The sequence below is a fragment of the Gorilla gorilla genome, chromosome 2 (assembly GCF_029281585.2).
Source record: "Gorilla gorilla gorilla isolate KB3781 chromosome 2, NHGRI_mGorGor1-v2.1_pri, whole genome shotgun sequence".
Taxonomy (NCBI): Eukaryota; Metazoa; Chordata; class Mammalia; order Primates; family Hominidae; genus Gorilla; species Gorilla gorilla.
In genome coordinates this window covers 145,570,230-146,703,458 of record NC_086017.1, presented here as the reverse complement: position 1 = coordinate 146,703,458, position 1,133,229 = coordinate 145,570,230, and the positions used below count along the sequence as shown (strand labels likewise).

Genomic DNA, 1,133,229 nt, shown 5'->3' with positions numbered 1-1,133,229 from the left:
GTACTTTGGAACTGTTGTTCTCAAGGGGACAAGTGGACTGCAAGTCAGATCCACAAACATCAGCTTATGAACCCTATCGTGGCTCGTGTCTTCTCCCAGCAGGCCAGACTTTCAGGGCATTGAGCACCATGTGCAGAGTTTCAGCAAGTGTGTCATTTGAGTCTTCTTTGAAGGAATCACTGCCTGACTGCAAGGTGGAGTACTTTTGTCCCCTGGTTTGGCCTTTACCTTATCTAGCTCAATAGAGAACAGAGATCTTTTGGGATGCAGATCCCCATCGTATCAGCATGTTTTCTCCCCTGCTCCTACCTCAGCTCCAGAAGGATAACCCAGGTCTCACAGGGCAGAGATGGAATTGCTGGGTGGTAGGAGGGTGAGCACAGAAAGCAGCTGTCACTTGAAGTCCATCTGCCACAGAGACTTACAGTATGACTAGTGACAGTCCAATCCCGTATTTCACATCTGCTTTCCATAATGCTTTTTCCTATCATAGTCTTTATAACCATCATATCAACTTGTTATCTTGAAAACTGTTGAGAAATGCCACTTGTGGAGACTGCTCAGGGAGTGATTGTGACCTTTATTTCTCCTCCCACCTGACTGCCTGGAAACATCAGTTCCCATGGCCTCTAGACTGATAATTATGGGCAACCACTTTATCTTGAGTTTCTCTGTGTCTTTTCCTTCTTGTGCTGGAGGCCTGGAACATCTGGAGCACTTCCAGGCCTGGGCTCACCATGCCTTGGATCTGAGTCCTGGCAGGGTCTAGGTCTAGGCTCCTGGGACTCCCAGCAGGACCTAACTTTTTACCTCTATAGGTTTTGTGTAATTCTAGAGAGTGTATTTTGGGAACCCTAAATCAGAGTAAATATCTGACATTTTAAACTACATTTATGGGACCTATGTAATAGAATATTTCAAATGAGCACTGACTGGGAGAACTTGTGGCATATGATGACCCTGGTGGGCACTGGCACCTGAATGATAATTACGAACTCAGCAATAGAGTGCTTTGCCACTGTGGTCACTCCATCCCATTTCTGAGGACCTGAAGGAGGTTGCCATTTCTGGACTTTGTACAGTTACTCATGGGCCATACATCCTCATCTGTGACTACATTTTATACCTGTAAAAAAAAGGCTTTTGAGTAGAAAGTCCTTAAAATCCTTTTCAGCTTTAATGACTGTGTGATATTATGATCTGTACTTTTGATTTATTTTTCCTCCCCTTCCCATATATCCTGGAGAAATCTTAAGAATGAGGAAACTGAATCCTAGCTGACCACTGCAACTTCCCAGAATACAAAGTATTCCCCTCTTTTGTCTCGTAAGCCAAATGCAGATTTGCAAAAGCCCTATTGGGGCAAGTTGTGTCCCTGAATTGCTCACTCTGTTTATTTGGATTAAAAATTAGCATTGCACTGCATTAATAGAAGTAATATTTACAGGTTTAGCATGGATGCTGATCATTAATGGAAAAATAAATTAAAATCCCCATGCCCTCAATCTGAAGAATCTTGGCACACTTCTGGATAAGATTAATGTTATGAAACAAGGTTTTAGAGGAGATATAGGAGACTGTGTCCTTGATATAACAGAGCTCAGTGTACTTTATTGTGAAATTTCCAGGGAATTGATTTGCAGATGAAAGCTCAGAAGCCCACAACAGTGGACAACGGAACTGTCTGTTGAGCAAGTCTGGGGGACGATAAGAGGAGGGGGGATAAAAGATATTAGCCGCCCAGGAGCTTTTAAGAGCCATTTCCTCAGATAAGATATTCTTGTGTGACTTTACTTGGGGCCCTTGCTCTGAGAGCGTATCCTAAGCAGCCAGTGCTCCCTGCCATTCTACCAGATTTTCTGCTCCAGGAATGTATGGTTTTGGAGTCGGGAGCAGTGGCAAGTGAGGACCAGAGAGTAATCAGCATTCCTGCCAGTGTCAGAAGCTCTCAAAATTTAGCCTTGATTAAATGCAGTGCTTGGCATACCTCATAGGCTTGGGGACAGGACAGGTAGGGTCACACACTCTTTCTTTCAACCCACATTTATTGAGCACCTACTCAGTACTGGCTCTGCCTCTGTCACATCCTCACAGGGGCTCAGGCATATCAAGGAGGAATTGTAATACAGTGTGGTCAGGGCTATGATGAGTTAAATACAGGATGCTGTGGGAGCATGGAATGGGGATCCTGACCTTGCCTGGCCACTAGGGGAAATCCTTTAGAGCAAACACCAGCCCAGCCTCTAAAGACCATGCCTGCTTTAGAGACAGAGCAAGAGGAAGTGAGCAAGGGAGGTCATTCACAATTCTGTCACTCCTAAATTTGTCTGAACCTTTTTGGAAGGCATTTGTATTTCCTGCCAGCACCACCTCTTGGGGGTGATGAATTCCAATAAGTTTCAATCCATTTATTACTCACTGTGAGAGAAATTGCTTCCTTTTATGTCTGGAACTAAACCTGGATCACATTTCACAGGATATCCCCTAGTCACAGAGTTTTGGAATCTGGTGAGTAAATCCATGCCTCATGAAACCTCAAGGTTCTTGTTTTTTCTTTTTTGTTTGTTTGTTTTGTTTTGTTTTTCGAGATGGAGTCTCGTTCTGTCGCCCAGGCTGGAGTGCAGTGGCAGGATCTCGGCTCACTGCAACCTCCGCTTCCCGGGTTCAAGTGATTCTCCTGCCTCAGCCTCCCGAGTGGCTGGGACTACAGGCGTGCACCACCACACCCAGCTAATTTTTGTATTTTTAATACAGACGGGGTTTCACCATGTTGGCCAGGATGGTCTCAATCTCTTGACCTCACGATCCACCCGCCTCAGCCTCCCAAAGTGTTGGGATTACAGGCGTGAGCCACCGTGCCCTGGCTGGTTTTGGTTTTGTGGATGCAGATGTCTTCTCCTCTTGGCCTTCAGACTGAAGACTCTAACCTTTCCCCTTGTCTGAGATTCCCATTTTATTTGTCTTTCTCAGAATCTCCAGTAGTTGTACCTTTCCGGGTTGTGGTGGCGAGAACATCTCTTAACTGCTTTGTTTAACAGAAAAACAAAAAGCGGCTTTGCATAAGGGAAGAAAGTATTTTTGCTTTTTGTTTCTGATAACACAGCATGAGAACACAAGACAACTGACTGAAACACAAGACAAACTGACTCTAGAGCAGGGCGCTTGCATCGGAAGCATCTTTACATCCCAGGGCCTCACCTAGAGCCTGTGACATGACCAGCACATGCAGGGTGGATGTCTGTAGAGGGTTGGGGTGAATGCGTATCCTGAGTATTGCTGCGAGCCCAGATTCCTTTACATTATGCTTAGAGTTTTGATTTTTTGTTTTTAAAATTTTATTTCTAACCCTTTTAATGTCTCACTAGATTTGTAGGTGCGTCCTCAGAGTCACTGATCTTTACTGCCTGGTGGACTTATTTACAATGCTTTCTTTACCAAATTATTGTGTTTTTATAATTATGTAGTGGAAAATATTCATTGTAGAGCATTTGGAAAGACAGAAAAGATCAGATAGAAATGTAAAATTAGCCACAATTCAGCCACACCTCAATACATTTCTGCCCAGTTTTTTCTATGACTCATTGATACTTTTTCATTTTATAAAATTGGAATCTTTCTATTATTCATTTTTTTCATGTAATACCACATCATGAAAAATTTTCTGTGCCAAGGAATATTCTTTGGAAATATTATTTTAAATGGTGGCTTAATTGTCTGACAAATGGATATAAATTTGACTGGTTATTCATCTTCGAATAGACCAATTGTTTCCAATGTTTTCCTATCACAAGTATTTCTATTCTTCCTAATATTGACACAACCTACTGGGTCTGAGTCTGATTATTCTTGTCCACTGTACATGATTAGAATGCTTTATCTAACTCAGTGGTCCCCAGAGTGAGATGTAGTCACCCAGTAAGCAAAGGAATATGGAGGGTAGGAAGAATATGATAACTCTGATTTTTATTTGTTTTTATCTTATACTTGTACAGTTTCTATTTTTGATGCTGTTTAAAACAAATCAACATGTTACATGGATATAACAGCATACAGGGATGTAATCTTGTAGTGAGTGACCCTAGTTAGAGGGCACATGCTCAGATTCTTTTTTACCTATAGCAGATTGCAATCAAAATTATTTGGAGACCACTGATCTAAGTCATCCAGAAAATTTGTAAAGCTTTGTTTCCTCTTGGAGTTTTCCTGAAGTTCTTGGATTTTAGGGGAAGTTGGATTATGAAGTTCTCCAGGGTCTACTAAGCTCCTGGTAGCTTTTCTGTGTCACTGTAGACAATGGGGACTCTTCTTAAGCTGTGAGAAGCAATGGCAGAAACTTGGCTGGTCTCCCTTTCCCTGAACAGCCATCAGATAACGCCCATTCCTTGTGACTTCCTAATGCCATGTCATTCTATGGCTCCAGATGAAACTGAGGAGGTTGGGTTTTACTGCGTGGAGCCTGCCTATGCTTATCTCCCCTAATCCCTGTTTTCCTTTCATCTAGCTCTGAGGCACTTGCTTTTCCCCCCCACTCTCTGAAAACACTTTCATGATTCCCTCACTCTTTTACAGCAGTATCTTTTTATTTATTTATTTATTTGTTTGCGGGAGACCAGAGTTTTATTATTACTCAAATCAGTCTTCTCCATTCGGGGATCAGAGTTTTTAAATACAATTTAGTGGCTGGGGAGCGGCAGTGAGTCTGGGAGTGCTGATTGGTTGGGTTGGAGATGAAATCATAGTGTGTCACTGCCTTCTTGTGCTGAGTCATTTCCTGGGTTGGGGGGGAGGTCACAAGATCAGATGAGCCAGTTTATCAATCTGGGTGGTGCCAGCTGATCTATCAAATGCAAGGTCTGCAAAACATCTCAAGGCCTGATCTTAGGAGTTTAGGGAGGGTCAGAACCTTGTAGCCTCCAGCTGCATGAATCCTAAACCATAATTTCTAATCCTGTGGCTAATGTTAGTAGTCTAGTACCCAGGCAGGAAGGAGGTTTGTTTTGGGAAAGGACTGTTATTGTGTTTGTTTTAAGGTATAAACTAAGTTCCTCCCAAAGTTAGTTCAGCTTATGCCCAGAAATGAACAAGGACAGCTTAGAGATTAGAAGCAAAATGGAGTCAGTTAAGTTAGATCTCCTTCACTGTGTCAGTCATAATTTTGCAAAAGCGGTTTCAATCCCTCCTTTTAGGTTTTATAACACCTTAATCTTAGGGTGTTGGCTAATGAAGATGGATAAAGGGTGAAGACCGCTCTAATTTCTTCCTGCTGATCAGGGGTGTAGTGGGGGTAGGAGCTGACCCCAAGGTGAAAGGAGTGAAACCACTTTGCAGCTGCCTGAGTGTACTCATGCAGGCCTGGCTGGGGTTCCAAGGCTTGCATGGCAAAGCCGTTAGTATTGTCATCTATAGTTTCAGTATCGCATTTAGGGGAACAGTGTACTACAAGGTAAATACTGAGTGCTAGGGTAAGGAGTGCAACTCCCCGTTTTAAAAGTAAAAATTTCCCCTTCCTGTGTCCATGTGTTCTCATTGTTCAATTCCCACCTATGAGTGAGAACACGCGGTGTTTGGTTTTCTGTCCTTGCGATAGTTTGCTGAGAATGATGGTTTCCAGCTTCAGGAAGGGGAATATCACACACCAGTTGTGGGGTGGGGGGAGGGGGGAGGGATAGCATTAGGAGATATACCTAATGCTAAATGACGAGTTAATGGGTGCAGCACACCAACATGGCACATGTACACATATGTAACAAACCTGCACGTTGTGCACGTGTACCGTAAGACTTAAAGTATAATAATAATAAAATAAAAAAATAAAATAAAATAAAATAAAATAAAAATAAAAATTTGAAAGCATTAGTTTGGGGACTTGTAACCCACAAAGAATTTAGGATTTAGTTCAAACCGCAGAAAAAAAAAAAAAAAACCAAAAACTCAAGAACAGCTAACAACAGGTATACTATTGTTTTTCTTTTGAAGCATAAGTTTTCTATCTCCAGTCCCCCTTTAAAAGCTCCCCACTGCACCAAGATAACAAAATAAAATAAAACAAAAACAAAAGTATACTATCTCTTTAAAATGTTGCTGGTCCCTTGTACTTTTATAACTTTTGTTTTTAACAGCTTTATTGGGATATAATTGACACACAATAAATTGCACATTTTTAGCATGTACAATTTGATAAGTGAGGGTGCAGATGCATGCATACTCCTGTGAAACCATCGCCCACATAAAAATTATGAGTACATCCATCACTTCCAGAAGTTTTCCCAAAGGGTTGTAATCTATTCATCTACCTGCCCTCACACACTCCTGTTGTCCACAGGCAACCACTGATAGACGTTATGTCATTATAAATTGATTTGCATTTTCTAAAATTTATACAAATAGAATCAAACAGTATGTATTTTTTGACTGTCTTCTTTAACTCATAGTTATTTTGATATTTATCAATGTCGTGTCATTCATTCTTATTATTGAGTAGTCTTGTATAGATGTAGCAACAAATTGTTTATTCATTTACCTATTGATGGACATTGGGTTGTTTTCACTCTGGCCTTTTAAAAATAAAATTGTTGTAAACAAATATTTACAAATCTTTGTATGCACATATGCTTTTATTTCTCTTGGGTAAACCCCTAGGAGAGGAATGGCTGGATCATATAGTAGGTATATGTTAACTATGAAATCCCAAATTGTTTTTCAAAGGGTTATACCATCTCACATTCTCACCTGCAGTATATGAGAGTTTCATTGGCTTTGCATCCTTTTCAATACTTGCTCATCCTCATCAATACTTGCTATGGTGAGTGTTTCTAACTTTAGCCATTCTAGTAGGTATGTGAGAGTGTCTAATTGTAATTTAGATATACATTTCTCTAAAGACGAATGATGTTGAGCACCTTTACTTGCCATCTGTATATCTTGTTTGTTGAAATAGCTTTTCAAACCTTTTGCTCATGTAAAAACAAACTGGGCTGTTTTCTTATTACAGAGTTTTGAGAGTTCTTTATATATTTTGGAGACAAGTCGTTTATCAGATATATGCTTTGTAAAGATTTTCTCCCAGTCTGTATCTTGTCTTTTGATTCTCTTAACAGTATCCTTTGAAGAATAAGAGTTTTAATTTTGATGAAATACAAATTTATGATTTTCTTATGGATTGGGATTTTTGTGTCATATATAAGAAATCATTGCCTCACCCAAGATCACAAAGATTTTCTCCTATGTTTTATTCTAGAAGTTTATAGTTTTAGGTTTTAAATTTAGGCCTATAATCCATTTTGAAGTTATTTTTGTATATAATGCATTTTTTTGCATATAGTTATCCAATCATTTTAACACTATTTTGGAAAGGTAAATCTCTCTCCACTGAATTGCTCTTCTGCCTTTGTTGAAAATAATTGTCCATATATATATATATATATATATATATATATATATATGAGTCTATTTTTGGATTCTCTATTGTGTTCTTTTGATATAGTTGTGTACATTGAGGTCTATACACATTGACTTGATTGTTGTAGCTTTATAATAAGTCTTGAAATTAGGTAATTTTAGTTCTCCACTTTGTTCTTTTTCAACATTGTTTTGGTTATTATTGGTCCTTTGCATTTCTATGTGAATTTTTATAATCAGTTTATTTTATTCAAAAAAGCCTGCTGGGATTTGATTGAGATTACACTGAGTCGATAAATCTATTTGGGAGATTTAACATCTTAACAATCTTGAGTCCTCTGTTTCATCAACACAGTGTATCACTCTATTTAATTAGGTTATCTTTAATTTCTCTCAGCATTTTTTTTTTTTAGTTTTAATTGTATAGGTCTTTCACATCTTCTGTGAAATTTATTCCTAAGTAGTTAATATTTTTGATGTTATTCTAAGTGGCATTGGTTTTTAAATTTCAAATTCTGATTGTTTGTTGCTAGTATATATTGAGCTTATAGTCTGAAAATTTTCTAAATTCACTCATTAGATCTAATAGCTTTTTTTGGTGGAATCCATTGAATTTTCTACCTAGATGATCATGTTATCTGTGAATAAATACAGTTTTAATTCTTTTTCCATCTGGATGTTTTTATTCTTTTTGCCTTATTGAACTAGCTAGAATCTTTAGAAAAGTGTTGAACAGAAGTAGTGAGAATGAATATCTTTGTCTTACTGTCAATATTATGCAAAAAATTCAGTCTTTCACAATTAAGTATGATTATAGTTGTAGATTTTTCATATCTGCCTTTTATTACATTAAAGAATTTCCTGTCTATTCCTAGTTTGCCAAGAGTTTTTACTAGGAATGGGTGTTTAGTTTTGTCAAATGTTTTTTATGCACCAATTGAAATGATCGCATAGTTTTTCTTTTTGGTTTGTTAGTATAATAAATTATGTTGATTTTTTAAAAATGTTAAATCAAACTTGCCCTTCTGGGATAGACCCTACTAAGTTATGGTATATTATCCTTTTTGCATATTGTTGGATTTGATTTGCTAAAATTTTGTTTGAAATGTTTGTATCTATATTAATGAGATCTATTAGTCTGGAGTTTTCTTTTCTTGTAATATCTTTGTTTGCTTTTAATATTAGGGTAATGCGGACCTCATGGAATTAGTTGGTAAGTTTTTATTCCTTGCTTCATTTCTTGTTATTTCTTTCTTTAATGTTTTCACCAGTGAAGCCATCTGGGCTTGGAGTTTCTTTATGGGACAGTTTTTAACTACAAATTAATTTTTTTGATATATATGAAACTATTCAGGCTATCTATTTCTTCCTGAGTGAGCTTTGGTAGTTTTTGTCATTCAAAGATTTTGTCTATTTTACCTAAGTTGTAAAATCTATTGTCAAAAAGATGTTCCTAATATACTCTATAATATTTTTATTAACTGTAGAATTTGTAGTGATTTTACCTCTTTCATTCCTGTAATTGCTAATTTGTATCTCCCTTTCTCTCTTTTTCTGTCTCTTTTACTGATAAAAAATAAGCAAGGAGTTTTTGCCTTTTTTTGGGGGGGGGTCTGGCAAGAGGTTTATTGGTCTGCTCAAAGAATGAGCTTTTAACTTCATTCATTTTTTTCTATGTTGCATTTGTTTTCTTTTTCATTGATATTCATGTAGATAATTATTATTTCCTTTATTCTGCTTTTATTTGGCTTAATTTCTTTGCCATTTTTAGTTTCTTAGTGTGGAAGCTGAGCTCACTGAGTTGAGACATTTCTTTTCTTCTAATACAGGCATTCAGTGCTATAAATTTTCCCCTATGTACAGCTTTAGCAGCATCTACAGCTTTTGATATGTTGTGTTTTCATTTACTTACACTTCAAATACTTCCTAATTGCACTTTTGATTTCTTCTTTGACCTGTGGGTTATTTGGAAGTATGTTGTTCACTTTTCAAATATTTAGTGATTTTTCAGAGATCTTTCTGTTACTGATTTATAATTTAATTCCATTTTGACCAGAAGATGTACTTTCTATGAACTTAATCCTTTTAAGTTTATTGAGAATTATTTTATGTCTCAGAATATAATCTATCTTGGTAAATATTTCATTTACACTTCAAAATAATGTGTATTGTGCTATTGTTAGGTGGAGAGTATTCTATAAATACCAATTAGATCATGTTGGTTAACAGTGTTGTTCAAGTTTTGTATATCCCTTACTAATTTTCTGTCTCCTTGTTCTATCAATTGTTGAAAGAGAGGATATTAAAATCTGCCACAATCAATTGTGGCTTTGTCTATTTCTCCTTGAAGTTCTATCAGTTTTTGCTTCTTGCTTTTTGAAGTTCTGTTTTCTGGAACATAAAAATTTAGGATTATCATGTATTTACCTCTTTATCACTATGAGTTAAACTTCTTTATCCATTGTTGGGTGCTGGATATTTTTGTATTTCTGTAAATATTTTTGAGGCTTGTTCTGTGATACAGTTCAGTTACTTGGCAACAGTTTGATCTTTTAGGTTATTGCTTTTCATATTTGTTAGGTGAGACCAAAGCTGTGTTCAGTCTAGAGTTAATTATTCCCTACCAGTTAGGCAAGCCCTTTGTGAGTGCTCTACCTAATGCTGGTGAATAATGATGTTTTCCAGTCTTGCTAGTGAGAACAGGCAGTATTCTTGCCCCTGTGTGAACACTAGATACTGTTCTCTCTAATGTTTTCTGGGGGTTCTTTTTCTATACTTGAGTAATTTTCTCAGTGCATGGTGCTGATCAATATTTTGTTGAATACACAAGGGGATCTTGGCTGACTTTAGAGTTCTCTCTCTGTTCATCTCTCTTCTCTCTGTCTTTGGAACTCTAGCTGCATTGTCTCCCAAGGCTTTTAGCTCTGTACCCTAAACTAGGGAAGTTTGCTGGTCTCCGCCTGATATCCTCCTTCTTGCTCCATGGTCTGGAAATGTTCTATAGGTAGCAAGCTGGGGTAATTGTACAGCTCCCCTCACTTGTTCTCCATCTCTCAGGCATTGCCACACTGATATCTGTTGTTTTGCTGAGAGTCAATGTCTTGAAAACTGTTCTTTCATGTGTTGTTTTGTCCTTGTTTATTTCAGACAGGAGGACAAAATTCAGTCCCTGTTATTTCGTCTTAGCCAGAACTGAAACAACTATAGTTTTTGATTCAACTTAAGTTTTCCAGCCTGCTTTCAGATAAAACCAGTTTTCTATAATTCAAATTTTAAAATTAAAGTGATTCTCAACTTGGTTTTATTTTTTAAATAAACTTTATTGGGGAATAAGCTATATACAATAAAATTAACATATTTTAGGTGATTATTTTAATGAGTTTTGAAAGGTGAACATGCCTGCTTAACCGCATTCAAGATATAGAACACTTCTATGACCCTATGAAGTTCCTTTCAATGAATTTTTAATGTGCAATTATGAGAATTCAGTTGAACTCTATGCATTGCCCTTTGAGCTCAGAAAAGGAGCCCAGTGACTGAGCTGCCTCCCATTGGTGGGTTGGCGTTACTCTGTTTTCTGCATTGCCCAGGTAGAGAAACACATGTGTAACTCCTTGCAGATTTTACAGGCTCTCTTGATGTATTTGTTACACAATGTTCTTGCCACAATAACTAATTGATACATGGTGCTTGATAGATATTGCCAGACTGCTTTCAAAAAGTTTCAAAAAATTGTTGTGTTTATATTTATACTGCACCAATAAAATATTATCTTTATTTTTAACTTCTGAAAGTTTAATAGGGTAAATCATATTTTTGTTATCATTTTGTTTCTCAGACCCATGTCTGAATTTGTGAGGCACCTAGGAGCCATGCTGATATTATACATTAATGAATCTCATTTCCCTTCTGGTGGATGCACCAGAGGGAACCCTACATGGCAGCTGTTTGAACAAGAAGCCAAAAACACACTTTCACAGCAAATCATAAAGCCCCTGGGATTGTGTCGTATTTAAACATATTACCTTGTTTCAAACATTCATTTATATTTTTGACTCCTTCTCCTCCATGTGCAATGTTGTATTTTTAGTCCCACAGTTTTCTAGTGTTTGTCATGTGCCAGGCAGTGGGCTAGCCACATTAGGCACTGCATCCTGGAACAAGCAAAGCCACCTCTGTGCCGTTGCATCCCTCTTCTTGTTGTCCAGCTTCCTCCCACTCTATTGGCTACCAGTTCAGAATTCTCATTCTTGTGCTGTTCACTGTGTTGCTCTTTGCATCTCTCCTAGCCTATTAAGGACCTGGGGGCTTCTACTCAAACAATGCCTCACCTTGCCCATTGAAATACAGCAGCAACAACGAGTCCTGCTGTGAGTGAGTAAGGCTGGGGTAAGAGGGGCAACCGACCCTTTCTTATCTCTGGATCCAGGTCCTATACCACACAATTGTTTTAACAGGCAAGGTTGGATATTTTTATATATTTTTATTTGCTAGTTAAGGCTTTCCTTATAGAAATTTTCTGTTTATGTCCCTTGCCTACTTATCTATTGAGGACTTTATTCTTTTTTTTTTAAATCAATTTATATGAATTCTTTATGTAGCAAAGATATTAAACAATTTTTGCAATATTTCTGCAAAATTATTTCTCTGTCCAATATTTGCTTGTTTCCTTGGCTTTTGCTAGCCAGAAGATGTGTTTCCTGAGTGTTAGGTTTACTCCTATAAATAAGACGGACCATATTCAAATGTGTGTACCTTTCTCTTATCTTTACATAGCCTATAACATGTTTTCTCAGATAGTGTAAGTCTCACTCTGGAATGCTCAGATTAGCAGCCAAGGATGTACTCAGGGGGGAGGGAGAAATTGGATACTTCTGTGACAGGAATGGCTAGTGACATTTTCTCCCTGATGAAGTTCTATGTTCCACTCTTCCTTAATGCATTCTAAAATATTTATTGAGCATCTACTCTGTGCCAGGCATCACTGCCTTGTACATTCTAGGCCTTCGTTTAATGGCCACTGAGATTTAATTGAAGTTTGATGAGATGGATGAACTGTACACTATATCAATAAAGTTGACTATAACCATGTTCTTAGAGTTATTAACTTTAGAGTCTGTAGAGGTAATCTTGATTGAGCAAGACAGATATAGTTCCTCTCCTCCAGGGGTTCACAGAATATTGAAGAAGGCAGAGAAGTAAAAGAAAATTACAATAAAGTGTGGTAGGAGCTGTGATGGAGGACAGGGGGTGGGGACCTTGAAAATATGTAGAGGGCACCTAGCTCAGATGTGAGGAACAAGGCAAAGCTTACTAGAAGTAGTGATATCCAAACAAAGACCTGGAGAATGTCTAAGAATGGCTGGGAGAAGAAGATTGGAGATCAGAGTATTCTTGCAAAGGCACCAGCTCAAAAAACTCCTGAGGGTGAGAGAGAAAACTTGTGTCTTTGAGAATCCAAGGTGACAAAAAGCAAATCCTAGAGAAATGGGTCAAATATTATCATTATCAGTACTTGAATTATTTGATCCTCTTTCCTTTTATTCCCCTACCCATTTGTAAAATACACCACCATTATCATTTACTAATGAAAAGGGAGTTGGCCTGAAAATCAAGACACTTGGTTATTACTCCTTGTTCTGCTATAAAAGAGTTAGTTATGTGACTTTGGTGAGTTTAAGGTCCCACTCTAGGCCTCTCTTTTCTGTTCCATGAAAGCAGGGGACCAGGAAGAACAGTGTCACATACACATCACAGACAGTAGGCTGCATATACTATCTTTGAGGCATAGTTGTTGAATGGCACTAGGGTCTGTCTTCTTCCCATTCATCATGTCTGTGTTGCTCAAGAAAGGCATCTAAACCTGAGGACCAATAGCCAGAGTCTAAGAAGAGGTGTTGCCATGCCCAGTGAACCAAATCCTCCAGCTAGAATCTGAACAGTCCCTACCCCCAACTCCATAAAACCGTACCCTGTGGGCTATTGATTTCCACAGACAGGAGTCAAGCCAATAAGTTAGAACTCCTGGAGGGCAGATAGGGAATGTTTGGGAGATTTTTCAGGCAGTACCTAATACATTAGGGGTCCTCAGTTAATATTCATTGAAGTTTCATTGAGGTTTGATGAGACGGATGAACCATACAATATGTCAATAAAGTTAAGTATTACCCTAACCACATTCTTAAAGTTATTAAAAATGTCAAGAACAGGGTGATTTATTTCCTCATTCTATGGAAATATTGCAAAGAGAGTATGTATTAAAACGTGCAGAGCTTGAATAATAATGATTTATCCTTCTGACTCCATCTTGAGCTTAGTGTCAGTGACTGTTTCTGGTGTCATCTGCCTCTTTCAGGTCTTTGGCCTTTTGACACCATTTTTAGCCCTAAGAGCAATGGGAGATTGCAGTACATGCTGGAGTTTAAGGAACTGGTGCAAATTCATTCCCCAGCCACCGCCTGTCTGTGGACGATCCCTAGCAGCTGTCAAAGTGTGACCTTTTACATTTGACATCATTGCCCCTGAGTAATAGGTACTTTAGCAGGGGAATGACAGAGCTCTGACCTTGAGCTGAAACCTGAAAAATGTGGTTCCTATTCTGACATAGTGTGTCTCCCAGGAGAGTTATAAGCAATAGCAACTGAGGGAACTCAGGAGGGAGTGGGAGTTAAGAGTTATTTGCTCTGGGAATTTGTGTTCATGTTGAATCCCTTGCAGCTGACTTGCAGCACAGCCTGCTGTGGAGCAGGGCTCCTGACAGGGCGAGCCTTGGGATTCTCCACCGTGGGTCTCAGCCACAGCTTCTCTAGGACACCAGGAGATACCGCCCCTCAGAGTATGTGCTTGTGTGTCTAAGATGCACATCCCTTAGGATCTGGAATGGCACAAACAGCTTTGCACAGCTACAGCTAAGCACCATGTACCAAGAACCTCTTGTTAAAAAATAATTTTGATGCTTCGTAATAGCTACGTGATTACAAACCCTGTGAAAAATGACAACAGTTAAAACAAAAACCAGCCTTGCAAGCTATGTGCAGCTTTGGCAAAGCATATTCTCTTGAGTCCCCTTCCCAGCTGCTCAAGGGCACCCCTTCTTTCAGGATCTCCCCTCTGGACACGCTGCTGCCCAGGGCTTTGTGTACGCTGTACTCCAGCCTCCTGCCTTCCCCATAACAGACCCAGCAATTGGTACCGTTCTCGGCCTCTCGGGGGCACCAGAGTTCTCTCATAGCAAGGTGGATGCTTCTTGAGACAAAAGACGGGGATTTTGGCTGCCAATTTGTCTTTAACATTGTGTAAGGTCTGTCTCTACACAGAGCAGGCCATATACAGACCCGAATCAGGGCGTGCATTGTTCTGGCTTTTCTGTTGCTGGGAGAGGGATAATGGTAGCACACGCCCTGAGGTGCAGGGGAGCTGGATTTTGGTGCCTTTTGCATCCGAGTCCACCTATGAGAGCGAGTGGCTGGAAGAACAGGTCCCTGAGTCAGACCTCATAGGACAGGAGGCTTCTCTTCTCCCCTGCCTGATGCTTCATGGAGTCGCATTCAGCGGTGAAACAAAAGGTGCCAGAGAAACAAGGCAAGTGAAAGTGATAGGAGAAAACGGCAAAAGGAAAGGGACAGGAAGAAAGAAAGAGAAAAAGGGATTGAAAGCTAGGAGCAAAATCAAGAATGAGACCAAGAAAAGCTAATGTATGGTGATTGTTCTTACCAGTGTTGTGGGTTTTGGAGCAAAACAAATTGTAGGAAGCAAACTTCCCCAAATGTGAGTACTTAATAAAGAAGAAAACAGAAGGATTGATAATGGAAATTAGGCTAATGAATAAACAAGCTGCTTAAAAAATGGGTTTCTCTCGCAGTCCGTTATTTTTAACTTAGTGGCAATTTGCATACTAGTTAATTTGCATATATTAAATACTGCTCCCCTTCTCCTTCCCACCTCCTCCACTTCAGAATAACATTTCATTACGGTGCTGCTGGGCCAGAGGACTCTGAGGCTCTGGAGAGTTTATTAATTTATCCAACACATGCTGTGTACATTTTTATCACTTGCCGCACAGTGGACCCGGTATCTTTGAAGTCATTAACAACACGAGGGGTGTTCTGCTCGAGGTATTCAAAAGAGAACGAGAAAAGCCAGCCTGCAATAACTGTACCAAAAAACAGGAAAAGATCGTGTATGGTTTATGTTCTTTCTAGGAATACAAAAATGAGCAAGGGATGACTCTCTCATCTGCATCAGAGAGCTTCTGTTTTGTTTGTTTGTGTTATTTATTTATTTAAATTTTGAAGCAAAACAGAAATGATTCCCAGTGGGGTGCAGACATCCAAAAAAGCACTAGCCATGCATACCATTTCTCCTGCTGCTGCCCACACTGAAAGGCAGGCTAGAGAGTGTGGCTCTTGGGGGAACCTCCATTACTGCTGATAAGAATAATAAACCAACAGGTGAGAGCCACAAGCAGCCGCTCCACTGTGGTCCTAGGGCTCTGCCTGCTGTCACTGCTGGGGATCACGGGGACCATCCCTGGACTGCACCTCCTCCTTAGTGCGCTCTCCCAGGGCGCCCTCCCGCCACTGTCTCTCTCCCTTGTAGCTTCGACCAGGGTGGGAACTACTAAATTGAGCTTCTACTGGCATACTTAAATGCCCTGTAGTGGGTCGTGCCACCTCCCGTGGGAATAGAAGAAGGCTACCATTTCTAAGAAGGAGCTTTTAAAAAGTGACCACCTGCATTAATCCTGACGCCATTTTCTGATGCCATTTTCTAATGCCATCCTATCAGTTTAGCTATTTGTCCCTCTTTCTACTGTCCCAGGTGCTTAAGTTGAAGAGAAACCTGTGTATTTGTCTAGAGCTTGAAGTGTTTTCCCCAGATGCCAATGCAAATTAACAAATTTATTCAATCATTCATTCATCAAATATTTATTGAATGCCTACCATGTGCGAGACATTCTAGGCATGGGAAAAATGGAGCTTACATTCTCATGGGTGGAGACAGACAATAAACACATGAATGATAAAGTGATATTTTTCTAGAGTTAAAAACACTAAGAGGAAGGATGAGTAAGGTGTGGGGTAGCCAGTGACCTGAGCAAGGGAGCATTACTTTAGCTAAGGTCAGCAGGGATAACATTTCTGAGGATATGACATTTGAGCTATAACTAAGGAGAACTAGAAGTAGGCAGAGTTAATTCAAGGTCTTGCAGCCATCTTTGTGCTTGGTTTGGTCCTAGTTGAGCTTTTAGTTCAGTGAACTTGCATTTAGCTGAAACAGTCTGTCAGTCCCAATGTGTTCACCACCACTGATCCCAAGGTGCGTACTGGCTTGATGTTTCTGGCTTAGTGGAACAGCAGCTCTTTGGGCCCTTACACCATTCAGGTTACCTTTTGTGCAGAATGAGCAAGATTCAGACTTTGAATCTGAGAAGAAACTCTTCTGAAGGAGACAGTTATGTGCAATGGTTAAACATGTCTGACAGCCTGGGTTGAATCTTACTAGGTTTGTGACTTTGGGTAAGTTACATAACCTCTCTGCAGTTTAGTTTCCCAACTTGTAAAGTGGATATAATAAACATAGAGGACCTGGCATGTAATAAAGTCTCAATAAATGTGCCCAGGTTTTATTCTCCAGAACATATAGACTTTCCTCCCTCCATCACCCTCAAGGATAAGGATTCTAGTCCATGAATGGAGGATGTGGAGACTTTTTATGTGTGATACTAAGCATATACAAAGAAAAGAAAATCATCTAAGAGCAATTTCTAAGCCCCTTGTGTCTTGAATCAAGGAATCAGATAGCCTTGGGTTTGAAACCCACCTCCACCAGGTTATTAAAAATTTTGACTTTGAGCAAGTTACTTGATTATGACTCAGTTGCTCATTTGTAATATGGGGATAATCATAATGTCTACCTTATAATGCCATTACAAGGATTAATGATACAGTGTCTGTCAACCATAACACATAAATAAATGTTAGCTGCTATATTTAATATTATTTCACCTGCCTGGCCTGTGGCAATAAGTAGTTTGATCCTCTTGATTAACAAGCAATGGTTAAATTCTTCACATATTGTATTGTTTTTTTTTTTTTTGCCAAATTACTCTCAAACTGGCTGCCACACTGCCATTTCAGTGTAGTTTTCTCCACCACCAATGCCTTTGTCCTTGCCTACATCAATGTCTTCTTTCCCCAGGACAACTGCAATGGCCCTGGCTTGTCTCCCCACTTCTGCTCCTACCCTCCTCCAAGTCCTTCACCACAGGGCAGGCAGAGGATCTTTGTAGAGTATATATCAGCCATCCAGTGGCTGTCATTCACTCCTCTAATAAAATTCAGACTCCTAACCCTGGCCTGCAGGCTTAATTGACCCTTCCCTTATATGTCCAACCTTAGCTCTTCTCACTTTCTTCCATGCCTGCTGTACTCTAGCCACACTGGCCTTTCTACCCTTAAACATGCCAAGCTTTTTCCTGCTTTAAGGTTTTCAGGCATGTTATTTCTTCTCCCAAAATGCCCTTCTTTCTGTGCTGTGGTTGGCTGATATAATAGTGAGGGATTTCATTTGACTATGAATAACAGAACATTCTGATGACAGTACTTCCATATATACAGGGTTTTTTTTTCTTTTTCATTCAATTAGAAGTCTAAAAGAGGTTGCCTTGGTTATTGGCTCAAAAATATCAGAGAAAAAATCCCTGTCTTTGCTTTTCCCTTTTGTTTGCAAGATGACTCCCATAGCACCAGCCATCTTATCCATATTTCAGATAAAAGAAGTTGCTGAAGAGAAGCAAGAAAGGGCAGTCCTTATATTAGGGAAGCAACACCTTCTCCGAAATTATAGCTTATACCTCAGTGGCCAAAGCTGGGACATGCGTGTTTTAGTTAGGTACACTGTGCTGTGCACATAAGCAAAATAAGGAAGAAGTGAAATGTATTAGGCAAATGGTGGTGTCTGCCATAGCTGGCTTCTATTTTTTTGGGTTCAGGAAATGAGAGTGCATTTTCTTCTCAAAGAGGCCTTTTCTGAACATCTTGTCTAAGTAGTTTCGCTCCCTCTCATTATTCTCTGTCATAAGCCCTTTCTGTTTCCTTTGTAGTGCTTTTTATGATATAATTGTTTAATTCTTTGTTTACTTGTTTGTCATATATCTTACCATAGGCACCATAAGGGCAGAGACTATGTCTGCTTGGCTTGCTACTGAATCCTTAGAACTCAGCTCAGAGCTGGGCATCAGTGGTTTCTCAAGAAATTATTCATTGAATGAATGGGTGAACCAGTTAATGAATGAATATAGGATACCTCTAGGATGTTGGGAAAGTTCTTTTTTCCTTTCCCAGACTACTCCAATCAAGGGGAATCATCCCCAATAGAATTTCTAGGTAGAAATGAACATAGTAAACTAATGTTAATAAGGGGCTTTGTCAAATTAACAAAAAACAAAATGTCCAGAAAATGAATTGCTAGATTCTTATTATCACATATTTTCACAAGTGCTCAGCTCTGATCATTGAGAAGTTTCAGTAGTTGAGAGTGAGTCAGATGTGGCAAGTTATAGAGATGTTCTGGATTACACAGGAAATGCAGAATCTAAGCTCAAAACTGTCCTTTGGGAATGTTATGCACCCAACACTTGGGTTGGGAACATATTGCACAATGATCTTGTTTCCCCTTGTCCTTGAAAAACAAAACTAAACAAAATCACAATACATCATTTACTCTGTATTATATGTATTAACTGGTTAAATCCTTAAAACTCTCCGAAGAATAAAACTGAGGCTAAGGAAAGTTACGGTTAGGAAGTGGTGATGGAATCTGGGTTTGAACCTTAGTAACTAAGCTCCAGAGACTATGCGCTTATATTATGTTATAGTGCTCACTATTTTAATTTAGTGCAGAATTTCTTTAGGGAAAATTGGTTATATCAAATGGAAACTTATATTGTATTATACCTATGATTCTTCTGTAAAAGTCAGCTTTTAGGCAAGAGTGCAGAAAATGACTCTTTGGTGTATTACTGCAGAGACAAGTGCTTCAGTTGGGAGGTAGCTGTTCAGACAAAATGTAAAACAGGGAGTGGAGATGGTTCTTCAGGAGCCAGGACCAGCTGACCTCCATCCTCTTTCTGCCCTTATATCTAAAATTCTTGAGTTATCATCCTGAATTTAATTTCAGGGCCAGCTCCCTGCATTGCTGTAATCTATGTTTTCTAAGAGTGTTAATATTGCTAATCAAAGCCGTGTGGAGTGACAATTTTTTCCTAAGTGTTGCTGCAAAACAGACCATTGAAAAGAATGAAATTCTACAAGTAATTCAATAATTGCATCGCATGAAAACCTGGTAGATTTAAACTTTCCAAGCTAGAAAAGGCCTGCAGCAGGGATGAAATAGGCTGGAGGGTCGTGCTGAATTCAAATCCTGGCTCTGCAACTTGCCAGCATTATGACTTTGGGCAGGTTACTTAACCCTAGGAATCTCTGTCACCTCTAACTTAAAAGAGATTTAGACCTAACCAAGGGAGTTTTGTGAGTATTTCATGTGGTAATGTGTGTCAAAAACCCTAACACAATGACAGTCACTGAGTAGAGGGGTTCAACCAGTGCCAACTCCATTCCCCTCCCCTTCCAGATGCCATGTGGCTCACTTAGTTGTCCTCTGAAAAATCTTAACAAAGAAGGCTCTTGTCTCTAAATAACTTCAGGGAGGAGATTTGATGAGCACTCTTGGTTGCCCATCCTATTGTCATTCACATCCCTAATTTTCTAGCCTTTAATAAAGTACTATGTGCAGTGGGGAACTCCACAGCTTGTGGGACATGCAGGGTTGGGGAGGGTCGATCAGAAGGCCACAGAGAAGCAGAAAAGTTTAGTTAAGAAGACCCTTGAGAGGCTGAAACTACTTAGGCCGAACCCTCAGGCCTGGTGTGAAGGATTTAAGCACAATACAAGACCCAAGCGTTCAGTGCAGGCACCAGTCAGGGACAGGAAGGCACAAGGATGCATGGATGGGCCGTAAATACAGACCACAAAGCCGCAGAGAGCCAGTTCAGGTCTGTGGTCACTGTGGTGATGGCACATCCTTAGGGTACCTGCCTGGTGCTCAAGGTGTCTGTCCTGGCCCAGAGAACTCACATACCATAAGCTAGGCCCACATCATAGCTTCTCTTAATTGTGAGTCTGTTTAACATTCATTCAGTTTCTTCCTGGCATGTAGACTTTCATGGTAAACTGAAATTTTAGCATTTTCTTATACAGCTGAACGAAAATGTGCTTTCTTTTAACTTTTACTCACTGGCTCCAGCCCTGCACCAAGGATTCACACAGAAAGAAAATTCCGGCCAGGCATGGTGCCTTATGCCTGTAATCCCAGCACTTTGGGAGGCTGAGGCGGGTGGATCATGAGGTCAGGAGATCGAGACCATCCTGGCTAGTGTGGTGAAACCCTGTTTCTACTAAAAATACAAAAATTAGCCAGGTGTGGTGGCAGGCGCCTGTAGTCCCAGCTACGTGGGAGACTGAGGCAGGAGAATGGCATGAACCTGGCAGGCGGAGCTTGCAGTGAGCCGAGATGGCACCACTGCACTCCAACCTGGGTGACAGAGCAAGACTCCGTCTCAAAAAAAAAAAAAAAAAAAAAAGAAAATTTCCTTTTTCTTGGGACAGTCTTTCAGACATTTAAAGAGAATCATCAACTGGCTAAACATCTCCAAGGTCTTTTAATTAATATAGTTTTCAGTTCTTTTCCCATTTTCTTTTCCTGCCTGTGACCTCTCTCCATCTGGTCAGTGAATACCCTAAACTACAGATCTCAGAACCTCTGGAGGAAGCAGACAGCCGTTAGTTACCACTGGAAAATGTAGTCCTGTGTTCCTATTAGCTTCCTTGGCAACTGCCCCCTTACTATTGAGTGAAACTGAGACAGTAGACTCAATTCTGAGGTCTTTTTCTCATGAGTTGCTATCAAGGTCTGTCTCCTCATCCTCTATTTGTGCACCTGATTATTTGAATAAGACTCTGAAATGTTGGGTCAGGTTTGAACTACTGCTTTTGGCATGCTGATTCTGCCATCCCCCTCCACAGCCTCTTCTCTCAGCCTCATGTAGATGGGGTATGCAGGCTCAAGGGGACAAATATTTAATAATACTTGATAAAAATTTTGGACTGAATGAGGCAGAGGTCAAAATTCTTCATTATGTCACAGTTCAGGGCATCCTATAGCATCATATCACCCATTAATCATCATCTCCAAATTTATTCAACCAGTTATAAATCCACTGAATGGTATTATCATGAGGTCCATATCTCTGTAATTTGTTAACAACAATATTATAGGAAACTCCATCAAGGACATTGCTAAAATCAATAAGCACAGTATCTACTGCATCTTTTTAATTCTCTATTGTGGTCATCTCACCAACAGGCATGTCTAATGGGGATTGCTCTTAGTGAGTCAAAGTTGGTCCCAGGAAACATGTTCTTCCCAATAAGGGTTCACATTTCTTCTGTTACACAATCTTCTCAAGGAGTTTCTAGGGACCATCTTACTCTTTTGAAAATTAAAACCTGCCCTCTTCCCAAAAGATATTAAATAGATGAGGATAGGACAAAAGAGATTGAAATTAAACTTTGCAGAAATAATCTAGATCAGGCTTTATGAATAATTACCAGGCATTGTGCTAAAATTCTAAAAATGGCTATGATGTCACTTGCATAAATTATTAATAAATTATTATATATTTGATAATTTTTCTTTGTAGACCTGGAGGCAAAGGTATGGATGAGATCACATAGCAAGGAGATTGCTGCTGAGAAGGAGTCAAAGCCTGGGTTTTACTTGTGGCCTTGCTGCTACACTAACTTTACTGACATGCCATTCTGGGATAGTCTTTTCTCTCTGAGGCTTCAAGAGAAGATGAGAATACATTCCATCCCTACCTCTTGGAGTCATTGTGAGGACTCAGGTGAAGTGCAGCATCACGCAACAGTAAGTGGTTATTAGTGTGGCTTCTGGAAGAGTTTGTGTCTCCAAGTGGGATCCTTGGCTGTCAGATCCATGACTGCATCTATAAATACTGTGGGAAGTCGGAAGCACACACTGGGGTTGACCGTATTCTCTAATTGGGTGTCACCTTTCATGAGCCAAGCAGCTGCCAAAACTCATTGCCTCTGATTTAGTGTCTTGGAACTGATCAGCATATTGTTTTGTTAATAACCATCTGAGGTTCAAGAAGTCTTCCAAGTGGTACCACTTGAAATATAACAGCTGGCTCAGGGGCTGTTTTGTGGTAGGCTCAAATGGGACTTAGATGCTATTTCCTTCTTATGCACAAATGTGGTAACAAGCTTGAAAAAGGGGCTCAGTGATTCCCCACTGCCTCCAGTGCTCAGTAAGCAATTTGAATATTTCAATATGGAAAATATAACCTAGTTCTTTTTAGACCAATCTGCCTCTTATTCATAAATTAAATAGGATACACAGAGCTAAGGAACAGAATGAAGACAAGACAGTGAAGACATCATCTCAATAGCAGGAATCTATCCTGAGCCTGTCATTCTTCCATCTATATTCCTGTCCACCCATATGTCCATATATCCGTCAATCCATCTATTAATACATTAAAAATTAAATGAATATTTATGATACACAAGACACTTAATGAGACCTAAGTCCTGCCTTCAAGGAGTTTATGGTTAAGTATATGGGAGAAATCGAATATAATTCACAGCAAAGCGATGTTATTACAAGATCAGAGAAAGATTACTTCCAGTTAGATAGAACCGGGGAAGCATTTAGGCTGAACCAAGAAAGTTGGATAAGATTTAGATATATGGAGATGGGAGATATGGTTTTTCTAGGAAGAGGGAATAACCAACAATAAAGACATGAAGGAGGTAAACTATGGAGACTGCTTGGAGACTACTGTTCAGTATTGAGTTTTGCAGGAGATAATGAGAGTTAAGCTGAAAAGGTAGCATGGGACAGAAGATAAAGGGCCTGGAATTCCAGGCTAAGGAGTTTGTACATCATTTTGGAGAAAATTGGGAGCCCCTGAGGATTTTTAAATATTGTAGCATTGTATCCAGAACTGTGCTTCAGAAAGAGTACTGCCATTCCCAGTGTTAAATGTTAGAAGCAATACGGCAGAGCCTTGCCTCCAGGTCTTACCTTCTGGCTTTCACATGGCATTTGTTGGTGCCAGTGGCTGGGAAGAAGATTATTCTATTTTACCCTGAAGGAGGAAGGTGGATGTAGTGGATCTGTGAATTCCAGTCAGATTCCCTTTCAGGACTGACATACTTATCTGCTCATGCTGAGAGTGTTGGCTACTGATGGCCATAGCCAAATCCCTGTCTGGGAACTGCATCTGGCTGGTGAGAGCTGCCTTTCCCAGGGTAATACTCTCTCCTTCAGTGACTGGTTGATACAGGGGTTACAAAGGCCTGGCCCCTTTGCCTCAATTTGGAAGACAACTCTGAATACTCCACAGTCCATAACTCCCAAGCTTCCTGCAGGATTATCTGAGGCTTCTGCATTCCCTAGTGCCTGCTCCGACAAAACTCCTGCACATACATCTCCATCTCAGAGTCTGTTTCTAGAATCCTGAGCAAAGGCAATGGGTCTTCCTCTTCCCCAGCTTCCTCTGCAGTTGACTTATCCAGGGGATGGCTTGTGTCATCTCTCTTGTATCACCTCCCTTGGTAAGGGGCTGAAGATGGGCAGTGTTGCCCCTATTTCTAAGAGATTGTCTCTGTGAGTGTATCTGTGAGTGTAGAGTTTTCTCTTTAGGTATTGAGGGTCTCTGGACCTTCCCAGGCTGTGTTCCCCAAAATGTCTTCCATGGGATGTTTATGGAGGTACACCTTGAAAAAAGTGGTAGCCAAACAAGTACTCAGTATCTAAGAGGTTAGAATTGTAGACAATGCTTGAGTATATCCGATTATAGAGAAGTTTTCTCAAAAACCATGTCGGGGTTAAGGAACTGTTGCTTTATATGTTTGAGGAATTATTTGGGGCTGAAATACTCACTAGTGAGTATTTCATTAGTGAAAGGCAAGGCCAATGTCTACTTGGAATGATACTTGTAAAACAAGGGTTGAAAACTCATGTGGCTCGGCATCCATTCAACATAAACAATGAGATAAGAATGTAGGGTCCTGGGGACCTGAAAATAAAGTATAGGCCTGTCCTAAGGGGACTGCTGCTGTAGGGGTTCATGAAAAAGATTGGTGCTTCCATGAGGAAGTGCTGGTCCCTGTGGCCAGACCTCAGGTTTTGCAAGGTATCTGTACTTTAAAAAATGTAAATCTCCTGAGTTTTAATTTAATTTTTAGAAAATACTCTGTGCATGAAGCAAAATATATCTGCGAGCTGAATGTGGCCTTCAGGCTGTGGTTGTTTGCCTCTGTTTTAAACCACCGTGCATGCTGGAGAGAGCACCTGAGGCAAAAACAGTGAGCACATTTGTGTGCTCATCTCTAGAGGGGCCTCTGCCTGGTAATGGGCCACTGGGAGGCAGGGTGGGCTACAGAAATGGGGGGAGGGCTGGGGAGCCTATGCATGCATGGTCTGAAGAGCAGACAGCTTAAAACATGTTTCCAAATGTGTTTTGGCCGCTTTCCTTTATGAGAACTGGGGAAATCTGCAGGTTTAAAAAAATCTTATTTGTAAATTTACTTATTCCTTAAATTCCTTCTTAAAACATTATTTTATGTTATTTAATCTTCATGAGATCCTTCAAGGATTCCCAACTGTACACAAGATAACAGTTGACAGTTAAATCCCTCCATGTTAGGGCTGCACATTCAATTCATTCATTCATTCATTCAGGTGTGAATTCCTTGATTTGACACGTACACAAATAATTATACAAATAATTATTGAATGCTGTCTTGTACAGGGAACTGTATGAAGTACCTCTAGAATTACAAAAATGAATAAGGTACTGTTTCTGCCTTCTAGGAACTCAGATGCCCTCACTGCATCTCAAATGCACTCAGGTAGGTACGATGATGGTAAGAGTTCATATTTACTGACTACCTACTAAGTGGTTGGTACTATTCCTAGTATTTTGTTTTAACTTTCGCATTTAATCCTATAACAGCATACCTAAGAAGTGACTATTATTTCTGACCTCCATTTAGAGAAAGCATGGAGACACATGCTGTTTCGGCACTTTCCCCAAGATCAGAGAGTTATAGGAGCTGGAGCTGGATAGAAGCCTGGTGTACACCTCTCTGACTATTGCTTCACTGGGCCACGTGGCATCCTGTGGAGGGGCTTCTGAGCACCTGTAATCTGATGGAGAGCATGGCAGAGGCAGCTGGATGCTAGACACTGAGGAGACACCTGAGTCTGACAAGTGGAAAGAGATGTGTGTGGGGAAAGGAGATCAGGCAAAGGCTCCGCAGTAGGAAGGCCAGAGTGGCCCCTGAGACCACAGGAAGAAAAGGGAAGCAATGCTGGACAGCCGGCCAGCTCCTGGGCTGTGGGGCCAGAAGCCATTAGAGACAGTCAGAGTAGAGGACCCTTAGACCCCACCAGACCCTGCAGAGGATGAAACAGAAGGATGCAAAGAGATTTGTCCTCTTAAGAGAGGAAACAAATACAAATCACAATGAAATGCCACTTTCCTGCATCGGATTAACGAATACTCGAAAGCTTAATACTACTTAGTGTTGGCCAGGACTTTCCTTTTGCACAATTTTGATGAGCGAGTCAATTGGGAAAGTGTTTGTGAGTGCAGTTTGGCAATATGTGTGTATCTACATTTTAAATGCACATACTTTTTGGTCCAGAAAAAGTCCCCTGAGGATACACACATACCTGCAGGATAAATGCACACATACATATATTTAGGGTTGGCATTTTTACAAACAGAAAATTAAAAATGATCTTCATCAGTAGGTTAAGCAAATAAATTATGATAATACAAACTAGGGAATACTGTGGCTTCATATTACTCTTAAAATAAAACCCCAAGCCCTTTCCCATGGCCTATAAGGCCTGGCATGATTTGGTCCCTTCCCCGTTCTCACCCTAATTTTCCACTGCTCTTTCTCTCCCCCTGCTCCAGTTCCTAGAGGCTATAGCTGTTCCACAGAGCAAGGCAGTTCCACTCTTAGGGCCTTTGCTCCTGCAGTTTCTCCTTCTTGGAAGGTTTTCTCCCCCAGATATTAATACGACTGTCTCCTCACTCTATTTATACCTCTGTTCAAATATCAACATGTAGTGAACAGCTTCGAAAGTGATCCTTAACGACCTGCCCTCCTGGTATGGATTCCCTCCCTTCTAGTGTGAGCTGGACCTAGTGACTTACTAATAATGAATAGAATATTTTAAAAGGGGGGATTTTACTTCTGAGATCTGATAACAAAATACCATGACTTCATCTTGCATGCTCTTTCTCTCTCCCTCTGTCTTCCTCTCCCTGGCATTCTTGCTTGTGAGTAAGCAGGCTGCCATGCTGTGAGCTGCCCTATGGAGAAGTCCACATGGCAAGGAACTGAGGGAGACCTTCAGCCAACAGCCAATGAGGAACTGATGCTCCCAGAGAACAGCCTGTAGGAAACTAATTCCTGCTAACAACCTTCAGATGACTGCAGGTCTGGCTGGCAACTCAACTGAAGCCTGAGAGAGATCCTGAAGCAGCGGGTGCAGCTAAGCCTCTCCTGGATTCCCATTAGACAGAAACTGTGAGTCATGAATACTGTTGTTTTAAACACTAAGTCTTGGGGTAATTTGAAACACAGCAATAGACCACTGATACAGAATCCCTGGGAGAAGTGTTCTATGACTATGCAATTTAAAACAGTATTCTTTGTTGCACAGTGACCCCTTAACCTGCTTTATTTTATTTCATTGCATGTATTTCTTGGACATTCTTTGATATCTTTTTGTTTGTGTATTTCTGTCTCTTTACTAGAATGTAAAGTTTTATGAGGATGAAACTCTTTTGCTTATCATTGTGTTCCCTCGTGCCTAGAAGAGTGCCTGACATTAAGTGGGTGCTCACGTTTGGTAGGTATTTGTGAAGGAATAAATATTGCAACCCATAAAAAGAATGAATAGTCATGCAGATCCAATATGGGGAAGGCTTCCAAAATATAACATTATGGCGGGAGGGAAAAGCAAGTTGCAAGGCAATCTGTATATATCATGATCCCCCTTTCATATCTGAAAGTTTGCATATGCAATGAAAAATGTCTGAAAAGATACAGATCAAAGTGTGAATAGTGGTTTTCCCTACAAGATAAAATTATGGAGCCACACTGTCTTAAACATTTCTTTAATTTTTAATGGTTTTATAATTATTCTAGAATCAGAAAAATTCAATGAAGACATTTTATAGAATTCTTAAGGCCAACCAGCCACTTGCTCTTCAGTGTTCCTGTGTCTTCTCTTGGCAGACCTCCAAAGAGGCTACCTGCTGCTAGTCTGAACCCAGCAGCCTTAGACTTTTTCCTTATGGTGGCCAGAACCATTCTCCCTGCACCTCACCCAGCCAGCCTCCAGTCTCCAGGCAGTGCACAGGAAGAGCTCCCACATGACAGACTGTCAGAAACCTAGCATGTTTTCTGTGAATATTTCTTGGCAATAATTACTGAATAGGAAATAGGGAGTTGAAGAGAAATAAAAATACAGTACAGCAAAAATAACTGTTTTTGCAGTTCAGCCTTGAAGGGATAAAGGCTGCCGAGTAGCTGATGGATGAAGCACACTGCGCTGATCCTCTGCTTTGCTTGAGGGCGAAGTTCTCATGGGGACACTAAGGCTGGGCTTCATGGAAAGCTCCAGTGAGATCCCTAGACACATATCAGATTTCTCCCTGGTTATGCTGAGTGTATCTGTGCAGGAAGGTACTCAAGAGTGTTCCATCTAAAGCCCAGCATTCCCTGTAGACTAAGAGTCAGTGTGGGAGAGAGGTGGGGGCGGGCAGCCTTGTCATTCTTCCCCTCACAACTTGGCTTGGGCAGTTTTTCATCTCCTTGCTATGTTATCAACTCTCCACTGCCTCACCCACTATATCCTATATCCTCTTAAATTTGCTGTATATGTTGACTGGCAGGCAAGGTAAGCCTCCAAGAGGAGAGCTGATCATAATCCTGAAAGACACAATCCAGAGTGCCACCATCCTGAATGTGGAAATCCTGAAAGATCACAATCCCAAAAATACAATTCTGAGAAAAACAATAAAAAAGTATTTTAAAGATATTTAAAAGGGAATTTATTTGAGAAACATAAAAATGCAACAGAACACTTCACAGGCCACTTTATACAATAAAATAGTCAATAACATACACATTTTTGGAGGCATAAAAATTCAGATATACTAATGACAGCCACATGGATATAACAATTATGAGCAGATGAACTGTATTCATAAAGAAATAGGTGAAAAAGGGAAATATATAAACACATATCACTATGGTTGTGTACGCAGCCTTATAACTGCAGTCATATGAAATACTGTTATGAGCAACCTAACAGTATTTTAAAGAGATCAATAAAAAAACAAAACCATGTTGGGTCACCATCACATATGCAGTCTCCCAAAGAGCCGAGATCTTGAGACATTTCTCACAAAAGCAGATGTAGCAAAATAACATCTCTTCATTTATTGAGGAAATTTCAACATTTTTACTTACATGCACAATGCTTACACACAAAGTCAACGTTATGATAATGCATTTTCTGGAGTCAAATCTGCAAAAAAATGTGTAAAACCAATTAGAACTCTCCAAAAGTCCCTATGCAATTTATATCTTCAATATTGAAAATGATGTAAAGATGAAATACATAGCCTAGCAAATTGTAAAATACAACGTTTACAATTTAAAATAATGAAAAAGACTAACAAAAAGAAAAGAAAAACATTAGACATGAAAAAGTATATTAAGTGGATAGATAATGGCAATTGCACAGAGGTTGTCCATAAGGCTGGCTAACCTTCACTATCATTGACTATATTTTGAAGTCTTGCATCATGATGAATAGCTGCTTTTTTCTGTTAGGGCATGGCTTTCCTCAGAGAATATTTTCATATTCATTTTCTATGTAGTGCTGCTCTTTTTGATATTCTTCTGTGATTCGATATGCAACAACATGAACATTTCCTGTTAAACTTTCCCATCTTCTGTTTAGGAATTTTGATCTCTAGGGATTTCAGTATTTGGGATGATGGTGTTTGGAATTGTGTCTTTCAGGTTTATGATCCAAACCCCTCTGAGAGCAGGGACACAAGATGTTGTGTCCTCTGTGGTATCCTCAGGGTCTGTTATACTGACAGCACAAGTAGAGACTCAAGCAGTGTGGTTGGCAGAATGAATGGCCACTCTCACATTTGTGTATGTCCTTTCTAAAGTGTGCTCCAGCATGGCATGGTCTGACACTACGGAGTAGAGCAGGATTGTACACACCTTCTTTCTACTTCCATAAATGTAATCTAAGAGCAGATTTTTTGGGCAGCCAATTAAACAGTTACAAAACTTGTTCCTCCAACCTTTTCTTCTTAAAGAAAATGTCAGCTATTATTTCTTTAAATGTCACTTTAATGATGAAATATTTCAAACTATATTTAAAATATTCTGAACATAGCAAGTCCTCATGGACCTACCTCTGGAATTTAACACATATTCTTTTTTTTTTTTTGCTTTTTCATAATTTTAATTTTCATATATTTTTCTTTTCCTTTTTATTTATTTATGCTTTTAATTTTTAATTTTTGTTGGTACATAGTAGGTATATATATTTTGGGCGTACATGAAATGTTTTGATGCAGGCATGCAATATGAAAAAAGCACATTATGGAGAATGGGGTATTCATCCCCTCAAGCATTTATCCTCTGAGTCACAAACAATCCAGTTACACTCTTCAAATTATTTAAAAATGTACAAGTTAAGTTATTATTGACTTTAGTCACCCTGTTGTGCTATTAAATAGTAGGTCTTACTCATTCTTTTTACTGTTTCTGTATCTACTAACCATCCCCACCTCCCCTCCTTGCCCTCCAGTACGCTGCTATTTTACCATGATTACTTCAAATTTTTGGATAAATAAAATATACAGATAAAATCAAAGCCTCCTTTATTTTTCATTCTTTGCTTTTCATTCTTTCATCACAATAAATAAATATTATTCTGAAGTTGATGTATGTTCCTCCCACCCATGTTTTATAATTTTATTACATATATACTTATAAAATATCATATATAAAGTATCAAATCTTATTTGTCTGATATTCTGTAACTCACAATTATGTTTTCAATATTGATTCCTAGGAACCTAATTTTAGTTACTGAATTCTATGAGTGTGTCATAATTTGTCTATGCTCCAGTAGCTGTGTATAGGATTTCTCATTTCCCCATTTTCAACCATTCCTCAGTTTTATAAGGCTTTTTATTTACCAAGCCAGTAAATATGAAATGATATCTCATTTTAATTTGCATTTTCCTTTTACTAATAAGGTTGGACATCTTTTCATGCATTTTTTTTTTTGCCATTTGGATTTTTTCTTTTATCGATTTCCTATTCTTACACTGTGCTAGTTTGCAAAAATGGCCACAATAATTTCCATCCCTGAATCAATATCCTTGGGTAATTCCCATCATACAGATTCTGGGCGTAGACATGTGATTTCCTTTGGCTAAGGAGATAAGAAAATGTGAGACTTGAAGAGGCCCAAGAGACTTGGAAAGTGCTTGTGCATTGGTGCTATTTCTTGCTTCTCTGAAACCACCACCATGTGAAAAAGCCTGGGCTAGTCTGCTGAATGATGAGGGACACATGGCCTGGTGACCTTCATTAGTCCAGCAAACTGCCAAACGCATGAGTGAGGCCATTGACTGCCAGCTGACTGCAAACATGAGACTGAGCCCAGCTAATTTCTTGAGGATAAAATGAGCCATTTTTTTCTGAGCTCAGCCCAAACTGTCAACCCACAGAAATCAGAGCACATAGATATTTGTTGTTTTAAGCCAGTAGCCCTGGGTGGTGTGTTATGGCAGCTATAGCTCATTCACATTATTTTGCCCATTTTTTCCCCTTTTGGTTGCTTGTCTTTTTTTTTATTGCTAAACTCTTTCTTTATTTCTTCTGGGTTTTTTTTTTTTTTTTGAAACAGGGCCTCACTTTGTCACCCAGGCTGGAGTGCAGTGGTGTGATCTTGGCTCCCTATAGCCTCGAACCTCCACCAGGCTCAAGTGATCCTCCCAACTCAGCCTACTGAGTAGCTGAGACTACAGGTGCATGCCACCACACGCAGCTAATTTTTATATTTTTTGTAGAGATGGGGTTTCAACATGTTGCCCAGCCTGATCTTGAACTGCTGGGCTCAAGGGATCTGCCTGCCTTGGCTTCCCAAAGTGCTGGGATTACAGGCATGGACCACCGTGCCCAGTCTGCTAAACTCTTTCTTAACATGACATTTCTCATTCAACTCTGTAAGTTTACGAGGCAGACATTATTATCATTATTATCATCATTTCCATTTTAGAGATGAAGGAGCTAGGATTAGAGGTTTAGTGATTATTCAAAGATCATGCACCTAGCAAGGAGGGAAGGTGAAATTTGAATCCATAAATGTCTGGCTACAGGACCAGAGCTCTCCGGCCATTTCACTTCCCTGCTTCTCTCGCATGTTGAATTTACAGTCGCTCAGTTCATGGAAACTCTTTAGGGCCAGGCACTATGCCACATTTTATATCATACTAAACACAGAGTTTTGTTTTAAACTTCGTTTAGGACTTTCTGTTTTCAGTGGTGTACTAGAACAAGCCCACAGCAGTTCACGAGAGCCAATGTTAGCTAGCATCTCTTCCCAATTCTGAGTTCAGGACATCACATGGTAACTTGACATCAGCTGTGGTAGGAGTCTTTATACCACAGAATTTAGCAAATACTGTGAATCAGGGGCTTTTATCTTCTAGAGAGCTGGTTTACCAGCACATAAAGTACTGGGCTGTGTTTATTCCTGTTCCTTGTATCTTGTTAGGTCTGTCCCTTTCAGTTGGTGGTTAGCATAGTGTTGGAACATTATTTGTCATCCAACATATTTGCTATTCCTATCCACTTTATATCATTTCACAAATGGAATAAGTATATCTTCTATGTCTTCACTGGCTCACAAACTGAGCTTTCAGGGCTGGGAGTAGAAACTTTTCTCCAGGTTCACTTGTTCCATTAATCAATACGTTCATTCCTCTACTGATAGGCAATAGTCCTTGAGTATTTTCTATGTGACAAATAGTATTCTAAGCCCTTTACATGTATTAAATTATTGTAATCTCCTCAGCAACTGATGAGTTATGGATTTGAGGCACAAGGAAGTTGAATTCCTTAGGGGTCTACATAACTAGGTGATGGCTGAACTGGATTCAAATCCAGTTTGCTGGTTTGCTATCCTCTCTTTACTTAATTGCACTACAATCCAAACTTTGAGCCTCTATCTGATCTATAAGGATACCACAGAGGAGTCTGGATTCAGTGAGCAGTGGGATTCAGCAGTAGTAGAGGGCCATTGTAAGTCTTTGAATGGGAGAGTGATACTTTTCACACGGTACTTAGAATGTTTTGTTACACTAGAGTATGATAGATTGTCGCAAGTAGGAGAAAGGCCAGGGGCAGGAAAAACACTTGTGGGATTATAGCTATCATTTAGAGCTTGCTCATGTTTATGGAAATGAAATGACTCTTCTATATGGGGCTTTCACTCCAACTGGATCAGGCTCCTACTGGCTCAGTCAAGTTGCCAAGGCTCTGTTCATGCTATTTCCCTGATCCACGGTACATTCTCTAGCTACTTCATTTCTTTATATATAAAAATAGTTAAAAAATAAACTACACATATAGTATTATTATTGGGCTCTTCCACAACATCATTCCCCTTAAATATTCTGTTTATTTCCCCTTAAATCATCTGTTTTATACACTTCTGATTTAATAATTTCTCACATATTTATTATTTATCACCAGTGAGTCTTTAAGTTCCTCAAGGGCAGGAACCACGTCTTATACTTTGGCATGCTCTGCAGTGCTGAGATCACCAGAGTTATTCCATAAATGCTTGTGGAATATAAAAATGCATAAATAACTCTTCTTTTTTTTTTTTCCATGGGCAAGCTCATTGACAGTAGGTGCCTGGAGTAATATAATTAGGAAGCTCCAAAATAAAATTGTGTTAAGGAACTACTTAAATGCTGTAAAGGAAAGTAGAGAAGACAGCCAATTTGTATCTACGAGCACCCATGATTTCTATGTAATAGAAGAAGTCATTTATTGGATTTAGTTGAGTTAGTTAAGTTCCTGGCTACAGGCTGTCCCCTGAGTCCTTAATTGCTCATCCAAAAGGAGGAAGTAGTGGCCCCACTCAGAGCCAAGTTATAAGGTATCCATTAGCAGATTTGAGAGTGTGGCTAGAGAATTGTGGAGCCTGAATGAGGGGAACAGAACCAACAACTACCAATTATCTAGCATGTGCAAACACTATGCTAAAGCACATTTTCTTTTAGTCATCATTACTAACCTGCTAGGTGTGTTTTGCTATTCCTTTTGAGAGATGAGAAAACTGACCTCTGAAAGAGTATGTAACTTGTTTCAGAGTACACAGCAGGTAAGAAATGGAGCAGAGATTCAAATTCGCTTTCATCTGGCTCTAAAAACAATGCTTTATTGTTTACCTATAGGGCTAGCCTAGTAATGTAAATGTGTGAATTGGGCTGGGTATAGGAAAACTGGGAAAAGTTTCCAAACTCTGTTTAAAGATTCAGAATCAAACTTAAAAACTACACTTCCTCCCAAAACTTTTGCAGGCTAGCCTTCTCTATTGGATCATCACTTGCAACTCTTATTTTTAATAAAGCACTTTACCCAGTCAGAGGTGGGAGACATGGATTTGTCTGACATTTTCTATGATGGGATGCTGTTACTTAGCAAGGCCAGCCTGGAATTTCAACTAATTCTTGATGGGGAAAAGCATACCATTCAGAGGTTGTGAAAGCAAAGAGATCATCCAGGGACCCAAGTTAGATGGTACTCCTAAAGACAGCCAGAGCTGGACTGTGCTAATAGACTTCAGCAAAGGCAGTGGGTGCGGTGATTGATAGGCTGGTCTGTAGCAACAGAACTGGGGGTTATGTCAAACGGAATACCAGGAGAGTCTGGGGACACACAGGTCATCTGGTTCCAGAGGAAGATAAACGTAGCCTCAGAGACTGTGGGAAGATGATAGAGAAGGTAGATGGGAAGGTGGTTAGCAGTGGAATGGTCAGGAGTAGAGATCTAAACAACAGCACGAAGGCAGAGTATTCAAGGCTTCTCCCTCTGGATGCCAGAGGACTGGATGGCAGGCTCTATTCTGGAGAGCCAGGTGGGATTTACACTCAGCAGAAAGACATAACAGAGTTCTGGGAGGTATTTTCCAGAATATACCAAAGGCAAGAGTGGTCTCTGTCCTAATCCTTGCAATTTAAAGGACGATATATATCATGATCATGATCACACACACACATGAACACATTAGTGTCTCTCACTTGAGATCCAGCTGTTATTGCTGGCACATCATAACCTGGACATTCACTGTCAATGCTATCACCATTCAGGCCCCAGGGAAATGCTTCTTCACATCTCTTGCTCCACAACACAAATCAATTCATTCAGGTATGTGGGTTTGCTGTTGTTATTAGAAAAAGACAAGGGAAACTTGAGCAGTGGAAGCACTTAGGTAAGGGAAAGGACAAATTAGTGTATCAAATCCTTCCTCTCAGGTACATGAATGCAATAGGTTCTGGCATAATAAAATAAGATTTTTTAGTAGTGTCACATATTCTTTTTTTTTTCTTTCTTTTTACACTCCAATTTGTGGGTTTTGGTAGTGCTTAGAGTTAATATGGTATTCACAAAAGTTGTTCACGGTAGGTGAGGAATAGTTTAGGTCTGAATATAACATGCATGAAGTATGACACTGCTTTTTTGTCTTTTAAAAATAATTATTATGGTACATAATAGTTGTATATATTTATGGGGTACAAGGGATGTTTTGATATAGGCATACAATGTGTAATTATCAAATCAGGATAATTAGGGTAATCATCACCTCAAGCATTTATCATTTCTTTGTGTTAGAAACATGGCAATTCCACTCTTTTAGTTATTTTAAAATATACAATAAATTATTGTTAACTATAGTCACCCAATTGTGCTACTGATACTGAATACTAGATCTTATTCATTCTATCTAACTGTATTTTTGTACCCATTCACTAGCCCCACTTTACCCCCACTCCCTGCCACCCTTCCTAGCCTATGGTAGCCATCATTCTACTCTCTATCTTTATGAGTTCAATTTGCTTAATTCTTGGCTCCCACATTTGAGTGAGAACATGCAAAATTTGTCCTGCTGTGCCTGGCTTATTTCACTTAACATAATGTCCTCTAGGTCCATCCATGTTGTTGCAAATGGCAGTGTTTTATTCTTTTTTATGGCTAAATGATATTCCATTGTGTTTATGTACCACATTTTCTTTATCCATTTATTTATTGATGGACACTTAGGTTGATTCCATATCTTGGTTTGGTGATTAGTGATGTAATAAACATGGGAATGCAGATATCTCTTCAATATATTGATGTATTTTCTTTTAGATATATACACAGCAGTGGCGTTGCTGGATCATATTGTAGTTCTATTTCTAGTTTTTTGAGGCACCTCCATATTGTTCTCCATAGTGGCTATACTAATTTACATTCCCACCAACAGTGACACTGATTCCTAACATGGTCAACTGCATGGGCATTGAATTCTCAAATTGCAGATAATCTTATTTTTATGACATATTTATTAAGCTTTAATTAAATTTTCAAAATATCGAATGAAAAATTAAAGATGATTTAAGTATTTAAAAATGCAATATTCATTGATTACAATATATATTTTACCTCTACATTTAAGTTTGAATATTTTGTAAGAAAAATAGATTTATAATTCTTTGAGAAATTAATTTTACAAATGTTTATACTCAATTTACATGTAATTTAATTTATTTTATTTTTTTTGAGACCGAGTTTCGCTCTTGTCACCCAGGCTGGAGTGCAATGGTGTGATCTTGGCTCACTGCAACCTCCACCTCCTAGGTTCAAGCGATTCTCCTGCCTCAGCCTCCCGAGTAGCTGGGACTACAGGCACATGCTGCCATGCCTGGCTAATTTCTTTTTATTTTTTGTAGAGATGGGGTTTCACCATGTTGGCCAGGCTGGTCTCGAACTCCTGACTTCAAATGATCTGCCCACCTCAAATGATCCACCCAAAGAGCTGGGATTACAGGCGTGAACTACCACTCCTGGCGTCAATTTACATTTTAAATGAAAATTTATTCAAATTGTGTACACTTTAAATACAATTTCCTTGTAGAGTGAATGTCATTATTATCCTCATTTGTGTCAACTGAACACAAATTACATAAAACTCTTGATTACAGGAACATACTTAGTAATTTTACTTAACTGAGGGGGGAAAGAAAAATAAAGTTCACAGAATGCATATAATTTATGAATTATGTATGCATTTATTGCTTACACAAATATACAACTATCAATAGGTCACCTACACATAGACAATAATGATTAAATTCAGTCTATCTTGATATTTTCTTTTTGGCCATATGAAACTATAGCTTGCACATATTTTTAAATTTTGTCATCATAATGGTAATAAATATTAAGGTGAAACGTAAGTTATCTGCCAATTTGTCAGTTTGATTTATAAATTTTAAATATTTAGACATGGTATGTGGGTTTAGTAAGTTGAATTGTGGCCTCCAAAATGATGTGTCTAAATCCTAATCCCTGCTACCTAAGAATGTGCCCTCATTTTGAAAAAAGGGTCTTTGCAGATGTAATTAAGTGAAGCATCTCAAGATCATTCTGGATTAACCGTGTGGGTCATAAGTCCAATGACAAGTATCCTTATGAGAAGAGGTGAAGACACAGAGACACAGTACAAAAGGGCCTGTGAAGGAGGAGCAAGGACCAAGCCAAGAATACCTGCAGTCACTGGAGGCCGAACAAAGTGAAGAAGAATTCTCCTCTACAGCCTTCAGATGGCATGCTGCTGACACCTTGACTTGAGATTTCGAGCCTCCAGAGCTGTGACATAATAATTCTTTTTCTTTTAAAGCCACAAATTTTGTAGTAATTTGTTATAACATCCCTGGGAAACTAACATAGAAGTCTTCTATCTGTATCCTTGTTCTGGGTCCTGCTAATATTAGGAGTCAGTAATATTAGTCTACTGGGTAGACTAGTCTTGGGGTGGGGATGTGTTACAAGAGCTTGGTTTAAAACCTGCCCAAATGCTTTCCCTGAGAGATTGTGAGATCTTTGGAGGCAGGTACTTATCTTTTCTTTATATCCCTAACTGCTAGCCAGGTACTCAGTATGAGCTAATGAAGAAATGAATCAATAAATGATTGAATGGTGGCCATCAAGCTCCAGGGCCAAACTTGCCTGGGTTAAAATTCAATTAATGGAGGTGGTTCTTAGGAGCACTACAGTGTGGAAAGCCCTGTTCTTCAGTAACATTGGAGAGAAAGGAGTGCAAGACATAGAAGATGAGACATTTGTTCCAGGAATCAGCCCTTCATTTACTGCCATGGGCTGCTAAATGTTTAACAACTGGCTCTCTAGAAAACACAAGACAAAACAAAACAAGTCCCCATTCTTTTAAAACTTTTCTGATTTCTATAGTGTAAATATTCCCACCATACCTGACTTTTTTTTCTTTCTTTCTTTTTTTTTTTTTGAGACGGAGTCTTGTTCTGTCGCCCAGGCTGGAGTGCAGTGGTGCAATCTTGGCTCACTGCAACTTATGCCTCCCGGGTTCAAGCAATTCTCCTGCCTCAGCCTCCCAAGTAGCTGGGACTACAGGCATGCGCCACCACGCCCAGCTAATTTTTGTATTTTTAGTAGAGATGGAGTTTCACCATGTTGGTCAGGATGGTCTCAATCTCTTGACCTCATGATCTGCCTGCCTCAGCCTCCCAAAGTGCTAGGATTACAGGTGTGGGTCACCGTGCCTGGCCCTGATTTCAAAGCACTAACAAGAAGCCGCTGATTGTGGAGTTGGGAAAATATCATGGTGCACGATTTGCTCTCATAAGCCCCTCTGAGCTGGCTCCAGCACACTGTTATCTGTGACTGAAAATTGTCTAAGATGGAATGATGTCAGCAAGATGGCAGAATAAGGGTTTTCTACTATCATCTCTCCACAGTTCACTGATTTTGACAACCACTGTGGATGAGAGTACCATTGTGGGAGCCTGGGTGTCCAGTAGAGAAGTTCTAGCATGCCATTGGAGCAAAAACAAAACAAACAAAACAACCAAAAAACCCAAAAATCCAAGAATAGATACACTGAATAGATTTCACTTTACCCATGTCACCACTTCCCCAAGGCATCACATCTCACTGCCAAAAGAGGCTCCTGTGGCCCATGAGTCCTTCCATGGAAGAAAGCAAGAGTAGTGAATGAGCAGCTGGATTTCCCAGCTGTGTGGAATGATACACAACAGGCCCAGCTCTTCCGCACCACACACAGAATGCTGAGGGGATCACCATGGCTATACGGCTGTGAGAGGCTGGGAGCAGGGAAAAGTGGTGGGGACTCACAGCAACAAGGCTTGAAATTCAACAAATGGCCATGTATTCTACTAACTACTTCACAGTCTCCTTCAGGAGGCTTACCCATGAGCCACTTGAGATGCCTTGCAAAGCCCCTTAACTGGCCCGTGGATGCCCTCAATGATCCATGCTCCTCACCTCCTCTCCCAGTACCCCTGCTGAATGGCTCCCATGCATGTGCTCCATACAATAAGTGTGAGCCTTTGCAGGTGGCTTGCAGTCATGTGCGGTCAACTGGCTTGACTCTGTGGGAACTGGAGGAGACACACAAACTTGAGCATTTTAGGGCATTGCCCTAAGGAAAACAAATGGGAGATTCTCAGCAACCAGTCTAGCTTTGCAGGATGCAGAAAAGGCACACAATTTTAATAATTCCCTCCACCAAAAAAGGAACAAGAGAGGTGGAGCAGGCCCATCCATAGAAAAAGTCTGAGAAAATCTCAGAATCCTCACCCTTGATGGCTACTGAAGGTGTTTCTTTCCCAAAGCCAGTCAATAAAGACTGTAGGAAGTGCCTGCTGTTTCAAATGTAAAGATAGCAACACAAGACTTCAAGGAACAGGAAAAAAAAGGAAGCATGACACAACCAAAAGGACACAATAATTTTCTAGCAACCAACCTGAAGGAAATAGAGACATATGAGTTGCCTAGAAAAGAATTCCAAATAATTATTTTAAGACAGCTCACAGAAATACAAAGGATCATAAGAAATTACTATGGACAATTACAGGCCAACAAATTGGATAACCTGGAAGAAATGGATAAATTCCTAGAAACATACATCCTACCAAGGCTGAATCACGAAGAGGTAAGAAAATCTGAAAAGATTAAAAATGAATAAGGAGATTGAATCGGTTATAAAAATATCTCCCAGCAAAGAAAAGCCCAGGACCATATGGCTTCACTGGTAAATTGCATCAGTCATCTAAAGAAGAATTAATACCAATCCTTCTCAAATTCTGCCAAAAATTCAAAGAAAAGAAAATACATCCAAACCCATTTCACAAAGCCAGCATCATCTTGATACAAAAACCAGATAAGCACACTACAAGAAAAGATTACAGGCCAATATCCTGGATGAACATAGGTGCAATAATCTCAACAAAATCCCAGCAAACTGAATTCAATAGCACGTTAAAAGCATCATTTATCCAGATCAAGTGGGATGTATTCCTGGGATGCAAGGATGGTTTAACAAATACAAATCAATAAGTGTGATATACCACATTAAGAGAATGAAGGATAAAATCATATGATTGTCCCAATAGATATGGAAAAAAGCACTAGACAAAATTTAACATTTTTGATGATAAAAACCCTCAAATATTAGGCATAGAAAAAAATATACGTCAACTTAATAAAGGCCACGTATGACAAGCATGCAGCCAATACCAAAGGGTGAAAAGCTGAAAACTCTTCCTCTAAAATCAGGAACAATACAAGGATACCCAGTATCACCACTTGCATTCAGCATAATACCAAACATAATACTAGTCAGAGAAATTGGCCAAGAAAAGAAATAGAAGGCATAAAAAATCAGAAAGGAAGAAGTAAAATGGTATCTGTTTGCAGATGACATAATCTTATACATAAAAAACCCTAAAGACTCTACCAAAAACCTGTTGGAACTAATAAACAAATGCACTAAAGTTGCAGAATACAAAATCAATATACAAAAATCAGTAGTATTTCTATACATTAACAATGAACTATTTGAGAAAGAAATTAAGGTGAGAATCCCATTTATAATAGTATAAAAAGAATAAAATACTTAGGAATAAATTTAATCAAGGAGGTGAAAAATCTGTGTACTGAAATTTATAAAACATTGATGAAAGACATAGAAGAAGATAAATAAATGGAAAGCTATTCTGTGTTCATGGATTGGAAGAAAAAATATTGTTAAAATGTCCATACTACTCAAAGCAGTCTAAAGATTCAAACCAATCCTTATTAAAATTCCAAAAGCATTTTTCACAGAAATAGAAAAGACAATCATAAAATTTGCTTGGAGCTATAAATGACCCTGAATTGTTAGAGGAATCTTGAAGGAAAACAAACCTGTGGGCATCACATTTCCCGAAATTATATTACAAAGCTATAGACAGTAATCAAAACAATTTGGTACTGGCATAAATACAGACATATAGACCAATGGAACAGAATAAAGAGCTGAGAAATAAACCCATATATATACGTTCAACTAATTTTTCACGAAGCCTCCAAGAATACATAATGGGGAAAAGATAGTTTCTTCAATAAATGGTGTTGGGAAAACTGGATATCCACGTGCAAAAGAATAAAATTGGACCTTTATCTTTTACCACACACAGAAATCAATTCAAGATAGATTAAAGACTTAAATGTAATACCCCAAACATAAAACTCCTCAAAGAGTTTTAGGGGAAAAATCTTGTTGACATTGGTCTTGGCAATAAGTTTTTTGGATAGGATAGCAAAAGCACAGACAACAAAAGCAAAAATAAACAAGTGGGACTACATCTATGTAAAGATATAGGGAAAAGCAAACTCAGTTTCTCCTTTTACGCCCTACTCTTACACAGTCACACAAGACTTCTGACACCAGATGTGTATGTGGAGGTATTTCCTCACACCCTAAGCAATCAACCAAATTCTCCAGATTCTGCAGTAGACACCAGCTGGGTGTCCTCTATCTAATTCAATTCAGCTCAATTCTGATACTATCTACCTGGAGATATTGTCAGAACCTGCAGGTTAAGGGCTCATCCCCTACTTCAGATGCCAATTGCAAGTTTGGGCTTCTGGACCTTCTGAACAGTGGCCGTAAATCAGAGTTCCCATGACCCTCTCAGGGTACCCAGGAGCCCCCAGCCATCAGTCAGCTCAGTACACTGAAGACACTTTTATCACTCTAGAGATTCCAAGGATTTTAGGAGCTATATGTCAGGAGACTGGAACAAAGGCTAAAGATATATTTCACAATGTCACAATCAAATTAAAAAGTTTCTGCCCAGCAAAGAAAACAATCAACAAAATGAAAAGGCAGCCTACATAATGAGAGAAAATATTTGCAAATCATATATCCAAAATATATAAGGAACTTATATATAACTAAATAGCAAAAACAAAACAAGACAAAACACCAAAACACCACTAACAGCAACAAAAGCAAAAGCAAAAACAAACAAATAACCTGATTAAAAAATAGGCAAATGATCTGTAATGTTTAATATTGAGTGCCAACTTGATTGAATTGAAGGATGCAAAGTTCCTGGGTGTGTCTGTGAGGGTGTTCCCAAGGGAGATGATATGATTTGAGTCATATATACATTTGAGTCGGTGGGCTGGGAAAGGCAGACCCACCTTCAGTCTGGGTGGGCATCATCTAATCAGCTGCCAGCATGGCTAGAATAAAGTAGTCAGAAGATGGAAAGAGTAGGCTGGCTGAATCTTACGGCTTTCATCTTTCTCCCATGCTGAATGCTTCCTGCCCTTATACATCGGACTCCAAATTCTTCAGCTTTTGGACTCTTGGACCTACACCAGTGGTTTGCCAAGGGGTCTTGGGCCTTCAGCCACAGACCAAAGGCTGCACTGTTGGCTCCCCAACTTTGGGGATTTTCGGACTCGGACTGGCTTCCTTGCTCCTAAGCTTGCAGATGGCCTATTGTGGGACTTCACCATATGATTGTGTGAATCAGTACTCCTTAATAAACTCCCTTTCATATATACATCTATCCTATTAGTCCTGTCCCTCTAGAGAACCCTAATACAGGAACTGAATAGACATTTTACCAAAGAAGACAGAAAAATGGCCAGCAGATATATGAAAAGGTGCTCAAAATCATTAATCATCAGCTAAATGCAAATCAAAACCACAATGAGGTATTACCTCACAACTGTTAGGATGGCTATTAGGAAAAAGACCAGAGATAACAAATGTTGGTGAAGGTTTGGAGAAAAAGGAACCTTTGTACACATTTGGTAGGAGTGTAGATTGGTACAGCCATTATGAAAAACAAGATGAGGTTCCTAAAAAGTTAAAAATAGAACTACCTTGTGATCCAGAAATCCCTCTTCTGGGTACATACCCAAAGGAAATGAAATCATTATCTTGAAGAGATGTCTACAATCTTACATTTATTGCAGCATTATTTACAAAGGCCAAGTGAATGAAGAAAGAAATTGTGAGGTATGTGTGTTTTTGTATATATATGTATTTGTATATGTGTTTGTGTGTGTGTGTATATACATATATATATGAATAGATCTAATGTACAGCACGTGACTATAGTTAATAATAATGTATTGTATATTAGAAATTTGCTGAGAGAGTAAATCTTAAGTGTTCTTACACAAAAAAGGGTTACTATGTGAGGTAATGGATATGTTAATTAGCTTGATTACAGTAATCATTTAATGGTGTATACATATATCAAATCATCCCACTGTACACCTTAAATATAAATAACTTTTATTTGTCATTCAAAGCTCAATATAGCTGGAAAAAATCAATTATTGGCTATTGGGCTGGGGCAAGTTTATATAACTTCACTCAACTCCAAAGTTGTAATTTGTCCTCTGTAAATGGGAATAATGGCACTCAGTTTTGTAAAGATCAAATCAGTTAATCCATATAAAGTAACCAGCATGTAATAAGCACTAAATAAATGATAGACACCACCACTATCATTGTCCTCATTAATATTTTATAATGCCCCACCTCAGAGCTTCACTCATCCTGTTCCCTTTGCTGGGACACACTCCACTCTTTCACCAGCTCGTTCTTACTCACAGTCTGGTCTCAGTTTAAACCTCACTTCTTCAAGGGTGCCTTCCCTGACCCCTGAGTTTAGATCGGTTGTAGGCTCCTGTACTTCTGTTCATTCATATTGCACAAGTCTGTGAACTTTGGGAGAGTAGAGACTATGTTCTCTTGAGCACTTTTCTGATGCTCTACCTAGCAAAGGACCTGACATATAGTAAACAAGGATAGTTATCAAATGAATGGTTCAACTCTGTTCAAGATGTGCCTGGAAGGAAAATTTCAAAGGAGGAGGGAGACTGTCTCTGGCAAGAAGATTGATTTGACTCACTTTTACAGGTGTTTGAACCCCTCACCTACATTTGATTTAAAGGCTGAATTTGGGCTATCTTTGCTCTCACAGCTACTTGGCAACCTGATTTTGGCTTGGGGAGACATAAGAGATGGGATCCAAACTGCTCAGACTACAATGGGCTCCCTATTGCGTATAAAATGTCTGACCCTGGTCATAGTCTCAGCCTGACTCCCAGAGTATCTATGTCAGTGCCTGGGCAGGCCTCTGTTGGAGAGATGGCACCCATCTGGATTGGAATTAAAAACCCCTGTATTTGACTTGCAAGGTGGCTCATTCAATGACAGAAGCCAAAACAAATGAAAGACAGCATCAAGAGTTGGCTGTGCTCCTGGATCTAAGTTGGGGCACTTAGGGCCTTGCCAAGGGATTGGGATGGGGGTGAGCATGATATAATTATGATTAGATGATTGGATGGCATTTGTAAGACACAAGATAGACCAACCATCCACAGATCTCTGTACTGTTACATATGGGAACTGTTGCCAGGGACATGAGCCCCCTCCCTTCCTGACTTCCTACCTAGTCAGCAATTATGATCTGTCCTGCCTTCTCTGAGGGAACCTGGACATCAGCCACCTGCTGCAGGACACCACTTTGCAGCTGGGCAGGGAGTCACTGGCCCTCTTTCTACCAATCTTGAGCTGGTAAAGACAAGCTGCAGTGTGTGTATTATCAGGCAGTAACTGAGGACTGGGGCAGGTTTAAGAATTTAAGCTTAAATGGAATCTATATATAGTTTAAAAAACAAAAATCTTTTAGGTGCCTTCTTATCTTAGCCGTTTACAACCATCTTCACAGAAACTTGACTTTGTGACCAAGAGGGAATCAAGGGCCTGAGTTCTACTCCAGCCCTGCAGTGCTGGCCTGCAGCTTCCAGTAAGTCCTGTCCTCCTCCTCCTGATCTTCGATATACTAGGGAGATAGGGCAGATATCCTTTAATATCTCATCTCATTTTAATATTTTGTTATTATATCTTAACCCTATGGCCTGGAGCCTGGCTGAGTACCTGGCACATGGTAGGCCCTTAAGAAGCATCTGTATTAAGTACTTTTTGCATATGTAGCCTAGATTTTTGGTGAGTTAATAGATTTAGATAGAAAATTGCCTTGATTGATTTCTTTGGATTGTCAATGGACAGGTCAACACAAGTATCATTGAGAAGCAGGAAGCACTCTGTAGATACTGAGCACAGTGCAAAGTAAAAACCTATTAAATTCCCAACAGCAACAGTTACTGAAATCTCCTCTCCTGGCCCTCCTGCAAAACACAATACCTTCAAGCCACTCTTTCATCATACTAGCAATTGACAGTATCCTGTTCTCTAAATCTGGAACTCCGATTCATAAAAAAGAAAAACAATGGAGACATTGATTTTTCAGAAGCAGGACTCCAGTCTGCTATGAAGGGCAGGTGTTTGGCCTATTCAGTTTCTGTTATTCTAAGCCTGGCATGGGTCCCCCCACCCCACCCCCCACCAAATGCTCTGACAGTGAGGAGGTAAGCAGGAGAAAAGGAATTAGTTCAGTTCTAAGTGTTAAGTGAAGCAATGGTGGGATCCATCTTCAGCACAGGGCATAAGGATAGAAGATGAGGCTGGCCCCAGAACATGAGGTTAAATGGGTCATCAAAAGCCAGTGTGACCCTCTGAGCTGCAGAGCCTAGATATATCCAGTGCGTTATAATAGAGACAGAAAAGATCTGCAAGGGACTATGTCAGTCACAGAGGTTAGCATCAGGAGTTTGGAATTTTTTTCATTGTAACAGACTTGTACCTAAATGTGTGTACAAATCTGGGTGTAGTAGGTATTTGTTGCATTTTCCTCTTAGCACCACTCTCCCTTACTGTGACAATAGGACTTTGATTTGATTGAGAGGAATTAATCCTTTCTCTATTTATCCCAAGGGCTCTGACAAAGAAGGCAACCCCAGGGTGGAGCACATGACTCAGACTAGATCAACTGAGGGGGGCACTTTACCTCCAGCCCACCCTCTATAGTTTAGGGATGAACACTCAACCCAAGTCATGTCAGGTGGTATCAGTGAGTCCCAACCCAGGACTTTGGTCTGCTCTCTAAGGGAAGTGGGCTCTCCTAGACATGCTAATCGTGATATGTGAAGATTGAAACTACTGGAAGACCCTGTGTAGATCCTGGACTTGGAGCCAACCCAGAGGCGGCTGAGTTGTGAGATGAACTCAGGGGATGTTGTGTATATCCCTGATTGTGCCATATCCAGGGGTGTTTCAGTTATGTGAGCAAATAAATTCTGTCTTGCCTAAGCCAATGAGCATAAAGTTTTTGTAACTTTCAACTGAAAGAGCTGACTGGTTCACTGACCTTTAGCTGCTATTCAATTTTCTTTTCCCCATGAACCAAATTCCTCTAATGTATGGGCTGGAACAACATAAAAATGGAGCTATGAAAATGTGTTTGAGGATGAACTGTGACAGGCACTCACTCTTAGGGGAAAGTCCTATCTCACCATTTTTGCTCAAATTACTCTTACCTTTGGTTTTCTTGATAATATCTCTGATAAAGGTAAACACTGCCTTCTGACACTCTGCATTTCTGTATCTACTGTGAGTGCCATTGAGTGACAACCTGCATAACACTTATAGAAATGTGTTTAATAGCTTTTCTTTTTTATTGGGATATAGGTAGAGAGGATTGAGATTCTTCACCTTTTCCAGGCTTGCTTTTAGGAGATATATATATATCGCCTATATATGCAGACTGGTGCTCCCCATACCCTTGCGGGAAGAGGCCGAGGCACCGGGAGCCATTTCCCACTCTGAGCAATATCTGTGTTGGGAGTGTCCTGATTCAGATGGCGATTTTAAAATCCATGCATTTGGAATCCCTGAGGTCACCGGATGAGAACACCCCTTCCCAAGCCTAATGTCAAAGACTCAGCCTTTCTATGATCAGTGGTGGGATATGAATTGTTATGTTGGTGAAGGAGGAGTTGGCAGTGGTGTTGAGGTTGGGGGGAACTGAAAAATCCTGCAGTGTGGAAAGTGTTTGGAGTGGAACCTTTTATGAATGTTTGCTCCCGGATGCTGGGATTGAGTTGGTGCCTGGTTTGGCTCCGCTGTGCAGATGTGTACCATGAGGTCAGCAAATCCTATAGTTCTATATAAGTCATACTGACTTCTGGGATCATAATGTTACCCAGGAACCAAAGGGAGCCGTGATTACAGCGTGATTGGGTGTGGTGATCTACTTCCTTGATACTTAAAGTGAGGTCTGAAGACCAGCAGCAGCACAGCATCATCTGTGAGCTTATTAGAAAAGCAGGATCTCAGATCTCATGCCAGGCTTACTACATCAGAATCCCCAGGTGATTTGTATGCACAGTAAAGTTTGAGAAATGCTGGTCTATGCCTACTGACTCCAGTACTTCTCTTGATTCAGCATATAATGAGCACCCACTGTGTTCTGGCATTGTGCTGAGTATTACGGATATAAAGATGAATAATCCCGTCTTTTCCAAAGAGCTTTTCACTCTTTATGGCTTATTTACTTCTTACTTTTTCTGCCAGTATCTCCCCAACCCTCCACATTTTAGCTTTTGCTGTGTCTCTTCACTGAAATTCTTTCTTTGAAAACCACAAATGACCTGTTTGTTGTCAGATTCAGTTTGCTCCTCTCTGTAGCACTGAGCATCTCTGATCAACACCTACTAAATGCTGTCCTCTCCTGGTTTTGCTGACATTGTGTCATCTTTATCCTTCCTTTCCCTCTCCCTACACCCCTGCCTCATATACTGGCCTGTCTTCATCTTGCCCAGGGCTCTCTCCCAACTCAATCCTTACCCTCTCACCAGGTCCTCTCATCCAGATCCAAGACAGGAATTGCTTTTATTATGAAGTCCTTGGCCCTCTAGGAACTCCAGAACTGCTGATATTAAAAGGGCACCCTAAGCATCTCTGTCCTATAGACTTTTTTGCAAAGTTGTCAATTGATTCCAGTAGGGAATTAGATTTGCTGAGTATCCATGAAATGAGGGGAGTAGGTATTGCTGGGTATTTCCGCTGCAACGAATTACCCTTTGGTGCTGTAACATTATCACAAGCTTGGTGGCTTTAAACAAATTTATTATCTTACAGTTCTGTAGGTCAGAAAGCTAATGTGAGTCTCATGGGACTAAATAAAATCAAGGCATCTGATAGCCTGTGTTCTTTCCTGGAGGCTGTAGGGGAGAATCTGTGCCCTTGCCTTTTCCAGCTTTTAGAGGCTTCTTACATTCTTTGGCTCCTCCATCTTCAAAGCTAGCAACAGGGAGCTAAGTACTTTTCGTGCTGCCATCACTCTGGTTTTCTGCAGCTTGGAAAGGTTCCCTGTTTTTTAAGGACTCATGGGATTGGATTGGACTCACCTGCATAATCTAGGATCCTCTGACATCTCAAGGTTCTTATCTTTAATCACATCACAGAATCTCTTGTTACAGAGGTTAACATATTCACAGGTGCAGGGATTAGCACATGGACATATTTGGAGTTTATTATTTTGTCACTAGAGTGTGACGGAGCAGAGTAGAGGTTCGAGGAAGGGGACTGGAAGGTTGATGTGTTGCCGAGGTGTCCAGGATGAATCCAATATAAAATGAGTTACCAGGACACCTCAGTGCCAAAATCAGAAAGGTGGGGTGGGAGTGAAAAAGAGGGGCAGGAAGGGGCAGAGATGTGGGTGAGGAGATGGAGAGCCTGGGCCCAGCTACTACTTACCCATGGCTCCTAAGTCTATGCCCAGTCAAATGCAGAACAACACTTCACGCTCATCGGGTTCAATGCTAAACTCATTGTGTCCCTTGTGTCTTTTATTCTTTTTGTTTTCCCTGTCTCTGTGAATGAGACCACCATTTCACTGTTATTCAAGGCAAAAATGTCAGTCATCCTGCTTTTCTCTTCCCTCATCCTCTCACCAACAGGTCCTGGATCTCTATCAAGTTCTGTAAACTCATGTTTCTCAAATACAGCCTACTGCCCCAGACACACGCAGGCCTCCTACCCTCCACTGAACTGAGAGCAAAGCCTCGGGCCAGCCTTCCTGCTTCTGTGACTATCTGATTTCAGTCAATTTCCCATTCTGATGTCTGGTTATCTTCCACAAATCACCTTAGTCCAGCTTAAAGACTGCCCACTGCCTTCAGGACCAAGTTCAAAGTTGGCATGATTTTTAAAGCCTACATGGCAACCATCTCCTTATCTTGCCTTATTTTTGACAAATTTCATCCTGTACTCTATACTTCAGCCTCACTGAATCTTTACTTTTCTTCAACTATGCCTTTTACTCTTTTTAGCTTTGGCAATGTTGCTCCCTTCACCTGACCCTCCTGATCCCACAAGAGTCAGTTCAGCTACTCCCTCCCTTTGCTTCTTCCGGGTAAAGTTGGTCATGCCTCCCTCCCCAGACTTCCATAACTTTTTGCACAAATTGTGATTATAGCATCTAACATATTATCTTGTACTTGTGCCTGCATCAATGTCCCCTTCCAGACTTGCTAGGCAATGTTGGGAGAGCCCTTCTTTGTCACCATGAAATTTCATTTGTATATTTTGTTATGAACAAAGCTATTGGCACATATGACTATGTCCATCTCCCCACTAGGCCACACCATCCTTCAGAATGGTGAATAAATGAATGCTCTTTTTTTATTCATATCTGAGAGCTAAGAAATGAAGCCCCTACCTACCCACCCTGAGGAGAAAGAGTCTTGTTCTACACTCCCCACCCTGAAGATCTATCTTCTTGGTCATGGTTTTGTCCTCTGGATATCCCAAGGAAGGTGTGAATTTTAGTCTTAAGGAAGGCTGGAGGGTCAGCCTAGAGGCAGTGACCTTTGGGGCCTCTTTCTAACTTGGAGATCTTGTAGAGTTATGCTTCTAGGGAAAGCTAATATTGGTTTCCAGGTACTATCACTCAGAAATAATTTGAGATGGATGCATGTGTCCTCTGCAGTTTTCTGTTTGGATACATCTAAGTTTGTATTGCCGTTTGTTTATTTAGTCAATTAATATTGGCTCCTATGTGCCAAGCCCCACGCAAAGCCAAGTGGAGAGGAGAAGGGAGTCAGAAAGGCTTCTGTCCTCATGGAGTAAAGTAGTCAAAATTAGCACTGTGCCAGGTAACAAATAACACTATAGGTGCTCAGGAGAGCTTAGGTTCTATTCTGAAGGCAGCAAAGAGCACTGAAGTAGTGACATGACTAGGTCAGACAGAGGTTGAGGGAAGCTTTGGAATGAAGTGCCATGTCGGTTGGGCCCAGGAGTGGGGTATGCATTTTTACAGCTAGTGAGGGAGAGGGGAGGGGTGCTCTGGAAGGAAGAAATGATGGGAGGAAATACTCAGATGTGGGAAAGCAAGAGAGTGAGTGTTCAGAGAATCCCTACTTTCTTAGGAGATTTGTTGAAATCCCTGCACAACTAGCCTGGAAACTACCCAGATGTGTCCACAGAGCAACAGCACAGGTTTGACAGTTCGCATGTTCTGTATCTTGAAGGGCTCTTCCCAGGTGCGTCCACTGAGGGAGACTCTCACCCAGACATGAGAAATTATGGTCCGATGCTTTCACTTTGTATGCTGTTCTGTCACCACAGCAACAGTGGCTTCTGCTTCTTTGGGCCTGGCTTCCCTGGAGGTAGCCGCACAATGATGATACTCCAGGCTCCTGCTATAAAGAGAAACACTTGCTTAAGTTCAGCCTCTGTTCAGCTGAGGAGGCCCTTTTTTGGGAACTGGAAACTGCCGTGATTGCTAGGAGTCGTCAATTTTAGGAGAGGGGAAACTTCTCATGAAGACTCTGTATAGTAGATATATATAGGTCTTCTGATTACAGCCGCTTCAGTGACAGTGAAGCCTGTTCATGGTCCGCATCTTCTCTTTGGAAGTCACATAATGCTTTCATCATTTATATAGATAGCACTACTTTTGTTCTGCTCCAAAAGTTGTGGTGCTGTCTTAGGGGGCATATCCCGGACAGAACTCATGCCTGCCAGTTAACCCACTGGCAAGGAGAGATGATGAGTGTTCTGAAGGTTTAAACCAAGGACCTGATTGGTGAAGAAATTACAGCCAAGGAACCAGGAGAAGACAGCAGGGAATGACAAACCTTTCAGTACAGTGGGCTAGGCAATGCATACAATCTATTAGATAAAGTTAGATGGTCCTTTCCCTTGATAACCCTAGTCTTTTGTTCCACTAGAGAGTCACAGGCTAAGATTTCAGAGACTCATAGCATCTGAATGTTAGTCAAGACCTGGGAAAAGCTCTGGCCCCAAATTTCATTTTTTTCTTAAACCTCAGCCTTGCAATTTAAATGGAAAATACCATGTATTTCCTCACAGAAATAGTTACACTTTTGTCAGTTAAGTGATTAAATATGAATGTCTGTTTAGTGTCTCTATTTTGTGCCATCTCTCTAGCTTCTAGCCATCTGAATTTCAAAGGTTTGTAATTTTGTTGTTTTTAATGGGTGTAAGTTTTAGGGTGCTAGTCCTTTCTGAATAATTTTTATTGAAGTGTAACTTACAAAAGTACAACAGGAAGAAGCATGAGAATATAGATGATCAATTTTTACAAAGTGAACACACTGATATATCCTCTACTAAGGTAAAGATATGCATTACCAGCATTCTAGAAGCTTCTATTATGCCCTTTCGTAGTCATTTATTGAATGTATGCATTCATTTCTGTAATATTAATAGAGGTGAAATTGCTGGGTTATAGGGCATGTGTATATTTAGCTTCAGTAGATACTGACAAACAATTTTGCAAAGTGACTGTATCAATTTAGTTTTCCAACAGGAGTTTGTGAGAGTTCCAGTTCCTCTGCATCCTTGTCAACACTTGGTATTGTCAGTCCTTGTCATTTTAGCCATTCTGGTGGATACGTAGTAGTACCTCATTGTGATTTTAATTTTCAGTTTTCTACCCACGATTAATGGTGAACAACTTTCCATGTGTTTGTGGGCCACCTGGTTACTGGCCATCCTGTTCAAGTTTGTTGTTTACTTTTTCCTAGGTTGTCTGTCTTTTAAAAAAAGTAATTTGTAGCATGAGGCCTCCCGCTTTGTTCTTTTTGCTTAGGATTGTCTTGGCTATAAGGGCTTGTTTCTGGTTCCACATGAAATTTAAAGTAGTTTTTTCTAGTTCTGTGAAGAAAGTCAGTGGTAGCTTGATGGGGATAGCATTGAATCTATAAATTACTTTGGGCAGTATGGCCATTTTCATAATATTGATTCTTCCTATCCATAAGCATGGAATGTTTTTCCGTTTGTTTGTGTCCTCTCTTATTTCCTTGAGCAGTGGTTTGTAGTTCTCCTTGAAGAGGTACTTCACATCCCTTGTAAGTTGTATTCCTAGGTATTTTATTCTCTTTGTAGCAATTGTGAATGGGAGTTCACTCATGATTTGGCTCTCTGTTTGTCTATTATTGGTGTATAGGAATGCTTGTAATTTTTGCACATTGATTTTGTATCCTGAGACTTTGCTGAAGTTGCTTATCAGCTTAGGGAGATTTTGGGCTGAGACGATGGGGTTTTCTAAATGTACAATCATGTCATCTGCAAACAGAGACAATTTGACTTCCTCTCTTCCTATTTGAATACCTTTATTTCTTTCTCTTGCCTGATTGCCCTGGCCGGAACTTCCAATACTATGTTGAACAGGAGTGGTAAGAGAGGGCATGCTTGTCTTGTGCCGGTTTTCAAAGAGAATGCTTCCAGCTTTTGCCCATTCAGTATGATATTGGCTGTGGGTTTGTCATAAATAGCTCTTATTATTTTGAGATGCATTCCATCAATATCTAGTTGATTGAGAGTTTTTAGCATGAAGGGGTGTTGAATTTTATCGAAGGCCTTTTCTGCATCTATTGAGATAATCATGTGGTTTTTGTCGTTGGTTCTTTTTATGCGATGGATTACATTTATTGATTTGTGTATGTTGAGCCAGTCTTGCATCCCAGGGATGAAGCCGACTTGATCGTGGTGGATAAGCTTTTTGATGTGCTGTTGGATTCAGTTTGGTAGTATTTTATTGAGGATTTTCGCATCAATGTTCATCAGGCATATTGGCCTGAAATTTTCTTTTTTTATTGTGTCTCTGCCAGTTTTTGATATCAGGATGATGCTGGCATCACATACACATACACACGAGTTCTTGGTCAGATATGTGCATTGGAAATATCTTCTCTCAAATGTATCAGTCTTTATCTTTATGGTTAGCACTTTTTTTATCTTGTTTAAGACGTATTTGCCTAGCTCAGGATTATAAATATATTCTCCTGTGTTATATCCTCTAGAAGATTTATTGTTTTACCTTTCATATTTAGGTCCATGATTCATCTGGAATTGATTTTTCTAAGTGATGTGATTGGGGTCAAGATTCTTTTATTCCCCATGAAAATATTCAGTTGGCCCAGAAATATTAATTGAAGACAGTAATTCCCCCACAGAAATCATAGTCACATCTTTGTCATAAATCAGGTGACTAAATATGAACAAGTCTGTTCCTAGACTCTCTGTTTAATGCCAGTGCTTCATTTGTGTATACTGGCACCATTCTTTGCAGTCTTAAATATGTTAGCTTTATAAAAATCTTGCTATCTAGTAGTAAAAGTACCCTAACTTTATTGTCTTGGCTATTTCAGGCACTTTGTATTTTCATATAAATTTTAAATCCAGCCTGTCAATTTCCACAAAAATGCATTTTAGTTCTACTTATATATTAAACTCATCCAAGACATTATTTTAAAGTCAATATTTACTTTGTTTTATCCATGTATTTATTCTCTTGAATCTTCTTTTTTATTTTCCATTTTACCTGTTTCTATATAAGGTCATTTTCCTTTTGCTGGAGAACTTCTTCTAGTATTTATTTATTTTAGTGTGGGCCTCCTGATAACAAATATTCTCAATTTTTGCCTGTCTTAAATGTCTTTATTTTGTTTTATTTTTGAAGGTTATATTTTTTGGGTATAGAATTCTAAATTAAGACTCATTTGCTTTTGTACTTCAAATATGTCATTTATAGTCTTCCCTTTTCCATAATTTCCATTAAAAGTAACATGTAAGTCTTATTAGGTCTTTTTTTTTTTTTCTTCTGGTTGCATTTCTAGATTTTTTTTTTTTTGCCTGGGTTTATTGAAGGGTCTTAGTCCATTTTTCCTGCTATAATTACATGCCTGAGACAAGGTAATTCAAAATAAAAATTAATTTTCTCTTAGTTCTGGAGTTTGGGAAGTCCAAGATCAAGGTGCCAGTACATTTGGTGCTGGTAAAGCCTGCTCTCTGCTTCCAAGATGATATCCTCTTGCTGCATCCACACATGACATAAGGGGGCAAAAAGGGATGAATCCTGGCTGTATCCTTGCATGACAGAAGAGATAAAAGAGCCAGATAGCTCTGCAGTCGTTTTTATAAGGGCATTAATCTCATTCATGAGGGCAAATCCCTTCCTACTTGATCACTTCCCAAAGGCCCCACCACTTAATACTATCACATTGAGGATTAACTTTCCACATGAATTTTAGACAGACACAAAAATTCAAACCATAGCAAGTAGTTTTCCTATTTTCTGCATGCATGCTTTTACTTATATTTCATCTATTTGGGGCTTACGAAGATCCTTGAATCTATGTATCGGTATCTTTTGTCAGTTTTGGTCATTTTCTCTTCAAATATTGCTTCTGCCTCACTCTCTCTTCTTTTTCTTTTGGGATCTCAAATACATATATATTAAGTTTTTCTAAATTGTTCCATATACCTCATTACTTTTTTCTGTGTTTACCATTCATGTTGCTTTATGTTTCAGGTTGTTTATTTTTATTGTCTTGATATTTCCAGTTTATTAATCTATACTTCTGCTGTGTCTAATCTACTGTTTAAACTCATACATTTAATTCTTAATTTCAGTCATTGTCTTTGTCAGTTTCAAAAAAAAAAAATTACATTTGATTCATTTTATTGATTCTGATAATTCTCCATTTGATATCTATTTTCTTGTACATCTTAATATTATTTTAAATATTAAATTTAATTACTAATTATTAATTTAATTATTTAAAAATCTGAATCTAATAATTTCAAAGTGTTAACCTGTAGGCTTGTTTCTTTGTCTTTTTTTCCTCTTGGGTTTTGAAAATTTCATCCTGACTCCTGTCATGCCTGGTTATATTTTATAGGATGCTGGAAAATGTATATGAGAAATTACAGAAGTTCTGTTCGACATTATCTTCCTCCACAGAGGGTTAAAATTTCTCTTCTGTGAAATAATTAAGTTAGGGGAAGGTCACCTTTACCTAATAGTGGCTAAAAATGTTTCAAAGTTTGGTTTGCTGTTTTAGAGGGCTCATTTATTCTCAATTGCCTTTAAACCTAAGGCAGAACATTTTAGAGGTCTTCAGTGAAGACATGCATTGCTTATCAGGCTATCTTCTCTTTGGTGGGCCCTAAACTTTGACATAAACTAGCATCAGTACACAAAATAGCACTTGATCACGATCCCTCAGCTTCCATACTGAGTCCTTTGAGGACAGTTAATCAATCCCCATCCACAGGAAACACAGCTGCTAATGAACCTATTCATACACAAAGGTATTACATCTTCACCTTCACTACCATAGAGTCTACCTCCATTCCCATTTCCGTGGAACCATCCTGCTTTTCCCCACTCTCCCCCAAACCCCAGGTACCAGACACTCTTCCTATTCCTTCTCCATTCTATGCCTATTCCTATCCTATACCCTATGCATAGCTGAGGAATCCCATTTAATTTAATTTCTCCCTGTGAGCATTATTAGCTTCAAGGAATCGCACAGAGTTCTTCCTCCCAGATACACAGTGATTCAGGCCAGGCCTTGGAGACCTGCCATCCTATATGTTTCTACACCATTGAGGAATGCATTTAGGACCACAGCAATAACTGTTGTTATCCACCCTCCAAGAACTATTAGGACCAGTCCCATCATTTCCACTATTCCATACATCCCTGTTTAACTGGCAAAAAATCAAATCATCCCTGGGCATCCATAATCTCCTATAGTCTCATCCCTGAACTATTTTGTACATCTACTAATCAGACTCCACATCTCTCCTTCTACTCTGTGCCTGCTGAAACTCTCTCTGTGCAATTATACTCTCCCATATACTCACCTCTTTTCAGACATCCCTTTGCATTTAGGGAACCAGACATTGTAGAATAGAGGTAAGCATTCCTGCTGTGTCATGCCTCAATTCCTGTCCCACATAATTTTTGAGAATATGTAACCATATAAAATAGCTTTTGTTTTACACTACTCAGTTGTGGGTGGTTTGTTACACAGTATTAGGTAAGCAAAACAGAGCCCATCTAGTCTCGGGAATATACATAAAAGTTTTATGCAAAGGACTCCCACATGTATGTATTAAGCGTAAACTTCTCTCCTGAGCTCCAGATTCAAAAACTCATTTCCCTCCTTGACATCTGCCTCTGAGTGTCTAATAGGCACCTCAAGGTAATATTGAATACTCTTGAATATCTGACTCCTAAACCTGCCCCTGTCTTACTCCCAGTCTTATTTTAGTGCATAGCACAAATATCCACTTGGTCTTTTATCCCCATATCCAGTCTATTTGCAAGGTCTGTAGAGTCTGTCTACCTGTCTTGATCTCCAGGGTCACTCCTGAGTTCACGCACCTTTCATTTTGCACCTACATTTCTGCAAGAACCTGTAACTGGTCACTGTGCCTCAGAGCTCAACCTTTCTAGCTTCTCCTCCTCACTGCTCACCAAGTGATTATTCTAAGATGTAATTCTGGTGGGCTCACTGCTCAGTTAAAAGCACTTTGATGGTCCCTCAATATCTGATAAAATAAAACTCAAAGTCCTTGTAGTCACATGTAGGGAAGTTCATAATCTGGATCCTTTATTACCTGACCCCAGACTCCCTCTTTCCCTCTTACATTGCTCTGGCTGCACAGATTCACCAGGTTCTCTGAAAACACTGTCCCCTTTCACACCACTGTGCTCGTTCATACTGTTCATTCGAACTGGCATTTCCTTCTCCCACTCCTCTTGCCACATACCTAGAAAACTCTACAACCTTCTGGACCCTGCTCAGGTGACATTTTTTGTGTGTGTGTCACATGGTTTCTTACCTCTACAACATCAGATAGCTGGAAGTTACTGGAGACTTAGCAACTAGAGAGAGAAATAATAAATCAGCTGTAATTGTTATATTCAATTTGTTTTATTTCCTTCTGTTTTCCCCCATGCCCATTTACACACACACACATACTCACACACATTTATAACTATAACTTACATGCGGTTTTACACTTTGCTTCTTTCACTTAACACAGTATCAACAAAGCATTATTAAAAGTGATTTAAGTGAGGTGATGCAAATGTTCTACATTGTCATTGTGATGGTGCTTAAGTGACCATATACATTTGCTAAAATTTGATTGTATTGTGCAGTTAACATCTGTGAATTTTTATGGATCATAAATTTTTCCTTAATAAAGTTGATACAAACTTTCAAGTATGCTAAAATCTATAGTTTAAAATGTTAACTAGTAACATGGAACCTGTTGTAGATTTTTGAGCTAATCTTGTTTCCTCTTTTGTGATCTCTCTGTGCACATTAGTTTTGTCTTTTTATGTGCAGCTATTGGTTTGTGTGCCTACTTCTGCTACACTGTGAGTTCCTGTTTATTCACCTTTGTATTCCCCAAGGACATGACCAGGGCCTAACTCAGAGTATATGCTCTGTAAATGTTCCATCCGTTCAATAAAAAACTAGTTATTGCAACAAATTTTAAACATTATTAGCTCAGTAATCATTAAAGAATCTGACATATGTTGCTGCTCACTTTTGTGAGTTTGGTGGGTGCCTGTTCCTTGCAGGTTCTGTTCCTGTCTTGGTGGGAATCTATAAGAATAATAAATTTTATTTTACTTCGTAAAAACTTACATAACGTCTGTTCTAAGGGCTTTATAAATATTAATTTAATCCTCAAAGTGGCCCTGGAGGATAGTTAATATTACTGCTATCCCCATTTTACAGAAGAGTCAATAAAGGAGGCACATAGATGTTTAGAACTTGCCCCAGTTTGCACATTGAGTAAGTAGAGGAGCCAGGATTTGGAATGAGGCATTCCAGCTTCAAGGTCTAGGCTCTTCTCCACTCTACTTGGGCATGGGATGAACCCATGTTGTGAAGTTTGTCCTAGAGGAGTTCCTCTGGGGACACATATCTGTGCCTCTTCCTGGAAGTGCCTGCCATGGTCACCTCCTGCTTTCATGTACCTCATCCTCCTGCTTTCTGCTTTCACGGCATTGGCTGCCCTCACCCTCCCTGGTCTCTGGCCTCTAGCCCTCACTTCTGTGGCCCAGATTTTTGAGACCTTGCCTCTTCCATGTGAAATTGGGGTGTGAGTTTCAGGGTATTCTCTGGCTTTCCTCAACCTGCCTCAAAAGGTGACCCTAGTTGGCATAGTCAACCTTCCACAGACTGGCTGTCTTCCTGAGTCTATTCCAGGTGCATGGGGTCAGATGGTGTTGCTGACCATTGAAGGTCTGTGATCTCATTACCCACTGCTAAGCAGACCTGCCCTAGAGTGGGTAACAGCAGGAACCGCCAGGCCAGATTGATGACAGGACTGTCTTCATGGGGACCCGGGCAGAAGAAAGGCATCACCCTCCTCCTCACCTACGACACCCCAGGAGAATACACACAACAAAGCTTACAGACCTCTAACTAGGGAGAGAGTGGGGATGGAAGATATGGTTGAGGCTGTTCACTTCAGCATCCTGTGGATGGGAGGAGGCTGTTAAGAGCACACTGGGAACAATCTGTCTAAGGGAGGATAATACAATGTTCATGTTCTTCCCTTAGCCAAAGATTTCACATTCATTAAAAATGATACCCAACCCTCTTTCTCTCATTGCAAGCATTAGCCACCTCCCCTGCCAGATTGAGAGTGTTTGTATGTTTGGGAACGAGTGGGTGTTGGGAGGAGGCTGGCAGCATAGATTCGACAATCTCCTGGTGTAATAATGGAGCGGGCGGATTCAATGACGCCCAATTCAAATTAGTCACAAGGAAATGCATGATCATCAGTGTGCCAGCACTAGGGAATTCCTCCTATTTAGTGAAATAAAGTGTCACAAACAACAGCTAAGAGAGAACTGTGTGTTTCCACTTGTGGGAGTGCTGATTTTTAAGTTTTTTTTCTGGAAAAGGATTATAGAAACATAAAACAAAAATATTTCGACTTGAAAAATACTTCCTAATTATATGTCATAAAATAATTAGGTCATGGCAAATTAGCACAAATGTTTACAGCAAAATTGCCATGTAAAACATTATCGGTAATATTATGCTAATTGCTGCAGAAGCAAAAGCTGATTATGTTTCGGCAGCATTAAAATTTGCCACGTCTGCATTTCTCTCCAGCATCACCAGTTTTCCATGAGAGCACCAAGCCTGTGATTTCAGTAGACGCTTAACTGCTCATCTTTGAGGCACCAAATCTGAAAAGCGATCTTCCTGAAGACCATGCTAAGGCAAGAACATCCATATAAGGGAGAATTCCTGAAAGCGTTCTAACACTTCAGTGGAAACTCATCAATGCTCTGTACCCAGAATAATCCCATTTCGGAGGGGGCATGGATGGGGCAGATGCATGATGTGCCCTGAGGAGCAAAGGAAACATGGGCTTGGGTTGTGAAGGATCTCAGAGAAGCTCTCCTGGACTGGCCCAAATGTCTCAAACTTTAATGTGCACATAAATCTATTAAAATGCAGCTTCCACTTCAACACATCTGGAGTGAGACCAGGTATTCTGCATTTTTAACAAACTCTGGTGTATGCTGGTGGATGTCTGGAGTGCTGCTGGTCCATGGACCACATGTTGAGTAGCAAGCCCCTGGAGGAAATCTTGTCCAAGGTTGCAAATTCAAATGTCTTGGGGACCAGGTAGGCGATGAAGAGTGACAGAGATGGGAGTAAGACAATTTGGAATGGCAGAACCTGTGAGGAAATGGAGGACATGCAAGTCCATTAAAGGTATCCAAAAGCATTGGAAGAAAGAGAGGGAGGGAGCAGGTGGAGAAGGGAGGCTTTTTTCTGCAATGCTGCAGAAAAGCCTTTTAGCCTAGAGGGATGGAGCCCTGGGTTAGACTTCATGTTGGGGGTTCTTTGGTCCTGCTCTAGCCAGGCATCTGGGACCCTATGTATTGTCCTGTGTTCCGTCACTTTAACCCTGCCTGAAGTCCCTGAGTCTTGTCCTCGGGGTCCAGAGGGCTTCAGTTTTTAGTTATTTAGACTATTGATACTTACATTGGGTTTATCATTTAGTGAGTCCCCACTCTGTGACATGGACTACACTCAGGTGTTCATAGGAATGATTTCATTTCATCCTCACAACAATAGTAGATCGTCTTACTATGCCCATTTTACAGATGAGGAAACTGAGACATGGAAAGGATAGGCAATTTGTTCAAAGTCTCATAGACAGAGCCAGGGCTGAAATCCTGTGTCTCTAACTCTAAATCATGCCTGTGTCACCATGAAAGTCTGCTTCCCCTTAATTCTCACCCATGAGACCTGCAAGTGCCACAATGCTGTGTCTGTTCTCCTTGTAGTCCCAGTGTGTGGTGCAGTGCCTGGTGCTAAATATTTGTTAACGTTGCATGAGTCTTATTTTATATTGGTTGCTTCCTTCTCCAAGAGTGACTCCCAACATCTTGCAAAAGGCAGGTCTTTGTGAGAAAAGATGTTTCATTTCCCAAGATCAGTCCCCTCAACATATGCTGCTGTGTAGAGTTCCCAGAAGGGCGAGGGCTTGTGGAGCGAGACTCCTGCCCACCACCTTCTCTCATGTTTGCATTTTGAGCATAAGATTCACAAAGTACAGTCCAACTGCTTCACATTATTTTCTTCTGCTCAGAATAATAACCCTCTCGATTATGTTATTCTTTTTTATTATTTATTGTGTGCCCTGGGGAATTTTCATTTTAACCAAGACATTGGTTCAATTGCAAACTGGCAAAGAATGATTTGTAAGGAGATCACTGTTGGGAGCTTATTAAAACATGTATTTAGGGGATGGTTTGGAAATAGGAAAAGGAAATCTCTCAGGAGAGGAGATATTTTCCGGAGTTGAAAAGAAATTATGGAATATGAAGGAGGGAAAAGAAGAGGACAGGGGAGGAATATTTAAGAAATAAAATTGATAGCAAAATAGGAGGTACATGGAGGAAAAAAAATCTAAAGTCATAGCTAGGAAAATAAACAAAACTCCTCAGAAATAAAATATGAATTTGACTTCATTTAAAAGAGAATGAAAAATGTACCCTTCCATCTTGCAAGCTCTCAAATGAGTTTGAGCCGTCAGCTGGATTATTCAGATGTTTTATCTGAAGAACTATTGAAATTCCTGGGAGGGGGCTTCATCCTTACTCTAGAAGTGCAGGGGTTAACCAAGAGCCTCCTGGACCCAGAGACGCCTGCGACGCCCCTCCCAGAGTGAGTGGTCTGGGCACATGGACTGCTCCAGAGCCTGGCTGGACACCTCTGGAGGAAGAGCTGTGTTGTGTCGGCTTTGCAGAAACCACTCCCGTTCCTCCTCCAGGGCCCTCTCAATGTCAGTGGTGCCTCTTGGACTTGTGCCACATGGTGGCCCTGTCCCCCTTCCCAGGGATCCTCCTGAGCTGACAGGGCAGCTCCCTTCTCTGGGAGGCTTCCTGCTCCCCTCCTGTTTGCTGGGCATCCATTCCTGCGCCGTTGCTCCCCAGGCCTCTAATGGCCTCCATAGGGCATCTTTATTGTGCAGGCGTGATTTATGGGGGCCGGCCAGATGCAGCCAGGCCCAGAGTGCCTCTGCACGGGCTTTCCCACCCCGGTGTGCTCAAGAGGAGGAGTTAAGGAAGGATGTTTTCACACAGGGAGCAGAAGAGCTTGTTACAAAAGGCTCCAAGCGTTTCGATTCTCATCAGTGAATCCATATTCAGAGGCCCTGTGTCAGGCTGCTAGGGGACTGACAGCCGACCGCTGCCCAGCCTCTCAGAGGCAGTTAACAGCAGTCAAGCCTGAGACAACATACAGCAATTTGTTTTCTTCAGACCTCTGTTTCTGAAATGAGGAAGGCTGAATTTCCTGAATTCTTGGGCTTCCATGGAGAAATTAATTCAGCAATGCAGTCTGGGAGTCTGAGATGCATGTTTTTATTATGCCATTTTAAACAAGAAGGGTGCCGGGTGCCATCTTCTTGTTCTCTCTTGTAGGGGTGAGGGGTGTTTTCAGCATTGCTTTCAGTACCTCACATAATCCCTTCCCCAACACATGTATACACACATGCACACACAGTGACACCCCCCCCAAACACACTAGGGTCCTCTGCTGTTGTCTCCACTCCCCTCACTCAGTCCAGGAGCAGCCTGGTCATCTTCACTGTTGGGCAAGGTGGCCTTTCCTCCACCTTCCAAATGCCTGAGTTTGTGTGCCCAGTCCTCACGTTCCCTGCTTTTACATCCCTTGCCAGCACAGGAGCAAAAGTGAGCATGTGCATTATTAACTTTGTGGTAGGCAACATAATATTCCCCAAAGACATCCACATCTTAATCTCCAGAATCTGTGCGTATGTTATCTTACATGGCAACAGGGACTTTGCAGCTGTGATTAAATTAGGGATCTTGAGATGGGGAGATTATCCTGGATTATCTGGGTAGGCTGAATGTAATCTCAAGGGTCATGATAAGAGGGAGGAAGGAGGGCCAGAGTGAGAGCTGATATGACAACAGAAGTGGAGGCCAGAGCAATGCGGGGCCACAAGTCAAGGAATGCGGGTGCCTTGAGAAGCTGGAAAAGGCCGAAGGAAAACTCCCTGCCGACACCATGATTTTCATCCAGTGCCACCCGGTTCAGACTTCTGACCTCCAAAGCCAAGATGTTTGTGGGAATTTGTTAGAACTGCAATAGGGAACTAGTACAACTTGGGGCAGGGCCAACATGACAGGCACAGGAAATCCTCCTTTTCTGTCTTTGAACCAGCAGGACATTGCATCTGTATCAGCTCGCAGCATCTAGGCAGTGGTAGGGGCAGGCAACAGGAATAGGTGGGGCTCAGTCATGTGTCATGAGGCTCTAAGAGCTGGGGAAGACTGGGTGTCAGGTTGTAGAACTGTGGCAGAAAGCTAGTGAAGTTTTAAATTTAAAACTTGCTGGATTCAGGGTTCAGTAACCAATTACTAACAGCCCTGAACCCAGGGAGTGGGAGGCAGCCTGTATAGGCTAATGGAGGAAGCATGGCCCAGGCAGGCAAGCTGGGGACGGGCAAACGGGAAAATGTGACACTTTCAGACCTTCATTTTTCTACTGCTATATAGTTTCCATGCCTGGCTGATGACCAGAATTATTTGGGGTACCTGATAAAAGTATAGATTTGAGGTCCCATCCTGAGGCACTTGAGGAACTCAATCACGGACACGGTCTTCAGTAACTTTTGTTGCACCAGGTATGGTATCTTGTACCCTCCTAGTCCCAGCCATGTGGATGGGTCCCTATGGCTGAGTCCCTGCCTCAAATTTTCATTCTTCCTGGCAGTCATCCACTCCCACCCCAGCCACAGCACCCCATTGAATGGCATTCTGACTTGACCAGGTGTGGGTCCACAGGCACCCAGTCTGCTCAGTTATCCATCCCAGGCCTTCCCAGCCTCAGCTTAATTCCCTTGTCAGGCAGCTGACCTGCTGAGGTCACAGCACAATGTCCGGTGGAGCTCAGAGGTATTGACAGCTCCTGCTTCTACAAATACATCACATTTCTACCTATGCTGGCTCAGAACCTTTTAATTCTTTCTGTTCCTTCCCTACCCTTTCCAACTGGACCCCAGAACTGGGGCAGCTGAACCATTTTTCCTCCAACAGTCAGGGACTGCTGAAATTCGTGCACCATTTTCTGTACTAAGACTCTTGTATTCACTTCCATTTAAAATAAATATTTATCTATCATTTGTAGGTCATATGCCCGTCTATTTTAGATCTTGCTCCTTTGAGTGCTGGGAAGCATGGCATAGGCGTTAAGACTTGAAATCCCTCCTGAATAGTTCTTCACTGTTTGACTTTGAGCAAGTTCTTCAGCATCTCTTGATCTCAGTGTCCCCATCTGTGCAATGGGGATAAAAATAGTACCTTGCATATAGTGTTCTTGCCAAGATACAATGAGCTAATTTATTTAAAATCCTTAGAGCAGCACCTGGCAAGTTGTAGGTGCTCAATAAGTGTTAGGTGTTATTATGATTGGTGCCAGCCTTTGAGAGATTTATTTCAGAAAAGGAAATTTTAAAAATTTCCGAAGTTTGATTGACTCCATCTTCTAAAACTCTCCTCTTGCCAGCTTCAACTCTCAGCAGACCTTCAAATAGAGAGTGAAAAGAGTGATTTCAAACTCAGCTTATCTTTCTGGCCCTATGTCCTTTTTTATAGTTGAGCAAACAAATAGAAATAAGCTCAAAAGGCAGAGCGGAGGGTGGGAGAGGCCAAGGTTGCTCAAGCTGAGACAGCTGAGAGTCAGCCGAGGCTGGTCCACGTGAATCTAATCCTCACACCATCTGTTTGCTGATTTTCCCCTCTGCCCTCCTCTTTGAGGAGCAAGACATTCGGAGCAGATGGAATTGAGGGCCCCGCAGACAGGTGGTCCCAGCTCTTCATGCTGGAGTTTTCAATTATGATGCCAGTCAGTGGGAGAGAGTGGAGGGCGAAAATGAAAATGGAATATTTGGTTAGCGCTCTGACAAGCCATGAATCAAAACCAGGTGAAATTGCTCTGGGGTCTCGCGGCCTGTCAGCCTCCATCATCCATTCTGCTTGCCCCTCAGCAGCGTAATTCTGCACGCAGACAGTGACGTTCACAGGAAAGCAGACTCCAGCCCCGCATGACTGGGTCTTCCGCGGCCAGCCCTGCCAGGTACATTCTCAGGCCAGGACAGACAATCTGCCTCCATGGGCCTGCCGGGAAGAGGAGGTGAAGAGGGCGGGAGGAGGGGCTGTCAGCAGGGTGGGCAGAGAGGTGTGTCTGACCCACATCACAGCGCTGCAATGCCTGCTCACCTCTCAGGGCTCTCTGTGGGCGCTCATCAATTCCCTGCAGAGTGGCTATTCATTCTTACTTGAGTAACCCTGGCAGAGGCTGGGAGCTGTGTCTGCTGGGGTCAAGGCCATAAGGCTGCCTCTGGTCAGTAGGAGAAAGGGGAACGCTGCAAAGGAGAGTGTCTTCTCCATCCTCTTCTGCCTCTCTTCTCCCCCCACAGCCCTGACTGATTGAACGTCCATCAAGGAAGGAGCAGAGAGTGCTGGACAGGAGCCCGTAAATAGTGAGTTTTGATGGAACACATGAGTGAAGGAATGCTTGGTAGAGAGGCCAGGCTGAATTCAATAAAGCAAAGCCTCACTCATTCAAGGGTCTGCCATCTAGGGTGTGGAAAGCTGGCTTCTTTTGTCCTTTTTGTCACTCATGTTCATCATGTAAACATCTGTCGAGCACAGTGAGGATTACAATATGATTCCAGCTCTCAGGACCCCCATGGTCTGGGGCAGCTCAGATAGTAAATTGGAGTAAAGAAGGCAGTGGAGAGGCCAGCCTTGGATTCCAGGAGGTCCTGCGGAGAAAGCTAGTGTCAAGTAGGCCTCTGGATGGTCAGTACCTATTAGGGAGATGGCAGTCAGGGCTGCTGCTTACAGTTATGCAGGTTGTTCACTGCCCAAGGAAAAGGCATGGAAGGACTAAGGTAGAGCTCACTTTCCACCCACTGAGCCATATGTTCTGGCATGGTTGTGTCTGTCCAGAAGAACAGGAGACTTTGGATTCACACAGAGCATCAATGGGCCAAGGGTAGCCCTGCAGTCAGACAGCAGAGAAGTCAGATAGTCAGCACTGGAGCACTGCAGCAGAGAAAGATCATGAGCTGCCCAGAGCCTCTGTAGCTACAAAATAAGGCAGGATCAGGTCCAGTGATGCCAGAATGAGGTCAACAGCAGCTGATGTTAAGTTGGAGAGACAGAGTAAAATCAGATTCCAAGGGGCCAATTAAGATTCAAACGGTGAATAGTGAATAGAAGGTGAGGAAAAGCCAGTCTGTTTCAGGTTCTGCCCTATGATCAGTCATTCAGGAGGGCCCACTGCTGTGGCCATAAAGCCTGATGCCATTCACAAGTGTCTGCTTGGCTGCCACTCTCTGTACTTGCGGCACCTGCCTCAGATGAGAATTGGGTGGGGTGCAGTAGTACAAGCCATGATCTGGTGGCTCAGATCATGCTGATGGTGCCTGGAGGTAAAACCAGGATCAGTGGCTGAAAGTTTCTGGTAGGTGGATTTTAGCTCAAGATAGGCTACCTAGCTATGAAACCTGTCGCTTTGTTTGATGGTGACAGAGGTGTCACTGGATGTATTCAAGCCCCCATCAGGGAGCTCACATGGGGGATTCCTTGTGCCTAGTAGAAGGTTGGGCTAGAAGTTTCTGAGGTCCCCTTTCAGCTCTGCATCATCTGAGTCTGTGAAACACCAGTCAGCTGGATTTCCTCCTTGTCAGAGAGGATTGATTGCAGAGGAAGCTGAAATTGATGACTAGCACAGGGTTTTAGGTTTTAGTTGTATTTATTTATCTTCCTCCTCCAGGCTCCCTCCCATTTCCCCAATTTCAAATTCATTCCATGAATATGTGAGAGCAAATTGCTCATCCAGGTGCTAGAAGGATCCATGTGGTTATTATGCAGAGAGTTCCTGCTCATCTTCACCTAGGGCATTTTTTCAGTGCAGCAGGACAAGTGGCCATCTTGGCAGTGGGAGACCTAGGACATGGGGAACTAGTCATGCTGGACCTGTAGGAGAGAGGAAGGGTCTCATGTAGGGCCTCTGCTGCTACTTCTTCTAGGCTACAGAGTGAGGGCAAAGTCCAGCACAGGCCCTATAAGCTGTGTCAGCAAATGGTATTGTAGTGGGATGTAGCTGTATGTACAGCATCCATTTTCCCATCCTGAAGCTGTTCCTTGGTTTTCCTTTGGGGAACCATTTCTTTCCCCACTGCCAGGCCAGTGCATGTCTTCTCCAGCACATGTCAAAGGCCTAGACAATTCATGTCCATGGCCACAGCTATTGGCTCAACGTTGGGTATGTAACACCATCCAAGTCACTGAGGTGCAAATCTAGCATTTCACAGGAAATATGGGACAGTAGAAGCTTTATATTTACTAATGGGAATTGTTAAGACAGCAGAATATAAGCCTGAAGCTTCTAAAAGCCACTGCAAAGAAAAAGTGTGCATAAGAATGCAGCTAACACTGGGGAAAGCAAATTGAGGGATGGAAAGAGAGCAAAGCTCTGGACCAAGCTTCTCTTGAGGCTAGGCTTATCTCTGGACTTTCTAGTTACATGAGCCAATAAAAGCTTTACCTTGACTTTTTTGTTGAACCAGCTTGAGTAGAGGTTGTATCCTTTTCACTTGAAAAAATCCTGGCTAGTTCAGGAATGTTCCTGGGGAAGCCCTGCCTCTGAGGCAGCAGCAGAGCAAGAGTAGGGAACAGAGCTGGGATCCCAGCTATTGGGTAGCCAAGGCCTCAGCTGGGGCACCTGGCTTCCTTGGGTGACTTGTGCCTTGGCCTGAGTGGCAGCCCCACCCAGGCAGCTGTTCTGTTTCTTGCTCATCATTCTCCAATCCATGAAATGACACAGAATGATCTCTGCAATTGGGGCATTTGACTGGAGACCTAAAATGTGTTCTGCAGAGCAGTGGGCTCCAGAGATGATCTAGAGCCAAGGAGCCTGTATACACAGGAGTATGGGTGCTGGTGTGTCTACATACCCCTCCTGGAGATTCACGCTGTGTGTTGGAACGTCAAAGGTTCTGAGAAGTCCAATAGGAAATGAATCTGTTTAACTTGGCATATCTTTTATTTTTCAAATATTTTTCGAATATTTTACCTCCATTTTTCTACCATCACCAGAACACCCTTGGGGCAATGCTGACCCGGATTTCCTCATTTTACACTTGGTAATGCTTCTCATCCTGGGATATTGGGTTGTGGGAGCTTATCTAGTGGCTGGAAAATTATTATTATTTTTCCTTACAAAACTTGGGTCTAGTTTGAGAGAAGCTGCGCTACCCCGGGGATTTGTCCTCAGGGACCTTTTTTCACAAGGCACCAAGCTATCTCCCAGGAAAAGCAAGAGAACATGGAAGCACGTGATTTTGTTGTCAACATAAAAAACCAGGGCAATAGGGAGAGGTGGTTTTGACTGGATCCTACAGCCTCTTAAATGTGACTGTTTCCCCACTATGGCACACAGCCCTGAGAGCTGAAGCTTCAGTGACATGGGGGTGAGCAACTTTGAGCAAGGTGGGACTGTCTAGAGCCTTCACTGTGGACACTGGCCTTCGCTGAGAGTGACCTAACATCGGATTCCTCTGTTCCGGCATCAGCAGACACTGAGAGGGGATATCTATGAACAGCAGCACAAGCATTGGAGAACAAAGAAGAGGAGAAGAGGATGGAGGAGGAGGAGGGCATGTCTCAAGATGTCTAGAGTGCAGCACCCATGCATCACCCCAGGACTTCCTAGAGAGATTTGGAGAATGTTTGGTAGACATGGGAGGAACTAGAATTGGGGAAAAGTGGTGGCGGCACTCCTGAGTACAGAATTGTGAGGCTCACTTCCTACTCAGGCTGGTGTGGCCTGAGAAAGAGGGTTTCTGGCAGGTTGACACTTCCCCATGGGAGCTTGATCCAAAGGCTGCTGGCCCTTTGTCAAGATTCACTCTCTAGAAAAGGGACTCTGTCCCATAAGCAACACAATGGGATTCTGGGGCCACTTTTTCCAAGCAGCTCCAGCCCTGTCTTGCTGCCCTTGTGCCCTACTCACATCTCTGGCTCTGTCATCCCACAATCTGAAGTTCCATCCCAGCCTGGGAGCCTCTTCTTTGGGGTCAAGGCAGGCCCAGAAGTTCATCTACTATTCTCAGCATGTAGAACTGTGAATGGCTCATAAAATGGTGTTTGGAAGAGTGGGTGGAATGGAAAAGTAGCTTGTTTAGCTGTAGTTAAACCAGTTTGTGTCTGGCATTGAGCTCACGCCCATTTTGATGACACATGGTGGGGACCAAACAGCCTGCTGCTTTATCCTTCAGGTGTCCTCTTCCAGGAGCTTCCATCCCTGCTCCTCACCTGGCTCACTCCTGCTTCTCCTTTAAGACTCATGTCAGGAATCACCTCCTCTTAGACCTTTTTTGGCTCCTGTGGTGGACACTGCCTGATGCCACCCAGATCCCCCCTTTATCAAAGGATGTGTGGCCCCAGCTGTGGGGTTTGTGGTCAGTAGTAGCCCTCTGCTGTCAGCCCCCTCTGGAATTGCCTCATCTGCAGAAAGCCACCCTGCTCAAGCTCATGCCTGTTATTAGTATGGCTCAATTCAATGATGGGTTGATGCAACAGTAGAAAGACCTAAAACTGCATTGGGCTGTTTTAGCTTCAGAGGTCTCCATGTTGTTGCCCAAGACTTTTGTTGGGTCTGATCATGGATCAAATCCTCCCTCTGCCCAACCCTGCTTCTGTCCCCTTCCTTCTACAGAGGTCAGTCCCAAAGACACTCTTTAATAAACCCTGCCTGCTGACTCCACATCAGTCTGCTTTCCGAGGAGCCCCAGCCTGTGAAACTCCTGGTCTGAGTGAGGTGCCCTTGACAGCCCTCATGTTTCCCTCTTACTCTGCACCCTGTGTCACTCCCTATACCATGAGCAGGTTGACTCAGGTGCTCTGCTTTCTCCGTGTTCAAATGGCTGATGTCTAGCACAGCACCTGAGCATAGCAGGCACTCAGTAGGTGATGGCTGGGCATGTGAATGAATATCCCAGACCCAGGGGCTGTCACTATCCAGTGAGAGGGGTCAAGTGGTTTTTAAAGGCCCCTCAGCCTCCTTTCTTAGCTTTCTTTTCCTCTGTGAGGCAGTGATTTTGTTGGCAACAAGGTTGGGTCAGGGTACTGGCAGATGGTAGGGATCTCAGAAGGGTCAGAGTAGGAGTCTGACTTGAAGAAGCTGGAGAGGTTCTTTTAAAAGGGATGGCTAGGAGGCCGAGTGGGGCAGATCACCTGAGGTCAGGAGTTCGAGACCAGCTTGGCTAACATGGTGAAACCCTGTTTCTACTAAAAATACAAAATATTAGCCGGGCGTGGTGGCACATGCTTGTAATCCCAGCTACTCAGGAGGCTGAGGCAGGAGAATTGCTTGAACCTGTGAGGCGGAGGTTGCAGTGAGCCGAGATCACGCCATGGCACTCCAGCTTGGGCAACAAGAGCAAAACTCCATCTAAAAAAAACAAAAAAGAAATGGCTTTGGCTTTCTGTGGTATCCTGTCCCAGCTCACCACATGTGCTTTGGTGCAGGGGCTGCACAGGGGAAGTGGGGTAGATGCATCCAATTCTGCCACATCCCAGTTCAAGCTCAGCAGTAGGTGGCAGGAAGGAGTGAGCCTGGCTCTGGCAGGGAGGTCCCCCACTTCTAGTTTCTTGGGTCTGGATCATAGAGTGCCATGTCCTGGGAAGCTGACACAGGGCACCACCTGGTTCAGCCTCCTCCTACCTCTAGCTCAGGGGCTCCCCTCAGTAGCTTCCCTTCCCTGGGAAGCTCATAAAAACCTTTCGAGTGCCCTTCCCAGGGGCAGGGTTGTGGACACTGTGACTTCTCAAGCTCCTTCCTGTCTCAGGATCTGGATGTGCATGAATACATTTTAAAGTTAGGAACATTTGGATTTTTTTTTTGTTTTTTGTTTTTTTTGCTTTACTACTTTGAAACAATCCACAGATAAGCAGTGAGGAATGATGGTGGGGATCAAATGTACATCAGTGATAATGGTTTGCATGATTGGGCCCTTTCTTGCCACTTGGAACACTGAGGCTGGATAGCATCCTTCTGAAACATTGTACTAATCAAACGTGAAATGACAAAACTTGGCAATACTGCAATCCATTATATAATCCTTTATGCTTTTCTGTTTAGCTATAATTAATTAATAGTTTCCTAGATATTTCTGAACACATTTATCAAGCAGGCATAAAGCAAGGTGCCTTATGTATGTGGATTAACCCTAAGAGCTAAAATATAATGATAATAAAAATAGAAATAATCATCATGATAATATCTGTTCTGTTACAAATGCTTTGCCCAAATTATCCGTTTAATCCTGACAACAACCCTATGAAGTGGTTAACGTGATCATTTCACCAGGTGAAGAAACTGATGTTTGAGAAGTTAGTTGCTTGTCCACAACTGGTAAGTGGCGGAGATGGAGTAAACCCAAGGCCCCTGGCTGCAAGCCTGTGCTCTCCTGGCTGCCCTGACCACCATGCGTTAGGGTCCACAGAAAAGGGCTGAGGACTCATCCCACCTACGAAGCTGCACATGAGTGAGGTGCTGTGGGTGGTTTCAGCAGATGGGGTTGGCCTCCAAACACCACGAAAGAGCATCCTAGAGCAGGCAATTGCTGCGGTTCACGAGAATGGAAACACTATGGTGTAGGGCCATTGTTTTCCAATTTTAATTTTTTTATCAGTGAAATTCTTTATTTCTCTCAAATGACAAAAGAACCTTGGCTTGTAAAACAGGTAAGGTTTGATTGGAATGAATTGATTTTATAAGTTTAAATGTATGATATTCACTCGTTGGTAACCAGATAGTAAGAAAAATGAGGCTGTTTAGATGAATACAGACTTTGAGATCAGTTTTTTTTTTTTGGGTAATATTGGCAGTCTCAGATCAGTCTCAGTATTCTATTTATGTCTGCATTTTGTTAGGCTGCATGATATTGAAAAAGTCCTGATTCACACAGCTAGATAGTTGTACATATTAATTCCCGAAAGCTTGTCTCATGAGCTCAGTATCCTCTTCCATTAAACTACTCCAGAGATTTGAAAGAGAAGTGGTAAGATATTTTTGTTCCAGAGTTGAGTTACTCTCAGTCTCTCAGAATGGCCTGCATTCCTTAACTGGTAAGTGTACAAGCTGGAGGAAATTGATGAATGGGTTCTTTAGTTTAAAATCACAACTGTATGGTAGAAAACACTTTCCAAATTTATGTTGTAACATTATGAGATGTTTAACAATATCATTAAAAACTCTCATATATTCTAGTACCTGTCTCTGTCATACAGCCACTCAAAATTTCAAAACAGTCAAATTAATTTTCACTTTTCATTCTTTTATTTGCTCAGCTATTCATTTGAAAAAATTTCTTGAGCACCTTCTATACCAGGCACTGAGTTGGGCACCTCGGATGTAGCAATAAGCAGAACAAAGTCTCTGCCTTCCTGAAGCATACATCCAACTTTGGTAAGATGAATAAACAAAAAATCCTGGCACTTGCCGTGGTGTAATAATTTTGCCCCACTTCTGTTCGTATGCACAATTTTATACATGACAAGTGTAAATACATCAATGAGATGAGGAAACTTTATTTTAAAATCTACGTATTCATAAGATAATAAGGAAGCTTTATTTTGAAGCCTGCATGAGCTAACCTGTCAACATGGGTTGCCCATATTTGATATAAAATACATCAACTTTACATATTGCTTTAATTTGTAAATTTCTACATAAATGATTAAAATATATTAAAAGTTGCATACAATATTTGTGGAATCCTTAGATCATCTCTTCTGGACTCTAGGTTCCTGGGAAATACAAACAGTATAATGGGGTTGGGGGGAGTATTAAGATCAGACAGCTGGTCTTTGGTTTCAACCAATCTGGTTTGAAATTTGGCTCTGCCCTTGTAAAATTGTACAATGTTGGGAGTGCGTGTAGACCTCAGGGTCTTCACCTATAAGGCAGAGAGAATCCATTTCCCACACTGGCTAGATGCCTGAAACAACATGGCACTCAAGACTTGTTGAAGTCCTTTTCCTTCTCCAAACAGCACAGCCTGGATCAGCCTTGGGGATACCAGTCAACATGGAGCAGGGCTCTGGCCGTAGGGAATGGCTTGAGTCAGGGCACCAGTCTCTAGGGACAGAGGCAAGGGACCAAGAGTCACTTGGAGGATGGACAACTTGTGGAGACAGGGACTTGGACACACAAAGCAAACCAGGAACATGATTACCAGAAAGGAGCCTCCTGTGGACACTGGCACTTAAGCAATCTGTTTAAAACCAAGTGGTTCCAGGTGTGAAAAGAGAAGGACTTTAGGGGCAGGGAAGTGAGCAGTGCTGTGCATGGACAAAAGTTGATCTGTATCTTTTAGACTTTGATGAACAATTTCTTCTCAAAAATAGCTTCCTGGTAGAAACCCATCTCCAGTTTATCTTATCTGCTTGGGCTTGGGAGTAAGACATGATTGTCATAGATGCCACTATGATGGCTGAAGCTGGCTCTTCCTGGTTGAGAAGATGTGATTATGTACATCGTTACCTAAGTCCATTTTTTGGTGATGGCACATTGGTATCTTAAAATCAGTCGTGGTGGGAGCATTTACACCATGGAAATTGCCAAATGCAACAAATCAGGGCTTTTTCTTCAGAGCACCAGTTGTTAAACATTGCATGGTTTTGGAACTATCCTCTGTTGACTTCACCTTTTGGGTGAAGATTACAGGTGAAGTTTTCCATTTACAAACTACCCAAACTTAGGTGAGTTTACCCTTAGGCTAACCCTTATCTCCATCACTGACTTCCTTATTGTAGTTACCACCATGGAGCTAGAAATAATCCACAGGTTCAGTAGGGGAGGGAAAACGGCGCTGTGAAAAACCAGAAGACGCTCATGGGAGAGCTGTTCTGTCTGCTGGCTGGTCCCCTGATCATTTTCTCTTCACTTCACCAAGCAGCCTGAAATCCCAGTAATGTAAATAAAGGCAGAAGGAGGCAATCAACCATTTATCTTAGTAAGAATTTATTCCCTGGGGGTTGGGGGAAGAAATTTGATAAGTAATTTTAGAACATGCCCTACCGGGGTGGAAGGTGCTGGAGTTGAGGGTAGGCTTGAAGTAATTCCACTGCTAGGGAGTGACCTTAGGGTTCCAGGAACTAGGAGAAAGTACCAGACGGCCAAAGACAAAACTACATATTCTTTTTTTTTTTTGAGATGGAGTCTTGCTCTGTCGCCCAGGCTGGAGTGCAGTGGTGCGATCTCGGCTCACTGCAAGCTCTGCCTCCCGGGTTCACACCATTCTCCTGCCTCAGCCTCCAGAGTAGCTGGGACTACAGGCGCCCACCACCACGCCCGGCTGATTTTTTGTATTTTTAGTAGAGATGGGGTTTCACCATGTTAGCCAGGATGGTCTTGATCTCCTGACCTCATGATCCACCCGCCTCGGCCTCCCAAAGTGCTGGGATTACAGGTGTGAGCCACCGCGCCCGGCCCAAAACTACATATTCTTAAATTTCTTCTAGCACTGGCCCAGCTCCCAAAGAAGAGATAGATTTTTTTTTTTTTAAATCCTTCTCTTTCCTTAGCTCATAGCCCTGGCCTATGGGGCTTATAGATTAGATAAGCATTATTGGGACTCATGCTTAGAACATTTTGGGAAATATATTCTGAATATAAATCAGCATTCAGAGAACATAGAGTTAACAACTGTTTTTAGTTCTTCTCATTTAATCAGTGAAAATATTTTTAAAGTTTCACATAGAACAAGATGGGTTTACTCACCAACTCACATGACAATTTCAGAAATGTCTTATTTTAATTTCTGATTCCTCCTCTGTGGGTAGAAGCTTTTAATCTGTTAGTATCCTCTGCACTCTGAGCATCCCTGTCAAATGGTTAATGATGTGAAAAAAGTACCTAAATGCACTAGGGTCTCTTGGCATTCAAATAAACACTTTCATGGAGAGTGAAGTCGCCCCACATGACCAGAGCCTGGCCTGTGTGGAATCTCATGGAGATTTTGCAGAGAGAGCATGGCCATGGCTGTGGATGGGTCTCCAGATGCTTCCTGCTGTGGCTGGTAATATTTTGCCTTCATGTTCTGGTTATCTACTGCTGTGGAAAACCCTACCAAAAATTTAGTGGCTTAAAACAATAACTGTTTTTATTATATCTCCTTTGGTGGGTCTGATAGGCAGGCAGGGCTTGGCTGGGTGACTCTCTGGCTCCCTGTAGCATGAGATGAGGTCATTCTGTGGTTCAGCTGCTGGATAGTTATTCTGAAGAGTCCAAGACCACTGACGTGTCTGATGTCTTGGAAGGATGGATGAAAGCTGGGATCAGCTGGGACTACCTAAAGGAGCAATTATCTGTGGCCTCTTTACCATGGTGGTCTCAGAATTATTAAACTTATTACATGGCAGTTGATTTACCCTGGAGTGAATGTTGCATGAGAACCAGATAGAGGCTTCATGGCCTTTACTGACTTTGTCTCGAAACTCAAGCAGCAACACTTTCATTTTATTCAGTCATTAACAAGTAGGTCATCAAGACAGCACAAATTCAAGGAGAGGGCAATTAGACTCCATCTCCTGATGCAGCATGGCAGGGTCAAGAACATGTGGGATGGGAGCTATTGGGGCCATCCTTGGGAAAAACAAGCTGCCACATTGCATATCCTAAAATTGGTCATCTTTGCCTGTTGGCTGCCATATTATACCCTACTAAAAGCCTTGATTGACAGCATTTTCTGATGAGTTAACTAAGTGAGACTGAGCTTCAGTTTAAGGTCTGGATTAATTTCAACCTGATCTTCATCCTTACCACTACTCCATATCATGAAATCCAAATTCTGGTTTGCAGTAGCCCCATCATGTTGTCAATCATCTTGAGAGTTGTCATAAACATCCTAAAATATTACCATTAATTAAGTGATAAATATTTACCATTTATGCCTTTGAGGATTTCAACATTGTTACAGCTGCAATTAGACAAGCTATGACAGGGTATCAGTCTCAACTCTTAAAGAAAAAAATATGAAAATCACAGATGTGTAACCTAAATACTTGAATAGATAGAACACAGAGGGATGATTTTTCAGGGGTTGGGGCAAGCATGCGGGCAGATTTCTCTAAATGCAACTGGTTAAACTTCTTAAATTGAATTTTTTCTTTGGCTAAGAATTGACATTTTTTTTTCCATTTTGCTAAACGATTTCTGTGCAGACTGTTGCCATTTTATTGTTTCTCTCCCACACGCAGAGATTAGGTTGTTCACGTTCGTGTTGATGAGCGTGAGCACCACTGTCGCTGGTTGACACTGCGCTGCTGTGTGCCCTGCTCCTGGGGGCGGTTAATAAATTGTATTTGATGATTTGATGACATAACCTTTAGATCTGAAATTGCAGTTTTACTGGACTGTCAGGAAAAGCTCCTTTTGTCATACGTCACCTGGATTTATCAGAAAACATATATTACTCTTCGGGTTTTTGAAGTCTTTTTGGTGTATTTAAATAATTCCTTGAGCAAATGTTCTAGGAATCAATTGAATTGTTTCTATTGTCTTGATTAAGATTTTTCTTTTTTAAAGTTGACATAAAGGTGCTTGATATCTTAAAGATGACTAGACTGAATGCTTAAATATCTGGTGCACTTAGGTGATCATTTGTCTTTTTTTGGTAAACATAAATCTTTTGTAAATTTTCTTTAAAAGTCTGCCAAATACAGTACTTCTCTAAAAATACTTGCAGGTTTTCATAATTAGATGTGCAGCTAAAAAGCATAAATTTGGTAGCATTCTGACATTTCTTTGTTCTTATTTCCCTCATGTCTTCTCAACTTTTACAAATGCCACTTGTTCAGGGGCAGGGTGGGTTTATGTAGGAATAACTTAGAAGGCTATTAGGGTGTCAATTTCCTGATTGGTCTGTCAGATGGGGAGGATAAACTAGTAGAAGTTTTTTATTTTTTATTTTTATTTTTTTAGAGATGGGGTCTCTCTCTATTGCCTAGGCTGGTCTTGAACGCCTGGGCTTAAACAGTCTTCCCACCTTGGCCTCTCAAAGTGGTAGGATTGCAGACATGAACCACCGCATCCAGCCTAGTAGAATATTTTTTAGGCCAGGCCAGTCATGAAACTGTAATTGGCACCAGGAATGCACTGTGAAGTGAGAGCCCTAAGGGAATGAGACATTCAGGTCCAGGGGGAAGGAACAGAAGGGCCTCAAGCTCAAAGGAACACATTGCTTCTTAATGACCCTGGATCCAGGGCTTCCAAAGGAAACGTCTTTCAGCTTGCCTTGTCAGATAAGACTGTGGTTCTCTTAAACACCAACAGCCACATATCAGTATGAAGTTTGTTTCCTAACTCATGGATTCTCTGAATCTTTTAATCGAGCATTTCTCCCCCTTTTCTGGTGATGGGAGAGTGTTGGAAAGCTCAAATCCACAATTTTTGGCTCATCTCAGTACAGTGTACAGGACTGTGTGTGCTGGATTCCAACCACATCTCATATCTTAAATTTCCTTTGCTGTGATTTCATTAATTATTTTCCTGCTGCTGCTGCTGCTGCTGCTGCTGCTGCTGCTGCTGCTGCTGCTGCTGCTGTGTGTGTGTGTGTGTGTGTGTGTGTGTAAGCACCCTCCAAATGACTCCAGCTATAAAAAAAAAAAGAAATCCTATGATCTTGTGAATGTTTATGTCTTTAATGCTGTTAAATAAGGAAGAAAAATGTAAGGGGCAGAATTAGGAAATGTAGGAACAGTAGAGTGAGCTCTAGGACAGAGGGAATAATTCCCAGGTAGGTGCAGAGCTGTAGAATGATGGAATTTCAGGCCTGGCAGGGCTAGGAGGCCAGGTGGTCAGCATGGTGGATATCCTAGGGGAGAGAGATTTACTATGCTGAGTGTTCACTGTGAAACTTGGTGGAAATAAATAATGCTATTCTCACTTTTTCTTATTTCTTTTTCCTTTCTAATAATACATAGGTAATCAGTCACTACTGCATAAATACTAGAAAATGCAGATAAGAAAAGGTAAAAAATACTATGATCCCATCACCTATTATTAGCACTTTGGGTAGAATCTTCTGTACTCTTTTACTAATTGTTTTCTTCCTGGGATTCTGTATTACCTTCTGCTTTTGGTTTGCTTATATTTCCACAGAATCTCTTTCCACCTCTTTATTTAATATTTACTTCACTATTTTTTATGTTTATTGTAATAAACACCCAAGAAATAAAAATGTAAACAGTATAAAAGGATATAAAATGAAAAAAGCTTTCTTCCCCACCTTCAATGCTAGTAACATTTCAAAGACTTTTTTAGTTCTTATTTCATAATGCTAATGTTTTTACATCTATTTGGGGAGGAGCCAAGATGGGGAGGAGGAGCTAAGATGGCCGAATAGGAACAGCTCCAGTCTACAGCTCCCAGCGTGAGCCATGCAGAAGATGGGTGATTTCTGCATTTCCATCTGAGGTACCGGGTTCATCTCACTAGGGAGTGCCAGACAGTGGGTACAGGGCAGTGGGTGCAGTGCACCGTGCGCGAGCCAAAGCAGGGCGAGGCATTGCCTCACTCGGGAAGCGCAAGGGGTCAGGGAGTTCTCTTTCCTGGTCAAGGAAAGGGGTGACAGACGGCACCTGGAAAATCGGGTCACTCTCACCCGAATACTGCGCTTTTCCGAGGGGCTTAGGAAACAGCGCACAAGGAGATTATATCCTGTACCTGGCTCGGAGGGTCCTACGCCCACGGAGTCTCGCTGATTGCTAGCACAGCAGTCTGAGATCAAACTGCAAGGCAGCAGCGAGGCTGGGGGAGGGGCGCCCACCATTGCCCAGGCTCGCTTAGGTAAACAAAGCAGCCGGGAAGCTCGAACTGGGTGGAGCCCACCACAGCTCAAGGAGGCCTGCCTGCCTCTGTAGGCTCCACCTCTGGGGGCAGGGCACAGACAAACAAAAAGACAGCAGTAACCTCTGCAGACTTAAATGTCCCTGTCTGACAGCTTTGAAGAGAGCAGTAGTTCTCCCAGCACGCAGCTGGAGATCTGAGAACGGGCAAACTGCCTCCTCAAGTGGGTCCCTGACCCCTGACCATTCTTTTCTTTAAGAATGTTGAATATCGGCCCCCACTCTCTTCTGGCTTGTAGAGTTTCTGCTGAGAGATCTGCTGTTAGTCTGATGGGCTTCCCTTTGTGGGTAACCCGACCTTTCTCTCTGGCTGCCCTTAACATTTTTTCCTTCATTTCAACTTTGGTGAATCTGACAATTATGTGTCTTGGAGTTGCTTTTCTCGAGGAGTATCTTTGTGGCTTTCTCTGTATTTCCTGAATCTGAATGTTAGCCTGCCTTGCTAGGTTGGGGAAGTTCTCCTGGATAATACCCTGCAGAGTGTTTTCCAACTTGGTTCCATTCTCCCCATCACTTTCAGGTACATCAATCAGACATAGATTTGGTCTTTTCACGTAGTCCCATATTTCTTGGAGGCTTTGTTCGTTTCTTTTTATTCTTTTTTCTCTAAACTTCCCTTCTTGCTTCATTTCATTCATTTCATCTTCCATCACTGATACCCTTTCTTCCAGTTGATCGCATCGGCTCCTGAAGCTTCTGCATTCTTCACGTAGTTCTCGAGCCTTGGCTTTCAGCTCTGTCAGCTCCTTTAAGCACTTCTCTGTATTGGTTATTCTAGTTATACAGTCGTCTAAATTTTTTTCAAAGTTTTCAACTTCTTTGCCTTTGGTTTGAATTTCCTCCTGTAGCTTGGAGTAGTTTGATCGTCTGAAGCCTTCTTCTCTCAATTCGTCAAAGTCATTCTCCATCCAGCTTTGTTCCGTTGCTGGTGAGGAACTGTGTTCCTTTGGTTTTTTGTCCTTGCGATAGTTTACTGAGAATGATCATTTCCAATTTCATCCATGTCCCTACAAAGGACATGAACTCATCATTTTTTATGGCTGCATAGTATTCCATGGTGTATATGTGCCACATTTTCTTAATCAAGTCTATCATTGTTGGACATTTGGGTTGGTTCCAAGTCTTTCCTATTGTGAATAGTGCCGCAATAAACATACACGTGCCTGTGTCTTTATAGCAGCATGATTTATAGTCCTTTGGGTATATACCCAGTAATGGGATGGCTGGGTCAAATGGTATTTCTAGTTCTAGATCCCTGAGGAATCGCCACACTGACTTCCACAATGGTTGAACTAGTTTACAGTCCCACCAACAGTGTAAAAGTGTTCCTGTTTCTCCACATCCTCTCCAGCACCAGTTGTTTCCTGACTTTTTCATGATTGCCATTCTAACTGGTGTGAGATGGTATCTCATCGTGGTTTTGATTTGCATTTCTCTGATGGCCAGTGATGATGAGCATTTTTTCATGTGTCTTTTGACTGCATAAATGTCTTCTTTTGAGAAGTGTCTGTTCATATTCTTTGCCCACTTTTTGATGGGGTTGTTTGTTTTTTTCTTGTAAATTTGTTTGAGTTCATTGTAGATTCTGGATATTAGCCCTTTGTCAGATGAGTAGGTTGCGAAAATTTTCTCCCATTTTGTGGGTTGCCTGTTCACTCTGATGGTAGTTTCTTTTGCTGTGCAGAAGCTCTTTAGTTTAATTAGATCCCATTTGTCAATTTTGTCTTTTGTTGCCATTGCTTTTGGTGTTTTAGACATGAAGTCCTTGCCCATGCCTATGTCCTGAATGGTAATGCCTAGGTTTTCTTCTAGGGTTTTTATGGTTTTAGGTCTAACATTTAAGTCTTTAATCCATCTTGAATTAATTTTTGTATAAGGTGTAAGGAAGGGATCCAGTTTCAGCTTTTTACATATGGCTAGCCAGTTTTCCCAGCACCATTTATTAAATAGGGAATCCTTTCCCCATAGCTTGTTTTTCTCAGGTTTGTCAAAGATCAGATAGTTGTAGATATGCGGCGTTATTTCTGAGGGCTCTGTTCTGTTCCATTGATCTATATCTCTGTTTTGGTACCAGTACCATGCTGTTTTGGTTACTGTAGCCTTGTAGTATAGTTTGAAGTCAGGTAGCATGATGCCTCCAGCTTTATTCTTTTGGCTTAGGATTGACTTGGCAATGCGGGCTCTTTTTTGGTTCCATATGAACTTTAAAGTAGTTTTTTCCAGTTCTGTGAAGAAAGTCATTGGTAGCTAGATGGGGATGGCATCGAATCTATAAATTACCTTGGGCAGTATGGCTATTTTCACAATATTGATTCTTCCTACCCATGAGCATGGAATGTTCTTCCATTTCTTTGTATCCTCTTTTATTTCATTGAGCAGCGTTTTGTAGTTCTCCTTGAATAGGTCCTTCACGTCCCTTGTAAGTTGGATTCCTAAGTATTTTATTCTCTTTGAAGCAATTGTGAATGGGAGTTCACTCATGATTTGGCTCTCTGTTTTTCTGTTATTGGTGTATAAGAATGCTTGTGATTTTTGTACATTGATTTTGTATCCTGAGACTTTGCTGAAGTTGCTTATCAGCTTAAGGAGATTTTGGGCTGAGACAATGGGGTTTTCTAAACATTCAATCATGTTGTCTGCAAACAGGGACAATTTGACTTCCTCTTTTCCTAATTGAATACCCTTTATTTCCTTCTCCTGCCTAATTGCCCTGGCCAGAACTTCCAACACTATGTTGAACAGGAGTGGTGAGAGAGGGCATCCCTGTCTTGTGCCAGTTTTCAAAGGGAATGCGTCCAGTTTTTGCCCTTTCAGTATGATATTGGCTGTGAGTTTGTCATAGATAGCTCTTATGATTTTGAGATACGTCCCATCAATACCGAATTTATTGAGAGTTTTTAGCAGGAAGGGTTGTTGAATTTTGTCAAAGGCCTTTTCTGCATCTATTGAGACAATCATGTGGTTTTTGTCTTTGGTTCTGTTTATATGCTGGATTACATTTATTGATTTGCATATGTTGAACCAGCCTTGAATCCCAGGAATGAAGCCCACTTGATCATGGTGAATAAGCTTTTTGATGTGCAGCTGGATTCGGTTTGCCAGTATTTTATTGAGGATTTTTGCATCAATGTTCATCAGGGATATTGGTCTAAAATTCCCTTTTTTTGTTGTGTCTCTGCCAGGCTTTGGTATCAGGATGATGCTGGCCTCATAAAACGAGTTAGGGAGGATTCCCTCTTTTTCTATTGATTGGAATAGTTTCAGAAGGAATGGTACCAGTTCCTCCTTGTACCTCTGGTAGAATTCAGCTGTGAATCCATCTGGTCCTGGACTCTTTTTGGTTGGTGAGCTATTGATTATTGCCACAATTTCAGATCCTGTTATTGGTCTATTCAGAGATTCAACTTCTTCCTGGTTTAGTCTTGGGAGGGTGTATGTGTCGAGGAATTTATCCATTTCTTCTAGATTTTCTAGTTTATTGGCATAGAGGTGTTTATAGTATTCTCTGATGGTAATTTGTATTTCTGTGGGATTGGGGGTGATATCCCCTTTATCATGGAATACTATGCAGCCATAAAAAATGATGAGTTCATGTCCTTTGTAGGGACATGGATGAAATTGGAAATCATCATTCTCAGTAAACTATCGCAAGGACAAAAAACCAAACACCGCATGTTCTCACTCATAGATGGGAATTGAACAATGAGAACACATGGACACAAGAAGGGGAACATCACACTCCGGGGACTGTTGTGGGGTGGGGGGAGGGGGGAAGGATAGCATTAGGAGATATACCTAATGCTAAATGACTAGTTAATGGGTGCAGCACACCAGCATGGCACATGTATACATATGTAACTAACCTGCACATTGTGCACATGTACCCTAAAACTTAAAGTATAATAATAAAAAAAATTGCCCATTATGAAAAATAATAAACTTCACTCACTTTTTGGATATAAATGTAAGGAGTACAAATGCAGTTTTGTTACATGCATATACTGTATAGTGCTGAAGTCTGGGCTCGTAGTGTAACCATCACCCAAATAGTGTACATTGTACCCCTAAGGTAATTTTGCATCCCTCACTCTTCTTTCACCCCCTCACCATTTCGAGTCTCTGATGTCTATTATTCCATACCATATGCCTATGTGTGCACATTTTTCAGCTCCCACTTATAAGACAGAACATGAGGTATTTGACTTCCTGTTTCTGAGTTATTTCACTTTAGATAATGACCTCCAGTTCCATACATGTTGCTGCAAAAGACATAATTTCATTCTTTTTCATGGCTGAGTAGTATTCTATGGTATGTATCTACCACATTTGATCGTGTGTTGATGGACATAGGTTGGTTCCATATCTTTGTATTGTGAATAGTGCTGTGATAAACATCTAAGTGCAGGTATCTTTTTGATATAATAATTTCTTTTCCTTTGGGTATATACCCAGTAGTGGAATTGCTGGATAGAATGAAAATTATATTTTTAGTTATTTGAGAATTCTCCATACTGTTTTCCATAGAGGTTGTACCAATTTCCATTCCCAATCAACAGGGTATAAGAGTTCCCTTTTCTCTGTATCCTCACCAACATCTGTTATTTTTTGACATTTTAATACTGGCCATTGTGACTGATAGAAGATAATATCTCATTGTGGCTTTAATTTGCATTTCTCTGATGATTAGTGATGTTGAGCATTTTTTCATATGCTTGTTGGCCATTTGTATGTCTTCTTTAAAAAATGTCTTTTCATGTTCTTTGCCCACTTTTTAATGGGATTATTTGTGTTTTGCTGTTGTTGTTGAACTGAGTACCTTGTAGGTTCTGATTAGTTCCTTGTTATATGAATAGTTTGCAAGTATTTTTCCCACTTTGCATGTTGTTTGTTCATGCTGTTGATTATTTCTTTTGCTTTTTAGTTTAATTAAATCCCATCTGTCTATTTTAGCTTTTGTTGTATTTGCTTCTGAGGTCTTAGTCATAAATTCTTTGCCTAGCAAAGTCCAGAAAAAATTTTCCTAGGTTTTCTTCTAGGATTCCTGTAGTTTCAAGTCTTATATTTAAGTGTTTAATCCATCTTGAGTTAATTTTTGTATATGATGGGACATAAGGGGTCCAGTTCCATTCTTCTGCATATGGCAGTAAAAATTTCCCAGTTCCATTTATTGATTAGGTTGTCCCTTCCCCAGCGTATGTTTTGTTGGCTTTGCAAAGATCAGTTGGCTTTAAGTGTGTGGTTTTATTTCTGGGTTCTCTATTCTTTTCCATTGATTTATGTGTCTATGTTAGTACTAGTGCCATGCTATTTTGGTTAGTATAGCCTTGCAGTACAATTAAGTCAGGTAATGTGATGGCTCCCAGTTTTTTCTTTTTGCTTAGCATTGCTTTGGTGATTCAGGCTCTTTTTGAGATCTGTGTAAACTTCAGGATTGTTTTTCCTAATTCTGTGAAAAATGATGTTGGTATTTTGACGGGGATTACATTGACCTTGTAGATTGCTTTGGACTGTATGGTCAGTTTAATAATATTGATTCTTCTGATCCATGAGCATGGGATGCTTTTCCATTTTCTTTCATTTGTGTTTTTCATTTGTGTTTTCCAGTTTCTTTCATTTGTGTTTTGTAGTTTTCCTTGCAGAGATCTTTGAATTTCTTGGTTAAATACATTCCTAGGTATCTTTACAATAGCTATTGTAAATGGGATTGACTTCCTGATTTGGTCCTCAGCTTGATCATTATTGGGTTATAGAAATGTTACTAATTTTTGTACATTGATTTTGTATCCTGAAAATTTGCTGAATTTATTTATCAAATCTAGGAATATTTTGAAGGATTTTTTAGGGTCTTCTAGGCATAAGGTTATAACACCAATGAACAGAGATAATTTAACTTTCTCTTTTTAAATTTCTATTCCTTGCCTGATTGCTCTGGCTAGGACTTCCAGTACTATGTTGAATAGTAGGGGTGAACATGGGCATCCTGTCTTGTTCCGGTTCTTAGGGCGAATGCTATCAACTTTTTCCTGTTTAGTATGATGTTGGCTGTGGGTTTGTCATATATGGATTTTATTATTTTGAGGTATGTTCCTTCTAGGCCTAGGTTATTGAAGGTTGTTTTTTAAAATTATGAAGGGATGCTGAATTTTATTGAATTCTTTTGTTCTGCCCCTGTTGAGATAATTATATGGTTTTGTTTTTAATTCCGTTTATGTGGTGAGTCACATTTATTGATTTGTATATGTTGAATCATCCTCATACTCCTGGTATAAAACCCACTTGATTGTGTGTTTTTTTTAATTGATGTGCTGTTTGATTGTGTTTGCTAGTATTTTGTTGATAATTTTTGCATCTAAATTCATCAGGTATATTGGTCTGCAGTTTTCTTTTCTTGTGTCCTTGTCTGACTTTGTTATCAAGGTGATACAGGATTTGTAGAATGTGTTAAAGGGTTTCCCTTCTGCTCTGTTTTTTGGAAGAGCTTCAGAAGGATTGGTACTAGCTCTTCTTCGTACGTTTGGTAGAAGTCACCTGTGAGTTCATTTGGTCCAAGGCTTTTTTATTAGGAGATTTTTTATTACTGATTGAATCTCACTACTTGTTATTGGTCAGTTCAGCATTTCTCTTTCTTCCTGGTTCAATCTTGAAAGGTTGTATATTTCCAGGAATATATCCATTTCCTCTAGGTGTTCTAGTTTCTGAGCTTATAGTTATTTATATTAGTCTTCGATGATCTTTTGTATTTCTGTGGTATCAGCAGTAATGTCTCCTATTTCACTTCTGATTATGTTTGTTTGCATCATCTCTCTTCTTTTCTTGGTTAGTTCAGCTAGTGATCTCTCAATTTTGTTTATCTTCTCAAAGAATAAAATTTTTGTTTTGTTGATTCTTTGTATTGTTCTTTTGTTCTCAATTTCGTTTAGTTCTCTGATCTTTGTTTTTCTTTTCTTCTGCTAGCTTTGTGCTTGGTTTATTTTTGTTTTTCTAGTTCTTGAGGTGCAACATCAGGTTGTTAATTGTGGTCTTTCTAGACTTTTGATGTAGGCATTTAATATTATAAACTTCCATTTTAGCACTGCTTTTGCTGTATCCCAGAGGTTTTGGTATGTTGTGTTTCCATTTTCATTCATTTCAAAAAAATTTTAAATTTTGGTCTTAATTTCATTGTTGACCCAAAGATTGCTCAGGAGTATGTTGTTTAATTTCTGTGTATTTGTATAGTTTCAAGAGTTCCTCCTGGAATTTATTTCTAGTTTTATTCTGCTATAGTCTGAGAAGATAATTCATTTAATTTTCATTTTAAAAAATTATTGAGACTTGTTTTGTGGCCTAACATATGGTCTATATTGGAGAATGTGCCATGTGCTGATGAGAAGAATATATATTCTGCAGTTGTTGGGTAGAATGTTCTGTAAATGTCTGTTAGGTCCACTTGGTCTAAAGGCCAATTTATGTTCAGTGTTTCTTTGTTGATTTTCTGTCTTGATGATCTGTTTAGTGCTGTGAGTAAGATGGTATTGAAGTCCTCTACTATTATTGTATTGCTGTCTATTCTTTCTTTAGATCTAGTAATATTCGTTTTATGAATCTAAGTGCTCTGGTGTTTGATGCTTATATGTAGAGATTGTTATGTATTTTTGTTGAATTGACCCCTTTATTATTACCTAATGGCTTTCTTTGTCTTTGTTTTTTACTGTCATTGATTAAAAGTCTGTTTCGTTTTATATAAATATAGCTACTCTAGTTTCCTTGCATATTCTTTGCTTTTTTTTCTTTATCTGTTTGTCTTTACAGTTTGGTGACATTCTGTCATATTGCCATTTGATATTTTTCTCTTCTTCCTTTCCATGGTTGCTTTATAAGATCTCTGAGTTTTATACTTTTGAGTGTTTTTATGATGGTGAGTATCAACTATTTGTTTCTATGTTTAGAACTGCTTTGAGCATTTCTTGTAAGTCAGGTCTGAAGGTGCCCAGTTTCCTCAGTGTTTGCTCATCTGGGAAAGGCTATATTTCCTTCCTTTATAAAGCTTATTCTAGAAGGATATAAGATTTGTAATTGACAGTTTTTTGTTTAATTTAAACATTTTGAAAATAGAATTCCAATATCTTCTGGCTTGTAAGATTTCTCCCAAGAAGTCTACTGTTAATCTGATGGAGTTTCCTTTATAGGTGACTAGATGCTTTTCTCTTGCTGATTTTATTGTTTTTTTTTTTTCTTAATGTTGATTTTGGAGAGTCTGATGACTATAAGTCATGGTGAGATCCTTCTTGCAGTGTATTTTCCTTGTGTTTGCTGAACTTCTTTCTGGATGTCTATATCTGTTGCTAGACTAGGGTTGTTTTCCTCAATTATTTCCTTTAGTAGGTTTTACAAATATTTTGCTTTTTCTTCTCTCTCAGGAATACCTGTGGGTCATAAGTTTTGTCATTTTATGTAATCCCATACTTCTCAAAGGCTTTGTTCATTCTGTTTCAATCTTTTTTTTCTTTATTTTCATCTGACTGAATTAATTCAAAGACCTATCTTCCAAGTTCTGAGATTCTTTCTTCTGCTTGGTATAGCCTATTGTTGAAGCTTTGAATTGTATTTTGTAACTCCTTTTTTTATTTCCAGAAGTTGTTTGTTTGTTTTGTTTTGTTTTACAAACATATCTATCTCATTGATAAATTTCTCATTCTTATGCTGAATAGATGTTCTGATTTATTTGTATTGGTTATCAGGTTTCTCTTGTATCTCACTGAACTTTTTTAAAATCAGTATTTTGAATTTTTTTTTATTCTGGGATTTCCAAGATTTCTTTTTGGTTAGGATTACTTGCTAGAAAACTACTGTGTGTGTGTGTTTTTTTTTTTTTTGAGTGTGATAGCATGTTTTTTTTTTCATACTTCCAGTATTATTACACTGATTTCTTCACATCTGGGCTAACATTCACTTCTTGTTTATTAATTTAATTTCTTTGGGGTGGGACATTTTATTGAGGATGTGTCTATGATGTATGTTGAGTAGGGTTGTTTGGCTTTGCTTCTGGGTACATTCAGTGGTGTAGACACTGTATGATTTCCTTGGCTATAAATAACATTAAGGTGGTAGCCTTCTCAAATTCCAATTGTAGTAGCAATGTATCAGGTGGGTGAGCAGGCTCAAAGACCCCTTAGAAGTGAGAGTGATGTGGGCAATGATGGAACAGAGGTAGCACAAAGCTTGTCTCTTTCTTGAGTGCTGTGCAGTAGTGTCAGCAGATGGATTGTGCAGGTTGAACTTTCAGCTAGTAGGTAGCACTTGCAGGTGAGAGCCAGCTGTGGAGATTGTAGTAGGGTTTATGCTTGACCTTTTTTAACCAGAAGTGCTCAAGTGTCCCAGGCAATGTGCTGGGCTGTGGAACTCCCAGCACTCCTGGTCCAATACTCTGCCTCTCAGGCAGGGGTGGGAGTATAGGCAATGCTGGGGAGGTCTGGGGCAGAAAAGCCTACATGTGGGCCCCCCATCAGTGGGCACAAGTGCAAGTCCCAGTGGAGGTCAGAAGGCAGTTCTCAGGCTCCTGGAACAATGCTCCAGGGAGAAGAAGAGCAATTGCTGCTATGCTAAATGGCTATCACTGGGAAAGCTGGGTGGCTTGGGCTCCATGGCCTAGTAGGTAGTAGTGGGATCCACCTCACTCTCATGCTCCTGACCTGGTGAGTATCCCTCCTGTGGCCTGTCACTGGCAGCAAGCTTGAGCAGCCAGCCAAGTCACAAGCAGTTTGTCTTCAGACTGAGAAACTCCCCAGGCCACAAAACTCCCTGCCCAGGACAAACCATGGCTCCTAGGCCAAACTCCTCCTGGTCTGGTCCTGCAAAAGGGTGGCACCCAACTCCTACACCAGCAGCTGGAGCCCAAATCACACTTGCTTCTCATTTCTGGCCATGAAGACTCTTCCTCCTCTGGGAACAAGAGTGCAAATCGGATCTCCAAACCAGTGACTGCCTCCTGTGCTGGCTGCAGGTTCCCCAACATCCCACTATGAGTTAGGATCAGGAATGGCCTCCTTCATACATGGAGCACTTCCCACTACCGTTCCTTCTCACAGTCTCCTAACTGCTCCCCAAGTCAGATTCAGGGCTTAGTAGGGTCAAGGAACTCCCCTGTGGCCTGGATTATCTGGCGCTCCAGCAGTAATGTGAAATTTTGGTTGCTTTTTATCCCCTTCCAATTTACATTTTTTGTTTGTCCTAAGTTTAGTTCTATCTGCTACTTTTAAAAGTATCAGAGAATAATAACTCTCTAAACAATATAACTCTATGTTTATTACTTGATTTCTCTATTTAGACAGCATCTTGACTCTTGACTATATAACAAGGCAATTAATAGCCCTTCTTTTTTTTCCATCTCTTCTTCCCTTCAGTTCTCAACTTCTGTTGTATGTGCCATTATTTTTACATTTTTAGGTTTATGACATAGGCACAGTTAAGCCTTACACATTTTGTTTAGATTTATTCCAAAATTCAAATATCCAAAATTTATGGAATTTTCTAGATAGCCAGTGAAGTAACCTGTAAATGGGAATTGTTTTATTTCCTCTTTTCCAGCCGGTATATATTTTATTTTTTTCTTGACTCATTGCACTGGGTAGGACTTTTTGTACAATGTTAAGTAGAGGTGGTGAGACTGTATATCTTTGCTTTTTTCCCAAGTTAGAGAGAAAGCATTCAGTCTTTATGTAACATTAAGTCTGATGTTAACTTTATGCTTTTTATAGCTGTCTTTTATCAGGTTAAAGAAGTTATATATTTCTAGTTTGGTGAGAACTTTTAGCAGGAATGGATATCAAATTTTGCCAAATGCCTTTTTTCATTTACTGACATAAGAGATATTGATCTGTAGTTTTTATTTTCCCTTTTTTGGAATGTCTTTGTCCAGTTTCTGTATCTGAATGTTTATTACTTTGATCAATTCAGATATTTCTTTATATCCATGTATTGCTTGTTCTCTACTCTTTCCATTTTCTTCTTCTGGAGCTCTTATCAGATGTATGTTAGACCCTTTGGTCTATTCCCCATATTCCTATTTCTCTTTCATGTTTTCCATCTGCAGTAATTTGCTAGGGTTAACAAAACCACAGATGGTGTAGCTTAAACAACAGGATTTTATTTTCTTACAGTTCTGGAGACTAGAAGTTCAAGATCAAGGCATTGGCAGGTTTGGCTTCTTCTGTGGCTTCTTTCCATGGCTTGCAAATGGCTATCTTCTTGCTGTGTCCTCACGTGGTTACCTCTCAGTCTGTGTGTTGTCTGTGTCTTAATCTTTTTTTTTTTTAATTATACTTTAAGTTCTAGTGTACATGTGCACAACGTGCAGGTTTGTTACATATGTATACATGTGCCATGTTGATGTGCTGCACCCATTAACTCGTCAGTTACATTAGGTATATCTCCTAATGCTATCCCTCCCCCCTTCCCCCACCCCACAACAGGCCCCAGTGTGTGATGTTCCCCTTCCTGTGTCCAAGTGTTCTCATTGTTCAATTCCCACCTATGAGTGAGAACATGCGGTGTTTAGTTTTTTGTTCTTGCGATAGTTTGCTGAGAATGATGGTTGTAACTCAAAATAATCTTCTCTTCTTCTAAGGACACCAGTCATATTGGATTAGTGCCCACCCATATGACCTAATTTTACTTTAATTGACTTTTTAAAGACCCCACCTTCAAATACAGACACATTCTGTGGAACTAGTGTTAGGACTTCCACATATGACTTTGGACAGAGGGCACAATTCAGCCTGTAGCACCATTTCTTTATTTTTCAGTGCCTCATTATAGTTGGTTGTTTTTAAAAACATTTTTATTTAGATATAATTCTGTATTACCCTGTTCTTGCATTGCTGTAAAGAAATAGCTGTGACTGGATACTTTATAATTTAATTGGCTCATAGCTCCACAGGTTGTACAGGAGACATGATGCTGGCATCTGCTTGGCTTCTGGGGAGGTCTCAGGAAACTTACAATCATGGCAGAAGGTGAAGAAGAAGTAGGTGTCTCATATGGCGGGAGCAGGTGCAAGACAGAGTGAGGGGGGAGGTGTCACACACTTTTAAGCGACCAGATCTCAGGGGAACTCAGTATCATGAGGAGAGTATCAAGGGGGATGGTGTTAAACCATTCATGAGAAATCCACCCCTATGATCCCATCGCCGCGTACCAGGCCCCACCTCCAATGTTGGGGATTACAACTCAACATGAGATTTGGTGGGGACACAGATCCAAACCATATCAAATTCACATACCATAAAATTAACCCATTTAAGGTATACAATCCAGTGGATTGTAGTATACTCACACAGTTGTGCAATTACCACCACAAACTAAAAAACAAAATGCTCCACCTATTAGCAGTCAATCTCCATTTTGCTCCCTTCCTAAATCCTAGGCAACCACTAATTTACTTTCTGTCTCTATAGATTTGCCTATTCTGATATTTTAGTATAAATGGAATCAGACAGTATGTGGTTTTTCTATCTGACTTCTTCAGTTAGCATAATGTTTTCAAGGTTCATCCAAAGTGCATGTATCAGCACGTTGTTCTTTTTAATTGCTAAATACTACATCATTACATGAATATGTCACATGATGTGTATCCATTTATCAGTTGCTAAACATGTGGGTTGCTTCACCTTACAGTTAATATGAATAACACTATTAACATTGTAGACACACTTTTGTGTGGGCATATGTTTTCATTTCCCTTGGGCAAATACCTAGGAGTGAAATTGCTGAATCATATGGCAAGTCTATGTTTGACAATTTGCAAAACTGCCAAACTGTTTTCTCAAGTGCTGCACCATTTTGCATTCCCACTTAAAATGCCTAAAGGTTTTGATTTGTATATATCCTCCCCAACATTTATTAGTATGTGACTTTTTTTATTCTAGCCATTTTAATGGATATGAAGTTGTGTCTCATTGTAGTTTTGATTTGCATTTTCTTGATGACTAATAATGTGAAGCATCTTTTTATGTGCTTGTTGGTGATGTGTTTTTTCTTTATTCTATTAATGTGATATTTTATATTGATTGATTTTCATAAGTTGACCCAATCTTGCTTTCCTAGGATAATTTCCACTTGCTTATGGTGTGTAATCCTTTGTATATATGGCTAGATTCAGCTTGCTGAGGGTTTCTTGCTTGTATATTTCTAAAGGATATTGGTCTGTAGTTTTCTTTATGTGATTTATTTGTCTGGTTTTGGTATCAGGGTAGTATTGGTCTTGTAGAATGAGCTGAGAATTGTGCCCTATTCTTTTGTTTTCCGGAAGCATTTGTGAAGAATTGGTACTAATTTTTCATTAAGTGTTTGGTTAAATTTATCTTTGAAGCCATCTGGGCCTGGGCTTTCCTTGTGGCTGGCTTTTAAATTATTAATTCATTCTTTTCACTTGTTATAGGTCTATTCAGATTATCTATTTCTTATTACGTCAGTTTTAGTAGTTTATGCCTTTTTAGTAATTTGTCAATTTCATCTAAGTTATCTAATACGTTAGAATAGAGTTGTTCATAGCAATATCATGTAATTTTTTTAATTTCTCTATGGTTGGTTGTCATTTCCTCTCCTTCATTCTTGATTTGAGTAATTGAGTCTATTCTCATTTGTCTTGGTCTAGCTTGGTCTAGCTAAAGGCTTGTCAATATTGTTGATTGTTTCTAAGAACTAACTTTTGGTTTCATTGATTTTCTCTATTTTTTCTATTCTTGATTTTATTAATTTCTACTCTAAATTCTTTCCTAATGATATGGTTTGGATATTTGTCCCCTTCAAATCTCATGTTGAAATGTAATCCCACTGTTTGGGAGTGTGGACTGGTGGAAGGTGTTTGGAGCATGGGTGCAGATTCTTCATAAATGGCTTAGTGTCATCCCCTTAGTGATGAGTGAGTTCACACGAGATCTGGTTGTTTAAAAATGTATGACACCTTCCCTGCCTTTCTTGCTACCACTCTTGCCATGTGATGCACCTGCTCATCTTCACCTTCTGCTATGATTGTAAGTTTCCTGAGGCTCTAACCAGAAGCTGAGCAGATATTGTTGCCTGTTTGTACAGCCTGCAGAACTATGAGCCAATTGAAACTCTTTTCTTTATAAATTATCCAGCCTGGGCATTCCTTTATGGAAATGCAAGAATGGGCTGACACACTCTGTTTGCTTTGTGTTTAATTTACTTCTCCTCTTGTGGTTTCTTATAGTGGAATTTAGGTTATTGATTTCATATCTTCCATCTTTTTTAATATAGGCATTTACAATTATAAATTTCCTTGTGTACATTACTTTAGCAGAATCTTCTAAGTTTTGGTATGGTCTTTTTATTTGCTTTAATTCATCTCAAGATATTTTATAATTTCCCTTGTGATTTCTTCACTCACTTCTTGGTTATTTAGGAGTGTGTTGTTTGATTTCCACATACTTGTGTTTAAAACAAATTTCTTTATGTAATTATTTTTTTAATTTCATTGTATTATGAAGAACACACTTTGCATGGTTTCAGTTCTTTTAAATTTATCAAAACTTGTTTTATGGTCTAACCCATGGGTGCTCCATGTGTACTTGAGAAGAATGTCTATTCTGCTCTTACTGGGTGGAATGTTCTATTAATGTCTGTTAGGTCTAGTTGATGTATAGCATTTTTCAAATCTTCTATTTATTTGTTGATCTTCTGCCTACTTGTTCAATCCATTATTGAAAGCCTGTCATTGAAGTCTCCAACTACTATTCTTGAAATGTTTGTTTGTCTTTTCAATTCTGTCAGTTTTTGCTTCACGTGTTTGGAGCTCTGTTGTTAGTTGATATTTGATTCTTTTTAGATAGTGCATTATTTTTTCTGCTTTTTTTACATTTTAATCATTTTAATAATATTCATGTCATTTCTATCTTACAGTTTTATATCCAATGCTCTTGACCATCAAATCCTTTCATTGTGCCTGCTGATCTCACGAAGCAAAAAAAGCTTTTTCACATATTTTGTGAGTTTTTATTGTGAGCTCATGTTTAAATAATTTTATCTGTAGGAAACGTATACAGCCTAGATTAAAGGTATGTCTTTACAAATTGATTTTTATTTTGCATCTGTCAGATGCTCCAAGAATATCAACATCCTGGAGTTGTTTTTTATGTATATTTGTAATGTAGGAAGGTCCTGCAGAAAGCTTAAATTTCATACCTATAATTGTGTAAGCATAGGCCCGTGAGACACCTTTTTCTCCCACTGAGAGGCTAGACAAGAACAAGCAAACTTCCTTTTGTTTTCTCTAAGCTTTTGTTTTGATGTTTTCTAGACTATCCTTTTACAGAATGTGAACCCTTTCTGGAAACCTGGCTTTTATATAGAAGTCTCAGTTCTATTCCTCATCATAAGCAGGATCAAGACCTTGTTTCATTTCCCTATGAGGTCATTAAAACTAATATCCCTGAGTTACTGAGACCATGAAACTCCCCTAGTGCTGCTACAGGATTAGTTCAGGCCCTTTGGTTTTTCCTTTTCTCCTTGTTTTTGAAATCTGGGAATTAATTTTCTTGGGCCATGTCTATGCATGTAATAGGATGGTTGTAATACATTAGCTGGCATTTGTAAAGAGTTTTCAAGTTTCCTACTTCAGACTATTGTCAGAAATAAAAATCAAGTCACTTTCTCTCCTTTTTTTTTTTTTTGGAAAATAAGGTTGCTTTAATAAAAATAAATTTAATTCAGAAAGAAATAGAAAATCACCTAATCACTAGACTAATAATCGCTGCAGGCAAGATCCATTGATGAATATCTACTGAGGAATATCTATTTGGAGCCACAGCGACTCACCGAAACATCCTTTGCTGATGAGTGTTAGACATTCCACATTCTAGTCATTCATTCCTCCCTCTATTAAGTCCTCACTGCAAAACTTAAGACTCCTGTGAGGTGGCCCAGCCCTCACCTCTTCTTTCATTGATAGAAAAACAGAGTACTCTCTCTCATCATCAAAAAGAAACTGAATCTGATTACAGATACAGTGAAAGCTATATTCTTATTCCTATCATAACAATATTCATGTCCAGCTGTCACTATAAACCAACATTCTTCTCTCACCTGTGAGCAACTGATAGCAATGGCAGAAGTTGCTCTCTTGGTGGGCATGGAGGTGAGCCTTATGATCCAGGTAGTCCAGGTCCCATGGAAAATAGTCCAGAGCTCTTCCCTAGGAAGCTGAATATGACCACTGCCGACAAGCTGACAAGCATGCTACTTGTATATATCTGAAGAGACACTGAGGATCAGTTCCCTCAAATGACCATTGGTTGCAGAGAGTTCCAGATGTAAGGTTTAATGTATCTTGCTGAGGTGAATACCCATTGTGGACAGGGCCACCAACCACAGACACTGGACCAAGTCAGTGATATTTTTGAATGTTACCGGGATCTGGTTAGAGCTATAGTTTCCTACACAGCAGGTGAAGCAAAAGGTCCACTGAAAGACCTCATCCCAGAGTGTTCTTCTACACAGCTGAAATGGTTTTCTCAATAAGATCAATGGTTACAGAAATGACATTTGATCCAGCAATCCCATTACTGGGTATCTACCCAAAGGAATATAAATCACTCTTTTATAAAGATACATGTGTGCATATGTTCACTGCAGCACTATTCACAATAGCAAAGACATGGTGTCAACCCAAATGCCCATCAATTATAGACTGGATAAAGAAAATGTTGTACATATACACCATGGAATACTACGTGGCCATAAAAAAGAACAAGATCCTGTCCTTTGCAGGGACATGGATGGAGCTGGAAGCCGTTATCCTCAGCAAACTAACACTGGAACAGAAAACCAAATACCGCATGTTCTCACTTATAAGTCGGAGCTGAACAATGAGAACACATGAACACAGGGAGGGGAACAAGACACACTGAGGCCTGTTATGGGGTGCAGGGGAGGGAGAGCATCAGGATAAATAGCTAATGCATGTAGGGCTGAATACCTAAGTGATGGGTTTCTAGGTGCAGCAAACCACCACGGCACATATTTACCTGTGTAACAAATCTGCACATATATCCCAGAACTTAAAATTAAATTAAATTACATTAAACTTAAAAAGATCAATGGTTACTACAATTCCTTAAGGGGATCCTCAGTTTCTCAATAAGATCACTGGTTCGTACATCTCCCTTGGGAAGACCAGTTATGAATAATAAAGCTCATTAGCAAGTACAATGTTAATTGTTAGAACTAGAAGATACCTTTTCTGGAGTAAAATATATTCCTTCTATTCCTTATTTCTAACAATTTATTTATTTATTTATTTATTTTTGGCCATTACAGTTTGTTGAATTTTCTGAAATGACCATATGGCTTTTCTCTCCTCTGCTTTCTTACCAAACACACATTCCTGGACTTCATCTTGGTCATAATGCAATTATATTTTCTGTGCATTTCTGTAAGAGTGTTATTAATATATTATTTGGATATGTTTTGCATCTGAGTTTGAGTGGCATCAGTCAAAGATTTTTTTCTCAGACTCTCCATTGGGATTTACTATCAATCTCTCACTAACCTCATGAGATGAGCTGTAAAAACTTTTTCTTTTAAAAAATTCTCTGTTAAGAAGAAATCAGTCCTGCCAGAAGTTTGTCAATTTTATTAGCCTTTTAAAAAAGCAGTTTTTGAGTTTATCAAAATTATCTGTTGCATTTTTATTTTATATTTTATTAATATTTGCTCATGTATTAAGATTATAATGGAGCTGAAAAATTCCTATTGCCCAGTATTTACTATACCATACTTTTTATCATTATTTTAAACTGTATTCTTTCTATATATTTGTAACGTTATATATATATATATATAAAGTTAACCTTAAAACAGCCTCAGCAGGTCCCTCAGGAGGTTTTTCATTTCTTTCTCATGCTTTGAATATCTTATTTTTTTATAAAATATTAAAAAATATATTTCTATTCTGTCTCTGTCATTTCGTAGGAAATCACAGCTCCATGCATGTTATTGTCCCTGAAGACCTTCTAGTGGGACAAGATGTAGAGGTGGAAAGCAGTGATATTGATGACTCTGACCCTGTGTAGGCCTAAGCTAATGTGTGTGTTTGTGTCTTCATTTCTCAGAAAAAAAATTTAAAGGTAAAAAAGAAATTTAAAATAGAAAAATGCTTACAGAATGAGGATATAAATAAAGAAAATCTTTTTGTGCAGTTGTACAATGCGTTTGTGTTTTAAGCTAAGTGTTATTATAAGATAATCAAAAAGTTAAAACTCTTTTAAAGGTTTAGAAGGCAAAAATGTTACAGCAAGCAAAATTTAATTGATTATTGAAGAAAGAAAATTCTAAAAGTAAATTTAATGTAGGTTAAGTGTAGTGTTTATGAAGTCTAGAGTAGTGTACGGTAATGTCCTGAACCTTCACATTCACTCACCACTGACTCACTGACTCACCCAGAGCAACTTCGAGTCTTGAAAGTTCTATTCATGGTAAGTGCCCTGTACAGGTGTACTATTGTTTATCTTTTATAATGTTTTTACTGTGCCTTTTTTATGTTTAGAAATGTTCAGATACACAAATGCCATTTCTGTTACAATTGCCTACAGTATTCAGTATAGTAATATGCTGTACAGGTTTGTAGTCTAGGAGCAACAAGCTATCCCATACAGCTTAGGTGTGTAGCAGGCTATACCATCTAGGTTTGTGTAAATACACTCTATGATGTTCACACAATGAATAAAATGATATAGCAATGCATTTAGCAGAACATATCCCTGTCATTAAGCAATGCCTGACTGTGTATAAAAAGAATCATAAACTATGACCAAGCAGGATTTATCTTGGGAAGGCAGGACTAGTTCAACATCTGAAAATAAATTAATGTAATATATCACAACAAATCATAAAAAACAAAAATCACACAATCCTCTCATTACATGCAGAAAAAGCATTTGACAAATTCTAACATCATTTTATGATTAAACTTTATGATTGAAAAAAAACAACACTCAACTAAAAATAGAAGGGAGCTTCCTCCGCCTAATAAATGGTATCTACAAAAACCCCACAGCTAACATCATATTTAATGGTGAAAGACTGAATGCTTTCTCCCTAAGACCAGGGACAAGACAAGAAAAGTCCACTCTCATCATTGTTTTTGAGAGAGGGTTTCACGCCTATGGCCCAGGCTGGAGTGCAAGAGTGTGATCTGTGTTCACTACAATCTCTGCTCACTGCAATCTCCACCTCCCAGGCTCAAGTGACTCTCCCATGTCAGACCCCTGAGTAGCTGGGACTACAGGCACATGCCACCGTGCCTGGCTAAATTTTGTGTTTTTGGTAGAGACAGGGTTTCACCATGTTTCCCAGGCTTGTCTCAAGCTCCTGAGCTCAAGGGATCCACCCACCTTGTCCTCCCAAAGTGCTGGGATACAGGTGTAAGCCACCATGCCCAGCCTTATCGCTTCTATTTAACATTGTACAGGACATTCTAGCCAGGACAATTAGGCAAAAATAAATAAATAAATAAACAAAATTAAAGTGATCCATATTAGACGGAAGTAAAACTGTCTCTATTCAAACTATAGAAACTCTTAAGGAATCCACAAACAAACAAACAAACAAACAAACAAACAGAAAAACCCAAAAAAACTGTATTAGAACAAATAAACAAGTTCTTTCTTCCTGAAGTATATGCTTCTCTCAAGTGTCTGTTGGTAGTAAACCATTTTCATTAGTACTCGTTCAAAGTGCCTGAATTTCACCTTTGTGCTTGAAAGAGAATTCTACTGGGTATAATGATACTTAGTTGATACTAAACTAATTTTTTCCTAGCGTGTCATTCTCTTGCAGGTAATCTATCTTTTCTGCCTGGCTGCTTTTACAGTCTTGTCTTTGTTCTGAAGGTGTACTAAATTTTTCTAGATATCTGTTACTTCATCCTGTTGCAAGTTGTTGGACTTCCTGCATCTGAGGATTGGTATCTTTCATCAATTTGGGGAAAGTCTCAACCATTCATTATTCGAATAATGCCTTTTCCTTCATTAACTTTATAAGCTCTATCATATATTACAATTAGACATGTTGGAATTTTTCACTCGTTAGCCTGTATCTTTTAACCTTTTATATTTTCCTTATCTTTGGGACATATTTTCAGAAATAACTTTTGAGTATTACCTAGTTCATAGTGACCTTTTAAACTATATTTAACTTTCAGCTTAATATTTATATAGCTCTAATTTCAATTATAGTTTTTATTTCTAGAAGTTCCATTTGGTATTATTTCAAATCAAACATACTGATTTTTCGTTTCTTCCTAATGCTTTGAATATCTTATTTTTTCCATAAAATATTAAAAATATATTTCTATTCTGTCTCTGGTAATTTTAATATCTGCTATCTTGGCAGGTATTATTCTGCAATTTGTTTTTTCTGCATATTTTGTTTTATTTTGCTTTTGCTCCTGGAAGCATTCTTCCTCTTGTGCTTTGTATATTTTGATTGCAAATGCACAAATGTTCTTCAGCCATGCATTTAAATGCTTTTTAAAAAATATATAATATCTTACAGTTTAAATAGGAAGTGCCAGGAGCTTTTCTTTACCTATTTAGTTTTAAATAAGTATAGAAACAGTTGTCCAATCATCCCACTATGTTAAACTTCTTATGTCATTTTGTTTCATGTATGTCTTTTGTTAAGTAGCATTATTTGCATTTTTCACTTAACATATTTGAGATGCCTTAATAGGCTAGGTTAGCCTTGACAGATTTAATGTATATTTGATATATTCCGTTATACTTCTGTTATTTTTATACTTCCTTGTTTTTCTTTGGCTAAATTTTGCAGTAGTGCTTCAGACTTTCTTGGTCTTTTTGGGAATGTATTTTGGAAGTTCACACATTTTTTATTCTACTGACATTTAATTTAATAATGCACGTTTCTCTAAATATATTTACTCTCTGTTTAAGGGAAGAAATGTATTCTATTTATCTATACTACTTCCCTGTCCTCCACTATTCCTCAGGTTTTTATTTGTTTGTTTTTGTTTTTTGAGGCAGAGTCTCACTCTGTCACCTAGTTCAGTGGTATGATTATAGCTCACTCCAGCCCTAAGTTCTTGTATACCTCATGTTTTTATCGACTAATCTGGCCTTTTAGATTAACTTTTATTTAATTGTATATATTATATATTTTCTCTTTTAAGAATTAGATGTTAAATTCACGTTAAATTTTGTAATTACATTATCTTTGTTTAGACATCTATTCTAAGTTTTACTGGATTTATCTACTCATCACCATTTAATACTTTTTATAGTGGCTGCTATGGACCACTGTCCAGATTGACTCCTTCAGATCTGAGGCGTTCCTTCCTTCAGCTGCTAAGGGATTTGCCTACTGACAACTCACAGCTGAGTCCCTCCCCAGGCATTGCCCTCACCCACGGGTGCGCTCTTTTCTCAGGAATAGCCTGTGATATAGGGGTATAAAGTCTTGGTCCTCTTGCCACAATTAAGGCATCTGTGAAAATCATCTTGGCTTCAAAGTTTTACATAGGATTGGCTAGGCCCTCTGTTGCAACTATGTCTCAGTTCAGTTGTTTCCTCTATTCGTGCCTTTTTCCTTGATTTCCTTACCAATATTGTTTCCAAGAGCAACTTCCAATAAACCAACCTGCATGCAAATCTCCATCTCAGAACTACAGTACCAGGCTTATCCCTAGGGTGTTCAGGGTCCTGAGCAAATACTGTCAATATAACACTTCGACTAAAATCTGTATCACAAACTTCATGGGCCCATCTGAGGCGTAGTGAGTTGTTAATGACAGGTGTAGTGAGTCGTTTAGTTGAAGACTGAGACTAATGGGTAAAGAAAAGGTACTTCTGTCTTTGTTCATTGTCCAGTCAATGTTTGTGAAGACTATGTAGTGTCTAGGCACTCTTCGTGCCTATTCAGGTCAAGGAACTGTCTCTTCCAGTTTTTATTAGTGCTCTCTTTATTGTCAAATGCACAGTGCCTAATTTTATACCTCTCACCAGGAGAAAAAGTTGTGGTTATGTTGTTAGACACAAAGCTACGCCTCTTCTAAACTTGTTTGTATTGAAACAACATAGATTTTCTTGACTCTGAAGTTCTCTAATACCCTTGTTTAGTGCTAGTTACATTGTTACTTACGACACTGCATTACCAAAGCTGCCTGTGCGTACAGGTTTCTAAGGACTCTCAAAGGCTGTTACTGTGCTTTGTTTTTGTTGCCCACAAATGAAAGTCCTTCTCAGAGAGGGAAGGAAAATGTGCATGATAATTCATTTTTCTGGTCATGTTAAATTTATACCTTGAAATTTTATGGCATAAATGTAGAATAACACATCTTCCAACTATGTCTTCTTGGGAACTCTTTAAGCTATAATCATTGCATGCTTGAATGCATTCTCTTGATGTTGACAGCACCCTTGCTGCAAGCGGGAAGGCTAGGTGAGGGGCCTGCGGGCAGGGCAAGAAGAGTGGTCTCATTCATCCAAAGAATGTCTGTCCCTCCTCCTGCACAGTTTAAGACTGATCCAGGAGAGCACAATGTTACATCTGTTGGTGACAAGAGAGGACATCAGTTGAAAGGGCACTTTGGCATTGTAGAAAAATGGTCTCAAAAGCCCTCCGAAGAGCTTCATCACCCCCCAGAGGACTGCCTGACACATGGTACAGAACCTGTAGAGGGGGCGGCACCACCACCTTGGTGGTGAACACACAGGGTAAAGGACTACTGCCTTCCTCTCACTGCTCTCTGGTGCTGAAGATCAGAGGCAGCAGGCAGTCTGAATATGGTTAAGGGAGTGTCAATCCACAGTCTCCCATGTAGCCCAAACCCAAGGGCCAGTGGTGGACCAAGAGACTTGAACTCATTTTGTGTCCAATGTGAGTGACAGTCACCCAAAATCAGTATGTCAGCACTATTTTGGTGGTTCAGTTTCATGCCTTCTGATGAAAGAAATATTGCTCTGGCCAGTGGAAGTGATCTGTTCACCAGGTCACTCTCCTAGAACCAGGTCCTGGCCCCAGGGCCCCAGGACAACATCATAGGCACCAGTGCCAGGGGCACTTTGCATGCAGTTCCAGGAAGACCTTCTCTGGGTAAGCTCTGAGGCTGCCCTCAAGTGATTCAGCAGGGTAGGGCTTCCTTCTGCTTCATGGCTCACCCTCAGTTCTAGACTCTATTTCTATGAGCTTAGAGGATCCGGAGATGAAAAATTCTGCTGAAGGTTTTGCCTAACTTCACTTTCCAGGGAGTCTTTTCCATAATTTGTATTGGAACAAAAACTAGTGCCTGATTCATCCATCTGGTTCTATTTTTGATTAAAATTATGAAATTTCCTCAAAGATCTTCCCTATTTTCTTCAGAGATCTTTGTTTCTTACTGTTTTTCCCTTTCTCTTGACCATTCCAATGGGAATTTGGAAAGAAGGGAAGCAAATTCATGTGCTTAAATAATAATTTATTATTGTTACTTCTTGTTTTATTTAGGAACCCATTCTATTCACATCTCCTCCCATTTTTGAGGGGTTCTGTGGGGTTTGCCATTTTGACCTAGGCACCAGACTGTTCTTCAGACTTCAACAGAAAATCTGCAGGGATAGATGCTCATTCTCTGTGCTGTCTCCACATAAATATGAATGTCATCTCATAGTGGGGGTTCCCAGCCTGTTATCTGTGGATCTCTGAGTTTTGGGGGTACATCCCTAAGCTGGTCACCACAATGGAAACTTCTGCACACTCAGAACTCCAAGGTTGGTCTGGATCTCACTCCTAAAATTGCTCAGGATCTTCCTTTGAATATACTTAGTTTCAATGAACTTCTTTTCTCCACACAATTCAGGGACATCTTTGACAAACTTTCAATGCCTTTTACTCTCAGAGGTCTGACAACCCCCATGGGGTTAAATTGCCTGTTGAATGGGAGGTACTCTCACTGTAGAAAATATGCCTGGGTCTCAGACCTCTGACAGCCTCTCTATAATTCACCCTAAGCCCTCCCTCTGCTTTGGGGGACTGAGTTTTTTTTCTGGTGAAGGGTCTGCCTAAAGTTTCTGGGCCTCCCTCAAGAGGCAGCGTCAGTCCAATCAGACTCTTCCTCTCTTAGCCCTTCCTGGAACACAGGGCCACCAACCCTCTGCAGAGCAGTGCAGTGGAGGGCCCAGTTATGCCTTTGAGCCATTGTCATTGCTCCTGGCTCATGGTTGTGCCTGATTCTCACATTCTGACATCGTTTCCACTCTCTCTTTGAAGTTCTTGACACTTAAAAGAATTGCCCACCCTTTTAATCATTAGTACACTATATAAGCATCTTGATTAAAAATTGAATGAAACCTGCATTAATTTTTCTGCTGGATCTGCCAACTGGGACCAGGCAGGATAAAGGGATTTTCTAATGCTGGCCTGGCTCTGAGGCAAGGGTGAATCAGCCAGAGATGCAGGCATAACATCACAAGCAGCCAGCAGTCACCTGTGGCTCAGGTTGTATGATTCCTACTGTGCAGCCCTGCAAACAGAGCCCTTTTCTAATGTACAGGCATTGGTCCTGGAGGAGCTACTCCAAGACTGTCCCTCTTTGCAAAGGAACTTATTTAGTAGAGCATCTCCAGGCTTTTGAGTCTATGTAGTTCTCTGCTGAACACTTCCTATGCTGTTCAAGAGTTTAGGAAAGGCTCAACTTTTTCAAGTTGAGAACCTTGCTACGGATACCCAAGTGTAAGCGATTTGGGTGTCTATCTTCTCTGGTCTTGTGTTTCTTCCTCAGAGGTAAAGGAGAAGAACTCAAGAGATATCTATACTCCTCTCCCCTGTCTTTTTCTCACTCATTTCTTCCTGCGCTTTGTCTGTGTAGCCATTTTGAACAGTCCCAAACATCTTGGGAATTCCCAGGAGGTGCTTTCATTCTTTCCTTAAGTGTTATAACCACTGTCCTTACATTTTCTACTTACAAACATAAATGTTTGTTGCAGAGAATTAGAAAATACAACAAAAAAAGAATGAAAAATCACCCTAGTCTCACTATTCAAAGAGACAGTAATTACTGTGAATGTTTTAATGCATTTCCTTCTAGTTGCTTTTCCATGTTTATATTTATTTTTTACCTATGTTATATTACTGTACAAACTATTTTGTATCTTGTGATTTTCACTTGACAATATGCCCTGGACATTTTTCTCATGTTACTAAATATTTCTCTGTAACTCCTTTTAAAATAAGTATATCAGATGCCATTTCATAGCTGTAACATAAATTGGTTTTCTAATTTCTGGCTGTTTAATATTAAGGTTTTCATCTTCTTCTCCCTGTCCCTCCTGCTTTTTCTCTTTCTTCTTCTTTTTCTTGTTTGGTTTTAGTATTATAAACAGCACTGGGAGAGAGTAAGCCCCATTTTTGCACAAATCCTTGATTCCATTATTAGCATAAATTCTTAGAAGTAGAAATCCTTCATCCTAGTGTGTGTTAGGCTATTCTTGCATTGCTATAAAGACATACCTGAGGCTGGGTAATTTATAAAGAAAAGAAGTTTAATTGGCCCACGGTTCTGCAGGTTGTACAAGAGGCATGGCACTGGCATCTGCTTGGCTTATGGGGAGGCCTGGAGGAGCTTTTACTCAAGGTGACAGTCAAAATGGGAGCAGGCATCCCATATGGCAGAATGGGAGCATGAGTGAGGGAAGTGCTAAACACTGAAACAACCAGATCTGAGAACTCGCTCCCTATCCTGAGGCCAGCACCAAGCTATGAGGGATCCGCCCCCATGACCCAAACATCTCCCACCAGGCCCCACCTCCAACATTGGGGATTACAATGAGATTTGGCAGGGACCTATATTCAAACTATATCATCATGCATGAAACTTCTCTGTTTTTTAAAAACACCATATTGTCTTTCAGGGAGGCTAGATTAATTTATATCTCTGCCTGCGGTATGTAAGTGTTCATTGTGCCAATGTTAGATTATTAACTCTTATCCTTGTGTGTGTGTATAACATGTATACACACAATATATGTTTTATATCTATATATGCACATATATATAATTTTCTAGAAAACTATTCAGAAATGTATTGCTTCAATTTGTATTTTTTTGATAATAAAACATTTTTCAGGTGGATATTTCTCATCTTTTGTGTCATGCATATTTATATTCTTTGTTTTTGTTATTCTTATTCATTTTTTACTTACCAGATGATTTGGAAGAGCTTCTATATATTCATGATGTTACTCCTTTGTTCATTTCTATAGTTGCTTTATAGATTTTTTTGACATGCTAAATTCGAATTTTGATAGCATTAAGTTCATTCCTAAATTTATTCAACAAAAAATAATTTAGATCCTATTATATGTCAGGCATTGTTCTAGGCAATAAAGCATTGACAAAAGAGACAATGACCTCCCTCATGGGGTTTAATTTCTAGTGAAGAGTGGTGGGATCACACAATCAACAAATAAAGTGTGTAAAATGTCAGATAATGACAAACACTAGGAAGCCAGGTGAAGCAGCACAAGAGAGCAGAGACAGCCTGACTGCTTGGACTGCGGCAGCCAAGGGCAGGTGGCACCTTCTGAGCAGAGACTTGTGTGAAGGGGAGTGAGCTCTGAGGCCCTCTGGAGGAACAGCAACTGCTAAAGCCTGCAGTAGGAAGGCACTTGGCATGCGGAAGGGCTGTAAGGAACCCAGTGTGGCAGGAGCAAAGTGAAGAGCTGGATAGCTGGGAGGCCTGGCCAGCATGCTGAAGGCTGCTCTCTCCTGTTCGGGAGAGCCCTTTGGCTAATTTTCAGGAATTTTGATAGTCAGTTGTTAAACATAGCCATGATCAAAGTTAAATTATCTAAACTTAAAATGAAGTACATTGTATCAAAAATGAAGGCAGAAAATACTCAAATTTCTTCACTTTTTAATTGTTTTATTACAATTGACTATGAGCTCTGCTCTGGAGGTTAACTGCATCTATTTTATCTGCATGGTGTAAACACTGTACAACCATGAGCTACCGTGTGTACCTCCACTATTCTGAGCTCAGTGACAACATGTTGGTAGCTTGAAATCAGCCATGGTGAAAATATCTACACCATGGAAATCAGCAAATTCTATAAATCCAGGGCTTTTAAAAATTCTTATGTCGATTGTCTAGACTTCAAATGATAGAGAAAATGTTAATGTAGATTAAGCTTAAAAATGTGTTGTGTCTGTAGCATTTACATTATGAAGAGCACAAAAAATTGAGGAAACAATCTCCCAGTATTTACATATTATTATCCAATCCAGCAAAACGTTGTTTGCACCACTGATGAGCAAGTGAAGTTCTCGCATAAGTTTTCATTGTTTCACTTTCTTCTTACAAATTAATATAAAGAAGTATGTCAAGCAACATTCATTTTGGAATTATACTCACTCATCGATTGTAGCTATAGGTTTGCTAAGGATACACAAGTCTGGCAAAAAAACAGTGAAAGCATTCTGTGAGAATTAATTGACTATATGGAATTTACAATGAACAATACTGTAGAGTTTATTGCCATTTGCAAATTGTGTGCAACATATCCTTTATATCAGTGAAATGTATAATAAACGCACATATGTATATATGGGCATACATTTTTTTCACAACTGGTTGTTGAACCAGCACAGCACCAAAGCCAAGACCAGAACATACTGGGCTTTTGGAGACCAAGCAAGGATTTCAGCTATTTATTCTAAGTGTGATTGGAAGCTCTTAGTGGTTTTTGAGTAGAGGAAGAAAATGGCCAGTTATTAGTTTATAAGAATCATTTTGGCTGCCATATAAAAAATGGATTAAAAGAGGTCAGAAGGGAAGCAGGAAGACCAGTGAGAAGGCTCTTACAGTGACCTAGGCAAGAATGACAGTGCTTGGGTAAGGGTGGTGGCAGAAAAGTGATGAAAAGTGGCTGTATTCAAGATACAGTTTGTAAGTAAGTCCGCAGGCTTTCCTGATTAATTAGATATAGGGTTTGGGAAAAAGAAAGAGATCAAAATGTCTCTGTGGGGCTTTTGATGTGAGCAACTATGAGGATGGCAATGGTGCCTGAGACGGGGGACCTAGGAGAGGAATTTGGATGGGAATATTAAGAATATGGTTTTGGATGTGTGACTTTAGTGATGCTGTAGGGACTTACAAGGGGGAGGTCAAACAGGCAAATGCGCAGGAGAATCTGCAGTTCCAGGAGAGAGAGGTGCTAGAAATGAACATTTCGTGTTCAAAAGCGCAGCAAAGGGTATTTAAAACCTTGAAAAGAAATAAGATCATCAAGATATGAGTATAACAGATAGGAAAGAGTTTCAAGACGACGTTCTAGAGCACCCAACTCCTAGAAACTGCAGATGTGAAGGGGGCACAGAAGAGAACCAAGAATGTGGAGTGGTCTTCATGCCCTTATGTAAACTGTCTTTGGCGTCTGCTTTTCTCAACTATCTCTGTACCAGTAATAAATTATTTTAATTCCTATAGGTTTATGATAGATTTTAATATCAGGTAAAGTAAGCCCCTGTCATTAGTTTTGTTATAATTTTCCTAGCTATTCTCTTGTGTTTATTTTCCTTGTTATGGTTTCAGACAGTGGTGTTTGTGTTAAAACAATTTGATGGTTAAATTTTAAATCATTTATTATTTAATTGATACCTTTACGATATTAAGTCTTACTTTCTAAGAAAATGTTATTTCTCTCAATTTATTCAAATATGCTTTTATGTGCCTTTGTAAAGTTTTAAGGTCTTCTTTATAAAGGCCCTAAATAATTTTTGATAAGTTTATTCTTACACATTTATTTTATTCTATTATAAACTGAATACTTTCTCCCCATTGTTTTTCTAGCCAGTTATTGCCAGTATACAAGAAAGTTACTCATTTTTATATACTCAGTTTTTGTCCAACTTACTGAATGCTCTTATTCATTATGAAGGATCTTTAATTCATTGGAGCTTACCAGAATGATAATGATAATAATACAAATAATAGTGGTTAGATATTATTTTCAAATATTTACGTCTTTTATTTTCAGAGTTGAGATAATTAACTAGGCTGAAAGCATATACCCTTATATTTTCCCTGAATTTAATGGGGGAAAGCTACTCTTATTTCAATGTTAACTATGCCATTAGCTAGTTTTATTGAGATTAGTGGTTCTCAAACTTTGGCGTTTATGATAATTAATTGTATTTTTGTTAACAAGACAGAATCTGAGAATTCATGTTTCAGGTGCAGAGGTTAGGATGAGGCTCATGTCTGTACATTTTCAGCAAGCAGCTTGAGCCCTGCCGAAAAATACACTCATTTTCATGTTAAAATAACAGTCTCCTATGCCCAGTTAAGTTCTATAAAATACTTTTTAAAATCCTCCATCAAGTGTGAATTTTATCCTCTAATGAAATAATATGATAGATTCTAATCTTGAAATAAATTCAGTTGAATTACTAAAATGTACTTTCAATTTTACTTAAAATTGCTTTTACCTCTATATTAAAAAGGGAGCTTGGTTTATACTTTATTTTCAAGGTTACTTTTGTCAGGATGTGTTTTTCAAAAGCAGGTACTTGTTCTAGCTTTTAAAAAATGGATCAGAAAACTTCCATATATATACTAATGATTTCATATATATTATATATTGACTTATGTGAATACGTATAGAAGTTTTCTGTCTCTTAAAAGTTTGAATTCCTTTTGCCTATAAAATTCTCTGGGTCTGATGCTGTCATTGAAGGTATTCAATTCTTTGAAAATATTTCCAACTTACCACCCCACTCCTCCTGGCCAGGTTATCAGTTTAGGTCTTCTTCAATCTTGAGTCAGGTTGGATGATTTATATTCTTCTAGAAAATTATTTTCTAAAATTCCAGGCTTTTGAAAACTGATTTTTAAAAAGTCTCTATTTTTGATTATGCACCTTTCTCAACTCTTAATTTTATGTATTTCCTGATTAGCTATTTTATTTACTAGGCATATAATCTGCTTTTAGATTTACTTTTTATCAGTTCTACAGATTTTATTTTATAATTTAGTAACTTATGCTTAACTTTACTAGTTTTTCATTTTTCATTATATTTATTAATGATTTCTCGATTTAATTATTTAGTTAAACCTAGGGGATTCAGTTGTTTTCATTCATTTGTGTTTAATGCTGAAAGCATTTGAGATTCATTAGATTTTCCTTGAGATTAGTTTTAGATGCATGCAATATGTATTAACCTGGAGTCTTCTTATTATTACTGTTGTTTTCAAAATTATATGCAAATGAAAATGTTATTTCTTCTTTGATCTAAGAATTATTTAGGAGAGTGGATTTTAAAATCTTTCAAAGTGTTTGGGACATTCAATATAAATTATGAAATGAAGTTTAAGTGTACTCACTGTGGCTTGTACGATTTTTATCTCGTCTTTTTTTGTGGACTTATAAATGATATATGATGAGTATATTGTAGGTGTAGCATGGGCCATTGAAAAGAATTGTGTAATCTTTGCTCTTGGAGTACCGATTTCAAATTATATAGAAATGTACACATATGCATAAATACATATGTATAAAATATATTAATATTCTCTTGTAATATTTATATCATCAGTATGCTTGCTTTGCAGCTTATTTAATATGTCTAGTATTTACAAAGGTATGTTCAAACTTCCCACCACCATTGTGCTTTTGTAAATTTATTCTTCTAAAAGTTATTTCTAATAGTTTGCACCTTACATATCTTGATGCAATATTTTTCAATACACAACGATTGATGACTATTATCTTTTCACTGCAAATTTTCAGTTTATTAATATCAAATTCAAATCTTTCTTCATAGCAGTTGATTTAAATTTTTATCCTAACGTTAAATTCATATGTTTCAGTGCTTTTTTGGCCTTGATTTCTACTTTTTCAACTATCAATATTGCAATACACATTTAAGATTTACACTTGCTTACATATATTTGCCCATTTTTCTGCTTTTCAACCTTTTGTATCACTTGTTTCAGGATGACACTAAAAATATTATTTATTTATTTATTTACCGGAGTTCTAGTGTTCTTTCCTCATAATAGGAAATTTTATCTATTTATATTTAGTTCTATAATGCTTTAATTTTTCTCATTCTTTGTAATGCTCTTGGTTAGCTAGGCTTAGGTTTTTTGTTTGTTTTTACTTTGCTTTAGATTTTTTACTATAAGGGCAAAGATGTCTTTACTTTCATCTTGTCCTGAGGTTGGAAAAGTGTTTACTCAATTCTTCATTTGGTAGTTAACATTAAGTTTTTCTATGTACTCTTCAATCTATTTTTAATGATAAAATATTATCTTTTGAATATATATATATATAATCTGGGGTTTTAAAATAATGGAATTGTTATTTGATATGTTAGAATTATCATTTCTAACATATCAAAAAACATTTATAATAATGGCTTTTGAAATTGGTATTTAGTTTTGTATATATTCTCAATTATTTAGATTTTTCTCTATTATAATTTATTTCAAGACTAGCCATCAGTCCACTCATATCTTGATTTTATAATTATTGGACTCTTAATTTGCTTCTTCCTTTAGCTGGTAAAAGTATAGCTTCCACTAAATCGTTCAGGATTGGTACTTGCATAACTAGAATAACTTTCTTTTGCTTTTACACTGGAAAGACAAATTTGTTATGTGTAACATTATTGGATTGGAAACATCTTTTTATCAAAATTCTAGATATTATTAATTTTTTTTAAATTTTGGGGTCGCCAAATTGTGTGGATTACAAAGGGGATATTGAGACTGGTGATATGGTTTGGCTGTGTCTCCATTCAAATCTCAACTTGAATTGTATCTCCCAGAATTCCCATGTGTTGTGGGAGGGACCTAGGGAGAGGTAGTTGAATCATGGGGGCCAGTCTTTCCCATGCTATTCTCCTGATAGTGAATAAGTCTCATGAGATCTGATGGGTTTATCAGGGGTTTCCACTTCTGCTTCCTCCTCATTTTCTCTTGCTGCCACCATGTAAGAAGTGCTTTTTGCCTCCTGCCATGATTCTGAGGCCTCCTCAGCCATGTGAAACTGTAAGTCCAATTAAACTGTATTTCTTCCCAATCTTTGGTATGTCTTTATCAGCAGTATGAAAACAAACGAATACAGTAAATTGATATCAGTAGAGTGGGGCACTGCTGAAGAGATACCCGAAAATGTGGAAGCGACTTAGGAACTAGGTAACAGGCTGAGGTTGGAACAGTTTGGAGGGCTCAGAAGAAGAGAGAAAAATGTGGGAAAGTTTGGAACTTCCTAGAGACTTGTTGAATGGCTTTGCCCAAAATGCTGATAGCGATATGGACAATAAGATCCAGGCTGAAGTGATCTCAGATGGAGATGAGTAACTTGTTGGGAACTGGAGCAAAGGTGACTCTTGTTATACTTTAGTAAAGAGAATGGTGGCATTTTACCCCATCCTAGAGATTTGTGGAATTTTGAACTTGAGAGAGATGATTTAGAGTATCTGGCGAAGAAATTTCTAAGCAGCAAAGCATTCAAGATGTGACTTGGGTACAGTTCAAGGCATTCAGTTTTATAAGGGTAGCAGAGCATAAAAGTTCAGAAAATTTGCAGCCTGACAATGTAATAGAAAAGAAAAACCCATTTTCTGGGAAGAAATCAAGCTGGCTGCAGAAATTTGCATAAGTAGCAAGGACCCTAATGTTAATCTCCAAGACCAGGGGGAAAATGTCTCCAGGCCATGTCAGAGATCTTCACAGCAGCCCCTCCCATCACAGGCCTGGAGGACCAAGAGGAAAAAGTGGTTTCTTGGGCTGGGCCCAAGGTCCCCATGCTGTGTGCAGCCTAGGGACTTGGTGCCCTGTGTCCCAGCCTCTCCAGCCATGGCTGAAAGGGGCCAACATAGAACTCGGGCTGTGGCTTCAGAGGATGGAAGCCCCAGGCCTTGGCAGCTTCCACGTGGGGTTGAGCTTGTGGGTGCACAGAAGTCAAGAATTGAGGTTTGGGAATCTCCAGCTAGATTTCAGAAAATGTATGGAAATGCCTGGATGCCCAGGCAAAAGTTTGCTGCAGGGTTGAGGCCCTCTTGGAGAATCTCTGCTAGGGCAGTGTGGAAGGGAAATGTGGGGTCAGAACCCCCACAGAGAGTCCCTACTGGGGCACTGCTTAGTGGAGCTGTGAGAAGAGAACCACCATCCTCCAGACCCCAGAATGGTAGATCCACCAACAGCTTGCACTGTGTGCCTTGAAAAGCCACAGGTACTCAACGCCAGCCCATGAAAGCAGCCAGGAGGGAGGCTGTACCCTGCAAAGCCACAGGGACAGAGCTGCCCAAGACCATAGGAACCCACTTCTTCCATCAGCGTGACCTGGATGTGAGACCTGGAGTTAAAGGAGATCATTTTGGAGCTTTAAAATTTGACTGCACCACTGGATTTCAGACTTGCACGGGCCCTGTAACCCCCTTTTTTTTGGCCAATTTCTCCCGTTTGGAATGGCTGTATTTATCCAATACCTATACCCCCATTGTATCTATGAAGTAGCTAGTTTGTTTTTGATTTTATAGGCTCATAGGTGGAAGGGACTTGCCTTGTCTCAGATGAGACTTTGGACTGTGGACATTTGGGTTAATGCTGAAATGAGTTAAGACTTTGGAGGACTGTTGGGAAGGCAAGATTGGTTTTGAAGTCCGAGAACATGAGATTTGGAGGGGTCAGGGGCATAATGATATGGTTTGACTGTGTCCACATTCAAATGTCAACTTGAATTGTATCTCCCAGAATTCCCACACATTGTGGGAGGGACCTAGGGGGAGGTAATTGAATCATGGGGGCTGATCTTTCCCATGCTATTCTTGTGATAGTGAATAAGTCTCACAATAGCTGATGGGTTTATCAGGGTTTTCTGCTTTTGCTTCTTCCTCATTTTCTCTTGCCGCCACCATGTAAGAAGTGCTTTTTGCCTCCTGCCATGATTCTGAGGCCTCCCCAGTCATGTGGAACTGTAAGTCCAATTAAACCTATATTTCTTCCCAGTCTCAGGTTTGTCTTTATCAGCCGCATGAAAATGAACTAATACAACTAGTATGATTTTTTTATTTTGTAGGTGACCTGTGTTTTGCTTCTGGAGGTGATTTTATGTGGAGGTTAGATGCAGAGAGCTTGGAGAAAGAAGATTATTTGTGTTCAAATCCTGGCTCTGTCATGTAATAGTTGTGTGACTGTGGGCAGTCACTTAACCTCTGTGCCTCTGTTTTCTTATCTGGAAAGTAGAAATAATAATATTTTCTTTAAATGGATTGATGTATATGTGTGTGCGTATGGGTTTGTGCCTGTGCATGTATGCATTTGTGCAGGTGCTTGTGTGTATTCATGTATGTGTGTGTAGATTGCTCAATATATGTATGTTCTTATGTGTATGTGTGAGTGCCTACACTCACATGATACATGTGTCACATATACACACATGCATCCATGTGTATGTGTGCATGTATGTGCATTTGTGTGTGTGTGTGTGTATGTTGCTCAGAAGTTAACCACTGGAGAGCAGGGGACCACAGGAAGACACTTTCCAAGAGGCTGCTAGTAGGACTAGTCTTATGAGGCCAAAGACCAAAATAGCTAGTGCCTCTCCTCCCTGTTGCTCCTGTCCTTAATGTTTTATTTTGGCTGCTTATTTTTATTCTGCTAATTTAAAAAGAAGCCTATCTCTTCCATTTCTACTGTCACTTTTCTCATCAGCTCTTGCATCAGTCAATGCAAAAGCTTATTTGACTTGTCTCCTTGCCTCCAAGTGTGGTCACCCCTAACTTTACAGTCTCAAGAGTAATGTTTTAAAAGTTTAGAGCTCTTTGCAGAACATCCCTATTTCAAACCTTGTAGTGACGTCCCTATACCTGCACACAGTTTTCCATGTCCTCAGCACACTGCACACACCTTTTGCACCTTTGCCAAGTTTTCTTGCTACTCACTCATGCTTAAAGACACTGTCTTTCTACCGTCTCAAATTCTGATTCAGCTCTTAAAACCTAAGTCAGGCATCACCCTTCCAGAAAGCCTCTCCAACCCCCTCCCTGTCTAAATTAGGAAACGCTCCTCTTCCTTAGGCCCATGTATGTTCTACTCTTATCTCTATCACTGTACTAACCACATTCTGTTATAATTCATTTGTTCACCTCTCATTCTAGATTATTATAATACCTCTTGATGTGTATGTATGAGTGTATAAATATGAATCAAGGGATGAAATAATGTTTTCTTCAACCTAATCTTCCCTCCACCTAACACAGTACCTGGCACACAGTCAGCACGTAATACATGTCTGTTGAGTGATGAAGGAAAGGGGTGCTGTGCGTGAGATTGGAACTGAGCCAGCCTCACATTTTACTGTTCCTCCCCTGCCCCTGCCTTTTGACTTCTTTACTATGAATAATTCAGACACAGTGAAGAAACTGGGGGTCCAAGAGTGTACATGATTTGCTAAATTCCACAGAACTAGTAAGTGGCAGAAGGGGAATTAAACTCTGGGCTTCTAACCTAGAGTCCAGGGATGATTAATTCAAAGTGTGGCCCCATCCCTGAGCAGGTTGATGTTAAAAAGCTGGGTTTTGAGGCCCTGGTGCTCAGGCGCAGAGAGTACCATTGGCTGCCTGCCTTTCTCCACCCTCATTCAGTAAGAGCTGTGCCAGGTTCCAGCACAGAGAAAGAGATGAGTGCACTTTCCTAAAAGGAGGTGGGTGGAGGTGATGGGGTCTCCACTGTAATGAGCAGTGGGCTGGGCTGAGCGCTGGGGAGGGTTAAAGGTTACTTCCCAGATGATTCCACTAAAAATTTCAATTCACTCACTTAATTCAGGTAGCTCGACAGGCCAAGTCAAACTAAAGCAATTACAGCCCATGGGCATCCCGTAGGAGAGGTAGGAGAGCTTTAACAATGCAATGCAGGGAAGATTACTCCAGGAGCTCTTTATTATGCCACCTCTGAGCCTTGGGGAGGGATGGTCTTTGTGTCTTGGGCTCGAGAAATAGTTTGCTCTTTCTATTTCTGAGCCAGAAATAATTTTTGGCTTCTGTTTGGTAATAATAACAATGAAACTCATAATAATAATAAATTAGAACAGTTTAACTTTACCAGAAACTGTAATTTGCTTCAATCCTGTGTTGAATCTCAATTCTATTTAACAGATACTTTTAAGCCATTAAGGTGGTCAAATGATTAACTTCTTAAGGGATTAGAGGTAGGGCTGGTGAATTAATGACTTAAAATATATAAGAAGAAGTAAAATTTGCATAACACTATGCTGTGATACATATTAACTTGTTTTCATTCTCACAACAACCCACTAAAGTAGACCAGAAGCTGTTGCTAGAGTCGGATTAGAATTATCCAGGCCAAGGGGACGGTTCCAAGATGGCCGAATAGGAACAGCTCTGGTCTACAGCTCCCAGTGTGAGCGACATAGAAGATGGGTGATTTCTGCATTTCCAACTGAGGAACGCAGCTCCTCACCAGCCACGGAAGAAAGCCTGGATGGAGAATGACTCTGATGAGTTGAGAGAAGAAGGCTTCAGACAATCAAAATTCTCCGAGCTAAAGGAGGAAGTTCAAACCCATCACAAAGAAGTTAAAAACCTTGAAAAAAGATTAGACGAATGGCTAACTAGAATAACCAATGCAGAGAAGTCCTCAAAGGACCTGATGGAGCTGAAAACCATGGCACAAGAACTATATGACGAATGCACAAGTTTCAGTAGCCGATTCGATCAACTGGATGAATGGGTATCAGTGATTGAAGATTAAATGAATGAAATGAAGTGAGAAGAGAAGTTTAGAGAAAACAGAATAAAATGAAATGAACAAACCCCCAAGAAATATGGGACTATGTGAAAAGACCAAATCTACGTCTGATTGGTGTACCTGAAAGTGACGGGGAGAATGGAACCAAGTTGGAAAACACTCTGCAGGATATTATCCAGGAGAACTTCCCCAATCTAGCAAGGGAAGCCAACATTCAAATTCAGGAAATACAGAGAATGCCACAAAGATACTCCTCGAGAAGAGCAACTCCAAGACACATAATTGTCAGATTCACCAAAGTTGAAATGAAGGAAAAAATGTTAAGGGAAGCCAGAGAGAAAGGTCGGGTTACCACAAAGGGAAGCCCATCAGACTAACAGCTGATCTCTCAGCAGAAACTCTACAAGCGAGAAGAGAGTGGGGGCCAATATTCAACATCCTTAACGAAAAGAATTTTCAACCCAGAATTTCATATCCAGCCAAAATAAGCTTCATAAGTGAAGGAGAAATAAAATCCTTTACAGACAAGCAAATGCTGAGAGATTTTTGTCACCACCAGGCCTGCCCTACAAGAGCTCCTGAAGGAAGCACTAAACATGGAAAGGAACAACTGGTATCAGCCACTGCAAAAAAAAAAAAAAAAAAAAAGCCAAATTGTAAAGACCATTGATGCTAGGAAGAAACTGCATCTACTAATGAGCAAAATAACCAGCTAACATCATAATGACAGGATCAAATTCACACATAAAAATATTAACCTTAAATGTAAATGGGCTAAATGCTCCAATTAAAAGACACAGACTGGCAAATTGGATAAAGAGTCAAGACCCGTCAGTGTGCTGTATTCAGGAAACCCAACTCACATGCAGAGGCACACATAGACTCAAAATAAAGGGATGGAAGAAGATCTACCAAGCAAATGGAAAACAAAAAAAGAAAGGGGTTGCAATCCTAGTCTCTGATAAAACGGATTTTAAACCAACAAAGATCAAAAGAGACAAAGAAGACCATTACATAATTGTAAAGGGATCAATTGAACAAGAAGAGCTAACTATCTTAAATATACAAGCACCCAATACAGGAGTACCCAGATTCATAAAGGAAGTCCTTAGAGACCTACAAAGAGACTTAGACTCCCACACAATAATAATGGGAGACTTTAACACCCCACTGTCAACATTAGACAGATCAACGAGACAGAAAGTTAACAAGGATATCCAGGAATTAAATTCAGCTCTACACCAAGTGGACCTAATAGACATCTACAGAACTCTCCATCCCAAATCAACAGAATATACATTCTTCTCAGCACCATACCACACCTATTCCAAAATTGACCACATACTTGGAAGTAAAGCTCTCCTCAGCAAATGTAAAAGAATAGAAATTATAACAAGCTGTCTCTCAGACCACAGTGCAATCAAACTAGAACTCAGGATTAAGAAACTCACTCAAAACCGCTCAACTACATGGAAACTGAACAACCTGCTCCTGAATGACTAATAGATACATAACGAAATGAAGGCAGAAATAAAGATGTTCTTTGAAACCAATGAGAACAAAGACACAACATACCAGAATCTGTGGGACACATTTAAACTGGTGTGTAGAGGGAAATTTATGGCACTAAATGCCCACAAGAGAAAGCAGGAAAGATCTAAAATTGACACCCTAACATCACAATTAAAACAACTAGAGAAGCAAGAGCAAACACATTCAAAAGCTAGCAGAAGGCAAGAAATAACTAAGATCAGAGCAGAACTGAAGGAGATAGAGACACAAGAAAACCTTCAAAAAAATCAGTGAATCCAGGAGCTGGTTTTTTGAAAAGATCAGCAAAATTGATAGACCGCTAGCAAGACTAATAAAGAAGAAAAGAGAGAAGAATCAAATAGATTTAATAAAAAATGATAAAGGTGATATCACCACTGATCCCACAGAAATACAAACTACCATCAGAGAATACTATAAACACCTCTATGCAAATAAACTAGAAAATCTGGAAGAAATGGATAAATTCTTTGACACATACACCCTCCCAATACTAAACCAGGAAGAAGTTGAATCTCTTAATAGACCAATAATAGACTTGGAAATTGAGGCAATAATTAATAGCTTACCAAACAAAAAAAGTCCAGGACCAGACAGAGTCACAGCCGAATTCTACCAGAGGTACAAGGAAAAGCTGGTACCATTCCTTCTCAAACTATTCCAATCAACAGAAAAAGAGGGAATCCTCCCTAACTCATTTTATGAGGCCAGCATCATCTTGATACCAAAGTCTGGCAGAGACTCAACAAAAAGAGAATTTTAGACCAATATCCGTGATGAACATCGATGCAAAAATCCTCAATAAAATACTGGCAAACTGAATCCAGCAGCACATCAAAAAGCTTATCCATCATGATCAAGTGGGCTTCATCCCTGGGATGCAAGGCTGGTTCAACATATGCAAATCAATAAACGTAATCCAGCATATAAACAGAACCAACAACAAAAACCACATGATTGTTTCAATAGATGCAGAAAAGGCCTTCGACAAAATTCAACAGCCCTTCATGCTAAAAACTCTCAATAAATTAGGTATTGATGGGACCTATCCAAAAATAATGAGAGCTATTTATGACAAACCCACAGCCAGTATCATACTGAACAGGCAAAAACTGGAAGCATTCCCTTTGAAAACTGGCACAAGACAGGGATGCCTTCTCTCACTACTCCTATTCAACATAGTGTTGGAAGTTCTGGCCAGGGTGATCGGGCAGGAGAAAGAAATAAAGGGTATTCAATTAGGAAAAGAGGAAGTCAAATTATCCCTGTTTGCAGATGACATGATTGTATATCTAGAAAACCCCATCGTCTCAGCCCAAAATCTCCTTAAGCTGATAAGCAACTTCAGCAAAGTCTCAGGATACAACATCAATGTGCAAAAATCACAAGTATTCTTATACACCAATAACAGACAAACAGAGAGCCAAATCATGAGTGAACTCCCATTCACAATTGCTTCAAAGAGAATAGAATACTTAGGAATCCAACTTACAAGGGATGTGAAGGACCTCTTCAAGGAGAACTACAAACCACTGCTCAACAAAATAAAAGAGGACACAAACAAATGGAAGAACATTCCATGCTCATGGATAGGAAGAATCAATATTGTGAAAATGGCCATCCTGCCCAAGGTAATTTACAGATTCAGTGCCATCCCCATCAAGCTACCAATGACCTTCTCCACAGAATTGGAAAAAACTACTTCAAAGTTCATATGGAACCAAAAAAGAGCCCGCATCACCAAGTCAATCCTAAGCCAAAAGAACAAAGCTGGAGGCATCATGCTACCTGACTTTATACTACAAGGCTACAGTAACCAAAACAGCATGGTACTGGTACCAAAACAGAGATATGGACCAATGGAACAGAACAGAGCCCTCAGAAATAATACCACACATCTACAACTATCTGATCTTTGACAAACCTGACAAAAACAAGAAATGGGTAAAGGATTCCCTGTTTAACAAATGGTGCTGGGAAAACTGGCTAGCCATATGTAGAAAGCTGAAACTGGATCCCTTCCTTACACCTTATACAAAAATTAATTCAAGATGGATTAAAGACTTAAGCATTAGACCTAAAACCATAAAAACCCTAGAAGAAAACCTAGGCAATACCATTCAGGACATAGGCATGGGCAAGGACTTCATGTCTAAAACACCAAAAGCAATGGCAACAAAAGCCAAAATTGACAAATGGGATCTCATTAAACTAAAGAGCTTCTGCACAGCAAAAGAAACTACCATCAGAGTGAGCAGGCAACCTACAGAATGGAAGAAAAATTTTGCAATCTACTCATCTGACAAAGGGCTAATATCCAGGATCTACAAAGAACTCAAACAAATTTACAAGAAAAAAACAAACCCCATCAAAAAGTGGGCGAAGGATATGAACAGACACTTCTCAAAAGAAGACATTTATGCAGCCAAAAGATACATGAAAAAATGCTCAGCATCACTGGTAATCAGAGAAATGCAAATCAAAAAAACAATGAGATATCATCTCACACCAGTTAGAATGGCGATCTTTAAAACGTCAGGAAACAACAGGTCCTGGAGAGGATGTGGAGAAATAGGAACACTTTTACACTGTTGGTGGGACTGTAAACTAGTTCAACCATTGTGGAAGACAGTGTGGCAATTCCTCAGGGATCTAGAACTAGAAATACCACTTGACCCAGCCATCCCATTACTGGGTATATGCCCAAAGGATTATAAATCATGCTGCTATAAAGACACATGCATACATATGTTTACTGCGGCACTATTCACAATAGCAAAGACTTGGAACTAACCCAAATGTCCAACAATGATAGACTGGATTAAGAAAATGTGGCACATATACACCATGGAATACTATGCAGCCATAAAAAAGGATGAGTTCATGTCCTTTGTAGGGGCATGGATGAAGCTGGAAACAATCATTCTCAGCAAACTATCGCAAGGACAAAAAATGAAACACCGCATGTTCTCACTCAGAGGTGGGAATTGAACAATGAGAACACTTGGACACAGGAAGGGGAACATCACACACTGGGGCCTGTTGTGGGGTGGGGGGTGGGGGAGGCATAGCATTAGGAGATATGCCTAATGTAAATGACAAGTTAATGGGTGCAGGACACCAATATGGCACATGTATACATATGAAACAAACATGCATGTTGTGCACAGGTACCCTAGAACTTAAAGTATAATAAAAAAAAATTTTAAAAAAAAAGAAAAAGAAAAAAAAAAGAATTATCCAGGCCATAGGACAGAATGGTAACACCCATAGGTTTTTGGACTTTAGCTTATGTCTGAGTCTCAGCTCTGCCCTATTACAGCTGTAATACTCACTATGAAGTACCATTGTTTAATCCTCAACAAAATGAGGATGACAGCGGAATTACCATCAGGCTGGAATGAGATAGTGCCTAACATGGGATAAGACTCAGTGAATGATACTGTTATTACCAGTGGCGTGTCCCAGGTCACAAAATAGCAAATGGTGGAAGTGGAATTTGAATCTGAGCCTTTTGATTCCAAGTTTATTAGCTAACACACCTAATCAGAATTTGTAATTTCTCACTTACATAAATCTTAATTCATTCATCAAATATTTATTGATGACCACTACACCGGCCAGGTTCTGAGGTATAAGGGATGAAGTAAACACAGATTTGTTCTCAAAAAAAGGTTGACATCTAGTGAGAGACAGAGAAAGAGACACCAGAATGCACTGTAGCCCCACAGGATCTGTGACTGAGGCCTGCCTGGGATACAGTGGATACACTGGGGAAACTGAGATAGTCAATGAATTATAGCTCTTGGTTCAGGTACAGAGACTGTGAAGCCAGAACTAGGCTTTGAGGGTTGTGTAGGTATCAGAAGGGTTGAGAAGAAAGGATGGTAGATGGGGGTGGGAGAGGCTTTTCTGGCAGTAGTGGTGATATGGGATAGATGTGTGGCTGGCATATAGTATAGGTGTTTTGGGGGACACAGAGGGAGGGAGGGCATGGAAAGTGTGAGGCCAGAGGAGTCGGTGGATATCAAGTCATGAAGAATCTCCTATGTCCTGCTGGAAGCGCTTGTCCTGCTGCAAGGTTTGCATTTTGCTCTATAGAGAATGGAGAACCATTGAATAGATTTTAACAAAGCAGTGTCATCATCAGATTATAATTTTAGTCGGCTTTAGAAGAGACCAGTATGTAAGAGGAATCACAGGGTGAGAAACTAGGCTAGGGAAAAGAGCCAAGGGCCCAGATTCCAAGCAGGGTGTGCTGAATCTCAAGAGCTGGGACTATAAGCCCCTGCCCTGGGGTGCACCCTCATGGTGAGGTAGGAGCATGAGGGGAAAAGAGGCTGTGAGAGCAGGAGACTGAATTAAGGGCTGGGGGTTCACGAAATCACAAATGGGAGAATGCTCAGCAATCTTAAAATCCAGGGCTGGGCCGCAGAGCAGCCTGTAGGAGTGGAGTGTGAGTGAAAGAGGTGATAATCAAGGAGAAGGAACCTTGAGGCTAGAGGTTTTATGAGCAGGGACATTTAGGTCCACAGTGAGGTAAACTTGAAGTGAAAATTCAAAATGGAAGTCAGGTGCCAATATTTTAATATTTGAATAGCCTTCAGGTCAGTAGACAGCACAAGGAGAAGTAAAAAGTCTCCCATATCACCTCTGGATCCAAGGAGAGCTGGGGTGTAGGAGAACGAGCTGCCTCCCCTCGAGAAAACCTCCAGAAACAGTATCCTTGCAAGACACTGGAGGTGAAAGCAGAGACCCAGATTTTAGATGAGTCAGAAAATGAATAGAGTGACCGTGAAGAGGTTAAGGCTATAGGAAAATTTGTTTATAATAAACTGGGAGTTCTCGAGGACACCCCAGGAGAACTAAAGGGAAGTCAGTAGTTAAAGCAGGATAAAAAGACATGTTCCTATTTTTTCCCATGGCCCTTGGCCTAATTTAATGCTGTTGTGTTTGGCTGACTTCACTCTCTTTTGTGAAACTCTTTTCTATTTTTGTCTTCCTAGCGTGACTCTCTCCTGGTTTATTGTCTGTCTCTCAGGCTGAGACTTATTTATTTTCATCCACTAGATTTTTATTGAAAAACTTCTTTGTGCTTCCTGGCCCCTTCTTCACTCCTCTCTTGTTAAAAACAAGTTCTTTGACTCTTTTCATGTTTTACTCCACTGACTCACTCTTGGGCACTGTAAATGTTCTCATGGCTTCCATTCCTACCTGTGTATGTGAATTCTATGTTGAGCTCAGAGCTCTCTCTGAGCTCCGGCTTACATCTCATCAACATCTCCACCTGGATGTCTGAAGCCCCCGCATCCTCCAGAGTGCCAGATTCCCCCACACTGCCCATCAAGGCTGCTTCTCCTCAGATGTCCTCTCTCCATGAATAGCTCCCCACCCAGTCGCCCTAAAGCACAAGAAAGATATAAATTCCAAGAGGTCAAGAATTTTTATCTCTTGTTTACTGATATACCCACAGGACCCAGAACAATAATGCCTGGCACAGGATAGGTGCTCAAAAAACATTTATTGAATGAATGAATGAATGAGTGAATCAGTCAATCAATCCTTGTTTCCCCCTCTCATAACTGCTCACATCCAATCAGACGGTTTTGCTTGATTCTTCTCTGAAACCCATTCCCCCTTCTTGAGCACTTCAGCCTTTCATAATTCACACTGTATAATTTTCCTACAGCAGCGTCCACCTTCCTGGAACTCCTGCCAGGTGGCTTTGCTGCAGTCTACACTCCACGCTGCCACCAGGGGAATTTTAATAATTAACAGTTGGTTCTCAAAACATTTAGGATTGCAGGGCACCTGGAAGTAAGTACTTTACTCTCTGCAGAACACCATGAAATATTATTCTCCTTAATAATACCACACAACCATTTTGTAGGACTTTATGGCATTTCCCATAGAGGGTTCTGCAGAATAGAAGCTCCAGAAAGTGCTCTGAAAAAGAAGTTTCCATGATCAAATGTGTCTAGAAAAGTGGAACACCCAATCCCTATCTTGAGGAATCATACCATACATGTGAGTGTCATAGAAGTTGATCATTTTGAAAGTAAAAATTTTAAAGTTTAACCTTTTGAAATCGAGCATTTCCCCCCAATTTTTGAAAAACAGAAAATTTCTGGGTAATTCCAACAAATGGCTAACAGGATTATTGTTCTGTGAAAATTATTTTGGAAACAGAGAACTATACTCTTTTAAAGTGGGTCTTGCCTTTGTCAAAAACACATTTTTAGAAACCACATTTTGGCAGAATAAACATAATAAACATGAGCCCAATGATCAAATCTACCGTCAAGATGAGGCTGGCAGGCTGCACAAAGCTGATATTGGATAAGACCTGGCCTCTTTAGCTTCAACTAGTGATCAGTTGTTGAGAGGTGCTGCCAGCTCCAAAGTTTAAGGAAATGTGATGGAAAAAGAATTTCAACTTTTTAAAAAATTGCACCCATTAATCTTTGGAAAGAAATAGATGATTATTTTATGTGTGTGGTGGACTTCTTGATCTAGCTGAAAAACCACAAATCATCAGCTGCATATTGAGAGAACAAGTGCACTGAAATACATATGAGACTATACCCCTGACATGCAGAAAATACACACCGTGACCTGCTCTTTGGTTGTTCCCCATGTCCAGAGGACTCAGATGTGCTGGAGTCTGTCACCATGAATCTGTAACTGGCCCTTCGTGTATTCTGTTTGACAGCTTTGCTGACTCAGCCACCTTGCCACATCTCCCTGTCCCTCAGATGCCACTGTTTGCCCAGTGCTGGAAGTCAGAGTGGCAAATGAAACTCTCCTGTTAGATGCTAATGGGTTGTTAGTTTTGGGGTCTCAAGTGAGATCCTTCCACATTCCACACAGTCAGCAGGTTGACTGTGTGTTCAACTTACACTAAAATTGATGTGCTTATTTTTTCCCCAGGCTGTGGGGAAAATATTTTAAGAAGGACCATTCTAAATTTCTCAAATTCCATGTCTTATGCCGGTGGTTCTAAGACTGGTGGCTCCAAATCCTTGAACCTAAGTGACGTAAAGTTGAGAGACTAAGAATTATTTCCTAGTTTCAAAAGGTCAAATGATCAACCATACACTAGTACATTAAAAAGCCACTTCTGGGTCATCCATTAAGACTATCAGTATGTTCACACGTTTGATTTGATATCCCCACTGCTGCAAATGAATAGCAATGATAAACAATTAAAAGCAAAAAGGATACCAACAGGCTCAAACACAATATAAACATGTCTGCATACCTCAAATAAGACAGAAAGGCAGGGAAATGAGCAAAGCTGAAGGCATGTGTCTGCTCCTCTCTGTGTCTGGCAGAAAGTCCAGAAGTAAGCTATCTGTTGGATAGTGGAACTAAGGGGCTCCGTGCAAGATGAAAGGCCAGAAAAAGCCTAATGCTTGAAGCTAGGGCCTGGGAAAGGACATCCTAGCTCATGAAAAACCCTAAAGAAAAACCCCAACGATCCATGGCCTGCCACAGTGATGACCCCAGCAACCTGTGAACCTGGGGGGCAAGGAGTCAAGACACAGACTCAGCCTGTGGCAAGACGTGGATTAAGCCTTCCACAGCCTTGTGACTGGATCAGTTCTATAACTGACATCCTTCTGAGCAGGGACTCTGAGCTGCCAGTGTAAGGCAAGAATTTCTAGGCTGGGGACCCTCCAATGGGAGTACTGAACAGAGGCAGCCATACAATTGCTGGACAGAGTCAGTGAGTACTGAGAATGGAGAGAAAAAAAAAAAAAATAGGTGTAGCAACCCATTTAGACCCTCTTAAAGTGAGCCTAAAACCCCAAATTCTAAACATCTTGAAGAAATCTAAAGCCAAGAAAGACCAATAATATCTATCAGAATAAATATTTACTCAAGCAAAAATGCATTTAAGAGTGAAAGAAAGATTTGAAAAGTAGGTTTAAAATCTGAGACAATTAAATAGCTAATTTCAGTTAAAAATAAAAATTAGGAAGCAAAGTCAGTGAAATGAAACAAGAACAGATACATACAATAAAAATCAGATCAACAAATATTAGAAATAAAAATTATAGTCACTGAAATAAAAACCCAATGAATTTTATAAATTCTAAACTAGATATATTTGAAGAGAAATGGTGTAAATTAGAAGATGACACTGAGGAATGTGTCCAGAATTTAGAACAGAAGGGGAAAGAGGTATAATGAATTTTAAGAGGAAAGTTAAGAAAATATGGAGAATAGTTTAAGGCAATCCAACAAATATTCATAGGGACTTCAAGGGAAAATAGAAGTCATAGCAGAGAAATTGTTGTTAAAGAGAAAATAGCTAAGACTCCTTCAGGCATTACTAGAGAACAAAGACAGAGCTTGAAATAAGCAATCAGATTGACAGCAGACTTCTCCTCAGCAACAATAGATGCTAGAATAAAATAAAGTAATGCATTTGAAGTGCTGAAGTGACAAACTGTATACCTATGCACACTTCACTTTAGAGGAGGCAAAAAAAGACATTTTAAAATATCAAAAAAGCAAAGATAATTTTTCAATCACTTGCCTCTAAAAGTAAAAAAACAAGCAAATGTAAACAAAAATCTTGGGAGAGACTCAATATAAGGAAGGACAGTGAATCAAGAAGGAAGGCATAGAATAAAAGAAACAATGGAGAGCACAGAAACTAATCAGCTCTACAGATAAACAGAGTCAACTAATTATAATAGAAAACTATATGGAGGGGTCAAATAAAGTAAACGCTAAAATTTTTTTAAATTAGGGTAGCTAGAAAGATTAAATAATTTTGTTTTATTCAAATATAATTAATTATAAATTATGAATGTTAAATATTTTGTGTAATTCCATTTTTATATTTGTTATTTTAAAATAATATTATAATAATATCATTTCTTGCATGTAAGAACCTTACAGTAGTATTTGTCCACTTACCCTCTCCTGATCTTTGTGTCATAATTGTTATATATTTAATTATGCATATGTTGTAAACCTTAGAATGCATTATTACTTCTGCTTGACCGTCTATTATCTTCTTAGTATAATTTTTTTTATTTTGAGACACAGTCTTGCTCTGTTACCCTGGCTGGTAACAGTGGCATGATCTCAGCTCACTACAACCTCTGCCTCTTGGGTTCAAGCGATTCTTTCACCTCAGCCTCCCAAGCAGCTGGGATTACAGGTGTCCAACACCACACCCAGCTAATTTTTGCATTTTTAGTAGAGATAGGTTTCACCATGTTGGCCAGGCTGATCTCAAACTGCTGACCTCATGTAGTCTGCCTGCCTCAGCCTCCCAAAATGCTGGGATTACAGGCTTGATCCACCCCGCACTGCAGTAGAATTTTTAAAATAAGAAAAAAGTCTTTTAGAGTTACCCACTGTATTAGTTTCCTGTGGCTAACATAACAAATTCTCACAAACTTGGTGGTATACAGCAAATTAAATTTATTCTCTCACAGTTCTGGGGTCCAGGAGCCTGAAATCAACGTGTCAGGTGAATCAGACTTTCTCTGGAGGCTCCAGGAGAATGCACTCCAAGCCTCTCTCCTGGCTCCTGGTGGCTGCCGGCACTCCTTGGCTCTCCTTGGCCTGTAGCACAGCTCTCCAATCCCTGCCTCTGTCTTTGCATCACCTTCTTCTCTGTGTGTTTGCTTCTGTTCCTCTTCTGTCTTACTTTCCCCTGCCTCACACTTATAAGGACAATTGTGATTGGATTTAGGGCCCACCCAGATAATCCAGGATGATGTCATCTCAAGATCCTTAACTTAATTATATCACAAAGACCCTTTTTTTCCAAATAAGCTAACATTCCCAGGTTCTGGGAACTAGGACATGCCCGTATCTTTCTGGGGGCTACCATTCCCCCTACTGCCTTTACATCTTTACCATTTTGCTGCTCTTCCTTCCTTCGTGTGGATCCAGATTTCCATCTACTGTCGTTTCCTTCTTCCTGAGGGACTTCCTTTAACATTTCTGATAGTGCAGCTCTGCTGGTGATGATTTTTTCAGCTTCTGAATGTCTGAAAAAGTCTTTTTTTGCCTTGGTTTTGAAAGGTATTTTTTTCTAGGTGTGTAATTCCAGGTTGACAGGTATTTTTGCTTTTGATACTTTTAGGATGTTGCTTTGTTGTCACCTGGCTTACATTGTTTCAAACTAGAAATCTGCTGTTATTCGTATCATTGCTCTGTGTGTGTGCTGTCTTTTTTCTCCAGCCATTTTTAAGGTTATTCTCTTTATCACTGGTTTTATACGATTTGATTAGTTTGCCTTGGTGTTACTTTCTTCATTTCTTGTGCTCAGGCTTCACTGACTACTTTGGATCTGTGAATCTAGACAATTTTGAGAAACAAGAAGATGGAAAGATTTGCCTTACCAGGTGTCAAGGTTTATTGACAACACAGTGTGGTTTTGTTTCAGGAATAGACAAGTAACAAATGGAACAGAATTATTGACTAATTTTTATAAATGTTCCATGTGCTCTTTAGAAGGTGTATTCTCCATTATCAGGATGTGTTGTTTAAGACATATACCCTAAAGAGTTAGCTTGTTAATTAGACTGCTAGACCTTTTATATTCTTTTATACCTTTTGTGCACTTGGCTTACCTTGTACTAAGAGTGCTGTATTAAAATCTTCTATTAAAAGTGTAGGCCAGGTGCTGTGGCTCACGCCTGTAATCCCAGCACTTTGGAAAGCTGAGATGAGTGGATCACTAGAGGCCAGGAGTTCAAGACCAGCCTGGCCAACATGGTGAAACCCTGTCTTTACTAAAAATACAAAAATTAGCCAGGCATGGTGGTGCATGCCTGTAATCCCAGCTACTTGGGAGGCTGAGGCAGGAGAATTGCTTGAACCTGAGAGGCAGAGATTAATATAAAGGTAACTACTGGAATAAAAATATAAACCTCTTACCAGAAAATATTTTAAGCCCAGTGAGCAGAGATTATGCCACTGCACTCCAGCCTGGGCAACAGAGTGAGACTTTGTCTCAAAAAAAAAAACTGTATTTCTATCTATTTCTCTTGTCATTTATGTTTTACAAAGGTAATTGTGTTATTTCATGCATATATATAAAGAACTGTCATGTCTTCATTGTAGAATGCGGCTTTTCATTTGTGAAGTGGTCTTTTTGTTTTGTATAATGCTTTTTGGATTGAATTCTACTTAGCTGATAGCACAACCACTATTCCTATGTTTGTATTACTTCCATTTGTTTGGCAAATATTTGTCCATCCCTTTATTTTTTAGCTTTTTTGAATCACTGTGTTTTCGGTGTATCTCTTTTATAGAGCTTAATTTTGCTTTATGAGCCTACTTGAAAACTCTTTTAATAGAGAAGTTAAATTCATTCACATTGACTGATAGAACTATTATGTTTGTTGTCAATTCAGTAATATTATATTAGGATTACTGTGTATACTATGTTATATTTTTGTCATACTCATTGTTTATCTTGCTGTATTTGGTATATTCTTTTGGCCTTTTACAATTTTTTCTGGTATTTATAGAGGTTTATATTTTTATTCCAGTAGTTACCTTTATATTAATACTTTGTATGACACTAAATCCTCTTTTTCTTACCTAACCTTTCATTATCTGGCATATTAATTTTAAATGGAATCCTTTAACTCCCATCTATTAACTATATGACAGTTAATGAATAAAAATATCTAGCCCTGAAATAAACTTATTCAGTAAATAGTACAATTGTATAACCATTTAAAACTAAAATTATTTCCTCAATTCATGCCGTAAATATAAAAAAGCAAAATGCCGCCCATTTTAGAAGAAATATATAAATTAACCTTATGACATTGAGAATAATTATTTTCAACAAGACACAGAAAGTGCAAAAAAATTATTAAATGTTACCATATTAAAATTAAAATTAAAATATGTATCAATGAAAAACACCAAAGCATAGTGAAAGTCAAGCAACAAAATGGAAGAAGATAAAAGTAATAAAGTGTAGCTGTTTAAGAATTAGTATCAGAAATAGATAGAGAATATCACCTTAAATGTCTTCTTTTGAGAAGTGTATGTTCATATCCTTTGCTTACTTTTTGATAGGGTTGTTTGTTTTTTTTCTTGTACATTTGTTTAAGTTCTGTGTCATTTCTGGATATGAGACCTTTGTCAGATGGGTAGATTGCAAAATTTTTCTCCCATTCTGTAGGTTGCCTGTTCACTATGATGATAGTTTCTTTTGCTGTGCAGAAGCTCTTTAATTTAATTAGATCCCATTTGTCAATTTTGACTTTTGTTGCAATTGCTTTCAGCATTTTGGTCATGAAATATTTGCCTATGTCTATATCCTGAATGGTATTGCCTAGGTTTTCCTCTAGAGTTTTATGGTTTGGGGTATTTATTTATTTATTTATTTATATTTTTTAATTATACTTTAAGTTTTAGGGTACATGTGCACAACGTGCAGGTTAGTTACATATGTATACGTGTGCCATGTTGGTGTGCTGCATCCATTAACTCGTCATTTAACATTAGGTATATCTCCTAATGCCATCCCTCCCCACTCCCCCAACCCCACAGCAGGCCCCAGTGTGTGATGTTCCCCTTCCTGTGTCCATGTGTTCTCACTGTTCAATTCCCACCTATGAGTAAGAACATGCAGTGTTTGGTTTTTTGTCCTTGCGAGAGTTTGCTGAGAATGATGGTTTCCAGCTCCATCCATGTCCCTACAAGGGACATGAACTCATCATTTTTATGGCTGCATAGTATTCCATGGTGTATATGTGCCACATTTGCTTAATCCAGTCTATCATTGTTGGACATCTGTGTTGGTTCCAAGTCTTTGCTATTGTGAATAGTGCCACAATAAACATACGTGTGCATGTGTCTTTATAGCTAGCCATATGTAGAAAGCTGAAACTGGATTGCTTCCTTACACCTTATACAAAAATTAATTCAAGATGGAATAAAGACTTAAATGTTAGACCTAAAATCATAAAAACACTAGAAGGAAACCTAGGCAATACCGTTCAGGACATAGGCATGGGCAAGGACTTCATGTCTAAAACACCAAAAGCAATGGCAACAAAAGCCAAAATTGACAAATGGGATCTCATTAAACTAAAGAGCTTCTGCACAGCAAAAGAAACTACCATCAGGGTTTGGGGCTTTTCATTTAAGACTTTAATCCATTTATGCTGCCAACAAATGTATGAAAAAAGGCTCAGCATCACTGATCATTAGAGAAATGCAAATCAAAACCACAATGAGATATCATTTCACGCCAGTCAGAATGGCAATTATTAAAAAGTCAAGAAACAATAGATGCTAGCAAGGCTGTGGAGAAATAGGAATGCCTTTACGCTGTTGGTGGAAGTGTAGTTAGTTCAACCATCGTGGAAGACAGTGTGGCATTTCCTCAAGGATCTAGAACCAGAAATACCATTTGACCCGGCAATCCCATTACTGGGTATATACCCAAAGGAATGTAAGTCATTCTACTGTAAAGACACATGCACAGTCTTTGTAAGGTTATTGCAGCACTCTTTACAATAGCAAGGACATGGAACCAACCCAAATGCCCATCAATGACAGACTGGATAAAGAAAATGCAGTACATATATACCAAGAAATACTATCCAGCCATAAAAAGGGATGAGATCATATCCTTTGCAGGGACATGAATGAAGCTGGAAGCCATTATCCTCAGCAAAGTAACACAGGAACAGAAAACCAAACAATACATATTCACATTCGTACGTGGGAGTTGAACAATGAGAACACATGGACACAGGGAGGAGAACATCACATACTGGGGCCGGTTGGGGGGTCAGAGGCCAGGAGAGGGAAAGAATTAGGACAAATAGCTAATGCATGTGGGGCTTAAAACCTAGATGATGGGTTGATAGGTGCAGTAAGCCACCATGGCACATGTATACCTATATAACAAACCTGCATGTATCCTGCACTTGTATATATATAATATATGCATACCTGCTTGTATATATATAATATATACCTGATTGTATATATAGAATATATACATATGTATAATATATATATACCTGTTATATATATACCTATATAACAAACCTGCACTTGTATCCTGGAACTTAAAGTAAAAATTTTAAAAAGACTGGGCACAGTGGCTCATGTCTGTAATCCCAGCACTTTAGGAGGCTGGGGAGGGTAGATCACTTGAGGTCAGGAGTTCGAGACCAGCCTGGCCAACATGGTGAAGCCCCATCTCTACTAAAAATACAAAAAGAATTAGCTGGGTCTGGTGGCAGGTGCCTGTAATCCCAGCTACTTGGGAGGCTGAGACAGGAATACAGCTTGAACCTGGGAGGTGGAGGTTACAGTGAGCCGAGATCATTCCACTGCACTCCAGCCTGGGTGACAGAGCAAGACTCTGTTTCAAAAAAAAAAAAGTAAAAAAAAAAAGAGAAAGCCAACTTAATAAGAAAAAAATAGGAAATTTGGTAAACTTTTGATTGGGCAAATTATAGAAAAGATACTCAAATAGTCAATAAACGGAATGATACTCAGCCTCACTAAATATCAGAAATATGCAAATTAAATCCCTAATGAGATTCCATTTCACATGCTTCAGATTGACAATATTAAATCTGACAAAACCAATATTATGAAAATGTGAAGAAAAACTATCAAAATTGTTGGTAAGAACAATTTGGCAATAGCTAGTAAAATGTATGTTCAGTAATTCCTTTCTTGTACCAGAAAACATATATATGTGTATATACACACATATATGCGTATATACACACATATATGTATATGTGTGTATAGATATGCATATATACACACATATACATATATGTGTATATATGCATATATATACACATATATGTATATGTGTGTATGCATATATACACGTATATGTATATGTATATATGCCTATATATACACGTATATGTATATGTATATATGCATATATACATATATATGTGTATATATAGGCACGTATACATACATATCCATGTATGTACATATACACATATGTGTATATATACATAAATGTGTATATATGTTTTCTGGTATATGTGATTATATATGTTTTCTGGTATATATATGTATGTATATATACACATATGTGCATTTATGTGTGTGTGTGTATATATGTTCTTAACAACATTTTTGTAATGAAGAATAATGGAAACAAATTTAAAGTTAATCAACAGGAAAATGGAGAAATAATTTGTGATTTTATTATACAATGGAATACTCTATAATAGATTAGTAAGATAAATCTATATGTGTGAACATGAATAAGTCTCAAAAATATAATTTTGAATGATAAATGCAACTGGCAATTTAATATATACAGTAAAAGCCATTCATATATAAGTTAAAAGGCTGCAAATAACATTAGCTTATTTGTAATTATGGTACACAAATATTTAGTATTAAAATAATGATAGGAATGAAAAACACCAAATTTATGGTGCTGGTTAATTCTGGAAAGGTGAGAAAGGAAAAGAATTGTGGAGGAGTCCATTGTGTCTTTAAGATTATTTGTAATGCTTTTTTTCATTTGAAGAAGATCTGAAGCAAATATTTCAAAATAGTAAGATTTGATGAAGTTGGTGCTGGACATTCGGTGTTCATCATATTATTACCTATGTTTTTCTGTGTTTGTTTTGTTGAGATGGAGTCTCTCTCTTGTCGCCCAGGCTGGAGTGCAGTGGCACGATCTCGGCTCACTGCAACCTCCACCTCCTGGGTTTAAGTGATTCTCTTGCCTCAGTCTCCCAAGTAGCTGGAACTACAGGCACCCACCACCACGCCTGGCTAATTTTTGTATTTTTAGTATAGACGGGGTTTCACCATGTTGGCCGGGCTGGTCTCAAACTCCTGATCTCTGGTGATCTGCCCACCTCAGCCTCCCAAAGTGCTGGAATTACAGGCACGAGTCACTGCGCCTGGCCATTTTTCTTTATGTTTAAAATATGTTAGAATTTTAACAAAGATTATTGCCCTGAGCATCTGGACCTAAAATCAAGAAAAATTAGCTGTAAGAAAAGGCTACATGGCCTAAGAGGTTCCATTTCATGTCTTGGGCTGGATTATATCAACTCAAAGTATAATGCTTGGTATAAACCATGCTGCTTTGGATCAGGTAGCCTGGTTGCATACCCTGGCTTGTAACTTAACCAACTCTTCTTTGGTCAGATGCCACCATGCGGTTTGCTGTTGTGATTAAATTAGTGAATGTTCTTAAGTGCTTAGCACTGTACCTCAGCAATGGTAAGTATGCTTCACAGGTAACAGGAACACCGACCTCATGGGTTCCTTGTAGATAAAATAATGGAAGCAACTGGTCTGTAATGTCAAAGTTCATAATCCTGGGCTTTCTGTGAGCATCTGTGTTTCCAGTTCCACTCTGGGATCCCATAGCCAGCGCAGAGGTCACCTCTTTAACTTCTGACCCGTGCAAACAGCACAGATAGGGCTCTTATGGTTTCTGGCTTCTGGCTGGGTTTTATTAATGGGGAGCACTGGCAGGAAATCAGTGGGATTGAGGTACTAGTTTTTCCATCTCCCTCTCTGTGAGGTTCCCTGGGCTGGCTGTGTCCAGTGATCGAAAGTCACTGTTCCTCTTAAGGTGACTTAGTCTATACAGTCCTCTCTCCCTCAGCTCCCTTTGGTAAACTTTATCTGTCCCGATTTATAGGGTGTTAATGGCTCCACTGGTGCCAGCCCCAGGTTTTGCGTGGTCTCTTGTGGTTCTCCTACACCTGCTCAGACCTTTATAACTAGTCCTTGAAGCATTCTCTTTTCGCATGTGCTGTCTGTCTCCTGCTAGCTCTCTGATACAGCTGGGTAAGTGTCCATCTTATTCCTGGCACAATGTAGGGGTTTCAGCATTGGTAGAATGGCAGAGAGAAATTTGCTAATTCCCAAGAGAGAAACTATTATTATTATTATTATTATACTTTAAGTTCTAGGGTACATGTGCACAACGTGCAGGTTTGTTACATATGTATACATGTGCCATATTGGTGTCCTGCACTCATTAACTTGTCATTTACATTAGGTTTATCTCCTAATGCTATCCCTCCCCCCTCGCCCCACCCCACAACAGGCCCCGGTGTGTGATGTTCCCCTTCCTGTGTCCAAGTGTTCTCATTGTTCAATTCCCACCTATGAGTGAGAACATGTGGTGTTTGGTTTTCTGTCCTTGTGATAGTTTGCTGAGAATGATGGTTTCCAGCTTCATCCAGGTCCCTACAAAGGACATGAACTCATCCTTTTTATGGCTGCATAGTATTCCGTGGTGTATATGTACCACATTTTCTTAATCCAGTCTATCATTGATGAACATTTGGGTTGGTTCCAAGTCTTTGCTATTGTGAATAGTGCCACAATAAACATACACGTGCATGTGTCTTTATAGAAGCATGATTTATAATCCTTTGGGTATATACCCAGTAATGGGATTGCTGGGTCAAATGGCATTTCTAGTTCTAGATCCTTGAGGAATCGCCACACTGTCTTCCACAATGGTTGAACTAGTTTACAGTCCCACCAACAGTGTAAAAGTGTTCCTATTTCTCCACATCCTCTCCAGGACCTGTTGTTTCCTGACTTTTTATTTTTTATTATTTTTATTATATTTTAAGTTTTAGGGTACATGTGCACAACATTCAGGTTAGTTACATATGTATACATGTGCCATGTTGGTGTGCTGCACCCATTAATTTGTCATTTAACATTAGGTATATCTCCTAATGCTATCCCTCCCCCCTGACTTTTTAATGATCACCATTCTAACTGGTGTGAGATGGTATACACCAATAACAGATAAACAGAGAACCAAATCATGAGTGAACTCCCATTCACAATTGCGTCAAAAAGAATAAAATACCTAGGAATCCAACTTAAAAGGGATGTGAAGGACCTCTTCAAGGAGAACCACAAATCACTGCTCAAGGAAATAAAAGAGGACACAAATGGAAGAAGATTCCATGCTTATGGATAGGAAGAATCAATATCGTGAAAATGGTCATACTGCCCAAGGTGATTTATAGATTCAATGCCATCTCCATCAAGCTACCAGTGACTTTCTTCACAGAATTGGAAAAAACTACTTCAAAGTTCATATGGAACCAAAAAAGAGCCCGCATTGCCAAGATAATCCTAAGCCAAAAGAACAAGGCTGGAGGCATCACGCTACCTGACTTCAAACTATACTACAAGGCTACAGTAACCAAAACAGCTTGGTACTGGTACCAAAACAGAGATATAGACCAATGGAACAGAACAGAGCCCTCAGAAATAATCCCACACATCTGCAACTATCTGATCTTTGACAAACCTGACAAAAACAAGAAAGTGGGAAAGGATTCGCTATTTAATAAATGGTGCTGGGAAAACTGGCTAGTGATATGTAGAAAGCTGAAACTGGATCACTTCCTTACACCTTATACAAAAATCAATTCAAGATGGATTAAAGACTTAAATGTTAGACCTAAAACCATAAAAACCCTTGAAGAAAACCTAGGCAATACCATTCAGGACATAGGCATGAGCAAGGACTTCATGTCTAAAACACCAAAAGCAATGGCAACAAAAGCCAAAATTGACAAATGGGATCTAATTAAACTAAAGAGCTTCTGCACAGCAAAAGAAACTACCATCAGAGTGAACAGACCACCTACAGAATGGGAGAAAATTTTTGCAATCTACTCATCTGACAAAGGGCTAATATCCAGAATCTACAAAGAACTCAAACAAATTTACAAGAAAAAAACAAACAGCCCCATCAAAAAGTGGGCGAAGAATATGAACAGACACTTCTCAAAAGAAGACATTTATGCAGCCAACAGACACATGAAAAAATGCTCATCATCACTGACCATCAGAGAAAGGCAAATCAAAACCCAAGGGAGAAACTTAATCCTGGAGAATTAAGAGAACAATCTGGCAGTATCTAGTAAATGTATATATCCAGTAATTCCTTTCTCATGTCAGAAAACGAACACACAGAAGACAGAAATGTTTTCAGAAGTCAAAAGACTGAACTCAAGTAACAAGTCAGAAATTTTGTCCAACCCTCTTCTTGCTAACTGTTCATGTGGAGACCCCTAGAAAGTTTTGCCCTAGTGCTGGTGTCTTTCCTCCTTCCCTGGTCCCCCGGTAACTATCTATTATGTGTCTAGGGTCAACCATGCTTCCATTTCCACTGATTTTAAAAGAAAGTGGCCCTTAATATTTTGGTATTCATATTTTTCTACCCTTTGCCCTTTCAGCCCATCATACAGTGCTCTCTAAATGCACTTATTGGTGGTGCTCTGGGGCTGTGGGGGTTTACAGAAATCTCTAGGATGAGTCTCATGAAAATCAAACAGTCTGCCTTTATTTAGCTAGTTTGCTCATTTGTTCAAGAAGATTTCTGTAAACAGTGCTTCCTTCAAGCAGGGTCCACCTGCCTTCCCTATCCTTACTTTCTTGGGAGGTGCCTGCAGTGCCATCAAGGGAGCTCAATCCAGAGAAGAGAGCTCACAGATGAGATCTGAGGCCCTTTAAAGATGTGGCATCTAAGGGAAGACAATTTCCTCGAATAAGCAGGAAACACATGTGCAGCAGTCCCAGAGAGAGACACCAGAGCAGAGAGCTCTGCCCTGTGATGAGGGCATTCAGGGATGAAGCAAGGGGAAAGCAGATCTGGATGCACTGGGCTTGCTGTGTGTCACCCAGGCCCAGGCCAGCAGCCTGATGGGAGAGCCTGGTCAGCACTTTGCCCCAAAGGGAAAGAGCTTGGCATAGATCCCACAGTAGGATAGTGGTCAGGCTGGGCAGGGACACCGAAATAATAATGACACAGGCTGAGTTTCTGGGTAAGACATTTCTCTCTTGTCCTATTCTCTGATTTTAGTCTCCATCTTCGGAGCTCTGTACCACTGATAATCTGATGTTAAGACAGAGACCTGATATCCTCTCTTCTACTGTTAAATCCTCTGTTCTTTTCTCCAGAGCAGATTCTCCGTCTCCAAACTTCCTCATTCCAGACTTGTCTTTGTCAGCCTTACACTGATCCCGGGATCTTATCACACTGGGCGTTCAGGGTCTTCTTTTGCATTAACCTGGTGCAGCACATAGGTGGATGGTGGCAGCTCTGGGCTTTGTCCTAGGAGTCTTAACAAAGCACCTGAATAAAGACACCTCAAGGCCAGCTCCATGTCACAGGGCTGCTCCTGATGATTGTCCTAAATCCTCCACCTTCTGTGAAGTCAATTATTGCCAACAGCCTCTGGGCAGGATGGCCCAGCAGCCATCCTCACGGAGTAGTTAGAGACCTATTCCAGCATGTACATCTGACTGTGCCATCACTGCCCTTCACATACATACTTCACAGCATCTACACCTGAAGTGACTCCTGTTTTCACCCGGAATAAAGCCTAGGCTCTTCTTCAAGGCTTGCAAGGCTGTTCAGCACCTGGGACTATTCACCTCAGCTTCGGCCCTCACACTGAGCCCCCAGTGTCTTGGACGCTATCAAACTAACCTTGGTATTGAGGATGCAAAAGATTTGGATCCTGTATCCATGTTGTTCCTGCTGTCTGGACTGCTCCTGCCTGCACTGCCTACTTCATACCTCTCACTTCCACTCCTTCAGGGCACAGCTAGCGCAGAGCTGAGAGGTCATCTTGCTCAACACACTCTCTCTAGAGATGAGAAAACTGAGGCCCAAATCCCAGGTCAGTTCTCCTGACTTTGCGATCAGACAGCAGACCTCAGTATCCAACGCTGCACTGCATCTGCAAGGAAGCTCTGGTTTCCAGGTCCGGCTTCTCTTTCAGACCTGTCACATCACCTGCGAAAGAGTTTTTGAGGCTTTCTGCACTTCCCTGGCTGGTGTTCTCCCACTGCCCAGGGCACTTGGTGGGAAAGGTTGTCCATGCACTTTAGGGTTTTTTTTTTCTTTTCAAAAAAGTTTTCTTCTATCAATATTTGATAAGGGTAATTTCAAAGACTTGTTTAGTATGATCTGCACATAAGGAGCCCTTCCGAGTATTTATCACGCTTGGGGTATAATTACATTCAAATCCTGAGACACTGTTGCTAGGTTACTGTTGCTCGAGGTTCCTCCAACCTCCATGCTTGAAGTGCTCCTCCCACCTTGTGGCATTAGGAGCAGGGGACCCGCAGTTTGGGGCTTATGATTCCCTTTAATAAAGACAATATTCTGGAGTCTCTTCTGTTGGAGAAAGAGAAGGGGGGAGAGAGAAAGCGAGTGCTAGCAGGGGCATTTTGCACCCCTCCCCAGGTAGGGCTGGAGCTGTGAATCACATCATGTGGTTCCTGCAAGTGAGATTAAAGAGACAAGAGATAGGGAGGGGACAAAAGGAGGGAGTTGCTGTCGTGTGAGACTCCCCAGGAGAAATCATCTCTGAGTCTTCCCTTCCGCCCTGCATTCTCCCTGAGAACTGAACATGCATCCCGCCTTCTTCAAGGGCCCCAGGAGGAGTTCCGTGCGGACAGCAGGAGGCTGCCCTTGCCCAAGGATAGGCAGAATATGAGGGGAAAGTACCTGCTTTCCGGGCTGAGCAGCACTGGACCCTTAATCTAAGGTGAAAAATCAGGATGAAGAGGCCAAGGCCAGCCCCTCTCCTCATGAGGCTCCTCCATGTTAAAGCCACTTCTATTAACCAAAGTGTCCGAGGCTCTCTGGTGGATCATATCTGCACTTTAAGCTGGGTTGGAGATGGCTGGTCTTGAACTCGCCCTGTTTTCCCCAATGCCTCTGAGAGGCAGGAGCAGGGACAGAAGGCCCTTTGTTCAGGCCTCTTATCTCCAGAGGTCTCAAGTGTAAACTTTTTGTTCTTATTTTCAGTGAGGCTGAGTGCACAATCAATGCCTTGCTTCTTTCCTTCCTTCCTTCCTCCCTCCCTTCCTCCCTTCCTTCCTTCTTTCCTTCCTTCTGTCCTTTCTTCTTTCTTTCTCCACCATTAAACAAGTCAACTTGTTAAATGCACACCTTTAAAATATAACATATATTTATAATTCTGTTTTGGCATTAAATTTTTATTTCAACCAACTAGGTCCTTTAAGGAGAGGAAGTGGGTATGCCCCTAACTACCTCTAAAGCCTGGTTTAATTTCTCCCTGCATGCGCTCAGCACCTTGCAGTAGATTGCTAACCCTTGGATGCTGCTTTGTGGCTGCACATTGATTAATGGCTGGTCAGGGCCAAACTCACACATTTGTGTTTAATGCACTACTGAGTCAGCACCACTGGCCTTGGGGAAGAAAAAAAGGAAATAAAACCTGGGCAGATGGGTTTGGGATGGAGTTTAACACTGGATTTGCATTTTCTGACTCTGCTGCCCAATCTATTTTCCATTGGGCTTTAGAAATGTGCTAGATTGAATTGTGTTTCCTATTGCAAATTTTAAATAAGGTGGATGAGACAGTAGGCATCACTATCCACAATCCCTTGGGTATAGATGCAAATACACTTTTAAACCTCAGAGCAATTTCCCCAGTCATCGTGGAACAATAATTGCTATTAAGCAGAATATATACCCATGTACACATACACAATGTTTATAGCTCATGAGTGGGGAATATCAATTGTTGTCAATGTTTAATGCAAAAAATAATTAAAGGCTTACATTTGTTTCAGATATTTACAAACAGCTTTGCTATTAATATTTATCTTCAAAACCACAAGCAAGATCTGGAGATAATTCTTTGAGACATCAGCTGGGTAAAACATATTTTGTTTCAATATTAAAAGTTTGTAAACCAGCCTGGCATGATGGCTCATTCCTGTAATCTCAGCACTTTGGGAGGCCCAGGCAGGCAAATTGCTTGAGCCCAGGAGTTTGAGACCAGCCTGGGCAACATAGTAACACCTCATCTCTACAAAAATTACAAAAATTAGCTTGGCATGGTGGCGCATGCCTGTAGTCACAGCCGCTCGGAGGGGCTGAGGCGGGAGGATTGCTTGAGCCCGGGAGGTGGTGGTTGCAGTGAGCCAAGATCACTCCCACCTGGGTGACAGAGCAGGACTTTGCTCAATTAAAAAAAAAAAAAAAAAAAAAGTTTGTAAGCCTTCATAGCAGGAGACACTGCAGAGGGTGGATGTTCCTAGTCGAGAAGGTTAGTTAAGCTGCTGAAGGCTTTCTCTGTACAAAATGGCCAAGGATTCCTGGATTCTTCTAAATTGCTATGGAAAGTGGGAAGAGGAGGCAACCTTAGTTAATTGTGGGAGTCTTTGTTTTAAAGAATAACATATTTGAAGCTTTTCAAATGCGGGTGTTCACCCACGAACTTACCGGCAAGGAGAAGAGCCAATTTTGCTTTTACTGGCTGCAGGCTTTGTCTCTGTTCCTACCCAGGAGATCTTCCCAGTCTTGTGAAAGAGGGCAAGGCAAATACAGAAATAACATCTGTAACCATCAGGGAAACAGAACCCAAACCAGCAAGTTTAATTGAGGGAGTTTGCTATGGGAGAATAGTTATAGCAGGTTTGGAATAACTGAACACAAGGGACCATGAGGCAACCCAGAGATTAACAAGAGAAACCATTGCCCCTCAAAGCTGGTCAGGCAACAGGCAGAGACAGTGACTGGAGCCCAGGAGCTGGGGCTACCTGGTGGAGCCAAGGTGGGCACAGACCTTGCCAGTGATGTCTCTCCCCAAAGCAGAGAGGGGGAAGAAATTCCCTGGATTCTCTTCTCTTCCTTCCTACCAAGCTCTCATCCATGCCTCCTACTGGCTGGCCCTAACCAGAAATTGGTGGGCACATGTCGCTGGGAAATGCAACTTGTTGTGTCAGGCCTCTGAGCCACAGAGCAGAGGAGTGGGAGGCAAGGAGTGGATATACAGGTAAACTCGCAAATGACTTGTATACTAACTCAGGAGGCTGCACATGGTGCCAGGTCAGGAGAGGGGGACAAAATAATCAGGGGAGGGAGTGGATGCTTTCCACTGGGGGAGCCAAAGAAGGCTTTCAGGAAAAGGCACCACCTAAGATGGGTCTTGAAAGATTTAGCGGGTCCCATCAACAAGGCTAGGGGTGGGAAATAGAAAGACACTGTTAACACACATCTGTAATTGAAGGTAACATCCAAGACGGCAGGAGAGATTGTTTTCAGATGGTAGGACATGGAATCAGGTTCCATGGGGTATGAGACTAGAAAGGGGTGGCTTTCCCTGAAGGCAAGACAGGGAAAAGGGCTGTCACAGATGGGTTGCTCAGGAAGCAGACTCACAGATACTGGCATGCAGTACATTTATGAGGGAGTGCTCTCCGGATCGTTCCATATAAGGACAATGGAAGCCATCCAGAGTAGACAGTGTGGAGTTGGGCTGTGATGCAGTCATGACAAGGGCCTCAGCCAACCCCATGGGGAGCTTTGGGGCTGTGATGACCCTTCAGAATTGTCCTGAATTGGGATAAGGGAGCTGGACCTTTATACATTTGCATCAACTGGTCACTGGGTAGAGGCTGCCCCAGGAAAAGGCATAACCCTGAGTGAGTCAACTCTCTCTCTTTGGTCAAAGAAGATTCCCAGTGAGGGCTGGCAACCCCAAAAACACTTTCATCAGCTGGGAATGAAGTTTTTCAGTCCCAATTTGAGCAACACACCAGTGTCTGTTATAAGAGGTCAAGAGAAAGGAAGGAAAATAATGGCATTGAGTAACTACTATGCACCTGGCAGTATGCTTTACTTCACATATATTCCTTTACTTCCAGGCTACACCCTGCAAGGTCATTATCATTAGCTGCACTTTACAGGAGAGGAAGCTGAGGCTCAGAGAAGGTAAGTAGTTTGCTCAGTGTCCTCAATCAGTAAGTAATGGGGTCAGGACTTGAACCCACATCAGTCTGCCCTTATGACAATAGGAGTAGTCTGAGCTCTCCCATGGGGAGCCTCCAATCTCTTTAAATAAAGAAATGAGGATATGATCAAGTAAGAGAGGTCCATGATTAGATGGCGGAGGGTTTGTAGAAAGCTGAAAAAAATCTGAAATATAACTACTGAGCTGAATGTGGTAAGTAGAGAACAAATGGACTGATTGCCAAGTAACAGAGAGGGCCTCAGAGAGGTTAGATTGCACAGATATTTTCTGGCATATCCTGGACTTTTCTATTTTTTTTTTCTTTGGCTGCCCAGCAAACTGCCCTCCTACTTATGTTGAAGACTTTCCCATCCTATGAGCCCAGGTGGGAGAAGCTGAAAATGGCAGAAGGTCACTTTTCCAGCTGCCCTGTGCCTGGTGATCCTGTGACACAGACCCCATTGCTCACGTATCCACCCAGTTTGGTGCCATAGGTGGTAGGTAAGTGGGAGCCACAAGGAAGCTGCTCTGGCAGCATGGTGCTGGTGGCCTGGCCTGGTGCCCTGTGCTGGGTGGGGGAGGGATACTGGCAGCATCTCTGGTTTGGGGAAGGTAAGGGGCCCCAGAGGTCTGTTTGGCAGGGCAATTTTGACCAAAACTGGAACATTGCTTTTAGCTGGGTAGCCCCAAGTCTGGCTCTATATAGCCTTTCTACCAATTCATGTGATAATCCACATCCTTAAAAAATCATTATCTGGGAACAATTTCATACTTATAAAATATTGCAAAAATAGTACAAAGAATTCCCATAAACCTTTCACTTAGATTTCCAAAGTGTTAACATTTTACCACACTTGCTTTATCATTCTCTGTCTTTTGCTTATCTATCTACCTATCCACTTTACTTTAGTAGTAATTGTTTCAGATAAGATTCATCAATGGATGTTAAAATAATGACTGAAAGAAAGATGAGAAATAAGATATTTACGTAGCCTCCGAACACATTCCTTCAATTGTATGGGGGAAAGAGGAACTTTACAGTGAAGAAACCTGGTAGGCACCACCTGAACTCAGTGATAAAACTTAATATCCTGAGTAACGGAACAAATCAACACCAGATGCCTCTTGATAGAATGCCCTGAGCTGAACACACCATCACTTCCTGGAATTCCCGCAAAAACGCACAACCTGAATTTACTCATAGGGAAACATCAGAAGAAGCCAAACTGAGCTTCAGTCTACAGAGTAACTGGTTTGTTTTCCTCAACATCATTTTAATAATTTTTATTAAGTTTTTTTAAGGTGTTAGGCCACCCAAGTGTTTTGCAACCTGCATAGCACCGAACCAATGTAAGGGCATTCTTAAAGTTTTGGTGTTGATGAAGGCCATGCTGATGAGGAAACTACCTAAATGGGCACTATTCCAGGAACTGGACTGTCATGTTTCAAGGGATCCCCAGGTGCAGCAGGTGGACTGAGAGGGAACAGAGGAGAACGAGGAATATTGGAGAGACAAGGGCCCTGAATATGGTGTTCGGCATCTAGATCACAATTAATAACTTTGTGTCTCAGTTTTCTACCCTCATTTGTGCTCCATGGCTGCAAAACGATGAAATATTGATTCCTTTCTCTAGTGAATCAATGTGGATGTTGTACGGCAAAGATGAAGGCAGAGAGCTCATGCTTTCTTTGTGCCCCACCCTGAACACTATACTACTATGAGCCAGTGTGTTGCAGTGGTTAAGTGCTCAGGCTCCGGAATCAGCTTCTTCATCTGTAAAATACGGATAATGATAATGCATGGTTCATAGGCATGATGTGAGGAGTAAACGGGATATTGAGTATAAGGTGCTTAGCACCATGCCTGGTCCACCATGAACACTGAATAAATGTTGGCATTGAGTGTGACTAGAAGGGCTAATGCTTGTACTTTGCATGCCAACATTCTCCTCTGGTGTGAAGTACAGAGAAATTAAGAGTAGCAAAGGGAGTTTGGACTTAAGATCAAATACTCATTTCACAGACAAGGAAGCTGAGTGCTGGGGGAGATGTCTGGTCTCCCCTGGGTCAGCACATGGTGCACCTCCAACGTTCCCCCTCCCTATTGCAAGGGTCCTCTGTCACCTCCGCTTGTGCTAACCTTGGTGCTTGGAGAGGTGGGCAGGGAGCTCATAACTCCATAATTGCCTTGTGGATTTTATGGGGCCATATAACGGTGTGCTGTGCAAACTTTTATGAGTATTTATTTTACAATGTCTATTGAAACCATTAACACTTTCATTAGCTAGATTCAGGGGCTGAGAGAAGCTTGGCTTCCCCGCTAAGATCAATTTTGTCTGTAATTTTAATAAAAGTTTACAAAAACATTGCATCTTCGTCCCAAGGAAAGGAGATGTTCTTAGTGTCTTGCAGTCCTAGGTGGAATCAGGAATCCACGATCAACTATTTATCCTTTTCAATTCTGTGCTGGACGGAAGGAGACAAATGGAGATTACTAGGCCAATCAGTCCATAATATTTATTACTTCTCCTTCAAACTTGAATTCTGCCCGCAAAGCTGATCTCCAAGTGACCTTGTGGTTTCTGAGACTGCACTTTCATTTTGGATTCCATAATTTCTGGTAGGTAGGAACTTAAGCACAGCCTACAAAAAAAAAATAAAAATATAATTTCTAATTCTTTTAAAAAATGTATCTGTACATTATGGGAGACTATACCTGATAAAATGAGGACACAGTTTTTAATATACTTCCAGTATATGTACTTCAAAGTCTCACAGTTGTTTATCGGAATTTCTAAAAAGTAGTGAGCTCAAGTTGTTAAGAGAATTATTGTGCCTGGAGGAAGTGATGATTATGGAGAAGTGATTAGGTAGATAAGCCAGTACCTGGAAGTTTGTCTCCAGCTGGGTAAGATGAGGACATGAATGGTTTTTCTCAGCACTGAGGCATGTTATGGGGCTTGCCTGGTTAAAACAAATGCACTTTTTGCACCTCTACTGTTGCCCCAGTGATGTGCAAAAAATAGTCCCAAGCGCTGTAAAGAATTATGCAAAAATGAATTGAATACTAATTGTCTGAGATACAAGTTGTTTTGTTGATTCTTTTTTCTTTGTGAATTTTGGCTGCAGTGAGTGGCGTTTACCTTCCTTCTCAGTTCATTGCCCATTTATTATCACTGGGCCAAGCCAATGATGGGCATGCCAAGCTCTTCTCTTCTATTTATTTTTTCTTTTATCTCCCATACCACTTTCCCATTTTCCTCCTCCCCATAGGAAACTGCATTATTGCCGTTGATGTCCATCTTTTTGCTTGTCTATGTATTTACAAAATGTTTACTGTTTGCTGCATGTATTTTTAATGTATGTAAATGATATTGTGTTATAATAATCTCATTCCTTTTCTTACTCTTCTCACTAAACAATATGTTGTTAAGATTCACTCATATTGCTATGCTTAAATCTAATCTGTTGCTTCTAATTGCTGCATAATGTTCCATTCAGATTTGATTTGTGTGAAATGGTAGGCTATCTGGAGGAAGAGGTCTATCTGAATTTTAGGAAAATAATTATCCTGATTCCAGGGAGAACAGATCGGAGTCAGTGGAAGAGAGGGCAGCTAGGAAGAAATTTTAATAATCCAAATGGGAGGTAACGTGGGCTTACTAATGGGGAAGAAAAAGAGAGGATGTGTGTTTGAGCTATTTAGAGGTCAACTTGATATATGTTGCCTACATATTTGGTAGAAGGAATGAGGAGGAGCAAGAGTCAAAGGTAATACTAGCATTTTGAGCCTGAGAATGGGTGGTTTCAAGTGCCAGTGATTGAGAGTAGAAGCACAATAGAAGGGTGGATCAGGATGGGGAGAGGAGGAGGGAAAAGAAGATGGCATTAAATCTAAGTATTCACTATTCATTCATTCATTCAGTCAGTCAGTCAACATTCACTGAGCACCTATTATATGCCTAACATTCAACTAGCCCACCAGGTAACAAGGCAGGGTGGGATGTTCAGAGTTCTCTAAACTCATTGAGTGGAGAACATAGACAACAATCACAAAATAAAAACATCATCACGAGTTGTAATAAGAGCCCTGGGAAGATGAAAGTCTCAAGATTTAGGTAGAAAGTCAGGAGAATATTTTCTGGGACATGTGATTTTAGCTGAAACCTAAATAAGTAGAAGTTGCCTGGGTGAAGAGTGAGGGGTAGGGGGTCATACTGAGGAACAGCATGAGCAACGTCCTGGAAGCAGGAAGGAACTTGGCACATTGGAGGTGTTGAAAGAAGGCCAGTGTGGCTGAAGTCCAGATGGGCTGGATCCTGCAGAAGCTTGTGGGCCATGTTAAGCCTTTTGAACCACCCTCTAAGAGCAATGGGAAGTATTAAGAAGTGTTAATCAAGGGCTCACCATGCTCAGCTGAGCAGTTCAAAGCATTGCTGTGTGAAGAGAGGATTTTAGAGGCAGTGTGGAAGTGTGGGAAGAACTTTTATTGGGGGGTGGGGGGTGGGGTTGAAAGAAGCCCTGAAGGTGGGAAATAGCTTGGTGTGTTGGGGGAGCTGAAAGAGGCGAGTGTTGGCTGAAGTATGGAGAATAAGGGGAAAGAATGAGCAAACTGGAAACAGAATTTAGACTAGGTCAGGACTTGAAGGCCAACCTGCAGGGTTTGGATCCTATTCTAAAAGGAAACCATTAGGCAGCTTCAGGCAGGAAGTGACCTCATGTGACATGGGGGTTGGGCATCAAAAGCACTTTTAGGCTGCTGTGTAGAGCACAGATTGGAGAGTAGGTAGAGAAATTCTCAAGAACAGTGGCAGTTTTTCAGATAAGGGGTAAAGGTATCTTGGATTAGGGGTGGAAGAAGAGATGGGGTGAAGATTGATTTGAGAGGTTCTGAGGTCGAGTTTATGGGGTTGATGATGGATTGGATGGGGGGTTGCAGCGGGCTCTGTGTCAAGGGTGGCAGGTGGAGCTTGAGCTGCCTGTCAGATATGCAAATATAGGTGTCCAGGATCACTCGGATATGACATTCTGACATATAGGAGATGGCTTGGAGGCAGCAAGATCAATTTCAGAATCACTTGTGCTGTGGGAAAACTGGAAACCATTAGAATAGGTGAATCATCAAGGAAAACTGCATACAGACATAAATTGGAAAATGCCTATTTGGAAGATAAATTTTTATTGGAGATTTTAAATTTTGTTATTCATTTTGAGACATTAAAAATGCAGTTGCAAGCAAAGAAAAAATGTAATCTCATATTCTTATCATTATAAATATATTTGGTCAAATCTGCTAAGTTGAAAAAAAAAAGAAATAAAATATTACAACCCCCACCCCCATCCCACCTGCTGGCAACCACTCTCATAAGTTCAGGGTGTCAAGATACTTTTTTGATATACTGATTCATCTTTGCTTTCTGTTTTTTCTTCCCTTATTCAGGCAGGTTGCAAACTCTGTGCTTATGTGCCTCAAGAGACAGGGCTCTGGATGTATGAGGTCAAGGCTGTCTGACGAAAATGAATATGGTAGAGATAAGGAGGGTTTTCCAGTGATTGAAGAGAGACTTCCTAGTCAAGGACTGTGGTTTTGGAGCAGAGCAGCAGGGTCGTGTTCCCTGTCTCTGGCAGTACTCTGAACATTGGCAGGACCTCAGAGTGGTGGCCCAAGGTGCCTAGGCTGCCAGCCTTGCCAAAGCTTCCCTTCAGTCAGCTTGGTGAGGAAGGAAAAGGGGCTGAGGCAGTGGGATTCTCAGTGGTAATCCAGGGTGAACCAATGTTCTATAATAATATTAGAGGGACCTCCCTATGTCTGAGCCCTGTGTCCTACCTTAGGACCATGGCACAACTCCCTGTGGGGAGAGGGAAGAGAAATCCCTGTGAATCACTCAGGCTGAATTTCTCACCAACCCAGCAAGATGGAAGCTCAGAGTTGAAATCAAGTTGATTAATAAAACATTTTAAAAGAAAATATTTCTTAAACACTGAAGTCTATGGATAGAAATTTATGCCAAATATACTTAATGAAAAGAGACCATGACAAAGACTGAATTGGAAGAGCTAAATGTGGAGGCCAAGAACCAGAACCTCCTGGGGAAGAGACAGCTCAAAAGGAAGAAGTGGTCAACTCTGTCATATGGAGCAGAAAGTTCTGAAAGGGAAGGCCTGAGAGGTGGACAGTGATTGACCCTGTAGGGACACTGTCCTCTAAAGGATGGGAAGACTGAGAGGATAGAAGGTGTACGGCAAGTGGCTGAGAAGAGAATGGGAAGGGCAACTGATGTAGGCTCCATTCAAGAAGCTTGTTAGTGAAGAGAAGTTTTTAAAAATATGTTTGTTTTGTTTAGGGCTAGGAGAGATGAAATTTCTGTCCTGGCATACAGGGAGAAATAGGAGAGTCTGATTAAGAAAGATAGAGTGGATAACTCATGGAGGGAGTTGCCTGAGCTATGGCAGCCAGGATGCACTGAAGAGGGCTGGTCCTATAAGGAAACAGGCACACCCTTCAGAGCTTGCAGGAGGGAGGACTGCAAGGTTCCATGTAGAGGAACCCTTGAAGTCCAGGGGAGGGTACTGAGGGAGCACATGGTGGATGACCTTGATCTTCTTTACAAAGTATGTAGAGAAGTCAATGTCTACCCATAAAGGACTTGGGAATAATAGATATGTCTTAGGGTCAACACAGAGAAGAATGCAATAAGGAATCATCAAAATCAAATAAAAGTACAACAATAATAATGTTACCATTATGATTGTATCCTATATGGTAGGCACTGTTCTGTGCCTACTACTTACTAATTTATATAGTTTACTTCCTAGACATTATTGTCTTCACTTTATTCATAAGGAAATTGAGGCTTAAAGAAGTTAGATAACATAACCTCATTAAATAATGAAACCTTTTGTTGTTATACAACAAGGAATTCGCAGAGCCAGAGTTTTAACTAGAGTCTTCTGGACACCAAAGTCCATCTTAATCCTTCGCCATACCAGAGAAACATAGCAGTTGTCTTGGTTCATTTTATGCTGCTTTACAGAACACCACAGACTGGGTAATTTATAAAGGATGGAGATTTATTTCTTACATTTCTAGAGTCTGAGAAGTCCTTGATCAGGGTGCTGGCATCTAGCGAGGGTCTCCTTGTGCATCATCCCATGGCAGAAGCAGAAAGGACAAGAGAGCATGAGAGAGCAAGAGGGGCCAAGCTCACTTTATAACAAACACACTCATTCAACAAGGAAGCCAATCCCTCAGTAATGACATTTCCATTCATGAGGACCGAGCCCTCGTAACCTAATCACTTATTAAAAGTCTTTCCTCTCAACACTGTTAGGTTTGGGATTAAGTTCCAACACGTGAACTTTGGGGACACATTCAAACCATGGCCCTGAGGGAGGTTGAAGTGAACGAGCTCTGTTACAGGATGTTCTCCAGCAGCGTGAGGTCAGAAGAACTGCTGGGTGCTAGGTGAACCGGTTTTGGAATTCCCAGACATTCTGATCTCAAGACATCTGTATGAGGCTGTGGGGTATGATGGATGTGGGACCTCTGACCAGACTATTCAAGGAGAGACCTGGTAGTCTGGCAGAACAAAGAGCATGAAGGAGTGAAAGAACTGGAGACCAAGGGGAAGTTGGATTCCAGGGTTCATCTGTGCATAGGTGGAATCTAAAGCCACAAGGTTGATGAGCTCTCCAAGAGAGAGAGGTTAGAGTGTGAGGATGAAGGAGCCTAGGACCAAGTCTGGAGGAAATCCAACATTAAGTAGTCGATTTTAAAAGGAGAAACTTGTAAAGGATCCAGAGAAGAGAATGCTGAAAAGTCTATGAGTGAGGCAGTGGTATGTCACTAAAGCAAAAGGAAGAGAGTGAGTATCAAGTAGCAGGCATGTCCAGCAGGGCCAGTGTAACTGACAGGGGCAGTGAGCTGGGACTGAAACATGCCCTTTGAATTTGGAGGCCTCCGGTGACCCAAGCAACAGTTGTTCCAGTGGAGTGATGGGATCTGAAGCCAGCCTGGAGTAGGCTGGGGAGTGAGAGGGGTGAGTAACTGTAAAGAGGAAATAGGGAGGGACTTTTTCAGAAAGTTTGGTTTAAAGGGCAATAGGAGGAGGGGTATTCAAGGTTGTAAAAGGTCTATTTTTAAATGGAAAAGACTTACGGGTATTTAAATACTATTGAGGGAAATCCACTTGGGAGGAAACCAGAGAAAGAAGAGATCATGGACAATGTGCTTCCCAAGAAGGCAGGAGAAGATGGATCTTAAGCCATGTGGCCAAACTAGCCTTGTTTGGTGGGAGAGAGAAAAGGCCAGGGAACAGGAGGGAGGTGGGTGGGCTTGTGTGCTTGGTGGTGGGAAGGCAAGAGAATTCTGTGAAATGGACTCAGTGTTCCCTGTGAAATAGGAGGCAGGGTTGTAAGCCAAGAGTGAGGAAAGAGGTGGGAGAATCAGAGGTTTGAGGAAGCCAGCTCAAGAAGAAAGTGTGTAGCAGAGCTGATGAAATGAAAGTGGCATGCTTGCTGGGCAGTGTTGAGAGCCCATCTGAGAATAGTTACAATACATACATGGTGAAATTGATCTGCCCTGTTGTGGCACTTTCTCAATAAAACTGAGCAGCTCATGCCCTATCTCAGAGCAAGAGGAGAGTTAGATTCATTGAGTTGGATTTTTGCTAGATGAGTGTGATAAAAAGATTGCCAGAGTTTAGAGTTCTGAAAAAAGTGTTATGGAGTGGTGGACCATGAGATCTAAGTTTGAAAAGGATGGGAATGAGAAAAGAAACTAGCTGATAGAGTGGCAGAGAGTGGAAGGAATTAATTGGTTGGAGGTTCCAGTGAGAAGATACCTGGAGAAAGAGTGAGATCTATGCATAAAATGAATCATAATGACAAGGCTTAGCTGGTTTGGGGACTAAATGACCAATGTGGAATAGAGAAAAAGGGGACGAGGAAGCTAGAGTGTTGGATGGTCATCCATGTAGACCCTGAGGTCTTGTGATTCAGAGGCCAAGGTTGTATATGAGTGAGGATGGCAGGGAGGGGACAGCACTGAGGAGGGGAAGAGGGCACTACAGGCAATAGCCCTGGGCAGAGACTGTATGCCCAGCCAGAAAGAATTGAGAGCATGCTTATGCCTGATATGCCACAACTTGAAATTTATTTTTTGACTGAAGATGTTGTCCCCTTTAAGTTGCAAAGGTCCTGAGAAGGAGTAATACACTAAGCCTTGTGAATCATTTACTCTTTGGTATAAATTAGCTTCTCAATCGTTTACAGAGAATACTTTTTGGCCAGGAGAATTAAAAAGGCATATGGAGTGAGAGGAAATGGCTAAGCCTAGAAAATGTCATCACAGTCATCTTAAGAACCAAGGCAGGGCAATTGGCTCAGTGAACCAAGCAAATTGTAATCAGGCAGGTGGAGTCCCATTGGCTCACAACAGCGCTTGTGAGCAGACAGGGGGCACCGTGATATGGGACCAAGGCTTTCCAACTCTTTGGCTGGACTAGTGTGAAAGAAATCTGGGCAGAGATCAGGATCCCGAACAACTCAGAGGGACTTCAATCTGCCCCACTAAAGACCATTTCTAGGCTGCGGACTGCTGATCCCGTGGCTGTAACATTCCAACAGGGAAGGGAGAAGTATAGAGGCTGGGTTATTATAGGTCTCCCTCATTATGAGAAGCAGAGCACATTCATACATTTTGGAAAGCAGATCATGTCAAACTTTTATGTCCATCTATTCATCCATCCAAAACTAAACATTGATTGATTAATTTCTACATGCAGGTCTTTTGATGAGGAGTATACAAAGATGAATGTAACACGATCCCATCCTTCAATGAGATCATTATCTAGGCAAGGGAGAGAGAGATAAGTTGGACGAATAATTAAAATGCTGTTTGATAAATTCCGTAATAGAGGATTGTACAAAATAGCTGTGGAATATAGCAGAAGTAACTAGCTTTGTGCACAATTCTTGTTCCAATTAGGATATGGAGAGACTAAAACAATAGTCACAAATGTCCAAAAAAAAAAAACAGTAGCCATTTGAGTGGGGAGTAGGTGTAGTGTGCTCTTTCAAAATTATTAAAAATAAAGAAGGCTTCAAAAGGTCCTAGTATCTGAACAATCATGCTGATGTTAGTATGAAAGAGATATGTTTTGCTGCAGTTTTGAGATGAAAAATATTCCAAATAAGTAGGCAGAAATATTTTGTGAGTTAGAGAACCTATAGAATGAAGAGAATCTAAGCAAAATAATATAACAGTGATCATACTTTTTGGCCAGGAGACCTAAAAAGTTTCTGCTTAGGAACTTGTCAAAGTGTCCTTGAGGCTGGTTGGAAGGGGATCCCAGAGACGTTCCTATACTCTCTATCTTTAGGACATGGAGCCTGAGATCTTAACAGGACCTGTGTCTCTGAAGACTTCCCCACTTGCCTCCTTTCTCCTTCATTTATCTAAGACCATGGTTTGCGGCTTGACATCATAGCAAGCACAAGGGTGTGTGGTCCACATTTGTAATAACTAAAGTAATTCCTGTGTCTTCCTCCAATAATAGTTTCAAAATTATTTTTATAACAGTATAACTTTCACTTATTCATATTTGGATATTTTTTTTCCAGTGGCAGAGAAGGGGGTGGATTTACAGTTTTGGAAGGAAATTTTGCGTGGCCTGCCACTCACTATTTTATTTCTGCCACATCTTTCCTACCACAAGGGGCCATTGCTGTTGAGCTGGCAATTGTCAAGGACTACACAGGAAAGGTTCAGTCTGGGATTGCGTGGGTTTTGTGTTGCCTGTTCTCCAGGTTTAAATAGCTGGATATCTCCGTGATAGTGCTCATAATGCAGTCAGTCATGATTCTTCTATACAAAGAAATCTTTTTAAAGAATAACAATGTGCATTAATTAACTTTATCCCCTTGGAGGTGAAAAACTTCAAGGTTGCAATGGAGTCTAGAAGAAAATAGAACAGTAAGGCACAGATTGGTGCCTTCGAATGTGAATGTGAGCTGTGACTAATCACTACTTGACCTAAGATTTTCCTCTCATCCTCCAGGAATCCTTTTAACAGTCTTCCTAGCTCTTGCCTGTCCTGAACCTCTGGCCCACGTTCCTTCTGGGTTGGCTTTTGCCTGGGATCTCTGCTCCTTCCTCTCTCTTCAAGTCCTTTAAAAGACAATTGACTTTTTTGTTTCCTTTCCTTTTGTGGTCAGAGCACAAAGAAAATGAAAAGCTCCTGTGGTTCACAGTCTGGTTCCCTTCCTATCAGGTCGTGGTTACCTGAAGGCTGACTCCCCGGCAGAGGAAGTTTCTGCTCTCTGCCTCATGCCCAGCTCCCTCTACTCCCCTGGCCTGCTTTTTCTGATGAATAGACTCCTCAGATACACTAAAGATTCAGCTCCAGAGCCTGCAGTGTGCAGTATTGTGCAGCCTTCTTCTGACAGCCCTTTTCTTAAAGAAGCCAAACTCTTTTGGCCCTTCCAAAATTTAGAATATAGATTAAATATGCCAGAGCATGTGTTAAGCAGAGCTGTATAGTAGTTTTCCTATATCCAAGTTACTAATTTTCTGGGACTGCCAACGTTTCCATTTTAGGCTTGTAAGATTAGAAAGAATAATTTGAAAATATGTCAAAATTTTACATTTTCTTTACATTTTACATTTTCTCATAGGCCCATGAGTGCAGATTATCTAGGAGTAGATTTTTTTGGTTCCTGGGCCATTTTTCTTTTCTTCCCGTGGATTGTCACCCCTTGCCCATTCGCTGGAGGGTAAAGAGTGTATAAGACAAACTCACAGCAGTCTGCATTATTTTAGTAAAGGACTAAAGTTGAAGCGAATGGAAGGTGGTAGGAATATAAAACCCATACTAAGATGAAGGGTTACTTAAGGTTACATTGCATGAAAGAAGCTTTGATGGCTGATAAGTGGTGTTGAGAAAGAAGAGTTGGGTAGTGCTTCATTAGTGCTGTCCATGGAAGATGTGGCCCCTCTGGAAAGGGTGACCTCCATACCCTGTGCTTGGTCTTCTCTTAGACCCTCGTTCATCAGTGCTTTCCCCATAACACACATGCTCACATCCCTTCATACACACAAGACATACACTCACCTCCACTCACCCCCATTCACACACACAGATGCAGACACAAGCACACACACTCAAACTTCTCACATCCACTCACACTCATTTACAAAGATGCACACTCGTACACACTCTAACACACACTTATACCCATATGCATATACAACACTTTCTGTAAAGTGTGATCTGAGGACAGGGTATTTTTCTTTAGCAGAATGAAGTGTAGAGGAGATCTGACTGATAATGAGATGATTTGGTTAACTGCGTGATTTTAGGCAGGCCCTTCCTCTCATTGAGGCCTCAGTTTCCCCACCTGGGCAATTAGGGCCATGAACCACATAATGCTAAGTGTGTTTCTAGTCCCAGAGGAACAGGAAGAGAATCTTTTTTCATCAAGGTGCTCTCCAACACTCCTGCACTGAGGAACCCAGAGGAAATGCTGAAAAGATTAATGAGTGAATGGATAGATGAATCTGTTTCAGCCTTCCTGGTTAATGATTTTGTAACCTGCTGAGTTGGTCTGGTATCTTCAGACCTATTATTCAGGGTGACTTCTTGTCAGCTTTTTCCAGTCTTCCAAATGATTCCCCTCGGCATAGTGCCCATCCCTCCTTCTTTCACCCCCGACTGGCGGTAAGCTGTGCTGGAGACCAGGCCCACACTCAGGGCTGTTTGGAGGTGGTGGTGAGGTTGCCACTCTGGCTGCAAACAACAGAAAAGTAAGTCACCTTGGGGCACTGAACTTAAAGGGAGAGGCATCAGTGACTGCTGCTCGGCCTTCTAAATGCCCAGGATGCACAGGGTCGCTCCCCTTTCACAGTACTTTGCCATAGGCAATGTGCATTCCGCATGTTCACAGCTATTAATTACCTCATTTCGTTCTGATGGAGCTCTGAAAAGAAGAGAGTTCAAATATTCTTATTGTGATTTTTAATAAAAGGTTAAGTGATTTGCCTTTTGGTCACAGCTAATGAGGATTGGAGGTGAGGCTGCCATGGATGTTTTTGATTGACAGACCAGAGTCTCTCCTGGAGCTTTTTATCATCTCTTAAGACTATGGATGCCTGAGACTCATCCCCAATGGTTATGGGGCTTGTGGTCGCAGGGTGGAGAATGAATGGGAATCCAGCTTGTTAGCTGAATCCCCAGGAAACTATCTTGTCCAGAGGACAGGACATGCTTGGTGTGGCCAGGAAGCTGTCAGATGTGGGAAGAACATTGGGTTTCTAATGCTGAGGTCTGGCTTGGAATTCTACTTGACACTGGACTCACCCTCTAACATTCAACCTCTTCATTTGATCATGAGGAAAATGAAGCCTACCTTGCCTGGGATAGCCCCCATTGTAAACACACACACACACGTGCACACACACACACACACACATGCTCAAGTATTAGCTCAGGAAGGTAATGTTTGAGAAAACCCTCATTATGCATGTGAAGGATTGCATTAGTTAACTTCTGTTGTAACAAACAGCCTCAATGGCTCATAACCGTTAAGCACTGATTTCTTATTCACATTCATGAGAGCTGCAGGTTAGTGAAGCTTTGTTGGACTCTGTTGGGCTGGACGGAACTGGGCTCTATGTCCAGAAGAAAGGAGTAGCTACTCTCTGAGACATGCTATTCTTATGGTAGAGGGTAGGAACAAAAAGGACAGAGCCAAATCACACAAGTATATTTTTAACTGCTGCTCAGACATGACTTATATCACATCCACACTCTCATTTTATTGCCAAAACAAGTTTCTTGTCTAACCCTAAAATCAATAGGGTAGGAAAGTTTATACTTCACCTGCAGGGAAACATGGACTGGGTGGAGAGGCAGTGAATAATTGTCAATACTCAATACAGTTTATCAGAGAGGTGTTATTATACTGCCCATGGTTATAGACCTCATAAGCTTCTACTCCAGGGGCTAAATCAAACTCTCCATTGTCTGACTGGGTGACTGTCTTCTAGTCTGAGTGGTTTCAATCCCATCCTGGCACTTTTGTGGCTGTTTCTGTCTCAGTGTTTCTTGCAGACCCTTCTTCTCTTCTGTCTTCTGCTCCAGCAACGCACATGTCTCAGAAGAAAGGCTCTCACCTTCAGGGTCCATGCAATATAAATGCAATATAAACAAGGAGAGGTAGCCATAAATCTCAGCAGCTTTTGTGAGTTCTTGGCACACCTATCATTCAGTTTGGCATGGACAAACGTACTCATGCTTCTCTTTGGCAAGAAGGACGCCTGCAAGGTGAGAGACCACAAAGAGAAGAAAAGGGACCAGCATTCAGGACCCCCATGGGTGAAGCCATTGTAGTTCAGAGAGGCAAGAAACCTGAAAAGACTTCAGTGAGAGGAAGAAGAATATTGTCAGGATGAATTCTCCTGCCCACCATTCTGGGACACAGTCTCCCAAGATGAGGAGGGGACCTCATGGCTGGGACCCGCAGCACCTGTGGTTACTGGGGGAGGCCTCAGCTGGCGTACATTAAAAGAATGGTTAGGAATCGAGTATCAGAGGGCTCAGAATCCTGTAACAAGCCTCACCTTTGTGTGATGGTGTGATCTCTTCAGCAGACTTCAACGTCATTGGACATGTTATCACTGAACAAACTTTTATCCATACCTAATATCACTGTTTCCTGATCACATATTAAGTGCCTCTTGGGGGCTGCATCCATCTCTAAGGCTATGAAGATGAACAAGCCCTGACCTGAAGGGCTCACATTCTGAAGCTCCAGACAGAGTCATGATCCATAGCTTATATCCCAGCAGAGGCCCAATCAGAGACATATGCACATCATCCAGGGGTGACTCAGACAAGAAGTTCTCTTCTCCAACTGCCTTGTTCCTATTTCCATAATGATAATAATAACTAGCATATTCAGAGGACTTTAGTCTCTTTATTTCATTTTCTCTTTATAAGTAACCCTTACCCCAGCATACCTGACAGTGTAGCAGCATGAGAGAGAGACAGTCCTGGAATTTTAATCCTGACTCAGCCACTTATTAGCTGTGTGACCCTATGTGAGTTATTTAACCTCTCTGAGCCTCATTTCATCAACTGTAGAATTGGAATAATAAAACTTTATTTTCAGAGGTATTGTGAGAATTAGAGCCAAAATGTACATGTTGCCTAACACAGTCACTGGCACAGTCTTTGCACAGTGTCTACTTTCAGAATGTTGTGTTTTCTAAATTTGATCACTTCCCACCAATCTCACTGTAACATCCTTTGCTAGTTACATGAATTCTAGCTGCTGCAACAAACAAACCTCTTGACTTCAATGGTGTAACACAAGAGAAGCTTATTTTCCCCTCATATCAGAGTGTATGCAGGTGTTCACAATTGGCAGGAAGCCTTCTCCACTGGGGCTTCAGGGACCCAGGCCACTTCCATCTCCTAATGCTTCAGAGTTCACTGCTCCCAGCAGACAGGCAAAGAGAAGGCAGAGACGACATGCTGCTTATTAACCACCTTGGCCCAGAACTGAAATGCAATACTTCTATGTATATTTCATTGCCCAAAAAGTCAATGTCCACATGTAATGGCAAAGAGACTGGGAAATGCAGTCTCCTTATGAGTAAAGGGAGAAGGTTTAGGTGGTGGTCACTGCCACACACCATTTCTCCCTCAGAACACTGCAAATGGTCTCCTTGCACTCACTGTCACCCCAGGATAGGTTATCTCCACATAGTAGCCAGAGGAATCTTTTACAAGTGTGTATTGTGTTATATTATGCTCCTGTGCAAAACCCTTTAAATCTTCTTCCACACACATGATAGAATCTAGTCTCTTCGCCATGGCCAGCAAGGACTTGCAAGATCTGTCCCCTGCCTATCTTTGTTCTTATCTACTATACTCTGCCTTTCACTCACTTTACTCTAACCCTACAGATCTTCTTCCTGTCCTCTAGAACATGCTGGACTTATTACCAACTCAGGGACTTTGCCCTTGCTGTCGCCTTAGCCTGTGACAAACTTCCATCTTGCATTCCTTTGGTTCTTTGCTAAATAAAATATTGCCTTTCTAAAAAGGCCTTGTTTGATCACTTAACTACTTCTCATCATTTAAAAATTTGTATTAGGACACATTACAAACAAAAAGTTATAGAGAATATTAAAGTGAAGATCTCTACCACCATTCAGCTTTATCAAGGCTTAAAATGAGGATCTTTATAATTCAGTTTTGACTATGGTCCAAAATCAATATGATGAGTGCCAAGTAGTTTCATATTCCAAAGCAGGGTGATAGCATTAACTGGTCACCCACCACCAGCTTATAGAATGGCTGAGGCTGAAGAGGTCTGAAGAGAGAATTTCTTTGTAAAGAATGGCTGGGGTAGTGGCATGTCCTCTCCCCTGTCTGCGGAAGAAAGAGGGGAATGTTTCCTCTTAACTTAATAGATGGTTGCATTATAGGACCACTCAGCCTGTCCTGTGTCTCTGGAGCTAAGGCAATTGGAACTGTGAAGCTGGGCAGAAAACCTGGCTGGAGCTTGCAGCCTGGCAGCAGAGCTGAAGACTGTCTAGGGGAGGGAGTGCGTCTTCAGAGTGAGCTGCATGTCAAGTGATTGGGGAAGGGTGCACGTTCTCCCCATCAGATTTTGGTGTGAGGAAGGGAGCCAGTGTGGGCCCTACTCAAGAGGGCTACTGTGCAAGCTCCTGTTTCCTGTCAATGACGTGTCTGGGATAGAGGCTTTCCGTACAGCTTTTCCATTGCTTTCTCTTCCATTGGAGTCTAACTTCCTACTGGGTAGTTGGTGCTAGAAACTGGCCTCTCAAACAACTCCCTGTACAGTCTGAAACTTAGATGAGTTAGAACTTGAATCTAAATTGTTCATTATTCAGATGAGGCTACTGCCAGGCACACACCATAAAAGATAGAGTAGTAGAGGGGAAGGCTCCCTCCCCTAGAGAACAGCCCTCCATGTGTCTACAGCTGGTCCCCTGACTTGCCTTTGCAGTAATAGAAACTGAATAGTGGTTGACTCTGTGTAAGAAATGACTAGAAAGGGTCATGAAGGAACTTTCTAGAGTGATGGAAATGCCATCTATTTTATTATGGGTGTTGGCTAAATGGATGTGTACATGTGTCTAATTTTGTTGATAAATTATGATTTGTGTGTATGTTTGCAATTTTATTATGATGTGCCTAGGCTTGGCTTTCTTTGTAGTTAATTCTACCTGTGATTCATAGAACTTTTTGCATCTAAAGCTTGATGTTTGTAACCACGTTTGAAAACTCTTCATTATGACCTAAAATACTTTCTTCTATCCAATTTTCTTTCCTCCTTTGAAACCACAATTATATGTATGTTAATGTGGAGGAGGCCACGGGGGACTCCCTCAGCCTACACTACCTTAGTGCCCTTTTCAGCTATACTCTTCCTGTGACTTTGGGGAGCCCACATACCTTTAGGTCTCCATCCTAGGGCTGAAAGGTCTTGTTCTCAAGTCAACAAAACTCTACCTGTCAAAATTTGTTTCAGGGTAAAGACTCAAAAAATGACCATTCATTATCCTTCTTGTCCCATGGGGAAGTTGCATTGTCATAATAAGTCCTCATACCCCAAAGGCATCATGATCCAGAGAGGTGCAGATGCATTGGCAGACTTTTACACACCACGATGTCTGAAAAGGAACCATTGAGTAGAAAACATTGTAGTTCCTGGTCCTTTGGGCAGCCATTTTGCCTTCCTCCTTTGAAATATAGTCTCATTTCAGTTAATGAAAATAGTATTTGTACATAATTTTATAATTTTAAAGGTTATTTGCCATAGATTTTAAATAATTCAATGTTTAGATGGCATATAAATAAATATTGCTCTTTTATAGAGATGGAAGGTGAGGGCCTGAATGCCTCCTGGTGTGCTGGGTGCCTTACAGACATCACCACACTGGCTTATCAGGAGATGCATGTTCGGTGGAGCTTCCTCAGCCTGCTCACAGCTACCCAGCCACTTGATTGAGTACTGGGTTCCCCCTTGGGTCTAACACAAAATTCACAACTTGCTATCACACCACAGTTCCTTAGAGTCTCAGAGTTGGTAAATGATTCTAACCAAGGCTGACAGTAAGGTTACTCTAACCTAAATATGATTTTCCTCCTTTCCCCCCATTACCTTTATTAAGAAAATAACAGTATAATAATAAAGAAAAGAAAAGCAAGGGGAAAAAATAAATAAATTTGTATGTAATACAATTATCCTAAATCAACTGCTTTGATTTTCCTGTCTCCTTCTATTCCTTATCCACATGCCTTCATATTTTATGTTCCTTTGATGTACCCCAGATATCATCCTGGATTTCTTCTCCTGATGTTACACCATGGGCATTTCTCCATGTTGTTGTATGATCCTTGATGTTTCCATGCTCTGTGGCTGTAGGCTGTTCTGCTGCGAATCACAAGCTTCCTCTGTTCTCTCACCCTGCTCAGCCTCCCCACAGCCTCCCACAGCTGGACATCAGACTTCAAGATGAAGGCACTGTGTCCCTCTGTGTGTTTAGAAGGGAGCACATTTCTGAGAAGTCTCTTTTCCTAAAACCCCAAACTGGAACATCAAATAAGAACAAATATGTCTACAATGATTTTTACTAGGGTGGCTTATCAACAGGTGAGCCTATGCAAATATCTGCTTATAACTGCTATATTGAAGTCCAGGAGGAAATGGAAGGTAACGACTCTCCAATGCCTTCATTTGCCCAGACATTCAGCAGGAATGGCAATTTCACTTAGGGGAAAATTTCAGCAGGAATCAATTTTTCTAAATCAAATTCAAGGGTCACTGATTGTTAAGGCAACCATGGGTACGCTAATGATGCTATTCATAGTTTGGTTAATACGTATGCATAATAAGAGAAAATTATTTACTGAGATGATGAATTTAATATTGGGAGTGAAGCAGATTTACAGCCTGGAAAATGTAATTGCTTTTTGATATCAATTAAAGGACTGTTTCAAAAATCAATAAGAATTTTAAAGAATAGCATGAGCTTGAATGAATGATAAGTAACTTGAAAGCAATTTTAAAATCTTACAGTGAACAATTCTCCTGAGTCCCATGAAGGGCTTTATGGGCCTTTGAGGAATAAGGTAAGATTTTTAAAAGTTTCATTGATTCAAAATGAAAGCAAAGTTTGCACACACCACTGAACTGCCACTTCTGTTGCTACATAAAGCCATGTTGGACATGGAGCTCTGGGAGTGATGAATCAGAGGGAACTGGAGAGCTTGGGAGTAGGTGCCTTGTAAGCTGGAGCCAAAGAGCTGCTAAGGAGAACAAGGCCTGATTAGGGGGATGAGGGGAAGGTAGGCAGCCCCTCAGTTCCGGAGCTGAGCATTGGAAGACAGGGCATCCAAGAGATATCAAAGCATCAAAGGCATAAAATTTTGTCACTTCACTGACATCCATTGTGCATCTACCAGATGGAGGCTCCTTGATAGGCTCTGCAGAGACAGGGATGAGCAAAACAGGGCCTTGTCCTTGAGGGGTTTGTGGGTTGGAGAAGAAGGCAGATGTACAGACAGCAACAGGATGATGAAACAAGTGTTCCAATTTATGGAGAACTTATTAATATTACTACTACATAACAGGCAATGCACCAAGCACTTAGCATGCACTGTTCATTCAGTCCTCATAAGAAGCCAATTATCTCCATTTTACAGATTTTAAAAACGGAGACAAAAAGAAGTTAAACAATCTGCCCAAGATTACTTGACTAGTAAGTGCAAGAACTGGAAATCAAACTCAAGCATTTTGTTTTTGTTGAAGGAGATAACACAGTGGGATTTAAGCCATGAACCTTTGTTTTGTGATGCCAAAGTAATGGCCACAAGACCAAGGAGAGGCCCATAAAGGTGAATGCCCAATGCTGTAGGGTTGCCCAGGAGAAAGAGAATCACTTTGCCTGGAGGAGGTAGGGGAAGGCTCAGCTAGCCAAATTTCCCAGAGGCAATGGCATTTGACCAACTTTTCAAAAATGAGTGGGCATGGGATTGGCAAAGAACATAAGGAGGGATATTTTACAAGGACAGAATTATAGCATATGCAAGGAGGCAAACATGAGCCATGGGATGGCAGAAAATATTCTCTCTGAGTCATCTCAAACAATTGGTATTCTCTCTGTTTTTAATATTCCCCTTGACATTTGCCTGTGACAATGTCCATTGACAAGTGATTCCTGACTACCATCTGAAGGTTCCTGATTCCCACGGAGCACTGGGTCAGGAATTTGAAGACTAGGGTAGGGGTTCTGCTGCCACTCCCTAGGTGGGTAACAATGGGCAAGTTATTCAACCTTGCTGAATCTTGATTTCCGTGTTTGTAAAATGAATATGTAATATCTCATTTCTAAGACTTTGTGTGAGGTTTAATACCAAATATGAGTCTAAGATGTCTGGGATGGGGTCCAGAACAGAATAAAAATATGTATTGTATATATTAATATCTGTGTCTCTATATATGAAACCACATAACATACTATCAACTGAGATAGAGAATCATAAGATCCTACAGACTTGGAATGAGGGGACCCCTAAGAGCTGATGATTTGGTTCAGGCTCTGGATGGTGCTTGATTCTCGGTTGAGCATGCTTTCTAGCACACCATATTCTAGTATGTAGCATAACTCCAGGTACCAATGAAAATTTTAAAATAATAATAAGATAAACATAAATCCTGGTTAGGTACTTGGGCATGAAATAAGTCTGCCAACAATTGAATCCTGGGTCCATTATCAGCTACCTGTGAGAGCTTTTGTAACTTAGTAAACTTCACTGTGTCTTTGTTTCTTCCACTTTAAAATGGAATAATAATTATACCTACCTCATCAGATTCTTGGGAGGATTAAATGAGAGGATGAATATACATGTTTTAGGACAATACTTGCTCTATATAAGGTGTTCAAAAAGTGTCCATAATAATTAATATCAAAACACTGCTAAGTTGCAACAAATGGTTTACTTCTTCTAATGGGTTCTCAACACAACCAGTGTGGGCCTATCGGTACAGTTACAAAGTATTTGGGCACTGGCCTAGAGGTTTCAGCTAAAAGGTTCAATCTAGATTCCGTTTTCCACAGGGGCTTGCAGAAAAGGACTCCCATTGATCCTAAACAAATTTAGATAAATTCTCTTGGTTTACAAATTGATCTTATGTGAGTGTTGGCTTGTCTTCTACTGTAATGTTGCCAAGAAGAAATCAGCATCATATTGGGATGGAGGAGGTACAGGAGGATCAATTCTAAAATCATTGTAAAGAAAACCCAAGAAGCAAGCTATGCCACAGAGAGCCTCGCTCATCTGAGAGAGCTGGTATAACAAAGGGCTAAGTGAATGGATTCTGGAGGCACCTTGGGCAAGTCACCTTGCTTTGTTCTGCCTCAGATACCTCATTCATGAAATGGGGATAATCATAACATCTAATTCACAGGTTTGTTGTAAAGGTTAAATGCATGTACATATGAAGTGCTTAAAAGCTAATAAATGCTGAATACTCATCAGATATTACTGGTAACACACAGATCAAGCGCAGTAAGCCTAAAAGGAGCTCCATAAAGGTAGGTATAGGGAAGGAGAGGATGGGAATTCTCGCTTCTTCACCTTTGATTTCTCCCACCCTTCTAATGACATCACTTGCATAAGTTCAGTTTCTAGCAGAAAGCACTTACTAAGGACTAGCTATGGGCCTGGCAGTATGCAAGATTCTGTAGGGAACCCACAAGGAGGAGCATGATGTAAGTACCAGGCACCATTCCCACCTCCAAGGAGCTTTCTATCTGAAATTAGGACACTTCTAAGCAGTGTGTGCATATCTGGTTGTAGGCACTTGGTATCGCTTTTGCTCAGGCAAAGAGAGAGCAAGAGCTGGATACATACTCCGCTTTAAGCAAGAATCCAAGATGGGGTGAGGACATTCCAGGCAAGAGAACGTCAGAAGCAAAGCCAGAGAGCCTAGTGTGAGAAGTTAGGGGGCTATGAGGAAATCTTGCTGGCAAGATAATTCATCTTAAGGGGCCGCTGCAGATAATGCTGTTAGCTGGGCAATAAAATATGGCCATGCTGATTGTTAAAGTACTGAAATCTGCTCCACATGCTGTCAACAACCTGGGACAATTGCTTCCCCTGACCCCCTGCCCCGAGAAGTTTCCAAAACCTAGAGCTAAAGATTAATGCTTAGCACCACAGGGGGCCTTGAGGGCCAGTATTCTTCAGCACTATGGCCACTGTCCATTTTGATTGGTCAGTGGAAAATCATCCCAATTGTCCATTCACAGAGGGCCTCGAGGGCCAGGCTGGGGAGATTTTGCTTTATTCTCAAGACTCTGAAGACCCACTGACAGTCTGCTGTTCATAAAATTCCCTTTGTCATGGAAAGACACAGCCAGGTAATGATCCCTGCTGTATGGCATTTGCCCCGTCCAGCCTCAGTGACAGGCACCTGCTCTCACCCACAGGTTTTCCCATGGGATCAGCTGTGCCATTGATGTCCACACTGAGGCCCCCAGACTAACATAGGACCACAGGGCTGCTCAACTGTCCTTTCCCTAATCCCAGTTTTAGCACTGTAATGGTTAAACAGTCACCTCTTCCATTTTTAAAGGAAGAATATTGGTGGTCACTTTGCATCTGCCTCTGCCTTTTGCTTTTCCTGTGCAAATAATTGGTTGGTGAGGTTAATTCTTTCTCACAAACTTTTCTTGTGTGTGCTTATCTTTCCCAAACTCAGGCCAGCCCTTCTCTGTGGACCAGGGAGACCCCTCCAAACCTCTTAATCAGTCAGCACAGCCCCCATGGCTAAGTCCCCTCTCGGCATCTGCCACTTGATCTTGTCTCCTAAGCTCCCTCCTTGGGCAGAAGGAGGAAGGGGCTAATAGGGCGAGAGTACAGATGCTGGCTAGTCCTAAGTTGACACACCTGTTGATGATATGAATGGCCCTCAAAACATGCTAATGCACTAGAGAATGGTTTGGATCAACCTGGAAACTTCCTCAGGGACAAATTGGAAATTGATTTCTGATACTTTTAACTTGAGGGAGGGAAATACTCCTTATTCTTAAAAAAAATTGGTAAGTTCCGGTAATTTTAGCAAGGAGATTGCTTATATTGGACATTTTGATTGATTCAGAAACATAATTATTTTAATTCAGAAATACACAAAGTTACCTTGGTTAAAACAATCATATTCCTATCTTGGGCTTAAACCAATTATAGGATTCTTTGTTCCGTTCTTTGTAGGTGGTTATTGAGCAAAATCTGGATCTCCCAGCTGCTTGATTTGCTTCTTTTTCAGACTCAAGGCACAGAAACAGTGCTATTTCTTTTCTCTCCAGCACTTCAGGGCCAAGGAGTTTGAAGAAGTCCAAGGTAGAGCTTTCTGGAAAATCCTCTGGAAAGGTTGATCAGAAACCTTCTCCCACATAAACAAAGGACCCAAGAAGAAGCTAAAAATGGGCCATGAGATTGTCTTTATTCATCAAGCCTGAAGTTTTCTGACTCTATCTTTCTTTTCCCGTGGCCACTGTTACCTCTCCAGACCAGACCCCATCACCTGAATTCTGCCTGAGCCTTGACAGATATGTTCAGCTGCTCTCCCATGCTGGCTGTTGTTACCCCAACCCACTTAAAACTCCTTGAGGTCTTAGAAGCTCTCTCCCACCAAGGTGCCCAAAGAAGTGTTTCACAGGTTCTCAGTGACAATTGTTTATTGAAATTTACACTGATGAGAAGTGGTCCCTATTAAGGGAATTCAATCCAAGGAGATTGGCTCTATGCTTTGAACCGCTGTGGCCAAATAAATAGATGACTGCTTGCTGCAATTATATTGCTGTGGTCTTTGTATAAATAGATTACTGAGAATAGGACTCCACACATCTATCACCTTGGAAAGCTGATTTGTATAATCTGGACAGGTGGCAAGGAAACGTAACTGTCTGCTCAAGGGAGAGCCTGCCTGGGGCAGAGGAAGAGAGTCTGAGTAGCATCCCAGTTAAGTGCTCAAGCCCTGAGGTCAGGCTGCCTGCATTTGAATCCTGATTCTGCCACCAATTTTCTAAGTGGCATGGCAATGTTCTTAAACTTCCCTTTGTGTCATAGTAAGCAACCGAAAAATGGTGCTGAGGATAGAGAACTCCAAAAATAGAAATTATTGCTGGAAGGTTCCCTTGCAGTGGATATCGGGGATCCAATCTGTTAGTATCCAGAAACTAGTTTTTCTGTTACTTTTGTGAAACCACTCAAGATCTCTGTTTAACAAGCCTCCCAAAGATCTTTTTCAATGTGTTTATATGTCTTGGGGATTACTGCACATGTGGGTTTCAGCAGAACTCTTTTTGCAGAGGTCTGGTGGTGTAGGAAAAGGGCTGTAGACTAGGAGCTGGGAGACAGACATGTCTATGCTGAGACCTGCCTCTGGAGCACTGGCCACCCTCTCCAAGCTGCTGCAGTTCTCTGAGATCCAACTGTCTCCCCTGTTACATAATCACCACAGTTAAAATATCAAAGTTTATATCAACCCCAAAAGTTACCTCCTGCTTCTTTGTAATCTTTGCCTCCATCCACCCTTATTCCTAGGCAACCACTGATCTGTTTTATGTCAATACAGATCACTTTGCATTCTCTCTAATTTCATATACATTGGATCATACTTTATGCACTATTTTATCTGGATACTTTCACTTAACATAATTATTTTCACATGCATTCATGTTGTTGTGTGCAACAACAGTTTATTAGTTTTCATTGCTGAATAGTATTCCATTGTGTGGATATACCACATTTGTTTAGCCACTCATCTGTGAATAGACATTCGGGTTGTTTCCAGTTACTTGGTTATTTCAAATAAAGCTGCTTTGAACATTTATATATAAGTCTCTGTGTTTTCATTGAGTAAATACCTAAGGGTAGAATGGCTTGGTCCTATGGTAGGTGTATATTTAATTTTTGAAGAAACTACCAAACTGTTTTATTCTTACTAGCAGAATATGACAGTTCCAGTTCCTCCACATCCTCTCCAACCCTGCTGTGGCCAGTCTTTAAATTGTAGACTTTTTAATGATATCTAGTGGTACTTCATTGTGGTTTTATCTCACATTTTCCTGATGGCTAATAATGTAGAGCATCTTTTCAAGTGCTTGTTGGCCATTTGGATATCTTCTTTTATAAGTGACTGTTCACATTTATTTTGCCCATTGGTTTGTCTTATTATTGAGTCACAAGAATTCTTTGTCTAACCTGGATTCAAGTTCTTTGTCTGATGTTTGTGTTGTGAATCTTTTCTTCTAGTTTGTGGTATGCCTTTTGTTTCCTTAATGATGTCTTTCAAAGAGCAGAACATTTGATTTTGATGAAGTCTGATTTATCATTTTTTCTTTTATGGTTTTTTTTGGTGTTCTATCTAAGATATCTTTGCAAACCTCAAGATCACAAAGATATTCTCCTATGTTTTCTTCTAGAAATTTTATACTTTTGAGTTTTACGTTTAGGTCTATGATTCATTTTGAGTTAATTGTTTTGTTTGGTGTGAGGGAAAGATCAATGCTCATTACTTTTTACCACACAGCTAACTGGACATCATTTTTGAAAACACTCTCTTTTCCCTATTGAATTGCCTTAGCATCTTTGTCAGAAATCAGTTGATCAAATACGTGCAGTATATTTCTGAGCTCTCTATTCTGTTCCTTTGTTCTATATGTCTGTCTTTTTACCAATATCACACTGTCTTGATTACTGAAACCAGCTGAAGTTCTCCAATGTTGTTCTTGTTAAAATTTGCTTTCCAAGAACTCTGCATTTTTATAAACTTTCAGAATTTATATAGAATTTAGAATTTTTACATACATTTTAGCTTGTCAACTTCCATAAAAATGCTTACTGAAATTTTGATTGAGACTGTGTTGAATGTAGAGACAATTAACATCTAATAATATTCCAACCTATAAGAGTAAAATAATATATATTTCCATTTATTTAGGTCTCAATTTCTCTTAGCAAAGTTTTATAATTTCAGTATAGAGGTCTTAAACCTGTTTTTTAGAGTTATTCCTACATATACTATATTTTTGGTGCTGATCTAAAAGGATTTTTTTAAATTTCACTTTCTATTTGGTTGCTATTGGTGTATAGGAATAAACTGATTTTTTTCATATTAATCTTATAATTAATGCCCTTGCTGAATTCATTCATTAATTCTAATAATCACTTTTGTAATTTCCCTGAGATTTTCCATATGAACAATTACGTCATCTACAAATAGGGGAGATTTTGCATCTTTCTCCATTTCTAGTCTGTATTTGTATTTTTTTCTTGCTATAATACCATAACTAGAATCTATAGAAAAATGCTAAATAGATGTGGTAACAGTGGGCATTCTTGGCATTTTCCTGATCTTAGGGGGTAAAGCATTCAGTCTCTTACAGTTAAGTATGATGTTATTTGTTTTTTTGTTTTGTTTTGCATTGTTTTTAGATATAGAAGCCTGGGTTGAAAAAGTTCTCTTCTATTTTTAACATCATGAATGATTGTTTAGTTTTGTCAAATACTTTTTCTGCATCTATTGAAATAATTATATATATTTTTTTACTTTTGTATTTTGTTAGCATGGTAAATTATGTTGATTTTCACATATTAAACCAACTTTGCATCCTTGGAATAAGCCTTACTTAATTATGGTACATTGTCCTTTATATATATTGTTAAATTCAACTCACTGTTATTTTGTTAAATATTTTTACATCTATAGTCATGAGGAATATTGGTCTGCAATTTTCTTACCTTTGCTATGTCTTCGTTAGGTTTTGGTATTGAAAATATTCAGCAAATGAATTAGACATTGATCCTTCTTTCTCTATTTTTAAAAACGTATGTGACATTAGTGCTATGTTTTTCTTGACTGTTTGATAGGAATAACCAGAAAAACTATTTATTTACTACTGCTGCTATAACAAATTACCACAAACTTAGTGGTTTAAAATAACACAAGTTTATTATCTTACAGTTCTGAAGGCCCAAACTCTGAAGTAGGTCTCATTGGGTTAAAGTCAAGGCATCAGCTGGGCTGAATTTCCTCAGATTTTGAGGGAAAATCTGTTTTCTTGCCTTTCCCAGCTTCTAGAAGCTGCCTACCTTCTTGGGCTCATGGCGCCTTCCATTTTCAAAGTCAGCAGTGGCCAGGTGAACCTCTCTCTCAGGTGCCCTCACTCTGACACAGCCTTCTGCTTCCCTCTTTCACATTAAGGACGCTTGTGATTACATGGGGCCCACCTGGCTAATCCTGAATAATCTCGCCATTTTAAAGCCAGCCGATGAGCAAGCGACGTTAACTCCTTGTACTGTGTTAATTCCTTTTTACCATAACATAGTCACGAATTCCACGGATAACATGTAGACATCTTTGGAAAGCCATTATTCTGCCTCCCACATCATCTCCCAGGAGTTTTCTTTGACAGGTAAATTTAATTTTTTAAAAAAATAATAGATAAAGCACTGTTAGTTTTTGAGTTTGTTCTTACGTCAATTTTGGTGAACTGTATTTTTCCAAAAAAAAAAAAAAAAAGAACCCTCCATTTCACCTAAACTGTCAAATTTTTTGGGCTAAAGTTATCCATAGTAGTTTCTAATTATTCTTTTAATGTATGTAGGATTGGTGGTGATAAACACTTTTTTCCTAGTATTAGTGATATGTGTTCTTTCTCCTTTTTGCTTAGTCTATTTAGCTAGAGTTTATCAATTTTGTTGAACTTTCCAATAGCCAGAGCTAGAAAATTAGTTTCCTATACTAATTTTCTATACTTTTTATTCTAAACTAATTTTATTCTAAACTAATTTTCTATACTTTTTGCCTGCATTTTATTTCATTGATTTCTGCTCAGAGCTCTATTATCCCTATCTTTCTACTTACTTTGGGTTTACCTTGCTCTTCCTATTCGAGTGTCTTAAGTTGAAAGTTTTAGGTAATTGATTTTAGGTCTTTCTTTAGAAGTACAGCTTTGCCTGCACATGACAAATTTTGATGTGCTGTAACTGTTGGTTTTTAAAAAGGTATTTTATCCATTGGATATTGTGGCTCTCCTGCCTCCTCAAGATAATTCTTTAAAAACTGGAATATGAAAAATGAGGATATTTCTGTACCCCAAAGTATTTTTGGAGTGAAATTATTCCCTTGAACATAAAAAACACTAAAAACCAACCAACCAACCAAATAAAAATCACTAGCTCCAGACCTGAGACCTTAGTTCACTGGCTATTTCCTTGCCCTTAATATCTTTTTTAAAAGAAATAATTTTATAATTGCCTCAAGTACATTTCAGGTATTGACCCCACAGTTGGAAATACACATCTTGAATAATCTGTTATGATTCTTCTAGCTATTGAGAATTATAAGAATTAGCTTTACTGATGTGTCCTATATGCATCTGTCTCCAGCTGAGCTGGGACTGACTTTTTTTTTTTCTGACACCTATTTGGGCTGCTTCACAGTGCTAAATAGGATGTACATGGGCTCCTAGAGTATGTATATGGTGTGTGAGAATAATTCAAAGTAGGACTTTGGGGAGCAGAATTTTCTGAGTTATAAAGTAGAGAAAAGCATGTGGGGCCAGAAGTCAGTATCTGGGCTTAATCACAGCTCTGCCATGAGCCTGTCCTGCCAAGAGCATGTGCTGTGTGGTCTTCAAGGCAGAGTGTAGTTAAAATGTGTGGGGTGACTATTGTCTGGCATGGCTGTCTGCTTTAATCTCGCCACCTCTTAGCTCCATTTCTCCAGCAAATCTTGACCTGCAGGGCTGGTTTCTGGGTACATGACATATGCAGCTGCACTGGGCTCTGTACTCAAAAAGGCTTGCACTTGGTTTCATGCTCTGCTGTCACAGTCTTGAAATTCTTAATAACTTTGGAGCAAGGAGCCCCACATTTTCATTTTGCACAGGGCTCCACAAGTCCTATAACTGATATCTTTATCTGGAAAGTCCCCTGAAGACAATGTAGCAATTTGGCAAGCTAAAGAGTATAGCGAGGCTTGGGAGGCAAGGCTCATAAGTGGACAAAGATGAAACTGAGGGCAACTTGGGATGATGTGTCACATTTCCAAGTCTTAAACAACTTCCAGCAGCACCTCTCCCGCCCCCACCTCCTTGTAAGCATAATAGAATTTTTGGAAGGCTAAATCATACTTTTCCCGGATATTTCTCACCATACACCTGCCCCAACAACTCCCCCAGTGCTCGTTCACATCCAGCAACCCAAGAATCAACAGCACCCATATGGTGCATCCTCTATAAATGAAAGCTCTTTTAATTAGTGATGGGACACCTCAAATAATTTCAGCAGATGCTTCCATTTCATGAAAACAGGCACATGTCTTTGCAAATGGGCAATATTGTTCTAATTATATCATAGCCTGCAGCCCAACTTAGACAGTTTTTCTGAGGGAGGGTACGTGGGTTGGGGAGATCTATTTTATTCTCTCTCCCACCCACACACTATGATATCTCTTTTCAATATTTAATGTTCGTTAACTGCTTTGTGTTTTGTTGTTGTTGTTGTTTGTTTTTATTTCCAAGTGCTTTATACAATCAGAAAAGGAAAAATGGAAAGGACATAATTATTTGGCACCAGAATAGATGAGGAGAGGAGTCTCTAGGATTTTCCTTCTTTTTATAATTTTCTTAAAAAGAGTGAGTCTACTTCTTCAAGAAGGCTGCAGAGCAGACTGGTTAACATTCTTTTTTACTCTGCCCGATATCCTGAGATTCTGTAACAGAGATGACAGGACCACTTGCTATAATTAAAGCTCCCCTAGGATGGCTGAAAGACGAGTGTGGTCTTTGAACAGACCAGGTTTGTATCCAGAGGCATCAGCATGGTTCTGTGTAGTTCTTGGCGCACGGTGTGAGAGGGACCTGGAAGGCTCTCCATGCTTGGGAAGGCGGGTTGTCTGGATCCACAAGATGCTGGTGTGGTTGTTTACTAAATATTTCCAGCTTGTCTTTTACCTTCTGGTCACATCGTTGGACCATGCCTCTGTCCTTTTTTGAGGTTCTATGGGGCTGTGTGATTTACATTGGCCAGTGAAATATGAGCAGGCATAAACTGTGCCCCTTCCAAGTAGATTATTTTAAGATGCAGGCTTCCTTCCCACACAGTGATGATCATGAAAGCACCTGTCCAAAAGAAGCCTCTATTACTCTGTGTTCTTGCATGTCTAATCTTAGCAGAACTCTTATAGGGGTTTACGACATTTTTGTTGTGTTATGCCACTGAGATTTTGAAATTTTTGCTGGTGCAGCATAACCTAGTCTATCTTGACTGATCCACTAGTGACCAGAGCTAGCCCAGCTTCACTCTCTGGGAAGTTCCTACAGGGCCACTCTGAGCTGGAGCATCCACAATATCAAAACGAGCCAGAGAACACCTATTGCTATACATCTTAGGAGTATTTCTCTCTTGTTCTGGAAGAAGGAATAGCTAGCCATAAGACTCTCAGAATATTTTAGGCAAGAAAGAGCAGCTAGACTCTGGAGCAGAGAGGCACAGATAGGACAACTCATGTAAAGTTGAGGAATAGGCTGAATGAAGCTGTGTCTGATGCTACCTCAGGAGAACCCAAGGTCTCCAGGCAGTCCTGGCAGCCTTATCCTCCCTGGTGACCAAGGCAGGCCTTGTCCTTTGCAGTTTGGTCTTGTCCTTTGCAGCACTCAGGCCAGGCTGTGGTCGGGTGCCCCAAGGACAGCTGGAGGATGCACCCAGATGTCCCCATCTGGCACAGTGTTATCAAGGGTGCCCTAGCTTGTTTCCCTCCCTCTTGGTTGTGTAAGTCTGTGGTTTCTTGATGAATACTCTGCCAATATGGTAGACTCACTTGCTTTCTTAATCATCCTCTGATGACTCCCAGGTTCAAAGGCAAGATCAAGGTGGTACTTTCTCATTTCTGCCTCAACTTACTTGAGTTGTCTCTGGGAACTACCATTAACAAAGCCTTATAGAAAATGTGATCTGGGCTTCAAACAACCACTTGAACAAGAGTGTTTTGAGCATTGCTCCATTTGTAAGATGAGAAGCCTCATGAGGATTTATAATACTCCTTAAGTGCCTCAATTTTGTTTAACCAAGGTAGGACATAAACAAAAATGAAAGCAAATAAGAGAAGAAGAAAGCTTTGTATTTCAAACCACTTCTACCACACACTTCAATCTGCTTTATTACCAAGATAGTAAAAGTAATGGGGTTAAATTTAGATAAAAGCAAGGAGACATAGTAAATTTCAAGTGGCACATAATGTATTTTAAACAGTTTCTCTGGGTAAATACTCTAGACTGAGCCTTGGTCCAGCCCTGTAGGCTTCTCCTTCTGCCCATGGACAGTGGATGCTCAGAGGATGGGTCTGCAGCAGTGTCAGCACCAGGCGTCACCCACCAGCATTTGATCTGTGTCTTCTCCACACTGACTTAGGTGTACTGACAGATTGTTGTAAAATAGAGCCCAGAAGCCTCCTTCAGTCCGCCCCCAAGGCAGGGGGCTGGATGAGATGACATTTCAAGGGATCTTCCAGCCTGAATGAATAATGCATAATTAGGATAAAAAATAGGGAACTAGGCCAGGCACGGTGGCTCACGACTGTAATCCCAGCACTTCGGGAGGTCGAGGTGGGTGGATCACCTGAGGTAAGGAGCTCAAGACCAGCCTGGCCAACATGGTGAAACCCCATCTCTACTAAAAATACAAAAATTAGCTGGACGCGGTGGCGGGAGCCTGTAATCCCAGCTACTCAGGAGGCTGAGGTAGGGGAATCGCTTGAGCCCAGGAGGCGGAGGTTGCAGTGAGTGCAGATGGTGCCACTGTACTCCAGCCTGGGTGACAGAGCGAGACTTTGTCTCAAAGAAAAAAAAGAAAAAAAAAAGGGGGGGGGAACTAGAAGAATTTGAACTTCTTTGTGTTTCCCGTCTGAGGTGGCACTGTAAGAAGATAAGTTTGTTCAATACCCAAGTGATTAAAAATATTTAGGGTATGTGCAATATGGACACATATAATTGCTAATGGGGTTTCAGGGCATCATCACCATATGCTAACTTTATGCCGAGTCTCTGCCATTGGGAGCTGACTGTCTGGTAGGAGAGACAGACAAGTATATTTCAAAACTGTAATCAGGGCTATGTTAGAGACCTAGACGACTGCTGTCAGAGAGCTGATGAGGCAAGGGGTTCTGACTCCTCCAATGAGTGGATCCCAATCTGGGCATTGAAGGAAATGGGACTTAAGTGACAAGGATGTGAGAGAGTGGCACTCCTGGTACTGCAAGGGCTTTCCCCAGGAGGATGTGACTCAGGAAGACACATGGCAGAGGGGAAGCTGGAAAGGACCAGGATCAGGTTGAGAAGACTGAATCAGCCAGTGGGGCAATGTAGATTTCATCCTGAAGTGATGGAATCTGGGGAATTATTTTAAGCATGGAGAGGCATGAGCAGATCAGCAATATCCCTCAGCTTTGGGTGGGGAATGGCTGGAGAACAGTGACATTGGATGAGATACTCCTTTAAGAAGCTCCTGTTCTAGACCAGATAAGAGATGAGCAGTCCTGAGGCAGGAAGGCAGGAACAGTATCAGAATCTCCAGGAGGAAGGATGAACACATCTTTTGCCTTTGCCCTTTTTCAGGGAGGAAGCATGCCTACATGGCAAGCCTGCTGGTGTCTAGCCTGGAGATGCTTCCCCAAAACACATGTATCTGTGGGTTTGTTGGAAGTTACCTCAGCAACAACTAAGCTGGTGGGACTTTAAATGTCCTTGATCCACTTAGTGCACAGTGGCTTACCCTTGGCCGAGGAGTACCTCCTAGCTGCCAGGATGCTGTGGCTCTCCCCACTGTCCTTACAATAGTGTCTCTCAGCAGTGGCTGTCGTGTGGCTCTGAAGTTCTGGACTTCAATTCTGTGTCACAGTTCCCACTGTGACACCTGGGAGATCACCCTGTCCAGACCCAGTCTATCTTGTTGGCTACCCAGAGTTGTCTTACTCTATTTGTGTTGTTATAAAGGAATACCTGAGGCTGGGTAACTTATCAAAAGGTTTATTTGGCTCATGATTCTGCAGCCTGTGCATGAAGCATGGGGCCAGCATCTGCTTCTGATGAGGCCTCAGGCTGCTTCCACTCATGGTGGAAAGAAAGGGGAACTGGCCTGTGCGGAGATCACATGGCAAGAGAAGATGCAAGGTGAGGATGGGGGAGATGCCAGGCTCTTTATAATACCAGATCTCAGGGGAACTTTCTTGGGAGCTAATAGAACAAGAATTCACTCAGTAACACCCTATCCCAGGGAAGGCATTAATCTATTCATGAGCGATCTACCCCCATGACCCAAACACATCCCACTAAGCCCCACTCCCAACATTGGGAATCAAATTTCAGCATGAGACTTGGAGGGCAAACAAGCCAAACTATAGCACAGAGGAAGCAGCAAAGGCTAGAGCTGAACAAACAAGTCCCAAGGCTGATATACTGGGTCCCCATCCAGGCATGCAATGGTTCTCCCTTTCCCTGGGCCTCGGTTTTCATTTCTGTGAGATAGAAAGCTCAGTCTAATGATCTCTTAAGGTTCTTTTAGTATAACGATTCTCAAACTAGAGGCTGCATCAAAATCTTCTTGGGCTTGTTAAAACACCGACGGCTGGGTCCCACTACCAGAGATTCTGATTTAGTAGGTCTTAGCTAGGGCCTGAGAATTTGCATCTCTAACAAGTTCCCAGGTGATGCTGATTCTGCTGGTTGAGGATCAAACTTTGAAAACCATGTTTTCCACCTTGCATTCTTTGACAGAGCAGTTTTTAGTCATGCCATCTGGGTGGCTCAGCCCTTTAAAACAGAGAAAGCAGAGGAATTGTCCTATTTCGGCCGGTAAGTGCAGGATCCAGGTTGACTCTAATACATGGGTGCTATGCAGGGTTCTCCTGACTCCTGTGCCTGGAAATCCTCTAAGGGCAGTGGGCATGGCTGGGAGAGGTTGAGAAGTCAGAGTGAAGTCAGGAAACATGCAAGCCCTGAACCAAACTGCAGAGCTGTGTGGTCATTTTACTTTTGCATACTCATCCATTCCCTATTTTGTGTCCTCTCTTGATATGTGGAAAAATAAATGTCCACAAGGTATTACAAAAACCATCAGATTGCCCTTACCTGCCACCAGGTGACACCTGATATTGATTTAGCTTATGAAAATGATTCACAAGTTTGCTGAAGCCTGGAAAAGATCAAATGTTATGAGCCTCATGATCCCATCCTCCTCCTCTGCTCTCAGCTAACATCAGAAGAGGTAATTGGGAAATAATAGACCAAAGAAGCTTTTTTGGTCTGCACACAAGGAGAACAAAATACAGGAGAATCATTTCATTGGGAGAGAAGGGATTTTAGTATCATTCATTTTTATTTAGAGCAATTTTCCCTTTAAGTGCAACAGTCTCTAGACATGACCATTATAGAACAACAATTTTAACACAACCCGTAAATCAAAGAAAAATTACTGCAGAGGGAAGCTTTTTACAGATGTTCCAATGGTTATGTACTAGGCAGGTGACTTAGAGCTGGGAAAAACTGGCATCTTCCAGGGAGACTATGCTGGGGTCACCTAGCCCCTTGGAAAAAACAGTATCTCTCTTTTAAGTAGAGGGAGTACTAGTAGTGAGACAAATATTTACTCGCTTACAACTTCAGGCAGTTCCAACATCCCTGAGCCTTGATTTATAGTAATAAATAATAAACTTATTTGGTAGGATTGTTGTGCAAACTGAGATAATGAAAAGTAGCTAATGCCTGCCTCATAGCTGAACAAGTGTTAGGTCACTATCATTATTTTTATGGCATTAGAAGTAATGGCGAAAGAAACAGAAGCTATAGCAGGAGGGCAGAGTTTCCATTTATTGAATGCCATGGTACCATAGCGATATGTGACCTCCATATGGTTTCATCTTTCTGAACACACAGGGAGACCACATGTCCCAGCTTCTCTTGTAGTTAGTTTAGAATCATATGACAAAATTCTGACCATGGGGATGTAGATGGAACTGGTGTTATGAGCTGGCTCCAGGCTGGTATTTACAAACATTAAAAAAAAAAAAACCCTTCAAACCTTTCTTTCCTGACTGCACTGATACTGGAGATCACATATTCCATGTGTCTTGGTTGCCAGATGGAAGGGGGCAATATGACCTGCAATACAGTTTATGTGAGTGATAAATGAACCTTTTCAGACTAAGACCATGAGGCTTAGGAGTTTATTCGTTACTGCAGCATTGTCTTACGATACTGAAAAACCCAAGTGTCTACCATGTGTTAAATAGTAAACGAGACACATGAATAAATAACATGACCTCATTTAATCTTCACAAAAACACTGCAAGTTTCCTGGTCCCCCTCACCTGATGGTTCTTTACCTTGACTCCAGACATGATTTGTGTTGGTATATACTATACTATCTAGAGCTACTTTAGTGGAAAAAGCAGGATTTTGAAAACTGGCTGCTGTTTTGCTTAAAAGTTCTTTTTCTTATTAGCAGAGGTCAGATGTGCCTTCATTTAACCATTAAGGATTACACGTTTTTAATCACATAAGTTCCATGACTGATGCAATGGAATCTCAGTTGATAACTTGTGATTGTTATATTTTATTTCTACATTGTTCCTTTTATCATTTTGGGCAACCATTCTTTACTCTTATAAATTATTTTGCGAAGTATAATGAAGTATAATATCTTGAGTAAAATTAATATCCCTACATTAGCATTCTTTTGTTTAAAATTTGATTAAATGTTATTGGACATTCTTTCACTAATTCCCTCTGTAAAATAGTATTCCCAGTCACTCTCTGTCTTGCTTTGATGTAATGTATATATATATATATGTATGTTTATTTATTCATTGTTTATCTATTTTCCTTCACCACTTCTAGTGGTGTATGCATGCGCCAAGCAAACAGAAACATCATCTATTTTTTGTTTTTCTGTTTATGGATTTGTCCCAGTGTGTCCCATACTGTGCCATGTATGTAGGAGGCACTAAATGTGTTGATTATCACTGGTAAATCATTTTCTGTCCCTTCATTTTCAATCTTTATGCTTTGTTTTGTTTCAGGTATGGCTCTTGGTGACCTTGATGTATTTAGATGCTATTTTAATTAATTTATATTGTGATTACTGATTTGGATTAATTTATACCATATTTTTTGTTTAATTGAGGTATCTATAGATTCACATACAGCTTTAAAAAATAATACAGAGAGATCTATGCCTAGTTTTCCTGGATGGTAATATTTTGCAAAACTATAGTGTAGTAGTATCTAGATATCAACATTGATACAATCCACTAGCCTTACTCAGTTATCCTGGTTTTACTTATACTTGTGTGTATGAATTAAGTTCTATATAATTTTATCACCTGTGTAGGTTTGTGTATCCACTATCACAATCAGGATACTAAACAATTGCAATACCATAAGAATCCCTTTTGCAGCCACCCTTTTATAACCACGCACAATTCTATCTCTTACTCTGCCACTCTACAACCCCTATTCTGTTCTCCACTTCAAAATTTTATCATTTCACAAATGTTACATACATGGAATCATACAGTATGTGATTTGGGGATTGGCTCTTTTAAAAGTAGCATTTACATAACATAAAATTAACTACTTAAAGGTGCGGAATTGGGTGACATTTAGTAATTTACAGTGTGCAACCATCACTTCTACTAGGTCCAAAATATTTTTATTACACAAAAGGAAACCTGTACCTATTAAGCAGTCGCTCCTCATTGCCCCCTCCTCATGGCCCCTGGCAATCATTAATCTGCTTTCTCTGTGGATTTACCTATTCTGGATATTTCATATAAATGGAATCATATAATATGTGACCTTTTATATCTGGCTCTTTTTTTACTTAGCATAATGTTTTCAAGGTTTATGCATGTTGTAGCATGTATCAGTAGTTCATTCCTTTTAATGATTAAATCATATTTCCATTGCATGGATATAACAAATTTTCATTTACTCATTTATCAGTTGATGGACATTTGGGATACTTCCACTTTTTGTTATTGTGCATAATGCTGCTGTGAACATTCATGTATAGGTTTTTGATGGAACATCTGTTTTCAGTTCTTTGGGGTATATATCTAGGAATGGAATTGCTGGCTCATATGGTAATTTTGATACTTTTTGAGGAAGGAACACTTGTTATTTTCCATTTTTTGATTACAGCCGTTTTAGTGGGTATGAGGTGATATTTTATTGCGGTTTTTATTTCCATTCCCCTAATGACTAATAATGTTCAGCATCTTTTCATGTGTTTTTTGTCCATTTGTATATCTTCTCTGGAGAAACATCTATTCAAGTCCTTTGCCCATTTTTTGAATGAGTTGTCTTTTGATTGGTAAATTGTAAGAGTTCTCGACATATTCTAGATACTAGTCACTTATTAGATACATGATTTGAGGATATTGTCTCCCATTCTGTAGGTTTTTTCACTTTCTTTTTTTAAAATTTTATTACTATTATACTTTAAGTTTTAGGGTACATGTGCACAATGTGCAGGTTTGTTACATATGTATACATGTGCCATGTTGGTGTGCTGCACCCACTAACTCGTCATTTAGCATTAGGTGTATCTCCTAATGCTATCCCTCCCCCCTCCCCCCACCCCACAACGGTCCCCAGAGTGTGATGTTCCCCTTCCTGTGTCCAAGTGTTCTCATTGTTCAATTCCCACCTATGAGTGAGAACATACGGTGTTTGTTTTTTTGTCCTTGAGATAGTTTGCTGAGAATGATGGTTTCCAGTTTCATCCATGTCCCTACAAAGGATATGAACTCATCATTTTTATGGCTGCATAGTATTCCATGGTGTATATGTGCCACATTTTCTTAATCCAGTCTATTGTTGTTGAACATTTGGTTTGGTTCCAAGTCTTTGTTATTGTGAATAGTGCCACAATAAACATACATGTGCATGTGTCTTTATAGCAGCATGATTTATAATCCTCTGGGTATATACCTAGTAATGGGATGGCTGGGTCAAATGGTATTTCTAGCTCTAGATGCCTGAGGAATCGCCACACTGACTTCCACAATGGTTGAACTAGTTTACAGTCCCTCCAACAGTGTAAAAGTGTTCCTATTTCTCCACATCCTCTCCAGCACCTGTTGTTTCCTGACTTTTAAAAAGTCAGGTTTTTTCACTTTCTTGATAGTGTCTCTTGAAGCACAAAATTTTTAATTTGGGTGAACTTCAATTTATCTATTTTTTATCTTTTGTTACTTGTGCTTTTGGTGTCATATCTAAGAATCTATTGCCAAGTCCAAAGTTGTGAAGATTTACCCCTATGTTTTCTTTCAAGTGTTTCATATTTTTAGCTCTTACATTTAGGTCTTTGAACCATCTTAATTTTTGTATATGGCATGGGTAGAGGTCTAACTTCATTCTTTTGCAAGCGGGTATCCAGTTATTCCAGAACCATTTGTTGAAGAGACTATTCTTTCCCCATTGAATTATCTTGGTACCCTTGTCAAAAAATGAATTGACCATAGATGCATGACTTTATTTCTGGACTCTCAATTCTATTCCATTAATCTTTTTTTCTATCCTTATGCCACTACCACCCTGTTTTGATTACTTGTAGCTTTGTAATAAACTTTGAGATCTGAAAATGCCAGTCCTCCAACTTTGTTTTTCTTTTTCAAGATTGTCTTGGCTATTAAAATTCCCATACAATTTTATATTAATATTAGCATCGACATTTTCATCTCTGCAAAAAAGACAGTGGGATTTTGATATGGCTTGCATTGAATCTGTGGATTGCTTTGGGGAGTACTGCCATCTTAGCAATATTAAGTCTTCCAATCCATGAACAGATGTCATTTCATTTATTAGGTCTTATTTAATTTCTTTCAGAATGTTTTGTAGTTTTTCAGTATTCAAGTCTTGCATCTTCTTGGTTAATTTCATTCCTAAATATTTTATTATTTTTGATGCTATTGTAAATATAATTGTTTTTTAAATTTCATTTTCAGATTGTTGCAAGTATATAGGAATACAATAAATTGTGTGTGTGTTGATCTTGTATCCTATATATCTTTGATGAATTTGTTTATGGCTTTATGTGGATTCTTTAAGATTTTGTACATAGAACATAATGTTATCTCTGAATAGGGATGATGTTATCTCTTCATTTCCAATTTGGGTGCCTTTTATTCCTTTTCCTTGACTAACTATCCAGGCTAGAACTTGCAGTACAATGTTGAATAGAATTGGCAAAAGCAGCCATCTTTGTTTTGTTTCTTATCTCCTGGGGAAGCTTTCAGTCTTCACTGTTGAGAATTATTTTAGCTGTGGGTTTTTCATAAATACCCTTTAGCAGGTTGAAGACATTCACTTCTCTTCCTAGTTTGTTGACTTTTTATTACAAAAGGGTTTTGGATTTTGTCAAATGCTTTTTCTGTATAAAATTGAGATTATCATGTGCTTTTTTGTCTTCATTCGATTAATATGGTATATTACATTGATTGATTATTTGCTATGTTTCCTAGTGTAATATCGCTTTATATAGTGTTCATAGTGGTTACTCTGACATTATAGTATACATATGTGATTTATAAGAGTCTACTGTGTATCAGTTTCCTGTTGCTGCTGTAACAAATTATCACAAATTTAGTGGCTTAAAACAACATAAATTTATTCTATGATAGCTCTGGAGGTCAGAGATCTAAAATCAAGGCAGAGCTGCATTCCTTCTGGAGGCTTCAGGAAAGAATTCATTTCCTTTTCTGGCTTGTCAAGGCTTTGCACATTCCTCTGCCTGTGGTCCCTCCCTTCATCTTCAAACCCAGAAGAGTGGAATTTTCTCTCCTTTCTGATCTCTTCTTCCATTCTTTTATCTCCTTTTTCTGATTCTGATCCTTCTCTCCCTCTTATAAGGACCCTGGTGTTTACATTGAGCCCTTGCATAATCCAGGATAATCTCCCCATTTCAAGACCCTTAACTTAATCACATCTACACAGCCTCTTTTATCATGTAAGATAACCTACTCACAGGTTCTGGGGACTAGGACATGGGCATCTTTTGGCCACTGTTCAGCCTACTACAACTGGTATCAACATTTTGCCATCTCCACTGAAGTGTGGAAACTTTCACTTCTATTTAGATCTCTTTACCTTCTCCACTTTTAAATATCATTGTCTCAGATGTCAGATGGTGTTATAATTTTTGTTTTAGTCATCAAATATGGTGTATAAAATACATGAGGAAAAGGGTAGTTAGCTGTGTGTACCCATTCATATATCTACTTTTTTCATTGTTCCTTCTTCCTTCCTGAAACTACATTATTTTTCCATTTTCTTGCTGTTCGAAGTATTTTCTTTAGCCAATCTTTAAGGATTTATCTGCAAATAATGAATTCTTTCAGTTTTTCTGTGTCTGAGAATGTTTTCATTTTCCCTTCATTCCTGAAGAATAGTTGCACAGGATACAGAATTTGTGTTTTTACAATTATTTTCTTTCAGTATCAAAAAAATATTGTGCCACTTCTTTCTGGCCTCCATGGTTTCAGATGAGAAACCATCATTCCAATGGGTATTCCCATACAGGTAACTCATTGGCTATTTTCAAGATGTTTTCTTTATCTTTAGTTTTCAGAAGTTTAATTGTGATGTGCCTTGGCATGGATTTATTTGGGTTTATTTTCAGGGGTGTTCACTTAGATCCTTAGTTCTATACATTTGTGTATTTTACCAGATTTGGGAAGTTTTCAGCCATTATTTCTTCAAATACTCTTTCTGCCCTACTCTTTCTCCTCTACATCTGGAATGGCAGTCACATGTTTAGGTTTAGAAAGCAGGTCTTGGACTACTTTGTAGGCTGTGGTTTCAAAAGCAGATTAATTTTCAATGTCTTTATTGTATTATTTTGGTTTTCTTAGTTTGTCTACTACCACTGGGGTTCCCACTGACGGTTGCTGATAAGGCCTTAGTGGGGCAGAAAGAGCTTCCTCAGGTGGGGCCACCAGGTATCCCTCAATAAGAGAGGAGTGTGGTAGAATCCCCTGACATCCCTTGCCCCACTTTACATCATCACACATACCCCCAGGTTGTCTTGGGTGGGAGATGGGATTCTAGGGCCAGGGGGAAAAAGAAGCTTCTGGAACCAGGCTGCTTGCTGGAGCTGGGTCCCTTGCCTCTTGGCCTAGGGTCTCTGGGCAGGAGAGGAGAGTCTTAACACATAGGGACAAAGGGGTTTCCCAAATCAGGCCACCTGCTGTAACTGCATCTCTCATGCTAGCTTCGCCTGCCAGCCCCTATACTTCTTGGTGGAAAAGGTGACCCTCAAGACTGGGAGTCGGAGCCGGGGGGGAAGAGTGCCTCCCCTGGCTGCTTATTTCTGTCAGGGCTCCTAATGAATTCCCCTTGCCAGTGGTGTTGGGTATGCCTCATGTTGTTAGGACTCTCGTTGGATCCAGAGGAAGAATGAGCCTTCTGTTGCCAGATTGGCGGCTGGAAAATACGAGGTTGGGGTAGCTTTCTTCTCTTGGGTGTGGGAATGCAAGACACTACCTCTTTGTTATTGGTCTAGTCTTAAAGTCCCAAACCAGTTCATCTTTCTCTTACCACTTTTCAGAGTTCTTCTTCAGTTGTCTCTTGCTCTGTTTCCAGGGTTTATAGCTGTGCTTAGCAGGAATAAGGAGAGAAAACAAGGCCTATGTCAACTTGTCCAACTAGAGTGACTTTTTTTTTTTTTTGATGATTTATCTTCATTGACTTTACTCTCTCCTACTGGAATGCTTATTAAATGGGTTTTGGATTTTGTTTTCTTACTTCACTTTTGAAAATGTTTACTCTTATGTTTTCCATCTCTTTTTGCTACAGAAGATTTTCTTATCTTCTCTCTCACTACTGTAGTTTTTATATATGTTTATTCCATTTTTCTGCCCAGCTATTTATCACTTCAATTTTCAGATTTCAAATTTTTAATCATGTTCCCCCACCACCCCATGATTGCTCCTTCTTCTCTAATGAAGCCAAGAATTCAAATAAGAAGTACAATTTTAAAATTGCTTTCTTCTTGTTGTTTATATTTCTTTAATTTAACGTTGTTTTGGTTCATTTTGTCCTTCTACTTTCATGCTGTTGATGTTTCTTAAAGGTCTGGAGACTGGCTGACTTTCCACATTTATGAGTGAAGGGCACAGCTGTTTGGTATGGGTAGTGCATGAGGAACCCTTTCCTACTGTGGGTAAGGCATGGCAGGATGCCTGATGCTGAGCTTGACAGACAAGCAGGCTCATCTCATGATTTCTACCCCTGGCTGAATACAATGGACTTGACCCTTGTTGGAGTGGCACTGTTGCCAGGTCTCATTGCAGTTCATCTGCTGAGAAGGTTGGTCGAATTCTCAGTCTCTTCTCTCCACTTTTCTCAACATCCACACTGTGAGCTTCAGGGTGTCAGCTAGGTTTGGATGCTTCAGCCAGCTTCCTTGGACCTCAGGAAAGTATGGCGTCACCCAGCCCAGGGGATAACACCCCAGTGAACGCTGGTGGGGTATTCTCCCTGAGGGTTGTGCAAGCTGATCCACTTGGTGTGCAAAGAAAATCTTGGAACTTTTACCTACCTGAATGTTAGCTAAAATATGAAAGATATCAAAGCTTACTAATTTTAATATATGGATTGTCATACTAATTTTAATATATGGATTGTCATTCCTGAGGTAAGAGGTAAGAGTTCCATAATCCATTTGTTTGCTTGTTTGATTGTCTTGTGATGAATTGCAGTTATATCTTCTTGGTTAAAGGGATTTATGGATAATATGTTCCATTAAAAGAATCTAATCTTTGCAAAATGGTTAAGTAATTAAAATTTCTGGCATAGAAAATGTGAATCAAGGATAACTCAAAATGCCGACACTGGTAAACAACTAGAGAATAGGAAAGCTGATACTTCTAACCTTTATTCACCCCATTATGTGACGCAAATATTGATGATTTCATAAAATCCGATGAGAATTTGGCCCCATAAAGTTCAAAACTATCATGAAGACTATTTATTTTGAAGATAAATTTTCACTCATGATCATTAATGATTAATCTCACCCAAATATAAATTGTGTTGAGATATTTGCTAATGAGAATAGCAATATGTATATTGCTATATATAAAAATATGTATATATTTATAAACACATTTACGTAAATTGTAGTTGTGTGCTTCATTTTTTAAAAAACATAATGAGTACATTTTTTAACAAACATAATGAGTACCTGATTCAAAACAATGTAAAAACCACTGCTGTAGACAGTCCTCCAACTAATGATCCTGATTATCACTCCACAGCCAAACTCAAGCTGAGAGACCCTCTGGGGCTCCCCTGGGAGGAACTGCACTTACTGCTGCTAGAGCCTTCTCCCTTGTGGGTTTTGAGTTGCGGCAATCCAGTCACATCTGTATTCTATTGTCCATAAATTTTTTATCACTTCTGTTCCATCGATGACATGCTTCCTTATGTTTAAGTGCTGGCATGAATTTATTCTTTTTTGCCAAATGTTACTGACACTTTTGTGGGGTCCTGAGGGGAGAGGGGGCAATGCATATGCATAGGTCACCATCCCAAATCTAAAGCCAAAAGATTGCCATTGAACTTGCAGAACAAGAAACTTCCTACTGGCTAAAGTTTCCTTTGTAAACAATATTTTTAAAAAATTTTCTGTTGGTATTTAGTTAAACAAAAATCAAAACAAGCCAACACAACCTGACTCAGGAGCCAGGGACATGCAAGCTTGGATTTAGTAAGGCACTAAGAACTCCTGGAACCCAGATGTGGCTTAGTCATGTTGTCCAAGGGTAAGGTGAGGCTGGTGAAGGGGAGGGCAAGTTGTTATTATCACTGGGGGGAGTAGGTGCTATTTAAAGGAAAAAAGGGAAAGACTATTTTTTTTTCCACCCAGGAAAATCTCTCCCACCAATGTGTGGCTAACACCAGAATTAGAACCAAGCATCCTCTACCCACTCCTACCACAGCCATAATAAGAGTCACCTTCTGGTGCCCTTGCCTGCTACAATCCTTGGATGCTCCTGTGTTTGCTTTTAATGAGGGAGGCTGTTTCTTTACAAGGCCCTCCTATTGCTTTGGCTTTATGACACACACACTCCCTCCTAAATATGTCATGTAGCACATTCAAAATGAAAATGAATTTAAATTAATTGGGTTTGAGATTCCTTTTCAGAGAATTTCATGAGGGCTTTTGAAATAACAGAAGTGTCACAAACACAGGTTGGAATGCAGACATTGGGTACAAAGAGTATGCTAGAGGAAGACACAGTTGTCAAAAAGGTATTTTTCCCCCTGCAGTGACAGGTGGCTCTGACAGCTCTGGTTTGTCAGCAGGCAGACACATGAGGATGAGGGGATCATGAGGATGAGGGGATCAGAAATGAAAGATGCCAGTGGAAATAATTCCTTCCGTGGCTGTGAAGTGATCATGACTTTGCTGTATCATAACGTAGCTCTGAAGACAGGATCAAAATGAAATCTCTCAACCTGCAGAAGAAATTTCTACCTGATAATGTCCTCCCTGCAGCCCTTTCTATATCTGCTGGTGTCCTCTGAGAGTGAGTGGGAAGGGAAAAGACTGAGGAGATGACCAGCTCAGGTCCATGAATTTCTAGACGAGGCTGCTTCAGACAGGGTGTGATTTTCAGTCTTGTCTGTGTCTCTGAGAATATGGTCCCAGGGAGGCTGGAGTATCTAATAGGGTTGTAGTAGGTTGTAGTCTCCAGGCTCCGGCACCAGAAAGAGACCTACCTTTCAAATCAAGAGGTGCTGACGCAATATGACGGTCCATTTGTCCTAGGCCCTTCCTCGCCTTCTAAGGGTTGCTGATTGTAGGAAGGGTGTTCATTTTCTTAGAAAAGATGGTCTTCAAAAATTGCTCTCTCCTTAAGTCTTCTGGAAATAGCTGATGGCTAGTATAGTTACTTTTCTAAGTGAACAGAGGCTGAAGAGAGGGTCTCTGCCTTGGGGGCATCAGGCCCATGTAAGGGTAAGGTTACCATAAGGGAAGGAGAGGGATTACAAGCAAGTTTATAGACTGAATGTTGAAGCCACCAGCCTCTTCTCACTTTCAGGTCTCAGAACCTCAGCAGCTAGATGTTACCTTCCAGGAAGGAGATCAGAAGAATCTTGTCTGGGCAATCTGACCAGACTAGGAGGACAAACTGAAGGATAATGAAATTGAGGATGCCCAAAGAAACAGATCACAGAACTCCATACATGACATCCACGATGGGGAAGCCTAGTCACTTGCACAGCACTGCCAATCAGACTTTTAGTTTCCTAATTTAAAACATAAGCAGACAACTAAGAATTACCAGAAAGTCAAAGATGTTCTGTAACTGAAAACATAGAGACTAAAATAAGTGGGGAAATAAAGTAAATTGGAGGGAATAAAGAAAATGCAAGAATAAGGAAACTTAAAAGCTGTCATCAGTATTATCTGATAGCTAGTAAAATACATTATCTTAATGAAACAAAAGAATAGGAGACTATAAAAATTAGCATTCAGATAGCAAAAAATATAATCTTGAAAATGAAAAACATGATGACAAAAGTGAAAAACTTGATAGAACTGGAAGATAAAGGTGAAGATATCACCCAGAAAGTAGTACAAAAAGAAAGCAATATAATGTTGAAGAGAAATCAAAGAATATTTTAACAATGTCTCAGAGATCCAAAATCTAAATAGAAATTCCTAAGACAGAGAACAGAGAAAATGGAAGGAAGGCATTCGTTAGTGAAGAAATTAAGGAAAGTTGCCTGAATTAAAAGGCATCTTTCCTGAAAAAAATGACCAATTGAGTGCTCAGCAAAAAATAGAGCCACATTATCATCATTAAAATCTTTATCATCTTGTGGGCCTTAAGACCCTCCCCAAAGAAGGTCCTGCCCTACACTCTGGGGGAAGGAATGCTGATATCATGAAGCTCTCACAAAAACTCAAGAGAACTGGGTTTGGAGACCTTCTGGACGGCTGTGGTTGTGGAGGCTCCTGGAGGGTGGCATTCCCAGGGAGGGCATGAAAGCTCTATATCTCTTCCCCCATGCCTCACCCTATACATCTCTTTATCTGTATTCTTTGCAATATCCTTTATAATAAACAATTAAAAGAAAAAAATCATTAATATCATCATCTATAAAAGTGAATAAATACATGTAATTGTTTACAGCTATTGGAAAATAAGCAGAGCAGAACTATAATTCTTGAGACAAGGAAACTCAACAGGAGATGGTCTCAGGTTCACCTTACTTTCTGTCTGGGGACACTTTCCCTACCTTGATACAGAAAGGTGGATCCCAGGTGGACCATTATTTCACTCAGCTAGGGAGGCAGATAGCTGACTTAGAAGCTGCTGAATATCTGGGAGGGATGGCTCTGTGTGCATAGAGAAAGGACCTGTAGTGGCCAGCAGGGAGTAGGTGCTGCAGGGTGAAAGCTGGACAGGGCTATCAGAGGTCTTACAGTGTTCAGAGACCTTAGAGTTTGGATCTAGTCAGGGTGAAGAGTCCTTGCTGAATCCCTGGAATATTCAACTGACAACCCCACAAAAAAGCCCACATCTTAGGTATAAAATCCACATACATTATAAGAAAAAAAGATAGATAATAACATAAACAAAAAATCCTTAATGAAATATTAGCAAACTGAATCCAGCACTATATAAAAACAGTAAAACAATTGACCAAGTAAGATTTATCCCAAGAATGCAGAATTGAAACCAGCACCTTGTAGAAATATCTGCACTTCCGTGTTCATCCCAGCATTACTCGAAATAGATATGGGAGCAATCTAAATATCCATTGATGGATAAATGAATGAAGAAAATAGGTGTATACATCTAATGGAATATTATTTAGCCTTTAAGAAGAAAGGAATCCTACCATTTGCGATAACGTGGATGAAACAAGTGGGCATTATACTAAGTGAAATAAGCCAGACACACACAGACAGATAATACATGACACCACTTACCCAATGGTCCCAATTTCACCTGGTTTTCTGTCTGGCTTTCCCTACTATGGTGCAGAGAGGTGGATCCGAGGCAGATCATTATCTCACTCAGCTAAGGAGGCAGATAGCTGACTTAGAGGCTGCTGAATATCTTGGAGGGGTGGCTCCAAATTTTTAGAAGCAGATTGTAGAATGGTGGTTGCCAGGGGCTAGAGAGAGGAGGAAATGGAAAGGTATTAGTTAAAAGGTACAAAGCTTCAGTCATACATGATAAGTAAGTCCTAGAGAACTACTGCATATATGGCATAGTGCCTGTTTTAAATAATGTGTATTACATACTTAAAAATTTGCTAAGAGCGTACATCTATGTTAAGTGTCCTCAACACAAAATCATCATCATAATCAATGAAGAGGGCAAGAGGAAACTTTTGAAGGGGCTAGATATGTTAACAGCATAGATTATGGTGATGATTTCACAGGCATACACTTATCTCCAAACTTGCAAGTTGTACACATTAAATATGGACAGCTTTTTGTACGTTGGTTATGCCTTCATAAAGTGGAATTTTTTAAAAAGAATAAAAATAGCAAAAACTTGGAACCAACCCAAATGTCCATCAATGATAGACTGGATTAAGAAAATGTGGCACATATACACCATGGAATACTATGCAGCCATGAAAAACGATGAGTTCATGTCCTTTGTAGGGACATGGATGAAGCTGGAAACCATCATTCTGAGCAAAGTATTGCAAGGACAGAGAACCAAACACCACATGTTCTCACTCATAGGTGGGAATTGAACAATGAGAACACTTGGACACAGGACGGGGAACATCACACACCAGGGCCTGTTGTGGGGGAGGGGGAGGGGCGAGGGATAGCATGAGACGATACACCTAATGTAAATGACGAGTTAATGGGTGCAGCACACCAACATGGCACATGTATACATATGTAATAAACCTGCACGTTGTGCACATGTACCCTAGAACTTAAAGTATAATTTAAAAAATAATAAAAATAGAGGGAAAATGTGGCTATTTCAAGAGATATTGAAAAAGTTTGACAAAATTCAGTAACTATTCATGGTAAAAAAAAAAAAAACTCTTAGAAACCAGGAATAGGAGGAAATAACCTCAATCTGATGAAAAGTATCTACCAAAACAAACAAACAAAAAATCCTATAGCTAACATTGTACTTGATGATGAAGCTTTTAAGACTTTCCCCCTAAGATTGGTATTGAGGCAAGAATATTTTCTCACCCCTTGAATACAACATTGTATGTGAAGTTCTAGCCATTATCATAAGGCAAGATATAGAAGCAAAGCCACAAAGATTATGAACAAAGAAGTAAAACTCACTATAGACAATGTAATTGTTTACATAAACAATTATGTAAGCTAAGGAGGCAGATAGCCGACTAATAACAATAATAATTAATAATAATTATTTAGGAATTTATATACCAAAACATTCTATAGAATCTGATTTATGAACTTGGCACACTAAAGAATATAAAGTCAATACACAAAATGCAAATGATATCTACGTAATAGGAACAAACAACTGGAAAATCAAATCACAACATAGAACATACAGTATAATCCAAACTTCAAGGCATGATAGCTAGATAGATAATAGATAATAAATAGATGTTATATCATAGATTAGACAGATAGATAAATGGTATTAGAGGATAGAGGAGAAAGACCACAGAAAGACATATGAACTTTTCCTCCACGAATAGAACAATATCTGTTTCATCCTAGTTTTTGCCATGGTAATAAATGACATCTCTATCTACCTGGTTGTTCACGCCAGAAACCTGGAAGTCATTCCCAACCTTACCTCTCCCTCAAGCAACTCATCCAAACAATCACCAAGTTCTGTTAATTCTTCCTTCAAAGACAGCTTTAATCTGTCTACTTCTCTCCCTCTGAGTTGCAATCACCCTAGTCCAAGCTATTACAATTTCTCACTGGGAACGCCTCCTGAATCTTTTCCTCAAGCCCAACACATTTTCCACACAGCAATCATAGTGATTAAAAAAAATAAATAAACTGGACAATGCCTTCTTTGCTTAACACCCTTCGAAGGCTTCCAATTGCCTCAAAAGCTGCTGGAGATATACGAGGCAATGAGAAAGGGGAGGGAAATCCCCCAGCTTTTTCCTTCCCCTTCCCTCCAATATCCTGTCCATCCTCCCACTGGCTGAACCTGCCAGAGGCCAGTGGACAAGGGCCCGTGGAAAATATAACCTGCTGTAATCAGCCTTCCGCATCCCCCACTACCCCAAGATACAAAATATCAGGGTAGGCAAGGAATGGATCTGAAGACAAACAGGCCCAGGGTCTCTTTAGCTTCAGAGGTCAAAGGAGGACTCTTAGGAGGAGGCTTCAAACTGAGCCCTGAGGCAGGCGCGGTGGCTCACGCCTATAATCCCAGCACTTTGGAGGCCAAGGTGGGCGGATCACGAGGTCAGGAGTTAGAGACCAGCTTGGCCAATATGGTGAAACCGTGTCTCTACTAAAAATACAAAAATTAGCCGGGTGTGATGGTGGATGCCTGTAGTCCCAGCTACTCTAGAGGCTGAGGCAGGAGAATTGCTTGAACCGGGAGGTGGAGGTTGCAGTGAGCTGAGATCATGCCACCGCACTCCAGAACAGAGTGAGACTCTGTCTCAATAAAAAACAAAACAAAACAAAACAAAAAAAACCTGAGTTCTGAAGGATGAGAAAGAGCAGCTACATGAAGAATGGGGAGTGCATGCTCTGGGTAGAGAGAACTGCATGGACAAGCACTCATAGGCAGGAAGCAGGAACTGTGCTATGTGGCTGGAGTGTGGTGAGGGAAGCCAGAGAGAAGGGCAGGGGCTGATGACGCAAGGCCTCACAGGCTGTGGTGTGGAGTCTGGACTTGATTGTAAGTGGCACAGTCTGATAAACACCCATGTGGGGAAGATTCTTCCTGGCTGCCATGTGGAGAGTGGTTGGGCCCTGAGCCAGGTGAGGAAACGGAGATCCTGGGGAAGCTGCTGCAGCCGTCCAGGCCTTAAGCTGCAGTGGAGACGAGCAGAACTGGGAGGAGCCCAGGTGCATATCCTTTCCCTCTTGGTGTGATGAAGTTGGGAGGGGTCCAACTCTCCCAGGGCATCCATTTAGTCTGAGGACAACACCCTCCTGGACCATGTTCTTGATTGATGAGGATCTTTCCTCCATTCTGAGCATTGCCGAGCTGGAGCTGAGGCAGCTTGTGGCCCTAAAACCTTCACTGATGTATTTGCTCCTTGCTCAGACTTCCTCATAATCTGGGCCTCTTCCTCCAGAAATTGGGGCTCACCAAGGGCCAGAGGCCACTCTTCCTGGTTGTATATAGTCAGTGGACTTAGAGGAGGGAGAGAGTACACAATGAGGGCTGGGCTTCTCCCAACCTGGCCCTTCATTCATTCATTTCCTTAAATCCTCCAACAAACTGCCTGTTTTCTAAACCACTTCTCTCTGAGAATCTGAATAGAGGTAAGGGGCTCCCTTCCAGCCCAACTCTCTCCATGCATGTGTAATTTGCATAGCAAGGGCAAGGTTAGTGACAACAATCCTTCTACATCTTGTGTCTGTGGGTGGAGTGCAGTCTTGACAACTCAGCTTCCAGCAGAAAGCCTTTCATCCATCCACTCAGCCCTCACAGCCCCCAAAAGATCAGGAACAATCTACTCAGCAGGTCCACTGACCCATTTCTTGGGTTGGTTCCACATCTGCCCTGTCTCTGGCTCCAGGCTCCTTCTGTGCGTCTGCAGAGTCTCCATTTGGTTTTGAGGATAGTGACTTCTATAGTCAGGAAGATGCTACAAGCCCATCACAGAGGACTTGGGGCAGAACTGGCTTTTTGCAGATGAGGAATCAAGCCAATTTGGAGCTAACAGATGGCTTAAGTCTGATAACCATGTCAACCCAGTTGCATACTATGGGCATTTCTGGGAATGTTTTTTGTACCCATCCCTGTTTGAAGTACTACGGAGAATAGAAATTAATCTCGAGAAAGGGTTCCACTTTTACATTTTACTTAGCAGAACAAACCTTTTTATTCATTCATGAAACAGCAGGGTATTTCTAGTTTAGAAAGACATTTGGCTCTCCCATACCCTGTGAAATCTCACCTCTTAGTGGCTGTAAGAGCAGCATGAATTCAAAGGAGCACCAGGGATTGCCATGATGCAGGCTATCTTAGACTGGTGAATAGAGAGAGCTAAAAATTAGAATACTGCTCTAATCTGATCTAATTCCCCCCATATGATTCTCCTTACAGCATTCTCGTTAAATGGCAATCCACACACCCTCAGCTCTCTCACCTGCAGCATCAGGTGTGCAGTCTGCCAGGGTTACTCATTCTGTCGTTGGGCAGCTCTGTCAGAAAGTTCTGTCTTATATGGAGCAAAAACCGGCCTCCCTGTAGTGTGATTGTTCTGTCTTCCCAACTGACTCGGGACAAATCATCCCCTCTTTGGCATGGAGTTCTGAAAGGAAGACTGCTCTCATGTGCCTTCTGAATGTTTTCTGGGCTCAGCCATTTATTTCCTCCAATTCTCTCTCCTAAGGCTTGGTTTTGGTTCCCTCATTGTTCCTGAGGCTTCCTATGGACACCTCCCTGTGATGGCATCAGAGTCCAGAAGCAAACACAGCCCTCCAGGTGGGGGACAGGTTCTCACCTGAGTTTACTGGAGTCACCAATCCCTCCCTAGGGCACTCTGCTTCTGTTACTCAACCCTACCTGTACTTCACTTTCTTGATCCACAAAGCGGGATAAAATAGTACCTACCTCTTAGGTTTGCTTGAGGGCTAAAGCAAATAATCCACATAAAGTACACTGACTAAATGTGGTTCATCGATCTAGCCTAGGTCCCCTCTGGAGCCTGGGGTAGACTGGCAGGCAGAAAATTTTCATGAGAAGATAAGGCAGAAAAAAAAAATGGGAGCCAGGAGACTCACATACTGGTCCTGAGAGGACTGAAGCAAGAAGGAGGGAAGGCCAATACATGGGACTGTCTTGAGTTGGTCACCACTGTTGACAACTGGGGCTCAGTCCTGCTGGAATCTTATGCAAGACCATGCATCTTGGAATTGTCCACCTGAGGCATGAAGAGGGGAGCATTTATCAATGTCCATTGGCCAAGGATGGCCTTCTTGTGTGTTAACATTCTCATACCTTCTGACAGCATACAGAAATGCCAACAGGTTCCTAAATTACCCCACACAAAGCAAGAGAGACAAGGTGCAGCTGAAGCAAGGTGCCATCAGGTTAGAAAAGGTGGTTGTCCCAATGAACACTGGAGCAAAAATGCTACAAAGATGTGAAGGAGGTTATAAGAGGTGTCTGATATATCATGCTCAATAAATCCTTGTTATTTTTCTTATTATTATTATCATTATCATCATCAAAATGTATGCAAGCCCAAGGTCACATTCACTTTTTGCCAGACGCATGCTGATCCTGGTCAGACTGTTGCCACAGTGCCATGTTTCCCCCAATAACTTCAGAGACACAGATAGTGATCTGTGATTTCTAAAGTACCAACTTCTTACAAATTGCACACTCAGCAAAGCATTCTGATCTGCCTTTCCTGTAGATTTCTTCATGACACTATGGTATCTTGTGCTTACTGACTGAATCTGAATTTCTTAGTCTACAAAATGGGTAGCTAGGCATGATGGGAGGGTGATATAATAGAACCTCTTTCCAGGCTGAAGAAAAGAGCTTTTCCAAGGGACCTGTACTGGAGAAACTGTGTACTGGTCTGCCTCAAAAGCTGATGGGGCACCTTCCATTTGCCAGTGGTCCTCAGACACACAGAAGTGGTCTTTGATGGTCTCTTTGGAGCACAGAGAGAATGAATGATAGACATCAGGTCTACAGCTGCATAGGTGGACCCCAAGAGAGAGTAATACTATCAGGAAGGGTGTTGGGCACACTGACCACTGGCTGACACACCCTGGGGGAGGCTATACTCTGCTCAGTGCCAGGTGTGAAATACAGGAATGAGTGAGAGGACAGACAGTGCTCTCTCCTCCCTACTTCAAGTCTCCATGGCCAAAGCCTGGCCCATAATAAGGAAGGTGAAATCCGAATTTGCAATCTAGACCAAATTGACCAGAGAGCCTAGGATTTCCCAAGATATACTTGACAGGTGAGAAGGGGAGACTTGACAAAGCACAACTGAAGGTAAAGATTGGGGGAAAACCCCTTCCTGTGTATGCCCTGTAGAGTTCAGACAGTTTCATCACCTTGTGGAGCTGAAGGCCAGTGCGTCACCGGGGAGGGACCAGTTCACAGCACCTCATCTCAGGCTTCCATCTCAGGCTTACTCTCCTACAAAGCAATCCATGGAGTGGGAAGGTTTGGGGCAGCCTTCCTGCACAAATCAGAACCTTGTGCCCAAATCAGAACGTTATGCTTAATTGTCCTCATTACTTCTCTGGAAGTGGTGCTGAATAAGAATCTGATGGAGTGCTGTCTTCTACTTTTCTGTAATTTCACCCAGGATGGCGACTGACCAGGGCGGGGTGATTACCCCTGGCCTTCCCATCTGTGCTGGAGATGAAGCCTGGTACTCAGCCAGGGGTACTCCGATCTGTGCTCCAGGCAAAGGAGCTCCTGACAAGCAACTGACACTTCCACTGCTCTCATGCCAGCAAGAGGCACAACTTTAATTAAACGGGGTTGCTTAAAACTGCGATAGAAGAGCTGGGGGCTTAGACAGCCTCTCCTTCTATGACATCACCCTGCTTGTGGGCCTTCTTTCTCCCTTCCTCGGGACTAATCTTCCCTTGGCAGCTGCCTTTCTCTGACTTCAGACCGCTGAGATTTCTTTAACTTCTGCCTTCAAAGCCCTTTGCAAAAATAAACTCTGAGGCTGGAGCTAGTGGGGGATATAGAGAGAAAAGAGCTTCCTTTCTGTGGGTCACCTCTTTTGGAAGAGTGAATTCTTTCGGGACCTTCTCCTGAACAACCCTTCCCCCTGTCTGATTGTGCATGCTTAATAAGAGTAGAACACGTGAGCACCCATCTGAGCATTGTATGTTGCCTAAAAGAGATCCAATTTGATCATGTTCTATAAGTGTAGATACAATCTATGGGGAAAATAAGCCATATGTCTCAGTAACTACATTGCTGAGATGGCCACAGGGGATTAAACAGTCCCTCAAGGGTAGAGTTGAGGGGCAAGCCTGGTTTCTTGGGACCTTAGGAATTTTAGTTCCAGGTTGCTTTCTCAGCACAATGCTGGTAGCAGAAAGGGACAGGGTGCTGGAAAGAAGACATGGCTACATTTCCATACAGGTTTGGCCAAGTTCCAAGGTTGGCCAAGTTGGCTCACCTCCCAGGTATCATGGCCAGGTACTCCTGTATTGCTATTCCCTGCCCACTAGAATGAAGGCTAGAGCTTTATTTACTTCAGTATTTGGTTGTTTTAAAAGGGAGTTTCTTTTGCTTGCAGGTGGGTTTGCTTTTTCCCTTTAAGTAGGATATTGTAATTCTGCTCTGGCTTCTTGAAGTTGATCTTTTGCAGGCTGCCATATTTAAAGGAGGGTGAAAGAAAAACCGAATAAATAATCTCACAGTGCTTGATAGCTAGGTGTCAGAGATGGATAGGAGAAGATAAGCGCCTCTTCCTGGTGACTTATTCTTGGTATGAAATTTATCAGGGCAGGGAGGAAAGCCTCAGAAAGAATGTTTAATCAGAGGAAGCAGTGAACGATGGGCAGAGTCATCACGTCCACCCTCCGCAGTGCGATCCTAAGGAATGGGAAACTGCGCCTTTGTCTGCCCCTCTTAGCAGTTTTTAATTTTTAAATGCATTAAAATTCTTTTTAAATAAGTGAAGAGTTCTGAAGGTTTTTTTTTTTTTAATAACTCTGACTTGACTAAAAGTTGGATTGAGAACGTCATTTTTTTTTTCTGGAAATTTTCCCCAGCCTTTGAAGTACTCCGAACTATATTCTCCCTTCAGAGAGAAAATGGTTGTTTTGAAAGTTGCCTTTTAAGCAGCAACGCTGTTTTTTCTCTGCTGAGAGCTGCTCTTGTGCACTTCAAAAGCAGAGCATGTCAGCCTTCTCCACCCTGTTTCTCCCCTTTGAAGTAAGTATGGGAGCAGCCGCTCTCTTAATCACACTCTCTCGAATTTCCATGGCACTTTATAGTGTTCAAAGCTCTTTCACAGCCATTATCTTATTTGATCCTTATGACAACCCTCAAGGTATGCAGGGCAGCTATCTTTATCACCATTTTGCAGATTAGAAACCTCAGGCTCAGAGAGGTGGAGATATGCCCCAAGGTGACAGGACCCCCGAGCTAGAGGACACTAGAGCAATTCTGAGCCTTCGATGGCTACTTTGGGGCTCTAGCAAATTGTGCCTCCTTGCCCAACTGGCATTTGGGACACCAGGCATTGAGAAGTTGGGGTAATTGGCATTTCGTCCAGTGTACAAGATGTATGTGTTCTCTGGACCACTCTGCACTTAGTTCTGGAGACTAAGCTAGGAATAAACCCACAAGATGACTTCGTGTGCTACAATGAGCAAAATAAAGTTTGAAATAAATGTGAGCATTGACAGATCTTGTCCCCTGCTCTCATGTCCAAAATCTAAGTAGCGGTGGTTTCTTCTCCCCAACCTCGGGACTTAGCCCATACCGGGTCATGGGAGCAGGACCATCAGATCCTCTGTCTCATAGGTGCCCTGGCCAGTTGCCTTCCTGGGTGAAATTACAGCTTCCAGACTCAGAGGCTGCTGGTCCAGCTAGTTTAGGTGATATCATCTTTTTTTTTTTTTTTTTCCTTTTTTGAGACAGGATCTTACTCTGTTGCCCAGGCTGGAGTACAGTGGTGTGATCTTGGCTCACTGCAACCTCTGCCTCCTGGCTGAAGTGATTCTTGTGCCTCAGCCTCCCGGCTGAAGTGATTCTTGTGCCTCAGCCTCCCCAGTAGCTGGGACCACAGGCACGCACTACCACTCCTGGCTAATTTTTTGTATTTTTGGTGGAGATGGGTTTTCACCTTGTTGCCCAGGCTGGTCTTGAACTCCCGAGCTCAAGTGATCTGCTTCCCTCAGCCTCCCAAAGTGCTGTGATTACAGGCATGAGCCACGGTGCCTGGCTGGTGATACCATCTTTCAGTGACTGAATTTCAGCCCATTTTGAATCAATACATTATTTTTGTCCATAGCTTAATCCCTATGTCTAGGGCAAAATTTAACTCAGAATTCAGGCTTCTACGACAAGCTGTTATCTTTTCTACCTGTACATCTAGTAACTGAAACTTTTGGAAATTTCTTTCAATGAAGACACTTCATGCTCAATATGCTTAATTTTTTGATCATATCAACTGATTGAGCCAACAAACACCTTAGACATGGTAGCTGCCCTGAGACTTTGGCAGAGAAATGAATGAGCCCAATGTGAAAAGACACAAAGATGCCCCAGGGTGGAGCAGCGGGAGTGCCAGTATGCAAATGAGCCCAGTTGCTGAGGTCATCTCAGTCTAGGACTGACACAGAGAAGGCTTTCCAGGGGAAGGAAAAGTCTGATTTGGTTCCCAAAATTTGAATAGTTGTAGGCCATGCTCAGATGGCATGGGGAGGGGGCAGCGAAAGAGAGGACATACTTAGAGGAAGAAGCAGAATGAAGAAATGTCAGTAGGTAGGAAGAGGGTTCACTGGGGGGCTGAAAGTATCTCAGTATGACTAGACCACAGAGTTTGGGAAGAAGAAGAGGGAGGTAATAGATGAGGCCAGCATGTGAGGGCTTAATCATAAAGGAATAAATTAAAAATCTTGGACTTTTTCCCAAAGGCAATGCGCAGCCTTTAATAAGGGTTTTTAAGCAGGAGAATGTCATGCTCAGATTTGCATTTTAGAAAGATCATTCTAGTTGCAGTCTAGAGAATCCAGCACAAATAGACAGAGGCCCAGCCTTTCCCACAGGTCTGCTCAAGACATGAGCAATTTGGGAGAGACAGCTGGAACATGCTAGTTCCCCATTTTCCTGGATCCCCTAAGCTCTGTCCTCTTATTTAGCAAGGTCATCAGAAACCAAAATGTCTGGCCTGGGCTGTTTTAGTTCCCCACAGACATGCCGTTGCCAAGCTAGAATTTGATATTTCATTTACATAAGAACCATTCACCCAGAAAAATGCTCTGTGTTTTTGTCAAATTAAGATTAAAGACATTGTTTATCAAGTACCCAATATCTTTTCTTTGAGGCGTCTCTCAGAATGAAACTTCTTTTTATTCAGCACCAAGAAAAATGTTCACCATGGCTCTCCTGTATGTAAAATGGGGGTTGCTCGGCTACCTTTCTGGGCTGTTGGGAAGGTCAGCTGCATATGTAAAGATCGTTGGATCCTCTTAGGCACTAAATAAATATTGCTTACTTCTCCTGATCAATATATAACCTTTAAGTGTAGTAAGTAGTGGGCTTGGAACCAGGTACATAAGAGCTCAAATCCTAGCTGCACTGCTTTCTACGGCTGGGACCATGGGCAAGGTATTTAATTGCTATGACCTCTACTTTCTTTTCCTCGAACCATGGAAACTAACAGTTTCCCACCAAGCTACTCAGAGAAATAAATGAAATAACACATGGAAGGTTTTTGGCACATAGTAGGCACTAAGTAAATGTTGATGCCTTCTTTCTTCTGCAAACAAAAACTTGTAGGCTTCATTTCTTCAGAGTGTGAGGACTGTATACATCTGTTTATTTCTCTTTTCTTTTTCATTATTAAGAAAAGCAAAGGTAACTCAGGGCTTAACTACAGACTGCAGCCAGCATCTATTCTTATGCTCTTTTTTTCAGATTTCTATTTGTTTTCATTTTGCATCATTCTACTGTGTATGTTTTTATGTTTTACAAGCACCTCAAACACTCTTTTGAAGCTGGCAGACTATAACTCCATAACTAAGTACATTTATTTGGTTATTAACACCATGCTAGTGAGGTCTAGCTCCAAGATTTGATCTTTCCATGAATGACTGAACTTTGCCCTGGTGTTTGACTATGAGCTTAAAATTTAGCCTTAGCCGTAAATGTAATAGTGGGGCTGGGAGAAATGGTGAATGATGCCCTAGAGAAATAGACATTCTTCTTGTAACACTTACTACTGTTGGGTAGTAGTTCTTTGGAGCATTGTGTTTTGTAGATAACAGTGTACATTAGCTCAGCAAAATGAGAGTATATGATTACTGAAATGTGAATGTTCTGGGATAATGCTGGCTTTAGCTTGATTGAGGCTCATAGAATATCACCAGGACTTGACTATCTCTGTCTTAGCTCTGCTGTCTTTCATGTGTTGACTTTATACTTAGATTCAAGTTATAGCAATACTAGTAGTAGCTCTAGTCTACCAGTTTTCAGGATCGGGCTTGAGATTCTTTCTTCCACTGTTCCAGAATTTGTAGGAAGTTTCCATGCATTTCACTCACTTTGATTGAATTTTGTTATATTGCCTCTTTATACCTTCCTCATTGTGACCAGTGTGGTACGAGGTTCTGATTAGCTTAAGCCATTTAAGGTTCACCTCTTGAGCTGGGAGTGGGTCATTGTACCTCAATGGCATGACTGAAAATGAGGAAAGGGTCGTTTCCAAAAACAGCAATGGTATTGTTTTTTCCGGAAGAATGTGAATGGATGCTGTGTGGCAAAATGAATAAATACAACAATACTGGGGCCATACCAGGATCAGTTATTTACCCATGGTATCTCACCTCCAAGAGCACTCTCTCATACTTTGCTCTGTGACAGTAGGGCTGAGACTCTACAAACTGTATTTCCTAGGCTCCCTTGTGAGCTGGCTTCCCATTAATTTCTTCCAATGGGAGGCATTAGAGGAAGACTGGAGAAGAGGAAAGAAAAAATGAGGAATTTCTTTCAATTTTCCAGTTTCCTTCATCTTCCCTTCAATAGCAGCAGAAGATTGGCTCCAGCCTTCAGCTTCTCTTGGCCCTTCTGGCACCATCCTCTGAGCCATTGCCTCAGTTCTTTACCCTCATTGTTTCTAGACATGTTACTAGAGTTAGATTACACATGTTCCAGAGGACAGGTACAAAGTCTGTCCCAGAGGGAAATAGTTTATACTCCAAAAGAATGGTAAGACTTTGCTAATATATGTAAGCAGAGGCCTGGAAAATAGTCTGGGAATGATTTATAAGGTTACAGAACAAGAGGATTTTCTACAATAGTGAATGAGGCTGAATTTATCTATATGGTTGCTTGGTTAGTTGACTGAAACCTAAACTCAATGATGTTGAGATGCTCAAACTTCCCTGGCATATTATAGAGAAAATAATCAAAAAGCTTAGCAATATAAGAATGTTGAGGTAGATTTATCTTGTACAACTTTCACATTACTCAGCCCCACTAAATCCACTGAAAGAGTCCAGACTGCAATCCCTTAATTAAGGTATTGAGAAGAGCATCAGTGAGGGAACACCAGGATTCTTGCATAGCTCTTCGGCAGCCATCTGTGGGCTGGGAGCTACTGCCACTGAGAAGGTTTCCTGATTTTGATAAGTTTGATGGAATTCTGAAGTAGCAGAAGCCATGTGACAACACCGAACTTCCAGAGACAAGATGGACATAATTACCACAATGAGCAGCAACAATGAAATGGTCATCAAAAATTGGTTTTAGCCTGCAGAAATCTTTGGCAGTGGCTGGATAATCACAGTGTCCCTAGGAATGAAATAGATGGACAACATATTAAGATATTACTTAATTTATATAACAGGACAAACTAGAGTCTGGTGATGAGAAAACTGGATAGGGACGCCAAAATGGAGAATCCTGCTCTCCCACCCAGTTTTAAGGTCTAAGCCAGTTCACAGGCCCAGAGCCTTTGGTTGAAGCAAAGATTGGATTCTCTTGAGAAGGTCCTTGCAACATTACCTCCATACATTTCTTTGCAACTTTTCCAGAGGAATCTGAAGCTATTTACTAGGATAATTCCACACAGGAGAATAAATATACCCAGAACTTGCAGAAATTATTAGACACTGGCTCTGACTTAATGTTAATCCTTAAGGATTCAAAATGCCATAGTAGTCTGCTGGCAGAGTGAAGGCTTATGAAGGTTTGGTAATAAATTAGACCCAGGCCAGGTGTGGTGGCTTATGCCTATAATCCCAGCACTTTGGGAGGCCAAGGTGGGAGGATCGCTTGAGCTCAGGAGGTCAAGACTAGCCTGGGCAACATAGCAAGACTCTTTAGTAAAATAAAAAATAATAGCTTGGCATTGAGGTACATGCCTGTAGTTCCAGCTACTTGGGGGGCTGAGATGGAAGAGTTGCTTGAGACCACGACATCGGGGCTGCAGTGACCTATGATCATGCCACTGCACTCTAGTCTGGGTGACAGAGTGAGACTCTGTCTCAAAAAATAAAGTAAAATAATGAATAAATTAGGCCCAAAACTGTATCATAGTAATACCAGTGGGTCTACAGATCCTCATTGTGTTTATTTTCCAAGCTCTTTAATGTGTAATTAGAATAGACCTACTCAGCAACTATAGAGCCGTCACATTGGCTCCCTGATCTAGGAAATAAAGACTTTTATGATAGAAAGGCCAAGCATAAGCCTCTGTAACTTGCCCTAACTAATTGGATAGTAATTCCAAAGCAAAATCGTATCTCAGGGGAAACTACAGAGACTAAAGATGTGAAAGAGGCTGGGTTGGTGATTCTGCCCATATTCCTCTTAATTTCATCTGCTCCATTTGTGCAGAAGATGAATGGATCTTGGAAAATTGTAAACTTAATGAAATAGTATAAACTGTAAACTACAATACAATATTATAAACTTAATCAGGTGCTAACATCAATCATAGCTGCTGTTCTAGATGTGGAATCTCTCCTGGAACAAATCAACACAACCCCTGGAAATTGTTATGTAACTATTTGTATAGCAAATGCTTTTTAGCACTATATCAGTTTACAAGGACCACAAGAAGTTGTTCTCTTAATGCAAATCAAAACCACAATGAGATACCATCTCACACCAGCTAGAATGGCAATCATCAAAAAGTCAGGAAACAACAGGTGCTGGAGAGGATGTGGAGAAATAGGAACACTTTTACACTGTTGGTGGGACTGTAAACTAGTTCAACCATTGTGGAAGTCAGTGTGGCGATTCCTCAGGGATCTAGAACTAGAAATACCATTTGACCCAGCCATCCCATTACTGGGTATATACCCAAAGGACTATAAATCATGCTGCTATAAAGACACATGCACACGTATGTTTATTGCAGCACTATTCACAATAGCAAAGACTTGGAACCAACCCAAATGTCCAACAATGAATACTATGCATTCATAGTATTCTATGCATGCATACTATGGTTACACTATGCAGCCATAAAAAATGATGAGTTCATGTCCTTTGTAGGGACATGGATGAAATTGGAAATCATCATTCTCAGTAAACTATCACAGGAACGAAAAATGAAACACCTCATGTTCTCACTCATAGGTGGGAATTGAACAATGAGAACACATGGACACAGGAGGGGGAACATCACACTCTGGGGACTGTTGTGGGGTGGGGGGAGCGGGGAGGGATAGCATTAGGAGATATACCTCATGCTAAATAATGAGTTAATGGGTGCAGCACACCAGCATGGCACATGTATACATATGTAACTAACCTGCACATTGTGCACATGTATCCTAAAACTTAAAGTATAATAATAATAAAATTAAAAAAAAAGAAGTTGTTCTCTTTCACCTAGAAGGGGCCACAGTACCCTTTCAGTGTTTCCCTCAGGCTATTCCAGCTCTCCCGCCCATTGCAGAAATATTTATCATCTTGACATTCCACAGAATCTCACACTGGTCACTGCTGGTCCAAAAAGTATAAAGTACTTTAGATGTGTTAGTAAGATACATCCGTGCATCCAAGCATGGTGGCTCACGCCTGTAATCCCAACACTTTGGGAGGCCAAGGCAGGAGGATTACTTAAGGTCAGGAGTTGGAGACCAACCTGGCCAACATGAGGAAACCCCGTCTCTACTAAAAATACAAAAATAAGCCTGGCATGGTGGCATGTACCTGGAATCCCAGCTACTCGGAGGCTGAGGCAGGAGAATCGCTTGAACCCAGTGGATAGGGGGAAGTTGCAGTAAGCTGAGATCATGTCACTGCACTCCAGCCTGGGCAAAAGAGTGAGACTCCACCTCAAAACAAAAACAAAAACAAAAACAAAAATCCTTAAAAAACCAAAACATCAGTGCCCGAGGATTGGAGAGAAATCACATAAAAATTCAGGAACTTACTACATCAGTGACATGTCTAGGGCTTCTGTGATCTAGATCATATGAGGTATGCCCTTCAATGTGAAAGACAAGCTCCTACACCTTGCACCATCTACTACTAAGAGGAAGAAACATTTGAGGAGCTTCCTTAGATTTCAAAGGTAATATACACCACATTTGAGTATAATGTTCAGATCCATTTATCAAGCAAACTAAAAAGTTTAAGGGAATCCTGGAGAAAGAGGAGGCTCTGTAGAAGTTCAGGCTTCAGGGAAAGCTGCTCTGCCACTTGATCTTATGACTTGGCAGATCCAACATCACAGAAAGTTTCTGAAGGTTTATGTGTCCTCTGCAAGAATCACAGAGAAAATCTCATCTCTCTTCTACAGATAATTATTCTCCTTTTGAGAAATAGCTTATTGCTTGCTATTTAACCTTAGTAGTGCCTGAATATCTGCCCATGAACTCCAGGTGACATGTGATCTAAGCTGCTCATCAAGAGTTGAGTATTATTGGACCATTCATGTCACAAGGTTAGGCATGTACAGAGGCAATCCATTGTCAAGTGAAAATATAGATGATCAAACTCAAGCAGGTCTTGCAGGACCAAGTAAGTTGTATTTGCAGGTGATATAGATTCATCATGGAAAATTCCCTATAAATAATTAAGCATTAATTCCCTCCAAAAAGAAAACACATCGAGGCCTAGTTTTCAGATAGTTTTGCAAGATATTCTGGCACCCACAGCAAGTAGACTGTTATGTTACAGCCTTGATAGTTTATATTGCTGTTTTGCTAAATATTCTGAGACTTATCTTCATAATAGCCCTTCTTGTTTGGAAGTAGGCAGTCCATGCCCCTTCATTTTTTCTCTTCACCATCCTTCACAGGCTCTGACTTATATTGCACAGTGGTGAGATGGTTGCTGCACTTCCAGACATCATTCATAGTCAGTGCAGGAAGAAATGATAAAGGAAATGCCAGCTGGCTTTCCCATTAATCAGTAAAACAGGCTTTCAGAAAACTTCTGCTTAAGTCTCATTGGTCATAGATGTGTAGTCTGACCATTTTTGCTGTAGCAAAGGATGAAAAAGTATTTAACTCTTCATCTTCCATAGTGAAGAGTGGCAAGGGATAAGGAGGTTGGAGATGGCTATTGGGCCCACCAACCAGCAGTGTCTGCTGCAAGCATAACTAGTGGTTAACTGGTCTTAGCAGACCAGAAACTACTTTGTGGGACTCCTCCTTGGAATGTTACACTACTTTCAGACAGTAGATGCTGCCCATCTTTTTCTTCTCTAGCAGACAAATGCAAATTCAAATCATCTAAAAACTATCAGGAGAGATCTAGGACACAGGTTTCTTTATGTCATTGGTAATTTTGTGAGAAAGAATTACATGACTTGCAGTCTGATACTTGCATTAAAATCTTTGGGAGAGAGTTAAATAGGTTTGGGTCAATAATGAGGTTGTACAACTTGGGCCAGGTTTGATTTCTGTCTGTGGTATGAACAGTTGATGACAAGATCAATACATGCTTGCAGATCTTAGGTAATTTTTACTTGCATTTCAAATTAAGGGAAATAAACCTCACAGAAAATTTTAGATTAAAGTGCCTAGGCTTGAAGTTTATCCAAAACAAAGTTGGCATCAACTTTCAATGATCTGATGGATCTAAAATCTAAGGGAGACACGGATTACCTTATTTGGTCATGAGATAGAGTTGAGAGGACATACCTGCCCAATTATCTGGGGGTAAAGTGTTTTACAAGCACCAGATCCTTAACCATGGGCAGGTTTAAGGAAATCCTAGAACCGGAATTGATTACAAAAGTCTTCTTTGGCTTCATGCAGTTAATGAGATGTCATGCCATCATTGGGAGAATTCTGTATTCTATTTGGCATGGAGTGGGTGTCCTATTGCCACAGATCTAGGAACTACACTTCACTCAGACATCCCACATGGCCACTGTTTTGGAAGTCCTGACATAAGCCACATTTTCTATGTATAATAGAGCACAAATCATAAATGTCCAATGTGTTGAATTTAAATTATCTGAACATATGCATGTAACCTGCACCCAGATCAAGAAGCATAACATTACTAGTATCCCAGAAACCACGCTCTCTGGGATACCCCACCCCCACCCCCACCCCCCACCCCCGCCCGCTCCTATCAATAGTACCCCTCCAAGGTGACCACTATCTTGACTTTTAACAGCATGGATGTGATTTTCTTGCTTCTGGAATTTATATAAATGGAATCACAAAGCATGTAGCCCTTTGTGCCTGTCTTCTTTCACTCAACATTACAATGATGGGATTCAGCCATGTCAATTCATGTGGTTGTAGTTCATTCATTCTCACAGATGTACAATATCCCACTGTATGAATATACCACTGTTACTTTATTCACTCTTCTGTTAATGGTCATTTGGGTAGTTTCAAGTTTCAGGCTGTCATGCACAGTGTTGCTGTGAATAGTCTTATAGGTGATTTTTGAAGAATTCGTGAACACATTTCTGTCAGACGAAATTGATGTGTCTTGAAGCGTGTGTCTGTTCAGCTTCAGTAGATGTAAGCCACTTCTTTCTCAGAATCAAGTTACTGTTGGCCCTGGGTCCAAAGGCCAGGCCTTCCACTGAAAGGGGTAGGATCACTGGCTTTTGCAGAGGGAAGAAAGACCTTCTGATAAAAAGTATTTGACTTAATGACATCTTCTCACAAGCTCCTCTTAAGATTTCATGTTTCTGATTTTCCTAGATATTTATTGTTTTTAGATGTTTCCTGAAAATTATCATGTAATCAGCCTCTTGACTGTTCATATTTGTAACAGTCACATGCCTACCATGTGCCGGGCACTGCTAGGTGCTTAACCTATTTCACTCCATTAAACTTCATGCAAGCCTCTGAGGAAGGTTTGTTTCTTTTATAGATAGTAAAACCCATGATCAGAAAAGGGAGCTGTGCAGCAAGCACTGAGACCCAAGCCAGTCTGCTTCTCTTTTCATCATCCAATTTTGCTTTCTGGCTTATCTTGATACCTGGCTTTAACAAATTTGGAATTTACTAAAAATGGAAAGATGCATTGCATAATTCTTCTCCCATCCTCCTATTCTCTGTCACTAGAGACAGTGTGAGAAGGCCTGGTGACACTGTTGGTAGAAAGTTAAAGCTTTGAAACTATTTGAAAATCTACAAAGTGGCATCAGGGAGGAATACTAGGAGGCTCTGAAAAGCTCACAGTGTGGATCAAGTTTTGCTGAAGAAGTGAGACCATGCTTGTGCTGTTCCCTGTACCAGGTCCTGGATCAGGGCATTGTCATAAGTACACAGGGGATGGGCTGCTCTACCAATCCATCCATTCGTTCAATAAATGCTTTGAATGACTTTCATGAAGCATGGTGCTAGGCCCTCAGGATACAGAGATGTGAACAATATGGTCACTTCACTGGAGGAGCTAATCATGTATTGGAGAAGGCAGGTGGTTAAGCATATAATTGCATAAGAAATGCTAAGGTACTCTAACAGAAATATGGGATGATTGGAGCACAAAGAAGTGGCCAGCTCTCCTGGGGAGAGGGGCTGAAAATGTGATTAAGAGGGATCTAAAGAGGATGAGTTTAAAAAATAAATAGTTGGTGGCATGGAAGCCAGGTGTGAAGGCAAGAATGAGGCTAGGTTGTAGACAGGGAGCAGACAGAAAGGCAGCAGGAGACATTGCAGGGCTTTAGCAGATTCCTGGAGAGGGTTCTGACCTGGTACCAGTCAGCATTACCTCTAGAAAGTAATGGTAGCCCTGGTAAGAGTCTGTGTGGTAAGATGGGCAATTTGTCATGATGGGGGAAGAACTGCTGGTCACCCTAAAGGATCTCTGGAAACTTACAAGACTGTTAGTCATGGACAGCCACCTGGGACTTTTCCAACACTCTTTTGGGCTGGGATATGGAGCCTTATGAGAGTTTGTCATCCAGAGTATAGTGATCCCTGGAGGCCAGTTCTTCCTGTGCTGTCTGAGGAGATGCACATTGTCGGCGAAGTGAGCTTTCACACTTTCAGGGAGGAAATGTGCTACTATTCATGAACTCAAGAGGGGTTCAGTCCTCCCAAGAGAGGCTGCTGCTGATAAACCACTAAAACCACTTTCCTGAGTGAAGCTGTTCTCTTGTCAAGTGTGCTAAGGGAATGCTGTGGCTTGAATAGGTCCCCCAAAGTTTATGTGTTAAAAACTTGATTCCCAATGTGGCAGTGTTGGGAGATGAAGCTTATCGGGAGGTGTTTGGGTCATGAGGACACCCCATGAGTCATGGGGAGCACTGCCATCATAAATGGATTAATGCTATTATCACAGGAGTGGGGTCCTTACAAAAGGATGACTTTGACCCTCTTTTATCTTTCCACCTCCTGCCATGTGAGGCACAGAAAGAAGGCTCTTGCCAGATGCTGGTACCTTGATCTTAGACTTCCAGCCTCAAGAACCATGTGCTAATACATTTCTGTTTGTTATAAATTACCCAGTCTGTGCTATTCTTTTACAGCAGCACAAAATGGACTAAGATAAAGGGTTCATCCAGGGGTGTGTTAATTCCATCCAAAGGGGGTAGAGAATGGTATCTTTCCTGACGAAGATCCCCCAGCACAGAGAAAGTCCCCACAGCAAAAGAGAAAGTCCGCATCTCTGCATGGTTGGTTTCCCATTCTCAATCTTCTGCAATGCCTGAGAAATCTGCTGTGTAAGTGAAGGTAGGAGAATCTGGGAGATTAATGAAGAGAGTCTCAGAGGATTTCCTTCTGGACAGAGCCAGGACTAGTGGCCCATGGGTCCCCATGTCCTGGATCTCAGAGATTCAAATTTCCCCTATAAACAAATGATGTGCTTATTGCCAAGCAACCTTGTTCTCCACTCTCCCCTATCACAGGGTAGGTGGGAAGAGGTCTGCTCAGAAAAAAAGGGGGCTGTGTGGTCTTGGGCTAGGTGAAGTGGTTGAGGCTCTCCTACATGGACACCCATTTCTTCCTCTTCAGGTAGTAACAGACCCTGACTCTTTTCATGACTGGACAGGTGTTTCAAGCTGAACAAATAACATGTCCTACCCTGGGAATCTTCACATTGTGGGGAAAGGAGGAGGAAAGTTTGGCGTGCGTCATATGAGAACCTCTCCTAGTTTCTGCTGCTTCCTAGATGCATAGAACATCCCTGTCCCCAAGATTCCCATTTCCAAGGACAGTTTTTCATTTCTCAGTTCTTTGAGTTACCTCAAGATAATTCTGACTAATTATACACACAGACTCCCTGCCGCTACCAGGTTTGGTTTTGTTTTCCACTCCACCCCCATGCTTGAGTGAATCAGAATTGGTTTCTGTTATTGCAGCAGAATTTTGGCCGATATAGCAATTGGTTCCAGGGCCGTAGGCAGCAGGCCCTCGGGGTATGTGGAATTGGTCATGGCACAAATGGAATGGTATACAGAGAAGGAGCAGCGAATCTAGTTACCTGTTGTGCTCACTTGTGATGACATGAACTCAATAAGGGGCCACTGCTGGGTCCCAGCAGCTGCTGGAGAGAGACACGGGCAGGATGGGTCCTTCTGAAAGTATCTGATAGCTTTATGTAAATAACCTAAGCTGAGCTCAAACATCAAAATTCTCTCCTTAAAGAATCTCTCATTGCTTGTGGCTGTTCAGCTGATAATTCTTAGAAAAATTCAGGGATTGAGCCTGCTGGTTTATGAATGGCAACACTAGTCAATTTATAACCTTATCAGCCACCAGTGTGGTTGGGTGGGGCTCATGATACTGGGATGGGGATATCTGTGAGCACTGAAGGACTGGAGGACCCTGCCTCTCCAAACCCTTGGCCATACTCCCCCTGCCCCTCATTTGCCTACAGAAGTGGCTCTGACTCTCTGCCTCCATCTCATTGTTGTTCTCTGAATAAACAAGATTTGGACTTAATGTGGCCTGGAGGGAGAAATGAATAATCACGGTACAGAAGCAAAAGTTATGCCTGGAGAAAATTGCAGGTCCATCATCTGGGAAATCTTGTGGGGCATAAATTTTGAGAGTGCTTAAATAACGGGGGTGGAATATAATCATAAATGAGGCAGAATCTATTGTTATAGGTCTACCCATTAGAAAGTGTACCTGCTGTGTGCCTGCTTGGACAGTTGGCTGGATTCCAACAATTTGATTCTTCCATTAATGAAAATCTCTACTGAAGACTGACCCATGCTGGGTGAAACAAAAGGTCAGAAATCTCTTCAGAGATGTGGAGAAGGGAATCCAAAGACCTACCCTGTTGCCTTGAGGAATAGATGATAAGGGAAATGCCAAAATCTTCAAAAAATGCTCTACTAATAGTCCTCGCTGGGCCAAGAATACTGTGGATAAGACGCCATTATAGAATGGGCCCTGCTTGTCCCTGGGGACAGAATCATCTTAGGATGACAGGTAGATTTACCAGGTACAGCTAGAAGCAAAGCCGTTTTGGCTCTCATAATAGTCAGTTTTGTAAGTGTGGTAGTCAAGACTCAGTGAATGGTCTTGCCTGTAACAATCACCAGCTGTAATTAATCAGTCATGTGCCCTGCAGAGACTATGACCACCTCAGCATCTGTATCACTCAGGCTAGGTTATGTTGCAGTAACAGATACTGCAGATGCTCCAGTAATCTCAGTGGCTTAAAATAACAAATATTCAAATCTCGCTTATTCAACACTGTCTTTGACCGAGGTTCCAGCCAGGGAGGAGCTAGTGGGAGTGGCTGTGATCATCACAGTCATTCAGGGCCCAGGCTGATGAGTCAGCCAAAGGGCGATCTGGAGGGACTCATAAAATCAACTAAATACTCAACCTCAAGGGAGGGACGCTGGTGATTTCTTATCAGTTAGAGCTAGTCACATATTCCCACTCAACAAATAGGAAGCCAGGAAATGCAGTCCTATGGTGTGCTTAAATATGGAGAACTGAAAATATATGGGAAACAAAACCAATTCCTGACTACCACATTATCATCCTGAATATCACATAGCACCTACACCTCCATGAAATTCCCTGTGGCTTTAAAATAAATCATTATATAAAAAGACACCTGCACTCCTATGTTTATTGCAGCACTGTTTACAATAGCAAAGTTATGGAACAAACATATGTGTCCAGCAACGGTTGATTGGATAGAGAAAATGTGATGTATCAATTTATCCAATCAACTGTTGGAAATAAATGTGATACACACATACACACACACACGCACACACGCACGCCATGGAATATTACACAGCCATAAGAAAGAATAAAATCATGTCCTTTGCAGCAACATGGGTGGAGTTGGAGGCCATTATCCTAAGTAAACTAACACAGAAACAGAAAACCAAATACCACATTTCTCACTCATAAGTGGGAGCTAAATATTGAGTACATATGGACATAAATATGAACAGAATAGACTCTGGGGACTCCAAAAGTGGGGAGAGTGGGAGGGAGTTAGGGTTGAATATTATCTGTTGGGTACAATGTTCAATATTTGGGTGATGGTTTCACTAGAAGCCCAATCTTCATCAGTACACATGCAATCCTCATGTAACAAAGAAGTACATTTACTCCCTTAATAAAATTTTAGAAGAATAAATAAATAAATAAATAAATAAATAAATAAATAAATAAATAACAATGGGAAGATTCAGAGTTTGGCTTTCAGGTGGCTCCAATAGCCTATGTCAGTACCACCAAGAAGCGAATGCTGGGAGTTATGTCCCCACTTAGAGATAGCCTGAAACGCCACAGGGGAAAGGAAATCTTCCTAACAGGCCAATTTTACCTGGAAGGACAGATGAGCTGAGGTGAGGATCTGCATGAATTCTGAGCCATGACTGCCAGATTGAATGCATAGTTAGAATCTGCGAAGGAGCAAGACGAGAAACTTGTGACATAGGGATGGATGAACACTACCTGGGTCCAGAGCCTGGAAATACCTACACTCCTAGGAAATTGATCCAGAAGGCCCTGGATTATGCCCTCCATAATCTAGCAGAAGAATAGAGAGCAGGAATGGCTTGTTGAAGAGTCCATCTTGACACCAGCTAGGAAATGACACCCTGCAAGAGGTGGGCATTATCCCACAATGTGTTTCATATGCTGTATCTCTTAGATTCCAAACATACAGGTCTAGGAATCGAAAGGATGGCACTCCTTATAATCCCCTAGTTTTGCTTCTTATCCTCATGATTCAAAGTGCCCTCTCTCCCTCTCTTTTTCTCTCTCTCCATACACACGCACACATACACACACACACACACACACGTATACTTACATACATATATATACACACACACACGTGTATACTTACATATGTATGTACACACATACACATCATTCCATGGGTTTTAACAAATGCATGGTCATTTATCCACCCTGTGACCATGATGCAGAATATTTCCGCCATCTCAAATTTCCCCATGCTGCCCCTTTGCTCTACTAGATGTTTTCTTGTTCAAAGGAGGGATATTTCCACCAGAGAATGTAATAATGGTTCTTTGGCAGACCTAGGCCTGTGATGGTGATCCCTTTTGTGCTCATGCTGTGGCCATTCTGAATAAGTGCTATATTTACAAGGCCTGTCATCCAGCAAGAAACCAAACACCTAAGAAATAATGAAGGCAGTTCATCTGTAGTTCTCTTCTCTGAGGGACTGGTGGGAAGGGTGTGGTAATGGACAAAAATATGGGAATGGGCTCTGTGTGTCTGGGATGAGAATGGAGAAAGGAAAAAGGAACTGACTGTGTTCCCAGAGACAGCTGTGGACAGGAAAGGTTGGAACTGAGAGCTGAGCCTCATCTTCCTTTGAGAAGATGGCAGAGCCTCAGGCAGGAAGGGGAGTCTACAGGCTGCTGGCTCAGGACCCACTCTGCTCACTGTGGTAAGACAAAGGGCCTGGCCTCCTCTACAGCTATTGAGTCTGTGAAATCTGTCACTACCAGTGTCTCAAGGGCATTGCCTTCCCTGAGCTATACCCAAAGATGGAGCTGCTGGAGCCCACAGACCCTCCCAAAACTCTACCCAAAGGACACACATCACTTCAGCACCCTCACAGCCCATCGTGCCATTGTGTGGTATGCAGGGATGGGAGCAGAGAAATATCAAAATGTGTTGGGTCCCAAGACCATTGATTAGCCTCTAGTTTGCCAGCCTTAGGCCACCACTGGTTCATTATCCAAATAATGAATGGAGAGCTTCATTCCAGTGGCGTCTGAAAATACAGAAATGACAGAGGAGAGATGCTTAATGCTGGAACAGGTGGAATTAAGGCTGCTGTGGGCAGCTCTGTGTGTGAGTGTGGGCATGTATGTTTATGTATAGACTGAAGGTTGTTAGGAAGAAGGAAAAAGAGGAACAGGGGGAATTGAGATGATGGTGCAAAAGCAGTTGTCTCACCCTACCCTCTGCAAGGAAAAAAAAGGCCTCAAGCCCTGAGAGAGGCAGAGCTCTCTTGTTAGCTGATTCTGAAAGCAGGACATAAATCCCTGATTAATGATTTGGTAATAGTCGTTTACAGATACCTGCCTTTCTGTCATCAGAGCACACCCATATTCTACCAAGGTCTGGATACTGGCAGCAAAAGGATAGAAATTGCCTCCTCCTCTGGACACATCTCCTCAACAAAAGCTTTTGTGGATAGAGATGATTCTCATTTGTGTCTGTCTTCATTTCTTCATTCATTAATTCATCCCTCAATCTGACACACCCCTCCTCAGTACCAGAACCTCACTACACGGAGATGATGTGGGTAGGCCTTGCCTTCCAGAATCACAGTTCCTTTGGGTTGTTATAGCAGGATCCAGCCCTGAGAAGAGACTGACAGGAATAAGGACTCATGTCCTGGCAAGGACTCACAGCCTATCATGGGGGAAATGAAGTTCTTGTCTCTTGGTGGTTGGGTTGGGATTAACCCAGAGCCAGGCAGCTGGGGAAGGGCAGCCTTAACACCAGTGCTGAGAACTCAGGCTTTAAGCTTCCTGCCCAGGGGATTAGAGACCCTTGAGAAAAGACCAGAGATTTCTAGATCTGTGGCTCAACCCCTCATGGGCAAGTGCTGAGTTGCTTGCTCTTGGCAGTGAGGTTAGTGTCCCCTGAGCCTGCTAAGGACACTGACATAACTTAGCATAGCTTTTGGCATGAAGGTTCCCTTGGTGACACTCAGACTGCCGTCAGGCCATGCACATACCCCAAAGCTGCTCTGGCACCCCAGGGAGAAGAGCCTGGCACAGTGAACTGGAACCTGGGACAGCCTGCTGGAAGGTCATGACATTGTGGAGTACACTGTCAGCCAGCTCCTGTGTGGCACTTGCTCAGGGTGAGAAACCGAAACGGCTGGTCCAGGTCAATTGGAGATTGATTTACTTGACATATCCATGTTATATGTCTATTGGATTTCCACAGATGGCTGATCTTCAGTTGATATCACACTAGATGGAAGGAGAGTGATGGGATGAGCTGCCTGCTCAGATACTGGCTCTTGCAGCCCTCCCCTGTAGCTGGACTATTTAACCCTTGCATCCAGGCACAGCCCTGCCAGGTTCAGGGACCATGTCCAGCTCCAGGCAGGAGCTCTGTAAGGAGCTTGGGGCCTGTGACATGTTGGTTTGGGTTCCATCAGTCTCACTGTGGGTTCCATCTCAAGTGTCCTGAATTACAGAACCAAGGTGCTTACCCTTTTCTGGGATCAGCCCTCTGCCTTAATCTTCATTTGACCCTGTGGAAACTTGCCTCATTCACTTTGGTAAAACCTCATCTTTGGGTTCCAGCTCCTCCTGATCTGTGGCAGGGCCTGGTTGACCTCAAGCCTCCCAGATATTTGCCCTTCCCCTGAGTCTGTGTTGTGGTCCTGACACCTTTCAGATTTTGTCTTGTTCTCAGTCTTTGTCACCTCCTCCCTTCTGATCTCCACCTGCAGTTTCCGTCCCATCCCTGGACCCAGCTACTGATGCCCTCTCAATGCTATGCACACCTGCCAGGGTCCTTTGCTGCTTCGGATTTGAATCCTGTGCCATAACCTCATAGTAAATGTCTTCCCAGACTATATCTTGGGATGTTGTAACCACTGGACATGTGCTTATCTTCCCAACCCTCATGCCCTAGGCTCCCAACTGCTAATGGGTGGGTTCAGTGCTACCTCTTTGCCTTTTCCTGTTGTCCTACCTGCCAGGAGAAATTGGCAAGATCTCCTCCTACCCACTGCTGCCTGCACTGACCCCATGATCTGCTGTGCTTGGACTGTGCCTTGCGTCTGTCTCCTCTGAAGTGTAAGGGTATCCCTCTGGACAGTCACCTGGATGCTGACTTTATAAAGGCCAGTTGGGTATAGGAGGCCACTTGCCTCTCTGGAGTTCTCATGAGGAACTCTGTTTTATGCTAAGAGACCTAAGCATGTGCTCCAGGGTTGTAAAGGGTATTTTGATGATGTCCCCCAGAAGGGTACAGGGCAGCCAGTAAAAAGGGCTACAGAGATGAGCTCTAAAAAGCTGTTCCTATTTTGTAATTGGTTACCTCATGCCATTATCTAAGTCCATTTGTGTTGCTATAAAGGAATACTGTAGACTGGGTGATTTATAAAGAAAAGAGGTTTATTTGGCTTCCAGTTCTACAGGCTATATAAAAAGCATGGCACAAGCATCTGCTTCTGGTGAGGGCTTCAGGTTGCTTCTACTTATAATGGAGGGTAAAGTGGAGACAGTGTGTGCAGAGATCACATGATGAGAGAGGAAATGAGAGAGAGAGCGAGAGAGAGAGAGCGAGAGCATGAGCAGGGACGTGCCAGGCTCTTTTTTAACAACCGACTTTCATGAAAACAAACAAAGCAAAAACTCACTCATTACCATTAGCACGGCATCAAGCCAGTCATGAGGGACTCACCTTTATGATCCAAACACCTCCCATTAGCTCCACATGCAAAACTAGAGCTCAAATTTCAACATGAGATTTGGAGAGGACAAACAAAAGCAAACTATAGCAGCCATGTTACAAACATTTATGGACCACCTACTCTATTAAAAACAAACAAGACAATCCTGATGGTATGAGGGGGTGTGGTGGTACCCTGAGTATCAAGTAAAGTCTTTTCCAGCCTTATGGCTTGGTTGTAGCCATAAGAGGTATGTTCAGGATTCTGTTTGGGCAGAATGCGAAAGAGAAAGTTTGACCACCGAGAGCAACCCAGAGGAGGTGGCAGTGGCTATTAATGAGATCTAAAGGGAAGCAGAACCTTGGCAGTGAGAATCTGAACTGACTGGTTCTACTATTTCTCCCCACTTGGAAACCCACCCTCCTCAGTAGGTTGGTAGTGGTGGAATAGTTACAAGCATAGGCTTTGGATGCAGATGGATCTAAGTTACAGAACTGTCTCCATCACTTACTAGGTTTATGACTTGGGTAAATTAGTTAAATATCTCTATTCCTTAGTTTTCTCACTTGCAAAATAAAATCTGTAATAATTCTATCACAAGATTATTACAGCAACCTAATAATTGAGATAATATATGCAAAACAGAACAGTGCTTAGAACATAGTAAATTCTGAGTAAACGGTATCTATTAAATTTAACCTACTTCTAAACATGGGTGACTGGGCTTTGTTTTTATTCTGGAAGGAGACTATTCCTTCTTGCTACCCTGCTTGGTCAATCTTCGGTTGCCTAATGCTTGGACATGCACTTTTCCCTAGGGCCTTAGGACTGGTCAATCTTTGGATCCTGGCCAACCCACCAAATAGTGGATCAGTTAGGTTGCATAAGGCCTTCTCCCTCATCCACTGGTCCCCAGCTCTGAAAGATGCTGCAAACCAAGCCATTCACACAAAGCATGTAAAACCCCTCCTTTTATACTTTCTATCCCTTGAAGATGTCTTGATAATGCATTTAAACCTACCATAGCAGTCATGTGATCCAAAGGGCTTTGTAAACTTACTGTTAAGAAAACAAATAATTTTAAGTGAGTGTTTTGTGTCAAGATGGAGTGGCGAGATATAATAAAATACAGTTTCAGTAAGACAGTGGTAAGATCAAGCTGACACCTATCTTCCTCCCCATTCTTAACAAAAAGTTCAACTTTACATCTCCAGCTTCATTTTCTCCATACTTCCAGTTTGGGTCTTATGCGATCTAACCCACTCAATGCTAATTATACGTACATGTGAACTATTGTTTTTGCACTCTCTCTTCTTTTATCCAAATTAAGCATTTAATTGCCTAGTAAAAATGTTTGTAAGATAATCAAATGGAGGGAGATCAGTGCAAGGCCAGGGAGGGCTAGAGGAGGGACTCAGAACCTAACAAGTGTGATGTACAGTAAGCTGTTGATGAGCCCCCCTCACCACCATCAGCGATCAGTGTGTCCACCAGCACAACTCAGGCTAAAGTTCCATTTGCCAGCATCAGTCACACTCAACACAAACTTAGCTCAGAATTCCTTCAGACTGAATAATTAGGTGTCAACTGGGGATCACTCTCTTTCCTTTTTTTCTTTTTTCTTCACATCTTCTTCCTGCCCCTTGTAGAAATAAACTGAAGAGAAGGTATTCATGTTATGTCCCATTGTTTTCTCATGCTTCACATTCATTCACCAGACAATTTTTGTCAGGTACATTCTCTGTTCCAAGATATTGGGTATGTCAAGGTGAGTAGCTTGGAGCTTAGGGTTACATAACTTTTGACCATGCTGGCATAGGGAAGAACAGTGATAATGTGCGCTCAAGAAATACCTTCAGTTGATTCACTTAATGTCCCTATTCTTTGACCTGGAGAGGAATGATAACCATTTCTCAGATGGTAATGAAAAAGGCAGTCCACCTGGTAAGCTGGTTTACTCTCTTGTGGGGTGGATCTTTATGATGTGCCAGAACATGTGCTGGAGAGTTCCTTGCTGCTACTCTCCTATCTCCCTTCTGTCCTTTCTTGGATCTTTCCTCTCATCGAAAGACACAGTAATTCAGCATGTGTTTATCAGGAACCAGCTCTGTGTGGTACATGAAGGCTGGCACTGGGGATACAAGACAAATGGACAGTATCGACCCTTGGAGACTCATCATCTGGTCAGGAGATGGGCATGTGAGAAAGGCCATCTGACCCCACCCCGGCCGAATGTTGGAGGTGCTTCCTGCCTTCTGGGTTTTCTCCATCCTTCACAGCAGTGTCTGTGAGCGACTAATAGTGTGGTCTTTTACTTTTCTAACACTGTCTGTCTTATTATAGCACCTTAGATAACACAGAGAGGATGTTAGTCTTGAGTTTTAATTTCTTTTTTTTTTTTTTTGAGATGGAGTCTCGCCCTGTCTGGAGTGCAGTGATGCGATCTTGGCTCATTGCAACCTCCACCTCCTGGGTTCAAGCAATTCTCCTGCCTCAGCCTCCTGAGTAGTTGGGATTATAGGCGCACACCACCACGCCAGGCTAATTTTTTGTATCTTTAGTAGAGATGAGGTTTCACCATATTGCCAGGCTTGTCTCGAACTTCTGACCTTGTGATCAGCCTGCCTTGGCCTCCCAAAGTGCTGGGATTTCATGCGTGAGCCACCATGTCTGGCCAAGTTTTAATTTTGCAAAGTATCTCACTAACCTATGTGATATAATACAAAACAAATATTTGATCTTTGTCCCCATTTCTTGGCACAAAGCTCCTAACCTTGGAATCTTTGGAGTGATCAGAGTGTCTTTCGTATGCTGATGAAATGACTGCTGGCTGGGAGCTCCTAGATAGCTTTAGGCATAATAAGAGCATTGGAACTTTCAGCCCCACCTCCCTGACCTCCAGGGAGGGAACAGGGGCTGGAGAATGAGTCAATCACTAATGGCCAATGATTTAATCAACCCTTAATGTAACCTCCATTCAAGCCATAGACAATGGGGTTTGAAGAGCCTCAGGGTTGGTGAACAACATATCAAGGTGCTGAGAGGGTGGTGTGCCTGGAGAGAGGGCATGAAAATGCTATGCCCCCTTCAATACCTTGCCCCATGCATCTCTTCCATTTGACTGTTTCTCTGAGTTGTAACCTTTATAATAAACCACAATAGTAAATAAAGTGCCTTCGGGAATTCTGTGAGCTATTTTAGAAAATTATCGAGCCTGCACATGGGGTTGTGGGATGCTCCTCCCCCATTTATAGCCAGGAGTACCCATGGCAACCTAAGACTTAAGACTGACATCTGAAGTAGGGAAAGTCTTGTGGGACTGAGCCCTTACCTATGGGGTCGGTGTTAACTCTGAGTAGAGAGTGTCATAATTGAATTGAACTGTAGGACACTCAGTTGGTGTCCAGAGAGTTGGAGAATTGGTTGGTGTGATAACCCCACCCTTGACATGTAGTGTCAGAAGAGTTGTGAGAAAAAAACAGTTCAAACTTGTACCCAGTTTCTTTTGTAGCAGAAATGACTGACAGGAGAGGAAAAGGCTCTGCCTGGTAGGTTTTGTGCTGGGTTGAGAAGGAGGAAGATGGTTCTGGAATTGGGAGAGAGCTGTCACTCAGGACAAGAGTGGTCCTGCTGTAGGATATCACTGGTGAGAGGGTCTCCCCTGTGTCTTACTCATCAGCCCCCAGGCCAGACTGTCTTGCTCTAGGATACCTCTTCCTCTGCTGACTCCATGGGCACTGCTCCACTCAGAGCCTGGACTGTCCTTGAAGATATCCAACTCACTTCCTGAGTGATTCCCCTCTTTCCTTTGCCCTTCAGAAGTCACCTAAGGACCCTGGCAATACTCAGTTTCCAAGCAAAACTGGGATGGGAAATCTGGTGCTCTTCCTTTCCCACAGATCCACAGCTGTTCCTGCTCAGTGGGTGGAGAGCGAGCCAGGCTTTCCACTTAAGGAGAAGAGAGAATTTAGGTGCCATTGATTTCTGCTAGCAGGAGGACAGGATGTCTACAACCCATTGAAGGACATGCCCAGATCCTTCCTGGCCACGTGGTGAGCAAAAATCTGTCACAGAAGTCTGCTGCCTTGGCAATCTATAGACTGCAAGTTCATGGAGAAACCAAGAGCCAGGAAACTGGAGTTAGAAAGTAGTGTGACTGCAGGCAGACTTGAAGAGTCTGGCTCTGTGAAGAACTCAGAGGCAGAATGGTCCAGCAATGTGACAAAGTCTCAGTACATCCCCTCAGGGCAGAAGAGGACCCTGCAAGTCTCCACAGGGGCATGAAGAATATCATGGGAACTCCAGGGTTCCTCCTTGACAACATTCAGAAGGTCTTCCACTTGATGCACTTTCTTAGAAGAGTCCCTTCCCTGCAAGCTGCCACTGCATGTTGGGGACATTCAAGTCCACATTGCCCTAGCTTTGCTGAAGGGTGTTAGCTTTGTTACTGTGGTAACTGGCCAAGCCAATGATGTTACTTCACAGACTCCTAAAGCTGTAGAGATAAACAGGACCTGTAACAAAGTTCTTTCTTATATTGACAGAAATTTTGCCTCCCTAGAACTTCTACCCATTAGTCTGTATTCTGAAGTTCCAGAGAATCAGGATTCTTTTCTATGTGACAGGCTTCCAAGTATTTGAAGGTATTCAAGAGACACAACATCTCATCGTAGCCAGGCAAATCACCCCTTGTTTCTCCAGTAACTGTTTCTAAGTCCCTCTTAATCCTCCTATTTTCATTAGATGTTTATAACTTGCTACTCAAAGTGTGGTCCACGGACCTACAGTTTTAGCATCACCTGGAAGCTTGCTAGAAATGCAGAATCTCAGGCTATGTCCTGGTTCTCCTGAATTAGAATCTGCATTTTAATAGGATCCATAGGTGATTTATACACACATTAAAGCTGGAGAAGTGTTGTTTTATAGCATCTTCATAGCAATTCACATACACACATGCACATATGTTTACATGTAACCTCTATGCCAAACAATAGAATGATTAAATTATGACATATCCAGGCTATGAGATATTATGCATTATGCATAGAAAATATATAGAAATTACATAGACAGCTGGGGAAGCACTCATAATAAACCAAATGTTAGTTAGCTGATAACTAGCATGTAAAGAGAGCACTGACTACACCCTGGGCTTTGTTCAAAGCATAATAGTGATTGTCTCCTTGAATCATCACAATAACCCCACAAAGTAGATAGCAATGGTATTCTCATTTTAAAAGTGGTAAAAGAGGCCTGGACAGGGTGGGTAACTTGCTCACGATCACACAGCAAAAGCCCAGGCAGACTAATTCCAGAACTTATGTGCCTAACCACTGCCACAGTCAAATGATAAAACCACAGTTACAGAATTGTGTATATGCTATGACTGAAACTATGAGGATATATATTGAACAATCTCTTGTGCTGTCATATTATGTCATTGTAATAAAAATAATAAAAACCAGCATGCCCAAACTGAATAAGTTTATCCAGCCCCAACAGTATTTCTATCATCTCTGTTACATTTTCTTTCAATTTAAACAACGTTTACAATATAAAAATAATATACACTTATGGTAAAAAATTTCATATACATGAAAGGAAATAAAATGAAAAGAACTCCCTCCCCAGTACTCCTCCTCCGCTTTGAGATAACCATGTTAGCAGTTTCTTGTATATCTCTCAAAAAATGTGTTCTGCATTTCAAATAATGAACATGCACATGCACGCACACACACACAGATACATACATAACATTATACACACACTTTCTACTCTTAGCTTGGATACATCTGTTAAAGCAGCTTTGTGATTGGTTCCTGTTTTATTTATGATAAATTGGAACACCCAGATCTTTCTCACATGAAGTGTTATTAAGTTTTCGTCTCTCCATCTTGAACAGTTTTTTTTCTCATCTAAATGTAGTATATTTTATGTCTTCTTATTGAGTTTCATGTAGCTGGCTGTGTTCTAGTATTCCAGTGAATTAAATCTTTTTATTTTATTTTATTTTTTTACTTTGATTCTTAAGCATAGAAGCTCTTTCCTTCACAGTTCTAATAAGCATGCCCTGATTTTTCATGCCTAGAGGGAATAACTGCAGGGAGGGGAACAGAGTGGTTTATGAGGATCACTATAATAGTGAAGCAAAAGAAAAAAGCATATTAGCAATGGCTGTCTCCAGATGGTGGGACTTTTATTTTTATGTTTTGCTTTTGACTATTTTCCAAATGGGTTAATTTCATCATTTGAAAAAGAAATGAAAGCTGGAGTTTTGGACAGTAGATATTGTTTCTGCCTGTTCACTACCTTCCTGGAAGATTTCATACCTCCATTCCCTTTGCTGCAAGACTGTAGCATCTCTCAGTGGAGTAGTCAGTGCATACACACCTAATCCACTGATGCTGGGTTTGGGCCAGGTGACTTGCTCTGGCCAATAGGATGTTAGCCAGGGTGATATGAATAGAGGTCTGAACTTGTTGGTGCAATTTGGCTTGGTGACTTATGCTTCTGCTGCACACCACCTACCTTGGGAAGAGTAAGCTCTGGGTAGCCACTGGTCCTGGAATTGGGAGCCCTAGGAGAAGATTTGAAGCTGGCCCTTAGCCTGAGGAATAAAGCCCCATCTCCCCATCAACCCACAGAATGCTGAATGCAAAAAATCATGTAACTTGGGAAGTTTGATTTTGTTTTTGTACAGCATCATTAGAGTAATAGTTGACTAGAATGGGGAGTCAACTACCCCCGAGCCAACTGGTATGTCGTAAGTAGTTGCCACCTCTTGCAGGTGTTGCAGCTCCCCCCTTCTTGCTTTGAGCCCCCATCACCAGCCATGCCAGCTGTGCCTAATCATGCTGCCCTTAGGTCACCTACCTCCTACCATCACTTGCACAGCAGTTCATGAGGTGGAAGCCATTCTTCCTGGCTGGTCCTAATATTCTTTTCGCCAAAAGTTCCTGTACTGTGGAACAAGAAGGGCTCTAGCATTCACCTAATTAAGAAGTGCTATCGATTGAATCATGTGCCCTCCAAGATTCATTTGTTGATGTCCTAACCACCCCCACCTGTTTCTCAGACTGTGACCATATTTGGAAATAGAGGCATTGCAGATGTAATTAGTTAGGATGAGGTCTTAGTGGAGTAGGTGGAACCCTAATCCAATATGACTGGTATCATTCTATGAAAGTGGAAATTTGGATACAGGGACACACACACTGGGAGAACACCATGTGAACGTGAAAGCAGAGATTAGGTGATGTTTCTACAAGCCAAAGAAAGCCAAAGATTGCCAGGAAGCCTCTAGAAGCTAGAGGAGAGACAGAATATATTCTTTCTTGGCCTCACAAAGAAGCAACCCTGCCAACACCTTGCCTTCAGACTTCCAGCCTTCAGAACTGGGAGACAATAAATTTCTGTTGTTTAAGCCACCTAGTTTTGGCACTTTGTTACAGCAGCCCCAGGAAACTAATGCGGGTGTCCACCAAACAGCACAGCTATCCTCTCTGTTCCTTTCAGTGCCCTTGGAAGAACAATTCTGTCACTACAACTCCTTCCCTCCAGAAGCTGGACCCACTTCTGTTGAGGTTGAGTGAACAAGTGACGTATTCCTTTCTTCTCCTTCTCCTTCAGAATGAGTCCTTTCCTCACAGAGAATGTTGTATCCACCCCACCTTATGCCTGCCATTCAAGGAGCTCAAGCCTGGGGTCTGGGGTCTATTCCCACAAATCCCATCATTGTGCTTCTGGTGGCTGACTTTCTGCAGTAGGAATCCTAAGTACCTCTCTGCAGGTCCCATGTAGATATGTTGACGGCCCTGTCAACAAAGACTGAGCTACGTACTACGCTGCCTTCCACATTGCCATAAGCCTATAACCCTACTCATTAGAAGTGACTGATCGCTCAGGAGCTGGTCTGCCCTCCAACCCGCATCATTGCATCTAACCACGTGGGTAATCATAAAAAGACTAACCATGTGAAAACACCATGATAGTGTGAAACACAGATATCTGTGGGGGTACCCTTAATTTGCTGGGCTAGTAATTTTATCAAAATGTGAAGGAAAGTTCTAATTAGAATATTAGAAAGCTATAGCTGAGAATTTAGAGATTGTGAAGCTCATACCTCCATTTTACTGATAAGGAACCTGAGGCGCAAGGGAGGAAATGACTTGGCCAAAGTGAGTTCTTGGCAAAGCCAAGACCAGAATACAAGTGTTCCACTTGGTTTTCATAAGATCACATTAACAAGGGCTTTTTTTGGAATTTATTATGGCTTTAATTAATCACTGCTTTATTTTCTAATTGTTCCCTGATCATTGGTTTAGTAATCTATTTCATTTTATTTTTTATTATATAAGCAAATATTTTTTGTTTTTTAATTATAGAAGCAAACATGCATATTATTATACAATTTTACATTGTACAGTAGAGACCACTACGGAAAATGTTACCCTAGTTTTTCCACTTCAGCTCAAACACAGAAGTTCCTCTCCGCTGTAACCACTTATAACGCCTCTTGTCTTTGGCATTTCTGATGGGTACCATTAAATAATATGCTCATCTTCTTTTATGTTCAAACTTCAGACAGCATTAATTCTAGTTTTCTAAATGATTATCTTTTTAAATAACATAATCAAACTTCTGTTTTTTAACATTTTAGACATTATCTACTCCCCACAATATATGGGGAAGAAATAAACATTTGTCTCTCCCTTGCACCTTTTATGTGGTCGAAGTTTGTAACATTTATTTTTATTCTGTAACTATAGTTATTTTAGCCATAACCTACCCATAAGTTAATTCCAAAAAATAGCATTGTAAATATTATGACTATGTAAATATTATTCATTGCAGGCTGGGTGCAGTGGCTCATGCCAGCATTTTGGGAGACCAAGGCAGGTGGATTGCTTGAGCCCAGGAGTTTGAGACCAGCCTGAGAAACACGGAGAAATCTTGTCTCTACAAAAAATACAAAAAAATTAGCTGGGTTTGGTGGTGCTTGCCTGCAGTCCCACCTACTCAGGAGGCTGAGATGAGAGTATTGCTTGAGCCTGGGAGGTCAAGTCTGCACTGAGCCGTGATGGCACCACTGCACTCCAGCCTGGGTGATAGAGTGAGACCCTGCCTCAAAACAAACAAACAAACAAAACTCATTGCACTTCCCAAGCCTCTGTTTTTTTTTCCTTCAAAAATACACATTCTCCTTTGTTACTAAGGAAGACTGCTTAGAAAGTAAAGCCAAATACTTTGCACTTTTCTCACACCCCTCTCAGCTCATTCCTTCCAGCTCATGGCCATGCCTCATTTTTAATTTGTTTTTAATGACAGGACCATGTTTCTTTTGGGCAGCTTTTCATTTTTCCTAAACATCCGGAGATTATTTTCACATTTGACTAACAGAAGACCTCTATGTGTTCTCTTTATACTATGGATTGAATGAAATCCTCTTATTTCTTCAAAAACGTTCTTTCTTTGTGGAAGTCCTCTATCCTCCTGTTTTTATGGGACTATGCCCTATAAATGTTGCACAGCAGTTACCTCATTGTGAAAGTCCATGTTTTCTTCTTTCTTTAATTTCCTTTTTGGCTATCTGGGAATATATCCTTGAGCATTTCTGTTTCAGAAAATGTACATCAATGGAATTTAACCTTTCTAAATTGTCATTTCACCCTCACGTTTGATTGATCATTTAGACTGGCATAGAATTCTTGGTTCAAATAATTTGTCCCTCAGAATTTTGAAAGCATTCCACCTTTGTCTTCTAGAATTTGTTGTTGGACCTGAGAAGTCTGCATCCATTTGATTTTTCTTCTTTTAAGGTAACCTTGTTTTCTTCTCTCTAGGAAGTTGTAGGATCTTTTATTCTTTGGAGTTCAGAACTTTTGATATCACTCACATAAGGAAAAAGCCAAGTAGACAACACTGAGATATCGTTCTCACTGATCAGGTGAGTTGAGTCTGATAATATATTTTGTTGGACAGGGAGAAAGACACTGAATTCTCCTCACTCTTGGTGGGAATAAAAATTATACAAACTCAATGGATGCAGATTTAACAACACATATAAAAATGAGCAGTATGTATACACTTTAACCAGCACTTTTGACATTTAGGAATATATTATCTTGAAATACTAATCTATGTGTGCAAAGATATTTATACAAGGAGAATCATTGTAGTATTGTTTGTATAACATCAATTATTTTTTAAGCCAGATATTCATTATGAGTGGTCTTATTAAAACATTAAAAATCTATAATTTGTCAAAAGCTTTTATGCATTAATCTCTATTGGCATTTGGTGGGAACTTTCAGTCAAAAGAGTCTCTTTCTTTAGCTCCAGAGTGTTTTCTTCTAACATTTCCTTGAAAATTTGCCACTAACCATTTTCTTTTTTCAGTTTACTCCTTTTAAATCTCTTCTATAAGGGTGTTGAAGCTGCTGTATCTGTCTGACAACTCCTTAACTTCCTTCTTTTTTTTTTTTTTTGAGACGGAGTCTCACTCTGCCGCCCAGGCTGGAGTGCAGTGGCACAATCTCGGCTCACTGCAAGCTCCGCCTCCCGGGTTCACGCCATTCTCCTGCCTCAGTCTCGCGAGTACCTTTCAATAATACTTTTAATTTTGCTCTATGTTTTGAGACATTATCATAACTTTATTTGCCAGGGAACCAACTTTGTTTTCAGCTGGGCTCTTATTATTCAAGATGCAATTTATTATTTTATTTTTGCAATCATATTTGATTACTAAAAACACATTTTGCTTTCTGATTGCAGTCTTTAAATTGTCCAGTTTTCTACGGATGCAATTTTCTTTTAAATTACTGTTTTTGTATACTAATAAGAGTTAATTTTAGGTGCACAATATTCTGAACTTTGCTGTTTTTCTTCTCTCATTGTATCTTCGCAATTGTTACATGTCAGTACCCGTAGAGGAACTTCAATTCTTCTTAATAGCTACATTGTATTTCACTCTCTATTTTACATACGTGTAATTTTTTGACAAGTCCACTAATGATAGATAGATTTCTGGCTTTTAAAAAGTAATTGATGTGGCCGAGCATGGTGGCTCACGCCTGTAATCCCAGCACTTTGGGAGGCTGAGGCGGGCGGATCACAAGGTCAAGAGATCGAGACCATGTTGGCCATCGTGGTGAAACCCCATCTCTATGAAAAATACAAAAAAAATTAACTGGCTGTGGTGGTGCGCGCCTGTAGTCCCAGCTACTCAGGAGGCTGAGGCAGGAGAATCACTTGAACCCAGGAGGCAGAGGTTGCAATGAGCCCAGATTGCACCACTGCACTCCAGCCTAGGGACAGAGCGAGACTAGGTCTCCAAAAAAAAAAAAAAAAAGTAATTGATGTTATACAAACAATACTACAATGATTCTCCTTGTATAAATATCTTTGTACACATAGATTAGTATTTCAAGAGAATATATTCCTAGATGTCAAAAGAGCTAAAAGAGCTGGTCAAAGTGTGTATGTATTGCTCATTTTTATATGTATTGTCAAGTCCCCATCCATTGAGTTTGTACGTATTTATGTTCTTACAAAGAGTGAAGATCATTCTTTCTCCCTCCCAACAAAGTATATTATCAGACTTGACCCATCTGATCAGTGAAAATGGTATCTCAGTGTAGTCTACTTTGCATTTTTCTTATTATGAGTAATATTGATCAAATTTCTATATTCTGAAAAGTCTTTTGCAATTTCATTTTTGTTAACTATCTAGTTAAACCTGGACCACCTTTCTATTAAGTTATTGATATCTTGAAGGTTTTATAGGAATTCTTTATGTGTTAAAGAAATTAGTCTTTTGTTGTCATATATGCTAAAAGCATTTCTTTTGACACAACTTATGAAATTTTATCATCCTAAATTTTCAATAAACTTGTGAAATTTAGAATAGTTTTAGTTTTAAAGAAAAATGGGAAGACAGTACAGAGTTCCCATATACCCCACCCCAGTTTCTCCTATTATCAACATTAGTATGGTTAAATTGTAACAGTCCATGAACCAATATTTGTGCATTATTATTAATTAAATCCATTCTTTATCCTGATTCCCTTAGTTTTTACCAAATGTCTTTTTCTGTTCTAGGATCTTGTCACATTGCATCTAGTCATCATGTTTCCTTAGACTCTGCTTGCCTATGACAGTTTCTCAGACTTTCCGTATTTTTGATGACTTTGACAATTTGAGTAATAATGATCAGGTATTTTGTAGAATGTCCTTTAGTTGGTGTGTGTCTGATGCTTTTCTCATGATTGGACTGGGAGGAAGATCAGAGGTAAAGTGCCATTTTCATCAAGTCATGTAAAGTAAACACATTATAACCATGACTTATCACTGTTGGTGTTAACCCTGATGACCTGGGTGAGGGAGTCAGGCCTCTCCACCATAAAGCTCCTCCCTTTTCCCCCCTTTCCATACTTGACTCTGAAAGGAAGTCAGTATGTGTGACCCACACCTAAGGAGTTGGGACTTACATTTCACTTCCTTTAAGCAGAGTATCTTCTTGAATTGCTGGGAATTTTGCATGGCTGATTTGTCTGTTCTCCTCTCCTCCTCCCCTATTTATGTACTGATGTATTTGCTTGTTTATTCAATGATTTATTTATGTCAGTGTGAGCTCCTGAATATTTATTTTGTACCTTGGCTTATAATCTAATACCACTTTATTTTGTTGCTCAAATTGTTCCAGCTTTGGCCACTGACAATTCTTTCAGTTGGCTCCTTTGTCCCTTTGTCATATCCTCATCATTATGGGTTTTTTGTTCTTTAAACATTTCTTTATGGCATTGAATGATGCTCCAAGCTCATCTTGTATATTTCTTGCTCCAGCCCTAGAATCAGCTATTTCTCCAAACAAATAAAAATACAAATGAAATAAAATAAATAGCCCTGTTCTTTTTACTGGAGAATGGTATGAAAACCAAAGCTGGAGTTTTTGGTATGCTCGTTGCTATCGAAATGACATCGCTTCTAGGCCTTCTCAACTGACAGAGCAGGGAATAGATATGTGTATGCTAACCAATGAATATATACATGTCTATAAATATTCCTATATTTAACATTTGAATGTATATTAAGCTAGACATGAACTCATATTGACATTTTCAACTATAATTCAGTACCACATGAATTGTTTTATCCTCCTTCCACGCTCATCTGCAAAATCCTACACCAACAGTGAGAAATCTGTGTCCTACCATCTGCCATCCATTTACCTAATTGTTCAATTCCAGTATATATATATAGTGCTTTCAGAATTATTGACCTGTACCTTCATGGGAAGCAATTTTACCAACTACAGTACAGTGCTTAAGGTCAAGTCTTTTTGTTTTCAGTCTTATAGATTCTATTCATTTCCAAAGGTTAGATCAGCACCTTTTGTCCTATCTCCTTCAGTGTGGTTGTTCCATGCATTTGTAATATAGTTTATTCTTTTGTCACATTCTAATTTCCACCCTGGGATCCTTAACCTCCTAAATGATCTTTTACAATTTGCATACATTAAGGTTTACTGTTTGTGATGTAAAGTTCTATGGGTTTTGACGAATTTATAGTGTCATGTATCCACTATCACAGTATCATACAGAATAATGTCACCATTCTAAAAATCCCTGTTTCACCTGTTCAACTCTCTCTTCCTGACCTAAACCCCTAGCAGTCACCGATCTATTTACCATTTCTATAATTTTGTTCTTTGCAAAATGTCATATAAATGGAATAATACAGTATTGTAGCCTTTTCAGACTGGCTTATTTTACTTAGCAATATACATTTAAAATTAATTCATGTTTTAGTGTAGCTTGATGGTTCATTCCTCTTTATTATTAAGTGGTATTCCATTATATGGATGTGCCACAGTTTGTTTATCCATTCACTTATCAAAGGACACCTTGGTTGCTTCTATTTTGGGGTAATTATGAATGAAATGGCTATAAATATTCACATGCAGGTTTTGTGCACATATTAATAAGTTTTCAAAACAGGTAGGTAAATACCTAGAAGTGTGATTGTTGGATCATATAATACAAGTATGTTTGGCTTTGTAAGAAACTGCCAAACTGTTTTCCAAAGTGGTTGTACTATTTTACATTTCCACCAGCAATAAATGAGAGCTTCTGTTCCTCCACATCCTTATCAATATCCTCCGTGTAGCTATTTGAAACTATGTAATCTATTATTGTTAATTATAGCCATCCTATAGTGGTATAGAAGACTAAAACTTATTATTCTTATCTACCTGTAATTTTGTATAATTTAACAAATTTCTCTAACGACAAATGATGATTACCATCTTCTCAACTGCTTATTTGCCATCTGTATATCTTTTGGGTAAAGTGTCTGTTCAGATCTTTGGCCCATTTTAAAATTAGGTTGAATTTTTTTATTGTTAAATTTTAAGAGTTCTTTGTATAACTTGGATACTTGCCTTTTATCAGGTATGTGTTTGCAAATATGCTCTCCCAGTCTGTAACTTGTCTCTTCATTCTCTTAACAGTGGTTTCAGCAGATCAGAATTTTTAATGTTAATGAAGTCCAATATATCAATTTTTTTATGGATCATGCTTTCGATGTTATATTTAAAAATTCATCACGAAGTCCAAGGTCATGTAGATTTTATCATGTATTATCTTTTGTAAGTTTTATAGTTGCTGAATATTTTGATACATTTTACTGGAAGTTCCAGCCAGGGAAATAAGGTAAAAAAGAAAAAGGATGAAAGAAAGAGAAAAAAAGAGAAAGAGAGGAAGAATAAAAAGAAATCAACAAAAAGAGGAAAGGCATCTAGATTGGAAAAGAAGGAATAAAACTGTCTTAATTTGCACATATATGAGTGTCTATGTAGAAATTTCAAAGGATGTATAAAATGGCTACTAGAAGTTATAAGTAAATTTAGCAATGTCAATATAAAATAAATTATATTTCTGTATGTTAGAGATGAACACTTGAAAATATAAATTTAAAAATTCCACTTATGAAAGCATTATAAATACAAAGTACGAACAAAATATATTCTAATATTTGTAAGATGTATTTATAAAACATTAATGAAGGGTAACAAGCCCTAAATAAATGAAGTGATATATCTATAAATCTATAAATTCATTGCAACCCATTGAAAATACCAGCAGGCCTTTGTAGAAGTCAGAAAGCTGATTCTAAAATCTATATGGAAAGGTAAAGGACTTAGAACAGTTAAACATTTTTCTTTAAAGAAGATAATATTCCTTATAAAATGAGGAATATTTCTTCCTCATTTCAAGACTTACCATAAGGCAACAATAATTAAGACAGTATAATATGTGTAAAAGGTTAGATATACTAATAAATAGAACAGAATAGAGATAGCGAAGTAGATCCAAATATTTATTCAGTTGACTTTGTGAGAAGGTGCCAATGTAGTTCAATGGATAAAGAACAGTCTTTTCAGCAAGTATTGATGGCACAGTTGGATACACAAACACACACACACACACAAATAAACCTCAAACTATACCTGGTATCATATGTGAAAAAATTCAAAATAGATTAAAAACCTAAATATAGGCCGGGCGTGGTGGCTCACGCCTGTAATCGCAGCACTTTGGGAGGCCGAGGCAGGTGGATCATGAGGTCAGGAGATCGAGACCATCCTGGCTAACACAGTGAAACCCCGTCTCTACTAAAAATACAAAAAATTAGCTGGGCGTGGTGGCGAGTGCCTGTAGTCCCAGCTATTCGGGAGGCTGAGGCAGGAGAATGGCGTGAACCTGGGAGGCGGAGCTTGCAGTCAGCTGAGATTGCGCCATTGCACTCCAGCCTGGGCGACACAGTGAGACTCCAACTCAAAAAAAAAAAAAAAAAGAAATATGAAGCACAAAACTATAAAACTTATCAAAGAAAATAATAAAAGGAAATGCTTTCACCTTAAGTTAGGCAAAGATTTACTAGAACACGAAAGCACAAAGTGTAAAATAAAAATTTTAAAAACTGAAATTGATTTAATCAAAATTTAAAATTTAGGCTCTTTGAATGTTAACAAAATAAAAAGAGAAGCTATAGACTGGAAGAAAATGTCTGCAAGAAAAAAAGTCTGATAAAATACATCTCTCCAGAATACACAGAGAACTCTGTTTTGCAGAAATTTTTAGTTTGGGCCCAGGATGGTGGCTCACACTTGTAATCCCAACACTTTGGGAGGCTAAAGTAGGAGGATTGTTTGAGGTCAGGAGTTTTAGAACGGCTTGGGCAAAATAGAAAGACCCCTTCTATACAAAAATTTTTTTAAAAAACAGCTGAGCATGGTGGCATGCACCTGTAGTCCTAGCTACTTAGGAGGCTGAGGCAGGAGGATTGCTTGAGCCCAGGAGTTCAAGGCTGCAGTGAGCTATGGTTGTACCACTACACTTCAGTTTGGGCAACAGAGTAAGGCCCTGTCTCAAAAAAAAAAAAAACCAAAAAAACAAACAAACAAACAAAAAAGAAAAGAAAAGTTAAAAAGTTAAAGAAACTTTTTAGATTGATGTAGTCCCACTTGTTTATTTTTTGCTTTTGTTGCCTATGCTTTTGGTAAGCTATCCAAAAAAGTTCTTGCCAAAGCCAATATCAAATAGCTTTTTCCCCTGTTTTTTCCTTTTTTTGCCAGCAGTTTTATGGATTCAGGTCTTAGGTTTAGGCGTTAACTCCATTTTCAGCTGACTTTTATGTATGATGTAAGATAAGGGTCCAGTGTTATTCTTTTGAATGTGGATATCCAGTTTTTACAACACTATTTATTAAGAGACTATCCTTTGCCCATTGTGTCTTTTTGGTGGCCTTGTTGAAAATTCATTGACTGTGCAGATGGTTCCTGACTTATGATGTTTCAACCTACAATTCTTTGACTTTATAATGGTACCCATCCAACCATTTTGTTTTTCACTTTCAGTACAGTATGCAAAACATTACACTGGATATTCAATACTTCATTACAAAAACAGGCTTTATGTTAGATGACTTTGCCCAACTGCAGGTTAATCTAAGTGTTCTGAGCATGCTTAAGATTGATTAGGCTGAATTATGATGTTTGGTAGGTTAGGAGTATTAAATGCATTTTCGACTTACGATATTTTAAAACTTACAATGGGTTTATTGTTACACAACACCATTGTAAGTCGAGGAACATCTATATATGCGTGGGTTTACTTATGGGCTCTATATTCTGTTCTATTGGTCTATATATGTCAGTATTATACTCTTTTAATTACTATTGTTTTATAATATAATTTGAAATTGGGAAGTGTGATGCCTCTGGCATTGTTTTTCCTTCCCAAGATTATTTTGGCTCCTCAGGGTCTTTTGTGATTATACAGAAAATTGTTTTTCTATTTCTGTGAAAAATTCCATTGGGGTTTTGATAGGGATTGTGTTGAATGTGTATACTGCTTTAGTTATTGTAAACATTTTAATAATATTTATTCTTCTAATCTGTGAACATGTGGTATCTTTCCATTTATTTGTATCTTCCTCAATTTCTTTCATCAACATTTTATAGTTTACAGTGTAGAGATCTTTCACTTCCTTGGCTAAACTGATTCCTATTTTATTATTTCTGATGCCATTGTAATGGGATTGTTTTCTTGATTTCTTTTCTAGATAGATCATTATTAGTGTACAGAAATGTAACTGATTATTATATGTTAATATTTTATCCTGCAACTCTACTGAGTTTATTAGTTCCAATAGTGTTTTAGTGGAATCTACATCTAGAGTTGTGTCATCTGCAAACAGGGATAATTTTACTTCTTCCTTTCTGATTTGAATGTCTTTTAATTTTTTTCTTGTCTGATTGCTCTTGCTAGTACTTCTAGTACTGTGTTAAATAGAAGTGGTAAGAGTAGGCACCCTTGTCTTATGTCAGATCTTACAGGAAAAGCTTTCAGTTTTTCCTAAATAAGAAGTTAATATCGAAAATGTATTTAAAAACTCCCATAACTCAATAGGGAAAAGACAAGTAATCTGGTAAAAAAAAAAATGAGTAAAGGATTTGAATAGACATTTCTCCAAAGAAAAAAATAAAATATCCAAAATTTATGTGAAAAAAAGGTGCCCAATGTCACTAATCATCAGGGAAATGCAAACCAAATCCATAATGAGATATCACCTCAGACCTGTTAGAATGGCTATTTTTAAAAAGACAAGAGGAGACTGATTTGAGTAATAATAAAACTGTGCTCTCCTGCACAGCTGGCTCTGCATGAATTACTCTTTCTCTATTGCAATTCCCCTGTCTTGATGAATTGGCTCTGTCTAGGCAGTAGGCAAGGTGAACCTCTTGGGTGGGTACAAATTCGGGGCTTGTCCAGGATTGCCCTTGTGGCTACCTGCCTGTGCTTCAGTGACCCCCTCCAGTGATGGATCCAGAAGCCAGCCCAAGAGGTTGCCTAATTCTCTTGGACTGGGGGCTGACTCTGGTACTCTCTTTACTGGTGGGGCACTGCCAGCCCAATGTGCATGGATTAAATTGCAATAGAGAAATAGTCCTGGGGAGACATCCCTTAACTGTAGCCCTATCACAGGGTATCTGTCTGTAGCCCCATGGTTGGATGTCTAGATTGGTGAGCATCCTAGGCTCTGCCAATGTGTCCTTCCTTCTCCCTACTGGTTCTGTAGTCCTATGGTGGGGTGTCTGTAGCCCCATTGTGGGGCATCTGTAGCTCCACCATGGGGTGTCTGTGTCTGTAGCCTCATTGTAGAGTGTTTGTTCAGCTCCTGGGTCTCAGTTGGCTCCTTCTAACTAGTAGGAAGAGTCCTGGTTTAGGAGACTTCTTCTCAATCAGGAAGATTTTGAGGAGGTTTCTCAGATGGAGAATAGTCATCCAATTAAGAAACTGACAAATGAAAAACTTTACAAGTGCTGAATCTTCTGTCTGTCTCTCTGTGTATTTATGTGTTGTATGTTTATATATAAAAGAGCTCTGATTAGTTGGCTTAGAAAAATAAGCACTTAAATCAAATATTTTGTCAGGAAAATAGAAACTTTAATGCCTTTTTGTTTGTGTGACTTTAGTAATCTTTTGGAAATAAAGACAGTTTTAAAGATTATTGGTAAAATCAAATGCCTTGAAAACGTAGACATTTGGTCTAAATTAAGGTCAGATATCAGATTTGCGAAATGCTTTAAGGTCAAACTGTTTCTTTGACTTCTGAAAATTGATTTACCTACTTTGGAGCATTAGATTATAGGTAAGGGCTGGGGACATATGGAAAGCCATGCCCGCTAGCTATGCTAAAAGCAGTCAGACCTTATCTTAATTTCTGTCTGATGTCCTAGGCTCCACCCCAGTACATAATTAAAATCTCTTTATTATCAAATTTTTCACTAAAAATAAAAGTTGCTAAGAGTTAACATTGTTACATGTAGTTGAGACCACTGGAGAAACAGTTTTACATACAAGGTGTGTAGGGAGTGTGTTTTTGGTAAAAGATTATAAGAAGGCATGGGAATATGGCTTTTGTTAAAGGGAATGTAATTTTGTCTAGTTCAGAGGGTTTTAATGACTGTCTTAACCTAAAAGAGCAATGGAACAAAACTGAAGGTTTAAGCAAAGTGGAAAGGGTTTGTAAAGGGTTGATCTTGTAAAAATTCTGTGGGTATAAGCAAGTTGGCTAAGATTTAAAAGAAATTATTTAGCTTTTTTCCTTAGGTTAAAACATTAAAGTCATACCGATGTGAAGCCAGAATCTGGGCCCATGTGTCCAAATAACAGGGTTTTCTTAGAAAACTGATCTGCTGTTTGACGGAATATTGTAAAGGGTTCTGAAAAGTAGATGAAAATCTTACCTTATGGTCAAACTAATTAAAACTGGGTAGAGACATAAAATTTTATTTAAAAAACTAGCTTTAACATTAAAGATGCACTAATGCAAGCATAAAATTTATTTTTCCCTTTTGAAGATGATTTTTATGTAATGTTAAAAGATAATGAAAGGGTTTTGTTTTCTCCTTTGGGTAAATGGTAGAAAAAAGAAAGGAGGAGAGAGAGAAGAGACAGATTCAGTTGGCCTCATGCTATCTTCATTGGGTCTTGTTTGAAAGCTAAGTCTCCTCTATCAGAGTAAAGGTTTTTCTTTTTTAAAATTTTTTTGGGAGTTATCATTTTGGCCAAATAAATGACTTGTGGTGACCCGGGATTCTATTTTGTGATATCCAGTGTTTTAAACCTTTGATATTTGACAAATTTTCCAAAATCAAATTATAAATTCTGTCTCTTTCTTGCCTAATATTTTAGATATTAGATCCTCTAAACTTCAAAGATGACATTTGGCTTATTTGGTACAAAAATCATACAGGAAGCACTGTTAAATATGAAATGATATCTGGCTTTCTTTGGTCTATATTTTATTTGGTCTATATTTCTTTGGTCTATATGTTATTGGTATATGTTGTATATGTATATATGTATATGTTCTGAAATTATGTAAAACTCCTATAATTCTAATATAATTTAGCATATATTCTCATTGCCTTTTCTGCAATGTGACACTGACCATTTTCCTAGCAAGAGGTAGAGTCTATTTCTGTACCTTTTGAAATGTTGACTGTTTTTTTTTTTAATTTATTTTTTTTCTTTTATTATTATACTTTAAGTTTTAGGGTACATGTGCACATTGTGCAGGTTAGTTACATATGTAAACATGTGCCACGCTGGTGCGCTGCACCCACTAACTCGTCATCTAGCATTAGGTATATCTCCCAATGCCATCCCTCCCCCCTCCCCCCACCCCACAACAGTCCCCAGAGTGTGATGTTCCCCTTCCTGTGTCCATGTGATCTCATTGTTCAATTCCCACCTATGAGTGAGAATATGCGGTGTTTGGTTTTCTGTTCTTGCGATAGTTTACTGAGAATGATGATTTCCAATTTCATCCATGTCCCTACAAAGGACATAAACTCATCATTTTTTATGGCTGCATAGTATTCCATGGTGTATATGTGCCACATTTTCTTAATCCATTCTATCATTGTTGGACATTTGGGTTGGTTCCAAGTCTTTGCTATTGTGAATAGTGCCGCAATAAACATACGTGTGCATGTGTCTTTATAGCAGCATGATTTATAGTCCTTTGGGTATATACCCAGTAATGGGATGGCTGGGTCAAATGGTATTCTAGTTCTAGATCTCTGAGGAATCGCCACACTGACTTCCACAATGGTTGAACTAGTTTACAGTCCCACGAACAGTGTAAAAGTGTTTGTATTTCTCCACATCCTCTCCAGCACCTGTTGTTTCCTGACTTTTTAATGATTGCCATTCTAACTGGTGTGAGATGGTATCTCATTGTGGTTTTGATTTGCATTTCTCTGATGGCCAGTGATGATGAGCATTTTTTCATGTGTTTTTTGGCTGCATAAATGTCTTCTTTTGAGAAGTGTCTGTTCATGTCCTTCATCCACTTTTTGATGGGGTTTTTTGTTTTTTTCTTGTAAATTTGTTTGAGTTCATTGTAGATTCTGGATATTAGCCCTTTGTCAGATGAGTAGGTTGCAAAAATTTTCTCCCATTTTGTATGTTGCCTGTTCACTCTGATGGTAGTTTCTTTTGCTGTACAGAAGCTCTTTAGTTTAATTAGATCCCATTTGTCAATTTTGTCTTTTGTTGCCATTGCTTTTGGTGTTTTGGACATGAAGTCCTTGCCCATGCCTATGTCCTGAATGGTATTGCCTAGGTTTTCTTCTAGGGTTTTTATGGTTTTAGGTCTAACATGTAAGTCTTTAATCCATCTTGAATTGATTTTTGTATAAGGTGTAAGGAAGGGATCCAGTTTCAGCTTTCTACATATGGCTATCCAGTTTTCCCAGCACCATTTATTAAATAGGGAATCCTTTCCCCATTGCTTGTTTTTCTCAGGTTTGTCAAAGATCAGATAGTTGTAGATATGCGGTGTTATTTCTGAGGGCTCTGTTCTGTTCCATTGATCTATATCTCTGTTTTGGTACCAGTACCATGCTGTTTTGGTTACTGTAGACTTGTAGTATAGTTTGAAGTCAGGTAGCGTGATGCCTCCAGCTTTGTTCTTTTGGCTTAGGATTGACTTTGTGATGCAGGCTCTTTTTTGGTTCCATATGAACTTTAAAGTAGTTTTTTCCAATTCTGTGAAGAAAGGCATTGGTAGCTTGATGGGGATGGCATCGAATCTATAAATTACCTTGGGCAGTATGGCCATTTTCACGATATTGATTCTTCCTACCCATGAGCATGGAATGTTCTTCCATTTGTTTGTATCCTCTTTTATTTCATTGAGCAGTGGTTTGTAGTTCTCCTTGAAGAGGTCCTTCACATCCCTTGTAAGTTGGATTCCTAGGTATTTTATTCTCTTTGAAGCAATTGTGAATGGGAGTTCACTCATGATTTGGCTCTCTGTTAGTCTCTTGTTGGTGTATAAGAATGCTTGTGATTTTTGTACATTGATTTTGTATCCTGAGAGTTTGCTGAAGTTGCTGAAAAACCTTCAAAAAATTAATGAATCCAGGAGCTGGTTTTTTGAAAGGATCAACAAAATAGACCACTAGCAAGACTAATAAAGAAAAAAAGAGAGAAGAATCAAATAGACGCAATAAAAAATGATAAAGGGGATATCACCACCGATCCCACAGAAATACGAACTACCATCAGAGAATACTACAAACACCTCTACGCAAATAAACTAGAAAATCTAGAAGAAATGGATAAATTCCTCGACACATACACTCTCCCAAGACTAAACCAGGAAGAAGTTGAATCTCTGAGTAGACCAATAACAGGAGCTGAAATTGTGGCAATAATCAATAGCTTACCAACCAAAAAGAGTCCAGGACCAGATGGATTCACAGCCGAATTCTACCAGAGGTACAAGGAGGAACTGGTACCATTCCTTCTGAAACTATTCCAATCAATAGAAAAAGAGGGAATCCTCCCTAACTCATTTTATGAGGCCAGCATCATTCTGATACCAAAGCCTGGCAGAGACACAACCAAAAAAGAGAATTTTAGACCAATATCCTTGATGAACATTGATGCAAAAATCCTCCATAAAATACTGGCAAACTGAATCCAGCAGCACATCAAAAAGCTTATCCACCATGATCAAGTGGGCTTCATCCCTGGGATGCAAGGCTGGTTCAATATACGCAAATCAATAAATGTAATCCAGCATATAAACAGAGCCAAAGACAAAAACCACATGATTATCTCAATAGATGCAGAAAAGGCCTTTGACAAAATTCAACAACCCTTCATGCTAAAAACTCTCAATAAATTAGGTATTGATGGGACATATTTCAAAATCATAAGAGCTATCTATGACTAACCCACAGCCAGTATCGTACTGAAAGGGCAAAAACTGGAAGCATTCCCTTTGAAAACTGGCACAAGACAGGGATGCCCTCTCTCACCACTCCTATTCAACATAGTGTTGGAAGTTCTGGCCAGGGCAATTAGGCAGAAGGAAATAAAGGGTATTCAATTAGGAAAAGAGGAAGTCAAATTGTCCCTGTTTGCAGACGACATGATTGTATATCTAGAAAACCCCATTGTCTCAGCCTGAAATGTTGACTGTTAAATATGATCCAGCCTTGTGACATACTTGGACCAATAGACTAGATGATTTGCAATTTCTAAAGATGCCCTCAAGAAAGCTTGCAGCTTCCATTCACAATCTCTTAAAACCCAACTGTCACGCGTGGAAGTCTGAGCTAACCATGTGGACAGGTTTCATGAAGAATCAAGGTGATATATCCAAATCCCTGCTCAAATCTCATGCTGAAATGTAATCCCCAGTGTTGGAGGTGGGGCCTGGTGGAAGGTGTTTGGGTCATGGGGGAGGATCCCTCATGTACTGGTGCTGTCCTCCAGACACTGAGTGAGTTCTTGCAACATCTGGTTGTTTAAGTGTGTAGCACCTCCCTCTGACCCCCACCCACTGTCTTTTGCTCCTTCTTCTACCCTATGATGTGTCTGTTCCGCTTCACCTTGTGCCATGATTGTAAGTTATGTGAGGCCTCACCAGAAGCAGATGCCAGTGCCATGCTTTCTCCACACCCTGCAAAACCATGCCAATTAATCCTTTTCTCTTTTTACTATTTTTTTTAAAAAGACAAGAGATAACAAGTATTAGCAACGGTGTGGAGAAAAGGTAAACATGGTATACTGCCAGTGGGAATGTAGAATGGTACAGCCAGTATGGAAAGCAATATGGAGGTTTCTGAAGAAATTAGAGAACAGAGTTACCATATGACCCAGCAACCTCTCATCTAAGTGTATATGCAAAGGAAATGAAATCACCGCCTTGTAAAGATAGTAAAGATATCTATGCTCCATGGTTCTTATAGCATTGTTCACAATAGTCAAGATATGAAAACGCCCTAAATGTCCATCAGTTGATGAATGGATAAAGACATTGTAGTGTATATTTATGGATATTTTCTAACTTTAAAAAAGGAGATCCTGCCATTGCTGCAACAGCTTCGATGACCTAAAGGACATTATGGTAAGTGAAATAAGCCAGACACAAGAGGAAAAATACTGCATGATCTCACTTACATGTGGAAACTAATAAAACAAACAAACAAAACAAAAACAAAACTTGAATACATAGAAATAGAGGTAAAAAAGATGGTTACCAGAGGTCAGGGGGTGGGAAAATGGGGCAATGGAGGTCAAAGGGCACAAAGTTTCAGTTATGTAGTATAAATAACCCCAGTGATCTAAAGTATAGCCTGAGTACTGTAGTTAATAATATTGTATCCTGGAAATTTGATAAGAGAGTAGGTTGTAGATATTTTTACCTACCAAAAAGTGGAAGCTATGTGAGATGATAGATATGTCAATTTGCTTGACTGTCATAATCATTTCACTGTGTGTATGTATATCAAAACATCATGCTGTATACCTTAAATATATACAACTTTCTAAAAAAAAGTTCAGGAATTTCCAGGGTGCTATTGATCTACACTTGAGCTGTCTCCTTATGATAGCCACAAGGATATGTAATTTTGAAAACTGAAAAAAAAAAGAACTCTCAAAACTCAATAATGAGAAGAAACACAGCCCAATTAAAAAATGGGAAAAAGAATTGAACAGTTGCTTCACCAAGAAGACACACAAAATGGTAAGTAAGCACATGAAAAGATGCTTGACATCATTAATCAATATGAAAATGCAAATTAAAACCACAATGGAATACCACTGCATACCTATTAGAATGACTGAAATTTTTAAAAACCGGAAAAATGAAAAATCCATATCAAGTACAAGAATGTGAAGTAACTGACAATGTTCATAGATTGCTACTAGGGAAGAAAAATGGTACAACCACTTAGGAAAGCAGTTTGTCCGCTTTTTTATAAAGTTAAACATGAACTTCTTACATTGCCCAAGAATTTACTCCAAACTAATTACTTAAAAGAAATGAAAACATATGTTCACACAAAGAACTGTACAGAGAAAACCTGAACAGAGATGTTTGTAGCATATTTATTCAAAATAGTAAAAAACTAGAAATAATCCAGTCATGATCCAATCCAATCATGCCATCAACCAGTGAATGCATGATGAAGAAATTGTTTTATATGCATACAATAGAATGCTACTTAGGAATAAAAACCAAATAAACTAATGAAACATACATTACATGGATTAATTTCAAAGACACTGTGCTAAGCACAAGAATCCAGACACAAATGGCTGTGTTCTTTGTGAGTTCATTTATATGTCATTCTGGAAAAGGCAAAATTACAGAGACCAAAGTCTGATTATTGGTTTCCAGGAGCTGAGGATGGAGGAAATAATTTTTTGACAAAGGAGCACATAGAAACTTTGTGCAGTGATTAAAAAGTATTCTACATTGATTCTGGTAGTGGTCATATGACTATAGTATTTATATACCTTCACAGGAATGTATATCTCAAAACGGTGAACTTTACACAAATTTTATGTTAAGAGGTAATTCTCCACAGATTTTTCTGCATGTCTTGTGGGCCACACAATGATTGCCCTTTGTTCTGGATGATTTTCTCAAGAATGTTTGCATTATGCCCTGGTGGACAGAGATAGTGTCACCCTCTGGAGCAAATTGCAGGCCTAATTATTAATACTATCCAGTATAATAAAGATAAAGTCTCTTTTTGGAGCAAAGGGAACACTAACTGTTGAGTAAGTTCAGGGGTCCTTTTCTGTAATGCAGCACACTGTGGCAGGTGTCATCTGGCTCTCATCATGTTACCCTATGGGAATTGAGGCTCAGGGAACTGGCCCCCAAATAATGACACTTTAGTTACTGCTATTGGTATGAGTAATAAATTGTCCTTCATCTCTGACTAGGAGTCTTGTGTCTTCTACTGGCATTCGTGAAATGGTGGCAAGGTGACTGGTTAGCTTACATGTAGAGTAAAATCTCCGACTCTCCACAGTTTTGACACTTTTAGCAGTGAAGATGGATGCTGACAGAGGTGTGGCTTTCTGGAAGAGGAAGGATGAGGACCTAGTGAACTGACTAATGGGATTTAGGGAAAGCAAACATATTGACCAAAGTGTATGTTCAACCAGGCATAAATTGTCCTCCATTTTGTTGTGGGTTAATGAGAAGGAATTGCGGATGTGGTTGCAGGTCAAGTACTGGGAAATAGATTAGAAGAAAACTGCCTAAAAAGGGACTTGGATGTTACAACTCTCCTCTCCCGTGGGTATTTCCTCACCACTCTGGTGGTCAGCTTCAAATTCACCCCACTGTAATACATAATATGAATATTATTCCTGGGAGCAGGGAGCCAAAAGATCTACCTCTATCAAATAATATTTGCAAAAACACACACCTATACTTAGCATGAAAAGAAAGAAAAATTGTGACCACTATGCGCAGAAACCAGGAAGACTGATAAACCATTGGCTGATTGACCTGGGAGATGAAGGGGGCATGGGATGCATGTTTGTTAAGGAAGAGTGGGAATAGCAGGTCATATTATGGTTCCACCCCTCACGCAGTCTGTCAGGCCCTCTATAGATTCATTTGTAGATGAATCTATAGTAACAGGGTCAGAGCTTTTTGCTATAGGTACTGGCTAAAATAAGGTAATTGTCCTCAAAACAAACTCCTTTGGGAAACCATAAATGATACATTGACTAGTATTCAGAGTCTTACTGCCCTGAATTGGGTTTACAATAATGATCAAAGTGATCCACTGCAGAATGAGAAACTGTCCTAAAGAAATTGTGATAAATGTTTGCTGTCAACCCTGCCACCTTGGAAAATTCCCCTATTCCTTATGTGGAAATTGAATGGGAATTTAGGAGGTGTTATCTTGGTAATGGGAAATGATGCTACAGATTAATGTGGGCTCCTCGAGGGTCACCACTGTGTAAGCTAAGTCCAAGCCAGCCATAGGGTGCAAACCCTGCTCTCCAAGCAAAGCTTCTTGGGACTATGTGGGTACATTCATGATACTCAAGTACACCACCACCCCCCACCTTTTTTTTTTTCCATTTTTAAGTAGCCTAGGCTTTAATTTTAAAGGAGGTTGAATATGGCTTATTACTTGTCCCAGTTTCCTACTGTTACCATAACAAGCTGTCACAATTTAGTGACTTAAAACAACACAAATATATTCTCTTATGGTTCTGGAGGTCAGAAGTCTAAATATATTTTCATTGGGCCATTGGAGTTGGTAGGGCTGTTTCCTTCTGAGGCTTTGCATGGAAAATCCATTTTCTTGCCTATTTCTAATGGTCACCTGTATCCTTTGGTTCCTGACTCCTTCCTCCATCCTCAAATTGCATCATTCCAGTTATGGCCTCCATCATCACATTGACTTCCCCTCTGACTTCTCCTGCATTCTTCTAAGGTACACCCCTTTGGAAAAGCATCCATTAGCTTGCACTTGTCAAAAGTGAACACCTGATCCATGAAGTGCTTGTTACTCTCTGCACATTTTGTGGTGGGTCAGCTCAGACTCAGTGACTAACAAGTTGGAAAGTGTTCAACAAGTCTCACTTATCAAATGAAAATAGTATATTCAAGGACTCAGCCAAGTTGGCCCCAAGAGCTTCTTGGATTTAGATTAAAAAATTGGCAGCTGTCCCTTTGGGAGAAACTTTACATCTTATTTCACCACTTTGGAAAATATTTGAAAGTGTCTACTAAAGCAGCACATGTATATGTCCTATGATCCGGCAATATTACTTATAGGTATGTAGTAATAGAAGTGCATGCATGCATGTATCAAAAACATGTACACCGAAGAGCACATGCCAGAGTATTCATAGTACAGTTATTCATAATAATAGAAAACTGAAAACAGTCCAAATGTATAATAATGGAGTAAAGAAATAAATTATGATATGATCATACAAATAAATACTATACAGCTGTCAAAATGAATGAATTACTATTATAAAAACATGAATTTCACAAATATGATTTGAGCAGAACAAATCAAGCACAGAATAATATATACTATACTACTCCACTTGTATAAGGTTCAAAAGAATGCAAAACAGTTTGGGGGCATAGTTAGTGGGAGGATGCTTAATGCCAGTGAATTTATTTCCTGATTTGGGTGATAGTTACATGAGTGAATTTGCTTGAGTTTACCAAGATGTTGAATTTATCAAGCTGTTGACTCAAATTTTGACATTGTTTCCTTTATAGTTTAATTAAAATGACAATCAGGACCATTGATAGTAAAATGCTGAAAAGGCTAGCATGAATACACAAATTAGAAAACTATCCAGTAATCATAGTTATTAATACAGAAGCAAGAATTTTATGTAAAATTGTAATATATCAGATCCACTAGTAAATTAAAAACAAAATATGCCAAGATAAACTAGAGTTTACTTTATGAATTCAATTCTGGTTTAATATATCATCTTCTTTCTAAATGCTAAAATGCATTTGAAAAAATACAATATCCATTCTAAATAAAAATTATTAGTAAAAGAAATATAGAAATGCCCTTATTTCAATATGTGGATAATAGCAGCAACCAAAATTATATCTCACTGTGAAACAATGAAGACATTTTCATTTAAGTAAGAAAAAAGATAACTATGTTTGCCAATACTATTACTGAATATTTTTATACAAGTTCTAGACTATGTGATAAGGCAGGAAAATTAGATTTAAAAATTGATGACTTAGAATTAATACTCTCTTTTATCATAGACTGTACTATTATATGCCTAAATAAAAAAAGAGCCAAAATAATAAAATCCCTTAAATAACTATTTAACAAAAATAATGCTCAATATGTTGGGCAGTTATTAAAATATATTTTAAAACAATTAGAAATTATAATAAAAAAGAATAGATCCCTGACTACAGCAAAATATAAACTAAATAAAATTTTAGCAAGAAATATACAGCATATGTATGAAAAGTACAAAATTTTGCTGAGGACTATAAGAGACTACTTGAAGAAATGGACAGAAATGCCATATTTGTAAATAAGAAGATATATCTGGTAAATATGTCCATTCTCTTCATATCAATTTAATACTTACAGCTGTATCAGTAAACATATTGATGTTTTGGAATTTTACAAAATTATCCCATGATTTACCTGGAAAATGTACAGACGAAAACAGCTATGAGAATTATAAAAGTGGATAAAGATAGATGACTCACATTATACATTAAAATGTGCACTGAGGCTGTGTTAATTAAGATAGTGCTGCCTGGAATAAAAGTTGACAGACTAATGAAGCATTTCGGATATCCACAAACAGATATATACATATCTGTTTATATATGCGTAGCAGATATATATATATTATATATATATATATATATATATATATGCAGCAAATGAAGTAATTGAGGAAGGGGTAGATTATCTTCATCCTTCCCAAGCATAAACAGCCATTATATTGTGTTCAGTACAGACATTTTGGATGTGTTTATTCTTATAAAATGTGTATTGTCATATTATATACCCATCCTTCTCTTCTTTTGCCCATTCAAACCTATGATCTTTAAATAAGTGGTTCTCATAAAAGTAAAAGGTAGAACAGAGGATACTAGAGGCTGGGAAGGGTAGGGGGAAGGAAGGGAAGGGGAGAGATATGTTAAAGGACACAAAATTACAGCTAGATAGGAAGAGTAAGTTCTAGTGTTCTATAGCACTGCAGGATGACTACAGTTAACAATAATGTATTATATAGTTTCAAATAGATAAAAGGAGGACATCCATGGTTCCCAATACAAATAAGTGATAAATGTTTGAGATGATACGGGAATTATCTTGATCTAATCATTGTATATTACATGCATCAAAACATCACTATATACATATTCATAATATGTACAATTATTGTCTATTATAAATTAAAATAAAATTTAAAAATCTATGCAGGTGGTTATGTGAAAATCTAGTAGCCCATTTTCTGGAACACATAGGACTTCATCATGTTCATCCACCACATTTTGGCTATTGACTTTCCCAGCAATGTTCACCCAGATTGCCTCAATTCCTTCCCATCAGACAACTTCTGGCAGAGTCTTGTGACATCAGTCATTTGGGACAGGAGGTTTAAATTCTCTTAGTATGGCAGCCTTCTCTTTAATTTTTTTGTTATGGTGTAGGACTTGTACCTTCTCTTGGGCATGAATTTCATGCTTTCCAGTGTGAGACCATTGTTCTTGGCAGAGATGTCTCCTTCACTGTCTGATGGTCAAACCATATATGGTCGGAACTCCCTTGCCGTGTGCCGGTGCCTACTGACTGTGGCATCTCTCTTGTCTCTGTGGCTGGACTCTGTGTCTTATTTTTTGTCAGCATCCCCACACCCATCTTCACACACTGGGAAGCAAGGTGTATTTTAAAAAATAATATGTGTTTTAGGATCGGTTCAGTCAGGATTGGAATAACAGCTCTGCCACACACTATTGGGACAGCCTTTGCTAATCCATGCAGCCTTCCTAAGCCTCAGTTTTTACATTTGTGAAATGCTAGTAATAATACCTAGTACATTAGGGCATGATGAGGCTTAAATTATATAGCAAATGGAAAGTCGACTTGCTATTCTTTGAATACACCAGGTGATAGCTCCAGCAGCTTCTGCCTGAAAGACTCTTCCATCATGGCTCACTCCCTTTACTTCAAATATTTGCTCAAATCCCACGTTTTCAGTGAGTTCTGTCCTGATCACCTTAATTTAATTCAAAACAACTCTTTCCCCACTCTCCAACTTTTCTTCTTTCTGTGTACTTTTCATCTTCAAAGGTACTAGATAATTTATGAATTACGTTTAGTGTTAGTTATTGGTGCTCCTTGCTAAATCCTATGGTGGACCTAGATCTGTGTTTTGTTTAGTGACGAATCCCAAATACCTGAAAATATTGCCTGTTTCCAGGTGGCTTAGAGTCTCTAATAAGTAAATATTGTCAAATGAATGGTTTTACTTAGCTGTGCCAAGATCAGAATAGTCCCAGGAACCTCCTTAAGATGTTTTCACATTTCCAGAGTGGCTGTGGACAAACAGGCCAGTGGACAAACAGCAAGAATATTTCCTATTTGGTCATGGGGCCTGAGAAGATCAGAGTCTTTGGAGAAAGTGAGTACCAGTCTGAGGTCTGGGTGATGTCAGGGCCTCTTGGCAAGGGTTCTTACCCCCGGTTTTACCAAGGAGGCAGCAGTCAGGCCAGAGTTACCTCTGCACAAACTAGAAACTTAATAAAGGTCTATTGGCTAGATTTATAGAAAGCATACATTTGTTAACTTTGAACAATCATTGTTAACTTAGGGCCAATCATGCTTTAAGTGCTAGGTGCTCCAAGACCAAATAGGCAATATTTTTTCTGTTTGTCCACTGGCCTCACAGCTTGGAAAAGAGCTCAACTTTTATCTAAAATTTAACCTGGTAGCTGATCTTTCTGGTAGCTGAAAATAAAAGTGAAGTGCACAGTGAAAAAGGCTGCTCAGGAGTCCACGTGAGCAAAAGAGGAGCAGAAACCCCATTTTTTCAGACCAGTGAAATGATGTTGCACCCTCTCCCTGTGTTGGAAGAAGCCTGGTATAGCTGGGGGTCACTGGCGACTTAGAGGTCAGCTCTGCTAGGAACCCCACTGGTAAAGAGAGGCTCCACGTGGTGAAACTGGGTGGCAGTGTCAGTGGAACAGTCCCCTGAGGGCTGATGGTTCCAAAACAATGTGGAGTATATTTGTGGAAGGCCAGAGGTCTGGAGCCCCACTGACTCATCCCCACATTTTTCTTCTCTCTTGTTTTCCTCCTTCTCCATTGCCATTGACTCCTCTCTTCCTCTCTCTGCCATGATTCCTCTGCTCTAGGTCAGTGGTCATCATACTTTTGTGAGCATAAGAACCACCTGAAAGGCTTATAAAAACACAGATCGTGGGTCCTCTCCCTGAGTTCCTGATCCAGTGCATCTGGGCTGGGGCATGGGAAGTTGCATTTCTAAGCTCTCAGGTGCTGCTGCTGCTGTGGCTGGCCAGAGACCCACGCGTTGAGAAGCGCTGACCTATTGCTTGCTCATCCTCCCTATCCCTCAAACTCTCATGGCATTTCTCTATCTGTCTCCTTCTCTCCCTCATTGTCTTTGTCATTGTCCTCTCCATTCCTCCTTCAGATGCTCTCAGGTCACTGATCTCTTTTTCTAACATGAAATCAGGAGAAGGCTAGAGAAAGAAACCCCGAGTCCCTGTATCCCAGGCTGAAATTCTTTTCTCTCCCATGCTCTTTGGAAGCACTTTGTGCTAAGTCTCCCTGCCAGTTACTGTCATGCCCTTATAGACAAGGTGGGAACTAAAGCCCAGGTCCTTCCACATGACAAGGCTGTGCCTCTGTTCCTCTATCCCACAGAGAATGCCTGGGAATCTTCAAAGACCATAGCAGGGTGGGGGGAGATGATAGAAAGTGAATCCATTAAGAGGCGTAAAAGCTGACAGTTTCAAAAATAATGATCTCGGTTCCCTCTTATTTAAAACTACCCAGCTGCCCTGCTGCTTTCATTGCTGCTGCAACTGACACTCAGCTATGTTTGGAATTAAAAATACATAAGTGTTTTCTGAAAAAGCTGCTAATTTGAAGGTCATTAGCAGTCAAAAACATATTTCTTTCATTTATAAAAAGTCACGTAATAATATTTACCCTCTTCTCTGAGCTCCTACATGCTTACTCCCTCCAGCTAAGTGGCCTGCCTCCTTGGCCCCCAGCCATGTGCCCTCCTGTTGGCCATCACTTTCCTGCACCTGCCCTCTCCCTGACACCTGCTTGGCGGCCTGCAGTACCCAGAGGAGCCTGGGACTCTCAGTGGACTAGGATGGATGTAAATGGCCATTAGAGTTGGTAAAATGGCCCTGTCTTCCAAGGAGAGGGCACTTCCGGCAGTTAAGTGCTGATGGGTTCAGAGGCACTTGCCTTTGTAATGAGGATATTTGGGATAATTTCCCCTGCGGGCTGCAGCTTATGTCCTCGCTCCCTTTGGTCTGTGTCAGAGCAGCCTGGCAGGCATGTCTCCTCTGGGGCCTGACCCGCCTTGCCCCTTCCTGGCTGTGCAGCTGTGATGGCCACCAGTCAGTGCTAACACTTGGCACTCTGTCCCTGCATGCCTCGGGGGAGGCTGCCACACCTTGCTCAGTACTGTGGGCCCAGGTGGATTTGAGGCTGTCAACTGCTGCACCCAGGACTCTTCCTTCATATGTGCACTGCACTGTACTGCTTGCTTTCTCGACTCTCTGTTTCCCAGTGGCCCCCTCAGCTGGTCCTGCTGCCCCCAACTCCCTCTGCTCAACTGTTTATTTTATGAAGAAAATTACTGGAACCCCAGTCTATCAGCAGCTTTCCTAGAAAATCCTACTTGCAAAAGGAAGAGGGGGGCGGGGATAAATGCAAGGTGGGGAAAGGCAATGAGGCTGGGGGTTGTGGTTGCCATAGAAATGTAGAAGTGGGACTGACAGCTGAAAAGAATTTCCCAGAGCAAAGGAGGAGGGAGTGAGAGGGGAGTGAGGGGCGGCGAGCATGCATGAGGGGCAGCTGCCCAATGGGAAGTTACATCAAATACATTTAGAGGAAGGGGTATGAGGAGACAGGGCCCAGCCCAGGGATGCAGATTCTGCCACAGGGAACACGACTGAGATAAGAATGCAATCGGGAGTCCTGGGATCAGAGAAGCAGCTGCCTGGGTCTACAGACGTGCACCAGTGCACATGGGATTCACCCAAAACCCCCTCCACCTGCGCACCAGAAGCAGAATCACCAACCCCATGGTCTGAATGAGGTGGAACCCTGCTTTGTGAGGTGACCTTGGCTTCTCTTCTGAAAACAGGTTGTGCAACAAAAGGAAAGATAGTGTGTGCTCTGGCTTCAGCTAGCTTCTTTTATCTGAGATTTATTTCTTCATTATAAAAAAGTCATTTTGGGCTTACTTAAACCAATTTCCTCTTACTGGTCTTATTTCTTCTAATTACATGTGTGCGGCAGCTGATTATGCTTGCTTCGCATCATGGGCTGGAAAAGGGATGACTTCCCCATCGTGTGTGGAGTGCGGTAAATCTCTCCCCAGTGCTCAGGGAAACTCTGGGGGCTCAGAGCATAGAGGTGGGCTGGTAGCCTGGGGGCCAGAGTGGGGACCAGGCAGGGTCTGGTCATCAAGGCACTTCCTTCAAAGCCAGCAACATGGGCCCTGGTGTGGGGGAGAAGGGGGTGATGGCAGCTTGGGGCCAAGCTTCTCAAGCCAGCCTCTCCTAGGGGCAAACCTGGTGCTGCCTGCGTGTGGTGAACAGCTAGGTGTTGTCTGGAAATGGCCTCCTTGCCTCCTTTCAGATCCCTAATCCAGAAGGCCCAAACCCTCACAAACCAGCTCCACAGCCCTCCCTCGGGATTCCCGCCACTATTGCAGCACTTCTCATGTTGTTTTTAATTTCCTGGTTAACTCCCCTTTTAGACTGTGAGCTTAGAGTAAAGGTGTGCCTGGCATTTATAGGGATCTAGTAAAGACTTATGAATGAATGGATGAACAAATATACAAATAAATAATTTACAAATACACAAATATGTAATGTTTCCTCTTGGAGACTCTCCTCCAGCCTTTCACTACGGCTGCCCTCTCCTGAGTCACCTGCTTATATGTTTCTACTTTTCCCATTGACTCTCCAGAGAAGGTCTCACCATTTGCCAAGAAATCAGAGTCCATAGTTACTGACGGTTCCTTTTCCTGATGCTTTACTCCAGGAACACTGGCTTTTTAACACTCATCACGAACCATCTGCTTTTCACCACTCATGTTATATTCTGGGAGGCTTGCTTTGTTTATACCTTTCTGTGGTGGTTAGCCATGTTACAGTACACTAAGATTCGCCTGAAACCAGCTTTCAAGAATGACTGCAAGACCCATTGGTAAGGACTGCCTAATGAGGCTGATTAGATAGTCCCAGGGATCAGGATTTAGTTGGTGAGGCTTTTACAAATATTTTAGGTTCCTGAAGTCTGCCCCAAGCTCTCTGACTCTAGCCACCACTTGTCCAGTCCACCTTAGGCAGGTCATGTCCGGGTTGGCCCAATTATAGAGCAGGAGGTCTTAATCACTAAGTTACACAAGGATTCAGTAAACTATGGTACATATACCACCGCAACCCTCCACCTGTTTTTATCAAGAAAGCTTTATGGGAGCACAGCCACACCCATCAATTTAAATATTGTCAATGACTGCTTTCATGGGACAATAGCAGAGATGAATAGTGGCAAAAGAGACCATATGGTCCACAAAACCTAATATAATAACTATCTGACCTTCAGTGGAAACATTTTGCCATCTCCTAATAGGTTAGATCTATTGCACTGGAGTCTGGAAGAGATGCTCAGTTTTCTTGCACTCTGGCTAGCCATGAGTTTCAGAACCATAAACAGTTAACTAAATCTCAGCAGCATATGACAGTTTGCAAATAAGACCAAAGGAATGATGTTCACTCAAATGAAATCAGCTGTACAGTAATGCCCCCTGGGCCAGACAAGTTAATGCTTGGCAAACTGCCCTCTCTGTGAAACATCTCAGCAGGAGCTGAGCCCCATGGTGGGGAAAAAAAAATAACAAAATTGTTAATTGTTAAATTGGATGTCAGAGAGAATATCTTTCAAAATTGCAGTAGGCACTTTGTGTTTGGAAAATACCGGACTGTGAGTAAGGCTAGAGGTCACCAGTAGGCAGAGGAGCTCTCCCCTTCCTGGGCAAAATAGATGAAAGGCTTGGTGCCATCTGCTCTATTCTACAGGGAGACCCACCACCAGGTGCCCTGCCCAGCTGCTGTATTTTCATTTAGAGAGAGCACAAATGAAATCATGTGAGCAGGGTTATGTCCACGGAGTCCTAGAGAGTTGTAATATACATGGCCCAACCTTGAGCCTGAGGTGAAGTAACTTCAAGAAGAATCAATGTAATCAATGAGCATGCTTGGTCTTTTGCTTTCCTCAGTTAGAAGTGACTGATGGCAAAGGTGCCTGGATTCAATTATTAGTTCATTTATTCTGCAGATTTACTGTATGAAGACAGTGCCCCAGGCCTGCAGATTCAGCCACGAATAAGACACGCTCCTTTGCTTGACGGAGCTCCCAGGGATAAAGATGCATGAACAGACCGTGATAATACAGAGGGCTGAACACTGTGATGGTGAGAAGCACAGAGAATGGAGTGGGCAAAGAGGAGAAGCAGCTAACCCAAGTGGGAGGAATCTGGTCTCCTTCAAGTAGAGCTGAGGCTTGAAGCAGAGCAAGGAAGCAGCCAGGTGAGAGGAGGTGGGACAGGGCAGGGGTTGAGCAGTGGCCACCAGGGACCGTGACAGACTTGATGGGTGCAAGAGGGGTGGTGTTGGGAAATGGGGACAGAGGTCATAAGGATTCATAGGTTTCCACATTTGAATTTTTCAGTTCCCTCCACAATGTTTTACCATATCCACACATTAATTGTATTATCTTTTAGTTACCATTATTTACCTAAAACCAAGAACCAGTTTTACTTTCATAAACTTATTTTTAAAGGAACATTATAATTAGTGTGAAATAATGTATATGTTTTTGTGCTACCTATATTTTTCTGTAGTGTATATTAACATAAATGTATAAAGGATGTGGGTACATGTGTCCTGAAACCCTCTCACCCCCAATGGTGCACTCACCACACTTTTGGAAACCCAATAAATTGACCCCGAGGATGACATTTCAGTCACAAGAAAATCTCTGAACAGTTATTTAACTGAAGAAATCTCTTCATATGGACTAATAGGCCCAGAAATTGGGCTTTAATCGGAAGAGGATATTTGACTTAGTAGCAGGGATGAAAAGCCATAGGCCTGTGTGAATGAGCAAGCAATGTGCCTATACAACATATTGAAGTTCCAGAATCTAGCCAGTGGTCCAATATGGCAAGCAGCCTGGGAATCCACCCAGGAGCAAGGCAAAGCTCAGCTCCAATCTCTGCAAACATGCAAGGCGAAGGGGAGAAATGATTATGATGACAGTTACACGTAACCATGAAGTTCACAAAACCCCCACATCCATGGAGGTTAAGGATTGACCTTTATCAGAAGGCAAGACGACTTTTTACAACAAACCTCAGGGATCCATTCATTTTCTATTTTTATATCATGTTTCCAAATCGCTAGAAGGAAAGTAAACTGATACTAGCCACCATTTACTGAGTACTCCCAACAACCAGGACCTAAACTATGTGATTTATGTGTGGCCCCTCATTTCACCCTTGCAAAACGCTGTGGGTTGAATATTACTCCCATTTTATAGACACAAAGCCTCAGAGTGTACATATGTTGCCTGCACTGGGTGGCAGGACTCAGGTGGCCAGTAGGAATTTCCAGAAGGCATCTAGCTCAGGTGGGGATATGGCTTGGTAACTCAGAAAACACACTTCAGGCAAATAGGCTCAGTTCCAATCCTTGCTTTTCAGTGTGATCTAGAACAAGCTACTTGAACTTCTCTGAACCTCATTAGTTAATTCACTTTCAAAATGGGTATAATAACAGTTGTATAAGTAATTAGTTTGCCTGGCTCGTAGTAAGCACTCAAAAAAATGGCAATTGCTATTACCATTTATATTATTTAATTTATGATTATTATTTTTGAGAACTTCTCAAGTGGCCGTAATTTCAGCCCCCAACCCAGGAGCACATCCTCTAATTAGCTGGTGGAAAGATTCCCTTCACATTCCAAGAAGAATGTAAGATCCACTAAGAGGAGAAGGCTCCCTTTACTTTCAGGGAAGAAAATGCTGATTAGGGCTCTTGTACTAAGTTCGGGTATAAGGGTGACAGCTGGAAATGTCTACGTTTATAAATGTAAGGTATAAGTGTCACCTTATACCCAAACTTGGTACAGGAGCCCTAATCAGCATTTTCTTCTCTGAAAACATCTTGGCTACGGTCAGAGATCCCTGAGGTGTCTATGATCACACAGAAGTGCAGTTGGCATGCCATACTCCACTGGCATTTAGGGTTAGGTGCTTGTGTGCTCAGCCTCCTGGGTCCAGACCTTTCCTAGTGTATGCTGGAGGAGGAAGGCAATTGCTTTAGCATGGGGGTGAGGGAGATCTCCAAGAGTCAACACAGAGCCACAACAATCTAGCAAAAGGAGGACAAGCTGCTCAGAACTGGAAGCAGTTCATTCTAGCCATACAGTTTAGACACGGGACACTTTCTGCAGCCTTCATTTCCTGGAGAGGTGGGCATGACCAGAAACTGGTATTGGGTAGCCACTGAGGGCTTCTGAGCAGAAGAGCCTGTGATGTTTTCATCTTCCTTCCTCACTAGATCCTCTCGTTGCCGACTCTCCCATTTCATTAGAAATGGGTGTGCTTGCCTGATTCCTCTCACATTGCCATGGCAAGGTCTGTGAGTTCAGTCACGGCTCTTCATCACAAGAGGTTGTGGGAACTAAGTGATTAGACTGTGAAGAAATTGGAAGGTGAGGTTGAGCTCTGCCAGGAACTCACGCCATGCTTCCTTTATTCATCCTCCAAACCAAATTGGAATTGCTTCACTTTAAGCCGTACCATCCCTCCACCTGAACTCCCTGCCTTCTTGGGGTCTGACCCTCTCAATTATCCTCTTTCTCTTTTTCTCTCTCTGTGGAATCTTTTTCATTAGCTTTTAAACACGTTCAAGTCCTTCCCACTAAAAAATAACAAAATAACAACCACCGAAAAGAGCCTCCAGCGACATCCTTACTTTTCTTCTCCTCTTCAAAGTCACTCTTTTTGAAAGATTGTGATGTTCTCTCTTTCCTCGACTCAGCTAGCATCTTCTACCAACACCTCTCTGCTGAAACTGCTCTTACCATAGTCACCCAGACCTTCCTGTGGCTAAACACATGGGCAGTTTTTAATCCTTACCTAATACTAACCCTTTTTGGCAACACTGGGAATCGGGACCACCATTCCCTCCCTGAGATTTTTCCCATTGGCTCCATGGACACTGCACATTCCTGATTTTTCTCTCTCTCTGTAGTGACTCTGTCCAGACTCCTCTGTGAGTCTTCCTTTGCCTGGACATTTGTTAAATATAGTTGTTTCTCAGGGTCCCATGTGGGCTCACTTCTCTCTCCACTCACATTCTCATGCAGTAAACTCCTCCACTCCTGTGGCTTTAATTACCATCTAGACAAAGGATGGCTCCCAAATCTATTTCATCAGCCCAAATCTCTTTGCTGAATTATGCAGCCCTATATCCAATGGCTCATAGGCAACTCAAATTCGTATTGTCCCCCTCTCCCACAATTTCTTCCTCCTTTTGTATTCTCTGTGTCAGTGAATGGTATCAACATCCACCCATTTTCCCAAATCAGAAACTTGGAGTGTCATCCTCAACTCTTCCTTCCCTCACCCCTGAAAGCCAATCCCCCTTTCCCTTCTGCTGCTCTTGCCTCCTCCTTATTTCTTGAATCAATCCACTTTTCTCCATCCCCACTGCTACTTCTATGCCTTCACCCAGGCTGCCATCATCTGCTGAGATTATTACACCAGGCTTTCAACTAGTCTCCCTGAATCAACTTTTGCCATTCGGTTTTCTATTTTGTGGCCAGAATGATTTGTATAAAATATAACTCCCTTGCTTCAACCTACTTTCCACAGCTTACACTCAGAGTAATACCTGGATTCCTTATCATGCTCTAGCCCCTGCTACCCCTCCAGCTGCTCAGAGGGAGCACTGTATTCTCCAGCCTCTCCAGCAGCATGTGAGCCCACAAACACGTCATGTACTCTCTGGCTTCTGAACCTTGGCCCTTGCTGTTCCTTCTACCTACAATTTGAGTTCCACCACTGACACCACCCCCTCAACTTGATAACTTCTTCCATTCCTCAGGTTCCAGTTTAGCAGACCACCCTGGGGTTGCCTTCTTTAACTGCCTGGGACAATGGTAGTGCCGCCTCTATGCTCCCATAGCCCTCTTCATTTTCCCATTGGAGTTATTTACAACATTGAGTTCTGCTATAAAAATTGTAGTTGAAATTTACTTGTCATTGTATTCTGTCAGAAAGCCATTTTCAGAGTATAGCAGTTGCTCATGTACATGCAAATATGAATTTAAATAAGACCAGAAGAGAAAACCAAAGTTTTCTTGGGGTAAAGAGAACTTCTCTCATTTAACGGTATTTCTCGGTTGCTTAGAAGTAGCTCATTTGCCCATAATTTTGTTTTGTTTTCTTATTTCAACATTTTTTTTTCTTCTGGTGAAAGGGAGGCCACAGGAATTCTTAGAGTAATAGTGGCTTTAGAAAGGACAAACAACTCTTGGAAGAAAGCCTTAGAGTAGAGGTAGTTGTACAAAACACCAATGAAGTTTCACTGGCCAGAGAAGTGCTGCCCATCTTCTCCGCTCAGCCAGACATCTTCCAGCAGGACACAGCCCTGGTTCTGCTCTCAGAGGGTTGGGCCATCCTTCACCTCTGCTCTTCAATGTCCTTCGAATTTGCTGCATTGTACCAGGGACAACATCAAATTCATTCCTGCATCTCAAGGCCTTTGCACGATGACTGACACTCAGTGGGAGGCTGCCTCACCCCAGGCTTGGGCTCTGGGGAAAACTGTGACATTATTTTAAAGATTCAAACAGGGTTTAAAAGGAGCATTTTAAACTTCACAAAACTAAAATTAGAATAGGCTACGATTGATAGCAGTTAGAGTAATTGAGAAAGATTCCAACTAAATACCCAGGGATTAATTTATTTTAAAGCATGCTCTTTAAGGTCATGGACTTTTGTAGGTGAAATAATGACATGTTAAACTTTCTCAATTCAAACTTATTTTAGTCACCACACATTTATTGAGCATCTTCCATGTGTCAGACAGTGTGCTGAGTGCTGAGTACATAGGTGAGTAGGATGTGCCCTGTGGCCACTTTCATTTGGAGAGTTACCACAAGCTTCTGCTAGGATACTGTGTGCTAAGTCATGACTCACAGCGGCATGAGAACCCCTCAAGGACCAGTGATAACAAGGCCAGCCCAGGAGGGATGCAGGAGGGAGAGCTCTCCTTTTTCCCCAGAGAGTGATGGAGGCCCATCCATCCCATCCACTCTTAATCAGGTCTGCAGAACACATCCTTCCACCCCCTACCAGGGCTTGCATTCTCTGAGAGGGACTGATAATTTGTTCTCAGACCTCTTGTATAACTGTTCTCATTTGGAAATGGCTGGTCTCAAGAGACTCCCTAGTGGTGAACATAGTTGCCATTGGACCTCAGTCAACTCGAGTGACCTTCCAGTGTGATCCAGACATACCCTTCCTCTTTTGGCCACCTTTCTGTGACCTCAGGGATTCCCCTCTACTATGCTCCTGCCTGCTGTCCCAGTGATATCTTGGACAATACAAAACCTCTCACTACTTTCAGAAATGGCTCTATGACTTCTACACGGACTGCGAGTCTCAGCCAATGCAGAACTCGGGCTGATAGGAATCTTAAGGCCTCTTTTAGCACTGAGTGTCCTTGGAGTGCTCTGGATGGTGCCTGTTTGTGGCTGATCCCTGTCATGGCTGTGCCTTCCCCCTTGCTTCACTGACAGTGACCTCACCATGCCCTCAGCCAGTTGGTGCCAGAGCCACTAATATTTCTGAAAAGATGATGAAATTCCCAGGCTCCCCAAAAAGGCCTTCTTAGAACGCGAGGGAACTGTTAGAACCTTTCATTTTAACTGATACTTTGTAGATTCTCTTCTTCCGGCTCTATGTCTCAGTCTTCCTGCCCTCCGATATTCCTAAAGTCCTATTCCTCAACCCTCACTAATTTCTCTGCTCTCTTCGTAAGTGCATGGTCAAGGAAAACTTTACGTTCTCATTTAATTTCAATTATCCCAGGTGGCCTCGGCAAGAATCCAGTGACCTGGCTCCACACGTAATGTGGTGGGAAGGAGACATATGGAGAGGTGGAAGGCAGGAAGAAGCACATAATTTCAGTAGTGTGTGAATGTATTTGGACACCCAGGTGATACAATAAACATACAATCTGTAGATTTATCTACCTCTCTACCAGTCATTCATGTCTTTGAGTGCTGGAAGGGGCAGGGAGAGGGTGTGGAAAGGTGGGGCATAATCTCCAAGGATTCTCCACACATCACCTCCTTTCCCATTACCCTTGACCTGGGAACATTAATTAAACATCTCCCACCTGCCCCCGTGTGACCTCTGCCCACGTGACTCCCAGTGGCTGCAGGTGTGCTGGCTGAGCAGTCCCCTTTCTGTGAGCCACACCCTGGGCTGCACAGCATGGCTGCAGGTTCCATCTCTTTAGCCTGGCTCTCAGGGCTATGGGCCACTGACCATTGTGCAAAGTGTGTTTTTAACTAAGGGTCCAAATTGGATTTAGTCTTCTGTGAGATGATGAGGCAGCATACGTAGCTGAAATTTAGAGCATTGGGGTCTCACTGACATAATTCTCCCCACAGAGCTTCTTTGAAGGTGTTAGTAAAGCCCCCTGGAGCTAAATGTGCCAGTGGAAGAGATACAAGATGTGAACCAGCCTTTCCCATCACTTCATGCCAAAAGTGTGAGGGTTCGTTCCCTTCTTTCTGGGTATCTCAAGAACCTCAATCACTATTATTTCCTGAAGCAGGAGCTTTATGTCTATTATCACTAATTCTCAGGAAGGTAGGCTGGGGTAATACAGTGGTTCTCAAAGCATGGTCCCTGGACCAGCAGCATCAGCAGCACCTGGAAACTTGTGAGAAGTGCATGTTCTCCAGTTCCACTCTAGACCTGCTGAATCAGGAGCCCAAAGGTGGGGCCTGTGATCTTTGTTTTAACAATACCTCTAGGTGATACCAATGCACACTCAAGTGTGAGACCCACTGGGGTAAGTGGTTAAAAGCAAGGAGTCAGGTTGCCTGAATCAAAATCCTGACTCCACCATTGTGTGATCTGGGAAGGTCCTTTGTCTCTGTTTCCTCATCCAAAATTGGGAACAATAAATTACCTGCTACTATTTCACAAGATTATGGTGAGGAAGAGATTTCATGCATGTAAGGCAGTTAGATAAGTGCCTGGCATAGAGAACCTACTCAGGAATGTTAGATACTCTTCATTGAAGGTAGGTATTATTTTCCTATTACACAGATGAGGAAACTGAGGCTCAGAGAGGTTCATGACTGGCCCAGTGCTGCAGAGGTAATGTGTGAGGTCTCACTCACTAGTGACACATCTCCTTCTCTTCATGCTTCATGTGTTCCTGTAGTTCATCTGGGGTGTAGGGGTGGGGCCTTGTGCAGGGCATCTGTGGGGGTTGGGGGTGTCCAGATCTTGGTCGTGCCCACCTCACTGAAAACTGTGCCTTGAGGCACCCTGGCCTTGGCTCTGCTGACCCCTCATGCTTTCCTCTTGTGCACTTTGGATTCTCGCTGTCTCCATTCTGGGATCTATGGTGAAACCAAGCCAAAGGGTTTAACAGGACTTTCACCTTGACCCTGCTTTGTCCACAACCAGAAGATGAGTTGGCATTGGTGGAGGCAGTAGTGAGAATTCGGGGTTAAAGATTCTGCCAGAGGACTTTAGTGACAGATTAAAATTCATTCCTGTGGAAAATTGAGAGTAGATTAGCCAAATTGCCTAGACTTGTATGATACTCATGGATCGGGGTCTTTGGGGTAATTAGTAAATTGTGCATGGAATTGGTAAGCAATTAATAAAGGGAAATTTTCTCTTCTACCTGCATGGTTGGATTGGGGTCCTTTGCAGCCTCAGGCAAACTTGCTGAGAGGAGTTCTGTCCATCCACTTCCATTCTCCAGGGGTTCAGCCATGGATGGTGATTTAAGATGAGCTCCACTGAATTAACGCTGTACCCCCAGGCTTGTGGGCCACTTTGAAGGGGTTAATTGTTCGGGGAATCTTGGCCGGTGATTTTAGAAGGTAAGAACCACCCCATATCAAAGTTAACAATGACTAGGGGAAAAGGCTATTATCAGTGTAAGCATGTATTAAATGAGCTACTTGGCAACCATAACACCTTTCACTGCCTCATATCTCTTCACTCCCAACTGCATGTTCATAGATAAACCACAAGCAAGCAGTCTACATTTACAAAATTGGCCTGGATGTGGACTTCTCAAATGCAGTGCGTAAACTAAAATCAGGGTTGATAGTGTATTCATGGTGATTGTTTATGTTTATTTGCCAGCGACTTCTTAAGCCTTATTTATTCAGTTTTTCCTTTGGGTCACGTCAGTGCCAGAGAGTTTACTACATTCTGCTTCTTGGCATTCATGGGGTCAAGGATGTGTTCCCTCCCTCCCACATTAGAAAGAAGAAGGACAGTTGTTAAGGATTCTCCTGAAATTTGGGGACAACCCTCTGGGGTCCAGGGATACACACTCTGACACCATTTTACGTAAACCCAGACATGCTTCTGCTCTTTTTAATTAGACAGATAAAATTAGCAAGGAGATTAAGGTAAAAGGAGAAATCAAAAATAATTAAATGTTAGGTGGAATTTACAAAAGTGAATTGAACAATGAGGTACAATAAGGAATGTAAAGAGAAACACAGACACATTTGAAACATTCCTCGGATGCCACACGGCTTAAGCCAGTCCATAGGTAAAGCAAGAATTCTCCCTTGTCACTTCTTGAATTGCAGATCCAGTGATGTGAAAGAACATTCTCCAGAAACACTTTCCTTCTCCTTTTCTTCAGATGTTATCAGGAATAATTAATCAGTCAGTATCATTCCAGGATGGCCCACACTGCATCCAATTCAAACCACTCACCTGTTTCCTGTCTGAATTTGCAAACTTTTTTTTTTTCTTTCATTTTATTTTTCTCCCTCTCCTCTCTTCCCATTGAGCCAATAGGCCGATTGGGCCAACCAGAAAGCCAAACCAACACCACATTCCAGCCCCTTTGGATTTCCTAGGGGCAAAGACTTCCCAGTTCTTCTTTCTTGTTTGCATCTGTTACGAACAAGCACAGTCATTTTATAACACAGACATACATATGTGTTCTTTTGCACACGGAAACAGGTTTTTCTTCTTTTTTTTCTCCAATTTGTGGTTTCTTTTTCCTTTTTGCAGAAAATGCAAACAAAAGAAAAACGAGGTTTTCAATTGAAGGTACATCTCTTCTTCAATATGAAGACATTAATTGAATTGGTTGGATCCCCATGCAGTGGTCAGCAAAGTCCTTTGGCAACTGACAGAACAACATCTGGAGACTCAGGAGCTGGGTTTTGTTTGAAGAAACTTCCCTACAGGAGTCATGAGCAAAGGGAAAAGAGTGTGGGAGAAGGGAGGGGACTCTCAGGGAGGAGTACAAAAGGAGAAAAGAAAAGAATGTCATTGGTGAGGAAGAAAATGGAACACTGCTTCTGTTTCTTCCCTCTACCTCCTTCCCTTTCTTCCTGTGGTTGGGCAACTCCAGCCCACTGAGGGTGGGAGCTGGGTTTACTCTTGTTCTCCTGATGATGCATATTGTTTTGTCTTCACTTCTGTTGAACATCACCTTTTTATATTTTTATCATTATATATTTGGTTTCCCACGGCATCTCAAACATGCTTCTGTCACTGAGAAATGGAGATTGCCTGCTAGCAACAGGTCCAGTTGATTCTCCACTGATGGAAATGCATTCCTCAGCTGAGAAGCCAGTCTCTCCAGTACATTCCACAGTGGTCAACCTCTGGTCCCCCTTGACCCTGGTCCTTTTCCCTCCTCTCCTTCCCCAAGAAACAAGAGTTCTCATGCCATTGCTGTTGGTGACTGACTCATCTGGACCCTCATAGAATGAATGCTGTTCAGGATCTTCTTCTGATGGCCTGCCAAGGTGATGCCTATTCTCAGGAGGTCTCTAGGAGGAAAGAGCCAGAAAAGAAGTCACTTTAGTGTTAGGTTAGCTTTTCGCAGATCAAAACTCATCACTAAAGCCATGCTCCTGGGAAGTAGCCATGCTACAAAAATCCAACTAGCTTAAGTTTACCCAAGTTTTTGGCAAACTTCCAATTAGAGATTTTCCTGCTCACTTTCACTTTCTCCTTCTTCTCTAATGCTTCCTCCAGCTTAGGCAATCCTGGGAGTGCTGTGCCTTGTTCCAGGGGTGTGTTCCTTGTGTACGGGCTCTAAGGCAGCCCCTTCATTGTCTCCTGACCCTCAGATGGACTGGAATTTTCCTCTGCTATTTTTTAACACTCCAAGTGCACACTATATGGGGCTTCAGTTATTCTGTGGAGTTTTCTGCCTAAATTAGTGATCACCCACTGAGACTGAAAAGATGTGGGGCTCACCTGGTCTTCTGATGGTTTCCCCTGAGTTTCCATTTGCTGCCTCCATGTGAATTTTAATGTATGCATTTTTAAGAAAAGTGGGCTCAAAATAACTAAAATATCTGCCCAATCAGGAACCCAAGGAATATGTCCAGGATAGAGCACCAAATTGGATTAATAAGAACAAGTTCATGGCTTATAGTTGACCTGTGCTAGACCCATGCATTCTTCCTCAGTTAATAATAATACATAACACTGCTTGAATGCATCCCATGTGCCATACACTATCTATCTCATTTAAACCTACGTGAAAGCATTTCATAAAAATAGAGAAACCACTGCAAACTCAATGATGATAAAAATTTAACAGTGATTGAAGAAGCCAAGATGGCCGAATAGCAACAGCTCCCAGCGTGAGCGACGCAGAAGATGGGTGATTTCTGCATTTCCATCTGAGGTACCGGGTTCATCTCACTAGGGAGTGCCTGACAGTGGGTGCAGGTCAGTGGGTGCACGCACAGTGCGCGAGCCGAAGCAGGGTGAGGCATTGCCTCACTCCGGAAGCGCAAGGGGTCAGGCAGTTCCCTTTCCTAGTCAAAGAAAAGGGTGACGGACGGCACCTGGAAAATCGGGTCACTCCCACCCGAATACTGCACTTTTCCGACGGGATTAAAACACGGCACACCAGGAGATTATATCCGGCACCTGGCTCGGAGGGTCCTACGCCCATGGAGTCTCACTGATTGCTAGCACAGCAGTCTGAGATCAAACTGCAAGGCAGCAGCGAGGCTGGGGGAGGGGCGCCCGCCATTGCCCAGGCTTGCTTAGTTAAATAAAGCAGCTGGGAAGCTCGAACCGGGTGGAGCCCACCACACCTCAAGGAGGCCTGCCTGCCTGCCTCTGTAGGCTCCACCTCTGGGGGCAGGGCACAGACAAACAAAAAGACAGCAGTAACCTCTGCAGACTTAAATGTCCCTGTCTGACAGCTTTGAAGAGAGCAGTGGTTCTCCCAGCACGCAGCTGGAGATCTGAGAACGGGCAGACTGCCTCCTCAAGTGGGTCCCTGACCCCTGACCCCCCAGCAACCTAACTGGGAGGCACCCCCCCCCAGCAGGGGCACACTGACACCTCACACTGCAGGGTATTCCAACAGACCTGCAGCTGAGGGTCCTGTCTGTTAGAAGGAAAACTAACAAACAGAAAGGACATCCACACCAAAAACCCATCTGTACATCACCATCATCAAAGACCAAAAGTAGATAAAACCACAAAGATGGGGAAAAAACAGAACAGAAAAACTGGAAACTCTAAAACGCAGAGCACCTCTCCTCCTCCAAAGGAACGCAGTTCCTCACCAGCAACGGAACAAAGCTGGATGGAGAATGACTTTGACGAGTTGACAGAAGGAGGCTTCAGACAATGAAATTACTCTGAGCTATGGGAGGACATTCAAACCAAAGGCAAAGAAGTTGAAAACTTTGAAAAAAATTTAGAAGAATGTATAACTAGAATAACCAATACAGAGAAGTGCTTAAAGGAGCTGATGGAGCTGAAAACCAAGGCTCGAGAACTACGTGAAGAATGCAGAAGCCTCAGGAACCAATGCAATCAACTGGAAGAAAGAGTATCAGCAATGGAAGATGAAATGAATGAAATGAAGCGAGAAGGGAAGTGTAGAGAAAAAAGAATAAAAAGAAATGAGCAAAGCCTCCAAGAAATATGGGACTATGTGAAAAGACCAAATCTACGTCTGATTGGTGTACCTGAAAGTGATGCGGAGAATGGAACCAAGTTGGAAAACACTCTGCAGGATATTATCGAGGAGAACTTCCCCAATCTAGCAAGGCAGGCCAACATTCAGATTCAGGAAATACAGAGAACACCACAGAGATACTCCTTGAGAAGAGCAACTCCAAGACACATAATTGTCAGATTCACCAAAGTTGAAATGAAGGAAAAAATGTTAAGGGCAGCCAGAGAGAAAGGTCGGGTTACCCTCAAAGGGAAGCCCATCAGACTAACAGCGGATTGATCGGCAGAAACCCTACAAGCCAGAAGAGAGTGGGGGCCAATATTCAACATTCTTAAAGAAAAGAATTTTCAACCCAGAATTTCATATCCAGCCAAACTAAGCTTCATAAGTGAAGGATAAATAAAATACTTTACAGACAAGCAAATGCTGAGAGATTTTGTCATCACCAGGCCTGCCCTACAACAACTCCTGAAGGAAGCACTAAACATGGAAAGGAACAACCGGTACCAGCCACTGCAAAAACATGCCAAATTGTAAAGACCATCGAGGCTAGGAAGAAACTGCATCAACTAACGAGCAAAATAACCAGCTAACATCATAATGACAGGATCAAATTCACACATAACAATATTAACTTTAAATGTAAATGGACTAAATTCTCCAATTAAAAGACACAGACTGGCCAATTGGATAAAGAGTCAAGACCCATCAGTGTGCTGTATTCAGGAAACCCATCTCACGTGCAGAGACACACATAGGCTCAAAATAAAAGGATGGAGGAAGATCTACCAAGCAAATGGAAAACAAAAGAAGGCAGGGGTTGCAATCCTAGTCTCTGATAAAACAGACTTTAAACCAACAAAGATCAAAAGAGACAAAGAAGGCCATTACATAATGGTAAAGGGATCAATTCAACAAGAAGAGCTAACTATCCTAAATAGATATGCACCCAATACAGGAGCACCCAGATTCATAAAGCAAGTCCTGAGTGACCTACAAAGAGACTTAGACTCCCACACATTAATAATGGGAGACTTTAACACCCCACTGTCAACATTAGACAGATCCACGAGACAGAAAGTCAACAAGGATACCCAGGAATTGAACTCAGCTCTGCACCAAGTGGACCTAATAGACATCTACAGAACTCTCCACCCCAAGTCAACAGAATATACATTTTTTTCAGCACCACACCACACCTATTCCAAAATTGACCACATACTTGGAAGTAAAGCTCTCCTCAGCAAATGTAAAATAAGAGAAATTATAACAAACTATCTCTCAGACCACAGTGCAATCAAACTAGAACTCAGGATTAAGAATCTCACTCAAAACCGCTCAACTACATGGAAACTGAACAACCTGCTCCTGAATGACTACTGGGTACATAACGAAATGAAGGCAGAAATAAAGATGTTCTTTGAAACCAACAAGAACAAAGACACAACATACCAGAATCTCTGGGATGCATTCAAAGCAGTGTGTAGAGGGAAATTTATAGCACTAAATGCCCACAAGAGAAAGCAAGAAAGATCCAAAATTGACACCCTAACATCACAATTAAAAGAACTAGAAAAGCAAGAGCAAACACATTCAAAAGCTAGCAGAAGGCAAGAAATAACTAAAATCAGAGCAGAACTGAAGGAAATAGAGACACAAAAAACCCTTCAAAAAATTAATGAATCCAGGAGCTGGTTTTTTGAAAGGATCAACAAAATTGATAGACCGCTAGCAAGACTAATAAAGAAAAAAAGAGAGAGGAATCGAATAGACGCAATAAAAAATGATAAAGGGGATATCACCACCGATCCCACAGAAATACGAACTACCATCAGAGAATACTACAAACACCTCTATGCAAATAAACTAGAAAATCTAGAAGAAATGGATAAATTCCTCGACACACACACTCTCCCAAGACTAAACCAGGAAGAAGTTGAATCTCTGAATAGATCAATAACAGGATCTGAAATTGTGGCAATAATCAATAGCTTACCAACCAAAAAGAGTCCAGGACCAGATGGATTCACAGCCGAATTCTACCAGAGGTACAAGGAGGAACTGGTACCATTCCTTCTGAAACTATACCAATCAATAGAAAAAGAGGGAATCCTCCCTAACTCATTTTATGAGGCCAGCATCATTCTGATACCAAAGCCAGGCAGAGACACAACAAAAAAAGAGAATTTTAGACCAATATCCTTGATGAACATTGATGCAAAAATCCTCAATAAAATACTGGAAAAACGAATCCAGCAGCACATCAAAAAGCTTATCCACCATGATCAAGTGGGCTTCATCCCTGGGATGCAAGGCTGGTTCAATATACGCAAATCAATAAATGTAATCCAGCATATAAACAGAGCCAAAGACAAAAACCACATGATTATCTCAATAGATGCAGAAAAAGCCTTTGACAAAATTCAACAACCCTTCATGCTAAAAACTCTCAATAAATTAGGTATTGATGGGAAGTATTTCAAAATAATAAGAGCTATCTATGACAAACCCACAGCCAATAGCATACTGAATGGGCAAAAACTGGAAGCATTCCCTTTGAAAACTGGCACAAGACAGGGATGCCCTTTCTCACCACTCCTATTCAACATAGTGTTGGAAGTTCTGGCCAGGGCAATTAGGCAGGAGAAGGAAATAAAGGGTATTCAATTAGGAAAAGAGGAAGTCAAATTGTCCCTGTTCGCAGATGACATGACTGTATATCTAGAAAACCCCATTGTCTCAGCCCAAAATCTCCTTAAGCTGATAAGCAACTTCAGCAAAGTCTCAGGATACAAAATCAATGTACAAAAATCACAAGCATTCTTATACACCAATAACAGACAAACAGAGAGCCAAATCATGAGTGAACTCCCATTCACAATTGCTTCAAAGAGAATAAAATACCTAGGAATCCAACTTACAAGGGATGTGAAGGACCTCTTCAAGGAGAACTACAAACCACTGCTCAAGGATATAAAAGGGGATACAAACAAATGGAAAAACATTCCATGCTCATGGATAGGAAGAATCAATATTGTGAAAATGGCCATACTGCCCAAGGTAATTTATAGATTCAATGCCATCACCATCAAGCTACCAATGCCTTTCTTCACAGAATTGGAAAAAACTACTTTAAAGTTCATATGGAACCAAAAAAGAGCCCGCATTGCCAAGTCAATCCTAAGCCAAAAGAACAAAGCTGGAGGCATCACACTACCTGACTTCAAACTATACTACAAGGCTACAGTAACCAAAACAGCATGGTACTGGTACCAAAACAGAGATATAGATCAATGGAACAGAACAGAGCCCTCAGAAATAACGCCGCATATCTACAACTATCTGATCTTTGACAAACCTGAGAAAAACAAGCAATGGGGAAAGGATTCCCTATTTAATAAATGGTGCTGGGAAAACTGGATAGCCATATGTAGAAAGCTGAAACTGGATCCCTTCCTTACACCTTACACAAAAATCAATTCAAGATGGATTAAAGACTTAAACGTTAGACCTAACACCATAAAAACCCTAGAAGAAAACCTAGGCAATACCATTCAGGACATAGGCATGGGCAAGGACTTCATGTCTAAAACATCAAAAGCAATGGCAACAAAAGCCAAAATTGACAAATGGGATCTAATTAAACTAAAGAGCTTCTGCACAGCAAAAGAAACTACCATCAGAGTGAATAGGCAACCTACAAAATGGGAGAAAATTTTCGCAACCTACTCATCTGACAAAGGGCTAATATCCAGAATCTACAATGAACTCAAACAAATTTACAAGAAAAAAACAACCCCATCAAAAAGTGGGCAAAGGACATGAACAGACACTTCTCAAAGGAAGACATTTATGCAAGCAAAAAACACATGAAAAAATGCTCACCATCACTGGCCATCAGAGAAATGCAAATCAAAACCACAATGAGATACCATCTCACACCAGTTAGAATGGCAATCATTAAAAAGTCAGGAAACAACAGGTGCTGGAGAGGATGTGGAGAAATAGGAACACTTTTACACTGTTGGTGGGACTGTAAACTAGTTCAACCAGTGTGGAAGTCAGTGTGGCGATTCCTCAGGGATCTAGAACTGGAAATACTATTTGACCCAGCCATCCCATTAGTGGGTATGTACCCAAAGGACTATAAATCATGCTGCTATAAAGACACATGCACATGTATGTTTATTGCGGCATTATTCATGATAGCAAAGATTTGGAAGCAACCCAAATGTCCAACAATGATAGACTGGATTAAGAAAATGTGGCACATATACACCATGGAATACTATGCAGCCATAAAAAATGATGAGTTCATGTCCTTTGTAGGGACATGGATGAAATTGGAAATCATCACTCTCAGTAAACTATCGCAAGAACAAAAAACCAAACACCGCATATTCTCACTCATAGGTGGGAATTGAAGAATGAGATCACATGGACACAGGAAGGGGAACATCACACTCTGGGGACTGTTGTGGGGTGGGGGGAGGGGGGAGGGATGGCATTGAGAGATATACCTAATGCTAGATGACAAGTTAGTGGGTGCAGTGCACCAGCATGGCACATGTATACATATGTAACTAACCTGCACAATGTGCACATGTACCCTAAAACTTAAAGTATAATAATAAAAAATAAATAAATAAATAAAAAATATTAAAAAATAAAAAAATTAAGCTATGGACAGAAAAAAAAAATTTAACAGTAACAATTTTTTTGCGTGCATGCTATGGGTAGATAATGGATCAAGTACTTTGCATGTGCCATTCCATTAACCTCCCATCACAAACACAAATGAGATGGGCATTATTATTTATAATAATTTATAAATTATTTATAAACAAGGCAAGTAGGGCTCACAGAAATTAAGTAATGTGCTCAAGGTCACACAATAGGTAAGCAGTGGTGGAGCTGGTGTTCAAATACAAGACAAGTTGGTTCTCAGCACCCATGCAGGGATGCTGGCAGAACTCTTTTAAGGTCCTGACTGTATTTGCTCTAAAGCCCCCCGAACCCAGCACAGCTGATTGCTTTGTACACTGCACATCACACCCTGGTGAACGCTTGGCTGGATCTCTGTCCACAATGCCTTGGCTCTCCCACCCCATGCCCTTTTCAGCTGGTAGTCAGTCTCCCAAGGGATGCTGCTGGTTGAGATGCTCAAAGTGTTCATGTCTTTTTGGCAAATACTTTAGGGAAGCATGCTGGAATTTTGAATTCACAGATTGTCCCACAATCTATTTTATTAAGTTGCTCAATTTCTTTTTCCATCTTTTACCTCTCAAGAAACAAATCAAATTGCTCTAATAGTGTGTGGACATGTTTTACTTTGAATGAAATCCCTTAATTTATAGTTTCACTTTCCTTTTGGTCTTCCCCTTATCTTTTTCACTGATTCTTCTCAGACTAAGAGAATTCTTTTAGATCCTGGGGGATTACGTGACAATGGCCCCCATACGCAGGCAAATCACAGTGGGAAAATGGGAGTAGCCAGTCTTCATAAACACCCATTTCTATCCCTGAACTCAGTCCCTCTGATTATCTAGGGGCATCAATTTTTCACTCTAAAACATGAGGAGCCTGGTTTCCCACTGGTAAGTGCTTCTTTTCTATTTATTTATTTTTGCTGTCTATTTGACAGTCATTCTTAATGGAAGGAACCATCTTTTTTTGGCATCACCAGGAAATGAATCTAGTTTTTAAGAAATGTATTCTGATGTTCAGTGGATCCAAAGCTAGACACACATTCAAACCATCTCCCTGGAGAAAGTGGTGGCTCCATCATTTCTGAAAAAAAAAATAGACCTCAGAGAGGTAGAGCTGGACTCCAGGTATATTGGCAGGGAAACTGTTGGAATGTCAGGAAGCTGTCCCTGGGGGCTTAGCTACTAGGGGTGGATCACTACCGCTCTTTCCTGGGACTCAGCAACCGATTTGCCCCAGCTGCAAGGAGGGAATCCCAGCACCTTGCACTGTGCCCACTGTATAACAGGTGATCAATACGTGTTCGCAGACTGATGGATGAATGTATCTTCTATCATAGGAAATGTGTATTACAGGCTGCCAGATCCCACAATATGTGCTATCGGTACATGCTGTAGCCCACGGAGCCCATGAAGTCCCCCCAGTGTGTGTGTATGTGTGTGTGTGTGTTTGAAGGGTAGAGTTAATTTCCAAGGTAGGATTATCTGAGCTTCTGTGAGTGTAGAAGGTGAAATTTTATCCTTACCAACCAACCTTAATCCAGTGGTTCCCAAACTTTGCTGCACATTAGAATCATCTGAGGAGCTTTAAAAAACCCTTATGCTCAGATCTTACCACAACTAATCAGAAAGTATGGGAGTGAGAACCAGGCATTAATATTTTTTAAAGGCCCTCAGGTGATTCCAGTGTGCAGCAAAGCCTGGGAACCACTGAGGCCCTGGGGTGGACAGGTAGCAGAATATTGAACTGGCAGCCAGAAAAGCAGGCTTGTGTCCCAGCTTTGCCACCTGTGAGGACCAATGTCATGTAATTTCAGAATCTGCTGAATGGAAGAGGTGGAACCAGATAAATATTTCCCAGACTACAGTTCTATAAAACCCTGCCCCTCAAAAATATGGTTCTATGGTATTTAATAATTTTAAATGGGTTCCTTTATTTCAGGATTTCTCATGGCCTTTATAATGCTAATATGAGCAGTGAATCTCCAAGAGGGTGATAAAGTACACAATATTTCCCAAATTTATTTGACTGCGGGACCTTTTTTCCAAGGAGAACCTATTAACATTTCCCACAACCGGTGCTTCTCAGAACATTCTTGGGGGAAATGCTGGACCACATGGATCTTTAAAACTCTTTCTGGCTCTCATCTTATTGGAATAATTTTATTTTGTGTATTCCTCCAAACTCCTGAGGGAGCCACAGACTGGTAAATAATTGTGGGGGATGGAAATGCATGCTTGTTGACAACTGCTATCTAAGTATAAGGACAAGCTCCCCACATATCTCAGACTGTTGCTGAATCAGTGCAATGCTTTTCCTGCTATGTTATTTAAAGTACTGGATGGCTGTGTTCTTTCCATCTGGATGCTCTCTTTGATGAGTTGAGTTTAAAAACTTAAATGGGGAAGAGACTCTGGGTGATTAGGCAAATGACATATGGCTATAACTTTGAAGAACTCTCATTTGGGTCCCAGAGTGGATCTCCACCTCCCCATCCCACCCTCACATCCCCCTTCATCTTTCCAAGGTGCTCCCCATCCAGGCCTGGTCTATACAGAGACGGAGCTCCAGGGATGAGGCCAGAGATAGGACTCACACCATCTGCAATAACAGGGAAGGAGCACTGACCCCTAGGTGTGGTCTGGACAGAGAGATTCTCATCACTTACTCTGATGTCATCTGGGTGACCAGCTGGAGGGAGGTGAAGCCAGCAGTGAGGAAGCTGTCCCTGTACTGGACCATTTTGATGGCGCTGAGCCAGTCATCCACGGTGGTAAAGGCCGTGAAGTCTGGGATGGAGCGGTCGAGCAGGGGCTGGGAAGGCCTGGTGAGACAGAGAGGGGCAGGTGACCGCACATTGCAGAGATGCATGGACAGTGCCCCAGTCTGGCCTGACAGCTGACTTCATGGAAGGCAGCATTCCTGATGGAATGAGGATTATAGTGGAGCCCTGGGCTGAAGCTTTCTTCCTCATGGAATCCTAAATCAGCATGACTTCTACATCCAGGTGGCCAGTGTCTCTGCCTCTGGGCACTGTCACAGTTCAGTTAACCCAGACAGACAGGTTGACATAGCATTCAGTCTGAAGGGAACGGAAGGCTCCCAACTCCTTTGTAAACCAAAATTTAGGAGCCTCACCATTCAAAGACGTAGTCCTTTTAAAAATATGCATATTTTACCACAACCTCCCCAGATATATTGGCAACATTGTTTTTCCTAGTTTCATCCTTAGCTATTTGAAAAAAAAAATGGAGCAGTGAGACCCATTGCCGACCTTCTCTGGCACATTTTCAAAGCAGACACCCAGGTATCCAAACCAGAAATCCGGGTGCTATCTTGACATCTCCCTCACCCTCAATATCCATGTCCAATCCTTCACCAAGTCATAAAGATTTTGTCTCTCAAATCCCCAAAACTCATTTACTTTTTTCCACAACCATTATCCTGATTTAAGACACTATTTTCTCTATCATGATCATTGCAATATTCTCCTACCTGTCTTTCTTCATGCATGTTGCTCTCCTCAACATAAGGCCCACACTGCAACTAGATACTCTTTAAAAAATTCGAACATGATCATGGTCAGAGGCTGCTGGCTATGCCCCTGACCATGAAACCAGCCATATTTAGGGATCACCGTTTCACTAGACTCACACGGCGGTGATGGTTGCCACAGTCTTGAGACTTGCCGGGTTCCGGATCATCTTATCTAGGGTGTTGACAATCTCCGCAAACCGGGGCCGGCTGTTCCGGTCCTTCTGCCAACAGTCCAGCATGAGCTGGTGTAGAGCAGCTGGACAGTCCATGGGTGGGGGCAGCCGGTAGTCCTGCTCGATGGCATTGATAACCTGCAGTGACATACAGGGAACAGGTGTGATTGACTGACTGCCACCAGCCAGTCACTCACAAATTATTCCCTTTATATGGAGCCTCCCTGATCCAGGCTGTCTCAGATGCCCTTGCTCTGTGCTTGCACACCTTCCGCTGTAATGGATTTTCTGTGCACTTGGTTTATCCCCCTAGACATTGGGCTCCTAGAAAGCAGGGGCCACATTGTAGTACTTCTTTATGTCCCCAGCTCCTGGTGCAGGGCCTGACACACATGGACCTCTGTAAATGTTTGTTGAAGAATGAGCCAGTGAACAGCTTGAGCATCTCCGCTCTTTAAGAAGACATAGGGCCCAATCCTGCCTTACTGGAAGCTGGTGGCACTAGGAGTGATGAAACAATGACACATGGGAAACCCAGTGAACCCACTATTTATAAAGGATGTCCTCAAAACTTGTGGTGGACTCATTCTTTCATTTGGAAGAGAAGAGAAAGGGAGGAAAGGGATTAGCATTGATGGAGCACTTACTCCATGCTAGAGACCCTCTAGATGCCTCCTCTGCATTATTTGCCATATTCCTCATGAGGCAGCAACATGAATGGGCTTGGTTAAACAAATTGGTTCAAATCAATGACAACAGTCAAAATAACAAGGTGGTCCAAAATGAATACCGTCAATCAGATTTTGGTAATTTTCACAAACGCCAGAGAGTAATTTTGTAAAGATTTTAGGAACGTTAAGTACATTGTCTGTTTTTCAGATCTTTGTGTTTTTTCATCCAGTACATCTTAACTTCAAATGCATTTAAATCAATTATGCCTACACTGTGCTTTTTACATTAAAAAAATAATTGTAAGTGACGCAAGTGCTAAACATATGAATTTATTATGGTACACCCATAATGCAACAGAAGGCCTAAAATACAATGTAGGCCTTAAAGTGATACTACAAAAATCCATCTATTGAGATGGAAATATGCTCATATTGTAACAGGTAAAAGAGCTGGCTGCATAACTTCAGATATAGTATAATCTTGCTTTGTAAAAAACAAAAACCAACTATTATAGACATGCATGGAAAAGACCTTGGAAGGATATACAGCATGGTGTTAATAGCAGTTGCCTCTGGATAGGCAGAAACCTGAATATTTTTCATGTGTTTCTCTTTGCTTGTTTGAATTTTTTATTTTCTATAATAATCCTGCATTGATTTTATATTAAAATAAACAGTTAAAGCATTTTAAACAACAAAGGAAATAATTTGGAGTTCAGGGTGTTTTTGGTGTTTTTGCCTCTACTTAAAAAATAATGAGATTCATTTCAACTGATTATTCTTTCTTTTTTATATACTTTATAAATTGGTCAAAAAGTGAGTATTTTCAGTTAGTTTAGTTTTTACAGTTTCTATGCATAGTATGTAGGACATGAGATAGGACATGAGATAAAATGATAACCAAGTCATTGGAGATAATCAAAGTGTATTAGTTCTTTCATTCAATAGGGTGAAAAATCAAGCATACAAACCACATCAATTTTATCGCTATATTTAAAAATCCAGTGACTGGGAGTACTCACTTTTGAACACTGTGTTGCACTGACAATCTTTTTTCTCCTCTAAACTGTTGTTAATCAAATTCCCCTGCTATCCTCTGAGGACAACCATTTTAACCCCATTTCCCCATGAGAAAATGGAGGCATGAGCAGTGAAATAATCTGCCCAGGGGCACACATCCAGCAAAAGATAGGGCTGGGAATAAATCACAGCGGTGCTTGATTTTAAGTTTTGAATACTTCAAAAGCCGTATTTCCTAGGCCTCTGTTGAGCTGCCATAGTAATCTCAGCCTGGAGAACAGCCCCTGGAGGTGTCGGGTGTCTTCTTGGCATGCAACAAGGGCATGGGGCTAAACTAAGTAATCTATGAGAATGAGCAGCTGTGCATCATTCCCATCAGCCTGGCTCACAAACCCTGCACCCTTTTCCAGTTCCTTCCAAGTAACTAGATTGAGGGTCCCAGTCACAGAATCTCCAAGTGGGATTACCCATTGAATGGCCCCTAGAGCTCCTTCTGGGTTGCATAAGGGCAGGTTAGGTAGGGCCAGCAGGAGGAGCTAGAGTCCAAACTCGACCTCTCATGATGCCAGGGGTCCCCAAAGTCTTCCAGTGCAGGGCAGTTAATGTTCCTGGTGGTCCCCTAAACTAATGGCATCTCTGCTCAGATCATTAGATGCTAGAGCCCCAGATACTAATTTTCCTCACTGACAAGACAGCTCTACCACCTGTCCTGGAACAAGAAGGAGCACTGGAGTCAGGGCCTTTCTGCGAGAGCGCAGCTCCATGATGTGACCAGCTGACCCAACCTCTTTTGGCAAGGGATCAAGAGAATGGGGACCCATGCACATGCTGAGTCTTCTGCCTGTGAGCTCTAGACTGAATGTAACTCAATTCTGTTTCCCTTATTGTCTCCACTGCATGGCATCATGGCATCTCATTGGCTTTTTTTTTTTTTTTTTTTTTTTTTTTTTTTTGAGATGGTGTCTCGCTCTGTTGCTCATGCTGGAGTGCAGTGGCACAATCTCAGATCACTGCAACCTCCACCTCCTGGGTTCAAGCAATTCTCCTGCCTCAGCCTCCCGAGTAGCTGGGACTACAGGCATGCACCATTATGCCCTGCAAACTTTTGTATTTTTAGTAGAGACAGGGTTTCAGCACGTTGGCCAGGATGGTCTCGATCTCTTGACCCCGTGATCCGCCCACCTCGGCCTCCCAAAGTGCTGGGATTACAGGCACGGGCCGATTTTTTTTTTTTTTTTTTTTTTGAAGACTGTTCTGGTATTTGTTTTTGTATTTGCTCTTTGTTTGGTGTGTTTACTTTCTTTTTAAGAGGACATCAAACAGCCACTGATTTCTCCTTTCTGGGCAGGTCAGCTAGGAACACAGGTCCATTTGGCTGTGTTGGTGATAGTACTACATCACCAACATAGACCTTGGAAGGCTGGTTTCAAATCCAAGTTCCATTTCTTATTACCTATAGAACCTTGGGAGAGTCACCTGACTTCCTGAAACTTCACAGATGAGATTGTTACAAAGATTAAATGACACCGAAGTGATGCGTGTTGAGCACAGCGCAGATGAGTAGTAGGATGAATCCTCATCACACAGAAGGTGTCATTACGGCTGTGTCTATTTTAGTAGATGTCTTCCCAGCAAAGAAGGGAGTTACTACTGCTCATTTTGGAGGTCCAGGAAGATAGTATTTGAAAAGCACCAAGGACTTTTCTCACTTTTCAGGGTAGAGCATAGCCGTGGGAACCCACTACCATGTTTGTGTTTAGAAAATGGGACTTTACTCCATTTGTTACTTCTTGTAAATAATTTTGTTGTTATTACTTGAGCTGATAGTCTGGGAGCATTAATACTTCTTGCACATAGGGAAAAAAGTGTCCTTTACCCTTCATCCCAAAGAAAAAAATACTGAGGTCATTCATTGGCATATGAGTAGCATTTATCCACTCAAGTCTTTGATTGAAGTACAATGCCTTTGGAGATTTTTATTCTCTTCTTTAGGATATGCGTGTTTTCTAAATTTCTGAGCACATAAATTTATAGTCAAATTAGAATATCATTATATCAAAAAATAGCCTTGGTTTTCTAATGGGACTTTGAGATCATTCTCTGTCACACTTGCCTCACTAGCAGGTATGGGGAACAGGAAGGAGGAGTGGAGAAGCACCTTCATTCTGGCCATGTGATGATGGCTGTAAATGACAGTGACCAGGTTTGAATTGTATGGAAAGATATGGCCTAAGGTTGGAGGCAAAGGGTGTCCTACTGAGCAGAGTTGAAAACAGAAGTGAATTCTGGGCTCCTTTCATTGGTCCACAAGAGGATGAGATAAGTGGCTATTGAGAAGATTGAAGATTAGAATGAAATCAGATGGCATTTCCAGAGAGAAGTAAAAGTAAAGTTCTGGGGGTAAGGAGACCAGTCTAGGCAACTGTTACCCAGAGCTCTCTGCTGTCTCATTTTGAAAGTTCAGCAACAACTCTTTTGGCCATTGCAAAGGCCAGTGTAAGCAAACATCCTGGGATCTAATTAAAGGGGCAGGGAGGAGGTGTGGTGAGGAGTTGCCTTTATTCACCTGTACTGAGAAATGGTAGGTACACAGGTTCTGTAGGGATCAGGTGCAGGTAGTCTGACCCCAGGTGCTCTCTGGGACTGGGTGGAGTGACTAGAACTCCTCTGGGAAGTGGGCAGAGCCCCTCCTGTTGCCCTTGTATTTTCAGGGCCTGCTCCCGGCTGCCCCCAGACATGTATTTCCCATTAGTGAGTCAGGCTGTGGGTAGTGCCTAGTCGACCTTGCACTGGGGAGAGGGAAGTGGAGGAACTCAGAGCAGTGGAGAAACCAGGGCAGAGTGGGTTAAGTCAAGCTCTGATGTTTCAATAAGACTGCAGCTCCTCTCCACAGACACTGCCACTCTCATTATCTCTGTCAATCAGATCCAAGCAGCAGAACTTCCAAGTTGCTCTCTCTGGCTGACAAACTCTCTGTACATGTTCAAAGACCTTCCTGTGCTCCGGAAGCCTAATTACCGGCACTCCAACTTGCCTCTGCAATTCTCTTCCTTAAAACCTTTCAATTGTCATCTGTAAAATCCTTTACCACCACCACCTTGGTGGTTTCTGATGAGTGAGGCTTCAGCCCGGCAGCTGGGAGCCCCTCCTGGCTCTCTCCCAGGCCAGGTTGTAAGAAGCTTTCCGAATGGGCATGAAGTCACCTCTTGCCTCCCACGAGGAGCAAAACTGCACTTGAGACAATGCTTAGGAGCTTTATTTTGAAGGAGCACGCAAAATTAGAATAAACTGCTACTCTGCAGATGTTCTTATTCCCTCTGAGACCCGTCTCAAACGTCAAATATCCAGGAAGTCTTCCCTTACCTCCTCCACTCAAATGTTCTCAAAGCCCCATGTTTATGCCACCGGACTGTAAAACCCTCTAGAATCAGCAAGCACAGTGCTTAGTCACAACTAGCATACACTGATTGTGTGTTAAATGAATAACTTGGGAATTCTGGAAGTCTAATATCAGAAATTTTATTTGTTTTCAGCATTGACAGAAAATATCTTGAATGTGAAATCTTGCTTGTCAGACAGTTTTGTAATTCATTCTGTAAGTGCTGAATTGTTCTTAATCAGATTAAGGTATTGGGCAGGATAAGATGGGTCTGATTTTTCTTTTCTTTTCTTTCTTTCTTTTTTTTTTTTTTGAGACAGGGTCCTGCTCTGTCACCCAGGCTGGAATGCAGTGGCGTGATCTTGGCTCACTGCAACCTCTGCCTCCAAGGCTCAAGCAATTTTCATGCCTCAGTCTCCCGAGTAGCTGGGATTACAGGCATGCGCCACCACACCTGGCTAATTTGTATTTTTAGCAGAGACAAAGTTGTACCACATTGACCATGCTGGTCTCAAAGTCCTGGCCTCAAGCAATCCACCTGCCTCCACCTTCCAAGGTGCTGGGACTACAAGCATGAGCCACTGCGCCCTGCTGGGTCTGCTTTTTCTACTGACATGTTATACTTATTTAGCAGCTGGTAGAGACAGAACCAGGGTGCAGCTGATTTCATAAAAGCAGGCTTTGCACTAACTCCACCGCTTACTGATTTGATGTGCTTCAGGAGCAGAGGCAAGGTGTTGCTAATCCCAGATGATAGAGGACCTAGACACCAGCCATAGTTGACTTCAGGACCCGGTTAATGGTGTAGCCATTTCACCCACTCCAGGCTGGAGCCACTCTGCCCATGGCAACAGGGAGTACTGTCATAGAAGTACCCCAGCTCCTCTTTCCACAGTCTCTCTGGGAAGTTGCCACCTTTCTCAATCTTCCGAGCAGCTGCCATGGCACTAAACCTTTCACAGGATAGGAGGCTTGCTGACTCCATAGCTTACAAGTTCCTCAGTGTCCACCCTAGCACAGAGGGGGTTACAGTGTGGCTGGCTGCCAGTGGACTCAGATCTGAACTGGGGACCATTCTTTCTCTTTTAGCTGTAAGTTGGGAAGGATAAAAACTGCCCCCTCCCAAAGTGATGGGAAGGGCAAGCAGAGAACATAGGTATGCAGCTTTGCAAATTGTAATCCTCTCAGCTCCAAGGGGAGAGTATGTATGCAAAACACAAAAGAGGCCTGGTCCCTGGAGAGGGTGAGAGGCAGTGTTGAAATTCAGGCAGGACTTTTCATTGGAGACTTATCAAAGCAAATCATCCGAAAAAGGCTTCCTTACCTTTTAGTAAGTATGGAGCAAAGGTTCTCATGTGGAACATTCCAAAAAGCCTCTATTTAAAGCATGTTAGATGACCCTTCTCTTCCTTTCTCACCCTTTTCCCTTGAGGGCATCCTGGGGGAGTGTTGACCTCCCCACAGACAGGGACCCTCTCCTGTGGCCCATCTGAAGCTGGCCAGCTTTGGAAAGCTTTCCACCTCTTCCTTCACTGATAGGTGATATGGGATCATAGAAGAGTGAATTCTCAAGGAAGAAGGGCCTTTTCCAATTACTCTCTTTAAAGCTAAGAGGTACAAGTCCCACACAGAAACTGCGACTGGCTCAATGGAGCATAGCCGTCAGAGGCAGAGCAGGATGGGAACCCAGGCCCTGGCCCCCAGTCCAGTGCCTCCTTCCCCTCTGTCGTTCACGGGGAAGGAAAACACAGAACCTGAACGCTTAGAAGCAGGGTAGACTTTACTGCTTAATTTGGGGCTGATCTATTCATGGTCCTCAGCCATTTGGAAACAGCCCATTATCTCTTGGGTTGGAGACTGTGGCCTTGGCACCTCTACAGGCTTTGTGGTTATAGGGCCTTTCACACCTCCATGCTGGGCTCTTTGATTAGTTCCAACATCCATGCTAAGGGTGTCCCTGTATCCCCTACCCTGAACACTGCAGGTTCAGATTATGAGGCCGTGAGCTGAAAACAGGAGGAATTGGTATGCTACTGCCTTTGGGATCCCTTCAATGGGGGTTTGTGGTGACCAAGTGCTGCTGACACTCACATCTTGGTTGGACATATCCCAATAGGGTCTCTCTCCAAATGACATGACTTCCCACATGACGATCCCGTAGCTCCAAACGTCGCTGGCTGAAGTGAACTTGCGGTAGGCGATGGCCTCTGGAGCTGTCCATCTCACAGGGATCTTCCCTCCCTGAAAGAAGGAGAAACCGTGGTCAGCCCAACAATCAGGTTTCTGATTGAAGGCAGGCAATAAAAAACTTGGCATGCACATTCTTCCAAACTCTCACTCCCATATCTTGTGAATTATGACAGACAGGCTACTCTTGCTTCGTGCACAAGCTATGTTGCTGTGCCTAGTTAGAGAAGCTCAAGGTGACCAGCATGCCTGTGCTGGCCTCTAGCCTCATGTGGATAAGCCACATGTGCCCTGGTTCCCTATATGTGGATTCCAATGTTGCTGCAGGGGAGGTGGGTGGGAGGAGAGAGTGTAACTGTCATAAAACTCACTGGAACTACCTGAGATTGGCTACATGAGAAACAAGTTATGGTTTTCTTTGCTCCCTGGCAATGTAAAAGCTAACACATTTGGGTCAGAAGGAATTGCAATGGTACAAAAGGAAAGAAGAGTGATGAAGCATGCCTCCTGGAGAGCCCTGCCACTACAAGGTCATGCTACGCTGCCTTCTGCCCCATTTTCGTTGCATTCCACCTCTGGGGGGCAGGTTTCCCTAACTCTGTAGCATGCAGATAGCCCTGAGCTTCATGAGGGTTGAATGGTCCCAGTGCTGTGGTCTTTCTACATGCTGGCTGTCCTGCCAGCCCTTCAGTGGAGGTCAAGATTCCAGAGTCTGGAGATGCTCTTTTCTATAGGGCCACTCTTAGGCTTGTTTCTCCTTCTTGCCTCCAATCCCACACTGGAAGTTTCTAAATTGGCTCTCTGCTTGGCCCTCAGCTTGTCTGCCAGACCTTGGCCAGTTTTGTTTACCTAAGGGATTCACATCTATCCACTCATTCATCCATCCCATCAACAAATAGGCAATAAGCACCACTTTGTGCCAGGTCCTGCTGAGAAGCTGATGTCCCAGAAATAAGCCAGTGTCCCTGCCCTCAAGCTGAACAGGACAGTGGGGAGACAGACAAGAAAACAGAAACTTAAAATATATTGTTAAAAACATTGAAAAGTGAGGGAAGGTGAAGATGAGAGTGGGTACAAGGTGTTCTGAAAACCAGAGGAGACTCCCCTACACAGGGAAGGGTCAGGGAAGGCAGGCAGGAGCTGTTAGAGAAGCAGTTTCTGGTGGTGGTTAAGAACTCCTGGAGCCTTTGTCTGGGTTTGGATACCAGTACTGCCTCTTTCTACCTGTGCGGCGGGGGCAAGTAACCTACCTCTCTGTGCCTCAGTTTCTCATCAGCACCTACACAGCCCAGTGTTAACTATTATTTTCACTATGCTCAGCCCTAGAGAACAAGTAGAAGTTAACCAGGCAAAGTGACTGGAGGAGGGAAGTCCAGGCAGAGAGCAGCTTTCTCAACGGCCAGGGATAAGAGACAGGCTGGGACATACAAGCAATCCACAATGGCTAAAGCAGGGAGTTCCTGAAGGAGAAGTAATGGGAGGTGAGCATAGAGCAGACAGCTGGCATGGCCTGTGCTGTCCAGCATCAGTGCCAATTACAGCTGTTAAACAGGGTGCTTGCCAAGGCTGTCCTCCAAAGCTCATCACTCCCTATAGCAAATATGACCCCCCTTTTCAGTTTTTCATACCAAATGCCAGGATTTCACCCCATCATGCTTTTTTCCATGCTTAGGCTCTGTCTCACTCCATACTACATGGAACATGAAGCCACTGGCTGCAGCAGTAACAGCACAGAGCAGGGACGGCAGCTCCCTCACTCCCCTCCTCATTTACTTCATGCCTCCACTGAAAGAGGATATTTTTATACTGCCCATTCTTACAATCTGCTCAAGTCACCAAAGATACATGGTTGACGTTAGCAAAAATACTGTAAAAATGTAAAAATGGTTAACCCGAGCTAGGCAGAAAAGAAAAAGGAGCAAACAGCAAAGTGTATTTTTATCTGGTTTCCTATCTGGAGCCTGGGAGGAATAAAGGCAACCAGGCTGGACCTCCCCAGGCACACATCCCACTTTCTGCAAAGAAGACAGTCCTAATTTCCCCTGAGGATGGTGGCAGGCTTTTGTGGAGGGGGAGATGTCCTCAGCTCAAATGCCAGCTACACGACAAATGCCTGGAGGGCATGCTCAGGCTGTGGCTGCAGCCAGACTCTCTGTTCTCATCATCCCCCAGAACATGAATGAATTTATTGGTTTTATCAACATGTTCCCCACGGCTGGGAAGAGAGGTGAAGAATTCATCCAGTGAAGCAGCAGCTACCAAACACCTGGAGGTCAATGTCTGATAGTGCAGAGACCCCAAGTTGTGTGTTGCCATTAGGGAAGGTGCTGTTGTCACACCTCGAGATGGCCTGGGCTCCCCCAGAAAAGAGGGGCTTTGGTTCTCTCAAAATACCTGGGTTAAGTGAGGTAGGAGAGAATTGGAGTTTAATTAGTATACTGTGTGTGTGTGGTGTGTGTGTGTGTGAGAGAGAGAGAGACAGAGACAGAGAACCAGATTGTGTGTGAGAATGTATCAATCTGTGTGCGAGAGTGGGAGACAGAGAAAACTTGGCAGTGTAGGTCTCTGAGTAAAAGAGAGTTAGGGCTTGCTTATCTTGTGTGTGTGTTTGTGTCAGAGAGAGGAGGGGAGATGACAGTGTGGCTCTTCTGAATTTCAAAGAGGTGATTTGGGAGTCTGAGAGTGTCCTCCTCTGCCAAGTCTGGAGCAAACCCCAGGGGCTGTCAGTGACAGCTGTGGAGCCGCTCCCTCCTGCCTGGAAAGTGGCAGTGCCTGGCCCACGGCAAGGAGCCTCCAGCCCTCCTGCCACCTTGCACTGTTGGGCCTCACTGAACACTGAGCTTGGGCTGTCACCACCGCCCCCCTCCATCCCAGCAGGTGGCTGAGCCTTTGAGAAGAGCCCCTGGACAGGCAGGTGACAGCTTGTCATGGCAGGCTCTCCTGCTCAGCTGAAGAGAAGGGGGACACTGACTTGGGAGGCAGAACAAAAGGAAATGCAAAGTCAGGGGAGCACAAGAGTGGGCACTTTGTTTCCTAGGAATTTTAAACCTTCCTTCCATCTTTTCAAACATCATTGTCAATGTTGCCTTCTGGTGCTCAGAGGTAATCATGGTGATGATTATTGATATAATCAATATCAATATCAATTATTGACATAATTAATATTATCAAGCGATGATTATAACTTGTCTTCAATTATGTGAAAGGAAATCTATTAATTTAGAGGATGGTGACCAGCCCTGTGGAGGGAAGCAGAAGAAAAGGAAGTGGAACCCTGCTGCAGCAGGCAGGGTTCTGCCAGCCAGGCGGTCCTGCTGCTGCTGCATGAGGAGCTTGGACCAGACACCAGGGCCAACACAGCCATGTGACTTTAAAGTGCCCTAAGAGCCCCCAGCTCCCCAGTGCAGGTATGAGGAAGGGGCATAGAGGAGTGCTTGCTCCATTGGGTGGTGAGGAATATCAGGGAAAAATTCTCAGGGCAGTGAAGAATGCATGGGGCTCACTGGAAAGGAATCTGCATTCATACGGACACAGAAGTGCTGACACTGGGCTTGGGGAGAGCACTGTCCCTGGCAGGGGTTTCTACAAGGTACCAGATGACTTGCTTCCCTGGGGGATGCTAACGGTATGGGTCTGCTTTCTGCAGGGACTGGGTTTCCCTAGAGCTGCCGCAGGGGTCACTGTTGGAGCATAGGGGAGGGAGAAGAGAAGAGGAAGAGGCAGCTCACTGTCATTAGGGGTCTGAGTTCCCTTCAAGACTTCATACACACCTTCCACACAGAGCTTTGCATTGAATGGTTGTGTTGCCAAGAATTCTTCAAATGTTTGAAAACCACTGCTTCAGAAAAATTATGTCTTAACTCAGATATACGATAAACTTAAGATTTTGTGTCTGTGTGTGTGTGTAGAATTTGGTGAACTACGAGAAGATATCTGGCAGTGAATTAATCCTAACCCTGCCATCCTCAAGGTCATCTGCTGACCCACATCCACACCTGCCAGCAGGTGTGATGCCAACAGGTAGAAGCTCTTGGTGTAGAGGCACTTTAGTCCCTCAGCTTCAGACAGTCGGCAGCAAGCATCTATGCAGCACCCATTCTGTCCTCAGTACCCTGCTGGGGACATGGTAATGATGAGCCTCAGCCCTACTGTCAATGGGCAATGGATGTCCCTAACACCATCCAGCCAGCACACTGTCTTGCCACGGTGAGGTTACAGAAGTAAAACACATAGCTTTGGTTCTAGAGCCCACCCAAGTATGAAGTTTTCCAGGCCAAAGTCCAGGCATATGACTGATTCCTTTTGCTAATTGCTTATTGTTGAGAAGCCCAGAGGGTAGCACTTCTATGTGTCTGGGCATTGCTACAGCACTTTTCTCCACCATCTTGTGTGAGACAAAATCTCAATGGGATTATGGCAGAAATCCAGCCATTCATGAATACTGAGTATTGTGTTCATGGACTTGTTCACCAAATATTTCTGTTGTGCAGCATGAGAGAATCCCCTTGAAGTTTGGAAGTGATAGGTTCATGGCCGAGTGTATCATGAAATGGCTCTGAATTTCATAATGCCTGCTATTCCAAAAGATTTATAATATATAAAGTATATTGAGGTTGTTGTGAAAGTCCAACATGATAGAAATTGAAACCACACAATATATTCTTATTATCATTAAACAATAAATTATTGAATGTTGCGTATTGAGTTATATCCCCACAAAAGACATGTTGAAGTCCTAACCTGTGAGACCTGTGAATGTGATCTTCTTTGGAAACAGGGCCTTTGCAAATATAATCAAGTTAAAATGACATCACACTGGATTAGGATGAGCCCTAAATTTCATGCTGGCATCCTTATAAGAAGGCCGAATGAAAATACAGCAACACACCAGGGAGAACACCATGTGAAGATGGAGGCAGAGATTCGGGTGATGCATCTACAAACCAAGTTATGTCAAGAATTGATGGCAACTAGGAAAGAGGCATAGAATAGATCCTCCCTAGAGCCTTCAAAGGGAGAACGACCCTGCCAACACCTTGATCTCAGACTTTCAGCCTCCAGAACTGTGATAGAATAAATTTCTGTTTAAAGCTGTTTAGTTTGTGATACTTTGTTATAGAAGCCATGAGAAACTAATACATTGAGTATATACAATTTTATCAGATACTAGTTTAACAATACCATTGTTAAGCTCCTAGGTGGCAGAACCATCAGGGGCTACTATTAGGGGGCAAGAGGACTTGGGAGTGAGGGATAGCTCCAACACTTTATATCAAAGCCCCTCGATTAACCACAGGGCCCCTCTAACATTTCATCACTGCTGTTGATCAGACCTCCGCCACAGTTCATACCTTGAAGCACTGCCCTTTGTCATCCTGCCTGAGGGAAAATTCTATCCTCACTCTACCATCAGTGTCCCGAGACTCAGACGGCCACTCCAGGCCTAGGTAAATGCACAACACCGGCTGAAAGCTAGGCCAATACACATTTTCTTTGATTACTCAGAAGGCCTAGCCCAGTGGTTCTCAAGGTTGGTGACCTACTGGAATCACCTGGGGAAAGTTTGTTTCCTTGCTTGTTTTTAAAGCCATGAATATTTTAATTTATTCGAATTTCTCGGAGTGGTGCCCAAGCATTGGTAGGTTTTTGGTGATGCTTCAGGTGATTTGAATGTCAGGCCATTAGTCACAGCTACTGGCTGGAGCAGTGGTTCTCAAATTTGAATGTGTATCAGAACCTACTGGAGGGCTCATAAAACTGGTTCTAACCCAGACTTTAAAATTTACTAGTTCTGGGGTAGGGCCTGAGAATTTGCATTCCTAACAAACTCCCAGTGTGATTCTCACACTTTGAGAACTGCTGGCATAGATCAATCCGACATAAGTCATGGATTGCTTTAGGAATTGTCTTAAATACAAACTCTGATAATTGTTAGTGCCTGGTTTAAGAAGGATTCTGAGGCTTCATCACTGGGCTCAACAAGAGGTTTTGACTAATGACTACATGTAAGAATCACCTGAAGCACATTCAAATCATCAATGCTCGGGCACCACTCCCAGAGATTCTAAATTAGAATACTCAAGGCACTAACAAAAAATAAAACTTTCCCCAGGTGACTCCAATGAGCAACCAAGCTTGAGAACCACTGGGCTAGACCTTCCAGGTATGGAGAGAAAAGGGGTATTTGTGTTGACGAGCAATGTCTTCCTTGGGTGAGGAAGTAGGTAGCTGTTTGTATGGCAAGTGATATGGTTTGGCTGTGTTACTACCCAAATCTCATCTTGAATTGTAGTTCCCCTAATCCCCACTTATTGTATGAAGGACCCAGTGGGAGGTAATTTAATCATGAGGGTGATTACCCTCATGCTGTTCTCATGATAGTGAGTGAGTTCTCACAAGATCTGATGGTTCTATAAGGGGCTTTTTCCCCTTTTGCTCAGCACTTCTCCTTCCTGCCACCATGTGAAGAAGGACAAGTTTGCTTCCCCTTCCACCATGATTGTAAGTTTCCTGAGGCCTCCTCAGCCATGCTCAACTGTGAGTCAATTAAACCTCTTTCCTTTATAAATTACCCTGTTTTGGGTATGTCTTTATTAGCAGTGTGAGAACAGACTAATACAGTAAATTGGTACCAGTAGAATGAGGTGCTGCTATAAGGATACCTGAAAATGTGGAAGTGACTTTGGAACTGAGTAACAGGCAGAGGTTGGAACAGTTTAGAGGACTCAGGAGAAGACACAAAAATGTGGGCAAGTTTGGAACTTCCTAGAGACTTGTTGAATGGCTTTGACCAAAATGCTGATAGTGATATGGACAGTGAAGTCCAGGCTAAGGTGGTCTCAGATGGAGATGAAGAACTTGTTGGGAACTAGAGCAAAGGTGACTTTTGCTGTGCTTTAGCAAGGAGACTGGCAGTTTTTGCCCCTGCCCTAGAGGTCTGTGGAAATTTGAACTTGAGAGATATTATTTGGGGAATCTGGCAGAAGAAATTTCTAAGCAGCAAAGTATTCAAGAGGAAGAGAACATAAAAGTTTGGAAAATTTGCAGCCTAACAATGAGATAGGAAAGAAAAACCCATCTTCTGGGGAGAAATTTAAGTGGCTGTAAAAATTTTCATAACTAATAAGGAGCTGAGTCTCCAGGGCATGTCAGAGACCTTCACCACAGTCCCTCCCATCACAGACCTGGAGGCCTAGGAGGGAAAAATGGTTTCCTGGGCCAGGTCCAGGTTCTCCCTACTGTGTGGAACCTTGGAACTGCAGAACTGTATCTCAGCTGCTCCAGCTATGGCCAAAAGGGGTCAAGGTACAGCTCAGGCCATTGCTTCAGAGGGTGCAAGTCCCAAGCCTTGGCAGCTTCCACATGATGTTGGTCCTGTGAGTGTGCGGAAGACAAGAATTGAGGTTTGGGGATCTCTGCCTAGATTTCAGAGGATGTATGGAAATGCCTGGATGTCCAGGCAGAAGGTTGCTGCAGGGGTAGAGCCCTCATGGAGAACCTCTGCTAGGGCAGTGTGGAAGGGAAACGTTAGGCTGGAGGCCCCACACAGAGTCCCCACTGGGGCACTGCCTGGTGGAGTTGTGAGAAGAGGGCCATCATCCTCCAGACCCTAGAATGGTAGCTCCGCCAACAGCTTGCACTGTACACCTGGAAGAGCTGCAGACACTCAAGGCCAGCCTGTGGAAGTAGCCAGGAGGGGAGCTGTACCCTGCAAAGCTTCAGAGGCAGACTTGCCCCAGACTGTGGGAGCCCACCTCTTGTATCACCATGACCTGGATGTAAGACATGGAATCAAAGGATATCATTTTGGAACTTTAAGGTTTAATAACTGCCCATTGGATTTTGGACTTGCATGGGGCCTGTAGCCCCTTTGTTTGGCCCATTTCTTCCCTTTGGAATGGGTGTATTTACCCAATGCCTGTACCCCCATTGTAACTAGGAAGTAACTAATTTGCTTTTGATTTTACAGGCTCATAGGTGGAAGAGACCTGCCTTGTCACAGATGAGACTTTGGACTTGTATTTTTGGGTTAATGCTGGAACGAGTTAAGATTTTGGGGGACTGCCGGAATGGCATGACTATGTTTTGAAATGTGAGGACATGAGGTTTGGGAGGAGTCAGAAGTGGAATGGTATGATTTGGCTATCTCCCCACCCAAATCTCACCTTGAATTGTAGTTCCCATGATCCCTGTGTGTTGTAATAGAGACCCAGTGGGAGGTAATTTAATCATGGAGACAGTTACCCTTCTGTTCTACTGTACTAGTGAGTGAGTTCTCACAAGATCTGATTATTTTATAAGGAGTTTTCCCCCCTTTTGCTTGGCACTTCTTGCTGCTGCCATGTGAAGAAAGACATGTTTGCTTCCCCTTCCACCATGATTGTAAGTTTCCTGAAGCCTCCCCAGCCATGCTGAACTGTGAGTCAATTAAACCTCTTTCTTTATAAATTACCCAGTCTTGAGTATGTCTTCATTAGCAGCATGAGAACAGACTAATACAGCAAATATTTTTCAACATTGTACTAAGCCTCAAAAGATCTTAAAATGATGAAAAAGGAAAAAAGCAGCAAATTGGCCTCATTAATGTTTCTGTCAAGTATATCTGTGGCCCAAAGGAAATGGAGGGCAAATTGAGATAAAGTTTACATTGTATGTCAAGAGTCACCCTGGAGTTGGCAGGTTGGACACTCTGCCTTCGAGCAGTGACCCTCCTGACTGTGTGGTTGACCAGCCTGGGTACAGCACCTGCTTGCGAGTGAGGGTCTGTGCAATCCATTGTAGACAAGTTCACACACAGATGGGCCTGCCCTCAGGGGGCATCCATGTGGCACACCCCTGCTCCTGTTCCACAGTCACTGTCTACTGCACTGCTCTAAAGTGAGCTGCAAGTGTTTCTGTGTCAAATTAGAAAGGTATTTTAGAATAAATGTCTCAACTTAAAAGCACTCTGAAAGTACACTGACCCATTTTCCTCAATCTAATGAGTAAAGGGATATTTTTCCAGATAAGACTCATAACAACTAAGAAGGAAAAGAAGTTTTTGCCTAAAAGGTTATCTTGCTCTGAGTGTCACCAGCTTCTAACAGCTAGTGGAAATGGCTTCTGGCTGCTGAATTGCAACTGAGTCTATATAATAAAGAGGCTGTTCCCAGTTCCCCAGGATGCCAGGAATTTGCATGAAAACAGTCTCTCATCTTCTGAAAGAGTTCATCTGGCCCTGCTGCTTATTTCTTTCCAGAAGCCACAATCTTGATGGTGACACTGTAATTTATTACCGTGCTAAGGATTATGATGCAACATACAGAGAATGAAAACTTGAGGTGGGAAGCAGGCTGCAGGAACAGGTGAGCTTTTGGAGAGGATGGTCTCGTTTGTCATGCAAATGGCACACATAACAGAGAAGAGGGCTGGGAGAAAAGACAACCCAAAAAGACACACAGCATTAGCTGCCGACAAAATTGTTTCTAAATAGAATGTTTTTCAAAGCTTTTCTTGAAGCATTAGCTGCTCCTCCAAAATGAATGGCAGAATGTATTTCGTACTAGTAATAAAATATGTGATTTGAATAACTACAAATGGAAAGATTTACAATCGGGTGGGGTCCTTGCTGCCTCTCCCCTGAGCTTTGTGAGCACTGAAACCCTTCTGTGCAATGCTGCGAAAGGTAATTGCAGCCCAAATATAATTTTCCAGCAGCTACAGAAAGGCTTATTTGGACATAAATTAACTAAAAATATGTGGATGATAGTGTGTATTTCATGTGTGAAGAACAGAAAGGCCACTTGGTGACATTTCCCAACTGGAAAAAAAAATCTTCAACCAAACAGACGTCATTTTTCTGTACTATACTGACTGGGCAAACAGCTCTCTTTTACTATCCACACCCAAAACAGCCTCTGATGGCCAGGATACAGGCATTATTATTTCTTTTTATTATCCAGTGCTTCTTGAGTTTACAATTAAAAAGAAAGGATGGAGAGACAAGGGCTAAATAATTAACTAGCTGCCTTCATTCATTTGACAAGCAGGCCCCTCTCTGAGACAGGCCAGGGACAATAAAGGGCAAAGAAACAGCATCCCTTCTGCCCTGAGGAGGACACTGTCCAGGGAATCCTGCAGTGGTAGTCAGGTCTTTAGTGGTGCAGCTCCTATGTTCATCGCCTCGCTATTCATGACAGCAAAGACATGGAATCAACATTAGGTGCTCATCAATGGTGGGTTGAATAAAGAAAATGTGGTACATGTACACCATGGAATACTATGCAGCCATAGAAAAGAAAGAAATCATGTCCTTTGTGGTAACATGAATGGAGCTGGAGGCCAGAATCCTAAATGAATTAGTGCAGGAGCAGAAAACCAAATATCACACGTTCTCACTTATAAATGGGAGCTAAACATGGAGCACACATAGACATAAATATGGAAACAACAGACACCGCAGACTACTAGAGGTGAGAGGGAGGGAGGGAGGGAGGCATGGGTTGAAAAACTACTTATTGGGTTCTATGCTCACTACTTGGGTCCAATACACCCATGTAACAATCCTACACATGTACCTCGTGTATCTAAAGTAAAAGCCAAAATTATTTTAAAAATTTAAATGAAATTACCCTAATTTAGATCTTGCTAATAAAAATAAAAAATAATGGTGCAGGTGTGTTCTCTCCTTGTTTAGTCCCTGAAGCCTGGGTCCTGCTGTCAGTGTTCCTGAAGTGAGTGCTCTGGAGAAAGAGCAACTGGACTAACCCCAAAGGGCTTTAGCTTCTCTAGACACTTTGCTCTCGCAGATGGTGGGGTACTGATAATGAACAGAGAAAGCCAGCATCCCATCAGGAATGTAGTAAGCAGGGCTGGACTTGCCCTGCTGCTGAAACAAAAATGCCCTCCTCCAAGGCAGGTGGGGAGGGGACAATGAGCCTCCAGGCCCTCTGGGTGACAGGCTGGCATGGAGGACCATGGAACAGGGGGCAAGAAGGGTTCAGGAGGAGGCTCAGAGGCCACCCCACTATCTCCCCTTCTGTTTCCAGGCCACGTCCAGTGTTTCATCCACTGCTTCTCTGACAATGGCAGGAACTGTACTTTTTCCCAGAGCCTCTCTGCACCCATCCCTCACTGCTGCCCACCCTCAGCCCCAGGCTCATCCTAAGAGACCACAGCTTCCTCTCTATCAGCCAGTCTGTTTGCCACACCAGTGACCCCTGGGCCTTTCCCCATGTTTCCAGGGTTTCCATCCATCAGTAGGCCATGATGCCATTCCACCTTTCGCATGTGTCTCCCCAACAACCCTTGGTCACCCAGACTCTTCTCCCATTCTGTCCCTGCCCTGTGCATGGAGGCTACATGGGCTTCCTACTGCTCTGAGGTGAAGCTGCACTTGCTACTGCAGGCAATACAGCTGGCAAGTCCTCCTGACATCGAGTGGCTACTGGTGGGGCTGCTGATTCCAGTGGATGCTCTGTCTCTGGAGAACGTTGGGGCTCTCAGATGGAGACTGGCCCCTGCTTAGCCAACTTGGAGACCTCTGTACAAATCTGTGGGAAGGCTGTGGGGTGTTTTCTATTGTCCTTATCATGGCCTTCAATTATTTTTTCTCCTCTTCATGTGGGGTAAGCAGCTGACAGACTGTCTATGGCAACCCGTTTTAAGAGACACACTAGGTATATTCCTTCTTTTCATTGCAATGTTTGAATGCCTTACAGTGTCCACTGGCCATGCTTCTAGTCTCTCTTCCTGCCCCCACCCTCCAACAGCTATTTAAAAATAATCAGTCACATTAAATAGCTTAAACTCTTCTGGCCTCCTGAACTGCACTTCCTTCTTGGCATGGTTTCTCCCGCAAACAATCCCAGCAGTTACAACTAAGTCACTTAAACACTCTGTCTTACCGTCTCCACCTGCCAATAGGGATAATAATACTTAATTATCTCAGAGGGGCGTATGAGGAGCTGTTAGCTAATGCTGGCAGAGTGTGCCAGTGCTGACGGAGCTGCTCCACCTGCCTTCCTGCATGAGCCCTGCTCTCTGGGCTGTCTGTCCTCCTCTGGTGGTGGTGAGGGATGGCCAAGGAGGGGCAGAGTCTGCTTCAAAGGCTGTATTGGGAGGGCAGCTCCTTCCTGTGTATCTTCTACACTGGGGATGAAACCAAGTATTCTGAGTCTCTTTTTACAGGCACTGGGAACTGGACAGGAGAGGAGGGTGACCAGGGGTCCACACCTGGTAAAAAGTGGGGGGGTGCTCTTGAAACCTCCCATTCCAGATCCCATGCTGCCTTTTCCTCATATTGGATGACAGGAAAGAAGGAAAGAAGATACATGGAGAAGTGTGTCCTTGCATATGGAGGGCAGATAAAAATCTCCCAAAGGAAAAACAAAAGGATTGGCTTGTGTTTTACTTTCCCAGAGCATGGAGTCCCTAACTGTCAGCCAAGGGTCCCACCCCACCCACGCTGTCACCCCTCAGACTGCCCGACTCACAGTGAGCTCTGGGATATAAAAGAGCATGTCAGTTTACTACATCTTTGATAGTTGAGAAACGTTGGTTGAGAGATAAGAATATTAAGGATATTAAAGTGCCTCAGAGTAAAATGGGAAAAAACATTGATGCTTTGTTTTTTTAAATAAAGCATGAATAAGCACATTTACACTGGGACTAAGACGGATGACTCTCTGTGAGGAAGAGGATGTGAAAATGGGCAAATCTCGTAAGCTATGCAAGAGTATAAATTGGCAAAAGGCTTTCAGGAATAAACAGCTACCAAAATTTAAAATATACAAGTTCTTAACATCACACGAAGGACAGGCGAACATCACGTGCCTCCAGAAGCAATACCCTAAGAAGGGCACACTGTCACTTAGGCAACACATAAATAACCCGAATCTAAGCATGAAGGGACATCAGACAAACTCAAAATGAGGAAGAGTCTATTACACAATATTTGAAAGGTATCCTTTAAAAATTTAAAAAGTATTGTGAAAATTTTCCGGATTAAAAGATATTAAATGAACATGATAACTAAATGCAGTCTCAGAAGCTAGACTGGATCCTGTACTAGAGTGAAAAAAAGGCTAAAAAAGATACTTTTTGGGTCAATTGACAAAATTAGAATATAGATAGTAGACTAGATAAAAGTATTTTATCCATGTTAAATTACTAAAGTTGATAACTGTACTATAGTTATGTAAGAGAATATCCCTCCCTATTCTTAGGAAATACGGAAATACACATGAAGAGTCTAAGAATAAAGAGCGATGATGTATGTAATGTATCTTCCAAGAGTTCAGAAAAAAATATTTTACAGAGAGAGAAAGAGAGAAAGGAAGAGAGCAAATAATAAAGAAATGGGGTCAAATGATAACAGTAGGTAAAGAATCCGGGCAAATGTTACATGAGTGTTGTCTGTATTATTCTTATTCTGGGAATTTTCTTTAAGTTTGACATTATTTTTTAAAAATTAATGTGCAAATTCTTTGATCTAGAAATTTATCTTCTTGAAATTTATTTTATAGAAATATACATACGAGTGCACAGATATGTCTATATAAGAATTTTCACTGAAATGTTGTTTGAAATAACATAGCATCAGAAGCCACCTAGATGACCATTTAAAAAGAGCTTGTCTCCAAAGGCATGAAGTGAGGCACTGAAGGGGAAAGGTAATATTCAGGATAACTCATTAAGTAACAAAGTAAGCAGCCTATGAGTAGATCATTATGTATGGTATGAGACCATTTTTTGAGACTAAAATGTATACACAAAAAATACACATATGCATACACACACACAGTAAAGAGGAGAAGAAAGCACACCAAACTACGAATGATAGTAATTTCTGGGAATTGGGAAGGGGGAGTCAGTTTCACTTTTTACTTTAAACACATTTTTATTTTTTAATGTTATGAAGCATTTTGTTTGTTTATTTTTAAATTGCAGATTTTATTTTAGATGGTTTTATTTTAGGGGTACATGTGTAAAATTCACTTTTTACTTTAAACATATTTTTATTTTTTGATGTTTTGAAGCATTTCATTTGTTTTTAAATTTCAGATTTTATTTTAGATTATTTTATTTTAGGTGTACATGTGTAAGATTATTACACGGGTATATTGGACCCAAATAGTGAGCATGGTACTGAATAGTGGATTTTTCAACCCATGTCCCCCTGGTCCCCCGCCCTTCAGTAGTCTGCAGTGTCTGTTATTCTCATCTTTGTGTTCATGTGTGCTCAATGTTTTGCTCCCACTTAGAAGTGAGAACAGGTTGTATTTGGTTTTCTTTTCCTGCATTAATTCACTTAGGACTATGTCCTCCAGCTCCGTCTATGTTGCTGCAAAGGACATGATTTCTTTTTTTTTTTTTTAATGACTGTGTTAAGAAAATGATGGATCGGTTTTTAAATAAAGCCATAATAACATTTAAAAAATATGGCACTCTAGAGATTTCTTTCTTCAGATAGGTCAACAACCTTCCAAGTTGGACCAATAAGCCCCCTTCTCCTGCATGTTCTGGGATTATTCCTCCCCCAGGTGTAGGGGAAGAAAGTAGAAGGTTTTCAAGGCCAAAAGTAGGTGAATGGGGCTGGTTATCACAGCCGTGCAGAGCCACAGGGAAAGAGTCGAATTCAGGGTTGGAAGAGCACAAACTGAAAGGTCTCTTCTTCCTACTGTGAAGAACCCAGCTGCCTGGGGGCAGCCATATTGCTCCCTGAGTACCCGGGCTCCTGCCCCATTCTACACTGATCATTCTCCTTGATATCTCAGATCTCCAGGGGCATGTCTGTCACTCATTCGTTAATTTCTTAATTCATTCCACAAACTGTTACTGAGCAGCACATGAAAGCTCAGAGGTACTGTGATAAAAGAGGAAGCCAGGCCAGCTGCTGGGACAGAAGAGTGCCGTGGTAGGGCAGGGACATGAGGAGTGTGGCGAAGGCTTTGAAGAGCTACTGAGCAGGATGTGGGAGGAAACTGCCATGAGACAGGGCACAGGTTGTAAGAGCAGCATGCAAGCCACAGTGCAGGCTGGACCATGGGCCAAACTGCCCACAGCTGTCCCCAGTCCTCATTCTTGAGGCCTCTGATGCCGCTGGCCTGCCTAGGCCTGCACTACAGAGACCTCACTTGGGGGTAAGCTGGGGCTCCTCAGCTAGATTTAGGCTTTAGCAAATGCTGCTTGCATCTTACCTGTTCTTTCCCCACTGACTAATCTCTTTATTGTTTGATCTACTTTAAGATTTACTTTCCATTTTCCCATTCCTTAGAAAACCAGCCCTTGGAGTTGCTCCCACATTCCCAGACCTAACTTTCACCCAGCCTGGTGGGTCTAGAACCCTGGTCTTTGCTTCCCTGCCTGTCCTGCTTGGGCCTATGGTTTCCAGTATGGCTGTCCCAAGGGCAGCTGGGCTTGTCAGAGTGGGAGGCAGAGTCACCTCAGTTTCCCCTCCTCCAACCTGGGACTGGACCCTTTCCCTGTGGCTCTTGGTGGCCACTATCATCATCCCCACTCACCAGAGGTGTGGCCTTCCTAAACTTGCCACAGCCTGAAAGCTCTGCCAAGAACTGTGGGGCTTCAGTTCCAGAGTTTTATGGAATCTTGAGAGTCATAGCAGTACCTTCAGCTGAAGCCCCCAAACTCCTCTTTTCAGAGGGTTCCAAATTCATTTTATATGAGGCTAATGAGCTGCGAGCCCTGCAAACAATTTCCATTTTCTCTAATGCCATGGTCTCCCAAGGTTAGAGAACTTACTCATTTTCATGGTGTCACAGGAACTCAGATGGCTCAGAAGAGAATCCTTAACCACAAGTCAGGAGAAGCCCAGGGAAGGGCCTAAGCTCTGTGACATCTGTCAGTGGCAAGCAGAAGCCTTCCCATCAGGCCTTGTTGACCCTGGAGGTTCTGCATCCTACAGGAATATTTTAGTATCTCCCAAGGATTGGGAGATACATCTTTTGGATTAGGCCTTGCATCTTTCTGGGCCCTTCAGGGCCGTATTTTACTGCCTGTGGCAAAGGGTGGGTGAAACGAGGACAGGTGGAGGTGGGGGCAGGGCATCCTAGCTCTGCAGCAGAGTAGGCGTGAAGACAGAAACAGAAATTAAACAGCCAGCAAATCAGTGGAGCAGAGAGGAGCTTGTCTGCTTCCCCCCTCAACGTGCTCTCCCCTCCCCTCAAGTAAATCCCAGACAGATATAAATCAAAGGTGCAGGCAGAGTAGAGAGTGATGGAATAACCTAGGTCTGAAAGGCCTTAGACTAGAACAGGGAGCAGCGGCCTGGAAACACATGAGAATCTTAATGTTGTTGGCCAAAGGTCATTCCAAAGCTTCTCAGGTAAAAATCAAAGCGAATGTAATGTTCAAAATGTCATTAGGTTGGGTTTCTAAGCAGAACAAAGGAACATTTGACTGGATTATGGAACTACCAACCAAAATATCTTCTTTTCAATGACAAGTGCTGACTGGTATATGGTGGCTGGAGCTGAAAAACATTATTTTGCCGTTGTGATAATAAAGACTAGTTCAGATAAGACTCATCAATGGATGCTGAAATTGGGGGGCAGTGAAGTGAATTTTTATGAGGAGCAGGATATTTGCATGGCCTAACATTATTTTCCTGTAGATTGCTAATTAGTCACAAGAGAAAAATATGTAATATATACTGTACATAACTATACATTGGAGAAATTGGACAAAACCTTGACCAGGTGATCAAAAGTAATAATACCAATAAGGAACAGATGGACATCAGGTGTTTCAAAATATAATAGCCCAGGAAGGACACAACATCATTTATGTAGGATTATAGCCAAGAATGTAGAATCTGAATCTAATTATGAGAAATATCAGAAAATATGACAAATGAGGAATGTCTTATTAATGAAAAAAGGTGACTTGTATTCTTAAACAAGTCAATGTCATAAAAGGCAAAGAAAATCAGTGGAAATCCAGTCATGCATTGCTTAACAATGAGATACATTCTGAGAAACGTGTTGTTAGATGATTTCGTTGTTGTGCAAATATCTTAGAGTGTATGTGCTCTAACCTAAATGGGATAGCTCACTACACACCTAGGCTACAAACCTGTATAGCATGGTACTATGCAGAATACTGTTGGCAATTGTAACACAATAATATTTGTGTATCTGAACATATCTAAACACAGAAAAGGTATAGTAAAACTACAGTAATATAATATGGGATCAGCATTGTATATGTGGTTTGTCGCTGACCAAAACATCATTATATGGCACATAACTATATTTTAGATTAAAGGAGATTAAAGAGACATGACAACTAAATGCAATACTTGATCCTAGACTGAAGGTTCCAGAGGGCATTTATTTTAGTAGGGATTGGTTTTAACAATGTTAATATTTTGATCCATGGTGTAGACTTATTCATCAAACAATTTTTTGAAATTTTATTCAAATAAAAAGTTTTTAAAAATCCTCTTGTTAATTGATCAGGTATCTAAAAGAGTTATCTGACCAAAAAATGACATTTATTTTTGAAGTTGTTTTTATAGAGAAGCCAATGAGGAGTGCGCCAAGACATCTCTATCATGGCTTCAAATACGGATAATAAATAAAATGCAATATGGACAATCTCCTAGCTTTGGAACTTCTAAAATACAATAAAGTGTCTCTCACTCTTCTTTAAAAGCCAGTATTGGACATGGTTTGTAAACTCTCTTCTAAGCTTAGAAAAAGTATGATTGGGGACAGGAATGTTGACCACATTAAACAACCCATTATCATCAGGTTTGATGGCCTATACTTTTCAAATACTGAACTCATGTTGGCAAAACTTGTTTGAAAGGAAACCTTGGTAAAAGCATAATATCTAAAATAGGTAAGAGAGGAGCTGCTGTGGTTGAAGCAAGGTGGTGGTCTGGAGCCCTGCAAGGTTTCCCCAATACCCAGCAGTGCCCTGGCCCATTCCTATAAAACTCTAGGATGTGGAGAGAAGAGGACTGGCCACATCTCCCATGTGGACAGACTCATATATAATGGGTGAGCCTACATTTTTCCTTTCCTTTGATTCAAGTATATGTTCTAATGTAATTGTCTTAATTTTGATGTCAAATGGTCTCACATGATTAGGCTTACTGATGTTTCAACTATTTCTTATGCCTAAGTGTAGTACATGATTTCTGAATGTGATTGACTGGACTGTAATTTCCTAACACAGGCATTTCTGCTATAATTTCATATACATATTTTAGTGAAACCTCATACTCTGCGAAATTGCACAATAAAATAACAGAGCCTATGGGGAGAAAATGCATTTGGAGGAGACCATTCAACATCTAACAAAAAACACAGCAATCTTCATAAAAATAGCAGCACAGGTAAATTATCATTTGCATTTGTACCCAGTGTATTGGTTCACTGATCCTTTGCAAGCTTAAACTCTGGATTTTTGTGCTTCCTCTTAGAGACATAGGTCCAGGAGGGCATTCACATCTCACAGAGATCAGTTTCATCCAAATTAAAAATCCAATCCAACGTGTAGACTCTTTTGTCATAAAATTAAAATTTAACACAAAGGAAAACGTGTTCCATTTCCTCATGTTTACTCCCTGTTTTATCAGAAAACAGAGTGAAAAACACAGTGGCTCTGGAAACCACGAAGCCGGCCACTATTTGCATGAAAGAAAGGCCCTCTTCAGTGTTCAACTTGTTTCTTAAGGTCTTCTCATTGTGCTAAGGCTTTTTCTTTAATTGGAAGAAAGCGTGCCCCTATTTGCTTCAAAATATAAATATCCTAGAAAAGATCATATGAGAACCGCGGGACTTCCACACGATATTGGCATCACTCTCCCATTTACCAATCACATATTGCGTTTGCATTGGAGAAACAGGCATGGAACAGAACACGCTGGATCCCCATTCCCATTTTATGAGGCATCTCAGAGGAGATGAGAGCAAATGGACATTTTTTCAAGCATCCACTAGGCATCAACTGTTCTGCTGGGCACTGTACATATTTATTATGATCCAATCTTCACACTTCTACTAAAATGTAAGTTCTTATCCCCATATTAGAGAACTGAGGCTCATGAAGTAAATACCTCACTTAGGTTACTACAATAATATGTTAGGAGCAGAGCCAGGGTTTAAATTTTGATCTTAAATTTTTGGCTATCCAAGCTTGTGCTCTTTGCATCACATTGGTGAAATTTTATATTAGGATCCCACCACTTGCATTATTAGCTGAAAAGAAATAGTTCTGCTCATTGCTATTAATAATTGTATTTAGAATGTCATGTATTCTTGAAATAATTTCCCCCCTAAATCAAGTAAAAGTATTTTACTAAGATCTAGAACCATTTACTAGTGATTCTAATTCATCAGCTTTTGTAATATTTTTTATTTTGTTACATTTTTAGGACATTAGGGGTTTACTTAAAGAATTTCAAAACAATATGTCTCCTTCCATCGTTACAGTAGTCATGTGATGTACATGAGGCGTAATATAGTATCCCCTTTGACAGATAATGGAATGAAGAGAGGTATAGTAACTGACTCCAAGTTAACAACTGGTAGAACCAGAACTAAAATCATGTTTTCTGGATCAAAATTCAGCCTCAACTGCTGAGGGGACCACCATTCAGAATTATCTCCTGTTAAGTCCTGTGCATTAGATTGTCTGTCATTAGAGCTACTGGGACTTACCATGCTAAATGATTGGAAATGTGATAAAAACATTGAAAAATAGAACAAAGAAAGAATGAGTTCACTGTGTTTATTATTGAAGATAATGATTACTAGTACGGTAATGGATACCAAAAGTCAAAACAAATAAACAACAACAGAAATGAATAATCAGGTTTAAGTGATGGTGCCTAATTTGCTTACTAAAATAATTCTCTAGTTCAGAGAACTAGTATAGAATAGTAATGGAAATAATCATTATTTTTGGATAATAGAACCATAGCCTATGCAATGGGAAGAAAATTGGGAAGAACACATGCTATCTTAAAGTGATATTAAAATATTTTCCACCCACTCCCCATCCCCTTCTTGGCCAAACTTTTGCCCTTCTAATTTCTCAGGGTAGAATATCCAGCTACAAAGCCATTTCATATCATTTTATTGGGGATGTCAATTTAGAAGTACATAAATTTAATTGCTTAGCTCTTTGGTTTTCTGTTGTCTTCAATAATCCCTGGAATGGGCCAAATTCCTTCCCAAAGGAAAAGGTTTTCAAAATGACAGGGCTAAAGTGAGAGACCCATGACCACTCCTGACTAAGTCATGGGCCAGAAAGCCCTGGATTTTGTGCCCAAAACATGCACCCTCTAAGAGACAGTAAGAAAATCTATGAAGACAAGGCAGGTATTCTTGTCCTCTCTGGCTTGGAGTAGCAAGTTGTGAGTATGCTGGGGTCAGCCTCAGGCACAAGTGGGCTGTGAGTTCGCATTTTATAGATAACACTCAGACAATTAATGAATAAAATACCAGCCTTGCCCTTATCACCTGGGTCCTCTCCTCTTCTCTCCTCTTTGCCCACTGCTTGGCTCCTTGGCCACAGGGAATAAAGGAAGGAAGACTTGACAGGCCACTTTGAAAAAGTCATTGCTGACCAGGAAAAAAAAAAAAAAAAAAGGCCTCCAACAAAGGAAAGAGCTGGCCATGAGGAAAGGCAAGCACCTTGCACTCACAAGCAGAATCCATGGCTTTGAGCTTTTCTCTACGCCCTTTTTTCTTTTTAATCAAACGCCCAGATGGCATGTATTCTCTAAGTGAGCAATATTAGAAGTCGACATGGATCTTTTCGCTGAGAACCTTCCTTTCCTGTTTCTTACTCTCTAGCTTTCTCACAGAGAAAGAGCTTACTTGAATGCTTTTGTGGGAGGATTAAAATAAAATCTTCATTTCTGAAATCATTCCTGCATATTCCCCCTGCAGCTAGAATGCCTGCGGGGTGAGCATCCGCAGAGCAGCCTTTGATTGGCCATGCCCTGGTCTTTCCCTTCCTCACTCAGCTGCTCTCTTTCCCCCTTGCTTTGACTTGGACTCACTCTCTCTTTTCCCTAGACATCTGTAGCCTATACTGGATGAGTTTCTTGACTACCTTCAGATTGTTGAATTCAGCATTCCCACAGGAAGTATAATGTGATTAGCCTTGATAGTGCTGGTTTTGAGCTACCAGGGTCTTTAGAAAAAAACTCTTGCCTGTGTACTCTTGGAGAGCTGAACTGAAGGGCCTAGTTACCCTTACCTGGATAAACATTTTGCCTACACAGATGTGCTAGATCCAGAGGACTTCTTTGTGAGGGACTTCTGCTCTGTGTAGGGCCCATAAGTCAAACCCTACAACATTCTGAAGCCCTATTAGTCTGGGTGCATGGGACAAGATCCCTGCCTTCCTTATCAATTTCTGTAACAATGCACAGGACTCTTACAGAACTGGACAGAGATTTGCAGACTCCTACAGTATCAAGGCTGGTCAGGGCTTTAGAAACCAGAGGAGTCCCTGTTATTTAACATCTTGTGGTCACAGCTCTTGGAAGGCAATGCTTCTGCAAAATTACATTGCCAACTCAGTGAACATAACAACCAAGAGTTATAAAGATTTTTTGTTTTTTACATTTTTCTAAAATCTCATGCTGCAAGTCTGAAATCAAGGCTTTCGTAGGGCTGTTCTCTCTCTGAAACCTCCAGGGGAGAATCCTGACTTGCTCCTTCTAGTTTCTGGTGTTTGCCAGCAAACCTTGACATTCCTTGGCATCACCCAACCTCTGCCTCTGCCATCACATGGCCATCTTCTCCTTGTGTGTCTTTGTCTAATCCCCCTTCTTTAATGACTCCAGTGATTGGACTTAGACTTAATCCTAATGCATTATGACATCATTCTTAACTTGATTACATCTGCAAAAACCCTATTTCCAAATAAGGTGACATTCACAGGTGCCAGAGGTAAGGACTCCAATGTATCTTTTTGGGAGGGATACAATTCAACTGATCCCAGGGCCCTTCCAGAGCTAACACACCTTTCACACTCTCTTCCAAACACTAACCAAGTAGGCCTCCTGTTCACTATCCAGTAAGCACATCAAGTACTTTCTAGCCTCCTCTGTTCTGATGAGGCTTACGTCTACCTCAGTTTCTTTCAGTATCTCTTGGGCCTTTTCTATGAGAGGGCAACTCTTCCCCCACCTGTGCTTGAGCTCAGGCTCCTCCAACTCCCTCCTTTCCTCCACACTCTGTCCTTGCTGAGCAAGCAGAGTCTGTGTCTGGCTCTGGGATCATTCCCATGAGGGAGGCACTGGCCATGCTCTTCCCCTAATTAACCCTTTTTCATCCTTGGGCTTCAACACAGGTGTTCCTTCTTCAGGGTCTTGTGATACACGCTTGATATATGCTTCTCCACCATAGCACCTAACAATTGCAATTATATAATTACTTGCATAATTAGTTGTTTAATGTCTGTCTTTTTTTTGCTAGGAAGGAAACTTGAGGAGCTCAGGAACTACCTGTTTTGTTAACTGCAGTGTTATGCACATATTAGCTGCTTTAAAAATATGTATTAGCTAGGAGAACAGCCAGTAGAGGCACTGCATGGGCCTGCACCCAGGTGGCTGGCCCCTCCCACATGATGACAGGCATGTTGAGGAAGAGGGCTTTGCATATCACACCCCTGTGGGGCCCAGAATGGAGAGATGTGTTTTCTGAGAAACCTGACCCACTCCTTGTTCCAGTCCCTGGGTACACACTGGCTCAGGCTCTGAAATTCCATACTGATCCCACCCATGCTAATAATATACAGGCCTGACTAAGAATAATTATGCTGAGTCTTTTTCAAAAGGGAATTTCAGTCAGGGCCTGATATCCCTAACCGAGCATTGGTAACAAAGTGACCCAGGGAGAGATATCAGAGCAAGGAGGAGCCAAATCTGCCTGAAGAAGAATTATCTGAGTGCTGGAATAGGGGATAGAGTGGCATTTGAATTATTTTACTCTCAGTTTAATTAATGTTAGAGCAGAATTTCCAGGGGACCAGGACTCAGTTTTATCCTGGCTTCAATTAAAGGGTCTCTCTGTCTTGTCTTTGCTTGTCTTCATCCTTCTCCACTTTCTTACCCACCCAAGAGACAGCCCTGCTACCCAAGCTCAATGATTGAAAGATGAGTAAGAAATCATAATTTGAAAACTGCCTCATGAGGCAGGCCATGAATCAGAAGAGAAGAAAAGTATGATTCAAATGTAAATACTGCCAGGAGCTATGGGGAGAAGTACAGCTGGACCTGGGGTCACTGGACAGAAAGCCAGTAAACCTTGCCCTTTCTGACAGATGAAGGTCATAGCCTTAGCCAAAATCTATCAGGCAGATGGATCGACCCGACTGAGAAGCAACTTCTTACAGTGGTGCAGCAAAGTGCAGACAGCTTTTTCCTGAAAATCTTGCAGAAAGGATTATCTTCGAGATAATTTTCTGCTTTCTTTGCACCTTTTATAATGTATTAAGTACATTATTAAAAAAATCTGAAACAGAGTACTGTTGCAGTCAAACTCACTGCTCAGGGGTAATGAGAGAAAAAAGTCCAGCTATTACCTGGTGCCTACTCGGAATGTTTGTGCCTGTACTTGTATGTTTCTGGGTAGCCCTGGGTGATTGCGTATAGTTCTGTGTGTACATCGCTCTGAATTTCACTGTGTATCTCTAACTATGCTTTGCGTAACAACGTGTGCATAACTATACTACACACATCTCTCTCTCTCTCTCCCCGTGTGTGTGTGTGTGTGTGTGTGTGTGTGTGTGTGTATGGTACTGATGGGAGTTATTCATTGCAGGCTTTAGGGGAAGTTCACAAAGTCTTTTTGTCCTCATCACAGAGTTCCCCTAACCCTAACCATTTTCTACCCATGAGGACTCTGCATAGCACTTTTGGTCCTTGGTGGAGCGGCAATGTCTGGGCAGTGTGGACACGGTGATGCCTACCCTCAGCACTGCCCTCAGTGCCCTGCTGCTACCAGGGACAGTGGTGGCAGGTCTGCTACTCATCTTGGCTGTGTCAAAGCCAAGAAGGTCTCGGGCTGTTTGTGGCATCCACATCTCCTGTGCAGGTCAGGTCTAGGGCCTGGCAGGAGGAAGGGAATGGCCCCTAAGGCTCAGGTTTTGGCATCCTCTTGACCTTTTCTCTTATGGATCCCCTCTTTGAAAGACACCCTAGCAAGTTCCCTGCAGAGAAAAGACCTTTTAATTCCAGACACAGGTGACCCCCATCAGGCACACCGAACTGCCTTCTTTCCTTGAACAGTGGTTTACTTAGAAAAGATGGGGCTTTGCAACCAAAGTGATGCAAGAAAGTCCTCTTTGTTGAGATTCACCCCAGTTAACAGGGCATCTGGTTCACTGATAGGTGCATAACAACGGAAATGACTGAGGTGTTAATTTGCATATTTTTGTTTCAGTGGTGTAGAAAAATCTCAAGACTGAGGGTGATTTTTTTTTTTTTTTTTTTTTCCCTGAGACAGAGTGTCACTCTGTGGCCCAGGTTGGAGTGCAGTGGCATGATCTCGGCTCACTGCAACCTCTATCTCCTGGGTTCAAGCAATTCTCATGTCTCAGCCTCTCAAGTAGCTGGGATTACAGGCGAGTGCCAGTACACCTGGCTAATTTTTGTATTTTTAGTAGAGATGAGGTTTCATCATGTTGGCCAGGCTGGTCTCAAACTCCTGACCTCAAGAGATCTGCCCACTTTGGCCTCCCAAAGTGCTGGTATTACAGGCATGAGCCACCGTGCCCAGCTCAAGACTGAGGGTAATTTTTATCCACCTGTCTCCAACTCCTTCATACCAGTCCTCAGGATCTCCAGGGCTGATTTGATAGGTTTTTGCTTTTTCTTTTCCACAAAAGAGTTGATGGATGAGGGGAGGGGTTCAGACTCTGGGAAATGGGTTGTTATGGGGGCAGATGTGGCAGGATCAGAATGAGGGTCCCAGGACCTAGAGGTAGATGCCGGTGTGGAGCTTTGTGCTGGCGGCACCTACTGGCCCTGTGCCCTCGCTGTCTCCTCGGTCTCAGACAACGTGATGGCTGGGTGGGCATCTGGGAAGTTGAGTCACAGCACAGGTGTTGCCACCCCGTGAAAAGATGCTGGAGCCCAAGTGTGGTCTGGGGCCTTCATGCTTCCCTGGGCTTGGAGAAGGAGAAGTTCTAAGATGACTGAAAATATACTTTCTTTTCCAGCCTGACAGGATGGGGATTTGGTGTCAGATTTACTTGGATTTTTGAGAAATACGGTAATTGACACTTCTTACAATGCAAGTTTGTGAAATAAAATTTATGCTCCCTGAAACGGTTTCAATGAAGAGATTTTTCAAGTGGCCTCCAGGACTAGCAGGATCGGCATAATCTGGGAACTCACGTGACATGCAGATTCCTAGGCTCCCCCTCAGATCCATGAATCAGAAACTCTTGGGTGGGGCCTAGCAGTCTGTGTCTTTACAAGCCCTCCAGGAAACTCTGGTCCCCAGGGAAGCATGAGAACCACAGGTTTCAATGGACACAGTCATTTTAGTTTCTTTTCCCCTGTTCTCTCTTGACAGGGTTTCCTCAGAATTTTCCCATGGTGATCCTGCCACGAGGTCCTCAATTTTCCTTTGCGAATATCAGCTTTTCTGGATTTCTGGTGGCTGTCTGCCTTATTGTTTTCTGTTATAGAGTGACTGGAAAGTGAGAAAGTTATAGGATCCTTTTCGCTAGTTAGCTTTAAAATGTACATCTGGGCCGGGCGTGGTGGCTCATGCCTGTAATCCCAGCAGCTTGGGAGGCCAAGGCAGGCAGATTACCTGAGGTCGGGAGTTCGAGACCAGCCTGACCAACATGGAGAAACCCTGTCTCTACTAAAAATACAAAATTAGCTGGGTATGGTGGCGCATGCCTGTAATCCCAGCTACTCGGGAGGCTGAGGCAGGAGAATCACTTGAACCCAGGAGGTGGAGGTTGCAGTGAGCCGAGATTGCACCATTGCACTCCAGCCTGGGCAACAAGAGCAAAACTCCGTCTAAAAAAAAAAAAAAAAGAAAACTGTACATCTGCCATCTCTTGCCATGGGATAGGGATTCTGAGAGATGGGGAAGCACTTATGGTAGCATCCACAACACTCGTATAAGCTGTGACCAGGACAGGACTTGTCCTAGCATGTTTACCAGTTTATCAGATGGGTTTTTACAAATCTAACAAAATCATACAAACCCCATTTTATGGATGAAGAGAACTAGGCCCAAGTTCATAAAGCATAGTGTGATCCAAACCCTGCATTCTTCGTACCATGCCAAAGAACTATTTCACCACACCATGCTGGGAAAGAAAGTTCTAGAAATGGTCTTTTTGCCCCTTTCTCAGGCAACATTGCTGAACACAGGGATCAATTGGGCAGTACAATATCATGAATGAAGGCCAAATTTTGTGAAAGGAAGGGCCCTACAGATTTCAGCATGGAAGCGATTGTGGCTGAAATGCATGCTCTCTCCCGGAAGCACAGCGAGGATGGAGGCCGCAGCTGAGACAATAATTCACGGGAATAATGGATAATGGGTGTGTGTGGGGTTGGTGATGGTGAGATGAGGGTGCTGCCTACACCATGACCTGGGATGACTGAAATTCGTCACAGAACAAAGACCTCTGGAGCGCACATGAGTGACAGGCCTGGCTTCCTCCAGCAGGTTCAGGATGGGCCATGGCACCAGGTGCTTACAGAGATTACCCTTGTAGAAAGGCTGTCCCTTGTCCCATGAGGGGAGGCTGGACCCTTCATGCCTGGTGCCCTAGAGCAGTACCGGAAATGAGTCTGATGCAGATGGAGCAGATTCTAGAGGAAATGGAACAGCTGAGCTGTCCCCAAGTGGATCTAAGCAGTTAATGTGGGAAAGAGGGGCAGCAACCACCAGGGCAGCATGTGAGGAAGAGCTGACAAAGGGACAATGATCCAGGAAGGACAAGAGCACAGCTGGCAAATGGCCTGAGAGGAGGGGGCAGATGGCCAAGGAATGACTCTGTTTGCAGTTCCCAGAAGGAAACAGCAGCAGGGCAGAGAACATCAGCTGACTTGAGAAGAGAGAAAGTAAGGAGGAGGAGGAACTGGCGGGCTTGGAAGAAAGGGAATCTCAGAAGTGGCAGAAACACAGAGTGTGAGAGGAACTGGGAGTTTGAGACAAGAGGAAGGAGCTGCAAGAGGAGTCAAAGGGGAAGGGGCTGAGGGAGATCAGAGGCGCCTTGAAGACTTAATGCAATTCATGATAATACAGGGAGGCCTGCAGAGAGCACGGCTGTGCAGAAGGCTCGAGCAAAGCTGGAGGCTTCTTGGAGAGACAGCCTGGGGGCTCTGAAGGATGGGAAAGTTGACACTACTTTAGCAGAAGGAACTTGACTGAATACTAAGAAGGGAAAATTATGCTCACAAAGGGACTGGATGGGCCTCTTCCTACTGATCAGAAGAGAAAGAAAGCCATGCTGAAATAGAGCTTTTGATTTAACCGGCATAAAGCTGCTATCCAGAGATTTGTGGGATCCTGTTGGAGCTCTGCCCACCAAAGTCAGCTGATAAAAGGTAAAGATCAAGTTTGTGAGTGTGTACGTGAGCTCCAAATGCAATAAGTTAATCAAAGATGTGACACCTTTCCTGGTATGTGTATGCCCTCTTTTCTCTTGGTAACATTAGACAGAACCAGTAATAATGAGAAGGTGACCTGTGAGGTCAAACATCAAGAACTAGTCTATAACAGAAGCATGGGAATGTTTATTTGAACACACATAACGACATTCAGAAATATACCTGCTAAAAACAAAGTTGTGTAAACCATGCAAGTGTTCAGAGTCCAGCCTAGCTCATTTGTCTGTTTCTCTTAAAGAGCAGGAATATTAGTAGCAGTTCAGAACTATTCCTTAGTTTAGTGATTTATTCCAATCATAAGAAAGCACAAAGGAGAAAATTCGATCTGTTCATTATTTCAGGAGCTTCTTGGGAAGGAAATGCTCCTGGGGCTAGAAATAGCAATCTAAAACAGAAGGAACACCTGGGGGAAAATAAGGTGGAGAATTAAGTCAGAGTGAGAGATGAAGTTTGAGGACCTGGTAGGAAAAACTAGAAAACTTTAGTAGCTATTAACGAGGTCTTCACTTATAAAGTAAAACCATATGTATTAGAAGATGGTGATGTTAAAAAGATCTTGAAAGAACTGCATAAAATAGGGGAATTAAGATGGAGTAGAGAGGTCTTAAGTACTGTCTTATAGAACTGCTGATTAGGGGGATAAGCTGAATGTTCCACTTTTGGTGTCAAGTATGTTTCTAACAAACGGACTCTAGCAAACAACAAGAGAAGAAAAACACAAGAGAAGGAAAAAGAAAATACAGGAAAAATGAACTGAAGTTTCTGGAAACTGAACAGCACAAGGTTTTATCTTCTGTAGTTTTTCCCTAAGGGCAGCCATAGTCTGCTCAGTGGCTCAAACCCCAATAGAAAACCCCACTGTCTTTCTGACTGGAGGAACCAAGGGAACGAATTCAGCACAATCAGGGCTGCTGGAGAGTTGAGGGAGAATCCCTAGAAACAAGATAACAAGGGAAAGGTAATACCAAATTCTGTGTATAAAGTTTTCCCAATTTTCCAGCTGACCCCCGAAACACGCATGTATAAGACAGATTGAAAACCATAAAGAGCTGTTGCCCACTGCAAACATGACAGAGTTTACAGATTGAGTCTAACCAAGTTAATTTCCTGCTAAACCAAAAATACCAACACTCCGGTTCAGTGTAGCAGAATCCAATCACCACATCATAACGTTCATGTTTATAATCCCAAACTTCTAGATGTATAAAGAACCAGAGAAATGTTTCCCATTTTCATGGGAAAAAACAAATAAGATGCTAATCCCAGGACCACCCAGATGTTAACATTATCAAAGATTTTAAAGCTGCTATGGTAGCTATGGTCAATGAGGTAAAGAAAAATATGCTTATGAATGATAAAAAGATAAAATATCAGCTGAGATTCTGAAAACTATAAAAAACGATTAATTAGAAAATATAGCTCTAAAACATACAATTATTAGAAAAAGTCACCGGAAGGGCTCAGAAACAAAACAAAGATGGCAAATGATAAAATCAATGAGTTTGAAGGCAGACCTGAAAAAGAGAAGAAAAAATCAGGGAAAATAATGAACAGAGCCTCAGGAACCTGTGGAACATTTTCAAAACTTCTCCCTCTAGATAACTGCAGCCCTACCAGAAGGAGGAAAAAAAGGACAAAAATGATATTTGAAGAATATGGCTGAAAACTTTGCAAATATACTGAAAGACAGACATTTACAGATCTTATAAAGCATAGGGAACCTCAAACAGGATAAATTTGGGGAAAAAAGTATGCTCAGGCATATCATAGTCAAGGTAAAAACTAAAGATAATGGGAAAATCTCGAAAGCAGCCAGAGAAATATGACACAGTGTGTATATGAATATGAATATATATGTGTGTGTGCATACTTATATATATGTAGGAGAACAGTGATTCAAGTAACTGTGGGATTTCTCATCAGAAGCCATGGCAACCACAAGACAATGAAACAACAATGTTAAAGTGATGAAAGAAAAACCAAACTATAAACCAGAAGTGTATATCCAGCAAAAATATATTTCAGTAATAAATGCAAAATATAGACATTTCTCTGATAAAGAAAACTAAGAAATGCGTTGCCAGAGACCTGCACTACAAAAAATGTTAAAGGTAGTTCTTCAGACTGAAGGAATGATGCCAGAGGGAAACCTGGATCTTCAGGAATAAAGGAAGAACAAGAGAAATGATAACTATTTTGAGGCAATGTAAAACATTTTCCTCTTGATTTCTTTAAAATACACATGGCTGTTTAAAGCAAAAATTGTAACATTGTCTTTGGGACTATAAATGTATGTAGATGGAACATATATAACAATGATAACATAAAGAGCAGTGGGAGTGGATGGTTAAATGGATCTATATGATATGATTATGTGGTCTCTACATTTTATGTAAAGTGGTACAATATGAACTCAAAGTAGACTAGGAAAAATTAAGATGTATGTATTATATATGCATATGTTATATATTATTATGTTAGTTCTAGAGTAACTATGAAAAAAGTAAATGCAAAGAAGTAAAGCTGAAAATCAAGAATAAGTAAAAGTTAAGTGTCTGCCCATCTCTGCCTGTACATGGGGTCGAGAGGGATGCAATACCACCGCGTCTCTGTGCCTCACCCAAGGGCCAGTAGAGCCAGTGGCAAAGATGACGGCTGATTTGGACTCTACAGAGAATCCTTTGCTGGGCCTTTGAGAGGAAAAGAGGGAAAAGTAAAGCCAGAGAAACAGGCTTTCTAGAACATCACAAATGACCAAAGTTGAGCAGGGAGTCTGGCACACTGTGGGGCCAGAGAGGGAATCACAGTGTCCTGAGCATTGGACTCAGAGTCTGGAGAACGAGACTGAAGGGCCAAAGCTGCCGCTGCAATAGCACGCTGTGTGGCTTGAGTAACTCACTTGACCACTCTGGGCTGTGGATTCCTCATCCAAAAGTGAGAAGGTTGGGTTTATGGCAAATTCTTATTTCTTAATTGACTGTCAGGAGGAAAGGGACAATTGGACAGCTACTGTTCCTATCTTATGTACACCTGTATTGGCAAACTGGGCTCCTTCATGTCCAGAACCAGGCTCTTTTCCCATTCTATCCTTTCCCAAATGAAGTACATTTGCACCCACTGTTTTGTTTCTGTTTGTATGCCAACGATGACTCCTAAATGTGCATCTTCATTTGGACTTCTCCTCTATGCACCAAACCCACATATTCAGCTCCCTATTCAGCAGCTCTACTGTGATATCCTACAGACATATAAAAGTCAAAATGTTTAAACAAGTGTCTCTCAGAATTTTATAAGTATCAAAATCATATGGAAAATTTTAGTAACAATGAAAAGGTCCAGACTATTCTACTTCAATGAGTCTGTGCCTCTGTGCTCTGTATTAACTCTCCAGGTAAATCTGATACTCAACAACATTTGAGAATTTGAGAATTGAGAATTTGAGAATAACTATACTGAACCAAACCCACAGTCTATTCCCAACTCCTCTACTCCTTCAACCAATTTCTCTCCAGCATCCTCACTCTCAGAGAATGGAGCCGTCACCCATCCAGAGGCAGAGGCTGGATACTTGGAGTCATCCTCCGCCATCTGTCACTTTCACCTGTAAGTGCCATCTGCTGTCAAGTCCTTCTGCATCACCCCACTAGACCTTCTGGGATTCATTTGCTGCATCCCAGGCCCATTGCCCTGTAGCCTCCTGATGCATCTTCCTGTCTCTACTAGTGCCTCTCCCACCCATCCTCCATGCTGCAGTCAATGTAAATTTAAAAATATGTATATTTTATTTTGAGACAACTTCAAATACCTATAAAAGTTGCAAGAATACTACAATGAATGCCTGTACACTCTTCCCTTAGGCACCCTATTCCAGCCCAACAATTGTCCTAGAGATGTCCTGTTAAGGATCACATGGTATACCCAGTGTCATGCCCCTCAATCTGGAGCAGTTTCTCTGTCTCCTTGACTTTCACGACCCTAACATTTTTTGAAGCGCATAGGCCACACATTTAATAGAATGTACCTCAATTTTAGGTAGTTTGATGTTTTCTCATGATGAGACCCAAGTTATAAATTTTGAACAGAGTATTGCAAGTATTATGTTCTTTCCATTGCATCCTCTAAGTTGCACAGAATATCTACCTGTCCTGTTATTGCTGATGTTGACTTTAATCACTTGATTCAGATGGCATTTGCCAAACTTCTCTGTAAAGTTACTTTCTCCCTCTTTGTAATAAATAAATATTTTGGGGGGAGAAACTTTGAAGATATGTAAAATCCTGTTTCTCTCCTGATGTTCACCTTAAGTTTAAGCATCCATTTATGTTTCTTATCTGAATTAGCTATTAATCTGATGGTTGCCAAATAGTGAGTTTCTAACATCATCATTCTTTCCTCTACAGGGAAGAGCTTTCTCTTGTTTCTATTTGTTCATTTATATGCATATTAGTGTGGACTCAATAGCCCCCATCTTATTCAGTAGATTATAACTTGTTACTATTATTATATATTGTGAGGCTCAAATTATCCAGATTTGGAGGCCCTTCAAGCTGGATGTTGTTTTTGTTGTATGTTCCCATTATTCTTTGCGTACTTTCTCATTTTCTGGCACAAAAAAAAGATGTGTTGGTCTCATCTCACATTTTCCCTCTCCAGGCCTTGGAAGGGGCCATGTCTCTAATGAGTCCTGGTTGCTTTTAGGGGAGTATATGGAATCCAAGATCTGAGAGCCAGCTGTACTCCTTGCTATGTAGATGTTACTGCTTCAAAGCCACTCTCCACCTATATTTATTTCTCCATTTCTATATATTTAAAACCACCAGTTCACACTAATATCTCCAATCTTGATTCCACAGCATACAATTCATTCTAGCTTTTATGCTTTCCATATTTATACCTCTGTTCCCACAGTTCCCATTATTTCAAATTTATTTTTAAATCTCCCTGTATATAGCTTATCTCTCAATCTTGCTGAGCCAGCAGCCCATTCACACATGGGTCCTGATCTCTGCTAGGGCTTGCCTCCCTTGTTTAGAACATCTACCCTGGTTGAGTCTGCTTAATGGCTTTTTGGTGAAAGAAAACAGGAAGAAATCCAAGAAAGTTATTTCTAAAGAAGGCAAGGAAAGATATTGGAAGGAAAAGGCTAAGGAAAAGCCAGGCTATTTTTCTAAAATTCAAATCCATCACTTTTGGGCCACACGTGTGCATCTCTCTGTGTGCACAACACACACACACACACACACACACACACACACACACACTCAAAAGTCATGAAAGGTTTCCCATTGCTCTAAGGCTGCAACTCCTATCACAAGGGTTTGGGGAAGATCCTACATGATGGATTGCTACAGGCCTCCTTGGATACTTCCTCCCTAATTCTCCGAATGCCCTAAACAGGGGTCCCTTCTCAGTTCCACTCCATCTTCCCTCTTGCCACAGGGCCTTTGTATATGCTGCCTCTCTGCCTCTGAAGTCCAACCTGCCACATTTAGTTGGGGCAGAATGCTGTAGATTGAATGTTTATGTGTCCCCCAAATTCATATGTTTAAGTCCTAATAATCCCCAATTGGGTGATATTTGAAGGTGGAGCCTCTGGGAGGTGACTGCAGTTAGTTTATGTCATGAAGGTGGAGCCCCCAGGATGGGATTGATGTGCTTTCAAAAGAGGAAGAGGCAAGATCTTTCTGTGCACATGCCAACAAAAGGCATCTGAGGACATAACCAGGAATAGAGCCCTCAATAAGAATCCAACCGTTCTAGTTAGCACCTTGATCTTGGACTCCCAAGCCTACAGATGACAAGAAATAAATGACCGCTGTTTAAGCCATCCAGTGTGTGGTAGCTTGCTATGGGAGCCCAGGCTGACTAAAACAGTGACTGTTCTTTAAGTCTCTGCTGTAGCACCATCTCTTCCTCTGGAAGCCCTCCTAGACACAGTTAGGCAATTTTGTTATTTATTGTTTTATTCATGCTCTCACAAAACATAGTGGCCCTTATTTCAGCTGGTAATTATGCACTCATTTGGGCATGTGTTTGATTAATGTCCCCAGTCCTCACTTAACTGAGAGCAGTAACAATGTCTCCTTTTGATCATGATTATGTCCCCCCAGCTTGTGGCCTAATGTTGACACATAGTAGATACTCAATAAATATTTGTCACTTGAATAAATTGTTTGTGTTTTTAGAAAAAATATTTGCTTAATAATCAAAAATAATTTTTTCTATTTTGAATAAAAGGCAAAGTGTGGAGAAATGATAGTAAAAGATAGTGAGACAGGTGGCCATATCACTGTGTAGAATCCTGAGAACTCTTAGGCCTAGAAACATGTAAGCTCTATCATCTACAAAGACACTTATCACAGCAAGTAATCCAAATAATGTGTACAGAAAAATAATGTGGGAAATCTTTTACCAAAGAAACTTTTAATGTCATGTATATGTAAATTGTATATTTGGCTCACATCATTATTAGGTGACTTAGGATCATTGAAATGTTAATCTTCCTAAAGATAGAGTAGAATTTCAGTCAAAATCCACATGTGAGTATACATGTATATGTGCATGTTTTGAAACTGGACAGGAAGATTTTAAATCGCACTTGAAAGAAAAGATATTTGAGAACAGTCAAGGAAGCTTTTTTTTCCTTAAAAGAAGGATAATGAAGGATAACTTGCTTTACCCAGACAGTAAGACACTTTTTTTTTGAGATGGGGCTTCCCTCTTGTTGCCCAGGCTGGAGTGCAATGGCGCAATCTTGGCTCTCTGCAACATCTGTCTCCCAGGTTTAAGCAATTCTCCTGCCTCAGCCTCCCAAGTAGCTGGGATTACAGGCATGAGTCACCATACCTAGCTAATTTTTTGGATTTAGTAGAGGCGGGGTGTCACCACGTTGGTCAGGCTGGTCTCGAACTCGTGACCTCAGGTGATCCACCCACCTCAGCCTCCCAAAGTGCTGGGATTACAGGCGCAGGCCACCATGCCCAACCTACAGTAAGACTTTTAATAAAATTACTATAATCAGAATACAGACAGGAAAACTTTTGCTAACATTATTATAATCAGGACAACACGGCTGAGCATAAGAATAAATAGATTAAAAGAGCAGAATTGAGAATCAAAACACAGTTTCATATAATGAACTTAATATGTCAAGGATGACATATGATTCAATAAAAAAATGAATAATATATTTAATAAATAGTGCTGGCATAATTGTTCACCTGAACAAAACAGTGTGAGAATATACTTCCCAATACATAGTCAAAAATGAATTCCAGAATATTCCTGGTGTCTATCAACAAGTGAATGGACAAATAAACCATGGAATATTACTCAGCAATAAAAGGAACAAACTTCTGCTTCACACACAACATGAACGGTTCTCTTAAATATAATGCAAGTGAAAGCAACCAGATGCAAAAAAGCATATGCTGTATGATTCCACTTATATGAAGTTATAAAACCAATTGATGGTCAAAAAAATTAGAACAGTGGTTGCCTCTGGGTATGGATGTGGGTGAGGATGCAATGGGGAGGGATGAGGTTAGGGGGCTTCCTGGTTTGATGGCAATGTTCTGTATCTTGATGAAAGTTTGGGTTACACAGTTGTATGCATTTTTAAAAACTCTATAAATGTACACTTGAGACTTGTGAGTTTTACTCTATGCACACTTTACCTTAAAAAAGAACCATAAACAAATACATGTTAGAGACATGTATGCTAAAATGGCTAGGGGTGATATGTAATGATGTCTGCAAATCACTTGGAAATTCATCAAAACAATAGATGGTGTGATGGATGGGCAGAGGGATGGATAGACGGATAGTTACATGATAAAGCAAATGTACCAAGATATTAATTCCAGAATCTAGGTGGTAGGCATATGACTGTTCTCTGCCAAATTCTATCAAGTTCTCTGTGTGCTTGAAATTTTTCAAAATAAAATGTGGGAAAAATAAATACATTTCACAGGTACTAAATATTCAAATATAAAACAAACCCCATTCCCAATAAAATAGCCCAGGAAACCAGGAAATATTTTATAGCCTTGGAGTGAACATAACTTTTAAAATAAACCAGGTAACCCAAGAAGACATAGCTATTACATGAATGTTAACCACTTTATAAGCCAGAGGGTATCATAAACAGTATAAAGGAATAACAGATGGGGGAAAAGATAAATTGTATCACACATGGCAGGCAAAGGAGTAATGTCTGTAATATAAAGAGACTTTCTATAAGTTTCTCAGAAATCAACAAACAACCCGATAGAAAAATAGATAAGGACACGTACAAACAATAGAAAACACAAATCCCTGCACCATGTGAAAAGATATCAATATCACTAGCAGTCAGCTGAAAATGTAAATTAAAACAAAATGATGGTACTTATACACAATGGAGTACTATTCAGCCATAAAAAATAATGAGATCCTATCATCTGCAGCAACACGGATGCAATTGAAGGTCATTATGCTAAGTGAAATAAGCCAGGTACAGAAAGATAAACATCATATGTTCTCACTTATTTGTGGGATCTAAAAATTAAAACAATTGAACTCATGGAGATAGAGAGTAGAAGGATGGTTACCAGAGGTTGGGAAGGGTGGTGGTAGGGGGTGGTGGTAGGGCGTATGGTTAAATACCAAAAAAAAAAAAAAGAAAAAAAAAAAGAAAAAAATGAATAAAACCTAGTATTTGATATCAAAACAGGGTAACTATAGTCAACAATAATTCAATTATACATTTTTAAACTGAAAGAGGCTGGGCATGGTGGCTCATGCCTATAATCCCAACACTTTGGGAGGCCGAGGCAGGCGAATCACTTGAGGCCGGGAGTTCGAGACCAGCCTGGCTAACATGGCAAAACCCCTTCTCTACTAAAAAAAAAAAAAAAAAAAAAAATTAGCAGGGCATAGTGGCGCACATCTGTAGTCCCAGCTACTTGGGAGGCTGAGGCAGGAGAATCACTTAAACCCAGGAGGCGGAAGCTGCAATGAGCCGAGATCGCACCACTGCCCTCCAGCCTGTGTGACAGAGTAAAGAATCTGTCTCAAAAAAATGAATAAATAGGCCAGATGCAGTGGCTCATGCCTGTAATCCCAGCACTTTGGGAGGCCAAGGTGGCCAGATCAGCTGAGGTCAAGAGTTCGAGACCAGCCTGGCCAACATGGTGAAAACCCATCTCTACTAAAAATACAAAAAAGTTAGCTAGGCATGGTGGTGGGTGCCTGTAATCCCAGCTACTTGGGAGGCTGAGGCAGGAGAATCGCTTAAACTCTGGAGGCAGAGGTTGCAGTGAGCCGAGATCATGCCATTGCACTCCAGCCTGGATGACAAGAGTGAAACTCCGTCTCAAAAAATAAAAAAAAATAAAAAACTTAATTAATTAAGATAACTAAAAGGGTATAATTGGATTGTATGTAACACAAAGGATATATACTTGAGAGAATGAATACCCCATTTTCCACGATGTGATTATTACGCATTGCATGCCCGTATCAAAATATCTCATGTACCCTATAAATATATACACTTGCTCTGTACCTACAAAAACTAAAAATCAAAAAATTAAAATTTAAAATTTAAAAAGTAGACATATGTGAAATTTAAAAATGAGGCATCATTTTTCATTGTTGAAGCAGCAACCCTTTGTGAGGGTTGATCACCTCCAGGCCTGGTGAGGATGCTGAAGCCCGGCACCATACACTCCTGGTAGAGTGTGAATGTTTGCTAACTTTCAGAAAAGTAATCTTGGCAGCAGTGATGCCCAAAAGACACCCCAGATCACACAGGAATAGGCATAATATGATCCAAATTTTGTAGAATAAAAATTTTCAAATTTTTGACCAAAAAGAAAAATGTCAAAGAACGCACACCTAATTGTTGAAAATTAATGTGTCAGGGCAGGTGCAGGTAAACTGTGGTCTGAAAGCTAAACCTGGCTGGTCCCTTTTTTGATAGTTCATGAGCTAAGAATGATATTTATAACTTTTTAAGGGGTTAGTTACATTCTAAATGGTTATATAATTATCTACATGGTATCTTTCATTTTGCCTCTTAGCCGGCAAAGCCTAGAATATTTACTAGATGGCCCTTTGAGAAAAAGTTTACCAATCCCTGCCTCAGGGGAATTTTAGTTTATTTTTTATTCTTTTTTTTAAATTTTACTTTAAGTTCTGGGATACACGTGCAGAATATGCAGGTTTGTTACATAGGTATATGTGTGCCCTGGTGGTTTGTTGCACCCATCAATCCATCATCTAGGTTTTAAGCCCTGAATGCATTAGGAATTTGTCCTAATGCTCTCCCTCCCCTTGCCCCTCAACTGCCGACAAACCCCAGTGTGTGATGTTCACATGTGTCACGTGTCCATGTGTGATGTCTCCCTGTGTCCATGTGTTCTCATTGCTCGACTCCCACTTATGAGTGAGAACATGTAGTGTTTGGTTTTCTGTTCCTGTGTTAGTTTTCTAAGAATGATGGTTTCCAGCTTCATGCATGTCCCTGCAAAGGACACGAACTCATTCTTTTATATGGCTGCATAGTATTCCATGGTGTATATGTGCCACATTTTCTTTATCCAGTCTATCATTGATGGGCATTTGGGTTGGTTCCAAGTCTTTGCTATTGTGAATAGTGCTGCAAAAAAACATACATGTGCATGTGTCTTTATAGTAGAATGACTTATAATCCTTTGGGTATATACCCAGTAAAGGATTGCTGGGTCAAATGGTATTTCTGGTTCTAGATATGTGAGGAATCACCACACTGTCTTCCACAATGGTTGAACTAATTTACACTCCCGGCAACAGTGTAAAAGCATTCCTATTTCTCCACAGCCTCACCAGCATCTGTTGTTTCCTGACTTTAATGACTGCCATTCTAATTGGCATTTCCTTTTACTTCTCTGCATTGTTTTGATTTTTGTAATAATCATGCATTACTTTTGCAGATTTAAAGAGGATAGACAGATAGACAGGTTAGTAGGTAGATCAGTCACTTTGGGTGCTGTTGAAATGGATGTAAGGAGACAAAAGGAAAGCAAGGACACCAGTTAGGAAGCCACTGTAACAATCCAGGTGAAAGGGAATGGTGCTTTGGAATAGGGTGGGGGCAGTAGAGATGGAAAGAGAGATAGATTTTTTGGTACCCTATGGGGGCCGCTAAGGGATTGAAAATAAATGGACACAGAAAGAAATCAAACATCATTCCTAGGTTTCATTCTTTAGTTAAGTGGTGCCAACTACTGAGATGGAGGGACTAGGGAGAGGATATTGGAGAGTAAATCCCAAGCTCTATTTTGGGCTTGTTAAAGTTCTAAATGAAATTGTGTGAACTAGGCAGTTGGATATAGATGATTAGAGCTGCTCAGAATGTAGAGGGGGAGGCTGAGCAGGAAATACAAGTTTAAGAGTACTCATCGTGTTGATGGTACTTAGAGCTATTTGGAAGCAATATAGAGAGAAGAGAGAAGGGGATCAAGAGTCTACCTGGTGACACAGTGCCCAACCCAGCTGCAGACTGAAGGCCTCATGCATGCCTGGGGTCTGCTCTCTGCTGACAGATGCCTCTGGTGCCAGTGTCTACCTGCTTGGATTCCCTCAAATCATCTGTTCCAAAATTTCCTCTTCCCAAGGAACACTATAGCTTCATAATAGACACTGACCCTTCCTCACAGTCCAAGCCCAAATGCTTGCTTTCTTGCTTGAACAACCAGCTGCTATGGCTTCTCCCAGCTGGATGGTCCTCCTGGCATCTCGGTCTTTCAGTGGAGAGCTCAGTTCAGGTTCCATTCCCTCCCAGTGTGCCCTGCCACAGTTCCCAGCCATGTAGAGTCCCCTTTAACTCATGCCATGCTTCTACTTGAGAATGCCAAGAAAAACTCACCAAGGAGCTGGTGTAGGTGGGATCTGAGGTGTCATCCTGGAGGTAGCGGGAGAGGCCAAAGTCAGACACCTTGCACACCAGGTTACTGTTGACCAGAATGTTCCTAGCAGCCAGGTCCCGATGCACATAATTCATCTCAGCCAGGTACTTCATGCCAGCAGCGATGCCCCTGAGCATACCCACAAGCTGGATCACGGTGAACTGCCCGTCATTTTGCTGTAATAAGACATAGAGGGCATTGGGATCAAGACGGGCTTCAATGGTTAAGCAGAGGGAGAGACGTTGTGGCCCTGCTGCTTGTCAGCTTCTGTCTGCTCCAGGCCAAGCCACTCACTGTGTCCTCCTCTCTTCCCACTCCCATCCCCCATTCCTCTCCTTGAATGCTTTGTTCTCTTCTCCTTGCCAAGCCCTGTCAATTTTGTCTCCAAATTACATCTCAAACCCATTCACTTCTTTCCATCTCCACTGCCGCCAGTCCAACCAAGTCGCCGTCATCCATCACCTACAACAGCCTCCTTGCCCGCCCCCCAAATCCATTCTCTCCAGCCAGAGCCATCTTTTTAAGACATAAATCAGGCCATGTCAGTCCCTGGCTTAAAAATATCTAATAGCCTCCCATTGCATTAAGGAAAATCTCCAAACTCCTTAGCACGGTCCCTGAGACCGCCTGGGATCAGCTACTGCCTTACCTTAGGCCACCATACCCATCACTAATGTACTAAAGCCACAGTGACTGGCACCCTTTCTTCTTTTCCAAGACAAACTCTTCCTGCCTTAGGGCCCTTAACATGTGCTATTCCCTCTGTTTTCCCTCCAACAATCGACATCTACTTGCCCTTCAGTTCTCCGCTTAAATATCGCTTTCTTAGAGAGGACATCCCTTTAACTCCCCCCCAAAATATGATTAGCACTTTCTCATGACAAATGTTTAGTGCATGCTCTTAGTCTTCTTAGCACATATCACAAGTTTTAATCGTGTGTGTGTGTCTTTCTGTCTGTCTGTCTCTGCTGCTTGATTTTATACTCTTCGAGGACAAGAACTCTGTCCTTTTTGGTCACCATAGTATTATCAGTGCTGTAAACTTTAAGGTAGATAGAAAATCTCAATAAACATAAGTTGAATGAATGATGAATACATCTTTTCCTCTTTCCAAAATCAAGCATGTAAAGCACCTTCTCTGGGTAATCCCAGGGCTTTCAGCCTTTAGACTGGTATAACCACACCTACCTCATAGGGACAGTCGGTCAGGGGAACCTCATGCACAGCGTCTGGCACAGGGAACTCTCCTAGTGAATGGGAGCTGTTGCTGCTCCTCTTCATGGCAACCTGCAGTGCTGTCCTCTCTCCTATCATTTGTGGGCTCAGAGTTTCTTGGGTGGATGCCCTCCCTCTGGTTAGACAACAGACTCTTCAGTGAATAAAACAGTGTCTTCCTCCTATCTCCCCAAGGCTCCTGGGTCTTGACTTTGCACACACCAGTTAAATCAGTAGACCCTAAGCTATACTGCCAAGAACATATTTTCCCATCTAATATAGCCCCAAATGCTCCCCAAAGGGCTGAGAATTATGTTCTACAAGTAGAGCACAGCCTAGTCATTAGAATGCTCTGACTGGAGGAGAGATGGAAGCAGGACACCTGGGGTCTAGTCTATGTTTACTGCTAAACATAGGCACTCAGCAAGGCAACCATGACCTGCATCCCAGAGTCCTTATGTGAAATGCAGAAAGCATAGACAATGAGAGGAGCTCCCATCATTGAGCATCTACTATATGCGAGATGTTACACAATGCACTCACATGCATATGCTCCTGCAAAAGCATTTTCTATGCAAAAATAAGCAAGGAAAAATAAAAGACCTGTTATAAAAATACTCTACTTAGGAGCAACAACAACAACAATCAAAAAGTCTAACAATGATTGCATGAATTGTTGGAAACTCTGTTCCTCATGCAAGATTGCAAGCCTGGATGCATGTTCTGGGGGTTATGCTCCTTGATCAATTGAAGGAATAGAGCAAATTGACTTTCTCCCTCCTGAAGATATCTGCCAGTAGAAGGGCCCCCAAACATATTGTGTTTGACACACTTCAAGTTCCAGGCTATTTCTAACTCTAACTTTAACCACCTCCAAACCTGCCCAGGAGATTGAATGTATGCTTTCTCCATAATAGATTCTTCTAAGCAACTCAAAAAGAAAGTATAGAGCTACTTTTTGGAAACTCTGACTGGTTTTCAGCACGTTGCCCATCTGTGAGCTAGATGTGCAGTGAGTGATGCAGATCTTCCTTCTCACTAATACACTTCAATCAACACCTTCTCAAGAAGTTAGTCAGGCTGTTGCTAGCACGAAGCATTTTCTCCAAGTAGGTCTCTGGGGATTTGCTTCTTCAGAAAGTTGTCATGCAATTTCTATATATTACAGAGGTGTATCTCAGCCACAAGTCACATGGATTGTATTTTTTCAATTCAGTCTATTATTTCCTCTCTGTAAGTGTAGGCAACAGTGTCTACACATACAGAATGTCTCCCTAAAAAAGATGGCATTTGGGGCGAGCACTGGGGTGGCTTAAACAACTTTGAGAACAGTAATGTTGAAAGTGCATGCAGCAATGTGTCTACATTTTTGCTTTAAGTCATTTAAGTCTTCTTAGAACTTCTTTATTATCTGATTTGTTTTAAAATTTAGATTATAAATTTTATAGTTTCTGGGGTCAAAAAAGACCAAGAAATGAGGAAAGGTCCAGGCTTTGGAGCCAGCAGACCTGATTTGGATCCAGGCTCTGCAGCTTAGTGGTTGTGTGGGCTTGGGCAAGTTATTTAACCTCCAGAGCAGTTATTTCCACATCTATAAAATAAGAACATAGTGTCCATTCTTCATAGGGTTCTGGTGAGACTAAATGAGATAACACATATGAAAGGCCCTAGCTCAGTGCCTTGTGTATCCTAAGACGGTAGCAATGATCCCTGCTAACATCAGCAGAGCCTAAGTAACGGCTCACAAGTCAGTTCCCCTGTACCTCAGATGAGTGTGGTGAGAGAGACTGAGGACACCTGGGACCAGAACTCTGGGTTTTCATGGCTTCCTGGGTGTGTGTGTGAAACATCCTGGGATCATTGTCCTTGGGGAGCCCACTACTCAGCACATGCTGAGCTCAGAAGGTTAACAGATAGGCACCTGTAATTGTAGTAGATGGTTGGGACCTAATGATGCAGGCCTAAACTTTGGATCAATTAGTCACAAATGTTGGTAGCATCCATCACTTGACTTTTGAATGGCACATAATACTTACAGAATATGTTTAGATCCTTAAAACCGGTCCTGTGCAGTAGGCAAGACAGGCAATATTATATTGTTTTCACAGACAAGATAAAGGAGGTCCAGAAAATGTATGTGATCAGCCTTAAATCACAGTGTGGGTTTGAGTTATAACAGTAATCAAAGTTCAGAATGGTAAATCACTTCTCCACTGACAACCCATCTCTGATCAACTGGTAATGGTGGCCTCAAACGCTGTGTGGAGAAAAAGGCTGTGCATAAGCTTTGCAGGGAGAAGAACCATGATGGATTAGTGATGCTACTCTTATCTGGGTCTTCTAACTCCTGTCCTGTGCTTTTGCCATTGGAATATGCTGACTCTGCAATGGGCAATACATTTTCTTCAGAATCTTCAAGAGAACCACATATCAAGATATGTAGGGTCATGTCTGCTGAATTCGTAACCTTGGTGAAATTTAAAGATAAAAACATAATAAGATTTTTCTGGCATGTTTAACTGTTACATGCTCAGTTGATTGGCATAATTCTCCAAAAAGAACTTCCAGAGATATGAACAGCAGCATTCAAAGATGAACAAGATAAAAAAAAATAAAACTAACTTATTTCTTGGTGACTTTGGGAAAGAACCTGGCTCCATGCTGAGCACATAGTAAAAACATAGTACAGAGAAGAAATACAGGTCTAGGTGAGGTGATTTAAACTTTCCTCCCTTCATGAAGTGCTTTCTGCTGAAATTGCTTTTCTGCAAATGCACCAAAGCCACTTGCTGGCCCTTATATTAGACAGGAAGGATTTAGGTATTTCAACTTTCATTGACGAATCCACTTCAGGAAATGAAACTCTTATTTGATTTGTTTGAAGAAAATGAATCATAGATTTTTTCTAACTGAAAGGGACCTTTCAAGCTCATCTAGCTCAATGCCTTTAGTTTATAAATTGGAAAATTGAGTTAACAGGTTTGCTCCAGGCCACAGGGTGACTCACAGCAGAAGCCAAAGCAGAACCTTGGTCTCAGGACTTCCAATCTGGTGTTCTCTTCCTGACTTCTGGGTTGCTATCTTCTAGCTGCAGCCCATGAATGAGCTTCTCTGATGAGAAATGTCCCCGTTTGACATTACTCAGCAACTTTCAAGAGTCTTCCAGTTATGATTATCTGTGAAAGAACCAGCAGCAACCACAAAGCCAAGCTTTAGGCAAGAAGGCCTTATGGAGCATGTCAAGAACCATGTTAACTAAACCATGGGATACTGGTCACAGCTTCAGGAATTGTTTCCCTTATTATTATTTTTTTGTCTTTTTTTTTTTTTCCTTTTTCTGGAGAACAGGGTCTCGCTATATTGCCCAGGCAGGTCTCAAACTCCTGGGCTCAAGCTATCCTCCAGCCTCTTGCCTCCCTGAGAGCTGGGATTACAGGCGTGAGCCACCGCGCCCAGCCGAATTGTTTCTAATATTACGGAAGAGCCACCAGGTTGAATCCCTTGAATTTGAGTATCAAGAAGGAAAAATTTAATTATGGATTTGTATGCTATATAATCCATGGCACAATAATTTTTAGAAAATTGATAATAATGAACCATCTACTGAATGTGTGGTTGAAGCATAATGGTATCTCTCAGATGCTGATTCAGGGCTAGAACTGTAGCCACTCTCCAAAGACGCTATGACCAGTGGGAAAGGAGAAGTTGGAGGGGAGGAAACAGTTCCAGAAACTGAAGACTAATCCTTTTCCTTTCTTCTCTGAGTAGTGATCCTAAAATTATCCTACTTCCCAGAAGATGGACCCTGTAGAACTGAACTGATGACCTATTTTTCGATTTTATCAAGCAGCAGATATGTCAATTAATGTTGCTATGCTCCAGGGTTCGGTAGTAAGGCTGAAATTAGATTTATAGATTACCTGCCTTCATGCAGTGTGAGGAGTCGGAAACGCTTCATTTCCCCCTCTCCTCCTGGCACTGCCTGCTCCCACCACTCCTTTCTTACCATGCCTGCTCCTCTGTTTTCCCGTGCTCCTCTCATGCCCCCAGGTTTTCTTCCCCTGCAAGCTCAGCTCATCAACATGAGAAATGCTGGTGTCCAACATGCCTCCGTGACCTGAGCCCCAAATGAAAACAGGCCCTAGGAAGAGCAGCAGTGTGGGGTTTTGATTTTCCGCAGGCTCCTGAGAATGAATCTCCCTGTTCCCCTGCACACTCCAGCGGGGGAGTGTGATCACAGTCCCCAAATCAAGCAGTGACTCTCTCTGAAGTACAATCAGGTGACTGGTAGGAAATAAATGACTCCCAAAAGGGTCTTGACAGTGGTTCCAGAAAATGCTTTTCCTTCTCACATTGCCTTTTATTAAAGTTTATTCAACTTTGTTTATTCAACTCAACTTCATTCAACTTTGTTTATTCAACTGTCTTCATGAGATCTCTGATAATAAATGAATGTCCCCAGGAAAGCATAGACAATGATTGCACTGACATGACAGGTGTGGCAGCAAGGACAGTGAGAGATAATGTACACACAGGATGACTAGAGCTCTCATGCCACTCCCTAGCATTTTTGTTTGAGAAATAATCTTTTAGTCAACTAGCATTTACCAGGTGTGCACTGTGTTAGGTATTGGAGTTTCCAAATACAAAGCATAACCCCATACCCTCAAGGAGGCTGTCCTAGGGAAAGTACACGGGCTCAGTAATCTACATCAGTTGTTCTCCACCCCTGCACCCCCAGAAAAACAAAAGCCACTACTGCCTAGTGACCCAGACTGAGCAAAAAGCATGTTCCTGTTGTACAAAGGTAGCTTCAGTAGTGTGCTTCTAGACAAGTCCCCCAGCTACCCTTCCACACTACAGCCCCTAAGCTCTGTTTCTGAGTGCTGGAGCTACCATGCAGCAGCTGACAAATTACCAAATAGGTCCACGCTTACTTTGGCCTTCATATACACTGTTTCCCTGTTCCATCAGCCTACCTACCTGCTTCTCGCTTGTCTGGCAAATTCCTCATTCTCTAATCTCAGATAAATTCTTCCTCCTCTTTGAAGCCTTCCCTAGATTCTCCAGGAAGATTTAAGAACTTCTTCACTTACTACATCTGTACTTAACTTATGGGGAAAAAAAGTATAAGATAGGCAAATGATTACTAGAAGCTTTGGGTACTAGCAGGAGTAGGGACTACATTGACGGCAGGTTATACTGTCTAAGATGAACACAACAAGATCTCCCATCTATCATGTTTAAGAAGACATTGAGTTGATGTCCCTTCATCAAAATGTGGGGCCTGTTTTCTCCCCTTGTATCTGGGCCTGTCACTATGTTGGAAGTGACACTATGTGGCTTCCTAGGCTGGGTCACAAAAGTAATACAGATTCCCCATTCCTCTCTTGGGATGCTTTTTCTTGAGACCCAGCTTGCTCTAAGGAAGTCCAAGCAGGCCACCTAGAAAGATGGCACTGACCACCTAATATATGAATGAAAGAGGCTTCAGACAATTCTAAGCCTCAGCCCTTGAGCTACTGCAACTGACTCCACATGGATCAGAGGTGTCCCTCCCAAACCTTGCCCAAATTGCAGATTCATGAGCAAAATAAATTGTTGTTGTGCTAAGCCACTGAGGTCTTGGGGATGATTTGTTATGTAGCATTAGAGCAAGGTTTCCTTTATCTCTATAGGCACAGCATCCAGAATAGGGCCTGGCCAGAGCAGTGATCCCAGCAATGTTTCAATGACTGACCCTTTAATCTGTAGCCACAGCTATTGTTTGGTTGCTTTGGTAATGTGTGTAGCCAGCTACTGGGTAGCACTCTGAAGTCCTTGCTCAGAAGGCTCTGCCCATTCTTTGATGCTGCCCACTGGACCCTCTGCTCTCAGCTTCTGCTTCCTGGCTGAAGCTATCAGCTTCCACTCCCCAGACATCAGCATCATGGCCATTCTCATTCACCCTTACTCTAGGTGCTCAGTGATACCCTACAGAAATGAAAACTGTTTCATTGTGGGCCTGGCTCTACTTTGGGCATATTCTGACAATGATCTTTTACAGGTATCCCAGCCAAAGGCCTTCAGCAACTCCCCACTTCTGCTGCAAGTTGGTTGGGAATCTTCACCAACCACAGAAATACCCGTGGATGCTTGTGACGCAGTCTTCCCCTTCCCTACTCAGAAGTGCCTCCTCAGAGGGCAGGTGGCCCAGGCATCAGGAAATGGCAACCTGTTTTACTTCTGAACCTGTACCAGACTGCAGAGAGCAGTCTGGGAGGGTGGCTGTGCTGGTGAAAGGCAGAGACGGCCGCGGATGTCTGCATGAATCACACAGGGCTATGCAGCAGCCAAAAGTCTCTTCAATCTCTGTGATTCATGCAGATGCCAATGGCCATTCTTTTATTCATTTTATTCATCCAACAAGCATTTGTCAATGCCCTACTCCATGCCATCCTCCTCCTGAGGATCCCACAAGCCCTGTTTTGTTCTCTTCTTTTAGCAACAAATCTCTGCTAACATCTCCAATGCCCATTCACACTGGATCAGGCGATTCCTGAATGGTAGGTTGTGCTCACGGAACCACTCTCCCCAGCCATCATTCACCTGCAACCAAGTGCATCATCAAACCCCTGAGTTGCTCTTACCCTGAGGAAAGAATCCAATGCACCATTCTCCATGAACTCTGTGATGATCATGACAGGCCGACTCTTGGTGACCACACCCTCCAGGCGAATGATGTTGGGATGGTCGAACTGGCCCATGATGCTCGCCTCACTCAGAAAGTCCCGACGCTGCTTCTCCGAGTACCCTGCCTTCAGGGTCTTGATGGCCACGTAGATTTCCCTCTTGCCTGGCAGTTTCAAACGCCCCTTGTACACTTCTCCAAACTCCCCTGCAACAGCAAAAATGCCATTAATATCCTCTTCCTTCTCAGTCTGTGGACCCAAGAGGGAAGTCATCTAATGGAGAACAATGGTGCCCCAAGTGGAATTGTGATTAAAGTGGAGGAAATTAAAACAGTCTTCTCTCATTGTAACTATATTGTTTTGGCTGTAACCAGTTCATGGCAAACACAAAAGGATTACTCAAGTACATTCCTTACCTTGGTACTTAGAAATAGTTTGGGTAACTAAAGTGGAATTTCAGAATATATGTGAGTTTGTTTCTCCCCACACTTAATTTTTCCATTGTGTGCCAGCTGAATAATTGAAATGAAATGGTCAGTTTCACTTTGGCAGGATCATGATTCATTTTTAGCAGATACTGGTGCAAGAACATTCAGGGGATAGGAGACATGTTCAGGTACTTTGGCCCTCTGAATGAGATGTATACTGTTTATGTTCCTACACTGCTGGGAGAGCATTTGTGTTTATTAGGTGCCCCAGAAAACAGACATTGAGGAGTTAGGAAGGGAAGAGGTTCACCTGTGAAAGACAAAAGTGAGAGGAAGCAGGATTGGGTGGAGACAGCCCAAGATCACCATGCAGACCTGATGAAATCCCAGCTAACCCAAAGGGAGAGCCAGAGCAGAGTTCCCATTGCAAAAGCAGCCCAGCCCTCACATCCCTGCCATGCTCAGTCATTGGTTGGGGGCTGCTGGGAAGAGCTGGGCCTCTGCAGGAAAGCCGGGGCTGACCCTGAAGGTGCTGCAGCTGGAGGCTGTCAGCTAACTGCACTTTTGGCAGCTGAATAGCAAGTTATTTCTCCAAACAGGCATGAGCTGCACACCTCCATGCATGCCACAGCGTTGAAACATTTTCACAGTAAAGTCACCAAGAGTAGAAACAATTATGGTGACACTATTTCATAGCTGCCTAAAAAAAAAAAATCTGTTGAATCCTGTTTAACATGCTTTCAAAAGTTATTTTATAATTTAACTTGGCTTGGTTACTTCCAATTCTTTCATGTGAAGCAGTTAAGTGTCTACTTGTAAGTGCAGCAGGAGAAACATGGCTTTCTGCTGAGAAAACTTTCTCTCTCACTTTCCACTTCTGGAAGAAAATGATGGAGCAAACTGAGCAATCAGATAAATTACTTGCCATATTAGAAAGACAAGTTAACATTGCTCCTGTGATTCATTTGGGAGTTCCTTTTGTTTTCTTGCTGCAAAAAAGATTGGAAGGAAGCTGTGTGAAAGGACTGTTATGCAAAACTTCTCCAGAGTCAACAGAACTTGATAGAACCTGGGGCTGGAGTAGAGGCTGGTTAAGCACCATTAGGAAGATTTCAACATGGACCTAATACTCAGATAAATATCATTTACAACACTATGTGTTTTGGGGGGCTGTTCTTTTTCCTTCCTTCCATCCTTCCTCCCTTTTTCTCCCTCTGTCCCTCCCTCCCTTCCTTCCTTCCTTCCACTCCTTTTCTTTTTTTTTTTTTTTTTTTTTTTTTTGAGACAGGGTCTCACTATGTTGCTCATGCTATACTCGAGCTCCTGGGCTAAGCGATCATCTTGCCTCAGCCTCCTGAGTAGATGGGACCACAGGTGTGCACCACTGCACCTGGCTGCAACACTGGTTTTCACATTGAATCATATACTCTTTTGGTGAACTGCTGGAGGTCAGACCAAGTCTCATTCATGTTTGTAGCTTGCACATCCACTCCACTGTGGTGCTTGGCACATAGCAGACATGCCAGTAAAAGTTGTTGTATCATATTTATTATTATATGTTTGGCTTTTGCCTTGCTCACTCTTGGGTTACAAACCGCTGAAGATTCTTATCTCTGCTTTATCCAGAAATAGAAGTACCACTATTTGAATTTGTATGTTAAAAATATATTTACTGCAGCATCATCTTCTATAGACAAACACTACAATAGCTTAACTTATTTAGTAATTAAAATGAGTAAAATTTAAAGAAAAGTACTAGACAATACAGACCTGTCACATATGTGTGTGTATATATGTATGTGTGTATATATGTGGATGTATGTATATATGTGTCTAGATATATGTATGCATGTATATATGTAGCATATATGTATGCATGTAGATACGTAGCATATATATGCTATATATATATAACTATGAGATGAATGAACACAAATTACATATTTGATAAGTATACTAATGGAAGAATATTGGTTAGTATTTCTTCCTTGTTGCCATAATAATGGGCTCTATTTTCTTTTAGAAAAAAGCCAGAGTTGATAGTCGAGGGTAAAGGTGTGTTAATATTTCTTTGTGGAGGAGACAGTACACAAATATGTATTTGTTAACCACCTACTATGTGCCAGGAACTGTGCTAGGCACTCTGTGTGACTTATTCAATCTTCACAACACTCCTGTGAGGTAGGTATTACTATGGCCATTTAAATAATAAGGAAACTGAGGCACAAGGAAAACATGTCCCAATCACACAGCTGGGAGTTACAGCCAGGGTTGTGGTCCATACCCATCTTTTCCTGCCATACTGCCTCTAGATAGCTATGTTTCAGTTGGCAGGGACATGGGGAATAAAGCTACATAGATATGAAGTTATAGTTCAGGGACCATCATGCCCCAAAAGTGCAGGTCCAAACAAGTCATATATAGTGACTGTCATAGCAACTCAATATCCATGTGAGAGCAAAAGAAGTGATACTGTTTAACAGGCAGATGTCTTTCACGTAAGCCTCCTGCCTGGGAGTTGGGTGGCATCAGAATATTTGGAAATTAGTGTATTTATCAGTTTCTACCTATCAGTGTGTGGAGTTTGGAAAAGTGCTCCAAGTGAATTTGATGTCTTCTACAACACACAAAAAGACTCCAGTTGAGAACTTCTGTTCTACCTCAGTGGTTCTCAAAGTTGGCTGCCCACTGGAATCACCTGAAGAGACTTACAGAGTCCAGAGGCCTGGGCCTCACTTCAGAGATTCTGATGAATTGGTCTGGATACAGCCTGCACATTGACATATTTAAAAGCTGCCCAAAGGATTGGTTACATAATTTGCAGAGCATGGTGCAAAGTAAAAGTGCAGGACTCCTTGTTCAAAAACTATTGAGAATTTCAATACTGTAACAGCAGAGCATTAAACCAAGTGCAGGTCCTTCTGAACATCAGGCCCTGTGAAAATGCACCAGTCACAGGTCCATGAAGCCAGGCCTGGCTGCCCAGTGATACTGACATGCCGCTCAGGCTGAAAACCATAGGCTTAAACCATCCAAGCACTTTTCAAATGAATTAGTGAACTGCCAAAAGCCATGGCATTCCTGAAATTTCTCTCTGTACTTCTGAATACTTTTGAAAGCAAAGCACACATATAGCCTGCCTCATACGGCACAGGTCCTGGCACATAGTACGGACTTTATAGATGTGAGAGGAGAGAAAGAAGAAAAGAAGGAAGGAAGAAATCAATGAAGATGTATAGGACAGTATGAATCAAACTACTTTCCTAATTGGGAAACGTTATTTAATTTTTAATCTTTGCGACTGGTCTTCAAGTCTAAAAACTCATCATACAGTTTTTAAAAATTATAAAATATAAACATGCCTTCTTTGGGTAGGGCATGGTGGACTTTGTGGTTGGTTACCTTCGTGGTCATGGTGTCACTGCTCTCAGAAATCTGCTCTGCAGTGACTTAAAGAATGGAAATTCTGTAAAAGAACTCCTTTCCTGTCTGGCAAAGGAGTGTCTTCATATTCTCCAAGCCAGAGGGTTTTCAAAGCACCAACTGCAAAGGATGTCACTTAATATCTAATCCTCACCAGGAGATTATGTTCGCCCCCGTAATTAAGTAGGCCCCTGAGTACAGTTGGGAGGAAAATTGGTAGTGAGTGGAGGAAGAAGCTCCATGTCTACACGCAAACAACACCTGAGACAGTGGATGTTGGCAGGCCCTTCATTTCTCCAGAATTTAGCTTTCTCCTTGTTATACAATAAAAAGAGGTGACCAATTGTCTTGCCTTACTAACAGGGTGTTGAGAGAAGTCTAGCAGAAAGTGCTTTGTAAACTACAAACTGTTCGAAACACTTGTGGGTGGTTATTTATTTATTATTCTATTTTTTTTGAGACAGTCTTGCTATGTCGCCCAGGCTGGATTGCAGTGGCGTGATCTCGACTCACTGCAATCTCGGCCTTCCGGGTTCAAGCAATTCTCCTGCCTCAGCCTCCCAAGTAGCTGGGATTACTGGTGCCCACCACCACGCCCAGCTAATTTTTGTATTTTTAGTAGAGACGGTGGTTCATTACGTTGGCCAGGCTGGTCTTGAACTCCTGACCTCGTGATCTGCCTACCTTGGGCTCCCAAAATGCTGGGCTTACAGGTGTGAACCATCACTCCTGGCCTTTATTATTTTTTTTTTTTAGACAGTCTCACTCTGTTGCCCAGGCTGGAGTACAGTGATGTGATCTCGGCTCACTGCCACCTCCACTTCCCATGTTCAAGAGATTCTCCTGCCTCAGCCTCCCAAGTAGTTGGGATTACAGGCTTGTGCCACCACTATTGTCTAATTTTTTTATTTTTAGTAGAGACAGGGTTTCTCCATGTTGGCCAGGCTGGTCTCGAACTCCTGACCTCAGGTGATCTGCCTGCCTCAGCCTCCCAAAGTGCTGGGATTACAGGCATGAGCCACCATGCCAGGCCTGTTTTAAAAAGACAGAACAGAAGTAGGTAGTTGGGAGGGGGAGTGCAGAGTAGGGGAGTCTCACTGGAAGAGAAAAGAGAGGAAAAGTAGGTTTCTGCAGCCTTTTGAGACTTATGGTGACTGATCTAAGACACATCAGAGCTTTTTGCCAGGGGACATGGTGAAGTTTCCCTGCCAGGTGCCTGAGCATGGAGGGTGTCTTCAGGTAAGCCTAGGATGCTAAAGTCTGGGTTGCTGGCCCTTGAGCACATCACAACCTACAGCCTTATAGAGAGGTAGGGGTCGATGGGCGTATTGCTATTATTAATAACAAACAGGAAATCAAGACCCTGTGTCACTCACAATCTAAGAAATTGCTGTTGCCTGTGATCTTTGACTTCAGTTTAATATAGTATCTACAAGAAACTATTTTTGCTTTTTGATAATTTTCCTGTAATTAGGGCCAGGACTTGATGTCTGTGGTACTTCGATTCGCCATCATCTGAACTCTAAAGAGCTTCGTTTTACTTGAGCTCCAAATCATTGCCATAACGTTTTCATTTTTAATAAAAATTCATAATACCTAGAAAATATTTCCAGCAATTCAAGAATTAACGTTATATTTAAGACAGATGCTTAAAGGAAACGGCTGTGCTAGGGAGTGGTTGTGGTTGATTCTTTTCACACAGATTCTTTACTGACAGTAAATGTGGCCAGCCTAATTTTGGTCCCACTGGACTTTGATTGGCACACATCTTTGTGTCTGACATTGGGTCCTCTCCTATAGCCAGACATCTATTTGGTTAGGACCCAGATCCAGCTGTAGGTCAGTCTAGTGGCCAATGTGCTCAGCAGTGGTTCTCGAACTGTGGTTCTTGACCAGTAGCATCAGTATCACCTAGGAACTTGTTAGAAAATGCACTTTCCCAAAACCCACCTAGACCCACAGCATCAGAAGCTCAGTAGGTGGGGCCTATGACCTGGGTTTTAGCAGCCTCCAGGTGATTCTAATGCCTGCTTCATCTATTTGAGAACCTGGCCCTCAAGGCTGTCAGCTGAGGGTAATTTAACCAATTCCTATGCATTTCATCCCAGATAGCTGCTGAAATTATTCCCTGCAAGTTTCAGCTCCTTGCCAATTCCTCTTTCCTACCTTCCTTGACAAAATGAGGAAGAGAGGAAAAAGTGCTTCAGCAGCATTAAATGCCTCAACTATTGTATGTAAAATCAGAAGAAAAGAATTCTCAATTTTTGAAAACGAAACATTCACCTGCCAGCAGGTATTTCAAGCAGTAGCTTCTGGTTATGCACAGCTCAAATCTACACACAATTGCACTTTTTTTAAAAAAGCAGCATTTTGAAGTCAAAAACTGCCTTGGGGGGAAAAAAAGGAAAGCAGAGCTTCTAGTTACTAATTCCAGCTTACACCAGAAATGGAATTTTTAAAGAATACATTTAAACTAGGTTTTAAAGCATGATTTCAAGCAAGTTTTAACACACTAGCTTGTGCAAGATAAATGAGTTACGGCTAAACCAGGGAGAGCAGAACCATGGTACACACTCCACTACTTCCTGACCCTGCACAGAGGATAGACATTATTAGTTGATCACAACCATCTTCACCCTTTCATCAGAGTTCCTCAGACACTCATTACCAGGCCACTGAGTTGGCACATGAGATGGAACCTGCTTGACAGCCACGGTATTCACAATACCTAATATCCAGAGAGTGAGGGAAAATGGTTTTCTCTTTTCTTGTAGCTTTTTATAGTTGTTAGACAACTGCATACCTATATATCACATATGTGTGTATATATCTTCACACACATACATACAACTATATTTTATATGTAATTAGCTTATTTTCATAAGCAAGCACTTATAATTAAAGATGCTAAATATCTCAGTCCTTGTCCTTCTTAACGCTGATAACTGATCACACTTAGAAGAAGAAAACCAGAAGACAGGACCAGGGTATTCTATGAGGACCATGCTCTCTCCAGGGCATGTGGGACAGTCTTTGTAGCATCACAATAGAGTAATAATGAATTCTAGGATGGTATCATAATTCCCAACAAAGAGGCTTGAGTATTCCAAACTGCTAGAGAGAAGCAATGGGTATTCCAAAATGCCATCGGAAGCAATGCCTCTGTATACTGAGCTGCTCTTTTCCATAGCAACAAGAGTGGCAGCTGGCCACTCTGTAACTATATGCAACAGCCCTAGGGTTACATTCATGTGAGGGTTACATTCTCCAGACTTGGATCAGCTCTAGCTGGGTTTAAATTCTAGCTCTATCATAAATTTAACTGGCAGCACAGCCTTCGGCAAGCTATCCTCTGAATGTTGATTTCCTTACCAGTTACAAGAAAATATACATGCATACACATACATATGCTCTAACTCACAGAGCAATAAGAGAGTTAAATTAGACGATGCTTGTGAAAGATGTATTGTCAGACACACGGTGAGTGTTCAAGAGATGCTAGCTACTTTGACTATGTTCCTGGAGACATGTCTATGATTTCTTCTCCTAGAAATGCTTCTTGCTGTAACTTCTATTCAATGTGGAGCTACCCTCATGCTGTCCATCTGCACTCTGAATGACCCCAGGACTGTCAAACTTGCAAGTGACCTTTCTGCCAAATCACCCCAAGGAAACCCGGGCCTTTGTTGGCCTCACAGATGACTCCATCCCCATCCACACATATCACACATTCCCTCATCCCAACTATTCTCACACAGCCCTTTCACTGCAAGCTTCCTTCTTCCAGATGATCATCCATTCCTGGAAATGTTGAATCACTAGCTGCTAGAGTCAGAGGAGACATATTTATTAATGAAAATACAAATGGCATGTCTTCTTCTGCCGACAACTTCTGGTGACACCTTTACCTATGTAGTCATACACTGACAGTCATGCTTAGGCTGTTGCATACAGTTATACAGGTTTCACACTGCACCCAGGAGTGCCATTCAAGCTGTAGAGCCCTGACTCATGTTCTGGGCAAGTCTACTGATCAAACTGACCAGAATTAACCAATGCATTGGGGTTGACCTATGACATGATGCCTATTAGTCAGACTCATGGTAACATTAAACTGATACTCTCTGAAGATACCAAGGTAACCTGCTGCCCTCTGTAAAGATACTTCAATTACTCTCATTATCTGCAGTGAGAAGAGGAAGAGTCAGCTTTCATTCACTCCACTGGGCCACTTTCAGAGCATCAAATGACTCATGATCTCTTGCCACCTCTCCAGTCTCTCTTCATTCTCCCAAACTAGAAATCTCCTAGTTCTCCAGATTTTTAACTGCCATGTTCTCCCTCCAAGGACCTACTTTCATTCGCCATATACAACAAATATTTAATTGAGCATTTAAGTGCCATGCACTAGGCTAGGTACCAGACCAACAAAACACATACATTCCCTTGCTCCCATAGAACTTTGAGCCTTGTGAGGAAAGATGAACATTAAACAAATAATTACTTAATAATTAATGATTTATTATTGTCTTCTTGGGTGGCATCACACCTGGCTCACAATTATTATATTTTTATTTCTTTGATCAACACTTGCAACAACTTTAGGAGAAGCTTTGGCAGCTGATGCAACTTTTCAGCCTCACAATTTCCTAACTTTCCCTCCATGGGTCTTCACTCACATGCACAACTGCCATTCCCCACACCCTGGGTGCCAGGCAGCCTTACTCTCCCTTAACCTGATGCCCCTCATTTCTGATCACAGCCTCCATGCTATGACTCCCCATCACCTCCAGGCACCAAGCCCACTAGTCACTCCATTCATCACATTCATTTGGGTATACCCCAGTTTGGATAAGCTTAGTCACTTAAATGCAGCCTTGATCCTAGCATCAACCATCTCAAAGCCTCTCTGTAACATCTAAACAAAACCTCATAACTTGTCTTCCCACCTCCAAGGTTTTAGCGATTGTTTCCCATCCCCCTCTTCCAGTCCAATCCAAGCACAGCATTTATAGGATTCAGCTTGCTAGAACCTTGGTCCTTTCACCCACCCTGCTATGAAACCTATTTTCTATGGGATAAAATTCATATAGCAGCCTCTGGATCTCTAGATCTTGGCCTGATTCTCCAGATTTAGTGTTCAGTACTTACCCACAGGCAATCCCTCTCCAGCAACTTTCTTTCCCCTTGTTCTCAGGATGTGACACACAATGTCAGTCCATCCAAAGCCTTCACAACCTCAGAGGCCACTTTGTTCCCTCTTCCCTGAGTCCTCTCCTGCCATCAAGCCTTCTCTCCCATCTCCAGGGCTACACATTCTCTGGGCCCTCATCTGAGCTCTCAATCACTGCCTTCCTCTCACTGAGTGGCATTGAATGTGTGTGCTTTAGACAATAACCCCTGCATGGCAGGACTTGTTAGGCATTGAGTATATTTTTCCAGCATCACCCCCAGTCACGTGCACAGAAACAATGTTTAATGAATAAAGATCTTTCTGAACTCTAAACTTAATCCCTCCTGCAACAAACATAGCCTTCTCCTCTGGCTCTATATTTAGCTGGTGCAGGGTAGTTCTTCTGCAACCTCTTTGAAATAACTTTACATAGTCTGGAGGGTGGGGGTGTGCTTATAAGTGTTCAACTACCAGCTCTCCAGGACGGAAGGAAGGAAGGAAGGAAGGAAGGAAGGGAGGGAGGGAGGAAGGGAGGGAGGGAGGAAGGAAGGGAGGGAGGAAGGAAGGGAGGAAGGAAAGAAGGGGCTCATGATTTGTAGCATTTTCCAGTTCCCATAGTATAAATACTCCCACTATGATTGATGTCAAGAAGAAAGAAAGGAAGAGAGAGAGAGAGAAAGAGAAAGAAAGAAAGAAAGAAAGAGAAAAGAAAAGAAAACAAAAGAAAAGAAAAGAGAAAAGAAAAGAAAGAACAAACAGAGGGCAGGCTCAGGATTTGTAGCATTTGCCCATTCCCATGGTGTAAATACTTCTACTATGGCTGATGTCAAGCTACCAACATGGTGTCACTAAACATGGGGCTAGAAACAGATGTGCATAATTGGCTCTTGCAAGCTACTGCAGGCTGTCCAGCATAGCATGTCCACTGCTGGAAGGTCATGTTCATTATCCTTCTTAAATCATTTAGTTTTCCTCTTCTGTCACTATCTCATTCTCTCATACGCCTCATAAAAACTTACTTTTTCTACTAGTGTTTATCCTTGAAGGCTCAGGCCAAAGGTTATTCTTTGCAGAGCCTTCCTGATATGCTCAGCCCCTCCCAGAACAGCAAACTGGATGCTGCTCTGCGCTGGCCCCACACTTTGCATAATACATGCCTGTGTGGATGGTGTGGAATAATTAACTGTTACTGGCCTGAGTTTTTCCCACTAAATCTGTCAGACCTCTGAGTCTGTTTATTCGCCTCTGGAACTCCACATCCAGCATATAAGAAGTATTCAGTAAAAGCCTGAGGGAAGAAGAGGAGGGAGAGAGGAAGGAGGGAGGGAGAGAGAAAAAAATAAAGGAAGAATAAAGGACTTCCGATTCTTCTTTTCATGTTTGGTTGCCATGTTGCAACCCAAGTTTTCCCCCTGCTTCAAGTATTTCAAGTGGCTAAGAGAAACATTGCCAGTTACATGGCATAAATCTTACCTTAACAAATTCCTTACTTTTAAAACAATTTGACCTTCACACCAGCAATTTTAGCACTGAAGAGTCAGCCTCAGTGGGGCAGGGTATGAGGGAAATGAGAGTGACGGTAGAGGAGAAAAGGACCTGGAGAAAAACTGGTTCCCTGCAGGAGTGTCTTCTGCTAAAATTGCACGAAGTTATGCATAGTAAGTTAACATCCACAAGGATTCGCTCTGGGATATTCTGAATTACAAGGAGATGGGTCTCTGCTACAGAGTGGTAACTGGGCAGAGTAACTGCGCAGAGGTCTTTATGTCATGCTACTGGGCATCATAGAAACTACTAAATGCATCATTCTCCCCAATATCACGTGAGTCATGGAGAAGACTGAACCTTCTCTGAGCAGAATGCACAAACATGGTAGCACTGGCAAATGCTACACACAAATGGAGGTGAAGGATGGGGCAGAACTATCAATTGTCCTTTTACGGGCATCCAGCAGCTGGTGAACTCACCCCAAATTGTAACTATCCAGTAGGGTCATAAAGTGAGAAAGCTCTTTACTCCTCCTCTGACAAAAGCAGATGGGGGTGGGGCTGATGTGTGCTCTCTGAGATGAAATACAGTCCAGAACACATCGCTCTAAGCACATGACATAAATAACAACATTAAAGTCACTAGCACCATTACCACAAGCCATAACAACAATTAATAACGCGAGCAAACAGAGTACAGGACTGAAAGCCCGCCTCCCCAACACTCTTTGATGTTTACTGGAGAAATCTGAGCCCTTAAGAGTTATCCAATTTATCTGGTACCCAGCCTTCCAAGGCATGATCCTTAAATATGTCAGCATCTAAAGGGGAAGAGAAAATTATCTGCACAGAAGTGAAAGTCGTGGTTCAGCAACATTCTTAATGTAAAAGCCAATGGGAAATATGCATAAACTCAAGTGGATCTGAGTCTGGTGACCCAGCTGAAACTCCTGAGGGGTTGGCGGGAGCAGGTGGTATGTCATTTCCCAGCACCCACCACACTTATGCTGAAAGAAGTGTGAGGACGAAGCTATTCAAGAGGGAAACCAGAGCAGGAAGATGGCGGCCTAATGGGGCAGACTCTCAAATGTGACTTCCAATTTCACAGATGGCTTTTTGACCCCTGAGTGCATTAAGAGAGCAGTGAACAGAAAGATGGTGACATTCCCCCTAAAGATAATATATGAAGTAGCTGTAAGACTTTGACTAAACATATTTTATTGAGTTAAAATATTATTGAGAGAGGCAATTCCATGGCTTTCCCAATAATGATATGAATAAAGCACTTCTAGATCTAGGAACCTAAAAAAGATGACAGCATATTAGTGAAGAGAGCTTGGACAATGGCTAACAAGAATTGAAGAGGAAGAAAAGACAAAGAATGTTGTAGAAGAAAATAAAACCAATTTAACACATCTTTTAAAAAGGTTCATAAGACGCAGGAATGAGATTTCTTTTAGTGATTTTTGAGATGTTTTATCTCATTTACATTAATAGGGCTAGATCCATTGCCAAATTGACTCAGCTACTAACCCATTAAAGGAAGATGAAAATTCTAGATCAGTCTTAGGCATGATTTCCTGAGAGCATCTCAGGCAGTGAGTTTTACACTGGGCTGGGTTTCTATTCCAGTGCAGGAAGATGGATGAGGGCACACACATTTCTTGAGAGTGAAATTCATCTTGTGTTGTTACCAGCTGTACCATAGATTTTTTGTAAAACAAACAAACAAAGAAAACAAACAAAAAAAAGAAGGTGATAGGTTGACTTTCTTCTGGAAACAATGGTCTCTCTTCTACTCATCATGGTCTGTCTTCAAATTCATGTACATAGGAAATGGAGAACTTACAGTATGGCAAGATATCTTGACTTTAACCCATTGAGATATCATTGTTAGTAAGTGGAATACTACAAATGTAGATTTCTTTCAAAGCCTTCTCAACTAAGTACCTTATCTGCATTTGGTGGTCCATTTCCAGAGTTATTTCTGAATCTATAAAACTGCAGCTGACTTTTCTGCAACAGCAGACAAGCTTGGCCACTATGGTCAAGGTCCCCAAAGATCCCAAGTGATGTTTTCTCTCTGTCCTAGATACACATGTAGATAGTTCAGACTCATCTTCTGAGGAGAAAGAAGATAGAAGCTCTCCTCCTAATGGGGCTTTTCATACTGAAAGAGACCATCTACGGTGGTGGAAAGAAGATGTTTGGACACCAGGAGAACAGAAACAAGACAGGGAAGAGCCATACCTGCTCCGATGACCTCTTCAATTTTCACAAAAGATACATCAATCTCCTTGGCAAACTCCCGGACAGCTTCGTTGGGATCCTCATAAGTGAAGGGGTCAATGTAGATCTTCATCCCTGGGGAGCCTTGTTGGAGGAGATAAGCAGGGTTAACATCCCAAAGAGGACATGGTTGTTATTCAGCACTGCTGATGTCCCCAGCACTAAGGGCATTCCTGGGAGGAGCTCTTCTACACACCAGGCTGCAACTTTTCTCTGCCTCTCCTCCTCTTGCTGGGCCTCATCTCCCTTCCTTCTGGGTCATTCTAGACTGATTCTCTGTCCTCTACTTCTCCTCCATATTTTCTTCTTTTTTTGAGCTCTTGGTGAAATGTGGAACAGATTACTTATAAGTGACAGACCGGGACCAGTTCCCACACTGGGTGCTCACAGAAGGCAAGGAAGCTGACTGATGCCAACCAAATGCATTAGCAGAAAAGTGGTGGTAAAATGGTAGGGTAGATATCAATATTTATCAACTTGACAACTTTCCTGAGTGGAGGCCACTGTTAAGGTTATAACTGACGGCTGTGGTGCAGGGCTGTAAGAGGGATGAGGATGGATTTTTTTACAAAGAGAGAAATTGCTGTTAGAAAAATCTGGAGATGGAAGTGCCAAGACGGTACACCAGATGAGAAAATGTGAAGAGAAAAGCTTATAAAATACTAATAGAGAAAAGAGCAAAGTCTACATAGAAAAAATGAGGTGGTATGAAAGAAAAATGGTGATTGACTCTTCATGCCTTCGGACACACTGAAGTATGAAAAACAAATAAAAAGGTGAATGAGAAATACATAAAGGAATATAGACCTTGTCACTGATATATATGGTGGCAAGATAAATAGGTGTGCATGGGGACAAAGTAGAGAATTGTCACTGCAGAAAAAATACATTCAAAAAGTAGAGGAGAGGGAACAAAAAAAAGGAAATGGAACCCAAGAAACAAATGCATTCATTCACAATGTAATTTTTCAACACGTTTGATATGTCATTAAGCAAAGTACAGGAATTGTTTACATGGTGGTGGGTGGTGGAAAGGCTGGGGCTTCGAAGGTCAAATGACAAGGTCTGATATCACAGCCTTGGGAAGAGTAGGGGCTTTCTCTGCCAGGTACTGCTGTCTCATTCAAGAAACAGTCAGGTCAGCAGGGGAAGGCAGGCCTAAAAAAGCCACACTGCTCCAGGTGCAGTGACTGGGGCCCAAGGCTGAGGTTAGGCCTCAGGTTTCATGAGCTCCATTTTAGCACCTCCTCCCTCTTCATGTTCCCCACCCCTCACCACTACAGCTTGTTCCCTGGTGACCCCAGCTCTAGTTTTGACATTTTCCATCCAAAAAACTTCTGATGGCTCTATAGCTCTCCTAAACTGGTGTTGCTTGGTCACCAATTCAGGCAAGGACTGGAAATTAGACTAGAGTGTAATCCAAAGGAAGACAGAAGATACAGCAAACCATTGAGGGGAATTTTTTTTTTTTTTTTTTTTTTTTTTTTTTTTTTTGAGACAGTCTTGCTCTGTTGCCCAGGCTGGAGTGCAGTGGTGTGATCCCGGCTCACTGCAACCTTCACCTCCCGGGTTCAAGCAATTCTTCTGCCTCAGCCTCCTGAGTAGCTGGGATTATAGGCATGCACCACCACGCCTAGCTAATTTTTGTATTTCCAGTACAAATGGGGTTCCACCATCTTGGCCAGGCTGGTCTTGAACTCCCGACCTCATGATCCACCCCCCTCCCCGGCCTCCCAAAGTGCTGGGATTACAGGTATGAGTCACCACGCCTGGGCTGAGGGGATTATTTTTTAAGATAAGGAGGGCCAGGTGTCCTGCCCAGAACAGTTTTTTTCTGAAAGATGAGTTATTCCCAGTCACTTGTTTTAGGGTTGTTCACACCATTCTAGAAGTCTCCTTGAAAGCTTTGGGAGGACACTGACTTGGGAATATATAGACTGAAATGTGGACAAAGCAAATTGAGAGATCCTCACCTTTATGTAGAATATTCTAGTCCCCAGGATGGATATCAGGGATGTGCGTGTGTAGGAAGAGACTTCTGCTTTAATAACAGTGGACAAAGAGAAAAAAGGAGATGGGGGTGCCAGTCCTTTTTGATTTGTCATAAAGAACAAGTGAAGAGTAAGAACAGTCAAACCAGATTGGAAGCATATAGAGAACCCAGGTCAGCATCTCCAGGCCACCCTGTCTTACCTTGGGTTCCCCCAGAAGCAGCCCTAGAGGCAAGATTTTTGAAAGTAAGTGGCTTATCTGGGTGGTGATCCCAAGAAGTACCTGAGATGAGAAGGGAAGTAAGATAGGGAAAGGAAGGCAGCCTATAAGAGGCGCATTCTCAAGCCACTGACCACTGTGGGTCATTGAGCAGGCCTAATTCCCCTGAGATTCACATCTAAGCAATGTCTAGGTTTGCACATGCTTCAGAGTTGTCCCACTCTGGGGTCAAGGGAGCTGTGATATTTCCACACAATTGGTCAGGGGCTGCTTGGCCTGTTGTACGGGTGGGCGGGGGAGGCTCCAGGGCCAGGGAAGGCAGTCAGGCAAAGAAACACTGATGCCGCAGGTGGAAGCCAGCTGATGTGCGACTGGCAGCAACAGATGCACTCAGAATGCAAAAGGGACAGCAGGTCAGTGTTAACAAGCTGTGACTTCTCCCAAATTCTGTGCTGTGGTGAGAGGAGGTAAACAGCCCAGATGCTGGGACCCACAGGTGAGGTCAGGGCCCCCAAACTTTTACTAGCCCCGTGTAATGTGACAAGTCGGCACACACCTCTTAGCATGGTTTTCTCCTCTGCCTATGAGGGCGGTAACATCTCCCTCCCAAAGTGGCTGTGAGATTAAAGAACATATTGCTGACAACATACCTAGCACAGTGCCTGATGTACAGTGATGACTCACTGACTGATAGACTTGTTATATCATCAGTAAATTGTTCTAGGAAGTGTTTGGGGAGGTAGGAAGAGGAAGCAAGCGGAGGGTGGGCAGTGGGGGTTGTAAGCCGCTTAGGGTTATATTAGTTACTTTGAAAATAACTACCTTGTTATTTTAGATCAAAGGCTTTTGAACGATGTATGCTAAGCTGTCCTACAGGAACTCTTCCATGGAAATTAATTAAACAATCTAGAATGTGCGGTAATGAATGGTTTGCAAGTAAAGACATACATAAGGATGAATGGGAAAGGATTCTGAGTTAATGAGTTTTACAGATATTGGCCCCAATCAGTTCAAGGAAGGAGCTATTCCCAGAAGGGAAAGGGCTTATCTCTTAATGGTGCCAGGATTCTTTTGGGCCAGTAATGTGCAAATAAGTGCACATAAATGGAAAAAAGTCTGCACTGTGAAGATGGGTGCACTTTACTGACGAAGAGAGGTGTGCTGCTTTGCTAGCTTGTAGAATTAAGAAGTATGTGTGTGCGTGTGTGTGCACACATATATGTGATGTCACAGCTGCTGTTCTGGGGCCATGGGCATTGGTGTCACTGAGACCTTTCCCCAGAAGCCAAGAAGGCTGCCTGGAGTAGTGATGCAACGTCAATTTAGAACATCTTAATGGCTGCATCTATGCAACAATTAGACTCAGTACTCGTTTCCCCTGAAATTGAGGAAAGCATTGTCACATTGAAGAAGGGAAACTGAAAAAGTGAATCATTGGTCTAACAAATGGCTCAAACTCAGTGACTTTCCCCTAAGGTCTGATAGGGTGGGCTGAGAAGGTGGCCTTGGTGTTGCTCCTCTGTGGGGGGCGGCAGTCTGTGTTCTAAATTGGGAGAGTGACTTGGTTGAGCACTCTCAACCAAGCACGTAAGGGCTCCCCTGTATCCGCCTCATCTCAGAATGACGCATCTTCCTAGACCTCCCTCCTGCAGTATAGCTAGCCTTTCCAAATCTTAGAAGATGATGAGGGGGAAAAAAAGCCTTTAGCTAGGCAGAACAGGTCATTTGTCTTTTGGCTCATTTTGTGTTTCTGCATAAATCCTACATCAGCCTGTTCCTGCTCCCACTTGCCAGTGAGCAGTTTTTAATTATCAGGAAAATGGTGTTTAGGGCAATGAATCATCAGACAGTGAACAAGGAATTCAAGTCAGCTACAGAGTCAGGCATAGCCAAACATTTGGAGACAGGGCTCAGAAAACGTTCTCAGATTTGTGAGTGTTGGGGAAATATTATTAGTGGCAGTAATAATAATATCAGATGTAATATATCCCTATAATGTAAAGCATTTTATAGTAATCTGTACAATGCTTTATATTATCATTATTCCTAATATAAATATTGTTAACATATTTATATTTTATAGTGTCCAATTATTTTCATCACAGGTTACATACCTTTGGCACAAAAATGTTATGTATGGATTTAAACTGCTGATTATTAGTACCTCAAAAGAGAGAAAAATCTTTAATTTTATGTTCTTTTAATTTATTAATTTTGATTAAAGATCTACTTTGCAGTTATGTGTGTTCTTTGACCTCAAAATTCACTTATGCTATAGTTGAGATTAACTACAGCCTTAAAGGACCATAGTATCAGGAGAATTATGAAATCTTAAACATGAACCAAGCCTTTAAATATATTAGGTTTGGGAAGAAATGATTTAGCCACTGTCCAGAACCTTGTTGCATGGAATGGAGTAATTCTTGAAGCAGAAGAAACTTCTAAGCATTGTCAGAGACCTCGCATCAGTAGATCAGGATGCTCTCAAAAGTGAAAAGGCTGGGACATGTCTCTGGGAATGTCGTAGACATGTAGAGTGTATCTGAAAAGTCGGGGAGACCCTTTATGAGTGCCAGGGTCTCAGAGAAGAGCAGAAGAGGGCTGGAAAGGGTCATTTTAAACAGTAGGTGATATTTGGGGATTGAAAGCTGGAGGGAGAGGAGTGAATGCTTCTATCCAGGACTCCTGTGCATTCAGGAAGTACAAAATCAATACCGTGGACATCTTAGTGGAGATCACGAATACCCACATGGCTCCAGGGGTGCCAGTACAAACCTGGCACTTCCCAGCTGGTGGAGGATGCCTAGAATTCCACAGTATGGTTTCAGAGGTAGTGCATTAGGCTGTATTTAGTCATTAATATTTTTGTGTCCCAGCAGGTTTGAACAGACCAATGAGAAAGTGTGGCTTTTTGTTCTTCATTCTGGATTCAAGGCAGACGATGTCATTTTTGTGACTCCCCTACAATTGGTCCAGATATTTAAGCACAAGGGGTTTTATGTGTTTGGAGATCTTTACATACAGGGACTTCATCCAATCTTCTGCCTCAGTATGTTGATCAACCCTTTTCCTCAACACTAATCAGGACTCCAAACCAGCGCTGTGCTAAGAACTGTGGAAGCTATCGGCAAAACAAAGTTCACAAGTTTCTTTAGGCAATTAAGATATGAAATAACTGGAGAACAGTGCTGGATAGTCTTGGATCAGAAGCCCACATCTGGAAATGGGTTGCAAGTGCTGCAGAGACCAGAAAAGGCAGAGGCTATGGGTGCCAGTCTTCAGGGTCAGAATCCTGAAAACATCAGAATTCGGCTTGAGCCTGAAAGGACAAGTGCACATCGTATTGCACTGGAAAAAGAGGAGCCTGGAGTGTTGTTAGCCACAGCTAACTGAGGCCTGGCAGTGCATGAGTGGGGAGAGTGATACCAGCTTGAATGTAGAGGGAATCAGTGATAGTCAGAAGCATGGGAAGGCCTTGGTTACCAAATAGAGGCATTAGGATTGATGTCATGAGACACACAGAGCTGACAATGGTTCCATCAGCAGGGGACAGATGTACTGAAAGTGGGGCATTGGGGGGCTCATCTTGCTGGCAAGCTGTAGCATTTGCATGCAGTGCTGTGGGGAAGGGGCTGGAGGTTGGAAAAATAGCTATGAGGTTGCTATGTAATACTAATTCAGGTGTAAGATAACAGAGTTTTCAACTGGAGTGCTGCAACAAGAACAGCAGAAGAGACAAGACAAATTTCAAAGGAAGACATGGTTGCAGTTGATGAGCAGTCAGACATGGGGAATTAGGGAGGGACAAGATGAATCCAAGTCAATGCCAAGACTTCTAGAATCACATGGCACTATTAACCAGGTGAAGGGCTTTTGGAAAGAAATCCTATGTGGTTTTAGACTTTGGATGTACAAATGAAATATGCAGGTTCTTAGAAGCTGGTCAGAAAACTCGGACTGAAAACAGAGTCAGAAGAGTGGAGCTGGAGTTGTGGGTTTGGGAGGCACATGGGTGGTAGCAGAAAGGCTGAAGACTGGGCAGTTTCTTGGAGTAAACCAACTAGCGAAGGCTGACGAGCACTAGAAATAGTTTGCCCCACCGACCTCTGAGGGCTAAGACCAGGACACTGGGTGGTTGTCTTTTTCCATGAGAGCAGGGGTCATGGGTGCCCAGCCAGTGCTTGAGGAAGAACCCAGGACAGGAACCTCAGGGCGGACAATGCAGGCTGGAAAAGCAGTGGGTGGGAGGAGGACCTTTCTGACACTTTGTGTTTGGGGGTTTTACCACATTTTTGGGATCTGCCCCAAAAACCAGTTATTACTGAACATCTGTCTCCCAAAGAAGGAAAGTAGACCATAGCTGCTTCCTCTTAAAGAAACTATTTCAGAAAAAAAGCTTAACATCTCTCTGCTTTGTGGGTATCAATGACGGGGACAGGCCGGTCCTTCCCAGCAAGGCCCACTGATTCTGGATCACTGAGGAGCTGTTGGGAAGTGAAGGGCAGGAGCTGATGATCTCAGGACCAAAAGAGTTAACACGGTTTCTTGAGTCTCTGGCTTACAGCCAGCAGCAGACACATGGGTGAATCTAGCTCATAAAATTTATTTGACATTTAATAAGCCCCCGCTGTAAACTCAGCCACCCTTTGTACCAAGGAGCCTTTCCTCCTCTCCCAATAAGACTTCATTTACTCTCCTCAGTGACTAATGCTCTGGTTACCCTCCAGAAGAGGGAGCCGAAATTGCCAGTCTGTCTCCCTCCTCCAGGGACACACCTGACCTGTACTTTTGTTCCTGAGGTGATTTCTTCTGGGCTGGATGCTGTGTCCCTTGCAGTTCTGAAATACAGACACCACCCAGAATCCAGAAACTGGGTGTGGAATCTTGGAACTAGACATGCTTCTGGGTGTAATTTTGTCCAATATCCTGTCTAAAGCAGAAATCTTCTCTCTAGCATCCTTTACTGACAGCTATCTAGTCTCTGCTTGAATAGGAACAGAGAACTCACACCTCCCTACAAGGCAGACTGTCTCTTTGCTGGACAGCTCTAGTGAGGAAGCAGTGCACTTACAATGAACAAATCTGGCCTACTTTGATATTTCACTTGATGGTGCCATTGAATCTCATGAAGCCAACAACATCTTTCTTTTGCCATAATGGCATTATGCTGGATGATGACTTCCAGGTCCCTGCCTGGGTGTCTGCAGCACTGAACACTGGCATTTCCAAGTCTCTTTGGTAGCAGATCAGAACTTGCCACTGCTCCACAAGCAAGCTGCTCTCTTCTGGACAGCTACTTTACAGACAATGTCCTCGAAATGGGATCCCAGAACTAACATCACTCTAGATGTGTTCTTACCACACAGAAGACACTGTTTATATATCACCTTTTCGGATCTGAACCCTTATCGAGACCACAGAGTCAGACAGATCTGAGTTTTAAACCTTGTTTTGCAAATCACTAATTCCAAGACTCTGAACAGGTTACTTGTTCTCTCTGAGGCTTTGTTTCTTCATATGCAAAATGTACCTCATGGGGCTGTTAGGGGGATGAAACTAGTTAATTTACGTAAAGTGTTTAACAGAGTAAGTGTGCAATACTGGTGGTTATTAGTAGTATTATACTGCATCAGTAACATTGCTTGGATTTTTGTCAGCTACGTATCACTGATATTAAGAATGTGGTCAATTAACTCATTTTTTTCACACAAATAAACAGCAAGTTAGGTCTCCTATTTGCACTGCTTTATTTTTGTTTTAACCTAAACACGAGATTCCAGATTTATCCTGCTAACATTTTGTCTTGCAGATTTCAAATTAGCATTCAAAGCTGTTGGATAGTTCTGAATTTTGATTCATCTTCTGTGGTGTTAGTTATGCTCTCCAAATGTTACCTACACACTCGATAAGCTTCCCTATGCTTGCACCTGAGTCATGAATTTAAAAAACAATCAAACAAACAAGAGATTGAATAGGACAAGGACTAAAATAACACCAGGGACTTCCTTCCTGGCTGACAGAGTCACTAACCTACTTTCTTTTGGTAGGAAGACAAGCTCAGTATCCACTTAAAAATGCTTTCCCTTAGGAGACCATAAAATATTTTTTTCAAAATAAAAATTCACTCCATCTGCAATTCCTCTTGAATTTACTAAAGGTGTAACCCTGGTAAACTAGACGAGGTCCTCATATTTTTTTTCTTAACGAACCTTTGGGGGTTCCCAATGATCACTGAATTCAAGTGTGAATGCCCAGAACTCATCTGCTTTATCATCTCTTCAAGTGTTTGGCAGCGATCAAGTTCAGACTCCTGTTCTGTAATCTCTGTGCTCTGCCCTCTTACCCTATGTGAAAACTAGGGTGTTTGCCAATCTAAAGTCTTTGGGCACATACCCCATTTGTTTGTGCTTTTCCCAAAGTTCACCAACAGTAGTGCTGTAATGTTATCTGCAGTTGCCTGCACACGGATGTGAGTCTGTCAGGGCCACTTTCTGAAACCCCTTGACCCTAAACCCCTTAACGAGCTCTTATCTTCCACTCTCCCTACCCCCACACATTCCAGCCAACTCAGAAATCAGGGAGGTGTCAACCTCTACAAAGTATGTAGTAACCTAATCTTTGTAAATACCTTTTAGATTCTACGTTTCCCAAATGTAGAATCAACTGGAACTTTTTTCAAGATAGATTCTCAAACTTATACTTGCCCACCTAGATCATCGAGGTGGCCACCTGTACCGCCTAAATGATCTCATCCAGGCAACTGGATGAGTCAGCCAGCACCTACTGAGAACGGGCCCGCAAAAACCATGAGAACAAACTGCTTCTCTGCCTCTTCCAGGACTCGGAAAGCCACATCCCCACCCTCCCACCCTTGAACATGCACGATAGGCTCAGATGAAGAGCATCCGGCACCACACCCAGCACATCTTCTCTTCCAACCTGCTTTCCAGCTAGTCTCTTTCCACCCAAATCTAAATTCTGTATATTCCTATTCACTGTGCTCCAGGCTCTGAGGAGGAACATTAAACCAGTGCCCTAGAAGCCATATTATGTTATCAGATTTACTAGATCTGCCATGTCTCAACTAGCTAGAGAAGGTATTCTGTTTGCAAACATTTCTGTCATTTCTTCTTCAGCCTTTGCATCAGTTTGAAAGGAAGGTCTGGGAGGGGAGGGACTGCCAGCCTCTCTGTAGTGTCCTGTGCCTTGCCTGCAGGCAAGAGAGGCAGGGGCTCTCTCAGGCATTAATGAACAAGCTGGGGAGCTGCTGGTTTTCTGTTACTCCCTGGTCAGGAAGATCTCAGAGCTCCAAACTGCTGTCTGCATCCCCCAGAAGTTCATGCCTGTGGATGGTCCAGGTATAGTTATGTGCACACATTCGGATCAGACATTATCAATCTTTCTGCCTCCTGCAGTGGGATTCAGAGTGGGGAGCCACAAAACACCAACTTAGACAGCTGGGATTAGTCCTGGAGCTGCTCCTCATAATCAGGCTGTGGAAAGAGCATGGGCTCTGCAGCCGGCTTAGAGGGTGTGTAGTCTGCCTCTGCTACTTAGTCATGTGCCCTAGATAAGTCACTTAACCTTCTTAGATTAGTTTCTTTCTCTTAGAGTGGTTGTGAAGACTCAATGAGTTTAAGAGAGCTGCCAGAATAAAACTCCCAATGTAGGGAGTTCCCTAACCCATTACTTCTACCCCTACCCCCTCTTTGGCCAGGCCCTCCCTCCATCAGAGCCTTCAGTTTCCCCTTCTGTTGCACGTGTGCTGAGCCATCCGCCAGCTCTACACTCCTTTGACCATGACTCTCCAACAGTAATAGCTTTAGTCAGGGAAATGGATATTCACAGGAGTAAACGCACAAATGCAATTCAATGCATGAGACTGAGTTTAGAGAACTTGGGTGCAAAGAGGAGCCAGGTGCCAAGGGTTGGATCAAAAGAGAATAGTTATGAATAGAGGGAAATGACAAGATTTATAAAAGGCAAACCGAATTAAAAAGAGGACAGACTTCCAAGGAAGCCAAGGGAGTGAACCCAGACCCACAAAAAACCCTGCATCCATCCTGAGTCCCAGGAATGGAGACTATGTAGCTGGCCAACAATATTCTTTCAGCTGTCCTCTCTTGTTCCAGCAAGGCCACTATTACTGCAGACTGAGGATTGGTTTTTCTATGGATCTCAGGAACCAGTAAAATCTTCCTCTGTTGGCCTGAGAGGTAACAGAGTCCCCCAAAAGGTAGCTGTGAGCATTGTGGAAGCATGCTTTTGTGCACATGGGCACCATGTGATGGCCTGGCATAGCTACTCCTCGAGAGCAGGAGAACAGCCAGATCTCAGGTTGCAGTAGCCGAAAGGGCACAAAGTTTCACCCCACTCAATGTTTGGAGAACCTCTATACCCCAGCCAAGGAGTGAAGCCAAGGCTTGGCTTGCACGCTTTTGGAAAGGGAGCTCTCACCTAAGTCATCCTAAGGCATCTTTGGATATCTCTCGACTTCGAAGTGAGAATCCTCCTTTTGAACCTAATTTTTTATCCTTATGGTCCTGGCTCCACTTTCAGGCTGACATGACCACCTCTAAATGTTTCATCCACAGCATTCACAGGATGCCAGATCTGAAATGGACCTTACAGTGGCTCATGATGAAAAAGAGCCAGCCCTGAGCAAGAGTCAGGGAGGCAATGTCAGGATCCTGAGGCAGAGGCAGGGAAGCAGGGAGACGAAGGTCGCCCTTGAGGAAATACTGAGGCACCCTGGTGGGTGCACCATCACTTGAGAATCACAGGTACAAGCAAAGTCCCTGTTTTCCAGTTGGGGAAGGTAAGGCCCTGCCTGGAAGGGCTAATGCACAGGCCAACATAAATAGAAGTATCCTGTAGATTATGCAGCAAGGCACACAGTCTGGCCATAGGAAAGGAAAGAGAACACAGCAGGGTTGATCCCTCTGAAATCAGTGACAGTGGAGTAATAGGGTGGCCCAGGGAGAGAAAGAAAGAGGAATAAGCAGGACTCTGAATATAGCAGGAGCTGTGCCTGTGGCCTAGAGGGCCCCCACATTTGGGCTGCTGATGGTAGGGGCTCCCCTGGGGCACCGTGGGAAAGCAGCAGTGCTCGAGCCAGTGCGGAACCCACAACTCCCTCCAGCAATAAGTGCCCTGGGCAGCAGCCCAGCTGCCAGGGGCTTGGGCCTCTGCAAACCCGTGGCAGGGTCTTGATCTTAGATTGGAAGCCACATCTATGAAGTGCCCTTTGTACAGCCCGAGTCGGCACTGGCTGCATTAGAACACAAGCTCCTTCATGGTGCAGCTGCTGCTGTGAACATCCTGGCATCACTTTTCCGCCTTGGGTAAACTTAGAGAAGAAGCAGTCTGGTCCATGAGAACTTTGGCCTGGGAGTCCATGTTCACCCCCAGAAGAACCCCTCTGTGGAGGCAGGTTTGGTGTGTAGGTACCTGGGAGGTCTGTTTTCCATGCTTATTGCTGAGAAAACAGGAAGCACCAGCCTTACTTTGCAACAAGGGGGTTGAGGTGAGATGAGGCTCACAGAAGAAGCCTTGACAGAGCATAGCACACAGTGCTGGGACAGATTTCTGAGGGCATCTGTCAAATTCAAAAGGAATTATTTAGAAACAGAATGTGTCTGCTGTAAGGATCTGAGAATTCTGCTTTCTGGAGGCAGGAAGGTGGCCCAAATGACCTAGAGAGACCTTTCTCAGATCCTGCAATGTTGTCATTATACAGATGAGAAAATGAGTGTGACAGGGAACTTTATGTTGCACCTTGGTGAAAAGAAATTTTAGTTATAAAAATATTATAAATATAGGTTTATAAAAGAGAGAGGAGGATAATGAGTGAGAAAAACTTTTAAAGGTACTGCTTAAAGGAAAACACTTGGGAGATATCCCAGCACTTTGGCCTCTTGGGCTCTGCTATCTTTTTAATTCCCTACCTTCATGTTCTATGGCTTATCTGTGAATTTGGTTAACAAATTCCCCAGCTGCTCAATTGGATAAGATAAGGCAGAAGATGTTAATAGAGAACCCTCCATCTTTTCCCACTGAGTCTGATTTGAGGATTCATTGACTTGCTAAACCCAATCTTTTCCCTGCATTTTGTGTCCTATATGGGCTTATCAACACAGACAATAATCTGCCCACCAGGCATCCAGTGAGTACCCATGACAGGTAGACGGCAGATGGGAGGGTAGCCTGTTGCCCCTGGGGACCTGCAGAAAGGTGGCCAAGGCACTGGGGGCTGAGAGAGAACTTGCCACTGGGACCAGCCAGTCTGGCTATAAAGAGAGCTCTGAGCACTAGCCCACTTGACTCTGTGGCCTGTGGGGGTCAGACACCGGGTGTCTGCTTTCTACTTACCTCGGCCTGTGCTGTAATGCTGGAGCTTATCGCTGTACACAGCCTCTTTGCTATAAGCCCGTTTCCTGCGGATAAAAAGAGGGTCTCTCTCAGCCACAGGGCACACCCACCAGTCTGTTCCAGGTACCTCCATCTAGGCCCCAGGCCAGATGGGGGCTCACCCGGGGCATCTCCCAGGATTAGGGACTGGGCAACTCTCACTTCAGCCCTCCTGATGCAGTTAGAGCTCTTGTTGACCACCACTCACTCCTGTGGGCAGATGGGTCTGCTTTCCAGCCAAGGTCTTGCAGAAGCCTGGCGGGACTGTGGGACCCCATTCAGAGGGCAGTGCTGATGGGGGCAGAGGTGAAGAGGATGTCCATCAGCCCTTAAGCTACATTGCAGAACTGCTTGGGAGGGAGCCAACTACAGGTTTTGCATGACAGAATCTGGGCTAACCACTGAAGGCAGTAGCAGCAGTATTAAAAAATCACAAGGATTTCAGGGCCAGCTTTTCTGCAGAACTCAGAGTTTCCCTTTCCTCCTCATCTCTCCTGCCTCCCTCTTGCTGGCTGCTGAGAGCCTGAGCTCTCTTAACTGGAGGATGGGTTGTGCACAGGCTGGATGCTCCAGTGAGTCAAATGCAATTTTGCAACTGTCACTCTGAAAAGCCATTGTGTGTAAGAGGGGGCTAAAAGTCTTCATTAAAATGAGGTTTGAGGATGGATGCTGTTTACTCATAGCCTTGCCCAGCTCTCATATGAATTTTTTCCCAGCTAAATAAATATCTAAAGAATTCTAGACTGCTCTTGGATTGAGATGGAGTGATGATTGTGGTTGTGAATGGTCACACCCTATCTGATCCACGCAGCCTGGGAAACGGCACATGGAGAGGGGCTTCCTGGGTCCAAGGAGAGCAAGTGAGAGTGGAGGACCTACCTGCTACAGACGATAGAGATGGCCACCAAGGACACAACGAACACGACCCCGGCCGCTGCCGAGCCAGCAATCAGGGGCAGCTGCTCCCTCAGCTCTGACTTGTAATCATCTAGGTGAGAAAGAGACATTAGAATCCTCCCCATGTGCCTTTTGCATACAGCTGATAGTGCACAATACCAAAAACATGATCTAAATATACATATATGTAGAGGACAGTTTCTATGTGTCAGAGTTGTAAGTCTAACCAAAACAAAGAGCAATTTTAAAGTTATAAATAAACAAAAACAACCAAAAACAAAGGACAATGAAAACAAAACAGCCGTGACAGAATCTGGGAACTATAGCTGATGACATTCCTGGAGCAGAGATGATTCCCAATCTACATTCCCTCAATTGGAAGGTCTCTCGAAGAACTGTCAGCCATGTTAAGGACATTCCAATGAAGGGGACTTATCTAAATGAAAACCACTGCTGAAATATCTTCTAAAGCATGAAGTTATGAAATGGCACAGAGTCAATAGATTCATTGAGCAGATACTTAAAGAGTATCCGCAGTCAGCCAGCACTACCTCCAGGCACTGTGGAGGATAAAGAAATGCCTGAGAAATGAATGGCCCAGCACTCTGAGTTCCCGCTCAAGAAGAAAATGATCAAGGCTTCTGTCAAATGTTAGAACCATGCTGAATTATGCAGTGGAATGGGAAACCTACGGGTCATAGAGGCAGACAGAGCTCATCTAAACCCTGGTGTTACCATGTGTAAGCTTTGTGATACTAGACACACGATTTAGTCCTTCTGACCCTCAGACTTCCTGTCTGTTGAAAAAAATCAAATCATATGAAGCACATTTCACCCTGTCTGCTCTATCATAGGTGTCCTAAATACCAAATCTCTTTTCTTTAATCTATACAAATAATTTGGGCCAGCTGGCTAGTATTGGTATTGTCCTGGTTATGCCTTCACTGGTGTTAAAGAACTATTACCTAATGTTCAGGACCTAGGCATAGAGAAGTCAAGCTATTTATGTTCTATTACAATTAGATTTGCCAGCTATAGCAAATACGAATGTAGGACTGGCAATCACATTTGAATTTCTGATAAATAATGAAAAAGGTTTTAGTATAAGTATGCCTCAAATATTGCTTGGGAGATACTTAACACTAAAACATAATTTTTGTTTGTCTGAAATTCAAATTTAACTGTTCATCTTATTTTTTATCTAGCAACCCTAATGACAATACTTCTTCTTCTTCTTTTTTTTTTTTTTTTTTTGAGACAGTCTTGCTCTGTCGCTCAGGCTGGAGTGCAGTGGCACAATCTTGGCTCACTGTAACCTCCGCCTCCCGAGTTCAAGCAATTCTAATGTCTCAGCCTCCCAAGTAGCTGGGATTACAGGCACATGCCACCATACCCGGCTACTTTTTGTATTTTTAGTAGAGATCGGGTTTTACCATGTTGGCCAGGCTGGTCTTGAACTCCTAACCTCAAGTGATCCACCTGTCTCGGCCTCCCAAAGTGCTGGGATTAGAGGTGTGAGCCACCATGCCCACCTGACAATACTTCTTAAAGTGAGGTTTCCCATGAGCTATCAGAATTACCTGAGCCCGACTGTTAAACACGACTGTTTTCAGAACCCTCCTCAGATCTACAGAATCAGAACCTCTGGGTGAAGAGCAGGGTATCCGCATATTTAACAAACAGTCCAGGTGATTCTGATGTTCCCCAATGTTTGAGAACTGCCCTTCAACCATGTTGGAGGAGAAAGATTTCTAAGAACAAGGATATTGGTTCTTGAAGCCTCCCATTCTCTAGAATTTTAAAGACGGAAGTCGATTTTAAAGACTGAAGGAAAAGTTTCAGTTGCCCTCAGCTGAGACTTTCTGTAATATACGTACTTAAAACAAAGTTGGCGATAGAAAAATACACAGGGAACCCCAATGAAGCATCCTTAACAATGTCTTTATAAATTAAAAACTTCATAATGTAATACGAAACTTGAATGATTTTTTAAAAATTAGGCAGCTACATCAAAAATCAGAACAGTGTAGCTAAGAGCAGCCCAGGGCCATAGTGGGTCTGCCCTATGTGGAGGTTACCAGCCCAAAGTGTGGCCGTTGACTCTGGGCAGGATTCCACAGGTCCTCCCTGCCCCAATGACCCTATCATCGATCAACCTTCTGACTACCTTCGCTCTGCAGACAGGCCTGCTGCCCCAGTGAACATAATCCGTACCCATGTGTGAACCTCAGTCGTAAGATAAATACTCCCAAATTTGGCCACTTACCAGAACTCTCTTACAACCAGCCCCTCTTGGGTTTGCAAAACTTAACTGCCAAATGTAAAAGAAATAGCCTTCTTGGGAGAAATTTGTTACTTCTTGATTTGTCTAGCAGAATTGCCAAGAGACCAGCACTCGGAGCATTTTGAGTTTTGGGCTTTTAACCCTGTGTACGTCCTGATGCCAGAGTACCTATAAATCTAGACAGTAAGTGAGGTGCAAAGTGGAGGACAGAGCCCTTAAGGAAAAAGAAGACAGTCTGTGTTCTTTTCATACCAGTAGCATTATCAACCTGAATTAACTGGCTCATCTCTCTACCCTATCTCACCATCCTCAAAATATGAGAGAAAGTTCACCTCAAATAAACTCACAATAGATTGCAAACTCCAGTCCTACAGGGGCCAGACGGTTCACATCAAAGTATCCAGGTTAGAGATATTGGAAGTGGTGGGTACCATATGGAGACAGCCGCCTCTCAGCTTGAAGGCAAGGTCCTCACTCCAGAGTTCCCACAAGCATTGGCTTCTCTTACAATTTTTTCACAAGAACATCAACATCCTGATTTGTATAAGAACCCACCTGATTTTAAAAGTTTCCAATTAATTTCAAAATTGTTAAAAAATACAATGTGCATCAAGATAAAATCTCAAGCCCTATCAAACACCCAGACTGAGAGCATTGGCCTAAAATAAAATGTTATATAAGGACAGACTGTTTTATGGATAATTTAATTAATGAAGGAAAAATGGAAAGCTTTCAATTTGGAGAGTCAGGAATAGACTGACATTTGGAAAACTATCAGGAAACAGCTCATAAGTGAATAATAAATATAGATATATAGGTAGGTAGGCAGATACACAAATAAGTACATAAACTATGGTAAATGGCTAGCTAAGAGAGAGAAAGTGGTAGGCACAGTCAGATAGATCACTTGAGCACAATGCTGAGGCTACTGGGAAATCAGATTTTTCAGAACTATTGCTGGGAGTGGTCTCAGAGGACTGGGGCAGATAGTGATAATAGGGAACTAATAAAACCCAAAGGTAGAAGTATATTTATGGTGATAGACTTTCTGGCCTTGAGGACACCTTGGCTATTCTCTCTGGAGACATCTGAGCAGGACGTACTGGGGGTCACATGTGAAGTTGCTTCAAATTTCTGAGATCCCAGGTGCATGAGACTGCCACATCCCACATTTTGTCTCTCCATTTCCTCCCTGAAGACCTCGGCTCATGAAACTAGGCCATGAGCTCAGCTTTCAGACCATAAGCACAGAGGAGTGAAGTGGGCGTGAGGGTGAAACAGAGGCATCTGGAACTGGATACAGAGGCAAGAGGGCACACTGGCTCCATGAGACAGGTATGAGTCTCATTGCTGAAATGCAAGATCACACGTGGCAAGAGACCCTTCAGAGGCAAATCCAACCAGGCGTTGGGAGAGAAATGAGCCAGACATCAGGAAAATCTACATGGCCCTACTGGGAGGCAAACCATTTGAAGGGAATTCCACTGGAATCCAGTTGGAGATCAGCATTTTTGGCTAGTGCAGCATCTTTGGGGCTACTTTTTCTCCCATACTGCCTGCCCTGTGATTATGCCACTGCCCTCCCCGACCCTTACCGTCAGTCAGAGTCTGGAAGCACATCTTGCCACTGAACTTGCCGTAGCCAGCAACAGTGCGGGCACGCACCTGTACCACATATACCATGCCAGGCCGCAGCCCATCAATCCTTGCTGTGTTGGTCTGACTCCTGGCCATGGAGGAGTTGAACTCATTGTGTTCCTAAAAGAAAGCAAGGGAAAGGGTCACTATCCCATTCCTGAAGGCTACACCCCCAGCCCACTGCACCCTGGAGTATTCAGGCCCCATCATTTCTTGGTCCTGCATATCTGCTAGAAGTTGTCATCAGCTCCAGGCCATCCCTCTGGATGGGGACAAGAAGTCTGATCTGGGCCAAGGGAATGTAGGGTCAGGTCTGGACTATGAGGTGGCCACACTGAAAAAAGGGGCCCAGGGAAATGACTGAGTGCTCAGGGACTGGTGAGGAAGCTTATAGTCATTCTCTAGTCCTCCTCCCCCCAGGGTTCAGAGGTGAAATAACAAAGCACATCCAGCTTTGCAAAATCCCCTCAAGTCTCTGACCTCAGCAGAAGCAAACTAGGCAACATTCATCTGCCCTCTGCCTGCCTCTCTTTGTCTTGCTTCTGCTGAGTTGTCCTGTTTTCTCTCCTGATTCAGATCTCCCTAGACACTCTCCAAAGTGCCTGTTCTACATCACTCCCCTTCAGTTCCTTCAAGTGCTCAGGCAAAAGGCTTTGTGTCCACTCTGCTGGAGAAGTAGAGGCCATTCTGGACTGCCCTCCACACCTACTTCTGCCCTCACCTTGCCCTGTGTCTGGGCGTGCATCCCCCAGCTACTTTCTGCCAGCATTCAGAGCGGGCATGTGCCTTCTCCCTGCAGAGCAGGCCCTGTGTCCTCATCCCCCCACCTACTCTGTATCAGCCCCATTCTCCTGTCTGTCACTCTCTCCAGCACTTTCTGTGCTGACCTCTACAGTCCCTGTCATCTGCACCCTTGGGTCCTCTGATGTGCAGAGAGTTGCTTCTGTTTTCCAGAAGCATGACTCTTTTGCTCGTCATGAGTGCCCTTAAAAGGTGGCTTTTTCTCCTTGCTACTTATCTTATTAAACACATGATTTGTGCCTGGATTTTTGCAGCCTCCTGTCTTTCTTGATGTTCCCCATCCACCCCACCCAATGCCACACTTCTTTTCTTAAAAACTATCACCATACAAAGGCAAAACTCTTAAAATATAGATTCACAGGTCCTTCATAATGAAGTCAATTCCAATCTCTCACATTCCCCTAAATCCGGGGACCACATCTTGGCCAGCAGGCATTTGCTTAGGCTCTTTTCTTTGTCTAAAATGCCTCTCTCCAGGGCTCCTCTACTCCCTCCAGATTGCTTAAGCCTATGTTTCCCAAGGCCTCCTCTCTTGGAAGGCTTCTTTCACCAGTCTGGGCTGTGGACTGTCTACACACTGTCATTCTGAATCACACCTCACCCCAGCACCTTATTGTATACCAGCATGGCCTCTAATCATTTTCACAGGAGCATATCTTTGCTTTGCAAAGATTCTGGGTTATCTGCAGGTATGCATGAACAGAAGCTTGAAGCCTGGGCCTGTCTTTGTCTGCACCATGAATCCTAGAAAAAAATGGGGACTTTAGTGAAAATGAAGAGCCTGGATCACTAGGAGGGAGTGATCCAAGTCCCTGTGTCCCCTGTGCAGATCTGGGGTACTGAGATGAGTTCTAGGCACAATGGTTCAAGAAGCATGCTTTACAAATTGTAAACTGTATTCTCAGTAAAATGACAGAAGAAACAGAGTTGAGCTAGGATATAGTACAGTGATAAGAAATTCCCATATAAAGAATATATTTTATGTAAATATATGTAAAGAATACAGTACAGTGATAAGAAATTCCCATTGTTTAAAATATATAAAAGCCTACTTTGCGAAGTCAAAGATGACCTGATGTGTATTTATTTACTCATTCCTTCGTTTGGCCAGCCAGTTACATTTATGACACACTACTATGTCTGGGTGCTATACATGGGCTGCAGGTACAAAGGCATGGTTCCTTTCCTCTGGGGATGTAACATCTGTGGGTGGACTGGTAAATAAATAGAAGATGACAGCAGTGTTGATTGAGTGAGTTGGCAGAGAGCAGTTCAGGGGATTGTGGGGGCACAGCAGGGGACCATCCAGCCCAGACTTCAGAGGAGATGCAGAGCGACTGAGGGAAAGGGTGACCTGAGTTGAGTCACAAAAGATGAAATAAATTAGCCACATGGATGAATGTGGAGAGTGAGAACAGAATTAAACATGCAAAAGCAAGGCCTAGAGGAGTTCAGGAGACTGCAAGTAATTGGCATATCTGAAGTGTGGGTGGCATAGAAATGCCCATAAATGATTCAGAAGCAGTTGTGAGGGACCACAGGTCCCAGGTCAGCTCAAACATACAGTTGAAAGTTACAAAGAGGCCCATTCTCACTCTAATGAAGGGGATGTCTACTGGGCCCTGGGAGAGACTGCCTGCAGAGGAGCTGCCCACCCACTATTTGATCTATTTAAACACAAGGGGATCCTCCCCACCCCCACTCGGGGATTCAGAAGAAAGGCTGTCCACTATAGAAGGGATGTCATCCAGAACTTTGATCATTTCTATTTTGACACAGTGGAGATCTGAGATCTGAAACTGTGAAAATCACCAAGTCACCTTGCAAATAAGAATAAAATCCCATTGCTACAAAATCCAAGCAGCTGCCTGAATTCTCTGGTTTCAATAGAATCTGCTGAAATCAGGCACTGGCTGATAAATGTGAAGCAGTGACTGGATAGCTGTTATTGAAAAACTGTTTTAATACATCATTGGTATTTGGATTGTGAGGACCAAACATTACTCCATAATCACTTTATAGTCCAAACATTCTTGAAGAAGTTCAGTGACTAAAATGAATATTAGTTCTTGTTCCCCACAAAATCATTAATCAATTTCAGGCAAATCAGTAAGAGCCATGAACAAAGTTGCTTTTTTTTATTATTATTGGTTGCTTATGACTAATTATAAGTATGTGGGAGACAGAGGATGCAGGATGGAGAATGCAGCTGTTGAGGGCAGAAACCATGTTTCCCTCATTTCTCCTTCCCCACCCCAACATGCAGCGCAGTGCTTGTACCACCTGGGTGCTCAACAACTCAATGCCAAATGAATAAATAAACAGTACACTTCGGTCCAGTTATTTGAACCAATTGATTGAGCACAAGATATTGCCAAGGTCTGAAAGAGTCTCTATGAGAAAACGATCCTAAAATTTGAAAGGTAGAAATTACCAAGGCCTAAACCAGCCAGTCCTAGCCTATACAGTTATTATGAAGAGCGAGTAACCATAAACGTTTAATCATTAAGACAGCTGAGAGCAGATGTAGATGCTCCTCCCATGGTTTGTCTACAAGCGCTGACACCAGGAGTGAAAAGCGCTACACGACAGTAAACAAGAGAGAATGATGAATGGAAGCGTATTAAAATGGGGAAGGAGATGAACATGGGAAAGGCTCCAGGAGTGTCATCAGCTCGATGGCATCTGAGCTCTCTATTAATGAGCTGGTGGAGGAAGCAAAAGCCTCATCAATTCTATTCATAGAGTGAAACTGAAAGGGGTCCTAAGCGCAAACCAAGGGTTATGTGGAGCAGGAGACCCATGGAAGGTTTTCAGGGGTTACAAAACTGCCCTCATGGACCAGCTACCTGTTTTGATAAAGTTCCACTGGAACCCAGCCATGCCCATCAATTTGCATATTGCCTATGGCTACTTTCCTGCTACAAAGGCAGAGTCGACTATAGCAGTTGGGGCAAAAACCATATGGCCTTTAAGCCTAAATTAATTACTTTCTGGTTCTTTACAGGAAAAGCTTGCTGACTCCTGGTTTAGATGAGGGGCTGGGACTTCCTTGGGAGAAGAGGAGATTGCACAAGATGAAGAAATAATGGGGTTTGCTTCTTTGGACCAAATCCAAGACATCTACTGTGCTGAATTCTATTTGTGTTTACATCTTCTAAAGACCAGGATTCCAAGGCCACATGGAGCAGGTAGGCAGATCATTCTGTTTGCAAGTATTTGGATTTATTATTAAGATACAATCTCTTATTTTGGGAGCCACACTAATTTTGAGATCCTCAGCATCAGAGGTGCTTGCATCCACTCTCCTATCAAGCTCAGAAGTTTCCACCACTGAAGTATCATAAAAATGTGTAAAGTTCTGGTTCTGTGACTCCCTAGCGATGACCTGTGCTGTTATGGGTAAGTCATTTAACATTTCTATGACATAGCTCCATCATCTATAAATTGGTTATATATATTTTCAAGTATACACTTTTTTTCCTTTAAGGATCAGAGCTAATATATCTGTGTATATCTGGCACATAATAGATACTCAACATACGATGAATTATCATCATTGTTTCAAAAGGCCCTCATGGGCTAACACCTTTTTCTTTGGTAGTCTTAGGAATAGTCAAAGCAATGTAATGGACTTTGTAGTCAAGCACTTCATAAGTGAAGGAGCATTCCACAGTCATATACCAAATGGTAACCAATATTTGGGCAGAGAACCTTCTCTGTTTCCAAGGAAAGCATTCTCTCCTCTGGAGTGGGGACAATAATATGCTTCACTGAGGTGTGGAAGCTGCTGCAGGCATTGGGCTGCTGTGTATGTGTGTCTGTTAATAATTAGTACAAATTACTAAGAAGCAGGGAGGTAGCCTGAATGGGAGAATAAGCTGCTTTTACAGCATAAAAAGTTGAGGTTAATTACAGTTTTCAAGGGAAAGCTGTAAAGGGAAAGGTAGTAGAGGAGCTTGGGCTGGTTTGGGAGGAAGGAGCCAAGGTATACAGGCATGAGCCTCGTGGCTTCAGTGCTCGGCCTGTCATTAAGCCCTTGACCCCTGCCCTGGCTACCCACTGCAGTGACTGCTCTGGGCACGGCAGATGAAGAGGAGTATATGGTCTCTAACATATTCTTTCCCTTCCCAGCACCACCCCCTGCTGCAGGGCAAAGGACCCAGGCTCGCTTCCCAGCTGTGGGACTCTGGACAAGGTTTTTGTTTTATTAACTTTTGTTTTCCTTTTAAAAACTTCTTTACCCATAGCAATGATACTAACATTTACCACACTGGCATGTGAGGAAGAAAGTAGATAATGTTTATAAAACCCCTGGCACACAGTAGGTGCACACTGGGGAGAAATTATTATTGTTTTTCTGAGATGAGGTGTTATTTCAATAGAGCTACAAGCTTATATGTGTGGGAAGGGGGACTGGGTGGACCCTTGTTAGGCCAACTCTGATGACAAAATGAGACCATGTGGTCAGTTAGTCTAAACACATTGTTCCAAAATATGTTAAAAAGTCAACATTTACTTCATTAACTGACAAAAAATATCTAGCAAGTAAGAGCTCTAAATCCAAAATGGATCAGATATAACAGATGCTTATGAATTCAGCTGGTTTAAATTATTTCCAATTCACTGAAGTATCTGAATCAACTCCTTATAAAACTCAATATTCTCTAAGTAGAATACAATGCCGCTTAATCCTCCACCTTGCTTGCAAGTTCAGCTCTAACGGCTGAAGGGCATACCTCCTTACAGACTGGGATTGGTGATCCATCTAGACCTCCGCTTTCAGGGAGGTAAACTGCTACCATTCTATAAATGTAAAACTGTGACCTAGAGTGGTTAAGTAATTGGACCACAGCTCCATGGCTGGTTAGCTGCACAGGGCACTGGAAACGAGGGCTTCTGCTGCCAGTGCAGTCATGTCCCACTATTCAGCATGGCCTCCCTGTTGCAGGGCTATAGGTCTCTGTTTCTGTTCCTCTCCTTATTTCCATTGACCCACTGCAAGACCTCACCCAGGCTCAGGACTTTCTTATCATCTACATACTGACAACTCCCAGATGGATATCTTCACCCGGTCCCCTCCCTTGAACTCCAGATGTGAATCTCTTGCTGCCTATCTCACATCTCTGCTTGGCCATTTTACAAGCATTTTAGACACTGAATTGAACTTCTGTTCCTTTCCTCACATCAGATATGCTCTACCCACAGTGATCACCTTCTCAGTCAGTGCCGACTACATCGTTCTAGCGGTTCAGGCTAAAACCTTCCCACGCCCGAAATCCAACTTGCTGGAAATCCTGTTGGCTCTGCCTTTAGCTGATCTGGAAATCAACTACATTTCAACAGCCCTCTGCTTTTACCCTGATTACACCATCATCCTTGTTAATAACTGTAGATCTACTAGGCTCTGTTTTCAGTGGAACAGCTTAAATCATCCATCCAAAATGTAAGTTAGATCTTGTCCCTCCTCCACTCCTCAACCTGCTTTAGCTCCATATCTCACTCAGTGGAAAAGCTCCAGTCTTTTTTTTTTTTTTTTTGACAGAGTCTTGCTCTGTCACCCACACTGGAGTGCAGTGGTGTGATCTAGGCTCACTGCAACCTCCACCTCCTGGGTTCAAGTGATTCTCTAGCCTCAGCCTCCCGAGTAGCCTGCCATCACTCCTGGCTAATTTTTTGTATTTTTAGTAGAGATGGGGTTTCATTATGTTGGTCAGGCTGGTCTTGAACTCCTGAGCGCAACTGATCTGCCTGCCTCAGCCTCCCAACGTGCTAGGATTGCAGGTGTGAGCCACCGCACCCGGCCCAGTCTTTAAGGCCCAACATGATGACCTCCTCTGGTAATCTCTCTCATCTGTCTATTACTTCCCCATTTGCTTGCATCACTCCAGTCATGCTGGTTTCCTTCCTGCTTGTTGAATCACCAGTCATGATCATGCCTCAGGACCTTTGCACAGGCTGTTGCCCTTTCCTCCTCCAGATAACTGCTTCACAACGATCTTACTTTCTTCAGGTTTACTCAGATCTTACCTTCTCCAAGAGGCCTATCTCTACCCCTCTACTTAATTCTGCAACCTGCTCTTCCCCAAGCCTGACCCTCCTGATCCCATTTACCTTGCTATTTTTTTTCTTTTTTCCTCTATGCTGTTGATTTTCTAACATACTATATTATTTTCTTGTGTGTTATGTTCACTGTTTATTGCCTGTTTCCCTCTGTTGGAAAGTAAGCTCCTCAAAGGCAGGAATCTTTGTCTGCTTGATCACTAATATATCCTAGAATAGTGCCTGTCAAATAGTTGACAATACTTACTGAACAAATAAGTGAATGAATAATGTGGTTTTACAAATAATGTGTTGGGTTAAAACAGAAGGCACTGTATTTTCCTAAGATTTTTGCAAATGCTGCATTTTGCCCTGGTAAGAGGGAGGCCAGGGACCAGCTCCACCAGGCACCATTTCCCTTTTCTTGGCAGCCCCATGCCCCACTGTCATCCTCAGAAGCAGATGCTCAAGAGTAGTCAAGGAAAATAATATATAAATTTATATTTCTGTTAATTTTTATCTCATCCTTTTGAATGTTCACTTTACATGTTTTTTTATCCTCCACAAATATATTAGCACAGTAGTACATGCATATAATTTATAAATAAATTTATTTTGGAGGTACACAAACACTTTGAAAAACACTGATCTACCAAACCACACACTCCTCTGAAGGTTTGGGGACCCCTGGCAGTTTTGTGGCATCTGCATTAGTATATCAAACACGTGACTGGAAGAATGGGACTGGTCCTTCCCAGCCAGTGAACTATCCAGATTGCAGGATGGTGGACTGGAAGTTTCTCTCCTTAGTTGGCACAGAAAGTGCCTGGGCTTTGAACAAGGCTTTGTCAGGGCAGACCTGGAGAACTCTCCCTGGGACCTTCTGGCCTCTGTCACCAGAATCCTCCCCACCTCAGCAGCCTATCTCCTTTGTGCCTTCAGCTAGCAACCATCCATGGAACAGTGACTGGCCTTGGGTCTTGCAAGCTTGCAGGTAGAGCTGGCTCACCTTCTCATAGTACCGGATCTCATAGTCCAGGATGATGCCATTGGGCTGCTCCGGCTGTGGCCATGACAAGGTGATGCTCCTCATAGTGGCACTGACTTGGTGCATGATGGGAACGGTGGAGGGGGCTGTGGAGAGAGAAAGAAACAGGGTAGCTGAACAGACACTCAATTATAGGGGAAGGGCCATCTTCCAGAGGTAAGTAGGGAGAAAAATGGCATTCGGTTTGAACTCTGCTCCTTCTTTATCATCAGCTGAGCTGGATCTGCAGAACTTCCTGTGGGTTTTGCAGAATCAATGGAGTTTGGATAACAGAGGGGAGAGAAGGTAGCATTTAGGAAAGGAAAGCATGTGTGCACAGGAGCTGGAATGGACATGGGACTTTCAGAGGTGGCAAGGCTTGACCAAAACAAGAGACAGTTGGAGGAATCAAAGGAAAAGACTGAAGGAAAGGAGGAACACTGTAATGTTTTTGAGAAGAAGGTGTTGAAGGAACCTCAGTCTTGCAGTTGTGGGCTGAGCTATTGCAGAGATGAGAACCTGGGGCAAGAGATGATAATGAGAGAGTAGAACCAGTTGGTATAGAATTACTGTACAACAGAAAGGAGCATTCTAGCAAACATCTATTCCTGATACTGCAAGTTAGATTTTATTATACTTTAAAAGGAAGAGAGGAGGTATCTCTCAAAAAGACATGAACACAGACCAACAACAGAGGTATGGTCAGAGTTTTCCAAATGAGGGAATTTCCAATAAGGAGTTCACAAGTATAAATGAAGAAATGATAAACAAATCAAACATTTGGGAACAAGATAATTCCAAAATCTGTAAAGCTGATTCAGAAATCTCTGTTTGGAAATAATATTATTTATTTCCCAATTCAACATTTTTCACACGGTGTAAGCAAAATGAAAACAGTCTGGAAATAATAAATGAGGGCTGTCTTTCTAGGGGAAGAGGCGGGTAATGGATGAGGCTTCAATCTGTGCTCTGCTCAGGGGCTTGTCCGTTTACTCCTGGCACTTCTGCAGTGATGAAGGTCTTTTCCTCACTCGAACTCCACTTTACAATGGTTTCTCTGGGGACCGTGGCTGAGTGACATTTACCATCCTCAATTCAAGTTAACAGATTGCCCTCAAAGACCTGGAATTACACTGCACAACTATGGGGTCACAAGGTGGCTGCTGCTTTCTCCACTACTCATTGGACCCTCAGTGAGTCCCTACTACATGCAGCCCCTCAGGGACAGGATGCAGAGCCCTTGTTCTGAAGATGCTTCTAGTCTAGGAAAGCCATAAAGAGTTAGAAGTGTGATAAGGACTCAGAGCCAGAGTGTCCTCTGGGACCTTGAAGGCAGGTATGCCCTGTTCCCATTAGAGACCTTGTGGTGGCTGTGAAATGCACCTCTCAGAGTTCCTACTCCTTGAAGAGTAATTAACTAACAGCTCCAGTTCCTGCACTCTGCAGTCCATCACCATATTCACACAGAGGCCCTGATTCCCACAGGCTGCTCCCAGCCAATGAATGACAGCAGCAGGGATGCCATGGCAGACCCATTCCTGCGACATATGGGACTACTCTGATGGGCAACTTCCAATCAGAGACTCCCCAGTGGCCTTTCCAACACTACCTTATAACCCCCACAGCAAGCTAAAGCTCTTCCTACCCTACCCAATCCTCCTTCCTTCCCTCTCTCCTTTACAGAGATCAGACCTTTCTTATGGTCTGATGGCTTTCCCAGCCTCCTCTGGCTCCCATCTCATTTCCCCAGTAAATCTTTCATACATCGAATCCGATCTTTGTGTCTGCTTCATGGAGGGTCTGAATTAATGTAGTTTTGATTCCCCCTACAACTTCCCTGTTGGGAATTTGCTGCCAAGCTCCTGCTGTACCCCCAGAGAGGGGAGACTTCTTGCCTCCAGGAGCTGCTGTTCTATACTTGGGTAAGTCTCACCAATTTACATATCTTCCGATCTTTATTTGAAAGTTATCTTCTTCCCACTGTTTTCCTTTCTGCCAACTGAAGTAAGAAAGGATGTTCCCCCTCCCACAAAATGTCTTGTCAAATATCTAAGGAAACTAGTTAGATCTTCCTTGAGCTATTCCTGCTGAAAAAAAAAAATAGTCAAATATTTCTCCCATGACCATTACATGCCACCCAAGATGGCTCTTTTCCAAATGAGACAATGTTCCCTAAATTCTCTTTAGGCTTGGGGCTTGGAAGTGAATCCAATTCTCTTTCCACTATTTGAGCAGCAAAGATTAGAATAAAACGAATATCTATCATAATCTGTGTATTATATATCTATTAATATGACCGATAGCCTTTGGATCAAAAACATGTCCCTGCTGTTCAGTCCTGAAATGGCAGTTATATATAACCTTTAGGTTTCCCCATGGTATGCTCCTCATCTTTTGTCTGTAGAGTTGGCTTTTGGCTTTGACTATGAGAATGTACATGTATCTCAACCTTTACGGTGTTAAATTTGGCCTATTGGTTTAGTAAGTGGAAATAATTTTTTATCTTGATTAAGCTGTCAAGTGTATTTTTTCTTGCCTGCAACTTAGTAGTATCTATAACCCAGGTTAATTAATTAATTAAACATATTTATTGAGCATCTGTCAAGTACCAGTCACTTTTTAGGTTCTAGAGGCACCATAGTGAACAAAATAAAATTTCTAGCCCTCATAGAGCTTACTTTCTAGTGGGGGGATTCAGCAGAGACTAGAGCTAATAAATGAATCATAAGCTGTGTTAAAATATATTAAGTACATGAAAAAATGGAAAGGGGAAAGGGACACAGGATGCCAGAGGTAAGAGGTGTGTGATCAGGGAAGGCTGCCTGAGAAGCAGATGCAGGAGCACAGGGTTGAAGGAGGGAAGGGAGGGAGCTGAGTGGATATCTGGAGCAGCCAGGACAAAGGGGCTGATCTGGGGGCATCAGGGAGTCAGTGGGACCCAGAAGAGAGGAGTCCACAGGGGGCAGGACCCTGAGGGACACTAGAAGGAGTTTGGCTTCTACCCTGAGCAAGCTGGAGGGCCATAGGAGGACTGTCAACAAGGCACAGTGATGTAATCTGACTTATATGATACTATTATCACTCTCTGCTGTGCTCCAAATGGAATGCAGGGGCCATGTAAAAGCAGGAAGCCAATCACAGCACTGCTGTAGTAATATAGCTGGGAAACAATGGCTGCTAAGACCTGGCCTGAGCAGCACAGTAGGCAGATTCTGAATCTATTTAGAATATTTCCATGAATATGGGATGCGGAAGAAACAGAAGAGTCAAGTGACTACAAGGGTTTTGGCCTAAACATCTGGAGGAATGGGGCTGCCATCAACTGAGAACAGGGAGACATTTCTAGAAGCAGTTTGAGAGGAGAGCCCAGGTGCTCCACTTCAGACCTGTTAGATTTGAGATGTCCAAGGTGTCCCAGAGCAGATGCTGAGTACCAGATAGGTGCATAAGGTCCATGTTGGAGACCAATTTGGAGTCACCAATATCTCACAGATATTGAAATCAGTGGAACTTGCAGAGATCACCAAGAGAATCAATAGATAGAAAAAAATCAAGATTCAGAAGATGAGGAGAAAACACAAAAAGGCCTGAGAAGGAAAGGCCAATGAAGCAGAAGAAAAACCAGGAGAGTGTGATCGCCTAGAAACCAAGTGGAAATAAGGTGCTCCCAGGAGGACAGAATACGTTAAATGCTGTTGCTAAGTCAGGTAAAATGAAAGTAAGAACTGAGTCCTGGACTTAGCAACAAGGCTCGATGGTTAAATATGTGAATGGCCTGTGATCATCTTTCCCAACACCTTGCAATCACGGGACAGAGTCATGGGGGAGGATAAAGACAGTTCAGGGAAGGCGAGGCAGTTTTCTGGAATCAGTCCAGATCATCTGAGGATCCCAGTGGGTCCACAAAGACAGGGTGAACAAATAGCTCCTGACAGCTCTTTCCTTCCACTGCATGCTGTGACTCTCAGGCTGCCCTTGCAGACTTCTGTGGAGGCACAATTTACATGTTGTGAATCACGTCAGTTTCATACAGGACTTCAGAGTCCCTCTGTCTTGAGAGCTGAAACATCATGTATTTAAAAATGGAAAGATCAATGCTAATGGCCTGAGGATTTTGCCAGGCTTGGTTCTTCTCCTTGCCTCTACTCTCTGAAAAGCCATCATTAAAAACTCAAGATATTTGCCAAACACTGTGCCAGTCCTGTTCTAAGCACTGGGGACAGAAGAACAAGTAAGAAAGTCACAGCCCTGCACTTCTGTGCAGGAGTCTAGTTGGGGTCAGATGGTAAAGAGGCAATCACAGGGCAGAGTGATCCAGAGGCAATTGACAGTGAAATCCATGGAGAGAAACGCTCCTGTCACTACACATGGTATGGACTCCCCAGCAGTCAGCGGCACTCGGGTCTGGGAGGAGCTGCCAGAGGGTGATGGCCACCCCTGCCTGTATTTCTCAGATTCATGGCAATGACATGAGGGTTACAGGCCCTGTGGAAGACTGTGTATTCTCACACAGGTTTACATTTTATTACGATGGGATTTAGCACATGGGAGAAAGCAAGAAAGCATTTCTTATCCTCCCTGAAAATTACGGGCAGCTTATGTTCAGTGCTCTGCCATCAACAATCACCTGCAGTGATGAATTTGGTTTTTCCCTCTCCAAGGGCAAATGTCACCTCTTGATCTGTTGTTTTACGTGCTATGAAACTTTCGGACAAAACAGAAAATAATAAGAATGAGCTCTGGTATTCACTCAAACACCAACTTCTTCTAGCAAAACTAAAGCTAAAGATTAAAGAGGGATGAGAAGATTAATTCAAAGAAGTATCCCCTTTTGCCCCCATATACAATGGTTTTCACAGTAAGTCCTGGCTAGTTGTCTTTTCTCTATATTCCTCAGATGAAGGGATAGTTTGCTTGAACATCTGAAAGAGTCTCTTTTTGGCAAACACACATAAAGGTTTTGAATAAATTACACATTCTACTGAGAGAAAGAAATGAAAATAAAGAGTTCACAAGATTATTCAAATTTAGCAAAGAAACAAATATGGACCCTTCTTCAGAAAACGTAACGAGAAAGACTTAGTCTGGGGTTACTCGGAAAGAAGCTGATGAAGTTTCAAGAAAGATGTGTGAGGTCTAAAGAGGTGGTGCCCAGTAAATCCAAATGGAATCAAAGGTGCCCTGCACCCTTTCTTAGCAAATGAAGAGGCTGACCCAACAGAGTACAGGCACCCAAACAGGAGAGCAAAGAGCAAAGAAGAGTGTTGTCAGACTCCAAGGAAAAATCAACTAGGGTTCAAACAGAATCAGAATGAGACTGTCGAAGAAGAGAGTTATAGCCAACAATAAAAGGCCTTGTAAATGTGTCAGAAGCAGAAAGAGAATTAAAACATCACTGGTCAAGGGGCTCTGGGATGGAGGAAAACAAAGGCAGGCTGAGTGAGTGAGTCCTTTGTCTCTGTTTTTGCCACCAAAGACTTTGGGGAAAACTTACTCTCAAATTGCTTTTAAAGCAGACAGATCCAAGATAGTATATCACATACAGCAGAGGAAGAGCACAGAATGTTCTTGCCTGAATTGACAAAGGAGATATGAATAAATTACAGGGACAGGATGGCCCTAGCTGCAAGTTGTGAAAGAGCTCACAGATGACGTGGAACAAATGTTGGCCCAAACTAGTCACTGACCACTGGCCACTGCCAGTAGTATTGAAGATGCAGCCTGGCAGACCACCAGACAGCCCTCCATTTGTACAAATGGTCCCAAAGGGAACTGTGAAGTCCCAGGAGACTCAGGCTGGGTCTGAGATGGTGGCATGACTCTATCTCAAAAGTTAATAACCCAGACTCTGGATCCTAGAGTTCTGATGTGCAGGAGTTTTACTGTCATATCACAGGTTCACGTGGGCCAAGCATTTTATGTTTATGACATTCCTTGACACTTTAATTTAGTTACCGACTCAGTTATCTTCAAAGGTTTCTTCTTACTCATTTTGTTTTCCTTATTTGACAGGGGCATCCTCCTCCAACAATTAAGCATCTCAGATTCCAAAAATAGAAGATTTACTTGATGCTTTTTTTCTAGGACAATTACTAAGTTTTAATACATTACAATGCTTATTAAAAATACTTCACAATCTTTTAGTTGATTTTTGTGCCAAAATACTTCTTTCAACAGTTTTAACCATAATCAGTTTTGGGACCTAACAAATGATATAACAGTTTACTGTGTTAAAATTAACACACATACACTCAGACTTCAGTTGATCTATTGGAGTAAAATGTTTAAAGAGGTTATAAAATTATGAAACTCAGATTTCAGAGTTCAGCGAATCTTATCTAAAAGGGAAAACAGTGTCGTGTGTGTGGGTGGAAATTGTGACGGGGACAGCCTTGTTTGAGGACATCTCTTGCCAGCTCTAGGAAGATGTAGGTCACAGCTGAGCTGCCTCTGCCTTAGCTTGGGCAAATGCTCTAGCAACTCTTCTAGGAGGCAAATGCTGTTTCCAGTGAGAGGTACTTTCACATCTAAAATTCCCAAGGAGACCCATACAAAGAGGAGGCCATCTGCCTCCCCCACACAATAACTCATGGGTGGACAGGGTAGAGTAGTTTTCCTTGGCCTTTCCATACAGTGTGTGTGTTGGGGGGTGTCCTCCCAGTGACCCCCCAGAGTGATGCTGCTGCCCCAGCCTGCACAGTGTGAACCTAAGGCTTGGTAACCACTTTTACCCTCATAGGGCATTGCTTTGTCTGGGAGAAATGGTCCTCAGTCGAGGAATATTTGGGTTGAAGAATAATGCCTCTATAAACATTCATACACAAGTTGAAGAATAATGCTTCTATAAACATTCATACACAAGTTTCTGTGTGGACATATGTTTGCATTTCTCTTGGGAATCAACCTAGGATTGGAACTGCTGGATCATACGGTAATACTAACCTCTTCTATTCGCTCTAGAACAGCGTTTCCCAGCCAAATCATCCTTGGACTAACTACCTGTGATCTATAGCACAGACCATAGCTGTGAAGAAAACGGGTAAGGTAAGGAATAGTAAGGAGCCTAGGGCCCAGCTCAGAGCAGCAGGAGTTAGCAGAAATAAAGAAGGGCTGTTGTCAGGGCCCTCCAGGTGCTGTAGAGAGACGTGTGTGCCTATTCTGGCTCTGCCATTTGCTTATTATGTGATCTTGGGATAAGGTTAACCCAAGGCCTTGTCTTCTTTGGGCCTCAGGTTCTTCAACTGTAAAATAGGAATATTAATTCTTATGTTATTAATTTCCCAAATGTTTTGAAGATGTTCTCTGTGTGGTCTCTTGCTCCTTTCAACCAGATCCCACCTGCCAGGCTGGGGACTTGGCAACCACCCCAAACTATCCTTCTGGGTCCACTGCTGTTCACATACGCAGATCAATCGCTGGGCATCATTCCCCAAGGTAAATGTAAAAAGTGGGATCCAGAGACAGGCTCAGGTATTTATCTGATAAATATCTTTGAGGGGATATATAAATATGTCGACTAAGCCATGGTGGATGTGATAGATACAAATGGGCTTGGAGAAAGGGAAAGCTAGCAAACAGCTGGGTTCCCCAGAGGCTGGAGTGATACATGCTCCAGAAGAGAGCTGGTTTCCCTTGAACATTTTGAGATAACCTGAAGCAACCTAGAAAGTAAGTGATAGGGTATCTTGTCCCTAAGGATAAGGAGACCTAGTGACTCTGGACAGTGAACAAGCATAGCCTTCCCATCTAATGTGTGGCTCAGGCCCAGGAGCCCCCGATGCTCCCATGGCCCTGCCACTGCCTCTCCACAGGTCTCGTCACCTGTATCTCATTGTGCCTCATGTACTTACCGTCCTAACTCTCTTGTCCACCTCTAACTTCTTCACTTCAAACTACTCTTTCCATATTAATCTTTCTAAACTCAATTTTACCTTTGTTACTCCAATGCTCAAAACCTTCAATGGCTCACCACTAGAAAAAGCCCTAATTCCGTTCCCTGTGGGCATCTCTTTTCTTGACCCTGCCGGCCTTTGAAGGCACAGGGGGAGCCTCACACTGCCCCACACTGCTTATCCTTGCCTGACCACACCCACCAGAGTGCCCTTTCCTGCCTCCCAACCCAAAGCCCCTTGGGGTGTGATCTCCACTTTGGGACACAGTGCACTGTGATCTACCTTCCGAGGTGCTCACCTCTGCTCTCCATCAGTGCAATAAAGTCTTTAGGGAAGGACCATGTTTTTAGCCTCTTCACACTGTGCTAGCACATAATAAATGTTCAACAAAAATTTACTCTTATTGCAATGATTGCGGGCTCTTCTCTAAAGACCTCAGAGGTAAAAGGAGTCAGAAAATCCCTTTGTTCTAACAAACATGAATATTGGCCTTTGAAGGAGCATGAGGTGGAAAAGGGATCCAGGGTTGTGACTCGGCAGGGTGGAGTCGGCAGGGTTGAGACTGCATCTCACAAAGAACATAGAATAGGCCTGAATGTGGTAGTCCCAAGGGATTAGAGATAGAAGTTCTTCTCTGTGGTGTAAATGAAGACACCTAGCAGGTTGGGTCCCTCCCCATCTCACTGGGATTGTTCAGCTGTGACGTTACCCTAATATTGGCAGTTTTCTATTTTTTAAAGCTATGAAATCCTTTCTCCAAACAAAGTTCTCCCTGAAGCATAAAGTGTGAAACAGAACAATTCAGAGCTGCTCTGGGTGAATCAGAGCTGCCAGGGCCTTGAAGCCAGTCCATTTTCTATCTCCCCAACCCAGACTCTGAAAGGTTTATAGAGAGACCCAAACAATGCTGAACAGTCTCCAGAAGTCCCCTCGAGGGACTTCTGTGAGATCCTAGAAGCTATGAGTGATGGGGTTGTGAATGAAGGATTGGGCTGGTTGGCCATCTTTTTTTTAAATATATGAAACACTTCCCATATCAAAAAACCAAAGTTTGTATTTAAATGTCAACTAAAGACTTCTGGCCCACTAGTACTCATGACCAAAGAAGAACAATTTGCAACACAGATGAACTGTGTTTCCTCTGACATTTCTATTCTAGGAGGTAACTTTGCTGAAAAGGTCCTGCTTAGATAGCTGGTTCTCCCACTGTAGATGAAAACTCATTTCATTGCCCAAATATGCTTGAATTTTACATTAGAAGACCTGACTCATTAAATATTTTTGGTGCAGTAACACTTCTGGTCAAAGTAGATTAAACAAATAAGCAATTAATTTGGAGACTGGGTATAAATACAAAAGCAGAATTAATTATTCTTCTCATTGTCTTCCTCTATTGTGGACATTGGTTTCTTGTTTGCTTTTACTCTGGGCTTTGCCTTGAGATGTCTCTGACATTCCCTTCCTATCTTCCTCCTTACCCTGGGAGTCACCTGGGGACAGAGGACTTCCTTGGGTGTGTAGCTCTGCTCTGTGCTGTTGTAGAATCCTGGCTGAATTTGAGATATGAATGGGATAAAAAGTGAGGGCTTCATGCCTGGCCTTCAGTCTCACACCCCAAGGCAGGGAGCCACAGGCTCCTCCTTCACTGGTCCATCCACTAAGGGTTTTGGTTCCGTGCCAAAGGGGAATGTGGGGGGTGACAGGTGGGGGTTGAGGGTTGGTGGCTGATCTGGGAATGTGGATTTATAGCAGAGGCCCTCACTTCTGATGTTACCTTTGATGTGTATGTGATTGGGGGTGGGGTGGCATTCTTTATTGGGATCATATATCTGACCCTGTAAGTTCTCAAAATGTAGTCCCAGATCAGCCTCACCTGGGAACTGGTAAGACAGGCAGAATCTAGAGCAACATCCTAGACTCAGTGAATCAGAAACTCTGGGTGTGGGCCCAGCAATCTGTGTTTTAACAAGTCTTTCACAGGAGTCTGACACATTCTCAAGTTTGAGAACTGCTTGTCTGGAAACCTAGAAATCAGAATGTCAAAGTTTGACAGGGCATCTGAGGCCATTCAGTTTTGGTCAACTCTTACAATTCATAGATTAGAGCAATGAAGATAAGAGAGGGGAAAATGACTTCCCCAAGTCCCCAGAGATTAGTGCAGAACCAGAAACAGCTGGGCCTCCTTTCCCTGAGATCAGTGTAGGGCTCCCTCCCCACAACTCATGCACTCTGCATTTCCAGAGCCTTGAGGCCAGGCATGGGGGTGGGGACATTGAGTTACATCAGCATCGCTAATGGATGGGCACTGCCTTCTGGGACTCCTTGTGCCCTTAGGGAGATCAGGGGTCCCCACCTATGGTGGAAGTGTGCAGAGCCCTGTGCCTGGAGGAGGAGGCAGGCTGCAGTGTGTTCCTGGTGGCACTTCTGCCTCCTGGGTCACTGCAACCTGGCATTTTTCCACAGCTCCTCCTCCCTGCTGGGGGAATCAAAAGGTGCCTTAGAAGGTGCCATTTATGTGAAAACTATAGCAAACCTGCATTCTGTGACCCTGCAACCATGGGAGGCTGTGGAGGTGTCTGTGGAGCAGGATACTCTTCAGGCAGGCATCTAAGCACTGTGATGGCTGCTGAGGACACAACCATCGGTACTCACATGTCAACTGGGGCATGTCACTGGCCTCTTCCTCCCCTCAGGCCTGCCAGCCTTTCCCAGGTGTAGGACAAGAGCAGAGCACTGGCAGCTTTGGTCTGTTTAACGACTGATCATGAACAGCAGTCCACTCCAAACATTAGCAGTGGAGAGGCCACAGGAGATACCCCACCGCAAGTTCTGTGCCCCTGTTACACCTGGCTCTCATCCCCACACATTCAGCCAAACCCCTAATGCAGCTGGAGGACCCACCACCACCACCCTAAGGCTGACATCACTGCCACCAACGCTGGCCAGGGGAGCTGCACCTGCAGTCACTGTGACCATCCTCCTCCAGGCCTGGAGGTCTGAGTCTTCTGGCCTGAAGGTCCAGAGCCCCTCCTCCTCAGAGCAGCCCACCAGGCTGCACAGGTGGGCTTCCATCCTGCCATGCCCACTCTTCAGCCCCTTTCTGGACATCACCAGCCCCATGGAGTTGTGGGCCTCTTCTGGATTCTGACTTTCCCATTGACTACTGAGCCCACCCCCACCCTGGGCCCTCCACTTACAAATCAGGAAACTCCCCTGTACCCACCTCCTTCCCTCAGAGCCTTCACTCCATGCCTGCATTAAGGAAGAGCAGCTGTCCCTTGAGGACACCTTTGCCTTGCAGCCCTCTCACCTGGTGACAGTTTATGATTTTGCATCCAGCACACCTCAGGGTCAGGAAGTGGGGTGTGTCATCCTTGCTCCCCACTGTCTCTTTCACACCATCACTCGCCATCTCCTGCACCCTTTGCAAAAATGCCATTTGGCTAGACCACCACTCACCAGGTCTTGGGACCACCATATGCTGCCTCCCACCGTCACGCCCCCATTCATTGAAAGCATGAGCTTCAGTCTTTGTCTTCCTCTCTACCCTGAGCCTTGCCCTCCTGTGTGTGAGTTCAATGTCCACTTAAACAATATAATCTCGGTTCCCTGGCCTCTACAACTCTTCCATGCCTGCCAGTTCCCATGGCACACTTAGACTCTGCTTTGCCTAAAGTCACTCGATTTTCAAAATCACAAGTCTAAATATTCTGCTTCCTCACCACAACCTCAGATGAGCCCACTGCAACTCTTTTTTTTTTTTTTTTTTTGAGACGGAGTCTCGCTCTGTCGCCCAGGCTGGAGTGCAGTGGCGCGATCTCGGCTCACTGCAAGCTCCGCCTCCCGGGTTCACGCCATTCTCCTGCCTCAGCCTCCCGCGTAGCTGGGACTACAGGTGCCCGCCACCACGCCCGGCTAATTTTTCGTATTTTTTAGTAGAGACGGGGTTTCACTGTGTTAGCCAGGATGGTCTCGATCTCCTGACCTCGTGATCCGCCCGCCTCGGCCTCCCAAAGTGCTGGGATTACAGGCGTGAGCCACCGCGCCCGGCCCACTGCAACTCTTTTTGGCCTCATCTGGCACTCTTGGCCTTTACTTCCACCCAATGCATCTGCCTTCTCCTTTATTCATATCCATTATTATCCATCTTAGGCTCCATCTTTGCAATAACATAATTCACAATACTCCTCAAAACCTTAGGCATATGTTGCCTTTATCTTTTCAGAGCATATGACTGTCAAAACTCAACCAGAGGTATATTTGTGATCTGTTTCTTGTAGGGCCTGCTGTCCCGGAACCATATACTGCTGAGAAAGCCACATAAGAGGAAAAAGAGGTGGCTTTCTAAACATGTGATCACCAACTTCAAATGACCTCTCAATACTTTCCAGAAATATTGAATTTACCTGGGTAGTTCCATTTCCCATTCTCTTCAATAGCACTACCAAGGCTTTTCCATTCTCCTCAAACTTTCAACCCCAATACTTCCCCCTTCACTCTCAGCAACCAATCTTATTTCCCACCTTCCAGAGAAAATAGAAGCCTGAATATCCAACTGCATAAGTAATATCCTGATTTGAGTACTCAAACTCTCCACAAATCATGCATGTGCAGAACCGAACCTGTCTTCTGTTGATGCAGTCCCTGAATACTTCTGGGAGCCCCTGGGGAGGTCTCCTCTGTACTCGCAAACTATACTCTCATTCTCCTGCTTTGCTTTCTTTGTTCTCCATGTCAGCTGCCTTCAAGACCCCTCAAGGAACACTGCTTATTAAGCCAGATGGCCAGGCCCCTCCCTGAGGACCTGTGGTCCTGTGGGAACATGGTTTTCAGTGCTTCCTCAGGCAGCACCAGGCTCAATGCCACTCTGAGAGCCCTGCCTCCATGGTTACTGGTGGTACCTCATCACACAGTCTCAAGGCTGCCTGTCTGTGCCTCAAACTTCATAGCATGCCTCACACAAAGCTACTTTCCTTGCCCTCCCAATCCTCTATCCTAGGCACTCACTCCCATCCAGGCCATCAGATGATGAAACAGATGGTAGCAGGACCTCACTGTCCTTCTAGGGACCCAGTCTCCTGCACACCCACCTCCTAGCAAGCTTCCCTCCCTACATGCAAGCCCCTTCCTGCAAACAAAGACCAGCCCGCTGGTTTAGGAGGCAGCACCAGCATGTGACATGGTGTAAGGTCAGCCAGGACACCTTATAGCAGAGGACACATTGCTGAGGGGCAGGGTTTACTGGGAGGAGAAAGACATGGCCTTTTCCCTTGGGAGCCCTCAGTCTGCCAAGAGAAATAGAGCCTAAGCACATAAACAACTAATGCACATCCAAGAAATCACTGTATTGTCCCTTTAACAAGCACAATTCAGAGAAGGGCAACATACATCACCGTTTCTACAGGGCAGATGCACTTTTAGGGGGCATGACTGGGCTCTTATTCCCCCAAGCTGTTCTGAATGGTGAAAGCGTTTGCTCTTCCGTCACAAAAGAGAAAAAAAAAAAAAAAAGGAAAGGAAAGAAGCGCACACGCTTTAAAATCCTAAGGCTCAATTCTACAGCAAAGGTTTTCCTGCAGTTTGGCTACCAGAAGGAAACTGAGCCCGAGGCCTGAGGGATTGGCAAAGAGTTTACCTTGCACTGAAAAATATTTGTGGTCCAGCGTTGCCTTTATTTACCCAGAACATTCAATGTGCCTTTTTCCTCCATCTTTCACATCCGCTCAGAGAAGATGTTAATTTTCTGAAATTAAACACTTAGCTTGATTACTGTTTTGTTAATTGCTGCATTCAGAAACCCCTGGTGCTCCTGCCTGTTTAACATGGATGGTACTGTGAAAATGATAGGCGCGGGGCTGGCATGCAGGGGGACAGACAACAGTGCTGGGATGCCATCCCAACCACCCTCCCTGCAACTGCTCAAGCAGCTGGAACCCTGCCAGTGGGGGAGGTAGGACAGGCCAGGTCATAGAAGAGCAACTCCCACAGAACATGGTTATGGTTTGGGGGTGCAGTACACACAGGAAGCCTGAGGTCTTACCAACATCTGGGAGAATGTAAGGGGTAACTGCAATCACAGCTCCCCACCCAAAGATGCCTGATAAAGGAAAGATCACAGAGACAGCTAAAGCTGCACCATTTGCTGACGCCTGAGATTACTTTAAGAAAGACTGAAGCATTCATTCATGTATTTATTTAACAAGTTACTAGTTCATTCAATGAACATTTATTGATTGCTTTCTATATTTCAGGCACCCAACTAGACACCTATCTGGACACAATAGTCAACAGGACGGATACAGGGCGTTCTCTCTTGGAGATGCCAGTCAGTTCATGGAGTTGACTTGACTTGCCACAGGAGCATGGAGGATGGATCACCTGCACCCTCCTCCCTCCCATCCTCTTTGCCTCTTTATGAGATACCTCTTTATGGGATAGCTCACAAGGTGAACAGCAACTATCTAATAATCCAACTGGTGTCCCCTCTCCAATAAGGGTTATAACAATCTCATGTGGCTATGAGATCCTTACAGGGTAAGAAATTTCCTCCAGTCTCATTGTCAGTAGCCATTTTTACTCCTGAAGCTATGTACTTGGAGTGCCTGGACCAAGATGGAGTAAACAAGCAAATAGGTCCCTGAGTCCTGTAGGCACTCTGGTACTCCTAGCAGAGTGAAGGCTGTTCTGGAGCTGTTAGCAGCATCACAAGCCACTGCTCACAACCTGGAAGGAGAATTCCCATACCCAACCACTGTGTGTCCCAGCGTGTGATATCCATCCACAAGGAGTTCATTCAAATTGGTCTGTTGAACAATAAAATATCCCATCAAACACACTGTCACTGTATAGCAACATCCACCACAAACTGAAATGCTCTCTGGCAACGACACGTGGTTCCATCCTAACTTTTGAAATGTAAGAGTAGGCACCACAGAAGAGGGTGGTACCAAGAGCCCAGCTGAGGGTCCTGCACCCCATCAAGTCACTTCCCAATCAGTCACCTGCTTACTTTGTGACTTTTCTGGGCCTCTGATCCCAGTCTCAGTGAGTGCTGTCGACTAGAATGCAAGCTCCACAAAGACACAGATTTTTGTCTGTTATGTTTGCTGCTGTGTTCCCAGTGTCTAGAGCAGTATATGGCATGCAGAAAGGCCTTGAAAAATATTTGACGAGTAGGCGAATAAATGGGAGCCCCTAAAAAGCAGTACCCTTGAGCCAGTACTTGCAAGCAGTACTTGGTGAACAGTCATAAAGAATGTGTTAAGTGAATGAATACATTTCCGAAGTTAAAATGCCCAAACAAACCAATCCCTTTGAGAGTGGTTGAGTCTCTCTGTGTTCCTCTGAGTGGATCAGGGCTTGTAGCATCATCCTAAGCAACATTCCCTAAGTTTTCCTGCAAGGAGCCACAGCGGAGGAAGACTCCAGATTACCTGACTAATCTGGGAGGGATATTAAGATGTTACCTGTGGGTCACCAGGACACATTCTCATCACCACTCCCCAGCCAAACACTTACATACTAATGCTCATCTGTGGGGACTGAAGCCATCTGACAAATATTTATCAAGGCTCTCTGTGCCTGGCATTGTGCGGCCGCTCTCTCAGGAAACTGGTGGTAGGTGAGAAAGTGTGATTCTCCACATAGCTCACCATCTGGTGGAGGACCGCGAGGTTGCCAAGGATAGAAGCCAGGACATTGGTCAGGGGCAGTGCCATCTGCCGACCCTCTGAGCTCAACGGAGAACACATCATTGTTTGCAAATAGCCAGGGCCTTTCTGAGGCCACTTGGAAGTTCCTTCCCAATGCCAGAGCTTAAGAAACAATAAAAACAAAATTTTCTAGAATTAACAATGAGAAGAAAGCAATGAAACAAACTATGAAATTGAATTAAGAACAGTGAAAATTTTATTTGCTTAAGTTTTTTTAACTTTTCTTTATTAACTTCAATGAAAGTTTTCTTTCAAGTCCTTCTAGTCTTTAAAGTTCTCACTCAATCTTTTCTCTGCGTTGGAGCAAATTTTGCCTGCTAATTTCCAATAAGCACAGCCCTTAAAAATGAACTGGCTTCAGCATATGGATCTTAACACTCCACATTTTTACAGGCAGCAGTGTAATATTGTTTTAATATTTAATTTTGAGATTTACATAATATCTTTCCTCCAAAGAGCTCAATATATTGCAATATCATAAAATTCCTTTTCATATTCAAAGATTATTCTTTATGCATGCAAATACTATATTTAACCAAGGAATAATGCAAATTAGGTGATGTATTCAGAGGAATTGATGGGCTAGGTAATTCTTTTGTAAGAAAATTAGTGTATCTGAGTGATTTTAACTGTCTAAGAACTTTAAAAGTGCCTTAAAAATGGACAAACTATAGGGGCTTGTAACTATTAACAGAAATAGTGCAGCATTTTTAAAAGAAAAGTAAGTCATGGGTTGTGTCTGTGTTGTGGGCATGATGAATAGTATTCCACATGGAAGTGGCACGCAGGCCATACATGAACTGCATGTAATATAAATGTCAAATATAAATTGTGCTGATAAGATCATGCAAGTGAGGGGAAAATTGTTGCTTCTTCAAATACATAATGAGGAAAGATAGACAGGCTCCTCTGAGCATCAGAATCATCCAATGGCAGGTACCTAGGTTCTGGGCTCCACTTCCTCCCTCATCATTAGCTCACTGGGATACAGACTTTGCTACTCTCGTTTCTGGTGCCTACCCCTCCCAGCACAGACTGGAGAAACCAATATCTGTTATGTGTCTGATACAGATAACATCAGTCCCAAACAAAGAAACTGTGAAGCCTTGGAAGGAAACAGTCCAGGGAGAAAAAATATGGCAAATTGCTCTCTAGCTGAAGACATATTCCCAGAAATGATGCTAATCTCTCAGTCCATAGCATAGTTTACAGAGTGATTTTCTATCTGCTCTCTCATTTGCTTGTCCCTATAGTACTAGGAAGCAGGTATCATGACACCTGTTTTATAGGCAAGAAATGAGGCATCTTGCCAGTTAAATGAACTTGCATGATTCATGTGAGGAGCAGAGAGCGGAAGCAACCCCAGGAATACCTCACTGCACTCTGCCACCATGAGCCCAGAGGTGAGGAAGATGACTGCCCCATGGTGGAATGAGAATGGAAAACAGAGCATGCTTGGCAGTAAGACTTGGGTTAATCAGATTCACCCTCTGAATCAGAGGTTACAAACCATCGCCAACAGGCTAAATCCAGAATTGGATTTGTTTGGCTCTCAAGTGCTTTAAAATTTTCTAATCAGTTGTCAACATTTTAAATCTGGATTTTCAGCTTATAAAATCAGGCAGTGCTGGGCATGCAACTCTTGCTGGAGCTGAACAATGGCTGCCTCTAAAGTTCCCTGCAGTCCCCACCACTCCCTATTGCCTTGTACCTGGCTCTGCTTTGCTCCTCTCCATTACCTGCCTGGCCTTAGGGGTCTTTGAGTTTGTTCTCTGGCTTAGATGGTCCCAAGCTCATGTGCTGGTCTGATTCATCTTTTATACCCCCAAGATTTCCTCTGAGGTCTTCTTTTCCAACTTTGACACTCCGAGTCTATTTGACAGAAGAGAGAAGTAAAGTTTGTCATTCACTTAATTCTCTCTGACAGCCAGATGATCCGGCCATCAGTCTGAATCTGGGGCCAGATGCCAGAGAGTCACTGCAGGAGTTAGTGGTGATAACAATCTCTCTGCAGATCACTTGGCCACTGGAACAGAGAGAGTTGCACCTGATCTGGTCTATTTTAAACTCATGGCAGCTGTATTCAGTGCAAGGATGTATCCCTGAAGACCTCACATAAATTTGAGCTTGCATAATTCATGATCAATCCTGACCAAAGATGATGGACAGTTTTTGACAGCTAAAATGGCCTAGCAATGTGGCAACAGCTTAGAGAGAGCTTACGACTTACACAGTCCACTATAATGTGACTTTTCATCAGTCTGTGGATAAAATGGCCACAAAACATCTCACAGCCAAGAAATGATGTTTCTCAGAAATATCTGCAGCCTAGGGAGGTGCAAATGATGTTTCTTAGAATCATTTGTTGGCTGTGAGATGCTGAGCAAATTCAAAACTGCTCTGACCTAAGTTTCTTCATCTGACCCACCTTCTCTGTAAAAAGAACAGAAACAAAAACAAAAACAAAACACGTGGTAGGGGTTGGCACATTGGAGGTGCTCAAAGACGTCAGTTCTCTGCCACTGCCTTTGGACTGAGTAAGGATCCAGTCCTGAAACCCTCCAAGTGATACCTGGTCCTTGAACAGTCATGACTATATACATAATTGGGGTCATGATGGGAGAAGATGAAGGCTCTCTGAATCTCAGAACTCAACAGACAAGCTTGTCTCTGAGTGAAAAACTGTATCTACCATGTGCCCAATGACCAAAAAACAAATGATAGCAAAAATCTCCAAGGTCTCTTCTTAGATCACAGCTCTTGGAATCAAGAAGAGCCTATTGTTGGAGACTATGAAATGGGGAGCCCAGAGGTACTGTCCACTTTTAGGACAGAACACCATAAGGCAGACACAGACAAGGGACATCCTGTTGATCTCTTTCTAATCCTAGATTCTCCAAATCCCTTTAAGTCTCTGCTTTCTTATTAGAAAAATAGGAACAATAATCCCCAAGTCATTGTGTAATTATGAGGATTAAATGAGTCCACACAATTCCAAAATTCTTTGTGAACTCAAAAGAAACACAAACATGAGGTGTTAACTATAATAATTATTACTCATCTATTTCTCAGTCAGGACCCACTCAATAGTCCCCAGCCACTTCACAGTTTGGGCAGTTCCAGACATAGAGTACGCATTCAATAAACATAGGTTGACTTAATGATTGATCCCAGGACTCCTCTTGGTCAAATTCTTTGCCTGCCATCTAGCTACTCATGACTCAAAACAGTAGGACAGGTGGCCACAGGCATAGAGAGGGGTCATACCATACCATGAAGCCAGGGGAGGAAGACTGAGCTAGATCTGACCCAGTGTGAGCTAGAGTGGACCAGCTCAGGGGTATTCTGGGAAGGTTAGACATGTCATGACCTGTTGGTAACACATGGGTCCACCCACCTCAGCCCTTAATGGATCTGAGTCATCAGAGTTTTTATGATGCCTACTTTTTAGTCTCTTGTCCACCTCTGGTAAAATGCATAGCTTCTGTTCATGGTTCTAAACTGTTCTCACAGAAGTTCAGGTTTGAATGTTTACTTTGACGGGTCTCATCTTTAAAAAAATACTATCTGTTGGTTGAAAATAATTTGTATTTACACATAGATTCATCAAATCAGTGCGATGGCACCCTGTTCCTCAGTCCACAGCCCATAGATTAGGAACAACTGGTCAACTTGATATTTGTTTTACAATAACCATGTGCTACCAAGAAGAAATTGCATCCTTCTCTCAGCGAGTGTAAACTCTCTGACACCAGAATTCCAGAGTTACCAAACAGGGAATCATAGATTGGAAGGTGATAATGGAGGCTAGGACTACAAAATCAGGGATGATTAAGATTAAAGGGCCTGCCAGAGGGGGAACAAAGCACATGAGAAGTGTGCTCATGGAGGTGCAAAAGGGTGAGGATACAAATGAATATTTTGCATGTTGGTAATGCAGGGCCCCTTGCAAGAGCCTTGGTCCCCCAGCTCCACTGCAGTCTAGGAAGGTGCAGATGGCAAGACAAGCAGATGGGCAGGTTCGGGAATAGCAGGGTAAGAGAAGGGAGGGCAGAAATAAAAGCAAACCGATATAAGTGGCAGGTTTGTTCGCACATGCTTAGAGAGAGAGAAAAGACAGCCAAGCCCAGTGTAACATGACAGCCTGGCAGGATTGTCATTCCCAAAAGCTGGGACACTATAATATTTCAGCCAGTTTTCTGCCTAAACTCTTCAAGGGAAATACTGCTAACAAAGGCTGCCCATGTTACATGCTTAACATAATGCAGAAATTACCATTCTCCTTTCTTTGGGTAAGACAAAATGTCACAACCTTTGTCTCCACGGCACCAACACTGTGGTCACCAGCTGGAGGCTTCTACATTTCCACTCTTATTTTCTCACTACACACGTATGCATGTAAACACGTGACCATACACATACATACAAACACACCACATGAACACACACACACACACACAGCAGCAACGCAGCCATCTGGACAGACATGCTCTCCTACGACACCTTTTTTCTTCTCAGTTCTGACAGCTCAAACTCAAGATTCATCTGCCATCAAAGATGCCTAAGATGCCTGGTTTTAAAAGAAGCAGAATGAGTCTGAGGGTGGGGAGGTGAGTAGAAAAGGATGGAGTAGAAAAGAGGAGGTCAGGGAGGGGGAGATACACAGAGGAAGAGAGAGCAGAGATAGATGCTTGGCTCCTGCTATTCTACTAACAAGCTGTCCTTTTAGAATTTGTTAATTGAGAAAAATCTATAATTCCAAATAACATCACGGTCCACTGCCTATGACCCCCATTGCCTGTGCATGTGATGTTCACTTCCCCTCTGCAGCCTTGCACGGTAACCCCGGGAGAGAGATTGCTCATTTTTCTCTAACTCCCTTGGTATTTACTGCATGCGTATAGCATTTTACCTTGCAGCTTTGTGCTTTGTATCTATATCCTCTAAATTCTTCAGTTAATGAGTTTCATGGGAGGAACAATAGTGTCCAAGTATCACTGCATCCTTCACTGTGTCTAATCCACAGCGTGGCACACAGTACATGCTAAATGACTGTCTCTTAATGATGAACGAATAAGTAAGTGCATGAATGGACTCGTTAAATTGATATAAAAATAAACAGATTCTTGCAAGAGCTGTGAAAAGTAATAAAGAGAAAAGATCAGAAGAGTGTAAGATTCAGAAATAAAGAGAAAGAAAATGTGTTCTGAGCTATGCATCCCACAAGAATGTGCTGGCTATCAGGAGCGATCTATTGCCATCTATCTGAGGTCTCAACAGCAGCATATCATTCATCAGAGCAAGCTATAAAGGAGAATACACTTTTGAACTACATAGGTTTAATTGGAAAATGAAGGTAATATTGATTTTATCATATGATTTCTGGAAAATTTCTGTCATTGGGTTTCCATAAAGCATCATTTGTCGTCCTGTTCTCAAAGTCTTTCAGTGCCTCCACTCACTCACCATCTGTCTGTCCATCCATCTGTCCACCTACCTAGCCCTCTGTCCATCTGTCCATCCATTTACACAATCCTCTGTTTGTCCACTCACACACCTGTCTGTCCATCTCTTCATCCATCTTTCCAACAGGATTTGTTGAGCTCAGGCTGGATGAAGAGCACTAGGTCCTATTCTGGCTTGGATATACCTCTTTGCTTTTGTGCTGGGCACAAGAAAATCCCCTAGTCTGCAGCTCATTCTCAAAAGCGCAACACTACACCTGCCTTCTCTATGTGATCACAAATGCCCATGATCTGACACCTTCACTCCTGGGCAGAGGCCTGACAGTACACTGGCAGGATGGGTGTGGCTGCAGCTGTGTCCCTGCCTAGAGACAAAGAGCCAGCCACACATCCAAACAGGAGCACAGAAGCCTCCAGACTTACCGGCTTGGTTTGTGGTGATGTTGACAGAGACGTGCTGTGGGGGGAAGGGACTCTTGCTGGAGACTCCATTGATGGCCTGGATGTCAAAGGTGTAGGGGGTGTGGGCCCACAGGCTGCTGATGGAGACGCGGCACTCCGTCAGGCCCAGCTGCCTGGGTACAAACTCCACATTGTCGTCACAGCGGGAGCAGCTCCGGCGGTCTGCCCGGCACTTTTTGCAGATGATGTTGTAGGTCACATCATCCCGCCCACCTGTCTCCCTTGGAGGGTGCCACTCCAGAATGATGGACGTCTCATTGACGATGGAGATAACATTGCGGGGACCTGATGGGACGCCTGCAGGGAGACAAAGAAGGTCCAGTGAGGCTAGACATAAGCTTCCTTGTCCAGCAGCTCTCCTGTCTGCCTCTGGTGCATTCCCAACCTCATCAGTGCACTCGCCTCCCACTCCTTCCTCAACCCCAAATGGCTATGCTTCAATTCATTTTAAAAGAAGAATAGGTGAACAGAGATGACAACTTGTCCCTAGCTCCCATTTCAGTCATTTTCACTGAGGCTTTTCTTCTTTGAATCATGTGTGCCAAGGGAAAGACGGTTCCAGGACCTGGGTTTAAGGCCTTTTGCTCTCAGGATCAAGCCACATCCTCCAGCCAGGTTTAGGGTTAATAAAATGTATATATATTGAACATTTACTGGATTCTTTGTCTAATCTTAATTGGTGTAGAACTCAAGGGTAGAAGGATATGAGTGGCCCCTCCAAAAACCCTAACATATTCTGAAATTCTGCACAAAATCTCACACATTTGGGATCTATCTGGTGTGTGCGTGGTAGCAGGGATGCATCTCTGTAGGACAGGCTTCCAGAGCACCTGAACAGATGTATATTTACATTGGACCAGCTTTGGCACATGAGAAAAGCAGCAGAATTGGGTGGGAGAGGTTCATGTAGCCACTTTGGGCCCCATGACGTAAGAAAACATAGGAATGTGTTTAGACATTCTGCTAGCTGCTTTATATACATTACCTTATTTATTCCCCCCAAAGACCCCTACCAGGAAGATAAAATAATTATCTCAATTTAATAGAAAGGGGAAGTAAAGCTTAGACAGGAGGCTGGCTATAGATCGCATAGCTCTGTAAGAACTGAAGCCAGTGTGAAAGCCCATACCTGCTGGATTCCAAAGCTCACGTTCTCATCTATAGCCCTGCTCTGAACAGACCTTCTCTTACAAACCAGACAGGCTCACTGGGACTCACAGAGGGCAGCCTCTTTCCTCTGGAAAGCTCTGTTTATGGCTACTTTTCACAATCTGGCAAAAACTGAAATGCCTTGTTGCAAAACTGTGGAAATCCTGGTGCTTCACAGAAGAGCAAAATATTGCTGAATTAACTGCCACAATGCTGGGCATTTTGAGATTAAGTTGGAGAATCTGCTGCCCAAAACCAGAACAGATCATAGCCTCAGGTTCCCAAGCCTGAGCCTTGCATCTCCTCAGTGTCTAACCGATAAAAATGAATCCTGCCCGGAAGCCCCCCTTTCGAATGGCAGGTCTGCTGGAGCAGCCGCTTCAGATAGTAATGCATTCAGAATTCATGCACGTGACTGTCACCAGCTGAACGAAGACATGTGTAAAGTGGTTCATGCTGGAGACAGGAATCAAATGCCAACACAAAAAATGAGGGAATAACAACAAGGTCGGGGGGCACCAGGGAAGGATTCTGTGTTGAATCAGTCAACAGCAAGCAGCTAGAGCAGAAAGCAAATATTAAATCGGGTTCTATTAAAACTTGAAAGAAAATCAGTACCGTACCATATAAAGCCCATTAGGCCTGAGCTAAAGCACAGCGTTCATGCACACATGTGACAGGGCAGAATTCATGGAGCATTTTTACTGAAGTCTTGCAAACAGCATTCAAGAACTCCCCACCCATCTGCCCAGGAATAAACATCCATCTCTTTTCAAATAATCACATAGCTAGTGCTGGGAAGGCAGTCAGTACTGTCCCAGGTAGGCTCTTACAGGGCTGGGCCAACCTTGCCACACACTGCACAATTCATTACCATCCATATTGGTCACTGCCTGTCTTGGACACATCTGTTTGCTTCTGACTGATGGGACTCATACCAGAAGCTCTCAGCAGTCAACGCAACTCTTGTTGGTCTCACTTCTATAGCAGAGAGCCTAGACTCACCCACGGGCCCCTGTTTCTTATCTCAAAGTAAAGACATTTACTGAGTGCTTGCTTTATACTAGGTGTGGAGTGAATCTTTTTATCTCACTGCATCCTTGGGACATCCTGAGGCTATCACTCAGAAAGCAGCCTTGGGTGAAGGGGCAGAGGCAGGCACTGACCAAGAGAGTGATCATCCATCCCTCTCACCCATTGAGACTTTCCTCCTTCAATTATTTCCTCTCTCCTTTGAGCTTCAGCTACACCCTCCCCACTGACTCCAGCTTCTCAATGTAAACTCATACAAGTCTTTGCCATTTTCAAACCAAAACATCATCACCTGGCATCTATCTACATTGCACACCCTCTCTTCTTTACTCTTGGCTCAGCCAAGCTTTTGCAAACAAGAGCCTACACTTACTGTCTTTCCTCTCTCCCTGCTCAGCCAACTGAAGTCTGATTACTTCCCCACTTCTCTGCCATGACTGCTTTTCCTTTGGCTTTCTATGTGACAAATCCATGGAACACAATTCAATCCTTACCTTCTTTGATACCTGCGTAGTCACCAGTCAGGCCCTGGGAGCCACATCTTCTGTATCACATGGACCATTAGCACAATCTGTCCATCTTCCTCTGCTTTTCCTTAGACATGTTCCTTCCTCTCTATCCCCATGGCCTCAGAATTCTGGGCCTCATCATTTTTCCCACCCTATTGCAAAAGCCTCCTAATTAATTCTCCAACATTGCATCTGCATTTCTCTGATATAGTCTCTTCTGCCAGAGTATGAGTTCTAAATTGCACATGGAGTCATAGCGTTCTTCTGCACAATTTCCCCCCTGCTTCCTGATTATCCAAAATGGTTGCCCTCCTTTCCATGTCACTCAAGCCCCCGTGGGATCTTGCTTTTCTTGATCTCATCCCTGGCAGTTGACCTTCACCCCTCATATTTTGGCTAATAGAAATGTTCCTGAAATTTCCTGTGCACACTAAACTCTCTTCTTATCTCTGAGCCTCTACACAATGTTTTTCCCTCTGTCGCAAGTTCTTTTCCCTCTGTATCAACTTGAACTCCTGCTCACTCTTCAAGGTCTAGCACCCATTCCACTAGGACCCTTCCCTGAGGCCCAGCAGTCATGATCTCCCTATCTGAGCTTCCATAGCTCATTTCCAGGTGCCTAAGTCAGATTCCATCATTGCATTGTGATAGTCTCTTCCTCTTTGTCATCCTCACCACGCTGTAGCCTCCTGGTAGACAGGGGCAGGTGTCTGGTCTGTTTCTGTGATTACTATCCCCAGACAGCACTTTGCCCTCCCACCTGGTTTTCTACCTTTGCTCAGTGTGCATGGAAAAGGTCCCATGTATATCCCCCTCTCCAGCGTGAGACAGGATGCCTTGCTGTAGGTGGATGGAGGGGCCTTGGAGAGGCCTTGAAGTAGCAGCAGTAATCAGTGATGACCCACTGCTTGTTAGTCTGAGTGGCAGAGGCTTTGGTGAGGCAAAGGTGGCAAATGAAGAGCTGGATGGAGAGTTTTGCCCAGTCTCTGATCTAGTGGCCTCCCTGACAGCTGGGAAGACCCACCCTTGTCGATGCTGCTCCATGTCTGTTCATTTGCTCCCAGCTGCTCAGGAGGAAATGCAGTGAGTTTCCTCCCCCACCCCCACCCCCCATTCCAGGGGAAGGGTTTTTTTCCATGTTGTTTTAGTGAACGTCTTCATATAAAGCAGCCACTGCCCCCTTCCCATTCATGTGTACTTTTAAGAGCAAATGCATCTGTGGGGCATGAATAGGGGCTTGTGAAGGTCATGGTTGTTGAGTGCAGGAGTACATAAATCTGAATCCCTTTCTTCCAAGGAGCAGAAACAGACATTAAGGGCCTTCCCTGGAGAATGGACTCAGAGGGCTAGGAGAGCCAGACATGCCCTGCAGTGTATCATTCCCCCTGCCTCCTTGAGGGCAGGGGTGTGTCTTCTTCCTCCCACAGAGCAAGTGCCAGTGCATATTTGTGGAGGTGAACAGAATCTGGGCCACAAAAAAATGACCATTCATTATTTACTCATTCACTCATTTACTCCTGTAACTAATACTCCCGGCATTCTTTTCAGCACTTGAGAGGCAGAAAAACCAAGACAGGCAAGCTTCTTATCTTATGGAGCTTATATTCCAGTGAGAGAAAACTAATAGAATGGAAGGAAACAGAGAAATAAATGAAATTATTTTAAATAAGAATAAGTGTTATGAAAAAAAAAGCACCAGGGCTCAGATGGCCTCCTAACAATGCTGGGTTCTGTCTCTTATTCCCATGAGGCCCGCTCCAGGGCTGGCAAGCCAGGGCCTCATGTCTGGGTGGTTAAAATGATGATGGCCCCAGGTGTCTGTGCCATAGCATCCTGATAAGATGGGCGTACTCCTGCAGGTAGACTGCTCAGTCTCCCTATGGCCAAATGAAAGTCTGACCAGGGTAGATTTGGCGTCTGCATAAACCTCCCTGGAGGAAGATGCTAAGCCACTTCCCTACCCATCCAGGCATTGCCTCCTTGGCTTGGAGCCCTACTCTTGCAGGGAGTATTCATCCAGAATCTGGACCCCCAGCAACATCTCCAGGAAGGAGGCCAATTGAGACCACTAAACAAAAACATTACAAGGGGGAGCAGAGAGGGAAGCCAGAACAGAGAAAGAAAATCTGCCATCTCCTTCCGCAAAAGCCCTCAGTGAATGCAGTGGCAGGGCTCAGCACCGTGGTCTCCCCGTCTGAGCTCCCTGCTCTTCCTCATTTTTCTTAATTACATACAGACAGGCTTTCTGAAGCCTCTCTGATCTGTTGCCACGGTTACTTCTGATGAATGCATTCTGTTTAAAGGGCTAAGGAAATTCAGTCCTTTTAAAGGATGGGAGAAGTGTTGAGCTGTGATTTTCTGTTTGGGTGAGGAGGGAGTGTGGTTGGTCATGAGTTTTGAAGATGGGTCTCCAATGTCCTCCAGGATGTGCCTGAGAGGTTGGCTTAGCCTGCATGGAGCATGGTTGTCACTGGGATCAGAAAGAGTTAAACAGGATCCTTCTAGACCCACAGGGCCAGCCCAAGTGCTACCATATTAAGATAGAATCTCCTGCTTCTTAATGTGATTTGGGCCAGATGATTTTTTAAAGAATGGTGAGACAGGGTGTGTGGGAGAGAGCGGGTGAGTTTATTTGCAGGCATTAAGCTGGAAATAAGAGCACTCCTGAGTAATCAAAGTGAAAATCTGCTGAAGACAGGTAAGCCCCCAAAGCCAATTCCTTTATCAGGAATCTTAATAAGGCTAACCTTCTGGTCTCAGAATTTAGTAGTAAATTTCAGGCTGGTACAAGGTGCCAAGCAGGTCGGGTCTAGCTCATTGTGCATTGCTGAAGCCAGGGTCTGTGTCCTGGGATCCCTCCCCATTGGGTGCTGCTGAAGGTGGCAACCACGGTGGTTGTCCACAAGGTTGGAGCTATAACTTGGGAGAAACACTCCCCTGGAAAACCCCACATTCAGGCTGGGATCATGCTCCTCTGCATCAGGCCAGAGGTGGGGCCCTCCCTGCTCTGTGCATGACCACTTACAGAATCTGATAAAAGAAACAAAGCTTTTCCCCCAGAAAAGTGAACACGTGTTGCAACACATGATTTTTCAGACTCTGAGGGGGTTCTTAGTCCCCCGAAACCAACCAATGATCCTCCTAAGTGTTCACAGTAACCAAGTTAAAACATATTCTCTAGTTGCTTGACCTTGAGAAAGTGAACTTCTAAGTCTCAGTTTCCTTATCTGAAAGATGGTAGGTCAGAGAATTTAATGAGATGACATGCCTAAAGAGTTTAACTGTAGCTGGTCCACAGAGAAATTGAGTAACATCAGAGGCTAGTGGTAGTAGTAGTATTTGTATTGTCATTATTGGATTATCTGGAATCTTCACCTGCTCATGTAATTAAGACTGACCTAATTCAGCCACCCTTTCTTGAGCAGAGACCTCTCATTCAGAATTATGCTAAAGACTGTGAAAGCCATGAGGTCATGGAACCTATGTTGGGGAAACCTGATGTAGGAGCCCATACCTAAGGAGTGCTGGAAACTGTGAACACATACAGTAAAGGATCAAAGTGGTACAGATGCAAAGGGTTACAGATACTTGGGAAAAGACAAGACCAGTGCAAATCAATAGATTCAGAGATGATCTCTGGTACCTGTCACAGAAACACCTTGGAGTCTGCCTGCCCCAATCTGCACCTTCCTGGCCACCTAGCCCAAGCAAGCACTTCTACCAAGGGGTAGAACCTTAGCCTTGAGCATGGGGCTGTGTCTCCAGAATGGGTCCAGTTCTTATTAGGTACTGGGCTTGTGACTTCTGTCTGTACCTGTATCTCTGCTTCCTGGCCTCCCTAGAGGTAGCCTGACTTTGACTTGGTATCTGGTATTCATTGTCCTCCCCTGACCTATGGGAAAGGAAACCTTTCCTTTACTCCCACAGCAAACTGTGCCCTCTTTTCTTTCTCTCTTTAGGTGAAAGAATTGCAGTGGGGTCTGGGAATAAGCCAGGAAGGACACTTGATACTCAAGACTCCTAGGCATTATCAGTCAGGAAAGCAACAAATGTAATGTTCTCCATGGCTGAGAAGATTCAAGATTGTAGTTTGGAAAAATTACTTCAATATGAAGTTCAATATTGAATATGTACTTCAATATCGACTTTAGCACTCTTCAATATGGAATGAAGGTGAAGAGGTGGTAGAGAGGGTGACCAGAAAATGATATCAGGCGTATGGATGGTGGGAGAGACTGTGGTGTGAGTGACTGGGAAAGTAGCATGGTCCAGAATTCGATTTTCAAAATAAGGATTCTACCAGAGTGTTTCTTTCTCCATTGGTTATTGTGACACAGCTACTTAAAGGAACCATGTCTGAGTGATTGGAAGGCGCCCTGGAGAAGGTAAAAGGATCTTTGAGATTTTATGGGGAAGCAGAATTCAAGAAACAGAAGCAGACAGGGAAATGGGGGCTGTAGAAGTTTGAAGAGGTCTTCTATGGGGGCAAAATATGCAGGGAAAAAAGTCAGGCTGGGGCCAGGCGCGGTGGCTCACGCCTGTAATCCCAGCACTTTGGGAGGCCGAGGCGGGTGGATCACGAGGTCAGGAGATCGAGACCATCCTGGCTAACACGGTGAAACCCCGCCTCTACTAAAAATACTAAAAATTAGCCGGGCGTGGTGGCGGGCGCCTGTAGTCCCAGCTACTCGGGAGGCTGAGGCAGGAGAATGGCGTGAACCCAGGAGGCGGAGCTTGCAGTGAGCCGAGATCGCGCCACTGCACTCCAGCCTGGGCGACAGAGCGAGACTCCGTCTCAAAAAAAAAAAAAAAAAAAAAAAAAAGTCAGGCTGGTTATTATACCTAGCCCAAAGTATGGCACACACGGCTAAAAGCAGGATGGGTTGGAGGATAACATAAGCCAAAAGAGGGAAAGTTTCAACTGTCAGGGATGTAGTACCATTATCAAATAAACATGAATTCAGCTTCATGTGCAGTGGTTGTTTCTTCTTGATAAATGGTTATTTGAAAACAATGCCAAAACAAAAGAAAACAACACCAAACCTTTATTCTTTGTAAGTACCATTTGTGGTTATGACATCTCTAGCCTAAGTTCAGCTCTCTTCCTCTCCTTCTCTTGCTCCTCCTAAGGATGATAGTAATTCCTTTTCCATCATTCCCTCAACAGGAGCACATCAGACAGGAATGACCAGCACCGTAGAGGAAAGGGCTGTGATATTTTGCAGCATGTTGGTTCAGGACCTTGGAGAGTGGCATAAGCCTATGTGTTCCCTGTCCCTTTCACTGAGTTCTCTGGCCAACAGTGGGGGTGCTTCTAAAGATTCTATGTCAGGCATCATAATAAGATCCCAATAACAGAGGTCAGTGGTGCAAGAGTTGCCCTATTTTACCATATGGGAGGGAGGTTACTGAGGCAATATGGGAAACGAGGAATAAGTTACCAGGGGCCTGCGGAAACTAGTGGCACCAAAGTGGACAGACTGGTAAGTCATTTAAAGGATGCCAAAAACATCCATCTCTCAATAACAGAAGCTTGGAAGGGCTCAGGATCTTCAGAAAAAAACAGACCAAGAATTGTCTGCAATCTGCCAACAATGAATACCAGACATATGGGACATGGTTTTGCTCAATATGGAATAAGTGGTGTCTGAAATTCTGAGGTGTCCCTTCAAGAGAGGGAATTGTGCTGAGGGTCCAGAGCAGCAGGTGCTAGCTAGAAGGTTGGTTGATGCCTGTCTCACCGCAAGCTCAGGCATCCTTTAAGGCTCCTGTCCTCAAAGTGTAGGATATCTCACTGGGGCAAGGAGGAGAGGGCATTAAAGCTCAGGGAAATCATGTTGGTCTACTTTTTCTAACAGCCATGTGAGCACAACCTTATCAGAGAAAATTTTATACCACCTTTGAAATCAGCTTTAAATGAACCCCAGTAGCAAATTACTAAGGATGGGAGGTCACAGATCTTCAGATACAGACAGAACTGAGTTGAATTCTGGATTTTTGGCATAGCCTATCTAAGCCTCAGCATATTCACTGGTAAAATCTGCATGATGATCACAGCAACCCATAGGAGTGTTGTAATGGACTACCAATTGAGCAGTGTAAGTAAAGGTTTAGAACAGTGCCAGTCACTTAGGATGGCTTCTCTATTGGCAGCTGTAATTTTTAACTCATTGTTATATGGTAATGATGAATGTGAAGACAGTGACACAGACACTGCCCTCATGGAGCTTATTCTCTAGTGAAGGAGTCAGAAAACATTTCAATACGTAGATAAATGAATAGTATCAGCAGTCATAGGGCTCTGATGATACACAGAGAAGGAGGAGGGGAGACAGCATGCTGGTGTAGTGAGGGGAGCTCTCTCAGAGCAGAGGCCATCTGGACAGAGACCTGAGTGTGATGAGACAGAAGCAATGCAAATATCTAGAGGGAGTGTTCCCCAGCCCAAAGGACCGGCATGTGCAAAGGCCCTGAGGTGGGAATGTACTTGGTTCCTTCTTTGAGGAAGATCAAGGAAGCAGCATGGTTGCCATATAACAATCAAGAAGTAGAGGGGTCATAATAAAGATTAGAAAGGTAGTGGGGGAGGCAGACTCGTAAGTCCTGGTTTCAGCCTGCCAGGAATTTTACTGTAAATGAAGTGTTACTGTAAGGAGGGCTCTGAGCAGAGAAATGGCATGCTTAGGCTTATGCTGCCTTGTGGAGGACAGGCTAGAAGAGGATAAAGGTGGAAGAAGGCAGACCAATCAGGAGGACACAGCAGTCATCTAGGGGAGAGGTGATGGTGGCTTGGGCCAGAATGACATCAGCGGAGGAGATGAGAAGAGGCAGATTCTGAATACTTTGTAACATCTCTGAACAGCACGAACAGTCTTTTTACAGATACTATGTCACCATTTTCTCTCAAAATTCTATGAGGCATTATTATCCCCAACTTAACAATAAGAAAACAAAGGCCCAGAGTGACAGAATGTCTTGTCTGTGGTCACACAGTCACTAGCGGAGGCATATTTGCCACATGGGTATGCATGCCCAGCACTGGTGCTGGGCATGGTGCTTGCCTTCTAGGTGACCAAAAGGGCTCCCTGTCCCATTGCCTTCCTGTGGACATGGCTGTGACTTGATGAAACTTGTTCATATCACTGCTCAAATGACCAATTTTGGGTCCTTTCCCTGGAGCAGATTTCTACTTGCCCTTGAATTGTCTTTGGAACCAAGAAAGAGAAATTGAACTTTTGGATACTAGGTGCATCTGAAAGCAGTGGAGGTCAACATGGAAATTTGAATTTTCTTTTATTGATAAATACTGTATGCAAAGTACTGTCTTAGGTATTTTGTGGATTACTTAATGTAATCTTATCTTTCCAACACTCTTTGAAGTAGGAACTATTGTATACAGTTTAATCATGAGAAAACTCTAGCTCAGAGTATAAAGAAACTTGCCCAACTCATGCACTGGTGGAACCAAGACTTGAGTGCAGGGCTGGCAGGTTCCAAATCTCATCCTTAACAACTCTTCCACCTGGGGTAGAGGCACCTAATGCTGTACAACACAGCTGTGATGCAAAGCATTTTCTGGGGGCTGGGGGAAGATTTCACAGAGGCAGGAAAAAGCTCCTGTCCCTGAGGCATCTCAGCAGCTTCCCTGAGGAAACAGAACAACCATGATTCCAGGACTATGCTAAGCGAGTCTGCACGTGTTGCTCATTAGGGTCTTGGAAACACTGGGCCTGTACTCAGGCAATTCTCCTAATCATAACAGTTAGTAATAAGAAGAAATGATTAGTCAAAACAAGGAGGGACCCTGCTGAGAGGGATTTCAGGAGCATCAAAGAGCCTAGTGTTACACATTTTACCAAAACCAGTGTTTGTAGAAAGTACTTATTGTTTCTCCTGCTTCAATGGAGCCAATTGTCTGGGAGAAAGAAAGTAGATTATACATTCTGGGAAAAGAGACAGCCCCTCTACCTAGTCTGAGCTCAAGTCTGAGAGTCTAGGTTTCCTTGGGGCTGCAGAAGCCCTTAGAGGATGGCTGAGGCCCCTGGATCCTGGGAGGCAGTGCACCTCAGTAGGGAGGTATTTATGACTAGTCTCAGGTTACTGTGCATGTGGGAGAGGGATAGAAGGTTGAATCTTCTAGCTGTGGCTCAAGGTGGGGCCAAAGAGTGGAAAGGTACAATATGCTGCCACCCCTGAAAATCCCCTGGAAATGCTCCAAGTCAAGAACTATAGGTCATGTCATCTTAAAGACATGGCTTTCAAGACCCCTTTCATACCCCTGAAATGCAGCATCAAAAGCTTTCTACAGTGAGGAAAGATGCACTGGACTCAAAGAAAAAACTGGGGCTGAGTCTTAGCCTTGCCAAAGTGTGACCTTAAGCAATCACTTATCTTCTCTCAGCCTAATCATTCATTGATCCTTGACAGATCAATCCATCTGTGTTTACTGAGACCCTCCTGTGTGCTGTGCTGTGTATGTGGGGTTATGAAAAGTTCACCAATGTCTACCCTGAGAAGCTGAAGGTCTGCAAAGGAGACGGGCACCTGCACAACAGCCACACAAACCACTGACTGACAAAGCTAGTGGAGATCTATCCCCCTGAGCCTTGAGATGGCCAGGCATTGTGCTATGGGAACTTGGAGGGAACACTGCCCTCTTTATGGGAGAATCAAATGGCATAACATAGGTTAAAGCATTCTGTGATCCTTAGTGTACTTCATATGCATAAGGGACTGCCTGGTATAGTTATCTGGGAGTCCCTTTCCATCTATTCACTTTCTAGAAGGGAAACAGGGACCAAGTGCACACCTGTACAATTAAAGAAAAAAAAGACTTTGTGCAGAACACTTGACCTGAAGGCCCTGTGAAGCAGGAAAAACATCTCCTTGCCTAGGGCCCCTGAGACCCCAAGCAGACCTCCCGTATAGGTTCTCCCAGGCCTTCAGGTAGGGTCCTTCTGCCAAGCCCTGCTCACAGCACCTCTGATCTAGTGTCTCAGAGGAAGAATCCCCAGAGCACTTCCTGCTGAAAGATCACCATACCAGGCCACATCCTGCCAGGACAGGCTCCAAGGCATTTGCTGTCACTGGAGGCAACAGTCCAAGCAAGCCGGTTAGAGTCTTCTTGAAGTGAAAAGACATTGACACACACTTCAGTCTTTGGCACAACAGAGGAATAGGTCTTACAGGACAGAACTTCTACAGAGTTCCTTGTTCTGGACATTATTTCTAATTGATGCACTCAGGCCCTGAACCACCCAAAACTACTCGTTTGATTTAGCATATCCTGATACAGCCCAGAGCTCAGTAATTCTCTCCATGCAGATGCGAGTGTGGAGATTCAGATCTGGATAGGAATTTGCTTTGCATCTGGAGATTTGGTTGGTAGCCACTGGGCCAAAGTCCATCAGGCATGGAGGTCACATACGATGAAAGCCTTGCAGGTAAAGGATCTCAGCTCCTTGCAAGCCACTCTCAGGAGTGCAGAACCTGGCTAGTTCCACACAACACATACTCTGCTGAACTTCTGGATACTAGGCACTGATGAGGGAAGGGTATGGGACTTCTAAGGTGTTTCTTTTACAAGAAGACAACCATCTGGACCAGACTGGAGGAGTCCCTGCTGCATGCAGATAGGATGGAACCTCTGGGCTACTGTATGGTCAGAAGTCCTATCTCCCCACCATTCCTGAGAGATGGGGATGCCCGGGGAGGAGTCCTGCATCTCCACAGTCCATCAAAAATGATTAAGAGCCCCCTTCCTAGATGACAGAATTTTTTCTAGTTGTCATAATTTTCCGTCTTTTTCTAGAGACCGCAGATCAGACTGGCATCAAGATAACAGCTGGGAAGTGATTGTGGGTTAAATATTCATGGATAACTCATTCCATTTTCCTTGGGAATATACAGAAGACTCTTCCAGGCACTGGCTTATGCAGCTGTAAAAGAGACATGTGCTGCCTCTCTCCAGGTATCCAGAAAAGGCCCTCATTCCTAAGACAACAATTCAAGGTCAAGAGAACAAAAAAGAAATTGAAAAAGGTAAGTATACTTTCCAGGGTGTTATAGGTCACCCAAGAGAAATTCCTGATTTTGACATTTCATAGACACAGTAATTCATGGCATGCAATGAAACCTTGGTGGTCAGTGTATCTCTGGTGACAAACAACCTCTACAGTCACTCCCTGTTGGCCAGCCTCTGTTAGATGTCCACTAACACAAGATGCCCAGCAGAAGAAAGCTCACTATTCCCACCACTACACTGTCATCTGTTAATAATCATAACCTGTTTGAAAATATAATAAAAAATTATTTATTCACAATAGCCAAAAAACCATAAAATACCTAGGATTAAATCTCACAAGACGTCTATGAAGATGACTACAAAACTTTATCGAAGAACGTAAAAGAAGACTTGAATACCTCATGCCTGGATGGAATAAAGAATATCATAAAGAAGAGAATCATCCCCAAAGTAATCTATATATCCAATGCAATTCCAACCCTGATTAAACAGGATTGTTTAATGACATTTGTCAAGCTGGTTGTAAGATTCATCTTGAAGAAAACAATGTTTAAGAATGGGATAGCTATTTTTGAGAATGAATAATATACAGAGACTTAGTTCACCAGTCATTGAGACATATCAGAAAGCTACCATCTTTAGAACAGTTTAGAACTGGTGCCAGAACAGACAGAACCACCAATTAGAAAGAATAAAGACAAACATACACAAACAGTTAGTATATAATAAAAGAAACATCTCACCAAAATGTGGACAATTCAGGTGGAGCTCATGGGATGTTATTTTTAATAAGATAAAAAAGAATACTGATATCACATCCTATGCAAAATAAAGTTCCAGATGGAAGAAGGAACTAAACATAAACACCATACAGAGAATTAAAAGAAAGTATAAAAGCCCAGTCTTGGTGGCTCACGCCTGTAACTACAGCACTTTGGGAGGCCAAGACAGGGGGATCACTTGAGTCTAGGAGTTTGAGACTGGTCTGGCCAACATGGCAAAACCCCACCTCTACTAAAAATACAAAAATTAGCCAGGCATGGTGGTGCATACCTGTAGCCCAGCTACTCAGGAGGCTGAGGTGGGAGAATTGCTTGAACCCGGGAGGCGGAGGTTGCAGTGAGCCTAGATTGCCCCACTGCACCCCAGCCTGGGCAACACAGCGAGACTCTGACTCAAAAAAAAAAAAAAAAAGAAAAAGAAAGAAAGTATAAGAGAGTGTTTTCATGCCTTAGAGTGGGAAGGACATATATAAAATGTAGTCAAAAGCTCAAGACACCAATCTCCAAACCAGAAAAAAAAGATGGTCAGATTTGAGTTCAAAAATTTAAAACCTCAATATGACAAAACAAGTATCCACAGAGTTAAAAATAAGTGGAGGGCTGGAGGGCAGGATGTCACATATAATTAATTGTCATCTAGAAATCAATTTTTAAATATAGAAAAAGGCAAGGGTTATAAACAGACAATTCCCAGAAGACAAAATAAATTGGTCAATAAACATATAAAAAATACACACTCATTTATAATCAGAGAAATACTAATCAAAATGACTAGGAGGTCAGCCAACTTGGCAAAAAATAAAAGTCTTGATAGCATCATCAGGCCAGTGTGTGGAGAAGCCTGATGCACACTGCTGTGAAGAGTGTACACTGGCCAAGGCCTCTGGGAAAGCACTTTGTAATATTGATTGGTTCTAAGTGCATGCACCCCGTAGCCCAGCAATTCTATTTCTAGGTGAATTTCCTCCACAAATATAGGGATATGCATTTTTGTGGCAGTATTATTGTTTATATTAATGAAGCACTGAATGGGCCCAAACACTCACCCATGGGGAACTGTATACTCGGTAGGGGTTGCCAGGGCCTCCCTGTGCAATTCTGTTCTCTTCTCAAGTCTCATAGAAGACACCTTTCCCAGCCGCCTTGCATGGAAAGCACATAACTAGTTCTAATCAACAAAATGTGATCCTTCCCCATCTTAGCTGGGATTCTACCATTAATTTGGTGCCAGGTCACATCAGAGGCAATAGTCCTCCTCCTTCCCGAGGGAAGTAGACTAGCACTGAGGGTGAGGAGCTGGAGACCTGAACCTTGTCAGGCCTAGAAGGAAATACGGGCTTTGCTGCTCACTAAGGTGGAAACTTGGGCAAGTCATTTAGCCCTTCTGGGCCTCAATTACTTCATCTATAAATTGGAACTAGTTGTAATACCTGTCTTATAATCTCTGAGGTTAATTGAGAAAAACCATGTCAGAGGCTTAGCACAGGGCCTAAACTGTAGCAACACTTTAATAAATGCCAGTTATTAGTGTTAGAGGTATGCACATGTATTCTTATTCCAATCAGCTATTACTGAGTAGTGGAGCACCATGGCACACAGCATGGTAATGGTGTATGGTCTCTGTCTCCGAAGCCTTGGTGCTTCACAACCTGACCTGTGCAGATGGGTGTGGGTATGGGCATGGCTAACCTCATAGAGCCTCATGCAGACCCTGTCCCCGGGTGTGGGCACAAAGCCTGCCTTTCACTTACAGGGAGAGCCAATTCTTACCTGGTGCTCAGTTCCCCTTTGCTGACCAGTAGATGACAATCTCTTTGTGAGAACTGAGTGGCTTTCCATTATTGCTCATGGAGTACTGGCAGGGCATGGCAGTGACCATGGGTTCCCACTGACCATTGCCCCCCACCCCACCCCAGCCCTCACCTTCTGGGCATCTCTGCCCCAGAAGAGACAACCTGCATCTGGCTTCATCTCACTACACAGCTGCCATGCAAGTTCACTCCAACCTGCACAACTGAGCACCCTTCATTGCCATTTCCAAGGTAAGCCTGGAAAGGCAAACCTCTGAGGTGACTCAGAGGAGTTGCTTAAAAGGCCACCTTGGGCATCTCCTGCAAGTCTAAGCCACAGCCAAGGAGGGGCCAGCACACCATTCCTATTAGTACCATTGCCACAACCTACTAGTCTCCAGAATGGGAAGAGGGGACAGATCGACCTTAGTGTTCAACTAGCCTCTAGTTCTCTATCCTTTAGCCTCTTGAAGACAAGCCACCCTTCCTGATGTGGCTTCAGAGCCAGAACACTTTTTTATTTAATGGGGTGGAGGTAGTCTCTGGCACAGGGTAGAGGGAATCATAAGCCTTCTATAGGTTGACTTCAGACTGCAGCCTGCTCTGTGTCTTCAAAATCATCAGTGATTATTTATACATTGGAAAGTCCAGATTTTAAGCCCACAGCCAATCCCATATCATAGCAGTTCTCAGGTGTCTGGCTCAGACTTGGAATTTTCCAGCCAATTGTGGGGAAAGCTTCTCAGAAAAAGCAAACACACAGTTTCAAAATAAATCACTACAAAATGCTGGCTTTCACATACTATGGCACACATAATCCAGAAAGCATGGACTTGCTCATACTGACTATAAGACTCATTCCTGTCCACTTTACCTAACTTCATACATTATTCAGAAACCCTCTTGGCAGGCATCACCAGAACCTTTTTGTATACTTCCAGTTATGGAGAGATCCCTAGCCAGGCAGCCTCTGCTCTTTGTGGATATCATTCAGAATCTACCTTTATGTCAAGTGGAAAGTGGCTTCCCTCTAAATACCTGATCAGAGTCAAAGACACTGGGATCCCTGGTCTTTGTCACACCCAAGTGAAGCCATCAGTGATGTGTGTGGGTCTGGCTTTAGCATCCATGTGACATCCACATGTATTACCAAACCAGGGAATCTGGAATGTCACAGTCCTGGTTTGGGAAAGGTTGGTTGGTACCAGATTTCCAATATGGCAGCTGGAGACTTGGAGAATGAAGGAGAGTACAGGTAGTCTCCAAGAAATGTCAGGAAATATACGGGTCCTTGGAGAGGGTAGAAGGCTGCAAGCTCAGATGTAGGGACAGACTTTGAGAAGCATACTGATGAAAGGTGGGTGTACAGACAGGGGCCCACCAGTGTAATGGGATTCAGGGTAGATTCTGAACCTGGCTTTGGGACAACGTCAGTGGTCAGCAACAGAGGGTGCAGTGGATCAATACAGGTTCCAGGACTGACTGGCAGTGGTGACTCTGAAAAGTGACCACCATGAGGCACTGGCAAGAGGTCTAGGAGTGAGCCACAGCTCAGAAACCACTGTGAAATTTGGGCTTAGTCTCTGGCCAAATGAAATCGGGATCTGGTGCCATTATCATGGATGGGAGAGGGAAGACAAAGGGGACCAAAAGGCCATCTGGGGACCACCTGTGAGAAGCTAGGGACCAAGATGGTAGCACAGGTTGAACACAGATTTGTAATCACATTGTGATGGGGTGGAGACAGGGGAGTGATGGAGTCAGAATTTAGCTAACCTAGGATGGCTCTCCAGGAGAATTTGATCTGAAAGCCTTTGCACTTATACTTTTAATGTTTTTTTGTTTTTTGTTTTTGTTTTGAGCCAGAGTCTCGCTCTGTTGCCCAGGATGGAGTGCAGTGGCACGATCTCGGCTCAATGTAACCTTTGCCTCCTGGGTTCAAGCGATTATCCTGCCTCAGCCTCCTGAGTAGCTGGGACTACAGGTGTGTGCCACCATGCCTGCCTAATTTTTCTATTTTTAGTAGAGACGGGGTTTCACCATGTTGGCCAGGATGGTCTCAATCTCTTGACCTCGTGATCCACCCGCCTCGGCCTCCCAAAGTGCTGGGATTACAGGCGTGAGCCACTGTGCCTGGCCATGTTTTCTTATTTTTAATTGCATATCTTAGAGACTCAAAACCCACTTCTTAAACATTATTCATAAAAACCCAAACAAAGACAACAATTTATTGAGCACTGTGCATGTGTCTAACACTGAGTTAGGCATTTTACATACAATTCACAATGGACACAATAATAAACAATATCCTCATTTTCGGGGACATAAAAATAGAGATTCAGATAAGTTAGGTAACCTACCCAAGGCCACACTGTGAGGAAGGAGTGGAGCTGAGAGTCAACCCTGGTTTACCTGATTCCACAGTAGGGCTCTTACCACTTGACTGCATTGGACACACCTGCTCTGTAAGGTCATGAAGCAGATTTAAAAGAAAAAAAAATCAAATCAGCACGTCAAAGAGCTTCCAGTCCAGTGAACAGGCATGATTCTGGTACCACAATAGCTCTGAATAGCTGAGAATGTTCAGGGTGTGCAAAGCAAGGCCTCCTCCTGCCTGGGGGAGGAGGCGAGAGGCTGGTAGAGGACAGAGGATGCAGAGCCACTCACTCCTGACTGCCTTCGCCTTAGAGGTGAACAATTGGAGCAGAGAATATTGCAGAAGCTGAGCTGTGGCAACAATTAAGTTCCAGCATCCATTCCAGGCCAGTTCTGCCTTGGACCAGAACCTATAAATTTGACATCAAGACAATTGCCTGAGACCACAAAGGAGCATTCATGGCAAGAGGGGACCCTAAAGTCATGGAGAGGACAGCTTTGTTCTGATTTTTAAAATAGAGAAGGGAGTAGATTACATGGATGCACTTCACGTTAATCCCCTCCTTCTGGAACTTCACAAGTAAATCAGTGCTTTGTGAGCCTCAAAGAAGGACCGACAAGAACTTGTGTGTGTTCTCTATGTGTAAGTCAGGCCAGTCAACATTCTTTCTCTCTCTAAAAATTTATTAGCCTGCGAAGAAAAAGAGTATAGAGTATAGAGTAAACCTAGATTTCCACAGGAGTAACTTCTAAAAGTATACAAATACTTGTACATTGAAGGAAGAAATGTTAACTAAATAATAGTGCCTGTGCTTGGATTTTAGCTGCTTTGAAAATTACATCAAAGTAGGGTAGACAACTCTGATAATAGTAATAAAATCAAATAGCTTACTTTTATTGAATTATTCCTGTATGCCAAATATTGTTCTATTTATTTATTTATTTATTTATTTATTTATTTATTTATTTATCTGAGACAGAGTCTTGCTCTATCATCCAGGCTGGAGTGCAGTGACACGATCTTGGCTCACTGCAACCTCTGCCTCCCAGGTTCAAGCAATTCTTCTGCCTCAGCCTCCGAGTAGCTGGGACTACAGGCACATGCCACCACGCCCGGGTAATTTTTGTATTTTTTTTTTTCTTTTTTTTTTAGTAGAGACAGGGTTTCACCATATTGGCCAGGCTGGTCTCGAACTCCTGACCTCATGATTTGCCTGCCTTGGCCTCCCAAAGTGCTGGGATTACAGGTGTGAGCCACTGTGCCCAGCCTAAATAGTATATTGCATTTAATTCCCATAACAGTGCAGTGAGGCAGACTCCAATATTATCCCCATTTTATGGAATAGGAAATGAAGACAGAAAAGCTTTGTCACTTGCCCCACATCACTGTTCAGTAGTAGAGCAGGACTTGAACCTGGGCACAGGCTCCAGAGCCCACACTCTTAGCAATTATACTAACACTGCTTATTTGAAAGATGATAAAAATCAGTATTTAAAATGATCTGTACGTGAAAGTGCACTGTGCCTAAATCCACAAGGTAAAATGTCTGAAATCATACTGATAAGTGCACATAGGGGAGACCCAAACAGACAGCATTTCCTGAGGGGACAAACAAAAGCACTGGCTGTTTAGTGGCTGCCACATGTGGTGGGAGCTCACAGTTTCAGTGACTGCAACCAAAGTGAACACAAGGTTGCAATATCCCAATCACAAGGAAAATCCATGACTTTTCTACTGAACCTTGCTCTGGAGTGAGGATCACAAGTCTCATTCTGGCTGCTATATTTTGAGAGCTTTATCGATAAATGTGAGAGATTCAGAAAAGGCCAGCCACGAGCCTGGAAAAATGGCAGAGGGGCAGGGGCATGGGTCAGGAAATTTGGGGAACAGTTAAAGCAACAAGTGTTTAGCCTCAAGGAGATAATTTTAAAAAGATGGGAACATTGTCCTTAACCATTAAAATCACTGGCCTGCTGAGCATTGGTCCTTAAGGACCGACCAATGGCCAGGAGTGAGGAAGGAGTTCCTAATCTGAAGTCCAGAAGGCCTCTCCCCCAGCGATGGGTTACTGCTGTCGGCAATGGAGTGACGCTGCCCTGCACAAGACACGAGCTGTCATCACAAATGCTCAGAACAATAAAAGTGGCATGACCGCCTCTGCCTCTTGGGGTTACTGGAGGGAGAAGGCTAACATTGGGAGGATTTGGGGTGGCAGTGCTCAGAGTGTCAACAATCTGTGACTCCAAATGCTCTTATGAAATTCTGAAACAAACATGTTAGCTTGTGTGCCTGGCTTTTAGCTTAAAACTTAGAGCTATACAATTCCTCAAAAAGGTTATACTCACTTGGGTCAAACAACTATGAAAAGAAATCGTAGATTACAGAAGTGTGAAAGCACATTTACACAGGCAACGCTGACCCTTCCTGATGTGGCGGTGACAGTTATAAATAGCTTCCAGCTTGCAGTCACACTCCTTCCTTTTGCATCCAGATGTATAAACCATCTACCAGCATGGGGCGGGGACCCAAATCTAGGCTTGCCCTCTGACTCTTATTGATCTTTGACCTTTGTGTGAAGTTCACCTCAAGGAGAACACAGACTACCTCCCCTTCAAAAACACAAATGTATTTTTTAACGGGCAACATGGATTACATATCGGGGTAATATCAGTCTCTTTACCTATCGAATAGAACACACAGGGTAACTTACACTAAAGCCCTGGTCAGCAATGGGTAAAGCTCAGGTGGAGCAAAGCAGCCTTCTTTTACCATTTTGCAAGCCCTAGATTAACCCAAGTAAACACTTGTCAAAAGGTCGACTTTTGAAAACTGTTTAAAATTCACAATAGCAAAGACTTGGAACCAACCCAAATGTCCAACAATGATAGACTGGATTAAGAAAATGTGGCACATATACACCATGGAATACTATGCAGCCATAAAAAATGATGAGTTCATGTCCTTTGTAGGGACATGGATGAAGCTGGAAACCATCATTCTCAGCAAACTATCGCAAGGACAAAAAACCAAACACCGCATGTCCTCACTCAGAGGTCGGAATTGAACAGTGAGAACACACGGACACAGGAAGGGGAATATCACACACTGGGGACTGTTGTGGGGTGGGGGGACGGGAGAGGGATAGCATTAGGAGATACACCTAATGCTAAATGAGAAGTTAATGGGTGTAGCACACCAACATGGCACATGTATACATATGTAACAAACCTTCACGTTGTGCACATGTACCCTAAAACTTAAAGTATAATAATAATAAAATTAAAAAAAAAATCACCCTCACTGTGTAGACATGCAGACAAGCAAGCAGTCCCCAGTTTACGACACTAGATTCCTGTCTCATGTGGAATGCTTATTGCCCTATTGGCCTGAAGAGCTCCTCCCTGCAGCAGCAGCCTCAGAGTTTTCCTCTTGGTCTGATTTCCTCCTAGGTGAGCTGGGGCCCATCACCCATTTACACTGGCTACCCTCTGGATCCTCTATCTGAATTCAGGCAAATGGTGCCCATCAGTCACTTTCCTTCTGTTTCAGTTTCTCCTTCAGCCCCCGCTGAGCTCACTCCAGCCACGTTGTGCTTCCTGGTTTCCATTCGCTTCTCTCCCTGGTCACTGCTCCCAGCCCCAGCTAACAATGTCCTTTGCAGGTCATCACACTGCTCTGACCACTCAAGAGTGAAAACGGGCTGGGCGCAGTGGCTCATGCCTGTAATCCCAGCACTTTGGGAGGCTGAGGCGGGCAGATCACAAGGTCAGGAGTTCGAGACCAGCCTGACCAACATGGTGAAACCCCATCTCTACTAAAAATACAAAAATTAGCCGGGTCTGGTGGCGAGCACCTGTAATCCCAGCTACTCGGGAGGCCGAGGCAGGAGAATCGCTTGAACCTGGGAGGTGGAGGTTGCAGCGAGCTGAGATCACGCCACTGCAGTCCAGCCTGGGTGACAGAGTGAGACTCCATCTCAAAAAAAAAAGAGTGAAAATGAAATAGAAATTGAGCCAGAACAGGTGGGGATTATTCTGAGAAGTAGTGAGGCCCTCCCTTGAACCACTCAAATAAACACAGATGCGCTCATACATTCACACTCACATCAGACCCCACCCCTCCTCTCTCTCACATACATATTCACAGCCCCACTCCCTGCAGCTTTCTAGCCTGGCACACAGGACATTGATGGGGAGGGGAACACCCTGTGGTTCCAGTCTGTGAGAATTCACCCAATGGCCTTTCTCCTCAGAAGTCATAAAGCAAAGGACAGAGGAACATGACCCAACTCTAAAGCAATGTTCCCAAACTTTCACAGCCTTCAGAGTTACTTGCAGGGCTTGTTAAAACTCTGATCACTGGGCTCCACCTCCAGAGCTTCTCATTCAGTGGCTCCGGGTTGGGGCTGAGAATTTTTAATTTTAGTAAGTTCCCAGGTGACACGGAGGCTGCTTGTCCAGGGACTGCATTTTAAAACCACTGACCTAAAGGAAACCATCAGTGGGGATCTTATTGAGCATGATGCAGCAGATCCTGTGCCCAAGACCAGAGGGCTTATAAGCTCATGTCCTTACAGACCCACAATGCTCTATGGCCACCAAACCTGGCTGCAGAGGCCACCTGCAGAGGACGTCATTCTGTTTCTGTCATACCAAGGCCATTTCTACCCTCTAAACCCTATGCACTCTTCTCCATCCACCCTGCTTCCCTGGGAAGATCAGGGTCTAGGCCCTGGGAATGTCCCACTCCTGGGCAGTCTGTCCAAGGGACATGATCCTTATGCCACAGGGACACCACCCCCCCCCACCCCACCACTGCCCTGTCGTGTCTGGGATAAAAGAGGGAAACAACTGCCAGCACCTTAAAAAATGAAACATGAACTTAAAGGAGAGAAACCAGACTATGCAGGAATGGGAGAAGGAAGAGCAGATTCTTATCCTTCTCTAAGCAAGGTAGATTCATGAGTGAGAATAACAGCCAATCACCATCATCGCTACGATGGTTTGCAACATCACTGAGGTCATGGAATTAGAGTCAGACAGACCTGAGTTTTCATCCTGGAGCTTCACTTGCTTGCTGGCTTTTAATTCTCACAACCTCGTAATTTGAGTTCCAGCACACCCAATTTTATCCAGAAGGAAGCTCGTGTTCCAAAAGGCTAAGTAACTTGCCCCAGGTCTTACCGTCAGGAGCCAAACTTAAAACCCCTGCCCCTGCCACTAAGCTTCCCTGCCTCTCAGTGGCAGTCAGGAGGGAGGACAGGGATGGCCTCCAGGGAAACCCCGAAAGACTGGCAGGCACTGTGTCTCTCATCTAAGGGGTCGGCTGGTGGGCTCAAGGGACACAATGACCCTTTTTTCATTCCATTTCTATGATCAAAACTGCAGAGGGAAGCCCATTGCATTTGAAGAAGAAATAAAAGAAACAAGGCAAGCACTAGCTTGCCTCTGTGATCCATCAAAATTTCTTCCATGTGAGTGACAGAAAAGGGGTTTTTGTGGTCAGCAATGTAACAAGGTAATTATTTTCACACCAGTCCTTCTGTATAGTTTTTCACAGGCAGCAATTTTATAAGGCATAATTATCTGTTTTCACCTGCTTCATAAATTCCTCCTTTCCATTTCGTCCCCTAGTAAACTAGAAATTATTTAAAACAGAAGCCAAGCCCTGCAACATGGTGCGGGGTTTCACATTGCTGTTCACCTCCGAGTGTGTTCCTGGCTGCCCCTCTGCCCGGCTGACCCCACCATGTCTCCCTTGCCATCTGGCCCTCCTGTGGAAGGAAGTACGTCTCAGTGTGAGGAGCTGCTAGGCCGCTGCTGCCTGGGAATGGAAAGCCAGTATTGTGAGCCATTGCTCCTGCCCAGCTTCTTGGCACCTCTCATCCAGGGACAGCGAGCTCGGCAGCTTCTCAGAAGCTCTGCCTGTGCCTCCTTCCTTCTCCCACTGCACACCAGGTCGCAGGGTAGGGCAGTCACCTTCTCATTTGTTTTCAGCAGGTTCTTCAGGCCAAGGCAACTGTGTGGTTTGGGACCATATCATGGATTCTGCTGTGATGCTTGGTGATGGCGTCAAGCCTGGGCTCCCCCAACAACATCACTTTTATTTTCAGATATCCAACATCCTCTCATGCTGGAAGCTTCAATATCTGCTGCAATCTTCACACTTTCCAGGGATGTAACCAAAGCAAGTTCTAACATCGATTGAGAGTTTACTATGAACCAGGCACTGTGCCAAGGACTCTACAATACTATTTGGCTGAATCCTCATAATAACTCAGAAAAGCATACATTATTATGAAGTCGTGAGAATAAAATGACAGAATGTAAGAAAGCTTAGACCAAGGATTTAGACCAAGGTCACAGAGAAGGCAAGAGACAGAATCAAGTTTGAAACTTTTGTCTCTGAAGTGCCAAAGCCCATCTTCCACCCACTAAATGAAATCAATGATTCTATGAGCTTTCCCAGAACCCACTCAAGACTGAGGCAGTTTGGGGATGCCAGGATTCACCAGGTAAACTGAGGGCTTCTGGGCAGTGCCTCAAGGAGCACTACAGGGAGGAAAGCAGCAGCTTTTTCAGCAGAAGCACAGCAAGCCCAAAGCTCAGAGCTGGTTCCTCAGTCCATAACCTTCGCAACCCCTCCCTGCTGGTGGGGCTGCACCTTCCCCTTGTTCCCTCCCATTGTCTTTTCATATGACCCCCTCCCCATACTGTCAGTAGCCCTTCAGTAACTCCTCACTGAAGGTGATTCCCACTGTCCTGGTAGTCTGTCTTTATTCAGGGAGTTTCATGAGCAGGGAGTGGTGAGGAGTCACTTGTCACCTGCCTCTAGCTATCCCCTAAGCTCCCACCTCATTCCATACCTGGCCTAGGTTTGAGGGAAGAGGCATCTTCTTGGATATGAGCAAGTACTGGGAAGATCTAGAGCTGCAGGCCTGGGTAGAAATGAAGGGGGGAAAGAGAAGGAAGAAGGGAGCTAGTCGTCCAGAGACCAGCAGCAGTGATGTGACTGCAGACTCAAAACACAGAACTCTCTAAGCCACCCTCCTCTGACTTCATTTGGAGACCACACCAGCCCCTTTGACACCTTGAGGTGCACCTGCATCCCTGTGCAGTCCACTGACAAAATTCAAGGACAAGGCTGGACACACAGAGGCATCTCAGAGGTCAAGGGTGGAGGGGTCCCTGGGTCTACCAGTAGATTAAAAAGAAAAGAAACAAATGCCTAAACAGGGCTGCAAAAGGTATCATGCATTGCAAATGTTTACATGAAATAAATTAACACTTGTAGCACTACAAAAATACAATGACTATATGTGTGCCAGCCCCAAGAGATTAACAGGATTCATTAAAAATATTAATTCTTAGTGCACTATATGTTTTATAGCCTTGTCAAATGACACATTTTAAAGTTCTAAAACTCTTTATAAACTTTCCAATACTGCCAGTGAATGAATGTGACTACTGATATAATCCATTTAAAGTCAACGGCTGCACACTAAACCTGAGGCCCCTCCAGACTTCCAGGCCTCAGCTCTTGATCTCTCCTGACACTGCCTCCCTCCCTTATGCCCACAGGACCTGAACACTGTAGATGTCCACTGCCCTGTGCATTTCAGAAAGACAAAGCTCTCCTTCTTTACCTGGGTACCCACAGTGCCCAGTCAGGTTGTGTTTATCTCCTGATGGAATGGACAGAAGAGTGAATGTGCAAAGTGAACCAGCGCCTGTGCCTTCTCCACCCCAACCAGTGTGTCTCAGGCTGGGCTGGGCCCTTGCACTCCTGCCCTGCTCAACCTGCTGAACCAGCAGGAGCCCCAAGGCCACAGTACAGGGCTGTGCCTTGCCTCAACAACTCCAGATATGCTCCTTGTATCTGAAAAATTATTTACTGTGGTAATGTGCAATGCCTTTTTAAGAGAACAGATGGCATCTCCAATTAGAATGCCTTAAAAGGAAACCCTAATGAGATTATGAAAGCCAACAAATTGACTTTTTCATACAATACTTTCCTGGCACAGAATAAATCAAATATATAATGAGGTTCAATAAAATAATAGATTTATTTATACGTGTTTTGCCTAGCGTGGCATTGCACCTCAGCCCTGCCCTATGCGTCCCCTCAACAAGTGCGTGTCCCTGCAGACCAAGGCAGAGAGCTGGACAGTGCATCTATGAGCTTCTCTCAGGCCTGGCCACCACAGCCACATGTGGCTTTGATTCAGCGATTTCCGGTCTGACCCAAGCATGCTAAAGCCTGCTATATCTGGAGAGTAGAGGCATGTAAAGGGTGTGGTGGCTGTAGTCACACATATAGGCATGTCTAATAATCACCTCCACTCTGGGTAAGATGGGGACACTGTGGTGGGACTATAGGGAGCATATGTAACCCCAGAGCTAACTGGACCAGAGACAGGAGGAAGACACCTATAAGGTATGATTTATTATTAATTATCATTATTAAATTATTGTCATTAGTTTAGACATGGGAGTCTTGTTATGTCACCCACACTGGATTGAACTCCTAAGCTAAAGTGATCATCCTTCTTCAGCCTCCCAAGTAGCAGGGAGTACTGGTGCATGCCACCATGCCTGGTTCAGGTCTGATTTTAAGGAGGGTAGACTCGGGATATGAGTAGGTCCAGTGGAGTGAGGATCTAGAAAGTACATGCTGGAGGCTTTGGGAAATTTCTGCTTTTTTATCCCCCAGGTATTAGCCAGGTATTAGTCCTGCTGGTTCAAGTACATCAGATCATATGGCTGCAAGACAGGCCTTGAGAGAGAGAAGAGAGAGATGCTATATAGCAAGGAGGGCAGCAGCAAATCAACATTCTGAGCATTTAGTCATTGGTCTACCTTTCCTCTAGGTGACCGTACCCAGGGACAGGATGAATTTACAGGGTGTGTCTGCTGAAGTGGGAAGCTGGGAGGCTGAGGCTTCTATTTGCATGGTTGATCTGTAGAGGGAGGCCGGCCAGTGAGAGGGGTTAATGAGAAGGAATGGAAAGGAGCGTTTTCAGGAGGAATACTGTGAGTCCCTGGGCATATACTTTGGCAATCATGGAGACTAGTCTTTGGTCTGAACATCCAGGGAGCAGTGATTCAGCATCCTTAAGTGATTTCTAAAGAAGTACATTAAACAATGCTTTTTGGGCTTATTGAAGACCCCCAGGGCAACCTCAGAAATCAGTGGAGGAGACAGCACAACAGAAAAACAGGACCTCTGGTCAGCAGAAACAATCATTTTTGTTAATATTAACCCACCAGAGAAAGAGGTCTGTAGAAAATCAGTTTACAAGAGGATGAGCTTTTCCTCAGTTCAAATCTATACACATTGATTGAACTCAGGAACTTGATCTAGAAGGTACTTTCATTCCCCCTCTTTACTCAGTAAAGGTTACATACACTACAAGGCTGGAATTAAGTAATTCTACTAAGAGTCCAGTCACTTTTTCTGTTCATCAAACAGAAAGTATAAATGAAATATTCTTCTGTGATTGGGATGGATGGAAGGGATTTGGTCCAAGCAGGTGTAAGGAAAGGTACCTGCTCACAGGGAGCCAGGAAGCATTATCCAATGAAGAATAAAATTCTAACATATTAAAGGCTAACCTGGAGCACTGACTCCCAAATACAATGGGATACTTAAAAGAGAGGTCATCCACATTTCAGGGCTACAATGCTCAGAGGAGTAGGAGCAAATTATCCAAAGTACTGTGCAGGGACAGTAGTGATTGCCTCCTCCCACAATTATGGGAGAGAATATTGGGAGAAATGCACCCCTTCTCACATCCCTATCCAGAGAGTGTATCTGCCTTTCCCCGTTTTTGGCAGGGAGACTGCTCTTCCCTCTATATTATATAATGGGAGAGTGATGTAGCCAATGCATTAGCTCCGGTCCCTAGAATTTCTGCCTTGGAGATGCATTCTGTGGTCAGGCCACTGGTCTTGTCATTTGACAGGAGCACAAGTGCTACATCAGGCTGGGCATTTGAAGGGACACAAGAAGATGAATATATGGTCCTGGCACACAATAGTCTTCATTTGGTAACTGAGATAAGTACAGAATGACTGGACAATAAATAAAATGATGAGCACTCTGAGGGGAGTCTGGTTACAAATATACAGGAAACCCAGCAAAGAGATAGGAGATTCTCAGCTATAGGCACCAGGAGGGACTTCTTGGAGGAAGTGATAATAGATCACGATTTTGCATCCAAAGAACTCTCCAATCTGACATCTGATGAACAGAAGTTATCTTGCTGGGGTGGGAGAAGGTCCTCTTATATGGGAAGAAGGGGGAAGAAAGAAAAAATGTAATCTTCACCCAGTGCTACGTAGGGACAAGGCCTCTGAACTCCGAGCATAGGAGTTGTATGTTTCAGCACCATGGCCAGCAATTCTGCTTTGCCCTGGGATCAAAGGATGATGTCTTCTCTTCCTTGCCCCAGATCCACCACTTGCACCGTCAGGGAACCAAACTCCCCAGCCCAAAGCCGTTACTAGACACTTACTAGTGCATGCCACTTCTGGAGGGTCAAAGTCCGCTCGGTAATAACCGGTCCGACAGGTGCAGATGGGAGACGCCTCTGCAGGGGAGCGGCTGTTGGAGGGGCAGTGGGAGCAGCCTTCAGCTTCCTGGCTGGCCTTGAATGTCCCTGCAGGGCAAGCTAGAACACAAAGAGACCATGTGATAATTAATGGAAGTGTGGCCGCCAGAAACTCTTCCCTACAACTGGAAAAGGAGTGTCTTCCTCTCTAAAAAGAACATTGAGATGCCCCTCTCGTACCAAGGGAGATCTAAGGTTGAGGAAACCCATATTTAACACTTCCAATTCTTCAAAAATCCTTTGTGAAATATACCTTCTTGGTACCAATGACCTCTCTCACTTGAACAAAATGGATAATAATTCTTCCCTTCCAGGTCTGTCAAGAGATTTAATTGAGAAAACAAATCTAAAGTGTAGCTCAGTTCCTGGGACGTAAGTGCTCTATAAATGGTTACTCCCTCTTCTGTCTACCTGGTTAACATCCATGGCCTTTCCCTGAGCCACTCACTAAAGACATCTCATCTTATGGCCTCACATAGAAAGGGGTCCCAGGTTTTTCAATGACATGTTGGACCCATGGTTTTTCAATCCCATGTTGCAGCACACATGAGGAACACTATGAGATGTATTAACAAGCTCTTGCTACGAATGATGGCAAAGGGCTGAAATTCATAAGTGATTCTTTAAAACTAAATTAGGGTGATTTCAAGGTTACTGCCTTAACAACATCATTCTCCTTTAATTGCATTTTGATATGCTTTCGGGGGTGGGGCAAGGAAAGGATGACTTTGCAGACAGCACACCAGGGAACGTGTCACACACTTGGTGTCATCTATCATGCACATGGCAGTGGGGAAGGTTGGGAACACCTGATACAACCTGATCTCCACTGGAGGGGCCCTCATATGTGCAGCACATCCTCTTAATTTCCTGTGGGATCAGCCTATAATGAGTCATTCTCTGAAAAGTCTGGCTCCAAGCTGTCCCTCGGGTCTTAGCTTTGTCTCATCTGTAAAGACTTTTGAGCCTAGACATCTGGTCTCTTCCTTGTTGATCCCTCACAAGATTGATTCTGCCTACCCTACTTCCCCAAGGCCCTTCCTTATCATCTCAGCCCCCACTCTTCCTGTCCCCATGAAACCTACTCTGGCTCATCCTCCTTTGAGACTGGGTAAAACTTACTGACTGGTCAACTTGTTTGGCTTTCTTACACACCTCATTACTTCATTCAACAAACATTTACTGTTCCTGCTGAAAACATGACATACGGAATTCAAGAATAGAGCCTGCCTTCAAGGAGCTCTTGATCCAATGAAGTCATATAAATCTAATACAATGTGATCATCGTATAATGGAAGTGCCATTATAATGGTTTCTACTTATAGAAAGCTAATCTTCTCAAATGTATTGTTCCCTCCTGGAAAGTGCAGCGTATTCTTTAATAATAGCAGTAGCCACCATCTGTTAACTTGTCTTGTTAAGTGCTTTCCATGCATTACTCTATGGGGTAGCTATTACTATCTCCATTTTGCTAATGAGGAAACTGGGACACGGAGAGGTTACAAAAGTTACCAAGGATCACACAGTGGGAGAAATGATAGTGATGACGTACACATAAACTATTTGAAAAATATCCACTGCTTTTCTGCTAAGACAAGAAGAAAGAATTGTTTCCTATGCTGTGAAAGTTATCTCACTCCATTGCTCACTTAAGGTGAGGAAAAGGCTTCAGTTTCTCCAGACATGTGCTGGGTGGGGTGCCATTTTGGAAAGGAAGGAATCTCCGAAACACAATGTTCTGGAATGGCACAACCCAAATGTGTCCCATGGGATCCACGTTCTTTGGATTGTTAACACCTATGACAAAAGGGTACTGTGGCCAGATATTTTGAAATGCTGATTTTAAAAGTTCATCTTATTCTTTGTTGAGAACTTTTAAAACTTTTAAAAATGCTATGTTTTTTCACCAAGAAGCCTTACTTTGCAGAGCATCCCCTGGGATCGGGAAAGACACGGGAGTGAATGTTGTTTCCCAGGTTTGGGGAAACAATGTCAGTTGCGAACCATGTAAAAAGGGACCACTTCCTGACTCATCTCAGCACATTCAGAAGAAACTTCTCTGTAGAAAGAAAAACAGTACTGTTTGAGTCTTTACTAAAGATCTAACACATCAAACATGAAAGGGAGAAGCTCTGAATGGCAAAAGTATCCGAGGAGACTTTGGTTTACTAATCCATCTTTCCCAGCCCACTCATTACGGTCCCTCTCTCTGTATTTCTCCCTTTCTTCTTTCCATATCTCTCCTCATCTCCTGTGAGAAACGCTTGGCTCTTTTCCTAATAAATCCCCAGCCTTCCTGGCCCCATTCAGTTCTGCAGCCAGTGAGTACAGACAAATCCCAGGCCTGTGCTGCCTGGACTCGGCAGGAGCTCTGTCTCTGGAGAGTGGGGGAGGGGTAGAGGTGATGACTCAAGCATTCATATTTGGCCCCTGCCATGCTGTAATTTTCTTAATGTACCAGTCCAACAAGAACAAGGTGTTTTCCCTTTCTTTCTAGCACATAAAAGCCTCCTCACTTTACATTTAATAAGTTAACAGCATAAACAATTGTCCTGATATCCACAAGTGGCAGGGGGATGTGGAAAGTGCCTCCTCTGAGGTTTCTGATGGAGGACAGTAGCTCTGGGTGACTGAGTCTCTGAATTCCAAGGTGTCCATGAGAGGAGGAAGTGGAGGGGAGGAGGTCCAAGCTGGACATCAGGGAGAGAAGCTTGGGGAGTGGTTGAAGAGAGAGGTTCCAGGAGGGGGTCTGACTCCATTCTCCCCGGAGAAACAAGCATTTGGAAATGGTCAGGCAGTCCTGAGTTCAATTATTGGCTCTGCCAGCTCCTAGCTTGGTGAACACTGGCAAGTTATATCATCCCTCAGAGCCTCAATTTGCTCATCTGCATAAAAGGTCTATGAAACAGGGACAATATGACTTCCTCTTTTCCTAATTGAATACCCTTTATTTCCTTCTCCTGCCTGATTGCCCTGGCCAGAACTTCCAACACTATGTTGAATAGGAGCGGTGAGAGAGGGCATCCCTGTCTTGTGCCAAGACGACATGATTGTTTATCTAGAAAACCCCATTGTCTCAGCCCAAAATCTCCTTAAGCTGATAAGCAACTTCAGCAAAGTCTCAGGATACAAAATCAATGTACAAAAATCACAAGCATTCCTATACACCAACAACAGACAAACAGAGAGCCAAATCATGAGTGAACTCCCATTCACAATTGCTTCAAAGAGAATAAAATACCTAGGAATCCAACTTACAAGGGATGTGAAGGACCTCTTCAAGGAGAACTACAAACCACTGCTCAAGGAAATAAAAGAGGATACAAACAAATGGAAGAACATTCCATGCTCATGGGTAGGAAGAATCAATATCGTGAAAATGGCCATACTGCCCAAGGTCATTTACAGATTCAATGCCATCCCCATCAAGCTACCAATGACTTTCTTCACAGAATTGGAAAAAACTACTTTAAAGTTCATATGGAACCAAAAAAGAGCCCGCATCACCAAGTCAATCCTAAGCCAAAAGAACAAAGCTGGAGGAATCACACTACCTGACTTCAAACTATACTACAAGGCTACAGTAACAAAAACAGCATGGTACTGGTACCAAAACAGAGATATAGATCAATGGAACAGAACAGAGCCCTCAGAAATAACGCCGCATACCTACAACTATCTGATCTTTGACAAACCTGAGAAAAACAAGCAATGGGGAAAGGATTCCCTATTTAATAAATGGTGCTGGGAAAACTGGCTAGCCATATGTAGAAAGCTGAAACTGGATCCCTTCCTTACACCTTATACAAAAATCAATTCAAGATGGATTAAAGATTTAAATGTTAGACCTAAAACCATAAAAACCCTAGAAGAAAACCTAGGCATTACCATTCAGGACATAGGCATGGGCAAGGACTTCATGTCCAAAACACCAAAAGCAATGGCAACAAAAGACAAAATTGACAGATGGGATCTAATTAAACTAAAGAGCTTCTGCACAGCAAAAGAAACTACCATCAGAGTGAACAGGCAACCTACAACATGGGAGAAAATTTTCGCAACCTACTCATCTGACAAAGGGCTAATATCCAGAATCTACAATGAACTCAAACAAATTTACAAGAAAAAACCAAACAACCCCATCAAAAAGTGGGCAAAGGATATGAACAGACACTTCTCAAAAGAAGATATTTATGCAGCCAAAAAACACATGAAAAAATGCTCATCATCACTGGCCATCAGAGAAATGCAAATCAAAACCACAATGAGATATCATCTCACACCAGTTAGAATGGCAATCATTAAAAAGTCAGGAAACAACAGGTGCTGGAGAGGATGTGGAGAAATAGGAACACTTTTACACTGTTGGTGGGACTGTAAACTAGTTCAACCATTGTGGAAGTCAGTGTGGTGATTCCTCAGGGATCTAGAACTAGAAATACCATTTGACCCAGCCATCCCATTACTGGGTATATACCCAAAAGACTATAAATCATGCTGCTATAAAGATACATGCACATGTATGTTTATTGCGGCATTATTCACAATAGCAAAGACTTGGAAGCAACCCAAATGTCCAATAATGATAGACTGGATTAAGAAAATGTGGCACATATACACCATGGAATACTATGCAGCCATAAAAAATGATGAGTTCATGTCCTTTGTAGGGACATGGATGAAATTGGAAATCATCATTCTCAGTAAACTATCGCAAGAACAAAAAACCAAACACCACATATTCTCACTCATAGGTGGGAATTGAACAATGAGATCACATGGACACAGGAAGGGGAATATCACACTCTGGGGACTGTTGTGGGGTGGGGGGAGGGGGGAGGGATAGCATTGGGAGATATACCTAATGCTAGATGACGAGTTAGTGGGTGCAGCGCACCAGCATGGCACATGTATACATATGTAACTAACCTGCACAATGTGCACATGTACCCTAAAACTTAAAGTATAAAAAAAAAAAGTCTATGAAAAAGAACTGTAAATTTCTCACAATAACTCCCACAGATTATTAGAAATTAATAAACTCAAATATGAAATGTCGCTAGCATCAATGTGTGCTAAATAATGCTAACTCCTCTCCATCCCAACTTACCCACTCCTTAAAAAAACAAAAGCAAGGTTTCTTTGCAGGAACGTTTAGAATTCAGGGTCAGAATATAAATTTCAAGTCCCAAAGTGGGCAAATAAATCCTGGAACCCAGTGGAAGAATGTGTTTCTACATATATTATTTCTGTTATGTATAATGGGTGAATCATATCTACAAAATATATTTTACATATAATTACAAAATGTATGAATCTCCTTAATACTCAGACTTTATAACTTAATACTTTCATAAAATCTGTCTAGGCATACTTTAATTTATATAAGAAGCAATATTCCTAAATTCATTTATTAAAGATTTTTTTTCTTCTTTTTTTTACTTTAAGTTGTGGGATACATGTGCAGAACGTGCAGGTTTGTTACATAGGGATACATGTGCCATTGTGGTTTGCTGCACCCAACAACCCATCATCTAGGTTTTAAGCCCTGCATGCATTAGGTATTTGTCCTAATGCTATCCTTCCCCTTGCCGCCGCCCCCCAACAGGCCCCAGGGTGTGATGTTCCCCTCCCTGTGTCCATGTGTTCTCATTGTTCAACTCCTACTTATGAGTGAGAACATATGTTGTTTGGTTTTCTGTTTCTGTGTTAGTTTGCTGAGAATGATGGTTTCCAGCTTCATCCATGTCCCTGCAAAGGGCATGAACTCATTCTTTTTATGGCTGCATAGTATTCCATGGTGTATATGTGCCACTTTTCTTTATTCAGTCTATCATTGATGGGCATTTGGGTTGGTTCCAAGTCTTTGCTATTGTAAATAGTGCTACAATAAACATACGTGTGCATGTGTCTTTATAGTAGAATGATTTATAATCTTTTGGGTATATGCCCAGTAATTTATTAAACGTTCACATTGTTGTGCTATACTTTCTCATAGAATTCATGTTTAAAACAAGGGTTAAAGTGCCAGGCTAATCCACAAAGCCCTTTTAACTTATCTTGTATCAGGTGCCATTAATCAGAAACAAAAGTTAATAATATTTTTTCACTAGAAATTTAACATAGAAAAATAAATAAGAAAACTATGCTGTCACTTGAGAAAAAGCAGCTTTAACTTGGGGTGATAAATAAAGCTTCTGGGTGGATTCTGATGAAGAATATTCAGGCCAAGAGAAGCAAAAGCAAATGGCCTTTGGAGCCAGGTCAGTCACTTAAGAATATAAAGCAGCCGGGAGTCACACAGTGCAGAGTGGTGGAGACCCTGGCAGCCTGGAGACTGCTCACCTGCATAAAGACTGTACAATTTTAAACAATAATAATTAAATACAGCGGTAGCCTAACCAAACACATTTCAGCACTTTCAGGCAACTTAAGGTAAATAACAGAGTTCTCTGCTTTCGTATCATTTCAAAACTCAGGAGTTCCTTTACAGAATTACGGTCAGCACTATTGCTACAGTTGGGAGCCCCTCATTCAACAAATATTTATTGAGGATTGACTTCTAGCCAGGCACCAGGCTAGGGGAATAGAGCAGGGTGCAGATGGGGTAGCTGACATTAGGAAGCTCCCTTCCTGGTGAGGGAGGTGGATGATGGAATGCTGCTTCTGATACAGCAGGATCTGTGCTATGCTTGTGTGCACACAGGGGACCAGGTGGATGGATGTACACCTTTTGCAGAGTCTCCTTATAAGATGAGAGTCACAAGAAACTTTATAAAAGAAGCAGTATTCCTGAGTTCATTTATTAACCTTTTAGATTGTAATTTGTAACCACATTTGTGCTATACTTTCTCATAGAATTCATGCTTTAAACAATGGTTAAAAGCATCACTTCAGGCCGGGCGTGGTGGCTCACACTTGTAATCCCAACACTTTGGGAGGCCGAGGCGGGTGGATCACCTGAGATCAGAAGTTTGAGACCAGCCTGGCCAACATGGTGAAACCCTGTCTGTACTAAAAATACAAAAAAAAAAAAAAAATTAGCTGGGCGTCATGGCATGTGCCTGTAATCCCAGCTACTCAGGATGCTGAGGCAGGAGAATCGCTTGAACCCAGGACGCAGAGGTTGCAGTGAGCCGAGATCGCGCCACTGCACTCCAGCCTGGGTGACAGAGTGAGACTCTGTCTCATTAAAAAAAAAAAAAAAGTGTCATTTCTTGGCTATGGTGATTAAACAGTTTATTGTGATGGTTAGGAGATGAAATTCAGAAGGAGAGGAAAAGACAAAGGGAGAAGAAAAGAGGTGGAAGAACAGGAGAAGTAGGAACGTAAATTAGGTCAGAAAGTGCCCAGCTTTGGACTTCGCAGGAGAGAGTTCCATTACATTTCCAGGAGGTGGGTAGAAAGAGAAGAGCCGCCGGCACCTTGCTGTGTATTCGCATTAAGACCTTTGTCAATGGGACAAGGTAACTTGGAGGGCTAGACATTTCTAACACCAGTGCAGCCTACAATTGCCTTGTTTCCTTAAGAGAAGGGGGTTCCCTTTCCTCCATTGTAAGTGATTGCAGTTCAGACAGAAGGCCTAGAAACTTGCATAGCCAAGGCTTTTTGATGGCACCCCTCTCCCCGACCTCACCACACATCTATTTCCCCACCCCCAACTTCAGAAAAGGGGAGGAGACAAGATCTGAGCACCCCGTGCCTAAACATGTATATATTTTCCATTCAACAGACAAAACACACATTTGCCTCCCTGTTCAAGTGCCAAGGGATAGGTGCACGTCACCTCTGCCTGGTATCCAGAAGGTCACCTTGAAACACCCACCCAACTTCTCAGCACCTCAGTGATATAACAAATGACCTTCTGCTTACCATACTCTCGAGACACTCCTCTCCTCCTGTCCCTGCACACAGACTTCCAGTGACACTGAGTCCATCACCTACAGTACTATTACTTTATAAAGAAACAGATTAAGTGTCTCATAAACAGTGCAGTGATTGAGATAATGGAAAGCGCTTCTCATCCCCATCTGCAGCATCAGGTTATGAAGCATTTCCAAGCAGCCAGGAAGAGGAAATTAATAGAAGCAAGAGGGAATAACCACTTTTATGCAATTTCCTCAGGAGATAGTGGACCATCTAATCTTTATTGGAGCCCTTTAACCTGTCACTCAGCACTCACCAGAGCCTCTTTAGCTCTCACAATTTTTCTTGATATCAAAGGAAGATAAAACGGAGACCTCAAAATATTATTTTATAATTTTCAGATGTGGAGGGTGCATGTTACCTCTGCCCTTCCCCCTCTCAGATGAGGCCTCAAAAACAACATTTTTATGCAGCATAAATGTGGGAGAGCTTAACTATTCTCAGCGCATGGTCTAGGGGGTCAGAGCTACACCGCAGGGAGGAAGTCTCTCCTTGCATTTTAAATGTGATTCTTCCCTCCACCACCACCTTCTGTCCTTGCTCTTTCTTTTTAATAATCTGATTACTTCTTCTGATCTATTTTTTTCCCCAAATGAGTTTGCAAAGGTTCATGCCAATGAATATTCATCCCCTGCTTAAGAACCGGGTGCCTTTTTCTCAAGGCAGGTGCAGCTCAGCAGCTGGCTCAGGGAAGTCAGCCTGCCTCATGGGGCAACTGGGAGAGAGGCAAGGTACATGCTTCTGGCCAGGAAGAAAGAGGTTCGCAGCCCAGAGTTCATTGCTCCTACAACCTCCCCTTCCTTTATCTTACGCTTTGTTCTCATTCTGTAAGAGAGGCAGAAGAGCCTCTCTCAGCAGCTGCTAAGAATTGTGTGATAGGTGTGGTGTTGGTGGGCAAGAAATTCCTGTGGGTCATGCAAACAGGTCTGCATAGCTCCTTCCATAGGTCTTGTGGCCCCACATTGGGCCACTATTTAAAGTCACTTCTGTGGCCAAATGTCTCCATCACCTTCACATTACTGGTGGCTGACCAAATAGGTTCCCAGCTCTGAAATTTCAGGCCTGGTGAAACTCCCTAGAAGGAAGTGGCATGAGATCTCTGCACTGGGATTCCTCTGTCTATTCTCAAAAGCAGTCTTTGCTTTCCCAGAATGGGTTTTCCTGAACAGCCCCAGGACATTCCACTGGGACTCAAAGCCTTATGGGAGCTCCCATTTCCCCTTATATTCATGGCAATGTGTTGAGAAAACTGATGGCAAAGAAATATTTCCCAAGCACCCATCCATCCGTCCATTCTTCCATCCATCCATCCATCCATCCATCCATCCATCCATCCATCCAATGTACTAGTTTGAAAGCTCTCTGAAGATGGATAATAGGTGTTGCCATCTTTGTATTCCCCTTTCCCCAGCGCTTAGCACAAACCTTTCACATAGGCATACACATTCTACGGCTAATTGAGTGAGTGTTCACTGAAGGACTGCTGTGATAAGACACAAAAGATAAAAGCTGTGATGATAATAATAATAACAACAACAAATATGATATTAATATTACAGAATGTGAGATAATGAGCACTCCCACACAAAGTGTGGATTCCTTTTTTTTTTTTTTTTTTTTTTTTTTTTGAGGCAGGGTCTCACTCTGTTGCCCAGACTGGAGTGCAGTGGCGTGATCTCTGCTCACTGCAACCTCCGCCTCCCAGGGTCCAGCAATTCTCCTGCCTCAGCCTCCCAAGTAGCAGGGATTACAGGAAAGCGCCACTACCACCTAACTAATTTTTGTATTTTTAGTACAGACGGGGTTTTACCGTGTTGGCCAGGCTTGTTCTGAGCACCTGACCACAAATGATCCATCCACCTCGGCTTCCCAAAGTGTTGGCATTACTGGAGTAAGCCAACGTGCTCGGCCAAAGTGTGGATTCTTATCATTTCCTGGGAGAGTTATTTGATGTGTATTAAGAGCTTCAAAATATTGAAAGCTTTGATTCAACGATCTTATTTGTAAAAACTTATTTTAGAAAAAAAAAGCAAGCAGGTGTGGGAAAAGATTTATGTTCATTGATGTTCATCACAGTGTTATTTATAATAGGGAAGAAAGAAAGAAGAGAGAAAGGGAGAGGGAGGAATTTAAAAGTCTGATAATAAGGTATTGACTAAATAAATTATGCAACATTCATATAATGGAATATTGCACAGCAGTTAAAATTGTGACTTGGAAAAATATTATAAAAATGTGGTCTAAAACTATAGAGTATGAGACTATGAACTTCATTTTACACACACACACACTCAAACATATCATACTCAGCAAAATGGAAAATAAAATCTGGGAATGATGACATTATTATTATGTTTCTGTACTTTATCAATGTTTTGTATTACATATACATGACTTTAGTAATCAAAGAAATTCTCATCCAGTACATTTAAAAATCTTGCAGAGGACACAAAAATATGAATGACAACCTCCAATTCCAAGGAGCTGAGCTGAGCTGAGCATAGCAGGTCAGGGTGAAGTGTTTACCAATAAAATTTCTACAGCAGAGGTGGAGATGCTCTGTGACAGAGGTCTTTAGAGGAAGGGGAGAGTGGGTTGCTGTTGGAAGGCTGCCTAGAGGAGGTGGTTCATGCACAGGGCCTCAAAGGATGGGTAAAAGTTGGCACAGAGGGAGGATGGGAGGATGAGGCAAAGGGAAAAGATTGCACCAAGACCCAGAGAGAGCAGGATCCCTAGCTTACCTGGGGAAACTTTGAGAGTAGTTGTAGAAGGTGCCAAGAATACGAAGCATTTATGTGGGCCATGGTGGGAGGAGGACTGGAGCCATTTACTTCTACATCATCCGGGCACTTGGAGCCAAATGAGTCTCCAGTTCTTGCCTCCCTGGGCCTGCTGCCAGCTCTAATGGCCTGTGCAGAGGAGACACTTAGCTGTGTCATACACTTGCATCACTCATGGTGACACTTGCTGAAATTGATGAATGCTGCAGGCACCATGACACAGAAGAGACTGTAACTTACTGTGCTATTAAGTTGTTCAGACAGCAGTAGCAGTAGCGAGCCTAGAATGCATCCGCATGGAAGTTGTTAAAGAGGTGGGCCAGGGTGGGGGTGCTTTTCCTTGATAAAATGGGGAGATCACTGGTCAGGACCGAAGGGTGACAAACAGAAGAGCAGTGTCTCAAGGGAGAGGGACAGACACTCAGGTCCTGATGGCAGCCTGTTCCCAGAGCATAGCCAAGACCTTCAGAGCCAGGGTCCTGTCCAGTTGTAGGAGGCTGTGCTAGGCATTGGTTTCTCTCAGAAGAGAGTCCAGGCCTGGATCCTAAAATCCTGGTCCAAGGTCAGTGATTAGGGAGCGAGGATAGCCATAAAGCAAGCCCAGGTGTTTTGTAGTGATCTAGGCCAGGTTCTCAAATTGGTCTCCAAATCAGCAGTGCTATGGACTAAAAGTTGCCCCTCAAAAAAAAAAAAAAAGAAAAGAAAAGAAAAGAAAAGAAATCATACATTGAAGCCTAATTCCGAATGTAATTTTTTTTCTTTTTTTTTTTTTTGTAGACAGAGTCTTGCTCTGCGGCCCAGCCTGGAGTGCAGTGGCATGATCTCAGCTCACGGCAACCTCCGCCTCCAGGGTTCAAGCGATACTCCTGCCTCAGCCTCCAAAGTAGCTGGGACTACAGGCATGTGTCACCACACCTGGCTAACTTTTGTTTTTTAAGTAGAGACGGGGTTTCACCGTGTTAGCCAGGATGGTCTTGATCTCCTGACCTCGTGATCTGCCCCCCTTGGCCTCCCAAAGTGCTGGCACTACAGGCATGAGCCATTGCGCCTGGCCCCGAATGTGATACTACTTGGAGGTGAGGACTCTGTGGAGTAATTAAGTCACGAGGGTGGAGCCCTCATAAATGGGATTAATGGCCTAATAAGAAGAAATACGAGAGAGCTTTCTTTCTGCCGTGTAAGGATACAATGAGCAGATGGTCATCTGCAAACCAGGAAGTGGGCCCTCACCAGACCCTGGATCTTCTGGCACATTGATCTTGGACTTCCTAGTATGCAGAACTGTGAGAAATAAATGTTTGTTGTTGAAGCCACCCAGTATTTGTTACAGCAACTTGAACTAAGACAAATAGCATCAGTGCCACCTGGGAACGTATAGAAACGCAGAATCTCAGATCCTCCTCCAGGCCTACTGAACCAGAAAATCTGGAGATGTGACTCAGTAATCTGAATTTTATCAAGCCCACCAGGCGATTCTGGTATAGCTCTAGTCTGAGGACCACTGCTTTAGGCCATCTGGAAGAATGCAAACATGGAGTCTGAAAAACGTCCACGTTCTAGCTGTGTGATCTTAAGCAAGTTATTTAAACTTTGACCCTCAGCCCCCCATTTGTAAAAAGGGGTGCTAAGGTGACTTCCTTACCATAGCTATTGTGAAGATCAGTGTAATACATGTAAAATTCCTGGAATATAGTACCTCCTCAATAAATATCCTCAAGATGTTTTCCACAAGGAGCCAGGCTGAATGTTTTCATCAACAATTCACTTGAAAGTATTTATTGACCACCTATAATATACTTGGAGGTGTGCTAGGCATTGTGATATATAAATGGAGGAAAAACACAAAGATGTTCCCCATGTGGAATTGACATCCTGGTGGAGGAAGAGACTTTAAGCTGGAAATTCCAATGGATGGGATTGAGGTGGCATAGAAGGGCCACAGTAGGGACCTAACCCACTCTGGGAGGGCCTTGGGAAAGCGACATCTAAGTGAAGGCATAAAGAAGATATAAGCCCCCTGTAACAGGCAGAGGTAAGGTAGGTTAGTGAGAGAAGGTAGAGAAGCTTCCAGGTGGAGAGAGCAGCCTGTGAAAAGGCCCTGGAGAATGAAAGTGACTCAGTCAAGGACCCGAGCACAATGCCTTCGGGGGCCCTGAGTGCTCAGGCTCAGGCAGAGAGCCTGTGTGGGGTGGGTGGGATCCGTAGGCAAGTGACGAGGCTGAGCGCTTGGAGGGGCAGCCTGAGCTCATGTCACCCACTCAGCCCATGGCTTTACCCTGAAGTCCACGGAAGCCACTTGATAGGCTTGAAATTGGGAAGAAACAGAATCAGATTTTGTTTCTAAAGGATCACACTGGCTGCTGGGAAATGAATGGACTGGAGGAGTGGGGACATTTACAGGAAGATTCAGTAGCCCACAAAAGGTGATAATGGATTAGGGTAGTGGGAACAGAGAGAAGTAGATAGATTCAAGAGCTATCTAGAAGGGAAGCATCTGGCAATTGATTGGGGATTGCTCATTCGTTCAACAGATAAGCACTGAGTCCCTCCTAGATGACAGGCACGGGGTTGGGTGCAAGGAGTCAAAGACTGCAACCTGTTGTCTGCTTGTGTCCCTGCTATCCTGCTGACCCCAGAAAGCCTGCCCTCTACATTTCATCCTCTAGGGCTAGACATTTTCCTCTTCCTGGAGTCCTCTTTTAGAAATCCAATACTTTGACAGTGGGCTCCCTGTCCCTATAACTTTGGGGGGAATATTGGGAGTGGCAGTATGAAGGGTCCAAAGCAGAGAAGGTGAGAGTCTCACTCAGAGACTAGGACTGATTTGGCTCTTCCTGCAGCAGCTGCGTCTGCACCCCAAGTCTGTCCCTTGACCGCTGGCCTGCAGACAAAGCTGGACGAACAACGTTTGTGTCTATGTGGGAGAGAAACCAATCTTCAGACTCAGGAATCTGCAGAGTGGCCAGAAGAGCTTTCTGGACTTTGGAATGGTACAGGGAACAGACCTCTGACCAGAGATTCCTGCCCCTGAAGCTGCAGCATTACCTGCATCTCCTCCATAGCAGGCCAACTGGACAGCCAGTAGCTGCTGAGAGCCCCATGGGCTGGTTCCTTAGCTTTAAGCCAACAGAGGGGTCAGGAAGGGTACGATGCTGCAGCACTGAGGAAGACAGAGACAGCAGAGAAGAGGGAAAGCAGAAGGGAGAAGGTTTAGCTGGGAACAACTGCACTTCCTTACACAGAGGGAAACTGAGGCCAGAGAAGGTGCTTGCCTTTCTTAGGTCACCCAGGAAGCAGGGGCTCAGCTGAACTTATTCCTTGGCCCTGCCTGCCTCAGAATAGAATGGCAAGGGAAGGACATGGGAGGAGTTGTGGAGGAGGCAGCCGACAGGCCCCTCCTGTCCACGGCCCAGCCCCAGGAGAAACAGCATAAACATGTCGATCTGCCCCCACAGACACCCGACATTCTGGAGCCTACACACTGGACATGGGGGGACTCTGGGGAAGGAGGCAATAATGCAGCTAACAGGGAAGTAAGGGACCACTGGGCAGAGACTGGGAAGGGGCAGGGCCTGGTCCTTCACTCTCCAAGGCTCTTACAACCTTGAAATGATCAGCATGGAGGGGAGTGGGACAGAGCAGGTTCACAGCAGCCAGACACCAGCAAGGCTGATGTCGCTGTGTGCTGGCCTGCCCTCTTTCCCAGGGCTTGATGGAGAAGTAGGACCCAGAGAGGCAAATGGCCTAATGGTGCTCAAGCTCCTTTTTCAATGGAATTTATACAAATGAAATAATCACACGTAGCTCAAAGATTTAACTATGAGGGCACTCATGGCAATATTGTTTATAGCAAGAAAAAATTAATAACAGCTTAAAAGCCCTAAAATAAGGGGTCAGATCAATAAATTATAGTGCATCCATAAATGGAAAATCATGACCCCATCAAGAAAGATGGTGAAAACCTGTGGTTAGTGACATCTAAAAATATTGGCAAATAGTGGGAACAAATATTGTTCTTAAAGATTTCACTTTTTTATAGTGATGAGATTATGCACATCTTAAAAATCTTTTATGATCTATATTTTCCAATTTTTATGCAGTGAACTTATAATACTTTTTTGAATAGAAAACGATTTTTTTTTGAGTCAGGGTCTCACTCTGTTACCCAGGTTGGAGTGCAGTGGTGTAATCTCAGCTTGCTGCAACCTCTGCCTTGAGGGTTCAAGTGATTCTCCCACCACAGCTTCCCGAATACCTGGGACTACAGGCACGTGCCACCAGGCCTGGCTAATTATTTTTGTATTTTTTAGTAGAGACAGGGTTTCATCATGTTGGCCACGCTGGTCTTGAACTCCTGACCTCAAGTGATCTGCCCATATTGGCCTCCAAAAATGCCGGGATTACAGGCGTGGGCCACCGTGTCTGGCTAAAAAAGATTTTTTCAAATAGTGGAAGATTTTTTCAAATAGTAGGCAGGAGTAGTGTGAGTGGTGTGGCAAGAAGGCGAGAAGTGAGGCCCCACTGGCAGCAGGACAAGGCAGAGAGGGCAGTGGAGTGCGGGGAGTGGCCTGGGAGTTGGCACAGAAGGAACCCAGTCAACTCCAGCCTTTCTGTGAACCATCACGTCTCTGTGTCCCCAACTCCACCTCCTCACTCATGTTAGTGTACCCTAAAAATCTCTTTTGAAGGATGCGCTCTTTTCCTTTTATAGACATTCTCTCATTCTCTCAACACACATCTGGGGAGCACTTTCTGTGTGCTCTGAGATAGATATCAGCTAGTCACTGCCTTTATATTGGGTAAGAAGAGGGCCATTGTCACGGAGTGAGGAATTCCAGATACGCAGGAATCAGAAGTGTAAGGGGGTCTGGAGGAGCCCCCAGTGCAGAGGCAGCAAGCAGCTAAATGGGGGTGGAATTCTTAAGATGTTGGACTCCAGGCCAGGTGTGGTGGCTCCCGCCTGTAATCCCAGGACTTTGGGAGGCTAAGGTGGGTAGATCACTTGAGCCCAGGAGTTCGAGATCAGCCTGGTCAACATGGCAAAACTTCATTTCTACTAAAAATACAAAAAATTAGTCAGGAGTAGTGGCGCATGCCTGTAGTCCCAGCTACTCAGGAGGCTGAGGCAGGAGAATTGCTTGAACCCGGGAAGTGGAGGTTGCAGTGAGCCGAGATTGTGCCACTGCACTCCAGCCAGGGTGACAGAGAGACACTCTGCTGGAAAGAAGGAAGGAAGGAAGGAAGGAAGGAAGGAAGGAAGGAAGGAAGGAAGGAAGGAAGGAAGGAAGGAAAAAAAGGGAGGGAGGGAGGGAGGGAGGGACAGTTGTTGGACTCCAGAGTCAGGACCGTGCCCTCCTTGAGAAGATGTGATGTCACAGCTAAGCAGGAGACAGGGAAACAGTATCAGTTCTCAGAGGGCAGAGCAGGGAGGTAAAGGAAGTGGTAAGCCCATGCTGGAGGGCAGCAGGGAGGAATCTGTGCTTTAGAAGAGAGCAGAAGCACCCTACCAGCAGCCAAGATGGACTCTTTAAAGGGAGGTATCCCCTTTGCACTTCATTCTCAACCAACAGGGAGATGCTTCACGGGGCCCCTGGGACCCAACAGAAGGGAGGGTTCCATCACTTTGGTCACTCTGAGAGCCCCAGGTCATTTATCCTTCTTGGGTGCTAGGCCTAGGTCTCCGCTGCATCAACAAGGACAGGGGAATCCCCAACTATCCCCTCCCAAGGCCCAGTCTCCACCCTTCTCAGTGCCCAGCTGCCAGTGTTCTAAAAACACCATCAATCTGGTAGCTCCAGGCAGGGGATGAGCAGGACATATGCTGGCAGTCAGGCTGCTTCCCACGTTTTCAAACCGAAGTGTTTTTCTTTTGAGAAAAACCTTATTTTTTAAGCACTTTCCTCCCTGACACAGACCTTAATGGATTCCGTTAAAAAAAATTTATAACCAAGTTCTTAAGATAAATGAAGATGACTTCTCACTGTGTTTCTATCTAAAGGCTGGACAATGACAAGAAGCCACCCAGAGTTTCTCACTTTTTCCAGAGCCCCAGATGCACAGGCTGGCTACCAGGGCACACATAGGTCAGCCAGGTCAGCTGAGTGGTCACACCGAGGACAGGCACTGCTTTCACTTGCTCTCTCTGCTTTTCACAGAGCAAATAGGAAACACACACACACACACACAAGCAACTGTGTTTAGATGTATCACACAAATCTCATTACTCTCCAAACTCTGACAAGGCAAATACAACTCTTCTCTTAGGGAAGCTTGCTATTGTTCCTTCCTTTCCAGGCTTCCTCACCCCAGAGTTTGGTGAGCCCACAAATTACAGACAGACAGGGCTGGAAAAGACCTTAGAAATACCTTTTAGAATGGGGCCACCAATACCCAGCACAGATACTGTCACCACCTCTCCATGCCTGCCATGGCAGACATTGCTAATCAATCCCGGCACTCATTCCCACTCAACCCACATCAGAGTGCTGAGACTTTAACACAATGTTCCAGGCAGAAACTACCTGTGATTGAATTGCCACATCACAGACCTATGATGGCAAAAATGAGGCCCAGAGAAGGCAATGACTTGGCCAGAGGTGCAGGAGAACCAGAACAAGTCATGGTGCCAGTGTCTGCTCCACCTGCCCAGATGGCCCCATCATAAGCATGAGCCTGCTGCAGCTCTGTGGAGCTCACCCCCACCCCCATCCCAACTGCCTCAACTCTTTCTCCTTCTCAGCTTTGTAGTTGGTCCCACTGCACAGCCTCCTCTCCAACTGGGATGCAAGGGCATCTAATTATTCTCTCTGTGTGCATCAGGGAAGAGCTGCATTCTGTTTAAGTAAGTGTAGCTAAGAGGTGCTGCATCTCAAGAGAAGGTCAAGTGCTGCATATGTATAATTTAAGATTAAGATTTTCCCTTTCTGTGGTGTACTTGATAAAATAATTTTGCTGTGACCTTTACAGAAACCCAGGAGTAGAAATGGGCTCAGTGGAATTTCCAGCTTCTCCCCAGGTCACGAAGTCATAAACACATAAATCTATAATGATATTACACAGCATTCAAGTGGGACAAGTAAGCAAAAGAAATAATTTTTACTTCTTTTAATGGCAGAGCAAAAGCTTTGAGGCTGAAATTCTCAGCCTAAATTATCAGACCTGTCTTGACAGATAAGGGGCAGAAACCCTTCCCCCTACACTGCCTTGTCCTTGCCTGTCTGCCCAAACAGTGTGGCACTGCAGACATGGGCATGGACCTCCCTAAGCAGATTATTTAGAGGAAAGTGGCCTGTCCAAGGTCATGGAGGAATCAGTCAGGTCTAGCTGGCTCTGCCACAATGTTGCCAGGGGGGTTTGTTCAGCCAGATCTCAGCTCCTAAATTGCAGTGATAGTGGATGTAGCACTTTGCAAGTCTAGAGTCAATTCTTAAAAAGTGAAACAACCATGAGTAATAATCAATATTGAAATAAGGTTATAGTCATTCCAAAAGATTCTCCAAGTAAGTTACTATGACAAGGCAGAATATATGCATGAGATTTATCCAAAAGGCTGAAGGCAGAGAGATTTGGCAGAATTCATTTTGTCTGACCTGCGACTTTTGCTCAGGACCTCACCAACTCTGAAGCAGACTTTGAAAAGAGAAGTGGGGCTTGCAAGTTCTGGAATAGGGAGGACACCCTCCTTTTGAGCACCTGAGCAGAGCCAGCCATAGGCACTGGATCCCTGGGGATCATGTGAATGGACCAGTGGGTGTTGCAAATCAGATCAGCTGGGTGAGACCTCCCACTGCAACAGGGTGAGGCCTCCCACTGCAACAGAGGCAGCAAAGGGTTGGATAGTCACATTCTTTCCTGAGATCATTTATTCCTAGGTGCTGAGAGGTAATTTCCAGAGTGCACTATGTCCTCCTTATTTTCAGTTTCCTGGATGAACATCAGTATCACCAAGTGCCTTCAGGTTTGTCAGTGAAACACAATTAGGGGAGAAGCTTGCAGCAGAGATTAGAGGTGTTAAGGATACACTTAGCACTTAGATCTCAATGCACACTTAGGGAAGCCATTGAACTGAAGGCTCAGCACATCAGGAAGAACCTAGAGAAGGAGCAGCAGGTGAGCAACTCAGGGAAGGCCCAGAGGGAGGAACGGAGTAAAGGAGCAGCAGGCACTGCTGAGCAACTTGAGAAAGGACTTCCCCAAAGCAAACAGCAGGACACGAATCCAGAGCTGAAGGAATGACAGGAGCCTAGCTGGACAGGTGAACATGACATTGCTCCCTCTCATGCCCAGGAAGGGGCCTGCTCTCCTGTGCCCACTCTCACCTTTCAGGCTTTCGGGTCAGGCCAGCAAAGGCCTCTTAATAAATGAGAGACTGGTATGAGAAGCATGGCCAGGCCCTCCTACCCTCGGCACCTGATGTGTCTCACTTCACCCTTCCAAGGCGAGGTCTATGCGCCAAGCTACCCACCAAGTGTTAAAATTGTTTGTAAAGTTGTGTTGGTATTAATAACAATTGTTTTATTAATAATAACAACAATAAGAATTTAAGCATGTGTCACAGGCCAGGTATGTTACTCAGAATAATCCCATTTTATCCTCACAACAGCCCCAAGAGACAAGTGCTACAATTATTCCCATTTTGCACATTAAAAAACTGAGGCTCAAATAAGTCCAGTAGCTTGTTCAAAGTCCCACTGCTGGTTGCACACCTGGGAACTGAATGCAGGCTGCTGACTCCAGAGACTTGGTAGCTTACTGGCTGGAGTATTTTTATGCCAAGTAAATTTACCTGGAATAAACAAAAACTGTTGTGTATAACTACTTATGTTAAACATCAACTATGCCAACATAACTTCCTGGAGAAAGGAGTACCAGCTTCAGTTACAGACTCTACTACTTAGAGCCATGGGAAGCAAGTCCTATAACCTTTTTGAGCCTCAGTTTCCTCATGTGTAAAAATTAGTCCCTGTCTCATAGAGTTGTTTTGATGATTGAATGAGATAGAAAATATAAATGTTTGATACAATATCTGGCATGAAATAACTGCTCAATTAAAAGTATTAATAGCAGTTAATATTTTCTATTATAAAATGATAATATGTTCAGTATAGACAATGTGTCCTCACCTTGCTAATGTTTTCTATTTTTCAAAGTCAACATTTTCCCCTACCATATGGGACATTCCCATCAAGCTTTGATAATGCACGAGTGTTGGCTTGAATCACTAAGATCTAGGGACACAAGGAGAAGTAGTACCCTATGTGACTTCTGGGAGAAAGTTAGCTCTTCTTCCACCCTTCCTCATTTTTGCTGGCTGAAAAGTAGACATGATGGTTGGAACTCAAGCAGCCATCTTCAACTATGAGGTGAAAACTGTGTGCTAAGAATGTCAAAGCAACAAAGTAGAATGCACCTGGGTTTCCAACATCACACCATGGAGTGCCATCCAACCCGGACTTATTTTACACGAGAAAAAAAAACCCTGTATTTTTAAAACCCACAATTATCTTTCATTTTTATGTTCCTTACAGACAACTGAAATCGTAACATTTCTTTTCGATGAAACTATATGAGAAGATAGTAGCGTTTCCATTTCACTGACAGTGATACTGAGGCTCAGAGATAAAACAATTTGACCAATATTTCCCAGCTAGTCTGTCATGGAGGTATAATTCACCACCAGGTCTGTCTGGCTTCACAGCTGATGCCCTTTCCAGCTATTTACTCTGGTAAGTTATCCATGGGGGTGGGGACATTCTGTAACGATGGGCATATGTACTCAGGCTCAAAAAGTCACATGTTCAAGTCAACATGAGTTCAGACGAGAGGCTTAGGAAAGGGACAAGATGAATATCTTTTCTACTCACTTAGGGCATCTTGTCCTACTTTTCCTGCCTCTAAAGGAAGAGAAAGAAAATAAGTATGGTCTATGTCATATGCTGGCTCTCAGTCCCTCTGAGTTCCTGCCTGCCTGAATTCCTGACCAGATGTAAAAACGTGATGCATGGATGTGGCTGCTGGGTATTCTACAGAGGCCTGCTCTGAAAGGCAAATTCATCCTTACAGTGGCTTCTGGTGCACAGAGAAAAATGAATAGAGTGTAAATGCTGGTGAGATTGGCTGCTTTTCCCAGAGGACCCCTTGGGCAACTCAGCAGCAGGGCAGGCAGTGAGCATTCACTGATGCGAACTCTTCCTACCTCTAGTGGGTGTCAGCTCCCTAGAATACAAGTTTTTTGCTATTTGCATGACATATGGGCACCTAATTGCAATAACAATTATTACAATAATAATTATATTATTGTGCATGGATATCCTAATCCAGATTTGCTAGAGGAGCCGACTACATTTATGCCCACTTCCCACATAACTTCAGGATGGGATGTTAGGGACAGATGCAGCCAGGCTGCTGCCCATCAGCATAAAGGGCACAGAACAGTGAATGCCAAGGAAACCACATGCATTGAAACCTGGATTTCATCATCATTAGGCTAATAATCATTATAATCCTATGAAACTTCATTATTGAATTCCCCCTTTACCATTTCCACATGTAACACTCATTTGTTAATAACCAAGATAAAGGTCCATAAAACAATATTGCTCCCATGTAACACAGCTTCCTTCTCATTCTCAGTAAGAATCCAGACTTTCATCAGAGGAATCTAAGTGTTTCACCAAGATGTGTCAATTATTTCAAGATGACAGGTATTCGATTCCCAAATTCATCAGTGGGGGCTAAAAATGTATTGGTTCATCAAGCAAAGCACATTTCTGGAAGCACTCTCACCATTTGGGAATCAAATAATAATTGCAATACCAACACCTTGACTTTCTAATGGAATTTTTCAGGAGCTAAAGGGTTTTGACACATTCCCCCAACAACCCACTCTCAGATTTATCTTCTTTGTAGGATTTTGCAATAGTAAAGGTACTGGTTTTATTTTTCTCATTTTGCAGAAGAAACTCAGATTCTCAATTCAGAAGTTGAGTGACTTACATAAGCAAAGCATGCTGGAGGCAAAAAATAGAGAACAGCTCTTTCACTGTGAAGCTCCAACCACTTGACTATACAGCTTCAGCAACATCACTCCTTGAATTCAAGCCCTGAGCTGGCCACTCTGACTTTACAGAGAAGAGTAAGCTAGAGTCCCCATTCTCAAAGTATACAAAACTCAGTGGAAGAACCAAATGTTAACAATAATTATAAAACAGCATGTGAGTGTGAAAAGAGAAGCATATAGAGGGGTGGGGAGAGAACAGGCAGTCTCCTCTCTATATTAGTTTGGAGAGTGAGGGTCCTGGTGGAGATGACAACTGATGCAGGCTTTGAAGCATTCATAGTTTACTAGGTAGGCAAAATGAAGGCAGGCACCCCAGGGCGAGAAAATGTCATGCATAAAGGCATGGTGGTGGAAAGAGTCAAGGATGTTTAGCAGCTTGCTAGTGTCATTGCCGTATACCCATCACCAACCTAATCAAGCAGAAGACTTTGTGTTTGTGAGGAGAGAGATTGAGTGTTCCAAATAAGCTGGGAAGTCTTGAAGGGGGGCACGATGTCGAACTGAGTCTTGAAATAAGTAGGGAGCATGGATATGTTTCAGGAACCCCCTCCCCCACCCCCACTTCTGAGTTTCTCTTGAGCTGTGCCTACCAATTCCTCACTCTTCTGGTCCTCCTCCATCCCACCGTCAGAGGTCATTAAGGATCCTGTTGGGCCTGGCTGATTCTGGATTCTCAAGGCAGCTCGGTCCTGGAAGGGGCTGCCCGGACTTCCTAACCCTAACATGGATGCCCTCCTATCACCCCCTACATATCTGTCTGCATCCTCTCATCTCTCTTTTGTGCAGAGTAGAGCAACAGAAATGCAAAGAGGCCCTTCTGTGGAAAGGGAGTTAGTAGGAAGCTTTCTTCTCTCCAGGGCCCTGGCCTTTCCTCTAGGCACACACTGACGCCTTTCTCCTGGGGAGGCCTCCCCTCAGCTCTTAATCAGGGGCTGCACTTCAGTTCTTTCCAGAGCCCACTGTGGATTTATGATTTAATTCGTGTGTATGGCACTAAGAAATGATTTCAGGGCTGGTCACTTAAGAAATGATTAAAGACCATCATTTCAAACCCACAGCACTCCCTGGGGGAAGAGAAGCAGTCTGAGACAGAAGGAGGTGTTAATAATACGCTGAGATGGACATGTGACAGGGGATGCCAGTCACCTGGGAAAGACAGAGGCAAGGAGGGCAAGGCCCAGCTGCCTCATTGCTGTGAGCCGTGTGTGCGCTGAGGAACACTGGGCAATGCTGAGAGGCCCAGGTCCTCAGGACAAGAAGAGACACTCGCATCAAACATTTGTGATGCTATCTTTGTCCAGACAGGCAGATTCCATTTGAGGCAGGCACAATAAAAAACCAGGCTGTCTCCATTCCTTGGCATCTTTACAATCTCAGAGCAGCAAACCTGGGCTCCAAGGTGGGTGATTCCAGTTGGGAGAAGGAAGCAACCACTCATAAAGGCTTCAGCCCTCCAGAAGCTTTCCATGTGTTGACACCGACCAGAAACCTGCATGCAGCAGTTCTAAATCACTCTTGATGTATCTTCCAAGAGAACAGCCAAATGTCTCACTGCACCAGTTTATGTGGTGTGGCTATAAACTTCTGAGACCAGGTGATAAACTTGGGAAGACACGCTTAGCTTCCCTTTAGGAATTCCTCAAAGTCAGGGTTGCTCTCATTGCCTTTTTGTGTTAGTCAACTAACTCAGCCATTGGAGAACACAGGTGAGCCCTAGGCCAGGTCTGCTCGTGGCTGCACAGATAAGGAGTCATTATTATTAAAGCCAGTGGCCCAGAATGTTGCAGAAGACAGCAACGGGTCAATGAAATTCACCCTGAATACTGACTCTGAATACCCAGGTTCCAGAATCAGTTCCTAAACCCTTGCTACCTGTGAGGTTGTGGGCAAGTTCTGTTGTAGCCTCTCTGAGCCACAGCGAGAACTCATCTGTGAAATGGGGATAAGGAGGGTAAATAAGAGTAATTCCCTCACCCTTGCTGTTTATTGGTGAACACATACAAGGCTTGATTTTAGTGTTCATTACAGCTCCTACGTCTGCTTATCTGGGCCTATCAAACATCCATCATGATAAGTGATACTTTGACTTTTGTAAGCTTCTTTTATTATGAATAGCAAAAACAACTGCAATTGTACATTCTCATTCATGTTCTACAATATCTCGCAATAGGAGGACCGTGGAGCTGCTGGGTAGAACCACGGAGAGGCCCCTGGGAATGAGGGAGCTGAACCTCAGCCAGCTCTACAGCAAATGAGTGTGACTTGCCTTCTCTGGACTGCAATTGCCTTCTCTGTGAAATGAATGGTTAGATTAGATGCATCGATCTGCCATTCCTTTAACACAGGCTCGCTCTCTGTCATTCATTCATCACGCAGCCAGTCAGCGCACACCTCCGTTAAGCAAGGGTCCTATATGACACAACAGCCAGCAAGGTGCAGTCCTTGCCACAAGGAGCTTCTCATGCCCTGACCTCAAAGACTTCTTCCAGCTCCACGAGGCTAATCTAACCATGAGCACTGTCTTTTCTAGGCTGTATGGGTGGGTTAGCTGAGGCACCCAGAAATTAAAGGATGTGCTCACCCAGCATGTCAGAAGCAAGGTGGAGACTCAGCTCATCAGGATTTGGGCCTCCTGGAGAGATTTTCCCATTAGTGTGCAGGGCATCTCCATCAATAATGATACCAACCATAATGAAGCTAAATATTTTGCAATAAACTGTCGCTTTTTCACATGGCAAAAAGCTATTCCAATTAAACACACTTTGGTCTTTCTTTCCTTCACTTTTATTTCATTTTTCTTGGCATATCCCTGAGCTAAAGAAAAGAAAAAAATCTATTCTTGAAAAGGCAGGCAGAGGGAGAGCCAACTCCAACAAAGATTCTACCCACTGCCTCAGTAGCGATTTCACCATCCTGCCACCACAAACACACCTACTGAACTGTCAACATCACCTGCTCCTGGGAAGGGAGGGGGCCCCAAGGTGAGACTGGAGCCTCATGTAAACCAGGGGCTCAAGAACTAGTCTGTGTTTCTGGGCAGCTTGGGGATGGAGTGAGAGGGACAGAGGATACAACGGACTCATTTGGCCTCTATTATTTTTAATATGCAGGCCTTAATTAACATGTGTAGCTCTAACTTCTACATACTACGCACATAACTAAAAGCTCCAGTTAGAAAAATAGGAGAACAGCAGGTGGGAGTATCACCACCTTCTCCTACCTGCACCTCCTCAGCCTGGGAGAAGGTGTTCCTGGTGACAGAAATTAATCCCCCCTCCATCCACTCCCCTTACTCTCACCCTCAGTCTCATTTCATGCCATTTCTGCTGGGATCCGAGCCTTGCCCTAATGCCTTCATCCTCTCTTCTGTATTTTCAACCTGTCTACTGGACTTTTCCTGTGGACAGCCCAAGGCAAATGTCTCAAAGCCTGTTGCTTCCCTAACCCCCCCTCCCTTCCCACATCCAACTGTCACCAGGTCCTGTCATCTCTACATTCTGAGCTATTGTTAAATCTCCCTCTTTCTGTACCTGCCTCAGCCAGGCCTTCCTCTAGTCACTAGCTCCCTAATTTCCCCCCTGCTGCTTTCTCCTCTGTACATCTGCCAGAGATCCCACAACACAGATCTGACAGTGCCCTTTCCTGTCTAAAACCCTGAGGGCTCCCCAGCCTTCACAATGGAGCCCAAAGCCCTGACATGACTTTTCTACAGCTGCTCCGATGGGATCATCAGGCCCTGCTCACTTTTCCAGTCTCTCCCTGTCCCAGCCTCCCAAATACCATCTAGAATTCCAGGCAAATGGAAGACTGGCCCCCGGTGAACACAGCTGGACATGGCTTTCTGGCTTCCTCTGCCTGGCTGCCTGAGGAGCTCCCATCCACGTGCAGAATTGCTCAGGCCCCTCGCGCGGAAGCACTTCCTGCTTTGTGCCAGCTCTTGACTTCCACATGCCTCAACTACAGAACGTCCCATGCTGGGTATGACTGTCTGCTCACCTGCTTGCCTCCCCTGCCAAACTGCTCCCTGCCCCCAGTACTCTATCTATCAGCCTGCCAGTACCTAGACAATACTCGTGGACTTGTATTAAATAAACAGAAACTTGGGACTAGACAAGTGAGACTTTCAAGAGCTCTTTTTTACTTTTCCCTACTATGTGACTTATGCTCTTCCAATATTTTGCTCACATGAGTCCCACTACCTGGGGTGTCCTTCTCTCCCATCTCTAAATCTGAAATGTGTCCTATTCTCTACAGCTTAGCTCACATTCCACCCTATCCATGAAAGTATTCCTCATTTTCCAGTTGGCATGTCTCCTTCCAGAATCCCCTTAGCACTGTCCCTACAGGATGTGGAGTCTGGAAGCCCAGGTACAGATCCTCTCAAGAGCTATGTAGTGACCACAGGCAAGTTACTAACCTCTAAGTCTCAGGATCCTCATCTGTAAATTAGGAATGTGATAATGCATGTACAGTGATTTGCATGGCAAGTACTCAGAAGAGTTAGTTCTTCATCATCGTTATCATCATCATCATCATTTGGTCTCTCAAGAAACTCTTCTGAGAGCACAGCCTGTAACCAGTTTATCTTTGCACACTTTTGTGTCCAAGGTCCTGCCCAGCCCACGTGGCTGTTTCAAGTACTTGTTGAACTGAGTTAATTATAAGACTGTATATCTGCAATGGTTCTTTGTCTCTCATGTCTGTCCGTGGTGCCCCTGCAGTTCTCCCACGGAACATGGCTTCCCCAGTCTCTTCTCTCAGTCCTGACCCAGTTTTAGGGTCCTCTGGGGACAAGCCACATTTCCTGTAAGCCTCTGAGTCCTGCCTACCCTGCCAATCACCCATGCTGGGAAGAGCCTGCATTTCATGCCTCCCAGCCTGGGCCTTCTGCTTGGATCTCCCCACTCCTGCTGCCATTCCATCTGCCTCACAGGGAAGCATACACAGCCCTCCTCCTCTTCTTCTCCTCTTTCCCTGCAGAAGCTATGCAGCTCTGTGTTTTCTGCCCACAGCAAATTGATGAGCATTCTGTGCCCTCTTGCTCTCCTGATGTTGGCCCTGCCTCTGCATCCATGATCATTGCCATTTAGGTATTGAAGGGGTCACATCCACATGAGTGGATTGTCCGCTGGCAAATCAGCCCCATTATACTCCTCTCAGGCTCAGAGGGGCTGGAAACATGTAAGCCATATTTGCCAGAACACCAGCCTCTAGGGGTCTGGGTTACAGTCCACCAATAAGAAGCACTCCTACCAGACACAGGAGGTGAAGACAGCAGAAGCTCCTTGGGCAGCGGTGGCGAGCAGCCCACGGGTTTTGGCAGACATGACATTTTGCAGTAACCTCCAGGTTTTTTCTATGCACTACTTGCCTCAGCACTAGAAGCAGTGACCATCCCTGCCAGGGTCTTCTGGCTACTGGCTCCCTAATAATTAGTGGCCAACCTAAAAGTCCTCAGTGGCCTATGCTAACCTTTGTCTCTCCATCCTCGTGAGAGTTTTGTAAGCCCCTTTAGCAAATCTGATTCTACTCAAAAACCCTGGAATATTTTTACATAAACACCCTCCACCCTCCATACACATGGTTAATACAGTTTTTTTTTCTAAAGTAGGTTAAAATAATTATCCCCAAAGACTTAAGCCACACATTCTGAGAACTTGTGAGGAACATATTCAAAGGTACCAAGACTATGAAATTCCTCAAAGACTCCACATGCTCTGGTGATGATAGAGGAGAAGGTAAGGTAGAACCCTGAGCTAACCTCCTCCTTCTTCCACCTCCCCTCCCCTCCTTCACCTGATTCTCCTCGTGTCTCTAGATGGAGATAGGATGGAGATTTGCAATGGAGGATGCCTGTCTGAACTGGAAGAGGCTGGATGTAAAAGCAACAGGCAGTGGCGAATATTCAGTGGTTAAGTTCCAAGCACTGTGCTAGAGGCTGTACAGGAATTATATCACTCAACTCTCAAAACAACACAATAGCAATGCACAATAATAACAGTGAATAACCATCATGGGCAAGGACTTGCTCTGGGTGGGCATTGCGCTAAGGGCTTAGCCATATTGTCATGTTGGATTCTCCCACTAGACTATGAGGTAGGTGCTATTATTATACCATTTCACAGATGCAGGACCCAAGCTACAGAGAGATTAAGTAGCTCACCCAAGCCTGATCAAAGTACAGGGAAGGTGTGGTTTGAAGCTTCCTGCCATGACTTCCACCCATTCTCAACAGCACTCAAATCCTAAAGATGCCAAATTGTTCCACTGCCACCACCCCAGTCTCTGAACCCCTCTCACACCTGCTGTCCCCCCTCTCCTCCAGGACCACTCTCTCCTCAGACTATTCAATCTTGGACCTCTGACGGTGCTACTTTTGCCCCACCCCCAAGTGTCCCCAGGGGTAATCTGACTGGAGCAATTCACCCTTTATCATTAAGAAGGTTTCACTTACCCCAGAAACAATTTCCTTTCAGAAGAATCTGATTAACCTTGTCCTTAGCCATAAGAGTTTTGGTTTGGGGCAGAATTTCTCCTCCTGCACCCCTCCCCCTTCTCTCTGGCCCCACTTTTTCCCTTCTGAAATCTTGCCCTTGGGCACACTCTACCTCCTCTGTGAAGCCTCCTTCTGAGCCCATGATTTTGCCCTGCAGAGTGCATCACACCTGGACCAGGCTTTGCAGGAATACCTCGCTTCCCCAGGAGATTCCTCTCTCCCCTTTCTCCCTTTCCCAACCTTACAAGTAACAGCTAGGGAGAAGTGTGCAGGCCAGGGAGGCAGCGTTGCTACAGTGACAATCCCAAGAAGTGTGGTGGAACATTAGCCCATCCCTCATTATCGACTAAAGCCACCTCAAACAAACAGGATCTCTGTTAAAACAGTGCACTTGCTACAGAGATGCACCGTCACACCTCTTCGCCCAGCCAGGGGCACCCCTGAGTTCCAGGTACCCCGCTGGACACAGGAAATGGACTTGGGATGGCCATGTCTACTCAACACTCCTATTGCCCCCATGCATTAGAGAATGGAGATAGCTGGGAGGCAGGGAAGGGGAGAACAGCAAAGCTACAGTGAAGAGAGAGCCACGTCTCTGGATTCCTCTGCAGTGCCTCTGAGAGAGGGTACCCAGGAATGATAATTAGCATACATACAACCACACACTCACAAATTGCAGAACCGTTATTTTGTAATTTCCATAACGAGGCCTTTGGAATAACAATCAAGCCGAAGGGAAAGAGAAGGAGAGCTGCCACGAGGGAGCTCAGGACGGCAGGACTCCACTATGTGATGACGGCTGGGCTCAAGGAGGTGAGGTGCTTATGGAGGCCTACTCCCAAACCAGGTTTTAGAGCAGAGCCTTTCAGAGTGTTTGCACTGATGGGGTCAGGGGATCTGTGGCAGATCAGAGACTTCTGCAGCAGGCAGAAGTCTCTACATGAACCAGTTGGATGGAGGCACGGGCTCCATTTAAATTGAGGCATGAGCCCCTTTTTGAGGAAGAGTATGGGCCTCAATTGGATAAAGGGGCATATATTTCGTTTGAATGAAGGCAGAAGTCTCCTCATATGGCACCCACTGAATGCAGGCATGGTTATCCGTTTGGATGTAGGCATGAGCCCAGAAATATGTCACCATCACTCTGTAGACTCAACGCCCCATGATCAACTCTTTCTAGCCTTCTGGGTTATTACTCTCTAAGCCCAGGAGAGGCATTAATCCTCTGAGAAGATGCGATCATGGGTAACTGTTTAGTGTTTCTTTGGTTTTTGGGGGTTTTTTTGTTTTTTTTTTTGTTTTTTGTTTTTTTGCTTGTTTTTACGTATGTCCATGATTTCCGATACACTCCTAACCCAGAACTATTTGGGCTTAACACTGTGATGCTGGGTGCTGGATATTGGAGCATTGTGCTGTCTGCTCACAAGAACTCTTATCCCAATGACCTCCCAATGAGGTTACTGCAGTTATAGAAACAGAGAAAAGGAAAGAGGGCTCAGCAAAGGGTGTGAGCCTGCCAAGTTCTATGCAAAGTTCTCTGTCCAGGAAGCTAGGCACATAGTACGTGCACAAAAAGTGCAGGTTGAATATCAAGGCATATGAGAGATGTTAAAATTTCTTTGGAATTTTGAGATTCCTTTGTCACTGGAATTTTTTAGGCCCAGGCTGCTCTTTGCTATGATCCCTAAGAAAGATGCATGACTAGGTTTCTCTGGGCACAGCATGTGCCAGCTCCCATACTCCCTCTTCCTCTCTCTTTCACAGATTGTGCTGGCAATGCCTTTCTCTGTCCATTTGTCCATCAGCACATAGGTCTTACAGATCATTCTTTCAAAAGATCCCACCCATTTCCCTGTGGCCAGAGAAGGTGGTAGTTTGGCAGTGTTCAGGGCAGAGGGCGCAAGAGGGTGGACAGACCTGCTGGCCCAGGCTTCTACCTGTCTGCACATTACTAATGTAGGATCTGCGTATGCAGCTGGTCTTTCTTGGCATCTGGGGCTGGGGTTTGGGCTTGGGGTACCCTGCCCAGCATGGTTCCTCTCCCTCCAGGAGACAGGCAGCCTCAGGCCCCTTGGGGTCTCAGAACACCTCCTTGGGAAGACCCATCCCTCTCTTCTGAGGGAGGAGACATCAGCTTCTTCTCTTACTCCTTTCCATACTCCTCCCCCTGCCAGGCACAGTGGATACACTTGTCTGAAGGCCTGAAGTCTTCTCACACTGGGCCTTTAAGAGCCTGGCCTCTTACCCCATCAAATCTACCCTCGAGCAGGAACCTGGGGGAATGCAGGAACTGAGATAACTGTGATTGAATCTCAAACTTTGAATAACTTACTTTACTCTCTGGGCTGCAGTTCCATCATCTGCAAAGTGGAGTGGTAATAATAGCACCTACTTCAAAGGATTTTGTGAAGATTAAACAAATCAATGCTATCACATGCTTTCTATAGAGTCTTCCACATAATAAGGGCTCCAAAATTAGGGCTGTTTATACATGGAAGTAAATAACTAAACCAATGGCAAAGATCAACCTTCTGGTATGGGAGATGTGAGCGGAGCAAAGTGTGTCTTGATTCTCAAAATCCAGCAAAGTCAACCACAAACGCCTTTGCAGCTCCTGAGCTTCCTACTTCCAGTCATTGGGTTGTGGCCCTGGAATGGGCCTTCATGGGTTGGCTCTAGTCCCTCCTGTAGCACCAGGATGTGCCATGTATGCATCTCAGGGTCTTTATGTTTCCCCTCCACCCATGTCCCACATGTTGTTCCTTCAGCTCCTGCTACCCCACCCTTCTCTGTTCAGTAAGCTGCTTCTACCACGTCTTCCTCCTACCTAGGTTTGAGACCATCTCCCAACAACTCTAAGCCCAGCCATCCATGGACCAGTGATGTACACTAGAAAGCAGGGCATGCTCATCAGAGGACCTAGGCTTCAGAAAAACAGAGTGGGTGAGAGGGACGGCTGACATCAGAGCAGGGAGAGGGGCAAGTCTGTGACTGCAAGTTAAAGGCAAGGTGGCTGAGGGGTTCAGAGAGCAAGAATGGTCCCAGATATGTGGGTGAGAAAGAGAGAACAAGCCTGGGAGCAGGATATTGTAAGCTGATGCTGCCCAAGACTGCCACTCCTGCAGAAGGGAATGGCAGGTCCTCACACCAGTGGCCTGCAGCCTTCCCTGGAGGCTGAGACTTGTCCCACGGGGTCCTAAGCCCACTCTCCCCTTCTCTCCCTGTCCGTGGTTCCTTTGGCAAAATACATTCTGGAGTCTACTTCTCTTTCTTTCTTTTTTATCTTAAGCAGTTTTATGGAGGTATAATTAACATACCATAAAATTCATTGTAAATTATTCAATGAATTTGAGTAAATTTATGAGGTCAATGATTCTTGGTAAATTTGTAGAGTTCTCACCACAATTAAATTTTAGAGCATGTCTACCACCCCGTAAATGTCCCTCAGGCCCCATAACTGCTCCTACCCCCTAATTCTAGGCAACCACTTATCTACTTTCTGTTTCTGTGGATTTGTCATTTCTGGACATTTCTAGGACTCATTCAACATTTTCAAAATCTGGCTTCAATAACTTAGCACAATGTTTTGGCATTCATCCATAGTGTAATGTGTGTCAGTGTTTCATTCCTTTTTACTGATGAACAATATTCCATTGTATGGATATACCACATTTTGTTTATCCATTCACCAGTTGATAAACATTTGGATGGTTTCCACCTTTTGGCTATTATGAATAATGCTGCTGTGAATATCTGCATGCAAGTCACTTCATGGACATATGTTTTCATTCTCTTGAGTAAAAATCTGAGGAGTGGAATTGCTGGGTCATATGGTAAACTTATAATTAACTTAAGAAACTGCCAAACTGTTTTCCAAAGCAGCTGTACAATTTTACATTCCCAGCAGTATTGTATAAGACTTCCATTTTTGAATTTAAAATTATATCCATTCTAGTGAGTGTAAAGTAGTATATCATTGTGTTTTTAATTTGCATTTCCCTACTGACTAATGATGTTGGGCATATTTTCATGTGTATAAAAATCATTTGTGTATCTTCTTTGCTGAAATCCCCATGCATATTTTTGCTCATTTTTAAATTGAGTTGTTTGACTTTTTACTAATGCATTTAAGGGTTATATATATATATATATACATATATATATATACACATATATATATATATATATATATATATGTCCCTTATCAGATAAATGATATACAAATATTTTTCTCAAATCCAATTTACCAATGTTTCACCTATGGATTGTGCTTTTGGAGTCATATCTAAGAAATCTTTGCCCTAAGGTCAAAACATTTTCCTAGAAATTTTATAGTTTTTGTTTTTCCTTTTAGGTCTATGATCCATTTGGAGTTAATATTTGTATATGGTGTGAGGTAATCTTGTTTTTCCTGCTTAGGGATATCCAATTGTTTCAGCACTTCCAAATAAACACCAGGAGGCCATCTCTTGGGATGGTTTCCAACCACTGATGTGACTGACCATCTACTCATCCATCCCCAACTGCCTCAAATAGGAGAAAGGGCTAACGTTACCTACAGGTGCCAAGACATTTTCTGGGACTCTCCATCATGCAAGCCCCTTGCAGATAAAGAGCATCTCTCCTCCTTCATAGAGTGGCCTGTCCACTGTCCACACTCAGTAAGAATTAGCAATGGCAGTGATTAAGAAGAACTGTGAGTCTGATGGAGTGGAGGCAGGATAGTAGCCTCCTGCCAGCTGCTTCTCTCTTTCTACCACCTAGGGACTGAGAAGAGCTGTGGATGATGCCATATAAGCCACCACACCCTATCATCGGCCAAGCCCTTATTCCTGAAGAAGCACAAAGCCCATCAGCTCCTAGCTGTTGGCAGCTAGTGTGGGAGGCAGAAGAAAGAGACATTTCATCATCTTAAGATACCTCAGCAGGTCCATGGGAGCAACAGGTCAACAGGCCTTCTACCTGGGTGCTTGGGTTGCATGATGAAACAGACGGGGAAATGGGGGCCCTGTAATTGGAGGGTGATATGCAGACAACAGCTCAGCAGCAGGTCTGCTCATCAGATGGCTCATGGATTCTGGCTATCAATTCCCAGGCAATCTAATCCTGCAGTTGACAAAAGGGAGATGCCAGCAGACTCTGGCACTCTAGATGTCTGAATTCTCAGATGGGCAGGGCAGCTGGCAAGGTTGTCTCAGCCTCCAGAAAGCGCAACATTGACAGGTGGTAGAGACGACTGAAAAGGAAGCCCAGGGCTGGTTGGGGATAGTTCAGACATCCAGTCAACATGCTTAAAGGCTCATACTTTGAAACTGCTTCTTGTATCCAGCACCTAGTCTTTCCTCCTTTGGAGACTACCAAAGAATCCCAGAAATCTTTCCTAACCTGGTTGGCACCTCCTGCTCCCACCAACTGGTTGGCACCTCCTGCTCCCACCAAACTCCAGGAAGTTATTAAAGAAAAACCACATAGGCAATGATAGGTGTATTACAGCGAGGGGTCCTTTTGAGCTGCTTGTTGGATTGTGCATGGTAGGCTCTCACCCTGGCCTGTGGGTCTCACTCCTCATTTCCACCCCACCACCCTGATACTTTGCTTGCCCCCTCTGATGCTGCTTACATGGCCTTTACTTAGAGGTCACATGCAGTATGGAAGAAGGAGAGCTCCCCAAAATGTAAGGATTGGAAACAGCCTTCATAATGACATAGTGCCACCCCTACATGTTCATACGGGGAAACTGAGGCCCAGAGGGGAGGGGATGGCCCAAAGCCACAGTATAGGAGCTGGGGCCAAGACTAGGTAAGTGCAATTGCCTGTGGATCAGTGACCAACACCTTCCCAGGTGGGAAACACATCAGCAGGTTTGATAACATATTTAAGATCTAATTGAAAATGGTGTGTTTAGTAGCAGATGGATAAAGGTATCCATAAAAGCAAGGCTTATGTTGTTCATACAGTAAAAGTCCTAGGGTACTAAGGACATACTCAAGCAGTAGAATTAACCCTAGAACAAAATCATACAACATTTTTCCTTATAAAATCTGGGACTACAAAGTCTGGAGTGGAGGGGAAAAAAACCCTGAAAGCCTAGAGACAATTCTAAACTTGCATTTATTCAATTTCTCATTCATTCAACAAATATCCATTAATTGAAATGCATCAAGTATGTTTAAATCTATGAGCTCATGATGATATTTAAACACTCCACTGATCAATTTGAGAATGTAGAGAACAACTCATTATTTTGAAAACTGATCAAGACAGAGAATCAAGCATTTATATGCCTTTCTTATACAAACCATAACTAAATAAGGGCAATTTTCTTCTTATAAAATATTTCAGTTAATATATGCAGAAAGAATGATAGAATTGGAATAGTAACATTTTGCAAACCTTAATGAAAGACTGGATCTGGACAATGAGAATCAACATCCCTAACATCAACATCACAGAGAGAAAATCAGACAAGATGTGCGTCCATGGATGAATATGAAGTTGAAGTATTCTTTCCAAATAAATAAACCTGAATCTTATCAAACTTTTTACTTCCCATTTACAGAAATTGCAGAGGACAGAGGAACACGCTAAACACCACCACTGGAATGCAACGAGCAAACTCAGACTATGGAACACTCCACAGGACAAACAACATGGTTTCTTAAACAAACAGATTTCAAGAAAAAAAAAGAAAGGGAGAAAACTATAGATTAAAAGAGACTAAAAAGAGATAATAAACCTACTGCAGTTTAAGGAACTTCTTAGCCTGATTCAAATAAACTTAAAAAAAAAGAGAGAAAGACAGAGACATTCAGGAAATTTTGAACACTCTCTGCATATTTGATGATATTCAGAGATTATTATAAATTTGCTTAGATGTGATAATGGTATTATGGTTATTTACTCTAAAGAATTCTTATCTCTTAGAGATATGCTCTGAAATATTTACTGATAAAATGATAGGATGTCTTGAATTTGCTTCAACATAAGGAATTAGTTAAAGCCAGATTGGTCTTGGTTTGACAGTTGTTGAAGCTGAATGATGGGTAAAAGTTAGTTTGTTATACAACTCTCTCTACTTTTGCATGTGCTTGAAATTTTCCATTATAAATATGTTAAAAATACTTTTGTGAACTCTTACTAGGTGACAGGTGCAGAGGATGCAACAGCAGGTTTTGATAATAAAATAATTCAAGATCTAATTAAAACTGTTGTGTTCAGTAGCAGATGGATAAAAGTATCCATAAAAGCAGGGCCTATGTTGTTTATTCAATAAAACCCCAGAGTACTAAGAAAATACTCAAATAGTAGAATTAACCCTAGAAAAAAGTCATACAATGATTTTTCATATAAAATCTGGGACTATAAAGTCTGAAAAGAAAAAAAAAAACCTGAGAGCCTATAGAAAGTTCTTAACTTGCATTTATTCAATGTCCCATTCATTAAACAAATATCTATTTGGTTGAAATGCATGAAGTATGTTTAAATCTATGAACTCATGATGAGACTTAGAATAAATGGGTACCCCCTCTGATCAACTGTAAAATGAAGGGGCCAACTCAAATCAAGCAAAACAGATCAAGAAGAAAAAAGAGCAACACTCTCATGGAGCTTCCATCCCAGTGATAGAAAAGAAGAAAGATGAGACAAACAATAAATAAACAACTGCACAAGAAGGTTTCATATATGGATTCACTTTATAGAAAGTAAAACAGGATAAAATGTGGTAACAAAGATGGAGAAGAGAGAGCATGTTAGACAGCAAGGTCAGAGCCAGCCACAAAAAGAATCAGGAAATAGCTTTTGAGGCAGAGGAAGTGACATGTGCAAAGGCCCTGAGGCAGTGACATGTGCAAAGGCTCCCAGGCAGGAGTGAGGCTGGTGGTAGGGATCGGCGGGAAGTCTGGTGTGGCTGCAGCTCAGAGACTGGGCAGAGTGGAAGGAGCTACCGTTGGAGAGCAGAACGGAGCCAGGTTCCAGAGGGCTGGTAAAAAATTTGATTTCATTATAAGTGAAATAAGTCACTGGGGGGGCTTAAAGAGGAAAGTGGCTGTTCTACTTGAGTGTTTGTTTGTTTTTGAGATGGAGTCTCACTCTGTCACCCAGGCTGGAGTGCAGTGGCGTGATCTTGGCTCACTGCAGCCTCCCCCTCCTGGGTTCAAGCATTTCTCCTGTCTCAGCCTCCTGAATAGCTGGGATTACTAGTGCTCACGCCACCACACCCAGCTAATTTTTTGTATTTTTAGTAGAGATGGGGTTTCATCATGTTGGCCAGGCTGGTCTTGAACTCCTGACCTTGGGCCTCAGGTGACCCACCTGACTGGGTCTCCCAAAGAGCTGGGATTACAACTGTGAGCCATCACACCTGGCCCTACTTGCATTTTTTAAGCCATTCATCTGCCTGCTGTGTGGAGTGGTCTGTAGAAGGCAAGAACAGATGTGGCAGCTGGAACTTATTCTGGAGATAGAGCTGAAATAATGTGCTGGGGGACTGGGGGCAGGGCTGGCAAATATGTTGAGCAGAGGAATCAAGAATGGCCTAACTTTTCTTCATTCAGCAACTGGATCTGTGGTGGTGATATTTACTGAGATGGTAAAAAGTTGGGAGCAATCAAAGTGAAAAAGGAAATCAAGAGTTCAGTGTGGGATGCACTCAGTTGGAAATGTCTATTAGCCACCCAAGGGAAGATGTCAAGTCAGCAGGTAAGTGTATGTCTGGAGCTCAGGTCTGGGATGGAGATGTAAATTTTGGAGTCATTAGTGTACAGATGGCATTTAGAGCCATGAGTTTTTTCACTCATCATCAAAATAAAGCACTAAGGGGAGGTCCCCCAGAACTTCAAAGGAAATGGTGCTGGAGCAGAAAGAATGTCAAATTGCTTTAAATTTTCTATCCCCAGGGCCCACAATGTAAGACTTCACACATTCTGGTCCAGCACTTTATCTCATCACATAACTGCAGCTTGCCTTCAGGAGCTCTCAGAAGAAGCCACCTAAATCCTTTCCCCCAGTGCAGCATATTCAACTCCTACGTTTGTTTTTGTCTTACAAAGACTTTCTACCTTTCACATTAGCTGGAAATGATCTTTGCCTCCTTTGAGCTCCCAAATGTGTACCTGTCTTTTTCTGAGATCTTACTGCTCTCAGCCTAAACTTAAAATTACCTGGGTCCAGTCACCCCTGATACTCCCAGGAGTAGAGATTGTATGGTTTCACCTTTGCATCCCAGCACAAAAGAAATCAGTGTGTGGAACCTGGGTCTCCTTAGTGGTTCTACCAGCAAAGCCTTCTACATTGTTGAAAGTTTAAAAGCCTTGTGCCATAGCAGAGTGAAATCAGATCAGCAAAGGAAGACTGGCTGGATGGATCTCCTTAGTCCTTGAGGGGGACAGTATTTGAGGATAGTTTGCTCATTCCATAAAAGCTTCCAGGTTGAGGAGGAGGAGCACAGACCAGAGAGACCACCCATCTGACCCTCCCTGGCCAGAGTGATGCTGTAGTATAATGAACACTTGACCATGCACATCATTTTTTACTATGTGCAGAATAAGAGCTTATGATCTGATCTCCCTTTGCGTCTACTTGTTGCAGTTACAGAGCTTTCTCTCCTATGCCCGATACTCATTCTGACCCTACCATCCATCACATAACTCTCAACACTTACTTTAGGAATGCAAAACAATGAAACATTTGTCTTAAAATGTCTAAAACCTAGGAGTTAAATAGAATGCAAAAAGGATACATTATAAAATTATTAATGAAGTATAAATTAATTAAATTGTTACTGTGTATTATTTTTTCCTTCATTATGATTATTACCTACCCCATCCCAAACTCCTCATAATAATAAGCAAATGCACTGAACTGATGAAAAAAGAAAGGTCATTTTGCACAGTGGCCTTGCAAGTCCCTTTCTTACTTCCTTGAACCTGGGACTCATTCCCAAACACCAGCGCTCAGTTTCACAGTTCTGGCCAGTTTATAGTGGTCAGTACTCCAAGTAATGCTGGTGTGTAAGTCTAGAGACACCCTGGCTTTCTACCTCTGATATGATCAAGCCCCAATGGTCTAAAGCAGGTCAAGTAAACTCTAGGGTTTCATAGAGTTTCATTGCTGCCCAATAGAGGAATGCAGGCAGCCCTGAATGTCAGACCCACCTGGAATGAAGACTGGAAAGCCTTACAGGACCAGAGTCCCTCTCCATAACCTAGGCCAACTTTATGGACTTTTTTAGGCAGCAACAGAGCGTGAAGCTCCAGGAGGCATAACTCTGTGTATCAGGTTGGATAACGTGGATTGTGACCCACACAACATCACACACAGATGAAAGTCCAGCTCCATTCCATGATGGTGGTTTCATTTGCAGTGTTTGAAATGGAAAGAATTCAATTTTTACAATAACTCTTCCACAGTTAAACACTGTGGAAGCTGCATAGCACATCCCCCTTCTATAGATTCAGGCTATGTGTTCCCAGAAAGGCTCTGAAAAGTCCTGCAGTAAAGACATCTGTTTGTATTTGATTTAGTGAGCGTCAGTTATTTGACCAAACAAGTACGTTTTCTCTCATTTCTATGGCAAACATTTGGGGAAACACTACTTGATGCTGCCATATCAAACCATTCTAGCTTTTTTTTTTAATCATGTATTGGTGGGACTCAAGTGATCATCAAAATTTGAACACAAGGTTATTGATGTCAAGCTTCAGAGCAAGTACTGAAAGCTCAAAGTGGTTCAGTGAGTGGCCTGGGATCACAAAGCTGGTTATAGTAAACTAGCAAGGGGATCCAGATCTCCAGAAACCAGGGCAGCACTTGGGCTCTGGAAGGATATGTATAGGTGAGCATGCCAGGCCTGAAACCCACAGAACCTGGGATCAGTTTCAATCCCACCTGGTAAGGCCTCACCCAGCTGTGAAGCCGGCTTGAAGCACATTCATGTTCATATGGCCTTTCTCATCAGGGGAGCCAGCATATTTCCCTGCCCTAGGACAGCTCCCATCAGTACCTACTACTACGGTAAGTCTTGTTCCAAACTGTCTTCCTTGGGGCCTGGGTTACTCCCCACTAACTCAAAAAAGACTGTAAGCCTGACAGAAGAGTAGCAGAGAGCACTACGAAATCCCCTGCTCAGAACTTGCAAAACTGGTGACCCATATGCCTATTTGATTTGACCCAACTCAGAGGTTTTGTTTTGTTTTTAATTGAATTGATTGCTTAAGAGAGCGCAATACAAAAATTAACTCAAAATGGATAAAAGAGCTAAATGAAAAAAGCTAAAACTATAAAAAAAATTTAAAAATCATAAGCATAAATGTTTGTGACCTTGGATCAGGTAATGGGGCTTCTTAGATATGACACCAAAACACAAGCAACACAAAGGAATAATAGGTAAACTGGGTTTCATCAAAATTAAAAACTTTTGGCTGGGCACAGTGGCTCACGCCCGGCCAAAAGTTTTTAATTTTGATGAAACCCAGTTTACCTATTATTCCTTTGTGTTGCTTGTGCTTTGGTGTCATATCTAACAAGCCCCATTACCTGATCCAGCACTTTGGGAGGCCGGGGCGGGCAGATCACGAGGTCAGGAGATTGAGACCATCCTGGCTAACACGGTGAAACCCCGTCTCTACTAAAAATACAAAAAATTAGCCAGGTGTGGTGGCAGGCGCCTGTAGTCCCAGCTACTCAGGAGGCTGAGGCAGGAGAATGGCGTGAACCCGGGAAGTGGAGCTTGCAGTGAGCAGAGATTGCACCACTGCACTCCAACCTGGGCGACAGAGCAAGACTCAGTCTCAAAAAAAAAAAAAAAAAAAAAAAAAATTAAAAACTTCTGTGCCTCAAAAACCACTATCAATAACGTGAAAATACAACTCATAAAATGGTAGAAAATATATGTAAATCATATATCTGACAAGACAATAGTATCCAGAATATATAAAGAACACTTACAACAACAATAAAAAGACAAACCAATTTAAAAATAGGTAAAGAAATAGAACAGATAATCCCGACAGCCCCAGTAAACACATGAAAAGATGCTCAACATAATTAATAACTAAGGAAATGCAAATTGAAACCACAATATCACTTCATACCTACTGCGAAGGCTATAATAAAAAAAGACAGATATTAACAAGTATTGGTGAGGATGTAGAGAATTAAATCTTCACACATTGCTGGAATGTAAAATGGTATAGCCACTTTGAAAAACAGTTTGGATTGGTTCCCGATCATCATGGCAGATGGTAGGCAGGGCTAGATCGCAGCTCTGTCTTGGACAGACAGAGCAGCGGATGGAGGCTTGCATCATGAATTTTAGCTCCAGAATGACTGCAGGAATAAACCAGGAATCCCGAGAGGACACACAGACCCTCTGAAGGAAGTGACCTGCTCCTGCAGGAACTGGGAGACACCCCAAATACTGTGAGTGCCCAAACTGCAGAAGTGGGAAAGGGATCTCCCACTTGCAGTGGGATCCTCTGACCCTGAACACACCCCTGCTACTGGGGAAACTGAAGGTCTAGCTTATGGGAGAAGATTCCGACCTTACCTGGAGCTGAGTCAATTTAGAGAGCCAAGCGAAATACAGGGGTAGAGGAAGCTGCGAGAAAGGCTCTGGGAGCCCCAATGGGTTCCCCAAGCAGGCAATTCCTGCCTGGCACTACAGGGATCCCTCAGGAGGGCAGCCAGAGGCACTGGGAAAATGCCACAGGGAGAAGGAAGTCTCCAGCTGAACTTTGTAACAATATGAACTTGTTGAGAAGCCTCCTGGCCAGAACTCAGGGGAGGGTGCGAATCTGGCATGCAGACTCCACAGGCAGGGGAAGAACTAAAGCCCTTTTCAGCTGGGAGGCAGGTAGCCTGGGGCAAGTTCTTAGCCCTCCTTGCCCACTGCCTGGAAACTGACTCGGTGCTGTTAGAGGGGGATGGTGGGAGTGAGACAGGCCCTTCAGATTGCGTGGGAGCTAGGTGAGGCCTGTGACTGCCAGCTCTCCACTTCCCTGACAACCTGCATGACTCAGCAGAGGCAGCCATAATCCTCCTAGGTACACAACTCCATTAACCTGAAAATCTCACCCCCATCCCCCACAGCAGCCACAGCAAGACACGCCCAAGGAGGGTCTGAGCTCAGACATGCCTAGCCCTGCCCCCACCTGATGGCCCTTCCCTACCCACTCTGGTAGCTGAAGACAAAGGGCATGTACTCTTGGGAGTTCTAGGCACCCCCTTCCCCACGCTGGTGCCTCTCCATACTACCACAGCTGATGCTCTTTTGAAAGCACCACCTCCTGGCAGTAGGCCAACCAGCACAAAAATAGAACATTAAACCACCAAAGCTAAGAACCCTCACAGAGTCCATTTCACCCCCCTGCCACCTCCACCAGAACAGGTGCTGGTATCCACGGCTGAGAGACTCATGGACAGTTCACATCACAGGACTCTGTGCAGACAACCCCCAGTACCAGCCCAGAGCCTGGTAGACTTGCTGGGTGGCTAGACCCAGAAGAGAGGTAACAATCACTGCAGCCTGGCTCTCAGGAAGCCACATCCACAGGAAAAGGGGGAGAGTACTACATCAAGGGAACACACTGTGGGACAAAAGAATCTGAATAACAGCCTTCAGCCCTTTCCCTCTGACAGAGCCTACTCAAATGAGAAGAAACCAGAAAACCAACTCTGGTAATATGACAAAACAAGGTCCTTTAACACCTCCAAAAAAAATCACACTAGCTCAATGGATCCAAACCAAGAAGAAATCCCTGATTTACCTGAAAAAGAATTCAGGAGGTTAGTTATTATGCTAATCCAAGAGGCACCAGAGAAAGGTGAGGCCCAGTGCAAGGAAATCCAAAAAATGATACAAGAAGTGAAGGGAGAAATATTTGAGGAAATACACAGCATAAAGAAAAAACAATCAAAACTTCAGGAAACACTGGACACACTTATAGAAATGCAAAATGCTCTGGAAAGTCTCAGCAGTAGAACTGAACAAGTAGAAGAAATTCAGAGCTTGAAGACAAGGTCTTTGAATTAACCCAATCCAACAAAGACAAAGAAAAAGGAATAAGAAAACATGAACAAAGCCTCCAAGAAGTTTGGGATTTTGTTAAACGACAAAATCTGAGAATAATTGCTGTTCCTGAGGAAGAAGAGAAATCTAAACATTTGGAAAACATATTTGGGGAAATAATTGAGGAAAACTTTCCCAGCCTTGCTAGAGACCTAGACATCCAACTACAAGAAGCTCAAAGAACACCTGGGAAATTCATTGCAAAACGATCATTGCCTAGGCACATTGCCATCAGGTTATCTAAAGTTAAGACAAGGGAAAGAATCTTAAGAGCTGTGAGACAAAAGCACCAGGTAAGCTATAAAGGAAAACCTATCAGATTAACAGCAGATTTCTCAGCAGAAACCCTACAAGCTAGAAGGGATTGGGACCCTATCTTTAGCCTCCTCAAGCAAAACAATTATCACCCAAGAATTTTGTATCTAGTAAAACTAAGCATCATATATGAAGGAAATATATAGTCTTTTTCAGACAAACAAATGCTGAGAGAATTTGCCACTACCAAGCCACCACTACAAGAACTGCTAAAAGGAGCTCTAAATCTTGAAACAAATGCTGGAAACACATCAAAACAGAACCTCTTTAAACCATAAATCTCACAGAACCTATAAAACAAAAGTACAATTTAAAAAGCAAAAACAACAAGGTACACAGGCAACAAATAGCATGATAAATGGAATGGTACCTCACATCTCAATACTAACATTGAATGTAAATGCTCTAAATGCTCCACTTAAAAGATACAGAACTGCAGAATGGATAAGAACTCATCAACCAACTATCTGCTGCCTTCAAGAGACTCACCTAACACAGACAGACTCATATAACTAAAACTTAAAGGGTGGAAAAAGGCATTTCATGCAAATTGACACCAAAAGCAAGCAGGGTTAGCTATTCTTATATCAGACAAAACAAACTTTAAAAAGACAAAGACGGATATTATATAATGGTAAAAGGCCTTGTCCAACAGAAAAATATCACAATCCTAAATATATATGCACCTAACACTGGAGCTCCCAAATTTATAAAACAATTACTAATAGACCTAAAATATGAGACAGAGAGCAACACAATAATATTCTGGGACTTCAATAGTCCACTGACAGCACTAGACAGGTCATCAAGACAGAAAGTCAACAAAGAAACAATGGATTTAAACTATTCACTTGGAGCAAGTGGACTTAATAAATATATACAGAAGATTCCATCCAACAACTGCAGAATACACATTCTATTCAACAGTGCACAGAACTTTCTCCAAGATAGACCATATGACAGGCCACAAAATGAGCCTCAATAAATTAAAAAAAATTGAAATTATATCAGGCACTCTCTCAGACCACAGTGGAATAAAATGAAATCAACTCCAAAAGGAACCCTCAAAACCATGCAAATAAATGGAAATTAAATAACCTGTCCTGAATGAGCATTGGGTCAAAAACAAAATCAAGATAGAAATTAAAAAATGCTTCAAACTGAAGGACAATGGTGACACAACCTATCAAAACCTCTGGGATACAGCAAAGGCAGTGCTAAGAGGAAAGTTCATAGCCCTAAATACCTACATCAAAAAGACTAAAAGAGCACAAACTGACATTCTAAGGTCATGCCTCAAAGAACTAGAGAAATAAGAACAAACTAAACCCAAACCCAGCAGAAGAAAGGAAATAACCAAGATCAGAGCAGAATTAAATGAAATTGAAACAACAGTTTAAAAAAAATACAAAAGATAAATGAAACAAAAAGTAGTTTTTTGAAAAGATAAATAAAATTGATAGACCATTAGCAAGACTAACCATGAAAAGGAGAGAGATAATCCAAATAACCTCAATGAGAAATGAAACAAGAGATGTTACAACTGATATCACAGAAATACAAAAGATCATTTGAGGCTACTACGAACACATTTATGCACGTAAATTCGAAAACCTAGAAGAAATGGATAAATTCCTGGAAAAACACAACCCTCCTAGCTTAAATCAGGAAGAATTAGATACCCTAAACAGGCCAATAACAAGCAGCAATATTGAAATGGTAATTTAAAAATTACCAACAACAAAAAAGCCCAGGACTAGACAGATTCACAGCAGAATTCTACCAGCCATTCAAAGAAGGATTGGTACCAATCCTTTTGACACTATTCCACAAGATAGAAAAGGTGGAACCCTCCCTAATTCATTCTATGAAACTGGCATCACCCTAATACCAAAGCCAAGAAAGGACATAACCAAATAAGAAAACTACAGATTAATATCCATGATGAACATACATGCTAAAATTCTTAACAAAATACTAGCTAACTGAATCCAACAACATATCAAAAAGATAATCCACTGTGATTAAGTGGGTTTCATACCAGGGACATAGGGATGGTTTAACATACACAAGTCAATAAATGTAATATACCACATAAACAGAATTAAAAACAAAAACCACATAATCATCTCAATAGATGCAGAAAATGCATTCAACAAAATCCAGCATCTCTTTATGATTAAAACTCTCAGCAAAATCAGCATAGAAGGGACACACCTCAATGTAATAAAAGCCATCTATGTATGACAAACCCACAGCCAACATAATAGTGAATAGGGAAAAATTGAAAGCATTCCCTCTGAGAATTGGAGCAAGACAAGGATGCCCACTCTCACCACTCCTCTTCAACACAGTACTAGAAGTTCTAGCCAGAGCAATCAGACAAGAGAAAGAAATAAAAGGCATCCAAATTGGTAAAGAAAAAGTCAAACTGTCACTGTTTGCTGGTGATACAATTATTTACCTCAAAAACCCTGAAGACTTCTCTAGAAAGCTTCTAGAACTGATAAAAGAATTCAGCAAAGTTTCTGGATACAAGATTAGTGTACACAAATCGTTAGCTCTTCTCTACACCAACAGCAACCAAGCAGAGAATCAAATCAAGAATTGAACCCCTTCTACAATAGCTGCAAAAAATAAAATAAAATACTTAGGAGTATACATAACCAAGGAGGTGAAAGACCTCTACAAGGAAAACAACAGAACACTGCTGAAAGAAATCACAGATGACACAAACAAATGGAAACACATCCCATGCTCATGGATAGGAAGAACCAATATTGTCAAAATGACCATATTGCCAAAGGCAATCTACAAATTTAACACAATCCCCATCAAAATACCTCCAACATTCTTCACAGAATTAGAAAAAACAATTCTAAAATTCATATAGATCCAAAAAAGAGCGCACATAGCCAAAGCAAGACTAAGCAAAAAGAACAAATCTGGAGGCATCATACGACCTGATTTCAAACTATACTATAAGGTTACAGTCACCAAAACAGCATAGTACTGTTATAAAAATAGGCACATAGACCAATGGAACACAAAAGAGAACCCAGAAATAAACCAAAATACTTAGAGCCAACTGATTTTCAACAAAGCAAACAAAAACATAAAGTGAGGAAAGGACACCCTTTTCAATGAATCATCCTGGGATATTTGGCTAACCACATATAGGAGAATGAAGCTGGATACTCATCTGTCACTTTATACAAAAATCAACTCAAGATGGATTAAGGACTTAAATCCAAGACCTGAAACTATAAAAATCCTGGAAGATAACATTGGAAAAATGCTTCTAGATATTAGCTTAGGCAAAGACTTCATGACCAAGAACACAAAAGCAAATGCAATGAAAACAAAGATAAATAGCTGGGACTTAATTAAACTAAAGAACTTTGCACAGCAAAAGAAACAGTCAGCAGAGTAAACAGACAGCCCACAGAGTGGGAAAAAGTCTTCACAATCTATACATCGGACAAAGGACTAACATCCAGAATCTACAACAAACTCAAACAAATCAGCAAGAAAAAAAAATAATCCCATCAAAAAGTGGGCTAGGGACATGAATAGACGATTCTCAAAAGAAATATACAAATGGCCAATAAACATATGAAAAAATGCTCAACATCACTAATGATCAGGGAAATGCAAATCAAAACCACAGTGCAACACCACTTTACTCCTGCAATAATGGCCATAATCAAAAAATAAAAAAACGGTAGATGTTGGCACGGATGCGGTGATCAGGGAACACTTCTACACTGCTGGTGGGAATGTAAACTAGTACAGCCACTATGAAAAATAGTGTGGAGATTCCTTAAATAACTAAAAGTAGAACTACCGTTTGATCCAGCAATCCCACTACTGGATATCTACCCCAAGGAAAAGAAGTCATTATATGAAAAAGATACTTGCACATGCATGTTTAAAGCAGCACAATTCACAATTGCAAAGATATGGAACCAGCCCAAATGCCCATCAACGAGTGGACAAAGAAACTGTGCTAAATACATGTATGTTTATTGCAGCACTATTCACAATAGCAAAGACTTGGAACCAACCCAAATGTCCAACAATGATAGACTGGGTTAAGAAAATATGGCACATACACACCATGGAATACTATGCAGCCATAAAAAATGATGAGTTCATGTCCTTTGTAGGGACATGGATGAAGCTGGAAACCATCATTCTCAGCAAACTATCGCAAGGACAAAGAACCAAACGCCGCATGTTCTCACTCATAGTTGGGAATTGAACAATGAGAACACATGGACACAGGAAGGGGAACATCACACACCAGGGCCTGTTGTGGGGTGGGGGCAGTGGGGAGGGATAGCATTAGGAGGTATACCTAATGTTAAATGACAAGTTAATGGGTGCAGCACACCCACATGGCACATGTATACATATGTAACTAATCTGCATGTTGTGCACATGTACCCTAAAACTTAAAGTATAATTTAAAAAAAAAGAAACTGTGTTAAATATATACGATGGAATACTACTCAGCCATAAAAAAAGGAATGAATTAACAGCATTCGCAGTGACCTAGATGAGACTGGAGACTATTACTCTACGTGAAGTAACTCAGGAATGGAAAACCAAACATTGTATGTTCTCACTCATAAGTGGGAGCTAAGCCATGAGGATGCAAAAGCATAAGAATGATGCAATGGACTTTGGGGACTTGGGTGGGGGGGTGGTCATTCCTAAGTGGGAGCTAGGCTATGAGGACACAAAAGCATAAGAATGATACAATGGAATTTGGGGACTTGTGGGGAAAGGTGGGAGGGGACGAGAGATAAAAGGCTACAAATAGGATGCCGTGTATACTGCTTAGGTGATGGGTGCACCAAAATCTCACAAATCACCACTGAAGAACTTTCTCATGTAACCAAACACCACCTGTACTCCAATAACCTATGGAAATTTTTTTTTAAATGAGATCCAATCATTTGCAACAACTCGGATGGAACTGGAGATCATTATGTTAAGTGAAATAAGCCAGAAACAGGAAGACAAATATCACATATTCTCATTTATTTGGGGATCTAAAAACAAAACAATTGAACTCATAGACATAGAGAGTAGAAGGGTGGTTGCCAGAGGCTGGGAAGGGTAGTGAGGGTGTTGGGAGGAGGTAGGGATGGTGAATGGGTACAAAAAAAAAAAAAAATAGAAAGAGTGAATGAGACCTACTATTTGATAGCAAGACAGGGTGACAATAGTCAATAACAATTTAATTGTATATTTAAAAATAACTAAAACAGTGTAACTGGATTGTTTATAACACAAAGGATAAATGAAATGCTTGAGGGAATGGATACCCCATTCTCCATGGTATGTTTATTATGCACTATATGCCTATCTCAAACATCTCATGTATCCCATAAATAATACACCTACTATGTACCCACAAAAATTAAAAATAAAAAAGTTTTAAAAAGAATACTATCATAAAAAAAACTGTTTGATAATGCTTCAAATACTTAAACATTGAGTTCGCATGTGACCCAGAAATTCCAATCCTAGGTATATACCAAACAAAATTAAAAACATATGTCCTTACAACAAATTATACATAAATACTTGTAGTAGCATTATTTGTAATAGCCAAAAAATAGAAATAACCCAAAAGTCTATCTACTGATGAATGGATAAACAAAATGTGGTATATCCATACAATCAAATATTATTCAGTCACAGAAAGGAATAAAGTACTGACACATGCTACAACACAGACAATCTTAAACACATATGCTAAGTGAACAAGGCCAGTCACAAAAGATTATATACTGTGTGATTCCATTTATATAAAATGTCCAGAGTAGGCAAATCCATAAGGACAGAAAGTGGATCAATGGTCACCAGGGCTGAGGGGAGTTGGAAATGTTGTGTGATTGTTAACAAGTATGGCTTTCTTTCGGGGTTGAAGAAATGTTTTGTAATAAGATCATGGTAATGATTGCGCAGCTTTGTGGATAATACTAAAAAGCAACTTACAGAGTGAATTTTACAGTACGTTAAATATATTTCAATATTGTCTGTTCTTTCAGAAATAGAAGATGAACACACTTGTGCACTCATCCCTTCCCTGGCCTTGAGTCTGGTTCTCTTTGCTAATCTACAGTGCTGGCTGGGCTCCTGCAGGCACTGTATCTGAGCATCAGTGGCCCAGATGGATTCTCATCTCTTACATCAGCACGCTGAGGCCCAAACGGGCCACGGGGACATGCCAAAGGTCACGCATTAGTGATGGCAGAACTGGAGTCAGAACCCACATCTCCAACCTCTGGGTGTCTCAGGGCCTGTTCAAGTTCCCCAGGAGTTTAAGACCCTGGGATGCTATTTGGAGTGAAATGTATACTTTGTTGTGTCCAAATAATCACCACCTGCATCAAATCCCATTATTAAGCAAATATCCACCACACCTGAAACAGGTAAAAACCCTGTACCCATCACAGTCAACGAACTCCAACAGTCAAGGTGGGAGACCCAGCAACAATTGCTTCCCAAAGCTCCCACTGGTTGCCTCACATTCCACTCTCCATGTAATCATTCTCCTGCCTTTCCCTCTCCCTCTCCCTCCCCTCTTTCTCTCACCCCTTCTTGAGTTGTTTCAAGCAGGTGGGAATTCATTCCTCAAGTAATGGCAAATTGGAAGACCTTCCTGTAATGGGGTGAGCCGCCAGGGACCAACCCTCCAGGAGAAAAGTGACCCATGTCATAATATTCCAGATAACATGGTACTCAGGCACTCTCAGTGACACCTGAATTCCAAATGCCAGCTTAGTAGCTGTGAAGCAGTAAATAATTGTGTTTCACCCAGAAAGGGCTCCTTCTGTAGTAAAATTTTTTCTACTTCAGAAGTAAACTTGTTGAGAAGCGGAACATAAGTTCCCCAGTTTTACCACAGAGTAGAATCTGTACAGAAGAATCTGCTGCACATTGGGGATCAACTTGATATGCTGTACATAGAAGACACATGAGAAATATTTGCTGATGTGATTTATTTGATAATATCTGTCACACTTGATTTTCACAAGCTTGAGTGAGTAGTTTAAAAACCAGTTGCTTTCTCCAAAACCCCTTCTCCAAATTGTATTCTGTGAGGTGTCATTGAGTGTTCTGAGAATAAAATCTTCCTATGGCAAATTAAGGTTAGGAAAGGGTTCATACTAAACCCTCCATTGGAGACTTAAAAAGTACACTGTAATAAGAAAATGTTGGAGGAGCCCTGCAGGGAAGAAACCCACCTACAAGCCGCTCATCTGTATGAACATGAATCCCTTTCTGCAGAATCCCCATGTAGCCGGAGGCACAAGAGCTCTGTGGAGCAGAGGATGCTCTGACTGGGCCCCAGCTGTACTGCAGGGAACAGTCAATATTGAAGGAACAGGTAAAACTTCCCATGCTGGGGATGTTAGCAAGTGAAGTGTTTTTAAAGACTTTGAACTTGCCCATGAAGCTAGGATGAGAAGGTTGAATGGGAGCACCCTCAGGATTGTGGACTGAGGTGTGTACCCAAGAGGTTTATGTGGACAGAGACCCAGTGACAATGTGGAGACCTTTTATACAGCAGCAGGAGAGCAGTAACCTTGAGATCTGGAATGGTGGTAAAGACAAGCTAGATATACAGCCCCTATTGTGGCCTGGCCCTCCTCCTCTCCAGGATGTACAGGGGCCCATTCGTAGCAGGGAAGGGACAGGAGAGGAGAGGTGGGCAGAGCTCACCACCTGCCAGGCGGGCCGCCATTCCCATTCACAGCATATCCCATAGCAGACGGGTCAAATATTAGTGCTCTGATTCACCCTCTGCCACATTCATCAACTGTGACTAGAGCAGAGGAATGAGGGAGACAGTGAGGCAGACAGAATGCACCATCCCAAACCCAGAAGCTCATGGCTCCAGTGCTCAGCACAGTTTGGCTTTATTCCAGTCTCATTCCTGTCTCCCCATCTGTATCTGTCCGCAGTCCACCTGACTCATGGCCCCTCAGTCTGTATGTGTCTCCCTGTTGGTCCCATCTTGCCTCAGAGAACCCATGCCAGCTTTACAGGGGTGGCCTTCTGGGCAAAATCCCAATGTTTCAGTATCTGACTGCTGTCTACAGCTGATCAAATGTGATTTTCCAGTTGAGAGAGAAAAATAAACTTGCTTAAACAAAGGGAGCTAAAATGAAGCCAACCTAAAAGACAAAGGCTCCCACAATGGCCTGAGCAGGTGGAGGCTCAATCCCGCTGGCTAGGTTTTCTGAGACTTTCAGTAAATGCAACATAGGACATGCTTTCATGTGTCATACAGACATATGTACACATATGTATGCAGTATATGTACCTTGTATGTATACACATACCTATGACATATGTGCACACAAGTCAAGGAATCTGACATCGAGATTGGAAAATATGGCCACCATACTCAGAGAACCTGCAAAAAAGTGAGAGTAGCCAAAGTACTGGAGATAAAAGGGACAGGACCCCTCTGAGGAGCGGGGCAAGGGAGCCAGAACCCAGACTGCCTGACTCTATAGAGAGGGAAGAAGGCAGGACAAGTGGACATCAGTGAGCATCACAGATGGGAAGAACCCAGCAGAGACCCTGGCCCTTCCACTGGGGAAGAAGAAGAGAATAATGAGAGGAAAGAAAGTGGGAAAGGAAAAAGAAGAGAAGAGAGGCAAGTGCTGCTGTCCAGAGAGCAGAATATGGAATGAGCCAGCTGGCCTCAGTGGTGGACACTGAGGAATCACAGGTCTCCTCCTATGGAGTCTCCTCTCCATCCCTTTCATCAGGCCTGTGACTTCTTCTCTTTCTCCTATAAGCCTTCATTATCTGGGGACTCCTGCTGGGAAAGACACTCTCTAAAGATATCCTGGGCTGAACATGGCATCTGGAGCTCATCTTTGCAACCATGAAGCCTTGGCCTGCCCAGACTCCTTCCCCAGCCCCTTCCTCACCAGATTCTGGGGGCAGAGGCAGCAGGAAGAATGTGGCTGTGATGTGCTTGAGGTCTGAATCCAGCAACAAATTTATTAGGGGGGTGTTCACTGAGCAGGCCCAGAGGGGACTCTCCATACTGCCACTCTGCATAACAGATGTCCTTTCATTCTACATGGGTGGGTGATGAGCTGAGCTGGGGAGGAGCAGGTGCCCTGAATAACACGCACTTGGGTAGGAACCTTCTCCCAGCATGGCAGCCCTTGGGGCTCACCTCCTGGATGCCTCCCCTACACCTCAGGCTCTGCTTACAAGTGTCCCTACTCCCAGAGCCCGGCCTCCTACCACACAGCCACTCCTCCCTCCCACCTGTCTCATCTGCGAGGGCTCCAAGAAACCCCAAGCATCTTTGTGTGGAAAATACATTTGGAAGCATGAAATCTATTGGAAATCTAATGAGACTGCAGTAGAATAGAGAGATGAATTTAACTTCTTTCTCTGAGTTCTGGATTTGATGTTGCTATCTAACATCACACCACCCTCCATTCTGGCCCAGAACTCTTCCCTGACTTCCTCCATCTTAGCACTGATGGCCCACCTATCAGACCACTTACTCACAGGAGAAGAAAGACTGTCCATTTTTGAGTCCAGGCTGTCAGTTACCAAGTTATTGTACTGCCAGTTAGCCTGCACACCAGTGTGGAACATCCACACCAGTGTGGAACAAGGGTTGTGGACCTGCCTTTGCTCAGAAGTGCCCTAGGCCACAGTCAGCACCACCTGAGTGAGTCTCCATGCCAGTGCTGGCCCTTCTAGGGAATCTGTTGCTTCAAGGGTAAAACAGAGAGCATCACATCAGCTTTGCCTGTGACAGTCCCTTTTAGAGGCTCTAGAGAGTTCAAACACCTGCTGAGAAGGGTGTATCCCAAGAGAGCCCAGCACGGCTGCCCTGCCTGAACAGGGGAAGGGTGTGTCAAGCACATGGAGAGATGATGCAGCCTGGCAGGCAGAGGAGGCCACGGAGGGTGAGCAAGTTCCCAGAGCACCAGCTCCACAGAAGGGAGCCTTACCTTCTTCATGCACAGTGGTAGCCACTGTGCATGGGGGCTTTGCAGGCAGAAAGCTCTGGATCTGCTGAGAGAAGCCCGATGTTCCACACTGGTGTGCAGGCTAACTGGCAGTACAATAACTTGGTAACTGACAGCCTGGACTCAGAAATGGACAGTCTTTCTTCTCCTGTGAGTAAGTGGTCTGATAGGTGGGCCATCAGTGCTAAGATGGAGGAAGTCAGGGAAGAGTTCTGGGCCAGAACAGAGGGTGGTGTGAGGGAAGCCCCCAGGTGGAAGAGAGCCCAGGTAAACACTGTTGTGTTTCCTGCTTCCCTGTCCTCTGATCACAGGACAGGAAGGTGCACAGATACAGAGAGTAGGAAAGAGCCTTCCTAAAGGCCATGAAGATGAGCCCGTACTCAGACCTGTGTGGTGACAGCCTTCACCCTAGAAATGACAGCAGCTGTCTTTTGTGGGCACCTACCAAGTGCCAGGCTTGTGTTGCGACTTGACACGTGTGACCCTGTTCATCCTCCCACAACAACCCCGGGTCTGAACAAGGATGACAAGACAGGTTCGCTCAGCACAGGGACTTACCAGGACTACCTTTTAGAAAGCAACTTGGTGATCTGTATGGGAAGCCTTGGAAGATGCCCAGGCCCTCAACCTAGTGAGTGGTGATGTGTGTCAGGAGCAGACTGCCCAGGTTCAAAGAGCTCTGCTGCTTTTTAGCTGATGGCCATTGTGGACAAGGGCCAACCACCTTATCTTCCTGTACCTTGGTGTTCTCATCTGAAAAAATGGGGATCGTGGTATGAGTTCTGTTAAGACAACTGCTAGGAACACCTGGGCAAGCACAGGCACAGCTCTCAGCACAGACAGGGGCTGGCCCATGGGAGGGCCTGAGAGATGTGAGCCGGTGTTATGATCGAGTGTCTTTCCTAAATATTTAACCCAAAAGGCAGACTGAGATTTAAGGATAATATGTTCTTTGAAGTGTTATGCATAATCATTTTTTGAAAAACAGATACAAACCAAATGTCCAACATTACAGGAATCGTTTAGCAAATGATATTATACCCAAAGGTAGACCGCCAAATGGGCAGACATTAAAAATAAGGTTCTTGATTTTTTTATATCAAAATGTTTAGAATAGATTGTTGGGTACAAAATGATAGTAAACTGGATAAAGAGGCTACAAGTTAAATAGACCAAAATATTAATAGAATTATGGGTACTATTTTTGCCTACTTCTTTATTATGTCTCACTTTTCAAATTTTTGACTGTAGGCATCTGTTAATTTCATACTAAATTTTTAAAAATTTGAACAAAAATGAAAGCATAGGTGGTATAAGGGAAGGAAGTGTTAAGGACAAATGCGGGCCTTTGGAGGAAGCACTTTTAAGGTGAGGATAACACATAGAAAGGAAAGGGATAAAACCCATGCAGAGGCCAAAAAGCTAAGTCTATAATAAATTTGAGTTTATAAGGAATGAATACATAATATTTGTGGAAACTGTGTTGTGTCTGGAAAAAATAGCAATAAATATGTCCACAGTATAAATCTTTTATAATAAATCTGTGAAGATCCTATGAGCTAACATCCGTGCTAGCTGGTGCTGCAAGAAGTCTGAGGTGCCCCACAGATAAGCACGGCTATTGATACAACAATAATGGTGGGGGGGGGGTTAGCTGGCTGTGCTCTGTGCTCTGGGCAGTTGCCTCCTTCACCCCTGAGTGATGCTATCTGAGGCCTACAAGGGCAGAGTGAAGTGAGACGTTCAGCGTACAGCGCCCCTTTCTAAGCATTTACTCAGAGTTCTCTGAACTTTGATATATATATCTCCTGAAAAATACAGTTGGATAAAGGAATATATATATATATAAAGAATTGGCTCATGCAAGTGTGGGGACTGGCAAGTCCAAAATCTGCAGAGTAGGCTGGCAGGCTGAAGACCCAGGGAAGAGTTACAGTTCAAGTCCAAAGGAAGTCTGCTGGCAGAATTCCTCTTCCTTGGAGGAGGTAAACTTTGTTTTTTGGAGTCTTTTTTGTAACTTAATTTGAGGCTTTCAACTGATTGGATGAGGCCCATCTACATTATGGGGGATAATCTGCTTTAAAATCTAATTTTAATGTCAATATTTTGGTAATTATATGATATAAATTTGTCATATAAATAATGCTATATGTGTATGTGTGTGTGTGTGTATATATATATATATATATATGCAGACACACATATGCACATGTATATATATTTAGAGACAGGATCTCATTCTGTCACCCAAGCTAGAGTGCAGTGAAGCAATCATAGCTTACTGCGGGCTTGAACTCGTGGGCTCAAACTATCCTCCCGCCTTAGCCTCCCAAGTAGCTAGGACTATAGGCACGTGCCACCACACCCAGATATTTTTGAAAAAATTCTTTTTTGCAGGGACTGGTCTCACTATGTTGCTTGGGCTGTTCTCAAACTTCTGACCTCAAGTGGTCTTGCTACCTCAGCCCCCCAAAGTGCAGGGATTACAGGCGTGAGCCACCATGCCCAGCTTAACTTTACTATTTGACCATCTTCATATAGCATCTCTTCACTTGCCACTATATTTTCATCAACATGACTGCTATGTCAGGAAACAATTGCCCAGGAAAACAAAAGATGCATATACACAGAGCATCAAACAACTATTGATATGCTAAGACTCCCCTCAAAGACCTCATCTCAAAATCTTCATCTTGCTGTGTTGCCAGTCTTACACTGTTACATCCTGATCCTTACCATTCTAATTAAACCTCCACATTAAAAATCTCACCTTAAACCAGTTCCCAAAAGGTCTCATAAAGTTCCCAATTTTTCTTATGGTGACTATATATTTAACTTATTGAGTAACTGCCAAACTGTTTTCTTCTCCTTCCTTTTTAAAAAAAATAATATATAGTATGTTACATATTAATGGGCTCCATATGATATTTTGTTAGATGCATAGAGTGTGTAATGATCAAGTCAGGATATTTGGGGGTATCCATCACCTTGAGTATTTATCATTTCTACGTGTTGAGACTTTTTTTAAATGTTAATCTTATCTAAAAAATACCTTCATAGAAACATCTAAAATCTAAACATCTAACATAATGTTTGAACAAATATCTGGATACCATGGACTCCCAAATTGACACATAACATTAACCAACACACCAACTTTATATATATATATATACACACACACATATATATATACACATATATACACACATATATATATACACACATATATATATACACACACACATATATATATATATTTTTTTTTTTTTTTTTTTTTTTTTTTTTGAGACGGAGTCTTGCTCTGTCGCCCAGGCTGGAGTGCAGTGGCATGATCTTGGCTCACTGCAAGCTCCGCCTCCCGGGTTCACACCATTCTCCTGCCTCAGCCTCCCGAGTAGCTGGGACTACAGGCGCCAGCCAACACACCCGGCTAATTGTTTGTATTTTTAGTACAGATGGGGTCTCACCGTGTTAGCCAGGATGGTCGTGAGCTCCTGACCTCGTGATCCACCCGCCTCGGCCTCCCAAAGTGCTGGGATTACAGGCGTGAGCCACTGCGCTCGGCCATTTATATTTTTATAAGGTTTCTTTATGAGAAAGAAAGCTGATCCTTGGAGACACCATGACTTGGCCACAGTGTTGTCAGAGCCTAAACTCAAACTCAAACCTCATGACTAAGCAGCTTCCCTCTTCCACACTTCACCTCTTAAATAAAAAGCAAACATTGTTTCCTTTTTCTCTTTCTCTAACCAGCCTTTTCTTCTAACCCAGGAGCCTGATTTCCAGAGCTTGATATTCAAACTCAAGAGACCATCTTAAAGGAGCCATCAATCATTCTGATCAATTTTCCAGAATTCCCCAAAGTATTCAATCGACACACACCAGAAATACATTCACTGTTCCATCAAGTTCATTCAATGGGTCCAGTTCAGCCTCTGACCCGTATCTCTTTATATAACTCCAGTTTGATATCTGCTCTGACCAAGGCTAAATATTGACCAGCTTTCTCTACAAGGGTCTGGAATTTTTTCTCTAAATGCTCAAATAGAGCCAAATCTTGCTTTCCTAGGACAGATTAACATTATACTGACAAAGTCATGTGTTACATTATTGGGTTACCTATATAAAATTGCCAATAATTGACCTACAGAAGTAGATTTTTATATAGTTCATGAAAAAATTAGCTCATCTTTTCCTGGTCATATCTCGCCTTCCTCAGTGTCCTTTCTTTGTGAAGGGAGAATCTCTACTCCCTCAGTGGATAGGAATGAAAGATGCTGTTATTAAAAACATTCTAAGGTGATTTGAGGAGTGACAGCATCTCTTAGAGAAATGAGGTAATGCCTCCAGTCTGCCTTCTCTGCCGTTTAACTTCCTGACAGGAGGCATGGAACGTGAAAAAATTGATTGTCCTGTACAAAGTCAAGTAAATAAATAGCAATACTTAATGCAATCATTTTCCATATTGCCTCATCAAAACCCACGCAGTCAAAGCCATTTATGAATTCCTTAGGTCCTGCTGTTGTCATCTTTTCAGCATGTTGCTCTCAAAGATGCCTCCAGGTGGGGAGAAATAGGAGAGCAGTTACTAATCAATCTTGAAGCTATGATCAGAAACCATTTAGAAGGATGACAGCTTGCTTGAGCCATTCCTAAATTTCAGAGAGGAAACCTTCAAGGAATAAGTTATTAATAGAGTGATAGGAAGGAGTTTGGGGGATTTATTATTAGGAAATAATCACCTTGGTGCCTTCGTCTTGCTTTAAGTTTTCAAGGAAAAAATAAATAAACTTTGGAAGGTGGTCAGCACCCAGGCCCAGAGTAAAGGTGGGCTAGAATGAAATGACCCTGCCAATCTAGCTTGTTTGATTTCTTATTTCCCTTCCTTATAGCAATTCTCAAAGGTAAGATAACAGAGCCCCAGAAAGTAAGGGATAGAAGGACTCTTAGATATCATGGGTGGCTGGACATTTGAATTATTCTATTAGCTACTACCAGTGGATCTGAGGCAAATACTCATGAAATGAGGTAAGGTCCTGTGTTGGTTTGCTTGTGTTGCCATAAGGAAATACCTAATGCTGGGTAATTTATATTTTAAAAAAGGAGGTTTAGGGAAGACCCACTTGGGTGCCCTTCTCTCTCTGCAGGAGAAGGAGCTATTCTCCTTTCTCTTTCTTTCGTCTATTAAACCTCCGTTCTTAAAAACACACACACACACACACACACACACACACAAAGGGTGTTTAGTTGGCTCAGGATTCTGCAGGCTGTACAGGAAGCATGGTACTGCAATCTGCTTCTGGTGAGGCCTCAGGAAGCTTACAAAATCCTGGCAGAAGGTGAAGGGGAAGGAGGCGTGTCATATGGCGAGAGAGGAAGCAAGAGAGCATGGGGGAGGTGCCACATTCTTTTAAACAACCAGAGCTCACCTGAACTCAGAGTGAGGACTCACTTATTACCATGGGGACAGCACCAAGCCATTCAAAAGGGATCCAGCCCCATGACGAAAACACCTCCTATTAGGCCCACCTCCAACATTGGAAGTCACATTTCAACATGAGATTTGGAGGGGACAAAACATCCAAACCATATCATGCTCAAAGCAGCAAGAAGCAGAAACCAGGCCCTGGTAATCAAAAGCCACTCACCTTCCCACACGAAGAGAGTGAGCACCAGGAAGACAATGCCCACAACACTTGTCAGTGTCTGCAATATGATGGCAAAAATATGACAAATGCAATATATTTTTTAAATATATGTTTATTTTAAAGAACTATGCTGTACATTATGTCCTTACCATTTGGGGCATGGGGATCAAGGTGACTTTTACAGAATAACAGTGGCTGCAGGTGGTCATCACATTTTCAAGAGAGTCACGTCTAACTCAAAAGGTTAGGATCTAAAGTCATCAAATAAAGCAAGATCATGTGTAATCTAATCCTAGAAGGTCCCCTCAATCGGCCATCCATATTAGTCATGTATACATGCTGTCTTGAATGTATCTCTATATCATTTCCTCTAACTTGCCTTTAGTCAATGATTTATATCAATTTGGATGCCAGCAACAGAAAACGAACTGCACATGACCTTAAACTTCAAAGAAAATGCCTTGTCTGTGAAGACAAAAAGGTAAGAGGAGGCAGGCACGATGCCCAGGGTGGGGCTCCTCAGGGTCCCAGGGTACCACTGGAAGCATAAAGGAGAGCAACATCAGGGACCAGCCAGCTTTTGCCCTATCTCATGTTTCCAACAGGAAAAACACTCAGAGCACAGACTTCACAGGTCCAGAAGTTAGTCCACAAGCTGTGCGTTCCTCATGGACAGGAGGCCTGGTTTCGTCACCTGTGTCCTCACATAGAAACCGACACAAAATTGGTGCTCAGGACTTCTCTGATCACATGTTATAGAGAGGTATCAAAACCTGGTCCCCAAAGTACCTGATACTCCTCCTTTCCAGAAGTGGGGTCTATGCCTCCTCTCTTAAATCTGGGCTCTGTAAATGGTTAACCAACCTAATATAATGGAAGCTATGGTATGCCAGTTTCTAGGCCAAGGCCTTAAGAAACTGGTGGCATTCAATTCCTGTCTCTTGGGATGCTCCCTTTTGAAATCCAGCCACCATGCTGTGAGGGAGCCCAGGTCACAGGGAGAGGACAGGTGTAGGTATTCTGAAAGATAGCCCCAGCTGAGTTCTCAGTTGATGCCACCATCAACCATCAGATCTGTGAGTGAAGAAGCCTTTGTGACGACCCCAGCCTCAGCCATCATCTGACTGCAATTGCACAAAAGAAGGTGAGCAAGAAGTGCCTAGCTGAGCCCAGCAAACTCTCAGAACCGTGAGAAATAATGACATGATTGACGTTGTTTTTAGCCAATGCATTTGTTACATAATAGATCATCAGAACACATTAAGTGGCTTAAAGATGTAATTTGATTCAAAGATTCAGGCAAGGAGGTGCTTTTAAAGACAGCAAAAAATCTCAATGGCAAGGCATCTCTCTAACTCACCTGCTCAATGATGGATGCAGCCCAGTGGTGGGGAAGAAGGAAACAGAAGGCAGTGTTTGCAGAATAGGCGGCTCCACTTAGATCCCAAAAAAGCCAGTGGACCGTGATGGCCAAAGGCACCTTCTATAGGGTAATAGATAGCCCACTTCTGAGGCTGTAAGGAAGCATCCACAGGGGCTAGAACTCCCAGCTCTACAGATCCTCACACACACCAGCAATGTGTGCTTAGCAACAAAGCCCACAGATGAAGCAAGCAGGAATTAACTGACTACTGGTTGGGCATTTGAGTTGTTCTAGCATCTCCTGAAACAGACACTCATAGGATGAGGCACAAAGCTGGAAGAAGCCGAAGCCACAGTGGCCCTTTAGCAAAGGCCACTCAGCCCTAGTATGGAGGTAGACCCAGGAACATGATGCCCACTGCATGCCAGACATGGCTAGATGTCAGCATGTGCGTGCACGAGGGGCAGGTGTGGTGATGACTTGGCTACTCTGCTCCCTAATGCTTCATGACATCTGCTTCAAATCTAATTTATGGGACCTTGGCAAGAGGGGAGTATTTTTGGCAGGATGCAATGACTCATGCCTGTAATCCCAGCACTTTGGGAGGCCTAGGCAGGCAGACTGCTTGAGACCAGAAGTTCAAGACCAGCCTGGGCAATATGCTGAAACCCCATGTCTAGTAAAATTACAAAAAACAGCCAGGCATGGTGGCACACACCCATAGTCCCAGCTACTGGGGAGGCTGAGGTGGGAGAATCACCCAAGCCCAGGAGGTCGAGGCTGCAGCGAGCCATGATGTTGGTAATGGTGCCACTGCACTCCAGCCTGGAAGAGTGAGACCCTATCTCAAAAAAAAAAAAAAAGAAAAGAAAAAAAGAAAAAGAAAAAAAAAAAGAAAAAGAGTATTTTTTTTAAGACTTGAAAGAGACTCAGACAGAAAAGGGACTAAGGGAGGATTCCCTTCCCTCCTCCTTCCCAGCACCTCCACCCTTGCCCTCCACTGACTCTTAGAGCACCCTTCAGTTTCCCTGTGCTTCCTTTTTGAGCCATCACTCCACTGTCTCTAGCTCTTCACTGCCCATCTCGCCAGTGTGGTCAATATCTGCTCTCTCCATTGCCTATTCAATCCCTTTGTAACCCACAAATGTCCATCTTTCATCTATGGCAGGGTTTCTCAACCTTGACACTATTGACATTTGGGGTCACATAACTATTTGTTGTAGGGGGAGGGGCTGTCCTGTGCATTTAAGGTGTGTAACAGCATCTCCACCCACTATTTGTCAATATACTCTCCAGTTTTGACAACCAAAATGTCTCCAGACATGGCCAAATATCTCAAGAGGGAAGGATGGGAAACTGCTTCTGTTTTAGAAGCACTGGCCTACAGTAAAAAGAAACTGTCACAAGGGTGTAAGTAAATGTTTGTTAAGGGAAGAAACAAACACAGAAATGAATGAGTGAATGAATGAATAAACGGAGTAGATGAATGAGAGAATCAATGCACTACAGAGAAAGCATACAGCCTCGGGGACCTCTGAGTACATAAAGCTGAGAGCTGCAGGCAGGGAAGCAGTTAATAGGTCAGTCAGTCCTGCAGAGGCCCTGAATCCTCAACGGGCTTTTGCTGCCTGTGCAGTTCGATGCTTTTCCAATTAACAAGAAGACTTGCAGATGCCAATGGACCTTTAATAGGGTCACGGGAATGGGTCCTCTGATGAGCCAGGCTGGAGAGTATGACACTGGGAAACTCAGGCACCTGTCTGCCAAGGTACTGATTCATTCTCTTTGTGAAAGTTGCAATTTGGAATGACAGTTTCTCACCTTCTGTTTCCCCAGCTGCCATCTGCAAAGGTTACTTGCTCTAATTTGCCCAGCATTTCTCCTCTCTCGACCTCTCTCTGTCACTTCTTTTCCTGTCTCTCCCTCCATCAGGGCCTTTTTTGAGTTCCTTGGACTGTTGTGTGCTGTCCCTCACTACGTAGGAGAAGTGAACCTGCCGGGCTAATGGTCAACAGGCTTTCATCAAGGAGAGAAGAAAACATAAGCCTCGGGGCCTTGGCCACACACTATCCTCCTCAGCTTCCTGGGTCCCTCCACTTCTCTCTCCAACTCAGTCAGACTCATTACATCAAGCTCAGGGCCACAGAATGTGAACAAGGGGCTGTGGCTGTGGGCAAGGAAAGAGTTCAGTAAAATAAAAAATAGTCTGTGTTTCCTTGCCTTTTACAATAAGAATAGGTACTGCTTATCGAGTGTTCAGGCATTGTCACTAAGCATTTTATGTGTGTTATCTCATGTAATCTGCAAGTAACTTCACAGAGTAAGGGTTATATTTCCCATGTTAGACGAGAATAAAAGATGCACAGAAGTTCTCAAACTTTAGGGGACATCAGAATCACCTGGAGAGCTTGTTAAGACACAGATTGCTCGGTCCCACCCCCAGAATTTCTGACTTAATTAGTCTCGCCTGGGACTGAGGAATTTGTATTTCTCAATTGAAGGATTAATATTTTAGACTAGAAATTGTATAACTTGCTCAAATACACAGACACCAAGGGGTAGATGTAAATGGGAATCAGGTCTCTTGTACGGTAGAGTCTCTGTTGAAACCTGATATTATTTCAGGTAATCCTGTAGGCCAAGAGGAATTTTTATAGATGTTAAGACGATCAAACCTGCATTATCCCATTCATTAAATATTTACCAAACCTATACTGCCCTGTGCTGGTTGATATGGATACAAACAAAAAGAAGAAGAGATCCTCAAGGAGCTTGTGTGACCAGCTAGTAATAGAAGCTCACATGCGACAATGACAATACAACGTAGCAAGAGCTATAGTTTAGAAAGAACAAAGCACTTGCTAGAGCAGCCGTTCTCAAACTTTTTTGGTCTCATGGCTCTTTTCACTCTTGAAAATTATCAGACTCCAATAATAAACTCATTACATATTAACACAGAGAACATATTTTTATGAAAAATAACTATTTTCATAAAACAGCGAGAAAACTGGGTTTTACAGCATTGCAAATCTCTTCATGCCGGGTTCAGTAGAAGACAGCTATAGCCTCACTTTTGCTTCCAGACTGAGCCTGATGTAATATGTTATTTTGGTTAAATTACATGAAGAAAATTCATCTTACATACATATGTAGTTGAAAAACGGAAACAAACTATAATAGCTCTTTAAGATAATTGGGAATATTCTTTGCTACTACACCGAAACTCAATAAGTTAAGTTGCAATGTGGAATCTTAAACCTAGCCAATGAAAGTTTTGCATTAATATTGCATTAAAATACATTTATCTATTTTGAACTTCCAATGGAACTTTTACCTCTGGCTTGATTTGGTCACATCATACATTGGGAAATGATGAATATGGGAAAACCCATATTCATTAATATCAACTCTTAAATAGTGGGAAGCCATCAAGTTTCCCAAAGCTCCAATTTTCACTTGAAAACTCAAATTTAATCATTTGCAACAAACACTTTCAGTTGTCTGCTTTGGAGTGATAAACTCACTCCTTTTATTTTCAAGAAAATATCCTCCAAATATCCAAGTCTGAATACCCACAGCTTGTGTATGTTTATTGTTATTTCAGGAAAAATAATATTCCATGAAAAGAATTGGCTAGTTCAGCTTGCAACTCAATCACATGAGTGCTTGTCCTTGCAACAACTATGATACCACAGTATGCAGCAAAAGTATTTTATTTGAACTTACCATTTTATCACACAGAATGTCAAAAGGATTCAAGGATAAAGACTTAATCAAACACTAACCTTACTAATTCATCAAAGACATTCTTAAGCAAAATTTGCTTTCTTTTTCTTCTTTTTTTTTTTTTTTTTTTCAGTGACTGGTGTAAAGGATAACAATGACTACTAGTGCATTTTGGTGTCATTGCAATACTGGTTTCATAGCCAGACAGAACAAAGCTTTACCCATCAATGCTTTCACACCATCCACACAAATGTCAATGCACCGAAACAAGCAATGGCATCTCTAAGTGTTATTGTGAAAATAGTTCTGAACTTGTAGATCACCCTGACAGGATCTCCCAGGGGTCTGTGGGCACATTTTGACCACCACTATGCTACAGCAGCATTCAATTACTCGGCACTTCTCAGGCATCTCCGGAACCTATCTTGTTCATACTCAGCCTTGATTCTGAGATGCCTGAAAACATTAAAAGCCTCAAACAAAGAAAATACAAAAGGTGAAACTATGGAAGAAAAAAAATTGGAAAAAACATTTCTATACTATAATGCATCAGCTAAGAATACTCACATGTACTCGAAATGAGTAGGCAGCTTATTTTAGCTTTAAAGACACCGCTTTAAAAACAACCAAATATGTTAGGATATTAAAGACCTAGTTAATGTATTTTCTAAGAACAATCAGTGTCATTTATTAAGCATTTGCTCAAGAATAGACATTGTGCTGAGACCTTTGCCTATGGTATCTTGTTTAATCTTTCCAACAACCCTATGAAACAAGTATAATTTTGCCTCCGTTTAAGGCCAGGAAACTAAGACCTAGAGGGGTGAAGCAGTGGGCTCCATATTAAACAGTCAAAAATAAGTAAGCAGAATTGGGATTATGAACTGGTTCTGTCTGACCATGAAGCTGGTGTTCTTAACCTCTCTTCTTTGCAGCACGCTGGTCAGCAGCACACAATGTGCTGCAAAGAAGAGCTGAAATTGCTCTGCTTGCTGAGGGCTGGATACTGGCCTTTACCCACAGGGACTGGTCCCTCAGGGCAGATGTAGGCAGAGCCACTCTCTGCCAGGAAAGCATGGCTTGGCCACACTTGCAAACCCTCAGGAGATGGTCTTGCCTTCTGATGACTTCCATTCCCTTTATCTGCTACAGTAACAATGCAGCCACCAGACTCCCCACAAAGCATCAGGATTCTCCCACTATGCTTGTGACATATACAGAAACGTCTGCCCCTTCACATCCTGGCAAGCTGCAATAAATAGAGGCAAATCTTTTTATTCCCCTTAAGTTAGTGATTTGTAAGTGAGCCAAATTTAGTTTTAATTAGAATCCGTTTTCTGATAAATGTATGGTTCTGGACATTGATTATACAAACTCTGCCTGCTAATCAGTGCCTGTCCTATTTGTTCTCTCATTAGCCCAGCCCTGACATTCAGACCTGCAAAGAGTGGAGTCTTCAGGAGGCTCCATGGCAGGGCTGTGTGAAGATCATTGAGAGGCCAACATGGCCTGATCTCAGTGCCTCTCCTTCATTGACCTTTTACCTCCAGGCTTCAGGGAATAGGCAGGTCAGCTTCTGTCCTGCTTCTTCCTTCCCAAGCACTAACGTGGGAAAGAATTTGTGAAGGTGTCATCCATGGAAGAGGCAGCTGCATTTCTATGGATGCAAGAGTCTTCCGCTAAAGGAATATATCTTAGGAATGTCTGTATCAGGATGGAGCCGGACCTTACGTGGAGGAGAGCAGGGAGCACCAGATGCAAGGAATCCTCAGGGAGTCACAAACCAGACACAGAGACAGGTGATTACCTGACAGGGAGGTCAGTGAGGCCTGCTCCTTGATAGTCAAAGCAGAGAAGATGGTATGGAAAGGTATAGGGAGGAAGAGAGAAGAGCTGAAGCTGGGGAGAGACTTCACTCCAGGCTTCCACCCCAGGAAGGGCCCACAGACCTTTCTCATAGAGGGCTTCTCACTCTGAAATTGAGATTTGGGAATGATGGAGACCCCAGTTCCAGCCTTGATTAAGCCTGAACCTGGCTTTCTAACAGATAGAAGATTACAGAGAAAAGTACCAAACTGTATTTAGGGGCTCAGATATCCCACATTATTATTATTATTATTATTATTATTATTATTATTTATTATTATTATTTGATATGTGTGTAAGATATCCACAAGAAAATAAAATCCTAGGAGTGGACTTCCTTAAATTCAATACTCTGGCATTTGCAGTTTGATATAGGGAGCTGTTTAAATACTTTAAGAGCCAAGCACAATGGCTCACACCTGTCATCTCAGCTCTTTGGGAATCTGAGGCAGGTGGATTGCTTGAGCTCAGGAGTTCAAGACTAGCCTTAGCAATGTGGCGAAACATGTCTCTACTAAAAATACAAAAAACTAGCGAGGTATGGTGGCGTATGCCTGTAGTCCCAGCTACTCGGGAGAATGAGGCACAAGAATCGCTTGAACCTGGGAGGTGGAGGTTGCAGTGAGCCGAGATTGCACCATTGCACTCCAGCCTGGGCGACAGACGGAGACTCTGTCTCAAAAAAAATAAATAATAATAATAATAAATAAATAAATACATGTTTTAGGAAGAGGTCTTAGAGGATTAGTCACGAGAATTTTCCTGTGATCAGTTGGATAATAAGCTTGCTGTTTGGACAGACCAGATAATAAGGCAGCACCTTACCTACCTAGAGTCACCAACCTCAGTGCAAGTGAATTCTTCAAGAGGAAACAATCAGCCCAGTGAAGGCTGCCTTGCAAACTCAACAAACTCAGCTCAATAAGCAAGACCCAGACCACCAGCACTGCAGGAGGGGCAGCCCTCCTCAGCAGGGTGGTTGCTGGATTTAGCAAATAAAAATATAGGACACTCAGTTGAGTTGGAATTTCACACAAAACAGTGAATTTTTTTTTCATATACTCATATACGTATGTCCTAAATATTTTGTGGGTCATACTTACACTAAAATACTGTTCTTTGTGAAAAATCCATTTGAGACTGCTACGGTTTGCATGTGTCTCCTGAAAAGCATATTTTAGAAATGTAATTCCCAATGTAACAGTGTTGAGAAGTGGGGCCAAATGAGAGGTGATTAGGCTATAAGGGCTCTGCCCTCACGAACAGATTAAGGATATTATCACAGAAGTGGGTTCCCTATAAAAAGATGAGGCCAGGTATGGTGGCTCATACCATAGTACCAGCACTTTGGGAAGCTGAGGCAGTTGGATCATTTGAGTCCAAGAGTTCGAGTCCAGCCTGGGCAATATGGCAAAACTTCATCTCCACAAAAAGATATTTAAAAAATTAGCTGGCATGGTGGTGCAGGCCTGTAGTCTCAGCTACTCAGGTGGCTGAGGTGGGAGGACTGCCCAGGAGATCGGGGCTGCAGTGAGCCATGGTCATGCCACTGTACTCCACCCTAGGTGACAGAGTGAGACCCTGTCTCAGAAAATAAATAAATGAAAGCAGGAGTTCAATCCCCTCTTGTGTGTGCTCTCTGTCTCTCTCTCTCTCTCATGTGTGCAGGTGCCCTCTCTTTGCCCATCTGCTTTCCACCATGGGATGATGCAGCAAGAAGGCCCTCCCCAGATGTGGCCCCTCAATCTTAAACTTCCCAGCCTTCAGAACCATGAGTCAACAAATTTTTGTTTATTATAAATTACACTGTCTGTGGTATTCTGTTACAGCAGCACAAAATGACTAAAACAGGGACGTACTTATACTAAAAAAGCATTCATTGTTTATCTAAAATTCAAATCTAACTTGGCATCCTATATTTTAGCTAGCAACCCTATCCTATTTGGGGTCTCAAATCTTAGGCTTCAAGTCTCTACCTTCTTGCCCATAGTACTCAGCAGTCTGGACCTTCCTTTTCATTTTCATAGAGGTGAACCTGCTCAGGGCTGTCAGGAGAGAGTGAGACCATGGGGTTCTTTGCACAAGTGTAGTTGGAATACCTGCATTTGAGGAACTCCATGTGAGGAGGTATCTTTACAGGAAGGCCATGAACACCAGCATCACAGCTCACATTTCCACAGGTCACAGAAGGCCCCCCAGACACTGTGCCTCCCAGCATCCCAGTGGTACTGAGCCAGACAAGTGAACTCCAGGGAGTACCCACATTATGGTTTGGGGGAAGGCTGGGGGGTTGAAAGCACTGGGAGCTATTCTCTCTGAGGTAAAAACAAGAAGAGAGAAAATAGAATAGCAGGCTGAAAGTTCTCAGTATGTTGGCTAGCACGCCCACCACTACACACTGCAGAGCGGATGCATCCCTGCTCTTCTGGTTTACAGGAGCCCAGGGAAGAGGCCCCAGGTGGTGGAATATATCCTTTACCAGCAGGGAACTTTCCACCACAAAAGAAAATCCCCTCTAAGGGGATTCATTAAATAAAGTCCTAGCTGAGCCTTATCCTAAGGGGTCCAGGCCTTCCGCAGCTGGACGCTCACTAATCCCCCATAAAATTCCGATGTGGTAGGAAGGGGAAGGAATTATAGATGTAAAATTGTTATCAGGCGGATTCAGGCGGATTTCTCCTCATCCACTTCCTCTATCTCCTCCTCCTCCTTGTCACGCTATTAAGAATAATACCTTGCACACATAGAATGCTTTACAGTTTAGAAAGAGCTTTCTCTTGCAGTATCTTTGAGGCCGGGCAGAGCAGTGACCTGCCAGGGCTATGACATGATTCCCTGAGTTCTCACAACCCCTGGCTTCAGGACCCCTCACAGCCATGTTTATTGGGCTGAACATCCTCAACAGCAGCCCCTTCTCCTTCCCTTTGATGTGTGCACATGTCTGTGCAAGGGCACACAAACACGCATGTGGATGCAGGTATGTCTCATCTACAAATCCAGGGTCAGTCCTGCACTCCTGCAGGTCGGGGCTGGGCCTGTTTTACCAAATGCCCCCCAGCCCCAGGGCTCTGTGTCTCTGCATGGCCCATCCCTCCCAATGCTGCAGGTCCCCAAGAGGACAAGCCAGGCTGCTCTGAGGATGTCACATTGCATGTGGGGAGCTATTCCTAAGACACCCCTGCCTGATAGAATTCTGGGTGGCTGAGAAAATTCCAAAGATCAGCTTGGGCTTATTGCACACTTACTACATGCCAGGCCGTTTATACCACATTATAGTGTATGTATCTCGAATCTCCTGAAAGTATTATTACCCCAGATATGGATGGTGGAACCAAGGTTCAGAGATGAACAGCATTTGCCTGAGAACACACAGCAAGTAAGTGGCAGAGTGTGGATTTAAACCCAAGAAACTTGACTCCAAACTCAAATTTTTGTTATCTACAAAGATTTTGCAGGTCAGGAATTCAGACAGAGGTTGGTAATTGGCAGAGGAATTCTCCTGCTCCATGTGGCATGGACTACGGTCCCTCAATATATTCAGTTGGCGGCTGGGGGTGAGAGGTGACAGCATGCTGGCAGTCCTCAGAGCCCTCGCTTGCTCTTGGCACCTCCCCTGCCTGGGCTCCCACTTTGGTGGCATTTGAGGAGCCCTTCAGCCCCCACCCACTGCACTGTGGGAGCCCCTTTCTGGGCTGGCCAAGGCTGGAGCCCACTCCCTCAGCTTGCAGGGAGGTGTGGAGGGAGAGGCACGAGCGGGAACCGGGGCTGCGTGCGGCGCTCGCGGCCCAGCTTGAGTTCTGGTGGGCATGGGCTTGGTGGGCCCCGCACTCGAAGCAGCCAGCCAGCCCTGCTGGCCCCGGGCAATGGGGGACTTAGCACCCGGGCCAGTGGCTGCGGAGGGTGTACTGAGTCCACCAGCAGTGCCGGCCCACCGGCGCTGTGCTCGATTTCTCGCTGGGCCTTAGCTGCCTTCCCGCGGGGCAGGGCTCGGGACCTGTAGCCCGCCATGCCTGAGCCTCCCACCCCCTCAGTGGGCTCCTGCGGGGCCCGAGCCTCCCCGACGGGAGCACCACCCCCTACTGCACGGCGCCCAGTCCCATCAACCACCAAAGGGCTGAGGAATGCGAGCGCACGTGCAGGATTGGCAAGCAGCTCCACCTGCAGCCCCAGTGCGGTATCCACTAGGTGAAGCCAGCTGGGCTCCTGAGTCTGGTGGGGACGTGGAGAGTCTTTATATCTAGCTCAGGGATTGTAAATACACCAATCAGCACCCTGTGTTTAGCTCAAGGTTTGTGAGTGCACCAATCTACACTCTGTATCTAGCTGCTCTGGTGAGGACGTGGAGAACCTTTATGTCTAGCTCAGGGATTGTAAATACACCAATCGGCACTCTGTACCTAGCTCAAGCTTTGTAAACACACCAATCAGCACCCTGTGTTTAGCTCAAGGTTTGTGAATGCACCAATCGACACTCTGTATCTAGCTGCTCTGGTGGGGCCTTGGAGAACCTGCCTGTCGAAACTCTGTATCTAACTAATCTGATGGGGACATGGAGAACCTTTGTATCTAGCTCAGGGATTGTAAAGGCACCAATCAGCGCCCTGACAAAACAGGCCACTGGGCTCTACCAATCAGCAGGATGTGGGTGGGGCCAGATAAGAGAATAAAAGCAGGCTGCTGGAGCCAGCATTGGCAACCCGCTCAGGTCCCTTTCCACACTGTGGAAGCTTTGTTCTTTCGCTCTTTGCAATAAATCTTGCTACTGCTCACTCTTTGGGTCCACGCTGCTTTTATGAGCTGTAACACTAACTGCGAAGATCTGCAGCTTCACTCCTGAGCCCAGCGAGACCACGAGCCCACCAGGAGGAATGAACAACTCCAGACGCGCTACCTTAAGAGCTGTAACACTCACCGCAAAGGTCTGCAGCTTCACTCCTGAGCCAGCGAGACCACGAACCCACCAGAAGGAAGAAACTCCGAACACATCTGAACATCAGAAGGGACAGACTCCAGATGTGCCACCTTAAGAGCTGTAACACTCATCGCGAGGGTCCGCGGCTTCATTCTTGAAGTCAGTGAGACCAAGAACCCACCAATTCCGGACACAGGGGGCCTCGAGGAGCCAAAATGGTCCAACTCAGCAGCCTGGCACCTTGACAGTGTCAGCTGCCAGACTGGGCCTATCTCTCTCTCCCTGAAGTTTCAGGGATTCTCTATGTACTCCCCTCTTGCAGAGGAGCAGGACTTACATGTTTACTCAGAGCATGAACTGACCAAAGAGGAAGCAGCACATACTGTTAAAGGCAAGACTCGGAACGGGTAAAGTGTTAATTTTGCCACAGTCCATTGGTCAAAATAATCACAGCCCAGCCCAGATTCAAAGGGAGGAGAAATGGGCACCATCTGTCCTTTGGATATGTGTCAAAGAATTTTCTGTCATTCCTACCCCACCACGGGTGAAAAGTAAACTCACACATGTTATATAAGCAGGACTTAAGGAGGCTACCCCAGTGGAGCTTGGACTATTCACTGGAGCTACAAATGGCTAACTTGCCCCTCACACCTTACTCTGGTGAGGATAGTGGGAGAAGCATACTTGCAGGAAGGGGACACACCCGAGCTCTGTGATAAGCCCACATGTTCCTGCGGCTCTTAGGTTGGGAGATCTGGTAGGTAAACAATGACTGTGATAAGAAAAGGGTAGAGCCTAATATTGGGCACACCAATTCTAACACTAACTGCAGAATTCCTGCAAGTTTATTTTGTAAGTCATTTAACCAGTCAGTGTCTGAGGAGGCAGAGAAAACCTGGTTTAATAAAATTCACCACTCAAAGAACATAGATTAATTGTACCCACTCAACGCAGAAATCATGAAACCTCCAGGAAATGTAAAATCCACATTTCAATCTTGTACCTCTTGGCTTGTTCAGTAATAAGACTTTTTTATCCAAAGTGAATCTGAGATACAGTGCAAACTTTTAGCTGGTTCATTTACTCCTTTTCTATCATTATACAGAAAGCATCACTGATGGGCGGTGGGGAAATAGATGGTAAATCAATGGTGTCCCTGGTCATAGGCAAGTCACCTAAACTCTCTGGACCCCAGTTTCCCCTTCTGTCAAATGGACTTGGTCTATGTGATTTCTAAATCCCTTCCAACGGTTTTATGTTGGGAGCTAATGCTAGTGACCTTTAAAAGCCAAATTCATGCAAAACCAGTCATTTTCTCCAGTACATATCTAACGAGTGCTTTCCTGTACAAAGCATTTGTCCTCAAGGGACGTCTCCCTGAGGATTTGAACCTCCTCCAGTTTTCAAGGCCAAGACCAGGGAGCATTCTATCAAATCCTCCCCAGAGGCCACAGTCTGATCCCAGTATTCTTCTTGTCTCTTGGAGATTTGAAACAAAGAACAGACTTTTCATTTTCAGAGTGCATCTGGAGTAAGGAGATTTAGTTTCAAAGTGATTTGCTGCACAGAAAACCCTCTATTTTGCTTCCAAGCCTGAGCAGTTACTCTAGCTCTTCAGCATGTGCTAATTCTCTCATTACTGGGCCTGGGGTGAGGATGGCGATATCCCAGGTCAAGATGTTCCCCATGTCTTGAGAGAATGCCTGATTAAAGAACAACAATCCATCTATCTTCTCGGTAGTCTAGTTACCACCCCATTGCTGTGGTCCTGCCCACTTGGCCTGACACTCGGCTGCCTGAATCAATCAATCAGGAGAGCAGAAAGCTGTCCTAATAGCCACATCAGGACTGCTCATCAAGCCCCACTGCTCACTTTTGTAAACCTCTGCAGCCCTGAAATCCAGCCACATCAGTCCACTGCTACCATCCACAGATCAAGATACAGCTTCCATATTTGGGTTTCCTGACCTAGCTGCCTGTGGACCTAGCTGATCTAGCTGCTAGATATTCTAGAAATATCCTAAATAGACATAGGACCTGACTGATCACAGAGGTTAAGGAACCTATCCCATGCTTATACAACGGTTCAGAAGAAGATGAAGGCCAGGACACCCATCATTCACACTTTCATGGTGGCTGAGTTAGGAGGACCCTCCACAGGTCTGAAGGGTGAAGTTAATGTAGAAGACAGCAACACTTGAACTGTGCAAGCCTGCAGGTACCCATCTCTCTCAGTCTCAGGGCACAGTAGCCTATACACTGCAGAGCACCCACATGGCAAAGACAACACAGAATGGGAAAACAGTGAGGGGTCAGCTGACCTCACAGGCCATGCAGGCCTGCCTCCTCCATCCTGACCGGTTTGGATGGGTATATGCCAATTCCACCACTTCCCTGATTGATTTTCTCCCTGTCCAATTCAAGCAACCCCCAGCTGCTTGGTTGCACTGGCCTCAGTCCTCTCTGGCATCACCCTCCCCCAGTAGTTATGATATGGGCCTGAGGCACTAGTCCTCCAGAGATAGCGCCTCAACGGCCTTGCTGTGCTACCTATGCCAACGGCCTACTCTGTCTTCCCACCCAACCATAGGCTCCTGGGGTCAGAAGCGGCTTCTTACCTCTCTGTCCTCAGTATTTAGACTACAGCCTGGCAGCCACTGGAGAGTACTAAGTGGATGTATGTGGAAATAGTGAATGGATGGAGAGACAAGTGGATGGAAGGAAAAATGAATGGAGAGATAGATAAATGAATGTTAGCTCCGAAGAGGATTTCCATACACTTTATGCCCCTCTTTTCTTCAAACCTGGGGACCTGGCTAGACCAGATGCTTTGGCAAATCCCATGAGCCAACTACCCTAGGGACCAAACTTGTCTTTTTGGTGATATAGCAGTGCTGGCATGTTACAGACAGCCCTCCACATGGGCCAGTCACCTGACCCTGCCACAAGCTCATATGCTATGGAATGGTATATGACTAATGCATCATGCAAGTATATGTGCAGTGGCAGGAGATGCTGGAGTAGTATCTCAAGGCCAGTGGACAGTAGATCGCCAGCTGTCCAGCATTTCCCAGAAACAGAAGCCAGACCCATGAAAATGAGTATGAGAGGGACTGTGCTGATGAGCAGGAGGATCCTGGTGGGATTCCAAGCCCCAAAACAGAACACACTGGATTTCAGCCTCCCCCTCTAATTACCCAGGGATGTGCTCCCTAGGATGTACTTTAAGTATAAAAGACTCCCTAATTAAAGGTAATTCACTTTTCCCAATTCCATTTACCATTGCATGTAATTATTGGAAATACTGGCTTGGAATAAGAGAATGTTCTTTTTTCCCCATGCAAGTCTACCTTCTCCCTCTGTGGAAGTAGGCAGCAAAATCTCAACTCTGTGGGTAGACCCAGTTTCTTTCAGTGGAAAAAGGCTGAAGGTGAAGCCCTGTGGACAAGGGAAACAAGACCCCTAAGCAGGGGTGATGGCAGGTTTTGGTGCAGCCTCCCCAAGGAGCAATGGATGCAGGACAGGAGAAGGAAGTAGGGGAGTTGTTTGGCACAACCCATCCCCACTTCGTGTGGGCAGCAGAACCCCAGGCTAAGGCCATGTGACTCCAAAACCCTACTGAGTTAGAAGCAAGAGATTGGAATGTAGCAACGGAGGAAGCTGGCCCGAGAAATGACTATGAGCTGGCAGTAGGAAGGAGTGCACTGCAAGAAGATTACTCCAGCCTGGGTAGCATGTGAGCACTCAGCTTTCTTCTCCCCCTTTCATACTCAAGGTTTCTCTGTATCCTTCTTCAGCTCCAGATGACAGCCTCCTTGTCCATTGTCCTCCTTCCTCTGGCTGTGCATCCTATTCAGGTCCTACAGGCAGAGGCTATCCTGTAGGGTCTACACCCAGAAAGGTTTCAAAAGGCCCCCAGGCAATAAAGTGTTGCACTTACAAGTCAGCTACAGGCTGGGGCCCCCACCTGCTTCAGCATTCATAGGCCTCCAGCTGGGGACCTTAGAAAGTGCCTGCTTCTGGAAGCCATGACAGCTGCCTTGGCAGGGCACCCCAGGCACAGCCACATGGCAGGACTTGTCCAGAGTCCCTGCAGCTGTGACTTGAGACCGAATCTTGTCTAGGCACTAAAGTGCAAGATTTAGCTATCAATTCACAATCCACCTGTCCAGTTTCCTGCATGGGTTTTCAGCCTCTAATCCTCCCCCAGGCAGACAGCACCTGCCTCTCAGAGCAGTCAGAAACTGTTTACAGATGCACAGTCAAGAGCCTGCAGCCCTCACACGTGATTCCCAGATCGAGCCTCTGGTGCTGCACAGGACCTTTCCCTGTGAGATCCTCCAAGGCAGACCCGGCTGTACTTTGAAGTCTGCCTGCCCCTTGCCCTCCCTGAACGGGAGGTGCATATTTTATCTCCAGTGGACCATGAAGGTCTGAAGGAGGCAGGCTGATTTATCAGAGACATAACCATACAGTTGAAATTGTGTCAATATATCTTTGCATAGTGGATTCTGAAGGATGCCCGCTATTTCTCTGGTAAATCATATACATTTAAAGTCCCCAAATGCCTAAATATATATTTATCCAGTAAATCAGCTCAGCTTTGAAGTGGCTCATTTCTTTCCTGAAGAAATACAGGATACAGTTGCTAACCTTGTTTTTCTTTCCTTCTCAGAGTTTAAAAAAAAAAAAGAGAAGCAGAGAAATGAAATTCTGAATAATGAATGTTTAAATATTGACGAAGGTTTGACACTAATGGTGTGAGGGAGAGCGTGTAGCACAATAGCTCCTCTGCAGCAGGATCTACAAAAGGAGGCATTTTACTAGAACCTCTGGGGTCCCTTCCGGCAACAAAATTCTCTGAATCTGTGACACATCATTCAGCTTTCAGACGCCAGGGCAGGGGTACATTGGACTTGGATGGTGCCTTCTCCATGCAATACGAAAAGAGCTAACATATTAGTCTTCATTTCCTGGTTCTGTCTCTCAACCTATTTGCAAACAATGTATTCAGAAACTGCAATTTCTCATTTTTTAAGATACTACCCTGCATATCCTTAAAGATAGCTCTAGTTATCTCCCGTCTTCCTTGGAGGCTATCAAAATCCATTACGAAGAAGAATTTACCTCTGTGGAATCCCCAGTGCTATGCCTGTGCACAGTAGGTCCTCAATGAACAGTGGTAACTTTCCTAGACCCTCCAAATGCATGTGTACATTTTATTTTTCACAGCCACAGGCCCCAGAAAGCTGAAACATTTACCCACTTTAGAGTCAGGAGGTTTGAGAATGAATGAATACACATATCAGAGAGAGCAGCTGCCTGTGTGTTTCCTACAGGTGTGGGTTGACTGGTTGATTCTGGAGACTCTACTAGCTGTAAAGGCAAGGCATGGGCCCCCAAGAGGAGCTGACCTTCCACACAAGGTGCATGCTACCCTTTCTTCAGGATGACCATGGCCTGGGTTCTCTGAGACTGTCTCTCTGTCTTTAAGCCGAACCCACCATAAATGATTCCAGAATCTACCCTGACTGTCACATTGGCAGGAAAGGAATTCCCCCATGCTGCCCTATCCCAACACAAACTGAATCCTGCATTGAAGTCCATCAGCTATTATGGTGGTCACTGCTCGTAGTGCTAGTCATTCTTCAGGCAGATGGACTTTTACCACCAATGTCACCTACATTCAAAGCTCTGACTCAAACACGCTTCTCTTTGCTGCTTTTTGGAATCCCATTGCAATGACAATAAAGAAGAGAAAAGGTGTAAACTACCCCTGGACAAAGAGCACTGGGAGGAATACTCAGCACACAAGAGGTCTGTACACATTTTTGAAGAGAGGAGTAGACACTGACTTTGAGAAATGGCCACAATTTTCATGTCTCTGGAGGGGCTACATGAGCTTCTTTGTCACTGGAACTCAAAAGCACAGTTCTGGGAAGTAGGGGATGGAGCATGCTCCAACCAAATGAAAAATAAAATTCAGTGATTAGAGAAATTTTCTCCGTAAAAATTGTAAGGCATCTGAGAAAAGATCTCTGGATACTAACTTCAGTGCACTGATCATCTTGCCATCTCACCACCCAACAATGGCACCCATTCATCAATCAGCCCCCGCCACTCACATAGAGCCGCTGATCACCTTTCAGTGCCTCACACTAAAATATGAAGAGATGGCCTGGGTGCTCAGATACAATTTTTTAAGCCCGCAGTCTGAGGTAACAAAACCTACAAACAGAGGATTCAGAAGAAAAAGAAGCAAAGCAGATAATTGAAGAAAATGTCTAAAACTAGAATAAATATCCTCAGAGACATGGAACAATATTGCACTCATGAAAGTAAAACAGGATGCTATGAAAATAAATGTCTTAGGAAATAAAAATAAAAGCTAATATAAAAACAAATCAATAAAATAGTTTTATGATGAAGTAGGAGAAATGACCTAAAAAAAGAACAAAAATATCAGAGATAGAAAAGAGAAAAGAGATTTAAAAAAAATAAATAAAATAATCCATCTGAGAAGTCTCATATCTTACTAACAAAAGTTTGAGAAAGATAACTGGTAAAATGGATAGAACTTATCCAAAAAGCACTAGAATAAATTTTATCAGATAAAAAGACATCAAACTCCAGACTGAAATATCTGTGCAGTACCCAGGCAATGAGTATTAGAAGAAGACGAAGAAACATGAAATTTCAGAATTTCAGGGATAAAAGAGAAGAAGTTAAATGCTTCCAACGAAGAAAATCAAACCAAACCCAAAAACAAAATAAGGAAAATTGAAATGTCACTGGCTATCCCAACAGCAGCACTGACAAGCAGAAGAAGCCAAATCAATGTATTCAAATTTTGGAGGAAAAATGATTTTTAACTTAGACATCATACCCAGCCAATCAACGAAATATAAGGGTAGAATAATTGTATTTTCAGAGAAGTGAGGATACAAAACATTTACCTTTCAAGCATACTTTTGAAGAGAGGACTTCAGGAAGGAGTTGGGAGATCATCTGAACCATCTGAGCGTTTGGAAAATAATATTTGTTATTATTATAGAATTTTGATTGGCTGTGTGGAAAAAAGTACAAGAAAAAGAAAATAACAATGTAACTCTACTTGGCTAAGCATTGAAAAATAGTTGCAGCTGGATGCAGTGGCTCATGCCTATAATCCCGGCAATTTGGGAGATCCAGGCAGGCAGATCACTTGAGCCCAGGAGTTCAAGACCAGCATGGACAACGTGGAGAAACCCTGCCTCTACAAAATATACAAAAATTCACCAGGCATGGTGGTGTATACCTGTAGTCACAGCTACGCTGGAGGCTGAGGCAGGAGGATTATTTGAGCCCAGGAGGCAGAAGTTGCAGTGAGCTGAGACCAGGCCACTACACTCCAGACAGGGCTACAGAGTGAGACCTCATCAAGAAACAGAGAAAGAGAGAGAGAGAAGGAAGAAAAGAGAGAAAGGATTCTTTGTAACCTTCTTGAGGGAGGAGCCAAGATGGCCGAATAGGAACAGCTCCGGTCTACAGCTCTCAGCCTGACGACGCAGAAGACAGGTGATTTCTGCATTTCCATCTGAGGTACCGGGTTCATCTCACTAGGGAGTGCCAGACAGTGGGCGCAGGTCAGTGGGTGCGCGCACCCTGCGCGAACCGAAGCAGGGCGAGGCATTGCCTCACTCGGGAAGCGCAAGGGGTCAGGGAGTTCCCTTTCCTAATCAAAGAAAGGGGTGATGGACAGCACCTGGAAAATTGGGTCACTCCCACCCGAATACTGCGCTTTTCCGACGGGGAAAAAACGGCGCACCACGAGATTATATCCGGCACCTGGCTCGGAGGGTCCTACCCCAAGGAGTCTTGCTGATTGCTAGCACAGCAGTCTGAGATCAAACTGCAAGGCGGCAGCGAGGCTGGGGGAGGGGCGCCCACCATTGCCCAGGCTTGCTTAGGTAAACAAAGCAGCTGGGAAGCTCGAACTGGGTGGAGCCCACCACAGCTCAAGGAGGCCTGCCTGCCTCTGTAGGCTCCACCTCTGGGGGCAGGGCACAGACAAATAAAAAGACAGCAGTAACCTCTGCAGACTTAAATGTCCCTGTCTGACAGCTTTGAAGAGAGCAGTGGTTCTCCCAGTACGCAGCTGGAGATCTGAGAACGGGCAGACTGCCTCCTCAAGTGGGTCCCTGACCCCTGACCCCCGAGCAGCCTAACTGGGAGGCACCCTCCAGCAGGGGCACACTGACACCTCACACGGCCTGGTATTCCAACAGACCTGCAGCTGAGGGTCCTGTCTGTTAGAAGGAAAACTGACAAACAGAAAGGACATCCACACCAAAAACCCATCTGTACATCACCATCATCAAAGACCAAAAGTAGATAAAACCACACAGATGGGGAAAAAACAGAACAGAAAAACTGGAAACTCTAAAACGCAGAGCGCCTCTCCTCCTCCAAAGGAATGCAGCTCCTCACCAGCAACGGAACAAAGCTGGACGGAGTATGAATTTGACGAGCTGAGAGAAGAAGGCTTCAGACGATCAAATTACTCTGAGCTATGGGAGGACATTCAAACCAAAGGCAAAGAAGTTGAAAACTTTGAAAAAAATTTAGAAGAATGTATAACTAGAATAACCAATACAGAGAAGTGCTTAAAGGAGCTGATGGAGCTGAAAACCAAGGCTCGAGAACTACGTGAAGAATGCAGAAGCCTCAGGAGCCAATGCAATCAACTGGAAGAAAGGGTATCAGGGATGGAAGATGAAATGAATGAAATGAAGCGAGAAGGAAAGTTTAGAGAAAATAGAATAAAAAGAAATGAGCAAAGCCTCCAAGAAATATGGGACTATGTGAAAAGACCAAATCTACGTCTGATTGGTGTACCTGAAAGTGATGGGGAGAATGGAACCAAGGTGGAAAACACTCTGCAGGATATTATCCAGGAGAATTTCCCCAATCTAGCAAGGCAGGCCAACGTTCAGATTCAGGAAATACAGAGAACACCACAAAGATACTCCTCGAGAAGAGCAACTCCAAGACACATAATTGTCAGATTCACCAAAGTTGAAATGAAGGAAAAAATGTTAAGGGCAGCCAGAGAGAAAGGTCGGGTTACCCTCAAAGGGAAGCCCACCAGACTAACAGCGGATCTCTCAGCAGAAACCCTACAAGCCAGAAGACAGTGGGGGCCAATATTCAACATTCTTAAAGAAAAGAATTTCAACCCAGAATTTCATATCCAGCCAAACTAAGCTTCATAAGTGAAGGAGAAATAAAATACTTTACAGAAAAGCAAATGCTGAGAGATTTTGTCACCACCAGGCCTGCCCTAAAAGAGCTCCTGAAGGAAGCACTAAACATGCAAAGGAACAACCAGTACCAGCCGCTGCAAAATCATGCCAAAATGTAAAGACAATAGAGACTAGGAAGAAACTGCATCAACTAACGAGCAAAATAACCAGCTAACATCATAATGACAGGATCAAATTCACACATAACACTATTAACTTTAAATGTAAATGGACTAAATGCTCCAATTAAAAGACACAGACTGGCAAATTGGATAAAGAGTCAAGACCCATCAGTGTGCTGTATTCAGGAAACCCATCTCACGTGCAGAGACACACATAGCCTCAAAATAAAAGGATGGAGGAAGATCTACCAAGCAAATGGAAAACAAAAAAAGGCAGGGGTTGCAATCCTAGTCTCTGATAAAACAGACTTTAAACCAACAAAGATCAAAAGAGACAAAGAAGGCCATCACATAATGGTAAAGGGATCAATTCAACAAGAAGAGCTAACTATCCTAAATAGATATGCACCCAATACAGGAGCACCCAGATTCATAAAGCAAGTCCTGAGTGACCTACAAAGAGACTTAGACTCCCACACATTAATAATGGGAGACTTTAACACCCCACTGTCAACATTAGACAGATCCACGAGACAGAAAGTTAACAAGGATACCCAGGAATTGAACTCAGCTCTGCACCAAGCGGACCTAATAGACATCTACAGAACTCTCCACCCCAAATCAACAGAATATACATTTTTTTTCAGCACCACACCACACCTATTCCAAAATTGACCACATACTTGGAAGTAAAGCTCTCCTCAGCAAATGTAAAAGAACAGAAATTATAACAAACTATCTCTCAGACCACAGTGCAATCAAACTAGAACTCAGGATTAAGAATCTCACTCAAAACCGCTCAACTACATGGAAACTGAACAACCTGCTCCTGAATGACTACTGGGTACATAACGAAATGAAGGCAAAAATAAAGATGTTCTTTGAAACCAACAAGAACAAAGACACAACATACCAGAATCTCTGGGACGCATTCAAAGCAGTGTGTAGAGGGAAATTTATAGCACTAAATGCCTACAAGAAAAAGCAGGAAAGATCAAAAATTGACACCCTAACATCACAATTACAAGAACTAGAAAAGCAAGAGCAAACACATTCAAAAGCTAGCAGAAGGCAAGAAATAACTAAAATCAGAGCAGAACTGAAGGAAATAGAGACACAAAAAACCCTTCAAAAAATTAATGAATCCAGGAGCTGGTTTTTTGAAAGGATCAACAAAATTGATAGACCACTAGCAAGACTAATAAAGAAAAAAAGAGAGAAGAATCAAATAGACGCAATAAAAAATGATAAAGGGGATATTACCACCGATCCCACAGAAATACAAACTACCATCAGAGAATACTACAAACACCTCTATGCAAATAAACTAGAAAATCTAGAAGAAATGGATAAATTCCTCGACACACACACACTCTCCCAAGACTAAACCAGGAAGTTGAATCTCTGAATAGACCAATAACAGGATCTGAAATTGTGGCAATAATCAATAGCTTACCAACCAAAAAGAGTCCAGGACCAGATGGATTCACAGCCGAATTCTACCAGAGGTACAAGGAGGAACTGATACCATTCCTTCTGAAACTATTCCAATCAATAGAAAAAGAGGGAATCCTCCCTAACTCATTTTATGAAGCCAGCATCATTCTGATACCAAAGCCAGGCAGAGACACAACCAAAAAAGAGAATTTTAGACCAATATCCTTGATGAACATTGATGCAAAAATCCTCAATAAAATACTGGCAAAACAAATCCAGCAGCACATCAAAAAGCTTATCCACCATGATCAAGTGGGCTTCATCCCTGGGATGCAAGGCTGGTTCAATATACACAAATCAATAAATGTAATCCAGCATATAAACAGAGCCAAAGACAAAAACCACATGATTATCTCAATAGATGCAGAAAAGGCCTTTGACAAAATTCAACAACCCTTCATGCTAAAAACTCTCAATAAATTAGGTATTGATGGGACATATTTCAAAATAATAAGAGCTATCTATGACAAACCCACAGCCAATATCATACTGAATGGGCAAAAACTGGAAGCATTCCCTTTGAAAACTGGCACAAGACAGGGATGCCCTCTCTCACCACTCCTATTCAACATAGCGTTGGAAGTTCTGGCCAGGGCAATCAGGCAGGAGAAGGAAATAAAGGGTATTCAATTAGGAAAAGAGGAAGTCAAATTGTCCCTGTTTGCAGATGACATGATTGTATATCTAGAAAACCCCATTGTCTCAGCCCAAAATCTCCTTAAGCTGATAAGCAACTTCAGCAAAGTCTCAGGATACAAAATCAATGTGCAAAAATCACAAGCATTCCTATACACCAACAACAGACAAACAGAGAGCCAAATCATGAGTGAACTCCCATTCACAATTGCTTCAAAGAGAATAAAATACCTAGGAATCCAACTTACAAGGGATGTGAAGGACCTCTTCAAGGAGAACTACAAACCACTGCTCAAGGAAATAAAAGAGGATACAAACAAATGGAAGAACATTCCATGCTCATGGGTAGGAAGAATCAATATCGTGAAAATGGCCATACTGCCCAAGGTAATGTACAGATTCAATGCCATCCCCATCAAGCTACCAATGCCTTTCTTCACACAGTTGGAAAAAACTACTTTAAAGTTCATATGGAACCAAAAAAGAGCCCGCATCACCAAGTCAATCCTAAGCCAAAAGAACAAAGCTGGAGGCATCACACTACCTGACTTCAAACTATACTACAAGGCTACAGTAACCAAAACAGCATGGTACTGGTACCAAAACAGAGAGATATAGATCAATGGAACACAACAGAGCCCTCAGAAATAACGCCGCATATCTACAACTATCTGATCTTTGACAAACCTGAGAAAAACAAGCAATGGGGAAAGGATTCCCTATTTAATAAATGGTGCTGGGAAAACTGGCTAGCCATATGTAGAAAGCTGAAACTGGATCCCTTCCTTACACCTTATACAAAAATCAATTCAAGATGGATTAAAGACTTAAACGTTAGACCTAAAACCATAAAAACCCTAGAAGAAAACGTAGGCATTACCATTCAGGACACAGGCATGGGCAAGGACTTCATGTCTAAAACACCAAAAGCAATGGCAACAAAAGACAAAATTGACAAATGGGATCTAATTAAACTAAAGAGCTTCTGCACAGCAAAAGAAACTACCATCACAGTGAAGAGGCAACCTACAAAATGGGAGAAAATTTTCGCAACCTACTCATCTGACAAAGGGCTAATATCCAGAATCTACAATGAACTCAAACAAATTTACAAGAAAAAAACAAACAAACCCATCAAAAAGTGGGCAAAGGACATGAACAGACACTTCTCAAAAGAAGACATCTATGCAGCCAAAAAACACATGAAAAAATGCTCATCATCACTGGCCATCAGAGAAATGCAAATCAAAACCACAATGAGATACCATTTCACACCAGTTAGAATGGGGATCATTAAAAAGTCAGGAAACAACAGGTGCTGGAGAGGATGTGGAGAAATAGGAACACTTTTACACTGTTGGTGGGACTGTAAACTAGTTCAACCATTGTGGAAGTCAGTGTGGCGATTCCTCAGGGATCTAGAACCAGAAATACCATTTGACCCAGCCATCCCATTACTGGGTATATACCCAAAGGACTATAAATCATGCTGCTATAAAGACACATGCATACGTATGTTTATTGCGGCATTATTCACAATAGCAAAGACTTGGAAGCAACCCAAATGTCCAACAATGATAGACTGGATTAAGAAAATGTGGCACATATACACCATGGAATACTATTCAGCCATAAAAAATGATGAGTTCATGTCCTTTGTAGGGACATGGATGAAATTGGAAATCATCATTCTCAGTAAACTATCGCAAGAACAAAAAACCAAACACCACATATTCTCACTCATAGGTGGGAATTGAACAATGAGATCACATGGACACAGGAATGGGAACATCACACTCTGGGGATTGTTGTGGGGTGGGGGGAGGGGGGAGGGATAGCATTGGGAGATATACCTAATGCTAGATGACGAGTTAGTGGGTGCAGCACACCAGCATGGCACATGTATACGTGTGTAACTAACCTGCACAATGTGCACATGTACCCTAAAACTTAAAGTATAATAATAAATAAATAAATAAATAAATAAATATTCTTTGTAACCTTCTTGTAAAAAAAAAAAAAAAGGAAGGAAGGAAGGGGGGAGGGAGGGAGGGAGGGAAGGAAGGAAGGTTGTATAGATACAATAATCTAAACATGCTATATTTAACAAAAAAGTTGTAAATATATGTTAACAAAGTGAACAAATATACATTTTGTATTATATATATGTAGATATGAAAAATCATATATATATAATTACCACATGGATATATAATACATATAGTAATAGATATTAGCAAAATAAGAGAAGAAGAAAAATATAGAAAGGGGCAAGAGATCCAAATCCTCAGCATTGATAAAGGGAAGTCAAAAGACAATGTCTAAATTGACATCAATAAAGCACATTAAGCATATAATTTAAAAAATGGGAGTATATCTAAGAAACAGATAAGAAGTGTTAGGGAAAAGAATAGGGTAGGGGAGATGATCAGGAAACTGATTTTTTCCTTTTGGTACTCATGGAATTATTTAATCCATTACTTTAATAAAAATAGAAATTAATTTAAGAAATGAAAAGCTGCCATTTCCAAAGTGGGCCCACTACAACAGGAAGGAAGAAGGTGCTAGACAACCCCCCGGTGTAGGATTTATGGAGACCAGATGAAAAGGGAGCCCCCAGACACGTGCTCTGCTCTGGCTGGGAACTAGCACACTTTTAAATTCTGGCGACGTCCATCCGTGTTTCTAAACCACGTGGTTGAAAGGTTTTAAAGAAGGTGGCTTTAGCAGATTAGTTGGAACTTCCCCTCTCTGGGATTAAAACAGAAGAAGTAAAAGTTGTATTTTCACAACTAGAGCAACACTAGAGCCCTGTTTTCATTCCACCCAACAGTTTGTGACATGAAAATAAACAATATGGAAAGGAGGTGTTTCTATATTTTTCCCGAGTCTTTTGAGATGAAGTTGGGCAAAGGGTATGCAGCCAAACTGTTTTCACACCATGCTTCAACTGAGTCTCACACTTCTTTGCATTTAGAGGGGATTTTCATCACTGCCTGGTTTCAGAATTGACTAGGTAGAGACTGTAAGCTGATAGCTCAGCTCAGCCATCATTACCACGTGTGGCCTGAACCAAGTGTTGGTGGTGTCTGGAAGAGCCGATCACATGTATTTAAAGTTGCAGCAGGGCCACTTTTCAGTTTGGCCCAAAATAAACTACTTCATTGTTCATCCCAAATTATAATCTTAACCAGTGATATATTCACCTAAAATACCAAAATATATATTCAAAACAATTCTCCTAAGAAACAGGAATTATTTTTTAAAGACTTTAAAGTATAAACATGCACAGGGTGAGAAAATTCACATAAAAAGAAGAATGGTATAAAATAGTGGCTAGACAGCAATGCCTGACACAGTTTCTCCCAGATTCCCACTAAAATACCAGTAAAAACTAGAAGTAAAAACTTGAAGCCTGCATATACTACAAATTGACACAGTCCTAGAACCTTCAGGGATTTCCATCAATTATTAGGTCATGAAAGTGAAATTTAAAAACATAAACTGAGGCACACAAATGGATTTTTGCCTGAAACAGAGCAAACTTGAAATAAAATAGTGGAAATGATCTATTTCTGCCCCTAAGTTCTAAATAAAAAAATACAAGTCAGGCCACCTTCTATTGCAGTGATTCTCAACAGGGGGCGATTTTGGCACCAACCCCCAACCCCAGGAAATATTTAACAATTTCTGGAGATATTTTGGCTGTCACAACTTGAGAAGAGGGGGTGCTACTGGCATCTAATGAATAGAGGCCAAGGATGCTGCTAAATCTTCTACAATGCACAGGACAGCTCCCCACAACAAAGAATTATTCAGACCAAAATTTCAGTAATGCGGAGGATGAGAAAAACTGCTGTACTCCATGGGAGATGTATTTTAAGGCAGTAAGAGTGCCTGTTTCTCATCATACTGAACATATTAATCTCTTACTCTTGTTAACATACACATACAAACACACACACAGAAACAATACATCTTAATACATTATGTTTGAAAGCTCTCATATTTATCCAAAAGGACTTTTAAAAATCAACAAGTATTCAGGCAGGAGAAAAAGTAAAAGAAGAAACCAGATAACCAATGAAGGACTAGCCTCCCGTCATCTCACAAAAGCAAGAACAGAACACGTTGGACAATATCTATTGAATTTTGCATAAAATGATTGTGGCCAGACATTTTCTACTTGACCAACACACTGTCTAAATGTGGAGCAACAAACACACTTCAAGATACACATGAGCTCTAGAGTTATAACATATGATTTTAGAAAAAACATAATACTTGAAAACACACTCCACCCTATTGAGTAATGAATCCAAATGAAGAATTTGAGAATGAGGAAGCTGGAGGTGAGTGATAAAACCCATTTAAATGCAAAGTTCTCTACATTATTGTTATAAATAATGAGAATGAGAGAAAATAAATAACACAAGTAATAAGGAAGGGGATACAACAACAGACAGTGTTGTCTTCTGTTTTAAAACCTTTCTATGTAGCACTGTGCTTATGAATTGAAAAATCCCAGCAAATTTAATACTTTTTCTAGAAAATGTAAATTATCAAATTGTGACACAAGAACAAATAAAAACTTAAGAGGTCAATTATGAGGACAGAATATTTCAAAACTACCAAAGTTTACATCTGAGAAAGATTCCAAGACTGAGTAGTGTTACAAGTGGGTTTCTTCAAACTCTTAAGAAACATAATTCCATGCTATATTAACTGCCTCATGAATTAAAAAATCTAAAATTCTGTCTAGTTCATTTTATGAAGTTAGTAAAAATCTTATACCAAAATGTGGCAATGTAACTAAAAAGAGAGAGAGAGAGAAATTTACATATTAATACAGATGTAAGCATTAAACAAGAGCACTGTAAAACAAACACAACAGGCTGGGCGAGGTGGCTCACACCTGTAATCCCAGCACTTTGGGAGGCCGAGGCGGGGGGATCACAAGGTCAGGAAATCGAGACCATCCTGGCTAACATGGTGAAACCTCATCAATACAAAAAATTAGCCGGGCGTGGTGGCGGGCGCCTGTAGTCCCAGCTACTCGGGAGGCTGGGGCAGAAGAATGGCGTGAACCCAGGAGGCAGAGCTTGCAGTGAGCCGAGATCACGCCACTGCACTCCAGCCTGGGCGACAGAGAGAGACGCTGTCTAAAACAAACAAACAAACAAAACACAACATTCAACATGACTAAGGTTGATCCTAAAACTGAAATATAGTTTCATATGTTTTCATTAATAGTAATCAAAATTTCATGTCAGCTGATCAACAAGGAAAACAATATGCTTATTTCCAAACATATATATTCTTCTTTACTATTCTTTCAAGTTAATATGTGTTATTTTCTTCCTAGCATTCTACTTTAAACCTACACAATTCTTATTGATGAAACAACAAAAGGCAGTCCCATTAAAATTAGAGAGAAATAATCTTATTCCTCTTCACTAATGCTTTACACTTTTCAAAGATCAGACCAGGGCAATAAGAAATGAAACAGAAATTAGAGATGTAACTATTAAAAAGGAAGAAAAAATAATCATTGCTTCGGACAGTATGATTAAAGACATAGAAATTGCAAAGGAAACAACCAGAAAATATCTTATAATTAGAAAAGAGTGTTGAGAAAAGTAAACCAGTGGGGGGTGGGGGGAGAGATTTCTTTAATACCAGAAATAACCAGTTTTAAAAATCCACTCACAATAGCAATAAAAAAAATCAAAAGCAATCAAAGACATCGGGAAGGCCCTAAATTGTGGCACAGAAATAGAAAAACTTAAAAACATAATAAAATATATAAAATAAGATTTGACAATATGAAACATATGTTACCAGATGGAAGACTGAACACAATCAATTCCCAAATTAATGTATTATTTAAAAAACACAACAAATAAAATTATTGGCAGCTGTTTACTGGTGGGGAAAATGCATGGTTAAAAAGAAGACAGAAAGATGTGACAAAATAATTCTAAGATCTTCTGGTAAAATGAATAGGCAAAGGAATTAAGAAAGACTGTAAAAAGAATAAGAGAGGTGACTTGTCTAACCAGGATGTAGCTTAGTTTACAACTGTTACAATTAGAAAATACAACACTGGTACAATCATAGATAAACAAGGCACTGTAACAGAGAAGACTTGAAATAGACCCAAGTACATTTAAGAACTTAATAAATTATGAAGGAAGCAGTAGCAGCAAATGGGGTAGAAATGCACTACGACAATTGACTATTGGGGAAAAAAAATTAAATTAGACTCTCACCCTACTACTATTTACGAAAATACATTCCAGGTAGATTGAAGAATTAATGTAAAAACTAAAGCCACTTACAACAGGACTATATCCATATATTACCTTGAGATTTAATTATTTTAATGTTTTAACAAAGTAGTTTTAAAAAAATTAGCAGAAAATATAGTCGTAAATTTAACTAGAGGACACCTAACCTCGGAGAACAGGAGGGGTAGATCACAAAGGGAAAGCTTGAAACAGTCAATACATAAAAATTTAAAACTGCTGCTATTAAAGTCATAAGAAAGTCTAATGGCAAATTGAGGTATTGAGACATGCTACAACCTTGAAAACATTTTGCTAGGCAAAAGAAGCCAATTATAAAAGGCCATATAGCGCATGATTCCATTTATGTGAAATGTCCAGAATAGGCAAATCCATAGAGAGGGCAAATGGATTGGTGAATGCCTAGGGCTGGGGAAGGAGTTGAAGTGAAATGGGGAGTGGCTGCTATTGGGCAAGGGTTTCTTTTTGGGAAGATGAAACTGTTCTAAAATTGATTGTGGTGATGGTTGCACAACTCTATGAATATACTAAAAACCACTGAATTGAATTGTACACTTTAATTGGGTGAACTGTATGGTATGTGAATTATATCTTAACACAGCTATTATTAAAAAATTAATGGCAAATAACCAACGGGAAGAAATATTGTAACATGTTTGGGGAAATAGTAATAAACTTGACATATAAGGAACACTTAAAATAATAAGTAAAACACTGACACACCATTGGAAAGCTGGAAAAAAATCAATGAACAGATAAATTAACCAACACCGTTTGTTGTACCAAGTTAGCAGAGGTTTAAGAAGCAGTAATGCTCAATGCGGATGAAGGTGCTGGGACAAGGGCATTCTCAGCTGTTGAGGCAAAGCCTGCATCTGGAGACAAATAGCTTGGCAGTAGGTATCCAGACTCATTGCCAAGTACACACCCTTTGATTCCAGTTCTAGGAACCTATTCTAAAGAAATAAGCACAAAAGTGCCTATGGATTTACGAATGAAGTTGTTCACAACATTATTATTTGTGGATATTTTTAATATTCACAAATTATAAATAACTTAAATGCTCAAAAAGGAGGAGATGGTTAAATAAATTATGGATCAGCCACAAGATTGAATATTATGAAGCCATTAAAAATAATGTTTTCCAATAAATTTAATGATAGGGAAAATGATCACAATGTAATATTCAATGGATGAAGGATATAAAATTGCTTACAATGTGATCCCATACACACACAATGCTAAAATAAAATATATCAAAGGGCTGGTAGAAATTATTCAGATGGTGTCATTCTGGGTGATTTTCATTTTTTCTTTATATCTCCCATATCTTCCATGTTTCTACGATAGGCATATTTTATTTCTGTGATTAGAAAAGAAAATGTCATTTTTCTGAAATATTCATCTACAGGCAAGTCTTTGGACAGCAGAGATGAATAACTGCAATGCTATTCCTTTAAAGGCTTATGTCTGCTTTGCACACACATGACTCCCCTTTGGCCCTCAGAGTCCTGGGGTGGAAGCCATTTTAAAGCCCCACCCTGCTTGACCAGCCTAAGGGACCCCAGATACATGCTCCATTCTTATCCCTGGGGGATAAGACTGCTTCATGATGGGATTTCAGGCCTTTGGAAGAGGTAGGGAAGAATCTTGCTCAGCCGACAAGCCTACTGCTGTGGGGGCAGCCACCTCCTGTGCTGGTGCTAAAGGCTCGGGGTCTGAGGTGTGGGGTGTGGGGCCTCCAGGTATTGTGGAGTAGGGCACGCAGAGCTCCCTTTGGTGGCTGTGATGGCTAAGGCCCTGGTAGGAAATGCCACTGAACACGTGGTGCTCACAGACAGACTTCCCTGATGCTCTCTCTCTCCCCTGTCCTCTCTGCCTCATGCCTCTCCAAGGCACAGCCTCAGCTTAGAATTCCTATCTCTCAGTCCCTATCAGCTGGCAAGGCTCATTCCTGTTCAGCATTGAGGAGTAAATGAGACCATCACACAAAGCCCATGTGCAATCCCTGTCACATCGTAGCCACTGAAAACATGTTAGCAAATTGGTCTGTGGAGGAAATGAGGCCGGCATTCACTCAGCAGACACAGTGCAAGGCTACGTGTCCCCAAGAAGAATGAGACACTGTTTGTGTCCTGCGAGGCTCACAGATGGGTCTGTCATAGGAAAAGGTGGGTGGATTGTGGTCGCTGGTGTAAGCAGAGGTTTCAAGAATCTGCTAAATATGTTCAAAGGTATCTGCTAAATTTGTTCAAAGGGATCTACTAAATATGTTCACAACAAAGATTGCTGGGAAGCTGTAGGGAGCTGGGAAGATTTCATGGAGGAGATCGGTGGGTACTTTAAGAAGGAGTGGGATTGCAGTGGGCTGAGAAAGGGAGGAAGGTGACATCTGAGCTGGTCTTTGAAGAAAGGGAGGGCAGCATTTTGGAGAAAGGCCATTACAGAATGAAGTGACAGCATCAGCAAATTCCTGGAGGTGGGAGGAGCATCAGATGGGCTGTGTAGACTTTGTCCCCAGGAAGCCCCCAGGAAGTCAGCTCTTGCTCAGCACCCCCATCATAGTAGCCAAAAGGCCTTCTTAGCCACTTGTCAGCACATTATCTCAAATTACCTCTGCCTTAATGGGTCTAAGCTAGTCAGAACATGGGGAAGATGGGATGATCGCAGGGCCTGCTTGGAAGTATAAGCACCCTTCATTTTGGGGGCTTCACATCAACCTTCTGAAGAAGATGTTTCTTCCCCTTTACATCAAAGACTTGTCCACCTTTCAAGGCCCAGGTTAAACACCATCTCCTACCTGACTGCTTCTCCTACCTCCTCTGCCCTCCCTGGAGCTCTCATCATGCCCCCCCTCACAGTCCAGGCATGGTGCATGTGCCTGCCTCCCCAGCCACAACAGCAGCTGCAGTGAAAGGTCATAGTGCGACAACCTCAATGTCTCTGAATGTATAAGGGCCCCTTCATTAATTCAACAAACACAGACTGAGTGACCACAGCAGTTCAGGCCCTGCATGGACACTTGGGCATGCCCCAGTGAAAAGACACAGTCCTTGACCCCAACATACTCAGCCTCTAAGTAATGAGACAAAGGAAAAGGACACGCCCAGCGCCACCAGGTGCTTGGGCAACAGGAGCCTGCCAAGACTCCCAAGTACTGAACACAGAGAAGGCCAGTCCCACAGGGAGGGGAGCATAGGAGGCAGCATAGAAAAGGAGTGAACAGTAGCTCCACCAACCACGACTGGGAGGGCATACCCCAGTCCCCCAGTCCCCAAGCCTAGCAGAAGAGCTGTGGGAGTTACGGGAAGCAGGTGCCAGGACACCAGAGCCACAGCTATGGTCCGATTCCCCTGCCTACTCCACTTCACAGGGACCTGAGTTTAAGATTCATTGGAGGGCTCCGGCTGCCAGTGAAATAATGATTTATTCTCTCACTCACTCACACACGCACACTATTTGCAATCCTTTGTTCTCAGTTTCCTACACATTTAATTACATTAGGATAAATCTGATTTCCCCTCTTGGAAAATCTCTCTTTTGTTTTCTTTTAATTTCCCTTTCTTTCACGTTACATTTGACAAAGTTTGGAGAGGCAAACAAGACAGATGAGCAGGGAAGGTGGGAGACGCAGGAGCCACCTTCACTGCCAGCCCAGCAGTGAAGGCAGTGCTTGGTGACGCAGACCCTGCACTTGCACACAGAGCTGTGAATTAGAAGTGCCCTGTACTTACATTTAATTCAATCACAAATACTTATTCACATAAGCATCACGTATTTTCATTCTTGGAGGATAAGGCCTAAATTTGAACAATAAGTCCCCAGCCTGCCTAAGGAAGAAGTCTGCCAGTTCTGCCTCCTCCTTCCCTTCAAGCTTCAGGGATGCCTGGAGAGGAGGGAAGGGAGCTGTTTGGGGTGAGCTACAGCCCAGATAAGCAGGAGAACTCTGGGAATCTCTGCAGCGGGCAAACATACCCGGCCAGAGTCCCAAGAAAGGAGCCTGATGGGATCTTTTAAGGAAGAGACATCACATGGATGGGATGGAAGCAATGCTAATCAGTGAAATTTTTATTTTGATCTTGAAAGAAGGAAAAAAAGCTATTAATTTTCCCAGGCAAGAGGAAGGAACTGGCACCCTGCTGCCATGTAGGGGAGCCTGGGCTCACCTGGCCAGCCAGGCCCTGGCCAGGGTGGGTCTTTAGGCCTGATCCTGCCTATGACTGATGCACTGGGTGGCCATGGGAAAGGCAACTGGCATTTCTTGCCCTCAGCCCCTCAAAGTCTGCTCTTCCACACTGGCTGCACTGCAACCAGCTCTGTGCACATATTGCCGAGAGTGGTGGTGGTTGTAATTATTAGAATTATTGTTTCACTTAGGTTGGATCACTTGTTCCCCTCCTCCAATCTCTCCAACAGCTTCCTTCACACTTACAGAGGCAATAGACTTCAACCCGAGCTTGTTTCTCTGCAAAGAGTATATTATTGGCAAATGGTGAATCAGGAGAAAATCTGAAACCATCAAACCCACTGACACAGATCCTAGGTGAAACCACATACCCCTATCATTTCATATGCTATTATCACATATCTGCATTTTATTGGAAAACAGAGGCTGTTGCTGGAAGTACTTTAAGGTGACCCAAACCTTGCTTCTTTAGTATTCTCTTAAACTATGACATTAAAGTAGACGTGGCAGCTGATCACTTCAGAATGAAGGCCCTTCAATCTCCAAACTCATCCCCACCTTTACCCATTTATAATTGCACCAACCAGGAGGGCTAGCTTTCTCCACTTGTCAGGAAGGAAAGTTGAGAGCAACGTCTATGCTGCTGCCACTAGCTCCTGGCTACTTCCCAGACCTCATCTCAACCACTCTCCTCCTGTGCTACTTCCAGTCCATGGTCCTATCTGGTCCTTGACACTGCCAAGATCTTCCCACCTCAGGGCCTTTGTCCTGTCTGGGTCCTCTTCCTGGTATGCCTTTCCCACTTCTCTATGTGTGGTTGGCCCTTCATTTTTTCTGGCCTTAGCTCAGGTGTCACCTCTTCAAAGAGGCCTTCCCAGACTATCCAGCTAAAGCAGTCCCAGCCACAGACACACTCCATCTTTATTTAAAACCTCCCAGGCCATTTTCAAGTTCATCCAGGTTAAAAGATCAGCATTTTCTGGATCTGTGCCACCTTTTCATAGTCAGCAGATCTCTGTCTGCTCTCAGGGGTATGCCAAAGGCCACTGGGTCATTGGTAAGCAGCCAGGGAGTCTGAGGCTCCCAGAGACCTAGATGCCCAGTGACATTAGGGATGGCAAAACAAGCTGGGCATGGTGGCTTATGCCTATAATCCCAGCACTTTGAGAGGCAGAGGCGGGCAGATCACCTGAGGTCATGAGTTCGAGACCAGCCTGGCCAACATGGTGAAACCCCATCTCTACTAAAAATGCTAAAAATTAGCTGGGTGTGGTGGCATGTGACTGTAATTCCAGCTACTTGGGAGGCTGAGGCAGGAGAATCACTCGAACCCAGGAGGTAGAGGTTGCAGTGAGCCGAGATCATGCCACTGCACTCCAGCCTGGGCAATGGAGCAAAACTCCATCTCAAAAAAAAACACAAAAAAACAAAAAAACCAGGCACTGGACAACTGGACAGCACTGAGAAAAGCACTGACACTGGGAGATGAAAGCGGCAGTCCGGCCCACAGAAGGATGTAGTCAGACTCCATGTGCAAAAGGCAAGAGGGCAGTTGCTGGAATGGCCACACACAGGGGCAGTCAGGACCAGAGGTGGAGGTGAGGTCCTGTGAGGCTGGGGTGCCATACATGGGAGTTTCTAACACACCCCCACTCTCCTCCACACACACCTGCAGCCCAGGGTCCTTTTGTTCCTAAAGACAGGGGGTTAATCTGTGATTGGCTGTGACCAGAAATTCTTTCCCTCTTGAGGTCTATTAAATAAGAAGAAAGGAAAGTAAAACCAGAAAGCAAAAACTGGAAGAAATAAGTATAACAACTCATAAAAGAGAGGGTGATTTATGCCTGCATGAAAGCCAGCTCCAGGTGGGCCATCACTGTGGAATGCCAGGGCCTTGCTCTGTGTGACTCCACTAAGGCCTGCAGGGAAATTGCTTCATGAATGACGCATGCTCTCGTCAGGCAAGGCAGGCTTCAAAATGTGATCCATTTGGAAGGGTGACCTGGAAGCTGGGCAGGCATGTCTCCTCCACTGGTCTGCAGCCCCACAAGGCCACATGTTTTCCCAGTGTTTAGCACAGTGCCAGCCACCAGCACACACTCAATAGCCAATTTGCTGCATTAAAATTAAACATTTATCAGTCCATTCAGTATGTATGGTCTTCCTGCTGGAAGCAGCCTTCCCCTACTAAATAAATACCTGGATAACTCAAAACTCAGCACCACTCTTGTATCAGTTAGGATTTCTGATTATAAGCAACAGAAATGAACTGTGAATAAAAGAAACAGAAAAGGAAGGCCCCCTTTTGGAAAGCTTTGAAGCAGTTCTCAGAATCAAGTCGGGCTGGGCCACAGAGCGTGGGCCACACCACAGGGACTGAGTGACCTGGCTGGACATTCTGGATGGCGCTTCTGTCCCTGCCCACCCTCCAAACACTTGATGCAGTTGCAGATGTCTCAATTCTCCCTGAATCTTCAATTCCCTCCGTTAACAATCAAAGTCCGAGTCAGGAGCATCCAGGTAGCTGGTTTGAGATCAGGTGCCCACATCCTAGCTCCCCAGAAGTAGGAGGGAAGACCACCTGGGCCCTTTGGATTTCCTGGCACTCTCACAGGGCAGACCTCCTCCTCCCAATAACCCACCTCCACCTTTCCCACCCCAAGAATCCCATCCCCATGGCTCCCGACTCAAGCAGGAATGAACATTTGGATTGTGGGTAGTGTTTCCACCACCACCATTAGACATAGGGTCATCACAGCATAGAATCTCATCTTCAACCTTCAGAATCACTTTTTCCATCAGACTTTTTTAAAGTACCTGAATTTAAGCAGGAATAAGCTCTCTTGATTGATGTGTAATTGAGTTAGTCGTATATTCAAGTGTTTACAATGTGCTAACATCCACAGCCAAGAGGAAACACTGTTGCAGTTGTAACTTTAGCCTCTGGTTACCAAGGGAGGTTGTGGACATTCTCTTTGGGAATATATTTGGAAATAAGATTAGCCCCCTTATAGAGCTAAGTTGTTCCAAGCTGGGCGGGCTGGGTGGTTGTAATATGGACTATAAACCACTGAAAGTGGTTGCCTTTCCTAAAGCAACTTGGCCCCAGGATTCTCAGCCCAGTGGTTGATGCCTCCTTTTCTGTCTCTCTGCTCTCACCCTAAGATTGTTTGTCTAAATCACCCGCTAACTCTCCCAGATGTGTCTTCCGAAATACGGATTCCTCGGTATGCGGTGGTGATATAGCAGGTCAGGCCGCTACCTCCCAGTGTCTGCAATCTGCTCATTTCCCACTCCCCCTGACAGGCAGGCACTGATTCTACAGCTGTCCTGATGAGAGATGTGGGCACTGCAGAGTTGGCACTGCAGGGGTAGACCACACAATGACGGTGCAGGGGCAAACCTCTGCTACTCACTCAGTCCCGATATTCCTGTTACTAAGGTCCTGAGAGGGTGGGACTGTTGTCCTTTTTCACATTTGGGGTATAGATAAGGTAGGCAAGTGACTGCATTCCTGTGCTGTCAGCTTTCCTTCTGATAAACGGAAATGACTCCCCATCTCGTTTGGCCCATTCGTAAGTAGTGTAAAGGTGGGGATGATTTTGGAGGTTTAAAGGCTTTCGTTCTGAAATCATCAGGTGCCACATCTATTATGATGTCTCAGCTTGGAAATGTACTGGAAAAGGCAGATTTTGGTTACCTTTAAATACTTCCAGCAAAGTCCCTGGTTTTCAATAAAATATGGACATACAAATATATATATTATATGAAATGCTGGGTGTATGTGGCTTTTACTCAAGGCTCTGGATCAGTGGATTCAGAGTTTATGCTAGTTCACCATTTGTCAATGAAATAGCCTTTGCAGAGAATAAGCTGAGAAGCTTGAGCTGATGTTTATTCTCCCTCTGAGGGAGTTGGCTTGGGGGATCCTCACAGGCTTGACCTCCTACAGCTGCAGGAGACAAGGCAGTGGGGACAGAGAGCCAGGCACCTCCTGGCATGTATCCCTCTATTAGCCATGTTAATTGGGGAAACAAGAGAGAAATATGCCAACTAAATCCAACAAATTTGAACCACAATCTGGCCTTGGCCAAGACTGAAAAGTAGGGGAAAATGAAGTTTTTCTGAAGCTCTCTATGTCCTCTGTCATGTCTCTAGGTAAATGTATAAATGAAGGGTATTTTTCTTGTTTTAATAAGCTACACACCTTCATGAACATTCGAGAACAAGGCAACTGACGGAGGATGTTCTAAGTGTGTGTGTACAAGCCAGCCATGAGTGAGCGGCCGCTTCATTGACTGCCACCATGTGCTATTCCAGGAAGTCAGCCTTGAGGACTGGCTGTGCTTACTGAGCACACACCAGCCCACTGCCACATGGCAGCCAAATGCACACCAAGCACAAACACCAAGCTGCAATATTGATGCCTTGGGAGCAAAGAATGCCCTGGTGTGCTCAGCTGAGCACTACTCTGTCCTAGAGCAGTGACAGTCCTGATTGCCCAGTAATTGCTTGGTGGTACTGAATTTATACATTGTATTATTCAGAGATTATTGATTCCTCCAGGACAAGGCACCTTCAGTTTGAATCACTGCCACCAGATCAAGTGGTCCCTCATTACGTATATAGAAGACTCTGACAGACTCTCTCTGGCATGGAATAGCTAAAAGGAAAGAATATGAAAATCAAGTTAGTATTGCTCTATCCACTAAAAAAAATCTGTACTGCATTGTCAGGATACAGTTTTTCTATACCCTATTCTCTTGACACCCTTCAAAACAGGAGACAGGAAAAAAGAGGAGAAAAATCAATCTTCACGAAAATAAAGAAATGGTGGCATTACAAACCACCTAGTAGAAAATGCAGTGGAATTTGGAAGAACAATGAAAGCAGACTCACACCTCCTCAGACTTTGGCCCAGATTTGGGTTTCTCTAAAGGCAAATGTTGCATCCTGAGAGGCCCTGCAGTAATAAGAGAGCCACATATTGTAAGGGAAGTGTGGGGACCTGTGGGATAGCTCAGAGGGTGTTCTTCCTGTCTGTGTTTCCCCCACTCCCATCTTCACTGCCTCCTGGCTGAAAGAAACTTCCAGAACAGAGTATGAAGCAGGCAGAGCAGCAGCCTCAGTGGCTACGACCCCCAGTACCCTCAGCAGAAGGCACACTCCTGGGCATCCCACGACACGCGCTTCATTCATACTCTGGAGAGGAGAACACCAACAAATATAACAGAAAACTATTCAAAAACACACAGAAGAAAGGCTTCTTGAATTAAAGTCTTGGAACTGCCATTTGAAAAAGTCAAAATACATCCTAAGATAAAATCAAGATGCATCCTGGTGAAATTACTAAATCTCCAGGATAAAGAAGGAATCTTCTTGACATCCAGGTAGAAAAAAATCAAATGACCTAAAAGAAGTAAAAATGAGGCCTGCCCTAAAACTGACCACTGCAATGCCATGTTCAGCTGACCACGTTCAATGCCAGAAGACACTGAAGCAATGTCCATGAATTCTGAGCAAACGAATTTTAATTTATGTGACCCATGTATATAAACCCAGGCAGGTTGCCCCCACAACCCCATGTACACGAATAGGCAAGAAGATTCAAGCATTCTCAAAACTTCAGGGAACAGAGCACCAATGAGCTATGGAGGGTGGGAGGTGGGTGGCGAATAACCTGAAAATGGAATCTGGGAATCTGGTCAAACAAAAAGTAACATAAACCGAAAATGTTACAACTTGTTTATCCAAGTGTGGCTCTTGCAGCAGCAGTACTGACATCATGGAGGTTGGCGGCAGGTGTTAGAAATACAGACCCTCGGCCGGGCACGGTGGCTCACGCCTGTAATCCCAGCACTTTTGGAGGCCGAGGTAGGTGGATCATGAGGTCAGGAGTTCGAGACCAGCCTGGCCAAGATGGTGAAATCCCATCTCTACTAAAAATACAAAAATTAGCTAGGCGTGGTGGCACTTGCCTGTAGTCCCAGCTACCTGGGAGGATGAGGCAGGAAAATCGCTTGAACCTGGGAGTCAGAAGTTGCAGTGAGCCAAGATCGTGCCATTGCACTGCAGCCTGGGGAATAAGAGTGAAACTCTGTGTAAAAAAAAAAAAAAAAAGAAAAAAATACAGACCCTCAGGGCCCACCTCAGACTCACTGCACCAGAATTCTTATTCTAACAAAATACCTAAGCACTTAATACACTCTTTAAACCTTAAGAACCACTTTTCTAGGACAAAGAAACCATAGTGGAAGAACAGGCAATGGCAGCTGAGTGGATAAGAAAAAAAATGCCTGTGCATTATGGCAGAGAACAGAATGTAACAGCTACACATCTCATCAATGTAAAAGTAGTGACATAAAAAATCCAGAGTAGGGGGATGAGGGAAGGAGAGGAAGTAGGAAATCAATGGATACTGTGAAGTTTTTAAAATGTGAATAAATCTCATCTTTACCCAAAAAACTTTACAGAAATTAAAATAACTTGTAATGAAGAAAAACATTTTTGAACTTTAGAAATTTTTGTACTTTCATTTTAATTTTTTAATCTATTAAATTCAAATAAAATTATATTGCTTTTAATTTTAAAAAAGATATACAGTAATTTTCTATTTTTGTAAATGCGTTTGAATTCACCTAATTAGCTATCATTCTATCAGAGAGATAGCTGTGCAGCACCAAATGTTAATGATTTCCTCTGGATGGTGGAATTTGAAGTAATTGTTTCTTTGTCATTTTTAAATTTGTACTTTTGTATATTACTTGATTTAAAAAGCAAATAATAGCGTCTACTATTTTCACACAAAAAAGTTCTTTAAAAGCATAATCAGAAACGTTTTTATTTTACATAACAGAACAGATTTAAATAATGCTCTAAGTAGTACTCAGATTCCATAAATTTGAAGTAAAAGGTAATTAAAATTAGGTTAAAAGAAGCCAAACTGGGTGATAAGCTGCCTAAAACATGACCTGCTCCCCATCACTAAACACTGCTTCTGCATTAGGATGTTAGAAAACCTTAGCAATGCCTTCTGTTAGGAAGCTTCTCAGGTAGTTGCAAACCCTCTGTCTCTCCAGGGCCTGGGGGCCCTCAAGCTCAGTGCCTGCAGCTTTGGCAGTGGGAGAAGCTTGGTATTTTCTGCCCCTGCTTGGGCTCACCAAGGCCTGCCTTTCTTTCTCTATACTTTTCTGTTTTCTGCATCTCAAAGATACAGGATACATCATCTACAGATACAGGAAAGCCCCCAAATTATAGTAGCTGAGCTGCACAATAAGACACTCAGGCCCTTTAATACAGGACTTTCTGAGCCAGACCCCAGACCAATGGTTCTTAAATTTTGGTGGTTATCAGAATCACCCAGGGAACGTTAGTAAAAATATTAAAGCCCAGGCCCTGTCGTCCTCATGGCTCTGGGGCCTGTAGTCTTCAGCCGCTGTCAGGTGAGTCAGAGGGAACTGAATCCAACTCTGGAGATGGGCCAGGGCATCAGAGGACCTCAAACCTTTCCTGGTGGCTTTCATTGCAGCCAGGGTTTCTAATCACTACCCTCACATCTGCTCCTGGATCCATATTCCTCCCAGTCAGACAAGGAGGGATGGGGGTTTATGCTGTTCCTTTTCTTCCAGGCAACCCATGGCCCTGGGACTCTGCAACAGAGTAGGACGGGATCGATAAGTCCATGCCCCTGTGACCACACCTGCCCAGTGAAGGGCCTGACCGCACTGAATGCATTTAATCTTTCTAACACCCAGACATGTGAGTTGTGTTCCTCCATCTCAAGACACACTGAACTCTTTCTTAAGTAAAATAACTACACTGAAGTTGTCCTTGGGTCAGCCTTATCTTTCCAAAAATGGAGCAAATAAAGGCCAAGGTGCTAGGTGGTGGTCAAGCCTTCCCTAGATCCAGCTCTTCTCTCAGATGGCCCCATGCCATTTCCACTCAACTAGGAAATGCCATTTACACATTCAGAGCACAACGAGACACCCTTTGAGACAGATTATTTAACTGCTCCTCATAGCAGCAACTTTCACCTCTCCCATTTTACTGAGAGAAGATTCCACAAGGGACTGCTGGTCCTAAAGAGACTGCCCTGGGAACTAGAATCCCTAGCGTGTTTCAAATCCACTTTCAAAGAGTGTGCTGGCTGAACATGCCAGTGCATTCTTTGAAATTCATTTGATAATATCATGGAGGCTGAGCTTTCCAAGGCCATAGAGTGAAATGCTTAAGAACGCACTCTCTGTAGCCAGCCTGTTTAGGTTTAAACCCCAGTGGCATGACTCAGGGAAACTATTTAACCTTTCTCTGTGCTTCAGCATCCTCATCTGTAAAATGGGGATAATAATGATATTTGCCTTATAGGAATGCTTGGGAATTAAATGAGTTCACATTGTAAGTGTGCATAGGACACACAGTAAGCACTATGTATATGTTTGTTATGATTATTCCTTAATTCTATCTACGTGTCTGAATGCAACCAGCCTCCTCTCTTCTTTCTGTTGCATGTGCCAAGCTGATGCTTTGCCCTGCATGCCCCCATCTAGTTAACCATCTAGTTCTTCCTTGGTAGTTAGAGCTCAGGCGCCAATGGTAGCTTTCCTGTTTTGTCCCCTGCCTCCTCCCACAATCTCAGTAGTCCTGATTTCAGCAGAGCATTTGAGCCTCCCCTCATGATTTTGTCATGGATGTGAAGGCTGGCTGGGGCCTCGGCCATCCCGTTAGTAATAATTCTGTTAAATAACTGTGTCCCGTCATCCCTGAGAAATGGGATGTCATCGCCTGCTGCTGCTCTTGGTCCTGACCTAATCAACAGCTTAATCCATGAAGTAGAGGAAAAGTATTTAACGAGATGTATATCAAATCAGGAAGTGACAGAAAGCTGGAAGAATGACTAAAATGCTGGGGAGTGAGTTAAGATTCAGATTGATCACATGGGGATTGAAATTCTGGATTGAAGCCAAGAGAAGGTGCTCTTTATACCGGACAAATGTAAATTATAAATCGGGGAGCCTTGGCTTTGCAGCACAATATGTGAAGGAGATGGAGGTGTGCAGGTGAATATGCACTTCCTGCAATGACCTAGGGTGAGTCTGCATCCCAGAAAGGGCCCACTCACTATCCTCTGAATTAAGGACATCCCTTCCAAAGAGTTCTGTATTGTTATGGAAGCCACAAGATAATAAGAACATCAGTGACTGGAGTTTGCACATCGTTTTCATTCATGAATCCACTTGCCATTATTTTGGGCTTTCTTTTTGCAAGTAATTGGCCTAAGAACTACTAACAGAAGAATGTCTGGTTCTTCAGAAACTCTAAGATTAGGGGCTGGAGACCACTAGAAGGTGCATTTGATGAAACAATCTTTCCAACAATCAGAAAAAAAGTGAACTTCCTGTCATTAGCTGTATACCCAGGCTCTGCAAGGGAGGTAAGGGAGTGTCTAGAGAATTGCTACTGTGTTAGGCAGCTGGGACCCTCAGGTCCTCTTTCAAGGTGCTATTCCATGGTCCTATGAATCACATGATAAAGTTGAGGCAGGTAGTGGGAAACCGAAAAGGAGGTAGACTAAATCAGATCTTTCATATCCCAGGCAGCCAGCCTTCCTTTTGACTCTAGGCTGCTCCTGACCTGTTTCTGCCTTGATCTGGAACCAAAGTGACTCCTGATCCATTGGGTCTCACCTCCATTCACATAGCATAAGCCCAGAAGAGAAATGCAAATTAAATCTACAAGGGTACCATGTTTCAGCTGTCAGGGTGGCAAAGATCAAAATATTTGATACTAGCTAATGGTCAACCCTCATACTTCATCGGTTCGAGCATTATCTAGCACAATATTTTGAAAAAAAAACTTGGCATCATATATCAAAATTTAAAATGCATACACTTTCCCACTTTGTAACCCCATTTCTGGGAATGTACCATATAGATATATTTGGATTCCTACAGAGCACTCTATTGTACAAGGATGTTCACTGCAGCATTCTCCTCTCATTCTCTCTCTCTCTCTCTTTTTAGAAACAGTGTCTCACTATGTTGCCCAGACTGCACTTGAACTCTTGGGGTTAAGCAGTCTTCCTCTCTCAGCCTCCCGAGTAGCTAGGATTACAGGTATGTGCTACTCTGCATCATTCTCTTTCTTAGGCTTTGGCAAAACATTTCAATCTTTTATTGTCATTTTTATGGTGCAAAATACTGTAACTAAATATTTATCATTTTAACCATTTGTAAGAATATAACTTAGTTGCATTAAATCCATTCACAATATTATATCACCACCACCACTATCTATATCCAGAACATTTTCATCATCCCCAACACGAAATTCTGTACTCATTAAACAATAACTCCCCATTTGCCCGTAGTAACCTCTGTTCTACTTTCTGTCTCTATGAATTTGCCTCTTCCTCCCCATATAAGTGGAATCATACGATATTTGTCCTTCTGTGTCTGGCTTCTTTCATTTAGTACTTGTATTAGTCCGTTCTTACACTGCTGTACAGAAATACCTAAGACTGGTTAATTTATAAAGGAAACAGGTTTAATTGACTCACAGTTCCGCATGGCTGAGGAGGCCTCAGGAAACTTACAATCATGGCGGAAGGTGAAGGGGAAGCAAGGACGGTCTTCACAAGTTGGCAGGAGAGAGAAGAGTGAGCAGGAGAAATACCAGATGCTTATAAAACCATCAGATGTGGGGAGGAGCCAACATGGCCGAATAGGAACAGCTCCGGTCTACAGCTCCCAGCCTCAGCGACGCAGAAGACAGGTGATTTCTGCATTTCCATCTGAGGTACCAGGTTCATCTCACTAGGGAGTGCCAGACAGTGGGCGCAGGTCAGTGGGTGCGCGCACCCTGCGCGAGCCGAAGCAGGGCGAGGCATTGCCTCACTGGGGAAGCGCAAGGGGTCAGGGAGTTCCCTTTCCTAATCAAAGAAAGGGATGACGGACAGCACCTGGAAAATTGGGTCACTCCCACCCGAATACTGCGCTTTCCCGACGGGCTTAAAAAACAGCGCACCACGAGATTATATCCGGCACCTGGCTCGGAGGGTCCTACGCCCACGGAGTCTCGCTGATTGCTAGCACAGCAGTCTGAGATCAAACTGCAAGGCGGCAGCGAGGCTGGGGGAGGGGCGCCCACCATTGCCCAGGCTTGCTTAGGTAAACAAAGCAGCTGGGAAGCTCGAACTGGGTGGAGCCCACCACAGCTCAAGGAGGCCTGCCTGCCTCTGTAGGCTCCACCTCTGGGGGCAGGGCACAGACAAACAAAAAGACAGCAGTAACCTCTGCAGACTTAAATGTCCCTGTCTGACAGCTTTGAAGAGAGCAGTGGTTCTCCAAGTATGCAGCTGGAGATCTGAGAACGGGCAGACTGCCTCCTCAAGTGGGTCCCTGACCCCTGACCCCCGAGCAGCCTAACTGGGAGGCACCCTCCAGCAGGGGCACACTGACACCTCACACTGCAGGGTACTCCAACAGACCAGCAGCTGAGGGTCCTGTCTGTTAGAAGGAAAACTAACAAACAGAAAGGACATCCACACCAAAAACCCATCTGTACATCACCATCATCAAAGACCAAAAGTAGATAAAACCACAAACATGGGGAAAAAACAGAACAGAAAAACTGGAAACTCTAAAACGCAGAGCGCCTCTCCTCCTCCAAAGGAACGCAGTTCCTCACCAGCAACGGAACAAAGCTGGATGGAGAATGATTTTGACGAGCTGAGAGAAGAAGGCTTCAGATGATCAAATTACTCTGAGCTACGGGAGGACATTCAAACCAAAGGCAAAGAAGTTGAAAACTTTGAAAACAATTTAGACGAATGTATAACTAGAATAACCAATACAGAGAAGTGCTTAAAGGAGCTGATGGAGCTGAAAACCAAGGCTCCAGAACTACGTGAAGAATGCAGAAGCCTCAGGAGCCAATGCAATCAACTGGAAGAAAGGGTATCAGGGATGGAAGATGAAATGAATGAAATGAAGTGAGAAGGGAAGTTTAGAGAAAAAAGAATAAAAAGAAACGAGCAAAGCCTCCAAGAAATATGGGACTATTTCTACATCTGATGGGTGTACCTGAAAGTGATGGGGAGAATGGAACCAAGTTGGAAAACACTCTGCAGGATATTATCCAGGAGAACTTACCCAATCTAGCAAGGCAGGCCAACGTTCAGATTCAGGAAATACAGAGAACGCCACAGAGATACTCCTCGAGAAGAGCAACTCCAAGACACATAATCGTCAGATTCACCAAAGTTGAAATGAAGGAAAAAATGTTAAGGGCAGCCAGAGAGAAAGGTTGGGTTACCCTCAAAGGGAAGCCCATCAGACTAACAGCGGATCTGTCGGCAGAAACCCTACAAGCCAGAAGAGAGTGGGGGCCAATATTCAACATTCTTAAAGAAAAGAATTTTCAACCCAGAATTTCATATCCAACCAAACTAAGCTTCATAAGTGAAGGAGAAATAAAATACTTTACAGACAAGCAAATGCTGAGAGATTTTGTCACCACCAGGCCTGCCCCAAAAGAGCTCCTGAAGGAAGCACTAAACATGGAAAGGAACAACTGGTACCAGCTGCTGCAAAATCATGCCAAAATGTAAAGACAATAGAGACTAGGAAGAAACTGCATCAACTAACGAGCAAAATAACCAGCTAACATCATAATGACAGGATCAAATTCACACATAACACTATTAACTTTAAATGTAAATGGACTAAATGCTCCAATTAAAAGACACAGACTGGCAAATTGGATAAAGAGTCAAGACCCATCAGTGTGCTGTATTCAGGAAACCCATCTCACGTGCAGAGACACACATAGGCTCAAAATAAAAGGATGGAGGAAGATCTACCAAGCAAAAGGAAAACAAAAAAAGGCAGGGGTTGCAATCCTAGTCTCTGATAAAACAGACTTTAAACCAACAAAGATCAAAAGAGACAAAGAAGGCCATTACATAATGGTAAAGGGATCAATTCAACAAGAAGAGCTAACTATCCTAAATAGATATGCACCCAATACAGGAGCACCCAGATTCATAAAGCAAGTCCTGAGTGACCTACAAAGAGACTTAGACTCCCACACATTAATAATGGGAGACTTTAACACCCCACTGTCAACATTAGACAGATCCACGAGACAGAAAGTCAACAAGGATACCCAGGAATTGAACTCAGCTCTGCACCAAGCGGACCTAATAGACATCTACAGAACTCTCCACCCCAAATCAACAGAATATACATTTTTTTCAGCACCACACCACACCTATTCCAAAATTGACCACATACTTGGAAGTAAAGCTCTCCTCAGCAAATGTAAAAGAACAGAAATTATAACAAACTATCTCTCAGACCACAGTGCAATCAAACTAGAACTCAGGATTAAGAATCTCACTCAAAACCGCTCAACTACATGGAAACTGAACAACCTGCTCCTGAATGACTACTGGGTACATAACGAAATGAAGGCAGAAATAAAGATGTTCTTTGAAACCAACAAGAACAAAGACACAACATACCAGAATCTCTGGGATGCATTCAAAGCAGTGTGTAGAGGGAAATTTATAGCACCAAATGCCTACAAGAGAAAGCAGGAAAGATCAAAAATTGACACCCTAACATCACAATTAAAAGAACTAGAAAAGCAAGAGCAAACACATTCAAAAGCTAGCAGAAGGCAAGAAATAACTAAAATCAGAGCAGAACTGAAGGAAATAGAGACACAAAAAACCCTTTAAAAAAGTAATGAATACAAGAGCTGGTTTTTTGAAAGGATCAACAAAATTGATAGACCGCTAGCAACACTAATAAAAAAAAAGAGAAGAATCAAATAGATGCAATAAAAAATGATAAAGGGGATATCACCACCGATCCCACAGAAATACAAACTACCATCAGAGAATACTACAAACACCTCTACGCAAATAAACTAGAAAATCTAGAAGAAATGGATAAATTCCTGGACACGTACACTCTCCCAAGACTAAACCAGGAAGAAGTTGAATCTCTGAATAGACCAATAACAGGAGCTGAAATTGTGGCAATAATCAATAGCTTACCAACCAAAAAGAGTCCAGGACCAGATGGATTCACAGCCGAATTCTACCAGAGGTACAACGAAGAGCTGGTACCATTCCTTCTGAAACTATTCCAATCAATAGAAAAAGAGGGAATCCTCCCTAACTCATTTTATGAAGCCAGCATCATTCTGATACCAAAGCCGGGCAGAGACACAACCAAAAAAGAGAATTTTAGACCAATATCCTTGATGAACATTGATGCAAAAATCCTCAATAAAATACTGGCAAAACGAATCCAGCAGCACACCAAAAAGCTTATCCACCATGATCAAGTGGGCTTCATCCCTGGGATGCAAGGCTGGTTCAATATATGCAAATCAATAAATGTAATCCAGCATATAAACAGAGCCAAAGACAAAAACCACATGATTATCTCAATAGATGCAGAAAAGGCCTTTGACAAAATTCAACAACCCTTCATGCTAAAAACTCTCAATAAATTAGGTATTGATGGGATGTATCTCAAAATAATAAGAACTATCTATGACAAACCCACAGCCAATATCATACTGAATGGGCAAAAACTGGAAGCATTCCCTTTGAAAACTGGCACAAGACAGGGATGCCCTCTCTCACCACTCCTATTCAACATAGCGTTGGAAGTTCTGGCCAGGGCAATTAGGCAGGAGAAGGAAATAAAGGGTATTCAATTAGGAAAAGAGGAAGTCAAATTGTCCCTGTTTGCAGATGACATGATTGTATATCTAGAAAACCCCATTGTCTCAGCCCAAAATCTCCTTAAGCTGATAAGCAACTTCAACAAAGTCTCAGGATACAAAATCAATGTGCAAAAATCACAAGCATTCCTATACACCAACAACAGACAAACAGAGAGCCAAATCATGAGTGAACTCCCATTCACAATTGCTTCAAAGAGAATAAAATACCTAGGAATCCAACTTACAAGGGATGTGAAGGACCTCTTCAAGGAGAACTACAAACCACTGCTCAAGGAAATAAAAGAGGATACAAACAAATGGAAGAACATTCCATGCTCATGGGTAGGAAGAATCAATATCGTGAAAATGGCCATACTGCCCAAGGTAATTTACAGATTCAATGCCATCCCCATCAAGCTACCAATGCCTTTCTTCACACAGTTGGAAAAAACTACTTTAAAGTTCATATGGAACCAAAAAAGAGCCCGCATCACCAAGTCAATCCTAAGCCAAAAGAACAAAGCTGGAGGCATCACACTACCTGACTTCAAACTATACTACAAGGCTACAGTAACCAAAACAGCATGGTACTGGTACCAAAACAGAGAGATATAGATCAATGGAACACAACAGAGCCCTCAGAAATAACGCCGCATATCTACAACTATCTGATCTTTGACAAACCTGAGAAAAACAAGCAATGGGGAAAGGATTCCCTATTTAATAAATGGTGCTGGGAAAACTGGCTAGCCATATGTAGAAAGCTGAAACTGGATCCCTTCCTTACACCTTATACAAAAATCAATTCAAGATGGATTAAAGACTTAAACATTAGACCTAAAACCATAAAAACCCTAGAAGAAAACGTAGGCATTACCATTCAGGACAGAGGCATGGGCAAGGACTTCATGTCTAAAACACCAAAAGCAATGGCAACAAAAGATAAAATTGACAAATGGGATCTCATTAAACTAAAGAGCTTCTGCACAGCAAAAGAAACTACCATCAGAGTGAACAGGCAACCTACAAAATGGGAGAAAATTTTTGCAACCTACTCATCTGACAAAGGGCTAATATCCAGAATCTACAATGAACTCAAACAAATTTACAGGAAAAAAACAAACAACCCCATGAAAAAGTGGGCGAAGGACATGAACAGACACTTCTCAAAAGAAGACATTTATGCAGCCAAGAAACACTTGAAAAAATGCTCATCATCACTGGCCATCAGAGAAATGCAAATCAAAACCACAATGAGATACCATCTCACACCAGTTAGAATGGGGATCATTAAAAAGTCAGGAAACAACAGGTGCTGGAGAGGATGTGGAGAAATAGGAACACTTTTACACTGTTGGTGGGACTGTAAACTAGTTCAACCATTGTGGAAGTCAGTGTGGTGATTCCTCAGGGATCTAGAACTAGAAATACCATTTGACCCAGCCATCCCATTACTGGGTATATACCCAAAAGACTATAAATCATGCTGCTATAAAGATACATGCACACGTATGTTTATTGCGGCATTATTCACAATAGCAAAGACTTGGAAGCAACCCAAATGTCCAATAATGATAGACTGGATTAAGAAAATGTGGCACATATACACCATGGAATACTATGCAGCCATAAAAAATGATGAGTTCATGTCCTTTGTAGGGACATGGATGAAATTGGAAATCATCATTCTCAGTAAACTATCGCAAGAACAAAAAACCAAACACCACATATTCTCACTCATAGGTGGGAATTGAACAATGAGATCACATGGACATAGGAAGGGGAATATCACACTCTGGGGACTGTTGTGGGATGGGGGGAGGGGGGAGGGATAGCATTGGGAGATATACCTAATGCTAGATGACGAGTTAGTGGGTGCAGCACACCAGCATGGCACATGTATACGTATGTAACTAACCTGCACAATGTGCACATGTACCCTAAAACTTAAAGTATAATAATAAAAAAAAATTAAAAAAAATAACAAAAACCATCAGATGTCATGAGAACTTACTATTACAAGAACAGCATGGTGGAAACTGCCCCCATAATTCAATCACCTCCCTCTCTGGACCCATGGAGATTACAATTTGAGATGAGATTTGGGTGGGGACATAGACCCAAAACATGTCAGTACTGAATATTGTTTTCAAGGTCCATCCATATTGCAGCATACATCAACATTTCATTCATTTTTATGGCTGGATAGTATGTCATGGAATATATATACCACATTTTGCTTATCAATTCATCTCTTGATGAAGAGTTGGTTTGTTGCTACCTTTTGCCTATTGTGAATAATGCTGCTGTGAATGTTGCTGTACAAATGATATGTTGAAGTCTCTGCTTTCAGTTCTTTTGGACAGCATTCTTTTTGATGACAAAAAGATTGAAAACAACCACAACAACTATTAATAGGAGACTAGTTAAATAAGTTATGGTACATCCATACATGAGGATACTATGCAACTCTTTATAATGAGGCAGGTTTATGAGTCTTGGTATGGAATCATCTATAAGATACATTATCAGGAAAGAAGAAGGAGGAAGAGAAGGATAACATAGAGGAGGCAAGAAGGAAGCAGCAGCAGCATCAGCAGCAAAGGGAAGAACTGAGTGCATGCCCGACACCTAGGCTGTCCCTGGAAGCCTCCACAAAAGCCAGTGAGAGTGGTGCTCTGGGAGGCCATTGTGCCTGGGGTTAGTGGTGAGGGAAGGCTTTGCTAGATGCCCTTTGGAAATATTTTAATGAACTGAATGTTTTACCTTCTCAAAATTTGTCAATACTTTAAATTGGTATATGATCTTTTAAAGTCCTGAGTGTGGTCATGGGTCCAGCAGCAGGTGGGAGTGTTTGACAGCCATGAGGCTATAGAACAGCCCTGGGAGATGGAGGCAGGGGACCAGCCGACATTTATCCCTGCAAGCCCTGGACACGTCGCCACTGCCACCCCATCTTCAAACACAGAGCTCACTGTTAACAACCTCCCAGATGCCTTGTAGCCTCTTGATTCCAATCCCCCATTTCTTCTTTTCTTCCTCTCCTCCCCAGAAAAGTAATTTGGAGAGCTGCAAGATGGAAGGTGCAGGCTCCCCCGCCTGGCTGTTCATGCTTCACACTGCTGGAGACAGAGGCCATGGAGTGAGTCTTCAAAGTTGCAAGAACACCCTGCCCCAAGGAGGATCAGCACTCAATCAGGAAAGGCCTCTGGCACCCTCCTCCTCCAGGCCAGATACATGGAAAAGGTGTCTGCTCCGAGCCAGCTGAACAGACCTCACATAATGATAATCAAATCATATTTGAAAATGAGATGAGGAGGGGAGTCAGAACAAAAGCCTATGAAAAGAAAAATAAGGTGGAAGTTGCAGAAATTGGTGTTCTGTATTCTAAGGCCTTCCTGGCTCCTGGCAGGGTTTGAGATTAGTGTTGATAATAGCTTCACCATAGGACCACAAAAAATCAATGGAACTGGGACTGAGGCAGGATCCATTTATCTTCTTGGGGTGAAATAGAAGGTGTGATTTTTAAAAAGGCAAATTATACCAAATGTGTGTAATTGATGTGCATACACAGAACCATGCAAGGCGGGCCAACTGCACACAATTGCACAATATCAGGCATTATTCTCATCAAGAGTTTTTGTAACAATGCCAACCCCAGGACATGGTTCAAGTACTCTGGAGAGTAGTACTAGGAATTGAGTTCTAGAATGTGTTGCGTTATTTTTGCATGATTAATTATTTGTTTGAAAAGGTGAGGAAGAATACGAAAAGGAAAAGCCAATTTGCATATCCTGTTTTATAATAAAATTACTTGCTTGGGACAGGGCTTCAGATGTCACTTAATCTATCCCTCTGCCTCTCATTTAAATGGACTATTTCCCCCATGGAATGATTTTTTTCCCTCTTAAAGGTCTTTCTGTCAGTTTTCTGTATTGAGCTATATGTACCCTTCTCATGGGCAGAGATGATGCCTCATCACCTCTATGGTGTCAATACCTGACACACAGAAGTCTGTCAAAAGATGCTGCATTTATTAATTGATTAATTCTCTAATTAAGAGAGACCTCATTTTTCAACAGCAGGCTATCTTTCCATTTCAAAGCTAGGTTTTTCACATGCAGCTTTCTTATCCAGCTGGAAGTGCTAAGCCAGTCTAGTTGAAAGATTCAAGTTAGTTCCTGGAGAAGTAAATTTCCAGTGAGGAGGTGGGCAGGATGCATAGGGGTGAGAGAACTACTTTCCATGTCTGGTGAGTACCAGCCTGGGGACCAGAGGACCCAGGACAAGGAGCATCTCCACAGAGTGCATTGTGTGCCTGCAGCCTATGTACTTAACATCTTTGGAGACAGAAGTATGGAGCAACACCCTGCAAGAAAAGTGAGAAAGAGCAGACCTTGGTCCAAGGGAGATCCTCCTTCCTGGCTTAATCAAGGCCACTTTTAAAAGCTTTCCTTAGCCTCCCAGAAAGCCAGTCAATGTTACCACAGAGTCACAAGGCCACCTGAGGCAAGACGCTTTATAGGCTCTCTGGTGGTACTGCCCCATAACATGTCTACAAGCTTCTTCTGCTCCTAGCCTGGGCCTGGGAGCTGCCAGGCAATCCTCTCATCCTTCTTTTTCCTTCTTCATAAGGCCTGGGCTGTGCCCAGCCCTTCTTCTCCTCTGAAGATGATCCTTCCTCCTTTACTAAGATGCAGGAGGTGAGGAGTGAGCAGCTCACTGTCTTTCCTTCTCACCTGAATATATTTTTACCACAGTCCACGGTATTTCTGCATCCAAGTCACCTGCACTTTCCTTGCTTGGGGACCTCACCAGTTCTGGTAAGAAGCAGCCCTTGTCCTCAAGGAATTTTCAGACCATCCCTTCTCTCCTCATATCTGATTTTATCCTCTTCAGATTAGACTCAGAATGGCTTTTTCAAATATCCCTTCTCTGTCTTGCAAATTGCTGTTTCTAGTCACAATCTCCTTCCCTTAAGATATGAAGCTGATCAAATCTTCCCCATTCCGACAACAGTAACTCAAACAAAAAACCTTCTGGCATGCTGATTTTCTCTCAAGCTCTGTTTTTTTCTTTCCCTTTTGTTTTTAAATCTATGCCTAACTGCTTCCACTTTCTCAACCCACTCAGCCTTCCAACTAGGGAAGGGGTTGTCTCCATCATGGTTCTGAAATTAACCATCACCAGTGACTGACCAGGTATCGGGTTTACTTGACTCACTACCCTGCATAGCCACCTGTCTGACACTGATACCATGGACCTGTCTTCCCAGCCCAGTCAGCCTGTGCAGCCTTGTGCTTCCAGCTCTGCTCTCTTCCTGCCTCTCTGACTGTGACTTCTTTGTTTCCCATCCTGGCTTATCTTCTTTCTCCTGTCGCCATCATGTCCCTCAAAGCCCAGTGCCTATCCTTGATCCCTTTTTCTCTCTCTACTTTCTCTCCCTTGGCAATCTCATCCCAGTATAAATTTTAAAAATCTATCAAATATTATGAATGAGACACTGTGTTAGGCACTGTTGATGTAGTGGCGAATTATAATTCTTTCAAAGCCTCACAGACAAATGGTGGAGGAAAAGACAGATAAATGAATAAATGATTTAACATAATATATTAAGAAGTTTCTAGCTCAAAATGGGGATGGCATCCCCAAAGCATTCACACATTTTTTAGCAAATTTATTATAGTGTCAGAAAAATGTTGAAACTTCACAACAACCTATCTTTAATACTGACAAATAACCCAGTGTCAGAATGGGTGGTATCTGCATCAGAGATGGTTTGAGAAAACCTCCCCAGACTTAGTACATGCTCATCCTAACTCTCCTGCCTAAAACAGAGATTGCATGAAGAAAAAGGTAATAAAGTCCAGCTTCTGCCCTGCCTTAGAGACCCAGGGCTACTACCAATGAGGAACTGGGCTATGCTGTGAGTCAAGAAAGTTTTCACTTCATTACTTACATTCTCTTCCTTGCCCAGAAAACATCTATACACAGCATAGCTACCCAAGGACTAGAAATGGTGCAACGCCTTCTGAGAACCTAGAAGTGGTCCTATGGGAAAAAGCACTCTGTGAGAGGGGGTAAAGACAGTCATGCCCAGAAGTGGTGCATGCAGGAAACTGTATTTTTCACATATTGCATCAGACCAGAAGAACTGAAGAACCAGATGCTTTAGATCTGCCGTGCCACCTGAGCAGGGCAGAGATACATCAAGAGAAAGCATTTTAGGTATGAGAAATTGAACTAAGACCTACACACATTGATCTCCTCCACAGCTGGTGCAAACTGAGAAGATAATTAAATCACCCTGAAAGAGAGCAGAAATAGAGTCCTAGAACAAGCTATTAACCCTGCCTGTAAAACCTCACTGGGTCTCAGCAAAGTCCATTTTGCTTAAAATAGAATAGGGAAAATACCAGCTACTGCAGGAATGGGAACACCATTCTACTGTGTGAGAGGAAGAGCATACCTCTAAAAATGAGATACTGCAGAATTGAGAAGAAAAATTCAGGAAACTGTTTGCTTTTTCAGGAGTGCACAAGAAGGCATGACCTCTAAGTCAGAGGGAGAGAAAGTCACAAGAGAGGAAAATAAGCAGGTTTAGATGAAAAGGAAGGTTTATCCAAAACGGAAGAATAGTAAGGAAACTAAAAACGTTATAGCAGAAACAAAGCCACTTTGCAGGGAGGAAAGAGTAGTACTGAAGCTTCAGAACATCAAGTCAGTAATGTAGAAAGCAAATATGAAAGAAATTAAAACAATTGGGCAGAAGGTGAAAGATTTGGAAAGCAGAGAGAATGAAGAACCACAGGCAGACAATAAAGATTCCTAAAATAGAACGTACCACAAATAAAGAAGAGAAACGAAAGACATAGTGTAATAAAATGTTACTGAATTAAAGATAAACGTTCCTGCCTACAGACAGATGAGCTCACCAGGAAAAATCAGCAGAAGGAGACCCCAGACATATCCTGGAAAATTAAGATAATGTCAGAGAGAATACAGGCTATTCACAAGCTGAATAAGGTGGCTTTAGACATTTCTGTGAGACAGCAGACCTGAGAAGTGATGAAACATAGACAATGACAAAGGAGACCTTTTCAATCAGTGGTGAAGGATCAATTTCCCAAGGAATGAGGCTGAGACACAAGTTAGCTACTGGAAAACAAGCTAAATCCCTACTTTATATCCAATCCCTAAATGAATCCCTGCTGGATTAAATACTTAAATTAAAAATTGTGCCATAAAAGTAGTATGATAAAACACAGATGACCATTTATACAACTTTAGAGTGACGAGGAACTTCCAAAGAAGGAACCAAAGGGAAAAGCACATAAGGAAAAAGACTGATAGACCAAACTACATTAAAAATGTTAAATTTTGCTAAAAAACTACAGGTCTAAAACAAATTATGACACTCAAAAGAAATGAAATATACATGACAAAGGTTTATTCATGCAACTAAATAGAAAAATGGGTAAAGAATATGAACAGGCATTCAAGATAGAAGAAATACAAATAAGTTTTTTAGTCCAACTGGCAATCAATTTTTAAGATACGAATTAATATAACTAAGATTTAACATTTTTCAGCTATCAGACTAACAAATAATCAAAAGAATTACAATGATCATTGTTGGAAATACTAGGAAGAAGCAGTCACTCTCATGGGCAGCTGGGATATGAAGGGCTCATCAGTATAGCACTGCTAAACAGCCATTTGGAATTTTTATTAAAAGCCTTAAAAATGAGAAAAACTTTAATCCAAAACTTCTACGTGTTGGATTTATCTTAAGAATATTATCTATTATGGCCCAGCATGGTGGTGCATGGCTGTAAATCCCAGCACTTTGGGAAACTGAGGTGGACAGATCACTTGAACCCAAGTGGTCAAGAGTAGCCTGGGTAACATGGAAAAACCCCATCTCTACAAAAAATTGGCTGGGTGTGGTGTTGTGTGCCTGCAGTCCCAGCTACTTGGGAGGCTGAAGTTGGAGGACTGCCCGAGCCTGGGAGGATGAGGCTGCAGTGAGCCATGATTGCACCACTGCACTCCCACCTGGGTGGCAGAGTGATACCCTGTTTTCAAATAAATAAATAAATAAATAAAAGAATATTATTCATTAAGTTACCAAAAATATGTAAATAAGGAACCTAATTAGTAGATATTGTTTATTATTATTAGGAGATTGAAATTACCTAGATGTCTAAGTTTAGTGAAATAAGTTGCTAAATTTAATATAAGGCAAATGTTAACATGATAGCATGGGCATCCATTCACATGAAGGAGAGAAATAATATATTGTAAAAAAAAAGTCATAAAGCATTATGGCATAATTTTTTATCAAAATAATACATGCACATTATACCAACATATTAGTAGTAGTTATGTCTACGTAGCAGTATTATAGGAGATAGTTTCTTTATGTTTATTTGTATTTCTACTTCTTCTACCATGAATATGAATTACATATACATTTTTAAAAACTTGTTTTAAAATACAATTAAAATTATCAAGAGTTCAATTGCTGGGTCACATGATATGCACATGTTTAGGTTTGTAAGAAACAGTGATATTCTTTTTTAAAGTGGTTGTACCATTTTATATTCCCACTAGCAATGGATGTAATCCAGTTTTTCCATTCTCACCAGCATTTGTTGTAATCATTTTTTTTTTATTTTAGCCATTCTGATTGGTGTGTAGTGATATATCATTGTGGTCTTAATTTGCATTTGTCTTAATTTGTACTTTTCTAATGGCTAATGATGTTAAACTTCCTTTCATATGCTCATTGGTCATCTCTAGAAAAATGAAAACAAAATATATGTTCACATAAAAAAACATGTACATGAATGTTATAGCAGCTTCATTCTTAATTGCCCAAAACTGGAAACAACACAAATGTCTCTCAATGGATGAATGGTTAAGCAATCTGTAGTACATCCATACCATAGAATGCTACTCAGCAATAAAAGGAATGGACCATTAATATTCACAACAACTTGTATGGAAGTGAGATCCATCCAGGTTGAGATTATGTTGAGTGAAAAAAAAAAAGCCCATCCCTGAAGGTTACATACTATATGATTCCATTTATACAGCACCTTGAAATGACAAAATTATAGAGATGAAGAACACATTGATTGTCAGTGATCAGGGAGAAGAAGGAGGAAAGGTGCTGGCCATGGCTATAAAAGGGTATCACCAGGGAAGCTTGTGATGAAACTGTTCTGTGACTGACTATGGCGGTAGTCATACAACTCTACATGTGATAAAACTGAACAGATCTAAATACACACACACACACACACACACAAGTGTATGTAAAACTGGTGATATCTGACTGAAGTCAATCAATTGTATCAAAGTTAATTTCCTGATTATGATTTGGTACTATAGTTACATGAGGTGTTACCATTAGCATAAACTGGATGAAGGGTAAATGGGTTTTTCTTAATATTTATTACAACTTCATGAGAATACATAATTATCTCAATAAAAAGTTTTAGAAAACCATAATGAAACATTAAAATATGCAATGAAAATGTAACAAAGAAAGTGCTTAGATATAGCTATATAGGCTGGGCACTGTGGCATGTGCCTGAAGTCCCAGCTACATGGGAGGCTGAGGCAGGAGGATCACTTGAGCCTAGGAGTTCAATGCCAGCCTGGGCAACATAGTAAGACCTCAGTTCTAAAAAAATAATAAATGAAGACATAGCTATGCAAGGAATACTGAGAGACCTTGAGGGTGGGGCAGGCACAGTGGGTATTTTGCCAGACAAGAAATTCCAGGGTCCTTCGTGGAAGAGGCTATGAATTGAGGAGTCTGGAAGTACGGTGAGGAAGAAGAACATTCCCAGGCATGGGATGACAAGATGGGGATGTGGCATCAGTGGGTGATGACTGTATCCCAAGAGCTTCAGACGCCTGCTGGGCAGGGGTCAAAAGCAGTGCAGACAGGGAGAGGGGATGCACTGGGAGGGTCCAACTTTTTTCCCACTATCATGATATTTCATATATTTATCATATTATTTATTCATTCATTCGCTTATATGTTCAACAAATATTCTCCATGTGTCAGACGCAGCATGATGGCTTAGGAATAAAACAATAAATAAAATGATAAACATCCTTTCCTACCCCACCCCACAAAGATCTTGCTTGGGGAGATAGACAAGCAAACAGAAGATGCAAATACACTGTGTGAAAAGTGCCATGACAGAATGTATTATGTGCACATGGAAGGGGTACCTAAGCCTGGAGGGCTTCATGGAAGAGATGGCACCTGGGCTAAAACCTGAAGGTTCAGTGAAAGAAATCCAAATGAATAGAAAGTGGGGAAGAACGGCCTTCAAGGCTAAAGGAATCAACAGCTTGTATGACAGCCCAGAGGTGAGAGTTTACATCGCAACTGGGGAAACCCAAGACTTTAAATGTGGCTGGAACACAGAGGTGGAAACCCTGTAAGATGTGAATGAAGCTGGCAAGCTCATCAACCTAAGATCTCACAAAGTCCTGATTGCCATGCCAAGGAGACTAGTCTGATACTTAAGGGTGATGGGGAGCCGCTGAAATCTTTTCCAAAAAGGAGGCTCATAATCAACTGGGCTGAGAGTAGTGACAGAATGAACTGGGGAAGTTCAGGGAAGCTCCTTCCTAGCCCTCATCTGTGCTGCAGGCCAACACTGTACATCCCTCCAGAGCTCTCAGTCAGTTTTCTGGGCTCCTTGTACTGGGGCCAGTGCAGGTCCCCCAAGGAAGTGCTGAGCTTGGAAGTTTTATGGAGTTCTGAACTCCCGGGCCAAGCTCTCTCCAGTCCCCGATCAATTGCTCCCTGTCACAAGCTGATCTTGTTCCAGTTCTTTACTTTCTGGATCATAAAGTTGTCCTCTGCGTGACTTAGGAGGCTGTCTGGTGCTGGGCATTTATAACCCAGAGATACCTGTGCAGTCAGCAGCCCCCATTAGTGTGCTGCTTGACAATTTCGCTGTCCTCTCTGAGGCCAGGATGAGATCTATCTGTTTCCCCAGGACTTGCTCACCTAACATCAGGATGAGGCTGGATTGCTTCCCAGGCCTTGCTTTGGCAGCAGGGCAGCCAACTGCCTGTGCTGTTTTGGCTTAGAAAGAGACAGAGCAAGAACTGCAGACTAGCAACCTCTTAATGGGGATTACTGGGGAACAGGACCCCTTCCAACCAGGCAGGACATCATTCTGGACTTTGAGATGCCTGTTGGGAACAAGTGCACTCTCAGGAGAAGCTTTCAGAAAAGCTCACAAGGCAGGTGACGCATAAGGATGGGCCAGGGCTGGTGGAGCTGGCAGTGGGGAGTCCATCAGTCAGCCTCAAACACTGGAGGGAAATGAGGGTTAGAAATCCAGTATTCAGGGGCTGTGACAGTGGGGTCAGTGTGGTTTAGGTCAGAAGGGATGGAATTCAAGCACCCAGGGAAGCAAATACAGCAATAAGGAAGTGGGTGAGATTTTGTTCCATTTCCTGCCTCACTGTGAGTAGAGAGGTGAATGACACAGGCCTTGCCCTCAGGGAACTCACAGTGTGGAGAGGGTGAGACAAGACAACAAGGCTCCCCCTCTCCTCCCCTTTCAGACTCTACACACTCCGTTTCCTTTAGGCAGGCACCTGAAGGCTGTGAGCATTTTGAGGCCATTTACCTTGGAAGCCAAAGCACTAGGAAAGACCCTTCCGCTGTGCAGGGATCACCTTGTACTTATGCTCAAAATGCTTAGGACAGGGCCTGACACGTAGTAGATGCTCACTCAGTATTTGTGGCATGGTTGTCTTGCTTAAACCTCTTTTTCTCAGGAAACAAGAACTGAAACAAACTTGCCTTTGCCATACTGACCGGAGGCTTGGCAATGTCGTCCTGGGACCAGAGTGAAGCTTGCAGCATGTGTCCTTTGCGCACAGAGAGCCGTGCGTGGTTGGCTCTCTCAGAGGCAAAGCCAAGGCCCCACAGCCTACGGCTTGAAATGAGAGACTCCTACAGAGCAGGGCCCTGAAAACAGACTTCAGGCCATCATCTTCTCCAAGAGCAACCCGCCTGCTCCCTGGATCACCCCATTGAGTGCTGGGCTAGTGTCCCAGCACCATAAATCACAGTCTTCCCTGGCCCCCGTGTTGTCTTTTTGGTCCCAACATTAAGCTCATTGAGAGTATGACCTTTAAAAAACTAAAAAAGGAAAGCCAATTTTTCCTCACAGGTGACCTGAGCTTAAAGTTTCTAAAATGCAGCTAAAAAAAAGTGGGGGCTGAGGGAGTCGCAGGTAAAGAAGGATAATGGAAATAAGCAGCCCCAGAAATGGGCCTGCTTCTAGATTTACCCATCAAAGGGAAGTCCTGGAAAAGTGTAACCACACACCACAACCTGGAGAAGCAGCAAAATACTTACCATGGGGAGCAGAGAGCTGTGCATGCAAATAACAGGGACTCTGTCTCGTTGGAGGGGTCAGCAAGACTCCCTGGGGACATGACGGTTCAGGTGAGACTGACTTAGGGAATGAGGAGGGAAGAAAAGGAGGTGCAATCCAGGCAGAGGGATCAATATTGGAAAGGCCTCAAGCTGAAAGAAAATGTGGGGCAGGCAAGGAACAAAAAGCAGGCCCTCAGTAGGGGTGCTCAGCCAGGGGAGAGTGTTTGCATTGGGGCGAGGGGTGAGGTCCATGGGGCCAGTGCCAGCAGCACTAGTGAGCTAGAGTTCTGAGAAATCCCTCTAGACCCCTTTATCTGGAGGGCTGGAAAGGAGCATGCTGAGAGGGTATTTTTAAAAATATTTTTCTCTTCAGGGCTGATGCCCGTATGGAAACATAAACTGCAGATCTCCACTCTGAGGCAGGAAAACAATTTGAATACCAAGGCTTTACCCCACCACTACCTCAAACCAAGGAAGACCAGCCCAGGTTGCAAATATTTAACAAAGTCTAAGAGAGAGAGAAGACAGCGATAGTGCATCAAAGCCTGTACACCGATGCATCTGTACTTTCCAGCCCTCCTCCACAGTTACAGAAAGGGGGATAGGAGACATATCCAGGTAATTAAACTGTGGCTTGGGTATAAAGACAAATGAACCTCAAACAAAGTGGGCAGAGTCAAGGAGGAATTACCCAGCCCACATTAGAGCAAACAAGAGGTCTGCACAGAGCTGCCCTTAAATGTGAGCACAAATGAAAAGAAACGGCAGGGCAAATATGCAAATTCATTCTCAATTGCCTAAGAAAAAACAGGAAAGAAATACAGCAGCATAGCATGAAAAAGACAGAAAAAGAGCTCCACGTGGAAAAAAATGTAGCCCAAGAAATAGAAGAAAGTTATCCGTAAGGATTTAACTTCCAAAAGAATTCAATAATACAAAAGCTCAAAAGCCAAATATAATGGAATAATATATAAAAGGGAGATTGCCGAGTTCAGGAAACAAATTGTGGATCAAAGTAACAATACAGTTGGCCCTCTGTTTTCATGGTTTCCACATGTGCAGATTCAACATACCATGGATCAAAAACATTTTTTAAATGCAACAATAAAAATAATACAGTATAACAGTTATTTACAGTGTAGTAGGTACCACAAGTAATCTAGAGATGATTTAAAACATACAGGAGAATGAGCACAGATTATACCATTTTGTCTAATGGACTTAGATCCCCAGTATCCCCAGGAGTCCTGGTACAAATTCTCTGCAGATACTGACAGATCTCTGCAGATACTGACAGATAAAACTAGTAAATAAAAAAGAAATGGCTAAATAATTGATAGAGTTTAAAACTGAACTATTAACATGGAGAAAATACATGGAAAATAAGTTCTGAACAAAGAAACGGCTCACAATAGTATATGAAGGATTACTAGCATCCCTAAGTTAGAGGCTCTATCCAAAAACAAAAACTAACAAACAAACAAAAAAGATATTCAGAGAGCTTATAATAAAAAAATTTATTAAAATGAAGGAAGAATCAGCAGGGGCAAAGGCATAGCCTGGTGAAATTGCTGAATTTCAAAGATAAAGAAACAATTATTCAGCCAGCAAATAGAATAAATAAATCACCTCAAAAGAAAACATAGGTTAGCTTCAGACTTCTCTATAGCTATATTCATAGGCCGAGGTTCTCCTGAATGTACTAGAATCTCAGGGAAGGGAGAGAGTCCTTCTAGAGGGGAAAGTTTTTTGATAACAAAACTCAATCAACCAAGAGATAAATTAATGAATTTGGTAAGGAGAAATTGTGATAAAGCAACCAAGAATTGTTACGTTCTTTTAAATACATAAATAAAACCAAAACAAGTTATAAACCTTAAAATAAAAAAAGAAATTAAAAGTAGTAAAAATTGGGAGGTGGGGAAAGGTGAAGAAATATTAGAAATAGTTAAGTATACCAACTTCCTCATCTTTCATAGCAAGGGGTTAATTGGTACTATTTAAAATCGAAGTGTGACTTTTAAAATAGTGATTTAAATCTCATTGTTTCTATAAAATTATTTCTTAATCTTAAAATAATCTTCCAGGAAAGAGTATATTTTGTGGTGAAGAAGCATTTATCAAATGTAGCAATTCCTTCCATTTATATTCATTTATTTTTCTTCCTTTACATTTAACACAATTAAATTAATGTGTTAAAGATTACTATGATCACATCTTTCTAAAATTAGTTTTGACTTGCCATCCATCTTTCTAGTTACAGTGAAGATAGCTTATAGATACAGCTCTAAAGTGATGTTGACCTAAATTTAACAATAGTAGTTTCTGGATTATTTTGAGTCATTCATATATATATGTGTGTGTGTGTGTGTGTGTGTGTGTGTGTGTGTGTGCGCTCGCGTGCAGGTGTGTGTATTGAAATGTCAATAGAAATGTGTAACTTTAATAAAAACAAAGTCTTTTCTAATATAAAAACATCACACACACATAAGTAGAATATCAACAGCGTTTTGTATGAGTTATAGTAATAATGATTTCCATGTTAGTTAATTCCCATTTGCTAGCCTTGAATACAAAAATCTTCAGAATCTCCCTCTCCACAGTTTCAATAAGGCATTTGTAACGTTCCCCCTCTGGTGCAGTAAATTCACTTTCCTCCCTACCTTGTCCTCCAATCAAATATTCAGAGCCCTTCTGATTTATGTCACCTGTGATCCTGCTTCACCACTTCCACTGTGGTGCCAGAGACACAGTAAGCGGGAAGTTTGAAACACTTGCAGGAATCTTTATTTAACTTACTCAAAAGAGCTCTGTAGGGGTCCAATTCTTAGCTCCCTTAAAAACAGAGCATGATAGACAGCAGAGCTCTTCGGTCCCTGGCCTAGAGTTCTGAGCTTAGGTCAGCACATCTCAATTCCCTTCCCAGAGCAGACGTGAACAGGAGAAGGCACTCCCAGGTCTTCTGCCAAGGCTGCACTGTGAAACGTCTCCTGTTCTGCCTTCTACTCTTTTCTCCTACCACCCACCAGTTTCTCTATTTCTAAATTATACCCAACAGCAGTGACTCAAAAACCTGAATATCCTAGAACAGAAATTCTCCAAGTATACAGAAATAAATTCAAGGACACCAGAATTTCATAAAAAGAGAATCTGTGGTTGGGGAAGGATTACTATACATACAAATCACTGTGAGTAATACAAGTAAAAACCGCATGATAGGGTTACCTGAATACTTGTACCATGTATCTCTCATGGGCAGCCAACTCTAATAAATGGGGAAGAAGGAGGAGTGGGCATATTCTGGTATTGATGATCCTGTTTTCAGCCTAATGGTGCATTCATTTACTGTGGATGCTCTTATTAGGGCCGTTAGCATTTCAAGACACAATTTATAGAACCCAACAGTCATTAGTTCTGCTTATGTTTACTCATTTGATTAGGCTAACTGCTCTTTTTTGAAAAAAAAACATATAGTCTGCTTAGGACTGTGACTGCACACATGAAGTTGAAGACAAAGGAATGCCAATGACAATACTGCTCATTAATTTGTTCAGCAGATTCCATTCACATTTCTTGAGCACCCTCCTTTGTGCCCAGCCCTGAGTTCAGGACTTTCTAGTCTTTCCTTTTTGTAATAACAGCCCCTCTGGCCTGGCAGTTATTCCACAACAGAGTCTTCTACAGTGGCTCAGAAGGACAGAGCTACTGGCTCAGACAGGAGATCAAGGACTTGGGCCTTCCTCCCATCTCAACATAAGGCCTGCTTCTTAATGGATGCCAACTGAGAATTAAACAAGGCCAAGCTCCATGATTTCTATTTGACCTTGTTCATGCTAGTCACAACTCTGAGATTCAAGGTCCTCTTTAGCAAAATGGAGCTGATAAAAGTACATACCCATAGGGCTGTTGTATAGTCTGCTTAGGCTGCCATTAAAAAAATACCAGTCTGGGTAGCTTAAACATAATTCATTTTCTTACAGTTCTGGAGGCTGGGCGTCCAAGATCAAGGTATCAGCAGGGCTGTTTTCTGGTGAAGCCTCCGTCCTTGGTTTGCAGATGCCACCTTCTTGCTATGTCCTCACATGGTTTTTTTGTTTGTTTGTTTTTCGAGACAGAGTCTTGCATTGTCACCCAGGCTGGAATACAATGGCGTGATCTCGGCTCACTGCAATCTCCGCTTCCCCTTCCCGGGTTCAAGCGGTTCTCCCGCCTCAGCCTCCAGAGTAACTGGGACTACAAGCGCGTGCCACCACACCTAGCTGATTATTATTATTATTATTTTGCATTTTTAGTAGAGACGAGGTTTCACCGTGTTAGCCAGGATGGTCTCGATCTCCTGACCTCGTGATCCGCCAGCCTCAGCCTCCCAAAGTGCTGGGATTACAGGCGTGAGCCACTGTGCCTGGCCTCACATGGTCTTTTCTGTGTGCATGTAAAGAAACAGCACTCTGGTGCTTCTTTTTATAAAGACACTGGATTAAAGTCCCACCTTTATGATCTCATTTAACCTTAATTATCTCCTTAAAGGTTTTATAACCAAATGCCATCAGAGGACATTAGAGCCTTAGGCCCTACAGGGCTTTAGGGCCCAACACAAGAATTTTAAGGGGACATAATTCAGTCCATGACAGCTGTGATGATTAGATAAATTAATGCATGCAATATACTTAAGACAATGCCTATACATATTATATGCTTCATAAATGTTAGTAATTATTATTATTATTGTTGTTGTTGTTACTGTTATTACTATTATTTAGGCATGATAGGCTAACATTTGAGGAATAGTGAGTGCCCAGTATTTCATGGTCAAAGTTCCCTCTGCGTAAGTATCTTGATGGGTTGTGTAAGGTAAGAAAGGGATGCCCTTCATTCTATTAATAAATTCAGGTTAGTCCAGTTGTTTTCATACTCAGATCTGACAGAGGTGAGAAGACTATATTAACACAAAAGGGCTAAATGCAATGTGGTGAGATTTTCACAAAGATTGAATTTTTGCAATAATTTTCATAAATATTGAATCCTTAAATGTTTAAATTCTGAGATTACAATTACAAAATTTTTTGTTGGTGTTAAGCTGACCTTCCTTTAATGAAGGATGCATCAGTGATGGAAAATAGGTCTCTTGTTTTTGTTTGGGATGTGTGTGTGTGTGTGTGTGTGTGTGTGTGTGTGTGTGTGTGTGTGTGTGTTTGTGTGTGTGTGTTAATATCTTTAAATCAAAAGTTTATAATAGTAACCTGACATTTTAGAGAATATTTTTGGCCGCAAAGTCTGAAGAACACAGGCTAGACTAAGGTCCAATATGGACTGGAAAATAAGAGTTTCATGTTCCAGGCCTCCATCCTCCAGATGCGTAAATGGGATCATGACATCACTTAGGTATTTCCAAGTGCTTTGGCTGATGCTGAACCTGAGTTGGCCCCTCAAGCTAACATCTGGAATCAGCCGCATGTTGGCTGGGATGGTCCATGCCACGCACACAGACAAGACATATGTCAATGCACATGCTCATTTGTGAGGAATGGCAATTAAGAAAGCCTTGTCTATGCCACGCTGCATTTGACAGGAATGACTTAAAAGGAACCGTCTCAGAGATAAAGCACCCCTACTTGGCCCACCCTTGATAAATTCACTGAACACCCTGTCACCACTTTTCCCAAGTGAAAAATTTGGTTTCATGGAATAATCATGAGGGATTCTTCCAGCACTCACATTCTGTAATCATCTGGAAAAGAGTCACTCCCTGTGCTTGTGGAATAAAGCTGAAGAGCTGGCATCTGAGCTATCACATCCTGACCTAATGTGCTAAGCCTGAATTTATAATCTAAGGAGACATGTGAAATGCAGACTTCCTTATTTGTGTTTCATTCCCAAGTTATTGGGAGTGAAATCTGTGTCTGACAGTCACTATCTGGGGCAAACATGTTTTCTGCTTGGCTGGAATTCCACGTGTGTGACTCCTGACCAGGGTTTTCCCAGCAGGCTCCAAAGTCATTTGCTGTTATGAATAAGCCAGTGATTCAGGCTTAAACTGTACTGATCTCAGAATTATGGGCTTCTGCTATCTAAAGCCAACAGATAACACTGACACCACCTCTCAAATCAATCTAGGTGGAGGCAGATGTTTTTGGAAGAAAGGAGCCTCAGTGAACTAAAAGAACAAAACAGGAGTAACTTGAGTAGCTAATATTTAGTGAGGGTTTTCTCTGTCCATCGAATGTGCTGGGCATGTTACTCATCTCATTTAGTCCTCCCAACAGCCCTAGGAAATAGGTTCTATTATGATCTCATTTTAGAGAGAGGAAACTGAGACACAAGTAGCCAGTGGTAGAGTAGATACAGAAACGTCCTTCTTGCTTTTGAATCTCTGGTGAAATAAAGTATAAAGGACCAGCTCACAATGATTCCAAGAGAAAACCATCTTTAATTGCTCTGCTGCACTCCATTAAAGCCCACCGGCTGGGCATGGTGGCTCACGCCTGTAATCCCAGCACTTTGGGAGGCTGAGGTGGGCAGATCACTCGAGGTCAGGAGTTCCAACCAGCCTAGGCAACATGGTGAAACCCTGTCTCTACTAAAAATACAAAAATTAGCCGGGTGTGGTGGTGCACACCTGTAGTCCCAGCTACTCTACTCGGGAGGCTGAGGCAGGAGAATTGCTTGAAACCAGGAGGTGGAGGTTGCAGTGAGCTGAGATCGCACCATGGACTCCAGCCTGGGCAACAGAGCCAGACTCCGACTCAAAAAACAAAACAAAACAAAACACACCAGAGGTCCCAGGGAACAAGCCAACTCTTGTAGGGTAGTCTACTGAAAGTGGTCCAGAGTCAGAAACCAAGAGTCAGGAACTGGTAAGCCAAGTTCCATTGTGCAATAAAAAGTACTCAACGGAAAACCTTACATCAGGGTGCTGGTCCACACTGGCCCAGCTTCTCCCACTCATCCACAGCTCTTTTTTGATGCCACCAAGCTCTCTAACTCCAGCCATGAAGTGGACTGTGACATAACTACTCTACCTCTGCTACCTCATCTCTCCCTTTGCCTCGGGCCACATCCTCACACCCTCCTCTTTGGCTCACCCCTAGCCCCCGCACTCAGTTCGCTAGGCCTCTTCAAGGCTTTCCCCCCATTACTCCCCTGACCACACACACACTGGAGGCACATACCTGGATCTGCTGTGATCCCTCTAATGTGGCAAGGATGGCTCAGTGCAAGTTCCTAGGCTGGGAGCTCTGACCTCCTTGGGACCCAGATGAGGGCCCTTCCCTCTCTGGGGCCCAGGTGAGGGCCCTTCCCTCTCTGGGGCCCAGGTGAGGGCCCTTCCCTCTCTGGGGCCCAGGTGAGGGCCCTTCCCTCTCTGGGGCCCAGGTGAGGGCCCTTCCCTCTCTAGGGCCTAGAAGAGTAGCTGATTCCCCTATCTCAGATCTTCCAGAAAGGCTTCTTGAAGAGTTTTAAATATTCTGTTTGTTCTGATGTTGTCCCAGCCACATCCTGGCTTTTATTCTTCCTTCGGACACTGCCTTCTCCCACTTCTCCCTTCTCTGAAGCCCCATCCCATCCAGACTTCAAGCTGTGGAGAGGGGCTCTCAGATGACTACTCTCAGGGTCACTGTTCACATGGGTGGTGGGATCAGTGGGGAGGGAAGACGGCCGAGCTGCAGTGGAGCCCACAGCTGTGGGGCCACCAAGAGGATGATCCTCGCCCAGAAGAGGATCATCAAAAAGCTGTTCTCAGACCTCTGCTTTCCACTGGCAATGCAAAGAGGCACAGGCACCATGAATGAAACTCAGGGTCAGGAGTTCTACTCTAGTTCCTACTTCTTCATCCTCTTTACCCCTTTAGTGACTTTTACTGTGAAAATATTACAAGTGAGAAACTCCCTATGATCACCCAAGAGTCTCACCCTGATCCCTTGCAGGACAGAGCATTTGATCTTCACTAGGCAAGTCCACATTCACCTAACCCTTGAGGTACCCTGGAGTTCCACTAGGAAGGTGGAGGAGGGTGTCACCCCTACTTTGCAGATGAATTGCGGGGACCAAAGATGCAGCCCTCACACAGCATGGTGGCAATACTGCTGAGAGAGTAAACACTTTCTAAAAACTTGTCCAGACTTCCATCAACCACCTGTCTATGAGGTTTTGGGTCACTGCCTATGCAAAGGGTCTAAGGAGAGAGACAGATGCCTTCTGCAGATCCTTCAGAAAGCCAGCACCCCTCACAGGGGGCTTCAACCAAGGAGATGCCAGGTCCTGATATGGAGGTCCAAGAACACAGCTAGTCCTCTGCTTTGCACAGGCAGCATGGTGGGGAAGATGCACATAGCTAAGCTTCTGACTCCCTGCAGTCTCTCAGGCACTCTGTCCTGCTCCCCTTCACTTCCATTTCCCTTCTTGCTCTAAAACAGCACCCCTGCCTCCCCAACATGGCCCCTCTCCTGAGGAGATCCTCTGGCCAGCGGATGAGTCTGAACCCAGATGGCAAGAGAGAATTAGCGTTGAGCCCCACTGAGCCATGAAGAGGACTGAAGAGGTGAATATTTTACACCTGTAATTAGTCACACATGCAGAACTGTGCTCACAACTAGTTGCACCTGCAAGTGGTTAATTGCTAAATAGCAAATGCAATTAAGCACTTACACATTATCTCCAGGATGAAAGTTGCCAACACAGTAGTCACTAGCATATGCATGATCATGCACACATAGACATACACACACATGCATATACAGGGGTACACACACACTCGCCAATGAAGGAGTGAACACAGACAAAGCAATTTGACCTGTGAGGCTGGAGACTGAAAGTCACTAAGGGAGGCCTCTTTATTAAAACGTTTAGAAGCTGCATTATTACATGAATCTAGGTTACTCCAAGCCTTATATCGATATATAGGACACAGTCTAAGGCTCCGGCACCAGATAAGAACAGCATGGGATTGCAGATTGTTCTTTTGATAAGGACAGAGTAATCGTGGAAAACAAATTGGACCTGGGCATGAAGGGTCAGGCTGCAGAAAAAGCCAGTGCTTTCAGGCCTCACTGACTGTTGTTGATCTCCGATGTAAACCATTATTTAACTGCACAGGACAGAGGCTAGCCATAATTGCTATATTCACAGTTATTTTTTTTAATCTGAAAATATCTCTTTGGAAAGTAACACACAAAATCAGAGAGTGACCTTTAAAAGCTCTGTTTAATGCCTTCTTTGTAGCCCTTTCTTCCTTCCTCCAGTTTCTTCGAGCTGTGATACTGACTTGTCATATTTTTCAAAAATATTTCCTTTTCAGCAGCCGAGTGAGGAGGAATACATCTGTGTGTTTAATTGTAGTTGGTTCAGACGTGGTAGACTGAAGAACCTCTTCAGCGTAATGAGACGTGCTGAGGCACAGAACTGGTAGACTGAGGGACAGAGCTGATGATCAGGTTATGAGAGCGATGCCAACGATTTGCAGAACACCTTTCTTCAGGATACAAGCATTTGCCTGCCTTCTCACGCAGGAACACACCACCTCACTGGCAAGATTTGCATTCCATGTGAAAAGAATCAGCTCCTCTCTCCTCCTCCTTCACTCCTCCTTCTTTTTCCTTCTTTGCTTTTCTCTATTATCCCTTTCTTCTTTCCCTCTCTCCTTCTCTCCCTCCTTTATTCATTCATCAAAAAGGAATCCAATGATCAGAAATCACTGGATGATTTCTGTCTTCTAAGCCCTCACAGTACAACTGCAGAGGATAATCTTTGTCTGTTTGTTGTTTCCAGGTCTACGATTTAGAGAAAAAAATTGTGTGAGCATTAAAGATAAGTGTAATGTAGCCATTGAAGAGTAAGGACTTAGACTCAGAAAGTCCAAATTTAAATCTCAATTCTGCCACCTTGTAGCTGTATGATATTGAACGAGCAACTTAACCCCTGTGAGGTTAAACTTACTCATTTGTAAATGGCATAATATAGCCTACCACTCAAAGCTGTAGTGTGGGTTAAATTAGACTTAGAAAATTATCTGGCTTATTGTAAGGGCTCAATAATAACTAAATATTAATAATTATTATGCTCCACCATCAAGGACTTGTTGTCAAGGAAGAATCCATTAATACTGGCTGTCTTCATGGAGAGTCCAGCTACAGCCTGGAAAAATTGGACAGATTTTGAACAACTTCAGCAAAATTATTAACTTCTCCAAAGAACATTTCTATCTCCATATGCTTAGCACCTATAGCCATACCTGGGCACAGGGTGGGTACTCACTAAACATTTGATAAGTGGGTGGGTGGGTGCACAGATGCATGCAGGCATGGATGCAGAAATAAAAATGTGAAGAAGAAAAAAAGAATGACAGCATGTGGTTGTCATGTGGTACTCAATGCAATTTGCCATTTTTTTCTAGCTGTGTTCCAGTATATGGTAAAACTGTACTTCCTGGCCATTTTGAGGTGGGATTAGACCATAATTTTAGCTCTGGAAAGTGAGTTGTAAATAGAAGTAATATGTGTCACTTCTGAACCAGGCCATTTAATGCCAATCCAAGACCCTCTATTGCTCCCTTTCCTTCTGCCAAATGACTACCAGTGACATGGAACAGATACCTGCCTACCCTTGATGAACATGCAAGATGAGGAAGAGGTAAATTTGTGCTGTTTTAAGGCATTAAGAGTTGGGGAGTTTTTGTTATTGCAACACAACCTAGCCCCCGCTGACCAGTACAGGTACAGTTAATCATGATGATCTAATGACAAAAATCTAGCATGGCCAGAGTGCTGGTAAGAGGAGCACCATGTGGGAAATGAGGTATAAAAGGTTATTTGGGGCTACCTTTGACTACCAAGAATAAAGCAGATAGCGAATCTGTGTTTCAGGAGACCCCAGTGTGTTAGCAATGGTTTGGTACAACAAAGATGATCCTGTAAGGTCTGATACCCTGCTTGCCCTGTGCTTACATCCCTTGATTAAGGCTTGAAGGAGAGGAACCTGTTGAGCTCATGGATAAAGTACCTTGAATTCCCAGGAATCTGTTTCTTTGGCTTCTCCTCACTCACAAAGGTTCTTAGTACCTTTATTCTGAAGGATTGTGGCAGAGGAAATATTGTCCCTCCAAGGTGATACAATGTTATGACTTACGAGCAGCAGGCAGGGAATCCTCAAGCCATATAATACTTAAGCCCCTAGCCTAGCCTGCTGCCAGGTAACTCATCTTACATGAAGACACACATGCCTTGAGTATTTATCCTCAGCAAAGGATGGCAAGAGTCACCTCTTCTCTGACCTGGTATGCCAGGGAGAACTAAATGGAACAATCTGTCAGGCCTCTCTTCTCATGTGGATGGAGAAATCTAGAGCCCATTGCTAGCAAGTCTCTCTAGATCTCTAGAGATTATCTTGCTCGTTTACTTTCTTCTAGATAGCACTGTACATTGGGCAATCTAGTCAGAAGAGAAACAGTTTCTTGTGAGTGTAAGTAAAGGCTTCAAATTCTTGACACCCTTCCCATTAGGAAGTGGCATCTATCTCTTCCTCTTGAATCTGGCTGGGCTTGTGACTTCTTCAACCAATGGGGTATGGCAGAAGTGATCATATGTGATTTCTGAGACTGAGTCATAAAAGCCATAAAGCTTTTTCCTTCTTCACTGGAACAGTCTCCTTTAGAATCCTGAAGCACCACATAAGAAATCCAATTGCACCGAGACCACCATGCTATGAGGAAGCCCAAGTCACATGCAGAGGGTATATCTGAGAGTTCCAGTCAACAGTCTCAGATGAGTTCTGCCTTCTGGTCATCTCAGTCCAGGTACCATGCATGTGATAAGTCTCTGGATGATTCCATCTCCCAGCCATTCAAATTTTGCAGCTGAGGCCCCAGATATAATGAAGCAGAAATAACTCATTCCTGTCATGCCCTGTCAAAAACTACCATTGAGGTGTTTTGCTATGCAGCAATTGGTAATAAAAACACAATCTTTCCAGTTAAGGTCTCTAGCAGTGCAATGTGGGATAACCCAAATGACTTTTGCATTTGGGCCTCAAAGTAACAACAACAACAAAAAAAACTGATTAAGGGAGAGAGGGTCTAGACACAAATACCACCTATAACCATATACTGACTAGATGGTCTTGGGTTGGTCATTCAAGCACTCTTGTTTCCATTTTTTTCCTTCTACAAAACAAAGAAAATTATCATCAGACTACAGATGCTCCTCGACTTACAATGGGTTGCTCCTGATCAACCCATTATAAGCTGAAAATGCATTTAATACACCTAACATCATAGTTTAGTCTATATGGTTTCTACACAAATACATATTACTTTTGCACCATTATAAAGTTGAAAAATCATAAGTTGAACCGTTGTAAGTTGGGGGCCATCTGTAGTAACTCCCTTCTCAGATTGTTTAAAAAGCAAATGGGAAAGTGTAACTTGCTTAGCCCTGTACAAACGCTCACTGTTGCTGTCAATGGAGTGAGAGAAGCCCTTTCTAAAATATCTTCTTGAAGCGAAGACCATAATCTGAAGCTATTTATGGAGAATGGAGTGACTTTTACACAAACATACACAGGCACATCCTTGGCTGCCTTTCTAAAGACAATGGATTCCTTTGTAATAAAAGTCTAAAGTTACAGAAAGAACTGAAATGTACCAATCTGGTTGGCCTTTTTTTCCCCCTTTGAACATGCTCCTTTACCAAAGTTTAAGAATTATACAATAGCTTCCAAAGATCTAATCACTTGATTTCTTCTTCTTAATATTCCAAGTTAAAAATAGTTCAAATACACTTCTCTGTCAGTCAAATCACAAAGTAGGAGACACTGTACCATTCTTAATATAAGGTGAGAGTAATTATTTCCCCAAAGAAAAATCCTCTAACATTTTGATTTTGTTTCCTTGGAAGCTTTTATAAGCCACATTATGAGGCCAGAAATCCTAAGTGTTTGCCTGGTTTTGGGATGCCAGACCCCAAGGCCCCTGGCCCCACCCTCCATGAGGACAACATCATGGAGGAGAAAACCCAAGAAAGCTGGTCCTATTTTACTCCTCTGAAGCCAGATGGCAGTAGTGTTGCCACCTCTCACATTATTGGGTAGGTCCCACAATGCTCTCTTATTCATTCCACACATCTGCGGTGAGTTTCTCCTAATAGCTCCACCATGCTAGGTGCCAGAGCCACAGGAGCAACCTGGAGGTTGTCCTGCCACAGCTCACAGTCTCGCGGGAGGACCAGGCAAGAGCACTCTGTCTGTCTAGTGCAACCAATGACACTGGAGTCAGATGCTCAAAAGCACTGGGGACACTGAAGCAAGGCCTACTACAGACAGGGAAGGCTTAGTAAGGCTGAACTGTTTCAGCAGACCTGGAGTTGTGCCAACTGAAAGGAAAGAGAAGGGAAATCCAGGAAGAGGAAAGTGTGTAGGTGACATTGGAGCATGAAAGACCAGACTCAGTTCTGGGAACCCCTTAGCACCGAGTGGCCAGATACTTAAAGTGGGGCTGCAGGAGATGGAGCTAGAGAGGAGGGGTGGGGGCAGATTGCTAAATGCCCTGGTGCTAAGGCAGGGTTTTCAGACTTTTTTATGGGAGTAATGAAGACATCTAAAGAAGAGCCTCCCATAGGTCGACAGGACCAGCTTTACTTTTTGGGAAAATCCCTGGAGCAACCATGTGGAAGATGCACTGAGGGGCCAGGGCAGGATCCCAGAAGACAAGAGAGAGCCCAACTACAGTGGCTTAGGGTAGGGGCAGTAGAGAGAAAGGGAAGGTTGAGCTCTTCCACAGTGGAGTGGATAGGACTTGGTAGCTCAGTGGATTGCAGGAGTGGAGGGCTTCTGAGGGGAGAAAGGGAAAACTTGGATCTTCCATTTTTGAGGCTCCACAAGCAAGTCACCTGCTTCCTCAGAGGGGGTGGATGCAAAGGAGGCTGTGTGAGTGTGGCAGAAATACCAGGCTCCTCCAATGTCAATCCTGCTATCTAAGGATCCTCCAAAAAGGCCTGGACACTGTGGAAAGAAAAACAGAATGGATGGCATCAGGCAAGTGCCTCCTTCCATTCTCTCCTTCACAGGTAGAACCAGGGCTGGGGCGGCAGGAGGCTCTGGTGCCAGCTCTGTTACAGGGCTTAAGGTGATTTCCAACATCTCCTGGGGTCAGTCCTCTACTCCTATCCCTCTGTGGAGCAACCCGTGGGCTCTAGGTGTTTTAGGGGAATAGACAAATCCATCCTCCCAATGATGGAGGGGGCTGGAGAAGAAGCTGAGAAGGCAGAGGGGAGGATGTTGAGGGAAAGTCGCAGAAAACAAAGGAGCACCCTCTACACACAGATGGAAAACCAAAGCAGGTACTTCACCAGGAGCAAGTCAGGGGGCCCAGGTGAGCCTTGGCCCTGGAGAAGACTGAAAGTGGTCAGCATGGCAGGAGAAATGGAGGCAGGGGATGTGGAGAAAAAGGGACAAACAAGGATGTCCTGGCCACTGAAGGAAAGTCTGCCAGATACATTCTTGGCCTTTCTATTTTTCTTGAAATCAAGGCATGTAAATGAAGGAACAGGTATTTGCTGGGGAGTCTGCCACAGCACGGGCTCTAGAGTGAGAATTAAAGGAATGCAGGATGCAGGAGTCCATTCTTCGTGAAGATGGATTTTCTGCAGGTCCATCCACCCCTCCCAGAGCACACCTTGCTGAAAGGCCACAGGCCTGGAGCTACAGATTTTCCAAGGCATTCTCCTTCACAACCCAGGCCACTCGCAACAGTGGCGGTGCCTTGTGGAGTGTGAAGCACAAGCTGAAAGTCTGCACAAGTGCCTCCTCTAGTGTACATTGTGGGTGGTTTGGAGGCTTCAAGCACCTCTACTCCTCCATTCTGCTAAGCTGTGAAGGTGAAAATGCAGATGGAGAAGCTACAAAGACATTCCTCCTGCGTGAAAACATCCTCAAGGAAATTTCAGAATTGTTCCTCAGCTTTATTGAAGTAAAATTGTCAAATAAAAATTGTCAAGAGTTGTAATGTTGATGAACTGGGTTTCAAATAGAAGTGAATGCCCTCTAGCACCTACATTTCCAAGGAGAAGGCAGAGCCCCAGAGTTCAAGGCCACAAAGTCTCCACCTACTGGGAGGCTGGGTGCAAGAGATTTATCTGAGCTGCTGTTTCTATTAGGACAGTTGTTTTTCTTAGAGCTTTTGATACGAACTCCTGCAGGTGTTGAAGGACAAGCCCTAACCTTTTTTTTTAACCCCATAAGCACTGCTATTTGGAGTGCAGTTTTGCATACAAGGTTGTTTATGGAAGAATATGTGGCATCACAGAAGAAATGTTTGGGCCATGATGGGTGTTACAGATGCATAGAGGAGGAGATGGGGTGACGTCTGGAGAAAGTGAACCCTAAGCTGAGATGCAACACCAGAGAAGCTCGCTAGATAAAAAGGAGAGCAAGAATGTTTCAAACCAAACAAGACAAACTGTCCTGCGACAAAATTAGATTTATCTTTGATGATATTAGAAAGTTAGCAAGCAGGCCAAAGGTTTCCTGTCATCTCAGTGTGGTTTGATCCCCTTTCAACTTCCTGGTGAATTGACCCTGCCCAGTGCTGCCTTTATTGAGTCAGGTGAGGAGCTGTTCTCCTGCATTTGCCAGGGGGCTGCCAGGCTGCAGTGCAAAGGAGCTGTTGCATTCATCCCATCCTGTCCTTGGCCCCTCTTCTCTGCTCTTGCCCTGGAATCTCTCAGATGACATCTGTGCCTGCTCCTCCCTAGCTGCTCCCATAGATTTCTGAATTCATGTAGGGGAACGGCAGTCCCAGTTAATGGCTGCAGAACCTGGCAAGAGCAGGGGTGTGTGTGTGGATCTGACCTGGTGACAACTAACTAACCTGTACAGAGGGCCTGAAATACCCCATCCAGGGCCCAGGCCACAGCAGACTCCCTCCAGGTGCCTGTTCCATTCTGCATTCTGTTAATCCACCCACTTCTGGTTATGGGTGTCAGGACCTTCAGCCACATATCATCTTATTTCTCTGTCTTTATTTCCCTTTCATCCAATATCCTCATCTAGTGGCTTGATTCTGTTTGTTTTTATATGTCTGGCCTCATCTCCAGAAGATATAATGTGGCCAATATGTGTGCACATGTATGCATCTGCACATGCCCTTTAGGAGGCAAGATGTTGTCTTTCTCGCTCCCCCCCTGCCCTCTTAAATCTTTCTATTATTCTATCTTTACGAATAGTTTAAAAAAAAACACTGTTCTTCACTAACTTTAACCTATTCCTATAATGACTCCTTATCCATAAAGTGAGATGTAAATAATGTGACCTGCCTCCTGAAGTTATTGGTAAGATTGAATGAGATCATGTAAGCAAAGCCCTCAGTACAGGACCAGGCAGTACCTTGGTGCTGGGTGTTGGGTCAGTATGTGTTGCATGAGGGGCTAGTGGAGATAGTCCTGGGGGGCTGTCTCTGATGCCAGAGTAGCAGAGTATCAGGAGCTGTGGCCCCCCACAGCAAATTCCCACCACTATTCTTCCCCCTAAGCCTACCCTTCACTCTCTTACAGCCTATAGTATTTCTGTTTTGACTTTGCTCACTCTCTGTACATGCTCTTTAGCCTTACCCAGAAATCCACCCCACTTCTGCATCCCCTGCCCTGCCCAAGGCTCTCTGCCACCAAACTCAGGCCTGCAAAAGGGATGGCAACCCTGATCCCAGCTCATTAGATATGGCATCTCAGGTCCCTGAGCTCTCTGTGTCCCCATAAAAGTTTCCAACATCGACTCCCTAACTCAATAGAACAAAGTCAACAGCTTTGGAAACAGCCTTCTTCCTACATTTAAAAATAAGATCATGAAAAGTCTCCCAGAAAAATCAATGCTGGCTTTTTGAAACTCCAAATCAATATGATGTGTGAAAGTTCTCATTAAGAGAGAGGTGGGGGAGGTCAGAGAAGCAAGGAGAATCAAAAGGGAAGAGATGGAGAGAGGGGAGGAAAAAAGAGACACAGAGAGGATGGGCAGTGGCAGGGAGGGGAGGGGAGAGCAGAGAAGGGCAGGGAGGTGAAAGGCACAGGAGCAGCTCAAGCAGGAAGGGTGTGCTGAGAGCCCCTCCTGTGCTGGAAACAGGAAAATGCTGCCACGGATCAGAGATGAAGTCATGGGACTGCGGACTGCTTTGGGGAGCTCACAGTCTGACTCAAGGACTTGGGAAACAAAAGGGCAAAGAGGAAAGAAACAGGCAATATGCTGAGGCAGGTGCCAACAAGAGGCCATTAGGATGTCAGCTGGCACTGGAGCAGGAAATCAAAAACTCTTCACAGAAGAGGTAGAGTTTAGGCAAGGCTTGAAGAAGGGTTGATGAGATTCACAATTTAAACTGTTGGCGTTGAAGAGGTGGGGCGGGGGTGGGGACACAGCACGCTATGCATGCAAGGTGGAAAATAATAACAGCTAATACATACTGAATGCTCTCTGAGGGCCAGCAGTGTTTTAGGCACTTTACAAGCATTAATTCACTCAATTCCCATAACACCCTAGGAAATAGATTACTATCATTCCCATTTTACAACGAGGAAAGCAATGCACAGAAAGGTAAAGTAACTTACCCCAAGGTCATACAGCTAGTAAGTGGTAGCACCAGAGTTCCAACCCAGGCAGTCTGGCTCCAGAGTCTACACTCTTAAACAAACTGGGTTTGGGGCCCGTGTGTGTAATGTGTGTGTGTTTGTGTGCGTGTGTGTGTATGTGTGTGTGCACACGCGTGCATCCTTGAATGCTTACCTGTGACTGAGTCTTGGATTTAGGAAGATGTATCTGGGGAGAGGAGATGAACTAGGGTGTGGTCAGAGACCACTGTTACTGGATAAAGGCTAAAGGCAGAGAAATGGGATATTCCTCCAGCCCAGATGCAGCGCTATATCACTTCACAGCACTCTCTGAAGACTTGCCTTCCAGCCAAATCACCAACTTCCTGCTGGCCTTTGGGTCATCTCTCCTGCAGACATGCTCCTCTTGTTTTTCCAGGTCAGACAAAACCTCTCAGCATTTCCCTAAAGGAATAAGGTACACTCTCCAGGCCAAGCCTTGAATCCTGCAGCTGCAGAGATTTTCTCTAGGATTGAGTATTCCGGAAATGCTTTCTCCCAAGGCTTTTTGACAAGCCCTACCCTATCCCACTCCTACCAACCCTTGGCATTTTAATTCTGCTCAGATAATTTATGTTTTAAGACTAGAAGACAAGCCGGGTGCAGTGGCTCACGCCTGTAATCCTAGCACTTTGGGAGGCCAAGGCAAGTGGATTACCTGAGGTCAGGAGTTCGAGACTAGCCTGGCCAACATGGTGAAACCCTGTCTCTACCAAAAATACAAAAATTAGCTGGGCATGGTGGTGCATGCCTGTAATCCCGGCTACTCAGGAGGCTGAGGAAGGAGAATCGCTTGAACCCAGGAGGTGGAGGTTGCAGTGAGCCAAGATCGTGCCACTGCACTCCAGCCTGAGCAACGGGAGTGAGCGTCTATCTCAAAAAAAAAAAAAAAAAAAAAGACTAGAAGACAGACAAGGAGTGCTTCTGCTCAGCTCCTCTCCCACTGCCAGACCTACCATTGGTTGCCATAATAAAGAAGCAGGGGCATCTCTTCCAGGCTGAGCCAGAAACTTGCTTTGGACCTTGTTGGTCAACCCTGCCCTTCACTATCAGGTTCCCACTGTCCCCATCCCTGAAGAAGGCAAGGGAGCCAGTGAACACAGCCAGAGAAAGCAATCCTGTTGTTGTGTGTCTGCCCTTGGAAAGGGCTGCAGACCTGAGACTACAGGGTGTGCCACAGCTGGAGCTCCTGCAGGAGGACACATTCCCCACACCCAAGAAAGGTAAGTAACTGTGCCAGATTTATCTATGATCTGAATCAGACTCCAATGCCTTATTGCTGGAACACCTATCCAGGCTGTGGAGGGAGCAAGAAGGGAAGCCAGACCAACCCCCCCGGGCCAGAGATGGGCAGCTGAGGCCCAACCTGGGATGTGCAGGAACACAAGGGACATAACTCTGTCAGAGCTGCCCACCCACCAAGACTCTAGGTCCAAATAGGGTTGTCACAGCAAGGCAGGACGGCCATTTGGCCTGCTCCCATTCAAGAAAGGCCTCAAATTCACACTGAGTGAAATACACTCACAGGACTGAAATAAGAAGTCCATCCACAACTTCAAATTGTGTCCCATTGTCCAACCAGCCTGCCTCTTGGTCCCTGTGCATGTATACATTTTATAAATCTGTCAAGTCTCTTCTTGTAGCATAACACACAGTATTGCAATTTTTGTGTTAAAAGTATTTGTTGAATGCAAATATTACTGCAATTTTTGTAACCCTGTTTTGACATTACCTCTTTAATATATATTATATATATTTAATATATAATATATTTATAATACATATATAATATATATTTATAATAAATATATAATGTATAGTATATATTTAATATATATTAGATAGTTATAATACATATAATATATATTACCTCTTTTATGTTATATAAAAGATATATAATATACTTATATATTTATATATGATTTTTTATATATAAACACGTATGATATAGATATTTATATATATACACACACATACTCTTAGAGAAAGACCTCAAGATCCAGATGCTCTCTGTACAGTTAAGAAGCCCCACATGCAGCATTGACTCATAGCAAGGATGCTCTGAAGGAGAAGGAAAAGAAGGGGAAGGAAGGGAAAAGGACAGGTGAGGAGAGGCTGCCTCTTCTCTTAGAGGAGCCCTGGGAGGCAGGTGTGGCCATGAGGACTGGTCCACACAGGGGAGAGGCAATTCTCAGACACGCTACTTTCTGTTTCTGATCTGTGATGAGGACCTTCATTTAAGGAAGACATCTCAGCCAGCTCTGCTTGGCTTCTTTTCTGTGAATTATTATAAGTGTTAATGGGAGTCTTCATTAAAATACCATTTAAGAAATATTACAAGTTAAGTTCCTCTCACCCTCACAGTTCTGATGACTAAAAATCAGCAGCTCCTCCCACTGAACTGAAACAAATTTATCAAAAAAGAATTTTAGCCCACTTGGTCAATCCAGTGCTGGAAATGAGATGGAAATAGAAGACAACATGAGTTTGCTTTTCTGAGAACAAACAGTATGTGACCCAATTTCAAACAGGCCAGGAGCCTTAGCTGTTCAGAGATAATCAAAGGGCAGGGCTGTTTGACAGGATCTGCTGCATCTGCAGGGCATGATGCTGGGGTGGGAGATGGGATGGTACCTAAAGGGACTAGTGTCCCTGCATTGAGGAAGAAGAAGGACCAGCAACCTCTGCAAATGCTTCACACCAAACCTCACCAGCCAGGGCCTGCCTCTCATCCTAGTCCCATCAGTGCTCCCTGCACTACAAATAAACATTCACATTAAGAACAGTGTGCTTGCTGTGCAAATGCAGCCCAGCTGCCCTTGCTCCATCCATCCATCCATCCAGACTGCTGTCCCTAAGCTCCTCCTATAAATTCCAGAGCAGAACCCAGGGAGACCGAATGTCACGCATCCACTCTACCTGCTACTGGAAAGACCAAGGGCAGAATGATGCCACTGGTGAGGAAAGTAAGTTGGAACTCAGGGTAGGGTCAGAATGAAGAGAAGGAGCTCCATTTGCAGGGAACAAGAATCCACTAAACCCACTCCCAGTTTATTTAATCTGCTTTATTTTCTTCTGGTCTCTCTGTATCTTTGTGCTGCTTGCATCTTAGATTCCCTGGGCCCCACACTTGATAAGTTAAGCCTCATTGTTGGAGTTGAAGCACTGTTAGCCAGTTGAAAGCTTCCATTCTAGCCGACTTTGCCTCCTAAACAGCTTTCCCCTCCATCCTGCCCACCACCTCATCTATGAGTCACTTCTAACACCCAGGATTGAGGGCTGATTAGAATTTAAGATTATTTTCCCAGGGCATTAGAGCACTTCCTTTCTTTCAAGAGGTATCGGGGTGAGAAAAGGATAAAGCTTATATTTCAAGGAACAAATAATTTAAGACTGATGGGGAAAATGGTTTAATTGCTTATGTTCTTATTAGCCTCATTCAATATGGTAGGCGGGTGAGTGAGAGAAGAGCTTCGGAGCATTAACTGTGACAAACCTGTTTTGCGTGATGAACGTGTGAGACAGAGTCCAGCTCGCATCTGATAGCTGCTGTTGGCCTTGGAGCTCCAGCAACTGTCCCTGCACTGTGGACCTCTGCAGCCATGTGGCCTAGGGGACTCCAGCCTCTTCATTCTTCAAATACGTGCTAATCACTCAGGATACATCAGTTAACAAGCAGATCCTTTCCCTACATACACACACATACACACTCAAATACCCCTGTCCTCGTATAGCCTACATACTAGTGAGGAGAGACAGACAATACACAACATAAATCAGTAAAGCTCACACTATAATAAGTGCCATGAAGTAAGACAAAGCCATGGAGGGAGATGGGAGGCTGTTGAAGGTGATTCACACTGGCAGTAGTGGACAGGGTAGGGTTCCTGAGAACATAATATTCAAGTAAAGGCTTGGAAAAAGTGAAAGAGCCACTCATACAGCTCTCTCCATGTTGAAATAATTGGACATCACAGGCAAAATGATGATAAAATGAACTGCATGCCTTAAACAAAAATTAACTCAAATTGATTATAGACCTAAGTGTAAAACATAAAACTAAAACTTTAGAAGACAGCAGAGAAGAAAATCTTTGTGCCAAGGTTAGGCAAAGAATTATTGAATTTGACCTGGCTGAAGTGAAAAATAATTGGTTAGATAAACTTGAACATATGGATTAACTGGACTTCATCAAACTTTAAAATGTTTGCTTTGTGAAAGACATTATTAAGAGAATAAAGAGATCAGTTACAGACTGAAAGAAAATATTTGCAAATCACATATTCAACAAAAGGACTTATATCCAAAATATATAAGGAACTCTCAAAACTTTCAAGTTTTGATTTTTAAAATCAAAATCATGCCCTTTCTTTCTAGAGAGGTCCTTGGACAGGGCCAAGATAGACTGCACTGAGGGTACAGTGAAACACACCTGTGTGTTAGAGACAGGTCCACTGAGTGTGGACTCCTGAAAAGTCCACTTTAAGACCTCATCTCAGAATGAGCAGATTTTTTCCAACAGACTCCAGTGGGATATTCTTCTCATGTGCATCCATCACCTTAAAAAGTCACCAATTAAAGAGGATAAAAATTTGATTTCAAGTCTGATTTTTAGTCATCAGACCTGTGAGGGTGAGAGGAACTTAACTTGTAATATTTCTTAAATGATGCTTTGATGAAGACTCCCATTAACACTTATAATAATTCACAGAAAAGAAGCCAAGCAGAGCTGGCTGAGATGTCTTCCTTAAATGAAGGCCTTCATTACAGATCAGAAACAGAAACTAGCGTGTCTAAGAATTGGCTCTCTCCTGTGTGGAGCAGTCCTCATGGCCACACCTGCCTCCCAGGGCTCCTCTAAGAGAAGAGGCAGCCTCTCCTCACCTGTCCTTTTCCCTTCCTTACCCTTCTTTTCCTTTCTTTCAAGAAAGACAACAAACAACCTAATTGAAACTTGGGCAAAAACCTAGAACAGACACTTCACAAAAGAGGATAAACATAAACAGACGGCAAACAAGCATATGAAAGATCATCAACATCATGATTTACTAGAGAAATGCAAATTAATATCACCATGAGATACCATGATGCACATAGTAGAATGGCAAAGATAAAAAATACTGATAATACCAAGTGCTGCCAAAAAGGCAGAACAACTGAAACTCACACTGATGCTGATGGTAATGGAAAATGGTACAGGCACCCTGAAAACTGATCTAGCAGTTAAACATACAATTTCCATATGACCCAATAAGAGCTTGCCTGGGTATTTGCCCTAGAGAAATGAAAATGTATGTCCTCTATTTATAATCAAAAACTGGAAACAATCCACACTCTCCTCAACAAGCGAATGGATACACAAATTATGGTACATCCATACAATGAAATACTACTCAGCAATTAAAAGCAACAAACTATTACTACATGATACAATTTAGATGAATCTCGCAGGCATTATGCTGAGTGAAAGAAGCCAGTCTCAAAAGGTTGCCATAATACATCATTTCATTTAAAAAGACAACAGGATCATGATGAAAAACAAATCACTGGTTGCCCTGGGGGTGGGGGATGGAGAAACAGGAGACTATAGAGGGCTAGCAGAAAGGAGCTCTTGGTATCCCAATTATGATAGTGGTTACACAAATCTATGCATGTATCAAAATTCATAAAACTGTCCACTTAAAGAAGAAGTCAAATTTTCTGTATTATAATTTTTAAAAATAGAATTAAGAAGTCACAAAAATTAAAAAATGTTAACTAACAAAAAACAATTTAATCTTGCAGTAATAAACTGGAAAAACCCATAGCTATTTATGACTAGATGGATGGTTTCCACTATCTTCAGGGAATTTACTTTAAAATATTTTATATACATATGAACCAGATCATGTTGTCTAAGCCTTCTTGATATTTACTGGATCTCTTTAAATTTTCTACATTCTTCCCACAATTCATATATGGTTCAACCAAAGATAGACAGAAAATTACCTCCTGGCTTGTTTAATAATAAAAATGTTGACATCAACATCCATTTTTAAACCTTTGCAAAGTGTCAAGACTTTTGCTCAGCTCTACACATGCAGATTCTCATAAACTCTTCACAGCAAACATGAGCTCAGTGCTGTTATGTCATCATTTAACATACTGAGGCCCAGACAAGTCACTCCATTAATAAACACAGAGCCAGGATTCAACAACTCAAGCTGCCAGCTCTTAAAACTATACTTCTATGGCTGTTTTCTCTACAGCTTTTTCCACCCTGGCTAGTTGCATGGCAAATGGACTCATGTCCTTGTTTTCTAGAGAGGTCCTTGGACAGGGCCAAGATAGACTGCACTGAGGGTTCAGGGAAACACACCTGTGTGTTAGAGACAGGTCCACTGAGTGTGGACTCCTGAAAAGTCCACTTTGAGACCTCATCTTAGAATGAGCAGATGTTTTCCAACAGACTCCAGTGGGATATTCTTCTCGTGCATCCATCACCTTAAAAAGTCACCAATGAAAGAGGATAAATCAATTATCATCCTTTTGTCTTAGTCCATTTTCTGTTGTTATAACTAAAAACCTGAGACTAGGTAATTAATAAAGAAAAATGAATTTATTTCTTACAGTTCTGAAGGCTGGGAGTTCCAAGGTCAAGGTGCTGCATCTGGTGAGGGCCTTCTTGCTGGTGGGGACTCTGCAGAGCCCTGAAGTGGTGCAGGGCATCACATGGTGAGGGACTCAAGAGAGATGGCCAAATGGTAACAATACAACCATTGTAATATAACTATTATAAGATCCACTCTAGTAACAGCTAACCCACTCCCTTGATAACTCATTAATCCATGAATGGATTAATTCATTCATGAGTGCAGAGCTCTCATGATCCAATCACCTAGCAAAGGTCCTATCTCTCAACACTGCTGCATTGAGGACCAAGTTTCAAACCCATGAACTTTTGGGGGACACATTCAAACCATAGCATGTGTCTTCCCAGGTTCTATTTCCTTTACCTTTCTTCCTCCCTGACTAGTTAGTACCAATGTGTGTTGTGATGAGGCTTCCACCACTCTCATTTTCATTTTTTTACACTCACATGAAATCAGAAAATGACCTAAGTTTTTCAATGTGCATAGCACTTACTTAAAAGTCTTTATATATCTGGGCCATCAGTCCATTCATCTCATGCCTGAAGAATATGCATCTCTAGAGGGGTCTTTTCACCATGTGTCCCTCCCTCTGCCTCACAGCTCTCCAAAGTTGGTCTTTCTGGGACCTCCCAGCCTTTAGAGTGAGGCTGGTTGAATAAAGGACAAGGCGGCTCTATTCTAAGCCATGGCACAGCTGCCATGCAGGTGCCCCCATCCCTGGTTGCTGTGGTGGCCAGAACCTTCTTGAGCATGAGTGGGTTTTCAGAACTCAGGGCCAGAGCGGGGCCCTGTTCTAACACTGACTGCCATTCCCCTGGCCATGCACTGGGCAAGCACTTCAGCACCATACATCAGGGTTGCTCTGGGCAAACAGAATGGCAGGAATGCAGATGGGAAAAGAAATCACTAGGTGAACCAAGAATAGGATAGAGTGATGGGGGCAAAATCCTGAAATTCTTGACTTGTTGGGGCATATTTTCCAAGCTGGGACTTCCTGGTGACTTAGCTGCTCCTGCATGGGCAAGCTCCCTGCCTGGGGAAGCCAGCCCTGCCTGGGAAGAGAAGCCACCAATTGCTCACTCTCTATTAGCCAGAACAAAAATTATCAATAAGAGGATACACTTAAATGTCCCTAAATAGAGACTATTGTTTACTGGGCTATTGAGTGAGTAAAAAAGACAAGAAGAGCCAGGGTAGGTGGAGGCTGGCAGAGGGAGTTCACAAGAAACTCTCTGTCATTTCTTGTTTCCTCCCCTTTTATGATAGGAGGTTAAGACAAAGCCCTCTTTGCCATTCTGAAGAAGCTTTGTTGCTTATTTTGTCAAAATATCCTTCCCAAGCCCCTTCAAGGCCCCCTCCTTGTCCCTTTCCTCACTGGCTCTTAAAAGCCGGCTGATTTGCACGGGGGCTGGCCTCTCTGTTGTGTCTCTCTTCCAGGCTCACTCTCATTCTCTTGCTCTAATTAGCAACTGCTTTTAAAAGATTTTTGTATTCTCATTCAAAGACAGAGAGAAGGAGGAGAGTGAAAGGGAGAAAGCTAAGGTCTGTGTGAAAGGAGCGAGCAGATGGCCTCTCCCTTGCCCCTCTGTGTACCCAGTGCAGTGTTGGCAAACAGCACACAGCTTCTGTCTACAGAGCCCTTTGTGGCCTGAAAGGAAGGGCCAGTGCACAGCTACAGGCAGGGAAGGCAGGAGATGGGAAAAGATCTGAAGAGGCCTGGCCACTGGGGAAGCAGATCAGAGAGTCAAGGCCACCAACCTCTGGGATGCGCAGATGCAGGCACTTCTGCCTCCCAAAGAAGTGGTTGTGTGGATGTCCAAGTCAGTGTGATTTGTGCACTGAGGCTATCAGCTCTCTGAGTAGTCAATCGGTAGCCTCCAGGGCTGCAGAAGGTCCTCAAGGTGGAGGTGGGGGCGGGAGGGCTGCTGCACTGCTTAGACATGGTTAACTCGAATTTAGGCTCTCTCTACAAGCAGGCAGAAGGGTAGTCGACCCCTTGATGGGGGTCAGAGAAAAAAATGACTGAAAAAATCAATCTCCACAGATAAAACACTCTCCAAAATAATTGTTTTTATTAGAAGAAATTCTTTTTAGAGACAGGGTCTCACTCTGTCACCCAGGCGGGAGTACAGTGGCACTATCATAGCTCACTTCAGCCCGAACTCTGGGGCTGAAGCAGTCCTCCTACCATGGCCTCCCAAAGTGCTGGGACTATAGGCATGAGCCACCTCGCCTGGCCCTAGAGGGAACTCTTAGAGAAGTGGGCAGGGTAGGTAGGCAGAGATAGGCAGGGTAGGTAGAGCAGGGGAAGGAGCATGTCATCCTGCAAGGTGGAAGCAGTCACTCTCATCAGGTATGTAAAATTCAACAATGAACAGCTTTGGTTACTGGTTCTTAATGAGTATCTGGAATGAAAGATTCAAAATATGTTAGAAGAAAAGGGAGGCTTGAAATAATTCTCATAAGCCAAGAGTAATCAAGAATGGGGCTGAAGAAGGTGAAGGAAGCAAAGAATGCTCCAGAAAAATAATGAGAATGAAGAAGGAAGGTATCCTACAAAGACAGTTTAAAATTTTTAAAAGCTACTGTTCTTTTTAATTAACGATCTTTTATCAAATTGTGTGATTATTAATCCTTTTGATGACAAAATCACTTGTAATATTTGCTATTGATTCAATGATAATCGTTGATTTCCTGTATTTTACTATTAAAAGAGTTCATTTTTAAAATTGCAATTCGCATCAAGACAGACTCCTAGAGACAAAATAAAAACAATGAATGGAAATAGCCATTCACTCATTAAAATTCTACCAATGAAATGTATGTTTCTTTTCCCTCTTTTCGAAACAAGTCTAGAGAGAAGACAGACAAGAGAACAGAATAAATGGAGGAAAAGAAGAGAAAATAGAGTAGACAAATTTGACCAAAGATGCAGAGGGAAAAGACAAACAGAGCCAGTGAGAAAAGCAAAGCAAAGCCTGAAGTCACAAGGGCCTCCACATTCAGATCCATGTGGGCATGTGTGTGACAGACCCAGAAACCAAATGGAAGCCCTGAAATCGCCTAATTCCCAGAACAGGCACATTTTTGCCAAGTTCATGATTTGGCAGAGTTCTTGCATATTCCATACAATTTCAATGAGAAACTCTATCCATCTTGTGCAAAGAGCAGATTGTCATTTCCCACTTGAAATACACACGTTGCACTGACCTTATGTCCTCTGTCAAACTGAGACATTATCACCAACTTTTAGTGAGTTTCATAACGTATGGGCTTGCGACCATTCTGTTGTTTTTGTTCTGTATGTTTGTGCACAATGTGTCACTATATTGGACAACAGACAGACAAGGCCTCTGCCATCACTGGTTACTGCCTCCATCTGGTTCTGCCATCATCACTTCCACAAGTGCATGCCTTGTGCCCGATTCCTCCCCAGTTTCTTTGGAGCTCCCTCTACTATGCTACAATGCTGCTGGGATGTTTTCTTATACATCCTAATGCAAAGACTCTCCCTTCTCAGCTCATATTCTCCTTCCACAAATTTTGTTTTCAGTGTGTTTTGTTCTGTTTTCATTTAACAGATGGCACAAAGCAAGTAGGGATTCAGAGATGCATCAGGCATGGCCACTGCCCCTGAGGAGCTTAGGGAGTAGAGGAACGGGAATGTGAGCTGGGCATGATGATGCAGGTGACAGGTGCAGTGACAGTGACTTCAGTTCACTCTCACTGGTGAATATGATCACTCCATTAACTTCCTGGTTCATCCCTTACCAGTGGGAAATGAACACTATCTGTGAAGTCCCCAAATGTAGATCAAACTCTGATGACTTTTCTTTGTGCATGTTAGTGAAGGCTTACGTCTTAGTCCAAATGGAATTCTGATGCCAACTCCCATCAAAAATTACAAATCTTGGCTCTTCTTTAGCTTGGGAGGCATAGAGAATAGTGGTTACCAGCAGAACCTCTGAGTCCTGTGTTGTATGATCTTGAGAAAATTACTTACCTTCTCTGTGCCTCAGTATCTTCAATGGAAAAATGAGGCTAATAATCACATGTACCTCATAAAGCTCTGTGAGGATTTAAGAGTTAATGCAGAAAAAGAATTTGGCAGAGCATCTAGCACACCGTCACTGCTTTATAAATGACAGCCACACTGTATTAGCATTTTGACACAGGATGGAAGCCAATCCAGAAGTGTGCTCCATACCCAGGTTATAACCATCACACAACCATCACTAGGATGTGGCAGTGGAATGTGGGGCTATACTGAAGAGTGCATAAGCTGCTCTCCTAGCCCAGGTAAACAGGGCATCAGCATTCTTTTCAAATATCAGCTGTTTGCCTATTATCTTTATTCCTTTTTGCCATACTTATATGTGGCAGGTTTTAAATGTATTATTATTATTTATTATTTTTCTTTAAATTAACTCACTTTTTAACATGAATATATTCACTTTAAAACAAAAGTACTGAAGAAGAAGGAAGAAGGAAGGAAGGAAGGAAGGAGCAAGAGGAGGTATAAGAAGGGAGAGGAGGGGAAGGGAGGGGAAAGGGAAACTGAGGTAAGTAAGAGAAGTAGGGAGTGCATGGCCCCAGATAGAAAGAACTGCCACAGAGCAGGGGAACAAAAACCAAACAGACATATGCATAGCTGCAGCAAGCAACAGCCCAGAGCTGAGCCAACACCCCTGGCAGAGACAAGGCCTGGGCTTCAGCAGAGTGGAAGGTGTATGCTCCAGTAGAGGGTAGACACCTGGTCAGGGAAGGGGATGAGACTGATTTGGGGCTGCTGGGGAAGGGGTGGCAGGTCTGGTGAAGGCTGAAGAAATGAAGAGGAGGCAGGAGGAGGGGAGGGCAGAGGGCTGGCGATATAGGAAGGCGGGGCTATGGAGGTGTCAACATGGTGAGCTGAGGCTAGAGGCCCCAGAGGTAAGCTGGGAAAATTAAGGGAAAGGATGTGGGGTGAAGGGCCAAAGGATAAGAGCTGAGAGATGCATGCGGCAGGGCAGGAAGCCCCGACACAGGCCCAGGGGCAGGAGGAGACGGATGGGAGAAGCAAGGTGTGTTTCTTAGCAAACCAGGCAGATTCGGCCTTCCTGAGACTGGACTGTGAGAATGGGGTGGTCTTCCAGCCTCAAGCACCTGCACTTGTCCTGTCCCATCTGCAGACATTTCACCTACCACAGCTTGGGAAGTGCCAAAATCGGTGGGAGGCACGTGTCAAAATGTCCTGATACTAGAGATGGGCAAAGAGTATATACAGAGGATGATGCAGGGTTGGAGGGAATGGGACAGAAGAGAGTGAAGGACAGACCATGCCCGAACCACCTGCAGCACACAAACACACCCAACTTAATGCATTCTATTGGAATGCTTGAGTCTCAGTACCTGAACAGGGCAGTTTATGGAACTTTGCAAAGTCAAATGCAAATGGAAACAACAATGGGATGCCATTTTTCACCTCTCAGATCTGCAAAGATAAAAATGATTGATATTTTATTATCTTGGCAAAGGTATAGGGAACAGGAACTCTCAAACACTGCTGGTGGGAACAAAAATTGGTAGAAAATGCCTTTTGGAGGAGGACAATTTGGGAATATCTACCAAAATTAAAAATTTATATATTCTTATTCAGCAATCTTACTTCTGAGAATTTACTGCATTCTTAGTGCTTAGAAAAGTGTTTGGCATATAGAAAATCCTCAATAAATATTCATTGAATAAATTAATTTTTCTCACAGATATACTCACATATAGGTGCAAAGACTGATGCACAAGGATATCTGTTGCAACATTGTTCAGAAATAGCAAAAGAGAGAAAACAATCTAAATGTATATAAATGACCAATTAAGGAAAATATATCCATGCAATGAAATAATAACACTCATTGGAAAGAATGAGGCAGATCTATATGTAATATAACCAAACTACTGTTAAACTTCAGTGTTAACTGAGAAGAGATGTGGGGAAACTAGGTGCAAAGTCCTCTGTAGTGTGCCCCTATGCAAGGGGGAAAAGTGTACAAATCCATCGACTCTCTGCAAGAGAATATTAGAAACTGACAATGAGAGAGACTGATGACAACCAGAGTGGAGGGAAACTGACCTTTCACATATATTACCTGTTCAAAATGCTTTTAATAACAACAAAAAAAGGTAAATTGCATGAGTGGAGATTTGTATAAAAGTTCCACCCCAAGGAAGAAAGGTTCAGAAATTAACCAGGCTTCCTTGGGAAGTAATGGTGTTCCATCCCTGGAAGTGTCTAAAATTAGGCTGAGGACCACTGTGGAAGAGCAAAGTTAAGTGTCATGGGGTGTGCTTGACTCGCTGTCCTTCGAGGCTTTATCTAGCCAGATGTGGCCATGCTTCATTAGGTTCTCCAGGGCAACAGCACCACTTGCAGCCCCAGCATCCTCTGGACATTGTGAACACTTTCTAAGAGCTAAGAATGCAGCACATTCCTGGAAGAAAAATGCTGAATCTCATATATAAGCATACAGGGCCCAGTACCAGTTGGTGCCCAATAAGTAGCTGAAGAAATAAAAGACAAGGGACCATCCAACCCGCATGACCTAAAGAGTGGAATCCAATTTGAATGAGGAAGGAGAAGGCCAGAACTGCTGAGGCCTGCAAAGAAATGATCAGAGTGGGCCCCCAAGGACCATACCCTAAGACCCAGTGACTCCAGCTCTGACCAGGAATGTGTGCTGATGTAGAGACCCTGAAACTGAGTATGCTACTCCAGACAGAGGCCAGGGAAAAGCCAGAAACCAAAATGCCTGTTTCCTTCTGCAGCCTTTCTAATGAACTAGGTCCTATCCTCAGTGAAAAGACTCATTAGGGCTGGGTTTGGCCTTGCTGGCCCAAATTTATGCCCAGTGATTTCAAGAGGCCTCCTGAGGCTCTCAACAACGCCTCCTTCTCACCAGCCTCTCCAGGGGCCTATTGTAGCTAAGCTCATTTCTTCCTGACATCCCTGGTCGTACATACATAAGAGGATGAGTCAAACACACTTGCAGCTTCACAGACTCATCCTGCAGCAGGCTAGGTGGGTACACAGGAAGATGAGATACTCTCTGTCTTATGGATAGCTTCTGGGACCCAAAACATACCCAGCCATACTCTTCTGGACTAAACCACATCTCCCCAGACTTTGCCTGCTCAGTATTATTAACTGGCCCTTGAAACAAAAATGGGGGCTCAACAGCCTTGCCAGGTAACTAGCACTCAAGCTCTTTGTTTAGCCTGAACATTTACAGCCTGTAGGGAAAGGCAAGGTTGCACCTCTCTCAACATGCCTGTCAAAGCCCTGTTGGCAAAATAAGGCTTGTTCCTGGGTGGTTTGCCAGTGTTTGAGGTGCATTCCTTCTCCATTTGCAACAGCCCTAAAGTTACTCTTTCCAGTCTTCTTCACCCTACTGCACTGAGGGAGACCTGAGACCCAGGTCTTAAGGCCCTATCAATTCAACTCATCAATGGCCCAAAGCAGTGGAAACAGAACTCAGATCTCCCAGGGCTCCTAAGGGCCCAGAACCAAAAGACTCCACTGCAGGCAGGCTTGGATTCAGTATAATTTTTCATCTCCATCTTTCAAACTGAAAAGTGGTGAGTCTCCGTCCATGCAAAAAAAAAAAAAAAAAAAAAAGGTGCAGATGTTTGTGCTCAAATTCTGCAGAAAGGGACTGTCCAGCCACAGCAAGAGATGGGGACCGAAAGCAAAGGATAAATCTGACAACAGCCCTGACTGAGCTGGGATACAGCCCTCACAGGCCCATGCAGGGTCCTTGATACAAATAAGAGAAACACAATCCCCCAGTCCACAGCTCCCTTCCTTCCCTCTGCCCTTTCCTGTAAGCACAAAGCCTCAGAGCCTTTTCTTCCCTGGTGAGCCTCAGATTGCCCTCTGAGGGGCTGTGTATTATCTGCTGGTTCTTAAGCAGCTTAACACGTCAGAGCTCTCTGGAGAGATGGAGCTGCCCCTAGAGGGATTAAAAAGGAGGTGGTGATAGTGGACATGGAGTCCTGTGCAGAGGGACAGTGCAGAAATGTGTAACCACAGAGCCACCAGAACCCCAAGAAGAAATAAGGTATAAAAACACAAGAAAGAGGGTGATTTGTGAGAGACAGTTGACAGAAGTTCGATATTCCTGAAAACACATGGTGTGCTTTAAAGGATGGCTATTTTTAGCAAAAGCCAGTCTCAGAAGTGGAGGCAGATAGTGGCCTCCCTAGACCTGAGTTCTAATCCCAGTGCTAACATTAACTAGCCATGACTCTCTAGACTGGTGCCCAGAAATGCTCCTGGCAGACCCCTCTCTGGATAAATGAGGCAGTCTCTCAGCATCCCCATACCACTCACTCCAGCAGTTTCAGACCCAGAGGTCTTCATGGGAAGACGTTGGTGAAGAAAACGATGACATTAGGGCCCCTATTGGACTCCTGACGTGGTGATGTTCCCACTACCCACCCCACCTCAGTAATAACCATATGATGTCTCTGTCATCATCTTTGATAATACATATATATTAAGTCATGGATGACCAAGTTCAAACAAAATCCACCTAGGGCAGCTCTCATGCATGGGATGCTGCCAAATCATGATCAGTAGCTCTAACATTGGCCTGGAAGACTCAGGATTATTTGCTCAACACTAGTGGAATTTGGGTGCTTCTAGCCCTGTGTCTCAAAGGCAGAAAGGATCATTATGCAGAGCACAAGGGGGTTTGGAACCCAGAACTCCCGCTTGCCATCCTCTGCCGCCTCCAGAGCCCAGCATCCTGGAGTCCATGCTGCAGAGGGGCATCCTTCCAGCTCCCTGTGCTGTTGCTCATGCCGGTGTCACAGTCAATTACAGACAGCCAGTTACATCTGATTCCTCTCTGGGGGTCGCTGGGTAGGGTCGCCATGGGGAGCAGAGGAGGCCCGAGAGGTTTCTAAATGAAGCAGCCTGTTGGGAAATCCTATTATGAAGCTCATGTTACAGGGCTGCGGTGTTAATGACCCTGGCCTCCCCTGGCCCTGAACACAGCCGGTCTCCCTGGAGCTCGAGAGGAGGCTATCTGGGCTGTGGTTTCCCTCTCACCAGCCAATAGCTGATGGGACTGAGAGAGCAGAGAGGGCTCCTTGGTGCCCTTGAATGTGGCTTCCAGCACTGAGGCCTCACACACACACACACACACACACACACACACACACTCCCTTGTGTTCCTCACCTTCTCTTTCAGCAGCTCAGGATGAGGAGGCAGGAGGAGCCCAGAGCTGGGACCAGCAACCCTAAGGGAGATGGAAGCAGGCCCCAAAAACCTCTTTTTCCAAGAAGAGCTAAATTAGACGTATTTTTTCCACTTTCAAATCCTGCAAATTTTTCATCTCAACTCCCCCAGGCTTATAAAGTGGCTCATCTCAGCTGCTCAAGCTGACAAAGGTGCAGAAACTGTTGAAAGGTTCAAAATGTCCCTTGGGTTTCCAGGCATGAAGGAATTTACATGTAGGTTTTCTTTACTAAAGAAAAAAGTCCCCACTTGGAGAGGGCAGAGGAATGAAGAAGCAGCCAGGAAGGAGAGGACAGCAAGTGTCTGACAAGAGGAGAGCCTAAGGCAGTGCTGGTGGGATCACCAGCCATAACTTGCAGAGAGACACCAAATGGGAAGACAGGCACGTCGAGAGCTGTTCTGTTCTTCTGTTAGAGTTGTAAAGGCCCTGCCAATGTCCAGAGTTAGAATGGTCATAGGTGATCTGAGAGCCTTCTGGAAAACCTACACAGATTCCCAGTTAAAGTCATGCATCCTCATTCCCAGCCCCAATTTGTAGGCATGAGCAGAAAATAGGAGTCCTGCAGGTTTGATCATGCTGCTGGGACCAGTAGTGGTACCCCTGGCATTCTTAAGACAGTACCTAGGGACCCAGCTGGTGCTGGCTAGCTGCAGGGATGTTTGTTTCTGTAACATCCAGACAGTCAGTTTTCAGCTTCTGCCCCTCTTTTCCCTGCCAAGAGCCCTTTTTGGGCTTTATCAGCTGTGCCATCATGTTGATACTCTGGGTTGTTCAGGGCTGCCCTGTATGGCTTTCCCCAGCCTCCAGTCTTTATTCAAGGGGTAGTGATGCTCGGATACCTTCCTCCTGGTGGCCTGTAGGCTTTGTTCTTGGTCTACCCAGCTGCCAGCCTGCTCCTGCAGTCCCCTCTCCCAGACTCCTTCTTCATCCCTTCAGGCACCCAGGTTCATCCTGTCTACAAATCCCAGTAACCCTATAATATCTTCAGTGACCTACCCTGGGGTCCCTTTCTTCTGGACACCAGTCACATAGATGGTCCTGGTCTGCTGCTTAGAGCTGGGGTTCTTGGATTTTTTAAAATCCCCATGTTTGGGCCATATACAAGACTTACCACCATCTCAGAAGGAGGCAACTGGGGATGTCACTTTGTAAAACCTTTCTGAGGGCTCTCATGCCTTCTCTGGGGTCAAAAATTGCTGGTTCTGAAGACCATGGCTCTCTTGGGCTTGGAGAGTCTTCTCTCTCCACTTGGTCCTTCATTTCACAAAGACCACCTGCCTAGACCACCTGGCTTAAGGCAGGCCATGTGAGCCATAACATTCAAACATGTGTTAACTTGCCCTTTGATCAGTTGAGGAACAGTGGCTTATTCCTCTTTGCTGTTTTCACTTGTCACTGCTTGGTGGTCATGGAGCTGGGCCTGGGCAGATGCAGGAAGGTAATGACTGGGAATTCAGGATTCCTGCTGACCTGTGTCTCTGGATGGGGGAGTCCCATGCCATCTTCATTCCAGAATCTTATTTTCTTAATAAGGGTGATTCAGAGCTCAAGAACAATGACACCTACCAATATGTAGCATGGCATGGCTTAGAAAATATTCTCATATCCATTTTCACACACTTTGAGAAATAGGCAGAGAAGATATGACTGTCAATGGAAAGGGACTTACCTAAAACCATGTAGCAAGTTTGCAGCAGAGCCAAGACTAAAACCAGCCCCTACCTTTAGGTTAGGTCTCTTCCACCCAAGCATATCCCCTTCCTCTTTCATCCACCTGCAACCTCCTGTGCATGACAGCCCCGGACAATGAAGGCCTAGGCACCATAAGTTGGCATGTGCCCTCTGTAATAGCAAGCTAAGGTCATCCTGGGGCACGGGCAGAGGCAAGAGAGGATGGCAGGGAGAATTATGCGTAGCATTGTCATTTTCTGAGTCCCCAGTGTGGCTAAAGAGGCAGCCTAATGAAGCAGCTTCTTCTAGAAACTCCAAGGACTATGTCCTGGGAGGGAAAGCCAAGCCCTCAGGCAGCACTCAGGGGAAGAACAGATCCACATATGCATAGTGCGCCAGCTAGGATCTGGCCACTCAGGGGTTGTCACAGAAGATATGACAGTCATATCTTCTCTGCCTATTTCTGAGACACCTCCATGGTCACCCTTATGGGATACTGCAGCCCTCGAGCTTCTAGCACATAGATAAGGAGCCTGCCCCTGCCAGGTTCCTTCTAACAGCCCCAGCCTCCTCCCCTTCCTCCCTGCAGTCCAACTTCAGCTAAAGCAATATTTTAGGCTACACAGTAGAGAGAGAGAGACAGTCTGCTGAGAGCCAGCTCGGCCTCCCTGGCACAGGAAGAGCCAGGCTGCATGGGACCTACACAGAGAATAGACTTAGCCACCAACCTTAGCAGGGAAGAGGGGAGAAGGGAAGACAAAGCTATGATTTCTCATTAATCCTCTACACTATGAGCACAACTTGAAATTGGGGTAGATGGGGCATTTTCCTAGTAATTAACAATTTTATAAAGACAAATGCATGATGAGGTCAGAGTCACTAGCGAGATGAGGTCAGCAGGCCAATGTGACTCTGCCTGATGGGACCAGCCTGTGCGTACAGAAAGGATGTCAGGAACAGGCCTTAGGCCAAGGAGCCCTCTAGAAAATGCATGAGCCGCTTGCCACACATCCTAATGCACAAGTTCTCCCCATAGCTTCCTCTACTCCCCTCTCACCTGTTCTCTTCTCACCACCCACGCTCTTCACAACAGAAACAGCTCTAGGCCAGGACCACTCTTTGCTGGCTGTGCTGTCTAATTGGTCTCCAGGTGCCTCTGCACAGCCAAGCGACTGGTCACCATGACTTTGACAGGAGACGGTTTCGCAGAAGCAAAGTGAAAGCCAAGAAAATACAGTTCCCTGGCCATAATGAAAGTCTGTTCTGTTTCCATGCAGGAAAAATAGCATGGAACCAGAAGCGGAGAGATTATTCTTTCTGCCACCCTACAAAGTCCCAGTTTCACATATGCAGAAAAGATGTATCAAATCAGCACAACTCTATGAATCATACAGCCATCAGCATTTGACCCAGCCAGGCCCAGAGGACATCAATTCTCAGGGTTGTGTTGGGAGAGAGTTAGTTGTTGAAGGCTCACTGTGTCTCACCTGCAATTCTCTGTTATCCACCATTCTCCCTGCTTCTGCCCTCATGATGATTGTGCTAAGTGGGCTACACCAAAACCATTGTGAATGGCCACCATGTCCATCTGGCAGCACTCCGTGAGCACCAAAAATGAGTGGAAAGCCTTTCCTTGAAGACACACCATGGAGACCAGTAACAAGTACCTCCAAATGCACTTCCCACCCCCCACCAAAGAGTGCAGAGTCTTCCCAAGATCACCACTTTTGCTCGAAGGTCCCCTTGCCAGCCATCAGAGTCCAGTTACCCGCAGAGTTAAGGGCAAAGATTTCAAGGGATTCAGCTGAAAGTTCTTGAGACAAGGGCAAGGGGCCCTTCTCTTCCCTTTCAGGGCACAGAGCTCAGCCAGGATGCTGGGCCACAAGACCCAAGATGCCACTCTCCACTCTCAGAAATATTACCAAAACGTGGCTTCCCATGCCTCTGAAGTGGTAAAGTGATGGTGCCCTGGGTTCCCCATTTCCTTTACCCTCCAATGAGTTTGCAATAAGTAGTTTGTAAAGTCAAGCCATGTTCACAATAGCTCGAGATTAGAAATGTCCAACAAAACTCAGGAGGGGATTGAGACTGGGAAGGAGAAATGGAAAGAAACAATTTGGATTTACATATTTGTCCTCACAGGCCCTCTCAGGACAGCCACAGGAGGTAACTGACAAGCTACACGGACAGCAGAACCCTCTAAAAAAGAAAAGTTCCAATTAGCCCAAAGAAAGGAAAGCCTGTTCCCAGAGACCCAATTAAATCAGAACCAATCAATGCTTGCTCTGGTTCCTGCCATTCTGCTTAGGATATAATGAGAAAAATGAGAGTGCCCCAGCCAGCAAGTGTGGTGTGGCAGCCCTCTGAAAACCAAAGAAATCACCCACCATGCGCTGCTGCAAGCATGCTGGGAAGCTGCTGCACCTGTGCCTTTAAGAACTCAGCCTGGTGCCTTGGTCCCCACTTAGACCCTGCCAAATGGCAAAGATAGTGACCCATCCCAACCAATGGGACAAAGAGGAGGACTGTGGGACCAGGCTGGGATGGTTTTAAAACTGTTGACGTTGATTCATCACTGGATCTAAGATCTGGCACTCTCTCTTCTCTGTTTCCACACAATCCGTCATGGGTACCAGGACCAAGAAATCCAATAAAGACACAAAGGCACAGCTCCCTGTTCTCAGCAGGCCTCAGAAAGGCTGAGCGAGTGCTCTGGCCCAGGCAATTAGCTGAGTCCAAAGGATTGCAGAGCTGATGGCACTAACAAGCCTGTGCTTGGCACTTTAGCTGCAGGTGTCTGGGGAGTAAGGTAAGTGGGGAAGTAAACTGGCATAGGCTGGTCTGGTGCTCAGGCAGGGTGGGGGTGACATCAGAGAGGGAAGCTGGCAGGAGGCTCACAATGGAGAATAAGTTGCTGATACAGCCCCCAAGACCCAAAGGACTAAGGGCAACCTTAGGGGTACATTAAGGTTAAGGTGGTCATTTCTGAGGTCCATATAGGAAGGCCTCCTTGTAAAAGAATCAGGACCTTTGAAGGTTCCAGGCAAAAGGTAATAAGGGAAAGCAGTCTTCTCTTCCCCAACCCTGGATTCCCCCACGTTCAGCTTCCATGCACTTAGACAATGCATAAGCTGAGGGGCCTCCAGATCCTTCTATTCACTCCCAGAGCAGACTGAGCCTGCAGCCAGTTCAGCACATTTATTGCCACATGTTGAATATGGGCTTTCTAGGGCTAGTGCTAGTGATGGCTAATATGAGCACACAGTATCCTGACACTTTCAAACTGCAAAGTTTGCACTACTCTGTGTCATTTAGAAGCAAAAGTTAATACAATACATGATACAGTCCCACTCCCATTCCAATAGTTTCATCTCCTTCCAGGGCCTGGCAATGAGCCCCTAGAGAAAGACAGCCAAGCCAGAGGGCTTTGAGTTAATGAGCTACACGGGTTCAGTACCAAGTTGAGTGCTGTGGGAGCTGGACTGAAATGAACTAAAATATTTTCCAAATTCAGTCCCTTCTCAATTACCCTTCAGTGAATTGTCCATGGCAACCCAAATTCCAAAGTCTCCAGCCCCAGAGCTTAGGGCTGGATGCAGGATATAGGGGTGTGTGTGTGTGTGTGTGTGTGTGTGTGTGTGTGTGTGTGTGTGAGAGAGAGAGAGAGAGAGAGAAGAGAGAGAGATAAATTCACCACTTCAACACTAAATATTATGGACTGGTTATTAAGTTATTTTCCACTGTTTGAAACTCTCCCCATCTCTTTCTCTCACCATGAATAATAAATATGGACAACCTGGTTGGACATGATTAGAAAATCATGAGGCCTAGCACTAGGAATGGGAGTCCTCAGAGCTTTATAATAAGCCATTAGACTATTTTCTGTTCCTGTATGACCCAGAATTATTGGTGGGGAAACCTTGCAGATCTGGCCCTGCCATAGATGGGCAGGAAGCAGAGGCTCCAAAGCTTACCCTTGCATGCCATGCTGTTCTCAGGCTCATAGCCAGGCTTGCAGGTGCATCGCCCAATAGGCACCATCCATTCCCCATCCCCGTTGCAGTAGAGTTTGATGGGCACGTCCACTTCCTCTGCGTTGGGGATGCATGTGCCCCGAGCAATCACCAGAGATGTGCTCTCTGCCCCTGTCATAGTCTCTGGAAACACTGCAAAGTTTTGCACAATGCTTGGACACTTTTTGAAGAAGACACGGACAGAAAGAAGAGACATACAGGCTCCATAATCCTGAAAAGCGAGGTAAAAACCATTCCGAGTAAGAGGCCCAAAGCTCCTGACTTCTGTGTTTACCTTCATCAGCCTTCCCCCAAAGTCCACCTGGGAGAAGCTCTCATCTGCAGCAATGGTGTCTACTTTGAGGTAGGGGGCCTCAGACCAGAAGGCTGACTTCTTGGTGGCAATGACAGAGTCAGTCTCATAGTAATACAAGTTGAAGGTCTCCTTGCAGGATCCTGGGACATTAGGGAGGCTGCTGCAGTCTCTCACAGTGAAGCGCATCTCTGTGTAGATGCGATGGGCCCCCCGCCGGTTGATAAAGGTGGTGAGCAGCCAATTGTTCTGGTTGGGCTCGAAGACATTGCACACCTGGTAGGTGCGGATGGTGTTCAGGTTTTCATCGTAGCCACTGACTTCTTCCCACTGTACATAGCAGGCCACAGGCACACACATGCAAAAACACAAAATAGAGAGTGAGAATACAAAAATAGGCATAGCAGAGGAGAATCCTGGGGCTAAGGGGCCTTAAGAGCTCACCAGTCCAGCAGATTGACTTGAGAAATGAACACATCTAAGCGCAACTTGATTTTAAAGATCTTATAAGAAAACCTCAGATTTTTTTGCAGCCCATCCCAAAATATAACACACTTCATTCAAGAAAGCTGTCCCTTGCCTAACCCATAATGCTCATTCTGTGACTGGCTTATTACATCCATGGGGACAACATGCAGCTTTCAGCCCATGTGATGGCAGGGACTTTCTTCCTCACTTCCACAGTACCTGCTCTAAAAGCCAATCTGTGGATTGGGGGTCCAATTACTTGACATCCACACCTTGGAAATCCCCATCTTTGAACCTAATTTCTTTATTGTGGTGAAATTCCTTTATGTCTCTGAAAAGCACATGAATTTAAAGCTTTTCAGGGTTTCTCAACCAACTTAGATTATCATAAACTTTTTTTCAATAACATCAATCTCTTTGAAAGACTGATATGGTTTGGATGTTTTTCCTTTCCAAATCTCATGTTGAAATGTGATTCCCAATGTTGGAGGTGGGGCCTGGTGGGAGGTGATTTGATTATGGCAGCAGATCCTTCATGAACGGTTTAGCACCATCCCTTTGGTGATGAGTGAGATTTGACTGTTTAAAAGAATCTGGGAGTGCCCCCTTCTCTCTCTCTTGCTCCATCGCTCACCATGTGACATGCTGGCTCCCCTGGCCTGCCATGATTGGAAGCTTCCTGAGGCCCTCAGCAGAAGTAGATGCTGGCACTATGCTTCATGTTCAGCCTGCAGAACTATGAACAAGTTAAACCTCTTTTCTTTATAAATTACTCAGCTCAGTTGTTTCTTTATAGCAATGAAAGAGTGGACTAACGCAAAGACCTAGACTATAAAACTGGTAAAAGTGGAGGCTGCTAAGAAGAACCCTTAATGAAGCAAATGAAGCTCTATTGTGTGCAAATTTCAAGCAAGGCTATGATGGAGGAAAATGCTGGAGGGTGTTACTTTAGTGAATAATGAAACTCTTAAGGGAAAGACAATCATGATTCACATTAGAAAAGTGAGCTCCCATTTATAGCAGTCCTGTAGATTGGAATAAAAGAGAAGAACAACACATGTATTAAGTGATGTCTTTCACTATTCCCAGCAACTTTCAGAACTAGGTATTATTATCCCCAATTTACAGATGAAAAGACATCATGCAACTCACCCATGCTTATATGGCTAAAAGAGATTATGAGAGAAGCTAGTAAGAAATACTTTGAATGGTCAAAGAAAATCACCTAAGAACTTCTAGAAGATTATTTCAATAACAGGCAATGAGGGTTGGAGGGGAGTCAGGAGGGGTCTTTAGAGGCATGGTTCCCTTAACTGAGCTCTCTAGGGCAGGGGTCAAAGAAGAGTTGCTGGGTCATTCTTTCTTCCTTGTGCTTGGAGAAAAGGAGTTAAGGAAGAAGCTGCCCACAGCTGGGAGCTCTCCAGATCCTGGTCTCAAGAACGGAGGATATTTCCAGGAATAAATTTAAACTTATATTCTGTTTGCCTAGAATAAAAAAAAATAGAGAAAAGAAATTAAACTTCCTAAAGTGAAAATGAATTAAGATCCTTGACTATTTAGGAGTGGTGATCAAGGTAACCAAATCATACCAGTATCTTTGAATATTATGCTAATTATTTACAGTGGTGGACTTTAAATATATAGACTAGAATTCTTCATTAACAGAGCTAAAAGCCAATTATGTGTGCATGGAAAATATACTGCAATTGCTCCTTGCAAGGAGTCAAGCCTCCTGTGGAGGCAAGTGGATAGAAGCAAGGCTGTCCTCTAAACCTGAGTGAAGGAAACCAAAAAACAGGCATAGTGTGGAGAGGTGGGGAAATGGGCACATTGAGAGCTGGCCCTGCATGCCCAGGTCTGTAAAGTGAAGTCACTCATGGTCACTCCTTCTGTCTGGGCCTCTGCCACCAAGGCATCTAAACTGCAGTCAATCCAGGGTCCTCCTGGACCCCAGACTCCCCGGACTCCTAGAGTGCCAGTTCCCTCACCAACTTCCCTTGAAGTCCTGCCAGTCCCTCACCAACAGATCAGCTCCTGACAGTATCCTTGCAGCAGTTCCGGGACACACAGGCCATCATGATTCACTACCCTGGATAGTCTCAGCTCCAGGCCAAATATAACCCAGCACTCCACCTTTCAAGCTGGAGCACTTGACCTCCAACCACACCATTCATGACCCACCAGCATCTCTCCCTGCTCCACTCTACTTTCTGCAATGCCAAGGACTAACATCCCCAAACTCACAACTCTGTTTCCCAGTTCCAAGCCTGTTCTTATGCTGTGCTTTCTACCTAGGACGGCTTTTTGTTCTTCGTTGCCTGAGTTACTCCAGCTCTGGAAAATCCCCTCACTTAATTAGATAGCATATCATAGCATATTAGTCCATCCTCCACGCAACAGGTAAGAACCTGTGCACACTGGCCCTGGGGCACCTACCTCCCCCAGGAGTCAGTGAGCCCTGAGGGGGCTACAGCACATCGCTGGAGTGGCGCATCCACAGTCCACACAGCTCCTTCACAGCATACCTTGTGCCCAGCACATGGACATCCCTGTGCCCAGGCCCCACCATGTGGCCAACACGGAAGAGATGTCTCACCTCTGTGGCCTGCATGGAGTATAAATTCACACTGTCAAGCCTCACCTGGACTTTGCTTAATTCCTTATTGATTCTCTAGATGTAAAAGAACCACTTTTTCTGCCTTCTTTAACACTGTGTTTTGTTCTATCAAATGTATTTATTAAAGTTACGTTCTGCTTGCCTATTTTTTTTTCAGCCATGGAGAAGTCACTGACAACGTTTCAGATCAAATTTTTAGACCTCCCTCCCTTTCCATGGCTGTTATAAAACAGCATTTTCTCAGTTGACCCTACATGACTTGAGGAAAGGAAATTTTTTTTTTTTTTTTTACAGTTCTGCTATTGTTGAAACACAACAGGTCTCATGACCCATTATTCCAGTTGGGTCTCAGTACACACATGGGGCCCCTCTGTCAATGTACAGGTGAAGCATGTGACCCCATTTAGAGTGAGAGTCTGGTCACAGCCAGAGTTCTTGACCCTCCCAAGACTAAAGGAGCTCTGATGTGGGCTTCACCTTAGCACTGAGACAGTCACCACCAGGAGGTATTTAAATAAGCAAAATGAGGCCAGGTGCAATGGCTTATGCCTATAACTCTAGCACTTTGGAAGGGTGAGGTGGGAGGATGGCTTGAGCCCAGGACTCAAGACCAGAATGGGTGACACAGAGAGACCCCATCTCTACAAAAATAAAAATAATAAATTAACCAAGATTGGTGGCTTGTGCCTGTAGAACCAGCTATTCAGGAGGCTGAAGTGGGCGGATTGCTTGAGCCCAGGAGGGGCTGCAGTAAGCCATGCTCGCACCACTGTACTCCAGCCTGGGTGACAGAGCAAGACTCTGTCTCAAAAAAATAAAATAAAATAAGCAGCATGAGGATTTCTACTCTCCTATGGGAGCTGAGATGTTGAGAAAATTTATCTTAGAAAATGACACTGATTGGTATTATAAGACCCAGCAGAAGTAATTGTTTCAAACATTAACCTCTCTGGGCCTCAGTTTTCTCATCTGTAAAATGAGAAATCATAATGGGTGACCCTGAGTTGTAAAATTCTACAGATCTAATTGATTCCATGACAGCTCCTAAGGGAGTGATCAAAGCAAATGAGAGGAAATTCAGCTGCATATTCAAAGGGAAAGAGTAGAAGCAAATTTAGAGAAAGGAAAATAACTCCCTGTTGTTGGGGAAAGGCCATCATAGAGCTTCCCATTAATTTCTTTCCCTCTTTCATTCTTCTGTCAGCGAAAGCTCTGTAGGGGTTGAAGAAATAAGTGATCAGAGTGGGCTTCAGGAGGCACATATACTTTCCACAGCAAGTGGTAATTAGAACTGGGGGGGTCAAAGAAAGAGGAGATGTTGGTTAATCGAGATGAGGGTAGAATGGCATTCCCAACAGAGAGAGACAAACATATAATTCATTTACAATATTTGGAATCAGTCTCATTGCTTTATATTTATACCTCATTCATTCATCAATGAAAAAAAAAATGTCTACTGAATGTTAGGTTTGTGCCGGGCGCCATTAGCCACTGGGGATATAACAATATGAAGCTTATAATCTAGTGAGAGAAACAGAAATTAGAAAATGGTTATTAAAATAACTAAATAATTACATTTGTGTTAACTGCTGTGAGGGAAAATTACACGGAGCCAAGCAAGGGGGTGCAACGGATATATGAAGATTGTCAGGAAAGACCCTCTGTATGAGTCCATTTTGTGTTGCTATAAAGGAATACCTGAGGCTGGGTAGTTTATAAAGAAAAGAGGTTTATCTGGCTTATAGTTCTGCAGCCTGTACAAGAAGCATGGCACCACGATCTACTTCTGGTGAGGCCTCAGGAAGTTTCCAATCATGGAGGAAGGTGAAGGAGGAGCAGGCATGTCACATGGTGAGAGAGGGAGCAAGAGAGATGCCAGGTTCTTTTAAACCACCAGCTCCTGTGTGAACTAATAGAGTGAGACTCACTCATTACCATAAGGAGACCATCAAGCCATTCATGAGGGATCCCCTGCCATGACCCAAACACCTCCTGCTAGGTGCCACCTCCAACATTGGAGATCATGCTTTAATATGAGATTGGGAGGGGACAAACATCCAAACAATATCACCCTCCAAGCTGAGAGGGGACAGGTAGATAGAAGTAAGCCAGGAGAAGTATGCACCTTCTGGGAGCAGAATAGGAGCAGAGCCTCTGGGCCAAACAAAGGCAGGTACAAAGGCCTCATGATAGGAAAAGTGGCCTGGTGCCATTGAGGAATGAAGGCTGTGTGACAGACAGCCATAAGAAGCTGGGGGTGGCAGGAACAGGACTGAGAGGAAGACGAATCCAGTCGAGAATTTTGAATTTCATCCTGAGTGTAACTAGAAGTTGCTGATGAGTTAGGGAGAAAAAAACACAGGCGATCAGAGCCGAGCTTTTAAAAGCTCTCTCTGACGCACTACAGAGACAGGTTTCAAGAGCAGCCTGAGTGTATGGGCAGGACAATTGGAGTTCATTGTGGGTGCCCAGGCAAGAGATGGTAGGTTGGAACAGACCAGCAAAAACTGGAACGATGCTTTAGGGGAGAATCCCTAGACCTTCACTGAGCCAGAGACTCAAGGGGCCATGTGTCCCCTGAACACTCTTTCAGGTATCAGTCCTGCCTCGCCAACAAGGCTTTGGGCTTCCCAGACCCTTAGGAATGATGATTCCTCACCTCTTCCCTCTCTCTTTTCTTAAAAAAGGGGGAATTTTACCAGTCTTGCATGCACTACACTGTAGATGCCCAATTTCCTATTCAGGGCCAAATTTCTTTTACTCAAAGCCTGTGCTGGTTCTAGTTCTGGCAATGTGTTCTCACTGCCTGCCCGAAAGTCAGTTTCCTAAAGATCTTCCATTCAATGGCTGCTTCTTAGCCTCCACTTCTAGGCATTTGACATATTGCTTCTTGTATTCCTTCCTGTAATTATCTCCTCCCATTAAAACAACAGCAAAACACCATGATTTGCTTATCAGATTTGCAGAAAATTAAAAAGATAAAATGTCAAGTCTTGGTAAGAAAGTGGGAAAAAGAGCACTGCCCAAACCTATTGATGGAAGTATAAACTGGTGAAATCTTTTAGAAATCAATTCAGTAGCTTCTCCCAATACTTCAAGTGTGGGCCAAAACTGAAATCAATATGAAGAAGGTAAATCATTTTAAAAATTGTAGTGATAACTAGGTGCCCATCCGGAAAAAAAAAAAAAAAACATAACTTTTGTTCCATACTTATACCTTACTCCAGAATAAATTTCTGGTGAACCCAAGATTTAAACATTAAAAATGAAACTACAAAGATACTAAAAGAAACCATGGAGAAAATTTTTGTATACTAATTGTGATATGAAACTCAGAAGCCATAAATAAACATATTGATAAATTCATCTCTATACAATTTTAAAAATTGGCATGACAGAAATAGCCATGAGCAAATTTAAAAGGGAGGAAAAAAGAAAACCTGATAGAAAAAAAGTATTTGTTACTTACCACAGATAAAGTGTTAATATCCCCTAATATATAAAGAGAATCCATAAGTCAATAACAAGATAGAAAATTGGGCAAAGGGTATCAACAAACTGTTCACTAAAAAAGACATAGATATAACTCTTAAATATATGAAAAGATGCTGAATCTCACTCTTCATAAAGTGTGAGTTGTTAATTAGCCACATTATGATACTTTTTGGGGGATGTCAAAGAACAAAAGTGTGATAGCACACTGTGTTGGACAGGACATAGGAGATAAGAATTCTGACACACAAATGGAAGAAAAGGAAATTTGTACAACTTCTATGGAAATTTTGGTTTTATTTATCAAAATTATGACTACATACACCCTTTGACCCAGCAATTCCACTTCAAGGATAATTTCTCAGACTTTTATCTACGTGAAATTAGGTACACACAAAGTTATCAACTGCAGCCACCACCACCTCCAGAGCTTTATTCATATCCAGAAAACCTACAGGTGGACCACTGGCCTTTGGACAATACAGTAGCCTTCTCAGAATTTGCTGAGTAAGACCTCTGGAAGCATAGTCCTAGTGGAAAGAGAAACCATTAATTGAGATTGAAGTTCTCACCAACCAGTGGTATAGGGGACTCAGAAGAATCTGAAATAATTAGACTAAAAGAAAATAAGGTATAGGACATTTCTTGTACATCTTTATATGAGGAGTAAGCTCCTTTCTTGGACTGGACTCAGCTGGACTCTTTAATAGGTCGCCTAAGACCCTTTGCTGTCAAGTGGTGAGTGCATAAACAAAATCTGATGTGCCCATACAATGGAATACTATTCCAAAATAAAAAAGAATGAAGTACTAGTATGTAAGGCAACATGATGAATCTCTAAAACATTATGCTAAGTGAGGAAAGCTGTGTGTCTCAAAAGACCACATATTTTGTGATTCTATACACATGAAATGTTCAGAAGAGGCAAATCTACAGACAGAGAGGTAGGTTAGTATTTGCCTGGGGCCATAGAGGGAAATGGGGAGCGACTACAAACTGGCATAAAGAATCTTTTTAGGAGTGATAAAAATGTTCTAAAATGAGATTGTGGTGATGGGTTACAAATTCTGTAAGTTTACAAAAAAATTACTGAACTGATTAAAATTTTAATACACTTAAAATGAGTGAATTTATTGCAGGTAAATAATACCTTAATATAGCTTTAAAATAAAACCCCTCTGTTATCTGGTCCAGCCCACACCTCAGCATCCCAACAATGCTCGCACGGTCTCCATTATCCACACGTAGCTTGTTCATGGTGACTTATGCCCCTTCTCATTCTATCATCTGTACCTTGGATGACCTTCTTACCCCTTTATCCCTGTATCCCAAGTGCCAATCATTCATTCAATCAAACATGTTATGAATGATGCCTAAGTTGAGGCAAAGGTGGCATCTAGAGGGGCTAGGAGGCCAAGGAAGCATCCCTATCACTGATACTGAGGACCTGGGGAGTATCGGGGTGTGGTCCAAAGACAGCATCAGAATCTTGGGCTCAGGACCCCATTCCAGGACCACTAGATTTTCCAACCTGGAGGTCAGTCAGGTATTCAAAAGGCCAAAAATGCTCCCCAAGTTCAACACACCCACTTCATCATCACAATGTGCCATTTCTTCCAGAACCATCCATATCCCCCCATCTGGCCTGTCTCTGGCATTCCTATGGCCAGTGCACTAGGGCTGGCATCACCTCATGCCCTGGTCGGAATATAGTGACAACAGACAGGGCAAGAGATGTCAAGGGCCCAAAGCAGGGCCATATCCTCTCATAACTGGACAACAGAGCCCATGCCCATTTCTGCCCCTCGATGTTGTTGCTGATGTTCTGACTGACCCTGATGCCCTTCTTTTACCTCACCCTCATCCCATCTGAACTGAGCCAGAGAAAGGCAGATGTGGCTTGGAAACCACTCTAGACCATGTTGGTCATGACATTTTGTTGACAAATGGGCAGAGTGAGGCCCAGAGACATTCAATACCAGGCCCAAAGTCAGGCGGTGGATCCATGGCAGGGCTGGATTCTCTTTGCAGCTCCTTCCTTTGAGATGGCTCCAGTCTTATTTCCTCCATAATCCTTTCCCTGGCTTAGATTTATCTACCATTTTTCTGAATGCATAAAGCATGATTGAGTTTATTCCACGCAATTTAGCATTTGATAATATACTGTTTTGAAATATTCTTTAATTGTTTCACATGTGTGACTTTGGTTTCTGCTACCAGGCTGTGAGCTCCTTCAGGACAGTAAATTAAACTTTGACTAATTTATTAGTTCATTTCAACAAGAAAAATAATTCCATGCATTTAGCTTCACAACACTGGAATTATGGAACATCATTTTATTCAGTAACATCTGGGACCAGTGAAATCCACTCCATTTTCATCTCACTTTTTATCCTAGGTGATCTCATCCACATACAAGGCTTCGACCACCATGGAGTGCATCACCAACTTGACCTCTCCCCAATACCCCAGACTTGTATATTCTGCTGCCTGCTGGATGCCTCCTGATAAATACCTGGGATGCACCACCTTGCCCTTTGCAGCCCTGATGCAGTCTCACCTCTGTCTGAACATGACACCTCAACCACCCAGTACCAGATGACTAGGAAGCAATCTAGACTCTGCCCTCTTCATTTTGTTTTGTTTTGCTCCTCATCATAGGAGGTTAACCCCCAAATTCTATGTCTCCTATCTCCATAGCTCTTCTATTCAGCCCTCCCCTTCTGTTTCGTCATTGAATTCTCTTTACCCTCCAAGTAACTCTCCCAGTCATTCTCCTTAATTCCCCTGCTCGTATGAGTTTTCTAAAATACAAATCCATCTCCCATATGAACCCAATCCTACAGGCTGGGACTGTGTTGGGTATTGCTCCATATTCCCAGTGCCAAGCCCTCAAAATATCCTGGAGGATTGAGGCAATGAGCAGAGCCCTGGCCTATTCTTTAACTTCTCTCCCTTCTTTACTGCAGGTGCCATCAGGCTAACCTGTCTTTGTGAAAGAAGAAACAAATCAACCTTGCACAACCAACAGATTATTAACAGCCTTTGAAAGAGCACTATTTTGACACAAATGGATCACCTGTCCTTGAGATAAGCATAATAAAGGAAACAATGACATCCATTAGAAAGTACTTGTTCAGGCTTTCAGACCATGACTTTGATGTATGAGAAAGACACTTTCAGGTCTCTCCAAGCTCTAGGTTTGTTAGGCTTGCTTATTGGAAGTCAGAGCTTGCAGTTCTATTGCTAGAGTGCCTGTTGACATTTGGACAGTGCGTATTGACTCTCTGCAGTCTGGCTGATTGTGTGTGTGTGTGTGTGTGTGTCTGTGTGCATATGTAAAGCATGCTATTAAAACTCATTTATCTGTATAAACTGTTCCCCTTTCAAAATCATTGTCATGGGCTCTACTCATTGGTCCATCTACACTACCTTCCAGAAAAACCTTCAGAAACTCGGACACATTCTTTATGCCCCAAGAGTGGATTTGAATTTCAGAAACAGGCAAAGGTCATTTGGAACCAAGTCTGATTAGTGAGATGGATGAGCAAACTAAGAAATAATATTACTGGTCAAAATGAAGAGCCACTATAAAATGAAAGTGAGAGATTTGAGCTGATTCCACTCTGTGCCTCTGAAGACAGTTCCAAGCACAGAATTCTGGAAAGATGTTTGATAGTTGGCCCCTCCCTGGACTGATGCAATGTCCCCCACCCCACACCAGGCCCGCTCCTCTAAGAATGTCCAATGACTATCATGATGCTGCATCATTATAACCTCCACGAAAAAACCATTTCTACAGGGCCTGGCTGGAAAGGGGCACTTCCTCTGGACACCTTTATTTAAGACAGGAATAGAAATAATTGAAATAGGCTTTTTGGCCTCTGTTGACCTAATACGATCCCAGCTATTCTGATTTGTTTCAAACCCAGCTCATTTATCTCATTTATTTAATAAAGAGTCAAACATCTACTACAGCAGCCCCAAGCAACATTCTAGGAGTTGGTGAAACAGCAGTAAATGAGAGACAAAATCCCTGTCCCCATGGACCTTATATTCCAGTAGAGTTAACCAAAGCATGAACAAACAAACAAATGAATAATATAAAGTCAGGTAGCATTAACAACTACTAAGAAGCAGGAAAGGAAACAGAGTGACAGCTGGCAGTGGGATAATCAGGGAAGATCTCCCTTTGAGCTGAGATCTGAATGAAACACAGGAGCTAGCCTGGAGGGTACATGAAGGAGGAGCATCCCAGGCACAGAGGGCAACCAGAACAAGTTCCCCAGGGCAAGAAGGTGCCTGGCCCATTGCTGAGAAAGCCAAGATGCCAGTGTAGCTACAGAAGTTTAAACAGCAAGAGAAACACGGAAAGAGATGAAGCTGGAGAGGTTGCCAGGGCAGGCAGACCCCACCTCTGCCAGTAACACCTCTGTGATCACAGACAACTTTCTGAGCTTCAGTTTCCTCACTTGCAAAATACTACTTACTTTGCAGGGTAATACGAAGACTGAAAGATCATGGATGTGGAAGGAGCTCATCTAGTGCTGTGCCTGCATATAACTACCATTCACTGAGTACCAATTATTGCCATTATTATCATGATCATCATCATCGTGATTACGTTAACCTCAGGATCCACCTCCAGCTGAGTCACCAGGGTGTGGAAATCATCTAGATCCTATATAAATAATCCTACCCTTTGGTCAGCAGAATGCAGGAACTAAAAGGCTAAACTCCCTCTCCTTACAGACACAGAGAAACAATCAGCAGTCCCCTTCCCTTTCCCTCTGGGAATCTCCAGGGCTTCCTCTGAGCTGTTTCATCATAGGCTCTCTTCTCTCGAGCCAGCAATCCCTGGACCACTGTCAGCCACCAGCTCAGACCACAAGGAGACAAAATTGGACACATCTTACAGGCTCTGGTCCCATTCAGCAGTCTGTTTTTGGGCACAAACTGCTGTTGAGGGAGGCTGCTATTTTGCAAACAGTTGCTGCCACCATGTCCTGTGGGACCATAATGGAGCTTTCTTGGCATTGCCCAATCCGGAGAGATGGCTGCCCCTGTGAACAAGAAGCCCACTGGAGCCTGGGCAGCACACAACTTCACAGAGCCCACAGGAGGCCAGAGATTCTTCAGGGCAGCAGATGCTCAGGGCTGGGCTGGAGCCACCACTACCAAGCCTTCCCCACCAATCAGCCTGGACCCCAAGGACAAAGCTCCCGTGTAGACAGTAGACTAAGCCTGAAAAAGCTTGGATATTAGACAAGCTAGAGGGCTAATTAAAATGTAAAATGCAGTCCGTGGGGCATAAATTCCTACAAGCCCAGAGGGATCTACCATTTAGTACACCAACCAACCAAGGCAGGGATTTACTCAAAGGCTCCCCTGAGGGCTGTGAGCACCAGCTTACCTTCCAATATGCTTGATTTACGTCCCAGATGTGCTGGGCTGAGAGGACAGGAATGCCACCCCCCAACCCCCATTCATTACCATGGCCTGATGTGGTATTCCATTGAGAAAGGTGACCGACTCAGGGTTGGAGACTGCTTCTGAAAGCCCAGTGCCTTGGAAGGGCTTCATATTGTAGCAGTACAAAGCAATGAATTCCCTAAACTGTGAACTCACAGCAAAGATGCCTTCCTGGAAATGCATCACAGCAAGGGGATGGGGGTGAGGGACATAACTGGAATATCACAAACATATACATATTGTTTCCCAATGCAATATTTAAGAGCAGAGCTACACGAAATCTTGGATGGTAGAGAAATGCAGATAATACTGTAACAAGGTCAAGGTGGAGAAAATGGCTTCAAGCAGAGTATATTCAGATTGCTAGGAAGGAGGTTTTTGTGATGATCAAAAAAGGTGTGGGGGTTTAAGAACAGCACTGCTGTAACCTTGCCCAACCCATAGTCATGCAGATCCCCAGCTTAGCCCGGGGTAAGTTCATAGGCTCTGGAGTCCACCAGACCCAGCTGTGTGACCATGGGCAAGTCTTTAAACTTCTCTGAGCCTCGACTTCCTCCTCTGCAATACAGGGATAGTACCTAATAGTACCTATCTCACGAGGCAATTGTGAGGATTAAACATGACTTAAGCTTGCAAGGTAATTAAACCCCAGTAAGAGCCCCTTGCGAGCCAGTTATCATGAATAGCTGCCCTCTGGGGACACACACTTAGCCTCTCTCTGAGTGCACATCAGTTATTTTTTTCTTGGAATTCCACTCTCCCTCCATGATGTGTATGCTCTAAGACTCTTCTGTCTGTCTGTCAGCACCTGTGCATCTATCATTGATATATGCGTGCATGGGCGTGTGTGTGTAAGTGCAGGCAGCTGAGGTGTTGGCCATGGCCCTCCCTTGGGTATGCCTACCATCGGAAGGCCCTGTGAGCGCTGGTTAGCTCAGGTCCAGCCACACTACTAGAGGGCAAGGCCAGCAGGGCACGAGCTCTGAAGGGCACACACCTCTTTATACTCCGGCATATTTCACACGCAGGTTTCTACCAGCATGTTAGGGAAAATACTGCAGGCTTGGGTCTGGGCAGGGGGCTCCCTATCTATACACCCCTGGGGCACTGTAACCTCCACCAGGCAGCAGCATTGCGTACCAGGCCCTGCCTAGAGTGGGGTCCTCAGCCATTAAGACAGCTGCTGCTGCTGTTGACACTGCAACAGTGACAAATTCATCCTTCTGACAAGATCCCTTTAAATAATTCACAGGGAGTTAGGGATTAAGACACTGTTTCTCTCTGTCTCTGTTGAGATTTAAAACACCTCCAGCTGGGGTATTTAAAGAGAGTATAATGGGCTGCCCCTCCTGGGTCTCTCCTCCCCCTTTCCTCCTTTCTCATTTCCCCAACTCATCGCCCACCCCACCAGCCAGCCCTATAACAAGGAGGTCCAGAAAACAAGAAAGGAGGAAAAAAAAAAAAAAAAAAAAGGAGGGAACCAGTGCTTGGCTGGTCACTATGGCAACGGCGGCAGGGTATTCAGCTGCCATTATTGCAGTGCCTCACACATGTGATTATCTTAAGCTGTCGATTGAATGTGGCTCTCACTGCTGCCCAACACGGCCTTGTAGAACAAGGCAGGGGTGGGAGCTGCAGGCCCCAGGCCCCAGCTGCTTAATACTGCTATGCCCAGGCCTGGGCTCCATTGACAGAGGAGCAGAGAGTCACCCCTGGGAGAGACTGATGGCATTTCCCTTCAGCTTGGCGGGATTTCTGCTCAGAATGTATAGCAGAGGCCAGCCTCAAGCTGGCCCATCATGCTGGGTTACAGGCTAAGGAAATGGGCTCCTCATTCCATGAGCTCGGGAAGTTTTGACTGAGCGTAAGCCATGCTGGCTGGGGCCAGCCAAAGCGGTCTTGGAAACAAGAGAGCTAGCCATGGGAGAAGGAAGGGGTGGGGCCTCTGGCAGGAGCTCTTGGCTTCATTCCCATTCTTACAATGGAGGAAATTCCCAGTCTCTGGGTGAAAAAAAGCCACATCTGTCCTCAAGAGAGGACACCCCCACCACATTCTGTGTGTTCTCCCAGTTGGGTGGGAATGTGGCCACCACGTGTGATCCACTTCAGGGACTGCTTTTTCCTGGGACTTTGGATGCTGGAGCTTGGTCCTAGGAAGCCTGCAGAAAACTCTGCCTCCATTGAGAAAAAGTATTCCATTCCTTTGCCTCCTGGACTTGGCTTCCCAGGTGCAAGAATATTCTTTGAATGACAAGGTCCCTGGTTAACCCCAATAGACACACTCTAATTTTTCCAATGTCCCCTTTAAAATTCAGCTCCCACATTAAGCCTCTTATGACAGCTATGCTCAGGCCAGCAATGCACACAGTGGGGCTACCATTACCTTCAACTGGCACCAGGACTGCTCCAAATGGCAGACATCAGTCTGGCCTTCCCTGCATTTGCATCCCACGGTCAGCCCCATGAAGATATGGCCAGTCATACACAGGTCCCCATCACTTGAAGCACTGCCTACCCCTGCCTTGTTACATAATGAACTGTTTGCACCTAAAGGCAAACACAGACCATTAACATTTGCCACATTTGTTTAAAGGCAAAGCTTTTGATCAGCAGATAAGTCAGAATCTTGACTCCTACATTTGTCATGTAGGCTGTCCTTCGTGACACTGGGAAATGTATTGGACATGCCTGTCTCCACCAGAAAGAGCAACAAGTGGGACAGCATGCAAGCATGCATGGAGATAAGGATGTGCCACGATGGGACCCCAGCCTCATTCTATTGTCAGAGCAGCATCTCAAATGGAGGAGGGGCGTGTTCAGCCCCACTGACACTGAGGACAATGGATGGGACAAAGGAGCTCCCTGGAAACCCTCACAGCTCTCCCTGCCCTTCCCAGCAATTTTCACTTCCTGAACACTTGTCAGGACCTAGGGGGTGGGAAGGAATCCTCTTGGGCTCCTCCATCACTGCTCGGAGCCAGACATACACAGGGACCACCTGTATTCTCTTGAGGATCTCTGGCCAGGGCTCACCTGCTCCAGGCTCCTCTTTGACTTGCTGCTCTTTGGTCTCCCAACCCCACACTTCCCCAAACCACCTCCTCTACCTCCCCCCATACAGCTTGCTTTAAAAAATGATTTATCAGGTGCTTATCAAGTGCACAACTCACTGGTTTGTTACTTTAAAAAGCTACCCTTTTTCTTTTTGAACATTTGCCCCTCCTCATTCCCACTCCTCCCCACCCCAGCTCCATTCTCTGGTTTCTCAACAGTCTGTGAGTCTGTGTTCCTCTCCTCACACTCCCTCAGGTGCAAAGATACAAAAGCGAGCTTTGTGGTCAGACAAGCCTGGGGTCAGTCTCAGAGGCACCCCCACCTAGTCCCGGAACTTTGGATAACAGCTCTTTGGAAATGGAACTTTGGAAATGGGAGAGATGCCACCTTCCTTTCTTGCAGGGTCCCAGTGAGAAGTGAGGTCATACAAGTAAAGCTTGATGCCTGGCACACAGTTGGTATGTAATTAATCGTGATGATTTGTGTAATAGTTATCATTATTAATAATAACACTGCTATTAATAACAGGGTGTGCTCTCTGACATTGTTCATGTAAGAATCACAACCTATCGTGTTGATCTTGTGTCTCCAGGGGCCCTTCTTCATCAGTTGCCATCCTCATCCCATGCAAGTTAGGTCTTTCAAACAAGAGTCGTTGTTACCACTAGTACTAATCAGGGCAAGTGGTACTGCACTGAGTCTTACAGTTTACAAAGGTAAACACAATGTAATCCCAATCACTCTATATATAAGATCTTATATTACCTATGTTATAAAGGCAGCATATGGACTTAAAGAGGCTAAAGAACTTAGCAGAAAATGGAAATAAGCCCAGGACATCAGATCCCAAATCCTGGGCATGATCCTTCATACTACTGAAAGTATAGTGGGATTTTGGCCAACTTATTCTATAGCTTTTGCCCATAACTGGAAGTAAGGCCAAAGCCAACATCCCAGAGGCTCAGTTCCTCCTTCCTGGAACCAGGCTCATCTTTCTTCTGACAACCCTGACCCTCCCTTCTTCGCCTGTTTTCCTCTTGTTCGTCTTATCCTCACTTTCCTTCTAATGCTTTGTCTTTGCCAATAATATGTTTCTTTCCTTCACCAAGGTCACCAGTGGGAGTGCTGTGAGTTCAGGCTGTCAGGGCAATGCTGACCCTCCTCAGCTCCAACCCAGTGCCTTTGTCAGGAGCCCTGTGTCCTCTCCTGCCCTGGAGAGCCACTTGTCCTTCAATTTGATAAGTGCTGTCATCAATGAGTCAGTCCTCAGGCTCACATGCCAGTTGCATAAAGGTTTCCAAGACTGGGACAAGGGGTGTAGTGGGGCTACTGTCCTCTTGGGGAAGGTTTTAGAGACATGGAACTACACCTGTCTGGGCCAACAAGGGTTAAGCATTCCTCCAAGAGGGGGAAGGTGGGCTTAGGTAACCTCTGGAATTCCCTCCCAGAGTCTGTGGACAGAAATGTCTCTGCTCTGTTGATGAATGAGTCTATGAGCCATTTCCAAGAGCAAGAAAATAAATATGCCAGACAGTAAGGATCTGGTGAACCACCACAACTCCCAAAGTTGTTTAATACAGCAAGCTAGGAAAGCTTCTCTCTCTCTCTCTCTTTCTCTCTCCCACTCCCCTCCCCCCACCCATACTGCATACACACAAAGTCATATCCAATATATTTCTGCAATCAGTGTAATGATTGACATTCTACTCTACAACACGGGTCATCTGTGGCATTCTATTCACCTTTCTGTTAAATGCATACACATGCCCATAAAAACAGTCTCATAGGAAAGCACCATGAAGGCAACCACAAGCAATGAAGCCAGGCAGAGCAGTGGCCTTGCTGCTCATCTGGCCCAATTCTCCTCCCCTGGGGATCCACTGAGGTAGATCCACCCACGCACGGCCCTGGAGTCTCTTCCCAGAGCAGCATCTGAATCTCGTGGCCACTGCCTTCCATCACTTGGAGGAGGACCTGCTTCCTGGCTCTCACCCGAGCCCCTCAAGCCTTTGTCTATCACTGTCTCTGTCAGGCAGGTGATTTTAAACTTCCATTCCTAAAAGACGCGTATTATATAAAAAATGTTTTAAGTGCCTCGGGTGTTTTGTTCCTCATTGCTTCATAGAAGTGACATTAATAGCCAGGGAAGAGCTCTGCTGAGTGCAATTATGGAGGATGTTTCAGGTATGAAAGCTGTTTTGAGCCTGCTAATGTTTCCTAATTACAGGCCTTTTGGTAGAGAGAGAAAAAGATAAAGAGTGGGTGGGAGGCCTAGGGTGGGGAGCTCTGACTTATCTCAGTGGTTTACCTGAAGAGGGAATAGGAGGGGAGGGAATGAGGGAGGGAACAGGGAGGTCAGAGGCCCAACAGCAGCGAGGCTGGGCCTCTCAGTTGAGAAAGTGGTACTAATTCCTAGGGAACAGCTCAGAGAAAGGATACCACCCATGTCTCTTACCGTGAGAAAAAAAAAACCTTTTGCAGACTGAGCCTGAATTCAAGGAGGCTCGGTCTGGGAGTTCCTTCTGGAACCCACCCCCTGAAGATACCACGATGGGTAGCATTTCACTGGGGAAGACAGTGGAGCATAATTGTTGGCAGGAGAGCCAGCATCCAGGAGGTTAAAGGTCAGCATTGGCACTTTTTCACCATGAGACCTTAGGCAATTTACCAGCTGCTCCGTGCATTAGTTTCCTCATCTGTAAAATGGGGCTACTGTGAGGATTAATGTGTGCCTGGCTATAAGGCACTTAGGGTCTGTCATACAGTGATAGATTTTTTTTTCCTACCTAGCATCTAGTCATCTTTCTGTTACCTATATCCTGATTCCCTCTGTTACTCTCTCCTGCCTTTCTCCCTGGCCTTCCAGTAGGCTCTCCACGACACAGGAATGGACACGGTACCTCAGTGTCAATTTCCTCCCCAGGGGATGGTCCAGAGTGAGCATGAGAGGGATTCGAGCCAAGCCAGCCAGGCCCACTCAGAGCTAATTCCAGGGCTTTTACTGGGGGACCCAGGAGGAGATGTCTGCTCTTCTCCAGGGCATACAGATGAAAAAGGCTATAGGGGCTGGGGCTGCTGCAGACGGACATCTTATGACCAAGAAGAACTCCAGCATGAAACCTACACTGTGGGAGTAGAGAGAGGAGAAAAAAGGATGGGAAGACAGAGAGAAAAGAGATAAAACAAGAGAGTGGGGAGGAGGGATCGACTGATAACCACCCAAACTTGAAGCCACACCAGCCCCTGGACCATTCAGTTTCATGAGCCAAGCTATCCTTCAAGAGTGGGTTTTGCTTTTCTGTCACTGGCCACCAAAAAGCCATGACAGATACTAAAGCATAGAATGAGAATAGCTTCCAGCAATCAGCGATCAGGTCCAAAGCTCCCAAGTCCCCATTCAGTGGTGCCTGTCTGAGAAATCATGGCCAACCCCACCTTCTTCTGCCCTCCTGCCTCTGGCACGTCCTGAAGTTCAAATATGGTGAAATTGCATTCACAAAACCATTTTGCCCAGAGCTAAATTTCTCTTGGATTTTTCTAATCTAGCTCAGGCTTTTCTGTCTTAATAAGCATGATTGAATCATTAAAGGAAGAAAACAGAAAATTCAGCCCTCCAGAGGGTTAGTGATGTGCTAACATTTCCTAAGTGTTTACCAAGGAAAACTTTTTACTGATATTGTTTCATATATGACAGAGTTATTATCCTTACCCCATTGAGCAGAAATGAAAACTGAGACTGAAGAAGTCTAAATAACAGACCCAAGATCACACAGGCAGGGAGTGCAGATCCAGAAAAATAGCCAGTTTATTTGATGCCAGGACCTGAGGCCTTAACTCCTTCTCCACAAAGGTCTTACCCATCAGCCCAGATAAATCGTAATTGATTTTGCTCGGCTTTGGAATGGATGAGGTGTTATTAGAGTGGGTTTCTCTCCTGAGTGTGCTTTCCTGAGTCACTTGAGGTGGGCAGCTGGGGCTGGATCTGACAGGGACTGAGGAGACAGCCAGGGGCTGCCAAGTGGCCTAGACAGCGCACACATAAACAACCAAGCAGCAGCTGTGCATTCAGCCTGCGCACCGGCACTCATGGGCATGTATCTCGTATCAGGAGTTAATTTACCAAACATGGACATTCAGATACGTGTTGTTCCCTTCACAGAAGCCTGCTCTGGAAGCTCTCCATTCAGTCTAATAATCCTCCCATTACTGAAAGTGTTTCCAGAACTCTAGAACTGCTTACCGAAGCACAGGGTGAGATCAGCTAATTTAACTTCATACATACATACACACACACACACACACACACAAACACACACACATACAAGCATACGTGTGCAGACACACACATATATATACATACATATATACATTCATATATATTCATACACATATATACAGATACACATATACACACATATACATACATACACACTATATACATATGTACATGTATGCAAATATACAGACACATAGCACATATATACATATGTACAAACATAGACACACATATATACATATATACAGACATATATACACATGTATATGTACATACACAAATATACATACACTCATATATACATGCACACACATACTTATATTTCTAAAGAGACATATATGCACACAAACATACACACGGAGTACACATGAGCCCAGCTCACTCATCCTGAAGGTTCATGAGGCTTGGCTTCGGACTTCCTTCCTGTTTTTCCTCTGTCACATCCCCTTTCCTATGGTGAAGATCTGCCAGTGTTACAGTAGTCAACAGAGCGTATCACAGGCCCTGAAGGTGGTTCCACAGGACAGCACAGGAGGAGGAGACTGGAAGCCCTCGCAGCACTTTTTTGAAAGTAAGAACTCAGGTAGATGTTTACACATAAGCCACACATCTCACAAACACAGAAACTTACACACACAGAGGCCAATGGTGGCCCAAGTACAAATGGCCATGAGCCCTGGCCAACCACTTCAAAAGTAAAAGAACTGTGGACTGAGATTTCCAACAAGCAAGTTAAATAAGCCTCTTGATCAGAGGGACTAGGTTTGCCTTTCTAATCCATCACAGCCAGGGGCTGAAAGCAACAGGGACTTTCTTCTGCCTGTCCTGGTCCCCTTTATTATGCTTATCTCAGGAGAAGTGGCTCCATGTGCATCACTAATTATGCTCTTTACAAAGATATTGACAACCAATTGGGTGTTAAGAGGCCTACAACAAACATGTTACAGTGTATTTGGGTTACAGTAAGCCTAAATTAAGTGTCTCCTAAGTTCAGGGGCCTGTGATGGAGATGCAGACAGGTATCAAGAATGATCGTTATTCATTTACTCAGTCAACAAAACATTAATCTGATCCTGTCCTATGCCAGGCTGGTGCTGGGCACCAGGGACACAAAGAGGGAGCTGACTCATTCTCTGACCAGTGCAAGAGACTGACACATCAACAGATATTTAACTTATAGAGTGAAGGACAGTATGTTAGAGGTTGGTACAAAGCCCCACAGGCTTAAAAAAATGGGGCACCCACCCCAGCCATGGTGGAAGGAGCATCCAGGAGCGTCCCAGAGGGGCTGAGAACAAAACTGACACCTGAGAGACAGAGTGTCGGGAAGAAGGAACAGAGTAGGGAGGCCAGGGAGCATTTAGGAACTGGAGCAGACCTGGAGGTGCAACCAGAAAGACTGCTACTTACAGAGCACTGCCCATGGTTGGGCACAGCGCTGACTGTTTATCCACAGGACCTCTCTGAACTCCCCACTGCCTAGAGGTCCAGAAATGTAAAGGTTAGGGAATCTCTCAGGGCAGGGCTAGAAGCCAGCCCAAAGAAAGGGTCACCAGGGCCTGTGGTGAGGGTCCCTGGGATAGCCCGTTAGTGGGAGCTCAGCCTCTCCCTGGCATTTGTTACTTTGTAAATGTGTTTGTTACCTTTTTCCTCTGTTCACCAGGTAGCCCCTGATTTAGATTAAACCTAAAGTCCTTCAATGAAAGGCAGGGGCTGCAATAGATTATAAAGCAGCATTTTTAATCTGGGCGTACTTTCTGGTTTTGACATGTAATATTGCTTTCCAACAATAAAACTGAGAATGATTTGTGGGCTTTGTGTAGGTGAGTGGTCCAACCCCTTCCTATATCTGGTAGTTCTCAAGTACAGCATCAAAGGCACACACTTAGCCCCATAAAAGGAAGAGTCCCTTGGCCTCTCTCTGGGTCTGAAAGCCTGCCACACAGGCTATGCACTGTGGATGGGGCCCATTGCAATGCCAGCTGGGCCCCTGGCAGCACTGTGTGCCTCCTCTGGATGGGGCAAACCCAGTTCCTTTGAGGCCTCCAGAACAATCTCTGCCTTAAACATCCATGCATGGCATCCTGACTGCAGAGAAACAATTTGAGGACTTTCCCTCCTTTTTGGGCTGACAGTCCATCTCTCTCCCCAATCTTCTCCATACTAGGTCTCAGAAAAAGGTGGATCCCTGCTCTCCCAAGCCTCCTGGCTTCTCAAACACCTGAGCTCCTCAGTGCCATGAAGTTCATCCTCCTCTGCTCCAGCAGCTCACACCGTGAACCACTCAGAGCCTCTTCACCCGGAAGACCTCTGTGTGTCTTAAATCTGATGTCAAGGTGCCAGGTCTTCCTCCAGTCCCAGCCATGCCATCACATCTGTTCTTTAGCCTCACTGAGACCTACATCTGGGGCCCCTGGGCTGGTCACACCAGTCCCTCCTGGCCTCACTCTTTCCTGTGGGGTATATGTCATGAAATAAGGTGCCAGCATCCTCAGCCCCTGGCCCCTTCAGTCCTGCCATTTTTTCCTGTGCAACCAGAACTCTGGATGATCCCAATGCCACAGCTCTTCCAGGCAGTCAGGCAGCTGAAGGAGGCCTGTAGATCAGGATCCTCACCCGTGCACAGTTGTCAGCCACAATTCAGCTCTTACTCCTTGCCATATTCCTCTGAAATATGCCCAGCCTCTCTGCAGCTCTCAGTTGCAGTTCCTTTTGTGCCCTCTCAACACCTGCTACCCGGACTCCACATGCCTCACCCGCCAAACCTCACTTCCAACCTCAGAGAGAAGATATGCAGCTGAGAGGAATTTTCTATTTCATGGCTCTGTCATGTCAAAACTGAGCACTCTCAGCTCTCTGTAGGTGCCTTTATCTCTGTCTTGCTATTTCAACAGGAAACGAGCCATTTCCCCGGGAAAGGCAAATGCGCCCACAGCCCCTTGTTCCCTCCGTCTACCAAGCTCTGTCTTCCTTCTCTTACCAACTGCTGTCTCTACTGCCCACCTCCTACTGACTCTTCACCTCTCTGCTTTCTGGCTTCCTGTGCTGGGCCCCTCTGAAACCATCCGTATACTTAACCATAGGGTTCTTGCAGCTAAACCCAGTGGAAATGTTTAACACGCAGAAGCATTTGCCACTTTTGCGCCCTCCTCCCTGACACACTCTTCCCCTGGCTTCTAAAACTGGACCTCCTCTTGGTTTTCTCCTGCTCCCAGCCCACTCTTTCCCAGTCTCCTGGTCAGGTTCTATTTGGCACTTCAGTGCAGGTTATCCATCCAAAGCTCTCACCTCTTTCCTCTCTGGACACTCCCCTGGGAAACTGCAGCCATGCCCCAGGCTCCCATCTCACTGACATGGGGCCGCCTTCTGATTCCATTGCCCCTAAGTCAAATACTGATGGCACACCTTCCCGTGGGTGCCTCAGAGATGCTTCAAGCTTGACAGGTCCCAGATTGACTCATCCTCTTCCCACCCAAGCATACTCCTCCTCCTGTGTCCTCTGACTCCAAGGATGGCACCATCATCCACCCACTTGCTCAAGTCAGAAACTTTCAACAGTGAAACATTGAGTCAGGTAGTGAACTAGGTGTAAGCTGCCAATGATGAACAAATGCATAGAGTCCTGGCTACCCCGGAGGTTATAATATGGCTGAAGGGGGGCTAGAAATGAATCAAATTCTAACACAGAGAGATATAAACTTTGGGACTGTGTATTGTGCTATTGGTAAAGCTCCCTGGCACTGAGAAGACCTGTGATGGGGTATCCAACATGACTGGGATGCAGAGAGCGTATCCCTGAGGATGGACACGAGCAGAGATCTGAAGATAATAAAAGGAGAAGTCAAGAATCAGTTTCTGGCCTTTATAAATGTGCTAAGATTTGGACAGAGAATGCACGTGTGTGGGTGGGGAAAGGAAAAGGGGTGAGATCTGCTTGGCCATGTTGAGACTGATATGCCCATGAGCATCCAGTGAAAGAGGTGGCAGCTAGACATGTGAGTCTGAGCCAGATATACTAACTTGGGAGTCACTGGTGTGTTCACAGAATTGGAGGGTACTGTCCCGGAAGAGCACAGAGGAAACAGACAAGCAGGCCTGGGATGGAAGCATAGTCCTTGATCCTCCTTTTCCACCCAGACCAAAGGCCATGTTGACCCTCCCACTCGTCACTGTAAACTAGACAGACTCAGAAGCTACTCCAGGCACCAGGAGAATGATCTGGCTGTGTGTTGCCTCACAATGAGTGTTGGGGAAAGGCAGCTAAGCATGCTGGTAGCAGGTGGGGAGGGCAAACAGGCAGAGCCCAGGCAGCTGCTGTCTCTAAAGGGCATGCCTTGACTTTGAATGTTTCCCTCAAGGAGAATCTTTCTTGGGAAAGGATATCAGAAGTATAAAGAAAACAGGTGTTGTGTACAAAAACCAAAGGAAAAATTAACCATAAATTATGTTGGGGCCTTGTAAAAACACACAAGCCTTCAAACAATAACATAATTTGTAAAAGATGGCAAGTTCTTAATATCCAGGTGATATGGAAGAACTGCTGCCTCATCAGCTTTACATAAAGTCCCAAGTAAAAGTGGGAAGGTTTTCCTGGTTGCCCACAGTGTTTCTGGCATGACTTGGCCTTGTTCAGTGTGGTCTGGCTCTGCCCCTGTCCCTGCTCCCTGCTTTAGGGAATGCCAGCTCATTTTGGACCTTGCTTCCCTGTTTCAAGGCATCATGCTTATGCCTCGAGCAGTGCAGTTCTTCAAATGCTGGGATAAAGTAACAGCGAGAAACCAGTGGAGAATGCACAGGTGAAATAACTGTCTGCCCTGTGACCCAAATGTCCCGATTAGAACCACCCCTGCAGCAGAACCAGGGCATGGTGATGATGTGCTATGCTGGAGATCCTTCATGGGGCATAGAGGTTACAGGGATGGGACGCAGAGAGAAGGTCTGGGACAGAGGAGGAGGCCCAGGGCCACCCTGTCCTAGCCAGACATCACCCACTGGCTGGGATGAAGAGAGCACTCCCACCTCCTCTTGCCTTCTCCCTTCATGATTAACCCCTGAAATTAGCCAACTGCCCAAGCCAGGGACATGAACATCATCTCCACCTCCTCTCCCTTTCTCTCCTTCCTGCCATAGTCCATCCATTGCCAATTTGCCCTCCTTAACTTCTCTCAAACTAGCCTCTGCATATCCTATTTTAACTTGATTCTTTTGTCACACCCAAGACAGCTGAAAGAGCCTCTTAAATGCCTTTCTCTCAACTGTTCTCTACAATCCTGTCAACAAGTGTGACCATTTCCTTCTCCTGCTCAGGATCTCTCCATTTCCTATGGGATAAAATCCAAGTTCCCTGCTCAGCATGGCAGTCACAGTCCATCACCACCCTTCCAGGTTCCAACTTACCCTCCAGCTCCATCTCAGCAGCATTCATACCATGCTCTGTTCCATACACACAGACTCTTCCCTCTTATGTGTTTTCATAATCTCATCATCCCTTTCAACCAGCATTCCTCCTACTTAGAGTCTTTCCAGGCTCTCTGTACGACATCTGTCAATCTCCTACTCATGCTCTAAAACCCAGCTTGCTCACACCTTGTCTGTAAAGGCTTCTTGTCTAACCTCATGGTTTCTCATTCCCAACTCTGTGCCCACACCTACCTGTTGATCTCCAGTGCCACACACTGGTTCCCACAGGAGGCCACGAGCTCCTCAAGGATAATCTATTTTTGTAGCTGGCCAGTTACATGAACACTAGACAAATAAATCATGAATGTCTCTCCAAGGCAAGGTCTAGGTGAAAGAGAGCTTAGCCATTCTGAACTCTACCTCCTCCCTCATGTCTTTGCCTTTGCTGCAGCCCTTTGGGCATCACAGATCTCTGATCTGCCTCAGTGCCACTAGCCTGCGTGCCCCCATCCCCACACAGCCATGGCCCTAGTTGTCTAGGTGTCAGCTTTCAGAAAGGACTGTGTCAAGAGATGGTCTACATCAGCACACGAGGCAGCAGCTCAGGTCTGAGACCCCTGGTGCTGTCTTTACATGGATGGGCAGTGGACACAGCCATTCACACCTGTATTCCATTCCCCACAGGTACTGCTCTGGGTAGTCTCTACTCTCCTAGATATCATATGGGTCCAGGACCTCATAGCAGGATTGAAAGACGAATGGTTTGATACTCACCCCTGACGCAGGATTGGCCGTCCAGCCCAGCTCTGCAGTAGCCGTTCTGGTGTCCATTAACGTTTCTGTAGATTAAAAAGAAAAAAAGAATAAACAAAAACAATGAGTCAGAAGGACTGCTATACAGTGGCCCTCAAGGTCACGAAGTTGTTTGTGATAGTAAATGACAGTACTACAAGGAGGTTTGTGCATCTTCAAGCCCAGGCCCCTCTGTGAAGCCCAAGGCTCAGAGAGCAAAAGAAGCCTGCCAAGATTATGCAGCTTATGGCAAAGTTGGATACAGACTTCACGTCTGGTGCTAAGTCCAGTGCTCTCTCCCCGGTGACCCCAAGGCTCCTGTGTAGGATGAAGTCATCTGTGCACCCACCACTTTACCGCCAAGACCCAGCCTCTTCCCAGATTATTCTTCCCAGAGATTCTGCCAGGGCCGTGTTGAACAAGTAGCCAAATTTAATTCCTTCCTCAAGCCTTTCTAGGCCACCTCTTTTTGCCTTCTTCCTCCCCATTATGCAGCTTCTCTGGCCTCATCTGTCTGCCCTCCTTCCTCTCCACACATTCTCCTCTGCCTCCCCATCAGGCATCTATATTGACACCCTTGGGTGACTTCCCATCAACTCCAAAGGGCTCACATAGCTTTGTCAAAGTTTTCACATAGAACACAAACACACATCCCACATCCCAGCAGCCTACCATGCAGGTGATGAAGTGGCAAGGGTGGCCACAGCAGCCAGCTGGTTACCATCCTTCCTCTGGCCACAGGAAAGGGAAGACAGACACCTGGATGCTGCTGTGAGCTCCTAGGAGCCGTCAGGGATAAACTGCACATATTTAAAATGTATGATTTGATACATTTTGATATATATGTACACCAGTGAAACCATCACCACAAATTAAGATAATAAACATATTCATCATACCCAAAAGTTTATTTAGTCCCTTTGTAATCCTTTTCTTCCTCCTGCTCCTAACCCACCATGTCCCTGCCCCAGGTAATGACTCATCTGCTTTCTGTCACTGTAGAATAAATGGCATTTTCTCACATTTCGTATAAATGGAACCATATAGTATATGCCATTTTTTAAAATTCTGGCTTCTCTCACTCAGCATAATTATATTAAGACTTATTCATGTTGTTGTGTATACCAATAGCTAATTTCTTTTTATTGCTGAGTAATACTCTTTTGTGTGATGTGCCACCATTTGTTTATTCATTCACCTGTTGTTTCCAGTTTGGGGCTATTATTGTGAAAGTCTATGGGAGTTCCAGTTCCTCCATATTTTAATTGACACTTGGCATGGTCATTTGTTTTTAACTTTAGCCATTTTAATCAGTGTGTAGTGATATATCATTATGGCCCTAATTTTCATTTCCTTGCTGGCAAATGGTGTTAAACATCTTGTCACATACTTATTTGTCATCCATAAATCTTCTTTGAAGTGTCTTCAAATCTTTTTCTCCTTTTTAAATGGATTATTTTATTATTATTGAGGTTGAGAGGTCTTTATATATTCTGAATACAACTCCTTTTTCAGATATATGCTTTGCAAATATTTTCTCCCAGTCTGTGTCTTATGTTTTCATTTTCATAACAGTGTCTTTCAAAAATCAGAAGTTTTTAATTTTGATGAAGTCCAATTTATTATTTTGTTTTCTTTTACAGTTTAGTGCTGTGTCTGAAAAATCTTTGCCTAACCCAAGGTCACAAAGATTTTTTTCTCCTACCTAGGTCTACGGTTCAAGTTAATTTTTGCATAAGGTGGAAGGTATTGGATCAATGCACTTTTTTCTTGATGTGGATATCCAATTGTTGCAGAGGGACACTTTTAAAAATTTACACAATGGTGCTATATGGGCAGGTGATGGTGTCCTAGTCCCCTGCATTCCCAGGATATGTATCAAGGGAACAGACACAGCATCTCCCAGCTGCATAGCTACTCAACAAACAGGGAAGGGTACAATATAAATGATGCATTGTTTGGGTTTTTTTCTCCCCTTGTCCTTCCCACTGCCTCCCCTTCCCATAACCATGAGAACAGCCACTCCTTGTTTACCGTGTCAGGGAGGAGATGTGAATGCAGAGTCACAAAATCTTGGGCCCATTATGAAACAGAAGAACCCTGTCATAAACCAAAGGTTTGGGGAGAAACCCATCCTAGGAGCAGGACTAAGGGAATTAAAACAGAAGTGACAAATGGGGAGCTATATGGAAGAAAGGGTCTTCCTATGCTCTCATTGCTCACTCAATCCCAAAGAGCTACCCACTCCACAAGAGAAATGCTGAGAGCCTGTCCAGGACACAGGGGCTTGGATATTCAGCATCCTAGGGAGGTGAGGGAGTGGCCAATGGCCCCACCAGACTAACATGGCACTCAGGGACCGCAGGGGGGCCAAAGGGCCTGAGTGGGTCTAATGAGGGGGACCTGGGAGCACCCAGTGGTGACCTGCATGGGATATAAGCAGGGTTCAGGTGGGGTACAGGGTATCTCAGCAGGTGCCTTTGTGGACAGGAGCCAACAGAGCCAGGGAGTGCCTTCCTCCACAGCTTAACACGATGGGCCTACCTGTAACCCAGATAGCACTTCTGCTACCCCAGCGAAACAGGGGCTCAAACTGGAAATGAACAGGAGTAAAAGCAAATAAAGAAAGCTGCATTTTCCTACCCATGTGAGTTTGCGTTCAGATTGAGTCGTGCCCCATGCATATTTGAAGGAACGTAAGCATTGGAGCAGGCTTCTTAAGTTTGTTTTCGTCTCCAATTCTTCTGACAGCTGGAGAGGCTGGTCCCTGCTTAGAGCAGCTCTCCCTCCCTCCCCCCATCTCCACTTCACAGCACTAATAATGATCATCATGACACACCAAATTTACATAATACACTTCTCAGAAGACACTCCATGAGGCTCTGTAGAAACTCATCTCCATGATTATTAAAATGTCTCTGCCAGGTGGGCCTGAAACAGGGGCAACTGAATCCTTGTGGCGGAGTTGGGAATCGGGGTACAGGAAGGTGCAGTGCTTTCTCTCAAGTCACACAGTTTCCCACCTTGACACCAACAGCCTCAAATCTCAGCACATGGACCACAAGGCCGACTTGGGCTTTTGAGGGGCTCTGCTGAAGCTCTGGGGTCTGGCAGGAGTGGGATCCTCACTCATAAAGCCAAGAAGCCATAAAAGCTCCCAGAATAATGCATCCCCCACCCCAACAGCAAGATCATGTTGGAGGAGCAGGGAGCGGGCAGAGGATGGTGGCGAGGGAAACAGAGTCCAGAATCAAATAAAAGAATCAACCTTACTTCTTTGTCGTCCAAGGACTCATTTGTTTTATTAACCCCATAAATACAGCCCAAGACTTCATATTAGTCATGATCACCTGCTCTAGTGCTGTAATTAAATCTGCTTCTAAATAATGTTTTCCACACACTCTGTTGGACAGAATTTGCAGCAAGAGAAATCCATTTCTTTACATCTGCCCATTGTGGAGACAGAACACCACAAAACCATAAACCATCCACTCCATATGATTAAGGGCAGTTTCTTTTCTGGCACAGAGAGCTCCTGATGATGGCATTACACTCTAGTGGGGGCTGAATAAAAGTGATTTGAGCAGGTTTACATCTCCCTGGAGAGGAAGAGCGCACTCATTTGCATTTATAAAGCATATTGAGAGTTCTGGCAGAAAGTTATGGTGGAAGCACAATTAAATATTTACCATCACTTCTGCTCTCAGACAGTGGCACGGGGACCAACCCAGCTGGAAGTGCGTGTGGTGCTGTCAGATCTGGGGATTCCTGCAGAGGACACGACTCTGGGACCCATGCCCACCACCCTCTGGGAGCACGTACTCAGTGCCCAAGGGGAGATCGCCGGGAAGGGCACACACATGGTGGAGAGAGTGCTGGTGGGGCAGACCAGGTCCCAAGTCCCATCTTCACTACCTAGAAGAGATATGACCTTGCTCGTGTCATACAACCTCCCCCGTCCCTCTGCCCTCCCTCTGTCTCTCTCCATCTCTCTCTCCATCTGTGCTCCTCATCTGCAGGATGGGCCTAGAGCTAACTAGTAGGCAGGATTATGAGGGAAGAAGGTGAGGCTGAGTGAAATAAAACACTGTGAAACCTGAGGTATTGCTATTACTATAACTTAAATCACTCCAAGCTTTAGTCTCTTTAGCTATGTCAAAATCTGATATGGTATATTCTATATGATATCGATAAAGTATCTTTAAGAATCTAATTATGTTACACATCTAATGATATTTCATCTGCTTTCTTCTTTGCATTGTTGTAAAGACCAAGGGAATAACACATGTTGGGGATACAACAATGCATATAAATTGATGTGTGCCCCAGAGAAATTCATGGTTTAGTTGAGGGAAGGACAAGAAGCAAAGTCATAACTGGCACCCTATTCTGGCTGAGCCTATGAGAAAAAGACTGGAAAAACGAACTGGAAAAATTTTTCTGTATGCGGGGAACAGGTATGCCTGTCCCAACAAGGAGCATCAGGGAGATTCGCCCTGTGTGTAGGCAAAGGGAAATGCTTGAGGTTTCCTGGAAAGGGGTGGGCAGTGGTGAGGAGGGAAGAATGAAGTATCTCCCCCTGCCTCTTGGGACAGAGACGGGAGAGTGACTCCTAAAAGCAACAGTGGGAGGGGCAAGAACCAGCTGAAGGGAATGAAGTAGGAGTCATCCCAAGCAGATGGGAGAGTAAGAAAAACAGTGAGCAAAAGGAGAAGGGAGGCTAAGAAGGGAGATAGAAGGGATTTCTGGCAAGGGCTGGCTTGACTTGCAGGAACCTGGGAAGGATGAGATGCATAAGAAAACTAGCATAGAGCCAGGTACTGTGGCGTGCACCTGTAATCCCAGCTACTCAGGGGAGACTGAGGTGGGACATCTCTTGAACCCAGAGTTTGAGACCAACCTGAGCAACATAACAAGACCCCGTCTCAAAAAAAAAACCTGACAGAGAGATCCCATATTCCCAGGGAACACTTCCCTGTAGAGGCTTCAGTATGGAAACCCTCAGGGCATTCCCACCAACCAGTGGGGCCACCTCCTGGGGGTCCAGATGGTGGGGCCAGGTCTGAGCCTCCTGTAAGGAAGAAGAGGCAGCTACTGCCTGGCCCTGCAGGCAGTTTCTGTTTCTGTCTGGATTGGCACCTTTGGATATACTGACATTTGGGAAAAATTAGACACCCATCATGTTGAAAAGGAAATAAACCCTCTTTTTACAGCTCCTCCATGCTTTTTGGAGAGACATTAATCAGATATTCAGTTGAAATATTTACAGTGTCCTTCCATCATGGTAACAAAATACAACATATACTAACAGATGGAATAGCAGCTTCCAGGCCTTTTCTGAGCAGTGCCTTATGTGTATTTGATAAGGCAAGTCCATAGACCTTTCAAGCAGGACAGGGCTAGTGCCACCGTACAGTCATTTCCCTGTGTTATTCTCCACAGCCCACAGAACTCTTTAAGCCTGAAAGCCACACTATGAAATAGCTCAAGAACAAAGCTGCTATTATGTAAATGCAAGCAGCCGAGAGTTGGTCCCACTGCACAAAGGACACACGGCAGCCCCAACTCCTTCCCTCTACCTCCGCAGAGGATCCTTGCAAGAATGCTGCAAGGTGGTAAAAAGGGGTTCAGGTATGCATTCAACAAAGAATTTTTAGTAACTCCCATGGAGACTGGGGGAAGGGAGTGCTGTGCAAGCAGAGACGAACAGGAAATAGACAGACATCCCAGCCCTCAGGGAGCTTGCAGCCACACAGAACACAGAAATTTTTCCAATAACCATGCAACTAGATCTGCAACGGCAGCCTCAGTGAATGGTAGGAGATGGACTCATAGGTACAATGTAAGCATGGAATAAAATGGCAGGTGTATGGAGCCTGGTAGGCAGCTGGAACTTCCTCCTTCTTTTCCCCAGCCCCTGGCTGTGGAAAGCACAGAGACCACCCCCGTCCCCTTCACATATTTGTGTATGAGCACACACACAGGCGCATGCATACACACACACACACACACACACACACACCCCTGCCCTAAGACAGTCCATACTGGCAAGAGTGGGATATATTAAATAATACCCCCCAGTCCCAAATCCAGACTGCATTAGGTGCCAAGGGTGTGCGTGGCCGGGTCGTCTGCCTTCCCTAGGGGTCTCTGAGCTGTCCTCCGAACCTGATCTGCACATGCTCTGCTGGCTGGGCAGGCCAGCCCTATTGGCATGGAACTCCTGTATGATGCCCACATGGCTCCTCAGGGTGTCTACTGCCCTTGACCCTCAGCCCTTGCAACAGGTGCCCAGCACTAAAGGTGTTTAAGCCCCAACTTCACACTATGTCCGGACCTCCTGCTGCCTATACAGGCTGGTCTCCCTGTAATCTCATCCCTAGCCGTCTGAATTGGCCTCAGGTTGCCTGCTGGCTTTGGATTTTGGAATGGGATTGGTTGACTGTAAACTGTTAAGGACACCAGCCTGTGTTCTATCATGACCAGTGCCTGGGCCCAGCACAGCCACGGAAGTTCAAAGAGAACATGTTCCAAGCAAACTTTCCACAACCCATCTCCCATGTGTCTCCTCCATCTAAATCTTCTCCCTCCAGCAATTCTCTTCTTCTTCACACCAAACCCTTCCAAACTTCCCTGGAGCCCAGCTGTGAAACTTCAGCAGCATTTAGTTTTGATTCCTTCCTCTACTTCAGTCTTTTACTCAATCATTAACCATATTCCTATGGTTCTTTCTTCCTTTACAGCATCTTTTTCAGATGTGTATTCCTTTTCATTATCAGCACCCTATCTGACTCGAGGGCTTCATTCCTGCACATGAGGACCACAGCAACCATCTTGTAACTGGTGTTTCATCCAGGAGGCCTCATCTCAGTTGCTCTTTATGCAGCTGGAGACTTCATTGTCTGATAATGTAAATAGTTCAGCTTTTTAAAGAGTAATATGGCCACACTAAAGAAAGGCTTATAGAGTCTCAGGCCCTCTGACCACCTAATAACTTCACTCCAAAGAATTTGTCCAAAGAAAATAATTTCAGAAGTAAACAAAAAGCCCTATATCATGAAGCTATTCATTGCATCATTATCTGAACTATGAGAAAAACTGGAACCAGCCCATCCATAGGGGAAGGAAGAGGTGCAGGATAGCACATTCACACGCTTGGAGTGTTATGAAGACAATGTAGCAGTGAGCAGAATGTGAGCAGTGAAAGAGAAAGCAGGAAGCAGAACTGTGTGAGCCAACAGATGCAACTCAGGAGACAGTGTTTCAACTGAGTGAAACAGCAACTACCTACAAAAACTAGGAAGCAAGATGGAACAGCTGCTGGGTGGGGGATGTTGGTTTACAGATGAGCTTCCTAATTATTACTATGCTGCTTTACATGACACAAATTCAGAAATAAAAATTTAACCAATTTTTAGAAAATGACTCTTTCATCACATCTCATTCCTCTACTTTATGATTTTCAAAGTCTCTCCACTAACTCCAAGATATGCCACAAATGCCTGGCCTTTAAGAGCTTTCTGATCTAAACCCACCTCTTCCAAATTGATCTTCAGTTCCCTAAATGAAGCCCTTCTTCCACACCCCATTTCTGCTCATGCTGTTCCTCTTGCCTGGACTATCTTCCTCCTCCCCTCTACACACCTGAAAGACTCGACCTAGTCCTACTCATGGAGGTCTTCCTTCCTCTACAGAACTCGTACTGTTTGAATGGTTGGTTTTCGTTATCACTTTATATATCTGAGTTTATTCGAAGTAACTTCAGAGCGCAGAGCTGTGACTTCTGTCCCACAGAGCTTGGTCAGATGCCCTCATACAATATAAATGTTCAACAAACCCTGAAGATCTGGGTTCAAACCCCAGTTCCACAACTGATGAGCAAATCAACTCAGGCTGAATGCCAAAACACTAATGTACAACACAGGTAGAGGCTTTCCCTCTTGCTTCCTGCCCTAAGTCAACAGAGACATGCCCATAAAGATGCTCTGTGTTTTCTTAAGAACACTCATTTGATTTACATTTATGTATTGTCTTTGCCAGTGTAAAATGCTAGGCAAATGGAAGCTCTTATTGTGTAAGTCTCCACTGGTTGATGTGTGGTCATGGCCAGTGAGGAAGAGAAGAAACAAGCCTAAGGAAACTGAAAGTGCCAACCCAACCCATCTGCTGAATGACTGACTGATTGAATGAGTCTGAACAGGCATTTAAATTATAAAACAAACTGTGAAATTTGCTCTTTTAAAGGACATACAGATCAGCACAGTCCTCCCCACTACATCCTCCTCCTTCTGTTTCTTTTATGTTCCAAGGTGCAATTAATTATGGTAACTAGAAAGAAGACGCAGCTTAGATGGGTCACAGCATAGAAAGATGTCTGAAGGAGTTGGGACAGGCCCTAGATTAGGTCTTGGTTCACACGTGGCATAGCCCATGAAAAAGCAGGAAGGCCCAGAGCCATTTCTCTCCCTCCAGGGCTCTTCCAAGGTAGACTTCCAGAGAAGCAGACCAGAGCATGGGGACATGGGAAGCTCTGTTCAATGTACGGAGCTGTGTAAGGCTGGGAATCAGCTTCAGAAGGGCTACCCTACCTGCCCAGCCCAGCTTGGCACTTGGTACATGGCTTTTGATGGTCGTTCTCCTCTATGGTTCAGAGGGTTTCTTCTGGCTCTTAGTTCTTAGGGTGGTATCTGAGAAACATGACAAGAAACTATAGGGGACCTCTAGACCTACGATGGACTTTCTGCCTCTGGAATCCTCAGGTCTGGCATGGTCTTACAGTGGCTTAGTAGTGTGTATGCTTGTACTATGTGAGTGCTTTTCACTAATAAAATATGGAACTTACTTTAGAAGCTGTATTAGTTTCTTAGGACTGCTGTAACAGCACCACTACCTCAGTGGCTTAAAACAACAGAGGTGTTCAGAAGGTTAAAAATCCCAAATCAAGATGGTATTGAGAGGTGACAGTGTGCTGGCAGCCCTCGCAGCCCTTGCTCGCTCTCGGTACCTCCTCGGCCTCAGCACCCATTCAGGCCCCGCTTGAGGAGCCCTTCAGCCTGCCGCTGCACCTTGGGAGCCCTTCTCTGGGCTGGCCGAGGCTGGAGCCGGATCCCTTGGCTTGCCGGGAGGTGTGGAGGGAGAGGCATGGGTGGGAACAGGGGCTGTGTGAGGCTCTTGTGGGCCAGCGCCAGTTCCGGGTGGGTGTGGGCTCGGCGGGCCCCGCACTCAGAGCTGCCGGCTGGCCGCGCCAGCCCCGGGCAGTGAGGGGCTTAGCACCTGGGCCAGCAGCTGCAGAGGGTGTGCCAGGTCCCCCAGCAGTGCCAGCCCACCAGAGCTGCACTCGATTTCTCGCCAGGCCTTAGCTGCCTCTGCACGGGGCAAGGCTCGGGACCTGCAGCCCGCCATGCCTAAGCCTCCCCACCCGACCCCGCCATGGGCTCCTGCACAGCCTGAGCCTCCCCGACGAGCACCGCCCCCTGCTCCACGGTGCCCGGTCCCATCGACCGCCCAAGGGCTGAGGAGTGCGGGCACACAGCGTGCGACTGGCAGGCAGCTCCACCTGTGGCCCTGGTGTGGGATCCACTGGGTGAAGCCAGCTGGGCTCCTGAGTCTAGTGGGGACTTGGAGAACCTTTATGTCTAGCTAAGGGATTGTAAATACACCAATCAGCACTCTGTATCTAGCTCAAGGTTTGTAAACACACCAATCAGCACCCTGTGTCTGGCTCAGGGTTTGTAAATACACCAATCAGCACTCTGTATCTAGCTAACCTAGTGGGGACTTGGAGAACGTTTGTATCTAGCTCAGGGATTGTAAACGCACCAATCAGCACCCTGTCAAAACGGACCAATCAGCTCTCTGTAAAACAGACCAATTGGCTCTCTGTAAAATGGACCAGTCAGTAGGAAGTGGGTGGGGCCAGATAAGAGAATAAAAGCAGGCTGCCCCAGCCAGCAGTGGCAACCCGTTCGGGTCCCCTCCCACCCTGTGGAAGCTTTGTTCTTTTGCTCTTTGCAATAAATCTTGCTGCTGCTCACTCTTTGGGTCCACAACGCCTTTATGAGATGTAACACTCACCGCGAAGGTCTGCAGCTTCACTCATGAAGCCATTGAGACCAGGAACCCACCAGGAGTAAAGAACAACTCCAGACGCGCCGCCTTAAGAGTTGTAACCCTCACTGCGAAGGTCTGCAGCTTCACTCCTGAGCCAGCGAGACCACGAACCCACCAGAAGGAAGAAACTCCGAACACATCTGAACATCAGAAGGAACAAACTCCAGACACGCCGCCTTTAAGAACTGTAACACTCACCGCAAGGGTCCGTGGCTTCATTCTTGAAGTCAGTGAGACCAAGAACCCGCCAATTCCAGATACAGTATTAGGGCCATACTTCCTCTGAAACTATCGGGGAGGATCTTTCCTGGGCATTTCTTGCTTCTGGTGGTTTGCCTGGGATCTCTGGTGTTCCTTGGCTTGCAGCTGCCAACTCCAATCTGCCTACCTCGTCACATGCTGCTCTCCCTGTCTGTCTCTGCCTTTATGTGGCATGACTATTTTATAAGGACGCCAGTCATATTGGATGAAAGGTCCATCATACTCTAGTATGACTTCATCTTAACTGTTTACATCTGCATTAACTGTGTTTCCAAATAAGGCTGCATTGTGAGGTACTGAGGGTCAGGACCTCAACATATCTTTTTTGTGAGGGACAGAATTCAACTGATTACAAGAGGGTTAGGACACTGGGAAATGGGGCTGTTGGATTTCCTCCAGCAAATACTAGGGCCTGTGCTGGGAGCTTGGGGGACACAGACACAAGGAAGGCCAGGTGCTTCCTCCAAAGATACCCATTCTAGCAGGTGAGTCATGGTTTCTATTTGCTCCTAAAGGTCCACTCTCTACCCTTCTCTTTCCTGTCCTGGGCAGAGAGAGGCATCCACTGGGCCCCTTCACCAACAGGAGCCTATAGGACATGGGGAGTGAGATGCTCCTGCCTGCTGACAGGGAGAGGCTGGCGGCCCCTCCTATAGCTGCAGCCCTTGCCTAGTTCTGGGAAGATGGCTCCCTCCCCATGTCCTTCAAACCTAAGGGTGGTAAAAGCCCCTTGCTGCTGCTAGTCCCTGAGTGCTTTGTCATTCTTGTTGCCTGTCTTTAACTCTGTGAACTTTTGTAAACAGACCTTCATTAATCTCCCCTCAATCACCTCTTTCTACTGTGCCATCTGTTTCTGCCAGAACCCTGATGATGCTCAGGGCTTAAATTAGTAGCCCATGGAAGGCAGCCCCAATGTCTCCAACAACCCTCCCCCCAGAGTCCTGTAGTCCCCCACACAAGGAGGCAGCTACATGCCAGTGTGGCCAAGTCCTGAACACACTGGACTTGGATCTGATAGCCTTGGGTGTGAGTTTCAGCTTTATTGCTGTCTGGTTGTGAGACCTTGAGCAAATTACTCAGACATCTAAGGCTCATGTTCAGCCATCCACTAAATGAGGGTAATAATGTTCACTTCACAAGGCATTTGTGGGAAGTCAGTAAAATATTATTTACCAAGCACCTATTGCAGCCTCTGACAAGTGGTAGTTGGTCTGCAAAGAGCAGTCATTGTTATGTTTCCATGTTTGGTCCTGATGTGGGGAGTAGAACCTCTCACAAACCCAAGTCTCTTACCTACATCCTTTGAGACTGGGCTGGCCACTAAGTCTCCAATCCTACTGTTCACTTTGAAGGGTGGACCTTGGTTCCACTGGGCCCTGAAAGCCTGGCTCCAAACCCATCCTTCAGCTTCAGTTCATTGAGAAACCCAACTTAGCCATCCAGTCACATTCTCCACAGCCAACGCCTGCACAACCACAGATGTGGGCTCTCAGTGCAGCCTCCACCTCCCCACATACACCATGCATGAGGGCATCTGGGATGGGCTTCTCTCTAGCTAGAGGCCACCCTGTGTGGCCCCAACTGGGTCTAAAGCAATGTAGGTCACCAAGGAGCCCAAATAGTTACACCACCACCGACCACCACCAATATACACTGAGACATGGAACTGCACTGGGCGTTTTTGAAGAGCCTTTCTCTCCATGCCTGGCGCACATGCAGAGCACAGGAGACTGGTGTTGAAGGGGCTCTAGCCACTGACTCTGCTCTGGATGAACAGGGCCACATTCCAAACCCAGTGCTCCCAGCATTGCCCTCCTCGCACCCTGCCCTCGACCCCTTGATGGAAGTGGGCTCTCCAGCCCTGGTACTGGTTGATGGCTTGGGGGTTAGGGGCCCCTGCCACAGAGTGTTTCCTCTTGGGAAGCAATCAAAAACTTAAGACAATAGTCTTTCCTCGCATCCACAGCACTTGGGAAGGGGGTGAGAAAGCCGCTGTATTATCCCTCTGAGTTTTCCCAAAGTCAGGGATGGTGCTTCAGAACAGGGGCAGCAGCAACCTCCCAGATAACATGCTGCTCATCTCCCTGATGTGTCGGACCTGGCAGGTTTTCTCTTTACAGTAAAATGATTTTGATGGTATTCTTGCCTGATGTTAGATGAAAGCTCAGCACTGGGCCTGCTCTCAGGAGACTGTTCTCATGAAAGGCTGATGCCCAGGACTCTGAGCTCCCCCCTCACCCCTCCCATGCCCCTGCAGCCTCCACTACCTCTGTGTGCTCCCCACCACTGAGGGCGTTCTGGGCGTCCCTCGCTTTGGCCTCCCCACTCTTAGCACAGCTTCCATCTCCATATGGTTCACTGATGGACGGGGGCGACTATGGATGCAAGGACTGACGCTGCTCTCCAATAAAGGTGAAGTCCTGAGCCAGTGAGACAAACACAGGAACGAGGAAAATGGAAAACCAAAAAGCCTTTCATTTGGGATACCAAAGTCCCAAATAGCCACAGTCCTTTGCCTTATTTTCCTTCTATCTCAGCTCCTTTTTCCATTCTGATATCAGGAAATGTCAGATTCCCCCAAATCCTAAAAGATGGCCAGATACCCTTTCATGCCCACATGTGCCCTTTCCTATGTCTGCAAATATGCCACAGCCAGATAACCAAGAAGAAAACTGGGTCTTATCACCATGGCTGGGGACCCCAAGACCTCTCCAGCATCAAACATCTGTAGGCAGGAGCCAAACTGGCCAGACCATGTCAGTGGGCACAGAAAGGCAGGCCTCAGAGGCTGCCCTCTGGCCCAGGCATGGTGCTGGGCAGCCCCACCCACTCCCAGGCCATCAGGCCTCAGGGGGCATTTAATCAGACCTGTAGGCAGGCTTCTATCCAAGCCTCACCTTCTGACTCAGATTTCTTCCTGACACAGAGCATACCCTTCTGCCAATCCAGCAGCAAAGAGAGAGAGAGAGGCAGAGGCCAGGAGAGGAAAGAACCACACAGGCATGCCGGGGTCCAGAAACAGCCTTTAAATCAATGTCCCAGCATGCTGATGGTGCAGGCCTGGCCAGAAGCCCACTGCTACTCAGTGCTACACCTATTTGCATTTTTGTGGTGAGAGTCAAAGACCTATGAAAATTTAGGAGCCTGGCATTTTCCAGTCTTCCAGCACCATGAATTCTAAGGGAGATTAAATCTGTTTGCCCCAGCCACTCTGACAGACCAATGAGTTTGCGCCAATGGCACACGGGTAAGAACCATGCATAATAAACCTGCTGCCTCCTGCTCTTTGTGGGCAAGATGAGAGAAGGCCTCTCACTTCATGGGGATGCAGGCACCCAGGGGGCATCAATCACCCTGGAGAAGAGCGGGGAGGAGAGCCTGCACGCCCATGCAAAATGACTCTCTGCAGCCCTAATGAAGGCCAGCGATGGATGGTGGCCCAGGCTCATTAATCAGAAGGAATACGCTGCCGTCTGCCTCTCCCTGCCAGGCCCTCCTGGGCCCTCAGTCCTGATTGATCTGTGGCACAGTAATTCTCAGATGACACAGGCACTGAGCTGTGCCCTTAGGACCCCTGCATGCACTGGCAGCAGCTCCGGAGAGCCAGGAGCCCTGGGTGGGATGGCTGTGGGGGGCTTGGGGACGTGCCAGTGAGGGGCAACCAGTCAGGGAAGGAAAGAGTGGGGGCTGGCCCAGAAGGCTCTCTAGTTCTCCTGGACACATATCAGACCAGATTGGTGCTGCTGAGGCTCCAAAGGCTGCGCCACCATGCAGCTACCCTCCAGGAGGCTGACACCAGCTGCTGCCATCCTCTTCCAAGTATTCGCCATTCTTAGTGTTGCCATGCAGCGGCTGCTGCCCCATGGGTACCACTCCCCTCACATACAGTCTTCATGGCCTACTTCACTGCCACCTCTCCAGTTCAAGATCTCAGCCACCCCTCTTCAGACAGCCAGGCTGGCCTACTGCAGCCCCCAGACTCCTACCCAGGAGTCTTCCCTGACTGAAGCTGACCGCATCATACCCTGACTCCACCCCACCAAATCCCTCCAGCCCTCTAAAACCTCACCATCATCCCTCTCGGCCCCTCTGGGAAGTTTGCCTAACTGCCCAGCCTTGGCCCTCCTCCTCCCCGGAAGATGTAGCCCACCTTGCACAAACAGCCCTAGCCCAACTCTTCATGGCTTGCATTCTGTGCTGCCTTTTCTGTGGTTTCCTGCTCCATTTCCCTGCAGGCTCTGAGAGAACAGTGCCAGGATCTTCACTCTCACCCATGGGCTGCCACACCTTGCAGAGTACCTTGCACTCAGAGATGCCCTGTCCACTGCATCCACTGATGGCCAATGAGCCTTTCCTGCTGCATGATTCAGTCCCAGGAGTTCAAAGGCTGCAGGATGCAAGGTGGAAGCCTCGTCCCTTTTCCTCCAGGTGGCCTCCCCGATAACTTAAGCCACTGAGTCTGTCCCATTCCTGAACTCTGCATAGTCTCACCATTCAGTGCAGGTCTCAATCACTCCACTTTTTATCCATCTCTCCCTGTTCCACGGGATTGATTGTGAAGTGCTTACAACAGCTTTTCTGTCCCAGTTCTCACCCTGTCCTGTTGTACCACATGACCACTGTCAACTGCACAGGAGGTCAAGGGGAGGGTGGTGCTGGAGTCAATGGACCACCAAGGGCCGACCCATGAGAGGAGCCTAATGAGAGTACGGCACACTCTTGCCTGTGAGATCATAGTTCTGACCTCCTCTAGCTGTGCAGTTGCCAGGGGTCAATGGGAAGATGCCCAAGGCCCCTCTAGTGCTACCCCTCTGACTCCACAGATGCTCCCAACTGCAGGAATGAACCTTTTGCCATTCTACCCCTTCTTGTCAGGGAATGCATGTCCAGCCCTGCCTGTCACTCACGCTCCTATGTCCTCTATTATCACCAAGATATCTGGAGAGTACTCTGGTAAAACTTCTATTTGTGTTTCCCAATCAATAGCATTGACTGGCTCCTGGCATCCAGCATGTCCTGAGATCCCAAATATTCACAATGCCATAAATATCCTCCTCACCAGCCTCACAGAGCTCTTGCAGTGAATGCCTCTGTGCATAAATGTCTTTGGAGGAATTTGAAGGTCCGGGTAGAGCTCCCATGCTGGCCTTCGAGGTGTCCCGGTTTTCCACAGTGAGGGGCAAACAGACATGATGACCTTAGAGTCCCTCCTTCCCTCCTACTCTGCTGTGAGCATTTGGTTTACCCACTGTAGGAGGAAGGGAGGGCAAGGAGGGGTCCTGGGCCTCAAACCTCCCAGGGCCAGAGCAGTCACACTCAAAAAGCTACTTGCAGCCTTAGGGACTAGATAACTTCCACATCACAACCCAGATGCCCCAGGCCTAAGGATGGCACTCTTAGCTACACTGCAAACATTTTATGGAATCATTCCCTTAGCAGCTAAACTGAGATTGAAGAGAGGCCCTACATATTAGTTTCTTGGAGGGAATGGACTAGGAGGCAGCCGACCACACTGTGTGGGGCTGGACCTCTCTCTGCTCGATCTTCCTGGGGTTGGCTGATCACTCTAGGCCCTTTTGGACTGAAGTCTGAGGCTTGTACCTGAGTGGAAATTGAAGTGCTGATCCTGGTCTCCTAATATTGGGCAGTCAGGGGCAATCTGGAAGTCACGTCTTCCTCTTGTAATGCTGGAAGCTCAAGGAGAGAGTCATTTGTCCACTTGGCTTTGAATTCTCCCTGTGGAGGTAGGGGTGAAGGTTTTCTTGAGGGGCTGTGGCCTCAAGACTCCCTATCCTTTTCCTGAGACCAAAAGAGCAGACTTCAGGAAAAATGACACCAGCGGTTCTCTTCCTTCTGAACTTAGAAAAGACCAAGGTGAGTAGCTTCAGGATCTGGAGGTTTGTTCTGTGTCTTTCAGCTTGGACATGATGGGATCCAGATTTCATCTGCTCATTCATAGCACTGCCTGCTATCCAAATGCAGTGGAAGATGGGCCCTAAGTCTGGGCCTGGCTCGCATTTCAGAGCCTCTCAAGGCTTGAAAAGCTTCGGAGGCATGGTGTGCTCCTCCACCCCAAGCTTGAGCCTTGGCCACAGCACCCTCCCCAGGTGGTCACGCAGTCTCCGCTTGCTCACCTCCAAAGATGAGGCACTTACTACTTTCCCAGGGAGACATTTTCTTGTTAGCTGGTTCCAACTTTCAGAAGGCTGGCTCCTTGGGATTCCCTTTCCTTGGCCCTTGTTGTGTTCCTGAAAGGCTCCCCACAGAATCAACTACTCCCCTTTCTCCATGGCATCCCTTCAGATTATGAGAGGCCAGGACCTCCTGAGCATTCTGTTTCCTAGCCACCACACTCTTGGGTCCATCAGCTTTTCTTCCAGCTCCCCCCACCTTGTGTGTACTGTTCTCTGATGGGCCAGCACCCATTGCTGAGCTCTATATGCTCCACGGGGTCTGATCAGGCCAGGGAAAAAGTGGGTTGTCACCTTCCTGGTGGGCACATCCTACCTCTGTTGATGGATTCCAGGACCACAACAACTGTCTGAGGAGCCCCATGGCACCATCAGGCTCACTTCATCTCTCTATCTGTTCCCTTATGAATTCCACTGAGCATCCTACAGTCTCTCCAGGAGAAATGTGGCTCTGCAGAATCCATGTGCAGGGCCTGAAGGACTCTGACAAGAAGCTCCTCTTCCATGCTGTAGGTGCCCTTCCTCATTGCCCTCACCTTCCTCCTCCTCCCCCTCCTCACCTCTCTTTCATTCTCCCTCCTCACGCCTTCTCCCTAGTTTCCCACTCTCTCCTTTCTCCTCCCTCTTTGTGCTGTTGTTGCTGCTTAACAGGGTGCTTCTGGGATGAATAGTGTTTGCAGCTCTGGCCAGGAATATATCAGGCCTTTCCCAGCCCTGCCCCTGTCCTCACCACGCTTGGTGGAGCTCTGTGGAGAGTTGGGCCAGACAATGGGCCAGTGGGTTCACTTGGGAACTCACAAAAGCCCTATTGCCCTCCACACAGCACAGAGTGACAGGCATAGGGAACAAATCCCCTTCCCCGCAGGCTGCCTGGGTAGGATAATATGGGGGCACAGGGCCTCTGGAAGCATGGCTGGAGGTCTGGGCCCTGGGCCCAAGACAGCCTATGGAGAGGGCCAGCCCCTCTATCACTCAGAACTCACAGAGCTGCAGAGTCACAGAGGCTTGGCATGGCCCCAGCCCTCGTGTTTGTTGGGAATGTTAGCACCTCCATGCCGACACACTGAAGCCTCTAGATGCATAGGCAGAAGGCCCCACACCATGTGTTTGGGGTCTGAGAGAAGAGGGTTTGCAAAAAGGAAGATAAGATACACAGCTTACTGCACTGCAGTGTGGGCTTTCTAAGGGCAGGAACTATTCCCAGGCAAGGGCTGGACACAAAGCACAAGCCCATGAGTGACTGAATCAGTGAGGGAAGAAGATGGAAATGAGACCCTAGCCTGGCTACCAGCTGTGGTGTGCAGCACCTCAAAGGAGGAAGCTTGGAAATTTCTAGTCTCTAACCCTGCACCAGGAGGACTCTGGATTTAAGAGCAGGAGCATGTTGGAGGCCTGGAGAGGGGAGGCCACATTCTAGCAGGCTGGAGAGGGGAGAACATGTGGGGCAAACACTGACATAGACAATTATCCCTCACTTCCGAAATGCAATCAATCAATGACATCTACTGTGGGCATGGCCCAAGACTTTACTGAATTTTTAAATTGAGTAATACAGCCAAGTTCTACTCTTTCTTATAAGACGTCTATTCTCTTTTTCTTCATTAAGATTTCCATCACCAGTGCTGGCTGGCTTTCTTGGTGGGGAGGGGGCGGGCAGGGGGGTCAGTCACTTTTCCTCCACTTCATGGGAGTTAATCTAACGTATGTAATGCAATGATGATAACTGGCAAACAGCAAAGCACTTGCATCCCTCCTGGCTGGTACCTTAGTGCCCGTGGGTCAAATTTGCATCTCAGCAAAATGACATGGAACTTCACTCTACAGCATTCAAATCTCAGTGTTAAATCTGGTAATGGCCAGAGACAACTGAGCTGTGTTTTCTTTATGTTTCACCAAGCACTTTGGGCCCATCTGCCCTTCCTTTAGAAAAATGATGCAAAGCTTTGTCTACCAGCAGAAGAAAACACATATCTACTTCCTTTAGTGGACTCTTACCTAGCCAGCCATGGTGCAACTAAGGGAGCACTGGAGTTGAAGTCAAAAGACAAAGGTTCCAATCTAAGCTGTGTGGATGATGGCAATGTGGCACTGGGTAACCCACACAACCTTTCTGAGCCCCAGATTTCTCATCAGTAGCATGGATGCAATATACCTGTTTCCCACGTTAATTTGAAGATCGAATGAAGTACTTTTTGTGAAGTGTTTAACACTGCACCTGGCCCATAATAATCACTTATCAATGCTAATTATTATTATTTCTAAACAGTTGGATTCAGATATATGCCTTTTATAAATAGCACTTGTCTAGCCATTAGCGTTTATAAACTATTTTCACAGGCATTATCTTATCTTAGAAGACCATTAAGAGACAAGCATTGGCCCTACTGTTTGAGATCTCATTACACAAACTGAACACAACACCATCAGTTGAATGGTGGCTCAACTCCCTAGACCTCTGGGGTGATAGCCTCTGGGCTGCAAAGCAGCACAGGTCTGGGTAAAGTCCTCCAGCCCAACCCAGGAGCACATTCTCCGAGAGGGCCTTGGTTTACCACTGGCTGCTCTGATAAGTGTTATGATGGTCTGCTCTGGCGGCTGGCAAACTTCATATGTTAGGCTTTGGGAGCCATAAGATCTCTGTTGCAACTACTCAATTCTGCCATTGCCATTACCTCATGTAAGCAAACTATAGGCTGGATTTGGCCCATGATATATAATTTTCCCACCACTAGATAGTGAAGGGTTGTGGCCTGGACAAACATGCTAGAAGAATTTGATCAGTGATATTTAAAACTTGTATTTTCATGTTTGATCACTTCAGTCATTATTTTATTGTACAATTAAAAGAAAAAACTCTTACAGCTATCAGCATACCTATAAACTTCCACAAAAGTTTGTGTGACCTCTAGAATACCAGAAAATCACCAGCTGGAACCCAGAGGATACTCAATGAACAAAAATAAAATTAAATAAAATTTTATTACTAAGTCATCTAAATAGAGTATACCTACAGAAGATGACTGGCCTAGTTCTGATCTATGATGCTATCCCCTCGGGCTAAATGGTTTCAACAAAATTCAAAAAGGAATTTGAGTCCTTCCAAAGGGGTATAAATGGAAACAGAATAAACATGGGGAACACAGGCCTCATTTGCCATTAATGAATTTGCAGAGGAATGTGTATAATTAGTGTGTTTGTCAGCTGGGTTTCTGTAGACTTGGCACATCAATGGGATCGCATCACCATGGGAGCGCTCAGAAGGGCCATGGGCCCTGGGATCTCGGAAGAGTCTCCTCTGATCTTATGGAAACCACCAATCAGAGGCATGATAAAGGAGATCAGTCAAGAGAAAATTCAATACTGCAAAATCAGGTGGCAGAGGAGTGAAGCTAGCAGATGGGCAAAGGGGGCTTCAGAAGGGAAGCCAACAGCAAGATGCTTAATCAAAACAGTCCAAGGACTGCCTGGGAATCATGGGGAAACGGCAAGGCTCTGTCTGGCTTTCACAGCTTAGAGGGCAGTTGGGAGGAAATGTCCACAGCAAGGCTCCTGGTCACCACCAAGAGGAAACATAAGCCAAGAGTCAGTCCAGATTTGGCCAGACCTCAGCACAGGAAAAGAGGAGGCCAGAAGTGTGGTGTACTCCACAGGCCACAGTGACTGGCTCCTGTAAAACCACCTCACCACCTGCTGCCTTTGCTCTTCCTCTTTTCCTTAGGCTTCCACTCCATTGCACCTTTTCCCAGCAGGTGGTCCCTACAGATGTGCTGGGCTGATGGATAAACCACATGTGCTTCCCAAAGCAGAATGCTTGCCCTGCCCCCTGGTTGGCAATGCTGGACAGTCAGTAATGCCGGGAATGACAAGAGAAATGCCTGACATGTGGAAAGTGACAAGAGAAATGTGTGGAAGGTGTGGCGGGGAGTGGCTGCAGTGCGCAGACTCCACAATCAGTTTGGTAGGCCAGCAGCACGTGGAAACTCACAGAGAAAATGTGTCAGCTTCAGAGAGAGGCTCCTGGAGCCCCCTCAGCCAGCACTTTGGATAGCTCCAAAGAGGAAAGTGGAGGAAGGCTGATCCCCAGTGTCTATCCAATCTTCTCTACCTGCAACTTACAAGAGTATTCTAAAGAAACACTGCACTGGAGGTAGGTAATGATGCAGCTATTGGGGAGTGAAGCAGGACCCTCACCCACAGCCACAACCACTCCCACATGGCCTCAGGGGCTGACTCATGGTGACCAATGCTGTGGAATCATGCCCCATTACTTTTGTTTTACAGTTTCACCTCCTGTAGAGATCATTTGTCTCTCCAAGTGCAGTCCTGTGACTGGGCACTCTGCCACCTGGTGCAAAGCCCGCTCCCCTAAAAGGCCCCTGGTTAAAGCAGAGAAGTAAAAGAGCTAGGCATAGCAGACCCAAACAAGAACATTTTGTCAAAAACAGATCTCTTTCACCAACTAAGCTTGAACAAATTGTATAAACACTATATTTAGACACTTTGAAGGAATGTTTAAAGTTTGTGTTTCCTAAATGACAGTCAGATGTCTTCCCTGACTATCTGTGATCAGCTGTAGAATTCACTTCCCCATCCCATACTCGGGATCTCCAAGAGACTAGCTACTCAGTGTGTGTGCCAAAATCTCTCAGCCATAGCCCCTTGGTGAGGAGGTATTTCTCCCAGCTATGAACTTTTTCCCATGCAGAATCAAACCATCCGCTGGCTCAGCAAGTGTAAAGCCCCAACAACTGTGGGTTGTTGCTTCTGAGAAATGTCCACCCCCATGGTGCTTACCTGCCACCCCCCCCCCGCCCCCACCACAGACCACAGACCACAGACACGCTGGCCCAGGCTGACACCCACTAGCAGGCACCCCTCCACCACCCTAGCAGCTGCCTGCTTTCACACGCTGCCTCAGAGATGAAAGCGACTATGTCCCTTAAACAGAAGAGAATATTTTGAACAGAGAATTAACAGCAAATTAAACTGGTTTCACTGTACTCATTCATGCACAAAATTAGTGTGGGAGTTAAACCAAGAGAAAGCAAACAGGCGATGTGTTGCGATAATCAGAGGGCAGAATCCAGCCTCAGAAAGAAATGATCACTCAGAGGAGGAAAGCCTGGGAGCTACAGACTCCTAATTGGGCAAGAGTGCTACGTCTTCTCCCACCTGGAGCCAGCCTCCTTTCCAGGGCTGGGGTATCCAAAAGGGCTTGGAGATCTCCTAGGCCAGCAGCAGACAGCCCCATGACAGGTAGACACCCCCTCCTGAAAAGGCCCCCAGTGCTTGCCTGCTCTGCTCCCTGGGCAGCTGCTTGCACTGCCGCTGCACAATCAATGAAAAACATTACAGAAACAACCAATTAGGGCCTGAAATGCCTTCAGGCTTTTTCCTTCATGGGCACATCTGGCTGCGGTGGGGTCACAGTGAAACTCCTCTCCTGTGGATTCATTGGGACCCAGAATTAGCAACAATGGAATAATAACCAGCTTTAGAACACCAAGCAATTTTTAATAACTTCACAAATCTTTCCTTCCAACTCTGCCTGGTTAATCTATTACCTAATTCTTACCTTTGGTAGAATTCTTACCTTTGGTCCCTCCATTTACCATGGCCCCATCATTCCCATCCCTAGAATAAAACCTGGTCCAGGCGCACACAGTCCAGGCTGGGTGGAAGGGAAGTATACATGAGTGGACAGTGAAAGGACCCCAAACTTCCAGCCCCAAGGACCTTCTGAGAAGGAGATTCTCAGAAAGGGCAGCAGCGATCCCAAGCAAATTCATTTTAATGACAAATGATGCTGCTAAAGGTGCCGGTGCTCACTGTGCACGTCAGCACATCCCAGGCCTTGAGGCAAGCTGAGGCTTCTCTCCTGGGCACACTGCTGAAGAGGCCAGAGAGGTTGGATGTGAAGAGTCAGCCTCTCTCATTCCATACACTCACCCTTGTTTTGCCAGCACCAGTAGGAGCTACCCTAAAGCTTCAGGGGATGCCTGGAATACAGGAGCCCAGACTGGAGCCCTGAGCAGGCTCTCAGAGCCCTGCTCCTTCCAGCGACCTCCAGATAAGCTCTTTGTTGTCCCCAGCTTGGCACGGAGCCACCCAGAGCTCCAAGTGGAGTGCCCGCACTTTTATTTCTATTTATTTTTAATATATCAAATAAGATGAGAGAAACATAAGTTTTAGTAATACCGAATATACAAATGGGACCTAGTACCCTCAACTTGGGCCATAGTCAGGACCATGTGTCCTGAAAAGCCTGCAAGGGCAACCTGCGGAAGGGTGGCCAGGGTGCCCTAACTCCATGTTCATTATCAGCATGGAATATTGCAATTTACAGATGCCTGGTGAAGAGCATTTCCAGGCCACATTATCTGGTTTAGACTAAACTAACCGTTATAGAGATGGAATAAGTGGCTTTCAAAGATTCCTGCAAAAGATACTCAAGTCTAACCGCTCTGATACCATAAAGCATAAATAAAGCCCAAGAGCCTGAGGCTGCTGACACTCACCCTACTCCCAGTAATAGCTCTTCATCAGCCACACGAAGAGCTAAAAATTAGGATAATCTAATCAGATATGACAAGAAATTGGCAAAAATATCAAATAATCAAGAAGGCTATATGAAATACAGTTATACATCCACTATCGTTAATGATGAACCTTACCCTGAGTGTCTATTCTGCCTGCTGTACCAGCTAATGAGATGAAGAAGCCATTTTAATCATAGCAAGATCTGTTAAAATATTGTTTATTTCATCTTTATCTGATTTTTAAATAATTTCCTTTTATTGCATATATTAAAATGCACAAAATGCATTAGCACAGTAGCACATGCACACATTCACTATATACATAAATATAAAAGTCTTGGGACTGATGCTTGGTCTGGGATCCTGGAGTTTTGGAGACCACTTCCCATCTCACTGGGTGGCACCTTCCTCCTCCCAGTGACTCAAGCCAAAAACCTGTACACCCTCCTGGACTCCTGGCTCCCCCTCTCATCCACTTTGTCTATCACTTCTTCTCTGTCCTTCCTCTCTGAATACCTCCCAATAATTCCATCTATCTCTATATCCACTGACATTGCCCCCATACAGCCACAGCCCCCTCTCTCCTAGGCACCTGCATCAGCCCCTAACTACTGTCTCGCCCCCTTTCTTGCACCTCCCAAATTCACTCTTCATCTCACAGACAGGTCAGACTTCTATAAATGCAAATTTGATTATATCTGTCCCTTATGCAAAAGCTTTCAATAGCTGCCCATGGATTTCAGAGAAAAGTCCAAGCTCCCTTTCCCTCCTCCTCCACATTGTCACTCTCATCAGCATCACAAATAACAAGTATTGCTTCTTTCCTATTGGCCAGTCACTGGTGCTGAATATGTCACATCCACTCTTTTAACATCCACAACCCCTTTAAGAGGTAGTTACAGGTACTGCGTTCACTTGACAGATGAAGATACAGAGGCTGAGGGAGTAGTCCACATTTCTACAGCTTTGCTCTGTCTCTGCCTCCTGCAGTTCTCCCTGGCCACCCACACAGCTCCCCAGAATTGCCCTCAGTTCCACCCCCATCCTCTCTCATGCCCAAGCTGCACCCATGGCTTCCTTTGCCTTGAACACCACCATTCTTTTCCCCTGGATGACTCTTCTTGCCCTGCTGGCTGTAGCTTAGAGGCTGCTCTCAGTGAGATGCCTTTCCCATATGGGCCATCAGTGGCTGCCAAGCCAGCAGGTGAGAAGCCTGTGGGGAAACCAAACTGGGCCCAAACCTGCCCAAGCCTCCAGGTGTAACTCTCAGTTTGCAGGATGTCCAGGGAACCAAGGAACCAGGAAACAACACCATGGGGATACAGTCAGCAAAACCCAGACCCTGGGAAATGCTATAGGACATGTAGCCTGGTTTATCCAACAAATAAATTACATGAAAAATAAGAAAAAATAAGAAGGGCGAAGGAGCCTAAGGAGTCTTTTAAGAGACAAATCAACCAAGTGTTACGTGTAGATTTTGTTTAGATCCTGATTTAAATAAACCAACTGTAAAACTTTTATGAGACACACAGGAAAATCTAAACACTGACTGGGTATTTGATAACACTAAAGAATTAGTGTTAATTATTTTAGATGTGATAATGATATTGTGGTTATGTTAAAGAAAGAAAATATGTACATATTAATGTAAAAATATTTAAACTATGCTCAATAAAATTATAATAAATAAAATTTAAAAAGTTTTTTTTTAAAAGAAGTTCCACATCCCAAGCCCCAAGTGTGAATTAAATTAGGTACTGTATGAATTCTCAGAGTCCCCTAATTTTTCATCAGACCAGTCACCACACTTGCAACTAACAATTTCATTAACATCATTCTTCCCCATGCAACTGTATGCTATGTGAGGACATAAATGTGTCTGTTGGTCCATTGAGACCTTCCAACACAATGTATGCACACAACACCCTCCAACACACACCCATGTGCCTCTCACAACTACATACACCTGTACCAACACACAAATGCACACCATGTACACACCCATGCCCCCTCACACCTACATACACCTGTGCTCACACACACACATGCACCCAGGTCCTCCTCACACCTACATACACCCATGGCCACACACAAATGCACACCACACACACTTGCTCTTATGTCCCCACATGCTTTTTCCCATCTCTCTGCCAGGTCTACCTCCTCACTGCGCCCCGTTAACCCAGGCGGGAGGGCAGGAGGAAGAGGAGTCATGACATCCTGGAGGCCTGAAGTCCATGTTATTTTAGATGTGTACTTAAAATATCCTGATTTCTCAGGACCAAGATTCTACCTCTCCACCCACCCCCTAAGCTGCCCTACCCACACACCACCAGTCTTACTCCTTGACTACCATTTTATTCTATTTATTCCTGGTTCCAAATCCTTTTTAGGTTATCTCTATTCAGCTACTACTACTACAAAAAAAATAAAAATAAAAAATGAGCAGCCAGCAAGCACAGGCACTTCGCTGGGACCACTAGGAGACCTAAAGATGTAAAAGGTAAGATTCCTGCTTCCAAGGGCCATGGCTTCTCAGCCAGAACAATCTCCATGACAGTCATCATGTCTGAGCACCAACTGTGGCCTTTGCCTGCCATGACTCCCCAGCAGCCTATGAGACAGGCCCTATTGTCACATTTCTATAGAAGGAGAAACCAAAGCTCAAGAATCCAAAGCCTCAGTATATACTGCAACCAGAGCCCACTTCTAACCAGAGTCTTATCTAGCCCCAAAGTCCATTCTCCTACAGTGGTTTAATCACCATAGACACAATGACCTCTATAGTCCATGTCCTACAACTCCCAGCCTGGAACAAATCTCTGGGTCCATCAGTCTACTACCTTGCAAACTCACCAGGTGTAGTCATGACTCTCTGTTATACCCTTGCTGTGCCCCCACCTGGAAAGCCCTTTTCCTGGAGAAGCTCCTCCAGGCATGGTAGCATGCGCCTGTAGTCCCAGATATTTGGGAGGCTGAGGCAGGAGGATGGCTTGAGCCCAGGAGTGCAAGGCTGCAGTGAGCTATGATCATGCCATTGCAGTCAAGCCTGGTGACAGACTGAGACCCTGTCTCTTCAAAATAAAACAAACAAAACAAAACAAACAAAACAAACAAACAAAAACAGAAGCTTCAAGTCTAAGAGTGTGTTTTAAGTGGTTGAAAATAAGGAAGATATCAACTTTAGGATGCGATAAACACTATATTTAGAAAGATATTTATTCTGCCTTTTGGGAAGTGAAGGAGAAATGAGGGAGCTTGAGGTGAGGCTTAGCGCATGAGTAGGAATGTGCTAGTCCAAGAAGCATGGAAGGTCATTCTAGGCAGAAGAAACAGCAGGGCGAAGGCACTGAAGCATGCAAGATCTGGGTGTTTTGGGGGGTCAACAAGCTGCCCAGTGTAGAATCTTTGTGCAATGAGGAGAGTAAAGGAACATCGCAGGCCAATCTCAGGACCAATCTCACTCCCTACCTAGAAGAGCTAGCAAAAACACTCCACAATCCCTGAAGCCCTGCAGCTGAGGAGGATGGTAAAGATGATGATGATGATGAACTTCATGCATCAGGGGTCTAAGGTGTCTTTTCTGTTCCTAACTACTCCTGGGAATTGCCCTGTCAACGCTCAAATGGTGTGAAGAGCCCATGAATCCATGTCTCCTCCCCCACCCCACAGTCCAGCACACTGGGAAAACAAGAAAATAGAAAGTGATAAGTAGGGGTGTTTTCCTCATCTATTGGGAGACAATCAAGAACTGACACATGACATCCTCCAGACCATGCCTCCCTGACAGTGCCCTCCACCCCCACTCCCTGCCCTCCACAGTGGAGGCTGCAGAGGTCTTCTGAAGACTGCCTAGAGTCAGAGTTCCGGGGTAGGCCTGAGCTCCAGGCTGGTCCACAGCACACCCAGCACTGCACAAACTTCATTCCAATGTGGAAGGAAAATGTCAAGGTGCTTCCCAAGGCCTGAAAGCTGAGCTCCTCTGAAGGCTGGATCCATGTCCTGAGGATCCCTGGAACTCCTCTGCTTGAAAACGAAATGACACACATGAGAGGGCAGACATTCCCACTCCTGAGCAGCAGTTGTTTCCTCCATAAGCAAACAGACCCTGTACAGACATTGCTCTCCTCTCACAGATGGGTGCCTAGAAAACACAAAATTGCTTCCAAACTACAGATTGTGCCGAAGCCCTGTATCACCTGCTAGCGTGCAGACTCTACCGTCACTTGTCTGGAGTCTCCAGGGAGTTGGGAGCATGGGGGTTGGCCTGCCACCAAGTACAGAGAGAAGCTGAATCAGTGCCATTCGATAGGGCTTGGATTTTAGATGACAGGGTCAGAAAAAGGAGGTCAGGCTCTCCTCCTTTAGGTGAAGAGGAGTCAGTGGAGACTGGGCTGGAAATCCTACACACTCAGCTTGTCAGCCCCATCCTGCCATGAGCAGCACTTGGTGTCATCATGATCAAGTGATTTTTTTTCATCTGAAAACGGGACTGTTAATGACATCCATTTATAGGAATGATATTTGGAGTGATGAGATGAATATAAAAGTGTAACTTATAGGAGGCTGGCCATGAAGTTGATTCGCTGGGATCACAAAACGCTTGGCCCATGTGCAGTCACCCTCCCCCCCCCCCAACCCCCCACTGCCTTCCCAGGCACACTCATCCACCTAGGGTAAGGTCCGTCTCACCACAGCCCATCCCACAGACTCCGGAATCGATGTCAGCTGGCCCAAGAGATAACATTGATTTATTTGCCTTCCTGGGATTAATCAGAGAGGCCCCAAGTCATCATGGAACCTAAGGATTATTTAGTGGTGAAACACGGCAGGGTGCTACACTCCACATACAGCTTGGGCTCCTCCCAGTAGGAAGAAGAGCTACCATGGAAGGGCTTTAACCTCCGCCCTTTGTCGCAGCACTGAAAGCCCCAGCTGTCGGAGCAGAAAGATGTTTCTCCCCATGGAGGGAGTGCAGACACAGCCCACTTGGGCTGATGTCTACAACCAAGCACGGTCTTTCTTTCACAGACAATCCTAGGGTTTTCAAGCCAAGATGAAGGAGGGTGTGTGAGGAGGAATAAAGGCCCCAAAGGGAGAAGTGGCCATTCATCCATCATCCATTCAACATGCCAATCAACAGTGCAAGGGAATGACGGGGGCTGGCCACTTCAAAGTGGGTGGTCAGGGGAGGCTGCCCAGAGGAAATGCCACCTTGAGTTGTGGATGAGCTGTGGGCCTGAAAAGACCCGCGGAGAAAATATCCTGGGCAGAAGAAAAGATGGTGCCAGAAGATCGAACACACCTGTGATGTGAGGAGCGCCTTAAGAGGTCTGCGTGTGATGCAACCATCCCCTGCTTTGCTGGCCTGCACTAAGGGTCCCTGCAGGGCCGCTCCTTCACTGGCCCTTTCTTTGCCCACCAGCAGTTGCTCCTTTCCCCACCCTCCCTCACCCCTGACCCAAGAATGACAGTGCCAGGAGACTCAGGTCTGAGTCCAGAGGATTAGAAAGGAGCTGGGATTGGGGTATCCCTTCCTTACAGATGCTGTGGCCATTCAAGGCCCCCCAGGCCAAAATGAGGTTGGACTCTTCCAGAACCCTACAGATGATGTGCTGACCAAGAAGATAACTGCCCTTCAGGAATAAATATGGTAGGGGGCTGGGCTGGGCCCCAGGTTCCCTGACTTAACTCTGATTGTGGCAGAGAATCATGGATCACCTCTGCCCTCTGCTTTTCAGAAAAACCCTCCAAGTATCAGTCATCTCACTGCAGGGCCCTGTGTGGCCCAGGCCCATGCTCCATACAGCCCCCTGGTGACAGGCAGATATTACGCAAGGAGCATGACACTCAGCAGGAGGGACCCCCATCCAGCTCCCTTGCTCGCCATTAGGAGGCAGAGCCACTAGGCTCACCCTTCGCCAACCTCCACTCGCTTGGACAGCCAAGGGCTCTTGGGCGGGGCCTGACGACAATAGCCGCAGTCGGCATACAGATTGCGGTTTCTGTCACCACCAAACCTGTGGTGCTTTCCAGCAAATCTGCCCAAGCAGGGCTTCCCCCTGAACCTGGCACCTCAGGGAATTATCCCTGATGAGCCAAGGCTTCAGAGCAGAGAGCAGGGTGTGGAGAAGGTTAGCGCCATCGAGATTTACGGTGGAGACCAGCATGCTTAGTGGGGCCATCGATGAAGGAGCAGGCCCTTGGCAGAGGAAATCATCAGGTCACTCCACAAAGAGAAAGGTCAGCAACAACACATCAGTGGGGGTGGAAATAATCACTGTCTGAATAATAACAGTAATATTCACAACAACAAGAGCAACCATTATTGGGTGCTCACCGTTTGCCAGGCATGGTCTCAGTGTTTCTGTTAATCCTCAATAAGCTTATGAGACAGGTTCTGTGATTGTCCTCCTTGTGCTGATGAGGCAATCCACATCCAGTGTACCAGATTATGGAAGAGGGCAGCCAAGGCCAAGGAAAACTGGTAAAGAACAAGCTCAGCAGCCAGAAGACTCAAGTCAAACACAGCTCAACAGGTCTGAGATGACTTCTGCAGGGAGGGCACGAAGGAGCTTATGGGCCCGTGAGAAGCTGGAGGTCTCGGTGATCTAGGTGGCATCTTAGTTAGAGCTTAGCCCCTGGCCTCAACATGCCACAATATGTGTCCTGGTGTACCTGTAAAATGCTTCTATTTCTTCATCTCCCCATTGATCCTAGGAAGGCTACACCTCCCTGCTGGCAGATATGTGAAGAAAACTAAAGAGGGAGTCAAAGGGAATATTCTAGTTCCTTGCTTCTCCCCAGCCCCTACCTCATCTTCAAGCCTGTTTGCCAGTCCAGAGATGGGTTGGCAAAGGCTGCAGAAATTGGGACATTTTGCTGTAACTAAAGGGAAAAGTAGAGGACAGCCTTATGAAGGGACCCATGCTCATTTCAATTTGGATTTGAATTGCATAAACTCCTTCACCCTGTCCATCCTTTTCAAAATGCAGAAGATAAACCTGGCTCGCTCTTCTGTTATCAGCCCACTTTCTCTACCAGTTTAAACTTGAATAGAAATTTAAGCTGCCCTGCTTAACATTCGAGTGGCTTTTCCTCTTAGAGCTTATAAATACCGAATTCACTTTTGCTTACATGAGTGCTGGGAAGATATTTGAGCGTTTTTAACTGGAAAAGTGCATGTTTTCAGATTCTGTATCTGCACGTAAAAGGACCTAGCACCTTATTTTAATTTTTAGCTTCATCCAAGCCTGGAAAATTTCCACTTCAAAGCTGTGGCTTTCTTATTTTCCTTGTGGAAAAAATGCATTGGTAACAGAGATGATTCTCTCCCAGCTCATCTTCTCTCTGCATGATGTTGGAAGGATAGCCACTCACTCTCCTACACACTCCTTCTGCACAGGACACCAAGACCACCCCTGTGTCCATCTGGATCCTGACTCTCTGTGACTGGGAAAAATGTTACACTCACAGATTATCTGGTGAGCCAGCAAATAAAGAATGAGAAGACAAGATCAAGACGGTGTGGATCTCTGTGGGTGTCAACTGCTGGGGCCAAGCTGAGCTGGAAAGAGCAAGGTGGCCCTCAATGCAGTGGAAAGGAAGCAGGGAAAAGCAGAGGGCACTGGGGTTCTCCTAATGTAGACTCCTATTTTGCATTAATTTTGTTTAAATCACATCTTTTAAACTGCAAATCTCCAGAAGAGAGGAAAGTGATTATTAAAGTAGAAGATTTGGTTGTGCATGAGAGAGTGAAAAGCCTGTTTCAATGCAGAAGCCCAAGGCTGGAGGCGGCCACTCCTTTCAGATGCTGGAGATTTGTTGAAATAAAAAAAAAAGAATAGGCTCTGGCATAACAGCCACAGTACTTCATTCCCAGGAAAGAAGAGAAAAGAGAAACCAGAGAAAAACACCAGTTAGGGGAATAAAACCAACAGGAGATGTTTTCCCGGAACAAAGCACTTGGCTCTTCAATGTGTTTCTGCAGATCAGAGGTGACCACAAGGAGGACGCAGAGAAAATCCTACCTTCTATGGCAGGTGTATTCATGAAACACCCAACTAAGTAGTGATGTTGAAAAGCGCACAGCAGAGAGTTTGGGTACTGAGGCTGGCTGGTCTGCTATATCAGAGCCCTTGCTCTGAACTGAACCTCCCCATTGTTCTTCCAGAGCCCTCTTTCACTTGTCAGAACCCAGGAAAATCAAACCAACAATCTGGGCTTTATAAACAATGTTTAGACAGGGAGAAGGACAATACAGAGAACACAGGCTTTCAGAGAAGAAATGGGCACACGAGGTGCAACCTGTCCTGGAGGCTGAGGCAAGGTTTAAACAACCTCTTAGAAGGTTTCTAGGCTGTAAAACTTTCACCTTTGCATTTTTCCTCCAGAAAGTTCAAGTCATAGGATTACAAGGAGCCTTAGATAAGAAAACTGAGGCCCAAGAGAGGGGTGACCTGAGCTTCATGGCCAGTCCAAGTCCTCTTTTCACAAGCCACACCATGCTGAACTCCGAAGTGGTGAAAAGGGGATGTCCAGGGAAGTGTCTCTGTGTCCCAAGGCACCTCAAGATGAAGTCACCAACTCAGTTCCAGGAATATTAGGAGCCCCACATGTACTGGGCTGCAGGGATCCTTGGAAGACGGGATGGTGCTCTTTTCAGCTTAGGATCCCTGCTTTGGTAGGAAGAAGCCAAACAGGCTCAGCTTGGTAAGTGGGGAGGAAGAACTACCATGCACATTGGAATAAAAGAGGTGTGGAATAAGGATGAAAAACAGAGGAAGCAAATTTAAGAGCGCTCCTTAGGTAAGAAAGATACTGTTGTCTTTGGCATTCATTCCTGCCTTCATTTGCTCAGTTGGGTCCACAGTTTGGCCACAGGCACCTGCTCTGTGAGGCACTCTGCTAGGTCTGTGGATGAAATTCAGAACAAAATAGGTAGGACCCCAACTCCCACACAGTTTATGGTCTGGAGGGACAGACAGGCAGGTATCCTGCAAGGAGCTACCCAAATGCCTTAGCTGACACAATACAACAGCATATGCATGGAACAGATAATGGGGGCCCTGGTTTGACATAAGGATGAAAATATTTCCTAGAAGAATCAGCCTCAAGGCTGAGACTAGAGGGATGAGCAGAAGGAGCCTGATGATGGCGAGGAGGCTGGTACTGGGTAGGACTTGTCAGACAGAGGCAAGGGCAAGTCCAGAGCCCTTGAGGCAACCCTGGGATCCCTCACTTCCGAGCAAGTGCAAGGCTCTTGAGGTGGGCATGTGAGTGTGGGGGGTGTGGGAGGGAGAGTATGTGCTTGCACTGGAGAGAGGGGTGGGAGATCAGGCAGGCTGGACCTTGCAGGCTACATTAAGGTTGTTCTTTGTTTGGATTTATGATTTGTTTGCTTGTTTTTTCCACTTTATTCTCAGAGCAAAAGGAACCCACTGAAGTGTTCCAGGCAGAGCGGCCCGTGAACAGACTTGTTCATTCCTCATTTCAGTTAACATAATTTAGGTTTTCAGTCTTTAGGAGCATTCCAGATGCAAACAAACAAACAAACAAAAAAGGTTTTATAGGCTTACACTTGCTAATTATGCAACTAATTAAGTCTGTATTCAGAACAATGTCTACACCCCCTGGGACCATCAGCACCCAGGGCCATATTACAGGGAGGTGGACCGTATTGGGGATATCTCTTCCTACATTCTTGTAACTGAATTGGTTCTCAGATGGATGAGGAGATTTTTCATTATATTTGGCTAGAGAAAGATGCAGAGGGCTGATACCGTGTGTGTGAGCATGTGCCTCTGTGCAGGATGTATCCTCTGTTTGCAAGGGGCTTGACCCAGTCCAAGCAAATGGTGTTGAACTAGCTGGGGCTCAGCAAAGCAATCCATTTATTATAATTCTGCTGAGAAGAGGCCCCGTAAATCAAAGAGACAACCTGACTGCAAACAAATTACACACCAAGAGTTAGGATAGAGGGAGGGAGGGGAGGGCAGAGTGGTGGCCAATTGGGAAAAGTGAGAATAAAAAGGAAGGGCCTAGGGAAAGCCAGAGAATAGAGACCTACAGAGATGTCTAGAGTCAGAAAAGAAATAAAAATGGAGCCTAATTTGTCCATCAGGAAGAAAAAGAAAAAGAAAAGCCTCCTACCAAGAGAGATCCCATTTGCTGGAAACCCCTAACTTACAAACACTTGACTTTAAAAACCAACTGCTCTTTGTTCCCCTGAGGGGTCACCTAGGGAGTGATTGATGGGCAGTTACTTTCTCCCATGCAAATGTTCATAGTTCTCTTTTCTCATGCAAATAGAGTTGGGAACCTCTTCTTAATACAGAGTTAACCTGTTATTGGTACCCCTGCTGCAAGTATGCATCCCAGCCTGGGAATCCTTCAGAAACAACTGCCCTTTTGGAGGTGAAGGCCCTCTTGCTGGGCCAAAGTCAGGAAAGATGGATTTCTGGGGTCTAAGCATGGAACTAAGCCCATGTTCCTGTCTCAAGAACTGTGACAACTAGTGGGTAGCTGTGGCTGGTATTGTCATGCCCACACCCCTGGCAAGGACATTAAGCATAAATAGGCTCCAAGACCATGTTGAGGAAGCAGCTCAACTACCACTTAGAACATCCTTTCTGTGGAAAAGTACATTCTCACATCCAAGTAGCTCCTTTATAAATTCAGCTCTGAAAAAGAACCTGCTTTAAAACTGCAAAGTACTTCTATGGGAGTAGCAAAAGTTTGGAGAGGATCTGCTGAGACAGTTACATCACAGTTCTCCAAAACTCACTTATAAGAACAGAAGCCTGGCTAAAGAGAGAATGATATGAGCTACAGTAGGAGGCTGCAGTCTATGGTCATTCCCAAGGAATCTGAGTAAACTCCCTCCTATCTAACATGGCATAGTGTGACGGAACTATAGAGAAGAAAACTGGTTCCTACTGTAAATGCTGAAGCTGTAAGGAGGGCTCTAACACCCAGATCCTACCAGGATGCTTCATACACAGTTTCCCAACCCTCAAACAGATCTTTGGATCCATCTTGCTTATGAATATCAATGCAAATGTCTCAAATAAGTTATTGGTGGAGAATCTAACAAAACACTGAAGGACAAAGTAAAATTTATTTTAAGGCAAGGATGGTTTGACAATAGAGAATCTATTATATAATTAACCATATTAATAAATTCAAAATATTATCCAGGTGTCTCAATGAACATCAAAAAGGCAACTAATAGTATTTAACACCCATTCTTGATTTTTTTAAAACTCACAATAAAATAATAGTACATGGATACTTTCTATTTTGGTGAAATATATCTTCTTCAAACCCAAAATGCTTAATGAAAAACATCAGAAATTTTCCCGGAAAAATTAGGAATAGGCCAGGGGCAGTGGCTCACACCTGTAATCCCAGCACTTTGGGAGGCCAAGGCAGGTGGATCACTTGAGCTCAGGAGTTCAAGACGAGACTGGGCAACATAGTGAAACCCTGTCTCTACAAAAAAATACAAAAATTAGCTGGGCATGGCATGGTGGCGCATGCCTATAGTCCCAGCTACTCTGGAGACTGAGGTAGGAGGATTGCTTGAGCCTAGGAGGCAGGCGCAAGTTGCAGTAGGCCAAGATCATGTCATTGCACTCCCGCCTGGGTGACGCAGTGAGACCCTGTCTTAAAAAAAATATAAGAACAAGATTAAAATGTCACATTTACTATGATTGTTTAGCATTGTTGTGGGAACAGTAGGCAAACAATTAGCCTAGGATATTAGATATATAAATTGGAAAGGAGGAAAGCATGGTCAACATTAGTAGGTAATATGATCATACATGTGACAAAGCCAAGACAATTAACTGGCAATCTGTCTTAGGTGGTAAAAAGGCAGGCTATTAAAGTCATATATAGAAAGCAATGGTTTTTATCATTACAAACAAGATAAATTGAAAGAGAAAAACCCCACTTATAATAGCAACAAAAGAGACAAAATACTTGAAAATATACTTAAGAAGAAAAAAGATAAGGTCCATGTTTTTGGTTAAGAATTCTAAACATCATAAAGATTTTATTTCTTCCTGAATTAATCCATAAACTTAACCCAATGAAAGTGTTATTTATTTATACATTCATTAGGGAATAGTCAAGCTAATTTTAAAGTTCAAACAAAAACAAACAAGTGCACTTATTCCAAAAAACAGTCTGGCTCTATGTAGGAGAGCTGAACAAGTACATATCCCATGAACAAGCAATTCCATTCCCAGCAATATGTCCAAGACAGCCAAGAGAAATTCTCAGAAATGTACAAAGGAGGTACATGCAAGAGTGTTAGTGTGAAAAACTGCATACATCAATTTTCAACAGGAAATGCCCATCTAGAGGAAAATTAATAAATTGAGGTATTTCCATACAACAAAATACCATAAAGCTTTGGCAGTAATGGACTAGAGCAACTTGTCTCAACATGGATGAATCTCTCAAACATATTATTTAGTGGAGAAGAAAGGGGACATGATTCAGAAAAAACATATATCGCATAATACCATTTATATAAAATTTATAAACATCTAGATTGCTGTTTTGCTTAGGTTCACATGCACAGGCATTAAACATGAATAAAATGCATGGAAATACAAAACATCAAAGTCAGTGGGTACCCCTGGTGGAAGGAGGGGTAGTGACTGAGGAGAGGTGGATGGGGGCTTCCTCTGCGTTTGTAGAGTATATTAGGGATATTTCAGAAGCTGGGTGGTAGGTAGATAGGTGTTTACAACACATCTCTCTTTCCTTTCTTGAAGTGTTGCATATACTTTTTGTAGGTCTGAAACATTTTTAAATCATTTTAATATAAAATAAATAAGTTTTGGGAGGCCGAGGTGGGAGGATCACGAGGTCAGGAGATTGAGACCATCTTGGCTAACACGGTGAAACCCTGTCTCTACTAAAAATACAAAAAAATTAGCCGGGTGTGGGGGCGGGCACCAGTAGTCCCAGCTACTCGGGGGGCTGAGGCAGGAGAATGGCATGAACCCGGAAGGCGGCGCTTAAAGTGAGCGGAGATCACACCAGTGCACACCAGCCTGGGCAACAGAGTGAGACTCCGTCTCAAAATAAATAAATAAATGAATAAATAGGCAAGAATAACCAGGAAAACTTTCAAAAAAAGAGCTGTAAGAGGCAAATAGTCTTAGCAGATATTAAAACATATTATCATGCCATAGCTAGTATAAACAATGTGGTAGTGGTATAAAAAGAGACTGATCAATGGAATAAAATATAAAGTTTAGAAATACCCCCATTATTTCTTTTTCCAGAGGGATATCTACTTGTCCAACACAATAGTTTCTGCATGACAGTGCTTGTCAGTCTTCACTTCGTCTCCCTTACCATAAGGTGGCAGAACTTGGGGGTTGGAGCTACAGCCCAAAGTGGCCCATCATGAGGGTCAAGTTTCTTTGAAGACTCTAGTGTTGCTGTTAAAATGAGTGCAGAATTTGCAATCTACTAAAAAAAAAAGAGATACGTTCTTGGCTTGTAATCACCCTAGCCCAGGCCACCATCTCACCAGGCTGAGCCTCCTGCATCTCCTCCTTCCTGCCTTATCTTCACCCAAAAGTGTCTTCACTACCAGATTATTCTCTTGCCTCCCTTCCCAATGGCTTAGAAGGACCTTTTAAACATGTGAATCATATCTGCTCACCCTCAAACTCTTTAACAGCTTCCATCGCACTGAGCAGAAAATCTAAATTTCTTACCAGCACCTATGAGTGGCTGCTAATGGGTCTACTTCAGCCCACCTCTGAGTCTTCAGTCCCTGCTAACTTACCATCCCTCTGCTACTGGAATCTGCCAAACTCCTCCAGGCTCAGAACTTTTGCAGGGCCCCCCTCCCCTTCCAGAGCACTCTTTGAAGCTCCAGGAGAGCAGAGATTGTGTCCACCTTGCCCATGGCTGAGCCTCCATTCCCAGAACAGTGCCCAGCACATGGTGCCACTCAAATATTTAATGGATATGCAAATTATACTGGCCCTCTGGGAAGATATGCCTTATGATTTTCAGGAAGAAAAGCTTATCTTTCTTTTTTTTTTTTTTTTTTTGAGATGGAGTCTCACTCTGTCACTCTGTCACCAGGCTGGAGTGCAGTGGCGCGATCACGGCTCACTGCAATCTCCAACTCCCTAGTTCAAGCGATTCTCCTGCCTCAGCCTCCCCAGTAGCTGGGCTTACAGGCACATGCCACCACACCCAGCTAATTTTTGTATTTTTAGTAGAGTTGAGGTTTCACCACGTTGGCCAGGATGGTCTCGATCTCCTGACCTTGTGATGTGCCCGCTTCCGCCTCCCAAAGTGCTGGGATTACAGGTGTAAGCCACCGCACCCGCCCCAGAAAAAGGCATCTTTCTCTTGAAGGGACTAGGGATATAGGCCACATCAGATCACAAAACAGGTTTCACCGCAGGTCCTCAGCTGCCCTACAGGAATCCCCCTCCCTCATGGCTTGGAGCTCACAGAAGAGACCTTCCAGGTAAGTGTGGAACTGAGATCTGTGTGGGTTCCAATTCCAGTAAAATGTGCATTTCCCCTTCCTTGACTCAGTCAAGGAAGACCCCCAGTGCTCTGGCTGGCTGCCCCTGTGATGAAAGGTCAGCTACTGCTTGTCAAGGGTCCTTCCTCACCCTCAGAAGGGATTCCCTCTGCTCAGCTTGCCTCGCCACCCGTTTTCAAGGACAGGGAGAGGGGCCGCACTAGAGGTAGAGCCTTCCATACACACTGACCCCTCGCTCCTTGGGAAGAGGGGCTCAAGTCCTTCCCTAGTACAAAGCCACTTGTGAATGCTAAACTTGCAAAAGCTCTCACTCTACTCCTTGTCAAGAGAAGTGGGCAAAGTGAATCAACACAAATCCAGGCTGGAAGGTCCCTGAAAATCAGAAGATAATTCCTCCAAGTGGGAAATAGTACCTGTCTTCTCTTAAATGGCATTTTGATAGCTGTTTGATGATTACTCTAATATTGATGTAGTTCTCTCCTTACAAGGAGCTCTAAATACTTCATGGATATGGTCTCATTAATCTTCAACTTTTTCTTAACTTATAAAATGAATCATCCTACAGTGATAAAACAACAAAAGCTTGAGTTTCCTTTATCATCACTCCCCAAACAACTCTTTTTCATTATTCAGATTTATAATGAGGTGTTTTGGTATCCTTTGAGTTAGTATCAAAAGATATAAATGGAAACAAAAACTTCCTGTTCTTTCTATGCAAATACCATTCTCTTCCTGGCTGCCTTTTGTCCCTAATCTATCATGGTAGATGGTTATAATAATGGCTCCCAATGTCTATGTGTCTTAGTAATGTGACTTTCCCAATTCTTCCCTCCAAAAATGATATTTCTCCATCTTCCTGAAGCCAGGCTGTCCTTGTGACTTGCTTTGACCAATAGCATAGGTGAAAGTGATATGTGAATTTGGGAGCTTACGAGACCTGACAGCTTCCAGTCTTGTCTTCTTGGACCCTGAGCTCATCATGCTATGAAGAAGTCCAGTGGAGTCTACTAGAAGATGATGGTCACATGGGGAGAACACAGGCCCCAGCCAACAGCCAGTGCCAACTGCCAGACCTGAGAGTGAGACCAGTTTGGAGCTCCCAACCCTACAACTAAATGCAGCTACAGGAGTGGGCCAAGTAAAACCAGAAGAGAAACGACCTGGCCAACCCACAGAATAATGAGGAATAAACTGTTATTGTTTTAAGCCACTAATTCTGCAGATGATGTGTTGCCCAGCAATGGAAAACCACTGCCCCATATCTGTTGCTCCATGATTATATATCTCCAATTTTTTTTCCTATTTCCCTATTTCCTCCCAGATGAATTCACTCTTTGGGAAGATGTGTGATTCAGAATTTTAATCAACTTGTAACAGTCTCTGGTCTTTGACAGAAATCATGATGCCTCCTCAGCTCCATCAGTCACTAATTGTGTGACTTTGGATACGAAACTCAAACTCACCCTCTCCCTGAATTCCCTCACCTATTTAAAAAAAAGAGGATAATTAATGTGCCAACCTAGGGTTGCTGTGAGCTTAGGATAAAACATGCAAAAGGTTTGCACACTTCCCAGCACATAGTGAGTACTCAAGAAATATTACATGCTATTAGAGCTGTAAAATATTTATTCAAGTAATACCTTCATTAAGTGTTCCATAAAATTATTATTTACAGGAAGGAAAGCCCTAGCATTTTAGGGATCACCTTATCTGTGCCATAGATCCGATAGATCCGTGTTTGTTTTTTTTACCTTTGCAACATCCCAGATGGGTATGGCAGAAAATAATCTCCGAATTTGATTCTCATCACTGCCATTTATAAGCTGGGTGACCTTGGCTAAATGACTTAACCTCTCTGTGTCTCTCAGTTTTCTCAAAAAGCATACTTCTGGGTTTGTTGTAAGAAGAAATCAGTTACTTCCTGTCAAGCACGTAGAGAATGACTGGCCAGAGTAAGTGTTCAAAAGATATTAGTAACAGGTTATAATCCCCTTGGGGCAGATGATGGTGCTGGGGCTCAGAAAACATAAGACACGTGAACAGGACCACACAGGTAACAAGCATGCCTTCTGTTCTTGCTACTGTCAAACTTGTGGAAATGGGCCCCCACACCCTCCTGCTTCCACTGACCATAAGGGGCAGAGCCTGCCTCTTTACACTTCACCTTTCCTTTTTCTGTAACTAACTTTAACTGCTGCTGAGTCACCACCTTCCCCCAAGGAAACTTTTTGTTTTTAATTAACCAACTCTTAAACCGATGCTCAGCTCCATGAGGCATCACTTGGTATGTGGATTTAGCCTCCAACACTGCTCAGTCTGGGTTCTTTGTTGGCCAGCTCTCAACTGGTCTGGGCACCTGTGCTCTCTCTCATGCTGCCCATCTTCAGGCTCACATGCACCACACTGTAGATGCCACTCATTCTCCAAAAGGCTGTCATGAGAGGGCATAGCCTTCCTTGAAGGGGTTCCTTGGTCAAAGAAGGTTGGGAAGTACTGCTTGTTCTCTCCTCCACCAGAGTCCAGAGCTCTGCCTAGACAACAGTAACTAAGCCCCCTGGGTTCTGTTGACCCAGAAGTTTTCCAAATGTTCTCAGCTATGGAGCCCTTTGTTCTAACAATTATGTTCCACAAAACTCCTTGGATGCTATAGAACGAAATTGGTTTAGGGAGTTATACAGCTACAGAACTGGAGAAAACTATCTGACTGTTGCCTCTTGGTCAACTCTCCTCAAACCTGGGGTGGACTGCCTCTCAAATACATGGACGTTGGCATATTTAGTTTTCTGCAAGGAATTGCAAGGCACTGGGAACAATGATAATCACTGGGGAAAGAATGGGGGTGAAGACTGGGGAGAGAGGCCATTCATCACTTTTCATTCTGCAGTGGTGGCTACTGTTTTGAGTTTCCTAACATTATACACATACTATTTTGTTGTCATTGTTGTTTAATGTCAACAGTTCACTGATGCTCTGTTCATTATTCTTCAACCTTTTATCTTTCTGTGTTTCATTTTGGATTGTTTCTATTGTGATGTCTTCAAGTTCACTAATCCTTTCTCCTGAAATGCCTCATCTTCCACCAATCCCATCCATTACATTTCTCATCTCAGATGCTCATCTCTAGATGTTCTATTTGGACCTTTTAAAAATATCTGCTATGTCTCTCCTTACCATGGCTCATGCTTTCTTCTAACTTTTTGAAAAGCAGAAGAAATTATTTGCACCATTAGAATCCAAAACACTTTGCTTCAATGACTTGGGGAATTCCAAACAAAATCACCCTTTAAGGCCTGCAGTAAAGGAGTCATTACATCCACTCCATGTTTCCGCTCAGGCACTGTCAACTCCAGCATGCCTGTATGTACATACACACTCAATAAATGCTTGCTGATTGACTGACTGTAGGTCCTAAGATCAGGTTTAAATAGGTAGATTGCTCAATTGTGGTTCATCAGTTGGGTGCCTCCCTTGTGCCCACACACAGCAGCACAGCTCAATCCACATAACAGAGGAAACAGACGCCAGTATTCCACTGTGCCCCATACCTTGTTCTCTTAAAATGCAAGGATTCAGAATAACCAAAGGAAATGTGGTCTGGGTCATTCAAGTCTTTTCAAAGGAAAGAGTATTATTAAATTTTATCCTGTTGCTTATTTATGCCAATTTTTGATATTTTACTTAACTAACAGAAATGTGTCTGATGCTCATTCAGTCTTTGAATCCCAACTAATTATAAGCCACCATATTCTCTAGCAAAAATAGACCACCTTCTGATCAAACGAATTTCTCAATCCCCAGGAATGGCATCTGAGCAGCTTTGGCTTCAAGCAGATATTTTCAGAGTTAAAAGAAAGTTGTACTCATTTATTTATAATAAGCATATGCATACAAAAAGGCTTCTTTGAGGCTTAATAAAGTAATAGAATTATGATCACTCATGCCCAGAATTCTTCCAGCAGTACATTACCCAAGAAGAAGCATTCAAATTCCCGGCCTCTCCACACCATCCCTGCTCTCTGAACATGCTCCAAGGTGGTACCTCAGCTTTCCCCCAGCCTTAGCACATGGGACTCAGCCAGTGGTGACTCACACTGGAGTGCTGCTTGGACATTTTGACATCACTGGCTTGGAAGTCTGACTATAGTCACAGGGGCTGAGGGATGGAGGCCAGAATGGATGGTGGCACGGAGCAGGGCACACAGCTCTAGCACGGATGGACCCGGGTTCAAATACCATCCCGCTTGCCACCTTGGTGTGGCCTGGCTTATGTCATTTAAATTCATGGTGGCTGCATTTCTTCACCTCCTAAACTGGGGGAAATGGATCATGACTCACAGAGTTATCATGAGATGATGCATGAAGTGAATCTAGTACAATGCCCAGCACCAAGAAGGTACCTAAGAGTGCTCACCCTGACCACTCACCCACCTCTTGCCTCTAAGGCAGGGCAGTATCTGCCCTCTGAGTATCCGGCCTCACTGGGAACTGCTACAGAGGCTCCATGATAACCACAGGTTACTCAGGAAGGTCTAATCTCAGAACAGAAGTGATCCCCTTGTCTACCCGGATACATTCTGAATGAAGCAGTGTACTTTATTTTCTGATGGCTAATTCAGGGCTCATACCTTGAGGGCCAGTTGTTAAAACCTAGCCCAGGAACCCTCTCTTCCTTCAAAAAAACACAATTTAAATCACTTAAACTTTCTGGGAGGCTTTAAATTTGGTCAGGCTTGCATTCTTAGAATTATAAAACACAAGGATTAAATAGGACCTTTGAATCCAGTTCTCGAATCTTCCCCAAGGTTTCTGCCAAGAGACTGTGCCATCTCTGTGTGGGACGGAATACTCACCGCCCTCCATGGCAGGATTTAATTTTTGGTCAGCCTGGGTTCAAATCAGGGACTTGGTATAAACTCTGCATGAGGGGCTCCTCTTCCTTATGGCCACTCATGTCTGCCTGTGGATCTTTTGTCTCAGACTGTCCTCATTTCTTCATGTTATGTTTGGATATGTTTCCAGTTTCTGCTTCTCTAAACAGACAATGGTTTCTTTTGCCTTCTTCAAAGTGGAGTGCCAACATGTTGGAATTAGCAAAGCAAGGGACCTTTCATATTCCCATTCAATCCTAAGAAAGCTTAATTGCAAAGCTGGGCATGGTGGCTCATGCCTGTAATCCCAGTGCTTTGGGAGGCCAAGACAGGCGGATCACAAGGTCAGGAGATCGAGACCATCCTGGCTAACATGGTGAAACCCCATCTCTAGTAAAAATACAAAAATTTAGCCAGACATGGTGGCCCACACCTGTAGTGCCAGCTATTTGGGAGGCTGAGGCAGGAGAATCACTTGAACCCAAGAGGCAGAGGTTGCAGTGAGCCGAGATCATGCCACTGCACTCCAGCCTGGGTGACAGTCAAGAGAGAAAGAAAAGAAAAGAAAAGAAAAGAAAAGAAAAGAAAAGAAAAGAAAAGAAAAGAAAAGAAAGGAAAGGAAAGAAAGAAAGAAAAAGAAAGAAAGAGAGAAAGAGAGAAAGAGAAAGAAAGAAAGAAAGAAAGAAAGAAAGAAAGAAAGAAAGAAAGAAAGAAGGAAAGAAGGAAAGAAGGAGGAAAGAAGGAAGGAAGGAAGAAAGGAGAGAAAGATTGCAAGAGAAAGACATGTTCAGGTCTCGAAGTCTATCATTTCAGAGCAGACTCCCCCTACCCACAAGTTGATTCCTCATGGTTAAACTGTGTTATGGCCATCTGGACGCTGATGCTTCATAATTGGGAATTTTTTATAGCTTTAATTATTTCCTCTGTTCTCTTTTCTTTTTTATATACAATGAATCATTCTGGTCCTGAGAGAAAAGATAAAAAGATTTTTGAAAGTTATGGCTGTAATTTCAATAGAAGAAGATGGGGCTTTGAGGAATATGAGCATTTGTTGTATTTTCTGAGTCCATTTTTCATCCCCACTGGTTAATGAAGATGTTATTTCTCTCTCACATTTTGGTTGTTAATTTCTGACAAGTTTTTCTTTTAGTTATGGCTGGTTATATTCCTCTCAGTTCATTCCTCTTTTGTCTACCTTATGAAATATTCAGTTCTTCCTGATAGGATGAGGCTTGATTCACCCCTGGCTATGATTAATTGCGCCAGTATTTTGGGACCTAATTTATGTGTATATGATTCCTCTAGTGTTTCCATTTTCTTTTCTAATTATCAATTTTTTCCCCATCTTTTTTCCTGAAATTAGTACTGAATTAGCTTGCCTCTGATTACAGTCTTGGATGCATCCCAAAGAATATTGTTGGACAGCTCCCATTATCATTTCATTCCATGAATTTTTTGTTTGTTTTTTGCAATAAGGCTTTATTAACCCTCTGTGAACCCTTATTTCCATTTGCTCAGTCATCTTTGATGGAAACTGCATGAAACCATGGTCAGATGTCATGGTAGTCACTCACACATTTTCTTCTACTGCCTGCCAAGCCAAGTTCTTTTTAAAAAGTCAGAATTCTGGGGATTAAAAATAAGATCCATGCCTGTGTTAAGGGACTGATGTAGTCTAAGAGGTTCTTCCTCCCTTTCAATTATTCATTTATTTATCACTCTAAAGTGGATGTCTGCTGAAGGCCATAAACCGATTAGCACCCCTTTGTCAGGCCTCTTTCTCTTGTAAGTCTTGCCTGTTTTAAAGAGAGATCCCTTCAGAATAGCACCCCTTTCAACCCAGTCTACAGCTGTTTAGCCATCAGTCTCCACTAGTAGGTCTTTCCAATAGCTGCATCAGTCCGAGACAGCAGGTGGGGCCCCAGGTGAGGCTGCTTTAGAATGCAGGTTTCTCTTATCCAGCACCAGCTAAGGCACCTTCGCTCAAGTCAGCCTGGGGTCTGCATTTTGCTTTGCTTCTCGGGTTCTCCTTTCTGACAATTCCATGCCTCCATCTGCTTGCACATACCTGCATGTCCTGTCCTGCCAAGCACACATCTACATACAACATACTGCTACATACATGTCACACCCCAGCATACCCATCCACACATGAAACACACACCTACGCTTCCCACAGAGCCTTTGGAGCCTCTGCCTCCCAGGAGATGCTGTTTCCTGCTTTGGAAACAGCATACAAGGGCTCTGGGCCATCACTAACAAAAGATCCTCCCACAACAAGCACATCTCCCACAACTAGCACAACTCCCACATCTAGTGGGGGATTTGGCTACCTCAAATCCCCCACTAGAACAGAGTGCTCAGACTTTTTTGACCAAGTCCCCTCTACTATCCTTGATCTGCCAAGGTGAGTGTGGAAATGGTGCCGCTCCAGTGAGAAACAATTTTATTCACTTTAACTGCATCCCAACTCCCAGAACCCTTGGCCATGTAATTCTCACATCATCTCTTCCTCTCACAGATAAAGCGATAATATTCCATCCCTCTTAAAAGGAAGACCCAGAAACCCAATTCCTGGCTGCCTAATCTGCGTGTGAAGACACACTTGGGATTCTCATCAGTCTTGAGTGTGCCTGGAAGGGCCGCAGGCCCTCAGCCTCACAGCTTGGCTCTAAGGCCCAGATGCTCATCTACCGCTCTGCCCAAGCATCGGCTGGGTGCTCAGAGGGTGGTCCAACAATATGAATCTTGGCTGAGCAGTGGTATGAGCCCAGCTGTCTGGCCTTGTGGCCTCTGGTGATGGGCCCTCAATGCCACACCCTTGGAAGTGATTGGGGTCATCTCTTGGCTGTGTGGGGGGGCTACAGCAGTCTCCATGAAGGGACTCCTTGTTAGGATGACAACAGGCAGCTGCCACAGAGTGCCTGCCCTGAGGAACATTTCAGGCCAGTGACAAGAGGAATGGACAAAGGAGGAAAGAGCAGAACTAGTCTTTACCTCCTATAGGAAGTGCCCAGCAAGTACCCTGTGTGGAGTCGTCAAACCAGCCCTGAAGGTATCCTCACCAAAGCCCCTTTGTTGACCCAGGAGCTTTTTTATAATCCTAAGGTGCTATGAAGTGTCTTGAAGGAACACTCTTCCACAGATCTCCCAGGGCAAAGCAGCCCGGGTCTGTCACATTACATCCTCACACTTTCCAGTCAGCTGTTCAACAGCTGGAGAATAGCACCATTGTTGTCTCCCTTTTGCTCCGTGGGTAATGTTTGACCAGCTGCCCTTGGGCCAGTTCAGACTGGAGCAGAGTGCTTCTTCCCAGAGGGTTCTTCCAGCCTCTGAGCAAAAGGTGCAGTTGCTGAGAAAGAAGAGGAAAGTGCAGCATCAGGGAAGGCCACTGAACTCCAGCATTTGGCATCGATAATAAAACAACTGGAGCCCAGGGTTCTCAAAGAATGTTTTCATTATTTGTTCTTTAAGTCTGAGACATCCTCTAGGGTATGTTGATTGTTTTTTTCTGGCCTCATTTATTTTATTTCTCTGACTTTCTTTATCTTTGTAGAAATTTATTTAAGACTGGACTTCACCAACCCCTACTTTTTTTTTATTTGATTTTGCTGATTTTGATGGCATCAGGCTAGGTTTTGATATAAACCTTTCTGCAACACTGCAGACCTGTCTTATCTCTACCAGAACTTTGCCCAAACTAGATTCCCTTGCTCTAATGCCAGGACCAATTTCCTCCATTGAATTTCCATTCTATTTATTTATTTATTTGGAGACAGGATCTCGCTCTGTCTCCCAGGCTGGAGTACAGTGGCATGATCTGCGCTCACTGCAACCTCCACATCCCAGACTCAAGTGATCCTCCCACCTCAGCCTCCCAAGTAGTTGGGACCACAGTTGCACCCCACTACACCCACTTATTTGTTTTATTTTATTTTTTTGTATTTTTAGTAGAGATAGGGTCTCACCATGTTGCCCAGGCTAGTCTCAAACTCCTCAGCTCAAGCGATCCACCCACCTCGGCCTCCCAAAATGCTAGGATTACAAGCATGAGCCACCATGCCCGGCCTTCATTCTTTTCATTTATTGATGGGATCTGTGCTTGGCAAGTGGGTTTGGCTTGGGATTTGGATCAGATTTTGGTTTTTCAGGCTGAGCAGTGATTCAATGGTTTCAGTTCCTTAGAGAATCCTAAGAGCTGGGCTCTATTCTGTGCTGCCTCTAGCCAGCTCTGAGCACCTTGGATGTGCCACTCCATGTATGAGCCTTAGTCACGCCTCCTGCAAAAGGGGAGGAGGGTTTCCTGGGTGCAGGAAGGGAGTCAGGCACCACTAGTGACTTACAAAGTGATTTTACTGTGCACCAGACAAGATCACATGGAGTGGCACGCCCCTTTCAACTTCCTTTTCCATCCCTCTGATTATCTTAACGGAGAAAGTCTTGGCAGGAGTATGGTGTGTCTTTAACACCTCTCAAACACTTATTATCCAAAAACAAGAGAGCAGGCTTTAGATTTTAGTAAGAGTGAGTGTTATTTTTTTCATCAAAAGTTGTCCTCTATTCATTGCATATGTCCAATTTCCCATGTACCATAGTGACTGTTTTACAAATGAACACACTGAAGTTTTAAAAAAGTGAATCAATAATGGTACAGACAATAAACCCATATGGCAAAAATTCATCAGGGTGGTTGGTGTGTGAACAGAAGTTCAGAAAACACTGGGCTGTATGGCACCAAAAGTCCCTCCCAGTTCTAAGCATCTAGACTCCTGATTGATAAAATTGTCTATCTCTATAATCACAGTTGTCACAAAGAGGCCAAATCTTCCCTTTCCATCAGCTCCCTGGAAGCCAAGGAAGCCACAGCAGAGACAGCTCTGTCCCCAGGAGCCCAGTCCTCAGCACTGAGGACTCATCCAACCTTAGGGAGGAGCTATCTTCTCTCTAGCAGGGGATGACGATGCCGACCTCTTCAGCCAGTCTCCTCTATCAATAGTCAGTAGGGTTTCTAATTCAAAGGTTTCCAGCCCTTTTTGTTCTTTGATAATGTTAATATGAGCTGCCAAATATCCCTGCCCCACATCTGGCTAATTCTCCATTAAGAGTAGAGTAAATTTAAGTTTGGAATAAAGAAAATGAATTATTCAGAATAGCTAATTTCACCTGAGCCATTTTCTTAAGAAATTGCTTAAAGAAGAGCCTAAAACTTGTTCTTAATTCATAACATACAAATATCCCTCAGAAGGCTCCATAGAGATGGGGCCAGAAGATTCTCCAGGAAGTTCCAGCCTCAGCACCCAAGGCCGTCCTCAGCTGGGGTTGGAAAACCTGTCACACTCAGTGCCTGCCCTCCGGGGGAAGGCTGGGGTAATCTCCATGCAGAGAGAGCCCAGGCCAGGAGGCAGAGCAGGAGGAGCCACCCTTCCCTCAGCCACCGCTCCCAGGGACGGTGTGGGATTCACTCCGACTTCACCTGGAAGCCAGCCAGATAGCACTGGAGGCTCTGGGAGCTCAGTGGAAGAGGACTCCTCTTGCTGAAGGTCTAGAGAGCGGATCTGGCCTGACTCACTGCCTTGGGGTGACACTGACAAGCCTGGCACAGCATCCCCAGGCCCTCCAGGTTATGGGGCCGAAACCATGGGTAAGACAGGCTGCAGGTAACACACAGCCCCCAGCTTTCTATAGCAGAAACACCCTCTTCTTTCCCAACCAGGAAAGCACATGCAGTGAAAGGGGGAAGGTGTTATAGGGAACAACTTTGAACCCTTACCATTTGTAAGAGAAGTAAATTATTCACAAACCTAGTTTCTTTGTTGTCAGTAACAATTTTCTTGTGGCTTATCTCCTGACCGATGGTGACCCTGTTTCTGGAGTTAGTGTCTTTGGGAAAGTTGGTGTCATGGGTATGTTCAGCAAACCACCCAGCAGCAACTGGTTGAATATGGAGGCCTGAGGGTCATAGGAAAAGAAGGACAGGTGTTCAAAAACAAAGAGATACAGCTTCAGGGCTGACCCTGCTGTGGGGGTCAGGGGGCTTAGCAACAGGGTTGACTGTCTTCCTTCCCAAAATCACAGGGAAGGGCCCAGCGCCTACAATATTGTGCTATTGGATTGCTATCCTTGCTGCACTGCATTACCATCTGAAGCTAAGGCTCTCCAGGTGTCCTGTCTGTGACATGACTTTCTTGGCCCACAAAGGAGTGACCCCGAATGGTGGATCTTCCTAGATCCCAGGATCCACAGGATTTGGACCAGTGTGTTCATCAAGGGTCTACGCCTATTGCCAGGACCATGACCCCAGGTCTGCCATCTAACTCCAGACTCTGCTCAGCATGGCTCTATTTATGCATGAGTCTGCGACTGGGCATGCATTCAGTGGGCTGACAGGTACCAAGCCCCCATGGGGTGTAGGACCTGGGGCGTGTGGTAGGATTCAGAGCTCAATATAACACATGTGCATGAGGAAAAATTCATTCCACTGGGAATTCATTCCCACAGCACCAAGGCATGTGGGAAGCATGCAGACCTTTTAGGGAAGGTGGGAGCAGTCAAAGAAGGTTTGCTAGAACCAAATGTGTTTGCCAGCCCTGGATTGACAGCCCCTTTCTTTAGGAGGAGTGCCTGATTCTACTCTGGTAGTATACTCTCTCCCACTTTCAGTCCACGTGACTCAGTGAGGCTCATACCCTCCCCATCCTACCCCAAACGCTTGGCGCCATCCTCACCTATCACCCCAGCCATAACCATTAGCCACATGACCCAAACCAGCCTACTGAGCCTCTCCCTGCAGCCTTTTGCTGGCACTATGAAGACATGTACCGTCTCCATTTCAAATCTGAACATCTGGGTGGCTGTCTTTGCCACTGCCTTAGGGGCCTGCCTAAGCATGAACCTTACTGAGAAGAGAGCAGAGCCAAGGGAGGGGAGAGTCCAGGCCCTCGTGTTGCCTGAGCACGTGGATCCAGCAGTGTCAGAAAGTATGTATTTTTTCAGTTTTGTGAAGCAATAAATTTCCTTTTCCTTTAAGCTGTTTTGAGTTGAATTTCCATCACTTGCAACTCTACAAAGGCTGAGCCCTACAGGCTGGGCAAGAAACTAATGAACAGGGATGAAGGAGGAAGAAAGGACATCTTGGAGATGTGCAGGTAAAGATGGGGAGGCCAGCATCAGCCTGAACATGGTTGGAGAACAGCACACTATCCAATCATCACTGGTGAGTTTAACCTGGATGTGGGTGAGGAAGGGGTGGAGAAGGATAAGGCTGGGGAAGTGGGCAGGGGACATGGGAGTCATGACTCTTATCCCACAGGGACTGAGGAGCCCTAGACCACATGCTGGAGGATGGGACTATGCCCCATCATCTTCTCATTCCAAGCTCCCTACCTAGCACACAACTCAGTGCATATTTCCCATGCGAAAGCTGAATTATGAATTGAAAGTTGCAAAGCAGCATGATGACAAGACCAAGTGTGCAGTTTAGAAAGCTCCCTCTGGCAGCTGAGTGGAGGCTGGCTCAGGGGACGTCAGGTGGGATGCTGGGAGGCTACTGAGGGGGTGGAGGAGATGACAAGGCTCAAAAGAGACCCTGTGGCCACTTCCCTGACCTATTCTATTTGGGATGTCTTTAAAATTTTTGCTTTAAAGACTTGGAAGGAAAATAAGTACTTGAGAAATGGAATAAAAATAGGTAAACACAATAATCATCTCACTTAGGTACAGCGATCTATGGTGTTTCCAGCCCGCTCAAAAACATTAGCTCATCACCACCTTGAGAGGTAGTTATTATCCACATTTTAGCGATGTGGAAACTAAAGTTCAGAAGTACTGAGGAACTTGCCTGTGACCATGGCACCATTAACGTGGAGGCTTGGGGCAGAACAGTTCTACAGTATCATGCCATCCGGGTTTCCTGGGGGCTTCTAAAGGCCATCAACCGCTCCTCACTCCCTGCAGTTCCATAAGTGCTCCTGCCTTCCACAGGGGACACGGGGACTGAGACCTCTCCTACTGCCCACGTGCCCGTCTCCATTGCCGGTAGTGCCTCCATCTGCCCAATCTCTCCCTCCCAGCTGGCCTTCTGCTCCCCTCTGTCCGCCAACACAAAGCCCTGGTGAGACACCAGGTGGGCAGGTCAGTTGTTTCCGGCTGATTCAAATAGAAAGAGATCAGGGACAACACTTGGCTTCTCTCCAACCAGCAGAGCCACATGCCTGGACTCTGAGCTGAGCTGCTGGGCTTCCTTGCCGTGCACAACAAGTCAGGGCCCTCCACCCCTGGAGATTCTGTCAGGGTGCCAGCAAGCACCATAAGAGGCCAATTCCTTCAGAGATGAGTTCCTAAGTATGCCAGGAGCTGAGCTCTAGAAAGCACCCCGGAAGTGATGCAAAAGCCTTACGCACTGGCTACCCAAATCAGACAACCATGGGAAAAGGTAACAAAGTGACTGTCTCCCTCATACCTAATCAGTGACTCTGAGCTTGAGAGAGGCAGACAGCAATGCAAGCTCTGCCTGGTATGAAGGCAGAGGGAGGGCTTAGCAATGACTGCAGAGAAAGAGGCCCACACTCTGTAAATAGCCCATCGGGTAACTACAATCATGAACACAGCCCACACATTGGGAATGCTCCTCCTGATAATCCTCAAGAAGAAAGAGGCACATGTCTCCCCATTAGGAGTGATCTCTGTGCTTTCTGGTGAGAAGTGGAGAGTCACTGCCCACCCACGAGGTTGTCAATGCAGGAGTCTTGCCGGTCATCCAGGCCAGCCTGCTGCCTCCAGGAGCCAAAGGACCCACCATCCCAATGCTGCTCACAGACCTTGAGGGGGTTGGGGGATGGCAGTGCAGTGGGTAATGTTTTTAGAATCTGTTGCCAATATTTCAAGTGAATATTTTACTTCAAAACCCAAAATTTGTTTTCCTTTATTTCTTCTATTTAAAAAAGGGGGGATACATGTGCACATCATGCAGGTTTGCAGTATACGTGTGTCATGGTGGTTTGCTGCACCTATTGACCCATCCTCTAAGTTCTCTCCCCTCACCCTCCACCCCCGAATAGGCCCTGGTGTTTGTTTTACCCTCTCTGTGTCCATGTGTTCTCAATGTTCAACTCCCACTTATGAGTGAGAACATGCGGTGTTCGGCTTTCTGTTCCTGTGTTAGTTTGCTAAGGATGTTGGCTTTCAGCTTCATCTATGTCCCTACAAAGGACATGATTTCATTCCTTTTTATGGCTGCATAGTATTCCACAAAAAACCCAACTTTTGAGATTACATTAAAGAATATCCAAAGATCTGTCTGTTTGCTTCTGCGATCATCTTGTGGCCACAGGCCCACTCAGCCACCCTGGTGAACATAGTCTGTCCAGCTCTGCTGATGTTTAAGTTTCCACCAAGAACCAACCCAAGGAAGCAACTGAATTTCTGCTTATGTCAACATTTTTGTGGAGAGGAGAATTCCCCATTCTCCTTTCTCAGTCTCTCCTTGCTAATCTGAGTGAAAAACTACTGCCCCATGACCTCACAATAGGATTACTCCACCAAAACTAGCTGAAGTTGAGTAGAAGAGAGATCACGTCTTGTTCACATTTATTTTTTGTTCTCCAACCCACACTGGAGACCCCTCCATTGCCCTAAACCTCATAGCAACTTCCCTTCTTAACATCATCACAGGACATGCCATCTGACCCCACCTGATAACACAGATGCGTGGCCAGGGCCCTCTGGCCCATGGCACTACCGTGCAAACCCTGCTTCTCTAGAAGGGCAGCAAGCAGGGTTTGGAGTTAAATCAAACTAAGGAGAAGACCATCAACTAGGTGCATGACAGACAGCTCAAAGAAGAACCTTGTAAATTAACAACAGCATGTAACAAGTCCCCGCAGCCATATTTCTCCAATAAGTATATACACTATTACTGCAGAGATGCAGACTAGGTAAAAAGACAATTACAGTTGTCAGCTATTAGAATGCTGATAAATCCAGCAGGAATCCCCAAACCATCTAGGTCATATAAATTTGTCAGATACACACTAGAAGAGTTTTCTCTTACTTGGGGAATGGGTGGGGTGAATTCAGTTCTGAGCCCAGTCTAAATTACAAATTCTTAATAGCACTCAGAGCAGCAAGATGTTCAGGCCACAAGGAGCACAAGGGAATCAGAACACAGAGGAATCATTGCCTGCCCCTACTCACTCTGAAGCCTGCTGTCATATACTCTCGCTCTTGCTCTCTTCCCTCCCTCCCTCCTTTTTCTCTCTTGTGCATGATCTCTCAATCTCTGTCACAGCACGGGTAGTTAAAATGGCACAATTCTAATTTAATGGCTCTAGTTTAAGAGTCTATGCTGAGATAGAAAATTTCAGGTGATGTATCAAACATATAGAAATGTCACTGTGTGAATTGCGGCTAAAACACGAGCCATGTCTGGTCCATGAGATATTCCCCAGTCCATCCCCGTCCCTGTCTACAGTATCTCAAATTGATCATTCAGTCATTCATTCATTCAGCAAACCTCTGCTGGGTTTTCTTGGGATGCCAGGCTCCGTACTAGACAAGGGATACCAGGAAAAATAAGGTGTATTCCCTGCCTCGTGGGGTGCCCAGTCTGGTAGGGGAGGCATACAAGAATATTCTCTTACAGTGCTCTGTGATAAGTGCATGATGTGGGGAGGGGGAAGTACTGAGATATTCACCCTTCATTATAATTTATGGAAAGACATTGAAGGAGCTTAAGCAGGGAGTGACATGATCACTCATGTAATTGAGTAAATTGGATGTCAAGAAAGCACTGTTCTGTCCACGATATTGTTAGTTGGATTGTCATACAACTGGCAGCCCCCATTCTAGCTTTGCTTTATTTATTGGAAATCTGTGATGTGTAATGTGACAGGTTGGCTATAAAAATGTCTAATCACTACACGTGAAATAGCCATGTCTTTCAGCTTTGCATGAAAATGGCAAATTCTGCTTAATGTTCCTGGACTCCTTTACAGGCTGATTAATTGTACTAGATCCAAATTATAAGAAATAGAAGAGGCAATGGGAAAGAGAATTAAGACTGCTCACAAAGGGCCTCTCCCTCGAATGGGAATTATCTTTCAAATGTGCTTACAAGAGTCCGGGTTAACCACGCTGAGGCTGTGCTCTATGAGATATCCTGGAGACCCCTAAGCAGACACAGTATCAGCTTCCTCCTGGAGAGGCAAAACAGTTACCCGGAACACAGGCATCCCTTGTCAATTTGTTGTGAGAGGTTGTCCCTTATTCTCAGACATCAGGTGAGGCTCAGAACAAACAGAATGTACCAGAGGGAAAACAAAGAGGTAGGACCAGAAAGTCAAGAAATTTACAGCAAAAAAGTATCCCCTCTACAGGGGAGCAAGAGCAGGTGCAAGTAACAGAGGTGGAGGGAAGGGCAATTTGACCACCCCTGTGTCACCACATGAAAACACAGCATCCTGTGCTTCCTATGAAGCTATCTGGCTACCACATGGCTCCATTTAAGAGCCTCTGGATGAGGGAGAGATTAAAAATGACCCTTGTTTGGAGGCTAGAACAACCCAGTAGAACATAATGCCACTTACAGTGTTATAAAGACTGAGGGAAGAGCAGCGCCCATTTGGACATAACATGGCAGAGGAGACTCTTGGAAATCCCAGCAGAGAGATCTAAGGACAAAGGGGTGCTACGTGTTTGCAGTGAGTGAAGAGACTAGTCTGGAAGTAAGTTTGGGAGTCATCAGTGTCTAGATGGTATTTAAAGTCCCAAGATTGGCTGAGATCACCCAGAAAGCCCTGGAACATGAAGTGCAATACACTCAACAAATAAAGGCAATAATAATGATAGTAAATAATAAATAATGAATATTATTTACCATTCACCATTATTATTATTATAATGGTGAAGAGGCAGAACAACAACCCCACATCTACTTGGTTTGTCTCTGGAAACTGAATCCACTTCGAGCCAGCTGCTGGGAGCTCCAGAGCTTGCTGTTCTTTCCCCTCACTCCAGTGCCTGGGGACCTCACCTGCCAAACACCTCACTCCCTCACCCCAGGTGCCCTCCCAGCCTAGAGAATCAGCCAAATTGACTCATTTATTGCTCAGATTATGAAAGGTACCCACCTGCCTAGACACAGGGGCACACATACAATAAAAGCAAGAAAGCAGCAATGTTATAAATAAGTGATGGTCTCTTCATTAGGTCCTGAGCTGTAATCATTACTGGACTGCTCTCAGGTTCCCTGAGCTGCAGCTGGCTTAAAAGGTCATTATCCAATATTGTTTTAGTGACAAAGTATTCTTACGACTTCCCTCTAGCCTATGCTTTTCTAATCTCTACTACACTATGAAGCAGAGACCTTTCTCAGTGTGTAGTAATCCATGGTAAAGGGCTCACAGGCTACCCACTCCAGGGGCCTAAGGGGCACCCAAGGTATTAGACAGACAGTAGCCAGCCTGGTATAAGGGACCAAGCAGGGGCTTGAAAGACAAGAGGAAGCATTGGGACTCTACTCTGCTTCTTATGCCATATAAACGAGGCAGCTGCTCAACTTCTGTGAGCCTCAATTTCCACACACAGTATAAAAACAGGCAGACATGGCTAAGAGGGAGCAGACACTAAGTACTTACTCTGTACTGGAAACTTGGTGATTCGCATTTCGTTTAACCCTCACAACACTATGTGCAGTAGGTATTTTGTCCCCATTGTATTGACAGAACTTCTGAGTCTATTCAGCCTGTGGCTGGGGTTTTTGGAGGTTAGGTTATCCCAGCATGTCACAGTTGATATCAGGCTGTGCTGCCAATCTGGGGCAGCATTAGATAATGCCAGCGTTCATGGTGCTGATCTGTGTCCACGGTCCAGCACGATTCAGAATTTGTTGTGTCTGGTTGGGTCCCTGGGAAAAGAATCAGTTCTCTCCTGGCCTTTCTAAGTGGGCTTCTGAATATTCCCCAGTTGATGGCAGGAAAACTCCCCTTTGTGAACTGGGGCTACTTCCTGCTTTGCTCTGCTATCTGGGGCTAGAGGATGGTATCTTCTCCTTTTGTTCATGCCCTGATCAAATATACTCAGAGTGGGGAGACTGGGATCTATGCTTTCCTAACAACCCCACCCCGACCTTATGAACTCTGCCCGGGGTGTCTTCCTTGCTCAGATTGGATGGCCGAAGACCCTGGTCATCAGGTCTAGATGTGGGCCGAAGTTCTCTTGCCTCTCTCTGTGGACTTTGGCTCACCTCAGGAAGGACTGAGCTCACCTTCTCTCCCATATAGACCCAGCTCACTCTCTCAACAACCACTGCAACTAACCCAGCTATGCCAGCCATCCAAAAGCAAACCCAAGCACTAATAACTCTCTTAAATAACCTTACCTGATTTTTCTGCTTATCTGCTCTTTCTTTGTGCTCTGTAAAATGCACAGACCCAGTGCTCACAGCCCTGCAATGGCTCGAGAATAGCCTTGCATGTGTGCCCCATGAGTTAAATAGAATGCTTACCCAAGGTCTGCTGTGTTTGTCCCCACACCTGTTTGCCAGCTGTATTTGTCATTATAAATACTTAATTTAATTAAATATTAATAAACCAATAAAGCATGAATGTAAAAAGAAAGAGCTGTGGCTTCTATGACAATAAATTGAATGCTTTGGAAAGACACAACAAATGCAAGTTGCTAAAAAAAACTGCTATCACTTTTGTATAGGGTAAGACAAAGCTAAAAGATCAGAAACAAAATGTCATTAAAAATCTAGTAGAGTTTGCACTCAAATTGCTTTAGAGTCTTAAAGTTCTTGCTCTATTAAAAGAAGCTAGAGGTGGAAATTGCAGAGGGTGTGTTTCAGATGACCAGAGCTGAATGGCCTCCAATCACTCAGCCAACCAGGGCATCACATCCCCTTGACCTCAGCGAGTGGTTCAGCATAGGACATAGACTTAACCGTCCCAGGGTCCATCCAAGGGCTCTTCCTGGGAGAGCATGAAAAAAACTGTTGCTACTATTTCCCACTGAATTCCCCCGGAAGGTGTAGTCCCAGGAAGCAGCCATCATGGTGAGGTCATGCAGAGTCTATTGAGAATGGCATCAGCCCAGAGAGAGCAACCAACAGAGGCGCAACAAGAAACCAGATCCACGGCACTGTTTAATCCTCCCAGTGTACTGTTGATAAATTCCCTGTTTGCTTAAGCCAAGTGGGTTGGGCTCCCTATCACCTGCCTGGCTTTTTCTCCTCTAAAAACTCCCTTCCAGTTTTGCTTCCTAGATTATTTCTCTTTCCACTCCTCTTCTTCCTCCACATCAAAATCATCATCATCATCAAAGCTAACACTATGTAACACCATCTAATCCTCTCAACAACCCTGTGAAGTATCACTGTGAGGAAACTGAGGCACAGAAATGTTAAGTGGCTTGCCCAAGGCCACAAAACTTGTAAGAGGCAGAGATAGGATTTGAATCCAATTACTCTTGTCTCAGGTAAGAGCTTATCAGGCCCTGCAGGCCTAGAACCTCAAATGCATCAAGCGGCAATGGTACAGGATGGCAGTGGGCACAGCACGACAGCAAGGCCCACTGCATGGATTCATTATTTTCCCATCAGGAGGTCCCTATTGTGCCTTGTGCAAATGTCTATTATTGCATAAGCCACAAGTGTATCATATCCACTGTTTGTCAGCTTTTTTTCCCATAATTTGGTGCACAACTTGAAGCCAGGAATATGTCTTATTGTTTTCTTGTCTGTATCTCCAGAACCTGACACATAGTAGGTCTCAATAAATATCTACTGAACTGAACTGAGTCAGTCTCACACTCAGTATTCCATTTATCAAGCCCTCTGAGATCCTTTCCCTCTTCAAAGATCAGCTTCTCCATGGCCTCTCCCTGTTGTGCCTGGAGATTAAGATCACCCCCTCCCCTGGCATAAGCACCTTACTTCCTCTCTCCCATTTTACCTTCCAAATCAATTTTCCTTCTTGGAAGAACATAAGATCCTCTGTATTCCTTGTAACCTTCATTGCACATTACAGCAGCAACACTTAGGGGGTAGTTCATTTTCTCCAAACTACTCTGTGTTAATGAGGGTAAATTACCACCCATAGGGCAGTGGTGCCCCCATCTATGGCCTTAGGGTCCAAACAGCTGAGCTTTATGCACAAGTGATTAACTGATAAAAAATGGTAAGAGCCTCCTCTCAGTTATGCATTTTAAGTTAAAATATAACTCTTTGATAGAGCAGCCAACCAGAGATCTTAAGTAGCATTAATCATGTCCACATTTAAAAATCTGATACATAATTTAAGAACAAGAGGCAAAGAAAGATAAGCACTTAAGTAGAATTGGGTATCTTTTCATTAAACCTTAACTCATCCATCAGTGACTCATCTAACCCTAGTCTTCTCCATGGCTGCGGTGGAATCAGAGTCCCTTCTTCAAATCTCCCTGAACTTCATGCTTAGAGGTCTTTACTTACTGTCTTCAGAGTTTACCCTCTGCTGGTTCCAATTCTCTCCCAATTCTCCCAGTTCCTTTTCCATTACAGACTGAAGAAACTGTTGGTTCCAGAGCCCAGGAGGCGAGAACTCCAGCACACAACTCCCACAGCATTTCCCTCAATGACCTGGGAGGCCAATCTACTCTCCAATTCCAAACTTGAAGTGAACTGCCAAGGGCGGGTAATAGGGGCTGAGGGAGATGGAGAATGGGAACCTCCATCCCCATCATAAGTCAAATTGGAATACAATCTTGAACTCATTTGGTGTTTTTTCTCCAAGACTCCTCCCCATCCCATTTGCCATCACCAAGTTGAAGCTGGAGTCATGTCTGTCTTCTTACTTCTAATAGCCAGTCTACTGCTGAAGCCTGTTGCTTCTTCCTTCCCCAGGCCAAGTGCACCTCTCACTCCCTGTCACCTGCTTGTTCCTCTCACCTAGGCCCTTGGGCTGCTCACTGGAGCAGCCTCCTACTTGGCCCCTGCCCAGCTCCTACACGCTCCACTCCATCTGCCCAGCATGTCCTGATTAACTGCACAGAGACCCACTGGGATGGCACCAACCCCTTTACTGAGCATAGTCCAAATGCTGGTTCCACCATTTGAGCAGTGGGGTGTTAGGTATGACATAGGCAGAAAATGAGAGGGAGAGTAAAACCTCCCCTAAATGAATAACTTAGACATCCACACATAGTGTTTTTGAAGGGAAACTAAAGATCTCTGTCCACTAGAATCAACTGTAACTGAATTAAAGGCATACCTAAGGCTCATGAAGAAATGTGCCCCACAAGAGGGATTGGCCTACACCTAGAGTATAAAAAGAAGCTTCTCAGAGGCAATTAGGCTGTGGCCCTCCCAGCACTGCCACCCCCTCCCATCTATACAAACATATTGTCCGTTCTCAGTGGATGGGATCAGTCCCCAGGTATCTAGTGACACGATGGGCTGCTCAATATGTTCAATGACCAGAGGCTGGCCCATGTAGCTCAGATTCCTACTTAACAAAGGCCTTCTAAGGTTGATTTTCTGTCCTTGTGGAGTTTTCTAAGAGATGTGTGGGCAAGAGGGTATCTGCTCCCCTTTAGCAGTTCTGCTCCCAGGGTGAGGAAGGAATGGGGCTAGGCCCATATGTGAATCTCTGGGAGCCTAGGGTATGTGCCTCTGCCCCTGAAGAGACGGATCTGTCTTCCACATGCTGATGAAAACAAATTTGTTTCATCAAAGTGGTGAACTGCCTTGGTAAATGTTGCTGCATGTCCTGCAAAAACCTAGCTAAATACCCTGCCAGCTGCCCAGAGTTCCTCCTTGGCATTGGAAACCTGAAAAAGACATCAGCAAGGGCTTTGGAGTGGACAGACCAGGCCCTATTCCCAGGTGTCCCCATACCCCCACTCCAGCAGTGGCCAATGACTCAAGACACCTTCCCAGATGACCCTAGGTCCTTAGGAATCCCACAGAGCTTGACCATCAGGAAGGGGCAGCAGGCAGCAGGTACTGGGCATGAGAGAAGTGGGCATGGCCTGTGGGCAGCTTTCTGGAGTCTTGGACCCTCTTAAGCCCACCTCTGAGAAGTAAAGAGCCACATCAGTTCCAGCCGAGAGCAGTCAGTACTCCTTGAGTGACTCTTCGTCACATACAATTGCATTCAAAATTTCAAATTTGGAAAAGTTAAACTTCTCAATCATTTTCACCATATCTTCCACATACATCTAGAAAGAGGAAATGACAAAGGAGGTAGACAGAAGCAGACTTCAGCTGCTGGTCCAGCTTTCCCAGCCTCTTGCCCACTGTCCAAGGCTGACCTTGCCTGGGACTCAGGCATCAGGAGAGGAGCATCAGGACAGGGGCAGGCAGCCTCTGCTCACCCCTCACTCTGGCATGGGTCTGCCTTTGGTTCTGCCTTAGCTCAGGGTGACTCCCATTCCTTTCCCGTTAACCATCTGCTCAGAGATTCCTTATTTTTAACAAGTCCCAATGAGAAGTCTCCTCCTACCTTTCTCCAGATAACTTAGCTTCTTAACTTCCCTTTCCTATAAGCATATATTATGTTGAACCATATGAATTTCCCAATATCCAACTGTTTTAACCTTTAAAAATGGCAATTTCAAATGGTTGAATCTAATACAAACAAATATGAATAAAGAGTCTTAATTACTAGCTTTTTCATCCAAAAGGTAACGTATGGAACACTCTGTTTTGCATCTTGCTTGTTTGACTTTATTCATCTTGGCAATCTTTCCAGTCAGGTCACTGAGAGTTCCCCTTTCTTTCTTTCTTTTTTTTTTTTTTAAACAGCTGCAGATTTATTTCATTGTGCGGATGTTTCATTTTATTTAACTAATTCTATAATGATAGACATTTGGGCTGTTTCCAATCTTTTGCCATTATAAATAATGCTGCAAAGAATTATCTTGAATATAATTTTGTACAAGTATAAGAATATCTGTAAGATATATTACTAGAAATGAAACATCAGGGTCAACGGGTATATGTATTTGTAAATTTGATAGATATTGCCAAAAGATCCTCATTAAGAACTGTGCTAATTTACACTCCCACTAGTGATGTATGAGAGCCCCCAGATCAGTGATTCCTAACATTTTCCTTTAGATCAGTGTATTTCAATGTGCAGGTTGTGGCTCATTACTGAGACATGAAATCCATTTCATGGGTTGCAATTAGTATTTTCAATGAAATAAGATAGTTTATAATAGAATCAAAGGAGAACAAAATAGAAAATACCACATTGATTTACATGTGGAAAGGGTAAGCATTGTTTTGGGAATTTTGTTTCAGATATATAGATATCTATCCAGAAAACACACACACACTCTCTCTCTCACACACACACACACGCACACACACACACACGTATGTTTTACTATAGGTCATAGTCAAAAGTTTTTGAAAACCAGTCTTAGATCTTGAACCTTTTTGAGAATCTGAGGAAAACTGTAGAAATTCTTCATGGAACATTCACTGACACACATAGCATCTCAGTTCCCTGACCTCTTGGAGGCCCATTCAGGGACTCCAGGTCTGTGGGATGCACTGGGAGTTGGATGTGAGCCACTCCGGGACAGCCCTGTGGACTGTATTCACTTCCCCTACGGTCAGCCTGGGCTGGCAGGAAATGGGTATTGCAAAAACATCTGCTCCACTGAAGAAACAAACCATGCTACCCCCTGACATATTGCCTCCCTCTTTTTCACAGCCATGATGAGATTGTCTCCCACTTGCCGCAATATTTTGGTTCTTATGGAAAGCAAGTAGAAAACGGTTTCAGAAAAGCAAAAGCAGGAAAAGGTTTCAGAGAGATAAAATAATTCATTTCCCTCCTTCAGGTTCACTGATGTCTTTTTACTCTGACTCTGTGGCTTAGTAGAGAAATAGAACTATTAAGAGGAGAGCAAAAGGGAGGGAGGGAGAGAGGGCAAAACAGAATGAGAGAGGATTGTCACTCAGTCCTGAGACAACGTTTAGAAAAGGCCAAGGACAGCAGGAGAGCAGAAGGGGCTTGCAAAGGCAGGAATGTGTGTGCCCACGTATCCAGACAGAGGGAAGGCAAGCTGCCTCTTGAGGGAAGAAAACAGGCTAGCCCCTTTCTGAAGTCAAGACACTTCCAAATGGCCTGGAATGAGACCCCTGGCCTTTGGGAACCTTCTCCTGACACTAGGATGGCTGAGCACGTTTCAGAACCCATAAAACGGGATGAAAAGAAAGGAGGTGAATAGAACCCCACACAAAAGCCATGAACTGCAGTGATGGCTCAGAAGAGAGGCTGGTGGAGCCACATAAAACATACAAAGGCCCCGTGCTAGGGAGCAGGGTTGCAGCTGAACCATCGTCTCTGTTGTTCTTAGAGGACAGAGGACAGGATGCGCTACTTTCCTGAGAGCATTTTTCCAATGAGACAGCCATCATCCTGACACCAGCGGGGATGCTGTAGATTTCCCACCCCTCTGTCCCTGAACCCACCATCACCACCCTCCCTGATGAAAATTACTGTGTGGCTGTGAAGAGGATGTAGCCAAGTTTCCCACTTTTATTATCTGCTTTAACTCCCCAGGAGCCAGGGCTAGAAAGCAGTCTAAGGCATAGGAAGCTGGACAGAACAGGATGCCAGCACAGCAGGCCTGGCTTTCCTGAGCTCCACTTTATATATGAAACTGGGTACGACGATGCAACATTAGCAAGAAAGAAGGAGCCACGCTTTGCAGGCTATACCACCTCTTCTATTTCCAGGCTTTGTGGTGAAAGAGCAAATGAAAAAATGTTGAATTTCTTTCTAAAAACTTGCTCCAAGAGCCCTGAAGTAATAGCTACCATTCCCCCAAACCAAGTATAGTAAAAGACTGTTAAGTCTTTAAAAACTTAGCACCAGTATTGATTCTCCTTTTACCTAATTTCTTCCTTCTTTTGTTCCAGTTGGCATTTGCTGCCACTTAAGGGGACTGGGTTTAAAAGAAAGCGCACATGAGGTTTAAAAGAAAGGCACATCTGCCCGCCTTGGCCTCCCAAAGTGCCGGGATTACAGGTGTGAGCTACCACGCCCGGCCAGTTAATCCTATTTCTTAACTTAAACTCTTGACTTCTACAAAGATATTTCATTGGCTCTGTACATAAGCAATTGCAGTATGATGCGAAACAGGCCAGTCCAGGCTGGCAGATATACAAGAACAATGGGAAGATGCACCTAACAGGGCCTTGGGGAGCACTGTGGCCAGGGATAGCTTTAAAGAAACGTCTTTATTCCTTCCAGTAATTTACCAGTTAGCTAGGAAACTGCTGTGGCAGAACATAGAGGCAGTGTGCACAGGCATGGGGGAAGATGAGAGAAGACAGGTAGGAGAACCCAGGTGGCACGAGGCCATGAGTGCCAGGTCAAGGGAACCCAGGATCCACCCCAGCTTCTCTCCAGGAAGCCCTGTAGCAAAGCCACACAAACAGAGTGGTTTTCAGAAAAGCCATACCACTGAGGATGGCCCCAAATTCCACTGGGCATCAGTGTGGCACACATTCCAGGTGTGGCACACAAAAAGCCCTGTGTGTGACGTACAGCCTTTCTTACACTGGGCCCCACAAGGACAGCCCCTGTTGGCTCCAGGAGGAGGAACAGGAGGGTCATCAACTGTGCTGTGGGGTTGGAGGACACAGCAAAAGGGATGTCTTGTTTCTAGGGCCCAACACCAGCCTTCAGATTCTTGATCCCCAAACACCAACGGCCACGGCAGCATGTCCAGCCAGATCCTCTGAGCCACATGGCGACCAAGGCTGGAGCTTCCACCCCTGGGCAGTATTGGCTGCTGCTTGTTAGGAGCACTTTAATTAGTGCTTTATTTTAATTGACAATATATTTTAATTAGTGTTTCGATTTAATTAAAGTTTTACTCTAATTGAGTATTTTTCTTTTTCTTTTTTTTTTTTTTTGAGCTTACAAGATTTGAACAAAATGAGGAATAATAGCTTGTTCAGAAAAATAAATCCATGACCAAGCAGGTTTGTACCCTCAGAGAAAGAACTGTGGTTAAGTCATATGAAAGTCTGTTTTAGGGCTCCATGAAGACAAACTAAGGACACCCATGCACCCATGGAGTACACTAACCTCTTTGGACCCAACTCAAACTGCTCTTCCTCTCTCCCTGTCCCTCTCCATCATCCCGCACCAGCCCCAAACCTGCACCAACTGTTCCTGCCTCCAAAGAGCTGACCAGCAAGCCAGGTGCTTCTCCCAGCCCTGAGCCCAGCGCTAGATACCCAGGAGGCTTTGCCCATGGGCCTCTCCATCCCCCTTCCCTCACCTATAATGCTTGGGAAGATCTGGGGATCTGAGAGCTGAGCACAGGGGCACAGGAAGGCCAAGATCAATGTTCTCAGGAATCCCTGTGCAGCAAAGCCCCACCCTAAGGCCTTCATGGGAGGCTGCTAAGTTCATGTGTTTCAGGGCTCCTCTTCACCCCTCCAAAATGAATACCCAAGCTTGCCTGTGGGAGAAGCTTGAGGGCCATTTAACACATAAGCTATTCTTTTTTTTTTCAATTTAAATTTTATTTTATTCTAAGTTCCAGGATACATGTGAAGGACATGCAGGTTTGTTACATAGGTCAACGTGTGCCATGGTGGTTTGCTGCACCTATCAACCCATCACCTAGTTATTAAGCCCTGCATGCATTAGTTACTTATCCTGATGCTCTCCCTCCCCCGACCCCAAACAAGCTATTCTTTTAGCCTAACAGTACTAAACACATTTTCCCACCTCTGTGGGGTCTGATTTCTCTCCCTGTTTCCTTATCTTCCCTCTCACTCCCTCACACTCTCCCCCCCGCCCCATCCCTTCCGTAACTCTTTCACACGGTTTTTCGTCAGCTTTTCTTTTCTGGAAGCTGGCATGACTTTCCTTATTCTGAAATCCTCCTGCCTCCTCTAGCTGGTACTGCAAATTCTCTATGTCTGGTTGCTGCAAGTCTCAAGTCTACACTTGGAGGCTCACTGCCTCCCTATCCATTCACATTCCCTCCTCATCCCCCAAAATGTGAAGTCCATACCACTGTGCCAGGAAACAGGCCTGCCAAGGTTGTCTCCTGGTCATTGCTCTCTCCGTCCCTGGTTGTCTTGGCCACATCTGATGTAATGTACTCAGCTGCTTTCTGCTTAAATATCCTGGCCCTTGACAACTCTTGAATGGCATTATCTTCTTTCTACTTGACATCTCTTCATATTTCCTGCCCCCCAACACTAATGTCACTCTGTACATATGTGCCTATGCCCTGCTACATTCCTCACCACACTTATGCCCTTAGCACTATGATTCCAACATCTGTAGACCTAGCCCTGCCCTCTAACTGGCGTTACAGTTCACCAGTTTCCTCCTGGGGCCCTGTTCTTCCCTGTACTCTTCCACTCACTGCATCTTCCATATCCAGGCAATTACTAAGTGCTTCTTAGAGAAACACACATAGTAAAACAAAACGTGCAGCAAACACATGCAAATGAAACAGTGAACTTTATAGTACTACTTTCACCTATTAAATCTGGGGATGAGCCAGGGTCTACTGGGGGTTGCAATGACTCATGAGATGCTCTAATGTCAGTCACAGGACAGCGTCGAGAAATCTTTTTTTTTTTTTTTGTTACCTGGCCAGGCTGGAGTGCAGTGGCACAATCTCGGCTCACTGCAACCTCTGCCTATTGGGTTCAAGCGATTCTCCTGCCTCAGCCTCCCAAGTAGCTGGGACTACAGGCACCTGCCACCATGCCCAGCTAATTTTTGTATATTTGGTAGAGATGGGGTTTCACCGTGTTAGCCAGGATGGTCTTGATCTCCTGACATCGTGATCTGCCCGTCTCGGCCTCCCAAAGTGCTGGGATTACAGGCGTGAGCCATCGCGCCCGGCCAAGAAATCTTTTTTTAAAGTGTAAAGTGGAGTTGCTTCTTATGCCAGTGTTAGGGTGGAAGGTGCATATAGTCAAAACTGCCCTTGAAAATCCCTAAGGAGGGCACTGTGCTGGAGATAATGTGTTGTCTTTCCATGTCTCCAACCAGCCTAGGAACAGATGGCCCCTTTCTTTGGCTAGGTACCAGATGAAGCAGTTGGTCTACACTTAGGTGCCAGAGAACACGAAAACCACGCATCTTTAACACAAGAGTCCTTAACACTGAGTGTGGCGGAGATGCTCCCAGAACAGGAGACTGGCTGAGGGGTCAGCTGATCCCTGTGCCCCTTTCCCAGAGACAGAGTGTGTGTGTGTGTGTGTGTGTGTGTCTGCGTCTGTGTGTGTGTCCCTTCCTTCTCTTTTGTTACAGCTGAATATGACACAGCTCTGCACTTTCAACAGCTAAAAAGTGTTCAAAAAATATACAATCTTCAGTGTTTATCAAAAGAAAAAACCATATGAAAAAAGGTGAAATATATAATATATTTATTTCCAGTTTCACAAAACTGGGGAATAGTTAAATATTATACAGCCACTTGATGGGCTATTACAAAGACATCAAAAAATGAAAATGATAGAGGTTATGTAAAGCAAAGATTAACAACAAAATGATGAAGAGAATAAAAGCAAGATACCAAATTATGATTGCAGCCATATAAATTTGTATGCACATAGAAATTTATACAATTTATGGAAGAGGAGTCAAAAAATGAATTTAGTGATTTTCTGACCAAAATCATTAACCTGAAAAGGGCAAACAAAAATAACTGCTTGTTAATTGGATGAATGATTGCTCTTGGGTAGGAGAAATTAAAAGTCCTAATGGGGCAGCTGGCAGGCTCCTTGAGGACAGAAGCCAGGGTCTTGAAGCTCAGAGGGAAGATGCTATGAAGCCCTGTGACTAGCCACTGTAGGTTCCAGCAGAAGGCTCAATGGGGTCTCAGCCAGGGGGTGGGGACACCAGGTTTCATAGAGCAACACCCTGGGATGAACCCGCTAGAGATCCCAAGTCTGAGAACACTGGACCCGGATCAGGACCCAGATCTGCTACACACCTTGGCCAGAATGGCCTTGAACAAGCTAGAAATCTCCTTCTGCTCCCAAGTTAACATCCAGCAGGATGGCTATGGGGGTGACGGCTGCTGCCCAAGGTGAGTTTCCCTTAATCCTCCTGGTTAACTCCCCCTGAGATCATGTTTGCAAGGAACTCTTCTCTGCCGGTCGGTCACCATCAAACAATGAGATCGAAGGAGGTGCAATTAAAGAGACAAGGAGCAGAGAAAATATCATACTGCATGTCTCTGTGTCAAAATCTAAACCAGTTAACTGAGAGATCCTGATGAGAAGGACTCAAGAAACCAGGGAGAAGTCCAAGGTGTTTTTCCACCTCTCAGAAGTAGACAGGAAAAAGAAAAAGCCCTATAAACTGGAGAATAATCTCTCTTAATTCCTGCTTCCCTTGGTCCCGCTATCTCAGCTCACTTCAGTCACCGTGAGGGCAGGGTGGCTGTGATATAAGCAGTTTTCCCCATATGTGGTGGTGTGGCAGAATCAGCTGAAGCCCCACCCCAGGGAATCTCACTCACCCAGTGGGAAGGGGCCCAGTATCTTCAGCAAGTGCCCCTGCGGGACTCTACTGAGGCAGGCTGGGCTCTGGGGACCCACTGTGGGGCTGTCCTGGCTGGAAACTCTGGCCAGCTGGCCTTGGTTCCAGCTCTGTCATTGACTCTGTGGTCATTTCCCTCCCTGCTCCACCTTAGTGTCCTCAACAGCAGGATAAGTGGATTCGACCAGCTCCAAGGGGGTCTATCATTCCGTACTGTTATTTTTAGCAGCCTTTCCAGAGCAGAGATGCTTTCCTGCAGCCCTTTCTGGAGGTGATTTGGCACTCAGGTTACATAAGCTCCAGGCTCCTTAATTTACGTTGGGGCTGCTCTGTGGGCTGCTGATGGAAACAGATTTTAAATCATCCCTTGCCATGCTGACTGCAAACACACCATCACTTCCCTGCCTAACATGCCAGCCATCAATGAGACCCCATATTTAACAGATGTTCGGCAGTAATTACCTGGACATCAGATACATTCTCCCTGTTTACTCAGCTATGGCAGACCCACACGCCCTCCCACGTGCCACTGCCAGTGTTCACAGACACACATACAAAGCACTGGCATCAAGTCTTACCACATAGGGGACAAAATGAGCATTTAGAATGGTAATAGAATAGGCTTCTGGGGCCACAAGCAAGGAATGCATATCATCCAAACCTACAGGAGCATTCTGGAGATAGCAGAGATGATGATGATGATGATGATGATGATGATGATGATGATGATGATGGAACAATAAAACTTGCCACTGAGAGCAAGTGAAAGAGTCCTCAGCCTGAAGGAGTTCTTAAATCTTAGGTGGAGAGTATCACAAGCTAAGACCTCCTGGAGGGCTTCTGGGAAGCCTGCTAAGGTGGTGCCATGCTTCATGAAACCACCCTGACCAGGTCAGACCCACAGCTTGTGGTAACATGGGGGTTGACTCATGCTAACAACATTCACAAAGACTTATGTGTAAACCAAGATGCCAATGTGTTGCTTTTGAATGAAATTAGTACTTATCCCGGTAGCCAGAATACCTACTTAGATTCACTAGCACATCCCTCTCCCTGTAGACCACCTGCATGGAGGTTCACATTATCCAACAGAGAGAAGGGGAATAAAGGATAAAATTTAAAGATTTAGTGGCCCAGGCTCCAGTGGGCTGTGCCTTCATCTGCACCCTTGGAATGTACTTGGTGTCACTTGGGACAGGTGTCACTTGGGGTGAGCACTGCCTCCCAGAATGGTCCTGGGGTGGACGAAGTCTTTGTTTCTATTCCTGTGAGTAACCACCTTCACCCCCAATCAACCACAGTACCCACCAGGCCCAACTTCCTTTACCCTGCTCAGAGGCACATGCCAAACTGAAATCTGCACAGGAGGAGCTATTGAGTGGACTGGAGTGGGCACGGACCCCAGGGCTGACATCCGCAGCCTGTCAGTGGCCCATACGCGTCCTGGTGAAAAAGTGAATCAATCACACTAACCAGACTGCCTGTATCGAAAGTAGGAACCAAGACCTGCAAGTGTGAGGCAGCTAGCAGGAGAAGCCCAGGCTCAGGGAAGACACAAGACAGAACTGGGACAAGCAGAGAAGAGGAAGGAGCTCAGATGAAGGAAAATATACTGAGAGGAGTACAGATACCAGTGGGAAGCAGACAGGGGCTGAGCACAAGGAAATTCCAAGGTGCATGCTGGCTGTGGGGTCAGCACTTGGCCTCCCAGGAGCCCACCCCAGTTGAGCTCTCCACCTCCCTGCCCTCCAAGGCTGGCTCACTTGGCTTCCCCTGGTTTTCTGGCATCAGGCCCTTTCCACAACACCCCACCCCAGTCACTTGAGAAGGTCTCAATTCCCACAACAAAAAGAACCTGCCTAAACACTGCCTCTGGAAGGATACATTCCTTCTTTAGATGCATTTTATGCAATACAGATTCACACAGTTCAGTGAGATGTGCTAACAGCACACCTTCCTTCTTTTCCATTTTTACAACCTTCCTCCTTGTCTAAAACAGTGCTGTCCAATAGAAACATAATGCAAATCACACAGGTGATTTAAAATTTTTTAGTCACCACATCAATAAAGTAAAAACAGGTGAAATTAATTTTAATGATTTAGTTTACTTATTCCAGTATGTCCAAAGTGTTACCACTTAAAGATGTAATTAGACTAAAAATTGTCAAGACATTTCTTGTTTTTTTCATACTAAGTCTTCAGAAACAAGGGTGCATTTTACATCGACAGCACCTCTCAGTTGCGACCAGCCACATTTCAGCTGCTTGGCAGTCACATGTGGCTGGTGGCTACCATACTGAGTAAAACAGTTCTACAGTTTGATTTCTTGTTCATCAGCCTCCAGCTCTATTGATGGCAGGCAGAAATATACAGTAAAGTTTTAAAAAATTCCATTCCTTCCCATGAAAAAGAATCTCTTTGCAGATGTACTTAGGATCATTTGCACTCTCTTCTACAACCTCAAGGAGTGGGGTGCAGGAAAGCCTAGCTATCCTCATGGTGGGGAACATGAAATGTGGCTGTCATCTCCTGCCCCCACTCACACTGAGGGGAGGCTGGGTTGCCTAGTTCATTGGGCCATGGGGTGCCTATACACTGCCACCTTGCTCCCCACGAAGTCCCTTTCCAGGCCTGGTCCTGTCTGCTGGTGTTCTCCACACACCCGTGCCCATAAACCTGTCTAGACGTCTCAAAGCCCATGACACCTCACAACCTTTCCCAACCCCAAGGTGGGGTGCTGGGACACTAGCACTCAGTTCCAAACTTGCTTTCCTCTCCTGCTTTCCACCATTTTTTAGGAACCAGAAGGGCTTCCTTATTTGTATTCCTGTGTGAGCCCTGGAGCCTCATGGATTAAGGGTGCTATCTATAGTCAGGACACCTGACTTGGGATCCTGACTCCACCCTTTAGTAGCTACAGGACCTTGAATAAGTTATCTGACTCCTCTCTTCCTCCATGTGATCATCCATAAAATGGGTATAATATTGCCATCCCATAGGGCTGCTTGTGGATTAAATGATGAAAACACATAAAACACTCAGTTGAGTGCCAGGCACCATATGAGGGCTCAATACCATTAGTTATTGCAGTGCAACAGAAGCTGCTCTAGGTCCTAGCTTTCTTTTTCCCTGTTCTGGGGTATATTTCCTCCCCCTATTCCTATGGCATCATTGGTGGAAGGACTACAGGAAGGAAAACAGCCTACAGATACTGAAAAAATGTATCAGAAGGAATTTCTAAGATATTATCCCCATAATAGTTACTACTCAATCAGGTTATGGCTCAGTCTGCACCAGGAGCCATCTTGCTACTTTGAGGTGACTTCTGATATCTCTGTGCAGATGAGTGGTGGGTATCAGAGGGTGCATGCTGCTACATCTTTATCACCATGTAGTTACCCCAAGGCTCTGTCTACAGGTCCAGCAGTTGAGTTTCTTCCAGTGTGGCTGTGCAATCCAATGGACACCTTTGAACTTCTCTCCAGTGTGTCTGAAACCCCCCCAAGGACCAGAGGCAGCCCATGCAGGGCAGTTCCATCACCCCAGCCCAAAGCCTGTGGCCTCTGGGGAGTCTCTCCAGACTCTTCTCTAGGTTTTTGCTGCAGCCTTTTCCTCCATCTGGGTTTCAAAGCCTGCCTGGAAGTCTCTGTCTTAAATCTTACATTTTATATTTATAACCCATTCTATTTTAGAAGATTTAAGGTAGCTTACAAGGATTATGTAAAATACTGAAAGATATATAAGCAAACAGGTAAAATATATATGTATTACTAAAGTTTTAAAGAGTTGCTAAACACCACGGATAATAAGGTCAAATTTCTGACTATTGTGAGTGCGCATGTGTATATATGTATATGCCCACATATGTGTGTTGTGCACTCATGTATAGGAGAGACAGGTAAGCTGAACAAAAAATTTAACAGATTGTCCCAAGGAGTGGGCAGGGGATTATAATTCACTTCATTTTTTCTTTATACTTTTCCGTATTTTCTTAACTTTTTATAGAGAATCTATATTTGTTTTACGATATGAAAAAAGGCAACAAAAATTCTCTAAAGAAAAATAGGTGAGAAAGAGAAAGCCAAACCAAGAGTAAAGACATAAATTGAAGCCCATGATGAGGCTAAAACAACTGAATTTCTATGGCCAAGCCATGCATTTGGAGCTCAATTTTATAGCAGTCAATGGATGAGGAAAACCTGATCAGTTACACGGGTCACGGGGTCCACAGGACATACAAAGTGATTACTCAGAGAAGCCTGGCTGTCCCTGATATGGAAGCATGAGGCAAACGCTTCCCATGGGGCCCTATGGAGAGGACACTCTGTGATGCAATGAATGCTGTCAGTGACACCCTCACAGTAAACACCACCGAGTTTCACAGGCTGTTCTAAAGCTCCTCAGTGCGGGCTGATGGCATCTCACCAAAATGCGGTGCGATAAAAGCAAATCCTTGAAGAGTGGAAACCATGCAGCCAGGTTCATGGTGGGTCTGACTTAATCTAGAGGGAGAGTTTAGAGGATTAAGACCAGGACACAGATCATCTCCTCCTCCCAAACGGCTCCTTTCAGGCTTGGCTCAGCCCCTAAATCATCAAGCAGAATCCTATTCCTCCACTCACAAGAGGCTGCAGTCAAACTGACTCAGGCAGACATTTGTTCAGTCCACACATATTCATGCAGCACCTACTGTGAGCCAGGCCCTGTGCTCTCCTATCGCACAATTACTCCCAGTAATCCCAGACCTGTCATATGCCTGGAGCTTCAACCTAGCTCAGCCCAATATCACCTCAGGGCTTGCAGCAAGGACAACACCATATTTTGGCATGGGAGCCTTGGGTGAATCTCCAGGGCAGGAGAAGAACACGTGTGCCTGCTCACACACCAAAAATGTTCACTTTTGGTATTGGGTGGTTGCAGCGAAGGATTTGGAGGCTTGAGTATGGGCTCCCAGGAAGGACTCCATGATGGATGGGCTCTCTGTCCTGGATGAGGACAATGCACTGCAGGAGATGCGAAGTTGCTCCTATATGGAACCCCTGTCTCTGTTTTCCATCCCTGCTTTGGCCCTGGGCAGGGAAGACCAAAGCCTTCTCTTCCTCCCCAAAGCCTTCTCTTTTCTCCACCCATACAGGAAGGGGTCAAGAATAGTGCTGGGCTACGGTGCTTCTGCAGGCAGGTTCACCATCTGTGTAACTGTGGCTGCCACCTTCCATCTTGAACTCAGACACAGACCTCTCCTCTGAGCTCCAGATCCATATATCCAATCTTCTTCTCAGTGGTCACTTGCAAGTCTCAGCCATTTCAAAGTCAACCCAAAGTGGTAATCTTCAAATCTTTCCCATTTCGACAAGTGACACCACCATCCACTAATTGTAAAAGTCAGAAACCTGGATGCCATCTTTGGTAGCTCTCTCTCTCCTTCTTCCTGCAGCCAACCTATCACTAAAATCTGTGTGTTTTATCCCCAAAACATGTCTGCCACTGTGAGAGGCTGCTCACACCACCCCCTACATGCCCTGAGGAGTCTCCAGGGGCACCCACAGCCTCCTCTGGCTTTCTCTGGGTGTCCCAGGGAGGTCTAGGCCCTGTGAGCCACACCGGGGCAGCAGCACTCACCAGCTCACAAGTGCTTCCCTCTTCTGCCTTTGCTGACAACAGTCCCCCAGGTAAGCTTTCGCCTTCCCCTTTGTCTCCCCTTTTCTTTCCACTTCTCTCACTTCTGCTTTCATTTTCTATTCTACTTATTTCTCTTCCACTTCTGAGCTTTGTCTATTTCTGTTCTCTCTCTCCTTCCCGACTCGGGCTCCACTTGCTTCCTCTTCTTCAGATGTGACAGTCATAGAAAGTCAGAGCTGGCAGTGACCCCACCTGCCCTCTGACAGTATGGAAGGAGACTGTGAGGCTCAGAGAGGGAAAGCAACTCACCCACATTCTCACAGCAGTGGGCGGCACAGTCAGCCCTAGGGCTCAGATACCCCAACCTGGTCCAGCACTCCTCCACTTATACCTCACTGTTTTGCTGCTTTTTCTTGTCCCCTGTCCCTTATCCCATGACAGTGGCCTGGTACTGAAGACAGGCCTAGTCATTCTTTGCACAATACCAGTCGATAATTAGGGTGCATAAGTATGTATGTATCTTTCTCTCTTTCACACACACATGCACAGACACACACACACACATACCCCACATTTACTGCACAGATACAGACACCTGCACCCAAAGTGTCAGAGGAATGTGACTTTACCCTCTCCAAATGTTCCTTTTGTGCGTTCTCGGGCCTTCCATTCTCCTTCCGATGAGGCTGATGTATTCTGTTGCAGTTGGATGCACCTACAAAAATCCTCTTCAAAATCCCATCACTTCACCACCAAGGAATTACTAAAATACCATGAAGGAGGTGCTCAAAGGTGATACGGGGCAGAGGAAGGAATAAGTGCCTGACCCTCTGCCCTTCTCTCCTGCAGCCCCATATGTTCTTGGCACAAGAGGGCTACAGAAATCCAATAACATCTTCGGAACCCGTCCAGATTTGACACAGCCATCTGTGAAAAGCTGCTTGCCAGGGTGGGAGTGGCAGGGCGTGCTGTGGCTATAGATTTAGGGTCAAGGCAGACTGCCAGAGGGGTGGGGCAACCAAAAGGAGGGGACATTGAGGCAGACAGTGGTGAGGGGTGGGGACATGTGGATGGAACCAGATGGCCATGGACTCTCCTGTTGTGACCACTTAAAACAGGTAGAAATATGCCCCCGAGGTGGGTAAAGTACACAGCCGACTGCCAGGAGGGACATGGGGCACATAATCTGAACTTAAACCCTTGTAGCCCTGGGATTCTACTGAAAATCCACCCTTGGACAGAGTTTCAAAACAGACATTCAGCAAAGAAGGATGCATTAAGATCTCAGGTTCATCCTAAGGCCCATGGAAGCACACCAGGCCTCCAAGGCCTGGGAAAAGACAATAGCAGAGCTCTGAACATGGACAAAGCTACAACACAATAAGAAGATTACAATATTTTTCCAGGCTATCATGATTTTGCACCATTTTATGGTTTTCAGCCAACATAACTCATTAAATGTGTAACAAAGAGTATTTAATAGCTATACCTTCTTTTACAAGACAACATGTGAACAAAACTCAAAGATAGGAAAAAACTCTCCTTTGTCAGGCAGCGAAAAATGGCCACAGTGTCCACAGGTCAGGGCACCCAAGGCAAATGAGCATGGTTTTGCCCCCATGAGGGACTGGCAGTAGCCCAAGGAACAAGACTGCAGAGGCCAAGACAGCCCAGGTGTTCCTCCCATGCAAACTAATGCATACAAAGTCCAAAGTGCATACGGGTGGCTACAGAAAGAAGGGAAGCTGCAAGGGGAGTTGCAGGGGAAGGAGGGAGGGAGGGAGGAAAACCCAGGGGAGCAAAGGGGAAGTGGGGGACAAAGCAGAGGGGGAAGTGCAAAGAGGAGAGGGGAGATGGGGATCCGGGTCAAAGGGCACTGGGGATCAGGGAGGAAAGGCTGCAAGGATTTGACAGTAAGACCCCAAAGGAGGCCTGGAAATGAGTTTCTCCAGAGACCTAGTCACTTTTGGAAACCTGTCCCTGAGAAGCTTGCATAGCATAAAGTAGGCAGGTGTGCCCTGCTGGGCTCTGCCTTTCTGCAGCCTGAATTCCTCCCTCCAGACAAGGCCTGCTGGCCCTGAGAACCCCAGCCTTTCTTTCCCTTCGCTGGACCCAGCCAGACACTGGAGGGACACAGGACCAGCACCTTTCCCTTCAAACACACTCAGATCTTCAGTCCAGGAGGAAAGAAGGCAATGGTCCAACCAGGAAGAGGAGAAAAAGGCCTTTTCTGGTCCAGGCCCTGGCCAAGGCCCATCCTTCCATTGTGATGCAATTTCCCTTCCAGCTGCATCTGCTGCCCCCATGGGGAAGCAGATGAACGCCCTCCTGGCTCTGCACCAACAGGTTAGAACGATCTGCTCCAGCTGACCCTGCTCCTGGGGACACTGTCTGCACCTCCCTCGTGCCCTCAGAGTAGCCACAAGAGCTCCCAGGGTATGGAGAGTGAAGCGGGTAATGACAGGGAATGAACAATCACAGCCAGCATGGGAGCAGGCAATGCCGGCCGCTCCTCCTTGCTCTGGCACACATTTCCAAAGCCTTCTGGGGCTGGCATGAACTGCCCACACCAAGACTCCTAAGTTAGCCCCCAGACTCACCCACAGCCCCTTCTCACCACATGCCTGGGACATAGGCCTCTTCCTGCCCCACACTTCCCCATCCTCTGCCCCACCCGACGGTGAACAGTCAGTGAGGTCAAGTCCCCATCCCTGTGGGCCTTGAAGCCCCATTTCCCTCAGACCGGGAGAGAATTCCCAGGGGGCAAGGGTGGAAACACCCCTCTTTCTCAGAGAAGCTCTCACCCAGCCAGAGGTCAGGCGTGGAGAAGCGCCAGCAGACTAGCTCATCCCACAGTACAGAGAAGAACTGAGGCCACCTCTCCTCTCTCTCTGGGGAGCTCCTACTGCTTTGATGTGGAACAGATACGACAATGGCAGTAACTGGTGGGGAAGGAGCTTTAAAGCTGCTGTTTTAAATGACAGCTATTGTTCCTTGGCAATTTTATGATCAAGGAAAAGAAAGAGGCCTTTTAAGAAAGGAATGTAGCACATTTAAGGAGCCCTAGAGGATTGGAGAAGGTAGAAGAAAGAAGCGGCTCCAAAGATGAGGCAGCTCTGCTCGTCTGCAGCCCTGTCTTCCCTGGAGCCACAGTACACAGCCCCTCAGAAGCAGTTGAGAAACTCCTGGAAGAGGAACCCCAAAGGTCAAGGCCACCTGCTGCTGGTGACTCTCAAAGCTAGACCCAGCAGACATAACACGGGCAGGTGGTGGTCCTCTTCCCAGGATGATGGTCCTTTTCCCCACAATAAGAGGCTTCTTGGAGCAGAGTTAAAGGAGGCATATCCCCCCAGCCCAGCCCAGCAAAGGCAGATATGTAGCGAAAAGCAATTAAGCCAGATTGTAAGAATGGGGTAACAGACCCCGACCCACAGGTCTTTCTGGGGTGGCCCAGCCTAGAGTGCATCTCAAGAGGCAGCCGTGCGAGGGCTGGTACCACTGTCTAGCTGGCACAAATGGTTCCTGATCCAGGGACAGAACCCATGCTAGGGACAGACCCAGAATCTCCTAGCTCTGTCCTCGGGTGCTTGTTGCATTTTCATGTGCCACTACCCCCTCCAGAGTTGGCAATAGAGATCCCCATCTCCAACTACAGGCTCCACGTGCCAGTCCACCTCCATCTCAATTGCAAATGCTCGTAAGCCAAACACCCTCTTCCCAGGGCCAGATGCCCTCCAAATTTCCCATTTCTGACGCTGATCCTCTACCTTCCAGGGCACTCATCTTCCTGTCTACTTGATGAGATTCTGTTTCCCCTGGAAAAGCCAAAAGGACTCTTCTCCATGAAGTCCTCTTGGCTTTGCTCTTAGCAGTCTCTCCTCACTCTAAATTAGTAGTTCTCAAAGTGTGGTCTCCAGACCAGCATCATCAACATCACCTGGGAACTTGTTCAGAATGCTGTTCTTTAGGCCCCATTCAAAAGCTACTCAATCGGAAACTCAAGGTGGAGAGCAACAATCTGTTTCAACAAGCCCTCTACGTGATTCTGATGCTGAAGTCTGAGAACCACTGGTTAAGGGCCGTGGAACTCCATGACCAGTGTGTGTGCTGATGCTGCTGGCCCGAGCACCACACTTTGAGAACCACTGCCCTAAACCTCTGGAGCACTTCTGTCCCTCCTGTTCATCTGAAACTCAGGCTCCTGCCTTGTGCGTAGGTGTGATCTTCACAGGACAAGGCTGAGTCTTGCCTGCCTTTTGGCATCTCCACACTACCCTGCAGATACTCAAAATACAGCTCTCGTATTGGATTGAAAAATAGAGGCCCCTGACCTTTGGGCATGGTTCTACCACTGAAGAGACAACCTCAAGCCATCAAAAGCCTTTTGCTTTCTCAATAAAGAGCATACAAGATTTAGTGGGCTGCATGTCATGAAGAAGCTTGATGGCAGGAAAACCCTCCCCCTACCAGATCCCCTCCCTGAGTGGCTGGGACCTTGAGGTTTGGGCTGGAGACTGCCTGCCAACTACAGCAGAGAGAAAGCGTGACAGCCTGCAATGGCTCCCGCAAAGTCTCCAGCACCATTATCACACCAGCACCATAATGACAATAAAAAGTTATTTCTATTTTAAATTGTCAATATTAATCTAATGCTTGAGATGAATGAAGTAGTGATGATAAATGGGGTGTTTAATAAAGATGAAAGCTCCAGCAGCCTCAGAGAAAACCTCCTTTGACTTAAAGTTATCGTCTTGATTAAAATTTCCATTTTATTATCCTAATCAGCAATCTTTGCTCAATGTGCTACAATTTCTATTTTCTCCACTTAGAGAGATAATTAACAACACTATAAACATATTAAAAGTAAAATGTTTATTAAAATTGCTCTGTTATCCAAATTTAACTTATTTTTTAGCATTGCTTCATGGAGACATGCCCTTGCCTCCAGGAAGACTTCCCAGAACCAACCTCTCTGGATAACCCCTTTCTATTCCCAGGGTCTCCAGGGAGCAGACAACCCCTGGTCCCAGTCACACATTCCTGTGTTCAACAGCCCTGCAGTTTAATCCAGTTTCATTTCATTTCATTCAATCTGACATCTCTTTATGCAGAGCATAAGAGACTCATTAGTCTCCATTATGAATGTGGGCTAGGGTGGAGATGAGACATAGATGGGAAACTGAGGCATCAGAAAATACAAAAATGCCCCCAAATTAGTCAACTTTGCATCTCTCTGGAATGCAAAGGTTCGTTAATTAAAGGTTCCTAATGAACAAATAGCCATGAAGCACCAAGTATGTGCAAGGCTCAGTGGGTAGAAACCACAGCACCACACAATCTAAACGCTGTCTCCAGGCAGGGTATCGGGGCACAGGATATCTTCAGCCACAATGGGAAAATTGTTTAGGTCTGATTTTTAAAAACACAACACTTATGCTTATCCAAACATGGAATCTGACTCCCCATATGCGATTTCTGCTCTGGAAAATATGGAACACTGAAGCCAGGTGGAAATAGCTCCCTCGGGTGACCCTGTGATACTCCCGAGGATGCACCCTGGCCAAGGCCTTCTGGTTCCCATTTCCTGCCTTCTTCTTGTCCTCATCTTGGGGCAGACCAACAGACTTAGTCAGCACCCTACTGTGTTCTTCAAACAAGGCTGATTAGGAATCAGGAATTGTCTTCCCTGCAGCCACCAGAAGGTGTGTTGTGTGTGGCTGTCACTCCCACAGAGGACTTTGGTTTGATTTAAAAGCACTTAGACACAGCATCTCACTTAATCCTCCCCATGGACTGGTAAAGTAGGTGGAGTGTCCACATTTTACAGAGGAGTAAACTGAGGCTCAGTGAGCTTAAATATCCTGTGCCAAACACAAAACTAATAGGCTGGTGGCTCTCCTAGTCCCAGCTGTCTTCTTGGGGCTCCCTGCTTTAGCACACGCCTCCAGCCTCAGGGTGAGTGGCTACATCTGAAGCCGGAGGTGGAGCCCAGCCTTGCCCTGCTGCTGTCCAAGTCCTGGGCTCCTATGAACAGCCTCTCTTTGTGTTTTTTTTTTCCATGATGTGTGTGTGTTTTAACCTGAGTCACCTCCGGGTATCCTGGAGCCTTCCACAGGGAAGGCCACGTTCTGTTAATCAGCGTGAAATGGCGCATACCCTCTGACCCCTCAGAAAGGAATGCATACCAGAGTTGACGACACTTAGGGAAATGGAGGAAACAGCAATCCACAGAGGCCCAGGGGTAAGGGCTATTAATCTCCCACCACCGAAGGAAATGAAATCATTATGTCTGCAGCTACAGAATCCAAAGGAACAAATTTCCTGCCAGGATAATAAATGGATTCTTTTGTTTTTGCCTTGACTCCCATCACATGACCCTCCCGGCCCATTCCTTATCCAGGTGACTTTGCCGGGTAAATACCCAGAGGTTTCCGTTTCAACCTCAATGATGGACCAGGGTCCATCCCACCTGAGCGTCCCACCAGAGCACTCAGCCTGCCTGCTCTGCCCTGCCCCCATGCCTTTACTTCCCAAAACACCTCCTGCAAAGGTGAGCAAGGCTTCCATCCCCTCTGCAAAGACTTTCGTGAAGAGGACCATTCCCCCACCCTCAGGCAGGAGCAGATTTTGAAGCAACTCCGTGGAGAAGAAGGGAGAAAAGCCATTTTACCACCGAACAGGCATCACACAAGATGTACTTTGGAAACAATAATGAATAGTAAATATGGGCTATAAAGTTCCCAGGGCAAGCAAAGGAGCACCCACGCGACACTCTTGCTGATGTGTGTGGAGGGAATAACGCAAGGCTTGGAAGGTATCGCAAAGGCAGCATTATGGGCAACCTGGGCTCCACTGGGCTGCACTAACATTCCTCCAAATGGGGCCTTGGAGCCCTGCCCCGGCAGATTGCAATGTGCAAGCAATGAACCACTTCATAATGGGCTTCTGTTCGGCCACAACACCGAGCACTCAACTTCTAAAATGGGTCTGTATTTGCAAAGAAAAATTGCTGCTGGCTTAACACACAGCAAGAAGCCCTAGTGCCTGGTGAACACACAGAGAAAACTTGTGTACTGTTCCTCACTCTCCTGTCCCCTGGGCCTCCAAGGAGAGGCAGTGCCTGAAGGATGCAACACCATACTGATCAGAGGAGATGCAACTCCCAAGCACAGGCTAGCAGCCCCACTTCCCCAAAGGTGTGACCACCTTAGAAGACCCTCTGCAGTCGTGAAAAGAAATGATCATGAGACCTCTTTGATCTGGGCACAAAAAACCTCCACCTCCCAGCATGTGTCTGTGTGTGTAAGCAGAGGGGCCAGAGGGGTATTGTGTGGGTAGTTCCAGTTCCCTAAGAGAGGGCAGGGTGCATCCTCTGTGAAAAATGGAAGGAGAGCTTGTTAGATGCTCCTCAACTCCACAGAAATACTGTGACATGTGAGTGCTTTGGGGCAAAACAGTGGGTAAAATGATAGTGGCAGGAAAAATAAAATTATACCTCCTAGAGAGGCAATGTGAGCATGTACATAACTGTTACTACCTAAGGTCTGCTGGGATATCTCCTCACACAAGAATTCTGTGGGATGCAGAATGTGGCTGGGTGGTCTGGTCTCTCTGCACGCCTGACTCTCTGCCCTGGACCAGAGACCTTGAAGCCACAGCAAAGAGGCATGGACACCAGATCCCTATTCCAAATGTCACTCTTCTGGCCTCGGAGCCTGCACTTCTTCACTTATACCAGTTGTAGCTATTGCCCACAGCTTTGCAAGTTATTTTTTATGCCTGTCTTTGCCACTAGATGTGTTTCTCCAGAATACAATCTTATTTTATTTATCTCTGCATCTGCAGCAAGATGGATGGGTAGATGGGCAGCTGGTTGAATAGATGGATAAGCTGGATCACCCAAGGCATATTATCTTCATCTATCTCACATCTTATGGAAAGAAACGAAATTAATAGTTACAAAAAAACTACTCCATGACAAGTATTGTTCTAGATGGTTTCTGCATCTTATTTCAGTCACACAACTACTCCAAGAATTGAGTTTTATTTTTGACATTTTACAAATGAGAAACTAAGGATCAATAGCATTCTACTGACCCAAAGCCAGGTCTGTAGAATACTCCACATCCAGTATCCAAATGTGGAGCACTCTCTGTCAGTCATTTTTCAGATTATGAGTGCAATAAACATTTGTTGGGCACCTGCTTGGTGCCAGGCATCATGTCATGCATTGAAGATTCACAGACAAATCTGAAGTGGATTCAGGTGGAACTCTTTGGTAAGTAGGGGAGGAAACTCAGGCTCTCCAGGGACTCCACAGCCAGGAAAAGTCCGTCACATCAAAACATATGTAAACTGGTAGAGACTGTGGCTAGAGCAGAGGGAGGAGGCAGGCAAACTCTCTTTGAAAAAAGCAAAAATGAGCAAAAGCGACAAAAACAATCATCTCAGCATCCTGGAAATTAACCAAAGATGTTCAACAATCTGAGAAGTATTTATGTATCAAAGACGGGAGTTTGAGTAAGAATAGTGGGTACCTGTGGCATTCTTGCCTAGGAAAGCACCCTCCTCCTCACCCTCCCCTGAGCTCTGCTGATATGAAGGTCCTGCTAGGGAAGGAAACAACATGAAGATCATCAAAGCTGTGGGTCAAAGGGAACTCACTTGATTTGGAGTGGTTGGTTATGCCATATCCAGCAGCAGTATCAGTAGAAGTGATGTGCTCAGCAGGTGAGACCATGGCATGATTGGGGCAAGTATATACTTGGCTGAGGATGTGCACATACCCAATTAAGGCCAGAGAGGAGCCAACATAGCCACACACTCCTGGCCAGCCCTAAGGCTACGCTTGCTTATAGAACAGGTGGAAGATCCCACTGGAAAGCCAAAGCCAGAGCAGACTTCAAAATGACCTGAATTTTGAATGTGCTTTCCTACCTCCACACAGATCCAATGGCAGAGAATGCAAGTCTTGAGGCTCAAGGTGCTTGAGCACAACCTCTGTCTAATCTTTGGCAGACTGTTAACCCACACAGACCTCTAAGAAGCAAGACATAAAAATAAAAACAAAAATTAAAGCTAAAATCTGAACCAACACAAAAGTGGTCATGTACCATAGGGAAGACATATTTCACAGATTAGCCCAGGCAAGTTACTCAACAAACAAACAAACAAACAAACCAGTAACAACATCATCATTCAGGGGAAAAAATAAGACTCAGAGTTGCTATAATACATTATCTAAAATGTCCCATTTTCAACAGAAAATTATGACACATCCAAAGAAACAAGAAAGCGTAATTCATACTCAAGAAAGAAAGCAATCAATAGAAACTATCTATGAGTCCTCACATATTAGATACAGCAGACAAAAACTTCAAAGTAGCTCTTATAAATATGCTCAAAAACCTAAATAAAACCACTTTTAAATAACTAGAGAAAGTATAACAATAAGGAACAGAAAAATAGAGATCATCTCTTAAAAGACAAATTATTTTTAAAACTAAATGTAAATTATGGAGTTGAAAAGAACAATAACTGAAATAAAAAACTCACTAGGGGAGCTCAACAGAAAATTCAAGATTGAAGAGAAAAAAAATCAATGAATTTGAAGATAGATCAATGGAAATTATCATGTCCAAAGAACAGAGAAGAAGATTAAAGTAAAAGGCAACAGAACCTCAGAAATCCATTGATTAACATCAAGCACATCAACATACATGTGATAAAAAAATTTCCAGATAGGAAAGAGAAAAGGGGAAAGAAAAACATTTGAAAAATAATGGTTTAAAACAGTTCAAATTTAATGAGAAACATCAATCTGCACACATCCAAAAATCCCAATGAACTCCAACTAGGGTAATACGAGGAGATCCCCAACTAGATACATCATAGTCAAATGTTTAAGGACAAAGACAACATTTTCAATGCCACAAAAGAAAAGAAAATAACATACAGAGAAACATCAATGTGATTAATATGACTTCTTTTCGGAAACAATGGAGGCCCAAAGGTAATGGAATGATATTCAAAGTGCTAAAAGAAACAAACTATCAACCAAGAATTCTATACGCAGTGAAACTATGCTATAAAAATGAAGACAAAATAAAAACATTCCTAGACAACCAAAGCCAGAAAATTTGTCACCAGCAAATCTGCATAAAATACAAACAAATACTAAAGAATGTTATTCAAGATGAAAAGAAATGACACCAGAAGATAACTTGAAAACACAGGAAAAAAAAATGAAAAGCATTGGAAATGGTAAATATATGAACAGTCTATGTCTTCTCTAACTTCCTTAAAAGTAATACAATTATATAAACTAATAACACTGTATTGTTGAGTTTATATCATATATCAGTGTAATAAATCCATCATTAATAGCACAAAGGAGGGGTAAGGACATGCTTCATGGGGGAGAAGCCACTTGAACCATCCCATTAAAGCTGCATGGGATATTAAAAGATGGAAACAGTGGGAAAAGCACTCCAGGCAAAGAGAACTGAACAATCAAAGGTGTGGAGATGGGAAAGACATGTTTGAAGAAGAGCAAGTTGTCTTACTTTAGAGCCTTGGTGATAGAGAAGGTTAGAAAAGTCAGTTGTAGGTAGCTAAGGAGTCCCACGGAAAGCCAAGCTAAGGAAATAGGATTGGGTTTTACCCAATTAAAGGGAACTTAGAGGGATTTTGGGTTTTGTTTTTAATTAGAAGAATTAGTTTTTCTAATGGGTGCCTCAGGAAGGATCTTCTGACTGCAGGCATTGGAATGGCACAGGCCCAGGATGGAGTAGGTACTGGATGAACAGGGCTCTGATGGCATTAGCACAGAAGAGTGAAGGGGGTGAGGCTGGTGTAAAGGAGGTCTCCTAGGAGCCCAACTGTCTTTATCTGTTTGGACTGCTATAACAAAATACTATAGAATAGGTAGCTTATAAACAACAGAAATTTATGTCTCACAGTTCTCGAGGCTGAGAAGTCCAAGATCAAGGCACCAGCAGATTTGGAGACTGGTGAGGACCCACTTTCTGATTCATAGACAGCAACTTCTCCATGTGTCGTCATATGGTGGAAGGAGCAAGTTAGCTCTCTGGGGTCTCTTTTATAAGGTACTAATCCCATTCATGAAGGGGCCACTGTCATGACTGACTTAACTACCTCCCAAAGGCCCCAGCTATTACTACCATCACCTTTGAGGTTAAGTCATAAGCATATGAATTTCAGGGGATCATAATCAGACTACAGCACCACTGCAACAATGTGTGGGGATGTCTATGATGTCCCCTTACTTTTATCCTTTCCCCAGCTCTCAAACTCTTTGGAAATGAGTTCAGCCAGGAAAAAACAAAGGGGAATATCATTAAGTGGCAAACAACCCATATGAATAAAGAAATAAGAGAATTTAAATCCAGACTATGCCAGACACTATACCAATCACCCCAAGTTCCCTCATTTAGGCTGGAAAGGAATATTTTATTAAACCTATTTTACAGGGAGGGAAACTGAGGACACGTTTCCTTAAGGTTATGCAGAGTTAAGCCAAAGCAGGATTCAAATGATTGTGAGCCTAATTCAACATTCACACTCTTCTCATAGTTTCAGTCAGCTCTTTTGAGTGAGAGGGTGTTCACTCCAAAGAGTCAGCTTTTAAATCAAATACATCAGTGAAATAAATAGAGGAAACCTTTTTATGATGTAGTCATCCCTGCCTCCTTTCAGGAATCTCTCATCCTACTGCCTCCATCCTTGTGAAGCCTCCCTAGAAAGCAAAATACCTGAGCTCAGCAGTGTTCAGTGGCAAGCAACCTGGAGACCTCCCACCTGTCCCACATACAGAGTGACAGAACATAAGCCTTTGAGGGACAACAGTGACACTAGCAGCATGAGCAGCAGGTTGAACAAGGGCCCTGGCACGGGAAGCCCTGTTCCTCTAAGGCTTCCTGGCTGGGTCTGAACATGGCTGGGACAGGCAGAGCATCTAACCTAGGCTCTAGAGATGTCCTGGCTACTGCCTGTCACCCACATCAGAGCTTTTCCTGGAAACCAGGAAAACTCCCTGGAAGTGGTAGAAGCCACCAGTCCCACAGCAGCATCACTCAGTGCCCACTTCTTGATACACACAGCCTCTCCTGGTGGAATGAGGGTAGATGTAGCTGAGGAAGGGGGCTCTGAGAAGGAGGGAAACAAGGGAAGGGGCCCATACCCCAGAAGAAGTCCCAAGATAGGGCAGGCATTGTGGTGCAAAACCCACCCTTCCTAATAACACCTGCATTGTTAAGTGACCGGCTGGAGACTGCTGTTAACAGTGATGAGCCAATCCAGAAGTGAGCTGGAGGGTTATCGCAGCCAGGTCACTAAATCCCACCCTGTGCTGGAAGCTTCCCAGGAGACTCTTAAAGGGAGGAGTTGTCACACCTGTCACCAAAAGAGAGGCTGAGGGCCAGTCAGAGACCTCATATTTACAATGTGTACTAGTTCTGTGCTCTGTAAAACAGCACCCAGATTGCAACATTCTCACCAACTTCATAAAATACATTTTATTAGGATTGTGGTTCTGACTCAAACAACTTCATAAAATTTTCTTTCTTATGAAGTGGGTGGTATTACATACTCACTTCTTTGAAAGACAGTTCAATTGCCAAGAGCTATATCATTAGGTATGGGCACTGAGAAACTATTTTTAAAGGATTAGGGCATACTTAGGCTATTTGTCCTGCTTTAATTTGAAGTTTCCAATGCATCTGAGAGCCACATTGATTTTATTTGGCCGATACAGAGCTGTAAAAGAAAAAAAAATGCATTTTTGTCATCATTTAAAAATTGGGGATTTTTATCCAGTGAAAATCCAGAAGATGAGGCAATGCCCATATAGCTAGATGGGGCAGGAGTTCACCTATTCACAGAGTCCCCACCAGGCAACCTTACCTGGTTATGAAACCTATGGGCCCCCAGTAGGCATCTGGGTCTAGAGCACCTTCTGTAAGTCAACTACAAACATTAACATTGTCTACTACAGGCAAAGCCCTGGGCCAGGCACTATGGGGAAAGAGGAAGTAAGCCCTGGGCCCTGTGCCATAGTGCTGTGTGCTGCCTGGGGAGACAGACGTATGCATAGAAATAGCTGATTCAAGGAGGAATACAAGTTGAGCACTAACGGAGGTGCCAAGTGGAGGGGAGTGTAGAAAAAAAGAGATTTCTTACCAGGAGGCAGTGGAATAATGTGTCCCCATAAATAAATGCTAGCTCCCTACTCCTGTCCCAGGACCTCATTGTGGGATGCCCCAGGGTCTCAGGGACTCCTTTAGGGGGTCTCAGTCCTAGCCCATCCTGAGCAAATCCTCATCAAGTCACATTCAGCCTTTCACTTGTTTATTAAACAAATGGTACCTCTGGGGCATGCAGCAGAATCACCTAGAAACTTTTCCACTCCCCACCCAAAAAGGTACCATCATCTATGCAGTTGGGCTTCCTAATAGGGGACCTGGAAAACACTCAGCATGTGTCTGAGATCCATCCCCCATTACTCACCACTGTCCTGTCTGATGCCAGACCCTATCCCAGGGCACTGCCCCTCTCTCACTCCAGTCAGAGTCAGCCTGGCAGGAGGTCATGACTCAGTCTGGAGCGCAGAATTGGGCGCTCTCAGTCCTGTGCCTGAGGCATGGCACAGCAGGGCCTTCTCGGTGACCAATGGCAGAGGCGCTTTCAGGACATGCCTACCCCTCTGCCTTTTAACCTGAGGCAGCTTAGCTCCTGTCAAACTGTCAAATTTCCCTCTTAGGATTTGCTTTCTTCCATGACCATCTCACAGCAGTGAAAGATAACATAGCCAGAACCGCCAACAACAAAGGAACAAAGGAACAGACTCTAAAAGTCCAGGTGAAGCTCAGATTAGTGATCTAACAATTACATGGAAATAAGCAGCAGCCAGTAACAAGCATGGTAAGGGGCAGGGGTGTGTCTGCTGAGCACAGTTACCATGCATACTTAGGACTCTGCAGAATTAGGAGGCAGTGAGGGAAGAAAGACAAGTCTGGTCCTTGGCCTGAACAGTTGCTTTCACATCCTGACCATGTGGATTTCCCTGTTAACTTCCCTGCATGTGTAAAATAGAAACAATATTTTGTGTTGTATATTGAGAATCAAATGAGGTAACATATGTAAAACACTTGATACAATGCCTAGCACATAGTAGGCAGTCGTGTACAAATATTTGTTCTTTTACCTGAATATTAATTGATGAATTAATTAATATATAGTAGAAAAGAAATAATTTACTTGAACATGTTACAGACTGCTTCTAATTATTTTGTTCTTGATGCTTTTATTCGGATCCGCCTAGGGGTAGAACGTTTGCCTCCATTTTCTAGCTCCAAAGTTGCATTCTGGAAAGCAGTCTCTTTACTTTTCTTGTAATTAGGGTACACTGCCACCAGGTGGCGGTGGCTGCTCTGAGCTCATCACCAAACTTAAGACATGATTTGTCTTATTAATAGATCCAGATACACCCATGAATTTTCCAGATATTAATTTTCAAAGAGCAATAAAGGCTACACGTGATTGATTATAATATTCTATTAAGTGAAGGATTTTTTAAGAGGAGGGTGCTAAGCAATTATTCTCCCATGATTTTGAGTATAGCATGAGAGGATGTGGTTTTAAATTTGAGCATAATAGATGACAGATACTAGGAAGAAGTGACTGACCCACAGGATGATAAAATTTTAGTATAAACTCTTAGGAGAATCCGTGGGGAAGACATTTGGGAGATGTCCTAAGAGGCAAAATAAGCCCAGGGAAGCTGTGAAGGGAGAAAATTCTAGAACAGGAAATCAAGAAGCCAAGGTTTCCTCTTGGCTCTGCTAATATACCATGAGACTTTGACCAGATCAGCAAATTGTCCTGTGCCTCAGTGTTCCTTCTACTCCTGCAGAAGAGGATGACAGATTAAATTATCTCTTAGGGCCCCCATGACCTCAACTAACATGAATCTTACATCTTTTTCTGTTGCATCTGCCTGATCCTCTGTGGTAATGACAACTGCACCCAGACCAGAATCTCAGAAGGCTTGTTACATTTCTATGCAATGAGAAGCCTGACAATCCATGGGGCATGAGTGTGTTGGGGGCTTGAGCATGGCCCAAGACCCATGATTCCCTACAGCCTCCCACGTAATCCTGGAGCTGAGCCCACCCAGGCAGCACTCCTGTTCTGCACTTCTCATACTCCTGCCCTCACCCTCTGCCTATTCATAAGGTCCATCTTCTCTTCTTTCTCTATGGCTACGTAATGTCCAGTGCCTGCTCTGGGGTCAGAGACAGGAGGTATGACTGCTTATCTAGAGTGCATCTTGAAAGAAATTGCATGAATGAGGCCACTCACTCTCCTCACCTTCTTTTTAAATTTTCCTTGCATAGAAACTGTTAAAAATTCCACCAAATAGCCCCCAAACACCTAGCTCTCTCATATTGGCTGATGTTCAATGTCTGGGGGCCAGAGCAGAGCATTCTTTTGGACTTTGTTCTTTTGGCAAACCATGCCTTTCTAGATATGAGCAAGAAAGCAAGGCCTAAAGAAGCCCCCAGCTAAGAATGCCTTTCTTCTCCCTACTAGGGTACAGCCCAGAGGGCACCCAGTCTCACCAGCCCTACCCCTTCCCTGCACCAACAAGGTGTAGTTGCCCCCTCCCCGCCATCTCCCAGGACAGACAAGGGCATTTTGCAAAGCATCCTGGGCTCAATGGGAACCATCTGATGGTCATCCTAGAGTTTCTAGAAACAAATTCTGCATCCATGTGAACCCAGCAGGATGACAATCAAGGATTCTTTGACAATAAACTGGATTTTAAGACATCCATGTTTAAAATTAATTTCAACTTAAAAAATATTAACTTGTTTTTTTGTAACCAAATAGATAAGCTGAAGTTTCAAGATAAAATCATGGAATAGAGGGTATACCTTTTAGTTATGTAGTGCTTAAAAGATTAGATTATTTTAATATTTTAAAGAGAAGATTTACAAACAGGTCCTAATATGCACCTGATGCACTGGTTGCTTGTATTCTCCAGAGCTGGGCGAGGATCAGTCTTTAACTGCAGGGGACATCTTGACAGCCAACCGCATGAACAACTAGCTATCATCCTTTTACAATATCAACTCCATGTGTCAAAGCTGAGAGTGAACATGTTGAGATGGATATTTGCTGATGCATAATTTTAAAATGTCATCCAAGTCAACTAAAGTCACTTATCTAAACTTATCAGAATATTAAAATGAAAACCAATAATAGTAGTCTATTCCATTGACAGAAAAACAATGTCTCCTTTCTTTAGACAAACTTATTCCAGATTAATCACTAGGGAATTAAAAAAGCAGGGGAGCTCCTATTTCTTTTCCGGTCAATGAATTAACATGAAGAAGAAAGTAAATGTCAAAGTAGCTGCATAATGAAAGACCTTAAGTTTCCTATCTTGATTACATTTAAGCTGATTTGTATTTGTTGTTAATTTATAGAGCCTGTGTATCACATCTATAACTAAAATACTAACAGTGCATTTGTTAAAATGTGCTTCTGTTGAATGTAAATATTCATAATATATGAATATGTGATTTTAACCAATTACAATAATTTGTGTCTATTATTTCTGTTATCCATTATTTACCTAATGAAGTGTAGTTTTTAAAACTTCACCAAATTATATATCACGTCATATATACTTGTTACATTGAAGATGGTTTGGCCTCTTAATTTATAAATATCTGCTTCAATTTGCGTTAATACATTAAATTCCTAAAAGATTACTATATTTTCAGGTGCAAAATTAAAACTAGAAAATTAAGCAATTCTTTAAATGCATCTTTTAAAGCAAAAACTGCATCTGATTTATGGAAAACAAGGAGTTTAAATCCATTATTAAACTTAATTTTTTAATTGAGAAAACTGAGTATAATAGGTGTTTAAATCATGCCTTGCATTGACTGTTGCTGTCAAATCAGTCTGAGAATAATGGAATCTAATTGTGCCTTGAAGGGATGCTCAGTGTGTCCACTGTGGCCTCATGGGACTGGATGGCTGTGCCCAGCCAGATGCCCCATGGATAGCTCTCCATGAGGGAGGGCCCATCCTCTCCCTCTCTCCAGATACCCTTTGCCTTCACTTCTGCCATCAAATGGAGTGTCCACAGAAGGCACAAACTACTGACTGTGATACAGCCTTTCACTAAAACCTTATTTATGAAGAAGCTTGCTGACTCTTGGTAGTGTGTCAGTCATTTCTATGTTTGGACCAAATGAGCTCCCATGCCTGAAGCCTCCAATCTATGACCAAAGGAGCCCACAGGGCAGGGAAACAGGAGCCCTGGGGTACTGGTGAAGGAAATGACAACGTGGGGTCAAGAATGAATGGAGCCCTTGGAGCCCCAGAAATCTCGACACCCCTTTTCTGCTCACTTCCCCAGACCTCCTCCTCCCCACTCAGGCTATTCCCTTCACAGAGACACCCTCAAGGATCAGGGGTCTTTCCTCTCACTGCCAACTCCAATGTATGTCCCACCTGGCTTGATAAATCAGATGCTGGAATAGGCTTTGGAGCCAGACTGCTCTGGGCTGGAATCTTGGCTCCTGCTTTTTTAACTTGCCTTGAGCAAATCACTTCACCTCTCTGGGCTTCCAGGTCCTTACCTATAACTGGGGGAGCAGGGTTGTGGTCAAGATTCAAAACAATGCAAGTAAAGGCACTGGCACCGTGCCTGGATGCACCATCCACATCAGTAAATGTCATGTTCACATGTGCATATGCCTGTGTTCCTCACTACCAACCCCTCCACAGGGCTGAAAGTAGCAATCATGTGGGGTGGAATACAGAATCTACTACCATTAAATGCTGTCCAGCTCAGGGAAGGCAAGGGGTCTCCAGTGTTCTGACTCCAGTCCCACTGGGATGGAACTTGTTTCTCTGGAGTTTCCACCACCTCCAATGCTGCATGCCAGCATTTCTCACCTCAGGCAACAGCTCTGCTAAAGCACTACAATTAGGAGTGACACACCTGCTCAGATGTTAACACAGCTACTCCTGCAGTTACCTGGCCTCTGACAGAATTGAGAACCTGATTCCCAGATGCCTTGTGGAAGCCAAGAAAGAGAGACTGCCAACCCATTACACCACAGGTCCAGCCAACCATGAGAGTGTGCCTCTAAATTACCCCCTGTTCACTTGACTGAGAAAGTAGCATTTGTTTTTATTTTCCAGGACAGACAGTCAATCACTCGTAGGTGACAGAAATAAAGATAAATACTACCCATTGAACTTTAAATCAAAATGCTAATCCCAGGCTGACTTCTCTGTCAAGGTCTGACACTGAAATAATTCAGCAGGCTTTGATTATGCCCAAAATTAATGCTCTGGTGGAGATTATGTCTATTAATCACAGATTCTGATGGCATAGCTGCTCATATTCATCTGCCGGTGACATCCAACACTGTTCTGATGGCCAGGAGACCTTCACCTTGATGTCCTCAACTTACGGATTACAAGCCAACCACCAACGAGGAGTATGAGCCACAGGATCATAGGGTCATCTAAGAAGTAGCTGGAGGGGGCCATGTCCTGAACATAAAAAGATGTCAAAGCATTGTTCTGTCTTTGATAAGGACCAAGCAACAGGAAGTTGGGCTGGCCAACAGGAGTCCCACAAAAGACCCAAGGGTGGCCCCTGGGGATGACACCCAGCTGTGATGTCACACTGCAGACAAGACCAAACAGCCAGCAGTCATATTCCAAAAGACTATCCAGAGTCAGGAGTTTGTTTTGTGTGAGGGGGAACAATTTTTCTTAACTCTGGAGGTCTACTAGAGGGGAGAGTTAGGAATCCAGATCAGAAGATCACATGTGCGTTTGATCTCCAAACTGCTGCACTCCTGAAATCTCCCCTCAATCTGACCTCTCCTGCAACAAATACGTATTTATCACTTACTGTTTACCAGGCTCTATTCTAGGCATTTGGGATATGTCTGAACAAAACAGATCAAGGTCCTTGTTATGGGCTTGCATTCCAGGGAGTTTCAAAATCCCCCTGGTCCCTGGACCTTCTCATCTCCTGCCTAGATAATCTTCCTCCCTGCTCTCTAGTTGGTCTAGTTAGTCTTTTTTTCCACCACACCCCATCTTAGCTGCCTCCCCTCCACCACCCAAGTGTCAGGGCAGCTTTCTTACAGGTAAATTTGCCTAAAACCCTTTAGTGGTTCCCCTGCCTAAGGTTGAGAAACCATCCTCTTATCATGCTCTGGGGGCCTCCGTAACTATCTTTGCTTATTCCTCTATACTCAACTCAGCCCATTCCTCTAAGAGCACATGGTGCTCCAGAAATACAGGGCAGACAGTAGAATCTCAGCACACACCATGCTGGGTGACCCTCTGCCCTTCTGTTGGCTGGTCACTTGCCAGGCACGCCCTTTATCCTTCATCCCTGCTCTTCACCTCCTCATGCCTGGAGACTCAGCCTCATAGGCAGCTCCTCTAGACACCCTCAGGCCTGGCCAGTCCCCACCCTGGGGCCCCACAGCATACTCTGCCTCCTTCAGTCCTGGCACCCATCACACTGAATTGTCATCACCTGCTCATTTGCTCTCTGCTCTTATCTCCTAAGAGACTGAACTCCATTTAGCCTGAAACAATGCTTTACACATTTTGTAGTCCCAGCACAGTGTCTGGAACATATTAGGTGCTCAATGAAAGTTTACTATCCTGAAACAATCATGCCATAAAACCTAACCACCCTTTAGTACATTGTTTCCATGGGAAAATTGTGTTCCAAGTGCTGCCTGGCCTGTTGGGGACACAGCTCACCTACTCACAGTCCTAATGACAAGAACATGAGTTCATCCAGCACACTCTATCCTGGGCAGTCTTTCCCATCAAAGCAGAGGGCCTGGGGACGGGGGGCAGGGTCACAGGGTCAGTGTTGCACCCCCGGCAGACCAAAGCTAAGGAGTCTAGGTGGATTTGTCCCTAAGGCCTCACTTATGGGGGCGCTGAGAGTCCCATGGGACCCCAGGATGGCTTTGGCCTGATGTTGACTCGTGGTCTCTAGGACATTATCCCTGAAGTTGAGCACACAGGGCTGGGATCAGGTCACCAAGGGCATGCACTCCTGAAACTCAGACTTCCACCTGCAAATATTCAAGACTCTTCTTCTCCAACCAGAAAAAAAATTCATTTATAAAGCACTTTTTAAAAAACAGCATTACCGGTCATTGCTAAGACCTAACCAATACCAGTACCTCCTAAAAGTGAGAATCACATAAACCATGAGTGATTGAACGCAACATTAAATACGCTGAATTGCAGGGTTAGAAAGTTGTCTCCTTTTCAATTATTTGTGGTTCTCTGATTATGACAGCAGAAAGTTTCAGCTGGAGACTTGTATATCATTAGCTCTTCTCTACCACTTGCTAATTTCATTTTTAAGGAATTGAGAGCCAGTTTCAGACTCAGTCAAAAGTTAGAGTGCGATGACATCAACTTCATTGTCCACATGTTTATTGTCACTTTCAATTTGTGATAAGTGAGATTGTTTTCCATTGACAATGATGGAATCAAGTTTCCTTCTAAAAATACAGGTATTTAAGGTTCTCAGTGAATTAAGGAAAAATATTACATAATAATGGTACAGTTTGTATGTGGGTAAGGGGGAACTCATAGCAGTGATACTTGGGTGACTGAAGCCAGAAGACAGAAGAGCAACCGCCATGAACAGGTCTCAGGGTGGTGCAAGGACTCAGACACCTCACTTGAAGGTTTGGAAGTTTAGTTGCCTCATGATCTGTCCCAGATTTCTTCTCAGTTCTGTTTGCCATTGCCTTGCTCCCAGCCTGGCTTTGGCTCCATTCTGTGAGGCTTTTGGTTACACTCACAAATGCCCTTGTGCACCCCTGTTGAAGGCCCTCTACAGCCTGACCAGCTCTGTCTTGCATGTTGATGTTGGGTTGTCAAATTCAGCAAGCCAACAAACAACAGGACACCCAGTTAAATTTGAATTCCTGATAAACAGTGAATAATTTTCTTAGAATAAGTATGCCTCAAATATTGCATGCAATATGTCAATGTGTGTCCCACACAATGTTTTGTGCTTAAAATACCTAAAACTAAAAAGTATCTATTGCTTACTTGGAATTCAGATTTAGTGGGCAATCCTGTATTTTATCCAGCAACCCCACCCTGCCATGACTCTGAACAATGCCGCTCTCACAAGACATTGGCACAATTGGACAATTTCTGAAAGCATCATTGATATTTTTCTTTTTCAGAGTAGCAGCCCCACATTCTCTCAAGCATATCATAGAAATATCCAAACAGGTTCAGTTCTCCCTCAATAGGGTTGAACCAAGGAAGAATATAGAATCTCTTCTTTGAGAAATCAGAAAATCTCAGAAGCACGTATTGCTTCTGTAACCAGAGGAAAAGGCAATAAATGTTATAAAATGGGACAAAAAGCTACTGGGCCAAGCCACAATGGCCTGAAGGCAGGGAAAGCAGCTGTCTTTCCATGTGCAGAGAAGCAATGTTTAGGAGAGTGAACGGATCAAGAGTCAGCCTAACCAAAGTGGGGAAAAGGTCTTTGAGGACATGGCGGCAGCTTGTGGGAACTTCTATGGAGATGTTTGAAGGGAAGGAGGAGGCATCCGAGGGGTGGGATAGGCAGAAGCAAACTTCTGTTACTTTTTTGGAATCAGATAGGGCAGAAAGGTCCCTAAATTTTGTGAACTTGAGGAAAGAAAGCTGGAGAAAGTGAGGATGAGAAAGGGTGAAAGGCCATGGCCCGAGAGTATCTGCTGGTTCCTAAGTCTGCCCAGCTGTGGGATTGGGCAGCTGTTCTAGAATCGTGGGATCAGAGTCCTGCTCAACAGGCCATAGCTCCCTTTGTGGGAATCTGTAATGCTGTGGGCCCACTCCTGGTCTCCCAGCTGCCCTCCTCTGCTCCAGGACAGGTTAGAGGCCACATTTTCAAGTGTTTTCAGAAATCTGGGAAGCAATTTGCCATGGGCAGGACACTGGGTCTCAGTTATACTAATGAATGGCCCCCTTATGATTCATCTTCTCACCAGAGACTATTCTGGAATTTCTTTATTGGAAGGGTTTAGGGGAAGCACTCTGGTTAGATGGAAGACGCTAGAAGCTACATATTCCTGGGAGTTTGCATGACAGTAGGAAGTCATTGTCCATTTCAAGAATGGAGAGAAAGCTGATGGAGGGTAGGAGGAGTTTAAAATCCCTTCCTCAAGGCCCTTGCTGAGGTTTCCACTTGGCATTCATCATCCAGGGCTTCTACCCTTTCTTTACTCAGTCTGTAGCACCCTTGTATCGAGGACAAAGATGTCAGACTGTCCAGGGCAGAAGGCATTTCAGCATCTTATGGCCCACCAGACACTAGCTGGGAGGGCAAGGTTGCATCTGTGGCCCAAGGCCAGGCAGAGGTCAGGCCAGAAGGGAACCCTTGAACACGGTCATGCCCATCAGCCTGCCAAGGACTCCCAGAACACTCTCCTACACGTTTCGTTTTTGAGAGGGAAAAATAATAATAAGCACCCCCTTCCAAGGAAAGCTCATGCTTTTTGCTAGTGGCTTCAACCATGCTGCCCTTCTCTGAGTGCTTCCCTCACCTGCCATGCTCCTCGGCCCAGACCCCCATCTCCAGATCAAAATTCCCCAAAGCTCCCTGCAAAACTCCCCCACCATCCTCAGGACAATGTGCATGTATGTTAATAAAAATTAAAATTTTAATTGAAAATATTTTAAAGATAAAAGAGATCAGAAGAAATATCATTTTGCAATAAAGGCAATAGGAAAATTAGCGAAATATGACATGCTACAGGTGAGATAGCACTATAATAATATTGTATGTGTGTTAATTCCCTGATTTTGATTATTGTACTGTGGCTAGGTAAGAGTTTTTACTGCTTTTAGGAAACAGACACTGAAGTAATTAGGAGTAAATGGGCATATGTCTGCAACTTATTGTCAATCAATTCTGAAAAGAACAATTACATGTATATATGGCACATATGTGTGCAGGGGAGGAATGAGCACAACGTGGTAAAATGCTAACACTGGAGAAATGCAGGTGAAGGGCTGTATTAGCTTCCTGGGGCTGCTGTAACAAAGTACCACCAACTGGTGACTTTCACAACAGAGACTTATCTCACAGTTCTGGAGGCAGAAATCTGAAATCACGGTGTTGGCAGGGTTGGTTCTTTCTGAGGGCTGTGAGGCAGAATCTGTTCCAGGCCTCTCTTCTAGCTTCCGATGGTTTGCTGGCAATCTTTGGTGTTCTTTGGCTCACAGACACATCACTCTGATCTCTGCTGTCATGTTCTCATGGCGCGCTCCCTGTGTGCATGTCTGCGTCCAAATTTCCCCTTTTTATAAGGACACCAGTCATACTGGAATAGGGACCTATCCTACTCCAGTATGACCTCATCTTAATTCAACTGCTTATTCTGCACAGACCCTATTTCCAAATAAGGGCACATTCTGAAGTTCTGGGGATTAAGATTTTAACATACCTTTTTAGGGGGACACAATTCAATATTTAATAAGAATATACTGGAGTTGTTTGTAATACACTTAAAACTTTTCTCTAGGTCTGAAATTATTTCAAAATTAAAAGTTTTTGCAAAGATAAACAGAAAGAAGCTCTAAGAAGGATTGAAGGGAAGGTGTGCAGGGGAGGAAAGCCTTATTGAGGGGATGCCTTCTCAGAGATGCAGTGTTCTAAAAGCCCACCAGCAAACAGCTTTTGAGAGGTACCAAGTTGCCTTCTCCTGATAGGTCCTCACGGCCCCAGGACAAAGAGACTCCTCCACTCAACCACCCCCACCCCCAAAGTCTTACCTTGGAGAGGAAACTCTCATGATTTGGGTTGAAAACATGAATTTATTTTTTTCCCTCCAAAACAAGCCTGGAGCAGAGCACACTTGCCCAGCATCTCAATAGATGCTAGTGGTGGTTAATTAAAAGAATGTTGCTAAACAAAGACAGCTAAATAATTGTGTGTCTCACAGAATTTTATTCCTTAACTTGTATCTCTTAAAAATAGCACACTCCATATGAGAGTTTTCCTTTTATTCAAATCATGTCTGAGAAACAGTGCATTTATACAGCAGTACTTCATCTACTCAGAGAAGGAAGGAGCCCCAGGAATTGGTTAGCATTCCCCAAAATAGGGTATGACCTGGGTGATCAGAGGGCCCCAACCCTGCCAGCTTCCTCCAGCTCATGTCTCAGCCACTCAGACCTCCTCCTTTATCACATCCAGGGACAGGACCCTGCAGATACAGGAAATCTTGGGGTGGCATCTTTTTAACTAGGAACTTCTCATACTTGAGAAGCATCACCAAACCAATCCAGGTGTCTATGCCCTGATTTGGTGCCCATACATGCCCAGGACTTCACTGAGCATCTCCAGGAAGCACCATTAGACCCCTTCCCTGGCCTGCAGCCTCCTTCAATCCCCAAGTGTCCCTCAAAGAGCCATTCTCCATCCTCCATTCTTGCCAGTCACTCCCGGTCAACTGCAGAGAATGGAAATAGCGCTAGGCAGAGTATCAGGTAGGGTCTTCACTTCTAGCTGTGCCCCAAACTCACTGCCTGACCCTGGGGCAGTAATTCAGCCACTTGGGATCTCAGGTTCCTGATCTATAAAATGATAGATCGAGGCAGATGCTAGGAATTAACACATATTTTTCAAGTGTAGTGGCTCAACTAGGGACTAGGCTCCAAGAAAGTTCTAGCTAACCAGGAAAAGAGCAAAAGGACAGTCTCTCAGCCTAAAATGCTCCATTTTTTCTCATCCCACTTGGGAAGCTGTGAGAACCACGCCAAACTTCTCATTACACTATATTCAAAGTCTATTAAGACTCCATGATCTTTTTTTGTTCCTACTCACACAGTGTTGGTTTTAACCTACATCCTTTGCTGCAGTGATTTTCACCAACCCTTCACCAAAAGCTCCAAATGCCAAACATGTGAATTTTGCACACTTATTCCTATTTCGTGGAAACTATCCAATGGGCCAACTTCCCTCAACGGGGCACCACAAAAGAGAAGGCAGGAGTCCATAGCACAGAAGGAAGCCACCCATTGACCAGGCAGTTCAGAAGGCTTCCTCAGTTCAGGAAAGTTTGAAATAGGCCAAAGGGTACAGAAGGGTTCAGATGGAAAGGGTGAAAAATGAGGGCAGAAAAAAAAGCATAAACAAAGAGATGCTGGTGAGGAGAGAGGATTGCCCATCTGAGGAGCAGCCCAGCAAGACAATGAGGATGCCAGGCAGAGAGGCGGGCAATGCAAGGGGTGTGAATGAAAGGCTTTGCAGGTGGGTTTCTGCCAGCCAGCACCCACTCACCCTATTTTTCCTAACTGTCTGTGTACTCTTGATTTGCAATTTCACCCCTCCCCATTCTCAGTCTCTGCCTTTAAAGTGCCACCTCCACCCCAGCTCCCCAGGGGAAGGAGCAATCTAGGCCAAACAGTGAATTCTAGCCCCTACATATGTTGACTGGTTGAGAACTAAACATGCTACACATTGAAACTGGGATCAGTCAGAATGACCCTCAGGACTTGTGCAGGAACTACCAAGAAATTAGTCTCCCTGTTTCTGCTGTAGTCAGAACATAAACCTGATGACCATGATAGGAGAGCTTTAGGCTAACCCAGAGGAAGTGGGGCTGAAGACAGAGGAACAGTCCCAATAGCATCTTAAATGCAGTCATGCCCGAAACTAGTATTGCACAGTACTTTCAATCACAGAAGCCCATAAGGTGTGTGTGTGTGTGTGTGTGTGTGTGTGTGTGTGTGTGTGTGTGCACGCGCACCCCTGCGCATCTGTTGATTTTGTTTCCTGTCACCCAAAACCAAAATAATTGTAATGGGAAGCTTAGATTATAGAGAAGAAGAAGCACTAGACTAAGGCGTTAGAGAAACCTGGCCAGATCCCAGCATTACCATACAGTAATTGTGTGAATTTGTAAGTACGCCACTTAGGTTCCACAAACCTCCGTCTCCTCATCTATAAAATGGGCATAATAATTCATGAGTTGACTCATGTGAAAGTGCAAGCTCCTTGAGTAATGGAATCTGTGGTGTTTGTGCTTGATGCAGGAGATGCTGCAGCATTCTGAGCAGAGAACTCACTGGAGGGAAAATTATTCCAGGCCCTGTACAGGCAGGATGGGGCAAATGATCCCTGCCACCCAGGGAACCTATTGCATGCACTATGCTATCCAGGTTGAAAAGCAGTAAAATACCCCATGGATGTTGCATCAGATGTTCAGAGAAGAGAGCTGAAGCATCTTTCACACTGTGTACCGTGCTCACCAGGGCATGCTGAATAAGAAGTCACCTATGCCACCCTGGCCTTTCCCCCTACAAAATAGAAAGATGACTCTTGCCCTCTTCCCTCGGGAACGGGACAAGAATTAACTATGAGCTCTACAAACTACTTTGTACTCCCTGTGGAAAAGCTGCTATATAGCTACAAGGGGGTGATTAATTTTATCTCTCTAAATGTCTCAGTATCATTTGCCAAAATGATGATTTATTATTTAGACAACCTTTATATTTCCAAGGGGCTTTAAAAATCATTTATAGTGGAGAATGAAATAAAACTGATTAGGGCCCTGAAAAACAGGAATGGTGAAGAAATGTACAAGGAACTGGGGGTTATTTATTCACAACCAGAGAAGGCAAATGAAGGACACAGCAAGATCCATCGATTATATGCAAAGCAGAACTGCTAAGGAGAGGCCCGTATCTTCCCCCATATGATGATGGGAAAGAGAAACCGGAAAAGACAGCAATGCATCTGGACTGGTGTAGGCTAGATATCAAGCAGATAACAAGAAGAATTTCCTAATTGTATTCTGGCTCTTAGCTCAGCATCTAAAAAACATTTTCAATTGCTGTTTGTTTTTTTTTTTTTTTTGAGATGGAGTCTCACTCTGTCATCCAGGCTGGAGTGCAGTGGCACAATCTCAGCTCACTGCAACCTCCACCTCCTGGATTCAAGCAATTCTCCTGCCTCAGCCTCCAGAGTAGCTGGGATTACAGGTATGCTTCACCACACTCGGCTGATTTTTTTTTTTTTTTTTTTTTGTATTTTTAGTAGAGACGGGGTTTCACTATATTGGCCAGGCTGGTCTCAAACTCCTGACCTCGTGATCCACCTGCCTCAGCCTCCCAAAGTGCTGAGATTACAGGTGTGAGCCACCACACCCGGTCTCAATTGCCTTTTATAGATGATAGCTGAAGTAAAATAAAATGTAGAAAAACAATGCAGATATGGTAAAAGAAAGGCATCTTCAAGGAATGATAAAAGATGAGAAAGACAGTAGAAAACTGGGAGGGGGAAATTTAATCCTTCTTTCAGGAAGAAAAGGATCGTGAAAGGATGCCATGAGCCAAACCATGGTGGATGAAGGAGATTGGAGTATACTAATATGCAGAGAAAGCATAGAAAGCTCCTGGAGGCAACATGGGTTGAGTAAGAACAAGCCCCACCAAACCTATTCCCTTTCCTTCTTGAAAATTTCCCTAGGACACAAGATCATGGCGTACCTAGATTTCAGCAAAGCACTTGCTGAAATGGACCATATGGAGAACTGCAGGCCAGGGCAAGTACAAACTGGTGAATTCACAGCTTGCAGAAAAATGGTACCCAAAGAGGGTCCAACAGAAGCAGCATCCCCTGTGGGATATTACTTCTGTCCTCTTTGGCATTTTTATAGGCTTGGATGAAACCCTGCAAGGGACACTCATTCAATCTCAATTGCTGGGATGCTTGGCTAGACCCAACCAGATGAAATGAACAGTTCTGCACACTTAGGTTCAAAACCATCCCATCAGAGCTGGGCCCAATAGACCTGGCCTGATTGACATTTATGTCGCCAAACTGAAGACCAACTGCCAAGCTTCTAAAACTGACAGATGATCGTAACATCTCCAGCCTGCCTTCTTTAGGGCAGGATTCACCAAGAGGCAGGCCTGCACTGGCCATCCCCTTCCCATTATAGAGGTCTTCAGTCACATGCCAGGACTGTGACCACTGACCCTGGACCTGTCTGGGTTTTATCTTACATAGCAAATTCAAGGGACTGCTTGTGTTCCTGTTATCTATTGAGTGTAACAAATTACCCGCAAAATTTACTGGCTTGAGACAGTAATGTTTTATTAGCTCTTACAGTCCTGCAGGTTGGCCAGGCCCAACTGGATAGTTCTCACTTGGGGTGGCTCAGGAGGTTGCAGTCAGATGTTGGCAGGAGCTGCAGTCATCCAAAGCCTCTACTACCGCTTGATGCCAAAATGGCCCACTCACATGGCTGGCAGTTGGTGCTGGCTGTCAGCTGGAAGCTCACCTTGGGCTGTCAATTGAAGTACCCATACATGGCCTCTCCATGCATCTTAACAACATAGCGACTAGGTTCCCAGAGTGAGCATTCTAACAGCTAGAGTCCCTAGAGATCCAGGTAAAAGCTGTGAGGCTGCTTCTGACCTAGCTTTAAAAGTCCCAGACCATCACCTCTGCCACATTTTACTGGTCAAGCAAATCATCAAGTCCAATCCATACTTAAGGGGAGGAAAGTTAGACTCTAGGTTGGCAAGTTCCCATCGCCAAAGAGCTTGTTGGATGGGACATATCTGCTGTAGCATCTTTGAAAAATATAACTGGCCTCTGCTTTTGACAACAGGGAGCAATGTGATGAGAAGGATTCCAATTAGCAAAAGTATTGTCATCAGTTAGTGATGTGCTGCTGTGCGTCACACCCTAGGAACCCAGACCTAGGCCCTTCAAACCCAGTGTGCATCAACTGGCACTGTGCCCAGCATAGTCAACATCGAGTTTCTGCCTCCCATTCTCCTTCCAGGGACCCACATGCCTCCCAGTACTTCACCCCCGACTGGCTCCGCCTCATTGTCATCTCCACCCTGATACGCCATATCAATGGGAATTAACAGCCTCACCATGCTGGGCACACGAGAAACTACCACTTAGTCAATTGCAAGAGCTAGGATTACCAAAAAAAAAAAAAAAAGGCATTATCCTTTTTGTAAACATTCAGAGAAAACTCAGAGAAATTGTATTTGTTTTTGATTATTCTGAGTTTGCAAGCTGAAGCATTCATGGTTCATAAAACCCATGTATTTGTTCCAAATGTCAGTGTGCTTCCCTTTGTGCAGCAGCAGATGCTGGGCAGCGGGAGGGCTGATGGAAGGCCTTCCGCATCTGTGCTAATAGATCATGTCTTACAGCCTCCCCACCTTGGCTCACATTTCCCTGCTTTCTTCTCATTCTGCTGTTGCAGGCATCTGTGACATCATAGCCTGTTGCCATGGAAACTGATGCTATCACAGACTTCTAACTTTAGGCAATAAAATTTCTTTGTATTGACAATTTCCTGAGTGAACATCAGCATGGATCTTCCCGTGTTTGAAGGAGAGTGGAAAACTTACCAGCTTCCTGAATATTTACTGAGATCTGCATGGCTAATTGCCTCATGGGAAGAGTAGAAAGAAACCTGGCTGGACCTAGAAGAGACTCTGGTGTTACCCTGCCAAGCTGGCCCTTGGTTTTCCTATCTGTAAAATGGAAATGATAGTGCTTAGCCTTTGGAGTTGTTGCAAGCGGTACATGAGAGTTTCCTGTTACGGAGCCTGAGGGAAGGCAGGTGCTCACCAGGCAGGCCTTCCTTCCCCAAGACCCCCAGACCTTAAACTTTAAGAGTTTGTGTGACCTGTTTCAGCACGACCCCTGGCAGACATTAGGGTATGGGGATGAGAGCAACTGAGGGGACCACGATGACATGGACTTTGCTCCCCTCATTGTAACCTCCCTCTTTCTCCTGTCCTTCTGTCTTCACTGTCCACTGCTCCTGCGATCTGCCAGCTAAGCTAGTTCTACCTAGAAAGGGCCTCTCTCTGAACTGACTTTCTCCATCAAGGAGGCAGTTGAGTCGTTACTCAAGTTCACACCTTCTTCTGAGTGACTTAATGGCTTTTAAGCAAAAGCAATTATCTGAGAGACCTCAGGCCCAAGGCAAAGCCAGTGGAGCTTTTAAACCAGGGTCTGGGCTCTTGGAATGTGCAGGGAATGAGTAGGCTGGGTGGTCCTGTAGTCCTGTGGTCCTGAGGGGTCATGTACCCCTCGCAACAACTCCAAAGGCTAAGCATTATCATTTCCATTTGACAGATAGGAAAATCACTTCCGCTTCCCTTTTCACCAGATCTGAGGCAAGGTTGCAGGCCTTGCCAGTCACCCACACCTGATCCCTGTGTGAACTGCCTGGGTTCGTTTATGCCAAGCCAAAGCTACAATCTGCTACCCCAACTCCCACAAACAATCTCAGCATTTCTGAGAAAGACACAAATCTCTTCCAAGGTGACCAGAAAAAAATTTAAATTTAACTGCAAAAGAATGCTATTTTAAAATAGAAGGGTCTCTAATGTAACTTAGATCTGTCATCTTTGCAAAATGAGGCAAAACACAAACAGAAAGCACTTTGGTGCAGGATGGTGCATAGAGAAAGCCTCTCCAGGGAGGGCTTGGAGTGGTCTTTGCTCACCAATAGAACAGAACTATATTCTACAACTTTAAGCAATATGTTAAATAAGAATTGTGGGCATTCCTCAAAAATGTTTAGGCAACTTCCTGACTTTAGGAAGTGATTCCTTTTTGCAATGGGAATGAAAAATAAATAAATATATGTTGGTTAGTGCCCCCATCACCCTGCATACCACATCAGCCTACACCAGCTCTGCTCACTCATGGCCAAATCTGAGTCAAGGGTGGTTGATCACGGGAGTTGAGAGAGGCCAGGGGCCCAGGAAGCCTAGGCTGGGGAGTGGCGTGTGGAGTTTGACCATGCCTGGACAGCAGCTACTGTGCTGAGTCACCGCTCAGACACAGCAACACAGGGCACAGCCAGTGTAGCAGCATGGCAGATAGGACCCCAGCAGCCATAGGGCCTAAAGCTTGGTCCCAGGCAGCGGTCAAGCAGAGGGAAGGGGACGTCTTTGCCAGCTATGGCACTCCATTACAGCTGGAACACATCCCCAGCATTAGATATGAAGCAGGGATATCTCCTACCTCCTATACTCATCTCAGGCAGCACAAAGACTTATGGGGAGCTCCCTTCCTCCTCCTCCTTTTCAACATTGTCTTTCACTTTGCGTTTAACCAAAGTTCTCCTGGATGAAACTGTCCGGGAAGGGCCACTCTGCTGTTAACCCACTTGGTGTGTGACCTCAAGCTCTGACCTCCCCGATCTCTTTTCCCCCACAACTAGACCAAACCCAGGTTGGAAAAAAGGGAGATTGAGAAGGGCTGTATCCCAAAGGCATCACAACAGCACAGGCTCCCCCAGCCTCCCAGTGTCACCATTCCCAAACATGTTTCTGTTTGTATTAGATCTTTTCACACCCAAGAATCAGCAGAGAAAGACATAGGAGTCCTCCTTGAACATCAGAGCCAGGCTTCTGCCCTTCATCGCCTATGGTTTGGGAGTGTTTTCTTCTGCATTTTTCTTCTTTATTACACAATCAGCCTTTGAGTATTTTAGCTTTCTGGATTTCATGTTTTACCTTGTCCATATGGGTTTATCCTTTTTTCACCACTAATTCTGTCTCCCTACCCCATCCACCTTTTATCTTTACCCTAACTTTTTCACTTTACTGGCTAATTCCTTTAAACAATTAATTGCCTGGGTATTTTTTTTTTTACCATTTTACTATCATTTTTATTTTTACAGATTCTTAATTCTAATATTTTTTCCTTAACTTTAAAAATCCTGTGATGGTTGATTTTATGTGTCAACATGACTGGAACATGGTCGCTCAAGTAACTGCCAAACATTGCCCTGTGTGCTTCCATGAGGGTGTTTTTGGATGAGACTAACATTTCAATGAATGGACTGAGCAAAGCCAATTGTTTCCCCTTAATGTGGGTGGGCCACATCCAATCAGTTGAAGGCTTGAATAGAACAAAAAGGCTGACCTTCCCCAGAATATGCCTTTGGGCTGGGACATCAGCTTTTTTCCTCCCTTTGGATTTAAACTGAAACATCGGCTCTTCCTGGGTCTTTACCCTGCCTTCATTCAGACAGAACTACACCATTAGCACTCATGATTCTCAGGCCCTCAGATGTGGACTGGAACTACCCATCAGCTCTCCTGGGTCTCCAGCTTGCCAATTCACCCTGTAGACCCTGAGACTTGCCTGCCTTCAAAATTAGGTGAGCCAATTCTTTATAATAAATCTTAAATAAATAAATAAATAAATATCCTATTGGTTCTGTTTCTCTGGAAAACTCTGACTAATACAAATCCTTTCTCCCTTTTAAAGCGTATCTGGTTTTTGTTTCTTTTGACCAGCATTGGGAACAGCAGGTGCAAACGTTCCGGGGCAGGAGGAAGCATGGAGAGTTCCAAGAAAAGAGAAAGCAGCTTGGGGCCGAGTGGTGGGAGTGTGCACTGTAGGTAACCCGGGCAAACACAGATAAATACAAAATAAAATAAAATAAAATAAAACATCAAGAACTTGCTGTGAAAGAATTGCTTGAGCTCTAATTATTCTGGCTGCTTGTCTCTGCATGGAATAATATTAATAGTTTTGTGCCTGTGATTAGAGGACCCAGCCTCTGGAGGCTAAAAAGTTACCTTTAAGCATCTCTTCCCCCCAATTCTTCTCTTCATAAAGGCAGCCAGTTTCTGGTCCAAGGGGGCATTCTGTAAACACTGGAAGGAAGGGAGGGAAGAAAGGAGGGAGGAAGGAATTTTCTGAGCCCTCTGGTAGAGAGGCCTCCCTTAGGGGCAGAGAAGCATTTGTCTCCATGCCTAGACTATGGAGAGGTTGTGGTTTTCCTGCAGGGATACTGCTAAGTGCTCTCTAAACCTGCTTTTCCCAGACATGGAGGCTCCCTCCATTTCTCAGCTTGGTCCAGGTGGGACCATGAGAGTAGTCTTTGCCAATGGAGTGGAAGAAAGAGGGAGTGATGTTTCTCTCCCAGGCTGAGATAGGTAGGAAGGTAAGAGTAAATTTGCCTTTTCCTCTGTCAGCATTTATCAACAGGGTCTACCAGAATGGGTCCCTGAATGACAGGAGGGGTGGGTGAGGGGAGGGGAAGGGGACAGAACCCCACCACGGGCCTCACCAGACTGTGATATGAGTGAGAAATAAACTTTTATCTTGTGGGCTAAAAAATTTGGAATCAGGTGTTACAGCAATTAGCTGACACTGACTAAATCAGAAATTGGCATGACAGGTGTCCATGTGTCCCCTGCGCTGGGCCCACCCAAGCAAGGCAGAAGAGTAAGAAGTATGGGATGGGGCATCTGTAGGCAAGACCGGGCTAGAAAAGAAGGCAACAGAGGCCTCCCAGGCAGACAAAAGTGAGAGAAGCTTTGGCTGCGGGAACACAAGATCCAAGGGCAACTACCTTTCCCACAAAAAGAAGCTGCAAGGGCAGTGTCTGAGCAGCCTGGGGAGGCACAGGGATGTGCAGGGTAGGGACTCAGCTGCTCCAAGCAGAACCCCACACTGCTGCATTGAGAAGGGAGAGAAGAGGCACAGAGAAGGGAGGAAACATTTATTGAGTGTCTGCTACATACCAAGCCTTGTCTGTACCAGGCAATCCATCTATGTTATCTCATTTACTCATTCCAAAGCCCCTATAATGGGATATGATTCATTCCCATTTTATAGAGGAGCTACTTCCAAGGCTTACACTTACAGACTGGTCAAGTGGAGATGAGAACCTGGTCTGGGAGATCACCACATGGGCACCCTTCTGCCTCCCTCGTAGGAAATGGGAATTCACTAGCGGGGAACCCATACTGCCTGCTGGCCCCGTGAAAGACACCTATGCACAGATGGGAAGCTGCCATCCCCCAAGGCATAGGGAGAGGGAGGACACACATCAAACAGAAGCTCCGACTGATTATGGAAGTGATAGTGATGAGACAGAGGTGTGTTTATGCCTACCTAACGTCCATTTCTCTATGCTCAGAAGTTCACCTCTGCATACAGCAAAAATCCCACCTGCCAAAACATTATCTTGTCTTATAACTCATGTTTAGACCCCTTTCTATCCTGCCTAAATGGCCCCCTTCACTCATAAACTGGCTACTAAGCTTTGCATTATAGTCTGAAGATTGAATCAGCTCCCACCTCCTGCCTCCACCTCCTGTTTCCAGCCAGGCTGCCCTCAGCCTCTGTTCATCTTCCCTGCTCACCTCGAAACACAGTCCTGAAATGGGAGGGGCCAGATGCTTGGAGGGCTCTCAAGAGACCCAGAGAGAAATGTCATTATTTGAAAGAAATACTTGCACATGCATGTTTATAGCAGCACAATTCAGAATTCCAGAATCGTGGAACCAACCCAAATGTCCACCAATTAAGGAGTGGATAAAGAAACTGTGATATATATATAGTATATAGGATAGAATATGACATACTACTCAGCCATAAAAAGGAATGAATTCACGGCATTTGCAGTGATCTGGATGAGACTGGAGACTATTATTCTAAGTGAAGTAACTCAGGAATGGAAACTGATATGTGGGAGCTAAGCTATGAGGATGCAAAGGCATAACAGGGATACAATGGATTTTGGGGACTTTGGGGTAAGAGAGGGAAGAGTTGAAGGGGGGCAAGGGATAAAAGACTACAAATATGGTGCAGTGTATACTGCTTGGGTGATGGGTGCACCAAAATCTCACAAATCACCACTGAAGAACTTACCCATGTAACCAAATACCACCTGTACCCCAATTACTTATGGACAAATAAAATTTTAAAAAGAAACACTATGACTGTCCCCAGCAGCATGGACATACCATAAGGTCGTACATCCTAAGCCAAGGAGGCTGCCTGCCTGTCAGCCTCTTAAACAGGGTTCCAAGGACTTTCAACCTCATTATCCAAGAGCTGGCTGTAGGTTTCTCTTCTTGTGGAATGAAGGGTTAAATGAAAGTGGGGTAGAGAAAGTGAATTCCCCAGTCATTGCCTTACAATCACCTAGGAGTGTGAGATGGTCACCTAAGGGGCCTATCCCAGTACCTGGACATGCCTTCCCTCTTCACATCTTTCCTCTCCACATGGCTCTTAGGAAAGTCAGTGGAATGGAGAACTCCACAAGCTGAGCCAGGAGTGGGGCGGGGAAAAGCATTAAGAAGCCACCTGTTTGAAGAGTGGGTAGGAACATAGGCACAGGACCTCAAGAGGTGTCTGTGAACCTGGCTGCATGTGGCAGACAGTTCTCCCGACCACCAGTCATTGCGCTTTTCCCCTCTGGGCAGGGACTTGGGATATTGGATCTGATTTCCCTCTATGGATGACCATTCCACCAGGCTTGGGCCAGGAGCTGTCCACCAGAATCAATCGTAACCACCATTACAAGAACAGCTTGTGTTTCCAGAGCACATCCCAGTTTACAAAGCATTTCCCATACATGGGCTCTGATTCCTACTCAACAACCTCTTACTGAAGAGCTCAAAGGGAAAGAGGTTGGACCACATCATCCCCAATGGACAGGTAATGAAACTGAGAATGAAACTTCAGAGAGATTAGGCGGCTTTCCAAGGTCACGCAGCTGGTAAATGTGAGCCAGTTCTCTGACTCCCAATAGCAGCCTCTTGCATGGATTCATACCTTCAGGTTTAAGGCCACGGTGGGGCTAGAAACTACAGAGCTCCATGTGCACTCCTCTGCCAGGACAGGGAAGTGTGCCACCCACTTCCAGCCCTCCACATGGCCTCAGCTCTGCCACGCTGGCCAGAAGCCTGAGAACCAGGTGCTGGGAGAGCCATGGCACCCAGCCCTTTAAACGGTGAAGGAGCTGTGATGACTAGAATTGCAGGCAATACTGACATTGTTCTACAAAGGACAGAAAATGTCAGTGAGTACACTGTCCAGTGCCCCCCAGTTCCTGGAGCCACAGAGAGGGGAATGGGCTGAGTGGGGCCTTCAAACTTTGTTTTTAAACTTTATTTTTATTTACAAAAACAGGCAGCCCATAGTCCATGGTTTACAGAATTTGATTTAAAAAAAAACTACATTCATATATTACTTATCTTGATTAATCTTTGGTGCCCCCTTAAACTTTGCTCCAAGTGACTGCCTCCTTCATCTTAGTCCCTGCTCCTCCCTTTCCCCACAAACTGGAATCCTGGTGAGATGGGAGGAAGTCCTGGAGAAGGCAGAGAAGGCAGCAGTGGTCCACAGGCCCTTTCCTTGCTCTGCTGGGTCTGCTAGGAATTCGTCCAGACGTGCTCACACTGAGGGTGAGTGCCCCAGGAAGCCCTGCTGCCTAACCACTGAGACACCTGCGACTCTTGGCCATGATATGTCATGTCAGGTTACTGAACATCGCCCCAGCACACGTGCCTGAATATCAGCTTTTCTAAGCTGCTTAGAACATTGGCCCTCCAAGTCTATGGGAGTAGGCAAGGACTACACACCTGAAATAGATGGGCCAGACAAGGTATTGGCAAGCAGAAGAACGATTTAGGGATCAATTTTCCCAGAGGAGGGTGCCTGGGAATCTGTTTCAAATGAAAAGAGAGATACAGAAGAAATGACAATACTAATAACTACCACGGGCTTTAAACACCTTATCTCATTTATCTCACAACGATCATGTGAGGTGAGTACCACCATCCCCACTTATGGGACAAACACACAGAGGCCATAACTGGGAGGTTATGTAGTTTGTTCAGTATCAGAGGTGGAATTCAAATCCAGACCTGTCTGAATCCAACACTCAACTGCTTCAGGAAAAAAAATCCAGCCAGGCACGGTGGCTCACACCTGTAATCCCAGCACTTTGGGAGGCGAGGTGGGCGGAGCATTTGAGGTCAGGAGTTCGAAACCAGCCTGGCCAACATGGTGAAACCCCGTCTCTACTAAAAATACAAAAAAAAAAAAAAAAAAAAATTAGCTGGCTGTGGTGGTGTGTGCCTATAATCCCAGCTACTCGGGAGGCTGAGGCATGAGAATCGCTTGAACCCAAGACGTGGAGATTGCAGTGAGCCGAGATCATACCATTGCACTCCAGCCTGGGCGACAGAGCAAGACTCTGTCTCAAAAAAAAAAAAAAAAAAAAAAAACAGAAACAGAAAAAGAAAAAAGAAAAAAAGCTGTTCTATCTGTTCAGGAAGCCATTCAGAAGTACCTCAGAGGCAGAAGGACAACGTGCAGAGGACACGGCGTGTGGCCCCAGCATTTACCTTTGGTGGTTACTTAATCTTTCTGCATCCCAATTTCCATGCCCCCCAAAAAACAAATGTGTGCTGATAAATAAATATGGCACAATAACAACAACTGTTGAAACTAGGGGCAGGGGCCGCAGCATGGGTGTTCACTTCAGCATACTTTTGACTTTTCTGTACTTTCGGAAATATTCATAATAAATTTGGAAAAAAACAAAATGTCCCCAGGTCAAAACTGATATATGACCCCATCAAAGAAAGTCCCTGGCATCAAAATAGCTGAATAAAAATAGCTACATTAAACAGCTGCACCAACCCTCCACAGCATTGTGGGAATATAAATTGGTTCAGCCTTTTTAGAGGGCAACTTGCAACATCCATCAAACTTTGAAACAAGGCACACTGTTTTCTTAAACTTTTTATTTTAAAGAAATAGCAATCACACAAGAAAGTTGCATGAATGGAACCAGAAACCCGCATATTCCTTTTACCCTGATTCACCAATTTTTGACATTTTGCCACATTTGCTTTTTCATCTTCTCTCTCCCCACCACATATATTTTATGGTACAATAGGATATATCATAATATGATATTACATATATATTTTATTATATACACATTTATTATATTATATACACACATTCATCTGTTTATTTTCCTCCTTGAGCCACCTGAGAGCAGGTTGCATACATCATGGCCATTTACTCCTTAATTCCTCAATATTTGTTTCCTAAGAACAAGAATATTCTCTTATTTGACCACAATGCAGTTATAAATTTGGAAATATTAACATTTTGTTATAATACTTTCATCTAAGGAGACCCACTCCCTGAATTTTAGAAGGCTATATTCCAATTTTGTTTGTTGTCCAAATCATATCCTTTAAAGCAATTTCTTAGTATAGGATTTGTTACATTAACTTGTCATGAATCTTAAGTATTCTTTAATCTAGGATAGTTCTTTTTAAAAAAATGCTCAAAATAAGTTTGTTAATTTATTTAAAGAAGCTGCTTCCCTGATGCAGAAGTTTAGAGACTGGGACTCTCGATCCAGGCACAACTGAATTTAGTTGTTTTGAGGTGAGGCCTGAGGGTCTGCATTTCTAACAAACTCCCATGGGAACCCAAGCCCTGGCCCAAAGGCCACACACCAAGTGGTGATACCAAAGAAGACTGTCTGTGAAAAGCTGGTCCAGACCACCACAAGATGCACTTGCTTTCCTCTGAATGAAGCTTCGTCTGCAATGGCAACTGGACCCTGGGACTTGGGATGCAACAAGATGCAGAGCCTTCCCTCACAGGAACTCCTCCTGGGCTTTCTAGAGCCAGGAATTCCAAGACAGAGAGGCACAAGTCACTGAAGAAGGCTTTTCTGCAGGTTCCCCATTTCCGATGATTCTGGCCCAGGACAGGGAAGCCTGTTGAGAAGAGAATTCCTATGCCCTGCCTTCTCTATCAGCATCAATCCACTATACCTTCAATAGGTACCTCCTCCTCCAGAAAGCCATCCTGGTTACCATAGCCCACTCTAAACTAACTGGGCCCTGACCTCCTACATCACCGAGCCCCTGGCTACATCACCGAGCACTTACTTGAATGTAATTGCTATTTCAGGTACCTTTTCTTTCCCTTCTCCTTGCCTCTGCTTCTGCTACTTCTCACTCATGATATGCATCCTCATCACTCTCCCCTCTGCATGTTCAAGGCCCAGCTTATCCATAAGTATACCCTAGCAAAAAGTCTCTTCAATGACAGATTCCTTGCCTGAACCATCTTCAGGTATCTCCATCCAGCAACAGGTATATCAGTCTGATCTCCACAACCAGGCATTCAGGTTTCCTATGCTTCCATTGCTTCTGTTTGCCACAAGTCCCTGGTTTTCTTGCCACGGTGGCATGCGCATCAGCCTCTCCCTGAGTGATCCTGGGCAGTGTGACAGGAGTTCAGTCCATCCATCCATCATTCACTAAGTGCCTACTCTGTTCCAGGCCCTGGGGTAGACTCTGGGGGCCCTCAGGGAGTCTCAGACAGTGGGGGTGCCTGCTTTTCTCAGAGCCAGAAGTGATGCAGCGTCAGCATCAGCTGCATCTTTGCTTTTGAGCATAAAAGGTGCTTGTGGGAAGTGACACAGGGCCCAGCTGATGGGCCCCGATGGCACCACTGCAGCCTTTGCATCCTTGTCATGTGTCACCTCCCCCATGATTACTGTGATCACTGATTGTCATCATGCAAATAACAGCAAACATGGCTGAAGTGTCTACATCATCCCCAGTGTTGGAAAGCCTGAGAATCCTGAGACTGTCATTGAAAGCTAAGAAATGAGCCAAAGGCATTCTCTATGGCTTGAATGCAACAAGAACCAGAAAAGCTGGAAACCTCTTGGGAGTTGGAACAGCTGAGAAAAAGGTGATGAACAGCTGAGAAAAAGGTGATGAACAGCCTCGGACACTCACAGTGTCCTATCAAATGGGCCCAGTCCTGAGAGTCCAGGGCTGGGCTAGGGGGTGCTTCCTCTGCATGGTTTCAGACCACCATTCGCAGGACAATCTGTGCAGAAAAATTATACTTTTCTTCTCTAAAAGAAAGCCCCAAACCAAAAGATACCTGTCCCTGGAGAAGCAGGACCCTTGGGAATTTCTAGCTGATTTCTGCTGCCACCACCGTGGAGGTACAGCTGCTCCTGCAATGCCAAGTAGAGGCAGGAGCATGCCCTTCCTTTCTACTGAGCAGTGTGATGGAGATGAGATTGGAACTGGAGGGAATGTATGGGAAATAAACACAGAGTAGCACAATCCCAGGTCATGTGAATTATGGCTTCCTGCTGAGGCGCACACACTCCCCTAACAAAAGCCCACTTTCTGAGGTCCTGGCCCCTGTTTGGGGGCATATTTCTTCCCTGATCATAAACCACCATCCATGTTGAGAAGATCATGGCCCATTCTTCCCCACTTCCAGGAATGAGACCCACCCAGCACAGGTACAAATTATGTCTTCTCGGCACAACAGGGCAACCCAAATTGTCTGGAAGTAGTGTGAGTGGGGTCACTCTGTCACCTCCAGACAACCGTCCATGTTGAAAGCAGACCCAAAACAGAAAACCCAACAAAAAAAATGGACAAATATCTAAACATCCATTTCATCGGAGAATATATATGAGTGGCTAATAAACACATGAAAGACACATTAGGGAAATGCAAACGAAAACAAACAATGAGATGCCATGAGACACCCACCAGGGTGGTTAAAATTTAAAGACTGACAATACCAGCTGCTGGTGAGGATGTGAAACAACTGGGGGTCTCATACACTGCTGGAGGAAACGCAAGACACTTCAGCCACTTTGGAAAACAGACTGGCAGTATCTTACCAAGTTAACCTTACACTTACCATATTATCCAGGTATTTCCCCAAACAAAATGAACACCTATTTTTCATTTTGTGTTCACATAAAGACATGTACTCAAATATTCACAGTGGCTTTAATTATAAAAGCCAAAAACTATAAGCAAATGTCCACCAACTGTGAAATGGATAAACCAATTGTGATATATCTATGCAATGGAATGCTACTCAGCAATAAAAAGAAAGTATAACACATGCCACAAAATGGATGAATCTCAAATGCTTATGCTAAGTGAAAGAAGCCAAACAAATAAAGAGTACATACTCTATGATTCCATTTCTATGAGCTTTTAGAAAAGCAAAACAATAGAACCAGAAATTTTATCAGCGGTTGCCAAGGGTCAGCAGTGAAGGGAGGCACATGACAGTGAAGGGACATGAGGGTGACGAGAACGATCTACATCAGGTGTGTAGGGTGGCTACATGACCACACTCATTTGTGAACCCTCATGGAATTGTACATCTAAAACCTATTATATGTAAATTATGCTTCAAGAAAGCTTATTTTTTTTTCCAAAAATGGACCCCAACTCAAGTAACTATTTTCACATCCCTTGAAGTCAGGGCAGACATTCAGCGAGTAGGCACTGGCATAGCCGTCCGTACTTGTTAAAATCCTGAAATGCTTCCACACCTACTGGCAAGTCACTCCTGCCCGAGGCTTCTGAGTTACTCCTGTGCTCTAGTCCTTCTCTGGGTCCTCCTGGATCTCCCTAGGATATCCAACAGCAGGGCTAATACCTGCTCAATAGGGGGCCTCCTGGACCAGCTAAGGTGGACATCCTTTCCGACTGTTTAGGGCCATACTGGGTAAAACTGATTTGGAAAAGATAGATGGTGCAAAGCTGAGCTCTAACTCGGCTGAGGGCCCACTAAGTCACTGCCAGGTTTATTGTGTTTAGATCATGCATTCTCAGCAAAGGTGAAAACTGATTCCTGGCAAGGAGGAAGACTAAAAAGTCTTAGATCTTATAACGGTTTGTGGCCCACCAAAGGGCCTCAGTACATGAACAGATGTCCACAATATCTGTGCTATTAACATTCACAGGGTGTGGGATGGTCATGAAAAAAAAATGTCTTAAAAAGGCTTCTTAGGCCGGGTGCATTGGCTCATGCCTGTAATCCCAGCACTTTGGGAGGCAGAGGCAGGTGGATCACCTGAGGTCAGGAGTTCAAGACCAGCCTGGCCAACATGGTGAAACCCCATCTCTACTAAAAATACAAAAATTAGCCAGCCATGGTGGTGCTCGCCTATAATCTCAGCTACTCGGGAGTCTGAAGCTGGAGGATTGCTTGAACTTGGGAGGCAGAGTTTGCAGTGAGCTGAGATCGCACCATTGCACTCCAGCCTGGGGACAGAGCAAGACAGAAAAAAAAAAAAACCTTCTTAGTGGGGGCAACTATGAGAATAAGGAATAAGGTTGAGAAATGCTGGTTTAGCTGCAAGAACTCTGTGATAGTGAGAACCTGGACACCACAGCCCCAGCCCCCAGACCTGAGAGTGGAATTCTCACCTGGGAGGCTAACCTGTGCAGAGGGTGTTGTGGGCATGTCTAGGTGGGAAATGGGAGATCAGCTGGGAATGTGGCAAAGGGGGAGGGGCCACACGAGCCCTCACAGTCCTTTATGGGACTCCCCTTCTGGGGAAAAGCAGTCGCTCACTCTCCCTCCTATGAAAGCCTTTAACCCAACTCAACTCAGCAAATACTCAGGAGGACCCCTGAGGACCAGTACCCTGCTAGGCTTAGGCTAAATATAGAGAGACAGATGGCTGCAACTGGGACTGCACACTCAAGCCTAGCAGAGAGACACATAGAAACCCAAAGACTCCCACCCTTTGCTCCCAACATCTTATCTTTCCGTTCCTATCTGGAGTCCACGATGGCAGAACTGCACCCAAAACATTCGGAGTTTTCAGCTGGTGTAAGTAATGAAGACAACTTCTAAATTAGTAAGTGCTATAGCTGAGTCCCCAGCTTTGTCAAGCTCAGCTGAACCAGAGCCTCCTTGGAAACACTTGCTTTGTACACTGATACATTATGACAATACTATAATTGTTCTCTCAGTCTTTTCCCAGATATTTAATAACAACGTGAAGTGGGAGTTGCAAAGGTCAGTCCTCCTGTAGAATGAGCGTTGTTCTCATTGTCCTTTCCTGAATAGCATCTTCCATTTGCCAGGCTGTTCTATGCCAGTGAGCCCTGGTGGTGGAGGCCTGGTGCTGCTAAAGAAGCAGCACCACCTACTCAGGGCAGAATATTCTAATTTGCTAAATGGTCCAGTGTCACTGTCTGTCTACATCATCTGCATAAATACACACACACACACACACACACACACACACACACACACACACACACACACCTCCTGTGCTACCCACGCTTCAAGCCCGTGAATGGAAAGAATGTTAACTGCCAAAAAACAGAGAAACCAGGTGATATACATATTTGCATACTCACTTGGGCAGTTACTCTTGTGCTCTGGTTAGGTGAGAAGATTTATCTCCTAGGACCTCAGATCAACAGAGTCACATACCTATGTTAAAACTTCCATTATGTTGAAAGCTCACAATAGTTGACAAATGGGTCTCTCTTAGCAGGATGCAGTATGTGAGCAAGGACTAGGAAGCAGCAGTGCCCTGAGCTCTCATCTCTCCTTGGCATGTTCCAATTGCCTGCCTGATCTTGTGGTAGTCATTCCTCCTTAGTGAACCTCAGCTGCCACATCCATTAAATGGACCTAATTCGCTGCCTTTCCAAAGACAGGACTCTCTTCCAATGCTGAGATCTGTGACTCTCTTTCTGAAAACATATCAGAGGGCAGCTTTCAGGAACCACTGGATTATCTGGGGCATTTCAGTGCGAGGGTTGCTCAGAAGTCTGCATGCTCAGATAAGGCAGGGAGTAATGGCATTATAATTCAGAATCCATGTGATGCTGTTAGTAAATGTGCTTCATGTCTAGGCAGGGCTTGGTTTGGTAACTCAGGCACCATAAAAGAGGGCGATGTAGCCCTGGCAGTCTGTGTCAGAGAGTAGCTTTGTACCCAATCCTGAGGGCATGATAGTTGCTAAGGAACCATTGAAATGCAAATGAATTGGCAAATACTTAGCAGCAAGATATCAGAAAAGGGTGAGGAGGAGATGCTCTGAACAAGTTAGTCAGGTGAGTGAAAGGAAAATTACTTTCTCCTGATTGGGAAAAGAAAGCCACGGGTTTTCATGCAGATCAGCAGCATTGTGCTACTGTGTTTTTTTAAAAAAAAATCTGTTCTTTTTCTGCTTAGCTGGGAATAGAAGAAAGTTGGAGCCAAGAACAGAGAAGTTGGAAGGGCAAATGGAGGCTTCTTCTGATAAACTCTAAGTACATTTTAGATCACTCTCTCTCTCAAATGAGAAAGAGATATCCAAGGTATGAAAAAAGTAGTCTGCAAATGACTTTGAAGATCTGCCATCTTATACAAGACTCAAAACCTAGGGGAAAAAGTACATCAAAAACTGTGAATAAATATTCTACTGATGCAAAATGGAAATTCCAGGTGAGACTAGGCCATGATTGAAATAGTGAAAAAGAAGGGAAATGAGCCAGCTCATTGTACCTATGAGTATGCATTTCTTCCATTCTTGTTCTCCAATGGATATCAAATTTAAATGCAGTGGTTAAATTCAGATGCTCTGGTATCTACATTGGAACCAGGGGATTACAGTGAGAAATTATGGCTCTTTGCCCACTGTTTTTCTCATCTTGCCCCTAAATAGGAACCCTCCTCTTTCAGTCTAGTTGAGATGCCCTAATCCAAAAATCACTTTGCCTTTAACCAAACACCACTGCTATCTGCCTATTCAGCACTTTAAATTTGATCATGATGCTCAGGAAGATAGAGAACATCCCATCAAGAAAGAACCTATTTGTCCAGCTGTCTCCAGACCTCCCTTCCTGGGTTTTTAACTTTCCCATCACTTTCTGTTTCCCCATCTTTTCATCTTCAGGACCATCACAGCCACAGATACCTCCTTCTTCTGTCCAGAATCCATATACTTTCCTTTATTGGACATACCATCTCTCTTACTCGGCTGCATAATTTAGCTGTCCCAGGAAGATTGATAGGTGTGGCCTATCAATGGCAAGAATGCCTTCCCAGCACTCATTCTTGCTTCTCCTGGACAAGCACCCTGACAGTTTTGTGACCAGCTCTCCCCCATCTCAGGCCAGGCAGCTTGATGGGTCTGAGCTAGCCCTTCCCCCTCAGCTATAGAGTTTCACAGACACATGACCCAAGCCTGGCCAATGAGTGTATTTCAATCACCCTGGTAATGGAGTTTGGTTCATGGAGAGGCTCAGGACCCAAGGCAAGCCCAGGAGACAAAACTTCTTCAGCATTTGCTAGAGCTACGGGGAGCGAGAATTTATGTTTCTGCTGAAGTTTCAAGAGGATATGAGTTTGAGGCTGCCAGCAGCCACATGAACATCTCATGGGAAAGCCTGTCTGAGGATGAAGTCAACATAAGTGACTGTGCTGATTAGTCTCCATTCATCCCTGCAGATCCATTCTCTACTTTTTTTGCCGTTTTCTATGCCTCTGACCTCTATGAACTTCATCAACCAGACTTTCATGCCCTCTGCCTTCTTGTTGAATTCATCATGGGAGGTGCTGGCAGATGATGTTTAAGAGGAGGAGAAAGGGTTCAAGGAATACAAACCTTCCTGCTTCACCCTCCATGCTTGATCTGGGCAGCAGCTGCATTTCTCTGTCTCATTTCTGTCAGCGAGCTCCTCTGTCACACTGTGGCTCTTGCTAGGTTCTGAGAGCCTTGGGGAGTATTGGCTTCCCACTATTGTCAGTCCCCATCCTTATTGGTTCCCTTAATGTTGTTCACACCTCTGTAGAGAGTCTTTTCATTAAACCCTCCTCAGTAAACCCTGTGAGAGTGCTGTTTTCTGCTGGGACCTTGACAGATACAGACACAGAACTAAGGAATGAAAACAGGGAGACAGTCCTGAGACAGCACTGTTGCCCTGGATATAATCATAACCAAAGTCCCAAACTTTTTTTTTCTCTCTCTCTCTCTTACTCTCTCTCTCTCTCACACACACACACACACACACACACACACACTCCTTCCCCAAATCCTTCCCACTCTAAGTCTGACCGTCTCATTTGGTTTCTCCTAGCAGCTGATGTGTAACCGCTATACCGCATCCATCAGAGTCTATCACATGCCCTATTACAGCCTGTAGTCTGCGTGGCTCTGTCTCCCCCACCAGTCTATTAATCAGTGAGCTCCCTGAAGGAAAGGCTGTGTCTTCTTTATCTTGGTGTTTTCAGTTCCAAGCACAATGCTTCTCATGTAGATGCTCAATAAATGTGTTCTGTGTGAGTACTTGTGACACTGGTGGCTCCTAGGCAGTGCTGACAGTTCTGTCTCTCTGCTCTCACTCCCCATTTGCCTCTGTAGAATGTGAGCTCTCAAGTCTGGAAGTGGCTCTGGCCTTACTTGGACACCCCAGAGATGGGGCTGCATCATCTTTCAAGGCAGCCTATTCCATCTTGGTTCAGTTTGACTGAAAAGAATTTTGTAATCAAGCCAAAATGTATCTCCCGTGCAGAGCAAACCTAAGCCCACTTGCTAAGAATGCACTTCGAGTATTCACAGACAGAGAGGGCCTCCCTTCCCCGTTTTAAGTTGTCCAAGCCTGCGCCCATCACTCTCAGTCACATCACTTGTTTACTCCTGTTATAGCCCTTTCCTGAAATTATATATACATTATTTGTCTTTTTCATGCCTGTCTGTTCCCCCAATAGGATGTATGCTCCCAAGGGCTATAATATTTCTGGTTTTGTGCCTACTGCCTGGTACATAGTAGGAGATTAACAATATTTGTTATTAAGTGTTGAATGAATGAGGTATCATATCTCCACCCCTTTCCCACCCTTCCCCTAAGTCCTTTTCTAGGTTTATCTAAACCATTGTTCTCCTACCCCTCCTAAAATATTTTCAGTTATTAATTGTTCCAACCCCAAACTCAGTGGTTTTCCACAATTACTACATTGATTTTGCTCAGGAATCTGCAGTTTGGACAGTGTTCTGTGAGGAAAGCTTGGCTCTCCCTACTCAGAGTCAGCAGGGGTGCCTGGAAGGATGGGGTTGAAACAAACTGAAGACTCTTTCATTCACACTTGGCCTCTCATGCTGGCTGTGGGCTGGGACTTGAGCTGGAGCTGGGGCTAGAAATTCTACGTGACCCCTTCATGTTACCCGGGTCTCCTGACAATATGGTATCTGGGTGACAAGGGCAAGTATTTCAGGAGAAACAGAGAGAGCTAGGTGGAAACTGTATTGCCTTCTATGACTTCACTCCAAAGTTATGCAGAAACACTTCTGCCATATTCCATTCATTACAGTGAGTCCTAAGGCCAATCCATATTCAAGGGGAGAGGAATGAGGCTCCACATTTTGATAGGAAGAGTATAAAATATTTGCAGATATATTTTAAATGACTACATAGGACATGATCTCAGGTTTTTCAGTGTTTGTTGATCTTTTCCTTCTTGTTATTTATTCATTATGTCATACTTATTGACACCTCCTATGTGCCGTGTGCTGGGGGTGCTATGTGCTGGGGGATGCCATGACAATCAGGATAGAACCCATGCTTCAGAGGCTCACGGAGCTGTGGGGTACCCAGCAAAATAAACACACAACTGGAGACCAGTGTGGAATGTGATCCCATAGAGGGAAGCAGAGGCGGCTGTGACGGCACCCAGAGGGCAACCCAATCGAGCGTGGGACAGGAGAGAAAGCCTTCCAGGAGGAAGCGATCACTGTGGTGAATTCTGAAGAATAATTTAGGGTTAGTCAGAAAAGAACAGTAAGACATGCAACACAAACAGAGCAAGTAGGTGCAGACCCAGAGGCACATGGGACAGATGAGTCAGAAGGGCCTCTCTGTGGATGAAGTGAAGGAGATGCCCAGGGCATGTGCAGCTGTGCAGCACATGCACCTGTGGACATGTGTGTGTACACATGTACCTGTGTGGAGCTGGGAAAGGAGGTGCTGCTGGGCAGGAGGGCAGGAGGCAAGGCGGGCCCAGGTGATGTAGGGTCTTGCAATGATTGGCCCTGAAGGTGCTAGGGAGCCAGCAACGGATTCACACCTGTGGTGTGACCAGGATTAAACCAAATACTACATTATGGTTCGACACCCAAAGTGTGTTCTGACCAGTGCCTGCCCCAGGCCTCTGAGCACCTGTCCAAAATGCGGTGGATTTTCTGATACTGACACCTTGTTCCTTGCCATCTAGTTTACAGCCTGCATTCCACCATCCCAAACCATTTGGAGGCATTGTCAAAGGAGCTGAGAGCATCCCGGGATGGGCTTTCTGGTCCTGTGACAATGGCCCCCAGGAGCAGACAGCCCTGGAGGAACCTGCACAGATAGTTCAGCACCAAGAATTCATGTGAAACCACCTGGAATGAGGCCCCTTCCCAATCCCCCACCCCCAGCTCACCTCCCGGCTTCAGCCTCAGCGTCAATGAGAAAGCCAAGGGCAAAGGTCCTATGTTGATGTGCTGGAAAAATACCAAGAGGAAAACAACAGAACAATTAACTGCAGGGCCTAGCTGCCTTTCACAGATAAGGCATTCTCTCTGCTGCCACCGTCAATGAAGCCGCCTGCAATTATTCCTCATCCTCCTGCTCAGCCCTTTCCACTGCCACGGCTCCAAGGGGGACTGGCCACTGTCCAGTGGGACTAGGATGCTGAAGGATTTCTCTCCTCAACATCCCCCCACATGTTCTTCCATGCTCAAAGTTGATGCTAAATCCTAGTGTCCTCCTCTGATGTCATAAGTCTGCACCTGGCCAGATGGATAAAAGCAGCCAGAGCTCAAGAAACAACATGGCCCCAGGCCAAGGGTAAGCAGGACACAGTCCACAGAGAAGAAGTTGTAGAAGTGCCCAAAGACAAAAAGCAGCAGCTGGCCCTTCCTCTGGAAGGTGAGCCTATGAAGGGAGTACCAGAAGACCTGTGCTGTGCCCTGATTCCTCCCCCCCACACACACCCACCAAGATCCAGGCACAGATGCCAACTGCAACCATCTAAGCAACATAGCTTATCAAAGACAATATCTAGATGGACATTGATATGGATTAGCTGTGTCCCCACCCAAATCTTAACTTGAGTTGTAGCTCCCAGATTTCCCATGTGTTGTGGGAGGGACCAACGCCAAGGGAATTGAATCATGGTGGCCGGTCTTTCCCCGTGCTATTCTGGTGATAATGAATAAGTCTCATGAGATCTGATAGGTTTTTCAGGGGTTTCCACTTTGCTTCTTCCTCATTTTTCTCTTACCACTGCCATATAAGAAATGCTTTTCGCCTCCCACCATGATTCTGAGGCCTCCCCAGCCATGTGGAACTGTAAGTCCAATTAAACCTCTTTTTCTTCCCAGTCTCAGGTATGTCTTTAGCAACAGCATGAAAATGGACTAACACAGACATGCAGCAAAAAAAAAAAAAAAAAAAAGCCAATAATGACCACAGTGGGGGTCTGACTCGTAGGGGCACATGGGAAAGGCAATGTGCAACAGGGAAATGCAAACCGAGAAGGAAAAAGTTTTCCTCCAGCTGTGGAACAGGTGGGACAACTCCAAAGAGTGAGAAGAGAGCCTGTCCACAGGGTCCGAGCATTGACACCAGAGCAGGACTGTCTGTACCTTTGATGACACCTGGCAGAACAAGGATAGACAGCTCCTGGGTAACAAATGCTCACTGATTTAATTCACAAATAAGCAAAGTTAAATGGAAAAGGTGGCTGAACTGGGAGACAGAGGCCCAGAGAGTTCGGCAAACTTTGGTTTGAAACTTCGCTCTTGAGCCAGTTAACTTCTCAAAGCCTCAGCTACCTCATCTATAAAATGGGAGAAAAAAATGCTTAGATACGAAGGATACGGGGACCAATATGTATAAAGGGACCAGCACATGACAAATGCTCAATGAGTGGTTGGGAGCATAATCTAATCCTGGATCCAGCATTGCCAGCCTGTAGGACTCCTGGAAAGTTTTTTCCCTTCCCTAAAACCGACCTCCAGTCCTGCTTCTGACATGTCATGTCAAGACTGTGCAGACAAGCCTGATCCCTTGCTGGTTCCCTCAGGCTTACACGGCCCCCGTAATCATTCCCAGGGACCTTAGAAGTTATTGCCAAGCTACAGCCTTGGACCCCTGCTCCCCTCGCTTGTCCCCTCCCTTTCTGGCCACCTGCCTCTGCCCATTTCTCTGTTCATTATCACCTTCACAGGGAAATGGAGAAGCAGAGCAAGGAGGTTAAATTCAAATTGGTCATTTTGTCACTTGCTGCCAGGAAGTGGGAGGGGAGAGATGAGAGACGCAGGGCCTCAGGTGCAATCTGTGGGCAGAAATGAGTCCTGGTAATTCTCAGAAAATCTCCTATGTGTTTCCACATTGGCCCAGTTCTGCTACAGAGAACTCTGGGGGAACCTTCCATGAGCACCCTCCTTAAGCAGCTGCTAGTGGTGTTGTCTGCATGTGCTGGGATTTCACCTGACCTGGAGAAACATCTGTACTGGTGATGGAGGGGGAAACAGGACCTTCTTTGTCACGTTTTCCCTCTTTTCGCAAGTAGATCATCATGAAACCTGAATCACCAGCAGGGTCATTATAGTGTAGTGAAGGGCCCCCAGATCTTCAGCTTTGGGCATCCTCCCACAGAGCTAACACTCCATGCTTGCTGGAGAGTGAGTGAGCAGATGAATAAGATGCTTTTCCTGCCCTAGAAGGCTGAGAGCATAATGAACCCATTTGCTAGGCTGTCGAAATGAAATCTTCTCATTCACAAAGTTAGAAGTAAACATACAAGCCAGTTACAGTGAGAGGCATCTGGCAGATAATGATACATGGTACCAGTGGGGACCATGACCTCAATCCTGTCTGCACCACCTGCACAAGCCTGGGCCTGCTGCTGGCCAGTGGGAGGTCCCTAGAATACAGTCTTCCTCATGGAGGGCACTAGGCTTTCTCATGGAGGGCACTTAGTCTTCTTGATATTGGCTAAGCTCATTCTTTCCGATCCCTGATGTCTGAAAATAAGATCCTGAGCTGCTTCCTACAGAACCCCTGACAGGCTATGAGGATCCATGCCCCACCCATGATTTGCCAAAGGGTCACCATGCCTCAGATTGGACTTTATCTACAATTGTCAGCCCCTGCTTCTTTTTATTTTTTTTTTTCGTGAGACAGAGTCTCGCTCTGTCACTCAGGCTGGAGTGCAGTGGCACAGTATTTTTTTTGTGCTTTTTTGTTTTTTTTTTAGCAGAGATGGGGTTTCACTGTGTTAGCCAGGATGCTCTCAATCTCCTGACCTCGTGATCCACCCGCCTCAGCCTCCCAAAGTGCTGGGATTACAGGCGTGAGCCACCGCGCCCGGCCTGTCAGCCCCTGCTTCTACCACTGCTTCTACCCTGGGGTGTGCACCCACTCCAAGTCCCTGCTACTCTCTCTACCATAATGATCCTTCCTCCAGTCTATTCAACAATGAGGAAACTGAGGCACAAGGAGGGACAGAGCTAACCGTGCACTTGTTTGCTTCCTGTACTTTAAGTCAGATAGAAAGTGGTTTTCCATCAACAAAGAAGAACCAACCCACTGCCCTCCAGGCCTCCCTGGAAAGTGTGTTCCCAACTTTCTAACCCCCAGGGGAATGATCAACAAAAGCCAGCAAAGTGGCTCTAATACATCAGATATCAGGGACCTTTGATGGAGCAGATGGTCCTGACCTCACCACTCAATGCCCCCCACCCAAGCATAGTTAAGCACTCTGACCCAAGGGCCCCACCTACAGCTGCCACTTGAAATGGAATCTGCAAAAGAAGCTGAAGAATTTCTCATGCAAAGTTTTGCTTTTAAATATGAAATCTTTCCCAAGGTGTTACTTTATTATTACAGTAATTTCCTCAGAAGGGCAGACATCGAATGCTCTGTTTCTCCACCATCTTTGGAGACATGGAAATCTGACAGAAATATTCAAGTTGCTTAAGTGGCTAGTGCATAAGAGGGAAACATAAAAAGAGCTCTTCCAAGGAATGCAGACTCCTGGAATCCAGGTGCAGGAACACGCTCTTGACAGTCAATGGAGGACAGGTAAGGGTTCGGTGTGCCCCCTCCACTGCCCCCAGAACACATAGGGGTCCCAGGTTCATCTCCTTTGGGGACACTTCTCTGCTGATCATTTCTTCTTTGGAAGGGCTGGTCAGGGCAGAGAGAGGAACGAATATACCAGTCCTTACTAGAAAGGCTGCAGGACAGGTCTCCAGCCCTGTGTCTATGAGTGTATAGGGCTGCAATAGGGGTGGGAATAGTGGAGTTAGGAGGAAGGTGCAGAGAGAGAGCTACATGGAAACTGGAGCTTGATCTGAAGTGTTGAGGTTGTCTGAACATTTTGCTCATCTCTTCTCGCATGACCATGGAAACCTAAGCCCCCAGTAGTCAATGAAGTCTCCAATGCCCAATGGCAGAGTCAGCACTAGAACCCTTCCCTCCCCTAGATTCCAGCTGATATGAGTCTTCCTTCATGTAAAGCCTTCAAAAGTGGTGGAGCAAAGTGGCTAAAAATATAGACTACAGCGCCTGACTGCCTGGGTTCAAATCCAGGCTTGGCCACTTACTAGCTGTTTGACCTTATCAAATTACTTAACTATTCTATATCTCAGTCTTCTCATCTAAAAAGTGGGAGAGGAGTTGATTATAATAATACCTACCTGATAGGTTTTGTAAGGATTAAGTGAATTAGATCTCATCAGCAGTTTTCAAATATACTGGTGCCAGGCTGTCTGCATGTGAATCATTGGGGCCCTTTGGTAAAATGCAGATCCCCAGGCCATTCTGATTCAGCAAATGCAGAGTTGGGCAAGACCTATTAGGACTTCTGACTGCAACCTGGTTTAGAAACATTCCCCTTCAGGATCTCCAGGAAAGCCCACTTAAAATGCTGATTTTTAGGATCCATCCAAACCTGCTGAGCTTTTAGGGTTAGGACCCAGGAGTCTGTAGCAAACTGCCCAGGTAACATACTACCTGAAGTCTGGGAAACACTACCTGAGCTAGTATTCCCCTCTTTGGGCTTCCAAAATTGCCCCTACCTTTTGCCCATGCTAGAAAAACACTACACATCTAAGCCTTAGTGATACTAAGAACATTTAAGGATTAGCTATATATTATTTTAAATTTAGTAATATAAATGTATCTTTGATTTTAATAGCATCTTACTTTCTTTTTAATCTAGTACAGAGCGTGTCCTTATATTGGGTATTACTTGTCCCTACTCCTATAGTTGGAATAAGTGGGCAACATGACCCACTCAACACAGAAAGACACTGGCCAGGTGGACTGGGTAATTTTTCCAAGCAACAGAGCTGGGAGATGAAAAGGCAGGTGGAGTACTCTGGCTTCATGATCCTGCTATCTGTCACCACCCACGTTGATTTCATCTCCATCCTCATGGCCAGACCTCCCTCCTGACCCATATATTCCTTTCATTGCCCCGAGTTCACAAAATTTATTCAAGCAACTAAAGAACATGTAGTTTCTACTAAATAGGAAGCACACATGCTAGATCCAGAGGAGGGGTTCATGGTGCTGTCCTGTGTCCCCTAGCATCACCCTTCTTCTTTGGTCCTATTTGCTTTATCAAAGATTACTTCTCGATGGGTAAAATTAAATGAGAACCATACGATGCCTCTGCCTCATGGGCTTTTCTTATAGCACATCTTGGTCATCGGTACCCATTCTTGTGAAAAAACAAAGTAGGGGCTCTGAGATCTGGGTCTGGGTTGCACAAGTCAATAGAAGGCAGAAGGGGCTGGAGCTGGACACTGTGTGACCTAGCAGGCCCTCCCCAGGCTCGGGAGCATCACAAGCTGCTGGCAGCTCTCTTCTACTAACCCAGAAGGTTTGAGCTGGGACTGAGTCTGGGCCTCTGCAGTTGTTTACATTGCCAAGACTTTTCCCAAGCCATTGCCCAGAGCTGCATTGCCCTCCCTCGCCAGCATTCCATGCGTGGCTTGAGGAGGCAGCTCCACAAACACTGAGTACTGGTGATCGTTCCACTTTGCACAAAAAATAAAATCAGCTAATACATGGAATTTTCTCAAATTTGCTTTTCTTTCTCAGACATTTTTAAAAATCTTTGGTGCCTGCTACTGCTTGTAGGCTCAAGCACGTTCATGGACACCAAAAACAGATGCACACACAGAAAACAAATATTAACAGAAAATGCAGAAACAGCCAATCACTGCCTAGCCTTGTGGCCTGTTGAAGACACGTGGGCTTAGTTTGGGGTTTTCCACCACAAACATGTAATAGAAATGTAACTGTGTCCAAAATGTGTACAGTGAAATTCAGTGCCCTAGCATTTCACGTTGGGGCACGCCACAAAGGGGCACAGTAATTTAGTCGTGCACTCATGCATCAGCAATGCCTACTGGGAACCCACTACTTGTCAACCCTTGAGAAATCTACTACTCAAATACATGTGGACATCCAAGGGTGCCAGGGCCGGGACTTCACTCTAGGCTACACAAAAGAGCAGGTCTCCTGGGAGTATTCCCATCAGCCAGTGTGCCGCACTCTGAGGCCTTCTGCAGGTGCATGGGTACTCCCTGGACACAGGGAGTGGGGTTGGGAGAATGCTATGAGCAGTTAGCAATTTCAGGTTGCTGCCTCCCAGAAGGGCCAATGTGCTTAGTCCAGGGATGCCTCTCTCTGAAGATGGATGTCCTCTGCTGCTGTAGAAAAGCCTCCAGAGAAGCCCAGGTTTCCAGATCCTATCCCAAAGGGCACAAGACAAGGGGCAGCTCAGAGAATGCAAGCAGCTGCCTTCGCTTCACAGACACCAGCAGCCCATTCTCAACAAGCTCTCAGAGCAGGTGGGAAAAGGCACCGGTGGGCTTGAAGAGGCAGTTGTTTGTCAGGACGCTGAGAAAAGAGGCCTGGCTTTGTGTCCAGAAGGCAGGAGGATGTCAGCATTCTTGCCACCACAGCTGCCTTACTCCCTTCTGAAGACAGACTTAGCCCCAGCAAATCTTTTCCTTGTAGTGGCATCTCTCTCCTCACAGAGCAGAACTGGCTGGAAATGCGGGAGTGTGGGGGGAAAGGAGGGAAGAGGAGCTTTTTTTCAGTCTGGGTTTCCTACACCCTAAGCCAACAGTCTTCCTGCCTGATTACGAGAATTTGAGCCCCCTCCCCTCCCCTCCTCTGCCCCTCTGGCCAACAACCAGACCCTGTCCTCCCTCCTTCCACCCAGGCAGGGAGTGTCTTAGGGCCCTGCCTTCCTCTGGCCACATCTCCTTACCTGGCCCATGATTGTCACTGTCCCTTTGTCCCTGCCCTGGCCTGGGCTGAGGGCCCACCTGGCCTCAGAGCAATTTGCCCTGGATGGCAATGCTTCACTGAAATTCCACCGCAGACCCCAGGGGAAAGCAGACAGACACATGAGAGTCTGAAATCAGCAGGGAGAGGCGCCCCCCGACCACAGCCGAGTTTGGGAGGGACCTGCTGTCCGTAGGCAGCTCGTTGATCCACTTTCTGATCACTATTCCTCACTCATCACGAACCAAATAACGCTGGCCCCAACCCAGCCAGGCAGGCGGGAAGGCGGCTCCGTGTGTAGAGAGTAGAAAATGAGCCTGCCTGTGTTCATTCTAGGAGAGGAGGGAGTGAATGGTGTGCAATATCCCTGCGTACTGAGTAGGGACCAGGGGGCTGCTTTAATATTCTGCTGAATGTCGCGTTTCTTTTAACCCTTGCTGGAGAGATTTTCAGCCCACAGAGTCAGGCTCCTTCCTGTCAGGCCACTGGCAAAGTTTCCAGGCTGCAGCAAGGGAAGCCACGGCACCGGGGGTAAGTGGCTCCGGAAGGCCTGGGCGTCAGGGCCCTGCATACCTGGCTGGGGTCTGACACAATGGCACCCGCGGGCAGCTTCCGGCAAGCAGACAGGGACCTCTGGCTAGCCAAGAAGAGGGGCAGGGAGGAAACTGACCACGTCCTCATGCCTGCTGTGTTTCCATACGTTTGCTCTCCAAACTACTTCGCTTGCATGCACAGGAACCCAATGCCGAGAGCACGCTCCCCAAAGTGGGCACCCATCTCCTCTGAGACCCAGCCACTGAACCTCTGGGGGCGCAAAGAGCCGCGGGCCGGATCGAGCCTCGGACCTGCATGACGCCACCCCAATGCTGCAAGTCCAGTCTGGAATTGCCCTTGCAAATGCGCTCACCCTGCCTTTCCTGCCCGGTTTGGGGGTATATATCCCCTTGAATTTCCAATTTTAACTGCTCCCACACGTGTCTCTCAATAAGTCAAACCCAGGCATCCCTGCGCCAGGGTGTTGACGGCACTCCACACGGCTCCAGTCTTCTCCTGCACGTTCCAAAAAGCAAACCCCTCCTTGCTCCCCTCCCTACAAAGCCCAGCAGTCCATGAGGGCAGCAGGAGACTGAGGGCAGACAAAAAGCCACCTTCGGAAAAGCAAGCGAGAGCTTTCTAGGCATTAATCGCCGCACCCCCACGCCGCCACCAGAACAAACGTGGGATGCGGTGGTCTTCGCCAAAAGGGAAGGGAATCTTAGCCGCGCCTCAGGGCCCGGAATGCCCCTCCAGCTTCACTTCCAGAAGGGCAGAGCTTTCCGGAATGGCGGGGGGCACCAAACCATCTTGTTTGGGGGAGTTTCCACTGGGCAACCGGTCACAGTTTCGCGAGGAACGAGTAACAAGCGGAGCGAGCTCCCAGATGGGAACGCTGCGCGGTCGCCAAGAGCTGCTCTTCCCCGGCTTGGAGTCCCCCAGAGGAGTTCCACCCGGAGCAGGACACCGGAAAGTGGGGCTGCTAGCCGGACTGCGGCAGCGCATCACCCCTAGAGTTGGTTTTCTCCCGACAACTCCAACTCCGCTCTCCCGCGGAGCTGTGTTCCCAGGAGGCTGCCGCGGCCGCTGCTAGGCTGCGAAGAACAGGGGCGCGGGAAGGGGCGGGAGGCGGGGAACTGGGCCGGGATTTCCCACAGGGATTCGCGAGCGCTACTGAGCGCCCAGGCTCCCCGCTGCGCCGGGCACGGTGTCTTTGGAGCGCGCTTTCCCAGCCACCAAGCCGGAGGCACCGCCAAGTCTGAGCTGGCAGAGAGTGATGCTGCCCGACGACTCCCGGCCGCGGAGTATCCTCTCCGGGGTGGTGGAGAGGCTGGGAGACTTTAGGTAGGACCGACCACTCACCCCAGCCCACTCCTGTTCCGAGGCGAAAAGGGTTTCCACCTCTCCCCGACTGACCCTGGAAACGTGCAGTCCCGCAGGCGCCCGGACCACCAGACTGGTCCCCAAGGGTACGGCCAATGAACTCCACCCCTCTCCTTCGGTGGCCACTTGAGGGATACCACGGCAGAGCTTCTCCGGCCCCCGCGCGCAGTGCTTGCACGCCAAGCAGAGTCCACGAGCCCGTGGACTGCGAGCTGGGGAAAAGGAGGTGGCGCGCGGCTGCTCAGAAGCGTATCGGTGCCTGGGAGCAGACGGGCGCCAGTACTCCAAGAGCCGGATGGCCAGAGGCACCCCTTTCTCCCCAACGCCCAGCTCTGGCTCTGCCCAGAGCTAAGGAGCATGCACCGCAATGCAGCGGGCTCCGAGCTCTCCGAGCGGGGGCTGCGGGAGACCGAGGCTACCAGGGAGTGCCGGGGAGAGGAAGCCGGGGGACTCGCGAGCCAGTTTCGGGCGCTAAGAGCCAGCCGGGGGCGCTCTGGTGGGTGCCACCCAAGCCCCGCGCTCGGCAGCGGCCGAGGCTCCCAAACCTCCTTGCCCTCGGGTCCCGGGATGCCTGCACCGCAAAGCAGCCAGAGGAACCCCGCGAACGGCGGAGCACAGCAGTCCCGAGGCGGCCGGCACCAGCAGCCAACTTGCTCCATGGAGGGTACGTTACCTTCCATCGCAGCCACTGCGGATGCCAGGAGGAGCAGTAGCAGATAATCCAGGGCCATCGCCGGCCGGCGGCCCCCAGGCCGAGACCAAGCCGAGGCAGCAGCGCCGGGAGAGCGCCGCGTCCCGGGGCGCCGCTGCGCTCCCCGCGGGTGGCTTCTCGGTATCCTTTCGCGCTCTCGCCCGGACCGGACTTCCCGGAGCGCTGCGTGGGCGTGGGCAGGAGTGTGTAAGCGTGGGGCGGTGCGGGCGCGCGTGGGTATGGGTGTGCATGTGTGTGTGTGTGTGTTTATGGGAGAGGTGGGTGTGTGCGTGCGTGTGTGAGAGAGAGAGGGCGAGGGAGAACGAGCCTGGGAGAGCGCGCGAGAGCGAGTGCGTCCTGGTGTCACATTGCTAGCTACAGCGGAGCCTACGGGAGGACGGAGCCGGCCAGACTGACGCGGGAGGGAGCGGGATCCCCCACCATCAGCTCTCTCCCCACCCCTAACACCTCCTGTCCAATCAAGGAATCAAACCTGCAAAATTCCCCCGGCCAATCAGGCGCGAGCACCTCCTTACACTGGCATTGTTAGTTTAAGAAAAACTTTTGCTTGCAAGGCTGTGCGGGAGGGCTCGGAAGGCGCTAGGAGGGGTCCGGGCTCCCCCTCGTGGTGCTCTCGGAGAACCGCAGCGGCCCGCCCAACTCACCCTGTCCCCACCTAGGAGGCCCAGCGAAGGAGCTGGGGAGGCCTCGTGCCCTTACATCCCACCCAGGACTGGATCCGCTTTAAATGATCAAATGAGCCTTCTTTCATCTTCTCTGTGACAAGAGCACCCTGTCTACCCTGTTTAGAGCAATTCCAGGGGCGCACCCGTGCCTCTCCTCCAGAGCTCTTCACTCTCTAGCACGGGTTGGTATTTACTAATCGATTTTGTTTATCGTGGGGTCTCCCCCTTATTAAAATGGGGTCACCATTTTCGGATTCTTGCCTATTTTGTTCACTACAGAATCCACAGTTCACAGAACAGTGCCTGGCCTGTGGGAGGCATAGTACATGTCCGTCGAAAGAATGAATACTGTTCAGATAACCTGTGGGCACTTGCTCCAGGGTCCACAGGGAACCGGACTTGCTTCCTGTCCAACGTTTCGCAGTTCTTTTTCTGCAGAAGCCTCTGGTTGCCTTTAGTGTTCACTTCCCAGTGCATTGTGAACTTCCACAGAGGGCCCTGACCCCAGAGGACAGCTCAGCGTGGGGAGACCAGGAGTCACACAGTCAGCTATAAAACAGCAGAGCCTGCAAGAGGGCTCTCCCAGGCCGGTGCAAGGCGAGGTGCACTGTTGCTGCGGGCCAGGCCTTCAGTGTGGGTGGGAAGGACTTAGGCAGCAACTGGGGATGCAGCCTTGGAGGCAGGAGCAATTCTCCCAGGCTCAGCTCTCAGAGCTACACTTTATCTTCCTGTTTCTGGAGATGGTCAAGGGTTCTAAATCAGAAACTCACCTTGAGGCTGTTATATGTTATGCTGGAGATGTGTCCTTCCCTCCTCTCCCGCCCCCCCTACATACCTGATGATAGTCTGGTCCTACAGGGTCAGGGATGACCCGTTAGGTTCCCCACCCCTCCTCCTACGCCTCTCACCTTGGAGGCACCAATCCTTTCCCCTGGTCTGTTAATGAGCTAACAGTGGGCAGATGCGATATTTCCCTTTGGGATGACTCTCCTTTCTGGGCTTTTCTAAATCAGTTCCCCACACCCCCCACCTCTGCGTGTCTAGTCTCTCCTTTGCTGGGACTGCTTCCTCTCCACACAGCCAGACTCAAGTCCCCCAATCCTGACAATTCTTTCCTTCCCTGGCTCTGACTCAGGCTGCCTTCCTCCTCCCTTCCCCTCCCTCCTACCCCACCTCTGTGCCTGAAGGGAAGATGTCATCAACCTCCACCTTCTCATCATCCACCTTAATGCCACGTTAGCTGCCCTCTACGCCTCCACACCACCAGCTGTGTTGTGATGTCCCTGGAGCCACCTGATGTCACCCTGGGCAACAACCTGCTCCTAGTTAGCTGTCATCCTCCTGCACCGTCAGCACCTGCTGACATTGGTGTCCAGTAGATCTTCTGGGGCTCTGGCCCCAGTTTCCATGGTCCTGCTTCTCCTCCTACCCGTCTTGCCACTTCTTACTGTTCCCTCTGTTACCTCTTCAGCTTTCAAGAGAGGTATCCCCCAAACTCCATCCTTGGAGTTCGTCCTCCTGGGGTACATGGGCAACTCCTTGGCAGCTTCACTTGCTTTTTTACCCCCAGCCATCCCCTCATGGATGGACAGGTGGATGGATGGATGGGTGAGTTTCACACTCTTCCCTCCCCCTTTCACTATATCACAGTCACTTGGTAGGCATGTCTGGCAAAGCCCCCGCTCTGCCATGTCCTCCTCCTTATGCCCTTGTCCTATGCCTGTGCATCTGACCCAGTGTAAACCCATACTACCTTCCCCTGGACAACTGGAGAGTCTCCGAATGACAGTCCAGCTTCCCTCCCTCCCCTTAATCCCTCCAAACTCTGCTGCCAAACTCATCCTTCTCAAGCCAAGCTTGATCTTATCTCTTCCCTGCATAGCAACCTAGTGGCTCCTCACTGTCTGCTGAAGAGAGACTGACCACTCTAGCATGACATTCAGACGCTTTGTAAGCTCTCTGAAACCTGCCTTCTCAGCCCAGGCCCTGCTGGTCTTTCTCTGGGCCTAGGATATCCTCTTGCCATCTCCACAACCACAACCAGGCCAGTCATGTGCTCACCCACGTATTCAGGCAGGCCCTGTTCTAGCTGTGGGAACACAGTAGACAGCCCTTCTCTGAGGGGTCTTACCATGTGCTGGAAGGGTGGCAATAATAAGCAAATAGGCAGTGGCATGTCAGGTGCTGAGGAGAGCTCTGAAGAATCACAAAGCAGGAAGCAGCAAGAGAGTGACAGCAGCTAGTTAGACATGCTGGGAAGACCTTCTGTTTACTGAGCACCTTCCGCCACAAGCACTGTACTGGATGTTTACTTGCACAACTAAAATGAGTTGAATTGAATTTCCTGACCTCTATTCCTACCCAAATCCCACCTCTCCCAGGAAGCCTTTTCTTCTGTCCCTCTTCCTGATACCCTCATGTTATATTTCTGTGGGTACTGAATGGCTCTCTCAGACATGGCTGAAGGTATAAATGACCATTATCCAACTAACTGCAGAATGTCACACCTGGGAGTGCGCTTCGAGCCCACCAAGTACAGGGATTTCAAGTAGAACCCAGCTAGGGACTTTGAACTTGTGCCAGGATAAATACAGCAACATCACCAACTAGGCCCTCTAAAAATACTGATCCCTAGGCCTGTCAGTAGGGATGAGGTAGGCCCGTGATATGGTTTGGCTGTGTCCCCACACAAATCTCATCTTGAATTGTAGCTTCCATAATTCCCACGTGTCGTAAGCGGGACCTGGTGGAAGGTAATTGAATCACGGGGTGGGGTGGGGGGTTCCCATGCTGTTCTTGTGATAGTGAATAAGTCTCATGAGATCTGATGGTTTGATAAAGGGGAGGTCCCCCCTGCACACACACACACGCTCTCTCTTGCTTGCTGCCATGTGAGATGTGTCTTGCTTCCCCTTTGCTTTCCGTCATGATTGTGAGGCCTCCCCAGCCATGTGGAACTGTGAGTCAATTAAACCTCTTTCGTTTATAAATTACCCAGTCCCAGGTATATCTGTATTAGCAGCGTAAGAACAGACTAATACAGCCCATGAATGTGATTTCATATCCTCCCCTCCCCAATTGACTCTGCTGCATGATGAGGCTTGGAAGCTGCTGTTCTTGGTCCAAGAGCTTACAACTGCCCTGAGGCCTCCTCAGGGGATACTCATGAAAGTGGCCAAGGAATTGGGGCTTCAGACCTCACCTCTGCTCCAGTAGCTTTTTTATCTTTTTTACTGGGCATCTATATCAGGTTTTTTTTTTTTTTTTTTTTGAAGGAACTGTTCTTCAGCAGGAAAAGAAGGAGGGAGGGGAAGAGTAAGAGGAATTCAAGGAGAGGATTTGATTGGGTGGTGTAGGGAACATTAACTCATTGATGACTTCTAGAACATGCTGATGGCTCAGGCAAGAATAGTGTCAGTTTAGGGCTGCTTGTTAATTTCCCTAATAACTCAAGGTATTGACTTTTCTTGAGCAAGTTAAATATTAATTTAGCTTTGCAGAAGATTGATCTTTCTCTAGCAATGGGTTGTGATTTGTAAATATCCCTGAAGGCACCATTGGTTTGGGATTCCAAGCCTGGGTGCCTCTTTTCCCCTAGAGCATCTCCTTGGCAATTTTTTTTCTGTCTGATGTCAAATTCTCACTTATTTTCTTGATTAATCACTCAGCTATTTGATATCACTAAATCACTCCTTCAAAGTGACAGATGCTTGCTGCTAAGGCCAGCAGCTGAGGGCTCTCAGGCACCCAAGGGTGACTGAACTCTTTTGCTAAGACTCAGAGGCCCATCTGACTAGAAGGCTTTGGGGCAGTCAACCAGTTCACTCCCTACCTCTAAACAGTTTTGTGTCTAAATGTTTGGAAAGCATTTCTAGTGAAAGCAATTGCACAATTTCCCTTGATAATTCTACCCAATATAAAGCTATTCTATTAGAATTTTCCTCCTCACTTATAACCCACATCATATGTGTGTGTGTGTATATATATGTGTGTGTGTGTGTGTGTATATGTATATATATATAAAACCTTTTTTCATTCACTACTTATTAGTGAAAAAGGTACACAAATAGCATCCATCCTGTGTATGTCACTTGCATATCTTGTACATGAGAAGATTTTGTTGCCCCATCCTATCCTTTCCCTTTGAAATACTGCTTTACCGCATAAATAAAAGGTTCAGTTACACACTCCATGACCCAGGTGACCTTTAATTAGATTCTTAAGCTGCAGGACATATTTTCATCAATTATTTTTTGAGAGGCAGGTGGAACCTTTAAGATTTATTCGAAACACTTTAATATGGGTAACAGGCAAATAACAAAAAACTTCCTTTCCCTATTTTGTTCTTTCTTCCAACATTTATTCAGCAGCAATTCTGTGCCAGTTGTCTGTGAAGTGCTAGGGACCCAGTGATGGCTGAGACCCAGTCCCTCCCTTTAAGGATCTCATGGTCTCCCAATGGAGATGGTAAAAAAATTAAATGTATTATGGGACTTTTCATCCAAAATGGTCTCTAGCTAGAGGCCTTCAACAAGCCTCTCCTTGCTTCTCAGGAAAATACCTCAGCAAATCCAGACAAATATGAAGAATTATAAAACAAGGTGAACAAACACTGATAGACAACCTAATTGCCAGGATGTGGAAGAAACTGACAATACTTATAAGGTACATCAAGCTGGATTGAGAAAAATCTATCAAGCGTATGTATGACATATGCCAAGTTCTCTTTTTTAAAAGAGAAGCTGCTTTAAAGACATGGCTAGGAAGGCATATTGTAATTCCCTCTCTGTCGATACTTGACTCAGACACTCAGGATCTCTACTAACCAGAGAATGGAGTAAATATCTATCATCACCATTGTTGTTCAGTTTCAAGCCAAGCAAAGAACAGTTTCCCTGATCATCCTCTTCCCTTCCTTAGTGTCTTCCACATCTAGAATAGCTTAAAAATGAAATACACAACTGGATAGATGGATGGGCTGATGAAGACACAATGCATTCTTCAGGTAAAAAACAGTCAAGAGGCTGGAACAGTCACATTAATGACTGTACTGTGACAGTACAGCCTGCTGACTAGAGTTTTTCCTGGGATACAGCATGTCAGAGCACCAGAGAATTGGGATGGTGGTTGGAGAAAGATGCTACCTCAGTAGAGAAGACATACACTAGATGAAGCCTGTTGGCAACTGGCAATTAAGCATTGCTGTAGGTTTATAAAGGCGATTCAGCGATCAAGCAAGTAGACAGCTAGAGGATCGAAGGCCAACCCACTCATCCTGCCTACCAAAATACACTGAGAATTAATGAGTCTTTCCCTTCTCAAGGAGGAGTGAAGAGAAGTCAGGACACCTCAGGGACCTATTACAACACTGCAAAACCAGGAGCAGCACCTTCAAGACCCAGATGAGGAGCATCCTTTTGAAAATGAAGTTCTGCAGAGTCTAGAGACATTTTCAGGAAACTTCTTGGCACACATGAAGACATAAATTCGAATATAGAGAAACAAACTTATGAGAAAACAGGTTAAACAGAAAAGACAACAGAATAAAAGAAGAGGGGAGGAGAAGGGGATAGGAAGTGTTTTAAGGAAGCAAAAATGCAGTGTCAGAATTCAACTCCACATTGGTGTGTCAGTCAAGAGTACATTTGTTGCTGCTGAACATTGAATGGATGATATGAAAGATAAACTCGAGAAGCTTCCCAAAAATGCATACAACATGAACAAAAAAGAAAAATGGAAACAGAGAATACAAAACAAGCAGAAGATAGAAAATGGGGAACCAACTTATATAAAATTGTGCTAGTTGCTTGCAAGGTTCTGGGGACCTTAAAGGGTCCCCAAAAGAGTTCTGAGAAGAGTTCAGAGTTCTTTAAAAAGAGACCAGTACAAATGCCATGAAAGTAATGACAAAGCTATCAAAGCATAAAATTTTTCTTAGCTGAGTAAAGACTTCATATATCGTCACATCTAGAAAATGTTTTTGAACCATATGGATTTTTTAAAAGAAATTTTACATCTATTCAAGAACACACACAAACAGACACATTCATGGCCACATAGGAAAACAGGATACCTACAGTGGACTAAATATCATTAATTTCAGAACACTAAATTCTAGGGAAAAAATGAAGCAAGAGCTATAGACTTTGGGTTTTTCTTGGTTTTGTTTGTTGGTTTCGCTTGGTTTTTTTTAGCAATAGAGTTTTTAAGAGGGAAAATTTGTAACACAAAATATATATAAATCCAGCAAGTTGAAAGCAACAAACATTTTCAGGTCTCAGAAAATTTGCAACACTTTAGAAAAAAATTTACTTAAAAATATATTCCAATTGATAAAGAGATGAAATTTGGTGTCAAGCAATAAAATCAATTGAAATAGATGTCTAAATATTTGCAGACTGCTTTTAATGTTTTTTTAATTCATCCTGCATAACTGCGACTTTGTACCATTTGACCTATATCTCTCCTTTTCTACACCCCCCTCCCCCCCCCGCCCGCTACCTGGTAACCACTGATCTACTCTCTGTTTCTATGTATTTCACTTTTAAAAATAGATTCCATGGCCGGGTGCAGTGGCTCACACCTGTAATCCCAGCAATCTGGGAGGCCGAGGCAGGCGGATCACCTGAAGTCAGGAGTTCAAGACCAGCCTGGCCAGCATGGTGAAACCCCATCTCTACTAAAAATACAAAAATTAGCCGGGCTTGGTGGCAGGCACCTGTAATCCCAGCTACTCGGGAGGCTGAGGCAGGAGAATCGCTTGAAGCCAGAAGGCAGAGGTTGCAGTGAGCCAAGATCACACCACTGCACTCCAGCCTGGGGGATAAGAGCGAGACTCTGTCTAAAAAAAAAAAGACTGAGATGATGCAGTATTTTTCTTTTTGTGTCTGCTTTATTTCACTTAGCACAATGTCCTTCAGGTTCAGCATGTTGTTATATATGGCATGATCTTCTTTTTTAAGGCTGAATAATATTTCTGTGAGTGTTGTGTGTGTGTGTGTGTGTGTGTGTGTGTATATCATAATTTCTTTATCCACTCATCCATTGATGGACACAGGTTGTTTCCATATCTTGGCCATTGTGAATAATGCTGCAGTGAACATGGAAGTGCAGATACCTCTACAAGGTTCTGATTACATTTCCTTTTAGTATAAATCAAGAAGAGGGATTTCTGGTTCATGTGGTAGTTTTATTTTTAATTTTTTGAGCAAACTTCATACTGTTTTCCATAATGACTACACCAATTTACCTTCCAACCAAGAGTGTGTCCTTGTCTCCGCACCCTCATGAACACTTGCCCCTTATTTTGTTTGCTAATAGCCATTCTAACAGGTGCGAGGTGATATCTCATGGCTTTTATTTCAATTTCCCTATTGATTAGTTTAATACCTTTTCATATACCTGCTGGCCACGTTTATGTCTTCCTTGGAGAAATGTCTGTTCAGGTTATTTGCCCATTTTTAGTTGGGTTATTTGTTTTTTGTTTTTTGGAGGTTTTTTTAATATTGAATTGTGTGAGCTCCTTATATATTTTGGATATTAACCCCTTTTCAGATATATGGTCCATGAATATGTTCTCCTAGTCTGTAGGCTGCCTATTTTATTGATTGTTTCTTTTGCTGTGCAACAACTTTTTAGTCTGATGTAGTCTCACTTGTTTATTTTTACTTTTGTTGCCAAAGCTTTTTGTGTGATGTCCAAAAAAATCACTGCCAACGCTGATGTCAAGGATCCTTTTCTCTGTTTTCTTTAGGAGTTTCACAGTTTCAGGTCTTATGTTTAGGTCCTTAATCCATTTTGAGTTGATTTCTGTGTGTGGTATAAGAAAAGGGTCCAAATTAGTTTGTTTGCATGTAGATATCCAGTTTTCCCAATACAATTTGTTGAAAATACTCCCTTTTTCCCTTGTATCTTCTTAATGTTCTTGTCAAAAACTAGTTGACCATACATGCTTGGGTTTATTTCCAGGCTTTCTGTTTCGTTCCATTGGTCTATGTGTCTGTTCTTACACCAGTCCAAAACTATTTTGATTACTATAGCTTTGTAACACCACTTGAAATCAGGAGGTGTGATGCCTCCAACTTTGTTTTCCATTCTTAAGATTGCTTTGGCTCTTCGGGGTCTTTCATGGTTTTATATGAATTTTAGAATTGTGTTTTCTATTTCTGTGATGAATGCCATGGGAATTTTGATAGGAATTGTATTGAATCTATATATTACTTTGGGCAGTATGGACATTTTAACAATATTAATTCTTCCATCCCATGAACATGAGATATCTTAGCATTTATTTGTCTTTTTCAGATTCTCTCATGAATGTGTTGTAGTTTTTAGTGTACAGATTTTTCACCTTCTCAGTTAAACTTATTCCTAAGTATTTTATTCATTTTTTTACTATTGTAAATGGGATTTTCTTGATTTCTTTTCCAGATAGGTTGTTACTGGTGTGAATATATACAACTGATTTTTGTATGTTAGTTTTGTGTCCCTTTAAATTAAAATAAAATGTAAAAAGTAATCTCAATAAAGAACATTCATACTGTTAAAACTTTAATTACTAAAGCCTAGATCCAATACTTTAAATTACATTAATTAGGACCAAAGAGAAGAGGAATATGGGGAGAAGGAGAAGAAGTAGAAAGCTATCTGACATTCCTTGTTTACTTAGGAGGAATTGAGACTCTTAGAAATACTGATTTAAAATAGCTAAACTTGGTTTAAAAATGGCTTCAAATACTGAAAGGCTTTTAAAATTATACTCTGAATAAATATATATATATATACCTTTGAAAATACTAGAGAAAATAAAAACAAAATATAACTCCTATTTTAAAAATTATTTTATTTATTTATTGTTTGTAAAAGCCAGGCTGTAGGGATGACTACAGTCAGGGACCTGCCACCAGACACAGCCCAACCCCAACCCCTATTAAAAAAAACAAAAGAAAGAAAGAATGAAAAAAATTGAAAAAACACGAATAGAAAGAAAGTTACTATTTAAGCAATAAAAATTTGTAAGAAATTACAGAAATCACTTCCAATAAGAAATATGAATGAATTGGGTCGGGCGCCGTGGCTCACACTTGTAACCCCAGCACTTTGGGAGGCCGAGGTGGGCGGATCACCTGAAGTCAGGAGTTCAAGACCAGCCTGAGCAAGATGGTGAAACCCCGTCTCTACTAAAAATACAAAAATTAGCCAGGCCTGGTGGCACACGTCTGTAGTCCCAGCAACTCGAGAGACTGAGGCAGGAGAATCACTTGAGCCTGGGAGGTGGAGGTTGTAGTGAGCTGAGATCATGCCACTGCATTCCAGCCTGGGCAACAGAGCAAGACTCCATTAAAAAAAAAAAAAAAGAAGAAGAGGAAGAAAAAGAAAAGAAAAGAAAAGAAAAGAAAGAAAAATGAATGAATTGAACCTTGATTAAAAGATAAGCACTTTTTGGCTAAAAAATGTCATTGTATCATACCTCAAAGGGAAAATAAATAGTAAAAAAAAAAAACCTTTCATTTGTGCCAATATTATAGACAAAATAACCCACACAACTCTTAATAAAAACATCTAGAAAAATTCAATAATATGTGAAATAGCTGCTTGTGAATGTATTGCAGAACCATAAGAAGTATCCCCAAGAGCATAGAAACAAAGAGGTACAAAAAGCCAGAATGATGAATCTGGGAGCTTACACTGCAGGGATTGATTCCCCAATCTGGGAAACATAATGACTTGAATTTTAATAGAAACACAGGTTGGAAACAAGATTTTAAATGAATACAAGGAAGAAAGTTGGAACTAAGACAACGGCATAAATCTGAAGCTTTAAATTGCAACACCTTCATTGAAAGAATAGAGGAAAGGAAAAGTTTACTCACTGTCCTAAAGCAGAACAAGGATGCTTGCCACTCTTGGCTTGGGTGGAGTGAGTAAGACAAAATAATTTCCCCTCAGAATTCTTATCATAGGCCTTCACTCATATGGATTTCAAATTCAAATTTATGCTACTTGAATAATCTCAGATCTCCCAAGCCAAGAACTCAACTGAAAAAAGCAGTTATAAGTAGATAATACCCTGGGAACATTAGAGGGAAGAAAATGCAAGAGGCACACAAAGTCCACAGAATCCCCAAAACAACATTAGACCCCTATTATAGAACTATCAAAGAAACACTTTTAGATATCAGTATTTTAAATAAAAAAGGAAGACACTATAAAAAGAATCTATAGATTTCAGAGAGAACCACATAGAACAGGAAAAATTTTAAAAAGACATTGAAATTAAAAACTAAATGAATAGGTTTAAGAGATTAAAATGCTTGAAGAGTTATCTACTGAACTTTGAATTAATTTTTCAAAATTAACTATAATGTAACACAGAAAAGCAAAGAGATATAAAATCTTAAAAACCATTGAGAAATATGGGTGATGCATAATTTATTTAATACTTAAGAGAAAATAATGGAAGGAATGGGTGGATAAGGAATACTTAAAGAAACAATGGCAGATAAATTTCTGAACTGACGAACAAATGAATTATTCAGATTCAAGAAGCAGATTTAAGAAGTCCTGAGCAGAATAAACAAAAAAAAAATTCCTAACTAGACAAATCATAATGAAACTAAAAGACACCAAAGATAGGGGAAAAAAAATCTTTAAAGTTATCAGACAGAAATGAGAAGTTGCTCACATGAAATGATAACTAGACTTCTCAGCAGCAAGATGTACATATAAAAAGAAAATAAAATTATATATAAAATTTTAAATTCTAAAATTGTATATACCTAAATTTCTATATCCAGATAAATTTGTATTCAAGACTAAGAGCAAAAAAAAAAAATTTGTAAAGACATTTTAAAGTAAGACTGAGGGAATTTACCACTAAGACACTATCTCTAAGAGATTTACTAAAGGAACTATTTCAGGAATGAAGGAAATAATTCAGAAAAGCAAAGTTAGAGGAAAGTTTACTTGTTTACCCAATGGTAAACATGTGGGTGAATCATTAGTGTTTCTAAAAACAAGATAACACTAAAATGTTGAATAACAGCATTTAAGATGGGAGTTGGAAAGCTGAAAGTTTTCTAATACCCTGGTACCATTCCGAAAGCAAGCAGAAATATTGAATAATTTTAGATGTTGTCAAATCAACCATGCTTTAAACTGTTAAAGGTGACCACTGCTAGATAAGCAGAAGAAAAAAAGAGGATTAATGAAAATTAATCAGTACAATAGAAAGTAGGAATAAAAAAGCAAACTGTATATAAAGCACAAACTGAGATAATGGAAATAAATCTAAAATTACTAGCAATCAGAATAAATAAAACTGAAATAAACTCATCATTTAAAAGACAAACATCAGATTGGTTAAGAATAAACCCAGTTATATACTGTTGGAAGAAATACATCCAAAAGCATGATGACTCACATGTGTTCGAAGTAAACAGATAAGAAAAAAAAACAGGTAAATATTATTTTTTAAAACTGGGATAACTAGACTAATGCCAAACAAAATAAATATTAAGATAAAAGCATTATTAATAATAAAAAGGATCATTACATAATAATAAATGGAATAATTCTTTTAGGAACACAATAAATTCTGAGTTTCTATGTACCTAAGACACAGCCTCAAATTATATAAAGAATAAAAAGGCAGAATCTCAAGAAAAAATGGACAAATCTCTCATTAGAAAGTGATTTTAACATAATTCATTTTGTTATTTATAAATCAGGCAGATGAAAATTGGTAAGTAAATGGAAGAAAGCAACAACTTAATTTAATTTAGTGGATGTATAGAGCCCTATCCAATCACGAGCAATTTTACATTCTTCTCCAGTAGATGTGGAACAATTGCAAAACCTGATGACTTACCACCAAACAGCAAGGCTCAATAAAGACTAAATAATTTGTCACACAGATCATATTCTCTGACCTCAACGCAATTTAATCAGAAATCAATAACCAAAGAAACTTTGAAAAATGCATTTAAATAAACTTTAAATAAGGACTCATAAGGGGTACTGAAAAATATTTAAAATTTAATGATAATTATAACACTACCATTCAAAACCTTGGCATGCAGCTAAAGTGGTATCTACAGGAAATTTATACCTTACCTTGGAACATTAGAAAGAATATTAGAATAGAAGAAAATTGATAAGATAAATATGTAAACATGGAAATGAAAAATAAAGAAATTATCAACAAGGCTCCCACATCTCAAAGCTTACTCACTGAAAAAAATAAACTAATAAAATACAAAAAAACTTCTGCCAAGACTGTGCTAGTTTGCAAGAGGTGGGGTGGAGTGTATCATGGGAGAAAACAAAATTAAATAATGTTATGGATGGAAAAGAGGGCATACGGATAGAGTAAAACTTTAAAACAGTAGAAAATACTGTGAACCATTTGAATGAAATAGCAATTTTTCTTGAGAAGAAAATACAATATATCAAACCTGATTCACAATAAAAAATAGAATATTTGAGTAGATTGATTTTCACAAAAGAATTTGAATCAGTAATTAAAAATCTACCCACCAAAAAAAGAAACAACATTAAGTCTAAACGGTTTTGTTAGTGGGTTCTAATCCAAACACTCAAGGATGTATTTCCTGAATGATGTTAGGAAGCTGACATAATCCTTGTCCCAGGATTGAAAAAGTTGTCTAATTTTAGAGAAATCTATTGTCCCATTTACTGATTAAAGGACAAAACATATATATGATCATCTCAATAGGCACAGACAGAATATTTGATTAAAACTCAGAACATTTTCACAACTTAAAAATATTTAATAAAATAATAGAAAGGGACTTGAGACATGGTTTCTATCCAAACCCCAGAGAAAACATTACATTTCATGGCAAAACATCAGACGCATTCTCTTTAAAGTTGGGAAGAAGAAAGGATGCCTACTCTCCTTGTTTCCAGTCAACATTACACTGCTGGTCTGAGCTAGCGCTGTAAGACATAAAAGAGAGATGAAAAATATAAGGAGAGGACAGAAAGAAAGAAAACTACATTAGGCCACAGACAGCAAGATTTTGTAGAAAACCCAAGAGACTGTACAGGGAAATCATTAGACCAAACAAAAATCATGAGCAAGTTTGCTAGTTACAAAGTCAATATATAAAAATCTGTTGCTTTCTTAAACATCAGCAACAAATAAGAATAAGTAATTTTTTAACAATGCAGCATTTTTTCTCCTACTACTTTTACTTTAGGTTCCAGGAGTACATGTACAGGTTTGTTACGTGGGTAAATGAGGCTTGGTGTACAAATGATCCATCACCCAGGTAGTGAGCGTAGTACCCTGATGGGTAGCCCTGCAGCCCACCACCCCCTCCCACCTTCCTCACTGAAGCCGTCCCCAGTGTCTGTTGTTCCCATCTTTGTGTCCACGTGAATAATACAGCATTTCAATGGCAATAAAAACTCTAATATATCTTGGAACAAATCAAGAAAGTTTGTAAAGGCCTTATAAAAAAATAAAAATTTATTAAACAACATTTAAATAACTGGAGAGAGATACTGTGTTTATGGGTGAGAAATCTCATGGCTATTATCCCCAATTTTTCCTATAGATTCAATACAAATACGAAAAAAACCTATAATATTTTTGAAGAATTTGACAATTTGACCCTAAAGTTCAAAAGCACAGGCAAGAATAACGAAGACAATTTTGAAGACAGACAGAATGGAAGGCCTTGCCTTACCAGCTATCAAAACTTATTATAAAGCTACAATAATTAAAACAATATGGAATTGATATAGAGATTTAGGATCAATGTATATATGAAAACTCCATGTCAAGGGAAGTATTACAAAATGGTGAGAAAGAATAAACTATTCAATAAGCATTGCCAAGACAATCTGAAAAATAAAATTTGATTCCTTTCTCACACAAATATCAATTCCAGGTGGACTGAAAACCAATATTAAAAGGAAGACTTCATAATATTTTTAAATATAACATAGGAGAATAGCTAAATGAATGGGCTGTAAGGAGGAGAATGTCATAAACAGGACACAAAAAGCACAAACTACAAAGGAAAATACAGATACACTTGATTAATAAAATGAAAACTCTGATGCAAAAAGACACCATAAACATAGTTAAGCCACACACTAAGAGAAACTATCTGCAACTTAATTTAAAAAGTATTGGTATCTAGAATATATAAAGAATTTCTATAAATCAATATGAAATAAATGTGTCAAAAGCACCCAAGTGCTCGCGTTGATAGCACATTACTAAAATTGGAATGATACAGATTAGCATGGCTCCTCTGCAAAGGTAACACGCAAATTTGTGAAGCACTCCATATTTTTATACCACATACAAAAGGACAAAGGCTGTATGTCTCCACTTACATGAAATATCCAGAGTAGGTGAATGCACAGAGACAGCAAATAGATTAGTGGTTACCAGGGGATGGGGGAAGAGGAATCGGGAGTTATTGCTTAATGAGTACAGAGTTTCTGTTTGGAATGATAAAAGGGCTTTGGAAATAAATAGTCGTGATGATTGCATAGCATTGTGAATTATACAGTTAAAATGGCTGAAAAGAAAATTTTATATTATATATTTTGACTACAAAAAAGCATCCAGTGTTAAAAAGGGGGCAAAAGATTCAAACAGACATTTCAGATACAAGTAACTATGAATAAGCTAACAATATCTGAAAAAATGTACAACCTCATTTGATAATGAAAACAATACTGAGATAATGCTTCTCACCCACTGATAGGTAAACATAATAAAGTCAGACAATAGCTAGGGTCCGTAGAATACAGAGCAACAAGAGCTGTCATAAAATGCCGGTAGGAGTGTAAATTGCTTCAAAGGTTTTGGATAGGAGTATGGCATCACTCAGTGAAGTTTAACATGTGCTTCTTTATGTATTAATTAGAGTAAGTACAGGCTGACATAATAAAGATACTAACAATAAATGGCTTAAAGGTAAAGAAGTTTACCTTATCTCTCTCACTTATCAGTTCCAAAGTTTACAGCCTGGTCAGTGGGACAACTTTGATCCTCACGGTCCTTCAGGTAATCAGTTCTTTCCAAGTCAGTTTCTGCAAAATTGAAGTTGGCTCACCACCACATTTCGGTTTTGTCTGGTGGGAAAAGAGAAGAACGCATGGAGGAGGTACACCCACCACCTTAAGGCTCTGATCCTGACGTAGCAGAATAGAAAGCTGCTTAAATTCCACTAGTGAGGACTTAGTCACATAGCCATATCCAACTAAAAGGGAGGCTGGGAAATGCAGTCTAGATGAACATCCATGTGTAAGATGGGGAAAATGATTTTGGGTGGATAAAATTCATTTTATCACTCTCCACTATACGTAGAACTCAGCAATTTCACGACTGGGAATACCTTAGCAATGCCCTTGCACATGTATGCCAGGAGACAGACATAAGAAAGCTTATAGGCTCACAATCCATAATAGGAAAAAACAGGAAATAACCCAAATGTCCATCATTGTAAAATAGAAAAATAAATCATGGTGTATTCTTATACAGGAGCAAAAATGAGTGAATTATTGCTGCACAATTGGAAAGGATCACATGAGATACTTCTAAGACAATATTCAGCTGAGCGGTAGGGACTTGGGTGCCTGTTTTATTATTAATATTTGAATTGTGTATTCATATATATGTACACTATATTTATTATTTTGCATATATTTACCATAGAAAAATTACATTACCAGAATAAAATAGGTATAATTTTTCACACAACAGGCTGGTAAAAGCAAATGTTCACTAATATTAAATGTAGACAAAGATATGGATAGCAAAAGTATGAATTGTAGTAGAATAAATTTTTACTGTATAGGGCATTTTGGAAGTTATCTTCAAAAGCTTAAACTGGGCACTTCTATAAATTACAATTTCGCTGCTCAGCACCAACTTAGAGTAACAACCATGGAGCCACATAAGACAGTGTGCAAAGGTGTTCAGTCTAGCAAATCTTAAAACAGCAAAAATGGCCGCGCGGTGGCTCATGCCTGTAATCCCAGCACTTTGGGAGGCCAAGGCAGGCGAATCACGAGGTTAGGAGATCAAGACCATCCTGGCTAACACGGTGAAACCCTGTCTCTACTAAAAAATACAAAAATAGTGGGGTGTGGTGGTGCACGTCTGTAATCCTAGCTACTTGGGAAGCTGAGGCAGGGGAATTGCTTGAACCCAGGAGACAGAGGTTGCAGTGAGCTGAGATCACACCACTGCACTCCAGCCTGGATGACAAGAGGGAAACTCCATCTCAAAAAAAAAAAAAAAAGTGACGTGGAACTATTTGTGCTTAACATAAGTGGATCTTCAATACAGCATTCTGTGAAAAGGCAACTTGCAGAACAAATGAGAGAAGACTGTGTAATCGTTCCTATAGTGGTTGGTGTGTGTGTGTTTTATTTATTCTGAATTTCCTCCAGAAAAATAATTTGTTGTTTTTAAAAGCCTAAAGCCGGGCGCGGTGGCTCACATCTGTAATCCCAGCACTTTGGGAGACCGAGGTGGGCAGATCACAAGGTCAAGTGTTCGATACCAGCCTGGCCAGCATGGTGAAACCCCATCTCTACTAAAAAAAATTCAAAAAATAGCCCGGCATAGTGGCGTGCACCTGTAATCCCAGCTACTTGAGAGGCTGAGGCAGGAGAATTGCTTGAACCTGAGAGGCGGAGGTTGCAGCGAGCCAAGACCACTGCACTCCAGCCTAGGCAACAGAGCAAAACTCCATCTAAAAAAAAAAAAAAAAAATTCTATTCTTTCAAAGGTTGAAGTCTACCAAAAGTGAAAGTTAGAAACCACAATACTCACCATTTCCATGTATTTTTATTAAGCAAATTCTCGAGTTTTAAATCATTTTAAGTGAGTTAATTAGACAAGTCCAGTAATTGATGAAGACCCCTCTGAAAAATGAGGTGAGTATATATTTTGCTCAAAAGTCAGGTAATAGGCATTTGAGAGTGAAAAAAAGGATCATTTTCTTTATGGAGCACTATGTGTGGCTGATCAAGGAGAAGAAATAAGGCCAATTTATCCTGCTTTTCACAAAGAGTCTAAAGTATGAAATACTAATTATTAAAACAAGAAATATAGTCCAGATCAAAACACTGTTAGGTGATCACACAACTAATTGGAGAGTGAGAACCAAAGGGGCCTTATTAATGGTAAAATCCAGAAGTGCTTTTCAAAGAGGTCAATACAAAACGTGTGCCTTTTTTAACATCTTCACTGAGGACTCAATAATGCAATAGAAAGCATGCTGGTTAAATGTGTGTTTGTCACTTCTTTCCTTTTGAAATCTTCCTTTTAAAAAATTAGAATTAAGAATGGTTGGCTTTCCTAATGTTTAATAGACAAGCCACAGAACAGCAATATTTGCTTTAATCTGGCCTCACATGAACGAGGCAGTCCTGGATCCCCAAAAAGCACCAGCCTCAGCCTAACAGTTTGTCCACCTCTCCCAACCCCTGCTAGTATCTTGGGATGGTTTCAAAAGTGTTAAAAACACTGGTCTGAAAGTTCCTCTAGCACCTCAAGTAAGTGTCATATCTTCACCACCTCTTGACTGCCACCAGCATCAGAAACTGCCTGACTCCCATGACCTCCAACTCTGGAGAATACCCATTGGACAGGACCTCCAGGCCTCCAGCACCCCTACCCATCACCACACCTCAGCCTCATCATGACTTCAGGCTCAGCCAGCTGCCCCAAACCAAGAAGAGCATGTATTCCTGGCTTCACATGACTTCTAGTCCAGCCTAGACCCTGTGGGTAGGCCATGTCAACAAAGCAAAATTAATACCAGAGACTAGAACCCCTCTCTGTTCACACACACAATGCAGCAGCCATTAGCCCCATGTGCCTATTATGCACTTGATATGTGGTGGGTCCAAATTGAAATGTACTATCAGTGTAATATACACCAGATCCCAAGGACTTAATATGAAAAAAAAATTAAGTATCTTGTTGATAATTTTCATATTGACATGTTGAAATGGTGATTTTTAATACATTGAGTTAAATAATATTAAAATGAATTTCACTTGTTTGTCTTACCTTTTTAATGTGGTTACTAGAAAATACGTGGCTTGCATTATATTTCTATTGAGCAGAACTTCCCCAGAACCAGCTGCTGACTGGAACTGCTGGAAACAGAATCTGGCTCTCTGGGGCCAGGGACTGGCAAAAATTCGGTGGATGTCAAGGCCCCATAGAGATGGGTTGTGGTGCATGGTATCCCAGAGGGCCTAGGCTACAGGAAGAAAATGTAAGTCAGAGACGCAGTCCTACAACACCACAGATATTTCTTCCCACAGACTACCGGGTGGGGAGGTGGCTTTCTGAGAAAGCAACTGGCTATATTGGTAACACCTGGCAATTTTTGTCATTTCAGCTATTAGTGTTCAGTGTGTAGACCTGATGCAGAGACCGGGAGGGGTGCCTGCAGAAAGAAAGCGGGAAGCCCCACATCCACAGCTGATTGACAGTGAGAATGAGACGGCTGAAAAGAAGAGGCACCATTCCACACCAAATGAATGATGGAGAGAGAAGCGTCACTGTCTAGATAACTCCCCTAATGGTCCAAAATAACCCCTGCAATCAGATGGACAAATAGGAACTTGAATATAATGTCAAGAAATCTGAGGTTTCCCTTCTCCTGAATATCTGGATAAACATGTCTCCCATTCTCTACCCCAGAATCAGACCCTGAGACAGAGATTAGGGTGCAAGTTTAGTAGGGGGCGTATTGGACTCTCTGGGGCTCCCTGGGATCCCCCTATACTGGAAGGTATATCCATCCTCCAGCTGTGAGTATTGGCCGCCAACACTTCACAGTTGACCTCTGTTCTGGAGAATTGCCTTTGGCCAAATGGGCACTGCCTCAGCTTGGAGACTATATGCTACCATACCACTTCAGGGAAAGCCTCAGAAAATGTCTAACTGAAGTAGGGACTCCAAAGGCTGGCCCCCTTACCTGAAGGGGACACTAACTCTTTGTTACAATCTGTGCTCTGGAAGTTCCCTCAAGGGATTGGGCTGAAGCGAGGCTCCAGCCAGGACTGCATCCTTGTTCAGCTCCTTTCCCTGCCCCATCTTACAGCCCTGTCTCCTCTTCCCTGAGGACACTACTCCACTAAATCACATGAACAAGACCCTTGTCTCAGGCTCTGCTTATAGGGACCTCGCTGTGACAGGAGGTGAGGGAAACATAGGTAGGTGAGTGGGGAAGTGAGATAAGGAAGAAGACAATAAAGGTATGTTATTAAGACAGTCACCACCGGAGGTGACTGGAAATTAATCCTGTGGCAAAACTGGAGGCCGATGTAGAACACAGACCTCTGAGTTATCCCATCCAATGGGCTGGGGTATTTATACACCAGTTCTCACCAGACATTGGTCAAAAGCTGCCAGACTACATCAACCCCGCAGCACTCCAGCCTGCCCAAGGCGGACACGGAAGCCCTCCTAGGTTTCAGAGAAAGCCCTTGGGCTCCAAAGCTGGCAGTTGGAAGTCAGATAACTGAGACTGAAGAAGGGAGGTAATATGGGCGGGGAATATGAATTCTCAGTTCTAGCCCCAAATTTCTGTCTGTTTAATGAGTTCAATGCATGGACCTCTAAAACATCTCTATTCCATGCCATACTGACCCAAATGGGCTTGAACCCCCCTCTGTTCACACACACACTCTCTCACACAGCATTTATATATAAGTTGGCTTCACCTAGGGCTCAGGTGATCGAGATATTTACTTTGCTGGGATACATATATCTTCAAAGATAACATTGCACGTTTCTATTCCTAAAAGTCTTTCAGCTGTCCCACCTGGGGAACCCTGTCTGGCTGCCTCATATCCAGGCTTCCCATGTGGACAAGAGTCCATCAAGGCATTCAGTGGAACAAAAGGGTCTTTCATTTTACAGGATTCTCCTTAGAAGGTATTTGTGGATCAATAAGGCAATTTTACTCTATGTTACATTAGTATTATGGTATGCCATTGTATTGCCTTGAGTTAAGAATTAAGTTTGTGTGCTAAGTTGGAGAGTAAAGTGTTTATTGTATTGTTTCTTGGCTGTGTGACTGAGCATAGTAGAGGAGCATGAATGCAGATATCAGCATCACCCAGAGAGACCCTGTGGGAGGAAATAAGAAGAAGGTGAGGAGGGGAGCCACATCAGCCACATAGGGGACAAAGAGTCAGTTAAGAAATAATGCCCCAGGGCATGTCAATGGGACCCCCTTTCCTTCTCTCTGGCCCCAGAGGGATGTGCTTTCCACCCCCAGGAAAGCCTCTGCATCAGTAAGGCAAAGCTGTTATCGCTGTTACTCAATTGTATTCAGCATATATCTACTGAGTCCCTGTTGCCTGCTAGACACTGGGAAAATGGTGACATGCAAGACAGCCAAGGTCCCTGTTCTCAGGAATGTTAAACTCTACTGAGAGAGACAGACCCTCCCCACAAAAACAAGCACAGAAATACAATGAGTAAGATCATTTCAGATGATTCCAGTAAGGCTATGTAGAGAAACAAAAACACCTGGTGACAGGAAGGATGACTGTTGGAGGAATGAGGGATGCACCTTCATCCAGAGCCATTTGGGATGACATCGCTGAGGAGGCAACATTTAATCAGGGGATGCAAACAGAAATGTCAGAGAAGGTGGGGGGTGGGCTGTGGGGCTGAAGTCTAGCTTACTAGAAGAGCAAATTGCTGAAAATGTAAGACATGAGGTTGGAGAAATGGCAGTGGTCATTTCTGTGTCCTCTTTATTCTGAGTTGTGATTTAAGAATGATGTTCATGGAAATGGTTTGCTGTGAGAGATAAGCTGGGTCAGAGGTAACATAGCAGGGTGCACTTGATTTTTTCCTCACTCCTTCCCACTAGGAATAGCTGTGTCTGGAACTTAATGCTCAAAATAGACTTCATTTCTATGCGTGCCATTTTGCCTGTGCTAAGTGGATAGCTTGAGTGGCCTCCAAAGGTCCTTCTCAGCCATGCTATAATAGACGGCTCTGCCTGCTCCTAAAGAGTCTGGCTCTGGCTCCTCCAGGAAGGAAGTCCAACATAGTGCCCACCCATAACTGAGGGTAAGCCTCCCATCTTTCTGAGGCCTTGGTCCCACCCTTGAGTGCTGGTGGCAGCAAATAGAAGCAGGATCTTGCAGCCTTGGATGGGGGAGGAGAACCAGGAAGGAGATGCCATTACTCTCCACCTGGCCAGCCTGTGATCTCTGCCCTGCTGCCTCTACAAGCACAGGGCAGCTGATGGGAGGCTGGGACTAGCAAATAATGCTGCAGGCAACCTTGGCAGATCAGGGGGCCCGTGACAGAAGAAGTCATGGGTTCCCATGCTTTGGAATTTGTAGAACCCCTCCCAGGAAGGGTTAACTGACCACAGTGCCTTGGTAACACCAGCCCAAATAGCTCTCCCAACCTACCAGAAGCCAAATTCCCTTCTCCTTGCCCCAAAGGTCTACAAGTGGCATAAACTGAATCACAGTCAAGTTGAGCTCCTGGGAACCCGCCTTCAGCTCCTGTGGCAGCCAAACTCTCTGCTTCCTCTTGGGAGCAGTCAAACTCCATAAGGAAAAGCTTGCAGGCTTGTCCTGCAAGCCTGAAGGCCATCTTGGAATGTCACTGGGAATGTGTGGGGAGGCCCCTACTCTGGGGTGTGGCAGAGGCTCCTCCCACATGTGCAGTTGGCAGAGACAAATGGGAATATCTAATGAGAGAGCACACTGGATCCAAAGCCACAGGGGTCTGAGTCCTAGATACATGGAGCATTTCTAGACCAAGAGGGAGATAATGAAGAGGAGAAAGGGAAGAGAAAATGGAGGAGAAGAGGGGAGGGGAGGTGAGAAGATCAAACCAAAAAGCAAGAAGCCTTGCCTGGCTCACCCCCAAAGCGACTGGCACCTGTACAAGGTGTCCACAAGCCAAGTGTCTCCCTCGCAGCCATTATAGTCTCCCATTATGGCCAGCTAACAGAAATCAATCTTCTTAATGCTGCCTTGAACAGAGAGGGAGGCCAGCCAAGTCTGGCAAGAGAATCCAGCCCTGCATCAGCTGCACGGGGTGTCTGGCATTAAAGGGTCAGGTTTCTCCCATCCACCTCCTCTCCTGGCATGAAAAGAAGATAATGCCCACGGTGCCTCCAAGGGAGAGGGCAATGGGGCAGCCAAGACTGACATTTCAGACACGCCTGGCTGGGTTGCTGCTGCTCAGCCTGCCTGTGTCTGCTTTAATCCCACCCACTCTGGGCAGCAGGATCTAGTTTCCAGCATGAAGATGTGTGCAACTTGATCTTACCTGCTTGTTTGTAACTAACCCCTCATCCATGGCAATTTTTACCCCAAGCCGGGGATACAGAATACATATATGGCTTTAAGAATATCTCTTAAGAATAATCTGGTTATTTCTCAAGGGTCAGTGGACAGCAGTTAGAAAATTATGATCTAGTTAGTACCCTCTGAGAATGAAGATGGGCATGGACTTCTTTTTTTTATTTTACATTTTGTTTTATTGTGTGGGTGCTTTTTCCTTTTTTAAAAAAAATATACTTTAACTTCTGAGATACATATGCACAACGTGCAGGTGTGGGTTTGTTACATAGGTATACACGTGCCGTGGTGGTTTGCTGCACCCATCAACCCATCTACATTAGGAATTTCTCCTAATGCTATCCCTCCCCTAACCCACCACCCACTGACAGGACCCAGTGTATGAATACCTTATACATACACTATCCTGGTCATTCTCAAAGTATGATTCTTGAACCAGCAACATCAACATCATCTGGGAACCTCTTAGGAATGCAAATTATCAGGCCCCACCCTGACCTGCTGTATCAGAAACTTTGGGGGTGGGGCCTAGCTATCAGGTTTTAATAAATCCTCCAGGTGGTTCTGATGCTCCTCCAAGTGCCCATGTGTTCCCATTGTTCAACTGACACTTATGAGTGAGAACATGTAGTCTTTGGTTTTCTGTTCTTGTGTTAGTTTGCTGAGAATGATGGTTTCTAGCTTCATCCATGTCCCTGCAAAGGATATGAACTCATCCTTTTTTATGGCTGCATAGTATTCCATGGTTTTTGCTAGTCCTTTCAGTCCTTCTACCCCCACTCAGCCTAGAGAAAGGACAGAAAAGACTCTCTTCACTGTATTCAGGAAGCCAGCAAAGTGGATGGAGAGAAAGCAGGAGTCTGAGTTGCCCTGCACTGAGAACCTTATTCCAGTGAGGGAAGGTCTCAGCACCCCAGAATGGAAGTAAGGATGTCAATTACCCTCCTTGACTTCGTTCAAATGTATTCTTAAGGTTACCTTCCTGACAACATGGATTGAAATTTCCTGTCAAATTTGGAGACGGTTGCTAAGGGAATCGGGAGAAAAGTATTTGTTGTATAAATCTTATCATTGTTTTCCAAATTAGCATCAACACAAGCTGTAACTTTGAAAGACTTTGAAGCTAGTCAGCATATGCACTAGTGATTAAGGCAAAACAGACCCAAGAGGAGAACTCAGGAGTGGGCCTGATGATACTATTACTTATCCATTTATATTTTTCCTTTGCCACTTGACAAGAAGAAGGTGGAATCTCAGAGGGGGAAAGCAAAGATACTGTGAGTAGGGAGATCAAGTTATCTCACCCCTCATCAACTACAACACAGGTAAGCGATGATTGTGGCTAGGGAATAAAAAAAAAGTAAAAGCATTTTGAATGGTATTTGACAACAAACTAGCTTAAACTAGCTTAATGTTTCAAAATCACAAGGAGAAACAAGTTAAATTGTGAAATCAGAGATTCATATAAGAAACACCACCAAATCCTGAGAATAGAATCAAGTGAGTGGGGAAAAAAACAGAAATAGAATTGTAGCTGTTCCAAAGTGTTTACATTTCTTTAATTTTTACGCTAAATTATTTGTGCAATCCTTATGCTAATGATAGCTTAACAACCTCAAGACTTCTTTTCCTAGAAAAAGCATAACTAGAAAAAGTATGCTAGGATTCAGTGATCCACAGACTCTCATGGACTGGCTACCTCAGAATCACCTGGGGGTTCTATTAAAAACATAGATTTGAGAGTTCTGCTATTGAATGTCCTGAATTAGAGTCTGGATGGGAAACAGTAGTAGGAATTGTTACCCTCTTCCCAAGAGATTTCAGTGGGCAGCCAGATCTCAGAACCATAATCTGGGCCTCTGTTTTCCACCCTCTGGAGAAGCCTGGCCATTTGGACCACAAAGACAAAGACCACCACGCCCTTGCTGGCAGCTTAGCTTAATGGAGGAAGCATCCCAAGAGAAGAAAAGTAGACTTGATGTGCCAGTGCTGCACACCAATGCAATGACAGGGAGAAAGCTCTGGGCATGATACAGGAGCTGGCCTGATAGAGATCCCCCAGTCTCAGAAATTAGCCTATTTACCTTCCTTGCCCTTAGGCCTAGCACATGATATGAGAGGGACGATAAATAGCCATAGGCCCTTGATATACACCTGTATGTCATTTCTGCCCTTTCGAGGTAAGCATAAGTAGGCCAGATTAGATATCAGAATAGGGCTTAGAGGTAAGATGACAACCAGGACTAAGGCTGTAATCTTCCAAAAGGCTGGTCTCTCCTGCAGTGCATACAGCTTCCTGGGGCCTCTTAGGGTTAGGCCTTGGGGTTACTCCAATGAGAGAACAATCACTAACATCAAGGAGTTTTCAGAGTAATTATTAACCATCCATCCAGACAGGAAATATTTATCAACTTCAATTATGTGCAAGGCACCTGGCCAGTAATTTTCAGTGGATATTGGAGTCCCTGTGGAACTGTTTAAAAATTACAAATATCCAAGCCTCGCCCCAGAAATTTTAAGTAAATTGGTTTCACATGCAGTCTTAGGCAGCTGTTACTATGAGAACTTCCCAGGTGACCTGAATGTGTGGTCAAGGTTGAGACTCACTGTGCTAGAATTACACCAGTGGCCCTCAAACAGGAATGATCACCAGAGTTACCTGGGGTTGGGGGGCCTTGTTTAAACACAATTCTGCCTCCACCACACATTCTGATTCAGTAGGTCTGAGGTGGGGCCCAAGAATTTGCTGTTTTACAGATTCCCAGGTAATGCTGATCCTCATGGTCCCGGACCATATTCAGAATCACCGAGTGGCTCAGTACCTGCGTCTCTTGAGACATACAGTCAATTAAGAATGTGTTCTCTTGCCTATTTGGAGCTCACAAAAAAAAATCACACTTCTTTCACCACAGAGCCACCCAAAGCGCTTCTACTTTGTGAGTCTCTAAGTCCAAGCTCCCTGGCCTGACCGGTTCCTTCAGGTTATAGGGCTGAGTTCCCTGTTTCCTTGCTAGATGTCAGCTGGAGTGCTCCTGTTAGCTCCTAGAAACTTCTCTCTGATCCCAGAGAGAACCAGCAACAGCATATCAAAGCCTTCTCATGCTTGAAGCTCTTTTGACCCCTCTTCTGCTATGGAGGAGCTCATGTGATTACACTGGGCCCACCCGGCCAAGTCTGGATAGTCTCCGTATCTTACAGCCCAATGATTAGCAATCTTAATTGTGTCTTCAAAGGCCCTCGACAGCAGTGTCTAGATTAGTGTTTCATTGGATAACCAGGGGATAGAATGTTAAAAGACATTTTTATACTTCTGCCTACCACACCACCCTGCTTATTTAGTAGTGCTTTCCAGTGAGCAGGCACTTGGAGAAGACACTCCTTTTTAGAGTCAGCCATACAAGTAGTTGGTACTTGGACATCTGAAATCCCAGTGTTTCCCATGCCTGGACCAGCCCAGACTTGAGAAGGTATGCCAATGCTGACTGAGAAGGTAGAAGGTTCTCAGTGCTTCTGGCATCATGAAGAGGAAGAGAAGGAAAAATGCCTCTGGTCACAGTTAAAGCCTTTCATGGCCTTAATTAGAGCTCCAGTAACTTTAAAACAGAGATTGGGAAATTCAAATCTGTAGGCAAAGTCTGCAGCAGGACAAATGAGGTCCTTGTTCCTGAAAAATTCGGTGCTGGCTGGCTAAAGATAATCCCAATAATGGAGTCACATGTTACAGATACGCTCCAGGCTCACTGCCTTTAGTCCATTCCCATACACAGCCACTGGAGGAATCTGTCCAATATGCAAATCTGATCATGTCCCTGCCTATTTCTGAGCCTTTTGTGGCTCCCCATTTGATGCTTCCGATTCCACTTTCCTTGAGTGTATAAAAGCCCTGTGACCTGGACCCCATTGGTCCCTCTAGCCTCATCTCCGGTCACTCCTGGCCTCACGCTGTGTCCTCCTCATGTGTGTGAAACTCCCAGAGCACACTCTGACACTCTACGTCCTCAGCTTTTTGCTCTGGCTGTCTCTCTGCCTAGAATACTTTCCCCTAGTTTTATTTGACTGATCAATAATCATCCATCACTCAACTCGGTGTCTTCTTCTTCAGGAAGGCTCTTCTCTCTATGTAGCTAGGTCAGAATAGCTGCCCCTGAATTTTGACAATCCAGTTCTGCACCTATCTCCTCCATTAAAGGAAGAGCTCCCTGAACAGAGCATGGCACCTGGCACAGCATAGACACTCAAAAATGTTTGCTTTCAAAAAACAAAGCCCTCAGCAAGAACCCAGAGTAACCAGACCCAGATTTGTGCATCTGAAGTTACCTTGGAATAATCAGTGTGGGAGTCAGGAAAAGGCCAGACTAGGACCCCATCTGCAGGACTTGCTACTTCACCTACAAGGCCCATTGCAAAATGAAAATGTAGGGCTCCTTGCAAAACGGCGATTCAGAATTTTAAAATGGCAGAGCATAGGATGTTTGTGAGTGCAGAGCTCTATGAGACTTTCCAGGTCACATGCCCATAAAATGAGACCTGCTAGTCTGGAATCTTGATTTGGGCTAAAGTGTGGAGCGTGGAAGGCCAGAACACTTACTTTCCATTTCCCCAAAACCCTCCAGCCTGATTGTAAATGTCTATAATATTAACCAATTGAAACAGTCTTTTAGTTGAAGGGGGAAGGTAATTCAGCCTCCATTTGAGGCCTCTTTCTTTGGAAAAGAGGAAGGTAACCACCTGCGTTAAAATGCTAGCCACATTGCACAAAGCTTGTCTATGTCAACAGCCTTGGACCTGGGCACCTAGTGGCCCATTTCTTAATGCATTGGTTTGAAAGGCCAAATCACTCCAATGTGCACAGGCCAACAGCCAGCGTCTCTCCACAGCTCAGCCCAGAGGGTACCAGGTAGCAAGATGAAGCCAAGTGGGAGGGCTGGAGTGCAGACCAGATCCCCCTTCAGAGCAAAGCCTGGTCTGTGTGGGTGGGGTGAGTATCCAAGTGGCTATGTAGCCTCTGTACAAATTTAATCAATCCCAAGCACACAACCAGTGACAGAGAGAGTCCCACTGAGGAGCTACAGGAACCTCTCAAGCCAGTTGTTAAAAACAGGGTTGGTCAGGGGGGTTCAGAGCTCTTGGAGTGAAATGTGGGTGCCAGGTCATGGGCAAACTGAAACTTAAAGGCTACCAGGAGCAAAGAAACAATGAGTACAGGTTTCTTCTTCATTGCTCCTCTTTTCCTTGGAGCCTGCTCCATCTGCCCTCCCCTCTCCTCTGACCAGCACCCTCCGCTTACATGTGATTTGTCTGCCCTTGTTGTGGACTGCACAAACCTTGTGACTGTTCCGGCCTCACTCTCCTTACACCATGGCTGTGCTTCTCCAGTTCCTATGTTCATAGCCCAATTCTTTCTGTCAGCCCTCCACTAGGAGAAAGTGGGCAGGCAGGTGGATAGGAACCTTCCTAGTACAAGAATAGTACAAGTCCCTACAAGGTAGCCCTGACCAAAGATCCAGGTTGACAGGCAGGCAGCACCAGAGAGGCCTGGCCATAAGCTGCTGTCCCAGGCACTGGGCAAGGGCTCATGTTGGAGGAGGCAGGAAAGTACTGCCAGGGGTAAAGCAGGGTCCTAAGAATCTGAGGAAGGTTCCCAAATCAGAAAGCAGGCACCAGAACTGGGCACAGAAAAAGGCAGAGCAATACCTGACTCACAGCCACAGAGACTGCTGAATCCTGGAGGGCTATACACATCTGCAGCGTTGACCCTCTACCATCAGAGCTATCAGAAGATGAAAGCTGCGGGGAGAGGTAGATCCTAACATTAAAGTAAATGGCAAGGCCCTGTGCCCAAATACATTCACAGTATGAGCATGTTCAAGCTCCACCTCAGCTGTCCAGAACTTTTCACTACCAGAGCACCCTCCTTCTTCCCACACAAGTTGATTGAGTTTATTCTGTTGTGTTGATAAATATATTTGGAAATCATGAGGAGTCAGGCTCAGCTAATGCCTTCATCTCTGACCCCTGTAAATACAATGCCTTCAATGAAGAAACAACGCTCCCTGTGTTTACTGGAAACTGATTCTGTGCTGCGGGCACTGTAGGATCAAATCCAGATGCCCCAGTATGTCTTTTCTGGCCCTACCTAGAGGGCTTCTTAAAACACGGATTGGGCCTCACCCCCAGAGTTACATTTCCAACTCATTCTCAGGTGATGCTGATGCTTCTGGCCAAAGGACAACTTGGAGAACCACTGCCTAGCCTCACCAGCTACCATGGCCAACCCCAGCCTCCAGTCTCTCCTTACGCCCCCTACTCCTCTCTCACACAGACTCTCTCCCCACTAAGTACTGAACTCCTTCCAGTTTCCATATGACACCATGACAAAGTCCTGCCAGATCTGTACACATGCTCTCCCCTTCACCTGGAATACACTTCTCCCTCACTTCATCTGGTTCTCTCCTACTCTGTCTCAATATCTAGCATAGAGGCACTTCCTCCAGGAGACCCTACATGCCTCCTCCCTTCCCCCTTATTCACTCACTCACAGATGTGTTGGGGCCCCTGCCCTGGGCTTCAGGAGCAGCCTGTGCTTCTCCTGGGGTGCCTCTTGGTCTGTTGTATCCTCATAGCTGCTCTGTCTTCTCCTGTGTAAGGACAGCAATCAAGTCCATCTGTTTACCACCTCATCCCCAAGGCCTGGTCAGTGCTCAACAGGTGATGAGTAAGTATTTACCAAATGAATGAATGAACACCGTGAATTTGATCATTTGTCTTATTGGGACATTAGCCTACATTCTAATTAAGCAGAATATGAATACCTTATACATACATTATCATGGTCATTCCCAAAGTATGATTCTTGAACCAGCAACATCGACATCATCTGAGAACCTCTTAGAAATGCAAATTATCAGGCCCTACCCTGACCTGCAGTATCAGAAACTTTGGGGGTGGGGCCTAGCTATCAGGTTTTAATAAACCCTCCAGGTGGTTCTGATGCTCCTCCAAGTTTGAGAACCACTGTACTATCATATAATGAGACCTCAAAGGAGTGAAAACGTTAAAGGATTCTGAAAGTAATAGGACTCTCTGGTATTGGTGAAGTCAATGATATGTGAAAACTGCTAGGAGTATGCTAACAGAGGTCTTGGGGATGGTTTACTCTCCTGGGGGCTGTAACCTCAAAGTAGTCAAGCTGAGTTTATTCTCCAAATCATGGATATTTATAAAACAGAGCTCCAAGGATGAAGATGTCACTGCAGATGAGAGTTTGGAGGAGAGACAATTACTCTGTCAGGTGAATAATTTGAAGACAAAATTGAAAAGTGACAATAGGGAAAACCAGATGAGCCGAAAGTTAATTTGGTGACTAGCATAAGAAGCATTGCGATGGGGAAGGTGTCAAGTCACCGGCAGGGTCCAGTGAGCAAGCTCTTTCCAAGGTCTATGTACTGCCCCATTTTGATCAATGAAACATCAGCTGGGTGTGAGAGGCAAATGCAGCAGAACTGATGACCGCGTGAATACAGGTGTCTCAGGTCTTCAGGGGAGGGGCTACGACAGGATGGGAACCCACAACAAGGGTCAGAATTATTTGAAAAAAAATTAAACCTGGGAGAAAAACACAAGTTAGTGCTACACTGTGAGGCAAGGAACTGTCTATTGTCACATATTCTCTATAAAGCCAGGATAAAAGGACCCTGGGGCTGAAGTCCAGTGGGAGCAGAACAAGAATGCCTCGGAAGGCTTTGGAAAGGGCAAACCCAACCTGAACTTGGGAGCTGGTTCCCAAAATCCCAACAGAAAGTACTCATTTTCTTTAAAGACTAGGAATGTGAGGACTCATGTAGCTACTTGGCATTGAGGCAAACTGGAAATACGAAACTAAACTTGTTTGCTAAACCATGACGAGCTACAGCCTATAGTTCTACCATATGCTTCTAAATTGCCCATGTCTTGTACAGTTTGCTCTCAGAAATTCTTCACGCCAACAGAATATATTCTACCCAGTAAACAAAGCTAGCCTTGGGCTATCCTTATGACCCAGGGAGTATAAAGGGGAGGCATCAATCCACAGTACTTGCTGCTCCTCCTTCTGCCCTTTGAGGTGGTATGCTGGGAAATGAGCAGTGAGTAGTGGAGAGGCTCCACTAAAAGCAGAATTGCCACGTGGAGCCTGAAGAGCATTCACTGAATCACTAAGAAATAAGTTATTTAAAAGAAGTGCTTATCCTAAATCAGGCCAAAGGTCAGAGTGGGGGACACCAAGGTCAACATCTCAGATATCTAATGAAGACCCTTGATCTGGAGGAAATTTATGGTCCTGGAAAGAATACGTGCATTGGAGGAATATTCCTCCAAAACAGCGAACTGGGTAAACTTGGATGAGTTACTCAAGCCCTCTGATTCTCCATGATATCTTAAATCAAGGATGGAAACATGTACTGGGCAGGGTTGCCTGGGGAATTAAACAAGATAAAAAAGTGTTTATCCCTTATAGGCACCTAATAAATGTGAGATGTACTGATCTTCTCCTGCCTCTTAGATTATATAGTGCTGGCCTGTCCTGAATCCTATTTCATAAGAGAAAAGCAGATTCGACATTCCATAACATAGCCCTGAACCACAGACAAGCCACGATTTTTAATGAGTTTGGCTGATTACTTTTAAAAAATAATGTTCAATTCCCTCACAGGTGGGAATTGAACAATGAGAATACATGGACACAGGAAGGGGAACATCACACACTGGGGCCTGTTGTGGGGTGGAGGGAGCGGGGAGGGATAGCGTTTGGAGATATACCTAATGTTAAATGACGAGTTATTGGGTGCAGCACACCAACAGAGCACATGTATACATATGTAACTAACCTGCACGTTATGCATATGTACCCTAAAACTTAAAGTATAATTAAAAAAGAGAGAGAGAAAAAAAAAATAATGATGCCACTACTCCTGCCCTCTGATTTGGTTTGGCAAACTGTCTCTGCCTTCTTATTCACAGTTAGAAGTGTTACCATCGCAGGCCCTAGAAGTTGAATGATGAGCTTTCTGGGTCCCCTGGAAGAAACTTTTCCTCTCTACTTATTCATCAAGTCATGAAATTTTAGCTAGAGGTGTGTTTGGTTTTTCGTTCGTTTGTTTTGTTGTTTTTTGTTTCTGTGGGGGCTTTTGGCTAAAGGAGTCCCTGGTATTCATTTGCCAGAACTGCTGTAACAAAGTGCCACAAAGTGGGTAGCTTAACCAACAGAAATTTGTCTGGCAGTTCTGGAGGCTAGACATCTGAAATCGAGGTGTTAGTGGGGCTGGTTTCTCCTGTGAGGAAAGTATTAGATTATATAGTGCTGGCCTGTCCTGCATCCTGTTTCATAAGAGAAAAGCAGATTCGACATTCCATAACATAGCCCTGAACCACAGAGAAGCCACGATTTTTAATGAGTTTTGCTGATTACTTTTAAAAAATAGTGTTCAATTCCCTCATAGGTGGGAATTGAGAGGACTGTTTCAGGCCTCTCTCCTTGACTTGCAAATGGCTGTCTTCTCCCTATGCCCTTGTGTAGTCTTCCCTCTCTGCAGATCTGTGTGTCCAAATTTCCCCTTCTTATGAGGACAGCAGTCGTATTGGAGTAGGACTTTTACTAGTGAATTCATTTTAACTTGAATACCTTTGTAAAGACCTATCCTGAAATACGGTCATGTTCTGAAGTACCAGATGTTAGGACTTCAACATACGAATTTTAGAGGGTACAATTCAACCCATAATGTCCCCCAGCCCCACTCACATGCACTTTTGGCATCTAGGGGATGAAAGTGCAATGTTACCTGATACACCGCCCCAGAAAATGGTACATTTCCACAGTGAAGGGGAGAAATTCTCACGCTTCATACAATATTCACCCTCAGCGAAGCCCATTCCAGGGTGGCCCACTAGGAAGGCACGCACTTTTCCTCTCTCAGGCTGACTACCTTTCGGCTGACTGATATTTTAGAGTCTGAACCTATAGTCTAGGCCTATCTTCATGGCCATATTAATCATCATGTAGGCAAAGACCTTCACTGTGCTGGCATTGATGTGTCTGCTGGTCTCACACATCAGACACTATATATAGCTGAGGGATTGATGTCAAGGTTTCTTACCTCTCATTCTGCCCAACAAGCTACAAAATGTGGTGACTCTGTTAAATCTCAGGATAAGAACTGCTGAAAGTTTTTGCTCCTGCAGGAAGAAGAAGGGGCAGCTAGAGTAAATGAAGTCCAGTGTTGTGGGTAAAAGGTGGAAAGAAAATCCTTAAGGTTCTGTTTGCTTTCAGGTTTAGTGGCTGGAGGCTTCAGACAAACCTCCCCAGCAGCCTATCCACTTGAGAGACAGAGGAGGAGAAGTGAAGGGCTCTCCTCTCTTGAGATTGACATTCAGGGGGGAGAGAGAGAGAGATTGATTTACAAATTTTGTTGTGAATTTCCTAGACAAATCTGAAGTACTGTACCAGGGCTAGGTGGACAGAGTGCTGAAAAAGCTGTCATAGAGCCATCCCAGTGCACTCTCACTCCTCATTGCCCAGGGTGGAGAGTGGAGGCAGTGCCTTTGCTGTTGGCCATGTCAGCAAAAACAATAATTTTCCTCCTTACTCTCCTGGATAAAATGAGTTTTTCTTCCCTCGGCTTTCAGGTGAGGCCAGGGGACACCTGCTCAGAGACATCCTCCCTGAATGCTCAGACCGAGGGCTGCACAATGCCAAGTCGGTGTCCGGGGCTCCACGCATGCCTTTCTCCTGGAGGGAGTCCGAGTCCTGACCTTGCCCTCTGAGCTGCAGCAGGCCTTGTTCCACACCAGGTTCTCTCCCAGGCTCCTTCATTTTACATATTCATGTGCATGAAAATTAAAAACCCTGAAGATTTAATTAGGGGACCATGTTGGGAGAACAAATGGGCAGAGCTTGGTAGCTGGCCAAGGGAAGCTTGCAGGCTCAGGGAGTAGGGGCATCTGAGCATTTAAATGAAATAGAACAGTGGATGTGCAGAGGAATCACCCCAGTGACAATGGAAATTGCTTCCAGGTTCTTCCTCAGACACAAAGCTGACGTGCTTTTGTCCTAGAATATATCATCTAACAGCAAAAAAGATTCCTCAGCCTTTTTTTTTTTTTTTTTTTAACAAATGTCTTTTGAGCAACATGTTTTAGTCATACCAGAGGATTAACTCTGAATACCTGAAAGAGTCCTAGTGTGACAATTGAGTGGGGAGGTCAGGGGAAGTGCTCTGTGGGCACTGAGGTACTAAGCAAGCCTGAGCCCTTAGGACCTGCAGAGGTGCCCTCCAAGTCCGGAGGTGCCCCAGGACAGCAGTCTCCCTAAGATCTGCAAGTAGTGGTGAGAAAGCTATTTGCCTTGTGCTATAATGAAGCTTCTCTCAAGCCAAGAGCACGTGAATGTTTGTAGCTTTGGTGTGGCCACCAACTATTATAGCTATGTAACCTGAAACAAGTTTCTTAACCTCTCTGGTCCCAGCATCATGTCATTGTCATGAGGACTGAGTATGCAAGGGATAGTGCATTAACACCATCACTGGGGGACACATAGGAGTTGCTCAATAAATGGTAACCCTTTCTTCTACCACATTTACTTCCCCATAACACTAGCTTGTGACCATGCTGTCTGTGGATACACCACACAGACATTTAACAGGGATGATAGTGCTGACTTTTCCCTGGACCTCATCACTTGACCTCATTTTCTTTATCTGAAGAATGGAGATAAAGGTCCCTTCCTGCTGCACTGTGTAGCAAAATGAAACCACATATAAGAAAGTGCTCTGGTATCTGTGATGACACAGACGAATATTTTCACATTTGATTCAAGAGCACACTCCTTAGAATCAGACTAACCTAAACACGGGTTCTAATGCTGTTTTTTAGGCAATTACTTAACCTCTCTGTGCTCTGGTTTTTCATCTGCAAAACAGGGATAAGAAGAGCAAACATCTTATAGGCTATTGTGAAGATTTAAAAGTATGTGCAAAATGCTTAAAAGAGTTCCAGGCACATTGCAAACACAATAAAAATATTTGTTACTCTTCTTCTTCTTTTAAGATTACAGTTATTGTCATCATTGCTATCAATACCAGTACATGCAGCAATTGTGGTCATATTTCCTCTTTAAGGGTTGCTAGTCCCAGAAGTCTTTCATGCCTACACATCACTGCCAGAGACCCCTGCCCCTTAGCAGAAAAACTTGTTTTTTCCTTTCTCCAATAGCAGCCACCACTTTAGCCAGGTTCTTTCCACGCCATAGCTCTACAAGCCAGGCTTTGCTGGTTTTGAGTTTCAAAATCCAGGTGCTACAGGTCAAAGTCAGGGCCTGCCTGTTTCCTGCTCACTTGGATGAATTACCCATAGTTGGGATGCTAGATTAGTCTTCTGTAGGTGGCCAAAGACAAGAGCAAGGTTTCTGTTGCCAGGAAAATCCAATGGGTGATGACGCCAGAGACAAAGGTAAGACAGGACCAGTTTATGCAGAAATGCCAATGAGCTAGCAAATGAAGGCCCTGATTCCTAAAAAGTCACAGGTCTAGTCTCAAAGGTCTAATCTTATAATGAGGCATAGTGTCAGAGACTGTATTAGTCTCCTGTTGCCACAGGAACAAATTAACACACGCTTAGTGGCTTAAAACAACTCGGATTTGTTACTGAACAGTTCTAGAGTCAGAAGTCTAAAATCAAGGTGTAAGCAGAGCTGCATTCCTTCTGAAGGCTCTAGGGGAGAATCTGTTTCCTTGCCCTCTCCAGCGACTACAGGCCACCTGCATTCCTGGCTTTTGGTCCCTTCTTCTGCTTTCAAAGCCAGCAAGTTAGCATCTTTTCTGTCTGACCTTCCTGCCTCCCTTTTATAAGGACCCTCGTGATTACATCAGACCACCTAGGTAATTCAGGGCAATCTCACCATCTCACAATAGTTAATTGAAGCCCATCTGCAGAGTCCCTTTTACCATGGGAGGTAACACATGCACAGGTTCCAGGGATTAGGATATGGACATCTTTGGCGAGGCCACTATTTAGCGTACCACAGAGATGAATTCTGGACACCCACAGATCTCAACTCAAGTTGCTAAGGGCAGTTCTCATAGGAAGTGAACCCTCAGCAAGGTCCTGAGGTGTGAACTTGAAGTGACTATCTTAGATCAGGGCCAATCTGAGGGGAGTTTAAGTGTCCCTGAACAAAGATTCAGCAGCCCTAGATCAGGAGATGATCAATAAATACCTGCAAAATGTTAAATGGCTAAGTGGCCTTGGCTTCACTCCTTAGGCCTTACTTAGGTTTCTCATGCGTGAACCGAAGAACACCCACCCCACATACCTTCTGGGCGGCTGAGACCATCTAGTCTGCAGAACAGTGAGAGAGCAAATGTTGCTGTAAAGCTGTCCAGTTTTCGGGCGTTTGTTACAACAGCCACAGTAAATGACTACAACACCCTAAGGGCTGTCTTTGTGCCAGGCATTATGTTGGCTACTGACAAATCAAGACATGGACCCCTGCCATTGAGAAGCCCAGAGGCTAAAAGTAATTGCAAGATGAATCATTCATTTATTCAATGAATATTTACTGCATATGTACTGTATGAGCCGAGAAAAAGGGACCCAGTTCCTAACCTCATGGCACTTACAATCAGAGTTGTTACAGTCCTGGAGTTTACACTTGGAGTTTACAATTGTGCCGTTTACAAGCCAGGCTTCAAATACATGGTTATATGTGATAGAAGCTTGTAACAGGCATAATAATTATCAGTTCTATCAGAAGCAGGGTGGGCACCTTAGATACATCATAGTGATGATTTTCAGGAGAGGTAACAAGTAGATTCTGATAAACACTTTGTGGTTTCCAAACCTTTCACTGTATTCCCCACTAGATCATCTCTGCCATCCTGATGCCCCTTCTTCCACCTGGCTGCACCTTCTCTGCTTTCCATTCCCCCCCAAATTCCCCTCCATGGAGGGGCACATGGAAGTGCTCAGAACTTTGCTCCTCCCTAACACTGTCTCCTGCAGACCTAATGACTCCCATGGCTTTAGCACCACTACCTTTGGTGGGGACCCCCAAGGTTTGCCTTCCAACCAGACTCGTCAGTTACAATTCTGCACCATGCACCGCCCCCCAAGGGCCCCTAGCCCCTCACTCCCAGTGTGTCTCCCCACAATCTCCTATACATGCATGTGCACATCTGACTTAAACCCGGTTACCTCTCATCTCTTTCCTAACTTTGTACATTTTTTCTGTCTTTAGGATGGAAAATTTTGGAGTAATTCTTGATTCCTCTTTTTCTACTCCTACCTCCAATATTCTGCCAATCACCAAATCCTGTCCATATTTAATAAATATTATTGAATTGCAGTATTGATAAAACAACCTTGTCCTGAGAGTCCAGAGTTCTGAGTTTTAGCCCAGAGTCTAACTGTTTGACTGTGAAATTATTTATGTAACTCATTTTGCTTGTCTGTGAAATGGGAGTTTGAGCAAGATAAGCTTTAAGGACTCTGGCAAATATTGCTGGTTGCCTACCCACTATCCATTCTCCTTTTATTCCTTAACAAAACCCTGATTCTTTCCTGGGAAGTGATATGCTCAGCCACAAACCCTGGTGCTCCCTAGCATCCAGTTTTGCCCTAAGGATGGCATTTGCTGCATCCTGTGTGTCCTCCTGGTCACAGAATCATCAGTGGCTGTGGGTAAGCAGCTGGTCCTTCATGCAAAAGATGAAAAAGGAAAGCATCTGCTTGCTTGATATCTCCATGGGAACATGGTGGTCTGTGCTTTAGAGGCTCAGAACCTGAGAGCAGGACAGACATTGGAGTCCACTGGGTCCCTATTTCCATCTCGCTCAGAGACCCAGACATGTGCAGGGTCTATGATTGCTACAAGATTCTCTGCCGTTGAACACATTCTGGGCCCATATAGCAGTTTCTCCTACTAGCCCTGGTCTCCCTTTTGGAGCTGGAAGAACAAGATGTGTGATAGACCTTCAGATGTGACAGGTGCCCCCATCCCTGGAATCTCCTCTTCTTCAGGTTCAGCTGGACCTTCAGCCTGTCAGGGCAGGACTGGTTTCCAGACCCCACACTGTACTGGTTTCTCAAATGTATTAGATAGCAGCCCTCCATCCCTGCACACCTAGGACTAGACTCCCCTCACGAGGCTGTCAATAAGGATACTTTGGGGCTGGGTGCAGTGGCTCACGCCTGTAATCCTAGCACTTTGGGAGGCCAAGGTGGGCAGATCACTTGAGCCCAGGAGTTTGAGACCAGCCTGGGCAACACGTCAAAACCCCATGTCTAAAAAAAATACAAAAACTAGCCAGGTGTGGTGGCACACACCTGCAGTCTTAGCTACCCCCAGCTACTTGGGAGGCTGAAGTGGGAGAATCACTTAAGCCCAGGAGGTCGAGGTTTCATTGAACTGTAATCATATCACTGCATTCCTGCCTGGGCAACAGAGTGAGACCCTGTCTCAAAACAAGGATACCCTTCATAACTATTTAGAGGCCTCCCCAACACCTTGCCAAAAGTACAGTGCTAAGATGAAAGTTTCCCGGCTCTCTATGGGGAGTCCCTTTGGGAATGATCTCTACACAAAGGCCATAGGGAATTGTCTCCAATCTTAACCTGAACTCAGGAAGGCTACAACATAGAAGTCCAGAAGTTCTGTTATAAGATGCCATTTAGACCCAAAATACTGAAGTGTTCCTGGGGTGCCACATGGAGAGTGCCCTGCTCGGGCTGGGCAAGTTCCCAACACAAAGGGCTCAATTACTGCCAGAAGCTCCTCTATACAACCTGCCTCCAGCCTCTCTGGCTCCAGCTTCCCGGCAGGGACTAAATAAAGCTTCCCCTGTCCCCTGGATGGGGCTCAGGTCATGCTGTGGACCTGTGTGAGCCTTTCTTCAATCCAGGTGGAAACCCCTCTGACACCATCCCTCAGGGGCAAAGTATGAGTATTATTTTGTGTTGTTTCATCAGTCACTGGTTACCTAAGCATTGCTTTTGGAAAACTCAAAGCACCAGTCAGTTCTCACAGCTCTTTCTGCCATCAAACACTCAAGAGGACCAGGTGAGTATTTAACTTATAATTACTTAGCAACAGGTATCTGGGCTATGCAGGGGACTTACCAAGTTGTGGTTCCTCTCAGGATCTTCTCCACAGAAAGGAGCCAGGCTGAAGGAGGGATGGGGAAAGAAGCTGAGACTGAGCCCCAGTCCAGAAGAGGCACCTTGAGCAAGGCTGGAGAAAGCCCTCTGGCGTGGAGATGCCCCAGCCTCAAGCAGCTGGCACAATGAACAAACAGAGTAGGGTGATTTCTCCTACTCAGAGGCCACATCAGCCAAGGAGGAGCCTTGCAGTCACCCTAGAGCCAAAGTGCCCTGTGCATATAATTTGGTAGACTCACCACTTATCTCCAGCTGAGCCCCCTGGAGATGCTCTCTGGGATCGGAGATGCTGATCACCTGAGAGCTGTGGCGCCATTCACAGACTCTCCACTAGAGGTCAGCTCTGGGTGAACGCAGGGCTCTGCCCCTTCTCCTGGCTGGGAGCTCCAGGGCCTCCAGGGGCTCAGGGTTCAGGGCTCTGGCCTCTGGAAGGAGCTACCAGATAGGTGAAGGTTGAAGTGCTCCCATCTCCCTTCTTTGTACCTGCTGTATCCTCCATCAATCAGCTCTCAGAGACAACATGGCCCAGCACCCTTCCTCTGAAGTTGGAATGACCTAATGACTCCTGTGGCTTTAGCACCGCTACCTTTAGTAAGGACCCCCAAGACATGAAGCCCAGCTGCCCAGGGACCCACATGTCTTGGCCAAGATACCTGCAGTGAAGAGGGAGCCCAGGGTGCAGCTGAGATAGGGAAAGTCCTGTTAGACTTGTCCATGAGACCCCCAAATGTCCCTCCTAGCCCTCTGGAGGTCTGTTTCCCCTTTACTCATTGGGCTAGGGGGAAGGAGCTAAATGCTTGCCTGTCTCTATCTAGGAGTCATGGTTAGGAGTGGAGCAGATGGGGGCGTGGCATCTGGAGCCCTTTTTAAGAAGACAAAAGTATGGCATACATTTGGGTGCTGGACTAACTGAGCTCTTACAAGAAAGCTCACTTTGTAGAACACAGAAAATCAGAGCTGCCCTACTTAGAGGAGGGTAGACACACTCCCAACTTCTGAGTGTCCTTCGGACACCCACCCTCCTGACCCCAGTTTTGAGCAGCCACTGAGGCACCTCTTGGAGAAGCCAAGAGTCTCAAGTACAGCTTGAAAATCATCAGGCAAGGCATCCTGAGGCCTTGAGCATCACCATAAGCCCAGGCAGCACCCCCTCAATGCATGTGTTCCTGTCTGATAAAGGAAGGGAGTTGTGAAGCAAGAGGAGACCCTCCTCACACTGGGCAGCCATTCTATTGACAAGATGAGCTGCATCATCTACCAAAACCCCAGAAGAAAACGCTGGCCTTCTGAGTAGATTCCTGGCGGGCGAATATGGGCAGCCCAGGGTCTCTGAGCATTAGCCCCACTGCTCTCATGGTTGCTTGGCCTAGACAGACAGCCTCAGGGCATTGGAGGACAAGGAAGAGAGTCCCTGAGGCTATGGCACCACTTCGCCTGCTGGTGGTGTGTGTAGCCCCATCACCATGTGTGTGATGCAGCCAAGCCAAGGCAGGAGGGAATGTGCTCCACCCCAGCAGGGGCCATTCACCAGGAAGGTCCTTGGGGCTCAGGGATGCCATTTCATCATATTTTTGGCAAAGACTGAACAATGTATAAAGGGACATTGTACATTGTCCTCAGGAACTTCCTGAAAAGAGGAGCCAGATCTTAAAACACACATGCATAGAACCCCCACGTGCAAGCACAAACTTCACAGATACTCACAAGATGCACACACTAGTGTGTGGCTTACACATGTTTGTGTCCCACACTTCAATGCACTGAGGCAGTATTGCAAAACGGTCAGGAGTGTGGATGCTGAGCCTAGAGAACTCCGTTCTGTCTAGCTCTGTGTCCTCAGGTAAGTTACCCCACCTCTCTGAACTTTTCTTTCCTCATTTGAAAAAGTGCATGCGTCAGAGTTATCTACCTCCAAGGCGCATTATGAGGATGGGCTGGAAAACTTACCTGCAAACTCCCAGCCTGAGATTAGTGCCTGACCATTGGAATGTGACTGTGTGTGTTCTCCTACCATGATAGGCTAAGTCAGGGGAGCAAAGACTCTGGAAATCATGAGGTGCTTGCTTGTCTTATGCTCTAGGTGATGGGCCCTGGCCGTGGTGGCTGTTGCTGTCTTTATGCCAGTTTTCCAGCTCCAGAGGTCTATGGAGAACAAGGGTCCTTAGCTCACTATGTGTCACAAGACCTGCAGCATGTGGGCCATCAGAGGGATGGCATTTGGGCACTTTCAGCCCATATAGTGCTTGCTGGGAAGGCCCAGGAGTCAATGACAAATCCCCATGGAGGCAGGCACTGACCGCAGGGAGACAATAAGAGGGAAAGAGAGCTAGGATAAATATAGAGGAGAAACTCTAAATAGAGTGGTGACAGATGCAAAGAGAACGAGTAGACATGGTCTGTATATAGAGCTCAGCTTAGAAAGACCATACAGAGGCAGACAGCCAGACACCCACTGATAGACAGGCAGACACATAGTGAGAAAGACCATTCTCCAGGATCATGGGCTCGAGTAATTGCTCATGCACAGACACCCACACTTGAGGACAGAGAAAAAAAAAAAGATGAAAACACAGATCCCCGTCTGCCTATGACCTTCGTGCCCACTTCGTGCCTGAACTCCCCAGAGGCCCTTTCTTCTCAGCAGCTGTGTTTCTGCCAGGCTGCTGGCCACCAGACCCACATCGTGCCCGGGCAGCGGTAGAGCCTGGAAGCAGTAGGCAGAGAGTGGGGCAGAGCAGGTCACCAGCAAGCTGAAGCAGGGGGAGGAGGAGACACAGTGGCTTCAAACAGTTCAGGGTCCAGTGTGGCCATAGGCAATTACCAAGGAGCCCTCACTTGTCAGCCCTGAATTTTAATGGTATTAATGAGACCTCATGTAATTTTCTCCCCGGATAAGGTGCTTTTCTTCTACAATTGCTGGTCCCGTGCACCTGTACCTCTCCCTTGTCCTGGCTTTGCCCACTCGGTGTCAGGGAAGGGGAGCACAGCTGACATCTTTTCTGTCTTCTTTTTATTATTGTAATTAATTATTTGCAAGGGGGATAAATGAGTGTGCTGTCTATGTATGTAATCATCTGACATCCCATTGGTAATTTCCTGCAGGAGGAGTTGGCTGCTGTCCACCGCTGCGAAATGAGGGTGCAAGAGAGAGAGGGCAAAGCGGGAGAAATGAGGCTGGAACATGCCCAGCCCAGCCAATCCTCCTCGGGCTTCCCTCTCCTTGACAGGGAGGTCAGTCATGTATCATGCACGCGCTCATATGTGTTGGACACTTTCCTCAGGCACAGGGCTGGTTGTGGTAATGGCCACACCTGGTAAGGCCTCTGCCATCCTGGGAAGTCCTCCCAAATGTCCATATGCAGAGTGTTCTCGAGATGGGTTAACTCACCCAAAAACATCTCCTCTTGGGTTCTCTCTGGTTCCCTCTTGCCCCTTCAAGTAGTTTTTCTTGGTCTCTTTTATTGATTATGCTTTTTCCTTCTTGCCCTTTAAGTGCTGGGATTCTCAAGATGTCCCTCTTGGCCCCCTTCTCTGCTCACTGTAAAGCACTAGTTCAGGAAGTCCATCCACCCTCAACACATGCTGGGCAAGCCTGCTGGCTTGAGTCAGGCCCAGGGGAGTAGTGAGGAAAGCCCCGTCCCTGCGCACAAGGAGCTCCATCTTCTAGGAACGCAGCCAGAAACACAACTGCAATAAAACCAATGAGCTCTGTCTTTGTGGACTATAAGAAGTGCTGAGGGGGCCCAGACTTTTTTTTCCTTTTCTGGAAAATGAGGATTTTCATGGAGTCTTATAGAGTTGTTGGGATTATTGAATAATGGAAAGTGCTTAGAACAGTGCCTGGGAAAATGTTAAGGGCTCAGTAAAGTAAGACGCATAAATATAATATCCTGAGCCACTTTGGTCTCTAGCCCAGACCTTTCCCTGTGGTTGTAGATAAACATACCTACCCCTTCCCCCAGCCACATCCATGTGGGCATCCAGCTGGCACCTCAAATCCTACAGGTCCCAGTGGAACTCATCTCCCACCATCTATGAGTGCTCCCCACAGTGACAGCACAGCCATTCACCCATGGCTCCAGTTGCCTGAGCTAGAACCTCGGAGCCATCTCTCACCCCCACCTAAGCAGTCATAGTGCCCTGGGAACTCTAGTGGGGTCAGGCTGAGGTATGAAAACCCCTGAACTAAAAGCACGTAGGTTCATCAAAAAGTTAAGCATCAAATTAGCCTATAGGCATATACTCATAGATATTTACTCAAAATAATTGAAAATAGGTACTCAAATCTTTGTACAAAAACACATAGCAGCACTATTCACGACAACCAAAAGGTCAGCCAGTGAATGAGTGGATAAATGAAAAGTGGTATGTACCTACAATGGAATATTATTCAGCCATAAAAAGGAATGAAGTACATTCTACAACATGGATGGACTTTTAAATAATTATACTAAGTGAAAGAAACCAGATCAAAAAGGTCACATATTGTGTGATTCTAGTTATATGAAATGTCCATACTGTATGATTCTAGTTACATGAAATGTCACATATTGTGTGATTCTAGTTATATGAAATAGGCAAATCTATTCAGACAGTTAATGGGTGAAACGGTTTCCTTTGGAGTAACAGGAATGTTGTGGAGCTAGACAGAGGTGGTGGTTGCACAATATTGTGAATCCATAGGAATTCCATTGTGAATCCATAAATGCCGCTGAATTGCTCACTTTTAAACAGTGTTATGTTGTAGAAATTTCATCTAAATTTTTTTTAAAAAGCAAACAAAGCTTTCTCTGGAGAATCTGTTGGTTTTGGACACAAACCCCTTTCTTCTGCCAGCCCAGAAATGCCCAGCACTTCTAGGCAAGAAAGACTCATGGTATGGAGGCTAAGTGGGAAAGATAAGGCCAGAGGATCAATACACGGCTTGTAGGAAGCCCCTTGGTTCCCCAGACCCATGCACAGATGAGCTGGCTTCCCCCACCTGCCTCCAAGGGGAGGTTGCAGTTCTGCTAGTGTCAGGTTGGGTACCAAGGAAAAAGGGCCTTCCCTGCATGTGTACAAACACTAGCACTGAGTCCTGACGCCAGCAACACAGGGGCTCAGAGCAGCCCTGCCACTATCTGATCCTCAAAGCAGGAGGCAACTCCATCCTATCCTATGAGCTGCTGAGAGAGATGGAGGAATCCTGCTGCCCTGGGCTCAGTTGCTTCCACTCAGAGTTCCAGAAGCAGCCCTAGGCTTAGGAGCAGAAGAATGGGTTCTATGGCGCCACTCCTTTAGAATGTGCCTACAGGGGCTGGGTCACATACTAGCAGGGATGGAGGGGCTCTGGCCAAAGCAGCAGGCCAGAGACTGCAGCCAGGGGCCCTTCCCAGCACACCAGACAGCCTTGCTCAACACCTGGCCTGATTGCAGATAAAAATGCCCTTCCTGAAGGAACCCCGAAGAGCTCACATTGGGAAGGTTGGTCAGGGGATATTAATGGTGATTCAGTCCCCAAAGCACTGCAGGTTGCAGAATCCAGGGAAAGCAGCCCAGGAAAGGCAGGTGAAATGAGGTGTTATTCAGCTCAGGGGAGCCTTTGCTTACTAGCGCCCCTTGCTTCCAATGCCAAGCTCACGTACTATAGGGGCTTGTAGCAAGGGATTAATTAACTTTCAGAAGACTGGACTCAACCCTGGGCGCTCACACCCATTAGCGACTCAGGCACCTGCTCTACCAGTGTGGCCCAGGGCTGGAAGCTCTGGTCTGTCTGTCCTGCTTGCTCCACTCCTGTCTGCTCAACTCTCCTAGCCTCTGGGCTCTAGATGATGATCAATTTTCTGCTGGTCTCTCATTTCATTTTATCATCCCACTTTACCTTCCTTGCATCATTTTCCTTTTTTTTTTTTTTTTTGAACAACCCCTGTTGTTATTCTGACTACGGACAGGAAAGGAAAGTTGCAAAGCGGTGGGGAGGGTCTATGAGTCTCTCTGTACAGCTCTCCCGGTTGCACACACAGACCCTTCATCTTGAGACTCTGGGATAGTGATAAGATCCACTTGGATTTTTATATCACCTTTTCCCAAACCATTGAAGTTTTATTGATTCTCTTCTTAAACATTTTTCCTTCCATTCTCCTCCCCACCCCATATACCTGGTTCAGGCTCTTTTGGCTCTCCGCTGAATCATTGCAGCAAGCAACAGCCTTCTAACCTACCTCCCTGTTGCAGCTGGTCCCTCCCCAGGCCACCCCAGCCAAAATCCGAGCAGTTCCCTTGCCTGCTCTGGTGATACTCAGAGTGTGGCTCCTGGACCACCAGCATAAGCATCCCCAGTGAACTGGTTAGACGTGCAAATTCTCCAGACACATCTCAGACCTATGGATTCAGAAACTTTGGGGAAGGCCCAACAATTTGGGTTTCCATAAGTTCTCCAGCTGGTTCTGTTACCTGCTAAAGTTGAAAGACACTGACCTAGTGAAAAGTCGTCAGCGAGTCCCACTGCCAGGCCCAGATTCCTTAGCTCAACCTGCAGGACCTCTGGGACCTACTCCCTGCCTGTCCTCTGAGTCCTGAGTCCTCCTCCCTGCCCTTTCCACCAGCCCCTTCCCAGCACACCTTGCTTAAACTATTCCCACCTGCAAGTGGTTCCCTGAACAGGGGCTGGTTTAAGATCCTGTGCCATTTCCCTCATGCCCGGATGCCCTTGCCATCTGCCCACAGAACCCACTGGCCACTCCCTTTCTGGGTGCCCCTCCCTCCCTGACTAGCCCACATCCGTGTCGTACTTAGCTGTTAGCCTATTGCTCTCTGTCCCTAGACTTCAAGCTCCTTGAGGACAGGGTCACGTGTTTGCACTTCAGAACCCTAGTACCCTGCATATATGTGGCAACTGATTCAAAGCCAGGACTTCAGCAGTGCCCATCAGTCATCACAAGATCCCTGAACACACACCAGCATAGAGGCATGGGGGGCTTCTTTTTACTGTTGGGTTTACTGTTACTGCAGTGGAATGACTGGGCCCCTGGAGGTCTCATAGCAAGCTCACTGAGCTCACCTGGACCCATGCTCACGATGGCATGTCTTCTGGGCGGCATTCAGTATATGTAGAAAGAACAGTAAAGTTGGAGTCTGATGACCTGTGTTGAATTCTAGTTCTACTACTTTCTAGCCCTTTGATCTTTAAAGAAAAAAAAAAAAAAAACTCCAAGATACAGTTTTATCACGTGTAAAATGAGTTCTTAAGAAAATCTCCCAGGAATTGTTGTACTAATTTAAATAAATACACATATTAGTTTGAGCCTTCCTGAAAGCAGAGCCTGAGACAAGGATTTGGGCACAGGAAATTTATTTAGGAAGTGATCCTAGGGAGTAGGAGAGGGAAGATTTGGTGAAGGCAAGACAGAAAAAAGGAAACACCAGTATAACTATTGCTGTAAGGGATGGGACTCCATCTTGCAGGAAACTCTGAGAAGCACACAAAATGCCCTCTAACTCCCACCCTACCCCCACTGAACTATCATCCAAAAGATAGAAAGTGGGGGCTGGGCGTGGTGGCTCATGCCTGTAATCCCAGCACTTTGGAAGGCCGAGGTGGGAGGATCACAAGGTCAGGATTTCGAGACCAGCCTGGCCAATATGGTGAAACCCTGTCTCTACTAAAAATACAAAAATTAGCCGGGCATGGTGGCGGGCACCTGTGGTCCCAGCTACTCAGGAGACTGAGGCAGGAGAATCGCTTCAACCCGAGAGGCAGAGGTAGCAGTGAGCCGAGATCATGCCACTGCACTCCAGCCTGGGAGACAGAGTGAGACTCCGTCTCAAAAAAAAAAAAAAAAAAAAAAAAGAAAGAAAGAAAGAAAGAAAGTGGGGTCATTTATCACAGTTACAGTTCCCACTTCCCATAGGTTAAGGGCTGATATGGCCATTAACTCTCCCCCTCTTTCTTCCAGACTACACTTCAGAGTTGCTCTTGTTTGCAGGTGTGTGGGTTTCTGAAGCTTCAGGGAAGGCCTGAAGCAGAGAAGCAGAAAAGGACAAGGTGCACTAAAGGTGGGACTGTCAGCTTGAGCCTGAGCTCACGTGGAACTTTTCACCACAGCTGCAACCAAAATCAGGTGGGCAAGGGATGTGAAGTGGGGCCTTAAACACACCTGCCAAATCGTGAACATACACTCCCATAGAACATTGCTATGGCCTCTAATGTGCTTTTCTGAATTGAGATTGCCTGTTTAGTGATCAGTGCCTGCCACTTGGCAGTGGTTTCCCTGATGGCAGGGACAATGTCTGTCTTGCTCATCACTATATTGCCTATACCAACAAGGCTACAGTAACCAAAACAGCATGGTACTGGTACCAAAACAGAGATATCAAGCAAAGGAACAGAACAGAGGCCTCAGAAATAACACCACACATCTACAACCATCTGATCTTTGACAAACCTGACAAAAACAAGAAATGGGGAAAGGATTCTATATTTAATAAATGGTGCTGGGAAAACTGGCTAGCCATACGTAGAAAGCTGAAACTGGATCTCTTCCTTATACCTTATACAAAAATTAATTCAAGATGGATTAAAGTCTTAAATGTTAGACCTAAAACCATAAAAACCCTAGAAGAAAACCTAGGCAATACCATTCAGGACATAGGCATAGGCAAGGACTTCATGACTAAAAAAAAGCAATGACAACAAAAGCCAAAATAGACAAATGGGATCTAATTAAACTAAAGAGCTTCTGCACAGCAAAAGAAACTGCCATCAGAGTGAACAGGCAACCTACAGAATGGGAAAAAATTTTTGCAATTTACCCATCTGACAAAGGTCTAATAACCAGAATCTACAAAGAACTTAAACAAATTTACAAGAAAAAAGCAAACAATCCCATCAAAAAGTGGGTAAAGGATATGAACAGATACTTCTCAAAAGAAGACATTTATGCAGCCAACAGACACATGAAAAAATGTTCATCACTGTTCATCAGAGAAATGCAAATCAAAACCACAATGAGATACCATCTCACACCAGTTAGAATAGCAATCATTAAAAAGTCAGGAAACAACAGATGCTAGAGAGGATGTGGAGAAATGGAAACGCTTTTACACTGTTGATGGGAGTGTAAATTAGTTCAACCATTGTGGAATACAGTGTGGCGATTCCTCAAGGATCTAGAACTAGAAATGCCATTTGACCCAGTGGTCCCATTACTGAGCATATACCCAAAGGATTATAAATCATGCTACTATAAAGACACATGCACACTTATGTTTATTGCAGCAGTATTCACAATAGCAAAGACTTGGAACCAACCCAAATGTCCATCAATGATAGACTGGATTAAGAAAATGTGGCACATATACACCATGGAATACTATGCAGCCATAAAAAGGATGAGTTCATGTCTTTGTAGGGACATGGATAAAGCTGGAAACCATCATTCTGAGCAAACTATCACAAGGACAGAAAACCAAACACCACATGTTCTCACTCATAGGTAGGAGTTGAACAATGAGAACACTTGGACACAGGGTGTGGAACATCACACACTAGGGCCTGTCATGGGGTGGTGGAGGAGGGATAGCATTAGAAGAAATACCTAATGTAAATGATGAGTTAATGGGTGCAACAAACCAGCATGGCACATGTATACATATGTAACAAACCTGCATGTTGTGCACATGTACCCTAGAACTTAAAGTATAATAAAAAAAAAAAAAAAAGAAAAGAAAATGTGGCACATATACACCATGGAATACTATGCAGCCATAAAAAGGATGAGTTCACGTCCTTTGCAGGGACATGGGTGACGCTGGAAACGATCATTCTGAGCAAACTCACAAGGACAGAAAACTAAACACAGCATGTTCTCACGCATAGGTGGGAATTGAACAATGAGAACACTTGGATACAGGGCGGGGAACATAACACACTGGGGCCTGTCATGGGGTGGGGGGCTGAGGGAAAGATAGCATTAAGAGAAATACCTAATGTAAATGACGAGTTAATGGGTGCAGCAAACCGACACAGCACATGTATACCTATGTAACAAATCTGCACGTTGCGCACATGTACCCTAGAACTTAAAGTATAATAATAATAATTTTAAAAAAGAAAACTCTGCAACGCAGACATTCTCATAGATGTTTGTTGGATGACTGGATGAGTAAAAGTATCTTTCCCATAATGGACACTCAGGATGATCAACCACAACATTGTTCAGACTTTATGAATTGAAGGAGAGAATGCATCATTTACTAATGAAATTTCAGAGAATCATTCAAGATGAACAGGTTGGAATTCCTTTTCCATTCAGGGTGGAATAACAGAAACCAGGTTTGCTCTATGAACTGAAACAACTAAAAGTCCAGACAACATACACAAAACAATAGTACTTGGGACATTGGGCACTGGGTAACAAAGAATTGTTATCCCTGAGAGGCAGAAAACAGCTTTGGCCAGCCCTATGATCATCCAAGTTTAATGGTTGGAGAAAGTTTCCAGGCAACAGTGGGAAGTGCTAGATGGTGAGAGGAGAAAAAGCAGAGAAACAGGGAAGGGAAGAATTACAAAGGGATAGGAGGAAATTCTTTGGGGTGATAGGTATGTTCACTACCTTGATTGTGGAGATGATTCCATGAGTGTATACATATGTCAAAACATCAAATTATATGCTTAAAAGTATGCATTTTATTGTATGTGCTCATACCTCAATAAGGCTGGTTTTTTAGAAAAGATGAGGGTGTTGATATTTCTGTCCAGGTAATAGAGGATAGTGTGCATTAGACAAATACACACAGAACTTGTTAAAGAGTATATAAGTAGGCCATGCAAGGTGGCTCACACCACTAATCCCAGAACTTTGGAAGGAAGAGGAGGGAGGATTGCTTGAGCCCAGGAGTTCAAGACCCCTGGGCAAGAAGTTGAGACCCCATCTCTACAAAAATAATTTAAAAAATTAGCCAGGCATGGTGGCACATGCCTGTAGTACCAGCTACTCAGGAGACTGAGGCAGGGGGATTACATGAATGAGTCCAGGAGTTCAAGGATGCAGTGAGCTGTGATCATGCCACTGCACTCCAGCCTGATAATTCATTCCTTTCCTTTCCTTCCCAATGCTATGCTTTGAAGAGAGAGAAGTAGTGGAGCCTACAGAGTTGCTTGGGCCCCCAGTGGAATGCTTCTTCCCAAATTGCCACCCATTTCCCTAGCAGAATAGCTTAAGTTCTTATAGACACAATTCTTTCAGTTGGATCTTAAAACCACATCCTTCTGAGAATCTAAAGGTGTCTCCAGGGGGCTATATTGGGCTGTGTTCAGGTATAGCCTAATGATCCCTTCTCTTCAAAACCCAAAGGCTATATCTGGCCACTGTGTGGGACCTCTTCTGTATTAATGTGATTTTTCTTTTACCTAGGGGCCCTAATATCCTTTTTGACAACCATTTGACATCAGTCTGGACAACACACCTCCTCCCGGCTATCTACAACCAGGCTACATAAAACCAAATCTCAATTATGGATAGGGCTCTAGTTATTTCCCGTTGGGATTCTGAACCCAATAAAAGTGCATGTAGCTGGATGGCTGGGGGTGGGGTGAATATCACACTCCACAGAGACCTAGAGGTGCAGATTAGTAGTTCAGCATGGTCCAACAGAACTCTGCAAAGAAGACCATGACTTCTGTGCTCTGCCTTCTACCTTAACACTTTTCTTTTGAGGAGAGGTGCTATGAGAGGCAACATTGTAAATTGCAGGGACTTATCTTAGAAAGATTTGGACACTGGAAAGGGAGAACTTTCTGTACTAGGGTTGGAACTTTAATGGAAGAGTGTCAGGAGGAAGGGAGAGTTTTTTGGGAGGACACTGTTCCAATGGGGAAGAAGACATAGCCAGGTTCCTATTGAAGCAGATATGCTTAGCTTTCAAGCTGAGTGTCACGAATGGGTAGGTGAAGATGACTGGTCTGATGTTATAGCTGGAATCCTGCTGCAAACTGCTGCATCCTATGATACCCAGATGGGATGTGAAACCCTAGTCAAGGCTCGGGTTCACCCCCTTGGTCCAGTGAAGTAGGCCCAATGGAGCCCTGAACTCATACATGGAGTGAATCCTCAGTCAAATAGTTCCATGAGCCCTAACATCTCCTCAGTTCTGTTCTCACGGCCCAGCCTGAATCTCTACCTCTGACCTAGATTTAAATAGAAAGGTTTCTGTCTCCAGTCAGGAGCCCTCCCAGCCTGCCTTTTCTACTCTGCTATCAGAGAGAATTTTCTAGAATAATTATGACCATGTATTTGTGAAGGAGGTTCCCTGTGCACTGGTTATCACCTCAGGCCACTGCATCTTGGGCTGCAATTTCTACTACTTGAATGAGTCCAGTGAGACAGAATACTCACCCAACAAGTTGAGCAAAGCAACTTTATTACTCACACATAAGCAGGGAGAGACAGTAGAAGCCTAGGATTCATGGCAAGCTGGTCCCTCAAGGCTCAGGAATGCTGCCCAGGGTGGATGAAATCTTATCCATGCATGCCCCATATGGCACAACAGCTGAGGGACCCCCACAAGGCAGCTGCCCTGGGTGTTATGCCCTGGAGGTATGATTTTCTAGGCTAAAGCATTCTAGAACATCTTGTTCTAGGAGGGACAGAGACAGAGCCTGGGCTGTTCCAGCTGATTTGTCCTTACCTCAGTGTCTTAGTCCACTTTGTGCTGCTATAACAGAATACCACAGACTGGGTAATTTATAATGAACGTAAATTTATTGGTTCACAGTTCTGGAGGCTGGAAGTCCACAATCAAGGGGCCAGCATCTTGTGAGGATCTTTTTGCTCTGTCGTCCCATGGTAGATAGTGGATGGGCAAGGGAGAGAACCCACTCCCAAAAGCCCTTTCATTAAGAGGTTAAACCCACCCATGAGGGTGAAACCTTCATATCCTAGTCACTTCTTAAATCTATGTTAAGGCCCCACCTTCCAACACTGTTACATTGACAATTAAATGTTAACGTGAGTTTTGGAGGTGACAAGTACTAAACCATAGCATTCAGGAATGTTGCATTCCCAGCACAGTCTACAGTTACTCATGAGAACTATAAATGAGAAAGAAGGGGGAACTGGGTTGATCTGAGACCACTCAGAAAACTGGCCTGCAGTATTTTCTGCTTGATAACCCTTTTGGTTTCCTGCTATCCAGCAAAGGAGACACACAATCCCAGCCCCACCCACCTCTTACTTTCCTCTCCTGGTGTTCACCACCCACCCACACCCATGTTCCTCCCACTCTGGACTTGTTGCCATCCACCAGACACACTAGACTCTCTCGTCCTCATCCTCTGTGCTTTAGTGGTAAGGAAACAGAAGGTGGAGAAACAGGAGAGATGAAAACTTGCAGATGGAAGAAGACCCAGGAGTATGAGAGCTGATGAGAGGGAGTAGAAGAGAGAGGAGTAGTAGCTGATCAGAGAGAGAGGGCCACCTCTTCCCACGAGCAGAATCTTTATGAATGAGAAATGAGAGGATGAAAGTTGAAGGACATCATGCCCTAGGCCTCCTATTGTCTCAATTAAGGAATAAATGGAATCAAGTTAAAACTGCATTGCAATGGTTGTACCCCTTTGGAACAAGAGTGCGTGCACACACACACACACACACACACACACTGGTCTCTCAGATCTCTCCACAGGCCACTTGCTCACTGTCTCCCACTCCCCTTTGGAGTTTCTGGCTAGTCTTCCTCCAGCCAAGTGTGAGCTTCCTTGGGAAGAAATACAGATCCCCTCAGAGGAGCTGGGCTGAGGCTGAACCCCTGAGAGTCTAAGGAGTACACTGCAGAAGGGAGCAAACAATCCCAGAAACAGACACAAACATCCATAAGGATTTAGATGTGTTTAATGGAAATGCAAAACCATGACTGGAAAAAAGAGGTAAATATATCTTTTTTAAATCACTTGTTGGTTAAGCCTTTCTAAGCATGCAGCAAAGGCATAAACCTCAAAGGACACGATTGTTTAAATCAATGTTAAAAATGAAAAAGCCTGGAGCAAGTATGAATGTTGAGAGCCACACACACCTGATAGACATTTCCTTGAAAGGACATGGCACTGTTTGATTAATTGGATCAGAGCGAGGACTCAAGAATCCACAGGGGCTGGCCAGGCATAGGGGGAAGCAGGAGCAGGGAGCTGTGCACAGGTGTGTGAGGGAGACTGACCGGGGGAGGACACAACCAACTAAAGGAGATGCTGCCTCACTCTCTACCCCTAACAACTGTGACTGAAGCTAGGAGGGAATGAGGGGGCCTCGGCTCTTCAGATCAGCTGTCAGATCTTCAGATGCTCAAGAACTGAGTGTAAAACCTCCTGGCTTATATTTTTCACAGGAGATAAAACAAGGTGCAGACCGAAGAAACCAAGTCCTCAGGCTGGACTATGGGCCTTGGTTGTCTTGGCCCTGTGGGGCAGAAGGGATGAAGAAGGGCAGAGAAGGGCAGAAATAGTCCTCTGAAAACTGAGTGGGGACATAGGAGCACACAGCCACCACCCATCTGTTGAGAGCGTTTTGAATGTTACAATATATAAATTGAAATTTGCAGCTGCCCTCAGCTTACACTCCCCCACCCCTCCCACCACCATTCTTCCTTAAATAACAGAGAGGGTTGATGAGTAACATCCAAACAGGGACCAGCACAGGACCTTGGCAAAAGTGCACCAAGAAACAAGATGAAAGGAGCAAAATGTGATGCAAGATGTTGTCAAATATTAAATTACACGTACACACCTCGACTGCTGAACTTCCTCTCCTCTGAGGTGTACTCATTTGAACCTCTTCCCTGGGGTCGGCCCTCGTTGCTTTAGGAGAGTCAGCTTGGAGGGACCAGAGAGCAAAGAAGACAAAATCTTGGCTTTGAGTTCTAAATAGTGTTTCTCAACTTTAATGTGCTAAGGAACAGCCTGCGGATCAAGAGCTCCCAGGGAATGTTCAGGCTGCTAGCAGGCTGACCACACTGAGAGGTAAGAATCCAAGGTCGGATGTAAGACAGGAAAGAAGAGAAAGAGGCGGGGCACGGTGGCTCACGCCTGTAATCCCAGCACTTTGGGAGGCCAAGGCTGGCGGATCACGAGGTCAGGAGATCGAGACCATCCTGGCTAACACGGTGAACCCCCAACTCTACTAAAATTACAAAAAATTAGCCGGGCATAGTAATGGGTGCCTTTAGTCCCTGCTACTCGGGAGGCTGAGGCAGGAGAATAGTGTGAACCCGGGAAGCGGAGCTTGCAGTGAGCCGAGATTGCGCCACTGCACTCCAGTCTGGGCAACAGAGCAAGACTCCATCTCAAAAATAAATAAATAAATAAATAAATAAATAAATAAATAAATAAAAGAAAAGAATAAGTGCTCCTACCACCCTACTTCCCAAAATGCAATGACTGAAGAGGAGCAAGAAGAGCAAGATAAATATCAGTCCCTGCAAGGGGTCACTGGACTGTGTACCCTGAGCACCTGGAAGGCAGGAGTGTTAAAGACCCCCAGGGAGTAACTTGGCGATCTGAGCCTCAGATGCTCCGTGTTCTACTTCCATTGCCTGGCCCAGGAGACAGCAATCTGCAGGCTAGTGGAGGACGGTGGATGGAGTATCCATGAGACAGCTGGGAGGTGCCTCTAATTTTTCATTCTGGAAGGAAAGGGAAGGAGAAGAAGAACAAGTACACCAGTGTCCTCATCTGTCATAGCAGGAGGTGATGGGCATTGTCTAACACTTGAAAGGCGTTGTTGAAAAACACTTCACAACCCAGCTACTGAGTTACTTAGGGTACTTTTTGTACAATTTTTGTATGACTTCCTGAGTGTCTGCTTCCACCCCTATAACCACAACCTGGATTTTGTGTATATCATTCTCATGAATCAATTTTGCTATGCATGTGTCCCTTAGCAAAAAAAAAAAAAAAAAATCATTGATTTGCATGTTTTTAAAGTTCGTGTACATGGTATCATATTGTACATAAATATCCTATAGATTGCTGTCTTTGCGCAACATTATGTTTACGAGAGTCATCCCTGTTGATGTGTGTAACTAGTTCATTAACTTTTGTCATTTTATAGTATGTATAGTGCATTATCAATTTTTCTGTTGATGGACACACAGATTGTTTCCAGGTGTTTGCTATTATAAGTATGCTACTGTGAACATTTCTCATCTCCCGGTATATATATAAGAGTTTCTTGATTGCTGAGAGGAAGAATTTGATGGGTCATAGGGTACATATATCTTCAATTTAAAATAACTTGTCAAAGTGACTGAACTAATTTATACCTACAGCAATGATGCATAAGTGTTCCAATGGCTCCACATCCTCAATAATTCTTTTTCCTATAGATATCACATTTATTTATACATTCATCAATTGATGGACTTTGGGTTGTTTCCACTTTAAGGCCACTATCAATAATACCGCTATGAACATCCTTGTATACATTTTGTGTGAACACCTGTTTTAAATTATTTAGGGTATATATCTAGGAGAAGAATCTCTGGCCCACGTGGTAACATTATATTTAACCTATTGAGAAAGTCCCATACTGTTTTCCAAAGTGGATGTACCATTTACATTCCCATCAACAGTGTATGAGGATTCCAAACTCTCCCTGGCCTCACTGGCACTTGTTATCTGGGTTTTTTTTTATTATAGCCATCCAAGAGGGTATAAAATGGTTCACATGGTTTTCATTTTAATTTCTCTAGTGACTAATGATGTTGAGCATCTTTTCATGTAATTTTTGGCCATTTGCATATATTCTTTAGAGAAACGCTATTAAGATATTTTGCCCATTTTAAATTGGGTTGTATGTCTTCTAAGTTGTATGGGTTCATTATTCTTTTTTTCCATTAGTTATTGGGGTACAGGTGGTGTTTGGTTACATGAGTAAGTTCTTTAGTGGTAATTCGTGAGATTTTTGTGCACCCATCACCTGAGCAGTGTACACTGCACTGTATTTGTAGTCTTTTATCCCTTGTCCCCTCCCATTTGTCCCCCCAAGTCCCCAAAGTCTGTTGTATTATTCTTACACATTTGTGTCCTCATAGCTTAACTCCCACATATCAGTGACAACATATGATATTTTGTTTTCCATTCCTGAGGAATGTAAACTAGAACAGTCACTATGGAGAACAGTGTGGAGATTCCTTAAAGAACTAAAAGTAGGACTACCATTTGATCCAGCAATCCCACTACTGGGTAAGAAGTCATTATTCAAAAAAGATACTTGCACACGCAGGTTTATACCAGCACAATTCACGATTGCAAAATCATGGAACCAACCCAAATGCCCATCAATCGACAAATGGATAAAGATATTGTGGTGTGTGTGTGTGTGTGTGTGTGTGTGTGTGTGTGTGTATGTATATTATGATGGAATACTACGCAGCCATAAAAAGGAATGAATTAACAGCATTTCCAGTGACCTGGACAAGATTGGAGACTATTATTCTAAGTGAAGTAACTCAGTAATTCTTGATATTCTTTTTAATTTTTGCCATCCTGATGGTGTGAAATTTTATCTAATCACAATTTTATTTTGCATTTTTGGTAGACTGTCACTTTGGTGGCCTCCAGGCAATCACACTTCCCAGCATTCTTGCTCTCATTTAAACCCCTCTCCTTGAACCTAGGTGATCTCTGTGATCTGCCTTAACCAGTACAGTATGGCAGAAATGACACAGGGCAGGAGCTGGGCCTAAGCCTTGAGAGACCGCATGGGAAAACCATAGTGAGAGACCACTTGGAGAGGTTACATGGGAAGGAGAGGCCCTGAGACAACATGGAGAACTGAGGAACATAGCCCAAACCTCTAACAGCAGCCCCGGTCAAATAACCTACATTGAGCCATTCCAGCTGGCTCCCTGCTGCTAGCCATCCAATCTAAGGTGCCAGACATGAGAAGAAGCCACATTGCCCCTGCAGATTCAGAAGACATTATGTAGAGCAGGGATAAGCTGTCCCCACTAAGCCCTTTCCAAATTTCTAACCCACAGAATAGTGAAAAAGAGTAAAATAGTGGTTTCTTTAAGCCACTAGGCAACAAGTGATAATTGAATGATTTGACCACTGGTATGGTGGAGCATCTTTTTGTACATGCATTGACCACTTGCTTTGCTCTTTTGTAAATTACTTATTTATATCTTTTGTCTTTTTTTTCTTGGATTAAGTTTTGCTTTTCGGTTTGTAGAGGTTATTGATATAATCTGGATTTGAATCCTTTATTAGTTGGGTATATTACAGGTATCTTCTCTGGCTTATCAATTCACCTTTGTAGGATCTTTTGACAATCACAAGTTGTTAACTGTAATAGAATTGAAATCACCAATCTTTCTTATTAGATTTTGTGCTTATTGTGTTTTGCATCAGGAATCCTTCCCAACCCTAAAGCCATGAAAAATTTCTCTATATCTCCTTCTAAAATATTGAATGTGTTTTTTTAATTTTTGTTTTAAATTGACCTAGAATAGTTTTTGGTTATATTGTCAAGCAGGAATTCAATTTCACTTTATATCCATATAAATAACAATTGACTTCATATTATTAATTGAATAGCCTTTCCTTTTTCCATTGATCAAAAATGTCACCTCTACCACAAAGCAACTTTCCCATATATGTCTGACTCTTTCTGAGCTGTTTGCTCCATCAGTCTATTTGCTCTGCCCCACACCAATATCAAATTGTGTCTATTACTGTAACTTTTTAAAAATTATTGGTATGTGCTAGGATGAGTTGCCACCACTTATTCTTCCTCAAAATCAGCTTGACTATTCTTGGCCCATTCTTATCCCATTATCTGGGATGAATGTTCTTCCATGTAAATTCTACAATCAAGCTGGCAAATTCCAAAGTTAATCCTATAAAGATTCTGATTTATAGAATACTTTGAGGATAATTTATATTTATGATATTGAGTTTTCCTATCCATGAATGTGATGTATCATTCCATTTATTTAGGAACCTTTCAATGTTTTTGAATAAAGTTTAATAATTTCTTCAGAAAGGTCACAAACATTTGTTCTTAGATTTATTCTTTTATACCTTACATTTTTGTTGTTGTTCCCACTGAAATTTGTATTTTTTAAGTTGCATTTTCTGACTATTCATTGCTGGTAAATAGGAGTGCATCTAATTTTTGTACATTTGCGTCTAACAACCATCCATCATATTAATTATAATGTTTTTATGTAGATAATTACATAACTTTCAAATAGTAATTTTCTTTTCTTCCTTTACAATTACGTTTTCTTTTGCTGGTCTTCCTGTGTGAGCCACAACCTCTTGTAAAATGTTAAATAAAAGTGGTGATGGGGCATTCTTTTCCATTCCTAATTTTAAATGTATTGCTTCTAATGTTTCACCAAATTTCATGATGCTTCCAACAGGTGTTTTGAACATACATACATACATATTCTGTACGATTTTTGTAGGATTTTTTAATATATGCATGATGATTATATGTTTTCACCCCTTTAACCTGTGAGTGTAGTGAATTTCATAAATAATTTTAGAACATTGTCAGTCATGCATCCCTGGGATAAAACTAACTTGATCATATTGTATTTTTTCCTACTCGCCTTTGGGTTCAGATTTCTAGTGTTTTGTTTAAATTTTCAACCTATTTTCTTGAGTGCTACTGGCTTGTGATTTTTCTTTCTTTTACAGTCCTTATCTTGTTTAGTATCGAGGTGATACCAGTCTCATTAAATGAGTTGGGGGATTAGTCCCTTTTCCCCACCCTTTTCTCTGGAACAGTTGATGTTTCAGAAAAGCTTGATAGACTTGCTGTAAAATCACCTGAGCTTGGTTTTGCTTTTTGTTTTTAGATTTTCTTAGTTGATAGATTTTAAGTTATGGATTCAATTACAGTCAATTGTCATTATTTGCAAATTCTGTATTTGCCAATTTGACTACTTGCTAAAATGCATTTGTAATCCCCAAATCAATATTTGTGGTGCTTTTGTGGTAATTTGTAAACATGTTCAAAGTGGTGAAAAATTTGAGTTACCCAACACACACACTCCCAGCTGAAGTTGAACAAGGTGGTGCTCTACCTTCTTGTCTCAACCGTCATACTATAAACAAATACCTTTTCTGTAATCAGTTTAGTACCACATTTTTCACATTTCGGGGCTTTTTATTGCTGATTTTGCTGTTTAAAATGGCCACTAAGCATGGTGTTAAACTGCTGTCAAGTGTTCCTAAGTGCAAGAAAGCTGTTATGTGCCTTACAGAGAAAATACATGTGTTAGATAAGTTTCATTCAGGCATGAGTTGTAGGTTGTTGGCTGTGAGTTCAATGTTAACAAATCAACAATATAGTACATCCAAAAAAAAAAGGAAAAGAAATTCATTGATCTGTGTGTGAGGCTGCTCCAGAAAGTGCTAAAGTAACATCTATAATGCTTGATGAAGTTATAGAAAAGATGGAAAGCAGCTAAATTTGTGGATTCATGTGACGACAATGGATTTTCTTAAAAAGCTTAGTTACAGCATTGTTGTGAGGCTGAAACGAAAAGAAAATATTGTCATGTCACCTATGTCAAGAAATTGTTAAACCCTTGCCATTGGATTATACATTTCAAAAGACAACACACTATACTACAAGGCTACAGTAACCAAAACAGCATGGTACTGGTACCAAAACAGAGATATAGATCAATGGAACAGAATAGAGCCCTCAGAAATAACGCCGCATATCTACAACTATCTGATCTTTGACAAACCTGAGAAAAACAAGCAATGGGGAAAGGATTCCCTATTTAATAAATGGTGCTGGGAAAACTGGCTAGCCATATGTTGAAAGCTGAAACTGGATCCCTTCCTTACACCTTATACAAAAATCAATTTAAGATGGATTAAAGACTTAAACGTTAGACCTAAAACCATAAAAACCCTAGAAGAAAACCTAGGCATCACCATTCAGGACATAGGCATGGGCAAGGACTTCATGTCCAAAACACCAAAAGCAATGGCAACAAAAGACAAAATTGACAAATGGGATCTAATTAAACTAAAGAGCTTCCGCACAGCAAAAGAAACTACCATCAGAGTGAACAGGCAACCTACAAAATGGGAGAAAATTTTCGCAACCTACTCATCTGACAAAGGGCTAATATCCAGAATCTACAATGAACTCAAACAAATTTACAAGAAAAAAACAAACAACCCCATCAAAAAGTGGGCGAAGGACATGAACAGACACTTCTCAAAAGAAGACATTTATGCAGCCAAAAAACACATGAAAAAATGCTCATCATCACTGGCCATCAGAGAAATGCAAATCAAAACCACAATGAGATACCATCTCACACCAGTTAGAATGGCAATCATTAAAAAGTCAGGAAACAACAGGTGCTGGAGAGGATGTGGAGAAATAGGAACACTTTTACACTGTTGGTGGGACTGTAAACTAGTTCAACCATTGTGGAAGTCAGTGTGGCGATTCCTCAGGGATCTAGAACTAGAAATACCATTTGACCCAGCCATCCCATTACTGGGTATATACCCAAAGGACTATAAATCTTGCTGCTATAAAGACACATGCACACGTATGTTTACTGCGGCATTATTCACAATAGCAAAGACTTGGAACCAACCCAAATGTCCAACAATGATAGACTGGATTAAGAAAATGTGGCATATATACACCATGGAATACTATGCAGCCATAAAAAATGATGAGTTCATGTCCTTTGTAGGGACATGGATGAAATTGGAAATCATCATTCTCAGTAAACTATCGCAAGAACAAAAAACCAAACACTGCATATTCTCACTCATAGGTGGGAATTGAACAATGAGATCACATGGACACAGGAAGGGGAATATCACACTCTGGGGACCGTGGTGGGGTGGGGGGAGGGGGGAGGGATAGCACTGGGAGATATACCTAATGCTAGATGACGAGTTAGTGGGTGCAGCACACCAGTATGGCACATGTATACATATATAACTAACCTGCACAATGTGCACATGTACCCTAAAACTTAAAGTATAATAAAAAAAATTAAAAAAAAAAAGACAACACAGTGTAAAAAATGTTAAAGTTGCAGATAAGGCAGGTTCTGCCAAGCAGGAGCCTGTAGAAGAAGTTTGAAAACACCAGCTAAGTGTTATACAGGAAAATGATTATCTGGCAGAGCAGGTTTTCAATGTTGATGAGACCAGCTTGTTTAAAAAGGACAATGGCGAATGAATGTATATACTACAAATGGAGTTTTAGTTGACAAGAATGTTGTGACCAAGGCTCACAAGAACCTAACCCTCTGTCTTCTCTGTTCAGTATTCACTATTTCAGTGTTTACGGCAACTTTATAGAACATAAATACCATGACAACTAGAATTAGCTGAACTTCAATGATTATCAGACAATTTTGATTTTCTGTTTCTTCTTGTGTCAGTATTGGTGACTGTCATTTTCCAATAAATTGACAGTTTTGTCTAAATTTTCAAATCAATAAGAATAAAGTTGCTCATAGTATATGCTTATTTTTTAAATATCTGCAGAGTCTGTAATTGTTCTCTTTTTAGTTAATAATATTGTTTACTTGTGCCTCTTGCTTTTTTCTTGATCATGCTTGCCTAAATGTTATCTATTTTGGTAGTCTTTCCAAAGAACAATGTTTAATTTTGTCATTTCAAGAATACTATATAAGAAGAACCAATCATACAACCTTTTAAGATTGGTATTTTCACATAATATAATGCCCTGGAGTCTCATCTAAGTTGTTGAGTGTATCAGTGGTCTGCTTGTTTTTCTTGCTGAGTAGTATAAAGAGGTACAAATGTACCACAGTATGTTCAACCATTCACCTGCTAAAGAACATTTTGGCTGTGTCCAGGTTTCAGCTATTATAAACAAAGCTGCAATGCATGACATGTGTAGGTTTTCATGTAAACACGTTTTTATTTTTCTGTAATAAATGTCCTGGAGTGTGATTGCTGAGTCTTAGAGTGAGTACGTATAAATATAGTTTTACTTATTTTCTAATTCTTATGCCTTTAAATATTACTCATATCTAATCACATTGGCTAATACCTCAAGGACAATGTTAAATCATATTGAAGTTAGTGGGCATCTTTGCTTTAGCGGGAATGCCTCTAGTTTTTCCGCATTGAATAAGATTCTGGCTCTTGGATTTGAGCTTTATATGGTTTATTATGTTAGGGAAGTATCCATCTATATGCGTTTCCTAGAGCTTTGTAAAGTATCACAATCTGGGTGGCCTCAAGCAACAGAATTTGTTCTGCAGGCTAGAAGCCTGAGATCAAGGTCTTGGCAAGGCCAGGATCCCTCTGAAATCTGTAGGAGTGAATCCTTCCTTACCTCCTTCTAGCTTCTGGTGCTTTGCTGGCAATCCTTGATGTTCCTTGGTTTGAAGCTGCGTCCTTCAGTCTCTGCCTCCACTGGCACATGGCGTTCTCCCCGACTCCCTGTGTCTGTGTCTCTGTGCCTCTCCTTTTTCTATAATGACACCTGTCATATTGGGTTAAGGGCCCACCCTACCCCAGTATAACCTCATCTTAATTGATTATATCTGCATTAATCTTCTTTCCAAATAATGTCATTCTGTTGCTGCCTTCCTTTGTATGTTGTTCTTAGGGATACATGAAGCTTAAATTTTTTGCATGTATTTGAATAATTTGATAGTTTTGCTTGGAAGCCATGAGGGGTTTTTTTGTGTGTGTCTTTAAAGTCTAGTAGTTTTACTAATACATGTCTCAGGTTTGAGATTTTATCATTCTGGAGTAAGTTCCCAAGTATGTGTGCTGGCAGACAATTCTGCATGGATTGTTCATGGTTCCATCAGATTGTGAGTGAGGCACTTATTATTATTCAGTTTGTCTTTTCAAGGGAATTTGTATAGCAAACAGCCTCAGAATATGGAGATGGTGTCTTGTCCAAAACCAAGGGAAGACAAGCTTACTGTGTAATATAATGGAGCAAGGGGAAGAAATGCTTCCTACCCATTTTAAAAGATTGGGTTCCCTAAGTGTAGGATTCTCTCCTATAACATTGTGCTAATGTCCTCTGGCCCTCTTTACATTGTTCTGTGAACACTGAGGCTTGGGGAAAGAAGTGTAAAAATGACAATACTTGTTTACTTCTATTGTTGTGAGTAATATATTTTATTTTCTCTCTGACTTAGGAGTCTCTCCTTTTCTGCTGATATCCATACAACCGTGACAAGCTAATTTGTTAGTTTATAAGTAGAATAAAATATAAGGCCCTTCACAGTTCTCAATAATATGATGGGCCCTTTCAATTATTTAATTTTCTTCTGTGTCAGGACAATTTTCTTGGAAACAGTTTTAAGTTTTTGCTTTGCTCCTATGCTTTGTTTTTCTTTTTCCAGGGACTCCAATTACATGCAGACTGAACTTTCTTTGACCATCTTCCATTTTGATCACTTTTTTTCAAAACTATTTTACTTATTTCATTATTTCATTTTTATTATTTTGGGTCTTTTTCTGCCCTTCAGTTTTTAAAAAAATTTTCATTCAAATGTATTTCTTCTTGCACACCTAGTAATTATTCTTGATTTATAAAATTCTATTGCCTTTTTCTTCCATTTCTTTCCTGAGTTTAATCAACTCTTATTACATTTTCTTCTCACATTTTATCATTTTGTGTTTTTAGTTTTTGAATTTCTGATTACAGCATTTTGGAATCTTCAGATGGCTTTTAAAGTGTATTTAATTCAGAAGGAAACATTTTGTTATTAGCTTCTTCTACTTAGTGGGTTTTGTTAGGAGGAGAATTTTTATTTGCTAGTATTCTTGCACAGCATTGGTTTGATTTATTTTCCATTTTTATTTTTCCTGAAGTATTATGTATACAGGTACAAAATTTAAGTGTACCCTCTTCTGTCAGTTTAGTGAAGTTCAGTTTCTTTACAGATGATGAAAGGAATCGAATATCTTGATATATCTTGTTCATTTTTTATCTCTGCAGGATCAGTATTTTTCGTCTCTAACTTAAGCTTTTCCCTCATTGTCACAACTACAGAAGATATTGTTAATCTCTATTTATCTGATTATCTAATTAACTTTTACAAGCTCTGCTTCTCTGAAGCTGCCAATTCCAGTCCTGATCATTTTTAAGCCCCTTTCCCTTGGCTGATGCTATGAACTACTATGTTCCAGATCTGTGTTCAGTATTTTGCACTTATTGTCAAACTTTTTTCTGGCAGTGGTTTTGTAGCGTTTTGTCTATGCCCTCTTCTCCCTTTTTCCCTTTTCATAGATTCTCTTGTCTTCTCTTCTTTACACTTTACCCTACAGATGTTCAGCAGCAGCAAGAGCTCTGTTGGAACGTGGTGCTTGTTTTTTAACTTAAAGTTTTCGGTAGTCTCTGTCTCCTGATAATGTGAAGGAGTGGATCATGGGTGGCTTTATTTGCTTGCCTTCTCAAATCACTGATTTTGGAGATGAGATATAAAACTAAACAGGTTCAGGCAGCTGCCATTATTTTTCAGACCTGGAAGTACTCCCTTACTCTAAGTATTTTAAAAGTCCACTTTGAATTCTTTTTTGACCCATGAGTTATTTAGAAGTGTGTTTTTAAATTTCAAAATGTATGGAGTTTTATAATTATTTTGTTTGTTTATTTCTCATTTTATTGCATTGGGATCAAATATGTGGTCTCTATATCATTGATTCTTTGAAATGTGTGGAGACCTAATTAATGAACTATTTTTTGGTTAGTTTTTATACTTGATTCTTGTGTGCTTGAGAAGAATGTATATGCCCCAATTTCTTGCTATAGGAGTCTCATGCATATGTTCACTGAATCAAGTTTATCATACTATTCAAATATGGTTAAAAACATGTGTTGACTTGAGCTACTAACTACTGAGAGAGGGATGTCAAAAATTTCCCAGTGCGTTGTGTCTTTGTCAATTTATCCTTGTTGGTCTGTCAAATTTCACTTTATATATTTTGAGACTACATTATTAGATATATTAATGCTTATAATGATTATCTCTTTCTAGTAAATTGAAGATTTTACCATTATATCTTGATTATTTTCATCTTTAAAAAATATAAATATTAATGTAGCTATACCAGCTTGGTTATGGTTATTTTACCCAGCAAATATCTTTTTCCATTCTTTTATTTTTTACCTTTTCATGTCCTTTGACTTCAATGTAGCTCTTGCAGGCAGAATATGTATTGATTTTTCCTTGTTTAATTGAGGTATAATGAGTTTTAAAATTTAATGTGATAATTCTATCTTGTAACTAGAACTTGGTAATTTTATGTTGTGATTGTAGATATTTACATAGAATAATTTCTCCAGTGATATTTATATTATAAAGCACATTTACCATGTGCTTTATAGTTACCTTGCTTTTACTATTTTCATTTTTTTAAGTTTATAGTTTTTTTAAAGAAACTGATTTGTTATGAAAAAACATTTATCTAGAGTTGTTTTTCTATCAATTGCACTTTAGTATTTTCTTCTATCAGATCCAAATAACATTAAATGTTTTGATAAATACTTGTGTGTACATATATGTATCCACACTATTCATATCCTTTTTTCTTACAATGAACATATTTTACTTCTGTATTCTAAAAATTATTTGGAGATAGTTTAATATATAGATGAACAAATAAATAATACTTACATGGAAATTATGTTATTGTTACAACCAGGTGGACTTACCAACAGCCATACAGTGGAAGTGGTCTGAAGGCATGGCAGAATATCCCCAACCTGCCTCCCCTAAATATTTTTACCTATGATGAGCAAATAGCTGCCAAGCAAGAATGGATGCTGGCAAGAGTGTCTGAGCTGAGCCTCTATGGTAGGGTTGCCAGATTTAGCAAATAAAATTATCATATGGGATATACTTAAAAATTTCGCATTGTTTATCCAAGTTATATATGGTTAAATATAACTGGGTGTACTGCATTTTATTTCACCCTACCCTATGGGTAAGACCCCATTCATTTCACTGGAGAGTGCCGGGAAGCAAGGTAGCTCTTCCTTGCAAGCCCCTGACCTCTCTTGCTGAATGTGCCTGAGAAGGGTTAGAAATGTGTGCTCTCCTTTTAGACACCCAGCTCATCATCCCTTTTTTGCAAGCACTTTCTCAGGGCCTCTTTCAGCATTTAATCTAGGGAATGAGGGCACTGTTGCCATGTGGTTTTCAAACTAATAGAGCTGACATCCTAGAACTCCCACCTGGTCCCTTGCCAACATTGTCACACAACCCGCCCTGCCCCTTCAGTACAGCTCTGACTGGGAAAAGCATGGGCTCTGACCCTAACTGGCTTTTGGGGTTGAGGTCTAGAACTATCATTTACCTGCTGTGTAACATTAACCAATTCACTGAGTTTCTCTGAAACTTCTATGCCTCATTTATAAAATGAGACTATTAAAAGTAATTCCTTTGAACCAGACCTTATTCTATAAGAAACCATTCAAACTAATGGGGGGAAAAATGCAAACTTCATATTTGAACCAGATCTTACCCTTTTAGAGCCATAAAGATTAAAGGACAAAAACTGTGTCTGCTCAATCTACAAACTTCTTTTGCAGCAGAACTAGGGACTAATAAGCCAGATTACAACACTCGCATGCAGTGGAATGCTATGCAGGCATTAAAAATGAGCATGTTTCTTAATCCTCATGATTATAAGAGGTAGACTTTATTTTAGTGAGAAAAGAAAGATGGGACACAGTATGTATAACATGCTACCTTTTGTATAAGAAAGGGAGAATATAAAAGTATTTTTAATTGCTTATTTTACATAAACAATACACAAGAACTTAATAAAAGGGATTACCCCTGGTGTGAGGATGGGAGTTGTTGGTAGCAAAATGTAGTGGTTTAGGGCAGGTCTGGAAATTAGATTTTTCACTATATACCATTTTGTATCGTTTTGATTTTAGAACCATGTGAATATAAAAGTCATTAATTATAAAAATTAAAAGTTGAACATTTTTAAAAATTAAAAATAAACCCTACCACAAAATGTTGTAAGATAAATGAGACTGTCTGTAACGTGTTTTTATTATATGTGTGCATGTGTGTGTGCCTGTGTGTTTGTGTGTCTGTGTGTAGTACCCAGAAATGTACATGGAATACAATAAGCATTCATTAAGTGTAGCATTCTTCTCTTTTATATAGTCTTTTTTCTTGCTATAAAATTAAATCTTTTGATGAGAGAAAATTCTGCAAGTTAAAGGAAAGTTTCAGGAAAAAAGAATAACCTATTATTTCAGCACTCCAAGATAAATCTGTTAATATTTTGTATATTGCTTATCAATCTTTATATTTTATGTAATAATGTTTACATAAGGCATCATATAAAATTTTTTATCCCATGTTTACCTTAAAGCAAAAGCATCCTTTGCAACTTCTGTTTTCAACACCTGCAGTATACTCCATCGTATAAATGACCTTTGTCACCTGTCCACATCTCCACTGCCCTGCCAGCTCCTTGAGGATAGGGGCTATGTCTTATTCATCTTTGTGTCCCCTGTATCTGGTATGTAAAGAGGTCTTGATCAGTGACTGTTGAATAAATGCACAAATTAATTATCTGAAAATTATCTAAGTAGCTTCTGATTGTTGAGTATTTGGGTGATATCCTATTGCTTTTAGTCCTCTAAATAATACTAGCACAGTCATTCCTATACATAAATCACAAATTACTAAGCATATCTTTACTTGTTTCCATAGGTGAAATTTCTAGAAGTGAAATTACTGGCTCAATGGTTAGGAAAAAAATCTAAAGTTGTTGAAATCACATTTCCAATTTGCCTTCCAAAAAGTTGTCCCAGTATGCACTCTCAGCAGCTGATTAGGGCAGGCTGGGCACTGACGCTCACTGAAATTAAGAACTCTTACTCCTTTAACTTTTGCTCATCACATGGGAAAGGAAAGTGCATCCAACTGCCATCATTTAAATTTCTTTAATTTTTTAGTGAGGTTAAACAGGTTTTCAAATTTTATTAGACACAATTTTTTTTCTTTTTTGCTAGTTGTTTGCTCCTATACTTTGTCCATCTATCTACTAGGGCCTTCATGTTTTCTTCTATACCTTATAGTTTTCAATTTTGAATCTCTCTGTTTTTCTTTCACTTTATATAAGTTACCTAATTGTCTCCAGGGGATTTTTTAGATCTGTAGGGAAGATTTACAGCATAGAAAATTTCCAACAGACCCCAAAGTAGAAAAAATAGTACAACAAACCCCCATATTCCCATCAACCAACTTCAATAATTCTAAACACTTTGGCAATCTTGTTTAATCTGTTTATCTGTTTCTTCCCTAACACACGCATATAGACACTTTCTGTTTCACCCAGAGTATTTTAGGCAAATCCTAGACATCATAGCATTTTACCCATAAATATCCAAGGAATTTTTAAGCTACCTTATGAATATTTCTATTTAAGAAGTCTATAGATTGACTTCACAACAAGGAGTTTATTTATAACATTTGAGAATCCTGCCCTCTGTCATGCCTCCACATTTAATTGATTCTTTCTTCATACAAAATGTGGCCTTTATCCTTCTTCAGCCCACTTGCACGTACTCCATGGTTATTGGTAAAATTTCACAGCCATGCTGTCAGGACAAATGAATAACCAAGGCCTTGTCAAAGTCACCCAGATCTGGATGAAAAGGGAATCATCAATTTGTGTTTGCCAAGCACATAAACAACTAGTCTCCCAGGCTGGTGTTTTTGCTAACTGATCACCCACTTTAATCAAACTTATAATTCAATTGCACTAACACTATTAAATCTTAATTCATCTTCATTAAATAACAGTTCACATTGAGAGAGAAAAATTCTCCTCCTCTCCCTATTAAATGGGGACTTCTTTGCCATCCTGGAAGCAGTGAAACTTGTTGCCCTCCCCTTCGCAGACTGGGCTTGGTGTTCTAAGCAGAACTCCAAGATGGTGGCAATATTTTTATTTCTTCTATTGGAACCATTTACGCAATTTCAAATCTCAGTGGCAATCAGAATCTAAGCAGGCTGCCTCAAATGTGAAGACTATGGGAGGGCAGCATGAAGAAGGAGGAGAAATGGGACAGGGGAGAGGGAGGGAGAGAGAGATCATGAGGAAGTCATGTCTGCAAGATATTTTTTAAAAGTAGCTTTTAAAAAATAAGTGCTTGCAAAGACATAACTGCAGCCAGGCTGGAACAGGAGAAGGCCATGCTAGCCCCGTGCTCCAGCCGGCAGTTCCCTGTGCTAATCCCAGTGAGAGCAACAGGAGCCGCAGGAATCTGAGCTGCCTGCCTGACTTCAGCATCTGGCTCTGAAGGCTGGGGCTGTGGATCAGGGGAAATTATGTCGTGTGGGTGAAGAAATACCTGCTTGTCAAAGCCCAGGACCAGCCGTGGCCGGGATCCCAAGACTTCTTCAGAAAAGCCTAAATGCCCTTTATTGACCAGTACTTGCATTCAGATCAAGCTTCTGCTCTGCACTAGCCCCTAGCATCTCCTGGGCTGATGTGCTATGCTGCAAGGAGGGAGAGAGAGAAGGAGGAAGGTAGCCCAGCCTTCCTATATCTGGGTACATTCTTGCTCTCTGTGTGTGTGTGTGTGTGTGTGTGTGTGTGTGTGTGTGTGTGTGTGTGTATCTGTGTCTGTGTGCCTGTGTCCAGCTTCAGGAGCTGGAAGTTACAAAGCACCTCATTCAAAGTAAAGCCTACTGTCAAGTGGTCAAGTGGTAAACAAGGAGGATTCTGGGGGATTAAAATGTCAAGCCCAACCCAAAGCCGGGCCTTTACTAATGTGCACAGTGGCCTGGTGGCGCCCAGAAAGGTTTTGAAAGGCCTGAGGCCGGCACGAGGTGTGTGAAACCAGAGCTCTGCCTTTCCGTGGAAAAAGCCAGGGGAGAACAAGAAGGAGACAGATTCTCTCGCCATGGAACGTGTTTAAAGAAGAATCTTTTGAATTAAAATAGATGCACTCCCAAAATAATCTTGTTTTGAAACATCAGAAATCTTAGGAAGAGGAAAAAGGCTATCAATACACTTACCCTTTGAATCTGTTACGGCCCTTGCTATTTATAATATATTTTTCCTCCATGTAGCTTAAAATAATCAACAAACATTATCACATTAACTCTTGCAACCCCTATGTCCTTCCACAGACTCCCGTCCTTCAGGGCCACAGAGGACACCATCCTGGCTCTAGTGGCTGTGGCCTCTGCTGCCCTCGCTCCTCTGAGCCCCCTGACCTGCCAGAGCCTGTGAGCACATCTTGGCCACCACTGTTCAGGGTTTTCCTTGTCTGCACTAATGCCAGGTAGCAGAAAGCCTGCTGGAAGGAGACACTGGAGCACCAAACCAACAAGACCCTAACAACTCTGAGGCCTGTCTCTGCTGCAGAACTTTCTTACTATCAGCAATAAAGTTCTGGTGCTTACAAGTCAGTTAATTTTTACCAAGTAACTTAGAGCAGAGTAATCTGAAGAGAGGGTGCACAATGGCAGCCCACACAATATGTATGCATTAACTTTTCAAACTCAGGAGAATGCACATAAAAATCCATATTGTTAGCTTGTTTTGGAAAAGTAAAAACCTGGCAACTTAGGACTGGTGCTCCCACGTATCAGCTCTTGTTGGGGGTTGGGTGGCCCTGCCCCTTCGGTGGGGAGCAGGGCTTTTCAAGAGACACGTGAGTTCCTGAGTGGCCACAGCACTCATGTGTATTTGGGGTGTAATTTCTGTCAGGCAGGGGCAGAAGAAAATTTCCTAGGCTCTGAAACCTATACAATTTGGGGAGCACATTTTTTTAAAAAAAATACAAAATTGTATCCCAAATTAGGTGCAAAATGAATATTTATTTAGAATGACAAAAGAAATTATAGACGATTACAAATTTGATGACAAATATCAATGACAATTATAAATCACAGAATGATGACAAATTCATATAGGTTGCAAAATTCAGAAAAATTATATATTTTAAAAAAATTTCATTGCCTGACATGCCTCTATAATGCTTTTTTTCTTACAGGTTTTGGTTGCATACTCTTTGATTAATGTTTCCATATGAAAATGATTTGGTAGTATTTTAGATATTATTTAGAGAGTAGATAGAAATTAATTATTTCCTCCAGGTCAGCTGGTTGCCTTGTTTTCAATTATTGAGAGTTTAGAAAAGCTTTTTTTAAAACCTTGCCTCTCATTATTGGTAACATCATGTGCATTTAGGGATTGTTGTCAAATTTAGGAGAACTTTTATCAAGTTTTTTCATATATGAGCTATTGCAGTTGTATTTGTGCTTTGGAAAACTGCAATAGGCCTGTACCTGCAACATAGCATCCTACTCAATTCTATTTTACATTATTCTCTTCAAAAATGAAAAAAGGACTTATAGTACAAATATGATTTTATGTTCTGCCTTATTTAATATGTTCCTCTATAAATGAACTTCTGTTTTGACTAGGCATTCATGGGAGCTGAAGCTATCACTTACGATTTTATATGCCTAATAGCCAGAAGATAATCCCACAGAATGCTGCAGGTTCTGTACATTTCAAGGCTTGTTTTTACTGCATTACCCACCTACTTCTGGAGCTGGGTGCCAATGGGCACATTCATGTCACGATGCTGAGAGAGTTTGCAGAGTGGGCAGTGAGAATATTTTTGGAAGCCATTTCTATACCAACATGGCCAGCAATGACTTATCCTTGAGAGTGATGCAAACCACAGAAATATATCCCACTAAACCTAAACTAAATACATCCCAACTCAAACCCCCTTAGCAGATACCAGAAAAGCCTTTGGCCATTATAATGCCACCTGACAGAAAGAGAAGTTTGACAGAGCAGAAGAGAGAACGGACAGTGACACTGGGGTCTTCCAGTTGTATTTAAAACTTCTTACCTTTGCAAATTCTGTAAGAAATGTAGAATCACATAGGCACATCTAAGGTCCCTCCCATGGTCTTGACAGTGGCCTGGTGAGTGAGGGGCGTGAATTTGAAGTTTCACTGGCATCCCAGGGAATCAGCCTCTGCTGGTGGATAATAGCAATCTCACCCCACTCCCTTCTTGAATGGAAAATAAAGAGGTGGAAAAACCTGTAGAGATACTGGATTTTCACATCACCCACAGCACTTAGGATCTAAGCCGTAGCCCTGTGTGAGCACTCTGTTGCAGTTGTGGTGGTGGTTGTCAATTATTGTAGTGACTTCATTCTCCAAAATACTCTTCTAGAGTTTTGTTAAAATCTGTGTCTTGTGGAGGAAATGCATCTTACATACTGTCATTGTCCACCAGATATGCCCCACACCCAGAAAAATGGCAGAGGACCACTGTGCTGGTGGGAGGCCTTTATATTACAGATAGAGAGAGGTGAGAGCTGCTCCAAGATTGCTTGGCCAGGATTAGACACCTCCTAAGCCATCCTTACCCCAAAGCTCTTCCCACTAGTTCAGAGCAGAGTCTCACCTTTAAGATGGTTCCATCACTCCTTCTCATACCCACTGAAATCCCACATGCACAGCATTCAAATGGGTCTTTCCTAGTATATTGGTCAGCTTTTGCTCTAATAAAGTTGTGTAGCCCATTAGTCCAAAGCTCTTTGGCTTGAAACAATTACAATTTACTTTCAGGTATCCATGGGTGAACTACATAGGCTAGTATTGTGCTGCAGAATCGTGGACCTAGTTTGGTTGCACGTATTTCTTATCCTTCTTTGTACCAGAGGACTAGAAGTATGTTCTTCTCAGGGTGATGGCAGGGGTACAAGACAGTAAACAGAAACAGGTGAAATCTCTTAAGGCTTAGGGCTTGGAACTAGCACACTATGGCTGTCATCCACATGCCACTAGTCAAAGCAAATCATATGGCCAATTTCAAAGTCAAGGGTGAAACATATACTCCACTCATAAGGAGACTATGCCAAGGGTGTGGACACAGGGAGGGGTGAAAAATTAGGGCCAATAATTCATTCTACCATACCTCTGAAGAAGAACAGATGACAGATGAGTGAAGCCAGCAGCCATAAGGATGAGGTAACTGGAAGTGCCACAGACAACACAGCTTTAGCAGGGCATTTGGCAAGGGCAAATGTGGACAGCCGAGTGGACTTATTGCTAAACCGCTGTGCCCAAAGAACACTGACTAACAGATAGTTGTCCATCTGGAAAAGGCTTGCAGTGGCATGCTATCAGCTTTTGCTCTGCTCCACTGTTTTTATCCACATCTTGGATGTAGGTATTGGAATCATTTTTTATTGAATTTGCAGAGATACACAGCTGAGCAGCATGACTAGTGCCCTGATAACAATATCAAAATTCAAATTGGTATCAACAGGCTGAATATATGGGCCTAAAACCACCAGAGTGAATAAATAAAGAAAGGAGCTAACATTTATTGAATACCTGCTACCTACCAGGCACACATTTTTTTAAATCACTAGAACACTTTGAAGCAGATGTTATTGTTCTCTTTTCTCAGATAACATAAAAATGACATCCTAGAAAAAGAATAACAAACTACATCCTAATCAAGCAGAATAAAGCAAATAAAAATTAGAATGGAAATGAATGAAAGAAAGGATAGAAAAACAATATGAAAATCAATAAAACCAAAGCTGGCTCTTTAATAAGATCAACCAAATTGACAAACCTTTAGTTAGACTGATCAAGAAAAAAAGGGAGAAGATTCAAGTTATTAAATCGGGAATGAAAGAGAAGACCTCACTACCAACTTACAGAAGTAAAAGGGATTATAGGAGAATACTATACTGTACATATACAGTATAGGAGAATACTGTATGCCAACAAGTTAGATAACTTGGATGAAATGAACAAATTTCTATAAAGATGCACATCTCCAAGACTGACTTGGGAAGATATAGAAAATCTGAATAGACCTATAACAAGTAAAGACATCAAATATGTAATATTAACACTTCCCAAAAAGAACAGCCCAAGCCCAGAGGGATTCACTGGAATTCTATCAAATATTCCAAAAGGAATTAATACAAAATTCTTTACAAACTCTTAAAACTTAGAAGAGACGGAAACACTTTCCAACTCATTCTATGAAGCCAATGTTACCTTAATGCCAAAACCAGACAAAGATATCACAAGGAAAAGAGAAACTTGTAGAACAAGATCTCTTATAAATATAGATGCAAAACCCTCAACAAAATACTAACAAACCAAATCCAGCAATATTTTAAAAGAATGATATACTATGCACAAGTGGGATTTGTCCTGCAAATGGAGATTAGTTTAACATACAAAAATCAACTAATATATGACATCACGTTAATAAAATAAAGGACAGAAAGCATCAGATTATTTCAATAAATGCATAAAAGGCATTTGACAAAAATCAATATTATTTCATAATGAAAGCACTCAACAAACTAGAAACATAAGGGAATTTCCTCAATCCGATTAAGGAAATTTATTTCTTTTTAAATCCACAGCTAGCATCATACCACATGGTGAAAGCCTGAAAACATTCCCTCAAAGATCAGGAACAAGTTAAGGATGTCTGTTCTCATCACTTCTATTTAACATGTACTGGAGGCTCTAGTAAGGGCCACTAGGTAAGAGAAAGAAAAAAAGGCATCAAGATGAGAAAGGAGGAAGTAAAAATCTGCTGGTAGATTACATCATCCTGTATACAGGAATCCTAAGAAATCTACTAAAACACAACTGGAACTAATAAACGAGTTCAGCAATGTGGCAGAATACAAGGTCAATATATTAAAATCAACTGTATTTTATACCAGTAATAAACACTCCAAAATCAGAATTTTTTTTTAAAAAAAAAGCTGTTTACAATAGCACCAAAAAGAATAAATACTTAGGTATACATTTAACAAAAAAATGCAAGACTTGTATGACTTGTATGCTGACAACTACAAAGTATTGGTGAAAAAATTAAGGAAGAGCTAAATAAGTGGAAAGACATACCATGCTAATAGTTTGGAAGACTTAATATTATTCAGATGGCAATACTCCCCAAATTAACCTACAGATTCAATGCAATACCTATCAAAATCCCAACTTCCCTTTTTTGCATAAATGAGAGCTAAATTCATGTGGAAATTTTAGAGACACAAAATAGCCAAAACAATCTTGAAAAAGGAAAACAAAGTTGGAAGACTCACACTTCCTGATTTCAGTAGTTACTACGATGTACAGTAATCGATACTGTGTGGTACTGGCATAAGGACAAACAGATTGATCAATGAAATAAAATTGAGAGTCCAGAAATAAACTCTTATATTTATGGTCAATCAATTTTTGACAAGAGTGCCAAGACCATCAATGGGGAAAGAATAACCTCTTTTACAAATGGTGCTGGGAAAACTGGATTTCCATATGCAAAAGAGTGAAGTTGGACCCTACCTCACACCACATACAAAAATTAACTCAAAATGGATCAATGGATCAAATGGATCACTTAAATCATAAAAGCACTTAAACCATAAAACTCTCAGAGGAAAACACAGTGGTGAATCTTTATTATCTAAGGCTTGCCCTGAATTGTTTATGTATGACACCAAAAGCACAAGCAGCAAAGGAAAAAATATATAAATTAGACTTTGTCAAAATTAAAACCTTTTGTGCTTCAAAGGACATCATTAAGAAAGTGAAAAGACAAACCAAATAATAGGAGAAAATATTTGCAAATCAGATATTTTATATAGAACTTGTATCTACAATAAATAATACATTCTTATAACTCAATATTAAAAAGAAAAGTAACGTATTTTTTAATGGGAAAAAAGTTCGAATAGACATTTCTCCAAATAGTATGTATAATGACCAACAGGAATGTGAAAAGATGCTCAATATCATTGGTTATTAGAGAAATGCAAATCAAAACCACAATGAGATACCAATTTATGCCCACTAAGAAGATATAATTAAAAGACAGACAATTGTGTTTGTAAAGAATTGAAGAAATTGGAACCCTCATACATTGCTGGTTGGAATGTAAAATGGTGCAGCCACTTTGGAAAATTGTTTGTTCCTCAAAACGATAAATGTAGGGTTACCATACAACCCATCTATTCTACTCCTAGGTATATACCCAAGACAAATGAAAACATATATCCTTAAAAACTCTTATGCATACATGTTCATAGAGCATTATTTATAATAACTGAAAAGTAGGAACAACCCAAATGTTCATTCGTTGATGAGTTGATAGACAAAATGTGATACATCTATGCAATGAAATATTATTTGCCAGTAAGAAGGAAATGAAGTATTGACACATACTACAACATGATGAACCTTGAAAGCATTATACTAAATAAGTCAGGCATAAAAGATCACATACCTTATGATTCCATTTCTATGAAATGTCCAGACAGATATATACATAGAGACAGAAGGTAGATTAGTGATTGTTTAAGGCTGGGATAGGGTTAGGACAGAAATGCAAATTGACTGCTACTAGGTACAGAATTTTTATTAAGGAGGAGAAAAAATACCTAAAATTAGATTGTGGTGATGATGTCACAACCATGTGCACATACTAAAAAACACTAAGTTGTATACTTAGATGGGTGAATTATGTGCCACAAGACATACCTCAATAAAGCTCTTTAAAAAATAAACTTTCTACATGGGTGAGAAAATAATCTATATCCTAGGAAAGTGCTTCTTATAGTTTAATGTCCACACAGATCACCTGGGGATTGTGTTAAAATGCAGATTCTAATTCATAGGTTTAAGATGGAGCTTAAGATTCTGCATTTCTGGGCTGGGTATGGTGGCTCACACCTGTAATCCTAGCACTTTGGGATGCCAAGGCAGAAGGATCCCTTGAGCCCAGGAGTTCAAGACCAGCCTGGGCAACATAGAGAGACCCTGTCTCTATTTAAACAAAAAAAAAAAAAAAAAAAAAAGATTCTGCATTTCTAACAAGCTGCTTGATGAAAACAAGTCCTTGTACCACACCTTGAAGAGCAAGGCCCTATGGTAGTTTAGCAGCTTTCTCAGGGTTGCACAGTTAGTGAATGAAGAAAGCCTGGATTCAAATTCATGTGGCCACAGAATTCATACCTAGTGGTTAAGTGAAGGACAGAGTAGTCCTGGCTTCTCTACAACTGTTACGAAAAACAGAGGTTTTATATAACCGTAACCTCAATATATCAAAAGTTCACCACAGCCGCTGAAACTATGAATGGAATCTTGGAATCTTAAACTGAATTACTAGAGTGTCCATCCCAGCGAGGAAAGTGTAGCCTTGTGCACTCTAGTCTGATCAAATCCGCTTTGGAATCCAAGGCTCAGATGTGGGAGCCACAATTAAGAGGGGAATTGGAAGGACAAGCCATGGTTTGTCTAGAAGAGGGTAACCTGCATGGTGAGGAGACTGGAAATGTTATCATAAGGTAAATAGATCAAAATCTAATGATTGGTGAGTTTAAAATGAAGAAGTGAAAATTCAGGCAAGCAAGAATGTCTTTAAACAAAGACTTCCTTTAAAAGAGAATGTGGATGTTTTCTGTCTAACCCACAGGGCAGAACAAAAATTGAACGGGTTAGGTTGTAGAGAAGTCATTCCAATAAATAAAAAAGCAATAAAATTATAATAATTTAAAGCTTCCTGATAATTCAGGACTCAGAAATCAAACACAAATAGGCTTAAGCCAGATGGAAAGTTTATTTGCTCACTTAACATGAAAGTCCAGAGAAAGATTTTAAGCACTTCATCTTTCTATACTGTTTTTCTCTATGTTGGCTTCATCATTAGGCATTTTCTTCTTCAGTGGTGGCAAGAGGGCCACTGGTAGCACCAGGCTTAGATTCTACCTACTTTAATAACCAGGAGAATGAATGTGTCTCCTTCCCAAGGGTGCCATCAAAACTCCCAAAACTGATTTTCACTGGACAGCTTGGGTTACATGCCCATTCTTGAACCAATCATACAAACATAGTGTGAAACATGATGATTTACCAGACTTGGATTTAACAGACCCTCCACTAAGGCTGGGAGGTGGGATCAGCCCTGCCCAAACCACAAAGACTGAGACTGGAGGAGGGGTGATTCTCCAGAGAAAAAGTAACCTGGGTGCTCATTCCAGAATAGAAGCTTGTCAGTAAAGCCAACAGATTTCCACAGTCTGTGAATTAAAGAGGTTCCTTTAGGAGGGAGGGAGGAGTGGGCTCCCATCACCAAGACATCCAAGCAGAGGCTGAATGACCACCATCAGTTCTGCCCAGCAAGGTGCGGTGAAAGAGAGTCAAATCTTAGATCATCTTGCTTCTAAGGACAGTGATTCTTTATTGTCTCTATGGTCTTCATTCTTGCTCTCAGGCAATTTCTTCTGCCTCAAAAATGCCTTTTATCATAAAGAAACCTCCTAATTCATATTGCATAGAATTTTTCAGGCCCTAAGTGGAAACAGACATATTTTATTTTGTTTTTCCCTCTTGAATCAGCCTTGTGGCCTAAATGTACACACACTATGTTACTGGCCTCTATGTCTTTGCCCTCGTTAAAGACACACTCTCCTGGGAGACATTAGAATGAGGCTCCAACACAGCATTATCAACTCTTCTACACTACTCTAGTAAATTACCACTTATTTGAGACAAGGTGTTTTGTTTTGCAAAAAGATAAGATCACCCAAGCTAACTTAAGAAAGTGGTGTGTGTGTGTGTGTGAGTGTGAGTGTACACATGCACACGTGTGGATGGGTGGAGCAGGGTAACACTACCCAGTTATGCAGTGTTGGAGGAGTTTGATGCAGAAATCACTGCCAACCTCAAGGAAACTGAAAACTAACTGAGTTTCCACAGTCAGGATGGCCATGGGACTTTAGCAATAGGAGTTTAAACAGCCTCATCCAGTGCTCTGCCATTATTCACCTGCCTCAGCCATTGTTCACGTGTTCGAATCTCCATACTCAGTATCAACTGACCTGCCTTTCACTGTACCATTCCCATGTCCTGAAAGAAGCATCTCATTGGACCAGCTCCTGTGTTGCTCCAGACAATAGGCCAGACCTAGTCTAAGCCTCTGCCTTTTTTCCAAATATCCATGGTCAAAAGGGGAGGCATGACACCTGGCACAGATTTGGCAGCCAGGTTGCCCTTCAGTAAGTTTATGCTCAGCACCTTTGGAAGGTGGTGCTCACCTAACCAGCAGCCTGAGTTTGTCATGTGCATCCGTCCTTTTGTACTTGAGTGTTACAGCGAAGATTTGAGCGTCCTGCCTAGCATTCTCCCTGTAAGTAACTAACCAACTGAAAGGGTGTAAAGTAATTGACCATCAGAGAAAAACAAAATTATTGTCTTTTCAAATGACAGAAGCAAAGGAGGCTGGGTTGGGGGGGTGGCTGTTGTGCATGACTCCAAAGACAGTACCAACAGACGAGTCTGGATTGTGAAAAAGGATTTGGTGGCTTTGTATCAAAGCACAGGTGTCCTCTGTACCTCTGGCTAATAAGAAGGGGAGGTTCAGGTCTACATATTCATGCTCTACCCAAGGAGGGGCTTGGATGTATGGCAGACTAGACAGACCCTAGAAAACCCAAACTATGCATGACAGGAAGGGCACATGAGCCCCCAAATATCCACCATATACAGATTGACCACCCCCTCTCAAACTTGACTTCCTCTTCCCTGCAAAACTTCCAGGGGATTCACTGGGGAAGGGGTCATACCTAGAGGACTATGGTGTCAGAAAGAGCCAGACCACAGAGCAATTCAGCCCTCTGTTCCTTGCTGAGAATAAGACTGAAAACACTTGACAATATGAGCATCTGAGGACTCACTAGCCCTAACCTAAAGACCATTTCCATGAAAATATACAGCCACAGGGCCTACAGGGAATTCTAAGAGATGCACTGTTTCCAGACACTGCAAGAGAATTGGACAGAGTAATTAATGGAATCTTATAAAACAAATTCAAATTGATCGGTCAGTAAATGAGAGTATTGCCACCCAGACTGAAACTGATTTAAAGGAACATAAATTGAGTCAATAATAAATGTGCAGGGAGACAGGAGTCGGGGAAAGTATCTGGTGTAGCATTATTGGAGTTGATGTTATTTATTATAGGGGATTAATAGTGATAAAAAAAAGTCTTTGAAAGAACCTACAAGGGAAAACTTAGATCTATAAGTAAGATCTGGTTTTAGGAGCTTAATTGAAAATATTAAATAGGAGACAACAATTTAATTAAATATAAAGATGATGATAAATTTGTGGGGTTGTATCTAGTTGTGGAAAGAGAGATCTTGAACAAAAGGTTCTGGTGTGATCAGTGGGCTAGTAAACAGAAATTTTTGTAAAGGGGAAATTTGAAGTGCATCAATTGTGAGCTTACTTCTACCCTTCCCCATGAGGCTCCCTGTAACATACCAGTACCAGGACCCCTTTGGGGCCAAAGCCCTCTTTAAAGGAAGACCTAGCCCCGCATTGCTCTGAGAATCTTAGGAGATTGCATTGATATCACAACGTGCAATGCACTGTGAGACCCCAGGCCTATCTGCCTCCCAACCCAGTCTAGAGAGAGGAAAAAAAAAAAAAAACCTTTCCTGGCTGCACAATCCTTCTGGCATCAACACCATCCCTGCATGTGCAAGTGCGCAGGCATTACCCCATGTCTATCATGCATAATGCAGGCTACCCCAGAATCACCCAGCTTCTATACAGGAACCAGAAGAAGTTGTGCAATTCATCGCTAGGTGACTCAGAGTAGTAAGTGAGGAAATTCAGGATAGAGAGCTGTGATGCTTCATCCTGGAGTAGCTGACCTTCAACCTCTGGCTGACCCCAAATGATGTTATCCAATCACCCCTACTCCACATGGGCTCATAAAACAGAAGGCCACAGCTGGATTCGGGCTCTGTATGGAGGAGAGATGGACAGTAGTATCCTGATAATTGGACAAGAAGAATGCATGCAAATTACAGGAACCATGAGCTCAAAAGAGTTGGGACAAAGAGCAAGAGACAAGGAAGCCCAGCAACAAAGATGTGGAGGACTTCTCCTCATCAGCCCAGAAGCTATGCTCCAGCATCAAGTCAGGATGTCTTCCCTGGATGGCCTGCCTCCCTAGCTGGGTTTGGGACACCCTCCTCTGTGGTCCCATGACACTTTATGCATGGGCTTTACCTGGGCATTTAGCCTGTTGTCTTATGGTCACCATTTTCCTACCTGTCTTCTCCATTGGGGTGGATCATATTCGTCTTAGTCTCCTCAGCACTCAACACAGAAGTGGACAATGTACTGTGGCTGATTGAATGAGTGGCTGGCCAGGAGACTGGCTCATTTGGAGGAGAGCAAATCTTCAGAGCCCAAGACTGTGGTGGTTACAACCACCTGTATACAGTCTTAGACATCCAGCTGAGCTGCTGGGTAGGGATAGCTAGATGCTACATCTGCTACCAGCACATGATGGAGTGGATAATGTTTGTGTGACAGATGAGTATCAAGAAATGCCCAGCCTTGACTTTCTTCAGAATCAGCCTGACTCAGTCATTTCTCCATGCAGCTGGACCCCAGCAATGTGCCTCTTTCTGAGCCCTGGGAGCAGGCCTGAGGTGGGGCCGGGGCCTGTGCTGTTGGTTGTGGGGAGAGAGAGGGAGCACATTCAAAAAGCACCAGTGGACACGAGATGGAACATGAATTAGCACATGTTGAAGCTGAGTGATGGGTGCATGAGGGCTCAGTATATTCCTCTCTACTTTTATGTCCTCTTGCATCTTCCATAGTAACAATTTTTAATAAAATACATTTTATATTTAAAAAAGACACCAACCTCAAATGACTTTCCCTCAGAGTCTTGTTTTCTTTGACCTCGTCTAACAAAGTGATCCCCAGACCAGCAGTATTGATATTACCTGACAACTCATTAGAAATGCCAATTCGCATGCACAAGTTTGAGAACCACTGGTCTAATGTATTTTCTCCATAACTTGCAGTATCGTGACTTCCACAGCTTGGTGCTATTTCAAATTGTTGAAAGCCCTCTCCCCGCTGCCATAGAGGGTGCTGGTGTCCACTTGGCCCCAGCCCACTCTGGGACTCACCATCCCTTTCACAGACAGCTTGAGGCTGCTGTGGCTCAGCACACAGTGGATCCAGCCTCGGACAGTCTGAGCACTTGTTATGCACCAGGCACAGTTCTGAGCTCTGAACAGGTGTTATCTCATTTGATAATCTCAAGAACTTAGAAGGAAGTTACCATGATTACTTTCATTTTACAAATGAGGAAGTTATTACAAGTGAGGTTTAGATGCATTAAGTAGCTCACCAAGTTCACCTATTGAGTAAGTGGTGAAGCCAGGATTCCAGAGCATTCCTAACCAGCAGGCACCACCACCTTACATTTTTGCCCCTTGTCTGGCTCTGACTGTGCGGCCCAAGACCAATCTCATACCCCAGACCAAGCCTGCACCCAGCTTGGACCTCTGGGCTCAGCTACCTAAGAAGGGATCCCCCAGGTAGAGTGGCTGTGCAATGGGTTCACAAGAGGTTCCACGATGCCATGTAGGATCCAAGCTCCTTCCTTCTTTCCTTTCACCTATTCTCAGCTTAGACCTTTCTGCCTCAGAGACCAGCTCCCCTCGTGGTCACAAGGCGTCAGCCAACATTCCTGGCATCATGTCCAGGTAGTAAGAAGGGAGGTTATTTCTTCTATTTAAGAGCAAGGAATCCTGTCTGAGCAGACCTCCCCCATGTGTCATTGGCTGGAACTGGGTGACATGCCCATCTCTACACCAATTGCTAGCAAGGGGGAATGAGACTGACTTGACTGGCTTAGCAGAGTCAGGATGTCCCCCTGGGTTCCATGGCGGAGGTGTAGACACAAATAAAATTGGGACTCAGCCAAAATGAAAGAGGGAGAATGGCTGCTCCAAGTCCTGTCCCTGGAGCCCATGCCAGGACCTTGGGGTAGGAGAAAACTGTCCTAGTATGCTGCCCAAAAGAGGGAAAAACAAACGTTTGTTAAGTTTTTGAGAGTTCAGTATTATTTGTTACAGATGCCTGTCCTGAGTGATACCAACATGGAATCCCTGCTCCCATGTTGCATAGACAGAAAACTGGAGCATTTTACTCCAGAGAAACGGAATCAGACATGCTCTGGCCTGGAACAGTCCAAGGGAACCAATGAGTGAGGGTGAGGCCTCACTGAAAGTCCCAGCTCTCTCCTTGCCTCCCTTGGTTCCCAGGCAGCCAGATTTATATTCAGGCAAGAAACTGCAAAAGTATTCTCTGGAAAACTGCCCCAAGAGAAAACACTCTATAATTTGAGTTCCCCCCAAAAAACATCAAATACCTGCCTGACGTCCCTGCAGCAAAGTCCTCTAGTCACCAAGCCACACGCAGCCAGTGAGAAATGCCAGCCAAGGATCTCCGGAGTGGCAAAAGCCAAGACCAGATCAAATAACCACAAACAAACTAAAAGAAAAAAGAAAAAGAACTTGGAGGAAACAGAGAATCCAGGGAGAGAAAAAACTTTTTTGAATAAATACTTAAAGGAGAGAAAATGTTTCATATGCAAATAAGAATATGATGTTATTTTTGAAAAAAGAAGAGAGAAAACGAGTTTTATGAAATTTGTTAAAATAATTGAAATTTTAAAATGTAATAAAAAGAATAGAAGATAAAATTGAGAAATATTCCCAAGAGGTAGAATTGTTTTAAAAGACAGAAACTAAGGGGGTCCCCTAAGAAATAAAATTATTAATTCAGGAGTTCTAAAATCTAACAACGGGAGTTCCAAAAAGATAGCACAGAGGAAAGAGGGGGAAAAATTACCAAATAAAAAATACAAGGATATTTCCCAGGAGTGAGAATCAGAGTTTCCAGATTAAAAGGGCTTATCCACTGCCCAACACAATGGATGGATTTAAAAAAACAAACAAAGACAACAAAAACCTGCTCTCACCAAAGCACATGATCATGAAGTTTTAGAATATGGGGCAAAAGTTTCCAGAGAGAAACAAACAAAAGTCACACATAATGATCGAGAATGAGTGACATCAGGCTGGGCTTGGTGGCTCACGCCTGTAATCCCAGCACTTTGGGAGGCCGAGGAGGGTGGACCACCTGAGGTCAGGAGTTTGAGACCAACATGGAGAAACCCCATCTCTACTAAAAATATAAAAATTAGCCGGGCATGGTGGCACGTGCTTGTAATCCTAGCTACCCAGGAGCCTGAAGCAGGAGAATTACTCGAACCCAGGAGGCAGAGGTTACAGTGAGCCGAGACTGCACCACTGCACTCCAGCCTGGGCAACAGAGTAAGACTCTGTCTCAAAAAAAAAAAAAGAAAAGAAAAGAAAAAAATAATAGTGAATGGCATCAGACCTCTCTAAACAGAAACTTCTAACAGCTAGTTAGAAGACAGTGGTGCAAAGCCTTCAAAATAAGAAGGAAATGCGATATTTAAATGGGCACTCCATAGTCAAAATATTAATTATCAGTTACCAATAAAGACATTTTCAAACATTCAGAGTCTCAAAGTGGTGCACCCTTTCTCAGGAAGCCACAGGAGGTCATGAGTCACCAAACAAGGGAATAACCTAAGAAAGTGGAATAAATCAAATACAGGGCACAGGGACCTCTTGTAACCACAGTGAAGAGAGGTCACAGGATGACAGTCACAAGTATGCAGAAGGCCTGAAGGGAAACCAGGAAACATAGAGGAATCCAGGTTGGATGTCCCCAAGGAAGCTGTGAAACTGATAGATTGCCTGCCACATTAGGAAGGAGACTTGGTAAATTTAGTGATAAAGACATGAAGATAAAGCAAATTAAAAATGAGACAATAATCCCCACTTCCCAACTCTCCTGGAAAAGAATAAGCAATAAGTTTTGGAGAAAAGAAATGTAACCGTAGAACAGTAATCTGTTTAGTTGTCAATTATATTTATAGTCATACTAACGTAAATACTGAATATTTATTTAATCAAATCTGGTGAAATAAAAAGACTGGGGGAAGAGAAGAGTGGAGGGTCATGTGTGTATATAAAATTTTGGGCTAAATCCTAATCTTGAAATAAAAGTCAATGGATAGGCCGGGCACAGTGGCTCAAGCCTGTAATCCCAGCACTTTGAGAGGCTGAGGCGGGCAGATCACGAGATCAGGAGATCGAGACCATCCTGGCCAACATGGTGAAACCCTGTCTCTACTAAAATACAAAAAATTAGCCTGGCATGGTGGTGCGTGCCTGTAGTGCTAGCTACTTGGGAGGCTGAGGCAGGGCAATCACCTGAACCCAGGAGACTGAGGTTGCAGCGAGCTGAGATCACACCACTGCACTCCAGCCTGGCGACAGAGCAAGACTTCATCTCAAAAAAAAAAAAAAAGAAAAAGAAAAAGAAAAAAAAAGGCAATGGATAAATCTAAAACTGGAAGATAAAGAAACCAAAGTACGATTGTGTAATTTAGAAATACAAAGATGAACTGAAAAAGCAGTGGCAGCTCTTTAGGGCGTGGTGCCTGGGGTGGGAAGGAGGGGATGGCTGTTGTTCATCATAAGCCAAAGCCAGGCCACACTGTTTGAATTGTTCAACTATGCTCGTGTTATTTCTGTAAAAACATGTTTTTGAAAATAATGATTTTCGCTTGTTCCAAGAGATTCCACCGGAACCTGGGCTTCTTGCAGTGAGCCTGTGGAGTGCTGGGTCAGGGTGGACGTGTTCTCATTGCAAACAGCACACAGCCTCCCTTCGCTTGCTGCAGAACTCTTCATTCTAACAAATGACACTACTGGAGCTTTTGAAAACCCCAGGGAGAGACCAGCCAGCCATTTTCCTGGTTGGCCTCAAACTTCCAGCTTGACCTTCCCTGGTCTCTGACACCTCCAGCAGCCGACCCGTTGTGCTGGGTCTAAGAGCTGGTGAGTCCAGCCCCAGGATTTAGAGGCAGCCTTAGACCTTCAGACTCTCTTGAAAGATACTTGCCTGTGGCTGAGGTCCCAGGCCAGCTGGGAACTGAAGCGTGGGTCCCCACCCCTCCATCTGGCCCCAGACCTCTGAACACCCAATGGCCACAACAGTTTCCACATTGCCACTGCTTCTTGCCAATGCAGTGAAGGGTGGGAGGAATGGGGAGAAGACAAAACTGAATTTAGAGTGAAAAGACTCTGTTCAAATCTGTGCCCAATCTAACTAGATGAATAATCACAGATTGTTCATTTTTCTGCCATTAACGGATCACCATCCTATTCTATTAATGCCAGGTGCACTCTAAATATCTTACCTTTCTTAATCAAGATGTCAAGTGACTCATAATAACTGCTAACTCAGCTCTGTTGGCCCCAAGTCTGGATTCTTTCCACCATTCCAGACTGTCTCTATAAATGGAGAGGGACATATCTGATTCCCAGAAGGGATGCAAAGTTTCACTGGGAGAATATTTATGAGCAAGTGCTGCACTGCACAAGTGTCCATTTATTCATGTAAGAATTGTTTATGCAAAACCTATGGTAGGTGAAGTTTATGTCCTCAAAGAGGGCAAGTCCAGTGTGGGAAGAAGACATCAGAATAAATAGCTGTCGCTCCCTGATAACTGTCTCTGACCAACCCCCCACCCCATCCCCCAGTTATTTCTGGGAGTCCTCAGATGTGTCTCACATGTGTCTGTGAACATGTCCTATGACTGATCATATAGCAGCAGTCATTCCCCTCCTCTGCTATTCTTTATTTTCTAGGACTATCAACTTGGCTATCTCCAAGCACAGTGGCATCCAGGTGCAATCACCCTCATCATTTCCTACCTCCACCCCCACAGCAATGTCCAATGCTCTGGAATCCTGAAGTTGCCAAACTGGGACTAGAGCATCTGGAGCCTATGAGAACTGAAGCCACACTGCATTCTGTGCCTAGAGGGAGGAAATGTTCCCCTTCCTCGGCCTCCTCTCTCATGGGAAGCTCTATCACCTGGTGCCAAAATGAGGTGGCTCCTACGCCAGAGGTCTACCGAGGTCTTCATTAAAAAATATCCTTTCATCTGTACCCTGGGTCTTATATGTGTCCACAGGACACTGAGCTGTGGGCAAGTCCAAGTGACAACCCCTATGAAGACAGTGGTTTTTTTCCTGAGCCTAAGTCCTGTCTGACTCCCTCTTCCCAGGAAACTCCTTAATCTCTCATAAAAATAATCTTCCCCCACCCCCACTAGCCTTCCAGACACACACTCACAGGGCTGAGCGACTGTGATTGGCTGCCCCCACAACACACACAGACACACACTCACAGGGCTGAGCGACTGTGATTGGCTGCCCCCACAACACACACAGACACACACTCACAGGGCTGAGCGACTGTGATTGGCTGCCCCCACAACACACACAGACACACACTCACAGGGCTGAGCGACTGTGATTGGCTGCCCCCACAACACACACAGACACACACTCACAGGGCTGAGCGACTGTGATTGGCTGCCCCCACAACACACACAGACACATTCGCAAGGTGGTCGCCACCGCAACCTGAATCATCTTGCTTGGTCATCCCTCCGTGATCAAGGTCCAGCACTCTTAAACTTTATCATTTGGGGAGAAAAGGGGGCAGGAAGGCATGTGCTTCTCCCCATATCCTCTCTTGTTACATCTCAGAGAAAGCCCTGAAATTTCAAAGGATATGAGTATTTAATAATTGATGGCAACAGAACATAAAACACCGTAGTCTGGGAACACGAAGTACAGTATGGAGAAAAATGCCAGAACTGTGTTTGTGCTGTGATGGAATAAAAAGTTGATAAACTTTTCAACAGCTAGACAGAACTGCAGAACAGGGGAAATATGAGGGCCACTCCAAGCCTGGAGAGGCCTGACAGGGCCCTTCATGACCAATTCTATCACACACAGCTTATAAATTTCCAGACTTCTTGCTCATTTCCTCAATGACACATCAAGATAATGAAAAATTCCCCTCTGCAACCCATTCCCCTGGGACCCTGGTCTCTGCCAGGCAAAGCATTATTGTTGTTGAAAATCTATGACTAATTGAACAAATTAATCTCTGATAAAAGATTAATGCAAAGATGGCAAATGGATTTCATTTCTGCTGCCAACTGTGATTGATTGGCAGGGGGTTCTTAGAATGCTCATTTGAGAAGGACTGTGGCCAGAGCTTAGCTCAGCAAGCAAGGGTGCAAGGATTGATTCACAATGTCTGCCCTGAGCCCTCCAGGGACAATGGCATTATAAGTGCTGCTTGTTTGGCATCCTAGGATTAGTGACTGCCCTAGGTTATCCTGTCCCTCCCTTGCATACACATGTGCATTTTGGCATGGTCCTTGGAGGAAAGAGGTCTTATCCCAATCAGTGAAAGACCGTGAGCCCTTGAGGATATGTGTGGCCAGATGAACCCTCCCAGCTCTTTTGGGGACAGCCCTTTCCATGCATTGGGAAGACTTGAGCTCACCAGCAGTGTCTCTGGGGCCTTCAATAGGGCTTCAACCCAGAGTGAGAGGAGGACTGATCATCCATCAATTCCAGTTCACCTCAATGAGCATCATTAATTGTGTTCTCCAAAAAAAAAAAAAAGAAAAGAATCAAAGTGCACAAATACATCTTCTTTACCAGGGGTGCATTTATCCTGCTACTGAGGAGAAGCCTGCACTGTTCAGCATCACCGTTGTACAACCTGAAAGTCAAGTCTGTGCCTAACAGCTGTTGCAAACTCTACTCTCTCACAGCAGGGGGAAGAGCAAGAGGAGACAGTAGTAGTGGAACTAGGAGTAGAGCTGATTCCAATGAAATATCAAGGAACAGGAAGACATCTGAAGCCAAGGGGAAAGACACAGAGATCCCTTATCTCCTCTTGCTTTTGATCATCCAATTGCTTGTGCTATCCATTCAGTTAGGATTGCGTAGCCCTCTGGCCCCTGTACCTTGTACTCCTGGTAGCCTAAATCTTACTCAGCTATGTATCAGGCCTTCCTTATTTATCTGCACTGGGCTGGTTGTCTTGCCTCTGAGCTCCTGAAAAAAAAATCTCTGTATCTCTCAACCATTGCACTTAACATGCAGTTCTGTAGTTGCGTATGTATGTGTCTCCTTTTATCCTCTATAGGAAAGAGACTGAGTAGGACTTACCACTCTAGGACAGAACCTAGTGCAGATCCTGGCATACTGTGAGCATTCAATAAATTTTGTTGAATGAATGGTGGAATTTGAGACCGTAGTGGTTGAATAGTGTCCCCTAAAAAGATATGTTCAAGTCCTAACCCCCAGTACCTGTTATTGTGACTTTTTTGGAAATAGAGTTTTTGCAGATAAAACTAAGTTAAAGATCTTAGGATGAGATCATCTTAGATTTAGAGCGGGCCTTAAATCCAAAGATTGGTGTCTTTATAAGAGAAAGTAGAGAGAGATTTGACATGCAGAGATACACAGAAGGGAAAGCCATATGAAGAGACAGGTAGAGAATGCAGGATGCATCTATGAGCCAAAAAACACCATGGATTGCTGGAGCCACCAGAAGCTGGGAAGGAGGCTTGGAACAGATTCTCCTTCAGAGCATCCAGCAGGAACCAACCCTGCCAATATCTTGATTTCAGACTTCTAACCTACAGAACTGTGAGAAAATTAATTTCTCTTGTTTTAAGCCACCATGTTTGCATAATTTGTTAAGGCGGCCCTAGGAAACTCATAGAGAGACTTAGAGGTGAACCTTGAGAATGTCAACCATCAAGGGGAGAGTTGATGAGACTGGAATAGGGTGAGGCAGGATAGGTCCCTAGGAGCAACCTTTAAGGAGACAGTCATTCTCAGGGTCTTACAGGTACCTCCTCCTAGTCTCAGTCCTAGAGTTAACAGTCCCCTGCCAAGATGTTCTTTCTCATCTTAGCATCTCATAGCTGGAGAGCCTTCAAGTCCAAACATACCCATTTTGTAGGAGAGGAAACTGAGACCTGTATAAGTAAAATGACTTGCCCTAAGTAATGAAACCAGTTAATAGAAGATCTGAGACTACAAGCTGATTTTAAGCCTACAGATCTACCAAGAACCCTAGAGATCAAAACTCCCACACCCTCAATTCCTGAGAAAACAGTCAATAGCTTGCCTAAGGCCTCCCACTGCCACACCAAATTTTTCGTGACAGGGTGGAAAGGAATGGGTTAGGAAAGTTAAGGAACTTCTAATCAACATGTTAAAATTTCTACCACTTAGTTCTGTCCTCTCCCCTCTACCCACTAAGCCCTACTTCCACTTACCTTGTGACTTTGAGTTAGTGCCCCCCTCCACCACCACCAAACCTCTCTGAGTGTCTGTAAAATGATGGGTTAGTGCTGGTGGCCTCTGGTTTTTCCAGTTCAAATATTCCTGGTTTATAATCAATTCTATGAATTTGTCACTGAAAAAGTCACTTAACGCACAGAAAGTTATGTAAGGTCCTGAATCAGAAGACTTCAACACAATCAAAATCATAATTGAAGAAAAGAAGAAATTCATACCTCTTCCCATCTATATCCTGAGCTTGTCCCACCAACAGCCTCCAGGACAATGAGAGCGAACCAAATGTGGTAAGTGTGAGCTCCCCACTGGCATTCAGGCCCAAGTACAGGTGAGCAGCCACCAACAGCTCTGAGGACTCAGCTCTCCATAAGAAGGGTTGGAGTCTGGTCAGGTACTCACCAAGGTGACAAGAAAGAGAATCATCCTCAAACATAAACCCTGGCTGTATTGAGACCCTGTACATTTCGATCTCACAGTGGATCTACTATGGTTTGGAGAAGGTTCATCCCCACCAAAACTCATATTGAAATTTGATTCTCAATGGAAACATATTGGGAGGTGAGGCCTGATGGGAGATGTTTGGGTCATGGAGGCAGGTCCCTTATGAATGGCATGGTGCCATTCTGGCAGTAGTGAGTTCTTGCTCTGGTGAGACTGGATTAGTTCTCAGGGAATGGATGAGTTCCTACAGGAGTCTCCCGTAAGACCCCACCCCCTCAGGTTTTGCTCCTTCTCATGTGTCTGCATCCCCTTTGACTTTCTCCACCATGTTATGACACAGCACGAAAACCCTCACTAGAAGCTAAGCAGATGCCAGTGCCATGCCCCTTGAACTTCCCAGCCCACAGAACTGTGAGCTAAGAAACATCTTTTCCTTATAAATTACACAGCCTTTTGTATTTTGTTATAACAACTCAAAATGAACTAAGACAGAATCCAAAAGGGTTGGGGACCCTTAGCCTCTGGCAGGTTATTTTTGTTTAATTTTGTTTGCTTTTCTAGGACTGCAGATATTCCTCCTAAAGCATTCTATATAAAAAGGAAGGTAGACTCTGGGGATGCTATTTGGGACCTATGGTTCTTGGAAACTGGTTATAAGACCTAAGCTGTTAGAAGAGAATCAAGCTGATTCTGCTCTGCTTCTGTAGGTCTAGTTTCTCTCTTCAAAGAGAGCTCAGAAACCCCTGCCAGGCCCCACCTCTTCAACAAGCCATAGCTCTTCCATTCTGGGATTCACACACTATTTGCAGAAGTTCTCAGCCCATGAGCAAGTCCCAGCTTGTCCAGCTAGTCCAAATAAAGCACATAGGGACCATGATGGCAGATTGGCTCACAGGCTCACAAGAGAGGTGCACAGCCCAGTGTCTGGGAGCAGACTCCCTCTGCAAATAGCAGGCATGGGCAAGACCTGGCTCCAGAGGAGAAAGACTGCTGGAAATGTCTCCCCATGGACAGGGCTGGGGCTGGAACCATTCCTAATCATAATGACCTCTGGATTTAAGTGGAACAAACTTCTAAGAATGGCTTCCATCATTTTCTCTCTCCCTCTTTTTCTGTTTTTCCTTCTTTATCTGACTCTGTCTGCCTTCTCTTCTTCCTTCTCTCTTCCTGCTTTCGTTCTCTCTCTCTCTCCCTCTTTCCCTCCCCCACTAAATGTCTACTGGATGTTAGGTGTGGCCCTGGGTGCTGATGATGCAGACAAGAATGAGGCCCAATTCTTCCTCAGGGAGCTCACAGACTGGAAAGAGAAGTCATAAATTTGCATATACAGAAGTACATGGCAGTAGGGAAGCACAAGAAATGGGATACCCAAGCCTGCTTCAAAGAACATAACATTTGAGTTGGAATTTGAAGGATTAATAGATGTTTGTAAGGTGTGAAACCAGGGAAAGGCATTTCAGACTAAAACACTCTAAAAGACAAAATCTTCCTGGCCTGGGAGAATATGCAGTGGTTGGGAAAGTATGGGCAACATGGTATTGCCAGAGTCAGTTACAGGATAAAAGCATGGGGTTAAGCTGAACAGGTAAATAGAGATCACAAAGAGCCATGAGTGCTAAGGTAAGATTAATCCAGAAGCCAATGGGAAAGTATAATTTGAGCAGGAGAGCAGCCTAACCAGCTTTATCTAAGAGAGACTTCAGCATTCAAGTAGGATTTAGAAGGCTTTGGCAGGCAAATACTTCTGCCGCAACATGTAGAAGTAAACGGATGCATTTAAAATATATATATTTTTCTATTTTTAAACTTTTTTCCAACTTTTAAGTTCAGGGGTTCATGTGCAGGATGTGTGGATTTGTTGCATAGGTAAACATGTGCCATGGTGGTTTCCTGCACAGATCATCCTATCACCTAGGTATTAAGCCCAGCATCCATTAGCTATTCTTCTTGATCTTCTCCCTCCTCCCTCCCCTGATCTTTTAACAGGCCCCCGTGTGTACTGTTCCCCCCGGCCATGTGTCCATGCATCTCATCACTCAGCTCCCACTTATAAGTGAGAACATACGGTATTTGGTTTTCTATTCCTGCCTTAGTTTACTAAGGATAATGGCCTCCAGCTCCATCCATGTTCCTACAAAAGGACATGATCTCATTCTTTTTTGTAGCTGTGTAATATTCCATGGTGTACATGTACCACATTTTCCTTATCCAGTCTATCATTGATGGGCACTTAGGTTGATTCCATGTCTTTGCTATTGTGAATAGTGCTGCAATAAACACATGTATGTATCTTTTTTTTTTTTTTTTTCTGAGACGGAGTCTCACTCTGTCACCCAGGCTGGAGTGCAGTGGCGCTATCTCAGCTCACTGCAAGCTTCGCCTTCCAGGTTCATGCCATTCTCCTGCCTCAGCCTCCCAAGTAGCTGGGACTACAGGCACCCACCACCATGCCCGGCTAAATTTTTTGTATTTTTAGTAGAGATGGGGTTTCACTGTGTTAGCCAGGATGATCTCGATCTCCTGACCTCATGATCCACCCACCTCAGCCTCCCAAAGTGCTGGGATTACAGGCGTGAGTGACCGCACTCAGCCACATGTATCTTTTTAATAGAATGTTTTATATTCCTTTGGGTATATACCCATTAATGAGATTGCTGGGTCAAACAATATTTCTGCCTCTAGGTCTTTGAGGAATTGCCACACTGTTGTCCACAATGGTTGAACTAATTTACACTCTCACCAACAGTGTAAAAGCATTCCTTTTTCCCCACAACCTCGCCATCATCTATTGTTTTTTGACTTTTTGATAATGGCCATTCTGACTGGTGTGAGACGGTGTCTTTTTGTGGTTTTGATTTGCATTTCTCTAATGAGCAGTGATGTTGAGCTTTATTTAATGTTTGTTGGCTGCATGTATGTCTTCCTTTGAGAAGTGTGTGTTCATGTCCTTTGCCCACTTTTTAATGTTTTTTTCTTGTAAATTTTTTTCTTAAACAAATTTACAAGATGGTTGTAGGTCAGATGGTTGTAGGTGTGTGGTCTGATTTCTGGGTTCTCTAATCTGTTCCATTAGTCTATGTGTCTGCTCTTGTACCAGTACCATGTTGTTTTGATTACTGTAGCGCTGTAGTATAGTTTGAAGTCAGGTAGCGTGATGCCTCCAGCTTTGTTCTTTTTGCTTAGGATTACCTTGGCTATTCGGGCTGTTTTTTTTTTTTTTTTGGTTCCATATAAATTTCAAAATAGTTTTTTTTATAATTCTGTGAAGAATGTTAATGGTAGTTTAATGGGTATAGCATTTAATCTATACCTTGCTTTGAGCAGTACGGCTATTTTCCTGATATTGATTCTTCCCATCCATGAGCATGGAATGTTTTTCCATTTTTTTGTGTCATCTCTGATTTTTTTGAGCAGTGGTTTGTAGTTCTCCCAGAAGAGGTCCTTCACTTCCCCTGTTAGCTGTGTTCCTAAGCATTTTATTCTTTTTGTGGCAATTGTGAATGGAAGTTCATTCGTGATTTGGCTTTTGGCTTGCCTGTTGTTGGTGTCTAGGAATGCTAGCAATTTTTGCACATTGATTTGTCCCTCCATCACAGAGACATTTCCCAATAACATCTTTCCAATACAGTCATATCAAAGGTTAGATCAAACCCCTAGCCCAGATTCAGTAGATTGTTTTTGTGGGATGGGGAGGGATGTGGGGTCTCACTGTCTCTTATCCTGAGACTTTGCTGAAGTTGCTTATCAGCTTAAGAAGCTTTTGGGCTGAGATGATGGGGTTTTCTAGATATAGGATTATGTCATCTGCAAACAAAGATAGTTTGATTTCCTCTCTTGCTATTTGAACACCCCTTATTTCTTTCTCTTGTCTGATTGCCCTGGCCAGGACTTCCAATACTATGTTGAATAGGAGTGGTGAGAAAGGGCATCCTTGTCTTGTGCCATTTTTCAAGGGGAATGCTTCCCGCTTTTGCCCATTCAGTATGATACTGGCCATGGGTTTGTTATATATGGCTCTTATTATTCTTGTCACTCTTGAATACCCTTGATGTCCATAGTATTTTACTCAGTCATTCAAGAAAGAAAGAAGGAAGTTTTTTAAATATATATAATATATTTAAAATATATAAATATATTAAATATATTAAATATATAATATATTAAAAATATATAAATATATATAATGTGTATGTGTATATATATGTGTGTGTATATGTATATATACGTATATATGTGTGTGTATATATATATAACGTATGTATGTATATAACGTATGTATGTATATGTTGGGGCACTGTATGCCAAGCACAAATGCTCTACCTGGGCTTCCAGTTGCTCATGGTGGATTGAACACATGTGTCCTCTTCAAACCCCAACAAAATGACACACACAAAAAACATATAAAAGCAGAACCAACTCATAGGGAGAAAAACAATGGAGGAAGATGACGGCAAACAAGATGCATGAGCGAAATGTACTATGGAAAGCAGGCAGACAAGGACAAGCAAACTGGCAGACCAGCCAAGGGACAGCAATGAACCTCTGATGGGAGGGGAGCCAAGAAGGAGCTGGTTTCTGCTGCAAACCTGTAACTGTAAGAATGGAAGGCTCTGAAGGCAGGGGGCAAGTGGGGCTGAAAACAGGGGAGTGGGATGAAGATCAACCTAAGAGACAGTGAGACCTTCATCTCCCTCCCCATCCCACACAAACAAGCAACTGCACCTGGACTAGGGGTTTGATCTAATCTGTGATATGACTATATTGGAAAGATGTTACTGGGAAATGTCTGTGTGATGGAGGAGGATGATAAGGAAGATAAATCTTCTTATTCCATGGTTGGAATTCAGTAAAAAAAAAATAACTAAAAACCTAAAAATCAAATGCTAACAGTATAAGGGTGGTAGAAACTGCCAAAATTATTGAAAGCGTTCACCTCTGGGAAGTGTGAATTGTGACTGAGGAGGGGTGGGATAGGGACCTGCTGTTTTTCATTATAAGCCTTATAGGACTATTTGTCTTTTTAAACTATGCCCATGTATTACTTTTATAAAAATAAAAATTGAATTTCTGGCTGCTGTGTGAAGAATAGATTGGAGGAGGACATGGGTAGCACTGGGAACCCATTAAGTGGTTCAGGGGAGAGCTGTTGAGCGCCAGGGCCAGCGTGGCAGGAATGGAAGTGGAGAGGACAGGATATGTTCGCAATGTTTGGAAGACAGAGTCAGAAGAACTTCCTGAAGGACTGAATATTGGCAGTGAAAAAAATCAGAAGAATCAAAATATAGTTTCTAGGCATTGGGTTGGAGGAACTCAGTACAGGCAGAGTGAGCACTAGGGTGGCACAAGCCAGCCACCAAGGGCACAACATGTAAGAAGGCGCTCACTCTTGGCATCATGCAAGTTCAGGGCGGACACCTGAAAGTGAGGGCCTCTTGACATGTGCCCTTGGCATCTCATGGCCTCACCATGGGCCCAGCCTTGACTCAGTCAGTTCTGGAGCTATTTACTGAGCATCAGGGCTGGGAACAATTAGTGGCAAAGCATGGGGTTCACCAGGGAGGACAAAGAAGGAAAAAGTGTTCTTCTGGACAAGTCATGATTAAGACATCTGTTAATGATCCACGTGAAGTTGTCAAGCATGACAAGTCTGCAGCCCAGGATGACAGTCAAGGTTGGAGATAGAAATCCATCCTTGAAAGCTTGAAATTATGAGCTGAGATTGGATAGCCGAGAGAGTGATTGTGATGTGTACAGGAGGGACCCCAAGTCAGAGACATTCCCACATAGAACCGTGAGGACGACAAGGCAGACAGACAGGGAGCAGCCATCAGAGTGTAGGGAGGCCAGGAAAAGCTGGTGTTTCAGAAGCCAAGAACAAAATGTTTGCCAAGAGACAGTCTGTCCTGTATGCTTCAGCCCTGCCTCTCCTGACAGAAATTGTACTGTGAGGAGGAGCAAAATGCTTCCTGCTTCTGTCTTGCCCAAGGCTAGCCGCTTGTGTGTTCACCTGGGGCTTGGATAGCACACTCTCTTTTCCACCTATGATGGCACCTTTCTGTCAATCCTGTCCCCTCCCAACTTCCAGGCCACAGCGTGCCCTACAGTTTGCAGCTCCTCTCATCCCAGGACCGATCCATCCAGCTTGGTGACTCCTGGTTTCACCCTGCTGCTTTCTAACGACTGGACTTTAGTCATTCATTTAACAACTGTTTAAGCACATAATGTGTTCAAATGGTGCTAGGCACAGCGGATACAGAGGTGATTAGGATGGATATTGTTATCCAGGGCAGTCCACACTCTCCTGAGACATTTCCTGCTCTGGGCCCCCTTCAGATAAAATACCTCATCTACCTGAGTCTGAATTTGGCCCCAGCCCACTGGCTAGAGCCCCAAGCAAGCCCACTGGGCCCTCTCCAAGTAGTGAGAGGCCTCAGTATTTCCTCTCCAGTGAAGTACAGCCTCATTGGAGCAAAGAACCATCCACTTTGGAAAAAGATCTATTCAGGACGTGCTGAAGAAGAGCTAGCTGGTGATGTGCCCATCCAGCTCAGAATCTCATACAGTGCCTGGAATACCGTATACATCCCAGTGGTGTGTGAAACGATGGATGAATGAAGTGCTCACCCTGTGTTAAAATACAAAGACATAGAAAGTCTTTTCATGGGAGACATTGATGGAGGTAGCCTGAGAAAGGAGAGAGCAGTATCAGACTACCTGGAGACAAGGTGTGGGCAAGGGCAGCCCGAGGTCATGTACCTGCTCCCCACTCCACCCTGGAGTTAGCTCAGCACCCTATTCTCCAGAGCGTGAGGCTTTAGCAGCAGTTTGGAGCCACCTCTTAATAATCTCTGCCTGACAGGCAGCAGCTGCAAACTTCCAGCAAGAGACTGCATTCTTGGCGGGTCATTCCTGGCCTTCCAATCCCATCTCTATGGAAATTGGCCCTGGAGGTGGAGGATGGAAACGGCAGCCCCTCCGTGCCCTCACTGGCAGCCTTTGCTTTTGCTCACATCCTGCCCCCCTTCACTCAGAAGCCAGAGAATCTAGCTTATCTGATGAAAGATCCCATTTATTGGTCTCTGGCTCTACTGAAGTGCTGCTTGGCATGCCCCTCTGCCAGCTCTGTAGAACTTTCCAGAGTCAGCTGTCCAGGTACCTATATTTGGCTATCCTACCAAGCCCTAGAGCTGATCTCCTCTGCAGCCTAGCTGCTTTGGGAATCTCTGCACGGATACACAACTTGCTGGTTTGAAAACAAATACTGATCAGAGCTGCTGAAGGTGAAGCAGTTGGAAAGTGTGCCATCCATGCTGTGCCGTGGGGTGTCAGGTTGGCGGGGTATCTGCCCGTGTCCCCACCATCCCATCAGACACCCTGAGCAGAATGGCAAGACTATGCACGCAGTCTTCCATGTCTGGACAACCTGCAAGTTCATGCTGTGCATCTGACACCCGTGTCCTAACGGAGGGACACGTGTGCATCAGAGGACAACCCACATTCTGCTCCAGGCCCCGCCTGCCAGCCAGCTGGAGCTCCACTCCCAGCCCATCAGTTTCATACTCCTTGATTTTCCCAAGTGGTTGAATAGTTTACTGTCGGTTACTCTTGTCATTTTACAAAAATGACTGGGAAATGAGAAGAAAAAGCTAAGAACAGGCCTCAAAAGCTCAACACAGTTGACATGAACGTGGGAATCAGCAGGCATTACTGAAAGAAGCAAATCTGCCGCCCATAAGCTGAGGCCCATTAGCTTAGGCCTGTGAGCAGTGTGTGTGCAGGTGTGGGTACAATCATGAGGGAAGAGGGCCGAGCAAAGAGCATGAGTGCTGGGAACACTCCAGCACCTTTGAAGACTGTGTCTCATAGGAATGCCATGGAAGGTGTAGTCCTCCAAACACTTCCATCTCCCCATACCTCTTTCTAAAGTGGGATTCTGTTGTAGGACCTGAACACAGCCCATCTACATGCATGTTTTCAGAAAGCCACGTGCCCAAAACCAAATGCCAGAGGGTCTGCCCCTGCTTGAGAGAGCAGTGTGTGTATGTCTTGCCATCCAAAACACCCTGTCAAGTTTTATCCCACAGTGTTATGACAAAGCCTCCACCCAACACTAAGCTTATCTCTTCAAAAAAAAAAAGTTCTTCTTTATGATAGGCTGAGATGCTCCTCCCTCTACACATCTGTCCTTGATGCTAGTTTTACTGTATGTGGCATTCTTAAGAAATCCATTCCCTGTCTCACAGGAGAGCCCTTCAAACATTTGAAGATAGCTGCTGTGTTCACACCACCTCCCTTTTCCCACTCTCAATAATTCCTCAAGGGAGTTGGTATCTTGACCAGACCAATCACTCACCCCTGGACAGGTTCTATTGTGTCAAAGCTCCTTGAAGAAGGGCTGGTGCTTTAGCAATGTATGTCAAGTAACTTAACAACGTTCATAGTTTTACTTCCATGATCTGACTTCCTGAACTGTATCCTAAGGAAATGATCACATAAATATCTGGAAGAGCCAAGTTTTGCTCTTACAATTCCCTCCTGAATTATTAGCATTTATTATGCAATAATGGGAAAGTGGACACATAAACTATGTCACATCCATATCATGATGGAATATTGTATAACCATAAAACACTATCTTTTTGACAAGTAAGGAAAAAAGCAATATACCTGTTTGAATACTCAATATTATACACACGCATACCCTCTTGCACACACTTACACATGTACACACACACACGTGGGCATGGACACACAGGAAGGAAACACCCTTAAATGTGAACAGTTCCCACCATAATACCACCAATGCTTAGTTGGTGGTACTATGGACGATCATTCTTTCTCATTTTGTCTGCATTTCTTCAATATTCCACAGTGATCATATACTACTTCTAATTCACACAAAGAAAAGTTATTGTTTAAAAACATGATACCCAGAATCAGACTCAGGATGCCGCATGTAGTCTGAGCAGCACAGGGCTTGGTCTTGTCCAGAAGTCCAACAGGCACTGTTGGCTCCTGTTACACTCACTGTCAACCAACAGCCCTGAGACATTTTGCAGGAGCTGCCCGTAACCCAGCACTCCCTGCTGGTGACACCGTGTGAGTGATGATTTTTGCCATAGTACAGAGCTTGTCCCAGGCAGAGAATGCACAAGCAAAAGAAGATGAAGGCGGCAATTCAAAGGTAAGTCACGCTTAGAGAGTGAGTAAAAACACTGCCCACAGCGACACGTCTGCCTTTCACATATTCCCCTTGAAACCAGACATTGCCAGGCCATTTTTATATATTAAGGGTGGCAAGGTAGACTAACTTCAGCCACATGACACGCTCCTCTGTGTCTCTAAAAGAGCCTATCCAGGTGTTTGTCTTATTAGGCAGACAAGGTGGAAAGCAATGTCTGATGGGCAAGGGAGAAGTACACCAGGGTGGTGAAAAGCCCGGGGGCACTTACTAGCTATGTGTCCTTAGGCAAGTTGTTCTACTTAACCTGTCTGAGCCTCAGTTTTCACCAGTGTAAAATGGAGATACCACTAGGACTATGTCCCCAGATTGTAGTGAGGATTCACTGAGTTAGTACACATAAGCACTTTGAACCATAGCTATCAGCCATCTGTGTTCACAAGCCACACAGGCAGACCAGGAAGGAGACCTCAGTTGCTTGGCCCTACCTCCAGTGCTTGGGCCATCATGCCCACTGCCCTCTAATCAGTCTCCTAGGTGCGGGTGAGTTACAGAAGTAGAGAGGCATGTGCACCAGCCATTACGCCTTTCTCTGGGTATGGTCCAGAGCCCCTTCTTTCCTTCCGGGAGTCTATAAGACCCTACTGCTGTGCCTCTGCCCAGCTTCACCACCACAGCCAGCACATGTGGCATAGCCGTCACCTGCCAGGATCCATCTCCATCTGCTCACAGAGACCAGATGGGCCACAGTGTCCTCCTGTGAGTCGGGTCTCTGATGCAAGGAAGCAAGAAAGGTCATCACCATGTATGGGCAGGCCCCCTCTCTCTGTAAACTCATCTCTCAATAAATGATGAGTGTTGCCACCTCTTACTCGAGAAGCCAGGCAATGTATGCTCAAGTCTTTCCAATCAGAGTTGTTTCTACAAGCCTTTGGCTTCTGTGGGGAACATTTGGTTTCAAAGGAAATGGGATTTCCCCTTCAATATTCTTCTTGGATGACAGGTCTGTGATTGGAATCAGGACATGAAAAATCATGCCCCAGTGGTTATTTCCATTAGTGGCTTTTGACTTTGCAAGGACACCCGCAGCACAGAGAGCCCAGTCCCTCCCACCTCCTACCCCACACAGCTCAGGCAGGTCCCGGTCGGCTGACCTGGAACTTTTTGGTATTTCAGATCCCTGTGCTATCTGGTCAGGAGCTTGACTAACTCATCTTTGCAAGAACCTGCTTCACAATTGCTACTTACATCACTTTCCCTCAAGACCCTGGTCTTGTCCAGCCATCTTCCACACCACAATGTGCTGGAACCCCTTACATGCACACACACAAATACAAACACACGTTCCCACACATGTGCACACACCCACACAGCAAACGCTTGGTTCTCTATCTGTGGCAACCAAACCTTGCGAAGTGCTAATTTGCCTGACATGCTGAGAAAGAAAAACTTGTTTATTGTCTAGGTTGCAGGGTGTCAGAACCCTGTGGAGCCTCAGTGAAAGAAATGAAGGGGGAGCTGAATGCTGAAAAGAAGAGCAAAATGAGACCACACTCAATACTGAGTCCTTGAAAAGGGCTCTGTGAGAAAGAATGCAGTGAAGCAGCAGCCCCTGGCATCTGGCTTGTGAGCCTGTTCCTTGTCCTAGCCTGGAGCCCTGGAGGACAGCGACACACTTGTTATGTCCCTCACACCCAGCACAGGCCCAGGCACAGACAAACATTCCAGACAAACAGGCACAGACAAACATCCTTGTTGATGCTGGAATGAAGAAGAGTGAAGATGAGCAGGGTAGATCAGCTCCGCTCAGGGACTCCAGGCTGCTGTTTTACTTAACTTGGGGAAGGGTTTGGGGAACAACAGTGACTTTGCTGAGCAGGATGTCAACTGAAATTAGGCATCTTCTGCAGCCAGATGAGGAGCCTGGACAGAGGGCTAGGAGGGAGGGTGCCTGGCTCCACAGTGCTCACAGGCCTATTCTGGACCAGGAGAGCAGGCGTGCAGCTGCAGCATTGAGCATGGGGGTGCCTACTCCTGCCTGTCTCCAGGGTTGTCATTAGCATGGAGTCCACCTTACCCCCAGTAACCTCAAGGGGCCATTGAGAGCCCCCTGCCCTTCACATTGAATGACAGCTATGCTCAGGGGCCTGGAGGCTGGAGGCTTTCCTTTCTGAAATGGGGCCAGAGGACAGTGAACCGGTGGAGAAGGTTAGCATCAGGGCCTTGGCCAGGAGCATTGCCCACATGCCCGTGGGATGGCTGCCAACATTCCTGCAGGATGCCATTGCCTTCCACTCAGATCCCTGAGCCCAGAACGTGAAGAGTGAGTGGTAACACATAGGGGCTGCTTCTCACGCACTGCCAGGAGGACATGGACCCTGAACTCAACACCAGGCCCCCGGTAATCGGTCCATGCACGTGAGGCAAAAAACTCCTGTGGAGAGCAGCCAAAGGACAGCCCTGCCCCTGCAAGCCCTTGCGCTCAGGTTCTCTACGTTCTTTAGCCATGAGGCTTCCAAGAGTTTGGTGACCATGGGCTGAAATCAGTATCCTCCGAAGCCAGCCCAAACCAGAAGTTTCTCTACAGAGGATCCTGTCTTCTGGGAACATCTGAGCCTCAATTGCAGCTAAACATCCGCCATAAATGAGCGCATATTTTTCTGTTTCCCTCCATTTTATATAAAGAATCTTTCTATCCAATGAAGAAAACAAAAAACGTCTTGCATTGATTACGAATTGTGTTTGGCAACAGAAATCTGAAAGGCAGTGACTTAAACACAATGGGCTTTTTTACTTTTCTTTTTTTGCTTACAGAAGAAATCTGGAAATAACCCAAAACTTTTTTGGCAGCTCCACAAAACCATTAGGGAACCAGTCAGTTTCTGGCCCTCAGCTTTGCTGTCCTATCTCCAGGTATGGTTCTTGTCCTCATGTCTGCAAGATGACTCTGGAACTCCATCCATCATAGGTGAGTTCTAGGCAGGACTGTGTAAAAGCGAAAAGGGCAAACTGTGTGTGCTATGAATGCATTCTATTCTAAATGAGCTTCCCTAGGAGCCCCACCCAACAGTTTTCTTGAACATCTTATTGTCCAGAACTGTGTTATATGACCATCCCATCTACAAGGGACGCTTGGAAACACCTTTCTTTTCCTGAACACTGTCCCAACAGAATAGGGTCTCTGTTAATTAAGAAAAGGGGGAGAAAAGATATGGGGTGGGCAACTGGCAGTCTCCACCAGGCACCTGTATAACAGCTCTGGCTTCAACCAGTTATTGAAGGGTATGGAAAATGGATTCAAGCGAGAAAGAGAAGGAAGAAAGAGGTGGAAGAGAAGGGAAAGAAGCAGAGCGGGAATGCCAGGCTAACCCAAATGAAAGTATGTACCCAAAAGAGTGTTAGGGTGACCAACAGCCATAGTGTGCCAGGGACATAGGACTCTCAGTGTTGGAACCAGGGAAGTCCCAGGCAAACAGGGACAGCTGGTCACCCTGAATGTGCATATGTCTGTGTGAACGGGGTCTTTTGAGACTAGACATCTTGAACTGGTGCTTCTCAAGTTGTTGTCCAAGGACCCCTGAAGGCCCCCAAGAGCCTTTCAGGGGACCTGTGATGTTAGACTGGTTTTCTAATAAACTAGGGTATTATTTGCCTATTTTACTCTCTTTTCTCTTGTGAGTAAACAAAGGAGTTTTGCAGAAGTTATATGGCATGATATTGCAAAGATTGGATACAAAAGCAGATATAAGAATCTAGCTGCCTTCCATATACACCATGGAATACTATGCAGCCATAAAAAAGGATGAGTTCATATCCTTTGTAGGGACATGAATGAAGCTGGAAACCATCATTCTTAGTAAACCATTGCAAGGACAAAAAAAAAACAAACACCGCATGCTCCCACTCATAGGTGGGAATTGAACAATGAGAACACTTGGACACAGGAAGGGGAACATCACACACCCGGGCCTGTCATGGGGTGGGGGGAGGGGGGAGGGATAGCATTAGGAGATATACCTAATGTAAATGACGAGTTAATGGGTGCAGCACAACAACATGGCGCATGTATACATATATAACAAACTTGCACGTTGTGCACATGTACCCTAAAATTAAAGTATAATAAAAAAATTAATTAATTAATTAATTTTTTAAAAAATCTAGCTGCCTTCTATTCTGTTAGAAAAAGGAAATCAAGGCACCAAACACCAAAGGGATATTCAATAAATGTAAAAGAATGCCGGCTGGGCATGGTGGCTCACGCCTGTAATCCCAGCACTTTGGGAGGTCAAGACGAGCAGATCACAAGGTCAGGAGTTTAAGAGCAGCATGACCAACATGGTGAAACCTCATCTCTACTAAAAATTAGCTGGATGTGGTGACACATGACTGTAATTCCACCTACTCAGGAGATAGAGGCAGGAGAATCGCTTGAACCCAGGAGGCAGAGGTTGCAGTGAGCCGAGATCATACCACTGCACTACAGCCTGGGCAACAGAGAAAAATAAAAAAAGAATGCCATTCTCTTTACTATTTACTTTTGTTTTGGAAAATAGATTTGTTTTCATGAAATATATTAGCATGTAATGATTTGTTATGCCTGTTTTTCATGAACTGAGAAATATTTTTTTTTTGAGACAAGGTCTCTCTCTGTCACCCAGGCTGAAGAGCAGTGGTGTGATCTCAGCTCACTGCAACCTCTGCCTCCTGGGTTCAAAAGATCCTCCCAGCTCAGTCTCCTAAGCAGCTGTGACTACAGGCACACACCACCACACCCAGCTAAATTTTTTTGGTATTTTTTGTAGAGACAGGGTCTTGTCATGTTACCCAGGCTGGTCTCGAACTCCTGGGCTCAAGCTACCTGCCCACCTCAGCTTCCTAAAGTGCTGGGATTACAGACAGGATCTCTCTCTGTCACCCAGGCTAGAGTGCAATGGCACGATCTCAGCTCACTGCAACCTCTGCCTCTTGGGTTCAAAAGATCCTTCCAGCTCAGCCTCCTGAGTAGCTGGGACTACAGGCATATAGCACCACACCCAGCTAAAATTTTTGGTATTTTTTGTAGAGACAGGGTTTTGTCGTGTTACCCAGGCTGGTCTCAAACGCCTAGGCTCAAGCCATCTGCCCACCTCAGCTTCCCAAAGTGCTGGAATTACAGGCATGAGTCACCACGCTTAGCCAAGAAATAATTTAAAAAATATCTTGGCCAGGCACGGTGGCTCACATCTGTAATCCCAGCACTTTGGGAGGCCGAGGCGGGCAGATTACCTGAGGTCAGGAGTTTGAGACCAGCCTGACCAACGTGGCAAAACCCCGTCTCTACCAAAAATACAAAAATTAGCTGGGCATGGTGGCGGGAGCCTGTAATCCCAGCTACTTGGGAGTCTGAGGCAGGAGAATCGCTTGAACCCAGGAGGTGGAGGTTGCAGTGAGCCAAGATTGCACCATTGCACTCTAGCCTGGGTGACAGAGAGAGACTCTATCTCAAAAAAAAAAAAAAAAAAAAATCTTGGTCTTCCTTTCTAATATGATTAAGTTGATAGCTGTAACCTACATTTTTAAAAAGTTCTTTGGCATTCTCATTAATTTTTAAGAGTTTAAAGGGATCCCGAGACCAAAGAGTTTGAGATCTATTGTCCCAGACTAAACTTGGAAGGATATAGAGTGGAGAGTTACAAGATAAATCTCCAGTCAGTTAAAGAATGGAAACAAGAGGAAGGCTGGACCTTGTGGAAACTGGCATCAGAGGCAGCATCCTATGAGCCTCAGCAACAACGTGTGTGAATAAACACTCTATTGCAGCGCAGCTTAGAAAGTGGTTTGTGGACCAGGACCAGGCTGCAAACTCTTCATCACAAGTTACTGTTGAAGGAAGTATGGAAATACAGGAAGCTTTTAGAAACTTCCATAACAACTTGACAGAGTAACTTTATGTCTGTTGAAATAATAAGAAAAGTTAGGCTTGTATTTTGTATATCTTCTATCATTTTATTTTCCTAGCAATTTATTTTTACTATGTTTTATAAAAGTATTCCATGATGCATTAGAAATTTTTTAAATATGGCCTTTTCAAGTTTGAGATTAACATAAAGGATAAATACTAATTATCCAAGCAAAGGGGGGAACAAAGTATTACATAGAAAGATTTGTGCTTCAAGAGAAAACTATGCATTGTCTAGAGTACATCTTTCCTTATTACCTGATTCTAGCCTTTTATTGAGCTATTCTGCAGTTTATAAATTGTAAATAACTAATAGCAATGAAAAATAATTTCTGCCTGTAGACATGCAAAAATTCTGTCAGGCAATTGACTTCCCTTCCTCGCTATGGAAGGGGCCAGCTTTGCCCCCACTTGCTCACTCTTTCAGTGTTCCTGATCTATAATTACACATGATTTTGGATTCTCCATTGACTTAGTTGTAATATCTTACTGGTTTCTCCATTAATGCATTAAATAAAATCATTAGTACAGGTTCATTAAAAAATAATATGGGGCTTGGCACAGAGGCTCATGCTTGTAATATTAGCACTTTGGGAGGCTGAGGTGGGTGGATCACTTGATGTCAGGAGTTCAAGACCAGCCTAACCAACATTGCAAAACCCTGTCTCTACCAAAAAATGACAAAAATTACTTGAGCGTGGTGGCAGGCTCCTGTAGTCCCAGCTATTTGGGAGGCTGAGGTGAGAGAATTGCCTGAACTCAGGAGGCAGAGGTTGCAGTGAGCCGAGCTCATGCCACTGTACTCCAGCCTGGGTGACAGAACAAGACCCTGTCTCAAATAATAATAACAATAATAATAATAAATAAGGTCCTTTACATTATTTACAAACCACAGTTTGTGAAGCTCTGTTTTTGGACTCCACCATTGATGTGACTCAATTGCCTTCTGGAAGTCCTTCAATTCTCATCTTGCTACCTGCTGACATCTGTATTCAGCTACGTACATTTTTTTCTGTCTCATAGTTTTTTTTTTCTTTTCTCCTAGTTTAGGCTTCCTCATCATTTTGGCTATGGCACAGAAAAGAGGCCACAAGAAGTCATAATAAGCCGAAGAGAAAGCACTGTGTTAGATGCTTTATGAGAATAAGAGAGAGACAGGGAGAGAGAGAGAAAATGAGGCCAACAGGAGATTCAAGAGCTGGGGACTACAGAGGAATCATTTCATACACAAGCTGGAGATAACTGTGTTGTGCCCAACCATCACTAAACACCTTTTATTGTTTTTGTGAGCAAAACCACACCTATATGAAATCAATGGCTCAATGCTCATCATTGGAAGAGATCACCAGGGTCTCCAAGCCAGAAGCTAACCCCAGCCCCAGGAGCTAACCCTTGGTGGAAGAAGGCCTTTGTCATGAGGATCCAGATGCTGGGGAGGTTTCCATGAAGGCTGAGACTTCAGCTGCAGAGGAGAGCACCCAGTGGCCAGGGACCCTGACATTTGTGGAAGCCAAAATGATGGTCTCAGCCATTTGCCTTGCCATCCTGGTGCTTGGTGGGGAAGGGGGTGGAGGAGTCTCTGAGGTTCCTGTCTGTGCAGAAACCCTTCGTCCAACTTTTGCTCCTGATGGAACAGCACCCAGATTATCTCAGTTCCCTGTGATCAACTTGGTGCACCTGTCAAATAAGGCACCACAGCAGGGACAACACACGAGTCTACTCTGACTGGCCACTGCAAATTCAAAGCTTTTAAAAAATAGCTTCATTGAGCTATAGTTCATGTACCATAAAGTTCACTTGTTTTAAACAGGCAATTCGATGATTTTTAGTAAATTTATGGCACTGTACAACCATCACCACAATCTAATCTTAGAATATTTCTCTCACTCCAAAAAGTAGCCTTGTGTCCATTTGCAGGTACTGCCTATGCTCAAGGCAACCACTAATCTACTTTCTGTCTCTATAGATTTGTCTTTTCTGGGCATTTCATGTAGATGGAATCATACAATATACATAATGTCTTAAAGTTCCATCCATATTATAGTATGTTGATCCATACTTCATTCCTTTTTGTTGCAAAATAGTAATCTATTGTATGGATATACCACATTTTGTTTCTACATTCACCAGGTGATGGGCATTTGGATTGCTTTCACCTTGTGGCGATCATGAATAATACTGCTATGAACATTCTCATACAAGATTTTATGTAAGTTTAGGTTTTCATTTCTCTTGGATAGATACACAGAAGTGGGATTTCTATATCATATGGTAAATTAATGTTTAATTTTTCAGAAACTACAAAATGTTTTTCCAAAATAGCTGTACTATTTTACTTCCCCGTCAGTGATGCGTGAGGAATCCATTTGCTCCACAGCCTTTTCAACACTTGATATTGTCTTCCTGTTTCATTTGAGCTATTTGTGGGTTGTGAATTCGAATCCTGAGCCAAGTAACACAAGGACAGTCCACAGCTGTGGCTGACCCATCCTGGGGGCAGTGCCCTGAGGAGGCTGCCTCCATCCTGCCACAGGTGTGGGGCTACCTGGATTCCTAACTTTTTTGAGGCCTGATTATTCTACTCTCTGTGGAGTCTGTAGATTACCCTACATCCTGCCAGTAAAACCATTTTCTAAAAATTTAAGTTAAGCAGAGTGGGGTTCTGTCACAGCCACTTGCATTTGAGTAACACACTTCCCACAGCCCTCCATCCTGATCTCTGCTGGAGCCAACACATCCAAGGTCTCATCTGAGCATTGCCTACCAGGGATGCACCAGCAGGCACCCTGGGGGTCAGGATTTGTTCTTAACAGAGATAACCACTGGAGAAAACCCCACAGCAATAAGAATGGTGCTATCTCCCAGCTCTTCAGGCACCTAGGCAATAAGCTGCACATTCATCCAGGCTGAAGCTCACCGCTCTGTGTTTGCTGCAGTCTGAGTCAAGTTAAAGTTAGAGTTTCTCCATATGTTTTCCAGAGAATCACATAAAGTTGTGAGAGGGGGTAGTAGTAACCTTTGAGAAATTTTATGAAGATAAAGGCACACTTGCTGAGTATCAGAAAATGTGTGTTCTAATGTGTATTGAGAATTTCTCCATGATGCATTTTTCCTGGTGACCAAAGTTGGTACAATGAAAGCACAGAGAGCTGTGTGACCTGGAGTTAGCTGCTTGACCTCTCTGAGCTATAGCTTGTAGGACCATTGTGAGGCTTGTAGATGAAGTGAGCACCAGCATGGCTGACTACCTTTCCCAGCATTGTCATCGTGCTAAAGTTTACTGAAAGAAAATGAAATAAAATAGTACTCTCCCAGTATTTTGCTCTGGGGGAAGGCCCTTCAGACTCTGCATGGAGGAGGGAGTTTTCTGCATCATGGTGCAGAAAACAAACTTCCATGCTAGATGTATTTAGTGCAAGTCATATTGTACACGCTGTGTGCAGTCAGGCAAGTTATCCCATCTCTTTGGGCCTCAGTTTCTCCATCTCTAAAATGGTGTCAATGATATTGCTTTACTCCATAGAGTGTTTGTGAGGCTCACATGAGACTATAAACAAAGCACTAAGCACCGTTTCTGGTACTCAAGAAGCACCCATTAGCATTCACTGTGTTTGTAGTTGCAGTTACTTGCATCTTTGTGACCTTTCCCTGAGTTGGGAGCAGCCCTTCTTACCACTGCTGATGTGGAGCTGGCTTGGGGATGAGTCACGCTTATGTCCGCTGTGGACAGTGGGGGATCAGGATAAAATAAGCAAAGCTTTAAGGCCCAGAGCAACACCCACTTCCCCTGCAAGGCTTCTAACTGTGGGATCCTGGCTACTGCCCCTGGCTAGAAGACTCTTGGCCAGTACCTCAGCCTGCTGACCCTAGCCCAGGTCAGAAGTGTGCTTGGTCACCTGAGCTCTCCAGCCCCTCCCGGCCCAGAAAAACAGGTGTGCATGCTCAGTAACTTGAGCCTACCTTCTGAAGGCCTGGGAAATTGAGAGAGGACAGATAACTCTTTCTCTGGACAACCACAAGGCCAATAAACAAGTCTTCAGGGAGACCATGGCCAGCTGTAGGTTGTGCAGGGCCGGCTGTCAGTTTGGGGGATTATCTAGGACTTTTGCTTTTCATAGCAGCAGCAGCAGCAGCAGCCGCCACCACCATTTGTTGATCACCCAGTGCCAGGTACTGTGCCAGGTTCTTTCCATGCTCTTTCCCACTTCTTCCCTTGTGCAGCCCTGTGAGGAGAGGAGTTGCTTACAGCACAGACATCGGAGTCAGACAGACCAGGGCTTGGACCCCAGCCCTGCCACAGGCTGATTGACTTGGAGCAAGTCAGTGTTTGAGAATTAGAAGAGGAAACGTAGGTAACATTGGTAGCCCAGAGCCTGGCATGAAGTAGGCCCTAAACACGTGGTAGACAAACAAATTCTGGGAGAGGTGCCCCCACTTTATACAGGAGGGCACTGAAGCCCATTTGGCCAGACCCAAAAGTGGATCTGACGAGCTCCTGTTCTCATCCTCTGTGTACACGACATCACCCCGGGTTGTGTTCCCAGCCCTGGTAACTGTTCTGATGGAGAGACTAGACAGAGAGGAATTCCTGGGTTCAGTAGTTAAAGTTAGAGTTTCTCCATACATTTTCCAGAGAATCACATAAATCACAAGCCAGAAGAAGGTGAAAAGCACCAGCTAAGATGAGGGTGGCATCATCTGTGGCTTCTTATTGCCCAAGCTCTTCTGTCCCCAAACCAGGACATTCTTCAGAAAGGGATAAAGATGGGCACACAAAGATGAAACCGCAAGTCGTTTTGTTCCAACCACTGACTATAACCCATACACACAGAGCTACCAGCCACATGTTTATGCCCAGACTCTAGAACAAAAGGCAAAGGATAAAAACAGATAAGAATCCCATACAAGGGGTGAGATGGGCATCCCCAGAGAGAAGGCTTCAGTATGTTTGTGTGCACGTTGCACTTACCTGGATGCTACGGGTCAACAGAGTGCTGCCCAAATCTCTGCAAGGGGTCTAGGTGGTCAGAGTTCCCCCAAAGTCTTAATTATTTTCATCATTGCTTCATCTCAACGTAGTTTAAATTGGTATAAATACACTTATGAATAAGATGTTTGGCATGAAGATATGCATTTTCTCCACACAAACAATTTTATACATGATGTTTAGGTTATAAGTTTAATCCATAAAGCTCTGTTTAAACCATAAATTCAGAAATACTGTCTTTTAATGAAAAAAATATTTATGTTAGAACATATGAAACATGTACAGCCTAACTAAACATACTATAATGTCTACCCAGCATCCATCTAATCCTTCTTCCTTCCTCCAATCAGGCCATGTGACCCTAGGGACCCTGGATTCTCCCTAGCCCCAGCGAGGATCCAGATTAGGGAAGCCATCACAATAAGCATATCTCATGCCAACGCTGGGTTCAGGGATCCTTCTGACAACTGTCAGGGTCCAGGGAGGGATATGAGGCCTAAATTGGTCCAGTTGGACTGAAAGTGAACTGGGAGTGAAAGTGAAGTTTCCTTGCTGTGTTGCCAAATACAAACCCAAAGGTATATTGTCCCTGTTGCTGCAGAAGACCACCTTGCAAGCATAGCTGAGGTCTGCCTGGGGACAAAGTTGCAACAGATGGGCACAAACCAGGAAGACCATGGGGAAACCAAGCCTGACTTCAATGTGCCCGGCCCAGTCAGCCCTACCTTTGCACTTCCTGCTTTGTGGGATGGTGAATTCCTTTGTTGAATTAGAGGGAGTTTTCTATTATTTGTAGCAGGAAAGCGTCCTTGCGATGGCAGGAAGTATGTCCATAGATGAATTGAATGAGAAAAGTTCTCTTGAGATAGCTAGGCGAAAGTCAAAAGAGACAGTGGAAGAAGACAAAAGATTAAGGAAGGAGCCTGTGCTTAAGCAAGAAAGACATGTCCCCATGTGGAATTATTTGATCAGAGAACCATAGAAAAGATGGAAAGGAAGACTTTATCTGGGCGGCATGATCTCAGCGGAAAAGAAGGAAGGTTGAAATAGAGAGATAGTTCCCTGCAGTTGGAACCATACACTCAGCCCAGAACAGCTTAGTCCCCTCCTTAGTCAGGGAAAAGTTCTTTATCCTCAACCCAAAAGATGTTCTCAACTCTTCCTCACAGCCTCTGTCAACACTACATCTCTTTCCATTGCAAAAGCCAAACAAGAACAAAAAAGTCTTAGGACCATTTGCTCTCATGAAACCTTGTAGTACACATCTGTGGTTTTACCTCCCAGGCATCCACTTCTCCTGGGGTTGTTACTATGCACCCCATTTTTCCCTGGGGTATATGATTTACAGTAGGCCTGACCCCACCCAGATCCACAGGTGAGCATGTGGCTGGGGTTTAACCCATGAGAATACCACATCTCACCACTAACAGTGCTTACTTCAAGAGTGGGCAGGTGACCCCAACCCAGTCAATTGAAGCTAATGAAATGGAACTGGTAGAGGTGAGAAGGGGAAGGATCTTTTGTCTGCTAAACCTATAAAGATGGGAACCATCTCAGAGCAGCTAGGGCCATTTTGGTGGCTTGTGAGAAGAACTTGCTGGAAAAGGAAGCAAACATGGAAAGAAGCAAGCAGAATGAGAGGCAGACTGAGTCCTGATTACATCATTCAAACCCCATGTCTGAAACCAGTGTCCTGGAGTTTTCATTTACATGAATGAGGAATATAGTCTTGATTTTTGACTTAACCACTGTAGATGGTTTTTCTGTCACTAGTAACTGATGGAGTTTATGTTGATAACAAATCTCAACCTTAGAGAAGAATGATGTCCCTTCTCTCTTATTACTTAGTTCTTGGCCCTATATAAAATACTTAAATCATTCCTAATGTACACCAAATCGTGCTGTTTGACCTTGAACAAGTCACATCCATGTCCTTTTCAGTAAAATGAGGATGTTGGACCCAATCTCCTAGGTCCCTTCCAGCTCTGAAATTGTATACTTCTATGAAGAGTCTCTTAGCAACCTTCACACTCACAGAATTAGATACAAAACTATTTTCTTCAAGATCATGGATTCAAAACATTAAAATATAACTTTACAAAGTTTAATCATGTGTCAGATGATGAAAACCATGCAAGGCCTCTTTGCTTTAGCAAAGCATATAATGGCATTCATGGTGCAGATATGTCATTTGCTAATTTCTTCTGGTGCCTAAAAACTTCCATTCCCACTTCCAATGGGTAAAGCCCAGTGGTAGCTGCAGCTAGTCTATCTCATTGTTTCCACAAACTCTTTCAGAGGTAGGGGAGGCATAACAGTTCAATAATCTTCAGAGAAAGTTTAAAAGCAGAACTGTGGTTGCTTTGTTCATAGAATCTAGGGTCCCTACTAAATGCCCTTTAATGACACTCTGTCACTCAAGACTCCAAGTCTGATGCTTGCCCACAAGTTCCCATCCATTCTCCCATTCCTGCTGCCTTGAGCCTGATAGGTGCATCATTTAATTTCTTTGTGCCTCAGTTTCTTTAGCAATAAAATGAGGATAATAGTACCTTCCTCTGAGTAGCGGTGTGAGCACTGAATGAGTAAAGCACTCAAAATAGTGCCGAGCATGGAGTAAGCATGGGACGAATGCCAGCTCTCATCTTCATCAGTAACATTCCTAATAGACTCCTCAATGCAGGCTGAATGGTTGCTTGTGTGGGTGGATGAACAAATGGATTAAAGCAGAAAGTATTCAAAAATATTTCATATCCCACAGGTTATACTTATTAATAATAGTGTTCCAGAGATACAGAAGTAGTGATTCAGAAAGAACAAATCACACAGCGGGCTACCCCTCCTGCATTCCTGCCCATTCCCTAGTCCCCAACAAATTCCTTCTTTTAGAGCTTTTGCTATTGGCTTACAGGGCCCTAGGAACTAGGATGTCTAGTTAACGATTTGCAACTCTTAGTAATTTGCTCTTCTTGGTAACCGATGTGAACATCTCTCAGTACGATTGCAGACTCATTTCTCAATTATATTTGTTTTAGCTAAAAAGGTACCCAGAGTGACTGGATAACCCCAGAAGTCAATCCTCCAGGGCACTCAAAAGTAACAGGCTTTAGGAACTAATTCTCCTGACCCACTCCTAAATGAAACCAATTGATGGCTCAGAAAGACCATTTATCAGGTGTAATGGGAGATACATTAAACCAGAGCCCCAGTTCATGGCATTGCTCAAAGAACTCTCTCCCAGAGGCTTAGCCACTCAGAAAACTCACCCTCTGAGCTCTCAAATGATTGCTCTCTGCCTGCAGAACTAGAATAAGGGGAGCTGGGTGATCCAGAGGCACAAACTCTTCAGATGGCTTGCAGAGTGTAACTAGAGCAGCCAAGGGGGCCAGCGGGGCTGGGTTGCTGCTCCAGCAAGATTTGTTTGTTAGCTGGTTGACTTTGGGCACATTTTTAACTTCTCTGAGCCTCAGTTTCTTCAAATATTATAAGATGGGGCAGTGATACTCACATCATAGAGTGGTTGTGAGGACCGCATGAGATCATCCACGTGAAATGCCTGCCACAACAACAAATGGCAACATCTGTTTTGTTTTGAACTTCTTTCCTCCTCTTGGAAGTGTTTCTGTGTTAGGAGCTGGCACCAGCCCCTGGATCCACTCGCTCTTTCCCGCCCCCATGCCTCCGCAGGAATGGATAAACTCCAAACAGTTTTCATACTAAACCCCTTTTTCCAGGCTGCTCCATCTCCTGCCATAGCTTCACAGTATCCTTCCACTAACAAACAGTCGAGCAGGCTCTGGTTTAACCTTCACTGTATTTTACTACCAATCACAGCTTCTTAACATGCTAGGTCAACATGACCACACATTGCATGTGGGTTCAGGGCCTCATAGACTGCACGATGCCTCCTTATGGGCCTCCTGGAGCACCATGTACCCTGAGATTATGACTCTCTGCCTTAATTGACCTTCAGCAGCTCCTGTCCTTCCTGTCTGTGCTTGGGCCAGGCTCCTGTGGGCCACGTGTTCACAGATCGTCTCTGAAGGTGCCAGGCCACCGTCCCTCACTTCACAGTTTACAATATGCCACCGAGTAAAGTGACAAGTTCCCACCTGAATAGCCACAGAAGGCTAATTCCACCGCCCCCCGACCCCCAGCTCTCTTTTCATGGTGTCTGCTTTCCTGGCTCTCTCCTCAAAATCAGAGGACCCCTTATAGGAACAGGGCCCTGTGAGGGGTCTGCCCCTCCCCCTTGGCTCTCCCCAGCCCTTGAACCTTGTCCTGCTCCGAGGCCTGCCTGGGGTGTTCAGAGGCTCCTGTCCCGAGTGCCACCTGTCTTGTGGCTTCACTAACAAGTGCCACTGTCCTGCAAAGCTCCTCTGGGCTCAGCTGCCAGGGCAGGAGGCAAGAATTAAGACACCACAGTTGAAAGATATCAGGCTTCAGAAGCAACTTCTAAACAGACTTGAATAGCAGAAAGTTTCAAAGGCCCTCGTTGAAGTCCTTGTAAAACTGCCACCCGCTCCATCAGCTGGCAGTTCCAGGCTCTTTCAGATCTCTCTGAGCTCTCTTCTTTTCGAGCCACTAGCTCAATAAGGAACTATCTTGCAAAGGAAACAAAGAGCCTTTTGTATCTAAGTTTTTCAATAGGAAGAGGTTGGTGGGGGCTTTAGACTTCCCCAAACTAAAACCTGTATGCTTCAAGCATCACTAAGCCAGAAATTTTACACCCTCTTCCATCAGAGAATGGTTGGAAGAGATGTTAAAGTCATATGTCTTGACTTGAAGTTGTGGAAACTGAGGCTCAGTAAAGTCTACTTATTGCCCCAGACCCCTTGGGGAGTGATGGGCCCAGCTGGATGTGCACATGGTTGTACAGAATTCTTGCCTCATCAATGTGCTTCACAGCGCACAGTCTCCTCAATGGCTGTTTCAATCAAGAGTTACAGGCCCCTTTCCCCAATGGCCTTTGTTTTGGTGAACTTAACAGTGGTCATAAGACTAGGACTATTTAAAAACTGAACATAAGTGAATTGTCACAGGATTAAACCGAGTTTAAAATGTATGTGTGTATGAGTTTGCTAGGGCTGCCAGTATCACAGGCTGAGTGGCTTCAAGAACAGAAATTTGTTTTCTCATAGCTCTGGAGGCTAAAAGTCCAAGATCAAGACGTTGGTGGGGTGGGTTTCTCCGGAAGCCTCTCGCCTTGGCTTGCACATGGCTGTCTTCTCCCTGTGTCTTCACATGATCTTCCTTCTGTGTGTGTGTGTGTCTGTGTCTTAATCTCCTTTTATTATAAGAACACCAGTTGGCCAGGTATGGTGGCTCACACTTGTAATCCCTAGCACTTTGAGAGGCCAAGGCAGATGGCTAGCATGAGCCCAGGAGTTCCAAGACCAGCCTGGGCAACATGGCAACACCTCATGTCTACAAAAAATACAAAAATTAGCTGGATATGGTGGCGCACTCCTGTAGTCCCAGCTACTCTGGAGGCTGAGGTGGGAGGATAGCTTGAGCCTGGGAGGCAGAGGTTGCAGGGAGCTGAGTTCACACCACTGCACTCCAGCCTGGGTAACAGAGCCAGACTCTGTCTCAAAAACAAACAAACAAAATTGCCAGTCATGTTGGATTAGAGCCCACCCTGATGACTTCATTTTAACTTAATTAGATCTTTAAAGACCATATCTCCAAATACAGTCAAGTCTGAGGTACTGGAGGTTAAGACTACAATATATGAAATTGCAGGGAGATACAAGTCAGTCCATAATGGTTTATATGTTCTTAAAGAGAAAAACCTAATTAACTTGGTGAAGTAAGAGTGTGGTAAGAAGCCCTCCGTGCTGTTCTGCAGTGAGATGTGCTGCTGGACTGCTCCCGAGACTCCTAAGGACTGCTTCTGCCACCCACTGCCTGCATAATGCTCCACTGCAGCTCTGCTCTGTGGCCAGATATTGTTCAGATGCTTACATCAAGCAAGGAATATGCACAAGTATTAGAAGTGGACAAACCTGGGTCCAAATGAGCTGTGGGGCCTTGAGCAAGTTACTTAGTGTCATTAATATTCAGTTTTCTCTTCAATAAAATGGGTTTAACCTGTCCTGAGCACTGCACAGGAAAATATAGAAGATTAAATAAGATAAAGCAAATAAATGGCAGCATTATATAAACTATAATTATATCAAATAAATGAAAAATATTAAAATATATTTCTTTTTCCTTTTGAGTAAACTACCATCCTCCAACAAAAAAGATGACATTTCCAAAAGCATGGATGTCAATGGTGATATCTCTTAACACTCAGTATACAATGGGTCTATACATCACCAGCTTTCTTTGTCAGGCTACAAGACAATTTGTACTGAGACCTGAATGAGCTCTGGGGGAACTATTCTTTGTTACAATGAATGTCATATGTTAGGGGCCCATTTGCACTGTGCCAGCAAGCTCAGGGCCTCAGCTGGGTCTTGAACCAGGTGGAGAAGGTGATCAGCCACTAACATTCCAAGTGGAGGGGGTGCATGAGCAGAAGTCAGCATGGGATGCAGGCAGAGCTGTAGCAGCAGCACAGTGAGGTGGGTATGGGTCAAGTCCCTAGAGCTAGGCTTGAATCTAGCTGCACTACCTTGGGTAAGTTGCTTAGCCTCCTTGTGCCTTGGTATCCTCATCTGTAAAATGAGGACACTTATAGAACCCACTTCATAAGTGTTGAGGGATTTAAATGAGTTAATATATAAAGAGGTTTTGGAGCAGTACCTGAAACACAGTGAGTAGCCGGAGAGTGTTAGCTGTTATGGTTCACTCCTGCATTCATTAAACACTCATTGAGCAGCTGATGAGGGCTGGGCATTACACTAGGCACCAGGAACATGCACAGCCTTTCCTTCCAGAGGCACACAGCATAGATGTGAAGCCTATTTAAACAATGTACTAGACTCATAGAGACAAGTCCAGAGGGTTGTGGAAACCAGAGGAAGAGCACATGACCTGGCCTGGGTGGGGGTACAGAGAGGATGGACTTGGAGTGGGGTGTCCAGAAAAGTATTTCCAAGAAGTTGTCACCTGGCCCAGTCTTGAGGGAAGTAGGAATGTGTCAGGAAGGAGCAGAGGGCAGGAGAGCACCACATCACAGAGAGAAACAGGGCAGCATGTTCCCTGTGGCTACCAACAAGCAGCTCTGGGCTGGAGGAGCACAGCATGAGCAGAGGCAGTGGGAGGGCATCTGAGAAGCAGGTGGGAGCCCAGCACCAGGTGGCCCAGGTGCCCAGCCAAAGGCTTGCACTTGAACCCCTGTGGGTTTGAGCAGGGAGTGGCATACTGAGATTTGTGTTTTAAAATCAAGTGCAAGAAGGGAAACTGGAGGGGAGAAGACTGGAGACAGAGACCAGCAAGCAGACTGGCACAGAGGGTGGTAGTGATAGGGACGTGGAGAGAGAAAGCATGCCAGGAATACTTGGGACACGGCGTGACTTGGTGACTGCATGACTATGTGAAGGGAAGGAGAGGGAGGAGGAATGTTGCCAGCATGAGTGACTGCGTCCATGGGGGTTCTTCCAAACAAGTGGGGAGCAGGGGAGGGCTAATCTGAATCTCAGGCAAGGGATTCAGTCATGAGGAATGGAGCTCAAAGTCCTGAGCATGGAGGCAGCAGCCCAGGGAGAGGGAGGAGAAGATGAGAGCAGTTAGGGTTAACCCTCACCCTAACCCTAGCCCTAGCCAGAGTCAGTGAGGCACAAATGTCCAGGAATGAGCAGAGAAATCAGGGACCATCGAGGAAGCTGAGGAGCAAGGTCAAAGGGAAGCCCAGAGAACTCAGAGCTCCCCCAGATGGAGGTAGGTGGGCACCAACCCTGTGGGACAAGCACAAGCGGACCATGAAGGTGCACCTGCTGCATTTGGCCACAGGGGAGCAGTAGAGTGCCCGCGCAGTGTGGGGCAGGACCCAGAAGAGGGTTCAGAGGTAAACACATGGAAACGGAAACAGCAAGTGTGGATGACCACTCTTTGGGAGATTTGAGTGAAATGAGGAAGAGAAAAGGGTGCGAAGTAAAGTCAGGGGAGAACTTTTTTTTGAGATGGAGTATCTCTCTGTTGCCCAGGCTGGAGTGCAATGGCGCCATCTGTGCTCACTGCAACCTCCGCCTGCTGGGTTCAAGCAATTCTCCTGCCGGGTTCAGGCAATTCTCCTGCCTCAGCTTCCTCAGTAGCTGGGATTACAGGCACGCACCACCACGCTCAGCTAATTTTTTTGTATTTTTAATAGAGACGGGGTTTCACCATGTTGGTCAGGCTGGTCTCAAACTCCTGACTTCGTGACCCACCTGCCTCAGCCTCCCAAAGTGCTGGGATTACAGGCGTGAACCACCGCACCTGGCCGGGAGAACTATTTTTCTAGTGGAAGAAGCATGAGCGAGGAGCCAATACATGGAGATGGAAATGCAGAAGGAAACAGCGTTACCCAGAGGAAGGCACAGGGCATGTCTGCCAGGCTAGGTTCCTTTGGGGGTAAGCGATAGAAAATCCGACCCACCCCAACCTAGGAAGCAGGGAATGTGTTGGCTCACATAACTGATACATTCCAAGGTAGTCTGACTTCTGGCACAACTGATTATAGGGGCTCAAGTGATATCATGGGATCCTGTTTCTCCTTCTCCATCTCCTGTCCTCAATTCCTCACTGTTGACCCCGTTCTCAGACAGACTCACTTTTAATATTCTCTTTTTAAAAATTGAGATGCGGTTCACATACCATAAAATTCACCCTTACAATTTGTTTTTCTTTACAATCATTATTTATTATATTAACAAGTTTGTGTAACTATCACCACTGTCTAATTTCAGAACATTTTTGTCACCTCCCAGAAAACCTGCACACATTGACAGTCACTCCGCCATTTTTCCCTACCCCGAACCCCTGGCAACCGGAATCTACTTTTTATCTCTTTGAACTTGCCCATTCTGTACATTTCATACAAATGGAGTTGTATGATATGTCATCTTTTGTGATTGGTTCTTTTCACACAGCATGATTTTTTTCAAGGTCCATCCATGTTGTGACATGTATCACTGCTCCATTCTTCTCCATGCCTAAATATATTCCATTGTATGGGTATACCATAGATTGTTTATTCATTCATCAGTTGATGGGCATCTAGGTTGTTTCCACTTTAAAGCTGTTAAGAATAATGCTGCTATTTACGTATACATTTTAGGGTGAACTTACATTTTCAATTCTCTTGGGTATATACCTAGGAGCAGAATTGCTGAGTAATACATTTTCACTTCTCTTGGGTGTATACCTAGGAGTGGAATTGCTGAGTAGTACATATGGTAACTGTGTTAAAATTTTTGAGAAACAGCCAGAAGCACTCCAATGTGGCTGTATCATTTTACATTCCCACAAGCAATGTTTGAGGGATCAAATTTCTCTGCATCTTTGCCAACACTTGTTATCATCTATCTTTTTTATTATGTATACCTTTTCAGTGGTCATGAAGTGATACCTCATTGTGATTTTAATTGGCATTTTCCTAATGACTAATGATGCTGAGAATCTTTTCATGTGCTTACCGGTCATTAGTATACCATCTTTGGAGGAATGTATATTCAAAGCCTTTGGCCATGATTTAATCAGATTGTCTTTTAGTATTGAGTTGTATTAGTTGTTTATATAGTGTAGGTATGAGTCATTGATGAGACATATGACTTTAAAATATTTTCTTCCATTCTGTAAGTTGACTTTTCACTTTCTTGATAGTGTCCTTCACAGAACAAACACATTTTGTTTTTAGAAAGTCCAATTCATTTATTTTTTTCTTTGATTGCTCATGCTTTTTTGTGTTATATCTGGGAAATGGTTGTTTATCCAAGATCATGAAGATTTACACCTATGTTTTCTTCTAAGAGTTTTATAGTTTTAACTTTTACATTTAAGTCTATCATACATTTTCAGTTAATTTTTGTTATGGTATGAGACAGTTGTTCAACTTCATTTTTTTTCCATGTGGATATCCAGTTGTCTCAGAATCATCTGTTGAAAATATTGCTCTTTCCCTGTTTGTCTTGACACCCTTGTTTAAAATCAATTGACCATAGATGTATGGGTTTATTTCTGGACTCTTGATTCTATTCCATTTATCTATCTGTCTATTCATATGCCAGACTACACAGTATTGGTTACTGAAGTTTTGTGGTAAGTTTTGAATTGTAAAGTATGAGTTCTCCAATTGTGTTGTTTTTCATTGTTTTGGCTGTTCTGGGTCCCTTACATTTCCATATGAATTTTATGCTCAGCATTTTCCAGTTTCTACAATAAAAGGCAGTTGGTTTTGATTGGGATTGTGTTGAATCTGTAGATCAATTTGGGGATCTTAATATGAAATCTTTCAATCCACGAATATAGAATGTTTTCATTTTTAAAGGCCTTTTCTTTTGAAGGTCTTTTGAAGTATCAAGCCTTGTACTTCTTCTGTTGAATATATTCTTAAGTATTTTATTCATTTTGATGTCATTGTGAATGGAACTACTTTCTTGATTTCATTCTTGGAATGTTCACTGCTAAGGTAAAGAAAATGATTAATTTTTATTTATTGATCTTATTTCCTGCTACCTTATTAAACTCATTAGATTTAATGATTTTTCATGGATTCCTTGGGATTTTTCTTATATAAGATCATATCATCTTCAATTAGTTCTACTTCTTGCTTTCCAATTTGGATGCCTTTTGTTTCTTTTTCTTGTTTAATTTCCCTGAAAAGAAACTTCTTTAAGTAGCAATGGTAAGAGCAGATATGCATGTCCTGTTCCAAATGTTAGGGAGAAGGCTTTCAGTCTTTTACCATTAAGTTTATGTTGGCTGTGTGATATTCATGGATTTTTTTCATCAAATTAAAAAAGTTCCCTTATATTCCTAGTTTGTTGAGTGTTTTTAATATGAAATAATGTTAGATTTTGTCAAATGCTTTTTCCTAACAGTTAAGATGATCATGTGGTTTTTGTCCTTATTCTATTAATATGGTATATTACAGTTGTTGCTTTTCTTATGTTGAGCCAACCTTGCATTCCTAGAATAAATCCCACTTCTTCATGATGTATTATCTTTTTATATGTTCCCAGATTTGGTTTGCCTATATTTTGTTGATGACAGACTCACTTCTTGACACTATGAGATGACTTTCTACAGCTGGAAGTTTGTGTTCTGTAGGAAAGACAGTACACCTCACCCCAACAGTACAATAAAAGTCAGGGTCAGGTTCTCATTGATCCAAATTGGGTCATGTGCACAACCACAAGCTAATCACTGTGTCCAATGGAATGAATTTTGCTGATTAGTTTAGACATGGACCTGGACATAGGATGAACCTCAGGAAAACCTGGGATCAGAGTAAGAGATGGTGGGCCCCCAAATAAACCTTGGGGCTCTGTTTTACCGGAAGAGTGATTGATAGACAATAGGTAGCAAAAATACAGGTGCTCACCACAGAATGTGGCCAATGAGCCCAGGTTTGGGGCTGTCCTGCAGAAGGGAGAGAACAGTGTGCCTGTGCATAAGTCTGTAGGTGGTCTGCAGGAGTAGTAGGAGATGAGGTCATCTGCTGGTGGAGGGGATGGGGAAGGGATTAAATTGAGGACTCAGAAGGAAAGGGATGAAGGTTTCAGGTGTTTCAGAGAAGAATGGAGATGAGACAATCCACGGTACACAAAAGGACAAAGGGCAGCACCAAGGGCCCAGCTACTACTGGAGGTCCTGACCCTCAGGGCGGGTCATGCTCTGTTCTCCAGGTTGGCTGCCACACTGAGCCAGGGTTGATGTTTTGTCAGGCGTGTGTGGCAGAAGGTGGGATATGAGAGAATCCTGGGAGGTAGTGAGAGAGCCATTTTGATGGACCACTGAAGGCACCACGCATTGCAGGGAATGAAGAGAGGCCAAAAGGAGCTGATGGCCAGGGAGGAGGGTGGGACTTCAGGACTGGAGGTCTCCAGGAAGTCCAATGGCTTCTATATGAGGCCATGAGACAGTTGGAGGGGGGACGTCAGGTTGTGGTTGGAGAAGATCTCAGAGAGGAGGTAGTTCTAGGACAGGATGAGTGAAAAGCACTGGAGTTAACAGAGGTCAGGGGTTCTGGGACGAGGTTCTTGATGGATGGTGGTGTCTCCTTAATGATTACAGGCTTCAGGTATGAACAAAGGCACAAAATTTACTCCTGAAGACCTGATGAAGAGTAAAAGAGAATGTGATCCACCTCATTCAGGGCAGTTGAATCCTGGAGTTTTCACGGAGGGGTGGAAGTACTATGAAGGGTGGGAGAGCTCAGGCTTGATGCTAAGACCACCCATGCAGGGCCTTACAGGTCCTACCAAGGATTGGAGCTTCATCCTATAAGTAAAGGGAAACTATTGAAACAACATAAGCCAGGACATGACATGATTAGAGCTGCATTGCTAAACACTCACTCTGCTGTGCTGTGGAGCGAGATGGGGAGGGAGCTACCACATGGTCCAGGCAATGGTTGATGGAGGCTTGGGCTGGGGCAAGGGGCCAGGTATCCAACACATAATTGGAGCTGAAGCCAGAAGACAGAATGAGTAGGTAGAGAGCCAGGACAGAAGGGATCAACAGTAAGAGGAAGACAAGAGCCAGCATGGAGAGAAGGCAAGGGAGAGATTGGGAAGAGAAGCCATTTATGACGGAACTGGGACCCCCGGAATGAGAGTGTTCAAGAAAGAGGTGCAAAATCAGCTGCCTTTTGCCAGATTTCTGATTATTTGCCTTTCCCCCTTTTTCAGAGGCATAATTATAAAAGCTACAGAATATCTAATTAGGAAGAAAATAAACCAGAATCATGACAATTTTGAATTTAGCAACCATATTCTCCTTGGCCTTATTTTCAAGTCATAAATATCACTGAATCTAAGCTAGCAAAATGTTTCTTGGTAGTTGTTTTTAGGCTCAGACCCAGAAGTAACAATGGTCACAATAACCAGTTAACATTTTCTGACGGCTTACTAAGTGCTGAGGTCTGTGCTAAGCACTTTATATGTGAAATCTCATTTATTCCTCAGAATAACCTAACGAGGCAGATGCTACTATTATTACTCATTTTTAGCTGCAAGAAAAAACTCAGAGAGGTGACACATGAACACATGGCAGCGACTGGGTGATAGTATGAATTCAATCTGACTCTGGTGGCTAATGATATAATCAGTGTACCCCATTTTTTACAGAGGGGGTTTGGCGGTCCTTGGAGAGGTAGGAGAGTCATTTTTGAAAGTGGTTTCAACACTCCACCCTACACACTTGTTGAGGTATTACTTGACAACCATCTATCACTGCAGGTTTCTGGAGGACAGCTCTGGCCAGCCCAGGTCCTCACCCTCACTGTGTGTGACTCACTGCTCCCCACCTACATCCACACACATTGCCTCCCTTGGCTCACAGCAACCCATTTCACAGATGAGAAAACAGCTCAGTTGGTGGACATCCCCACCAACTAAAATGTCCCAAAAGCCATGAGAGTCAGGGCAAGGGCTCAAACCCTTTTTCTGATTTTTCATTCATTCAGGCCACCCCCACCACTCTGCCACCCCTGTGTAGAAAGCATTTGTTCACTGTACCCAGCAGCAGACACTCCTACAGCTTTTTGTTTAAACACTTCCTTAAAAGCAGGACTCTGGATTTTCCTATGTCTTTGCACATTTATTATTTTCCTTATGAAATGTTTCAAGCACACAGAAAAGTACAGTTGGTAATATCACAAATACCCACATGCTTGCCACTGGAAGTGAACAAAGGTCAACATTTTTCTTCTATGTTTGCTTCAGATTTTCTTTTAATTTTATTTCATTTTAGATAAGGCATACATGTGCACATTTGTTACATGGGTATATTGCAGTACTGGTGGGGATTGAACTTCTAATGTACCCATTACCCAAATAATGAACATCATACCCAATAGGTGATCATTCAACCCTCAGCCTGCTTCCACCCTGCCCTCTTTTGGAGGCCCCAGTGTATATTGTTCCCCTCTTTATGTCCATGTGTGCCATTGTTTAGCTCCCACTTATAAGTGAGAATATGCCATATTTGCTTTTCTGTTTCTGAGTTAGATCGCGTAGGATAATGGACTCCAGCTGCATCCATGTTGCTGCAAAGGACATGATTTCATTCTTTTTTATGGCTGTGTAGTCAGATCTTTTTTAAAAAGTAAATATGACACATGTATTGATGATCTCTATGAATCCCTCTCCAATGCCTTCTTCTCCCTTCCGCCCCAGAGGAAACACTATTCTGAAGTTGTGGTGCATTCTATTCATTTTTTAGACTTTTACCACAAATGTATGTATCTGTAGACAATATATATTGTTTTGCATGTTTTAAAACTATAGCTAAATGATGTCATACTATAATATCCTTCTAACTGTAGTTAATTCATTCAGTTTTGTGTTGTAGATGTTCATCCACACGTTTCCATGTAGATCTAGTGCATGCATTGTAACTGCTCTACAGTATACAGTATGGGAGGACTCCACAATTTATACAATACCTCCTGCCATAGGCATTTCCCCATTTTTAAGCTTTATGAACTCTGCTGTGATAAGCAACCATGTACATGATCTGACCTGGTTCATGAGGTATATACTTTTCAGTTTTATCAGATGTTGCCAAATAGCTCTCCAAAATTATGGTAACAGTTTATATTCAGTTTATAAGTAGTCCATTCATCCACAGCCAGCCATGGTGTCATCAGACTTCACTGTCCTGCTAATGTGAGAGTTAGGAATTTACCATTTATTCTCAACAGCATCATCTCTTGTTCCATGGCTGGCTGACTCCATAAGGAACTTCCTTGCAATGATGGAACACTGACTTATTTTCTCCATTGATCCCCACTCTGTTCTCTTCACACTGGAGGCTCTGACTATGACCATCTAAGATTCCCCCAGAGCATTTCCTCAAGTGTTTTCATCAAATCAGGGACCCCCATAGCTAGCAACTCTTTTTTTAACAAAATTTAAATTTTATATGCAAAGGGACTGTGTGTGGTTTGGGGAAGACTGTGTTCATATTGGAGGCAAATAGCTTGTAAAACTTTCTGTGAAAATAGCTCAGAGAGCCTCAAAAATCATATTTGATTTGGATTATTATCTTAATTTAGGCTGCTACAGTAAATTATTATTGATCGGCATATAAACAACAGAAATTTATTTCTCATAGTTCTAGAGGCTGAAAGTCTGAGATCAGGGTCCCAGCATGGTGGGGTTCTGATGAGGACCCTCTTCCAGGTTGCTGTAGACTTTTCACCATAACCTCTCATTGCAGAAAGGGCAAGGGAGCTCTCAGGGTCTCTTTTAAAAGGGCACTAATCCCATTCAGAAGGGCTCTGTCCTTATGACCCAATCACTTCCCAAAGGCTCCATCTCCAAATATCATCACATTGGGGATTAGGTTTCAACATATGAATTTTGAGGGGATATAAACATTCAGTCTATAGCAATAATCTAGTTGGTAACCATTAAAACCTTTTCTTGTGCACAGAAATTATTTGCCATACCCCAGATTCCATCTTTTTAACATGCACTGGCTCTATTTTTATTTAAAATCTTGATTCAATTAACCAGACACTTTAGTCCTACAGAAACCATGGAGCTAAAGAGCTTTGTCATCACTGAAATCACCATTAGCCTCCTCAATAAGTAACATAAACTGAGTCGCAGTTCTCATGGGGTAGCACTGGTGTTGTGCAAAATATTTAATGATCCACACCATGCGGAAGCTGATCAATCAGAATTGATAGTACCTGTCAACTGGGGCAGCCATACTATGCCAACCAGCTGAAAAGCAACTTGGGCCCAAGACCCCCCTCCTCATTACTGCACTGCCAGACTTCTGGATTACGTGGGCCACAAGTATCAGGGCGGAGGGAGTGGGTAGAGGATGAAGGCAGGACATCACCCCAACACAGTATCTGACCAGAACCCCAAGAACAGGCTCACAAAGAGTAGGGCCAGGTGTGGTGGCTCACGCCTGTAATCTCAGCACCTTTGGAGGCCAAGGTGGGCAGATCACTTGAGCCTAGGAGTTTAAAACCAGCCAGCAACATGGCAAAACCCTCTCTCTACAAAAAAAATTTAAAAAATTAAGCCGCGTGTAGGGGCACACGCCTGCAGTCCCAGCTACTCGAGAGGCTGAGGTGAGATGATCGTTTGAGCCCAGGAGGTCAAGGCTGCCGTGAGCAGTGACCACCATGCCACTGAATTCCAGCCAGGCCCAGGTAACAGAGTAAGTCCCTGTCTCAAAAAAAAAGGAAGAAGAAGGAAGCATACTGCCCCAAATACATGGTCTGTGCTCCTTAGACCGCACCAGTCAGCTTCCCTTTCATTGCTTGCTACTTTGAAAATTGAGGGTCTCTGAAATATAAGACGAGTTCTTTGAGGGTTGGGGTTGGGAGTGAAGGTGGTGGATGTAGTGGAGGTGGCAGAGATGGACATGGTGGTCTTTGATGGAAATGTGACAATAAGATATGCTTTATTAAGAAACCAATCCAAGGGGAAAATGGAAAGTGAAAAATGGAAATGTGGAAATCTACAAGATGCGAGTGGTAATCAACCTGAAGAACCATAGAGTTCAGTTAAAAGAAAAAATATAAGTGATTTTATCATGAGGGTGAACTGGACACCACTCAGACAGAAAGTGACTTAGAAGATACTGAAAGTCTGCTTTGCTAAAAGCAGCTCCATGATATGTTCTTGGCTTGTCTTGACGGTCAAGGAAGTGATTACTTTATAATGCCACCTCCTAGTTCTGCTCTCCACTCTAGGTGGGCTCAATTCCTGGGGGCTAAGGGCTGCTGGCAAGCTCCCCTCCTGAGCAGCTCACACCTGGACAGCCTTTCTCTATCCTCAGCTTCCTCTTCAGGCCGAGGTAGACAGCTTGGCAGACAAGAAGTTCTCATGACCATAGGCTTCATGGCTTCCTCCCTCCCTGACCTGGCCAGGGTTGCACAAGAAACAGTAGGTCAGAGAGACTCAAGAGTTCTCCAAGTGCAGACTTGGGTTTACACAGTTTTACAGGCAGCCAACTCCTCCTTCCAGGGCAGCATCACAGTGTAGCCCCCAGACCAACCCAGACTGGTCCACACTTCCAGTTCCAAGTATTTCCATCAGTAGGATTTTAGCAGAGACCTGAGGTCTGATGTGAGGCAGTTCCTGCAAGTCTGTCCTCAGTCAGAACCCCAATGCTGGTCGGAGCATGAGGCATGCCGGCCACCACACCTGGAGCCAAGGAGTCCCCTCCCAGGATGTGTCACCAGGGCAGATACATCTGGAGGCAGACCTGTGAGTGTTCCACTGACCCTGTTGTTTCCCTGTTATCAAGTCTATATATCTTTTAATACAATTTGAACTTGACCAAACTGATTTATATTTGTTGCCTACTTTGCTCTGTATCATCTTACTCACCAATAAAAGATGCCCTCCTGTATCATACCCAGTTGATGATCCCCAGCAGAGCTGCTTGGCTCTCTTTGCCCCGGGGTCTTGGTCACCTGCCCAGAAGAGAACCTGGCCACTGGCTTCCTCACTTTAACTCCCAACAGACCAGCCATCTCCGCCTTCTCAAGGGGTGAGGGCTGGGCATGGCACAGCAACCATCATGCCCACCACTGTGGGAGCGGCCACAGCTGAACACCCAGTCAGTGTGTCTCATGGCTGCCCAAGCAACAACCTAGAAGTGCAGGGAAATTAATGTCTCCCCCCAGGTGAACTTTCACCACTGCCAGTTAAGAGATGAGAAGGAGGGGATAAATTCCTTGTCCTTTCACCCATGCACACATACTGTTTACATGATTCTTTTTCTGGAAACAACCCAGGTGCCCAAAGAAAGAAGCTTTGTTCTGAAGACTGTGACCAACTCAGTAATGCACCCCCTGAATTTGCCTCTCCCGCCACCACCTCACGGCATTCCCCTCAAGCTTGCTGCCCTGAAATTTCACCCCCACCCTTCCTCTCCTGTAAAATGTTAGCATGGAAATTTACCTTAGGCTCTGTTTTGTTAGAGTACCTGGAAAGATAGCCACTTAAAATCATCTCACTCACTTCCAGTGCTTTATGTAACAACATTAGTCGGGGGGAAGTGAGCTGGAAGATGACTGCCGAGGTCTGGGCCAGCGGTATGAAGGTTGAATCTGGGAAGAGGCATACCATGGAAAAAGATGGTGATGAGTGAGAGCTGTTGTGGATCTGGCACTGGTAGGCTCGGACACCGATTGGATGGGGAGGACGCGGGGAGGAGCCCAGAGCTGAGTTTGGGATCTCAGCCTGAGAGGCAATAGAGCCATTAAAAGACACAGGGGACAGGGGATGTTGGGAGTGAGCATGGGCTTTCTGATAAAACAGACCCAGATTCTAGTGCAGGCTGTGCCACTGACTCGCTTTGTGACCTTGGGTGTGTTACTTGCCATCCCTAGACCTCATTTCTTCATCCCTAAGGTGGCATCAATGAGGATCCCTCATCTATTTAAGAGAATGAAATGAACTGATAGGACAGAGCCTGGCACGTAGCAGAGCTGGATAAATGAATGAGTCATGCGTCTTTTTTGCCTTGGCCCAGCCACAGAGACTCCTCCAACAGTGCAGAGTGGCTGGGACTGAGTCATGACCTCCGAGGTGCCTCCCAGGCTGCCCTTCCAGGGGTCGATGAAGGGCCTCCACCCCTTCCTGGGGGATTGTTAGCTGGTGAAGCAAAAGGTGTAGGAAGCCTCCAGCAACTGTGGAGAAAGTACCCTCAGAGCACCTCGTGCCCTGGCTCCTGCCTGCCCCCTGCCCACTCAGGGGCTCCACAGTCTGGGGAGAGATGAGAGGGAGATGGGGGACCAATGCTTGGCATATCCTGGTGCAGCATTTCTCATTGTGATTGGTACAATCCCTACGAAATACTTTTTTGGGAACAGGTTAGAAATACAGATTTCTCGTCTCCCCGACCTGTGAATCAGACTCTGGGTTGGTCCCAGGCACCTGCATTTGCATATGCCCCGCAGGTGAGTCTGCTGACTACTAAGGTCTGAAAACCGCTGTCAGGACCCTGGGCCTAGAGGCTGTGATCCCGTGTGGCTTCTTCCTTCTGAACGTGCTGAGGCTGGAAGGGATTTGGCTCATGAGGGTCCTCCTTCCATCAGAGAGCTTGCCCAGGACATTTTTGTCTCTCTACCCTCACTTTGATGCCAGCCAGCGCACAAGCACCCTCTCAATCTGTCTCAGGGAATTTCCTTGTCTCTGTCTCTCTCTCATCTCTCCCTGTCTCACTCTCTCTGTCTCTTGATCCCTTCGGTTCCCTTCATTCTGTTTCTGTTGTTCTCTCTGTCTTTCTTTGTCTCTCTGCCTTTCCTGTCCTTCTGTTTCTTTCCCTATGTCTCGGTCTGTCTCTTTCTGCCCCTCGACTTCTCTCATCCTCATTCTTAGTGTCTTTGTTCCCTTCCTCTGGCTATCTTTCCTCCATATTTGTCTCTCTGCCTTTCTGCTGTTCTTTCTTCCTCTGTCTGTCCCTATGTCTCTGTGTCTCTCTGTTTATCTGTCTCTCAATGTCTCTGTCTGTCTCGCTCTGTCCCTGTCTCTCTCTCTCTCTGTGTGTGTGTGTGTGTGTGTGTGTGTGTGTGTATGTGTGTGTGTGTGTGTCCTCTGTTTCCCCCTCTCTCTCTTCCCCTGTCTTCACCCTTCCTGGAGGACTCCAGGCTGGCGGCCGGGAACAGATGGCTGTCAGGCCTTGGCCAGAGGCCCCTTTTCATCACGGAGGCCCCTCCCTCAGTGGTGGCTTTTCAGTGACCACCTGGGGAGTGCAAACTGTACTGTCACAAACAGGTTGCTGTCACCACTGTGATCCAGGTCCAAGCCCAGCCCTGGGCCCGCCTGCCTTGGGTAACCTTGAAACAGGCCAGGCTCCCACCTTGCTTGTGCAACAGCCACTCCAGGGGCCAGAAGCCTGGCCTCAGGGAACTGGATGGGGTGGGAGGAGCCTTGCATGCAGTAACCTTTCCCCAGATCCAGGGGCAGCACCAGGAGGTAGGAGTCCCCCATGGACACCAGGCCAGCCCTGACCTTTCTCACTGAGAGGAAGTGGTCACAGCAGTGTAGATGCCCTGGACCCATTCCCCCAGCCCAATCCCCTTCATATCAGGAGATGGGGAGAAGAAGCCGGTCTGGAGTGCCCTGAAGCCCCTGCCTGACTTCTCCCAGACCTACAGGGTGGGACCAGAAGTGGCCTTGTGCACCTGACCTGAGGGTGGCTCTGCCCACCTCAGTCTACAGAGCATGCGAGTGTCTGCTGAGAAGCCAGGGCTCCCTCCCCTGCCCCTGTTGCTCCCACCATTCCCTTCTCTTCTTCCTGGGTCAGACCCCAAAGCAACCTGAGAAAAATATCTTCACTGGGGGATAGGGGAAACAGATGTCAAGGAACCCTTTATTTACTGCAGGCCATGCAGCAAGCCAGTGCTGAATTCAGAGCAGCAGCTTCAGGCAGGAATCAATATACCCATTACTCAGATGAGAAAACCAGGGCCCAAAAAAGTGAAAAGACTCTTCCAACATCCCATGGTACTAATAGGGTAGCTAAAGTTCGAATGGCTTGTTTACACACACAAACACACCACACACACACACACATACAACTGCTTAAAGAAACACCTGTCATGTGCCAGGAGGTAGGCTGTTCTAGGAAAACGCAAACAAATGGCCCCATCCTTGCCATAGAGAGCCACCCCACACAAACACCTGTGCGCACATCACCACCCTGATGTATGTGAGATCCCAGAGTGAGGTACATGCACAGAGGGCTGTCTCTGTCCTTGCTCTTCCCATCCCAAATGCCAGAGAAGCCCTGAGTGTGAGGTCAGCCACAGGGCTGAATGTCTGCGCTTGTGTCCTAGGTTCAGGTTTGGGCTGGTGCTGCTTGTGAGCAGTCACTACTGTGTGCCTGGCTGTGTGCTGAGGGCACACTCTGCATTGCCTCATTTTGCCTTCCACCCTGGACAGAGGGCGTGATTGCTGCTGGGTTACAGATAAGGAGGCTGAAGCTGTGACTCACTTGGGAATGCTGGGACTTCAACTCCCTGGTTCCTAGACGGCCTTTTTAGGATGAAAATAAAAATACCCAGCAGGGGCTCTCCAAGACACAGGGAAGCAAAGGGCAGGCGGTAAACTGAAGCAGCCTAACAGGTGTCCAGATGCCGGAGGAGGCCAGAGCAGCCCCTAGGCGCAGGCTCCAGAGGGAAGGCCCGAGTCTTGTGGTTCCCACACACCCCACAGTCCGCCCACCCCTGCAGCAGCCCAGCAGCAGCTAGGCCTAGAAGCTCTCCCCAAGCCCTGCCCTTCCCTGTCCCCACCCCATCCTACCCTCCCTTCTGGCTGTAGGGAGGACAGGATGGCAGGATGCAGTGGGAGAAGGCCTGGCTCAGATTTCCCTCCTCTCTTCCTGGCAGGGATTACATGGTGAGCAAGGAGGACAGCTGAGCTGGCCAGTGAGCAGCCCCGCCATGCCAAGAGGAAAGCTGGAGAGGAAGGACAGCTGAGGTAACTCAGGCCTGGTGCAGCCACTCTCCCCATCCCCATATCCCTCCTTGCTGGCCCCTCTGGGGCCCCGCATGCCAGGGAATGATCCACTGGACCCAGCACCAGGACTTGAGAACCTGCACTCCCTTTCCCCCAAACGCTGCTCTCTGGAATTGGCAAAGACAAAGCCAAGTAGGTTTCTGAGCAGACGGACAGACTGACTTCAGAGAATAGAAGGCCCCCGGGGTTTGTGGGCAGCAGCAGGGCTCACGTGAATGAGAGCTCTATGATTCTAGAATATCTAATTAACACTGACACTCTCCCCCAGCCTCTGCCTTATCCTTACTCCACAGGCTCTGCAGCAGTGAGAAGGCATCTGTCTAGTGATCTGCTGATCTGCCTCACCCCAACCAAGCCCTTCACCCTGGGATGTCACTAGAGCTCTTGGTTACTTGAGCCACCTACCTAAACATTTGTGAATACTTCAGCCATGGGACAGTGACTGTCCTCAGAGACTCATCAGAACGATCAGGGGACAGTTTGGTGGTACCAAGCAATGAGCACGGGGTGGACGTAGAAAGTGCCAGGAATGATGTATCCGCAGAAAACTGTGCACATCCTGGGTGCCAGAGGGGCCTGTATCTGGGGCACATGGAGCCCTGGCTGAAGCATTAGCAGTGAGAGGCAAAGCTGACCTCTCCTCTCTGGGGTTCTGCTCTACCTCCATCCCCATCCCCAAGAGGAGATCCTGGATCAGAAAAGAGAAGCCGGACATTAAACTGGCCGTGTGAATGCCCATAGATCTGGACTGAGGGTACCTGGCAAATTCTGGCCAGAGATCCCAGGGTCAGGAATCCTCCAGTAGGACCCTGGATCTGATACAGCTGCCAAGGGATGGTTTAGTTCCCTGTCAAACAGGCACAACCTGGCATCAGACTCCAATAGCTGCGCATGCCCACCACCTCCTTCTCACTGAGTGATAGACTTTGTGGTTCCTATCCACGTACACCTTCAGGCAGCACAGCCCGGACGCTATCTGTCAAGTGGCATGCTTTTCAATTGTCCTAGACATGTTTGCTTCAAACTCCACTCTGATGCTCTGTATTAGCAAACATATTTGAACTAGCCCTGCTCTTTGTGTTTTATTCATGCTGAATAGCTGCCTTCTCGGAGCCCAGTTCCTCATCTCTAAAATGCAGGCAACTAATCACCTCAAAAGGTTGTTGGGATGATTAAGATTGTGAAGCCATCTAGCATAGGGCCCAGCATAGAGTGGGCATCCAATACATATTTTTTCTTCCTTCTTTACCACTGTATTAGTTCATTTGGGCTGCTATTACAAAATACCATTAACTGGGTGGCTTATAGACAACAGAAATTTATTTCTTACAGCTCTAGACACTGGGAAATCCAAGATGAAGGTGGCAGCAAATTCTGTGTCTGTTGAGAGCACACTTCCTGGTTCAAAGACAGCACCTTCTTTTTTTTTTCTTTTTTCTTTTTTGAGATGAAGTCTCACTCTGTCTCCCAGGCTAGAGTGCAATGGCGTGATCTTGGCTCACTGCAAGCTCTGCCTCCTGAGTTCAAGCAATTCTCCTACCTCAGCCTCCTGGGTAGCTGGGATTACCAGCATGCGTCACCACACCCAGCTAATTTTTGTATTTGTAGTAGAGACAGGGTTTCACCATGTTGGCCCAGCTGGTCTCGAACTCCTGACCTCAGGTGATCTACCCGCCTCGGCCTCTGCAGTGCTGGGATTACAGGCATGAGCCACCATGCCCAGCCGGCACCTTCTTGCTATGTTCTCACGTGGCGGAAGGAGCAAAGAAGGTTTTTCGAACTGCTTTTACAAGGGCACTAATTCTATCTATGAGGGCTCCAGCCTTATGACTTAATCACTTCCCAAAGTCTCCAACTCTTGATATTATCACCTTAGGAGTTAGGATCTCAACATATGAATTTGAAGGGGGGGGGTACAAATACTCATCCCATAGCACCTTCTTTCCCTACTCCTTCCTTCCTTCCCCTCTTCCTTCCTGCCTCCTGCCTTCCAGCCTTCCTGTCTTCCTTCCCTTTTTCCCCTTTATCCTCTTTCTCTCTCTTTTCATAATATCTTCCCAGAAAGGAGAGTGCCAAGCATTTCAATTGCTCCTCATTCAGCTCTCTCTCTTCCCCTTCATCCAGATTCTTTGTGTTTCTTCTCTTGGGACCCTCTTCAATTCCATTGTTATCTTCATAAGTGGATCTACACACTATCTTCTAGGTCAACTACACGAGAGAGATTCGTTCATCTGTGTGTCCCCACAACATCAGACACAGTCCTAGAACATAGTGTTGATTACAGATGGAATGAAGGATTCGTAATTGGATGGGAATGGGGGAGGGGGGTAACTGAATGAATAAAGAATGGGTGAATGGACAAAGCATATTAGATGGAAGGAACAGAAGGGTGGGGTTGGCTGATGGTTTGCACAGTGGTGTCTAGGTTGCAATGGAAGGAATAGCTAAGTGGGATGGATCGGATAGATGGAGTGGATGGATGGATATGAAAGGGCATGGTGCTCAAGTATGCAGTGGAGTGGAGGGATAAATAGATGGACAGAAGCACATATGCCATGGCTGGCTTTGGGTTGGGCAGGAAGGCTGCAAGAAACTCACTAAAATGTTTTCACTCCCAAATCACAATTTTCATTCTCTCTCCCATTGCTCTCAAACCATAAAGATGGGGGTGGTGAGGAAGTGGGTAGCTGACAACAGCCAGTCCCGTGTGCTACCTGCATTCCAGCCTTGCCCATATCCTCACTAAGGGAGTCCTGCCAGACTCCAAGCATCACAATGCTTAGAGCCGCAGGGCCCAGAAAGGGGCTGAGGACTTACTTGCCCCTTCCTAGCCCACTCTCCAGTCTCAACCCCAGAAGAGGCCATACAGAAGGAAAATGGACTATACTAGTGGAGACTTGACTGTCCTCACATTCAACACCAAAGATTGGAAATCTGCCAATTTCACTTCCCAGTCTGCTTTGCCCACAGGACAAGCTTGCACACTCACTACACCAAAGTGCAGCTGGGAGTTGATGCTATGTTGCCCTCACTAAATCGAGAGCTCCTTGAGAGCAGGAATTGTATCATCCTCACTGCCCCATTCCAGTGATAAAGTTCCTGATACAGAGTTGGCATAGAAAAAAAAGATGTTTGTGAGTTAAGTAAAATGAACAATGGGTCTTACACACAACTGCCTATCTTTGGGGGCAAATAATGATAGATCTTGGTCTAGGACACTGAGTGTGAATCCTAGCTCTGCCACTTCTGAACTACGTGACCTTACCAAGTCCCACACCTCCCTGAGCCTCTATTTCCTCATCTGTGAACTCAGGATAATAGTTGATACCACTCAACTATCCCCTGTGGCTTTGCGTATCATATTAGGAACCGGTTTCTAATTTAGTCCTTTTCAAAGCCCCCACACCACCCCAGGAGCCTTGACAGCCAAGCCCCAAAGCCGCTCATCCCTCCATCGCAACCTCCTTGCCCGGAGGGCAGAGCAGAGCCCTGTGGGGAGGGGACCGGCAGGCCACAGGACTTGAACATGCCCCACTTTCAGGCTTCTGCCACTGGGCCTGTGCATAATCACCCTGACCTCAATATTTCTCTGTGAATTATGGAAAGAGAGTTCTCTGAAAATGAGACGTGTGAAAAGTTCCACCAGGCTCCCCCTCATCCCCTCATTTCATCCTTTCCAAGTTAATAAGGACCGCGGCTTATTAGCTGTTCCTGTCCAGCTCGCCTTGTCCTGTGCCTGCACACGTGAGACTAAAAATACCCGTGGCTCCTATTAGAAGCTCTGCCCTGGGGACAGGCAAGGCTGGAGTCTGCACTGACACTGAAAAATCTCCTGCATGCCCCCTGGGATCCAGGCCACTGGGCAACTCCTGCTTGGGGCGGATGAACACCAACATCCTCCCGCCAGGCCCCTGGGGGTCGACAGTAATAATCAAAAGGCTGCTCTTAGCTCATTCGTGGTTTTGTTCAGATCCTCCAAAGCCCTTTTCTGTGTTCCTCCTCACCACCTGATCAGACAATCTTGAACCACCAGGAGAGGTCCTCTCTCAGGGGGCTCCCGCCACTAGGAGCACTCACTGCCTAAGCCCTGCGAGTGGCTGGCCCACATTTCAGCCTGATCCTGGAAAAATGCCTTTTCACTGAAACATGCAGAATGGCAAGCACATTAGGCTTGAGGGGAGGACTGGGCCCATCCAGAAGCTACTGGGGAACTGTGTGAACCGATTTCTCAATCCTTTCTTTCTCTGTCACTAAAATGGGTTTAAAGGCATCAGCCCACCTTTGGGCTATTGTGAAGACTATGTGAGTTCATGGAAATGGAAATGCAGAATTCTGCACAGAAGGAGGTGACTGGTATGGAGCAGACTCTGAAGCCTGACCTGCAGAGAACACCTTGTTTACGTCAGAGAGAGGGGCGGATCGAGGAATATGCAAGGGGCATTTCAATAGCTGGGTAATCAACACTTGGCTAGGTTAAAGAGGTAATCTCTCCATGCGCTCTCATGTGCCACTGGATACCTCTCTTGGCATTGCCCAGGATATTTTGGAAGTAGTGGTGAAAGACAGATTGATCTTCATCATCTCCCTCCCCAGCAAAGGGCCAAGAATGCCATGGAGTGTAAAGACTCCAAAATTCAAAGTACCCGAAATTTGGAAAGCAGTGCTTCCCACACTTGCACATTATTATATGCAAGAAGATGAGATTTTAATGAGCTCTGGACAGAAAAATATGGAAAGTCAATTAAGGTGTCATGAACAGAAATACTTTGAGAAAGGGAGTGGCTGACAAACTGATCAGGAAGAGACATACCAGAAAGGTTAAGAATGAAAATTGCTCTTAACAGCATGAATCGTGGCTTATGACTCTGATCGGAGCAGGGGGCAGGGCTGGTGTCTGCATGGGACTGAGCAGCGCTGTCTCAGAACCAAGCTCTCCCCAAATTCATGCTCCAGATGGTTCTGTCAATGTGGAGGATGGTGCCTTCAGAGCTGCTTGTCCTCGTTTAACCTTCTTCTTCGTTCCCTGTAGGTCTGTGAGACAGACACAGAAGAGCAAATGCTACACATCTCTGGAAAGCTCAGTTCTACCTCCAGGCTAAAGGAAGAAGTCTCAGCTTGCTGGGAGCATTAATTCTGTCCAATTTGATTCAAACATTTGTTGAGCACTTTCTGTGTGCAACAAACATAGGCACAAAGTGTTGGGGGATTCAGGAATGAGTAAGACCATGACCTGGCCCCCTGGCCCTCAAAGAGCTTCAAGTAATCAGAGCTATGACCATGAGTCTGCCACAGACTTTGCTACGAAATACAACAGATCTGAGGTAGGTTGGAAGAGTATTTTTTTCCAACCAATATTTAAATATTTGTGCCACTAAACTAGGAAAAAGGAACTAAGGATATGAATTTTTTAAATACACACACATGCACACACAATACACACACACAAGGTAAATTTATGCTTAAAAATTGTTCAATCTCCATGGTAATAAAAATGAAAATTAGAAAGGGTTACCATGTATCGGCCGGGCGCAGTGGCTCATGCCTGTAATCCCAGCACTCTGGGAGGCTGAGGCGGGCAGATCACAAGGTCAGGAGATCGAGACTATCCTGGCTAACACAGTGAAACCCCGTCTCTACTAAAAATACAAAAAATTAGCCGGGCGTGGTGGCACACACCTGTAGCCCCAGCTACTCCGGAGGCTGAGTCAGGAAAATCGCTTGAACCCGGGAGGCAGAGGTTGCAGTGAGCCAAGATCACGCCACTGCACTCCAGCCTGGGTGACAGAACGAGACTTCGTCTCAAAAAAATAAATAAATAAAATAAAAAGAAAAGGTTACCATATATCAATTATCATAATGGCAAAGGTTGATGTACCAATAGTTTTCAGTGCTTGTGATAGTGTATGGAGAGGTTGACATACACAGCTAATGAGTGTAAATAGGCACAGTCTTTCTGGAAGGCAATTTGACATTTCATATAAATATATATCTCTCTCAATCTTTAAAATAGTCATAGTCTTTGACTCAGTAATTCCACTTCCAAGAATCTATTCTAAGGAAATAACCAGAAATGTAGTCAAAGATATTTATTATCACATTATTTATAAAAGTAGACAATGCAAAACAAACTAAAAGTCCAACAATGAGAAAATAGAAAAATGGATTGTGGCACATCAGTATAAAAAGTGACTAAGCAATCTTTTAAATTAGCTTTTGAAGAGTTTTTAGTAAACTATTCATTACAGGTTGAGTGAAAAAAATCATGATACCAAACTATATATGGTGCAATACCAATTATAGTTTTTAAATAAAAATATTCATTTTTATTTTACACCTATTGATATGGTTTGGCTATGTCTCCGCCAAAATCTCAACTTGAATTGTATCTCCCAGAATTCCTGTGTGTTGTGGGAGGGACCCAGAGGAAGGCAATTGAATCATGGGGGCCAGTCTTTCCCATGCTGTTCTCCTGATAGTGAATAAGTCTCACAAGATCTGATGAGTTTATCAGGGGTTTCCGCTTTTGCTTCTTCCTCATTGTCTTTCGCTGCCGCCATGTAAGAGTCTTTTGCCTCCCATCATGATTCTGAGGGCTCCCCAACTACACAGAACTGTAAGTCCAATCAAACCTCTTCTTCTTCCCAGTTTCAGGTATGTCTTTGTCAGCAGCATGAAAACAGACTAACACACCTATATGTAATAAATGTTCACTTATTATACTCTATGTTGTAGTCAAAGTGAAAGGAAATACTAAATAACAAAATGTTTAGAAGTGATTATCTCTAGATGGTGGGATGACGGGATTTAGGTAGCTTTATTTTCTTCTTTATATAGTTCTTGCACTTTCTAAATTGTTAGTAATGAGACTGAATTTGACAGAGCATCTTGTCTCCTGATGGGACTTTATGACCCAGCTCACCCAGATGGGTCGCCTGAGTCTGACAACTGAGCTGGGGCCTGGCCCTTCAGCTTAGGTGGAGGCCCTGTGTCTCCCCTGCCTGTCCTCTCCATCTGAGCCCAGTTCCCCACCTCACCCAGGCACTCTGCCCCACACTACCCCAAAATATCCTCCTTTTCTTACACAGCATCTGTATGTGGTGCTTGACTGTCTCTTCCTATCATCACCACCCTTGCCTAGCATCTTCTCCAGAAGGCCAGTTTCGGGTGACAGTGGTTTTGATCATGTCTAAGGCAACCGTGGGACCTGCACCCTCACACTTGTGAACAGTCCCTGCTCTTCCATCCCTGCTGACCAGGATCAGCATCGCCACTCAGATGGGCAGCTGAAGCTTCACCCACAGCAGACTGGCCTTGGCTGCTCTTCTGCTCCTCTCAGTGCTCTTCCCCTGCACCACAGCACCAACCAGACTGCCCTGCTTTCACTTCCTGAGACACGCCTTTTTCTCTCTCACCTCCATCTCTCCTTCCAGCCCCTCCTATTTCCTGCTCAGGCTCCTTCTTGCCTGGAAAGCCCTGTCCCTCTCTCCTACTCATTCATCCCTGAGGACACTGTTTGGGGATGTAGCCTTCTTGGCCCCTCCTCTCTGGGAGGACAGATGCCCCTCCCCTGTGCTTACTCTTTCATTTCATCCTATGGCATTGCACATAGTGAGGTCTCAAGAACAAGCCGTCATCTGTGCTGGGAAACGTCTTCATGGCAAACCTAGCAGAGGTGGAAAGCTCTCTTTACAGTGTAACCGTCCTCACCCCAGAACGGTATGGAACTATCACAACACACTTCCTCTCCATCCCTGGCAGGGCTACTGCTCCTGAAGACTGCTGAATGCTCCCAGCCACCAACTTTTTACTACTGCCACTGCCACCAGTTCTCTCCCCACCCAAAACAACTGATGCCACAGAGCCTGTAAAATCTGTTCCCAAAGGCCCAGCTCAGGGCTTGAGCTCAAAGAATTTTTCCAAGAACCTCAACAGAGGTCTTGAAACCCCGAGTCAAGGTGTGTTCATCGTGATTGTTAAGACCATCTTCCCCATAGGCTGACAGCTGATCTTTTCCTTGGCCTGGGCACTATGCAGCCTCAGCTCATGGGCATGTTAGGGCCATATAGGGTAGGGGGGCAGGTGTTGTTCAGCACATGAGCTTTGGAGCATACAGAGTTGGGTGGGGTGTCAAGGGTTGGGTGTCCCCTGCTACCTGTAAGACACATGTGAGACCTTGGGTAGGTCACATTAGGTTTCTAAGCCTCTGTTTTCTCATCTATAAAATGGAGATAATGCAAAGGTTTATCCTACTGAATGCACACAGAGAGTTCACAAGTGCCGTCAGGGTGGGAAGGAAGCAGAACTGTGCTGTGCCGTAACTCCTGCCAAACAGGCTGCAACAGCACAGATCTGACATCAGTTCTTCAAGGAATGGATTCTGTGGCTCACTGAGTTTTTCTGTGTTTGAGAACAGTGGCCACAGAGCAGTGATACGAGAAGGAAGGCAACACGGAGGTCAGAGATGGCTCCGGTTCCTTCTATACTCCATCTCCAACTGTGAAACCACATCCATGAGACCTTCCCCAGAGCAGGACCCAGCAGGGGGTCTGGCTGGAATATGGGAAGTTGCAATAGCTATAACTACCCATAGCTAAGTACTTTATCTCATTTAATCCCAGCAACACCCTCACCCACTTGACAGATGAGGAAAACTGAGGCTCGGAGAGGTTAAGTACATTGTTCACTATCACCCTACTGAGAGACAGTGTCTGGAAACAGGTTTGCCTGGCATAACTGCTCCGGAGTGGATTGATATGATTTCCAAATTTGGTGGGTGTGGGACAAGAGCAGGGGTGAGCTTCCAAATTAACTATTGGGATTGTAAAAAGAGGCACCACAGAGAACTGGCATTCCCCAGAAGCTCCAAGGACTGGGGTACCCAGGAAGGCTTCAAAGTAGAGGGGAGGGAATGGCTCCAGTTCCTTCTATACCTGCCCTCCAACTGTGAAACCACATTCATGAGACCCTCCCCACAGGGTCTTGAAGGAACCTAAACTGTACTTGCCAGGGAAGTCCAAAGGGGTTTTCCAGGCAGAAATCATAGCAATAGCAAAGGCTCAGAAGCAGAATCAAGCCAAGCCAGGCCAGTCAAGAGGCCATGTGAAGCCTACACTGGCTGAGGAAAGGTTTCTGGGAAAGGTATCCAGTATACCGTGTAAGGATTCACTCATCTCAGGGTAGGCTGAGGGAGTTAAGAGACTGGAACTTGGTCTGTTACTCTTCACCAACTCACACCACTCTCTGTGTGCCTCTTCCCCACGTCATCAATGGAGAAAATTCCCTGCCAAAAGCCTTTCTTGCATTGGCTTACTTACTCTATCTCTATAGAGAAGAGAGAAACTTGCCTCTTGGAATCCCAAGAGTGGTAAAAACAGCTATGACTGATGGTCCCAGCAAAACTATCATTTCTGAGGGAAAACAGTGGGGGTCAAAACACACTCCTCTCTGGTGACAGCTTCAACTGCCAGGAGCAAGCCCTGCCCTTGGTGAACCCTCCTTATCTCCAAGACAGCAGAACCAACTCAGGGCCCAGAACCATTCAGACAACTGACAAATCTCACCTTCTAGCAAAGGAGTATCGGATGCAGGGCTGCTGACAGCTGGATGTGTCTAAGTGTTGAATTTGACAAAGGTGACAATACAACTATTTTGACTGTCCTTTGTCTTTCTGTATCCTGGAATTCCCACTCATTTTGATTAAAATAAAGTTTTGCTCAAGAATGAAGAAAGCCCCTGGTTTGTCAGCTACTAAGACAAGGATGCAGATTAATTATTTAGGTCAGAATACAGAGAGCCTTGCATCTTTTTTATTCAAGATGGTAGCAGGATGGAGGGGCTAGTATGGTGTGTTTGGGGTGTAGAGGACATGGTTTCTGTTGAAGCATGTGTGGGTTTGGTAGGGAAAAAGGAAGAGATGGGTCTGGAGATTTGCAGGCTGAGGGTTCTGTCATTTGTCCCGTTGATTGTGTGAGCAACTGGAGGGAGGATTTGAGCAGAAGGAATACAGCCTCTACTTGAATGATATCCCAGCCACCTCAGTGTTCTCTTGTCTCTCCTTCCCCTTTCCTGATACATCCAAATGCCTTCAGCCACATCACCTTCCCCATGGTGTCTCCCTCTCAGCCCAAGAATGGATAGTGGGGAAGAGGGGAAGCAGCTAAGTCAACCCAGGCCAAGGATGGGAATAGAGTTGGCATTAAGAAGAGCATCTCATCTATGCTCCTGGCAGGCCCCAGAAGCTAGGCTGTTGGACTGATGGCCATGGGTAAACCTCTGAGAAGAGGGTCTAGGTGTCAGGCAGCATCAGGATCCAGGGGCAGCAGCATCTCCCAGAGCAGTCGAGGTGACTCCAATTTCAGGAATTTGCTCCAAAGCGGTGTTCACACTGCAATCCTTTCCAAAGGAAACATTGGTCAATGTCTGGAGACATTCTAAGTTGTCACAATAGGGAAGTGAATGTGATTGGCATCTAATGGGTAGAGGCCAGGGATGCTGCTAAACATCCCACAGTGTACAGGAAAGCCCCACAAAAGAGAATTATTTGGCTCAAAATGTCAATAGCGCCAAGGATGAGAGGCCCTGCTCCAAAGCTGTCTTCAGACATAGCAGAGAGACAGGAGGCCTCCACACCATTTCCCCAGACCCCTGGCAGCACATTCCCAGGTCAGAATATCCTTCTCCAGAGGCAATTCTGGGAGGGGGCACCAGAGTTTGCGAGTTCCTAGCAATGACACTTTCCAGCAGGAGAGCAAGGGTTGGGAGATGGGAATGCAAGTGTAAGGAAAGGGGACTTCAGCTCCCCACCATCACCAACACTCAGACCCATCCGGCAACCAAGGGTGCTGCACACAGGCTTCTAGTTGATTTCAGCACTTCAGACAACCTGACACTTGGAGGAGTTAGACAACACTGACTGGCCCAGGGTAGTTGGGGGGACTCTGGGACCTGAGATCTGCCTCAGCAATCTCCAACACCCCAAGAGCTTTGCATAATGCATAGTTCTTACTTCCCCAGCCACATAGAGAGTAAGTGTTAGGCAGCCTCCCAGGTGTAAGTGTGTGTGTGTGTGTGTGTGTGTGTGTGTGTGTGTGTGTGTACCTGCACACATACAGACAGGACAAGACTCACTTTAGCAGAAGGAAACCTGCCTTGGAAGTCAGCCATCTCCACTTGTCTGTCTATGGCCTCAGCTCTCTAGGGACTCCAGTTCAACATTACTGGAAGCCAACAACCTCTCCTTCCATCAGATGCCCAGTGGGTGAGTCAGGGGGTGGGGTGGTGGGGGGCGGGGGAGCTGGTAATGCAATGAGACAACAGCCTTTACACGGAACCAAACTCTGAGCCACTGTTATTGGAGGAAGACCTTCAGAATCTCAGGGTGTGGCTGTGACATCTCTCCTGCTTCTCTGCTCCATCAGTCACTTGTCACTCCATCTTTCCCTTTCCTCACCCTTCAAAGGAAGTAAGAATGACAGCTACCATATGAAGACCACTTTCTATACACCAGGTGCCTTACATTCATGCCATTCTCACAACAGCCATGTGAGAAATTTTTGTCAACCCAGTGATAAGGGTGAGAAGGTGGAGGGAAGATGGCTGGTCCAAGGTCACGCAGCCAGGAAGTGATGGAGCTGGTACTGGAATGCAGTCTGTGTGACACAGGCTGCTCCACGGAGGATCTGGGAACTCTCAGGACCATGCTACAAGGTGGGGTCCATACACTCCAATGCGGGGAGGGCTCCCAGAGCAAAGGCCTCCATGTGGGGGGCATTTATTAACAATAGAAACTCGAATTAGGGGAACGCCCCCAGCAGGGTGGGCCCGTAGTGCCCAGGGGTACCAGGCAGAAGCCTATGTAAACACTCCTGAGACCTAAAGCCAAACCCCTACTGCTGTTGGCTGGGCAGGCCAGGCCGGGCTAAAAATAGAAAGCTTCTCAGGTCCAGCTCTCTGTGCCCCAGCCTCCTCCTCTCCCCCTCCCTCCTTCCCCACAGGGCAGGAGCCAGGCTTCTAGAAGGAACAGAGACTTCAAGACTTTCGTTTCAGATCAAAGAGGATCGTTAGCTTGATACTCAATGGGCATGTTCCAAGTTCTACAGGGGCCGTAACTGGGGGGAGCTCCTGACTCCAACACCCCACCCAACTCCCTCCTAGGGAGAGAGAGCTGTCAACCTCCAAAACCAACCCAGGGAACGAGTGAGGTCGAGGCCAAAACTTGGACAATTTCTGCACATCTTGCAATTCAATCTGGAGCCCCTTTGCTGTCTTTCCTTTTCCTGAACCTACTCTCAATGTCGACAGCACTGTGCGATTTCTGTATTTGCCAGGGGCTTCTCGTGGGAGGTCGGCTCCAGCCCTCTCGAGAACCCTCCGGAGACCGTGGGGATGAGGCAGCGCTCAGCCAGAGAAGCCCTGGAGCCCAGGACCAGCGCTTCAAGTTCACCGGGCGGGAGGCAGGGGCGCAGGGAGGGAGGCTCTGGACCGGCCGCCCCTGCTGACTATGGCCCCGGTGCAGGTCAAGGCTTGGGCCCGGGGATTTCCTTTCAAAGGTGACTTAGAGCCGCTTCATTAGGGTAGCGCCCTCCCAGGCGGGCCCTAATGGCGTGTTTGGCAGAGTCAGCGAAACGCAGCGCCCTGCGGCTCCAGCGGCGGGGGAGCGCCCTCTCCCGCGCCCTCGCCCTCTCCCGTGTGGGGCAGCTGCGCGCACGGGGCCATTTGCAGCGCAAGCAGCCTAGCGTGCGGCCGCGGCGCCCAGGTCGGAAAGGAGGCGGCATCATGGAGCTGAAGAAGGACATCAGCGCCGTATCTATCGACATGCTGCTGATCGTGCACTCGGAGAAGCGGCGCGCCGCACAGGGTACGCTCTCAGACCAGCAGGCGAACCCGAGCTCGCTGCTGCAGCGCCGAGGAGGTAACGCGCGCCCGACCCGGGTCCCCGGGTCCCCCGGCACCTTGGCCTCCTTGCCACAAGGGCCTGCCCGCCGGGGGGCGCCCATTGCTCCCCCGAACGAGGTCAGCGAACCCGACCCTCTCCCCCATGGCTGCCGTCGCTTCCCCGCAGTGGCACCGGCGTCCCGTGGCAACGCGCAGTCCCGTGGCAACGCGCAGCCCCGTGATTGCCCCAGTTTCACTCCCTGTGCAGGCCTGTGGGTGCTTCCGTCACCCCTGGGAGTCTTTTTCCTCCCAGCCACTCCCTGACGGGTGTAGAGCAAGATTGGAAGATACCCTGGAGGAAGGCGGCCAGAGCCTCAGGGCTGACTCATGGGTAACAGAGGCCTGCTCCCCCACACAGCACACTGCAGGGCACAGGGGACGCTGGGAAACCTTTGTGCTGAGCCAGACTTTTAGATGGGGAGCTCCCTGTGTGGCCTTGCACAATTTACAGCCTCAGTTTCTCCTTTCTTGAGACTTTCTCCCAGCCTCCTATAGATGGAAGGCATGAAAGGCGTAAAAGGAACGCAGGTTTGGATAGGGTAAGATTTGAAACCTGCTGTCTCCACTTGAACTTATCCATCAATTTTACTTGTCCTACACACTTTCTGGGTAAATTTGTAAGTTGTAGATTGGTAAAATAAAGTGACTGTTTATACAGTGATTGTGGAAAGCAGGATCCGGGCCTCTCTGTTCTCCAGACGACAGAACACAATGTGAATGGAGTACAGATGGATGATAATGGAGGTTAAATAAGCCCCTGAAAAGCCAGAGAACCTCAGGGTCCTAGATGGCAAGCTGTCTCCGAGGCTGGTGTGAGGATGCACTAGGCGGACTGCGGGCCAGTTCTTTAGGAGTTAGGCCTGACAGCCCATGCAGGAGAATGACTTCTGCCTCTCTCCTCCCCTCCAGCTCTGGAGCTCCTTGGAATTCCTGCTGCTGCTCTGCCCTTGGTTCTTCTGTCCCCAGAGCCTCTGTGCTCGTTGAACATCCACCTTCCACCTGCCTTGCTAAAGTAATGCTGCTGTGGATGGCCTTGCCACTACCAGCCACATAGGCTGGAGCTGCCTCCAGAGCCCTGGGAACCTCTTGGGAAGGCAGGCAGGGGAAAGAAACAGAATCTAGAGGGCTGAGTATGTTGACAGGCGCTCTAGTCTCAGGGCTGATTCCTGACTGAAGCAGGAGTTGTTTGGATTCGTTGGCTCTTTAGTTATCAGACCTACTCTTGGGAGAAGGGGAAATGGCCTGCCCAGGGTATTTGTAGTTAGAAAGTCAACAGAGGGCATCAACTTCTTGATAGAAAGGAGACTGCTCTGAATACATGTACCACAGTCCAGAATGCCTTCTCCAGTGTGTGGCGAGGCCTAGTTCCAGGTCAGCCCATGAGTCCCCTACTCCCAATCCTCTCCGATCACATCACTTCTAAAGGCTCTGACACTAGAAAGGGCAAAGAATGCAGAGAAGCCCAGGAAACACCAGGCATCAGGACTGCCCTGAGAGGTGCCCAACACCTAGCACAAACTCGCCATGGCTCCAGACTAATGTATGCACACTAGTGACTATGACAGAGAAAAAAAGACCCCTAATGGCTGGGCCCTTTCTGCTGAACTTTTTCTCCAAATATTTTTCTGATGGCCGTTTCTCACCAATGCTATGAATGACAGTGTAGAGATCTGTGTCACTTATTCACAACCAGAGCAGACAAGAGGGAAAGTGCATGGCTTTTGATGCCTGGTGGGCAGCGATGATATTCAGGAGACCCCAGGCAAAGCCAGCCTGCAGACCCTTTCCTCGAAAAACAGCCTAAAGGAGGAAAATGCCCAATAAGACCAGCTTGTTCCGAAGCCTCCCATGGGTGCAAAGATCTAAAACAAACTCTTGCTCACTTCCAGGTATCTCCTCCTTTCTCCTCCGCACTCCAGATCCTCCACTGGAGAGTGGATCTTCCTTGGCTATGTAAAAGAGGGCCTAGGCTCCATGTCAGAAAAGATCAAAGCTCAATTATTGCTGCAATGCAGAAGATGGAGTAATCCATAACGAGTGGCCCTTCTGCTGGAAGGGCCTTCTGCTGGAAGCGGCCCTTCTGCTGGAAGAAAAGAGTCAGGGGGACAAGAAGGCAAGGAGAGTGTGGACAGGCTAGGTCACTAGGAATTTGGGCTGCAAAGCCAGCAGATGTTCTCTCCCATTTCTGTAAGGCCCTAGCCGCCTCCCAGTCATTTCCCTAGAACAGTGCTTCTCCAAAACGTGCCTGAAAGCCCTCAACTCCTATCAGAAAGTAGAGTGCATATACTCCTGCAGCAGTAGAGGATATAGCCTATAGCTGCCTGGGGCAAGACCCAATGAGCTTTGAAGTCTTAGGTCTTATCCCAAAAGTCTATGTGGTTTGTGTATTCTACTCCATAGGTGTGTCATGAGGGTTCCAAGTGGTAAGTCACTGGCACTGGCTACGGGGGACTCTGCAGAAAGGAAGGGTGTTAAGAACAGAGTGGCAGCCCCTGAGTGGTTGAGAGGGCTGGAGAATAAGACTCAAGGCTGAGCTTCCAGGAACAGTGCCATAAGCAGCACCACAGAGCTGGTCTAGTGAGGAAACCTCCTCGGCCACCAAGGAGCACTGAATACTCCTTCCGCGCCAGGATCTCAATTTTATTGCAGCAGCTCCCGCTGCCAGAACGTATCCCCATGCTGTGCCAGGAACTCGACCTTGTGGCTACCACTTGCAGCCGCAGCCAGAGTGAGAGCTTTCCTTCCCTTCCCTGTTGCATCACCAGGTCCCAAGGCAGAGTGAAACACAGGTACATCAGATTGGCCATGGCTAGGCCATACGTGTTTACCCTCTAGCTGCAAGGGAGGCCAAGAGAACTGGCAACTGTCATTTTCCATTCCCATTGGGATTGACGGTCTTAGCCCACTCCCCCCACTCTATATCAAGACTCTAAAAGTGGGTGATTCACCACATACAGAAATAGGCAGGCAATGTGGATAGCAAATGACTTCTAAAATAATGCTTTCATATGTATGCAGTGGAGAGGTGGAAGTGGAAAATGGGCATCTGTACTACAAAAATTCTCCCTGAATGACCCTGATAACCAACCCCGCTGCCCTTGAAAACTGTTTTAACAGTTTTTAAATGTTTTGAATTTTGAGAGTTGCATTCATTCCCTCAAGGGCATCTTATTCATGGGCAGCCTGTCTCAGATTCCAAGAGAGCCAAGATCTACCTGCTCTACCATAACCTAGATAAGTCTGCAACTGGTACATCACTCTTTTTCCCTGAGTCTCCCACCTCAGAGAAACTTGTTATTTTGCAGGATTCCAAGGTGTTGGAAATGGAGTCCGAAGATGGCAGAAATTAGAAGGAAATGACTTTCACGGTAAATTCTCTTTTTCCTTTCAACCTATAGGATTTAATACATTGAATAATAACTGGAAGAATTGGGTTCCACTCATTTGAAGACTAGCCCTAGACATCTAACCACTGAACGGAAAGTGGCTGCTCCTGACCCAGCCAGGCCTCTAGGGCCACTGTGACTGTGGGAAGTGTTCCCTGGAGCCAGGTCCCCTGCTCTCCTGGAGGCTGTGGCTGAAGAGCAGTGCCAGGAACTTGAGCACCCATTTGTTTGCTGGCTGAGCTGTAGGAGAGGACTTAAAATCCCTTGGGATGGTGAGGTTTGAGTGTGCTCCTATGAGAGGCAGCCATCTATCTTTTGAAAATGTTTCCCAACAGAGAGGATAGTGGTCTGCCTTGGGACAGTATGACTTGAAGCCTGAGAAGATGCCACTCAAGGGTTCTATAGCTCCCTGCTGGCCTGGGACCCAAAATACAATAAGAAGTCAGCTTCCAACGCCTCTTTTCTCCAGTGCCAGGCATCTGCCACCCCAGGCCCAGGATCTCTCTGGTAACACTAAGGGGCCAACTATAATGGGCTTTATTCTATTCCCTTTAGGGCTCATTAGCCCAGCCTCCAGGGACAAACATCAGGGACACTGCACAGTGGGCACGTGAGGGTTCTAATAGAGACCAAACCTCTACTCCCAGAGCCCCAGTAGAGAACTCCATCAGCCCGCAGCTATGTGAGCCCTAGGATCAGATGACTGGCTTATCAAATGCCAGTGTAAAGGAACCACCCTCCATGACACAAATGGGGAAATAGGATTGCAGATGAATAGGACTAAACTGCTATGTTCTACCATCCTTCTGACAATAATGAAAGGGAAAGATGAAGTTCTAAAAGTGAATTCATTCACTCATTCTGTTCACAAATGCCTATAGTGCTTACTTTGTGCCAGGCATGATTCTAAATATTGGAAATGAAACAGGGAAAAAGACAGCCAAGAACACTGCCCTCAGGGGAGCTACGTTAAAATGATTGGAATTATAATGCACTGCAGGGGAGTCTCAACACCCTGGAGTTGAAGAGTCTTCCTGTGTCCCCTGCCTTTGGTAAGAGTCCTCAAGACACACTCCCCATCCCCACCCCACCACTGCCAGGGAGCCACCCTGACAGGCATGCATGGGTGCAATGGCTTCCCTATAATCTTGCTACAGGGGCCATCAGCTGGTAGACATGCCAGCTTTAGCTCTACTGAAGTAGATGCCAAAGCTAACAAAACTCTGCTATGGGTTATTGAGAATTTTAATAAGAATCAGACCCCCAGAGACCTGTTAGCCACAGAAATGGCCATGCAGGGTATGGAAGGTATGCATGCTAGGCCCATGTGTGAGCGGGTGAGTGGGCAAGCAAGCCACAGGTGGAAACAAAGAAGCACAGCATCCTTGTTGGTTGCAGCTGTCTCATACCTTGCTTGAGTTGTCTGACACTCATCTTAGGGCTTCTCAGGCATGTTATTACATCAGGAGAGGATTGAAATACACTGAATTCATTCTATTTTTACCATCTTCCGGGTTTCTGATTTGGGAGAAGTTTAGTGGAAAAATATCACAAAACACAAAGTGACACATTGACTATTACAAGACCATTACAAGACTCTTGTAAAAGACATGAAGTGGGTCTTAGCACTATGTGTCAGCTGATAGAAGATGATTAAAATAGTTCTTGCAAAACCACCACGAGAACTGGGAGTTTCAGGTAAATGCAGGGCTGGAGAGAGGCTCTACAGAGGCCCTGAGCCCAGAAAAAATGACGCTTCTACCACTCCATCAACATGTGTAAAGCAAAATTTCATTTATTTTTCAAACGGTACGTTTGCATGCATGCAGAAATTAAAATTAGTTTCTTTCTGTGTTTTCTGATGTCGAGATTCTGAGTCCAGGTATTGAAGCTGACCTTTTCTCATACCTGCCTTACTGGTGCCCAAGGCACCCAGCCCTGGTAACCAGCAGGCCGCCCAGCCCTGGTAACTGGATGGCTTCCATCTTAGAAGGAAGTGGCTGATGGCATGTGCTGGTGGAGTGCACACAGACGCTGCTGAGCATGGGGTGGATCCAGAAGGGCACATTTTCCCCCTCTTGCTACCCCGTGCACTGCTTGGGCTGGAACATTGGCAGGGTGTTGAGACTAGAGAGCTCCAAACTTTTTGAAGCAGCAGGTGTTTGGGCCCAGCCGCCTCCTCACCCTCCTACCCCACCCCAATAGCTTGCCCAGCAACGGGCTTCCCCTGCTGTGATTGGCTACTTTCCTTGGTCCTGGACAAAGTCTGCCTAGTAGCACAGGGACAGACGCCCCACAGCTAAAGGGAAACCAATTGTGCAGCCTTGACTATAAATACCCGACAGCAGCTATGCCAGCCAATCACCCTCCTTGAGGATTCCCTTCCCGGATCTTGTTTCCTCCCTCAGCCAGCCGAGGCACTGCCAGCTGTGCCTGCAGAAGGCGGTCCTGGCCTCCCTGTCCTCGCCTGGTCTGGGGCTCCAGCCCCGCATGCCACATCACCCTGTATTGGAATACACAGTGGACCTACCCCTTGGCTGACTAGTGTGGGGCTCAGGGACCTAGCTGGGCCTGTTCATAGGAGAAGGCTGGAGGAGGCAGGCTTTCCAGGGCAGGACTCTGTCAGGTGGATCACAAATCCAGCCTGGCTCAGTACCTCACCCCCAGCCTTGATTGGCTTCTGCATGGGCCCAGGCATGGGAACCACTGAGCGGCTGATCTGCACAAGAAGAATCATCTAAATGCACCTGTTCAGGCCAATGCCCTAGAGGCATACTTGTTTCCAGACTGAGGCACTGGTCCCATTGGTCACTTCCAGTGACAAGCCCACTGCAAGCCAGCAGGAAGCTATAGAGAGAAGATGGCAGGCCAGAGTGGTAGTGGTGGGGGAACCTCCAGCTGCCACCATCCTCCCCTTGCCCAGCCTTCCCCCCACCCCTCTGAAGCAGAGGTTCAAGGGCAGCTTCAGTAAGAGCAGGCCATAGCAGCAGCTGTAAAGAAGGGAGGAAAGGTCATGCTTCCCCTAGGAGGGCAAGTAAGCCTGTGAGTTCCCGCTTCTTGGCCTATGGCAGGAACTAGGCATCACTCCGTGGCAGCCTGACCCCACTAGGCTCTGAGGACAACTCTGTGTCCCAGGGACAGAAATATCCCTGCGTGTGGAGAGAATGTGTGTAGAGTGCATGCCCTGCAAATGTTTGTGAAACAGAACCAAACTACACATCATCCCATCTCCTAGGCTGGGGTAGGAGGCAGGCTGGCCCCCTGTTCTTCTCATCAAGAAGCAGGAGGCTCGGCCGGGCGCGGTGGCTCACGCCTACAATCCCAGCACTTTGGGAGGCCAAGGCGGGTGAATCACAAGGTCAGGAGATCGAGACCATCCTGGCTAACATGGTGAAAGCCCGTCTCTACTAAAAATACAAAAAATTAGCCGGGCGTGGTGGCGGGCACCTGTAGTCCCAGCTGCTCCGGAGGTGGAGGCAGGAGAATGGCATGAACCCAGGAGGCGGAGCTTGCAGTGAGCAGAGATCGCGCCACTGCACTCCACCCTGGGTGACAGAGCGAGACTCCGTCTCAAAAAAAAACAAAGAAGCAGGAGACTCAACTGGGAGTCAGAAGACCTGAGGTTCAAGTCCCAGGTCAAAACCTCCCAGCCTGCTCCACAGAAATGTGTGAAGATCAGTGAGGCATCTGTGTATGCAGTGCTTTTGAATCTGTGCCTGGTGACACCAAAGTTGGGAGTTATGGCTACAAAGACCATGGAAGACTGGTAGCCTGTTCCAGAAGAAACCAAGCCTGTGCTGGCACCTGCTAAGAGGCACAAGGGGTGTGTGCACAGGGGCTTCCAGGCATTTGTCTCCATGCACAGTGTCGTGCTGGTTTGCACATGTGCACACTGTGAGGGTGTGCGCACATTTAGGCCTGGGGATGTGCTTGGCCCCCGCCAGCCCACCTTTCCCGCAAACACGTACAGCTCTTTGCTCTGCCTGGGGAAAATTCCCCAGTGGTCACTGCAGGCCTCTCTGTCTTCCTTAAATAGAAAACTTGGTGGAGAAGCAGCACCCTCAGCAGCCCCAGGTCATCACTTCCTACAACAGCCAAGGTAAGTGATTCGCCGCTAGCCATGACCTCCCCTGCAGAGGTGTGCCCAGACCTGATGCTCTGGCCAGCGACAGCCCAGGATGTGGAGCTCAGACTATAGGGAGCAGGGTCCTCTCTGCTCCCATGGGTGTTGGAAAACCCTTTTCCTCTCCCTGCGTCTCATGGGAAGCAGCAAGAGGCTGCACAGTCTCAGTCTTCCCCTCACCATGAGATCAAGAAATAAAGCCCATGGGCCTCAGAGCGCGCTGCTGTCATCATCATCACTATTACTGTCGTCACTATTCAACATTCAACATTTGTTGAATGCTAACCATGTGCCAGACACCCTGCCAAGCCACTTATGCACTTATTCTCTTGTAAATTAAGCTTCACAGCAATCCTGTTTGACAGGTACTCCTCTTTACCATCCTCAAATTACAGATGAGTAAACTGAGGCTTGGAAAGGCTGTCATGTGTTCAAAATCACATGGCCAGCAAGAGTCAGAGCTGGGCAGTCTGAGCCCCAGCAAGGCCTCAGCTGTTAACCTTCACACATCTCTGCTTCCTCATCTCCCCTGGAAACCAGCCTCCCTCCCTCTGGCTCATGGCATCCAAGCCCTCCCTTGTCCTGACCAATAGCAGTTCTTCGGCCTCTCCTGCTGAGACTGAGCCTTCCCAGGTCATCCCACCCAGTGAGTTTGCCACAGCAAGGCAGAGTGAGAGGCACCTTCATTGGGAGTCCTCACTTTCTGGGGACAGGCTCTGGGGACTCGGGGAAGGCAGACAAGGGCATCACTGACTCTACAGTTGACTGGATCTGAGCACATGACAAGATAGAGACAGGAGGGCCCCACAGCAATGGTGACAGGAGGCCAGGTTAGAGACTCTCACGCCCACCTTGGTTAACTGCTGTGCATTAAATACTGGGCCCTGGTGTCTGAGTGTTCTCACAGGCTCAGCCATAAGAGTTCATCACGCTTGCTCTGAGAGTTGATGTTCTAACCCATAAGGAAATTATCTGATCAAATTCAGAGGCAGTGACTTCCCCCATGCCGCATATGAAACAGGAGGACTCTGGAGGCCCTGGAGGATTGGAGCCTCTCAGGGAATTGCTCTCTGAAATACAGGTGGACAAACTTCTCTACAGAAAGGCGCTGGCAGGTAGTGATGAAAGGCCAGCCAACTGGGATTACCAGCATGGGGGAGCTGGCTCTCCTCACAGTACAGGCCAGTGTCCCTTTAAGCCAGAATTCCTGAGAATGCAGCTCTATGACAGTCTTAGAGACCTCTGTGGGCCCAGCAGGACCTGCCACCAGCCCTGAGAACCACAGGGACAAGCCCATGCCCTGTTGCTTCTCTAAAATGAACTCAACTGCACATGGCTCAACACAAAAAAAAGGACTCAGAGATATCTGGCTATAATGAGAGTGGATTAGCACCACTTACCTCACTTAGTGAAGAAGACAGACAAAGGCCCCTGTCCTTGTGGAGCTGACATCCTAGTGAGGAGACACAGACAATCCTGACAAGTCAAACACCCTGAGCCAGATAAGGTATAAGGGGGAAGTAAAGCAGGAAGGATGATAAGGGGTGTGTGCGGGTATGGGGTCTGGGGCTGTGCCGGGTTGTATATTCATTTCCTATAGCAGCTATAGGAAATTTCCACAAATGAGGTGGCTTAAAATACTGCAGATTTATTCTCTTACACTTCTGGAGCCCAGAAGTCCAAAATCTGTTTCACCGGGCTACAGTCAAAGTGTCAGCCGGGCCAGCGTTTTTTAGAGGCTCTAGGGGTACATTCATTCCTTGCCTCTTCCTGCTGCTAGAGGCTGCAGGCCCACCGTGGCTTGTGGCTGCCTCACTCCAAACTCTGCTTCCATTGTCACATTGCCTTCCCTGCTTATAAATAGCTGAATCTCCCTGTGCTCCCTTGTTTAAGGATATGTGTGGTCGCATTCAGAGCCCAGCCAGATAATCAGGATGGTCTCCCTATCTCGAGATCCTTAATTTAATCACATCCACATAGTCCTCTTTACCATATTAGGTAACATTCACAGGTTCCAGGGATTCTGGCATGGATATCTCTAAAGGCTGTTCTTCAGCCTATCCCAGGGGACAATTTAAAGTGGAGTAGGTGAGAAAGGCCTCACTGTGAAAGTGACATCTAAGCAAGGAAAGAGGTAAGAGCAAACGATGTGGGTATCTGGGGAAGAGCTTCCAGCAGAGGGAGCAGTGAGTGTGAAGGCCCCCAGGCAGGAGCGTGTCTGCATGTTCAAGGAGCAGGCAATTGTGCTGTGGAGAGGAAGGGAGGGGCATGGGCAAGGTGGGGGTGGCAGAAGAGCCAGAGAGGACACAGGGCAGAGTTGGCAGGGCCTGGGAGGCTTCTAATCTGAGTGTGATTGGAAACCATTAGATGGTTGTAGACATCCAATGTGTAGAGAATAAACAGAGGGGGCAAGGTTGGAAGCAAGACAACCCTTAAGAGGCATCGTGATAATCCAGCAAGAGAGGTTCCCCCATGGTGTGGATTTGGGGTATACAAGAGAGGAGTCAAGGCTTGGGACCTGAGCAATGGGGAGGATGAAGATGAGGGAGATGCAGGAAGAGCAGGTTGGGAAAGAAACATGAATTCAAATTTGGCTTTGTTGAGGTTGGTGCCAGCACCTGCCATTTTGGAAAGCTGTGGCCAGGGAATCGTTACTCCATGTGCCACTTTCTTATTCATCTCATGAGCCTTGACAACCTTTGGGCTCTGTTCTGCGAACCACACCGGCCCCCAGAGAAGCCTTCTTGGAAGCTCTATCACAGTAATAGCGGTGACCAGAGGTGGGACACTTGGTGTGTGCCAGATATTAAGCTAAGCCCCTCTCATGGCTCACCTCATTTAATCTCCACAACCATCTTTTGTGGAAGGTTATCATCCTCATTTTACAGATAGGGAAGCTCAAAGATATTTAAATAACTTGCCTGAAGTTGCATACCAGACCCAGAAGTTGAACCCATGTCTGTGGGCTCTCGAAACCGGTGGGCTTAACTACTCCCCCATACTGTCTCTTCCATACAGGACAGGGACCAATCTGGTGGTGTTGATTTGGGTGCAGTACCCCCACCCAACCCCCACCCTCAATGTGCAGTCTGAGATTTCAGTCTGAACTCATTGCTCGGAATGGTTCAACATTTTCCCTCCTCCTCAGCCTCTCTTTCAACGGTAGACTTTTGCAACAGGTGGCAAAGGAACATTGGAATCTTGGGTCATGGGAAGGGGCTTTGGAGACGGATCTGTAGTGGGTGTGTGGGTTGAATGAATTTGTAAGGAGAGTAATCACAAGGAGCCCCTGCAAAGAACATTCTTTCTTTTTTTTTTTTTTTTTTTTTTTTTGAGACAGGGTGTCACTCTGTGGCCCAGATTGGAGTGCAGAGGTGTGATCACAGCTCACTCCAGCCTCAAACTCCTGGGCTCAAGCAATCCTCCTTCCTCAGCCTCCCGAGTAGCTGGGACCACAGGTGAGTGCCACCACATGGCTGTTTTTTTTTTTTTTCATTTTTTGTAGAGATGGGGTCTCACTATGTTGCTCAGAATGGTCTCAAACCCCTGGGCTCAAGCAATCCCCCTGTCTCAGCTTCCCAAAGTGCTGGGATTACAGGCATAAGCCACCATGCCTGACCCCAAAGGACATTTTTGAGGAGTCAGTTTTCTGTTGAGGCTTCTGTCCTCAAGGTCATCAGCCCTTATCCCCATGCAAACACTTTGTAGAGTAGTCTTCTTTGAAGTGTGCACTAGGGTCAAACTGCCATGTTTCCAGACCTCGGACCTCCCTGTGGAGCTCCAACCCATAGAAGGAATCATGAATGGTCCTTTGTTTTCCGTTCCTAATGGAAGCCAGGGGCAGGGCTGCCAGTGATGCCCTTCATCATGCACACCAGCAGATGCCCAGTCACAGCCCTGAGCTCTGGAACACTAGGTTGTCATCTCATAATGAGAGCTGCTGAGTGGGGTTTTCATGCTGTGTTTGGCAGTACCCCCTAAGGGTGGTGTTCCATCATGTTCTACAGAGCTAGACAGTCCCTGTCACCATCTAGCAGGCTCATTCCTGGGATGTCACTGCTTTCCACTTCCTGACTACTGCATCCTGGGTGGAATCACAGCATGTCTCTGTTGAATATCTAACCAGGGACTATTTAAGGGTATTTTTTTCAAACTACCAATGCTTTAGCTGTTTTCCTGACTCTAAGCTACTGCAGGAAAAAAAAAAAAACAAACTCCAAAGTAGAAAAAAAAAAGGGCTGTAAATGTGCCAACCTGTTATAGAAAAAGTTAACAAACACCTTAAACCAATGATGGCAAGTATTTCACATGAATCCCATGACCCCTCCACACACATATACACCCGTGTGCATGTGCACATGCACACACACACACACCTGACAGTCTTCGTTAATTGATCCCTTCAGGCAGCCACTTCCAATCAGTCAGAATTAATGAAAAACATGCAACCTGTTTGCCATACTGCGTTAGGTGTTCTGAGCCAATTAGGCCTTTAGATAAATCCTGATTGAAACCTGAAGAGATCTGGAGAGCAGCTGTCAGGTGGAAGAAACCTGACTGGGTGAAAGGCAGGGCAGTAAGCATGTGGACATTCTTGTGCTTGCCTGTATGCTCTGTTTCTGAGAAGGCAGGGAAAAGCAAGGAGAGCTGGTGGGGTCTAGGAAAGGGGCCAGGGAGCCCGTTCTCAGGATTAGCAGAAAATAATCTCTAACATGCTCTTAACTAAGATGGTCAAAGCTGCAGCTTCAGAAATGTGATTTTGTTGACAACTGGTGGAGCTGGGGAGGGATGCATGAGAGAGGCCAGCCAGGCAGCCTGGAATCCCAGGAAGGGCCTCCTGTAGGTTTGGTTGTGGTGGTTAATAGTCAAGATTAGAATAATGTACTGTACTTAGGCTGTACTTAGGGTTTAGATCTGACTGCGAATTTTGCTCCAAAATGATCTACTCTCTGTTAGAGATTGGCCACACTAATATTTTTTCTTAAATTAAGAATTTTATTTGATCCAGTAGCGTCATAGCCAGCAAGCTCTCTCCACTCCATGCCTTAAAGAAGCATAAAGCTATATTGTGAATGCTTTTCCCCTTGAAACAGCGTGTCCAGCCCAGGCCCAGTTCCTGGAGCCAGCAAAGCCTCCCAGTGGTGCCCTCACACAACAGTAAGTGAGAGCAGGAATCACACTCCCATGCAGATCAGGGAGGACGAGAAAGTGGCTGTTTTCCTTGAGGGAATGCTAAGCAGCAGCACAGCTTTGGGGGAGAACTGGGAAGTGGGATTCAGGAAAATATTGGACATTGACCCCTGTCCAAGAGGGAAGAGGAATCACAGAAAGGAGAGAAGGGATTAGAAATAGTGATGGCTGGAGCATCTGGGCCAGGGCCGTGCTCCGAACGTGAGCCCACCTCAACACCCTGCCCTGGAGGGGCTTTAACAGCAGTTTGTTTTTCAGCGTGATCACTCTTTCACAAAGAGACATGGCTGAAGTAGGACATGGCTAATACCCATAGAGACATGGCTCAGGGCATGTAACGCAGGATGGCAAACAAGTTTCATGTTTTTCATTAACTCTGACTTATTGAAAGTGGCTGCCTGAAGCGATAAATTAACAAAGACTGTCAGATGTGCGTGTGAAAGTACCTGGGCATTATGAGAAGTTTGGGGAAGAGATCTGTTGTTGAACCCTATGCCAATAAGTTGTTCACTTTTGCAGTTTCTCTAAGCTTATGGAGATTGTTCCAGTCCAGCATTTTCCAAATGGTGTTTGACAAAATAGTACTGGGTCAAATAGAGTTCTTTACTACAGGACTACTCAGATCATTGTGTATTGTGACCTATGAGAGGGGAGAGAGTGAACATGTTTCTCAATTCATTTTTCACAAGGCATCTTGAAGTCAAGTACCACTTAGCACTCACTTTAAAAGACACCTCAGAGGGTTTGAGGTGGAGAAAGTGAAAAGGAGAACAGGCCCATGCCTCACTGATGATGGGAAGACACACAGGAAGTATTTGCTGCTGATGGTGACAGCACCCAGTCCTACGACCAGAACTGAATTATGCCTTGAACTCTGAAATGCTTAATGTTTTAATTACAAACTCACAAGGCTGATTTTCTCCCAACATTGAATATGCTGGAAACTACACTTCAAAATGAATGTTAACCCCTTCAAAGCTATGCTTTGCAGAGGCCACATTGTATCTTTTCAAATTGTTTGAGAATGACCCTCTTTGGCATGCAGAACAAGTTTATGAGCTACACTAAAAAGACAGTATTGTTATTCTATGAAAAATAATTGCAATGCATTTAGCAGGCAAAGGGTTAGTAAAAGGAGGTTTTACAAAATCAATGAGGAAAAAATAATACTTCAATAGGAAAATAGCCAATTCACAAAATAAGAATTTAAAATGGTAAATAAGTATATGCAAAGACTACTACAATAAAACTAAAGAAATATACAACACAACCAGGTATTATTATTCACTGATAAAAATTTAAAGGGTTGATAAAACCAAACATCAGTGAGTGTATATGTGATCTATTTTTGCATTACAAACCACCACACAACTTAGCAGCTTTAGACAATAAGCATTTATGAGCTCACCAATCTGCAGGTTAGCTAGAAATTCTCATTGGAGCCACACCCAGCTGATCTTGGGTCTTGGGTGGGCTTGCTCATGTGCTTGTTGTCAGCTGGTGAGTTGGCTGGAGACCAGCTGGTCTGGGATAGCCTCACCTGAGAGGCTATGCTGTGCTCCATGTGGGCTCTCATCTACAACCTGGCTCATTCACATGGCTGTTATGGCTGGGATCCCAAGAATGAGAATGGAAGCCTCAAAGTTTCTAGAAGCCTAGGCTCAGAATTTGTGCAACATCACTTCTGGCATGTGCTAATTGGCCAAACCAAGTCAAAAGCCCAGCCCAAATTCAAGGGGTGGAACAAAAGACCTCTCATTGGGAGGAATTGCACTTTGTGACCAGTTTTGCAATCAAGCACAGCAAGAATGTGCACAATGGGCATTCTCTTGCACTACTGATAAGATCATAGATTGATAAAATCATTCATAAGAAAATTTTGCCAATATCTAACAAAAGCCTTTAAAATATCCATATTATTTGATTCATACTTAAGAATTTATTCAAAGGAACTGATTTGCAAAGTGTGCAAATCACTTTACATACATACAAAGATGTATGTATCTGAGTGTTCATCACATCATTTCTAATAGCAAAACTGTAAAAAGCTAAATATTCAACAAAAAGGGATTGCTTATATGGATTATAAACCATCTACAAAATAGAATACTATGTAGCCATTTGAAATGATAACATACGGCTATGCTCACTGACACGTAAAGATTTAAATGAAGAAAGCAGGTTATGAAAAATATGTTTACTATAATCGGCTTTGGATTTTTAAATGTAGAAATGAAGTCTTAAAGGAGTTTCACTTTCTACTTTATATCTTTCTGTATCATCCAAGTTTTTGTTTTAATTCTGCTTGGGTTTTTTTGTGTGTGGTTGGTATTTTTGCTTTTATTTTTATTTTAAATTAACATACAGTAAAATCGAATGTTTGTAGTGTGTAGTTCTGATTGCTAACACATGCATAGATTTGTGGAACCACCACTATGGTGGTTACCATCATCAGAATATACAGAACACACCACCATCGGAATATACAGCAGTTCTATTTCCCTCTTTAAAATTATCTTGTGTGGACTCTAATCCTCCCATCACGCTTAAGAGTTCCTTTGTATTGTTGAGAAGTACTTTTTTTTTTTTTTTTTTGACAGAGTCTCGCTCTGTTGTCCAGGCTGGACTGCAGTGGCACGATCTCGGCTCACTGCAACCTCCGCCTCCCAGGTCCAAGCGATTCTCCTGCCTCAGCCTCCCGAGTAGCTGGGGTTACAGGTGCCTGCCACCGTGCCCAGCTAATCTTTGTATTTTTAGTAGAGATGGGGTTTCACCATATTGTCCAGGCTTGTCTCAAACTCCTGACCTCAAGTGATCCACCCACCTCGGCCTCCCAAAGTGCTGGGATTACAGGCATGAGCCATCATGCCCAGCTGAGAACTATTTCTTGATATGGATGTACCACAGGTTGTTTATCCATTCACTCATTAAGGACGTTTAAGTTGTTTCCAGTTCAGGGTGATTATGAATAGAGCTGCTATATAAACATTTGTGTACAGGTTTTTGTGTGAACATAAGTTTTCATTTCTCTGGGATAAATGCCCAACAGGGCAATTTTTAGGTTGTATGGTAAGTACATGTTTTGTTTTATAAGAAACTGCCAAACTATTTTCCAGAGTGACTGTTCTATTTTACAATCCCACTAGCAATATATGAGATCCAATTTCTCTGCATCCTTGTCAGCATATGATATTATCACTATTTTTAAATTACAGTCACCCCTCAGTATACATTGGGGGATTGGTTCCAGGACCACCCACATACAACCAAATGTGGGCATACTCAAGTCCCACAGTTGTCCCTGCAGAAACCCCATGTAGGAAAAGTTGGCCCTCTCTATGCGAGTTTTGCATTCCATGAACAGTACTCTCCATCTGCATTTGGTAGAAAAAAAGGACCATATGAGTGGACTTGTGCAGTTCAAACCCATCTTGTTCAAGGGCCAGTTGCATATTGTTGCTCTTCTAATAGATGTGATGTCTCATTTTGGTTTTAACTTGCCTTTTCCTAATGGCTGATGATGCTGAACATCTTTTCATGTGCTTATTTTCCATCCATAATCTCTTTTATAGTAAAATATCTATTCTTTTGCCCTTTTTCCAATTGAATTACCTTTGCACTTTTGTAAAAATTTATTTTGCTATGTTTGTGTGAGTCTATTTTTTATTATTCTGTTTATTGATCTGTTTATCTATCCTCTTACCAACATCACACTGTTGTGATTACAGCTTTTCATTAATGCATCTTATAATCAAACAGTGGGAGTCCTCCCATCTTTTTTTTCAAAATTAGTTTATTCCAGTTCCTGTGCCTTGATGTCTATATTTTATAATTATGTATTTGCACAATTCCCCCAAAGTGTTTGGTTGAACTTGCATTAAATCTGTAGATCAATTTCGAGAGAATTGCCCACTTGACAATTTTAAGTCTTCCAGTCCATAAACATGGTATGTCTCCCCATCTATTTAAGTCATCTTTAATGTGTGTAATCATATTTTGGAGTTTTCAGTATGCGATTATTGCACATGTTTGGGATTTTTGTTTGTTTTAGATTTATAACTAATATTTTAATTTTGGAACTATGGGAAATGGTTATTTTTAAATTCCATCTCCAATTGCTTATGGCCAATATACAGAAATACAATCGATGTTTGTATGTTAACCTTGTATACCGTGACCATGCTAAACTAACTTATTAGTTCTAGGAGCTTTTTCTTGTAGATTACTTGGGATTTCCTATGTAGACAGACATATCAACTGTGAATAAGGACAGTTTTATTTCTTCCTTGCCAATCTGTATGCCTTTTATTTCTCTTTCTTGTCTTATTACACAGGGTGGGACTTCCAGTACAATATTATTAGGATCAGTGAGAGTGGACATCTATGACTTGTTCCCAATATTAGGAAGAAAGCATAACCATGTTTCACCATTAAATATGCTGTTAGCTATATGCTTTTTGTAGGTTTCCTTTTTCAGATTAAGAAAGTTCCCTTTTATTCCTAGTTTGTTGAGAGGTTTTATCATGAACGGATGTTAAATTTTGTCAAATGCATTTTTCTACACCAATAGGTGTGATCCTAGTAGTTTGTCTTCTTTAGCCTGTTAATATGGTGAATTACATTCATTGATTTCCAAATATTTAACCAGCTTTGCATTCCCAAAATAAACCACCCATGGTTGTAGTATATTTTTCTTTTACTATATTGTTGGATTTAATGTTGTAATATTTTGTGGAAGATTTTTGTGTTTACGTTTATAAGGGGTATTGGTCTGTAGTGTTCTTTTCTTTTGCTGTCTTTGTGTTGATATCAGATTAATGCTAGCCTCATAAAATGAGTTATGAAGCATTCACTTCTCTTCTGTTTTACGAAAGATCCTATGAAGAATTGATGTTATTTACTTTAAATGTTTGTTAGAATTTACCACTGAAGCTATCTGGGCCTGGCTTTTGGGGGGAAGGTTTTAAACTACAAGTTTAATTTAACAAATAGGTATTGGGAATATTTAGGTTATCTGCTTCCTATATGAGTTTTGTGGTAGTTTGTGACTTTCAAGGAATTGGCCCATTTCATCTAAGTTGTAGAATTTATGTGCACAGAAGTTTTGTAGCATTCCTTTATTATTATTTTAATACATATGAGGGTCTGTAGCGATAGCCCTAATTTCATTCCTGATATTGGTGTATTTACCCCTGATTTGTGTCTTGCCTCTTTTTTTTCTTGGTCATTCTAGCTAGAAGTTCGTCAATTTTACTGATGTTTAAAAAAACCAGCATTTAGTTTCATTGATTATTCTCTGTTGTTGTTTTTAACTTCAGTGATTTATTCTCTTATTTTTATGATTTTCTTCCTTCTGCTTGCCTTGGATTTAGTCTTCATTTCTCTACTTTCTTAAAATGGAAGCTTAGATTGTTGATTTGAAACCTTTCTTTTTTCTGTAATAAGAATTTAATGCTACAAATTTCCCCTTGAAGCACTGCTTTGGCTTCATCTCACACATTTTGATATGTTTTATTTTCATTTTCAATGAGTTCAAAATATTTTCTAATTTTCCTTGAGACTTCTTCTTTGATCTATGTGTGATTTGAAAGTATGTTAATTTTTAATACTTGGACATTTTCCAGTTGCTTTCTGTTTTTTACTTCTAGTTTAGTTCATTTTGGTCAGAGAGGAGTTTTGTATGATTTCAGTTCTCTTCAACTTTTTAAGGTTTGTTTTGTGACCAAGGATATAGTCCATCTTGGTGATTATTCAATGGGCATTTGACATGAATGTGCATTGTGCTGTTATTAGATGGAATCTTTTATAAACATCAAATAAATTGTATTCATTGTGTAGTTCATTTCTTCTATATATTTGCTGACTTTCTTTCAATTAATTCTCTCAATGACTGAAAGATTAGTGTTAAAATCTCCAACTATAATTGTAGATTTGTCTATTCCTCCTTTTAGTCCTATCAGTTCTTGTTTCATGTATTTTAAAACTTTGTTGTTTGATGTATGCATATTGAAGGTTGTTATGTCTTCTTGCTAATATTCCTCTATCCCCGATATTTTCCTTTCTCTGATCTGATATTAACATAGCAACTCCAGCTTTCTGTTATCTTTTCACTTAACCAACCTATATCATAATAGTTAAAGTTGGATCCTTGGAAACTGAATATAGTTTAATCTTATGTATTCACCCTTTCTGAAAATCTCTATTTTTTAATTAGTGTGTTTAGACCATTTACACTTAATGTAATTATTGATACATTTGTATTTAGATTTTCTACTTTATTATTTGTTTTCTGTTTGTGCCTCTGTTTCCCCTTTCCTGCTTTCCTTGCCTTTCAGAATTACATTTAAATTTGCCTATTAAGTTTTTTACTATATCTGCATATATAGCTATTTTTGTATGTATTATATGTACTTAACTTTTCATAATCTAATTACAATTAATATTAACATTTCAAGTAGAATGAGGAAGTCTTACCTCCATATAGGTACATTCACTCTCCTACTCTACATTGTAGTTGTCATATATTTTACATCTAATATATCAAAAACCTATCAGATGTTATAATTTTTTCTTTCAATTATTATTCATATTATCAAGAACATGAGAGGAGGGCAGACTAATATATTTATCTAGATATTTACCATTTCTCTCCCTCTTCCAAGTTTTCCTCTGGTATAATTTCTCTTCCGTCTGAAGAACTTCCGTTAGCATTTCTTTTGGAGCAAGCCTGTTGGTATCAAATTCTCTTGGCTTTACATCGCTTTTCACTGGCTACTTTCCATATTTTTTCTTTAATAGTTTGGTCATGTGTCTGGACTTGGATTTTCTTACATTTATCCTGTTTAGAATTCACTGAGTTTCTTGAATCAGTAAGGTTTTATGTCTTTTGCCAGATTTCAGAAGTTTTCATTATTTTCTCAATTATTTTTTCTGCATCATATTATTTCTCTTTGCCTTCTGAGACTTCAATGATGTGAATGTTAGACTTTTGGGTATTGACCTACAGATCTCTGAGGCACTACTTACATTTTCTATTGTTCAAACTGGACAATATCTGTTGATCTATCTTCAAGTTCTCTGACTGTGTTCTCTGTCATTTTCATTCTGCTATTGAGTATATCCAGAGAATTTTTAACTATATTTTTCAGTCTAAAATCTTCACTTACTTCTCCTTTATATCTTCTTTTTTATCGCTGATACTTTATATCTTTCCATTTATCTCAAAACTGTTTGCTATTACTTGTTAGGGCATGTTATTGTGGCTGGTTTTTTGTGTGTGGAGTTGGCATCTGTTGATTATCTTTTCCTTTTCAAATTAAGACTTTCCTGAGTCTTCCTAGCTGAGTAATTTTGAACTGTAGCCTTTGCAATGCTATACAGATCTGCCCTGCATGTGCACCACCCAGTGGCCAGTCTGGAACCTGGGCCTTAATCTACCCCACAGTTTACTTCCTGAAGGCTGTGGTATGATGTTTAGGATGAGATCTATGCATGCACAGTTCAGAGGTGACCACAGGAGTCCATCTACAACTTTATGGAATTGCCTTCTTGAGCTCCCTCCTCTTCATGACCCATTTCTCATTCCTCTACCCAAAAAGCTGGAGCTTCAGTTTCCTCACTCTGCCATATAGGCCCCACAACTGTGTCTGCCTCTGGGGCAAATCAGCAGAAAACAGAGAGAAAAAACAGTAAATATTTGCCCTCATATTCTTGGGATTATAACTTCTCTGGTAGAAGAAAATAGTTATGCTTGCTCCAGAGTTGTAGGTGGCTGCACGGCCACCAACATCACTGCTGCCATTGCTACCAACAGAATTGCCTGGGGGCTGAGTTGGGAAATAACAGAATAAAGTGGGGGAAAAACAACAACAAAAGATTTCTTTCACTCTCTCTGACTCTTAGGGGTTCCCTTTCTCACTCTGCAAGCCAGAAAGAGAGGATTTCTCTTGTGTGCTCTTTTTCTGCATCCACTGTACCCTTCTGGGTTTGGGAATGCCTTTAAGTCCAGTCTAGATGATACCAGAGGGGAAAGAAGAATGGTAAATTCACTGCCAATTTGCTAATGCTTTAAAAATTCTTCCCACTCTTCCCCAGTTATTCTATTATTTACTTTGCAGAATCCTCTAGTAGTTGCCCCTTACATTCGGTACATTGTTTATAATTGCATTCAGTGGGAGAGACAGGGCTGAGTGTGCTTTACTCCATCTTGCCCGAATCTGGAAACTATCTGCTTGGTTTGTTGTTGTTTTGATTTAAAGAAAAAAACAAGGATGATTTGTACACACAAAAGAAAGTTCTAAACTAATTGTTTTGTTATTCAATCATCAGTCATGAGGCATTCACCCTTTCCTGGCAGCATCTGGTTGAGAATGTCATCTCCTTTTCCTTTGTAGGGACACAACTGACTGTGGAAGTCCACCCTCGAGATGCCATGCCCCAGCTGCTCAAGAAGTTCTCCTTGGCTAAACGTATGTATGACATAGGTACTCATGGTGGAGGGCTGGCAGAGAGGATTGAAGGCAGCTGGTTGGGCCAGATCCCAGCCCAAGCATCTTCTGAGGGAAGGAGAAGAGTGACATGGGCCTGCAAACTGGGAAAAGGCAGAAGCATGACAGCTTTATCCTGGGAGACTCTTTTCTCTACACCCAGCTACCGCTGATTTTGCATCTCTGGAATTAGTCATAGGTAACACAGACATTTAGCTGAAGACACATTGCATCACAAGAGTGTTGTTGCTGTTGCTTTTAGATACCATTTGTTTACTGCCCGAAAAGTGGCATGCAAAATGCTAAGTACTTTAACATTTATTAACATTTTTAACCTTTTGATGTATACTAATATCATCCCCACTTTTTAGATCAGCAAAGTGAGGCTTAGAGAGGTGAAGTAACTACCCAAGTCACCCAGCTAAGAAGTGGGTCAGAACCAGGTATGACTCTGAAGCCTGTGGTCTTAACCACCATACTTTGCTGCCCTCAGTGCAGTGCACATAGGCCCAGGCCCAGGATGATGATGTCTCCCCAACTCCCTTCTCGGTCCTCTCCCTGCATCTATCTGTCCACCTTATGGTTAAACAGGGACCTCAGGAAGAATGCAGGTTAAGTAACAGAGGCTGCAGAACAACTGAGGCTCAAGTCCTTTTTAGGTCCATGCAGTGAGCCAAAGTCCTCCAAAACTGTCTGGTCCTGTAGTCATCAGCAGTCAGGATCTCAAGAAAGTAGTCTACTGTAAAGAGGGCAGGCTCTAGGGTCGACTGACTGGGTTCATGTTTCAGCTGTGTGACCTTGGGCCAGTGGCCTAACCCCTCTTTTGAACTCAGTTTTGTCAACTATAAAAGAAGGAAAATAAGCGAATCTGCCTCATAAGATTATTATGAGATTAAATGAGAGAGTAAATATAAAGCCCAAACCAGGCATAGTAAGTGTGTAACAAATGCTATCATTTCAAACCTTTATCATTCTATCAAAAATGTAGGTGGGAAAACAATGTAGGTGTGAAATACAAAATGCAGGTGTGAGAAATAAATGGAGCACTGTTTCTCAGAATAACCCATGTGTGGTTGCAATCTTCTTTGTTATATTTATAGCCTAAAGTGGCCTTCAGGGGCATAAAACTACCTGCGTTGGCATCCCCACCTTCAACTCCCCTGATCCCATCAGGGATCCAAATCTTCCTAACCTGGTTCCAGATTGGCAGGGAAAGTTCCTTTCCTTTTGCCCAGGGAGTCTAATAACTATTGGCTACAATTCTGCCTTTAAAGTCTTAGATTTATGCGATTCAGTTGGCCTTTAATCCTCCCAAGGAATAATTTAATTATGACCTGACCTTTCTAGGTTTTGACCTTCACACGAACTGCTTTCCCCTTCCTGCATCTTTGTTTCCATCCATGGTTAGTTCTTATCCCGGCATTATCTGGCAGTGGATTCAAGAAAGCAGGAAAATCCAAAAGAGGGCAGGAACACCAGGTTCCAGGAGGACCCAATGAATCACCCAAAGTGTTAGGTCAGAGCAAATACTAACTCCAGTTGCAGAATGCAGCTCCCTTTCTTGTCAGCCACTTCCTGGTTCTTAGTCTTCCTTCTGCCACACCAGGAAGTTCCTGGCAATTCAAGCAGCAATTCAGTGGTCAGTGGGGTGGGAACAAGGAGACTGTGAAAAGGAGAGTAAAGAGGAGGGGTCAAAAGCAAGGACCACCAGAAGGTGAGTCATCAGTGCTTGCATTTCTGTTTCTTCTGAAGTATCTATACTTCTGATTTTTGGAATATTGTAGGTTTACAAGGTGATAAAAATGGAAACACAAGACCCCGGCAACCTGGAGGGAAAGATGCCCATGGTAAGTTCCAGAGTCTTCCAGGACAATTCTCAAGAGAGCACATGGGTTTAGCCTCATAGACTAATCTCCAATTGACAGTTGCTTCCTGGGCCACTATGCTGAGAGGCTGGGGCCACCTTTGGGTTCAGGAGGGGAAGAGTGTCATGATTGATTAGCAATGTCTGCCATGGACACAGGTGGACAAGGAAAAAGCTCATGCACCAGATGTCATCCTAAAGCTAAAGTATAAACCCCACCAATAACAAGGCAGTCCATTATAGGAAACATATTAAAATCGTAACTCAGGATTATGTTAACTTTAAATGGAATGCCAAATGTCTGTAAGGTAGGAGGCATGTGAATAAGCAGAGTGAAGCAGAGGAAGAAACACTGAGAGGTATGATAGACAGCCTGGGTTGGAATCCTGCTTTTGCCCTTCATTTGCCTTCCCTGTGCCTCAGTTTCCCCCTCAGTAGACCAGATGTTATCTAAGGCGGGGTGCAGCTCCATACTTCTTCCTATTGTTTTGCTTTAAAATCAGAATAATTTAGTTAATGATACTGATGTTTTAAATGTATTTATGTAGAATCATATTTAGATCTTATATAATCTCCTCACAGGTAGATTTAATGAGGCATAAATCATGGGCATTTTTAATGTTCAGATATTGGAAAATGGAACCAAGAAAGGGGAAAACTAGTAATAGGATTTTCAATACCATTTCAGAAATGCCACCTTTATTCTAAATAGGAGTGCAGGGAGACCTCATTTGCAGAGCTATACTGAGTGGAAATCTGTTCGATGTGTGAGTCCACTTTGAATGCACTTAGGTCGCCCTGATGGCTCTTGTGAGAGAATGATAGGAACAGATTCTGCAGAGCGAGAGGGCACTGAGAAGAGGCAAGGCTCAGCAGGGGCCTGCCTGAGTATCCCCAGTCTTCTCTGGTTGCATTTGGACCACACAGCACAGGGGTGGATGACATAAGTCATGGTGGCCAGGCAAGAAACCCCTGGGCCCAAATATTGGTCAGCTCCCCAATAAGTGGGCATTGCCTCTCAAACCATGCTGGCCCAGAAGAGGGTCATGAAGGGGCTGGAGCCAGGTCTAGAGGTGACACACACCCCTCCCCACCTTCTCCCCACCTTCTCCCCACATCTCTCAGGTCTAATAGCACCAGATTAAGGGACTCTCACTGACAGTGGCAGCCCTGACGATGTGTGGGCAAATGCACCTGCAGTGTCCCCCACCAGGCAGGGAGGCCACATGTCCCTCCCTGCATGTACCTGCAGAGGAGCCCCACACCCTGCACCCTCCCAGAGAGCAGTGTGACGCTAACATCACAACATGATATGCTCCCAGGAATCCCACAGATGTGTGCCTGAGGCCAGAGGGCTGGGTCCAGTCCCTCCCAGCAAGGTGGAAGTCAGAACCAGACTGGAACCAAGGTAGAAGTGCAGGTCCATCAGATGCTTTCTCACATGGCCCTACTCTTCCCAGACTTCCCTACCATACCCTGGGGTCTCTCCAGCACACCTCACTTGCCCAGCACCCAGAGGCTCCCGACATGGAGGCTGAAGGTGGGTGGGTCCACCTGGATCAGGGGCTCAGTTCCTCTTTGGTCCCAACTTCTTCCCACCCCCATCCTGTCTTCCCACCCAGCTTTCCTGATTTTGATCTGCCTGACTCAGGGACCCTTGGTTAAGAAAGGCTCTGCCAGAGCCAAGGCTCTCTTCTGGGCCAGGACAGGTGTCTGCTGTCCATGCACCTGTTGGTCTAACCATTGGCCAGGCAGCCTTGCAGCAGCCTCCCAGCAACAGCTGATTATGGCTGTCCTATGTCCAGTGGGAAGCTTGCATGATTGCTGGCCCTGCATCAGCACTGGTCTCTAGTTTTCTCTCCTTCCTGTATCTCTGTCTCAGAGACCTGACTCATGGCTTGGTCTCTGGTCAGCAGGCTCCCTGTGAGTAAGGCTAAGCATAGATGAGTGATTTGGAGGCCCAGCCTTTCTCAGGGCCCTGTTACCAGAACGCCATCACACATGGTTGAGATGCTCAGGTCTCCAGTTGACCAAGGGCAAAGGAGGAAGCCTGTCTGGGTGCCAAACGCACCTCACCCTGCAGGACCCAGATGGCCCGGCCTTTCCATGCCCTCCTCCTCCACCCAGGTGTCCTTTGGCACCTCCACCCCAGGGCCGTGGCTGTGGCACAGACCTCCCTCCTTGAGCTTGTGAGCACAAGCAGCACTGCCTGGACACTCCCCAAAGAGCATTCATTCCTGGGAAAAATAACAGGGAATCCACGGAAAACCAAATGGTGGGAAAAAGAAGATTCCATCATCAATATGTCTGGGAACTACTGGGTTAACTAAGGTTAAGCCCGTTTCCTACTTCTGACTTCTCAGAGTCTGCAATAGGCGTATGTTCCCTGTAGGCCTCTAAGAGGACTATGGGAGTTGCCATGGTTCCCAAACTAACTTGATCAGGGGACCCTTCTAGGAAAGTTCCCATATAGCTCTTAGGCTCAATGTTTCAGGCTTTGAGAATTGTGTTAAAGGTTGGACAGTCACAGCTCCTCAAAGAGACAGCAAGGCCTAGGCCAGGCAGCCCTCCTCAGTGGGTCTCAGCTGCTGACCAAGGTGCCCTGTGTTTCCAGCCTACCCTTGGGATCGATCTAGCCTGAAATCCATGTCCCTGGACCTGCAGCAGTTTGAGAAATTGGATATCTACGCCTCACAGGTAGGACAGCTGGCCGCTCTGACCATGGGCCCCTTCAAGGTGGCTTAGAGTTCTAGGGCAGCAAAACCTCTCCCCAGACACCTCCTGAACATATCCTGAGTGGCTTGGTTGGATGGCCCTGGAATGCCTTTTCATAGCATATGGGTGGGGACAGAAGGCACTAGGCAGCAGCCCCTGCCCAGAGCCAGAGGCCATTCCATCCCCCACCCCACCCACGATCCTGTTGCTCCCACCCCATACCACACACCCTGGAGCTCTTCATTGGCAGGCCCCTCTGGCCAGCCCTGACCTGCCTTCTCCATGCCCCTTTTGGCATTTCTGCTCCTAAGCTATGCCTGCCTCCAGTCCATGGAAGAAGGGAGGAGAGGATGGGAGGACCGTGGATGCAGATGGTCAGGACCATTATAATCACAGCTGTGCTCACCTCTGAAGTGCATGAGCTGCCATGCTCTCATGCCTCTGGCCCTGAGCATGTCTCAGGTGCAGGTGGGAGGGGCAGATGAAGAGCTGAAACACTAGGGACATATGGAAGTCATTGGAGCCAGGCAGGAGCTTCAGCACAGAGTCTGATAGGAGGAACAAGGTGCTGAACACTTTTGTGAAGTCAGGACATTAAGTGGTCTTAAAAAGGCCACCTTGTAGGTACTCAGGAACCTTGTTTGTTGAAATAATGAGTGGATGGTGAGTGCATGGATCAAGAAAGCCAGATGAGAAGCAAAGACATAAGTTGAGGACATCCTTCTGTCCTGGCAGAAGACATGACCTGGATTAAGTGGAGACATTGAGGAAACAGAGGAGTGGAAAGGCCAATCCTGAGATAGGGGCAGAGGGGAAGAACTCTATCACCAGTGGGTGTGGAGTGGGTGGGAGGTAGGGGAGAGGGGCTCCCAGATAGCTGGATTGACTCCTGGAGGGTGGATCAGTACCTCCTCATGAGGAGCAAGGGAGAAGGAGCAAGTTTTAGGGGATGAGTGTGTTTGAGATATGAGGGGCTCTAGTGTCTGTGGCACATCCAGGGGAAATGCCCCCTGGGCAGCCAAATATACAAGCTTGGAAAGGTCTGGGCTGGAGACACTGATTGGTAGTCATCAGATTTCGTTAAAAGCTGAAGCCATAGGACGGGCATCATATTGCGGGGGTGGAGGAAGCCCATAGGGCCTGGAGCCATCAAAGGGGCTGGGGCAAGGCCAGGAAGGGTCAGAGTTCTGGAAGGTCCAGGGAGGCTCTCCCTGGGGCAGACGTGGTCAACAGTGTGAGCTGTGCTATCTGCTCAAGTGAGATCAGGACAGACGCATGTTGGCTACTGCAGCATCAAAGTGCACCTTACCTCCAGAGGGGCAGTGCACAGGGGTTGGAGGCCTCAGTCCTCAGGTGGGTGGAAGAGCAAGCAGGAGGTGAGTAGTGGGGAGTGAGGAGAAGATCCCACAGGAGCCTGCAGAGACGGGGAGGCTAGACATGAGCAGAACTGAGGAGAGTAGGGGGGCATCCTAAGGTGGGGGAACAATGGGGCATGGAGCAGCCAGGAAAGGAAGGGAGGAGGTGAGGACATACGAGAAGGAGGCCATTGATTGAAGAGGGGAAGTCCCTGTAAAGGCAGAAGACCTGAGACATAGAGAAGGCTGAAGCAGAAGGGGAGGATGAGACTCTTAGTGAGGAAGCCCCACCTGGCCTGCCGTGAAGTGCAGGCCAGGCCATTACCTGTGAGTGAGGAAAGTGGGTGGGGTCGGGAGTCCGCAAAGGGCCCAGATTTTTGTAATGGCCACCAGAAGGGATGGGTCAGGCTGCTGGCCATACTCAGAGAACAGTGCCAGGAAGCCAGCGGAGGCCAGAGACCCAGCCACAGAGCAGGGAGTGGCCAGAGCAAGCCAGGCCCAGGTGGGGCCAGGAGGTGGGGACCAAAGGACCAGAAGCCATGGCACTGAAGTAGAAGGCTAAGTCAGGACTCCAGGCTGCAGTGCAGGCCTGCAATGCTGAGTACCATTCGGGGCCCTGGGAGAGGGACAAGGACAAAGTCTGCGGTGTTGGAGCTGGACATAGAAGAAAATGAAACAGAAAGCAGCTGAGAGAGTAGAAAAGGGGCCCAGAGGTCTCCAGAGGTCAGAGTGCCAGTGTGCTGGGCCAGTGGTCAGCAGGTGAGTCCTGGAATCCCTTGTGAGCAGTGAGATGTTTCCAGCTAAAAACAAGGTCCTGAAGTACCCTCAAGCTGGGAGCTGAGGGGAGTGTGGGCACCATTGCAGGACCTAGTGCCCCAGCTTCTCTACAGAGATTAAACATGGTCAGAGCCATCTTTCCAGCAACCTCAGCCCTGTTTCCCTGAGGGCCCCTATGAAGAAAGCTAATTTGTTCTTTTTTTATCATAAAATAACATAAAATTTGCCATTTTAATAATTTTTAAGTGTACAATTCACTAGCATTGATTATATTCACAATGTTGTATTCTCATCACCCAAAACAGAAACTCTACCCATTAAGCAATGAAATTCCCATTTCTCCTCCCCCAGCCCCTGGTAATCTCTACTTACTGTCTACGAACTTTCCTATTCTAGATATTTCATATAAGTGGAATCATACAGTATTTGTCCTTTTGTGTCTGGCTTATGTCACTTAGCATCATGTTTTCAAGGTTCATCCATGTCGTAGCATATACAGAACTTAATTCCTTCTTTTTATAGTTGAATAATATTCCCTTGTATATATGGTATATACTCTATTTTATTTATCCTTTCATTCATGGATGGATGTTTTTTAACCTTTTGGCTATTGTGGATAGTGCTGCAATGAACATTGGGGAAACAAATGTCTGTTTGAGTCTCTGCCTTCAGTTTTTTTGGGTGCATACCTTGGACTGAAATTGCTAGATCATATGATAATTCTACATTTAACTTTCTGAGAAACTGTCAAAATTTGTCCACAGCAGCTGCACAATTTTACATTCCCACCAGCATCGTACAAGGGTTCCAATTCCTCCATATTCTTGCCAACACATTATTTTCTGGTTTCATTTTTCAATAGCCATTTTAGTAGGTCTGAAGTGCTATCTCATTGTGGTTTTGATTTACATTTCTCTCATGACTAAGGATGTTGAGCATTTTTTTGTGTGCTTATTGGCCATTTGTATATCTTCTTTAGAGAAATATCTGTTCAAGTCCTTTGTCCCTTTTTGAATTGGGTTGGTTTTATTTTTGTGGAGTTGTAGGAGTTCTTTTTATATTCTGGATATTTAACCCTTATTGGATATATGATTTGCAATGTTTTCTCTCATTTTGTAAGTTTTCTTTCTGCCTTCTAAATGATATCCTTTAATGCACAGAAATTTTTTATTTTCACGAATGCCCTTTTATCTGTTTTTTCCTTTGTTGCTGTGCTTTTGGTGCCATATCTAAGAATTCATTGCCAAATCCAAGGTCATGAAGATTAACCCCAGTGTTTTCTTCTGAGAGTTTTATGGTTTAAGCTCTTATATTTGAGTCACTGATCCATTTTGAGTTGTTTTTGTATATGGCATGAGGTAGAGATCCAAGTTTATTCTTTTGCATGTGGAAACTCAATTGTCCCAGCACCATTTGTAAAAGAGACTATTCTTTCCCCACTGAATGGACTTGACACCCTTGTCAAAGATCCACTAACCGTAGATATGTGGGTCCATTTCTGGACTCTCAGTTGTATTCCATTTGTCTATATAATCTTCATGGCAGTATCAAACTGTTTTGATTATTGTAGTTCTACAGTAAGTTTTGAAAATGGGGAACTTGTGTCCTTCAAATGTGTTCTTTTTTCAAAATTGTTTTGGCTACTTGGAGCCCCTTGGAATTTATAGGAATTTGAGAACTGACTTTTCCATTTCAGCACAAAAAGCTATTGGAATTTTGGTAAGGATTATGTTAAATCCTTAGTATTGACCACGACCAGGGGCTGCTACAGCTGTCCAGATGCCTGCCTGGCTAGCCCCCAGATCTGCAGAGAAAAGCTGTGGTGGCTCTAGGGCCTGTGATTGAGCTGGTCAGCACCACCTGCCCTGTCCAACTTCCCCCACCTCCTCCCAATTTGTCCTCAGCCAGCCTTTGCCCCTCAGGACCTTTCCTCCAGCTTCTCTGCCTGGAGGAAGAGCAGCACTGGCTGTAGGTGCAAGATGCTGGGCCCCCCAACTGCACCTCCTCGAGGCCCTAATACAGCACACCCTTCCTGCTCCCCAGGTGACAGCCAAGAGTGGCCTAGACGAACTGGTGAGTGACCTGCTCCAGGAGGCCCATACTGACCTGGAAAGGGTCCGCGCCATCTGGATCTGGATCTGCCATCACATAGGTAGGCCCACCTGTGGAATTTCTGGCTCTAGAACCCCTTGCTTCCATTCCCTGCAGGCCTCTGCTCCTATCAGCTTATTCATGTGTGCAGAGTGACATGAAAGGTCGGGGAGAGGGACCCAGAAGACTGGACTGATGAACCAGAGAGTAACCAAGGAGGATAAAATTCACCATGTGCTATGAGTCTCCATGAAAGTTAGTTGGAGGAGAATCCCTTGCAGCCTTCTGCCCATAACCAGTGCCCAGAGCTGGAAACTTCATCCAGCAGCAGGCTTCCCTCTGTCCCAGCCTTCCCTCTGTCTTATCTCCACAGAGATGAGAGCCCAGAGCAACAGGTCATCTCCAAGAAGGATTACCATTGGTGGGGAGAAGTTGCAGCTGTTTGAAAAGTGATTGCAATACCAGAGGGTTCATTAAATACCAGGGCCAGGAAAAGCGGGCTCTCCACTTCCTGCTCCCACACTAGCAACATTGGCCACTGGTCCCAGCGCAGTCTCCAAGGTTCTTGGAGCCACCTGAGGGACCTGGGCCTATGCAGCTGCCCACAGCTCTCCACAGGATGGCCTTGGGAAGCTCCCGGGTCAAGCAGAGCTGCAGAGGTGGTGGCTAAGGGATGCTGCCCCTTGCCGCCTTGCAAACACAAATGAGAGTGGGCAGGGCCAGATCACGAGGTGGACTCCTAGTCCTTTGACATAAAGACCAGCCGGGTCTTTCTCGACCTGCTGCCACTGGGCTTTTCTTTTATTCTTCTGGAACAACAGTTTGGAATGCAGCTTAGAGAATGAGCTCGCCTGGCACAGGTAGGAGGTCCAAACTGAGGACTTGAGAGACCCCCAGCTCAGCTCCCATCCCAACTCCACCAGCTGTGCCTGTGCCTTAAAGGGGCAGGGTCAGAAATGGGACATTTATAGGACTTCGTTACTGCTGTATCCCCATGCCAACACACACATACACAGTCTCAATGGGTCCTCAATAGCTACAGAGACTTCTGCCTTAGGGCCTCACCACAGGCCTCAGGCTTCTTCGCAATGTCTTCATCCCCTCCTTAGTGAAGTGACAGGCTGTGGGAGAGCAGCCTTCTCCACCTGGGGACGAGCTCTGTGCGCCCCATGGGTCAGCATGAGGCCTTCGGGCTGCAGGAAAACGGGATGAGTGATTTCACTGGAAATGTGTGCAGAGCTGTGTGGTGGGGATTAGCAGAGAGAGCCACATGCCTCTGCACTGTCCTGGTCCCTTCTCCTCCTAGCCCCTCCTCAGAGGCTTGGGGAGCCAGGTGGCTCCCTCTGCCAAGGCCTGCTCCTCCTCTCACCACTTGCACAAAGAGGTGATAGTTCCCAGATCCCATTTGTGCTGGGGCTGTAGTTCCATTCAGCCCACTGTAGTTTCCTGGGGCTGGTGATGGCCAGAGCACAGCTGGGGGTTGGGGTGGAGTCTTCTCGCCTCCCAGGCTCAAGCTCCTCATGATCCCCTCACCTGCCCTATAGAGTATGACATTGCAGCTGCTCAGGAGAAGGACCGCCAAGCCTTCAAACCCACTGACATCCTGCGGACCCAGAAGACCAACTGTGATGGCTATGCTGGCCTCTTTGAGAGAATGTGCAGGTACGAGAGACAGGAGTCCCCGTGCTGACCACCAGACCCATCCCTCTCCCTCTTCCACAGTGCCATGTGCCTTTGCCCACATGCCAGGCCTGAAACCTGAGTTTACAAACTCTGCTCTGGAACCCAAGTGAGTCCTGAAAAGGTCAATTTCTCCCTTTTTAACACCAGCATAATTGACTTTGTACCATCTGCCGGGCTTTGCGATGCATTAACATAATGGCAGATGAATGCACAGAGATAATTTGGTTATAAAAAGCCCTTTTTCCGCCTTCTCCCATCTCTATGCAGCTGAAGGTTAAAAGAATGGCAGGCCTGGGAGCGGGAGGACAGTGGCTGCAGATGCCAAGGGGACTGTGAAAGGCTGTCCTCAGGGCTGACACAGGGGGCCTCTTTTGGGGGAAACAAAAGATCTCCCACCTGAAAAGATTTGTGAGTTGGACAGCTGAATCAGTACGAAGCGGCTACTCTTGGAGTCGCTGGGCTCCATTTTCAGCACTCTGGGAGTGGGCATATGGCCAGGTTGCTGGGGTGGGTGACAGCTCTGGCCTGAGCAGGAGAACAGGCCATTGCCAGTTCCCAGTGACTCAAAACAGGCTCAAGATGTGGGGTGGGGGGGAGGGGATGGCCACTGACCCCCACAGCTTCCTGAGCCTACAGTCTGAGGTCTGCTGGGTTCCTCCAGAAAACAGTCAGCTAACCCTGGGGCCATCAAAGAACCCCTCCCCAGGGGGTGGATGAACAGCTGCCTACTGTCTTTCTAGGCTTCTGGGAGTGAGTCTTCTCAGGCACCCAGATGTCAGCCCACCAGAACTGCAGGTGGCAATTCATCAAACCAAGCGTAACACTTAGTCCACAGGCAGGCAGTTGTGATGGCCTCAGTGTTGCACTGGCGGCAGCTGCTGAGCACTGGGTGCATGCAACCTATTCCTGGCCCAAACCCCCTGTTGTGCTGCCTCCTGCCCCCCATCACCACTGCCAAGCACAGGCACCTAGCTGGCTGCTGAGTTACTCTAAGCCTCCTGCTCTGCTTCCTGTTCTTCCCTTTTCTCACTTTCAAGGCCAATCCCTGAGACCACAGCCCCAGAGGCAGCCACAGTGGGTCAGGGTACAGAATATGCCACCCAGGCTGCTTCCCACTCCCTACCCCAGACCCAAGCATACCTCCTGCTGCCTGCAGGTCTCTCCAGGAACCTGGATCCTCACTGGCCTCTCTGTCCAGGCTCCCCTGGTCCTGGGTTCGTAACATCACTAAAGGATCACACTATCTAGCAAAGTCCTCCAAAATCTGACCTCAGCCAAGTTTCCAGCCCTGCACTGTGTGACACCACCTTCCTGACCACCTCTGCATGCACACCTGCTCCCTCTCCCCAGAGCTCCTTCCAGGCCCCTCTCCAGGACAGCCCACAACCTTCCCCTTCCTTTGTACCCCCAGCCCAGTTGCACACCAAACTCATGTGTTGCCTTATGCTTTCAATTAATAACATTTTTAAATTTAAAAAATACCATTCATTGTAGATGGTTTATAAAATGCACTAAAGCAAAAAAGAAATTATTACTCTGAATCTCACCACTTACAGCTAACACTGGTAACATTTGGTCATATTCCTTTCCAGACTGTGTTCTGTGCATACAGGAATTACCTGTGCTCGGTTGTTGTCATACATCCTATCGATTGTATACGTCTATATTTGCCTTTATCTCCTCTCTCCTTCTACCTCCCCTGCGAATACCCATCTCAGAATCCTACACCCAGTAGGCCCTCAATAGACACATATAGAAATGACAGGATATTCCTAGCAGACTTATGTGGAGTGGAATGTGGAATTCTCTTTTAACTGATGAAATAGCCACAAGTCTCTTAGCTCCATTTGTGCCTAGCATCTTTCAGAACATGATTATTTTCCTCTGATTTTACAAATTTGAAAAATGCTTAGTATTTTTTCCAAGTTCCAGGATATATTCCTCTTTATCCAGTATAAGCTTTCTAGCATACTGTAGAAGGAGTGCCAGATTTGAAGCTAGAAAGACCTGGGTCTACCACTTAGAGTGGTATCGCCTCCTTGATCCAGTATAAGCATCCTAGCATCCTTTAGAAGGAGAGCCAAAGTTAAAGCCAGAAAGACCTGGCTCCCAGTTTTTAATTTACCACCTATTAGTTTTGTTCTTTTTGGTAAGGCCCTTAACCTCTTGCAGCCTCAGTGCTCTCATCTATATATTGGAGACTAGATTGCCTACCTGGCAGGGCTGTAGGACTCAATGAGACTGCAGTTTGGGGGTTACCAACCCAATTTTGGGGTGGGTGTTTTTTGACCTATCTTGTCTTTCTTGAGTATTGATTGGAGTCCTTTTGCTCTGTGGAGCTTTCCTACAGACTCTGCCAGCCTACATAGATCAGGAAAATTGACACTTGCCTTGAGTGAAACTGTCAGCTTTTTGCCCTGGTCCAGATACTTAACAATGGCCCTATTCTGGCCTGCAGCTTATCATTAAAACTCTCCCTAACATTTTGCATCATTTAAAGTTAGTTCCAACATGGCGATTACCATGTGCAAAATTCCTCACACTGCCTGAGATGTGTAGCAATAGCCCACAGTCCCCTGAATTCCTTTAACTGTTTCTTTAAAGATCAGTAACCTATCTATGCATCCCTCTACTAACTCTCTTTACCTTTAAAATAACTGCCAAAAGTTTGGTAAATTAATTAGCTAATTCCTTAATAACTGAGGACATATAATCCGCACTTGCTGATTTATCCCTTCTTGGTTGTCAGGGTGGACATCATTACTTTTTGCCAGTCCATTCCACCTCCCTGAAATTGTCTCATTAAAGACTGATTTAATAAAGTAATTTGGGGAGGAATTCAGATATTTTCACAACATCATTCAGTTCCTTCTGTCTGTCCCAAGTCACTGATGTGGGGTTTTTTGGTTAGTGCTATAGCTTGCAACTGCTGGTCCAGTTTCCTTCTGACTTTCTATCATCCAACATTAATGTCTCTCTTTTTGCCTCAGTTGCCCGCATCCTTAATTGATTCTGCCTAATTTCCCCGCAGAAGCCAAGCTTAATTCCCCAGACTGCTGCTCTTGAGTCAGCCTCCAGTAAATTCTCTTCCCGTTAGCATGGCTTTAGCACCACCAGCTAGCAGGTTTCAGAGACTTGGATAAAGCCAGGCACTTATTACGAGTTTGAGCCCTGACACTGAGGGAGTTGGTTGTCACCAATCAGATGTCAGCTGGCTTTCCACTCATCCTCTAGCTGTCACTGAGAGCAGGGGCAGGAGTGTGTGCGGTCAGATGGCTGCTTCTGGTTAGCAGTATGTCCCCTATAATCCAAAAACATCACTTGGTTCCAAAGGCCCCAAAAGATAGGCAGTGGCCATCTAAGCCTTCTGGGAGATGCAGATTCATTGGATAACCTTAAATTATCACCAAATCTGATGCTGGTGTATAAGGCCTCTGAAAGGGACATCTTAGCTCCCCCACCCTTATAGCTACACCAAAGGATGGCACTCACAAAGATGAGTTATGTCACTGGTGCAAACCACCTTTCCATTTCACTCTCTATACCACCTACAAGTGTATAGATCAAAACAAAATCTTCATTTACAAAAGAGCTGCTGCAACATTGTGCACATGTATCCTAAAACTTAAAGTATAATAATAATAAAAATAAAATAAAATAAAAAGAAAAAAGAAAAAAATTAACTTACCATGTCAGGTATGAGGAATATGAGGTCAAACGATTTTTCCATTTCCCCAATAGATGTTTTCACACGTGAAAAAAAAAAAAAAAAAGCTTCTTGAACTATGCATCAGGACAACTGCATCCACTGCTGCTTCGGCCACTGGCTAGCTGTGTGTCCCCAGGCAAGGCAGCCTCTCTCTCTGAACAGCTGACGCCTCCCTCACCTTCAGAGAGGAGGCCTCTGAAGTCACGTCTCATGAGGTTCTGCATGGGGCCCTGGAGAGAGAATTATTATCAAGATTACTAGTTATTGACCTAGCTGTAAGGGTAGTGTGTAAGAAAAGGGAAAAGAGAGCACATGGGAGAAATACAAACACACTGTCAGATTATAAGAAATCAAGTACATAAATTGTGAAAGATAAGTCATGGTTTGTTTGTCCTGCTGCAGTATAGAAACCACAGTATTTTCAACAAAATACCAAAAGAAAAGCATACTTCATAGTCTCTCCTACAGGCACACTCCCTCCCTTTTTCCCTCGCTTGGCTCACACATCCTAGGAGAGGTGATCAGATTTGGGAAAGTCTACTGTGGTCAGAGCCCATTGGTGTAGGGTGCACCTGTCCACTCAGATATTTCAGCCACACTGCTGTTGGGGCCTGGCCTTGGTACTGACTGTAGGAGCATCATACAGTTCCTATGGCAGGGCCTGGACCATCTCAGTATAAAATAACACCAAATTAATACACTAGGATACAGTGCACCAAACTGGAACACACAGATCTTTTTCAATAATAAGGATAATGCATTCATAGAAGACTCAGCAGCTTCAGGGTTCATCAAGGGTAACCCAGGTAATGACATTGCCTTCTGCTTGGCTGCCCCTCTGTTCAGTCTCTTCCCATCAGGCCACATTTGGTGGCCATGTGGTCCTTTGCAGCCCTTGGGGCTTCTCTGATTGGGTCCCTGAGCCCTGATATTGCTGGAGAGGGGGGGCTGCAGCTTTCTCCAAATCCTCCAGGGTGCTCCTTGGCAGCTTGTTCAGGGCATCTTATATCCATGTTTTCATTGTGGCTTGGGATACATATCAGCCATGAGCTATGGAGGCAAAATTGAGGTTGTCAATTCTGTAAAGTAGAAGCAAAGATTCTGCAGTCTGAGGTCATTAAATAAATCTCCTTGGGTGATACTTTAGGCTCTGGGATGGCTGGTTGGAGCTCTTCAGGAGGTGGAAATGTTTCTAGTCCTCGGCCCCTCCTTCAGTGCTCTCTCAGCTCCTGCCTGCAAAGTTAATTCCTCCACCTTTGGGCTCTCCAGGTCTTTGCTTATAGACTGGCATTTTATAAGCAAAGTTCTGGAGACAGTTCCAGTGACAGTTCCCATATCCACCCTCCTTCCAACTATCAGCACACCTAGGGCAGCCACTGAGCCTTATTTTGGGGATATGATATTTTATTATGTTGTTACATTGTGTTGCGTTGTATGGTGCCATGTCATGTTATAGCATTCCCTGCTACAGTGCTTTATACACGGTGTGTGCGGCCAGTGATCTTTTGATGACATGAAAGAGTTGTGGTTCATCCTGGCTAGCAAGAGTGGCTGGAGACAAAACTCCTGTGAGTTTCACAATCATCGTCTTATACATACAGAGGATTTTGCACGAGAATTATGGCATATTAACAATAATGCTTTACATTATGACCTTCTTTGTCCAATTCATCTGGCACATTGCTGCCAGGTAATAAAATATCCTCATATCAGAGTCAAGCATGGCATGAGCTTATAACTGAGTTTATATTTTCATCTTTTTTCTGCCCCAGGCATTCCCCACAGCCTTCCCAGCTTCTCCTCAGCCTGTCAGAGAAGAATCAACCCCTGGAGATCATTTAATGCCAACATTTCTCTCTGCCCACGATAAGCCTGGCAAGGTCACTCTAGAGGTGACCACCAGACCTGGGAGGTGACCTTATTTCCTGGCTCAGGGGCCACCACCCCCACTCAGAGCAGTACAGGTGGACATCCCTGCCCCTTGCTTCTTCCTCCTGCTTTCCTTTCCAGGGCTGGGGCAGGCTCTCACTGCTGCTCCCTGACTTGGTTTTTCCAATCTTGCCTCCACTTCACTCCCCTGAGGGCAGGATGTCCCCCCTGGGCACATGGCCTAGGACATGGCTTCTCCCAGGAGGACATTCCATACCCATTCTGATTTACCCCACCACCTGGAGGCTGCACAAATGCTAAATTCCTCTCCTTCCTTCCTTGACTCCAGGTGGCTCTGAGCAGAGGACAAGCATCAGTGGGCAGCATGTCCAGAGGTCCACAGCTCCACTAAATCAGTTCACCTTAATGCAAAACGAGCCATTCTCCAAGCCCCATTGTTCCCAGGACTCCCCTTATCCCTCCACATCATCCTAGAAAGTGATATGCACAGACGTTCTAGGCAGCAATGGAAAGTAATTTCCTGAAGAATATAATTTTAAGTAGTATTTATGGCTTTTTTTCCAATTCTCAAAGTAACACATAATCATTATTAAAAATTTAGAAAATACAGAGAAGTTTCAAGAAAAACATTAAAATCACCTATAATCCCATTGCCAAAAGATCAGGTGCCTTTTGTGCCATCTCTCCCCCTCTCACTCCCTGCCCCTCCTTCTCTGTGCATGCAGGCAACACGCACACACACACACACACACACACACACACACACACACACAGCATCTGCGTGACATTGTGCTGACTGGAGAGACTGACATGCTGTTGTCAGTTCACATCGTGTCAGGGGCACTGCTTAGCTCACTAAATATTTTTCACAACATTTCTTCTCCTCACCCAGTCTCTGAGTAGATGGGGCCCCACCTCCTATCCAATGTCTATCCCACCCCTACACCTCTACCCACTCCTCTGGCCTTGCTTTCCTCTGGTCCTTCTCTGCTAGCTGTTTCCTCTCAGACTATAAACACATCCAGACTTCCTCATCCTGAGAACAACCCCCTCAGCCTTGCATCCCCTCAGCACTCTCCACCACCTTCCGCTCTCTGCACTGCAGAGAAATGAGGAGAGGGCACTCCAGGTATGCAGGCTGCCCCTTCTCCCCTTCCTTCCGTGGTCTCCTCAGCTACTGCCTCCTTCTGCCCTGGAGTGGCTTATGGCCTTTGCCAGCAGAAAATCACAACACTGGGATCTAGTTTCTCTTGCAGTCTGTCCCCATGCCCTCAAGTGCTCCCAGAAGCCATCCCACAGAGCCCAGCTGGTATGTTCTCATGGGATTCCTTAGAGGGCTTAGGAGGCCTGAACCTCCTTTTGTGAAGCAACAGGCAAAAGGGCAGGGGCTGGAAAACTTCCAAGCCCCTAAGGAACCTCAGCACTAGTGGCCTGGACTTTCCGCAGGTGAACAGAGGTTAAGGCAGACATGGTAACACCTCATGATTGCATGCATGTGAAGAAACACTGATGGCAGGGAAAGTAGAATCTGTTAACCCTCAGGACATCACATTTGATCCCAATGACTCTCTCAGCAAGTGATATGTATTAGTAATATTTAATCCAATATTTTGCTAATTTTAAATTACATGTTCATTTTTACAAGGAAGATTCCCCCGATTCCTATAGTAGATGCATGGCCATTTCACCCCATTCCCCTGGGAGGCTCCGTGGCCCTCTTGTTTAGAGCAACTGAGGCTGCAGCCCTGGTCTGTGGAAGGGCCCAGCCCCATAGGCCCATCTCACTGAAACAGACCCCACCAACACCCTGGACTGCAGACTCAGCTCAGCTGAGTACAGCACAGGGTCAGCACTGAGTTGGGGACTGAGCAGCTTGTGTGGTACTCAAAGGAGCCCCATCAAAGGGGCATCAAGCACATCCTCGGTTTCACAGGTTGTGTGTCTATTACACCAATTTTCCATGAGTGCAAGGAAAATGTCTTGAGGAAGGGGCACCTTTTCTAATTTACACAAAGGCCCTAGGAGGGCTAGCATGGGATGTCCCTAGGTCAGACTAGCAGTGAAATTGTCTGCAGTCCATCCCCTTGGCTGTCCTCAGGGGAGCAGGGCTGCTGAGGAGCAAGACCAGCTGGCCGTGAAAGGACACCCAGGGGTCTTGCTTTGGCCTTGGACTGGTGCCCACAGCCCAGGCCTGGGCCTCAGGGTTTTAGCTCCAAATGTCTAGTTTTATGTCTTCCCCAGAGGTGACCCATGCCCATCTTCCCATCCAGGTTCCCAGAAAGCAGTGCCAGCTCTACTATGAGCAGTGAGGGAGCACAATGTCAAAAGGACCCCAAAGCTCAGGTTGACTGGTCGGCATTTCCATTCCCCTCAGGACAGCCACAGGAGACTCCAGAATTGTGGCCAGGGCAGGCAGTCAGCAAATGACCTTAATGCACCATGATGGCTCTTGCACCATGTTCACAAAGGACAGACCCGCCAGTCAGACCTGAGCAAACTGGCAGCTGGCCAGTCCTCCCTGGGCCAGGGCTGGAGACACCCACTGCCTGCCCCGGGGTTCCCTTGCAGGCATCCTTGGGAGGAATAGCAGGGGAGTAGGGCTTGGCTTCTGTACCCTCACAACCAGCAACCCCCCAACACCTCACCCATGTCACGAGACCCATCTCTTCAGTCGCATGTCCAGAAGCGCCCTGGTTCTCCCAGCAGCTGTGCTCACCCCTTACATGTAGGTTTTGTTGCAGGAACATTGTCATTTCCCTGGCTCCTATTTTCTTGAAGCCAGCCTCACGCTTGCCCCCATTTTTTCCTCCTGAAGAGTTGCTTGAGGAGCGTGTCAAGCAGGCTCCAGGGATGAACATTTCAGAAGTGATCTGAATGGTGTTGGTCTCAGGGGAGGAGCAGACAGCGGAGACTGCAGCCAGTCTGTACCAACAGGACCAGCCAGCACTGTATCTCCCTGTCCCCAGTGCCCCGAGATAGAAGCCATCAAGGCTGTTTATATGTGAGTACAAGAAGCAAGGAAAAGGATAGACAGGGAGGACTGATGAGCAGCAAACATGCCTGAAACCTGAGACCATGGACAGACTTGGAGGCAAGCCACAGCGGGATCCCCCTCTCAGACCCCCTGTCCTGCCCCCAGGCTCGCCGGAGTGCAGTGTATGACCGTGCCTGGCTACTCCAAGGGTTTCGGCTACCAGACAGGGCAGAGCTTCTCGGGGGAGTTTGACCATGCCTGGAATGCTGTGTACCTGGAGGGAAGATGGCACCTGGTGGACAGCACCTGGGGCAGCGGCCTGGTGGACACCATCACCTCCAAATTCACCTTCCTGTAAGTACTTGTCTCAGTTCTGCTGGGCGTCTGGCAGGTGGAAGTGGAGGATGTGCCAGGCAGCATGAAGCAGCAGGTGGAGAAGGCCAAGCGGGAGGGGAAGGAGAGCCAGGAGACCCCATGCCCACTCCTCCTCGGCTCTGAAGTGGGCTGGCTCCAGGCCAATTGTGAGGGCCCAGACCCTTTTGTCACCTCACCCTCCACTGACAAACTCCCCACTCTGACTCCCTATAACTCCCTCCACCAAAGCACTGAAAGCCTGCAGCATTTGCCCCCAGACCACACATGACGAAAGGCGGGCTAATAGCCTTCTTTAGTTGTCGGCAGGTTCCCTTCCAGACTTTGGCCATTGACCACATTACCAGGCACAAATGCCAGAATGTTCTCTTACTGCTTTGCCCAGACACCAGGCTCCTTCTCCTCTCAGGTCTGAGTGAGACCGTATCACATTTCTGAGGAAAGGGCTGTGGTTTTTGGGGAAGGGGTGCTACTGGCGGTGCAGGGTCACTGTGAGGCACAGTGGGGCAGGGCAGCCGGGGTGCAGAGGACTGGAGCATTTCTGTCCTCTGGGGCTTTGGCCAATCCTGGCCTTAACCTGAGGCTACATACAATATTCTTCATGGATCATGATGTTATCAGCAGCTCAGATCCCTTTTTATTCAGAAACATGAGTGTGCTCTCTCTGATTTTTGCAGCTTAAATCTTGACACTCCCACACATGGGACAAATACAAGCCATGTGCACACACATCCTACACACAGGGCTCGCGTACTCACAGATACCCTCTTTACCTCTGTTATTCTCAACACTGCTCCTCTTAGGCAGAGCAAAGCCACCCCCATCTCAGGAAGGGCCTCTCTGTTCTTCTCTTGATCCCCATTACTGACATCCAGAGAGGCAGCACTCCAATGGGCCCTGGAGAGCCACAAAAGGTCCCCGCCAGCACAGCTGCACAGCACAGAAACAGGTTGGGGTAGATGGAGGCAGTGAATTCAAGCACTCTGTCTCCCTGCCTTCCCACGACCCCACTGCGTGGTCCACAGGCTATGCCTTTCCCCGCTTTGAACTTCTGATTGTCTTTGAGCATGAGGCAGTCAGTTTTCCCCTCGACAGCCTAGGGCACTGAGTGCAGACCACAGTTGCAGGCTGTGGCCTTCCCTTAGAAGGGACCTCAGACCCTGCCTTGACTACAATTTCTGGAAGCATCCACTGAGGAGGAGTCTCCAGTGCCCATGTTAGGGTTGGAGATGGTGCCTCTTCCCATCCAGGGTGTCCATAGGACCACTCTGGTAGGTGTATTGGGCCCCTGCCTCCCCTGCATGGAGCTGGCTGCTAACCAGCTTGTCTCTGCTCCAGCTACAATGAGTTCTACTTCCTCACCCATCCTGCACTGTTCATTGAGGACCACTTCCCAGACAACAAGAACTGGCAGCTGCTAAAACCTCCTCAATCTCTGAAGCAGTTTGAGAACAACATGTATCACAAGAGTGAATTCTACAACAAAGGGATGCTGAGTGCCCACCCGGAGACTTCCATGATCAGAACAGGTGAGCCCGGAGCAGGTGCCAGTGTGCTAGCAGCAGGAATGGAGCATTTCACACTGTCCTCCAGGAGCCCACCTGAGACTGCACTTTCAAGGCATGCCCTTCCAGACGCATGGCTTGTGAGCTTAGCACAAAGCTTGTGTGTGCATGTGGATGAGTGGAGGCTGCTGAGGCAGCCCAGGCCATCAGGGCAGGGAAGGGCCATAGGCCACATCAGCAGGGACAGAAGCTCACTCACACTAGCATAAACCCAGAAAGGGATGTGTCTGAAGGCTGCAGGTTTCCCAGAACTTGAAGGCTGAACACACAGCCTGGCCTGTCACAGAAGCCAGGGCTGGGCAGTTCCTAGCTGGGTGAGTCTCTCTCAGTTCACACAGCAGGGAAAAGGACTGTGTCACCCTGGCTACATATAGCCTCTGGGCTCAGGTCCCCAACAGAAGCTACTGGCCTGCTGTGTTCTCTCCCCAACTCCTGCTGGAGAGAATACATGGCCTCAGCAGAGCTGGAATCTGGGTGTTGGTGGTCCAACCAGCAAGGATGAGCAACATGGGTCTCCCAGGACAGGTGGGGGCAGTCCCACCCAAGACAGAGAGTTGGGGCAGACTTCCTTAGGGAGGTGGCCACTGAGCTGGGTCTTGGGAGAGGAGAACAGGCATAGTAGCTAGACAGAGATGGACATGTTCTAGGTAGCAGAGGAGAGGCAGGGACACAGTAAGCCCCCAGCCTCCAAACTCAAGCAGCCCTGGATGAGGGCCAAGCTCCAGCACCTCTGCCTGGCTGGCTCAGTACCCCTCCCTTCTGGAGGCGGGACCCAGCCATTTCCAGCCCACTCCCCTGGGGCAGTATAGGATACCCAGCTTAGCCATCTCCCATGGCTGGCCTGGGCTGACATGTGCTCTCACAACCTTCACCACGGAGCCATGGCAGCTGAGTATGTTTGCACACTCTGAGGCATACGGGGGCTACCCTGGAGGGCCAGAACTGGTCACAGAAAAGCAGGGCCTTCTCTGGAAGATTGTCTCTTATGCCTCTCCAAGGCCTTGGCACCTGATCCAGTGCTGGGCACACAGCCTGGGCACGCTGCAGAGCCCTGTAAGTCGGGTCAGTCCAGCCTCCCACACCTCAGCAAAGGACTGCCTGGTGGCACTGTCTCTGCCACTGGGGCCTCCATCCGCCCAGGACAGGAGGTCTGAGCTCACACTGACTATTAGCACAGGGTGCCTGTGGGTGGGCCCAGAGCCCCTGGGGAGCTCCAACCCACACTGCAGGGCAATGGGGCAGCGGGGAGCACAGGTGTCCCCAAGTTAGTTCCAACTGACTTGTCCCTTCCACCACACAATGGCTTCCTTTGCCAAGTTGCTGAGCTCTTGCAAACTCTTCCAACTCCAAATACCTGGCAGCTCCTGCAGCTAAAATAACAGCGTGAAGTTGCTCAATTTGAGAATCCATTTCCTGTGCTTACAACAGATGCAGGGCTTGTTCAATGTATCATAGGCCATGGAAATATCGGAAAGAACTGACCAGGTCAAAGCAACACCATACTGATGTCATTGAGTGGAGTTTGCCTTTTTAAGAGACATAAAAATATAAACACCAGATTCCTTAATTTATGGAAATCTAAACCTAAATATGATTCCATATATCTGATACATATTTACAGAGTATTTCTTTGTGGTAGCTAGTTCTGTTAAGAGGGGGGAGGGGAAGGAAACAAAATAGGGAAACTGAGATGAGCAAAAAGGAAGTGAAGGAAGAGGGCACCTAGATAAGGGGCTGGAAAGCTGCCAGGCTCTAGGAGAGCGCCGTGGAGGGGAGAGGGGAGGAGGAGGAGGCAGGGGGTACTGGAAGAGCCGTGGACTCCCACAGAGGTCCGCAGGGGTGGCTAGTCCTTTATTTCAAGTCTTCCCAGTCATTCAACACACCTTTGGCAAGAACCCTCTGGGTGAGGCACCACAACCAGGCACTAAGACGTGGCAGGAAATGAAACAGGCTAGCCCCTTCACCACAGAGCCCACAGGCCAGCAAGGAGTTCGGACACTACACAAAAATGCTCACATGATGAATTACAGCAGTGGAACGTTCCCTGAAGGACAGCCAGGGCTAGGAGAGAAGCTGCCGGGGAACTCAGCCTCAGCTGAGGGGTCCGGGTGGGCTGCTTTGCCATGGGGACATTACCATAAAGCCTTATCCAGGTTTGGGGGAAGTGGTGGGGAGGGAGGAGAGGGTAGGAGGACCCTGAGGCATGAAGGGTTGTGGCCTTGGAGGATCTGAGAGAGTGCTTGATACTGCCGAGGCAGGAAGAGACAGGCTTCTCCATGGGTCTCCAGCTTGAGGGCTCTGCCGTGAGCCCAGGAGTAGCCAGGTGGATGTTTTCAAAGGAGCCCTGGGGCTGCTGTGTGGGGTGCTGGGTGGTGCTCCACAATCAAAGGTGAATCTCAGGGGGATCTGGGCTTCACTGTGCAGAAAAGACTCACAGCCAGTTGTGAGATGGAACAGGACCAGGGGCCGTGAGCAGTGAGGAGCTGAGGTAGCTTCTGCCCACTGAGCTGGTTCAGAAGTGAGGGGAGAGGAGGGTTTTCACCAAGAGGGGATAGCAACTCTATTGATCTTGGTCACTTTCCTTTGGAGGTTACCATGGGACAGATGTGGCATGCAGTGGCTGAAGGCAGTAGAGAAAGCATGTAGACAAATAAAATAGCATAAAAGCACCAAGAGTCACACAATTTAAGTGTAACAGAAGGGGAAGCAATGGCATTGGAGTTAAGCAGTGCTCAGAGAGTGGGATGAGGGCCAGTCCTCAAAGAGTGGGGGTCGCGAAGAAGGGAGAGTACTCAGAGGAAGGTGTGGAGGCTAGCAGCCTAGGTCCTCCAAGGTCTGAGAGGCCTCGTTATTAGGAAGTCACTGGAGGGTGGGGGCAGAGGGAAGTCACTGGAGTGCCAGAGAGCTGACGGGCAAAGGGGAAATGGAGGCAGTGGGGGGATGTGTGGGAGTGTAAGACAGGTGCGGAGTGGGCAGTATCTGACAGGGCTGGGACAGCTTTTGAGCTGGGACAGCCATGAAGAAGGTAGAGGGGCTGTCTAAGCAGCCTCCCCATCATGCTGGCCCATGTGGTCTTCTCCCATTCCTGAGGTGGGAGTTGGCATGGAATGCAGATTCAATGAGAAGTCTATTAAGGCCTTTGTCCTAGAGCCCAGGCACAGTGTTCTGCCTCCCCCACCAAGAGTCCAAGCTAGGGGAAAGTTCCTAGGGACATGGATCAGACAGCCTCTCTCCTTCCTTTGCACTCAACTGTGAACGGGACTGGGGAGGTTGCTGGGGCTGGGAGCAGATGACCAGCTTCTGAGAGAATTAAGGCCAGGCTCTAAGAGAAGCCACAGTCCCTCCCTGTAGCCCTGGAAGCCAGGAGGGACCAGGCAGGTGGGTCCTCATGGGCTACAAAGACTGGAGAACTGACCACCTGTCCTTGAAAATCAATGACCAGGACAGATGAAGATGAAACTTCAGAGCAAGGGGAGAGATGGGGGGTGTCAGTGTGGGGGTTGCAAAAGACCCTCCTGTGCACACACTGACTCTTCAGGACCCATTCCTGAAACATGGCTAAGATACACCTATGTGAGAAGCCTGGGGTGGGGGAGGTGGGGATCAGGGAACTGCCCCACCCCAACCTCCTGTGCACAGCCTCAGGGAGTGAAGCCATTCTCACTAGTTTTAAGGACAATGCGTTGACATGACAGCATTGACACTTAGACAGATGCCACAGGGAGCAAGGTGCAAGCTAGACCTGAGACTTGGGGGAGATGGTGCCCCTCCTGACCCATGACCCTCTCTGGACACAGGCAACCTTCATCTAATGTGAATCAATTGGGCAGGATGCACACATACAGCTTGGGATAAATTTTTCTAGAGGCCCCTTAGCTTTCATTTCTCTCAAAGAAAACCACCTGAAGGGAGTAGGAAACCCTTCCAGCGGTGTGCTGCCACCGGCTGATGCCATGCTCAGTGAAGTCATATTGGTTGCTTGAAATGGACTGTGGTGAAAGTACTAACACCGTGGAAATAGACAAGCTCTATAAGTCAGGATGTTTTTCTCCCAGGGAGACAGTTGTTAAACATTTACCAGCACATCAGCACATGCTGGACCCATCTCTGCTGACCCTGACTTTCTCTCCCCAGTGAATGGGAAGGCCACGGTCACCATTGAGAGCTGCGCCCCGACGCTGTTCATGTTCATGCTTAATGGCAAGCAAAAGCATGGGCTGCTGAGCCTAAGGAAGAATGGGATGAAGTTGGAGGTGTACCCTCCAACCATGGGCACTCACAAGCTGCAGATCTTCGCCAAGGGCAACTCCGACATCTACAGCTCAGTGCTGGAGTACACGCTCAAGTGCAATTATGTGGACATGGGTGTCCAGCTGCCTGCTGAGCTTCACCAGCCCGTGGGCCCCAGCTGGTTCTCGGAGCAGATGGGCATCATGAAGCCCTCCCACCCTGACCCTATCATCCACACCAGCGACGGGCGCTGCTCCATCAGCTTCAGCGTGGAGGAGGGCATTAATGTCCTGGCTTCCCTCCACGGGGATGATGGCCCCATCACTGAGGAGACACAGCGGCGCTACATCTTCCAGCTGCACCGGGAGAAGCAGACCGAGCTGAAAGTCCAGCTGCCCCATGCAGGCAAGTTTGCCCTCAAGATCTTTGTCAAGAAGAGGCAGGAACCAGGAAACTACATCTTTGTCTTTAATTACCTCCTATGCTGTGCCAACACCAAGGTGAACTGGCCCATGTTCCCTGAGAGCTTTGGCAACTGGGGACAGGACAATGAGCTGCTGGAACCTCTGTCAGGTGTGCTTCCTGCCAACCGGAATGTCCCATTCAAATTGAAGCTGCATGGTATTGCCAAAGTCCTGGTGAAGGGGCAGGACACATGGCCCCTGACCCTGAACCACGAGGGCTACTGGGAGGGAAGCTGCAGCACAGCTGGCTGTCAGGAAGTCTATGTCATGGTGCTGGAGAATGCCAACCACAATTTCTACTCCTACATCCTGAAATACAAAGTGAATGCCCAGTGAGGGCTGTGCCCCGGTCTTACCCTCCCAAAGGGCCAAGGCCAGACCTCCCCAGGGAGGGCTTGAAGGAAGTGCAGGGAGCCCTGGACACCACTGAGTCTGCATGAAATCCCTTCTAGGCCTCTGCCTCAGTGTCCCACCTCTGCCACAGGAGCTGTGATCTTTGTGTTCCGAAGGCTTCACTCAGGTGTGGCTGTGACTGAGGGGGCAGAGGCAGTGGCTCTTTAGAAGGAAAAGGTGCTATGTAAATCTAAGGTATTGTAAACTGTACACCTGCATCCAGATGCCCCTTCTCGTATTAGTGCTGCTGTTGTTGTTGTTGTAGGGTTGATGTGGGAAAGCAGGGATATTGCCCAGGTTGACAGCTTTTCACATGATGCTTAGAGAATTCTCTTCCATGCCCAAGGGGACATGATTTGCAAGGCTGGGTTGTCCTTGAATCACAGAGCCCCTTTCAAGCAATATCACCGTGCCTCTCGACAGCTCCGGGCCCCCAGGGAATCTTGGACTATCTTCTTCTCCCAGACCTGATCATCTTCTGCATCCTGCTGCCTCTTCATTAGCTACTTCTTGTTCTTCAAGAGCCCAAGAAAAAGGGTGTGGTGAGGAAGCTAGCTGACCCACAACTGGCTGGAAGCTGATCGTCTCCAACATCCCTAAGTATAGTCAGGAATGTGACAACCAGAAAGTTGTGAGGAGACTGCAAAGCAAAGAGCAGCCCATGCCCGCTGTGGCTGTGCAGGTGGGAGGGACACTGTCGGCAGAGCTGCAGCCTTGGTCTGAGGGTGTAAGACCTCCAGCTCTGCTCTGAGAGGAGTACACAGGGCAGTTAGTTCAGTCTAAGGCCTGGAGTGCCCTCCAGGCCCTCACAGAGCCTGGGCCTCAGGCCCCTGCCCCGCCTCCACAGAGAGCCTCCAGAGGCTGGCCAGGCCCCTGGGGAGTCTTGTGGATAGCCCTGAATAAGGACCTGGGCGCAGATCGGGTGAGTAGTGCAGTGCGGCAATGCCGAGGAGACTCACACTTTAACAGGGCTCTGCCTGCCCCCAGTGTCTCTACCAGCAAAGCCAGGGCTGGGAAGACTTCCAGCTGCACGGGAGCAGCTTTTGTGCCTGTCTCAGAGAAAACGTCCTATCCCGTCTCCTTTCCTCCCTTCTCTGAGAAGACACCCCCCTCCAGTCTCACCTTGCATGGGGACAGCTCAGGGCTCCTTGCTTGCTCAGGCACAGACTGAGAGGCCTCAGCTGCCCAGCTGGCCCTCAGCAGCGCCTCAGGCTGCCGTTGCCATGGCAATGGAGGAAAGGCTGGCTTCAGCGAGGGCAGATAAGAGGGAAAGGCGAGAGAGGCCCCACATGGCCACTGCAGAACCATCCTGGCACACAGACACGCTCCCTGCTGAACTCCCGGCTTCTCCAGCTCCGTGGCCCCTGGCTGTCTCAGTGCCCCCCAACCCCTGAGAGCCAGCACTGCCTGGCACCTCTCCCCACAGCCCCTCCACAGGCCTCCAGGCTCAGCCACAGCCAGGGCCAGCTGGGACCCTCATAGCTTCCTCCGTGGCACTCACCCTCACATCCCTGTATCCAACAAATGCTCACAGAGTGCCTTGGTAAGTACCAGATGCTTGGGCTACAGAGGTGAACCAAGGGGGCCCGGCCCCTGCCATCCAGAGCACAGGGTGAGGAAACTGCCAGGCAGCAGCAGCCTCCCCTGCCCAGGCCTGACTGAAGATCCAGGCTCCAGACACTTCTGTTCATTATCCCCCGGGATCCCTCCCCTAAAAGTCCCCACTGCCACCCAGCAGGGTGGCCTAGCCCAGAACCAGCTCACAAGGGTGCCCATCATCCAACAGGCCGGCGGCCTCGAGCAAAAGGGGTGTCTCCCCTGGGGGGCTGAACTGTCCTGGGCAGGTCCTGCGCCCTCCGCAGTCTCTGCCATCGAGGCCACCCAGCCAGCCTCGTGTCACTCACACCTGAAAAATGCACAAAGGCCCCGGAGGCATAACAGCTATGCACCACCACAGGGAAACAAAGGGAGTTTTACACCCTGAAAACAGCCGTCTTGCACACTTCTGATTTTATGGGCTTAAAGAAATGTGTTTGTTTCATCAAAACAGTAAGTGCCTTCGATGACGCATGTCACTCACTGGACCCCGCGCTGGCTGCCTCGCTTAGTCCTGCTGGAGACCCCCATACCTTTTCGACATGCAATATAATTAATCAATACATCCTGGAGCATTGCAGAGAATGCCACCCAGCAAAATAGGAGCTGTCCCCAGCACCAGAGAGGGAGGCCCCGCCCCTCAAAGCACCGCAGGGCATCAGCAAGCCCCTCCCTCTCGTTTAACCAGGCACCCCCTTTGTAAAGACAGCTGTAGGCGCAGTCAGAAAATCACCTGCATTTCTTTCCACTGAAGTAAAAATACATGAAATGAAATCTAATCTTCATGAATTTTTACACGCATGCTGCTCAGGGTAGACATTCGGAGTTGCATTTTGAAGGCTTTTCTTTAAATCCCCATCTTTGTTTCCCGGGCGACGAGTCCCAGTCTCCGGCGGAATGGCACGGGCGCCCCCAGGTGTCCGAAGTGCGGAGCTGCCGGCGCTGCACACCGCGAGGCTGATCTATCACCGGGTTTTTTCGCAGAACTTGAAAACGCTGTGGAAATGTTTATGTTAAAATCACTAGGTGCTTTCTCGTGGCTTCTCAGCGCTTCCTTATGTGTACACGGAGGACATCTTTGTCACGCACAAGCTGTGAGGGCATCCTGGGGGACAACCTGGTGTGTTGAAAAGACAAGGGATGTGATGGGACTGTTTTGCCTGGAAATAACTTCTTGAAACAGAAGCACTTGACATAGGACTGGATGGAACAGCTGTGACTACACGCATTACTATACCATTGAAGGATTGGAACCGATCAAACTCAGAAAGTATCTGCTTGCAATTCTCAGGATGGCAGCCCCCAGGCCACAGGGCAGAAGGGAACCGAGGGTGGAGGAGTGGTGGGCAGAGGCACTACAACCACAACCTCAGTACACTTCTTTCCAGCTTGTTTCCGAAGTGCCACCAGCTCAGCTGGACTCCATTTTCAATCTGATTATGATCATTGTGAGTTCCCCATATGTTACATTGTCCTACCAGGACAGCCTCCTCACTGTCTGCTAAGATTAAAAGGAAATAAATAGACTAACTGAAGCATGAAGGATTTCGGCTAGACATAAAGAACTATTTCCTGTTGTTAAGCAGGAGGGACACGTTGCCAAGAAAGTTTGTGAAATCCTCTTCTCAAAGGACTTGAAAAGGAGAAAAGTTTTCCCAGTGGTCTGAGGTTTTAGATGCCATGTTCACTAGAAGGAGTGGGTTTTCTCCTCTCCAAACCAATTAATTCCTGAGATATCCTGGTCTGCCTGCAGCAAACAGAGGGTTAACAGCATCACTACATCATTTGCTATTGGCAAAATTTTCAAAGATGGTGTGCCTCTATTGCCCGCCTCAGTTTATCTTAGGTCTATAATTTCTTTTCATTTGGAGTAAGTAGTCGGCAACTGAAAGAGGTGATTACTTCTCATAATGTGTGCATTGAGTTGTGTGGGCCGGTGGCTGTTGAGTATGCTTTCTCCATGTTGTTGCTGGTGTTGTTTTTCAATAAAATTTATATTCATTTTTATCCAACAATGTAATTATCGATTCATTCTTATCATGTATCTCACAAGGTGGGAAATGGACAGAAACAGGAAAAATGCTTTCATGTTCAAAGGAAGCCCTAGAAAAAAATCAATGTCCCAGCCAGTTGAATGCGACGGTGAGATGCGAATGGAACGTCGGGCAAATAGCTATTTCACATTAAAGAAAACATAATTAGGTTAGCTCCAGCCACTCTATGGTTCACATGCCTTTGAAGAACATGAAGGCACTGTTTCTTTCATTGAATCTTGTTTAACTTGAAAATTTTAAAGTCAATCCGAATTTATTTTTACAGTGGGAGAAAAAAAATTACCAAAAATGCTTATCAGCCTACTTTTCTTTTGAATGTATATAAATATGTACTTCTTGATATTCATATACATGCAGAAACTTTCCAGCCGGTCACCTAAGCAGATTATTCATAAACTAGACATTTAGAGAAATACAGAAAATGAAAAATCCAGACATTTCTGAGAAGCTGCTGTAACCATGGAGACCATTCTCGTAGCTGTAGTGTGAAGGACAAAAAGAACTTGTGTTCCCAAATCTGGCTTCGTCATGTCTCTCGCTGCTAGATCCACAAAAACGAGGCCCAGCATGCTTCTCCTTAGGAAGGAGACCCGGCAGCATATTAAGAGGAAGCCAGAAGAAACAATCTTCCACACAAAAGAAGGAGTAACTCTTGAGTTATTAGAACAGTCTGAAAATGCCACCCCCAAAGCTGGAGTGGATGACCTCCAATGTCCCTTCCAGTCCGGAGAGTTTGTGATGCCGTGTCTCTGTGAACAGATGCTGGCAGGCAGTGGGCCTGGGGTTGTCAGTTACAGAACATCTGAAGGGCCCTGCTGCGGAACATCTGAAGGGCCCTGCTGTGTTAAGAGCCTGCCCCTGGAGCCCCTGGCAGACTGCACTGCTGGCTCCTCTCTTGCCTGAGGGCAAGGGGCTGGAGAAAGCCCAGCAGAGGGACCAAAGGGGAAGAACAGCCTCTGACAGGATGCTGGTTCTGTCTGATTTTGCAAGCAGAACTAAAGGAAACTGAAAGTTAACTGGGATGTCCTCTTTGGGGTGTCCCACAGGCATCTCCGAGTCAAAAGATGCTAAACTGGAGTTACTTCTCTCCCTCAAATTACTCCCAACTCCTCCTGGGTCCCCAGTTCAGTAAACGCATCCCTATCCAACCAGATAACTAAGTTAGACTCATGGCAGTCACTGGTGATGAAACCCAGTCCCTTCTGGATGTGTCTCACCTCCCACCTGCTCTCCCAACTCCACCTTCTCTCCTTTCCCACGACCCGCTACAAACCAGGTCCTCATGATCTCAGCTATACTGTTTGTGTCTTATACTTTCCATGGGGAGATGAAGCCTCCCGGCCCTATTACTGTCCACACTGGCCTCCCATTCATATATTCTTATCGCACCAGGATGATAGGGTTGTTAAGACAAGGTTTCCAAGAAATCCTTTCAGAAGAATCTCACCATCTCTGGAAAGACATAATTGGTATTAGGCACTAGCGGGAAAGGCAGGTCTTCAAACAAAAACTGGTTTTTATAGGGAATCGGGAAGAAGCACTGTCTCCTTTTTCTCTAAAGAGACAAGGTGCCAAGGCCACCCAGTCAGCCTCGTGTCACTCATGCCTGAAAAATGCGCAAAGGCCCCAGAGGCATAATAGTTATGCACCACCACAGGGAAACGAGGGGTGTTTTACACCCTGAAAACAGCCTTTTTGCACACCTTTGATTTTACGGGCTGAAAGAAATGTATTGTGTTTCATCAAAATAATAAGCACCTTTGATGATGCATGTCACTCGCTGGACCCCACACTGGCTGCCTCGGCCTACTTCACTACTGGGTGAGGGTATGCAGGGTGGCTCTTCGTACCACAGCCAGGCGGGGGACTCAACGGGGTGCAGAGGTGGAGCCCTACCTGCAGGTAAACAAGCTCCATCTTGAAGCCAGACTCTCCACATCCATGGCTTCCAGCTTATTTCCCTCCTGTCCTCCTGCACCAACAGCAGCACAGATCATATGTTCGGGTGGACCAGTTGTATTCCCAGGAGAACAGATGCTGAGACACAGTAGGAATGTAAACAGTGTGCTGGAGGCAATACCTGTGGAAGGTAAAAGGGAGGGGGGAAGCAGGATGAGGCAGAGAGAAGCTCAGACAATGGTGCAAGTCTGACCAAGTCCCAGCCAACCCAACAGGAAGTTCCAAAACAAAGATTTGTATTAGAAGAATCTGCAGCTGTACAGAAATGGCCAGGCCCTAGAGAAACCATCATGCTCAGCCACTTGCTGGGGCTGCCTGGCAAGAGCTTGGCCTCAGTTCAAAAGCTCAGGCAGACCTTGAAGGTGCTAACACCTGGAGTCTCTCCGCGACCTGCACTCTTTGCAGAGAATCAGCAACTTCTTCCAGAAGGGAGACCTGTGCAGCACACACAAGTTAACTTGCCTATGCTGTGGAGGGTTCAGGAAAGACTGGGTGAGGGTTCTGTGTGTGCAGTCAGCATACCCAAAGCCATCTGGGATCCAGCAATCACTGAAAAGTCTTCACAAGATGGTTTGTGGAAGGGACAGGGGCCTCTACATAGGAGAAATAAGTACTCCAAGAGCCCACTTTCAAGGTGTTGTGGACTAATTTGATGAAAGGCAGCTTCTTTCTTATTTCTCCTTCTCTCCCTCTTGCCCCTGCCATCCAGGGAAGCCTCAACACAACAGCCAAGAGGATCGCTCCATGCTCCACTCTTACTTAAAACCGACCAATGGTTCCCCATTGCTCAGGGATGAGACTAGACCCCCATTCTGGCCTCACACTGCTTTCTCCACTTTGTCTCCCATCACTCTCCCTGAGAGCCCCTTAGAATCATCAACCATGTGACACCAGGCAGTCCATGTACCTCCCACCAGCGTGCTTTATACGTGCTGTCCCTTCTAGCCAGGATGGCTTTTCCTGCCTGAGGAAGCCCTGCCTGGCCTTCGTGGATCAGGCCAGCCCACCACTCTGTCAGACCTTCCTAGTCCTCCCACTGCCCAAGCCATGGGGAATTATCTGCCTATCTTCCATGTTCATGTCACACTTTGTTGCTCATCTGTTAACCCAGAACCTTCTACAAGATTCTGGGATTCAGGAAGTACTTGGAGTTTCTGCCCCTAGGATGTGAATTCCTTGAATATATATGCTTTGGTTCTGCTCCTCGGCACACAGTAGGTGTTTGGTAAATGCTTGGCAAGTGTTTCACTGGGAAAACTAAGAGAGACTAGGAAGACAGGGCCAGGAAAGTACTATTGCCTAGCAGTCCATAACCATCTACTGAGCATTTGTCAAAGCATGTTCCCGTTTCACCAGGTCTAGCCCTTGTGTTTTTGCCCAACTCTGTATGCCACATCCTGGACACTGAGGAGGGGAATCCAAGATTCTCTCAGAGGAGGGCCACACCCTGGGGAGGGCTGGGAATGTGGGGTGAAGTAACCACCCTGGAGGAGGCTGAGGATGCAGCTAACAGTGGTCTTCAAAGGAAGAGGCCCTTTACCAAGTCCAACATCTAAAAGAGGACACATACTGACTACTTGGAAGATAGAACAAGTCCTGAAAGTAGGACTTGGTCTTGACTAGAGAAGGATGGCCACCCTGCCTGTAAAGGTAGGTAGCAGAGGGTTGTCAGGCATTCTTTGGCTGTGAACAGTTTTAATGGAATTTTCTTTCCTTTATCTAGATTTGTTCCTGCTCCAAATTTTCCCCATGGCCCTGTTTGAAGATTATATAACCTAAGCTTGATGCTTCTGTTTAACCCAGAGTGACATAAAAATTTAGCTGAGGGCACCTGCTGATCCCATTCCCACCCACCCACCCAGAGACCAGCAAACAAACCTTTCCACGGGAAAGCTTCTAAAGCCCCAGAAGAACCTGTTTTCTCGGGAAAGAGCTGCAAAATGGCAAATATAGCTATTTAGGATCTAAAGGCATTAACATTTTCTACAGCAAAGCCTGAGTATGTGGGGCTGTCTTGAAGACCGTTGATATATTGGAAAGTAATGCTCCAGGGAACACTCAAACTCGTGGTTTCTTTGAGCACAGTTGTCCTCAAGGCTGATCCTCTGAAGAGGAGCCCCTGCAGGATGAAGTATAAAAAAGACAAAGCACCACGAAGTGGTATCCAGTGGTATCCAGTGTATCCAGTGGCAAAGCCAAGCCATGAAGGATTGAGAATGAGAAGACCACCTAGACAGGGCCCACCAAGAGATTCCCTCTCTCCAATTAAACCAGCACTGTAGATGTTTAGTCATCATTGCCAGGGGTACTGGGTTTAGACAGATTCTGAGGCCACATCTGGGTTCAGTAGGAAAGAGTGTCATGACTAGCTAGTGATCCGTAGACAATGGATTGAAGGGTGAGGTGTGCCATGTATTTGCCAATCCCAGCTTAAAGGTAGCTAAATCAGGGCTCAGACCAAAATAACGAAGGAGACTGTTTAGTCCGTTCTCGCACTGCTAATAAAGACATACCCGAGACTGGGTAATTTATAAAGGAAAAAGATTTAATTGACTCACAGTTCAGCATGGCTGCGGAGGCCTCAGGAAACTTACAATCATGTCAGAAGGGGAAGAAAACACATACTTCTTCTCATGGCAGCAGGAAGGAAAAGTGCTGAGCAAAAGGGGGAAACACCCCTTATAAAATCATCAGATCTTGTGAGAACTCACTCACTATCACGAGAACAGCATGAGAGTAACCACCCCCATGATTAAATTACCTCCCACTTGGTCCCTCCCATGACACGTGGAGATTATGGAAACTACAATTCAAGATGACATTTGTTTGGGGACACAGCCAAACCATATCAGAGGCTATTCAGACCAGTGGGGAGCATTGGCTTCCCATAAGCTAGCCCATGGACTGACAACCAGTCAGCTTTCAAACCAAAGGTCCCAGGATGTGCTGGGGGCCTCCTGACCTCACCTGAGCTCCAGGAGGATTCCACCCAACATGCATGCCACCCAGCTCAGAGGACACACATGCGCACAGGCATATCAACTCTAGGGAGAAGGAGCCCAGGCTGAGTGTGTTTGCTCTTTTATCTCCATGATTAAACAGTGCCTTGCATTTAGAATAAGTTATCAGTAAATTTTTGAAGTGAACATTGCCTTGTCATTTCAAAAACAAAATGATAGATCTCTGGGTTGTTTACATGGCTGTTGACCAAAACAGCTGTTGAGTTACAACATCCTAAATAGTCATTTCCTTCTTTTGCTCAACTAGGAAAGCATATGCACAGCAGTGTACTCCTTTGCCCCTGTGGGAAATGTATATTTACATGAGGAGAAAAATTGCCACCTGGCTGGGAGTGCTCATGGTGTTTGCCTCTGGGAAACAATCAGTGCATGGGCAACCAATCGATGGGAGGAGTGCCGTTCTTCTCGGGGGAATCCGCCCGCCCTGAGCATGTGCCGAGATTGCTTTGTTTCTATCAGGGGGAATGGCTGACTGCCTCTGTGACACAACGAATCAGCCATCATTTCGCCTTGGCTGTGCAGGGACCAAGGCAGTGACGTCCCCCTTTATGGTGGCAGGGGCAGCTATGGAGAGGCTGGTGGCATGAGGGCAGAGGGGCAGCCAAAACTGTGAGTACACAAGAACAGCTGGGTTGCATGACTGATGAAGTGCAGATATTAGGAGTGGGGAGCCCCTGGCAGCTCCCATCTGGGTAAAGGATGGTGGTGAGGAAAAATGAGGAAGCGTTTATTTAAAACAAAATGACAGTGGGATTACAGATTTCCTGCTGAACACTTTGCTCATATTTATATTTGTATTTGAATGTATGTGAACACCAAGGAGATCTGGAAACTAACATCCACCATTTTATTCTATTTAAAAAGTTAAATGAAGCCAAGATACTGGCAGCACTTGAAGGCTGTCCCCTCCTCCTATGCCCTTTGGGATAGCCCCACCCTAGGGACTGGGCAAGTGTGGGCACCATGAACCTTTTGGCATTCATTTCATGAGTATCAGATCCCCTTCTCCATCTCCCAGGAGCAACACAGTGGAGAGAACACGTTAACCTGATTGTGGGAGGGCATCCACTCTGGCAGTAAAAGCTTCACTTGACATTTTTAAAGCTCAACAAGAGTGTTAAAGTCTATCTTTAAAAGAAGTGAATGGGCTTCCTCTGGAAAGATGGCCTCTTAGCCACTGGTCCCCTGTTAGACTGAAATCTGTCTTGTGTGGTCAGGAGCCATTAATGTATGATTGAAGCCTCGAGTTTTCCTCTATACACATTGATTTCACTTGGAGAAGCCCTGTGGACCCCTCCTCCTCCTTAGCGTTGGCAGTCATGAGCCTGGGGAAGCCTGTGGCTCAGCCCCTGTTTGACAGCAGGTAGGAGAGTGTGCCAGCTAAGAGCACACACCTGGAGCTGACCGCCTGATTCCTAACCCCAGTTCTGCCAGCTCCCAGCTGATTTGTGCAAGTTACTGAACCTCCCTGTTTTTGTTTCCTCATCAGTAAAATAGGGATACTCATAGCACCTACTGTGTACACTTCTTATGGGGATTAAATGAGCTAACATATGGTACAATGACTAGAAAAGTCCCGGGCACATAGTAAGTACTCAGTAATTATTGGCTACCATCACGATACATCAGTCATCATCAGCATAATGAGGATGACACTGATGTATTGTTCCCTAAGGAATCCAAAAGTCTCAAGCCCCTCATAAAATTGTGGCAATCACTGATTTCAATGCAGAAATCCCATATCCAAGATGCAATCACCCAGTCTTTCCTAGAATCCTTCCAGGGACCAGGAGCTCTCCACTCCATGAGGCAGCTGTCCATTACTGGACACCTATGTTAAGGCCTTACCTATACAAAACTGCCTTAAATTAGGGCAGCTGAGCCAATCCACCCACTGGGCTCAGTGAGTTGTCTATTATATGATGGGACAACCATGTAGTGGGAGCCCTGAATCACCAGTACAAAGCCTGGCTCTAGTCTGAGGGTTCCGGGAACTAGGTAGGAGCAACTGCAATATACTCAGACACGGAAGGGAGCCAAAAGAGCAGATGAAAAGAAAAAGAAAACCTCCCACTCGAGAGAGCTGTAAATCAACATACGAAACCACATGAAGAAAATTAATAGTTAAAAAAATTAATGAATTGTTTTCAAAAATACAATCTGCATACTGAATGGTGAGACCACCTCAAACCCTGATGTTACTTAACTCCCCAAACCTGGCTGTCTGACTTTTGTCCTCAAAGCAAAAACTGGAGGGTATCACTGAGAAAACAGATCAACCTAAGAAAAAAGGCCTACAGGTACCATCTGTAACCACCACCCCAGTGAAAAGACCAGCACCCCATTTGCCCATCTTTGGGAAGCCAGTCAGTCAATTCCTCCATACACACACACACACACACACACACACACAACCAGTTTGCAGATGGCATTTGTGGTTGTTTGAAAAAATGTCCATGAATTCTTTGGTGCTCCTACATTCAAAAGGAAGAGCCTAATTCCCATCCTTTTATGTGCAGGCCATACTTAGTGACTCTCTTCTGACAAATAGAATGTCGCAGAAATGATGGTGTGTGACACTCAAAACTAGGACATAAAAGGCATTATAGCCTCCTCCTTATTCTCTCCAGATCACTTGCTCTCAGCAAAGCCAGCTGCTAGTTGTAAAGATGCTCGAGCAGCCTCTGGAGAGGCCCACATTTTGAGGAACTGAGTCCTCCTGCCAACAGCCATGTGAGTGAGCTATCTTGGAAGCAGCTCCTGTGAGGATTTTGCAGCCCTGGCCAGCTTCTTGACTGGAACCTCATGAAAGATCCAGAGCCAGAACCACCCACTTTAGCCATTCCTAAATTCCTGACCCTGAAAAATTGTAAGGTCACAGAAAACTTATTATTTGAAGCGCTAAATCTGGGGGTAATTTGTTACACAGCCGTAGATAGCTAATAGAGCATTTTAGTATCTCAGTCTGGTTTTATTTTATTTTTTGGGGGGACAGGGTCTGGCTCTGGCTCTGTTGCCCAAGCTAAAGTGTAGTGGCATGATCTCAGCTCACTGCAACCTCTGCCTCCCAGGCTTAAGCCACCTTCCCACCTCAGCCTCCCAAGTAGCTGGAACTACAGGCATGTACCACCACACCCGACCAATTTTTTTGTTGTTGTTGTTGTTTTTGTTTGTTTGTTTTGTAGAGATCGTGTCTCACTTTGTTGCCCAGGCTGGTCTTGAACTCCTGAGCTCAAGCACTCCACCCACCCCTCCCAAAGTGCTGGGGTTACAGGCATGAGCCATTGTGCCTGTCCTGTATCTCAATATTAAAAAGGACTTTGAGAGGACTTCCAAAGATCCCCAGACCTGAGGAAAATGTCTGACCTACAGGAGCTCCACAAAGAGAATGATAACAACAGCAAACACTGTCACCATGTCTAGCTTGCGCCAGAATCTGCTGAGGATTAAATTATTAAAGACATAATTCAATGAATTTCCCAGGATTGTGGGACACTCACAGAGTAGTGAATGAAAACAGACCCACTCTAAGGCTTGTGATTATGAATTTCAGATCACTAGAGACAAACAGGTCTTCCAGAGAAGAAATAAAGCAAGTCACTTGCAACAGATCAGGAATCAGAATGACTTCACACTAGCAATGCTGGAAGTGAGGAAACAGTGGTGACATACCTTCAACATTCTGCAGAATAATTTCCTACCTACGGTTCTATCCTCAGTTAAAATCTCAATCAAGGGTGAGAGTAGAATAAGAACATTTAGAAACATTCAAGGTCTCAAAGAAAATCTGCCTCTCATGAGCCATCTCTCTGGTGGAGTGCTCCACCCAGTGAGGGACAGAGACCAAGAAAGAGGTCTGCTTGGAACCAGGAAGCTCCTTCACAAAGAAGAGACAAAGGGAATTCCTAAGAGGATAGTAATGAGATGTGTCTGGAGAACAGCTGTGCAGTGAGCAGGATGAACACAGTCCAGACAGGAGCAGGGCAGACCTGTCCAGGAGGTATGTCATAGGGAAAAATAAAATGGGGCTGATAAAGTGGTTACCTGATGTAGCTGACTTTATTGAGGGAATTGTATAGTGCCATTAAGGACTTTAGAGGACCATTTGGTGAAAGGTATGCAGAAAACTAAGCAAATGCTAGCTCCATGAGGAAAAGTTGTACAAAGAAAGTAAATGTAATTGTAGTGTACTGTATGTTGACATTTACACGGCCATAATAATGTAAATGCCAAGTATTGATGTGTTGTTAGGCACTGTGTTTGGACGTCTGAGAGCCATTCCAGCCCCATTCTTCCTTTCCCATCTTCCACTCTAGAGTGAGCAAATTCCCGCTTTCTCTTAGTAATGCTTGGTAGATTTTTGTGGAGTCTTGAACATCTTTTATTAGATATGTTTCTGGGTGTTTGCAGGTATATTTTTGATAATGTGGTAAATGGTATAAATTTTTAAGTTAATTTTCTAATTGCTTATTTCTAATGAGTAGAAATAGAACTATTGTCATGCATTGACCTAGTATCCAATTATCTTACTAAATTTACTAATTAATTCTAATCATTTATAGGGAGGTCCTTTTGGATTTTCTACACACAGAATCATGTTGCCTGTGAATAATTATTTTTTTCAACTTCTGTTTTAGGTTAAGGGGTATATGTACAGGTTTGTTATGTAGGTAAATTGAGTGTCATGGTGGTTTGGTGTACAGATTATTTTGTCACCCAGGTGATAAGCATAGTACCCAATAGGTATTTCGATCCTCACCCTCCTCCCACCCTCCATCCTCAAGTAGGCCCCAGTATCTGTTGTTCCCTTCTTTGTGCTCAATCTTTAGCTCCCACATATAAGTGATAACATGTGATATTTGGTTTTCTGTTCCTATGTTAGTTCATTTAGGATAATAGCCTCCAGCTCCATCCATGTTTCTGAAAAGACATGATTTGATGCTTTTTTATGGCTTCATAGTATTCCATGGTGTATATGTACTACATTTTCTTTATTCAGTCTACCATTGCTGAGTATTTAGGTTGATTCCATGCCTTTGCTATTGTGAATAGTGCTATAATGAACATACGCATGCATGTGTCTTTATGGTAGAAAAGTTAATACCCCTTTGGGGAGATACCCAACAATGAGATTGCTGGGTCGAATGGTATTTCTGTTTTAAGTTCTTTGAGAAATCATCAAATTGCTTTCCATAATGGCTGAAATAATTTATATTCCCACCAGCAGTGTATAAGCATTCCCTTTCCTCCACACCCTTGCCAATATCTGTTTTGTTTTTTTTTTTTTTTGACATTTTAATAATAGCCATTCTGACTGGTATGAGGTGATGAATAAGTAATTTTTCTTCTCTGTCATTCTACCTTTTATTTCTTTTCCTGATCTGATTGTGCTGGGTAGAAGTTATGATGGTAGTAGGTATTATTTTCTTGTTCCCAATCTCAGGGAGAAAGTGCTCAATATTTCGCTATTCCAGATGATGTTAAACAAAACTTGCATGCTTGGAATAAACTCAGCTTGGTCATAATAGATTATTCTTTTTATATATCACTTCTTATATATCATTTGATATGGTCATAATTTGTTTAGGGCTTTAACATCTATATTCATAAGAAAGTCTGTACTTGTCTTTTTTTGAAATGCCCTTGTCAGATTTGGTTTCAAGGTTATGCTGGTCTTATAAAATGAGAAGAGAATTATTTCCCCTTTTGTCATTCTCTGAAAGAGTTTGTTGTATAGGCTTACTTCTTCCTTAAATATTTGGAAACATTCACTGATGAAGCCATCTGAGCCTGATACTTTTGTTGTAGGAAGTTTTTCAATTAAGGATCAGTTTTAAAATTATTTATGACTCTTCAGATTTTCTAATTCTTCTTGTGTCCATTTTGTATGATGAGTTTTTAAAAGAACGTATCCATTGTGTTTAGATGTTTACAGCTGTTGGCAAGGAGTTATTGATGCCTTTTTGTTACTGTCTGTAAGATCTGCACTTGTTTGCTTTTTATTATTTTTATTCCTGATATTTGTAATTTGTATCTTTAAATTTTTTTCTTGATAAGTCTAGTCAGAGGTTCAATCAATCTTATTAGTCTTTTTAAAGAACTAACTTTTGATTTTGTTGTTTTCTCTATTGTACATTCATTTTCTAATTCATTAATTGCTACTCTTTATGTCTTCCTTCCTTCTATTTTCTTGATGTTTAGTTTGCTCTTTCTTACCTTTTTAAAATAAGTATTTAGATCATTTACTTTCTCAATGCTTTTCTTTTTTAAAATATAAATTTAAAGCTACCAGTTTCCCTGCGAGCACAACTTCAATTGCACACCAAGAGTGTAGTCATTTCATGATCATTCAGTTCAAAATATTCTCTACTTTCAATTGTGATTTATTTCTTTCACCCAAGTGTATCTACAAGTGTATTGCCTAATTTCCGAACACTTAGATATTTTTTAAAATACCATCTAAAATGTATTTCTAGTTTAATTCTACTCAGTCAAGGATTATATTATTTTAATCATTTGAATTTGTTGAGCATTTGTGTCTCAACATATGTTTAATATTAGTTTTATTTTCATTTATGTATTTATTTATTTTTGAGATAGAGTCTTGTTCTGTCACCCAGCCTGGAGTGCAGCCGTGCTATCTCAGCTCACTGCAACCTCTATTCCCCTCAAGTGATTCTCCTGCCTCAGCCTCCTGAGTAGCTGGGATTACAGGTACATGCCACCACACCGGGCTGATTTCTGTATTTTTAGTAGAGACGGGGTTTTGCCATGTTGGTCAGGCTGGTCTCGAACTCCTGGCCTCAAATGATCGCCCACATCGGCCTCCCAAAGTGCTGGAATTACAGACATCATCACCATGCTCAGCCAATATTAGTTTTACTTGTATTTGAAGAGGGACATATTCTGACATTTTGGGGTGGAATCTTCTTCATATGTCCATTAATTCAAGTTTGTTAATCTTGTTTCTCAAATCTCTTACACCTTTACTTAGGTTTACTGAGAGAGATGTATTAAAAACATCCATTTCCATTTTTTTTTTATAGGGGGTCCATTCCAAGATGGCCAAATAGGAACAGCTCCAGTCTGTAGCTCCCAGCGTGATCGATGGAGAAGACAGGTGATTTCTGCATTTCCAGGTGAGCTCTGAAGAGAGCAGTGGTTCTCCCAGCATGGTGTTTGAGCTCTGAGAACAGACAGACTGACTCCTCAAGTGGGTTCCTGACCCCTGTGTAGCCTAACAAAGAGACACCTCCCAGTAGGGGCCGACAGACACCTCATACAGGCAGGTGCCCCTCTGGGATGAAGCTTCCGGGGGAAGGATCAGGCAGCAATATTTGCTGTTCTGCAGCCTCCGCTGGTGATACCCAGGCAAACAGCGTCTGGAGTGGACCTCCAGCAAACTCCAACAGACCTGCAGCTGAGAGACTTGACTGTTAGAAGGAAAACTAATAAACAGGAAGGAATAACATCAACATCAACAAAAAGGACATCCACACCAAAACCCCATCTGTAGGTCACCAACATCAAAGACCAAAGGTAGATAAAACCACAAAGATGGGGAGAAACCAGAGCAGAAAAGCTGAAAATTCTAAAAACTAGAGCACCCCTTCTCCTCCAAAGGATCAGAGCTCCTCGCCAGCAACGGAACAAAACTGGACAGAGAATGACTTTGACGAGTTGACAGAAGTAGGCTTCAGAAGGTCAGTAATAACAGACTTCTCTGAGCGAAAGAAGCATGTTCTAACCCATCGCAAGGAAGCTAAAAACCTTGAAAAAAGATTAGACGAATGGCTAACTAGAATAAACAGCATAGAGAAGACATTAAATGACCTGATGGAGCTGAAAACCATGGCACGAGAACTTCGTGATGCATGCACAACCTTCAATAGCCAATTCGATCAAGTGGAAGAAAGGATATCAGTGATTGAACATCAAATTAATGAAATAAAGCAAGAAGATAAGATTAGAGAAAAAAGAGTAAGAAGAAACAAACAAAGCCTACAAGAAATATGGGATTATGTGAAAAGACCAAATATATGTTTGATTGGTGTACCTGAAAGTGACAAGGAGAATGGAACCAAGTTGGAAAACACTCTTCAGGATATTATACAGGAGAACTTCCCCAACCTAGCAAGGCAGGCCAACATTCAAATTCAGGAAATACAGAGAACACCACAAAGATACTCCTCGAGAAGAGCAACCCCAAGATCAATAATTGTCAGATTCACCAAGGTTGAAATGAAGGAAAAAATGTTAAAGGCAGCCAGAGAGAAAAGTTGGGTTACCACAAAGGGAAGCCCATCAGACTAACAGCGGATCTCTCAGCAAAAACCCTACCAGCCAGAAGAGAGTGGGGCCAATATTCAACATTCTTAAAGAAAACAATTTCCAACCCAGAATTTCATTTCCAGCCAAACTAAGCTTCATAAGTGAAGGAGAAATAAAATCCTTTACAGACAAGCAAATGCTGAGAGATTTTGTCACCACCAGTCCTGCCTTACAAGAGCTCCTGAAGGAAGCACTAAACATGGAAACGAACAACTGGTACCAGCCACTGCAAAAACATGCCAAATTGTAAAGACCATCGATGCTATGAAGAAACTGCATCAATTAACGGGCAAAATTACCAGCTAACATTATAATGACAGGATCAAATTCACACATAACAATATTAACCTTAAGTGTAAATGGGCTAAATGCCCCAATTAAAAGTCACAGACTGGAAAATTAGATAAAGAGTCAAGACCCATCAGTGTGCTGTATTCAGGAGACCCATCTCACATGCAGAGACACAAATAGGCTCAAAATAAAGGGATGGAGGAAGATCTACTAAGCAAATAGAAAGCAAAAAAAAGCAGGAGTTGCAATCCTAGTCTCTGATAAGACAGACTTTAAGCCAACAAAGATCTAAAGAGACAAAGAAGGCCATTACATAATGGTAAAGGGATCAATTCAACAAGAAGAGCTAACTAACTATCCTAAATATATATGCACCCAATACAGGAGCACCCAGATTCATAAAGCAAGTCCTTAGAGACCTACAAAGAGACTTAGACTCCCACACAATAATAATGGGAGACTTTAACACCCTTCTGTCAATATTAGACAGATCAACAAGACAGAAGGTTAACAAGGATATCCAGGACTTGAACTCAGCTCTGCACCAAGCGGACCTAATAGACATCTACAGAACTCTCCACCCCAAATCAACAGAATATACATTCTTCTCAGCACCACATCGCTCTTATTCTAAAATTGACCACATAATTGGAAGTAAAGCATTCCTCACCAAATGTAAGAGAACAGAAATCACAACAAACTATCTCTCAGACTACAGTGCAATCAAATTAGAACTCAGGATTAAGGAACTCACTCAACTACATGGAAACAACTACATGGAAACTGAACAACTTGCTCCTGAATGACTAGTGGGTAAATGACAAAATGAAGACAGAAATAAAGATGTTCTTTGAAACCAATGAGAACAAAGATACAACATACCAGAATCTCTGGGACACATTCAAAGCAGTTAGTGTAGAGGGAAATTTATAGCACTAAATGCCCACAAGAGAAGGCAGGAAAGATCTAAAATTGACACCCTAACATCACAATTAAAAGAACTAGAGAAGCAAGAGCAAACACATTCAAAAGCTAGCAGAAGGCAAGAAATAACTAAGATCAGAGCAAAACTGAAGGAGATAGGGACACAAAAATCCCTCAAAAAATCAATGAATCCAGGAGCTGGTTTTTTGAAAAGATCAACAAAATTGATAGACCACTAGCAAGACTAATAAAGAAGAAGAGAGGAATCAAATAGATGCAATTAAAAATGATAAAGGGGATATCACCACCAATCCCACAGAAATACAAACTACCATGAGAGAATACTATAAACACCTCCATGCAAAAAAAAAAAAAAAAAAAAAAAAACCCTAGAAAATCTAGTAGAAATGGATAAATTCCTGGACACATACACCCTCCCAAGACTAAACCAGGAAGAAGGTGAATCTCTGAAAAGACCAATAACAGGCTCTGAAACTGAGGCAAAAATTAATAGCCTACCAACCAAAAAAAGTCCAGGACCAGATGGATTCACAACCGAATTCTACCAGAGGTACAAACAGGAGCTGGTACCATTCCTTCTGAAACTATTCCAATCAATAGAAAAAGAGGGGATCCTCCCTAACTCATTTTATGAGGCCAGCATCATCCTGATACCAAAGCCTGGCAGAGACATAATAAGAAAGAGGGAATTTTAAACCAATATCCCTGATAAACATTGGTGCAAAAATCCTCAATAAAATACTGGCAAACCGAATCTAGCAGCACATCAAAAAGCTTATGTGCCATGATCAAGTTGGCTTCATCCCTGGGATGCAAGACTGGTTCAACATATGCAAATCAACAAACGTAATCCATCACATAAATAGAACCAACGACAAAAACCACATGATTATCTCAATAGATGAGAAAAGGCCTTGGACAAATATCAACACCACTTCATGCTAAAAACTCTCAATAAATTAGGTATTGATGGAACGTATCTCAAAATAATAAGAGCTATTTATGAGAAACCCACAGCCGATACCATACTGAATGGGCAAAAATTGGAGGCATTCCCTTTGAAAACTGGCACAAGACAAGGATGCCCTCTCTCACCACTCCTATTCAATATGGTGTTGGAAGTTCTGGCCAGGGCAATCAGGCAAGAGAAAGAAATAAAGGGTATTCAATTAGGAAAAGAGGAATTCAAATTGTCCCTGTTTGCAGATGACATGATTGCATATTTAGAAAACCCCATCATCTCAACCCAAAAACTCCTTAAGCTGATAAGCAACTTCAACAAAGTCTCAGGATACAAAATCAATGTGCAAAAATCACAAGCATTCCTATACACCAACAACAGACAGAGAGCCAAATCATGAGTGAACTCCCATTCACAATTGCTACAAAGAGAATAAGATACCTAGGAATCCAACTTACAATGGATGTGAAGGACCTCTTCAAGGAGAACTACAAAACACTGCTCAATGAAATAAAAGAGGACACAAACAAATGGAAGAACATTCCATGCTCAGGGATAGGAGGAATCAATATTGTGAAAATGACCCTACTGCCCAAGGTAATTTATAGATTCAATGCCATCCCCATCAAGCTACCAAGGACTTTCTTCACAGAATTGGAAAAAAATACTCTAAAGTTCATATGGAACCAAAAAAGAGCCCTCATAGCCAAGACAATCCTAAGCAAAAAGAACAAAGCTGGAGGCATCACTCTACCTGACTTCAAACTATACTACAAGGCTACAGTAACCAAAACAGCATGACATGGTACTGGTACCAAAACAGAGATATAGACCAATGGAACAGAACAGAGCCCTCAGAAATAACACCACACATCTACAACTATCTGATCTTTGACAAACCTGACAAAAACAAGAAATGGGGAAAGGATTCCCTATTTAATAAATGGTGCTGGGAAAACTGGCTAGCCATATGTAGAAAGCTGAAACTGGATGTCTTCCTTATACCTTAGACAAAAATTAATTCAAAATGCATTAAAGACTTAAATGTTAGACCTAAAACCATAAAAACCCTAGAAGAAAACTTAGGCAATACCACTCAGGACATAGGCATGGGCAAAGGCTTCATGTCTAAAACACCAAAAACAATGGCAACAAAAGCCAAAATAGAAAAATGGGATCTAATTAAACTAAAGAGCTTCTGCACAGCAAAAGAAACTACCATCAGAGTCAACAGGCAACCTATAGAATGGGAGAAAAATTTTGCAACCTACTCATCTGACAAAAGGCTAATATCCAGAATCTACAAAGAACTTACACAAATTTACTAGAAAAAAACAAACAACCCCATCAAAAAGTGGGCAAAGGATATGAACAGACACTTCTCAAAAGAAGACATTTATGCAGCCAAAAGACACATAAATAAATGCTCATCATCACTGGTCATCAGAGAAATGCAAATCAAAACCACAATGAGATACCATCTCACACCAGTTAGAATGGCAATCATTAAAAAGTCAGGAAACAACAGATGCTGGAGAGGATGTGGAGAAATAAGAGTGCCTTTACATTGTTGGTGGGAGTGTAAATTAGTTCAACCATTGTAGAAGACAGTGTGGTGATTCCTCAAGGGTCTAGAACTAGAAATACCATTTGACCCAGCAATCCCATTATTGGGTATATACCCAAAGGATTATAAATCATGCTACTATAAAGACTCATGCACACATATGTTTATTGCGGCACTATTCACAATAACAAAGACTTGGAACCAACCCAATCCAGTCCATCAATGATAGACTGGATTAAGAAAATGTGGGACACGTACACCATGGAATACCATGCAGCCATAAAAAAGGATGTGTTCATGTCCTTTGCAGGGACATGGATGAAGCTGGAAACCAACACTCTCAGCAAACTATCACAAGGGCAGAGAACCAAACATTACATATTCTCACTCATGGGTGGGAGTTGAACAGAGGGAACACTTGGACACAGGCTGGGGAACATCACACACTGGGGCCTGTAGGGGGATGGGGGACTGGGGGAGGGATAGCATTAGGAGAAATACCTAATGTAAATGGCGAGTTGATGGGTGCAGCAAACCAATATGGCACATGTATACCTATGTGGCAGATCTGCACGTTGTGCACATTTACCCTAGAACTTAAAGTATAATTTTTTTAAAAACCCATCCACTGTAGTTATAATTTCCTTTTCCTTCTATTTCTGCCAGTTTTTTTCCCTGAGGCTATATTATTAGTGGCATATAATTTAGAATTTTATATCTTCTGACAGATGGACACTTTATCATCATTAAATCTCTCCTTTTTTATTTGCTCATGCTTTTTATCTTAAAGTCTGCTATTTCTATTTCTGGTTTAAAAAAATGTTTTCATCATGAATGTGTATTGAGTTCTGTCAAATGCTTTTCCTGCATTAAAGTGATTATATAATTTTTGTTTGCTTGTTTGTTTGTTTGCTTTTTGAGACAGAGTTTTGCTCTTGTTGCCCAGGCTGGAGTGCAATGGCGCCATCTCGGCTCACTGCAACCTCCGCCTCCTGGGTTTAAGCAATTCTCCTGCCTCAGCCTCCTGAGTAGCTGGGACTACAGTGCCCACCACCATGCCCGGCTAATTTTTGTATTTTTTAGTAGAGACAGGGTTTCACCATGTTGGCCACACTGGTCCCAAACTCCTTACCTCAGGTGATCCACCCGCCTTGGCCTCCCAAAGTGGTTGGATTACAGGTGTGAGCCACCGCGTCTGGCCCATATAATTTTTTATTTCGTTAATGTGGTATATTGATTTCTTATTGCTGCTGTAACAAACTACCACAGAGCTAGTGACTTAACACAAATTTATTGTATATTCAAAAGTACAAAATGAGGTTCTCTGGGCTATACTCAGGGTGTTAACAGGACTGTGTTCTTTTCTGGAAGGTCTATGGGAGAATTAGTTTTTGTATTTTTTTACAACTTCTAGAGGCTGCCTGCATTCCTTGGCTCATGGCCCCCATCCATCTTCATAACCACCAATGGCCAGTGGAGTCCTTCTCATACCACATCACTCTGATACTCTTCTGCCTCCCTCTTCCACACTTGGGTCCCTGTGATTACATGAGACCCAACTAGGTAATTCATGATAATCTGCATATTTTAAGGTTAGCTGATTAATTACATTGGCTACCTCAATTTCCCTTTAGCACCTTAATTTCCCTTTGACATGCAAGATAATTACAGGTTGCAGGGATTATTAGGGCATAGATATTTTTGGAGGGCTGTCGTTCACATGTGGTGAACTGTATTTTTTCTCAAATGTTGTATCAACCTTGAATTCATATGAGATAAACCCCATATTGTCATGATGTATTAAGCTTGTTCTTTATTAATAGACTTAATTTGCTAATATTTTGTTAATGACTTTTGCATTTGTGTTCATGAGGAATATTTGTCCATAAATTTCTTTTTTAATAATGTCTTTGTCAGCTTTTGGTATCATGGTTTTGCCAGCCTAAGAGAAAAAGTTGAAAAGAATTCTCTTCTACTTTCTACATGAATTTAGTTATGGTTGGTATTATTTCTGTTTGTCTGTGTGTTTGCTTTTAAACAGCTTTATTGGGATGTAAATTTTAGATCATAAAATTCACTCTGTATAAGTGCACATTTTAATAATTTTTGTAAATTCTTAGAGTTGGACAGCCATCACCACAATCCAGTTTTAGAACATTTCAGTTACCCCAGAAAGCTTCCACATACCCCCCCCACAGCCCCAGGCAACCACTACTTTATAGATTTGCCTTCCTGACTTTATATAAATGGATTCATACAATATATAACCTTTTGGCTTCTTTTACTTAGTATTTTTTTTTTTTTTTGAGGTGGAGTCTCACTCTGTCGCCCAGGCTGGAGTGCAATGGCGCAATCTCAGCTCACTGCAACCTCTGCCTCTCAGGTTAAAGCAATTCTCCCGCCTCAGCCTCCCCAGTAGCTGGGATTACAGGCACCCACCATCACGCCCAGCTATTTTTTTTTATTTTTGTAGAGATGGGATTTCATTATGTTAACCAGGCTAGTCTCAAACTCCTGACCTCAGGTGATCCACCTTGGCCTCCCAAAGTGCTGGGATTACAGGAATGAGCCACCACACCCAGCCCTTAGTGTGTTTTAGTGTTTCATCCATGTTGTAGCATGTATGAGTACTTCATTCCTTTGTATTGCTATATAGTATTATTTGCATGGATATACTATTTTTCATTCACTTACCAGTTGATAAACATTTACATTTTGGCTATTATGAGTAATGCCACTATAGACATTTGAATGATGTCTTTATATCAACATACAAATATGGATATATATTCTCACTTCTAGGTACCTAGCAGTAGAATTACTGTGTTGAATATATAAAGAACTCTTACCCTTTCATAATAAGAAAATAAACAACCCAATTAAAAACTGCACAGAAGGTTTGAATGTACATTTCACCAAACATATGAATGGCTAATAAGCACATGAAAAGGTGCTCACTTTAGTCATTATGGAAATGCAAATTAATACCACAATGCGTTATCAGTACACACCCACTAGAATGGTTATAATCTAAAAGACTAATAGCTATCAAGCATTGGTGAGGATGTGGTTAAATTGAAACCCTCAAATGTTGCTGATGAGAATATAAAATAGCTTAGCCACTTTGGAAAACAGCTTGGTATTTTTAAAAGTTAAACATCACTGATCATTAAAAGCTCACTGATCATCAAAAAGCTCAGCATCACTGATCATTAAAGAAATGCAAATCAATCACAGTGAGGGCTGGGCATGGTGGCTCACGCCTATAACCCCAGTACTTTGGGAGGCCAAGGCGGGCAGATCACTTGAGATCAGGAATTCAAGACCAACCTGGTCAACATGGTGAAACTCCATCTCTACAAAAATACAAAAATTAACCGGGCATGGTGGTGCATGCCTGTAGGTCCAGCTACTCAAGAGGCTGAGGCAGGAGAATCATTTGAACCCAGGAGGCAGAGGTTGCAGTGAGGTGAGATCGCGCCACTGCACTCCAGCCTGGGTGACAGAGCAAGACTCCATGTCAAAAAAAAAAAAAAAAAAAAAAAAACACAAGTCAGAATGACGATTATTAAAAAGTCAAGAAACAATAGATGCTAGCGAGGCTGTGGAGAAATAGGAATGCTTTTACACTGTTGGTGGTAATGTAAATTAGTTCAACCATTGTGGAAGATAGCATGGTGATTCCTCAAGGATCTAGAACCAGAAATACCATTTGACCTAGCAATCCCATTACTAGGTATACGCTCAAAGGAATTTAAATCATTCTACTATAAAGACACATGCATACATGTTTATTGCAGCACTGTTTACAATAGCAAAGACATGGAACCAACCCAAATGCCCATCAATGATAGACTGGATAAAGAAAATGTGGCACATATACACCATGGAATACTATGCAGCCATGAAAAGGAATGAGATCACGTCCTTTGCAGGGACATAGATGAAGCCAGAAGCCATCATCCTCAGCAAACTAACACAGGAACAGAAAACCAAACACTGCATATTCTCACTCATATGTGGGAGTTGAACAATGAGAACACAGGGACACAGGGAGGGGAACAACACACACTGAGGCCTGTCACGCGGGTGGACGGAAAGATGAGGGAGAGCATTAGGACAAACAGCTAATGCATTTGGGGCTTAAAGCCTAGATGATGGGTTGATAGGTGCGGCAAACCACCATGGCACGTGTATACCTGTGTAACAAACCTGCACATTCTGCACATGTATTCCAGAACTCAAAGTAAGAAAAAAAAAGTTAAAAATAAAAAATTAGCCAGGCATGGTGGCGCACACTTGTAGTCCCAACTACTTGGGGAGGCTGAGGCATGAGAATTGCTTGAACTCGGGAGGTAGAGCTTGCAGTGAGCCAAGATTGCACCAGCCTGGGTGACACAGCCAGACTCCATCTCAAAAAAAAAAAAAAGTGGATTAGAAAAGGCCACAAAAAAGTTTTTGGTAAGCTTTTTTTCCATACAACTGTGAAGCATATATGATGAAATGTTGACATTTGTTAAATCCAAGGGAAAAAATCATCCATGCTACTATTTTTTAAAAAGAAGCTTTGCCTAACCCAGGGTCACAATTTTCTCCTATTTTTTTTTCCTAGAAGTTTTTTGGCTTTGGTTCTTTATAGATGGCACTCTATTGCAAAAACAGCCCCATTCTGGTTGAAGGGACATATGATGGGTGGCCAGTTTCTGTGGCTCCAGTCTTGTTTGGAGCCCTGCAGACAAGGGGAGATGGCTCTCCTCCTGCTGGGCCCACACTCCCTTTCCTGGGAATCTTAACTGCAGTAATGCATCATGGTCCCAGGTCATCTTTACTACGCCAACACTAGTGTGAGCAGAGGTTACAAACTTTACTGTTTGGCCTGCACAGTGTTGTTTTTTGTTTGTTTGTTTTAAGTTAATTGGTGCTAACATTTGAAAACCAGGAAAATGGCATTAAAAAATTGAGCAGCCAGCTTTTCCTGAGAAGCCCGTGAACCCAGGGAGCCAAGTTTTAGTTCCTCCTTTTGGATGGGCTGGCTCTCCAAGTCACCCCAGGCGTGCCCCTCTATTGTCTCCCAGACCCCGAGGCCAGGGTCAACTTCCTGCCCTGATGCCTTCCTACAGCTGCCCTCTTGGGTGGCTGAAGTTACATACAGAGTTCCATCTACAGCATTTTTATTGTCTTCCCTTTTCAGCATCTCACCTGGCCTTGTGACAGCCTTGATGAATTAGGATCATAGTCCACATTCTGCATATGAAGAAACTGCCCAAGGGCATACAGCTGCTAAGTGGCAAGCTGGCTTTGAGGCCCTACCTCTCCGCTCTCAGTCTCATTTCACTGGGCCTCATTGCCCTGGGCACTGGGGCTTCAAGCATTGGTGATGCAAATTGCTAAGGGCACAGGTGTGTTACTAGTCCTGCCATGCGCACTTGTCAGAGTTTCTTGGGGCAGGAAGGGAGCTGGCATCTGTGTCTTCTGTGCTGGCATCTTCAGGGAATAGCAGGAACTCAGTCTTCTAAGATGAGGGGTTTGCTTGATTAATGTTTGATGAATGAATTAATAAATGGATAAACTGTCATTCTGAGTAGCCCATGTATGTTAAGCATTAATCAAAATAAATTTTAACTGCAGAAATATTTTAGTGGAAGCATAAAAGAAGAGGAGAAAGGGCTGGCCTGCAATGTCCCGGAAACCATACCAGGGCTTCACCACCAAGGCTCTTTCATCCAAAGGCCCAACATTCAAGAGAAGACTTCCCGTGAAAAGCATAAACAATTATATTTACACCTGTGGGGTAAACTGGAGAGAATTTAAGGGGGCTTACATGTAAAAGTCATTGCATTTCTCTGCAATATGTAATTATGATGATGAAAATAAAATGCAAGTATTAAGAAATATTGCATTTATATGAAACTTCTAATATAATCTTTGCAAAAATATTTGATGAAAATCCTATGGCCCAGCACAGTGGCTCAAGCCTGTAATCCTAGCACTTTGGGAGGCCTAGGGTGGATTGCTTGGGCCCAGGAGTTCGAGACCAGCCTGGGCAACATAGGGAAACCCCATCTCTACAAAAAATTTAAAAAATTAGCCAGATGTGGTGGCAGACACCTGTAATCACAGCTACTCAGCAGGCTAAGGTGGGAGGATCACCTGAGACCAGGATGCCTAAGCTGCAGTGAGCCGTGATTATGCCAATGCACTCCAACCTGGGCCACAGAGTGAGACCCTGTCTCCAAAGAAAGAAAGAGAAAAGGAAAGAAAGGAAGAAAGGGAGGGAGGGAGGGAGGGAGAAAGAGGGCCACAGAGTGAGACCCTGTCTCCAAAGAAAGAAAGAAAAAAGGAAAGAAAGGAAGAAAGGGAGGGAGGGAGGGAGGGAGAAAGAGGGCCACAGAGTGAGACCCTGTCTCCAAAGAAAGAAAGAAAAAAGGAAAGAAAGGAAGAAAGGAAAGAAAGGAAGAAAGGGAGGGAGGGAGAAAGACGGCCACAGAGTGAGCCTACGTCTCCAAAGAAAGAAAAAAGGAAATAAAGGAAGAAAGGAAAGAAAGGAAAAAAGGGAGGGAGGGAGAAAGAGGGCCATAGAGTGAGACCGTGTCTCCAAAGAAAGAAAGAAAAAAGGAAAGAAAGGAAGAAAGGGAGGGAGGGAAGGAGGGGGAAAGAGGGAAGCAAGGAAGGAAGGGAGGAAGGAAGGAAGGAAGGAAGGAAGGAAGGAAGGAAGGAAGGAAGGAAGGAAGGAAGGATGGAAGGAAGGAAGGATGGAAGGAAGGGAGGGAGGGAGGGAGGGAAAGAAGGAAGAGAGAGAGAGACAGGGAGGGAGGGGAAGGGGGACGGAGGGAGGGACGGAGGGATGAAGGAAGGAAGGAAAGAAAGAAGGAAGGAAGGAAGGAAGGAAGGAAAGAAGGAAAGAGTTATCTTAAGCTTTCTAGCATGAAAATTCCTGATGTTTTTAGTGACAGTCTTTAAATTCTTCATAGTCCGTATTGATGAGAAGCTTTGGCAAAATAGTGTTAATTTTCTTTACAATATTTATTTGAAAATTCCAACAGTACAGATTGTATATAAAGACTCTAATTGAGATTCTTGTTTCATTGACAAATTGTTAAAATTCTTAACTGCCAGTGGTGGTAGCTCACACTTGTAATTCCAGCACTTTGGGATGCTGAGGCTGGCGGATTGCTTGAATCCTGAAGTTCAAAACCAGACTGGACAACATGGTAAAACCCCATCTCTACAAAAAAAAATACAAAAAATTAGCCAGGTGTGGGGGCACGTGCCTGAAGTCCCAGCTACTCAGGAGGCTGAGGTGGATCACTTGAGCCCAGGAGATGGAGGTTGCAGTGAGCTGTGACTGCACCACTGAACTCCAGCCTGGGTGACAGAGTGGGACTCTATAACCAAAAAAAAAAATCTTAGCAATATTATGAATAAATTTTGAATCTAATCAAATATTTTTAGATCCAGTGTTAAAAAATAATGAGAAACCCTAATTTGAAGAATTATATTTCTTGTTGGAGCAGGCACCCTGTAGCTTGGCATGAGAGGCAGCAGAGCATGCCAGCAGCAGACAGACATAATTGTCTGACACATCACTAGATAATACTTTTGGCCTTGTTTGTAGTGTTTAAGTTTAGGTCAAGGATCCAAAATGCATCTTGAGATTTCAGAAAGATTCAGAAACTGTTGGATTGCTTTGTAAAAACAGATTTGGGACTGCTGTCTAGAGCTGTGCCCACCTGAGCTCTGTCTGGTCTCCCTGCAGAAGCCGCTCCTCCATCTCTCTTCTCACCCCAGTCCTAAGGAGCTGCACTTCGGCAGTGAGCAATTATCTTGGAGCACACAGAGCACCAGCTCCTCCAATAGTGCTACAGGCCCCTTGTCCACAGAGGACAGTAGCATACTCTGCAACTCTGCAGAGGAAATGGCTGAGTGGTCCAGCTTCTCCCTGATCATATGCAGCCAGCCCATGAGGCTGCATGTCAAGCATTGGGATTGTGACCTACAGAGACTGTAGTGTGCTTGTTCAAACCTGGTCTTCTTCCAAGAAGCCCCAGGAGAAGAGCACTCACCATCCCAGGCTTGCCCTAAATGCTGTCCTAAATGCTGAGGGCTTCCAAAACCTCAGGGCCTAACTCTAACACAGGTAGAATGCTCTGATCTGTCAGATGCAGAACAATAGTTCTCCAAAATTCCAAAAAGTATGTCATGAATAAAAAAAATTAATATTACCTTGCTTGGGTAAGTTGATTTATTATCTCAGCCCATTTGAAGGCTAAGCTCTTACTTAGCCAGAATACCCAAAGCAACCCTAAGCAAAAAGAACAAAGCCAGAGGCATCACACTATCCAACTTCAAACTATACTACAAAGCTACAGTAACCAAAACAGCATGGTACAGGTGCAAAAACAGACACATAGAACAATGGAATAGAATAGAAAACTCAGAAATAAAGCCACATGCCTACAGCCATCTGATCTTCAACAAAGTCAACAAAAATAAACCATGGGTAAAGGACTTCCTATTCAACAAACAGTGCTGGGATAGCTGGCTAACCATATGCAGAAGATTGAAACTGGACCCTTACCTTTCATCATATACAAAAATTAACTCAAGACGGAGTAAAGAGTTAAATGTAAAATTTCAGATTATAAGAAACCTAGAAGAAAGCCTAGGAAACACCATTCTGGACATCAGCCTAGGCAAAAAATTTATGACTAAGTTCCCAAAAGCAATGGCAACAAAAACAAAAATTGACAAGTGGGACCTAATTAAACTAAAGAACTTCTGCACAGCAAAAGAAACTATCAACAGAGTAAACAAAATGGGAGAACATATCCTCAAACTAAACAATCTGACAAAGATTTAATATCCAGAATCTATAAGGAACTTAAACAACTCAACAAGCAAAAAGCAAACAACCCCATTAAACAGTGAGCAAAAGAGATGAACAGACACTTCTCAAAAGAAGACATACAAGCAGTCAACAAACATATGAAAAAATGCTCAACATCACTAATTATCAGAGAAATGCAAATGAAAACCATACTGAGATAACCATCTCACATCAGTCAGAATGGCTATTATCAAAAAGTCAAAAAAACAACAGATGCTGGTGTGGTTGCAGAGAAAAGGGAATGCTTTATACACTGTTGGTGAGAATATAAATTAGTACAGCCACTGTGGAAAACAGTTTGGAGATTTCTCAATGAACTTAAAACAGAACTACCATTTGACCCAGCAATTCCATTACTAGGTATATATATATAAAAGAAAATAAATCATTCCACCAAAAAGACACATAAACTCATACATTCAGCATTACACCATTCACAATAACAAAGACATAGAATCAACCCAGGTGTCCATCAATAGTGGATTAGATAAAGAAAATGTGGTACATATACACCATGGAATACTACACAGCCATAGAAAAGAACGAAATCATGTCCTTTGCAGCAACATGGATGCAGCCAGAGGCCATTATCCTAAGCAAGATAAGGCAGGAACAGAAAACCAAATACTGTATGTTCTCTCTTACAAGTGAGAGCTAGACATTGGGTAGTAACGGACATAAAGATGGCAACAATAGACACTGGGGATAGAAAGAGGAAGAAGGGAGGGGAGCAAGGGTTGAAAAACTGTCTATTGGATACTATGCTCACTACCTGGGTATTGGGATCATCCATATCCCAAACCTCAGTATCATGCAGTACACCCATGTAACAAACCTGCACGTGCACCCCCTGAATTTAAAATAAAAGTTGAAATTATTTTTTAAAAAAAGACTAAGTTCTTAGAGTCAAGATTGACATTAAGCACAAATACTGCCTCCTGTAAACAAGTGAATGTTCCCAGAAAACCAACATGACCAGGCATGAGATAAAACATAAGTAAGCCTCTAAATTCTTAACCTGGAGTCCACAGACACTTCCCAAGGGATCCAATGATACAATTTAGGGTTCCATGAACTTGGGTGGGAAAAACTGACATCCTTATTTTCAATAACCTCTGACTGAAATGTACTTTTCTTCCATTATGAGTATAGGCCACAGTGCTAGCAGTACCTGTAGCTTTATTCTAAAAGAAATCACAGATATTTTCATAGCTCATTACAATTGTGATGGACATATTAAAACATTACTTTCATATGTCCCCACTTCAAAAGCATGGTAGGTGATAGACCTGCCACTCAGTCTTGTTATTTAATGAGTTAACAAAGAAGTGCATATAATACTACATCACAAATTTGTTTTTTCTTAGGTTTTCATAACTGAATGAAGATATTTTATTTTCCATTTAATGCTTTGTATCTTTTGTTGTTGTTGCTGTTGTTGTTGTTGTTGTTGTTGTTGTTGTTGTTGTTGAGACAGAGTCTCGCTCTGTCACCCAGGCTGGAGTGCAGTGGCACGATCTCAGCTCACTGCAAGCTCCGCCTCCTGGGTCCACGCCATTCTCCTGCCTCAGCCTCCCAAGTAGCTGGGACTACAGGTGCCCGCCACCATGCCCAGCTAATTTTTTGTATTTTTAGTAAAGACGGGGTTTCACCATGTTAGTCAGGATGGTCTCGATCTCCTGACCTTGTGATCCACCTGCCTCAGCCTCCCAAAGTGCTGGGATTACAGGCGTGAGCCACCACACCCGGCCTTTGTATCTTACTTTATGCACTTAGTCATTATTCTGAGGGGTCCATAGGCTCCTCAACTCTGCCAGAGGCATCCCTGACACACAGAAGGTAAAGAACCTCTAAGTACCTAAGCCACCAGCTCCCATTCCATTTGGGAAGCAACAGAGGAGGCTGAGGCAAGATGCTTGCCAGTGGGAGGGAGAGAGGGCACTCCTAATCCCATTCAGAGGCTGACCTGGCCCTGGGGAATTTGACTTGCTGTGTTTTCCATTCTGTTTTGGCATATTCTTAAAAAACACTTGATGTGATTTGGTTGTGTCTCTGCCCAAATCTCATCATAAATTCCCACATGTTGTGGGAGGGACCCAGTGGGAGGTGGTTGAATCATGGGGGCAGGTCTTTCTTGTGCTGTTCTCATGACAGCACAGAATAAGTCTGTGCTGAATAAGTCTCATGAGATCTGATGTTTTTAACAAGGGGAGTTTCTCTGCACAGGCTCTCTTTTTGCCTGCTGCCCTCCACGTAAGATGTGACTTGCTCCTTCTTGCCTTCTGCCATGATTGTGAGGCTTTCCCAGCCAAGTGGAACTGTAAGTCCATTACACCTCTTCTGTAAATCGCCCAGTCTCAGGCATGTCTTTATCAGCAGCATGAAAACAGACTAATACAGTAAATTGGTACCAGTAGAGTGGGGTGTTGCTGAAAAGATATCTGAAAATGTGGAAGCGATTTTGGAACTGGGTAGCAGGCAGAGGTTGGAACAGCTTGGAGGGCTCAGAAGAAGACAGGAAAATGTGGGAAAGTTTGGAACTTCCTAGAGACTTGTTGAATGGCTTTGACCAAAATGCTGATAACTATATGGACAATGAAATCCAGGCTGATCTGGTTTCAGATGGAGATGAGGAACTTGTTGGGAACTGGAGCAAAGGTGGCTCTTGCTATGTTTTAGCAGAGACTGGCCGCATTTTGCCCCTACTCCAGAGATTTGTGGAATTTTGAACTTGAGGGAGATGATTTAGGGTATCTGGCAGAAGAAATTTCTAAGCAGCAAAGCATTCAACAGGTGACTCGGGTGCTGTTAAAAGCATTGTTTTAAATGAGAAACAGAGCATAAAAGTTTGGAAAATCTGCAGCCTGACAATGCAATAGAACAGCAAATCCCACTTTCTGAGGAGAAATTCAAGCTAGCTGCAGAAATTCGCATAAGTAATGATGAGCCAAATGTTAATCCCCAAGACAATGGGGAATATATCTCCAGGGCATTTCAGAGGTCTTCACAGCAGCCTCTCCCATAACAGGCCTGGAGGCCTAGGAAGAAAAAATGGTTTCATGGGCCGGCCCCAGGGTCCCCATGCTGTGTGCAGCCTAGGAACTTGGTGCCCTGTGTCCCAGCCACTCCAGCTGTGGCTGAAAGTGGCCAACGTAGAGCTCAGGCCATAGCTTCAGAGGGTGCAAGTCCCAAACCTTGGCAGATTCCATGTGGTGTTAGTCCCGCAAGTGTGTAGAAGACAAGAATTGAGGTTTGGGAACCTCCACCTAGATTTCAGAGGGTGTATAGAAACGCTTGGATATCCAGGCAGAAGTTTGCTGCAGAGGTTGGGTCTTCATGCAGAACCTCTGCTAGGGCAGTGCGAAAGGGAAATGTGGGGTCAGAGCCCACACACAGAGTCCCCACTAGGGTACTGCCTGGTGGAACTGTGAGAAGAGGGCCATTGTCCTCCAGACCCCAGAACGGTAGATCCACCGACAGCTTGCACCATGCACCTGGAAAAGCCACAGTCTCTCAATGCCAGCCCATGAAAGCAGCTGGGAGAGAGGCTGTACCATGCAAAGCCACAGGAGTGGAGCTGTGCAAGACCATGGGAAGCCACCTTTTGCATCAGCGTGACCTGGATGTGAAACATGGGGTCAAAAGAGATCATTTTGGAGCTTTAAGATTTGACTGCCCCGCTGGATTTCGGACTTGCACGGGGCCTGTAGCCCCTTTGTTTTGGCCAATTTCTCCCATTTGGAATGGGTATATTTACCCAATGCCTGTATCCCTATTGTATCTGAGAAGTAATTCACTCATTTTCGATTTTACAGGCTCATAGGCTCAGATTTGCCTTGTCTCAGATGAGACTTTGGACTATGGACTTTTGAGTTAGTGCTGAAATAAGTTAAGACTTTCGGAGATTGTTGGGAAGGCATGATTGGTTTTGAAATGTGAGGACACAAGATATGTGAGAGTCCAGGGGTGGAATGATGTGGTTTGGCTGGGGCCCCACCCAAATTTCACCTGAATTCCCATGTGTTGTGGGAGGAATCTGGTGGAAGGTGGTTGAATCATGGGGGCAGGTCTTTCTCATGCTGTTCTCGTGATGGTGAATAAGTCTCGCAAGATCTGATGATTTAAAAAGGGGAGTTTCTCTGCACAGGATCTCTTTATGCCTGCTGCCCTCCATGTAAGATGTGACTTGCTCCTCCTTGCCTTCCGCCATGATTGTGAGGTTTCAGCCACGTGGAACTGTAAGTCTATTACATCTCTTTCTTTTGTAAATCACCCAGTCTCAGGTATGTCTTTATCAGCAGCATGAAAATGGACTAATAAAACACTTAATACTTCAAATATTTTGGATCTCTGGAAAACAGCTTGAGAAATGTGGATTTAAGGAATGACTTTGCCTGGGGAAGCATCTGGAATTGCTTGGTGTTGTTAAACAATGGGTTAATGTTAAACCTTTTTGGAGCAAAATAAACAGATCAGGTGATGCCCTCCTAGTCTACAAGCCATAGCTCATGCAGGAGGTAGCAGGTTGAACATATCACCAATCTGGAACCTTTCCTGTCCTTTGCCCATGGTCCAGAATTTATTAATATGAACAGGCTACTCCTGGGGTTCCATGCTGGGCTGAGGGGCCTGTCTTCCAGAAAAGGGGATCCTTGGGGAAGCACTGAGCTCCTGCCCCAGCCACTGCCCTGTTGGGTTACACAGGGACCTGCAGGGTTGCAGTGCATGCTCCTGTTGGGACCAAGGGCTATGCTTGCCTGTGGCTGAAGGAACTAACTGGGAGATAACACTTCCGGTCTTGTTTGTTGTATTTTATTTAAGTTGGGGATCTGAAACACATGTCCTAGATCACAGAAAAGTCAGGGACGGGTGGGCTGTTTGGGTTTATGCTATACATCAATGGCAAGACAAATCCAAGAGCTGGCCCACTGAGAGGCCCCCATTACCTCCCAAAGCTGGTGCCACAGAAATCAGGACAGCTCTGGGAACTGATGATTAGCCCATCCAGTGGATGCCTGTCAAAGGGATAGCCACTCCAGAAAAGGACTAGGAAGACTAGTTTCAAAGAGTATCTTAGCTGATCTGTTTCTCATAGCCAAAGAAATAAAGCAGGTTTAGGTAATGTACTTGGCTTTTCTTTCTTTACTTTGCCCAATCATGCTCGTAGAGATACTGAGGGACTTGCTAAGCAGTCTTAGGGCAGAATTTCAATATGCATGTATTCCATTTCCATTTCCATTTCCATTTCCTTCCATTTCATTCCATTCCACTCAGGTTGATTCCATTCCATTCCATTCCACTTGGGTTGATTCCATTCTATTCCATTCCATTCCCTTCCCTTCCATTCCATTCCATTCCATTCTACTCGGGTTGATTCCACTCCACTCCCACTCCCACTCCCACTCCACTCTCCACTCCACTCCACATCAGTGGTCTGTAACCCTCTAAAGTGTTTGTAAACAGTCCTCCTCTAAGCACTGAGGTTAGCGCCAAGCATTCCTGCAGCTTCTCCTTAGAATACACATAGCCAAGACACTGCCTGGCTGATGAGTGGCCTTTGCTGCCTGCACCCTCGCCTAACAGGAAGCAGCACCAAGACTGAACTCCCACCCGGAAGAGGAGGAACCCCTGCGGTGTGCAGGCCCCCGGCCCTCTGCCCCACAATATCGCACAGTGCAGAGCCAACCCACACCACAAGCAATGATTAACAGAGCTTGATCATCCACTCTCTCCAAGAAAGGTACCGTTACTCCTGAATGTGAACTGAGAGTTGAAAATAGAAAACTTTAGAATAGCTTGTGCTATATGTGTTGTGGTATTCCCTTAATATAAACTTGATATTTTTAAGGAGCTGCCATATATCAGAGGCTTTTTTTTTTTTTTTTGGTAACAGTGATTAAGATATAATTTACATACTATATAATTCACCCATTTAAAGTACACAATTCAGTTGTTTTTAGTTGTTATATTCAGAGTTGTGCAACCATCACAATCAATTTTAGAACATTTTCATCTCAAAAAGAAACCCCATACCCTTTAGTCTTCACCTCCCAATCCTACTATCCCCACCCCATTTCCCACCCCAACCTTCCGCCGCCAATCCCTAGCAACTACCAATCTACTTTCTATCTCTACAGATTTGTCTATTCTGGGCAATTCATATAAATGGAGTCATACAATATGTGATTGGATTTTTTTTTTTTTTTTTTTTTGCTTTCTTCCTGTTTTCAAGGTTCATCCATGCTGTGGCATCAGTAGTATAATACTTCATTCAAATCTTTTTGTTCCCAAATAACATTCCATTACATGGATATACATTTTGTTTATTCATTCATCAATGATGGACATTTAGGTTGCTTCCACTTTGGTGTTATTGTGAATAATGTTAAGATCATTTGTGTACAAATTTTTGTGTGGATATATTTTCATTTTTCTTGGGCATATATTTAGGATTGGTATTGCTGGGTAATATGGTAACTCTTTTTGAGGAACTGCCAAACTGTCTTCCAGAGTGACTGCACTATTTTACATTCCCATCAGCAACATATGAGTGTTCCAATTTCTCCACATCATCTTCAACACTTGTGATTGTCCATTTTTTTTATTATAGTGGAAGTGTAATGGTATCTCATTTTGATTTTGATTTGCATTTCTCTGATGACTAATGATGTTGAACATCTTTTCATTTGCTTAATAGCCATCTGTACATCTTTGGAGAAATGTCTATTCCAATCTTTTGTCCATTTTTGAACTGAATTGTCTTTTTATTATTGAAAAGCTTAAATTTTGAATGACTATTCAACTGCACTTTAAAATTCAGCCCCAGAAGGGAGAGGTTGGACTCCACCAATTTTATGTCTCTCCCCAGGAAATGGGATACCATTCTGGGAGAACTCTAGTCCCTATAGCTATGGTTTTTAATCTCTTTTTGATTCACAGACACCTTCAAGATTCTAATGAAAATTATGAACCTTCTCCCCAGAAAAATGCACAATGCACATTTTTTGCATTTAATATATTACTATTATTAACATTAATAAATGTTTTGCATTTAATATCAAGGAGTTTTAGACCTTCTCCTATCAACTACTGCCTTATGTTCTTTTTCTAAGAGGAGTGCAAAAGTTCCTCTGATTGGATGATTGTCAAATAATTGAACCTGGCCTTAATGGGCAACATAAAATTCCCAAATTCTAGTTCCTCACAGAGAGGGAAAAAAAAGATGTGAATTGTATGTCTGAATTATCAAAATTGCACTGTGGAGAAATAGCTTTTACAAAAGATTGGTTTAAAGCAGTCTATCATCCCTCTAAATTTTCCCTTTTCAGGCCATGAGAGCTTTACGCAATCATGTTTGTGGTCCTCTAAGAACAGTTTCCTCTGAATTTGGATGTCAGCCTTATGCCATCAACCCACAGTGAAGCATACTGTGGGGGGAGCTGTGCAGATTATTATTACCAGTTATGAAAATGTTGGACTTCTCTTCTGGATACTCACATACTTTACAAAACGCTTATTCAAACACACAGAAAAAATCTGTGCTTTTCTTAAGTCTATGATTTTTTTTTTTATCTTATGGGCACCATAAACCTTTTAGGTAAATGTTTTCTCCTCTGCTTTTCCCCCTCTGAAGCTCAGAGGTAACTTGGCTGCCTTCCTCTAGCAACTGGACAACTAGATTCATTAGTGAATCAATGTTTACGGCCCTCATTTTCCCTCGGCCCCGATTCTGTTTGTTACTTTTTGATGCATTTATACTATTTCAAACTGTTTTGGGACAAGCTGACACATTTCTAACTTTTTCTATATTTCAGTGCTGTTCATGACAACTGTTTGCTTAACCTATGTTCTCATGCCATAGAGCTTATTTTATAATTATCTTTCTTATCTGTAACTTTTAGGTACTGGACTCGAGTGTTTTGCAAACAGAAAATCATCACCCACAGTTTACCAGGTGTTATGTGTATGTAAGAGAGAGAAGGTAAGAATTGTTTGGGTTTAAGCAGATGTCACAGAAACAGAGTGCTGTAGTATTTTTTCTACACTTGTTGAGATCAAATGAGTCTGCAAGGGAAGGTAATGTCCAGCCCACAGTGGGAAGTCAACTTTGCCCTCTTCAGCTAAAATCTGCGTAGGAATCCAGATGAAAATTCATGGGAATCCAGGACAAGAGGAATGAGATGACTTGCCCAATAAAACATTATCTGTAAACACCAAAAGTAGACTACCAATCCCTAATCTTTTCATCTCATTTGGGTACCCTGATCACTGAGAGATTTTGGAAAATGTGTGTTAAGACACTAACTCAGATTTAGTCTTGACACATTTTAATATTTGGTATTAATATATCTTTTTGAAAAATGGTGAGACATTAAATTACAGTCAAATGTTCTGACAAATTTGGACAACCCATTAACTATTAGATACTTCAGCTTTAAAAAACAGTATAATTTAAGGAAATACATAGTACCTCATGATTCCTTAAGTATTTCCGGTGACTACAGAGTCTGTCATTGTTCCTCCTAGTCAATACGTAGTACAAACGTTTCAGAAACGGGCTGCAGTCTACAGATTTTAAGCTGACGCTTGGGACTGTCTAAAACTCAGAAATCTCCTGAATATAACAGCAATGCACATAGGTACAGTACTTAAAACTACAAAGCCCTTTCAATTATATATTTTCAGTAAATCTTCTCAACCCCATTAGATATTATTTCAGTTTTACTGATAAATACAATGAAGCCTTGAATGGTAGTGATTTTCATCCACCCAATATTTGCTTAGGATCTGTTATGTGTTAGGCAGCAAGCTGACTGAGGATGTAGGCAGGACTTAGCCCCTGAAAGATAGAAATCAAAGCGGATAGCATAGTCTGGTCAGAGCCACACACAGGGTGCCATGACAGCAATGAGGAGAAAAGTTCCCTGACATGGGTCAGGGGATATGGGAAAGCTTTGCCAAGCCAGATAAAGTGGCCAAGTAAAGGGGGAGTTTTAGGAGCACATGACAGGGTGTGGGAAGAGGGGACAAACTGAAGGACAGCATGCACACCAACACGAAAGAAATGATGTGGTGCACCTCAGGAATGGCATTTTCCATTGGTTCAAACTAGCTGAGCCTCTCCTAAGTGTTGGGCTTGTGCTGGGTGATGAGGATCCCACCATGAACCAGAGAAGCAAAGTCCTTGCCCTCAAGGAGTTTTAATTCTAAAGACAGAAATAGACAGTACAAACATAAATCAAGTAATGAAATGATTTCAGATAGTGGTGGGCACTATGAAGCAAATAACACAGGCCAATGAGCTAGAGAAATGGGGAGAAACAGGTTTGGGAGGCAGCAATCAAAGAAGGCTTGCTCAGGAGAGGATGCCAGAGTGCAGGTCTGCAAGGGGGAAAACGCCAATCAAAGGTGAGGTAAGAGAAAGGGAATACTCAGGGTAAACTGCAAATGAAAGACCCTAACATGTTAAAGCTTGCTGCACTCAATAAACAGAAAGGAGGCCAGCATGGGTGGAGCACAGTAAAGGATGATGCAATGGGTGATTAGGCCCAGATTATTGACACTCTGTAGGCTATACTAATTCATTTGGATTTTATTCTGAGTGCAGTAAGAAGCCTTGGGGCTGGGTGCAGTGGCTCACGCTTATAACCCAGCACTTTGGGAAGCTCAGGCGGGTGGATCACTTGAGGTCAGGAGTTCGAGATCAGCCTGACCTACATGGTGAAACCCTGTTCCTACCAAAAATACAAAAATTAGCTGGGCCTGGTGGCATGCGCCTGTAATCCCAGCTACTCGGGAAGCTAAGGCAGGAGAATCACTTGAGCCCGGGAGGTGGAGATTGCAGAGAGCCGAGATCCTGCCACTGTACTGCAGCCTAGGCGACAGAGTGATGAGACTCTGTCTCAATCAAAAAAAAAGAGAAGCCTTGGAAGAGTCTGAAGGGAAGCAGTGGTGACACTGTTTCATTTACATTTCTAAAGGATAACTCCAGAAGCTCCCTCAATTACTGGTGTGAGTAGTATCAGTTAGGAGGCTACTGCCAGAATCAGGGTGAGAGAGAAGTACTCTGGATCAGGTGGTAGAAGTGCAGGAGGGAAATGGTTGGGTCTGAGATAAGATTCTGGGGGAAGAAATGACAGGACCTCCCAAATGACTGGATATGCGGATGTGGGTAAGGAAGGAATTATAAGTAACTCCTAGGAACTGGCAAACATAATGCTATGTCCTGATATGGAATCTTAGCAAGAGGGAGAATAAAGAGTTCTCTCTTGGAAACAAGATGTTTGTCAGATATCCAAGTGAAGACATCGCATAAGCAGCTAGGTATCTAAGACAGCAGCTCTGGGGAGAGGTCAAGATTAGTAATAAATGTAAGGGTCACTGGCCTATAGGTGGTATTAAGAGCTTGAGAATGGAATGGAAACTTCTAGGGAAGAGAATGCTGAGGGAGAAAACCCATGACAGAGCTCTAGGGGGCCCTCTGACTTAGAGGTTAGAAGAGGAAAAGCCACGAGATGGAGTGGAGGATGAGGTAGAGAGGAAACCAGAAGTTCCAGGTCACAGAAGCCAAGAGAGAGTCCAACTGTGCTGAATGATGCTCAGACACTGATTAGGTCACTGGTGAACTCAAGAGCAAGAAAGCAGTCTGGGGATGGAAGTGGTGTTGGAGAGGGTTAGGAAGAGAACTACGGTGGGGCGGGGTGAGGAACTGGAAAGAGTCACTGCAGACAACTCTTTCCAGAAGTGTTTGGGTGAAGGGAAGCAAACATACAGAGCAGTAAATAGAGAGGCATTAAAAAAAACTGAGGTTTTATTTAAAAAGGGGAAATAACAGGATGTTTTACGCTGATGGGAAAGATCCACTACAGAAAAAGGGTTCACAGAGGCCACACCCTTGAGCTGGCAAGTACACTACACTGACCTTTCTCATCTGTAACTGCACATCCTAGTTCCTTTGCTAGATCTATTTCCTGTGATCCTCAGATGCTGGCATCTTTCAGGGCCCCAAACCCAGCCTCCTGCTCCTCTCTCTCTCCACAGCCTCCCTGGTGGATCTTATCAACTCCCATGGTTTCAAATGCCTCCGGCACATCAACATCCAGATCTTTGTCTCCCATCTAAACTTGTCCTCAGCAGTGCAGACGCTAAACATTTATTTCCAATGGATATTCCATGGGCACCGTGCATGACAGCCAGTCCCTTGCCCTCCCTGCCTCTCTCCTCTGCATGAGTGTTGAGCAAGAGAGGACTGCTTCCTAAGGTTCTTTAGCACACCCCCCCTTATTCACTACCAGCCTGACTTTACACACTACCAGCCCCTTGGCTAGTAGGGGCTACCAGCCCAGTAAATAACAAGCCCCGTTGGCTGGTAAGTGGCAAAACCAGTCTATCAATCCAGGTAAGTTTGACCCCTAAATCCATGCTTCTACACATTTCCCCTAAAGAAAGTTCCTGCAGTTACTTTATTTTCAACATGTATCATAAAATCCTTATTTCAATTAGTACATAGCTATTCACATTTAAGTCAGCAAGGTAAGTATCACTTTATGATAATAAATATTCATATGAGAAAAAAGTCTAGCAAAGTGGTTTATTCTCTCAAGTTATTACTGGAAGAAGTCCTTTAAACAAACCAGTGCAGAGAAAATGCCTATCAAAAGTATCAGTTTTTCAGCTTTCTTCACCACTGCTTTAGATGTATCATTTTTATAATTTTATCTCTTCATGTTTTTAAAGAGCTGCTACTTCAGATGACAGTAACTCTATGGTGTTTATTTTTATTTCCAAGATTGTGATTTTTTTAAGAGGCTACTTTAAGGCTGTGAATTGTCTCACTGTCTTTTCACTCTCTCTTTTTAGTTCTTCAATATGGGCATCCAAGCGCTCTAGAATGTGATGAGACCTCAGTTCCTCCTCTTCCAAAAATCTGGTAGCTATTGAACCAAGGGGAGATACAGGCAAGGAACACTGGAAGAGACACAAATTTTGACATGTGTAAATAAGTAGAATATTATATTTCTAAGATACACTGTTCATGACATTTTCTAACTAGCAATATTAAAAGGTGATTTTTTTCCTCTGAAGATACTTTTTTGGTTTTCATCCTAATGACAAGAGCAATAAAAGAACAAAAATCAGTAAGTTCTGCAAAAATTAACACAGATCTCTCCGTTTCTGACCCAAATTGTAACAATGTAAAGTATCATATATTAGTTATTGGTCTGAAGAATGTTTCAATTTAGACTTATATATGCTTCCATAGTTAATGCCTATTATTTCAAACTCACTTTAAAAACCTAAGTATGTCACTTTTATTTTAAAGCACAAAAATTTAACAAAAATAAATTAGATGCCAGCTAAAATCAATTATTTTTTCTCCTCCAAATTTTCAGTCCACAGTCCCTTATCTGAAACCCTTGAGGCTAGTGATATTTCAGAATTCTGATTTTAGAAAGGTAACATAGAACATATGCCATATGCAGTCAATACTCATTCACAATAGCAGTAGTTGTGTTCTATAAAGTCACCCAAAACACTGAATTAGCAAACACAGAATTTTTGGCCCAGGGAAAATACACACATACAACAAATACATACACACACACATACACACATACCCCACACAGAGAGCATAATCCTAAATCCTAGAACAAATCATTCTGGTAGATTCTGTATTTTTTATTTCACATGAGAGACATGAGGTTCAGAAGTGGTAACTCTCCTGAGGCTGCCCCACTAACTGGTCCTGAAGCTGGGATTCAGACTCTATCCAACTGGCATGGAGCTGAGCTTCTTTCCCTACACTGTGCTGCCCCGTCCATCTCCACCCTCTGGTCACCTCCGCATAAGCAGGGGCAACAAGGCAGAGTGCTGCCTACTTCGACCTTGGCTGGGATTGTGCAAGTCGGTCACTCAAATTTTTTGCCACTCTGCATATGTCCACGAATGACTGTGGAAGCGCTGCGCATACTGATTTGGGAGTTACAGATAAAGTTTAGGGAGTAGACAAATTCACAAATACAAAATCTGTGAATAATGAGGATCAACTGTATTACCCCAGTGGAGTCTGAGGGAACATCCCATCACTAAACACACTGATATTTTTGAAGCAAAACACATGGATACTCACGCTAAGTGGAACAGAGAAAATCTATACATACTAACACATCAGTTCAGGCCAGGGAAAGTTTTGGTGCCAAAAAAATTTTGCTGCTAAACTTACGAAGAAAGTGAAGTGAGGACTTATTTTGAAAAATAAAAGAAAACCTTTCCATGGACTTGGTAGCACATTAATAAGTCAGAAATACTGCACTTTCACGTCTATATGGCCACAGCTGGTGACAGGAAATGAAGGGCCCATGGCAAGTGCTTTGGTGCAGAAGGCAAAAAGATGGTGCAGCCTGCCCAGCAATGGAAGGAGCAAGGGACCGGCATGGTGTCCAAGGCACATTCTGCCCTGAGGGCCACCATCTGTGACCCCCAAGCCATGCTCTGCACACATCAGAGGCACAGCCTTCCTCCCCCTCCACACTCCCTTTCTCCTTTCCAGCAGTTCCTCTTTTCCTCCTTCACTGCCTGTGCCTCAGGACTATCTTGGCATCCAGAGACGGTTCTTGAACTAACCATTCCAGAAGAAAATTGAGCATCTCTGAAAAGGGCAAGAAGGGAATTTCCAATAAGGGTTAAAGACAAATGAATACGTATAACATATTTCAGAACATTCTGAAAAGTAGTCTTGGCCGAAAGTGTCTTCACAAGCAAAAACTGTATGACAGGGATACCTGAGAATAATGAAGAGTACTTACGATAAAAGAATCAGTAAGGAAAAAAAAAAATCACCTTCTTCACCCTTAAAATAAAAAATCAAAGCAAACTAAAAAAACTAACAAATTAGTAAGATCAGAAAGTTTCCATACCGAAGATATAAACTCTTCTTGGTCATTCATACTCTCAGACATAGTGTCAGAAAAATTGGCTTCATTTGTATCTAGCGCTGAAGGCAAAGAATGAGTTTTACATAGAGAGTAGGAAGTCAAAGACCTGGTGAAGCTGCAAGGGCTGATTTGAGGACTCAGGGGGCTTAGCACCCTAGACATGGGGTTTATACTATCCGACGCTTGTCCTCTTGGAGAATGAAGACCTGTTTTGTAGTGCTCAGTCTTTATTCCATCATGTCTGTGCTGGCCATGGGTTGGCCTGGATGGTAGATTAGAAAACAAAACAAATAAAAAATTGTAGCAACTTTTCTCTTTCCAACAGAAATGTAGGAAATCTGCTTAACAGCCTAACTAATAAGGCTACAATTTACAAAATGAGCAACTTACTCAGATGAGAAAGAGATTTATTTCATTCATTCAGGCCCCAAATATCCAATTCCCACTACCAAGTCCCTGCCCTCACACACTTATGGTATAGCAAGAAAGACAAACAAGCTGCCAGAGTAATCTAGTGTGGTTAGTGCTGGGACAGGAGAAGTGCTGTGCACATAAGAAGGCACCTAACCTAACTAGGGGATTGGGTGGGTGTAGGAGTGGAGGTGAGGGTGTCAGCAAAGGCTTTGGGTAGGAAAACATGTAAGCCATATAGTATGAGCTGAAGCCAAGTGGCTTTTCACCGAATGCTTATTTCTTACGGTAACAGCCTATAACAAATTGACTAAAAACACAAAGGAAGCTGTTTATAAAAAGCCAAATTCTACTTCTTATGGGCAAATGGGGTTGAAGAGGTGGAAGGCAGCATGAAAAGCCTCAGGTAATACACATCTTGTTTACACTGACATCCAGAGTGTACAAAACTAAAGCTTTAATGAAAATGCTAAACACCTCCCCCATCCATTTTTTAACATGATCATAGCTTTACTTGTGCACACTATACTTCAGAATTAAACACTGAGTCCCTTGATGAAGATTTAATTTCTGTAAGTCAAAAATTATTCTCAAAAAAATAAGAATTATACTGTACCAATACACATTTTAAATAAACTTTTAAAAAATTTTACTTGAACTCTGTATTCTTGAACTCAGTTGTTCTGCTGTGTGTTGGTTTAAAGATCCTGTCATTTTGTTTTTTGCACATCTGAGTAGAAATCTCCAGCTGAGATTTGGTATTCATCAAATCTTTCTGTAGTTGTTGATTTTCAGACACTAATTTATTTAATGCCTCAATATAATTCTCCTGGAGGTCTGCTAGTGAAATCTCTTTTGCCTAATAAAAAAGAATACTAGAGTCACTTAATCTGTACAAGAATACCTGTGATCTGTGATACTGCTGGTTGGAAAATTCAGTGTTTTTTAGTTGTAAGTAGTTAATCTATGGCTTTAATGAAGCTTTGTTTTTAGCCCTCCTAAGACTAACAGAGATAAAGAATTCTTCAAGTAAATGGTAGTGGAACACTAGAAGCACAATGGGCTTCCTTGTGTGGCAAGGAATTCCAAGAAGGTGGAGGAAGGATGGAATCAGGATGGAGGAAAGCTGTAAGAGGGAATCAGAAACAGGGAAGAAGAAGGAAAATAGCAGCCATGTTTCTTCTGCAAGAAGGTGAAGGTTGAATAGCCCCAGAATACTAATGGAAGAAAACGGAGACCTAGTTCAAGGAAAGAAATTTGAACAAAAAGTTCTGAGAAAAATCTTCTGGCTGGCAGGGACAACTTTTAAATACATAATCTCTAATCTTAAACACTTTTCTACAACTTTGGTATCTACTCATATATAAATTTGGACATGATAAAGCAGGATTCAAGTATATAGTGGGAATTACTATTCTGATCTGCTATCATAAATTTTATTGCTCTTCAATTCTAGGTGTTTCCTGGTAAGACACTACTTGAAAAAATGGTAGTCTGGGTGATTTTTTTTCTAATGACAAAATATTTTAATTAGTATTATGCAAAGTTATGGTAATCTTTGGAGTTTAATACCATGGTTAGCTTGGTCTTTTCTGTAAAAAAAAAAAAAAAAAAAAAAAAAAAACAAATTCTGAAAGTAAGCTGGTCAAGAGTGGTCTGACAAACATAATTTTCCTAACAAAAACATAAACTTTAAAATATACCTGTGAACTATCTGTGTACAAGTAGTGACTATGAGCTACAAAATCTTTCAACAAGTTGTCAATGCCAGATAAAATATCAGAGAAGAATATCTGCAGGACATACGAGTTAAAATGAAACTATTATCGGTTTTTAAAACATGGTAAGTAATTTATCAGAGCTGTTGCTTTCATTATTAAGATAATTAGGTAATTTATTAAAATAGACATTTAACCCAAACATTCATTTGTACAAGTAACTTCAGCTTCCTACATGGTAAAATGCAAAAGGGCATTTTCTAATAATTATTCTTCATAATATGTACAACATATTCACACTGTATGTAATTTCAAAACTAGAGAAAGCTTAAACTGCTGACAAGGTTTTCACCAGTTTGATGTCTGATGTCATTAAACATACTTATTAAAAAATGATAATGCTTACCTTCATTCAGGTATGTTTTAAAAATTTCTCTAAGTTATTATTTTATAAACAATTACTACAGATAAATGAATATGAAAGGTAATATGAAAACTGAGTAGCAAGCACACATCTAGCTGTGTAAAGAAAGAACAGTATTACCACTATTATTGATAGCTGGAAGTTTCAGGAGAAATTAAGCTGAACAGCATCTCTGGTCATGGTCTGGCTTAAGTTCCCCTGAGAGTTCTCAATTCTTAAATATGAACAGATAATCACTACATAAGATAAGAGTCTCTCAACAAAGTACTGCTGAATCCTAAGCCTTTACAGAATTCTGTGGTATAAATCAGTTTAGTTCTTAGAGTTCTCCACTAGTAGCTTAGTATTGACTTTATTAGGGGATATCAAGTTCCCTCCCTCCCTTCCTTCCTTCCTTCCCTCCTTCCCACTTTCCCCCTTACAAAATGTTTAGCTATTGTCTCCTCTCCTATTATTCCCAACCTCGTGGGTTTGTGCTTTAAAAATAAATCCTTTCGAAAATTTTCTCCCATTTTGTAGGTTGCCTGTTCACTCTGATGGTAGTTTCTTTTGCTGTACAGAAGCTCTTTAGCTTAATTAGATCCCATCTGTCAATTTTGGCTTTTGTTGCCATTGCTTTTGGTGTTTTAGACATGAAGTTCTTGCCCATGCCTATGTCCTGAATGGTATTGCCTAGGTTTTCTTCTAGGGTTTTTATGGTTTTAGGTCTAACGTTTAAGTCTTTAATCCATCTTGAATTGATTTTTGTATAAGGTGTAAGGAAGGGATCCAGTTTCAGCTTTCTACATATGGCTAGCCAGTTTTCCCAGCACCATTTATTAAATAGGGAATCCTTTCCCCATTGCTTGTTTTTGTCAGGTTTGTCAAAGATCAGATAGTTGTAGATATGCGGCATTATTTCTGAGGGCTCTGTTCTGTTCTGTTGATCTGTATCTCTGTTTTGGTACCAGTACCATGCTGTTTTGGTTACTGTAGCCTTGTAGTATAGTTTGAAGTCAAGTAGAGTGATGCCTCCAGCTTTGTTCTTTTGGCTTAGGATTGACTTGGCGATGAGGGCTCTTTTTTGGTTCCATATGAACTTTAAAGTAGTTTTTTCCAATTCTGTGAAGAAAGGCATTGGTAGCTTGATGGGGATGGCATTGAATCTATAAATTACCTTGGGCAGTATGGCCATTTTCATGATATTGATTCTTCCTACCCATGAGCATGGGATGTTCTTCCATTTGTTTGTATCCTCTTTTATTTCCTTGAGCAGTGGTTTGTAGTTCTCCTTGAAGAGGTCCTTCACATCCCTTGTAAGTTGGATTCCTAGGTATTTTATTCTCTTTGAAGCAATTGTGAATGGGAGTTCACTCATGATTTGGCTCTCTGTTTGTCTGTTGTTGGTAAGAATGCCTGTGATTTTTGTACATTGATTTTGTATCCTGAGACTTTGCTGAAGTTGCTTATCAGCTTAAGAAGATTTTGGGCTGAGACAATGGGGTTTTCTAGATATACAATCATGTCGTCTGCAAAGAGGAACAATTTGACTTCCTCTTTTCCTAACTGAATACCCTTTATTTCCTTCTCCTGCCTAATTGCCCTGGCCAGAACTTCCAACACTATGTTGAATAGGAGTGGTGAGAGAGGGCATCCCTGTCTTGTGCCAGTTTGCAAAGGGAATGCTTCCAGTTTTTGCCCATTCAGTATGATATTGGCTGTGGGTTTGTCATAGATAGCTCTTAGTATTTTGAAATACGTCCCATCAATACCTAATTTATTGAGAGTTTTTAGCATGAAGGGTTGTTGAATTTTGTCAAAGGCCTTTTCTGCATCTATTGAGATAATCATGTGGTTTTTGTCTTTGGCAACCTACTCATCTGACAAAGGGCTAATATCCAGAATCTACAATGAACTCAAACAAATTTACAAGAAAAAAACAAACAAACCCATCAAAAAGTGGGCAAAGGACATGAACAGACACTTCTCAAAAGAAGACATTTATGCAGCCAAAAAACACATGAAAAAATGCTCATCATCACTGGCCATCAGAGAAATGCAAATCAAAACCACAATGAGATACCATCTCACACCAGTTACAATGGCGATCATTAAAAAGTCAGGAAACAACAGGTGCTGGAGAGGATGTGGAGAAACAGGAACACTTTTACATTGTTGGTGGAACTGTAAACTAGTTCAACCACTGTGGAAGTCAGTGTGGCGATTCCTCAGGGATCTAGAACTAGAAATACCATTTGACCCAGCCATCCCATTACTGGGTATATACCCAAAGGACTATAAATCATGCTGCTATAAAGACACATGCACACGTATGTTTATTGCGGCATTATTCACAATAGCAAAGACTTGGAACCAACCCAAATGTCCAACAATGATAGACTGGATTAAGAAAATGTGGCACATATACACCATGGAATACTATGCAGCCATAAAAAATGATGAGTTCATGTCCTTTGTAGGGACATGGATGAAATTGGAAATCATCATTCTCAGTAAACTATCGCAAGAACAAAAAAACAAACACTGCATATTCTCACTCATAGGTGGGAACTGAACAATGAGATCACATGGACACAGGAAGGGGAACATCACACTCTGGGGACTGTTGTGGGGTGGGGGGAGGGGGGAGGGATAGTATTGGGAGATAAACCTAATGCTAGATGACGAGTTAGTGGGTGCAGCGCACCAGCATGGCACATGTATACATATGTAACTAACCTGCACAATGTGCACATGTACCCTAAAACTTAAAGTATAATAATAAAAGGAAAAAATAAAAATAAAAGAAAAGAAAAATAAATCCTTTCATGATAGTTTTAGAGGGATTTGAGGATAGAGCAAGATCAGATGAGTGTTTTCATCTGCCACCTTCAATGACAGCGTAATATTCATAAAATCACAAATTAACCATTGAAATAAATATTTAGTTTATTTCAAAATTTTGGATATTGCAAACAATACTTCAATGACCATTTTATGCACATTTGCTCCTAGAGAATGGTTTCCATGGGAATGTAAAAAGATAAGACCATTCTGAAAAGAATTCAGCAAGGACTATCAAAATCAGAAACACACATGACCCAGGAATTTAGAGGCTATACGTATTTACGCATTTGATGGATATTGCTAAGCTGTCCTCTAGAAAGGCCGTATCAATTCACTTTCTCATTGACAGTGCAATAAGTCTGTTTCCTTACATCTTTCTAACACTGGCTATATATTAGTTTTTAAAGGTTATTATCAAACCAATTAGTAAAAGAATGTCTATTTATTTTGCTTTATTAGAGAGGTTGAACAGTTTTCTTTGTTTACTAATATTTATATCAATTCTGTGAGGTATCTATCTACATTCTTTGCCTATTTTTCTACCGGATTATCTTTTCCTTATTATCTTTGTAGGGAATTTTTATATATTAATAATTTACATTAACCTTTTGTCTGATTATAAACTGTTTTCTCCCTATTAGTCTTTTTTAATAGGGCCTTTTACCATCCAGAAACTTCACATTTTTATGTTGTAAAATCCTCTATGGCGTCATGATGTTTGGAGAATCTTACCCTTCTGAAAGATTATAAAAATAGTCCCCCATTTTTCCAGTTGAAATAAGGTACTCTATAATAGTCTTTTGCATGTTCTTCCACCCCAGTATCCACAATCCTGGATTGCGAAATTAGAATTTTTCAGAGCAAACAGGGAGCATGTTGGAACTATATATCTTTTTGGAGGAATACTATCTGGAAATGCAGGAAAAAAGCATTTATACAATTTTCAGACATCTGACCTACACCAAGAAAAGATGGGTCAGAATAGATGAGTCATTTTGCAAATTATAGGAATTTTGTAACAAAACAGTTAAAAGAGCATCTATACTGTAATTCATTGTTGGCTAATCATGTTCTCTCTGGTTTCACAGAAGCTTGTATGCATTTCTTACCCTTGCTACTAGATTACTCTAGTCTCTTAAAGGCTAGAGTAATTTGAGTAATTGCAGCTGATCCAAAATCTCTCTTAAAGGCAAGAATGCTATCTTATTCAGCCTGTGTTCATTATAGCACCTACTAAAAGTCCTTGAATATAAAAGATTCTAAAATATTTTATTATGTGAATATCTTGTAGAAATAAAATTAAAATTAAATTATTTTAAAGACAATATACTTTCTAAAAAGATAATAAACATAATAATAATTAACAATAATAATAATACCACCATCTAGGATGTATTGCATACTTACTAAGTGCCAGGTACTATGTACTATGCTAAGTCCTTCATATACATTCTTCCAACTAAGAACACAGACTGTAGGTAAATTTTATCACATACATAATATAAAAAAATACCTTCCTGGCCGAGCATGGTGGCTCATGCCTGTAATCCTAGCACTTTGGGAGGCTGAGGCGGGCAGATCACCTGAGGTTGGGAGTTCGAGACCAGCCTGACCAACATGGAGAAACCCTGTCTCTACTGAAAATACAAAATCAGCCAGGTGTGGTGGCGCATGCCTGTGATCCCAGTTACTCAGGAGGCTGAGGCAGGAGCATCATTTGAACCTGGGAGGTGGAGGCTGCGGTGAGCCAAGATCACGCCACTGCACTCCAGCCTGGGTAACAAGAGTGAAACCCCGTCTCAAAAAAAACAAACAAAAAGACAAACAAAAACCCTTCCTGCTGCTGGAGTGGAGAGTCATATTTTGCTCACTTCCAGTATTGTTTTACCTTCACTTTCTTTGAGAAAATTTCTGCAAAAGGATCTAAGTTGATCTTAATTCTCTCTTTATAATGTAAATATTTACAAAGTAATTTTTTTGAAGGCTTGGATAGTAGAAAAACTTAAGTTTCTATTTATGTACCTCATGTAAACCCAATTCCAATTTCATCACCATTTCAGAAAGATGACGATTTTCTAATTTGAGTGACTCCAGCTGATCCAAAATCTCCTGAAAAGTGGAAAGCAGAAAAAAATAAATATAACATGTAAATCAAATGCATCTTACAAAATTTATCACATGGAATTTTCATTAGGCTAAGTCATATTCTTCATTTATATATATACATATACATATTTATATATATATACATATATATGTACGTGTGTGTGTATATATATATATATATATGGACTTTCTAAAAAGATTTTTAAGATGTTATTAAGGTGAATGAACATGAATGGGATGAAGATATCATTCTAATAGGATAAATCAGGTGACAAAGCAGCAAAGTTTCAGTCCACTGAACCCCTTAAATCCCTACCCATTCTCCTGTGCTGGCCTCCTCCAATTTGGCTTCTACCTGCAACGTCACATGGAATTGTACTTTATTCACAAAATAACAACTTATATTCAGTTCTCGTTCCCCTCAGCTTTTGTGCTTGACCATTCCCATTTGAAAATATTCCTTCTTTCCTTGGCTTGGCAAAAACTATCTCATTTCCCTCCTCACTGCTCCTTTTTTTAAGCTTCATTCCAACATCTTTTTTACGCTAAATGAGAAGTATCCTAAGTTTGGTTTGAGTCACTTCTCTTCTTACGCTATGCTTTCTCACTATAATCATTAAGTCTCTCAGGGGGTTTCAAATGTCACCATGAAGAAAGGACAGCCACAGCTAAATGCCTAATCCTGATTTTAATCTTCAACTCCAGGCCTTCTGTGGAATTGACTATTACCCATACAAAATTCCAGCCTTTATTCCAAACAAATGTGTCAAACCAATGTCCTCTCCACCAGTTTCCCCAGTCTGTGTACTTTTCACACAAATTCATCATCCTTCACCAAACTTGCTCCCTGTCTTTTCTCTATTTCATTAAAAAGCATCACTTTCCATCAGTTGCCTAAGTTTAAATCCTGTGGAGCACCATTCCTTAACTCTGCCTACCTCACCCTCCCTGCCAATCAAATACAATGCCCAGTCATTTTTACCAGCCCAGTATCTCCAGAATTCATCCATTTCCCTCTGCCTCCCCTGCCCACTGCTCAGGCCACCATCTTACCACTGTAACAGCATCTGGGTGCTCTGTCTCCTGCTTATTCTCCATTTAAGGACCACTGAATTTTACTCCTGCTTGCAGCCATTCCCTACTGACCTCAAAGTCACAGTGTAACTCCTTTACATGGCTAACATAGCCCTTCAGCAGCCAGTCCCTGCTTTCCAGTCTCATACCTTCCACTCATCCCACTTGTACTCTAGTTTCAACCACAGCGAGCATGTTTCTACTCTCTCTTAGAGACCTCTGTATTTTCCTGTGCCTGAAACACTTTTCCTCCCCATCACCCAGCTCGCTCCTAACTTAGCTTTGCTATCACACCTTCTGGAAGGCCTTTGCAGCGAGTGGTCTAGATTCAGGCTGCTTGTGATCTCTAGTGACTCTCACCATACACCACTGATACAGTCACTTTACTTGCTGTGTCTACTCTCACCTCCCCACCATACTCACTAAACTCTCTGCTAGCCAGCATACTCTCAGCTCAAAGCAGGTATCTAATAAAAATTCACTGAATTAAATATTATGAAAATTATGTCTTTAATCAACTCCATCTTTAAAACAAATTTCAAATTTAAAAAAGGTTTTGTTCAGGCTTCACCTTATGCTCTACTGCTTTGTCTTCTGCCTTTTGCATCTCTGCTCTGAGTCGCTTTTCCATGTCTGAGGAAGAACCTTTGGTGGAAGCAATAGTGATATCTCGCTGATGTAACTCCTGAGTTAGATGGGAGATTTCCATCTTCATTCCTTCTAGTGCAGAACTGTAACTTTGTTCACCCTGTAAAATCTGTTCTTTCAACTATAAAGAAGCAGAAAAGAAAGCACCAAAAGTTAAGAGAAAGCATTTAGATAGAATAATATGTTACTAGCTAATAAAATAAAAGTTCACCTTATCTCAAGACATTAAATTTCTCCTAAATTAAATCTGCAGAAAAATTAGCAATTTACCAAGTTGCATATCTGTACTGAAGGTCAGGTGGTTATACCTACAATCATTTATTATACCTCAAAACAGGGAGAGATGGGTTATTCAAGTGCTGAGGACCAGAATCAAGGTCCATGCACACAATTTAGAGGAGAGTACTTGTGACCTTCATTCTTTTTTTTAGTTGTGAATCTAAAAGTTTTGCTCATATGGTATCTTAGTCCACAGGATAACAAATAGAACAAGAGGAAGAAAGGAGCTAGAAGTAATCTTAAAGAAGTAACAAAAAATACAAATCAACAAATAGGACAGTTAGGGCCCATTCACATAGACACAAACAGCCCTGCATACCTCAATAGCTGACAAGGATACTAACTACATCATAGCACAGGAGACAATACATAAATACTATCTTTAGGCAATAAGAAAATATTAAGTGACCGTTCATATTTTTTTGCAAGCAACAGAGTGTATGTCTTTTAGAAAACTTTTCATCAAAACATGTTTAAAATAAAGTTTTTGAGTTCAAAGGGGACAGCCTTCAATTATCTTAAAAATATTTATTGGGCATCAGGGGCAATGCCAAAGAAAGAAGGCACTTTCCCTATGCACATTCCACAAACTCTTCCACTCCTAAATATCAAGTGGTCCCTTGGACTACATTTTTTTCTCATTAAAAATAACCCCTATAATCTCCCAATCCACAGCTTAGTCCATAAACACATACAATTTTGCAATCCTAGGTATGCAGATTTTTACCTTCTTAATCTCTGCTTTGTATTCATTGTTATGTGCTTCCATCCTCTTCAGTTCTTCATATTTTTCCATTAGTTCTTGGCTCAGCTGTTTACACGTTGCACTCACAGATTCCAAACTGTATGACAAAAATAAGATCCCATACTTAAAACCAAAATCCTGAAACCTATAAATTGGACTATCTAATTTACATTCTTGATATCCAAAAAATATCCAGCCAATATCTTAAACATCACCTCAGTCATTTAAAATATTACTAAAAAGCCAATCAATAAAAAAACTGTGATAAAAATATAAACTATTGTCCCAATGTCAAAAATAATAAACTTAATTTTAGTCAAATGGAAGAGTACACATATACTTCAATAATAACAAAGACTATCTCAAGTACTCCAAGTATTCCAAAAGGAATAAAGCAGAAAATATGTGTGTGTATGCATGTTTGTGTATTTAACATGTAGATAAAAGTAAGAAAATACTTACTGGTTTCCAAAACCAGAAATAAATGTAAAAACAAAAAATGTATTACTTAAAGATAACCTAAAAAGTGTAAAATGATATTTCTCTTGTTGTTTGCCTAAAGGTTAACAGTTCATGTTAAAAGCAATTTTATCTTTTACATACAGAAAATGTCAGTGTACAAATGATCATGATTCATGTGTTTAAAACAAAATATCACACTCTTCACAATCAAAAAGTTGAGAGGTTATGAAAAACCAAAAAAAATTCTATAAGTACGACAATGACAAGTGTTTAGGTGGGTATGGTATAGCATTAGTCAGGATTCAATTAACACCCAAGGAAGTAACACCACCACAGCAGAACAAAAAGGATCACCATGTGTCAACTGTTACCCCTTCCTACCCTGCTTCTGAGGTGGCAGGGAGGAAAACCTAAGTGAAGGGCTGCTAAACAGGTGAAAGGTAAAGAAGTAGAGTCAGTACAGACAACTCTTTTGAAGAATTTGGTCTTAAAGAGAAGTACAGAAATGTGGAAATAACTTGACGGAGACATAGGATTAAGGGATGGTTTTTCCCCCAGATGGGTGATGTTATAGCGTATTTTATACCAGTGGATATGATTCAGCAGACAGAAAGAACTTGATGACGTAGAAGAGAAAGGATATAACTACAGAAAAAGGACACAAGTGGAGTGGTTGGTCTTAGAAGTGCAGAAAGGCACAGGTATGGGCAGACTGGTAGATTTGATGACAGAAAGATTAAGAGGTTCTCCTTTAATGGCTTCTGTCTTCTCAATGAAATAAGAACTTAGGGCAGGGTGTGGTGACTCATGCCTGTAATCCCAGCACTTTGGGAAGCCAAGGCAGGTGGATCACCTGAGGTCAGGAGTTCAAGACCAGCCTGGCCAACACGGTGAAACCCCGTCTCTACAAAAATATAAAAATTAGCCAGGCATGGTGGTGCACACCTGTAATCTCAGCTACTCGGGAGGCTGGGACGGAAGAATCAATTGAACCGGGAGGCGGAGGTTGCAGTGAGCTGAGATTGTGCCATTGCACTCCAGTCTGGGTGACAGAGCGGGACTCCGTCTCAAAAAAAAAAGAAATAAGAACTTAGGCCATCTGTGGATACTAGAAAAAAATCTTATTTTTTTTACTATGACTATTACATTCATTTACAATATGATGATCAAAAATTCATTTTAACAACTTGAAATTTTTGAAATGTGTGTATAATTATGTACCTGCCTTCAAGACGAGTCACCTCTGCCTGCAGAAGGTCCTCACTAGTATGGGTAAAATTCAACTGGGAGAGCACACTGTCTAAGTCCCCCTGCCCTTGAGAGGTGTACTTCTTTTCTGCCAGAGATTCTTCCCGTGGCCTATGGAAAGACATAGGATGATTGTTAAGGCCTTTATCTCTGCAAACAAAAATAATGCTCATCTAGTCTGTGTTTCCCAACCATTTTTGGTAACCTCTTTGGAACTCTTCAGTTTGTCTCCTGCTTTATAAAAAGAATATCGGGAGAGAAAAGAAAGAGTCAAGAGATGCTGATACTTCAAAAAGTAGCAATTTACTCCCTTCTTAACTGGGATGTGGCCTTTTTTCAAGGGGAAAAGACAAAATGGCAAAATCACTTCAGTGACACTTGAAACCCTGTACCAAAAAAACTGAAAAGTTACAGGAGAATTCTGGCAAAAATAAAAGTGTGCACCAGACTTAAATCAAGCAAGAGGGCTAGCCCAATGGCTGGCTGCTATTAATGATAAGCAGCTACTAATCACAACTTATTCCACCAACAAAGTGAGGCCTCCAGGAGACATGGATGACAATTCCCTGCACATCTGGATTTTCACCAAGCATGCAAACTGACCTTGGTTTCTAACTTTCTAAACGAGAGTCTCTGTTAGGGACCCTAACTGGTGGCAGAAGAAAATTAACCACACAAAATTCTGTAACACTTTAAAAACCTAACTCAGAAGTTAAAGCCAATTAAGAAAATCCACAATATGATCAAACATAAAATTATGAATATGCAATATGAAAACTAGTGCTTGGACGGGCGTGGCAGCTCACACCTGTAATCCCAGCACTTTGGGAGGCCGAGGTGGGCAGATCACCTGAGGTTAGGAATTTAAGACCGGCCTAGCCAACATGATGAATGCCCGTCTCTAAAAATACAAAAAACTAGCCAGGTGTGGTAGCATGCACCTGTAGTCCCAGCTACTTGGGAGGCTGAGGCTGGAGAATGGCTTGAACCTCGGAGGTTGAGGTTGCAGTGAGCTGAGATTGCACCACTGCACTCCAGTCTGGGCAACAGGAGACTATCTGAAAATAAAATAAAAATAAAAATAAAAATAAGCCTAGTGCTTAATACCTAGCCATTAAGTGGCTAAGATGAATAATATTTAAGATTAAATTTACCTTATAGCTTCTACAGCATGTTGAGTGTTAGTTGCCTTTACTTTTTCTTGTAACTTCTCCTTTTGTATTCTGGCCTCATGTATGAGATTTTCTTGAGACTGAAGAGCTGCCTTCAATTCTCTCTTTTCTTCCTGCAGAGCCTGCAAAAAAGTCAAATATGATTATAATTTTCCTTCTTTTTTCTTCCTGCAGAACCTGCAAAATACTCAGAAATTTCTAAGCCAGCTATTATTACAATTTTTCTATTTCACGAGAAGCCAGGAAGTCAGACTATAAGTTATGCAACAATATTACAATACTGTAAATATTGTAATAAAGTCACAATATTAGTAAAACTATCAATATCTGATCCATCATTTATAAAGTAGGGAAGAAAGTATGGATTGTAGAACCTAGTTCTAGCTTAATAACACTCTCTTAAAATACTCATACACACACTTCCCCCAATTATAGTGATTTTAAAACAGACCTCTAATAGTTTTTCAGATTCCCTCAATTTTTCTTCTTTTTGCTGCTGCTCCTGCAGGACAGTCATACTGGTTCCAACCAAGTCATTGACCCTCATGGTGAGGCGCTCTATTTCCAACTCATTGGCACAGATAGTGTCATTAGCCCGCTCCAGTTTACTGCTTAAGTGTTGAATTTCTGATTGGCTAGAAAGTTCCACAGACTCTAATTTCTGTTTCCGATTGGCAAGCTGAGCCTAGAAACACAGACTATCAATCAATAGGTAAAAGGGAAATGATAAAATAATCAATGAATAAGACTAAAATGAAACTATTATTTCCATAAAAACATAAAGCACTGGCTCACTAAAATATATATATATATATATATATATATATATATTGAGAAGGGGTAAGAAAGAATTGAGAGGCTGGGAGTGGTGGCTCACGCCTGTAATCCTAACAGTATGGGAGGCTGAGGCAGGCAGATCGCTTGAGCTCAGGAGTTCGAGATCAGCCTGGAAACATGGCGAAACCCTGTCTTTATAAAAAATACAAAAATTGGCCGGGTGCAGTGGATCACGCCTGTAATCCCGCACTTTGGGAGGCTGAGGTGGGCGGATCATGAGGTCAGGAGATTGAGACCATCCTTGCCAACATGGTGAAACCCGTCTCTACTAAAAATACAAAAATTAGCTGGGCGTGGTGGCACGTGCCTGTAATCCCAGCTACTCGGGATCGGGAGGCTGAGGCAGGAGAATCACTTGAACCAGAGAGTCGGAGGTTGCAGTGAGCCGAGATTGCGCCACTGCACTGCAGCCTAGTGACAGAATGAGACTCTGTCTCAAAACAAACAAACAAACAAACAAAATACAAAAATTACCCGAGCACAGTGGCATGGGAGGATCACATGAACCCAGGAAGCTGAAGCTGCAGTGAGCCAAGATCGCACCACTGCACTCCGGCCTGCGTGACAAAGTAAGAACCTGTCTCAAATAAATAAATAAATAGAAAAGAATGGATAAAGTAAAGGGATTCCTCAGGAGAAGAGATGCTACAGTATTCTACCTACTCACACGGAAATTCAACCGCAACCTGGCTGGAATTATTTCCTATTTAAAACATAGAAAATAGGAACTATAATGCATTATTATATTTCTGATGGAAGTTTAGAAATTAGAATTTCAAAATCACTAAATTTGTAGTTTAAATTCCCCCCCCCCCCACCTAGAGCATGTTGTAATTATTCTGTTTTAACATTATAAACATTCATATTTAGATTAGTCATAGTGACCATAAAATGCTCTTTAAATTCAGAGAAATGGGGAAATTGTGGACTTTTGTTTATTGGAGGAAAAGGTGCTTATAAGGGAGGAGAGATTGGTTCTGTCATCAGTTTTTGGACACTTCCGGAGTTAAGAGGTAAACAAATATAATGCATCTCAAACTGGTTTCTCTGAATGATACGTTTACTGACTACTATGTTTTAGGCTACGCATCCCAGCAGTATTGGGTTTTAGCTCCAAACTTTTTAGTTTTTACAAGTTTTAATCCAGCATCCTGGCTGGTACTTCATCTACACATTGAAGATGAATATAAATAATCTGTAGAGGTAAACTTCCCTTACTCGAAATATTTCTAAAGGTAAAAGCACACAATTTTACTTTAGAAATACAAGTAGAAATATCTCTGGGAAATCTATCTATTGCAGATTTAAAGATTTTATTATTTACAGTACAGGTCCAAATCCTGTACTATATACTGTAGTCAAATAAAGTAGATGCTAAAAACTTCCCATAAGCCAGAGAGAGGGTAGAAGAGAGGTGAAGAGATAGACAAATACTGTTTGTATAAATTACCGATCAAGATTTCAGTGCAAAGAGCCTTTTTTTTTTTTTTTTAACCAGATCCCTACAATGGTATAAAGGAAGAACATCAACATTTAGGTTTAGATTCACTAGAACAACTGCTAAGCATGGAACTGTCTTCAAACTTTTAAATATAATATAAACTTTTTTTTCAAAGAGGAAAGGTTTCCTGTGCAGAATAAATAAATGCAGATATTGGGTGAGGGTGAGAAGGAGAAAAGGGTTAGAGCCCAGCTTGCTGAAATGTCCCTTAGTCCTACCCTTAATCTGTACAGCAGCCCTGGGTCTCAGCAAAACACAACTAGAAACCCACTGCCCAAATGGGCACTCAGATAATACACAATTGCAAAACACTATCTTCTTAATACTGTAATAGCTACCTAACACTATCAACTCAAATCTGTGATCTTAAACTCAGTATTGATATAATAAACTAATAGTTAAACCAAGGCATACTTTAACCAGTGAGTCTAGATTTGCTAAATACTAATAAACTTCTCAGTTTTGAAGAATGGAGAACATAACCTTCTTTCACTGATTTACTATTTTGGTCACACAAAAATACAGTGTTTTTTAAGCATAGTGAAAAGTACATAATCAACTCAAGTACAAATTCTAAATTTTCATTGCCTAGAATGCACTAGGTAGGGCTGCACTACCATTGCAGTCACCCACACGCGGCTATTGCACAACTGAACTGTGGCTAATCTGAATTGAGATGTGCTCTTAACCATATAATACAAATTCAGTTAAAGATTTCAAAGACTCGTTAAAAAAATGTAAAGTAAATGTTGTAATATTTCTGACATATTGAGTTGAATATATTATTAAAATTAATTTCACCTTTTTACTTTTTAATGTGACTAGTAGAAAATTTTAAATTACATGTGACTCACCAATATCTATTAGCACTACACTAATCTCAAGAATACTTCATCAATACTAAGAAAGTCAGAAATAATTATTTAAAAACTTCTAAAATAATGATTATTTCTGATAATTATCTGGCTTTAGAGGTATTTTAAGGCTGGCATATTTTTAAACTTTTTTTTTTTTTTTTTGCACTAACCACTAATTCTTTGAGCCAGAAACAGGCATTCCTCTTATTAATCTAACATTTAGCATTCTATTGGAGTGGGTAGAAGTTATTTCAACAATACAAATCACAGCAGAGGTGGTTAAAAGTAAAGAAGCAATCAAGAAGGCAATTTACATCAGGGAGACTGAAACTGAAACAAAAGGCCAGTGTGGCCAAATAAAGTGTGAAGGAGAGTGGAGAAGAAATTGGGGAGTGGGGGTTGAATTCAAATCCTCTTCTGGATTTGTGATAGCTACTTCCTGGTGCTTCAAGAAAATGACTCTCCCAGAGAGTGAGATTACTATGAACAATGTGATATGAAGCAACAGGGCTTTTTATTTTCCAAAGAATCCCAGTATGAAGGTACGGCCATTGTAAGCATCAAACCCTTACCAAGCTCCCCATCACTGTCAACTCCAAATGCGCCAGTGCAGGCCACAGCCTCGCAGCATTTCCACTGGAGAGCAGCCTAAAGAGCCTATTAACAACACAGCTCCTAGTAAGATTCTCTTATCACTGTTGTGTCTATGCTACTATGAACTTTTAAACAGTAGGTCTAAGCCAATTCAATTAACTCTGATAATTCTACCAAGACAACAGATCAACATTTGAGTTAGGGTCATTTTTTTCTTCAAAAGTTGTGACAGGAAAAGGATGCTTTTAAAAATATAACATATATACGTATAAATATATTTATATACATATAATTAACAGTGGATTTAAAATTAACTTGAAGAATATTTTACAGCTCATCTAAGTATTTCAAAAGGAAAACATAGAGCAACCTCTACTTTTTTCACATACTGTTTATCAGTTAAATATTTTACATTTTATGTTGGCTTAATATTTTAATTTTTTTCAAATGTTCTTACTGTTCTCTAAGATTTCCTTGAACATTTCCTTTGCATTATGTAGGCAACAGAAAAAGTAGCCTTCTAAACAGAAATGACCTTAGTTTTAGACTGTACTGATCCTTTTCCTATACTATATAACCACGACTCTGTTGTTACATCTAGCATTACAGTTTAACAACTGTACTTTTTAATAAAATACATTTTAATATTTGATAGAACAAACATCCCCCCATTACTCCTTTTTAAAAAATGTTGGTGGCCAGGCACAGTGGCTCACACCTGTAATCCCAGCACTCTGGGAGGCTGAGGCAGGTGGATCACTTGAGGTCAGGAGTTCGAGAAAAGCCTGACCAGGATAGTAAAACCCCATCTCTACTAAAAACACAAAATCAGCTGGGCATGGTGGTGCACGCCTGTAATCCTAGCTACTTGGGATGCTGAGGAGGAGGATTGTTTGATCTGGGAGGCGGAGGTTGCAGCGAGCCGAGATTGTGCCACTGCACTCCAGCCTGGGCAATAAGAGCGAAAATCAGTCTCAAAAAAAAAAAAAAAAAAAAAGTTGGCTAGTATCATTCATTTATCATTCCATATGAATTTTAGGGTCATTTTGTCCAATCCTGAAAATGTAATAGTCAGTAAATTATATAACCATTTAAAAAACAAATTTAGATTCCTATCAAATACCTTACACTAAAGTAATTTTTAGATAAAATGTATTAAAAAGAAATGATAAAGCATTAGAAGAAATTTGACTTAGGTAAGACTTTATAGTATGATATCAAAGATAGAAACGCTGAAGAAAAAATTGATAAAATTAAGCAATTCTAATTAACTGTTTATAAAACAATTGTACTTCCATAAAAAATACTGGGCAAAAATTAAGGTAAATTGAGTACACATGCGCAACTGTAACATAATAGCAAAGGGCTTATACTTCATACTTAAGTGTATGGAAAGCTCTTTCAGAATAGTAAAATATAAACATCCGGCCAGGTGCGATGGTTCACGCCTGTAATCCTAGCACTTTGGGAGGCCAAGGTGGGCAGATCACTTGAGGTCTGGAGTTCAAGACCAACATGGCCAACATGGTGAAACCCTGTCTCTACTGAAAATACAGAAATTAGCTGAGCGTGGTGGTGAGCACCTGTAATCCCAGCTACTCAGGAGGCTGAGGCAGGAGAACTGCTTGAAGGGTGGCAGAGGTTGCAGTCAGCCGAGATCAGGCCACTGTACTCCAGGCTGGGCAACCAATGCTCCGTCTCAAAAAAGAAAATAAAATAAGATTAAAAAAAAAAAAATCCTAAAAGGTGAATAAAGGACACAAATAATTTATGAAAAATGAAGATGGCCATAAACAGATGAAAAAAGTCCTCAACCTCACTCATATTAAAACAATGTATATTAAAACAATGGTATCTTTTTTTTCACCTATAAGATTGGCAAAGACAAGCCTAAAAGTGGGGAAAGTCAAAAGAAATAATAGCGCTCAATGTGGGGAAAGTATGAGGAAATGGATATTCTCACATACTGCTAGAGAAAGTCTATCAATCCATCATTGGAGAAAACTTTGGCAATATATATTAAAATATTTGAAGGTACTCTGATACAGTAAATCCAATTCTAGGGCCATTTCCTAAGAAAATAAATACTCCTAAATGTTTATATAAGGATGTTAATCTAAGCACTATTTACAAAAGTGAAAAGTAAAAAACTAAATGTTCTACAATAAGGGACTGGTTACAAATGTCATTATACATTTGACGATAGGGGGGACTTCTACACAATCATTATGACTACAAATTTGTTGACATGTCATATTTAAAAAGGAAAAATTTTAAAGCTGTGACGTGCTTAGCATAGTACCTGTCACTTAGTAAGCATTCTATATATTTTAAAGTTATTGTTTCATGGAAAATTTCAAGCATACACAAATATAGAGAGAGTAAGATGATGAACCCCTATCACACAGCTTCAAAAATTATCAACACTTTGCTACTCTCAGGACTTTTTAAAGTTTGCAACTACCCCTCCTTTCCCATTCACAGTGCATATAGGTTTTTCCTATCAAAAGTACATGAATGTACTGCACACTGTATGTAAGCATACACAAAGTCAGAAGAAATTTACACAAAAATTTTATTCATCGTAAATCTCTTAACGGTAGAATTATGGGTGATTTATTTATTTCTCATTTTATCCGCATTTTCTCATTTTTCTAAAATAAGCATGTATTATGTAATTTTAATAGCTGATTAAAAGAAATGAATTCAAGCAAACATATGTCAAAGAATGAGAGGTTGTTTCTGAATTATACTTTTAGATGTTAAAAACATATAAGAAAAAAATTATACAGAGATTTTTTTTTAATGGAGGGTAGGTTAATATCCACTTACTCAGCCTCCCAGGTTTTCTACTGTCATTGTTCAATGGTGACCCACCTTTCAACCAAATGCAATACATCAACCTTGACTGGATTCTGACTCAAACATTCAATTGTAAAAAGATAGTTTTCTGGACAACTGGAGAAATGTGAACAGACTGGATATTAAATTATATTAAGAAGTTATTATTCTAATGTGATACTGATATATTGTAGTTATTTTTTAAGTCCTTACCTGTTGGGAAATAAGATGATATCTATGATTTGCTCTGTAATATTCCACCCAAAAATAAGAAGTAGGGAATGGTATAGAGTTTCAGTTTGACAAGATAAAAAAGTTCTAGAGATCTGTTGCACAACAGTGTACATATAGTTAACATTACTATACTATACATTTAAAAATGGTTAAGGTGGAACATTTTATGTGTCTTTTACCACAATTAAAATAAAGATTAACAAGATGATGACAACTATTAATGCTACTTAATGGATATAGATAAGTTTATTTAGATGTTTAAAAAAATGATGATCATACAGCACTGGTATATACTGAATCACTGAAAGATTTAATTTTATTTAGTTTGCTAAGGGAGAAGGATAAATACATTTATATGTAACATTTTTATTAAACAATCAGACAGTTTTAGGTTAAACAAAACTATCAGAAGAATTAATTCAAACACCCTTAGTAGGAAAAACAAATGTTGGCTGTTGAAAGGCTTCTTACCCTAGCCCTAGCTGAATTACAGTAAGTAAAAATCCCATTTTTACTAATAATGAAGTTTTAATTACATAGAGTCAATAATCACAACAGTAATATGAAATAGGATAATAGTAATTTGAAGAGAGAATCTATAATCAATAATACTCCATGGATAAATAATTGAGAACTGTAAAAATTAAGACTCAATTTGTTTTTTTGTCAATCTGAAGGCTACAACTAGAATATAACAATATCTTGGTCAAGTGTGGTGGCTCACACCTGTAATCCCAGCACTTTAGGAGGCCAAGGTGGAAGGATTGCTGGAGCCCAGGAATTCAAGATCAGCCTGAGCAATGCAGCAAGACCTCATCTCAAGAAAACCAAAAAAAATTTTTTGTTGTTAAAAAAAATATATATATATATATATATACACACACACAATATCTTATTAGGTCTCTACGGTGCTTTGGCATTCAAGTCAAACAAACTGGTCTAGACATCTCAGGATTTCACTGGTCTGTCTGGCTGCACAGCTTGCTGTGGCCTAGAAAATAAATTTCTTCCTTGCAGTTGTTGTGGACTTTTCCTACCATTTTGAATGAAGTCACTCACAGCAGAGCCACAACCACTGTCGGTAGTTTATCAGACCGCTGATATTTCAGGGAGACGAACAAAAAGTTAATGCATTACTGAGACTTAAAATAGCAAATAAATGCATATTATTTTTAAAAACCCAAAAAGCAAAAAAAAAAAAAAAACCCTCCCTTCTAGCTATTTCAACTTACCCAGTCTGTTCCCTCATTCTATAAAACTAAGATAACTACCAACCTTGACAGATTATCATAATATTAAACAGAGAACACATACAAGAAGCACTGGGTCAATGTCTAGCACATAACAGATGATCACAAATTTTTTTAGTTTCCTTTATGTTCTTGATTCTAACTGAAAAAGGAATGAGCTGAATATGTTCTTACAAGACATATTCCTAAAGTAGGTGTCTGTTTTTTGGTTTTGCTTAAGCCATTACAAGAAAAGTTTCTATCAATGTTCTAAAATAGGTGTTTTTGTTACCACAAAGACACCACTTTTAGTTGGTGTGCACACCATTGCCATGTGACTCTCTCCATATCTGTCTGCATAGGCAGACTAACTGAAGCTCCCTAGCTGAGACACTCCGGCCAAGACACCCCAGTGACCATAGGGATGGAGCAAGGCACAGACTATAGTAGAGCTGAGAGACCCAACAAGAGACAGAAAGACATGGAAAAGGAGACAGAGGGAGGAATGGGATTGTGGTACGGAAGACAGAGAGGGGAGGAAGAGAGGGCGATAAAGCTAGGGACCAAGATGAGGAGAGTGAACATGGATGCAAGCATAGAGTGAGCCTGAGTAAGCAAGACAATGACAGAGAGTGGGTGAGCAAGTCAGAAACAAGCAAGGAGGCAAAGCAGCAAGCGGGCACAAGGACATGAGCCTGGACAGGAGAGTGAATGCACGCATGTGTGAGGGCAGGCGGGAAGAAGGAGCTGAGTCTAGATGCTGAGTAGAGGCTTCCTAAACAAGAGAGCAGGGTTCGTGGAGAGAAGCTGAAAGAGGCTAAATGGTACTAGGACAGTGCATTAAGGTATTTCAAACTTGATCAAAACCTATCTGCTTCTCATTATTTTAAAAAGTCTTAGGCCTACCTGAATTATCTCTGATTGTTCAGCCAGAGCCTTCCTTTGTGCCTCCAGTGAAGATACCTGTTGCTGATAAATCAAGCGTTGCTTCTCCCAGTCCAGCGATTTCTGACGGAATTCCTGAGGAGGCAATTAGAGTACTTAATTTCTGAGTGCTTCTCCTCCCTGTCACTACTTCCCAGACTCCTTTTAACTTTAATTTCTCCCCATGTCCCTGGGTACGCTCGCACCTTTCTCCACAGCGGGAGCGCCCATTACTCACTCAGCTAACAGAGCTGGAGAGTAATACTAAATTCCTCACATACTGTGCCTCTGGATATCTGTCTTTCTAAATTTAACACCCTGATGGTGAGGAGTATGACACACAGATGCTAAGCATTGGATTCAGATGTTTTTCACTGATTTGCTGCCACCTAAGGGTTGTTATAATTTTCTAGTGCATTTTCAGAAAACTGATGCTAAGATAACTAAAATTTTAAAGTATGATTACAGATATCCCTCGCTATCCAAATTCTTGATATCCAGACCCAGGAACTGAACAGATTAAATTTTCAGATAAGTCCCTTGGTAACCCAAATCTTACTTCCCAGTATCTAAAACTAAGGAACCAAGTAGATTCAGATAACACAATATCCTTTGATATCCAAATTATCTCAACAGAGGAACTGCAAAAGCTTGAATAACAAAGAAAATCTGTACCAAATTTTAACAAATATTTGTAACCCAAAGCCAAACAGTTCAAAATTAATGATGGATCAATAGTAACATCAAATTGCATGATCAAGAAAATGATTTCAATATTTATGAAAATGGGGCAAATCAAAGGGAAAGGAAACTCAATCTTTCTATCACTGTCTTCCAGTACCCTCAACTCCAGAAGTCTCAGGCTCCTTAAGATAAGTGCTGTTAACCAAATTTCTGATATTCATTCATTCATTCACTCAATCTTTCTACTATATATGCCAGGTACTGCTTTAGGGGTCAGGGATACAATACTTAACAAAACAAACAAAAAACCTAGTCCTACTCAACTGGGGGCAACAGGTGACACATTTCTTGTATGGTATAGCAGATGGTAATACATGTTTTGGAGAAAACAGAGCATGAAGTCTTCACAGTTGGGGTTGTAATTTTTAAAAGGGATGGCCAGACTGAGTGAAAAACATTTAAGTAAACACCTAGGGAGATGAGGGTGAAGTTACAATATCCTGGGTGGAAAGAATAGCCTTGAAATAAGAGCATCCTGGTGTGTTTAAGGGTGAGAAAGGAGACTGGTGTGGCTGGAATAAAGTGAATGAAAGGGAAAGTAGGAGAAGACAAGGTAAGAGAGATAACTGGGAATGAGACCACGTAGGCCATTAGGATAACAGCTTTTTAAGAGAAGCTGCTGGAAGGTTTTTGTATAGGAAGTGATATAATTTGACTTACATTACAGCAGAATCATTCTGGCTATCATGCTGAGGAAAGAGAAGTCTACGATGACTCCGAGGTTTTAGGTTGAGCAAATTGAGTTGTTATCAACTAAAACATGAATCAGTGTTGGGGAGATTAGGAAGAGAAAGACAGGACCTTTAGCTTGGACATGTTAAGTTTGACACATTTTAGACATCATAGTGGAGATAGGAAACAGGCAGTTGAAAGTTATTCTGTCACGAAGAGGCGAGGTCTTGGCTAGATATATAAATTTAGGAATTGTCAGCATATACACAGTGTTAAAGCTATGAAATTCAATGGGATCAATAGGGGAGTGAGAGTAGATAGGAAAAAAAAAAAAAAGGAAAGGTCCAATGACATGACCCTAGGTGGTTAAGGAATAATGGAGACTGAGGAGTGATGAACAAGGAAAAAATGAGAGAAATGTGGTTTTTCTCAAGCCAAGTCAAGAAAGTGGTTAAGGAGTTGGGAGAGACCAGCTCTCCTACAAAGCTGTAGGTAGGATGAGGAAGATAAGGACCAGCCCACAGGCTTTGGGAATGTGGAAGTCACTGGTGACCTCTATGTGAACAGCTTCTGCAGTGTGAGGGGACAAAAGCCTTATTGAGTGGGTACAAGAAAAATGAGACAAGAGGAACTGGAGACAAGTATAGATGACTGAAGTAATTTTTTAGTTATAAAATGAAAGAAATAAAATAGGGCAGAGGAGGAAGAGACGGGTCAAGAGAGGATATTTAAGAGGAGGGAAATTTGGATGCTGGTAAAAAATATCCAGTAGAGAAAAAAAATTAAGGGTGCAGAAAAGAGAAGGTGAACTGCTAGGGTAATGCCTTGGGTAGAAAAGGGGGAGGACATAGGTAGTTCCTCCAGGAAGGAAGGCAGGGTACATGGGCACAGATGCAGATAGGTGGGTGGACACAAGAGTTGGAAGTCTATAAACAGAAAGGAAGATATAACCCAAAGGTGAGATGTGGGGAAAGGTGTTGAGAGTTTGAGGAGAAAAGCAGAAGTCTGAAATACTCATTGTGGAAAGTAGGAGATGAGAGGAAATACAGTATGATTCCAGGTAGCATTAGGACCCATTTGAGGTTAGTGACCATGAATTTAAAGTGAGAACAGACAGTATGATTAGGTTTTTCTCTAGCCACGTTCAGCAATACATGACAGGTAGAGAGTGGGCAGAAAGCTGGACTTAAGCAGAACTGTGATTCTGCCAAGCAAATATGAGGAAGCAAGAGAGGAGCACAGGAGATGAAGGGGAAAGCAAAAAATGTAATGACAGAATTTAAAAGCTGGCTAAGGACCGATAAGTGAGAACACCAAGTAGATAATGGAGCAGTAAAAAGGCGGCAGAATTTAATCATTTTAAGGGATGGCTAATGATTACTGAGAGTCAAAGGACTAGAGAGAGTTAGCTGAAAAGATAGGGATTGGTAGTCTGATAATTGAATGCTTGAAAATGAGATTCTAGAGGGGTGGCATATATTGGTAATGACAAGAGCTAAGGAATGGCAGTGGGAATAAGTAGATGAGACACAAAGATAATCAAACTATCTACGGAGAAAAGAAAGCCAAGAAACTGTAAGGTCAGAGTATTATAAGCATCATCTCTCCAGATCCTAAGATCCTCAAAGTTATGATAAGAGTAATGTCAGAGAGAATTGACAGTGAGCTGGGTGCTGAAATCAATGAGCCAAGGAAATAACCCAGAGGTCAGACGATGACTATTTTGGTTGTTATGTTCATTGGCTGGCAGTATAGGCTGGTAACATGAAAATCAAAGATGGGGTTTTTGAGGTAGAAAGAAAAGAGAATAGTCAGGAAGTAGCAATGAGAAGCAAGAAGGATATAAGGTTTGGGGGGAAAAGGTATTGCCGAAAAGGGTGGAAGGGAAGCAGTATCTGCAGTCTTCTGATTCTAGGCTCTTCAAATGTAAAAAAATATTGAGATATAAAGGAATATTAAACACAGAAATTATAATTTTAAGTAATAATAATATACTGGCATTTGTGGGTGACAGGTCACCCAGAGTACAAACTTGTAAGTGATCACACAAAGATGTTAAACAATGTTTCTCAAATCAGAATAAGCTAGGGGAGCTGGATACAATGCAGATCCCTAGGTCCTATGCCATACTGCTGGATCAGCATTTCTGAGAGCCTAAAAGCACCCTGGGAATTCTTATGTCCAGTGAAGAACTAATAGCAAGGACAGACGAAGAGAATGACAGCCTTGTGCTGTTCCTTCATCTACTCTTGGTACTATTAGCTCACCACCTCCCCTTAAGTTCTCAATATATACAATAATCATGGAGTTATTCAGTCTTAATAAAAACAAAGTCAGCAGAGAAGGAAGTGAATGCCTTACTACATCTAAATGGGAATTGAGAATAATCTGATATAGAGATTACTTTGTACGAAAAGTGCCATGTACTTTCCACATTTACTAAGCCCCCACTTTATTAGGTGCTTGAGATACAATGATATATAAGACAAGAACAATGTCCATAGAGGACTGCCTGTAACTAGTGGTCATGTTTCCCAATTGGAGAGTTACTGGCATTTGAGGTACAATAATCCTTCCTGTGTGGAACACTCTTAGGCATGTTTAGTATCCCTGGTCCCTGTCCCCTAAATGCCAGTTTTATTATGCTCAGTCATTTTGACAACCAAAAAAATATGTCTCCGTACATTTGCAAATGCTCCCTAAGGGTGGTACTGCCCTGTTGAGAATTATTGATGGCCAGTAAACCCGTTAACCCAGGGAACTAGATGATGATAGGATGTATGGTGGATCACCCTCTCACCTCTGAAATAGCTTAGTGGCAGTTCTAAAGATAGTAGAAAATTGGTTCCAGAAAATAGTGCCATTAGAAACCGCATTTTCCTACGTGAAGGCTGACAATCACTATGAACAAATTATTACTATGAACATACCTCTATTTTTGCAGTTAACCTCTCAATTTCAGACCGATCTTCCCTGTGATTTTTGGTATTTCCTCTGAATTCCCTCATTTGCTTTTTCTGAAGCTTTTCATAGCTTCTCTTCAGTATGCCTAACTGTAGAAACAGTTATTTCTATATTTAAAGTTTAAGAATTTGTAAAGAGTAGTGGTGAGACAAATTGGTATTATGAAAACAAGAGCAGTGCTAACCAGTACTACTGAGAACATGTTAGATTTCCAAACTAAAACACAAAAGGAAACTAAAAATTAAATATGTAAAACAAACACTACCAAAGAAATATATTCAAAGAAAAAATTTGAAAAAAAATTTTAAACAAAAGTTTTGTATTACAATAGCCCTGCACTTAAAGACCCTACCACCCAGCCCCACAATAAAGCAGCAAATAAAAACTCTTTTTCTTTCCTCTAGGTCTGTGATTCTCAAGCCATGCTCTTGCAGGGCACTGATATTCAGGATGCAGGAGAAGAGTACTTTGCAATTAAATCAGAATAAAAGCAGTTTTTTCCAAATCTGAAGAATAAAATTGAGTTAATGGACAGAATTTTCTTACTTTTCTTATTTATCCCAAAATGTTTCTTAAATCTTTGGATCCTCCATTATTTATAATCTAGTAACTGATAAAAATTAAAATATTAAATGTAATTTTTGGTATCAAGTATTTCACAGTATTACACAAAAACAGCTCTATTTCTTTCAGGTACTCAACCAAGAAACATATTTTAGCATCTCTTCTAGGTAGTATCAAACCTACACTTAGGCAAACCTCTTTACCTGGATTAAAGAACAGAGAAATGGATTCCCACTCCTGTATCTTTGATGGAGTATGTATTTCCCACTTTACAAAGTAGAAACTGGCTTTCATTAACAAAGTTCTCAAGGGTGAAAGAGAGAGAACTACACACACAACATTTAACAAAACTAAAATCTCACTTCTTCATGTAGTTTCTTCAACTCCTGCTTATATTCCATGGTCATCTCTTGCTTGATTTTTTCATGTTCTTCTACCTGCTGATGCAACATTCCAACCTAAATGCAGAAAGGTGGTAGTATTTTTCACTATTAGCATTGAAACAACATCCCTGAGATATAAAAATAGAAAATAATCTCTGTATTTATTTGTAAATTCAAGTTCTCAAATGCATATATATGGTGATGCCCCACTTCTTAGGAAGTCAAATACCTAGTTATTTAATAATTCTTTACACTGCCAAAAAATAGTGAACAAACAGCTAGTTTTTAGAATTTCTAGGTTTAGATGAAGACTCTCTCTCTTTTTCTTTTTTTCTTTTTGAGATGGGAGTCTCACTCTCGCCCAGGCTGGAGTGCAGTGGTGCAATCTTGGCTCACTGCAACCTCTGCCTCCCAAGTTTAAACAATTGTCTGCCTCAGTCTCCCGAGTAGCTGGGATTACAGGCGCATGCCACCACACCTGGCGAATTTTTATATTTTTAGTAGAGACAGGGTTTCCCCATCTTGGCCAGGCTGGTCTTGAACTCCTGACTTCGTGATCCACCCGTCTTGGCCTCCCAAAGTGCTGGGATTACAAGCGTGAGCCATCGCGCCTGGCCGAAACTGTGTCCTCTGTCTGATTATCCTACTCAACCCTTTTCATCAAAAAAACTCATGAAAATAAGAAATATAAAGTTTTGAGAGTCCTGGAAACCAACAATACTTCATAAAAAATCTAGAAGACCTTAGGAATAATTTCTCTACAATAAAGTACAGAATAGTAACGTCAGACAGGAAAACAAAAGGAGGCTTGTGCCTGCTTTACCATTTACCCAACTCCAGAGAAACGAGTTCCACCAACCATGGTAAGGAAGTTATCCTAACCCACTTTTCAATGATTTGATACCAGTGACATCTATTTTCTGCCAAGCCTTCACCTCCACAAGTATCCAGCAGTATTTCTTTTAATAACCAGCTAGAATTTCATCTACTGATAAGTAGGGAGGGAGAGGGAAAACAGGGAACACAAGGGAGTAAACAATCACAATCTACAACAGTAAATTTTTTTAAAGTACTAGAATAAGCTACTTATAAGAATGAGGACTAAATGCAATTCCAATAAAAAATTATAGTGGAATTTATTTTTGTAAGAAACTTGAAAAAGTCATTCTAAAGTTCAAACTGGAAGAATGGGTAAATACAGCCAATAAAATGGAAAAGTCTAGTTTTAAAAAAAGATGTAAGTGAATGATGTAACTGAATTTCTAGATGAAAGGAAATTTTCTGAGCTTAAAACTAATGAAAAAGTAATTTTAAAATGATAAATTTAACCATGTAAAACTTCTATTTTTAAAAAATCCAATTAACAAAATTAAAAGGTAAATAAATTGAGAAAAATATTTACAAAAAAATCAAAGGGCTTTTAACTTTTAGTATACAAAAGACTTACAAATTTGTAAAAAGTATTAAGCTCTCAACAGAAAAATAACTCAAGGACAAGAATGATTCCCACAAAAATATAAATGTCCAATAAACATGAAAAAAGGCTTAATTTCACTAGCAATCAGAGAAAAACATCCAATGGCATTTTATATCTACCAAATTAGCAAAGATCTTATAAAACGAGACTTGTGAGGGTAAGTTATCTGGAATCAAAGACCCATAAAGTGCTGAAATACAAAGCACATGACTTTTCCAGAAAGCAATGTGGGAGTCGATATTAAAACACTTATAAATATTCTTAACCTTGTTGGGCGTGGTGGCTCATGCCTGTAATCCCAGCACTTTGGGAGGCTGAGGCAGGCGGATCACGAGGTCAGGAGCTCAAGACCACCCTGGCTCACACAGTGAAACCCCACCTCTACTAAAAATACAAAAAATTAGCCAGGTGTGGTGGCGGGTGCCTGTAGTCCCAGCTACTCTGGAGGCCAAGGCAGGAGAATGGTGTGAACCCAGGGGACGGAGCTTGCAGTGAGCCCAGATCGTGCCACTGCAATCCAGCCTGGGCGACAGAGCAAGACCCCATCTCAAAAAAAAAAAATTTCTTAACCTTGACTTGGTAAACACTACTTTTAGAAATCCATGTAAAAAAAATAAATGTAGAGCCAGGTAGAGTGGCTCACACCTGTAATCTCAGCACTTTGGGAGGCAGAGGCAGGAGGATGGCTTGAGCCCAGGAGTTTAAGACCAGCCTGGGCAACATGGTGAGACCCTTTCTCTACAAAAAAGGAAAAGAAGAAAATAAATGTAGATGTTAAGAATTTGTTGGGGCCGGGTGTGGTGGCTCACACCTGTAGTCACAGCACTTCGGGAGGCCAAGGCAGGCGGATCACTTGAGTTCAGGAGTTTGAGACCAGCCTGGCCAACACGACAAAACCTCATCTCTACCAAAAATACAAAAATTAGTTAGACCTGGTGGCAGGTGCCTGTAATCCCAGCCACTCAGGAGGCTGTGGCACAAGAATCGCTTGAACCCAGGAGGTGGAGGTTGCACTGAGCTGAGATGGCACCACTGCACTCCAGCCTGGGCAACAGAGTGAGACTCAGTCTCAAAAAAAAAATTGTCAATGGGGATTTGTTCTTTTATAAAAACTGGACAAATTGGAAAAAATCTGTATGTTTATAAATAAACTGTGAATGAATATAATGAATGAATGTACATAATAAAATATGTAAACATTAAGCTGTATTAAAATAGTTAACATGAAAAATGCTTACCATTTAAAAGACATATGGATATAAAAAGTATGCTATACTAAAATCCCAATTTTGTGAAGGATTTTTACTGAAGTCTACTTACATAGCTTAAAGGAAATACACCAAATGTTAATACAGATTAACTCTGATTCAAGGTATTATGATTATTTTTTGCTTCATAGTTTGTCTTTTCTAAATTTTCTCCAATGGCTACTGCTTTTATTAGCAAGAAAAGAACATTTTAAAAAAGAAAAGAAAAGAGGCTGACCCTAAGCCCACCTACTTTGCTTTGATAAAGATCATGAGGACTCATCTGTTTGATTAAAACAAGTTGAAGAGTCTTAACTATTCATATTTCCTAGCCCACAATCCACCAGAAGATCCAAAATTAGAAAGTATGGTAGGTAGAAGGGGTAACTGCAATGCTCAGCAGAAATGAGCAATAGCTTTTAGCAAAGACAGAAGAAAAAAGGGAAACAGATTACCCCAAAAGGAGACTCAGGTCTACACTGCTATAACCCGTAAAGACAAAGCACATCAAGCACATCAGTATGTAACAGCCATTACTCCTAACATACCACAACCAAGAGAAAAGGCAACCCTCAAAACACCACACACACACACACACACACACACACGCACACACACACACACACACACCTCCTTAAGCTTTCAGTAGTGTGGCCTTTTGGCCCTCTATCACATGTTAGACAAGACCCACCTGCAGAATTATAAAAACTTTAAATGATTTCATAAGATCTGCTAACAGCATGGGAGCTGACTAGGGAGTTCTCAAACTTAGCCTAAAGAGTTCTTTGACCAAGGTTTTTAAAAACTGAAGACAAAGAAGGGGGGAGAAAAAAACCAGGGGGAGGGCAAGATGGCTGACTAGACACAGCCAGGAGGCAAAGCTGCCAATGAGGGACTGAGACAACTGGTGTGCTCCTAACAGATCTTCAGAGGGGGTCACTGAAGAGTGGATGGAGGGAAGACACAGAAGCTGGGCTGAAGGGGGAGGAAGCTGGGAACCATACATGAGGCGACTATGCACCTGGACTCATTCCTGGCCCAAACAGCTCTGGAAAAACAAGTGAGCTGAACTAGCAAGGAGCAACCCACTCTTGCCACGGGCCTCTGGAACCTCTCGACCACCATGAACACTCAAGTTGACAGGGTAAGCCACTTAGAGAAGTGATAGGGGCAGCAAGCCAGCTTATATGGAGCCCAGAGGGTTTGGTGTGAGAGTATCTGTGGTGGGGCATGGCCAGGGATAGCCATCCCCTTAGGCTTAACTGGCACCCATAGGAGACTTTAGCTCTAAGGCAACTGTTGGACCCGAACTCTGCAGGGTAGTCTTGCCCATCATATGGGGCCGGTCTCACCTGACCACCCCTTGGCCTGCTGGCCTCTCCCAGGGCCCCAGCCTGGCCACACATGCTTACAGGGCAGCCTTGGGTGGCCTGGGGGACTGCATCATAGCTTCTGTGCTGGCAGACTATGCCTGACCAGCAGAGAGCTCCAGCAGAGTGGCCCCCATGGCTATGCACCAGCCTGTACATTCAGTCCCCATACTGCAGCTTCCCTAGGCCCATAGCAACTCCCCACATGGCTTTGCTGGCATGTGCCTATGCCGGCAGGTTTTGCTTTTCTTGCCCCACCAGCAGGCAAGTGTACATGTATCCACCTTGCCACTGCTGTGGCGGGAGTGCAGTTCATTTCCCATGTCCCCACTGACCACCACTGCAGACAGAACCTTGGTGGGCACCAAACCAGCCAGCCCTGCCTCCACCAGTGCCCCTTCCTTGCACCAACATTGCCGCAGGAGTGAAACTAGGCACAGAGAATAACAGATCCTCCCCTGCATGGAGCAACCACTCCTGTTTGCAGTACACAGAGAAGGCACACAGACATGCAACTGCCAGCGCCCTGCCCCCAAGCCAACACCACCACCAGTGCCACTGTGCACAGTCGCCAGCAGGGGTCCCCACTCACCTCCCAGCTGTGTTGCCTCCTCCACTGTGGTGAATGCTCTCAGGGAGGCAGGCACCCTGGCACCCACCAGCACCCTGCCATAGCTGACAAGTGTGTCCCCCACTGCACTGCTGCTACCACTGCTGCTGGCACATGTAAACAAGGATGAATCCCACTGTCACCACATTATGAAATGCTTTGGCTGCCACCACCCATTGGGGTGTAGTGACTAGTGGTCTGGGAGCACTCTGACCCCCCAATGCAGTGGATTCCTAACTTCAAGGAGCCAGAGAAAAAAGTTGGGGCCCAATACGAGCCCCCCAGAGTTACAGCACACGGTCTAGGAGTTGGGGGCTGAGCAATGGCCACCGAAAATCTTCCAGAAACAAAGCCAGTTGGCTGAATCCACCTTATACTACAATCAAACTCTCACAGTCATCAAATATGGTAAAAGGAAAAAAAAAAACCTCACCCAAGGGTCAGCAACTTCAAAGATTGAAGGAATGTAAGCCTACAAAGATGAGAAAGAAATAGTGCAAGAACTCCAAGAACTCAAAAAGCCAGAGTATCTTCCTTCCTCCAAACAACCATATCGCTTCTCCAGTAAGGGTTCAGAACTGGGCTAAGATGGCTGAAATGACAGAAATATAATTCAGAGCATGGATAGGAACAAAGAACACTGAGCTACAGGAGTATACTGAAACCCAGTCCAAGGAAGCTAAGAATCATGATAAAACAATGCAGGAACTGACAGACAAAATCAGCAGTATAGAGAAGAATGTAAGCAACCTGATAGAGCTGAAAAGCACACTACAAGAATTTCATAATGCAATCATAAGTATTAATAGCAAAACAGACCAAGCAGTGGAAAGAAATCTCAGAGCCTGAAGACTGGCTTTCTGAAATAAGACAGTCACTGACAGACAAAATAGACAGTATAGAAAGGAATATGACCAACCTGATAGAGCTGAAAAACACGCTACAAGAATTTTATAATGCAATCACAAGTATTAATAGCAAAATAGACCAAGCAGAGGAAAGAATCTCAGAGCTTGAAGACTGGCTTTCTGAAATAAGACAGGCAAGAATAGAGAAAAAAAGAATGAAAAGGAATGAATAAAACCCCCAAGATATATGGGATTATGTAAAGATGCCACATCTGCAACTCATTGGTGTCCCTGAAAGAGATGGGGAGAATGGAACCAATCTGGAAAACATATTTCAGGATATCATCCATGAGAACTTTCCCAACCTAGCTAGAGAGGCCAACATTCAAATTCAGGAAATGCAGAGAACCCCAGTAAGATACTTCACAAGATCATTCCCAGGACACATAATCATCAAATTCTCCAAGGTCGAAACTAAGGAAAAAAATGTTAAGGGCAGCCAGAGAGAAAGATCAGGTCACCTATAAAGGGAATATCAGACTAATGGTAGACCTCTTGGCAGAAACCCTACAAGCCAGAACAGATTGAAGGCATATTCAACATTCTTAAAGAAAAGAAATTTCAACCCAGAATTTCATTATCTGGCCAAACTAAGCTCTGAAGGAAGCACCACATATGGAAAGCAAAGAGCACTAACAGCCACTACAAAAACAGACTAAAGTACACAGACCAGTGATATTATAAAGCAACCACACAAAAAACTGCAAAATAACCAGCTAACATCATCATGAGAGAATCAAATCCATACATATCAATACTAACCTTGAATGTAAACGAGCTAAATGCCCCAATTAAAAGGCACAGAATGGCAAGCTGGATAAAGAATCAAGACCCATTGGTATGCTGTCTTCAAGAGACCCATCTCACATGCAGTGACATACATAGCACAAGATGAGAAATAACCAAAATCAGAGCTAAGTTGAAGGAGACTGAGACATGAAAAAACATTAAAAAGATCAACAAATCCAGAAGCTGATTTTTTGAAAAAATTAAAACAGACCGCCAGCTAGACTAATAAAGAAGAGAGGAGACTCAAATAGACACAATCAGAAATGATAAGGAAGATATCACCCCTAACCCCACAGAAATACAAACAAACGTCAGAGAATACTATAAACACCTCTATGCACATAAACTAGAAAATCTAGAAGAAATGGATAAATTCCTGGACACATACACCATCCTAAGACTGAACCAGGAAGAAACTGAACCCCTGAACAGACCAATAACAAGTTCTGAAATTGAATCAGTAATAAATAGCTTACCAACCAAAAAAAGCCCAGGGTCAGATGGATTCACAGCTGAATTCTACCAGATGTAGAAAGAAGAGCTGGTACCATTCCTGCTAAAACTATTCCAAAAAATTGAGGAAGAGGGACTCCTCTCTAACCCATTCTATGGGTTGTGCATCAACCTGATACCAAAACCTGGCAGAGACACAACAAAAAAAGAAAACTTCAGGCCAGTATCATTGATGAACATTGATGCAGAAATCCTCAACAAAATAATGGCAAATCAAATCCAGCAGCACATCAAAAAGCTTATCCACCACAGTCAAGTAGGCTTCATCCCTAGGATGCAAGGTTGGCTCGACATACACAAATCAATAAATGTGATTCACCACATAAACAGAACTAAAGCCAAAAACCACATGATTATCTCGATAGATGCAGAAAAGGCTTTTGACAAAATTCAACACCCTTCCATGTTAAAAACTCTCAATAAACTAGGTACTGAAGAAACGCACCTCAAAATAGTAAGAGCCATCTATGACAAACCCAAAGCCAATATCATACTGAGTGGGCAAAAGCTGGAAACCCTTGAAAACCAGCAGAAGAGAAGGATGCCCTCTCTCACCACTCCTATTCAACATAGTTTTAGAAGTCCTGGCCAGAGCAATCAGGCAAAAGAAAGAAATAAAGGGCATCCAAATAGGAAGAGAGGAAGTCAAACTATTCCTGTTTGTAGACGACATGATCCTCTATCTAGAAAACCCCATAGTTTCAGCCCAAAAGCTCCTTAAGTTGATAAACAACTTCAGCAAAGTCTCAGGATATAAAATCAATGTACAAAAGTCACAGCACTGCTATACACCATGAACAGTCAAGCTGAGAGCCAAATCAGGAATGCAATCCCATTCACAAATGTCACAAAAAGAATAAAATCCTAGGAATATAGCTAACCAGGGAGGTGAAAAATCTATAGAAAAAATATACAACACTGCTCAAAGAAATCAGAGATGACACAAACAAATGGAAAAACATTCCATGCTCATGGAAGGAAGAATCAGTATCATTAAAATGGCTATACTGCCCAAAGCAATTTATAGATTCAACACTATTCCTATTAAACTACCAAATGACATTCTTCACAGAACTAGGAAAAACTATTTTAAAATTCATATGGAACCAAAAAAGAGCCTGAATAGCTAAGGCCATCCCAAGCAAAAAGAACACAGCTAGAGGCATCACACTACCCAACTTCAAACTATACTACAGGGCTACAGTAACCAAAACAGTATGGCACTGGTACAAAAACAGATACATAGACCAATGGAAGAGAATAGAGAACCCAGAAATAAGGCTGCACACCTGTAACTATCTGATCTTCAACAAAACTGACAAAAACAAGCAATAAGGAAAGGACTCCCTATTCAATAAACAGTGCTGGGATAACTGGCTAGCCATATGCAGAAGACTGCAACTGGACCCCTTCCTTGTATTATATACAGAATTAACTCAAGATGGATTAAAGACTTAAATGTAAAGCCCCAAACTATAAAAAACTCTGGAAGATAACCCCAGCAATGCCATTCTGGACATGGAAACAGACAAAGATTTCATGACAAAGACACCAAAAGCAACTGCAACAAAAGCAAGTCAACAAATGGGATCTAACTAAAGAGTTTCTTTACAGCAAACAAAACTATCAAGAGAGTGAACAACATATAGAATGGAAGAAAACTTTTGCAAACTATGCATCTGACAAAAGACTAGTATCCAGCATCTATAAAGAACTTAAAAGTTACAAGAAAAACACAAACCACCCCACTAAAAATTGGGCAAAGGATATGAACAGACACTTTTCAAAAGAAGGCATACAGGCAGCCAACAATCATATAAAAAAATGCTCAACATCATTGATCTTAAGAGAAACACAAATCAAAACCACAATGAAATACCATCTCACATTGGTCAGAATGGCTATTATTTAAAAGTCAAAATATAACAGATGCTGGCAAGGTTGCAGAGAAAAGAGAACGCTTATACACTGTTGGTGGGAGTGTAAATTAGTTTAACCACTATGGAAGATGATGGTGATTCCTTAAAGATATAAAAACAGAAATATCATTCAACCCAGCAATCCCATTACTAGGTATATACCCAAAAAAATCTAAATCGTTCCATCAGAAAGACACATACACACGTATGTTCACCGCAGCACTATTCACAAGAGCAAAAACACAGTATCAACCTAAATGTCCATCAATGGTAGACTAAAGAAAATGAGGTACATTGGAATACTATGCATCCATAAAAAAGAATGAGATCACGTCTTTTGCAGGAACAGAAAACCAAATACCGCATATTCTCACTTATAAATGGGAGCTAAGTGATGAGAATGCATGAGACACATAGAGGGGAACAACATACTGAGGCTTACTGGAGGGTAAAGGGAGAGAATCAGGAAAAAAATAACTAAGAGGTACTAGGCTTAATACCTGGGTGATGAAATAATCTGTACAACAAACCCCCACGACACAAGTTTACCTATATAACAAACCTACACATGTACCCCTGAATTTAAAATAAAATTTAAATTTAAAAAAAAGAAAAACAATCACGTTTCTGACTACAATGCTTCACAATCACTCTCATTTGGCTCTCTTCTTTCACTAGAATCACCTATATCCCTTGTGAACCCACATCCAGAAGAAAACGCTTTGCCAGTATGACCCTGTGACCCACTTGAAGATCCCTGTCCTTTTGAGAGTCACACCTAATGATTCCTCCTTCCTGGATTGATCTGAATTTTCCTGATCTCTTGGCACTTTGAGTCTTTTCATCCATCACTAACAGATTAGATAAATCCCAAATTACATATATCCTGTTTATTGACAAGGAGAAAGGTAGGAAGTAAAATGTTTTTAAGACAAGGAGCAGTAAAAATTATCTCCAGGCAAATTTGTTAATTAATAAAGAAATGCAGATGACAGTACCAGATCCAAAAGAAACAAGGAGAAGAAATACAAAGAAAAGAGACTAAAAGAGAGTGCATGTTTGATTTGCAAACCAAAATGCCAGAACAGCTCCCCCAAGTCCAGCTGAAATGTCATTTGCACACTCTATACAGTTAAAGTGCACTGCAAAAAGTCCATCCTCAAAAAGGTAAAAAGTATTCTGGAAAAATGATTCTGAAAAAACACTAAAAACAATAATGTGGAATTCAACATCCCCCTCCCAGAAAATAAAACTTCAGTAACACTGAAAGGGAGAAATCAGCACTTCAATTTAGTTAATTGGACTATTGATTCTTATGCAATACTAAGTCACTGATCATTAAACAGAAGTGAGAATATTAGCTGTTAATGAAGGTAACAAGACTAAGATATTCACAGATCTTCTAGTACTTCCTACTACAAGAGTTCTAGAATAAAACAAAGTGGGAAAAATTATGCATGTAAACAGAATATATTAATATAAAAGAAATAAGCAAGGAGAAAAAGACAAATGTACTTTGCATAAATGTAAAATGTGAAAACACAAGGACTTTTAGTGTTTAAAGCAGAAAGCAAACATGCTAAGTCATGTTCAACCATTTCCAAACTTCCAGGCCCAAAGGGGAACAATCCAGAATACCCATGGGGAAAAATATACAAAATGTATATTTTCTACTACTGAAAATGGGAATTGACTGTTGCTTTTTAAAACAAACTTAAATTGAAAGTAAATATTTGCACAGAAAAGCACAGCACTCTTTTTGATAGAATACTGAGCTGTTTCATACCCCTATAGTAACTTAGTATTATTAGTCTTTTAACTTTTAGCCATTCTGGTGTATGTTTAGGGTTATCTTGTGATTGTAATTTGCATTTTCCTAGTAACCTGTGAAACCAAGAACCTTTTCATATGCTCGCTGGTCATTTTGATATCTTCCTTTGTGAAATGACTATTTGTCTTTTGCCCATTTTTCTACTCAGTTAACTTATTAATTTATAGATGTTCTTTATCTTTTGTTGGTTGTATGCTGTAAATATATGAAATGTTCATTATTTTAATATAGTCTAAATTAGTAACCTTTTATCATTATTTTTTAAGAAATCTTTCCCTACTCCAAGTCACTAAGATTTTCTCTTACGTCATCTTCTAGAAAATCTTCAGCATTTCACATTTAAATTTGTAATCCATCTAGAATTGAATTTGGTGTATGGTATAAAACTAGAAGTCAAAATCTTTCTTTTTACCCCATATTGTTACTCAGTTGATCCAGTGACATGTATTGAAAAGACTCCCCAGCATCTTGCAGTGTCATCTTGTCATAAATCAAATGTTCACATATGTGGGATCTCTGTTATGGGACTCTTTATTCTGTTCCATTGGTCTGTTTTTCTATCCTTGCAATACCACACTGTCTTAATATAGTTTTTAATAAATCTTGTTTTCTAGTACCCTAAGTGCTCCACCTTAATTTCTCTTCATCAAGATTGTTTTGGCTACTGCCATATAAATTTGAGAATCAACCTTGTTGATTTTCACTTTAAAATATACTGGAGTTTCAATTAGAATAATACTGAATAGATCAAAATTGGAGAAACCAATACCTTTAAAATATTGAGTCTTTCTATCCATGAACATCTATTCTTCCATTTATATCAGTTTTAATTTCTCTCCATAATTTAGAGCTTTCTGTGCAGAGGTCTTACACCTCTTTCATTGGATTTACTGTATTTGGTGCTTTTTTGATACTCTTGTCAAGGGTATCTTTTTTAACTTCATTTTTAATTGCTTTTTGCTGGTACAAAGAATCAATAAATTTTTGTAAATTAACCTTTAACTCAGCAAACCTACTATTTCATTTGTTAATTCTAAGTCTGTCTACATAGATTTTTTAGGTTTTCTGTGTACACCAACAAAGCATGTGCTAATTACTGCAGTGGTATTTCTTCCTCTCTAATCCTTATGTCTTTTATTTATTTTTCTTGCTTTATTGCACTAGCTACACCTCCACTACAATAACAACAACAAAAAAAGTGGTGATACTGGGCATCCTTGTCTCATTCACAATCTCTGAAGGAAAGCTTCTAACAATGGGTTACATTAATTGCTACTTGCTATGTTTCTTATATACCATTTTACTAGATTAAGGAAATTCCCTTAACATTTCTAATTTCCTAAGGGATTTTAATATTTTTATCACAAATGGATAACTGAATTTCATTAAATTCTTTTCCCGGATTGAGATAACTATGGTGTTTTTTCCTCTGATAATATGATGAATTATGTTGATTTATGAATGTTGAAACAACCCAGAATGCCTAGAATAAACCTAAGTTAGTATGTAGTATCTTTTCTAAATATTGCTGGATTTAGTTTGTTAATATTTTGACTAACAGTTTTATATTAACATTCACATAAGACTGGCCTGTAATTTTCCTTAACTGCTACATCCTTGTTAAGTTTTGAAATAAAGATTATGATGCTTCATAAAAGGAGTTAGGAAAATCTTATCTTTTCTTCTGTTCTCTGGAATATTTTATATAAAATTTTTAATATAAATTTTAATATTTTATATAAAATTCTTAAAATGTCTGGCAGAATTCACCAATGAAGTCTACTGGGCCCAAGAGATTTATCTACGAGAAGGTTTTTCAATAACAAATTCAATTTAGCCGGGCGTGGTGGCTCACGCCTGTAATCCCAGCACTTTGGGTGGCTGAGGCGGGCAGATCGCCTGAGGTCAGAAGTTTGAGACCAGCCTGACCAACATGGTGAAACCCCATTTCTACTTAAGAAAAAAAAAAAAAGTAAAAATTAGCCGGGCATGGTGGTGCGCACCTGCAGACCCAGCTACTCGAGAGGCTGAGGCAGGAGAATTGCTTGAACCCAGGAGGCAGAGGTTGCAGTGAGCTGAGATCACGCAACTGCACTCCTGCCTGGGGCGACAGAGTGAGACTCCATCTCAAAAAAAAAAAAATCAATTTAATAGGGTACTATTCACATGTTTCAATCTTTCTTGTATGCTGTGCTTTCCTAGGGATTTTTTATTATACCTAAATGTTTTACTGTGGCGGGGGGGTGGGTACATGGTCATTCATAGTATCTTTTAATAACCCCTTTACTATTCAGAGGCTCTATTATGGTTTCTCTTTTTAATTGCTAACATTAGTTATTTCCCCCCTTTTTTCTTAGTCTTGCCAAAGTTATCAATTTAATTAATTTTTTTCAAAGAGAATAGCTTTGTTCATCCTCTTATACATTTGTTTCCTATTTTATTAGTTTCTGTTCTTATCTTTATTACATCTTTTCTTTCTCTTTTCTTTGGTTTTAATTTGCTGGGGTTTTTTTGTTTTTCTTGAAATGGCCACTTAGATCACTTTCAGCCTTTCTAATATATATAATTTTAGCTGTATATAAAATGTAGCTGTATGTATACACACATAGCTAACATTCTAGGCACCACATTAGCTGCATTCCACAAGTTTTGATATGTACCATATTCATTATCACTCAGTCCAAAATATTTTCTAATTTTCATTTTGATTTCTTTTGATTCATGGGTTATTTAGAAGTGTATTGCTTAATTTCCAAGCTTTTGAGGATTTTTCTGGATGTCTTTTATTGTTCTGAGTTCTAGATTAAATCCACCTTGGTCAAAAAACATGATTCTAATCCTCTGAAATATGTTGAGACATGCTTTATGGCAGTAGTGGTAAATGGTCCATATTCACTTGGATGTGTATTCAGCAGTTATTAGGTACAATGTTCTATTTAGATTAATTAGGTCAAGTTTGTTAACTAGGTTAAGTTTGTTAATCTTGATCAAATCTTCACCTGAACTGAGGTTTTCTCTGCTTGTTGTATTAATTGAGAGCTACTTGTTAAGTCTTCCATGATTACCATGTACTTAATTTTTCCCTTGATTCTGCCCATTTTTCTTTGTATATTTTAAGGCTACATTATTAAGTATTTATAGAATTGAATTATTAAAGCAACCTGGTTAACTGATCCATTCATAATTTTTAAGTGTCCCTAGATCTTTAGTATTGCTTCTGGCTTTGATGTTTACTTTGTCTCATGCCAATACAGTTACATCAGTTTTCTTTTGGAAGTTTTCTCATGTCATATCACTTCCAACCTTTTACTTTCATTTTTAAAAAATGTCCTTCTTCTTACATTCTTCAAATTTAGCAAGTTCTTTTCTCAACCTCTTGAGATGAATCAATACCTCAATGATTTTCAGCTCTTCCTCTTTTCTAATATATGCTCTTATGGCTATAAATGTCCCTCTGAGATATTTTATCTGCATTCTGTATGTCTGATGTTGTATTTTCATTTTGAATTCAAAGTATTTTCTAATTTCCATTGTGATTTCCTCACTGATCCATGAATTATTCAGAACTTCATGTCCTAATTTCCAAATGTATGCAGATTTTCAAGTTATCTTTTTCTAACTTATTTCCACTATGTTCAGAGACCATACCTGTGACGTCAAGCTTTTGAACTGTATCAAGATTTACTTTATGGCCCAGCATATGGTCAATTTTGGTAAGGTTATTTTTTGTGCTAATAAGAATGTGTACTCTGAAATTCTGTTGTATAATATTCTATATATAAAAATTAGGTCAAGTTTGCTGATCATGCTGTTCAAATCTATATTCTTTCTTATGTTTGTCTCTTATTCCATCAGTTACTAAGAAAAATGTGTTAAAATTCTCCCCTATGATTGTGGCTTCATCTGTTTTTTCCTAGTTCTGTCACTTTTCACATACAGATAAGAGAGAAAGAGGATTTTCTTTTAAAACTATTTAACTAGACACATTAGATACGCAGATATTTTCATCTTGGTTTGAGTCCCCCAGCAAAGTGTAGGCTGAGACACGGACTTCAGGGCAACTGGAGGTGACCCCAGAAAGCACAGTGAGGACACAGACAGCAAGGCAGAGAAGGAAGGAAAGCTAATAAAGGACGTGCTATTGAGCATATTAAGCATATTACTGAAGTAAGCAGCTGGTGATGAATTCCACTGGGAATCCACTAAAGAACCAGATGGAATCTTTCAGAATCGTCTCTCTGAGGAATGGGAAGTTGGAGAATTCACCTAGTCCCTCCACTACTTGAACCTTGACCTAAGATCTAAGAGTGTTAACTCCCCAACACTTCCAGATTTCATCTAAGCAGCTTTCCAAGGCCCCAGAGAGAGAAACAAAGTATGGGGAAAGGAAAGAGAGATCAGATTGTTATTGTGTCTGTGTAGAAAGAAGTAGAAATAAGAGACTCCATTTTGTTCTGTACTAAGAAAAATTCTTCTGCCTTGAGATGCTGTTAATCTGTAACCTCACCCCCAACCCTGTGCTCCCTGAAACATGTGCTGTGTCACCTCAGGGTTAAATGGATTAAGGGCTGTGCAAGATGTGCTTTGTTAAACAAATGCTTGAAGGTAGCATGCTCCTTAAGAGTCATCACCACTCCCTAATCTCAAGTACCCAGGGACATAAATGCCGCAGGGACCTCTGCCTAGGAAAGCCAGGTATTGTCCAAGGTTTCTCCCCATGTGATAGTCTGAAATATGGCCTCGTAGGAAGGGTAAGACCTGACCGTCCCCCAGCCTGACACCAGTAAAGGGTCTGTGCTGAGGAGGATTAGTAAAAGAGGAAGGAACACCTCTTTGCAGTTGAGACAAGAGGAAAGCATCTGTCTCCTGCCCATCCCTGGACAATGGAATGTCTCGGTATAAAACCGGATTGTATGTTCCATCAACTGAGATAGGGGAAAACCGCCTTAGGGCTGGAGGTGGGACATGCAGGCAGCAACACTGCTCTTTAAGGCACTGAGATGTTTATGTGTATGCATATCTAAAGCACAGCACTTAATTCTTTACCTTGTTCATGATGCAGAGACCTTTGTTCACGTGTTTGTCTGCTGACCTTCTCTCCACTATTATCCTATGACCCTGCCACATCCCCCTCTCCGAGAAACACCCAAGAATGATCAATAAATACTAAGGGAACTCAGAGGCCAGCGGGATCCTCCATATGCTGAATGCCGGTCCCCTGGGCCCCCTTTTTTCTTTCTCTACACCTTGTGTCTCTTTCTTTTCCAAGTCTCTCGTTCCACCTAACGAGAAACACCCACAGGTGTGGAGGGGCAACCCACCCCTTCAAACAAAGTATACTACAAGCTTGTCCAACCTGTAAGCCACAGGCCATATGTGGCCCAATACAGCTTTGAAGGTAGCCCTACACAAATGTGTGAACTTTCTTAAAACATTACAAGTTTTTTTTTTTAAGCTTATCAGCCAGCATTAGTGTTAGTGTATTTTATGTGTGGCCCAAAACAATTCTTCTTCCAATCTGGCCCAGGGAAGCCAAAAGATTGGAAACCCCTGTTATAGTAGATGTTGGCAGCGCACAAGAACCTATATTTAATAGCTAAAAGGAAATCAGGAGGCAAAGAGGACATACTACAGGGCACAAAGAATGTCTACTAAAGTTACATATCCTGAAATTTCATATTTTCTCATTATGAAGTGTTTTTCTTCACCTTGAGTAGTGCTTTTGGCTTCTGCTCCAATCATACTTTTTCTGATAAGAAAATAGTTATACCATCTTTCTAGTCAAACTGTTTGCATGTTATATATTTTACCTTTTAATTTCAATGTTTTTATATTTCTATAAACATTAAATAATAATTGCATTTGTTTATCTGATCCAGTTGGACAGTTTTTCTTTTAATTAAGCCAGTTACTGCATTTACATTTAACAAACCTATTTTGATTTAAAGCTGTCATCTTGTTACATAATATTTGTACTTAATAAGCTCTGTTCCTTTTTCTCTTCTTTTTTGCCTTCTTTGGGACTGATTACTTTTTTTATCATTCCATTTTTCTCTATTAGCATGGAAGATATTCTCTACTCATATATACTTTTAATGGTTCCCTCAAGATAAAAACATGGATTTGTGACTTAACAAGGTCTAATGTCAGCTATAAATACTTTAATTCCATTTATCCCAACCTGACTTAAATATAACACCATTGCCACCATAATTTTATATATATGTTAAACTCAAAAGGCAATTACCGTTAGCTGTGCACAGTGACATGCACCTGTAGTCCCAGGTACTTGGGAGGCTGAAGTAGGATTGCTTAAGCCCAGGAGTTCGAGTCCAGCCTGGGCAACATAGCAAAACTCCATCTACTATTGTTGTTTTATACAATCAATATTCATTTAGATTTACCCATACATTTACTACTGCTTTTCATTTCTTCCTGCAGCTCTGAGGGTCAATCTGGGATCACTGTCTTTCTACCTGAAGAACATTTTTTAATATTTCCTTAGTGCAGGTCTGCTTGTAACCAGTTCTCTCAATTTTTGTTCATCTGAAAATGTCTTTATTTTACCTTTATTCTGGATATAGAATTCTCGTTTGGTAGAGGAAAAAGTCATGTTCTTTCTTTGTAGACATTTTATTGTTTTCTGGCTTTCACTTTTTTGGCTGACAAGTCAACTGTTAAGAGCTATTTGTAGATAATCTTTTTTTTCTTTGATTGCTTTTCAGATTCTTCCCTTTGTCTTTAGTTTTCAACCATGGCAACTGTTTCTTTTTACTTATCTTGCTTGAGATTCTTGGACTTCTTAAATACATGACCTTCCTCACTTTTGGCAAAATCTCAGCCAGTATCTCTCCAAATATCTTTTGTGCCCATTCTCATTTTTTTTCTCCTTCAGGGATTCCAAAAACACTTATATTAGATTTTCTTGTTGTCTTCTCTTTCTCATATCCTTTCATCCATATTTTCTATCACTTTGCCTGTGCTTTATTCTAGACATTTTCTTCTGTCACATCATCTAGTTCACTAATTATCCCTTAATCTTTAAGACCTTAATTTCAGTCATTCTATTTTTCAATTCTAAAATTTCCACCCATATTTTTTTACAGTTTTTAATTCTTTTTCGAAATGCTCAATCTTATCTTTTAGTGCCTTGAATGCAATAAACATTGTTTTTGTAAACTGTGTGCATGATAATGACAAATATCTAGATTTATCATGGGTCTATTTCTATCTTCTGCTGCTTCTACTATTTTTCCTTTGTGTTGTCTTGTCTCCTGGTCTTTGTTGTGTCAGGTTATTTTCTGAGCAAGTACCAAGCATTATTTGCAAAATTATTTGAATAATCTGAAACCCAGAATGGTAATTTTTCCTTTGAAGAAAATTTACATTTGCTACTTCCAGGTTCCTGGAAGCCCTAGCACTTTGGAGATGCCTGGGGACAGTAGCACTCTTAAGTTTAACTTAAACTGATTTCAGGGATTTAGATGTTTGAAGCTGAGTGGTTTTTTCAAGAGGGCCTGTTCTGGTCCATCCTTACTCCTAGGGTGCAGCCTTTCAGGGTCTTTAGCCAAACTGAGGAGGCGTTCAGAGCCATCATGGACCCCTAGCCCCTTAAAGTTATCAAAAACACCACTCAACCTTTTATCCTCTCGGCTGCCTTCTTTACTTTCAGTTAATAATGGCCCCAAACCCTGGACACACCTCCCTGAACCTCTTGCCCAGCCCAGATCCCAGCCTGGTAATTGTTCACCATCCTGATAGCATTTTACTTCAAGCAAAATTTTTTTTAAATCTAACTTACCTATTTGTCCTCGGTGAGTGGACTGGCCCAAATTACCTAATCTGCCATTATCAAATATTAAGTCTGAAATAATTCATATTTAACTGTAAACGTCCTGAGGGAAATTTACTTCTAAAGCTGATTTCTACAGCCAGTCAAATTTTCAATCAGGCCTGAAAATAGAATAAAGATTATTTTCAGATATACAAGATCTCAAAACTATGCTCTATCAAAATAGAAACGTAAACATATAAATATGGTGACAGAGAATGCAAAGAAGCACAAATAGAGGAGCAAAGAAAACCTCCAGAATAATGGTGAAGGGAGTTCTCATGATGACAGCTATACACCTATCCTTGAAAGCAACCTATCCACAGTGGAGAATGGCAAGCTCCAGGAGAGATGTCTTCACAGGGAAAAGAAATGAAAGAAAAGAAAATGGACAGATTACTTGCCTTGTTTAAACACAATGGCAAAAGATTTACACCTGTGTCAGAGATTTCAGAAAGAATCAATGGTAGGTATGTTTAAAAAACCAAATGAAAGTGAGACAATTAGTAATTTCCAGGAAAACAAAAAAGCAGTACAAAAAACAAGTCTGCTTATAATTACACTACCTGACTCAACTGTGAATAATATTTACCATTTAATGGTGTAAATACTGAATATTAATCTAACAAAAAACTAAGATATACACTCCTGGAAGGATGAGGGGATGATAATTGTATGTAAGAGAGCAAAACCCCACATCTTTCATAGTACCAAGTCATTAAACAGCTAAAACTATAAATGAAAATACAGCAGTAAAAAAGCTTCCTTGGAAACATAGGGAAAATGCCAAAAGAAAGGGTTAAAGGCTTGAAATTACTCCTCACAGAAGTAAGAATCCTAGGTTCAGAGGGGTGGGGAAGATTACTATTTTTTCTTATGAGCCTTGTAGAATCATTTTTCTTTTTATTTACTATGACAAGTATAAATATAAAGGTGAAGAAAAGTTTAGGAACATTAAATGCTAATAATGATGGAAGTTACTCGTCCAAGGCCATTCAGCTGAAAAGAGGCAGGGCCAGGACTCCAAATTTCTTACTCATTTCTTTAAGTCAACGTGCCCTGTAGGGAGCTAGAAGATAGTAACAGCAGGAATGTCCATTAAAACCAACCCAGTGCCAACACTGTAAGCAGAAACACATAAAGCCTTAACTTACAAAACAAGTTGCTTATATTAGTGATCCACCAAGTATGATTTGCAGGTGGGCTGAAGTTATTCACAGACAGCAATCCAGCACAAGAAGCCTGAGGCAGAGTGTAAATCAAGTATGCCTTGAAACACACCGTTCAGTGTAACAGACATTCTTACAAGCAAAATCTTCTCAGCAAAAGATGGATATACACTGATTTTAGCTGTTAACTGTTTTAGCTGTTTAATGACTTGGTACTATGAAAGATGAGGGGTTTTGCTCTCTACAATGCTTTACATTCTGGTGCAAGCTTTTAATCTCATCATGGACGGTGCAAGCTTTTAATCTCATCATGGACCTGTCATTTGATTAGCAGTGGTTTACACCCTAGGACTAAGTGCTTCTAGGTCTGTACCTTTCAAACAAGTAAGAATGACTGATGTGGTTTGGCTGTGTCCCTACCCAAATCTCATGTTGAACTGTAGTCTTCAATGTTGGAGAAGGGGCCTGGTGGGAGGTGACTGGCTCATGGGGGCAGACTTCCCCCTTGCTGTTCTTGTGATAGTGAATTCTCATGAGATCTGGTGGTTTAAAGGTTATGTAGCACTTCCCCCTTTGCTCCGTCTCCTCCTCTGCCATGTGAAAATGTGCCTGCTTCCTCTTCACTTTCTGCCATGATTAAGTTTCCTGAGGCCTCACAAGCCATGCTTCCTGTACAGCCTGTGGAACTGTGAGTCAATTAAACCTCTTTTCTGCATAGCTTACCCTGTCTCAGGTAGTTCCTTATTGCAATGAGAGAATGAACTAATACAATGACAAAAACATAAAGCCCTATTTTCTAGTTCTTATTTCATATACTGCTCAAATTGGATTATGAACGTGTTATAACACATACTTGAAAGAAGTGTTTTGATTCTGGAAAAATTTCGTCAACCTCCACTTCTTTTCCGAGTATGGAGAAGTCAAAAAGGCAAAGAGTGGAAATCCACAGAGAAGTCAAGGGAAGAGGATTAGCAAACTTCTAATTAACCAAGCACAATTGCTTTGCCAGGAACATCAGCAAAGGGCACCAAATGAAAAGGTGACAAAGTGCTCTGCCCAAAGAGGAAGGCAGAGTTCAGTGACAACAACCTAAAACCTCAGAAGAAGATACCAATCCCTCCATTACCCTCTAAACTGCTACCCGTTAACCTGATTCGCCAGGACACTCTGTGTGCCTGGTGCCAACAATTAAAGCTGAGCACCAAAGACCAGAAATTAGATGCACATAAGCACCCGTGTGCCTTCACCTACCCAAAACAAAAGGACATTCCTAGCACAGCAAAAGAGGCCAGAACTCAGAAATCATTACAAAAAAAAAATCAAAGGTGGACAAGGGGTAAACGTCCCTGAAAAGTTCTGAGAAGACATCCTCCTGAGATGGCTCTTCCCTCTTGGGGGGGTGCTGCCTGCCTTGAAAGAGTCTGCTGCTCTCCTTGAAGGAGTTAACACAGCTGTAAGAAAACTTCTACCCCAGGTGCTTTGCTGGCCTCCAGGGCCAGAACTGCAGCCAGGGTGGGACACCAGAGGCTGAGGAATCTCCACAAGAGAAGACCATGGGAGAAGTCTCCCTGCAGATACAGATGGTTGGGTTCACCTCCAGTTTCATGCTAGACAAGCCTGGGCTCCAGAAATCCAAGAAGGGAGAGTGAGTGCACTCTTCTTGCTTCCCGCCTCCCAATTTCCCACCCCTGCACCTTGAAGACAGTAAGTTGTGCCCCAAATGTGTTCACAGGTACAAGGTCTTAATAAAAAGCATCCAGTGGGAATAAAATACCAGAAAAAAGGCACCTATATGGTAATTAATAGTAGAAAGGCTCAACAGTCGATTCCATGGTGGTGTTGCTTATAGGTGAACTCCGGTTCTCTCCATACCTGCTTACTTACAGTCCATGCAGACTGGTGGATTGCAGGTGTTAGACTATGACATGCAGCAGTGCCTGCTGCTTCACTGGCTGAGATATAGACTCTAATTTTAAAAATGATAAAACATTTCACAAATTACCATTAATTCTAGTTAATACATAGAAAAAGTCATTTATAGTACACTTCTAAAATGGAAATGACTTCAACAGCTACAGCTCTTTTAAGTGAAAATTTCTTCAGCTGAGCCCTAAGAAAACAGTGGTTTGCTCCTGTGCTCAATTTCCCTCCCTAGCATACTGACAACTTTAGGAGATGCTCCATTCTGATTGTAAATTTCACAAAATGTAAAGTATTTTAAGGCAGAGAAAGGCTGTTAATTCTCTCCCTCTCCAAAACACATGATTTTTAATATTCAAAACAATATTTGTTTTCTTAATAACCTGAGACTTCTATAGTTTGATTCTAGGATAGAAACACAAGGCACTTTGTATTATTTCCACCTATAATTGCTCTGTGTATTTCTGCTGTTTAAAATGTTTAAGGATGCTCCCTACTCATAAATACATATTAGATTTATATATACTCAAAACCTGTTGGTGGTACAGGTTGGACCATTTGTTTTCAAAATGACATTATTTAGGTATGATTGACATACAAAAAGCTGCACATATTTAATGTATCCAATTGAGTTTAACTTTTAATTTTCTGTGTATTTCCTAAATTTATAGTCCTATGTGTCTTGGAACAGATCTGTTTTTTTACTTCTCCTGTGTTTTAATGGCAGTCTCCAATATTGTCTTATTATTACAAGTAGGGGATTTGCTTTGCTCCTTTAATGAAGATATAAAAAATAATGCACTGGAAAGAGTGGTAGAACTGGAAAATTTGTAACCATCATGATTACTTAATAGGTTTGGGAAAGAATCGTCAAAAATGTTAAAGCAAGAGAAGAAAGTTTGTTGACAAGTGATATGGTTTGGGTCTGTGTCCCTGCTCAAATCTCATGTGGAACTATAATCCCCAATGTTAGAAGTGGGGCCTAGTGGGAGGTGACTGGATCATGGGGGCAGATTTCCCCACTGGTGCTGTTCTCGTTGTAGTGAGTTTTCCTGAGATCTGGTTGTTTAGAAGTGTGTAGCACCTCCCACTTCACTCTCTCTCTCCTGCTCCACCATGTGAAGATAGGCCTGCTTTCCCTTTGCCTTCCGCCATAACTGAAAGTTTCCTGGGGCCTCCCCAGAAGCAACTATGTTTCTACAGAACTGTGAGCCAATTAAACCTCTTTCCTTTATAAATTACCCAGCCTCAGATTTCTTTATCACAATGTGAGAACAGACTAATACAAGAAGCAAAATATTTTCATGATCTCATAGTGTTGTTCCTTCCTGCCCTTCATTGGTTGTTGGTGGTCAAAATTTTTCAGCACAATAATAAACACATTTGTTCCTTAAAAAAAAAAAAAAAGCAAGAAAGAAGTGCTGTAATACAACACAATCTCACACACGAATTCTATGGAATAGATTCCCATTACTAGATTATCTTCAGAAACCTACTTCTAGAAACTTAATCAACTTTCAGCAGCCTAATCAATGAAGCAGCAAATTAACCAGAGAGCTGCAATTCTAAATTTCTTGTATGTCCCCAGGCCAAACTTAACATCTTCATATCCTTACCATGGAATCTATCCATTTAATCCCTTAAATCTCTCTTAATTTCTCTTTGAGAGAAATTTTGATGTCAAGGGCATTAAGTAACGGCAACAATGCCCGTGACGTCAAAACTAAGCCCCAGGAATAAGTTCAAATTTAGCATTACAGTGACTAAATATTATCATAATCACACATAATTCTTTAATGAGTTACTAACAAAATAAACAATCTATTTATCAACCAGAAAACCACTTTCATTTCAACTTGCTAAACAGAATTTTGCTTTGCCCTAGGAGAAACAAAGTGCTAGCTAAGTAGCCTACCATAAAAGGAACATTGACGCTGCCTAAATTATGATTTTTAAAAAATCAAACAAGATTACCATTCACTGTACTTTTGCATCACCTTCTGTATTTTTGCATGGTGTGTAATTTTAAAATATATTCTCAAAGTTTTACTCAAATTTTAAATTAATTGCAATTTAGCAAACAGCATTAGCAGAAAACTTTGATACAGCCAGTGTTACCATCTACTACTTTGACCCAAGTTGCAAATGGCCAACCAAGGAGAAATTTTCTGGGTAAGCATAATAACATTTTTAACAAGTCAAACTCTTTCTTTGTTACGAGAAACATTTCTAAACTATTCTTAATAAGTTTTCTCAACAAAATCACAATCTCAGTGTGTACCACTCACAGAAGTGTACCTGAATAAGCTGATGACAGCCTTAATGAATGGTGACCCTACTGGTAGAAAAGGTCTTCAGAGTGAGAAATGGGACCAGTGCTCCCCTATAACTCTAACTCTTCCAATCCTTCTGAGATTGACATCCATACCAAAAATTAACAGGCAACTCTCACACATAAATGCTTTCTACTTCCCTTCCAATATTCTGTGTACTTCCTCCTAATTTACCAGCTAAATTTATGAGAAGGCAACCAGCAAATATTATTAAACTTTTCCCCCAAATTACCAATATCAATGAGTGGTGGGACTGCAAGTAATTTTTATTTTCTTCTTTTCTTTCTTCTCCCCTAATTTTCAACATGGTAAACGTGTTTTTTTTTTTTTAAAGATTCTCTTAATTTTGTTTTAAATCTAACCAAAAGAGGCAAATTCTTTAATCTGGAACTTGTTTTGTAATACCTGCCATACAGTGAAGCCAAAAGCAATTTCCATGAAACTCAGTGAATGTTAATATAAACATATAATATGATGAAGGTTAAACAAACAATGTGTGGTACGCTTTTACATTTTCTTAAAGAAGTTATGTATATATTATATGTAACCAAGGTAAAATGATCCTTGAAATAAATGATAATATTCTTATACATTTTCACAATGAATTTTTCTTCTAAAATAAAACAGCAGAATTATAATAAAAAACAATAAAGAAACTAACTTGGTATACAAATTCTTTCTTCAACAAATACTTAAGAAACACATTTAATATAAAAGACAAGATAAAAATATCAAAAAGAAGAACAAATAAATTGCTTTACCTCTTTATGTGTCACATCCAACTGACTCCTAAGACTCTTAAGTTCCTGTTCACGGATTTTCAAGCAAGTTTCTAGAGCATGTGTACGTCCTTCCCATTCAGATTTTTTATGAGCCACCATTATGTCAATCTGTTTCATGAGCTCCTGTAGTTCTGCTTCACAAGATGTCAAAAATCCCCTATAAAGAAGAACAGATCATTAAAAAAACAGAAGATATGTTCAAGTGGCTTTTCATCTTTTTCATGTAAAAATATAGCAGATGTAAATCTACCTGAAGTAAATAATTAAATGACATTAATGTCAATTAATAAATTACCAGAAGCAAAGAATAGGATTGCTGAGCTTTTGCTTTTTTTTTTTTTTTTTTTTTTTTTTGAGATGGAGTTTCATTCTTGTTGCCCAGGCTGGAGTGCAGTGGCACGATCATGGCTCACTGCAACCTCCACGTCTCGGGTTCAAGCAATTCTCCTGCCTCAGCCTCCCAAGTAGCTGGGATTACAGGCATGCGCCACCATGCCCGGCTAATTTTTATTTTTAGTAGAGATGGGGTTTTGCCATGTAGGCCAGGCTGGTTTTGAACTCCTGACCTCAGGTGATCTGCCCAGCCTCAGCCTCCCAAAGTGCTGGGATTACAGGTGTGAGCCACCATGCCCGGCCTGAGCTTTTACTTTTAATGCTCATATTAAGATGATTACTTATTCCACAGAATATCTTATCTTCCTCTCATAGCCAACCTAAAGCCCAGGTTGTTTGGTTAAGCACAAGATTGATGTTTTAAGTCTGGTTTGTGGAGCCAGGCTGCTACAGCCAACAAGCGCCTCTGTAACATATTAGGGAAGCTTTCAGGAAGGATCCAGACAAGCCTATACATCACATTTTCATCTAGCTAAAGGAAAAAGCCTTGAAAGAAAGCAGACTATCATGCAGGAAAGTGATAATACAATTGTAAGAGCTGCTTCAAGAAATTCATCCTTCAGCCAGATTTATTTCAACTATTTCTGCCCACCTTTCTGTCAGAAACTTACTGTAGTCTACCTTACTATTGTAAACCTACTGATGTCCTGGCATTTCAGGAGATGCCAGATATTGCTGAGAAACAGAAGTGGACACAGATATATTAGATTCAAAGAGGTTTCCAGAAATGGCCACAAGACAGCTCTCAGTAAGGCTTAAATACTTTCAAAAAGCACCTGTTCTTAGTGTGACAGAACCTTTGTACTTTTGCTTCTTAAGAGTAGAAAACTCAAGATAGGATGTAGGCAAACAACTAGCTTCACACTGCTGTGATGAGGCAAACAACCCAAAAAAAGTCCCCCCAAAATGCTGTGACCATGACATGGATCAACTTAGCTTTTGCTCAACACTTTTGCTTCTGTACCCAAAGCACAATATGGTCAGAGGCACAACTCAGATAAGCTTTTTAAACTGCAGTGAGAAGCTTAAGGTTAAAAGAAAACTTACCACTGGGAGTCCACACACACCACTTAGGGACCTGAGGACAGGTCTGCTGTGCCCATCACTACTACCAGACACATTGTCTGAGGCATTGGTGATCAGCTTAGCCCCTCCTGCCACCACTAGGTGACTTGGAATCAACCTACCTTGATCACTGCCAGCACCTATGCACATCATCCAGGGACCTTGGAGAGGCCTGCCTCACCCACTACTGCCACCACTGGTGCCTGTGCATGTCACCCAGGGGCCTGGGGATTGATCTGCCCTGCCTGCTATTATCAGTGCCTGTGAATGCCATCTGGGAGCCTGAGGACAAGCCCATCCTGCCTGCCACTGGCATCACTGTCTGGTACGTGATGACCAGTCTGCCTGGTGTCCCCACCCCAGCAGAGCCTTGCTATAGCCTCCACTGACAATCACAGTCCAAGTCACTGAAAAACTCACAGAAACCACTGATACTTATCATGGCTGGAAAAATCATAGAAACTACACTCTTGCACCCACTGAGAATCAAATCAAAAGCACCCTACCCAACCAACACTATAGATACACCTATATGAAAAAAATTTTCCCTATGAAAGCCAATCCATATAATTGGAAGAAGTGACTATTATACCAGATACACAGAAATCAACATAAGGACACAAGAAAAATGAAAAAGGAAAGAAAAATGACACCTCAAAGGAACACAATAATTCTCTGGTAACAGATCCCAAAGAAAAGGAAATGTATGAAATGCCTATAAAAGAATTCAAAATAATTTTATTAAATAAACTCAGTGAGATAGAAGAAAACACAGATAATAAAAACAAATCGGGAAAACAATTTATGTTCTGAAAGAGAAATTCAACAGAGATGGATATCATTAAAAAGAGCCAAACAGAAATCCTGAAACTGAAGAATTCAATAAATGAAATTTAAAAATGCAATTGAGTTTCAACAACAGAGTAGAACAAGTACAAGAATTTCTGAACTTGAAGATGGACCTTTTGAAATAACCCCATGAGACAACAACAAAAACAACAAAAGAATAAAGAACAAAAAAGAAAAAAGAAAGCGTACATGGCATACGGGAGACCATAAAGTGATCAAATATCCAAATTCTTGCTATTCCAGAAAGAGAAAAGATGAGCATAGGTAAAGAAAACCAATTTAACAAAATAATAGCTGAAAACTTCCCAATTCTTGCAAAAGATATAGATATCCAAATAAAGGAAGCTCAAATATCCCCAAATAGATTCAACCTAAAAACGTCTTCTCTAAGGCACATTATAGTCAAACTGTCAAAAGTCAAAGACAAAGAACTCTGAAACAGCAAGAGAAAAATGTCAGATGTTCTGTGAGTTCCTCACATATAAGGATATTGCCATCAGACTAACAGCAGATTTCTCAGCAGAAACCTTACAGACCAGGAGAGAATGGGGTGATATATTCAAAGTGTTAAAAGAAAACAAACAAAACTGGTGTCTAAGAATACTATACCCAACAGAGCCATCCTTCAAAAATGAAGGAGAAATAAAGTTTTTCCCAGACAAGCAAAAACTGAGATAATTCATCATCACTAGACCAGCCCTACAAAAAATGCATATGGGATTCCTACATCATGAGGCAAAAGGATGATATCTACTATCGTGAAAACACACAAAAAGTATAAGACTCATTGGTGGAGCAGAAACACAAATGAGAAAGAGAAAGGCAACAAACATTATCACTAAAAAAAAAAAGAGAGAGAGACCAAATTACACAGGTAAACAATAAAGGAAGAAGAAAGGAACAAAGGATATACAAGACCACCAGAAAGCAATTAACAAAACGACAAGAGTTAAGTCCTCACCTATCTATAACAACCCTGAATGTAAACGGTTTAAATTCCCCAATTAAAAGATATAGAATGGCTGAATATCTATAAAAAGCAAGACCTAACTATGTGCTACCTAAAAGAAGCTCACTTCATCCGTAAAGACACGCATAAATTGAAAATGAAGAGATGGGAAAAAACATCCTACACAAATGGAAACCAAAAGCATGCAGGAGTAGTTATTCCTATATCAGACAAAATAGACTTTAAGTCATATAAACATAAAAACTGACAAAGAAGGTCATTATATAATGAAAAGGGATCAATTCAGCAACAAGATATTACAGCTGTAAATATACATACATCCAACACCAGAGCACACAGACATATGAAGCAAATATTATTAGAGCTAAAGAGAGACAGACTCCAATACAATAATTGGGGATTTCGGTACCCCACTTTGAGCACTGGACAAGTGATTTAGACAGAAAATCAACAAAGAAACATGCAGTTTGTTCTACACTACAGACCAAAGAGACCTAAAGACATTTATAGAACATTTCATCTAACACCTGCAGAATACACATTCTTTAGCACACAGAACATTCTCCAGGATAGACCATATGTTAGGCCACAAAACAAGTTTCAACAAATTTTTTAAAATCAAAATCATATCAAGTATCTTAGACCACAATGGAAAAAAGCTAAAAATCAAGATTAAGAGAAACTTTGGAAACTGTACAAATACATGGAAATTAAGCAACATGCTCCTGAATGACCACTGGGTCAGTGAAGAAATTAAAAAAGAAATGCAAAAATGTCTTGAAACAAATGAAAATGAAAATACAACATACCAAAACCTACGGGATACAGCAAAGGCAGTGCTAAGAGGGGTGTTTATAGCAATAGATGCCTACATCAAAACAGCACAAAGACAAAAAAAAAAAAAAAAGATTGAAATCACACCAAGCATCTTGACCACAGTGCAATAAAAATAAGAACACCAGGAGGAATTCTCAAAACCACAAAAATACATGGAAACTAAACAACTTGCTCTTGAATGGCTTCTGGGTAAACAAAGGCAGATATCAAAAAATTCTTTGCCATGTTAAGAGGAAAGTTTACAGCTCTAAACACCTACATTAAGATCTCAAGTTAACAACCTAAAACAATGTAATGTCACACCTAAAGGAACTAGAAAAATAAGAACTAAACCCAAAGCCAGCAGAAAAAAAGAAGTAACTAAAATCAGAGCAGAAATAAACAAAATTGAGACCAAAACAAATGAAATAAACAGTTGATAACAAGATTGATAGACTGCTAGCTAAATCACCAAAAAAAAAGGAAGATCCAAATAAGTACAATCAGAAATGACAAAGGTGACATTACAACCAATCCCACAGAAGTACAAAAGATCCTCACAGACTACTATGAACATCCGTATGCACACAGGCTAGAAAATCTAGAGGAAATGGAAAAATTCCTGGAAACACACAACCTCCCAGAATTGAACCAGGAAGAAAGAGAAATCCTCGATAGATTAATAACGAGTTATAAAATTAAATCAGTAATAAAAAGCCTACCAACCAAAGAAGCCCCAGACCAGATGGATTCACAGCCAAATTCTACCAGACGTATAAATAAGAGGTAGTACCACTACTGAAACTATTCCAAAACATTGAGGAGGAGGGATCCATCTCTAACTCATTCTATGAAACCAACATCACCCTGATACCAAAATCTGGCAAAGATAAAACAAAAAAAAAGAAAACTACAGACCAATATCCCTAATGAACATAGATGCGAAAATCCTCAACAAAATACAAACTGAATCCAGCAGCACATCAAAAAGATAATCCATCACAATCAAGGGGGCTTTATTCCTGGGATGCAAGGATGGTTCAACATAGAAAAAATCAATAAATGTGATTCATCACATGAACAGAATTAAAAACAAAAACCATATGATCACCTCAATAGACGCAGAAAAAGCATTCAATAAAACTTAATATCCCTTCACGTTAAAAGCCCTCAACAAACTAGGCATTGAAGGAACCGACCTCAAAATAGTAAGAGCCATCTATGACAAACCCACAGCCAATATCATACTGAATAGGCAAAAGTTAAAAGCATTCCCCTTGACAACTGGAACATGACAAGGATGTCCTCTCTTGCCACTCCTACTCAACCTAGTACTTGATGTCCTAGCCAGAGCAACCAGGCAAGAGAAAGAAATAAAAGGTATTCAAATAGGAAAAGAAAAAGTCAAATTATCTATCTTTGCTGATTATATCATTCTTTACCTAGAAAACCCTAAAGATTTACCAAAATGTTCCTAGACCTGATAAACAAGCTTCGGTAAAGTTTCAGAATACAAAATCAATGTACAAAAATCAGCAGCATTTCTATACATCAATAACGTCCAAGCTGAGTACTGAATCAAGAACACAATCCCATTTACAATAGCCACACATAAAAAAAAAAAATCTAAGAATACATCTAACTACAGAGGTGAAAAACCTCTACAAAAAGAATTACAAAACACTGCTTAAAGAAATCACAGATGACATAAACAAATGGAAAAACATTCCATGCTCATGGATTGGAAGAATTTATACAGTTAAAACGGCCGTCCTGTCCAAAGCAACCTATAGATTCAATACAATTCCTATCAAATTACTGTCATTCTTCACAGAATTAGAAAAAAACTATTTTAAAATTCATATGGAACCAAAAAAGAGCCCAAATAGCCAAAGCAACCCTACGCAAGAAGAACAAAGCTAGAGGCATCATATTGCCTTGCTTTACACTACAATGCTATAGTAACCAAAACAGCATGATACTGGTACAAAAATGGACACATAGACCAATGGAACAAAACAGAGAACCAGAAATAAAGCTACACACTTAAAATGAACTGATCTTCAACAAAGCTGACAAAAACAAACAATGGAGAAAGGATACTCTGTTCAATAAATGGTGCTGGGAAAACTGGCTACTTGTATGAAGAATGAAACTCAACCCCTACACTTCCTCACCATATGCAAAAATTAATTCAAGATGGATTAGATTTAAATGTAAGATCTCAAACTATAAGAATCCTAGGAAAAAAATCTAGGAAATACTCTTCTGGACACTGGCCTAGGCAGAGAATTTATGACTCAAAAAGATATGTCCTCAAAAGCAAATGCAATAAAAACAAAAATTGACAATTGGGACCTAACTAAAGAGCTTTGCACAGAAAAAAAAACTACCGACAGAGTGAACTGACAACTTACAGAATGAGAGAACGTATTTGCAAACCATGCATCCAACAAAGGGCTAATATCCATAAACTACAAGGAACTTGAAAAATGTTCAACATCACTAATCATCAGAGAAATGCAAATCAAAACCAAAATGAGATACCACCTCATACCAGTCAGAATGGCTATTATTAAAAAGTCAAAAAATAACAGATGTTGGTGAGGCGGTGGAGAAAAGGCAACACCGTTGGTGGGAATGCAAATTAGTTCAACCCCTGTGGAAAGCAGTTTGGAGATTTCTCAAATAACTAAAAATAGAATGAGACTACCAATCGATTCAGCAATTCCATTACTAGGTATATACTCGAAGGAAAATAAATAATTCTACCAAAAAGACACATGCGCTCACATGTTCATCGCAACACCAATCACAATAGCAGACATGAAACCAACCTATGTACCCATTGATGGTGGATTGGATAAAGAAAATGTGGTACATATACACCATGGAATACTACACAGCCATAAAAGAAAAACAAAATGTTCTTTGCAGCAATGTGGATGCAGCTGCAGGCTATTATCCTAAGCAAATTAACACAGAAGCAGAGAACCAAATACTGCATGTTTTCATTTACAAGTGGAAGCTAAACATTGAGTACACACAGACATCAAGATGGGAATAATAAGCCAGGCATGGTGGCTCACACCTGTAATCCCAGCACTTTGGGAGGCTGAGGCGGGGGGATCACTTGAGATCAGGAGTTTGAGACCAGCCTGGCCAACATGGCAAAATCCCATCTCTACCAAAAATACAAAAAAAATTTGCTGGGCATGGTGGTGTGTGCCTGTAATCCCAGCTACTTGCAAGGCTGAGACAGGAGACTCACTGGAACCCAGAAGACAGAGGTTGCAGTGAGCCAAGATCATGCTACTGCACTCCAGCCTGGGCAACAGAGAGAGACTCCATCTCAAAAAAAAAAAAAAAAAAAAAAAAAAAAAAAGATGAAGATGGGAACAACAGACACTGGAGACTCCAAAAGAAGGCAAGGGCAGAGGGTGGGCAAAGGCTGAAAAACTATCTATTGTGTACTATGTTCATTATTTGGGTGATAGGATACATACAAGCCCAAGCTTCAGCATCACACAATACACCCATATAACAAACCAGCACATGTACCCCTGAATCTAAAAAATAAAAACAGTACAAAGACTTCAAATAAACAACCTAACAATGCACTTCAAGTAGCAAAGCAAGAACAAACAAAATCCAATTAGCAGAAGGAAAAAAATAACAAAGATCAGATCAGAAGTAAACAAAATGGAGACTAAAAAACAATACAAAGAATCAATGAAACAAAAAGTTGGTTTTTTAAAAAGACAAAATCGATAAACCATTAGCTAGACTAACCAAGAAAAAAGAGAAGACCCAAATAAATAAAATCAGACACAGAAAAGGCAATATTACAACTGATAACCACAGAAATACAAAGGGTCATTAGAGATTATTACAAACAACTATATGCTAACAAATAGGAACACCTAGAGGAAATAAATTCCTGGACACACATAACCTACCAAGATTGAACTCGGAAGAATTAGAAAACCTGAAAAGACCAATAATGAGTAACATGACTGAACCAGGAATAAAAAGTCTCCCAAGAGAGAAAAGCCCAGGACCTGATGGCATTACTGCTGGATTCTACCAACTTCATAAAGAAGAACATCAATTCTTCTCAAAGTATTCCAAAAAAATTGAAGACGAGAAAAATTTTCCTAACTCATTCTACAAGGCCACCTTTACTCTGATGACAAAAGCAGACAAAGACACAACAAAAGAAGACAACTACACGCCAATATCCCTGATGAACACAGATGCAAAAATCCTCAACAAAATACTAGCCAACCAAATCCAACAACAGAACAGAAAGATAATACAGCATGATCAAGTGGGATTTATCCCAGGTATGCAACATATACAAATCAATAAAAGTGATACATCACATCAACAGAATGAAAGACAAAAACCATATGATCATCTCAACAGATACAGGAAAAGCACTTGATAAAATTCAACATCTCTCCATGATAAAAACTCTCAAGCATAGAAGGAACATACCTCAACATAATAAAGGCCATATAAGACAACTCCCCAGGTATCATTATACTGGATGGGGAAAAGCTGAAAGCCCTTCCTCTAAGAACCTGAACACAACAAGGATGCCCACTTCCACCACTCCCATTCAACACATAACTGAAAGTCCCAGTCAGAGCAATCAGGCAAGAAAAAGAAATAGAGGCATCCAAATTGGAAAGGAGGAAGTCAAATTGTTGCTCTTTGTGTACAACATAATCTGACATACAGAAAAACCTAAAGACTCCACCAAAAAAGTCTTAGAACTGATAAAGAAATTCAGCAAAGTTGCGGAATACAAAATCAACATACAAAAATCAGTAATGTTTCTATACACCAATAATGAACTAGCTGAAAGAGAAATCAAAAAACCAATCCCATTTACAACAGCTACCAGAAAAAAAAAATACCTAGGATTAAATTTAACCAAGGACATAAAAGACCTCTACAAAGAAAACTATGAAACACTAATGAAAGAAATTGAAGATACAAACAAACAAAAAGACATTCATGCCCATGGGTCAGAAGAATTAATATATTCAAATGATTATATCCAAATCTATCTACAGATTCAATGCAATCTCTATCAAAATACCTATGACATGCTTCACAGAAATAGAAAAAATAATACTAAAATTCACAGCGAACCATAAAAGGCCCTGAATAGCCAAAGGAATTTTGATCAAAAGGAACAAAACTGGAGGTATCACACTACCTGACTTCAAAATATACTACCAAGCTATAATAACCAAAATAGCATGGTATTAGTATAAAAGCAGACACATACACCAACGGAACAGAATAGACAACCCAGAAATTGTATTTACAGCCAACTGATTTTCAACAAAGGTGCCAATAACATACAATGGGAAAAGGATGCCCTATTCAATAAATGGTGCTGGAAAAAATTGATATTCACACGCAGAAAAATGAAACTAGACCCCATCTCTCACCATATTAAAAAAAAATCAACTCAAAATGGACTAAAGACTTAAATGTAAGACCCAAAACTATAAAACTACTAGAAGAAAACATAGGGATTGGGTACAGTGGCTGATGCCTGTGATCCCAACTACTCAGGAGGCTGAGGCAGGAGGATCACTTGAGGCCAGGAGTTCAAGAACTGCTTGAGCAACACAATGAGATCTCTTAAAAAAAAAAACCTTCTTAAATTAGCCAGATGACATGCCTGTGGTCCCAGATACTTGGGACACTGAAGCAGGTGGATCACTTGAACCCAGGAGTTTGAGGCTACAGTGAGCTACGACAGTGCTGCTGTACTCCAGCCTGCACAACAGAATGAGACGCCCGTCTCTAAAAAAACAAAAAGAAAATATAGAGGAAATGCTTCAGGACACTGGTCAAGGCAAAGATTTTATGGTTAAGACTTCAAAAGCACAGGCAACAAAAACAAAAACCGACAATTGGGACCTAGTTAAACTAAAAAGTTTTTGCACAGCAAAGGAAACAATAGAGTCAAAGACAACTTGTAGAATGGGAGAAAATATTTGCAAACTATTCATTCAACAAGGGACTAAACATCCAGAATATACAAGAAAAACAACTCAACAGCAAAAAAACAAAAAACCCTATTAAAATGTGGGCAAAGGATTTGAATAGACATTTCTCTAAAGAAGACATACAAATGGCCAAAAGGTGTATGAAAAAATGGTCGACACCACTAAATCACCAGGAAAATGCAAGTGAAAACCACAATGATTCATCTCACCCCAGTTAGAATGATTATCAAAAAGACAAAATATAACAAATGCTGGGGAGGATGTGGACAAAAGGGAACTCTCATATGCTGTTGGTGAGAATGTAAAATTAGTACAGCCATTATGGAAAACTAAATGGAGTTTTCTAAAAAACTAAAAATAGAACTACCATATTGTATATAGCACCCTTAACATAAGTAACTCCATTTTAGAAAGAGACTGCATCTCACATTTCAAAAGACATCATGCCCACAGGGACCCGATGTTCACCTTATCAATAAAGACTGCACTCAATCAGATAATGACATAAACAGGCACAATATTTCACTATCAGTGATCACCAGAAGATTCTGTGGCCACAAAAAGAGCAAGACTTTACCAGCTCAAAACAGCTGTCTTGATAACAGCCTGTCTTGCTGTCACTTGTGATCAGCACCTGGCATCTGTCGCCAAAGGCTCTTCCTTGCAAGATGTTGACAACCGTCCAGATCAGGCCAGAATATTCTCTTTGTCCAGTTGCTCTCTTTGGACTAGTTCTTTAGCCCCCCCTTTTTTTTTCTATCCTTTTCTCCTGTTAAATGTTACTTTGTTTGATGTGGAATGTTTACACTGTAACATTTACATATATTAATTTAATACACTATTATGTATGGTTTGCAATACTGACTGACTTGTGGAGAGGCTTGAGCCTGTATGCCCATGGCTCTGACTATTGAGTGAACTGGTAGTACTAGGGGGAAATGCCTCCTTAGGAACTCCATGTAGCTTGTGGCTTTTATGACTGAAATAGCATCAATAAAAGTTTGCTCTTGTAGAAAAGACACAAACATGTATGGACCTGGTTATGTCTGACTTTGCACCACTCACAACACATATGATCCAGAAAGCACACTATTGGGTAATCTATCCAAAGGAAAGGAAATCAGTATGTGAAGGGGATACTTGTACCCCAATGTTTACTGCAGCAATATTCACAATAACCAAGATATGGAATTGACTTGAGTGTCCAACAGCAGATTAATGGATAAAGAAAATGTCAGAAATATATCCATCATGGAATACTATTCAGCCATAAAAAAGAATGAAGCCCTGTTACTTGCAGCAACATGGATAAAACTGGAGGTCGTTAAGTGAAATAATAGGCACAGAAAGACAAATATCTCATGTTCTCATTCATACGTGGGGTCTAAAAAAGTTCACCTCATGGAGGTAGAGAGTAGAACGATGGTTACCAGAGGCTGGGAAGGGGTTGGGGGTGAAGAATGTTTGGTTAATGGGTACAAACCATACAGTTAGGTAGAAGAGTAAGCTCTAGTGTTAAATAGCACAGTAAGGTGACTACTAAGTAACTAGTATGTAACTAGTTAAGTAATTAGCACAGTAGGGTGACTAGCACAGTAAGGTTCCTTAAACTTTAACAATTTACTATATATTTCAAAGTAGGTAGAAGAATTGAAATGTTCCCAACACAAAAAATAAAATGCTTGAGCTGACAGGTATACTAAATACCCTTATTTGATCATTACACATTATATGTATGTATCAAAGTATCATGTGAACTCTATAAATATGTAATTATGTATTAACCAAAAAAATTAATTTTAAAAAAAGCAAACTTACCCACCATGCCCTCGATTTTGTATTCCTTCTAACAAAGCCTCCATCACCAAATCCCCTTTGTTTTGGCAACTGACAAAGAAAAAAATATCAGTCAGGAGACAATTCATTTCTTCAGTTCTAACATTCTAACTTACAACTTAAGAATGTGAATGAAAGCATACATAACAATGAAAAAATTCAGCACTTCTTAAGGTGACTGTAGAAGCAGTCAAAGAACATCACTTCAGGAATACTAGGAACAAACTATTTCGGACTAAAACAGAGTAACTTAAAAATATCTGAATTGCGGTTGACACTCTCTCCGTGTAACTATCAAATATCTCATTGTTCTTTGCCTAATTCCTAATGTCGGGTGGGCGGGGGTGGAGGTGGGATCTCTCTAGCAGAGGGATACACAAACTCCCTTAACAAAATGAGAAAGAAATTGGGTTCACACATGTCAGAGGGAAAGTATAGCTTTTTAAAAATTAAAGAGATAGTATAAAAAATGCAAAGTGTACTGAGATTAAACTCTTTGGTCTATCATGGGAAAGCCTACTCACCCCTGAAGACAGGCTCATAGAGCTTCCTGCATGCAACATCCTCTCTCCACCGAAAGGCAGCCACAGGGCCCTCCCACCTCTGCACTTCATTTGCTCCCAGTGCTTAATAGGTTCTTTCATAGGAGTTACACCACACTGGAAGTGAGTTTTTTACATACTATTTTTCCTTACTAGACTATTCATCCCTCCAGGGCAGAAACCCAATTTTATTCATCTCTGCAGCTGCAGAGCTCAATGTAGCATTTCAACATGGCACGTGGCAGATTCTTTTGGCTGAACTTAACTCCCCTCCCTCTTTTACCTACCCTCTCCCCCATGCAAACTGGTCACAGCTGGGGAACTACATGAAGGGTCTAGCAGAGAAAGAGGGAAAGGGAGATAGAAGACTGCCATATAAACAGCAAGATACAGTTGGGTGCGGTGGCTCATGCCTGTAATCCTAGAACTTGGGAGGCCGAGGGAGGCGGATCACCTGAGGTCAGGAGTTTGAGACCAGCCTGGCCAACATGGTAAAACTCCGCCTCTACCAAAAAAAAAAAAAAATTAGCTGGGCCTGGTGGCATGCACCTGTAGTTCCAGCCATGGGGAGGCTGAGGTAGGAAAATCGCTTGAAGTCGGGAGGCGGAGGTTGCAGTGATCCGAGATCACACCATTGCACTACAGCCTGGGTGGCAGAGAGAGATTCCATCTCAAATAAATAAATAAATAAATAAATAAAATAAAATAAAATAAAATAAAATAAAGGGTAAGATACACGATGAAGAAAGGTGACAGTGAGAAAGGAAAGAGGACCCTTAAACTCAGTAGTGTTGATTAATATGTGTATGCTTCTCGCCTTTTATAATAACTCTTCAAAATGTTCAATGTCAAACCACTTTTCATTCCAAAATGCTTTTTCCTTAAACCCTTAGACAATAACCAGACTGTGGTGTAGAGGTTCTGCCCCTGGGCTAATCCTCATCTAAAAATTATACTGCTATAAGAAGTAGATTATTTTACTCAACACATAATTCAGTGTTGTACTAACAACTAGATATATAGTGATGAAAGATATGGCCCCTTTCAAGGTATTAATAGTCTAGTATGGGACAGAAAAAAATGAGCCAAAAAGGCTTTCCCAGTGTGATAAATATAGTGAGAGGCATGCCCAGGGTGTTCCAGAGACACAGAGGAGAATGAGAAGACTGGAAAATAGAACCACTGCACCTTATTTGCATCTATTTTTAAAGATACTAACAAACTGAGTATTAAATTATTTGTGCACAAACGTGACAGGGAGGATTTTTTTTCTAGTTGGTTTATCCTACACATTACACCAAAATTGCAAAAATAAAAACCTAAAGAAAAAGGTTCCCATGTTTTACTCCACTTTCAAATCACAATACAGTCAAACTACAATGCAACCAAGATTCCATGTTTTGGTCCACTCTAGGAGAACTGGGAGGCAGTACACGGTCCACACCACACTAGATGGAGACCCAGGATACAGTCCTACTCTGCAACTAACTAGCTTTATATTCTCAGACTTGTTTTAACATCTGCAAAATGAGGGGCATGAACAATATTCTCTAAGGTTTCTTCCAGCTTTTTCATGCGTTCTAACAGCCAATTAAATGTCCACTGTAAGTAGCATGCTCCTGACAACCATACATGGATACTTAACTGACATGTAGGAAAGTGCTATTCTTATTGACAGTGCTATCACAGTTATTCAAAATTATCATTAGTAAAATTATACTTATTTAGGTCATGTTATTCTTAAACATTAATATATTTAGTAATATACATTAACATATTTTCTATGACTATTTAATAATATACTTATAATAGAAGTTAAGTTACTGAATGTTCAACAGCTGCCTTGTACACATTGTCTAAATCAATCTTCACAATACTCATAAAAGACAGATACTATTACTTTGAGAAAACAGGCTTAGAGAGTTAAATAACTTGACTATGATAAACTAAAAATTATAGTCCTGGATTCAACCTAGACAGTGTGGCAATCAATCGAGTCACAATCAATGTGCAACCTTTATATATTTTACAGTATTCTATATCTTAAAATATATCAGCCTATCTTTTGGCTTAATAGTGTCTTTGCAATAAAAAAAGAAATTAAACTGAAGTATGACATCACTACTGTGGCCACCAGGTGGCAGCAGCACAATAATGAAATAGTCACATAAGAAATATTGCTATTTTAGAAATCAAAATGGTCTAAGATAGAGATTCCTGTTTAAAAAAAAAAAAAAAAGGAGTGAAGTGGACCAGTAATATCCTCTGTGAGAAATAAAGTAAACTTACTAATGTGCAAAGTGTTTCTGTAATACCTTCACCATCTGCCTGAGTAGTGCCAAACACCATCAATTCTCAGGATCAGGCAAATAGTAAGGGCTGATTTTCTGTGGATGTTTGTCATCTGAGTTGCTCATAGTTATATCACTGATTCTTTTCCTAACCAACCTGACCATCATTCAACTCTATGCACTATGTCACTTTGATTTCTTCTTTGCATGTGCCATATAATTACATAAAATTAGATATTCTTTGTAATATTTTAAATACAAATTAAAACACTGTTTGATAATCTGCTACTCCACGCCACTAACATGCAAAGCTAATGTGATTAAATGGAAAATGTATACCTCTACCATTGGTACAAACTTACTCATTTCTGCAGTTAGAACAAAACATCAACAAACAAAAATTATTAATTATAACTTTCCTTTGGAATGAAGGCTGTTTTAAATCAATGAAACCTGGAATTGGATAGTGAAAGGAAATATAAGCTTTTACATCAAGTGTGGGGAGCAAGGAAAACACACTTTAAATTTAAGGGAAAAAGAATACAAATAGAATGTCTTATAATAGGCAGATCTTTGAAATTCATTAACATAGACTTTATGAGCTAGAAAGCACTTCAGGCCTCTAATTTAACTTTATCATTTTACAGATCAGGAAAAATATCATAGTATATGCCCAAGACCAAATTATTCACAAAATGGGACACAGGAAGAAAATAAAAACTCCAGACAGAATTATGAATAAATGTGTACATACTAAGAGAAGGGATATGCCTAACCTTCAAGTCTAAAGGAGGATAACGCTCTCTGTCCCTGTACCTGCCTTGGTGTCGTTTTCATTACAAAGCTCTATGGTTGTGTCACATATACCATGGCCAGTAAACTATGGCTGTTCCAATGAACAATCAGTATTACTAAGCATTTTCCAGAAAGGCTCCTAATTAAACTGATACCAGTAAATAAGGTATTAGAGAAACTTTTCAAAATATTAAAGTTTTTAAAAAATTGTCCAAACTATAGTTCAAAATCCAGGAAGAACAATGAGAAAGTCTGAGAAATAGGAGTACATAAAAACAAACTTTTATATGAAAAGGTGCCATAAGCAAAGTTAACGGACAGATGACAACAGTACCTGAAAGTTTTACCACAAACGGTTAATTACCCAAATATATAAGGAGCTTATAAAAGATTAGGCAAAAAATCTATAGAAACATGGGCGAGAGGTATAAACAAGCAATGCACAGAAAAATACAAATGACAGTAAAAATATGAAAAGATGTTCAACCTTGCTCATAAGAGAAATACAAATTAAAACTACACTAAGTTACCCTTTCTTCTGTACCAGATTAACCAAAAATTAAATGTTTGATAATACACTCTGATGACAAGGCTGTGGGACAACAGGCACTCATATACATAATAGGTAGGAATGCAAAATGAACACAACTGCTATAGAGGAGACTTTGGTAATACCTAACAACTGATATATGCATTTACCCTTTTATCCAACAATGCTACTTTTAAGAATCTATCCCACAGGCTCATTGGCAAAAATGCAAAACAACATATCCACAGGGATATTCACTGCAGGACTATTTGTAATAGCAGAAAATAACACAAGTGTCTATCAAGAGGGGACGAATTAAATATTCATCCACCAATGGAGTACTACGAAACTGCAAAAAGGAATAACAATCTCTACATACTCCTAAGGAGGGGATCTACAGGACATATATCACTAGGTGAAAAACCCAAGATGAAAAACAGTATACATAATAGCACATTTTACCTAAGAAAGAAAGGTATGTTTGTCCATGTAGATTTGCTTTTAGGTACATGTTTTTTTAATGGAAGGATAGACTCAAAACTAGTAAAAACAGTATCGGTAAGGAAGGAAAATAAGCAGAGTGGAAGAAACAGAGATGAAAGCTAAATTGTTTTATGGGTACTTGTTTTATGGGTACTTGTTTTATGGGAATTATGCTAAGGTTTTGCATATAATAAAACAAATCAAAATGGGGAAAAAAGCAGTACTGAAAAATTGGAAACAAAATAAAATAAATCAACTACCAACTAGATATCAACTTGATAGGCTAACTATACAATAAATTACTTCATATGCCTTTAAATACAATAATTTTACTATACACTTTCCTAGAGACATATAAAATAAGGATAAAAGACAGTTGCAAAGAAATCCTAAGCACTATTCAGGAATCATATTGATAATAAAATAGGCTATTAACTTGAAACCATTATATATAACATAGGATGAGGAAAAAAACTAATTCTATTAATGGCACTAGGTACCAAGACTCAGCAAAAAAGATACAAACATAAATCCAATGTGTGAAAAAACTGTAAAATTAAGTTTAAATTTTGGAAATTTAAATGTTAAATGTTGGAAACAATGTGAATTTTGCATATTTGTGTTTTTTTAATATACAATATTTCCTAACTCTGGCCACCATAAATCCTAGAACTAACGACTAACCTAGTAGCAAGAACACCTCTCCCACCTAGGTGAGACTGTGGTCTCCAAATACTATCTCAGACTCAAAAGAACCACGGCTCTTTGGAGACCAGAAATCTATAAATGAGCCAGGAAAATTATTTACCAGAAAGCAAGGAAATTACCAAAGCTATTGGTCATATCAAATGGAATAGGAGCCAACTTTAAGGAGCTCCCACTGGCCAAAGATGAAACAATTTGAGTATTAAAAACACAACTGCCATATGTTGAAACAGTTTAAATATAAAGTCTATAAGTTCATGATGATAGGTTCACAAAAAGGCAAAAACCCTCATGGTTACCTTTGGAGGTTGCTAGGCCACCAACTCATTACTGTGGTCTGAAAATAGAGGCAAAGAATTAAGCATTTTTCTTGCCTTTCCTGTACAAATTGTATTTCAGGGTAGTCAAACAGCTGGAAAGAGAAAGTTCTTCATAAAAGACTCTCAGCTGATAAATATTGAAGAAATAATAGAATTAGATAATCACCACGTTGCAACCTTTAATGCAATAACGGATACAGGCTATATAACCCCACAAAAGGACTTCACCACTAAGTGAAAGAGTCTTGGGGAATTTCACTATGGGTGGATGGAGCTAACTACACCTAAACCCAATATAATGTTTAATGTTAACATCATAAAAAAAGAAAACAACTCAGACACTGCTTCCCTGATAATTAATGAAATAGGAAGTATATTGCACTACCTATGAAATTATCTGCCCAACCCCCCCAACTATCCCACCAAAAAACAAAACAAAAACAAATATAAGGGTGAAATCTGATCAGGCTTCTAGAGCAGTGCTGTTCAATACAACTTTCTGCAATCATGAAAATTTTATAAATGCACTGTTCAAAAAGCAGCCACCAGGCAATCTGTAGCTACCGAGCACTTGAAATGTGGCTAATGCAAGTTAGGAACTGAATTTTTTTTTTTTTTTTTTTTTTTTGAGACAGAGTCTCGCTCCGTCACCCAGGCTGGAGTGCAGTGGCGTGATCTCGGCTCACTGCAACCTCCACCTCCCGGGTTCAAGCGATTCTCCTTCTCCTGCCTCAGCTTCCTTAGTAGCTGAGATTACAGGCGCATGCCACCACGCCCGGCTAATTTTTTATTTTTAGTAGAGACGGAGTTTCACCATGTTGGTCAGGCTGGTCTCGAACTCCTGACCTCGTGATCCACCCACCTCAGCCTCCCAAAGTGCTGGGATTACAGGCGTGAGCCACCTTGCCCGGACTAGGAACTGAATTTTTAATTTTATTTCACTTTAATTAACTAGCCACAGCTGGCTGGTGGCTACAATACCGGACAGTGCAATTCTACATCTAACTACTGGTTTAGAGCAGTGGTCCCCAACCTTTTTGGCACCAGGGACCTGTTTCATGGAAGACACCGACAGGGTGGAAATAACACATTTTGTAAATATCTTTTTGTTAAAATTCATATGAAATGTTTTGGGGGAGGAATGGCCAAACCACTTTTTTTTGTTTTTTGAGACCGAGTCTCGCACTCTTGCCTGGTCTGGAGAGCAATGGTGTGATCTCGGCTCACTGCAACCTCCACCTCCTGGATTCACGTGATTCTCCTGCCTCAGCCTCCCGAGTAGCTGGGATTACAGGCGCACATCACCACACTCGGCTAATTTTATTGCATTTTCAGTAGAGACGGGGTTTCACTATGTTGGCCACACTGGTCTCAAACTCCTGACCTCATGCCCACCTCAGCCTCCCAAAGTGCTGGGATTACAGGCGTGAGTCACCGTGCCCGGCCAACCACTTCTTCAGTAATATGAATAATACACATGGACAGGGTTAGGGGCATGGTTTCAGGATGAAACTATTCCACCTCAGATCATCAGGCATTAGTCAGATTCTCATAAGTGTGCAACCTAGATTCCTTGCATGCGCAGTTTACAATAGGGTTCGTGCCCCTAGGAGAATCTAACCTCACGGCTGATCTGACAGGAGACAGAGCTCAGGTGGTAGGTAATGCTCACTAGCCTGTCACTCACCTCCTGCTCTGTAGCCTGGTTCCTAACAGGCCACGGACTGGTACTGCTCTGCGGCCCCAGGTTTGGGGGCCCCTGGTTTAGAGGACATAAAGGCAACAGAGATACATGTTAAAGGATATTGTGCAATGCAATCTGCTAAATTTAGAACTGTAAGGAAAAATAGGGGCTAATCCCATAGCTATAGCTATGAGGGAACAAATATAGATTAAAAGATGTCAAATGTGCATCACCCAAACACAATAGGCAGATCCCTGTGGGATTTTGGTTCAAACAAGCTAATTGTAAAAAGACATTTAAGAGACAGTTGAAGAAATGGTAATTTGACTAGATATTGACATTAGAGAATTTTTATTAATTTGTGTATGTGTAATGACAGTACTGTGGCTCTGTAAAACTGAAAAACCTAGCTCCTGATGGGGGCGGGGAGGCGGACTAAAATAACATAAAGATCAGAGATTCAGTTCCTGAAACCTTATGTCAATGTTGGCTTTAGCTGAATTTCAAGTCAAGTTGACATTTTTTGAAAGCAGGAAGCAATGACAGAGTGGACTACTGATGCTGTCACCATCTGCCAGCACAACATAAATTAGAACAGAAAGGACTAAGCAAAGGTCTTCCACCTTTTAACGAGAGGAAATGGCATCAGTACTATCAACATACACAATTTTTACAAACAACTTTTAGATTTGCATCTACATACATTTTAAAAGGCAGTGTGCCTGTTTATAAATCTCTACTCTAATTTAGTTTCAGAGCTTTTTACTACCCTGATCACTGATAATGCCATAGTCAAAAGGCAAACTCAAAATAAAAATCAATCTAAAAATGGTACTGCACGCCAAATAAGAAAATATATACACTTTATCATTAAGCTACAGCTAACAGAAATCTAATCAACGATCCTTATGATTTCCTCGTATCTAAAAAATAAATGCAAGCACTTGAGGAACTGTATAAATACAGGGCATCTACCCTACAATACTGCTTTATTAAAATAATAAATTCTTTTAATAAGTTTAACCGGACATAAGGCTCAGGGAAAACTACTTTGTGCATATCAGCGTACGGTGCTGAAACTGTAAAAGACGACCTGTCTCTGACATCATACTCATCTTTACTCTCCTGATGTCGTAAGGGACGTAAGAAAAAGCACATTATAAGCCTAAATGTACTGTCTTCAAGTATCTCCATGATTAAAGTGTTCCTAAGAAACCGTCCTTATTTCTTTCTATCCCTCATTTGTGTGCATGGAGCCGTTAGTTCAGGGTTCTCCAATTTCAGTTCTCCACATTTCCGTACCTCTTGTACTAACATAACCGTTTAAACCAACTCACTATTTTAAAAGCTGCCAACCTTAACATGCCACCCTAAATGAGCGGGTCCCCTTGTGCCGTGAATGAAGTAGTCCCAACAGCGCTAGCTAGACAGCAGCCCTGGCAGGGAGGCCGCACTGGGGTCTCTCCGCTGAAAAGGAAGGTGGGTCCGCCGGGGAAGGTGAGTACTGGGCGCAGCTCGCTCGCCCACCTGGCCACTCTCCGAAGCGCCCCCAGCCACCCGGACTCCGAGGAAGGGCTGACCACCTGGCGGGGCCGAACCCCACGCCGGGCTGCGCCACGCCGGACTCCGCCAGTGTGCAGGGCATAGCGGGCCAGGCCGAGGGACTGGGCTCCGGGGCGGACCCGAGCCGGCGGGGACGCGCCTGGTGGTTCGCAGGCCGTTGCGCAAACCGGCCGCAAGCCATGAGGCCGCGAAGCCAGAGTCACCAAGGCAGCCTGGGCCGCCTCCAGACCAGGACACGGCCGCCCCTTGCCCTTCCGACTTGCGCACAGGCGGTTACAGGGTTGCCGCAAGCACGCCCCTGAGCCTTCCCGCCATTACCTCGGGCCGGCGCTGCGCACGCGCGCCACCGCTAAACTTACGTCCAGCCTCTGTAATCGGCGCGTTTGTTCCGCCCACTGCCCCCACACTTTTAATAATTGAAACAATGCCTTCTCCAGACTTCCCCTGCACGCGAGCAAATGAACTCACCCACATCCGGGAATCCGAGGAAAGCGAGTGCAGACACGTGATGCGGGGGGGCGGGGCGGGGCGTGGCAGGAGGAAGCGTCTGCCGCGGTGGCCGGGTGCCGGTAAGGGTTTCCAGCGCCCCCGGCCTAGGTTTTGGAGGCGCGGGAATGCGTTCGTTGCTCAGTGTCGGACTTCCCCCTGTTCCCATCGGCCGAGGCTGTCACTTTACGCTCATAACCGTTTTTCTTTACTGCACTCGTGTCGGGAGGAAAGGGACTTGCGTGGCACCCCCAGACCTCCCCGTCTCCGCTTCCACGTTTGGTACATCCTGCCTCAGGCAGGAAGCCGCAGCTGAGGGGCGGCCTGACGTACGGTGCGGATGGTGGTGGCCTGCGAGGCTCATTTCTAGCAAGGAACAAGGCTTTCCCGCTTTGATTTTATAAATACATGTTTTCAAAGCTATAATATATAGAAATTGATAAGACATGTCCCTGTCCCGGGAAACGCAGGCACCGCGTGTTTGGAAAGACATTCATCTGGGCTGTTTGACAGACTCCCCAGTTGGTGCCATGCTCTGTGCTTAGGGAACTGTGAGACCCCTGGAGGGGTGGGTACCGGGACCGCGCTCAGCCTGGGGCTTGGAGGCGGCCTCCTATAGGAAGCGACCTGGGACCTAAGATTTTTAGACTGACTGTGGGTTCACTGGAATAAAAAGGAAGAAACAAAGAGCATTGCAGGCATCGGGACTGTCACGTGAGTAAGAAAAGTTTGTTCAGGAAACAGTGGTCGTACTGGGTGACGAGTACTTGGGACGGTGGCTTTAGTACACAAGGTAATCAGTGTGCCCTGGGCATTGATTATCTTGATGCTTCCCATCCTTCCAGCCCCTTATGAGGGAAGGCACCTTCGCGCCTAATCCCGGAAATGGGATGTTGACCTTCAAGAGCTGACGCCTGCGTTTATCTTGAAAGGAAGAGTGGCATTAGTGATGTGGAAAAGGGGGTTTTAACTGTCAAGGCTGGAAAATGTGACAGGGTTGGAGGTGTTTGGAGAAGGGACAGGTGAAAAAGATTGAGGCCAAATGTGGAAAGATCTACTAAGGAATCATGGGTACAAAATGTACACATAACAGTTGGAGACAATAATACCTGAGCAATTGACCACAAAGCTGACCTAGCTTGTTTAGTAGATTAAGTTAGGACAAGAAGCAAGAGTTCATGGATAGAAGGCCTACTGAAGCTCGAGTGATTTGAGAAAACTTTACAAAGGTGGAAAATCTACGTGGGCCTCCGAAAGTCAGGTTTGGATCAGCTGAGGAAAGTGAGAAGGGTATCCCAGGAGACAGAGCAGCAAGGACAAAGGAGTAGCAGCAGGAAAGTGGGGAGCACTTGTAAGACAGGGACTTCAAAAGTATAACCAAAACTTCGTCTTGCTTTGAGTTATCCACTGGGTAGTACTCGGTTAATTATTGAGTACTGGATTAATTAAGCCCTCACCTGGCTCACCGGTGACAGAAGTAGCAGGGCGCATTTTGCTTAACTTTTGCCCAGATCCTTGTCATGGGGGTAAAAACCCTTTCCCACACCAATCTGTGTATAATTTTTGCCAAGGTGTTAGGGATATCTTGCAGTTATCCTATGGGGGGACAGCTGTGAGCCTTTTTTTTTTTTTTTTTTTTTTTCCCCGAGACGGAGTCTTGCTCTGTCGCCCAGGCTGGAGTGCAGTGGCGCGTGGCGCTATCTCGGCTCACTGCAAGCTCCGCCTCCCAGGTTCACGCCATTCTCCTGCCTCAGCCTCCCGAGTAGCTGGGACTACAGGCGCCTGCCACCATGCTCGGCTAATTTTTTGTATTTTTAGTAGAGACGAGGTTTCACCCTGTTAGCCAGGATGGTGTTGATCTCCTGACCTCGTGATCCGCCCACCTCGGTCTCCCAAAGTGCTGGATTACAGGCGCGAGCCACCGCGCCCGGCCCTGTGAGCCATTTTTACAAAAACTTCCACCTGCCTTGGCCCAAACCTCAGCGTTCTTAGGCACAGGAGCTCATGAACATACTGAGATAACACTAAACTGGACTATGCGAAGGGACCAACTACAGACCTGACACAAATCCTCAAGGCAAGACGATGTCTGAAGTTGAGCTTGTAAAGGAAATGGCTTCCTTCCTTAAAATATCACCCAGGCTGAGCTCTGAAAAAAGCACCTCCAGATGGTGAGTTCCACCCCGCTCCCCCACCCCAAAATTGCTTATTGTGTGAGTCTCCATAGTCTCAGAAACTGAGAGTACCTTTGATGCCAGTGGCTTCTGGGCTTTTTGGATTGTCACTTGGTAGCAGAGAGCACCCATAGGATGATGCCTATGATGAGTCAGGGCCCAACCTTGGAAACAGGGAAATCCAGAAGTATCCTCCAAGCTAGCCAGCCTTTTGGATTAGATTATAGCAGTTTCAGAGAAAAATGGGGAATCAGCCATGGTCAAGGAGCTGAATAAGCATCGTGACCATTTGGGCCAGAAATTGAAGGGAGTGTAGCGTTAAGAATTAGAGGAAGGAACCTCCGAGGAAGGAGCTACCCCAAAGGGAAGCAGAAACTGGAGAAACTTTAGCAGTATGAGGTTCTACCACTGGTGTTCACCTAGAAGTGATTTGTTCAGATCTCAGCCTGGGTACTATTTTAGGGAAGGAAGCCGTTTCCTTTACAGTATGTTCGTGGGACTCCTGTGCCTAAGAATGCTGAGGTTTGAGCCAGGGGCTAGAAAGGAAACTTAGCTGGCCATTATGAATCAGGGACTCATCAAAGGCATCACAAACAGGAAAAGGTGAATGTTCAAGTTAGAAGAGCTATATTGAGATGCAACATATTAATATTTGAGGGCCTCGTTTAACGTGTTGCTCTCCTGTTACACTCTATGACACTGGTCTGTCAGCTGGGCTATGCCTGTCCAGTATACACTATAAAATATGTATCAGTTGGGGTTGGAGAGAGGAACTGTGATCAAAGTAGTCACCCGGCCCATATGAGAAAATGAACCTTTTCCCAAAAGGTGGCCCCAGACTAAAAAGCCTGGAGAATCCTAATAGTGGATTATACCATCTCTTCAGTCTTCGTGTTTAAGAAATAACCTCTTTGGCTTACAGATTTGACAAGATCAAAGCTGCAGGAAAATGGACAGTGAGGTTCAGAGAGATGGAAGGATCTTGGATTTGATTGATGATGCTTGGCGAGAAGACAAGCTGCCTTATGAGGATGTCGCAATACCACTGGTAGGTTATGATTTGAGCTGAGGATGGGTTAAAGGTATTGATCTGGCAGTAACTAGTGGAGGAGGGATATCAATGGAAGATAAACTAGTGTGGCAAAGAAATCAAAGCTGTGGAATTCTCTAACTCTAGAAGCTTCTGGAGAGCATCTAGTTGTATGTTTTATTTGAAGAAAAATGTGGTTCAGGGAGCTAACATGGCCAGGTCAGTTAGGAGTCATGCCAGGACTAGAGCCCAGATTTTCTGAGCCATGTTCTGTCCACCACACGAAAACCAGAGAAACCAAATAATGAGAGTTTAATGCGCAAGATCGGGAGGAACAAGAAGCAGCAGCATATGAGCTCTGTTTCTTACTTCCCTGCCTGTGGCTCATCAGTCTTTTGGCATTTTTAGAAACTTACATTCTTGGAGCATACACCTATCTTAGGTTCCCTGGAAAATATTCAGAAGATACCTGGGTATTCTTTTGCGTTTAGGCCAGCAGCCTTCTGGAATACTCTTTTCTTCCCCATCTTTGGAAAACTCTGCTGCAGGGAGTTTGTTAAACCTCATGTAATAAGTGATCCAAAAGTTTTGCTTACATAAATGTTTGTTTAAAATCCTATTTATGTCATAGAGGCCTAAAAAAGGGAAAACAGGACTGTTTTTCTTTAAAGCATGCCAGCTGCCCTGAGAAGAGTAGTTAGTATTGAATAAAATATAATTTATAGTTAGAATATCTGCTGCTGCTGTTTGCAAAGAAATAAAATAGTTCATCTGTATTTTCATTTACGAATAAGAGATAGTAATATGTTCAGTGAATAATATACATATCAAATAACAAGTCATAGCTTAGTTCAAGCTTAGGAAAATTGTCAAAAGAGAGAGCATAATAAGAATTATAGATGTCATTTATTGAATACCAGTTTTATGCCATGGACTGAGGTTGGAAATATACATTATCTCTAATTCTTAAACAACCCTGTGAGGGAGGTGCTGTTATTCCCATTTTATAGGAAAAGAATAGGATCAGAAAGGGCAACTTGCCCAAAGTCCAGTAGCAGGTAAGTAGGGCTTCATATAACATATACCTAGGTCTGTGAAGTTCCAAATCCTGTCTTGTGAACTTCTGTTCATTCATTCATTTGACAAGCATTTTTTGAAGCCTACTGTGTGCCATAAGACTATGTGAACATAAGATACAGTTCCTCCTCCTGAGGGGTCTAGAAAGGCAACACTTACAGATAAGTAATTGTGATAATAAATATTCTAGGTGGGGGCATAAACAGCCACATCATATACGAAGTGGCTGATTGCCTGGTGGGCATCAGAAAGGCTTCTGAGAGAATGTCATGTTTAAGCTGGGTCATAAGGAAGGACCAGAAGTTTAGTGGAGGTAGACAAGGGTATTGCAGCAGAGCGGACAGATGTGTAAAGGCCCAGAGTTTTGAAAGGCTTTGGGACATGGTGAGTCATTCACTGTGGATGAAGAATACATTTGTCACATAAGTAGGCTGAAAAGTTGGGCTTGGATCAGATTGAGAGTGGTATTTGATACCACACTTAGACCTCATCCTCAGGAGATCCAGGAATGAATGGTCTTAAAAGCGAGACTGCTATGCTCAGATTTGGCTTTTGGAAAATCAGTTTAGCAGCATTGTTAGAGATGGTGTGACATGGAGATAGGAGCAAGTGAGACCAATTGGCAAGCTGTTGTGGTGGTCTAGGCAAGGGAGGAGGGCCTAAACAAAGTCAAGAAAATAAAGGAGACGTCCATTTCTGGAGAAGTTTATGGCTCAGATTGGAGAATATTTGGGTGGCAGGGGATGAAGGAAGTTTCCCTGCTGACTTCCAGGTGAAGTTGGCTTGGCCCTGCTGCTAATCCACACCTTTCGCTTGTCTTGTGATTCTAAGGCAATGTGTATGCCAGTTAGGTTTTGCTGCATAACAAGTCACCCCAAAGCTTAGTGACTTAAAAGAGCAACTGTTTATTTCATGATTTTGTAGCTCAGCTGGGAGGGACTTCTAGTCTGCACCAGCTCAGCTGATCCCTGCCAGGCTTGCTTGTGTTGTGCAGTCAGCCAACAGACTCTGGAGGCTGGGTAATCTAGGACTGTCTCACATGTCTGGCAGTTAACAAGCTGTCTGCTGGGTGATGGGGTGACTATGCCATGGTCTCTGGTATCCAGCAGGCTCGCCCAGACTTCTCAATCTCAGGGTTCCAAGAGCAACCTGAGAGGAAACTGCAGAGCTTCTTGGAGCTTAGGCCAAGAACTGGCCCACTGGCATGACAGCTTCATTCTGTTGGCCAAAACAACTCACAGGGCCAGTCCAAATCCAAGATTGGGGAAATCAATTTCACCTTTTGATAAGAGTAGCTGCAAAGAACTAAGGGCGTTTTACAGTACACCATAATGGATGGCTGGGTTTATGATACTTTTGTTTTTGTTTGCCAGGCATATATGCCATTTTATGTGTTGGCATGTATTGCAAGGGACAGTAGATACCAAATGAAAGACACATTATTTTAGAAAGCATACCACAGATAGGATGAAATTAAGCAACGTTGTCTGCTTCTGAATTAAAGAATTCATTAACCAAGGACCTATTTATTCTTTGTCATCTATAAGTAATTATTAGGACTGAACTTTCTTTTTAAGTTTAAGATAATATATTATTGTGTTACAATAAATGATAGCTCTTTTCAATCTGTTCAAGTATGTTTGAATCTGTCTTGTAGAACAAGATGTATGTGATTCAAATATAGATAAGTAAATATCATTTAATATATACTGAGCATAATTTTAGAGGGGAAAACATATTCACATACTACAAATTAGAAGCCAGTGGAAAATTTTAAGTCTGGATATTGCATAACAGTTTGCTAACCATAAAACAAAACACAGATAATTGAAAAGAAATATATAGGTATCTGTGAACTCTGGTACAAAGCAGAGTTTCAGTAGTAATACATTTAAACTTAAAATACAAGTAAATGATCCCAGATCCTACAGTAAGTGTGGCCCATGACTTACCATTTTAAGAAAATTGCTGGTAGGGTGTGAATTGGTCATTTTTTTGGTTTTTTGTTGCTCTGCTCCACCACTAGAGGGAGGTCTTATCTATTAATTACATTTTCAGTGTTTCCTGCCCTACCTCCATTTTTATTATAATATAGACATGTTGGGCCAGGTGCGGTGGCTCGCGCCTGTAATCCCAGCACTTTGGGAGGCTGAGGCGGGTGGATCATCTGAGGTCGGGAGTTCGAGACCAGCCTGACCAACATAGAGAAACCCCATCTCTACTAAAAAAAAATAAAAAAATACAAAATTAGCCGGGAATGGTGGTGCATGCCTGTAATCCCAGCTACTCAGGAGGCTGAGGCAGGAGAATCGCTTGAACCCAGGAGGCAGAGGTTGTGGTGAGCCGAGATCACGCCATTGCACTCTAACCTGGGCAACAAAAGCGAAACTCCATCTCAAAAAAAAAAAGACATGTTGGGTCCAAGATAATTTTTTGGATACATTTCTTGTGTCTAAGGAATACGCCAGCAAACTAGTATTCTTTTAAAGCACGCTCCCCCTAAAGAAGATTTAGGATTCGCTCATCTCAGTGTTCCTAGCCGCTAATAATAATAGCAAATATTCCTTGAGCACTGGATACCCCACACAGTGCTCAGCACCTGATCTGAATTACCTCACCTAATCCTTACAGTAGTCCTGTGAGGTGATGGCTCTTTTGTTCTCCCATTTGCCAAGGAAGAAACAAAGGCCCCAAGGGTTTGCATACCTTGCCCAAGTAACCCAGCAAATGGGAGAGTTGTAGTCTTGGATCCTAGTTGGCTTCCAAAAGCCTCTGCCCTTAACCCTTCTGCCACAGTGCCTCCTTCACAAATGTCAGAGTCAAAATGCCCATCATTCCCTACTGAAGAAGGCCCAGGCCATGTTTGAATGATACTTCTGATAGTTTCCTCACGTGTATGATTTTAGCTTTTTTAGAATACACATATCAATTATGTTGCCTGTTCCTAGGAACTCACAAGCTTTAATTCTAAGTGCTCTTGAGTTCCAAGAAGATGCAGAATATATTACTGTTCTGAATTTCTATTGTACCTTTTCAGAATGAGCTTCCTGAACCTGAACAAGACAATGGTGGCACCACAGAATCTGTCAAAGAACAAGAAATGAAGTGGACAGACTTAGCCTTACAGTACCTCCATGAGAATGTTCCCCCCATTGGAAACTGACGCTCCTTTCTTGTGGATGGATTTTCTCAAAGTACACAGATAAAGCATGTTTTGTTTCAGTCTCCAAATTCAAATCTTTGAGTAATAAATCAGCACTCAAAAATGTACACCCATTTAGTTTGTGGTAGCCAAGTGCAATGAGAAATTGAATGAGAAACAGATTTCTCAGTAATGGTGGATATTTGGCTCTTTAAACCTAAAACTCTTCATTGAGTAGCTTATATTTGAACATGATTGGTTAAACATTTGCCTCTACCTCTGATTTTGCTTTGCTGTCAAAGTTTAACACCTTCCAACTACTTATGTGTGTCCTGTAACACAGGTGATTGAACATATGAGAGGGAAAGGCAAAGAAAAAGGAAGCCAGACACTAGGAGAATTATTAACTTCTCATACTTCCCCACATTGAGAAGCATTTGGAGTGTATTTAGCCTGTAGATGTTGTGATATGCAAATATCCCATTCCCTGGTTACTGGCATTCCTAAGATTCTTCATGGTATTTTCAAACTTTGGATAAATTTACAGATTAGAAAGATATCTGACAGTTAACCTCTGTTCTCCTTACAAATTCCTTTTGTGCTGCTGGAAAGGATCTTTGGCTAGGTGGATGACTAGTTTTATTCAAAGCCTTTTCTTAAAGCCCTTTCAGTTACAACCACCCCACTGTGGAATCAGTATTTAGTTATACGTTTGTATGAGAACCTGTATTTTGAAAAACACATTCAAGTATATTTATTCCTGGAATTATTTGCCTGTTAAACAGTGTCTTTCATGTTCCCTCCCCAGATTGTAAACTCTGTAAGAAGCTGCTTGTATCTGTATCCCTTGTTGAAACTCTGAAAACACTGAATAACTAAAATCTCTTCTCATCCTTTTTATGCTGGGTCTTTTTGTTTACTTAGCTTTTAGGAGGAAGAGGTACATGAAAAAACAAATTAGCTTATTTTAGGTTTTCAATCACAAACATGATTTTAGCATCTATCCTATAATCCAGATACATCCAGGCTGATTTCTTCTCTTTGCATCAGTAGTTCTGCCTAGAAATCTTTTATCTTCAGAATAAAGACCCCAAGGCACCAGTCCCTTCAATAAGCAAAGAAAGACAACCTAATAGAAAAGAGACTTACAATATTAAAAAAAACTTATACAAGAGAAAAAGCTTTTCAAAAAATTAAAATACCTAGAATGCCACAGTTCTTTCACATTCTTGTTAAATGAGGATTTTACAGCTTACTTGTGGTATGTAATCTCTGAGACACTAACATCTAAGAACTTGACAAATGTTCATGTGAATCCTGCCTAGCCTTTCCCTGGAATATTAGTAGACCAGTAAAATATGAAAGCTATTCTTGATTTCTGCTGAACCAGAATATGATATCTGTAAGACAGCTGTTGGTTTGTGTCTATGACACTCATCCGAGAACTGCCGCCACCCCCAGGAATAGCCTCTGGGCAAGTTCGTAACTTGTGTTATGGTGCCAGAACTGTAGCTCATTGTATCAGGAATTAGGTGACCTAATTTAGGCTAGTCAGATTTTGTCAACCAGGGCTTCGAAATCTCTGTCTAGGACTGGCTTGAGGATGATGGGCACAAGAAATGCTAAGTTGCTGTTACAGGGTAGCTTTCTTCAATTGTCTGTACCAAAACACCCAAAAAGGAAAGTATCTGGAGAGGGAGGCCAAGAGGCTATGTGGCCTATTGGTTCCTGCCAGCTTTCCAGTTTAGAGCCTGCATATTGCTTTTCTCTGTGGGAGGCACCGTGCCTGGCACTGGGAATATAGCAATGAACAAAGTAAGTGTGGCCTCTCCCTTCATGGAGCCTTTAGTTGGGGAGACAGGCATTAAACCATTAGCCATACAAATACATGATTTCAATTTGGGGCGTATGCCAGGAAGGAAAAATAAAAGATGTGACTTAGGTTGGGTTCCCAGAAGCCAACCCTGAGGCAGAGATTTCTTGTGCAAGTGATTTATTGAGGTGCTTTCAGAAGAGTCCTGTAAGGTAAACAGGATAGGTCAGGGAAAGAAGCTGAGCCAAGATGTGGTTTGAGCTGAAGTCTAGCTTCAGTCTGATCCAGTGGGATTTCTGGCCCATGATGATGCCAAGAGTTTTCTCACCTTGAGGCAAGGGGTTAGGCCTTTGTACTGAGTATGAATTGGTCAGTCATTGGCTTGGCCCTTCCCACAATCCCCCAGTGAGAGCGTAACCTCCCAGGCATTGCCAGGTGACACGCCTCTCCAGAGGACACTCTGTAAGAAGCAGCCTCGGCTGCTTGTGTCCGTACCCCTTGTTGAAACTCTGGAAACACTGAATAACTAAAATCTCTTCTCACAGCTGTGAGCGTTTGACAGCCAATACACAGTAGCTGGGGGAATGGGTACCAACAGTACTGCTGCAGTATAGGAGAATGTGACTGCAGGGGATCTGATTTATATTGAATAATCCAAGGGAGACCTTGTGATTAGCAGCTTTTATAGCACATAATTTGAAATACTAATTTTGTCTCTGAATTTTTTTCCAATCTCCAAGGAAGTAACCAGGTCCTGTGTGCTTCCCGTGCACAGCAGGAAGCGGACATGCTTAATAATAACCCTAGTCCTTGTTTGGGAAGCAGGGGAGGGTGGGAGACAAGAGGGTCTGCAGACAGGAGCCTCTTAGGAGTAGTGGAAAGCTGTGTTCCACTCAGTACCACAGTGAGATGGTGAACTTCAGAGTTTCATGGTTTGTTGGGTGCTCCAGAGGAAACCTGCACCTCAACACTGAGTCTTCGAGAAAAGGCAAAGACCTCCAAGCTTGGAACCCCCTCCTACAAGGGCCCCCTCAGACTTGGCAGTGAAGATAATAGCAACGACCCAGATAGACTGAAGAGTAGAGGTCTTCACCCATTTTTCCAGGTCATTCATGAGTGTCCTAAATGCTTGCAAGACCCTAAGAAGGGGAAAGGACACCCCAGGGACCACAGAATTAATTTCTGCTTGCAGTGCAGCAGAGTGAGGCCAAATGGACTTAATTTGCTTTGAAAAAAAGAAATGTGCTATCTCTTGTACCCTCCTTGAGCTTGTGACCCAACACTCAAAGGATGAGTAGTAGTAATAAGGGAAAGAATTGGGAGATGAGGATTGCTTACAGAGAGAGCTAACTGCATAAAGCCAGGAGGTAGGACTGGCATTATAAGCAAGGTGGGTAGGCAGGTGTCTGGCTAAAAAAAGTTTTTCTAAGTCATTGAAAGGTTCTAACTAGAGAGAGTGGCCTGATCAGATTGGATTTAAATATATATATATGTATATATCACTTTGGAGATAAGAATAGAAGTGGAAAGAAAAATCAGAAGAGCTTTGCTTTGGCTCAAGTGAGAAATGATGGTAGTTTGGATTGGCAAGATAGAGGTAGAAGTAGAAGGACTTGAAATATTTGTTCGGGGTGGAATTGTCCAGACTTGCCCAGTGTGAGCACTGGCCTCATGACCCAGGGGTTAGATCTCTGAGCTAGACACAGGACTAAAGTTACAGCCCCTATTCTCTGGAAACAAGGTCTGAGTCCAGGGGCTGCTCATCCTTTGAAACCCAACTTAGACTCACATTGTAATAGTATCATAACGATGACATGATGGTTAATCAAGCACTTCTATGCACTTTAAACACATGAGTTCCAGCCCTGACATTCACCTTTTAGGTGGATAGCATTGTCCTTATTGAGCAGGAGATGGTGACTTAAATGATTTGTTCCAAGTTAACGTTGAAAGACTTATTCCAGGCTGGACGCTGTGGCTCACGCCTGTAATCCCAGCACTTTGGGCAGCTGAGGCGGGCAGATCACCTGAGGTCAGGAGTTTGAGACCAGCCTTGCCAACATGATGAAACCCCGTCTCTACTAAAAATATATTAAAAACAAAAACAAACAAACAAAAAACTAGCTGGGCATGGTGGTGGGCGCCTGTAATCCCAGCTACTTGGGAGGCTGAGGCAGGAGAATTACGTGAACCCAGGAAACAGAGGTTGTAGTGAGCTGACACGGTGCCACTGCACTCCAGCCTGGACGACAGAGTGAGACTCCGTCAAAAAAAAAAAAAAAAAAAGACTTATTCCAAGTCATTCAAATAGTAAATGGATTCCAGACTAGGTTGTCTGATCCCAAAACCCATGTCCTCTCCCTGGACCATGTTACCTTTCCTGTAAAACTTTCTGTGACATGGGAAGAAAATCCTACCAGAATACTTAGAACTTTAAAGTGTGTGCCTTGTTTCTAAAATTGAGATAAAGAACTAGAAGCATTTTTAATAGGAGCATGGGAGTCATGAAACATTTAAAGATTCAACCTTTTATCAAACTCATATATAATGTTGTCACCATGAGTCCTGTTGTCACTGGATTTTATACGAGATTAAATCTCTGTAGTTTCAGATTTTGATGCATTTGAGAGGATAGTTTAATGTCAATGCTACAATACCCAGCAGGGGGCGCTCAATTCCTTTTAGAAAGTTTGAATCACTGGCTGATTGTTAGCTCTGAACACTGAAGATTCTCAATACGTGTGATCTTTTGCTTGAAAGTGCTTCTGCATACCTGGGCTGCCCAAAGTGCTAGCTAGTGGTTATATGAGGAAAGCACAGCCTTCCTGGGATTCTGGCCAGCCAGGCTTGGACTGAGCAGCTCACCTAGTGGGCTCCTCACTCATGCTTTGTCGGGGGCAAAGTGAGGGCACCCAAACGTTGCAGGCAGTTCAGAACTTTTGGTTAAAGAAAAAGAGGTCTGGAACCAGGAATTTTGCCCACCTGTGTCCCCAACTTACAGTCAGGCCTGGGGCTCTTTCATTAAGCTGTTTCCCAGATCTTTGCATGAAATCGTTTGGATAATTTAGGCATCATCCAGGAATAATCCATTACGCTCTAGAAAGACTGTTTTTCCTTTTAAAAAAAACAAAAAAAACAAAAACTCTTATTCATGTGCAGATTTGTTAATACAGGGACACTGTTGTCACAGGAGTTTGGTATACAGATCATTTCATCACTCAGGTACTAAGCCTAGTACCCAGTAGTTATTTCTCCTGATCCCCTCCCTCCTTCACCCTCCTCCCTCAAGTAGGCCACAGTGTCTGCTTTTCCCCAGTTTGTGCCTATTGGTTCTCATTATTTAGCCCCCACTTATGAAAACATGCAGTGTTGGCTTTCTGTTTCTTCATTAGTTTGCTAAGGATAATGGCCTTCAGCTCCATCCACGTTCCTGCAAAGGACCTGATCTCCTTTTTAATGGCTACATAGCATTCCATGGTGTATATGTACCACATTTTCTTTATTCAGTCTGCCATTGGTGGGCATTTAGGTTAATTCCATGAAAAGACTGTTTTTCAAAGCTTCCTTTCTTGATTTGGCCCCGCTTTACCCACAGTTATATTTGTTCCCCAGTTTCTCACTCTCACTGTGCCATACGCCATCAGTGAGCCTTCGAGGAAAGACTGGGTAGTGGCAGGCCTGAAAAGGCAGCTGGGTGGTCTCCTAAAGGGACTTCATACCTTGTGGCCTTCCTGGCCCAGATGATGGATGGTCCTGGCCTCTGCACCGGAACCAGCCTGGACCAGCTGCTCAGGCGTGCAAGCAAGGCAGTTGCTCTGGGCCTGCACTCAAAAGGGCCTGCATTTGGTATAATGCTCCGCTTTTGCTGTCTTGAAAGTGTTAATAATTTTTTAATAAGGAACCCACATTTTCATTTGGTACTTGGCCCCATAAATTGGGTAGCTGATCCTTGAATCTATGGTATCCATCAGGGTTCCATGCTGGACAGTGACTAAACCCAGCAAATGCCCTCACCTTAGAAGTGAGAATTCAAGGGACTGTGGGTGTTGGCCTTTGGGGTGACAGAAAAGCAACCAGGGCCAGGAGGAGCGACAGGGAGAATGCTGGGTCAGACCCCCGGGCTTGCCAGAGTCCTGACAGGGGTTCAGGTCCTCGAATGATCTCCTAGGCAGTTGCTGAAATCGGTTCCTCAGCTCAACTGAACCCTCTGTCTTTTTTGCCTCCTGAAAACTAGCCTCACTGACCTTGGGAGGAAGGAGAGGTACAGAACTTGAAGTGAGGTTATCACCCAATCTCAGGGCATGTCCCTGCCTAAATTTCATCTGGCTCTTAGCCAACTACTATATGAACTTGCACTCTGTCACCCTGGTCACAGCAATGCAGCTGTTGCAGAATCGAGCCTCTTGAGTGCTGCAGGTGTGAGAAACACAACTACAGAGCTGGGACCAGTGGTTACCCCATTCCTTCATTAGTTCTGCTCATTACTATAAGGATTTCCACCTAGATTTTTATTTTAGTTTACCAACTGGGTTGAACCATATGAAAAAGCTGTTTTTATACATCAAAAATAGTCAGATAATTGCAATTTCCTGTTTTCAGCTAATATTATTCTTACCAAGAGCCAACTGTGTGTGTATACAAACACACGCACACCACACACAAACCGGATTTGATGGGGGTGGGTGGGGGGGACAGGCAAAGGGTGGAGAATTTGAAAACAACCAAATGACTCCAAAGGAAGTAGGGGAGAGGTTGACGTACAGACCCATCCCAGTTATTCCACGCCTTCCCTGTGACTCAGATCCCCTTTATCATGCTGCCACCACCCAAAGGCAAAAGGGGTTTTCCTCTGCCCATGCATGATCTCCTCTACCTTCTTGGCATCTCTGCCCGTGCTTCCTCCCCACCTGTCATCTTAGTCTCCAGCAGTTCCCCTCTTCCCCTCCACCATGCCCACAGAGTGGTACTCACTTGAAGTGGCATGCAGTCTAATGGCGCAGGGCTTCTGGTGAGAGTGAGGTGGATGCATCCCTGCCTCTTGGCCAGTGAGGATGCCTGACACCTGTCAATGACTAAGACCTGATGCAGCCTCCCTTTACTCAGTCCAGACAGACAGGAGGCATGGGTCTGCCTGCTGAGGCTCTTCTTCCTGGCCTCATTGTCACCACTCTCGCCTCCCAGCCCCTACTCTCAGGGATGGGCAGATGTTAAGGATATTCTCCCCACTTACCCTACTGCTCCCCTCTGGGCCTGGAGATTAGGTGCCTGTTTTTTAGTCTGAGATCTTAGTCCAGACATACACGCATCATACAGCAAGGGCTCCAGGAGTGCAAGAAAAATGAGTCCCAGGCTGGCTTGTAGAGTCTCAGATGGACTCGAGGCAGAAGTGGAGAGGGCTGGAGCTCTAGTCCCTCTCCCTTGCATTGACTCTGCTGCCTGCCTCTTTCATCCAGGCTCTCTCTTTCAATCAATCAATCTCCATGTTTGTTCCTATTTCTCTCTTGCTTATTGTGTTTTCTCCCTTGCTCTTTTATTTATTTATTTATTTATTTATTTATTTATTTATTTTATTTTTTTTGAGACGGAGTCTCACTCTGTCCCCAGGCTGGAGTGTGCAGTGGCACAATCTCAGCTCACTGCAAGCTCCACCTCCCAAGTTCACGCCATTCTCCTGCCTCAGCCTCCAGAGTAGCTGGGACTAGAGGCACTCGCCACCATGCCTGGCTAATTTTTTTTTTTTTTTTCTGTTTTTAGTAGAGACAGGGTTTCACTGTGTTAGCCATGATGGTCTCCTGACCTCATGATCCGCCCACCTCGGCCTCCCAAACTGCTGGGATTACAGGCATGAGCCACCGCACCCGGCCCTCTCCCTTGCTCTTACTCAAGCATTTATCTAAACATCCTAGTCTATACATTGGATTTGTTTTCTTATGTCATTCAAATTGCAATTATCTCTAAAGTAGAACTTACATCAAATTCATATCTCATTCTGTTTTACATAATAGTTATTTACTTAAAATTACATGTGAGTAAAATGTATATAGGCTGCCTCAAAGTACAGTGGCTAAGAGGACACACCTTTGAGGCAAGAAAGACCTAGGCTCAAAACCCAGCCAAGCAACACACCAGTCCATCTCCAAGCAGGTTATCTGCCTTTCTGAACCTCAGTGTCCTCATTGAAAATGCGGTTGATAATACTGCTTACATGAAAGGCTTCTTGAAGGAGTAAATGAGACAATGCAAGTAAAGTGCTTAGAAAAGTTTCTGGCACATTGGTAGCACTTGGTAAATATTAGCCATTGTTTTCAATGTAATACAATAAGTATTTCAAAAAAGTTTACATTGCTACTCTGAAGTCAAGCAAAGAATAATTTTATTTTATAAATAATAACTTGCAGATAATCCTTAGGGATCATTTTACACAGTGGAAACAGCCATGAATTAGGAGACAGAAGACCCGGGTTCAGGTTCTGGCTCCACAGTTGCTGACTCTGTTACCAGGAGCCTGATGGTTAACTTCACTGAGCCTGCTTCCTAGGGCTGGAGAGTCAAAACATACTTAAAACTGTTTTGTAGTTATAAAGAACTATACACGTTTAAGTTAAACATGATTTGTTTACTTCATAATTGTGTAATTTCATTCTTAAATTCATGTTTCGTGTAGCGTTTTAATATATGTGCTAATTTAAACCTAATAAATGTACATATGGGCATATCTGTATGTGAATATGCATAAACATCTTTTATAAAGTCTGGAAGAAAAGAAACCATTGGCAGTCGTTACTTCTAGGGACAAGATTAAACTGGTGAGGAAGGAAATTGTCCCACCTTACTTTATATCCTCCAGAAAAGGCAATGAGATTGTGGATAATTTTTTCAAGTAATAATGTTGATATTGTGAGTCAGAAAAGCATTTTTTTTTTTTTTGAGACAGAGTCTTGCTCTGTCACCCAGGCTGGTGCAGTGGCATGATCTCAGCTTACTGCAACCTCCGACTCCCAGGTTCAAGCAATTCTCCTGTCTCATCCTCCCGAGTAGCTAGGATTACAGGCACATGCCACCACGCCTGGATAATTTTTGTATTTTTAGTAGAGACGGAGTTTTGCCGTGTTGGCCAGGCTGGTCTCAAACTGCTGACCTCAGGTGATCTGCCTGCCTTGGCCTCCCAAAGTGCTGAGATTATGGGAGTGAGCCACCACGCCCAGCCAGAAAAGCATTATTTAAAAAAATAAATAAAAATAAAAATAAATAAAACTACTCTCACTGGCTTTGAATAAATATTTGAAATGTATGTTAAAACTTATGTCTGCAATCAGTAACTTTTCATTCCTCTAATACTCAGCAGTGAGCATCAGCTCTGTGCAAAGCACCCTGAGAGAAGCATACGTAAGTCAGACATGAATTGTGCCTGAGGTTACACTGTGTTAGACCAGATAAGACACTTATCATATAAAAAGCCAAAATATAAGAAGAAAGTGGTCAGTGTGCCCAGTACACAATAAATGCTAAAGAAATACTTACTAGATAGATAGTGCAATGGTGCAAGTAGGCAAAGAGATGGATGAATTAATGGATGGATGAATGGATGGTGGTAGTACCATGGAAGAGGAGAGTCAGAGAAGAAATAGATCTCCTGCAGTTGAGGGAATTTAGGAAAGCTTTGTGGAGAAGGTAGCCTTTTGAAACAAAGGCCAGATTTGAACATCTGGAGATTAGAAGATGAATTAGGACAGCACCTTATGGTGATGATATTCTGTCATTTCTGATTTTCTTTCTCCCTCTCTCTCTTCTTTTCAACTAAGGGTAGGGCTGGTGTGTTTGGAAACATATGGGAACTTCTTTTTTTTTTTTTTTTTTTTGGTTGTCACAATGTCTGGGATGGTGGGGGAGGTACCAGAGAATACTGCTACATTTAGTGAGATGTTGGGATTAGTAAATATACTGCAAAGAAGAATTGTTCTATCCAAAACTCTGATAGTGACCACATTGAGAAATACCAGTAAGTGAGAGAAGCATCATAAATAGATTATTACAATGTCATTTAAAAAAATTGCTGACATAGATATCTTTACAAGTTTTCTGCTTTGTTGGCCGGTTCAGTTGATGTGATCTCCCTTCTCGGCAAAGGAGCAGGGAAGTAAGATTGCAAAGGCCCATGATGGGGCAGGGAGCAGTGCTGAGCAGACAGAGGACTAGTCTACAGAGACTGAACTTTGGTCTTCAGGAAAAGGGGACCCAATCAAGGCTTGTAATTAGGGGAATAATCTTGTCATATCTGTACTTTAGGGAATATTAAACCTCTAATTTTTGAGCCTGTTATGAAGCCAAAATATGAAGTGCTAACAAGTTTATTTTTTAGAGCTTCATCCTGGCTTTGCTTCAGGAAGCAGAAAGAGTTCATTCTATATTTTTTAAAATTCTCCTTTAAATTTTTTAAATTTAATTTATAAAATATTTAATAATTTGAAAGACAAATTCTTCAACAAATTATGCTGAGACAATGGTTTTCCATTTAGGAAAAAACAACAACCCAAGTTAGGGTTTCAAGAATTAAACATGAAAAAATTGTTAAAGGTGTTAGAAGGAAATGTAGTTGAATACTTTAGGATATTTGAGGTAGGAAAAGCCTTCTTAAGTAAGTTACAAAAGCCAGGAAGCAGAAAGTACAAAAATAGATTAACAAAATTTCTACATGACAAAAAATATAAATTTAAAAGAATAGAAGGTATTCATAAAACATATAAAAGACAAAAAAAATTCCAGATAACCCATAAAACTTCTATAAATTAGTAAGAAAATATAACCCCAATAGAAAAATAGGCAGTGAGTACCATCAGGCGATTCATAGAAAAAAGATGGAAGACCTGAAAACATGATGATGGCGGATATTTCAAGATGACTTTCCCTACTTCCCATGCTGCTGCCTTGCAGCTTGCCTCACTGCATGCTGGAGCCTGGAAAGCCACAGCCTGCAGCTTCCTGGCTCCCTAAGAGCTGAGCTTCTGCCTGTGACCTGGTTTCTCTTGATTGGTTGTACCCTCAAGAGACCTACTAACTCCACTGGCAGACAGAGTTGAGAAGGTCCTTGTTTTTTGTGTTTTGATTGGGGTTATTTTGGTTTTTTTGTTTGTTTGTTTTTGGTTTTTTCCCTGCATTAACAACAGCAAAGACCTCAGTGTCTAGATCCAGTCTCCAGCTTCGTGGGCGTTGTGGCCAGGACGTAGAGCGTCTACCACACAGCTGAGGCAGTATGGTTCTGGAGACCAGGTATGGCTGAGGCTTCCTGGTTTCTGATTGCCGAGCCAGCAGTTGGGGCCCAGCTTCCCGAATCCCCAGCTTCCAGGTCATGAGGGAAGGCAAAGCTCCCTTGGTGGGTCCGTTCTGAGCTGGAGTTCTGGGAATCAGTCCTCGAAGCTCATCCTGAACTTGCTATTCTACCTTATCTGACAAAATGTTAAACACTCAATTCCCTATATTAAATCACTTTCTACATAAACTAAGGGAGTGGCTTCTGTAATTTCTAGCTGAACTCTGACACCTCGCTAATAATCAAAGAAATTCAAACTAAACCAGCAATGCTATATTATTTCTCATTCATTACAAAGTCAACACTTAAAAAGACTGACAAAATTCAACATTGGTGAGGATGTGGGGAAATGGGAAATGGGCTGTCTCAGAGAGCCTTTTTTTTTTTTTTTTTTTTGAGACAGGGTCTTGCTCTGTCACCCAGGCTGGAGTGCAGTGGTGCAATCACAGCTCACTGCACCCTTGACTACCCGGGTTCAAGCGATCCTCCCACCTCAGCCTTCCAAGTAGCTGGGACTACAGGCAAAAGCCACCAAGCCGGACTAACCTTTTTTTTGTATTTTTAGTAAAGGAAGAGTTTCCCTATGTTGCCCAGGCTGGTCTCAAACTCCTGGGCTCAAGTGACCCACCTGCCTCGATCTCCCAAAGTGCTGGGATTACAGGCATGAGCCACCGTGCTCAGCCTGGAGAACCATTTTGAAGGCAATTTGGCAGTATCTATCCAAGTGTAAAATGTGCATCTCATCCAACCCAGCAATCCCACCTCTAGGTATCTGTCAAAGAGACATATTGGTATATGTCCTTAAGGCAACATTTCTCAAGGATATTAAATGTATCATTGTGAGTAATGGAAGAATAATACTAAGTAGCTGAAATGCCCATCAAGAGGGAATATTTAAGAAATTATTATACAACCATGCTTTGGCATGTTCTGCAGTAGTCAAAGAATGAGGCAGAGCTCCAAATACTAATATGGAAAGATCCCAGACACATTTCCAAGTGAAAAATAAGCTGCAAAACAGCATGCATAGTATTATATCATTTATGTTTAAAAACACGTGTCACAAAAATATATATTTCTGTGTAAACACATGTATGTCTAAATAAACTCACAGTTCAGGAGAGACACAAGCCTAGCAACCTTGGGGAGTGGGGAAGGTGAGATGAGGAGGGGCTCATGCCTGGGTTTTGCTTATACTCTATGTGTCTGTACTATTCGGATGTTTGAATATTTTACAATAAGAATATATTCATATACAGTCAAGTGTCACTTAATCACAGGGATATGCTCTGAGAAATGTATTTGCATTATTAGGTGATTTTGTTGTTGTGCAAACATCACACAGCACAGTTATATAAACCCAGGTGCTAGAGCCTACTACACACCTAGGCTCTATGGGATAGCCTCTTACTCCCAGGCTACAAACCTGCATGGCATGTTACTGTACTGAATACTGTAGGCAATTGTAGCACAATGGTAATTACTTGTGTATCTAAATATATCTAAACATAAAAAGTTACAGTAAAAATATGGTATTATAATTTTTTTTTTTTTGAAGACTTAGTCTCACTCTGTCACCCAGGCTGGAGTGTAGTGGTACAATCTCAGCTCGGTGCTATCTCAGCTCATTACAACCTCCACCTGCCGGGTTCAAGCGATTCTTGTGCCTCAACCTCCCAACCAGCTGGGATTACAGGCGCAAAATAGATTTTTGTATTTTTTTTTAGTTGACACGGCGTTTCACCATGTTGGCCAGGCTGGTCTCAAACTCCTGACCTCAGGTGATCAGCCCACCTTGGCCTCCCAAAGTGCTGGGATTACAGGCTTGAGCCACCACGCCTGGCCTGGTATTATAATCTTATGGGATCACCATTGTATATGCAGTCTATCATTTACCAAAACATTTTCATGCAGTGCATGACTGCAGTATATGATTGCATTAATGCGTAGATTACTAGGTTATAAAATGCTATAGGGACAAGATCCTAACTTTCAAATGTCTAAGCAAAGGATATGTATTTATCTCTCTGTGTATCTGGAAAGAGAGAGAGGGAAAGGAAAAATGACAAAATGGAACATTCATTGGATCTAGGTGGAGTGATATGGCTGTTCATTGTACCATTCTTACAACTTTTCTGTATTTTTAAATTTTTTCATAACATAAAGTTGAAAATAAAAACATATCAAATACACATCACTGAACACACACGTACTTTTCCTGTGCATGCAGATTTTTCCAGATGTGGGAGCACAACCTGTGACTTGCTCAGCTGCAATTATGGCCAAAAGGCATTGGCAGTCTCTCCTTGTCGGCTTCTTAGAGTAAGCATCACCTCGCTCCTGTGGCCAGTGTCTTTAGAAATCTGCAGAGGCCTCGCTGTATACTAAAGAAGGTGGACAGCCCCTCTGCAAAGCACGGTCTGGGCCCAGGCTGTTGGGGAACAGAGGCCTAGCTGGCCTTCTGCCCCTCTTCCTGCAGACGCAGCAGAGCCCATGGCCCACTTAGGGCACCTTTGCCACCGAACATGCCCCCCACGTGTGTTTGGATGCTCCTTGGTGACAGTGCATGGGGCTGCTGCACTCAGCATCCCTATGTGTTCATGTGCATCCCTATGCACATGCCCCCCATGTGTGTTTGGACTCTCCCTGGTGAGGATACCAGAGGGCTGCTACCCCTGGCCTCCCTATGAAGGGCCAGGTGACCCTTGGCAAGAAGAGAAGCTGCAGGTGCCTTCAGGGCCACACCAGGGGTCTCTGAAAGATTCCATTCACTGGAGCTGCTATTCACAGACCCCTCACTTGCTCCTCAGCCTGGTGTTTATTTTTGAGATAGTAGTTTGAGGAGAACGGGGAAAAATGAATTGCAAAAAAAGGAATTGGAATTTTAATGAGAACCATCTGGAGTGTTTTCCAAGGGTGTAATGTTTGGTACAAGAAAGTAATTCCTTAGCTCAAACAAGAAGAGAAATGAAGGAAACTTATATTGTGCTTACTCACCACCCCCCAACTCAAAAAACGACGCTGAGCAGAACCACCTAAATGCATGAATCACACGCGAATGAGGGTGTAGGGGGGCTTTGGAGCAGGAGAACCCGAGATTCTGGCTCTGACTTGCCGCAGCAAGGAGAAATGTTTTTCCTCTGCCAAAGAGACTTTGAGGGATGCGTTGTGGTGGGCCTGGGGCCAGTGCCTGGAATTTGGGTAACCATGGAAACAGACCTGAGGGTGACAACAAACACAAGATGGAATTTCAGCATTAGCAGCCAGGGCAGAGGAATGGGAAAGTTCGGAGAAAGTTCTTTTTTTTTTTTTTTTTTAGCCCTGGGGAATAGGGGAATGAGGGAATGAGGGGAGGTACAAGGAAAGTCTCTATGCTCTGAAAAAGCGCTCCCGCCCAGCACCCCAGTGGAGTCACAGGAAGCCAGATTCTCCAGAAGTCTCTATTTTCACTCTACCTATTTTCTTCTTGTATTTATAGCCCATCGCATTCCACCAAGGATTCCATAGGGATCTAAAAGCACTTCCCAAAGGGTCTCAGTACACAATTAAATCCCTGTCCTTGGGCCAGCAGGTGACAGGATGCAACATAATCACATATTGTAAAGACAGCCACTCTTCTGGTGCATCTCAGTTCATCCTCACAACAGCCCTGCGGCCCAGGAGGGCAGATCCCCCCAACCTTACCTCTGGGGAAAAGGAAACTCAGAGAGCCAAGATCACCCTGAAAGTGAGGGGCTGGCTGCCCCAGCTGAAGCCCAGCCTCCTTGCACCATGCAATTATACCTACAATCTTTATTCTGGGAACATTTGAATAATTATGGTAGCCAACATTTATGAAGAAGAGGTGCAAAACCCTACATCAACCAGTGTGCAAAGACCAACTATCTGTGTGGCTGCAGAAGTAGGCATGTGTTTCTGCTTCAAGGACATTTGATTGAGTGGGAAAGGATTTATGCGATGGGAGAAAGAAATTTTTACAGAGTTATTAGGCATAAAAATTAAAGAAAAGAAACCATGGACTCTAGAATTTTCTTCTCTGAGGTTTTTGGAAGTGGAATAGCTGACATCCATTTAGATGCCAGAACAAATCAGAGCCTGAGATTGAAAGAAGCATAAAAACATCCACTACAGAATCCTTCCTTTGCAGATGGGGAAACCAAGACAGAATTGGGACTGGAGGCTGTGCACGGTGGCTCACGCCTGCAATCCCAGCACTTTGGGAGGCCAAGGTAGGGTGATTGCTTGAGGCCAGGGGTTCGGGACCAGCCTGAGAAACACAGCAAGACCCTGCCCCTACTTTAAAAAACGAAGAAGAAAATAAAATAAATTAGTGGGGTGTGGTGGCATGTGCCTGTAGTCCCAGCTACCCAGAAGCTGAGGGAAAATGATTGTTTGAGCCCAGGAGTTCGAGGTTCATGCCACTGCACTCCAGCCCGGGTGACAGAGCACAAACTTGTCTCAAAAAGAAAAAAAAAAGAAAGAAAGAAAAAAAAAGGAAAAAATCTTGGGACCAGAACCTGCAGTCCTGGCTAGAGGCACGAGGTACTTTTCTTAACAGGATATCCCAGGAGGGAGCCCAGAAACAAGCCCATGGGTCTATGTCTTGGAGTCTGATTGGCAGGGTTAAAACAGGAGGCCGAAACAGCCATTTTAGAGAAGAGGATCGTTTTGTCTGGGATCAGACAAGGAAAAAAAATGCATAATGCACTGACATTCTTCAAAACTGAGATCTAGTTTCACTGCTATGACCATCGGTAGTTAAGAAGCCTCTGTTCTAAACAGAGAGACTCAACAGTTAAGAATTTAGCAAAAAAGATAGTTTGAAATCAGCAAAGTTACATAACTTTGTTTCAAGAAATCCTCTCGAAACTTCATTAGCAAAAAAATGCCCCTAAATAAGCCAACAGGAAATAAGAAGTGCAGGAATTTCTGGAAATGGGAGGGTGTTTTTTTGTTTTTAAAGGAAAAAAAAAAGTTTTTAAGGAAGACAGAAGCCCTGACCCACATAAAGATAGGGTTTCAGTAAAACTAATTTGAGACCAAGAGGGAAAGTCTAAGACTCTCAGCAATGAAGTGAGTGCCCAGGCCCTGAGGGCTTTGTGTGTGCTGCTGAAAACAAACAGCAGCCCCCTAATACGGGCTCAAGCAAGGGAGCCGATTTTACACCAAAGACAAAACTTCATTCACTGAAACACAGCAAATCTGCATGAAATTTTCCATAGCCCTATTGGAGTTTAACTGCAGAGAAATTTAAAAATTGTTTCACAGAAAACCAAATATCACATGTGCTCACTTATAAGCGAAAGCTAAATATTGGGTACACATGAACATAAAGAAGAGAACAAGACACCCGGGACCGTAAAAGGAGGGAGGGAGAGACACGGGCAAGGGCTGAAAAACTTCCTATTGGGTACCATGTTCACTGCCTGGTGTGATGGGATCAACAGAAGCTGAAACCTCAGCATCATGCAATATGCCCTTGTAACAAACCTGCACATGCACCTCCCAAATCTGAAATAAAAATGGACTTTTTGTTTGTTTGTTTGTTTTTGAGATGGAGTCTCGCTCTGTCACCAGGCTGGAGTGCAGTGGTGTGATCTTGGCTCACTGCAAGCTCCACCTCCTGGGTTCAAGCGATTCTCCTGCCTCAGCCTCCCGAGTAGCTGGGATTACAGTTGCCGCACCACTATGCCTGGCTAATTTTTGTATTTTTAGTAGAGATGGGGTTTCACCATGTTGACCAGGCTGGTTTCGAACTCTTGACCTTGTGATCCACCCGCTTCGGCCTCCCAAAGTGCTGGGATTATAGGCGTGGGCCATTGCACCTGGCCAAAAATTGACTTTTTAAAAAGAGAAATAAAAATAAAATTTGTTTCAGCTTTTAGCATTCCAGAAATACTTGCTATTTATCCTGAAATAATTGATTTTGCCTAAAGCTCTGTTTTGTAACTTTTTATCTTGAAAACCTAAGGGGTGAGGGAAGGAGGAGAGTGTAATTCACTTTCTCAGTAAATGTTTTTGACAACTTACTAGATGCCAGGCCCTGAACAAAGTGCTGCCATCATTTCTGATTATTGCCCCTTGGGCTTAATACAATATCTGAGTTTTTAATTTTAAAATGCAACGTCTGCTGTGACCCTATAAGCCTCCCATGAAATGTTGAGTTTTCTACCTTCTAATGCTGTTAAGCACTATGCAAGCCTAAAGAGGCCACTGCCCATTCCTAATGAGAATCCTCTGTCTATGATTCATGGATTAACCCCTATAAATGGCTTCATGTACATGCCCAAAATATGTGGATCCACAAGAGGTCTGAGAGTTTCATGTAAGTATGTATCTGCTCGTGAGAAAGTGTGTGTGGGAGGGAAGGAAGGAGTAGAAACTGTTTTCATTTTAAAAAGCCAGAGGGGCAAACAGAAAAGTATTCATAGACATCACTAAAGGAGAGAGTTTATAGGGCAGAAAGAGGAAAGGAAGCAATACATTTCCAAATCATAACCCCTTTAATCCTCGAAAAGTTGCTCCTTCAGGAGAAGCCGTGGGCTGATCATTATACTGAGAGAAAGGTCCCCATTGCTGTTGTTCTCCACACCTGTACATCCAGCAATACCAGCCTGAGTTGAAAAAGGCCTTGGAAGAGAGCATCTCAATCCAGGGTGCCCAGAGGTTTGTCATGAGAAGTGTCCTCCAGGCAGAAGTGTTTCTTTCTGACCAATTCCAGATCATACCCATTGGATGAGCAGAAGCCTGAGTCCAGACGTGGGTGAGGAGCACCCTGCAGACCTCTCCTGTCCCCTCACTGGCCTGCCCCGTGGTTTTCTTCTGGCTTTTGTGAGAAGAAACATCAGAGCTATTGCTCTAACGTTCAATTTTGTGTGAAATTAAAGAGTATCACTTCTGGGCAGGCGTGGTGGCTCACGCCTGTAGTCCTAGCACTTTGGGAGGCCAAGGTGGGTGGATCACCAGACTGGTTCGAGACCAGTCTGGCCAACATGGCGAAACCCCGTCTCTACTAAAAACACAAAAATTAGCCAGGCATGGTGGTGGGCGTCTGTAGTCCCAGCTACTCAAGAGGCTGAGGCAGGAGAATCACTTGAACCTGGGAGGCGGAGGTTGCAGTGAGCTGAGATTGCGCCATTGCACTCCAGCCTGGGCGACAGAGCAACACTCGGTCTCAATAAAAAAAAAAAAAAGTATCACTTCTGTTTTGCCAAAATGCCTGTGTGCAGCTGGAGTTTTCAACAATAATTCTGATGAATACTGTGAACCAGAATATATCGAGCTCCACTTTTTATTGTGCAATCAACTACAGATGTCCAATAAAGAAACCTGTATCAAGGAAATAGGTATGATATAATATCATTGTATCATTAAGATGCTTTTGATTGCAAGTAATCTGAAACCCAACTAAAAGAAGCTCAAACAATAGGGAGATTTCTTATTTCATATGAGCAACCCAGCTGTAGGGTTGGTTAATTCAGCAGCTAAACGACATCACCCAGAACTCAGGTTCTTGTCCCTGTTTAAGATTGTTGTGTATTCCGCAGCTCTCAGCTTGCTCCCCTCATGATTACGAGATGGTGACCACATCTTTGGGCAATATATCCTCATATCAGAGCAGAAATGGGATTATCTTTTCCCTCTGGCTCAGGGATAAGCAGATGGCCAAATCCGAGCCAAAGATAGCTTAGTGGGGAAAGTGAAACAGAGGCAAGCATCCCACCCCCACCACATGCACACACATGCTCACTTACACAACACACACACACACACACACCCCTGGATGGATACAGCCATGAAGGCTGCCAGCAGCCATCTTGGAACTATGTGGTAAGTGCATACTTGAGAATGACCCAACCGTTCAAAGGAGAGAAGAACCAAACCAAGGAACAAGATGGAACTGGGTATGAATGTCCTATTGAACCCACATATGCCCCTGGACTTTTTAGTTACATGGCACAAGAAATTCTGTCTTTGAACAGACTTTCTGTTACTTGCAACTCTGAGAATTTATTCATACACCTTATATGTCAAAATTAAAAATTGCCAACCCTAGACTCCAATGTTTTTTTTCTTTTTAAAAATTACTGTCTGGGACATCCTGTAATATATCTGACCAGTACTCTTTAAAACTATTGAGGTCATACTAAAGAAAGACTGAGAAATGGCCACAAAATGAAGGAGACCCAGAAGCCATGATAACTAAATGCAATCCTGGATTGGATCCTGAAACAGAGAAAGCATTTCAATGAAAAAACTTGGAAAATCCAAATAAAGTCTGTAATTTAGTTAATAGTACTGCACCTGTGTTAATTTTTTAGTTTTTAGCAAATGCACTATTGTCACTTAATATGTTAACAGTGAGGAAATCTGGGTGAAGGATAACATTAGGGGAAGTTATCTATCTTTGTAACTTTCCTGTGAACCTAAAATTATTCCAAAATTTTAAATATCTTACTGGTCACTGATACTCCAAAGTCCGGTAACCATGCAACTAGTCTGACTTCAATTCACAGATAAGAATTCTAAGTCTCAAAGAGGTTAAGGGACTTGTCTGTTGCACCTGGTGTTTCATGTCAGAGCTGAACTTGGGATCCAGTTCTTATCACCTGGATACACAGCTCACAGTGAAGCCCAGGGATCCACGAGTCTTTCTCAAAACATTTATTTCCCATGGAAATAGCTCCTCGCTAAACACACTGCATTCCCTTACTGCTCACCATATTAGCTCTGGACTACTACATCTCAAAGTCCACTTTTCACATTGATAAATTACATAATTATAGCAGTTCGGGAATGTGCTTTAACATCACGCAAAAGGAATTTGTGCAAGAAATTTACACTACCATATGGTCAACGGATTAACATTAATCATAAATAGAAGCCATTACATTCCCTGGTCCCTGCTTCATATGAATTAAGCATTTTCTGAAAAGCAATACATGAAAAATGTCCATGCAGAATAAACTCAAGCCACAATATTTTTAAACAGAGATTTTGAAGCGGTTATAAGTCAAATAACTTAGGTGGGAGCGAACATTAGAGTCTGGAAAAAACTATACTAGATGACTCAAGAAATGGTTCTAGTAATGACAGACACTGATGTCAAAGACTCATTTGTAAAGTTTGGATAAAATGTGTTTCATAAAATTTGAAGGAAAAAAATCAGAATAAGCCTCAGGTCTCTAAGAATAATCTTCCCTATCACCATTAATTCCTTCATGTCTGATTAGAGTTTAATAATACAGCTTTGGGGTGGGACAGTATTCCTTAATTTGAGAAAATGGGAGATTCTTCTGATCTACTTGCTTTCCCCAAAACCATACCAGTCCTATCCTGCAGGATCCCCTCCCCGTAATGCTTCTGTCATCTTTGCCAGGCCACCCTGTGCTGGGCACAGTGTCAGCCTCAGATGTTAGTTCCCTCCTCTCCTTCTTTTCCCCACCCAATAATTATTCCTCTTCCATCCTGTGAGCACTAGCCCCTCAGGCAGAGCCCAGGCATCCTGCCGGAATGCTGATTACAGAATGTCAGAACCCAGGGGATCCCTGAGAAACACAGCCTGAGATCTGCTAATTAGCACCCTTCCCTGTAATTGCTGGTGACTATTGGAATTATCTGATCAGAGCTATGACAGTATTTCCCCTTCCTTGGCATAGAGATGATTTAGGAAGCACATCTTGATAGAGGAAAAAGCTGTAATTTCTGATGTTGGCTATACTGTCCCTCATTAGCTAATGGTTCTATGACAGAAGATAAAAAATGATCTTGACAGGCAGGAATAATGTGTCCCAAATTGCAAAATGTAATTTAGAAAGAATGTAGGCAGTGCCCTACAGTTAGGTTCTAGAAGCGCTCTGTGGAGGCTCAGGAGGCTGAGGCCCAGGCTTCAGGAGTGCCAGATCCCATCCCAGCAAGTCTCGGATTGACTGGCCATGCTTGGACAAATGACTAGCTTCACTGGACTGCAGTTTTCTCATCTGGAAAGTGAGAATCTTAAATGGGTGATTTTTCATGTACTTCCCAAATTAAAAACAATTGTTTGCCAACAGTAGGAGGATAACCTAATAAATCCTCATGATAGAATATCAGGCAACTATTGTTAAGTCCTATGTTTCCCAAGAATAATTGATAACCTGAGAAAGTGCTTGCTACATCATGTTAAATTAAAATAAAAAGTAGGGGGGAAAATTAAATATGGATTATGGTTCAAAGGTTGTTAAGAAAAATATATGCCTGAGAGAGAAAAAAGACTAGAAGGAGGAGCAAAAAGTATTAGCAATGTTAGCCATGGGTGACTTATTTTTTATTATTCGAAGCACTTAAAATTGTATGTATGATTACAAAGGCAGTAAGTGTTGGATTAGAAATTCCAATCATGCATGAGTATAAAAAGTAGAAATTAAAGTTTCTCCTCTCACTTCCATGGCCATTCCCCAGTTGTAACCTCTGTTAACACTGTGAAATAGATAACATTTCACCAGGTATGAAGCTGAATTTCCTAAAAACCTCCTTTGTTTCAGGCAGTCTGCAAAGAGAAGCTAGAGACGTAGTTAATTCTTCTTAGTAGTAGTAGTAGTATTTTTTTTTTTTTTGGAGACAGGGTCTGTCTCCATCACCTAGGCTAGAGTGAAGTGGCGTGATCATGGCTCACTGCAACCTCCACCTCCCAAGCTCAAACCATCCTCCCACCTCACAGGGGTGCACCACCACAGCTGGCTAATTGTTTTGTATTTTTAGAAGAGATGGGGTTTCGCCATGTTGCCCATGCTGGTCTCGAACTTGTGAGCCCAAAGCAACCTTTGTCTGCCTCAGCCTCCCAAAGTGTTGGGATTACATACATGAGCCACCACACCCAGCCTAATTCTTATTTTTTTCACTGTAACTTAATGACTTTCCTAAACTACCTTCAATAAATACATTGTTTTTCTAACAATAAATAAAGGATGACATTTCTATGAGGCGGGTTTCTAATGAAGCAGAATTGAGAGATATAGTGAACTTCCCAAAACAAAACTGCCACAAGTGTAGGTAGGTCGGGATGGGACCTCTGGCAGGGATGCTGTGCTGAGTTAAATGACCAAAGAGGAAAAGGGTTAGAGGTTTATGGTATAAGAGGTGCTGGAGCATGTCCTGGCCCAGCCTTTCTAGGTGGTGGAGAGGCTAGCAGAGTGAATCGAAGGAGCTATATCTTGTGAAGGTAGGAAAAGCTGGAGTGGCTCCTGAGACCAGACTATGAAAGAGAACACCAACCATGAAAAGCAGGTACCGTGACATGTTACACTGAGAAAGCCAGGACAAACACATTCCTTAAAAAAAAAAAAATTAATTTCTTTTTCCAAAAATGAAACAACAGACATGATTCTGTTCTCCCCCGACTCCCCTGTGCATTCAGAGTGCCTATATTTTGGTCCCTAATAATAAGGAAAAATCAGGGAGCGTTTGGAACATCCTCTAGTTGTTGCCAGAAGGTAAGGATGTTTTCTGGGATATTTGAGGCAGTGCTGATAGAACAAGGAGCTGGCTTGTAGGGCCTCCCACAGGCTGAGCTGGGACACTGAGCATCAAATAGGGAATCATAAATGTAACTGGTTCAAACAGTTCACGCTTATGAAAAGCCAGAGGACAATAATACTCAAGAAAAAGTTAATATTGAGACTACAAATGACCTGGTTAAAATAAAAAAAAAAACAATGAATATGATACAATATATTATTTTAAAAGTAATTTTAGAAGACATGAAAGAGAGAGACTTTGTGTGCATACCTATATACACACATACACATATCCACACACCTATGTACACATACATAGGGTTATTTTATTTCTTCTGTTAAACAGATATTTATAAAGTAAAAATAAGTTCTTCAAGTGTAAATTTTTTTAAAAAACAGAAATTGTGACTAAGCCAAGGAAAGCCAGAAAAGTAAGTTGCTGTTCCAAGAACAAGACCCGCTGACTGGGACCAGAGGCCACAGACAGAGCCTCATGGGAGGAGGCCCAAAATTGGCCAGCCAGGGTGGTCACTCACAGTAGCCAGTTACAAAGAAGTCAAGTGTGGGTTCCAAGATAACAAAGGAATCAAATGTCCCGAAGATGATGCTGACTGGCCCGACTCGACCTCAAGCTACTCATAAAGTTACACCTGCAGGGATCCTAACCAAGCCCAAGAACCACAGTGGCAGGGCAGAGGGTCAGGAAGCCATTGTGCAAACCTTAGAGGTCAATCATTTCTGGAAAGACACCTCCCTTCTGAAAATTAAAATCTACACCAATTCCAGGGAACTAAAAATTAAGCTAAATTATCAAAGGGCTTCAGCCTCAGCCTGACCCCCAGAGACTGGGATTTAAGGTACAAGTTCCTGGTCCTGCTCAAGAATTTACAGCTCACATCCCACAATCTTGGCTACTCTAAATGATCAATTGTTTTTTTCCTTTGGGGGTGGAAATCCTAGGAAAAGAACTTAAATGAGAAATTAGAATAAAAGAAAGAATAAGGATACAAGCAGATAAAATAAATAAATCTAGGTACTAGCACTTTAATAAATGGTTTCAACATAAGTTTAATAATTAGTTTTATAATCACTGTGATATTTGGGTTGTTTTTAAAAGTATTTGAAGCTTTTAAGAAAATCTGATATAATGGATTTATAATTTTAGAATATGATAAATATCTAGAAGATTAATAATTTGCAATCAATTGGAAGCTTTTAATCAAATAAAGAAGTTTCGATTTATAATTGTGTGAATATTGTGTGAACATGTTGAGAAATATTTAAAGTTAATGGAATGCTAATTATTTGATAAATTTGGAACATTAATGAATCACTAAACAGAGTACATGAGTAGTAATTCTTCATCATCCTCAAAAGCCTTCAAACATTAAAGACTTGTTTATGCCCATGCTTGGAAGCCAGATATGGCCGTACTTTGTTAAGGACACCATTGGCTGAATTGCACCAGGACGTGGGGAAGGAGAGGAGTGGAAAATCCACCTCCATCCTAACCAGAGGAACCCCTGCCGCTGCCATAGGCAGCCCCCTGAACAGAAGGCTCAGTCTCAGCTGGTCAAGTTTTTAAATGTGACCAGTGGTGTGACACCCTTCTGTGGTGAGAGTGGCAGCAGAAGCAGCAACAGCAACAGCATGGGAACTTCATACATCTCAGAAGCATCGGATGTGATGCTTGATCTCTGGCTTCTGGAATAGGTCTGAGTTCTGCTCTCACCCCAAACACCATGCAGTGTTTCTACCAAAGATGAAATGCAGTAAACATAAGTTAACAGCTTGGACACTTCTTGGTTTATCCCAGCAGGGTAGACTCCAGGAAGGAGGAAAAGATGAGTTGGGATTGGAGACTTGAAGTCTTCCATTGGAATACTGCATGAAGAAATATGATCTTAATTGTACCCAAGCTGCCGAAGTGGGAAATATTGGTTACTTTTAAATCTGTGGCTCAGTTGAAGTGCTGTTGTTTTATCCACTATTCACTTTTATCTCCAGCTAGCTATACCCCATTTCTCCTCCAGAGGACCCCCTCTCCTTCATGCTCAGTACCACTCTGTTCCTGAAGCAGTTGTTCCCTTCCCCCTGCTCTACCACGGGAATGTAGTCTGGACTGGCCAATCAGAGCATCGCGTTTAAACTCTGATGTGAGCCTCGTGCTCTGGGGACAACCAAGTGGGAGGCTAGAATGAACCCAACGCAAAGGAAGGCTGAGCCAAAGACTGGGAGAACCAGCTTCTGAACTTTGTCCTGGCGCATGGACTTTTCAGTTAGATGAGCCCTTAAGTTCCCCTGTTGACTTAAACCAATTTGGGCCGGGCGCGGTGGCTCACGCCTGTAATCCCAGCACTTTGGGAGGCCGAGGCGGGTGGATCACGAGATCGGGAGATCGAGATCATCCTGGCTAACATGGTGAAACCCCGTCTCTACTAAAAATACAAAAAATTAGCCGGGCGTGGTGGCGGGCGCCTGTAGTCCCAGCTACTCGGGAGGCTGAGGCAGGAGAATGGCGTGAACCCGGGAGGCGGAGCTTGCAGTGAGCTGAGATTGCGCCACTGCACTCCAGCCTGGGAGACAGAGCCAGACTCCGTCCCAAAAAAAAAAAAAAAAAAAAAAAAACCAATTTGATTTGGATTTTCAGTCATTTCTTAATGAAAATATCCTAATGGATATAAGTGTATCTGAGGGCTTCTAAGGATCTGGAAAGTTCACCTGGGAGAACAGCTGCGGTGATGTTATCCTGGGGAAGAGAAGACTCTAAGACTACAAGCTAACTCTCCTCAAATATCATGCTAATGAATGTTACTGGAAGATAAATTCAATAGGTAGATGAATTTTCTAATAACTAAAGTTGCCCAACAAAGGAACCGCCTTCTTCAGAAGGGGATGAACTCCCCAGCCAAGGATGAACAATCACCTGACAAGGACATTGGCACTGAGATTCATTCACTGGGTGGGAAGCATGAATTTCAAATGACTCTTTTGACACAAACAGTTAACAAAAAGTAGGAGAAGAAAAACATCACTAGGGAAAATAAGTGGAGGTGCTATAAAACTCTGCAAAACCCTGGTTTAACCAATGAGAAGTTTTGGTGTAGTTTTTTGAATCAGACTTGATCTATAGCCCCCTGCTGTTTAGCAAGAGAGTTAACGTGGAAGTCAGAGATATCACTGCGAAGAGAAAAGGCCTAAACACTTCTCTCTCATATAACATGAACTGTTTAAATGGGGATTCTGTAGCTGTGGTGGAATGCCAAGTGCAAAACCAGTGTTGGAGGAGGGACCTGGTGGGAGGTGTTTGGATGAGTGCAAAACCATTCAGCCACCATGATAATGAAATATTATGGAAGGGACCAGCCAGAAGCTTGGCAGGAATGAAGAATTCTAGATACACCTGCATATATGTGTGATTGTGGAAGTGACCAACACTGTCTCAGATCCCACAGCCTATAGTCAATCAGCAATTTCTACATAAACAGGCCCCTGGTGTTAAGTGCCTAGAGATTGAGAGAGGCATAGAACTGATGATGTTTTCATTAGTTCATGAGTTTGGTTATCATCATGTAATCTGGCCCCTTCTACTTCTCTGTCCTGTCCTCTCCCCAAGTCCGTTGTACTTCAATCACTTGGACCTTCCTTTGATTCCTCAAACACGTGTAGCTCATTCCTATCTCAGCTCTTGCTCTTCCTTCTACCGGGAGAATGCTACCCCTATGTCTTTGTGTGGCTAGCTTTTTGGGGTTGTTCAGGTGTTAACTCAAACGGCACCTGTTTGGTGAAGAAGTGCAAGAAGTTAGTGCCTTCTTGCACTACTTCCTGACTACCAATCCAAATTAGCAAACCCCTCACTAACCCATGTCTCTAGCCAAAGAGAACCCATCCTCTCCATCACATTATCTTGTCTTATTGTCTTCCTGGAACTCATTACTATCAGAAATTGCTTTTTCTTTTTATTTGCTGCTAGTTTATTTCCTTGTCTTTCCTCTACATTAAAGCACAAGCTCTACAAGAACAGGGGTCATGTGTTTTTTTACTGCTGCATCCTCAGCTTTTAGAGCAATTCCTGGCACATGGAACACATGTCATGAGTGTTTGTTGAATGAATGTACTATTTCCTGCCTTGATCTTGGAGAACTTTCCTTCTATATGTTTTCTGGAAGACAGACAGAGTACACAAGTGAGTGAGACTCAGATAGAGAGACTGTTTTGCTGAAATGACTCAACCCTGGTCTGGTAACTTGCCCTTTAGTTGTCTCAGTGTCCTGAGGTAACCAGGTGGGAAGGAAACACAGGACTTTATCCAGAGCCCGGCCCCCTCTGTGAGCACATATAATACATTCCACATGAGCCAACTAACCCTATTTTTCAAAGGACTCATGGCTCAGCAATAATCATCCCAGCTTACTGCCTTTTCAGCAAACAGTTTCTGTTTTGTTCCTTGGTGAAGATATAAGAGTAGAAAAGTCCTCCCTCCCCCACTCTCAGTGTGTTGGTGCCTTCTTGCACTACTATAAAGACATACCTGAGACCAGGTAATTTATAAAGAAAAGTTTAATTGGCTTAAGGTTCTGTGGGCTGTACAGGCTTCTGCTTCTGGGAAGGCCTCAGGAAACTTACAATCATGGCCGAAGGCAAAAGGGAAGCAAGCACATCTTCACATGGCTGGCAAAAGAGACAGAGTGAAGTGGGAAGTGCTACATACTTTCAAACAATGAGATCTCGTGAGAACTCACTCACTGTAATGAGAACAGCAAGGGGGAAATCCGCCCCATGATCCAAACACCTCCCACCAGGTCCCTCCTCCAACACTGGGGATTACAATTCAACGAGATTTGGGTGGGTACATAAACCTAAACCATATCACCCAGCAAGTCTTGAATGGACTTAACTCTTGAGCTTGACCATTGTTTTTCTTCTCAGTATTGACAAACAGTTACTTGTGGGATTGCCCCATGCCTGTAAAAAGTGATAGAGGATGGTTTTTATGTGTGACTGTACCTCACTGACAGTGGGCTTGGACCACTTTCCAAGGGACTCTGGCCCATGGGGAAGTTTTTTCAGAACCTTGGGAAGAAGAGCCTGTAATTATTTATATGAAAGAAGACAGTGGGGGAGTGCTCTTTGGAATGTCATCTCACAGGCTTTCCTGGAGTTAGGAGTAATCTCAGACACCCTAAGTAAGTTACCCAACACAGATAGAGCTGGCTTTAGCCTCTTGGGGAAGTCTGGGTGCAGGAGATGTGGAAACAGGTTTCACATGGGGAAAACAGAAAATGATCTTGAAGACAAGATGACAGCTCTAAAACAGGAACCACAGGGAATGTGCCCATTACATTTACAAAAATATATGTGGGACATACATTTTTTGGCTAGAATACTCAACTGTTGGGATAATGAGCATCCCAACTGTTGGGATAAACCAAAATATAATTCTTGGTTTGTTTTTATAGCTGCTGGAAGAATAAGAATATGGTCTACCCTGCATTCACCCACTCATTTATTCATCAAGCAATATTTTTGAGTACCTGCTATGTTTTAGACAACATTTTGGTTCTAGGGAATCAGCTCTGAATAGGACAGTCAGGGTTCCCCTAATCATGGGGCTTATATTCTGAGGGTGAAGATAGACATTGACAAGATATTTGCACAAATAAGTAGCAACAGATATGAATTTAGTGTAGGAAATTTAGCCAAATGAAAACAGGGCCTCACTGCCAGTGTCTTCCTAGTTGCACTCCACCTGTTGCAAGATCCTGTAAAAGCAGTGGAGCTTGGGGGTGAATAATGGCCAAAGGAACAGATGAGCACCAGACTTTGATCCCAGGCTCTCTATATTCTTTACAGAAAAGGGGGCAGACCTAGGGGAATATAGCAAGCAAGGGGCCCCATTACACTTTGCCCCATTTCACTTCCTGCTCAAGCAGTGCTCTTACAGGAAAGTGGCTCTGGACAGGCCACTGCTGATCCACCCTACCCTCAAACCACTCTTTCCCTCTCTGCCAGCAATTGAAAAGCCACACATGGCTCTTCTAACACACACTGCCTCACAACTTGGGTCAATTCAGGTCCTCCGGGAAGCAGATGGCAGGATGGAGTTAGAAATGCAAAGAGATTTATTAGGGGAAATGACTGTGAAGATTGAAAGGGAAGAAGGAGCAGGAGGAGGCAGGAAGAGCCTTCAAACTGCAATGCAGTCCTGATCCTTGCAAAAGGAGATGGGGAAGGAAGGAGATGTGTGTGGGTACGGAGAGCCTCAGAGCAGTACAGCCCCTGGAAAATCTCAGCCAGCCCAAGAGGGAGCTCTAGAACCAAGATCACCCATTAGAGAAATCCTGCATTGCACAGAAATTGTCAAGGCCCTAGTGCCTCTGCTGTGCACAGTCATTGGCCATTGCTGCCCAGGAGAGTGTGGCCTCTGCTCACAGCAACAGACCCTGAAGGTGCCGCAGCTGGTGGCCATCAGCTCACTACACTCTCATCAAAAGGTTCCCTCGGAGGGAGAACCGAGTGGCACCTTCCACTGGCTGCCAACATGGCAGGCTTATGCGGGTGTGCTCACTCCCAGTGTTCCATTCCGTGATTGATAACCAAGGTGAGTGTCTCTATAAGCACAGCCTTTGGCTACAGGGGGTACAGTAGGGGTGAGATAAAGGCATAGACACAACAGAGCACAGGCAGGCCCCTGGGGTTGGAAGAGACACCAGAAACATTGTTGAGGCTCCAGCAGTGCCAGCTGAATGGACAGCAGGGGGCAGGAAACACAGAGATTGGAAGCCCAGCAAGCCTAACTCAGAGAATCCCGGCCAGGAGGAAGAGAAGTGGCTGACTGCTGGGGAAGGCCACAGTGGATAAGCCAGTGAGGGGGACATAAGACAAGCTGTACCCCCTGTTTCTCACATATAGGCAGCCAGCCTGCAAGCTTGGCACCCCTTCTTTGCTTCCCTGTATCCTCCTCCCATGAAATCCAAACACTCACCTCTATAAATATTTATTTATGTCCAATGGGGTTGGTCCTTCTGATCCTTGATAGGTTATTAACTGATATTGAGGAAAAACCTCAAAATTGTTTTTGATTGAAAATTCAAGAGTTAAACTGAACTATCTTAAATTCATTTTAAGTTGTATTTCTCAAAATAGGGGAGAATCATCATCTTAGCAATTCATTTAGCTTAACGTGATAGTTCCCTTCATCTCTTGAAAAACTCAGCCTGAAGTTTATGTCTGATGTTAAGAGGCCCTTGGACACACCGAAGATTATATTGTGTCATGCACTGAGGAGTACACTCAACTGAAATATCTATTTCTAAGGTCCAAAGCTAAAATTAGATGAAATAAAACAATGCTCACCCAGCAAGAAGGGCCCCATGCTTTCAAGCACTCCACATATTATAAACACAAAACCTTACATTCATTTTCTCAATTAGCACCAGTTACGGACCAGGAAAACTCATCTCTGGAGCTTTTGCTCTGTGTCCTCAAAACAAAACCAACTGTCTGAATGCTGTGAAGGTGTAGCATTGGAGAGGAACAGTGTGCGTAGTTGGAGTTGGAAGTGCTTAGATCAAGAAAAGACAAATTAACTTGCCCAGTCCTTCCTGTCAGCATGAATGCAATAGGTGGCCTGGCATGACATTAACAGAATACACTTTCCCAGTCACGCTGAGCACTCGTTTCCTAACTTCTCTTCATGTTCCAGTGTGTGCCTCCAGAGGCTCTCATTGTATAGTGCTGTGTTCATAACAGTTGTATATGGCGTGAGGAAGATTTTCAAATTAAATAATTCACATTGCTCCTAAAGTTGGTTGTGGGCTGAATTTATGATGTTAAAGTATGTGGGCCTCTATTTGCATTCTTGATGTAGGCCCCACAAATGTTAGGGAAAGGCCTGGACAGTGGCACTCTGGTAACCAAGCAGAAGTCAACAAAAAGTTCGACGTAAATTGGGCCACAGTTCATGAAAACATTCCTATGATAGCTCATTAACAATGACGATAATCACAGCAGCAGTTCTGTAAACACACCTGCGGACACTGGGCGCTACATATTTTGCTCTCGTAATCAGCCTTTGCCTTGTTCTGTGTGGTGCCTCAGTGAGCTGTGGGCCAAGCACTGTGAGTCCCTGCCTTCCCAAGGCAGAGACTCTGGGCTCTTTGATGGTCTGCTCTCCAGATGTTTCTGGGGGTTCCCAGGTGCTGCCCCACATGGGCTCTGAAGCAAGGCCGCAGACGTGCTTCCAGTCTCCCTGCTCACCGTTGGCCCCAGCACTGCTGCCCCTTCTGCCCAATGTCCTTGTGAGGGCATCTCTGCTGCCGGCTGTGGCTGAGCCCCACCAGAGCATTGCTGCATGGCCTAGGTTGGGGACCTGGCTCCCGCTTTGTGCCCTTCTTCCGTGCTCAGAAATCCCTCCCACACTGCTGCTCCAAGCACATCCTGAGACTGCCCCAGGCCCAACCTTGCCTTGAAAGTCCCTGTTGCACTGGCTTCCACCCAGCTCCCAGACATCCTCTAAGGACAGGGCCCTCTCCCCACACCCTCCATCTGGCTGTCTACCCTCACCACACCCAATCTCCAGGAATCTCCATTGCACACCCTCAGCCCAGACAGCAGGTATTTCCTTTCCCAAATCATCAGTGGGAGTGCTGAGTGGTCCTTTTCAAAACAAACATGTTGCCTGCCCCCAACATGACCCTTTTGAAATGTCATTTTTCTCAGCTTTAAAGGAAAAGAAAAGGCCATGCTAAGGTCCAGTTTCACTTAATGATCTGTTACACATCCAACAATCCACCTGCTGTCTTCTCAGCTACTAAAACCGTCTTTATTTCCAGCCTGTCCCTCAGAGTTGGGCACACTCCAGGAGCAGAGGCCAGAGCCAACACTCACCATACCTCACACACCTCTGGGGAGAAAAGGGTCCTTAAAGTCAACTTCTGGAGACTTCCCAAAGGAATACAGGCTGCCTGCAAACATTCAAACAGAGATGGAGGATCAAGGAAACCATGCAGTTGGATCTTCTAACTTTAGAAGTGGGGAAACTGAGGTGCAGAGAGGAGAAGCAACTGATCCAGGGTCGTTCTGCAAGTCAGTGGCAGGGCATGAGCTCTGACCCATGGCACTTTCCATCACAGAAAGTCTACGGCTTCTGTTCCCAGGAGACAAGCCCACGCTTCCTCAGTAAATAGCAAGGGACTTCCAGGGCCTTTTCATCACCCCGAAGGAGGATTGTGGCCAGGAAGTGTGGGCAGAAGATATTGGACAGTCACCAACTGAGCTGGCTAGCTCCAGACTTGTTTGGGCCTGGAGCAGGGGAAGGAAGTGTGACAGCAGAAAGAAGGGAAGGGGAAATGGGGACCCCCACACTCCCCGGCTTCTGCAGCATCTGCTCTCTGCCTCCTCCTTCCTGGGTCCCTTCCTGGGTTCTTTCCTGTACCCTCTTCTGGGTCCACCCTTCCCTCCTCCCAAATGCAACACCTCCTGCCTGGCCTTCCCCACTGTCTCATCACCTGGGTCTTCTTCTGAGTAGAACAAGAGCCGCTGAGAAAATGTTCAGGAAAGGAAAGGAAGGGGATAGTAAAGAGATAAGATATGCAGAACACCTAATAGAGCTCCCCAAAGTGAAACCCTAATACTAACTCTAACCCAAACCCTCCATGCTGGCAGTGGAGCACCTTAGAGCAGTGGTCCCCAGCTTTGGCAGCACACTGAAATTACCCAAGGAGCTTTAAAAGATACACATGCCTAGACTCATCCCACAGACTGATTTATTTTTTCAGTACAACTTGAGAACCAGGATTTGTAAAAGCTCCCTCAATGATTCGAGTATGTAGCCAAGGTTGCAATCCAATTATCAGAAGAAGAGTCCCTTGTCTATCTCATATTGGGTCCTCTGCTTCAATAAGAGGCAAATAATTTTTAGATAGAAAGTACTGAAATCTATTCTATTCCAAGCCTACACATCAGAAATCCTGATTGTTCTAGCCTGGCTGTCAGATTTTCTGCTAAGCTATCTTCCCTGGCATCTTGGACTTCTGCTACCACTGTCAAATCTCAAGATCTCTGATTCTCCATAGTCCTTTTCAGTTCCCAAAGCTCCTTCATGTGAGGCTGTATGAAAAAAAGCTTCTAGTCACCACTGCTGTGAATGTGGTCTTTTTAAAAGCTCACCTCTATCTTATAGTTATGACAGAGTAACTGGTACCAGAGTTGTCCTCCCACTGAAAACAATAAGAAAGTTGGACAAATTTATGAAACAGCTATTTCCAAATCCTAGACAACAAGAAGTGATGAACTATGATCAATGAGAGCCATGAAACAAACAAGCAAGCCCTACAATTTCCCTGGCTTTCTGCCAAGAGTCACTTTTCCAGACAGTGGTGCAGGGGAAGGAACACAAGCATAACACTGCAGTCTTGCCAAGTTAAGCAAGCAGAGATCAGGGTTAAGGGAGGCTAAATCAGCTGGAATTTATGGGGCAGAGCACTGGAACAGAGAGAACTATGCAGAGAACGAGCCTAGAATCTGCATAGGGGTCTCCTTGAATCTATTGCTGAAAACTAATCTGTGAATGCTTAGGTTAAGACTCCACAAAGCTATGCAAAGAAGTACTGAGAATCTGTATGCTGAACAGTTCCTAGAGCTTACACAGGCTATGAGATAGTAGAGATCCAGCCAGAGGGAAGAGATCTCATTTAACACCCAGGGAACTCAGTGGAGATCCTAGAAGAGTTGTATCTTGGTAGTAAAACTAAATAAAAGAGACCTAAAATAAAGGCTACTCTAGACCTGCCTTAGAAAAATTTAACGCAAACTGAAAAAAATGAGCTGATTCTAAGTTCCCTAAGTGCATGCCACAATAAAATTTAATATTCTTTACAAGAAACAGAAGTCATCCACTCAAAAAGGTAACTGTGACAATGCCTAGCATCCAGTAAAAATTACTAGACATACAAAAATGCAGGAAAACGTGACCCATACTTAGGGGAAACATCAGTCAATAAAAACATACCCAGAATGACAGAGACTTTGGAGTTAACAAAAAAGGATATTAAAACAACTATTACAAATATGCTCATGTAAACAGACATAATGCGAAAAGAAATGAGAGCTATAAAAAAGAACAAATAAAAACTATAGGGATAAAAAAAGAGGTATTAAATTAAAACTTTATTGGATGAAATTACCAGCTAATTAAACACTGCAGAAGAAAAGGCAAGTGAATTTGAAGACATAACAATAAAAACCCTCCAAAACGACACATGCAAAAGAAAAAAAAGACTAAAATAAATTAACAGAGCCTATTAACTATGGAAACATATCAAGTAGTTGAACATATGTGTGAAGAAGTAAAGGCCAGAAAAATACTTGATGAAATAATACCTGAAATTCTTCCAAATTTGATAACGTTTCTAAAACCACAGATTTAGTAAACTCACTTAATCCCAAGAAAGATATGCACAAATAAAACTACATGACAACATATTGCTGAAAACCAAGGATAAGGAGAAAATCGTAAAAGCAGACAGATTTTTAAAAGACAAATAACACATAAAAAACAAAATGAGAATTTCCATGATTTATCATTAGAAAAAAGTGCAAGCCAGAAGACAATGGAATGACACTTTAAAAATTCTGAAAGAAATGAGGTCAGGAGTTTGAGACCAGCTTGGTCAATATGGTGAAACCCCGTCTCTACTAAAAGATACAAAAATTAGCCAGGCATGGTGGCACGTGCCTGTAGTCCCAGCTACTCAGGAGGCTGAGGCAGAAGAATCACTTGAACCCGGGAGGTGGAGGTTGCAGTAAGCCGAGATTACGCCACTGCATTCCAGCCTGGGTGACAGAGTGAGACTCTGTCTCAAAAAAAAAAAAAAAAAAAAAAAAAATTCTGAAAGTAAAACAAATCAATAGGAAGTAAAAATATCTTTCAAAACCAAAGATGAAGTAAAGATCTTTTCAGACAAACACAAGCTGAGAGAATTCATTGTCAACAAATCTGCTCTACAACAAGAATTGCTTTTACTTTATTATACTTTTTAACTATAAACAGAAATTTTTAATAAATATAAATAGAAGTTTTTCAGGTGGAAGAAAAATCATACTGATGGAAACTTTCATCTATACAAAGGAATGAAAAACACCAGAAATAATAAATAAGTGGGCAAATATGAAAGGTTTTTATTTTAAAATTTATTTAAAACATAACTGGTTATTCAAAGAAAAATAATAACATGTTGTGGGATTTATAACAGAAATAAAATGTATAATAACAACAGTACAAAAGATCGAAGAATTAAATAATATTTTTGTAAATTTCTGTATTATATCCTGAAGTGGTATTATATTATTTAAGGGTGGAGTGTGATAAGTCAAAGATACATTGTGAATCCTATGTAACCACTAAAAAAAAAAAAAGTCAACCAGATTTTAAAGAAGACCGAAGTATTAACATATGCTGTCCATAGGAACTCCACTTTAATTGTAGACCCAGGAAAATTAAAGATAAAAAAATTTTATAGAAAAAGATATACCATGGCCGGGCGCGGTGGCTCATGCCTGTAATCCCAGCACTTTGGGAGGCTGAGGCAGGTGGATCACGAGGTCAAGAGATCGAGACCATCCTGGCCAACATGGTGAAACCCCATCTCTACTTAAAAATACAAAAAAAAAAAAAAATTACAAAAAGGCGTGGTGGTGAGGCATGCCTGTAGTCCCAGCTACTTGGGAGGTTGAGGCAGGAGAATTGCTTGAAGCCAGGAGGCACAGGTTGCGGTGAGCCGAGATCATACCACTGCACTCCAGCCTGGCAACAGAGCGAGACTCCGTCTCAAAAAAAAGAAAAAAAAAAAAAGATATACCATGTGAGCACTAATTATAAGAAAGCTAAGATAGCTATATTAATATTAGATGAAGTAGACTTCAGATCAAAGAATATTACCAAAGATATAAAGGAACATTTCATAATAATAAAAGGGTGAATATGCCAAGAGAACATAACAATCCTAGATGCTTAACATCTAGGGTTAAAAAACAAACTTCAAAATACATTGAACAAAAGATAACTGACAAGAGAAATATACTTTATCTATAATTTAGATATTTATGTATCTAAATTTTTATCTAAATATGTATTTATGTATCTAAATTTTATCTAAATATGTATTTAGATATTTATGTATCTAAACTTTATCTAAATATGTATTTAGATATTTATGTATCTGAATTTTATCTAAATATGTATTTAGATACATAAATTTATGTATCTAAATATTTATGTATTTAGATATTTCAATATTTCTCTCTTATTGATGAGTAGAGAGAAAACCAGCTAGTATGTAGAAGATTTGAACAATATTATCAATCAACTTGATCTCACTGACATTTATAGAACACCCCATCCCAAAACAGCAGCACACACATTTTTCTCAAACGCACATAAAACATTTGCCAAGATAGATCATATTCTGGGCCATAAAATAAGTCTCAATAAATAAAGATTGAATTATATATTCTCTGCCCACTCATAATTACATTAGAAATCGAGAACAAGAAGATATTTAGGAATAAAATCCCCAAATATTTGGAAATTTTTAAAAGTTTTCTTAATAACCCATGTGTGGTATTATGACACACACACAAACACACACACACACACACACACACACACACACTGGTTTCCTCTACCTCATACTGTAAAACAGAAAGCATGTAAACCTGTCCGTCGAGCAATATTATTTGGACCTGCTAAATGGAAACAAGTACAATTGCCAGGGCCCAAGCAGATATCCCTGTGTCCTCCCTGGAGGTGGCCACCTGGGTCCATGAAATTAATTGATATAGGATAGTGGGTACTGCAGCAGTGGAGAGATGGGTTGAGTCAAGATAGTTTCTTTTGCACCCTCTCAGGCACATAATGCCAGTAAGAACTGTTCTGTTTGTCATAAAAGGAGACAGAGACTGCTGATGGCTATGTGGCAGATTCCCTGGTGAAAAGGCCCTGAACACAGCTGGCAAGGGAGGCTGGTGCTGGGAGCCCTGGAGGCTGCAAATGGGTCTTGACAAGAATAGACACTGACTCTGGACTGGGCTTTTGCATGCCTGGTGGGAAATGAAAATGCTCAGAGTGCCATAAAAATTAAAAAAAAAAACCAGAACAGAACAGAAGATATTGCATAAATTTGGATGGCTGACTGCCATTTCTTCAGACCAAGTAACACATACAGCCCATAATGTCCAACAATGGGCAGAGAGATATCCTCCCTCAACTAATAGTTTGATAGAGGAGAACAGGCAATTGAAACATTGGTTGCCTAAAGCAGGGAGAAACAAAAGCTTGCAGGGCTGCCTTGCACACCTTCACAATTTTGTGCTCACACTCAACATGAGTGGGACTATAGTATCCCCACTAGATTTTTTTCTCTGTTTTTCTGGTTGATCTGGGGAAGGGGAGGTGGGGAGGACACTGGTATGAGTACGCACCTCTTGCTAGGGGAGGAGTATATTGGTATAATGGCTATAATTTTTTTTTCTTCCCCAAATCACCTCAAGAAAATTTTTTTTTCTCCTCTCAGAATTCCTAAGGGCCTGTTGCAGGTGGCTTGTGCGTTCACCCTCTGGCAAAACTGGGACCAAGGATAAATACAGTTATAACGCCTGGTGGTGAAAATGGCTCACTAGTTTGGAATCTATATAACCGTACCCTATGTGAATGGGAACAGGCTGAGTGGGAGGCACTCGCCAGACTAGTGCTGCTGCCTGCAATCTAGACCAGCACAGTGGCAATTCTAATGTCCCGTCCAAAGGTGAAAAATTTGGATATTAATGGAGAGCAGGAGAAGTAGTAGATGAGTGTAAATGAATAAATAAATGAGTTATTAATTGAGGGAAGCTCAATATTACATGAACAACTCAAAAGTCTCAGAGCAATAGATGATACTGTTTCTTAGCTCAATTATTCCGTATGCCTGAAAGGGTGGAGCTGTATATTTGTCGGGACCACTCCTGTTTTGGGAACCTGAAAAGATTGAAAGGAAGACTGCAAACCTGAGTGGCCTTACCCTAGGACATTTGTACAATATGATGGACTGGACTAATTATTAATGATTCTGTATATTCTTTTGATGTAAGGGATCTATGGTCAAAACCAGGAGGTGGTCTGTGGTGGCAATGGAAGCCAAGTTGATTAAAGGGAGGCTCCATGGAGGGCATACATATGTTTTGGTTTTCGTCCCTGATTCCTGGCTTAGGACTCCTAAAATCCTTGGGATCTCCAAAGTGCTGTCTTTTGTGTACGTGTTTTGTCTGATAGATTCAACGGTGGGGCTGGTCACTGGAAAGACCAAGGCAGGATCAGAGAGTTGGGACTTTCAGCCTCACACCCCCAACCCACAGGGAGGGGAAAGGAGTTGCAGGTCAAGCTGATCACCAATGGCCAGTGGTTTAATCAATCATGTCTATGTAATAAAGCCTCCATAAAATCCCAAGAGGATAGGGTTCAGAGAGGTTCCAAATAGCTTATCATGTGGAGGTTGCTAGAGGGTGGTGTGACCAGGGAGGGCATGGAAGCTCCACGTCCCTTCTCCCACACCTTGCCCTACACTTCTTTTCGTTTGTATCCTTAGTAATGTTCTTTAAAATAAACAAATAAATGTGTTTCCTTGAGTTCTATGAGCCACTCCAGGAAATGAATCAAACCCGAAGAGGGGGTAGTGGGAACCCCAACTTGAAGCCAGTCAGTCAGAAGTTCTGGAGGCCCAGACTTGTGACTGCAATGGGAGATGTCGGGGGCAATCTTGGGAACTGAGCCCCCAGCCTGTGGGCTCTGACACTGTCTCCAGGTAGATTGTGTTGGAATTGAATTGGACACCCAGCTGGTGTCTGTGGCTTGGTGTGTGGGGCTTTCCCCCACACATTTGGTCAGGAAGTCTTCCTCTGTGTTGATTGTTGTGGTGGTGTTGTGTGAGAGCAGAGGGAAACTCAGTTGGAGACAGAGTTTTTCCCTGTACAGTACAGGTCAAAGAAGAAATCATGAAGGAAATATTTTGAAGTAGATGAAAATAAACACACAACATACCATTTGTGCAAGGCAGCTAGAGCAGTACATAGGGAAAAATTAATAGCTTTAAATGTGTATATTAGAAAGGAAAAAATGTCTAAAATCAATTATCTAAGCTTCCAATTTAAGAAGCTAAAAAATAAAGATCAAATTAAGTCCAAAATAGAAAGAAGGAAATAATAAAGATCAGAGTGGAAACCAGTGAAAATGGACAAAAACAGTAAGAATATCAGTTTTTTTAATTCTAGGGTTTTTAAAAATAATAATAAAATTGATAAACCATTAGCTAGATCGATCAGGAAGAAAAGAGAGAAAACACAAATAACTGATATCAAGAATGAAAGACAGGCTGGGCGCGGTGGCTCAAGCCTGTAATCCCAGCACTTTGGGAGGCCCAGGCGGGCGGATCACGAGTTCAGGAGATCGAGACCATCCTGGCTAACACGGTGAAACCCTGTCTCTACTAAAAATACAAAAAAAAATTAGCCGGGCGTGGTGGCGGACGCCTGTAGTCCCAGCTACTCGGGAGGCTGAGGCAGGAAAATGGCTTGAACCCGGGGGGCAGAGCTTGCAGTGAGCCGAGATCACACCACTACACTCCAGCCTGGGCGACAGAGCGAGACTCTGTCTCAAAAAAAAAAAAAAGAATGAAAGACAGCATAAATAAAACAGAATATTATGAAGACCTTTATGCCAATAAATTTGACAACTTAGATAAAATAGACAAATTATTTGAAAAATATGATTTGCCAAAACAGGAAAAGAAGTTAAAAATCTGGAGTGCCATACACTTATTAAAGAAATTGAATTTGTAAATAAATCCCTTCCTACAAAGAAAACTCCAGGTCTAGATGGCATCACTGATGAATTCCTTACAACATTTCAGAAAGAAATAATACAAATTTCAGGTAAATATTTTCATAAAATAGAGGAGGTAACATTTCCCAATTTGTTTAACGAAGATAACATTATCCTGATACCAAAACCAGACCAAGATATTGTAAGAAAAGAAAACTAAAGACTAATGTCCCTCATGAACATAACATAAAAATCTCTAACAAAATATTAGCAGAGTCTACAAATTTTATTTTTATTTTTAAAATTGTAATATTGTTTATTTAACTTCAAAAGCATTTCAGCATTCTAAACATACAAAAAAAACCAACATTGCAAAGCGTGTTTAAGTACGGAAGGCTTTTGAACTTTCATTGATGCAGTGGCTCTTCCCTTTGCTGACACCGAAGAATTCTACAGTTTGTTTAAGAAACAGTTTAAAAACTATCACACTTAACTAAAACAAACAAAAAAACACTTCTCATGCCAGCCGACCCACCTTTGTCTACAGCTAAGAATGGAGGCAGAATGTTATGTCATTATATACAGAAACATGACAACCTGAAGTTAAATGGATGCCTGCTGCAGTCACCAGGTCCAACCTCACAGTGCATGAGCTGCGACCCCTCCAAAAGGCATCTTCCCCTGCAGCCTCAATGCCAAGCAAGGAGTGTCAAGAGTTTGTCTCAATTGTTTTGGTCTTTTTACAAACTAGAGATATATACAGTGATAACTCAGGATTTCTAGCCAATAACTATATGTTAACACCACTTTACAAGTTAAAAAACAGGGGCGGGGGAGAAACATCTTTAAATGCCTTGTCACACCAACAGCAAAGTGCACAGAGTGAGGAGAACACAAGATTATTTTTTCATTTTAAAAATGTTTAGAAATATGTACAATTTTGATACAGCTTCAGGGTGCTCTGGACACCGATGGCCATTTCATGTAAACCACTGACAATTTCTAAAGCACTTTGAGAGACTACAATCTGATCGTGATCAAATTTTGTAATTAAACCTAATGAGGGCAACAGACACTTGATGTGTTAATTAAGGTGCTCCCCTACTCTAACGTATTCACATGGAGACAGATAAACAGTTTTTAAAATTCATCCTTCTCATCCTCTTCTTCCTACTCGTCATCTTTGTCTTCCTCTTCCACGTTTTTCCAGCCAACCTTAGCAGGACCCTTTGCACCATCAAACTTTCTTCTAGTCAGCAACATCTTTCTCATACTTCTTCAGCTTTGTCGCCTTGGTGATGTAAGGCGGCTTTTCACTGTTACATGTTAATCCACATCTCACCCAGCCTTTTTGCGACATTTCCAATAGAGATACCAGGGTTTGTGGATTTGATATTAGGGCAGAATTCGGAACAGAGCAGGAAGAATCCAGACAGTGGGATCCAAACGAAGGATTAGGGACCAACTAAGGGAGGCAAGAATAAGGATCCTAATGCCTCCCTTAGCTGGTCCGTAATCCTTCATTTCCCAATCGTAGCATACTTTATCCACCTTTGCCATTTCATCAAATTTAGACTTCTCTTTCCCAGACATTATCTTCCGCTTCTCAGGGCACTTCCTGGAAAATTCTGCAAAATTGACAGGGACCTCTGGGGTTTTCTTCTTATGTTCTTCTCTGCACATCTGCACAAAGAAGGCATAAGCAGACATCTTGCCCTTTGGTTTCTTGGGGTCACCTTTAGCCATCCTGACTGTATTGTTCACTAGTCTGGGCAAGCACAGGGCATGACACGCAGTTCAGCACTCCCCAGCCTCAAGCTAGCTGCCTCCACGAGAGACGCCTTAAGATTTTTAAAAGGAATAATATGTTGTAAACAAATAGAGTTTATCCCAGGAATGCAAAGGTTATTCAACATTTAAAACTTCATCAACACAACTCACCATGTTAACAGAATAAAAGAGAACAACTACATGATCATCTCAAGATAAAAAACAAAGGAAAAATGCAAACAAAACCATTTGACAAAATTCCACATCTATTCACCATAAAAACCCTCAACAAACTAGGAGCAGAGAATTTTCTCAACTGATGAATGGCATCTATGACAAACCTAAACTAGCTTTATACTCAATGGTAAAAGATGGAACGAGTTCTAATCTAAAATCACGGACAAAGCAAGAATATCTGTTCTTACCAATTCTAACCAACATTATACAGGAGATTCTAGCCAGTGAAAGAGAAAAGTAAGAAATAAGCATCATGTAGATTTGAAAATAAGAAGTAAAACTATCTTTATTCTCATGTGACATGACTGTGTACATAGAAAATCCTGAGTCTACAAAAATGCTACTAGAAATAAGAAGTTTTAGATCACAGAATACTAGCTCAACATACAAAAATCAAATATATGTCTACATAATGTCAAGAACAATGGAAAAGAAATTTTATGATACCATTCTTAATACCATTAAAAAATTCTATATTTAGGGATAACTTAACAACAAAAAGGTATAATACTTGTGCACGGAAAACTACAAAACATTGCTGAGAGAAATTAAAGATCTAAATAAATAGACATGAATTGGAAGACAATATTATCAAAAATCAGTTCTCTCCAAATTGATCTGTAGATGTAATGCAATCTTGGCAAGTTGATTCTAAAATTTATATAAAGCTGCAAAACACCTAGAATGGTTAAAACAATTTTTATAAACAACAACTTTGGGATACTTGCCCTGTCTGATTTCAAGACTTATTATAATTCTTTTTTTTTTTTTTTTTTTTTTTGAGATGGAGTCTTGCTCTGTCGCCCAGGCTGGAGTGCAGTGGCGCGATCTCGGCTCACTGCAAGCTCCGCCTCCCGGGTTCACGCCATTCTCCTGCCTCAGCCTCCTGAGTAGCTGGGACTACAGGCGCCCGCCACCGCGCCCAGCTAATTTTTTTTGTATTTGTAGTAAAGACGGGGTTTCACCGTGGTCTCGATCTCCTGACCTCGTGATCCACCCACCTCAGCCTCCCAAAGTGCTGGGATTACAGGCATGAGCCACTGCGCCCAGACGACTTATTATAATTCTATAGTTATTAAGACAAGGTGGTATTAACATAAAGATAGACATACAAATCAATGAAACAGAGTCCAGAAATGGAGCCAAACATATGTGATCAATTATTTTTTAATGAAAAATAGATCATAGACCTAAAGATAAAAAGCAAACTATAAAACTTCTAAGAGAAAAACTTAAGAGCACATTTTTGTGACCTTAGGGTAGGCAAAATTTCTTAGATAGGACATCAAAAAGCACAAACCATAAAATACAAAACATTAAATTGAATTTCATAAAAGTTAAAAATACGTCTATTTTTGAAAGATATTATTAAAAAAATGACAAGACTGACCAGGAGCTGTGACTCACGCGTTCAATCCCAGCATGTTAGCAGGCTGGGAAGAGGGGAACACTTAAGCCCAGGCGTGCAAGATCAGCCTGGGAAACGTAGTGACACTCCATCTCTACAAAAAAATAAGAATTAATTAGCCAGGTGTGGTGGCACACACCCGTGGTCCCAGCTACTCGGGAGGCCAAGGCAGGAGGATCACTTGAGACCAGGAGGTCAAGGCTGCAGTGAGCTGTGATTGTGCCACTGCACTCCAGGCTGGGTGACAGAGAGAGACCCTGTCTCAAAACATAATAATAATAAATAAATAAATAAAGACAAGTCAAGCCACAGAATGGAAGAAAATGTATCAGATTAATACACACACATACACACACACACACACACACACACACAATCTAACAGAGAATTTTTATCCAAAATATATAAAGAACTCAATAAAAAGAAAACAAAAAATGGCAAAAGATTTGGCCAGACCTCACAAAAGAAGATACATAAAATGATGCTCAAAATCTTCAGTCACAGGAAAACACAAAGTAAGACCATAATAAAATACACAGCTTAGCCACTAGCATGGCTAAAATTTAAGACTGACAATATAATGTGCTGACAAAAATGTAAAGCAACTAGAACTCTCATACATTGCTGATAGGAATATTAAGTGGTACAAAAACCTTGGAAAATAATTTGGCAGCTTCTGAAAAGTTGAAAATATATTATCCTACTGTCAGCAATTCCATCCCCAGGTATTTGCCCAAGAGAAATGAAAACATTTTCTGCACAAAGACTTATAAACAAAAGCTTGTAACAGCTTAATTTATAACAGACAACTAATATAAACAACCCAACTGTCCATCACAAATGAATGAATAAACTCATCATGGTGTATCCACATAATAGAATACTATTCAACAATAAAAAAGGAACAAACTATTGCTAACCACAAAAAAGGATGAATCTCAAGAGCAATGTTATGAGTAAAAGAAACCAGATATAAAGAATGTACATACTTTATGACTCCATTTACATGAAACTCTGATAAAGACAAGGGCCGGTGGTGGCTCACACCTATAATCCCAATGCAACAGGAGGCCAAGGAAGGAGGAATGTTCAAGACAAGGAGTTTAAGACCAGCCTGAGCAACAAAACAAGACCCTATCTCTAAAAAAACAAAAAAAAAACCTTAAATTAGCCAGACGTGGTGGCGCATGCTGTAGTCCCAGCTACCCAAGAGGCTGAGGCAGGAGGATCACGTGAGCCCAGGAGTTCAAGACTGCAGTGAGCCATGATTGCACCACTGCACTCCAGTCTGGATGACAGAGCAAGACCCTGTCTTTAAAAATAAATTAAAATTTTAAAAAGACAAATTTAACCTATAGTGACAAAAGCAGATCAGTTCTTGCCTGAGGCTGGGGTGGTGGGAGGGGATAGACTGCAAAAGGATACAGGCAGTACCAGCCACAGAATTTGCAGGGCACAATGCAAAATGAACATGCAGGGCCCCTTATTAAAAAAAATTATTAAGAATTCCAAGGCAGCAACAGCAGAGCAGTAAATCAAGCATGGGGCCTTTCTGAGCACATGTCCTTGTGTGACTGCACAGGTTGTGCATACCCATGAAACCAACCCTGGACACAAGTGAACTTTTCATGGTATGAAAATGTCCTATATCTTGATGGTGATATTCTATACCTACATTTGTGCACATTTATCAAAATGCATAAAGCTATGGTTAAAATGGCAAGAAAGTCCTAGATCATTGAGGAGAACAAAACTGCAGACAAACCAGCCAACACTCTAGTGATTTGAAGTCTTCATTAATCTACTAAAAACAACCCTTTTGCCTTCAGATTTCAACCATGCCCTCTCCAAAAACCTCCTAGAACATCCTCATCTTCTTTCATTGTTTATTTATTAAATATCTACTCATGGACATTATACAAGAAGCCAGAGACACAAAGACTTTTTAAAAATGCAATTCCTGCTATCAAAGAATGAATGTTCCGGTACTGCACTGTCCAATACAATAGCTATTAGCTACAAGTGGCTATTTAAATTTAAATCAATGAAAATTAAATCAAGTTTAAAATGTATTTATGTGTTCATGCTACATTACAATTGCCCAATAGCCACATGTGGCTGACAGAGACGAAACTGGACAACAATATCTTGGCAGAAAATTCCACTGGACAGAGACACAGAGGCAGGCAATGGGAGATACACATTATCTAGGTAGTTCCACATCTGTCCTTGTGTTAAATACTTGCTGAAACCACATCTTTTGCGTTCCATTACCTACAAACCAGAAGCAGCCAGGTAAGGGGGATGCAGTGGGTGTGGGGTCCTGCTTGCATGGGGAAAAACAGCCAACCCCTGGAAAGCTTGCCTTTTGTCAAACGTGAGCTCACCTTGTCTTTCTGGGCTAAAATATTCTTAAGAACCTCTCAATGAGTATTTCTCTAGTCCATTACAGTTATCCAAGTATTACTTGTTGCTCCAAGTACTCCAGGTGAGAGCATCAGCCCAGGGGTCTTCAACTCCTCCTCCCCCGTAGCCTAAGGGACGTGATGCTTGACCACCAGCTGCACTGACGTCCTGTCTGAAATTTGGGGAGGGGCATATCAGTGGCTGCAAAGACAGTAGTAATTTGTTGCCCACCTCCACCCTGAGATTTGGAAACACTCCCTCCTGTCTTTCCTGATGAAAATAACTTTTGCACCAATGTAATATTTTAATCCCCCAGCTGATTCATGAAACCTTTCTTCAGTGTATCTGTCAAGGAGTTACCAGCCTCTGCTTAAACACCTCCAGCGATGAAGAGCTCTGCTTCCCACCCCAGCTCATCCATCACTCGGTAGCAGTCTTCCTTTGATGCAATCAGACAGAAGGTGGCTATGGAGACTCCTCCCATTTTTCCCGGTTCCCTGAGGGCTCCAGGTTCCCCACCCAGAACCTTATCCTCTCCTACCTAGAAGTATCTCCTCATCAGCATCTCTTCATGAGCCCTGTATAGGAGAAGGAGACCCTAGCATGTTCTGCTCCTGCATCCTCTGTCATAGAGAGTGTGTAGAAATGGTGGCCCTCTCAGCATCACTGGTCCAGAACCTCATTTGAGGTCCTCTATTAAGCTCTTCTATTAACAAAAAAATCATCAAAAAAAATTACCTTTACATCTATGACAAAACCATTGTTAAAACTGCAAGTCGCTCAGGCTTCTCTGCATTAAGATCCATGTGAGACATTTCCTTTTAGAATGAAGCTCTGTTTTTAAAAAAAAATTTCCAAGAAATTGTTACATTTTCTCTTTTATTATGAGACCTCTGTAGGTATTTCTCATAAGGCTGCCCTGAAGCTCAGCACCAACACAGCCCCTCAGACTTTGCCCCTCTGCAGCCATGCCCCTTCTCTTACCTGAGGCTGTGTCCTGGTGACACCAACACTTCTGTGGCTGCTGAAGCGGCAGCTGCTGCTGCTGCAGTTGTTTTGGAAAGCTCAGAAGTGGCTCAGTGAGAAGAATGGAGAAGGTGGACTCTATTTATAGTGATCCTCCTGGCTCCCTGCCCTCCCACCTCAGCCATCCTCCTCGCTGGCCCTCCTGAGGAGGCCATAAGCAGGGCTAGGGATGGGGGACCCGCCTGATGAAGATAAGAAAGGCAGATCAAGGGACAGCAACATTTCTGAAATGTATGTTACAAGGAGTTGTGAGTAGCTTCACATGTGGGCCTAATAGATGTTTCTTAAAATGCCATAAAAAATGTTTTAATTATTAGCACCATCTCGAAGTGAATTACCATTTCACTCAGGAGGATGCCTTTCCTAAGGGCTTCTCTCCCTCTTTGTCAATTTCACATCCCCCAGTCTAGTGGAGCATTTACACACTGCTCCCCTCCCTGGCAAATATACCCATACAAAGAGCTGTATCCTTTCTTCGAAGCCCTTTCCACTTGCTCACACCTGAGCATCCCATGCTGAGGCCAGCACCAGGCAGCCTGCTGAGCATGCATTCTCACTTGTCCTTGGAGGTAAGCGGGATCTGTGAAGAAACCCCGGGGACCAGGTGTGTTTCAAAATCTTGAACTTTTTGGACTTTAGAAAGATAATATAGAGCATATTACCCATATTACATAAAACCCCAGCGGGGTCTGGGCAGTACTCAATAGTCAAACACACCAACATTTCTGCATCAAATGTTCACACTACATGGAATAAAGATGACAAAGAGGTCAGTTGAAGTCAGGTTATGCTGTCAAATCCGTTTTTTTAAATTTAATTTTCAGAACTGTTTTACCTTTTAGAATTGCAAATAAGGTATGGTAGGTCAACCTTGCCTCTCCTCTCCTTTTTATTGCTTGAGTTGTTTCCCAAATTAATCTGCTATAAAGAGATTTCCACTTTGTTCGTAGGTAAAGTTTGAAAGCCAGTTAATAAATAGTGATGAAATCCTTGTGCTTGACCCAAATTTAAATAGAAAAAAAATCTTTGTTTCACTTGGGCAAATCCCTTTCACAATGACCCAACACCTGCCCATCTGTCATCTTCTGTGTTCCCTAATTTGCCTTCACAGAACCAAGCCAGCTGCCACCTTTCAGCTTCCACCACCTTGCACCTGCACCTTCCAGATGGCCACCTTCTCTTCAAAAGCATCTGATCCCTCCTTTAATCTCCCCTGACGTCCAGGGTCAGTGTGTGTTAATCACAGAGTTATGCGGCAGCTTCATCCTGGAAGGAAAGATGATAACTACTCATTCTCTGAGTGTCACTCACAGCCTCCTCTTAAATAGAATTGGTGTGGGATCACAGAAAATCTCTTGATGAATTTCAGAGAAATCTCCTAGAGGGCCTCCCCCAAGGTATAACCCTCATCACTTTCAGGTTGACCAGATGCAAACACCGCATTTTTTTCTAACCCACATCCACTTTCCACAAAGCCCTCTCTGGCCAAATCCACACCATCCTTGACTCGCCCTCCAGCCTCCCTTAGCAAGTGGGCATAATGCTTTAGAGAGGGCTGAACATATGTGCTCGTGTTTCTGCTCTTTTTATAACCCAGAAGTTGGGTTATAAAGTTGGGTGTCAGAGGATAGTTTTGCATCCTCCAGACATTTTTATAGCTCTGATCCCCATCTCATGACAATCCTGGAGTACTTCAAGGCCCTTTGCTTTCCGGTGCTTGCTCCACTTTCCTGATCCCACTGAATTCTGTATCTCTTGCCTCTTGACTCTGAGCATGACTGATGGTGCATTAGCTCATATGTGGAACACAGTCTGCTCTCTTTGACCATCTCTAGACTCTTGCATGGCAGGCACTCAGGGCAGTACACTTTTCACTGAAGGTGTATTAGGTGGTGTGGGGCCTGGCTACATCACAGGTCTAGCCATTAAGCAGCTTAAAAGTGACTATCTGACCCCTTAAAAAACAGGCTTTGAACTTAGGCTCGGTCCTCTACCTCTCTCGGTGGCATCTCTCCATGTGGCATCTCAAAAATCTGCTCATTTGAATTTGCAGAGCAATTTTACTTTCTTTGCTGCAGTCTGGCTGAAATGAACCAGGCTTAATTGGACCAAGACCAAACTATGTGAGCTCTGCCACACTGTCCACCAGCAGGGTGCTGGACGCAGCTTCTCTTTGATGAGCACCTGTATCTGTGGTCAGATTCAGGGTATGTGTATGCCTGTGAATCTGATTGTGCTGGGTCTGGGTGTATTTGTGTTTGCATCTGTATCTCTAGATTTCTGTGTCCTGAGAGAGTGTCCAGCTGTAATAATAATCTTAGTAGCAAAAACGGGAGCCCACGCTGGGCTAGGTACTGTCCAAGTACCTAACATGTAATCGTTACGACGTTCCTGTGTTATTATCATTCCTGTCTTACAGACAAGAGACCTGAGGTATAAAAAAGTTAAACAACCTCACCATCTCCTCAAGTGGCTGGGGATCTCTGGGTGTGGGGTCCCCTTAAACATCTTTCTCTGTGTATTTTACATAGTTATGTGCTCTTATGTGTGTCCACATTCGTGTATGTATGTGTGCGTGTTCACGGACCCAGAAACCCCATATTCTCATCCTGGACCCTTGCTTACCTTAGAGTTCATCTCTCCTGTCCTGGTCCTGGGAAGGTTTGTGTCTAAAGTGATAGGTCTTGGTGTGCGGACCGTGGACAGTGATGAGAGAAGGTGATGTCTGTGCCTGCATTCCTGACATGATTGTATTCCCCCAGCTTGCCTGCTTTTTCAGTAGGACCAACATCCCATGTCTTCTGTGAGCTTCTCTGTAGAACCTAGTGGGAGAGGCCCTCTGGGTGACCAGGGCTTGGCACCTTTCTTTGGTGATGCACAGGTGTTGTCAGGCTCCACTTGTTAGGGCAGATCAAGACCAGGTAGGTTCCAGCTGCCATGTGAAGAGACGCATGAAGATTAGACATGAGGCAGGACTTCCTAGCAGTGAAGGTTAATGGATAAAGGACTATTAAAGGGCAATGGTGGCAGACAGCTTTCGCCTTGTTCTGAGCACAGGTGAAAACCCACCTCTCTAATGGTTTGACTGTTTACCTACTTCTACCAAATATTGAGGAGCTATTATTGCCTCACGCTGTGCTGAACATTTTACAAATGCCATCTCTAACCCTTAAAACAACTGAATAAGCACAGATTGTTGCAATTGTCCTCTTGTTATTGATGAGGAAATGAGGCTCAGAGAGTGATTTTTCCAAGGTCACACAGCTAGTGACAGATCCAGGGTACAAATTCAAGTCTTTCTGGCTCCAAAGCCCAAGCTCCTTCTACTACATAAAATTATCTGCAGGCTATTTGCTGAATTCCTTGGGATATTTCTGTTTCCTTGGGTAAGTTGCCACCTCATGCTGGAGGGGCTGCTGTGTTTCTGTAATCCCAGGGTTTGCTGGCTTGGAGGGAGGCAGTCAGCAGTCTCCTTCTGAGCCATGCTAGCCATTAAAAGAGCACAAGGCTTTCCTCCAGCTGCTACTTTGTCCATCCTCACAAACTCTCAACACACTGATCCAAGGCTGATTCTACCCACTGTACAGTAAGGGAAACTGAAGCACCTGCCCACTGTCACCACCGCTGGCTTCTGGTGTCTTCCCACCCAGGTCCACCGTGGGACTTCCTGGTCCTGAGCCTCCCCTGCCTCACCAGCTTTCACCGTGTGGGCTGTGGCTGATAGTTGGGGGATCAGAGCCCAAATGCTCCACAAGCAGAAACTCATAACTTCCCTGCTGGGGCTCGGGGGACCCAGTTCTCCACCCTCCCTTTCCTAAGAATTGTTCTCAGGGGAAAGCTCTGAATCCTCACAGTGGCTTCCCAGGCCCTGCCTGATCTGAATCCTGCCTCTTGCTTTACTCACCTCTCCTGGACCACACCAACCACACTGTCTGTCAATGTCCCAAAGCTCTCAGCTTCTTCTGTTTCTTCTGCTTGAAATACTCCTCCCTGGTGAACTTTCTACCCTCTCAATCTCCTCTTACATGGACTTTATTTATTTATTTATTTATTTATTTATTTATTTATTTATTTTGAGATGAATTTTCACTCTTGTTGCCCAGGCTGGAGTCTAATGCTGCGATTTTGGCTCACTGCAACTTCCATTTCCCAGGTTCAAGCGATTCTCCTGCCTCAGCCTCCTGAGTAGCTGGGATTACAGGCATGCACCACGATGCCTGGCTAATTTTTTGTATTTTTAGTAGAAATGGGATTTCACCATGTTAGTCAGGCTGGTCTTGAACTCTTGACCTCAGGTGATCTACCCACCTCAGCCTCCCGAAGTGCTGGGATTACAGGCATGAACCACTGTGCCCAGCCCTTCTTATGGGGACTTTCCTCAGGGAAGTCCTCCCTGGCCCTCCAGGTCCTGCCAGGACCCCCGTTAGATACATTCAGAGCCCCCTGAACTATGCATTCATCGTTCACAGCAAATTGCAGGCAATTATTTGTGTGATTGTTTAGTGTCCCCCTGCCCCAGACTACAGGGTGTGTGAAGACAGGGACTGGAAGGAAGGCACAGGCATGTGTCTTATCCATCACCATGACTCCAGTCCACAGTACCTGGCACGGAGTGGCTGCTCGATAAATATTTGACAGATGAATATCGACATGCTGGAAAGGAGGGACGGAGGGAGGGAGGGGAGGGTAATCAGCCTCTGAAATCCCACGAGAATTTGGTTTGAAAGTTGCACCATGTCCTTTGAACTCCAGTGCTCACTAGCTCATTTTGCTGTAGAAATGTCAATTGCAAAGCCAGCAACCCTTTGAGGCCACTTAGGGGAGAAAACATATCACGGCAGGACAGTCAGAGGAAGCTGTTCCCAGGAATGTTGAGACTCCTACTCTGTGGGTCCCTGACTCACTTCCCAGACACGTCTGTGACGTTGGCCTCAGTCAAGGTGCTCATCACTCACAGGCGTGACTCCGTTGGACCCCGCAGTCCCAGATGACTCAGTCTCCACTCCAGCCAGACCTCCCGCTGTCTCTTGCGGCCTGCCAGCTGGGCTCCGAGGCCCTGACACTGCACGTGTGGAGGGCTGAGGTCGCCATCTCCACCACCACTGTCTCAGCCCTGCCCTCAGACCTCAATCACTGTGGACTTTCTCTCCTTCCCCAAGAATGCTTCATTTGTCACCTGTTTCTTGAGGGAGGACAGGGAGGGACCAGGAAGTCAAACTCTACTCCTCTGATCATCCTGCCCCTCTTTCATTTCTAGGAGCCAGCCAAGGAGATGTGTTTGCCCTCAGACCTCCTTGTGACCCCTTCAGGGAGGCCCCCAGGTGAGGCAGGCCTGCCCTCCATGGTAGAGTCTGAGCTTCACCATGAGTCTCACTCACCCCAGGGAATCTTGGAAACACTGAGGGAGGCTGTGAGAAAGGTTGGGATGAAGCACGGTGTCAGAGGCGGCCGCAGTGAAACTCCCGCTTGCTCATCGCTGTGGATGACCAGCAGTGGCTGTGCGTCCAGACCCGTCTACCCACTTAACCACCAGCCTGCAAAGTCAGGCCTGATGCAGCTGGAGCAGCTCAGTGGAGGCAGGGACGCAACCACAGGTCTCGGGTCAGAGAGGCTGCTCCATCCCTCACATCCCCGGGATGGTGCTTTCACCATCCTGTTTTTCTCTTATCCCAGGCATCTTTGCCTGGGAAAGTCCTTTAGAAATCCACAGCTGGCTTTTCCCAGAAGGCTGCCTGCAGGCACTCAGCAGTAAAGGGCTCTGTGTTCCAGCTAGAGTGGGCAGCCCCAGCTTTGACCTGGGTGCAATGCAGCCTGTGGGCTTCCCAGGATGCTCCCACAGGCGTCAGTGACTTGCGAACCTACTGGCCAAAGTATGGTCCCTGGAGCATCATATGGGACTACTGTACATGACTGACACCCGGAGGAAGGCTAATGTAGGCCAGCCCCCTCATTTCACAAATGGGTAAACTGAGGCCTAGGTCACACTGGCAGTGAAAGTGTGAGCTGGACCTGAAAGAAGGCCTTGTCTTTCCAAGGTGGGAGGTCTCCCTGTGAGCTTACTGAGGGAGGAGTCTCTGTCTTATGACCTCTATGTAGTCTCCAGTGCCAGCACCCAGCCTTGCTGACAGATGAATTTTAAGGGCCTGCCTCAGAGAGAGCTTAGAGGGGGCCCCCGAAAGAAGAAAAAGGTAAAAGGGAGGCTTTGCCATAGAAGGAAGGCTGCTTTAGGCTCTTCTCAGACAAAGTAAGCTATTCCTCTGAAACCCCAAACAGGAGCTAATCAAGGACATTCCTTAACTTGAACTATTGTTTGTTTGTTTTTGGGACAGTGGTTCACTCTGTCACCCAGGCTGGAGTGCAGTGGCACTATCATGGCTCACTGTAGCCTTGACCTCCCACGCTCAAATGATCCTCCCACCTCAGCCTCCTGAGCAACGGGGACTACAGGCACGTGCCACCATGCCTGGCTAAATTTTTTATTATTTTTTGTAGAGATGGGGCCTCACTATGTAGCCCAGGCTGGTCTCAAACTCCTGGGCTCAAAGATCCGTCCACCTCGTCCTCCCAAAGTGCGGGGATTATAGGTGTGAGCCACTGCACCTGGCTTTAACCTGAACTCTTAACAGACTAGACAAGCAACTCACACCGAGAGCTATCCATACTTAAGCAAGAGAGTAAAATGGGACAGAGCACATATATATACAAATATGATGAGCCAGGCGCGGCGGCTCACGTCTGTAATCCCAGCACTTTGGGAGGCCAAGGTGGACAGATCACCTGAGGCCAGGAGTTTGAGACTAGCCTGACTGATATGGTGAAACACCGTCTGTACTAAAAATACAAAAATTAGCTGAGTGTGGTGGTGTACGCCTGTAATCCCAGCTACTCGGGAGGCTGAGGCAGGAGAATCTCTTGAACCTGGGAGATGGAAGTTGCAGTGAGCCGAGATCGCACCATTGCACTCCAGAATGGGCAACAAGAGCAAAACTCTGTCTCAAAAAAAAAAAAAAATGATGTACAGCTTAAATTTTCTTTCCTTGTCTTTAAAATACACACACACACACAAACACACACACACACACACACACACACACACAGAGGTTTCTTTATATTTGGGAAATTTTTTTATACTCTCTGGTGGGTAAAACAAATTAATGATGTTATATTTCATTATTGCAAATAACTTTGGAAGAGAGGATTGATCCTTGATCGCTGGTGTGGTGTTTTCAGAAAATCTTTCCATTTTCTTAACTGAAAGCTGTGTCTCTCCCCAGAGGGCAGGGAATGGGCAAGGCCCCAGGAAGGAAGCACCTGCCCTCACACCGAAAGGAATGTCTCAGCACTGCCCGGTGTGCATCTGCTTCCTTGCCGTCCCTCCTGCCATTACTACACTTCTTACTATGGCAGAGGGCCTACTGTCCCTGAGTGCTCAGTGCCAGGCCCAGGATCTTCAAGAGACAGCATGAGAAGGCAAGCAGCATAGCAGGGTGGATTGCCGGGTGGAACCGTGAGGCCCTCAGAGGGGATGTGGGAAGCCTGGGAGTAGCAATGGGCATTGAGTTACCTAGGGAAGATGGAAATAAGAAATATAGGCAAGAAGAGAAAGAAATTAGCATTTTTTGAGCACCTACTAAGTGAGGCAACATACAACAAGAGGAATCAATTACATGGGGCCCGGTAATTTACCAGGCACTTTCCTACAATCTCTCTCCCTCTCCCTGTCCCATTTTCCATAACGCTTTTCACCTCTGAGTGTCAGATTATATACGCATCTACTGATTTACTTGTTAACTGTCTGCTCCAATGGAATGTAAATTCACAATGATATTTCTGTAGGTCTAATGTACTGCTGAGCCTAGCACATAGCAGTTTAGAGTTTAGTCAACAGTCATTCAGTGAATAGATAAATAAAATCATCATGATAACTTTTTTGAGAGGGATCTTCTTCCACTTCTTCCCTCCATGTCATCTGCCTTATCCATGAACATTATTTCATCTGGTCTTTACCACACTATTGTAAAGGTAAGTTCTCTTTTTTAGAGTGAGGAGGTTTGGGATCCGAGAGGGCAAGTGTCTTGCTCAAGGTCACTCAGCAAGTAACTGTCAGAGATCAGATTTGAACCCAGGACTCTCTGCCATCTTTCCCCACAAAGAGAGAGAGCAGTTCAAGGGCATGCTGAGAAGCAAGGGCAGATGATACCCACTGTTACAGCTGCCCCCAGACAGATCCCAATGCTCTGCAGTGGTGAGGAAGAGTGTGCCAGCAGGACCTGAGGATCTGGGGCAGTCCCTGAGCCCTTGAGCTCCAGTCTTCTCATCTGTAAAATGAAGGCTTCAACTAGATGATGGCTGAAATCCCTTGCAACTCTGAGATGCTAAAACATGATCTTCTTTGTGATCATGGACCTGAGCCAGAGGACTTGTGCACTGAATTCCATCTTTCCCCTATGTCTGTATATAGTGCCCAAAGTCCAGCTAGTTCATATGGACCTCTGTCACACGGGGGCATAGTGGAACTGGGGTGGGCTAAACCAGAGGCAGAGAGGCCTGACCACAGTGGGGACAAAGATGAACATTGAGACAAGGGCAAAGGGGGATTGTACGGGGAAGGAAGACGCAACAGAGAGGGGAGCAGGGGCCAGGCCAGAAGCACTCTGGGTGGCCTCCCTCAAGCCGTCCCCATGTCCCTGCAGGTAGCTCTTGCCTCCTCTTCCCTTTCCTGTCATTCTCTCTTTATCACTCTACTGCACTGGACAGAAGACAGAACTGAGTGTATTCCCTTGCTTTTTTCCCCATTCTGGATAGTCCTTGCTCTCCATTTCAGAAGTGAGCTAGCTCTACATTTTTCTTTCAAGCCCATTTTTCTTCCATATGGCTTATGTTTCTGCCAATGAACCTGACTGACGCCTTTTCCCTTGGATCAGTATCCTTAGCAGGGTCTCTGGTGTCTAGGGCCCTGTCAGCAGCTCCCTGCATAGTGTGAAGATGCTGTCCCCATGAGAGTGCTTAGCATGAGGCAGCTTCCTTGGGGAACACATCTCTCGCCCACACCTGATGGGTGCACCCTTGAATAGTGCCCTGCACTGCCCACCCTTGCCCTCTGCTCCACCTTTGCTTTGCATGGCAGACTAGGGATTAGGTGACTTGCATTGTGGACTGGGGGTCCCTGGGAGCTGAGCCAATGCCATCTGTTGTGGCTGTAATATGACACCCAACACACTTGTTTGGGGGGGGCCTGATGCTGCTCTGAGCCTGGCTTGTGGACATCCCTCTTCCATCAGGCAACACGAAACACCCTCCATAGGGGCAAACCCCAGCCAGGCAGATGGGACAGAGCCAGATGTGACACCCCACATCACAGTTGACATACTGCCAGCTCCATCGTTGCCCCAGAGTGAGTGGCCTTCTGGAGATGACCAGATGTTTGGGCTCCCAGGGATAATCCCAATTCAAATGGCAGTCCTGAGCCTTCCAAGAACTGGACCCTGAAGGTCAGGACAGTTCAGGGCTGCAGAGGCTTGCCAGGGAGACGTCCACTGTCTGGGAAGAGGAAACAGCTTCCTGGGTGTGGGCTGAGAGGAGAGGGGCCCAGACACACCTGGGAAGGGGCTTCACACAGAGGCAGAGGTAGTGGCAGTGAGGCCCAGGAGACAGTAGTCCTGAGAGCAGAGGTGTCCACAGGCAGAAGTGAGATTAATTAGTACAGGGAAAGTGGCCAGGACTGGAAAGGATGGCTTTTCTGGGAGAGAAAGGGCCTTGAATGTAGGATCAAGGGACATAGGCTTTTTCTTGCAGGAAGTGGGACACAACCTCATGATTTCCACCCCACCTTCCAGCTTTTCTATTCATCTTCTTAAGAACCCAGGTGTATTAGGTCATTCTTATGTTGCTATAAAGAAACATCTCAGGCTAGGTAATTTATACAGAAAGAGGTTTACTTGGCCTATGGTTCTGCAGGCTTTACAGGAAGCATGGTGCTGGCATCTGCTCAGTTTCTAGGGGGACCTCAGGAAGCTTCCAATAATGGCAGAAGGGGAAAGGGGAGCAGGTGTCTCATATGGAGAGAGCAGGAGCAAGAGAAGGAGAGGGGGAGAGTGCCACACACTTTTAAACAACCTGATCTTGCTAGAAATCATTCTCTATTGTGAGGACAACACCAGGGGGATGGTGCTAGCCCATTGATGAGAAATCCACCGACATGATCCAATCATCTCCCACCAGGTCCCTCCTCCAACACTGGGTATTACATTACAACATGAGATTTGGTGGGGACAAATATCCAAAGTGTATCTATAGAAAGATACAGTTTCTATCTGTATCTATACAGTTTTATCTATAGAAAGAACTTACTTGACAACAAAAGAAGTATAGCAAAGGCTTTGTGCCCTTGGGATTCACTGGTCTTACCACATGCCCCATCACCCAGAAGCAGCAGGCCAGATAGGATAGTGGAAGGGCCTGCTGAAAACCCAGTTACAGCTCCAGTTGGGAGAAAACACCCAGCATAGGCTTTGACTCAACAACGAGTATATGATGCTGCTTTCCCCATAGCCAAGATACTGAAGTCTGGGAATCAAAGGCAGAAGTAGGAGTGACTCCTCTCACTATTACAGCCAATAATCCATCAGCAATGTTGCTTCCCATCCCAACTTAGAGCCCTGCTGGTTTGGAGGTCTCAGTCCCCAAAGGGAGGGCACTCTACCAGGAGACACAAACACTGATTCCATTAGAATGGAAGATGGGACTGCCATGTGGCCATTTGGGGATCCTTGTGCTACTGAGCCAGCAGGCAGAAAAAGGGGTTACTTTACAGGCTAGGATGACTGATCCTGATTACCAAGGGGAAACTGGGTTATTGCTACACATGGTAAGGAGCACCATGCCTGGAACTCAGAGGATGTCCTAGGGTGCTTCTTGGTATATCTATGTCCATGTCCTATGACTACTGCCCAGAGATGGGTACCAGAAAGGTAGGATGTTTTGTAACCTGATTTTGATGGAGGTTGAGTGCATCTTTGTTTTTCTGAAGGATAATTGCATCTTATTATATGGAAGCATAAGATGGTAAAAGTTAATGAAAAATTTCAACAACCAAAAACACATCAGGGCCACTGAGGACTCAGACCATCTAGGCACAAAGGTTTGGGTCAGCCCATCAGGTCAAGAACCCCAGCCATCTGAGACTGTAGCAGCTATGCTTGTGTGTGTGTGCGTGTGTGCATTCCTCCATTCTTCCTCCCATTTTTATTTTATGTGAGGATTGCCATTGGTAGTTACCTGTAAAATTTGGTCTTAGGTTATGAAGTAATTGGGTAGGACTATGACAGAATTAGAGAAATAATTAACATCACCCAGAGGTAGGTTCTGTGACTACTGCCCAGAGATGGATACAATAACGGTGGGATGTTTTGTATCCTGATTTTGATAGAGGTTGAGAACATCTTTGTTCTTATGAAGAACAGAGAGTTGAATCTTACTATATGGAAGCATACAGTTGTAATTGTTATATGGAAGTTGAAGTATTAACAAAAGGGTGTGTATATCAGTGTTCAGTAGCTAAAAAGGTAGACTCTGTTGGTCATTATGTCATTATCCTTCTGCTGCACATCCATCTCCTTATGCTCTTTCTGATGCTGGGAGTAGGACTCCACACACTGCATCTTCCTTTAGCTAACTTGGTCTCTGTTGGGCTCCACTAACAGGAGGTGCTAGATAAATGCAGAACTTGTTCCTTCCTTTTTGCTTTCTGTCTTAGAAATGGGCCTTCCCCTGTGTAGCAGCATTGGGTTCCAGCCCCCTATTTCTTTACAAATTCCTAGAACCAGCTTCATCTAGGTTCTGATAACCATACCTTCTCTTTGTTCTCCATTAAACTTTTATATCAATGGAGTGTGTGTGTGTGTGTGTGTGTGTGTGTGTGTGTGTGTGTGTGTGTCTGAGACAGAGAGAGAGAGAGAGATTGAGGGAGAGAGAGGGAGGCTATACTTCCTGGGTTGCAATATTAAATGGTTGTTTTGTTTTTTTTAATTATAAGTTGTGGTCAAAGAGTTTGGAGAAACCACTGGTCTAGGGATCTTTCTTTGTTTCTTTGCTTTGCTTTTCAGAGATGGGGAAAGTCCTAACAACATCAGTATATTTTATTTTATCAGTCAAATGAGTACTCACTGAGCAGCTATATACCTGCTGGAGATTCAGAGGAAGCATTGCATGCCTCTAAGGAGTTTACAGTGTCGGCACAGCAGGCAATATGAGAGAGGGGGTGGTGTGTGAGAGGGCAGGTGTAGGCTGGATGAGAAGCTGGATGTTTGGCTGTGCCCACTCAGGTGCTACCTTCTTGACATTTTGACAGGTTATGTCAAAGCATAAAACACTGTTTCTTAAAATAATCAGTCAACATACAAAACAGACTCTCATAACCTTTACTCCAGTCCTGACTCTCACCCTACTTAGGGGTGAGGCTCAGGAAAGAATGTCTACATACTTGGTCTTTTTTTTTAAGCCTAAAGTTTAATGGTTGGATTTTAGGCTGAGTTGAAAGGTCCTCACATCAAAACAACTGCGTGTGAAGCAGCTGCTACAGTTGCAGTCAAAATGGATGCAGGAAAATTCCATGGGCCTTCCCCGTGGCGGCCCCTCACACAAACTCTTACTTTTCCACTCTGCCAACTTGAGGTCAATATGGCTTTAAAAGTGTGGCATCTGTGTCAGCCAGCTCTGGCCTCCCAGGCGAGAGCTAAGTAAACAGGAGTCCTGGGGACGGCAGTTTCTTCACGAGAGGGCCACGGTGGGTTTTTCCAAGGGAATGAAAGGTTGCCTTTGTGCAGAGGGGAGGGGAAGGAGAATCTGCTCTTTCAGGCTGCCTGCTCTCCATGACCTCATTGGTGTTGACTTTCCCACCATTTCATCTTGGAGCCAGAGAGAAGGCAGACAAGGGACTGGTGAATAGTGTCACCTCACTATAGAGTCAGGGAGGCAGGGCAAGTCATGGATGGCCACTTCTTAGGTCAGGTGACAGGGTGCTGAAGGAGGGAGAAGGGCAGCCACAAGACCCTGAAACAAATCTGTCTTCACCCTGGACGAGGCACCAAGGTGTGCCCAGATGCCAAATGCCTGTATTATTTTTCTCAGGAGGATCTAACATGAAAATGACACTTTGCCCTGTAATTTTGGCACTTCCTGGAAAACCATAATTACCCACCCCATTATAATTACCCTGCCATCACTCTTCTATTTGGAACGCTTGCTTCCGTGAGTTCTATTCTTACATTCCTTCCCTGCCTTGAGAAACAAGACAAAGCACTTTAAATGGTTTCTTGATGGACATTTTTCTCCTCGAAGGACATTTATATATTCCATGCTACCACCTGAACATCTATTTTAACTTTCATATAAATAAGAGTATTTTTCTAAGTGAGTGAAAGGAGAGGAATAAGGAGTTATTTTTCATGACCAGCCAAGAATAGAACCAAATGTTCTGTTCTCATCTATGTCATCTCCTGATTTTGCTTCTTCTTTAAAATGTCTACAAAGAATTCAGCCTTTTCAGGAAGAACCAGCCTGATGTGGCAGAAAGAACACACCATCATCCAGATGTTTGCCTTTGCAGGAAGAACCACACCCTTCTGGGGTTGGTTTATTAATTGAGGAAATAAGAATTAGACAAAATCAACATTTGATTTCTCAGCATTTTCCTGGGTGCTAAAGCTATGCCACCAGGGATTTCAGGTGGCATATGAGCAGGGCATCAAATGACAGTGAAGTAGACACTGAAAGAATTACTTCCTTTGCAACTCTCTTTCCATCCTTTGATACTATAGGGGAGAAAGTCTCAATTTGGTGCTGGTGGGCCTCTCATACGTTTCTAATGCTTTTTAATCTCCTTTTGTGACAGATAGAGCAGGTCTTAGGTCCTAGCCTCTGCTGGCAGTAGAAGTTGGGATTGAATAACATCATTTTGATTTTATTATTTTAATTTTTTTCTTCTACCTTTTATTTATTTTTGGTACTACTGGTTTTCTACTTACAGTGAAAATATAGTTTCCTTTTTAGTTTTTATTTTTTCATTAAAAAGGATGTTCATTTTTTCACTGGGAGAGAAGAGCAAAAATTGGGGTGGAAAGTGTGTTTTAAGTAAACCTCTCTGGATTAACCTTCCCAGATATTGGAAGAGTCAAACCAAAGAAACATACGGTACCTGCAAATGTTGTATTAAAGGTGATCAAATTGGGCATGTGCTCTGCAAATGAACTCTCACTTAAACAGCAGAAATAAACTGAGTACAGATAAACACCTCTGACTATTAGCAGAGAATTAGAGGGGTTTCTTTCCTTTATATAAAAAATTACGATGGTTTTCTTTGGCTTAAACAAATTTATACATATAAACTTTGGCACTCTTTGCTCTCACAAAAAAATGAAATCATGTTGTACACACTATCCTGCATTTTGCTTTATTCATTCAAAAAAACTCTCAGAAATCTTCCAAGTCCACTGCTATGGCTCTTATTCATCTTTAGAAGCCATATATACCGTGTATATACTATGGTGTAGATGTATCACAATTACTTCAACCATCCTTCCTATGTATCATGCATTCACACTGATTCTGATTCTTGCCCTTCATAAACAATGCTGCTAGAAACATTCTCACATGTATGCCTTGACACACTCATTGTTCAATTTCTAAGTGATAGTTCCTCAGGAATGGGATTTCTGGTCAAAGGGGAACTGTATTTTTATTTTAATAGATGTTCATAGATTATATTCCCAAAAACCTATAGCAAGTCGCATTTCCACCGGGTCTGTAGGATAGTGCCTCTTTCCTCAACCTCCTCCAGCAATCCATGCTATACCTTCTTAATTTTTGCTAGTCAGATGAGCAAAAGTAAGATTTTATTTTTTAGTTTAGTTTGTGTTACCTTGATGGTTGGTGTTTTTGAACATTTTCTCTTTTGTTTCTTGGTCATTCTAAACTTCCTCTTCATATCCTTTGCCCATTTTTTTTCTTTTGGGTCATCTTTTACTTATCAATTTGTAAAAGCCCTTAGTATATTGTAGATATTACTCTTTGGCAATTATGTTAATTTTTTTTTTTTTTTTTTTTTTTTTGAGACGGAATTTAGCTCTTGTTGCCCAGGTTGGAGTGCAATGGCACTGTATTTTGGCTCACCACAACCTCTGCCTCCTGGGTTCAAGCTATTCTGCCTCAGCCTCCCGAGTAGCTGGGACTACAGGCATGTACCACCACACCCAGCTAATTTTGTATTTTTAGTAGAGACGGGGTTTCTCCATGTTGGTCAGGCTGTTCTCAAACTCCTGACCTCAGGTGATCCACCTGCCTCAGCCTCCCAAAGTGTTGGGATTACAGGTATGAGCCACCGTGCCTGGCCGTTTATTTTTGATGTTTTATTTTGTTTTTTTGAGACGGAGTCTCACTCTGTCACCCAGGCTGGAGTGCAGTGGCACAATCTTGGCTCACTGCAACCTCCACCTCCCAGGTTCAAGCAATTCTTCTGCCTCAGCCTCCCGAGTAGCTGGGATTACAGATGCCTGCCACCACACCCAGCTAATTTTTTGTATTTACTAGAGACGGGGTTTCACCATGTTGGCCAGGCTGGTCTTGAACTCCTGGCCTTGTGATCCACCTTCCTCAGCCTCCCAAACTATTGGGATTACAGGTGTGAGCCACCGTGCCTGGCCTATGTTAAATTTTTTTAAGAATATATTGGAATAATCTGTTATTCGAAGTGCTTTAGCCATGCAAAACTTTACATTCTATGTACAGTCAAATATGTCTATCTTTTCTAGCTAGTGCTGGTTAAGAAGGACTATCCTAGATTGTATGAAGAGTGATCTAGATTTTCTTGTAGGAATTTCTTTGCTTTGTATGATCAATCTAAATTTATTTTTTTGATACGATAGAAGAAGTACTGTACAACTTTTATTTTTTCCAGATAGATAGCCTATAGTGCCAATAACCTATTTCATATCCCACTGAATAAATAATAAATATATTCATAATAAATTCTCGTATAATCTGGAATCTATTCATAGACTGCCTAATCTGGTCCACTTTTCTATGTGTCTATTCCTATGCCAATACCATAGTAATTTGACTACACTGACTTTGTATTATTACATTTTGATACCTGCTAAACTTACCTCACCTATTTATTTATATACAGTTTAATCTTTATAATCATTAAAAGCATTTATCCCATTCAAATATTCCTATGAAAAATTAACCATTAAATTTATATTTTAATGATGGAGAATTAATAGTTTACGATATTGCCATCCCAAACAAGAATATGTTATGTTTTTCAATAAGATTTTATAGTTTTCTACAAACAGACTGTGTGTGTGTTGTTTTCTTTTGCTTGCTTTTTTTTTTTTTTGGATGGAGTTTCGCTCTTGTTGCCCAGGCTGGAGTGCAATGGCGCGATCTCGGCTCACCGCAACCTCCGCCTCCCAGGTTCAAGCAATTCTCCTGCCTCAGCCTCCCAAGTAGCTGGGATTACAGACATGTGCCACCCTGCCCGGCTGATTTTGCACTTTTAATAGAAATGGGGTTTCTCTATGTTGGTCAGGCTGGTCTCGAACTCCCAACCTCAGGTGATCTGGCTGCCTCGGCCTCCCAAAGTGCTGGGATTACCGGAGTGAGCCGCTGCTCCTGGGCGACTGTGTGTTTTTTATGCTAAATTTATTCTAGGCACCATGTAACATTTGCCACCCTTGTAATGAAAAACATTTTCTGCTTCTATATCTAGATGCTTTTTGTGGAAATAAGGGAAAACTATTTTGACAGATATATTATCTGTCAAGCCATCTTCTAAATTATCTTACTAATTCCAGCAGATTTTTTTCTTTAAAATCTTTTGGACTTTCCACGTGAACTGTAACATAACCAGAAAAAGATACATAGTTTTAATTTTGTTTATAACAATCCTTTAATATTTTCCTATTATTGCATCTGTTAGAACCTCCAAATTGATGTTAGACAGTAGTGGTGAGAGCAGACATCCCTGTCAAGTTCCTAACTTTAATTGAAATTATTTCAGTTTTTCCCTATTTAATAACATTTCCCATTGGATTTTCACAAATAGTCTTTTTAAATATTTAGTTTTCTTTCTACTTCTATTTTAGTATGATTTTTTTAGGATGGCTGTTGAATTTTACCAAGTCTTTGCAGTATCCGTTAATACGATCATATGATCTTTTGCCTTTAACTTGCTAATGTAATAAATTATGTTGAATGGAGTTCCTGACATTTATGCTTAGAAAAAAATCTGTTTGGTCAAAATACTTTTTAAAATATTTTGCTGGTATTTATTTGCTACTTTCTTTGCTAGTGACAAATATTTGTGGACTGCTTACTATATTGTAGGCATTGTTTATATCCACAACAGTGAAAAAAATATAAAATTTCTGACCTCATGAAGCTTACCTTTTAGCAAGCTGCTGTTAAAAAATTCAGTGACTTTCAACAACAAACCATTTAGTTCTTACTCACAGGTCTGTGGGTCACCTGTCAGTTGTCTGGGCTTAGATTTAATTTTCTAGTGTACTTTTTAGACTTTTTGTTGAATATCATACTTACAGAAAAAGCACAAATCATAAGCGAGGAAACAATTATGTAACCACTACTCAGGTCAAGATAGAGAATATTTCTCTTATTCGATAACATTTTTATTTAGAGTTTTTGCAATTACATTAAAAAGTAAAGTTTGGTCTTCTGGTTAGACAGGCTACTAAATAGGATTATTGTACAGTTACAGTTCTTTCATTCCCCTGGCCTCCAACTCCCACCTTTGCTGTGGCTTCATTAAGGATGGAGTATACACCCCCAGTCCACTGATAGTTTGTGAGTTGCTTTGGCCAGTGTAATGTGAGCAAACACAACAGATATCACATTCACCCTTGGTTTGGCTTGACTTCTTACAGTGTTATCCTTCTCCTTGAGAAGACCATTTCTCTGGAGACAGCATGTGGAGCAGAAGTAACCCCAACCTGTAGCCTGAAGCCAAGCCTAACCAAGCCCAGCCAAGCTTTGGATGATGGACAGACCCGTAGCCTGTGTGAAAAGCCACTGAGATTTTGTATGTTTGTTTGTTTGTTTGTTTAAGATTGTTATGTAGCATTCTTGCAGCAGGACCTCACTAATACAGTCAGCTTTATTAAATGAATTGGAAACATTCTCTCTTTTTCAATGGGTTGATTTTCTTTAAAGATCAAAAAGAAAAACACAAAAACTCAGCCATTAACCCATCTGATACTAGTATGTTCTTCAGTAGTAGATCTTTTATCACATTTCCTATCATGGTAATTGGTAGGAATTGGTCTTTTCAAATTTTATACTTTTTCTAGGACCAATTTTGGAAATTTGTTTCCAGAAAATTATCCATTTTCTCTGTTTTTAAATTTGTTATTGAAAACTTATGTGTAATATTTTTTATAATTATTTTATTTTATTCATTTTTTTTTAGATAGAGTCTCACTGTATTGCCCAGGCTGTGGTGAAGTGGCATACTGTTGGCTCACTCCAACCTCTGCCTCTCAGGTTCAAGCAATTCTTCTGCCTCAGCCTCCTGAGTACTGGGATTATAGGTGTGCACCATCATGCCTGGCTAATTTTGGTATTTTTAGCAGAGATGGGGTTTCACCATGTTGGTCAGGCTGGTCTCGAACTCCCAACCTCAGGTGATCTGCCCACCTCAGCCTCCCAAAGTGCTGGGATTACAGGTGTGAGCCACTGTGCCCAGCCCCAATATTCTTTATAATTATTTTAATCTCATCTGCAGTTATGTTTCCTTTCTCATTTCTAGTCATGGTTTTGCACTCTCCTTCCTTTGGTCTAAGGATTAAGATCAAGTTTGTGAAAAGGTTTATTTCATTCACCTTTTCAAAAAACCCATTCTGAAGTTTCTTTGTCCTTTGATCATTTTTTTGTTTGTTTCTACTTTACTGATTTCAATGTTTATCTTTTTTAATTCCCTTTTTCTTGTTTCTTTTCTCTTTACAACTAAGATCCAGTTTTTTATTTCTCTTGGTTTATTTTGCTTTTCTAATTAATAACATTAATATTTAGTTCCTTTATTTTTCATTTTTCTTCTTAAATAATGAAGGCACTTTAAGTTATAAAATTTCTTATAAGTGAAGCTTTCATTGTGTTCTACTGGTTTTGGTATGATTGAAATAGATCATTGCACTCTACATAGTTTATAATATAACTTTCAATTGTTTTTACCCAATATTTGTGTGTGTGTGTGTGTGTGTGTGTGTGTGTGTGTGTGTGTAGGTATGTGCCACTACACCTGGTTGTCATACTTTTAACTTTTTGAAAATTATACTTATTCATGAAGAGGAATCAACTAATATATTTAATTACCTCAATTCAATAGCCAAATAGAGTCTTCATTTTTTGGGTATATATAATATATATATACATACATATATATACACACAACAAATATTGGAAATATTGGGTTATATATATATATATAAATTGCAGATAAAAATTGAGAGAACAGTACAGAGTCCCTATATACCCTCTGCTCCCTCCCATCCCTGCCCCGCCAAGGCTGTCTCCTCCACTGTCAACATCCCACACCAAAGTGCTACATTTGTTGCAATCTCTGAACCCACATTGACACATCATTATCATCCAAAGTCCCTAGTTTACATTAGGGTTCACTCTTGGTGTTGTATATTCTGTGAGTTTGGACAAATGTGTAATGACATGCATCACCATTATGGTGTCATACACAATAGTTCACTGCCCTAAAAATCCTCTGTACTTTGCCTATTCATCCCTCCCTCCCCTCAACCCCTAGGAACCACTGGTCTTTTCATTGTCTCTAGTTTTGCCTTTCTAGAATGCCAAATAACTGGAATCATACAGTACTTAGTCTTTTCAGATGGCCTTCTTTCACTTAGAAATATGCATTTAAGATTCTTTCATGTGTTTTCTTGGCTTAATGGGTCATTTATTTTTAGCATGAATAGTATTCCACTTTCTGGATGTATCACAGTTTATTTATGCATTCACCTACTGAAGGACAAGTTGTTTGCTCTCAAATTTTATCAATCATGAATAAAGCTGCTATAAACATCCATGTGGAAGTTCTTGAGCGCACAGAAGTTTTTAACTCATCTGGGTAAATACTAGGTTACTGAATTGTATGGCAAGAGTATGTTTAGTTTTTTAAGAAACCGCCAAATTCTTCCAAAGTAGCTGTGCCATTTTCCATTCCTGCCAGCAATGAATAAGAGAGTTCCTGTTAGTCCACATCCTCACCAGTATTTGTGTTGTCGGTGTTCTGGATTTTGGCCTTTCTAACAGTTACCTTGTAGCTGTTTTAATTTGCAGTTCTCTGATGACATACAAACGTTTTCAAAGAGCATGTTTCCTAATTTTAGGATGGATTTGATTTTTTGGTCACCCCTTAACTACTTATGACTGATTTTATTCAATTATGATCAGAGAATGTAGTTCATAAAACAGGTACTTAATAAAATGTGTTGAAGTTTTCATCAAGTACAAGCTAAGTTTTTGCAATTGTTCCATGAATATATACAATTTACTCAAAAAATGAAGATTCTGTTTGGCTATTGAATTGAGGAATTGAATATATTAGTTGATTCCTCTTTATGAATAAGTATAATTTTCAAAAAGTTAAAAGTATGACAGCCAGGTGTAGTGGCACATACCTATAGTCCCAGCTACTTGGAGGCCAAAGCAGGAGGATCACTTAAGCCTAGGAATTCAAGGCTGCAGTGAGCTGTGATTGCACCACTGAACTCCAGCCTGGGTGACAGAGCAAGACTTGATCTCCAAAAGAAAGAAAGAAAGAAAGATGATTCAAAGGAAATTTGAGGACTGGATATTTAAAGGAAATTTAATGAAGGAATGTTACAGTAAGATTGTCTGATTAGGTACAAAACTGGTTAATGTTCTATAAGGCAATAAATCTTAACCTTTAAGGTTATCTTTTCTACAAGTCAGAAATTATTTGAATATTTACTAGACAAAAATATACAGGTTAAAATGTAACCATTCTATGTGTAAGATCTTTAATCAATAATAAACAATGGGTTGACTAAAGTACATTCACCCTAAATCACTAGATACCCTTTGGATGGCTCAGTGCCACATATGACTTTGGAAAGACATGATAACCAAATGTCTGCCTTATTTTTAAGTTTTGGATAATTTTTTGACAATGCCTTATCAATTTTTCAATCTGATCCCTTTAGCTATGAGAATTGTATTAAAATTCTCTCTATATATCTGTGTTTTTATCACACTTAGTAGTCGTATCTTTTTTTATCTATTTAGCTGCTTGCTATGCTGTCTGTTGCACACTAGTTTATGTTTATTATGCTCTATTCATGTCACAATTTCCCTCCTTAATCTTTTTATGCTTTTAGCCTTAAATTCCAACTTGTCTGATTAATATTGCCAATAAATTGTCTATTACATTCTTTTGTCTAAAAAAAGTTATCAAAAAGATACCTCTTTATAGACACTCTTATTTTTAACCGTTTTATCATCACATTGTGTTAGATATTTCTTGTGAACATTATAAGGCCTTAAAAAAACTGAAGTATTTGGTTCAGCCACATTTAAGTAAGTAGTTAATTTACTGAATAATCTTCCTTCCATCCTACTTTATGTGTATTAAGACAGCCGCTTGTCATTATTCACAGTGGTTTTGTTTTACAGAGTCACTGAAAATGCTAAATAGTGAATGTTGAACCATTCCTCCTAGGAGAAATAGAGGGTTAGGTTTCTGTGACTCTCTGGGTTACATTTCATCAACCAATTAATGCATAACTTTGTTATGCATTTATGCAATAATGCATAAAGACACCTTATTTAATATATATCATTGACTTGTTAACATTGAACTCACAGCCAACAGCACTATAACATATGCCTGAACAAAGTTTGTCTAACATGTGTATTTTCTCCACGTGGCACATCACAGCCTCTTGCACACAGGAACACTAGACAGCATCTCAGCACTACACTTGGGGGCCATTTTTAAGGAGATATGAAAGTCAAAATAAAACATAGCAATGAATCTTTAAATTCAGCATTTTATTTAGGAAGCACAGAATTGCAATTCAGAGCATACGCACAGACTGGGATGGCCTTCAGTATGTCTGAAAAACAAACAGAAGTTTGGGGGTTTTACTAGAAAAAGCCATGATACCTATTGTTTTGAAAACAGCTCATTGCTAGAGAAGCTTTTGGGAACTGGCAAGCTCTGACTGGTGAGTGAAGGAGGCAGATAAAACAAATCTTTGAGTCAAGACAGGTTGTTTCAGCAGCTACTAGGTAAAACTGGTCTTAGAGTTACAACAGGCTATTTCAGCAACTGGACTTGCAGCAAATTCAACTATTAGAGCTGGTGCTATGTGCAATTATTAGTGCTTTTCCCCCCAGCCCCTCAACACTGATGTATTAAGTTGGTGCAAAAGTAATTGCGGCTTTAGCTATTAAAAGTGATGGCAAAAACAGCAATTATTTTTGCACCAACCTAATAGTTGCATATGACAAGAGTGACTCAATTTATATAATCAATTTTCACAGAAGTCACCAGCAAAAAACACACAAAGGTGACACTAAGCAGTCTGAGAAAAGAACTGTCATTTACAGCATGAGAAGTGAAACAAGAAGGTGGAGCATTGCCTTGTTCAACCTCAGCTGGGAAAGTGCCTGTTTAGTGACTCAAATTTTTCGCTGCTCTTGTGTATGTCCACAAATGATCATGAGTGCTCTCCAAGTATTGATTTTTGGGGTTACAAATAAAATTTAGTGAGTAGGTGTATTCACAAATGCAGAATCCTAGAATAATAAGGATGGACAGTAATTGTTTTCTTCCCTCTTTTTGCTTTTTCTTATTTTTGCTGGCTTCTATTTTTCCCCTTGTTAATTTGAAAATTGCATTCTACTTTTTCAGTTTATTCTCGGTTGGTTCATTTATTTTGGGGGAACACCTTTTCTTGAATATTTTCATGAAATAGCATTAGCCTCAATATTTTTCTTTTTCCATAACAAGTGAATCACTTGATCAGGTGTGGTCCTATAGAGTCTATTTCACTAGTCTCTAGTTTCTAGTACTGGAAGGGAAGTCTAATGCCAGTCTGATTCTTTTCTCTTTTTAGGTAAGTTAAAGTAATTATCTGGATGTTGTAACAGTTTTCTCTTTATCCTTAGAGTTTAGAAATAGGTCTAGGTCATTTCTTATCCATTCAGCCTGAAAATCAACAAGTTCTTTCAATCTCCCATCTTTAGTCTCACATCTTTCTTTGCCTCAGGACAACGGTGGTTTTAAAAATTATTATTATGCTTATTATTTCTTTCATGTCTTCCTTTTTCTCCTTTGGAAGTCTTACCATTCATGCATGTTGGGTCATTAGATCTACCCTGCTAGACTGATCTTTTCCCTAATTTACATCTCTGTATCTTTGTTCTGTGCTTTAAGGTGCCCTTGAGTGCTGACCTTGATTTCCCATCCCAATCATCTCTCTCAATTGTAGTGACCATTTTCTCTTTCAAGTCATCTGATGAGTTGTTTAGTTGGGAAATCACATTTTTTTTACAGCTTCGTAAAGTCTTTTTTTTTTCTCTCTATTTACATATCTACAGGGGCTTTTTAAAATTGTTTTTTAAATTCATGTTGTCATCTGTCTCTTTCAGCCACTGTGTCACTTGGTGTGTGTTTTGTTTGTCCCTTCTGACCGCCCTCTCTTTGCCAGCTCACTGGGTTCAGGTCTGAGGATGGGAACACCCTAAAGGACAGATGTTCTATTGAGGAAAAGGAGGGGAAAAGCTCCGTCCTAAGTAGAGATGCGGGGATGCTGCCCATCTCCTGTGCAGGCACCTGGAAAAGGCTTCTCTGACCTGGGCTCTGTAGGGTCTCCCAACCTCAGGAACTAGGGAACTTAGCCCCCTGGTTCAACAACTTCTTAGTTCTGGGATGGGGCGCAGGGGACCAGGTATCTTCATCTAGTGCAATGTTAACCTTCCATTGGTCTCTGGGGTCCAAGCTCTCTCCAGCACTCACTTGTCAGACTTTACTTTGAGACTTCTCAGTATTTGCAGATCTGATGGGGAAGAACTACCAGTTCTGTTCTTTCTACTGTTTCCTACAACCGTTTATCTTGAGAGGAACAGAAATTCATTTGGAAGTGGAGAGAAAGGAAACCATATTCCAGTTACCATGTCCCCAGAATCACCTCTAAAGTGACTTTTTAAAAATGAAATTTACATATAAAATTGGATTTATGGAAAAGTATTAATAATATTACAGGTGGTACCTGATGTTACAGAACTCACAAAGGTGATGTTTGAATGACAAAGTCTGTAAACACTGCACCAGAAAAATGTGAAATTTCCCTTCCAACTCTGGTGTTCTATTACTCTTCACAGCAGAGTTATCAGAATCTTCTCCTAACAGGGTGTGACGCGTCGCTTTAAAGAAAAAAAGGAGGAATGATAATCATGATTAAACTAGTTAAATGACTGGTTTTAATGACTTCTTCATGGTTATACAAGCCATACATCTATATCATATGTATAGCATAGGCATGGAGAGACCTCAGAAGACAGGCAGGTAATTTAAAATAAGCAAGGAGGCAGGAGTTACCATATAATGTTTTAGAAACAGTCCGGCTGAGCAATTGCAAGGACACAAAGCGATGGGGCTATTAGAGAAAGGCAGGACAGGAATTGCAGCCACGATAAGGGATTCCTCGCAGGAGGCAACCCCTCCATAAAGGCATCTGGGTGAGCGAGGGTCTGGAGCCCAATCTGCCTTTACTAGAGGGTATTACTCCCCAAATAAGAGCCCCGCATGTTTGTTTCTTTTGTTGTGTAGTATTTACACAACAATGTGTGGGTGAGGGGAGGAAGGTCACTGTGGCACTTCTTAAAGGCCCATCTAGCACACCTATTCTTCTCAAAGCCACAGACACACACGGACCTTCAACATTCACAGCCGTGGTCACTCGGGCTGCCATTGGCTCTTCAGCAACACACAGTCTGGCACTTTGTGCCGGGAGGTCTTGCCTCCATCTGCCGTGGACTCGCCCAGTTGCTCAATGTCGCCAGAAGATGCAGATGATTTCCCTAAGGGCCCAACACTACACTTAACTGAGGACTCCCAAGAATGCCTTCCTGGCCTCAGGAGAGCTTCAGGCCAGAGGGATGATCACAAAGGGCTTGCTTTCAGGCCACCGGCCTTACCAGTTCTGACTCATTTCGTTTAAAATAGAACATAAAGCACAGGGAGGGGATACAGCCCATCACAGTAGTTGTAAAAGCCTGACAACCAGAGGGACGTGGTGAAGGTGAGCCCTCTCCATAGCAGCTCAGGGAGCCCACCGACTGCCCCCCACCCCACCCCTCCTGCCGAGTGGCAGGGCATGGCCGGGCTGCAGCTCTCGCTCCCAACTCCGACTCAGGACTCTAAGTGCCTGCTCCGCTTGGGTCTCCCAGACCCGGGTGGCTTATGATATTGAGCTCATCAGTCAACACCAGACGCCACTTCTTTCTAAAGTCTGCTGTGTACCCGATCGCACACTCGGTTTTGGCCCCCTACACGGGCCCAGGGCCCTTGGGGGCTCCGCGCGCAACGGAATGGGCCAGCTTCAGCCTGCGCAGCACAATGGTCCGCCCTCCCCGGCTGGCGCGTGGCCCAGCCCGGGGGGTTTCAGTCGCTTCGGAGAATTCACTTATTGTTTGCAGGGCTCGGCGGCCGCCGCCTGCAGCCGGCGGGCTGCAAATCTATTCACCCTGCAGCCTGGCGTCCGGCGCTGCCGCGGCGCGTCTCCCCCGCGCACCTGCCCGGCGCCCCCTCCCTTCCCGCCCGCCATCTGTCGTCTGAGACCCATTGTAAGCAGCCGCGCCTGGCGTCCTGGACGACACCCAAGGGGACCCGGGGCTTAGGCCTGGCGAGAGGCAAACAGGAGGGTTTATTCCAGTCCCGTTTGGAGGTGACCTTAAGCAAAATAGCCAAGTCTGAGGGCATCCGCCTGCTCCCCGGACCTCTGGCTTTTAGCGCAGGGTTTAGGGGCCCCTCCTGGACGCAGAGTCCCAGGGTTCACAATCTGAGCCGGAGCGTCCTGCCTGGGCGTTCTGGGATGTAATCTGGCCTAGAGGAGCCCTGCAGCGGCCGCTCGCCTCCTTGAAGAGCCCCGGGAGCCCGTTTCAAATGCAGATGTTGGTTTTGTCTGCCTGCACGTCTGATCCTCCGAATTTATACCCACTGTCCGGGCCTCTTGGGATGCTGGGTTGAAAGAAGAGTTTCTCTTTTCTGAAATGGCAAATACAGCCCTTTCAAGTCCCACCAGCCAGCCTGCTGCCCCCAGAAGTCTGTACCCATATTTGTTGAATATCACACACCCTCCTTTCATGTCAGTGGAAAGTTAAAAATGTTTTAATATATCCCGACCGAAAAGAAAATAAAACAAAGCTATGGTCATTGTGGAGCTTGCCTTTCAAACTACAACCTTGATCCGCAGATTCGAATCCTCCCTCCTTCCTAGGTATCTATCTCCCCAGCCTGTTTGAGAACCTTTCCTTCCTCTCACTGTGCACTCAACACCCCCCATACACACAAACGACAAGCACATCACATCTTTTTATAGATGGGAAAGCCAAGGCCAAAAGATGGGAGGAGCTATGGACAGCTGTGAACTTTATCTCTCTGTGGATTTAAAACAAAAGAGACCCACACTCAATTTGAGCTATTACTAACAGCCATTTCCATGCAAAGAGAAGTGTCAGGGCTCAATGTGGGAGATTTGGGGCTGGTCTCTCAGGTAAAGTTTCTCCAGACGGACACCTCAGTGGGGTTACCTGGGGCAGTAGCCCCAACTCCTGCTCAGTCTCTTGACCCTGCCACCAAGAACGGGAGTGCCAGCACCCCAGAGGCTCCAGATCCCAAGAAGCACACTCTAACAAGGCTGGGCAGAGTTCCGTGCAGACTGGGGCTCTCCTCCTTAGAACTCTTGGTGCTTCCAGCCCATAATTCTCTATCCAAAGGGAGGCCTGGTGAGGATGAAATCACAACTGGAAATCAGAACTGGAAATGTGGGTAGTATATTGTACCTCAGATCTCCACTCTTGGACAGAACTGGAAAAACGGGGGGAAAATGTGCTTCTCTGCTTCCCTTTCACCATCCCCTTCAGTTCGCAGATGGGTTCTTTCTCTATATTTGTAAATATCACATATTATTCCTTCTCTCTCTCTCTCTCCTCTTTTTCTCTCTCTCTCTCTGTGTGTGTGTGTGTGTGTGTGTGTGTGTGTAACACATATACCTGTTACAGAATTCAAAAGGAAAAAATGGCTATTCAGTGAAAAACAAGTCTCCCTTCCACCCTGTTCCCAGATAGCAGTGTTTGCTTTTCTGTTCCTGCTTGGCCCCAAGAAGGCCTAGGCTTCCATCTCCTGCCAGCTGTGGGACCTGGTGCAAGACTCTTTTTCTCTTTGAACCTTGGTTGCCTTCTCAGTAAAACTAGTGTAAGACTACCTACAGCATGAGCTCATTAGGACTAAATGAGAAAAGTGTTCCAGGCCCGCTGAAATGCTGTGCACCCCTGTTATCACTATTTGACACAAAGCACTATTCTCATCCCCTCACCTTGTCTAGCAAGGGCCGAAGGACAGAATTTGAAGACCTTGAATAAGAAAAGGAAAGATTTGTCAGGTGGCAGGTAATAGGCTGTTACAATGTGGAGGAGAGCTGGAGTTAAGGGGAAAAAATGGCACAAGAGGCCGAAGGGAGGTATGTCTATCAGGTTGTACTGCACAGCAAACAACCACGAAGTATATACAACTATAATCATTTCTTTCTTGCTCAGCATTTGCAGGCCAGCTGCAGCTCTGCTTGAGACTGTGGATTTGTGGGGTGTCTGGGACAGTTCTGTTGATGTGTCTTATTCAGTGACTGTGCTGAGCTCCCTCAGGTGTGTTCTGACAATGGCAGAGGCATGAACTGCCAAGCCAAACTACACAAGTGTCACATCTGCTAACATCCTATTGGCCAAATAAGTCACTTGGCCCAATCCAAAGTCAAAGAGGGTAATGTTCACTCCATCCACCATGAAATAGTGGCAAAGGTATGTATTATCAGGGAGCAAAGAATTGGGAGCAATATTTCAGTCTGTCTTCTCTACATTCCCCATCCCCATGGCTTTAAATACCACGCATTTGCTAAGGATTCCCTAACTTACATTCCAGTCCACAGCTGTCCCTTAAGTTCCAAGCAGTCCCGAGTTCCCACAGCACTCTCTTCCTCCAATATCTCCACTTGCACATCTCACACACTTCTTCAAATAGAAGTCTTGGTTCCCTACCCCTAACCCAAGCCTGATCTCATCAGTGGCCCCTCCTTCTACCCACTTGCTCAAACCAGAGGCAAAGGATCACCTTTCACCCACCGTCTCCCTCACCATCCACACCACGTTCAACCCACACAGATGATGTTGCCTTCAGAATGTGCCTCTCCCTGGCCAAGTCCCCAGCACCTCTCCCACCTACAGGTGGCTGCTGTAGCTTCTTGACTGCTCCCTTTGCTTCTGCACTTGCTTCCTTCATGCTTTTCTCAACACAGCCAGAGCAATACTCATGAGTGAAAGGTCAAGCCATGTCACTCCTCTGCTCCAAACCTCTGACGGCTGCCATCTCGGAGAAAATTTGAAGTCCTTATGGTGCTCTGCAAGGCCCTACATAACCTGTCTTTGGTCCCCTACCTCTCTGACTTCCTCCCTAATACTCTGGCCCCCACATGGTTTGCTCCAGCCACACTGCCCTCCTTACGGCTCTGCAAACACCAGCAGGCACACACTGGCCCCAGAGCCTTTGCATTGACTGTTCCCTCTCCCAGAAGTGCTCTTCCCCGAAATATTTGTACTGCTAGTGCTCTTTCTGAGGAAAACTTCCCCTAGTCACCTTATCTAAAATATCACCCCTGACTCAAACTTTCAGATCCCCATACTTATCACTGTCAAACATATGATAAAATTTACTTGTTTATTCTGCTTATTTTCTGTGTCTAGTAGAGATAACGTATGCTCCATGTTGGGTGACCACCCCAGTTTGCCCACGGCTGTCCCTATTTTAGCACTGAAATTACTATGTCCCAGGAAATTCCTGGAAAACTGGGATTGTTGATCACTCAAAAGGGCTGAGATTTTTCTGTTTTGCTCACTATCTTATTTCTCTTCCTGGTGTTTAGCACATTGCCTGGCACTCATTAAATAGTGGTTGAATGAATGAATTAGCAGTAAAAATGACCATCTGAAAATTTAAATCAGCTCATATCTGTCCTATGCTAAAAATTAATTGATGGCTCCATGTTGCACTTGAAACACAATCTAAACTCCTTACCATGGTGTATTAGTTCATTTTCATGCTGCTGATAAAGACATACCCAAGACTGGGCAATTTACAAAAGAAAAAGGTCTAATGGACTCACAGTTCCATGTGGCTGAGGAGGCCTCACAATCATGGCAGAAAGTAAAAGACACATCTTACATGGTGGCAGACAAGATAAGAGAGCTTGTGCAGGGAAACTCGCTTTTATAAAACCATCAGATCTCATGAGGTTTATTTACTGTCATGACAATAGCACAGGAAAGACCTGCACCCATGATTCAATTATCTCCCACTGGGTCCTTCCCACAATACGTGGGAATTATGGGAGCTGAAATTCAAGATGAGATTTGGGTGGGGACACAGCCAAACCATATCACATGGCCTCCAAAACTGTATCTCCTAGTCCTTTTCTGCAACATTTCATACCTCCTCTTCCTCCACTCTTGTTAGGCTCTGGGCCATCTGACCCCCTTCTAGCCTCTTCATGAACACCCACCCTCATAACAGCTCTAGGTCTTTGCTGTTGCTGTTTTCTTGGCTTCCCTTGGAGGCACCCGCTTATCCTTCAAGATTCAGTTCAATCAGTGTGTCCTCAGAGAGGCCTTCCCAGGATTTCTGGTCACAGAGGCTTCCTCCAGTGGCTACAGCTGCTCACCCAGTGTATTTCCTGCGTAGCCTCATCACTAATTATATTCACCCCTGTTTATCTGCATGCTTGTGTATTTATTACCTGTTGCCCACAAGGGTAGGAGCCTTGTCTGCCCTGTTCTCTACCACAGCACCACCCCCTAGAACACAATGAATTATCTCCCACATCTGCTGGAGCAACACCTTGTGGTCAGGGATGGAGGAGGGTGTTGGAAAGATTTCATGCACAGAGTGAGGAGCTAATTTCGCTGAGGACCAAATGGGCTCTTTGGACAGTGAAGGAATTCCTTGTGCATTTTCAAGGAAGATATCTGTAATAAAAATTATATTTTCCATGTATTCAGTACTTAACATGGGCCAGGCATAGTGCTAAGCACCTTCTATACATCACCTCATTTAATCCCCACAATAATCTCATTATTATCTCTACTTTCAGCTATGAAAACTAAATGTAAAATACACTGTCCACTAACTACCTATCCATTCTTCACATCTTCTTTGTTAATAGAGTCCTGGCTTTGTGTAGGGTGAGAACGTGTCCAGCCCTGAGTAATGGATTACAATAATCCTGTTCCCTGCATTCCCAGACTCCCTTGCAGCTAGGAGTGGCCATGTGAGCCTATTCTGGACAGTGTGAAAGAAGTGGAGTCTGTTGAGGGGCAAGGTGTTCTAAGAAAGCTTCCATTTCTCCCACATCTTTCTTCCTAACTTAAGGTGTTGTGTTGTCTGGAGCCCTGGCAGCCATCTTCTAACCTTGAGAAAACAAGCTCCATGGTGAAAGTCATCAGACTAAATATTGCAAACCAGAAAAAGAGAAGTTCTTTCCTATTCTGGTCACATTGCTAACCAGCTGAACCAACACCAGAAACCGCCTCCAATCTTTTTGTTGCATGAATGAAATAAGCCCCTATTTGTCTAAGCTACCATTAGCCAAATTTTCTGTCACTTGCAAGTGAAAACATTCCCAACTAATAGATTGGGTTTCAGATAACTTTGGAAAGAATCAAACCTAGAGAGGAAGAATTCTGTCTGGAGATTGTGACTTGTGGAAGTCCAGCAGTATAATGACTGGAATTTATGCCCACATTTTGTTATGGTGATTGATACTGAAGACAAATGCTGAAGCCATTACTTTTGAGACTACTTCAAAGAGAGAAGAGGACAAAGGTCATATTCACTCCTGACAAGTATGTTATGGTGGATTTCCAAAAGTGACAGAGGGAAATCTATAGGAAAGGTTCAGTTTAAAATGCAAGGTTTTGCATTCTGACAAGGTATAAAAGAACCATCATTTTTCAGCATTTACTGTGCTCAAGCACTATGTCAGAATTTTTACCATATCAGCCCATTTGAACTTCCCAATTGCCTTGCAATGCAGAAATTAACATCTCCACATTGCAGAGGAGTGAACTGAGGCCTGGGAAAGCAGTAAAGCAAAATAGCTAAGAGCTACAGAATCAAAGCAATCCTACCTAAAAGCCCAGCAGGATTTTTTTTTAAAAATAAATTGACAAGTTGATCCTAAAATCCATATGGAAATAGGAAGGACCTAGAATACCCAAAAACAACCCTGAAGAAGAGGTTAGAAGTCAGAGGACTAACATCTGATTTCAAAAATTATTATAAGGCTACCATAATCAAAACAGCATGGCATTGGTGCAAAGATAAACAAATAAATCAGTGGAACAGATATATTCAATATATAGCGATTTTCTTTCTTTTGGATATATACCCAATAGTGAAATTGCTGGGTCACATGGTAGCTCTATTTTCAGTTTTTTTAGAAACCTCCCTGCTGCTCTTCATAATGGCTATACTAATTTACATTCCCACCAATAGTGTATGAGGGTTCCCCCTTTCTCTACATCCTGGCCAGCATCTCTTATTCCTTGTCTTTTTGATAAAAGCCATTCTAACTGGGGTGAGATGGTATCTTATGGTTTTGATTTTCATTTCTCTGATAATTAGTTATGTTGTGCATCTTTAAATATTCTTGTTAGCCATTTGTATGTCTTCTTTTGGGAAATATCTATTTGGATATCACCTATTTTTTATTCAGATTATTTGTGGTTTTTTACTAGGATGTTTGAGCTCCTTATACATTCTGGTTATTAGTCCCTTGTCAGGTGGATAGTTTGCAAATAGCTTCTACCATTCTTTGGGTTATATCTTCACTTTATTAATTATTTCCCATGCTGTGCAAAAGCTTTTTAGCTTGATGTACTACTATTTGTCTAGTTTTGCTTTTGTTGCTTGTGCTTTTGATGTCTTGCACAAAAAATATTTGCCCAGACCAATATCATGGAGCTTTTCCCCCAACATTTTCTTCTAGTAGTTTCATACTTTCAGGTCTTAGATTTAAGTCTTTAATCCATTTTGATTTGATTTTTGCATATGGTGAGAGTTAGGGGTCTACTTTCATTCTTCTGCATATAGTTATCCGGTTTACCCAGCACCGTTTCTTGAAAAGACTGTCCTTTCTCCATTCTATGTTCTTGGTGCCTTTGTGAAAAATGAGTTGGCTGTAAATATATTGATTTATATCTGGGTTCTCTACTCTGTTCCATTTACCTATGTGTCTGCTTTTATTCCAGTATCATACTGATGTAGCTGCTATAGCTTCATAGCATATTTTGAAGTCAAGTAGTTTGATTTCTCAGCTTTGCTCTTTTTGCTTGGGATTGCTTTGGCTATTCAAGGTCTTTTGTGGTTCCATGTAAATTTTAGGGTTGTTATTTCTGTTTTTGTGAATATTGTTGTCGGTATTTTAATAGGGATTGCATTGAATTTGCAAATCCCTTCGTGTAGTATTGTCATTTTAACAATATTAGTTCTTCCAATCCATGAGCGTGGAATATTTTTCCATTTTTCCATTTTTTAATGTCTTCTTTAATTTCTTTCATCAGTGTTTTATAGTTTTCCCTAAAGAGTTAGTTCTTTCATATCTTCGGTTAAGTTGATTCCTAGGTATTTTTTATTTTTTGTAGCTATTGTAAATAAGATTACTTTCTTGATTTCTTTTTCAGATTGTTGTCAGCATATATAAATGCTACTAATTTTTGTATGCCGATTTTATATCATGCAATTGTATTGAGTTCTTTTATCAGTTTTTTGGTGGAGTCTGTGTTTTTTTATATATAAAATCACGTTGTCTGCATACAAGGCTAATTTGACTTCTTCCTTTCCAATTTGGAGGCCCTTTATTTCTTTCTCTTGCATAATCGTTCGGGCATGAACAACTGATTTTTTTGACAAAGGCTCGAAAGTAATGCCATAGAGAAAGAATAGCCTTTTCAACAAACAGTGCTGGAATAATTGGAAAAGCATATGCAAAATAGAGACTACAACAAAGAAGAAGAGGAGGAGCAGGAGGAGGAAGAAAAAAGAACTTGGGCCGGGTGCAGTGGCTCACACCTGTACTCCCAGCACTTTAGGAGGCCGAGGTAGGCGGATCACCTGAGGTCTGGAGTTTGAGGCCAGCCTGGCCAACACAGAGAAACCCCATCTCTACTAAAAATACGAAAATTAGCATGGTGTGGTGGCGGGCACTTGTAATCCCAGCTACTCCAGAGAATGAGGCAGGAGAATCGCTTGAACCCAGGAGGTGAAGGTTGCAGTGAGCCTAGATAGCAGCACTGCACTCCAGCCTGGGTGACAGAGTGAGATTCAGTCAAAAAAACAGGGAAAGAAAAAGAAAGAAAGAAAGAAAGAAAGAAAGAAAGAAAGAAAGAAAGAAAGAAAGAAAGAAAGAAAGAAAGAAAGGAAGGAAGGAAAGAAAGAAGGAAAAGAAAGAAAGAAAAGAAAGGAAAGAAAGGAACGAAAGAAAGGAACGAAAGAAGGAAAGAAGGACTTGGAGTCACTCTTTTTGCCATTAATAAAAATTAACTCAAAATGGATCATAGACCTTAATGTAAGAGCTAAAGCTATACAACTCTTAGAAGAAAACATAGGAGTAAATATTCACGACCTTGTGTCGGTGATCGGTTTCTTAGATACAACACCAAAAGCATAGTCCATAAAAGAATAAGTGGATAAGTTGGACTGCATCAAAATTTAAAACTTTTGCTCTTCAAAATACATTATTAAGAATATAAAAAAGACAAGCCACAGCTGAAAGAATACATTTGCAAAGTATATGTCTGATAAAGGACTTCTGTCTAGAATACAGAAAGAATTCTTAAACTCAACAATAAGAAAATAAAGAACCCAATTTTAAAGGGGTACAGGGACAAAATATTTGAACAGATACTTTGCCAAGAAGATGTAAGGTTGGCAAACAGGTACATGAAAAGATGCCCAACAGCATGAGCCACTAGGGAAATTCAAATTAAAACCACAACGAAATACTACTACACATCATTTAGAATGGCTGAAATTAAGATTTACTATACCACGCATTGGTGGGTAGGCAGAGGCAGTGATACTCTCATATGTTGTGGGTGAACATGTAAAATAGTACCAACGAGTTCGGAAAGCCATTTGGCAGTTTCTTTAAACGTTGACATATGCTTACCATATTAACCAGCCATTTCTTTCCTGGGTGACTATTCAAGAAAAAAGGAACTATATATCCATACAAATATTTGAACTTGAATGTTCCTAGGAGCTTTATTTGTAATAGTAGTGATTCTGGAAAAAAAGCCAAATGTCCATTAAAAGAGAAATGAGTAAACAAACTGTGCTCCATCCATACAATGCCATACTACCTAGCAATAGAAAGCAATGAACTATTGGTACACACGACATGGATAACTCATGAAGGGAATCATGCTAAGTGGAAAAAAACAAAAACAAAAAAAAAGAGCCTACTGAATGATTCCACTTATATAAACGTTTAAACAAGGTAAACTAATCTATAAGAACAGAAAGCAGATCAGCGATTTCCTGGAGATGGGGTTGGGGAGAGGGGTGGAAGGGAAGGACTGAAATGCTGAAATTAACAAATTGTTACATGTAGTTTATTATATGTCCATAACAGTAAATAAGACTTGTTGTTTTTGTTGTTGTTTGTTTGTTTGTTTGTTTTGAGACGGAGTTTCACTCTTGTTGCCCAGGCTGGAGTGCAATGGCATGATCTCAGCTCACTGCAACCTCCGCCTCCTGGGTTCAAGTGATTCTCCTGCCTCAGCCTCCCGAGTAGCTGGGATTACAGGCATGTGGCACCACACCCGGCTAATCTCTACAGCGGGGTTTCGCCATGTTGGCCAGGCTGGTCTCAAACTCCTGACCTCAAGTGATCTGCCCGCCTGGGCCTCCCAAAGTGCTGTGATTACAGGCGTGAGCCACCACGCCCGGCCAAGACTGTTTTGTTTTGTTTTGTTTTGTTTGAGACGGAGTCTCGTTCTGTCACCCAGTCTGGAATGCAGTGGTGCAATCTTGGCTCACTGCAAGCTGCTCATCCTGGGTTCACGCCATTCTGCCTCAGCCTCCCGGGTAGCTGGGACTACAGGTGCCCACAACCATGCCCAGCTGATTTTTGTATTTTTAGTAGAGACGGGGTTTCACTGTGTTAGCCAGGATGGTCTCGATCTCTTAACCTCGTGATCCGGCCGCATTTAAAAAATACCCAAGAGCACACAAGGGGTCAGTGGGGAAGCCAGGGTCCTTACCAGATCTCCAGAGCTCAGGAGCACAAGCTCTGGCCACCGTCGTGGGCTGCCTCTCAGATGGCCTAAGTCTGTTGGCAGGGGCTGTGTGTGAAAACTGTGGATGGAATAGCTGGAATTCTTTACATAAATGCCAGGAAATCCAGGGGCTTCTGGGTACCATATGAAAACATAAGAGAGAAAAAGAGGCTCATTTTGTGAGAAAAAGGAAAGATACTTTATGGGGTCATGGAACCATGGAAACAACCCTGCCAGCCCTTCTTCTTGGTGCTTGTTGGGGCTGGGTGGGTGTTGGGAAGAGCAAACCCCAGTTCTGCCTGCCCTTTCCAGCCAGGGTCTCACACAGAAGCGGTCCATGGTGCCCACTGAGGCTGGCAGGAGGGCAGCAGGGGAGAGGGGCCATCCATGGGCATCCAGGGAGGTGAGACTCAGGCTGCACAGAGGTGCAGGGCAGCAGAAGCCCCAAACTCAGAGAGTGGGAAGTTACGCTGTTGGGAGGAGTCAGAGCAGGAGCACAGAGGTTCCCCTGAAGGAGGCTGGTGTCACCTGCAGCTTTCCCTAGTGCCCAAGCTGAGGTGAGGGTGTTCCCCACAAAAGCAAGCTATTCTTGGCAGGTAAAGACACACTCATATCTCACACAGCTACCCTGGCTGTGGGCATGGTAGCAAATTGACTGCTGCTTCTGCTAACCAGGTCAAACTCTGTCAGCAGAGCTCGTCACTTTGTAACCAGGCCTGGACCATATTATCTACTCCTTCTTCCTTCCATTCAACAGATATTTATTGTGCCATCACTCTTGTAGTCTCTGGAAATCGTGGCCCCCGGAGCTAACATTCCAGCGAGGAGAACAGACCATATGCAAGACAAATAAGTGAACATACAGTGTCTCAGGTGTCGGTAAAGTGTGGTGGAGAAAAATAGAGTTGGGACAGGAGACAAAGAGACAGGAAGGGGTACGGACAGAGCTGGGAGGGACTGGGAAGGAAGTTGCACAGAAGTTCTAGTGTGACCCTGCTCTTCTTTTGTCTCCTGTGATGGTTTTCCCCTAATCTTGTAGCCGACAACAAAGAATCAGGGTGCACTTTGTTGCTCCCCTGCGGTATCCAAGAGCCCAGAGATGAGCTAATACCACCCAAACTGAGCACTTTCCTCACCTCCCTTCCAAAAGCCAGTCCTGCTAATCCTACCTCCTAACCTTAGAAAGGTCCTATCCGGAAGTCTGTCATTATTCTACCTTCTGGATATTCAGGTCTGCTTCTCCACACATGATCACACTTCAAAAATTCCCATGGCCCCGCCTCTTCTCCTGTGTTCCTCACCTATCATGCCCTCCTCCTACTCAAACACTTCACACTCAAAGGTGAAACTCTAACCCATCCATTTCCACAATCCCTCCTTGCCCACATCAGCCCTGTGGACCTCTCTTCCTGATCTCTGATAGCACAGTATGTCTGAGCCCCATGATTGAGGCAGTGGTCTCCTGATTGTTGATTTGGTACCTCCAGCCATCCTGGTTGTGCCTCCTGTGTTTTTATCTCTTCTGTGTCCCTGAAATGCAAGTTCATCTGAGCAAACAAAAGGTACACACAGATATAGCTCATTTCTCCCTTAAAAACAAGGCTTTGCTTTGTCTAAATGTTCTTCTCTCCATCTGAGAAATGAAAAAGGTTTGGAAAATTCCAGCATGGGAGTGTTCAGCCTTATTTGAGTTGTGCAAGTGGGAAAAAATGTGCTTTTCCCAAAATTAAAAAAATTTCCCCAGCCTTTCCTCTGAAAGCAATTCACAAACCTCTGAGCCCAGTATGTAAGCTTGCCAGTTTCTTCACCTCTCTGAGGAATGAATTGTCCTCCCATTTGTATGTCATGGGCATGCATGCATTTGTGGGCAAAAGAGGAGAATGGAGTCAGAGTGGAAGTTAACCAATCTTGAAAATGAAGCATGTGACAAGTGGAAAAGGCAAGCTCTTTGATGCCCAAGTCCCCTGGCTTTCCAGTGTACAAAAGAACCCACTGCTCAACAGCAGTAACCCCTGACTGTTTCTATTCTTCCTCTGCATCTATCCCAATGTTTCTTCTTTCTGATGAAGGCAGCTGCCATGTTGTGAGTTTCCCTGTGGAGAAGCCCATGTGTCAAGAAACTGAGGGTGGGCTGGGCATGATGGCTCATACCTATAATCCCAGCACTTTGGGAGGCCGTGGTGGGTGGATCACTTGAGGTCAGGAGTCCAAAACCAGCCTGGCCAACATGATAAAACCCTGTCTCTACAAAAAAAAAGACAAACAAAAAAATTAGCTGGGAATGGTGGTGAGTGCCTGTAATCCCAGCTACTCGAGAGGCTGAGGCACGAGAATCACTTGAACCTGGGAGACAGAGGTTGCAGTGAGCCAAGATCACACTGTACTCCAGCCTGGGTGACAGAGCAAGAATCCATCTCAAAAAAAAAGAAAAAGAAAAGAGAAGAAAAGAAACAGAGGGTGGCTTCTGGCCATTCAGTGAGGTCCTGAGGCACTCGGTCCAACAGCCTGCAAGAAACTGAATCCTGTCAACAACCATGTGAGCTTGGAAGCAGATACTCCCACATTTGAGTCTCCAGATGAGACTGTGGCTGCAGCCAGTGCTTTGCTGGTAACTTGTGAGAGATGCTGAGCCGCAGGACCTAGCTAAGTGGCATCCATATTTCAGATCCATGGTAACTGTAAGTTAGTAAACTTTGTTGTTTTAAGCCACTAAGGTTTGGGGTAATTTGTTATGAAGCAATAAATAACTCATATGCCAACTATGTGCCAGGCACTATTCTTGGCTCTGGGGACAGAGCAGAGGACAAAACATACAGCATCTTTGTGCTGACATAGCCAACATCTAATGAGGGAAGGCAGATGATAAATAAAGCATGTAGACCACTTTAGTGTCCCCCAGAATTCATGTATTGGAAACTTAGTCTCCAATACAACAGTACAGGGAGGTGGGGTTTAATGGGAGGTGTGTAGATCATGAGGGCTCCACCCTATGAGTGAATTATTGCTTGTAGGCTGGGAGCAGTGAATCCCAGCACTTCGGGAGGCTGAGGCTGGCAGATCACGAGGTCAGGAGATCGAGACCATCCTGGCTAACATGGTGAAACCCCATCTCTACTAAAAATACAAAAAATTAGCTGGGCGTGGTGGCACGTGCCTGTAGTCCCAGCTACTAGGGAGGCTGAGGCCGGAGAATTGCTTGAACCTGGGAGGCGGAGGTTGCAGTGAGCCGATATCACGCCATTGTACTCCAGCCTGGGTGACAGAGTGAGACTTCGTCTCAAAAAAAAAAAAAAAAAAAAAGGCTCACAGATGTGGATTCACTCTCTCTTGCCCTTCTACCTTCCACCATATGAAGACATAGTAAGAAGGC

General features: G+C 43.1%; 4 protein-coding genes, 2 long non-coding RNA genes and 3 pseudogenes across 60 annotated transcripts; 6 read left to right on the top strand and 3 right to left on the bottom strand.

The window, feature by feature from the left end:
- The first annotated feature begins 78,448 nt into the window (after window positions 1-78,448).
- LOC129532415 (uncharacterized) lies at window positions 78,449-167,007 on the top strand. Its single transcript, XR_008678152.2, has 4 exons — window positions 78,449-78,545; window positions 141,987-142,053; window positions 142,408-142,573; window positions 165,480-167,007. It is a non-coding gene; the product is annotated as an uncharacterized lncRNA (long non-coding RNA).
- Window positions 167,008-257,529: 90,522 nt separating this feature from the next.
- EPHB1 (EPH receptor B1) lies at window positions 257,530-731,250 on the bottom strand. The gene is made up of 16 exons (XM_055383292.2): window positions 730,611-731,250; window positions 600,317-600,381; window positions 574,412-575,093; window positions 415,741-415,896; window positions 387,523-387,858; window positions 366,013-366,137; window positions 358,118-358,280; window positions 354,221-354,329; window positions 353,303-353,367; window positions 340,682-340,804; window positions 327,879-328,126; window positions 319,995-320,210; window positions 280,393-280,542; window positions 273,176-273,369; window positions 272,190-272,345; window positions 257,530-262,649 (listed from the first exon to the last, which is right to left on the bottom strand). The coding sequence occupies exons 1-16, from the start codon at window positions 730,666-730,668 to the stop codon at window positions 262,541-262,543; spliced, it is 2,955 nt and encodes a 984-aa protein (XP_055239267.1). The 5' UTR covers window positions 730,669-731,250; the 3' UTR covers window positions 257,530-262,540.
- Window positions 395,426-400,750, top strand: LOC109026395 (uncharacterized). Its single transcript, XR_002005420.4, has 3 exons — window positions 395,426-395,734; window positions 400,063-400,292; window positions 400,577-400,750. It is a non-coding gene; the product is annotated as an uncharacterized lncRNA (long non-coding RNA).
- A 14,294-nt stretch (window positions 731,251-745,544) lies between the features above and the next one.
- On the top strand, window positions 745,545-745,645 carry LOC115934140 (uncharacterized; annotated as a pseudogene).
- A 130,183-nt stretch (window positions 745,646-875,828) lies between these two features.
- On the top strand, window positions 875,829-926,995 carry KY (kyphoscoliosis peptidase). 2 transcript variants are annotated; one of them, XM_004037683.4, is made up of 11 exons: window positions 875,848-876,105; window positions 879,434-879,496; window positions 883,551-883,613; window positions 897,221-897,295; window positions 899,098-899,160; window positions 901,792-901,874; window positions 906,068-906,176; window positions 907,660-907,777; window positions 916,537-916,725; window positions 918,082-918,272; window positions 922,443-926,995. In XM_004037683.4, exons 1-11 carry the CDS (start codon window positions 875,970-875,972, stop codon window positions 923,336-923,338), a joined length of 1,986 nt encoding a protein of 661 aa, XP_004037731.4. In that variant the 5' UTR covers window positions 875,848-875,969; the 3' UTR covers window positions 923,339-926,995. The 2 variants fall into 2 exon arrangements, with proteins under 2 accessions (XP_018879509.3, XP_004037731.4); XM_019023964.4 differs by lacking the exon at window positions 883,551-883,613 and having other exon boundaries at window positions 875,829-876,105.
- Window positions 926,996-951,123: 24,128 nt separating this feature from the next.
- CEP63 (centrosomal protein 63) lies at window positions 951,124-1,040,772 on the bottom strand. 50 transcript variants are annotated; one of them, XM_055383316.2, is made up of 16 exons: window positions 1,040,291-1,040,426; window positions 1,038,413-1,038,484; window positions 1,031,047-1,031,111; window positions 1,019,076-1,019,253; window positions 994,377-994,472; window positions 993,417-993,539; window positions 989,053-989,166; window positions 980,505-980,738; window positions 980,036-980,175; window positions 978,855-978,992; window positions 977,154-977,268; window positions 976,071-976,268; window positions 974,342-974,428; window positions 968,005-968,210; window positions 966,923-967,202; window positions 964,583-964,973 (listed from the first exon to the last, which is right to left on the bottom strand). In XM_055383316.2, exons 4-16 carry the CDS (start codon window positions 1,019,211-1,019,213, stop codon window positions 964,815-964,817), a joined length of 2,028 nt encoding a protein of 675 aa, XP_055239291.2. In that variant the 5' UTR covers window positions 1,019,214-1,019,253; window positions 1,031,047-1,031,111; window positions 1,038,413-1,038,484; window positions 1,040,291-1,040,426; the 3' UTR covers window positions 964,583-964,814. The 50 variants fall into 50 exon arrangements, with proteins under 50 accessions (XP_063560298.1, XP_055239289.2, XP_055239295.1 ...); XM_055383296.2 differs by having other exon boundaries at window positions 1,031,043-1,031,111; window positions 1,040,291-1,040,304; XM_019023955.4 differs by lacking the exon at window positions 1,040,291-1,040,426 and adding an exon at window positions 1,039,937-1,040,282 and having other exon boundaries at window positions 1,031,043-1,031,111.
- On the top strand, window positions 1,008,693-1,015,830 carry LOC109026083 (developmental pluripotency-associated protein 4-like; annotated as a pseudogene).
- Window positions 1,039,886-1,048,779, top strand: ANAPC13 (anaphase promoting complex subunit 13). 4 transcript variants are annotated; one of them, XM_031008976.3, is made up of 4 exons: window positions 1,040,504-1,040,541; window positions 1,042,277-1,042,629; window positions 1,043,555-1,043,680; window positions 1,047,777-1,048,779. In XM_031008976.3, the coding sequence occupies exons 3-4, from the start codon at window positions 1,043,582-1,043,584 to the stop codon at window positions 1,047,900-1,047,902; spliced, it is 225 nt and encodes a 74-aa protein (XP_030864836.1). In that variant the 5' UTR covers window positions 1,040,504-1,040,541; window positions 1,042,277-1,042,629; window positions 1,043,555-1,043,581; the 3' UTR covers window positions 1,047,903-1,048,779. The 4 variants fall into 4 exon arrangements, with proteins under 4 accessions (XP_055239302.1, XP_004037735.1, XP_030864836.1 ...); XM_055383327.2 differs by lacking the exons at window positions 1,040,504-1,040,541; window positions 1,042,277-1,042,629 and adding an exon at window positions 1,039,886-1,039,906; XM_004037687.5 differs by lacking the exon at window positions 1,042,277-1,042,629 and having other exon boundaries at window positions 1,040,482-1,040,541.
- Window positions 1,048,780-1,088,367: 39,588 nt separating this feature from the next.
- LOC101134437 (high mobility group protein B3-like) lies at window positions 1,088,368-1,089,107 on the bottom strand (annotated as a pseudogene). The gene has a single exon (XR_174249.5). The product of XR_174249.5 is annotated as a high mobility group protein B3-like (transcript).
- Between the last annotated feature and the right edge of the window lie 44,122 nt (window positions 1,089,108-1,133,229).

Bases quoted from the DNA above. Each gene is read 5' to 3' on its own strand.
- EPHB1 (XM_055383292.2), bottom strand. From the start codon at position 730,668: ATGGCCCTGGATTATCTGCTACTGCTCCTCCTGGCATCCGCAGTGGCT. The intron at 366,138-387,522 runs GTAAGTCTGGAG...CTCTCTCCACAG, and splicing joins CATCACCACAAACCAAGCCG to CCCCCTCCACCGTTCCCATC. The intron at 354,330-358,117 runs GTAAGGGTCGGG...TTTCTCACCTAG, and splicing joins CTTCCAGACTCTGACTGACG to ATGATTACAAGTCAGAGCTG.
- KY (XM_004037683.4), top strand. From the start codon at position 875,970: ATGGAGCTGAAGAAGGACATCAGCGCCGTATCTATCGACATGCTGCTG. The intron at 876,106-879,433 runs GTAACGCGCGCC...GTTATTTTGCAG, and splicing joins GCTGCTGCAGCGCCGAGGAG to GATTCCAAGGTGTTGGAAAT. The intron at 916,726-918,081 runs GTAAGTACTTGT...TCTCTGCTCCAG, and splicing joins ACCTCCAAATTCACCTTCCT to CTACAATGAGTTCTACTTCC.
- CEP63 (XM_063704221.1), bottom strand. The intron at 974,429-976,070 runs GTGAAGCCTGAA...TCCACTTTTCAG, and splicing joins ACAAAGCAGTAGAGCATAAG to GAGATTTTGGATCAGCTGGA. The intron at 964,974-966,922 runs GTATGGAAACTT...TGTCTCTTCCAG, and splicing joins AAGAAGAGTTTATATCTTCG to TGTTCCTTGCCTGTATCTCC.
- ANAPC13 (XM_055383327.2), top strand. From the start codon at position 1,043,582: ATGGACAGTGAGGTTCAGAGAGATGGAAGGATCTTGGATTTGATTGAT. The intron at 1,043,681-1,047,776 runs GTAGGTTATGAT...GTACCTTTTCAG, and splicing joins AGGATGTCGCAATACCACTG to AATGAGCTTCCTGAACCTGA.